We start from the raw sequence: 1,153,433 nt of genomic DNA, 5'->3' as shown, positions 1-1,153,433 counted from the left end.
GGCTCGTGCGATTTTCGTTTTATCGCATTCGTGAATCGATGTTGTTACACGTAAACATACACTTTCGTATGCAAATACGAGGCAAGCTCGTATCGTTGTTCGATCAACCGATTCGGAAGATGTTGGAGATGCAACTACGAATGTTAATCGAATATTGACACGTATATTAGTCGATTAGTGATACACATGGTTGTTCTCGATCTGCGTGTTAAGAGGATATTCGCGTGCACGTTGGGTAATATGGTACGAACCATATTTAATACCGGTTTGATCGATGCGTTGTTTGAAAAACCTCGTAGAAAATAATCATTTTATTCGTTGATGGCGATCCAAGCTGTTCGATATTCGTGTAATCGATCGCGTGCAACGTGTAATTCTCGCGTGTAACTTGTAATGGTTAGCTCTGGATAAAAGCGAAATTGTTAACGAGTGAGGAGAATAAGGTAGAAGGCACGTATACATATTGATAATAGGAAATTACAAGTGATGGTTTTGATTAATTTTAAATGATCGACATATGGAGATCTGATTTTAACTTTTTGATTTTATGATGCTCAGTTTGAAGGATATTTTTAAATACTTAGAAATACTTGAATGGTAGGAATATATTTATATCTCGATTTTGTATTATAGCGTATAGGAAATGACGTACGCGTTTATTTGCTACGTACATAAATGTGATCGTATTTATATACACATAAAGCGAGGTGCGGATAGAACAACTGTGACACCAAAAGTACACATATACTACACGTATAAAGTGAAAAAGCCTTTAATTATATTTATTAATACGAAATTAATATTTTATGTACAATTAATCGAACTAATTTTTTACAGACCTACTCCATGCAATGAATATAAATAATAATCCAAAAAGTAGGAAAACAGTATACGCGAGGCAATACACGAGCACTGGCAATCTACAAATTGAAACAGAAAAACTAAAGCTACGTTTCAATTTTAAAACATTCGCTGCAATACTGATTCCGAGCAACATCGTGGAATCACCGCTTAAAAACCGATGTTCAATTACTAATATTTCTAGTCGTATTGTAACATGCTGGTTAATCCGGTGGCAGAAAAATATAAAGCAAAAGCAACGCTTCAGAAGATAAGAATAATCTTTGTATACATAAATACAAATACTCATACGTAACTTATTCTTGTATACTCGTTGCAGAGGTGTTAGCTTCATCGTCGCGCATACACAGCTACTGGATCGTGGATTCACAAATAAGAAATATTCACGACACGTTGTAACGATCGTCGCTTTAACAAATAAATCACTCGATCGCCGATGCGAACAATCGACCAATATTAATTTTAAAGCCTGCATGATATAATGCATCGCTATTATTAATGCCACGAATGTTGTTCATTGTTATATCGACTATTCTTGTGTAACATGATTTTGCGACAATGGGAGAAGAATACACACTATGTGGTATCAGTATCGACTACTGTCGACAGAATCGCGCGGAAATTCCCACACGACACGAACGATACGTAGAAGGGCGGTACCAGACACGAACTCGTGGCACTGGATATTCGCTCCTTGCACTACTTTGGAAGTCTTTCGGTTCGCCGGTGTAACTGTCGGTGAATCTCGCCATCGCGTTATCAGTTCTTTTATCGTGTAATCGTATCGCCTTTCTCGGTTTAATTCGTTCGACCATGTTCGTACAAGCTCCTGCTTTGTTGGTTCAACAGAAGTCGGAGAATTCTGAGGAAGGCAGCGACGAAGAAGGGACCGGTGATGTCCTCCAGGTGTATTGTTCTTTTGCTTCATGGTCGTTTATATTTTATTCGCACGTATATCTTCTTCCGTTATTATCCGAAGAGCTACAAAGAAAGATACTGAAATATTGTCATAAGTGAATATAAAACAGTGATTCTTTAGTGTATCGTGCACAGTTAAGTTCGTGTAGGACAGTAGGACACGATAAATAATTAAATAAACTGTTTTTTTTTTATTTTGGTTATTTTACAATTTGTCCTTATGGACATTTGGTAAAGTGTTATATCTTGTTGGTGAAGAAAAAAAATAAAAATAAAAAATAAATATAGCATGTGGGCGGCTACCCCCAGCGGGGTGCCAGCTTCGTTTTTTCTAAGTTATATCTTTTATGAGTTCTATTGGGTGTTTCCTTTTTAGTCTTCTTGCGATATTTGTTGTGTTGCACGTTTCAGCTGCCAGCTGGTTCGGGTGTGTTTCTATTCTTACTCTGTATCTTGTTGCGAATTAAATAAACTGTAGCGATATTAACAAAAGCAAATTCACAAAGTCACTCTACTGTGAAATTAAATTGGATTTTTGAAACTCGAACGTGCGATATAACAATTTATCACATTTTGATAATAGTAGTAAGAAATGACATCAAAAATAACAAATAAAACTGGAATCGATTAAACTACGCCATACTTGTGATAAAGAGGATAGGCGAACATAATGTCTGACCAATGACAAGGCATTACTACTGACTCAAGCACGACGTATAAGAAATAATTAATATCCTCGATTTGCTTCGCAGAAACGCCGAGAAGAATGCGAGAGAAAGGCAAGACGAGGGGAGATGGATCCCCGTCTAGAATTCGCTTTCCAGCTCTTGATGGATGCTACACAATTGTCCCGCCACGAGGTCATGGATCACGTTTTCGAGGGAGACATGCTGGACGAAATCAATCAACTGTTTTTGCCCCATATGAAATCCACCCTCGTCTGGTATTATCAAGAAGTGGAGGAATCTGAAACTCTACGTCCTATAGAAACGGTCAAATCTTTTATCTTTTATTTTTAAATGAAAACCTCAATTTAACGTCAAAATTATCAAGTATTTTTTAATGTACACATAAATAATTATAATTAAAGTAGTATTATGAAAATAAATTACTCTGTATAATCGTGTTTCTATCTCGATGAAAGTCGATATTAATTTTGCTAAAAATATTCACACGGTTTTAATAATTATCAGGAGAAGGAAACTAGAGCTTGTCGCATTTCGATTTTATTTTGTATGCAATTGTTAAACGTAAGTGCTTTCGACAAAATTAATGTTGACTTTCATTCAAATGGAAACGTAACTCTTACATGTAGGTACCTATTTTATTTTCATGATACGACTCTTTATTACAATTATTTACATTTAGTATATTTAAACATCAATATTATTAGAGTCTAATTATTTTAGCGTTAACGATAAAGTAACCGTGGAATTTTATTTTGCAGGTCCAAACAAAAACTTCGACCACTCGACCAAGTCCAAGCACATCGGTACCGAAAGTTAAAGAACAAAAAGAAATAAAAGAACCAGGGAAAAAGAAATTGTTTCTTACCGATGGATGGCAAGTACCTTGTACCGGAATATGCGTTTACATATTCAGGTATGATATAAAATATAACATCTGGCAAAATATGAAGTATTATACACAACAGTCTTATGAAGTTATAATTGGTAGTCGCACTTCAGTGATGCAAACTCGAAACTTTTATTAGATTAAATATCTCGAAACAATTACCCGAGGAAGGTTTCCAAAAAGATCTTTACACCGGTGTGATAGACACAAAAAAAGTGGGGATAATAACCGCGATACAGAGGGTAGTGGAATACGTTTTCATGGATGCGCTTGCACATCCTGGCTCTGAAGGAGGAGAGGACGATTGCCCGATGATTAAGAGCCTTTTATTACCGGGTTTAAGATCTTTCTGCAGCGCTCTGAAAGGTAACAATAGAATTACATATACGGTTACTATATTTTCGTAAAATTTTAGGCGATTATATCATTAAACTGCAAATATTTATGCAAATTTATATTTTTATGAACATAATTAAAATTTTTTACGAGTGAATAGAAATCTGCAGCGATAGCGTAGCAGTAACGAGCGTATATTCGATATTTTAAACTTTGCTACGAAGATTCCTTATTTTTGATATAAAAATGATAATATAAAATATTTTCCAAATTTTCGCAGTGTGTGAACAGGTAGCTCACGAAGGACGCGTATTCGACGACGATGAAGCTCTGATGGTGCAAGTGCGCAACTTCGAGGAAGCAAAAGCATTTATAGCGAGAAAAGACGCTGTGAATATCGTAGAGGAAAGAGTAAGAACGTGGATCAAGAGATTGAAAGACTTCATGGTAGAAAGCAAGCAGGTGAAACGAGAGAATGATAATTCTGGTCCTCAACAAGAATTGGAATATTGGAAACGAAGAGGAGCACAGTTCAGTCAGTTAGTCAACAAACTTCAGGTTCTATTTGCGTTTTCCTATCGTCGTAGATGATTTTAATGTCAATCGTAATAACGAGTAAACTATTATCTGTGCTACGTATAAATATTTAGGATCACGAAATACGAATGTCGCTTCTTTGTTTGCAAGTTGCTCGGTCCAAGTTAATAAAAGATTGGGTCGATGTAGAGGATGAAGTCACTTATTGTTATAACGAAGCGAAGGATAATGCAAAATTTATACAGGCGTTGGAAAAATGCTGTCACTGCTTGTATTTGGACGATCCAGTAAGATAACATATCGTACGAAAAACAGAAATTATTTTTATTTTCCTATATCGTTTTCTATGTGTTTTTGTTAAGAATTGTGGATCTTTGGTACTGAAATAATGTTGAAGGAACATTGAATACACACTGGAGTCTAATATTAAAATAATAATATATTTATTACAAGAAGGATTTCTCACATATTCTTCGATTCACACTTGCACGCGTCTCCGCACTTTCTCTACACTAGCCTGCTAACCGACTCTTCCAGATGCTTCTAAACCACTGCCAATCTTCTTTTGTCCTAACTAAGGCCTGGACGCCCTCCGACGCTTACACACATGTATCCACACACTGATACTCGCACACAGTAACTCTAATACGCATTTAACCCAGTCATCATAAAAGATATAACTTAGAAAAAACGAAGCTGGCACCCCGCTGGGGGTAGCCACCCACATGCTATATTTATTTTTATTTTATTTTTTTTTCACCAATAAGATATAAAACTTTACCAAATGTCCATAAGGACAAATTGTAAAAAAAAAAACAAAATAAAATAAAAAAAAAATTTAACCCAGTCCAGCACGGAAAATTATACATATCTCAACAGTTTTTATATATATTCATATATATTGATACGACATATTTTTTAGGTGAAGATGCGAGATTCCCTCGTATCGCTATTACAAACAGTTCGTTTAATATACAGCGTGTCGAGGTATTACAACACTTCGGAACGAACTAGTTCGTTAATGATAAAGATCACGAATCAAATGATCGTAGCTTGTCGAGATTACGTCACAAATAGAAGTCGAGAAACTGTCTGGGGTCAAGATCGAGCAGTTGCGCGATCGAAACTGAAGCATTGCTTAAAACTTAACAAGTAAACTGTGAACTCGCTGTTTTCTATCGTTATACTTCAATTTGAGACATACTGATTCATTTTTTGTCCCTTTATTTGGAAAATAACAAAGAATACCATTACATTACAGAGCTTACAGAGAAACTTATAGACTGGTTCGGTGTTCTCCTGCTGTAACCGAACAAGAATTCTCATTTTCAGAAACTCACGTATTTGGACGATTCGATTCCTTTTGCGATAGAGTGAGAAAAATTTTGACTATGTTCGAACTGATACAAGATTACAAAAGTCTCTTCGAAAGAAGGATGGAGGGTCTTTTATTGGGAGAATGTACGTAATTAATATATATATGCTATTTGTTTTTCATTCGTTAATATTTATCTACATTTTTCAACTTTAGATCGTTTCGTGAGCGTAATTTTCAGCTTTCTATTTTTTATTTTACTCCAACAGCATTGGACGATGCCATAAGAACTTTCGAAGAGGCTGAGAAAGTTGCCACCGCTAAAGGTTACGATTATCTAGATCCAAGGAATACCGAATTTGATACGGACTATAATGATTTCATGACAAAAACTGATACCCTGAAACAAAACATCGGTAACATCATTGAGAAAAATTACGCGGACGTTTGGGAAACTCTTCAGGGTATACGATTTTTAACTCGATTCGAAAAAGTAAAGTGCTGCATTATAGCTGACTAAATAATGCACGAGGATTTGTACATTTGACACGTAAAGTTGCACAATTACTGTAATTATTGCACTTGAATCTAATTGTACGTATGAATGTGTTTCTTCGTCCATACATATTGTATTCAGTACATCTCAAAATCATTTACTTTCATAAAATCATTTACTAAATTTGTTAATACTTTAATATTTGAATATTTTTATTTTATAGTTTCTTAATTTTTGTACTTTTTAATGGCTTAATTTATTTGTTTGCTTTTAAGGTCAGTGAGAAGATACCACTAACGAAACTAGATGAAAAGTACAACATAGTGGTAAAATATTGCGACAAAGAAGTGGACAGAATACTAAAGTTATTCAAAAAACAGAGGGATGATCCACCATTACCGAGACATATGCCAGCTATCGCTGGAAGATTAACTTGGGCAAATTCATTGAAGTAAATTAAACAAGTTACTCGTACATCGTCAAACGCTAATTTATGATTTTTATGTCATAAACTCGAATTATTTTCTCTTCAGAGTACACTTAGATGAATTGGCTACATCAGTTTCCAATCATCCAGTGCTAAAGACTCTTCCGCTCACTATGGAACTAGAAAAACGGTATAATTACGCCCTCGGCGTTTTGAACCAATATAAATCAGACATCGCCGAAGTCTGGACTCATCAAAACTCTTGGGTCATCGAAGACTGTCTAAAACGGTGAATCGATCATGCTTTTTATTAATTTTTTACTTGAACATCATAGTTTGTTTTATCGATCCAGACCTTTGCTGATGGTGGACGAGAAAACAGGAAAGATTAAAGTCAACTTAGAAGGACGCGTCACTCTCCTGCTCCGAGAAGCTGATTGCTTGGCCAAATTGAATCTGGAAATTCCTATCGTCGCATTGACTATTTTGGCGAAGAAAGATTATTTCACATTGGTCACAGACTCTCTCCAATTGATGATCGAAGAGTTCGTCTTTACGGCCAGGCGTGTGAAACTCGAAGTGAGACCATTGTTATTACCGCATTTGGTGCGTGTTGCATCTTTGCTGGAACCTGGTTTGACTTCTCTGAATTGGACCAATCCAGAATGGAAAAACTTTTATCAGAACACAAAACAGCAGATCAAGGAATTTGATATCCTTATTACAAGGGTTCACGATGTGTACGACAATAGGTACATTTCTGTTTAAACTTTTTGCAAATCGTACTTTTCTAAATTACGATAGCTTTTTTAGATAAGCATATATTATATCACTTGTTTTGCTTTTGTTGTTTTGTTTGCTTTTGTCTTTCTTTAGTGTCTCTTAATTTTCGTTTATTTTATTTTCCTACAAGTTTTTATTAGATGCAATGAAATTAAAAGAGGTATCTTTATTATACAGATATAATAATTTTGCTTAAACAAAATTTCTTACAATGATAAGAATTCCAGATTTTTATCATTGATCGTTCTGCATAGGTTCATAGAGGTATTTCTAAAATCGAATAAAAGTTCTCTTCCCTTGTCCCAAGGATTTTACAGGTGCTGGCAGCTATGCAAAAGATAACGTTACATTCTATGCCAGAATCTGATCAGCCTTGGACTATAGAGGAATTTGTAGAGAAGACCGAAGAAGTATGCAGATTGGCAGCGGTAGATTTATATCGTAAAAGTATGATGGTGGAAGAGGCTGTGGAAGAAGTACTAGATCTCGTTAAGAACGCGGCAGAGAATTTCAAAGCTGCTGCTAATTCCAGTCAATTTGAATTTTTTAATACCGAAGGTGATACGCGACATTATCTGAAAAACTAGTTTCTTCCTTAATTAAATAGCGCAATAGCCACGAGATTTGTTTTCATATATCAGCGTAAAAATGAAAAATTTCATCGTAAAAATTTTGCGAGTAAGCTCCTCTAATACATAACGTAATTCTGTTTTAGATTTTTCTCAAAAATTTTGTACGATGATACGCCTCTGTTTCTTTTCGACTGTAATCTCTTTCCAATAAAAATTAAACCAATTATATAAAAAATAGATTGTAAATATCGTTCATAACATTTTAATCCACATTTCTTACTTTTTTCTTTCTGCGTATTTCCAAACATAACTTTTATGTACGATGACCTTACAGAAAATGAAGAGGTAGTGGACCAGACAGTCCAACAAGATTGGTCCTTAGTTTGGAATTTATTCGACGATCCTCATCAGCTGTTGGTTACTCCTGGTAGCTTACCGAAAGGAATGCAAGACATGGTTCGAAATGCCGTGTCCGAAATGAGGAGATATTACTCTAGAAAGGTCGTCGATGTTCTGATAAGAGTGACTAGAAGCTCGTTGGACATTATTAGAAAGCGATTTATTCGGGAAATCGATCCAGGTGATTTCCTATTCGATAAAGTATGAATGCATAGTCAAAAGTTTTGCAGATGATCAGGTGAATTAATAATTATCGTTCGATCAGAGGACGCACCGAGTCCAATATTTCTGCTTCATGCAACATTAATGATACCGGTGGTGACCGTGAAACCTAGTTTAGACGACGTACAGGAAGTCCTAACTTTAGTTGGTAAAACTATTGCTGGCGTTGCAAGAGGAGTGTCGCAATGGAATTCTAGGATAAATAAGGTATAATTATTAACATATACAATATAAAATATTCAATGATAAACGTTTATTATTACATGCCATTATTATATTATTACTGTATCTGTGTTACAATATAATGCTGTGATGTAAAACGTGTAATATATACTGTAATACATAATATTTTTTAATAATTCAGGATACATGGGGCCAAGCCTATTCCAAAAGGAATTTCGCGGATATCGTTATGCGCGCTCAGATGCAAGCAGCGAAGAGGAAGCAAGAAGAGCCGGAGGATCCAAGAGTCAGAAGACGAAGGCTGTTCAAAATTATCTCTGAGGAGAGATCAATTTTTCCTGTTCAGGAGCAGAATTTTCACGCAATGGTGATGGATAACAAAGAAGTGATAAAACTGTTATCCATGCTAAACACGTGCATGCAAGAATTCAAGCTAGTAAGAAATCTTATATATATTTTATATATCTTATATATCTTATATATCTTATATATCTTATATATATTTGTAATTATCGTTCTGCCTTAGTAACACAAATTTCTAATTATTATTACAGGACCTTGCAGAATTTATCGACAGGTGGAAGCCATATAAATTTTTGTGGAAGAATGAAAAAAGTATGCGAGAATTACTACAAATTTCTTTGCCTGAATTTGAATCTACGCTTCGAAAGCACAGTGAACTCGAAGATCTTTTAGCAACCGAACCTGATATGGTCATTTTTGGAAGTTCCATCGCTGTCTCCACGGAGAAGCTGAAATATGGCTTATACACGGAAATCAAAGGTAAAGTAACTGTTAATTCGTTCAGTCGCGGGGAGACGCGTCGCGTTTAGGCGTGTCAAGGGGAGTCGTAAATTCCCGTTACGATATACGAATCGACACCGCGAGCAGAGCGATCCCCTTCTTTCGGTTAGGATAATAGGAGTGGTTATGATTGAATAACTGTAGTCTACAGTTATTTCATATAAATATATTTACACCACTTAACAACACATAAATCGTACACAGAAACTCTTGGAAGTCGTCAGACAGTACAATGACAGTACAATGACAGTACAATGACAGTAAAATGACAGTAAAATGACAGTAAAATGACAGTAAAATGACAGTACAATGACAGTACAATGACAGTACAATGACAGTACAATGACAGTACAATGACAGTACAGACTTGACTCTCCGTGGCGTAGAAGAGAAGTGTTTGACCGAATCGTTGACGAGAAGTGACTGGACTCTCCGTGGCGTCGAAGAGCAGTGTTTGACCGATGAGCGTAATGACTTGACTCTCCGCGTAGTAGGAGAGAAGTGACTGACCCATCTCGTACTATTTAGGAGGAAAGCTCGGTGTGGGTGTACCCTTACTGAACTAAGGACGCGGATTCGTTGTTCACACGATCCGCGATGTCCATTGGTTATAGCCATGTTAATAAACAAAATCCGAGGAGAAAGGCTCCTGCAGATATGGCTCATGGGTGTCCTTGTTCTTGGGAAAAACGCTGTTTCGCAGGGCACATCTGCTTTCTTCGTAATTAGCAAGAGTGTGCAATAAACCCAAGGACTGTTCAAAGGACCATCCATAAACCGAAAATACTTGTGTGAATCGAAGTTAAGCTGAAAAGATTCGGTTTATGGTGGTTCCTTGGGTTTCTTGCAGGTCAGTGTAACGAGGGGTAGGCCTTGGCGGCCAGACCGACAGGGACGTCGGACGGACCGTCTCGTGCGACGTAACAGTAACATCAATTTAAAATTCGTAGATTAATTATAATTGTCCTTCCATACACATAATCTTGCGTTGAAGCTTTATGAAATAAATATTTTTGTGTTGCTTTCCTTTTAATTATAACAACACTACAATCTACTGAATAAGATCAGATCAACCCAAATACGTTCGAATTTCTTCTTTATAACGATTTTTGAAAGAATATAATTTTCCCTCAATTTGAAATCAGATTGAATATATTAATCAAATATCTGTGTTACTATTTATTATTCATTATTTCACGAAAAAGCAGCGATATACGTGATGTGTAAATCAAAATAACGTCAAATGTATTACTAAAGTTCACAGAATACAACTATCTTACTATCATTGCTTCCAAAAAAATGATAGCCAGTTTTGCATTGTAATAAATCACAGTCAAAAAGAAAATATAATAAAGAAATTCTCAAAATTCGTAAAATAGAAAATATATAAAGAAATGTGATCATATTCCTAGAAATAGATGCTTTTCTGACACAAATGTCCATAGCATGCACCCACAAAATTGGTCAAGCGATGAAGAAGAAGTACCGACGCGAAATGGAATATGTTTATGCGTTAATGAACGAAATGGAGCGTAAATTGGATCGTCAGATACGCGATCTGGACGACGTACGACTTATTATGGATACTTTAAAGAAGATTCGGGAACAGGAAGTTGACATGGAATTAAAAATCGACCCAATCGAGGAAGCCTTCAACATCGTCACAAGATACGAAGTACCAGTGGACCAAGAGTGTCTGGAACAGGTCGATAACTTGAGATATACGTGGCAACAGTTGCTCGCACGAGCGCAAGAAAGTCACGTGTTGCTGTTGAAGCTACAGCCACAGTTCGAGGAAGATCTTAGAAACAATCTCGAGAACTTCCGTATCGATAACAAGATGTATTGCGAGGAATACAGATCTTCTGGACCTATGCAGCCTGGTCTAAGTCCACGAGAAGCTTCGGATAGGCAGATTTTGTTCCAAAATAGATTCGATGGTATGTGGAGGAAATTGCAAACTTACCAAAGCGGTGAAGAATTGTTTGGTTTGCCTACAACGGATTATCCTGAACTATCACAGATAAGAAAGGAGCTGAATTTGCTTCAGAAATTGTATAAATTGTACAATGACGTTATCGATAGGGTGAACAGCTACTATGACATTCCATGGGGCGAGGTAAAGTATTTCTTGAAAAATGAATATCTAAAGCGATTCGTGAAAGTATTTGCACACACTTAGTAGAAACATCTTTTATTTATATCATTGGATGTATTATGCAAGATACCGTTAGATTTCATCGATCTTCGATATGCAAATTTGATATTCTAATAGCTGTAACTTCTATAAGAACAGACATTTCCTTATTTAAAATTTATCCACCCTCTACTTTGCATTATTCACAGCAATTATTGATAATACATTGATCATTCTTTAATATTAACTACACATCGAATATATTCATATAATCTATGAATATTATATCAGAACGTTATTACATATTGCAGATGTTAATTTAATATCGATTACATATATCGTACATAATACAATATTAATCAATATTAAAAGCAAGATAACACGTTACCTACAACAAAGAACACCGATATGTTCAGGTGAATATCGAGGACATAAACAACGAGCTAATGGAATTCCAAAACCGATGCCGCAAGCTGCCAAAAGGCCTGAAGGAATGGCCCGCGTTCTTCGCCCTGAAGAAAACCATCGACGACTTTAACGACATGTGTCCACTCCTAGAATTAATGGCCAACAAAGCCATGAAACCTCGCCACTGGCACAGGATCGTAGAAGTGACGGGCTACTCGTTTGACCTTGAAAGCGAGGGTTTCTGCTTGAAGAACATCCTGGAGGCGCCTTTATTGAAATATAAAGAGGACATCGAGGACATTTGCATTTCGGCCATGAAAGAAAAAGACATCGAGGCGAAATTAAGGACTGTGGTGAATGAATGGTCGTCCCACGAGTTGACGTTCATGACGTTCAACAACAGAGGAGAATTATTATTAAGAGGAGACACCACTGCTGAGACGATTGGCCAACTGGAAGACAGTTTAATGGTGCTTGGTTCGTTGATGTCGAATCGATACAACGCGCCATTCCGCAAGCAGATACAACAATGGCTCACAGATCTGTCGAATACAAACGAAATATTAGAAAGATGGCTGCTGGTACAAAATATGTGGGTTTATCTAGAAGCCGTGTTCGTAGGTGGTGACATAGCAAAACAATTACCGAAAGAAGCGAAAAGGTTTAGTAAGATCGATAAGAGCTGGCAGAAAATCATGCAAAGGGCACACGAGACACCGGGAGTGGTGCCATGTTGTGTAGGAGATGATTTGCTTAAGCAACTTCTGCCACATCTGCAGGAACAGCTGGAATTGTGTCAGAAATCTCTTAGTGGGTACGCATGTAATTAGTAATTGTAAATAGTAAACGAAATTGCTACAATGATTAATGCAATTGCAGATATTTAGAAAAGAAGCGCATGATGTTCCCAAGGTTCTTCTTTGTATCAGACCCTGCTTTGTTGGAGATACTTGGTCAAGCTTCTGATTCTCACACGATACAGAACCATCTGCTATCTATTTTCGACAATACTCGTTATGTGAAGTTTCATGATATCGAATATAATAAAATGACCGCTGTTATTTCATCGGAAGGTGAAACGATCTTGGTACGTGTGATATCTTGTTCAAAATATTTAACGATATATTTAAACGCTGAAATATAACTTTATCGTGGTATCGTATTAACGAAAATATAATACTGAGCAATTTTTGAAACGTAGCTTGAAAAAGCGGTGAGAGCGGAGGGCTCGGTAGAAACCTGGCTAACGCAACTTTTGCAAACATCGCAACAATCTTTACACTCGATAATCCGGCAATGTCATTCTATGATAAACGATTTAAACTTCAATCTACTTACATTTTTGGATAAAATGCCAGCTCAAGTCGGTTTACTAGGAATACAAATGATCTGGACCAGGGACAGTGAACTAGCTTTAGCTCAAGCTCGTGCAGATAAAAAGATTATGGCAGAAACAAACAACAGATTCCTGGATTTACTGAATACATTGATCGATCAGACTACCAGAGATCTTGCAAAAATTGAAAGAACAAAATTTGAAACTTTGATTACAATCCATGTGCATCAACGTGATATCTTCGATATATTAGTAAGTTGAAAGAAAATTAATATATACAGGGTGTCCTGCTATATAGTGTGCAAACTTTGCCAGAGAATATAAAAAAGAACAGTCCAAGTATGGCTAGTAAATCTAATGTTTACGTTTTAATATAAGATTATTATTCTAGAGAATAAAAAATATAAAAATCTAGGAATCGAAACTAGAGCATTATTGACATTTTTTAAAATTATTTCTTCGTAAAATAATACAGAAGAATTCCTCTTATCTGGAAATTTTAGTTAGCGATCGATTAACTTCTACCGCTTGAATTCATCTATCAGAATTTATGTTGACTCCTATCATACGCGTATCTGTAGGAAAAATTATACGTAAAGAGAATTAGTAAAATTTCTTATTATACGACTCGGGTTATATGACCTGTTTCTCCCTCGATGATTTCCAAAAATCGAATTCTACTGTATTTCTGCTTACGTCTGAAAGAATATTAATTTATGAGGTTTCATACATAGTGCCGTTTGAATGTACGATCACTGAACGATTTCGAATGGCTGAAGCAATGCAGATTTTACTTCAAAGAAGACCTTGACAAAACATCGATCTGCATAACAGACGTGAACTTTACATATCAAAACGAATATCTAGGATGTACGGAAAGACTCGTGATTACTCCATTAACAGACAGGTAACTACCTACATATGTATACAGAAAAAATCTCACAGCAATAAATTACAGTAAATATGTATTAGGTCGTCCGAAAAGTTTCTTTCGTTCTATAAGGAAATAATGGATACGCAACATTTTTCATTTTATATTATTTTATCCAATTACCTACGATACATTTTGTTTTATCAAGATAAAAATTACAACGTTTTACGTAAAAGAAAGGCACTTTTTGGACAACCTAATAAATGTTATAAAATTATGTATACCTTTTTCTTCGATTTTATTTTTTACTTTATATTTCTAGATGCTATATAACTTTGGCACAAGCATTATCAATGTCCATGGGTGGTTCACCTTGTGGTCCAGCGGGAACAGGCAAGACTGAAACTGTCAAAGATATGGGCAAAACTTTGGCCAAATATGTAGTAGTATTCAATTGTTCGGATCAAATGGACTATAGGGGATTAGGACGTATCTATAAAGGACTAGCACAAAGCGGATCTTGGGGTTGCTTCGATGAATTTAATAGAATCGAGTTACCAGTGTTGTCTGTCGCTGCTCAACAAGTTGCAGTTGTTCTGGCTGCGAAAAGGGAGAAGAAGAAGCAGTTCGTTTTTACCGATGGAGACTTGATTGACATGTGTCCTGAGCTTGGAATATTTATAACGATGGTAAAAAAAAGATAACAAACGTATTAATACTGTAATGTAAAGTTATTACAGGAAACTTTGTATGTGATGTAAAAGTTAGAATTATAAGATAAGAATTACGTTACAGAATCCTGGATATGCTGGTAGAAAAGAACTTCCAGAGAATCTAAAGATACAGTTCCGCACCGTCGCTATGATGGTACCTGATAGACAAATCATTATTCGAGTAAAACTAGCCAGCTGTGGTTTCCTGGAAAACATCACTCTTGCTCGGAAATTTTACACTTTGTACAAATTGTGCGAAGAACAACTTACAAAACAGGTAATTTATTTAAAAACACAATAACTAAATTGTACTTTCAATAAACATCCTGTTCATTTATGAAGGTCCATTACGACTTTGGTCTAAGAAACATATTGTCCGTGTTAAGAACATTAGGCGCGTCGAAAAGGGTAAACTCCAAAGATTCTGAAAGTACGATCGTTATGCGTGTTTTAAGAGATATGAATCTTTCGAAACTCATAGGTACATAATTATACTTATTACTATACTAAGAATATCTACTATTACTACTTGCAAAGATATACGTATAAAATAAATGTTATGTATAAAATAATGTTAGTATTGAGTACATTAATTATTTTAGACGAGGACGAACCATTATTTATATCATTGGTGGCTGATCTGTTTCCAAATCAAGCTCTTGAAAAGACTTCTTATCCAGAGTTGGAAGCTGCTATTAGTCAACAAGTAGAAGAGGCTGGATTGATATACCATCCACCGTGGGTGCTAAAATTAATACAGCTATACGAAACACAAAGAGTAAGACATGGAATAATGACCCTAGGTCCGACCGGTGCAGGAAAAACCACTTGTATACATATTTTGATGAAAGCTTTAACGCAGTGCGGCAATTCCCATAGGTAATTACACTGAAAAATATTTTTCGAATAATTTATATGGCAACATAAAAATTCATTCTTAAAAATTATTCATCATTAAAAATTGTTTTTTCACCAAATAATATAACTTAAAATGATTTAACTCGGTCAATGATCAGGAACGTATTTTACAGAGAGATGAGAATGAACCCAAAAAGTATAACAGCTGCTCAAATGTTTGGCCGATTGGACGTGGCGACCAACGATTGGACGGATGGAATATTTTCAGCTTTATGGCGCAAAACATTGAAATTAAAAGAAGGAGAGTACGTATGGATGGTGCTTGACGGACCTGTTGACAGTATCTGGATCGAGAACTTAAACTCTGTACTGGACGACAATAAAACTCTGACTCTTGCGAACGGTGACCGATTATCGATGTCATCTAATTGTAAAATCATCTTTGAGCCTCATAATGTCGACAATGCAAGTCCAGCTACGGTATCTCGTAATGGAATGGTGTACATGAGTTCATCAGGATTGGACTGGAGTCCTGTGGTGACTGCTTGGTTGAAAAGTCGAACACCTTTGGAGCAAGAAGTGTTTGGTCAATGTTTTACAGATTCTTTTACGCAGGTAAAGAAACGTAATTGTCATTTTATAAAATATTTAAAAACACGTTATTTATAATTAGATTAGATAGAGATACTTGGGCAAATTTTGTTCAAATGTTGATAAAGAAAATTATGTCTTATTTTCCAGATATTTCAATATGTATTTTGCTGTTAATATTTCCAGTTTATATTTGTCCATTACCCCACATTTCTATCTGATCCAAGTATATAAATATCCAATTCTAAACAAATTAGTAATGTAATTACAAATTAACATGCAAAATTAATCACATTGTTTTACCTTACTACAAAACTATTTTTCACGTTTCCTATTTCATATTTCCTGAAAAAATTACTATAAAAATATTAAGTTAATTCTAAAAACTATCTATTTGTATCCTAAATAAAATTTCTAACAATATTGTAGTATTGTAACATTGTAATACTGTAATATTGTAATTACGACAACATATAATTAATTTATAGGTTTATTCATGGAGTACTCAAGCTTTATCGTTGACAATAGACGTTCTACAATGCAACATAGTGCGACAAATGTTATGTCTCCTCGAGGGTCTAATTCCACCCGAAGTACGCATAGAAGAAGACGACGACGAAGAAACAGAAGATGAAAAACGCCAACCGATGACAGCCGAACATCTAAAACGCTTTTACGTTTTTGCTTTGGTGTGGGGTATAGGAGCACTGTTAGAAACATCGGACAGGCAAAAGTATGACTCCTACCTGCGACAAAATTTCGAAAGTTTAGATTTACCAACATCAGAAAAATACCCCGAAGCAAAATTGTTCGATTTCTATGTCAGTGAAAAAGGTAAATGGGATACGTGGGCAAGCATGGTGACCAACTACGTTTATCCAGAGTATTCGACGCCTGATTACAGCAATGTATTGGTTCCTATACCTGATAACGTGAGAATACAATACCTAATCGATCTAATTGGTCGTCAGGATAAAGCAGTCTTATTAATAGGCGAACAAGGTTCTGCCAAAACGGTCATGATGAAGTCGTACATGAAAAAAGCGAACAGAGAGACCACCTTAAGTAGATCGTTCAATTTCAGCTCGGCTACGAGTCCATATCAGTTTCAGAAAACCATAGAAAGTTACGTGGAGAAACGTCTAGGTAGCACGTTTGGACCACCAGGAGGGAAAAAAATGTTGGTTTTCATCGATGATATAAATTTGCCGCAAATAAACGAGTGGGGTGATCAAATCACCAACGAAATTGTTCGTCAAACGATGGATATGAAAGGATTTTATTCTTTAGAGAAACCTGGAGACTTTACTAGCATCGTAGACGTAACATTTTTGGCAGCAATGTGTCAACCAGGTGGTGGAAGAAATGACATTCCTCTAAGATTGAAGAGACAGTTTTGCATTTTCAATTGTACGCTACCTAACGAAGCATCCATTGATCGCATTTTTAGCGTGCTCGGAGAAGGTCATTACAACGCTAAAAGAGGATTTTCAACAGAAGTTAGGAATCTCGTCAATAAAATGGTTCCCCTGACAAGAACACTTTGGGAAAGAACTAGAGCTAATTTATTACCTACACCGGCCAAGTTTCACTATACCTTTAATCTTCGAGATTTATCAAGAGTTTGGCAAGGTATGCTTGGTACACTATCCACAGTTATCGATAAGGAAAGTGTGCTTATGTTGCTGTGGAAACACGAATGTAGTCGCGTATTCAGTGATAGATTCACTATACAAGCGGATAAAGATTGGTTCGATAAAGAAATTCTGAAAGTTGTTAATGAAATGCTAGGGAAGGATTATGCAAACATGCTCGATCAAGATCCTGTATTCGTAGATTTCATGAGGTAAGTATTATCAGTACGATCAACCGTGTACTTAATTTAAGTCAGATTATTTAGCTTATCATAACAGTAATATTGTCGATCGAAAAAGAGGCGTGATGAAACTTCTATCTTAAACAAATACTAACGCATTTACTAGCATTAGAAAATCATAAGAATTGCTCGATAACACGCACTTTTTACCATTTTCGTGACAATTTTTAGAGATGCACCCGAACCAACTGGTGAAGAAGGTGAAGACGCCGACATTGAGTTACCAAAAGTATACGAACCCGTTTATGACGACCAAATCCTCAGGGACAGACTAGAAATGTTCCTTTCGCAATTCAACGAAATACAAAGAGGTTCTGGTATGGATTTGGTCTTCTTCCCCGACGCCATGCTACATTTGGTTAAAATATCTAGAGTCATTAGACATCCGAAAGGGAATGTAATGTTAGTAGGTGTCGGAGGATCTGGCAAGCAAAGTCTTACGAAATTATCGTCCTTCATTGCCGGCTACAAAACGTTTCAAATCACTTTGACAAGATCTTACAACGTAGCAAATTTTTTAGAAGATCTAAGATATCTCTATCGAACGTGTGGAGCTCAAGGAAAGGGTACGACGTTTATATTTACTGATTTGGACATTAAAGAGGAGGGCTTCTTGGAATACTTGAACAATATTCTGAGCTCCGGGGTTATCAGCAACTTATTCACTCGTGACGAACAGCAAGAGATTATTTCAGAATTGATACCTATCCTGAGACGCGAAAATCCAAAACGAACGATCAACAACGAACTCGTAATGGATTTCTTTCTTCAGAGGACCTGCCAAAATTTACACGTAGTATTTTGTTTCTCTCCAGTTGGCGAAAAGTTTAGAAATCGTGCTCAACGCTTTCCAGCTCTCATATCAGGCTGCACGATCGATTGGTTCCAACCTTGGCCCAGAGACGCTCTAATCCTAGTTGCTAAACACTTTCTGCACGACTTTAGCATAGCTTGTACCAGCGAAGTCAAATCTGAATTGGTGAATGCCTTAGGCTCCATACAGGATATCGTTTCTCTGACGTCCACGGAATACTTTCAAAGATTTCGTCGCGCTACTCACGTCACGCCAAAATCGTATTTGAACTTCATCGGTGGTTACAAAAATATCTACCAAAGTAAACAACATGAACTCGACGAGGGAGCTAGGCGTATGGATACTGGCTTAGCGAAGCTGGAAGAAGCTTCGATATCAGTTGAGATCTTGAAAAGAGATCTGGCTGAGATGGAAAAAGAGCTAGTTCAAGCATCTGAAAAAGCAGAAACTGTCCTCTTGGAAGTGACAGAAAGAGCAATGCAGGCAGAGGCATTTAAAAATCAGGTGCAGAAAGTGAAAGAGAAAGCTGAGCAATTGGTAGCTTACATAGCAGAAGAAAAAGCCTTAGCTGAACAAAAGCTAGAGGCTGCTAAACCTGCGCTGGAGGAAGCAGAGGCTGCTTTGAACACTATTAAACCGGCTCATATAGCTACCGTCAGGAAATTGGGTAGACCGCCTCATCTCATTATGAGAATTATGGATTGTGTGTTAATTCTATTTCAACGCAAAATTGGATCGGTTGTTCCGGATACAGCTGCGCCATGTCCAAAGCCTTCTTGGGCAGAATCGTTAAAATTAATGGCCAGTACCACGTTCTTGCTTCAATTACAAAACTATCCGAAAGACATAATAAACAACGAGATGGTTGAATTACTTCAACCTTACTTTAAGATGGAGGACTATAACATGGAAACTGCTAGACGAGTTTGCGGTGACGTGGCAGGTTTATTGTCCTGGACAAAGGCAATGGCTTTTTTTCATTCGGTGAATAAGGAAGTCCTACCACTGAAGGCTAATTTAGCGTTGCAGGAAGCAAGACTCAAGGTAGCCATGGAGGATCTGGCTAACGCTGAGAGAGAATTATCAGAAAGAGAAATGGCCCTGCAAGCGGTTAAGGAACAATATGACTCTGCTGTTTCGGAGAAGCAAAGATTGACAGAAGCTGCAAACGTGTGTCTTAGGAAAATGACAGCTGCAACCGCATTGATAAACGGGTTAGGCGGTGAGAAAATACGCTGGACCGAGCAAAGCAGCGAATTCAAAATTCAGTTAGGTCGACTAGTTGGGGATGTTTTACTGGCAACTGGCTTTTTATCGTACTGTGGACCATATAATCAACAGTACAGAGCTAGCTTAGTGTCATCTTGGATGAACATTTTGGCAACTAAATCCATTCCCTTCACTAAAAATCTGAACATTACAAACATGCTCGTAGACAGTGCGACAATGTCGGAATGGACGCTTCAAGGATTACCAAATGACGAATTGTCTGTGCAAAACGCGCTTATCGTAACTAAATCCTCCTCCTATCCTCTGTTAATAGATCCTCAGAATCAAGGAAAAATGTGGATAAAGAACAAGGAATGCATGAACGAACTACAGATTACGTCTCTTAATCACAAATATTTTAGGACTCACCTTGAAGACAGCCTCTCTTTGGGCAGACCATTGCTGATAGAAGACATTGCGGAGGAGTTAGATCCGGTTCTCGATAACGTGCTTGAAAAGAATTTTATTAAATCCGGTTCCATCGAGAAAGTAATCGTCGGTGACAAAGAATGCGATGTAATGCCCGGTTTTATGTTGTACATCACCACGAAATTACCAAATCCTGCTTACAGTCCTGAAATTTCAGCAAAGACATCGATAATCGATTTTACTGTCACAATGTTAGGCCTGGAAGATCAGCTACTTGGTAGAGTTATCCTTATGGAAAAGGCAGACTTAGAAGCCGAAAGGGTGGCTCTGTTCGAATCTGTAATGACGAACCAACGATCAATGAAAGAACTAGAAAGCACTCTGTTACATCGACTCACCTCTTCCGAAGGCTCTTTAGTAGACGATGAAGCGCTTATAAATGTGCTCAGGGAAACCAAAGTAACTGCAGAATCGGTTAATGAAAAACTAAAGGTGTCTGCGTTAACGGAAAAGAAGATCATGCTAGCCCGAGAAGAATTCCGCGCTGTCGCGTCAAGAGGGTCTATTTTGTATTTCCTTATCGTAGAGATGAGCAACGTAAACGTAATGTACCAAAATTCGTTGCGACAATTTCTGACTATATTCGATAATTCCATTACCAAATCTGTGAAAAGTCCTATCACTGGTGAACGAATAAACATAATTCTTCGTCACCTTACCTACGAAGTGTGGGCCTTTACTCTGAGAAGTCTATACGAACGACACAAATCGTTGTTCACCTTGATGCTAGCTATGAAGATAGACTGTCATCGAGGTGTAATTTCTCATACAGAGTTCAACGCTTTTATTAAAGGCGGTGCATCCTTGGACTTAAACGCAGTTACACCGAAACCATTCAGGTGGATCCTCGACATAACTTGGCTGAATCTAGTCGAGATCAGCAAACTAGACACGTTCTCGGATATTCTAACGAAAATCGAATTCAGCGAAAGAGAATGGCGATTATGGTACGAAAGAGAGAAACCCGAGGAAGAGGAACTTCCTTGCGGATATCAGAAGAAACTTGACGTGTTTAGAAAATTACTTTTGATCAGATCGTGGAGTCCAGATAGAACTTTGTCCCAGGCGAAAAAATACGTGGTTGAATCATTAGGGAAAGAGTACGGAGAAACGAAGATCTTGGATCTAGAAGCTACGTGGTTGGAGTCTGAAGTTAGATCACCGCTCATATGTATATTGTCGATAGGATCAGACCCTAGCCCACAGATTAGTGCACTGGCAAAGCAAAAAGTCATCCGTAAGCAAGTTGAGAACGTTTAGCTTATATAAATATAAAAATAGAAATAAGCTACGATTTCATTTAAAAGTATAATTTATATTTAAGAATTGCGATCGGTGTCCATGGGTCAAGGCCAAGAATTTCATGCTCGAAAATTGATCTCGGACGCTATGAATACTGGTACTTGGGTATTGTTACAAAATATTCACTTATCACTTCCTTTTTGCACGGAAGTTATGGACGCTCTAGTTGAAACAGACATTGTGCACGAGGCATTTAGGCTTTGGATGACTACAGAAGTTCATCCGCAATTTCCTATCGGTTTACTGCAGGTCTTTCCTTAGATCTATCAGAAGAGTTAATTTATAAACAAATAAGTTCTTTCGTATAACCAGCATCATTCCAGATGGCCATCAAATTTACGAACGAACCACCGCAAGGTATTAGAGCCAGCCTGAAAAGAACATACCAAGGCGTAACGCAGGACACGTTGGATTACAGTACGCAGTCACAGTGGCCACCTTTACTGTATGCTGTTGCGTTTCTACATACGGTAGTTCAAGAACGTAGAAAATTCGGACCTCTTGGTTGGAACGTACCATACGAATTTAATCAGGCTGATTTTGCTGCTTCCGTTCAGTTTATACAGAATCATTTGGATGAGATGGATCCAAAACGGGGAGTATCGTGGCCAACTATTTGCTATATGCTTGGAGAGGTTCGAACATTGTATTAATTATATAAATATTTATTAAAATACTTTTGTATTACCTTATTTTTGGTGACTTACTATCGGTATATCATGGAGTTGCACGTGATAGATCCCAAACAAATAAATCTTCAAAATGATCACACTTCAAAATAATTACAAACATCATAAAACTGAAACGAAAATACAAAAGTTTGTTAACACCTAACTATTTTATATTTATTTCCATATACAGGTTCAGTACGGTGGTAGAGTCACTGATGACTTCGACAAACGTTTGTTAACTACATTTACACACGTTTGGTTTTGCGATGTACTATTGCGACCTGGCTTCGAATTTTATCGTGGATACAAAGTACCACAAACCAAGAATCTTCAGGGATACTTGGATTACATCGATAGCTTGCCTGCAACCGATACGCCAGAAGTGTTTGGTTTACATCCAAATGCAGACATTACTTATCAAATAAATACAGCGAAAGGAATACTTGACACGATTTTGAGTGTCCAACCAAAAGAAGGAAATGCACAAGGCGGTGAAACTAGAGAAAATGTCGTCTATAAACTTGCTAACGATATGCTAGCCAAATTACCAAAGCAATATAATTCTTTTGAAGTGAAAGAAGCACTTCAACGAATGGGTGCACTGTTACCGATGAATATATTTTTGAGACAAGAAATCGACAGGTATACTTTCTTGCGTTCTCTTTTTTATTTCTAAATAGTTTGCTCACTAGTCGAATTTCTACAGGATCACCAGAGTCATTAAAGAAGTGTATAACACTTTAACAGATTTGAAATTAGCTATCGAAGGTACCATTGTGATGAGTCAAGGTTTACGTAAGTCACTTGATGCGATGTACGACGCTCGCATTCCCGAAAAATGGCTAAAAATTTCCTGGGAATCGGCAACACTTGGATTTTGGTACACAGAACTTCTAGAACGAGATCATCAATTCAGGCAATGGTGCATTTACGGCAGACCTAAGGTCTTTTGGATGACTGGATTCTTCAATCCTCAAGGATTTCTAACTGCAATGCGACAAGTTAGACAAATGTTTCTTTTTAAAAAAATACTAAATTTAAAATTAATTTTTTTCAACGATAAATGAAATTTATTATTATACAATACCTCGAATGAATTAAAAATAATTACTCGTGATATCGTCTCTTGAATTACATCGATAAGAAAGCTATCCAATACTTGCAAATTTGAAACAAATTAATTTTGATTTCCAAATCTCTATATTTCGCAGGAAGTGACTCGAGCACATAAAGGTTGGGCTCTTGACTCTGTTGTATTACAAAATTTAATTACAAGATTTAACAAGGAAGATATAAAAAATCCACCTCAGGAGGGAGTATACGTTCATGGTCTATTTTTAGAGGGTGCTTCGCTTGATCGTAAAACCAGCAAATTAGTAGAAAGTAAACCAAAGGTTCTATATGAACAAATGCCTGTGATTTACATTTACGCAATAAACACAACTGCAGGGAAGGATCCAAAACTTTATGAATGCCCTATATATAGAAAACCACAAAGAACAGATTCGAAGTACATCGGATCGATCGATTTTGAAACTGATCACAACCCTCGACATTGGACGCTACGAGGTGTAGCGCTTTTGTGTGATATAAAGTAAAGTAAAGTACTTCAAACACACTATTATTTTTCCTTTATGCTATAATGTACTCATTGAACACCAATCACATTATGTAATACTAAAACGTCAGATATAATGCATGTTAAACAGTACCAGTTTGTACCATTGAAGGTTTATTAAATGCCTATGTATACCCTTTCAAAGCATTAAAATTTTCAATATATTCAAATACGCGACATTACTTTCTTTTTCTTAATTAAAAAGAAAAAAAATTAAAGTTTTGAAACTCTGCTTCAAAAACATTTTTTATTAAATTTCTATCATTCTTATCACTTATCTTACAGCCTAATTTTATATAAAAGAAATAAAAAATTTTGGATTTACAAATGATAAAGATTAAAAATTTGTATAACTTAAATGTAAAGTGAACATATTTGTATTCTAATGCGATATTATATATACATAAAACATCCTTCGTGCTTTAATGATTTGGTCTAAGTCTTCTGAACAAATATAATAAATTTTAGATTTTAATATAGCAAAATTTGGCTAATAATTCTCAAAAAATATATAAATTACTTGTTTACATCCGTCTTGGTTTTTTCGGAACGAAAATTTAAGATTCTGCAAAAAAAGAAGAAGAACATATAATATAACAATTTAAACTGTGATATAATAATTAGTGTTCAAGTTTTATACCTTACATCTTGATAGAGGATAGATGTTTATATATTCATATTTCAAATTCTGCTCATCGTATTTAAGAATTTTAAATAGAACAATTGATGTTATTCAAATATCCTTTTCATAATACTTAATAATTTCAAATAAGACAAGTATTTATACATGCAAAATGTATACTCTGAGATTATCCATCATTTTTCAGGCAGTTTCCTATAATTTGTCAAACAAATGTTTTGGATAGAAGTTAGTTTTGGATCTGCTATATACTTGGATATCAAAAATATCCAAGAAAAAATTGTTTTTGATAAAAAGTCAAGATCACATTTACTTTTTTTAAATAGCACCTTATATTTTGGGTTTCATAGATTCGTAGCTGTATTTATAATACAAGTATTTATTAATAGGAATATAATAATAAGGAAAATTATTTTATTTTGATTAAATTATATATTCAAAATAAGACTAAAACTACCAAACTAATAAATTTATCCAACGATATCAATAATACAATTTTATATTACATATTACAATGAACTACAATTATATATCGCACATAAATTTTTTAATTCGGCCATCTCAAGGTCATTGTATGATAAGCTATTGAATTCATGTTAACACCAGCTAAAACACTATAAAATCCAAAATATAAAGTGCCATTTAATAAAGTTAACGTAACCTTGATTTTTTTATTGAAAAGAAACTTTCTTGGACGTTTTTGATATCGAATACGTAGCGGATTTGAAACTAGCTAAGCTTTGTTGAAAACATTTCTTTAGCAGATTGTCGCAAACTGACAAGTGTCTGAAAATATGGTGGTTAATCTCAGAAGATTGTATATAATATACTAAATTATTAATTTATGTAAGAATTACGTAATGAAGTGATACACTGTTATATATTATAGAAAATCTCACCCACATATATAGCTTATACTATTTTATAACAAAAGTAAAAATTATATAAATGTTTCTACCTGAAATAGGATCTATAATAAAAACCCCTCACTTCTCTCTCTCTCTCTCTCTCTCATAGAAATTATTTAATTGATATAATAGGCTTAACTGATATCTAACTTTAAGATATTATAATATAGTAAAAAAAAAAAAAAAAAAAAAAAAAAAAAAAATTAGACAATTATTCTTCCAACATAAACATATTCTTTGATACAAATATTTTGAAATTTACTTATTTTATGTGTAGTTACTTTATCTTTATTTTAAAAGAAGTATCAAAGTTTCAATCAATTTTGTTAGTGTACACATCTGAGCGGCTGTTTTTGTATCTCCTATTGCAAATTCAACAAGACTAGGAGACGTATCTATTCTCATAGTTACAACAAACAACTCTGTACTTGAAGGGAATACTGAAGTTGTTACATCTAACCCTGTGATTGCCAAGACAGCTCGAAATTTGTCTAGCAGATCTTCTACAAATTCTTCAGAAATATTATTTTCATTATTTTCATTTTGTGGAATAATAGATGTTAACTTTTCAATTACTTCTTTCTGCATTTCAGTATCTAACAAATTCTTAAACTGTAGATGATACTCTGATATCTTAACACCTAAATTAATTTTTCTAGATATAGGTAACCTTGAAAGTGCCGGGTATCGAGCTTTAGCAATTTGACTATGATCTTTCCTTTCATCTGCTTCTTCAGTAGTTCCAATGTTTAAGCTACCTGTCAATTCAGTTATTTTATCTAACATCTTTTTAGCAGCCTCCTGTTTAGCTTGCTTTTTTGTCCTTGCAACACCAGTTTCTTTAAAAGTTGTTACTATACATTGAATACTAAAAATTTTTGCATGTGGAGGTCCAACCTCATTAACTTGCTTATATTTAGGTTCTTTTAAATTGTTTTCAATACATAAATCCTACAATAATATGCATATAAATATTATTGTACTGATACAAACAAAAGGTAAATAAACCTAACTTACTTGTAAAGCACCAACTGCATTAATAAATGGTACATCTGGTGGAGTTCTTTTTAGCTCAGGAATTGTTGGTGGTAAAGGGGTTCTTACAGAAGATTGTGCTGGCGATGCTGGTAACTGTAGATAACCTCTATGTGCTACAATAGCTTCTAACATTGCCTTTGCAGCTTCATGCTTTGCATCCTTTTTAGAACGTCCAATACCAGTAGCAGTAAGACCTTCACATGTTACCCGATATGTAAAAGTATTTATATGCGTGCCTCCCCCGTCATGTATAAGCTCATAATTAGGCGTTGTTAGATTTTTTGCCATTATTTCATATAAAATAGATACTGGTGTTTTATCCATTATAGATTGTTGCAAATTTATCTATCCTATTCTCAACAATTTGTATCTATATTATAATTCTTTCCAATCAATAACATTAATGTATCGCCATATTTAGTTAAATACATATATTTTTTTATTTACTATACGTTGTTGTCTGTAAAAGAAAGAAAATGACTAAATCTAAACATGTTGTAAATATTTATATATATCTAGAAAGTGTGAAACATTTTTCGATAAAAATATATTCAAATTTATAATACGACATATTTAATCAAGAACAATTACCGTTTAACGATAAATGGATTCCAATAGTAATTCTATGTGTTGTACAAATTCTATTAATCGCTTTATATTGACACTCAAACTTTTAAACGCGAAACAAACTTCAATCCTTCCTATTTTTTTAAACAATTATTATTATTCTTGAGTACGTATCAGTCAAAGTATAGGAAGTCCCGGTTATACAATCATAGATTAACATTCGAGAAAAACAGGTTCATGTGGAAATCTAATAGACCGGGAAAGTACAGCTTCTATCTTCATGATTTGTTCACAATTCAGTAGTTGAAAATAAAATTTATTTTATAATTAATAAAACTACATCATATAAGGTACAAAAGAAAGCTAACGAATAACGAATGTACTAGAAAGGACGGTTTAGGAATAAACACAGACATTAGAAATAAGCAAATGGAAATAAATTAAAATATACATAAAAATAGATCATTATGTGAAACAAAATAAAATTTATTTCAATTCACATCAATATATATGAAAAAGTCCATGAAGTTAATATTTGCCAACATCTGATAATATTATTTCAAGGATTTTCAATATTAACATAATTGAAAGAAAACTAAATATAACTGAAAACTCTATTTAAAATAGTTTATTGCCAACATAAGTATACATACATTCTAAGAGAGTGTTCTCAAACTAATTAAGGCTTATTTTAATGAAACAATATAAACGAATAATATCCAAATTATATAAAAATTAAATGTAAATTCACGTCTTATTTTATTATATTACACGTATATTCATCGTATTATTGCTATATATCAATACTATGAACATTTGATATTAATATATTTTGCATAAAATTATATAAAATAACATACGCTAAATAAAAATTTGTACTTTATAAAATATACTAATATATATAAATATACTAATATAATATAATATATATAACATACACTAGAATATTGTTGACGCATTTCAAATATGTATAGTCCTTAATATTTATGAATTTAAAGTACCACAATTTTGTAGAAAGTTGCCTATTATGTGTATGGTACAGTATACTGGTTTCTAACCTTACTAAGTCGTATTAGTATTTAATAACAGTGAAATTTTGTTGTCTTGTTAATAATTAATGTAAATTGTCGTTATATAAGAAAAGAAGAGTGCATAAAAGCATAACGTTAATTAAGTATTGAAGCAATAATGAATTTGAGCTTTTTTAGAACTTGCATTATAGAATTGAAAATTGTATCAAAACATGCTAGATGTTTACATTACTTGGGAAGTTCCAGAATCGCTTCAATGTCATTTAGATCAACAAATACACATACTAATTTGTATGATTTTTCACCCAAATTGTATAATATAAATAAGTTTTTTACTGGCAATATATTGTTAAAAAGTAAAGACCGACCTAGCAATAAAAAATCAATGGTACATGTTAATCTTAATGAAATATCTGACATTGTAAAGGTAGAACGTATGATGTCACAATTTGATGTAGCAATTCAAAAATATAAAGATGAAATGGTAAAAAACTTAGCTATACGTACAAGAGTAGGTGCTGTTGAAGAGTTGACTATAACATTCGAAGATGAAGAACATAATCTTGAAGAGCTTGTAGATATTAATCGAAAACCTAATATGGTATTGCTCAATGCATCTGCATTTCCACAAATAATCCCAAATATTTTAGAAGCTTTATCAAAATCGAATATGAATTTAAATCCACAACAAGATGGTACAACAATTTATATTCCATTACCTAAGTAAGTTTCGTTAATATTAAATGCATAATTCGTGTTGTTGTTGTCTGGTATTAATGTTGTTATAAAATTTTATAGAGTCACAAAAGAACATAGGGAAAATTTGGCAAAAACAGCAAAACAATACTTTGTTAAATGCAAAAATATTATTAGTGATATAAGAAACGAACATATTAGAGACTTGAAAAAAAAAGAAGGTTTACCAAAAGATTTAACATTTAAAGCTGAAAGTTATATAAGTGCTATACAAAAACAATATGTAGATAAAGCAGAAGAATTATTGAAAGCAAAACAGAAAGAACTTTTAGGTGCATCATAAAAATTTCAAATGCATGATTGTAAACATGTGCATATATACATGTATATATAATAAATAAGGCTCATAGTGTCATGACAACATTATTGTCATCTATTTTATCGATGTACTTTGTATCATTACATCATTTTAAATTATGTTTAGAACAATTTCTTGAAACTAATATGGAATAAATAAATCAAATTATTGGTGATTAAACAGTATTTTTATAAAGAGTAAGAAGTTGACATCGCTGTTCTATTTTATAATTCGATTGTTTTACTACATGCAAGACAATATATTTTTTGTAATATTGATTAACCATTAACATAACTGCACTTGGAAAATTACCATACTATAGTCCATTTATATAGTATAGTTCATTTACAGCCAATATTTTTTCTAACATAGTTTAGAAGAGCTTCGCAAAGTGCTTTTGTAGCAGTTTCTAAAACTTCTTTTCTATGAAAACTTATGCCAAGTCGAAGATAATTATGAGATTTCCCTGAATATGAGAATAGTATCTCTGGTATGGCGGATACTTTGTATTTTTTCTGACACCATTGAATAAAATCAGTGGCATTTATTTCTACAAATAAATTATATTTTCATATATTAGAAATTTTCTTCATGATAATAATAATAATCATGATAGAAAATTTTAGATGAAAATATATTACCTAAAGGAAAATGAATCCATACAAAGTAACCACCTTCTGGTCTTTTATATGAACAGCATCGTGGTAAATAGTAGTCCAATACATTACATAATATTGATAGCCGTTCCTGTGTAAAATATACTTAGTTATTTTTAAGCTGTGTGTTTTACGTTCATTTTTAAATATATCTTTCGTAATTATTTATATAAATTTATATCTTAATAAATGTAATTGTGGAAGGATGGATATTTCAATGTTGTACAAAAAACAATAATTTTAGATATTTCAGTTTAGTTTAGAAAATATACCTTATATATTTGAGTTAATTTATCGAGATAATTATCTTGAAGATTTAGCTGTAATAAACTTGTAACAACACCGGAAACTGATTAATAACTGAGTAATGATTAACTGCGCCACCATTCCACAAGATTCCTCTAGATAGAATATGGATTTACATGTAAGAGTTAAAACAGCAATACATGCTAAATCTTTAGAAATTCTTTGTGTTTAAATTTTATAATTAATACTTGTTGTGTTTAATACTTGATGAAATGAAAAAGGTAGAATAAAAAATAAGTGTCATATTTACGAAAGTCTAAAGATTTTAGCATTTCGTGAACTACATTCAATCCATCCAGAGCGAAGTGCGGGAGAAAAAATTTTTGAAAACGATCCATTTGACATTACAATATTGCCACCTTTATACTCAGGGTCCGTTTATTTATCATAGCAAAATAATCGATGTGGCGGTAAACCGTCTCCATAGTACAGTAAATTATATACATCGTCACAAGCTATTAATATAAAACTTTTTCGTGCTATTTCAACAAGACGCTTACAATTTTCCATTAAAAAAAAGGAGGATTAAAACCACGTCTGGAATTTTTAATAGATTTTAATAAGACGTATCAAATGTAACTTACCAGGTGGTAAAATTGATCCATTCGGATTATGAAAAGTGGGAATCGTGTAAAACATAGCTCAAAATATTTTTTGCTCATTTGTTAAAAAATTACCATTGCGTTTTTCTTCCACAATTACTTTTTCAAATTCATCTAAATCTACCACATTAACATGTATTAAGTTTTTGCCAAGCGATGATCTGTGGCTTTTTTCATAATTTCTACACAGTTTTGGAGCAAGTCAGGACCGGCTGATAAGTTTATTGATTCTTCATTGTAGACATTAAATATAGAATCATCGTCGAAAAAATGTCTCGGATAAGGATCACTTATTGTTTCCATGTTGCAAGTTGCGTATTTTCAATAAATAATCCAATGAATTTGATGAAGATTTTTTTTTCGATAAATAAGCTGTTAACTCGTCTTCCACCTGATTTATCCACCTTCTTCCCTGATATATTTATGAATTTGTGTTAAAAATCTGATTCATAAGTAAATATAAAAAATATAATTCGATGATTGTTCGTTTAGTCTCATAGTAAACATTAAAATACAATAGACTGTGATACTAGCAGACTAAAGTGTGACTGAAGCAAATAAAGCTATATACATACATCACACCACTATCATATTATGCATTGACGAAAGCGATTGAAAATATCGACGATGTACATTTCCGTTTATTTATATCAAATTATAAAAACGCTTGTTACATAGCAGAGTCCATATTTCCTTGTTGACGGACAAATAAATAATTAATTAAAATAATTAATTTGCTAAACATATAACAATATAAGAACACAAAAGATAAAAATACAGTTACACGTGTCTTATTTGAAAACATTTTCATTTTCTTTTTTGCGAGTCAATATCATTGTCAAACGGGGTGAAGAAAGAAACAAATCGCGAGGTTTCGTAAGAATGATGATGGTTCTTTATTACAATAATTTCTTTACGATATATAATGATATTATAAACTTCTATAAGTTCTATGTCCACAACCGAATGGCAAATGCAATTTCTCGCAGCTATTTTATCCCGGTTATCGAACGGTATTGTACAATTTCAAATTCACACTTGTTTTACACGGAATCGTAGAGACGGGAACAATATGGGCAGAAGCATATGGAGAAACACGTTTTCTCATTCTTCCTTTTTTTTCCAGCGGGAGTATCGAAAATGGACGTGTACACGTTTCTCGAGGTACACGTTGATCTGCTCGGCAACCTAATCATTACACATATATAATATATTACAGATGAGAAATCAATAACGTAACCATTAATAACGATTAACGCAATGTACACGATACGTATTGGCTTATCATTCTTAAGGGTAAAAGCATGCATTTCGTGTGTTACGAGGTTACAAAGTCGTGCAATTGTATTGTTGTGAGAAACATGTCGTATATTATATTAGACAATTTTTATTTCTGAAACTCGGTCCCAGTTCATTACAGAAACTCGTTACAAATTTCATTTTATTACTTGTATCGTCACGAATGAGATCGGGATCTCGTACACATTCATACACGCTTTTCCTGCTAATCGAACGCATTGCCTCGAAATCATTTGTTTTTCGATTTTCAAAATTTTGATTTAACACGAATTCCCTGTCAATGAAACGTGTTCATCATTTTTTATTTCTTTTTTTCTTTCGCGCGTTCCCTGTACACAACATGGCACGTCCTAATCCTATGATTACGCGGCACAGCGTAACCCCGTATAATTCGCATACCGGCGCTGCGCTTTTAGTTATTTCGTCTACGTCCGTTTCTTTTTTCGTCCGTTTTATACTCGAAAAGAAAAACAGATACAGATTACTTAGTTTACTCAAGTACTTTCCGTTTTCTACGTACGTAGAATATCTTACGCGCTAACCACTAATCTATTTACACAGACGCGTTCCTACATAAAAAATCGAGATACTTCCGTGCGCTCTGGCCGAGGCCAATTTCATTGGTCCCATGTACAAAAGGCGATGGCATAAAAAAATATAGGGCATCGTTAAACATTTAAGTAGAGCCGCGAGACGAGAATCCTGGGAAACGGCAAACATCTAAAAATCTTCCTTCGTTGTCTTCTCAAGTGTTTCGTTCGATTTTGCATCGACGAATCCCTGGATTCCGGTCGGTCTTCGCTTGCAACTCGGAAACTTATTACCATTTAAGCAGTAAATTAGGACAATTCGTTGTACTGTCGTAGCTTACTGCGATATATAAGAAGAAGGGAAGCAAAGATAGATCGATAAACGATCGAGATGTTCCTTTTAAGTGTCCTCGAGTAATAGAACGTTTTTTATCACAGTCAAGGGGCAAACCGCACAGATGTTCCGCGCCACGAGGCGGTCTGAATATTCGTTACATGTCCCGAATTTCTGAACGGCCCCGATGTGCATCTCATGATACGTGCTCGATCGCATAAAATAGAGATCCAATTGAATTTACATACACAATTTCAGTTTTAGGGAATAAAAGATAAGAGTAGCGGATAATTTTGAAAGATACGTGTCCACCTTCGCGCTTTCGTGTAATCCTCTGTGCTTCGACATTTTAATATAAAAATTTCTAACAAACATGCGTAAAACGAGTCAACAAAGTACAAGAACTCGATGAACCATCAAAGTGAGCCATCAAAGATAGAGTTAGAAATCGAAGACAGAGATAGGAAAGTAACAATTGTTTATGCCATTTACTGCACGTCGTTTCCCTAAACTTTTAGTAGCCTTGTAGAAATGGTAGACAGTACTTTTTTTTCTTTATTTACAAGCCACCGTGAATGGCACATTAAGATTATCTTTGCACTACTTGTTTATCGTACACGCGCTCAACAACGATTTTACAGTTTATAAGGCGCGAGACATATATTTTTATTCGTTCGCGACAGTCAGCTCGTTAAGAAGGAAAATTAGCACAGTTTCACACGTTTTACGTCTAATCACAATCAAACACGGCACTTTCCAGCGAAGTGTCTTTTCTAAGTACACTGTGTAGTTTCCTCGAATACGAGGAGCCGGGCTCGTCCGCCATTCTATGCTCATGCTATCACCCGTTGCGTTTGAGATCAACGGACGATCGAATGACACCGGCTTTTCGATTCTAACTTGGAACCTTAACGGAACAGTCCTTATTCGATGTAAGCTTTAGGAATCTCGAAATCAAACGGTCGTCTCGTTCTTCCTAAGGGGTTTTAGCGGCTGCAATTCCCGTTCCAGGCGATCGAAATCGTTGTAGTATTCATGGTCAGATTCTTCTTCCGAACTCCTTTGCCTCACTTGAGAACCAAATGTTCCATTCGTTAGAACCTTTTCCAGATCAGGCGTCGGAATACCTAGAGTTTGCGGGGTTAATGGTCCTTCGTCTTGGGACATTATATACTCGGGATTATCTAACGACGTTTTCCCTTGAATAGTTAGGAATTCAGGATACTTTCGGTAACCGTTGTTGACTCGCTTTGGTTCCATTTCTAGAAACGATAATGTAACTTGAGAATTGTTTCGCGGATATACATGAACGTATCATAATTGTTTGGAAAGGATAAGTGTTTTCATTTCAGTGATTTAGAAAAAGTGTTTCGTGCTTACCCGTAGGTTTGGAGTCACCTATGAGATCCATGTATTGCGTTGTATTCGTTGGCAATTGCGGCGATGGCATCAAATAATCATCTTCGTCTAATGGCAAGTCGAGCTTGAGATTACCTACTTGAGCCTGCTGATGCGCAGAATTTATTTCGCCGTCGAAACAGTCGTCTGTCACATCGCAATCTAAGTAAGCAAAAATGAAATTAATCTTTGACATGGATTCATTTAAATTTCTCTTTATTTTACAAAATAATACTAGTTCTACCATATTGTAAAATTCCATTTATTTAAACTCGTCGAGTGATCAACTCACCTCTCACAACGATCATCTTTAACGGATCCGAGCAATATCTCGAACTAGTAGTGTCCGTGCCCACGATGTGACCGCAATGACCATTCGCAGGCGCGTAATGCCCGTGTTGACTGGAGTTTCCTGGCTCGTGCGATATATTTCCATTTCTGTGATTAGCGCCATACCTCAACAACTCTCTGTCTAAGTTTTGTTGGTTCTGAGGCGTGGGTGAATCGGTGGCTAGGGGTTTTCCATTGGGCCAGCAAGCTTTCACGGGTGTATTTGGCGGGGAGCCGGAAGTACTGGATGCTGAAAGTCCTGGTGGGATGGGAGCCCTTGATTTCGGTTGTAGATACTCATCAGCGTCTACCAAGGCTTCAGGACCGTCCATGGCTGATGCAAGATTTCGTATCATCTCCTTTTCGTCCTAACAACAAAATCGCAATTATTTAACACTCTTGTTACGATGAATGAACAATAATTAGTTAGAAATAAGCGTCCATTTTGAGATTTCTGTAATGAAGAGAAGTATTCTGAAATGACATCGACTCTTTCTGTATTATATGCAAAGAATGGAGTAATAAAACATTAAGTGGACTTTACCAACCTGCAGTGTATACGAAGGTAGCCTCATGTATTTGTCGCCCTTGATAGCAAGATATCGGCCAGGATCTCTAGACATCTTCGCAAAGTCTTCCGCCAGTTCTTTGAAGCTAGGCCTCGACTCGGCGTCCAACATCCAACATTTAATCATAATCATATACACGTCGATCGTACATATGGCCGGTTGAGGTAACCTTTCGCCTTTTTCCAACAATTCTGGCACGTTTCGAGCAGGCACATTCTCATACGGTCTACCGCCATAGGTAAGAACCTCCCAGATGGTCACGCCGAAAGCCCAAACATCCGATTTATGAGTGAACACCCGATGTTGAATGCATTCCAAGGCCAGCCACTTGATCGGCATCTTTCCACCGGCAGCTTTATATTGTTCTTCGTTGATGTCCAATAGCTTGGCCAATCCGAAGTCGGTAATCTTGACACAATTGGGTGTTTGCACAAGAACGTTCCGAGCCGCAAGGTCTCGATGAACCAATCTTCTTTCTTCTAAGTAAGCCATCCCTCTGGCAATCTGTGTGCACCAATTTAGCAACGCTTTCGAGCCAATTTTGTCCTTAAATCTCCGCACGAAATCGAGCAAACAGCCTAAAGGCATCAGTTGGGTCACCAGCATCATCTGCGATGTCATGCAAACAGCTAGCAATTGAAGTAGATTCGGATGCTCCACGCTAGCCATGATGTAAGCCTCGTCGAGGAATTCCTTCGAGGTGTTCGCTCCTGTACCATTACCTTGCAAGACCTTTATAGCCACTGGAATCTTCACGTTCTCCCCTTCTGGCACCCAAACTCCTTTATAAACGTTCCCGAAAGCACCGTAACCTAGAATTCCACCTTTCCTCATCTCTTCTTCCTTGATGATACGTAATTTCGCTAGATTTGGTTTCACGCCAGTTGGACGAAGAGGTTCGTTGTCGTCCAAGCCTGTCAGAGCCATTGTCATTTTCACAGTGTTTTCTTTGGCTTTTGCTCGTACACGCCAGAAGTACATGATTATGGCCGCTATTATGAGGAACACTAGAGCGAATACCGCAACGCCTGCTAAGATAGCTGGTTGAAGTTCGTTTTCTACTAAACCCACAGTTTCCAGTGAACAGTACGGTTCACTGTCTGGATTGAAGATCTTGTGCGGATATTCAGGAGTACACGTTTCCGTGCAGTTGAAAGACGTGGTGTTTCCGTCTGTATCTCCATCCTGGAACGAGAAGATAGACTTCGATGAGACATTCGAAAATCAGTTTACATTTGATAGAATTTCCAAAGTAATCCAAGTCTTCTTTTTATTGAATTAAAAATTTATACTCTGTACAATTTGCATTTACTGAAAATTAGTATATCACTTACAATGTAGATCTTGTAGTTTCGACATTTGTAACATTGATTTGGGCCCGGCCCGAAACATCCTCGACACTCGCTGTAGCATGGTATACAAAGTTGAGTATCGGCATCCGTGAAATGATCCGCGGGACACTCGTCTTCGCACTGTTCACCCCTCTTGTATTTTGTACATTCTTGGCACACGTGCTCGTGGAAACCGTATCCCGTGCACTTCTTGCAACGAGAGTGACATTTGCGACAAACAGCTTTGCCAGCAAGTGGTTTCAGTGGTCCTTGCTCTTGAGGACTCACCCACTCGTAGTAATACCCTTTAACAGACAAATTTCTGTTAAGTTACTGAATCTTATAACATTTTTACGTGTAAAAATGTTCTCTAGTCGCATGTATTCAAAATTAATTAATTGTGTAGCAAACGGGGTCTCAATTTTAATTTTGTCGAATTCCAATAAGTAGACGATCGTCCTACGGCTCGGACAAATCCAACAAAATTGGTATCGAGAAAAGATATTTTTACTCACTTTTATTATTTAACATTTCAAATTGAAAGTCACAAGTACATTCATAAGATTTTTCATCGTATTCAATTATAAGAGGCATTTTAAAAAGTTACTAGAAAACTGTGAATGAAAAGTTAGAAACGACAAATTGAACTTATTAAAGTTGTAGAATATTAAATTCGTTCTTAAGGTACTGCTAGAACCGAGTTTGTGTCAACTCTATTTATTTGAACAAAATTTTTGTTGCTTCAATGAAATGTCGATTACGCGAAAATTTTTATTTAAATCGCTTAAAGGTGAAATTACGATTTTAAGTACAAGGAATTTGGTGAACTGAGATTCCAGTTCGTTCTTATGGAAACGAAATAAATGGCAGATCACCTACCGTCAGGACAGGGTTCCTTTTTCTGCAGACAATTGCCGTTTATGATCGCCTTATCGCAGCTGTGGCATCCATTAGGGCCTATGTTGTTCTCAGGACCGTCGCAACCACCCACACAGTTTTCGTGACAACTTTTGCACAGACCGTTGTCATAATACTTCGAGGACGGGCACTCTGGCACGCAGTACGGTCCATCTCGGGCGTGTTTGCATTTCTTACAGTGCTCGGCATTCGGTCCTGTGCAAGAGCCATCGCACTCCTCGTGACACACCTTGCAGGTCTTCTCATCCGCTCGATAAATTCTAGATAATGGGATGAATTTCTTTGAATTATATGTCCCTTGGGTGGCCGAATAAGGGAAAACAAAGTAATATACATGGAAAGAGAGCGAAAGCATGCGTACGTGAAGCAGAAAGTCAAAGCCTTCTCAGGTATTTGCAGTTTACCTTCGATCCACAATCTGAGGTAGGCAAATTTGATATACAGAAACGTGTCATTTATGTTAAGATACAATTGATACGAATTTATAAAGTATTTTTGAATATGTTCGAGATTAATCTTACCCTGGCGCGGTGCAGTCTTGAATGCAATCGTTTCCTAGAATGAAGTTCTTACAGGACAAACACTGTGCCGGACCGGGCCCCCAACAACCTTCGTCGGAACATTGCTCGTCGCATATTAGTCCATCTTTTACTGTAATTGTACAAGGTATTTGTATATAATATATATTTATATTATAAATTATTAGAGAATTATTAGAAGCTGAGTAGGCATTGCTAGAGTAAGTCGTACGAAGGTGTACGTGATGGAAAGTATATGAATATATAAATAAAATAATGTTTCCAATATTACACAAATTACTACGCAACATGATAATTCTTGAAATTTAAACGCCCCAAGTATAAACTATATTCTACTTCTCATTTGATGGATTAGAAAGTAATAAGTAGTAAGTAAGACTCACTGCATTCGCTTTCGTTTCGATTGTTCGACAACAAGCTCTCATGTTCCGATGACTTTTTGATTCTAGCCCAATTGATACTTTGCGCGTAACACAGATTCTTGTTTTCCAATATCGCTATCGATCCGGAGTAGATTTTCTTGAGAGAGCTGAGTCCGAAAGAGACCAATGACGTTTTCACCACGTACAGTGATGCGAAGTATTCCGTCAAGGTTCTTCCACCTATCACTTCCAGATTCCGGAAGTACGATAAATTCTCGAAATCCTTGTGGTCCCCTTGGATATTTAAAAACCCTGTGATCTCCTTCAACGTGCTGAACACCTCCAACTTGTCCGGATGCATTTTTTCGTAACGTTTGCCGAAACTGAAATTCGAATACACGTGTTGGAATCCTTGAAAGCTTTGGTCCAGAATCGTGATCGATCCCTCGATGATGGTGCAATCCTTGAAACTGTCGATATTCCCGGAATGTACTTTCTCCACGCCTTTGCAGGTTTTTGGGCAAGGTCCGTCGCAGGGAACGCATTCTCCGTTCAACGCCTTCTTCTTCGGCGGACAAGATCTTACGCAAGCTCCGTTGTCTTTTAAAAGGTGTTCTGGACACCTTCTCACGCAGGTTGCACCATACGCGTACTTCCCGTCAGGATTAGCCTCCCACGAGTACGTCGTAGGATTGTACCTGAAACGATCGTTGTAATCCTTACTCGGTGCGGCCAAAGTCATAAAACTTGGGAGTTTCCAACTTTTTAGCGAGTGTTCCTTATACGATACGTACCGGGAAATCGATATTGGCAAGCGGGAAAGATTTATCGATGATAAGGATACTGTTGTAAAACGCGTTGCCGAGTTCGAAACGCGTGGTAAATTCAAGAAACGCGTGGACATCAACGCGGGTTGATAGACCATTCTTGCGTTTATAGTTTCCGACTATTCGCTCGGATGTAGAGGCCACGAAATATCATATCGTTGTTACAGGACATTATGAGGCGATTGTTGGGAAGATTCTTTACGCGAAGATATTGTTTTTTGTGATGTGCAATAGATTTGAACAGTGGATTCTACCATTTTAACCATATATGTCGGAATTAGAACATTTACTTTTCTATTGTGTTTGATGTTATCATTTCAATTTGATCATTTAGGATTCAGGACATAAAAATCCGCGCGAAACATTCCATTGGTACGATAAGCTCCATATTTAGATATTTATCGATTTTACTTGTCAATCAAAATGTAAATCCGAACACAATCCAAATTTGTCCTGGTTCGCGGGGAGAATACAACGAGATAGTTCACGACGGATCAAAGAGATAGGGATCAATCTACTTACTTTTGCATGGGCGGACATTCCTGGGTGCATACACCGTCGTCGAAGAAGTTCTTGCAGGCGATGCAGTCGCTCTGTTTCGGGCCTGTGCAGCCACCAGCGCAAAAAAGATGGCAACACTCCCGCGGATTGGGCCCGAAGCACCTGCCCTGCCAACACTGAGGCGAACAGTTTGTCTTGGAATACTTCTGACAGTTCTCAGGCCCCTCGCCCCAACAGCCTTGCTCGCAGCTCTTATCGCATGGCGGACAGGCGCGTTCTGGCGACGTGAAATTGTACACGTAGGAGTACGTTGCACTCGGACCGGTGATTATTTCTTCCCAGTTGATCTTTTGGATGTGGCACAGGTTGTAGTTGTTGTATATGCCCACGCTGCCATTGAGGATATCTGGCAACGACACGCGTGATTTAGTTATGGTGTATCATATCGGTGAGATTTCAGGTTTGTTAACCCTTTACACTGAAAGTGCTCCTCCCAGGCACAGACGATATTTCGGCAAAAAGCTCCAGTGCAAATGATTAATTAAGAGTGTAAGGGCTAAAGAAGGCAGAGAGACAGATGGGAGAGAAGGGGGTGAAGGAAAACAGAGGATGGAAGGACACAGCGAAACTTGAATATTACGTTTTCGCTTATTAAAAGAGAAAATCGAAAGATTCGTTTACCTCTGAGAGCCGGCATCTCCAAGTTCTGCATCTGACACATCGTGACGAATAGGGCGAACTCCGTGTCATGAATGGTAAGTTTGAAGAGAGTTCTGCCCCGTATGATCTGCAATCGCGGCAGAACGACCTTTTTGACGTCCACGTGGCTGATGAGCACGTAACCGGTGACCTCTCGTATATACTGGAGAAAGCTGAGATCGAAAGTCTCGTTCTGGAGCCATGTGATCTCCAGGTTGCCGTCGACGTAAGTACAGTTGGTGTACCGGTCTCGAAGATTCCGATAGTGATGTTGCTTGTTGGACGGAACGGAGAGGCGGCCATTGGTTCCAATGCAAACTGTAACAATGAAAGGGAAAGCTTTTAACATAAATACATACGTAATAAATTATTTTATGTCATCGAATGAGAAATTTCATGAAAGAAAAAGAAAGAAGATAAGTGCAACAGAAATACAAGTAAGTAATTTAATAGTCTCCAAAACGATTCAGACACTTGTTTATCAGTGGAGATCTTCTAGGTACCATTTGAATTTTCATGTTACAAGAAGAATATCGAATTAAATTAAACACCATATAACAATATTTCATTATATTAAGTATATTATACAGCACGTATACTCGCGCAGTTTAAAAATCACAATTGCGAAACGTTCTTAGCTATATAATTAAAAGGTTAACGGTCTTCGTGTTCCACAATTTATATGCGGTCGAACAAGGTACTCAAATGTCAGTGTTTGAGCAACACGTGTAGTAAAGTGCAATAAAGCTTACATCGTACGGTAGGACTATTGATCCAGCTACGGTGACATTTCGTAAATGACTAAGATATAGACTGGTCGCACGACTTCCGTACGTTGACGGTTCTCTGCGTTCATAAGATCATCGAGTGGAACGGTCTGAGGTTGCCACCCACATCGTCGAAAGCGCTTCTCCGATCTATAGATAGCTTTCTAAGCTTTGAAAGCAAGCCGTGGCAGTGGGCGAACCACTTCCATAACTCGCGTGCACACGCGCCTGATTTTGTTGTACAACTGACAACTACCGTACGTATCAAAGTCCTGCATCGAAGATCTTGTGACCACGCTTTGTCTATCGATGCTGTACGTACACATACGATAACAATTATATACGTGTCGTATACTTCGTTTCATTTCGGTTAAAAAAGATCAGTAAAAATTTTTGCTATCGTTACTAAAAATCGAAAATTAACTTAACGATTATTAATCCGTTCTCATTATGAAACATATCATACACCATCTTTAAAGACAGGTAGTTAATGAGAACACGATTAAAGAAAAAAAATTGTTTGTATCCTTAAAAATAGTTACTTGTTATAATTATGAGAAATAGTCCGAGTCGCTATGTACCCTCAAGACGAGGGACTGAATATCCAAAATTCCTGCTTCGTAATCGTGTTTAATTCGAGCCGAGTAGTTCTGAAACTCGTTCGCCAAAAACCTTAATAACCTCAATTATCATCCGTGCGATCGATCGCGCCGCCAATTTCTGTTCGATATCATTCATAACTTCGTTAATAACCGGAACATGGAGCGGCATCGAGGTAAGAGTGGACGCGCCCTGAACAAAAACGATCGCCAATGATCGACAGACGTCCGAACACGATCCGCCGTCTTCCCTTCGGGATTTCTTCATCTGTTTACGTCTTTGTCCCGGTGTGGCGACGAGATTCGGCCCCGGAATCGTACCGTCGCCCGCGTCGCGGCGCATAGTCGCACGTATCGGGCCCGACTCGGGGAATTCGGTTTTGCTGCGTAACGCGGATCGCAAACGGACGCGACGCTGCGTTCCATCAGCGGTCTTAATCTGGTCGACCGATCGGAATCATGCGAAAATAATTGCGCAACGACATCCTTCTTGCGCATCTCGGTGACCACTGCGCGTAAAAGAAGGCCAGACGCGACGAACACGTCATCGGGAGAGTAGGACGTATAGGGGGGCGAAGGTGGAGAAAAGAAGGGAAGAAGCGTCGGAACAACCGGACCCTGGTATTTCGTACTGACCAGATGCTGCGACGTAGCTTGTGCAAGACGAATGCAGAACGCGCGTACCAGCCCACGGCGCCACAAACTTTGAGAATGCGGATCGACCGTGGATCTGCATCGCTGCGGGATTCTTGCCGGCCAATAAGCCTCGCGGCCCCCTCGGACGCGTTTTCTGCGCTTCGACCGCTTGGAAGATTAATGTCCTAATCGTTGTGGAAGATAAGAAACAGCGAGGATTTCTTGCGAAGGAGACACAAGGACTAGCTCCTGATTGCGATGTTGGCAAGAACGTTAGCTCGCGCAAGAAGTTCATTAGAGTTATTTAATTTGTCGACGTTTGTCGATGGGACCTTTTCGCGTCCCGGTTTGCAGCTCGTTAGGCAAGTTTGTCGAATGTGACTGATAGAAGTTGGTTAACGACAGTGCTTAAACAGTAGCCAACCAGGGTTATCATTTTATTCTGCGTCGCAATATGTTTTTCTCAACCTTGAACAGTACGTTGAGTTCTTTCGTGGTACTGAAAGCAACACATCGTTTTATGAGGAATAGAAGCGGCTCGATTTACACCATTGGGTGATCATGTACGTATTTGGTGCATTGTCAAATATTCTTGTACGGCATACCGGTGTAATTATCGACGTTTGTTCGCATATAATTCTACTGGCTCGATTGTTAGTCGCGATATTGGTTACGTCCGCGTAGAACAAGACTCGCGATCAGTTGTGTGTAAAACTAGTTGGAAGACGACTTCCGCTAACCGGAGGCGCCGTCGGCTTCCTTTTCAGGCAACGCCATGTTCAGGACTCTCGTACATCACCCTGGCTCGTCTGTTCGTCTGTTCGTTTGTTATTTTACAACAGAATCGTTCCTTTCCACCTGTGTGTTTCCCTTTTATATTCTACACGACGTGTGCGCCTCTCCGTTCCACTTTGCTCCGTGACGAGCAAGACGGCCGTACGATGGAAATTCTTACGGGAGGAAGAATATAAGGAGCACTGGTTCCCAACCCTCCGGGGACGTGTCCATCTCGTTCCTCTTCTTCTCCCCGCGTTTCTTTGGAACTTTTCATCGGCGCCGTGCGCTCACGCTCTCCGCTTCTGGTCGTGGAATCAACTCCAATTCCAAGAACTTTGTAAATTGTTCGATCTTTAAGCGTTCCAATCTTCTTCGATACAAGAATATTTTGTGCCAGATTTGAGAGAACATAATCGATATATAGAATGAAAATTGACACATCGATTGTACCTTTGTGCGAGTTTCTGCTTCTGAAAGAGCACGTTCGCTCGTTTGATTCATATTTTTACGAACATTTTTATACCGTAATATATCACGAAGTGTTAACAGTTTCCGTTCTCGATAAAATTCGGACAAATGGATAGAAGGAACGAAAGAAACGCTTCGACAGTAAGTCTTTCCAATGGTTTACTCCGAGGGATCAAAGTAACTCCGAAAAGCCACAAGCCGTCGTAAAAAATCTACGATGAAACGCAACTCCTCGCACTTTGGCCCACGCATCAGAAGCGAAGTCGGAGGCTTCAGGAGGAGCGCGAGAGCTTTCACGAGGTTTCGAGGTAACAAAATTACGAGACAGCCGATGCAACCGCGTCGCGTCAACGGTTCCCGTGACGCGTCAAACAGAAAGTTATGTCGCAATGAAAAAAGAAAGAAAAGAAAAGAAAAAGTAAGAAGGAAAAGAGAAAGAAAAGAATAAAATAAAAAAGAAGAAAACAGAAGGGGTACGCATAAGATAACCCAGCGAATGGCTGGACCCGTTTAGTCGGGGGAGAAAAGTAGTAGTTGGGAGCGGTGAAGAAGTGTCGGTCGAGGTCGGCCAGCCAACACGTTCTCTCTCGTTCTCGGGCCCAGGGTCCAGCCACGAAGTCCACCGGCGAATTTCGAGCCCCGTAGGGCTACGGAAACGTGGCAATTATCTTCGACAACGGGGTTACGAAAATTACCGGGCCAACTCCTCGGTCAGGATTAAAATTCTCCTAAATTTACGATGCCTGCACGCTTCTGAAAGACAATGGCAACGTATCGATTACGGGGTAGGGGGCGCGAATTCTCCTGTAGTTCGCCAATTACCTTCGCCAAGTTCTAGGAACACTTGTCAAGGTGTCGGTTTTCGCACGCCGCGCGTGTCTTTAAGTAGATGTTTATAGGAATAAAATTAGTGAATTTAATGGCGGTAGCTTTTAACTTTGCTACGTGCAGGTTTAAATTTTAAATGCTAATTTTCCATAAATACATAAAATCTCAGTCTAGTAATCGTATATTCGCTATACTGCACGCAATAACCCATACGTTTCGTCTTCGTTCGATTCCTTATTTACAAATTTCACCACCTCCCCCGGTCGGCTATTTGATGCTCGGATCACGCAAACAAGCCACCGTGTCTCGTGGCGATGCATAATGTATCATCGATGGATCACCATGGACGATGTTGGAGCCGCGAGGATCACCGGCGAAGAAAGCCATCGCCACGTGGACTCGCCAATGAGTGAAGCTGTCGACAAAAAGTTCGAGTCACCGGCTCGTATCTGAGAGGAGGAACAGCCAGAAGGAAACAACACGAAGGAAACGAGCGAACGAGCCGACGACGGCCGCGAAACCGAAATCCCGCGGCGAGGGCTTCTTCTGTGGGCGCCAGAGTTGTACGTACGCTCGCCGTGTGCCCGGCGACCACCTTCTAGGAGAAGGCAAGCACCGATTTTTATGCGCCACTTTAGGACGCCATTAAAGGCCAAAGTAATACGAAATAACCGCACGCCGATGGCGGCGCCGTCGCCGCCGTTTATTTCGCCTCGTAAACATCGATACGCACCGTGCAGCCTCTTCTTCTCGATTCTTCCCCGCCGATTCGGGATCTTCTCGTGCGGAGCCGACCCTACGGCAAACCCTACTCCTTCGAAGGAATAAAGACCAGGTATCGTAAATGCGCGAAATAACCATCGGAGAGCTCTGGTTTCTTCCGACGCGGACCAAGGGAGAAAAAGATCGGTGGTGAGAAGGGACGCCAGAAAAAAGGATGAGTGGAATGGTGGGGGGTGGGAGGGGTAGGTGGGAGACAGCCGACCGGACTGGAAGCTCGAAGGGGAAACAATAATTTAGGAACACCCGTCCGGGCGAGAGACCGAACGCCGAGGAACAATGGGCTCCTCCACCTCGAAGGTGAAACTCGTCGTACCGCACCGAACACCGAGACACTGATTCTCTAATAAAAGTCACCATGTAAACACGAGTTTGCCATCCTCCGCTCTGCGAGAGCAAGCGTTACGAGCGCTGACTCCTGACATCGAACCAATGGGGTTTGGACGAACAGTATCCTGCTTCGTTGTCGCTCTATTCCACTCTCTGTTTTGCGAGAATTAATGCGTATGTTGGCAGCGTTTCTTTGTTCCGACGCTGGATTGATTTGCATGAAGGAACCTGAAGCGATCTTTTTGTGGATTGCCTTTGTATCGAGTGTGGGTGATGGGAATTATAGATGAGACTTATGGTGGTGGCTTCGGTCGTGATACAGCACGATTTTTGTAATATGTCTCGAATGCGAGAATGGTAAAAGTTTGTATCACATTTTCGAATGATTTATTATTTCAAAATGAAAATTAAGGGCGTACCTACTTTCGTATAAGGTTTGCGATCGATAAGGTTTTCTAAAGAGCCACCGATCTCGATGTAGATTTTGATGATAATTTAAAACTCGATTTAACGTTAAATAAATTACATCCAACGGCGTTTAAGGGAGGTTATATTCGTGTAAATTGCGAATCCGACCTGTAATCGAAACATATGTACATGAAAGATTTATTGCGTACAGCGTGCTAAAACGAAGCATCGAGGCGAGAGATTCAATAAAACCGAGTAACCAGACCAGAAAATGAATACGTCAACGCTACGCTCGAACCCGATGTGTAGTTCGCAACGTTAATTATCGCACTGTTAACCAAGGAAGGTTAAAATTTGCAACAACGTCACCTTTTCAGATTAAAAGCAAAACGATATTAAAGGAATCGTTTGGCTCGCAGGGTATCTTTGCCAGTGACAAAAACGGGTTTGCTTAAGCGAAAAGCAATTAATCATCCATACGAGTTCCCGGTTTGCGTGTAATCTCCCGTTCACCGTGAACACGCTCGAATCCACTGGCAAAAAGCCGATGGTTTCGTCGCGAAAAAAGAAGGGAATGAAACGAGAACGAAATGCTCGGACTTCGCGGTCTGACACATATTTATGCAGCCTGGAGCTCCATTACCGTGCCACACTTCTGAATATTACTTCTCGAACAAACACGCCACACTCCGGGAATAATATACCACCTTGGGATACCGAGACCGATCTTCGCCTGCCGGTGCTAACCGCATTTTCTACTGCGCTCCATTTTCTCCCCTCGCGCGCCAAATCGACCGCGATTCAAATAACTTTCGTCCCGCTCAGTGTACGAAAGGCAAACACGTCGATTGTTCGTTTCGCGATAAGGGAACTCGAACGATCCCGTAAGAACCGGTTCGCGACATTCCGCGATCTTTCTGCAAATTCGAATATATCGAATATCTTTTTTTTTTTTTTTTTTATTCTTCGTGATCTCCGCGCTATCTTCACGCGGTATTCGCGCAAACCTCACCAGAAATCTCATCGATGGTCCTATTCGTTCTGGTTTCTTTCGTTTCTCTTTTTCTTGGGTATGCTACGAGACCAGATTGTGAACGTAAGACGGAAGATTACGACGAACACGAAGCAGAAAAGCATGGTACTGCTCCATGACTGCAGCTCTCCTGTAAATTTGACCACGTCACTTCTCGCCGTTCTTCTCGTGTTAACGGAGAGTATCTTTCTGTTTTCGCAGAATCTTCACCAGAGCTCGCATCGATAGACTCTTTCCCTTCTGATCTCTGCTTTTTTTCATTTTAGACACGTTACAAAAAAAAAGTCTCGAATGTAACACGGAAAATTACGATGAACACGAGCCAGAAGAACGACGAATCGCTTCGTCACTCTCGATCAAGGTGGAGTCACGGCCGCCATGACCTTGCACGAGGATCGATCTTCGCGCGGCGCGGAATTGAAGAGCGAAAAGAAGGCCGACGCCGAGCGGCAAATAGAGTACCAGTTCGAGGATATATAAGTGGTTCGTATACGTTATAAGCCGTAGCATAACCATCCCAGGGCGTAACATTAATAGCTTTATGGTTTATTGCTTTCGAGTCTGCGGTTAAGCTTCTCTCCGCTCCCTGCGGGCGAGCTATGCGTTCGAGTCTCTTAGCGGGATAGGCCCATACAAAAAATAATAAATAAATGTATGAACATTTCATTGACATTTTATTTCAGAATGTAATTTCAATTCGCGTTCTTTCGAAATTCGATTGTATCCAATGCAATCGATTCTAGTCGGAGATCATTATAGATTTTTGATCGTCACGGTCTTGCGAGCCTGGATCTCGTTTGCAGTAATTCTAATACTCCATGACAACCAATCCTGCTCTGCGCTTTACATTATTCCAGTTTCAGTACACGCCAATTAGTTGCGAGTAACATTTTAATTGCAAATTCCATTTTTTCATCGATTTCCCTCTCTATGTTTTCGGTGCTTTGTAATTTTCAACTTCACCGAGTCGGCTGTGTATAGATTGCTAAAAGAATGATCTTGTATTTATCTTTAACGACGCACTCGATCATGCTATTTTTGCCGAGAATCATGTGGAACGGGAAAGATTCAACAGGTGCTCACGTAGTCATTACGTAATTTGCACAGATTGCAAGGTACTAGCGTTTCCAGTCGATACACTCGAAAAATCTTTGTTTTGTAAATTCGCTGTGAACGTGATAGATATAAATTGAAAATAATACGAAGTCAAGCAGCAGATCATCCCAAATGATATGCTTCGAGTGAAACATTCACGAAGGCGATACTTAACACACAATGCTCGATATATAATGAATTACGTGAATAATTTTCTCATTATTACCTGAAATCGACTTTGAATTAGCTAAGTCGATGTGTAGCCACTTATATGTCGTTAACGGAGTTAAACGGAAGTAAGATCATAGAGAAAGAAAAATTTCCATGACGTAGATCGGTAATCTACTTTCAACTTTGTTTACTTGAGACGTGGTTCTTCGACGAGCCATTGAATTTAAAAAAAGACGAATTACAATTTGTAATAGATGTTAATCCATGAGTATAAAAAACATGTTATTTCACTGGTTTTCATTTCATCTTTACACAAGACTCGCTCGTTAGTCTTTGTTGTTTCAGACTGTATCGACGATGTAGGAATGTCATGTTGCTTTTGGTATCATTTATTTGTAACATTTACAGTTTTGAAAATTAAAGTTGTATGTAATGAACCTCGCCTTGAATATACGAAAAATGATTATGATAGTTTTATCAGTTCAATGTTTGTCAATCGTAACTCGACGTAATTATACATTCCACGACAATTTACATTTTAAATATTACTCATTGTGTTCGCTACGCTCATGCTGGTAATATTGAACACAAAATTACCTGCAAATGAATTCAACCATTTTTTACAAAACAGCTATTACACAGGTATTTTCACAAGCACGGAAACTGAGAAGAAAACGAATCTAATAGATAGAGCTTTAACTGCTCTAAAACTTTCTCGATCTCAAAATTACTATTTTCTTTAGTTTCTCGTACTTATTCATAAACTTTATTTCGATTGAAAGAAGAGCAATATCGATCAATCCTTTCAGGACCAAATATTTTAAGAGCCTATGAGAAAAATTATTATTTATTAATTACGTACAGTGGAAACACATCTTTTTGGATGGTTTTGTAAAGAAAACACGATGCACTAAAATATAATATCCAGTTTACCGAAGATAAATATAATCAATAACGCGCTGCATCAGAAAGCAATACCTTCTTCTTGTTCTTGCTTCTTATTTTCACAGATAAATCAATACGCACGTCAACCGAAACGTAGTAAAGTGCGCGATATTTAAATTCTCTGGAAACAACGCGGCAATCAGCATCGCTCGACGAGAGTCACATTTTCTCTTTCCATCCGCGTAGGATAATACGCTGAGGGCAGAGGCGAGAAAGTAACGACGAATCGAAATGAAGTACGGAGGGTAACAGAGTGGACGAGGAACGAACGACTGCATGTGGAATGCGCTTTGTTCGATCTTCTCTCTCGGATTCGCGACTTGAATGTTGTTCGTGTCTCGTTCCATCGTTCCTCTCCCTTACCTCAGGCGGTAAGATTGTTTCTCGATCCTTCTCGTTCTCATCTCACCTCGGCAACCTCAGCAGCCGCCAGGCTGAACCTCGCGCGTTTGTCGAGGGCACGCGAACTCGCGTTTGCCCTCCGAGAGGGTATTAACTCCCAGCCGCTGCTCGTACACATCATTTCTCCTGTCGCTGTCTTTCGTTCTCCGCAAATCTACTGCTAGTTTCTACTCGCTGATTGCGAGAATCGTCCACGAATTATCCTGACCCCTTAAGCATAGCGTTTCATCTTTTTCAGTACATCACTAACAAAGTGACTGAATCTAGCGTTAGTATCACAGTGTAAGAAACTTCAAATTGAAAATTGTCGCAAGACTAACGGTAAGAAGAAGATCAAGAAGATGATGTAGAATTTGGGAATAAATAATGTTGCGTAGATCTTGTTAGAAAATATTTAAAATATATCGTACTTTGTAAAATGCCGCTCAATTAAGCTAAATTTGTACATTGATGAACGAAAGTAATTTCCTTCTCTCCTACGTCCAGAAACAAAGTTAATTGTATTTTCGTTAATTGTATTTTGTATTAATTTATATTAAGCGTATTTTCGGTTTCAAGCGAAGAACTGTATTATTCCCGATTCCACGCATTAAAATAAGTCGTTGTATTTAATCAATCGGATTCTCAGGCAGACAAAAGGTTTTTATTATTCGTTGTTTGTTTTCCACGTGGCACGCTGACTTTCTATGAACGCTCGTAGAAAGAAAAATTCACAATTCGATTCTCCGATTTCTTGGTTCAAGAATAAGAGTTTAAACGAAGATAAAACTTGAATAACATAATCGGCTTTTTCTAGCGTGTATTCTCATGACTCTGAAAGACAAAGAACAGATAAGAGAAACTAGTTTGTGGTCAACATGCTGAAACAGTGATCCGTGTTAACAATGGAAGTAGATGCATATCTATTTCGATTTCATGGTCGAAGGTCATGCATGAGCATAACGACTGAAATACTATGGTCAAGGTCGTTACGTTCGACCTTCCTTGAATTGTCGAAAAGGTAAAGCGATAAATTCCACGATTTTTACGATCCACGAATGTAAATGACACAAAAATAGATTTACGTCATATTTTGCATTTTATGTTGAAACAAGTATGTATTTTGTACTTTGTTTCTTTAAATACGATCGCAAGACCTTCTATGTAATCTTGTACAATGACAAATCGTTATATAAATCACATTTGCATAATATATCACGAGAATTAATATTATACGCACATTAAGACAGAAGGTTGGTTATTTACGACATAAATAAATAATTTATGATATGAGCGAGAGAAGAAAATCGTAGTAATAGTAGATTATAAATAGGAAGAAACTAATGAGAATATATTATATAGCGTTATACATATTATAATTATAAAATGGAAAATAGATTCTTAGAAATTTGCAGAATGTATAGTATACTAATAATAAGAGGATTTGTGTAATTATATTCGATGTTCAACGACTAATTTGTCAGTGAAATTATTCCAGTTGCCCACAGCTACTCATTAGCAGCGTAATAAGAGGATTAATGAATTCGATAATGAGATTGTGTCCTTTCACTATAGAATATTTCACAGTACACGAATGCAAGAAACGTTGTTACAGCACTTAACACGTCATTCCTCGTAAAAAATGTCACGTATACATAAATCTTATTACCAGCCACATTCTATGTTTTTTTGAATTTTCACGTTGCATGGTTACTTGTGTACTGTGTACTCTCTCTGCCTGTTTTTATTATCGCTAAAGGCCAACACTAATGGAACACGATTAGGTTAAACGTCGATCGAAGCATCAACCAGTGAAAGTGACTTTCACCCCTCCGAGGATTCTGGAATCTTAAATTATCGATACCACAGCTCGTAAATCATTTCGTTGGCGGTCTGAATCGCGGATTCGTAATGGCCGACGTATAACTCGCGCCTCGGATAACAATCTCTTTTCTCCCTTTCGAGCGGTTTCGCCAACTGCGAGGCAAGGGGAGAGATTTTAATATACGAGCGGGCCGAGATCGGTGTAAACCGACCAACTCGTACCTATGGAATCTCCGAGCTGCAGATAAACACGCAGATACGAAAACTCGACACGTTTGCTCGGCAGTCCCTCTTGAAAAACGCCTTGCATAAGGATTTTCGTCGGGATATTTTAATTGCCGTGACGAATGGTGCTCGCGAATCCTTGGGTTTATTCGTTTCGAAATATCAGGGGGCTCCGTTGCTTGGAATTATATTTCGGTATAGCGTGGTTAGATGAAGATTAGAGAACAGAGCTGCAATAGACTTGCTTCACCAAAAACAAGAAAGAGTAAGAAGGCAACAAGTTGCATTAAAACTCTCTTATATCTTAATTGAAACTAATTTAATATTCTCTCTCTCTCCCTCTCTCTCCCTCTCTCTCTCCCTCTCTCTCTCCCTCTCTCTCTCCCTCTCTCTCTCTCTCTTTAAATATAAACTCCAGAAGGATCTAAATTACTCAACGTTCTTGAAATATTTTTCTATTAAACGAATGACTTTTTGAACATCATTTATCAAACACAATGCAAAACATTTTTCACGAGCCTGTCGAATTCGAGATGCATCTCGGTCTCGTTATATTATAGCATCGCTTTTTCTTCTTGGTCGATCGCGGGGTATCCGGTTCGCCGCGTTCTCCGATCGAGGCGAACGTCTGACATTTAACACGCGGCGCATCGAGCCGAGGCGCCTACAAAGGGAATCGGTCTGTGGTGGATCCAGAACACGAGACCTCGCGATCGATCCATCCAGTGTGAATCGCGTATCGGGCGTCGACCACCCTTGAAGAGACGTACATCTTCTTCCAGCTTTTCTCCTTTCTTATTCCACCTCGAGAACCAAGAGACACAAGGATCGCGATGTGGATGCATTTCAGGCGTCATGGATCTCGACACGAAGAGTATACCTACTACCGTTCGTTAAGTATTTATTTGCGCATTTTCAAATTATTGCACATATGTAAAATATGTTCGGAATGAAACTTTTGAATCTGATTTTATTTTCTATAATGATTAATCTATCATTTAATAAAAAAGCAATAATCGAGAGAGTAGATGAAAATTGATCCCGCTGCTCCAGCGGGAAATTGTATCTATACAAGTGACAAGTTAAACGGCTTTAAGCTTGTCTGTTTAACGTTAAAAGTAATTGAAACATCTGCTTCTAGCATCTTTTAAGGTTTAAATAGATTTTACGAAGCCTCGGCTATTGTTTATAAATAAACACGAAATTTGAGTAACGCAAGTGTATCTTTTCTTTTAGTTTAAATTTAGCGGAGCATTTGACACCAGTTTTAAGAGGTAAGAAATTATTTTTTTATTTTATTTTATTTTGGTTATTTTACAATTTGTCCTTATGGACATTTGGTAAAGTGTTATATCTTGTTGGTGAAGAAAAAAAAATAAAAATAAAAAATAAATATAGCAGGGTGCCAACTTCGTTTTTTCTAAGTTATATCTTTTATGAGGTAAGAAATTAATAACAGAAAAACGTTCTTCGATCGAAGCTTTGAAAATATAACAAAGATATCAATCTTCCGATCCAACTGTATCAGGAATCGAAATATTTATAGTTACGAGTGTTCATATTGATTTCTTCCTTCGTATTTTGCTCGGTATTATTCAAGGTTATCGATGAGTTTTTCCGCAAGTATCCTCGTAAGTACGATCGATCGATGATCCTCGTAGTCGTGGTATGTGGGCGTACTCTGCACTCGACTTCCCTCGAGTTCATTGCAATAAGCGAGCCGATCTCAGCTCCCTTCTATTTCAAATCGATAACCCGCATTTCTGCTTCTTGCCTGGTTCGCGGAGCATAATGGATTCGACTTATTTTATCGAGACGGAGAAGCTACAGAAATCTATCAGGGTTGGTTCATTTGTTATGGGGCTATCTTACGCAATCTCGACGAAGCTTTCTCTAAAGAATCAAGCTAAATGGAAAACGTTTCTGCGAGCATTCATACAAAACGCCCACGCTTGACACATTTGTTTCGTGGTCCGATCCGATGATAATTGCAACGTTGCAAGGAGTCTGTGATTTACCAGTTCAATCACTCGCATTGAAACAGTATTTTTGACATATGATAAATCGTGCAAGATTTAAATGTGCTTAGGGCAGTTATCGATGATTGATGATACCTACTCGTTATAAAGAAACTAGCGTCTGTTTCCTTGGTTTCTTATTTCATTCTAAATTGCATCGGGTTTAATCACTTTTGCAAGATCTTTCGAGTTTTAGGTTCGTAATGCTATAGAGATTGAGTAACATTTTGCAATTTTTCCATCAACAGCTTATATTTTTCACGAAATATCATTTGATATTGTTGAAGTGGTCACCACTTCTAAGAAAACTCTACATCTGGTCTTCTTCATTTTCTCGAGCACCGAAGCCATCGACAACGTATAGACAAAAGACTGGGTCGAAGGCAGACCATAAACAGTAGACAGGCGACGATGGCTTCGGGGCTTTCAGCCATAGGGTAACACTGCTAGCGTGCGGATCGGGTGCAGCTCAAATTATATTCCTACTTGTACTTCGGTCAAAGAAGAATTATCCAAATTCAGCAATAGACACAGCACAAGAGTTAACAACCACCAAAACCCTCTAATTACTCAACTACTCGACACATTGGAACAGATCCGCAGGCTAAAAAGACATTACACTTTGGACCTAAGCACTAGATTCAAATAGAATCAAACATACTATAAACACTTATTAATCATGTCATAGTACCACGTCAGATAAATTTATTTAAAATTCCCTAACGAGAATTGATTGTAAAATAAACGCAAAAAAAAAACTTGTACTTACACTTCTGTATTAAAATATATTTTCTACCTTACAATTTATCCACGCGTTCCTCTGTTCATACATCTAACAACCTCAACAGATATAATGCATAAAACCAATATTAGCAATAAGAGAAACAAAAGAATCGACCTGTTTTAAAAATAAACTTCTATTCTCTGGAATAATATAATAAAATTGATTGGCACTGTGAAACGGTTAAAACGAGAAGCGAATTAAAAATCGGCATAAGCTGATGAAGCAAAAACTCGATAAACTTCTTTTCAATTCGGAAAACCCATTTTACGGAGACCTGTAATAGTTAGCGGTCGTTAAAACACGACGAGTTATTGCTTAATTGAATGGCGGAATAACGACTCGTTCACGTAACGTCATAGCTCGGCTACCGCAACGAGATTCTCTTTATCACCGCGCATACACCTCGTTATCCTCGCGTCATCTGTCGTAAATGATTTTGCCACTAGTTGTGTGAATATATGGTATATGTATGAAAACGAATATATCGCGATTATGTACCTGCCACATCCGAAAACCCAGACGATGGACACCAGTTTTATCGACACGCTTTATCTCGACATGGTCCGATACTCGGTTTAAGTTGGAGCTCACCTCGAAATCGTACGTCACCAAGAAATTCCGAAACTTTGGTCGCAATAACGTAACACGTGAATCGTGAATCGATAGAGAAAATGTACAATGTAAAATTCTGTCATAAGCAAAGCCAGGAAAATTGTACGCTTCGAAATAAGACGAAGATTAAATGTAATAAAATTGCATTACAGGCTTCGTGTTTGAAAGAATCAAGTTCGAAAATTTGTCTAGTATCTATACGCGAAGTCGTTTAATTTCTAACTAGACAGATTCGATAGACTAAACAGGAAGAGAAGTTCAAAAATGTAGCGAAGAATAAAATCTCTTCCTTCGAGGCCTCATTTTCGAGGAGATAAAATTTGAACATGTTTAATCTCATTTTTATTTATATATTTACGTATATAAATGACTTCACCTTAACTTAGATTGTACTAGGAATTAGTTTTGGAGTCGTTCTATCGCGAGAGAATAGATCGCATCAAGAATTTTCCAGTTACGAAAGTATCGGGCTCGTTAAGAATATCAGCTACGATAGAATAGAAGAAGATTCGACAAAGCGTTGCAAATAGATTCACCGATTGTGGAACGAGGGATCAGCCCTTGAATGCGCAAAGACCCGCAATGCTGTACACTGGCCATTGTTCGATCCATCGAACTCGACGCCCCACGAATCGTTCTCGATTTCTTCCCGCTGTTCTGGATTTATGTTCGTTTCGATTACCTTTGGCTACAGTATTCTTTTTGCGCTTGAAACGAAGAGATTGCACGCGAGAGATTGCGATCGGCTATTTTCTCGCCCGTGCTTTATTCCTGCTTGCGGTTCGGTTCTTCAATAACGCTTCGGAATAGATCGTATCGATATAGCGTTTGAAGATCGAACGATGATTTCTGTGTACATTATATTTTTTAAAATACTATATTTAATTGTTAATCGAAATTACTATACAATATTACGATGCTTGATATTTTGCGTAAATGATCCACGTAGCGGTGTTGATGCTTCCCTGAAACACGTCGATGATGCCAATTATTAGTTTCTCTAAATTATGACCTTCGTGTGGCATCAAAAGCGAGTAACATTCTCTTTTCTATGAATAAATTTTACTTTATTTTCGAATCGCGAGTCTCCTGTTCTCGCGTAGCAAAGAACGGTAAAGGATAATTTGTCAAAGGTTTCGCTGTTCGCAGGTAAGAAGAAAGCGGACCACCGCACAGTTCAGGACAGGTATCCCATTGCAAGAAACAACGCCCTGCATCTTGTGAATTCTTGAATGCTAGCTCTGAATGCAAAGCCAAATGGTGGAATTCCGTTTCCGCCGTGAAGGACATTTGTCGACCATGTTGAGCTTACGCGCAACAGCGTCCCGCGACCCGTTATCCACGGAATGCAAGCGGCGGATTTCAAACCGCGACAGAGGCGATTACAGAGCAATTAAAGTCCTCGAGACACGCGAGGATATCGGTGGCAAGAACATGAGATTGATATAAACGGTGCGGCGTTCGTGCCGAGACAAGAAAGCTGATTTCCCACGTGCGCCACGCCATCTCCTTCCACTTTCCCGATCACGATTTCGCGTTTACTGCCTGTAACGGACGAAGCAACAGGTATTCCTTTGCTGTATCGTGCAATTTTCTTCCTTTTTACGATAATAATATTGGATTTTTGTAACCGACATCGATAAAATAAAGTAGCAATAATTTTTTCTGCAAAAATGGTATCTTCTATCCTGTGCAAAAATTTGAGAAATTATTAAGACAAGAAGTATTTTGACATAAAAGATATAACTTAGAAGAAACGAAGCTGGCACCCCGCTGGGGGTAGCCACCCACATGCTATATTTATTTTTATTTTATTTTCTTTTTCACCAATAAGATATAACACTTTACCAAATGTCCATAAGGACAAATTGTAAAAAACCAAAATAAAATAAAAAAAAAAGAAGTATTTTGATGTTACGATGAACGAAGAGCGGTCAAGAAAACGTGCTTAGTTTCAAATAAAGACAATTTTGGTAAAACTGAGTTTTTGTAAAAAATACAAAATGTGGCTTATCATCATGTTCTTCTGTAAACTCTGTACGCGTATATTCATTACACTTTCACCAAATATTCGATACACCATAAAAAATCGCGTAATCTCGCCGGCGTGTTAGGCGTGTTTGGCGTGTTTACAAGGCTCGAGGAATGTTTCACGACGCACCAAGCCGACTTACTCGTATCCATTTCCCCTTCGCTCGCTCAATCTCTTTATGGCTCTTCTCGATTCGCCATCGATGAAAAATCCACCTACTCTTGCCTCTCACCCTCGCCGCCGTCCACCCACCCATTTTCGTAGCTAGACCTGTAGGAACCCTAATGGAGAACGGCTGCTGTTCGCCATCCATCAAATGGTCAGGCAACCGCGAAGCAGCCGAGGTGTCGGCCCGACTTTCCGACCGCCCCACCTTTCGACCCGATCAGAACGATCTATTCTTCGCGAATGCTCTTCACGGGAGATCGCCAGACGTTCTATTGCCATGGGAAAGATAGATCATTTCGCAGTGGGTCGTTCCGTTTATCTAGTCGAGATCTAAACGAGAATCGTTCTATGCTGAATCCGTATATCGAAGGACGATTGTTCTGTTGTGACGCTATGGAAGATACGTTAGACTGAAATGGAACTAATTCATGGTATACGTATATCGTAATTAAATTTATTCTTTGCAGTAGCAGTTGATTAGCATCGATAGGAGGAGTATAATATTAAAAGGTTTTAGTGGCAGTACTTGATAATTAACTGAACGTAAATGTGCGAATTGTAGTGGTAACGATGTTTATTATTTGCTCTTCCTGGTTTCAGCGAATTAAACTACAATGTGCGTGAGTTAGAGTTAAAGATCGTATCTAGCAAAAAATTCTCTACTGCTTGAATTCCTTACAAATCATAAGAAACTAATCATTTTACTGTATGTATACCAAGAGGCTCGAGTAAATGCCTCAGAAAAACAACTTCATTAACTCATTTCCACTATCTTCTAAAAGGAAACTCCTTTTAAGAAGCCGATCCCTAACAATCATACTTCTCCGCAATTCTGCCAGCAAGGCAAAAACAATATCGTTACTTGAACGAATCGAGTCGCTGACACGCGGCCTATTTAAGAAGGAAAAGGAAACGAGCCATGAATCGTGACGCGTAACGAATGGGCCATTTTACCCATTATTAGTACGCACCTGTGGAAGCACCTGTTACCATCGTCCCTAGGGCCTGTCCATTGGCGCGCCTTGTTTACCCCCTCAGGAGAATTGCGAAAGGGATCGAGCGAAAATGATTAATAGGACTCGCCTCTCATCTGGGGCACGTGGAATTCACTTTTAATTGAATCGATTTTATAGAATAGTTTGCGCAACGAACGCGCGCTTTCAACGCGTGGCGATTCAATTAGTGAATTCTTTGTCGATCTGCACGTGTCACCGTACCGGTCAAATGACTCGGAGACGACGATCGGTCTCGGACGGTTAAATAATAGAGAAGTAACCTCGTGGTCGCGACGTTTATTACCGTGAACAGAAATATCTCGATCCTGTAATCGACGCGATTAAACTTTGAATGGCATTTATGTGATGGTTGGCTGAGACGTTCGATGCCGGACGAAGTTTAACAGCGATTACCACCGGCATTTATTACGTTCGTGAGGCGTTTGGTATTTCTGTCGGGCAGTCGGAACCCCGATACGCGGGTTACTTACGGGCAACCAACTTGACCGGTTGTTCGTTGACGATACGATAGTCCAGATGGTCGAATTACCGCTTTGGATAGACGAGAAAAACTGGCCGTAGAGCCTATGAGAAAATTTATCCAGCTTTAATGTAAAAGGATCTTTCTTGTTATCAAGTATTAATAGGATTTTCTTCCTTATTAAGGAAAGATTAATAGGAATTTCTTTCATCATTTCTTTCGTATTTAGTTATGAAAGAATTCGATGATCCTGGTTCCCGAATAGCGTAGATTAGAATTTGTAATTTTATTATGTTCTTTTATAGTCTTTACATCGAGGCTTACGTAATGGTTATAAAATACAAATTGCGATTATATTAGAAATTTTCTTAAGTTCGTACTTTAACATTCGATCCGTTCTTGACGTTTGTTCGAAGTTTACGGTTGGAATGTCTGTAATTTCGTAATGTCTGGTTACTTTGAGACTTTTGAAAAAATTAAAGAGAAAACAGTGTTTGTTATGGTCATTTTTCTCTGCCTTTCAATTTACAGAGTTGATTAGTATGACAATTCATACATACACTGCCGGTCATATGTAATAGGATACGTCTTGACAATTTTTACAAACACCGTAATTAACCATCTACTCTCCCGCATGAAAGAACGTGGTGCTTCTGCAACTTTGTTGCAAACACGAGCAAACGAACAAACAATGAGACATCCTTTGGAATCCCTGCACGAAGATGGTAGAAAAACGAAGGGAAAAAATAAAAGGAACGCTTTCTACTGTCTCCGAACCTGTCCCGATCTCTTTCGAACCCCTACGTCAGGCGCAATCCCACGAGTACATAAATATCTGCCTAGCATATTGAACGGTCATATTTCATGGGGAGGCAAAAAAAGCGAACGTCCCTCGGAAATTCAACGTCTCAATCCGTCTCTGGGATCTCGTCAATATTCCGAGCGGTCAATTAAGGCATGCCTCCCAGATGTCCCTTTCCGATCCTGCACATACACGTTGATGGAGTTGTTGTCCACCGTAGCGAACATTGCACACGAGGTGATCTTGCATCGCGTTTATCCTACCACCATGTCCTCCTTCTCGGTTATTGCAACATTAGTTCGCTAAACTAAGACGGTTGAAAACGCGAGTGGCTAAAATACGATGAAGTTGATAATAATTGATAAATGAAGAGGACGATTTAAAAGCGTAGGAAGAAGAAAATGTTGAGAGGAGTATCTTACATGTTTAGACGTCGTACCATAATAACGATAAATTTAATATAAGGAATATTAAAAACTTAAGTTCGGTGATAATACACGTGGGATGTTGAAAATATGTCGAGAATATTGTAGGTGAAAAATTTAATCGATTAAACGTACGAGGAGAAAAATAATTAAATCTTTAAAATCCGTTACTTTTTTACTATACTAAAATAATTCTAAAAATTCAGTCACACAAACGTTCTTATTAAGATATTTTTCTTCCTCTTCCTTCAGCCTCCATAGATGTTATCAATGGTAGAATCTTTCAAATTAGATACTTTATCCCATATTAAAGTTCTTTCAATAACTTCCTTATTAGAAGCAATATTCGTTTTTCGTCTGTAATGTTCGCGAACCTCGAAATTCATTCGTTTCGAGTACCAAACTTTCAAAGATCCAGTGCCAATAACTTCTTCATTAGACAGAGAGCTTTCGAAAAACAAATCAAATATGCGGCGTTCGTAAGCCTTATCAATTCCATTCTACACATCAGCCATCACAACTCTATAAAGGCACGAACTCAAACGAGTTATTCCACAACGTGCGCAATAAAAGACGCGACAAAATTTATCTCGTTTTACAAAATTCTAATGGTTAGTTCACGGCAGCTTGTAGCCGACGAGTAGAAGCCATAAATCGGGAGATATAAAGGATGTAAATCCGAGTACATACCAAGCCTGAGCTCGGCTCTCGATAGCTGTACGATTATAATACACAGTGTGGTAGCGGTGTCGTTAGCGAACACATGTTTCTTCTTTCGAGAAACGATACGCGTCTTTAACATGGGTAATCCGGAAGATCGACGGCGTATCAGGCGCCTACTTAAAGGGAAAGCCATGGCTCGAGCTGATAGAATTAATGCGTTCTGATCAAAGACCGACCGCCTCCGTAAAAAAAAAAACCCAGTCACGAATTTCGTTAATGCAAAAGCGAACGTGACTGAAAGCGCACGAGATCGGTCCCGTTTCGCAAAAACTTATTTCCGATCGGCGTGACCGCGACTGCTTTTTACCGAATGTCCAAAACGATGTCTTCGTTAACTCGAAAATTGCATTCACGGAGACTGAGAAAGGAAACAAGGGAGGAAAGGACCGTACGACGTCCGTCGTTTGTACTCGTTATAACCATGTCATTAGTGCTGAATATGGGATGCGAGTTGAGAAAGTATTGGATATGTGGTTTTTGACGATATATCGTTATATTGTTAATTTTAATGTAAATTGTTAAATGGGATGAGAATAAAGATATTGAAAAATATCCCTGTATTTAGTAAATTTCTGGAATAACACGTTATTATTTGAACGGCACAGATGGAACGCATAATATGCCACGTTTCCTGCCTTTCGTGGAAGAGCAATTTTAAAATCCAGTTACTCCGATGATTGAAGTATATCTAAGTACTGATATTTTATTTGTCAAAAGACAGAAAATTAACGAAACAGAAAAGTAAGATGCAGAAAATAAAACAAATAGGAACAGGACGAAAGTTAGTAATAAAAAGAAATGTACTCTGATAAACTAAAGTAAAATGTATTGAAAAAAATAAATTTCATGGAAATTTATTTTCAACGGAACACTTACGTGCGATAAGAAATGCTAAAAATCTCAAATGTCAAAATAATAAAATAAATGAGAAAGAAATTAAAGTTTGACAATCCTTCGATGTATTGAGATAAATCCTCACGACCGAATAATTTTCCACACGGTATAAAAGTGGCTCCGCATTCCAAAAAAGAACTCTCCGAATTCCACGTGATAAACAACACGAAACTTCGATTAAATAACTCTTTCGGTTCATAAGACGAGGCAAATTTGACAAGTTATGTGATAACTCATCGCTGCGGTCGCTGCAAACATTTCAATTTGCCTGGTAAAATCTATGTATTCCCACAGTGTTCAGTGAGGACGGGCGTGCCGAATGCGCCATGTTAATTGGCGCTTCATTTCCAGCTGCGATTCACGCTAAAAGCTCACAGCGATAAAGTGCAACGATTAACTCGGCACGGAGTATAATTTGGCGAAGAAAAATGTCGCCTGTCTCTCGAATATCGTACGGCAATAACGTGTCGAATGTATTTTCTCGGACGAAATAAAAAATGATAGAAGAAAATCATGAAGAGTGTCTGCACACCGGCGACACCACGTAGGTTACAGTCCCCTAATGGCCACGAACGTATCAACCTCCCCTTATCACGTTAATGGAAACCTTTATGGAGACCACTTTAGGTGATATCTCTCGAAATTGCGGCACACCGTGGAATCTTGGGTGGTTATCTGCCTGACGAGTCGCGTCTTTAGGTTCCGAGCATGGACCCCTTTTTAACTCGAGCATTCGATACGTTCGAAGGAAATCGCTATTTATTGCTTTCCACCCGCTAATTCGCTGACACTTATCTAATTACGGCGTTAAGTAGAGAAAACGTGTTTTGGCTCCGTTAGCCCGTATCGTATATTAAAAAGAGATAGATAAACTAGATAATTATATTGTTAATCGTTAATGTATTTTGAAAGAGGAATTCTATTCAAATTTGTTACGATATGTAACAGGGAAATTCGTATGTTTAAGTGTACTGTCACAACGATGATAGAATAAAGGATGTACGCTCGCACTTCTTCGCTTCTTTCTCCAAAATCTTGCTCGCTCTTTCATCTTCGCAAGAGACAACTTGAACTTTACCAAACCACATCTTGATTGCAACTCACTGACAAGCAAGATATTTCATTCGTACGTTAGCCAACGATCTTTCTACGAGCCGTTCTCCGAAATACAAAGCATCTTGAAAGTCGAAGGCGCGTCGACGCGTACAATGTTGAAGTTCGGTCGTATATCACGAGAAGAGGATCACGCGTGTGGTCCAGAAAAGTGTGCACCGGTAATAACTAGGGACGTAATAAAAGTAAACGGGAAAGGTCTTCTTGCCAAGACGAAGCAGGCACACGGCGATGTGGGTCAAGCATCGATATCGCCAGGAATCAAGAGGAATCTCGTTGTTACACGCGCCGGTGCACCTACACGCGCGTTCCCAAAAGCAGCGTAAATATTTCCTAGCGGAGCTCGTGCTAGAACGAGGCGGGATTTAAAGAGTTTCCTTCTGCTCGAGTGGGAAGAACGGTACTTTCCAGGTACTTCGAGTAAAAGGAACCCTTCGACCGATCGAGCAGCCACCCACGCGGTCGTAAAACCTGGCGCAACTTTACTTTCTACTTTTCTAGGCGGCCTCAATGATGTACACGCGACCAGGAAGAGTTCTCCATTAGGATTCAATCTGAAAGGTATCGTAACGCGGTGTACGCGTGTCTTCGTACTGGTTCGTGCTAGTTGAACGGTACGATCGATGTTCCCAGGCTAATATTTGACGTTCGTAATGGTTCTAATGCGTCTTGTACGAATATAGTCGAAAGATTAAAAATGTTTAAGGACGAGACATTTTCTGAGAAAAGTATTTTCTAATCTTTCGGTTATGAATACTTTAAAAAGGTCAAGTAACGTAACTTTGGGAGAGTTAGAGAATATTTCATTTTCATGGAACGATGAAAGCACTTTGTATAAATTATGTTTCGTATCGTCTATTTCAATTCTACTGTTACGATTCTGTAAACATATTTTCTGCGCACATATTTGCAACTTTTACATCGCTAAATTTTATTCGAACGTTATCGGTTTTGTGTCTATAATTTATTTAAACGAATTTACTTTTCACTACAAATGTCAAAAATTTAAAACATGAAAAAACATAGCTATAGCTAGTAACTAATATCAAATTAGTTACACATTTATACAAATTACTTTCGTACCATCGCAGTCAGTATTACGTTAATTGACATTTAAATCTCGTTAAAATTAGTATATATATATATATATATAAAATAACTTTTTTATACCAATAATATGAAAATCGCAAAAGGTTTAGACGATGTTTGGGAAAAGGACAACTCACTTTTTCCTTTGACAAATTCGGAGCTGAGATCCGCTGACACATTGTAGCTACCGGCGATCACTAGAAGAAAAGTCACGCCGAGGAATTTGCAGGTCGACAGCGTTCGTGGCCCGTGTCGGTATTCAAACATGATGAGCTTTCATGCCCTTTACGAACCCATGGACCTTGCCAAGGTGATCTCGACAATGATTCCCACTTCTTCGTGCTCTCTTCGACTGTCACGAACAAGGAGAATATCGGAAGAGTCTCGAAGAAGCGTTTCCGCTGCTGCCATCGCTGTCTCTTCACCGCGTTACTTGCATGGTTTGTGTCACGGGACCGTTTCACGTCTGTAATACGAATAATTCACCATTAGAGTTTTCGAAATTCTATATCCTATTCAGAAAAATTCACGGGATTATCATATCCCGAATTTCTGGTTTCTTTATTTAAGAATATAATAACTTTTTAATGTTTGGTACCGTATCAAGTTTAGTGTTTTTGGTAGAAATTTAGCCAGATATCGTAGTTTTACTATTTTTAGTACGTTTATTCAAAGCTACAATCACGCGTTGTCACACGAGAGCGAAAAGTCTTTTCATTTGGCTCTTTGCTAAAATGTTTGTCCACCCTTCGTTGGAGAAATGATAGAAAAATGATAATAATAGAATATTTATAGTATCAACTGTAGCGGCACAAGAGTCATAGGACAATGCGAATCACGTTGTTTTGCCTCGGAGGATTAACACCGTTATGATATACAAAATGTAATAATAAACAAACTCCGGACAAAACTATACAGCCGCTATGCGCAATCGTCAACCGAAGTCGAATTTAAACTTTTCAGAACTCCCCCGACCAGTATAAATAAACAAACACGATCGTAAAGACAATGAGTTAGTTATTATAGAGCGTTCTTATATCGAACGAACGTACGCACTACCTTGTATACGCATATCAAGCAACACTTAGCGAACGACGACTAACTCTGTACTGCGAACAGCTTTAAATATATTGACTACACTAAGTATCAACTCGTCTCATCGCTATATAACCAACACGTTTAATCGTCCTCCACACAGCGATTTTTATCTTGAACCTAAACACATCTTTACATATTTGACTAAAACTTAGAGTCGTTAGGTAATATTTAAATGAATTAAGCTCAAGACACTCGAACGAATCGGCACATTTGTTCTCACGAACAAATTTAACACATAAAGTGGTATTGTCCGACGCGACATATTCGCGTGATTTTTCCCGAGAGTATTCAGCTTCCCAGGACACCGTATGATCAGCATCGATTCCCATACTCGGGCAGCGTACCTCGATTTGGAAATAGAGCACACCGATCGCGAAAAAACGTCTATTCGCCTTTTACGCCGGCAATTGTTTTGTCGTCGCCTCGGCCAAAGGGCTCGCCTTCTTTCCCTTCCGCGCCAAAGGTCTCGTGGATTGTTTCGAACAGATCGAAAGAAGAAGAAGAAGAAGAAGAAGAAGAAACGAGAACGTGACGAAGAGGAACAAGGACGAAGAACAGAGGACAAGGAGAGCAGAAGACGAGAGAAAAGAGAGACAATGCAACGAACAGCAGGTGTCTGCTCTTCCCTCGCCCTTTTCTCTCCCTTTATTTCTCTCTTTCTTCATCTTCCTCCTGGCCGTGACACGATCTTATCCCGGAGGCCCTCTCACGGCTCCTTCTTTGTTCTTTCGCACTCCCCGCAGAGTGGCGAACACGGGTTGCCTTATTCGGCCGTGACGGCCAACGATCAACTTAAACAAATGACGTCGACTAGGGTTTCGTCGAGTCCTCCCTTCCAAGTAGCAGCCTGATTACCACCAGTCTCGTCTTGGTCACTCTCACCCCTTTCTGTCGCTCTTCTATTAATTACGATCCTCCGCTGCCCGACTACGGTTCAGTCGTTCAATCTCGAAGTCGATGAGCGGCCGTTCGATCGTGTCGATCGTGATTGTCGAGCATTCCGCGCTCTTCGTCTTCGCTTATTCCCTTGCTCTTCGTTTCTTGCACGAGCTTCTTTCTCTCGGCTCTCCCCTTTCTAACTAGTTTCCCATCTTTGTCCCTCTCGCTCATAGAAGCGACTGTCGTCGTGGTACCAGGCTGTCTGCCGGTGAGAAAGACGTGGGACGTCTTCGAAGCTGAGGGCTCGAGACACGTTTGGTTAAACTAGCGTGAATATTTAAATTTATCAGTGTCATCCGGGAGCCAACTGAAAATCCTGGTTCAGGATCTAGATCGTTGTGCTACCTATTCGTATTGGCATTCTTGATAAGTACGCGACAGTTAGACGATCCTCTGACAGCGCAGTATGATAAGCAGATTACAGATGGAAATTAGTAATATGAGTGTGACTAAAAGAGGAAGAGCTAACTAAGCACAAACTTGTTCATCTACTATGTATCATAAAGAATACCGAATTTTGGACACTTTATGTATTCTTGCATATTTTGTATATTCTATGCACTCTTGCATCATTAAATCTCCCATAGGTGTAGAAAAATCTAAATACAACGTTGGAGATGTGAAATTTGCTGGACTATATTTGTGTTATACTGTGAAGGAGTTCGATCAATTTCATAGACCAAGGACGTTTACTTCTCGAATATTTGTCGTATTCAATTTTATTTCTCCTATTTCATTATACGCAACAATAGCGGTGGAAGGTTATAAATTGTTTGCAGTTACAAAGTAGAATAGCCGTTTATCGAGCAATACTCTCCTAGAAACCTTACTCATAGGCTCGTGAAAGCGGATCGTATCAATCAGACATCTGCGATCGCCTAGCTTTCAAGATCTATTAAGTCCTGCGCCAGTTTCGTCCTTACGAAACCATGTTACTCATTAACAATGTTATTCCCTCTTATTTTAAGATATTTCTCCGAAACTGTTTTTTTTTTTTTTTTATATATAAAACAAGCTTATCAGCCTTCGCATAGTACGTTACTGTGACCTCGTAGAATCATTTCGAAATAACCGCCACAGTACGTCACATCGAGAAAGGATTAAGAACTCCTGTACACGTCCATTGGATTAATACTGTAACAAGATCTGCGTGATCTTTTTTTAAAATGTTTTCTCACCACGTTCACGGCGATACTGTTCGATTTGCCAATGCGTGCTCATTTTGTCAAAAATCGTGCGAACAAATCACGAGAAACGAACCGGTTTTGTCCGTACGTTCCGGTTGACAGGGTAACTCTGGTTAATAGTCGGACACGTTATTAGCGGCTAATTGCACGTTTTGTCCCGATTGTTAATGAGTTCGAGCGCATTTTGATTGATCGTTCGTTGAACCTCGACTGTTTCGGTGCCATTATACAGCGCCACGTACCATTGTTTGCACCTCTTTCAGAAACTTTCCAACTGAATGCAGGGCTTATTGGATAGACTCGTTGGTCCCTTTTTAGGGCACCTCCTTCGTTTAGGGCTATTCAGAAACTGAAGTAGAAATCCGAGGTGTTCTTGTTCTTATTGGCCACGTCGAAAGGGTTACACTTCACGTACTATATACAAGTTGGATCGTTTCATTAGCAACGAGAGTTAGAAACTTGCTGGTGAACAAGATGCAGGATAATGCGTATTTGTAACGACGAGTTTTTTTGACTAAGTCGAGAGAAGGAAGAGAAAGTTTCGCAATTATGCTCCTAGACGATCAGTATTCTGCTGATTCATACTTGCAATTTCGGCCATGCTTCCAGTTTGCGTGTATTTTAATCTTTTAATAGCGTACAAGACATTTTACAATTACATTTTATTTATAATTATAAAACTGTTTATCAGTCAATTATCACTTCGTTATTTACGAAGAATATGATTAGATACTTTCTACTTAGATTTACTTGAAAAAATTTCTTTGAAGATTGTTGTGTATTGAAAGATTGTTAAAGTCGTTTCATACTTATGCAACGATTCAATTTATTATTTACAATTCCGGTTTGTTTATCTGCTCCTCTCTATTTGATTACAATTTCTGTATTTATATCTTCAAGTCGACTGTTTACTTTCTCCACTTGTTTATTCGTATCACCGACTTTATACATCGATTTGTTTGCTTATCGGACTATTTGTTTATATTTTCGGATCGTTTGTTTAATGTTTCAAGTTACGTTCTTCGATTGTTTGTACACAATGGCGAACACGTATAACATATGTACATAACCCAGTAACTATGCAGAAACACACCTTCGTGTATCGTTTACAAGAAAGAAGTCGTAAAGTTTCCACTCGAACATAATTAACGTTGGTTATTTGTTATCTCCTGTTGGAATAAAATTCAGCGTTGCTCCATTCGACACGTCTGATCGCCATTATCATCCGTTGACATCGACAGAATCGACCGAGCGAAATTTTTCTCGATGAAATCGAGCAAAATGCATTTGTCATTATTGTATCGACCGAATTGACACGTCGATCCTTGCCATGGTGACTAATCAACGGGGTGTGTCGCCCATGGTCTCGTTCGTTTGTCCTCAGAGTCTCGATTCCGCTGTTATATACGTTGAGCCAGGCAAATGGAAATGCACGTTGTCGTCATGGTCGTGTATCACGATATCGCGGGCCTTTCTCTTGTAATTACTCGAAAGAGAAAAAGCTTTGATATACACGTCCCGAATTTTGATATTTCTGTTCTGCGCGCGAGAAATTGCTTGGTTAACGAGGCGGTTTAACTGGTTACTGCAGAAGGTTGCGCGAAACACGCTCCTCATATCTTTCGAGATAGAAAAGAACATTAAACCTTGTTGGCTATCAAAAGCAAATATACCGTATCACGCAACGTAAATTAATGAGTTTTATAGATCAATAGTTGACAATGATCAACAAGGAGCTAAAATTAGTGACAGCCTATACAAATTGACAAAACATATTTTCATAATTTATTTCAGAATAAAATAATAACTTATTATCTTAAAATGTAATGACTCTTTTGGACTAATTATCGGTGTAGAGTGTATTAAATTACAAATATTCTAAGCGTTTTAATTCGTCGTGTCACGAAGGCAAAATAAATGAAACGTTGACGAACGTCGCAGTCTGTCAGATTCGCGATACATCGTGGTGTCGACTGTTTGCAAACTAGTGTCATCCAGTACAGTCGTTTTATTAATATCAACGAGAAGAGATTAAGAGGTGTGGTGTGGTTCGCAGACTTGCCAAAATAAAGATATCGTAAGATAAATAAACCTTGAGTTCCTGCAATATTGCACGGCGGAATTTCTCATCGAAGAAATTTACTCCTTCTCGTTCTCAGATAAACTTCAATTTCGTTTCGCAATTTCAATTCCAAACTTGTATTTTTTTTTTCTAAATATTAGGTTATTGTACGAATTCTGATTGCAGTTCTGTGATAAGAACGCTGTAGAGGTTGATATAAATCACGCTAGCACGGCTTTAAAGGAGATAAGAATCAAATGCTTTCGATTCGAACAAAAGATTAAATGGTACTGAGACCGTGAAAAATTCAACAGTTTCTTGTTTCGACGATAAATCCGAAGATTTTTATAAAGAAAGCACAATGCAAGGCATAGATGGACGTTATAAGATGGACACGATATATGTAACCACCTAATATCAGCGAGCAAATTGCAAAATCGAGTCTCCGTATCGACTCTCTCGAAAGTATGGATCAGAATCAGCGCTATTGACAAATGGATGCAAGCTGTCGCGCGTCGCTTGGCTCGATAATAAACGACGATAAGCTGGAAAGGGCGTAGGCGACGAAAATACGCTTCTGAAGGCTTGGCAGAGAAGAAGGAAGGAAGTCGTGTCTTTTACGAATAAAAACTTTGGAATTTTCTTCAAGTGGCGAACCACGGAGGGAAGAATGCCAAGAGAAGCTTAGTCGAACGCGGTGCCGCGAATGCCGGAGCAGAGTTCGCAAAATGACGACGAGAGTAAGAAAAGAAAAGAAAGGAAGGAAGACAAAAAGAAGAAGAAAAAGAGAAGGAAAGAAAGAAAAAAGGAAAGAAGAATCGAGGTAGACCAGGGTCCGGCATACGGACAACGTCGGTTGTATTTATCGACGCAAGTCGTCCACCTATGTTTCTCGAGGCTGCTCCTCGGGCCTCCGGCATCCTGCTTTATCTAAAGCCTGGACCTTGTCCCTCGTCTTTCTTCCCTCTCCTGCGAGAGGCAGCCCTGCCGAGAGCATAAAAGCGGCATCTTTTGAGGGAGAAATCGTGGCAAAAAAAGGGCTGGGGAACACGGCGAGCAACCGTGTTAACTGCGCTGCTTATGCATTCATATCCTTGTTTCGCGACAACCTGCTGATTGTTTCCACAAAACGCGACAAACCCCCTTGTACCCGTGTCCAGGCCGGTTTTTCGGTGGCCAGCCACACCGGACACGCTAGCTGCCGCCCCAGACGCGACGCAGCACCGGCAAAAAGGATCAATTTGTATGCGGGTGAAGGCTTCGACACTCGCTTTCTCTCCCTTGGTCCTCTCGATCCACTGTCCTCCACGCTGTGTAACGTCTGTACGACAATGGTTGCGGGGGCTGTACCCAGTGAACAACAGCCATCCGAGGAGTTCGCGATCGACCAGCAAACGCGATCAAAGTCACGGTATTGCGATGTTCGTCGCGTAAAATATGTCGATGTTTATAGGAATTATTTGTTAAATTAGCGTTCCGTGAATTGGAAGATGGTGCGAGTGAAGGACTATGACGGAAGTGAGAGATCGTTGAAATGGTTGAAACTTCTTGTTAAATTTTTTACAGAATGAATTTTGGGGTGGATATTGGAAGTTTTGTAACAATATAAATTTAACTTTCAGAAGATATTTCCGCTTTTGTGCTATCGTGTTATATCATATTTATTTTAAACTTTCTCTTATTCATACAAACAAAGGAATGGTAAAATTACATATTTTTGTCTCAATTATGATAAATCCTGATCTTAAAGCATCAATGTCTACTCGACATCGTACGTCTGTAAAAATTTATCGAACTTACGCCTATAATATTAACGTTTATGCGTCTGTAAAAATTCAATCAACTTGACTGTTTGTAAAAGCCTGTTTGGAAATGTTTAAAAGTGACCTTGAGTATCCAATATATCGGGCTGTTGGTTAGGTTGGTGACACGGTTACCTCGATTATCGCAAAAAATTCCGCGCACCGATTTCGTCGTCCGTGGATCGTTGTTAATGGATCGAGAGCGTGGAATCCCGAGGGTGCACCGTGACGTTTGTCGAAACGTCGAGCGGACAGGGTTTGCGGCGCCAGTCGTGGCAATAAACGAGCGTGAAGTACGGCCGAGCGATTAACATAAATTAACGTTATTTACCCGCGTGTAATATTTCTTCGTGAGCATATCGCGTGCATGATTTATCGTAACGAGGGATCGCGCAGGACACACGTCGTTGGGGGAGAGTCAGCTCTCGTGCGGAGAAAACAAAGAGAAAAGGTAGAAAAGTGCCGGATGAAATATGGCAGCAACTTCTACCGCGTTAGAATCTCTCCGTAAACTGTACGTGCCAGAGCTAACGGTACAATTCCCCTTTTTCTCTCCGCCACATTTTGCTGTCAGCCCTTTCGTCAGCATTACTTTAACATGCACTACTCGCAAGCGCGTGTTATCTATCTTTCGTAGAAGAAGTCTGATTACGGAGCTGTGATAAACGGAACAACGGGAGAAGAATCGAGTCCTACGGGGTCTTGGAATAGTCCTGGAAGAGGAGACGGCAAGAGAGAGAGAGAGAGAGAGAAGAGAGAGAGTGGCGGCAGGCCGAAACGCGACACGCGGGAACCCCACCCAGGTGTGCGACGAAATGGATTGTGCCGGTCAAAGGGAGTCGAATCGATCGTCAATCAAGCTCCGAGACTCAGCGATAATTGACCGAAGAAGAGGGAGCACGCGGGCCAGAAGAACGGTCGGAAAAAATTAAGGAGAGGCGAATAACAGACGGCGACGAAGATGATGAAGAAGAATAAAGACTCGGGCTGGGAAAAAGGGGAAGAAGAAGACAAACAGGGAGGCGGACGAGGGGAACAGTATCGTGCACGAAGAAAAAGAGGAGGAATAAACGCGGTGTAACGGTAAAGCCGAACGTGAGCGCGATTTCGATGCATTCGGACCAACGAGAGGATACGTTAAGGTATCTCGAGGATGCCCAATCTGAGATACGTTCCAAGGTACCGTCTCCACCTCCCCCGTAGCTCGACTGGCCCCATCACACAGAACCCTTTTACCTCTTTCTCTTTCTTTTCTCTACACGTCTTTCGTGGTATCTGCTCGCGAACGAGCTTTGATTTAGAACACGGCACAGTTGCCGCCGTCGGCCTGTGTTGTCCCGGCAAAAACGGCCTCTGCTTAACCAACTGAGAGCGAACCGCTGTGGTCCCAGCGCCGGTTCACTTTCCCACTGGGCCGTATATGGCTCAACATTTTATCTTCTACGGCTCTCGTAGCCAGGGATTGTATGATCAGACGCCGTAAAGGCGAACCTCGACCGGACCCACGACCCTCCCCCTTCTATCGCGATCCATCGTCAGACCGTTGGGCCATTTTCCCTTTCGATGCAAATCCCAACGGAGCAATTGCGCGTTATGCAATTTATGCTAAATCGAGATTGCCGTGACTCATGCTGCTATCGGATATTTTTCAATCGGCAGTTTAACATCCTGATAATTGCGTAGGAATTTCGATATTTGAATCTAACGCAAGCTCGTAATTTGCATAGAAACCTAGCGCGAAACGAGATTCAAATTGCGGCTGAAGGAATTATCTTTGGAAGATTTGGAAGAGGAATTTTGGTTGGTTTGCACATGCACCGTGTTAATCGATGCGGAAGAGAGAAGCTGCTTTAAAGTATGATCAAACAGTACAAATCATGTACGAATTTGTCACTGTACATTTAACACTGAATATTAGAGTACCATTGATTATTATTCAAACCTGGTATCTCAAAAAGTACCGGCAATAAGAACTTGATTAGCGTGTCTCTTCTAAACGCTTCTAATTTAAATATGCATCACGTTTAGATTAGCTGTTGAAATTAAATTGTAGAATCTAAACGGCGCTTGATTATGATCCGCTAAAGAAAACACGAAGTTTGAAATCCATGTTTTTAATGGGATTTCAATATTCGACGTCTTTCGACCAGTTTCTACTACGATTTCCGATACAAAACTCCGTCGTTTGATCTTATCGGTTTTATACATTCACGTGTTACGCAAATTGTCGGGTATAATTAGCAGCCGCAGGGATACGCGTCTATACGGAAAGCAAAGCGCGGCTCGTGGAAACGGTGAAACGTTCGTTAAATCGTCGTAAGCTTCTTATTTGCGAAATGGTCCGGTTTGCGGCTGGGTCGAGTCCGCAACTTGCTAATAATGTTCGTGACTTCGTGATGGTTTTCAGTAGATCGAGCTGGGCACGAGGTAGCCGAAGGAAAGCGACGAAAATAAAGAAAAGGAAACACTGAAAACCTTCTCGTGGATCGCCGCTCACGATCAGCCTCGTTCGTCTTGAGGAGAGGCTGCGCCGGTTGGTTCTCTCTGACCATGCAGCACGATAGAATTTCAAGGCACGAAGTGAGTTGCTCCTCGCTGTTCGACCTCTGCACCTCGTGCAGCTCCAGATCGTGACTTTGCCCGTTCACGGCGAAGCAACGCCGTGGCCTTTCGTGTTGCACGTATCTGCCACCGCGAATCTCCCCGAGAACCGGTCAATCTCGCTGGAAGACTTTCGAATTTCCAAGAATCACCGCTCGCGAAACCGACCCGGCACCTTCGACCGCCAGTTTCGATCCTGTTCCCAATGTGCCATAATAGCTGATCGACACGCGAAGCTTCGTTCGTAAACGACGTTTCGGAAGCTTTGACGAATTCTCTCTAAGCCTCGATTAAGGAATCCACTCGTGATTGGAGATTAAATTACTGTACTGTAAAAATCAATTGTCTTCTTTTATTCGATGCTACATCGTTGACTGTTATCGTTAATTACTCTCAGAGTCTGAATTTTTATTTTATTATCGCGATCTAATGATCGGAGTATCTAGTTGCAAGAATTTAGGTACTTTGTCTTCTGTTGTTCGAAGCAATTTTGTGTATTGTCTTATCAAGGAATAAGATATAAAGAAAGAAGAAGAATACACGCGTAGTATTTCATTTTCAGCGATATTAATTAACGGTATAAGAAGAATGTTCTGTACATAACAGTAAGTCATGTAAATACCACAGAGTGAAGCTTAATAATTCGGGATGATCCGTGAAGAATCACGAAGGGACAGCAGATCGAGGGCCGGTAATTAGTCAAATGAGCAAACGTTCTGACCACCTGTAGGGAAGAACTCGTAGCCCGAAATTATTGCCCGACTCGTGAAGTAGCACGTGATAAAGCAACGTAATGATAATAATTATTGTTATTTCGTCGCACGTGAGGTATATAAACTGCCTTCCTCTTCGTAACAGATTTTTATCAAGACATGCTAATTACTACACGTTCGCGCGTATGCGTACGATTGTCATCTTTGCAATTTTGACGAGCCAGTAATTTCGTCATTACCAGTCATTAAGTATCTTCTGAATTTTAAACAATAAGCGACGCGTTTTCATTATGAGACATTTATTACGACACGAATCAGTTTGCGTTTAAATGTGAACAAGGAAATTTAGGCAAAGGGTAGATATTTAATTTGTCTTTTTAGCTTGAATCTTTGTATTAAATCGAATTTACGTTATTTATATGGAACTGTTACGAGCGTACAGTTCGTTTTGGCACAATATGGAATATTTTACTGATAACAATTTACGATAAATTTGATGTTCGTTGTGATCTTGTACAGAGGTTCTTATCAACGGGGAATGCAAACACTTCAAAATGTCAACATTTGATATTTGGGCCTTGGCTGCAAAAATTATCGAGAGTAATAACTTGACGAAACTCGAAAGAAAAATTCCGAATTCGTTACATCGTGACGTATTTGTTTTGCGATAATTTTATATATCAATGCGGCAGTTATTATTCAACAAATGTTTGACCGACAGAAATAACCACATAATAATTCTTTGGAAAATTAAATTATAAAAAGAACAATACTAAATTCTCTCGAATAGCTTCCAGAAATCAACTCTTCCTTTTTCTTAATCGATTCTAAATCTCGTTAAATTCCGTAATAAATTGAATATGTTGTTAATATTTTCGAGAATGCAGTATAGTTGGCAACAAATTATTAAGAACGTAGCGATGGCATCAGCAACGTCGAAATGCCATCTGGACTTCGTGAAAGATCGATCAACGTGTGGTTTGCGCTGCAGGTAAGATTATACGCGGAACCAATCAGTGGTTTTGCCTTTCCGGGTGCATCTTACGTTTGACATTTTCAAATAGAATGCAAATTGATGGTTATATCGGAAAATATATGTAGAGCCATAAGAGGATTATAGTTTTACCTCTATTCAATTTTGAAAAATAAAGGATGGTGTTTAGAATTAAGAGAGATATCCGTGAGAAGATCTCTTCGTATGATTTTTACGCTGGCTAGTGTAAATATGTATCTCGACGGCGGATTTTTACGTCGACGTGTGAATCAGTTGACTTTGAGATAACTTTCAGACGGTCCTAAAATGCGTTCACGTTAGTCACAGTTTGTCCTCCTGCTTGCGAATTGTTTGGCAGGAGTCAGAGAAATTTGCAATGTCACCTCTGCGCGTAATCCAAGTATTTTAGTACACACAACTGTATTTATTTGTGTAACTGTAGATACACAACTACATTTTTCCCTACGCTAGCTCATTATACAATTATATGTTGAATAAATATTTAAATATCAAATTCTTCCAAATACGTAATATCCATAAATACCTCCACAAAAGAATTTCACATGATCATGAACATAAAAGATATAACCTAGCAAACACGAAGATGGCACCCCGCTGGGGGTAGCCACCCCATGCTATATTTTATTTTTATTTTTTTTCCCCCAATAAATAAGATATAATACTTTACCAAATGTCCTTCAGGACAAATTGTAAAAAAACCAAAATAAACTATTAAAAAAAACATGATCATGAACCGTTTTTCTCTACGCTTTAATCAAACAATTTCACTGGGGTCAAATTTCTCAATTTTCTCTTCCTAGAAAAAATATGTTAAGATGGAAACATCTTCAAATTTTTTTTTATAGTTTATTTTGGTTTTTACAATTTGTCCTGAAGGACACTTAGTAAAGTGTTATATCTCATTGGTAATAAAAAAATAAAATAAAAATAAATATAGCATGTGGGTGGCTACCCCCAGCGGGGTGCCAACTTCGTGTTTTCTAAGTTACATCTTTTATGATACATCTTCAAATGGATATAAAATCAATGTATTGCTCCAATTGTTTTCAACCGTTCTTCGCGATTCGTATCATGGATTACGTAGCATCGACGAAAAGAAAAAAGAGGAGGAAAGATCGTGAAGATAGAGGGGACTTCGATTCGTTGCATTGTGCCACGTCGAAGATGCCGGCGTGACTTTAACGCCGGCAGCGATCCTGAAAATCCTTATCCTGCGATCTAACCGCGCGAACCTTCGTTGAGTTGAAAGTGCCGCCAGTACCATTTTTCGAAGTTTACTTACGGCGTACAGTGGCACAAAGGCATTGCCAGCATGCTCGATCTTCGCGAATACTTAAAGAAGCACGTACGAGTACTTAAAATTACGATCGAAAGTCGAAGGTTTAATGTGGACGAGTATCGTGCAGTTTTTAATTAAAATATTTTTTATTTCGAAGGGAGATTGTGTTTTCTGACCGAAATATTTTTAATTTCTACGAAAGAGCAATTATCTTCGAAGTTCGTTCGAAAATGGTTGTTTACGAAATGAAAAATATTGTTGGAAATTGTTATTTTATATTTGAAAATGTTATATAACTGCTGTCCTGCGTAAAGATTACAGGAATATCTCTACAATAATTTGCTAACGAAATATGAATGTATACATAATTCATTAATCAATTCACCGCTTGAAGCGATTCGACGAATAAAATCGAGATGTAAATTCCTTTGTTTGATTGGATTTTTCGTATAACCCGATTGACATTTCAACATGGTATATCGCGAGTGGTAGAAAGATCATATCAAAAACTTTCATTCTTTTTTTCGATTGGTTGTCAAAATTACGAGTAAAAATTTATGTATAAAATCGTCTACCTGAATTCTGAATTTTAAAATATTGAAATTAGTTTACACGGTTTATATACCTATACAATGAATCGTTTGAAATGTGTACTTGGTATTAACGTCCCTCGTCGGATACCATCCAGTAAGATTCCATAAGAATAATTATTCCCTATTGTAATATCTTTGCAGGTTTTCAAACATATTCGAATGTTCTTAAGTACAATAATACAAATTTTCATATGTCCACGAAAAAATATTTACACTCGATATATGATTATAATTAAAATTTTCAATAAGATTTTCTATTTCCTCTTATATCTCTTTGTTTAAACGTCGTCTTCATTATCCTAACTTCTAATAAATTATGTTCAAAGATACTGTGACACTGAAACAAGATGTCAAACATATGTGCAAAAGGCAGAAATCGGATGTTTGTTTATTGAAGATGCCACCGCTTTTGCTATCGCGAACCAGAAAGATCAGCGACTTCAGGAACTTGCACTGTCCACAAACAAGGAATGGAACGGTGTCGACGCAACAACGCGGCAAAAAGATTTCGCTGGGGGCAGTTTCTTCGGAAATATGTATTCGAAAACCACTATTCTCGAGGTCTCAAGTGAAGAGGCCATCCAGTGGTTGTAAACTACGCAACGTTCGGGAACACATCGAGAAACGGATAGATTTGACGAAAAAGGCAAATCATTTGGATGTTTCGAGAGAAATTAAAGGACCGATTCAGAAAGAACCTCGTCCGTACGCGCAGATGATAGCCAGCTACAACGATACAATGTATGGTTCGAGTAGTTCAGAGATACTGAGGGACAATCTGAGTTCGGTTATGATCAATGGGATCCATAGAAGTCCGTTTAGCACCGCATCCTTAGTCTCTTTAAAGTGGAATAAAAAACGTAAAGAAACTAGGAATACGAACATCTCAGACGTTGGTTTAAATACCTTCAGCCAAGACGCTAAATTCAGTAACGCATCCTGTGCGACGCGTTTTCATTTTCGATACGATGACAGGAGTCGAGACGTCACGGCAGGACACAGCAACGAGCTTCACAAATCTCTGTCGTACGCGTCAATGATAGAAAAATACAGCAACGCGATGAATCTTGGCGTTGATAACTACGGTGGTACTCAAATATCTAAACGTAATATGTCCACGAAGCTCAATCAAGTTCCCATGGTTGTAAGGAGCGACGAGGAGGCAAATAAGAAACCAAGCCTGATTGCATCGAACAACGCAAGTGAAAACGTTAGTGGAAGTGAAACCTTAACCGAAGTCGAGAAAAACGAGGCGAAAACGCGGGAGCGAAACAATTGGTTAATGAAAATGGACGAAATAATAAAGGATCTGCAACGAATCACCGAGAAGGCGGATTCGAGCAGCAAATGGATGTTGCAGTCGGTGCAGGAGCGTGCCTATTGGTTGGACAGGGTGATGATCGCGCACAAAAAGAAGATCAAAGACAGAAAGGAGATGCTGGAAAAAGTGTCGGTTAACACTACCGCGACCGAACTCGCAAATTTTGACGCGATACCTAACACGACAGTACAGGATAACGAATATATATCGAACGATGAAACTCAAAGTACCGTGCAAGCATCGTGGAATCATGGTCCTCTAAAACCACCTGGTTCGAAACCACCGGGTTCAAAACCACCTAGTTCAAAACCTCCTGCTTCAAAACCTCCTGCTTCAAAACCACCCGCTACAAGATCATCTTCGCAAACTGTAACTACCGATAAATCTTCGAGTTCCACGATAGACTACATGAAACGAGAACCTGTGAATACCTCGCGAATCACGCCGACGAATTCGGTGAAGGAGCCACAAATTGAGCTCAGGATGACTCCTTCGCAAAATGAGTCTGTGGTATCCATCAACGTGGATGAGACGGCGACAAAAACGGCCGGTAGCAACAAAGAGCATCTCTCGGTTGTGATCTCCTCAAAGAGAAACAGAACTGACAAGATCGAGACGAGTAATACGAATGTACGTACTGATTTCGGTTCCATGCAGATATCCATTAGCGAGAGTACAATACCAGTGAAGCAGATCGAATTTTCAATAAACGGGAAGCCAGTATCGGAGTTGAAGAGCATCGTTGCCAGAGCGGATAAATTGGATGTCGTCAGTTCAGTGGACAAAGTGGAGATCAGGATTCCTTCGAAGGGTCAAAACGTGGCAGCAGCCGAGCACTCGAGGAACATCACGACATCGACCAGCTCGAAACCTGTGTTGAACCTGCAGATTGCTGCGAAATTTAACGAGCCACGGTTTCAACAACCTAGAAACGCGGAGATGAAGACGGATCCTCCTCGTATGTCACCTCCAACCTCACCTGTAACGCCTACGCCGCCCACACCTTCAGCGCCTCCTGTAAAACCTCACAGACCACAGAATCTTTTCAGCCAGGACATCCCAAAAAGTGGAATAACGACGAGCAAAGCAAAGGAAGGCGATCTAGCGACGAAAGGTGAGCCAACGATGACAACAACGTACATGGACGTCTCCGATGTTAAAACGTGTGAAAACGTCGCGTCACAAATCGAAAACACTTTATCTGAGAGCGGTATTCACGCTTCCACGCGCAAGGAAGAAACAATTCCGAACACCATGGACGGTGTTTCCTCGAACGCGGATCCTAATAAGACCATCTTTCAGAATAGCACGAACGTACCATCAAATCCGAACGTACCATCGAATGATCGCCCTCAGCAGCCAACGATGAACGAAGAAGAAGGAATATCTAAAAATCGAACACCTTCGAACGTGATTCCCTGGTGGTCCTCCGAGGATTCTTTCAAGAAGATCAGGAAGAAGGGTAACACTCCAAAGAATGTATCAAAATACGATCGTACGTCTGCTGTAACTGCGACGGGAGGGAACGCAAAAGCGACTGCAAGAAAAGAAGACAAATCAAGTATCGACGTTTTACCAACTCAGCAACGTAATTCCATCGAGTCTGCAAAACCTGATCTGCAGAAGGTTGATAATCAGAGGGATATCGTAACGAGGAAAGCAGTGACTAAACAGACAAACGAGCCTGATCCGATGATTAACTACGTTCGCGTGGAAAGTTTGCCGAGATGGGTGCCTATCAAACGTACTCCCGAAGTAAAAACAAGACCTAAAAACACGAGTAGGGTAGTAAAGAGAGCGAGATATCGCGTTAAAACTACGATTCAATCTAGAAAAAGCGCGAAAAAGGAATTTGACACTCCGATAGTTCCTACGGTTCGCTGTTCGCCAAAAATCGTTAAACACGATTCCGAGTTTCCACAAAGCGTCAACGTAGAGAAGAAACGCGAAACAAAGGCATCGAAATGGAAGACAGATCCGAAATATGTGAAGCCTGTAGTCATCGAGCGCGTTGATACTCAAATTGGGAGAGCAAATGTACAGAGTTCAAACACAGTATACAAAAAGGAGGAATTAGGAGGAAGTGCTAACAGATCTGCTGATGTTTCAGTGAAGGAGGAAAAGCGGAGCGGAACAGACGGAACAGGAGGAAAGAATTTATCGACTAAAGCGACCAACGAGGACCTACGAATTAAGGAGATTCTGAAGTCTATGAAACCGATCGAGAAGAAAAAGGACGGTACGTTGATCGATTACGGTGTGATCATACCATCGAGGAGCCCATCGAGAAACGTCAGACAGATTCCAAGAATTTTAAACAAAACCTCTGTTAATATCATTTCGAAAGAAACTATGCAGAATCAAGAGAAAATCGTTGAACCAGAGAAGGTTTCTTCCACGAAGAAGAAGACGCTGATGGAACCGAAGAACTTGGTGGAACAGTCGAAAATTGTGGAACCAGAGAAGATATCTTCCGTGAAGAAAGGAGCGAATGATATTGCAAACGCTGAGATAAAATACGCGGCGAATAAAACGGACAAATCCGAATTGAAGTTTCAAGATGAGAAGACGAAAAAGGAAAAGAAATTTTTATTTGACGTAAAGAAAGACGATTTTAACGCACGAAAAGATGCTACTTCGACGATCAAAGAGTTTAAAACTAGTACTTCTAATATAAATCAAGCTGAAAATGTTTTTAACAGAAATAAACAATCCCACCAGCTGATTTCATCAGTATCAGAGAAATCTCCTTCGAAAGAAACTGTTTCTAACCGATCTTTCGAAACTCCAGCAGAAAAAGTCAACGATACGAAATCATCATTGTTAGATAGATCAAAGAACGTGTTTCCTGGAAGCTCCGTTACATCAGGCGAAACGCAAGCTTCTGAGAAGAAAGAATCAAAAGATACTTTAAAATCAGTAGAGCAGAAGAAAGCGCCATTAGAAGGAACGACCGCTGCTCCTTCTAAGATCTCGGATAAAACAACGAGCAAGGTCGATACTCCTCCACTAATGGGGACCATCAGCTTCCCTGGTTCACAAAAATCAAGCGCCAAGACAGTGAAAAGCGATATTGCACCCTTAAGGGAAGCCGCTGCTGATTTAAAAAAAGAAATCGAAAAAAATACGGATAAAACTGGCATTGCGCCATTAAAAGGCACTATACATCTTCGATCTTTGAACAATCAGGACAATTTGCTGAAGCTAGCTAACACTGACAAAGAGAAAGTAAATTCGGAATTGACGAACCAAAAAGATAAGTTCGTGAAACTGAACGTGACGAAGAAGCCTTCGAAAGGAGGAGGAGGTAGTACAGGATCGAGTAGTCCTACGACGATTCTTACAGGACCTGCTGGTTTATCGATGCAGTCGGAACATACAGAATCACCCATTGCGTTGAAACAAAAGCAGGACCAAAAGGCCGATATTAAGAAAAAAGATAATGGGAGTTCTACTAATCAGAAACCTGGTAGCACGTACATGTTGTTCGTGGACAGGCCTGAGAAAAATATACTATACTCGTCATGGTTACAACGTTTCAGGAACAACTTTGACGATGATAAAACAGTTTAGAGTTTGAAGATTTTATCGTCGTTAAAAAGCTTCCAAATTATTTGAGGAATTTATCGCAGAATTTTATTTTAGTTTAAAAGAAAACATGACCCTATTTGATGCAGTGTACGTTTTTTCGTATGTCTTTTAGCTTTTGTACTTTATTGTGTTTTTTAATGCAACATTATTTTGTTATCATAATATGTTAATATATCTTTAATATAAAACACTGTCTACGATTTAAAACATCTTTATTCGTTATTACGTTGAGCCTGCTGCAGTCCTTCAATTATTTTCGAGTCAATGATGCTCTTCTAACGTTAAAGAATATCACGAATTCGGGGAAAAATATGGAAAAATTACTATCGAGTGCATGATTTCTGATTTGAACTTTGTGCTACAGATTTCCTTAGAATATCGACTCTTAGAAGTATCGTCAAAGGAGTGGGAGTTAAGCCAACGTGACTAAAATATCACTCTGGTATATCTTTTTGTTTTAAAAATTGATATAGTCAAACGAACTGAATTAATTATTTTAATATTATCGAATATGTCGTTTAATATTAGCGAGAAAGATAGAAAAGCATCCTTCGCACGTATTACGAAATTTATACGAGGCGAAACGAGCCTTTAGGGGTTAAAATAAAAGTGTGCTGAAATACAAGATTGAAATGTAAATGTTCAGGGATCGCAATAGAGTTAAAATATTCCAAAAGAATCCAATCTCTCCCCATGCACAAAAAATATCGGACACCCATGAAGTGGACGGCCAATTTAATCTTAATTAATCGACTCTCAAAAAACGCGACCTTTTTTACATGAACCGTTAGCGTACGATCGAAAGCATCTCGAAGAAATGTAGCGAGGTAACATGGTTGCTTTCTATCCTCGATCGATCACCTCGACTCAGCTCGTACGTCGTTCACGCTCCAGGAACACATGCACACCGGTCCATCCACGTGCAATTTATCTGAGTACATATACATATACTCGTGTAATCGTGCTCTCTTGGATGGTTACAGGGGTAACGGAGAGTGACATGGCATGAGTTTTCAATGTTGCTTGCGCAAGAGTAATCGGCCAGGCTGTCCATGAGCATTTTACAAGAGGGCAAGAGAGAAACAGAGCCATGAGAGCGCGGAGTCCGCAGGATTGGGTAATTAAAATTCTCATTAAAGCCAGCGGCGGCATCTTGAAACGCAACGCGGACAATGGGGACTGGATCGAGGCCGCGGGCCCCTGAGGGTAAAATGGGCCCGGAGAAACGTGGTGAGAGGAGTGGGGGAAGGGAAGAATCGAGAAGAGGCAAGCTGGTGAGAGGCAGAATGGAACGGAGCTAACAGGCCATGAAGAAAGAGGAAACCCGTGCCGAAGTCTCGTTTACAATCGAGGTATCTCGAGGAGCCGAAACGCGGAGCAGCCCCGCGTATCGGGCTTGTTCTTCTGCGCCTCATAAAATACCTGATGCGTTCGGACATGCTTGTGATACGCTGTTTCGGGTCTCTGATGTTTCTTAACTGGTATGTTTAGATTTTAACACTTGGGACTTATCTACTGTACATTAACTCACCGATAGATATAGCATGTATATGTTTTTCTATATGGAGATCACAGAAAAGAGAAACACGGCAGGATACATCTTTCGTGTTTTACAGTTAAAGAAATCAAATGCTAAACGTCGTAGATTGAAAACTTCGTGAAAGATTTGAAACCACAGGGTATGTCATTTGCATTTAGAAATTCTTCTCCCCTCAAATAACCCTATACATTTTCCTCACCTTATTTACGAATATACAAAGATCTATATTTAGAATTCAATCTATAACTGTAAAACCTTCCAAAACTTCCATAAATATTCCCATGGAATTATTCCACCCTACAGCACGAACGTTCGCGGCGAAACACTGCAATCACTCTGAAAACAACGGTGTAAGTACGTACGTACGTTGTTTCGGTCGCGTTTGATTAAAGCAGCGCATGTTACCGTGCCATTTCAATACGGCAGTTGGAGCAATCGGCGCATCGCCGCGATACCGGTCATTATTCGAATCTGGCGGCGGCCGCCAATTTTGGCCGTACAACACGGAGCTCAGTCCGTATTGGGTGGAGCAACCATCATTGAGGGCGCCGTTGGTTCGTGCCACGTCCTGAAACCCGTCATTACACACGCGTTTACTGCGCGCATAACCCCGTTCTGGCAGGTTGCCAGTCATTCGAAGTAATGCGTCCGGACAGGCCGAGGTTAAGCGAAGCTTTATCGATGCTTACACGCTGTGTGCGCCTCGTCTCTTATCCCGCAAGTGGTGAAACCATTGACGATCACGACCATTCTCCCGCCAACGAATCGATATTCAACGAATAGAGTCGATCGTTCCTGTTAGCGAACGTGAAATCGCCAATTCTTCGCATTCTGAAGCTTCTTGAGTAGCTGTCACGGTAACGTGGTGGATACGCCTCGATGGAGAAGCATTTTTATCATCCGTACTATTCATGGAGGTTGCGGTTGGACAAAGATTAGCGTGCCTTGCGGTTAAAGGGAGTTGAAGTTCAGGGAGAGGTTTAAACATCGCTGGTTTAGATAGCAATCTGATCGTGAGCAGAACGATCGTTGCACGTCACCGTGATTTTATAGGAAAAGTGATAATTTTCTTGTCGAAACATGGTATTGGAAATGCGTTAGTTTAAGCGGAATGAGAGGGTTGGTTGTAAATAGCAAAGAAGTTTGATCCCTCATGACTGTCAGATGCCATTTGGACAATGGATTCAGCTTGAAAAGAGTTAATAATCACGTGACAAGATTATAGACTGAGCAAAGTTTTTTCAATTCCGATTTGCGACGGTATCCGAATGATAAACCTATTAAAAATTCAATTATTACGAGTCAACTGCAATTTTTCAAATTACCAACAATTTTACGAAATGCTCTTTCCAAAAACAGACCCACACAACACGTTACGTTCAACGCGTACGATCTTTTCGCTCCATTATACGAAAGTAGCAAGGAAAAATGATCACCAGCACCATACCTCGCAGAATCGTTCTTTCATTATTCAATCGTGCGAATCACGCGGAGATGCGCCGCCAGTTAACAGTAATGACAAAGCTCGGTTAATAACAATAGCGAACGCACGCTAGTCGAGTCATGTATGAACGTATTCGCTTCTCATCCGGCATTCACGAATGAATCGCGATTGCGAAACGTATGGTTGGCGAGTAACAATAAGCGAGGCTCTCGAAAGACGATAAGGCGCGCTGATTATCAAGAGCAGCCCGGGTCCGGTATCGTACATTCAGGAATGTAGATGAGGTCAGCCTCCTTTCGGCCTGCATTCATCACGGCCCTGAGCGTCCTTCTCCCGTGGTCCAGCTTCTCCTCATTTCCAATCCTCTTCTTTTTTCTTCTTTATTCTTCCTTTACGACCCTTCTTCTCTCCTTTTGCGTCGTAACGAAAGCTGATCTGACCCCACCAGGAGCTGGTTCATCCCTGGCCGGGGCCTGCTTTTTGATTTATCGTTGCGTTGCTCGTGGTCTGTTATAAATATCCGGGAACAACCTTCCTTCTCTTCTCCGTTCGTCCATCGGTCACCTACTCGGCGGAAGAGATACCCCGCTGGCTTTTCCCGTTCAACCTTGAACGCGAAAGCCTCGAAGGCTAAGCTTTCCAGGCCCCCTTCGTATTCAAAGGATCGCACCGGTTGGAAGATTGATCATCTGACGCTGTACTTTTCGGGCGTGAGGAAGCGTGGTGCTCGAAACGCCTTCGAGACAAGCGGCGTTTTAAAAAATTATTCGGGTTGATGGAGGAACTGATTTTTTTTTTTTTTAGATCACATTAAGCATTATATTACATGTTTAATTTTTTACGTTAAAATTACAAAAGGAAGGAAGACGAGGAAGCGAATTTAGATCGAATTTTATAGCTGTTCGATCTTTGAATTTTTTAATGTTTCTGCAATTTTTAGTTGTTTTTAATTGTATTTGAATTTTTTATTTTCTCCGAATATTTCACTCTGTTTTATTTGCTAGCTTTTTCTCTTCACTTCCTACGCGCTCCTTTTACGTTTCTCTGCTAAAAGCGCAATCTTAACTAAGCTATCTTTCTGCACTTAAAAAGGTGACCAAAGAATCATTCGCACTCCGTAACAGGTCCTTCCAAATGTGAACATTACCGCACGTATCAATTTATTCCTCTCACGTAAAAGCATCAGTCTTGTTTCAAGCGTCGATGTCATCCTGCGACTATTTTAGTCAGCGGAGGAAACCGCACGCGCAACGGTTTCTTCGCGAGAATCCCCGCACGAGATTCAGGGTTCGAACTGCAAGGTCGACAAGGCCCCACCATCGGCCAATTCTATGCTTCCCAGCACTCTTTGTTTGTTTTAATTATGCACCGCGCCACCTCGTCAGTACAGCTTTTGTTTTATTCAATTTTCAATCGCATCGACCTTTCGTTTCTCTTGCGAAACGTCGAAGCTTCCTCGGGCTTCTTCCGATCAACGTTTCTGACATTTTTGTTTCTGTATCTAACGTTACTTGGAATCCGGTAGCGCATCGTGTTTCTACGAAGAACGTCTCCAGATATGTCGTTTGATAAATTATTTACAAGAATCGAGTCGGCCTTCGAGAATCGTCAGGGATTTTCCTTATTACTACATACGTGTGTGTTGTCGAGCGATAAATTTTTTTCACGAATCTCTATTTTTTGATCGTCCACATTATAGAAGATCTACGAGCGGTTCTATCCCACCAATTAAACGACGAAATCCTATAGAATAAAACAACTAACAGATCGACATATTCACCGTACGAATACTATGATATATGTATATGTATAGTTTTTAAGACAATCACAGAGAAAGAAAGAGAAAGAAATATATAGACACAAAGAGTGGATATAAAAATCAAAGGTACAGAGAGTCGCTTTAGGAGTAACTATCGCGAGATCAAAATCTTGCACAAATGTCACCATACGAGGCCGATAAATTATAAAAGCTATCGCCACTATGCATCCCAACTAACCAACAACTTTTAATACGGAAGAAGGAAGATTTTCGGAGAAATCAAAGAAAAAAGAAAAAGAGAAAAGAAAAAGTCAGATTCGCAGCGAGGCGCATTACCAGTCAACTTTCCAAGAATTATCGGCAAGAAACGGGCCGCGAGATCAGTATGCCTTGTACCGAGAAAGCAGTGCGGCAAATACCTCGTCGGTATTTGCACGTACAATACATACAAACGCTTCGAAGCTGCCTCGACTCTGTATTCCACGATATTCCGTGCGTACCATCTCGGAACAACCGATCGATCACGCGTGCTTTTTACGAGGTCCTTATTAATCGTATATTATAATCCTGCTCGACGAACCGGCGAGATTTATCCAACCTTTCCTCTCCGTCTCCTTTTCTCCGCGCCCTAACTCGCTTCTTCATCTCGCTTCGTTGTATCCCCCTTAGTCTGTAATCCTCTCCCATTTCTGCAGCAGCGGATTAATTATTTTTCTGCGACCACGATGGCCCACGAGTGTTCACGGTTGTTCCCGTCGATCTGTTGCGACGCTTGCTTGCCCATAATCCTCTGGCATCCTCGAAATACGCAGAGGACCATGCGATTCGAAGCAAGAGGACATCTTCCGAGTCTCTTTTCGTGTTATTTTGCACTTCAACGAGTCTCCATACCTGATTTTCGTGTGTCTTCCTCGAGGTACGAAAAGTGGCTTTAAAGTCGCTGTTTAATCCGATCGAACGAGAAGTGGATGTCGATTCTGTCGGAGCTACACGCAGGGAGTGAAAAAAATGACGCGAGAGAAGAAATGTCGTTTTTGTTGTTTGCGTGTAATTCTGCAGGGTTCTTTGAGAAATTTTCGGCACATTATTTTTTGTATAACACGTACGACATGTACATGAAAGTTTCGTATGTTAAATGCTCAAATACTTCCGTGAGCGACTATATTTTAAATCAAATTAAAGACCAGAAACATAAATGGCTCAGAGGAAATGATGAAAGTCCGGCTCTGAGGTGATAGGTAGAACACTTTAACTAAAGAGAGTAGAACAAATTTCTTGGGTTTCAGATAGTAACGAAGAAATTCTTATTGATTTTTCGTTTCAATTTTTCGATAAATATCTTCTGAAAGCACGAAACGATTTTTTATTCGTTAAAACGAAAATATAATTTAGGCATATAAATTCTAAACTACAAAATGTTAAAGAGAAAGGCAGAGAGATACAGCGATAAAGTCCAGAAATCGTGACGGTTCGCAGCAGTAATCCGCTTAGAATATATTTATCTACGAACCGAGGAATGCCATTACCGAACAATTCGTTCGCGTAAAGACGATATCGTTCCAAGAGATACGCTCAAGTCGCAAAATGATCGAAACATCGAGTCTTAAGGTTCGCTGTACGCGTGGAACGAGCTTAATCCAAGGCGGGTGCATCGCCTGTGTTCCCTTCTTAATGGGTTTGTTCATGGGTGGAGGACAATTCGCTGACGTTAAAGTGGAATTGTTATCGCACGGCATACGATTTAATGGCTGATGTTTGCGAGGAACCGATTATTCACGGAGTTTTAATGATCGTACCCCGCGCTCGACGACTTTCGTAGGAATTGTTCGGCCACCGAGGACGAACACGGATGATAATTTAAGCAATAAAAGGAGAAAAGAAGAATGAGAAAAAATATGTTCTTGCATTCCTGGTGGAACGCTACGGACGTAGAATTGTGAGTATAAAAAGAATTTAATCCGTGAAAGGATTTTATTACAGGATGTTAAGGCGATACGAAAATTCACTTCCACTTGTGAACAACATAAATGCAGAAATATTCGTTCGTTTCTTCCTCTTTATTTGCGTTCTGATGTGACTTTATTTATCTTTAATCGATACGATCGTGCATTTCATCGTAGAAAAAGAAATATACCATTGTTAAATTTCGTAATAACTAATTTTAATTATAGTCTTCCGACTTCATAAAAAGCATTCATTTCTATTAGCATTAATTTCTTTTTAAATTTTGAGAAAATACAAATGTTATTATCATAAATTCATTAAGGTCTTCAGATCCTTGTGAAAGGTGGTGTACGTTATTTACCATCAATTACTATCGTTTCAAAAGAGAAGATAACAAAACTAATTCAATTTCTCATTTGTCACTAGCCAGTTCAACCCCTAAGCATCGCCATAGCTATCACGTCGAATCTCCATACATCGACCAATCGAAAGAAACTGGAGGAATAAGGCGAACACCCTTCGACAAGTCAATTCAACGCGCTAATTGAGCGAGCATTGATACGTCGCTCGACGGTAAATCGATTACTTTATAGCAACCAGCAAGAATGTGGTCCTCCCTCGATCTTCTCGTTCATTGGAGAAAAGGGAGTCTGTTGGTAACGTGTCGTCGATATATTAGCGTAATTCGCCCTGTTCACTACGGGGTAATGGGGTAATTGCTTTGTGAGTCCACGAGACCGCCATGTTCTGGTTGTCTCGACTTGTTTAAACGTCTTGCGGCGTTTACCCACCGCAAACTTCTAACAAGCTTCGCCGCCGATAGACACTTTTTCGAAACGCTTTACGCCCGGTAGTCGTAGCTGTAAAAGCCGCTTCACTAACGTGTTCTAGCTTTCCTCGTTGCTCCTTTTACTTGGCGAAGCAGGGAAAATCCCATAAGTCGTGTAAGTTGTATCTAAACCGATTCGAAGATCTTTGAGAAATGAGATTCAATCGGTTTTTTTGTTTAGACCAGTGGAGATGTTTGCAATAAGATTATTTTGATATTCTAGTATGCGTAAATTAACTAGATTGCCATATGTATAATCTTCGATGTTGAAGTCGAGTGGTTGCAGACAAGATTTTGAAGAATTTCTTTTTTTATGGATTGTCATTGTCCACTGCTTGATAAGTCGAGATGAATTCTACAAAATTTACATTTAACTTACGTTTCTTGAAATATATATTTATATTTAAATTTCAATGTGCATAATCCAAGTTTGCGCTTTTTAACAATCATTTCTTACTACTATATATAATGAAATTTAAAAGCTGAATCGAATTGGAATATTTTATCACTACGTACATAAAAATCAGATGGAATAAAAGGTGAAAAAAGGTTCAGTTCGATAAACTGTTATTTATGGTTATCATAAGTCGCACAACGTCTGAAAATCTAAAATCTTCGTCTTCATTGAGATTATAAAGAACGAAGCTGATCGATTTAACTTCTATGCGGCTCAATTATTAATCGAATAATTTCATTAAAAAAAAATTCTCACTTGTAAGAATCTAAAATCACACAACGTCTGAAAGTCGAATCTCTTTCCTATTTGTAGCGATCTTCTATCCCACTCAATTAAACCACGACTCTCCTTTTCCGATGCCCGATATCTGGCTCGATCATTCGGAATCCCACAAAAACCCTTACAAGGGTCGGCGATGCTTGGAACAAAGTTCCCGGATCGTAGTCCAGGAATGGTTAAGCATTTTTCCACAGTTGGTTTGTCTGACACGTAGAACCGTTTCACCGCGGCGGCGCGGTCGCTTCTACGGAGACAAATGGAGCGAGCATGGGCTGGCATCGCGGATCGCGTGTTTCCGACTTGGTCCGAGGACTCCACGATGCCCTGTGTGTCTTTGCTGGAGGTTGGCGAGTGCGAAGTAACGAATCGACTATTGTCGCGTCACCAGCAGTCGCGCTGCCAGTCTGCGCTTTTCACGGCCTGATGCCGCGTGATCCTGCCGACAGCAACGGACAGCAGAATACTGAAACGGCAAGGTTCTAGCTGTTGCTTCGTGTCGGCTGTTTACCAGAGGAACAACCGATGGAAGAGGACTTTACATGGGGAAAGTCGCGTGAGAAATTCTCGTGTTCCGAGGATGTTTTTTTGTGTTTCGAGGATGGTATCGAGGGATGGACGTGAATAAACGCGAAGAAACGACGGGAAGTGATGGTTGAATAAGATCTATGTGGAGGATGCAGTGACGCTTCGCGAAGATCGAATCGGATAAGCTCTTTCATATCAAGAGGAAGATAGGGAATGAAAGATCAAAGATTTCTGGTTCCTTTAACTTTTTAAACTTTTAGTTTGCAGTTATTGTTGACTTGCAAGTATGAGCAAAGCACTTTTCCATTTATTCTAGAAAAAAGTGCAGTGTTCTGATTTCAATATTTTTTATACAACAATTTGACGCATAACTTCTTTATTATATCTATAAACAATACTCTTACAGAAAAATATATTCCGTAACGGAATGAAAGAGAGATAACAATTAGAACGACCATGATAGTATAAATAATACAAGACAATTAACTTGAATATACACGAGAGACCGGTTTGAAAGCATCGATCGGCTTGGTAAACTATATCGATCATCTCGAGGGGTTAATGGGGGCAATAATTATGATCGATTCTCGCCTCACAGTGTTCGCGATGGTATCAATCACCACTTGTTTTTACTCCGGCTCTTTCTCCACCATCCTTCTCTCCCTACTCGCTCCCCTTCGACGATTCTTTTTCCACGTTCACCGTGCGTTTACACGCGTTCTTCTACGACGAAATATAATGAAACCTCCATTAAAGTTCCAATCGTCCCGTTCGGAGATCCCGTATCTGTAATGAGAATCGAAATTCCTCCTCTTCCGTTCTTTTTCTTCCTTTCTTTCTCTTCGTAGCACGCGTGACTGTCGATTAATAACGCGCGCACGCCTATTTATCAGTCGTATCGGTCCAAAACAGATTGATGTCCTGTCGATGTTGAAACATCGACGGCATTTCTCCTTAACGTTCTTTCTCTTGCATTTCATTACGGAATATTTCATCTAGATTGATAATTTATTTGGATTTTTGGTAGGATGAAAGTGATACAGCAAGGTCGTAAAATCGGTGTGTTCCAAGTTTGCAACTTTCGATCGTAACAAATAATTTGACACGTGTCGAGAGTTTCAAGGACTTGGATCTTCGTTTAGGGCTGTACGATGTCAACTGAGAATTAATTCTTGCTCTTTGTAAAGGAGAATGATCGTTTCTAGGCTGAATTTTTATGTATTGATGGAGAATTTAATGATGCGATAAAAGAACAAATTGACCTCGATTAGTAACTCTACCTAACGCTTTATTTTACGTTATGGCTTCCTCTTACTATACAGTACAATTTAACACTGGAAATGTTGGTATTTTTCATAATGGTGAATCGACAGAAAAGGATCGAGGAGAAAAGGAGAAGAGTTGATAGCATAATCGAAGAGAAAATTGCCAATTACTAGCGTTAAAAACGGTGCCTGATTGCGCCCAATCAACCGTGATCCATCTAAAGATCGATCAACCTTTTCATTTGATCAAAGAGTGGAAATTAACAAGAAGTTACAATTCCCTTTTTCTTTTTTGAAACTATTTTTTCAAATGACAATATTATGAGTAAATTACTAGGCCCACGCTTGGATACACTTGACGTCACGCATAATGAGCAACGCGTCATAGATATACGCTCGACCTATTGCTGTCTGACATTATGGAGCTAAATTGAATTTTAAAGCTGTTCGATCGAAATTTCATGCTAAACGGATTTATCTTCAGGGCTATATTTTAACAGAGGAAACCATTAAAGCTACCTACGATAGAACCTTTATTATTTAATCTGATCATCACGCTATTTGAATAATATTATTAGACAAGAACAACATCTTTTAAACAAAAATGTAAGAATTTCTTTCATCTTTGTATCTTGGTCCGCCGATCTTTCTTAAAAGAAATTATCTCTTTGTTAATCAATATTCCATTAATCGCTATCCTGAAAATCCATGTTCTACCGTACTTCCTTTCTGATATCTAATTTGAAAGACAGAAACTTTCATACATCTTCAACCAAACTACAAGCGATGGCAGCTAATTACCTACTTTCTCCTAGAAAAGAATTCCTCCAATGGAATGTCCATGGCAGAACGAATTAAGACCACGAAAAAACGATAATGTGAGTCTTCACGCGGTATATATAACTCCTATCCATTCGTTCTACCTCGTATCATTCGCAACAATAAAAAGAAAAAGACAGAAAGAAATAAAAGAAAGAAAATGCGAGCACGCGTATCGAAAGTTACGGCCACCTTTAGACTCTCGTACTTGCTCGTATGGAGCGTTAAAGTGAAATATCTGGTTGATTCGCGTCGTATGCAGATTTCGTATACCGCGAACGCTTCTCTCGTTGATTCTAGCCTCGAGTTGCTTCATTAGCGCTCACCGTTCAAGGCAGATCGGTCCGGGATTCGCGGTAGCGGCGTGAGAACCGAGCATCGACTTCGATCCCTCGTTTCGCAACATGGAAAACCTTGATACGATATTTCTAATTGTCATTCACTGCGTTCGTCGTTTTAAACGTGTCACAATCGACGTATCGGTGGCGTCTAATATCTGATCTAGTGGTGCTAGTGATGCTTGACTTTTCCAACTGAACAAACGACTGTAAAATAGACTTTGATATACTTGTATGATCGTGAATTATTTAGATGTTTCAACAAATAGTAGATCAATCAGGATTAATATTTAGAGTAATTTCATAGTATGTAATTGTGTGATGCATTGGGAAATTTATCTAACTTCTTCGCACTTGATCATTTTTAAATAACCATTTCTTTATAGACACATGATTAGATTCGGTGATATTGTATAGTTTGATCTATTCGCAGTATTATCTTCGAAGAGAAAATTTCATTATATCAGAAACGATACTTCATCACTTTAGCTATCTTACTATACCAGTGCTATTAACCAGTATTAATTGAGTGGATCTAATCTCGGGTAATTACTATAGAAGGAAGAGACGATGAAAAATTGCATCACGTAAATTGCTTTCAAATTCTTTCCTTTCACCACTGGCAACATACAAAAAAAAAAAAAAAAGAAGAAAAGGAAAGAAAAGAACTCCATAGGTACGAACAATAAAAACTCGTACAAGAATGTCCAAATACTTTGAAAGATTCTTTTCCCCTGTCTCGCACACTATAATTCTCGATAAACGGAGCATTACCCGAGCACACACACCTGACCCAATCCTTCAAGCAGGTCCAGCTCAATTTCAGCGAACAGCGCATCGTCCGCCAATTAACCGAACAATCTCGAAAAACATCGAGATACCTCGGAAAGAAACGTTGTCCGATTCGCCGGTAACGCGACGCGTCAGAAATCCACGGAATTGGATGAGACAGAGAGAAGGAGATGAATGGAACGCGGCATACCAGCGAACTGACGATGGTGGCGAAGGGGAGGAAAAAGAAATGTCCAGAGCACTCGCAGACCTGAGTGTCTCTTGGTCCCCTGATTAGATCATCAAGAATCGTCCGTCGAGTAGCCGGCAAATGGCGATGCAGCGGGCAATGAAATGCAATTTATTCAGGTTAGGGATCACTCCCCGCGAAGATACAATTCGCCTGACGCGTAGAACACCCAGGAGCAACGGTGGACTGGCGGAGAGGAAGGGCAGCTGGATACGCGCGCCCTGAGAGCTCGTTATACGGGCAATGGGAATGCGACGGAACGACGAGCGCCGCTCCACCGCCGGACCACCCTGTTCGATACCGACGGAGAGGGATCGAACGACAATGTCTCACTTGAATTTACTATCGGCCCCGTATTCTCCGTACCCGGTCGGCTTTCTTGCGACAACGCTTGCCCGTGTCTTCATCGGCTAAACCGAGGACTGGAGGACCGCTTGGCCCGCTTCGCGATTCAGAGTTGCAAGTGACTTGAGAGTTGCGAATATTAACCCCCTCGACTTGTGAATCTTTTCGAGTAAGATTTATTGATTTAACGGCATTTCCGAAGCGAGACATTGGACTATCGTGCTAGGTGATGTTAATTCAGCTGACTTCGTCAAGTTTATGATCGGACGAGTTTAAGAGAATTAACCCTTGTGATGTGATCTTTTTCAATGGGTAAATATGACAGTGTAACGTTATCTTTAAAACGGAATATTAAAATATGGTGTCGGATGGTTGAATTCTTGTCAACTTTGATTTATGATATTTATGTGGGATATTCAAGTAAATTCTTTGATTAAGTCAAAATATATTAGTTGCGGCTACGTTGTGTTGGTTCGTTTTGCGACTCTAAAGCTATGTACAGGCGGTACAGGGCAGACACGAGAGGCTGCCTCGGGATGAGTCAACGATTATCAGTTTTTTGGCGAGATCAAAAATGCCTTGCAGCTCCAGCTACGTACAGACAATGCGAGGCAAACCCGCGAGGCGTGTCTCGCACTATACATAGCTCGGAAGGTGAAATACGATCGTAGCATAGCGCAGTGTTTAGTATTAACTGACGCAGTAAAGCTGGTGGGGCTACTTGTAGCGATTCAAGGCTAAGGAGCAAATTTCGAGGTTAGATCAAATTACCCTAGTAGGGTGAGCACCTGTAGAATTGTTTGGGCACTGCTATACAGTATACAAACTGACGGTTATATTCGATAATCAGATTTTTCTACGTAATAGCTATGCATTATATATGTGTGTACTTCCCAGTACCTTGAAGAGAGAGTAGAGAAAGTTTCGCAAGTTAGAGGATCGTTGGGAGAATGGTGAACCGCTCTGCCGGTTTACTGCCTCGTTTGCTCAAACAACAGAAAGCGCGACCAAGAAATATGTGTATACTTGATTTTATATGTACTTTGAAAGTCGTCAGTGAACATAACTAAGACTGTAATTGGATTTGGAGAAATCGTAATTTTGTGACCAGAACTTACTTTGGGAAATATTTTCCTTAAGGGAAATTAAATATTTCTGTGTAGTGCAAAACTAATTTGTAATCACGAGTAGTAGCGAAGGTCGTGTATTTTCATTTATAACCTACGGGTGAGTGTCTCCGATGAAGAAACCTGAACTTCCTGCAATTTCTCTTTAACCTCAACCAGCGTAGAATACTACTTCGGTCGGAAAATCTGCACGCTGATACAGCATACTTGGCATACTAAAACCAGTCGCATAACTGTACGCACAAGTTGACGCGCGTTGTTTACGTTAAAAGTACCACAAATGACGTAATATTTACTTCGCGTATATTCGATTCGTTGGAATTTTTTAAAAAAATACTACAAGGTAAAATCCCAGAATTATTATTAGAGCCATGAATTTTACCATACGAACAGCACACGAGAACACGAAGGAACATCCACTTTTATTAATTTCTTCATTTCAAATAATTTGTTCATAAGTATATGTTCGTAAATACTAATTCTGTAAATAAGAAAATAAAAACTTGCTTTCGTAATGTTCAACAGGCTGCGAAGATGTATATTCAATCCCACAAAAAATTTGTCGTAGTTCTTTAGATTTTGTCACAGGTAACTGTCCTCCGTCGAAAGATCCCAATAGTTGCGTCAGTCCACCTTACGTTCCTATCCACCAACGCACTTCCGATCGGTGAAAAAACACGTCCGCTACTGGCCCCTGAGGGAGGGGAATGCATCGAAGCTGTTCGATTGCGTTAAGGTCGACATCCGTTCGACTATTGAGGCCGTGTCTGCACGAATACAGACGATAATAGTTACGCGGACAACGATAATTATGCAGCGCACTTTTCTCCGCTCTTTCGCTCCATCTAAGTCGAGTCAGCTGACTGCGTGACCGATGATGTCACCGTTGCAGCGTACTCTCCTCGATGCGCGTTCTCCAGAGGAGCGACACCCACTTGGCCTAACACCTACTTGCCGTGCAACGTCACGATTCGAGTACTCCTCGCGTTTCCAACTCCCCTTTTCCTTCTCTTCTTTTCGCGATCTTACCTCTAATCGTTTTCCTTTCTTCTTCTGTCGTTTCCTTCTGTCCATCCTTCTCTTGTTCGACTCTCTTTCCCTTTTACACCGGTTTTTCTCTTTCTCCCACGCGTAGAACGGTCGTGAGCCTCTCGCGAGTTGTACACTCGACGAGAGCTTATTAGAACAGACGTAGCTAGGATCCTTCGGATCCGTAAACGGCAGGATTCGCCCACGTGGCCAGCGCCTTGAAAGGTATACTTGTCTGTCGTTTTCAACCGCGTCTCTTTCGAATCATTAGCGGGACTTCTCTCTCCGCGAGTATCGAGCAAGCAGGAAAGACAGGCCTCTTTGTTCGGGGGATCAAGGTGACGAGCCTCGTATCTCCTCCCCGCAATTCCACTCCAATGAAGTCGTCGCTGCCTGCTGCGATTTCGTCGGTTTTAGTGGTTTAATGGATCGGCTGCTGGAATTTATATCGTTTCGGCCGAGATTTATGCCGAGCGTGTGTAATTGCAAATTTCGGTCGCCACGGTGTAAGTGGTTAAACACGATTGATTGCACCTTTTTGCGAGATCAAACGTAGATCTATGGATGTAGGTCAGTGTTTAAAGTAGATTTTAGTAATGGCTTGGAAACTGGTATTTGTTTCGTTTGGTAGCAATGATCAATTAATAATATTGTCCCTTTTTTAGCGTTTGATAATTTGATTCTTCTTATTTAACGGGAGGATCGTAATTTGTTCCTAAAATCTACGTACAGGTGAAAATAATATAAACTTATAAATATATTATTTCGAAGACGTTAATATGGAAAATTAAATATTGGTAAAAGGTGCCTGATATCTGGACATGTAGACACGTTTTATCAGTGCTTGAATATAGGAGTGGAATGCGAAATGCATACTTATATATCGCTCAACGATAAATATGGTAGTATTAAGTCGTGTTTAATATTATCAACAAACGTACGTTTAAAGATTATTTAACTTTAATTCCTCAGAAATTGTCGTTTAAAGATTGCGTTATTGGCTAAAAATGGTACGTGTCTTGAACTTCAATTATTCAAAAAATGTACTATCGTTCAAATAATTATCAGCAGCAATACACGCGTCTTTTTTATTTGCCATTCGAAATGTAACGGACCTTGTCAATAATTCTTCGTAATTTTGAATCTTTCGTAACTGTATTATACTACGAAAGGGTGAAAGATGACAAAGTTATCCTCCCGACAAGATACGATTTATCATTCGTTTCCAATACCTTGCGCGCTACTCTCTCATCGACAAAACACTGTGTGCTGCAGCATTTGATAAATCCAGTCCTCCATTCGCGTAACAAATCTCAACACATTCGTGGCACGTCAGACACCGTAACGGCGGTAAGAGCTCGCGGTGGCGACTTCTTTTACCCCGTTGAAATATCGCGACAGAGGTCGGCAACTCGTCGCCACTTTTTCCTACGTATTTCGTTCCCTCGACTCGGCTAAACCAGCATTTGCCGCGATCCGCCGAAAATATCGGGGTGTCCAGCGTATAATAAGACACGGATGAACGTCGTTACGAACACCTCGGACACATGTCACCAGGTACACGGACGAATCCTTGTTGTTCGTTCCTCGGACCGCGTCTACGTCCGCCACTCGTCAATTAGAAGCGACATCGTTCCCGACACGAAAAACCTGGCCGGGCTAGTACCTCGAATCGAGGCCGTAGGGATTCGGGAGAATGACATTAACATACCGACCGTGAACGAGTAAAAGGGAGACAGAAAGACGAAGAGAGTCAGGATAGGATCGACGCGCGTCCACTGGCCACGAGATCGGCAAGAAACCAACTGTTGGCTCTTCGGCTACGAAAGATCTCGCGCGCCAGCTTTCGAGAAACCGGCAAATTCCGCGCGGTTCCCCGGAATCGATCGAACTTCGCGCCTACCGGCACGATGGGCCTCGGGTAATTAAGGAAGACGACTTGATTCTGCGTCGCGTCGTCTGTCGTCTTCATCAGGAACCCTTGATTACCTGAAGTCTCGATCCACCGGATTTTTTAGCTCTGCTGCGACGAGGAATTGTTTTCGGTACGTTTGAGCGTGAGAGAGAGCGTGAAAGTAATATCGAGGTGTCTTTGTTTCTCAGACGAGTATCATCGGGCACGCTAATTTACATAATTGGAAGGAGAAGTGGAAATTTGAATTCGCAGTGGAGAATTAGAACGCTTTTGTCTATGCGAATGAAATGAAACCGAAGGCGAGAGTTCAAACAGTGACGTTATTATGCGCAGTGGTGCTGTTGTAAACAGGACATATAATACCACGTCGTGATATTGAATCATAGCATCAACGTTATAACGTTCAGTTGTAACACCGAATTACAACAGTCTGATTCTTTATTCACCCTCAACTTTTGTGCTATACTTAATGCACCATACATTTTTATAATTGAAGCCTTCGATCAACTCCGTAAACTGATATTTAAAAAAGAATAACATTATAAATAACATTTTTTTAGTGAAAACTTAAGTATATCGTTCGTCTCTTAAAAATTGAATATCAATTATACTACGTAGGTAACGAAATTGAGAAATTTACAAAAATTGGTGTTGACCAGTTCGGTTTTAGAAAAGCTCAATTACGAGACACAGTTTCGAACCTATTCCATCGCTAGCGATCTATTACGACTGATTAGTTCCTCTATTCGTCTTCTTTTCAATTATGCACTTTGCACAATAGTCGCTGCGAACCTAACCGAAACCAGTGACCTTCGATCTCATCGATGAACGACGACGTGTCTAGAAGAACGAACTGAACAATAGCTCGGAGACAGTGTCTGGGGCCACTTGGAAAGATGAAAAGCATCCATTGGGGACGCCGGTCAATTATGCAAGGCGCCGCGAGTGTTTCCTCGTACAATGGAGGTTCGCAGGGCTTGCCAGCGTCTGGGAAGCAGGACGTCGTCTCGGACGTCCTGAGATACCCGCGGCGAGGAACTATACACACAGGGTGGGCGTCAAGGACTTTAGAGGCGAAGGAGAAGAGACGACGCGAGGGAACGGTACGGCTAAACGGCCATATGTGGACACCGTGTAGACGGCGAACAGGCCGCGTGTACGCGCACACGCGCCTTCTGTCGCGTCGCACAAGTCGCCTATGCGCGACCGAACCTACCATTCGTCGGCGAGCTTTCGGTGCGACCGGTGATTTACTAATTGTATGTCGGTCGAAATTCTGCTCTGTGATTGTGGTGTGTTTCTAAAGTGGTATGCATAATAGGGAGATACGAGGCAGTTGTTTTTTTCAATCTCTCGATGTCATATCTCGTATAGATTACACGTTTATGGAGCGACATACGAATCAGTTACCCAATTCGTTATTTAATCGATCGATATAAGCTTGAGATATTGGAAAGTATCTTGGAATATCAGATATTAAAGCGTTAATTGATAGCATGAATATAAACTTACGTCATTCGTCTATACACGACGTACTTTTTTCTATTAATAATTTAAACAAATGTCCGTTTTGTAAGAAAGTAAAAATAGATACCGAGTATCAAACGGTAAGTTGACATCCCACCAACTATCTCAAAGTCGTTCGAAGTAATTTTCTATAAATATTTCCTCCTTACTATTCCAAACAACGCTGCGTCTACCCCTGATTAATGCAAACGGCGTATCAGAAGCGATCGCTTCTCGAAACCGTGCCCGTAAAATCCTGTATTTTCCAGCATACGTTCGAACATATTGTGTTCGTGGAAGCAAACGCTTACCACTATAACGTTAACAATGAAATTCCAACAAATCTATCCATGCTGTTTTCTCTTTCCGCTAATTGATCGTAAGTGGAACTGTATGCTCGCGATGGTAAAGGATGGCACTTCACTTTGAAACACACAGGCAACCCCGTGCGAATAGGAAAATAAAGAGGAAGAAAATGAAAAAGTGGCGAACGTACCGGTGCGAGTATGCGTGTAGATGTTCGAATACTCGTTTGTCGAGTTGGTGTCTCGGCTGCAAGACGGATACCGTGTTCCTAAGGAGTCCACTCCGGTTCTCCGGGCAGCGCGTGCCAATGTAAGCGACTGTTTCGCGGTCCTGCACCAATCAATCGTCGGGTTTTACACCGTCGGGACGCAAACTGGTTTCGCAGGGACGTATTTGCGTTAATAGGACGCCGGCACCGTGAATACTAACCACGGGTATGCGACACGTGGTGAAATGAGCCGTTCGTTTCGCGATCAGAGTCGGAAAAATCCAAGTTATGATGTAATTTTTACGAGGTTCGTGCCTTCGCCCGGCTGTGCATGCTCGTTTAGCGAACGACGTCAGTCTCTGGAATTCTAGATTTGACGATTGACGCTAATGATCTTTCACATCATTCTTTTATACGTATCTGAATCGTGGTAGTCGTGTTGTTTATGATTGCGACGGGGAAATTGAATATATTTAGTGGTTGGTTGTGTTTGATACAAATTGACGCTTTAAGTTTTAACTCCAGCCTGTTTCTTGATGTTACCGATTGCTATAATATAATATAATATAATATAAATTTATATCGATGTGTGACGTTATTTATAAGTAGGGAAAATTCAAAATATTCAGCGGAGAAAATAGTACGTGTATATACACTGCCGATCATAAGATATTTAATACCAATGAACGCGCGACTATTTTTCTTTTCTAGTCATTTTACTACAAATCTGTTATTTCATTCGCGTCGTATTTATTACGGTGCTCTAATACGTACGATCGGTATGTAAGTAAAACGTAAAAGGATTCGTAAATAAATTACACGTCGAAATGTTAAATCTACTTGATATTTAAAATACATTGGATCGATGTTGATTAGCATATTCAACGTTCAAAGGAGTAAAAAATTGATGCGGTATATGACACAAACAGTGAATATATTATATCCTAATCAACGCGACAAACAGAGATCGGTAAACAAAATAAGAACAAACCTAACGTAAAGTAGTTGAAGTACAAGTACTAATTGGTCAAGTACAACGCAAATTATGTACTTGATCGAACTATCGTACATCTTTCCCGTTTAATACCCCGACAGCGCTAAACGATTTGCGCGTACCGACTTCATCGAGTAATAACAAACTGCCAGCGATAAGGCGATACAGCACGTGGGTGTCCGAAAGGGCGATATCGATGGCAACGATTAGCTCGATGTTTAGATCCGCAAACTCGTATCACGTAATCGTCTAATAACAGTTTCAACCGTCCACTATCACATGCACGTTTCACGCGAACAACCGCGACACGCAAGATCAATTATCGGATGATCGAGGGTCGGTGTATTTCGTACTGCTTTCCTTTCGTGCACGACCGCTCATTTGCGTAAGTGAGCGCGGCACGTAGAACCGTGAGCTCGCGACGCAATCATAAAAACCGAGTATAATCGACGTAATTACCAGCCAATGAGCGGTTCGTACTCCTAGCTGGATACAGTACGTATATCTCTACCTACCCATCGGCCATCGGTTTCCTTCCTTTCATTTCGACCGACCCACGTAAGCAACGCGAGCTACGCTGCCGCGTGCTTCGCAAAAACAAAAGGAGAAACGATTTTCTCGATCGAGGCATGCCATCGAGAATGGAACGATTCGATCGCCACTAAACGTACAAGCGCGTAAGTACGTAGCATGTGTAATTGTACGCACGAAATCGCGTGCCGCCCGAGGAGAAAAAGTGGCTCGGGTTCGGGCAAGGTTGAAGGTATTCTGGGAAAGGTCCGGTTGGGAAATAACGTGAATGAATATTCGAAGGGAAAGTACGTTTGTGGTCAGGTTCGGAAACAACAGTTACTTTTGAATATTCTCGTAGATGGTGTTTTATGTGTTTTTATGGTAGAGCATAGATTTCCAATTTCTCCGCTGGAATATTTTTCAGATTGATCGTTAATACCAAACCGAATAGAATATATGGAACAAATTCTTGGCATATCTTTGTGCAGTCGTAATAGGAATTTTATAGAATCTAATTGGCTATAAAACGTTAGAAATGAAATGTTGCGTTAACGCAGATGCAACGCGTGTGAATATCATCGATTAAAAATCTTACCTTTCAAGGTCTTTTAAACTTCTTATCCTTTCTAAATTCAAAATTCTTTCTAAACTCAATTAAGCCTCGGAAAATTGCGAAAGCAAGAAATAGAAACCAATAGCATCGAACGAGGCAGCGTATAAGCATAAAGGCATGCGAGGCATCGCGAGATAATATCTCCTTTTACTTAGTTCCGCGCTCTGATGGAGCCGCATCAACAGAAAAATACGCGGTCATAAGATTCTTCTGCAACTGGACTTGGCCACCTAACCGCGTGCTCTCGAAGCTTGGATATACAGAGATTAGAGAGCTACGTGTAAGCGCCTATATATCTCGTTCAGAGGTTGGATTCTAGTCGTGGCGAGCCCTTGTAATCTTTAGCCCTCGAGGTCAGCACGAGCTCGTCCATACCACCGGAGATCCTCCGTAGATAGAGAAGCCCCGGCTGAGAAACTCGTGTTGGTATGTAGCTCGGTACACGATGCTACCCCTCTGTATTGGTAGATAGATACCCGACAGTGCCTGGTCCAGAGGCTGACCGCATATTATGCAGCCAAAGTCGTGCTCTGGCTAAAGACAAAGCTCTCCATGGATCCTGTGTCGTGACACGGCAAATAGCGAGAGCAGTCGAGAGTTCAAAGGTTTCAGAACATTCGGCGACTACATCGTAGAATCACAGAATTCTTTTTCCTGACGAAAGAGAGTAGATCCGAGTGTTCTGGAATTATTTCTCTTCGCCGATAAATAAGAGGAGAGTTGGACGTTTTGCTTGTCATTTCTTTTTACCGATATAACAGAGATGAGTATAAAAACCTTTTACACAAATCGGAGGCTACGGAGGAATTGCCTAAAATCGTACGATTTAAATAGAAGAAAAATAGTAAGGGAGAAAATATCGAGCAATTTCTTGAAATTTCTTGTCATAAGTGGAATAACATAGAAAAAAAAAAAAAACGAAGCTGGCACCCCGCTGGGGGTAGCCGCCCACATGCTATATTATTTTTTATTTATATTTTTTTTTCTTCACCAACAAGATATAACACTTTACCAAATGTCCGCAAGGACAAATTGTAAAATAACCAAAATAAAATAAAAAAAAAACATAGAAAAAAAAATAAGTGGAATATGAGTTCAAACGACTTTTCTTGAAGCCAATGATTCTACTGATCGTTGATTATGTTTCAGTCTTAATTGCATTAAGAATATCAGACGCGTTGAGCGTATAATGTCCGAAAGATTTATAAACATTTCAGTTGGAACGATCTCTGGTACCCTTTGAACGTTCGTTTCGTTGCAAGTTGCGTGTTTGTGCAAGACTCGCGTTGAAGATTAACATTTAGATGTTGACAGCAGAAGTAAAGCTTCGTGTACGAACGAGCGTTACGAGTACACGTCCGTGATAAGAGATAAGAGCGTTGTCCAACAGCGGTTCGTGAGTTTTACCAGGTGTGAACGCTAACTAATAAAATTCCCTTTATCTTTCCGATACTGCACCATACATCTCCCAATATCGAACAAGATATCTCAAACGCGTTTCCAAATTTTGCATGAAACGAAAATATCATTTATTCGGTGAATCTCTCGAGCATCGAAGATTGGATCGATTTTAACTCACGCACTTATATCGCTAAAGTTTGAAAGAGATACGAAAATTTACATAGAAGCTACAAAAGTATTCGCATGGCTAGCAAAAGTACTTAAACGATCAATTATCTATTATATTAATTGTAAACGTCAATGTTCACAAGGACTATTTTAACGCTTGTACACTTAAAACGCCTATTCATCGTATATACTAATTTTTTATTAGAAATATGTTTGCAGTAAATATCTTGTAACTTCCATACGTATACACCTTCAGATTGTTTTTCTTTTTAATATTACCAATACGATCATGACGATAGCGTTTCATTACGGTATTAACGAAATTTCAATATGTTTTATACGACACATACGATGTATACGTAACAGTTTTCCATGGTAAGCGTTCAAATACGATCGTAAGCCACGTGTGTACATAAAGTAATCCTTTCTCGCACGATCAAGCGTGATCCATGCGATCAGCCAGAAATCGCGAGAATCGTAATCGCATCTCGCTAATATCACAGTCGAAATCAAAGAAGAAACACGGAGAAACTGTTGAGGCTCGATTATCTGGAATCTTGGCAGAGGATCGAGGTACTTGCGAAGAACGGTGCAACGTCCAACATATCTGTGATGCAATCACGGATCTATGATCCTCTCTTCGCGGCTCGGTCGACTCGCGGGAAACCTCGAGTCCCGGGACGTTGCGTACACTTCTCGCAGGATCATGCATCTCGCGTGCATCCTGCACCATGGTCCACGCTATAGCCACCATTCGAGCGTGACTTTAGCATCGGTTTAACCTCATTCCTGCCGGTGACGTCACTCTCGCCTTTCCCTCGACTCTGGACCTTCCAGCATCTCCCGAGATGTGCAACCAGCCACCTATCGACTATTATAGACGTACGGACGATTATTCGACTCGGTGAGCGATTTGCGAGCCAGTTAAACGCGATCTTTCGTATGTTCTCCCCGCGCGTCTCGAGTGTTCGCGCGAGAAACACAAAAACCGATCACGAACAGTCGCGAGTTTGCCGCGATACGTGGTCGCCGTGAAAGTAAGTCAATTGTGAAATTTAAGGGGCTACGATTCGACTCGCGTTTTTCGAGCAATATGCAAGCTCCTTTGTTATTTAATTAGAGATTTGCGTGTTGTTCGATTTGTTTGCATCCCTCTCACTTTTCCGTAGAAATGTTTTTACGAGATTGGTTCTCTTCTTCTAACGTGATTCTACATTATAGGTATAGGTATATTAGTATATATAGTATATTATATATATAGGTATATTAGTATATATAGGTATATTAGTACATTATAGGTATAGGTATATCTACTATCATAGATATCATAGATATCACTATACTATATGTTGTATAGTTCTGCAGAATATAAAGTTGCATTTATTCTACGTTTACGTAGATGATACTTTAACTGCTTGGTCCTTCATCGATTATTCAATATCCTGAATGTCGACGAAGATCGATCGTCTTCTTAATTTTCTGACGTTAATTCTGACGTTCCACATTGTGGTTATCGAATACTCGTAACAGTATTTATCTCGCAGTGTATCGAATTGTCGCCAATTATATATTGTATCGTAATTCTGTTTCCAAGTAATTTTGATTAATTATGGAAATATTATAGAAACTTCTCTCTAAACGCGCATTCGTAGTTTCTTACTTACATAAGAAAAAGGTCACTAGCAATTGGCTTGTTTCTCTTTCTTGTCAGCGACAATCGGTCTTCGACACCGCGAAATTGCTATAATTGCGCTATCAAACAGTTATTAGGACGAGTGATGATTGTCGTAGCTGGTTGGTTTTGTAATCGCAACGAACAATGTATTCTAAACAAAGATTTATTTCATTCGACGATAAAAAATTGCACAAATTGCAGGTTTTCTCGCCATCGAGTGAACGAATCGATAGGTTCGTCGATTTGTCTTTCTATACAAGGTTTCCGATACCTTATTGGTCTTAATAACTCTGCAGATTGAGCAAAGAATAACAGTAAAACGTGACGTCTTGGACTTTTAACGAGCGACAGATCTTTGTGTTGCCGTCATTAACGAGGTCATCGATGCTCTATAAATTCCGTGTCTTATCTAAATTACGTGTATAACAAGATATTAAACGTTTACACCGTACAATCTACGAAATGTTTTTCCTACCGTCTCTCTATATGAAAACGTTTCTTTCTTCTTTACAAGGCCAAAAAACAAAATATATTTAATAGAATTCTATTATATCGATTTCATTAAAAACAGAGGTAGTAATCATAGATGGTTATCGATTAATAGTTGCTGCGTTTAAGACACATCGACGAGTAAGGGGAAACGATGGTCGTCGAAAAACGAAATATCGAATTCTTCTGGAAAAATTATCATTTTTTATGATCAGGGAAACAAACTTTTTTTCCAAGGAATAGTCTAGTACGTCTGTGTGCGTGTATACCTGTATATTCTTTTCTTCCAGGCTATAGCAAAGAAGATGAGGTAACCCCTAGGGATCCGGCATCAATATCCTCTAACTAAGATGGGCCTCAAAGACCTCTGCATGGGCTTTGAAGTGTCCCATAGATGCTCCAAAAGCTACGCGCGCTGCTGTCGACTCTTGCACGTTATATCCAGGAAAACCGTGAACTCTCGGTCACTTGCCGTAAGACTTTTTCACGCAGAAACGATTGCTTTCATGGGCACAGAAAAAGGTCTCGAGTTGAAAGCCGTGTAACGACATTTTTTACAGAACGTTCAGAAGAAAAATAGGTACTCGTGCTCAAAAGAGTCGTGAACACTTTCTTTTAGAAATCAAGTAAAAGTTATAAAATTTACAAAAATGGCACTTACTTTTTCGCATTTGGAGATAGATTTTGTTATTAAACTGATAAAACTACGATAACCGACGAAGCGTTAAACTGATAAAACGATCATTATCGACTTACGATACGTAAAATTATGCGAGCGTCGTAATTACGATAATATTTATCGAATGATTACTTAGCTCGCGAGCAAAAGGTAAAGCGTAGAAATATTTGAGATAGATTGGTCGCGATAACGTAAACACTATCGCGCCTACGTCGCAGCGACGTACCGTGCTGGTTACTCCGTCCACATTCAGCACGAACTGGTCGATGTGACAAATTACGCGATATCAAGGAATCGAAGTAAGCGGAAAAGAGGCAAAAATGTTGCGCAACGTATTTATCACCGACATGAGCCTTGTCTTTCTGTTGAAAATAATGGCTGGCCGTGGCGCGCGGAACCGCCGCTAACAATGCACGTTGCATCGATTACTCTAACAATCGGTTCTCCTCTCGGCTGCAAGTAGGGAAACGTGCTTTCAGGACGAAGAAAAAGCAAGGGAATTTCGTGTAGGCCGTCTTGCACGTTCACGTCATCGGTATTCCGAGTTTCTTCAGCATCTACAAGAACACACACCACGCTTCATCGATACAGGATTTTTCCATAAATTACCTCAAAACATAGAAGTCTACTGCATTTACAGCGATGCGTTTAATTTTATTCTAATTATATGGATGACATTCTAATGTCATTCCTCGTCAGGTTTTCTTTTTTATTGTCTTGTTTCTCTCGTATCTTTGCCTGAAGAACCTACAACGCGAACGGATTATAGTTCCTCTGTTTCAAGAGTAGGCGCGTCCTTAGAGGAAGTAGGATATATATATCCTTTTTTCTTTTTTTTTTTTTTTTTTTTTCTTTCAATACGCTGCTTCACGAGAACACTGAACGCATCCTACATCATACTCGACCGAGTGGACGCATCCATATGTACGCATAACCATAAAGCGACATCCCAAACGTGGTATCCGTCGTCGAGTGATGCGGAGAAGAGTCGAAGGCATTCGTTATCGTGACGAACGTTCGCACACCGGCAACCTAATGCGGCTTCGTTTAGTGCATTTCAACAAATTATACGGCTGCTTTTCTTCACTTTGTCTACGCAGGAATAAATTTGTACCCGGATGAAACATGGAAATCATCCCGGCCCTATTTTATGATTTTCAAATGAGGTGGAATACATTTGTCTTTCCGAGAAACAAACTCTATCGACGTTATCGAGCTGCGTATAATTTATCGCTATCGAATACCTATTACCTTGTACTTACTAAAAGGTGAAAAGGGCATTGCAATTTTTTAAATAACATTATTAAAACGTCGTTAATAAATTAGCAGAGGCTAATTACCCAGGAAAGATTGAATCACTGTTATCACGAGCTTCGTATGTTTCGTTTCATTACGATAAAGCGACGGCTTTTACTTCTACGTGACAACTAGAACGCGGATATTTACACAAAGTCATAGTTTTACAGGCGCTCGTAGAGAAATGAAGCGAGGAGAAAGAAGATCGAACCCTAAATACAAAAATATTTGCGTTCTAATCGTTAATTAGTCTGATCGATAGTCTAGCGTTATATATCAACTAACAACGTGTGATGACCGAAGAATTTTCATGCAGAGACGACACAAGCAGATGTCACAGGGTAACTGCAGTGGGAAACAGGCGATGGGGAAAAAGGGTGGACGGGTCCATGATTTCCCCGTGGGTCGAGAAGTTTGAAAAGGTAAGCCACCTAATGGTCCGGTGCAGTGGCAGATGTCACATGCTCGCCAGTCGATGTTTTTCAAACGGGCGTTTTGCCGCCAACGCAAGCCGACGGCTTCTTACCCTGGCGTTCAAGTCTCTCGATGTTACTAACGATGCAGCAAACATTAGGCGGCAGAGATCCCGGCGAGACCGCGAAGAAGAAATTCCAGGCTTGTGCAATCCGCGTGCTCGTGGGCCTGGATATCGACACGGAGTTTCTTACCAACGATCGGTCGGTTAGTATATACGTGTGCAACAACTATGTGAAGCAATTGGAACGCGGCATATCGAGGGGAACGAGGAAATGTTCGTCGAAACGTTGAATCGGCACGTAGCGCGTACGTTGATAGCGAAAAGAGAAATTCAATTTGTAAGAGGAAGGTTTCGAGAGATCCGTGCAAATAGAAAATCCACGAACGAAATAGAAGAAACGGTTGCATATGGAAAATACGCGAAGGAGGATATGACAAGTCGAAGAAGCCCGTGGCCAAACATGTTTATTCAAACACTGGGCTCTGTATCGAATTCGTCGTTCCTAAGCCCGATACACCTCTGACGAGGTGATCGGATTGCAGGACGACCGCGATGAGAAATCGCAGTAAAGTCGATCGAGCGCTAATTCGGATGAGGGGAACGGCGAAGCCTCAGCTTCAGGGACTCGATCGTGGTCGATCGCGCGAGGGATCGTGCTTTTTCCTGACCACGGTGTCAAAATGATCAAGAGCGATCGGTGGACGCGGCCCGGGTAAAAACCTATATATCTGGTCACGTAGTGATCCGCGACAAGCTACAAATGGTTTCGCGGGGATCTGTTTACGTTCACGGCCAGAATTTATGGGACGAACGTGCGCCGCGACTCGTACGTGAAAGTCTAGGCTCGCGCGATTTCGAGGAAGAAACACGATGGCGATGGTGCCACCGGCTCGGTCCTTTATAAATCTTTTGGCTGAAAAGCAACGTCGGTATGCCGTGCTTTTTACAGGAAACACGCGCGTCTCGTTGTCGCTGCGCGTTTTCGGTGGCGGCTCGCAAAAGGCCGCGTTTCGACCGATGTCGCCGAGAATACACTCCAGGCCTGTGTGTTGCACGAGGGAAGAATGTACGCAAGAAAAGTTAAGGCGTGTCGATCTACCAGACCGGAGAGAGACCGTCTCTCGACTGTGGACGAGACGTTTCTCTAGAAACTTTCGCCGTTGCCGCGTGAACGTGCGATGGAGCTACGAACTGAAGTCTACGATCGTTACACTACTCGTAGTTCCAACGATGGTAACGGGAACGTTGTAAGAAACAACCGAACGGCAGGGATTGCATCGAAATGATAAAAAAGAAAAAAAAAAGAAATTAAAAAGAAACAACGATTCGATGAAGTTATTTCGTACGATAGAACTCCGTTTCGTATGATCGTTGTACACAGCTCGAAGGTTTCCCTCCCAACACCTGATACATAACGCGTGTCCATGTATAAAGTCACTCACCGTCTATCTGGCAGTGATCATTCGACCGACGAAATATCCAAGACAAGGCATTCGAAACGTTGCACGTTCGAAACTTCAAGGGAACTAACGTTCACTTTCAAAACAAGTAACTCGTGTCCCCGAAGTTTTCTTCAGCCGCGTGCACCGGCAGAAACATACAGAACATTGTCGATATTCGTTCCGCAAACTCGTATTGCACTTTCACGTAAACGAGGCTTCGATATCGAGGAAAAACTAACGTTGTCCACGTGACCCCATGGGTGGCCAAGAAAACAAACCTCTTGAGTGGATAGTACGTGGCGGACGTGCGATCTGATATCGAAATCGAGTTGGTCAGAAGTGCTCCAACAACGATCAACGCACGCAACGTCACACGAGACGGTCGACATGCGTGAAAGAACACAGCAGACGTCTCCAGACAGGCGCGTCCATGAGATCAACTGACGAGGTGACACGCGAGATCGAATTTACGCAGCTGATAAGAGGTGCACGCGCGCACGCGTTATCACTGTCAAACACGTTGACGGCGCATTCTGCGTCGTTCTGGCATCGCTTCCTTCCACGAACTCGTTCTCTCGACCGTTGTTCTCGAGTTGCCGAGAGCGGACACACCAGAGAAACGAATTCCTTCGTCGTTCCTTCGTCCACATAAAATCCGAAAGTTTATCGTCACCGTTTCGGCCAACCTGTTTCCACTGACAACAATACCCCGAGAGTTCTCGAGCCTCCCCTTGTGTCAACGTGTCCGTTCGCCTCGAGACGACCACGCGTTAGTTCTCCACTGTCTGGATAGTCGTCCGTGATCGTATCCACCCACGATGATATGCCACGGACGGAGATGCTCTACGAGAGCAACGACAACCGAACAACAGAGATTTCCACGACGACACACGGTTGTTTCACGGATCACTCGCGGTTCCACGATACTACACACCGAGAGAAAGAGCGCACGCGCTAAACAACACGAGAAAGGAAGAGGCGGCTTTCACAAGAATTCCAGCCGATCTTTCGAGGCCTCCTCTTCGGTCCGCGCGTCTCACCTTGCGGAGAGCGAGTCTCCAGGTCGGCCATGCAACGACGCACAGGTCCACGCTGGGCAGGAGCCTCTCCTCGCCTCTCCTGCACCTTCAGGCCTCTCCCTTTCCACCTTCTACCACCACCACCGGCACACGTTGCTCGGTACCGCCACTACCACCGTCGGCATCGGAGTCGCCACCACCGTAGAGTGCCTCTCCACCTTCTCCTTCGCTGCCGTCAGACTTCCTCGCCTCTCTCGTCACCCCTCTCGACCGACCAGAAGACAACTCCTAGCCTCTCCTCGTCCCTCGTACCCTTCCCTTACCCCTCGACTTGCCTCGCCTCGCCTTACCTTACCACGGCACTTACCTTCCTTCTTCTTTCACCTCCTCCAACGTCTTCGTCCTTCTTCCTTCGTGGATCACTCGGTTTCTCTACTTTATTCCTCTAGCCAGGTAGAGCGACTGCTAAGTATCTCTACGCGCGCACATAGCCACACGGAGTAGGGGCCACGACTCTCGGCCCCTTTGTAGCTACGTGAAATGCTTCTTCGCCGGTGTGGATGCACGGCCAGCATGATCCCCCTTGGTTCTCTCTTTCTCTCTCATTCTTTCTGCATTCGAGGGTTGCTTGCTAGCTATTTGCTCGCGCACAGTGCATCTGCACTCGGAAAAAGCATATGTTCCCTGACTCTGTTTCTTCCGTCAGCGCGACACAGAGAATAGGAAGATACCAAGAGCTACTCCGCTCGAACTGCGACCCGCGATTTAATAAAATTGGAGCGCTCGATGCGTGGGTGTCACCCTGACGATCGTGATTTAGATCCCTCGGAGAGGCGCAGTAAACGTTCCCAGAAGAAGTTTTATGTCAATGCTTGAATCGTAAAGTGGACTACCAGGCGACCTTTCCATACCTACTGTGCACAGCTGCATAGGATAGGGGAATTCCGGAAGCGGTATCTTATCGGGTGTTGTGCCCTTTGGTAAACTAAAATTTTACCTTGGGTTTCGTGAATCTAATAAACGTCGTTGCATAAGGAGTTCCAAGAAGTACTGTTACATATTCCTTTGATTTCGATCCATTCATTAGATAACTCGTTCGACGATTTGTGAATAGTTCTTCTATATTCGACGAATTGTTAGAAAAATTTGTTAGTGCGATCGGCGCGAAAACGCCCCGCTCGTGCTCTATACCTAATGAAGCAGCACTAGTGCTTTACTCGCAAGAATGTAGAATCTCGTTACGTGAAAGCCACCTTGGGCAGGCGCGAAAATACATCGCGTTCTGTTTCCAAGAAGAATCCACAGCCAGTGGCGCTGCCAGAGAACTGGAGAAACTTTTTCAAAATCGCGGCCGGGATTTCTAGCGACTGTTTCTTCCGCGAACCACGCGAAACCGTCTTACCATAAATATGTAATAACACAGGTAAGTACTTGGTCGAGAGACCTGGTGCTTCTTTCTGTAGAGGTTATGCCTTAAAGCGTAAACGCTTTGTGCCGCTAAATAGCGAAAAAAGGGAGACGTTTCGTGGAACTAAAGCTCGAACTGACGCGGCAGATCGACGCGAACGTAACGGGAATTTGTTGAAACAGCAAATGTTTAATGTATGCTTTTGCTCTTTGTGTAATTATAAATAATTATTGCGTATTGCGATTATATAATATTCTAACTCTTTGATTATACATAAGTAGGTTCCTAATGTTGTAATAAATATAACATTACCATATATTCAAGAAATTAGTTTACTTTTAGTGAGAAATTCGAAAATTTTTATAATGTTCGTTATTTAATTCGATGCGTATAAGTTTTAATCGACGTTCGTGAAATAGGAAATTCCACGAATAGCTAGTGTACGCATAATACTTTACGTACATTGCATTTTTCCTTGCTACACCCAACTAATCCCATGTATTATGTTTATCTCTTAGTCTGCGAAATTTCTTAGAAACTAGAAACTTATAATTAACGAGATTATTTCAATGTCGCGAATGCATTAAACACTCAATCGTCTGTTTGAACAATTCGATAAATTCTCTAACTAAACTCAACTTATCGACCATCCAAACTTCAATCATCCACTTTAGTCGGAAACAATCTTTCGTTAAATTTTCACGAGCATTGTTAAAACTTACCGACTCGTTGTTGTACCAAAAATTCTTTTCTAGACCTTGAAAAAAATCGCTATTCTCTAGATCGTTCGAGATAGAAAGCTACGATGATACAGCTAAGAAACTTCCCACAGACGTTTTGGAACGCAGGAGGATCGCTTCTTAGCAGGTGCCTGTCAATATTCCGTTTCGATCGTTGGATGCCCGACCCTCGCCCAACCGTCTCCAATTCATCCCTAACGATTTTTCCCGACCACTGACCGGGCAACAGTATTGTTCCCTTCAAGTGGTTTGACTATCCCTGAGGTATTTGTTTGCCAATGGTCGTTTTCACCCCCGCAAAGAGGACCCCCATAGAGAAACACGACTACGTTAACACTAGTAACAATGTAGGAACAATGGTGCAAAATTGCAGTTCGTCCGTATCTATTCCGATCCCATTTGTCTCGCGTGTCTCGATGGGACATGATACCAGGCCTTTCTTGGAAGGCCGACTTTCAGCTACTTCAAAGGTCTTAAAGCTCTTAACGACAACCGAATCGCTGATCCTTCTATTTCCAATGCTGATGTGAAAAGTAGTGTCTTTCAAACTGTCATTTCTAAAACAATTTGAATTTTAAAGTTAATAGGTTCGTAATTGTGGATTAAACGAAGATTGACTTGGATTTAAACGTTCCTAGAACGAAAGCGAGCGTAACGTTTGAATGTAAAGGAATTTAAACGAATTTGAAGTATTTGCTTTCGAATTAACGGTTTGTTCTAAATTTAAAAGGTTTGACGTTTTCGAAATAGTTACTAGAATAGCAAAAGACGAGACAGAAAAAGTCCTACAATTCTACTTCTTCATAATTAAAAGAATCGTTTGATCAATTTCATTTCAAGATATTTCAATCTATATTTCTGTAGAGGATGGTTGGTCGTGAGGTTTAAACGACGAGATAACTCGCTGTTGAAAGCGTCAGATGTATTTAAAAATATTTAATAAATACAGAGAATGTTCGCTAAGACGCTCGGTACTAACGGATTCGCTAAAGACTGTGTATAGATCGCTAATAAGATCGTTCGAGACTGAGACTGATAAACTGGTCGCCTTACGATTGTGTTCGTTTATTTATACTGGTCGGGGGAGTACCGGAAAATTTTAATTCGTCTTTGTTCGACGATTGCACGTAGCAGCGACATTGTTTTGCCCAGAGTTAATTTATTATTACATTATGTATGTCCTGACGATGTTGATACTCCGAGGCAAAGCAACAGTATGATTCAAATTGTCCTCTAACTCATGTGCCGCTACATTTCCATTTATGTTTAGTAGCACAAAGAATAGAAAATAATTAACTGTCTTACTACTCGCATAAAAAGGGCCTTCAAGTATAAAAAAGACGATTCAACATTCACAAATTGAATTATGTTACAAATATAAAAAAAACAACGAAAAAAAATGAAAACTTTTAAACTTATCAGGAACCAGTGATTTACTATTCAGGATAATACTAATTATCGAGCGTGCAACTCGTCTCGGGACGATAATGGTGATCACACGAGTTTGGCAGGAATCAACAGGTGGTTTCATGAACGCGTGGGCCTAAATTTAGCCGCGACATAACCTCTCCTACTCTCTTTCCGCGACTTCCCCACCCTTGTCATCGAATTTGTTCTCTTTCTGTCGTTCTCCCTTCTCGTCTCTACCACTCATCGCCGCTCTCTTGCTCTTTCTCTTGCCACGTCCTCTCTTACCAATCGTTTTCTTGTTTTCGCGCGTAATGCAATTCGTTCGAACGTAACCGTTGGACCTAACGCGCGATGACAAAATACGCTCCGCCATGGAACATTAAAAAAATTCAAAATTAATAATTATGAAGTAATTATTTGGAAATTTAATTCAATCGGAAATGAGTTCGTGTTGGTTTATTAAACACAGCTCGTATACGACGAATGTCTGTGATTGACCGGTTGATCAACCGTGGTTGAGTATATCAGAATTGGAGGAGGGAGAAAGTTAGTATCACGATTCGATATTACAACTCAATGTTATTTCTCAATGGCACGTACCCTTTTCCATAACTGTACTCTAAATATTAATTGGGATTTTTGTATTCTTCTTTATTAATAAGTTACTAATACTATTGTACTTTTTACTAATAAAATTATTTTAAATTCTCTTACAATGTTCTATGAATAAAACGGTATTCTGCAAAAATTTCGCACATCGCCAAAGTATATTTGACACGACATCGAAGTGTACATTGGTTGTGTTGGTTGGTATCCATTAACGCTTCGCTATTAGCTACTGCAAATATTCGTTTCGATTCGAAAACCGTTATTGTTAAAGAACAAGTTTTCGAGCCGTGTGGCGCGCGCATTTTAATCTAGCGGTTGAATCCATTTGTGGTTAAAGAGTTTATGACATAAACCCTAAAATCAGCACGCGCGTCAGTGAACGAGGTAGCCCGGGGGTAGATCTTTTCGAGGAATTCCAGACGTATCCGCAACGCGGATCAGGGCCATAATTCCGATGGTAAGGACGACGATGACGGCCATAAGGAAGCGTGAGATCAATCTCTATGGCGGCCGTTGCGGACCTCAAGCGAGACAGGGCCAAGCTCGTATCTCGCGCTTCGACGCGCGATTTACAGCTGCCGCGTTGCTTTATTCGCCAACCTGTTCTCTCTTCTCGTTTCTCTTCTCCTGATGTTGCTCGCTTCGAACGAACGAAGGCTCTCCTCGCATTCCTCTTGCAACGTCGACCGCGTTGCCGTACGCGAATCAGATAAAAGTGGCACTGGAAAGTATATACACCGCGGCCTCCACGGCGACTTTGAAGAATCGGTGTGGATCCAGGGGGATCGCGCGCGCTTGCGATCGCGTGACCGCTGGTGTATTATGGATGGCCAACACTTTCAAGAGTTTTCATGAAGAATTAAGCTTTACGAAGGATTAATGTTCTTTGCGAATCTGGATTGTCAGCAGTGGCGGCAAAATAATTTGGAATGCAGAATTTGACCTTTATTTTTGTTATTACTATTATCGTTATTACTATCCAAGCAGTCGAAGAATTGAATTTTTTCGAGTTTGTTGATACAGAGCGTTTGAGAATCGTTTTACTTCGATCTTGTAATTTTTAGTGTCGACAAAAATTCGATTCTGTAGTGTTTTTTTTTTTTTTTTTTTTTGTTATACTCTAAGTAGATTAATTTGAAATTGCGAATTGTGAGAATGCTTATTAGCGCGAATTTCTACTTTGGCAGTAGCAGACGGCGTTTTATAAAATTAACAAATTCGTCATTCGGTATAATGAGATTTTTAACACCTCTACCGAGAAGAATGTAGCTTTTTGCTACTTTATTGCCAGTCGATTACTTAATGTCAATTAGATGTATAGTGCGAATCAAGTTTCAGGATTCACATTTATTTGTCGCTAATATTTAACGGATATCGAGAAACGGAGTTCTTAAATACCAGACTTGGAATGTATTATGGAGTTCTACTTGGATTTACATACCATACTGCTTCCACGGGAATTAAAATTTTCCGCTCGACTCTCTAATCGCATAATTCTTATGAAACTGAATAATTTCTACCAGAAACGCTCGTATATCTATATGTAAAGTATATGTATATCTACATGTACCGCACTTACGAGCGCTAGTGTACATAAAAGTATGTATCTTTCGTAAGAGGCGTGAAATTATACCTTTTTAAGAAAAAATAAATTTCGTTGCCAGTTCGCTAGCCAACATTTATGCTTCTCTTATTAGGATTCTGACGTTTACTCATCGCCGAGACACCATAAAGCGACGCGAGGCAACGAAAAGTGGCGAAGCACCCTCGAGCGATCTCGCACCGTGAACCTCTCTCGTTCGTGCGGCCAACTCTCCCCGCGAAACTCAGGTTCCAAGTATACCACGGGCATAGAGTGTCGACCATAACGTTGGCCAGAAGAGAATACCGGTTCCGAAAGCACAGTGGCGCCGCTACCCGAGGAATTCGCCTTTGGAAAAAATCGCACCGCTCGACGAGATTTGAATAACCCTTGCATCTTATGTCACAAAACTTACTCGACCGCTCGCTTCGTCCATACGTTCCTCGAATTCCTCACACCGGACAGTCACGCGAATTTTTCCTCGGAATCGCATACACAAGCGTACGCTTCCTCTTTTGCTCGATTTCTTTCCCAATAGAAAGTATACTTGATGTCTTTAATATAATTTTTTAATAGGATAATAATTTTACATATTTTTAGAAATACAAAGAATACAAAAGTTAGATAAATTATTTGTGATATTATAATTCTTTTCATATGCACCCTCATAAAAGAGTGTATGGTTACCATACTGACACCAATAACAAACATAGTGCTAAACAATAACAGTGTTTATTCTTCCACTGATATTTTCTCCTAATCCAGGCCTGCGATTAAGAACCTTTTGTACTGTATCTTATCCTGATCTCTATTAGTTTGTACAGAATTTTATTTGTATGAAATAGTACGCATCTTTATGAATTTAATTTGTATGAGTTTTTAGTAATTTCATGTTACGTAGAATTATGATTTTCTTCATATGCATTCTCATAAAAGAGTGTATGGTTACCATACTGACACCAATAACAAACATAGTGTTAAACAATAACAGTGTTTATTCTTCCACTGATATTTTCTCCTAATCCAGGCCTGTGATTAAGAACCTTTCGTACTGTATCTTATCCTGATCTATATTAGTTTGTACAGAATTTTATTTGTATGAAATAGTACGCATCTTTATGAACTTAATTTGCATGAATTTTTAGTAATTTCATGTTACGTAGAATTATGATTTTCTTCATATGCACCCTCATAAAAGAGTGTATGGTTACCATACTGACACCAATAACAAACATAGTGTTAAACAATAACAGTGTTTATTCTTCCACTGATATTTTCTCCTAACCCAGGCCTGCGATTAAGAACCTTTCGTACTGTATCTTATCCTGATCTCTATTAGTTTGTATAGAATTTTATTTGTATGAAATAGTACGCATCTTTATGAATTTAATTTGCATGAATTTTTAGTAATTTCATGTTATGTAGAACATGTTTACTCTAATGGATATATTTCCCCATAAATAGATAAATAAATACATACTACGGAGGTTCTCCGTGATACACGTGCACTGAGCACGATATCAAAGTATAGTCGCCTAAGTCAAGAAACATCGTATGTATGTATGTAGACAGAGAGGAAGAACGAGAGAGTAAGATCCGCAGCGAGGTTTCCGCGAGAATGTTAACGATCAAAGGGCCGATCGATAAGGGGGAGCGCGGTTCGCTCGCGTAGATCGAGCGTTGGTTCCAAGAACTCGTTAATAATAATCCCTGGCAAAATTATTTATTTAGTCCATTTGCGGATTCGCGTCTGTCTTAGTACGTGACTCCGCCGATAATGAATCCTTCGTATATACGTAAGTTGAGTTACAACGACTTACGGGCTCCGACCGAATATACCTGGCTACAGGACCGTGCAAAAGATGCGCCGCGAGGATAACACCATCGAGCTACGGTGCTTTTATTTTACTTGGTTCGCTCTTTCGTTCGTTTCACCCTCCTTACCCGCCTACCTTCGGCAACGCGAACGCGCCTTCTCGTTCTTCCTCTTCTGTCTATACACCCTTTGTCCGCGCCTTCGTATTTTACTTTCGTGTTAGCAGCAGGGACCATTGTTCATCGCGTAGAAAATCGAACGAGCGTCTTTCCGTTGTTGTCGTTTCCTAAGAATCTCCGTCTCGCGAGGGAGTTTTCGTTTCCTGGAACCGTCTCGACGTCACCCCTAATGAGGGGCTGGAGAACACGAGAAACGGACACGATTATGAAGCCGACTTGCACGATACTGTACTTTTATTCCATGATTTTTTTAATCCTTAACTTTTTGAGGAACAGGTGTGTTGGATGCGTTCTGCAATTTGTGTTTGTTTTGTTGTATTTTGAGAATCGGGAGCTTATAATAAAAGTGACTATTGCCCATGTTCGTCACTTTTGAAGAAAATATAACAACACTTTTGTATTTTTAATTTTTACCCGTTCGGTACATTGCAGCAAGGTAACAAATGAAAAACAAGATTGTTAAAAATTGAGATAATTTTATATCCTTGGTAAATTTTAAAAAGAAAAGGAATTGAGATGCCGTATCGCACAAATAATATTACAAATAATATAATTTTCATTATTTTTGAATAATATTACAACCAGTAACGCGTAATTTATGGAATAGTATTTTATAAAATACATAATACACTTATATAACTCAAAGGTTATATGCTTTTCGCAAAGTGAAAAATTACATTCTGTAGGAACAAGACTTTTAATTCTCTTCCGCTCATTTGTCAAACTATGAGGTTAACGGTGTTTCGCGATATTTCCAGGAACTATCGAGGCGCTATTAAAGCACTTCTGAGAAGTATCGAACTATAATTTCAATTTCTAGCGCCATCTTCGCGTCAGCTGTGTCGATACAGCATCGTTGGCGTCCGCGAACATTCAAGGATGATGGAAAACGAAACGAGTAGTCGTCGACCCGTCAAACTCGTCAACAAGAAGAGACCTTGCGGCTCGACAAATTCCTCTTTGCCTCGTCCTTAGCTATGCGCCTCCCACGAATCGTCCCACGATTGCCAATATTTGCGGAAACGAAAAGAGTTGCTAAACATGACCGCCTCTTTTCTCTATCTTCTGACTACTTGAAGAAAACAAATCGTACAGTGTCTGATTAAATGCAGCAACTTGCACCGAGCTGACAAGCCTTTCGTTTTACTATGTTCGTGTACCTATACATCAATTTTCGTTCCGATTAATTAGGTCGGGATCGAAAATTCGGTATTCGGCGAAATAACGCATAAACAGGCACAAGAAGACCAAGAAGTGATTTAAGTTTAACTTTTTCGGAAAGTATATGTTGAGGTTATTAGATGTATGTAAACAAAGGAACGCGTGGATAAGTTGTAAGGTAGAAAATATATTTTAATACAAAAGTGTAAGTACAAGTTGGAATATAATTGAGCTGATCCAGATCTGTACACTAACAGTGTTACTCTATGCCTGAAAACCCTGAAGCCATCATCGCCTGTGTACTGTTTATGGTTTGCCTTCGTCCCAGTCTTTTGTCTATGGCTACGCTGTCGATGGCTTCAGTGTTTGAGAAAACTAAAAAGACTATAAAAACTAAAAACTATAAAACTATAAAAACTATAGAAAACTAAAAAGACCATAGAGTCATAGATGTAGAGTTTTCTTAGAAGTGGTGACCATTTCAACAATTTTTCCGGATGATTGTATTTTGTATATAAAGATATATGCGCTATTCAAGTTATGACGCTAAAATATTTAAATATTCTCAATGTGAACGGGGCATACGGATTGATGCACTACAAATGTCGTTATAAGAGATCGTCGACTAATCAGAGCAGTAGCTGAAGCAGCACCAGGTACAAGGGATTAGACGCGCGTTAAGAATGTGGACGTAGTTGCAGACTCGATAAGAAGCGCAACTCTTTTCAATTACGCCGGCAGAATCGACATTCCGCGGACGAGCTTCAGCCATATTGTCGGTAGAGGATTTAAAAATCAGCTGGAACTTGAGTAAGCGGCCCGATAATAATAGCTGGCATTCCTCTGAAAATCGCGCGGCTCCTTGGTTGGCCGTAAAGGCGGTAAAAAGGAAAAGTCGGTGGCGATGTGCCGCGCGACATTAACTTCGAGGTTTTAACTAGTATTCGTTGACACGTGTCAATAAACATCTTACGTTACTGTGCGTTGATAAAACGATTCCACGGGGCTCCGAATGGATGACGTTGAGTATACGAAACGCGAACAAGTACCGTTGCAAGAATGCCGATTTCGAAGAGAAAAAATGGTTCTTTCGATTTTTTTAACAAATTGCATATATGTAATTTATCAAAGAGGACGAGGGAATAGCGTTACGCAAATTACTGATCGAGAGCGCTTTGTTAGAAAGTTTGAAGTTTGATAGATTTTATAATGTTCTTCTTCCCTGCGTAATTCTAGATTAATCTCTTAAAATTTGTTACCAAATTCATAATCACCCCACACACGTAAAGGATTGTATTATATAGAACCCTGTGTAGAGAGAGTTGAATTATTCTGTAATTAACCGACTATTTGTTACGATAGGGGTAATTTTGTTCCGCTAATAGCACGAGGTTATCGAATGATTTCGAAAGCCGGACATTAATAAGTCGGATAAAGAAAGTTATCGAACCAGTAATGATTCGTGAGTAACAACAGGGTAATTTAATCGAAATCATGGAATAATAACGTATATTGGTATATTATCGATTCGAAGGTTTCCCTGTTTTTTGTCTTCTCATTTTTTCCCCCTCGGTCAGTCCCTCGGAGGTTGGTACGTCCCGGTGCACGCTGTCGTTCGATCGCGATTGGTTTTTTCGCCGATCCGGCCAATTTCTTGACACATGTTCGACCGTGCAACGCTGAATCACAGGGAGCAGCTTTTTATGGGAAAGCCGCGAGCGCAGTTTAAAAGTCAGCGAGCTAGCTACTTTCACCCGGTTCGCGTTGAAAAACAGCCGGGGCCAGAATTTTTTTGGGAATTAACCGGAGCAAAAGTCAGCATACGTCTCGAGATTACGACGTGCGGTGAGTAAAATCCACGCTGGATCAAAACATTAGCCTTTCTTCTGGGTCTTCGTTCCGCGCAAGAACCGAAACGTGGAATAACAGGTTGCTACACCTGCCATCCTAACCAGGAATTCGTGTAATTTTTTATCCATCCACCTCGTCTGTCCATCGTATCCCTGTCGCGTCTATTAAATCCGTCACTGAAATTTCACTTCCATCTTCCTCACGAACCTCGTGTCCCCGGACGTTTATACACGTATATTCGTTGTTCTATTATCTTTTTTTCCAACCGAGAAACCTGTCGTCTCTTCTTCCTTGCGTGGCCCTCGCGTTTGATTTCAGTCCAGTCCAAACCGATATGATCGAGGAGCAACGCTATCGGCTGGACGTCTCGTGCTTTCCCTCGTGTTTCCGCTTCGACGACTCTTCTCCGATCCGCTGACTTTTCGGGAACGTCACTCCAGATCCCCGAGGAGTCTCGGCACTTTGTAGTGACGAAGAGAGGCACGGAGGGTACATCACCTTCGCGTGTTTACCTCTTCGGCAACCGGTTCTTGTCTCCCTCTTTCCTCCTTCGTGTTCACTATCCTTCTTCTCCCTTCGGTATCGGCTGCGTATACCTGTGTACAACCTGGCGTAGAATCTGCCTTCCTTCTCCTTTCCTCCTACACCATTTCCATTCCGCCTCTGTCCCACTCGTTCGCTTCGTTTCCTCGTCCTTCTCGTATTCGTTCCGCGGCGATTCTTCGTTCTTCGTCGATCCGCCTCTGTCGTCTCTTCTCTCGCGGTATTCAAATGACCTCGGATGATGAATACGCCCATCTCTCTCGGCCTGTCGGTAATTGCCGCTATTTCTATCCTTATTTTTGCCCGCGGTGCGTACACCTTCGAAGGTGCACGGACGTACATACTCCAGGTACAGCAAGCACGGTCGGCTCCTTTCTTCCCTCCTCGTATACCTCTTCTTACCTTTTTACCTCGTACGCGCTCGCACAATACGTACCTTGGTACCCGCTCCTCTTATCTCCGGGAATTTCGTAAGGGCGATAAACCGCGCGAGAACCGATCCAGCCAACTCTTCACCCGACTCGACCTTCTATCTTTCTTTCTTTCTTTCTTTCTTCGTGCATCGTGGAGGTGTGAAAGCATCGGGAACTTCAACCTGCCCATTATCACGCTGCCTTCCCAGACTGCGATGATGTTGCAAGTTGATCTTGCAGCGCTATAGGCATTTCGTTTCTCGATCAACGAAAATTTTAGAAAGAATTGAATAATTTTGACTGGATTTATAGTGAGTGCTTTTTGCGACATAAATGACGCTTATGATATGACGATGAAGCGTAATTGAATATTTGATACAGTGACATACCAAATAAAGTAAAATATTTGAGCTTGTAAGTTTTTAGGTTTCACTACGCCTAAAAGCGGACAATGATGTGTATTTTTCTCTTTCTCGAAGAATGTTCGAAATTTAAGATTTAAAAAGAATTATAGACGTTATAGAAAAAAATGGGAATTTTTGTTTTCAGAAATTTAGTTCAGCACCTAGCATCTAGCAATCCTTTTCAAACAGTAACTTTCTTTCAAGAGGATATTCTTCTTAATAAAACATCTTTCACGAAGCACGTAAGGTTATGACGCAATAACACCGTTACCTGCTTAGGATCAAGGCCTTGATAAGAAAAAGAGCGATCAAGGGAATTAACTTAATAGGGGTACAATTACGCTAATTATGATCTTCCAGTTGAACACGGAAGATCCTTGATGAAATATTGAAATGAGATCCAGTTTTTCCAAGAGTATATAATTTATGTTCTTTCTTAAACATTTCTTTAAACATTTCTTTAGATACGTTTCTGTAATTAAAATAAAGATACGTAATTATGAAAATTCGTCTAATAATAGTAGGACAAAATGCCACGTTAAACTCTGTGTTTTCTTCTGCAGTTAATCGTTAGGAAGGTTTTAATCGGCCGTGTTTCCCACTCGCACTGATAATTAATGTTTTCACGCGTCGGTATTATGCAAGTCGACGCCATACTTCCAACGATTTGGAATATGCGCGGCAGGATGTGGAATTAAATAAGAAACTTCGTGAGTTTCTATACACAAACACCATATCAAGTTACGTAATCAATTAATGGAGCGTGTAGCAAAAACTATATTATATACGTACGTTTGTTCATCAATTTTTTAGTTGAGAAACGCCCGCATTACGCGCGAGATATGAAAATAGTATAATTGGAGTCTCTGGTACGGTTGAACTAATATCATTAGTGGAGCTTTGCAAGTAACAGGATACAGTAATAAATAGGATTTAGTAATAAATTTGACAATAAAACAAGAAAGTAAATTTTACAAATTACAAGTTGTCTAATTATTTTATTTCGCGTACATGACATCTTCTCCTTTGCATATACCTCACATATGTATACGTCGGGATGATGCAGCATCACTTTTGAAGCGACTTGTACCATACGTATTACAAACGTGCACGGGTAGCTACGGGGCAAACAGCAATCATACCCATAAAGTTCCCGTGATCCCTTCGTGCCAGGGCCTCGCATGCTGAATAACAGCAACTATTAGTGGTCCGTCGGTCATTACAATCTGTCAGTCGAACGTACAGTCGTGTAAGCGCTTGCAGGTAACCTTGACGAATGAAACTATCGGCCAGCACGTGTACTTTTATCCTTCTCTTCTACGGAGCCGTAAATACCTTGGTCAAAAGAAAAATTGGTTTCCCTGTTGGTCGACGAGAGAACCGTATCGAATTCTGAACGATTTGATATATCATAGCTTGCACAATGTTTTACGAGTTCTCGCTGCAACGTTACAAGCAGAATTTGCTAAGTTAATAGCGATTGAACGTGATTTACGCTTCAATTTCTGTTATTTTAAGAGTATTATGTTAAAATAGCATTAATATGAAACGTTGCGAAGATTTCTCAACTTTCGAAATCGTAGAATCCTTTTGTAACTGTCGTGGAACGCGTTTCCTGATTCACCACTTTTGAAATTAACAACTTATCAGAAATTCAAGAACGACTTGTCCTTTTACTTTTACGAAACGATAACTTCCTCCAATTTCTAGACGTGTTTCTCAATCTTTTTTGCAAGGAATCATAGTCAAATGTTCCATTAATTAATATTCGAGAAATCAAGGTTCTGCCGTATTTATTTCACTCTAAACGAAATTGTTGCGTTGATGGACCGAGCGTATGGAATAAAATACGACAGCTTCCAGCGAATCGGTTTTGTGGCAGGAACCGCTGACTCAACTCTGCGTTGGGAGAGGTCTCCGAGTGTCTAGCCGAGTTCGCCCACATGAGACCCGGTTCCGTTGTGCTTAGGCGTACAATTGCACGGGAACGCGCCACAACGATCGACGACGATTAGGCAATAGCCGCCGTTTTATAATTGTTCCCCCGGCATGCACAGATCGTGTATAACCGTCGACAAGGCCCACAGTTTCGACACACGCCGCCTCGTGTTATAACCTACGTTTCGCGCGATTAGTTCTCGCGGCAAAGCGATAAATCTCGTCACAATTCAGCTCCAAGGGATTGGTTAGTCTTCAAGGGCTCCAGGAGCAACTACAAGCCTAACCTAGTCATTAGGGTTGAGTCGGTTGAGGTTAATTAGGATTTTAATTGGAGACGAGAAGAAGAAACTTCGTAAGAGAAAATGATGCGTTTTATGGGGGGCTAAGATTGAATTTGATAGGAAATGTTTCGTATTTCTAATTTCTACGTTATTTGCGTAACTACGATAAATCGATACAATATCTGCTTACGCTATATTTCATCGTTCTCTTTCAAATCTACCTCGTCAATTCTAATCATAAACATCGTTTCCTAATGCCGCGAAAATTCTATTCAACCATAACACATAATGTTCGCATAATCAATAAAACATCAATAACAACAGTACCAACTTTCCGATATTATAATATATACGATGCGAAGGCTAAAAACGTGACAAAGAGAGTCGTAAAGATCTTAGCTCTCGGAACAAAATTGGCGACACCATAAAGCAGAGAGGGCTGATATCGTTCCTTCGTGTTTACGTTTTCTACATTCCTATACCAGTGGAGGCTAAAGTATGTACGGTTTCAGCGATGGAGGACGCGTATAAGCGTAATGCACACCAACACCAAATATATATGGGGAACGATAGGTGATATAAAGTGGTAATGTCGCGACTGTCGCGGGTAACGTGAAACATAGGCTGATTGGGCCGGTTTAGCCGCGCCTTATCGCTGCCTGTGCTTAACATACATCCACTGTGCAACACCCTATTCTCGTCGCCGTTCTCCACGTTTTTAATTCACGAGTTAAGTTCGCGTCACAAACGATGATACAGTAAGGTTGGATCGTTCTATTTCCTAAGTTTCCTAAACTTCAATAGCTTCAAATTTAATCTTGAACTTTGTACGAAATGATCAAACTCGAATATCACAAGACACCATTAGTCTTTTATGTAAAATGAGAAAATGAAAGAATGAGAAAATAATTCGGTAGAGTTATTTGAATCAGCGAAGACGTATCGTATAAGAATAAATAAAATAAGCGATGAAATAATATGCCAGAAGCAAAGTGATATAGATGCACACGCTACTGAATTAAATATTTATCAACGTTCGGTTGAATACTATGTTTTGTATTAATAAAAAGTCCCATAACCAAAATCTATTATGGTACAATTTCGTAGGCAGTAATTTTGTCTCGCTGGAATATCACACTGTCCATCGTGCCATGACATCGTGTATATTTACGATCAAACTCCTTTCCTCGAACCGTACAGTTTACGAGACACGGTTGGTCTGGTGACCGATGTCATCGAGACGTTGCCGCCACTGCTGGATTTATGGTCAGCATTCAGGATCTATTGGATGGCGTTATCGGTAGTACGGCAAATCGTGGGTTTACACGATTGTGACAGCTGACGGTATTACGTACCTTTATGTAGAACTGGGAGTTTTGTTTCTTCCCGTTTGAAGTTTATTTTTGATTTGTAAAATGGTAGGGTCTTGTGCTAACAATATTAGTATATCGACAAGTGACAAGTTATGAGTAATAGGTTCCTCGTTTTATCGGATGCTACGTATGCAATGCCGATGTAAATTATAACAGAAATTTGTTGGGTAGTTGTTATATGCGTAAGAAGACTTTCAAAATCTATGCTGTTATAGTGAATTTCAAGAAACAAGTTTAAAATGGAAAATTTCTTAAGTATTTTGGTTACAAAAAAAAGCGAAGAATATTTGTACACGACATATTTTTGATTCGACAGTAAAATATTAAAACAGAAGCTTGAATCTTTCCTTCGTCGCATTTATAATTTATGTTACGTTTATGAAACGAATTTGTCGAGAAACGATCGATTCGTCGAAAGTTTCATTTGCAAATGTTTCTTCAGCAATGTTTCTCGAAACCAGATTCTTGAATGTACTTTCACATCGAGTAATTTTTCTACATACTATGCAAGCATGTTATTTATTCGTGCGATAGTTTAGCGCGTTATTGTTGCTTTCCAAACGCAATCGGAAAATAACTGTCTGGAGGTAACGAAGCTGTCTGTTCAGCGATAGGCAGCACGTGGGCGTCCTTTCCATTCAATACTTAATGTTTCACGTTCGTGCCATTAACTTTTAACGGGGTTTACTTTCTAAGATTTTCCTCGATATCGTATCCCATCTTTCCACATTAATTTTCTGTTCATTGCGTTTATCTTCTATTTAATTTCGTACGCTTGCATAATCTTCCCCCTGACACATTTTCGCATCGTTGCTTCAACGCAGCGGTATAATATCAATATAAAAATATTAATTAATTTCTCGTTCGAAGCCAAACGAATACACGAAGTCACGATTTGAATACAAAATTATACTTAACTCGAAGATAGATCTCGTATTTAGATAAATAAGAAAAGAAGACACAGAATGTTGAACGAAGATTTATTGAACTCGTAGAAGCGAAACGTGACTATATAAGTACTGGTATCGAGCTTTCTTTATTTTGATATATGTAGAAATCAATATTTAAGCGTGATATAAAACGTGTAACTAAGATAATGCTTGACCTGAACGTCTTTAATCACGATTCAGAGAAGCGACGTCGAGGTCAATTATTCTCTTCAGCTGAAGAAGAGAAGAATATTTCTTCGTAATTTCATTGAAATTTCAATGTACCGCAGATTGGTCTATTAACTGTTTCCCAAGGAACGTAACACGTTAACTGTAGTAGTCGACTTTGAAGAAATAAACGTCCAAATACTTTATCAGCCATTGTATGTTCGAAACAAGTGTCTTCAAACACGATCTCGTTCTGTTCGAACGGATAAAATTCTACTCGTTAGAAATGAAATTCAATCGAGCTAATCTCACTGTTTGAAGACGAAACAAAACGAATGCAGTTCAAAGGCGACTACAAGCTTCGTTCGATCACGACATTATTTCAGTCCACGAAATGTCAAGGTGACCGATCACGGGAAGACGAGTTTCTCCCTTAACCTCCTACGCGATCTATTCCCGGCATCGAAGATCGAACGTGACGAATATCGGTGGCTGGTACGCGATTTACGCCGCAGTTCGCGAGAATAACGCGGCCGGTTACACCTGGCGATAAAGCATTTGTGTGTAATTCGATTATCTGCAACGGTTATTGCATGGGGTGGTGAACAACCAATCGAGACCGGGGGCCGTCAGTGGTCCTTATCGCGGCTACTATCGATGTTTCCGACCGTATGTTCAACTCAAATATTGCGAATCGCTGGTTGCAATGCCGATAGCGCGTCGTTTACCTCGAGTTGTGGCGTAAATCGCTCGAATCGCGTTCCTCTGGTAAACAAGATCCGTTGGAAACTAGGCATTACACGGTCGCGATCGTGTAACGCGAATCGAGATTACGGTTATCGTTTCCACGTAAGTCCTTGAGCTAGTACCGAGCTGACCTCATTCCCGAGTCGATTTGAAAAACCTTACAGTAGGGTGTATCGATGAATATGTTGAAATTCGCTCGTGGACGATGTTGAAGTTCCTGAAGTGTTCACGATTTCATCGAAGATTTCGCCTGTAGGATTCTGTCTGTTCATGGTACATTTCCACGTATAACGCAAACGAACGTACAGAGTCATCAATTTCTTTGTTTACTTTCAACGCTTCTGAGTATCTTTGTTATCAATGTTGTCGTTAGACTTTACTCGATCGGTGAACAATTTTGCAACTGAAAGGTCTACGATCGATAGGACTTGCTTCTTTCTCAGTTGTCATTTTACTCGAACGATAAAGTATTATATATAGGCGCTCCGCGTTATCTCTAAATTATATTTTTGTCTTTTCGAAATGACGAGTTTATTTGGAGCCTAAAAGTGAGTTATCGTTGAAATTTAAGGTGCTTTATCTAGAGGTGGAGGTAAGCAGTTAATAAAGTGGCTCTTGCAGATGTTTGCTCTTGCTGCTAATTCAGAGTTCAGCCTCTCTTTAACATACGCGCGTCGAAAAGCCACGGTAAACAGAACTCGTTCTCTCGTGATACAGCTGTGAGCGTGACATTTCAAATTACCAAGTTCAACCAAATAGAGTTGGCAGGCTCCGGGTCTGTTTGACTCGATTCTCTTATTGCTCCAACACGAAACATGTTGTTCTTCAAACAGTATTACTCTACAAATTCTACGACCTCCTACATTCCTTTGGAAGAGTCCACAGAACGAATCTTATCAAGCAAACGTAAAGTAGAACTCTGCTAGAGATCATAAAAGTCGCGCTCAAGATGAAAATTATACTTCCACTAAATATTATTGACACATACTGTTTATATATTTGATTCTAGTATTCGATACATTTAAACGTCGCTAATTTTCATGTACTCCACCCTTTTCGCGAATGAAATATCTCAAAATTGATAGAAAAATATCCGAAAGAAAACGCGATTAAATTCCAATTGAATTTTCTAAAATATGAATTTCTTACTTCGTACAGACCAAATAGTCAAAATGAAAGTTTTCCAAATATATACGTCCAATTGACGTCTACCATTGATACCAATGCCAAATAAAGAAATACGTTCTGCAGATTCTTCTCTGGTACTTCATAAATTTAAGCAAAACATCGCACATCCTCCATGATGAATCCGTTACACACCACACAAGTTAACTATTTTCGTTCGTGTGTTACACAAACGTCGACGAACCAGTTTACACCCGTTCTCTATTCATCCTAATCTCCGTGGACAGCGGTTTCAACGCGAATCAAGCGGGACATAGAAAGGCGAGCAGCGTATGTACACGCATAGGTGAACACCGGAGGTAATTTAAAAATGAGAATTACGAGCATAGCGCCGCCCGTAACCCTCGGGCATGGAATGTCAACGGTAACTACCGTCGTACGTAGGAATAATATCGACTTCTTTACGGGTCGTTGTAACAGTACAAGGGCCCCGTGCAGTTCGTTCCCCGCCGTGAATCGTCGAGAGAATGTCGGGGCCCCGACCCGTCCTGCATATAACCTACGCACCGTGCCAGATGGAGAAAACAAATATGTAGTGTGATCGCTTAACTGTTGCTGTCTAAAGTGACTTTCGTCGGGGCACGGCCGAGTCACGTGTTCAAATATTGTGTAAGGGGATTGTTCGGGGAACGGGGCCACGGACAATCTACGAGGGTGTCGGGGATGTATAATAATTCCAGCGAGGTGAGTCGAGCGATTTTTTGAATCGTTTTGACCATACGCGTTTGCTTTTTTAAAACTCTTATTTTATATCTATCGGTACGATCGATGTAATACAAATTCGTTGTACGAGTCTTTCGAAACTAAATCGACCAAATAAACATATTTGGTAAATTTGTTAATTTTATTACTACCATATTAGGGTACACGATCTGTGTTTGATTTCTCGAAAGATAAATTACTTAATTTTGTAAATTACAACAGTTTACACGATATCTGTGTCGTTAATCGAATATTATAAGTATTCGGAAATCTTTTATTTTACGATTACATGTATCCATCTAAAATTCATCGCTTTAAACGAGGTAAAATTTGAATCAGCTTCATAGGCAAATGCTTCGATCAAGTAGTCCTATTACGAAATCATATTTCTAAGAAATAACGACACAGAAACGATTCAACGATAATTTACCCGAGGAACCATGCTACGCGTAAACTGTACGTTTTTTCGCCGAGAATGTTCACGTAGATCTTCTACTCCAGCTAACGTTTATTCATCGAGATATTTCCTTGCTTGATATTGTTTTAACGCCGTAGCCTGAACGTTTTGTTTACAGCTTATTAAGCCTGCTAATGGCGATTACACACTCCGTGGCGATTACTTCAGCGCGAACGATACGTGAGACTCATGAAAACATAACCTTAGAGCTCATTCATGGCTTTCGTTGAATTCGTAGTCGAAACAGTCGAATGTCATTCATCGTGGTCACTCGATTCGAATTATGATTTTTGATCGATTGTAAGCGACGCGAAAGGAAACGTTCGTAAGTAGAAAATTCCACTTCGATTTAACCGAAGCGTTTTAAGTTGTAACATGTAATTCTAATTTCTAATAATTTGTAATTTTAATTCTATTGTTTTCTACGTAAAAGGTCCAACTTTGACCCTTGGACCGGTGTCACGACAAAAGTAATTACGCAGAGGTGCGCGACCGCATAACAATAATATCTGCGATCGAGCGATTCAACGCGAGGAATACGCCAGCCTTTGAATAATAATTTGCATGACTGCATCAGCCTTGCATTATTACCCTATCGAGTTACGTATCCTCGCATAACGCAACCGACTTGAATCGTGCGGAATAGGGATTCATGGCCGGGCATTAAAATTGCAAATTACATTACGAGGGTGTTGACAGACTGTTCCCGCTTTTTAGTGTCCCTTTCTTCTCGTCTCGTCTCTTCCTTTTTTCGCGATAGTTTGTAGAAAACGTTTTCGTGTCGAATTGGCGACCGCCTTTAAATTATGTGACGTTTGCACATAGTCAAATACATTCTCCGATAAATAGCCGTAGCCAACGAATTCAGGAAAACGAACAGATCGTTTTAATGCTACTAATTATCCTGCTTGAAATCAAATTTACAATTCTGTTTAAATATCGTTGCTACATTATGGTAAGTAAATTCAATTGGAAAGCCAAGCAGGAATTGGAACGTCGAGCTTCAAATGTAAATTCAATCTGCTGCCCTGTAAATAGAAAATGCTGGAAGGATTGAGAATTAACGTTTCAATGTTCCAGAATGTTATCGTATTAGTAGGATATTTCAAAACCTGCGTACAAAAATTCAATAACCGTTGACGTAACGCTTTCAAGATTGAAACCATTGTTCGTTTGAAAAAAGAATTGCTTCTTAAAGAAATCCGCGCATACGTATCGAATAGCTAAGGCAACTTAATTTTTAATCGCTAGAGACTATTTTATATATCAGAAGAAAGAAAACATTGCGTCGACAAATTGGCTAAATTTCAAAATCCTTCAATTACCAGAAGCAGGGTGATTGATCCTTATAAAAATTCCAAGGTAAGAATTGTTTGGAATAATAATCTTTTTCCAAACGACGAGCTCAACGATCTTACGAGACGTGTTTTAAGACCCCTTTCTCGAGAAACTTAGCGTTGCTAAACGAGATTCATGCAACGTAGCCGTCATTTTTCCTCCAATTCGAAGAAGCAAGGTCTTACACGCGTAACCTGTTCACAATTTCGCACGTAGCCGGTCGGTTTCGAGCCAGAGAGACTTTTAGCGAGCGTCGACTAATCATCGAGCTCCGTAGTTGCGGACTTTGACAGTTGCCAGCATTGTTAGTCCGTACAGGACGATAATTACCAGGCTCGTAACAATCGCTATAGAACCAGACATTATCGTTGCAAGCAGGAATTCTTGCTCCTCCGCTTTTCTTTCGTCTCGACGTTCTTGGCACGAACGACTCTTTCAGTTCCTCTCCTTTTTTCCCCTATTCCTTTTGTTAGGTTTGACCGTTTTGAGCTGCCAGTTTGCGCGGTGATTCTCACCTTGGCTCATAAGTAGTTTGTTCGTGGAAAAGCAGCGAGACCAACGATCACGGAGATCGTTCCGTACGGAGCAGGAATACTGAATATTTTGCAAATACCAGGGGCAATCTGGCTAGTCGATTTATGGCCGGCGAATAATTCAAGAGTCGCTCTGACATTTCGTGATTGACTGAGTTTCAGGTGATCGTTTGGCGAAACCTTTGAGACCGTAAAGCGGATATTCATGAGCTTCTTGCGAGCAATCGATGGGAAGATACGCTTGTTTTGCCGGCTTTTTGCCGGCGATGTGCTTTCTAAGAGGCGAAAATCGCTTTCTTTCTTATTGCGATTAAACTTTATTTGTTATTTAAAAATACTTTGTAACAGGATTTTTTTTAAAATGTGTGCTTTTTAAAAAGTGAAAATCGCTTCCTCCGCGACGATATTCCAGTGAAACTTTGTTTTTCTTTATCATTTAAAAGTTTACTGGTTTAATCGGTCTATCTAAATGTTGTAGAATATTTCAAATATCGATAATAAATAAAATTGAGAACTAAAAGCAAAACAAAATTCCGAAAAATTGCAGAACGATCGATTTACGCTAAACTTTCGAAAATCGAAAACACGTTCGAAATAATTCGATAAGGATACGTGTCGACGAAAGGTGTGCAAATTAAATTATAATAAAAGTAAATCAAGAAATTTGATAACCACCAAGCGTGTTGATTAATATCGGCAAAGTGCTAGGTAGAGGTGTGCCTCGAAGCGCAATTATCAAACCAATCTGGTTCTCGTGGTTCATCTTTCGCCAGTTATTTTAGACAACGCCATATGACCATATGCCAACAAATTAGCCATACGAAGAAGAGAAGAGAGAACGCAGCACAAAATAAGCGAGCCAATCGCTTATTACTGGCCGTGTTAACCACTACCGATAGATAGTTGTATATACTTTCAAGCATCTGTTGGCGATAAAACAGTACTTGATAGGCATCCATTCATTACTATCTGTTACAAGTGATAGTTTATTCCTTACAGAAAAAGAAGAAGAAAGCATAATGAATCGATTACTTGGTCGATTACTACACACATAATTCGATAAGATACGTCCTATAAATTGTAATATTTGAATCCTTCGACTGACTCGGTTTAAAAAATATTAGAGAAATTCTTATCTCGTTGATAATAGTATTCGAGTAAAATACGAGATAATCGAATTGATAATTTATAAAACGAAGTAACTTTTTGCCTACAATGTCGTTATATTTTTAGAAGAATTGTTACAAAATATCGATAAATTATCACGTATATTATCAGATTATCGCGATAAATTATCTTATGATACGAATATTCTTTATATTATTCTCTCTTGCTGTTTATAGATTTTCATTTTTAACATTAACTCTGCTGTGATCCTTTCTTCGTGTCTCAATCTCGCTCTGACTTCAACAAGCAAAAAGAGTTTCAACGTTTGGAAAAAAACTTTAACATACAATCGGAATGTTATGCCAAGTCCTACGGTATTCTCTCGACATCTCGTTCGCCTTAAACATCAAGTAGCAAGCACCTCTATCTCGATGCAAACGTCGTAGCAAACAATAGAATACTAAGTTAAAGCCAGGGCAACGTAGTAGTAAGCGTATGTAGCAAACACGAAAGCGATCTCAGTGCGAAATTCACGACTGTACATATCACTGCCTTTGAAACCCCTATGAAATCGAATTGATCCGATTGCGGAACAAGATGCAGCCTCCAAACACATACATACATACTTCCGTCTTACGACGCTGAAGAACACTGGAACTGTGGAATTCGAGTTCGCGAGTGCGGATAGTCGTTCGTGTAACGATCGATCGTGATCGTAAATCAGACGCGAGGCAACGTTACGGGTTGCCAGCATTCCAGATCCGTTTGGGGTGCGCGATTGGCAGAAGTGTCGCGTGAAACGAGGTCGATCCGCAGCATTCGATAAATTATCGCCGTTCGAGGAGAACACTGCGTGAAACTGCGCGGATAATTTACGGATTATTGTGAGAGCTGTGAATCAAGGGAGCCCAATGGACCGGCCAATGGGTTTCGTAAAACATTTAATCTTCCCAAATATGTATAAAAGTACAGCATCATCCTGGTAGTTTTAAAAGATCAACGTTTTTTTTTTAAGTTTTAGATACGTGGAATATTGCGTCAACGATGTGTTTATCGAAAGTCATGTTTTTGACGAGTTTCTGTTACAGGAACGAGGAAAATTCCTGAGGAAAAAGTGGTCAAAATACATCGGTTTTTTAAATTGTTGATAAATGTTAATATATGTCTGAATATTTTTGGTAAAATTTTGTCAAGATGGGGCAATTTCAAAGAGAGTTATTCTTGGCAAGTTAAATCCTATCACATTTTAAGTTTGCATCATTTCTAAATGTGACGCTCAAATCCCAGAATAGTTGAGAAATCCCTTTTTATACTTGGTGCTGATATTCAATTTAAAAACGTCCTATCATATCATAGTATATAGTAATAGTACTACTATTTACCACAGTGCCATTTTTATTTTCCTTATCAATTATCGTCTTTTATCGGTTTGCTAGCGAACATACTCGTGTTTAACTTGGTGATATTCTCGATAATCAATAGTCTCTAAACGCGACTACCAAACTGCGCATATACTTGTTTTTTTCTCGGAATAATACGAAAAATGACAAACTTCGCAGAGACGCAATTTTCTTTCTATACAGGTTGTTGGAAAAAAATTTAGAAGATTTGTTATTCTAGACATTGATACGACAACGAAAATTCATGTACACAACTGTCGTTTAAGGCTTATTCTTCAAGTTATAAATTTTTTCTATTACATCCTGTTTTTTCTTTTTACGATGTAAAAATATATTTCTCTGGAATAATTTCCTACATAACAAGAAACAAGTGAAAATAATAGATAGGAAGATGTACACTCACCGGTATCTGTTGCGTCGTTCATCTTCGTTCTCTTCAAAATTTCCTCGTTGGTGTTTGGTAGATTCATGTAATTCAATTCGCAGCCGTACGAAAAAGGACAGGCTGGGTTTCCTTTCTTCTGATCGTGACAGTGTCCTCGAGGATAAATTGCGCGTTGGTCGCGTATGGATAGACAATAGGGCCAGAGGCGTGGAACGTGTGTCGCGAGTAAAACGCCTGAAAATTGCTCCCTCAGGGTGACATTAGACTCGGGCTGCCACGAATGCGCGAGACAGGGCACGTCGTTTAACGTGTAATTTGTTTAGCCGAACGAGGACAACCAGACCTCAGAGCAACGGTTCAGGAATTACGTCGTCTGCTTATAAGAAATTTGTAATCTCAAATTTATATTTATTTACATTTACTCTATTATAAAATAATTTACGCGCTTTAAAGAAATTAACACGTAGGATAGGTGTCTTTAACTTTCCGCAAATGCCAAATTTACGTTTCCAGCTCTGAAAAGTTCTTCGCTTTATAGAGATGGAAATAATTTTCGACAAAAATGAATAAAGCTGTAAAATACCTGTAAACATTGAGATTCGTAAGAGTATCTTTTAATAGTATCGAACATCACTGTCACGATCAGAATCATCTGGTCGACCTGAAACAAGCCTCAAGTATAGTACGTTCTAAAACAAATCGCTTCTCACGAACCGTATCCTTAAAACGAAATCAGCGGGTCAATTACGCGCGAGCCATAAAAGCGTACCTTATCGAGTTCGTTTACACCGAAAAAGGAAATCGCGTTAGCAACAATACCCTGCAATCACCTGATTCCGCCCGTGAGATTGCACCGTTAAAAGATTAATTCTGAAAATTGCCACGTTCCGACCGATCTTGTACATTCCCGATCACCGTTATCAAAACGAAACTCGCGTCCATGAACCAGATAAGGGGTATGCTTTCGAACAAACACCAACTTGCTCGCGAATCATAAACGAACACGAACATAAGAATTCTGCGGTCTCGAGTGTATCCAAGAAGATCCTCAGAGTATCGAGAATATTTGGAAGCGCGGAATCGTTGCGATTGGGCCGAGATCAATGATTAAAATGAAAATCCCAAGGGGTACACGCTCGTTCAGCCCCCTTTGGTCCTTTCGAACGCGGTTTCGAACGCGAGGCCGCGGCATCTGCCGGTTCTTCAGGATAATTATTTACGGCAGATAGGATCTCGACTGGGGTTCCGCGGCGGGAAACAAAAGAATCCAACGTAGGGAAGGATAGAAGCGAAGAGAGGTTGGGGAAGGAGAGAATTCCGAGGACAGGGTACGCGTTGCGCCGCGTTTCACGTTTCCCCGTGGACGACAGCCGACCACGGACTCTTTGGATTTTGCTTCGGCCCAAGGGTTCTGGCTAAGGATCCTGAGAACCTAGTCGTTCGGCAGACGCACTTTTTTCCCTCGATACGGTTTACAGATATGAGACAATAGCCTGGAATCCTCTCTATGACGGCGCAGCTCGAACCCAACGGCGACTTTTATGGCTCGCGCCGATCGTTATTCTTCGGTCTCTGATAATACGTTATACGCGAGGATATTATAGTTGAAATATATGTACTCGGGATCAGGTTGACGCGAATATTTGCACAACGAACGCCAACAGAACGTCCGTTCGCGCAATATTACTATACCACGATCTAATGAAATATTAGCCTGGGAATTAAGCGCACCATCGTTTCAGTGGGAGGAATGCCGCGCATGCGATCGCAATTAATGAAGAATTATTCCTCGAGGAGGCACGTAGACGCGTGCTTTTATACCAGTACCGGTATAAAAGCCGGTCCACGCACTGGGCATGGGTTGTAAAACCGTCCGAGCGTCCAGGGTATAAGCTCGCGGATAAATACTCCGTAGCAGCCAGACGCTGTAAACAATGTTGCTACAAACGAGCTTGATAATTGAGGCGGCTCTTCCTTGCATACCCAGTCTACACGTGTACCGTTCAACCGCATCGTAATTCCTCGACTAACCTATGAGGCGTTTCCAACGCTCTCGGTGCCCTCGAATATTAGCCAGCCTCTTCGTAAAACGCATTTACGCGAATCATGCCAGTCACCGGTGATTTAGGCATGTCGTCAAACAGTACATGATATATTTGCCGTTTCGAATTCCTCTTGTGAAATTTAGACATTCGTCGTTGTTGAAAGGCTAGTTCCATATGAACATACACGTCTCATGTATGACGGGTATTTTTATATATTGGATTACAAACAGGTCGCTTATAATCTACGACTTTCATTAACTTATCCCTGTCCAGTACTATTATTACCTAATAAATTACTATGCAAGAGAGACCTAGTCACGTACATCTCTGTACAGAACAAGCCTAAGCTTCGTTTTGTCATTGTGTCGTTGCGGTTATACGGTTTCGTCGATTCTCAGACCTTGTAACGTTGTATTTTTTATTTTAAGCAGATGAACGTTGTCACTTATCTTCTGAATATCTTCGTAGCTGCAAAATAGGCTTGTTTACAGGATATAAGAGAAAGAGATAGAAAGAAGCGAAAAACAGAGAGAAGCTTAAAAACTAAAAAAGCTGTCTATATCTTACGACAATTACCTCAAGGTAGAACGACGTATAAAGCTATCGGTAACAAGATCGGGTTCGTTTCTTGAAATCGAGTTGGTCGAACCATCGCGACGCCTCTAGGCGTGATAAGCGATGCACTTTTATCGGCGAAGGAACGCTAGCCTATCGCGGAAAGAGTGTCGACATGCAAAGTGAGAGTGCTCTTATTCCGGAATATCCAGTATTTCCAGTATAGCGGTTGGCGCCGCTCCATCGATTATAAATTCCAAACGTGGCGGTGCGATTATATAAACCCCTCGATCGCTTAATTACCCTAATGTCCTGCAGCTTAACGGGTAACGAAAGGTTTCCAGTTGCGACAACGCAAAGCAAAAAGTTGTACCGTTTCGACGCGATACGGCCACTACCAATTGTGCTTTGGAAATCGTGCGTAGATTCTCGATAAAAATCTTTTAATGAGATTCGAGGAATAATTTATCGACGAGAAGTAAATCAACGTTATTTGCAATAGGATAGACAGTAATTAGGATTTTAATGATCCAAATGCTACGAGCGGTTTTTGTTTTAAAGTCGTCAACTCTTTACGACACACGCAGCTACTGCTACTTAGTGTTAGTAACGAGTTGGTATAATAGTTACGATAAAGACGCGTAATGAATACCTAATATAGTAATTGTAATGCAGTAATAACATGGTATAGGGAAATGTATTAGATAAGACTGAGGAAGAATCTTATAATATGCTTGTCTTGTTTCGATTTCATTTGAAATTTATATGTATTAGTAGGAAATCTGCCTAACCAATATTCGTTGAATCAAACTGTGTGTTTATTTTTATAAATGCAAGCGATCAATATCGATTCTATTATAGATCTTTTTTATCGTAGAAAATGATCGAGAAAACAAATTGCTAAGCATCTACAGAATTAAAAGAATGTTGTTAATCGCTTACGAAATTTTCTGAGGATTAACTCATTCTCTTCCTGAATATTTAAAAACACCTCCACTTCTGCTCTATACAAAATTTCTTAATTAACATTCCTAAGAAGATTCATGGCAACGTAACTGATCGATCGACAAAAGTTCATCGAGAAATCTGACAATTTAAAAAATTTTTAAAGACTTCTCTTGAAAGTGACACAAGTATATACAAGCGGAAATCGGTTTGATCACGTAAAACTGTCCACCAGGCGCGAGTTACGTCGTAGAATCGCGGAGGCGTCGACAGCAGAACGTTTGAAAGCCGGGAGCACGGTCGAAAAGTCGAATCCGTGTCCAGGACAAAGGAGTGCGGCGGCTAACGCGCGGAGAGGGGGAGGTCCTGGGGCTCTCAGCGTGTGGCGTTGTATCCTTTGGTTGTAAAACAACTTGTAAAACGTGCGGCCGAGATGCGTTCTGTCAGCTCCGGTTCCGAGGCGAGGCTATCTACGTGCCGAATCTATAGAGGACCCGATGAAAACAAAACAAATCTCGCTACTAATCCCAATTATGACGTAATACTTTGCGCAAATTGCGTGACAACGGGAATCTGCATGAATTATGGCCGAAAGAGCGTCGAACAAAGATTTTATGTTATTCCAAAACAGAGTGTACGTAATTTAAAAAAAATCTTCAAAAGATTACTGACGATACTTTACATTAGCCTCGTCGAATTTTTTAAAAGCTTAAGAAGATAGCGAATGTTTGAAAGTCTTGTAAATTATAACGCTAAACACGTGGAACAATTTTCTACGATTAAGAGTAGACGAGAAGAAGAAGAGGAAGGATCATCTGCTCGGATGAACTTCCTATGGTATTAGCAATCATCCTCGAACGTATCGATCAATCTTCGCACTTGTAGATAACCATCCTTCGAGCAAAATCACGAACGTGCTGTTAAAATTATACAAACTCATTTTTCAAGCAATCCTTCCGTTGCCAGAGGCGATCTTTCGCTTTGAGCGGTGTTCGGTTAAATGTGAACGGTTTTTGCAACGCGCTACAAAATTGCCAGGAGAAAAATAAATTAAGTGCAGACGCATGTCGCGCCTGACGGTGGACAGTTTTCCATTTACATAAATGCTGGCCGCGGCTTATTTTAACGCGAACGCGCTTTATAACCGACCATGCAAATTGATTTACAGAGTCGTGGTTTCGAGGAAACGTTGATTTTAACCGGAGTTAACCGTGCAACTGTCGACTGGCCGCGCTTGTAGAATCAGTCGTTACGTTGATTTAGATAGCATTGTACGGTTCACCTTTAAAGTCTACCGATCGTGAATTCTACTTGTCCGCGGTAAGTGCAACTTGGAACGATCAGGCAGTTTGCAAAGGAGATTGAAAAATTCGATTGAATAAACGATAGAATTTGGGTGCGTATTTTATCCTTGTTTGTAAAAATTCTGTATTTCGTTTACTCGTCCGAAGAGACACAATTTTGATTACTTTTTTAATAAATAGAGAATCGTAATTAGCGGTACAACGAGGAAAAGTATGATTCTATAGGATAAAACAGGATATAAAAGAAGGATCGTACTTAATATTTTCAACTTATTTTATCCTACGGAATTATTCCTCTTTACGGTCGTAATAATAAGTTACAAGATACTCTCTGATAAAAATAAAAATAAAAAGGGACCAAAAATACAGAAGCCTCGTTCCCCGAAACAAAACGCTCGACAAATTATCATCACTCCGGATCTTCAGCCACTTCTCTAGAAATCCGGAATACCTGCGCAAGAAAAGAAGAAACGCCATCATCTATAACTCCACGAAAGAGAAGAAAAACGACACCCCTTCCGCTTCTCTGCTATTCCTGGCCGATAGGGTCAAGATAATTCGTTAAAATGAAATCGCGTCAATCTGAGCCTGACACGTGTATCCCTCTGTTAATCTACCCTCCCGATCTAAGCCCCTATTGCACAGGCAAACGAACTACTCCGTTGCCTCGTGGACTCGTTCTGGGCATTATACACGCAGCGAGGTACGTTCGAACGAACCGTTCCACGAAACGCGCGACGACCACCGGGCCGTTTTGTTTTTAAGCGCTGAGGTTTTCGGGCCCACTAACGAACAACCGATGCTTATCTGCCTGAGGCTTGGTGCATTACCGTCCTTCCTTGAGGTCAGTCCCTGGGTTCGGTCAAACTGGACGCGTGAACTTACCTGAAACAAAAAGAAACGGGCGAATTTAGTCGACGAATGATCGCGAATACCTGTGGCCTAATTTAATTGCTTGTTAGCAAGCTCGTTTCGACCAGCTCGCCCTCTCGAATACGAGAGATAATCCAACGGGGCTGCTATTGCGTATTTCAGGGTGAAGAAGAGGTTTTACTGACGCGTGAAATGCCGATCGAACGAGGTGCTGGCAAGGGATGAAAATGGAATGCACTCGGATTATACGAATTGTTTTACTCGATGAGGTTCTTTGAAATTTTCTTTCGTTTCTGATATTGGAAATTATCGACGTTAATAATGATGGGGTTAATACGAAAAATATTGTTCGAATATAATTTGTGAAATAATTTGGGCAATAATTTATTTCTTTACTGTTGGAACTATCTTCGTTTCTAGCCTTACATACCAAATATACATATTTTCAATATTGATAGGAAATAAACATCTACAACTGTATTACAACTGTATATCTACAACTGTAAAATGGTTAATTTTTAAATAATAACGTTACACGAGACTCTATACAATAATTTAACTTTGTAAAAAAACACAAAGACAAATTAATTAGAGACGCTTGAACAGGATTCAAAGAGTCGTAATAGTACAATAGGTCTGGTACATGACTCGGAGAAACGTGAGTACACTGAACACATCTTTAGCAGGTTACGGACGACATAAAGTTCAAAGATGTTGTTCTATCTGCAGAATCTCCTGGCATCAAGGTTTCTATTCTTAGGTTTTCTAGATACCACAGGTGTTAGCATTTAATATCTGTTCGATCGCATGTCATTGAAAGCTATATATACATAGCATCTACGTTAAAATTCTACCTCGTTAGAAGCACGTCAGAATGTATTAAGAGTACGATTGACCTCAGATTGTTCTCTATCGATCAATGGCCCATTCTCTCAGGTGTCTACAGATATTAACATATATATTAACCATTCATTTATCTGCCCACAAACTTTGGTTACATTAAATTTCGTCCCACCCATCGAGACGAACGTAATCATCCCCTCGGATTAGCGAAATAATTTATTGCACTTTCTCTGTACCCTGCCACCTACACTGTTTCTCTCTCGATCGAGGAAATCGTAGAACCGTGTACGTACGCAAATCGCATTCCTTCCGGTACTTGCCGTGTACAATGGTGAAAATATTTGAAGAATACAGAAAAAAGACACGACTTTTTAATTGTCATACGAAAGCTAGATGAGAAAAACAAGTTAAAGAAGGATATCGCCTAGAAAAAATTCAAAGAAATAAGCTTCTGCTGAAAAATATTCATTTCATTTGCTTTAAAAAATATTCTATATTATTGTATATACAAGTATTATATATCAGATGTGCTATTAGCTTTTCCATAGTACTTTATAAATTTATCATCCACTTGACAAAAGTTCTCTACTTTTGGAATAAATAAATTTTTTTTTTTATTTTTATTTTGGTTTTTTTACAATTTGTCCCGAAGGACATTTGGTAAAGTGTTATATCTTATTGGTGAGAAAAAAAATAAAATAAAAATAAATATAGCATGTGGGTGGCTACCCCCAGCGGGGTGCCAGCTTCGTTTTTTTCTAAGTTATATCTTTTATGAGAATAAATAAATTGTTTCTCTTTTTAACAGTGTTATATGAAACCACATTTTCCGCTGCTAAATAAAATCAAAATCAAAAAATGAACAAGATCGTACTTAACATATTTTCCACGTGAATGCGTGTACATTACGAATGAGAAAATTGACGAAAACTCGTATTCTCTTCTTCGTTTGATCCGTTTATTTCATTCGATCATACCAATGAATGACCGCTGTATAATATTCATACGCTTAATGATTTAATATTATCGACAAAAATAATATCGGGACGGGTAAATAATTGCCTTAAGGTTGATATTTCGTGTACTGGTCATAAAATTTAAGACGGCACACGGTGATAAATCTTTGCTGTTAAGTATACGGAGTACAGCCTGTCCGACAGCTTCTCTCGGTTGCAATATTTTATTCAAATTTTAAGTTATTACTCGCAAGAAAGCCATACGCGCGTTATATTTCCCGGTGCTCTCCACCGGATCATCGTCGTCTCGTTTTCGTGCTTTCGATATTGAAAAATACACCATGCTGCGTGCTGTGAACAGCGTCGACGAAATCCGGAGACAAGCATCGATATTGCAAATATCAAATTTATAAAAATAACGAAGGAAAAAATTCACGAAAACACGAACCTTTCCAACTATCTAATAAAGTTAAATCTCTCCAGAAAGCTAAGAGTCGAAAAATCTTTAATGACTGATTTACAACGTGGAACGAAAATCCTTCTTAACGTCGGAGGGATTATACGTGGTTGAAAAAAATTCAAGGATCCTCGAGTGAACGAGTTCGAGTAGAGGACAACGCTCGATTCGCAGCCAGACTCATCCTTGGGCCGAAGGATCGTATTTCTAAGAGTTTAAAGCGAGTTTAGAAGCGCTTGTAGAATGCTATAGTCTGGACGTTAACGGTAACCAGCGATCGTAAGGACCTCCCGGCATGGTAGTAGGATTTTATCGAGCGACCATGAGCAAAAGATTCCGAGCCGACTCATTTCGGTAAGTGCGTCCTTCCACGGCCTTGCAATCTACTTCTGCTAATGGAACCTGAATCTTGACTACGCACTTTGCCATACCATCCTCTTCAGAACGTTCGTAATGCTACGCGTACCGGTCTCGCCACAAAGTAGAAATCACTGGCTCAATTGCAAATCAAACTGATATCGTCTAATTGTAAGAGAGAATAAAAGATGAAATTCAATATTGAATTTTAAGAACATTTTCTTGGTCTATGCTCGTTACTATAGCGTAATATTCGCGATTTACGTTGAACTGTTTGTCCAGTCTCTTATCTCTGTGATAACTACCTTCTACAAGAATTTTTCTCCTTTGGAAAAACAGATACAAGAAAATATATAAAGAAAAATTGTATCTCTCGTGTACACGATGACATTATTGTAAACATTAACATGGTGCTTGCGTTCAGTATGCCACATTTTGCTCTCTTTGCGTCCAAATTACGTCGTTCTCTCGCGCAATAACGCGGAAGAACGTTGGCGAATTACAGCGCTGAAGGCAGTCAATGTGCCGATTAACGAACGCTCGAGGATTATTTTGGAATGGAGCTAGGATATTGCGAAGCGTCGTTGGTATAAATGAGTTTACGAGCGCATCGGTGTTCCGCTGATTCTGTGAACGGTACCGCGATAGCGAGTGAAAGGAAGTGGATATTTTCAGCATACCGGGGCCGTTGGAACATTTAGAAATTCGAGATCGGCCAAAAAAAAAAAAAAAAAATGTTTAGCAAGATATTACACTGCGAATATTACCTGGAACGTTAATACCGCGATATAAAGATATCTGCTATAATAGAGATGAGAAATTTTCAGAAAGTTTATTGCCCGTGCAGTAGAACGTTTCGTAACGCTTCCATTGCCAACGTAGCAACGTATATATATCCATATGTATTTAATTTTAAGAAAATATCCCTATATACGATGTACGACTAAACGTTCTACAATCTGGTGAATGCTTAAACTATCGAATCGACTCGACTCGACCTTCGCAATTCATTCGAACTAATTGAAAGTACGTGGTAACAGGACCGATAGCCAAATGTTATAGGAATCGAATGGAATGGAATCGAGCCGGAGGTATTTGATTTTAATTAAGAGATTATTTCAACCAGTGTACTCGGAGGTGGAAAAATTGATCGCATCATCGAACCGTAAATGTTTCTTAACGAACTGCCGAAAGGCTATCTATCCAAGACCAGCAGACCAGTAGAAATACAGCTTTTGTCGAAGCTTCGCTATCGAAAACGCGCAGAGAACAACCATTAATCGTCTGAACACTCACTACCTATCTACTGTCGTTCCCGTAAAAAACATCGCTCTTCTTTCCCTTTCTCTCTCGCTGTTCGCTCGCCCTTCTCCTTTGTCCTCCGCATCTCCTTCGTTCTCCCCAGTAAAGTGCATCGAGGCTCGAGATCGAGACGCGGAGTTATAATTGCCTACTCGGCGAGTCCAACATTCCACGTGCGTTAAAGTTATCGCGGTTGAATCGCCGCGTACGCCATAATGCTCCTTCTTCTTCTTCTTCTTCTTCTTCTCCTACCTCCCCCACCTCCTATAGATCTTCCTCTTCGTCTTCTTCCTCTTCTTCTGTTCTACCCTGCAGCCGTTTCACGATGGTCCTCTTTTTAAGACGACGTTGCCTGAATCTCTGGCACCGACGAAAAGAAGCTGGCGATATCAGGGAAGATCTGGTCGAACGATCTATCGCGCGTTATTCCCGGAGGAACTCGATATATCCGAAACACCCCGGTATTATCCCTCGCGATGCGTCCTCCACAGGTTGTGATGTAAGGCGTGTAGCATCGATAAGAAAGGCGCCTACTTAATTTCAGAATTATCGCACGGTCTCTCGGTGCATCCTTCTTCACGCTGACATAATTTGAGGCTCGAGCGTTACTTTGTAACAGCCAGATTCTTCTTAATTCGCGGGTACCGAGAGATAACGCGTTTTAATATTACCTTTTAAAACGTAATGCTTGGGAATATCGAAGGATATCTCTTAAGTTCATTATCAGCCTTTTCTTGGCTACGATTATTCAAATGAAATTGCCTTTCTTTGGTTAAATCTTGTTAGCAATGCGTTCCTACGAATTTTATTTTAAAGCATTGTCTCTCAACGATTAGAATCGAAGTTATTCTGAAAATTTTTCGCAACGTTTAAAAAATTAATACAACGAAACCGAAGAAAGAATTATGGAAAAATGAATTTTATTCGTAACACTGGTGTTCACATTTTGACGTTATTCTTTCGTGTGAACTATTGAGATAACGCTAACAGGAAAATACAATTACTGTATGTAAATTAGAACGGAAATAAAGAAGAGTGACTTATTTTAGAGAAACACCGTAATAAATAAAATTCAGGTATAAGTATGTTTGTTTCTCCGGGCAAGCGTATCGATTTGAGCACCCACGACGATGGACGAGGATCGTCGAAAGGCCAACCGGGCTCGCCTCTAATTAGAATAATTAACGAAGCTGCTGGTCGTGGATGATCGTTCCGCGTCCATTACCCTCGGTCGTAGCCCGTTCTATCGTCGGTATTTTCATAAGCGAGCACTCGACCTTGCTGGAATCCGACCATGGTCGCCGAAAAATCGCTTTAAAAGGATTCTTCGGCCGGTTCAGCTGTGGCGGATAAATAAACAGCGGAAAAAAAAGGCGAAAAGGAAGGTCGGAAAGGGAATCGGTGTCGAGCAGCGAGCAGTGCCGCATTCTGGCATCGTGTCGCATGCAAATATCCTCCGAGAACTGTTCGTTCCAGGTGGCACGCACACCGATTGCCTTTCCTTTCCGCCTTCGTTCTTCTGTCCTTCTCGATACGATGTTCCAAAAGGGTTGTAGGTTAAAATATTAACAGACGTGCTGTGTTTCCCCGACGATAGAAATTAGCGCGCGTGTCCATCGATCTTATCTTTTTAGACGAATTAATCGTTTATCGAACATTTTATGAACATTTTATCGAAATTATACGATTGACAATATCCCAGCGATGCGGTCAACCTGATGTTTCGTTCTGTGAAATTAATGTTGTAGAATAATGACTATTAATGGAATCATAATTTGCAGCATTAACGTAATGTATCATAACGTAGTGTGACTGTAATTTTAAGTGTCTCTTGGTCGGATTTTTATATATGTCGGGTCGTCTTTGGAAAACGGGGCGTGTAATGAATCTTTCTGCTATTAATAGGAATATTAATTATTCTATTAATAGAACTATTAATGGAATCATGATTTGCTGCAATAACGTAATGTGTCATAACGTAGTGTGACTGTAATTTTAAGTGTTTCTTGGTCGGATTTTTATATACGTCGGGTCGTCTTTGGAAAACAGGGCGTGTAATGAATCTTTCTGCTATTAATAGGAATATTAATTATTCTATTAATAGAATTATTACTGGAATCATAATTTGCTGCAATAACGTAATGTGTCATAACGTAGTGTGACTGTAATTTTAAGAGTCTCTTGGTCGGATTTTTATATACGTCGGGTCGTTTTTGGAACACGGGGCGTGTAATGAATCTTTCTGCTATTAATAGGAATATTAATTATTCTATTAATAGAATTATTACTGGAATCATAATTTGCTGCAATAACGTAATGTGTCATAACGTAGTGTGACTGTAATTTTAAGAGTCTCTTGGTCGGATTTTTATATACGTCGGGTCGTTTTTGGAACACGGGGCGTGTAATGAATCTTTCTGCTATTAATAGGAATATTAATTATTCTATTAATAGAACTATTAATGGAATCATGATTTGCTGCAATAACGTAATGTGTAATAACGTAGCGTGACCGTAATTTTAAGTGTCTCTTGGTCGGATTTTTATATACGTCGGGTCGTCTTTGGAAAAAGGGGCGTGTAATGAATCTTTCTGCTATTAATAGGAATATTAATTATTCTATTAATAGAACTATTAATGGAATCATAATTTACTGCAATAACGTAATGTGTAATAACGTAGCGTAACTGTAATTTTAAGTGTTTCTTGGTCGGATTTTTATATACGTCGGGTCGTCTTTGGAAAACGGGGCGTGTAATGAATCTTTCTGCGAGTTGTCCATCATTGTTGTATACCAGATGGTATTGATTGAAGCGAATGTATTGCAAAGGTTAACAAATGATATCGGTGAGTGAATAATTGAGATGTCGGCGACGATGAGTTTAGGTTCGATAACGAATACACGGTCAACGGGATGACGATTGAGATTAGGAACTCGATATACGCGTTCACTGGGCTAGTCGAACTTATCGGATGGAACCTCGGTCCAAGTGCAACTGCCCTCATATACTCCTCTTCGTATCTCTCTATATCCCTCAGGTGAATCCCTGTTTTTAAGGAGAGTTATTTAATTACTTTATACCTCTGTTTGGTACACGTTCCTCTCGTGACCGTGGCTACGTTCAGCGACCCATTATGTCACTTGGAACCCAAGCCCACTGTCATAAATCTCGGATAATCATAATTGATTTAACTCATAAACAGCTATTTTTCAGTTTTATCGTTTAAGTACGGCTATAATAAAAAGTCTGGACTAAAGTATCGGGGACTTTCGCAAACATTCCGAAAGAAAGGTTCCGGTGTCCTTTCATCTCCGACATATATAATCGATAGTATCACTAGTTGAGTGATTTTCGTTAAGTGGTATATCATAAGATTGATATGTAATTATAATAATTTTGTGCTGTCTTGTTAGAATTATATAACAAACAATTTTATTATTACGGTAATATGGTGAACCTTAATATTCACATGTATATGATTTGGATGTAAAGCTTCAGAAAAATTGATATTAACAGAATCACAATATTAATATAACGTTATTCCAGCTTTGTCAAAATAAAAGGCAAAAGCTGCAAATTCTTCTCGCAGTTACGTGCCATGCACCGAGACGTATTACTTTACGCTGCACAGCTGACACGATAAAACGAAAATTTAAATTTCGCCCGCTGTATGCATAAGCAGAGTTCAGCCAAACGATCGCCTGGATCATCGACGTAAAAATCCTCTTTATTACGCGGCCTTCCTTTTCCAACAAATATCAAATCCAAATCGATCGCGTGTAAATTATCTTACGTTGCTTTCCCATTTTCCTCGAAAACAATTCATTCCATCATTAAACTATCAACGATACTTCCACGCGTTTCCTCAAAAACGATCGATTTTGTAAAACACAATGAGAGCCATTAAACTAAACAACAGCTATAAAATTCAGTTTATAGCTCTCGCATAGATAAAAAGAAACAAGAGCGTGGTGTTTTAAAAAGTCATAAGTGCGATCGTTATAAAGAAAATATCAATCGTAAAGGTATAAATGGGCAAAATCGAAAGCGCATGTCGTTCGAACGTGTTGAAGTAACTGCTTCGACAAAAAATCTACGCCTTTTCTTTTGTATGCCCGTGACCTGGAGACCGCTGTTACGAAGAGAATAGAATTTAGTAAAAAAGTTCAAAATAAGGAGAGGTCTGTATTATTGTGTTCTTGAATATAGATGTGTTTTTACGAATATTGTTTGTTTTGGGTTACAAGGTCTAGAAACAAAAGAGCTATAAGTAGATTTCTATTGTTGTTTCTTGTAGCCTTCGGCTAGAACTACACACCAAGATTAACTTTTTGGTAATGTCCTTTTCTATAAATATTTGAACGTGTTTCCTATCATACTTCTTATTCTATTGTACAATAACACTGAGAGAGTGAGAATCTGGATCAGCATACACTATACTTGTACCTATACTTTCATATACCTATATTTATACCTATATTTCATCATACTTATTATACTTGGCACCCCGCTAGGGGTAGCCGCCCACATGCTATTTTATTTTTTTATTTATATTTTTTTTTCTTCACCAACAAGATATAACACTTTACCAAATGTCCGCTAGGACAAATTGTAAAATAACCAAAATAAAATAAAAAAAAAAAAAAACTTATTATACTTACTTATTACTTACTTGAAATATAGGTATAAATAGTAAGTATAATAAGTAAGTAAGTAAGTAATATTTCAATATATTTTTCTATTACAAATGCATCCACTCGTTGCTTTATCAGTCAACCTCAACAGAACGCATCCGTGATACCAGTTTCGATTACTATATCGAGTCTCAGGTATAACGACCACAATGTTAAGAAACATAACGCAATAACGTCGGGCGACTGAGAAATGGTTAGAAATAAAATGCTGCGTCGACGCAACACGTTGGCCCTTAATAGTGAGATAATAATTCCTCGTGGAGAGCATCAGCCAGGTACGATACCGCGTGACTCAGCTATTGTTGTTCTGAAAAGTACGGATTACGGATCGTCCTGACCTGCCATCACCGGCCACTGCTGACCTTCGAGTATCGACCGGTATCCATAGATCGCATTCCGTACGAGAGAAAAATGCATCTCTCAAAAGCAATGCGCCCCGTGATTAGCGCTTTTGTCGATATCCTTTAAACCTTGCAATCGATCCGCCAGTTAGATAATAAAGCATCGTCGGATCGATGACTCGGTCGAATTCGTTAATTAAAATTCCTGCCCAACACCATTAAAAATCCTTGCCTCGAGGTATACGGTGTAAGATAAGTATTATCCTGTTTGGTTACTCAAAGTGTTCTATCTGGCGTTATTTCGTTTTTCAAGATACGAGATGTTCAGAAGCCACTTCGATTAGTTTCGTAAATTGAAACGTCGGAAAAAGTAACGCGATATATCAAAAATATTTGTTTAAACGCGTCTTAGAACTACAAATTCCTATTTGTGTAATTTTATTGACTCGATAAATTGAATTTTATTATTTAATCGATATTTAAAATGCACGGTGTACAAAAAATATTTTCAATCTTTAACAACGTCATTTTTATATTTGTCAAACAACACTGTTCGACCTATCGATATCTCGTTGGTATCACATTGGTGCCTGGAAATAGATCGTGCACAAATTAAAGTTTCGCGGTGCAATTTTCCCGGCACAATCAGCTTAACCTTATCAAATGGTAATACGACCACGCGAAAGATTAAGCGCGCCTTTATGTATCCCCATAGGAGATCGTAGCGCGCGCAGCGGTAGTGAAGTAACAGCAGCTCGCGAGCTTCTCTTTCGACTGCAACAACAATGGTCATGGATCACCCGGTATAGCAGCTGCGGCTCGCGAACGTCTCCAACAGCCTTGGGGCCGCGGTTATGATGTTCTTGTTATTAATTTGTTTTGCGCGCTACCCGCAACACGTCGTGCGGAAACCAGTTTCTCAAGACGTATAGGATTACCAAGCGGCACGACCTGAAGAACCCACCGACAGCTTTCGGACGAATAATGCTACCACGACGAAAGCTCGTCGCTCTTAAAACTATCTCGGAAAGTTTGCGCGTTTATCCATCTTGATCTCGAAACCAGTTTCGAATTTTCGACCGCGAGATTTTCGTATATCCTTTGGGAATACTCCCCGATCCAGTCGAATAAAAATAAAAGACTGGTCGCTTATGAATTATAGAAATATTAGCATTCCTTGCGTAACGGCTAGTCGTGGAGATTGCCAGAGAAAAAAGGCGATATAGCGTGGCTAATAATTTTATAAAGTGCTTGTCAGACACGTAAAAATATTTCCAAAGCTTTTATAGCCATAGTTTTGCTCTGTGGTTTGCGCGTTAAAATGCTTGATAAAAAATCCATTATAAGATTGTGGATTTCTATGGATTTACGTGAAATTCGGAGGTGCAGAAACGCGCAGAGTGCGCGTAATGTGCGAGGTAAGTTCTTTCTTAGAATGGAACAATGAAAAAAAAAAAAAAAAAAATGAATAAGAAAGGAGAAGAAAGGTGGCGTTAATTCGACGAACGAATTTCTCATAATGACGGCGAAATCGTCGAGCGAACCTCCTTGATACGACCAGAACCAATCGTTGAATAGAAATTTCTAAGCAAAAAGAAACAGCTCGGACGAATAGCGTATTTTAACACGGACGATTTCTGAGTAAAGATTTTTTAACGACGTTTTCTACGTGGCGTGTGACGAGTACAGATGCGTCGTTTCGACGCGGTTCTTATTTAAAACGGAATATAGAGCGTGTTGAGAGAAGGACGGAGAGAGAAACGAGTCCGAAAGAAATAGCTGTCAGCTTTGTCAGTCGGCCACTACCGTTATCTCTTTGGTTTACCTGTTCGTACCTAGCTGTACACACAATGTGCCGCCATAGAAGAACAGAGAAAGGAGAGAGAGAGAGAGAAAGGAAATTATTTAGACTTAAGGTAATACGGGGGACAACGGAAGATGTTAGAAAGTCTGTCACGGATCGAGGTTGAAGTTTTGACGCGGCGAGCGTGTGCTTTGATTCCTTTCGAAAGAGGAAGAAGAAACGTTGTTGGTTGTTATGTAAAACGTAGCGTAACTGCCGTTTAATAGAATGCACGTCGAATCCGATTATATGCCATGCTTTTTGTAATGGAACACACACTATACGAGGAATGTTGCTTGAAGAAAAGATTTTGTAACGAGGAGGAACATGCCTCTGTAGGCTTCATTCAGTTTTTATCATTCTAAACAAAAACTAATTGTAAGGATCGTTTTAGTACTATTTTAAAATTTTACGGCGTACTTAAAAGCAAAAATGTTATACGACTGACACGTATGAAGATTACGAGAAAGAGATACGACAAGCTCAACTTTGTTTTCTGATTTTCCTCCTATTTACATATATCCAGAGTGTAACACCGTATAATACAAATATTTATTTCGCTTGGAACATTTTACATACGTTTGAGTGATTCGCGCTTTCTGCGTATTTCTACGTCTTTAAAACTCCCGCGAATGCATAAAACTCTGCAGTCTAGTAATTACCAAGTTCCTTAAAAACACCACGTGCCTTGACTACTTTCGCATTAACGCCAACTTCGATCGAATTTTGATCGGTGAAACAGCCGCTTTACGACTTAGTGACGCGAGAGTTGCAAAGAAACGAGTACCGAAAACGGTACCAGTACGTTTCGAGTCGTGTTAGCGGGTAAACGATGAAAGTTTCGTGGCAAGAAGCCGCTTCTGGCCGAGTGCCAGCACTTGCGTCAAGAAACGCGCTCACCTGGAGGTCACTGATCGGCCGAATCGCGTCTCGATCTTCTAGTCGGCCACGGGGGATCGGGGAGGCTAAAGGAGAGTTCTCTACGAGGCGATTATAAGGAACAGGGAGCGCCACCCTGATCGCAAAAACCCTAAATGGTTTAAAGACTACAAATTCAGGCCGTGATACACGAGGAAGGGTCGGTCTTGAGCCATTATTTATGAATTTGGTGCGCCGAAAAAGGCTGCCCGGAGCAGATCTCTGGCCCGGGAACGGCCAACACGGTCGAGATACGAGAAGCCGAGAGAGGCGCTCTACGGATTTCAAATCGATCCGCAAACCGGATAAAATATTTTATGGAGAACGTGCTTTAATGGCCCTTACGACGAAGCAGGCCCTCCGCGACCACATTGATTTGTGGTTACGGAGGACGACAGACCTTATCGATTGGCCCCGTGTCCCTCGTCAGCCGATCCGTTTCCAGAGAGATTGCGATATCGCGAGAGCCACTCTGCAACGTCGAGAAACTTGGAAATTTCGGGATTTCAGTCGCTCCGAGCGAATCGTCGTATCGGACGAGAGTATACAAAGACCTTGGTTTTACCCTGCCAGCGCTCAGATGTCCGGCGAAGCGTATTTATTACGCGATGTTCGCTTATTACGACGGAGCATGCGATGAGTCGAATAACTTTTCATTTTTTGTACCGATTTATCATCGATGTCGAAGTCGTTTGAAAATTAAAACGCAAAAGCTTCCAAGTTACATATTTATCGTTTACATTGAACAATTAGGTAATTGTTTTACTTAGATCAAGGCTACTCTCGATCCGTTTACTTCCCTGGCGAAACGCGTTAAATATTTACAGTAACAGCTTCGAAGGAAATGGAGATTTAACCGGAAGCCAGTCTCTGGTCATTTCGATATCACTTTGTCCATGACAATAATAGTTTACGAGACACTGGCGAGGCGGATGATATTACGCCACCGTAACGCCACAGGCTCTTGATTTAATTTAAGGTGCACCGTAACGTTCCTCCGCCTTTTTACGTGGGCGTTGAGCGCGTGCTGTCCGTTTACTACGATCAGCAGAGTGTTACCGACGCGTTCGGTAAACCTAGTGACGGTTTCGAGAGGCCTTCCGATTCGATCATGCTCATTATGAGCACGATATCAATTTTTCACGTTCGAAAGAGTTAGCCGACGATTTAATCTGAAATTAATCAGAAGCCAACACGCGGTGAACTCGGTTCGCGTCCAAATAGAATGACACTCAATTTCAAAGTGACGGGCCTGCGGGATGTCCGTTCTATCCTCTGTCAATTATCTCACGCGTGTTTAAACAGCAGAGAAAGCTTATGTTAATTCGGCCGATCGGTGATGCGTATTGTGGAATTAATTTATCGAATCCTTTGTGAAAGGAACTGCTGGATTTTTTGTCGATCGTTTGTGAAATGGAATGTCAGACTGTTAAGTTCTAGATATCTCGAACGTTATTAAATTTTCAGTCGACCAGTTTGTCACGTGAGTCGTACAACGTTGAGTAACTTGTATATTTTGGTTGCGACGATGTATAATTATAATTAGACGAAGAATCCTATATAATTAATCGTTTGAAATAAATTCAAGAATACGGACATTCGATCTGTATCAAGCAATAAGAAAATACTTCTGCTATTGTCGTAATAAATATAATTATATAATTAATTTACTAGATAATTCGTAGCTAAAAATTTTAGTAAATACGTACGCGCATCGATAGAACGTACAACGATGGTTAGCTCCAACTAATAAACTTTTAATCGCCTGTAATTTATTCGTTTCCAGAACATTTAAAAATCAATCTTTTTTTACCAATTCTATCTTTTGAAAAGTCTCTTTAAATTTCACCGGTCACTGTCATCCATTTAAGCAAAAATTCATTTTTTCCAGATGATCGTTTCTTATAAAAGTTTGAAAAATAACGTGTTACCTTTTGCTTCCTGCTAAAAGATTATAACAAAAAATATTCCACGGTGATTCATCTAAAAAGGTCCATGTAAATCTCCACTGCATTCATCGCGTGCTTGGTTGCAAGGAATAACGCGCAGTTTCAACCGAGGGCATTAACGCTGCAGCCCTCTTCATAAATACGCGTATGGGGGGCGTTTGCCTCTTTACGACGACGAAACGACATCGACCACGAAGAAACCATGGCTCAGAGAGTCTATCCATCGAGGGCTCGCCTCACGTATAACATACATGGATCGTCGCGTGTACCGTTTGGCGGGAAACAAGTCTCACGCCGATCTACGACGACGTACCGGTTCGCTGGAGCCTCGTGTATCGGCTACCGGTCCATATTAATTGCTTTCATAATTCAGATCAAGCATACGTAATACTACGGCCGTGTTGCCGTCGGCACTTGCCGCGTGGCCGAGCTCCGAACATCGTACAAGAGCCGATCCATAACGATCGTTCCACCCTTCGCTTCGTACGGATCGCACGCGAGCGGGTTTCAATTAATAAATAACGCTACATCGGTTATTAATTCCAACATTTCGGAAGCGAATGCCTCGGACCAACCATCTGCAATTAGCCGGGAACGCTTACCACGATAAATTAATATTTGGATAATCGAGGGAAGATTATCGACGACCGGCGAGCAGTTTTCGAAGGCAAACAGATTTAAGGGATTCGCATAACATACATATTCTCGTTCGATGGTAGACGGCGCATGTTTATGGGTTTGGTGGAAATTTAAATGCGCAAACATACACGGAATGAACGTAATATGCAAAAATATACGGAAATTCGCGAGAGAAACGTGCCAAGGCCATTTTTGCCAATCCTCTAATTTCTTAGTTAATTAACGGTTAGAAGATATGTATAATAATACGTATAAACGGTTTTAAAATATCGAAGAAGATGTTACGAAAATAAATATTTAATCTGTAAACCAAATAAGTAAAGTAATAGTATGGTATGTTAAATTTCTTTGATTTTAATGTAAATAATTTAAAATAAATTTTAATTGTAAAAATCGACACGGCAGCAAAAATATCGATATATGCCATCTTTCGGACATTTCCATCGAAGAATCATAAATAATCGGTATTTTGCCGTACCATCGAGCCACTCTGCCGATCCAGAAACGAAACCAGATGATATCTGGATCGGAATGAATTTCGCATCTAGCTCGTTAGTCCAGACGTCCGTCGAGAACGCCGGACCCAGCGAGGTCGATGGACTTTCGATGATTCTTCAGTGGTCTTTAATGGAGATTTATTATTCATCGAAGATCGAGGACGTTTCGGTAAAACGTTGACGATGTGTATTGTTCCAGACTATCAAGTTATGTGGAAGAAATTCCATCGATAGCGATTAAACGAGTTGCGATAAAATTTCCTCGCTACAGCTAAATTAAAAATCTCCTAACAGTACGAATTTAAAGAATATTTATTATAGCGTATGATTATAATTTTAGCGTAGATAAGATATCGCGAGATTTCACTGTTTGTCGAAGATTAGTTGTTTTTAATCAAAAAGATCGTATCTTCCTTTCTCATGAAATCATAGAAATCTGAATTTAAACGATTTAAATATTATACAAACAATTTATTTTCCCATAAATTTCCATCAGAAATGTTATCTCCGTATTTTTAGTAAATTTTTACTAAATATGAAAGAATTTCAACTTAAAATTACATCTCCAGATCATCGCCATCATCTTGCATCTGAATTTTCCAGAGGATAGATCTCAAGAGAGAACAGGACACGTTTCAAAATCTGCGAGGTTACCTCGCAGTTATCTTTAGGACAGGCCCGAGGTGTCTGCCAAATATTAACACAGCCGGTGCAGCTGTCCTACGTTGGATCACGTCGATATTTTCCTTTTTTTTTTTTTTTCTTGGCTGACCAATGCGGTTTTCAACGGATTGAAAGTGACCCAGTGCTCCACGAGTAGATAAATCTGATTACGATAGCGTGATCTTTACTTAGAGTTTCCCTGAGGAATGAACCCGAAAATTTGAAGAGTTGAAGGACTGATAACACGTGGTCGAACGGAGTGGGAGATTAGATAAATTTTGAAATATTTTTAACTCTCGTGAATCGATAGGTAAACATGAAATTACTGAAATTTCGGGCTCACTCGGACCTGTTATCGCTTTTTACTTGTCGCTGCTTTCGATGTGCAAATACGAGTTCTAGACGGAAATATGTTAGGCAATTTAAGAAAATATAATCTACCGGAGCCTTTGTGGCGGTGAAAAATTGATAAATGATTTCATGACCAGTACTTTCTTTTTTATTTCAACGTATTTGATATTTGTGAAATTTACATTTACGTACGTATAGTTTGTAATGTCATAAATTATAAATTACGTAAGAGGAGAAAATCCTTAATCTTTGATAGACACCGAACTTGTGTAATATCTTATCTGTCGGTATATGGACAGTTTAATCTCATTTCGCTGTTTCAGTTCTATTCGAGCTGACGTAAACGCGATCGATCGCGTACCGAGGCATAATTAATCGATGAGATGCAACGTCAATAAAAATCGTGATCAAAGGCTAAGGAGATTTCACGCGGATAATTTCGAAACGACTAGGTACCGCTAGAAGGCATTTAATTTGCCAGCAAAGTCGATTATAGTTAAGAAATCCGCATCACGCCAGCGTCAATCAAACGACCATGCTTTTATCGTCTTTCTGAACCCACGCGTGTCGCTGCTCGCTTGTCCCTTTCTGTAACAAATTAAAACGTTCCCGAGAAGTGCTCCACCGTGGTTCTTTACGGTTGAAAGCAATAACCGCGCTTATATACTCCATAATACGAACGATACCGTATCTCGTTTCTTCCATTTGGCTAATGATAATCGAATGCGCTAGATCGTAATTTGTAAATGTTTACAGCGGTAATAAGACTCTATAAGACGATATTTCTGTGAATAATGCGTCATTCTAATACGCTTTGCGATCGTCTGTTTAAAATGAATAAATCTACGAGGGAAGAATAAATAGATAAATTACGTTTTCTACCTTTTACACGGAAGCAGATTTAGAATTCAGCACGTTGTCAGTTGATAATATATTAACAAAATTGTATTTACATTTGGTTTTCAATTTAGATATGTCTCCCATTGCCTTCAAAATTTCAGAGACATTGATTGACAATTTTAAATGTATCGCGTAAAATAATTCGTTGGATTAAATTTATATCTGCTCTAGGATCGTACTCGACTCGTTACAGATAAAGATCGCAACGTAAATTAAAACAATTTTAAACGATCTATTCTCAGTTCGAACTACATGCAATCAGAGAGAGATATCTAACTACTTCATTTGAATATCAACGCGATATTAAAGTAGAATTACGATATGAGTCAGCGACTTATTTCACTGGAACTCTAACGCGAAAGAAAATTTGGTAACGGTCGTTTCGCTAGATCTAATCGACGCTGAAAGTCAGTGGTGTACGATTCTCTATTGCACAAGAATCGATTCGAATCAGACTTATTTTTTACAAGCTCCGGGTATAAAGACGCTCGATATAATAAACGCCTTCTCGATTTACATCGAGTCACTAAACACGGAGATTGTGCAAGCGCAATTTAATAGAAATGCTACCGAGTCGTGGACAGGGAAAAGTGGACGGCTATTAGTCTGCGAAACCGGACACTGGCTCGATCGGCCGAGCCAAATACACCGATCTTCGTCGAAGAAAACAGAAATCGAATCGAGTCACGTTTCGAGAGACCGATAAACAGCGCTTACGAACTGTAATGTGGTAAGAAACACGGGACAATGTAACGTACGAGACTCATAGGTGCGACTGTGACCGATAATCGAGAGAACTTCGTTGCCACCTCGGCAAATCGTATTTCACGTGTTCCGGGGGCTCGTGTTCCGTTTGCCATGGCGCGTGCCCCGGAAATTGGTCGCCGGGGGTTAATTACTTGGCCGAGCTTCTGCTACCGATAATATAACGCTCCGCGTAGCGGCGATCTTCGATCAAAATTGATTTTCAGCCGGTTCCTCGATTCCCTAATTTCTCTCTCGGCACTCTGTAATTTGCACGGTGCAGCAAGTACGCTTCTGCTTCCGGATGCTGGTTGTTAAGTGCCTTCGATGTGTGTCTTTAACGGTATAATTTCAGGGTGCGTTACACGCTAAATTCGAAGCATTTCATAATAAATGTAGGGGTATTTATAATACTTTCATCCGTATTGTGCCGGCATTTATTAAGCGAGTTACTTACGCGGCTTTTTTCTTCCCTTGTAAATGCACGTTGAATATAAACGCAAGCGAATTCTAATTAATATGCACTTAATCCTCGTCTTAAACGTCCACATTAATTTCAATTATAGGAATTGATTATTTATGCTTCTCGATCTTATATAAAGAGCATAAATTGTATTTCACCGTATCTAATACTCTTTAGTCTCGCATAATACCGTGGTTTATTTTCTACACACCTCTTTACGTATCGATGGATCGAAATAGGAATACGACGATCGGTTAATTTCGAGCGTAATTTTCACATCGCGAAGTAACAGAATATGACGCAGGCTATGCAAGATGGAAACATACTACGTCTCCTCGTAATAAATACCCAGGAGAATCGCAGCAGATTCACATTTTTCTTGAAGATCCAGCGAGATTTCTGGGGCATTTCTGATTCTTGCACTTCGTTAGAGGGGTCCAGACTCGACCACCGTGCCGAGAATAATACATTAATGCGGTGTACCGACGGTGGACCTTAAAGTCCAAATTCGGCCATAATGCCGCAGTTTGGAGTTTAAAGATCACCGGGGCCCCTGGTTCTCCTGGAAACACATGGAAACATTGGACCGAGACGATGGAGGAAGGAAGGGTCGTGACATGGCCGATCCCGAGCGGCGATATGCTCGCGGCGCTTTCGGTGGCTCGCTAAATTTGGTAAGACGACTTGCTAATCGCGAGCGATACTTCTTGCACGTTGGTTTTCTGGTAGCCTAATTTGCGTCGTATATCTAGCCTCGTCTCCTTCTATCCCCGTTTCGTTCTCTTTCCTTCTAGACCGGTTGAATTACACGAATTCGAGACTCGTCCATTTTTGGACGGTCAATGACGATTCGTAATGGACGTGTAACATAGATTAGTCGTGATGTACGGCCTCCCAGTGAAATATTTATATCTCTCTTTAAAAGACGGCCACTTGTCTCGCTGATCGTATATATTCCTGTGGACAGTGTGACGACAGTGGCTTCTGGTGGATCGCTGACAGAAACGATAGTCGATCGTCGATTATTGACGAATATTAAGTCGAGAGATGATCGTGGGAAGATAGCGTATAAAGAGATATAAAACAGTTTCGATTATTCGTTTTATTAATTCCTGTATCACGTAGATACGACGAGACTCGTTATGTTCCTTCTCCTTCTTGCGACTTTTACACTGCGTTGGAACGATCGAAGAACATAGCAATGGACTTTAACGGAAGCATCTTTTTATTGGGTTTTTTTAGACTTTGCGAATATATCATTTGAAAAGATTTGAATCTTTGTCATGTTTTATTCACGATATATTTTTCATTAATACACGTATGCAAAATGTTCTAAAGATAGTAAATAGTAGCAAACTATACTACATAAAAATGAATCATTGAACATTCTACGATAAAAACAGAAACCAACAACGCGAAATGTTACTTTCTGTTACTAAATTTTTGAACTGACGATCGCTGTCGCCTTCAGGAATACTCGACGTTCATCGAAAATGTTGAACTTTCTGGTAAAACCTCCGAATCGATCGTTCGTCCAGCAAACTCGTTATGCTGGAACATTTCAGTTTCGCGGCATAGTATAGCTAGGTACATACAATGTGCAAACACTGTGCGGGGCTTGCCGCGTTTCTACGAAAGCATTCCCCTCCACTGTGGCTCGGTCTCTTGTTCAGGTAAGAGGTAAGTAAACGAGTTCCATTGCCTGGTCGGCTTTTCAAGAGGGAGTAACGAACAGGAGAGCCTCTTTTACACCCCTAGTCGTAAAACTTTGGGTCTGTCGGCTCTCGGATCGTTAATCGAGCCGACCTCGCGTCTTCTGTTAACGCTTACGTCCGACAAATTGTTAAAATCGTCGAGGAACGTAAATTTAGACAAACCGTCAGCGATAAATTAATTGGAAATGTGGCTTCGTTAAGGAAGCTAATTGCATGTAACATTATTGTTCGTGCGAAGGTACAAGGAAAATCTAGTAAATTTGGTAAGCGCAGTATATTGGAATTTTCGAAACGTAACAATTTCGTATAGAATTTTGCAGCGACGATCGAATCAGTCAGTCAGAGCGAAATGGATTGGATATCTGCATAGTACGAGATCAAAAGCAACAAAGCCATTATATTATTAAAGAAACTGTTGAAGTGATCATCACTTCTGAGAAAACTCTACATCTGGTCTTTTAGTTTTCTCAAGCACCGAAGCCATCGACAGCGTATAGACAAAAGACTGGGACGAAGGCAGACCATAAACAGCACACAGGCAACGTTGGCTTCAGGGTTTTCAGTCGTATGGTAACACTGCTAGCGTGCGGATCTGGATCATCTCAGTATTTAAAATATATATTTTCTACCTTAGAATTTATCCACGCGTTCCTTTGTATTCACATACATCTAATAACCTCGACAGAAACAACTGACCTACTTGCATCTCACGAGTAGTTTATAACAATCGACGCAACTTTCATCCGCCGTAATAAAATCTTTCTCCAACGTGTGACACGCTGATCTTAGAAAGAAGATTCTCTTATCGTATTCAACTGAAACCGTCTTCTACGGTCTCGTGATATACCTCAGAAGCTTCGTCCTAGCCAACGAACCTCGTAAAAATGCAAATCTCGTTTCGTCCGAAAAACTCACTCGATAGGGACATAGAAGGGCACGTAGTAGAGAAAATAGGTGGCAATTCCGTCGATTGATTTCTCTTAACGAGGAACGCAGATTTACGAAGTGCGGAGGCTAGATTCGCGCTACAGTTACGAGTTACCGTCATAAATAGTCGAGTGCGGATAGGAATCGTCGTTGTTCCGGGCGCGAGCTCTGCGCTCTAACGAGCACCGGTGAAACTGGAAAGAAGTCTCGAGACGATTCTCGAGAGGCGCGAGAAAGATCGAAGATACGGTCGAGTTAGAGAGACCCGGACAAAACGATGGTCTAGAGAAGGACGCGAGAAGAGTCTCCCTGTGGCCAGTGTCGCGCACGCGACTTAACTGGCAAAGAGAGAAAAGAGCTTGCGAACGAGACACGCGGATATATCTGATTCATGACAGTGAAACGGATAACTAACAACTCCGATTCACCGTCTTCGCCGCGGAGATCGTTTCCCTTCTTCGTTGTTGTTCGATTTTCTGATTCCGCGGCGTCGCCGTACGCGCGTTCCGCTAACAGCGAGCGACGTCTTTCGAAAACCGGCTATTAGAGGCAATTAGGCATGCATCATAGGTTGTGGCGTCGGATGCCTTACATGGACAGAAGTCATTGGCTGTCGTAATGGTATACGAGTCGGTGGAGAGCCTTCCATCCTCCACCACTGCCGATACGCATCCTGATCGCGCGAGAAGATCGATGTCGCGATGTTGCGTCGCGTCAGCGCGATGTACTTTATAAATGGTATAATCATACACTTTTTTGTTCTTTTTTAATGTTCAGTTTCTTTTTTTTCTTTCGTGAGGAGCTTTTTTTTTTTTTAAATAGTTTATTTAGCCAATATTTGATTTTTTGTACATTTTTGAGATTCACAATAAACAATGAATTTGAGTATAGTGTGTTTAGGCAAAAGTACCGATACGCGTCGGTACGACGTAGCCATGGTCTAATATGTGTCGTGGATTTTCGGTTTTTGCGTTTATTTTTTTGTTTTTCGGGTTTAAGTCGCATTGGAGCGTGATTTTTGTGTATTCTTGTGTGTGTTGTATTTTGTCCTGAAACTTGGCCGCAAAACAGGACTCCTCGGTGTATTACTTTTATGCGTTGTGGGATTTTGGGGGAGGGTGAGAGGGAAGGGGAGGGGGGTGTTAAATTATATTATTTACAATGATTACAGTATTTACATATTTACAGCACTTACATCTAGGTTACACGGTGGTAGGAATGGTTTTTTGTCGAATTGGTAGTTTTCACTTATATTTTCTTATGGGTTTGGAATCCACCAATATTTTTTTGTGTTTTTTCTGTGTTTGTCTTTAGTGTCTTTTTGGGGGAGGGCCATGTTGTACCTCCACCTGGTGTCTGCAGTCAGTCTTTCGTGAGGAGCTATCGAGGAGCGAGTGATTTGATGCTTGATTAACTGCAGGTTAATAGAATTTTACGTTTCAATTGCTGTTGTCTGGGAGAATATAAATCGCGTGTATTATATTAATTACTATGGTTTGGCAGAATATTAATTTTATAAAAGAAATGTTGACGTTGATTTGTATTTTATTTTATTATTGATATTTAATCCACTATGAAAGTTCCTCAAAGAACTAAGCTTTACGAGCAATTTCACATTGGTTATAAGGCCACATATGTCATAAATCAAGCGTCGTATCGAATGATTAATGGAAGACTGGTCGTACAATGGTTCAGTCAAGGAGAGTTCTTTTTCAAATTTCCGCAGCGAAAAAATATTTGAAATTCCTGGCATTCCGATGTCGCAAATATTATACGATAGGTCGAACCTCTCTTTTCCTATTCCATATATTATCCATCTTTTTGTAACTTCCTAATGATTGTGTTTGTCCTTAGGAAGAGAACAGCTGACCTTGGGCAAAGCTTGCCGAGAGATTCATTGAAACTTTCACCAGTACTCCAACTGTTCCTCATCCGGTACTCTTTCCAGGACACCTTCAACATCTCCTTTCGCAATTCAATTTCTCTCGAACAATATTCAAGAAAATATAGTAACATGGAAACACAGAAATATAGGAAAATAGAAAAATAGAAAGCAATCGGAACAATTTATCCGACTCTCGGAAAGCTCGTGTAAGTCAAAGCGAAAATGACTGGTCTTTAAAAAATACGTAATAATAGAATATTTTTTTATTTATCGATTTATTACTTTCTTACAGGAGGAATTCAATGTTATGTAGTACATTATTAACCTGGTATTATTAACCTCTTAACCTACGATTTACGTTCGAGAATTTTGGGCCGAAAACGTAAACAAGCTCGCGCAACCTTCGAGCCATTCGCACGACTTGTGTAGTACATAGCCGAATCACTATTGGAGAATATGCGAAAACCGAATTATAGAGCTCATTTTCCAACATAAAAGATATAACTTAGAAAAAACGAAGCTGGCACCCCGCGGGGAGTAGCCACCCACTTGCTATATTTATTTTTATTTTATTCTTTTTTCACCAATAAGATATAACACTTTACCAAATGTCCATAAGGATAAATTGTAAAAAACCAAAATAAAATAAAATAAAAAAAAAACTCATTTTCCAAAACACGTTGACCCAACAGCATCAAAATTAAGACCGTCAAAACCTTGTAGAGTTTGCCAAAAAAATAAAAAACGTAGAGAAACAACATGGGAGTGTAAGAAGTGCAAAGTTCCCTTACATCTGCCAGAATGTTTCGAATTGTATCACAGCATTGCAGATTATTAATTTTGTATTTCTGATTTTTGTATAAATATACTTTTTGTAGTACTTGCATCTACCACAATTATTGCATCAGGTAATTACTTATCAAATATTCCATAAATATTTATAACTTTAGGAGGACGCCGACGCTAATATTTATATTTATATTTGTCGGGTTGACGTTAGGGGCGTATAATGAATCTTCACCAGTGTTGTTCATGGTTGTCGCACAGATATTTATTACACAAGTATGGCTGATACAAGATTGACAAACGGACGCGGTAGCTGGACGCTAATGACAATGGCCCTAAGTTCGATATAGCGAATCCACGGTCAACGGGATGACGAATATACTTTGCTTCAAAGTCTAAGTCGTACTCAACTTACTACTCGTGATACTAGGAACGCTTGATTGACTCTTAGCTAATCAGATTGCCAGAAAAGAATGAATTTCCGTCGCGACGACGCTGCAGAGGAAAACTATGACGGGGTGTGCCTAAGGGCACGAGATCATCGGATTCGTCAAAGAAAGCCTCCACTCGGAGGGTGAGGGAAATAGGCGCTGCTGTTAATTGGTCAATTTCTATGTTGGCGGTTGGAAAAGGATGCTAGCCGCCCTAGAGAGAGAGTTCCTAGCAGGCAACGTCGTACGTGACCAAATCAGGCTTTCCCGTAACTTCTCGCAATAGGTGACAGATTTACAGGCTGATGGAACAAAGACTGTTTGTCAATCTGAAGGACTTTAGTTAACTAGGTCCTAAGATTTATAACGGTTCCTCAGGCTATCTGAACATAAACTGTAAACGATGCATCGGCATCTGGCGATCATCTGGCCCAAAGAATGGGGTCTGTGCGTGGCGAGCTGCGGGGCCGCTGGAATGTCTTATTGTCAAGTGTCTGTACTGCCAATTCTTTAAAGGAAAGCTATGTTACTTTATGTCTCTGTTATGTGAAACGTTCATCCCGTGACCGTGGCTACGCTCGGCGACCGGATGTCGCCTCGAGCCTAAACTCATTGTCTCAAGTTTCGAATGACTGTGTCTGGGTTATTTCGTAAATGCTACAGTATTCGGGCTTTTCCAAATAATTCCAAGGGGGGGGGCCCGGTGTCCTTTCATCTCCGACATATTTATATTATATTACATCATCCACCACGGGCTATGCCCCTAGTTGTAGGTTAAGGGGTTAATCCATCTGGCACATTTATAAAATTGTAAAACTAGTCATTTTGACTTTACGGCATTTCCAGTGTTAGCATCTAGCACTCTAGCGATCGATCTGGAATTTTCTTGATAACCGATACCATCATATTGGATGATACGCAGTGAAAATTTTAAAAACGCGTGGCAAGTTGTAGAAAACAAGGAAACTGATTAATTTTTTTTTTTATTTTATTTTAGTTTTTACAATTTGTCCTGAAGGACATTTGGTAAAGTGTTATATCTCATTGGTAAATAAAAAAAATAAAATAAAATAAATATAACATGTGGGTGGCTAACCCCAGCGGGGTGCCAGCTTCGTGTTTTCTAAGTTATATCTTTTATGATAAAACTGATTAATTGTGGTTCGATAAAAAGATTGCAGGACCTTTTTACACTTTGACAAGTACCAGTTATATTGAGTGGTATTGGTATCTAGCCTTGATGCAAAATTATTTTCAGTTTGAGTACATAAAAAACAAAATAAAATTCATTATATTATTCTTTTAGTTATCGTTGCGAAAGTCGTTACATCATTGCGGGAAGAAAATATAACATAAAGTAGGAATTTTAAAATAAAATTGTAAAACCAGACAATTTGACCGGTGTGATAGTTGTAGCGTTAACGAAACAAGATCTATCGGACTTGGAACGCGCTTCTTTTCAATAACCAACCATTATACCCTGACAAAACAATCAACCATTAGATAGAACGCTTCAAAAGGAAGAAGATAACGAAACGTTGTTGCATGGCTGTTGACATTTGAAAGTTAATTATCTCGTCTGTGTGGCGAGTGGCACACAGTAGTGGCGTAACAGCATCCGCGACGCGTTCGCGATGCTACCAATACTGTGGCGCTCTCGACAAGAAACAGCCGGATAATTAATTCGAAGGATTGTTCATAAATCGAATACATTATTTAAGAGGCGCATCGGTTGGAAACAGCGTGGACGCAAGCCGACGGGGCCATAGATTCTGCTAACGGGTCTCTCCGTTCTCGTAGAATGCGGAGTACCGAGTTTCCCTCTCCGTCCGATAGGTGATGCTGGACCTGGAGCCCGATCCTCCGGAAGGCCGTCGACCCCGTGGCGAAGTAGACGCGTACAACGGACGCGTGCGGAGAGGCCATGCACCAACAGAGAGAAGGAACAACCAAAAAATCCCTCTCTCTTACCTCGTGCTTCGCCTTTTCGCGGTTATAAGAACCCGCATAGTCGCGGATTCGATGTCACGGATGGGGTAAATCTTCCGGTAGATCCAATCCAGTAGATCTTTCGATCTTCCAATGAAGATTTTTAGAAGTATTAAGTCGTCCGAAAAGATTCTTTCGTTTCGTAAGGAAATAATCGATGCATGATATTTTCTGTTTTATATTATTTTATCGAATTATACGTATGATCCATTTTGTTCTATCAAGATAAAAATTACAACCTTCGACAGATTAGGTTTCACGTTTCTATAAGGATGCGTCGTTGTAAAAGACGGACAACCTAATAGATGGTAAGGAACATAGCTAGTTGGGATAGCTACAAGTTATTATACCTCTATACCGCTATTACGTAATATTATATGTCGGGTCGTCTTTGGAAAACGGGGCGTGTAATAAATCTTTCTGCTATTAATAGGAATATTAATTATTCTATTAATAGAACTATTAATGGAATCATGATTTGCTGCAATAACGTAATGTGTCATAACGTAGTGTGACTGTAATTTTAAGTGTCTTTTGGTCGGATTTTTATATACGTCGGGTCGTCTTTGGAAAACAGGGCGTGTAATGAATCTTTCTGCTATTAATAGGAATATTAGTTATTCTATTAATAGAACTATTAATGGAATCATGATTTGTTGCAATAACGTAATGTATAATAACGTAGTGTGACTGTAATTTTAAGTGTCTTTTGGTCGGATTTTTATATATGTCGGGTCGTCTTTGGAAAACGGAGCGTGTAATGAATCTTTCTGCTATTAATAGGAATATTAATTATTCTATTAATAGAACTATTAATGGAATTATGATTTGCTGCAATAACGTAATCTGTCATAACGTAGTGTGACTGTAATTTTAAGTGTTTCTTGGTCGGATTTTTATATACGTCGGGTCGTCTTTGGAAAACAGGGCGTGTAATGAATCTTTCTGCTATTAATAGGAATATTAGTTATTCTATTAATAGAACTATTAATGGAATCATGATTTGTTGCAATAACGTAATGTGTCATAACGTAGTGTGACTGTAATTTTAAGTGTCTCTTGGTCGGATTTTTATATACGTCGGGTCGTCTTTGGAAAACAGGGCGTGTAATGAATCTTTCCGCTATTAATAGGAATATTAATTATTCTATTAATAGAACTATTAATGGAATCATGATTTGCTGCAATAACGTAATGTGTCATAACGTAGTGTGACTGTAATTTTAAGTGTCTCTTGGTCGGATTTTTATATACGTCGGGTCGTCTTTGGAAAACAGGGCGTGTAATGAATCTTTCCGCTATTAATAGGAATATTAATTATTCTATTAATAGAACTATTAATGGAATCATGATTTGCTGCAATAACGTAATGTGTAATAACGTAGTGTGACTGTAACTTTAAGTGTTTCTTGGTCGGATTTTTATATACGTCGGGTCGTCTTTGGAAAACGGGGCGTGTAATGAATCTTTCTGCGAGTTGTCCATCATCGTTGTATACCAGATGGTATTGATTGAAGCGAATGTATTGCAAAGGTTAACAAATGATATCGGTGAGTGAATAATTGAGATGTCGGTGACGATGAGTTTAGGTTCGATAACGAATACACGGTCAACGGGATGACGATTGCGATTAGGAACTCGATATACGCGTTCACTGGGCTAGTCGAACTTATCGGATTGAACCTCGGTCCAAGTGCAACTGCCCTTATATACTCCTCTTCGTATCTCTCTGTATCCCCCAGGTGAATCCCTGTTTTTAAGGAGAGTTATTTAATTACTTTATATCTCTGATTGGTACACGTTCCTCTCGTGACCGTGACTACGTTCAGCGACCCATTATGTCACTTGGAGCCCAAGCCCACTGTCATAAATCTCGGATAATCATAATTGATTTAACTCATAAACAGCTATTTTTCAGTTTTATCGTTTAAGTACGGCTATAATAAAAAGTCTGGACTAAAGTATCGAGGACTTTCGTAAACATTCCGAAAGAAAGGCTGCGGTGTCCTTTCATCTCCGACATATATAACATTCTATAATTAATATAACAATACATATTATGTTATGTAGTAGCTATTATTTATATAACGGTATAAAAAAAATTGTAAACGTTTATGAAATCTCTCTGCAGCCAAGCTGTATTCGGAATTCCTAACATTTCGACGTTTCAAACAGTATGCGATAGGTGAAAACTCCGGTTTTATACGTGTGCATGTAGTAGAATCGTTCACTCACGATGACGCGAATGAATACTCTCGATTAAGAGGACAAGCCTGGAATTAATTGCCAGAGCATCGATTATTAACGAGGCGCCAAGTTCGCTGATGTTCCAAGTGACGTCGAAGAGGTCACGTTCGATCTGCTAGTGGAATAATTTCAATTTGGTGGTGCAATTCAGGGAATTTTTTGATCGTCGATTTTTTGCAGAAACTTCCTCTCTTTTTGCGTTCTGAAGTCAAGTAACGATATACAGGCTATTATTCGTGCGCGTAATCGTCGTATTTTGAATTTTAATATATCGATCAATTTTTAAACATCGTTGATATCGTAGAAAGATGTTAAATGTTGTTGTTAACGGCTAGTTTCTTATTAATTTGTACGTATTACTAGCATTTATGTACCGTTACTATAAATCGGTTAACGATGTTAATAAACGATAGCGTGAAAGTCAGATATGTTAGTTACGACTCTTCGTAATTAATTTTTAAGATGTGGCAACGCGAACAGTTTACAAATACGTCAACTTTCCTTACGGCACTTCAATATTTACTTGAATCGAAGTAAATAGTCGCAACGAAACAAAGCACGAGGCTCGTAATACATGCATATACCAGAACCTGGAGCGTCTGCTTGCAAACGTGGATTAGATCAAACAAAGTAGGAATTAATGAGCTATTGTTTACCTCGAAGACTTGTCAAATATTTGAACAACGCTTCGAAACCCGGAAATATTCACGGCATCCACTCATCGTTTATTAGGTTCGTCAGAAATATCCGTTATTCCGTTGTCGTTCCATAAACGCGGAACAGTGCTCTTTCTGGAACAAAAGAATTCCTTGGCGCGTTTGCAAGTATCGAGGTGAAATTTCCGCGCAGCTAATCGTTGCCTCGAAATTTTTTGCAAGAAACGTTAAATCACGCTGACAGTATCGAATTGGACCGCGGACATTTTACCTGATTGGTCATGGATAATAAAACGAACGTTTCCGTTTGTCCAGCTTTTACGAAACAAAAGCCCGTTAATTTACCGATTATGTCAGATTACTTGGAAAAGGAAACGATATTTTACGAAACACGAACGAAGCAACTTTGGTAAAAAATCTCTTATATTCGTTCTTCGAAGTATTAAATACACAGCGTATTGAAATAAATCTTCTTTAAAATTAAATCTTCTAAGTTTCATTGAAAATGTTTACAAAGTTTGCAGCATATTAATTCTAAATATACATTTTATAACAATATGATGTTCGATTTATTTCGAGTGACAATTTCGTCGGATTCTTCTTCGTTGAAAATATCCCTCTGTCGTTGAAAATGTGAACTTTATCGACGATAGAGTAGCCAGGTTGATACGACAGTTTCTATTTATCGATCGTTAGTGGAACATACCGACATACAGGTTCCTACTTGATCATCAAGCAAACTGTTATCCACAGAATTTCTAGTGAATTTCTGGGGAGTTACTAGATCCATCGAATCGTGAATCTGCTTTACCGACAAACTGAAAAAGAGGATCTACAGGAGCAAGGAATACCTCGAAACGGTGAAAGAGAGAAGCAATTTGTCAATTATTTCCGAGTCTGGTAAGCATGAAATATAAATGTAAAATAGCCATCAAACCTTAAAAATATCAAAATACGCAGATTCCTTAAAGTCGACAGAAAATTAAAGGAAAAGCTGAAACACTTGAAAGACTTCTAACGCTTCTTGTTTCTAGAAAGTCACGATAGCCCTCCCTATTGAAAGTTTCCTTATCTTCACGATCAACCTTTCGTACCACGAGAAAGTGCGCTTCTTCCACTAACGTTCGGTCATAAATTCGACCGCTGGCTTCCTCGAGACCATCCAAGTGATGTCTTTTAAATCATCGGCTTATCTTTAGACTTAATTCGCAGCAAGCGCCTAATCGTTGTTTGCAAATCAGTTGACTGGAAGGAACAGTGGCAAGAGTTGCGAGTCTTACGTTTGTACGAACGAAGGTAGGGCGTCACGGACGAGGGCGTCCAAGTAGAAGGAAGAAAGACGACGAACATATACGGCGTCGAGTTTCAGAGTCGTTTCGGTCGTCATGCGAGGACACAAGAAAAACATGGCGACCTCATTGTCTTGGGCTCATAAAGCGACAATCGTGCCCCGCTGCTGGATAAGATACGACAAGCTTCAAGCGGTTTAACTCTATCAGCGGCGCTCGCATAATCGTCGAGGAACTCGATGTTGTTGTCGCCAGTCTAATAGAGACGAATACGTTTCGTGGTTCACACACGTGAGTATGCGCCAAATCGCGATTAGAACTCACGCGTTTTCCATTGTGCTCCGAACGAAGCGTGTCAGCAACAGGCCGGTTCCGAGCGGTAAAATTCGTGTTTTATTGCACGCGAACGCGCGCGTGACCACAGCCATACAATAAGAATTGTTTTTTATTAACGCGATAAGGTGGTTGTGAATGAAAAGTCTCATTAATGAACGTCCTACAATTTCATTCATACCATTTATCGGTATAAACTCGTTATACCGCGACCCTTAGCTAAAACGATCTAATAACTAAATATTTTAAGTGGGACGGAGGAAGACAAAGATTGCACCAAAAATGACAAAACTTTGCTTTTTCCGCGTATTTCGAGATGGTAGAGAAGACATTTTTTAAACAGGGTAGTATAGACCTCAAGTTTTATCATAGACCGTGTAAAGAAATCACGAAGATAGAGAGATAATTTTTAATTATATTACGCTGTCGTAGGATTAAAGAGAGAAGAAGACATATTGGACCGTTAACAGGGATGAGTAGACCGAAGAGGAGATCAAATTTGAACGAAATATTATCGGTATAATACAAGAAACGATGAACAGGTTCGACGATAATTGCTGGAAATTCCATTAACTGATGAGCGTTGGTAACGCGAATACTTCGAACGAGATAGCTATTGCTAACTCAGCCCATTTAAACGAAACTGACACCTGTTTATCAACTAAACACTGTAGGAGAACGCGATCAGCAGCTAAATATCGCTTACGTGGAGCAACCACGGAATATCTATAGTTGTTCGCGACATTTTTTAAACATATTTTGATATAATTGTCAATTCATCGGAGATAATCCGACGATGAGGAACGAGAGAAACCTTTTGCAGGAGCAAAGTACGGCTGTTCGTTTCGTTATTTCCACGTTCTAGCTGGCTCGCTTCGTTCGCGACCCCGCTTTCGAGAGCGAGGCTCGTTCTCGCCATTGTTCTAACAAATTATGCATATTAATTCCTCGCATCTTGTATACGAGCTACTGTATAAGCGTGAAATATTCTCAGGACCGACCCAGATGTCTCGACAGATGATCGGCAATACCCGTTAAGGCGCGCTTAACAATTCAGAAGGAATCCGTCGCCTGTGAGAAATTCGAACGCGTTCCTGCCTCGAATACACAGATTTACCCCATTAGTTGCAATGTTACAGTACAATGTTACTGTTATCTTTTGCACGATGATAAAGATAATCGGAATTGAGTATCGGAATCGTTATCTTATTCGTTGATGTATGATAATAGCTTCTCAGAAACGAAACTGATTAATTTTAATTTTTTTCAATTTCTCACCTTTACTACCTAGACAGCTTTTCCATACAGTTAAGTCAACTTTATCAGTGAAATTGTACAACTTACAGGTCACGACAATTATCTCCCATAGGTTTGTCGATTAAAACAAATAGTACGAGTAACTATAAACACCAAGGTAAATTTAAAAAAATAATCGTCACTTTTTTCCAATTTTCTTGATGCATTAACGATAAATTGAAAAGCATACGGTCTACGATATATAATGCCGAAGACAGAATAAAGCTTGCTGCGTTTAGCGTTATACATAAGAGTGTAATAACTGCTAAATAATATATAACTACCGCGTCTATAGAGTCATCTTCATCAGGTAGAAAATATCCTTCGCCAGACTGTAACCCGCAAGAGAATAAACCGGTATGAAGGAAAAAGGAGGAGAGCCGGATGGCACGCTAGTTAAACGCGTCGCGTCATGGAGACACGATACGCCTTTATGTAGACCATGATCGCGTGTTCAAAAATCTCCGACCGAAAGAGACGATGGCGAGGAAATCGCAAAGAAAACAGGCTAAATAACTGGAAGCTGGAAGCGGACAAGAGAAAACTTCGTTCGAGGTAAATTGCGCATTTTCCGGTCTCGATGATCTTGGGGTGTCTCGTTTTTCCCGGGAGGTGGATCCGAGCTGTCTGTCGCTGTCCTCGTTTTCCATCGCCTGTTTCGCACGACTGAACATGCCGATCGATGTGTACGTGTACCTCGAGGACCATCTGCTCGAGTTGTGCACGCGGCAGGTTCGTTTTCGGTTGCTCAGAAAGTGGGCGTGCTTCCTTTCCACCTCCCCTTCGCGTCTTTCGAATAATAATGAACGAACAAAAAAGAAAAGAGAAAAAAGCTGCACGATGCAGAGTTCGGCGAGGCTGCGAAGCTGTTCGTGCGAGCTACGGGCACCAGATGATCCCCTTCTTTCGTGAAGCTGCTATCGAATGACATTTTCTTCCCATGCAAGTGTCGCTCGTTCGTTCGCAACATCGACAACGGAAGCAGAATTCTGGATAACCCTTTCCCTAACCCCTTGATCGTCGACACCTTTCTTCCGGATCCTCTGCTCCAACGAGGGCTGATCGGAACGAACGATAAGATTTCCGGTCGATTATATCCGCACGCGCCAATAGGAAATTAAACGAGACCAACACCGGAGACGCTCTCGAGTCACGCTCTGTGACAAGCGAGACGAGAAGAGAAGAGACGACACGCAGAGACGATCGAATCGAAGCGGAGCTGTTTTTTTCCGCAACAGGAAATTTCGAAAACGATACACTTTGATCATATCGTATAGGTGTTGTTACATTTAAAAATTTCAACCGATCGAAGAGGATGAAGTTTAAATGGCGATCGGGCATTGCCAGTAATACGGATCCAATGTCACGCGATTCAACGGGTATCGGCTTTATCACGAACACAAACACGATAGAAACACGAGGAATGAATTGGTTATTCGCAATCCCTGTTTCGATTAAATCGTTTGATTGCTTATCAGATGGTTGTATCGAGCTCGAAGCGACGTAGACATTGGTGATCTCGTATGTACATCCTGTCCACCTTTACTCATGGCATTTACGACCATCTTGTCGACCGGTGATCCAACTCACGCGACATTTCCACCCTGACAGGTCGAAAAATTACGCGTTACGTCTGTGCGATATCGTTGGTTGGATTATTCGAGTCGAAATTCGCGTCGTTGGTCGAATTTATGCCGTGTTACCGTTTCGACAGACAAAACGTAACGCTGTCGGCGAACATTGTGATTAATTCTATGGAAACACGAGGTCGGGTCACGGTTTTATGTTTATTAATGGCGGAAACATTCCGGAATTCGCGTTGCTCCCGCGTACACACGGCACCAACGTTTCCTTTCGACTAACCTTGTGTTTTACATGTTCCTCTTTTAACCCTGATCGATAGCGCGATCAATACTGTAAATACACATTGTCTTGGCTCTCGTAAACCGTGGGATGTTTGGAAAATACCGTTAACTTCGCCGACTATCGAACGTTGTGCGAACCCAGTGTACCGTCTCGTATAAAAACTGGTACGAATGGCGAGGGATTAAATCATCGAACGTGTTTTGAAACTTTCAGACGTGTATCAGAACTAAACGATATTAATGAAAATTAAGTGGACGAGCATAAAACAACTACACAGCATAGGTATGCTGGCAGAATTAACCGAACAGTTGCTATACCCGGATATTCATAGAAATTGAATACGAAACCAGGAAATTCAAGAATCCTTAGTTTTGAATTCAAAGGGCGTTCCGTGGTAATTGCACATTCTTCGATCTGCTTACACAGCACCAGCCAGGTCTTCCACCGATCTAGCTACAACCACAACGTGAAGGAATGTACTCCACCTATGAACTGCAGCCAGATAGATCCGAGTATTCAGTTCAAGTACTAATAGTAACAACGATATTACGTTAATACGACTATTCGTATGATATACGAAACTCGTAAGATTACTCGTACGAAATTCGTGATGTTAATACGACCACGTTAAATAGTCTTTAGAACGTGGCTTGATTAAAGAAAATTCTTTTATTTAAAGTTTCTCAAAATTCATGTTGTATTTGATACATCCGGAAACCGAATTTGGAATTTAAGATATTCGTTTAATGTAATATAAAATTTGAAGAAGATTTAAAACAATGTGCATAAAATTATATCGTAGTGTGCAGGATGGCACATACAACATTACGTATATTAAATTGTCTATATTTTTATTTTGATTTTTCGCAATTTATAGAGCTATTTATTAAACCGAAGAATCTCGTTTAATTCTAGCGAACGTTACGTGCCAATAATACGACAGATAGAAAAGATAGAAACAACAAACGAAAAATCGATGAAATTTATCGTTTCGCTAAATTTTTCACGATGTAAGATGCTCCGGTGATACATTTCTTACATGATCTTCGTAGGCAATATCAGTAAAATTACATGGTGTTTAAAAAAAGAAAACGAGTTCTGTCGAGATTCGCAACGGTTTCGTCTATCTGATCTAAACGGACATCATCGCTATATTTCACCCGTTTCACGATCCAGCGCTCATGTCTTTCAATTTAATCGATTCTTGGCATCCCGCGTCGTTCTTTCTTCTTTTCCCCTGGCTCACGCGCGAATGTATACATAAAGTCGCGGTTCATAGCGCATCTGGTTTGAATTACGGTTCATACTTTTTATGGGTCCGGATCGCAGGATGATATCCTATGTTCGTCTACACGTCGTTACGCCACCGTAACACGTTTGTATATTCAGAAGTTTATGTACTTTTCTCTCTCCATCGCTTCCTCCGGCTGCGATATACTCTACATCGCGAATCATTACCAAGTAACGTGTACAATTTCATTGATGGCATCGCTGTGCTACGTGATTGGCAGTGATAACTAATTAAAATTAGCACTTCTGTGGTTTGTGTTTCTTAATAATAGAGAAAATTTAATGTTTCGTTGCAACTTAGAATCGTCGTTTCTCAGCAACATTTTTAATATGGATGGCAACATCGTGAGATGAGGCAATTCTTTTGTCGATTGATTTTCTTGTTGATGAGTGGCGGTTGAAGTTATTTCAAGGATCATGTGATTCAGTATGTACTTCTTCATATTTGCATAATTATTCGCCATCTCTTAACAAGAAAATCTGACATAATCAAAGTGACATAACCATATAATATTCTTAATAATATGTAATCTTCTTTTAGTAAGAAATAATCGAAATTAAAAATGTAGCAACTGATGTTGTTTACTAAGCACGTAGCAAAGTTATAACTTTAAGATCACATTCTTCGCTATTCACATCGCGGAATGTAACGAACAAGCAGCTATAATTACAATTCGCCTGCAACCGGTCACGAGTAATTGCTGCTTGTTTGCATATTGAACAATGCTTAATAATGGTTTTAAGGTGCTACTAAATTGTTCGGTTGTACGTCTCGAGGTTAAAAATATATGAATAAGCAGTGAAGCGCAATGATATATATATATATATATTGTATAACCGATGTAATTGAAAAACGTTTGAAGTTACAAAAGCCAACTGTCATTACATCGACGAAAAAAATGTAAAAATTGTTTAAGTGGTATATAATTGAAATATCGAATAGCCGATCATCAAATTCCGAGATAAGTAGTCGGACGGACGTACGACAAAGAGGAAAAAATCGAGGAACCTTAAATGAGGAAGGTTTTTCGTAGGGTCTAACGGAGCGAAACCAGTTAAAACCAGAAGGGTCAGTGTCGAGGAGGAGAAAAAGTCGATCAATCGGAGCGCCGGAGGGAGCGTGGCGCGAATCCACGGAATCTTTTGAATTCTTTGTCGGCGCTCTGGGAACTCGAGACCCTCGGCTATCAAGGCAGCTTTGTAAGAAGGACGAAGGAGACGACGTCTGTAGGGAGGAGCAGAAAGAGGATGAGGACGAGAATGAGAACGTGAAACGCGAGCCGACATGAGAACACCTTCGTGAAAGAGTCTGTGACCAATGACGCATCATCGTCACCCGTTCGAATTGCCTCTTTCATATTTATCTCTCTTCTCGTGAACACCACTTACTCTGTAATTGCTATTTCGTGCAAAACCGTCGATCCATGAACTGGTCTTACTGGAAACTGGTCTCGAGAAAGATGATTTTTATCGTAAGATCTGGTTCTGTTCAAAAAGTAAAACGTTTTCCTTACTGTCGATGATGCAGAAAAAATTGGTTTCGGAGAAGCAATTATTTCAAACGGAGCAAATATCGTAATTATTCGTCTCGGGATTTCTTTCATCGTATTCGCTGCTATCAAAATATACTTCGTATTTGGGCGGTCTTGCATAATTAAAGTCATGTAACTAGCAAATTTTTCAAGTCATAGGATAATTTTCAATCGTTGAGATTTATCGAAGAAAAAATTTCAAACAATTTGCATTTCAGCGACGTTGCTTCGTCATCGAAAACTATCACCACGCGATTTTTCGCCACCTGAAAGACAATTCCCATTTGTTTTTTCGCGAGACTGATGTATCTTCAGTGGCATCCATCATCGTGCATTCGTCATTGCATTGTAACGCATTTAGCAGTCTATAATCAGCATCGATTATTGCGCAACCTCCAGAGACTCAGCATCTGTGATTGAATACACTCCACTTTACGCAGCCCCGTTGAAAGCGCAGATGTTATCTCGAGGCTGCGTTGGCCGAGACTCGATTGTGCACCAAATTGAAAACTTGGATCAAAATGGGCCGAGCGAAATGTCACCGCATTAAAACAGACACTCGCGTGTAACGGTCTCTTGATTGAACAACAAAGACACCGTGTGCACCAGCAATGGAGTGGCCAGCGTGTCTACCCTCGCTTTTATGCTAATTGCGCTTAGGTCCCGGAAAAAGGCAAAGCGACGCGTTCTACAGCCGCGGATTCGATTGCGTGGACCTCGCCTGATTTACGTATCCTTGAACAATGTGTACACCGAACTTTCACGAGACACCTGGTAACTCGTTCGTTCGTTCGTTCGTTCGATCGGGCTATCGCAATTTTTCCAATTAGAAAATAGACACTGACTAGCTTGATGTTGGCCGTTTATTAACGAGCCACTCGCGAGCTGATTTCTGATATAGGAGTTGAAACGGTTGCGTCACGGTAGTTTATTGCTATTCCACGGTTTTTCAACGCGAGACACTGCAATTATCGATACCAGATCCACGGGAGAAGAAAATTTTGCAACTTGGAACACGTCACATTGAAATAACATACGTTGGTTCGATTAATAACGTAGAAAGAAAGTAAAGAAGAGTATTTGTTCGAACGTTTCATTATTTGATAGAAATTCATAATAAAAGTGGTAAAGTCTTTTCGAACAACGAAACACTTTCGTGAGTCACTGAAAGTAGCTACGCATATACAAGCCACGAGACGAATCGTACGAAGGTACGGTAATGACAGAACGAATTATAAAATTGTATAAAATCGCGCGCTTGAAATTTCCTCTATAGCATCCTATTTCGTCCTTTCCACGCTGCTAATGGTATGAAATCGCATTTATATGAATTTCTCCTTCAAATTTACCGCGAACTCATCGCGTAATCGAGTTTTGCAACGTAGAAATGTCGTCGAACGTTAATGGCGCCGCGAGTACACGCCTCGGCTTTCTACGATTGCCGTTTCCTCTTCAGAAGTTCGCTCGATTGTTCGATCGTTGCGCCGCAGCGTTCTCAGTAATATGTTTTCAACCTGACGGGCGAACACTGAGCGATGAATCGAGCCTTATTCGAATCCAGATTCGCAGCAAGGAATGATATTCACGCGTCGAGTAGCCTTTGCAACAGTCTGATGGGCTTCGTGTCGCGATTTCCGTTCGTTCACCGGAAATCGAGTGAAGAAAATAGGGGAACGGCTACGAGGGCAGGCGCGAATTTGCCGCAGAACCTGTTCACGGCTGCTCGACGCGGAATATGTCTTAGACGCTGTTGGAATATCGCAACAGAGGATGTCGTTACGTAAGACACGGGTGCGCAGAGGGCTCGTGCCTTGTAAAACTGTTTTTACAAGGAAAAAGAAGGTCCGAGCCTAACGAGCTCTCGTAACGGAACACAACCAGAGTACTTTGTAAAAAACTCACCGTGATTCGTCTCTCGAATTTTTGCTTATTACCTGACGCGTCTCGAACTATCGAATTTCAGGAGTTTGATCGTCGTCGCTGTAAACGAAATCGGCTCTCTCGAAAATCGTTACTCTTTTATTCCGTATATTTATAGAAGTATGTTAAACAACATTTTTATTTACATGTCATTTTTCATCGCCGTGCCCTTTACGGCCGGATTATTTTTTTCTCGATTATCGTTAATTGAAGGTCGACAAACTCGCCAGCGATGATTATAACGTCCGTTCGCAAGAAAATATGGCTGATACTCTACTCTGACAATTAAAATCCACGGGAGATAGTTCCATGGAACGTAGCGAACCTCGTTAGCGCGACATATGTCCGCTCCAGATAGACGAGCACATAGTAGAATGGTTAGGTTCCTGGCCGAGAACATTAAAAAGTTAACATCGCACGATTTGTTTCTTGAATGGGAAAGACACGAATCTGTGGCGACAATCCGAGTTTGTAGCGATTTAATTTGCCTGATTCTATGCGCAATTTGTGGCAGAGGTAATATTAATAATAGACACAAATGTCTAGTTATAATTTAAATATAGAATTTATAAAATTTTCTAACTCACTACCTTTCTCCAAATTTCTCCAAACCACTGCTTTCAATCTGTAGCTACGTACATACTTTATGAAAACTAAAACATTTAGAAACGTCTACAAAACCTGTACACCAGTTCCTGTGTTCAAACGTGCTCGTTCCACGCAAGTACCGAGCAATCGCGTGACACACGTGAAACGACGATCTTACTACCATCGTTGTTTCTTTCATTCAGACATCGGTTCGATGTGATTGGGCCTGCAGGATCTCAAACATCTGTATCCTGCAGGAGACTGTGAATGATCTGAGAACGGCCTCGACGACTTTCACTTCGATTCTGCTAGAAGTGGAACGGACGCAACAAGTGGTTTCACATGTACAGATGTATTAGCCTTCGATTTCCTATATTTTCAGTCACGTTATTGCTTTCGGATATTATTTCTGTTCATTTTTGCGCACTAGAATCGACAAGAACTGCAAAAATTCCTTCGCTTGTAAGTCAATCTTGTTCTTTCTAATAAACTATTTCATTAATCTTTTATTAATATTCCGTTCTTGCTATTTCTTAACGCTGCGGTCCTAAAATTTGTATGTTCCAATCTTACTCTACTTTCAACGAGCAGAAATATCCTTAATATCTTAGAAGAAACTTGAACTTAAAATTGAAACTGGAAATGCAAAGTAATCCGGTAAGAATCGCGTAGTAAAATAATGCATAAAATGTATTAGAATAGCAGGTACATAATAAAAGCTCGCACGAATTAGGAACGTTAACAAGATTTCCGTGATTTAAGAAAAGTTAACAAATTCACCATAGTGCTATAAATATCATAATTCCTTCGATATTAATAAAATCGTAATATCCACATGGAAGAACAAATAGTGACGAAATCAGATATCAGGTAAATCGCTGCTGTACTCTTTCATAACCACGATATTAAAAAGTAAAATCCAATAATATAAAAAATTATAAATTAAATGTTTCCTTTTTGCATTGTCGGTTCTTAATAGGTTAATATACGTAACGATTTTTTCATATTATCCCAATCTTAAAAAAAAAATCTTAACGATAGAAAATCATGTTTGAGTAGAAAATTACCGAAAGAACACAACAGGGTCAATCAACTTGGAGTATACTCGAATTAATTATCCAAGTTGTTCCTCGTAACCGATTTTATCGTATGCCAAAAATATCCAAAGCCAGTCCCATTAATTAGAGAGTAAAATGTTTCCAGGTTTGCAAGAAACGAAATTCACTAACTAAGAAACGAGTCTAGAAATCCACTAATTTTGGACTGGTGCGTACGATTCACGGTCGAGAACCTCAGGTGTACCCAGTTCGGTAGACATACCCATACGAAAATATATACGAATCCCTTCTCTTCTAAGTCGTACGACGTGGTTAACCGGTCGGTTTACATGTGTACAGGTTATTCGAGGCGTGGGCGATCCAGAACGAGTGGCAGCACGCAAAAAGAAAGGAAGAACTCTGGATGGGCTAAAAGATATCAATCGCACGGCACCGAAACCCCGACGGCGTTCGTGAAACGCGAACGTCACGTGCAATTAAGCATCTATAAAGCTAAATTATTTATTCATTACCGGTGTTCTACTGGTTTTGCAACGAACCAGAAGATTTGTATCTGTCATCGTACGATGCGTTGAAGTTTTATTATTATTTAATTGTTTCATTTTATTTTACTCTTTAACAGTATATTTCACGTTAGTCTTATCTATTAGTTAGTCTAATGACAGACGGTAATGCAAAAGTTTAATTAATATTTGTATTCGATTTGAATTTAAATTGTACTTATATGGAGAATAATATTATGTTAAAAAAAAGACCTAATAGAAAAGCTCATCCAATCATGATCTATAAAAAAAAAAAAAAAAATCGAATCTATCCGTTCTAAAGATCGCTCGTATCTTTGTATCGCTCAATTTGTAATGAAATTTGTTGCGTTTAATATTCCGCTTGTGTTTCTCATGGATTATAAATTTTGTCCACGCAAGATACCCGATATGGTGTAACATCGCCAAGTTATCAAACTGAATTATCTGCCAATTTATTAGCGATAATTGACGTTTTCCTATTCTACATCCATCGATCATGCGAAACAGCCAGCCCCGTAGAAGTTCATAAAATTGAAAAATATGTCACGAATGGTTATCGAACGTAGAAATCGACGCAGAAGCTGGAATATTGATGAGAGAAAAAACGAATTCACCTCCGGTATTGGCAATTCGTGCAATCGTATGCGTGTTATAAATAATCGCGTGAATGCAGAAATTATACGGACGAAGAAAAATTCGATGGTGCAGACAGGCGTTATTTTCTCGGAATCCTGGTCGCTTGCTTGCCAACCGATCGTTTCTTGATCTCGACACGTTTACTTGACTGTACGCTCCGATCGTAGTAGCGTGTATTTTCAACAGCCCACGAGAATACTAAGTATCTTTGCATTGAGTATTCCTGATATGGAGACCGAACGTTTAAACGTGTGTCGCCTTCGATGTAGATTTCCAGAAAAAACACCGGCGAATACGGGATTTGCTAACGTTTCGCACGATTCGAACTCTCTGAAAGATTCTTCCGACGTCAGGAAACGTATAGACGATAAACTCGCGCACAAAGGAAGTTGAGGCTTTTCCGTGTAAATATCGGATATTTTTTTAATATCTTACCGCGTATGTTTTTGCGAGAAAGAATTTTAAGTTCAACTAGAGCTGAAGATTTTTATACATTTCAAGACGTAAAAATGCGCAACATGTACACAACATGCAAAATATACATGTTAGAGCTGTAACATGGGTGGAATAAATTTCCGCTTAGGTCTCATTTCTTTAATTGTGCTCATAACATCTGCATCCTCTGATTAAATAATGATTCTAAGAATTTTATGCGTAAAAAACGGACGCACATCGTTAAATTTATACGTGACAAATTTAATACGATAAAAGTATCCGGGATATTTTCACGAATATCATGTTAGATATCGTAAGGCTGCGTAAATGATGAAGTACTATCTAAAAATAAATCGTTGCAACTGCACAACGGTTAAACTTAAACTGTTATGTTTAGATCGGAAGTTTAGAAGATCGAATTGCAAAATCCTTCTTCAAGCAAACTTAACACTTTTCAAAGTACTTTTTGAAAATCCTTAAAATGTATAGTTATTCCAAACTTTTACCATCCCAATATCATCGATAAGTAGATCATAGGACATAATTATTTCATAAAATAATTTAACCCTTTTACGTTGAACGATACCTTAATAATTTACTATTTTCATAAGTGTTTTGCTAAATTATTAAATAACTAATTATCATTAATAACGAATATAGGAAAATTTGTCTTACAAGCTAAAGAAAATTCGTTTGGAAATATTAAGTGACCTCGTACGTAGGATGTTGTACTTCAATAAAGAAGAGAAAAGAACAAAGCGAACGTATTAGAACATTTTGAAACAGGGTGGGATTTTGTAAGCGCCTTGAAACGTGTAGGTATGAATCGACCAGTGAGAAAATGTTGAAGGACACACTGGACATAGTCAGGGTAATATCTCGTGGAACATCATTACGGAAACGACCAGTTTTATCTCCTCGGGAAGAATCGCATAAAGCGGGTCGTGTGTGTAATCCGTGCCGTGCAGCCTTTATCATCAATGGAAAACAATCAAGAATGAGAGGCTTCTGAGGAAACGGTTTCGTATATGCAACGCTGTAAAATAATCCGTTGCATCTGTGCAATTCACTCACTTGCAAACATCTGAAAGACTTGATTATTTACATTATCTTAATAAATGACGATAATGACAAAAACAACGATCGCTTTCTTTCCATTTTTCAATTAAATGCACGAACCTGTTTGACATCGGTGTGAGAAAAAAATCTAATAGTTTCGACCGAGACCCGTATCTCTGGCCAGCGAGACATCTCGCGCAAACTATATGGGCCACTTATGGAATTCTGAACGGTAATTAAGATATTTCCTTAATTAGCGGCCAACACTGGCCGCGGTCAGTTACTTGGAGTAAGGACGGCGATTGAATTAGTACCGCTGCTCGGTTATGCTCCGTAAAGTGCAACGTTAAAAAAATAGGAGATAACGGGGGCCAAGCGGCAAGGAAATAATTAGCTGAAATTCATGCCATTTCTCGTTTAAATTGACGTCATTCTTATATCGATAATTATCCTTAATAACAGGTGCAAGAAAACAATAAACTTTAGAATATTTTTATTATTGGTACAGTTATCATAATGTGATATATCCTCTTGGTACGAACAAAAGCGTGAGAAATATCAAACCGACTTGAAATGGAGTTTTAAAATGTATAAATATCGATATATTAGTATCAGTTTATGGCTAAAATTGTCTCCTTAAATTACGACAGGATTACTGAAGCGAACGATGCTAACGTCGAAATTACGTAAAAATCGTCGTGCGCGCTTACGCAATTGTAAGAGTGAAAATGCAGCGACACAAAACGATTTCAGTTTCTGATATATTCCGATATTGTCTTCTGAAATGTTTACCAACTTCTCTACACGCGAATGGTACCAACAATAAAGTAATTAAAATTGATAATGCTTATAATCTAATTTAACTGGTCTTACACGGTTATAATTAATTTTTGTACTAATATAGCGTAGCTAATATAACAGCTATATTCGTGAAATAATTATAGCAAGAAGAAAAAATGCCCAATTAAATTTAAATCGCAATAATGAAAGAAAAAAGATACATGCTAGTCATGGCTCATAGTTGGAACCAAAGGAAAGATTCGCAAGTACCAAGTTAGTTAAGTTTACGTCGTTATCGGTTATTATTTCAGATAAAGTTGATTTAATGAGACTCTGAAATTAATTACAATCCGATGCAATGCCTGTAACGACCACAAGGTTTTATACGGTTGCGGGTGGCATTGAAGATTATCGTTGATTGAACATCGCGCGGCCGATTGAGAAATACTTGAGGATATAATAGCCCTGCCCACGATCCCCATAAATCACGAAGATTGTCAATTAATAACCTGTAATGGATGTTGGAATCGGAGAACCATCACTTTATCTAATGATTTCGGAGAAACCGAGCGATTGTTCTTGAAACTGGACCGCACCGGTACGTTAATGAGGTAACTCGAACGATTAACATCGTGTAACGTGAAATATAACAAGTAACTTTAAAATTTTCCTTCCTTCCTGTCAGGACTGGACATTTATTTGAACTGCATCTTCAGATCGTTATTTCTACTTTTGTACCATAAACAATTAACATATCAAAAGTCAACGTCGCACTTATAATTTTATTTTTGCTTATAACATTATGACAAACTATTTTGTTTGGTCACAGAAGGAATCAGAAATATATTTCGCGTCTCTAATTTGTAAAGTGAGCTCTTTAAAGCATTATTATAATTTATTTTTTGTATTTTGATGAAACGCTTCTCTTATCCTCTTTATATTTCGCTTACACAACATTTATATACAATTTCATTGCTCGGACTATAATGAATCTCTAAAATATGTCTTTGTAAACTTTAACTTCTACTATGTAACAGTATAACTATACGTGATGAAATCTTTACAAACGAACCAATTATATTATTAACCTATTGTTGCTGATAAATCATTGTACACGAGTAACCTTTCATTACATCTGTCTTCGGAAAGTAATCGCAGCTCGAGGATGACGAGTATACAAATCCCTTGATTGTCGTTGTCATTCAAGGAAAATGCTTTCTGGCAAACAAGTTACCTTCGTAATACCGTGTCATTAATTTCATCGCTACAGTTTGGGCTATAATGTCTACCTGTTCTCGTTAAGTATGCGTAAAGAGTGCGTGGGTCGTGTACCGGCTAAAGCGTCTCGTGCATGACAATCAACGTGTAAAGCGAGCTTAATGGATTCGCGTATCTCGTTTAAATCGTCTTCCACGTGAACTTTCGAGCTTCGACGGTCTCACACGCGAAGTCTTAACTGATTAGATTCTTCGACACCCCATTATTATCGACAAGAAAAAGACAAAGACGAAGACGGACGAGTAAGATAGTAAAACATCCAACGAGCCATTTCCCTCTCACTTTAGGAAATTTCTCTGTACAGGAAGAAATTATGCGAACAAACACGAGCCTGATATTGATTTTTATCTTTTAACCACAAAATGTTACACAGGCATAATTAGAAAATTAAAGCGTAAACATTCAACAAATTTATTAGAAATATAATTCTCTTCAGACAAGTAATCATTTATAAGTATAAATAACAACGTACCTACTGTGGCTCACGAAAGTATGGGCACTTTATAGACAATTTTTACGATTATACCTATGTTATAAAATTTTTTGAAATTTATATCTATCTATATTTTCAAATCTATCAGGTTATTCCCTTCTTCAATCATTTTATATCGAAATACTTTCATTGCATTCATCGAGTAACATAGAAATCTGGAAACTACCAAAAATAGGTCGAAATAAAAAGAAAAAAGTGTAAGGAAAGAGTTAAACTTTATATCTCGTGAAAAAAAACTTGACCTTTATGTTTACATCACCGCGCTAACGAATGCCAAAGGGAATGAACGCATTCAACAACAATGTTAACGAACTAGACAGTTTTCTCACATGGCTCGACTAGATTTTCCAGGCTAAGCTGGGACACAGGTAAAATTCTTCATCGTGCATTCCTCAACGTACAAGATTATCCGATCGTTCCTGGTGGGTATCAAGTATCAAGTATCAAGTATCAAGATCTTCCTTGTGCATGTTCTTTGTCCTGTATGTCGGTTCGCCTAGCGAACGTGATTTAATTATCAACCGAGCAATTAACAAACGAAACATATATTTCCAACTAAAACGTTTATTTGCATCCACTTAACTAGCAAGGGTTGATAATGATACTGAGAGCACCCAACGCTCCGAGAAATTACCATCCGTCACCGTGTGAACAGGGCCTAAGGTGAGCTAGCGGCAGTCGCTTGGTTCCCAACAAGCAAGAAATTCCGTTACAGGGCCGTATCCATCGCGAGTTGTCGCTTCCGTTTCAGGTCGACGTACATATGTATACGAAACCTGTTCCAGCGCCGAAAATGCAGCACGTACTTCCTTCGTATTCAAAAATACTCGCTTTATTTCGTTGCAGTAATTATCCGCACGTCATTTTGTTCGGGGACCTGGTGCGGTTACGCCTTCATGACACTTCGACTCGATTATGGTACCCTTTTTTGTTCCGAGCACGTACGTTCGGTACTTCTGCAAAATATCATTATCTTCTGTGGATTGTTCACGATAACAATGACACGAATACGTGACCGAAATTAGGGTAACAAGTAAGATAAATAATTTTATCGCTCCGCATAAACGAATATGCTGAAGAGGTGAAACAGAGTTTCTAACAAATCGATTAATTGACAGATTAAGTAATCGAATACTTAATCCTTTGAGGTTCCTGCTTTGATCGCGTAATATTTATGAAATGTATCGATGATAGGAATAGACACTGGGAAGTTATTACATGAAAATTGTGTAAACTCCACCGGTCGGTGGTTTCTCCTTCGAGGTTAGTACCGAGGTGGATCGCACTCTTTTCTTTCTCAGAAACCTTCAGGACGTGGGAAGCGAAAGGCAGGGGCTTCGAAGTATGTTGCACATGTGCCAAGAAATGGGTGGCGCCCAACCATGTGGCGAGAAGAGCATTGTAAGAAGTAAAAAACGTGACACTCTGAAGGATAATTGAACATTTCCAATTAGTACAGTTCCCTTTCGTTTCTTTTTCCTATCAAATAAACGGTATCCATGATATATCCTCGAGAACCTTGAGGGCATTAATGAAACTAATTTTAATGACAGATACATTTCTTCTACCATAAGAAATAAAATTCACATTGTAATAATTATAACAGTACTTTGGTATAATTATAAATCACGTACCATTGACGATCGTGTAATAATATGTTCCCGTGTTAACGTTCAATGAATCAAACCCTATGTTTAATAGCGCTACCTCACTCGTGAAGCGTGTTCAGAATTTTTCTTGTTTAACCTCATACCTTTATCACGGTTTTTTCTTTTTCATTCTATTCCACGTTCGACCAACTTCCCACTGCAGGAATAGCAGCCTGTTGCTTCGCTTCACTTTGGCTCGCTTCCCACACGAGACGTACGCGTATGCATGCATACGTCGTTTTTACATATAGACGCGGAAGATGATGCAAAGTGCATAGTGTTAAAAAAATCGCTTTGTCTTCAATTGATCTTTATACCCTGAGTACCTGGTAACATATATGTAGGTCCATGTATAGGATATAATTACTTATATATACATTTGGACATATTTGACAATATAGAGAATATATCTCTTTTTAATTAAACCTACAAAGTATCGCAAAAAGATCAGTAGCCAATCAGTAATATTATGACAATCGACATTTTCGAAACATTCAAGAGATGGAAGTAAACTTGTGTTTAGTGATCAATAGAGAGAGAATTTTGTTTAAATAGGATTAATTAACAGTATCTTAAATTTTGAAGAACATGACTCTTCATATTTTTCTCTTATGTTATGTAAATGTTTATTCGTTCGTAATTTTGAGTTTTACAGAGAAGGGGAACTATAAATCTCGAGGAATTCCAAGTAATAATGCTATTAAAAATAATACTGTTCAAAAGAGAAAAACTTATGGTATATACTTGTCTGTAACTGTTCGTCTCGCTCTTAGAGCAGGTATACTAATTAACGTTTCCTTTGAATGGGATAATAATTTCCACGTCGGCTTTCCTTTACTAAACCAGCCATTATATTTTCCGTAAACGGTATAGAATACTTTGTACTCGATGATTGTCAAGGATTTTCCTGGTAGCTTTATGCGGAAATTGTTTTTTATTCTGCAACAATCGGTTGCTTTACATGCAACACTTATCGAATGCACCTTCATAGGCCAGGAATTTTAATGAATTGTATCTTAAAATTACATAGTATGGAGAATGAGATAAATCTCGAGATTCAAAGGTAAACGTAAACAGAATAATAACTCGTTGAACATTATTAAGCGATTAGAATAAAGAAAATTTAAGAGCCCAATAGTCTTTCTGCGAAGAAATAAATTCTTCAACATTATCTGTTTGTATAATATAAAAGGACAACAAAAAAAAGGGTTAGAAAGAAGTATATCGCAATCAGAATGCTGGATAACCCAGTACACAGTAGGATGTAAAAAAGGGACTAGAATTTTACACATGTCGATTTTGTCGTTCCCTGCGAAGCGAAGGCGCGTGACCCGTAACTGATTGGCGTTACGCATGGTTACCCTTGGCATTTCGTCTGTACTCTGTGTGCGTCTGTAATTATAGGAATTTTATCTTTTACCTTCTGCAGTCGAATAGTACTTCCTGAAGAAACTATATTCTTGTCCGCTGACCGCAACCCAAATAAAAGAAAAATCTTTCCAACTTAAATACTGACTCTATTTATTTACTTTCTACCACTTTCTTGAAAATCGTATTGTCACCACGTATATCGATTTCATTTCAAATCTATTATACTTATTTAATTCTATTTATGTATAGTACATATCGTGCAATATGAATCATCAATGGTTTGCAATAATTATCTAGAACAAAATCTCATTAGGCAAAAGACAATATAGTTTATAATTACATTCAATGAGATGTAGGAGAAAATCAAAATGTCAGATATTCAACGTTAGGTATATTTATCTCTAATTAACACTATAACGAACGATGATTGATCGATGAATTTATACATCTAGAGGAAGTTGTGCAATTCATTACAGGACAAGCTACATGACTTTAGATTTTACGAACATGACGAAAATTATATTTGTTGGAAATAATCAACTACTAGTAAAAGTTACCCTAAAAAATAATCGGTCTCCATATCGTTAAATATTCTAATATTCCTTCTATACTCTAATTTGAAATTCTCTCAATTCTCTCTTTATCTTATGAACGAGACACTAATAAATCAAAAACACATCTGTTAAAGAACGAAATGAGAATTCGACGACAGAGAAACAACAAAGTTCTATCCTGACCTACGGACACATCGTTCCGACACTGTTACGAATAAAAGCGATAACTGATTTTAAGAAATGGCATTAAGTAAATGAAAGACCGCACTCCGTCTGGCGTATAATTTTGGAGGGTGGCCAAGATAGAGAAGGGAAGAGGAAGGAACGACGAAGGTCAGGACCGTCCCCAACTGTGTTTCATGGGTTCACAAAGGCGCACACGCTTCCACGAAGTCTCAACGAACGAAATGCCTCTGTCTTCTTCACGGTAGTCTCGCTTGGTAGAGCACAAAACAACCTCGACGTTCGCCAACTTCGCTTAACCATCTCGCTTGGATAACGGAAAACGGTACTCGGATCGAGCGCAGGAATTATTGTCGTGCCGGGGTCTCGCTCGGCGTTTCAAATCCGAAAAGAAAAAAGAATGCTGCGAGGAACTTTTTGCACCGCATATACCCGGGATAATAACGATCGATTGTCCATCGTTGCAACTCCAACGGAGAAACGTATTCACCGTGGCGCGTTTCTTGTCTCCGGTTCCTGCTGCCGCGAGATACTTGGTCTCCGGTGAAATCGGCTTTACGTGTAAGATGCTTCCACCGTAAGGGTGCTGGAATCACGGATGGAGCGGTAACGAGATTTCTCATAAAGCGAAACGTTATTTTATGGATGTGGATTTATAGACATTAGAAGTTCCTATTTCTATTCCTCAATGTTCTACGTTTGAAAAATTTGAGAAATTGTTAACCGGAAATATATATCGTTCATGTACATATTTATAAATTTTTAAAAACCGTGGTTTAAAAATTTAAGACACTACTGGAAAAATTTGGCTACTTTTTCTCTACATAAATATTGTGTTTTATATATGTAGAAATATTTTATTCTACTTCAGTTATGTACTGTACCAATATTACAGATACTCGTATAGCCGAAATAAACCCTGTATTAGGCTTAAAATGTTTAATAAAAAAATACTCTCTAGATGGAAGAGTCGGGACTCTGGAAAAATCGTTTGTTCTTTCAACAAATCAAACTTTTCCATACGTTTGTCTGTGAAATAGAATGAAAGAATATTATAAGTTTCATTTGTAGTAGCGTCAGGGAACGTTAATGTGAATAAAATACTCATTTACTTAAGAGTGTTATTTTTTGTTTCTAAATCCTAACATGCTCGCAATGCAGGGGAAAAAGTAAGCCATAAAAAAACAAGTCCATATGGAGTTACGCTTCATCGATACTAATTATTCTCGCCGGCTGTTCTACGACCGTTTTAGTCGAATTCCATCGTTCACGGTGTGGCGGAACAAAATGAAATAAGCGCGCTTTCATTTGTATTATAGTTCACCTGTTGCTCTAAGACCAAAGGTCGGCGAAGGCTAGCGACCGTTAAAAGAGAAATACGAGCATCGCAGCATCCTCGACCTTTTTTCGAGGAATCTTTCCCCCTCGAATAGATCGACACGACATACGTACGTACGTATGTACTTACATTCACTATAGCGGATCATTTTGTCAGCCTCGTTCGATTCCAAAGGAAACGAAGATGTTCCTCGCTTTCGTCGGTCCCTTTGCTCTTATAGCACGACCATACAAAGGTAAGCAGACGACTACCTACTTACTTACTCGCGATCGTGATCACGAAGTAAACGATTAATGCGCCACGAACAAAGGAACAAGCAGAGAAAGCCAGATTGTTCGTCGTGCTTACCACGGTTGTTATCTACCGATAGATTACCAGACCGCCCACCCTTGCTTTTCTCCAGTCCCGCTGCGAGTTATCAGCCAAGAGTGATTCTGGTATCATGGGTGGTCGTGGAAGGTGCAAGCCTGTATTTTAGTTCGATTATAATTCGTCCGTTCACTGATTTATTACCTAATTAATCTCAGGCAATAAATTACTCCGTTTCCTCTATAGTTGTATAATTTAACTCTACCGAACTACAATATATGGAACAGCTTGTTCATTTAAATCAATCTTCTTGGAAGAAAAATTGATGACTGTTACAGCCACTTCCGATTTAATTACCACACCTTCTTAAAGAATGGATAGACAGCTACGTCTTATCGCGTTACGAAATCTACGTTTAAAGACCGCCGTAAATTGCAGGCGAAAGCTAATAAAAGACGCCCATCGACGCGTTCAAACGATACACATGGGCAGATGCGAGGTGCACAGACTGTGGCAGCAGCTTGAAATCGAAAATCCTGACCTAGACCAACGGGAAAGTCGGAAGAATACTACATAACCTGCGGTAACCGGGACCATCTCTCGAAGTTTGCGAAAGGTGGCGGTTGGTGGAGGCGTTGGTTCATCACCTGCTCATCATCGAGCGTGGGATGATGCACCGTCCCAGGTAAAAGGCCTCGAAAAGAAATCGAATGAAAAGGGAGAGGCAACCTTGAGGATAACACGGGTTCCCTCCATTATTAATGAATCGTGTGAATATAAAGATCGTGCGTTCGTGTTGGTGTCTATCTCGTGAAGCATCGATCCTGATGTGCGTTTACCCTATAGACCGCAGCAGCATTCGTGAGACTTTCGTGTTTTTTGACAGAGATTTAGGATCGTTTCGTCGCTTGTTCTTGAACTAGGAACGCTGTTACTCCTAAGTCGCCGACAAATGCGTAAACATCTGCGTGGTTTATTTCAGCAATTACTTATCACGTTGTTCCAATGAGACCAGCTCTATTTGGCACGTTCAAATTTCCAAACATACGCACAGCCAATGCTCAAAACTGATTGGTGAAATTATAATGATATTACCGTTGTTATATCCATTATGCTATCGTATTACAAACAATGATAACGTTATCTCCGAATTGTATTTGTTTCATTTACTACCGAGAAACTTAAATCATAATATATGTAGTCAGACCACTGCCATTTTGCATGCATAAAAAGAAATTGCGTGTTTCGTTATATTTTTTTCAAGTTGTGAAAACGTATCGTGGTAAAATCTAGATTATAACTTAATTAATTATGAAACTTGATAGGGTGATACTTTTAGGAGTAAAATACGTGACCAAATTTAGATTCTCAAAATTTTGATATACACCACTATGATTTTCAATCTGTTACATAATACGAGTGAAATAACAGATTTGTAAAAAACTAACGAGGAAAGAACAGAACATTTTATTCGGAAATAGCAGATGTCCTAATACATAGAATATTTATAACCAGGATTTAAAGCTCCGGAAGTTTTCACTATTTTTTCTACCATTACTCTAAATGCAACGTAGCATCTGTTGTTATTACTATCACTGTTAATCGTGTTATTACTTCCATATGTTATATCGTTCATCGCAGTGGCCACGTAAGAAGCAAAGAAGTAGCGGTATAACCAGGGAAGTTGTTAATCTTAGCGTATAGTACCTACGAGAGTTCGAACATGGATCGCGTTAAAGCGGATCCCTGTAGCATCCATGAATCACGACACAAGGAAGTAATCGAAGACGCTGGCAAGCTGGCGAGCTAGCTTTTTTCTCAGAGTCTCTGGACCAGACGCGTCACGAGTTTCCTTAAAACATCAAGAAGAAGCGAGTTGGCCAGCTGCCGGTGTCCATGGAACGCCACGCGGCGCGTAGTATGTGAAAAAAGGGAGAAGAGGCGAAATCCTTAGAACAGGACGTGCTCTTCTCGTACGAGAAAGCCTCGCTTCCGGGTTCGCCTCTGTATTAGATATTCATGCTCATTTCCTATGGGGCAGGGCAGCTGGTGCTTTTTCTCTCCCATTGACCCCTCGATGAAACGAGAAGGGAACTAACTTTAAAACGTACACCGACGTCCTTCTTCCAGCAACAACAACCTGCTTGAACACCCACCCGTAGATTACGATCCATGAATTTAACCGTTTGTCGCTGATTTGTATATCTATGCAGTTATAAGCATAAGGAAAGTAGCAAAACAGGTTCCATGGAGTTGGAAGGCTTATACACAGTGTTAATAGGTAATGAATCGACTCGTGAGAAATTCGAGTTGAAGGAACTTATAGAGATGTAACGTTCGAATGTTCTAAACGGCTCATCTACCAGAAACGCGGAAAACAATATGGAATAAATGGAGCTGCTCGATAAAAATATTAGTAGAGTGAATTTGTCGAGTTTTGCTAAAGCGCCAGCGACGAAATGACTCGAAACACGAGATTTTCATTGCGTAAAATAATATGAATGTTCTTTATGACGTGTGTCAGATAGAAGCAGGCAGAAACGCGTCGTATTTCAATACAAGGTTCATCGTGGCTGCCCAACTAACGTAAAGACGAGCGGTGACAGGTAAATTGATATATCAATGAAGTATCGATCAATGAATCGTAATTATGAATGAACACGCGTGTTTATTGGAAACGTATTCTTCAGCGTAATGTTTTCTTCTCTGTTAGAGAATATCGTTCGAGAATCGATAAAGTATCGTGTTGTTTCCGAAGAATAAAAAGAAGTCCATAGTGTAAAAGTAGTGTAAAAATGGTTCTATTAAGTTAAAATGAAATTCTTAACACGATCACGTGAGTTCTAGAAAGGGGCATGTTCCCATGATAAAAAGGGTGCTGTGTAAATCGTGCAGGGAGGCAGGATATCTCGCCAGACCTGTCCTAATATTTACGGAACTGAAGTGCCTTTTCACTTTGCTCCCTCGTCTTTTCCTAAAGAGGACACCGCGAAGAAGCTGGAAACCATTTTGACTGTATACGCGCCCTTTGTGTCCGTTGTGCATCGCTAGACAAGCACTTAGCCCATGAGGAGCAGCAATTTGTGGGGAATTTCGGGATGCTGTCCTGAAATGACACTTGAAATCGTCTTAAACCGTTCGATGGATAAGGATACCCGGAAGCAAAGTAAGTACGGTAAAATGCTAGAGTACGCGGTAGTAAACGGCAGGTATACATTTCTCAGGTATTTCTCTCGGCTGCTCGTCTATAATAACTAGCTTTTACTCTAGTAATGAAAAATATTAATTAATACGCAGTATTTTTGTAAAAGTGGAAAGTAGATTCACTCTCATATCATAAATTCGCTATTTCCAGGTATCATTACCAAAGTACAACCATGCATTGATTAATTTTATTATGAACTTCGACAATTCAAGAAATTAAAGTGAATTCGTACAATCGTGCGCTAATTAATTACGTTACGAACTTTGATAGATGAAGAAATTAAAGTGATGTACTCGTTAACGAACACTTCCCTTATTCATAAGTTTCAAGTACTAAAGGGGCGGAATGTGATTAAATCTTGTTCCCACCAACGATACGAAGCCACCACAAAAGGTGCAAAGTATATCGATAGCGTCGTGCCATCCACACTGCTACGAGGTGCAAAGTGGCGCCATTTATTTAGTGGCCAACAAAGCTGAATGACACCTTAATCTAGCAAATAATGAATCATCTAACGAATTAAGAAATTATATTATATCGTACACAGGTGATTTAAGTAATTTAAAGTCAAATTAATATAATTTCGAAGGTTGATGACATACTTCTAAAGTTATAACGCAAAGAAGCATCGAACCTCAGGAATGTAATAATAATGTCGCGAGGGTAATACGGTGGTATCTCGTTTTTCCTATTTATGTATATTATGTTATGTATATTTATGTATAATGCGAAGCTCTAGGGCTAATGCAACAGGTATTCGCGTACACGCGCATATACACGCATAGTACACGATGCAAATAATTACATATTCGCCAAGTCGATGCTCGGTGTATGACCGACAAACACGTAGATAATATTGCATTGGCAATAGCTAGGTAAAAGAGCAGCGTGAACGATGCATTCCAACAACGCGCACGTTTATGGCACGCCGTTCTATTAGTATCAAACGACCGTTGCAAATTGCCTCTGTTATTGGGGATTGCGTTAGGACAAGCGAGGAATTTCCTGAATAAATTCTGTTAAAAACGTTGTATTACGTGCAACATAAGCTATATCACTCGGAAATTGGACGATAATCGCGGTTAATATTACTAGTGAACTCTTGAGACCTATGTCTGAAATGAAGTCTATAAAAAGGATTCTTATTTTCTAAATCATTGGTATAAATTGAAACGAGAAATCACGCAAATCGATATTTTCCTCAAATCGAAGAAATTTTCTAGCGACAGAAAAATACGACTCTAAATGTATATATAATGAAAATGATCTAAAAGGCGTAGCATTATCCTATTGGAATAATGTATTAAAAGGTGCGTAATCGCACCAACTTGTATCGTTTCCTTTATTTTAGACGTGTCATAGAAATATTCATGGATTAGAAGTCCTTTCGTTGCACACTATAGGTATAGGTATATCAAAGTGACGAACATCATTAGTCAACATACGTGATAGGCAACGAGTCAAGGGAATACATGAATACCTTATCCAATACGTGCTGCTTTTCCAATCTACCTCTCTTTCTTTCTTTCTTTGTTTCTTTCTGGACACGAACCGTACGTCACTTCGTGGAACTCGTTGAGTTTCATCGGCGACAGGCGTACTGCGTGTGCGGGGATTTTTTGAACGGAGCTTCGATACGCACGCTAGAAAGCATCTTGTCTCAAGAGGAAAGAAAGGGCGAGATGCATCATAAGGGCACGCAAAAACGATGCAAGGCCGGTAGTCTACTTGTAAAGTTTATTATAATCCAGCTTATCAACGACCATAAGTTTCTCAAACGAGAACGAGTATTATTTGCACTTCTCAAGTTTCACCCTTAAGAAAAATATGGTCATTCATCGATCTATTTAAAGACCTAACACTTTCGTAATTCGTTATAGATACAAGAAACCACCTATCTTAAAATATTACAATAAAATATTCGCTTCAAGAATTCATGTACTACCTTTTCAAGCATCGAGACGATGTTAGTATAACTCAAATTTTTATGTTCGCTATCGCCAGTATTCCAAAGGTGGTGGATTACGTTCAGCACCTTGGCTGAAAAAGATCCTTTACGTGAACCAACAATTCATTTGGCTTGTCGGCATTCACTGGCGGTCGTTCTGACTTGAAGAGGTTCGTGTATGCCTTTTTCTACGGGGCTAAGTTGCCGGTGCAGGACAATCCAACGCTCTATTGTTCGTTCCCGTGTACAAAGCAGCCTCGATACTACGCAGATTGCATTGACCATGGACCTATCTTTCGTCCGGAGTAGAAATCTCTCGTGTCATCGAGATCGCAGGAAGAGGGAGCAAGAATTTCGAGGGTGGAAGAATACCTCGTAACTATAATAGGCATCAAGGAGGCCATCGTTGCATTCTATTCTTCCTATCTTTTCCATCTCGGATGACGAGCTTCGAAAAACAACCCCAAAGAATCTAATAATTATTATTCAAGACCCTTTTAAGGAAATGTCCCGAGTAAAATTTCATTAGCGGATTTCTTCCAACTAGATATGTGGATCGAAAACGAGTCCTTTGGCCGTAGATCAAACGAAGTTTGGTGTGCGTTATTCTGGTTTTGAGTGGTCGCTGCTGGCGTAGTAGATTCCAGAGAAAAAAGGGTACGATATTATATACTGGCAGAGATGGGTAAAGAAGTGCGAGGAAAGAAAGGTCGGAGAAAAACAGACCGTAAACCGCGCGGGACGACACGGGATGTCAGCGTTGTCTTTCTTTTCCCATAACGGGATTGGTAAGAACTTCTTGGATTGATTTACGCATTCAGCACCTCTTTCTACTTAATTCCCTGCGTCTAATTAAAAATTACATAGTACCTGGCGAGAATATTCTAACCTCCATATATAGCGTAAAATAATTACCTCTATGCTCGTTGGAACACAGAGTATTTAAAACTCGTTCTAGTGTTTTACTTATATAAAACGTATCATTAATATAGAAGCTAAATGCCAGTAACAATCTGATCGACTTTGTCACGGTCTTACACGGTCAATTTTCTACTGGCGTGTTTCGCATAGGTAATCAAGTTCGGTGTAATTTCACGCATGTTCACATGGCGTATTACTAAGTCGCGCGCGTTAAAAAGAAGGTATGGGCGTCTCTGAGCTCGTACACCCGCGAAAAAATGGTCGGCAAGAAGCACGACATATGCTTCTACACGGTGCGGCTACCAAGTGTGCCAACCATACGCACATGGCCGGCAAACTGACTTTTTTACTTCTTTTACGACACGATGTCCTCTCCTGCGGCGCGAACAGGCGAAACGAGCTTTGCATGCGGCTGTGTTTTCGCTAAGCGGTGTCAGGGGTCAGTAAAAAAAAAGAAGAAATCGGACCAAAAGAACAACCTTGGATAGCAGTCGAATAAAGGAGGCTAAAGAAAGAAAAGGTTCTTTCAATCTTTGCCGATACATTCGTATTTCGATTCAGAATTTTTACGAAGGAAGTTTTTATTAAAAATTGGCCTCAGTTCGTTGAAACGACCGACAACCGCATACAGCGACTCGTACAGACGTAATACTCTCATGTATTTACCGTATTGCGGAGTTCACAGTAAAGGTATCCTCTAGAAACGAAACCAAAGAGTATCTTATTCCTCTCGCATAAACGGGTTGAGCCAACACGGTGTTCCTTAACCGCGATTGTGTCCGACGAGAAGCAAGCGTACATGCCGCTGCTTCTTCTGGCACTTCCATCTCAGTGGCGTTCCCACACCAAGGCTGCTACCAGAGTGTAACGTTATATCTTCGCCGCGCTATGGTGGTTCTTTCACTATGGCGACCAACTCGTATCTCGCACACGTTGTACTTCAGCAGGCTGCATGGGTGGCCAAAGTGCGACAACAGACCAGATTTCACCGCTCCTTTCAACTGGTCAAGGTGATTTGCAATGGCGAATACGTAAAGGAGAATTTGCTGAGATCAAGAATTACTTCCAGAATCCTTAAACATTTCTTAGAACAACATTTGAATTTACATTCAAGTGTTCGTCTTTCAATTCGTATAAAACACACGTTCTGACAATTTCAGCAGTGATGCCAAGGGAGATCTCCTTCTTTGGAGAAAAAATAGGATTTCTTTTGGGGCCGTTCGTCCATCTGGTCTTATCTTTTTGCGATCACCGAAAGGTTCTAAACATGGCTGAAACGTAAGGTGCATGCAAACTAACTATATACCAACATCTTGCCCTCCGCCTTTTTTTTCTGTCCCTTGAAGGCGTCTGAATTCCCGTCTCAAGTTCAGTGCCACCTACAAACAGGCTCGCAGGTTAGTCTCGGTTCTCCTGCTGCTTGCTTCTCCACCTCCACCAGGCACAGCAGGGCCACGGCGATTCGTACCACGACCACGATGCAATAATGCGGTACCTGAGTGTCTTGGCCCCTCGGGTAACTTAACCCCCAATGCCTTTCATCCCTCCTGGACCCCCCTGTCTCGCCTACTGCAGCCACACCACCTGAGATTCTCTGAAGTCCACGTAACAATGGCCAAACAGATTTTCTTTATGCCTATTCTTTATGGATGCGCCATTTTCTTGGTGCACATGCCGTATCATGCGAGGTATGGGGATGTCCTGAAGCTGCAAAAGAGACTCATACGTCTGTGCATTTCGTTGGCCAGCCAAGCTTCGGAAAGGAAGTGGGTTTTCGCTATTTTAACCAGCGTTCGAGTTATATAGCCCTTTCGTACTTGCGTACTTTCACAAATACTTGAATATCTGTTTTGCTAACGATTAATTCTTTTGAAATGCTTTTTATAATATAATTTATTTCAAAATAAAGATTTTTGTTTCTTTATCCCTTAATTTTAATAACAAGATTTTGAAACCCACTGAAAATTTCTAATGATATTAATTCCCTACTGTGAGTCTTACAGTTACTCTTACAGTTTGATTTCATTCACAAGCAATAGTACGTATAATATATTTTTCAAAGGCTCTAGGATTCTTCTCAATTAATTGATAAAACGATTCATATCGCTTAACCGGGGACGATCAATATCAAACGCGACGTGATTCGAAGGTTATATGTACGTGCTGAAGACGCGAAGGAATGGGACCTCGAGTTCACTTGTTCATCCAGTCTGACCGACGACGAACGACGAGTGGTGGACGTTTATCCCGAGTGGCGAAGAGAAGGGAACGCGAGTTCGCGATATCGAGTCCCGGTTTGGACCAGAGCCTCGTCCCCGGAGACATATCTGGGCTGTTTTCTTCAAGACTGGTTGCCTCATTTGGTATAGAAGACAGCCACCTTGCGAGCGTGGACTCGTCTTGCGGCGAATCGAAGCTGCGGGACGGACGGATGTGGCTCGTTCTTCATCCTTTCGGTACACGATCGTACGTCGCAATTTTACACAAGTTTGTCGTCCGACAGGAAAACATCACCTTACATGGCCGAGCAATACGATTCTTTTGTTCATCGCGCGTTCACGATTCCGACAAGTCAAGAGTTTACGTGGAAATCACGTATTTCATACCGATCGTTCGATACAGTTATTATAAATAACGGAAGGTAAATGTCAATTTGGAATGATAGCAACGCATTCGGTTCATAGAATTCTCTGCAATATTCGATTAATCTCTGACGAATTTATCAGAGACCTCTTAAACGAGTATTACTTATAGTAATTTGTAATATTGTATGGGATGTAAAATATCGAAACATTACGTATATTTATAATAATATCCAATCTGGGCGATTGAAAGTGAAGAGAATATTCAAACTAAACTTTGGTAGAACTATAATCTACCTTCCTCAAGTCGAAATTGACCTCATCATCGCCTATGATTTTATACGTTTTGATATTCAGAAGTAAAAATATGAAACTGTGTGTAAAGAGAAACGCATTAAAATTAATCACTTTTTACAAATATCTTTTATTGTTCAATCATCTTCATTTCTGCTGACTGTCATAAATCACCAATTAAATAAATGAATAATCATTATTCAACATATTTTTCTGATGGAATGCCACTCATTTATAAGTAAAGATAATACAAGGATTAATTAAGAAGAGAATAAATAGCTAAAAGCAGAAATAAAAACATATCAGCTTAAGTGAAAGTCTACTTTTTCCTTCGAGAAACCTCTCGTTTTCATTAGCACGTAATACACGGTACAATGTGGTATATGACAGAAGTCTTTGAATTGCAAATAACCGAAAGCTGTTCAGAGAAAAGGCAAGAAAGATCTTGTCAGCAGCGTTTTTCCTCCGTGACTGTCAAGAGAAACTCACGATGTTCGATTTGTGGTATACCGAACGACGAGAGAAAAGCCAGACGGAAAATAAGGAAGATTACGTTTCTCGCTATCGTAACGCTTAGTACCCTTTTCCTACTGGGAATCGGATGTCGCCTTTACTCGCGTGACGAGAAACTAGGAGAACACGTGAGAAAAACGCGAGAGCACGATATTCCCTCGTATATGCGTTACCCTTGTGACTTTACTATAATTAAGGCTCGTTGGATTTCTATTTTATACCAAGATTAAAACGTCGGATATCCACGAGAAACAAATCAAACACAAGCGATAAATAATTCCTCGACAAATGATTCTTTAGTCAGCCTTTCTGTTCCTGGTTATATCTATAGAAACTATTTATCGAAAATTCTTCAAATTAATTGATTTATACGCTTCATTTTTACATATACGCACGCAACGTGTACGAAGATTCTTAAAGATCTTAATTCCAGAATATGCTGTAAAACTACATTCCGCGGACGACACAGCCGCGAGTTTCATCAAGATCGAAGAACGAACGACTAACTCGAAATCCCGAGAAAAAGAAGAAAGATAAAAACGGCACGGAGATGGTCCGGGAGAAGGAAGAACAGGAGAAAGCAGAAAGGAGACGCGAGGAAAAGAAAATGGCAAGAAGCGTCGAAGAAGAGCGAAGAAGATTCGAGTAGCGAAGGAGAGGAAGAGGACGCAGGCCGAGGTCTCGTAGCGTGCAATCTTCGCCCATTGAAGACGCGCTGGGAAACTGCACGGTTATTATGCCTGAATGGAACAGGGGACGGGATGTGCAGGACGGGCAGGAATGTCGAAGGTAGCAGAGGATGGACGCGAAACGTACGCGTTACTCCTGGCAAAGGGGAGGTTCTTGCTCCGCAACCGCGACACGCAACCTGGAACCATTGGGTGGGGTTGTCCACGACCGAGTTCCTCGTTCGAAAACTTTCAGGAACCGTGTTTGAAGAGCGAGTGACGGTTTCTCGTGTCGTGGCATGGTCGTTGTTGATTTTACGACGCACTCTCGGTGCCCTCGCCTCGCCGGTTTTATGAACTTACTCGACAGGTTGCCGTTTGATAACTGGTTGCTCAAGTTGTGGTGATTGAATCTACAACCGACCCGATTAACCACGCTTTAAGCGACAATACTATCGACGTGTAATATTATTTTAAGAAAGTCGCAAGCATAATGGTTCGCGAAAGTATTTAGATTTTTATAGAAAACTTTCATTTGTGTTTTGTGCGTATTGTACGAAACATCTTGAAATTTTAATACATTATTATGATTGGTCTTTGACATCAATTTGAATTGCAGCAATAAAATTTTTGTGTGACTAAATCCAAATTCTAGAATTAATTTTCAGTCCGTCGTATAATGTAAATAAAATAACATATTTTGTAACACAGTAATTATAAAATGAAAGCAGCGAAAAGTATTCAACTTTTACTGTACATCACGTATTATTCAGACATATTAAATGCCCCAACACCAATAACTGACAGTGTTCTTTAATGTTGGTGAATTTTGATAATCATCTGTATTACACGAGTTTAGGAGATCTTTCTTACGAGACTCGACGTTGCGCTGTGGTCCATTTACGATCGTACCTTGGATTTCCACTGCTCAGTTAGATTAAAGTTGTCGATGATAAAAACTGATACGCTTCTGTTTCCTGTTTCTGCGTATTAACTTCGTTCCACATTATAATGGAGCACCTAGCGGTATCTCTGTTTCTTCATTATCTAACCGTAATAAGAGAACTTATTAACGCGTTGGTATCCACCGGCAACTACTTGTTTTTTTCCTTTATGTAACAGTCTATCGAGGCCACTGCCACAATTTTGTTTCGCGCACATCCGTGAAAGACTTTTCTTCCACCACGAGATCCTGTTCTTTTCTCAGTATGCGCGTTTATGTGCAAGTGCGTGCGTATCTGGAGACAGGATGCTGACGAGTGGATCATCGAAGCGGCTGGAACGCCTCCATTCAAAGAGTCAGTATCGTACAAGTCACGTACAAAACATGCTTGATAAGAAGCACCTATAGACGGCCATAAGGCAAGTATTTAAAAAAGGATCCCGAATGTCATGAAAGACACATTCGACGACAAAAGTAGTGTACAATTCGACATAATTGTGATACAACGTCCTGTAACGTTATTTGATACGAACAACTATTTCAACTGATGAACTAGATATTGTCTGTTCAATAACTCTATCATTTTAAAATAAAATATTCCACGACGAACAACTAACTGAGAATTCTGACGATCGTTCATTCGACAATCGTTGTGGTTAAAGATACTATATTGCAAAATTTATATTTTCCAAAACTTCGCCATCATGCAATCGTTGCACCATCTGGAAATAGTCAGTCGAGAAATTAGACGAGTTCATCGATTTTTCTGACGCTTTCTCTCCAAGACAACGTCTTGCTACAAGCAAGAAACATCATCTCGGCATTGAATTCCGGGCCAATACGGACGCCCCCCTCATCAACCTCAATTAAACTCCACCGTCTCGCACTTATGCTCACTTCGCACCCGAGGCGCACCGAGTGTTGCTGGTGTTAAGTCACTATGTATTATTGGTCGAGCGAGTTCGTCTCAAGAAGGTTGTTCTGCAGACTTGGAATCATCAAAGGAATCCTTGTTTCCTCGTTTCTGATCGCAGAAAACTGCTACGAATAAGCGAACAATCGCCCCTCGTACGAATTACTTCGCGTTTTTGGTGCCTGCTCGAAGAAAGATGAAAGAGTGCAATTAAAACTTTCGATTTGAATTTGACTTTTTAATCCATTAGTGATGACGAGTACTTTCTTCGCGCGTTTCCAGTAAGCGGTCCAGTGAACTTTACATTGCTCACACGGCGTGCAATAGAAAGTTTCTTGTTTACATGTTATACATTATACAGCAATTATAAAATCGCGCTCTATTGTATCGCCGCGAATTTCTCAACATTCTCGTGCGTCCAACGTTGCCTATAAGCATCGCGTCGGTCACTTCAATTCCCGATACCAAGAACAAAGGCGACGAGACGTGGCATTTCAACACGTTGATTTATAAATCTTCATCTTTTTGCGATTCGACAGCAACGAAGAAGAAAGATAAGTAAAGATAAATACGAGTCGCGATTGATCCCTTTAGCCTTGTTGACTAGCGACATTTAGACTGTCACGATCAGCAACCATTAAGGATCCACTAAGATCTTTTCCTGTTAGTGACCCTCGGAGTGTGACCATGCTCCTTGAGACTTGTATGATTCAAATTTCACGCCGGACATGACGTTGAATATCACCGTTAGGATTATACATCGGTAAGAGCAATGTCGTTGAACTTCAATGCTCGATCATAAAAAGGTAGATCCTCGATTCGACGAGGGCCGTCTCAAAACCTTCCAGTGTGGCGGTGAATGCGAGCAGCGTGTAGGTCTTTGAACTTGCTCCTTACGAGCAACAAGACTCGATTTCGAGCATGCACCAACGTTTCTTTTCACGGCGAGCGTGCGTTTCGGAAGAGGCTCTATATCATTTTCTCACGTCCTGAGTGCAGAACAGAAAAGCCAGATACGATCTGACAGCGAGCGAACATCGAAATCCGCAAAATCTTTCACGCAAGATTGAATATCGGCGGACGACGTAAAAGCAAGCGAGTAACGGAGAAAAAAAGAAAAGAAAGGAAAAGATGTTCCACGTCGATACAAAGTTGCATCGACAATGTGTTACAATCACATTTTCCAAGAATCTTGTCAATTTTTTCAAAGTTGATAATTTCTCGTTAATTTCAAGATAGTACCCTAATTCGATAGCGAAATCGATAAGATGATCGTACAAAGATTTTCTTCGTCGAAGCGCGAAGTCTAAATTAAATTCCTAGACACTATTATATTAATTACATTAATCGCATACACGAAGATTACCATTAAATATTAAATTCCCGATAGATGACTATACCATTACACGCAACGTATAGAAAAATTCTTCATCGGACAGGAGAATTATATTTTCTTTCGGTTAATGCAAAACCGGATGACGCATCCTTTAATAGAACGACGACGAGAACATAAAAAGCTTCTTAAGAAAACGTTAGTAAGATTTACTTCGAAAAAATCCTCAATTGGATTCAACTGGAAAATCAGTTATTCTATTTGTAACAAGTTTCTGAGCGAAAGGTAGTGAATTTTGCGCCAATTTTCAATATTCATAACGAAAATTATGGACGTAAATAAGGAAATATACGCACGGATGAATTTCTTCGTCGAGCACAAGCAAAAAAACCTATCTTGGAAATATTTAATTCAAGAATGAACATGTTTCATACACGGTAGTTTCAAACTTTACGTTCAAAGAACTTTCTTACGGGCAAGTTGATGCAATCGTTTTTTTTTTTTTTTTTTTTTTCATATATACGTAAACCGGAATGTAACGAGAATTTCTCTCTTGCACGCTCTTCAACATGTTACGAATTACGCTCCCGTAACATTGCAGTCAATACCGTCATAACTTGCACGTAGTCAGGTCATTCTGAGATTCCTGCGTAGAATGAAAAGCAACATGAATGGAAGAGAGGTAAGCAGTCACCGTTAAACCCTCGCAGCAGGATACATCTTTCGCCCGTAAGCTAAATGGGCTCCATTTCACTCAGAATTCCTTGACCATGTTGCCAGATTTTCGTTTTCGATCTCTGGCCAATTGTAAAATTTATGCGTTTATGAATATGTCAGAATAATTTTTACCTAATAATTAAGAAGCTGATCAGAGAGTAACGAGCGTAAAGGGAATGATTATACAACCGTTTCGTTGTAGATATTGATTTTGAAAAATTGTATTATTATCAGCTAGTGCTTTGCGTAGTACTGGAACCTCTTCATTTATCTTTATTATCTCTATAGCAAAAGTGAATTCTCGCAAATTCAATTTCTACAATATCTGTGAAGATATTTATCAACATTAGTTTAAACATATTTGGTATTTGATGATAATGTTCTTTCATAAAATTACTCCAAACTATTTAAATAAAAAACAATATGATTCTCTATACGCCAAACGCAAAATCTGACATAAAAGTTATCTACCGTTGAAATAGTTGTCCACAGCCTAGTTTATTACATAGGCGACTAAAATGATACCAAACTATATAGAGTATTCATAGAGAGAGTATGGCACAAAGTCAGAATAATCGTGGAATGTCGATGGGGCACAATTGGCTTTTTGTGCGCGCTTAGATTCGGCGGGTGTATCATTTCATTAACCCATTAAACAATTACGGTTAAGCCCGGTACACTTAGGCTCGTGTCTACAACCAGCTGTGAATGCGTTCCTTGTAATTGAACTACGTTAGTTCGGTCTCTTTCTTGGTTTGCCAGACACGTGGGTCCGAGGTTCTTACCATAGAGATTGACAATCGTGTTCCCACTAATTCTGAACATCCAGTCCATGCGACTGTCTAATTGATATATTACCGTTTTCACTTACCTATTCCACTAAACGATCTATGATTTTCACCATCAATCGTTCAATTCCCTTCACCTGTTCCTAATCGTCTTTACCGTGAAATATTTCGAAGAAATATCAAGAAGTTAAAATAGAAATGAATATTTTAGACACTGAAATTTTGTTCACATTGCTCCTATTACAAACGAAAGTTGGTAAGGTGGAGTTGTATGTTTGCAGTAATCTTCGTTACGAAATGATTACGACGGTTGTGCATAGCGGAAATGCGGCTTGGATAGCACGAAGTAACATAGAGAAATAAGTATGTATATCGTTAGAACGCGAGACAATGTACTAAGTAAAGCGTGGTCGATGCACGAGGTGAATGCATTGTCGCTCGACCCTGATTGCTTCTGCTGCCGCCACAGTACCAGCAGAGATAGCTCAATTGTTGAACATCCAATGCTGCTAAAGTTCATTCATGGTAAGTCAAGGGCGTTAGGTACTATTTTCAATAAACGAGATATAGACCGAATTAATTAACCTAAACCTGGAGCTTGTTTTAGGAATTAGTTGCTAAAAAATTATCGAAGACAGCTAATGATCACAAATTGAAAACTTCTTCTGCGCCATTGTACGCGATATTTAAAGTTATCTGTCATGCAAAACTTTTACTTTATAAAGTGAGTGATGTAGTATACAAAGTCGAATAATATTATATTCATTTTTTCTCAGAAGAAATTAAAAGAAATAAAATACCTCTCCACTAAAATTAATCTAACGTACGATTTAGGCTGTGGTTACAGTAGATGCGTGCTCTGACGAACGAAAGATTTGATAACCGAAATGTATATACTCATGAGAATGTAAATATTTGATCGTTCTATTCATTAGAATAACAATCTCTTGCATACACATATCAAAATCGTCAAACTTCCATAAGCTTTAATGGGAGTGTTATTAGTCCGAGATAATAGAAGAAATAGAGCAAGATGTAAAACCTTGTCACAAGTAAGAGGAGAGGCATCGCGATGGTCAAATCACTTGGAAACATCATCGCGCAAGATGATTCGCGAGGTGATGCGTCATCGGTGGCGATCGTCGTCATCGACATCGGTTCAAGTGGTGTTGACCCGGACTCGTTCCCTTGCATCCATGCGACTCGTTATCAATTCGTGGGAACGCCATGGCTATCCCGTACTAATTTTCCACCCGACGATCTCATTCGCGACAAGGTTTGCTAGAATAATTATCCTCCGAGAAGATACGTGAAAAAATGCCATGTAAACGACTTTAACAAGTGTGAACCATACGAGTAATACGAAGGAAGAAGGAGAATGTCATCTCGAGTGGTTTGGAACATGAATGCTGTTACTAAATATTCCTAATGGCAGAGTGAAAGGATATTTGTCACGTTCACGCCAAGTTTCTACCCGAATAATTCTTCATTAAGATAACATTCTTTTGATCGGTCAGACAACAACAGAACGAACCAGTAATCAGCGACTGCTATAACAGTTTATTAACAATTGTTCGTTCGGTAGTTCAAACGTCATCGATGCTAGTGTGTTCGTGAAAAGAAAGATTTGAGACTAATCTCTGATACACTATCCAAGGCGAATCAAAGGACAGGACGATAAATTTCTGGACGTAAAGATTTACTTTTATTATTCCGACTTTACTCTTCTGCTTGACGGAGAGCATCCTAGACTGTCCCAAGATCAGTTACATATTTCTAATTCGCGTCCCGATCATTTCATAGCTACCGCGAAATCGTAGCGTTCGATTCGAGTCTCGACTTCATGGTTGGCTGACTACCGCTCCTCTATGTCTTTCCTTCGCATACTAAAGAGAGAAAAGAGAGGAGAAACGTTGCGTCAAGAACGCGAGGGAACGCGTTCTTGCCTCTTCCGCAGGTTGCTACAGCTTTTTCACTCGACCGATACTCAGTCGAAGAATTCAATGAAGAATCGGCACATGATGTTTGATTCTACCATTTCCTCGCCATATTTGGTATGTCGCCTGTATACCATTTCAACGTGGTTCTTTTACCCGACAATTTTTTACGATATCGTCGATTAATCGATATAATGAGGTATTGTGGAAGACAAAGATCGATCGGAAAATAAATCACAGTATATACAATCTATTCTACTAGTATTACATCTCTAATACGATTACATGCTCGAATGGAAGGAATGTAAAAGCCTACAACGCGATATCAGAGAGAAGTAAAACAATAATTATATCTACGAATATGACGGACAAATCTAATCGTGCACCGAGTAAGCGAAATCGTGACGTATTATCGTTTGGACGTGTCATTTGATTGGAGGACCGATTCTTAATTAAACTCGTGTGTAGTCATTGGATGTGTGTGCAAGTGGATTGTAAACTGATCGTTTGAAATGACAAAGAGCGAGTGGCAAGAAAGCACCTGGCAATAGCTCGCGATTCTTAAGGAATGGTATTCACGGTTTAACAAAAGTTCCAAACGAGACACGTTGTACCATTGGCCTCATTCTTGGCCGAGCGCTCTGGGTGAACCGATCTTATTAAGGCTTAATTAGCCATTTAACAAGATATATTTAACTTACGGTGTACACAACGGCCACATGACGAAAAGTGAAAGAATCTGAGGTCGTTAAGCAACCGATGCATTAATTGCAATAGATTTTACCGAGAAACGAAACGTTTACTTTGTTCCCTTGTTGATATTTTAATCCTCGAGTAAGAAAGATAAACATACATGTTTTTCGTTGAGTTCGAAAATGTGGAGCAACTGGAGAAAGAAATTGAAGCACAAGAAGAGAATCACGCCTATATGTTTCTACCAGGGATCTCTTATTTGCTTATCTGCAAGGTAATAGCGTCTGCTTGTTGTTTTGCTGAGATAGGGGATTTTTATTTTAAGTTTGATAACGCGTTTCAGGTGAAATCTACAGGTGACGTATCTAAATCGCGAAGATTTCAAAGTGTACATATTTGTATTATTTTTAATCTCGCGAAATTCACATTAAAAGAATGTTACTTCCAATGTTGGCGCTTTTAATACCTGTATTTGTTGGACAATTTTATTAAAAATCTTAATAAAAAAAGATGACGTTTTATATTTACAAATGAAACTTCGACGCAAAACTATGAATCACAAAGCAATTATTGCATGATATTTTATTCATTCGATTGCGTGATATATTTATATATATTTATAAATGTACGTTGCATGAAAAATGATTAAGATGCTCTTTCAGTATATAAGTAATGTAAGGCAAATAAAAACTGTTAAAATGATTCAACTATATACAGCATAGTTTATAAATTTACGCTACAAAGTAAAAAGAAGCTATTTGCCATAAGCAACAGTTACGTGTATCGATTAATTAATATACGTAAATATCTAGCGTCCATGTTTTTTAATTTCTTCGCTAAAATATGTTTACGCGCTATGTTTTGACACGGTAATAGATTTCTATTTCAAAACTTGATATGATTTCTCAGTTGGAAGAAAAAGAAAATAAACAATTGACGAACCTCTTTCCTCGATGACGTCGGCCTTGACGACGTACACCAGCACGAGGAGTACGCAAACCCCGAGGATCCTGGCTAGTCTCATCTTTTATCCAGGCCTTTCAATCCAGGAAGAATTCCCCAGGCACCTTCACAATAAAGATCGACGCATATCCACTACACCAGCACCGCACACTTAATAATATCGCACTATATATCACTCCGAATTTTTTTGGACGCCCCCTGAACGATTTAGCGACAACAGGGCGATGGTAAATAGTTCCACATCGAGAATCAAGTGTCATAGAAGTAGTAACAAGTTGCTTATTACGGTATCAGATGAATTAGACTTCCATCGGAATTTCCTCGTCAGCTCTATATATCAGTCCACTTCAAATGATTCAAAGTCTGCATCGTACACACTCCGTTTCAGTTCCGCGTATATTCCTTAATTCGAATTACTTATTCGAATTAGGCAAGAAGCATGAAAAATTCGAACCACGTTCAAATTCAAGCGTTTTGAACGCATGCGCGCGTAACGACTCCGTTTTCACCGTGATTTGTTTTGTAACAACGCCGGTTGCACACGGGGGAGAACGATTTCTTAAACACTCTGTGACAAAGACACTGCAATTTCACTGACTCGAATGGACGAAATTCACTCGCGATTTGTTCGATGAAAATACATATTCATCGAACGATGATTTAATAAAATTCGGCAACCGTATACGAAGAAATTGGGTTCGATGTAAGAAAGCGCTTGATCGACCACCTTCTCAGGCGTCTCTCGGTGGACAGCCTTACTCCCACGCTGGCCGAGTCAAGAATACGCGCGCCTTGTCAAAGACGAGTCGTGATTCCGTTCGAAGACGGCAGGTGGCGGTAACATTGGGGCCTGACGGACGCTTACGAACAACGCCGATGATCAACGAATCGATAAGCGGCATCGCTGAAAGTGCCTGCATAGATATAAACATCGATTTTTAAATACGTGATTGCAAAACGAATAATATTTCATCAAATCATATTGTTAGTATTTATACGAACCATGTTTATAGACACACCATAACCTAACATTAATTGTTGACATTACACGATCGATGTAATATTGTAAAATCGTATTGTACATACAATACGAATACAAGGATTCACTTGTTTAATTGTTTAAAAATCACAGATTGTCAGTTAAAATTCAAATGCATCGGGTCATTGTCCATCGAGGCAGGTAAGACATGTCGGCATATACGGGCCTGTCGATTCCTTGAAGACAGTAGTCGTTTGATCGTCGCAAAAATCATCGGGAGACTGGTTTCTCGTCGCCGAGGAACGCATCTAGAGTACGTGTGCACATGCAACTGCGTACCCAAGAGAAAACTTGATACAAAAAGGTTGCGATGAACTACGGTGGAAAGAGAAAATATGTCTACGATCGATTTTCTATCGATTAATTTAAAACGATGTAAGGTTTCTTATCGAATGAAAATAAATAGCCGTAAATAATTTTTACCATGTAACATGTATATCTGTAATATTAAATATATTTAAAACAATTTGAAACACGTGTTAATTTATAAAAATAAATACATTCTTTTCAGGTGATATCTTTATTTACATATGTATATCGAGATTTCAATCGAACGCGAAATTCGATATCTGACATTTGGCAGCACTGTATCCAAACAAACATTTGCGAGGGAGAATAGTAACAAAATGTGTCCGGTGTGAATTAAAAATGTATATTCAGTTGTTTAAATAATGAGTTTAAATAGTGAAAAGTGAAAGTTTAATGATAATTTATCTTTAATTTCAACTATAGGAAAAATCTCGATGCTTCGAGATAGAGTGAATAAAAGACATGTTCTTCGCACGATTTGGATGGAAGAAAAATAGAGATTGCAAATGGAAGGGACTTTTTATCTATACGATATCTTTCAACAGGTAAGTACAAATAAAGTACCCTTATACTTGTCGTAGCAAGTTTTTTCCGATGTACGTGGCACATAATCATACGGTGATGCGATGCGAGTAAGAAAGTACTGTCAGTTGAATACCTATATACAATAAAATTCTGATGATTGAAACTTCAGTACGTAGACATTTTCGAAACTTTGGTTATCACGTATTCACGGTCATAGAAGTATTATTAGTTAAATATTTGTTACAAATAATTCCGATGTAACATATTTTCATCTCAATCTTGTTATGACATAATCTTTATTGACATTATTTGTTCAACTTACTGAATTTCTTAATCGTTGTACGTATATCTAATTCGTTATAACCTTTATATAATCGATACGTGGATCGTGAAGTTCGATTATGAAGGAAAGCAATATGGCGATTCACTTTAAGCGAACGTTTCATTCTAATCGAAGTACCTATATGATTTTATATGAAAACGAAATGTTATCGTTTGATTTGTACATTGTATCCTTCTAAAGTCCTTTACAAATGTCTTCATCGCAAATTTCTTTCCTTGTAAGCTCTTTTGCTTCTTTTAAATCGTTATAGCAGATCCTCCTGACTCACTGGTTCCCAGATGAGATCCGGGACGCATAATGCGTGTTCTTTTGGCAGTTTTTTCTTGCATGAAAGAAGCAAGAAGGAATATGTTTATTATCAAAGATATAAGACGGTAGTAGAGAGCGCATGCGCACGAAAAACACGTTTACGTGTTTTGTCTGTGTGTAAAATATCTTTCGTTAATTTTTCTGTGTTGGCTCTATATGAATGATAATAATGATATGTTTTTTCAACTTAAGAAAAAGATAGATTTTATAATTTACTTACCATGTGATTATTGTAATAACAATTAACATTCACGCACGTATTTATCTAGATGTTTCGAGAATCGTACATATTGATATAAAGAAATATTTCGTTGCTTTCCCCTTTTCTTGATAATTTTTATACGACATCTCTTGGAATAAATAATTTTTTAAAAACAAATATATTTTTTATGTAGAGTATAACAAATTAAACAGAAGTTCAGTAATGGGAAACATTAATTTGATTCAGAATGGAAAAGGAAAATTTTATAAGAAAATTTTTTTTTTATGTTCATTTATTATAAATAACAAGATGTATATTCGGTGCGCACGTGTTGTTTAACCTGTATATTTATAGATATACTCAAGCTCCGTCTAAGTTTATTTCGCTTACTGTACTATACCTTGTTTTACTTTGAGTTGTTGTCAGTAACATATTTTTTCCGCTACAATCTATTTGATGATACGGCGCGAGGAATTTTTTGGAAATTTGCTTCGGAGGCAAAAGCTCCACGTACCACCTCAAAGAAAAACATCGCTATCCTCTCGCGAGATTGTAGTGGCGTTTTGATACCGATTTTTTGTGAACGGCCGTGTGCAAATGAATTGTTCTTTAAGCCCTTCGTAACCAACAACCATGTCAGTTTCGCACCCCCTTCGAGCTTTATAGACATTCAATCACCGTTAGCATTTTCAATTAAAGTGCAGATACGATAGAATTCTCGGGATATCGATAAGTTGTTGTTTTTCCCTTTCTTTCTTTTTCATTGAATCATAACGAATATAATATAATTCGTAAATTAATTCGTACTAATGATATGCGTACTCGTGAACATTATCAATGAAAGATTAAAGATTAAGATTAGATCTTCTTGAACGGTTGTACAATGCGTAATGGTATCACACTTTTCCACGATATGTTCAATCAAATATAATTAATAGGGAAACGTTGTGAGACTTGAACGTTGTGGATCTAATCCGTTCTTGAATGTTTCTATAATGCAGCTCCAAGAGCGACGTGGAAACGAAGGGATTAATAGTAATGTGTCGGTGGTCCTTCGAAGCTACGGTTACTCTTATAGCGCTCGCGGTTTAGCAATGATTAATGCGTGCATACCTTTATTTTCTCAATCCTCTCGAAGAATCGAGCCTGAAAGTTCTAATACTAAGCTGTCGACTACAGATCTGTCTTCAATTCGTCGGCCTAAATAACGCGCCATAGGTATACATCTATAATATATTCGCTCTTTTTTTTATAAACTCTCTTTTACATGAAACGATTAAACCTTTCGTCCCTCGATACGTCCTTTGTCTCGACTTTCGTCGTGTTTTCGCGCATCTTCTTCTTTTACGACTTTCCGATTAAAATACCGTCGTTCTTTTTTTCTTCATTAATCGAGAAACGATACTGTATATCTCACCGACGTGCACAGTACACGCCATTGATGGTCGTAAATGCCGTACTACACAAATTTTGCCAGGGTTTTGGAATTTCAAAGAAATTTCGTCATTTTTATGTATATCCTTTTTTATCGTGATTCACAATTTTCGTAGAATCCTCTTTACACAGAGATAATTTCTACGTAACTTATTAACTAATTAAAAAAAAAAAAAAAAAGAATTAAAACTGATTAAAGGACTGGATATGAATTTCACTCGATTGAAATATAAGATATGTAAGAAATTTCGAGCGTCCGCTCCAGATAGCCGAATTCAGCGGAATTTCCAGTGGCCATTATTACCATGAATGTAGCGTATTGCACGCTTTCGTTTTGAAAGGACGCGCGAAAATTGGGAAAATCCGGGACGTACGGGAATCGTAATATATAAAACTAAAGGCGTTGAAACTTTCGAAAGCTACGTACGACATCATGTAGCAGGCACGTCTTATCATATCACGCTAAAGGCTTTAAGAAGCCTGGTAGAACCGTATTGAGGTATCGAACCAGATACTTCTTTTTTATTTAATTTTTTGCGATCTTTATTTCTTTTTTGAACGATTATCTACGTATCCTCGTTCCTATGTATATCACGCTTACGCATGCTTTCATACGCATACGTTCGTTTCCTCTTTTTCTCGGTTTCACATACACACGTTCACATACGTACATACATCCTCGCTTCTAATTATTTCTAAACGCTTGAAACTAAGGAAAGGGTGCGAACGGTGCGCGAGCGCAAACAAATGAACGAACGTTTCTTCCGTTGTCGGGCAAGAAAACGTTATTTATTTCATAGGATTTAGCCGTTCGAGGATGTTTAACGCGCGAATATCCTCGGGCGAACTCCCTGTTTTAACACGAAGCACATATCACACGTGCAGGCCTACGAGAATTTTTTCTTATCGAGAGAACACGGACGGTCGTTCGTCACGACCGATTGCTTTAGGCTTTATTTTGTTGCATTCCTCCACATGAAAAATATCCGTGGGTAACGAACAAGCGACATCATCGAAGATGTCGACGCGTCTAATCTGTCGATACCTACCTTTGTTACCTCGTTTTTCTTTAATTCTCTGCGCATCGTGTCACCGACACGTTCGATTTTGCTCGTAACCGTGTAACGTGTCTCATTGATCGAGCATCGATTTATCGCGAGTAATAAAGCCAGCTCGTCAAATTCGATAAGGATGCATAAGCGACGACGAGGCTCGACGATTTACTCGTGATTCACGGAAAGCTTTTAGTAGGCGCGGCTGGACGGGTTCAAATTTATAAAAAGACATCACGCTTTTTCTTGTCTGTCGATTCGTTTGAATAAACGCGAATATCTGCTCGAATTGTGCGCAATGCTCTTTCCACGAACTTGACTCCCTTGATTCTGCACCTACCAGTCGTTTCTTGCATCTCCTTATGAACACGGAAAGCAATAGTGCGCGATTCTCTACGATGCAGTGCTACCACACATGTTCGTCTTTAGTGCAATTCGATATTTTTGCACATCGTTTTGGATAATTATTACTTTTACACTTTTAGAATTATCGATCAAACCGTTCGATCATCGCTACCCTTCGTAATCGATCCATCGTTAAACCATAATTAACGGTCCGTATGTAACCGAGACTAAATTCTTTTTTTCACGCGCATCATACGATGAGTACTTTGATCTTGTTCCGTTCAAATCATCATTACTCTGCTCTATCATCTTATCTGTTTTTCATCTTGCTCCTTTGTAAAAGTCGCAGTTAAGTAAAACCATGATTTCGTTGTTTCTGACGTTGTACGAGAACCGTATCTGCGAATAGATGAATACGATGGTTGTTGGCTTTCGATGCGTCAGATGTAATTTGTAATCGCATATTCCTAATCTCAAATTCATGTTATTAAAACGACCGTCGGTAATACGCGATATAATATTCGCTGAAATTTTAAAAAAATACGTTGTTCCGCTGAACAAAGATTGCATAGGATTACAACAGTAAAAATTGTCACGTTGTGTATTGGCAAAAATTGTCTCCAGCTTTTTAAAAGTGAACTCGCGTGTTAATTCCGAATTATATTGAACGTTTAAAAGTCCCGTGGACGATAACCGGCTTAAACGGTGTATTATTGATTCAAACGATAAAATCCTCGTTGCATTTGAAATAAAATCTATCCGACTAACCTAATCTATCGTTAATAGAAAAAATCAAGTGAAACGTGCATTACGGTTGCTACAAAATATCTTGTACCATTGGAAACGTTCATTCCGCTTGTAAATATCTTAGTCTCGTTATAAATAAAAGGGAAGTAGAGTAAACGTAGAACGAATACATCAAAGTAAAAATATGCTTAGAACTAAAAATCGAATAATCGATGTTAGCTTGATAAACAAAAATTAGAAGTTAGAGCCACGTTTCTCGTTGCTCCGACGAAGCCTTGAAAAAAATCGATGTCCGATTCGATCCGCGTCGTTCTGTTTTTCTTTTCTTTTTTTCTTCGGTTTCTTTTCCTTTCAAGTTCTTGCATGCTTAATTATTCGAAAAAATAACCAATGGTAAATTGTGAAATTTCTCGAGAAAAATTTAACAAACAACTGCCTCCGATATAGGATTCTCGGTGATGTGTATAGTGGCGGTGGGCCAGTCGATCTTCTTACTGCAAACATGATTGAGTCCTTCGAGGGAAGCCAGTCTGTAGTCAGCCATTTTCAACGGTGATAGTGGTGCCACTGTAAAGAAAAATAAACGAAAATTCCAGGTCAGAGTAATTGGAGTGCTGAATCACATTTTTCATCCTCGTGTCGAGGTTTCTAATACGAAAGTATCCACATGTATGTTCCGTTCGTTCAAAAACAAATAAACTTATCGTATAGTAAATAGAGATAAAAATCGAAACGTAAAATCGTTAAAAAGGAATTGAACATTTAGCTTGATCGAACAAAGAGATTAAAAAAAATGAAGAGGACAGAATAAATAGAAAGGCACGCATGCAAAACGAGAAACAAGGAGGGTAGAATCACGTGTGTGTCAGAGTGAAATTGTTTTATGTGCAAGGCATGTGATTCGGCATAATTTGTTGTTCGCTATTCTACTGCCCAGTATGTGCGGAGTCTTTCTTTCATTGCACATTTTTATAAATACTATCTGTTAATGTCCCACCATGAGTATATGCTGCTATAAGAAAACAGATTAAATAATTTAAAATTTGAAAACAGCCTAGGTATACTTCCGTTCAAAAGATCGACTTCTACGAGGAAGCGATAGTAAGGTGTCTCTAGAAAGATACTTGATTTATCGTTGATTGATAAAGGCTACTTCATACCAACTACCGATAAGAACAAACAATGATAGAACTCAGTCGATAAAACTTTACCATGATCTTGTGATCCTAGTAAATGAATCCTCATTGTAGTGAAGATTTTTAAGAAATTCGTTAAATAAAAAGTTAGTCGAATAAATATATGAAAATTCAATGCAATCTTGAACTAATCCTCTCGCTGTAACTCTTCATATACATTTCAAAACAATTGTAAAAGTGTTTATCGATATTCTATAGTTTCATCGTGCAAAAGCTCAATCGACATTTTATTTCATTCAAAAACAAACAGCGAGAGGGATGAAGATTCTAAGATGTATCTACAAAATGTATTAAAATTTATGAAATGCACGAGAGTTTAGTAAGTCCGAAGACATAAACCCACGACATCTGCAGCCCAAAAAGAGTTAGCATTGTTTAAGAGAATGAACAGTAGTTAGTTGCCTTTTGATAATCCTTCATAGACAGAGAAGACAGAAATAAAGAGAATATACCCGAGGTTGTCCATGATATTGTTAGTACATCATCGTCGGTTAATAGCTCCCGATAAAAGTTTGAATTCCGACTTACTTAACACATAGACGTGGCCTAACTGACCAACTGCGCGCTTGACTCCTTGCGGCCTTCAATTCCTAATTACAATTACCTTCGGGTGTTGTCGGCGTCATGGGCTTCCGCGGGGATCTCACCACTAAAAGGCATAAAAAAAACAAATTCTCTTTAAAACATTCAAAAAACGGAACAGATCATAACGTAGCGTAGCCATAGCGAATATTATCGTAATTGTTTTTATTCTCATTGAAAAAAATCATTCTTAGGTGCGATGCATCGCTAGGCCGATTGTCGTGTACTGATACATTTAAATAATAAAAATTAAGCACCGATTAGATCGCGACTAGCTTCCATGTTCATCTTCTTTCGTGCAGTCAGAGAAATTGTTATTCGAATGAAATGGATGCGAGTCGCAAAGAAACGCTTTGGCTATTTACATTGCAAAGTAAGTGTCAAATTCGCTTCTTCTTAAAAAAGAAATTATCAAATAAATCGTTTGATCGGAAATTCTAATGCTACTTCATAACAGTTTACGAGCCATTCGAACAGTAAAAGCGTCAATTCCTGCCGATACTTATCAAAGTATTTTCAGAACAATATACGTTGTATATTTTCTGTCTAAACTACTTGAACGATAGCGTGATCCTTAGCACTGGCAGAAATTGAGAAGCAAAACAAAATAGCCAAAAAGCCGACACTACTTTACTGACTACTTCAGTTGAGCACTAGGTATTAGTATATACGTACCACTCGATCGATCCGAGACGCGTGGGAAATAAAGGCGCAAGTCGGTGAACATGTATTTTTTTTCTTATTTGCCTTCGATAATCATTTCTTTTTTTTTTTTTTTTTCTCTTAAGCTCTCAAATAAATGACAAATGGTGGTGAGACTAAAGTGATGAATTCAACGTAATCCTTTTTTAAACCTCTTTTTATTTATCAAGTCGAGCCAGTGGCTTTCCAACGAAGGAAAGTACATGATCGAAGACGTTGTTAAATCTCGATGTAGCAAGGATGCTGGTGAGATCGTTAGACAGATAGAGAGATAGAAGAGAGAGAGAGAAAGAGAGAGAGAGATCAAAATGGTTTATTGGATGCGATGGTTTAAATAAAAAGCAATTTGAGAATTATTTTTTTGAAGAGATTTAAAACGTTTTACGTGATCGATCCTTAATGCATCAAGGATTAACAACATCTTGGCATCGCGCCATTCGTACAACATGAAAACTCTATTCGTATAACAGAGACGATCGTAACAACAACAATTAATTAACGATAATCATCACGATAGGAACAATTAATTTAATTAGAACAACTCGGGCGTACTTGGCTAATATTCGCAGATACCTACCATGTAAGATAAATAATAAATTCATTTTCTTTGTTTTAAGCGAATCGATGGTGTAAAAAGGAGTTGGATAATAATTAGAAGGAATAGGCGAGGCGTTGTATCATCGGCGAAGTACTCTATTCACGCGATAAATACACCTTATTTCTTTCTGTTCTGTTGCATATTAACTGGGCGATAGTAGTGGTAAAGCGTTGTGTTATGTGATAAGTGCCATCGTGTTTCTGTGATCAAGAAGCCAAAAAGAATAATAAACTTCAATTACTCGCGTAATTAGCGTTAATCGTTTAAAGGGGTGATAACACATTTTGTATTCGCTCATTATGCGTTTTCAATGAAGCGATAAAAATATTTACGATATTGGCGAACGTCAAGTTACTTCGAATATGATTGCACGATAGATAACGTCTACGTCAGAAAGAGAAAAATCTGCGATAAAATCGTTCTCTATTTAAAGGTGAGGGAACAGAAACAACGTTGCTCGCTACAGCTAAATGCAGCTTAAACCGACTTCCGCACCAGTCTAGCGAGTTCCAAGGCAAAGTGGTCGAGGATGACTTCATTTACAAGCGTTACTTTGTTATTGGATCGCATACTACCGGAGTCGGGAACGTCGCGATGAGAGTTATCCGTTCGGTCAGCTTGTCATGAAACGTTTCTTTCGTTTTTGTATATAACTCGTTAGTTGTATTGGCTTTGATTCGGGTATACTTGTATATAGGCCAAAAATACCGATACTCGTCAAATTGTAGCAATCGATTGAACGAACTTAAGCCTACAAATATTTACGATTTACGATACTTGCGTTCTCATTTCCGCGTATCGTTACGCAAGAGAGCACGTGAACGTCTTCGTGAAATCATTAACGCTAATCCATTGTTTGTAATGTTAAACAACCAACGATGTTGTCTCTTATTTACGTGTTGTAAAGGTTGTAAAGACCGAGCATTAACTCGAATTTTACTAGCAGTTTTATTTTAACATATCAATCAATGGGAACTAGTATTAGTTTTATCAGGCGATCGCGTCCTCTTTTACGAAATAGCATGGCGCGAGCGAAATTCGTTTATACCGATGAAGATCGATGAGAATAACCATTTGACAATTTGATAATTAACGTTTAAAGCGTGGTTCGTCAGGGCGCTCACTTACCATATCCTTCGCCCTGCAGAAACAGTCGGAAGGCCTCGCTTACTTTGCCCGGTTGCTCCTCCAGTACCATTCCGCAATCAGAAATCTGTCAATTGGACAAATTAAATTAGTTGGTATTATCCAGTTAACGATATAGCCGATTTGTTTCACTGTTACATCCAACGTTGCAACGAAATTTACAAATCGTTTCTTAAATGCCGTTATTCACAGTAGCTGTGTTCTTTGTAAAGATATTTTCCATTTGAATTTCCATTAATAGTACCGAGTATGCAAAATAACATAATAGTAAAAAAGATATTATATTTGTGTACATTTGAATTATTTTGTTAAAAATAATTCGCGATTAAAAGTTCACCGAGAAAACGTTATCAGCGGAATTTTAAGCCAAGTTTACGAGATTCTTGGTGAAAACTCTCTCCGCGGAATTGAACTCCAAATGTGTACAGTCTCTTAGCACAGAGGGTGATTAATATTGCAAGTGTCTCTTACCTTCATCCAAGAGCTATTCATCGGATCTAATCGTCCATTTAACGTGACGGTGTCGTCGACGTGTGGGCTCAAAGCACCGGTGATATTCATCACAGGTACACCGAGCGTGAGACCTTCCTTCTTACGCGTCGGGTCTAATTCCCTCGTGATGTTCAGATCAGTACGACGAACGTAGCTGTCGATTAATAGCGCTAGATTCGTTGGATTTACACGACGCTCAAAATAGTTCTTGTACACTTGGACGAGGTCGTGGTTTCTTTCCTCCGTACCCTGAAACAAATTTTATACGTGCTACTTGCTGGATCTCTGACAATTTTGTTCTTCGTTGTGTCGAATGTTCACATCATGATCTACTTCCATTATTTTTTTTTTTTTTTTTTTTTACGGTACCTACATATGTGGTAACTCCGTTAAGGAGCTACGTGTTGCATAATAAGAGCGACGGAATTGTCGTTGAAGCACTAATCCAATTCCCTACGTTGCTTGGAAACACTCGATAGAATAAGCCTTCGACATACTCGATTCCGTCAATAATTTATCGATCTACGTTTCCGTGTGAACGTTGCTTAAACTAACTTGCCTTGATGAAACTTTGTGGGTCATCCAGGCTATTGTCTATTTTCCTATATACGCGCATCGTGCCATTCCGTGCTAGAAATTTATTGCTAAGACCTTCTCGTTTAATTGATCTGTTTACCGATATTATAAAAGAAGGTCTGTAATGAATAATATTGGAAAACATGTCGTAATTACACATTGTGAACACAATATTAAATTCAACATCTCGTCAGAGTCTATTATCTAATATTTTATCAGATTTTATGGAAGTTTTATTATCAAAGTTACAAAAGAAAAAAATAAACAGTACAGTCGAAGGATTTGAAAAGTAATAGTCTACCTCTCTCGTTGAAAGAACATCGACGTGTAGTTTCTATAGTTAGTGTGATTAGGTATGTGGATGTACGTTCTCACCCTGCCAAAGTGATGCCACATCAGATAGTCCAATACACCCTGGGTCATGCCCTGTGACCTCAAATGACGAACGTTCAGCTTCTGGTAGCCCCATTCGATCCAACCTGCCTGCGTCGATACGCAATTTATCAAGCACAGAGCATTAACCTTCTCCGGATGAGCAAGTGCGAATCTCGCTAGTATGTTGGCCCCGGCGCCGACTCCAAAACCGATTACGGATTTCAGGCCAAAATAGCCCAGTACGAAGAGCAACTGTTCAGCCAGTTCATCCATGGACGGATAGACGTAACTGTAATACGGAAATAAGATTTAGCGTCTAATTTATCTTTTATGTTTCGATATAACAAATTGCTCTTTGTGACAATTTGTCTGTTGGATGTGCAGTAAGAAATATCAGGTTTGCATTTGATACAAGAAGGACGTTTTACGGGAGTTGTGTTATGTGTCAATGTTTGACACATGTGGCAAGGGCGGTGAGGAAACTAAATTATATGGTGAATTCTCAATTTGTATTGATGGTGCGTGCAAAGCAATTTTCCACTTGACCTTAGGTGGTTATCGTGTGCCAATATTTATCATTGCATCCTATGTGTGAAACGGAATTTACGTTTTCAGTAATACGCCACATCAGAGGCAATAAACGTGGGATTTTATTAGTTTCATATCAACTTGTTTACATCTATGCTGTAATTAATGCTGATGTATTTATATTTGCAAATTCTTTCATGCAAGTACACACTGGTAGGAATATGTAAAATACTTTTAAAAATATGATTAGTTGCAATTATGAAATCATTGTTGGAAATAGTCTAAAGTATGTGCAAAATAGTATACGAGATGTTTACATGGACTTTAACATGCGAATTTTAAATCATGATCTTGATTCTCCTGACTAAATTACAAAAATCCAATAGAATCTCTCGAGTATCATCAAGTCGATCGATCGGAAACAAAATATTCGACTAGATATACTCGTTATCATGTTTTACGGATTTGGCACGCGAGTGGGAATAGTTCGTATTTGCTGGTTGCATGAAAATCTGCATTGCAGTCTAAATTATTCTGTAACACTCTGTTTAGCTACGTATACGTCCGCCGAGGTGAACCTCGATTGTTTGAGGTCAGGTTAATCGGACGTCGTAGGTAGATAGTGTCAATCTTCCAATTCCACGGTGTAAACGATTCTCAGCGATTGTGTCACGCGGTTTGCGAAATTTTCTTCTTCTTACCATCGATCGTAACATCGAATCGTATACGATAGCTCACGAAAGTGCTATCATATTTTTCGACATTTATCATAGAAAACTTTCGCGTATCGTGTGTGTTATATAAAACATTTTGAAATTGTTCGGAAACATAAAAGATATAACTTAGAAAAAAAACGAAGCTGGCACCCCGCTGGGGGTAGCCGCCCACATGCTATATTATTTTTTTATTTATATTTTTTTTTCTTCTTCACCAACAAGATATAACACTTTACCAAATGTCCGCAAGGACAAATTGTAAAATAACCAAAATAAAATAAAAAAAAAAAAAAAAAATTGTTCGGAATTTTGAGTAGCCGTCCGTTTATGGGTCGGACAAGCCCTATCCCTTCTTTAGAAAATTCCAAATTCCAAATTTCATGTAGCTCTCCGAGCTGTAAACCTAATGACTCCGAGTTCAGGTAAAAAGTTCCGGGAAAAACTCCAGCCGGGAAAGCACGAGACCCAACGGCTGGTGGGGAAAATTAGCAACATACTAGGACAGTTCATCATCAGACATCGCACTGTATGGGTGAAATACTTCGCTCGCAACAAGATCCTACCATCGCCATGTTCATAACATCACACTTTACTTTTATACAAGTGCAAATACAGTGCTAGATTACTCTAACACTCGATCTATTAAATCTTGAGCGTTAAATCATTCGAGGTACGCGATATCGACCGATCGGTTGGACCTGACCGGTTGCCGTTTAGTCGATAATTCGCAACAGAACACTGTGATGACATTAACACTGTGACGAGATTATGATGATTATACATATTGATCAAGTTTGAAACCAATCTGCAATAAATATATTTTATTGTTTCATGTTGAAGTGATCGTCACTTCTGAGAAAACTCTACATCTGGTCTTCGGTTTCTCAAGCGCCTAAGGTCATCGATAGCGCGTAGACAAAAGAATGCGTCGAGGAAAGACGATAAGCGGTACACGTGCGACGTTGGTTTCGGCAGTTGTTTTTAGTCTCAGGGTAACGTTGCTAGCGAGAGGATCTGGATCGGCTTACATAGTACCACATATTTTGTAATTTACTATTCACAATATATATACTTTCAATACCTTGCAGTTTGCCCACGCATTTCTTTAATTCCATCCACTGAATAACCTTAACATTTCAAATAAAGACAATCTTATTGCGTAACTTCGTTCTCGTTAAACGACAAGAGTTAGTTCAACGATTGATCTTCGAATAAATTCCTGACCTAACATTTCCTGATTTCATGAGAAATTGAATAACGAAACGGCGAACTGCGCAACAGCCGGATAAGACGGAATCCATAGAAATGCAAACGGCGATAGAGGGAAAAGCGCAAGAAAGAATTTGCCGCGCAGGCATGAGGCAAAGGAGAGAGAATCGCTCTTAAGACATGGAGGAATTACCCGCGGTACATGTTAAAGTAGGAACATAGTCGGGGCTTCGACTAATTAGGATGTTAATTAGGTCATTGATTTGCAGTAATTGAATTCACTGTCGTCAACTGACGCGCGCATATTATGCTCTTCGACGATATTTAAATATTCATACGTATAATACGTGCACATATGGTAAACATTGAGAAATCAGCTGCCTCTATTTTTGCTTTTTCGTTTTGTTTCGTCACTGTCAGCTGTGCTGCGCGTTAATTAGCAAACTCGTTACTGCACGTCAAGGGAATCGGCGTTCGAACCTGGTTGATAATTGGAAGTGGTCGCTTATCGACTTTAGGTGTGGCTGCTAGCAATTACGCGTTTGTTGGATCATGTTCGAAATGGAAAAAGAAATTGGTCCTTTGTATAAATTGTTCATCGACTATTTAGTACGAAAACCTAAAGGTTTGCAGCGGTTCCAATATTAAAAGTTGTATTTATTGAAAGAGAAAGAAAAATATAAGTTTCACGTTCAAAAGGGTAAAAGTTTGTCAGTAAGAATATTTAACCGTAAATTTATAACGCGTTTCGAGAAACAAATAAACTTTTTGTAGAAAATGTACTTACTCCTCAGGCAGCGTGGGTGCACCTTCTTCTTGACCCGGTGCATTCACATGATAAACACAGAAGTTTTCGAGTAAAACTCTCATGTCGATGTAATTGAAGAACGCCTGGAAGCTCGATATATCTGAAAATAACGAACCATGTTTTTCTTTAATATCTTCCGCAATCAAAAATCTTATCTATCCGTATCAAATTCACTTGAAATCACTTATTTTTCTTTCCTCGAGCGATGTAGAAAAATTTCCGGTCAGATTTTTCGCTTTATTTTCCAACAACGACATTTCGAAAATTTTAACTAATATTACCACACTCTCATACATATTGATTAATTAAGTGCATATTAATTAGAATACAAATATTGCTTTTCAAATACAAAGTTAAAAATTATTAATAATTAGTAATTATTCTTTATATTAATCTCTGCTATCCCCAAATGAAGTCTCATTAATACTATTATGGGTAAGATTTTACACTGCCACATCTTTTTTATTTTAGAAATCAATAAAATCGAACAAACGCAATTAAATGTTTAGTTACTATACGATATTAAATGAAAAGTAGAAAAATTATTGTTCGAAGTGGTTAGAAATGATATTAGGATGGTATTAGGACAAAATTCACATGGGGTGAAATTTGATCCATGATAGCCTCTAGAAATAATTAGAAACATCGATTACTCACAGTTAAGGCCTAAGTCGTGATAAGTAAGAATGGCAGGTTTTGCTCGGTTCCCTTGCACAGCCACCAGCAAAGTCCCTTTGTCAGTTTCAACCCTTTCCTCTCGCACAGAACTGTCGTCTCTCGATAGGCATCTTAGCGGAGGAAATTGAAGTTGAATATTTTTCAGTTCAATGTCGTCCATACTATCTGAAGGCATCGTGCTGCGCATGAAAAGAAGTCTCTTAATCTCTTGACTATTTTGCCACAACTAAATCAATCGAGACATTCTTGGCACACGTGCAAACAAAGCACCAAGTATTCAAAGTTTGTTGAGTCAGACGAAATTTATGCTGGTGTTTCTTGAATTAAGTAGATAGTGGAAACATTATCTTTATCATTGGTAAAATACTGAAACGTGCTTAGTACTCTGTTATCATTCACTTATAAAAGTATCGTTCTTATTTCTGTTTAATTATCTAAATGTACTTGCTAGACTCTCGGCAATAATTGAAAATGCAATCGTTGGCTTTCTGTTTTTAAGTATTGCAATAAAAATATCTAGAAACATAAATTCTCTTCTACTAGTTTTTTCTTTATGAAAGAAGAAAGAAGATATCTCTATCTTCATGCAGCTCTTGGGAAAAAATAGTCGTATTTTAATAACAGCGAGTGTGTTGAGCATTAAATTAAATGCGCGAACAAGGACGTTTAATAAGGAGGAAATAATCGATAGCCTAGAAAATTCAGTGCTGACTTAACCAAGGGTCGATAGAAAATTGCATAGTGGAAAATTTATGTTGAATCGATACGCATTTTTTCTCGCGTATTTTTTATGCTCACCTGATGTCTATATTTGCTCACTTTATTTTTAATTTTCTCGAACGCGAAACTACATGCTCGTAATGCAAGTAAAAGACACTCCTGTTAATATCGCGCTTTAATCGCTAGACTAATTAGAATATTATTAGGTTAAACGAAGATTGAGGGAATTACGTTCAAATGAGATGCGAGAGTGCTAACCCTGAAACTATTGAATATGCAAAAGTTTAGAGTGAAATGAAAAGAATCAGCCAGGTGAAAGGAGTTATTCCTTCTTGTTTATTCTCTTTCCATTCGCACTACAGACAAAGTATCATCAAATATTCGCTACGTCAAAGCCAGAATATAAAATGTGCCAAGTTGATACTTTCAGCGGATTTGAATGGCTAGTCCTATAGGTTTTTGTCCCTTTCAAAGCGACGTATAAATATTTCCTGAATAAACTTTGTTTTCCTCTGTTTTTGTGTTTCGGTGGAAATGATACTTTTATTTGTTATAATTTTCTTTTGTTCACTCATATTACTAAGAAATTTTAAATATTGTAATAATCACAATTGTAACAAAATAAAAATATAGTTTAAGCGAAATAAATATTATTGTTCTTTATCATGTAGTATTATTTCTCTATAATTAATATTTTATCCCTTTTCATTAATTAATACGTAATATGTAACTTGATGCATAGTTCATTAGACAAAAGTATCGAAGCACAGTTAGTCAATGATTTATGATCGCCAACGGAGTAGTAATCGCTACATAATTGCTTTCTAATAACTCTTCGCCATACCGTAATTCACAGAAACGATTTGCGATAGTTCAACAATTAATATTCATTTGACCCATGAATATGTATATGTGTTTGTGCAAGTTCGATCGTGTGATATACATTCGCGCTTAATTAATTAAGTAATTAACCCGAATGTAGCAGAGACAGACCACCCTCGCCATATGCCAAAATGCAGGGCAGGATGTGCAGTTTGCGTTACGAATATATGCTCTTTCATCGATATAAACTTTGATCAGTTCGCGAATATACACCTCACTTATCAATACCAAAGAAACGATGAATATTATCTGAATACGAATTTCAAAATATCGAATTTTCTTATCACAATTTCTACTATACTATAATACTATAAATGTACAGTGTACAATGACTTCTGAAAGTATTTCAATAAAAAAAACTTTTTCCAAATACATGTATATATTATGTGTATCATATAAAAGATTTTGTACGACCTACGACACGATACGATTTTCATCCTATTGATAAAATTTGAAATAAATCTGAAAATGTACATAAAAGTTACAAAATGATTATAACAAACACACGCTTCATAGAGAAGACAAGATTTGACGTCCGAGAAGCTGAAAACTTCGATAAAGGTCGTTTTGGCTACGAGTCTCGCAATTATAACAGTCGTGCACTCATCTATTATACTGCCGCCCTTAGTTAGAATATTCTATCATTTGGAAACATCAGTGGAAACTGATGTTTTATTCTTCGTTCAATTGGAAATATTTTGCCATTATTTCACAACAGCCTGTCGTATAATTATTCTACATAAACGAGGTAGATAATTTCCATCAACGCAACAATTCATTAAATGCACGAGGCAAGACATTGCAATGTAAGAAATACTTGAAATCGTTTGTAATTCATACTATCAAATAACATTTGCATAAACTAGGTTATACAGTGTTAATGAAATTCCAAAAGGTGTTCATACAGCGCATCTGATATGTTCATAAAGATTGTCTATGATAAGTATTCAAATGCTTTCCTCGATTACTATATTTTTCTACAGCTGAATCGTTGATAGCACTTGCTATGCCCATGATGTCGCTAGATGTGCGTGATAAAGGGCATAATCGGACGCGCGCCCACGGAAGGTATGGGTAATTTGCATGAAACTCGTGGAAACGTTTAATATAAACGCGTACACGCAAAGCCACGTACTTTATTAAAGAAGTCGGTGGTGTAGTGAGCTTTTTATGGTATCGATCCTGAGGACCACGCCCTATCGAGCATGGCGTTGCTGGCCGGATCGTGTGTTACTGAAGATGGCCCGTGTCCCCGAGACCGTACATACCACACGCTTGCATTCTATGCGGTAATCTTGTGATTCGTGTGCGCAATTTCCCTTTGACGCCTGCAGTTCTATTCAGCTGTAGATACATTAAAGAGGAAACACGTAGCACCGCGTTCTTCTTCGTTAAAGCTTCCGTAATGTTCAAAAGTGCATTTCACTCTCCAGCGAAATGGCCGTTTAAGGCTCGTTTAACTACGCGTTTATTATGTGATCCAGTAAATCGGAGTACTGATTTTCCTCTTTTACGTCTTGACATGTGTATTTATGGCTTTAACGATGATTCTATCGTCTTTCGCTTTATTTTCACGACTTATAAAAGGCAGCAACTTAGGGGCAATATATTAGAATAAAATAGGATTATTTGTGTCAGTATAACGTTTAAGTCGAACTAGGTAATTCGTCTTGTAATTCGCTAAATTCGATTACGAACAATCTTCCAGCTACATCTCTTCTTTTTTGATATTTGTTCTTGTCTAGAGGAATCTAAGGTACACGATATTTTCCCAATTGTCTTATTATTCTACTAAAAGTAGTGTCTCATACTGTACAAGTTCCATTATTTTGTGAAAAGATCAAGGTTGAATTTTAAAATATCGAAGCTTAGTTCTTAGAGTTCCAAGAAATTCTAAAGTGCTTCTTGCAATAAAATCAATGGCACGTTTTATACGATCGTCCTTTCGCAGTAAAGCGTTTCCTGATTTAAATCGCTAGGAAAAAGAAACGATACTCGCGGTGATTAATTTGATCATGTTAACCGTTTAAAAAGTACTTGGGCGATGCAACCCGCGCTCTTTCTCCGTCTAATACTGGAAGAATTTACTTTGACCTGTATTTCTGAGGATTTACGGGACGACCCAATTTAGTTCACCGGGGAAATGTCAGGATCTCAGGCTGACCTGTTCCCTACATGCTGACGCTTCTGCAAGTTGGAGCGAGATAAAGGAACGACACCCTCTCCTTGAAGAAATATCAGTGAAAATACCATCCACTGACCTCATAAAGAAGTTACTTTCTTCGTTAGATTCCCGGGGCTGATCCTGCCCTTTTGTTAAACGTTTCTTTTCCTTGCTTTATCATTTGGAAAGGCAGCGTTGCGTAAATTGCTTTTCCAGTAATGCCATTCTCGTGTTTCTCTTTTTTAATACTGTTTCTTATGTATATATAGATATATGTAAATGGAAATACTGCTTCTATTTTCTGGTATACAAGCTTTAAAAATGACCTCGTTAGCCAATGTGAATTAATTTCTGCTATCATTTTAATACTCTTTCTGTCACATTCCATATTTCGTTTATTCATGTGGCGCTTGAATGGAGCCGTGATCTCGCAAAAAGAAGAAGATATGGAACTGGATTCTCCCTTTCACAACGTTGGCACTCGCTGCGAAAATATATCTGCAGAAATTATTTCATTAAATTTATACTCGAGATTTATAGACACAGCTGGATGGCGGCAGTTTGATTTTACTTGAAAATCAATACGTTATCCCGCGGACTTCACGATACATGTACAAACGTACTTTCAAAGTAATCATTTCGAGATTGAATCGCTAAAATGTTTCCAAGTATTCGTTAAAAATGGAACAGCGTTAACAGTTTTTTAATATTAGCAAATGAAAGTTATTTGAATTTATTTAAAATTACTTAAAATTACTTTAAAATTATATTTAAAATTACTTGGTAGTACTCGTATTTAAGGCAGAATAGTGATCAGAATAATAGAATATGTTTGAAGGTAGTTTTTAGCAAAACTGTTAGTTCGCTGTAATTTTTCTAGCACCGTAGAGGACCATTTGGATATAGAGTTCATTATAAATGGAGCTACATATCTATCTAATTTTAAGAACGACTAGTAAACCATATTTTTTTACAATTTAACTGTATTATAATCCGAACCATTATATTATTGGTTTTATTGTTAAAACAAAAATGTAGCCTCGAGCGAGTTAAGCGTCGAACGACATCAGTAAAAGGTTCTTCAAAGTAATTTCTCACGCCAAGGAATTTGACGATAAATTGATAAAGTCTCGCTTAGATATACAGTACTCCCTTGTTTACACTGATAGAGCATCGCTTGCGAACGATAGTAACCCAACTTTATTCACTTTATTACTATGATCATATTTCTCTGGTAACGTATACCATAATGTTATTACGCGAACAGGTGTTGAAACGAACGTTTAAGATTCAGCACGAAGAAAAACATAGAAGAGAAAAAACGAGGATCACGAGAGAAATTTATGTAAAATATCGTAATTTATATGCGAATATCAATATTATTTTTCAATATTTTAGAATTTCTATGTATTTTTCGACACAAGCGGAGATAATTAAATTCATTCAGAAAATATTCATTGCAATATATATTCTGTACAAATATTTACTTTATCGAATGCTAGATTCTTATTAGCATAACTATCCAATAATGATAACTAAAAAATAAATAGTTTCATCAAAGTTTTTTCATCTACTTTTTTACATTTTAAGACTAGGATATAATAAAAGTCATCTTCGTTGAAAATACGTTCCATAATTGCAAATGAGAATCCTAATAAGGAAGAAACCTACTAAAGGAAGAGGAAGAAAATTATTACTATCCATTATCGTCCGTGAAGCGAACGAAATTTTAAAGATGTCGAGTGCTTCGTCTAAACTTAATTGAACGTTTTTTAATTACTCAAAACTACAATAAAAAAATTCCCATATTTTTGCGACGAAATACGATGTACTTTAAAAATACGACGAGACATCCAATAACAGAATAATATAACTTGAAGTATACCTCTTGTTAACAGCCTTCTTTTTATACCTCGATGAATTTAACTTTATCTCGCATAAACGCGATATTATGTAGGTTAGAGGTTGTAGGTTATTACTAGATTAAGGATTTAATGCATTTTAATGACTTTTGCATTTTAATGCATATAATATGCAAGCAAAATGTTCAAGATATAGTATATTTGTAAAAAATATTTTCTAGATAAAATTACTTAGGCTTCAGTTTTTAAATTAAGTTAGAATTCCATTTTTCTTCGTTTCTTTTTATCACTGCTTTCTTAAAAAGGTATTAATTGTTTTAAGAAGATATTCGTTTCACGGCGAACTGCACTTACATTATATTTGATATTTCCTTTAGAATAACAGTATGATTTTAACAATATCGCTCTTTTTGAAAATTCATTCCTTGAGATAACTGGTTCTTCTGCTTCTAAGTAATGTTTCGAATTATCGTTTCCAACCTATTACGTTAATATAATGATCACATTAATTCTCCAGCTGTTCTAGTTTCCGGTTAAAGATTAAACGGTACTTGTAGTGGTTCGAATATATCGTTTGAGTTCACTTCATTGAATTTCAAAGCACAGCAAATCTGTCTGTGTGTGGTTTCCCGTATCGCTAGCACGTCGCACTATCATTTCCGGTGCAAGTTGAATCCGGTTGTGTTCCTGTCCCAAGTTGTCGATGAAGATAGTAACCATAAAAGCATGCTGTCAACGTATTTTTGCGTTTCCCTTTTGATTAAATTTTATAATTATGCCAAAAACCACTGTTTCGCAAACATTCGATAAGTCAGAATTATGATTATTGCAAAGCAAATTGAAATAAAAATATTCCAGCTTTGCATTTCACAAGGTATTCGAACAAAACTCATCGATTCAATCATCTACCTTTCCGTGACAGCTGCTTAGTTTTAAAGTTCCAGTGCTCGAAGAAATGGGAATTGATTATTCCAGGATGCGAGTGAAGATGCTGGAATATCGGTTATGCAAATTCTAGACGTCGGCTTGCCTTCCAGGATCCCTCTTTATTTAAAGAAGCTTCGTAGATGCATCGACGATTGGATAATACGAACGAAAATGGATTTCTAAAACCGTAACGTTGAAAATCTGCTAGGCAGACGCCTGATCAGATTTTCACGCGAATCGGACGTTCTACTGTTTTCCTTTTTTTTTTTTTTTTTCAACTGCGAAATTGCTTCGTGTTACGTATACGAAAAGAAAAGGTATTCGGTGGAAGGTGTTCGCGGGAATTGCAAAAAACTCCTGAATAGACACAATATCCCTGAAAAGCAGGATTTAATCGACGGCTGCCTTCAATGACTTAGCGGGGAAAAAAACGGGAGAACTTTCGAGGTATTCGCATAGAAAGATCAGAGAGCTTTAAGCCGAGCTTCAAATCCGTTTCAAACTCGCTGCAAATTAATCGCGGATACCGTGCCCAGTTTCCTAGTTTTTCCGGAGTTAATTCGAAATTTAAAGTTGATTTAAATTTCAGGTCAAATAAACGACGACGCATGCTCGAAACTGGAGCGGCTAAAACAGATAAGGAATCCACTGAAACAGTATTTTTAATTAGGGTTCGTGTATCACATTCTGTGGAATTTACAGTGTGAACGATGTTGATGAACCTCGTTAATGATCAGATATATTATATCGTAAAAATAATAATATGTTATATTTATATATTAAATAATATACCAGGAATCTAACGCAAGCTATAAGAGACTGTGCTAAAACAGACGAGGCACGTTATTCCATCGATCATGGCATAAATTCTTGATATAGTTAGTTCACGAAGATACTGAAACAAATGTACTATTGACAATTAGTTTAAGAGCTAGACATTTTCAGATTTTCCTACGTTCATTTTTTATTTTCAGGACAGTCGTATCTCGTTGTAACGCGTGCTAATGAGGTCCCGAATTAATGTATTTTTTGAAGTTTTCTATAGCAAATGTTCAAATAGTCGCGATACATATATTAAAAAATCATTATAATTCCATTATCAAGTGGATAGTCTTCCTCGCGAGTAGACATAAATTTATGAAAGCACACCGAAACACGAAATAAAATTGCTGCGGTTAGAAGTAGAAACAAGTCGTATACGGTTTACGGTACCTGTCGAGATTCGTAACGCTTACCGAAGAAGAGAAAATGGTGGATTCGTAAGAAACCATTCGATCGATAAAAACCCAGCTAACCACCAAGAAGGAACACTCGATATCCCCGTCATTCGATATCTCGTTTGTATCCTTTTTACCGATCGATTAACCGAGCTGCACATGACATTTTTTCGTCAGCCAGTCCTCTGTCGCAGAGAGACGCATGTAAGACGAGGCTGTCGGGAACAGATTGATTTACGTCTTTCCTTTCTGGAGTCAGGCTTTCTTTCGAAAACCAGGCAATCTCGAACGATTGCTCGCTAAATCTATGCTGAATGCAGAGCACGATTCGCTAAAGCCGTTTCACCCAGAGAAAAATAAACTTTAATCGCTTCTAAAGATAGAAATTGATCGGATGCTGAACGTCGAGAAAAATGCATCTCAAAATGTAATATAAAGAGAAAAATGAAATACGGTCTATCCAATACCATGCATTAACTTCAATCTCACAACAATTCGTTACCTTTCGTTCGCCTCCGATCCTCGAAGAGTCGTTGTAGGGTGTTTGTTCTAATTTTCAACTATTTCGTGACCTCTTCTCTAGTTTCATGCGCACTCGCTAATTATGCAACGTAGGTATCTCTCTTTGTTATTGAAACTTTTCTGCCTCTAAAGGACGCTATGATGTTGCACGAGATTTGAATAACGTGGGATTTTCCGTTTTCGTTAATTAGTTGCTACAATGATCGGCATTATAACGCAATGCCAACGTATAAGATATTTCGCTACAATTGTTAATTAGTAATTAGAGAATCACGGATTTACCTTCGCTTTTTTACCATATTCTCGTTACAGATACTGTTCATACAAACGTATACTAATATACCTTATTATGAATTATTACGATATAATTAAGGTTACGATCGCTATCCTGACACGTTGCAATTCAGTTACTGTATGAAGTAATTTCATATTCGTGTTGATATTTCTCTCATTTTAATAACGAAACACGTGACAGAACAAAACACGAACCAATATTCTAGAAGAGTACGTCTCGCGGAAACCACAATTTCATACGATGGTGTAGAGTTTCCGATTTTCTAATGCTTCGATCACGTTACCAATGATATATCTTCAAGAGAGAGAGAGAGATGGTTCCATTGTTTTTATCGAGTGGGAAATTGAGCTAAGTCCCGAGGATCGTACAATTCAGGTGAATTGGGCGTGTTGCCAAGTGGCACAAAAATGAATTTTCAGCGAAAGTAGAACAAAATGACGTATGAGTTCACAGAGTCGTGTCACAAGGAACTCTTACATTTTAATGTCCTGCTAACACCATTTATCATCACGCGTGTCTTATACCGCAGGAGTGAGTGTCAACGAAGGACATGTGCGTACCTATACATTACTACGTTACTATATTCTAAAAGACCATATTTTCCTTTTGAATTGAAGATGAAATACCGCGATGCAAAAGAGAAGTTAGGAAAACATATAAAGCAAAGAAGATGGAGTTTGACGTCAAAGAAATGACACCGACAATTTTCCAAATATTTTTCAAATATCATCTGTAAATTGCATATCTCGAGTTTCAAAACGAAACACAGTCGACTTTCCTCCTTTTCAATTTAAGATAAAATGCTTCGGAGAGTGAAAAAGAGACAAGAGATAGTAGATTAATCTTGATGTGAAAGAACTGCATTCCTCGAATGTCGAGACTGACACAGACAGTTTTTCAAATATTTCCCAGGCATTATCCGTAAATTGTTTAATTCGAATTACGAGATGAAACCACAGATTCAACTTTTCTCGTTCAGGGTATTATTTTAAGCGATGTATGGCACTGTCAACTGCCACAAGCTTGTGACACAAATACTACGTTGATCGATATTACCCATTGCTTTCCATGTAACGCGGAAACTTGGCTTCTATTTGCGAGTAAATATTTTTAAATTGCGCAACTTAACGTTTTCAAGGAGAAGTTGTTCCTTCCTCTAATGACCCGCAGTTAATCCTAATTTCACTGTTAACTCCTCCGCAACGGAGATCAATTAGGAAGAAGTTTATTGGTTGCAATTTGAAGTAGGGCGCCAGTCTGTCGGATTACCCAATTTCGGTACAACAGAGAAAACTAACCGGCAATTCGCGCGATTGGGGGTGTCTATCAAACATCTGCTTTAACAGAAAGCTTCGTTATACTGAAAAGACAAACTCTTTTATTATTTACTACTCGATCGTTCGATTTGATCGTTTCAATCAAAACGAGATGCACTCGAAACTTGTACACGATAATGCGCAATTGATCACGTATTCCCAATGTACGCTTCAAAAGTGAATCTCAAAATTAAATTAATTACAACAGAACGTGTCGATATATGTATACAACAATAAATTGCGAAACGTGTTAGGATTGCGATATATTCGATAGCGGAATTCTTTGTCTCGCGGACACGTTCGAGTCAAGCGTCATTATGTACGAACAGATAGAAGCGTAAGTCTCGTAGTTTAATTATATGGGAACAATACGACGTGTTGGCAGAATTAGAAATTTAATGTCGCGTCCTGCATCAAAGCGGCTGTTACCGCTTGGCTCGCGTTGGCTCGTCGTGAACAGCGTACAAGAACGAAGTACATTTGAAACGATTATGTAACGCAGATTTCATTAAAATTGTCGTGTTAGAAACTGCATTTAAACCTTCGCCCATATGTACTTTCTCTGTTACATCGATCGGTTCCTTTATTTTGTTAAGTAGTTCGAAAATATTGAGACTTCAATTTGTTTCGATATTGTTAACTCCAAGGCAGACGTCAAGCGTCGATTCGTAGCTGGCTCTTTGAATTAAAAAGAATACGGTTCGGCGCGCTTGAAAGTAGATAGTTTTGAAGAAACCTTGCAAGTTGAGGTAATATTTGACAACTGTAATTGTGTCCAAAATTTATATTCAAAAGGGAGACGTAATTGCGTAAAGCGCGAAACTTTCCAAGAACTTTCGTACTACTTGGACAAAGAGCGCAACGAAGAGAACGCCAAAGTTCGTTCAAATAATCGACTACAAGAATTCCGTTTTACCGGTGGAAAATCGAGAAAATACTCGCTTTCCGCGGAACCGGTGCTCCAGATACTTTTCAGACTTCATCCCGCTGTGTAAGCAAAAATATATTTTCCATGGTGAATAACGAAAACGATACACGGTCATTCAATAAAAGTCAGGAGAAATAGGTCGCACGCAATGCCTCGCCATTACAATTTCATTTTCTCCGAGCCCGAGTTAATGCATCGTATCGATTCGTTCTTGCGTTACAACTTCAGAGAATTGCGATAACTTCAATGGAAAAAAACAAGAAAAAGTGCGAGGGAGGGGGGGGGGGGAAGGGAAAAAAGAGAAAAATGTTCGTGCAAATATGACACCAGATCGAAATGATCGTTCTAGATTTTTATATGGAAAGACGTGTCTACGCTCGCGCCTCTGACATTATCAGCAATTTATCGAAAGCAAACCTTGACTTGTCTGTACATTTGAAAAGGAGGAGTAACGTTGCCACTCTTAACAACGTAGCTGCCTATTACCGTGACGATCATTCGGCTTTACCGATATCGGGGTCAATGCCAATTCTCTCTCTACGGGATCTGAAAATCCCTACGGGACAGCAGATGGATGTCAATGAATATTACGTGTACGTACAGGTCGCTTCGATCAACTACTGCCAGTTTTACTCTTGTACAAAATCAACTGCAGTCTACGTACATATATGAGCAGGGTAGATCTATAATACATATACGTATGCCATACATAGATACGTAAACCACGCGACTACGTTCTACGTTGTTTGTTTTCAACGAAACTTACCCCAAAAGAGCAGATTTCTCGGGTGTGGCTGCGGTCGGCATCCTGTTTCTTTCCCTAGAACAAAATAGCGGCGAATAATAACAACACCCGGCCCTAGCGGCTTACGGCCTCTACCCGGGTACCAACGACAAATATTAGCAGGCAATATAATTAAAACATTTCAAATACATTATTTTAAAAAACCGATGAACGATCATCTATACCCAAAAGTCTGAATAGTTTGTCGTATCAGTATGAAACACGTGTTCCTAACCGCACCTCAAGCATACGCGATATCGTCGAGGTTCCAAGCATTATTTTCCGGTCAACGATCGATCGAAATACATGGTAAATTAATGTCACGTAATTTTCGTTGACTTGAACCGCCCAACGGGGGAAATAGACTTGAAAGACGATAACAAAGTGAACCAGAACGATCGAACACATCGCTGAAACAAAGAAGCTTGGGCTGTTCCCCGCAGAGGAAATCGAGGATCCGTGCGGTTAAGAGACGCGTCGTGCTGAATACGGTTGGTGTGTCGCCGTTCTCGGAGGATCGACCTCGCAGGAGGATCTCTCGGACCGAGAAGCCGGTTCCACAACGCACGCGCTGTCGTCGCGCGCCACGAAGCACACGCTAATGCAACTCGAGCGTTGCGAGGACAAAGGAACATACATCCGACTACGTGCATGCAAAAAAAGATTACTAGTAACGATAATAACAATGTAACATCGGTGATAACTTTGCAGAAATCCATTTTTAGTCGTTATATAACGAAACACGCGATTACACGCTTGATATTCCCCTTTTGCAAAAACATTTAATAATGGTAATTCTTTCATTTTGATTATATGTTATAATATATATTTAAGATTGAAATTGTTCTCTGTAACATTATTTATTACGATCGATTTAGAATTTATTGAAAATGTTATATACTACAGCGTGATGTGGTAATTACAGTTTTGAAAACACAAGTAACATGACAGAGAAAAATTACATAGGTATATGTTTGAGAAAAGAACTTCAGAATGTGTACAATTTGTTTCTGAAAGGAATCACTCTGATTTAAACGAATGTACGCAAATTCTCAGAGTGTTGTAACATAAATCAAAGCGTATAATAATAATGTATATATATATGCTTTCATTGATACATGGAATAGTCGGAAAATAAATGTAAATAGCAGATAGATACCGGAAACATAAATCAGAATATCTTCCTATTGCAAAGAGCACAGCTTTGTATTCTGCTGAACGTATATATCACATTTTTCAAAATTTGTGATTTATATCATATGCTTAATATCAAACATTACATTTCCTGTTTTGCACAATTCTCTACCATCGAATCAAAGTACATATAACGCTATACGTTCCATAATATTTGATCTCGTCGTAGCAACGTATAAAAATTCTGATTTAACTTCATTCATAAATATCAAATAGAATTTGTACTGGACTTATTGGAAACTTTTCTCAGCCGATATTACAAATGGTATAGACTTGATCTGCACTGTAGACTATAACCTAGATTAGACCATTATCCCTATATGTACACATCTTATGAAACTGATATCGCTATGTATAATTCAAAAACATCCGAAGCTGAAAGGGCCTTGTATCAAAATGAAATATTACCCTAGATCGTCTACATAAAATTATACAAATTCTTCGACAAGATATTAAATTCTTTCCTCGATGTTTTTCAGGGGAAGAGAAATATTAAAATTGCTTTTGCGTTGTGACATCGTTATCCTTAATTGAAATTCGGTGCACAGCAAACTTATCACCAATGTTGCGTTACGACATTCGCTCAGGTTAGCATAGATAACGTGGCAAAGCAGCGAGCACAAATATAAGCGATAAACAGGAAAGCAGAGGAAGTCGAAAAATTAGACAATGAATATAATACACGCGGTACAAGTGCTAGGAAAGGAGTGACGTTCATGTCGCACGATGCGGCTTACCTCGTGGCCTGCTTTTGTACCCAGACCGATCAATAGTCGCACCACCAACTTCCGGTCCTAAAGTCAGTCCGTGTTTAAGGTTAAACCAGTCTTTGATTATTCTGATAACAGGCGTGTGCCTAATTCGATTCGTAGTTAGGCTGCAAAGAGCTCACATTGAGAAGCGATCGTAAGATCGAAATCGTTGGAACCACGTTGCCGTGGTCGCGCTATCGATTCTTAATTATTCTCAATTCTAGAGCACTTGCAAATATAGTGCGTCGCCATCCAAGAAATTGTGAAGGAATTTGAAAAACGAGAATATCGCGGATGCAATTTCTCGTTTTTAAATGGAACGATTAAATCGGGTGTTTGTTCCTGAACATTTTTCGTTTATCGAATGTTCGAAAAATCTGAGATCGTTCGTGTTGTCCTGTGGTTTACTCGATACCAACGAAACCAGGGAAAATTGTTGTGAATATATTATGTGAAATACATCTAATTGAAATTTCATTTCATTGCAGTGATAATAAAATTTCGAAATACAATACACATAATATATTTATGAAAAATTCCTCCGATATTGTTTAAACATAACGCGTACTTCGAATATAATTTTAAGCCACAGTACGAATCCAAGCTACAGAGTTCAACGTAACAGGAGAAAGGTATTAACCCTGTTGCCGTCATCGAATTATTACGTCTCTTATTAATCTTACTCTTGTATCAATAAGGAAAAAAATTTCTACCGTTTTAAAACTAATTTTATAATAAAAAATTGAAGCGAGAAATTGGACGTACCAATAACGTCTGTGTCGCATTTTTCTTAAATTAAAAGGAAATAGGCTAAAACAAGATTAAGAGTCGAAAATGATCGAAAGAATGATGCACGTTTACAAGAGAAAGGAGTCCATCTGCGCAAAATATAATCCCTACATTTACTCCAACAACGATACGATATTTGCAGACAGATTACGAACTTCTTTATAGGTTCTATTTCCGAAGTTTGTTATTGCAGGCAGTTAGTAAGTCAGATGTATTAGTAGCAATAAAATTTAATAATCGAAAAGCCACCATCCCCGTAATTTTCGTCATATTTCTTAGTACACAAAGTACATTTCTGTAATTTTAGTGACGACCGATTTAAAAAAGCAGCAGGAAACTGTAACGATCGATTCGACGACGTCCCAGTCCACCACCGTGGCCAATAGCAAAAGCACTCTAACCGTACCGCCGACATTTTCGACCTCGAACCGATCATTCACGACCTCCTTAGCTTCTACCCAGGTTACCTCGTCATTGATCGAGTTTGTCTTTCAATACGAAATCTCTCTTTGATACGAACAATGCTATCTCACTGAGAAAGTATTCGATAAGCTCTAAGGAGGTTCTTCTCTTTAACATAAAAATAATTTCAATTCAATTAATCGTAATTTGAATGTCTATGAAGTCACTAACTCAAACCAGCCTATTATATATTCTAAATAATGCAAAATTATTAACAATGTGTTAGGCATTCTATATCGTACAATAAATATATACAAGTATCGCAAGTTTTACAAGAAGATAAATAATAATAGCATTCCATAAATTACTGAAAGAATCGGATGCACTGTATAACGATTCAATATTTGATAACTCTGTATCTAGATTCTTACTTAAAAGTCAGCAAAACAGATCGTGCATCAATCTGCTAGTAATCAGAATTACTTACAGAATTACTTCATCGGCGACTTGCGATGAGTAAATCTTGAGTAGAAAGGCCCGAGGTCGAGAAACAACGAAAAGACGAAGCGAAACAGCGTGTCCCGCGACCGTCACCCCTACCTGCCGACCGGTTTTTCCCCTGTATACGCAGACAATAACGTATATATAAGACATTACCTTGAGACGATCGAGACGCTCTCACGGCGGTCCACGATCAGCGGGTCCTTTTTCCTTAGATCGACCTTGGGCGAGGCGAAACTGAAAGCCTTCTTGACACTCTCGAGGACGCTCTGCCCGGTGGTCTGTGTTTGGTCGACGATCGTTGTACTTTTGTACACGTCTTCGCCCAGGTCACCTAACGACCTGTACGAAGCGCCAATACCTGCCGGCATGGCGACGTTTCCGCTCGCTGTTGCTCGCCCACGATGATAAAACCCAACCCCGACTCGGACGACCTATTCGGACGTCTTCGACAAGGATGATCCTGTCCACCGTTGCGGTGGATCTACCTCTGACTTCGATGTTCTTCGCCGACACGCGTCCCACGTTGTTCTCCTCTCCGATTGCTGCTTGCTGCTGTTGCCGCGTTGATGATGCTGATACGCGTGCCCGAAGACGAGATACGCCAATATCGTGCGTCAACAAGGCAAACGAACGGGCAAAGGGGCAAATAAAGAAAACCCAAGATAAAGAGGTTCCACGTGAACGCGCTCGGACTATCGATCGAGGCATTGGCAAACGATTCTCTGATGGAACGGCCATCGACTTCGTTTCAGACGCAGGTGGTACGACGCCACGAATACGAAGACGTAATCCACTGACTTCGATACTTTTACGAGTTAGGATGTCGTATTGCGTAACCGTGGCGATAAATATTTTAATATTGCATCGCATTTGGTCACATCTTTTATTTCGCAAGTGTAAATGCTTTATGGTCGAAACTTGGAAAATTTTTGATGGAATTTTGGAGTCATATAAACAAACTACGAGTAGGTACGATAATCGAAGGAAAGTATCATTTATGGAGTAAATTATGGAAAGTTCTATTTCATTTTTTCTCGTTTGATTAGTACAGCAAAGAATATTTAACGTTTAAAGTTTAACCAATTTACTTATTTCTTCTAATTTCATTTTATTTAAACGGACGTTTAACGAATTTCCGTTTAAGATATCCACAGGTAAACCGTGTCGAAATATAGAATTATTCCACTGTTTTCAGTATTGTAGATAACTTATCTATGATATGAATGACACGTTAATGATTATTACCATTGGAACGTTGAAATAATTTCACTCCAGCAGAGAAGTTATATTTAAAACTTTTAACTAATAGTCGTTACGTACTACATTATAATTAAATAAAGCAAGGCGATTCGCTTCGTGATTAACCGAACTGTTAAATAATCATATATAAACATACCGATAGAAAGATTTAATCAAAATTTTAGTTTGTTTGTAATATTTCTTTCTTCCTATATATTTTGACGTAGATGGTTTACGTGAAACGAACCATGTTAAGCACGTATATTTTAATATGAGCTTGACTTTAGTTTGAAATTGGGAATTTATAGTGCCAGTCATAGACCAAGGGTGCTTATAATTCGTACCTCGTTGGAACGCGTATTTACGAGAGGAGAATTTTTCGCTTGAATTCCACAAAAATATGCTTGCCAAGTCAAAGTACGTATTTACGTATATCAAGTATAGTATATATATAATTAACTCGTGTAATTCTTTTGTTCTTGTTTTCAGCCTGTTTTTACTAACGCTCCGATACCTAATTTTCTTAATTACTTCGTTTTTCTCGTTAATTCATTTTCGCTCGGTAATCTCCCCCTTCAAAAAAAAAAAAAAAAAAAAAAACAAAAAGAGAGAAGAAAAATGCAGGTACATCTCGTTTCAATTATTTATATTCGAAATCATATTAAAAAATATTAGTGATAGATATTTGTAATACCATTTTAATTTTTTCTTTTTTTAATATAATTCAACTTCGTGTATTACTTATCTGAGGTTTTTATTCGTGATTCGACTCAAGTGAACTTTCCGCACGTACAGCTGTACCCACCGACGTTCTCATCTTAATTATTCAAAATCGAGCAAAACCAAACGCGGTCGAAAGGTATGAATAACACTACAGTCGCTCATTAATGCTGTGCATCAAGGATCGTTGGAAGTTCGTGACGTCATTATATAGGAGAAAGGACAACTACACCTGTCGTTGCTCGGTTGAAATTGCCATTATGTTTTCGATGACTCAACACCAACCACTGCTTATTCCAAACACCATAACTAAATGAAAGCAGGCAAACTGTTTCATAATTACTCGAACTGCTATGCACATATTCGCACATGAACATACACCGATACAAAAATTTAATTGGAATTGCAGAATTTAATCGTTTGAATTTATTTCCAATTCGTTATATTTATCGTTTTTTCTCTCGTTCGTGTTTAATCACATATGAAAAGATTTCATTGAAATTGTAGGTTTTATTTCTATCATTTTCTATCGTTGTTTCTATAGGTGTTTTCATAACGTAGCGTTTTTAATTCGATAAATTAGAGGAACGACGAAACTGATGTTATCTGCGTGCACCTGTCTATTCTTAATTGACGTTCCTTAATTGGTTTCTAGCTAAGGAAGGGACAGATGTTGCGCTTTCAGAACTAATAGGACGTTTCCTGTGTACGCCCTTCCTCGATTCCAGATCTCGATGTACTTCTCGAGATTACGGGATCGCGTCTAAATCGTCTAACGCGATATCTTCATCTTTTTCCGAACGTTTGACATTTCCATTAATGTAGAAAAGCTCTTTACCTGCGAGTAGAATCGTTCTGCCATTACCTCGTCGACCAGTCTTCGCGAAACAAAACAAGAAAACAAGACAAGGAAGAAAGATAGGTGTCAGGAAACATGGCTCGGCATGCACAAAATTCAATGACTTAGTCATTACACATCGAGACATTCATGCGTGGCCGCATGCCAATTGCAAGGTGCAACGCTTGTGCGCCTTTGTGAAAACACGCAGATGCTGAGAGAGAAGCGAAAACGGTGATCAGTGGCTGTGCCAATTCGAAATTGCTACGAAATTGCTCGACTGTGTGCGAAAACATTTTCAAAGTTCGAATGATCACACGATTCACTGATTACACGCTTCGCCGAAGATTTTGGACGTATATTTGTACATGTATCCGAGAAAACAGGCACGTGCATGCAAAAGTTGTGGATAAATAAAAAGCCTGATCGAAGATTCGATGTTCAATCGATTTTTATATTTGCCTTACTATTTTGTTACGTGAGACCTCTTGCATAATAATTTAGTAACTAATATTAGTAAATCAACAAGGAATAAGTCGTAGGTTGTAAACTTCTAGTTAGACTTTTGCTAAGTAATTTTTACGATTATTCGTAATTAAACAAAAATGATTTCAAACGATTTATTGCTATTATTAATTTACAAGTTTTAAAATTTCACGTCGAATACTATAATCACGAATTTTAATTTGTAAAATGTACTTGCAGAGCTTGTCACCTGTTCTCCCGATTTAAAATATTCCATTTGACATTTTGAATCTGAAGAAAACTGCAGTTATACCATTTTCTTTCTGCCATTTTTTTCATTCAATTTATAACATTTGATCGTAATTTTCTATGAAAGAATCTACGAATCTATGGAAAATAAAAAAATGCTAAGTAGAACATTTTAATTGAAGTGGATAGTTCTCATTAACAAATTTCTTATGGTTATCTAAGAGAATTTATTAGTACAGATAATTTATAATTGTACAATTTTATATTGGATCAACGATTGTATGCTTGTTTTATTACCAAACTTCCTCCATAATGTACGACGAAATTTGTCAATACTGTAAACTCACACTTGTCAAATTTTACTAATAATATTAGTTTAATTATACAAGAGGACCACGAATTGATTTCGTATCTCATTATTTGCGTTTGGACGAATTCGCACGATGTCGAAGCGACGATAACGATCGATAAATTATACCCGGGCTGGATGTCGCGAAGAAAATAACGCCTCGTAACGTAAGCGTTTAATCCGGTCGACGCGACCCGCTTCGCTAAAAAGAAATTTCTTTTCTACGATGTCCCGTTATTGACCGTAAAAACGAAAGCGTAAATCACTTTTTACGGGCACGACCCTCTTCGGAACACCAAGGGGTATTAACGTGGCGATTTGACGGTCTTCCTGTCAATTAAAACCTTCACTCACCAAGAAATTTCTTTCTTCGACTACGAAGAACGTTATATTGTACGTTACGCTCGTGACCATCGAGTTCTCGTAACGTGATATAAAGAAAAAAAAAAAAGAAAAAAGAAAGCGAAAATAAAGTCACGACGTTTCAGGGTAAGATTATAAATATACAGTTTAAACGCGCAATTGGTTTTTCATTTTATCGGAGCTCCTCGAAGTTCTATAAATTCTTTAACCCGATAAAAGTACGCGGCATATGACGATTAAAAAAGGGATCGCTTGTCCCTTCGATAAACGTTACTTGAGGTAAATACTTGATTTTAAATCCTCGTGTAAATACGCATACGTAGAAGCATAGGTTGAAAAACGTATATTTCGTGGTTGAAGCGCGTGTGGGAAAACAAATCGATAAGAAAGAAGATTGTAAAAAGCTCGATACACGTAGATGTAGATTCACGAACGAAAATAAACCGATTTCCGTATTAAAGAATGACCCCTGTTTGTTCTACTGCCCGTTAATTTGATATTCGAGCGTAGCCGTGAAATCCCATTAAACTTTTATGAAGAACAGGAAGACAGTCGTAAATATTACAAGCTATTGACGAAACGTTCGATTCCAACCTCTCCGATCATTCTCTCGAGTCGTTCGATTAAAATTACTCCACAAACATGTACGATGCGTCGTATAACTTATATAAGCTTCGTACGACCGTGGAAACCTAAACTGACGAACATCAGCTGCGGTCTCCGACTCGTATTTGCATCTACGTGTACGTGTGTGTGTCCACGCAGACGTAGGAATTTTTGAAAGACAGAAACCACGGCGATCATCGTTTTCCTCGAAAGGTGAAATTGCTGCAATAGTAGAAATGTATCGGTGCGCGTTTGGATCGTAGCACAGGAGGGTCGTGTATTGATTTTTCGCGTGGATAGCCGCGTGTATAACGTCTAACCTCGTTTCCCGTCGAGTAATCGCATACCCGGGCTACCAGTGTGACGTATCGAGCTCTCGATCGTATCGCTGACGCACTCGTGCGACAGTCAATGTTAAATCCCGTAGTGGCGGGAGCTGGTTTAAAAAACGTAAGGGTAAGAATGGAGATTGATCTCGCAAGGTGAAGCTCGACCTTCGTTACGATACCCTATGACTCACTTCGAGTAACGTCGCTGTCGGTTATACTTAGTCGCCACAGTCATTAAAAGAGAAAGAGTCGTGTGAAAATGTGACGAGGAAACGAACGCCCGAACGCGCGCACATACATACAGATACGGACACACGCACCTATACGCGTTGAAACATCAGTGATAGAGACGACGAAGGCAAACGCAATCGTCATCGATCGGAATGTTATACGTCGCGTTGGGCAATTTCTTTTTATTACCTGTTCGATTCTCGCAAACAAGTCTCGACTAGGAAATTGCGCGTGGTTGGTGCACGACCTGTGACTCACCTCGTCTTGCGCGGCTCCCGCTGCGGAATTCTGGTACCGAAAAAGAGTTGCAGCTTCTCTGCGACTTTCGAACAGGATAGTACGGAAACAGAGACGCGACAGACGATTACGAAGCGTTAGGGATCTTTGTGTTCGCTCTTCCTTCTGTTGCTCGATCCCTTCGCGACAGCTCTCACAGCTAACTCGTGATTTTGTCTTTTCTGTTCCTTAACCGCGTCGGTGCTCTGACGTAACTTTCTTCGTTGTTCCCTTCTTTTCCTTCGTTTGCCCTTTTTCGTTTCCGACGTGTGACGTGTGAAAACGCACCACGAGAGACAAGACTAACGAGAGACCGTACCGTGTTCTCAAAGGCACCGCACGATTACTATTGGCCCGAATACACGACTCAGACTACAGACTGGTCAATGGGAATGCGCGTCGCTTCGTGCGCGGTGTAGAGCGGATCGAACCGGTTACGGACGGTCTACCGACATCTGGCTGCAAGATGTAGGATCCCGATACAAGAGGGAAAACATTTACCTGACTACCGGGCAACCTTAATCGACCTTGGATAACACCAACTTTTGTTTTATCCCGAAGGGTTTGCTCCGTCGGCTCTGTAGGAATCTATGCTATCTATCGCGCTGTTACTATGTATTTAGTTGCTTTATCAGAGTGGAGTCGTTGCACGTGTTTAGATTTAACGATATATGTATGCAGATAATTTTCGTATCTTATATTATATCATCGTGTTTATTCTGTTTGATTAAAAAGTTTCCTAATAATATTTTTATTTTGCAAGGGAAACAGATATTTTATAAACGAGTCGAGTAACGTGTTGTAACAACGAAGTATGAAACCTGTGATCGAGAGCTGTAATTACTGTTACGAGATATTCGATAAAGAAATTTGCTACTTGTAGTGTTAAACACGAAGAGAAACCAGATCCATAATCGATCGTTTCTACAACAATTATCGCGAGTCTTAACAGGAACGATCCAGCTAGATCTAGTTCGCAACGACAGGAACGGAAAGCTTCGTGCACCGAAGAAAGACTTTGTTAGATACGGTAAACATCCTACGATTTGCACGTTTAATTTATGACTTATGACACGATATACGTTACATTGTCGTAGCATCCCCTTTTAAAGTTGATATCTCCTAAACTGCTTTTAAACCTGTTGTATTTCACGCGATCCAAGATTTAGTCAAACAATTCAAATATAATTTTTTAAGACTTCGATTTCGTTCAGAGTTGCGTCCATCGTCGTCGTCTTAGAAACGAATCGACGATCAAAGCAAAGCAAAGCAAAGAATCGAACCAACTCACGGATGCTCTTTTGTAACCGGTATGCATGAGTAGCCTATACGTACGATTCAACGTAATTCCAAGTCGTATTACGTTGTCGAGCGTAAATCTGAAATTCAATTGCATTCTGGACCGTCACGTTCCACTTTCATCCGCGTCTCTTCCCCGTTGATCAGTTACCATTTACCTCGTTCTCGAGATTAGTCCGCAAGAATCCCGGATCGGTTCGAACACGTTTCTCTTCTCCCTTATCCATTTGTCCCCCCTCCCTTTTCCTTCTTCTTTCCTCGTTCGATCGATGTTGTTTCTCTCTTTCTCCTTCGTAATCGAGTCAAATATGAGAAGAATGGAACAACGAAACGGAAATGTTCTCGAGAGAACTTAAGGGGGACGGTCTGTTTTATGAAATTCACTTTGACGCGAACGATAGAGATTAAATTTGCGCGGGACAGAGGGGATTCGGCGTTACGAAGGAATCGCTCTTCTGGATGGGGAGAGACGTTTTTGAATCGGTGGACGAAAACACAAGACCGGATAAAATCAGGCAAGCTATCCAACTTCACTGCGTCTACGCCCTATTTGATAACGTCGAGGTAAACGAAAGTCTCTCGCTTTCGCGCTGCCATCACCCGAGTAATCAATTTCGGAGCTTACCCGGCCGAGCGTGCTTTTATTTATGTCCGGTTAAAAGCAGCGACCTGCCGTATCACACCGTACCGTAGTAATTCAAAAAGACGCACGTTATATTCTTTAACGGTATATGGTCGCGCCAAAGCGGAGGAATTTCCGTGAACGATAGCACCGTATAACAGCCGGCCGTTACGGATTCAACGATAGCCTTTCAACGCAATCACGCATTCATTTTCCAACACTCTATCGTAGTCGCCGTTGTCACGAATCAATTTTCCTTTTTACCATGTGGCACGCCAGATGTGACGGTCCTTGCGAGATTCCCCGTAGTCCGGACGCCAAGACCTATCTATTGTTCTATTAACTCGCAACAGGCCTAGGAAGACAAACATAAACCGAATCTGTTCAGTTTCAGTTTCCTTCACGTAAACATTTTCGGTTTATGTTTGTTGCACGCTCTTACCTAATACGGAGAAAGTGGGTGTCTGGCAAGATAAGAGTTTTTCCACGAACAAGGATGCCCACGAGCCATATCTAGCTCTCCTTGTCTTTACTACCTAATTCATTTACCAATGGGCATCGCGGATCATTACCCTCACTTTTCCACCAAAAAGTGTGGACAACGAATCCGCGTTTTGAATTCCAAAGGGAACACCCACACCGAGTTTTCCTCAGTAAGAGCAGTAGAGCAGTCAGATAGTCTTGAACGGTCACGTCTAGAGCTCGGAAGTGTATTGTAAACAAAAGAGAAAAATAAAAGTTTCTTTTCTCCTCAAATTCATTATTATTTTACGTGACACCGTCGTCGTCCGTAGAAAGATCTTGGAACGCTCGATTAAAATCCCTTTCGACTTTCTCGATGAACGAGGTCAGATATTAGCGCCAAGTTTGTCATATCGCTTATCGAATCGAAAATTTGCCACAGTTGCTGAAACTTTCATCGTAAACATCGCTCTTAACGATATTTATCGTTACATTAATATGCATTTCGCGTGAATTTACGTTGTTGCTTGCGCGCACGTCGTGCAAATTAGGATACAGAATCTGGAAACACGGTGAATAATTAAATAACGCGTAGTACCGTAAGGATTATGAATTTATTTTGTCGATTAAAATTATAAGATGGTTTAATAAGCATGTTTCGAAATTCCTTTAATTATCACTGAATTTTCAATGCATTTCCTTTACGATTGGGAATATCGAATCGAAAGTAAGTTCTGAAGCTTCGAAAAGTTACTTTCCCTCTTCTCTACTACGGTTTTAAGTGTATTTTCTCAGGTTTTAAAATGTGAATCGAAATATATCGCTCGGGGCTAATTAAAAGATAGCGTAAGCTGTCTGAAAAGTCGCCAAACTAATTCCGAGCGAACGATTATGCGAGTCGCGATGATGGGACAACTTCAATTATATCTAAGATGACTTCATTAAGGGATGAATAATAACCAAGTATGGGGAAATGAAATCTTTAGATTGCATTTTAATGACAAAAGTTAACTATACAATTTGTCATTGAAATTGAATTACTCGGTGCTTTTGCTACTCTAAAAAATTATTTTAATAAATGATTAATTCAAAGAGACAGAAATGCTGTTTAAATGCGTTTATAAACGATCAAGTTTCCATTTACTGCTTGCTCATTAAAATTTTAATTAAGTTTCGGTAGAGGCTAGAGGCAAAGAGAAATTGTCCTAATGTATAGAGCCATTGGTTTTTGTAATGATGCAATTAGAAAACAAATAATTATGGACTATTCTCAATTGTAATTAAAATCTAGGAAATATGAATATTCTCCCTCACATACATGTATTTCTATAATATTTAAATTATTATTATTTGTGTAACAAATATTTCAGTTTAGTTTTCATGAAAAAGTCTTTCATTTATATACCTATACCTGCCATTCTAAGAAATGTTAATTGCACATATTTGTCTTTTTTTTATTGCTGCAAATTCTTCAATGTATGACTAATTGTTTTTTCTTTTTAGCTTAATGAGAATCTTTCCTTAGTTGTTAATACTAATTTTTGTTAGTGTTATTAATACTAATATCTTTCCAGATTCTTTACAAAGAGGACGCAATGTACTAAAATTTATACGAGAACATTTTTTTACGAACATAAATGCATTTATCGATTTGATAAATATCTCGCGACGTATCTTCCATCACAGAAGTCAAATTCGCCACGTTACATTATAACGCACGTTCATCAAACAAAAATACGAAAGAGAAACGAAGAGAACGGAAGTCGCGGTGTGAAATATCCGATGTTAGACGTGACGTTTCTTCTTTACATCCGTTTACGAGTTTCTCTGATATCATACGCTGCACCTGACCCGCCACCCCTCTACACCATCCATCGCTATTCGCCTTTGGAATCTCCTTCTTCAAGCGCTATATATTTCCCCGAGTATATTCATCATAAAAATGTATATTTATGTATATTTTCACCGGTCTGCTCCGTGGAATACGTATTGTTGCGACGCGCCACTCCATGCCTCTTTGTACCCTCTCGATTACACCGGATTTGTAGAAAGTGGCATGCGAGAGCGTGTTCACTCGTACGTGGCAGTCTGTAATATGCGTGCAACGTCGGCTACATATTTTTTCTTACGTTTCTTTCCATCTTACATCCACCCCTGTAGTCGACGTGCTTTTGGCGCCGGAAACTCTTTGCTGGAGGAGGCCAAGCTCTTGTATAAAAAGTTGTCAAGGAACGGTATTTAGTCTGTCAACCGTTGTGAAGAATCGCTGTGAGCGTTGCAGAGGGGCCAGGTTTAAAGCTACTTCACGTAGCTCTTTTTTTGCTTGGAAAACTTGAATACTGATCGATATTACTCGCTGATGTTCCTCTCCCTTTCTCTCTGTTCTATTCGTTTGATGTCCTTCTATTTGTCGCTTCTTCCTTTGCCAATCTCAGTTTTTTGCGTATCGTCATAGAACCTAAGATCGATTTGTCGTTCATAAGCATTAAGATACTTGACGAAAACATAAGAAAGCTTGAAATGTCATTAGGAAATTATTAACAAACCCGTTAAGAGTTACTACCGATATAAGAATAGCGTTTAATAACGTGTAAGAAGAAATTCGATCGCGAGCAAAGTTTGTAGTTTGCTATTAAATTATTGAATGGTCGGCTGTTAATCTCTCTGATGGATAAAAAACTGAATCGAGCTACGCCGGAGAACTTTTGAATGAATACGTATGCAACGTATTAAACGAGAATGAGCTTCGAACGAAGTTCGCGTCAGGGATAAGATTAATGTACATTTTTTAACTCGCCGGAAATTGGATAAGTTCGCGCAATGTTGCAAATATTATTCTTGACGGGAACGTTCCCCTGTTTCAAATGATCGGTACTTTGAAGCGATGTAACTCGTTATTGCAAACTCGTGAACTTCACTCGATTCTTGAAAAAGCTGTTCAGATTCAATCGCTTCTCTTGGAATAAAATCTTCAACATGCTAAGATGTTTGAGTGAGATATTACGTGACATTTTATAAGTAGTAAGATTTCTAAGACAGCTGTTTTGCATAATATTCGATCAAGATCGGCCGCGTTCCTCCTTTTCTTATATTTCTTGATTTTACGATAGAGAAGGTATCTGGAAATCGTTAAAGCAGGGTTCTTGAATTAGTACACGTCCCTTGGGTATTTTTTACACGTTTGCCGATGATACTCGTGCCGGGTTGCATTGCAGAAATCTCACAGAGTAAAAGATATAGCAACGAGACACTGGGGTGTGCTTCGATCGAGTGTAAGGGAGGTTGGTTACCTCGTCCTATCATTGCTCACACTAGGGAAGCTTTCGATGCCGATTCTACTTTCACGTGTGTATACCAACGCGTAAAAAAGATAAGAAACAGGTGCGTTATTCTCATTTGTATCCTTACCGCATGATCATATAAATATTTCATGCTAGATATACGCGTGTGTACCGGAGCTTTCAAGACAGTACGCGAAATTGTGTATTAATATTAAACTCCCACGAAACTCTGCAGTGATATGAATGAGCTGTCTTGTTCAATATGTTGAAATGTTGAAATCAAATGTTGAAATTTCTGAATATGTATGTATGTATTTCTTCTTAAACTTGATTGCGCGACACATCTTAATGATAACTATTAGAACATTTCATAAGGAACGTCATGTTTATCAAATATTCAGTTCAACGTACATAAAAATATAATTATCAAAATTTAACAAAAAAAAAAAAAAGATTTTGAGAAAAGAAGATCATAAATCAGAATATTCGTCATTGTGAATTAACTCAACTCGTCCTAACGCGATGTTTTCTATCGATGCAGTTAACTAATTGCGAGATGTTTATCTTAACCGATATAAAACGTAATTCAAGGAAAACAACCTGCATTTATTCGCTATATTTCTATGATACATGCGTCGTAAAGATACAGAGAAATTAAGGTGAAATATTTCGTTGGAGCAGAGTAGCGTCGTAGACGTTTCCGGCGTTCCGCGCCGAAATGCAGACGCGATGGAACTCGCTCGGAAATTACGGCTGCTTTTAAAATGACGCGTATTCGCATAAATAATTCATCGGATAGAATTCGGAATCTACGAACGAGGAACCGCAGCTGCACAGTGGCGTAGACGCGGAGCCGCTCAGCTTCGCTCCGCGACGGCTCGCGGTGAGCCAGGCAAATCCTTCTGGCAAAGTTCGAAATTTGTACGCACAATTATGCAAATGCATCGGCATTCTAGGTAGAGTCGAATTACGCGCTCGCGTGCTCCCATCGTCCCGTTGCAAGAGTATACGTAAAACCGTACGGTAGCTATACGTGACAGCCTCTAGTTTCCTCAAACTAGAGAAGACTCGATTTCGCGTAATCTTGACAAATCGAGCGGTCCTCGAAAGGGAGCTCGGCTGAATAAATATTCCCGACGTCGGTACTTGCGCGGCAAAGCGCGCGCCCGTACTTCGAAATGAGCGAATGTTAAGACAGGCGCTTAAAGATCCGATAAAGTCTCGAAGAGTTCCGGGTCTTGGCGACAAGTTTGGAGAAACTGTGCGCCACCGGTGCATTAACATAAAAGGGATTCGACTTAATTAGAATCATTCTTCGATCGAGTTGTTCTCACACCGATTCTTGCAAGCCGAGGTTGCGTCGCGTGCGGGTGTTTGCGACTTCGCCACTTGTTCATTTTGCTACTCCGATAAAGACGACACTCGATTAAACGTTAATTGTTCCGGGATTTTCTTCTGGGATATTCGAATAACCGGAATGCTTTTAATGGTCGAAAATCGATGTGTAAGTACAGTTCGAGTAAACCTGATAATTGCGTTTGTTGTATCAAATTAGGATTATTCAAACTTTTCGACACTTTTTATTCTCGTGGTGAAGTTGAAACCTCGAAGCGATCTCAGTATGTATATACACGTGTCCTTACATATATTACTTTTCCTAAGAGTAGTTTATCGCTTATGAAATGGTATCGTTATAAATAAAAATGTTTCCGTATGTTCCTAATTCAATGGCCATTTACTGCAATAGGAATGTTACATGTCGAGTTGCCTCGTTAGAAACCGCTGCATCGCGAGATGATTACGGTTAACGCGTATAAAGCGTAAATCGTTTGCTTGCAACAACAACAGGTCAAGTTACTTTCACGAAACTCGTTCGGCTCTTGTAAATCGAATATTTTACATTCTACGTTATATGTATTGGTTAACCAACTCTAACTTGGCGTATTTGCAGAAGCTTATTAACCATTACGCAACGTAAATATCGTGGTAACGGGAAATTGAACGCGGCCGATTACTTGATTTGGTTGTGTCGATAATCTGAACTGGAATCTATTTATCGAATCCGTTTACCATGAAATTCTCTGCATATAATAAAGACACAGCGGTGGCGTAGCTTTGGTGCTTTACTTGCGTTCACTTACGTAAACGCGAGCTTCCACGAGGATACAGCCTCACCCCTGGCCCCTGGCTGTAAATATTTAATGACGAAACCGATTGGGATTTGCCGATCAATGTAAACCTCCTTTTGGTCGACTAGCTTCTGAGCAACCATAGAGCAGTTTCTCCTCTTTCGGATCTTGCTCGAAAGAGAAGAGGATCGAAAATTATGCAGCCTAGAACTCTTTTCCTTGTAATTTATTTTTGACCAAATGGAGAGAGCTTCGACAGTTGAGTCGTCACCGACGTCGATGCCTTTTTCGACGTTAACGGAAGACCGAGTTTATACGTTGCTAGAAAACCTAACCCATCGTCCTGGTCTCTTTTGATATGCCTGGTTGATTTCGATCGCTGCTGTCGTTCAATGTATTGGCGTTTTGATGAAAACGCTCTTCGGATTATTTGCCTTCGACTAAGTTTTGACCGTCGAGCAGCCTCCCGTATTATGGCTTTTACTTATCTTGTCAAAAGAATTTATATACCTGGAGTACAGCTGCTGAAGTTTGTGCTTTCGATCTTATTGAAAATTGGCCAGTTACTTTTTTAATATTCTTCGGGGTCATATAAGGCGTACGCAGGTGTACGTTACGCAAATTTTCGACACCTAAATTCACGCTATGGAGTGAAGGTTAACCATTGAAAATTCGGCTGTTTTTAGATTTTACTTTATAACTTACCAAATTAAATTGCGAGGAATAGAAAAAGAGTTATTAAGGCAAAAGTTATTTTTTTAAATGGATCTATCACACGATAAGAGATTTATCAATCGTTTAATTAGCGAAATCGAAAAATAACTGAATTTTCGCAGGCAAAATATAAAATTACCTTTGGATAATGGTATAACAAGTACATATTCTTTTAGAATACTCTACAGTTATTACGTAAGCTTGATTTTAATTCTTTACAAATACGTAACTCTTGCAGATGCTATATTACACTTTTTTCAAGAGCATCACGCGATCCTGATGAGCGTGTATTGAATAACGCATATGTAATGCGAATAAAATCTCCTTTCGATTGGTCGTTTATCAATATATTTATCGTATATCGCTCCTTTGAAAGCGGATGATAAATGTCATTCATTTTTTCCCCCCTTTTCGATTGATTAATTGCTTACTTGTCCTCGTTGAATGCATATTCGCAATGTAATCGGTAAAAGTGTCAAACTGTACCTGTAAGTGTCCTTGTACCTCGCAAAAATTTTAATAAATCAATTTATAGAAATTTCTTAGCGCCTTAGGAGACGCTTGTGTTAATTTAAGTATAAATTTAAATCTGTCATTTTAAGCAGGATGCTGCAATATTTTTTATGCAAGTAGTATCCTAATAAATCTTTCGTAACAAAGAAATATTGGCATCGATGTCAAGGGAACGGCAGCGCGTTTAAAAATTAATGCGTGAAAGCAAGGGCATTTGTTTATGTGCTTTCATGGAACGTTATCCGATCGGAATGGTGGAAACGAAGCGGAGAATACTACGCTTACTAAAGAAACAACGTATAGTAGATCACGTGCGCTGCGAGAATGTATTCGTGGCCGGTAGTTCCGAGTCGCAATTGCAGTCGTCACTTCCTCCCTTGCACCTGTACCTTATACTTTCGTAGACACAGAGTCCGAACGAATGGCACGCACGTGCATGCGTTTGCAAGTTCCGGGCAATGAGGTTTACAAGAAGCAGCAACGTGAACGTCTTCTAGAATGAAAGCCGACTACCAACAGATGCTACCCGGGTATTTTTTCCAACTACCCCGAATGCATTCAAATAGTTTTCCACGAACGAGATCTCATTCCCGACTAGCTCAATTCAATTTTCCACGTCGAACGTTTGATTCTTTATGCTCTACCTACCTTCCCCAAACCAGATTATTATTATCAGACGAGTACATGTCGTACTCTGTCGTTTTAGAAAATTTTAGAGCACGTGGTGTTTTAGCTTGGTATAAAAAATAGAATACGTGATACAGTACCGTTTCTGCGATTGAAACGCTAGTTAGGTGGATTGGTAATATAGGTTTATCCTGTTGGAAATTTCGTTGCTTGTCATTTTGGTTACGTTTTTCATTATTTTGAGGGTTTTGGTGATTTTATAGATCGTCCAACGGTACTAACAATTCCGCGATCGGTAATTTCGTTTGAAAGATTTTATACTTACAAATATATTTATGAACGAGTAATACATTATTTTCGTTTTATCGTTCTATGTTAAAACATGTGGCCAAGTTTCTTATTCATGCTCTTCGTATTATTCTCAACCATGATATTTCTGATTAAAATTCTGTTTCTAATAAATTTGAATATGTATCTCGACGTGATTGCGCACACAAACATTTTGAATAGATTATCCTTGGTTTATTATTGTGTGTAATATATATAATGAAATTTTGTATCGTACTTTGTACCCATAAAGATATTTCTTATTACTCTTCTTTTTCTAATAAATGCGAACAAGTCGATATATTGATGCAAATTGAAATTTTGTTAGCTGTCCATACTCTTTCGAACAGAACAGATCTATCAAAGTAACTCTATCGGTGAAAACCTCTGCTCTTTCAATACATATGTATATTGCCGGTTTAATTTGAATTATGTACACAAAACAGAATATACACGCGTTGCCGAACAGAACCATGTTTGTACAACTGTAGAAGCTAAAAAAGCGGCAAAGGAAAATACCAAATCATACAATATTTCGTGTGTAAATAGTTGCTTTTTAAAATTCACATATTGACAAAATTTATATGCAAGTTTTCCGTGTCCAAAATTATTCACATTTTACGTAATTGCCTTCGAACGAAATCTTCTCTTCGCTTGCACGGAATTATATTAACTCTCAACATTAAAGGGCTAGATTATTCGTGTCAAGTCGATACCTGGACTGTCTAGAATCGACGATAACCATCCTCGAGGGTTGTAAGACAAAAAGGTTTCCCCGTTGCTTCACCCTGGTGCCCTGATACGTCACAGCCTCGATTTCCGCGATGTTCTTCCAGCTTGATGAACCGGATGTCGTGGACATAGAGATACCATCGCCATCGTGCGTCTGGTAATCCTCTTTTGAACACCATATCTTCGGTTTACCATTTACTGGCATATTTTTTATCATGTTACACGTTCTTGAAGCGCACTTGATTTAAGAAAACAAAACGAAACTAAACTGAATTAAACAAGACACTATCACGACGAAACGCAAAACAAAAGAAGATCGGAACGTAGGATCGCACTTGCACTTTAATTTCCTGAATAACCCCACGGAAAATGCTCTGTTGGACGCGTTTCGTCCCGAATTACGTACAGTGCAGCCTCGACTGAGCTCGCCTTTCGTGCGATTCTCTGCTAAATAACACAACGGTGGACCAACAAATGGCGCGATTACGTTATCGTTGGGAGGGTCCGGTAGACACAGGTTAATGATTTCGTTACGGCGAGGTGAGCGCAAATGAACGCATGCACGTACGTACGGCATTATTGGCGCGCTCTATCCACCTTAAAAACAGGTTTGAAAAGCCTGGCTGTACCAGCAGGAGAGAGAAACATGCCGAGAAAACGCGCGTTATATAAGCTCTTGTATCGCGAGCTAGCCCCAACGACTCTTTAGAAAAGGAAATCCTTGGCTCGAGAAGACTTCCCTACGACTGAGCCACTCGCTGGTGAAAGAAAACCGCGAGGACGGTCTTGTCCAAGAGCATTTATTGCTACCTGAGCAGAGACGACCACACTGTGTCTAAGTAAAATAAGTTTCCGCGTTAGGATTTTTTACTCCGATGAAAATTAAAGCTCTATTTTCAACCAGGAGCACCTGCTTATTAGTCGGAGGAGTAAGGAATATTAAAATTGTTGCACGTGAAATGACTGGTTTCACAAACGTGTAAAATCGTTCAGGATTTAGTAATTAAACGTTGTTAAATATAGCTTTGAATAAAATATTTCAAGATTGTACAGGAGAAATATGACTTTCGTCTTTTATAGGAAAACAATTAAAGACCATAGTAGAGGAACAGGATAAGTTACATTTTCTATTTTTTACTTCGTTCATAATTTTAAAGACGTTGCTTGTCAATATATTAATATAACCTGCTTTAAACGTTATCTAGCATTGACTTCTACAAAATTTAATAATCGTATCTTTTGTATTAGGATATTCCTTCTTGATTTTTAAAGCGACACTAAAATAAAAAATCTTCTTTGATCCTCCATTGATCGAATTTCGAACGTGCATTCAACGAGGACGAAATCGATCGATCGATTGAAAATGCAACGGAAATAAATGATATTTATCGTCAACTTTCAAGGAATATATTTATTTCCTTGTTTCTACGTTGTCATTATGACATTTCCCCGTCATAAACCAGAGACGTTTTGTCGAATTTTCGGAGTAAACGGTCCTTTTCCTTCCACGAATTTTATAGCAACGTTTCAATTTCCTCCTTCTTCGTTTCCTTAACGTTATCAAGCTTTCCACGAATTTCGCGCCTTCTAATTCCCGTTTCGAGGATGAAAGGAATGCAGACACGTCGTACGAGCCAGAGATTCGTGCAAGTATGTAGAGATAACGGCATCAGACTTCTCTCTGGCGCGCACACACGCGTCGACGTCGGGAATTGCAAATTCTCGAATTGTACGAGGGATGGAGGGGGGCGGGTAGGACTTTTGAAAGTATAACCAAACGCATAAAAGCAACCGATTGAAATGCTCTGTCTGTTCGCCGTTCTACGATCACCGTTGCCTCGAATGTACCCGTGGAAAGGAAGATACAACGTTAGCTCTTGAATTTGGGTTAGCATAAAGTACACGATAGACCGACGGAAAGGAAGGAAAAGTAGGCGCGAGTATATTTTGTTATCTTTGTGCCCGCTATTCCGCGTCTTTCATCTCTTCGACTTACAGTGGCATCACAGTTCTTTATAGTTGAAATTTTTCAAACATTTGTTCTTTCTTTGTTTGCGATCCCGAACGATATCGACGATCCAGGTTCCATCATCGAAAGCTATCCAGACGAGTGTATTATTCTACGAATAAATTTTGTTACACCTTCAGAGATCGAACGATACAATTATCGAAAGTTCGATGTCGAGGAATACGTTGTGTGTTATAATTTTCGCATCTGACTCGCGTTATACATATGGAAAGGTATTAGGTATTAAATCGTGCGATAATATTTTCGATGTGTTTTATGACACAAAACGATTAAAATAATTACGTTTAGCTAGTTGTTCGATAAAGATGAAGAATTGACATAAAATTTTTATCAAGACTCGCAGGTTAAGTACAAGATATTAATTTTATATAAACGTAAGGCAGGTTGTACTGCCGAACAAAGCTTATTAGCGTGCTTGTACTACAACGTGTCACGAGAGTCAGTGTATCAGCGAAATAATACGTTTCCGATAAACACGCCTTTGTATCTGTCGACGACAAGGTGAAGCCTGGTAACATTAATAGGCAGCTATTGGCATCAATCAGTCGCTTTTCTTATTGATCGCTGTACTTCTGCGTTAGTGGTCTTTTTATCGTTTCCGTGGGAACGCTTTGGATACATCGCTTTAAAACTCGTATTATGGAATTATAGCGTAGAAGTAATATATAAAACCTTCGATATAAGAAATATATTTCCTTAGAGAATCGACGGACATTCTACATATTCAGATTCAAAATGAATTCTTTATAGTTCACAGCTCCAAACAAGATAACAATTATAAAAAATTGTAATAATTTTCCAATGATCTTTCAGATTTATTTCATTTGCTATAAATGTTTTAATACTTGTAGACAAGGTTTGCAACGTATTTGTTTCTCCACCTGTATTTTACTTAGAAACAATCGGACAATTTACGTTCGCTATAAACGACCAAGTTTTTGCATGTCTTTTTACGAAAACGTTTTACGATTTCAATTTAATAGCACCACCGGGGTTTTACGTTACGCTTGACTGCAATAGCAATTTGCGTCCTTCTGACTTCGATACAGACACGTGCAGATATTGGAGGAACCGATGTAGCGAGGTTATAAATTAAAATATTAAGTGGTGATATCGATTAATGTAATCGTACCCGGAGCTGTACACGTTTTACAAAAGTATCTTGTGAATATCAAATTGCAAAAGCCACGTACAATTTAATATATTTCAAGTTTTTAAACGATGTGCGTGACTCGCGTGAAATCTAACAAATTATTTATTATTATTATTTCTAGGATATGCTCGTTAAATTATATGTTATATAAGATATTTTTTTAATATACGTACTATTTGATTAAAATTTATGCAAAATTTACATTTCTCTTTAAACATATGTTTATAAAATTTGCAGTTTATTAATATATATGTAGATTATTTTTTCAGACGGTTCCTTCGACAACGGGAATATGCATTTCCATACAGCTAATGCAGCGGAAGCAATAATTCTGATTTGAAATCTTACGGTCCTAAATAAATTCTAAATGAAACTCGAATTCCTTATCACATTCCCTGATAATGTTTTCAATTGCAATTTCAGTTTTCGAAACATTTAAGCTTTAGTGCTTGACCATTTTACGATATTACTATATTTCTCCCATGATCGTACGTGCCGGTACTCGTGCAAACGCAAGCTTCGTTTTGCTCGCGCAAATATTACATTTCTAATTGGGATTACGTTCGGATGTGGACGGTGGCCCGTCGAAATATTAGAAAATAAACAAGAAAAATAACAGTAGAGATAAAAGACGACCGCGACGCTACCATTTGTATTCCTAATGGCGACGTAATTCTCCTTTGAAATACACGTACATATTATTACGTCCATTTTCTCATACGCATTCGTTTTCCTGGACAGTACCGGGAATTTCGCTTTGTATCTCTTGACTTTTACATCCATCATCGCATATTTCTTCCGGCATATAGCCATGAAGCACGAAAAAGATGCACGAGCGACAATTAAATTATAACATTTAACTTTTATACCTCTCCCATCCTTATCGTTTACAAGAGACGCACAATTCTTTAAAAAAATATATCCCGTATTTTTCTCTTTAATCAGGAGGAATTAAACGCGACAGTTTAAGGCCAGCCTAGATGAAATACTTTGAACGTTCCATGTCGACAGCTAAACTAATGTTACTATATGCAGATGTTCTTAATCAAAATTTAAATAAATAGCGTTCTCGAAGTACCCTGAATTTTTACGCAGCTGCTTCTTAAAATTCTTATTATTATTTAGTAAATGATCAACGCAGTCAGTTTCACGTATCAAAGTGTGTCAAAAGAATATATCATAGAAACGTAATTGACCTTTACTGTACAATTATAATCAGCACGGAAAGACTTTTCAAGTATTAAACAGACAGTGGCACAGTGTTTGCTTCACGTTATATTATAATGTATTTACATTGCATTAATGTATATCGTGCATACGTTATAGTATTATAGTATAGAATGTCGTACATCATAAATTATATTATATATATTACCATAAATGCATCCCTTACGAAGTAGTTAGAAAAGCTCTCTGAAAGTTAGAAAAACTAACGAACCACTATGTAGAATAACTGAATCGTAGTACCAAGTCTCTACGCGTCAGTACAGCCATTCAAACGAATTAGAGGAAAGCCACATGTGCCATGGAAAAAGATTCATAGCCAGTGCTAGCGATGCCAGGGCGGTAATTACGTGTATCCTTTTCCGCAAACATAGCCGTGCGCTCACGTTCGTGTAGTCCATTCGCGTTGGCCTATGTATTAACGCAAGCCTGAGGTAGTTGGGCACGAATGCGTCTGAAATTCATGAGCTTCAACACGATGGTTCGTCCGACAAAGATGGAACGGGATCGCCGTGGATTTCTCAAGTTTAGGGATCGCGCAACGAAAACCCTTGGTGTACTCTAGCTACCATCTCCCTTCTCGTTCTTCCGCTTTCCCTGCATCCAACGCTATCGTGTCTGCCACCTAACACGCGGCAACTCTCGTGACTAAGGCCAGATCGTGACGAGGCCACTACTGTGTACGTATTCGAGACCAGTGGCGAAACTAGACCTGGACCAAGAGGAAACGTAATCGCAAACGAGAGGCAAGCTTCACACCAGAGAGAGAGAGAGAGAGAAAGAGAATCACACAGCCTCCAGACGGTAAGAAGTTTGTCACCGAGACTTGACAACGCCGTCGTCATGCTGGCTGCCCCTTCGAACCCTGCCATAGCTTTTGGAGTTCTGTTTTGGTTTGCGAGTGTACTTGGAGTTCCTCTTGTTGCCTTTGTTACGATAGCGTGAGAACTCGGCTCTTGAGACAGACCTAGGGAAATTATGGAGATTCTGTTGTCGCTTTCGCTTCATCCGGTTACCCTCGACCATAGTGCAGCCGGAAAAAACGGAATCGAGAAATGGAAATCTCGTTACGAAACCGATATGGATACTATGGAATAATTGGGATGAAAGCTATGGAGGATGAGTTTTTTTTTATCAAGAGAGACACTCGTGAGCGATATTGGAGCAATGGATAATGGATTGGTATAATATTAAAATCAGAATGACAGGTAGAAACAATGGGACAAATCCGTAGAAATCTTATTTTACCTGATTTTATGCCCCAGTTACGTGTGCTTTCAACGTTACTGGACTTCCGTACTTTTGGTTAAGGCGATCCAGTACGGTGGATATATTTACGTAACCGTTCATTATCGGTTTAAATAGAAACCATTATCAAACTCCGTTATGAATTTTTCATTCGGTTTGCTGTTATTAAGCAAGCATATTAACGGATTGGAAGGATTTGCAGGATATTCTAGGAGCCTGTGCTAGAATTATGTTATATATGGTTATGTACTTCAAAGTCTGTCGAAATTAGTAATTGAGGATGCTAATATTTCCTTATGTACAATACTATGTACACTGCGCACTCACGCACAGTTATAGCCTCAAAACGGTACGAAGACAAATATCAAATAATAAAACTTTGTTATTTAATTGATCCTGGAAGCTGCGTCCTCGCATCGATAAACCGTATTTCCAAATTTGATACAGCAGATACAAATGAAACCCATTGTCGGTTGACTGTTTGACGAGCTATAATTAGAAAGGAGTCCATTTACGGGTCGGTTTATGTTCGCTTCATAAATTAAATTAAGTTTTTATAAGCTTCTGGAATACAGCAGGAAGATTGAATTATGTTGTAGCAGAAGGCGGTTAATCGTGTGTTTTTGTGCTTTAATGGATTCCACGGGGCTCTGTTCGGCATTAAACACGAGTAAGCACTCGAATCCTGCTGCGATACGGATCACATCGCTCGAAACATGGAAATTTCTCTCTGAATAAAACTTTTTGTTAGTACGGTAATGTCAAACGTATCTATCTCTTCCACCCCCTGTCGTTTGTACGCGAGAACGAACTTAGCCGTTTACTCGTTCTATTAACATGCTGGGAAGAGAAAGAGAGGGGACGCAGTGGTTTCCACCACCTGTCACAGAAACAGTAAACTCTCGATTATCCATAGGTAAATTATACGTTTTGCGGATAGCCGCGAAACTTGTTGAAACCGCGATATTACGCATCTGTGTTCAACGTGATACATAATAAATTATGTTCAAGTATTCGTAAGCCAGCGATCCTGATAATTATCGCTGCCGATCGAAGTTTGTTTCCTTACAAATGGTACTATTGCACAAAGTTTCTTCCTTTGCTATCAGCTATATTCTCGCTACTGTTCACGCGATATTCGTGTTACCTCGAAGTTTGCAAGACGTTGCTTCTTGCGGCATGTCTCGTTCGAGAAATCTTGCGGATGGTTTGATTAATGTTGTTCGATCCTTTAAAAATTTTTCTACATATACTTACTATCGCTCACTAGTATTGACATCGTACACTTTTTATTTTATTTAAAAAGTTAGAGAATTGCAAGGATCGACATTTGTGATTTTTAACACCTACTCATCTTCTAACATATACGAATGGTCTTCGTAAAGATTTGCATCGTTATGTCGCGCAAATGCAAAATTATGATCGACCAATCATCTTCTCGATAATTTAAATCAACTATCGTATCTGATGATAATGGTGCTCCGACACTTGTGAACGCCAATATACATTTCCAGATTGATTTTAAATATTACCAGTATAATTATAATAGCCATGTCTCATCGCGATGTTAGTAAAATTTCTACAAGTTTTCCACATTTTCGACCGATATATATACATATATGTAACGACACGTGGGTCAACGGAAGATTGTAATCAAAAATGACTCATATCGTTGTGCCTTGGAGTGCCAACGTTGTTTTGGTTTGCTGCGTTCAAAGGTAAACAAACTCCGTACAAAATATTATCGCCGTTCTTTGTGATCAACAACCGGAGTTACACCTGAACTTTTTGTAATAACACCGGTCGATACAAATAGACGAACGTGCTCTCTAGCACGTTGACAGCCACGAGCAAAGTTTCTGGTTAGGCCGCGTAACCCATATTCGGGTGTCGCTTATCTGACTACTTGCGAAGGATCGTCGTAGGTATTTGAAAAGATATTCCATAATAATAAAACTGTTGAATTGTTATAAAAGCAATACGAAAATGGTTTATAAAAAAAATTACTTAGAACGTAAAGCTCTAAAGCATTCTATACATAGCTGAGGTTGGTCGGGACAATTTGGACGATAAGTTGTTGTTTTCTTTAAATTTTTTGTGTCTCTGTTCGGTCCATTCGACGTCTTTTATTTCCATAACATATTTTATTTGTATGCGCGTCTAATGCTTCTTCCGGAATCATTTTTCCGAGCGGCGATATTATGCTGACTTCATCGAAGACAAGGATGTTCTGTATTTTCAGACAACCCTAATAATTTTGCAGCTAATAACTCTCTAAATATTCTAATATTTATATCCTTTCTTGTTACAATTTTGTAAACCGTCGAAGCGTTTTCAACAAAAATTCCCAGAAGGAGTTGGACGCCAAGTTTTCTGTACCATTTTATTCCTTTTCTAATTTTGGTGGCATAAGAAACCATTTGGTCGGAATAATATATAGCACACTTTCCTTCGTTATATTCAGCAACAACTAGTGGTTTGAATATTGCGAACAAACGAAACGAGAGATCGTTCTTAAGACCACCACTCGAGCGACTCGCATTGTTAAAATATCGATGGGAGTATCTAGCAGAGAACGTTTGGTACTGCTGCACGCGTGGCTTGACGAAGATTTTCTTGAAAACACGCATGGCAATCAACGCGCTAGGACAGTCATTATAGCGAGCCATAGAGTCAAATAGCGCCCCCTCCCCTTCCCACTCATCCCCCCCCCCCAAAATCCCACAACGCATAAAAGTAATACACCGAGGAGTCCTGTTTTGCGGCCAAGTTTCAGGACAAAATACAACACACACAAGAATACACAAAAATCACGCACCAATGCGACTTAAACCCAAAAAAACAAAAAAATAAACGCAAAAACCGAAAATCCACGACACATATTAGACCATGGCTACGTCGTACCGACGCGTATCGGTACTTTTGCCTAATCCACCCTACAACCGAAATTCATTGTTTATTGTGAATAACATACACATGTAATACTCATCTTCTTGGACAATAAACGTTATAAAAAAAAAAAAAAAAAAAAAGAGTCGAATAGCGAACGTATAGTTGAACGGTAGCATCGAGAGAGCGACGATTACGACCGGCGTACACTATGTCCGTACTTGTACTTAAAATGATTTTAATATAACTGACAATCACGATTTTATCACTCGTCTCTTGAATAAACCAATACGTTTAATAATAATTCACCTCATATATAATATATGTCAAATCCAATATTGCTATCCTATTTTGCTACACATCTTACGAATTTAGACCCAGTCACATGTCAAACATAGTATACTTAAAATTAATTTCACGATATTGTTCCTTTAAAGCGCGATATCACATCGAGCGCAGCGTAGCAAAATATTTTTTAATAAATCTGGTATCTATGTGATTTTTGACATATTTCGGACGCGATCAAACTGACATATCGTAACAATTTCCACTGACTAAGCGTATTCTCGAGATTTATAAGACTTATATCCAAAAGTCGTTTTCAAAGGAAGAGAGGGAAGAGATTTGAAGTCGTTTCGATGAGGGATAAAGGGATTCTATACTGTGCGCGAGAAGACCTCTACAAAACGTTGACGAGATGGATAGGGACGCGTCAATCGCGTCACTTTCAGCTAACCGAAGATAGAAAAGCTACTCGATATGAGAACTTTTAACGTATCGAACGTTTAGGATAAACGGCCGAAAAATTGAACACCGAGGATACAAGACAGGCCTTTGTCGCAAACTGTTATCACGAAACTTATTCCGTTTTATATTTATGGGATGGAACAGACTTGCTGCAATTAATAACTTTCGCATCACAAGATTAATTTCACTTCGAAACTAATTTCCACAATGGAAAAGCACACACAATGTTGTATACGTTGGCAAAAAATGAAGTGCACATATTGCGAAGATATTTCTATCTCGATGTGTATGTAAGTACTTGCTTCGAGTTACTGATTTTTGAATATCGAAATATTCTGTATTTAAAAATATATTAGGTATCGGTAGATGATCAGAAACATAAGATTTACTATCCTTCGATAGCGTGATAAAATAACGAAGAATTCAAAATTAATGATTTAGAATATAAGTATCTCTGTATTCTCAAGTTCCCCTGTATTTCTGGAATTCTATATAAAAAATACATGCTTTTAATCTTTTTTTTTGTAAGAAATAAATATCAATATTTCATAATTTGCTCGTGTTTCATTTAGGTTGCGCTGTTAACGCTACTATTAAAATACAAACTAGACTTTTCTTCGCTAGAAAGATCTGTATTTCAAGTAATCAGGTATACTTTAACTTACTATCTTTAACTTACTCCTCTTTTGAAATCTTCCTATCGAAATGCACGAAGTGTAAGAAATTCCTCAAGTTTCAAACCTAGAAGCTCGATAATTTAGATTTTCCAGTTTTCAATTAAATATTCTCTTACATTCTTGTATATATCTTAAATAATAATTTCCTAGATCGAAGCGCGTTTGTATTAAACCAAGTACAAGACATTTTCCACTTTTCAGATGTTAAAACTCGACAGTTGAACCATTCGAGTTTAAAAATCGATACCTTCGACAAGTAATAATTTCGTAAGTGGTCTAATTTCGTATGACGATAACTATTCCTTTATACTAGTTTAGCCAGCTGTCGACGAAAATCGTGATGTCTTAATAATTGGAACTAAGAAGGTGTCGGCTGCGAGAGATGTAACTTGCCGGTAATTAGTCCGTCCTTGGTAACCGCAAATGGGAACGGAGACAATTCAACTTAACCCGGTGTTGTAATTAATAAGGATATCCAGTCAGGGTTGGGTGTGCTGTTTCCGGGCAAGAGTCCTCGGGGTCAGATCGAATTGTCTCCTACGAAGCGGAAGCACGTCGGTGCACTTGTAGATTTCTCGGCTGTGTTAGTTGCCACGGAGATCACGCAGGTACCATGCCTGGCTCAACTTAGATCAAGTTATAATCGCGTCAGATATTTGGCCGGCTAACATATAATTTTCCATCCCCTACCAATATTCTCCTCTCCGTCGGCTTCTGGCCAGATTTCCACGGCAACCATCTATCACCGAACGAACCACGTAGATTGTTTCGTTTATATCCCGTTTCTATGTCAACGCCACCTGTGACGACCCGTTCCAGCTCGCTTCCATCTTTACTTACGAAATATCTGCTTCGTTGAACGTGTTTCATGTTATTTTTCATTCTCCAGCCTCGTTCCGTTTATTCGAATTACTTGAATTCAAGTTATTCGTATCAGGAAACCTGATCTCACCAAGAAAGGATTTTTCAACAAAGATTTAACATTAATTTGTGACATTTGTAGTTGGTGATTTATCGCCAAATACATCTTCTTGAACCGTCTTAAATACAGAGAGTCTCGTTCTAAAATTCAAGTTAGGAGAACTGTAGATGGAAATTTTTCAAAAATTTTCTCTTCGCTGAAAGAGATGATGAAAGACGATGAAAAAAGGAAGAGAAATTGATGGATATTTAGTTGAAAATTATATTCGAGGAACTGCATTATCGCAACTACGTTATCGCTTACAAGCATCTTTGAAGCATTTATTTATCTTTGTGAAGATATCTGTGATTTTGTTATTAAATTATATCTTCACAAAAATAAACAAGTACTTCAAAGATACTTGTAAGTGATAACGTAGCTGCGATAATGCAGTTCCTCGAATATAATTTTCAATTAAATATCAATCAATTTCTCTTCCTTTTTTCATCGTCTTTCATCGTCTCTTTCAGCGAAGAGAAAATTTTTAAAAAACATCTGTGATTTTGTTATTAAATTATATCTTCACAAAAATACACAAGTGCTTCAAAGACACTTGTAAGCGATAACGTAGTTGCGATAATGCAGTTCCTCGAATATAATTTTCAATTAAATATCCATCAATTTCTCTTCCCTTTTTTATCGTCTTTCATCGTCTCTTTCAGCGAAGAGAAAATTTTTAAAAGATTTCTGTGATTTTGTTATTAAATTATATCTTCACAAAAATACACAAGTGCTTCAAAGACACTTGTAAGCGATAACGTAGTTGCGATAATGCAGTTCCTCGAATATAATTTTCAATTAAATATCCATCAATTTCTCTTCCTTTTTTCATTGCCTTTCATCGTTTCTTTCAGCGAAGAGAAAATTTTTAAAAAACATCTGTGATTTTGTTATTAAATTATATCTTCACAAAAATAAACAAGTACTTAAAAGATACTTGTAAGTGATAATGTAGTTGCAATAATGCAGTTCCTCGAATATAATTTTCAATTAAATATCGATCAATTTCTCTTCCTTTTTTCATCGTCTTTCATCGTCTCTTTCAGCGAAGAGAAAATTTTTAAAAGATATCTGTGATTTGGTTATTAAATTATATCTTCACAAAAATAAACAAGCGCTTCAAAGATACTTGTAAGCGATAACGTAGTTGCGATAATGCAGTTCCTCGAATATAATTTTCAATTAAATATCCATCAATTTCTCTTCCCTTTTTTATCGTCTTTCATCGTCTCTTTCAGCGAAGAGAAAATTTTTAAAAGATTTCTGTGATTTTGTTATTAAATTATATCTTCACAAAAATACACAAGTGCTTCAAAGACACTTGTAAGCGATAACGTAGTTGCGATAATGCAGTTCCTCGAATATAATTTTCAATTAAATATCCATCAATTTCTCTTCCTTTTTTCATTGCCTTTCATCGTTTCTTTCAGCGAAGAGAAAATTTTTAAAAAACATCTGTGATTTTGTTATTAAATTATATCTTCACAAAAATAAACAAGTACTTAAAAGATACTTGTAAGTGATAATGTAGTTGCAATAATGCAGTTCCTCGAATATAATTTTCAATTAAATATCGATCAATTTCTCTTCCTTTTTTCATCGTCTTTCATCGTCTCTTTCAGCGAAGAGAAAATTTTTAAAAGATATCTGTGATTTGGTTATTAAATTATATCTTCACAAAAATAAACAAGCGCTTCAAAGATACTTGTAAGCGATAACGTAGTTGCGATAATGCAGTTCCTCGAATATAATTTTCAATTAAATATCGATCGATTTCTCAGTTATCTGTAATTTTGTTATTAAATTATAACTACATAATATATAATCAGAATAAAGTTGTCGATCCTGCTCGGTTTTGTCAGAGAAACTGGTAGACTCTATTGGGTAGAATCTAGTTCTCTATTAACTGGTATTGAGCGGCAGATTAATTGGCTCTAAAATCGGTCTTGTCGATCGAACAATTTTCCAAGCGTGGGAAGCGTTTTTCCCGGACGGTGTGCATATTTTGTTCGCTCGTTATCTCGCATCGCCATATTTTTCCGGAGACGCGGCTATGGAAATAACACGCGTGAAATTCATTGCGGCCGGCGCACAAATTACCGGAATTTATTATGACACGTATGGGAGTTTCGGGAGTGTATCACCTGCTCGAGGGATCGTATTAAACGAATGTAACAAAATTACCGTAATAGGATAAGGTAAAAACAGCATTCTTAACCTCGCCACGCGTTATTTACATTTTATCGTATTACATTAACTTTTCGTATCGATCGAGTAATCAAATCGTCGAATAATTATTCCCCTTCAGATATCAATTCTTCTGTATAAACTGACATACTTCAACACCAGATATCACGAAGATGTTTGACGTAAATTGAAACGAGAAACCGCGCATACCGATAAGAATTATCTCATATTCTATTCAAACTGGAGATATCTTTCATCGTTAGAAAATTTGCAATCTAGTGGAAAACGACGGAAAGAACGCAACGGAGGTAGTGATTTTTCTAGCCCGATATTAAAAGCCAATAACAAAGAGGAAGGAAAAAAATATAAGCAGAAAGCAAGATACATTCTGCCATTAGCTTATGTATCGCAGAGGATGCGCTCGCAGTTTGGGTCGGCCGCAAATTCGCGTTGCAGATGAAATTTTCAACGCGGCCGGATCGGCTTGTACATAAAGTAACCCTTGCTAATGTCTCTATCCACGGAGGGCCAACACGTGCAACGTATCCAACGGTAGACGGCGAGTAAACCGAATTCATTCGTGGTTTCGACCGGCTACTACTTTACGCTGAAGAGGTCAAGTACCGTCGGCTTTACACGAATCAATGTGGCAGTACCATAAATACCGATCCCTTTACGTACGACTGGAGGTTCGATGCAATGAGCACGAGAGTAGCTGCCGGCCGCTGGCACCGGTCCACGGGGTGCACTTCTGCAGGATCCTCCAACCCTTCTCTTCCCTTCGTCCCTCTGCCCACATGCCTAGCGTTGCTCGCTTTCGCGCTTCTATCTCCAACACACGACCAACTCGAAGTCTTTATTGCGGTCTTGCGATCGCCGCATTTTACGAGCACGCGGTCCGTTTACTAGCCACCACGCTAAGCGAGTAAACGCGGGCGTAGTTGGTTCCATGGCTCTTGCGCGCGTAGGCGGATGCAAGCGGCAGCGAGCTTACATCAGGCGGAAAATAAGCCGACGATACTGCGGAAGTACGAGGCGAGGAAAGCAAAGGGAGTAAAAAAGGAGGTAAAAGAAATTCGATGGATAACGCGAGGCCATAAACATCGAAATATATGTACACGGAAACGCTTAGTTGATTTACCGCGGCCCGAGGTAACGCGGCTACCAGCCGACTAAAGTAAAACGTGACCGTCTTACGAATAAATGGAGGCGTTCCGCGCGAGGAGCTACGACGGAAAACGCATTTTCTACCTTGGCTATGGCGCGCGTGTTTTTCGGATCTGGATAGGGTATATAAGAAAGTCGCGATTAACGTGTTGTATGAAGCGAACGCAATCTCGTTACACCGGCAACGGAAAGTTACGTTTGTCTAAGGGGAAATCTACTTTTTCTTACTACCGGAGCTAACTATAAGGAGTACGGCGAAACAATTATATATTTTGTACGGGAATGAAATTCAGTACGCGTTGAAACTGAAATGTTTATTTGCCGGCAAAACGGAGGAAAATATTGAAAATAAGAGATGGTTTGGAACATGGTCGGGGCTTGCTGTATATCTTTTCATTCCGTTGAATCTTGTGCTTTATGCGGTAAAAACAGGGAATGAAAGAGACGCGAAGACTTAAGAAAATAAAGCGGTCTCGGTGCTGGTTCTTCGAGTTGAAATCATAACGAAGCGTGTAAAAGTCCGTGGCTTGGAACTTCTTTCTGTCTTTACGCGAGTATATCTGCAGCTGGTTAGATAGTTGAGAGGAACAACCTTGTTGGCGGTTAATACGTGAAATTACGTTTTCTCGTGCAGGGAACACAGGCTAACAGCGTTTTCTACTCTCCCCTCCTACCTGGTCCGGCTTTCCTTTTGCCGCGGAACTTCGATCGTGAAACCGCCCTAACAACATTCGAGAATTTTACCCGTGAAATATGCAGATTTAACCAGCAGACGGAAATGCTACTGGAAATATTATAAACTTCAATTTCTTCGTACGTAGTAAAGATGTTAGAAATAAAAACTTTTCGACTGTTAGTCACTGGATTACTTTCTATCAGATTCTAGTCCGATATGACGCATCATTTTTTATAGCACGCGACGATAGGCTATCGCCCACCATGAATATAAAAGCGAAAATGCTAATAGCTAAATTTGAATACGTACATAAGTCAAATATATTTAAACATCGATACATTTTTGATATACAAATGAAAAATATAAGTCACGTTTCTCCAATTTTTCTTTCCATTAAAAAAATTTAATACACTGTCAATTAATTTCACGTAAAATCTATCTCGATCCGCCATTCATTTGTACGCGATGTTACACATTTGTATTATATTGTTACTAGAATTTGATTAAATTGTCCCGATTGTTATGACCGGTAATGTAAATTCATATCGTCAAAGAAAGAGAAAGAGAGCGAAAAATTAATACGTATGTGGCACAAAGAAAGGTCACAGGACAGCGTGGGTAGGCGAATCCGCTATAAAATGAAAAAAATCTCGGTACACGGAAAGAACATTACGGTAAAAGAAAAAAAAGGAGCTGGTAACGCAAAAAGAATTTGATCCCAAACGATGTATTATAAAGTTAACATCTCGACAATGTCGACTCGAGTACGCACTGTTAGACGTCTCCGAATTTATCTTTTCCACCTAATTCTGCGGTTGTTCGGAAATTTCCATTTCTCCTTTCCAGCTTTTACATTTTTTTGTCTTATTCGTCGTTGAGAAGCTTATAAATCCTTCTCGTCACGGATACGAGTTTGGAGTGAGCGGCGAGCGTTAAAAATGTAATAGGCTCGTACGGAGGCTTCATTAAATATTTGAAGATGAACCTTTAAGAGTCTCGACGACCGGCACTACTCACGATTTTCTAGAACGTTCGTCGAGTTCGTTCGTTGCATAGCCGCCTGCATAAAATGGCATTCGCTATACGTTTAACGCCAACGTGACCGGACTTCACGTTAAACGCATCACCAGCAATCTAATCTATTATCTCGTCGCTCGTTTACGAGCTTTGCCACCGACGCGACGCCTTAACGTCCCAGGAATTTCTCGCAATTGTCACTCTTCCCGCATCAGGCCTTTTTCACTTCTGCTCCGGATGAAAACACGCGTTTGATGCTTACGCGATGAAAATTACGTTGGAATAGTTAACGGAATATTTATAAACTGCGAGAATATTTATTAATAATTTAGTAAGCGTAATTTATTTTAATGTGTTTTATTTCTGGAAATGATTTTGTTCATTAGTACCTCACGTGAACATGAAAGTCACAGTAAGATGAAAAACAGAATGCACGTTTCGTGAGATACTCAAAATTAGAAGATTAGAACTAGAAGATTGGAATAACGTCTATGAAATTTACGCGTTTCACGTGGTTGAGGCGTGCTTTCTTGCGTAATTGCAATGAAAAGCTTTGAAACTTGTATAACGCACGGGAAATCTACATCATTTTCCAGAGCAATTACATGTACTTAATTATCTTGTACGGTTTCCTTCACGTTGGAAATACGAGCTCGTAATTCATCGCGAAACCTATGTTAAACACGTTTCATTTAAATTCTGCTGTTTTGTAAATATCTGCTATATGATCGTATAAAGTGTTTCTTTCAAATTCGTTCACGTATGAGGAATTTTACATACACACGGTTATCGATAAACAGAGAAAACAATGACGGGAGGCAAATTAACTTTCAGAATCGAATATAGTGGAATTGTATTTATTTGAACGAAATTTTAGTTAATGCCTGATTAACTTGCTGCTTCGATTCACTTATCTGAACGCGAGCTCGTATTATGTAAACGAAAAATGGTACGTTTCTGTTACATAAACTCCAATTATTGTATATAAATTGTTTGTCCCCTGACAAGATCGAATAAATGGAGTTCTACCGTAATATTCATTGGGTATATCCCAGCGTGAACTCATCCGATATATTATCGTTGACGTTTTCGTCAACGTTCGTATTCGAGTTTATGTTTCGGGGCTTTAATGTTTTTCATAAATACTTAAAACAACAGAGTGGAAAAGAGCAAGGGAAAGAAAGGTTGGTGTAAAAAGGGCGCAGCTGGATCCGTCTCGGCAATAGTCGTTTCTGTGATGAACTAATACATAAGTAAAACCCTTCTCTAAGTTCGTAAACTCCCAAATACATTCGTGCGTCTCTCGCCCATTGCCACACAGACGAGAAACTTCCTTCTGCCTCGTTCTTCTGTTTTCTTTGCCTCGATCTTCAATTCCCTTCTCATTCTCCCCCTTTGTCTCGTTCCGGGAATACTTGAATTCTCCCACTGTAATTTTTTCCTTAAATAATAGCAATTGAAGATAACAAGTGAAACAAGTTGTAAATATCAATATATATTATTAAAACAGTACCTCAGGAATTTCTCTTCTATTCTTTCTCTGTGGACACGTACCACTGTTTTTAAATTTTCTATGGACCACTATTTTTAAATAAACGCTACCATTTTAAGGGGAGAAGGTACGAATAAGATTTGAACTGTTCGAAGAAGTTTAATCGAATCTTATTTCATCGTACGAAAACTTAGCTAAATGGCATGCAAGTTGAAAAGTCAACAAAAATAGAGCTATTACGTTTTCTCTGTGTGGTTTTCCTGTAGAGGATAAGCATTTTAAACGATCGAGCATAAGGTAACAGAGAATGGTGCCAAAATTCTTTGTAAAATGTGAGAGAGGCGGATCTGTGTCTGACGTATGCAAATGTAAAGCAGTAAAATTGAGAGAATGCGTGCATAGATATATCTCCCAGTGTGTAAAGCTATGATATGGTACTATAAAGGTACTACGATATGACATTACAAAGTATATTAGTGCTGGATTATACGTAGTGTACAAGACTTGGCTGTAACTAAAGATAGTGCATCCTGGTTTTGTATTACAGCTTTGTAAATACGAGCACGTGTGAATCGAGAGCACATACAATTAACGTACATACAAGCCGGATACACGGATTGTAATACGTATTAGCTGCTTTGGTAAAATTAGTTCGCGGTGCTTGTTCATTTTATTTCCTCCCGTACCTTTAAACGTCTCTCGGTACCGAATTCAATGTAATTTATTTAATTCTAGAATTCTATTTGATCGACCAATCAATGGCGTTCATTATTCTACTTGTATTTTCGACTAACGTAATATCGGAATTCAACAACGTGATTTAGTCAAACAAAATTATCAAAAGCAGTCGTTTGAAGTGAAACATCGTTGTAGTTGTTCAGTACACTTCAAAGTATTGCTACAAAATATTACATGTAACCAGAGAACTATAATCATATTACGTGCCATAAATCATTACGATTAAGTTTTACTATCTCATGTACGATATAAAATTTATTAAAAAGACAGTTCAACTATGCAACAAAAAAGTTCGATTTTACACCAATGAATTACAAATACTCGTTTGGAACTTCTTTCGTATCTTTCAGACACGCTTGTCAATTTTAAGATTTTGTTAAACGATCGCTAATCGATTTCTCTGTAAAGTTAATTTCATCCAATTATTCGAAATTCCTTGGAATCTAACGGATCGGGGATTAAAACTCGGGGACAATAGCATCGTCGTCGCAATCGTTGAAGTCGCAAGCGGGACTCTTAAATCCGAAGACTCGCAAAGAACTGGAAGCAACCGAAGCGAAAGAACCAATTACAACGAATTACAAACGGCCTGTGCTTCCTTTTTCGTTGGCGCTGTTCGAAACAAGATGGTATCGGCTGGTCCTGCCAATCGATATCTCTCGTGCGGCCGATTCAATCGTCCGTGATTGTTGCCCTGCATTCCCGGACTCCAACTAAATCTCATTCTCGACCACGGTTCTTCGTCCATTCTGTCCATAATCCTTCCCCTTCTTTGTTGTCTTCCTTCGTTCTCGTCCCCCGGGCATCAAACGATGATTACATCCCGAGACTAGAGGGTTAGAAATCGGGTCACGTTCCAAAATCCTCTAACTCGACCATAGCATCGCCTGGTAAAATATCTTCGTGGAAGATGGGGCGATCGTTTTGATCACAGAGTCAAAGATCACTGGCAGAACGAAAATTGATATGCTGCCTCGGATTCAAACTAAAATCTTCTTTTGCTTGAGCGAAGATTGTTCATTAGCTGTGCTTTCAGGGTGCTTTGCATTGCTCATCGAATTTCTCGTACGTTGGAAACGATTGGATGACTTGAAATTAGATGCTTTTTGGAGAAACAGAGATAAAGAGTGAGGAATATTTAATTGCGAACAGTTATTGATAGACTGTAGACGTTTATGTGATCATTTCACATTTTTATTAATACGAGTGAAGAAATATGACAGAGATTTAATTCATTAATAATATTTTAATTTATCCTGATTCGTTTAAGGCACTGCTGTGAATACTTTCAAAATATCTAATACATACATATATTTTTGTAATTTAAATAATTTAAATTTCTTACGAATGAGTAAAAGTAGTTATGATTATTAAATTGTTAGTCGACGATTGCGATAATTAAAGGTAATATATCTGATGTATATGAAAGGAGTTTGTATCGTTCTAGCGTTCTATTGTTTGATTCAATTTCGAAGTTCCTGGAATCTTCATCGACAAAAAATGTATTAAATTTCTTTGTTAGTTCAACGTGCTACGTATATATACAACACATGGTAGTCAAAGAAAGGGAAATTTCTCCGCGCGATCCTCCGATTGGATGGCTAGGGACTATAGGTAAAATCGTTTAGAAAGAATTTCCTTAAGAACCGACACATTATGGGAATTTCTACCCGAGGCTTCAAGAGACGTGTACGAAAATGTATCCGAATTCCTGGAGATCTTTCAAAATATCTAATACATACATATATTTTTGTAATTTAAATAATTTAAATTTCTTACAAATGCGTAAAAGTAGTTATGATTATTAAATTGTTAGTCGACGATTGCGATAATTAAAGGTAATATATCTGATGTATATGAAAGGAGTTTGTATCGTTCTAGCGTTCTATTGTTTGATTCAATTTCGAAGTTCCTGGAATCTTCATCGACAAAAAATGTATTAAATTTCTTTGTTAGTTCAACGTGCTACGTATATATACAACACATGGTAGTCAAAGAAAGGGAAATTTCTCCGCGCGATCCTCCGATTGGATGGCTAGGGACTATAGGTAAAATCGTTTAGAAAGAATTTCCTTAAGAACCGACACATTATGGGAATTTCTACCCGAGGCTTCAAGAGACGTGTACGAAAATGTATCCGAATTCCTGGAGATCTTTCAAAATATCTAATACATACATATATTTTTGTAATTTAAATAATTTAAATTTCTTACAAATGCGTAAAAGTAGTTATGATTATTAAATTGTTAGTCGACGATTGCGATAATTAAAGGTAATATATCTGATGTATATGAAAGGAGTTTGTATCGTTCTAGCGTTCTATTGTTTGATTCAATTTCGAAGTTCCTGGAATCTTCATCGACAAAAAATGTATTAAATTTCTTTGTTAGTTCAACGTGCTACGTATATATACAACACATAGTAGTCAAAGAAAGGGAAATTTCTCCGTGCGATCCTCCGATTGGATGGCTAGGGACTATAGGTAAAATCGTTTAGAAAGAATTTCCTTAAGAACCGACACATTATGGGAATTTCTACCCGAGGCTTCAAGAGACATGTACGAAAATGTATCCGAATTCCTGGAGATCTTTCAAAATGTTTAATACATACATATATTTTTGTAATTTAAATAATTTAAATTTCTTACAAATGCGTAAAAGTAGTTATTATTAAATTGTTAGTCGACGATTGCGATAATTAAAGGTAATATATGTGATGTATATGAATGGAGCTTGTATCGTTCTAGCGTTCTATTGTTTGATTCAATTTCGAAGTTCCTGGAATCTTCATCGACAAAAAATGTATTAAATTTCTTTGTTAGTTCAACGTGCTACGTATATATACAACACATGGTAGTCAAAGAAAGGGAAATTTCTCCGTGCGATCCTCCGATTGGATGGCTAGGGACTATAGGTAAAATCGTTTAGAAAGAATTTCCTTAAGAACCGACACATTATGGGAATTTCTACCCGAGGCTTCAAGAGACGTGTACGAAAATGTATCCGAATTCCTGGAGATCTTCGGATCCTTTTAGGATTCTTAGGTATCCTCTCTCGCATAGCACGTACTACGCTTTGCACTTTTCATCGAAACGCGCTGGAATATCGAGGTTTAAGCCGATTTCTGATCTTCTACGCGAAGCTCTGCCTGCTTGGATCAGCTTTATCCGCTTCTATTCGAAGATGTCCACACGTTGAACTTTGCACGACTATCTTTTCTTCTGCGACATCTGCGATAGTAACGGTTGGATAAAGTTTCAACGTATTTCTCGCCCAAGTTTCGACTTATATCGTTTAACGATTATTTGCAGCCTTAGCTGCAAAATTAAATTTCGTCCTTTTCTTCCGGAATACTTCGTTGATTAAACGTAGAGAAAGACGAATAGAATATAATAGAATCGTCTGCGATATTATACGTTATTCTTTGTTACTTTCTTTGCCAAACGATAGATTTCTATTAAAAGAATATGAACGTTTATGGAAAATTCAAATGTATGTAAAACTATGTAAAACGCGAAATGCAATATGTAAAAATATACCATAGATACAAAGTGAAGCACTTGTTATAGGTTACGTGCAGCGTGCGAGACAGATCTTCATTTAAATACTATTAGTTGCGTTAATAAAAATATAAATCTGCGTAAACATCCGCAGTCTGTCAGCGACTTTATCATCGATCGAGATTTCCGTGATCGTTTCATCACATTGATAAAAGTAATTTGAAATTTACAAAATCCTTCTCAAAATGAATCGCTCTCTGTATAATTTACTTATTCAACATCGAAATTGCCGAATTATTGATTTGTAAAATTTAATAACCGAATATATTTGAAGCAAAATTTTGCCTTTTACTTTCTTCTGCGAATCCATATTGGCAGAATTGATCGATTTATCGTCCTCAACCACTCATGCGTACTCCGTTAGAAGTATTCGTAATAGATCAGAATTATCAGAACTTTATATCGTAGCAAATGCTTTATATCACATCGGAACGAAAATGGGACGAGAATTAAATTGGTTTAAGAAAGAATAGTCGATAAGAAGCGGCGAGAATTGCTGCGAGCAGAGTTTTCGCTCGGCTCGGTGAAGTGGGAAAATTTGCGAAGTGATTCGGCCAAGTGAATTCCGGAATAAAACGGATGATCGGGACGCTTTGATTCTATCGCAGCGTCGTTAAGAAAGACACTACGGGGGTGGCTAAGAATCGAACCGTACAAGTTCTTTGATAAATCTGAGGCCCCTAAGAACCGAAGGGGACCAAGAGCATACGGATTTGCGAGGACACATTCGCTTTTATAGGGTTACTAAAATTTCACGAGGATTCTCTTTCCCTCTATCTGCTAGTTCCAGTTCAGAAATATCAGTAGACATTGGAAGCACCGTATGAAACTAGACTAACTTTGGCTGGCTTTCGAACGATTAAGAGATTACGAAATTGGTCGATTAAAAATTGTATTAAAATACAGAAATTATTTCAAGATACTAAATACAATGACGATATTCCTAATGGTAAATTCAAGTAACTGTATTTTATGTGAATTTGTACTTTCATTTGCTTCGTTTGAATCAAAAATAGTAAAACAATTTCTATCTTTATGGTTTTATGTTCACAACGGATCATAAAACATTGTGAAATTGTTTAAACGTGGCGTATTATTATATTACGCGCAAATTATACGATTTAAAAATTACACAAAAATTATAAATCTTATAAATATTATTGGAAATGGAGTTTGTCTCGTTGAGTATAGAGTCGATCGATGGTAAAATATGAACATCAATTTCGCTTTAAAAGCGTAACAAAAGTTTTGCTAACTCACCGTCCATGTTCCACGGAAGAATCCATTTTACTCGCTCCATCGGAGGGCATTTCCATGTTCGTGGTGTTCTCATGTTTGATTTGACGGTGAATTCTGGAAAACATAACGCAAGCAAATTATGTAAGTTTAATGTGGCGGCGTCTCCGGAGATCGGAACTATGAAGGAGATCGTGTCCTGAATTTTGCGTTCACCACTTCCGTATTCTCCGCAGGGAAACGAAACCATTCGATACATATTGTACGGAGTGTCACGTACCTTTTCCAGTTACTCCCGCATTTTAGATTCAAAGAGACCGTTTTCGTCTTCGATACGACTTTAGCGTGCGACGCGTGTAGTTTCGTTGAATTCCTCTGGTTTCTTCCCTCTGTTAAATCGAAAAGCGTACACGTTCTCTTTTTCAGATTTTCCCGACGACAAGTAACAAACAACGAGTAACAAATATTCTCACGTTCGTTCGTTTCAATTGTTCTCGACGAACGTCCGTGACAGAGCGGTTAAAAAAAGTTCAGCCTGGTCGAAGAATTGCTTAAATGCTTAGACAACGGGTATAACTTTACCCGCGAACGGTCGCGTGCAAACGGCACCCAAATACCTGTTGCAGCGTGGAAAATTTGCGGCGTAGTCCCTGTCAACGTTAACTCGTATCGTTCTCGACTCTTTTCAAACGTCACGGGTCCTTCCGGGCGGACTGCGAACGTCCGAAACGACAGTTTGATTGTTACAGTGATTTTGAAACCAGTACCGATAATAACTCTCCGCTAAATCCAGACTGCGACATTCGTGGATTGGAATATCCACACAACCGCTTTTATTTAGCAGCTGTTACTTAATCGTTACGGATTATCTAACGAGTGTATGTATAAGCAAGTTCGAAATTTACGCTTCGTTCGGGTCGATCGAGTTACCTGAATTCAAGCAATCTAAATTATAAGTAACTTGAAATCTCGTAAACGGCGTGAAATTGACAGTTATCCGATCATCCGTCGTCTTACAACCGAATAATTTAAAAAATCTTATCCATATGAATCTGTTAGTTTACCTGGCTTGTGTCAAACAAAGTTGAGATCTCCTCAACTATTCTTTTACTTGAGAGGAATAACAGTTGCTAGCTTTATTGATATTGGCTCCTTAAATCTACTTTGTGAAAATGTATTCAAGACAGTTAACACGTGAGACGTTAATCTTGATAACACCTACTATTGTACGTAATTTTATAGTACTTTTTCCCAGGCTGGAGATTACAAGATCGACAGTTTTATAATTCCACTATTTTTATACATGATATATCATCGATCGCATGACGTTCCTTGCCAGTACAAATGGCAAGTTTAACATCCGTTATAGCAACCGTAATTAATCAAGTATATCAAGTGTCGTCGCATACACGTACCACTTGATCATCCGTGTAATTCTGCTCATACCAGACTAGCTGATCGAGCGGACGAGTCTCTGCTCCACATCGACATTCCCTTAAGCCAGAATACGTATATCCTAACCGGGTTAATTCTCGACAAAATCGACACGCTTTTGTCTGCTTTCATGTTCCGTTGATAATCTCTCTGGCTTCTGGAGACGTTCTCCGACGTAATTACGCTTCAGACGAGCTGATCCCTCTCAATAGAAACGGCTGGTGAGAAGCCGAGAACAGAGTCTTTGAGTCATTATTTCCGCCGACGTCTGTTCGGTCCGATTCGACGTCGATTCTGTTTCTTGTCAATTCAGTTTGTCTATTCTTTGCGTATAAATACGAGCGGCCGTGCAACGAAACGCGATAATTTGTCGGATACGCGCTGGTATACCTGTCTCTTGCAGCTCTGCTTCCTTGAATATGGCGAACGTTCATGCGTTTATAACTGCCACGTTGCAAAACTGCAACCCCGTGCACCCCTAATAAGCGTACGCGGACATTGAATGGATTATAACGTTAGCGTTTGCGGTCACGTGGATTTTCGTTTTAATCGCCTGCTCGTTAGAGGATGCACGAAGCGTCCGCTTGTTGCTTTTGTTGTTTGTATGCCTCGACCATTATATTAACGTTATTTTGTGTCTAGGTAGATTATAGGCGAGAAGAATAGCGTTAATAAGTTAGATTTAATTTGCTGTTGAACGTAATATGCTAGTAAATATACTTTTATTTGTACAAAGAGATATGAATTTTTTTAATGAAACGAGAGAGGACTAAACAAGGGAAAGATATAGTATATACGTTGTTGTTGAATATAATTCTGTATTATTACGTCGTAATAGGTTTTATGTAAACTGATGTGAATAATAATTTTCGAGACACGTGTACGTATCATGGTCTGTAGAATTATTATGTTACACAGTGTTTAACGAGCACTGTAAATTGTTCCTTTCGTATTTTGAATAATTTATTATTTACAATTTATCGTTCATTTTAAACGATTCAATTTAAATACTCTTTATCGCTTCGAACGTTTGTATTAGATACTTTCGAGTACAATTATTCCACATCGTTACGAAAGCACGAGGAAATTTGATAATTACACATGCTGCCCTCGCTTTAACATGCGTTTAATGCCATTATTATCGCAATTAGTATTCTGTATTAATATTGAAGAACATTTATCACGCGTTATAACGTAGTGTACACGATTTCATCAATTATTATCCTGTTTCAGCATTCTATCGAGCGATCCCTATACTAGGTTTCATATTTAAACGAAAGGAAATGCTTCTCTCTTAAACTTACATCACAGTTCATTATCGCTTAATATCGTTTCAATATGTAAACATCGATCAATGAAATAACTCGCATTACGAAAGAACTTGACGAGACAAGATTCATACAAAGTTTGCAAGATTTTCGATCCGGGCTGGAAAGAGTGATGTAATTGGTTAACTCGATTTAATCGCAGTAATTGCGAGAACCGTGTGCGGCGAAAGGGACGACGAACAGGTACGTTGAAGCATCGAAGGAAATCCTCTCGCTAAAGTCCCGTGGTCGTGTAAAATCAGGGGGATTCCGGTTCATTTGTCTTTGCGGAAACTCTTCGTAACGACCTTGAAGAAATATCAAACTCCAGGGACTCGTCTTTCCAATCTTTAGCCTTGCCCTTCGAAGTTCGCGCGACTAAATTAGAATGTCGATAAGTCGTACTTTGTAGAATTTCGCGGTGCGTGTCGGTGTAAGGGAGATGAAATAAATTAACTTAGGAACATTCGTCAAGTGCCATTAACGCATAGAATGCCACGTGTATCTTTTCCCATAGAATTATCTTGGTCCATGTTGAGGTTATTAGATGTATGTGAACAAAGGAACGCGTGGATAAATTGTAAGGTAGAAAATATATTTTAAATACTGAGGTGTAAATACAAGTCTGAAGTCTAGCAGTGTTACCCTATGACTGAAAGCCCTGAAACCAACGTTGCCTGTGTACTGTTTATGGTCTGCCTTCGACCCAGTCTTTTGTCTATACTAAACGACCAGATGTAGAGTTTTCTTAGAAGTGGTGACCACTTCAACAGCCCACCTTATACGTCTAAGTATTCGTATTGTAATAAAATTGTAAATAAGTATACGAGAAATAATAGCGAAGATGTACAACAATGAAAAGATAAAAGATAGAAAATCTGAAGTAGCTGGTATTTATTTGATGGAGCAAGAATCTGGCAACGTCTAATGGCAAGGTCTCTCCTTGTGACAAGGTAGTAGAAGAGGGAACGGAGAAACGGTGACCCCTTATTAAGGGTTCCTTTGTCGGTGATTTCAGCTTATGGCGGTCGGTCTTTGCATTTCGGGACGAAACTTTAACGATATTCATACAAAGGGGGAGATGATATGGCGGTCGGTCTGGTCCGGAGGCGTGGGATCTGCAAATGAGCACTTTTTCCGCGCAATTCCGGCAGCCGGTGTTATTTTACTGGCTCGAGAGCGAAATAAAAGAAAAAGAAAGCCTGGCAAAGTGATGGAGATGTTAAGGCAAATATCCTCTCCTTCGACCTTTCTGTTTCGCCCCGGTCGCATACTGAGTTTGTTGAGATGCGACGAACCGTGAAAGACGCTCGTCTTATCTTCAAGTCGTGCGCGAGATACTTCGTCCACCCGTCTTCTTCTCGCCTTCTATTTTACCCTTGTTCCCGAGTCCTTTACCACCCTTATCCCAGACTCCCTTTCGTCTTACCTCGTCTATTTCCCCGTTACTCGATAGTCCGGTTTACTCTCGCGGTTTCCACACGGTCGAAAGTGTGGGTGTTCAAGCCTGTTCGTTTGCGTTCATCCTTGCATTATCCTTTGTGAACCGGGATTGGACGCGCAGCCATCCCCTCTTTCCTTTGTTACACTTTGATCATTATCTTTGGTGCGAGCTTCGCTTGATATTATGGGTGTGAGAAGTTAATTCGCAATTAACACGTTCACAATCCGAGGAAAATGCAATTCGCCCTAATACACGTGGGAAGCAATATACGTAGATAACTACCGTCGTATAAAACGGTATAATGATTACGAATATTCAACGATATTTACGAAAGAATATATTATATGTAATTATATACTCGTGTCGTTTGCGTGAAGATGAACAAAAATTGAAAACATCGCAGGAACAGTCAGTATTTACACATCTTTAAACGGTATGAAACGCGCAATCGATTGAAGATATTTCCTGTAAAAATAAAAAATAATTATACCAGTAGATCGCAGAGAAGTTCCGTTTGATAGTATAATTTGAGCATGACACGAGAAGGTGTGAAACGATGCTCAATTATCATGAAACAGCAAAGTTCCTTTTATTTCACGGGAAACGCTTGAAACGAGCGAATGTGTTAAGCGATAATTGACTGATTCGCTTAACTACAAATCAGCGGCGCATTGCGTTTAATTAATGAGCCGCGCCCGCTCGATGCACGCGTTGATTTCTGAGTTTACGTGTAAACGCTCGTTTAAATAATTGCTGTGATTGATAAAGCGTTCGCGTTTAACGTTCGCTACTCGGTACACTTCGTTGCTTAAAAAATACTGCCTTTAAAATATCGCAGCCGAGCCGGTTTCAAGGAATTTAACTGTTGGCAGGTAAACGTATTTTTTCACACTTCGTAAACAAACTGGGTCAGCTGTAAACCAAATTCTTTTCCTGTTCTAAGCTTTCAAAAAATCTGTAAAAATTCTAGAATATTCGGTTCCAACAAACGTTTCAAACTCTTTGAATAGAAATAGAAATTCAAGGAAAAGAAATCAGGGGTTGTGCTCGAATTATCAGCGACCCAGTTTATCAACGAACAGTGCAACGTGGAAATTCCGTATTTCATTGGAAATAAAATGTACAGAAGTTACAAGTTATTTTTGCAAAGTTTCTGCGTAATATTTTACTGTCTTTATGACGATGGGAAATTTTATTAATTTTCACTTCCGACGTAATTCAGAAGATAATTTTGAAGTACGTAAAAGTTTGAGGTAAGTTGAAGAAAATATACCAAGTACCAAGATTATTTTTTCTGAGACGAATTCGGTGTTTCTATATCATTTGGAAGGTGCAATAATAACCCATGCAGTTACAGTAATCGATATAAATGTCTGAAACAGTCAATGTACGTTTCCAGACAGCTTTAATATTGCATTAAATTGCGATATATCGACCGATAATTCAAGATAAATCAATGTCTCGCGTTGATTCGATTCGCTTCAATCCGCGAGCATTCGATGTAGATTTTCATTTCTTTTCCTTTTAATCCAGTTGAATGGATTCCTCTCCCGCGAGTTCGATGTTCCTCCACTTCTTTGCCGTGAGATCTCACCGGGAGAACCCGCGTGTAGCACAGAGAGCGACTGAAGTCTGATTACTATTTGCAAGCAGTTTGCGTCAGAACGGATCTTCAGTTTTAATGCCGTCACTAATGGATGCTAAAATGAATATAAACATTGCCGCTGATCCGCTTTAGAGATTTCTCGACGGTCCTTGCCGCTTGAGAGTTTCCTGCGTTCCAAACAACTTTGCTTTCTCGAATGAAAGGTACCTAAGTACCTTGAACACGTAGTCGACAGTCAGCGTTCGCTATTGTCAGTCGAAGACTTTTTTCGATTTAGATTTTACTCGGAGGAAATTCATCCAACATATTTGTTACGTCGAGTAACACTCTCCTCCACCGGACCACCTACCGCGGGCAGGCTGGCAACCAGATGTCCGCACATTATCGCGGCGCGCCTTCAATAATCTCAAGGACCCATCCTTATTGTTTATGCGGGAAATATTCGTTCCTTTACGGATGGTGCTGTTGCGTCGCGAGGTTTAGTATGGATCGTGTTTCTAACCGTCGCCAGCGGTCCTCCGGCGCCGTATATCAATACAATGTATCGACGAGTGTGTTGTCACGTAAAATAATAAAGAAAAAAAAAGAAGAAGAAATTAAAAAAAGGAACTTTTATTTGCGATACACTTCCGAGCTCTAGGCGTGATTGTTCAAGACTGACTTGGATGATTTTGGGGTGAGTATTTAAATTCTTTTGTTCGTGGGAGTGGGAAAAGGCTTCGGTCATATATTTCTGAGAACGTATAGAGTGACCGGATGTTATCCGGTGCTTACTTATGCTAAGGCGCTTGGAATTTCGTTATCTTATCGCTTTGTTTAGTCGGATTTTGTCTGCGGTATTTCGTACGTGACAAACACGTAGTCGACAGTCAGCATTCGCTATTGTCAGTCGAAGACTTCTTTCGATTTAGATTTTACTCGTAGGAAATTCATCCAACATATTTGTTACGTCGAGTAACACTCTCCTCCACCGGACCACCTACCGCGGGCAGGCTGGCAACCAGATGTCCGCACATTATCGCGGCGCGCCTTCAATAATCTCAAGGACCCATCCTTATTGTTTATGCGGGAAATATTCGTTCCGTTACGGATGGTGCTGTTGCGTCGCGAGGTTTAGTATGGATCGTGTTTCTAACCGTCGCCAGCGGTCCTCCGGCGCCGTATATCAATACAATGTATCGACGAGTGTGTCACGAATCAACTTTCCTTTTTGCCATGTGGTACGCCAGATGTGACGGTCCTTGCGAGATTCCCCGTAGTCCGGACGCCAAGACCTATCTATTGTTCTAATAACTCGCAGCAGGCCTAAGAAGACGACATAAACCGAATCTGTTCAGTTTCAGTTTTCTTCACTTAAACATTTTCGGTTTATGTTTGTTGCACTCGACTCTTACCTAATACGGAGAAAGCGGGTGTCTGGCAAGATAAGACTTTTCCCATGAACAAGGATGCCCACGAGCCATATCTAGCTCTCCTTGTCTTTACTACCTAATTCATTTACCAATGGGCATCGCGGATCGTTACCCTCACTTTTCCACCAAAAAGTGTGGACAACGAATCCGCGTTCTGAGTTCCAAAGGGAACACCCACACCGAGCTTTCTTCTTTGATGGTACGAGACCGTTCAAACAGTTCCATTTTTAATTCCAATTCAGTTACAATATTGACCTTTGTAACAAAACACTAAGTCTAAAGAATAAAGACTATTCTACAAATCAACAGTTGTGTAATTATTCAGAAATTACGTGACAAGTGTATGGTTGCCGCCTGGCTGCGAATTCCAGAGACTTCGAGTGAGATCTGGTTAGTTCCACGAAGAAGTCGGCCTACGTAAGCATCGGCACGTGCGGTGGTGTGATCCCAGGGTAGTGGGGGTTGTCTCCCCGAAAGACAAACAATCGGTCTAAGACAGTCAGTCGCAATCGAACAGTCTAACTCGTCAGTCGCAATCTAACATTCTAACCGATCAGTCGTAGTCAAAAACTCTATCTGTACGGTCGCATCCAAATCAGTCGCATTTTACAAGGTCTCACTCGAACATTCTAGCGGTAACTTCCGATACGATTAAAACCAATACTTTCTGTACAAGTTGTAAGTGGCAACCTGATATAAATATATATATACATATTCTACAACTGTAGAATACAGTTGCATTCATTGAACCACCCCGGTTATCCTAATCGAAACACGGGGAGCGACCATTTCGCGGCGTCGATTACAAGAATCGTAGCGAGAATTTACGCCTCTCGCTGACGCGTTTCCTCAAAATCGCGTCTCTCCGCGAACGGTCGTAGCATTTGGTCCTTCGAGCCGGATTCAGTGTTGGTGAAAAAGTGGACTTATCTGTGACCATACAGTGCCACGTGAATCCAATATAATAATAGGCGGAAGCGTTACCACCCCAGCGAAGTCAGGTGCATCACCTTCAAAGAAGTACAACCCGTTGGTCGAGGAACGCAAGCACGCAACCTCCCGCCGCAGCGGGACAATCATCAACATCGCAAGTTACAACCACTTCAACTTGACTACCAATTTGTCACCTTCGGGAAGGATCACCTTCTTCGTGAAGCGCACGTCGTTCACAATCCGCTGCACAGTGACAAGCGATATCTTGCAGCCGGAACAACTTCTGTCTCATAACGCAACTACAAGGTAAGTTCATTCAGAGTATCGAAATCAGTCATGGCTCCCAATCTGGAAGAGCGCAGGAACCAATTGATGCTAAAACGAGAAGAGTTCCGAAAGAAATTGGAGGCATTTCGCATATTACTCAACAATTATGAGAAAGGGACATCGATATACCCCATCCGACGTAATTTGAGGGAATTAGAAGTAGAATTCACCGCGTTCAGAAAAGATCAATGGGAATTAGACGATATGGATGAGAGTCAAACACAGCAGGACCGCGTGGACTTACAACAGACGTTCTATATTATCTTCGGACACGCGTCTGCCATCATTAACGATGCAACCAACCAATCAGAGCCAACAAGCCGAAGTCTGATATCGAACATTTCATTGCCGGAATCCGTCGAGTTGCCGACAATTCAGTTACCCACCTTTTCGGGAGCCTACGAGGATTGGCCAGGTTTCGCGGATCAATTTCGCTCCACGGTTCACGATAACCCTCGTATTGACGACTGTAGACGATTATTGTATCTCCGTTCTTGTTTAACGGACGAAGCAGCTCTCACTATATCCTTGTTGAGTAACGTAGCAACCAATTATTCAGTCGCGTGGGAACTATTAGAGAAAAGGTATAACAGACCAGCGAAGATCGCAGAGAGACACCTGCAGGAGATAATCGACACAGGCTTCTTATCGCGTACAGCACACCTAGATTTGCAATCCTACACGACCAAGTTAGAATCGCATTACAAGGCCTTAGAAGCTCTCGGACAACTGACCGTAGATTCCGTACTATTATATCTGTGCACCTCTAGATTAGATCGGGAGACCTATCTCATTTGGAAAGAAAAAATACTACACACACCATTCCCTACATTCAAGGAATTCCTCAAATTCTTGAACGATCGGTGTCGAGTCATCGAATCTCCAAGAACGACGCGCCAGACACGCGGGCACGCATTTGTCACGTCGCAACCGTTGTCACCTTGTCCAATTTGTCATGGACCACACAAGATTTGGACTTGCAGAACCTTCAGAACGAAAACCATCGAGGAACGTTTCCAGGCCACCGAAGAAATATCAGCGTGTACCAATTGTCTGATGACAGGACATACACTTTCACAGTGTACCGCCGGATCCTGTCGTATATGCGGACAACGTCACCATACCCTTCTACATAGATCCGTCGCTCAAATTACGGATCGAACCATTTCCAGCAACGGGGCACCCGCGACGACACAGATTTTCAGGGTGTGGACTGGAAATCTTAAGCGAACGATAGAACCGAAAGTCTTAACGCCACTCACGGCAAAAGCTAGAGACTATCTGGAAACCCATGGAAACTCGGAAGTGAGTCGAACATCAGAAGGGTATACTACTGAAGATGAAGAGTTTCCTTATGAGATATGATAATAGACATTTAAAAAAAAAAAAAAAAAAATTGTTACTACCGTTCGCGGAGAGACGCGGTCTTGAGGGAACGCGTCAGCGAGAGGCGTAAATTCTCGCTACGATTCGGCTAATCGACGTAAATATTCCAATTCGCAGCATTAAACACATTTTTCAAATCTGCCGGTCGGAACAAAGCGCAACGCGTTAATGAACGCGATCGAGACCCGAGCAACCTCAAATGCGTAAATGTAATCATCGTGAAAGTTTAAAATCTGAAATTTATGGGTTTCAAAACCTGTAGGATATATTATTTATCAAAATTATATTTACTGTATCTAAAATTTATCGAATGGTTTGGTAAATGAATTAAAAAGAATATTCTTTTATTTTCCTGGAAAGGAATCGTTTACAAAGTATCGCTCTTTGAAGAATTGATAGCGTAATGATATCCCTGACTAATTAATCGATATAAATGGATAGAAATTTAGTTCAATGAATTTTGAAGTTCAAATTGTTCGAACGAAACACCAGCTTCTAAGTGGTAACGATTGTGGTACACGAGCATTATAAACAACTGCATCGTGTAATGCGCTTTTTGTTCGGGAAATAGTTCCGTTCAATCGAGCAAACTTTTTCCCGTAATACATTCAGCCTGCGACGCCCGACAATTCGAACTCTCATCAATTCATTTCGGTGTGAACCGTTCGGACAAAAACACGAGTTTTCGCTTTCATACGTCCGGTTTGTTATATTTAGATTAACGTATTGATTTATTTTTCGCGAATGTAACGACCGTACAAATTTGTAGTCTATTCCAGGCGCGATGGTATTTTTGACAATGGTTGTGAAAGAAGATCCGACCGTGTCATTTTGTCGTCGTAAAATATCGCTGGCACGATCGAACGAATGCTCGTTGGTTCGTGGATAACGCGAAATGTGACTAGTGTCAGCAACTTTTTCGAGATCATTTCAACCCATCGATCTCCATTGAAAAATAATCTCGTCCAGTTACCCTTCTAATTAATCTGATATTACGTTTCGTTTCCTGTTTGTACGCAAATGCTCAAAATCATAGAAAGCTTCCATTAAAATAAAGAGTTAACATAAAGATCTTCGTGAAACTATACTGATACAGGGTGTCATAAATTGTTTCGACTCGCAACATGTACGAGGAGTATTTGATATATTTGATCGATCAATTCCATAAATTGAAAACTACAGAAAATCGATGATATCGCAAACTTCGTTTCTTAAATTTACTTTAGAATTTACTATTACCTATGTGTATGTCACTTTCTTCAGGTATTTGTTTCTCTACAATGAAATCGAGAAATGGACAAAACGTAGAATCAACTTGGCTTCTGGCGAACTCGTTTGTAAGATAAATTTCTGACATCGTTGTGAAAAGACGCAAAATAAATTATTCGATATAACAGAACTGTTTATAACTTTAGAAAATATGTCTCGAACGACAATTTTACATATCTGACCCTTTTTTCTCGTTTTGCTGTTTAAAATCGAACAAACACTCTTTGCATACGTGGCCACGTATTTCCCGACTTTCTGTATCTTAAAAAACGTTCGAGAGATATTACCGAAGATAAAAAGAATTTTGATCGAAACCCAGTCATTTTCCCTACGATAATTCCGACTTTCGCTAATTCAGCGAAGCGTTACCGAGAACGTCAGAGCGTAGTCTAACAGAGAAGGATCGAATGGAAAAGTAGTTTTTCGCGCCATATGTACGCCCTACTTTTACTTCGGTTAACAGGGCGATTTATCCCCGCGAAAGCAATGACTACCGCAGTTTTTTGGGTAGCGCTGCAAATTTCTGGCGTTCACGCGCGTTCCACCAGCGTGGAATACGAGCGCGGATGTCGGTAGGCGAGGGTTTGGGAATGAGTCGAACGATTTAGAAGGGGGAGGGTGGTGTGGTTAGAGGTAGGATGGGATGGTAGAGTTAGCGTGGCATTGTCGTTTTTCCGAGGATTCGATGGAGTAACAGGGAGTCGGATGCGGCGGGGGTGTAGCACGACACAGGCTGGCGTTATTCCAACGGGGAAAACATTTAAAACAAAACCTGGTCGGTCCTCTCGAGCGTTGTATAGCAGACAGCTCCTGGTATGCAGGACGTATTCATTACTATCAAAAATATGGCTGGCTGCGTATTATCTACGCGTCTGCTGATTCATATTTACTCGCCAGATATCGGAGACTGCGCATGTCTTTTTACCTTACGAGAATAAACGTGCAACCGATGTCACGTTGTGCACAAGCCAGAAGCGTTGATATTCTTAATATATGAAGTTAACAATGCGCGAACATGTATATGCTTTTGCGTGGATAAGTTTCAGTATAGATAAACTCGTAATGTATGTATGTTTAAATTAAATTTTGAACCACGTTACAAATTTCATAAAAATATTTTTTTCAATATTTCAATAGTCGACGCAAGTATAGAAATAACTACTAGCGAAATATTACGGTAGAACATTCATCAAGTGAAATAAACGTTTTAACGTCAGACGCATATATATTTCATACGTTACTGTATCAGAGATGCATAAACAATACGATTCCTCGCGTCATTTCGACAAGAGGGAAATGTAATAACTCTCGATTTATTCTTCGACATTGACAATGATTTACCATTATCTCGCTGCTTGCTTCTTAACGGAATAATTCTTAATCTTAATACAAGTTATTATTTTATTTTTATTAACTTATCTTGATAAAAGTGGACTAACGAAGAAAAATCTTGTTTGTCTTCGTATTTCATTGATCCGTTACGTAGCAACGTGCGATCAACAAACAGTTCTCTGTATTTACGGTTCTCATTCGCTTATTTTCTTGATAGGTGCGCGCGTGGTTCGCGTGCGTCGTGATTCACACTAGCAAATTTGTTTCCCGTCGAAGGGTGCACAAGGGGCGTAAAAACAAAGCAGGCGAGGTGCACTCGTAAAATCGAAATACAGCTGTGCAGAATTTCAAGCGACCTTGCGAAATTAATACGAACACGTCGTTAAAGCGGGACAATTAAATTTCAGGAACAGGTGATTAAATAAAACATTGTGCAGAGCTAAATGAACCGTGCACCACGTTTCGAAACTAAAAATTTTATCGCGGGATCGTTTAACTCTCTTTCCGACTCGAAAATTACTGTTGTTAGCATACATTGATACTTTCCAAGTCGCAACACTAAATGGTGTTCTCCCATTCAGCGAGCTACTATGGTGTCTAGTCATTTGGCAGAAGGAGATTTTGCAAAATTTAGAACAACACGAAAATATATGTATATAGAAATTACGTCATATTTATTGCAAACATAAACTTGGCAAAAATCATGAAATTATTCAAACGTCGTTAAAAATTATTTCTTCTGGCAATTAAGTATTATGTGCATACCATATATTTTTCGTTACTTCTACAAAATTTTACAAAATATTAGTAAATCCAACGTGTAACGAAGAATATGATTTGTCGAAACGTTGGTAATATTTAATTTAATTTTCTACCATGGCCAACCTTTGACTCTCTTTATTACAGATCATTAGAGATCTGTAATTTTCTTTGTTCTAAATTAATTTGGTTTTTAAAATCCATTTAGAAAATCTCACTTTATTCATTATACAGCTATCGACTCACTGATTGTTATAAAAACGAGTCTGATATAACTGTTTCGTTTAACGATTGTATCGAGATATGTATGATGTTTATGTATTAGACTAGGTTAGACGCGTAGTAGTAATACTTGTATGTAAACATCAGTGTGTGGAAGTACGTATGTGCGCAGCGTCTCGAAAACAAATAAATGTAAACTGTTTAGTCGGTTAACAGTCGGGTATGGAAGAAAGTGCTGAGACAAGTACAAGCGTGTATCGATGAATATCATTGAAATCGTTTATCAAATAAATATATATTTATTCTAATATAAATTCTAAGCGTAAATTTAGTGTTCCTATACCATTATTTCGGCTATTAAGATCCAAAATTCTCAACAGATTGAAAATAAACAAGTACTGTATCTAAGATTAATTACTTCATGAGAGGCTTGAAGTAATGAAATTAAAACTCGGATTCCTTTCGGAGACGAGTGAGAATAAAAATATAAGTTATAAAACTGAAACTCTAAGAGATAAAATAAACTAAATAAATAAGATAAATAAATCGTAATACTATGTAGACAAAGAGTTACTTTAATTTACGAAAATCGATATATTCTTATCTGAACACTCGCTCAATCTCTTTCATTACAATCGATTTCCACGTTCAATCACTGGATCTCTATAATGTATAGAAAGTTCATTCTTCTCTGTAGCGCTTCTAACAATGCCAATTATTTGCCGGAAAAGGAAGAGCGGAAACGAACGGTCTGTGGATAAAAAAATATCAGAGTACAAGACGAGAAAAATCGAAACACGGAAATACAGTTTCGATAATTGATAGCAGAATATGGTGACTCGTGAATACGTTTCGAAACATACAAATTCGTCGATTCGTTAAATATATGTCGAAGTGATACGATTTTATCATACGGGTCAGTGTATTTGGAAACAAAACGGTACACGTACAGATGATGGATGTACAGATATTTGATTTAGGTAGTTACATGTATAGAGGCGTTTTAGGAAGAGCATTTGGATCGATCGGTTGAAATTATCATGCGATCAGAGGATGGATTACTAAATATATTTTTAGGTATAATGAGTTCGTGTATCGGTTAATCAATCGGAGATAGAGTTTACCTTGCTGTGCCGTTTAGACCATTTTCCATCTAATTTCTTTATCATTCTTAGAACATTTTTAAAGTTTGAAAGTAAAAGAGAAGAATCGTTGTCGATGTAATCGTGTCATAATCCAGAATCCTGCATTTTCGTGTATCGGTTAATCGATCGGAGATAGAGTTTACCTTGCTGTGCCGTTTAGACCATTTTCCATCTAATTTCTTTATCATTTTTAGAATATTTTTGAAGTTTGAAAGTAAAAGAGAAGAATCGTTGTCGATGTAATCGTGTCATAATCCAGAATCCTACATTTTCGTGTATCGGTTAATCGATCGGAGATAGAGTTTACCTTGCTGTGCCGTTTAGACCATTTTCCATCTAATTTCTTTATCATTTTTAGAATATTTTTGAAGTTTGAAAGTAAAAGAGAAGAATCGTTATCGATGTAATCGTGTCATAATCCAGAATCCTGCATTTTCGTGTATCTGTTAATCAATCGGAGATAGTTTACCTTGCTGTGCCGTTTAGACCATTTTCCATCTAATTTCTTTATCATTCTTAGAACATTTTTGAAGTTTGAAAGTAAAAGAGAAGAATCGTTATCGATGTAATCGTGTCATAATCCAAAATCCTGCATTTTCGTGTATCGGTTAATCAATCGGAGATAGAGTTTACCTTGCTGTGCCGTTTAGACCATTTTCCATCTAATTTCTTTATCATTTTTAGAATATTTTTGAAGTTTGAAAGTAAAAGAGAAGAATCGTTGTCGATGTAATCGTGTCATAATCCAGAATCCTACATTTTCGTGTATCGGTTAATCGATCGGAGATAGAGTTTACCTTGCTGTGCCGTTTAGACCATTTTCCATCTAATTTCTTTATCATTTTTAGAATATTTTTGAAGTTTGAAAGTAAAAGAGAAGAATCGTTATCGATGTAATCGTGTCATAATCCAGAATCCTGCATTTTCGTGTATCTGTTAATCAATCGGAGATAGTTTACCTTGCTGTGCCGTTTAGACCATTTTCCATCTAATTTCTTTATCATTCTTAGAACATTTTTGAAGTTTGAAAGTAAAAGAGAAGAATCGTTATCGATGTAATCGTGTCATAATCCAAAATCCTGCATTTTCGTGTATCGGTTAATCAATCGGAGATAGAGTTTACCTTGCTGTGCCGTTTAGACCATTTTCCATCTAATTTCTTTATCATTTTTAGAATATTTTTGAAGTTTGAAAGTAAAAGAGAAGAATCGTTGTCGATGTAATCGTGTCATAATCCAGAATCCTACATTTTCGTGTATCGGTTAATCGATCGGAGATAGAGTTTACCTTGCTGTGCCGTTTAGACCATTTTCCATCTAATTTCTTTATCATTTTTAGAATATTTTTGAAGTTTGAAAGTAAAAGAGAAGAATCGTTATCGATGTAATCGTGTCATAATCCAGAATCCTGCATTTTCGTGTATCTGTTAATCAATCGGAGATAGTTTACCTTGCTGTGCCGTTTAGACCATTTTCCATCTAATTTCTTTATCATTCTTAGAACATTTTTGAAGTTTGAAAGTAAAAGAGAAGAATCGTTGTCGATGTAATCGTGTCATAATTCAGAATCCTGCATTTTCAATCGAGACGGCTTTTCGAATTTTTCGTCAGTTATTTCAACTTTTCTCTTCCTTTCATCCTACCTTTTGCCACATTTTTATCTTCCATTGTCCAGACTCCTCTCTTGGCTCATAATCGCCTTCCGTCCGAGCCTAGCCATTCCAACGAACGCCTACGAGGAAAGTCGTCATGGCGTGCGGCTCTTTTGGTGCGCAAGGAAAAAGGCGGGAGCCCGTGAAATCCGTAGAAAAGGTGGCGATGAAACGAGGGAAAACTGTTGCCCGGAGCAGCCGGAAATCGCCGTCGGCTCGGTGATTCGGTCAAGTACAGTTTAGCGAGAGTTAACGAGCAAGGTTGAACGCTCACGCGAATAGGCTGAACGCCGTGCACGCGGCCAGAGGATTCTGTTGGCTGTCGCTTCGCTTAGCCGATCTCAAATTCGCCGGGAATTTTCTGCCGCGCTCGTTTATTTTCCGCCTTTAACGCGCGCTTATACGCAACCGCGCGGACGTAATTTCGCCGCTCAGACGAATTTTTATGGGCGACGTGTGGCGCATAGCCGCGTATGAAACACGTTGTTTGACGAACCATTCGACCGAACGTTTAATGCTATTCATCGATTTACATTATTTTACATTATGAAAGGATTTACTCTGAGAGTCGTTACGTTGCTTAACCGTGCCTGTGACGAGTATTTTCATGGCTTCTCGATCACCGGAGATTGATCGGAGAGTTGTTAATTTTGCTACGTTATTTTCGCAGTGGCTTGGCAATGATCGTGTCGTAATAGAATTTTGAAGTGAACGTCGATCAAACAATAAACGTCGATACACATCTAACCACGTAGTGAATAATTAAATTCATTTAATGACTTGAATTATCGAAACGGAATCTCCGAACGTAGAATAGAACATATATACAATATCGTATATATAATACAAAGATCGAAATCGAACGCGAAACTACCCCAATTAATTACTCAAATTAACGATTTCATAAGACCTGTCAATTAGTAAAGCAATTTCTCACGTATTTTTCGTATTTTTATATTTCGTCGGTAATTTTCATTTCAAACAGTATTATATCGTAAAATATTTTAACAATAAAGCGCTATGATTTCTTAAACGTTTAATATTACAAATTAATTGTATAATTCGAACCTCAAAGTCAGGTACTCGTTCATTAATCTTCTACGTGAGTGCAACGAAACGGAAGACGTTGGAAGAAATCCTGTATTATTCGAAGAGAAATAACGTTTAAAAAATTAACGAAGAAATTGAAGCGAAAACGATTAAACGCAGCCAGGCGAGTGTAGCCAATGGAAGAAGCTCGATGTTGACGGTGAGAAACGCGTAAGCAGTCGGTTCATCCAGGATCGGTAGTTTACTACGAAAACGAAGAACAGTGATTCGGGTCGGACGTTTTCTCTTGCTCTGGGAGTAGATTGGTTCCGAGCTGTTGCAAATCTAGCCCTGGAAATCGATGAATTAAGTATCAATCTTATTCCGGATAGGGGAACGTTAGATAAGACAAGGAAAGAGATTTAGTCCGGCGACTCGGTGATCCTTCGCTTCTTTAAATTAAGGCACAGTCAACAAACGCGATAAAGGGATTTCCGTAAGAAGTAACGCGGTGCGTTGTTTCAGTTTTTCAGTTATTTTCAGAAATAATAAACAATCCATTAGATTGTTTCGCGAAATTTTGTAAACGTTATATTCAATTTAGAATTTTATAGAATATTTTAAGTAACGCGATACGGCAAACATAGCGTACCTGGATATTGTGTTTTAGACAGATTCGAGATTTAGGAAATAACAAGTAATTCTTCGATCTTCGTTTCAAAGCATTCTCCTCGTTACAGTTTCTGCGTTTGAAGCATATCTATGCTCGTTACTCGTTACTCGTGAATCCTCTTAATTTGTAATTCCTGAATGGGTACACGTATTTTACAAAAGTCTCGTATTTACTTTCGCCTATTAGCGATCTGACGATCCATATTCTTTATTTATATACGCGAAAGTGTACAACATTTTTACTAACACTGTCTTTTTATTATTTAATTCTTTTGTTACTATTATTAACTTATTCAGATTAAAATAATCGTAAGATATTTTTAGCTATGGGACAATCATAAAAATTTCGTTTAACTTTGTTATCGCGTGTATTTTCAATGCTTTGAAAGACACGATTTAAAATTATTAACGATAAATCACTTTGCAATTTATTCCGACATATTTCGCGTTTATTATGCAACCAGTGAATCCTTTAAGCACGAAATATCAGAATCTTTTGTCTTTTTACGTTATGACCAATTTTTGAATTTCTATAGGAACTTTATAGACTCGCCACAGAACATTTCTAGGAACTCGAGTGATTTTTTGCAGAATATACAGCTAACAAGTTATTGCACCATGTGTGTATAATGCGATAATAAGTCCTTGCGTTATAATCTTCTCATCCCTTTTTCTTTATATTTTATACTTTAATTTTAACGTTAGTTAATAACAACTTTCAAATGCAGGAAACTCGTTTTAGTTCTAAAATGCTGATGCTACGGCATTGAATAGATTTTGTCTTCTATTTGCCGAAATTGTCCGCGCGACTAATGGAATACACGGTCCGCTAACGGTATCCGGACGGTCATCATTCTCGGAAGATGAACTTGCCTCGTGACGTGATAAACTGGAAATCGTGTTATCCCGTACAGAATTCGTGGAATTACTGGAACCGCTTATGTCAGAAGCGAGATTTCATTGAAAGACTCATTGTTAGTAAACAAATAGTAAATTATAAAGCATTTGTAAATTACTGAACTATAGAGAACGCATATACTATGTGCAACTATTACATCGTATATTATTTTTATTATCGTTTCTTTCTATTATTCTGTGAAAGCATTTCACAAAATGTTCATTTGATGCGTTCGATATTTGTTTTGTTAAAAAATTCGCAGTTATAGATATTTTCTATTTATATACGCGAAAGTGTACAACGTTTTTACTAACACTGTCTTTTTATTATTTAATTCTTTTGTTACTATTATTAACTTATTCAGATTAAAATAATCGTAAGATATTTTTAGCTATGGGACAATTATAAAAATTTCGTTTAACTTTGTTATCGCGTGTATTTCCAATGCTTTGAAAGACACGATTTAAAATTATTAACGATAACCTACATTGGTAAGTGTAAAGAAATCGAAATAAATTTTGAGACGCTAGATCGTTACCAAGAAAGATATTACAGGTACGTTTTTAGAAGGAGATCCAGCTAAAAGCAGATACCGCAAATTAATAATCCACCATTTTTGGGGGACAAATGCGATTAATAACCTAGTCGAAATAGTAACATCAAACTATTTTCCATCAGTATCCCCCAGTTTTATAATTATACGGAAGAAATACATTTTTTCGGAAATCGATTTGACATAGAAAGTTTAATTTGGAATATTATTAATAACTTGATCTTCTTAACTGAGGTAATTTTATTGGATTCTGAGATTGAAATTAAAGAACGTTAAAATAGAAGCTTACAGTTTTACCAGTCAAATGTTGAATAGTATGTTGTTTTTAATCAAATTCTAGCTGATCATCAAATTCTACCCTCTACTCGCAGTACGCAATTGGCAAACGGTTTATCGAACTTTACAATACATAGAAAGAAGAACATACAATACATAGAAAGTTTAATTTCGAATATTATCAATAACTTGATCTTCTTAACTGAGGTAATTTTATTGGATTCTGAGATCGAAATTAAAGAACGTTAAAATAGAAGCTTACAGTTTTACCAGTCAAGTGTTGAATAGTATGTTGTTTTTAATCAAATTCTAGCTAATCATCAAATTCTACCCTCTACTCGCAGTACGCAATTGGCAAACGGTTTATCGAACTTTACAATACATAGAAAGAAGAACATACAATACATAGAAAGTTTAATTTCGAATATTATCAATAACTTGATCTTCTTAACTGAGGTAATTTTATTGGATTCTGAGATCGAAATTAAAGAACGTTAAAATAGAAGCTTACAGTTTTACCAGTCAAGTGTTGAATAGTATGTTGTTTTTAATCAAATTCTAGCTAATCATCAAATTCTACCCTCTACTCGCAGTACGCAATTGGCAAACGGTTTATCGAACTTTACAATACGTAGAAAGAAGAACATACAATACATAGAAAGTTTAATTTCGAATATTATCAATAACTTGATCTTCTTAACTGAGGTAATTTTATTGGATTCTGAGATCGAAATTAAAGAACGTTAAAATAGAAGCTTACAGTTTTACCAGTCAAGTGTTGAATAGTATGTTGTTTTTAATCAAATTCTAGCTGATCATCAAATTCTACCCTCTACTCGCAGTACGCAATTGGCAAACGGTTTATCGAACTTTACAATACATAGAAAGAAGAACATACAATACATAGAAAGTTTAATTTCGAATATTATCAATAACTTGATCTTCTTAACTGAGGTAATTTTATTGGATTCTGAGATCGAAATTAAAGAACGTTAAAATAGAAGCTTTACCAGTCAAGTGTTGAATAGTATGTTGTTTTTAATCAAATTCTAGCTAATCATTAAATTCTACCCTCTACTCGCAGTACGCAATTGGCAAACGGTTTATCGAACTTTACAATACATAGAAAGAAGAACATACAATACATAGAAAGTTTAATTTCGAATATTATCAATAACTTGATCTTCTTAACTGAGGTAATTTTATTGGATTCTGAGATCGAAATTAAAGAACGTTAAAATAGAAGCTTACAGTTTTACCAGTCAAGTGTTGAATAGTATGTTGTTTTTAATCAAATTCTAGCTGATCATCAAATTCTACCCTCTACTCGCAGTACGCAATTGGCAAACGGTTTATCGAACTTTACAATACGTAGAAAGAAGAACATACAATACATAGAAAGTTTAATTTCGAATATTATCAATAACTTGATCTTCTTAACTGAGGTAATTTTATTGGATTCTGAGATCGAAATTAAAGAACGTTAAAATAGAAGCTTACAGTTTTACCAGTCAAATGTTGAATAGTATGTTGTTTTTAATCAAATTCTAGCTGATCATCAAATTCTACCCTCTACTCGCAGTACGCAATTGGCAAACGGTTTATCGAACTTTACAATACTTCAAATCGGTAATTAAGCTTTCCCTCCTCGAAATTTCCGGAGTAATGCAACCCCTGTCAAGCGAGCGAATTAATAGTGTGGCGGTCACCAAAACGCAGCACGGAAATATTACTTTTACAAACCGAGTTAAATGGAATAATTAAAGTGGCGCGTGTCGGTGTTTTGATTAGGACGTTCGTGCATACTAATATTTAGCGAAGTGCCAGTTATAAATTCAACGGTCAATCGGTAAAGTAATTCCGGTTGCGATTCAATCGCAACTTTAATTGAAATCAGATCGACGTAATTGGATAAATTAAACGTTGATTAATGCGTGTATCGTGACTAACGATCGCGAATCGCCAAAATTTGTGTTACCTAATATCTGGATATACTAGAAGGATGTATTTCTGTTGAATTTTATACAGCGAAAACCTCGCGTCGATCTTTTTCGTTTTTTCTCTTTCGATGGTTCCGTTTCGAAATGTAAACCAGGTTATAGGAAAAGGTACGCGTGGTTTTCTCGGTTTCCGTGTCACCGAACGTTTTTACGACGTGCGAACTGAAACAAAGTGGACCAAAGAAGGTATAGATTAAAAATCTCATTGATTTTTTTCCATGTGAAGAAGGAAATTGAGAGAAGGCAACGTTTGAAAAATAATGTAACAAACGTTGATTGGAACGCAGAAGTTGAGAGAAATGGATGTTTGCGATAAAATTGAGCGTGTTTCAAATAAATGTAGTCTGGATAAAGTTAATTAATTCTATTAAATGTAAACGCAGGTTTATGAAAAATTAACCATACGCTCTGCTGCTAAAAGTGAAAAATTCAAGTTACAGAGCAAAGTTGTTGAAATTACCGTAACTTTGTTCTTAATAAAATATATATTTGAAAACTTACTTACGATAATTATGGAGAATTATTAAAACATCCATATTAAAAATTGTATTCCATCCTGATGTATTTCAACGCTCAATCAGATTTATGCTAATTTTAATTCCACTAAAAGCGAGTTAAAAGTTCGATATTTTTGACAAACAAATAGAAGCGCCAGCCGTTTTAACTAAATTAAATTTCTCAATTCGTTCGAAAGGAAATTTCAATCGTAGCGTACAAACATATTAAGAGCCAGACGCTATCTTATAATTGCCATTTTTCAGACTATAGAAAAAAATTGAAAGAGAGGAACGGTCCATTAACATGTGAGTAACAACGTTTCTCGTTCATCGGATTTTCACCTCTCCGCGAACAGCTTGCGGCACAAACGAGAGGTCGGGGCTTAAGGCTGTGGGTCTGAGCGAGACGCTTCCGTTTTCCATCTGCCAGTTCTCCTTAATCGCAGCGAGCCATAACAGTATCGTAAATGCTGGATATACCTAGACGAAGGCTCGATTCTGCAACGTTGGAAATGGCCACGCCGGGATTTTCGTCGATCCTCTAATTCCTCGTTTGGCTACGTAGTCTGCGGCGTATTAGCCGAGGAACACATCGAAGCGAAATTAAAAGTAACATCGAGCCGTGTTGTTAACGCTTCTCGCGTGGTTTATTCGATTCATTTCGCTGGGAAATTTTACGCCGTGTAATAAATATACTGCGAATATTTAAGCAGAGTTGTAGTTTCGTACCCATCCGTAAACAAATCAAACTGAGGCAAAATAGAGTATCTTGGCTCTTAAATGTTGTAAAATATATTTTACTTCCGATGTTTCGCTAACTTTTTGCATTCGTTCTTGTTTTTATATATTTTCGTATATTTAGGCACACTTGTTACAAATACATAAAAATTCGCAGTATAATATTAAACAAACACGTTTCGCTATTAGCTGCATAAATGGATAGTGAATTATAAATTTCGTAACATCCACTGCGTAGAAAATAAAGTGTAATATTTAAAAAAAAACTTTTGCTCCGTTTCCTTTACACTAGCTACTTATAATTTAATTCAAGTACCTTAAGTCCAGATTTCATTGTACTTGTTTGTTTACTAGAAGACAAGTACAACATCGTGGCAACTAGAATTTTGTTTTCCAACAAACTGAAGTATAAAACATCGAAAGCGAATCCACTAACAATAAACAATTCATTAAGCATTCCTCTCTAAAAAGAAGCAGTTAAATTCACCGGTATCGATAATCACAGGAACCGAGCAAAACTCTCGAAAAAGCTATCAACTTCCTGCACGTTATTTCACGAAGCAGGCGAATGGTTTTCTCTAAAACCTGTTTGCGCGATTCGTCGTGCTTAAAAGTTTGAAACAGAAAGCAACCAATACTAGCGTAGGTGTATGTGTGGTATCGCAAAAATCTGGAAAATCTGCAAACAAACGCGTCAGCGTCTCACGGTTCGCGCGAAGATACGCCAGTCGCTGGCTTAAGCCGGCACTTTATTAGGTTAATTCAATTTAAAGTTCCGGAAAGTGCGTAGACAGAATGCTGGAGGAACTTTATATGGCAGGGGGTATAAAGTTCTGGGCTTTTATCGCGGAAGGAGACCCAGCTGGGAGAAAGAGGAAGAGAGCGAAACGAGCGCAGGAATGTTTCTTCTCGACGTCCGCTATGTACGGTCGCGGCAAGTTTTTAATTTTTACACCCGACGCTCCTATCGTCGCCTCACCAGCGGCCGCCCTTGTCGTTTATGAACTTCCGTCTCAGAAGCTGCCGAGTGACTTTTTGTGTCACGAGCTTTCACGAGCCCGGCGAGCCTGCAATATTAACAAATTTTCCGCGGAAATTCGTCCCCGATGTGCGATTTCTGTGAGATCAGCCGGGGACAGAAGAAAGAGGGGTAAGAATAGGGGAATTCTTGGGAGAGGGGACGTGAAACAGGCAGAGCCCTTCAGCAAAGTTGAGCGTCGATACCATGCCAGAGGCATCCCGAGGCGGGTTGAAACTTTTAACGCGTCTTGAACTCGGCTCCGCACGAAGAAAAGGACGCGATGCTCGAGCAGAAATCGAGTTTCCAGAGAAATTTCGCCCGGTATGTCCATTTCTCCTAAGCTTTTGCCGTCTCTTTTTTACGCGTTGTCGTCTCGTTTCGCCGGCAAATCAGTCATATTTCATGAATTCTTTGCGACCAGGAAACGTCGCCCTTTCGGTCTTTTTGCTCTTTGAATATGCTCGAGAGTCTTTTAGCTGGAAAGCCGTGCTGCTGCTGCTGCCTCCACGACAGTCCGAAATGTCAAATGAAAACGTTAAGCAACGGGGAGAGCGCAGTATTTAGGCGGAGCTTGCGAGTTGACACGGCCTAGCTACCGAAGCTGTGAAAGTTAATTTTACGCGCTACAGGATGTACGCGTAGTCTTGCGAAATGTGTTTGCGAAAGCCTCGCACGCCGTGAAAAAAATATTTCTTTTTTAATATAAAATCCGTTTCTTTATTAGAACAACAGCACGTGTCTCGTTATTAATTTATTACGTTTTACTCGTTAACACTCTGTTACTTGTTGATATTTACTGTACAATGTGTTCGTTGGAGAATTAATTGTTTACCATCGTACATAGCCTTAAACTTGAAGCAGTACTTCCAAATTCAAACATTTACACGCATTCTATAAACATCGCTTACCGAAATCTAGTTCGTACATTGTGCTAAAAAAAAAATCAGCTCTCAAAATCCAATCTGATCGAGAAAAAGAAAGCAAAGCGGGGAGAATCGACTGTTTCTACCTCATTACCATAAACAATCAAGCGAAACAACCGCACGGAACAACGTACGCACACACTCACACAAGGACAATCTTTTGCCATATTAATTTGGCAGCTACCTACTTCAAAATTCAATTTCAGGATTCTCTTTTCACGTGGCGTCTGGCCACTTCATATCGCCTGTTTTTTTTTTTTTTTTTTTTTTTTTTTTATAGATCGATGGAAGAGTCGAGTTTCAAAAACAGTTTCCCAATAAAATTGCGTTCTAGCAAAACGCCAGCGGTTCCCAACCGTTTCACAATGGCAAGAAATCAACTGGAGCGCGTTTCCTCTCTGACTGGAAAATTAATCGCGACCACCGAGCTGCCCGCTTAAGATGGGATTGTAACGTCAAGGGGTTGGCTACGTGCAATTCTGCTTGGGATACGAATACGCGAGGAAAGCCTGGGCCGGATGTTGTCCGCGCCCCGGCCATCATGTAACTGTCGTTGCTGATAGCGGCGTTGTTACCGTTGCCACAATTTCCAGCGTGTTTCACCGTTCAACCGACGCGCTGTGTTTCCCCATTGCAGGGTTAAGCCGTCCTTTGACCGAGGATCCGTTAATAGTTCGACCGTGTATCGTTATGATCTCACTCTCTCCCCCTCCCTTCTCTCTTCTCCACGTAACCTTCGTTACTCTCCTTGTTGCTGGAACTATAACGACGATTACGTTACTTCGCTGCTACGTTCGACGCGTTTCGTGTGAGCCCAGTGCGCGTTTACTTTTCTTTTCTCTCGGTGATGATACGATAACGAGATGCGAGATTCGAAGAATCTGATGGAGAAGAGTTGGAGCAATTCTGAATATTTGACATATTTGTAGTTGACCACGTGGATTGATAGTTTGTAGCGTAAGTTGGAAGAAGTGTTTCGACGATAATACGCTATGACGAGGTGCGAGATTTTAAGGATCCTAGAGAAACAAAGAAGTTTTCTCAGCGAGTAATTTTTAACATTTGAAATCTATGAAGCTGGTGGATGTAGACTGTTCGTTCGGAGGGTAAATTGAAACGAGGTTTTAACGATAGTAACGTAACAAAGTGAGAGATCCGCAGCATCTGAGAGAAAAGAAGAGTTTAAGTAGTTTTTAATATTTGAAATTTTTTGAAGCAGAAGATGTAAATGGATAGTTTGGAAGGTTTGCGCTTGACGTTCTGTTGCTCGGGCTGCAGTCGAGTGCAGAATTTATCGATTAGGGAATTACACGGTGATTTATAATGATCGACGAATTCCGTGTTATGTTGTAAAATACGATAGCCCTGTCGATGTTAGTAATTACAAGACGTTTTGTTTTATACTTTCGCAAGCTTGTATGTAATTAATTTTATCGTGTCGATCTCTCGCGTTGAAACGTGAAATTTTTAATCCGTATATATTAACCGACGAGTTTGCCGTAATAAATCAAAATATATTGTTTTACGAATACAAAGATCCAAACTGTCCTTATATCTACGTTTCAACGATACAGAGTTCACACGTATAAATTAAAAAAAAATCTAGATACTAAAAGAAGCATTTTGAACTTTTAACACAAATCCTGTCCATGTCGTACGAACGTAACTGTATGGTCTCGGAGACTTTCATAAATCACAAACGACCACGAATGACCACACACGCTATCGGTCATAAGAGTCTGGACACTTTGATACTTGTGGTAATATATAATGCATATATGAATTTTATCAAATTCTTAAACCGACAGCGAATTGACGACTGGAAGAGATATTTTTTATTTTCTTATAAAATATACCAATTATACTCGTCAAAGATGTTTGTCTTCGTGTCGGTAAATGAAAAATGTTTCGATTTATGATTGAAAAAATTGAACGACCCTGAGATAGAGAGCTTTTCAAGAACGAATGTTCTGAAAACTTCGACAAGTGCCAATTTTATTATCGTATACGTAATGGATTTCAAGAATCAATTTATATAAAATATAATATTCTACGATATCTACATATTTAATTACAACGACGATAAGGAACAAAATAACTACAAATATATTTCCGGAAATTCATAATTGAATTACATTTTATCGAAGAAAAATAACTGGTGTACTTTAAGCAGCATCCATATTTTATACGCTAACATACCAATATAATACTTATAATACCAACACTAATATTGTTGCATATAATTGCATATACATAATATACTTGCATATTTCAACGGTAAAAGCAATTAGAACAACGTTCTAATCCCTTAAAGCGTCAAATTTGCTTCGTGTAGCTGCGCTAATACGTTCGTTATCATAACACATTAATATCCATACGATTACGTTAACGAATTTCAAAGGTGGGCATCCATTTCAGTTGGCATCACAGCTCTAAACACAGTTGTGAAATGAGTAGCGTATAGTTACGCGCTCGTGAGACGAAAGGGAAAGTTCGCAGCGGAGCGTTGCGTCTTCAGGGTTATAGTTGTTCCATTTCCCGTAGCGGTGGCTACTGAAACTATAACGACAACCGCGCAATTCCGGCATCCTGGTCGACATGCTTTATTTCACCTCCTTCTCTTCTCTGCTCTTTGTTCCCTCGGTGCATCGATCGACGACGCAAAGAGGAAATATACGTATAAACCGTGCACGTAGACGCGTTCAAAACGGCGGCCATGGAAATTGCGTTTCCTGCGCGGCGATCGGCCAATGGTTTAATTACTAGTCTCGATATATTCCTCGATATCGCGAAATCAGAATGGAATAGACCGGGTGTCGCGCCCATGTACATTCGGCTAGTCGTTATCGTCCGTTATCTGATACGAATATTTATCGTAAATAATAAACGTTCATATTCTCGGCCCATGTACCGCGAGGACACGCGATAATTCAGTTTCGCGATCGATTACGCGAACGACGTTCGCTATTTCTACTTTGTACGAAAGGTTTTCCTATATACGAGTGGAGCGAAATGGTAAAAAGGATGAATTTTAACACAGGGATGAGACACAGAGAGGAGGAATCAGCGAACCAGGAGGAAAAAGCAATAATACGTCGCGGTCGACGTACATACGTTCGTCAAGAATCAATTGTCCTCTGTGCGCCCGTAAGATGCATAGCCGCGTATCGAGTGCCTATGGAAATTGCGTTTTCATATACAGACGGATCGACCGTTGGTTTAATTATCGGGCCAGCTATTTCCCTCGATACCAACACCGGTTAGTAGTCGATATGAAATGGGTCGAGGGTTCGTCGCGGGAACGTGGCAATGAGGAACCCCGCCTCCTTGCAAATTTAATATCCGCTTGTGAATATTTATACGCGATACATAAAAATTCATTCGAACGAAGATTCTACAAAGTTCGAAAGACACGGCGAACGAATCGATCTGTTCGATTTCATGCTGGTCTCCTTTTCGCTCGGCATCCTTTTACGTTTCGAGTGCAGCTTCGTATCGGAGTCTTCTGACAGACGAGACACACACGACTGTGTAACTTCTCGATACTCTCGCTGCAACGAACAAATCGTTTCACTGTAAATGCATTGAATTTCTCTGTGGCTAGATACAAAAGAAATTCAAATTTCAATATAAAAAAAACATTTAATTATTCCGTGATTGTCTCTCAAATCCCTGGAAAACTAAATTTCAAAGTAACCGAATACGGATATTCTGTGGTACGATATCGTTCAGGTAACGTGAATATAAGCAAAAGGTCGATATTAGAAATCCAACGGAAGCGCCATTCCGTTTCAATGAAATATTTTCTTTCGCTCGCCTTTAAATTTCTTCCGAGACTCTACAGCCCTGATACTTATCGATGAGAACGTATACACGCAAAATCGATGCTTATCGTTTCATCACGATGAAAGCATCCACGTAATACGACGATAATTTAATAAAAATAACGCTGTGGCGAAGTAGTCTTCTCGGGCTTCTTTCGCGAAAGGCTTCCATCAAGAGGGTGCTACGACGAACTTTCATCGTATACGCAACGTCAATACGTTCTATGCTCTCGTTCGAGCCAAAATAATAGTTTCCAACGACGATCTGTGCTCGAGTCAAAGCGGCTTGTTAACGTCGACGAGCGTGCATCACGTCCGTGTACATCTCTGCTTGTCAACGTTCATCGTCACGAGAAACCGGCACGAGGAGGCCACCAATTAGCTGCGTAAATCTTCACGCTTTCGGATATCCGGGAATCGTGCGTTAAAGCTGTTGCAATTAGCGGTGCCAATTAAAAACGGAAATGCCACCCTCCGCCGCGGATCGCCGATGCGTACGCATTAAAATCCGCCGAACGGAGCAACGGTTGCCTGCCGAAATATTCAGCGTCGAAAAGTTGCGCGCTGAAAACTTCGGTCAATTATTAGTTATCAGGACACACGGCGGTTCGCCTGGAACGACTGCGTGCCAACTCGTTGCAATTATCGCAATTATCGTGGCAATGTGGTTTTGCGTGTTTCGCGAGAAACATCAAAAGGGGCGAGCGACGGTTGGCTTGAATTTTCTCCTCTTTATTCGACACGATTTTCAGATTTTCTGATTTCGATAATATTACCTATAGTATTATTGGTATACATAGCATATCTTTGCGGTTTGATGTTATAGGAAAATAGATATCGATGAAGTCTGATATAATTACTGGGTAATTTTTTCCAGTATCTGCACGTTTGTTTATTTTTCATAGGATGTGTTTTAATTGCGATATTAAGAGCTTGGCTCAAAGATAAATCCCTTCGAACGTTACCTACAGAGGAATGTTGTTGTTATTTCCATATTCAGAGGTAGGATCGCAATAGCTATTATTTTATTCTTTGGGTAAATCTGTCACTCCGTTCTGAGCCGAAAAACCTTTATTGCACATTCTTACATGGAGTAGGGATAGAAACAAAAGAACTTCTTAAACCTATCGATTAAATCTATCGATTGTATGTAGAACGATCGTCTAGTTACTATTTATTGTAACTAACGCATCTGCATATGGATGGCGAGCACGAACTCACGTTGTCATTTTCAACAAATGTTTTCGAAGATTGGGATTTCAAAATATTCTGAAGTATTAAACGCCATTAATACATTACCGCTGCTTGAAATTTACTTAAACGGAGTTATCCGAGAAATGTTGCGTCGGATCGGAGTATTTGAATTTCTTCGACTAGAGAACAAGTTTCGTTCAACTTCTAAATTGAAAATGTTCTAATTGAGGACGTTTCTGGAAAAAGGTCCCATAAGTCGAGACGACGAATCGAGTAAATTACGGCAGAAATTTTCGCGGTTACCGAGCAACACGAACAAAAAGCCTTTTTGGACAGTTAGTTAAAAACGACTTGCCGAAAATGAGCTCATAACTCTATAGAATCTTTTCCCAGAAACGTCATCAATTATAAAACGAATGTAGGACCAAATGTGAAAAAAATTAGCTTTATGTTAAAATATATCAAGAAAATACTACTCATTGTCTGATATTTAGGCGATCGAATGAAATGGATTCCATGTGAAAATAAATTTGTTTTATTACGTCCTGCAATTCTGCAACTTCTCCAAGTGACATACGCACGCATTGCAAAATTGTAGAGGGAACAGTTCGTTCGAGTTGCGCCCGACAAAAATTTATTTGATCGCCGGAGGAAACTAAATTTTCATTTCACCGTGTTTTCAATTCGCTCGATCTAAACGCGATAGATGCGCATAGATTAATTTCGTAGCCTGATACTTCAACGCTATTTCGATGGAAACCACCTTTGTGGCATGAAACGTGTAAACCATTTTATTTCTCGAATTTGCTTTTTTTAACTGGCGTAGTGAGCGCGTTAAATATACAAACAGTATCGATATCAAAATGTAGCAAGCTGTCAGTAACATGGAAAATATCAGTGATATCATTGGCAAAGTAAGCGAAAAATTTAATTTCCGCTCGTGGGATAAACGAATATCGTCGAACTAATGGCGCCGTGTTCTGAAAGCGTATGCGAATCTAATAAACGATTTATGTACGCGTTACGCTACGTTCTTACTTTTACGTTTATTTCGATAACCTGTTTGTCTCAGAAAAAGTTTATTTCGTGACAGAAGATACGAATATATAATGAAAATACATGAATGACGACGTAAACGAAAGAACTTAATATTTGTAATTGGAAATCAATAATATTTTTCTGCTGAAGCGTGAAGAGAAAAACACGTGTAAAACGTTTTAGCGAATGTAAACTTGCTTTCAATATTTCATCATCATATAAATTACAAATTTCAAGAATTATTTTATTGGCAATGTCAATGCAAATTTTCTCTGTGCCATAAAAGGAAATCCAGCTTTCCCTGGCAAGCGATAAAGACGGGAGATTCGCTTTAATCGCGAGGACACGATCTTCGTGCATCGTAAAATCTATTCCTTGTACTCACGAACGATTCTGAAAGCAGCGAAGAAACATCGTATCGTAGTATCGACAACATTTTTTCTTAAACCTCTCTGATTTATTTGTCCAAGATCTGTTTACGACCTTTACAAATTATCTCCTTAACAGGCCAGTAAACTCGACAATCCTTCTAAAAAATGTCTACTTGTTTTCTTTCACAAATCGATTAGATATCTGGTTTTAAGATAAAAAAAGAAGCAAAATTTAGACGCAATTGAGAATTACAAGTCAACCGATTATATCAGTAATTTCAAAACAAAATTATGAAATTATGAATAAAATTATGAAAAAAGTTTGACAAAAAAGGTAAATGATAAAAGAAGCGAAATTTAGATGAAATTGAAAATTATAAGTCAACCGATTATATCAATAATTTTAAAACAGTAAAATTATGAAAAAGGAATTTGACAAAGAAGGTAAATGATAAAAGAAGCAAAATTTAGATGAAGTTGAGGATTACAAGTCAACCGATTATATCAATAATTTCAAAACAAAATTATGAAATTATGAATAAAATTATGAAAAAAGTTTGACAAAGAAGGTAAATGATTAAAGAAGCAAAATTTAGATGAAATAGAGAATTACAAGTCAACCGATTATATCAGTAATTTCAAAACAAAATTATGAAATTGTGAATAAAATTATGAAAAAAGAATTTGACAAAGAAGGTAAATGATAAAAGAAGCGAAATTTAGATGAAGTTGAGAATTACAAGTCAACCGATTATATCAATAATTTCAAAACAAAATTATGAAAAAGGAGTTCGACAAAGAAGGTAAATGATAAAAGAAGCGAAATTTAGATGAAGTTGAGAATTACAAGTCAACCGATTATATCAATAATTTCAAAACAAAATTATGAAATTATGAATAAAATTATGAAAAAAGTTTGACAAAGAAGGTAAATGATTAAAGAAGCAAAATTTAGATGAAATAGAGAATTACAAGTCAACCGATTATATCAGTAATTTCAAAACAATAAAATTATGAAAAATGAGTTTGACAAAGGAGGTAAATGATTGTGTGAGGGAATCCAGATGTCAAGCACTTCACTCGCTTTACATTCGTCGAACAAGCTGTTTTGTCAAGACTTGTCAGTCTAGTATTTCACAAACTTGACAGCATTATTTTTCTTTCTTTCTATTCTATTATTCATTCAACTTGCGAATGAACGTTACGCACGTTAATAGGATCATGCGTTTAATCGCGTTGATCTGACAAATACTAGGTCGATAATAAATAGCTTTCATTAATAAGGCGGTAGCATCGTGAAATACATAGAACACGTAAATGGTTTGCTGGCTGTTCGCGACTGCAGTGATAAATACGATGCGAAGTAATCTCTCGCTCGATTATTATAATCTGTGAATTGGTAATGGATATTGCCGTAAATTCCACGTTACTCGTATTACATATAATTATTTACTATCTTTTATCGTACGGTGTTGTTCGGTAGTTGTTAGACCTAAATCTATAAATCGACACGAAAGTCTTGGTGTTTTCTTTTTTAAAGATTAGATTCGTTGAAATAATTGTATTTGTTCATAAAAATAATAATTTATTTATCTCGTTAATGTACCAAAACTACTGTACCAGCTTCTCGTGCACAGTTCCTTACCGTTCTTTCTAAAATTTATAATTCTAGCTTATAGTATATTTACTCGGAAGGAAATTTAGCGGAAGACTTTCTGCTAACCAGTTGGCTTGGAATTTAATAGGCGACCACCTGAGCCAAATATTTCTTCCGCACGATATTATCGTAGCATGGTTAAGTTATATCCAAAATAAGTGTACGTTTTAACGGCATCTGATAACGACAATAAAACACGCGTAACGTAGTTGTTCAAATAAAAAGCTTAAAACACGAGACAGAGTGGCAGATACAACTCACTTTTGGCTCGAGATAATCATCAGGAATAACACACGTTGTTTAAAAGCGAGCGCTTAATCGATATACAGATACGATGCTACTAGTTGACAAAGATCTTGTCATGTGTTGTCTTGACCTTTTCTTTTAATCGGTATTTTTTTCAAAATTTCAACGTACAATTTTCTTCTTCAAAAAGTGTCATCGTGTCTCGTCACGTTATAGCGATTTTATCTGTAGTATAAATAATCATTGCTCAAATGCAGATAATTTCATCAATTTGAACGATGCTTCCTCGATTGGAATTATTTAAGTATTTTAAGATGGTTCGATTGAAAGGTCTCGCGATTAAAGTTGCCCGCTTATTAATTATTGCAATCCGGTAAGTAGTTCAGAGGATTTTATGAATTCAATGAGGTGAACAGACTTTAGCGGGTCGTTGGAAGTTTAAAACGGCCGCTAAGCGCCTATAGCGCGAGCTTAGGATCGTCGTAATCTCGAATACTAACGCGCCCTTTAAATTCTATCGTTGCCCGCGAACGCGGCCGGATAATTTTTGCCTCGTGGCCCACGCCGTTATAATGACCGTCACAATTTCACGGTTAATTTGCTTTAATGGCGTCAGGAACGAAAATAAACATTGCTGAACTACGTGTTACTTGCTTAATTGCTCTCACGTACGAAACTGCCTTCGTTGCAGACTCTGCTACGGACTATGTATTTGAAATTAGTAATCTTAGCTGTACTATCAAGAAGAAAATAGCTACCTCGCTAATTTTTAAATTAGTAATTTGTTTTTAACTAATATCTCTTACAAAGACAATTTAGATATTTGATTAGAGCTGCCCCCAAAGATTTATCGTAAGTCACGACACGTTCTTAAAACAAAAATTTCAAATCTGTAGCAAAGAGCTGATTAAATTAAAAAGGGGGAAAAGAGACGATAAAAATACACGAGAAATGTTTAGTTTTATTAATTTGGCAATTGTGTGGCGAAAAAGATCTGTGCGATGGCGTATATCACGTGGCTTGATTATTTCAACCATCTTCTCTTTCTCGCTATTTCTAAATTGCGCTAGAATTTGCTCGTTGGAAACTGTAACGTTTAACAGCAATCACTAGGATGATTAACAAGAAGGATGTAATTCTCTCTGGAAATTGATTTCTGTATGGAATGTAGTTAATCGTTTTTTTAGAATATGACGAGAAAGAGATGAAAAGGGAGAGGACGCGATTTACCGCGAAATCCTTCCTACATTGAAATTACAAACACACACCGGTCCAACTTCAATTTCATCTATTGTCACACACGAACAATACCGTCTGCTAAACTGCAAGAGGAAGCAGGGATTGAGATCAAGTGTGCATTCGCTTGTAGATGTGTATTCGTATGCGGTTAGGTGTATCCCATTGCAGCCTGTAGTCTGATTGCGTTGCATTACGCCGTGTTTATCGCGTATTTTTGTCGTTAAAATATCGCAACACTGTTTTCGTTTGGATATCACAAAAACAACGGTGTTATTGTTCGGATATGTTCGCCCGTGTTTCATAAAACTATGCAGCATTATGGTATTCATTTTCGAGTAGTTTCCTTGCGACTAGATCGATAGAGAACCGATTTTAATTGAAACGTATTTCTTTCTTTCGTCGGAACTGCTCCATCGCTTTCGGTCATTGAAATTGTTTATTTGGATCTTTGGATGCATCGGGGAATAAGTAAGACGTTAATAAACAAACGTAATACATAGTTTAAGAACATTCTTCACGCGTACTCTATTGAGCAGAATTTTGAAGAAAAGACCAAAAATTGGCTACATTTGAATTGTTAACTGTATAACTTCATCGTTTTGTATTTACAAAATAAATAAAAATTTTGTAATAATTTAACCGTTTTATCAGAAAATACACTCGGCTCTCGCATCTTATGGTCGCACAGATTACTCTTTCAGAAAGCTTTTCAGCTATTTTGTATCTAGATGCATTTGTCGCGTATTGTTGCACAAAATGGTCACTCGCGTATTTTTCTATTGAACAGCGTATCTTTACCTAGTTTCGAACAGTTTAATCGGTTCCTGCAATGCTCCCTAATTCTTTCGGCTTTAGGTAGCTCTGAAACCACTACCTACTCGCTTCTAATTTTCAGATACAGCGAAGCACCTTGTTTCTGCGCACGTGTTTTCCACTTAGCTTATAGTGACTTTCAGAATTTACGTGTTTCATCGCTTAGAGTTGTACACAGCGGACCAATATATTTTTTTTCATTTTCAATTACGATATTGTGTAGTAAACTTTATTTTTATTCGAAGTAGCTTTTTCAAAATACGTAGCTACCTTGCAATGCTATACGTATAACTCGCAGCAATCAAAGTTAATTAAAAGACTCCAAAGGAGAAATCTTTATTTCTCCCCAGCTATAAAAATTATAACTCGCTTGAATTGATTTGCTCATATCACCGAATACTAGGTTGCCCGAAAAGTTTCTTTCGTTTTATGATATTTTATAAATAATAGACGCACGACGTTTTTTGTTTTATATTATTTTGTCGAGTTATGTACGATCCATTTTGTTCTGCTCTGTTTTGTTTTCTTCCGTTTTGACTTGGTTTAACGTTTTTACGAAGGTACACTGTTGTAAAAACCACGTTTGCGAAAGAAAGACACTTTTCGAACAATCTAATATTAAACAAGAAATTTTTATTTGTCGAACAATGGCGTCCAGGTCTAAAGACTTACCTCTTTCGTTATAAAAACACCATAAATCTGGTTAAAACGGCTAATGCACCCATTTAGTGCTTAGTGTTAGTTTATTCCACTCGCTAACTTCCTCTACATACGATCGATACGCGGCGACCGAGAAACAGCTATCTGTTTTAAGCTTTTTATGTTACTACTGAGAGTCACTAAGGTGTGATCCTTTGTAAGTTTATGGGTACTTAAAAAGAGTTGACTGTCCTCGGAGAGCGCGATAAGAAGCCGATCTTCCGGCTAATTAAGTGCATTTTAGGAAGACGGTGCACTCTTCCTCTGTGGAATTGCAAAAACCGTTGCCCTGTAGTAATCTCGCAGTCGTGAGTCCCATTAGCCGCGTAACGAGACCTTTACCCTTCAAAGAAATCTTCAGCAGTTTACTTCCAGGTTATTGACGCGTAAATAAGCCAGCTTCGCTTGCTCTTTAGTTCGAAAGGTAAATGCAAATAGAGGATACGAATGCACGGTCGTGGAAAGTCATGAAAGTGAAACCTGCTAGAACCAGAGAAAAAGTGCGCAAATACAACATAATATTTTGCAAAACTTAACGCGTTTTATGACGTAATAAATATTAACGCGGTAATATGTTTCAATCTATTGCGATTTCCAGAGAAAACTGTATATTTTCGTGATAGTTAACGCGTTAATTTTTGACAATAGTAAATCGTAATAGTAAAACATTAACTAAGCTATAGCAAACAGACAAAATATTTTCATAGTCAAACGATTAGTTATTAGTAAATTTTCTATTTCAATCTGTTTATTTGAGTTTCGTTAAAAATGTATTTTTCCTAATCGTGTTATTCTCGCGAGTCTACGATATTATTTCGCGAAGTCGTAAACAAAATATACCTTACAGCATTGAGATTTAACAATCTCATAAATGGTCGAACTAGATCGATCGCAGTTCGTCTTTAATTCATCTCGGTAATAGATATCCCATAATTTATGTTCTAATCCGATCGAATCGGTTCAACCCTTTTCTCGCGCGATGAAACATCAGCTTTCTCCCCGATGAATCATTTTTCATTGTGGACGCTTTCTTGCTTCGCGTTGCCGTCGAAAAGCGCCGTGTCATCGTTTACTCGGTTGCCGCGAAAGCGGTCGATGACATCGCGCTACCATCGAGCTTTCGAACTTTTGCCAACGCACAGCTTTCACCGGTCGCTCTCACTGTCGTTCGACATAGAGCGGAAAACGATTCGTGAAAGCGATTAACGAGACGACGAATCCGTGTTCGACTTGTTTAGAATTACGACCGAGTGACTAGTAGCTGTTAGAGAATGTGGTTACGAGATTACTTCGGTGTCGTTATTTTGTGTGGAGATAGGAAGGTTGTAAAATCTTGAAAGTATTACACGTTTGTAAATATGTACACTCTTATTCATAGGTATGCAGACAGTTTTAGCGATTCGTAACGACAATTTTTTAATTCCATCAAAGTGTATAAATTAGCGATGTATCGATAATTAGAAGTAGTACTTTCTGTCTTCTTATGCAATCAGCGAATTATGAATCTGAATTTTCTCTTAATAAACATACTCATGATATATTTTACTATATTTACTTTATAAATTGCTATGTAATTACCTCTGATTGTAATTATCAGTGCTTCTTATCAGGACGTTTATTTCGATTAAGAAAATTGACTATAGACAGAAATTTGACTGCTAATAGCATTCTGTCGCAGGTACAAATATACCATGAATTCTTGTTAAAAAATATCTCTCTTTACGATTTTAGAAGCACAGAAAATTTAAGTCGAAACTAATTTTCTCATTGCTTTCTTTCGTCTATAAATATGTAATTAACAATAAATGGCAAGGTCATTATCGCTTGTATTTGACGAAAGAATAGAAATTAAACGTACTTATAAATACTTTTTATCGTCATAAGGAATTCTTCTTGAAAATACTTTCTCGTGAAATCCAGTTGATTTAAGTGTCATAAACGCTCTTTGATAAGGCTATGTTAGAAATGTAAAGTTCGAGCCAGGTCTACCCATCAAATAGATAAGCAAGAAATTGTAGGCTTACGAGGTTTGCGTTGCGTCGAGACGGACAGAACGTTTCATCGTCGGACATCCTCGGATGTGTAATTTCCGGAGCTATTTTAATTCAGTTTATTGACCGACGTGGCTCTTTGCATCCGTCCTTGCCTTCCAACTTCCGTATTACAGGGCAATCTGCATCGACCGAAAATAATTTCCTTATCTTTCGCACGAACGGAGTTGAACGTCTTTGAGAGTTTGCGCACTAAGATGAGCTTTTAATAGGAATGGAAAGATAATTTTCTTACGAAAAAGGGAAAGAGAGAGAGAGAGAGAGAGAGAGAGAGAGAGAGAGAAACAGAAAGAGCATTACATACAGACAAATTAATATCGTTATGTACGAATAGACGTTCGATTGATTCCCAAATTTTATTAATACTGTATATTTGTGTTCAATTTAATAAGTTTACGATGTGGTTATTGCAGCATATTATCGCTTTAATTCAGAGCTTAAGGAGGAGTTAATATACCTCAGCTTTGCATTATTCGCAACTTATTCCCTATTTCTCTCTCATCGAGATCTACTTTCACAGTAATTTGTCTCCTGAATTCTGTTTCACTTTATTGTACTGAAAATCCTCGACGACGAACCAAGTCCCCAACAGAGTATCATTACGCAGCCAAAACAACGGAAATCTTTCTTCCAGTAAATCAGCGTGTATTTCCGCTATCGTGCGCGCGGAAACGCGTATAATTCTTAATTTTTTCCGATGAAAAGAAAATAGCGAGACAGAGGGAAGGGAAAGAGAGTCTGGTTGTGGTGCAGCAGCGAAAGAATTTTTTCCCGGACAGTGGAGGTCGCTCGCGTCCGGAATATAAATCTCGATTTCCTCGGAGCGTCGTCCGGGGGCTTAGAGCACTCAATGCCTTCGATAAATCCGCAGTGTAATCGAGTCTTCGCGTCGAACATCCCGGATTAGCCACTCGTCCGGTATCTACATTGTTCCGTCTCCGGGCGACGTGAAATCCGCAGGAATTTTTGGTCCTCCATCCGGAGTACAGGGAAGGTCAATATTGTCGGAAGAAAATTGGCCACGTGGGTGAGTGCCGCTCTTTCTCGCCACGAGCACGTATTCTACCGGCGGCTTTTGACAACACAGCCCGGCAAACCGTCACGGACACGGCAACCCGTACGTTTCGACGAATCGCGACGTTTCTCGATTGAAAATAAATCTCGCCGACCGGACAGCGTCTTCGTTGTCGCGCCACTTTCGCCCGCGGGTTTACATCGAATTCCTCTTTCTAACGCAATGACCTCGCTCCCCTGCTTCGGAGCGTCCATTAGAGTTTGTGAAATGTGTACTTATTTTTTTTTATGTATCCTTTCTCAGGTTAGTCGTCGGCTGGAGATTATTTTCAGAGTTAGTGAGGTGGGAATCGATGGAAACGGTGTTGATGACAATACAGAATATTCCGATATACTTTAATGTACTTGATAACACACGTTAAACGAATTTGAAAAATGAAACGATTTTATGTGCTTCGCTTGATACGAATCAATCAACGTGTTAGTTGTACTTAATTAATTAATACTTAATCAATTGTATTTAATTAATCGTACAACTTAATTGTACTTGATAACATACGTTATACGAATTTGAAAAATGAAACGATTTTATGTGCTTCGGTTGATACGAATCAATCAACTTGTTAGTTGTACTTGATTAATTAATACTTAATTAATTGTATTTAATTAATCGTACAACTTAATTGTACTTGATAACACACGTTATACGAATTTGAAAAATGAAACGATTTTGTGTGCCTCGCTTGATACGAATTAATTAACGAACGATACCTGATCGACGATCAAAACGTTAATAACGATCTTCGAAAAATCACCGAGGATAAGGTAGAGCTGGTCAGTGTAAGTACTTTTCTATAATAGATATTCAAATGCCTTCGAAAGTCACTGTAAGGACATAATTTACAATTTCAGAAGTAGTACGAAGAAGAAAAGGACAATTCAATTAGGACACGTTACGATATCTCCTGGTATGGTTCTTAACGACGTTCCCATACTTCGCAAATTAATTAGAACGTCATCGGAAATCGGTTCGCGGGCTCTTTCTCGCGTATTAATTAATTTAGCGTTAATTTAACGTTTAGTTTAATCTGGTAATTTACGCGTGTCCGAGCGACACGAAATCTAATTTAATATTAACGACACTTTGCTAGGCGCGCATTTAATTGCCTCGGAAATGCGCGTCGCTGTTAACGTATAATCGAGGCGCCAGCCGAACCTTCGCCGATCCACGTATTGTTCGATTTTACCTGTAATTACGCTTCCTGTAGCCTCAGACAGGCATCACCGAACGACGTTAACAACACAGAGTAGTCTGTTTATTAACGCACTATTCTCGACAGAGTCGCGAGAGGGTTACATCTTTCCACTCCCTCATTTACTTATTATTTGCTATGCATTCATTCATTGCTTATGTATTCGTGGAAGAAGATATACGAATGCACGGAATACGTATAATACGTAGAAAATTTTTCAAAGTTCAGTGCCTTTTACAATATTTAATAGATAAAAGAGTTTTCTATCTAAGTTCCATTTTGTAAATTATATTTACAAAAAGACGAATTTGCATAAATATTCGCAGGTTACAGACTGAAATGACGTCTTGATTATTTCAAATAATCATGAGTACCTTATCTGTATAAGCGAATAACTTTGTTCTCGTATGAGAGAATATTCCCTATTTTAGAGCTTCGATTATAACACAGACTAAAGGAAAAATTTTGAGATGATCTTTTATAAGAAAGATTGGAAAACGAGAATAGATGTCGAAAGAAACTGTTACATCTCTATCCAATATCGTTGACATTTCTCGTTGCGATTCTCGAGTGTAATTTTAGAGTTTAGAAGCTTCTTTTAGTTTTGCATTTAATTTGTAGAAAATTTTATTAATGACAATTAAGTTGGAGAATTGTAGGAACAAACTCTCTTGTAATCCTTACAAAGAGTTTTGACAAATTTTCGTACCCTCACTCATCATGAGTACAAAGTCATATTTGATTAATCTTCGCCGTGATAATTTAAGCTAATTAGCATATTTCATATAAAACCAGGAGTTGTCTCTATAATAATTATATACGTAAGTGCATATACAATGCGTTATTATTTTCGGAGACATTCAAAATAAGGCAATAAATTGAAACAACATAATTAGCGAACATACGGATAAATAATTTCTTGTAATTAACTGCACAATACGTTATGATGTATAATTCCCATGTACATTCAAATGACAATCGGCAGGTTAATTCAAGCATCATGTTCCGTAATTCAAACAGCATGTTTCATACAACGTATTATACATTCATGCGTTTTAGCTAATAGATTGATAATATATTGATTTATTTTAATAGGACTATTGTTAATTATCAATATACAATAGAATTGTTACTCTCTCTTATCAATTTTCTTTCCTCCTACGATCTTTCTACTTTTCCTTTTTATATTTCTATTTAAACTTTCACCTGCATACGCCACTTTTTTGTCATACTCCGTTCTCGTAGATTCAAATTTCACGGCACGCGCTATTAAAGCTTTTTATTCCGCAAAAATCTCGCGGTGGCGCGTAACAACGTATTTTCCCTCGCACACGCGTCTGGGAACAGTTTCACAGAACCGGGCCCAACTCATCCGGTTTTTAATAAAAAAATCTTCATTCACATATCGCGTTTTCTCCATTTTATTGTTCACCGGAACTTGCCGTTGCATCGCATGCAATTAAACCGTCATCGTTGCTCGACGTCGTCTGAAAGTTTTTTGATTAAAAAAAAGTTTGAAATCGTGCTTTGTCCGTTGACCCGGCTTTCCCATCGCCCCTTTCTCTATCCACACAGAGTTTCATTCACCTTTTAATAACATTCCCAAATATTTGTCCAATTTCAAGCTAAATCGTCCTTCGTAACATTTCCCTTCCTTATTTTCTTTCTTTCCTAATTCTGTATTAGGTTGGCACATAAGTTTCCGTGGTTTTCATTTCGTATTAAATGCGAGCATTTATATATAGTATTTATACAATACCTGGCCATGGAATTCAATTACCGTGGAAAATGTCATTTTTCAAACTATTATACTAATAAATAGTTGACAGTAATAAATAGCAAATATTTCCTAGCTATCAAAACACTCGTATAGAAATTAATTTATCACTATACAATATCATATACTTTCATTGAATTTTTCCAGTAAGAAACGCACAAACTATAGGAACATTGGAGGCAACCTGTAAATAATGTTGCGAGATAGATAATTGATTAAGTCACCAAATAATCACGATAAAAGTGAAATTTCTATACTTCTGAAAATTGCACAAACCTATGGATCAATAATATGCAATATCGTATTAGGTTGATTAGTAAGTTCATTCGCGCTGTTTTTAAAAAAACACGTTGCAGGTATTATTACTTTCATACAAAATTTATCTAACCAAGGAGTAACTTACTTATTCCGTTGTTTCATAAATATATACTTTCCGCCAATAAATTCAAGTCCTCTTGCTCTTTCCAAACAATTTTTATAACATTCGTCGAAATGCGCAAGAACTTACTACTCGATCCAAGCTTTGTAGCTCACATTTTTTGACTCTTTCTCTTCTTAACATACATTTGAAAACGTTAAAATTACAATATTACAAATCTTCGTGAATTCCATGGGCCAGCGAACAATATTGGCGAAACGAGGGAAAATTATTTATGATTTAAAACGACGGTCCCAGAGTAACGGCACGTTTGCATAGCACGTGCACACATGCGGGCTGGCCTCGTATAAGTATATGATTGTAGATCACTGACCCCTCGAAAAAGCAGGTGGAGAGAGCTGAGAAATCGCATTATTGTCCGCATCCCGGTCTACTATGATACGCAAAAAACTCTCACATCGTTTCTGCCGGCATGCCCTGACGATTCTAATTGTGCTAACTACTTATTAGACAGATAGAACGACGCGATAAGAATATTTGTTTCATTAACAGGTTTCTGGTTGGTTTTCTGAAAACTGTATCTTTGGTTTTTCTTTAATAGATGCTTATTATCGACCATCTGTTCGCGCAGGATCGATGTTTCACTCTTGTAAATTTATGTGCCTATATATTAGGTTGTCAGAAAAGTTTCTTTCGTTTTATGAGGAAATAATAGACGCACAACGTTTTTTCTTTTATATTATTTTGCCGAATTACGTACGATCCATTTTGTTCCGTTGAGATAAACACCGCGATATTTCACGAACGTGGTTTCACGTTTGTACGAAGGTGCACTGTTGTAAAAAATACGTTTGCGAAAGAAAGACATTTTTCGGACAACCTAATATATATACGAAATTGGAAGCAAAAATTTAATACCATTTTATCGTATACGTTTAAACGTCAATAACGACGATATGACACTTTCATGTCTATTAAATCGTTTTCAATCGAAGAAGTATTTAATACGCTGTCCATATCGTTGTCAAATTAGTCGACCGTTAACATAGAACCACTATCATAATTTCAATCACTGACGTCAGTACTTTGATGTATTTAATGTTGATTAGCTGTCTATTCGTTCTATATGGGAACGAAGCAATGTGCTCTAATACCGTGCGTGTGTGTTTCCGATGTAAACTCGGGCAACAAACCAGTTTTGATATCTTCGCCGCAATTCAATATTGATTCCCAGTCTTCTCGGTTTATGAAAATTGATAAATATTTGTTTTTTATATCGCGGAAGTTATTAACTCGAATTTTATGACTATTTAAATAATGAATATTTACATCATTTATCGCAGTGTAATCGTCGCAATATAGCAGCGAAGTTGACGAGTAAATAAAGGGGACATTTGTAACCAAAAATTAAGTTTTATCGCATTTTATCGGCTCATGAGTTGTTTCAATTCTCGTGTTTTCCGCGTTCACTTAATTTTTACATACATTTTATATTACTTCCTTTTTCCCTAACACATTCTGTACTTGTTAACACGACAAAACAAGAAATTACGCGCCTCGTTATTACCGAACATTCGCGCAGCTATCCGTTATCAAGTATTTCCTGAAAATTCCATACGAAGGCGAAATACGCAGAGCCCGGTAGTTCTTTAACAGGAAAACGATAGGAACATAAAGGGGTTAACGGGATACCATTCGAATTAATGAACGCCGCCCATGAAATTACATCCATGTCGATAGAAAGGATTGTTTAATCGATGCGCTCGCTTCTTTCTATAACACTGATAATCTTCGTATGTGTTCTCGTTGTACAGTACTCGTTCGAAGCCCATCATCCACACAACGAAAGAGAATGGAAAATGGAAAGAAAAATATGGAACGAACAATAAAATAGACGCAGCAGTGCGTAACGTTAGCGACATCGAATTGCCAGGTGCAATTGACGTTCGAATATGCAATGGTTATTTTGTCAAGTCGTGCCGCATCAGTTCGCTGGATCGTCGTAATAAATATCACAGGGGCGAATCGACGAAATTTTGTTCTTCTTGGAACAAATAGCCGGCGATGAAGCGTGGCCCGTGGCGAATGAAAATTTGCATTTCATTTCGCGCGTAAATATTTACCTTCTAGTCGGCCTACGAATCTCTGGTGCTCGAACAGCGACAAAACAGAAGCGGCAAGACACGACGCTGTAAATAATATTTCGGTCGAATTGGATTTTAAAAGCGTCCCTCTAACCAGTTTATGGCAGGCCCGATGATTACGAGCTGTCTGTCGTTCCGCGATCATGATTGACATCGATGAAAACGTTGAAATACGCGACGAGTATGTGGGAAATGAAAAAAAGAAAGAAAGAGAGGGGGAGAGAAGCGAACGAACGAATGGAAGCGAGGATTTTTGTCGCTGGAAAAGCCGCGACCATACGACCACTTGATGTTCTCGTCAGTGGCGCGCACCTGTCTTTGATTCCTTTTACCTATATTTCAATATCACCTATTGGCCAAAGGGACACCCTTGTGTCAAGAACGTGAAAATCTATGGAAAAATACGAGCAGATACAACGCGAGTATCGAAATGCGACTGAACGCATCACCTAATTACGTCGATCCATGTGGTTCGTGGTTCGCGGATTCGAAGCTTGCTAACGAGTATCTGGCAATCGTCAGGACGCTAATTAATCCCGTACGATTCGCGATGACTCTCACGCTTATTTATTTATGCGATCGTATTTCGTTGCAACATGTTTGAAGAACATATATTTGTGTGCATAAGTGTATCGATATTTTTTAAACAGGGAAAATTAGAGTTATTACATTTTATTAAGGAAGTTTGTATAAAATCGATAAAGATTTTGGAAAACTGACTGGGAAACAGATATTTATGTATAATGTTTGCCAGCGCGATAATTAATCTTGCACGATTCGCAATTATTCCTAGACTTATTAATTATTATGACCGTATTTCTTCGAGACATGTTTGCATAATCGAAGAATATCATAACTCTGTGAGTGTATTTGTAATTATATCACGGAAGAATCGTGTTTAATTAAATGACGAAGTGGCGCAATCTTGACAAAGATTGTTCAATTTTAAATTGATATTTTTTAAAGAAGGAAGGATGGAAATACTATAGTTTGTTAAAGATGTCGGTGTAATGGAAGTTTATATGAAATCGATGGAGATTTCTAAAAAATTGACTGGGAAAAAATATTTATGTACGAGCGTGTTCATGGTTCTTCGATATATGGAGAGAGATTCGTATTTTATTTGTTTTAAATCCAAATTCCTATAAATCGGTCCGGTTGCCAATTGTAACGGTTATAAAAATAAAAACAAACGTGTTTGCTTTGTACAAAACACGTAGTATAAAGCTTTGGAAGAGATCGAGAGGAATTTGAAAATGTTTCGTTACTCGCTTTTACCTGTTCTTTGTGTTGTTTTGTGAATCCTGTTGAAGCTTGAAACTGTTGGTATCGTATACACTTTTGAGATATTAAATTAATAAAAGATAGTAGAATATCAAGGAATATATTTTATAACATCTGTATCTGTGTCTATCATCTTGGTACAATAAGTACCATAAAATATCTAATTCCGATTCGTCATATAGTTAAGCACAAAATACAACATTTTTTGACAAATTTTACGTTGTTAAATAAATTGATGTTCTTCGGCCAATTTAGAAATATACTTCTCGTGTGTGATGCGACTGGTAGTTTCAAAGAACCTTATGGTGAAAGGAGCTAAGTGCATCTTTCGATACAGCACTTCTACAATGGCGTAGTTTATCGTCGGCAAAACCATCTAGAATATCGTTTCTGTGAAACTTGAAAACTCACAGAAACACAGAAGATCGCGTTCTTTTTCGTTACATTACAAAATTACATACCTCGGCTATGAATTAAATATCATTTCTTACACATTTTGTCTATTATCATCCATTTATCTTTACTTAAAATAATTACCTTACACTTGCAAGCAAATCTTGATGGCATTAATGCGCATTAAATGTAGTATCTACGTACCACGTACAATACAATAGATCATACGCTATGAAACAGTAAAAGTGGTTATAGGTATAGATAACGAGGCCATACACGATATATTAGAAATCTTGCACCGAAAGTACTTCAATGGAACAATTAGTTATAGAAGAAAATTCCCTTGCTTTCTTTACAGACGGAAACAAATTGAAAGACTCAGTTTCTATGAGAAATACATCGCACGCGTAGTTTAAATAGAATTTTATGCGCGAATTAGACGTAAGATTGGATAGTGGGAAGCGTAACAAGAAGATCATCGATCTTGTCCGCTGAGTGTCATAGTCTTATATTTTCACATGCTGAAATAGGCTTTTCAAGTCATATTCTAGCATTTTTCCTACTTGGATACTCGTCACTAATACATATTTATTACAAGTAGAATGCATTCGGACGACGTTGTGGAAATATCTAATAAAAATGTCAATCTTACTAATTCCACCTAAATTTCTAAAGCGAACACACTCTGACGAAGCAAACAACCTGTGCAACCTTTCGATTTCTAACTCATCCAATGATAAATGTGCTCAAACAAGTATAAATACGTGACTAAATTTTCTCGAACGTACAATTTCCAAGAATGCAACTGGAAATCTTTTCCATCGTGGCGCATCTTCTTTCGTGGAACAGGTTTCGGACGGTGAAAGTTGACCTCTGGAGAACTTTCTACGTACGTTGCGGATGCAGTTTCGAGAGATCGTGACGCGAAGGGAGCCTCGTCGTCGATCATCTTTCATTAAAATAGACAACACTCTGTCGATTTCCGCTCGCGATACCAAAGCTTCGTCGAAGAGAGTTTCAACAAAACGTTCCCATTTAAATCCCACGAAACTCGCTCGTATCTTGTCGTTAGAAAAAGAGATTGTCGTCACGCGAACAGCACATGCACTTCGAATGGTACCTGGGAACCATGGTACTTGGATGGATCACGCTAACCAAACAGAACTTAATGGCTGTAGATCGAGTGGTATACCATGTTCTAGACGATTTCAACGAGTCATCAACCTTTCGGATACTCTTCTCTTCAGCCTTGAAGAACCGTTATTCTTGTCGCATTTCGAATCCGGCCTGTGTACTAAGTACTCTCATCTCATCCTTAAACGTCTACTCTACTCGCGAGGCTTTCTAATCTCAAGCAAGGTATTTGACTTATTATGTGTTACATACGTGCCACAGTATGTACAGTAGGTATATTTATATACGTAAGATTCGTAATTCTAATTAAATAATTCATTCAATGTTTAGATGAACGAACAAGCAAAATTTGCTGACGTAAAAGAAATTTCAATTATTTTTGTATAAAAACAGGACTTTGCGACTTTCTAAATAACGACGCATATTTTTATTACCATGTTTTTAAACTGCACGGTAATACGAATTCAGTGGCGTGTATTATATTAATTTACTGATATTGCGATAATATAATTAATATAGGTACACACCGCAATAACATCATGTACATTGTAATATGTGTCTAAATTAGTTTCTAAATTACAGTTTCTAAATCCACAACTTCGTCCCCGATACATAAAATTAATGACTCGTAAACAAATAAATTTCCAACGCCATGTAATTATAGTACTTGCATATATAACAGTAATTAGAGTGAACATTCAAATTATATTCTACATTCTATCGGAATCGGTACAAGTATTGTAGCCATTTTACAAAAATTGCGAAATAATTTAATATTGAGAACTTAGCGTATCTGCTATAGCATGGGTCGTGCACGAATTTTATCCTAAATGTTTAAAGGCATATATATAATAAGTGGATGATAAATAAAGCATGGCAGATGATACAGACTCTCACTTGAACTAATCGATTTAACATAGCATTCAAAGGATTTTTGACGCAACGACTTAGTACTGAAGATTACACGACGAACTATCAAAGTGTGCAGTCAAGCAGGAAATTATTTCGCAATGTTCGATACCGAACCGTTCAAAGGCCTTTCGTCGTACAAACTAGATCGATGGTGAAAAAGGACGAAAAAGCGTTGTATCATAACGGGATGAAATCGCTGAAAAGCAACGAGGAGAGTCGCTGTTGCTAATCGAAATCTAATGCTTTTAATTGACGAAACTCGTTCGAACGATATCATACGACTAATGCAATTAACGTATAACGTATAAGGACCATTAAATTAGCGAAACAACAAACAGTATCGTCGACTAACTAAACACTATCTGATTTTACTTTGTTACGAATTTAACCAATTGATTTCCTTCCTTTTTTAAACAAGATAATTTGATGCAATAGTAAGATATTTTGTATTAATACGGATGTTTTTAATCTTCTACTTTTAATTCACTTTTTCCACAGGACGATATTTTACAAGTTTGATATTTATAATGTATCAGTAATTATTATTTCATTCGTAGATTGGTAATTTCAAAAAAGCTGTCTGTCTATATGTACATAATATCCTTAAAATTGGCTGATAATGATAACGTGTCAGGTTAAAATTAACCTACTTCGAGAAGAACTGTTTTTTGTGCCACTTTGATTTTCTTAAATCAGAAACTTCCAGAGCAAAGGTGGAACGACTTTCGTAATCTGGGTTTAAACCGATTCTGGGTCGAGGAAGAGTTCAATAAACTCATACAGACTATGGCTATATCCAAATTTTAAATCGAACGATGAAAAGTTGATTCCGTCACTACGAAGTAGCAACTTACATTTAGTAACTTCATTAATATATTTATAGAATTGCCTTCTAAAATCTTAATGTTATAATTCGAAATCGTTAATTGTAAGTCGTTAATTCTTTATTTGAAATTTTAAATGTTAAATTAAGAAATCTTTTATGCAAGCGTAATAATCGTGGCGCGATCGAAAAAATCACAGAATTTAAATACGTATAACTGAAACCAACACGCATGAACGTATCGTACAATTCGAGTTCCAAGTTCATTTTGGGGGCAACGAATTCGCTCGAACGCGGTCGCTGTTTCAGCCATGGTGAACCGACTGAAAAGATATGATCTCGCGGGCAGATTCATTAATCACTCTAGCGGCCAAGTAAAAAATCGTGCGCGTATCTCTGCTTGGTGGAATTATCACGTCCGGTAAGCGTGGCTTATTTCCACGCGCGTTTTTCACGAGAAATATAGCAAGAAGAATCGTTGGCAGAGCAGAGATCTATTCAAGTAGCTTTTGTTGTCTACCTAGACGTGATCATGTTCACAACGGTACCGAGTACGTTCACACAGGTTTCTGGGATGCATCGAAACGAACAGAACGACAAAAGATGCTAAACGATCCTGTTTTTTATTCGTTGTGTTCTTTGTTCCACTTCCTTTTTTTTTTTTTTTTTATCTATCGGAATAATTTTTTCGGTTTATAAAAATTCTTCTTCAAAGTAAATAACACGTTGGGAAGAAAAAAAATGATAACAACTTTGTTTGAAAACCAACTACGAAAAAGAGGGATTGGAGGCCGACATGGCCGATTGTCGTTCGTGATATTACGAATTCCGCTATTTCTCGTGATTATTTTCGACTTTGTAATAACGCGGGACGCAACAAAAAGCTCATTACGCGATTCCACGGACCGGGAGTCGAGAAAGGAATTCGGGAAAAGATTTTAATTTCGCAGCCCGAATCGTTCGTTTATTCCACCCGCGCAATATGCGAGTTCTGTTTTCAAACGTCCATCGCGTGATTAGTCCGTTCGTATGAAAAACAATGGGAACGCAACGAATTTCAAGCGTGATTATCATTCGTTTCTTTATTGTTCGCAGGGCGAGAATGTTGATATTCATTTCATATATCGTCAGGGTATAATAGAATTTTCAGCTTATTTTTAATGTGACCTGAAGCTTTATCATTCGATTAATTTGGATTCTAAATTAAAATTTAGAAATTTTTCACATTTATATGTAAAATAATTTTCCCTTTTTTAAAAGCTATAAATTTCACCCTTAAAAGTTATCATGGAAGCAATTTCCGCCCCATTTTGTTATCATACTATTGTTTCGTAATAATACTACCGACGTACATCCATTGGGAACTATATATTTTCTATAGAAAATCGAATATCGAGTAACAATAGAACATTTAATTGCACTTGCTTGATTTTATTGATATCTAGAATAAACATGATGGATTAAACGTGAGTTTCTTTGACTATAGCTTTTGAGAGTTAAATATTCGTATATGTGTAATACAGATACTTGTACAATTACCAAATTGCTAAAATTTAAATCAAAAGTATGTTTGAATACATTGATCACGGTTCGTAACAAGTGATTCAGATTCGTCGAAATAAATTGATAACTATACCATAGATGACAACGTGTCGAAAATTCAAGATTAAAATTCAGGTAAGGACATGAATACAAAAGGAAAGAAGACAGAGTTCCAGAGGCTATGATGTTACGAGTGACCTGACCCACAATAGGGAATGCCATAAAAAGTGGAGAAAGTTGGTCAGAATATCGGCATAGAATCAACGAGCTGCATTTAAGAATTGTTCTACCATTCACGCAGATTTTGCTCTGAATTTTCCAAAATTGCAACTCATATTATGCGCGCGAGCAAATCGACCAACATTGTACAATTACATATTCCAGCAAGGTGATCCGATCGTTTAACCCGGTGCGGTGCCACTAGTCACAGTAATCGTGAATAGATGCGAATTAATCTAGGCAGGAAATGAACCAACCTTCGATTGCGGTTGAGTTACGGAGAAACGCATGTTCTTGGCACCGAAAGGTTCAGGATCTCTTGACCGAGTCGGAAGTAGCCGATTGTTTGGGGTAGGAATGCCAAACGGTACTCCGAACTTTCTGTAGGAATTTCAAACGTGTTCGGTACACGTCCAATTCCCTCTGACATCCGGTACACGGAGTTCAGCCATCGACGTTATCGATAACGGATGAGAAGCTTGGCCCACACCGCAAACTCCATTACTATGGTTAGCCTCCCTAAAATTAACTGGCGAAATTAGCGATCCAAATAGATCCGCATTCCCGCGGGGCACCGCACAAATTTCAAAGCTCGCGCGCTCTCTCAAGAATTACAATGGATCGATATGATCCTTTGGTCATTTCCATAAGAGCTGTTCTGCCTCGATCTGGCATTCTAATTTTCACCTATTCATTAACGAGATTGCCAAAGACCATGCACTGTTCCGAACTTTGAGTCTCGCAAAAGTGATAGCTCCCTTTCGGTACTAATTAAATATAACAAATTTGACGGATAAAGCAATCATCTATAAGTTTGTTATCGAATAAAAGAAAGAAAATTGAAAATGAAAGAATGGAAAATGAAGGAAATATTTGTCGCAATTGGAACGCGGATGCTTATGCATTTACGAAAAATGGATAAACGCAAAAATACACAGTATGTTCGGAATATGCCAAAATACGTGAAATATTCGAAATGTAGTACTCATAACAATATCTAGTAGCTGAAACATTCATATATTTAGGTTGCTGAATTGGCCATTTGTTTATCATTTAGATAGTATTATTCTTAATTATCGTATATCGTTGTTTCCTTTATTTCAATTGTGTTTATAAAAGTTTGAGTTTGTATAAACGTCCGCAGTCTACCTGCAACAATATATACCTATATCAAGGATTTTCTATTATTTAAGAATTTCGATTATGATTTATGCAACTTTAAACCATCAATCATATTTAGCTTGCGTCCCATTCATATCCTATTTTTGAAATTCAAGTTTATTTAACACGATTTCCCTGAGATCGAGTAGTATACGATCACTCATATCTCGCGTTATCCTTCTACACATGATTCCAATCACGAAAACATACCTGTACTACCAAATTAATTTCCATAAATATTCGAACGCTTAGCTCGTTGAATGGAAGTGGCAAACAATTTGAAATATGACTTTCAGAACTGTGTTAATTTCAAATATAATATTAATATTGCGTATTATTTTCTACATGGTACCGTGAATATTAAAATTGTTATTACTGACGATAAAAATATCGCCATCTCGTATTGGAAATTATTTCAGTGAGAATTGTGCTTGGCTTGTATTTAGCAGGTCAATCGTACCTTTCCAGGGTCATATGGAAACTGTGAAAGAAAAATGTATAATTCCGCTAACTTGTAATTCGGTTTACTAATATCGCTAGTTTCTAAATCGTTACACAGGAAAGCGTCTTCAGCCATAAACTTCTCCGAGAAGCATCATTTGCAAATTCAGTCTGGAATTGTTTTGCCCCGAAGGGCCCGTAACATTCTCACCAAGGAGCAAATCTCGACTATAACCGCGTTGCAATCGTGACGAATCAGTTGCTCGAGTCGTTTCTCGAGATAACGTACCTCTTGTTGAAAATTCTAGTAATCGAGTAGTTGTCCATATTGCCCAGAGCGTTGCGTTTAACGACCAGCTTCTTGAATATTCGTAGAATTCGTCGTTGAAATTGTTGCGTATAGGCAAAGAAGAAACTGATCGATCAAGCTGTATACGATAAAACTGGTAAATTTTCGACGAGATGTATCGAGCAGGCGAAAGTATGTCAACGGCACGCGTATCGTTGACACCTTTGAATATCGCGTAGCACGACCGAGTCTGACACTGTCTGCCGCAGACGCTTAACAGTTGTCAACATGTTGACAACGTCGACTTTAGACGATGATAAAGTCCATAAGCCTGTTGCTAACGACGTTGCAAAAGTGCGACGAACGCGTTTGCCGCAACAGAGAAAGCAATATTTTGATAACATTTGACGCGATTGGTGAGTAAGATACAAAAGAACTGTTTCTCCTATGAATTAGATTTATCGCGAATACGAGTAGTACGTAGCTCTTTCGTGCTGATTTTATGAATTTTAATACTATCTTTAGAAGTATTTCTTAATCGTAGTATCTTCAGTGCAGTAGTTTGATAACCAGATACGAAGAAATCTATAGAGCACGTCTTATTGTAATTAGAAAGTCAAACTGTGTATTTGATTCCTTCGTCTAGAAGCAAAAGAGAAGCTTCTCTTTCGAAAGTGAAATTTCAGTTACAGAAAATTATATTGACCTTGCCACGCTCGATCGTGCTTCTAAAGTTGTTCATTCACTAAATAACAGGTATATTTCTTTTCGATAAAATTGATCTCAAATTTTGCTGTATCATATCTTCTTTATAAATGCAACGAGAAAATCGTCAAAAGACGTGTTTCTATTTCTGACAATTGCTCGAAAACAATTTTGTTCGCATTCTGAAAACAATCGAGTTTTGGAAAGGTTGAAATTATCCAAAGGCAAACATAAAGCTGAGTTTGTATTTGCTTAGAATCGATTCCATCTTGAGCGTTTCGTGTCCCACACTATCAAGAAACGTTTTATCATACCGATTGCCAGAAAGGAAAGGTAACTAGTAATGTAACTCAGTTTCTTTTCGATAAAACTGATCTCAAATTTTACTGTATCATATCTTCTTTATAAAATCATGCACCGAGAAAATCGTCAAAAGACGTGTTTCTATTTCTGACAATTGCTCGAAAACAATTTTGTTCTCATTCTGAAAACAATCGAGTTTTGGAAAGGTTGAAATTATCCAAAGGCAAACGTAAAGCTGAGTTTGTATTTGCTTAGAATCGATTCTATCTTGAGCGTTTCGCGTCCTACACTACCAAGAAACGTTTTATCATACCGATTGCCAGAAAGGAAAGGTAACTAGTAATGTAACTCAGGGGTGTAGTCTATGTGTATCTAACTAATTGTTAATATATGTAATGCGTAACGCGATAGAACCTTCGGATGAACAATCGAGCACACCGCAGCCCGCGGTATTTCCCTTAACCCCGAACTCATCCGCGGACAAGAGTACCAGTTTAGTTATCTCCGGCATTCAAAGTGGTTGAAGCTCGCGTAACGTACGCTCCTGCTTTCGAGCTTTCCTGTCGAAACTACGCGCGTTTAACCAACTACCAGTGCCCACTGGAAACGAGCCGCTATTAAGCTCGAGCCATTTGCCGCTTAAGCGTTCGTGAGATCAGGCTTCCGCGGCCATTCTCCTATGTATAGCCGTTTCATTTTCAAATACAGGTAATATCGATCACTGTGATATCGGAAAATCGGCTATTAAATGGCGAACACCGTGGATTATCGCGGCATTGTCTTTCCAGCGTTTCTTTTCTCTCAGATGAATCCGAGAGTTTATTTCTTTTACTCTCGTAGAAAATTTTTGTGAAAGCTGTTGGGAAAGAAACAAAATATAAAACTTCGCGTCTCCTTTTGTAAATTAAATGAAGCGTTGTCGGGTGAAGTAATTCGGTTCCACGGATTTTGTAAATGATTCCACAAGTGAGATTCAGATTTCAGTTGTAGGATTCGCCTTGGAATTTATTTCAAGTTTCCTGCAGATGTGCTAATATCTTTCTTTATCAGGCCTAAAGTGTACAATATCTTATTTTTTCATTACTATATCAAAGATCAACAGTGAGATAACAAGTTTGATTATCCCGTGCAATGTTCAAGGCCTTTGAGATTGAATTTGAAGCTTAGTTCAGTAGATTAATTCCGTTTTACCCTCAGATCTAGGCAGATATCAACCTCACAGATAGCATTTTGAGCAAACGGAATGAAATAAAGTGCAACGTGAAATAGGGAGACACAGCGTCACAGAAAATAGACAAACGTGATTCATAAGCATAAGACACGTAGTAATATATAACGGTGGTACCAGCAAGCATGGCATAGATATGAACGAGCTAATCTGACAGAATACAGACAGGAATAACTGCCACGCGCTACGAATCGAACCAAACCGATCAAACAAGCTACGCAACATCGAATTCGCTGCACTCGATAGAGGCGCAACGAGAATAATTGGGAAGATACGTTCATCAAATCATGTAAAAACGTGACTGGATCTATGAGAAATAGAGAATCTATCAATATTATTATTAGAAAGAGAAAGTTCTTTATTATTTATTTATTTAAATTTATAATTTGCAGATGACAGCAATTTTTCTTATTCGTAAATTTAATCAACGAAGAAAGATCCTGCTACGTTCAAAGACATAATTCCTGCATGCTTTCAGTCGTATAACTTTCAAAGCACGAGCTTACCTACATAAGGAGATTTCTCTAAATATCAATTTCATCGGCGTTTTTCGATGCATGTTCAGTGTTCTTTCGTTTGATCTGGCTTACAATTACCAATTCGTATACATAATATTATTTTGCTTTTAAGCATCGTACCATGTTAATCGTCAATTATCTCGATCCATATAATTATAATATACAAATTGAAATTTAAATTATTTATCGAGATACTTTACAAATTTATCGACGCAGTTAAGGTAATTCCTATCGCGACGAAGAGGAAGCGTTTTAATATTTGATATCAAAATATAGACACTTGTCGTTTGAAATACATATTTTTGCTCGTGCTGACACGATAAATAATAATAAAATCGCATTGTATTTTTCTACGTTTGAGGTATATCGTGTGTTAGAATTTTAATAAATTTTTCAAATTTCACCCGTGTTGATGCTCGGTATTCGTAATAAACAGAACAAATCGGTCTATTTGTGTTTGCTTTAATATATCGGTAGCGGCGGGACAACGGCGGGACAACACTGGTACCGCACTAAATCGAACGGTATGCAGCAGGTAGGTACGTATAGAAACGGCGACGTGACGCGAATACGAAAATTCCTTTGCCCCGAGAATTCGCTCCAGCGATACGGCCTTAACTGTCTGCGGAGATTCAAGGAGAGAGGAGCAATGGCCTGCGAACCGTTATTATTTGCCTAATGCCACCTCCCGCCTCTCTAACGACAAGAAAATAAATGATAACAGCGCTCTTTCAGAATCTGTTTGCCGTGTAATTTGCAAAGCGGATACCTTATGCGCGGAAAGAATACGAGGAAACGGAATCTGTTGATCCAATTGTGACAAGATTCGCAAAACGTTATGTATTTCGATGTTTTTCAATTACGAACAAAATTACAAATTATACATCGTGTCGTGTAATTCCATGATTTTTAATGTACGTTAATCTTTTATGAGGAAACATAGTATAACTATAAAATATTTGCACTTTGAAGATTTTTATAACAAGATCGGTCAGCAAATCCAGCACGTTTTTAAAGTGAAAGTAGTCGAAACAAAGAATTTTGCTGTAAAAATAAAATAAATATTTGTAAATTTATCTATACGATAGTTCTCTGCTCCCTTCCATTTCTTATCTGAGGACAATGTAAGAAACAGTTTCATGTTATCAGTATCATGTTGGTGGAACATAAAAAGTTAAAAAAGCAAAATAATATCAAAAATATTAAATCATTCCATGCAATTAATTTTCTATATATTCCAGATAAACTATAATATATTTCGTCTCTTCCTTTCCTCCGCCCTCACGATTTCGTGTTTCATGTACCGTTTACTTTGCATTTTAAATTCAGTGCACGCACGAAAACATCGGAAATTTATTCTCGTTCTTTACGTAACAAAATCTACCATACACCGTAGGTAGACTCGTTTGATTTACTTCGTCCTACGGCTAAGACCACAATTCTAAGTTTAATGCGAAATAAATAATTTGAGTTTGCGCACCATAGAAATTTCCCTGGAACAATACGGAGTGTCTGTCGCGGGTAGGCAATTAATTTGCCGCGCTTCCGCGTCATAACGGGCACAGAAATTTTCAAGTTAAGCGGGTTGCGTTCGCGCCGGATTAAATGAACCGGTTCCATGTTTGTTTCTCGATCGTTCGTTCAATTCGCACCGGCACCGTTGCGTCGCTGTATAATCCACGAGCTGAGTTATGTAGATCCAGGGCTTATCGCTCCAGGATTTCCATTCTGTCTCATTATTAATTTCCATGCGTTAAGCAGCCGCGACTGGGATTAGTTGGTAGCGTCGTTACACGAGCCAACGGAACTACCGCATTTCTATGGGGCTCCATTGATTTCGCGATGTAATTATTCTTGGAGGAAATACAGTGCCGACTAACAAATGGTTTGCACCAACTTTTCGCGTATTCGTCATTGTAATATGCCTTGCTTTTATACTTTTGTCTCGGCCTCTCATTGATAATTTATTTCACACCGATGATTCCGTTTTGCAAAGATTCGAATAAAACGCGTTATTGGGAAGCGAGTGAAATTTCTACGTATAATTAAATATCTGAAAATAGTTCTAACCGAAGTTGAAATGGGAAATTAAAGTTGTACGGGTACGAGTAATTAAAATACGAAATATCAATCAACCGTCAAAAGAGAGACAAATTGTTTCCTTGAAAATAAAGCCAAAAAAGTATCTCCCTGAGCGACATGTATATTAAAACCACGTAAAACTGAAAGTAATCATCAACTCGACGATGAACTACAAACATAAATATCAAAATTAATTTTCGTTTTAACTCTCATTCAACAATTCTATCCGGCATGAATATAAATTAGCATAACAGCGTCTCCATTTCACCTGGAGGTCACTTCTATATTTAACCGCTCCGCAATGAAAGTCCTATGCCTCTACTCTACTTTCGCCGCGGTTTTCCTCGTATTTACCTCTTTGACGAACAACGGCATGCGTACATAGACTCTCTCACACACACACACGAAACTGAATAAAGAACAATAAAAAAGATACATCGATAAGATGAACTCCGGTGTTACTATTTCTTCGAAACAATTGTCTAGCCCGAAGTATTACATCCTATTTCTTGCCTCCGCTCAGGATGGTGCGAATATTTTTGCGACAAACCGTAACTGTGGAAACGAGCTTATTACCAGGAAATGCTGTATTCTCTGGAAATAAAAGTTCCTGTCCAACACGGCGGACACCGGTTCTCACGATACTTCCGTTCGTAAGTTCGTTAACAGCGAACGTCGTCGGACAACAAAACGTCGTACACGTCGCGGATAAAACGAGCAAGTTACACAGAAAGGTTAGAAGGAAAGGAGAATTTTGTCGAACGAACCCACGTTGAAATTAAGTCAGCGTACACGCGGCCAGGATCGAAAAACTTTCTCGTTTCTCGTTCCCTTTTCGGTGTTCGATTTAACGCGATCGAACGCGATACTCTCCTCCCCGAGGATCGACGATGGAGCACTCTGTGATCCTCTCCTTGTTCAACAGACTTGGAAACTTTCAAAAGGCCCGGATCCCCCACAAATCACATAATTTGTATGCATGAAGTCGGAATGTAGACGCGTTGCGATGGCACGGCCAAAGTCACGGCTCGCCGAGATTCCTGCGAGCCAGACGCAAATTCACTTCTGGCCGAACGTCGTGACCCGTTCGTGTAACGAACAACCACGCAGACGTTTCGCGTTTTCTCCCTCGACGTTATACGAATTCAAGCTCGTGGACGATTCGATGAAACATCTCTCTCGCGGACCCAGCTCTCGTGTTTCTTCTTGTTAAAAGCCTGCGAAAGAGGTCATGCTCGATGACGGACAGAGAAGAAATTCCGACGAATTTGCTTGACATCGCCCAGTGTCCATAACGTCCAAATATCTCAAGTTCTCCATATTTCATGAAATTCTATCTTTTGTTGCTTATAACGAAAGGTAGGTCGTTCCAATGCTATTGATATCGTCCGCAGTGGGACTGTGATACCTACATCCCTGCTTCAAGGTGCCGAGTCTATTAGAAACTTATTTTACGACTATTCTTCGCTCCGCTACATTCAATCATAAAACAGGGATAATAAAAGTGTTATTTTATGAGTTAATAGAGCCATATTTTTCCCGGGACGAATCTATCAGCGAATCGCCAATTAAAAATTTTCCGTGAAATAAATGTCCTGCGCATTGTCCTGCGCAACGTAATGATAAACAGATTGCGTGTGTTTATGCAATTTCATATTTTTACAAACACAAGCGAAGAAATAAAATCAACGTAAAGATGCGTTCCATCCCTTAAATAAATTATGCTATACTGTTAGGTCGTCCGAAAAGCTTCTTTCGTTTTATAAGGAGATAATGGTTGCACGACACTTTTCGTTTTATATTATTTTATCGAATTACGCATGATCCATTTTGTTGTATCAAGATAAAGATTACAACGTTAGACAGATTACATTTCATGTTTGTATAAAGATGCGTCGTTGTAGAATGCGTGTCCGTAAAAGAAAGACACTTTTCGGACAACCTAATAGATGTATTCTATGCACTTTTGTATCTCTAAATTTTTGCCCAAATGCACAAACAACCGTAGTCTAGCGGCAGGTGGTGAAAATTGAAAGAATCGTGTAAACGAAATTAAGCTTGGTGGTGACATCTTCGATAACTCAGCGAGATAAAAATTTTAATCTAACCCTCTGACAACGCTCCCATTTCTTACTTTCAAATTACTCCCGCAATAAAGGGGTTTCATTTATCCCATTTCAACAAACACTCGAAGATCGTTTCTTTTCGCGGTCGCGAGTTACGTAAACGCGCGAATTATAATTCTGCGCGACTCTTCAAGCGATGTTCTCCCGTTCTACATTCGTTTCAGTCGTAACCCGTTTAATTGCATTTATTTAAGAATAAATGAAACTCATCTAGAGCAACGCGTTTCGTCGGATCGAGGTAGGAAAGCAACTCCGAACTCGAGTTTTCCATTTCGAGGCAGCGGCGTCATTGCGCTTCGATGAATCCCACCGATGAATTAGTCCTTGGACGGAAAGAAGCATGTGCAATGTGCAAAGTTACCAACGTTGTAATTGGAACGAGTTTATTCGTGATAATGTAGAAACTTTACGAGCTGTCGCGGTACTGTAATATGTACGTTGTACACTACCTTTCAAAAGTGTAGTGCATAGCTACAAAGTTATAAATACGACGGTTTCAGACGATTTTATTTTTTCTTGGTAGAATTGTTACAGAATGTTACTACACGACAAAATCTTTTTCTAAATGCAGATATGCGATAAAAATGTGATATCCGTAAGTGTCAAACATTATGGAAGTAGTTCCTTTGATTGTCAAGTTACGGTATCATAAAAGATATAACTATAGAAAAAACGAAGCTGGCACCCCGCTGGGGTTAGCCGCCCACATGCTATATTTTTTTTTTTTTTATTTATATTTTTTTTTTCTTCACCAACAAGATATAACACTTTACCAAATGTCCACAAGGACAAATTGTAAAATAACCAAAATAAAATAAAAAAAAAAAAAAAAAAGAAAAAGTTACGGTCAACATGGGAAAACTTTCTTCAATTTGATAGAGAGATTATTCCGATCGATTCTATTATATTTAAAATTCAGTACCAATTTAGTAGCTACTTCGTCGAGTCATGTATTTAGTTTTAACATATTACCGATAAGGTTTTAAATAAATAATCTAAATCTCGTATGAGGTATTTTTGTTGATTTCATGGAGATAGTATAAAAGTTGTTTTTTCTTCAGTATTAGTAATTCAGTATTAATAACGACATTAAATTTAACGTGTGGACGTATATAATATTAATAGAAATCGACCGAGGTGTCCATGTAAGTACTTGTGAGAGATACTGTACGTCAAAGAAAAAGGACAGCGAGGATTGATCGTACGAGAAGCGTTCGTGACGAACGTTTTAATTTAACACGCGATTCGGCAAAATCCGCGCGATTCGAATGTGCAATTTGAAACGATCGGTACATGTGGTTGGGTAAATAAAAAAATAGTATTTCCGGGGATTAGAATCCGCAGAATATCTAGATAGGCAAGTGCTTGCTTTCATGGTGGTGGTGAGCCAATATTTGAAACTGGAATTTTTATTCCATCCTTGATCATCGTTCCTCGTATTTATTCAGAATAGTCGGAAACTTGAATAGTACTGGTTAGTGGTATACGTAGTTTTCCATATTATGTATTTCCAACATAATAAAATTCCATCTGATTTTGTATGGCTTTGTAATTACAAATTACTCGTAAATTACTTGTATGAAAAATTTGTTCAGGGAAGAACCGAATGGTTTCGAAAGTGACATAATCTGGTGTAATTATATTTTATACTTAGATGTTTTCAGATGTTAGAAGTTAGATATTTCCCGTAATAACGTACGAAACGATTCATGTCGAAAAATTATTGATTCAGCGGATATCTTAGTCTCGATATTTTAATGGTCAGTGTTGTGAAATTTCTTGTCGATACATTCTTTGTCGAGCGTTTCGCTTTGCGAATAATAAATTCCGAGTTATACAGTGGAATTGTGTTCGTTAATATTTCTGTCGATAGGAAAAACTAAATTATCTCTGATTGGGACGAAATTATCACGAAAGAGGATTTTAAGTTTGTTTATATAATGAGTTTATTTTACATGACGTAAAACTTGACAATCATCGGCCAACACTCTGTAGGTATAAATTTATATTTGATAATTTGATGGAACGCAAATTCAACACGATGGAGCGGATGTACCTACGGAATAATTTGGAATAATTTGTCAGGTTTACTTTCCAACAAAATAGAGACGATCAAATATTTTACATCACATGCTGCGAAACATTTTACGATGAATGCTTTGAAGATATTTGTCATAAATATATACTGTTGTTTCTTCCAAAGATGTATTAATAAATGTGTACATATTTTTTGGTAATAAAAAATATTTAGTTTTTATCGTTAGCGCATCATATACAAATTCGATATCGACTTTTGTATAGTAAATCAAAATAAGTATCTTCCTAATATTTCCTGTTATTTCAACGTTATATAACATAAAGAAATTAATTTTAATGGCATAAAGAGTATCTTTCCTACATAACAATTAACCTGCATAGAATACAACATCTCACAATAGAACGATTTTTGACCGACAATTTTTAATTATTTTAATAACTTATATCGACAATGCGATTAAAGCTTTAACTTTCTCCATGTATTAACTTTTCATGTAAAATTTCCAACACAAGCCTGTATATTACATGTCAACACAACTCTCAAGAAATACACTCGGCACGAGTGTTAAACAGCATCAATTGAAAACTCGTGGAAATCTCGAAAGGATCGTATCATCGAGCCGTGAAATTCTAAAAAGCAAGTCGAGTGTTCACCGAGTGATACTCGTGTGCCTAATTTTCGCGTATAATTCGCAAACCTCGTTAATCGGTAGGATGGATTTCTTGCTGGTGAGCGACGGGATGCAGCGAGGCATTCGCGAGTTGCGAGATACGCGTGTAACTTTGAACATTGCTGGCAGCGTTGGTGCACGCGGTTCCGTGCAAGAAGAGACGTATTGCGATGTTGCAGTCCGCTTGGCTGCGGCTGTGACACGGCTGGCAAACGAAGAAAGTAGGACGGTGAGCAGTGTGAAAGAGAAAGGGTTGGAAATGGACACGTAGTTACCGAACGTGCAGAAGAAGACGAAGAAGAAAACTTACAGAAAGAGCTATACACGCATCATAACGATATCTGTTGCATGGAAACGAGCGGAACAGCAACGAAAGATGCGAGAAAGAACAAAAAACAACGTGGATGTAATGCCAAAGAGCAAAGGTATCGCACGTCGCCAAAGTGAAAGAAGCCCTGAAAAAAAAAAGGATTACGTTCGAGGAAAGGAGCAAAGGGTTGAACGAGGCTTGGAAGACGCTGCGTGAGATTGTCGGTAAATGGGTAAGTAGGGCGGGGTACGAAAAGGGTTGAAAAACGAGTGGACAAGTAAAGGGAAATTAATTACGACAGCGACCGGCAACCTGGCAGAATTGTTAGCGGAGACGAACGTCAACGTAGTTTGTTTTCTTTGATGTAAAAGTTGCGCGACTAACGTTGGAACTTCTGTTGAAAACAAAGAGCGAAGTCCGAGAACGATAATATTTCAGGTTGTTCTTTGTACAATGAAACGAAACAGCGTTCATTATTATTATTTTTTTTTTTTTTTTATATAATACCACCGTATCCTGTCACAATTCGTTTATCTCTTCGTTAATGTTTTTAGGGAGCTTTAGTCTCGCGCGTTTGAGAAACTTTGCGCTGCTTTCCTCTACAGTTTCAATACACCAACGGTAATTGTGTATCTTTCTATGTTTCGGTATATCAGGCGCGGTTCCGTCGACGTGATTGATCTTTGTTTTTTAGATGTTTGTAAGAATTCTTATCGTCTTCCAGAAACGGTAAAAATATGCTATAAAAATTGCATTCATATTATTTTATCTCAAGAGGTTGTACCGGGCAGGTTTTTCTCGAGGAGGAATAATAATTGAAAGAAAAAGATATCCTAATTGCTAACTTTCCTTCTCATTGATCTATGTTACCGCACAATTTTCTTATTCAAATTTTGCCATTCGATAACGCGGAGAATAGCGTTTCTGGGCCATAATATTTCATCGTTTAAAATCGATCGATCGACATAATCCTCTAGTGCCATATAATATGATACTGCTTTGAATAATATCAGTATTATGTAGTACATAATGCCATAATCATGCTACATCATGCGAAACGAGGAGTTCAAATGCCAATAAAAATCCGTTACCGATCGATTTTGAGGTTTTAGTATAACCTGTAACATATTATTGTTCCCCCTATTGCAGTTCAACGGTGCGCGGTACAATACCCTGCAATTTGTGCTTCGGTATAACTCCTGTCTCCATAATCTTGGAATATTTTGCTAAATTATTCAATCGCTCAATAAACGAGAGAATAATAAATAATAATAAACAATAACGCGATCGGTCGATATAATCTCATTTAGCAAGCGTGTATCGCGCAAGAAATTCTAACCAACGCGTTGCTGTACTAACGATGCTCTGCGCTTCTTGTACAGGACCAAGAAACTGCCTGCAAGGCTAAATTACAAAGTGACCCGAATAGAGACGCCATACGAAGATGCCACGAGACGCGACTCGGTTCATCACGAGAGATTCGAAAGATGTTTGTTAGCGCAAAGAAGGAAGAAAGAGGCGCGAATGGTTGTTCGAAAGAAGGACACGCGGCTTAGATTCGAAGAAAGAGAGAGCCGGGATGCTAGGTATAGCGACGTAGCCACGGCATGCGTGCAATAGGAAAGGAAGGTCGACATTGCCGAACCGTACAGTGGAACGGAGCCGTGACGAGGAAGAAACAAGGAAAAGACAAGAAGAGACTTTGCGCGGGCGAGTGAGAAAGGAAATGCGCGAGAGGAAGTGTTTGGCTGGTGGGAGAGAAAACGAGACGGAAGGGAAAAAGGAGACGCGAGAGAGGATTGGCACGCGAGAGTGTAGGAGGAAAAAGGAGAGCGAAAAAGAGAGTAAATGGGAGCGAGAGAGAGGGAAAGGAAGGAGGAAAAGAGGCCGAGGCAGAGACCTACATATTTCGTGGGGCCAATGAGACGGCGCAATGTGGCGGCACGGTGCTCTCGTCCTTTTCCAACGCGTTCGCCTGATCTCGGAACGAAGTACAGCGCAGCCAACGGCCAGAGGGAGTGGGAAACGAAGGTAGCTCGGTGGAGTAGAGCGCTACACCGACTCAGTTGCTTACGAGCATTTGCCAACGAACGAACCGAGTCATGGCTGTCCGTTTAGAAAATAATAACGCGGGTGTCGTGCTCGCGACGTGCCGTACGGTGCTTCTCGTGATCGTCGCCGTTCTTGTTCTTGCAAATGCCGATCAGAAGCAGTCGGGACTGAAGGTCGAAAAGCTGTACGTACCGGAAGTATGCGACGCCAAATCGAAAATCGGTGACCAGCTGACGATGCATTACACCGGCACATTGGTGGATGGTACCAAGTTCGACTCAAGGTCAGTGACACTTTACCAACACGATATACGTATAACAGAGAAACAGATAGATTTTACTTTAGATTCCACGCGTAATAGAATGCGATTTCTTTGTTCCGATCTATTCGATCGTCTCTCGTTGAGAGGTTAGTTCGACGGTCGGTGGCACACGTGTCACGGAACGCAATGTATTACGCTGATTACGTGGCCGACATATTTGTGCTGCCATATGGTTTTTTTTCGACGTGTACTTCGTCAAACGGTCAAAGGGTTCTTTCATTCGGTAAATAAACATCTGTTTTAACGACTGGGCATCTGGTCTCGCGAGTGGGTTTTGTCATGCCAGATTCAAATGTAAGCGTCTGTATCTCCATATAGGTTAGGATGATGTCAGCGATGATTGTATAAGATTTGCAAGATTTTCTCCTGTCGTAATTTTCTCTGCTAGATTAGTTCGTTATAGTATATATAAAATGATATCTTCGTAAAATGAAATAAATCACATCAATGTGAGTTTAGAAAGCTGACTATACCTGTATATAATATCTCGTAAAAAATTATAATATAGAGAAATGTAGAAAGAAACGTATATATTTAGAATTACGTTGTTTGATATAGGCTAGGGAAACATTGCTTCAACGTAATAAACTTCGTATATCATTCTCTGTTTCTTCTGGAACATTATGTCGTGCAAAAAATATTCGTGCTGTTGTCATAGTCTTTCTTTGCAGCGATGCTAAACTTGACCAACTATCTTGAATTAATCATGTCTCCATGAAGATTTTTCCTTTCGTCATGACATTACGTAAGATATTCCAATGATCTCTATGCTGCAGTTTGATATCAGAGTGCTTTTGATTTTTACAAAGAAATAATTTCTGTATTAGTGTATTTCTGTGTCTTGAAGTGTTATAGATACAAAGTCCGCAGTCATAAATAACATCATAAATAATAATCAATATGCTACATATATACATGCCAATTCTGTGAGAATATTACCAGATTGCTGCTAAGATCATCTGTTTGTGCCTGTTTCTCGTACAGACGCCGCGTTGGCAGATCGTTCGGCCCAATCGCGTTCAAACGAATCGTCGACGTGTAAACCTTCCCGCCCAACGATACCGAAGATTCAAACGCAGTAACATTGACGCTATTACTAACTATACGGGCGAACTTTGATTCCAGAGTCAAACGGTCTAATTAGTCTTTGACAATGTTTCCTAATCCCTTGATGTAAATGCATAATCGATATAAATATGTATAGCGATAACGAGCGATAGAAATATGTATGCGAATATAATGGAACTTTAAGGGAACTGTGAATCGATTCGAAACACTTTTTGCTGGAACAAGATAAATTCCAAGCACGTCGTCCGGAATGCGTACGACTTAGGAGTGTTCTAACTTTAAGCTGTTCGGGACGCTTGTACTACGTGACATCGATTCTATGTAATATCTGCTCGAGGATACAGTCTAGTTAATTATTTTCACGTAGGGTTTGCGATGAAAATTCGCGTTAATGCGAGGAAACTTAATGGAAGATTCTCGTCAGATCAGATTAGTCTGACAATATATTTAATAAGACATCATAGGATCCCTAAAACTGCTTGTTGACTATTGATGTTTACCAAAGTACTTTGTGTATTTAGTTTAGTATTTATATAGGTTAGTGATTCTTTTTGATACCAATAGACGATTAGTATTTATTTCTAGACGAGATAGTTGTTAAATGATTGCAAATAAAATGAAAATATTGTTACATATGATACTTTAATTTATATTTCGTTGTTTCAATTTGTCGATAGAATCTAAAAGCTAATTGTAATGCAAAGATGTATAAAAAGAAAAACATCCAGTGCTAGTATAGTGCTTGGTATATGATTTCGCAAGTAACGTTGTGTCCTATTCTGCCTGATAAAATTAAAAGGTAACTAATTTAGAAAAGTTACATTCAACGATTGAAAAGATTGCAAATGCCATTAGTATGGAAACGATGGTTAACGCTGAATCAGGAGAGAATCTTTTTTATCACTAATGATTTTCCCAAAACAACGAGTAGCCTTTTCTCGATTGAAATTTAAGCGAGTTTGAGATATAGAATATTCGAGGAGTGCAACAGAGTTAACTTCCCGCAGAAATGAAAAATTATCGATTGTGAAATATTGGAAATAAGCAGCTAATGGAAATTATTTCAAATATTTCTTTTGGAATAATATGTGTCGAATCAAGTTTCCCCGCCAGTATAACGTACAATATTTGGAATGGAAATTCTATGCATTAATCTATCTGTAATCGATACGTGCACATGAAGTAGATATATGTTTATATATATATTCGCAATGAATTTGTATTTAAGTGAATTTAAATGTAATGAATTACATGCCGTACAGTCTATAAAAATTGAACAGAAATTCTTAACAAACAGTGAATATTGCAGATTGTTACGTAGAGGTAAAACCCAAGTAAATATTAATTAAACGTAATGTTTTGATAATGACGTTGCTAATGTTACAACGGGACTAGTTCGTGGTTCAAGTATTTTTATGCCTCTTGTTTTCTTTCCAACGGTATATAACAGGCAAGCATTGAAAACCAGTGGCGAACGCGAAAAGTTAATTACTCTGCGAAAGCGTGTTTCGCCGATTCCGTTATGATAATACGAAACAGGCGCGTTCCCACCATCTAGAATAGAATCTTAGGTGATTATCGGTAGTGAGAAATCTCGGCGAAACGGCCTCATTCGAATTCAGGCCCTCGACCGCGTCAGAAATCGGATTTGACAGTCGGTTTACTTACGTGCTCCGCTGTCCGATCCATGAAGTCGTTCGCCAGAATTAATTGCTCCTCGATCCAGAGGTGACAAACTCTCCAGCCGGTTGATCGATGACAATATCATGGTCTAGTGACATCTCCTGCGGAACGTCAAATGCTTCCTAATATTCTATTTTACAGAAATTAAAGAGGCGAACTTTCGACAAAGAAAACCGACAGCCGTTCGTTCTCAGGCTACTTGTTTTTCTCACGAATACCTATTTTACAAAAGTCAAAAGTAACTTCGCTTTCCACCAACGGCCCTCCTCTTTGACTAACGTAACTGATAACTATTCCGATAAACGATGATAAAGATATTTTCACGAGCAAATAAGACTAGTTATCGCGTTCACCGGTGACCTCCATTCGATGATAAATTAAGCAATCGCACTTCCTTTCGTTGCTGGTTATCTGTTGAGCGATTGCCAGCGAAATGTCAGATTATTAATAACGATGACCCCTAGAGACTACAGAAAAGAAAATGAGGATCGTCCTTGGATTAATCTAAGAGTAGATGATACTGGCTTTGATGCAGCGTGTTGGTATTTTATGGAAGCAACGTATATTATCAGATTAATTTGCTGTTGTTAGATTAATTAAAAAATTTATGTTTTACTTTAAATGAAGTTGAAAATGGTAAGGAAAAGGTCATAGATAGAAGGTCATGGAAAGATATTTTAATATAATGTTGTTTTTCAATGACCCTGACGACTTTTGATAGCTCAATATCTGCTGATAAAATTGCTATTTGAGTCAATTGCGTGGAGATAATACGACATGAGTTTTTACATACGAAGCATCCCATTATTGCGGATATCTACTTTGGCAATGAATTCAATGAGCATTAATAAAAGGAATTACATTGACATATTACATAAGCTATTTGTTTCACATCGGTTCCGCAGAAATTCCTCTTTAATACGTGATTTTCTTTGAAATATCTTTATGATATTTAGCAACAAATAGGCGCACCCAAATGTCTCTTTCTTTCTATCTACCATGTATTAATCTTGCAATTATTTTCTCAAATGATGGTTTCTGTAAGATGTTAAGAAATGTCGTTAGACAAGTTAGATTAGGTAAATTTTCACATATAAATTTTTGTAGTAATGCGATCAGTCAGAATATTTTTTCTAGTTTGACAAGTGAATTGCAACGGATTACGTGCAGAAAGTCGTCTGTATGATGGATTGCACATCGTTAGATGTTTAAAACATGTATTTCCAAGAGGATCTGCTAAAGAATAAAGCCAAGTTAGTCGTGCGTTTATTACACAAAAACACCGCTTTTACGATCCCTTGCGTATTTTCTGCTCGGTCGAATGTTAAATCCAGAGACAAATATCGTTTCAGTATCAGAGAATCTTCCTGTATCTCGAAAGATACCTCAAGGAAATGTCATTTTTCTATATATCGAGTTATTCGCGCGAGCGGGCATCATCGAGCAACTCTTTGTGATCTAAATTCGATATTACGAGGGAGTACTAGCTGGAAACAGGCCCTTTGAGCTTGTAACATGTCGCAAAATTGTGTCGCGATTGGATAAATCTTGTTGACGGGTTTTAGCGTGTTTTCATAATTTCGTGCATCTGAAATCATCGCTCGTTAAAAATTTCACGTTGGCTTCTCGTTGGGACGTTTTCATGTCCCGTTTGAACGTTTCTATTTCTTTCTTTACTCGGCAGGTGCTTCGAACTCGCTCTCATGCATGTTGCTTTGATCCTCGTATTAATTAAAACGTAAAAAACTGTATACACCAAGCAGACGAATTTCCCTTTGTACGCACGGATACTTTCCCGAGCGTGACGTATCGCGTTTGAACATTTATCACGTTCAACTTTCTTCGGTGTGCGTTGTAATTTTAAGCGTTTAAAATGAGAAACGTGACACGAGCTTGAGGATAATTTTAGTTAGAAAAAAATAAACAGGTCTACAATGTCTTTTTTTATTAGCTAATTATGATTATTTATTAGTTAGTATTATCATATATCAAAAAATAAATATAATTACGATTATAATTTTGTTTAATTATTAAACTATAATTTTTCAAAAATGAACAAACCAAGTTACAAATCGTTACTATTATATATTTCGTGACTAGAGTGAAAGAGAGTGATCCATTTTCTGTAATTTAATTGATTTAGAAAGGGAATGTTAGATTATAGCAACTGATTGAATCGATTTTATAATCTACAATTATTTCAATTGCATATATTTCATAACATATTATACATATACTCAATGATATTTTCCAACAAATCGTTTCATTCGTATCGATAAAAGAGTGTTAGAATTTAATCTTAAAGTTAAGATTAATAATCTGTGGAAGACACAATGTTTATGTTAAAATAATATTCAGTGATATTTATTAAACAGAACCAAATGTATATAAGCGAGTGATACAATTAACAAAGTATGCAAGAATTGTTGATTGTTGGTCAGTTACTCTCAGATTAGACTTAGGCAGTGACCCATGATCCCTTAAATATTTTGAATCCCACTCTCTATACAGTAACGAGTATGACCTGTGTAAGTTAATTTTTTTTTTTTTATTTTATTTTGGTTATTTTACAATTTGTCCTTGCGGACATTTGGTAAAGTGTTATATCTTGTTGGTGAAGAAAAAAAAAATATAAATAAAAAATAATATAGCATGTGGGCGGCTACCCCCAGCGGGGTGCCAGCTTCGTTTTTTTTCTAAGTTATATCTTTTATGTACATGTGTAAGTGTCCTGTTCAAATGCCCGTGTAGGTGTCTGTGTAAGAGTATTTGTGCCTATGCGTGTAATATCGTTGTATTCCGACAAAGAATGTAAGCGAGAATAAGATTAACTGTGAAATAAGAAGAATGGTTATTACCCTTAAAAGAAACAGGTTAACATTTACATAAATAAAAAATGGTAATTTCTTCCCAGGTTGAAGATTACGCGTTCGGTAACCGGCTCTTTTGATGATTACGATAGATCAAACGATAATGATATTCGACCAAACTGACCGTCTTGACGTGTTTTAAAATTGTTTCGTGAGGCCGTTACTGGTACCGTTAATCGGGGAGTCAACACATTGCGCCACGAAAAGTTAATAGCCAGTTTTGAGGTCAATACGAAGAAAGGCGATGAATCATTTCGCTGCATATGTATGATACCTTGAACATACCACGATATCTTGCTTATAAAATATTTCTTGCTTCTTTCTAATATTCAATTATACTTGAATCTAAAGATAGTTTATTCTCTGGTATCAAATATTACATATTTAATATACATTAATATGCAAATCTTGTTAATTTTTAAGAATTGATTATCGTACGATTCGTAGTTCGTGTGATATTGAATATAGAATTCAAGACTGAATGACTCGTAGCTTTCAGTGTTTTCGTAATAGTTTTCATAATGCATGTCTTAATGGATCACGTTTTATTGCATGAATCATTCATTTTTAATTCGTATTTATTCTGCAAAATAAATGTGCCAGTGAACTATGTTAGAATATTTTTTATAATAATTCCTGAATTTATAGTAGCAATAATTCCTCCTCAAATATAATATCATTTGATTTAAAGTCAAACAAACGTTTAAAAAATCCTTTGAAACGGGCAAAGTTTTACAGATACTTTTCAATCAGGTTGTCTGTAAAGCGTTCGTTTACAGAGGGATTACGATTAAGCCACGCGATAAAGGCGTCCGTCGTGATAGATTTTTACTCTTTTACAGTTTTCTACCAAGCAGTTCCATTAAAAGTTCATAAAAATTTGATGGAAAACACGAAAATGAAACTGTGTAACATGTGTGATTACTTCGCGCATTTGAATTAATCCGTTTATACGATAATTCATTCTGTTCGATATACGTGTAATGGTGACATTTTATCGTGAGCTCCTCTTTAAAAAATAGCGACGAGGGATTTGTACGGAACATATGACGAATTCATTTTTCTTTTGTTCACGAAGTAATTCGACCTTTCAACAAAGTGTTGTTTGTTTCGCAAACAATGTTACTAACTGCCATAGAAAAATTGGTTCCGCGTTTTATAACCTTTTCACCGGGCTGTGATTCCGCCGGCATTGTACTTATTTTCACGCGTAAACAACGGTTAACGAGAAGTGGGAAAAAGATTGGTCGTCGTTGAATGCGGGTGTTGGAAATAATACAGGGCGGTTCGTGAATGTGCAACAATACTTCTGTCTTTTTATCACGAGTCTACGCGATAAAATAAGTGAAAAATGTACGAATGAGAGGAGTGCATGCTATGGTTTCCAAATGGTGGAAGATTAAGCGAGTATTTTACCGTTTTGTCTTGTTTTTGTCGAAGAATATTACACAAAAGTAAGTCGAATGATTTTAAATCCGTTATTCGTACAATTTATCCGACAAAGTAACGTTTTTCAACTTGAATATTTAAATTATCGTGTCTTTTTACTCGTGGTTTTCAATTATTCTATAGATTATTATGATTTTACGAGATATAACAAAAGAAAAAGCTTCAGATATAGAAGTTATTCGTAAAATTGGAGGCTGATAGAACCGTTCGAAAACAAGACGAATAAAATTAAAAAGTGCTTAATCCGTGTCTAAATTCACGGTGTTCATATATTTACGGCATAAATTTGAATTTCATTTATCTCCATAAAACATCAACTGTCGTATAGCCTTCTCCTGTCGTAACGCATACATGTACAGTTGTAAACTCGTGCAAGCTATTTTCTGCCTTGTTAATTTCCTAATTACGCGTGGCGATTAAACTTCCTTTTTGGGAGCAACGTTCGCCGAATGAAATTGCCAACCCTACCACCGAAAACGTTTTGACGGGATCACTGATTAAAGCTTTAACTTTTCGAATCTTTAATGACGAATTTAAAGCGCGTACTAACGAATCTGCAGCGTCTTAATAGCCAATTACAGCTACCGAATTACGTAGAGCCGGGAGAGCTTTCAATGACTGTCATTAATACATATTCGGACACTATGATGTTCCAGAAATTGTTGCTCTATACATATTTTATTCATAATAGCGTTATGGAGTTACCTTCCGATATATTGAAACACTTATTATAATTAGCAGAAAATTATGAACAATAGATATTGTTGAATGCAGAAATTTAACATTGATAGCAATTACATTATTTTAGGGTATTTGAGACATTTTGTTTTATTTTTATAAAGGTACTTTTTCTATTACGAAGTCTAATGTCTTAACTACTTTCTACAAAGAAGACCTATCTTTAGATTTACCGGCCTCGGATCGAGCAATATAAATATACAAATACCCCAATTTACATACAAATATATTTTAAACGCAATTTTATCACAAGTCTAGTCTAAAACCTTTCTTAGTTCCTTCGTCAAAAGGAGCCACAATTCCGTCGTTTCCAGATCGCAACACGAAAAAGAAAGCGAGGCAAACGACGAGTTGGCGCGATGATTAAAAGTGTCGCGGAACTTTCATTCCGGATGCTCTTTGCTTGTCGATTGCCACTCGTTCCGCTTCTTCTTCGTCTTACTCGCCTATTCAAATTCCGTCTCTTTTCATCAATAAGCTTCGCGGTCGCTTCGAGCAGCTGTTTATTGTGCTCCGTTTAGGTGGTTCCTGCCTGTATACAGAATTTCACGACGGTTGTCGACCATCCACGGGCGACAACGTCGACTCCATTTGCCGCGTTCTCGCTAAAGAGCTTAGCTTCTTCGTTCATGAGTCGAGTTCTCGCCCGGCACAGCGAGTTCTCCGGGCCAGGTTCCGCCATTCCCAAAGCAAATCTTCGGTCGTGTCGGTTTTTGTTCCGCGAACATTCCCGTTCTGTGTCGACGCTTTAATGCACTCTTTCCAACACTCCCTCCCTCCAACTCTGTCTCCAACCCTTCCGCCTCGACACACTCTCGCGCCCGTTCGTTTATCTCGTCCTCCCTTTTCCATCGTTCACAGCGTATTTCTCGCGACGCGTACCGAGCAATGCGTCGACTTTCTGAAGGCGTTCTGTGAATCGGCGCTCGGTGAACACACGGCTCGTGAATGTTGTCGACGGCTATGGAAATAAAGGCAGACACGCGACGCATCGGTCGCTGAAAAAAGTGCCACGGAATCTGCGTCAGTCTGTTGGATTGCTCGAGTGCTTCTCAGCCGACTAGCAGACGTTTAGATTGCTCGTGTTCAGGTTTCACGTGACGCAACGCGTGATACGTTTAGGATGATAATGTTGGCGATAGTAAACGCCGAGGCTGTGACAGATCGAGGCGATGGTACATAGAATTCATTCAGACTTGTCATTTCAATGCTGATACTGCTCTTTTGGTTTTATTCATTGTAAAAAGTTGGTAAAACTCACGATCATTTTTCTCGTTATTAAACTTTAAATCTCGCTATTAAAGATTTCAACGACAACTTGATATTGTCTATTACATAATTTGTATTAACCAAAGTAGCAGAAAATCATTTTATAAAATGTAGTAAGTTTCTATGTTGCATCGATACGCGTTGAACTAAACATGGATTTTCTAATTTTATCTAAAGTACGTTTTAAATCTTTGCCTTAATGTGTTATGTCTTTTGCTGATCGTGTGTTGTTCGTTCGCAGTTGATTGGCATTACCACGTACTGTGCCGACTACTAAAAGCTATTTAACTAGCCTATAAGACCATTCACTTGAGAAATAACTATTGAAACGATTGCTAAAGACTAGATATGACAAGTGACGACTACGAATAACGAATAGCAACTACGGATGACAACCAACGACTAACTATAGATACACACTTGAACGGGGGTGTTAAGGTTATTCAGTGGATGGAATTAAAGAAATGTGCGTGGGCAAACTGCAAGGTATTGAAAGTATATATATTGTGAATGGTAAATTACAAAATATGTAGTACTATGTAAGCCGATCCAGATCCTCTCGCTAGCAACGTTACCCTTAGACTGAAACAACTGCCGAAACCAACGTCGGACGTGTACCGCTTATGGTCTTTCCTCGACGCATTCTTTTGTCTATGCGCTTTCGATGACCTTAGGCGCTTGAGAAACCGAAGACCAGATGTAGAGTTTTCTCAGAAGTTTTTTTTTTTTTTTTTTTTATTTTGGTTATTTTACAATTTGTCCTTGCGGACATTTGGTAAAGTGTTATATCTTGTTGGTGAAGAAAGAAAAATATAAATAAAAAATAATATAGCATGTGGGCGACTACCCCCAGCGGGGTACCAGCTTCGTTTTTTTCTAAGTTATATCTTTTATGTTTCTCAGAAGTGACGATCACTTCAACAGGGGATAAAGTAGTTAGTCGCTGGTGGACGGTGGCTCGGTAACAAGGTGATCCGACCAAGTCAAGGCTCGATACTGTGAAATACCGGAAAGCGTTAGACTAGGTACCAGATATCAGGATTCCAAAAGATCCTTTGGGATATGATTTTATGGTACTTTGCTAGCAAGGAAACGAACAATGATCAATCTCTAACGAACGAACTTTCGCTAAATACCGCGCGTGGAAATAGCGAACTAAAGATACACGACGTTCTATTGTATGAAAAAGCCACCCCATTGCATTTCTTATCGCGCAGTAAAAGGAACCTTCTTTGGAGTTTACAGTTTTATCGAAGCGACAAATATCTTTAAAATATTCACGAGTGGAAAGCATAATCTTTTGTATATGCATGCTCTCTCAGCTACTACATTTCGAATATCTATCAATCGATGATGTTATCGATTTATTCTGAATAAATACGTAAATTACACGATCATTGCATGTAACGTTCTTGGAGCGATGCAAAGAAATTGGATACTGAAACACATCGAGGTCCATTCTTTCTATGATTCCACCAGCGTTACGCTTTCTGTATCTACTCGTTTTAGTATTGCCGTTTTTTTTTCTTTTGTTCGTTTCCTTCTTCCCTGTTTGCTCGAACGACTGTCAAGTTAAAGTTCTGTTTTATTGAGGTTGTACCTATCTCAGTTTATACTGTACAGTCGTCCGTTTCTTAGTTCCCTCGGGTTCTATCTGTCTGGTCTCGCGGTCCGCGCGTATATCGAACGCACACATGTCCTTTGTCTTTGACGATATGTATACTTGCGTAAAGCGTCACCAGAACGATACTTTTAATAAAAATTATCGAAGCGAAGATTAACCAATAAAAATGATTAAAGTGAGTGGCTAATAAGATCATTGAATTTGAAAATGAAAATCGTTTTATCAAACGATCAAATAAGAAGTACGCGTACGTAGAAGGATGAACCATAATGCCAGTACTACGTTTAGAATGCCATTTGTGCGTCGAGACGTACCTAGTTTATCTAATCGTATCTGTCACGTATCTGTAGGATTCTTTTATCGATTTAAACCTGAGCCGAGTATCGTCAGGTTTTAATTGTACAAGTGCGTTGCTATCTGATTCGAAATTTATCGGAAGAATGAAACGTGTCGAACGGAACGAAACCAGATAACCAGATACCAGATTGCTGGAGAATCTGTTCGTTGCTTTGCTATTCGTCGAGATTGCTGCGTACGCGACGGACCTTATCTTCTCGTTTGGTTCGTCACGGCGCCACGGTGCGATTAAATCTAGGACGAGATTACAACGTGCAACTAAAACGCGAACCATTCGAAGATAAACGATTTAATCTGGTTCCTTCGATCACGTGTTTCGAATTTCACGCGCTGTGATCGGCGAACAGAACAGATTCCTTAATTATAACTTTTGATAACCAGACTGTATATATGGATATATAGATCTTACTTTATTGGTTTATCTCTTGTGCTTTATTACTTTTAGCTGGATCGTGCCCTTTTTTTAATTAAACGAGTCACGTATTTTGAACATACGTAAAGTATCATAATTAACGAAGACAGTAAGTTTTCATTACATGATTTGATGAATTTTTGTAACCTATACCATACCACTTTTGCTTAATCTTTTTTCATTGTTCGCGAAGGATTATAGTTTTAGCGTGGCTTAAGATTCAGTAAAATGCAGTAATTAAAATTCCGCGATCAGAAGCTTCTCTGCTATGTTTGGAATTTTGTTGAATTCCTGCCTCTCCGAACACTTGCCTATGGTCTTGTTACACCTTCATATTTAATTAACGCGTCTCTATTATGTAAAATATAAAATAAAGCAAGGAACAGTTTCTACGTTATTATCTCTTTTCCTAAAAAGGATACAAAGATCTACTACATTAAATACCTAAAATGTTTGTATCTACTATTTTCTTCATTTTAATCGCATTCCATCGATCTTAATGAATTCAATGGGAACTGGTCTCTTCGATAGGTATAAAATAAGGATAAAAGAGATGTCCTGTACCGCTAACTCATCCATTCTACGATATTTCCGTAAATACTGGAGTATCGTCCCAGCACACTCTCGCTACACGATACACGATCCATAGTTTAGATTATTTGGTAGTCGTTCGACGAATATAGAATGCCAAGTGAAACCGTGTAGCTGGACGAAGCATAACAGGAGAATCGGAGCGGATATTAAAGGGAATCCGAAGCTTATTCTGTTACACAATGCACATTATCTGATTTTATCCCGCACGGTTATCGACCACGATTCGACAGATTAGATCCGATTCTATCTAGAGGGAATGGATATTCATCGAATTGGTGGGTATCGAACAGCTGGGTGGTTCGTGTTCCATCGAAGATAACTCGTTCTTGTAATTGGCAGGCCGTGTATCATAGAAATTCAGTAGTGATCGATGAAGGTTGACCGCCGCGCCGTTTGGAAATGGGTCGTATCAATTTTGCGTAGCGCTCCCCGGTGGGTTGATCGAGTTGACCAGTTGTTAGCGGTGTTGCCTTGTTTGGGGACGAGCGGTAACGAGGGCTCGCGGTGATAGAAAATTAACGAAGCATGTCTCGAATAATTGGTGAAGGGAAACTTGCAGAGGGCAGCGCTACCTTCGGACAAAGTGTTTCCGGAATTTCGAGCAGCGCGTTCGCGGAATTTCCCCGAGAACGAATATTAATTTTCGTTGATTGAGTTCTCGGTTGCCACTCATTGTTGCGTTGTTACCTAAGATTCGACCAAGTTGCCGAAGTTATTCGTTTGAGGTAGAAATGGTATTAAAATGACAAAAAGCTGATTTAGACTCGAGAAATTTCAATAAAACGAAGTAGGGTCATCCGAGTTAGTTAGTTTCGATATCTTAAAATTCAATTTTTCACTTTCTATGGAATAATCAAGTTTGTTGTATATTGCGAGGTAGTATTCATCTCCGATATCGTAATGAAAGAACGAGAAAGCGTTGCGCGCTTTAGGTGTAGTAAAAAAAAAGTATCAAAAATGAGGAGGTATTATATAAAGACAAAGAATAATTTCGAGAAATAAAAATGATGTACACGTATAACTTTGTGTAATCTAGGCTGCTGATAATTTGTGGGAATATTAACGTTGTTATCGTTTGGGAACATCTTGCCTGCTGAAGCTATATTGGAAAATAAAATTACAAGTCATTTGTAGAAGACAATAATCATCGAGCTCTTAATGTGTAAGGTATATTTCATCGTTTATCGCGTCATTAACATCTAGTCACTTACTAGTCTGCTCTTTAATTTATGATATTCGAATTTGGTAAATTACGAGTAAAGGCGCGAATTTTTTAAAGATTACGAGTAAGAGTGAATTAAGTAGGACGTCTTAAAGTATAACTTACACCCTGAAATTTCATGTGCAAGCAAGTTGCGACGCATGCGCGAGATCATTATCAATAAGCAAACGAGAATTAATCTGTATGATCTGTTCGCAGTCAGAAAGAATCGCCGACCAGCGCTTTTAGCAACTACGATGGAAAGGGTGGCTTTTCGAAATTATTAATGGTACTTTAACGATCCGCTCTCTGCCGAGAACATTATAACTCGCACTCCATTGTTCGCGTCTTCTCTCGGAGAAGAAAAGTTTTCGTCACGGAAGATAACGCACGATGGACCAAACGAATCGATGCGCGCGAATAAAAGTTAGCCTTTCAACCACTCGTATTCTTTGTTTTACGATGTAATTGATTATCTTCTTGCATCTGTCGCGATACAAGCGAACCCTCTACATATCGCACGACCTATTTGCCCAGTGGGTGGTCGTAATGACGAAAGTTTCGCGATCCACGGTTCAACTTTCCGCAAAAACCGGCCGTTCTTGTCAGCCGTTCGATCGAGCTTCGAGTGTCCATTAGAAATACCATGAAAACATCGAAGTCAATCTAAACAGCTGGATGATGTATGTACGATAGCGTGACGAGAATTCCATAACAGCTTGGATATCATCGCGCCCCTGCTTTTCGACCTTTTCTTCTTTATTACTTTCGCAACTTTTTTCCTGTCGTAACCGTACGGTCATTGCGTTGTGCCAAGTTGCTAACCCCTTTGTGCACGTCGATATTTTGTCTGTAATCTCGAAGACCGTACTTTCGTTTAATAAGAATGATCCTTGGTTTATGACACGTGTAATGGCAGCGAGAAACGAACGATGTACCGAGTCCTTTGATAAGAACGTTATTGGATCTCTGGCGAAATGTATAAAGTTTTTGATTGATTCGAAGAATATAAAGTAACATTTTTTATTACGCTTTGGTCATTGAATCATGATCCTACGAGGACAGATTGAAAAGTTCCCGGAATCGCCGCTAGCAGTTGCTTTATTTCTTACTGCTATTGTCATTCCGGAAACTTTTCAGTCCGCCCTCGCAATATCCTGTCTTATAAAATTCGTACCAGGATAGGATACACCAGTGATTTTAATACCTTTGGCAAGAATAAAATTCTTCGTTTTTTATTTATTATGGTTCTCTTTATTCTATGTTTAATTCTACGATTTAGACATGTTAGGTAGGTAACTTTACACTCGGACCTCTAACAATCTTTGTGTTGATTAAAGACGCTTCTTTGTTATCTTTCAAAGTTTGATTTGGGATCCATTATATACAGATTGAATCAGTCCAAGATTCGAGGAACGCAAAATGTAGAGGATAGGAAAAGATTAAACGGCCATCTGCTAAAACGAAAGCGAAATAAAATTTGAGTATCAGAAAAATCGCACCGCGGATTATTGAAAGATGGTTTTAGAGGGAATGTGATAGAAGTAACAAAATTTTCAACTTACAAAAATAGAGGATAAAGTGAAACTCTAATAAAGAAATGTACGCTTTGAAACGGAAAAGTTGCCAACCTTTTACCTGTAGAAATTTGGAAGATAATAGACTCTTCGTATTTACTAAATACAATCAAGTCTGCAAGGCGCTATCTAATGATAAGATTTCAGAAATTATAATATCTTCCAACAATGAGAGAAATCATCATGTTTTAGTCCATAGAACCTTACAACCACCGTTTGCATCTCAGTTCATAGGCAGTTTCTGAAAAGCGGGGCGTTCACTGGAAGCATGAATACATAGTATCCCGTTTGTCAATAATCGATGCCCGTCTAACAATCTAATTTCACGGCGGCGTATCTGGCATCAAGCGGAATTCACGGTGTGTCTGACTGTCTGGTTGTCTGTCGGTACACCCAGCGTACGTATTTTATGCGAACGGCTGTATTCGTCGAGCGTGCACTTGAGAGACAGCCCAGCCGCAGAGAACAGACGTATTCCGCATTAATTTAGCCACCACCGCCGCCGTTGCCGCAGTCACCTCCTCCTACGTTACATATCTCACGTATTTAACTAAAACACGCCAGTAGCTGCGCGCTACTTCCGGAAACTTCAACTTTCCCGGAAAGACAGAGCCGAGGCCCAGCGCCAGTCGAAATCATTAGCGGTGGCCGCGAAATAGAAGCAGCAGCGCGTGTAAACGGAACACGCGTGTAGATGGGATTCATAAATTAAGTAAACTGTTTGAATTAACAACATCCTGCCTGCGGCTGGCCCGCAACGCAGCATCCAGATACATTCAGATTAGGCGCATAACAGAGCAAGTGTTACGTTAGGGTAATATTCCTGAGTTATTATTTTAGGGTCTCAAAGGAAACGCGATACATAGTACATAATTTTCCAAGGACAAGACGAATATAGGGAACGACACGAAAAGTATGGAAGAATGCGCGCGATAAATTGAATTTCCTACTTTTTACAGAGAAGAATCCTTAAAATTCAGTACACTGCCGATCGATATCATGTTATCGATATTGTCTGTCTATTTGGTTTCCAACAAAATACCTGTGCTTTTTATACTCTACAAAATAATTCTTGCGATATTAAAGTTTTGAAAATTTTACAAAAATGAAAAACGGATAGTAAACGGCAATTTATTTTGATACGAAATTCATGTAAAAGGATACAGTTTTTATTGAATGAAGTTACATACTGAAAGTTCCAATTTTACACGATATTCGACGCGAAATAAGAATAAATAAAGAATGTGTTTACAAACCTCAGACAAAATCGATATCTCAATCGAGAAGTAGTACGCAGCACGGGAACTGTTATTGCAATGTGATTTATGCCCGGAAAGTAAGTTCAGTTGGATACACTCTGGAACACGCAAAGTTATAGTTCCACCGCACTTTTCTGCTATAACCTTGCTTTTAACTAATAAAGCGATTTCGCGGAAGGACGCAAGTCTTACAGTTTATTTCGACTTGATTCTTTTGAAATTGATAGAAATACGATTTTCAAAATATCTTTTACGAAGGTTCTTGGCTTTTTATCATTTTTCATACTATCACTAATAACGACACTTCTTTTGGAATATATGATACTGTTATAGACAACTAATGAGATTATAAAGAGTGTCCCAGTTATTTTTTCACGGAACGATACTGGCATATTCTATGAACAGAAATAAAGAAAAATTGTCATATAAATGTAGAGCCATGAATGTTGAGAATGAACATTATTAAAAAGATAATAACGCATTCATTGTTGGAAAGAAGAATTCACCTGAAAAGGATTAAGAAAATAATCCTAGTCGTAGTCGTGAAAAACGTACATATTCTCGTCACGTATTTCAAAGCGAAACGAAAACCTAATCCAAAGTCGAAGAAAAAAATCCTCCGCTAAAAGCGCGCTAACGTTTTTTGTCTCTTTCGAGAAGTGAACAATACGATTTTGGAATAATGGACTGTCAGATCTTAAATTAACAATTCATTGGGAAACTGGTGGAACTTTCGGAGCTTTTTGTCGAGGTGTCAGAAGAATTTTCCTGAAACTACCCTTTTTTTTATATTGGTATTTTTTTTGCTGGCAGGCGTACTATAAAAATTTGACATGCTTTTCTCGCGCTGCGCTGGTACCATCTCCATCAAACGGGATTCGCACAAAAGCACGACCTTTCACGTTCGAAAGAGAATTCATTTGATTAAACAATAAAAGCCGGTGTTAAATTTAAACCAACGCAGCGAACCCGTTTGTTGTCGTTTTCTTTCATTAAAATATTTCTCTCTTTCTTTGTTTCACAGCGATAATTTCATTGTATCTTATTGTACAACTGCAAATAAGAGTAATAAAAGTGAAAGCAAGGAGTAGAAAATATGTCTGGTAAAGAGTAAACCAACTCTTACATTGCAGAGTACTTTTAACCATTTTTACCTTTCATACGAGGCTTTTCACATATTATACAGTGGTATATTACGACGAGTGGTATACATTATTTTATATTCTTTTATCATTTTTAACAATGACGTAAATGCTATATTTCTTTAAAAAATATACATATAATAGAATTCTTTGTGCGTATTAAATAAATAAAATTGATGTCTTTACTAATTACGGTAATTATCTTTAATATAATTAAAAGACAATTAGTACTCGATAATAATATAAAAACGAATATATAGAACGACGATCTCTCAAACACCGTAACATTCAAATATTACTAAGAGTCATTGTAATCTTTATAATTGCAAATTCTACGGAAAACTTAACGAAAAAAAAAAAAATGTTATATTTTCATCACTCGTAGAAGTCGCGTTGCCTCCGTAGTCACGCAGTAGCATTAAAAACTTCTCGGTTACCCTTCCACCCTGGTTGCATTAGGAAACCGATGCACGTAACTCCGTTCCCATTCACGAGATCAATTATTCGCGCGCGAGCAAGTTGGTCGACGCAGGCCCATAATTTTCCCATGTTTGTTCTAACCGCAACGTAGCCGAAGCAACAGCGTGTTCGAAGGGTGGCGTACGTGCGCGCACGAGCTGTTTAGCGTGCAGACCACGAGTCCCCTAGTCGATTACCTTGAAAGTTCATTCGTGAACGCAGGAGTGGCGGCTCCGAAGGGCCGATAACGAGGAGGCAAGGTACGATAACGTTATCGTTCTTAGTAAACCTTCGGCCTCGGTGGCGTGGACTCGTTGTGAAGTGTGCTTCGTAGCGTGCACCCGTTATCTCGTTGTGCACGGCTTCCTGGCTGAAGCCTAGCATCGACCACCAACCACGTGCCGATACATCGCAGAAAGCTGGTCATCGTGTCCTTTATCGAAGGATACGTCCTTTATCGATCCGCGACCTTTTATTCCTATCTGGTCCATATCCTCTTTTCTCTTTCGTCGTAGCTGATATCTATTTTCCTCTGATACCGATGGGAATGAAATTTATTCTAATGTTAGATTTTTTTTTTTTTGTATATTCGTTGGACTATTTATCGAATTTGTTGAATACTCTGTTCGTTGAATAATTAATCTATTGGTTTTTAGTTGTTTATAAAAATCGAAAGGTACGCAATAAAAATGATTTTCAGTGACGTTTTCTTGGGACAAAACGAAAGAATAGTCTAGCTGGTGTCTTTAATTTCTACCCAATATATTTGAATTTTTTGAAGAGAATATGTATCATATCATATAATCGTTGCAAGCGTATCTGTTATTATATCATAGAAGAACTGCGTTTAATTAAATCGAATATACATATATATATATTAACATAAGTTCATCCAGCATGACAGTAATCCCAGCGTGTGATAACGGTTCTCATCTAGATACATGCATCGAACGACCATTCGATGCACTTTATTTCGTTGTTGTCAATTCGGCACAAATTTCAATTAACCGATCCGTGGCCGTCAAGGAGCGAACGTTGCGATAACGCACAGGCTATCATGCATTATAATCGTAATACTCCGGCGAAACAGAGACATCGTTGCACAAATTTCCATTTTACCGCTCGTAAAATGGGAACAGGCGTTATTTGCCAGTGTGCCTGCCTTCGTATTTATGAAAGACAGGCATATAAATGTGTGTTTCAAATTGTGCAGCCGTGTTCGAACAGTTTGTCAACGTGCGTTGCATTTTGCAATTAAACGATATAAACGCGAGCTGTCTTTTTGTCAAGGGGTCGCCTTGTTGCCGGCATTAGTCTCGCAATTAATTTCTCGGTTGCTTACGATGTCAACGTCATGCAAGGGCTAATTGTCCTTCTATCAACATAATAGAGTACCTACGTAGTAAAGCACGGGCCATCAGTAAGTACGATCGTCAGAATATTCTACGTGGCAGCACTGTGTACTTTACGACGTGTATTCCGCTCCCAAGACCTAGACCTGAGCGTGACAAGATAATTACGACGCGACGCCGTGAAATGAATTTACCTAATCTTCGATTGTAACTTTACCCAACTTGAGCTAACTTAAGTTCTTACGATCACGTGTTGTTCTAATATTTTATTGCCATTATATCGGCCACGCGGTAACACAGGGATGTCCCTTTTTAAAGAAAATAATTTAATTATTTGTAAACTGTAAATTTTGTTGCGGTTTATAGAGATAATGTCTATGATTTGGATAATTACGAGATAGTGGAAATAAAAAATCCAATTCCTTTGAGGAATTTCTTATTACAATAGCGTTTATTGAACATTATAAATCGCAGTTTCTTTGTAATAAACATTAATAAATGTTACAGAATAAGTATTTATGATAATGATCGAGTTGTAGAAAAACTAACTCTTGGGATTCAATTACTTCACAATCGCAACGGGAATGATCAAAAAAGCTTATAGATATGAAGTAAGATGCTTCGACGTTTACCAATGTTTTGCTTTCTTTTCTTTCTAAGTAATTACTTAATAATTTTAATAATAATAATATTTTTGTAATAATTTTTTTTCATATCGAGTTTGAAGCTTTCCAATGGATTAGTACGGTAAGTTCTAAGTGCTAGTTAGAACGTTGTGTGACTCCGAAATCGGAAAATCCTACTTTCTATGGGCCATTAAAAGCCTCCCTCGCGATTCCGACGCCAGGAAGTTTCTGTTCTCACGGTTAAACTGTTTCTCTACTGATGTTTATTGTGTGTTTCGTGGCGAATCCCATAGTTCTAGAGCCAGGAAATTTCAGATTCTACGGTATCAGATGGACTGCATCAGTTGCCATACATTTCTTATGGTGTTTTACGACAATCAAGGACTTAAAAATTAAAACTTCATTGTCTCGGTGCTAATATCGTAAAAGTTCACAGAACCTTAATTGGACATTGTAGTTCGTCCCAGTTTCAATTATTTCCAGTGATTTGTTTCGACTGAGTAATCAATCCGTAAAGCGTTGTAGCGGCACTCGACAGTAAACTTCCCAACGGTTTCTGTCCCGTGGCTCGCTACACAAAGACCCTATTCTTCGGATAAGATGATTGCCAGATATCGATACATCCTCACAGAATATTTTCAGCTAGCCTAAGGACCTGCTATAAATCTTAGGATTTATTTAGCTAAGGTTCTCCGAAGGGACAAACAGCCTTTCTCTTAGCAGTCCCTAAATCTATCACCCACTACGGAAAAATACGAGAAATCTGCTTTTCTCACGTACGATGCTTCCTGCTAGCAACTTTCTTTCAAGGGCAGTTAGCATCCTTTTCCAACCACCAACACAAAATTAGCCAATTAACAACGACGTCCATATCCCTCACTTTCCGAACCAGGGCTTTCCTCGACGAATCCGATGATCTCGCATCCTTAGACACACCCCATCGCAGTTTTCCTTCGCGGCGTCATCGTGACGGAAAGTCAGTCGCTACATATCGGTCTTAATAATTGATCAGAGTTCCTCGGCATCTCGAGCAATCATCGTCCGAACTTATATCGCGCATCAAACCGCATCGATCAGAAGTCGAACTTGTAATTGCGAATCGCGAACCGCTAATATAATAATCGCGAGTCCTACGCGAAGTGTACACATAGAATATATATTGTAATAAATATCTATTGTTAAATATACTCAAGTGTTTCTTCCTATCACTATAACGATCCATCGCCTCAGTGTCATCAACTCTTATCAGATATCCTTTCATATCTGTGACCGGAAGAGTGGACTTTTCTTAGGAATTTATTCTTAAAAAATTACTCGATGAATAAATATCATATTCGTTTCATTATGTACGAATATATCTAACCAATTAATTTCCATACATGGCGCACTGTGCGAATATTCATGGCTGCATCGTCGACATAATTTTGATCGTACACCGGCTTGTTGTTTTAAATTCGTGACTCAACCAAGGTTTTATAACTTAACATCGCATGCAATGTTAGGGACTTGACTTTCCTTAGCACGGGAAAGGATATCTTTTACGGCGGAGAAAGGGTGGTATTATTTATTTATCGCGGCCACGCGCGATAAAATTTGCAAATGGAAGCTGACCTTGCTGCTGAGTGGATACACGGTGGCGCATGGATAGAAACGGATTATTCAACATGATAATCCGGTCCGACCAAGCTGTTTTGTATTTCGAGAAGCAGTAAAGTTCCACGGTACTGGCGAATTTGTAGAATTTCCACGGTGATAAGACGCGTTATAGTTTCTAATTGTCGAGGAATAATCACGAGCACCGTTACTCAGACGGTAATAGGGCGGTATTGGCTTAAAGAGCCAATTTGTAGTCGGAAGTGCAGATGTGATATTACGATACGTTTGCATTAGTATGAACTGTACATATTCGCCTGCGGTGAGCGTTACATTAAACGCAATTTGCAATATTCATTCAACCCTCGCACCCCACCAACAGAACCCTTTGTCGACTATACCGCACGCGTGCGCTCGCGATCACGTCCCTGTTCTTGATTTCGTTCCCTCCATCCTTGAAATTTGATTTCGGTCTTCCCGCATTATATCCAGATTCCAGCAGCGTACAAAGACTGTCATCGATATCGTAGACGTTACCGAAGAATTTTATGGGACTGTTGCGTTAAATAGAGGAATCCGACAAGACGTAAAATTTAGATCGACCATATTTCTGAAAAATACTGGATTATACGTTACGACAGACTCGAAATTAAAAGCGAAGATTGTTGGTATGCGAGTGAAGCACGCGAGGTTACCAAACGTCTCATCATCGTTAAAATTAGTTTGATGGACAGCGCCTTAACCTCCGCAACCATCAATCTTTGCAGAGCGATTTTCAAGAAAGATAATTTTAAGTCGAAATAGATTTAATCGTATTTAATGGATTTTAACGTCTCATCGCATATTCAGTGCTCGGGAAAGCCACAGCGAAATATTAGATATTAATAATAGATACTTTTAATAATAGATATTTTTCTTATATAGATTTAAATAACGTTTAATTATTTACAGAATGCGCGACTCTTATAATCTTGTCATTTGTAAAATATGTCATTTTTTAATTTATTATATGTGAGTCTTATTATACATACATATTTTTATATCGCATTAAGTAAACTTTCCCGATAAATTCACACTACCTTATGTAATAAGTCCTCTCACCCTTTCGTGTTATACATACGTAGTATGAATAAAATATTGCTTGTAAATGCATCATGGCACAAATGCACGCTTGCTCACAAAATTCCACAATCTTCTTGAATTTCCGCTTCCTTGACTCCACTTGTTGGAACAAAATAATACATATAGTTTTGATATTTTTTAAAAGAAATGCCAATAAAACTAATCAAAGCTGAAACCCAAGCTAATATATCCGCTTGCTGTAAAATCAATGTTACGCTGATAGATCAAACAGATCAGCGTGCGTTGAAATTCGTATCGGAATAATCTAGAATTCATCTGCGGGGCGGTAGAATTAATCAGATGGGCCGCGTGAGATCGTGCGCAGAATTTTTGGTGTTCGCGTCTTCGGGGTTGCATCGCAATTTTCCCTCTGGCGAGATTATGAACGTCCGTTGTAACATCCACCGGGCAGACTTGGTCCTGGGCAAGTGCTTTTTCCGTTATTAACGGCGTCGGGAAATACTCGACCCGACCTCGATACCAAGTGAAAACTGTACGGTGTAAGCCCATAAACAGGAGGCAGCCAGAACCGCTTGCATCCACGTCTACGAGGTCCCGTAAAACTGTTCCAGTATTTCATTCCCCGTAACCGCGCTGCCCGGTGCCACTTTTTCTCCCAGCCAAGGCTGTTCTTGCGCGAGGAAATATTCTTCCGCGTCCGTAGGCTCTCCGGTTACACGTGCCTCGTTTGCCATGAACCTACGTTCTTCCTTCTCTATCTACCCTCTTTCTTCTTCTTCTTTTTTTTTTTAACATTGAAATCTATTTCAACGTGAAGAATCATGAGCAACGAGAGGAAGAGAAAGGGGGATAGGGAGACGGACAGAGTGAATTATAGGGGTGAGGGGGAAGGTGAACGCTTGCGAAATAATTAGGAACCATACATTCTGACCGCGCTCGACTCTTCAGCCCTTCAGCCTGTTCGTATTTTTACCAGTGGTAGCTTGTTTCCTTTGCGTGTCCGTTTCTACTTTCGGCCTTTCTAGCTTTATGCGAGTTCGTCCAATTACATTTCTGGCCGCTGTATTATTCATTCGGTGAAGCGAGATAAACTGCCCCGGCTTAGAGCTCGATTATAAGGGTCGTTGCCACTCCCACCCTCCTTTCGCTTTCTCTCTCTCTCTCTCTCGAGCGCGCTTTCCTCATTCATCTCTGGTCATCGACTTTCCTGACATTTTTCGGAAACTTAGTCCCTGGCCCGAGTTATGTATTCACCTTTAAGACACGTTTGCATGTGAGCGAGGAAGTGTGCGTTATGACATACTTTGAGTTCGCGAACATCTTTAAACATTTTGGTGAGAGATCTAAGGAATTATACGATCTCGGTTGAATTTGTCTGACGTTATTCTACAAGTGACGTTATTTTCATTGATCTTATTTTGTCATTCTACGCTCTGTACATTTATCTTTGCTACCCTCCCCTTTCCTCTCATCCCCCCCCCCAAAAAATCCCACAACGCATAAAAGTAATACACCGAGGAGTCCTGTTTTGCGGCCAAGTTTCAGGACAAAATACAACACACACAAGAATACACAAAAATCACGCACCAATGCGACTTAAACCCAAAAAACAAAAAAATAAACGCAAAAACCGAAAATCCACGACACATATTAGACCATGGCTACGTCGTACCGACGCGTATCGGTACTTTTGCCTAAACACACTATACTCAAATTCATCGTTTATTGTGAATCTCAAAAATGTACAAAAAATCAAATATTGGCTAAATAAACTATTTAAAAAAAAAAAAAAAACATTTATCTTTGCTTCGTCTATTCGTATTGCGTTTCTAGTGTCGTTATGCAAATTTCCTATCTTAAAGAACGAGCGTCCTTCTCGGATGTCCGAAAGAATGTATCGATCAAGGCATCGAAAGGTAGGCTTTAAACCTTTTATTTGCCGCATTGTAGGGCGGTCTGGCGTTCGCAATCAGCTCGAAGTAGTCGGGCTTCGTTATCCTCGTTGACAAGGGTGTCGATTCCGGTGTGTAATCGAACGTCTTCCAGCGCACTGTATTTTTAATTAAGAAACAAGGCTTAGGTTCCGTAAGCGGGGTCGGTAGAAAAATGCGGGGACGTTAGCTCGTTTCCTTGCGCAACGGTACTGGATTTAATTAGTACTGGCTCTCGTTTCTCGCTCTCTATCTCGGGTAAATGAAAAAAGCCGGGGGAAGAAGCCAGGGGCAGAAAGGAAGAAGTCGGGGAAGCAGGCGAGCGAAGGGACAGAAAGAAAGGAGGTGGAGTAAGGAGAGTGAGATCGTTGGACTGTATAGTCGATGGTAAATGTTTTTCCTCATGGGGAAAACTCGCCTAAAAGGTTGTCGTGGCTCCAGCGGCCGGCAACTAGAGAATAAAAGGAGATGGAAGAGGAGCCAACGTTTCCAGCGTGTCAGGCCACGTGCGCTTGTCGCATATCCAATGAGCCTTAATGAAAAGCGTATAAAACGCAATTTAACTGGCCGATAATGGTTCTAGGATGCTTCTCAGACTATAAAGTTGACAGATTTGACAGGCGAGCGCTGGTATTTATATAGTTTTGTCCGGTGGCTGTTTTTCATTGTCTCGATGTTGTTCATGGAAAATGAGATTCCTTTTTGTTGAGACAATTTCAATCTCCATAAAGAGATTATTTCGCTACACTGATATATACATTATTTTCTTTAATTATCATCCAGATATAGAAGCGATAACGTTGATAGAAAACACGATTGAAACAGCTTTTTAATAATTATTAAATAATTTAAAAGAGTACTTGAATCTACAGAAATAAAATGTGACGATGATTTTTTGGAATTATAAAAATTAGCTCAAGGGAAATATTAAAAATTCTTTTGAAATTAGATTTTATATTTTATCGAATCGTCAAGAACCGACGCATATTTTAACCGTATCGTCTAATTCGCATAAAATATTCTCTAAGAATACCCGTTTTGATTTCTAAAGAAATATCAGCACAAAAACGATTCCTCCTCGAATTCGATGGGAGCACTTCCGCGGTGTAAAATTGGACATGTAAAGCAGGTTAAGTGAATTTTGATATCGCTGTATTTCAGCGATATGCCCTACGGGACAGGATAGTTTGAATTTTACAGACTTCACACATGTCACTCGCGGTAGACCAACTGTCGTAAATCAGACGCTTTACCTTAGAATATGATTTCGTATTTTTGTAGCCGTTGTAAAATTTTATGGTGCGTTATTTCGCTGCACATGTATCGATAAAGCTCTAATTTCGAATACGTTTGTAGAAGCTTCCATAAATTCCATACACATTATGATTTTGCTTATGCGAAGAAGTCAGGTGTTCAAACATTAAAAGGTAAATTACGATGTTCGCTTAAACAACGTGACGTAGGAATAATATGCATGGCACTCGTTTTCAAATATCAATGGCTGCACTATTTAATTTAATAGCAAAATAATGTAAAATATAATATACAAGTTAATTAGACAACTTCAGAAGAGTAAATTTTACTTGTTTCGAAGTAAATACATTAGCTTGCTCGTATATTTCGAACCTTTTAAAAAAGTGCAGTTTGTAAAAATATAAAATATCGAAAAAAGTCAATCAAATATCAAAAACATTGACATGAAGTTTCAAATGCTTAATAAAAAAGAATTTTTTCATTTACTTTTCAAGCGATGCTTAAAAACTCGTTTCCATGAAACCGTGCTGTAGTTTGACGCGGTTTAAACGATTTCAGTTAAACGCGTAATTGTATGATAATTTCTTCACTATAGATTGTACCGTATTCTTTCTATTTCGATTCGTATCGTGTTCAGGATTTAATTAGAAAATGATCTTCAGTCTGTGGAAAGTAAGCAGAATCTCGTGTAGCGTTTCCATCACGAAGTTTCCTTTTTCCATATTTAACGTCAATATGTATTTACTTGATACTATTACATGCGACCATTAATTAACATACACCCGCTTACACTGCCTAAGTTAATTAATTAATTACACACGTAATAAACCTGTTTATAACTTGGGTGGTTGTTCTCGTTTAGAGTAGCTTGTTCCAAGTATCGATCGAACTTCGTCATTAGCATAACAGCTTCATCGTTCTACGTCGCCTATCATACCTCGAATGAACGTGAATCGAACTCCCGTATCTTTTACCCGTCGGAAGAACCTCGCGTCTCATAAAATCGATGCTGTTATGAATTTACGAACCTAGGTAATATACAAATATTACTACAATTATATAGCTTATTTGATTTAAATATATTATCAATTTCGATGTACGAAAGAATTAAATTAGAATTTTATTAAACATCGAGAATGTTTGAAGAATTGGAAATTTAGAATATCTTTTGTCAAAATTACTGTAAACGAGAATTTTTCAGAAAATATGATACATCAATTAGAAAACATGGAACGCAAGAGAAATGTTTAATAAAGAAAATTTTTATACGTGAAAGGGACGAAAGATCGTCACGAAAACATAAAGTATGATAAGACGTAAGTAAGACAAGATCAACAGATATGCTAATTTTTATAATCCTGTTAGAAATCTTGACATTTGCATTTACATTTACATTTATCGCTCCAACTCTTCGATGTTCAACTCCATTCATAAATCGCCTCGGACGATTTCTCGATCTGCCGCTTTTCGCCAGTCGAGGTCGTCGGAAACGCTGGTCGAGAGTTTCCGTCACGGACTTTCGAACGCGTCCCAGAAATCAGACATCGCATCGCGTGCGTATCGCTCCGTTGGAATCGCATAAATTTCCTATTTCGTTCTCGAAACGGCACGCGTGAACGAACGAGCTTGGGGGAGGTTGCGCGAGGTATGTGCGTTCTTGGATTAAGCCGCGTTGTTCACGATGGCGCGGAGTCTTCCGCCATTCAACAAGTCCCTGACGTTCTTGAGGCGAGACATATTTCCATCAACGGTGTCTCCCGCCGCCAATTTACGCCCTCCGGTTCTCGCCTTTGCTCGTCCGCGAAACGCTCAACATTGGACGAACGTGCCCCGGCTTCCCAGTTGGCCGTACCGACCCTCTCAGACGCTAATTTACTCGCCTTAACGCGGCACTTCGCGCCACGGCTAGACAGACTGATACGATTAATGCTCGTACACCCCTGTTACCACACTTAGGATGATCTATACTCATTAGGATGAAGCTTACGGTCGGGCGACAACGTTGCTTTGACGCAGGAAACATTTCTTGATACTTTAGGGGATAGGTGTGTACTCACTCGATAGCTTGATAAATTGGTAATTGTACAATAATCAGACTGCGGGTGTTCATGTATTTAGGGGAAAGTGTAGATCTTTTTTGAAAATAATTTTCTAACTATGTCAATGATACTGGTAAATTGATAAGTTACAGGTTGTAAGTTATCAACTTTTTCTTTACAATCTCCTTGACTGATCAAGTGACTATTTTGTATCTAATAATTTAAGGGTTTATTCTGTTTATTACTTGTTTTATAGATAAAATGTGAATATATTTCAACTTGTAACAAAAATAGGAAATGTTTATTCTTTTTTTGTTTTAAGATGGAATAAATCCAAATTTTCAAGTTATTAAATAATTTACAAATTTGATCTTACAATGAGTAGATTATATTTTCTTTACAATCTCCTTGATTGATCAAGTGACTATTCTGTATCTAATAATTTAAAGGTTTATTCTGTTTATTACTTGTCTTATAGATAAAATGTGAATGTATTTCAACTTGTAACAAAAATAGGAAGTGTTTATTCTTTTTTTGTTTTAAGATGGAATAAATCCAAATTTTCAAGTTATTAAATAATGTACAAATTTGATCTTACAATTAGTAGATTGTATTTTCTTTACAGTCTCTTTGACTGATCAAGTGACTATTTTGTATCTAATAATTTAAGGGTTTATTCTGTTTATTACTTGTTTTATAGATAAAATGTGAATGTATTTCAACCTGTAACAAAAATAGGAGGTGTTTATTCTTTTTTTGTTTTAAGATGGAATAAATTCAAATTCTCAAGTTATTAAATAATCTACAAATTTGATCTTACAATGAGTAGATTATATTTTCTTTACAATCTCTTTGACTGATCAAGTGACTATTTTGTATCTAATAATTTAAGGGTTTATTCTGTTTATTACTTGTTTTATAGATAAAATGTGAATGTATTTCAACCTGTAACAAAAATAGGAGGTGTTTATTCTTTTTTTGTTTTAAGATGGAATAAATTCAAATTCTCAAGTTATTAAATAATGTACAAATTTGATCTTACAATGAGTAGATTATATTTTCTTTACAGTCTCTTTGACTGATCAAGTGACTATTTTGTATCTAATAATTTAAGGGTTTATTCTGTTTATTACTTGTTTCATAGATAAAATGTGAATGTATTTCAACTTGTAACAAAAATAGGAGGTGTTTATTCTTTTTTTGTTTTAAGATGGAATAAATTCTAATTTTGAAGTTATTAAATAATCTACAAATTTGATCTTATAATTAATAGATTAGAAGACCATACGTACAAATTTCGTAAGGGAGATTTTGGGAACTTAGCATTTCAATTTCCATCCTTTTTCTTTTTGCTTTTTTTTATGTATACGTATCTTTTGTTGGTTGAAAATAGTGCAAGCAACGAGGCATGGAATTTTATAGCGGTGGTTGTACATTCCACGGAAAAGAACAAAAACAAACGGCAAAGTTACGCACGTAAAACCATGCTACGTGAAATCCATTTTTGTCGCCTGTAGATATCGGTCGCATAAAAGGTGGCTCGTAAACACCGTTCGATTTTTCGACAAATGCGTACAGCTAGGCTCACGATCAATCGTTCTGGAAATACGGACCTTTCGAAAGTAAAGCTAACTGTGTCTGGTGCGGCAAAGAAAATAAAATTTTCCTGTTTGATAGGCTTGACGAGCTTTTGGATTTTAAAATCGTTATGAAAAAAGAAGAAAAGAAAGAAGACTGCGTCGCATGAATCCTCGCACGAGTATCTCGGTTCTTTGCGACTTGTAGATAAACCGAGAAAAAAATATTTCCACAGCCTTGTACTTATCGGGTACCAAATTCTTCGTCAATCGCAGAAAATTAGACGTTTTCTAGGTAATTAATAAAAATAAAACGAAATAAATAAATAAACGAGTTCGCGCTCGCCATTCATACGCAGATGCGCTAGTTACAATAAATAGTAGCTAGAAAATAGTTCCAGATATAATCGATAGGTTTAAGACATTCTTTTGTTTTAATCCCCAGTCCATGTAAGAAAGTGCAGTAAAGGTTATTGAGCTCAGAACGGTGTGATAGATTTATTCGAAGAATAAACTAATAGCTATTGTGATCCCATCTCTAAATACAAAAATAGCAAGACAAAAATATGGATGGAAAATATAAAACTTACGAAAATTCGATTCAAAACTATAACTGTCTCTAACGTTTTAACAAAGAAAAAGAAACCTATCCTATAAATAATCCTATAAATAAATTCATTAACTTTTTACTCAACGCTATGTTGTCTAGACGAAAAATTTCGGGACAACACGAATCTAGAAGTTCCCTACACTCTTTTAGGATCATGATTCACCGCTGTATCCTCGCGAGGAAATAAAAAGCCCAATCCTCCGTGTCTCGTGCAACGAAGGCGAATGAGATGAAGCTACGAAAGCACGGACGCGTGCACGGTTCAACTGTATCTAGTATGCTTTGATATGCAGGACGAGGGCTAGTCTAAGGATGCAACGTGACCTCATCAACCGGCCCGTTCTTTTTCCCCTGTCCTACAAACTGGAAAACATTCGCAGTCGCGGGGGAGGCGTTACGTGAATCGTCCGTTGGCTAGCAGCTCTCTAAAACGTTTTCCTATGCTCGAAACGGGAACGCTTCGCCCGCGTTCTCGTAAATCGTGCATTTCACTCGGATCGTGTACCGACTGTCCAGGTTAGGACCCCTCTGGCCGTTTGGAACGTCTTCGGTGTTATGGACGGCGTGGCAAAATGTTTCAGAAGCGGGTCGTTCGTTTCGAGAAATTGGTTTCAAGATGTTGCGATCCTGCAGCTTAGTTTCCTTCGGTGTTTCACATTCTTAAGTTTTGAAATCATTTTTAGTCGTGTGATCCTGTGTGATTTTTCTCTTGTTTCGTGTAATAAAGTTGAAACATCAGTAGGAAATTTTTGAAACTTTCCAAAGTTGCTTCGTGGATTATAAAGAACTTATATACCTTGTTGAGAATTGTGGATCTTAATCGCCGAAATAAAAGTATAGCAACACTTAGATTACACTTGGAATTGATATCAAAATAGTTTCGGATTTATTTAATACGTGATTTACAAGATCTTCTTGGATATACATTTGCACGCGTCTCAGCACTCTCTTTGTCTCACCATCTCCTATGCCACACTACTAACGGAACAGTTGCATTCATCTGCCTTTCGAGACGCTGTGCACGCGCATACCTCCACACACTCATACTCACATACGTGTGTCACTATTACGCGGCTAATGTAGTCTTGCACAGAAAATTACACATGTCTCAATATACCTATTAGATATAGTAGATAATCAATATCGAAATAATAAAATCAATCTTTTTTTATTGGGTCGTCCTGAAACTTCGTTCCGATTTACATCTTGATTCGATATACATTTGTTGAACTATCAACAAAGTGCCATTTTGTTCCACAACCTTTCCCCGTCTTTCGCGCAACTTGAATATTCTTGAATATCCTTGCAGAACCTCTCAGATTTTTCGGCGAAAAACTTTTCAATATGATCTTTCACGTGGACCAAGTACCTTAGAAATCGGAACGAATATTCCGGCCGACCCAATATCATTTAACATCCGACAGGAAAGTAGTCATCGGTTTTCATGTAACCTCATGTTAGTAATCCAACTTCCACATAATCCAAGAAAAGTTCAATTTCACTCGAACTTGCACTAGATATGGAACTAGATCTGAAAAGGTATTATTGTCGCAATCCAATACTACCTATTCAAGCCTCTTCGATACGTAGCAGGTAGAAAATTGTCGTTCGGAACGAAGGCAGCGAACAGGCCACGTAATCGCTATAATTCCTACCAAATCGTTTTCCAAGCCTCTTTGAACCTTCGGTTCATTATTGCACATCCTACTGTTCTCCGCGCTTCCGTTTAATTAAACCATGCTTCGTCAGGTGAATTTATACAACGATACGCGTAACTTCAGCAAGCTAATTGACTCGTATACTTGATACGATCAACTAAGCAGATATAATACGGAACGTGGTCGTAAAATTGGTGTTGTCGTGCTGCTCGTCGCCGTTGAAGCTCTGATTTTTCACGATTTCGATGTCTCGGTTTCACCACAGATGTAACATTTTCTATTCCCCGTCGTCTTGTCAATTCTGTAACAACGAGGACGTCGCGTCGCTTTCGATCGGAACAAATCGGACGTCACGTCCGTTGCCAGTCGAGGGCCACGAAGAGAGGATCGTTGCGGGACACGTGACTCCGGTGATCGAACCGAGTTCGTGCGGAAATGTCGTACGATAATCGATTCGTACCGATCGATGGGGGATTCGCATCGAAAAACCGTCTGAACGAGAGAAGCTTCGTGACCTTCTTCAACTTCCTGCATGAACGGATAGGCTATGCGACAAAGTGGAGTGGTACACGAATAAAAGATTCAGTCGTCTCCCGTTGGAGAATCGAGATATCTCGTTTCTTCCCCCTCCCCTTTTCGTTCCTCATCTATTTCTTCCATTCCGTTAATTTTCCCTTCCTACCCTTTTCCAACGAAAGTTGCTCGGTGTCCTCGACGTTCTCTGTTCCGCACAAACCAGATGTCACTTTGACTTTAGACGAGCCGGTTCTGTAGCACGTATGCGGCCAGGACGATTAAAGTTTAAGGCTCTCGCGGTCGATCCACCAACGAAGGATACTCACCCACCACATGGTGTCTCTGTTAGCTCTCACGAAGCGAACAACTCGTAGCAAAGCAATTCGAGACACGTTTCGACGCGTTACTGGAACTTCCGTCCGCGTATCCGCGCGTCAGCCACCGCAAGGAGGATCGAGAAAGTTTCTTTGATTCGACGAAAGCTCCTTGTTAATTTATGTGTCGATGGCTGGCGAAGCTCTACGAATGGACGTAGGATAGGAACGAGAAACGAACCTGCTCCGGTCGATTTCTACCGCTTTCCAAGCTCGGTTGAGCCGATGATCCGCCACTTTTGGCTGCTAGTCGATTCGCTCGTTCGTGCGCGGTCGTCTTTGAATTAAAGTTCGTGGTCGCTACGCGTGAATGTTGGATGACAATGTCGATTGAAGCGAAGCATCGAAATTGAATTTCGAGAGAGTTGGCGTCGGGACACGAAACTCAAACTGTTTACTTAGCTTCCCTCTTTTCCGGTGATTCACGACCGTGAAGCTTTCGCGAGAGGGGCAGAGCAAAGGATAGAGTACACGTGGAATCGAGGAGAAAAAGTTGGGAATCGCGAGTCACTGTTGATTTTCTATGCAGCTGCGAGTGACAGTGCTTCTTAAGGCTTACCATCTCCTCGGCTCATAAATTATTAATTTTTCTCTAGTCGCCTCCGAGGGCCGCAGATGCGCGTCAGAAAGTTGATTATTCGGGACAACTTGCCGCGATAAATCAAGACGAACAGTTTCTAGACTTTGATGCTCAATTGGCGACTCGAGAAGATTATATTACCTTCTTTCCTTGTAATTTTTGCATTGCATTGAAACAGCGCGCTCGAATTTGAATTTCTAGGTTTTGTGATTTTAGGACAAAGACGATACAAGTTGGACGCTCTTGAGAGAGAAAAACGAAGTATAAAAATTAATTTGATTTCTGTTAATTCAATAATTTTTCATCTCTTATCGCAGTTTTTACTAATATCCAAAGAATAGAATTTCTCAGGAAACAAGAGAATTTTTAAATTGAAAAAATATATCCCAGGGTAAAAATTTCAAATAATTCTGACCGACTGACCGACATATGGAACTTTTAGACTCAAAATATAAGTTACGAGAGATTCTATCGGAATCAGCAGTTTCACAGCAAATCCTACTCAAAAGACAAACTTCGATTCAAGAAATCCGGATGGTCGTTAGACCGCGGAAACGATAGCCTGGGACGCCTCAATTATTCAACATTCCATCCAAAAACCGCTATCGTTTAAATAGAATCTTCGCATTCTCTGTCAACAGCTTTCCAATCTTCCAAATCCCAGCTCTTCTGTTAAATTCACGATTGGCCCTATTGGGTTACACTCGTCAGCCGTTCCATGATTAATTCCTGGCATCATCCGATCTAGTCACCTCAACTTTGAGCAACTTGGTCTCTGCATATTCCGTGAACCAGGCGCCTTGCGCCTATCGATCGATTATTTCGATTCGCGATTCGTTGAGCCGTGGATTGCGGTAACGAAGGATCTTGGAGAAAGGTCAGGATCGAAGGGCTCTCGAAACGTTCTCCAGGCACGTTGTGTTCGTCGCAATTTTTCACGTTTCCTGTCGTGGATCCGGTAACAATGCACTCGGCGAAGGGGAATTAGAAGTAGCGGCAGAATGCAACGGCAGCAAGAATTGGCTGCGAAGATCGAAAATAGAGAACGAGTTAACGGTGGCTAAGATCGGTAACGTGTAGGAGGAGAGTAGAGTAGAAGGAAACGTCAGGATAACGCCGGTTCGGGTTAAGGAAGGAAAAATAGCTGCGACCCGCTGAGTTTGCTCCCACGAGATATCGAGCTTCTTCGTTCCACTTCGCGGCTAGTTTATAACGTGATCTTTCTTGCTGCAACTCATCGATTCCGTTCCTTCGATCATTCCTCAAGTTACGTCCTCACTGAAGCAACAAGCAGCAACTTTTCGTTGTTTGCATTTTCGAGACAGAGTAGTCAGCAAATATGAATTTGTGAGAACCGGGGACCAAATATAACATTTATCAAATATAATTACTAAATATAACATTAGAACCAAATATAGTTATTAATGTTTACTTAAATTCCGATTACGAATAATCATCGTAAATGATCAAAATTCGTTTGATTTCCGGTAACCACTATCGATGACGCAATTGTTGCTTTTACTATAATTGATCTCTAGTAACGGTGTACACACTGTGTAGCAACAAATTGCAAACACGCAAATGTTTTTTTTTAATTTTATTTTGGTTATTTTACAATTTGTCCTTGCGGACATTTGGTAAAGTGTTATATCTTGTTGGTGAAGAAAAAAAAAATATAAATAAAAAATAATATAGCACGTGGGCGGCTACCCCCAGCGGGGTACCAGCTTCGTTTTTTTCTAAGTTATATCTTTTATGAACGCAAATGTGTTGCGAAGTATGCAGTAGGTATACACTGAACGAGCATTTCTTTCTGTCGCGACACGTTACCGCGTATTTCGTATTTTTCTTTGATCTTTACCATTTCGACCAGAAGCAGGTAACAAAAACCCAAAGAAACATGGAAGAAACTTTTTCAAGAAATACGACACATGGTCATAACGTTGCTCGTTGTTTCAGCGCGAGCCAGCTTTACGTATGCGAACGATGTCCAATTGTCAGGTGAAAATTCGAATCGGCAAATTGTAGTCTCTTATTTCGGCTTCTTTCGGTCGACTTATTCCGGCCACTAGAACGTGAATAATTTGGTAAAGCGTTGACGAGGGAGAGAATGGCCGTCCTCGATTTGCTCGACAGTTTGATGCCTTCGTTGTTGGCAAGTACATAAATGGCAAATGCTCGGAGCTCGTGGCATGTTACATCGAATCGCTGTATTGTTGTTCGACGTTTGAGTGTTACGCTGTGGTTAAATTATAACGTTATATTTATATGATTATAGGAAAAATATTAAAGTATAGAAAATACATTAAGAATAAAGATTTCAGAATATAATTCCAATTTAATATTTCATCAGTGCTAAAAATTCTCCATTAAAAGTAACCATGGCGAGCTGTCGCGAGAAACTTTGCAATTACCTAGGAAGTCGTGACATCGTGACTCATACATTGAGAAGCTGAATATTTAAAAAGCTGAATATTTAAAATAGTATAGTAGAAAATAACATATTTCTGCTCCTTTTTGTTGCCAAAGATCGATTCATTTTCACAGAAACCTACATGCATTCTATTCAAAGGAACATTGCTCAAAAAATTCATCCGAAGGTCTTCTTCTATAAGACCGAAGCAATCGGAAATGCATCTCCTTCACGTTCATTCGTCGCAATAAATTCATTCAGCAATTGACTGTTTGAGACGAGTGAGCACGTCTTGCCGCACGGTTAGACGGTTCCACGCGTGTTCTCGTTGGTCGATTTCGCCAAGAGAAACGTGTGCGTGCGGACCAGTTTGTGCGCCGTAACCGATGCGTTGAAAAACGCACGAGTGCGCGATGCAAACGACACACGGCCATCGAAGAGGAGAACGAGGAAGAAGGGCAAGGGTCGTGATCCTTTTGGTTTCTTTGATCGCTGATGCATTGAAAACCGCTTCGTGGGATTCGACATTTCGATGCATCCGAGTACCGTTGATCCTCTGCTTGATATATGCGCTTCCGCTTTCGTTCACCGCACATTCGACGCTCCCTTGGCTCCACACACGTTGCCAACGAAGTAGGCATCTCTGGTGACTGTGTAACTCGCGTGAAATAATTAACAACTCTCGTGCTTGTGACGATCCGCACCTCTGAGAGAGCCTGAGCTGCTCTCGAAATTTTAGCCCCGCGTCTCGGCCACTCGAAACTCTCGTCCGTGATGATTTCCAAGTGAATCTGCACAAACAGGTCGTCCGTGCGGAAATTTAATCGACGATACCGCCGTGAAATAGCTTCGATATCGGTAGAGAGGAAGTTTTTAGATTCTTGCGGTTTTCCATGCTGGTTTTGAATGGTGGAATGCTTGAGTGAGTTTGTGTTACGCTAGAGATTACTATGGGCAATTGGTGAATTAGGTGATATTAATGTTTTTACATGGTTATTTATAACGAACTTTGTATATCTTTCTAAAAGACCATTTTCATTAAAATAGAAAACTAACCATTTTTATTACAAAGTTACTCCGTTTTATGCCAACAGTCATAGAATAAATATATTTATGCGAGTTATTATAAGAAATAAATTCATCGTTATATCTATGTATATACGTGCATGTTTTATGTATGCAATTGGCTGTTTTTATAAGCTGTAAGAAGACTTTTGTTGGTAGATGCATATTGAGATACTGTTAGGTTATTACGAATCTTTGGACGTAAATTAATGTACCCAGGTCCTAGAGAAACATCGTAAAGATGCCAAAAATATACACACAAGTAGTCGCTGAATTTTTCTAATTTTTATCACCGTTTTAAAAATATGAATACGAGTTGATTTGATACAATTAGGTAATTGAATAATATAATTACGTAAATTAGGTGGGTACAGAGTAAGATACCACTACTTTACCAAGCGAAACTGCAGTTACAGTCACTAACGTACTTGTGGAAATTGTCTACTACTGCGAACTAGTTGAACAAACTATTTATCTTGTTGTTAGTGTAGAAACTTGTTAAGACTGTAGTAGAACTTGTTGACAGATGAAGAACGCCGTTGTTCCAGACGTGGCCCGTAGTCCCCGGGTTAAAGGGCAAAGAACATCGACTCTTTAGTCGTAGATGCCGTCTTAAGAAAAATTAACAAGCAAAGTGTCAGTTACGCGATTGAGTTAGTTTCTAGGTTACTTCATTAGCAAAAGCTTTTCTGAAGCCGTTACTTAAGGATTTTAATTATGATATTCTTAATTAAAAAGTTTATGTAGTTGGCGGATCTAATGAATTTAATTCTGATATAAAGGAATTTAAAGTTGAATATTTTTAATTCACTTTATATCATTTGAATTCCAATTTCATTGCACGTGTACGATAAAATTATTAATATTCGTACGAATTTTGAAATTGTAACTCGCATGCTTTATGAAGGAAAGATTTTTTCTACCGCATTGTCGATTTTCAGTAAGTTTAGTAACTGATGTCTCTACATAGACTGTAATTCCACAATGTCTAATTTTTACAATATGACTCCTGGGCAATGTTTATTTATTATAATTAAATGCAATACCAACGAAAAGTTGTTAATATTGGATGCTAGGGGAGAAATAAACAAGTAATTCTTCGGATTTATACATATATGCGATTAAAAATATATTGGACTTTACAAATATATGTTCAATTTATAATTTAATGCTTTGCTCTTGCTCTTGAATATTATTTTGTTTCGATAATAAATAATTGTATAAATGTAATGTATAACGTGAAATTTGCGATTTATTATAAACGAAACATTTCGAGATGTTTATATTCGATAAGAATTTCTTACGTAAATATTAAAGAAAACATTTTTGAAATTATAATCACGATTTTGAATGACGTCCTTCGCGAAAGTTTTAGCTGTTTAACTAGATAAATCCATTCTAGTCTTCGTACTAGTTAGCCCGAGTTTCCCTATGGTTTCAATATAAGCCATCCAAGTTACTACATCCCATTAAATTGCTATATCCTGATATACTGGGTCCCACATCGCGTTGCAATTTTAGTAGGAATATCCTAGAAGATCGAACGATAATAATTTTCACCTCTATATCTGTTGAAACGTAGCTTTCGGATAACGATACTGATATTACGCAAAGAACGAGAAATGAATTTTTTAACGATGAATCGACAGAATTTGCTATATTAAAAAACGATCGTTGAAGTTTTTACGTACATGATACATATATTTTGTCGCTTAATATCGAATCGTACAATTGATCTATATTACAATTTTATTATCAACTATTACAAAACACATGCTTCTTTTATATTCTTACTACGATCTACAATTAATACAAATAACACAATCTGTACTCTAATTTCAATGATTATAAAAAACTCCCACAAATGCTCGAATTCTTCATAGGGAATTTAATAAAGTCTACGTTAGGTCCTTTATCTTGTTACCAAAACAACAGTTTTCAAAGTACTGTGAGTAATCGCATACAAACCTACCCATTGTATTACCAACAACAAATAGCATAGCTCCTAATGCAGACACGTAGATTCATACACGAGGGAAATCACTTTGAAGAAAGTATCTACACATCCGTGCAACTTCCACTGCATATTACACAAACGTTATCATAGGAAATAAGATAAAATTTTCCATATCTCGATATGGAATAATGGTATCAGATGGAAGCGATTTAAAGGAATCATTCTCTTCGATTCAAGCATCCATGCCGTTAAAAAGGATCAAGCAAGATCCTAATGGAACAGATCTCTTGTGGACGTTTTTATGATCGAAAATATCCAACTAATCGAGCACGCGATAAAGAAGCTCGTATCTGCGTCAGCAGATTTCACGGGGACGTCGACCTTGCGTCGAGCATAAACTCTTCCCGCCCGTAAAATCGCGAAAGTTAGAAGCTGTTCCTGGTAGCCAAGCATTTTCCATCGGCGACTGCAAACTATGGGACTTTCCCCAAAGTTCCCTCGAATCCGACACCGGTCGACTATCTAACGAGGGGAAAGCGTCCGTTGCCGTAAGATACACGTTTGAAAGCTGCCGTGTGGGGTCCGTGTACCAACTGACTTGCACCGTTTACGCCTGAGCAAAAGTCGCGCCGTGATAAATACGTCGCTCGATCGGAATTATTCGAGGTTTGATTTTTATTAAACATTGTCAGTATATGTTGTTCAATTCGCTATGTTGCATTTACTTTCTAATGTTGGATTAATTCGAGGGGAACTTGGCGTAGAATGTGATTAATATTAGGTCGTCCGAAAAGTTTCTTTCGTTTTATAAGGAAATAATGGATGCACAACATTTTTCGTTTTATATTATTTTATCGAATTACGTATGGTCCATTTTGTTCTATTAAAATAAAGATCACAACGTTGGACAGATTAAGTTTCATATTTGTATAAAGATGCGTCGTTGTAAGAGACGAGTCTGTAAAAGAAGGACACTTTCCGGACAACCTAATAATTAAATAGATTTGATCGACATAACGTTTCCATTAGTTTCTAATAAATAATAATTCTATGTAATAATGAATTCTAATTATTCAGATATGTATAATTTTATGTGCTGGGTTAGGTTAAATGAGTAGTAGTACTACTACTAAAAAACAAATTTTTTTTTTTTTTTATTTTGGTTATTTTACAATTTGTCCTTGCGGACATTTGGTAAAGTGTTATATCTTGTTGGTGAAGAAAAAAAAATATAAATAAAAAAATAAAATAGCATGTGGGTGGCTACCCCCAGCGGGGTGCCAGCTTCGTTTTTTTCTAAGTTATATCTTTTATGAGGTCTATTTGGTGTTTCCTTTTTAGTCTTCTTGCGATATTTGTTGTGTTGCACGTTTCAGCTGCCAGCTGGTTCGGGTGTGTTTCTATTCTTGTTCTGTATCTTGTTGCGAATCTGGTAATCTCCTCCTTGACCGTTGGTATTCCGAGGTCTTTCCTTATGTCCTCGTTTCTAACGTACCATGGGATACTCAAAAACAAATGAATGTAAACTGTTCAGTCTGTTAACAGTCGAGTATGGAAGAAAGTGCTGAGACGCGTGCAAGCGTGTATCGATGATTCATTTATCAAATAAATATATAGCTATTCTAATATAAATTCCAAGTACAAATTTAGTGTTCATATACCGTTATCCCGGCTATTAAGATCCGAAATTCTCAACACTAATAAATGTTCAATATCGAACAGAATCATTTTTTTGCAAACCGTCGTTACAATCTCGTTTCATATTACTTTTGGAAATAGCGCATCAAATCACAGGTTTTCTTCGCTATAGTTTCATCGTAGTTACAACACCATGAAAGTTTCACGGATAGCACGCGCGTTGCTCTTACCAGCTTCAATCGCGATAATTACAACGCAGCTGCGTGATCCAGGCGCGTTCGCCAATCTCAAAACGTCCGTGAAAATAGGAAAAGTAACGAGCAGAAAAACGAAAATTCCGGACATGGTAGAAATTTCAGTTATGGATAGCCAGAGTGAAAACACGATACGTTGTAGTTGTAACTGATTTCATAACGTGGAAGAAGAAGAGGAAGAGTGTACAATGCAATTAGCGAATGACTTCGGAGGTTTGTCATTCATGAGCGATGGCAAATGCGAGTCATTGCACGAGAGAAAATACCGTTTCGAATATTAAATAAAATACTTTCTCCAGAAAAGCTGGTTTAATTGTCGTGTATGTGTTACGTTACTGTTTATAAGTATTTGTGGACGATTTGTTCTATTTATATTGAAAGTATTATACATCAATATTACCAAAGTATATGAATTAATGGCAAACTAATGATCAAAACCAGTGTTTATTTTTTTTAAAACTAGTTAACAGTAAATACAATATTTATCGAAGCTTTAATCGGATTTAAATATTATTCCTAAAACTAATCGTGACTGTTTTCGTATCATTTTGCGAGAACCCTCTCTATCTTATTTATAACTTGACAACGAAATATACCGAGGATAACGAACCCCTTGAATAACAAAATTGCCCCATAGCATTAACACTTACTGTAAATTTTATCGTGTCATAAGATTTTGCGACAACTCTAACAAATAGTAAAATCGCCCTTGGTGCTATCATCTTACGAGTAATGCGGTTTTCCTGATAATTAAATTTACAACGATAGGAGTTGTTACTGTGCGATGGAATTTTTATAAAATTACAATAGAAAACTCAATAGAAAAAAAAAAAAAAATAAAAAATGATAAAGATGTGACAAAATGCAGCACCAATAATTTACCAATTGGTAGCTCCTTATCTTCATCCAGTGTACAAAAACTAACGACTACGTTAATGATGAGATGATCAAATAAATTACATGATATTGGAAATAAACAAAAGTCTGTACGCTTTTGAGCAACAGCGTAAATACGTCTGAACGCGTTTCTGGGTCGTACACGCGGGCACGCTTTCTACGACGACTTAAAGCCGGTCGCACGACCGCCTTCCGGAACTTTCATTTTTTCTGCTCGTTCGTCCGTGAATTAGGATAATCGAGAACCGTTCAACCACGCCGAGACACACGCGCACCTGCGACCCAGGGATCCGCATTCCTTGTTCCGCTTTCACATTTCTTTTACGGTCCATCGTGCGAGTTTTCGACTAGACGATGACGTCTTCGTGCGTCCGGTTGGGATCGTTGTTCTCATTTTCATTTATAGTCATCGAAGAATGCGATTGTGTTTCTGGAGCACGGTCATGTATGGAATGTGGGGATAGAAAGTTTTACACAATGAAAATGTTGGGTATTGAGAGATGTTTGTTCGTTATTTGAGATATTCGGTGTGTTTTTCTGGATGATGTTGGTAGATGATAATGGAAGGCAGAATTTATATAACAATTTGCTAGGTAAAATATGGTTGTTGGTGTGAATATTTGGTTTAAATTGATTCAAAGACTAGTTGCTGTTTTAATTCTTTGATATAGCTGTGAGCTTTTCATACTTTTTCAGGGCTAATCAGTACACACGATATAGGAAACTCATTAATTAATGACTTTCTTTTATTTTTTGTTACAGGTGAGTAAGCAGCATCTGCAATGCGTTACTTCCATTTGAGAATAAGCGAGGGTGAGTGGCCATATTCGAAGTTCATAATTTACAGATTCCCATTAAACAAACGAGAAAAGTAAACGGAATTTTTTCGATTTAGAAAGATATATCTTCTTATCGTAGTATCATAAATATGTAAATTCCATAGAATTATAAAATCCAAAGAGAAGAAGAAATACCGACGAGAAAAAGGAATTAAACAAATCCTTGATATCCCTACCTATAATCATAAAGTCGAGGAACGGAATTCAGTAACGTAACTTGGGTTGTAAATATAAAGATATTAAAAATAAATTGCCGTGTTAAGGCAACGTTGATCCCTAATAGGATAAGGGACATCATACCTCTGACAGATATTTAAAATTAGGAGTTGAAACTCGACGCTCCCTTCATCTCGCCGTATCATCGAATTACTCTCCTTGCACCCTTTTATCAAGTTCCACGATTGATCTCCCCAACGAGTCTGCTCCATTCAATCTGCCCGCGTGCCAATTTTCATGAAACAGCCAAACGTGCAATTTCGTATGAATCTTCGTTTAAAGGGAAACTTGGAGTGCAACGCAAAAGACCGGTTGGCACAGGTGTCGCGATCGGACCGGTTAAGCGCGTCGCTTGGCCATCTTCATCCGTATTCCGAGCGCCGAACTCGCGCAGCCATGGCAGATCTATTGCCAGGCTGGCCTGACACATCGGTGCACCGCATCTTCGTGGTTGTTGGCCCGTGAGCGTGTGTAACGTGCGCCCCTGCATATTATATTATGAACGAAGGGAAGAGAAGACCCTTTCCGGGTTAGGTGGGACGAGAGAAAGCGGCACGCGGAGGAAGCGGTTGGGTGTAGGGTAGAAGACGAATATTCCCCGCGGGGGTGAGCGTGTCTACGCGGTTCCATAAATTTTACGCCTAAGCTCCGGCGACTCGCGCGAACACGATGCAGTCGCGGCCAGAGGAATGTCGTTGCCGATAAAAAAAATTGCCGCAGATTAATCTGGATTAGCCGCTGATAAACTGGCCATAACTTCTCGAGCGGGCCGCCTTTTTACCGGCTGAAAAGATATTAACGTTACTATATCTATCCCGTATAACGTTGCTATATCAGCGTGAAAATATGCTCGCCACGTCGCTCTGACGAATCGTGGAAACCACCCGACCGATATTGCGCCTCGCTCCTTTAAAAAGAGAGAATGGCGGATGATCTTGAAGCTTCGTTTCAAACTACCCTCGTTGGCGTCGTTCCTTAGCTGCGGCAAATAGCGATCAACTTTAGCGTGGATGCAGGCTAAACGTATCGTGACTTTTCTCAATAAAATGAACAATAAAAACTCGTACCACGGATATAAAATCGCGATCAAATTTCGTCGAGAAATTCTTCTTCCTTTCGTGCTTATTATCATAGATTATTTTCAAAGTGCACCGAACGAGAACGGTTCGATTCGATCGGGTTCGTTCTCGTACGTTCGCCGCAGCACGTTTGTCTCTTCGTTCTTTCTCTCTCTCTCTTTGGCCCTTTTCCTGTCTCTTCCTTTTTTCCCTGTATTTTTATATTGATTTGACGCTCGTCGAAATACGTGGGCTCGTGTCCGACCATAAATTATACGTCTATATATCGAGCCATGACAGAGATTTATCACGGTTATCCCCGTAACGAAATTTACTGGATGTAACAACAATCCATCAGGGGGGTGACTAATTAATTAGAGGAAGAAACGCCTGTATTATCCTATCCAGCCTGTTTGCCCAAATAATACGATTGACGCTTAATAGTTACTGGATACGAAACGGAAGTTTATAAATAGTTATCATCGAGAGGCCGGTTATCCGGTCGCGCGCGATCTAACGCACCAAAATTTAACTTGTAATTAGTTATTTATGACGGGGAGTTACAAAGGAGCATGCATAATCTATGCAGTTTGCCGGAGGGTTTAATAAATAACGAGATTTATCATCATCGTCGGACGCGTCAATATTATGTTTACCTTGAATCCCGACCCACTGTTAAACACGGAATATTATGTGCGATTTATTCGCTTGTCCCGACAATTCACGTATGTCACAGGGAATTATGAAGTGTTAATCCAATGTCGCTCGATAATTATTTACTCACCTATGACAATATATGCGTATGTCCCGGTCGGAAATGTGATAAACTTTTATTCACCTTGGTTTTCATCACCGTTTAACAAAATTATTTTTGACAGTTTATCGACGAGTTCGCCTCGTTAAATGTTTTTCGATTTTATCAGCTTTACGAAAAATGATGTTTTTTAAATGTAATTTATTTTATAAAATGAATTTACTGTTTATATGAATATAATTACGATAAACTATATAAATATATAGATTATATATGTGAAATAAAGAGGATTATATTTAGGAATTTTCAAATAATTTTCATTTGCAAGTTGTAAGTTGGAATATATTATTTATTAATATATATAGTTAATTAGAAGCGAAAAAAGTAACAAAAAGAACCAAGTAACATCGTTGGATGTCGAGACTCTGTCTCGATAAAAGTGAACATCAGTTTTTAGCTACTACAAAGAAAAGAAACTTAATTAACTGTTAATCCTTTCAATTGGTTCGTTAGTTTTAATATCACAAGACATAAAACTTTGGGATCTTTCATCTAGAAAATAGAACTTGAAATTTTCTCAGACAAAGAACAACGGTATCATATTCCATCGTTCTTTTCTTCTCATACAAATTTCCAAGACAAGGCAAATGCTGGAAAGCTGTCGATCCATCACGAAACGATGACAGAGACACGTTAAGGCAATTTCATGACGAGGAAAATTAATAAACCGGTGATCGGTGATCGACAATCGTTCGCGATAGATACCGTAACTAAATCCGCTGGATAAGGACGTCGTCTGGTGGTGATGGGCATAATATCCTTCCTTATATCCTTTTCCTAGCGAGAACGCGGACAGACGGCCGCGTAGCCAGGCTAAAGGAGAAGAAGGTAAAGGATTTCGCTGGGCTAGACGCGCCGGATCACGTCGTGAGACGGGTTAAATTGACGGGATAACGGGCGATCGTGTCTGAAAGCTTAAAGTCTGCCACGAAAGTGATTACCGGCTTGCTGCTTGGTATATACATATACCTTTTGCTGGCTTCGTATACTCCTCGCCTATCGTCGAGCTCGTCATTAATAACCCGATTGAAGTTCGTAGCTTGGGGTAAAAGGTCGCCGTAACGAAAATCCGCAAACCTTAACGAGTGTCTACCGCCTCGAATTAGCGGTCGAATTTGGCCACGATTCGTGGTGCAGCGGCTGTTCGTGTCGAAAGTTCAAGCTGTCGATACACGTAGTCTTCTTAATTGTTCTTCCGGTGATCATTTTCGCGATAAAGGTGTTCTTTATCGATGACGTGTTGAGAATCGGAAAGCAACCTCTTCGTTCTTGTATCCAGGATAGATGGGAAAAATTGTTTGGAGATATGATGGGTTTGGATTGGATTGCATTGAATTGAATTGGATTTGGTAAGACTGAATGTTCGTTGCGGATGTAAAAGTTCGTTGCTCTTCGGAGAATGGTAGTTCGATTTTTTACAATTGGACGGATTTAACATACGCGCGTGAATTTTAGACCTTCGGATATAGACAAAATCAGGCCAATTGGAAATTTTCTACCGCTGCCGTTCCTCGCATTTACGTACAGCAATTGACACGCTATCACGTTGCAGATTTTCTACGCCCATAATTGTCGTTTTATCGATACCGTGCTTTAGATATTAGACAGCAGTCAACTTTTCTATTTCGATGACATTATAGCTGTATAAATGTATACATGATCGAATATACGTAAATTATCGCGGAATATACTTTTATATATTTGCGAGAGAAAGGAAACTATTGGTATACCGAAATACATATTCAGTTAATTACACGTCGCAGAACTGTCATAATTGGTCGTAAATTATTTTCAATCTCAATAGAATCCACTTGGATGGTACACTATAAATTAAAGTGACAAGTGTATAAATAGAGAAAGACGTACTCGTACATTCATGTCAAAAATTTGACGTATTTCTATCTTCCTATAATAATATTATAAAATGTTTTATTTATTTATAACGCGAAACGGTCTTTACGTTTAAATTATAAATTAAATTAAATTGAATTCGATATGAGGACTGTCCTATTTTATGTATACGATACATATATACATGAGAATTGGTTATAGAAGATAGCCAAGTTTTTTCGCGAGCCATTATAAATAATTTCATGTAGGATCGCGAACTTTGATAGATATCGACGTATGCAGATTCGGTACGGCATTCAATTTATTCGAATTAGTCGGTGCAATTAAGAAAATATCAATATTAATTTATTATAATCACTTTAAATGGACAGCGCATAGTCTTGATTAGTTTGCCATGTGCCCGTTGTGTTTGAAGTGCACTCGCGCTTAATTAAATCGGCCAATCGATATTTCGTGATTGCGCGATTCAGATACACTGTCGACCGGATGTCCGCCGGTGATTCTTAATGCCGACGGCGTCTCACTCGAAAGATTTCGCCTTCGAACTGGGAATTACCTGTTTATTATGTTCTCTGATACGCAATTCAATCCGTATTCGATGGCACATCGCATGTTTCGATTGCCTCGCGTGTTACCAGCCAATGTTTTATAGTTATAATTTCATCATTTTTCATTTCTTACTAAAGAGAAACTCGAAGGAAATTCAAGAGAAATCTTGGTCATTGTCAGCGATTTATATTTGCGACGATTTTTTCCTGTTAAATAATTGCGATGCTGCGAGCCAAGTGACGGCGCAACGTAAAATCCAAATGAAAAGGAATAAATTACGATAACTGTTTATCTTATCATTTAAAGTGAATTTCAAGCCTAGAAATTATTATTCTACAAGTAACAGGAGTTCGCTATAAAGTAACTGTTTTAAACAGAGAAATTATATTGTAAGTTAACGGTGTTTGGTTAAAATATATACTTCGCAGAGTTTGTTACAGATTACAAATAAACTGTTTCTCGTGTTAATTTATTCAGAATGGTGAGAGAGTTTTGACGTCTATTTACAATATAATAAGAGCTATATGAAATTTGAAACGTTAAACGTGCAACAGTTTAGAATCTGTTGCGTAATAATCGTGATAATTATTCGAGGCAATCGATATTACCTCTTAAGCATCGAACATTCTATTAATAAATTCAGAGTGAACTATTCGGAAAAGCAAAATAGATATTTCATTGTTATCTATGGAATGCATTATGCCAGTAACACTAGGTGTCTAGAGATGCAATAAATTAATGGGAGCTGCGTCTGAAACTACTTGGGGTCGATAACAACCGGAATGTCGAAAATTCCTATTCACGCTCAAATTTACGTAAACTCGATGCAGATAGTTTGCAGCGTGTCTAATATGTATTCCTAACAAAAGCTATAGAAGTCCCACCGCGTTAATTGCATTCCTCGCGTTACGATACTTCATTTAACGTTGTCACGTGCATCTGGTTGACCCTCTTAGAAATTTCGAATCTGACACGCGATAAATGCTTGCCATTGCTTCATTGCAGTATTCGCAAGAATAGTCTTCAAACGAATCGTTTATTATCTTTAATGCTTTAAGATAATTATAATCTACTGTGTTTCAAAGTGTAATTTAAAAGTTAGAATTAATAATATAATTATTCAGTATACGAAGACTTAATAGTATAACGATATAATATAACGGACAGAACTGTTCGATCATTGTTTTTTATACGTAATCTCTGATAATTTTATCTTCCACATTCTCGTTCCAAGTTTACATATAAAACGTTATGGCGATAAAAATGACTTTCAGAAGTTCGTATGCAACGACAGACTCAGTGTACGTAATTATCAAAGATTATGGAGCTATCTCGTCGTTTAAAAAGTTCTTTCCCTTCAGATTGCTTAATTTTTAAATTATGAAATTAGATAAGGTTCGTTTGAAGCTTAGTAATGGTATCTATTACGTTCGATGGATCCATTAACGTCATCGTGTATTTCATTGCATACAAAAATATTAATCGTGTGTACTATTGCTAGTTTTTAATAAATAATTTAGATTTATTGTCTGTTAACTTTATAAAGGAAAGGCAAGTATAGGTTTTAATAATTAATTTACAATAAATTGGAAAATCTTGATAAAGTTTATATTATTCCAACAGAGTTTCTAAGTATTTATGAACGGTAGTGTATTATTTCACTAATTATCAAATAATAATAATAATAATATTGTTATTAAATAATAAGTACTTTTAACGAAGCTTAAAAGAAACATCATTGCCAAATAAATTCTACGCTAAATCCATTTAATCAATGTTGCATATAGAGTGATGTATCAGTTGTTTTCTACAAACTTTTGTCATGTCTGTACATAGCAAATCCAAACGACTCTTGTGCCATAGAGTTTGCAAAATTGCTATCAGTGTTATTTGACATTTTTTTTTATTATCCTTTTTCCCCGTAAAAATAGTTAAATGTGAAATATTTTGGATTGTGAGCTTTCTCTCATTATTCGAAACATTCTCTAGGAGGATAGGAAGAATGACGAATGATGATGAAAAGAAATTTCCATCGTATATTGCTCGCATTTTTCAAAACTCATTGAATCAAGTTTCTGATGAAAATAGCTTGCTGTCCTGAACGCAGGCTACATGAAATGCTGCATGTTTTATAGCGAAAATTCTAATAAAAGCGATATTCGCGAAAGTAAGTAAGAAATAATGCATCATTTGCAAGAAAAATTATAGGTATACGTATGGAATCTCTTTGTACGCGAATATGCAGTGGATTTCATTTGCTATGACGATTCTTTGATCGATTTTCTTCCATGTTTTAACAGCTTCGTTCATTTTAATCAAATGAAAAAATTTCTCCAAGCTTTATCTATATTGTTAAATAAAGTTATCTCAAGATACAATGTGAAACATGTATTTAAATGGTGGTACTGCAAAGAAAAGTTCCTTGTTTTCACTTGAAACTAAAATTAAAGTACATTTGGACACGGTTAGATAGAAATTCTCTTCGTGTTATATCACCCTGTGCTTATCTACCTTGATAAGCAAGAGCTGTATTAATAAGCTGTAACATTTCCGAAGAAGTCAATTATAAGCTGGAAAATTATTATTAGCTGGATGGACCGCAATTTTGTAATTAAAATATATCTTGTCAAAAATCGAATCTTCGTTCACTTTCGAGCATAAACTAATATAACTACAGTGCATATATGCCACGCTTGTGTAATCAATCTTTATTTCCGAAAACTCTTTATCTCTAAACACTCTAGTATTTTAATTACACTCTAGCCAGAAACTTCCGACCTTCGTCCTATACATATACATCGAAATGCAATCTGCTGTATAACGTGGAGCCCGTAGACAATCTCACACCACTAAAAACAAGCATCGTAGTCTGGCTGTTCCGTCGAGCTTCAACCACTCTCCTAGACAAGATGTTACAGCCATGAACGTGGTCTCAAAGGACGTCCGACCGATCTTCGTCATCTCGCGCGACTAGACCAGCTTCACGGCGATTAATCTCAACAGCGAGGGAGAGGAGATCGTTCTCAAAGGACGCACGTTGGAACGCTGACCGATCAAGTCCTAAGGGAAGACCCGGTCGAAAGAAAGTCGCCGATGTGGTTCGCCTACGGAAGAAACCGATCGACGAAACGAAAGAAAAGGAAGGGCGAGCGAACCAGCCGCAGAAGCTGGCAAATCGCGTTATGGACGCGCTGGTGGAGCTGGATTGTTAGCCCTCGGGCTTCCACGTCCCTAGGAACACCGACTATCGAATAGCTGATGGAACCAAATTGCGAGGAAGCGCTATTGGCCGTGACGAAAGTTCCCTTTTCTCAATGACCGTGTCGTTATCGCGCTTGTTCCTTCGTCGACGATGGAAAAAAGTATCAACCATTCCAAGAATCCCGCTCGGGATTTTGCGCGGATTCGCTGGACGATGGTCGCTCGGGTCGATTCGTTCCTTTACGCGTAACTGGCATTCTGACATTGACAGTTTTCCACGCGACTGCTGCTGCTGTTGTATTTCGCTTTTTACGCCGCAATTTTGCGGTAGAACGCGGCCGAGGTTATTCGTGGCTGTAATGAAACGGTCGCGGTCTTATTGGATGGCTACATCGCATCGTTTCTCCTTGTTCCCGCTCCGGATTACGGTGCTCTTCCAAATATTGATAAGACCACACGGAAGGCTCTGCTTTCTACAATCTCTGATTCCATATTTCTGTCTTTTTAAATTCTTTCCTCGTTGAACGTTTGAAACCTCTGTCCATTTCTGTTTACACGAACATATTTATGTGTGTAATATTACGTAGGTATATGAGTGTACGAGTTATGTTATCAATCTAGCCCTGGTTATATTCTTTTAGGAAGATGATTTGTAAGAGAGGTAACAAGATCTAAATAAGAACTTGGAAATTGATATCCGTAATATTTTCCTCCCCCGAGATTGTAAAGATAGAAGAAGGATGATGGTAAAATCGCAATGATATTGAATTTGATCTAACAGCGATAAATGCGATACAGTAGTTATAATAAGAAATTTAACTCAAGATTCAAATTTCAAAGAATTCAAACTTCAATTCTGTTTCAAGTTGAAATTGAATATTCATACTTCTATTAATTCGTAATCGATAATTTACATCGGAGTACTTTTACATTCAACTTCTTCTAATACATAAGAATATGTGAAAGCTAAGAATAATCGAATAAAAATCTCCGTCTAGTTTGACGCAGAGTAGCAAGGAGTTAAATCTTTCAAAGTTTAAATTTAAATTTTCAAAATCAAATCGAAATGAAACCACCAACTAAACTTCAAATTTAATCTCCCGGCCAATTAAACATTCAATTGGTAGTTGAAACAGGATTCGTATTCCGACGATTCCGATTCGGATCCTTATCAACCCACTACTTTTCCTAATAACGAAAAATCATGTCCTTGTATTTCTAAAAATACAACCTTATTTCACTTTCCATCTTGCGTGTTACATCTTATTATCGCTTTTTATTATATACGCATTAAAAACGCAAAATAATAACATTAGGACTACAAAAAGGTATATTGTTATATAACCAAGGAACGATCCCGCTAAAAACAGAATTGTGCACGTTCGGCCGGTTATGTCGACAAAAGTTAGGGGGTTAAATTCAAATGTAAAAGCCATATACAATTTTCATCGTCGAATTCGAGATCATGGAAATCCGCAAATCCTACAACGCCGTAGTTTAAACACCTATCGACCGGTGACAGGCGACGATTTCGCGTTACGCCGCAAAAATCTCCGCGACACTTTGGCATCGGCGTGCTCGCGGCTATCAACGGGAAACAGTGGAAACCGGTCGCAGCGTATTTCGCGGTGCGCAAAATTTCCGCGTAATTGTCCGCGTCGTAAACAGGGCTATGTGTCGGCTTGTGTGGATACGAGAGACAAAAATCGTTGATTCGATTCGGTTAACTGGTGGCTCACGCGATCGCACGAACGGAAAATACCGAATCGACGCGACGGCCAGGATTCGACAAAACGGAAACGCGTGTACGGTAACAGCGGGCACCAGACGATTCGTTTCGCGAGTGTTCGGTGCCACCGGGTGTCGTGGCCGAGCAATAATTTTCGTTGATGTTCGCGCGAATTTCGAGCCACGAACCGATATCGCGCAGCACGCCGGCTGCCCAAATCGAACAACGTGTCCGTGTATGTACGCCATTATAGTGACCTGCCGTTTGATCGCCGTGAAACTGCGATTCGTTTCATTACGAAAAACTACTCGTTTAACCTGCTGATGATGTTTGCTTACGTGTATATACGTGTACATATATGTGTATGTCGTGGTCAGTCGCGAAAAAGAGTAAAAACATTAAACGTGGAATTAAATCTAGGTTTGTGCACTGTATAAAACTGTTTGAAATTTTCCTAGCACCGTAATGGGACACAATCATTACTGCTGAAGTTTCAAGAAGGTTCGTATAAGGTACATAATACGATTTATTCGTAACGTAACTATATATTCAAATACTTTAGTCAGTCACGATATTTCAGTGCACGTTAATGTTCTCATGGTTATCAATTCACGTAAGTGCTTTTACTGAAATGATGTTCGAGCGTGACCTTTAAATAATCTAAAATTGGAAGCCACGATTCGAGAACATTCTCAATATCTTTGAAGACGATAATGGATATCAGAAAGCAATAGGTCGAAGTAATAAACAAGTAATAAATATATTCCTTTATCTTTATATATATATATATATATATATATATCTTTGTATAAATATAAATATAATCCTTTTCTGCATTTTATTGCAAGAAGTTTAAAACAAGTGTTATTACGATTTCTTTAATCTCGTAATATGAAAAAAATGTTTCTAGCCTTTATACATACTTTTCTTTACAGGTATATACATTTAGTAGAAGTTTCGAATAAAGGGAATACTTTAAGATAATTTTCAAACGACGTAACGTTGCGGGCAAGATGTACATTTGTGTAATTTGCAAAACTGATTCGCGACCGACTTCCACACACGGCTTTTCAAGTATTGCGGGCTGCCTGCTACCAGGCGCATTTCCATACGAAATGAAACACATTATACTTTTCGATAAGTTGGAGATAATTTGAATAGCGGCAAAAGTTCCTTCGAGGAAAAGTCATACGGATCGTTAGACATTTCCGAAATATGTACACATTAGCAATTCCATTAGTAAGTTATCACGCTGAGAACGTTCTCGAGTCTGTTTGAGATTTTCTTTCGAGAACGTAGACTTGGAAATATTTCATCTATTAAAACTCTGAATACGTGATTGAGAACTACTACAAAGTATTCTCTTTCAGTCTTTCCTGTTGCTTCATTTCTTCGATATTCTACATACATAAAATTCTCCTAGTTATCTTAATGTATAGATCGATGGAAGTTTGTGAGTTGTTTTGATTTGAAGTCCCTTTTCCTTCCTATTTCGCTATGTTAAAAATTAAAAAGGCAATAAAAATGTTTATAACGTTTATTTATAAGTAATAAAATTAACTATGTATATAATTAAGCAGCCATATTATACCATCTTACAGTCATATTATAGCAACTTGTGCTAATGTCTGTATACTATGTGAAAACAACTCAGAAATGTCAGTTTAATGCAAAAATAATACGCTACCAATGATCTCAAGAATCCTTCTTTTCGATAACATTTTGACGACCCTATACACCTGTGAGTATATATAATGATCGATTGTTTCACCGTATTAATCGCTATGGTAACGTTTCATCCGAAAATAATGGAAGCGCTTTTTGCCTCGGGTACATATATCGTGCTTCGCGTTTCAAATTTTTCGTTTTGTTAACTCGAATCGAACGTCAAAGGGTGCTGTCTGTTTATTCGTAAATTCTAATATTATTTTCTATTATCAAATGGCCAGAATCGAAAAGTAACAACAATCACCAGCACGGAAATAAGGGAAGTGTATAACGGGGCTGGACCTTTCCTGTCACCGAGATTTTTCCATTTTCATGGAAATTTTTGCGATTTTACTTGTATCGTGCGTCAGCTCGTTGATACTTTGTCACCGTTCGCGAATATATTTTTATAACGTCAATCGTCAGAAACGACCGAGAAAAATTCTTCCATGGTGTGAAATCTCTCCATCTTCCTTCCACTTTTTTCCCAATCGTGTGTCTTTCAACGCAATGAAAAATTACTGATCGAATATCAGAAAAGTTGAAACGATTGAAGATAGAAAATGAAACACACTCGATAGAGATGTCGTGTGTTGCGGCTGATACAAATTTTCCATATTCAGTTACGCATAATTATTTACGTGTAGCCTCGTTTCGGTAATCATTGTGAATTGTTTAGCATTCAGGTGAATTCGAGTTTGACCTGCTAAATTGTAGATTGTTTCACCCTTGATTTCAACTATGATAATCGGTTGGTTTGGGGACTTTAATACTAAATAGTTCACAGTATCGATACATTATCAAATACATACATTATGTGCAGATAACAGAGACCTTTTCTTACATAATTAACCCCTGACCCTCAAATTTTCACGTCTCAATCACTCTGGTATTAACTCTTGTCTGTACAAGAAATTTTAATATCACCCTTGATTTAGCTTCACCCTTGATTCCAACTATGATAATCGGTTGGTTTGGGGACTTTAATACTAAATAGTTCAGAGTATCGATACATTATCAAACACATACATTACAACAGATAACAGAGACCCTTTCTTACATAATTAACCCCTGACCCTCAAATTTTCATGTCTCAATCACTCTGGTATTAACTCTTGTCTGTACAAGAAATTTTAATATCACCCTTGATTTAGTTTCACCCTTGATTCCAACTATGATAATCGGTTGGTTTGGGGATTTTAATACTAAATAGTTCACAGTATCGATACATTATCAAACACATACATTATAACAGATAACAGAGACCCTTTCTTACATAATTAACCCCTGACCCTCAAATTTTCATGTCTCAATCACTCTGGTATTAACTCTTGTCTGTACAAGAAATTTTAATATCACCCTTGATTTAGTTTCACCCTTGATTCCAACTATGATAATCGGTTGGTTTGGGGATTTTAATATTAAATAGTTCACAATATCGATAATATCGATACATTATCAAACACATACATTATAATAGATAACAGAGACCCTTTCTTACATAATTAACCCCTGACCCTCAAATTTTCATGTCTCAATCACTCTGGTATTAACTCTTGTCTGTACAAGAAATTTTAATATCACCCTTGATTTAGTTTCACCCTTGATTCCAACTATGATAATCGGTTGGTTTGGGGATTTTAATACTAAATAGTTCACAGTATCGATACATTATCAAACACATACATTATAACAGATAACAGAAACCCTTTCTTACATAATTAACCCCTGACCCTCAAATTTTCACGTCTCAATCACTCTGGTATTAACTCTTGTCTGTACAAGAAATTTTAATATCACCCTTGATTTAGTTTTATCCTTGATTCCAACTATGATAATCGGTTGGTTTGGGGATTTTAATATTAAATAGTTCACAATATCGATAATATCGATACATTATCAAACACATACATTATAATAGATAACAGAGACCCTTTCTTACATAATTAACCCCTGACACTCAAATTTTCATGTCTCAATCACTCTGGTATTAACTCTTGTCTGTACAAGAAATTTTTATATAAAATTGAAACAGGAAATCACGCGTACCAGTAACAATCCTTTCTTACACACTTTTGTATATTAACATTTGTAACATACACACAAAAATGTACAGTCTACTCTTCACGATTGATTCATCTCAACCTCGTGCACTCCACATTGCCTGCAGTTTATCACGCTGCACGTACAATTTCACTTAATCGCTCGCAGCTACACTTATACCAGTTGCTATACGTTCCAAATCACGTACGGAGTTCTACTTAATTAAATACTTGGGCTTTAATTAAACAAACACACGTATACGAAAACAATGTCAACCATCCGTCCGCGTTTCGATCGGTTCGATACAATTTAGATAATGGTTCGCGAATTTCATCGATGCGCGTCGCTTCTTTTCGATACGAGACAAGTTATCGTTGGAATATCTGATCAGATAACGGTCGTGATTGGTGAAAATCAATGGCGTTAATTCGTTGGATCATGGCGTGAAGCCGCTGCGAAATCGAGGTGGCGCACGATCGAGATAACGCTTGTACGAATACATTCGGATGGCGTTTTACTCGATGCAACAATCGCGTTGATGATGGGAGCAATTGAATTTGCGTGAAAGCGATCGAAGTTAATTGGAAACAAAAACGAGGGAGGGGGGAAAGGATTGATAGAGTATTTTTCCTTCTTTTTTCTTTTTTTTTTTTCGTTTTATCGTTTCCAACGAGCAACGCGTTTTTCTCGTTTCCAGTGATTGCCAGTTATCCTTAATGGCTTCGGAAAAAATAGCCGGCCGATTAAGGGCTGTTAACGAAGAGGGTATCCCCCGCGAAATTTTTGGTACTCTTTGAAGGTATAATGGTCGAAGCTAACGCAACTCACATCGAAAGAATCACGAAATACGTTTTAATCCACGTTAAGATGTTCATCGATGAGTTTCTCGCGCGTTAATCTTATTCTTACTTTGAATTAAAGAATTGTTATTCTTATAGTTGATTATGATCGATATTGTTTATATAAAGTTGGCTACAGAAAATTACAACGAAGAACTGCCAAGTAAAGATGAATGGTTCAAAGAGTATTGTTATATTTTTAGCACCATGTTTCTTTCGTAGGCGTAACGAGTCGTACGTACTCAGTAATTGCATTATTCTTTAAAGTGAAAATCCAGCTGTTCTATCTTTATGCTTTTATCCTTAAATTTTCTATTGCATGTATGCGTTCATCTAAACACCTAAACGGTATTTCGAAGATTTCCATGTAACAAATTCTACAGTATTAAAGTTAAAATATCTCGATGAGCTAATCATCCTCGGACACTGCTACTTTGATGAAGAATAAACAGGTTCACGATTGGTGTATACAAAAACTCATAGTTTCGTTTAAAAGATTAGCTTTAGAATTTTTAAACGAGATGTTACATACACACATATCACATAATACACCGTTCAAGGTAATTTAAATTTTTCTAATGAGATCATCTTCTATCATCTGAAATTATGTTTGGTCCAATTGCGAGAGACAGCCTATATTCATTTTTGGAAAATTTTGTATTACGTGATTTAACATTACGTGTTACATATTGCTAATACGCGTTCACCATTGCAAAATAGAATTGTTCGTTAACGAACAATTAAATCCGATATATCATTACATCATCTTTCTGAAATCTGACAGGAAATCTACCTGGACAAAGATTGTACTACAAGCTAGTAATCGCTGACTGACTTATGCCCATCGAGATTTCCTTCGCGTATCAACCCTCTCATTATCCTCGTGTTGCAAGGAACACGATGTTCATAATCGCATGGCCTTGTTACCGCATGTTTCGCCATGTAATTCAGCGATCGGTCGAGCGATCGCCTTTCTCGGCTTGCTACGCGTCGGAAGATCGGATCGAGTCAAAGTATGACGTTACGATCGATCGATCGACTAGATATATGTATGGCAGTATATCGTGCTGCGATCGCAGCTGTAGAGCCGCAGTTGCAGCTGCAGCCGCGATTAATGTTCCCATCGTGCGGTATTAATTTTTCGTTGCAGGGCTATTTTGAATACTGACGCCGGCGCCACGCCGGAATTTATTTGCCATTTAATTCCAGTACACGCGCATTTGTAATTTTCACAACTTACAAAACTTTCATTTGTCGCAAATAATATACTTGTTTATCGATTTGTAAGTAAATAACATGTTCAGCTATTAACCCTCTTGTGATTTCACGATTTTAAGCGAAATATTTGATTCATTTCTAAAATAAAGTGACATGTTGAAATAAAATTTCGCTCCTGATAAATTTTTTGTGCTTTGTAAAGTGATATTAATTTAGAATTAAATGGTATATTTTACGCGAGGTACGAAAACGAAAGTTTCTGATTTACACGCGCGTTACGGAAGAAGGGACAAGTATTTAACTCATTTTCTGTTTGATTTTATTGGATTAATTAAACAACTAAGTGATTGCAGATTTTGCTAATATCACCTAATGACAAAATCCGCAATCACTTAGTTGCCAACCCAATAGTATACGAGATAAATTTATTGCTGTTTTCTTCGATTAAGTTTAACCTCGCTGATTCACTGATTCGAATGCTGATCGAAACGACTAAGGGCTGATGATCAAATGTGGAAAGAAACTAATACTGCGGATGGAAAGTGATATTGGATCTTAGGACACGCTAGAAATTCAAAAGTTTTGACGATCGATCGTCCCCTTTTCTATCCATTTGCAAATTAACATTCGAGGATTGCTACCTGCCATTCGGAATTCGAACGAGCCAAGTGCTTAAAAATTGATCGTTTCCAATGCAAATTTGGAAGCGTATCTTTCAAATATTGATATCTGTTTTAAATGTTTCACTGCTATGGAATTCCTCTGCGAGTACTGCTTTAATATATTGCTAGTTACCTGATACGCGTAAAATTACTTGTTACTGAATTTTCGAAATTTATACACACGTAATATTCTGTAATAAGCTATAAATGGCAAAAGCAATTAAGAATGTTTAGCATATTTATCATCTATCCATTGATCTGTACGGTTATTAATTACCAAATTACGCTCGAAAGCTAACATTTGCAATTCGTAGTGAAAGATTAATGAACTTTCCATGATATTCGTCTTTACAAATGTAGGTATTCTATATTATTTACGTTGATTCAAATAATTCATACAATTATTACTCAAAAACAGAATATCACGAATATTGTAAAGCGAAACAAAGTATTCGCATTGCTAAATGCTCGAGTTAATAATTTTCGAACTTTCTACTTTCAACTGTTGTCCTGAAAACACTTTTCCCAGTTGTATCACTCTTTTGACAATGTTATAACTTAAATCGAAACAACGAAAAATCTTTCACTTTATGTTTCTCGCTTTATTTCAAATTCCAGTGCATTTAATATTACACATATCTATTCAAGATAATTCTTGATATTACATGTACATACTTCTTAAGTTTAAAGTTTAAAATTCTCTTGGTACACCGAGTTGCCGTATCAAAACCACCGCGAGTACCAAACGACAATAATCGATCGAATCATTAAGCGGGCTGCGTAGCTAAAGCGAATCAGTGCCTTCGGGTAGTCACGTTTCGTCAATAATTGCTAACGAACGCATCTGATGGCAGACAGTAATTAAAGTGTAATACTACAAAGCGGCTGACTTCTGATGTCGAATGCCAAAGTATACGAGTATCATTTACATATAAATTCGATATATTTGACAGAACCTAATCAAATAAGTATATAATTACATCACGGATATGGTCATAATGGAAGAAACGAAAGGAGGAAAAAAGAAGGCGAGAAAAGGCGAAAGGAATGCGTTTCATTTGCTGTAAGATCTGCAGATGGACTCGCGAGTTAAGTTTCTTGGCAAGTTCCTGATTCGGGATAGCGGAGGTCGGGTCAGAGATCGTATTTACATAAAAGGAATAGTTGGATAAGGACTTTCGAGGATTGTGTCAGTTTCAGTCTCTCTAGCGACCAACGTAAGACAACTATCACTGTTCTATTATTTTTCAAAGTTTGAATGTTATTTACAATCGGAATTTTTTGATACTTGGTACATTGTTCACTCGAAACTTTCTTGAAACTTCTGTGAAACTTAAAATACAGATTTTACATAACGATGGACACGAAAGTCATCAAATTCGATACGAAATATAAGAAATATGCAGAAACGCAACGACGATGCGGTGAAAACTCGTTACAGAGAGCTTCACAAAGTGGTACAGCGACGCGTGAACGTTCCTTCGTCGAAAGCATTGCGTTTCTTTCCGCGTAAGTCGAATGAAATCTCTAAAGGAGTACAATTTCGCGGAAAGGATTCCCGGCTGACGCATTCGACTACTAGTTCAACCAGTCTCCTTTGAGTAAGGCGTTGAAAACGAGCTTTCGCGATCGCACTTCCCTTCTATGCTCTGTCGATCCGTGAAACGCCGCCGGTATTTGAGAAATTACGCGACTTTCTAAAAAATGCAATGCTCTTTAAAACGTCGAGCAAAGGTTCTTTCTTTCCGCGTTAGGCATTCTCGTCTTTCCTTCTTTCCTTTGCTCCATTGATCTTCGTACAGCCTGTTCTCGTCTTTTAGCCGAGCAGCTTTACCAGTTTCCTACTCTCGATCGCGTTGTTCTCTACATCGATTTTCCAACGCTTAATTCGACGATTCGTTCCTAATTCTCTATCTGTTTGATCTAGTTAAAACGAACAGCATTTTGTTAGATTAAATACGAATGATAATAATTTGTCGAATGATAATTAACTCTTCCGCAATATATTGGGTTGGAAACTAAATGATTGCGGATTTTGTCATTAGGTGGTGTAGACAAAATCAACTCGATAATAAAATACCAGTCGCTGTACCACTTTGTGAAGCTCTCTGTAACGAGTTTTCACCGCATCGTCGTTGCGTTTCTGCATATTTCTTATATTTCGTATCGAATTTGATGACTTTCGTGTCCATCGTTATGTAAAAGAAAAGGAAAAAGCTAGGAATTTTAATGCAGATATCTTAGGTGTTACGCCACGAGGCTTAGTATAGGCCGTGTTTATAATCGTCTCTCGCGGTCCTACAGCATCGCAAACAGATCGTCCTATCTGCCCGACGGAAAATGTACAATGTATCGCCAAGTGTGTCACGTAAAATAAAAAAAAGGAAATCGGAGATGTAAATAAAAGATAAAAATAAAAAAATAAAAAAAGAGAATTTATTTCTTAACACTTGTTTTTCACTGGCTACAATTTACTTCTGAACTCTAGGTACGACTTTTCAAGACCGAAGCTCTTACAACTTGACTTTCGGCGGAATCTGATTCTGTTTCTTTGTCATCCCTCGATATCCCCACTATCCACGCGTTTGTTAGGCGTTCTCGCACATTCGGCGAAAGGACCGTTGGGATATCGAGGGTTCATTAGGCGCTTTGACAATGTATGTCGCCGAATGCCGCCAGATCTTTATTTCCGTCATCATCCCATCGGTTGCGAAGCGCGGCCTGCTCTCTTATGTGGTTGGTGTCACAGCAGCGAGTTCCAGAAACTTCGATTTCGGTCCGTTATTTCATGCACGCAAAGAAGGTGGCATACATGATCATAGCCGCGAACGGTGGTGTGACCCGAGCGTAGTGAGAGTCGTCTCCCCCAGAAGACAAAGAAACGATCGAAGGGCAATCAGTCTCGTTTGAAGATTCAAACGACATACATCGAGAGGTCTGACGATTGAAATTAAAGTCGCTCAGTCTAACGAATTGATTGAGAGATATCGTAAAGTCGGGTCGAATTTCTGTAACGCATTAACTGTATTCATCGCTAAATAATTATGACGTTTTTATTATTATGTAATTTATTGTTAAATATACAAGCTATATTAAGCTGTTAATGCAGCGTTAAATTCATTGAATTACCTCTGTTATCTTAACCGAAACAGGGGAGCGACTAATTCGCGGCGTCGATTATACGAATCGTAGCGAGAATTTACGCCTCTCGCTGACGCGTTTTCCTTGTCACGTAAAATCTGAATAATTACACAACTGTTGATTTTAGTATAGTCTTTATTCTTTAGACTTAGAGTTTTATTACAAAGGTCAATATTGTAACTGAATTGGAATTAGAAATGGAACTGTTTGAACGATCTCGTACCATCAAAGAAGAAAGCTCGGTGTGGGTGTTCCCTTTGGAACTCAGAACGCGGATTCGTTGTCCACACTTTTTGGTGGAAAAGTGAGGGTAACGATCCGCGATGCCCATTGGTAAATGAATTAGGTAGTAAAGACAAGGAGAGCTAGATATGGCTCGTGGGCATCCTTGTTTATGGGAAAAGTCTTATCTTGCCAGACACCCGCTTTCTCCGTATTAGGTAAGAGTCGAGTGCAACAAACTTAAACCGAAATGTTTAAGTGAAGAAAACTGAAACTGAACAGATTCGGTTTATGTCGTCTTCTTAGGCCTGCTGCGAGTTATTAGAACAATAGATAGGTCTTGGCGTCCGGACTACGGGGAATCTCGCAAGGACCGTCACATCTGGCGTACCACATGGCAAAAAGGAAAGTTGATTCGTGACATCCTCGCGACCGCGTCTCTCCGCGAATGGTCGTAACATTAGGAAATATGTAATTATTTCTTTATCGTTAAAATTTATTACGCTTCTGATATAAAAAATTACTTAGTTTAAATCTTCTATGGTTAATAAATTTCAATAATTTCTTTATGTATCGCAACGGGAATAATTAAAAATTTCGTTCGTAAAATCTTTCACGTTATGATCGGAGTCAATCTTGAAGATATTTGCATATATTTCTATATATTTTTTGATGGCTTAAAATGATTAGCGAAGGAGGTTGTAAGCATTTTACGACGACCAGGGAACAAAGATTGTATATAGCGCAACTCTATAGACTATGGAAGATCCGAATCGTGCTTTCGCATACTGTGCTTCAACAATACAACATTGTTGTCCAAATGTATCTAGGAGATTCGGGATACGTGCCAAAGACTGTTGAGATTCGAGTTTATGCACAATCCGCTAGTTCTATGGAGACTAACGGGGATTTTGGATGTCGCTTCTGTTTATGTTCTACGGCTACGTCTTAGGACCATGACTTAGGTTTATAGTGTATTATGGAATTGCGGACGCTGTGGTTCCACGTAACTGAGACTGAGGCAGATTATAAATATCTGTCTTCCGTGAAATTGTATAATTAATTAAATATTCGTTTCATAGCCTCTTTAAAATATTGTTCATTACGAAATGATATTATAAGAAAATATGAATTATACGTTTATCTTTTAATAACATAATACGAACGCGTTATTTTCGCATATTTAATCTTTCAAAGGATACAACGAATTATGAACTCCTTTGGCGAAACTTCAACTTTTAATGATTTAATTATTGATATATATTATCTACGAATGATTATTTTACCTCATATAAATTTATTTTTCTTCCTCTTACGATACAAGTTCTATAGATTCGTCTCTCAACAAAGCAAAGTTAAATATATCGTAAACCATAAACATCGTAGGAAAATAATCTTGGATTCCAAGAAAACTGATACCAGTTCTATTTTTCAAAGTGGATTATCTCCAGCAAACAATTTTCTTTTCATCCTCAATGCCACTGAATTCGAACTTACGATCTCATAGAATCAGATGCGGCAGAATCCCGGCAGACGGAATATTTCGAGAGAATATTCAAAGTAAGAAAAAGAAAAAAATGGGAAACCATGTAGAACGGAAACACGAAGAGAAAAAGGCAGGAACGATGTAGGAGCACATCGTCGCTCGGTGTTTCGCGATAGTGTGAATACGTTTCGTTTTACGCAAACGCGTTTCTATTCGGTCATCGAGGTCGATTCATCTCCCGCGTGTATTTCGATAGGAATTCTCGAGAAGCAGCAGTTTCGGAACATACGAGCAGCGCGTTTCTTTTGAATGGAAACTGTTCGCACAAAAGTTGCACGATTCCTATGCAGATTGCAAAGCTGCTACATTCGTCATTAACACTTTTTCCCCAACGCTTCACGTTGCTCTTACTTTCATCGATTCCCTCTTTTTCTTCTCATGTTTCCCCCACTTTTCAGAGATTTTTTCACCTTTTCAATGGATTTTCTTCTTTCCTAGCTTTTTCCTTTTCTTTCCTTTTTTACTGGCACGGAAAAAAGAAAAGGTGATAATAATCGTGATGCAGGATAGAACTAAAAGATACCAGATGGGATAAAAGCGTGCTACTATCGAGTGCTACGTATGTACTGAAAAAATTATAGACGGTAAGTGTACTCGTGTCCCTGGCGTATCAGTTTGAACTGTTGAGAGGCACGCTCATGATTTTCTTATCAAGTTTTCAATTGTTTACGGTCAGTCTGGAGTGCCATTCGGTTGACAGATCTCGATAAAGAAAGTATCCGTAGTTAATCTTATTTTAATGAAATTTTTATTCTAATTTGCTATAAATAAGCCTGTTGTAAAGTTTAAATTAAGATCAGAGCATTTTTATATCTGATCGTTCCAATTGTCCATTACATTACCTATCTTGATACTGTACAAAACAAAAAAAATTGCTTGAAATAGGAAATAAATTGGAAGGAATGATCGTACCACACGATTGCGTTGCAAGGAAATCGCAGCAAATCGTGATTTTGTGGGATTGCCAGGTTGCCGCCGCGATTTTGGTATCCGAGGGCGTTAAGAGACGATGGCCGGTTTAGCAATCGTCGTTTAAAAGGCTGGCTTAAAGCTCGGTGGACATCAATATCCTCGGGAATATATGTTCCCAAGAGTGGGAAATCCAAGCGCGCAACAAGCAGCAAACGATGAAGAAGGGTCGGTGGACTTCTTTTTCCGGCTATCTCCGGAAATTGCTTTCTCTCGAGATTTCAAAAGTTCTTCCGGCAAACCAAGCTATCAAGGTCGAAATTTTCGCCACGAAGACCACGTTAGCTCGGAGACAAGAATTTGTACTCTCTTGGAAAACACGTTTTACACTCTTGGTGAAATACGCTTTATTCGAACAACGCATGTGGGTTAAACGTACGACCATACTTTCTTACCTGTCAAATGCACTGATCGAACGAAATGTCAAACTTTGCGATGTAACCGATCGAATGAATCGATTCTATTGATCTTTAATAATTATTTATTAATCGATCTTTTGATTGGTAGTAAACATCTTATCGACAGGGAGACTTTACCGTGAATAATGATTTGAATTAATTCAAGTATTAATATAAAAATTGAAGAGGTTTGGTATATTAGAGAGACTCTGATTATTATTACGTATGTTGTTTGAAATACTTGCGTCTCGTACACGTTACATACTGAAATGTGAAATGAATTGTGTTTCAACATGTTAAAATGTTGCTGCTTAGAAGCAATTACTTTTTGAGACATTTGTATTGATAATAACATGACGTATGTCATTTAAATTTATAGCGAACTACGATACAACTGCTTAATGATCTCACTGATTCAACATTATATGCTTATCTCGGGTAAAGAGATATTTACTTATCTTCATTTCCCAATACTTATTTAAATTAGAAATCATAGAATTATATTACCAATAAATATATACCAAGTTGAAATATTACAGAATATCTATCTTCTTTGGCATTTCATAATTAAGTAAATTATACGTTAACACCGAGCTTTAAGAAGTAGGTAGCCTGTCTTGCTCGACATCAAAGGTTGACCTACTTTTCGTTGAGCTCGACTTCAAACGTTCGTTCACTCATGAACAACTCTTACGTATCGTAAACCAAAGCACAGTCAGAGGAAAGTACGTAGTTTGCTACTGATATTTCGAAGATTGCATCGAATCGCACGAGAAACGGACAAACTTAGGATCTGCACATAATTCCCGACTTTGAGAGACCGTATTTTTTAAAACGGACTTCTTTCATCTCGAGGAATCTTTAGCGTTTTAAAATTCTACGAAAGCATGTCTGGTGACTCGACGAATCTTTCGTTTGCTCTCTATTCTTCTTTACATTCCACAAATATAAATTTAACGCTGTCATGAAAGGAAATTCATATTTTTGTAGGATGAAGTATTCCTGTCTTCGACTAGACAAGTTAAATCGAAATTTCACTTATAAACTAGGAAACGCTTTGACAGTGTGTTTGTAACTAATAATATTATACATAGAAAAGATTTTAATAGATTCATTCGATAATAATCAGACGTGATATTCCGCTTCCTCCGAACAATGATCGTAAAACGGACATTTAGCTTTTAGGAATTAGCGACTGTCTATCCAGAAGGAAAGCTACTTCAATCAAATTTTCATGAATTCTTTGATGCAGACGACTGAATTTCACCTCAATTTATTCAGTCACAATAATATTCCAATTTTTCTATCCAATATTTCACTTCCACATTTCTCTTTGATAATCAGTTCAATAAATCGCTAAAACGATAGACGCTATATTTTCTGCTTCCATCTATTATTTTTCATCGTTCCAGAAACGTTTTATCATATTATTTTCCAATAAAAGATGTCCTTACTACGTCATACATCACTTTTACCAATATCAACATCAAATCTATATTTACATTTACTTTTCTTCATGCTTTCCGATAGGTCGCTACAATTTTATTATATTACTTTCTATCGGAAAATATCTTTATCGCTTTTCGCACGATATCCATCAATTCTATCGGTCTCAATATCAAATCTATATTCGCCATGAAAGATCATATCACGGCCAGGTATTTTTCTATCAACTTTTCAACTTTTGCTGCAAGCGACCATTCGGAGCAATCAATCCAGCCGGACGTCCATGGATGCATTCGGCAATGCAATTACAAGTTGAATGTCCAGCGTGACAAGAACGCGTCTACCGGACTTCGGCATTAATAGCTGTCGAGCCGCAAGGAACGAGACGACGCATCAGCAGGACGAAGTCGACGGAGATCGATTCAGCTCTCTCAACCATCGCTATTGTCTTCCTCTCTCCGTCTCCCTCTTCCTTTATCTCGCTATCTATCTATCTATCTATCTATCTTTCGCCATATGTCGGAGCGAACGACAGCCGCCATTGTCTTCTCGTAGACAATCCACGATCTCGCACCTCCTTTACCGAAGCGACCACTTGGTTAATGGCCGAGAAATTATTTCCCTGCTAATTAACCGAGCTGCACAAACGCGCGGCAAGAAGATTGACTGTGCTTGTTCCACGTTCCAGCTCGTCTCGTCTCGCGTCTTATTCCAGCCTCTCTCTTCCTCTCTCTCTCTCTCTCTCTCTTTGTTTCCTTCTCGTCTTATGGTTCCAGCGGCCATAATTAAGGTGTAGTAATTCGATCATTTTCGGGCCGCCACCTTTTAGAAACGAATTGCTCGCTTCGCGGGCACAAAGGCTGGTGAACGATCGTAGCGAATTAACGCGCGTTTAATCGCGACGCCCCCTCCTAACCATCTGCCCTCGAAAACGGATTTTCCACTTCGCTCTCCTCACTCTTCCAATCTTCTTTTGCGTTCGTTACGACGCGACAGAAAGTTGAATCGACAGTCAGGTGGAAAGTTAAATTGAGAAGTTTCGACGGAGACCGGTCGAGAGTCTCGAGATGAACGTCGAATTGTCGGTAGTCGCGAGACTTCGTAGCGGAAACTAAACGCTCGTCACGCGACCCATCATACCGTAGACGAGATGCTCTTCCAGTTGGAAATGAAACGCCGTATAAAGTTTATGCTTTCAAATAAGAAGCGGCTCGATTGCCTCTGCAACGATTAGCTACGGATGTTTTGAGATAATTTTGAGTTGGGGTGCTGCAGCCTTTGCACGTGACTCTAATATACATTGTTTATTCTGTTAATACATTTCTAAGGTAGAGACGTTACTTTTCCATGCGATTTAAATATTATTAGGTTGTATCGGAAATTTTTGCGATTCTACCATCTTAGATACTAATACTAATTACAATCTGTTAGCTTTTGTTGGTATCTCTTAATGTACGGAGATTTATCTCTTAAGAAATTCGTTGCTTGTATGTGAAATAATATCAGGTTGTCCGAAAAGTATCTTTCTTTCGCAAACGTGTTTTTCACAACAGTGCACCTTCGTACAAACGTGAAACCAAGTCTGTGAAATGTTTACCTCAACAGAACAAAATGTATCGCACGTAATTCGACAAAATAATATAAATCAAAAAACGTGCGTCTATTATCTCCTCATAAAACGAAAGAAACTTTTCGGACAACCTAATATTATTTCACATACAAGCAACGAATTTCTTAAGAGATAAATCACCGTACATTAAGAGATACCAACAAAAGCTAACAGATTGTAATTAGTACTAGTATCTAAGATGGTAGAATCGCAAAAATTTTCGATACAACCTAATAATATTTAAATCGCATGGAAAAGTAACGTCTCTACCTTAGAAATATACAATACATATACATAGAAATATACAATAATACAACATACATACTAATGATATGTGATATACATAATATGGACACGATACATATACAATATATGTATATATATATACGTGTATATAGGTAATACGTGCATGCAAACGTTCGTTGTAAAATGTACAATTGCCAAATAAAATGCAAGTATTCGAAAGAAAATGTTTACGTTGGCATCCACCCTCCACGTGAATTACAACCCATCGTTTTGTAGAAGCACTTGTAATTCGAGATAAAAACGTGTACCATGCTCGTATCGTTACTCTTCCTAGCTTTCAATGCAAATTACTCCGTGCTATCGACAACCGTAACATTGCCGTTTCACACGCGAAATTTCGCTCGAAACGCACACGCTAGCTATGATTTTTCTTTGTCTTTCGAACAGACGTAAGAACAATATTTTTCTCCGAAACAGCATTACCGATCATTTATGGCAATGTTTCATCCGCGAAGCAGTGAAATTTCGTCGAAAGCTTACACCATGTTTCGAGCAAACGTAAGGGAAGGTTTTTTCATCGAAATCCTATTTACGGCCGGTGAAATTTCATCCGAAACACGCTTTAACGCTAAGAGAAATTTTTTCGATCATCGACGATCGTAATTTTACGATTTCACGCGAGTAACGTGGAAATTTCATCGAAAACGCGTGCCACGTTGTAACTAAGAACGTAAGGCAAGATTTTTTCATAAAAATTCTGCATCGCAGTTTAAAAACGGTACTTCATATTTTCCGACGCTCGTGAATCGTAATGGGTCGATTATAAAATTCCAGCCACGCGTGCGAAAGCCACGCTTTCTAAAGCGGCTAAATGAACTCTGAAACGGTGAATTCTGGTCGTAGAGTGAAACATAGAAAGAGAGAGAAGAAAAGAGAAGAGAAGTGAAAGGAGAGAGGAATAGGCGAGCCGTTTAGAAAACTGCGATGCTCGTGTGGACGGAAAGCGAAACGATACAAAGCACCGTTTAATCCCGTAAAGTTTCCATGCTGCGATTTACATTCTACGTTGGACCATCGGTGCACTTATTGTTCGCAAAATTGCAGATGACAAAAAATGTTAGCCAGGGTATAAAACATCGTTCGTTTCCCTCGTAATAAAGCGACGCGCAGAAATAAAGCTGCGAGCCGGCTACGCAGAAATGGCCAGCTTTAATGGAGAAAACATCGTCCACTCGACCGTTATAATTTATTTCAATTCTGTTGTGTTATTCGTCGACGTTGAGTGTCAGCGAAAATTGCTTTATTCGGCCGACTATGAAATTAGAATTTTTCTACAACCATTGTGCATTGGCCAGGTTTTCCACGCATAGTAGACATATTATGGGACATTTATACGATATAAAATTGTGACGTTCATTTATGAGAATTTCGTAGCTTTGTAACGATTTTGTTAGTTTTCTAAAAGTATCTTGTTATACGTACATATACTATAACATATTCACACGAATACTCCTATAATATAACTATAGAAAATTAATGCAGCTCTTTCGTTCGTTCACTTACAATTAGTCGACTTGCCTTGAACATGATAATCGCGCTTGATCACAAGTTGGGAAAAGACGCAGCTGCAGCGACCACGATGTCGTTGAAAGCAGCGAGAGAGTAACTTAATGGCTGCTTCTCAGAGCTCTTCGTGTCCCGGGGGGCATATGAAATCTTAATATCCCTTATTACCGTATTCCTAATTAACGGTCCTTGGAACCACTCGGATAACGTATTTCTCATTTCACTGGGCTAGACTACGGTTACATTATAATGAGCCTCTAAATCCAAATTCTTGAAGTATTCTAGTTTAGACGATGTCGGATGATCTTTGATATCTTCATGTGCTTTCACGACTTTAAAACGAACATACACGGTTTAACAATTTTTAAATTATCACCAAAACGTGCGAGATTTCATCGTGTGGGTGGAAATCATTTTGCGTTTGACTTTAATCAAATCTTTTACTCGGTTTGTTAGATTTGGATCTCATTCGAGTAACAATTATACGTAATTAAATGGAACCCGAATTTCCTGGTCAATACTGAAATTAATTGATAATTTAATGGAATGTAATAATATAGAATCATGGCAATATGTATTTGTTGACAATACCGAATGAAGCCAGCCAAATATGTACATATGTGGTTATGCGTGTGCAGTTCAGGAACAATATTCGGTAGTTTAATATGAAATAGAAAATTTTACAGTAAAATTTCTAACTTTCTATTTCGTAACTATTTTAAAACAATATCGGGCATTTTTTAATCTGTCAAACTCTGTCAGTATTCGTTACGTATTTCTCTGTTATACCTTTCCTTTCGAAGTTTCATATGCATACATCAAATCATGTCGAAGATTAAAGTATTATTCTCTTCGGATCTCAAATATAACATAGTTTCACTCTGACATTTTAATAAAAGTTTCTTTAAACTGTCTATGCCTATGTGTCACTTTCTTTATTTATACGCATAAAATACACTTACAAAGTTTGACGAAAATAAATTCTCTTCTGATCTATCTTTGCACGAGGCTTGTCAGCGGACGAAAGAAGCTTTAAAAGATAAGAGAAGATACGAAAGAGCTTCATAATTCGACAAGGTGAAATCATATTTTACGGGAACTAGGGATTATTGTGACGTATATTTTATATGTGTTATGATGAAAAATTGCCAAAATTCATTACGAAAATTAACGATACTCTGGTGGTACAGAAATATCTACAGATTTTAATTCCACTTTTGTCTACCGTTACATATAAACTAATTTCACATATAATCCACTGCATTACGAACTATAGCTAACTCCTTTCTGTCTTTTTGTTGCAGGTAAGCCCGGATTTCACGCAGTGATTCCTCATGCCGCCTTTTGGCGTAAGTAATGATCCAGTGGCTGATCATTTCGAACCCGCGTCAAAATGGTCGTTCGTCACCGCCTTCAACCCTTCGCTAGAGCTAATCCTTCAGAAGGTACAATCTACTCGAATGTCGGTCGTAAACGTACTGTCGCCCCTGCGATTCATCGACAAGAGGCGATCCATCGTTTGTACGACAACCTTCATATTATTTATGAACGTGTTCCTCCTGATACGCGACAATAGAAACCGGGCACAGCTAGAAAAGACAGCCTGCTCAGAGGAAGCGAGAGCGTGGATCGTGATTCTTGCTAGTTGTACACTATCGTTCATAAGTATTGAGAAAGTGTTCAAGAGGTTGATAGGTATTTTTGCTATATTTTCAAAGTTATGAAACGTTTCTCTAACGACGATTGTCTACTTCTTGCCATAACCGGAATCAACTGCTCTGCTAAATTTAAACCGAAACAAAGAGTATATCTGCGTCGTTTGTCTAGAGAGTTTCGCGTTTATCTGTAAGTAATAGCTGAAACTTCATAAACTTTATGAATAATAGAGAGGTAGATTCCAGAAGTTCATTATACAAATTAAATTTTTCTTAGAATTTAATCTTAAAGTTAAGATTAATAATCTGTGGAAGACACGATGTTTATGTTAAAATAATATTCAGTGATATTTATTAAACAGAACTACAGAACCATAAGCGAGTGATATAATTAACAACGTATGGAGATTGTTGATTGTTGGTCAGTTACTCTCAGACTAGACTGATCCCTTAAATATTTTGAACCCCACTCTCTATACAGTAATGAGTAAGACCTGTGCAAGTGTCCTGTTCAAATGCCTGTGTGGGTGTCTGTGTAAGAGTATTGTGCCTATGCGTGAAATATCGTTGTATTCCAACAATTTTTATATTATCAAGCTACCTAGTATAAAATACTTCGATTCCCTCAAATTTCATAATATCGTAGAATCTAGATCTAGAGGACTGGAGCAAATTCTTTCATAGTTTCAATGTCCCTAATTTCAGTGTGGATTAGATAGAACTCGATAATGCGAATTGTCTAAAAAGAAATGACAAACGAAGCGTTGGCTTTTAATAGATCGATATTAACTGCTCTTTCGAACAATGTCTACTAATTGTAATATGGTTATCCGGGCAAGAGCAGATGCCGAAACTAGCGTCAAAGATTTCATGCGATGAAGTACATTTTATTGCCTAAAGTTACAGATACGAAGGGAAATAAAGTTCACCTGGAAACCTCGCAGGCACGTCCACTCGATAAGACCTACTAACATTACCCGTTGCTAGCTTATTTGAAATATTTGTTGGAATAATAAATAAATAAAATAAATAATAAGGTTTGTAAAATAATTACGTATACAGGACACTCTACATTTACAATAATTAAAAATTGTCTACATATTTATGAACGATGGTGTACATGATCTTTCTTTCCTCTTTGCCTCTGCATAAAATCGGATTTATATATTTTAGCTTCGTCTCGCCTACGTTGATTCCCTCGCGATTATTACCCTTTCGAAGACAGAAACAGCTGGAACGTACCAGTCTCGCATCCATGTCTGATACACGACCTCCAGGGAGATTTCATACGGCAGAGGTTGTGCTCGCTACCTTTTCCCGTCGGATATTCCGCGAAAGTCCCTGAGAATTGCAAATGTTTCGCCACCCTCCCTTCTCCCTCGACGACTATGCTCTTCTATGCCTCTAGCCGTTCCACCTCTCTCGTTGCACTCTTTCCATCTGTTTCTTGTTTCAGTCTCTCGTTTCCTCCAATACGATGCAATGGCACTTTTCGCCGTGGATATGGAAATTTCATATACGCCATACTGCACCATTTTGGTGGAACGGTGTCGGTACTACGTACCCGGGACCTCTTCTTTAGAGATAATGCAATTTCTTGGCCGACTTATTGCGTTCGTATCTTGGCCATCTTTGATATTTCACGTTGTTTCATTGCCACTGTCCTTCTCTACGACGATGGACTCGTAAAGTTTTCCTTGCCGCTTCACTTCGGGAAGGATTTACGATGTTTGAGGGGAAATATCTCGAACGGTTTTCGTAGGATATCCCGATCCGTCCAAGTATATTTTTCGATACCCAGATCCGCGAAAGAAGTCTTATTTGACATCGTATTTATAATGTGATCTTACTTTATGGATTGCTGAGCTTCTGAAAAAATATTCTTAAACAGATCCCGTCGTGTTTAAGTTTCTTACGAGTGTTAACAATTTCTTCGACTTCTAAGTCAGCAGCTTATTTGATCTAGTTATTTCGTAATATGTAGATTGCGAATTTTCTGCATTTACGGGAAATTTAAATAGCCAAAAATAGACAATTTTTCGCACCGTATAAAAAAAAGCCGTATATAAGAGAGCAGAATCTTTATATTCAATGATATCTTCTTTTTCCCAAGATATTCTCATATAGTCGATTTATGTACATCTTCCTGAACATTGATACAGCTAAAAAGAAATCAAGCACCAAACACGAAGGTGGGAACAAGGTTTCGAAATAATCGATGACTTTCTTCTTTTACTCTGTAAGAGACCCTGCGAGAACATTTCATTCTAAGAAAAAGGTTCATCAATTTTAACGAGTCTATAGAGGCACTCAAAGAATGAATTTTTCGTCGTAATTACTATTTCAAGCAATTAAGGCAGCTGTGTCAAGAAATACCACGCCTTAAGTAATAAAAATCAACGCTTCTTAACCATGGCAAGCAAGCATATAATTATACATTTTCCTTCGTAAATTCTGTTTTTAATTATCGACTTTAATTATCGAATGTAACGTTAAAATGCTTGGATGAAAGAGTACAAAGAGTTAATCATAGCGTTTTCGATACACTCTCCGCGAAATCGCGACCACCTGTGAATTTGCATAAGTTTCAACCACCGAAGAAATGTTTGTTCTTGACGTAGCAGCCGTGGTCACTAAACGAACGATCGTTATCAGATATTGCAGGTCGAAAGACGGCTTTATTTCCTAGCCACGCGGGGCCCTTTCATCGAAGTTAATAACGAGCGCGTGTCTATCGACGTGAACGTATAGTTTGTCGTAAGATCGGGTATATTAAGTATCCGTATATCAGACGAGGCGTTGGCCAGATCGCGGATCCCTGGTTGAAGCACGGCCGGCAGTTTCCCATAAAGCGATTTACGAGCGTCGCAGATTTACCGGGCGAAATTGCGCCTTGCGTTTCTCACGGATACCTTGACTTACGGTGTCTGGAGGAATATCATTTTTCGCGCTTAAATCGCCATTGTTCCGGACGCGCGCACATTCACGCAGTCCATTCTGAACACACCCAATGGTCTTCACGGATGTCGTCAATATTAAACAGAGGTTATTAATATTCTCCCTTATACAATGACAGTGTTGGCAATTTCGTTTAGACGATTCACTTAAGGAAGAATTGGCGATTTGAATCTCCTGGTAGACATTTTTATTTGCTGTATGGGTCTGAGGTGTTATTGGGTGTATTTATTAATGTTAATTAAGGTTATTCGGTGTATGTGGAATTAAAAAAATGCGTGGGTAAATTGTAAGGTATTGAAAGTATATATATTGTGAATAACAAAGTACAAAATGTGAAATACAATGTAAGTCGATCCAGATCCTCTGGCTAGTGTCACGAATCAATTTTCCTTTTTACCATGTGGCACGCCAGATGTGACGGTCCTTGCGAGATTCCCCGTAGTCCGGACGCCAAGACCTATCTATTGTTCTATTAACTCGCAACAGGCCTAGGAAGACGACATAAACCGAATCTGTTCAGTTTCAGTTTCCTTCACGTAAACATTTTCGGTTTATGTTTGTTGCACGCTCTTACTTAATACGGAGAAAGCCGGTGTCTGGCAAGATAAGACTTTTCCCATGAACAAGGATGCCCACGAGCCATATCTAGCTCTCCTTGTCTTTACTACCCAATTCATTTACCAATGGGCATCGCGGATCGTTACCCTCACTTTTCCACCAAAAAGTGTGGACAACGAATCCGCGTTTTGAATTCCAAAGGGAACACCCACACCGAGTTTTCCTCAGTAAGAGCAGTAGAGCAGTCAGATAGTCTTGAACGGTCACGTCTAGAGCTCGGAAGTGTATTGTAAACAAAAGAGAAAAATAAAAGTTTCTTTTCTCCTTAAATTCATTATTATTTTACGTGACACTAGCAACGTTACCCTGAGACTGAAAGAACCGCCAAAACCAACGTCGCACGTGTACCGCTTATGGTCTGTCATCGACGCATTCTTTTGTCTACGCGCTATCGATGGCCTTAGCGCTTGAGAAACCGAAGACCAGATGTAGAGTCTTCTCAGAAGTGGCGATCACTTCAACAATTAACAATTACAATATATTTATTGACAAGTGTCTTCCTTTGATCGCGTCGCGTATCTCGCTGCGCGGTTACAACGCGACTTTAGCGTTTCCTGGTTCAAACTTAACCGTCGATCGGATTCGATTCTTTTCTTTTTGTCGCCTCTCAATATCCCCACTATCTACGTGTTTGTTAGGCGTTCGCGACCGTTGCCACGCACGCCTTCTTCTGGAACATTCGGCGGAAAGACCATTGGGATATTGATGGCTCCTTAGGCACTTTGCTTCGGCGATATACAGTGCTGGACAAAAGTATTGGCACAGCATGATTGTTATGATAGAAATGCTTATAACTACTAAACAAATTGATTTAAACAAAAAACTTTTTGACGTATTTATTTATTATCTATTCTAGTTTATTACATAACAAGAGCAACAATATAAATAAAATAATACGCAAAATAATAACAAAAATATATTTTTTGAACATTTTATGGGTGGACAAAAGTATTGGCACAGTAGAATATTTACGCTTATAACTAATTACATAATAAACTTCTAATATTTTGTTGGCAGTCCTTTTCTTTTAAGGACTTCCTTTAATCTTCTGGGCATCGAGTGGACTAATTTTTTAGTGAATTCAGGTACAATATTGCTCCATTCCTGCAGAAGAACTTTCTTCAGTTCAGACTTGCTTGTGATATTATGTTTCCTAATTCTTTTTTCCAATTCGTTCCACACGTGCTCAATGGGATTCATATCGGGACTTTGAGGTGGTGTGTTTAATGTGTGGGCAGTATTATATATTATCCACTGACGAACAATATACGCCATATGTTTAGGATCTCGATCCTGCTGAAAATAGAAATCCCTGGGGAGGTTTAATTTTTGAGTACTTTTCAAAAGATTTTGCTTGAGTATATTTAAATATACATATTTATCCATTATCTCATCAATGAATATAAGTTCTCCTACACCCGATGATGCCATACATCCCCACACCATTAAACCACCACCCCCATGTTTCATGGTGGCTTGCAGATTCAGTTCGTCCATCTCTGTGTTGGGTTTTCGCCATACTAATATTCTGCCGTCAGATTTAAAAATATTAAACTTACTTTCATCTGAAAACATGATCTTTTCCCAAAAATCAGTATCTTTCGTAACAAACTCTTTCGCGAATTCCACTCTTTTCTTTTGGTTTATTTTACTGATGTAGGGCTTTCTTCGTGCTGCACGGGCAGAATAACCGGCATCCTTCAATACCCTACGTACAGTTTTGGTACTTACTTCTTTTTCACACTCAGCTTTTAACATCGAAGCAATTTCAGTCGAATTAGTTTTTGGATCCTTCTTTACAATATTTACGATTTTCCTTTTTTCTCGAATTGTTACCTTAGAAGGGCGACCACTCCTAATTTGATTCTCTAGATTTTCTTCACTTTTAAAGCGTTTTATGACTGAACGCACAGTAAAACGACTTCTGTTTATGATTTGTGCAATTTCGTTGTAAGATTTATTCATCTTATATAAATTTAATATTAAAGAATTAGGAAACATAATATCACAAGCAAGTCTGAACTGAAGAAAGTTCTTCTGCAGGAATGGAGCAATATTGTACCTGAATTCACTAAAAAATTAGTCCACTCGATGCCCAGAAGATTAAAGGAAGTCCTTAAAAGAAAAGGACTGCCAACAAAATATTAGAAGTTTATTATGTAATTAGTTATAAGCGTAAATATTCTACTGTGCCAATAGTTTTGTCCACCCATAAAATGTTCAAAAAATATATTTTTGTTATTATTTTGCGTATTATTTTATTTATATTGTTGCTCTTGTTATGTAATAAACTAGAATAGATAATAAATAAATACGTCAAAAAGTTTTTTGTTTAAATCAATTTGTTTAGTAGTTATAAGCATTTCTATCATAACAATCATGCTGTGCCAATACTTTTGTCCAGCACTGTATATTGTTGCCACAGGTTAAAGACGAATTTTGCCTGTACAGTGGCTGCAAAAAGTATTGGCGCAACGTTGCATTTGATAGCGTGAAACCGCAACAGAATACGAAGAAGAAGAGAACTGATAGAAGATGACTTTATTGGAAAGGAAGATACGTGCGAATACTTTTTGTAGCTATTGCAAAACGTTTCGTTTAGGAAAAAGTCTATTGGACTATATTAAAAATGCTAAAGTATTCTATCGATTTCCTGGAAAAAAGACAAACTTGGACCACAGCTGTTTTCGTTATACGGTCTTCAATTTCTTCCCTTTGAAAAATAATGCTAGCCATATATTTGGACGGTATTGCATCGTCACAAATTTCCAATTGTTTCATCAAGAACCTATACCGATCGATGTTACCAATTAAACTACACCAGTTCATCGTTATATATCAACATGATGATAATTAGAATTTTCTTTCCGTATAGCTACTGCGAATTCAGTTCATTCGTCGACTACAAATTTTACCTCCCATCCATCGTGGTTACGTTTGTAACGCACAGTTCTAGTCACCATAAATAGTGGTCTATCCTGAACACTGCGTTACGTCATTGAAACACGCCGAGCGACCACGCTTGCGTTGAATTGGCAATAATCATTTGCTTAATGGACATTTTAGAGGCGACGTAGTTCGGTGAAAAGGAAGCCTTTGCTGTACATACGATTTTATCTGGGTTTTTGTTCGATGGTGGTTCAAACGCAAAAACGTTTGCGAATTGCTTTGAAACCAGATCGACAAGCGATAAAATACGTTCGATTAATAATGACGGCCATAAGTGGGTTGATTTACAAGATTATTTTTATCGGACGTTCGACAATTCTAATTTTTTATTATTTTATTTAATCGACGGATACGATCGAATCAAAAGCGATCACCAATCGACATTTCAAATAGGAACGAGCGCATAGCGATTAAAAACATTTCAACAATTCTCGTTTAATTGCCCGTCTTTTATATATCATCGTGATATATACTAATTAATATGAGTTGCCAGTTTCTCCTATAATAATATTCGTTGGAGATGAGGGAGGCAGAGAGCCAAGGGAGTGCGTAGAATTTATTCGATTGTTATTCGGTTTAATGGTGCGAACGTTTAAAATTTTCACGACGCTCCGTTTCGGAGCGTGATGCATTAATTATGGGATCTACGTAGCGGCTTGATATATTTTGTTTCAAACGTTCTCCTTTCTCGAAGGTCGCTGTTATCCATCCGCGATAATTGATTCGTAATTTGCTTTCTGTTTGAAAAATTATACGGCAAAGTAATTCTATTCTCCAAAGACGAACGAGTTTCTTTTCACTCGATGAATTTTATTGGAACAGACAAATTGGACCAAGTAAATCACTGAAATATCTATGTTTCTATTTTTCTACTATCGGCTTGTCCAATAAAGCTCAGTTGCGATGCATTTGTACTTTTCATAATGTGTTTTCTGACCGAACGAAGTGGTTAGTTTTAAATGATTAGCTTTAGTCCAGGGAAGGCATTCAAGAGGGAAAAAGCCAGAGAATAATAAGAATTTTTATCGACGTTGGTTTTTCTTCGTATCGAAAAACCATAAGTAAAATACGTATTTAGTTTCGGCACCTTGTATATGCACAAATTTTACAAAGAAAACAATAAAGTTATCGTAAACGATATTCGTGTCTTTTACGAAGAAGACATTATCCTGCTTTCTATACGATGTTCGATGAAACGCTGTCGATCGTCACGAGATAAAAGAAATACGATCAAATTCTTTTGAAATGCTTTCGCAGCGGAAGTATACGCGCATCAAATGACGATATAGTATTATATGCACGCGGTCGTGCATATATCAAGCAAATTGTGTATTCAACGCGAATACGGTGTTTGGATTCCGATGACGTGGGGTTTCAGAAGTTTTCGTAGTTACAGGGCAATTATTAAGGCTTCTTGCAGTTTGGTAGTGTAGTCCGTTTGTGTGAAATACTTGTAGACGAAAGTCAATTTTCCAATGTAAATATCTTGCTATTACTTGCTATAACTTGCTGTTATCCGTTTAACTATGCAATGTAATTATTGCGTATAATTATATCCGCAAACAAATTTGAGTAATTAGTGTATCGTTGTTATTTGGTTTCGTATATATATATCATCGTGTTTGATTTTACGTATTATTCCTGTTTGAAAATGAAGCTTATCATTGCGAATTTTCGTTATTGATAAAATATGCCGTTTTTCTTATTTCGAAGAGTACATATTTCATTTATTCGTTTTTATTGTTGCTACGAATATTTGTTAAAATTAAATTGAAGAATAATTTACAAAAAACACAATAAATTTTATGAGGATCATTTTTCCCGTTTCGATAAAAATGTTTCCAAATTTCACGAATATTTCATTTGCAGAAATGAAAATAACTCTACTTTGAACACGACTCCCGACAGAACAACGTGCATAATAAATGCGTGGAGGAAAGCCATGAAAATACTCGTCCTCGCCAATTTCGAAACGCGTGACAGTTAAAACTCGAGCAAACCCGATACAATTGCTAACAACCGAAGTATCCGTAGTCAAAAAATGCTGCACCCCATTGTGTCCTATAGCAGCCGTAAAGCCAACACTTAGCAAGGACAAAAGCGAGTCAATACCATTTCGCGTGTCGCCATCGAAGCACGTTATAGTCGACCATCCAAGCCGCGTATCCGAAAGGTCGAAACATTCGCTAAAGCCGAATCTAGGCGTAAGAGGAAAACACGATACGAGGATGTAGAGGAAACGTAGTTTTATTCTGGGAAACGAACGCGGTCGAACGAACGGCGTGGCTCGCTTTTCAAGCGAAAGCCACTGTTTGGTCTGGTCTGCAAACCGATCTCGTTTGGTGGCTGTTTCGTCGCGTGAAAACGACGTTGGATAGTTGCCTTCCTCCGGTGTGGTCATCGCGGTAAATATAAATTTAATGATGCGATAAAGGATGGCGAGGGGTTGAAGTTGAATCAGGGAGGAAACCACGCATCAGTCAGCTTTAGGAAATTCACCGACTGTTCCGTTTCTGCCGGCCCAATGAAAACAAATAGACAAAAGAGTTGACAAATTCTGAAAGCGCGCGCACGATTTGTTTTGTGAGAAGCCGAACGCGAGCTTTCTCCCGCGCCAGATCGCGACCGTACAAATGAAAAGCGGCTGTTTACCAACAGTTTTTCACAGCGAGTCAAAATTTCATGCGTTTGCCTCTTTGCGTTCTTGTACGTTCCGCGTTTCACTATGTTATGCGAAATTTATCTTCAAGCATTCGAGAAATGTTCAATGGGAAAGTTTAGAAGCTTTTTCGAGCGTAAAATTTAAAAAGCGTATTGTGTTCCGCGTTTTTGTACGAGGTGTATTTTGCCAGTTTATCGTAGGTACTGTAAACCGTGAAATATTTGTTGGGATTGTGCTGTTAATTTTGTAGGAAATAGAGATTCTGCTTGTGAAATTTAATGCCACTGTGTGGTAAAAGCGAAATGATCGCATAGAAAATGATTATTATTTTAAGATATATAAAAAGAATATACGTCATTTCTGAGCGTTAAATTTAAAACTTGTATCGTGTTTAACGTTTTGTATTATGAGTGTATTTTGTAATTCCTAAAGTATTTGTTGAATAACTATTAGTCTATTTTATTAGTATTGAGAATGATAGGAAATTTTATGCGATTCGATAAGCGTGAACAAATAAAAAAAAAGAATGTTCTGTTGCTCTTTCAAGCATCGGTTAAAATAAAAATATCGCGTTTGAAGTTTTGCGCTAAATGTAGACTGTTGCCATTGTTATATATTTACAATCTATAGTACTATAACTCGTGAAATATTTGTTGGGACGTTCCGCTGTATAATTTTGAACAATAAAAGCTTTCAACGAGTGTGGACAAATCTAAAAAGACTCTCTTGCAAATCCAAACCATGCAATCTATATTTTCATTCAGAATACACGTGCACGTAGAGAATACAGAAACATTACGGATTAAAATTTGCAATTCACTATTATACGTATGATCCGATAAAAATCCAAGTTCGAATATTATTATCGTAATAAATAAGAGGAATTTATAAAATAAATTATTACATAAATAAGGGGAAATCTAATATGAATGTAATATTTGAATAAGAGGAATTTATATGTTTACTTGTCTTAAAAGTAGAAAACCGTGTTTTATAGGCTGATAAGTGCTGTCGTTTCAATACACTCTTATGAAAAGCAGTCTACGAAAGCTAATAAATTCAAGGTTTACCGAGAAGCGAAAAGACTTCCGTGAATTGAAAAAGACTTGGAATGGATTCGTTCGTATTCATCCCCGATAAGCTTGAAATTCAGCGCGCGATATCGGCTTTGCGGCTACAAAAGATGAGCACGTTTCATAATGTAACGAGGCGTGATGATAAATTGCATTCACGCTTGGAACAATAAACTATTAAATTACAATTCAGAAACTCGCATATCGTAACGCGTATCAATTCTGACGTAATACAAAATCGGGGATTCGGTCCTTCGAAAATACAAATTGTTCATCGCGTTCGACGTCGTGTTTTCTCCATTTCCAGGTACATGAACGATTTTTGACACCTGTTTGTTTGAAATTCGTTTCCATTGGAACGTATTAACCGATAGATAATTAAAGAATTCGATAAAAATTCGCAACAACGCGTTTGTTGTATCGAATATGTTGTTCGAAAACCGGTTCGCTGAAACGTTTCTGATTGTAAATTTTCTAACATACGTAGCCGCTTGAAACGAAATTGTGTAACACTTATTAACGCGAATTGAATTTCAAATATTCATGGTTGGAAGATAGACTTCGCCAGGGCGTCGAGCAATCTCGTTCGAAATTCATGGCAATAAATAAGCGACAAGAAAATCGACTTCTTGAAGATTTCTGCGACTGGAAGGTAGACGCGTTTGAAACGTTTGCACACGTGAATTCGAATACAGATTTTTACCACGTTGGAAATTATATTGACAGTTAACGTGTAATTTTTATTTTAAATTGCGACATAAGGATACTAATTTTATTTAATTATAAACACGTAATTAAATAGAATACTTTTCGACGCTTTACGATGTATCGCAATAAATCAAGTATACCGATTTCTCACCGAAGCAAATAAATGAATAAATATCCAAATGTAGAAAATATTAAAAATTCCACGTTGCATTCATGTTTTAATAAAACCCGTATTACGCTGTTCGTCTGATCAAAAACGGCTCATACTACTGCCGCGCCGTCCCTGGAATATCCGGCGTTCTTTCCTCCTTTACCATATCTCGCCTCTCGTCTTTTCCCAGTCGTAACCGTTCGATCGGCCGGCGAAGCTTACCGTCTCGGATTTTTCCTTTGCCGTGAATGAGGAAAAGTTCCGCGTAGCTCGCACGGGACCCATTAAAGGGCCACTAATTCTGCGAGTCGAAACTTGGCCCGGCGTGAACAAAAGCCTCCGCCTGCTGCTCCTACTCTAGCTTCTCGTCGATGGTAGGGCGGAAACTTTTCAGAAATCCATTACCGGTTCCCTTTTCTTCGCCGGAGCCGTCGTTACAATTTGATATCGAGACGAAAAGGGGCCGATGATCCCCGGGGAGAAACGTAGCTACGAGATTCTCGGGGCCGCGTCTCGAGCGGCTTCGATTCGTCGAATCTCCGGCAACCGCTTATAAAGAGGCTACAAGATTACATTCAATTGGCAAGATTAAACGCCGGCACGCTCGCGTCGTAAATTCAACCAGACCAACCGAGCTTTCGTATCGGGGCCGGCTATCGTCCGTCCTCAAGACGAAACTAGAAATGCTTGGCCATGCTGCGTGTGGAAATTGGATCTCTTGCTCTCGATTTACGATGAAAAGCATCGTTTTACCTAAAGGAATCCGAGCGATTGACCTTCGCGTGCCGCCGCCTAGATCTTACCCCGTTACTTTAAAAGCACACGGGAATCACCGACAAAGGGAGAAAATAAGGGAGAGGTATCAGGGTTTAGAATACGTTTAGAGTCGGAGAAATTCGGCTGGAAGTCAATTGAAGGTGTTTGATCATTGTTGGGTTGGACAAAAGACGCTGGAGGCATTGTGTAGGGCTGTTGAGTGGAGAAAGAGCCGAGTTTGGAGACAGTTTGCCCCATTGTGGCCGTGGAAATGCGGTATTGCGATTCCGCCTTAAGGATGAACAAAGCGATTAGGTTTAGTCGGAGTTGGTATTGTATGCAATAAGAGCAGAGTGTAACGCCGATCTTTGGACCGTGTATTTTGAGCAATCTTTTCAAATCATTAACACTGAACAAAGCCACGTAACGTATCAGAAGTAAATTTGCATCTGATATAAATATAAGAATTAGTTTCGGTATACAGCAATACAGGATAACAATTATTGAAGTGCAAAATAATCAATCAAATAATCAACAATCAGTTGCATTTTTTATATCTTTCCAAAGCTGACAATTAGCGTCTTATCGTGTAAATTTATCATTTCTAAATTGATTATCTAATTTATAATTATTACTGTTACAAAGTTATGGACAATTTGCTTAACATTGTTCCCTATCGTATGTCTTCTTTATACCCGTATTTGTACGATATACAATAATCGTCATTCACTCTAATATTATTATGTTTGTTACATATAAATTACAGTACATCTGATCATTTGTATAGATTTTTGTTTATTAATGTATGAAAATACCTTTATTACTCTTGAAAATTCCTGATTATTTGTAGAGTTCTATTTATCATGTAAAATTTACATTAACAAATATAACGAAGGAACGATATAAGCAATATAGTCATATAGCAATATATATCGAATTTCATAATCTGAATAACGAACGCGTTAAGTATCTTACTTATTTACTTATATCGTAATGAAAACTATTTTTAAATTCAAATTAACCTCATGAAAATCCGAAGTATGAATCTCACGCAATCTATAATCATGCAACCACAAGCTACCTCGTGCAACATCAATATTCCTGAAAAATTCTTAGAAAAACTTCAACGAAAGTAGATTGACCTACGGTGTGTAGACACGTTAAAGGGAACAAGTTTACCAAGTAAGCAGGTAGATTGGTATAAAGTTCACGCCGACGTTCTCCACAGGACAAAACAGATTAGATTACGGGACATGGCGATGGAAACTGGGCATCGCGGCCGCGTTAGGATTTCCCATGCGAGGCGTACATTACGTTACGGTGCACCATGAAATATGCAACGCTATCTGCTGGTATGGCCGCAACGCTACGACGACGGTCCGCACCCTATTTCCGAGCCGACTGCTTCCTATGCACGAGCCACTTGGCCACGTCGTGGCTACGAACTCGAGGATCCAACGCGATCGAGAAACCGTATCGACCAAGATCGTTACCATTTTCCCCCTACTGTTTCCTTTATCGATGCCGGAGAATTTGACTCCGGACCAAAATTACCCGTAACGAGGTACGCGACGGTTTCGCGGCAACCGACCAATTTTCTGCTATTTCTCCATCGATCCTAGACTATTCGTTTCCAGGATTCGTCGTCTGGATCGATACGGAATAACGAACCCTTTCTATCATCAATTTCTTTGTGCCTTTGTTACATGTGTGAGAATTAATGGTTGGTTTCATGGAGAAGGTGAGAAGTTGGTTTGACTTGTATAAATTTGTATAGTAATTTATTTAGCACAGTGCAAGAAGGAAAGTTCGAAGAGATACGTTGAAATTATTAGTAATTTATTTAATATTAATCGTTTAGTTGTCAGTTATAGCACTACGCATCTGACATTTTAAGCGTCATTATACGTAATACAATTATCAATATCAAAATTGCAGGAGAATCGATTAAAACACATTTTTGTCCGTTTATTTACTTCATAATTATATTGAAAGAATTTCACTATTATTTTCTCTCTTGAACCTTCATAACTTGCTGCAGTTACTCCAGTTACTATGCAATTCTTCGAGGCCATATTTATCGAAACATCGTACTTAATTTTTCGCTAGTAACGCTCCCCAAAAACGTGATTCAACAAATTCTGAGCGATCTCCGCACGAAACCACGAGAAAACCTTGCTAAAGGAACAATAAACCTAAGACACCTAAGAGAAGCGAGGGTCTAAAATGCTTTTCATTCAAACTTAAACGCCAGGCCAAAGTTTAAGTAGGTCGCGTCGAGGCCAGTCTCCTCGCCAATTAAAAACTCAATTCCAAGAGCTGTGCTGCCACGTTCACACCCTCGTGTTTCCCTGTGTTGAGGCTTTTGAGTAGCTGTTTTGCCTGAAGACAGTCTATCCGGCGACGTCAAGATTCGCCGAGGAAATTTGATTGCCCGTAGGACTGACGCCGTTCGAAATCCTTCCCTCTTTTCATCCGCTTCCACTTCCTTGCATCCTGTCGTGATACATCGACATCGAGGCACAATTATATCGACGGGAACGAGGATATCGTCGTCGTCGTCGCCTACGTTGAACGATAAACTAAATCATTTGCTCGTGTGTTTACCGGTGCGATGTAATTAACAGCGTTCAACGAGGAGTCAGGATGATCTAACGAGCTTCGTTACTTAAAGCTTGTCACTTTCCACTGCGACGCCAATAATCGAGGAATATTAAAAGGAACCAGTAAAGCTTAGATCGATGAGAACCAGTTAAACCGATGAATTTCTCGTCCTGGTTTATTTATTGCCTTTTTCGTACGTACACTGGCGAGCATATATGTAAATTATTATAAGAAGTTCGATTCAATTTGGTTTATAATTAAAAAATTTACTCATCTTTTATGGAAGAACAATTTTTTAATTCGACACGTCAATTGACTTTTCAACTGTTATCGCTTTATAATAAAATCGTCATTACAAATGCGAGTAAGGTAACATATTATAGAGAGAAAGAAATTATTATGTTACTGCAAATCTAACTTAAATACGCTGACGCGTCGCACAAATTGCTCTCAATTTAGTACTAAACACGAGTATCGATTCGGTCAAAGCTAGCAAGAGATATTGCAAAACAGAGATACCATCACCTCCATTCGATTTACCGATGGAATGGATAGATTCCGTCATCTGACTTCTGTATTAAGCGTTAAACGATCAACAACGTTGAATGTTACTCGATTGCCTGACTCTAATGTAATATTCCAGCTTTCTAAAACATACATACATACATTGAAAATACATACAAACTTGAATTTATTTAAAGCTCGATCCTCGTACAATGTAGTCTTAAAGAAAATAACAAATGTTTGTACGCGTTAGTAAAACATAATATAATTAAGTTAGTCCATTGAAAATATGATACAGTACCTTTAAAATATATTTTAAATTACGTTAATGTTAGAGTTACTAAAATAATCAAAATAGCCAATTTATAATTTTTCATAAAAATCAAATATATTGTCTGACATGCATTTCTCACAGAATTTTCTTTCATGTAACTTTCGTTTCGACTTCTTTAATTTTTCTCATTGGTTACTATAGATTAAAATCACTGCAAGTCTTTGATACTGGCCGGACAATGCGAATCTCAGAAGTATGAAAAGTTTCAACGATCGAAGTCTATAATTACTCATGACAAGAGCCGAGAAGCGGAACACTTGAGAAGTGCATAATTCCGATAAAATCATGCACATTCGCCAACGGGCAGTTTCCACCTACACCATGAAACGTCTATTTCAAGCAATTTCCATGTCTAATCATCGATTCCTTCAGCTAGATCACTGTGTTAATAGCAAATACCTACTCCTACATCTCAGGCACGAATCTACTAGATTTGCCGATAAATCCAATTATATTTGCCTACAATCAACGTATTAGAGCTTATGCGGCAGTAATACAAATAACACGAAAGTCATAACTACCAATTGAAAATATATTTTACATTTATCTTTGTAATTAATAGTTGGGCACAGTAGTCTACATATAACTCTTTTTTGATAAATGAATTTAGAAATTTATCAAGAAAAAAAGAAATGGAAAAGTTCATAAAGACATTGGAATACCATATTTTTTAAATAATATTATCAAAACAGTATAGATTGGAAAAAGGGTGTTTTTAAACGAGTGATATACGAGTCAGTGAACCAGGAATCGGATTTAACAGGTGACAATCGCCGATCAACTAAGACTAGTCAGAACCAATTAAATTTCTAGCTAAACCTGGAAGCAATCAGGTGTCAACAGCCTTCTATTAATTCAATTCACCGAGAGAAGCCTCTCGTGCGACTTCATCCTCTCCTAAGCATCGTTGCTAAATACGGAAAAGTCGACACGTTCTCACGTATAAGAACATAATCTTCTTACACGTACGAAGGAAATCAGGAAACTTTTTTTTTCAAAATTCATCTCCAACAACGCTCAAATGTATAAATTATCAGATTATCATACTTAGGAAGTGATATGTTATTTTGAACTGTGAAACTGTTTCACGAAATTCTTTCCTCCAGAACTATTAAAAGCCTGTATTACTTTCTCATCAGTCCAATATTTATCCGTTCGAACTAATTTAATTCTCTTTGTATTCAAAACCTCATTACCCAAGAACCTTCGCTTTGGTACACAGTCTCATCAAACTGTTACACGATTCTCGTGCAACTTTCATCTTACACGCCATACGGACTAGTTCGTCTTGCTTTCAGCAAATAACTGCAACAAAATCCAGCGAAGGCACGGATGGACGGGTAACGTGCCGGAATTTCTGGTTACGCGAGACACGTTCCGTCGAAGGGATGCATCAAGCTGGATGTTATCTCGAGGGGTGAAGAGGCGGTGAAGTAACTGGTACGGTTACTTCACGGAGGGTTTACTTCGTGTGCCCTTTAGGTTGCAGGTATCTTCAGCGTATACAGGGCGCTTCAAAAACTTGATCCTTTAATTGAAAGTTGTGTTCAGGTGTCCTGTAATTTAGCTTCTTGACATTTACATTCAGAATAAAAATGATATTTGCATCTGTAGATTTGTGTTTTTTATTTTTAAATTAAGTAGACACAATAAGAAGAAAGATCGATAATGCTGAAATTAAATGATTACCTACACACGGCGGAAGATGATCAGATACTCGTAGATAATTATGATATCTGGACTCGTGTTCATTACGACTTCTTTGTCAGTATGCAGAGTAATACGCGTTGCCCAAGTTTGGCACCAAATTTCTGAAACACCTTGTATATGGCCGCGTGTTCAACAACGCGATGTAGCTGGCAACAACGTCGGCAGCAACAGATAAGGGAGCAGTCTATAAATTAATTAGGCTAAGTCTCCAAGACCCGAAAGCCGCATGCGCGCCCGGTCGACCTATCTAAATCTGCATTAAACCACCTACCGAGCGTAGGCGAAATTTACAGCGTGCCACTCAGTCGTTTGCCCAGGCCTTTGTCTCTTACCGCGAGTTCTGCCGCAGTGCCGTTAACTGTCTGCCAGCTTTTGCTAGACTACTTTCTCCTTTTGTTTTTATTCTGACATTTTAGATGGGCTTCTTCGACTATTTTCTCTCGATGGGTAGCTGCTGTTTGCCGCTTAGAATTCACTTTCGAGCAAAAGTTGGGAGAATTTTGGACTCTAAGTTCCTTTAGGTAGGCCACTTTATCAGAATTTAAAGTACAGATATAGCAACGTATTTACGAGAGATGATTATTTTTTAATTGACACAATATAATGTGGTATATACTTATATCGATCATAAATTTCTTCGAATCTCTTGCGACTTTCAAGGATATCCATGAACGCGTACGTTTGTTTAAAACGAAATTAAAAATTCATGCAGAACAAATTCCATTACCCGCGGACCAACATTCGCCGTTGTGTGCATAAATTACTATTCAATTTAATTAAAAATGCAACACTACTTGGTAAGAGAAAACAGTATACGCATAATTAAATTTCCCACGTAAATCTTGGCTCTTAATTAAAAATTATTTTTATCATAATACGATACAACCAGCGCGAATTTTGATTCGGCGAATTTCTATTATTTCTGAAGTCCTAGTTTCGCGTGACAGTCATTTCGGGCTTAATCTGACAGTGACAGACTGCACTATTAAAAGATCAATTGTAAAGACGAAAATATCGATGGTTCGTCGAACAGAAATACCAGACAAAGAAGCGTTTCTCGCGCGTCGTAGTATCCGGAATTTTTTATGCGGCCATCGGGATAATCATAGGTCCGCCTTCTGTCGACCACAGAATTCGAGACGGCGCGCTTATGAATATCTTATAAATACATAGAAGCTTCTGCCACGGTTATTACACGGTGTCGCCGTTCCAGGAGTCTTAGCAGATAACAAGAGGTGGCCGCTGAGAAATGGTCTCTTTTTCCTTATCCTAGCAGCGCCTTGATAGGACCAATCCTCTCGACGCCTGAGATATTTTCACTTTATCACGCGTTACAGTTAGTACGAAGTAGGTGGAGAATCTAATCTACGCTTAACGCCGAGCCAGAGGGACGAGAGGCGTCACAGCTTTTGTCGTTATATTAACGCGAAATTCATCGCCACCCAATGTGTCGCGACTGAGGAGGAGCGTTATAACGGCTCGGCGTCTGTTTTATTTTTCATCGCCAGCCGGTGCGGAGCGTGCTGAGTTTTTGCTTGGCTGGCAAGAATTAGCCCGGTTTAAATTATTAGCGGATTTATGGCGGCAAACCGACAGGTGCCGACTTATATTTGATTCGTCTAACAAAATCTTGTGTCTGCAGCTATATTGGTATGGTGAAGATTATTGTGTTATAACTCTCGTGGTTTGAGTTTTAAATACGATGGTCGTGTGTGTTTGAAAAAGGACAACGCATGAACTTTCATGAAAGAAAAATGATATATTTTTGATGCTTATTTTCCTCCTTGTTAATATTTCTGACAGGGCCACTTAGAAATTGGATGAATTTAGATATATATCTATATATTTCACGAGGTTTAACGACAATCGTTTATTATGCACTTTCGCATGAAACTCCTTCGAAATGAACATCGAATGAAAAGTAGGTCGATCTTCAACAGCTAAGAAAGATTTTTCTACAAGTTTCATCCAAAACCTCCAAATATTTCCTCTTCGCGCTAAGCATTTCGAATTTTCTCAATAGAATCGAATTTAACTTCTCTGTCACACAAAGAATTCCCTTCTCAACTACGAGAAATTCACAATGAATTGCTAATCGTATCGCTTAAGCACTTCGAACGTTAAATCACCGTAATATCGTCCAGATTCCCAAGATCGCGGTCGTAATAACGTTCCCCGACGATTTCTTCGTCATTGCACATACGCGTTTGCTGCAAACAAATGTGGAAATAGCAACTCGAGTATACACGCGTTTGCTTGAAACGGAGCAGTTAATAGCGAGCTTGAGACGGTAGCTCAGCCCGCTAAGTTGTATTGCGTGTGTCGTGCGTGACTCGGTAGAGTCGGTATTCGAGGGTTGAAGAGGTGATGATAAGTATTTCTGTCGTACGGTCGACGCTGAACGACCGCTTTGTGACGCACGTCAGACGCGGCGTTGCAACGCAATATTCACGTACGAATCGCAGATCCGCGAGCAACGGCATAGTCACGTGGAACACGTACGTCAAGTCTGTACGAAGCACGTGTGCGAGTTTCCTTTTCCTGCAGGAAGGCGTCCACGAGCAGAAGGGAACGGCATAACAGCTGGTAGACGCTTTGCAAATGCAATTTAGCTTATACCGGAATGCTTTGGAAGACCGTCTTTCTTCATATTGGAAATACTTCTTGGTGTTCGTGGCATTTGCCCCGTCTTTGTAAATGGTGGATTTTATCGTTGGAATTTCCTGCAGCTATTGTAATGTGATAAAGGGACTAGAAATGAGTCGGAAGGATAACGTAGAAGGTGGATAATCTTAGAACAGTAAAAGGAAGATATTTAAAGGTAGGTAAAAATGCCGAACTCTTAAACATAGTAAGAAATTGATATTTTTATCGTTAGGGCATCGAAAGAATATATTTAAAAATAGTTAAACGTGTATCACTTACAGGTAGTAGAAAATAGGTAATTATATTGTTAGATATGTAATGAAAGATATTTAAAAGTAGTTAAAAAGTTTGAAATTAAAAGTAGAGAATGGATGATATTATTGTTGGATCAGGGAAAGGATACATGTATTTAAAAGGAGATGAAGGAAGACAAGTTATGTAGGAAATATTTCTTGCGATGGTTGGTCGGTGTCATCCGATTTAAATAAATCCCTATTACGTTCCCAATCTTCCTGCCCATTATCCGTTCCCTTCCCATGCGTACATAGGTTCCGACAAGTGCGCTTTGACCAGCTCCAAAAGCTTCATCCCCGTACATCGGTACAGAGACCATCGTGTCTGTCATGTCTCGGCGCGACGTCTGATTCGAAGCTCACAAAGCCATCTCGCCAAAGCAAAGATGAGAGAGAAAGAGAGAGAGTTTCCGAGCTTCACGAGCGCGCCACGTTGTCATCGGCGTAGAAACGACGACTTAAAATTCGTTCCATTCCCTTGGGGGGATGATTCTGTTTCCACTCCACTGACGGTAGATCTACCAGTTTGTAGTTTCTGCGACTTGCCGCGCGGTTTCCTGGGAATCATTCAAAACTCATTACGTTAACGCGAAGTTCGTAATCAACTGCTGTGTGGCTCGTATAATTACTAACAAAACTATGCTGCAAATCGAATTTTCCCGCCACTGCTCGGCGCGAAAAAGGGGTACACGGGGTAGAGAAGCCTGCAGAACTCGACTCGTTATTGCCGCTCGTTAATAGCTCGTTCCTTTGCTATATTCGCCGGTATTTGGCAAAGGTAAATCGAATAATGAATTCATCGCCGTATTCAGACTGGACTAACAAATTCGTTGGTCGCCGATTTTTCAGGTGCAAGCGTTTCGGAACAGGTGTAAAAATGGGTCCGGTGACGAGCGCGGCGAATGATTGTTTCCCTGGCTTGCAGATATTGATTGAAAAAAGAGAAAAAGTGAGAGGGGAAGAGAGCCGTGAAGCGTTAACGTCCCAGCATCGCGATATACACAGCGGGTCGTTCTAAATCCTGTCTCGCAATTTGTCCGATACGACACGGGAATCGAAGGAATTATTCAACCGGGTCAAACGTTAAACCGTGGCCTCGTGCACGGCGAATGAAAACGATTTTCAACTTAATTACCGGAAAACTCGATAAGTTACGCTTTTCTCGCCTCTCATCCTCGCGATACGGTGATCGTCACGCGTTGCTTTGCTTTTTCCGCTTCACGTCGTTGCGATCGACCGGTCCTAGTCGTGACTGTCGTCGTCGCGGTTTTTCTCCGTTTCACCAAGTTATATTGCTTGTCATTTCGATTTAGATATATATTTTTGAATATTTCCGGATGTTTATGACGTTCTTGGATAGGATAGTCTTGCTGAAAATGTTTATAATAAATAAGAATACGTAATTATGCCTTAACAATTCTATTGGAACAATTTGACACGAATTAAATTTGAAACGAATATCGAGATTGATGTAAATAATGATGGACGTATGTAACAAGAAAAATTAATATTAATTATTATTGTATTAAAATTATTATATATTAGAATAATTATAATTAGGATAATTATATGTAAAATATCCTGACTATTTACAGTCTAACATTTTAAATCAAATAATAATTCTGAAACGTTTTTACAATTTCCTAATAATTTTTCAGATTTACTTCAGTTTCTGTAAATGTCGCAATACATATCAAGAGAAGCGTACATTATTAAGTTTGATCCTATCATTAATTCCTATACAAGTTTGTCCTCGTGAAAAAAAGTTTCCGATGGCTGCTCGTCGTCGAAGGAAGTACATTGGAAATTATAGGAGAACAATTTTTCTTTAAGAGGTTCCAGCGACTTTCTACGATTGAAGAGCATTAAGAAAAGTCGACAGTCTGGAAGAAGCAGGTTTCTTCTGAAGACGATCGTTATAATGTCACAGAAACTGCCGATGTTTTTATGTGGCTGTAAATTAACGATGTTTATCGCGATTTAATATGAATTTAATTTATCTTAGCCATTTCACGCAATCCCGATTAGTCCCGAAAATACAGAAATTTAATTCTTCGTTGATTTTGCTCAACACGACAGCTGTTCTCAAAGAGGATAAAAGAAGAATCGAGGAGAAGACGAATGAAAGGGATGCATTTAGGTGGGCTCTTCAGGAAAACTACTTAGCCGAGTGATTCTATAGTTGCAGCACCAAGAGGAGATTGATTCTAAGGGATCGTTCCTATTTAAAGAAATTCTGAGTCATTTGAGAACTCGTGGGAACAGAAACTAATGGATAGTTCTTTAGCGACGAACACAAGATATAGAATCGCAAATTGTTCTTTCCAAAGCACGTTTCTTATCCTTATTTGTATTTCCGTTAGGATTAAGCTGACGCGATGTTTGCCCAGACAAGTACATCGCATCGATTAGTTACAAATCCAGTTTGCTGCGCTAAAATTCTGTTGTTACCGTTTAGAATATATTGCCTCCGAAATTGCTTGTCATTTTACGAAAAGTCATCGGTAATTCGTCGTTCGTAAACAGAATTTATTCAGACAGACAATTTGTCGCTATATTATTTATTTGCCTTTACATCGTGCACTATAGCCTTTCACCATAGAAATTTTAGTTTTCTAACTACAACAGTGTGTGATAAATAGCAAATTGTCCGTAGCCGTCTGAACTGATTTGATCGAAGAATATCCGTGTATATACATATTACCATAACCGGGCAATTCACTCTAGTTAAACGTTATTGAAAATGAAACAAATTAAAATCACTTATGCTGATCATTCCTCATCGTAAATTATCCCATTTGAAAACAAAATTCAAAATGTTTGGAGAAACAACGTAGACATGTTACACGTACACTGAACAATGCATACTAAGCATGTCGTTAGGTATACGAGTTCCAATCAAAGCAAAACGAGTGGAGAATGGTTGGGAGAGTGGAAGGTGGAAAGAGAGGAGAATAATTCATATGTATATATACGACACCTGAATAATAAATATATTCTGCTTATACACGGAATTCGTTCATCGATCCAACAAAAAAAAAAAAAAAAAAAAAAGAAAAAAAGGAAAAAGGAAATAAAATATTGAAATTTGCGAGAGAAATCTCGATTCGATAACCGAGGATTACAAAACTCGCCATCCTAAAAATAAACCAAGAACAATTTTTATTCAAATTTATCCGAATCAACATTAGCTCCCGCAGAGGAGAAACGGTAATGTTCGTTGCTTCTAAAATATTCCACAACGCACTCCGGCAAAACAGCGACCGTTTGCCGTGGCAGTGTAATTCTACGAGTGACTCGTTGCAAAGAGCCGACCCGTAACGGCGGGCCATTATTCTAATCGTGTGAAACGCAACGACGCCTCACGACAGAATCAGAATTTTAATCGAAAGCGGTAAGCGAGAGACGTGCAGTCGCCGGGCGACGCTTCGTTGCAGGGGTGGTTCTCGAATGTTAAACGATAATGCGATATTACAAGAGCGAGGGAATTTACGGGACATTCGACGTTAACAGTCGAACCGTCTGGAAACGTCAGGGATCGTGGCCTACGCGAGTTCGCGGAATATTTTCCAAGTCTCGCGACCGGAAAGGCGGAAAGCTTGATGGCCTGTACCGTGTAGCGTTATTGGTCGGCTCAGCATTGTGCGCGACACTTAATGGCGCAGTAAATTCCTTCGTTGCCGGTCGTTTCTTGCTGCGAAGAACGGTCGGGTAGCCGGATCCCTTAAGGAAGTCGATAGGCTCTGGAGTGGATGTTAAAAATGATGTAACAACGTCCCGGCTCGTTGTAAGCGATATAACCTGTTTAACGTCGAGTGACGTCGACTGGCGTTAATTATTCGCTTTTATTTCGTTACACCTAACCCCGCCATCGACGTCCCTCGACTATTTCGAAGCTTTTAAAATTTCGACCTCGTTTCCGCTGTAATTGACGACCGGCTGAAATGCAATTTCTGCGTGCCACGAAAATACGCGCGACCAACGTTGCGCCACTTTTACACGCGTTCAATTTTCGTTCGCGTCCGTCCTACACGCTTCGACCAACCCCCATCCACCAGTATCCGTAGATGCTGCTTGAAAATAATTTATGCCGAGAGGTGAAACCGTGTTCGAGAGGTGAAGCCGTGTTCGAGAGGAGAAATACGTGGCGCAAGGAGTCCAGCGGAATGTAACAGAGAAACGTGTACACGGTAATGTGAGATAATTGAGATTTCGTTGTTTTTTCTGCTTTACTCTTTTTTTCGGGGGTAATTTAATGTTTGGTAAATTTTGAAGGGTTGCAACTCGATGAAGCTGAAACTGCTCGAAATTGATAATAATTGGTAATAACGGTGGTTGGAATTTTTGCCGACTTTTTATTGAATTCGAGTGGTTTTTAATTAAACGCTTTACGATACTGCGGAATATTTATGACGATTAGTTAGAGGTATATCACATGCTTGATTGCCGTTTGTTCAACCATAGGACGCTGATATTTTCGTTATTTTGAAAATCCTATTAAAAATATACGATCTTATACGCACGTATTCCGATTCTCGTTACTTGAATATTTTCATATCGAAATATCGATAACAATGTCCGATATTAGAACTTCAAACTTAATTATACTCTTGTTGGATAGCGACAGCAATTTGATTGCCTACCCTAAAAGTTAACTGACGTTACAGCTTAAATCAAATATCTGTGTGTTACATGTACGTACATATCGTGTATCAGTATCTATGCAAAGTAGAATATCCTGGCTTTATAAAGTCCTCCGTTGAAAACTAAGCCGGAAAGTCGCAAAAAAACGAAGTTCTTCCGGGTTTAAAAATATTTCGAAGATATGCAAGACATTTTATCCGAGCTTGGAAAAAAGAGAATGCACGAGATAGAACACTTGCCCTCGTTTCTAGCCAATCTATCATACGCTCGAGGACAATGGAAAATGCACCTGGTCCGTTTCAGCCGATCCGCACACACGAGTATGGTGTACGAGGGGGTGGTATAGCACATAGGGTGAAACGGGGGTTGGATATCGCGAGAGAAACGAGCTTTCGGCCGAAACACACTGAAACCGTTTGGCTCTTTATGAAAAGCTCGAACGTCCTAGCCATCTTCCTATGAATATACCGGCCAACTATAGATGCTTGTAGCATGCTTTCGATACGTAAGAGCATCGAATGGGGGCTGTATACCGTAAACGGTTGAGGTAGGAGGAATAAATTTAAATATCGCTGCAAGCTCTTTGATATGTTAACAACGATAGTCGTAGGACGACCAACGGATGGCCTGGCAGAACGGAATTCTTTGGTAGTTTTTCTTTTACTTTCTTGATTCCTTATCGTTTCGTCCTTTACAACTTAAGATCGTATTTCGTAATCTCTCCTTTTTATTCGTCACTCGTCCTTTTCTCTCTTTGTTTCTCGGATTCTTTCTTTCGTTTCTCGCAATCCTTTGTTCTCAGATTGTAACTTTTAACGCAGCATGAGCACAAATACGAGTGAGCTGTGGCAGCGATTCTGCAACTTCTTTCGAACAAAAGTATTTTAGTATCATTACATAGATTTAATCATTGAACGTACACGTGTATTTTGCTTTAGATGAGTTTGGCGTTCAGCTGTTTATATTCATATCACAGTGTTGAAGCGATCGCCACTTCTAAGAAAACTCTACATCTGGTCTTCGGTTTTCTCAAGCGCTGAGGCCATCGATAGCGCATAGACAAAAGAATGCGTCGAGGACAGACCATAAGCGGTACATGTGCGACGTTGACTTCAGGGTTCTTTTAGTCTCAGGGTAACATTGCTAGCGTGCGGATCTGGACCAACTTACATTGTATTCCACACTTTGTACTTCAATATTCACAATATAAATATACTTACAATACCTTACAATTTACCCACGCGTTTCTTTGATTCCACATACATCAAATAACCTTAACACACAGTAATGACGTTTCGAGGGATTTTATAATCTGAATTGTCTGACTTCGTACAAACATTCAAACAAATTCTGTCCAAAGTTTTTACGTTCCATATCAAAATGGTTATCGAATATACGAATATAGCAATATCTTGCAGAGGAAAGGAAATTATCGAGTTTTCATATAGATAGTAGCTACCCTAATCGCCACTTTACATAGAATTATTATATGCTTAATTAGTTGAATTAGTATACTGTCCACTATATACGACATGTAAACCAAATATCGCAAAAGTCATAGAAACATGGAAGGATTACGCACTCGTAATACCCACTCTAAAGTACAAATACGTTTAAATCCATTTTCTCTTTGCTCTTTGTTCTCTTTCTCTTTTTTCTTTTCTTTCGTTTCACTTCACCTACGGTGTAATTTTCCTTCTTCGACCATGTACGGGACGATTTATGTTTTCCGAAGCGTTACACGGTCCACCTGTGCGCACGAGTGTATGCAAATGCCATCGCAGAGGAACTCGACTGATTTTCCGCATGTTCGTCCTTGCCCCCATTCCAATATTTCTCCGCGACTCTGCGACATTGTCTCCACTCCCTCTCTTCCAACTGTGTCCAGAAGATGGTCAGTTGTTTAATCGTGAAATTAATGACGACGCCATGCGTGTAGCGAATTCTCGTTGTAAGTGAAATTTCAAGCGAAATAAATCCACCATACAGAGCGAAGCGTATGTGCATTCCTTCTATATTCGTGCGCCCACTCGTGGACTACAAAGGATTGAAACATAAATACGATATGTGTCTGTACGTGCACTGAGAAGATGTAGTGGTAATTCGAGCGTATTTGACATTTTCCTTTTTCTAATATAAAAATAATTTTAATCCTAATGCCAAAAATCTTTACAAAGGAAGTGCAAGGAAGAAAATACATTTTCCTAGAAGGAATAAAAGATTATACGTACATGTTACAGTAGAATGTGACTTTGGATCTAATTGCGAACGTATTACGTAGTTTCAGGAAATCGTCAGACAAGGGATTAAAATTTGTCTTGTAATAATTATTTTGTCTAATAGATAAAATTGATTGAAATATTAATTAGAAGAAATAAGGACACGGTAGAATAAAAATAAATGCTCGATATTAAAATTCTTGCTTTATTAGCGGCAAAGTACACATAGGCAGTAAAGTGAAAACAGTGCTTGTAAGTTCTGTTCGAAAAGTCTGTCCGTATTTTAAGGGATTTCGCGAGCGTTTTAATGTCTGAATTGTCAGAGCGAGTAAGCACAGGGCTAAGAGTTTTTGCGTCTTCGTGATACGTAGTATTCACGGTGTTTGTGTACGTCTGTCTGGAAACAGACTTAAGCTACTTAGGCGACGACTGTTTCAGTAGTACAGCAGTTGTATTAACCAGACAGGTGTCTTATTGTTAGTTTACAATTGTTATTAACGAACTACAAGCTACTTAGTGACATTTTATTAATCCCCATTCTACAGCAATTGTCATGAAAAATATTGCTTACAAGGTTATAATATTTTTACGTATTCTGGATATTTTACATTTCCGTAATGACTTCTTAACGAAGCATTTAGTTCCATGTTTACCTGAAAAACATACTACGGAACTCCTGTAGCACGTAAGTAGACAATTTAGTGTACGTTCTAAAATCTTGCAGAACAGCAAATTATAAAAGTCCGCTCAATTAAAATTCCACAAAAGAATAATCAATTTTCCAATTTCCTATTGTCCTCATCTAGCAACGAGTATCATATCGATCATCAACTGTCAACGTGCAACAGAACTCGAATATAAAGCACGAATAAACTACTGCAGATATAAAACTAGGAACGAGTTTATCAGAATTATCTGTATGTTTCTCGTAGAAATGCACCTGAAGTTTGTGAGTGGTACGCCGCACCATAAACATCGGTGTACCGTTAGTCTGGTCGATGTCATTTGCAGACTCAAACAGTTCTAATTAAAGGGGGGTGAGACAACGGGTTTACAATGAATAAGGAGAGAATTAGGTCGAGCACATTGACGTTTTTAAAAGCGACGACATTCCCATCGTTAACGACGATTCCATTTACCGAGTTGCGTCATATACACCCACGGTAAAGTTGTTTTTACGACATACTTTTCCTCCACTCCGGTTCGTATCAATGCTAGCAGGCGCAACTGAATCGCGACGACGCTTCACGATTCATCGAGAATAATTCGAATATCGCTTCGTAGTTGTTCCATTTAATACTTCCACGTTTACGGTAACACGTTTCTTCTTTGCGTGACTTAAAGAAAAAAGGATTTTATGAAATAGTAAATGGATATTCACGAAACTAATTTGAGTTACAATGATTTAATTTGAGTAAAAACATTTTTACACACATTTTAATCGTCTGATTGTAAAGCAAGATTACGTTAAAGCAAAATTGGAGTAAAATTGAAACTAAAATATTAAAGTAAAAAGTAAGTAAAAATTCGAGAACTCCGATAGAAATAAATTCAGTTTCTTTTGTAATTAAATATTTTATTATATGTATACATTCTAAGCTCTTAAGTGTACTATTAAGTTACTGTTAAGTTACTAAAACCAACCTCTAGTTCAAAACGATGATTCAATCTCTCCTGTATCGTTTTGTAAACTTACCAAAAATTAAAAGCTTATTTACGCTTAATATAAGTATTTATTACACCGTGTCCATAATTTACTCTTAATTATAATTTATATTTATAAACGTAGCATAATAACAACTTCACTCACGAAAAATAAATACCAATTTATTTCCCTGCATTTAAAGCGCAGTTCTAATCCATCATTCCAATTGTTTGCCAACTATTTATATTATTGTTTCCCGCGTAGTCTGTTTAAACTCTCATATATAATTCATAGTCATCAACTCATATAACGAATAAAATATTCCAAAGTTACGAAAATAACTAATGGTACGGATGAAAATATTTGCTACATTTAAGGACTTGAATATTTAATTCCTGGTAATAGGAAACATAGTAGGCTACAATTATTTGAGCCACTAGAGCTTCAGCATTTTAGAATTCAATCTTTATCTTTATCTTATATTTATAATGAATATTTCGTAATTTCCATATATATTTCAGACTAGTTTCAAATTTTACCTAGTTTAATTAGTATCTCGTTACACTGATAATAAAATTTCAAAATGTTTTACATAACATACGCGATATGTACATAGAAGATTTCTACGATAAGCATTTATCTGTTTTCCTGAGCGAATGAACTCTTAAAATTAAATTTATTACTCTCGAGCTTAACTGAGATATCCTTCCGACTCAAATAATCCTATCTTATCTTAAAAGCACGTGTCCATTTTCATGTTGCTCCTGGAAATAGTCCGTTAGAACGTCTAATCTCGACGTATTTATTATTTACATCGATTTGTGTAACCCGTATGACAGGGTCTGATCTCGGTGAAACACGACATGTCGGGAAAACGGCAGTTTTGAAAGTTTCGCATGAAAAACATCGAGCGTCTCACAGGACTTGCTTCAGCGAATAGAGGGTTTCGTAAACTGGCAATATCCCGCGTATAGCAGCTGCTAGCGGTGCTTCCATTTGAATATTTAAAGAACGTACCGCGATACGCGGGAACTTTTCTATCCGCAGGAGCCCATACGCAAAAGGATATTCGAGACGGAGCGAAGGACTTCGTCGAGGGTTGATTCTTGGATATTTTTTGTCTCTGCTACAGTTAACTGTCCCAGAGCAATTGTTTCTTCTTCTTGCTGGATTTCTTCGTCTCTTGCTTCTTCTTTTTGCTTCTCCCTTCTCTCTGTGACTTCGCATAGCTTGCTTCTTAGTACATCCACCGACAAGAAGGATGTTCATTCGTTGCACGTCAAGATCTTGGACGTGTCTCGCCTTCTTCCATCTTTTCTTGCCTCTTGTACTTGGTCCTTGACTGATGAAACTCGACTCGGTATAATTCTCGAATGCTTAAAGGTAGATAACATCTGTATTTATTAATAGGAGAAAGTACGATCATTGCAATATGCAGTCAATTTGTAATTTGATTTTGGTAAAAAAAAAAAGTGGTTCTTATTCATTTTCCATGCACGGATTGATTATTTTAATTAATTGGGAGATTATTTTCCTGAAACGTTCTTTTCAGGTTTTGTTGTATATTTTTGTTATATCTTGGAATTGACAATTTTAGGCTAGTTTTGCGCTAATGATATTAAAGATACTCGATATGTTAGATATTAATGAACGTTAAAGCACCCCGATTGAACTACATACACCGATTAAATACACATAGATATATCATATCGTAATCCTGATGAACGTGATACCAAATTTGCGTATGCATATCAACACATTTCGAGCAAGATACATAATTTTATTACGTGCACGTTATTTGCACGATAGTGTAGATGATTTATAGAAGTTCCAGTTACATTTAATTCGTCGAGCAAATCGTCAGAAAAAAGGTTTTTAGCATCGATTGAAACGTTTACGATTTTTCATCGTGGCACACGGATAAGTCGTTGTATTTTTCATTTATTCATCCACCAATTGCTATCCTTTATTTTTTCTTTTCTTTCTTTTTTTTAATGGTCGAATCGTCATCGTTGTCGCGTGTCAAAGAACAATAAATCTACGTGTGCGTGTTCATATAAAATTCCAATTACTCTTGAAATCATGCATATCACAGATATGTTGGTCGCCTTTTAATCATGCTACAGTTTTACTAACTCGACCATTCTGTAAATTGCACCAAGTAATCACGCTTTAGTGTATAATTCGATTCGTTTTTTCTTTTTATTTGGATGAATTTTACAATCAATTTTCATTGGGAATTATAAGTAAAAGTGTATAATTCGATTGTATACGCGATGGTATAATTATTATCATTTTTATTACTATTACAAATAGACCGCAATTTAATATTTCTAAACACACATGAAAGAAATTGTTGGATATATCGTGCATTAACGTCTGCACGATCGTCGGTGAATGTTTTAGATTTAGGAATCAGATGTTTTTTATTTGTTTCCTTTTTCTTGATATTGAAGATATAAAATATCTCATGTCAAAGTGGAAAAGATATATAAATTGCTTATTTAAAATTACCATCAAAAACGACATATAAATCGTTAATATGATCAAGAAAACGCTAAGAGGATATGAGATTATCGATCAGTTTACTTTTATCCGGAATAAGTCAGAACATACAGGATAAACGTAATTATCGATATCAATGTCGTTTCTATCTCATATTGAATCGACGGTCGCATCGTCTTGGTTGTGTTTCGAAGTGAGACGCATGCTCGATAGAAAGTCGTAGAAATTAGTTTCGAGATATTTGCTCCTCATTGGAACGTAGTTCTTCGTTTCCGCGATTCCATCGCGGTTTCTCCTTTTCTCCGCCTCCTCATTGTATCCTTCCTTCTTCCTTTCCTCCCCCGTTATGACTTTACCTTTTCTTTGCAGCTCCATTGTCGATCGAACCCTTTTCTTCCTGGCTTCATTATTTTCCATTTTTCACCGACCAAGCACCACGTTACAAGAACACACTCCGTGTGTGTGTGTGTGTCTATGGGTTGTCTATTCTCATGTAGAAATCTCGTATAATTAATTATGTTCTTGTCGCGTTGTAGAGTTTAATTGACCATGATGTGTACATGTGTTAGGTTGTCCCAAACGTTTCTTTCGTTTCATAAGTGAAATAATAGATGCACAACATCTTTTATTTTATATTATTTTATGGATTAAGTATGTTTTGTAGTAACAGAATAAAATGGATCAAACGTAATTCAATAAAATAATATAAAACAAAAAATGTTGTTCATCTACTACTTTCTTATAAAACGAAAGGAACTTTTGGGACAACCTAATATATAATATAATAAACCTATGGTTGGATTTATCTGATAATTAATAGATCGTGAATGTTTATGCATTTTGATATTTTTATGAATGTTAATTAATACATGAAAATAGATTTATTTCACCTATTAAATATAATAAGAAGGGCTTTATTTTGTACATTTTATTTTATTACGTACCCTTTGTATATTAACCCTTCTTTGAATTATTTTCGACTCAGTCGTGTTCTTTTATCGTCAAAAAATTTCCGCGCTTTCAGGAAAACATAAAAACATCGTTGTCGGTATACGTAATTTCTTGTTTGACATGTAGTTGATTTAATTTACATATTATGCCGAAGTCTTCTGAAACAGTAAATAGCTTTTTATCTTTTACAATGAAACAATTCACATTGAGATGAAAATTGGACCATAAAAGTACGAAGTACATGATGATGTAAAATTGAAGAATTCTTCGGAACGCTAAGAGAAAACACGAGCAAACTTATCAAGTTTCGTCGAACATTCAGTAATTCTTCTCTCCAAATGAAAACGCCTTATATTCTTATTTGTCCGTCGGTTCGCTGTTGTTTCCAAGCAGTCGTATTAATTCCTATCGGATTAACGAATTCAATCCAAAACCAATTAACTCTACCCAACAGAAATATTGTAAATAGTATAAAAAGATTTCCAGGAACCTCGTTGCGAGGAAACAATTCCAATATTCGAAGTAACGTATACGGACGAAAGAAAAATGCCATTCGGCTATCAGCAGCCGAACAACGTTTTTTTAGAGCTACAATAAAGTTCGCAAATATCCGGATACTTGTTTATTCTGGAAGAGATACACTTGATTTTTCTGTTACTTGACAAACTCGTTATCTCCAGACCCTTTCATTTTTGATGAGACAAACGAAGAAGGGTTTTCTAAACCTACAGAAAAAAATCTGATGTTGACACAACCAATGATATTTAAATAAAAAATTTAGAACAGAACATTAGAATTTATTAATTTAAATTTATTCTTCGGCTTATCTTAGAATTTATCTCCATTTGTGTTATTTTCTTTGGATAAATATGCTTATGGAAATAAGTCTTTTTTCATGGGAATTGGATATTAATCGTATACTTAATAATAATAAAAGATTGGGTTACGTTACATGTATACGATAGTACATATAGTTGATAGTAGAATAAATTATAAAATGAGTCCAACTTCTACTTCATCGTTACTTCGAATACTTTGATAAAATTCTCTCTTGATAAAATTTCTCTTTGATAAAATTATCGATATTACAAATCGATCAAAGCTTCTCGATATTTATAAAAAGCAATAACGTACATCGATCCCTAAGGAAACTTTAATTTAAAATCGTTTCGATGTTACTTCAAACACTTTGCTCGGTTTCACGAGCTTTTCCCTGCGACGCGAAGTAACAACTCCTTTAAAGCGCGGTTAAGTGAGGTTTGAAGTTTCACGAAATTACTCTGTAAAACGTGGCAGATAACGACAAACGTGACCAACGAAATCGTCTCTTGTCGCCGGGAGTTCAATATGCGATCCGCTGTCACGATAGTAAAAGTCAGTAATTACGGAGAGCACTGTAGTAAACCTGTGGTGGCGGAATACTCTGGTCGAGAGGTCGTAAAACGTTACTTGTTAATGAAATAATTAAACGCTCGTCGGTACTTGAATCTGTCGCGCCCATTGGGGTCCGGCGATCACTGACCAACTTCCTGTCGTCGAGTAGCGGTAACCGATAACGTGCTTTTGACCAGATTGCTGTTTATTACAGGAACTGGGGAACAAGATTTCAGTTACATAGAAGAATTGTTGGCTTGGCACGTAATGACTCCACCAATGGTGACTATCGAATAAGTGGAAAGTAACTCAACGGATTTTATCTCTAGCCTTTGCGAATGGCAAAGTGTTAACAAATCGAAAGGCTCGAAACAAAAACGACTCGTCAAATTTTTGGGAATAAAACATTCATTACAATTGTTACGTATCTTGTAATTACATCATGGAAGAAGCGTATCTAATTAAATAACGAAGTTGTGGATCTCGTAAGAATGATAGTTTTCGTAGAATATTTGTAGTTACTTTTAGTTTAATTTCAAGAACTATGATAGTAGTTTGTCGTCTTTGACAAACGAAATGATGAAAGATGTGAACGGTTAAATCGTTCAAATACTATATAGCCAAGTCTGAAGCCCAAGTATCGAGCGATGCAAACTAGGATGCAGTTTAGAATAGAAGGGTTGAATGTTTATTAAATTCGTTGCTTGAACAGGAAATCGGAAGTTTCAATAACGCGTTAGTTTTATTATCGAGAGGCAGGAAGCAAATTATTAGTTTTCCATGGAAATCAGCTGCCGATACAAATTTAATACGACGATCAGTGCATCGCGCTGATAAATAATTACGCGTATTTTGGGAAGCTACGTTAATTATGCATACTTTTAAATGAATCATTGCGCACAGTATTAAATACAATGCGTGTCATTCGATTTTTGACAATATAATACGTTCGGCGTGAAATCCGTGCCTTCCTGTGATGCAACGTAAAAATTTCCTTTGTTCTTGTTCGTATTATTATCAGTTAATATAGAGACGATATTGAACGAACAAAACAGTATCAGAAATCAGATTCATTGGAATAATTGAGTATAATGATTATACGGAAATGTGGAAGCTATCGGTAAGATTGGTTCATTGTGAAGGATTTGTATGGTTAACAAAATTGGAAAAACAACTGAAGCAGCACGAAATTCGTTAAAAATTACGTAATTAACGTAATAAGGTTTCGCGAATAATGAGGAATAAATTTAAGAGTGCTATTGTGCAATTTTAAATACATTACGTATAATAAATGAATGAATTGCACACCACGTAACTCTAATTATCTTACTTAAACTAATCATAATCTATTTTTATTTAATATATACATTTGTAGTAAATCGTGTTATTTTGCTTTGTACTTTGTGCTTTCTTAAATAGATGTTTCTCCTGTGTTCATAGCAATGACTGCTACCCTTTACGATCCCTCCAAAATATATTCTTCACGTGGTTGTATGCATGAGCGCATGCTGTTACAACGTGGATGCGCGAAGGTGCAGGAAACTTGAAATTCCCCACGTGGCATGGTGTAATTACCCTTACGCAACATAATTATCCTCGAAACTTGGGCCACATTATTCTGCACGCCCGGCGTCGCGACGCCGAGCGGTAACGAGTTGCGTTAGAAGGATTCCGACTGATTATGTCTCGAGCGCATAATATGTTTGTTCACGCGTAAGAACACCGACGAGATATCGGACGTGGTTGGTTAGTAGAACAAAACTTTCGCGAATAAAATTACACTCCCTAACGAACTTCCGATAAGTTAACCCCGAACGTTGTTTCGCGAATGACTGGCAATTCGTTCACGTGAAACCTGTATAAAGCCTAATAAGCAGAAAATTTTCGAGGACGTTGATTAATGGTTTCCTTTTTTCTTTCGTGTTAAAGCACAGGATTTTAATTTTATGAAAGGAAGGTTGAGATTGCGAAGGTCTTCGTTATTTCAAGATCGTACAACTATTTCGAAATTATTTGATTTCATTTAGAAGATCAACGATTAATCACCAACTATATAAATTGCGAAATGGAGAAACGTGACAAGATTACACAGACTGCTTGTTTAATTTATTTTGCAATTTAGTATTATTTGTTTAATGTCGATGCGGTAAATAATCATTAATTTTTTAAGTAAAGAGACGAAGTTCGGACGTGGGATTCAGATTTTACAGGAGAGTTTTTGAAAAAAAATTATTTTTAATTCTAATAAAATTCATCGAAAGTAAAAGCTTCGACTAAAGTGTGGTTTACACGAATTTATGATTTCCATAAATATTGACCAATTCAAATTTTGTACGAATCATGTCGTAATAGAACTTCGTGTAAACCGTAAATGCTCATTACTGTTGATATTTGCTCTTTGAATTATTAATAACTTCCAGTGGAGCTGGGCTCGCTAATTAACAACGATAGTACTATGCAAATAAAGATAAGAGTGGCAGAATATAATCGTTTTCGAGCATATAGCGTTCAAGTTGACAAATGCGTAATCATAATACATTTTTGGATTTTATTTTCTGCCTGGAAGTATCGACATAAAGATTATTTCGTTCTACAAAAGAGAACATATTGAATATTTTAATTTAATACTTGAATATCTTCCCAATTTTTCATTTTTATTTAATTACTTCGGAATATATTTTACCTGTACAAATTGATCAGTGATGTATTTGAAATGTTGCTAAATTCATGCTTGCTCACAAATGAATTGATACAAAGAAAACAAAAATACAAAGAAGGAAACGACTAAGAATTTGTCGGTCCAACTTGTCACATCAAATAACCTATTAATATCTGAACGAAATTGCCCTGGATCTCCTCTCAGAAACTCTATTTTCCTCGCCGCTAAACGGAACTTTCGACGCGTAAGACCAACGATCTCGAAGTTCCTTTCATCGAGACATTCTTTTCGTGTCACCTATTTTTTACCAGGAATAAACGCATGCTATCTATTCTTACCCAGCGACGTGTTCGATATTTTCTTTTCGATGATACCTCGATTCTCCAATAATCAATCATGTTTTGCTGTTTATCTGCTACGTTAGAATCGATGTACGTGATTTTATAGCTTAAAGTTTCCTTAGCGATTTTGGAATACCGAGGTTATACAGTTATTATCATTATATAATTAAACCGTCATAATTATCTTGCATCGAGTAATTCTGTAAAATATTAATTTAATTTTTTCTTGCATTTGGACTGCAATTTTTACAAGTTTGACGACTGTGTGTTAGAAAAAAAGGTGGAATAAAACACGTTTAAAAAGTTCAAAATCGACCGTTTTCGATTACTAGTACGGATCGCTTTAAACTCAAAAATTTCACTCAACTTAATTTCTTTTGAAAACTTTCCAGCTAACAAGATCAACGGTTCTATATCTTTTGCGATTTAGCTATCTCGCGTTTCTCGATAAAATGCAGGCCTTATGGCGAGTTTTTGTCACTTGGATAAAAATTTCGAGCTTCAACCTTCTAACATGAACCAGGATGAATCAGAGAAACCGGAAACGCTATGATCTTGTAAATCTTGTGGATCGGAAAATTCATCCCCCGACAGGATTCAGCAAAGAAAAGAATCAATATCGTTCCAAATGTCGCGCCATTAGTTTCAAATCGAAATCCTCGATCTTTACTCGGATTTTCGTTTAATGGAAAGCTGTAATGTAAAGCTAGAAGCAAACGAAAATCGAAAAAGAAGCAAACAGCTGACACTTGACGCGATTAGTTTTATTTGAGTTCGAAGAAAGTTTATGGGAGTCGTGTCGATAGTCGAACAACGTTCCGGCTCGATGTAGCTGAAGTTACTGCAGGAACGATAGTTATCGTTAGGATGATCGTAACTTTTCATTGGAAAGCCAAGGTAAATGTGATAATAACGATGATTTGATTGATCGATGGAGATTGAATGCTCGTAATGAGGATAGAGTTTCATTTTAAATTTGTTGAACGAAATTTAAATGTCGTCGGATCACTGGATCTGACTGATACAATCATTAATCCTCGTTTATTCAAGTAATTTATCTACTCATAGAAATCCCAAGTGTATCAGAATTCGATTTATAGATAGAAAGAAAAATTTGCATAAAAATGTCCATTTCTTGATGCTTTCATTGAACTTAATTATTATTTATATTCTTTATATGGACCCATCTTGCTATTTTTACACCTTCAGTTTTATTCCGATATCAACGATAGAGTCATATTTATAATATCGGTAATTTATTGGAAAAATGACGTAATTGGAAAAAGTAAAGTTTTCAAAATTGTTAGTAGTTTGAACATTTTTGTTTCTTTTTACAACGTCCTGTAATTTCCTAAAAGCCTGTCTTCCTCTTGGTTAAAACTTCATAAACAACGAGAACAGAAAGAGGAAGAGAAAATAAAGCGGAAGAAACGTTGCTGAAGTATTTCTAACATTATACACGCGTGTGTAGACATTCAGCTCGTAGCGACATATCTGCATATCAACGTAGTTCTCTGCTTGAAATTCTTCTCGTGACACAACATAGTTACTCGTTGCACATAGAACTTCATCCGCATTCGTGTGTGCGCGCGACGTCGTTGCAACCCTTCGAGTCAGTGGCAGAGACGCACGTCGAGACGCCTCAAACGAGTCCGAGGACGTGTTCCTCCCTTATGTTCCATCGATTTTTTATACCGAGCTCCGTCAACCTACGCATTTCTCTTTCTTCTTTAAAATTTTTTATTTTCACCTTGTTGTATCAATATTCGATCAATTTTTCGATTCTTTGTACATTTTTCTTTGCCATATTTTACGTAGAAATTAATTCAAAGATATTTTTTTACGTAAATATAGTACGATCTATGGATATTGGAATTAATCATCACACACGTTGTTCGCATATTCGAACGATATTTCACATTCATTCGGATTTATTTCATAAATAATTTTAAATTTAAAAGTAGGCTCTTAACTTCTAATTTTATCGCTATACATAAGCAGTCATGTAGTGAAAATTAATTATCGTGAAATAAGTTGCTCTTTTCTTTTTTCGTTAATAACGCATTTTAATATTAATAGCTTTCTTTTTTTCGCACGTTACAGCATCGTTACCTCGTTTTCCACACAATCGTTGCGTTGAGTTCCCGTGTTCGTTTCGACGAATTTCTCTCTCCCTCTCACGGTCTCCGCTTTTCTATTCCGCTTTTTCCGCCTTCCTGCGTCAGTCAGCCGATGAACTTGTCAATTTTCGTTGCCGGAACGCGTGAAACGATCGGCTGGCATACGTGAACCCGATTTTACGAGACTGCATCGGATTGCACTTCCACGACGCGATCTCTTTCACGGGAAATATCGATGGTAGACAGGCGTACACCTGCCCCCCGATATCGAAGACCTTGAAATTCAGCGTAAATTCAGCATATTATGTTACTATGAAAATCTATATCGAATCTGCCGTGAATTTAATCTGAAATAACGATCATTATCTTTAACCACAATCAGACAGGATCGTTATGGGTATCAATTTTTTTTTTTTTAAAGAATCGAGAATATTAAAAAAGATTTTTAATTTTTCTAAAAGAGAGAATAAACGTGGAATTAAACCAGTTACTTACTTTTATGAACCTAAACGCTACCACATAGTGAAAAAAATAAGAGTGAAAAATTTATGACAGGTGAAGTTAATGAATATGGCTTTTAAGAAAATGGCATTAATAAGTCTTACGTTAATAAGAGTTACGAAACAAAGATAAACGAGCTGAAAAAGCCAACGTGTTCGATTATGACTTTCGATAAAAAGAATCGTTCGCATTCTGTCGTGAACTTTCAGCGAAACAGTGTTTAAAACGTAGCTCGTTTATTGTCTGTTACAGTTTGGACAGAGATCAGCCGTTCACATTCCAGCTGGGAGTTGGCCAAGTTATTAAAGGCTGGGACCAAGGATTGGTGGATATGTGCGTGGGCGAAAAGAGGAAGTTGACCATACCGCCGGAACTCGGATATGGGGAGAAAGGAGCCGGAAACGTAATTCCTGGAGGTAAGATTGTTTCTTCGTCGACGTTCTTACGACGTTCGCTGTGTCTGAAGTTTCTTATCATCTTCGTTCTATCGGATAGAAATTACTTTTCTCGAAGGTCACGATAAACAATCGTTTTAATGGATATTCGATATCTAGTATGGGAACTCGCGCACGAATAAAATACATCGCTAGTCTAAATTTCTGATACAAGTGAAATTAGGAAGATTCTGGGGCCGATACAAAACGATTGAAAAGCTAGTCTAAATTTCTGATACAAGTGAAATTAGGAAGATTCTGGGGCCGATACAAAACGATTGAAAAGCTAGTCTAAATTTCTGATACAAGTGAAATTAGGAAGATTCTGGGGCCGATACAAAACGATTGAAAAGCTAGTCTAAATTTCTGATACAAGTGAAATTAGGAAGATTCTGGGGCCGATACAAAACGATTGAAAAGCTAGTCTAAATTTCTGATACAAGTGAAATTAGGAAGATTGTGGGGCCGATACAAAACGATTGAAAAGCTAGTCTAAATTTCTGATACAAGTGAAATTAGGAAGATTCTGGGGCCGATACAAAACTATTGGAAAGCTAGTCTAAATTTCTGATACAAGTGAAATTAGGAAGATTGTGGGGCCGATACAAAACGATCGAAAAGCTAGTCTAAATTTCTGATACAAGTGAAATTAGGAAGATTCTGGGGGCGATACAAAACTATTGAAAAGCTAGTCTAAATTTCTGATACAAGTGAAATTAGGAAGATTCTGGGGCCGATACAAAACTATTGGAAAGCTAGTCTAAATTTCTGATACAAGTGAAATTAGGAAGATTCTGGGGGCGATACAAAACGATTGAAAAGCTAGTCTAAATTTCTGATACAAGTGAAATTAGGAAGATTGTGGGGGCGATACAAAACGAGTGAAAAATCAGATATAACAAAATTGCGTTGGAAGGTCGATTTTCTAGAAAACTGAGTTTGAAAATTTATCAAATACACGTGAATTCACCTAACTCCAGTAATTACACTTTTTTATAGAACAATTCAGGAGCCTACCAAACACCAAAAGTCAAACGTATATTTGTTTCGTTTAATATTCGTGTATTAAAAACGACTAATGAAAATTGTCAATACGAAAGCACGTAAATTTATATCGATCATCTTTAATCATCATTCGGCGGCAGATAAAATAAAAAGTATCGGGAACTGGAATCGATTGCATCAATTCTATCGTTCAGCAATTCACGATAAAGGCTTGTCAACGAGAAACAAGGGCGAACATAAAAAGGACGAAATTGCAACGGTTTCACGGCGAGAAGTTGCAGTTTAATGCTAACTCTCCTCAAATTATCCGTGGGTCCCATCGATTCTCGGAGGTAAACGAACGAGACCAACGGACGAATCGATACAAAAGGGGATCGTTAGTAACGAAATCAGACTAAAAAATGCAATTGCACGGAAATCCAATAAAACGTCAACCATTAAATCGAGCACTAGCCATCGCAGTTGACCTGGCTGGATCAACAGCGACGCTCGTTCGCTCATTTTTTTTTTTTTTTTTTTTCTTCTTTGCGAAACGTTCTCGCGTTAGATAAATCGAAAGTTAGCCCCGAATATGCATATACCTTCGATCCTGATCCCATGTTTTATGGAGGGCTTTTATTGGCGAAGAATGGAGTTCACTCGATAATGTTCGGTGGAAAAGGTTTCGATGCGGATAGATCATTTTTTCTGCGCAGTAATTATCTTCGGTGATACTGAGCTCATTATATGGAAAAATATTTCAAAATTTAAATTCGTCGAAGCGATTAGAAAAATTAAAATTTAACTTATAACGGAGAGAAAGTAGAAGGATGAGGAAATGGGAGGAGAAAGAAAAAAAACCAGGGATGAAGTAAGGAAGGAAGCAAGGAAAGGAAGCTATTAGGGTTATTACCGTGGTTCCTGCTCATTCATTAAATCTGTTTTATCATAACTCGATCAAGACTTTTAACCCTAAATGGCTTGTACTTCGCCTGAGCTTTTTTTATAAGTTCCTAATTACTAAAATAATTATTTAGTTTTTATATTCCATTCACAATGAATATATATATCTATATCAAACCTGTGTTACAATAAAACACATAGATATATTCTATTTGATGATTTGTGGATAAAGACTGCGAAAGAAGGAACGCGAAAAGTCACATTACTTTTTATATTATTTTTTATTTTTTATGAGAAATCAGTTTAAAAATTTTATAAGATAACGCAAATGGAGTCCTATTATTCTGATATAAAAGAAGGTGTATACTGAATTTTCAAAAAATTGACAAAATGGAAATGGTTTATTCTGACTCAAATGTGAATATATTTTATATCATGAAAAATTTTGTTTGCTTTTTCAAATTTATGCTATATTTTAGATTTCCATAACGAAAATTGAAAGGGTTTTGTAATCGTTCTGGAAACGACGCAGACTCCTCGTTCATTTACCACGCGAATTTTTCATGGTTTCTCCCAGTCAGACTGTTGTCTGTGGTTCTTTGTTGCGGAAGAACGTGTAATGAGAAGTTACAATGTTCGAGGGCTTTGCAACGCGGGTGGGTTAACTGCGGTTTATGCGTTTTATGGTTAATTAACTTCTTCGCTGGCCAACACGGGTTCACTCGTCTCCTTTGTGAAAAATATTTGCGCAACACGACGTTTACGTTGGCGGCATAGCAGGGTGAGACCGGAATATTTGTCGAACCTCTTCGTAGTCGCTTCGTTTCAATTTTTCAACGTTTCTCAACATATTCGACGCGATTCGATGAACATTCGATACGATTATCTTCTGCGGAAAGGGAAAGCTAATTACTGCAGGTAGACATGGAATAAATATCGCGATTTGTACTCGCGATTAACCAATTCAAGAAGATCATTATATTTCGAGAAGATTTACGATACTACACTAATGTTCTCGATATCGTTATACATTACGAGAGGTATTACGAGAGGTATCGACTTGATACAAATAATTTCAGGTTTAATGAGAACAAACGGTAGGAATTGTAAAGTAAAGTAATCTGAACGAGACATAACGATACCAAAATTTCGAAATGAAACCTTGTCTTTTAATAGTCATAGAAAAATATAGAATATCTAATACTTGTTTTAGTTATTATAAGAAAATATTATGTCTCGTTCAGATTAGTCAACTTCTTCACCAGTATAGATCTATCGTTTATGTACTTTAAAATTCCTACTGTTTGTTCTCATTAAACCTGAAATTATTTGTACCAAGTCGGTTTAATTGAATTAATAGCTCGAAACTAACTTTACTAACGAGAACTTGTTGTTTTAATTGATTAGAAATATCCCTTCTTCCAAGGTAAACGAGGTTTTACTTATTAATAACGATACTCCAATAAGCATCATCTTCTTTGGCACGATTTCAGCTTAATATTTGAACTAGGTTCACTTAGATTCAAACAATTTGATTCAAATTACTTGACTTGTACAGAGCTTGAATCCAGGCAAGTCGATTAATATGAACGAGGCTTTATATAATCGTTATTGTAGAACGACAAGATTGTCATGCGAGAATCAAGAAGAGGATCTTCATTGGATTATTGATTCAATAACCGAAGCTTGGATCTCTTCCGGAATCCTCTTAAAAATATGTAGCTGCATTGGAATAACAAACTTAGTCATTGTTTTATTAATTATTCTCGCGTAAATATATAACGTATATAATCTAAATATTATGAGAAAAAAATACAATATCACGAATGGTTCTTCACTTTTTATTTTTCAACGGTAATCTAAGATTAAATAAAGAATATGTTCTTTGGTCTAATAGCTAGTTTTAAGATTATATATCAAAGAGGGAATAAGTCGGTATATATTGTTCAGTAGACTATCTAAATGTAACGCCTGAGGTCTTTCATAAATTCACAATTCTATTTTAATCTCCAACCAGGATAATAGCGATTCCTCGTAAATTTGACCACGAGCCAGAGAACAATCCTATCGCAACGATACTCTCTTTTCACGCTGCGATAAAAATGTTGAACAATTTAAACGGCCAGTCGCGCGCCATTGAACGCGTTTAAGCATAGATTAATTTGAACCGTTCCCTTTTTACCTCCGTTTCTTTTCCCTACAGTACAACAATGGAATGATTAACTTTTCCGTTATTTCGGTCTGGTTACCATATAACATTAACTCGTATTTCAGTTTTCCGGGAGGATGAAAGCCGCGAACGAAAATAGTTTGCCCTAGTATTGTTCGGAAGGTAAAAAGAGGTTTCAGATTTCTTGGATTCAGAAAGAAAATCGTTTTCTCCCGGTACGAGGAACGCCGAAGGGCAAGAACGAAAAGAAGGAAGTTGTGTACAAAGAAAAAGAATTTGATTCCATCTGTCGTCGATGTTGTGGCTACAGAAAATAAGAGGAACTTTTCAAGAGTTTACCAGTGTTATATGGAAAATGAGCAAGGATCTGAAACTATCGTTTCTACGCAAGTGTCTCTTTTGGTGAATTAACGCTGGAAAGGTTCGCAGAAGATTACATGCCACGTGGAAATCGCATTAGGTTGTCCGAAAAGTTCCTTTCGTTTTATAAGGAAATGATAGATGCACAACATTGTTCTTCTTATATTATTTTATTGAATTGTATATGGCCCACTTTGTTCTATTATTACAAAATAGATACATAATTCAATAAAATAATATAAAAGAAAATATGTTGTGCACCTACTAATTCCGTATAAAAAGAAATGAACTTTTGGAACAACCTGATATAAAGTGTGGAGCAAACTTTTCGATGAAATTTTATTATTAAGTGGACATTATTAAGTTAAGAAAAATTTGTCCTTATTATTGCATGGATAGTGAATTAAAAAAATCTAAATCTCGGATATACGTTTTTATTACAGGTACTTTACATATTTTAGTCATGGCAGAAGCGATTATGGGCAATCGATAAATTTTCCTTGAGCTCTAATCCATTATTTCACTAATTCTAACTGATCAATCCGTTCAGTCACTAAATACTAAATTTCCACGGGGCTCACCACTAGACGAGATACATTGTCTGCTGTATTAATTACAACCAGTTTAAGTAGTGAATAATTAAGCGGTATATTTCATTAGGTTACGGTTTAATCACGATAGGACCGTGTATAATTAATACGAAATATGCGCTGATGCAGGCGAGTGTACTGCGTGCTGGGTGTTCGTTGAATTTCGTGGGAATTCGCCGCATAACAGATCATATCGTTATCGGTGAAATTACATTACCATTCAGGACATTATATATTTATATACTTGTTTAAACGCGTTTATTGCCAAAAATCGTTCATGTTTATTTTTACAATATGTAGTTGATCTCAGCTACTGCAAACACCTACAGTTGAAATAAATTTACTCCTCAAACTAATGGCTCTTGTAGTTATAAATCTTGTTAACTAATCACTAGACTGCCGATGTTTATGCAAATTTATATTTTTATCAGCGATAAAAAATGAAAGCTAATTAGCGATTCGTTTCATCTACGAAATCTAGAACGTATGCTTTACTTTGCATATCTGATACATTTCTTCGTATTACCTTCATTCTGTAAATTTTTACACCTCTAAATTTCAGGCTACTAATTACAAATTATTCTTAGCTATGATCTTATTGTACATACAAATGTTCTAACGTAGTAATGAGTAATCGTACCTCTTTGTCAATTTCAGAACGTTGTATTATAACACGGACAGATTTGTCGTTCTTATCACCGACACGGTTCGCTCGGGTCAACGGTGGTTGCGTAAGAATCGTCAAGATGAAATTGATCGGTCGTGTCGTTCTACTCTGAGAATTAAGTGCACGGCACTGTTAACGAGCTCATTTTCCTTTTCTAATATCGGTTTTATTACATGATCGCGTTACAACAGACGATCTCGTAAACGGAAACGTTCATAAGACGTTTCATAACCGATAGGTTATTTATTGAGATATAACGATTAAACGCTTAGAGAGCGGAATTTCTTATTTAATAAAAATGCTGTACATCGTAAATAGCTTAATCTGTTAGTGGAATGGTGAACATTTTGTCACGTTGATAATATAGCGTTATAACTGGACTGGGGATGTTTATGCATTTGTGGAAAATTTGAACGTGCAAAAATTGTACAGGATGAACATCCTATAGATATTAGATCGTCCGAAAAGTTTCTTTCGTTTTATAAGGAAATAATGGATGCACAATATTTTCCGTTTTATATTATTTTATCAAATTACTACACTTTGTCAAAATAACATACATACAATAATATATATAAAAATAAATTAACTAAATTTTATCAAAATTTATCAAAACAAAGATCACAACGTTCGACAGATTAGATTTCATGTTTGTATAAAGATGCGTCGTAAAAGACGTGTCTGTAAAAGAAAGACACTTTTCGGGCAACCTGATATTTGGACACTTAGAGAAAATGAGGTCCATTTGGAAACCATTATCAGCTTATTGAAAGCTTCATGTTTATCCTGTTTAGTCCTAAAAGTTACGAAAAATCCACAACATATTCTACGTTATAACATGAATCTCATAAATAGTAAAATTGAATGCTTTTCTGGTATATCTTTCTCTATATATATATATCTATATATATATATCTTTCTCGCTGTTTCAACTAATTTTGGTATCTGTACTATTACGCGTTCCATGGTATTTATTATTATATATATATCAGTCGTTTAAAGTTCGATTACCTTTGCCTATTTCGGTCTGTTCGCAAATAATACTTCTCATTCGACATAAGGTCCCAATCCACTTCTGAATTTGCCTTCGATCTTCGTTTAAACGAAATTAGTACTACACGTCAAAAATAAGGTATCCGTTATACATCATCCGGGAAAAAGAGACACGAGACAGATTTTTCATCCACGTGGAAGCGTATAGATTGTGGACGAACAAATAATAGAAAATCCACGGCAATCGTCTTTCGTCAGTATTGACAGAGACGTATTGGATTTTTATTGGGTTTCGGTCAATCAATGCGGTCAAGGTATGTCGGTGATTCCACGGGATCAGTGAAATATAATGGAAGATCAAGGCGACTGATTTGGAGAAATCTCATTCCACTTTCTCATCTTCTACTTTTATCGTCTTCCATTTCTATCTTGGTTTTAAACGTCAAGAACGTTTAAACGATATTAGCCAAAAATTCGGTATCACGGATGAGAATTTCGTCGATAGTTTCCGGTGTCCTCGAAACGGATGCTACCGTCTGCCAACGAGGCGTTTGCAAGTCTGAGTGGAAACCTCTTGGAACGTGTTCGACAACGAGGGCTGTTACTCTAGCAGTATCGTGAAATATTTTATTAGCAGGTCTGCGCTCTATAGGCTCGAGGAAAGGGACTCTCTGAGTGCAGTGTCGTATCGAAGGGAATTTAGAGGCTCCAGTCTCGGAAAATAGTCCAAGTCCCGGTTTTATTTAAGAGCAACTGTTTAACGTCGTAGAGGAGTTTCTACGTTTTGTTTGCCCTCTTGTAAATTGAAACCATTTGTGTATTTGAGAACAAAATGGTTAAAGGGGTAATAATAGAAACGAGTCAAGCAAAACGAAAGAAATTGAAACGATTAAAGGTTGATATCAAATTAGAGGAAACGAAACGTTTCCCGGCTATTAAATTTTGTCGTATCGTCGACTAGTATCAACTACGTTAAAAAAGAAGAAGTTTGCTACAAATTACGTATATTCGATGTTAAGGAGATTTCTAATAAAAAATCTGAGAACTTGGTTATTGGTCGTCATAAATAATCAAAATGTTTAGGCGATTTTCTCGTACGAACATAAAATCGACCATTTATCGTATTCATTCAATCGATGAAGACGATTTAGAAAGGAATCGATATATATATTTTTTTTAGTGTGTTTAGGATGTGTTCGCTTTGGAGTTCCACTAAAAAGGAGAATGAAATTGCATGATAAAATTTCAATTGAAAGATCATATAACATATCTTTAACAAAATCATTTATTTCTGACTGCAGGTGCTACTTTGCTATTCGAAGTTGAACTGATCAATATCAGCGACTCTCCACCAACCGCAAACGTGTTCAAAGAGATCGACAGCGACCATGACAACCAATTGTCCCGCGAGGAGGTGAGAGCAATGGCAAGATCTCTTTCATTTTTTTCTAAGGGTTATTCATGGTGATGGCTTTAATATAAATGGAATAAAATATTTAACAAATCAATATAGATTAACAATATAGATTAACTTCTTAACGCTCAAGCTCGTATTTCTCGTGAAATATGTAATTGATGTAGTCTGACTTATTCGTTCTATTCGTTAAAACGTGCATATAATATTTTAAAATAGTAAATCTAAACTTTAGATTCTTCTCAATTTCCAATTATTAGACTGCAAATGTTTCTGTAAATTTATATTCTTTAGATCCAGCTAAAAGCTCAAATGATATTTAAGAAGAGATTCCTTCCACTCGCTAAATACTGAAATATTAAATTCTTTTCGTGCTCGTTCACGATAGTTAATCTATAACTAATATAACTTATATAATACTAATATAGCACCGAAACCCTTCTCATACTTGTTTTAATTCTTGCACCATGAATCCTGTATAATACGGAATTCGTATAATACGAAACGCATCTCGAGTTGTAGGGGATCCTACTTGATCCATAATGCGATGGTCGAGGATTAACGAATCCTATTCGAAATATGCTGGAACAGTTTGATAGAAAAAATTGTTTCGACGATTCCACTCGTCTCATAAAATTTGTATGGATCAAAGGCCAATCACGGGCATTGCTTGCTGCTAGCTTTATCTCTGGCGTGCAAGTGCAAAGGATTAACATGTGCGCATTGTGTCGAGGGAAAGGGATGTAAAGCTCGTAACGTTATATTCTTTTTTTTTTTCCTACTGTTTTCAACGTGTAACAAACGTGAGCGACTAATCCTTTGCTACTTTTTTTTCGTATTTTATTTCCTCGCGTATATAGATACGTTTTAATCATTTAAAAATATTGTGCGACTGACAACTTTTTAGCCGTGGATATATTGCGTCAAAGTACATTTAAAAACATAGTTCCGAGCATTTTTCATCCCTTTTGGCTTATTGCAGAAGAAAAGAGTTTTTAAATAAATAAAAACACGTTCGCGCACCGAATTTATATGCTTACCCTGTTTAAGACAGCTTGAAATGCACTGTTATAAAGCTTCAAATTGTATTTTATGTAGAGAAATGTTGGAGCGAATAAATCCTTTTGACGACTGATAAATTCTCCTCTTTCCATTTATTCCTTTGAATTATTTTTCGTACGTATTGAAATCATTAAATAATGATGAAAAATAATGTGAAAAATTTGAATATAAATTTTTAAATTACTTAATTAAAAGTAATCAGTGCATTTCGAAGCTACGTTTAACTGCTTAACGTGTTTCGTATCATGGCAATCAAAAATTCAATCTTTTAAGAAAAAATTTAACTTCGACACAAGAAACTCCATATACATGCTTCTTTCTAATCGAATATTCCAATTTATCTTTATTTCATTTATTAACTCAACATCCGCTTAGCTTCTTTTCGACATGACTCATTAATAAAAAATTGGAGATTGGAGAATTAAGACGTGATGAATCAAATTTTACATTTTTTAATCTTTCACTGTCAATTCACATTCCACATTACCAATTAAAATTAAATATACATTTACCATTCTCTTGAATGTTCCAAATATATTGATTATTACTACGTTTAATTGAAATACTACCTTTTAGTAACAAAGTAATATAAAACTCATGAAATCGATGAAAATAGGCTCATATACCTTATATAACAAATACATTAAAAAAAAGAAACAGAATTTTGGATTCTATGCATGAGGTATATATATAAAATATTACATCCTACGAATCATTTAAAAGCCATATCGGTCACGTCCAAAATAGGAGAGTAAAGAAACATAAAAGCGTTACAAGTATTTAAACAATTTTTTTTAATTTACCTTGGACCTTGTTATTAAAATCACTTCAACTTGTGAAACTTCTAAAAAATGGAATTGATCGTTTTAATTTCTAATTCTGATTCATACGTATGTAACTTGAAAAAGAAGTTCGCACGATCGTTTCTCTTTACTAACATCGCAAAAGCAAAAGAGAACCAGAGTCTAATTGACCGCGTTACCGTTCCATGCTAACGTGTTTGTTTGTGTACAGGTGAGCGAGTACCTGAGGAAACAAATGATCGAGGCGGAGCAGGGCGGAGTCGGCGACAACGAGGAGATGAAGAAGATGATGGTTGACCACGACAAGCTGGTCGAGGAGATCTTTCAGCACGAGGACAAGGACAAGAACGGCTTCATCTCCCACGACGAGTTCAGTGGGCCGAAACACGACGAGCTCTGAAGTCTTCGTGCCGCGTCGCCGCGTCTCCGAGCACCGCGTCGCCGACGGCGTCGTGTCTCGCGCCACCACGTGTTCACATCCACGCGGAATCGTCTCGTCGAGTCTTGTCCGATCCGCGAGGAACATCTCTGAACACGGAACCCTTCGCAGCCGTGTCATATCGATCGATTGATCGATCGTTCGTCCCGTGGACTGTATTGAAACATGAACATCCGCTTTTTCGACGCGTCTGCTGCGCGGTGCACGCGAATCTTTCAAGCTTGAGGAAGAAAAAAATAGAGAAGCGCGGACGGATCTCTTCTTCGCTAGGGAATTTCTCTCGTGAAAGGAGGACAGTGGCCAGTCGTCGATCGAAGGAACGAAGGAAGCGTCTGAGAACTCCGTATCCATAGGAACTCCATAGAGGGACTGGACCGAAAAATTGACCGAAAGAGTATCAAAAGTGCAAAGGCAGTTCAGTTCGTCTTACTAAGATTCCTCTTCTTGTCCAAGGAAGAAACTCGAAGATTACGAGTCTGTACGAGCTTGCTCGAGTAATTGGAAGGATTGCGAGAATTAATCGCAAAGCCAGGCTTAGAATGTCGCACATTCTTTCTACACAAACGAAACCAAGTTCTAAGAGAGAAAAAATCAAGTTCGGTAGAGAGAAAGGAGAAAGAACTACCTCTTGAGATGTATCGATTAGGTCCTCGAATGTTCTTGTATTTTCGAGACGTTTATCCCTCTGTCGATGAACACGTTTTCTAAGAAAAGACGAAATAATCTGTTAACGCAATAATAACGCGGGAGTAAAAGAATGGAAAAGAGGCGAAGAAATAAGACAGAAGAGAAAAGGACGAGCGTGTTAAGGATGTTCTCAGGATGCTCTGGCGCATTTTTCATCGGAGATATACAGCTTTCAGGGACACGTTCCAACTATATAAACCGGGAATTTACGTTTCCGAGAGTGATAACTCGCGAGTGGCGTAAAGACACATGACTGGTCGAGCGATCGAAAACCTGGCACGAAGCGAGGCTGTTCTAACGTAATATAATTATACAAATATAGATAGAAAGAAACGAAGGGAAAGAACGGCAGGGAGTGAGAGAAAGAGAAGAAGGGTGATATAATGTGAAAGAGACAGAGAAAGTGTTTTTTCTACACGACTATAGATGTTAGCGTATTAATTAAGCGCATCGATGTAACGGTGCTAAAAATCACACGCGAAAACGTTCTGTCCCTCTCTCGAAAAAGCTTCTTCCTTTTTGTCCACCCCCGCCCCTACCTGCCTTTTATGCCGTATCACACACGACACACATTTAATTGTACACACATACACACAGTTACCCCCTTTTTCACCAGCATCGACAAGCCCCGCCGGCATTCTCAGCCACGAATTTCACGCGAGAAACGTATCCAAGACTGGTGGAGAGGAACTCGATAGAGTAGAAGCCGCGAGATAACCTCGAGGATGTTACGTGGTGGAGATGAGTGGCGGTCGCAAAGCAACGCGATCTTTTTTCTCCCGTGATCGACGATCTATCATTATTACACTTTTAACTGATACGTTTTTATTACTACATTATATTGTATATTGTTAAAGTTGGACGAAGGTTAATAATAAATCGTGTGTCTCGAGCACAGTTTGTTATATAAAAGAATTTGTTTGATTCGTATACCGCACCAACCTTTCCCTTTTTCTAGTCAGTAGATTTTAGCAAAAGGCCTCGATTCTGAATTGTGTCTTACCTCGTGCGATCAATCGAATGAAATTATTCCTTTCTTTTTTCGTTTCGACAAATTCTTTATTACGAATGATTATACAGGAAATTTTGGTTAGTACGTGCTTGAAGGTATCATGGAGCTGTTCTGAAATTATTTTTATTTTATCCGCTTTTGAAGGTAAATAAGGACAAGTAAGGTACAAGTCAAATAAGGATAAATAAAGATAAAGAACGATTATACACCAAAGCAGAATTATTTTTGGGACTATACAATGTAGAAACGTTACATAAACATTGATCTTTTCTTGTTGGAAGTAAAATACAAATTAAAACGAAGTACTCGAGAATTGATTAACTCGATCCAAACCGTTGTAGATCATCTATGATCGAATCCTATGCTACATTAATCAAGGGTCAATTTCGTAAATTGGATGGAAGAATAGGAACAAAAATGGGGAACACTAAATAAACAAGACGATTCATTATTGCTGCTCTCAATTTTATTTCAAGAATCATTTCCGCAGAAAATTACAATAATAGCGCATGCGCAACATCACGCAGCGCGATAATAAGATGATGATTAAATTAATTAAGTTTCTCCTCTCGTCGAACAAATCACACCGTTTACAAATTTTCGCCGTCTAGGTATCCGAAATTCACTACCTACGATATCGGCAGAAATAAAATCGCTATTCACGTTCATAAACTCTCGTGTTCGTTTTCTAGTTTCTTCCTTCGTCGACAGAAAAAAAAAAAAAAAAGAGAAAAAGAAATACGTACGAAAGATACGGTTTCGTATCATCGAATGGTTCATTGAATTTCGTTCGAAACTTTCTTTAAACCTGAAGAGAGAACTCAAAGTTTTTCATCGACGGATCAAAAGTGTCGTTTGAGGCACGTTTCGATAAGATTGTCCGATTTTTCATCGCTGTCGTTCGAACTTTCAAGCGTTTGCTCGAATGCAGAAGCATCTCAGCGGGTATTTCAATAATTTTCTCGTTCCATATTGCAAAAGCGAATTGCTTCGAGAAATGCTTTCTCCTCTTCGCGTACGAGCATTTATTCGCGAGAAACTGTCACCGCGGAAGATGCATCTGAAAACTTCTCTTTCCATTTTTTTTCCTTCTTTCATGCCGCTTTTTTTCCGCGCAAAGAAGATGGAGAGGATATAAGTTTCAAAAGTCGTCGCATTCGTTCGCCATGCGAAACGCTGACCCGTAAGCTCGTCGCTTCGTCGCCTACAAGCCAGCAGTCGTACGAAACGAGATGTGAGCCGTCTGACTGATCATCTCGATCTGTTTCTTTTTCGTTGTGCTACACCATCGGTCATTTTTATCGCGATTGCGAAGAGTCGAGTGCATAAAATATTTCTCGATATGTATACATTTTCTTAAGGAAAATTCTTAAAAAATATACATGACTAAAATTAAATGATTTACCACTTAACGCATATGCACGTACCAACTTGTGAACCGATAGAAAACTTCTTACTTTTATTCGTCATCTTTCACCATTCGTACAATCAAAAATCTATTAAATTGATAAAACTTGACCAATTCAATTGGTTAGAAAACACCTCTTAGTATCAAAATTGCGAAATTCAACTCTGATCGTCTTTAACTATAAAGGTTTAGGCCCGTTACGGTTTATTCAACTAGGATATTGAATCGTATTTGGAAAAGTACGAACGACAGTTGAAGCGATAAGATCGAAAAATAGAATGGAAGGCCTCGAGTTTCGTCTTCACCGACGAATTTGATAAAAACGATAGCTTTCTGCCAACGTACAGAAAGTTCGATAGAAATATATATATATAAGCGTGTATATATATCTATATATGTATATGTATATATAATTCTTTTAACATATAACCTTGGTGTATGCGATTTCCATAGGGAGGCTTTTTAATTCTTCCGAGTTTCATCGTGTTCGTTGGTTGCGCCTCCGTGAAATCGCAATGTTCTGGTCGTGTGATCAACGTCCGACCGAAGATTCGATGATCGTGTTACTATCCCTCCTTTCTTCTCGTGGACGAGCTACAGGTTTCGAGTTTTATCACAGTCAGTAGCCCTTGATGTAGGTGGCGATGTGTTTCTTCTCCTCTTCCGAGAGGCCGTTCTTCAGCGTTCTACGCACTGTGAATTATACACAATTGATATTTGTCTACATCGAAGTAGTATTGTTAGAAATATGTTTAAAAGATGCAGGTAATTTTAAATATTAGAACATTTCGTGTAATTTTTTATTATACATAGATACGTTGACAGGAGTTAATTAAGAATGATTTCAATTTTAAAATTTTCTTTCTTTTTCTTTTTTAACACTCGTACGTATCAATACAATACGTTCAATACATCGGTATTATCAATATCATTATTTTTATATACTTAAATAGTATAGAGGAAAAGTATTTTAATTTTACTTTACACGTAATGTTCGTCAATTTAAAACATTCAAACTATAATGCTGTACAAGTCACGTAAAATATCATTCCACATAATCGTTCCAAAATAGTGTTGCATGCGGTAGAACCAAAGGAAATGTAATAATTAAGCTATCATTTCACGCCATTATTTACACCATGGGTCAAAGGCATTCCAGATCGCCGAGGATCCTCTCTCGTAGGTTTGGCTGAAGTACCTTGCATGACACAAGCTTTTAATGGAAGAAACGAATGGTTATTAATGATACCTACGTGTTTCTGATAATCACGATCCATACCGTAATATGTGCTAGTGCTACAACTAGGAAGTATTGTTATAATATTAGATATTTAATCGTTTCACGCAATAATTGATCAAGCGAAAATTGATTCATGGTGTTAGTGCGAGTGACATTTGTTATTAACATGACGCGAACCCGCAGTTAACGGAATGAAAATGAACAACTCGCACTTGCATATATAATTATGAATGCTGGTTAATGCATTTAGAAAATTATGACGCGCGTTCGCCACCTATAAATCGAATAATTTTCAAATTCAAAGCTGACGATTGTTATTATCGAGATATCGCTTGAAGTATTTAATATTTTATCAAAGAAATACGATTTCATCAAGTATTCTAAATGTAGGTATTCTCTGAATTTAGAAAATTAATTTGACGTTAATTTAAATCGTTGAAATTATACGAAAGGTTCTTTCGATTTCGCGTGCACAAAATATTTTAATAATTTTGCCATAATCAAAATTGTCATTTCAAATATTCATACCAAGAGCACTGGAATTATTATCGACATTTTCAATTTTATTCTACTAATGAACATTCGATGAGAATTTGATGCGATACTATGTATTTGCTTTACGATTAAAGACATACCTGTATAATTCCATGGAAGTATTATTTTTCTAAAATTTTGTCAAAATTTCCAACGAAGATTATACTGAAAAAGTAATCACTTCCTGAGTATAACCAATTTGATTGATCAACAGTAGCTGCTTTCACTTCTTCTATTCTCAATGCATTCCAAACACGAAATCTGAAATTCGTTTGGGCAAGTCGATCGATTCTATCCACGATGGCACGATGAAATAACATAGGAACTAATCGAATAAAGAAACGAAAGGTAACCATGCAACTATCCATAGGCATCTAGACAAACGCACTGCGTAGCTCGAATTAGAAAAATCGAATTTACTGCAAATTATTTACGAATACGATATAACGCGCATACGTTGCTTCTTCCTAGTAGCAAAATAGCTGCTAGTTTGTAATACAAAAATAAGACGAAACGTTACATTTTGCCAGCGATCATCCAATTCCATAAAATAAACTTTTCGATGCGAAACCATTGAAATTGATTCTGATTCACGAGTACACGTCACACCTGACCTCGTGTCTATCTAACGTACATGAAACAGAACCCCAAATCGCCGCCAACGATAACCACACAACACGTTCAACAGTGACTCTTTAGAGAATGTCAATTCGTAGATTCATTCTTTTCGTAATGATGGATCCTCTGATCCGCCGAATTGGCCGATTTTCGCGCGTCGTTGACTTCCAATTTAATGTTGCTCGGGCGAATCGCTGGTGCTTCCACTGTCTAACAAGCACGGGATCCATATAGCTCCGATTTATTCGGCGTAACGCGTGTGCCGCGCGCGTCGGGACGCACCAGAACGCTCCGTGATCACGTTATTAACGAGACACCGCCGAACTGTGTTTATCGTGTATATCGGTCCACGGCCGCACTCCATCCGAGCTACTTAGCAAATATTTGTCGCGACAGGGAAGGAGGATCGATACCAACGAAATTAGTTCGCTCGCTGCTTCTTTCGATATGCCTGTATGTGCATACATATATGTATGTGTATGTGTGTCAAAAGTGTGCGCCATCGTATCATACATCGATGGTAATTCGATTGATTGTGTGCGTGTGTGTTGTACGAGTGATGTACATAGCTCTAGGCGAAAACTCCCTGATATTTTCCTATGTTCTTCGACAACAGTGTGCAATGCCATTTAATGAGGTAATAAGATTGAGAACATTTAATTTGATATACAGAGTGTTATTAATTTTCTAGATTATTATCATAGATTTTTTGGTGAATTTGTGAGATGATAAATGTTTCTCTCATTGATTTCTATATTTTATTAACATTCATGCAACGACTAAAGTGTCCGGATACTTATGACCATTGATCAGAATGATAAATTTCTTTGATCGAAGAACATAAAATACGTACGATCGATCGATTTAATTGTCGTGTAATTGATTATCGTGATTTTACAAAATAATTGAAAGTTTATTTTACTTTGTTTGATATTTATTCCAGACGTTCCTCTCGTGCCTATACTACTTTCTCCTGGTTACCACCATAAATAAAGCTAGTTAAAATTTAATTATCAGTTCGGAAAGTAATTAACACGAAGTCTGAAATTAATCAGCACGCGGATGGCATCTTCGAGCGAGATTTTCTTCGCATCAGCGTATCGTCGTTGCTTCCGTCGCGTTTCCCGGCGACCGATCTCCTTTTCCAACGATTCGTTATTCCCTTTCACAACGAATACACTGTAAGGATTAATCAGAACTAGGGGTATTAACAGACTCCGTAATATATTCCCTCGGGTTCGTACGTGACGCTTATTACGTAATTCACAAGCAGAATTATTTCACGAAATGATTAGAAGGCAAAACTGATAGTTATACGAACACCGTATTACATTGTATATTAACATTACATAAATATACGAATGGCAATATGAATCGTATTACGTAAGATAACTACGTAATCCAGCTATTGATAACGTTAAACCACATTTACCCTAAGTGGATTGATTCATTGGTAATTGAGTTCAATATTTGCTTCATTACAAAAGCAATGTAGCTTATGGTAAAATATAATTCTATATATATAGATATAGGCAATTTGTTCCTCTTATTTCTCGATACTCGTCGCTGTCGTTGCTCCAACGAAACGACATTATCGTAATTTTCTTTCAATGATTCTTTCGATTAGTATAATTGCTTTCTGATTTTCTTAAGGTAAAATGAGGCGTCTACTTTGCTCTCTAAACTTGTTATCGCTTTTAAGCGCTACTGTTATTGTTTTGTTAGAATGAAATTCAAGCAGATAAGTATGTTTTAACATCGTTTCCCGCCTGTGTAAATCAAACGTCGTTGAAAACACCTTCGACAAGCGCGCCGCTTGAATTATTCAACATTCCACGGGTTTATCACTTTCTCTCTATACAAATGCATGATAGAAGCGCGTGCAACGTATGTAATCATACGGTGCGACTAGAAGGAGCCATCGAAATAAGGATTCATCACGTACACTCAGATATACGTCTATAAATTAAGATCAAATCGTTCTTTTGTCGTTTATTTCAATTTATCCTGTCTTTCGAACCAACTTAATTATCGCAACATGAAATATCCATACTCGTATTTCGAAATATTTCTAAGTACGTGTCAGAACACGAACACGAAGCAATAACGCATTCGACATGCAATTTACAAATAAATTGAAGCGATAATGAAACCTTTTACGACTCCATGATCAACATTATGATCGAGTATCTCACTTTCGATTAATCTCGGTAAGAAGTAGGCAATATTTTACTTTGCTTTGGACAGGATTATTAATTAATTAAGGATACCGAACAGTTTTTACCGATAAGGTTGTTCTTCGAGGTGAATTTTCAAAGGCAAGAACTGCCCTGGTTAGGGCAAAAGTCCGTCCGAGGTAAATGCATTTAGGTCCTGCAATTCCCCTGCAAGCCAAAGAAACTTCTGCCACAAAAGCGTAGGTGTAACACATGGCGGTTGAACTTTTTACTTAACCTTCGAATGAGTAACAGGCTTACTCGTCTTTGTGATCTAAATTACACGATGATAGGTCTTGAGATGTAGTTGTGAAAATTAAAATTGTAGCGGCACATGAATCACGTCGGGGTCACCAATTTGTGGAGGGTGATTAAACGTGTTGCTGGTGTATAGTGATCAGTAATTAGACTTTGGAAACAGTCTTTAGAGCGAATCGATCTTTAATCGGTTGGTTAGTATCGAGTGTTCTTATATCGACCAGTATCGAGCAAACTACGGTTGACTTTGTGTTCCGTATTACATATTTAAAATATTTTTAGATACATTTGACGTCAGTATACACCAGCACGTTTAATCATCCTCCACAAAATTATGGAACATGTTGAGGTTATTAGATGTATGTGAATACAAAGGAACGCGTGGATAAATCGTAAGGTAGAAAATATATATTTTAAATACTGAAGCGTAAATACAAATCTGAATATAATTGAGCTGATCCAAATTCGCACGCTAGCAGTGTTACCCTATAACCGAAAACCCTGAAGCCATCGTCGCCTGTCTATAGTTTATGGTTTGCCTTCGACCCAGTCTTTTGTCTATACGCTGTCGATGGCTTCGGTGCTTGAGAAAACTAAAAGATCAGATGTAGAATTTTCTTAGAAGTGGTGACCACTTCGACAGAACATGAATTTTAGTCTTCAAAAAGTATGTTTTTGATTTAATTTGAGAAACAGACGGACGTCTACGAGTAATCGGACGTCACTACGTTTAACCAAATTTAATATATTTAAAGTCATCTAAATGTAGATCGTACGATCAATAGGATGAAATTGTACGAACGTAACATGTATGTATATGTAGCACATGCAAAATATCTCCGACAGAACATCTGGAATATTAATAGATCCTAAGGTCTGTTCAAAATCAACTGATCTAAATGAACGGTCTCGGATAGACTGCAGATTTTCATGCATTTATAAAATAGAAATGTAGCAAACGCACACAACATACGAAATTATAAGAAGACGAAATAAATTTCGATTTATATTTCATTTCCTTAATTACGTTTGTAAAAATATGAGATAGCATAAACATCCGCGGTGTAATACCAATATACCTTCGATAAATATCGCGATCTTCGTTTCTGTCCATCTATCATTAATTTCAAACAGACCTCGATATCTCGATTAAAAGTTTCATTCGGCATGCCCAGCAAAATTATATCGTCATCGAACACGAACCAAACGAAAAGTAACGATGAATAAATCGCGAGTCTCGCCAAGGGACGTTCCAATCAACAGATAAAACGTCAACCTTAAAATATTGCGTTCGTGTCGCAAATATACAGCGAGACGCATGCTGCAAAGGACAAGCAAAGCATACCCAGACAGAAAGAAGCAAGAAGGCATTCCAAGGTGAGAGGAAAGAAAATATGAAACACGCGGTTGAAAAAGGAAGAACAGACGATAGATAGAGAGACACACGTTACACGCAAAGGATGGAAAATAAAGAAAAAGAAAGTTGCGTTTAATCGAAAAACCAGCGAACCTTCATCGCGTCGGTCACGATCGGTAGCCCTTCAGGGTTGGTACCCTTCCGGCGTGGTGTTGTTCTCCCGGGTGCGCGACCGCTTCACTGTCAGACAGAAAAAAAGAGGAAGGGAAGAAGGCTAGGCCACCCCGTTAGCAACCGCCACCAGTTTATATTTATACACGTACGTACGTACTTAATTTACACACGTGCGCAAACACATGTATATTGTATATTACGCTGTACAAAAGCCTCGGTTCGTGTAACGATAGAGATACAATGGCAGCTAATTATATTTAAGGACCACAGGCGAAAACAATGACGTAAATATCCCATGTTGTGATATTGTGTGTCACTAAAACTATCCCTTTATTTGGTTGCAAGAATGTATTTTTGTACTCTATCGAAAGTTCCAAAAATAATCAGTTATTTGATTTATTAGGAAACTCATATTGGCGAACAAGTTTCTTTCTGAACTATTTTAACATCGAAATCAAGAGACGAGAAGGTGGACTTATTTTATTCTGTTCTCAAGAGAACGATAAAAGAGCGAGAAAAGATATTACAATAATTATTCAAATCCATAGTAGTAATTATCGTATTTAATGAGAATTTTTATATCCATTCGGAAAATTAAAATATTTCCTTTTGGTAGATTCGAGTTAAAACTTTCGCACAGTTAGCATTTGCGTGCGTGTGCGCCTGTACGTGTGTACGTGTAGTCAAGCCATCACCACACCCCTCGCTACGCCACCTTAAACTAGATAATTCGGGACAAAGGGAAGGAAATGAGGAAGAAAAGGGGAAACGAGGATGGAGGTTTCACTGGGTGTAAAGCACGCCTCCTGAATTACATATACGCATGCTAACACAATGGCAATAGTTATTTTCCCTCAACGCAACTAGTTTCCTCGTCTCATTCTTTCTTGCCCAATCTGACTCTTTTTCTTTTCGTAGCTTATTATATCATTTATTTTATTTGATACTCTATGTGTTGTACGTACGGCAACTACCCCTAACGCGTTCACCGTTAATGCAACGTCGTTGATGCATTATGGATCAAGTCTCTTACATGTGTTTGTAATTTTCTGTGTTTTGTTGCCGGATGGAGAGAATCAACACGTTTCCACGGGAAATATATTCGCTAATGTATGTTTCCTTGTATAACGAGGTTCTCAGTGGTGTTTTTATATTACGCCAATGGAGATGGGGCGCAGAAACTTCCATAAGCCCCGAGCTTAACTCGGACAAGACCAAATACGCTGTGTATTCTAATGACTGCTGCTTACATTAAATCGTTGCGTTTTTAACTTCTTACGAGAACTAGTATCGTTGTTATTAAATTTTTCTTTCCAATTTAGAAGCTGGAAATTATTTCCAGAGAATATCATTTTCTTCCTTCTACGTATTTTATGAAACTATATTTATTGTGTCGATGCCTTTTGCATTTTAACTGCACTTTTTATGAAACGATATCATTGCTATAATACTTTTCTCTTCAATTTAAAAAATGTAAATTATTTCCAGGTAATGTCATTTTCTTCCTTCTACGTGTTTTATGAAATTATACATATCGTATCAACGGCTTCAGTATTTCAATTATACTTTTTATAGACTGATATTATTGTTACAATACATTCCTTTTCAATTTAATAGCCTGGACATTATTTTGCAATGACGTATATGTTATACGATTATATAATATTTACTCTGTTAAAAAGGTTATTATGTAAGAAAGATCTCGACAATTTTTATAATATCAACATTAAATGGAAGTAACTGATAAAAAACTGCACACGTAATAAATGAGAGAAAATAGTTCGCGTAACGAAACGATATAAAATCAACTCTGCGTTATATTTTATTACGAACGTATCAACGGTAAATAGGTTAAAGATCCAGGAACACGTACGTTTAATTTCCACTTCACTAAGCACTTTTACTTAAACGATCTATAAACGCGACTCAAGTACCAAACGATACTTCTGATTGAAATGTTTGTCGCTTTTCCTTCAGATAGACGAATAAATATTTGCAGAAACGGAAAAAAAATCCGAACTATGCGTCTGTCGGTTGCACAGTGAAAAAAAAAAAGAAAAAAAGAAGAGACAGATCCATAAAGTGTAAATCCTGACTTTATTATGAGTGGCACGAACGAGATTCATTCTTCCATCGATCGTTCGAAACGGCGCGACGTGTGGCATAGGAATTGAAATCGTAGCCTATTTGCTTTCCTCCCGTATATCCTTTTCACAGAAAGCACGCACTACGAACTTCTCTCTATGCCGATATGTCTGCTTTTTCTTTTTTTTTTTTTTTTATTTTACTGCGGTATGTATGCAATGTTTAATCGTTATCTTCTATCCCTTTGCACCCTCGCGTGCGTGCAGCAAATACCTCGTTATACGATGCAAGAAACGTTTATACGTTCCGTTGATAAAAATCTACCCTTGTTTTTGATTAAAAAATCACAGTATTGATCGGTGACATATAGTAATAATAATTGACTCTTCTTTATAGAAGAGGAAGAAATCGGAATATTTGTCTGGGGTTACATCCTTCTACGTACAGTCTATCGTGTTTAACGTATTGCTGAATTATCTGAATCTTTAGAATCTTTCATTTTTATAAATCTACTACTAGGAAGGTTAATTTTATATACCCTACCGGTGTTACTATAGCAATATTGATAATGTAAATATTTCTATATGAGTTTGTTTCTAAGCTTTTAATTTTTCTGTATAAACTATGTAGAAATTAGGAATATGCTACATGTAAATGCTTATTATACGAATACTAATTTACATAGTATTTTTCAAAAGTGTAAATATTCCAACTTCGATGTAATAACTGGACATAAAAAAAAGTTGTTTAAAAACTGCTGGGAATGATATTTTACCAGCATCGTTCGAATACAAGCGTTAGAAGGAAGTCAAATATTTCTCTATTTTCTATATGAAGTTTCATAAAAATCGAGAATATCAAAAACTGATTGCCGTGGCCAGTATCACGGTTATATTTCATTTTCACAGCAAAAATGCCACACCTCGAAAGACATTTTAACATTTTATTCGCCACTTCGCATTACGTTCCTTTTCGCTCTATTTCTTTTTCTTTTTTCGCACACTCGTTTGTAACCTCGAAAACGAAATTCTTAAAACACCCGGCAATAAACCGAAAAAAGACGTTTTCAACAGAGATACGAGGAGAATTCGGTGGATTTTTCAAACGTTGACGCGTTCAACTATAAAAACGGTGCGACCAGCACGCTCCGGGAACCGTGTGTCCCGAAACTGTGAATGGCCGCAATATAAAATGCAAATGACACTTTCACCAAACTGTGGGGGCGTCTCATTTTCGTGGAAAGCCGTTTAAAAAACTGCCACCGCAGATGTTGCTTGAAAAACTTGCGAAACCTACGTGGCCTGCATGACGCATGGTGATCAAAACTTTGTCGTAGCTGGGATTATTTATTCCCACCGGTGGAAATAGACAAGTTTTACTCAAACTTCTTAACAAACAATTTCTCCGAATATCTTTTATAATTGAAAACCACGTACAGTGGTACGCGAAGATATCTGAACACTTATAGACATCTCTTCTAAATATATGTATTATGTGTATTATGCGAAACATTTTGATATTTCATTAATCTTGTAACGAGACCAGACGATTATATCGATGGAGTTTGAAACAAATATGAAAGTATAGATTTCGCAGAGATGGTAAAAGTATTTAAACAGTTATTTCAATAAGCCTCGATATTTTAAGTGGGACTATCTTTAACAGTTATTATATGCTTAAAATTATTATTTATGCCGTAGAATAATTATTTTATTCAATATATATTTACAATAATTGTAACTTTTGTATGCAGTTCCAGATTAGTTTCAAACATCGATATAATCATGTCACTAAGGAAATTTCAAAATATTTTATATGATACAATATATAAAAGTTTGATACTGTGATAAGTGTTTAAATTCTTTCACGAGCCAGTGCCACAGCCATAAATCGCTCAGTGGTTAGAATTTCTAATTTTTGACGACTGTACCAAGTAATTAGAGATAAATATCCTTTCTGTGGGCTATCCATTTTCTCCAATAAGTCTGTTTTTTAATTTACAATTACAACTTGGTCGTAACTGAATTGCTGCGTATCAATACCTGAACCTTTTTCATTACCTTGATGCGTAAAATCACACCTTATAAATGTAGCTGACTCTTTTTCATACCCCGTATATGTACAGTTATGCGAGATTGAAAGGAAAGATGAAGGAAGATCGGTGCCAATAAGGTGCTCGAAGAAAATTGAACTAACGATCGAAGTTTGTTTAATGTTAATGTTGTCTTCGATCGTGGGCGTTTCGAATTTCGCCTCCGAACTTCCGCTTACAGATCGATGCGTCTCGCGAATCTTTATTTATGGACCGATCGTTCTAGATCGTTTTAGAGGAATTTTCCCAAGAATTCCATTTGCAGACGTATAAATTATTCCACGGATAAAGCAGGAATAATACTGGCGCTAACATTTTCAGGAATCGATTTCGTTACTGTTTCACTTTGACTTGTCGACATCTGCCCGCCTTACCGGACGCTTTTAAGGATTAAAAGCTCGGCATCAAACCTGAAGACAGATTTATTTGATTTCACCAACAGATAACTTCTCTCACGAAATTATGACTGGCGTTGTCTGTTTTCTGGTTGCAATATAAATTAATAGTGCAATAGAAGTTAATAATCATGAAAAATCAGGAAGCTTATTAGTATTAGAAATCAATTTGTTTCCTTTATTTACGAATTAATCTCTGAATGAAAATTGCTCGAATATTCAGAGAAAATTCTTGTTCTATTTCGTAAATGTTAACGTGTTGAAACTTTTGTGTTAACAGATATAAATATAATTTATTTTCAACACAAATAAAACAACGCTTAAAAGAATATTTTTAAATAAAACAATTATTATGTTCGAAAGATTGGTAATATGATCGATGAGTTAATTGCCTAGTTAATCAGCAAAAATAGATCGAATATAATACGTCGAATGAACCTTTATGTATTCCTTAAGTAATAGAAACAGTAAATGAAATTGTTTTTTAAATTATATAGTCACAAATTGACTTTCTAGTAATCGTTAATACAGGTAACAAAATAACTCTTTGAAACGATGGAAATTGCTAATAATTGTACGCTATAAAATTATCCCACTGGATAAACACGATCAAGAAGAACAGTTCAAGGGAGAGGATTTTCTCCGAGGATACAAATGAAGGAATCCTGAGGAGGATTACGAACTTCTATGATGTTTTCTTAATTAATGTTGGTGCAACTTCAAGCCCGTGTCTGTTGTTGTCTGTGATACATCGTATCGTCACTGGATACGAGAAATCAGATTCGGACAAATCGACCATTTCAAAAAATTTTCATTTTCTCATAGATTTCATACAAGATACATGAAGCAAAAAAAAAAAAAAATCAACATTTAATTCTACATATGGAAATTAGTACTAAAAGGAAGCGACATATCTTTTGATATAATCTAAATAGATAAAAATTTCTATGCTTAAACATCGACGATCAATCAACTTGAACAAATATTTAAAAAAAAATTCTATTTTATTAAAAACATAATTCTACTAAAAATTTAAGCGTTCAGATTCTGTAATATATTTAATACAAAATTCACAATAGAAGAGATGAAAATGACAAATGACGCCATAATTCCAATACAACGAGAAAGTTGTCAACGAATTACTGTCTCGTTGGTCGAATCCCGGTAGATTAATCGCTGGTCGAGTTTCCAGAAATCACTTCCCGAACTTGCCAATTATTTATCTGCAAACAACGGTCGATCGTATCGAAATCTGCGTTTTCCGCTAGAAAACTAGAATCTCCGGGAAAACGCTTCTCAAATCCGGAGAGCGATTAATCAACCCAACCAGTAAATCGAGCTTCACGATCTCCTGATGAAAAATGAATTCCCGCTTCGGAAGATTTCCAATCGATGAACCTGCTCATCGAACCTTCCGCTCAATCGAACCTCGTAGATATCTTTAGAAATCGCCTAACGCCTCCTAACACGATAAATACGAGCATGAGATCGATGCTTCGCGAGAAAATTTAAGAATAACACACAGAATAACAACGCAGAAGTAACGAGTTTTGAAATGAGACGCAAAGATAACACGTACATCACTTAAAAACTCTACATTAATACTTTTCAATGAAACTTCAGTTATTTGCACACTTTATGAACAATTAATTATATAGATAAAAAATTATATAGATATCTTTTGCTTCTAAGTTAATCCTTTGAATTAGTTAGGATAATTCTTTAGGACATTTGGATATTTTCCAATGCAATGAGAAAATTGTCAACAGATTCTCGTCGACCCACGTATAATTATTTCTTAATCGTCATCGTTTAGAGTTCAACGACAACGCGTGTACGCAAAATATCGATCGTTTTCAAAATGAATCTCTACGCCAACAAGTCCTCGAAAAGATTGGTCCATAAATACGTCACGCGAAGACGCCGAAAATGAATCGGCAAGGAACCGATTAAACGATCGATCTTGTTAAGAAAGAACATGAATAGATCGATCATCGCGGAAGAAGGGAGGGTAAGTGCAGGGTGCGGGGATCACACTTACAAGACTTACGATCGGCGTGTCTGGTCCTCTTGCGTTCCCTCGGCGTTGTTCTCGTTGCCGGTGTCTTCGTTGCTGTTTTCACCAGCGATTCCAGCAACTCGTCGTCACCATCAGTCAGATTCCCGTTGGTATTTTCGTCGCGAAGCAACGGGCCCAGCGATGTGCGACCTGAAATCCACATTTCACGTTCTCTTTACAATTTCGACGTTGGAATTTTGAACTTAACTCGTAAAACAGTGGAATCCGAATCCTTTGTTAATATCTCGCTTAAAGAGTTTAAAGAGTTATAAATTGTTTTATATTAGTTAACTGGCTTAAAGAATCGTTGCTTCGTCTATTTGTTGTTATCTCCTCCGAAAAAGTACTAGATATAAGAATAATACGTATTAATAGTTTAAGAATTATTATAAGTTTAATCTTTATTTAAATCTGTAAAGTTTATTTGAACGTTATAAGAGAAAATTTTGGGGAACGACTCAAATAATAAATATTTCATACTAAAAGTAATGTAGATGAAAATTAGTTCAAAGGACAGTTAATTTCATTAGTGTAGCAATTTTATTTACAAAAGTTAATTTCCATTTTCTTTAAGGATGAAAATTAATTGCATGAAAGATTATCATTTTTTATCACTTTATAATTAATCATAAGGTAAACGCTGTTCCGTTAGTTAGAAAGATTTGGCATTAGCGCACGCGATGAACTTCCGATAGTAAGAAAGTTCGTGGCTAAAACCTCAGGCCTGCGAACTACGTCGAATGCAAACTGAGAATAATCCGATTAGGGAGTGGAATATTTCTGGCGAACTTCCTGTGGAATGAACGATGAAAGATAGATTCTAGGTGAATGTGTCACCATGTGGAAAATTACGTCATCGAAACGGGGCTGTTTAAAGATGCAATTATAGAGGAACCGATGATTTATGCGGGAATTAATAATAACGAGGCTTTCATTAATCGAAAACAATATTAACGCTTAATATGTTAGAGGTTTAACTGGTCAACTCTACTTGTTACAAATTTCTCAATCTCATAACATACGTGTAAGTACGTAATTAATATTCAATTCTCAAAATACATTTATCTTAAGAAAATAACATAAACAATAAGTTCTTAATCTGTCGTTTCAATTTTACATTCGTACTACTTCCACTTCGAAATTCTACCGCTAGAAAATTTATTCTAAATCTCGGCTAACACCACAGATGATGGAAAATAAAATCTTAAATAGTGTAAATTTATTTTATTTTATAAGTTTCATTGATATTTCGAATCTTTTATTATTTATATTTCTTTTTTATTTAAATATTCTCGTTGTATTACGTTGTACATTTAAACAAAACGTACAAACACACCTGAAGACCTAAAACAAGGTTCCATTCGGATCATTGAATCTCAAAATATGTCCCACGTCATGAACATGTGCCAATCTTTGCAATATCACAATCCATCGAAAGTCGAAATACTAAAATGTTATATGCCAACGTTCTTAAACCTTCTCTGTTATTAACGATTCTCGACACATATTTTCGTCGAACACAGAGGTACCGCGACGTTTACTCGAGCAGTCGATACAAGGGGAGGACGAGGTCATTTTTCTTTCGTAGCGGCTCTCCGGTCAAGTCTTGGCGGAACAGTCTCTCTATACTGTCGGTCCACGGGGCAGAAACTTCGGAACCGTCAAAAGCACGGTGAGTTCCTTTGAGAGCTTCTTTGAAACTCGCCTGAAAGAAGCTTCCATTGGCGGTCTCGCCGGCTGTGTAAATCCGATACGAAGGTTGCTCACGAGAAGAACCGTAAAGAAGGAGATGAGAAGGCAGTGGGAATTCCCATGAAGCAGAGTCAAAGGAAGGGCCAAGTTTTGCGATGTGGTCAACCCGATGTGGGTCCTTACACTACTGTCGCAGATTACTGGACTTTCGTGGCTCTGTTTATTTTCGAGAAGGTTAAACGATTTTAACTTTGCCACTATCTAGCAGGAAATTGTCTACTATTTCATCCTTGCAGTGACACAACAATTTCTAATAACGGTTGATGATACGTCAATTTTTCTATCAAGTATTACGTGCATACATGTGAGGTAGTACTATTTGTTTATAGTAGCCGCTTGCCGGTATTAGTTGTGGTGATGGTGCTGGTGCTGCTGCTGTGTAGGGTTAGACAGATTCTGCTACGAATATAGGATGTCGGCTGCTGGGGTTCTGCTGCAATTTTTTTCTCATTTTTGATGCCGCGGAAGAAAAATCGGACTTCGGTCGCCGGGATTTGAACCGGGGTCCCGAACGTTCGTAACCTAAGGCGCTAACCATTGCGCTACCGTCATCCGACGCTAGTTAGTGTCAAGTGGTGGTATTTTCCCTGTCGACTGCCGCCACACATGCTACTGTTTATAAACCCAAACATTGATGAACTTGCGATATTAATCTGAGAATTTTACCAAAAAATAATGGTTAATTATTAATTAGCATCTACTATCTTTTCCTGGAAACAGTATCGTACAAATTAAAATTGTCTATCGAATGCATGAACGGCAGTCTAGTGTAATAGTAATATATAGGTGTTTACCATTTACTATAGTGTTTGCAGAATTTTGTAGCTTTTTCATAATGATACTTGGAACTATGGGTACGCTGAATAAGAGACTAGGAAACTAGAGAATTATGAAATTAGTAAGCCTCTGGCGTATTACTTGCTGAGTGTTTCCTGACGCCTTGTGTATCTAGGAATCTCGGGCACCCAGACACTTCGAGAACCGTGGGATCTCGAATATCATGGCGAGTCAGTGGCCTTAGAACCTTGTCCACTATAGCATCTTGAAGACTCTGAGACTTCGATAATCCTAGGATCAAAACGATTCGTACGGTACGAGTCTTGAGAAAACTTTATTATTTTGAAAACTTTAAAATGACGAAATAGAACTTATACGATCAATGAAACTTCTGTCAATATTTGTTTTTCATTTTAGAAGTCCATACGTATTTTTATTCAATTTTATACCTACAACTTAGGTCTACTTAGTACCTACTGATAGTTACAAACATTCTGTCCCCGATACTTTCAAAAAACAATTCTAAAATTTGTGGCTACACATGAGTCATAGGACGAGGCGAAGCGAGAGCGACTCATGTTGTGCCTCGAATCACGGATACTGCTTAGACACACGAAATTAGAGTTAAATTATCTCCAGGCAAAAACAATGTCACCGTTGAGGGCAACCGTCGTTCCAAAACGAATTTGAATCCGTCGACTCCCCCGACCGGTATAAATAAGCGGACACGATCGCGAGCGAATTATTGTCGAGCGATTACCGAGTTATTTTACGAATCATTATTAGCGAGCTATTATCGAGTCATCCTCGAGCGGTCTATTCTTCTATCTGTGTGAATACGTTGTACGAACGTCTATTGACGTATCGATTATATTTGTACCCAAATTATTTATTCTAAATAAACTTGACGGTTGCAGCAGCAATCATTCTCGCGTTAAAGATAACGATACATTCCTCATCCGCCACAGATTTAATTTTATAAAAGCTTATTCCTCGAATACACCAACCGGCGCGATCACTTTGGAAATGGAATCTACCGTCCGCCTCCAGGTGGCCGGATAAAAGTTCCATATTCATATATTAATTAAATAATACCAATTATATTTTTGGTATTATCTTCTCCTCCTTCTGGGAATTCTGCGCCTCGTGTACCGTATTAAAAAATCTCTCAAATTCCTCGGGTCTACCTGAACCGTTATAACTGTACGTAGGAGCAAAAGGTATATCTATAAAAAGAGGAAAGAAAAACCACAGTTGCCACCCTTACCTTTCCTTCAGCTTTTCATTTTCAGCAATCTCGACGTAAATACAACCCTCTCAAGGAAACCGCGGATATGAATGCAATAACGGGTCGGAAGATATCCGTCTGAGAGAGAATCTGCCGCGACAAATCGTGATCCCTGAAGCGGCAAAGGACCACGTGGAAAAATTCACATGATATATCTAGGTGTTCAACTCACGAGGTCATGGGCGACAGAGGGGATGTTGTCCACGTAGTGAAGTAGCGGCTCGACTTAGGCGGGGGCGTTTAGATATTTTATAGAGGAGCATACAAGGGAATAAAAGGAAGGAAAGTTATGATGGCTGCGGAGCTCAGGTAATGCACGGGCATTGGCAAGTTTACGAGCCGTAAAGAGGTGGTTCCACCTTCTAAGACCTGTATATGTGTACAGTCCACGGTAAGCGTAAGAATTTCAACGCCTTTTTTTTTGAAAGTAGAAGGGGAAGAAGACGCGATGACAATACGAGATGATTTTTCGTGACCTGCAAGATATCTGCTTTTCGCTATCCATCGCTTTCCACAGAAAGCCTTGTGATCATCTTTTGTGGTGTATCCCGAGAGCTAATTCCGTAACTGAAATGCTGGAAGTTACCATAAAACAGCCGCGCAATCGACACGGAAATGGCATTGTTCGACCCGGTGCACCCGCAAGGTAATCGAAATTGCTTCGTCGAGTTGTATAGAATTTGGAATTTGTCCCACGAAATTGCTTCGTAAACAACAGATCCTGATATTTTATGGGAATTTTTGTGCCGTTTCACGTGTAATAGTGCGTGGAAAAGTGTCTAGGATGAAATTGCGAATAATGACGTTTAGAATTTTCTAGCGTATACCGAGTATAATAATACGAAGATAATTAGTTTTGCACAGAATTTCAGATTTGTTACGGGAAAATATTTGGTAACTCATTTTTAGAATCGTAATTCTAACAACTAATATGTAGTCGGATAAAGATAGTTGGAAATACAAGTATACGTATAAGTTGTGTCACTATGTGGATAATACGTATAGGTAGTATGTATTAATAAATGATTATTATGAGTAACAAGTATAGACATGTTCTTAGAGCTACGAATGGATAACGTTAGTACGCTATAAATGGTTTTCTAACTTTAATAACGAAACTTTCAACTTGAAAATTGTATAAACTACATTAAAATTGATTGTAGTTTGAAATTAGTTGCCCAAACTAAATTTCACTTCTTTAATTAATTTCGCTGAGAGGGTGTAAACAGTTATGTCTCAAAATTACGCTTTTCTACGTTCCTCTAGATATAGCAAAATGATAATGTCATATTTGTGGCATCCCTTTATGTCTCGTTATACATTCTTCCTTGTTTCAGGAATGCTCAAATTTTACGTGGTTTTATCTACAACTAACTCCGAATTATTCCATCTCGTCGACTAAGTTAGCTCGTCGCTTCCGTAATATATTATATGATTTAAAAAAAATTTCATCACGAATGCGACAACTTCATCCCGTTTTCCACATTCTCAACATCCTATGCACTTGGCGGCTGTCTAATTAATCTTCCTATTACTTTTGCTATGCATATTTTCTTTTCTCATTTCCACATACGCCAACGAAAACATGAAAATGTGAAAAACGCAAAGCTCTTGCGAAGAATTTTTGCAAAATGTTACAAACGCTGCGTGTATCTCCGATAAAATAAAACGACAGTAGTATATACCAATATGTAGTCAGACAAATGCTACTCTGGCTGTCCCTTGCAGCAGATATCATCGAAGTATACCATACTGGCATTTTTTTGCATATTACGTTCAAATAATATTATACGTATAATGCTGTACTAAAATCTTACGTTCGGCTCATTAAAATCGGCTCATCGAGAAGAAATATTACAGTTTTACGAACGAGTTGAGAAACTTGTTGGTACTATCTTAATTTTCATCGACTCGTTCGTCGTTTTTTAAAGAAGTATTTAGTTAAAAAATCATAATTTAAAAGAATTAATACCTTTGACAAGTTCTTCCTTTGTTTCCAAAAGTAATAACTCTTTCAGAAACATCAACGAATAAGTTTTTAATCGCTTAACTTCGCACTTTCTGCTATTTTCTTATTAATATTTCAGGAAGCCGCTTCTCATTTCGCTTCTTTTCTCTCCTGGCTTATCTCCATGCGTATTTTATAAGATTTAGAACGAGGCTCTATTTATTGCAGTAGTTTCAAATTTGCGAATCAGAAGCAACCATAAATAAGTAACACCATAAAGAGAATTTCTGATGTAGTTGACGTAAAACTCCAGCACAGCGTATTTTCTTCTCTCGATTCGTAAGCGCATGAACGCACGATCCACACGAACAAGATTTTTTAATCGACAACAAGTTCTACATATACAAAAACCCATACTAATTACGTGAATAATTTCATTTGCAAGTAGTATGTATCAGTACGTCCGAAAATATAATATCACGTAACTCTTCTGATGGCGAGATAACGAAATTCTAGACAATTTGTCATAAACAAGACTCAGCGGAAAGCTTTCTCGAGGAAAGAAGAGGCAAAAAGGAATGAGACAAAAATGCGAGACGAAGGAAAATATTGAAGATGGGCAGGGAAACAACGTAAACCCCTTTCACGCGGGATTATCTTCTAAACGCGATCCCCACCGTTTCTTTCGAGGCGCAGAGTGGCCTGATGCGCGCGTTCTGAAATCTCGATGCCGTTACTTTTCATTTTCCGGTAACACCGTCAAACGAGCCGACGCTATCCTCGAATCTAGCCTCGAGAGCGTTTGCTTAAGGAGGGCATTTATCTCGTGTGCCGCCACCGGTTCCAACGCTACAGAAACGAGGAGAAATTTTCGCACTTTGTTCTTATCTGCGCCGCGGAGCCACCCTTTTAAGGCGACGCGTTATATTTCCGACCGCTAAGGAGGACCACGAGTTTTGGCAAGCTAGCCATTCTTTCACCTGGGCCAACTAAATCCGAAACGTCCTGAAAATGAGAATTTTTTCCCCCCTTCTGTTTAGAATGCATCGTTGAGAAAAGAAGGGATGAAAAGAATATCGAGATGAAAAGAAAAAGTTCATTTTTAAGGTAAAAAGAATAGAAGCAGAACCTTGCCTTTTGAGGGTACAGCCTCGAATTATGGAATTCGTGAATTAACTTATGATTTCAAAGTATTTCGAAATATATTCGTAAATTATATTTATATTTTATTTCCATCGAGTTAAATTATACGACTATGTCTTCCACGCGTGGATATTCTTTAATGTCGTACAAATTAAACAGACTCGCTTGCTCTATCTCAAACGAATTAAATCCTCCTATATTTTCTGCTTTGTATCACATCGATTAAGCAATGAAATGATTAATCGTTTATCGCAGCAAACTCTGAAATTATAAAGTACCGAGAGAAAATTAACTCCGTAGATAAAATGTACTTTATTTATCCGCAATTACTACCATAAAACCCGTAAGCGCAATACCATTCATTTAGTTTTACATCTTTTTCCACCTCCATCACTTTTCAACGCCATCGAAGGCGTAACGAGCTCGTATGATAGTGCGAGTCACACACGAGCGTAATAAATTTCTCTATCGTACATGCAAATGAAATTAGTAGCTTGTTCCACGGTGCTCGATGAAAGAACAGAGGGGAAAAAAAAGAAGAAATATGAAAACGTAGCAGTGATTTCTGTTCTTCGATCGAACACAACAAGCGACGGTATTATTTCGTTCTATTGCCCCGTTCTGTATTCCACGGTATCGCGGAGCCAGACGTCGCGTAATGTAGAAATATGAAACTTGTCGGTGGCAGGATATTAGAATGTTTCGATCGATGAACGATGCGACACGCAGAAAACGGATTTATGTTGCAAATTGCGCTTTGATGTCCGATGGAAGAACGATTCGAGCAAATATTTCGCGTGATACTACGTTATTTAGCACACGGTTCATCTTTGTCGAATGATACAGTAACAGAAATTGCAAGAGTTTTCCTGTAGAACATCTTTTTCTTTGTCTTTCTGTGCTTGTTTGTTACATTTTATCGTTATAGTATATTACAGCAATAACAGTAATACGCGTATCAATCGTTTTATCAATTATTAACTGCGAACTTTCAGTGTACTTTTCAAAGAACTTTTTCTTAAGAAAATCAGTATGGTTTTTGTAATACTGAAAAATACTACATATCAGTCGGAATAGATTATTTCATTACAAATAAAATGCTCTGAATAATGTTTCGGTTTAATGATCGAGCGTCCGTCTCCGCAGTATTATACTCAAATCACTTACGCGTATCATAAAATGTCATTACTTGAAAATAAAACTATAGGGATATTTTTCTGTATCCTCCAATTTAAGTATTTCGTAGTTTTTTCTTTTTGTAGTACGTGCCATTAATCGAAAATATTTAGAATACTGTGCAACATAAAATATATAATATAGTTCCTTTACGAGCGTTTGTAAAAATACTGGTATACAAGATACAATTGCAATAGGAAAAAAATAAACAAATATATTTTTAAAACTTTTGTAAAACCTTCATTGCAATATATAAGATGAGAATTAGGATGCAAAGAATAAAAAGATTAAGGAAAGGAAATGCCAGACTGTATTGTTTAAGTATACTTATACAATGCATGTATAGATCAATACATTTGAAGCCTGATAATTTCTTGTATTCAGTGTTTTAATAAATATTAACCAAAATTAGGTTTTGCGCAATTTTAGATCAATAAATTACATGATATTTGAGAAATATATTCTATAATTCTGTTATCTCATTTTGTAGAGAATCCAATTAGCAAGCAATATTCTCTTCTTTATTTTTACGTTATTTTTCATGTAATATCTCCTACGCGTACTATTATACATATTTATTTATTGTAAAATGCATTTACGTTACAAAATTAATAATTTTTGCCACACTTTAAAAATGAGTATCGTGAAACACATTTATTTCGCAAATAACAAATCATTCCAAAAATACAATAAACATCTTGCACAATAACTTTGTGATTTTTAATTAAATAATTAAATAACAGCACTACGCAAAAAACAAGAAAAAAGATATTCCGAGTGAATCGGCAAATAATAAAGAATCTGGCGACTTCGTTCGTTTCAATCGTTCGAGTTTCAACCTTACCTTATCCACTTGTAGCAAGAAGATAAACGCGCTTTATCACAATATTACTGATATCAGTTCCGTTATTACTAGTCGTTACCTGAGTTCAGGCTCAGTTTCTTTTAGTAAATTAGACGAATCAGTGCAATCTACTTCTACTAAAAATGCGAAACGAGTTTTGTATCGGTGTTTTTGCTTCTCCAAAGTCGATCGTTTCCTGCTGTCTCCTCCTTCTACTGAGCAGTCAGATATCAGCGCAAACTGAGAATCAATCGATCGAGAATGCGTTCGGGCTGGATGAGACCCAATCTATGGATAATAAGAAATCGATCGCCGAAAGTAATAAGTATATCGGACAGATATCTTCGATAAGACAGCAAAGTTTATCCGGACAAGTGGATGTGAACGAAGATGGAGGTAATCACGATGACAAGAACGAAACGAAGAAGGGGGTAGAAGAAGTTTCGTTCAATGCCGTTAACAATTCTGACCAAAAAAATAAATCCGAGAATGAAATCACACTTTCCGATGGCTTCTCCGATAAAATGGTCAAAAGAAAAAATGGAAAGTATGCGAGATACGGTAGGTGTCTCGATACCAATATCAATGGGTGTGACTTCTATTTATTTTTTTTTATTTGTGTACAAAATATGAGAAAGTAAATCAAGACAGAAAGTCTTTAAAATTTTAAGAGAATTTTGCCGTGAAGAAAAGTTGCACGTAACCCAGACACATTTTTCTTTTAGAGGTATACTACTCGATTGATAGATGTACTATATGTAATTTTGCTATTTAATTCAATTAACGAATCAAATCTTATCTGTTTTATCGGATGAATCATTGGATCGTATCGTTGTCAGTTTCATAACACGCCTTTTCAATCTTCCTTCCACATATATTTCTGATATCTGAACTAAAATTATTCCTTTTTTTCTACTATTACAATTGGCTTAATATAGATGATCTCGTTATGATCCATACAGACACACGTCGTTCGTTAACTTTTGTTTCTAAATACATAATAGCGATATTAACAGAAAATCTACAAAAGCTGGTAGCAATATTTTCGTTTTCCTATAAAATTATTAATTAAACTATTAAACGATCCAAATGTTCGGGATTATCGCACGTGGCATCAAATATCGATACCAAAATATCGGAACTCGTGTATCCTTACAGATTTATCGGAAGCAGACAGATACACGCCTCATTCCGATGATTCAGTTCTAAATTATGTTTTAACGGAGACTAGACTGAAAGAGATTCGATCAAAATTCATGTATTGGTACGTCGGCAGGGGTGGTAACGATGACGATGGGGATTATCAAAGAGAAATCCAAGCTTCGATGTCACAAATACACAAGGATTTCAATTTTCAATTACCATTCTTCGGGCTCAGATTCAATTACACCAGAGTACGTTGCTCTTTGTCATTTCCTTATCAAAGCATCAGTGATTAGTAGCTAATCTAACCTGCCAATATTAATAAATCGGTGAGTTTCCGTCTAAAAAATACATCACACGTTACAGGTATCGGTAAATGGTTACTTAGAATTTACCGATCCTCCGCTGCATTATACTTACCCTCTCGTGTTTCCGGTCAGAAATTGGCCAAAGGAGAACGATCCTAGTTTTATAGGAATATTTTTCAGTAAATGTCGCATAGGAGAAATTCGACCAACCGACATAGACCAGAGGAGACCTGGCGTATACTTTAGGTAAGGTAAAAATGGCAAAAATTGTTAAATAATACTTTAAATAACGTGGGAATCGATTACGAAAATGAATTTTAGGGTCGAAGAAGATTTGCAAAGCAGAAGAGATCAATTTGGCGTGGAAATGCGCGAACGTCTCAAATGGGATATCCGCGAAGGAATGATTGGAGCCGAAGCCTTCGAACCTAAACACGCAATCGTAGTAACATGGAAAAATGTGTCGTTCGTCGGTGGTATCGATATTTCCCTCTACAAAACGAATACGTTCCAAATGGTCTTGGCCACAGACGAAGTGAACACTTACGTGATATTTAATTATCTGAATATTCAATGGACCAGCCACACGGAAGCTGGTGGTGATACTGCGAATGGAGAAGGTGGAGTCTCGGCATTCGTAAGTTGATTCGTATCAATTTTTATACACGTTTCGCTTTTTAATACTATACTAATATTAATACTATTATAAATACTAATATTGATACATTAGAGGAATCTTCTGTTATCCTTTGGTATAAAAATTTCGTTATTTATTCAAGAACGTAATTGTTTATTATCTAAAGATAGATTTATTGTCAGGTATATATATATCAATGATAAAGTGTAAAAGTTTCTATTTTATAATTAATCGGTTGAAATTAATTAACCACTGTAATTTATGTATAGGTCGGTTTTAACGCCGGAAATGGCACAAGAAGCTACGAATACGAGCCCTATTCACAAACGTGGATGATCCGCGATTTAACCAGAAGGGGATGTGTGAATGGTTTTCCAGGACGTCATATGTTTAAGATAGACGACAACATAATGTCTTCGGCATTCGGTTCGAGGCCACAAGGGTCCTGCAACTTAGGCTACTAAGTTAAACGAATTACTAAGTTGGTTGCTAAATGGTAATGTAAGTAACATCTTGTATAACATTTATCCAAATAAACATTGCTCCTAAAATTAATAAATATCCACTGAGTTATGGAACGGCGTGTACGTAGGTGTCTACCTTTTGCAAAAATTACGTTTTTGAAAATAGAGCTTCTGTAACTAACTTCGCGAAACTAAGTTCGTTCATTAATTCATAAAATACAAGTAACTTATTAAAAAAAAACTCCGATTATTCTTTCGACATTCAGCATGATTACAAGTTAGAAATATGGAAAGAATTCCCAGCAAGAAAATAAAATTCTACCAAATAAAGAAAGAAGGACATGGGTTAGAGAAAGAACGAGCGAGCTCGAAGAAGAAGAAGAAGAAGAAGGAGAAGAAGAAAGGCAAGCAACAGTAGAAAGGAAACTCACCGTCTTTCCTCTGTCTCCTCCAAGGTAGGGTACCGTGAATACTCTCGACGTCGGAGATATCGCTTCCGAGCAGTTGCCTGAGCTCCGCGTCCGCGCGATCCTCTTTCGTCCTGAATTTACCAACCTGTAACGATCAGAGTGGATGTCGAATTCACGTGAACAGGCTGAGTGGTTGAAAAACGAGGGATGGGAAGAAGGGGGGAGGGCGTCAGTTGGGTAAGAGATCCGCGTACGTTCGACGATATCGCGACAGAAATGAAAACGGAGACAAGCGGGATATTAATGCAACGGTAGGCAAGAAAAGAAATTGATTCACCCCGCGGCAAAAAAGCAATTTATTCCCCTCGCCGGAGCGCACCATAATGCCGTTCACGCTCCGATAACTGTATTTGATGAGAGAGGAAAGTGGGGCCGGCCCTTCTGAAAGATTTTCAGCGGCCACCGTCGCCGCCTCTGCCGCCGGTCCAAGAAAAATACGAGCACCGGGAGCCGAGGCACCGCTTGTAACTCACCTCTGTGATCATCTTTCCCCTGGTCTTATTTCTTTCACGGTGATTGGCTTTTTTCTCCAGCTGCTGTATCACCCGCTCCCGGGTGGTTCTGTACTCGAGCGCGAACTCGGACACGATCCGGCAAAACTCATTCGGCTTCGTGTCTTGCACCCTGTGCAGCGGGATCCCCAGCCATAAGATGAATTTGTGGAATCGATTTATGATCCGCCTGTGTACGATGCCCAGCACGATTATCCTCTCCGCACAGTCCGCCAGGAAGTCTGACATTCTGCTTCGACAAACAGCATTCACAAATCCGAGATTAATGCCACGTGTAACTTGCTGCATCGTGTACAATGAAATAAGTTTTTTTTTATATTGATTTATGAAACTATTGTTTTTACTATGTTTGCAATATCGATAGTTTCTATGCTTCGATGAAACAGATACGAGATAGAAGAATCCTAATCGATATCTCGTATCGTGGAGATGCATTTGAAACGAAAAATGAATTTTAATTACATGTACATATATCTATTATTTCCTCGATAGCAATAGAAGCGTTCGAATAGCAGTACTCACTACTGTTTCTAAATCATGTTGATCCAAATCAATGAAAACGCGACGTCGATAATTTTGATACGCTGCATTCGCGGATTTTCCAGTCGCATCGTTCCGACGAATCATCGTGTTCTGACAGCATTGAATATCAAGATTCGCAAAAAGGCAATCACCGACGTTCATTTTTTACGCGAAACATTTCCATTACTACAGTACGTTCGAGAGGACTGGAGATCAGCGTAGACGATCGCTTAAACGAGTTTCAGGCAAAAACGAATTAACCCGGTCCGACATTTAGGCCGTCCCGTTACACTTAATTAACGCAGCGGCCACGCCAACCAATATTAACCAGACGCTTCACCGTTGAACAAAATATCACTGCGATACACAGTAGCTGAGGAAAGTACTCGGACACTTACTACAGAATTTTTTTATCAATATAGACCTAACGATACGGTGGATTGATTTGCGTTAAAAAGTTATAGCAATTAATTGAATTAGCAATCGGTTGATTTTATCTTCCAGTAGATATTACATTTTTTAAAATAAATTTTTCAAATAAATTCTTATCATATCGTATAATGTTATATCGATCTGTACGAACTCTATTCCATTTCTATGAATTTCTTACCTCGCCAGCAACGCACAAGTTAATAACCTTAACTAAGGGCAAAAGAAAATGATAAAAAGAGCGAAGAAGAGCTTACCGAATATAACCGACTTAGATAAGGACAAGCTCGATGGAGGGGGATGAACAGATAAAGGCTCCGAAAATCCACCACGAAGTAGAAACGGGATAAGATGAAATAAAATAAAAAAGGGAAAAAATAGAAGGAGGAGGAAGGTTAAAGGGGACCAGCAGGAAGCAGGAGCATGGAAGGAAGAAATACGCTTTCGGTAATTAATGGTGGTGCCATTTGGAACTGTGCCAGTTTTGCCACAGGAAAAAAAGTCTGCCGCGAATTTATCGAACATTGTACGAATCTTCGGAAACTTCAAAACTTCATAGAACGAAGTTCCCTTCTAAAGGCCAGCGAGAAAATACGATCTACCTAGATCGAATCGATCTCGTCTGACGACGTACAATTTCGACTTTGGTACTTACTTGACTTTCATCATCGTGGAACCATCGTGCTTCGCGATGAGCTTCAGGTGGTCCCAGGATGCCTTGCACTCGCTCTCCAGTTTCCCGATGTTTGCCGCGAGCTCGTCGAAGTCGATTTTCGATGCTCTTGTCACAGCGCCGATCTGAACAAGATTCATAGACTTTTCTTGGTTTCGATTTTCAAACGACACGTGTATGAATTATTCTGCATGAAATAAATATACGAACGACTCGGTGGGAAAGTGATACAAATACAATTTCTCTTAGGAAATGCGCTATATAGAAGAAAAAGTATTAAAGACAACGCAGGAAGACTTTTATCTTCCTTTAGTAATCGAGAACTTGCGAATAATTATATCTGGATTCACTTGCACGATAATGTGACTAACGATATTAGAAAATCGACAAAATATGATTTCTATGTAAACGACTTTTCTTTTATAATTTTATAATTGCGCAGCAAATAGGATAATTAGATAGCTTCGAATTTATGAAATTTGCTTCTATAATTAATTTTGTTTTATCGTTAAACTCGCCAGTGCTACATAAAGGTAAAGCGCTACATTCATTGATGCTCGTAATTTGCAACTTGTAATTTATGGAACTTCGTTAGTTTTACTTCCACTGCGCAAGAGAGCCTGTAAAAATGTCTTTAGTGTATCGAACCAGCCTGGCTAAACTTTTCACCCATGTTACGTTCGTTTTAACCGAATAAAAAAAATACCGAAGCTACGCTTCCGAATACCAGTATACTGAAATTGCTTAAAATAACTTTGCTTCGGTAACAACAACAAACATCAATTATAAATTATTTGCGACCGCAATTACACCGGAAATCCGAAATTCCTGAGGAACGCTACAATTTCGCGAAACACCATTCGTAATAGTTTCCGGAGTCGAAGAAGAAGTTCGTCTGGGACACGAAGTTCCCGTTCGCGATTTCGCAAATGTAGCGCTGGTTATTCGGTTTCTAGCGAACGTGCATAGCGACGAAGCGACGAGACTAAAGTTTTATCCGGTTCCTTCGACGCGGAAGTAAGCTGCCTCTCACCTCCGAATAGAGATCCGTGGAATCCGGAAACTTCTCCATCACCATGTGGCAAAGGTGATGAAGCAGCGAGTGCTTGTGAACCGTATCCTTTACTTCAGGTACTTTGGCGAGGTATTCCAGCTGAAAGCCCTTCACCTAAAAAAGAACGAAGCGACGTTTCAGCGTTACACAACGTACGGAATATCGTTCTGGCTAACTTCTACGTTCCCGCTGGTACAGGCTTTCCACCCGACGCTTCTGGCCACTTTCGCGCGTAACGTGATTGCTGCGAAAACCCGGAATCGATGTTGACCACGCGCTTCTAACTCGACGAGGACGGCATATCCGATTCTGCCACGCCGATTCCTTCCTTTCAACTTGCCGTTACTTTTTAGTTTATACTTTGTTTTAATTCTCTTTTTTTTTTTGCGTTTTTCATTATTGGAAACGACGAGTGGATACAATTGGATGAGATTCTGGCTTGTTTAGATTCTTTGGCCAGATTCTTTTTAGCCTTTTTCTCGTTAGATTTAATTTGGTGTCAAATTGTGATTGCGATAAAAGGGTTTTAGGTGAAATTCTAGTTTTTTATATTTTTGCGTCGAACTTTTCTTTATTATTTCCTTCGACTAAATTTCACTGCCTTTTTGTAACTATTATTTTTGTATCGTAACAATATTGTAGAACGATTGCGATTACAGAACGAAATGTAATTAATTAATTTTAATAATTAATGGAATTTCGTCCGTTGCTGGAAAATCAAATAATATGTGTAGAATATTTATGTCGAATCCCCGGGGTTGTTATCGAATAACTCGTGGTTATCCAATAATTTACGCTAGACTGATTTATTTAAATCGTAGCAAAATAGAATGGCGGATCGATTTGAGAGATTTCGTGCGAAGGTAAAGTACGAGTGCACGTTACCTGACGACTGGATGCTTGTTAGCACGATAATTAATTTACGATTTTTCGCTTCGAGAATCAAAGTGTAACTAATCAATGCGAACGTTTGTGACTTGTTTATTACAAAATCAAATGAGAATTCCAGCTCTTTGGAATCCGAATTGCTGATTGACTGTGAAATTTTTAAAAGTTCCGATGTTATTCGTCTGTAATATTATTAAGGTAGCATCAAACAAAATTTACGAGCACGTTAATTAAAAATGTATACCCTTTTCAATGGTATGAATAAGATACTCTATGGTGCAGCTATAATATTCCTCCATGAAACGTAGATAGACAAACGCGTGAAAAATTCCGGAAGTTTTGTAGTACGTGCAGAATAAAATATACGTATAATACGATAAAAGTTCATTGATTCCCGTAATTAGGTGTAAGATTTCGTTCATATACACTGCGTTAAAAAGTTTAGCAATAACATGTTCTGCTACATATTATATATACTATTATCTCTCATCAGTTTGAAAAGTCTTTTTGTAACTACTATTTTATTGTAACAAAATTGTAAAACGATTGCGATTACAGAACGAAATGTGATTAATTAATTTTAATAATTAATTGAAGAATTCGAAGAAAACAAGATTATCAGCTATTTTTATTGTTGCGTATTGGTTTCCAAAAATCTGTTTAATCGTGTCGTAATATTATACGTTTTTATATTTATATTTCGTCTATCGATCTTGTATTATTTACAAATAAACCACCGCAAGTTCGTTTACATAAATGACAAGTTAGATAAGTAAAGTTCCACTGTATAATGTTTCAGCTTTGTGAGTGAAAAATTAGCGAATAAATATACTTTCATTATGGACATTAATCCGCGGCATAGCATTTGAAATTACCTACTTTCTATGAATTTGCATGCTAATATTATCGCGATTAAATTCATATTATTTGCGTCACGATGATCCTAAATTCGAACAACGAGTTTCATTTCACTCATAATTTCCCCCGTTAATTCACTGTAAAACGTGAGAGAAGGAGTCGAATTCACGTGAGCGGCAAATATCTGGCCCACGCGACAATTTCGATGATCGAGCGTGTCGTGTAAAAACACGCTCTAGAGCGGCTGATAAGAAATGATTAGTGCACCATTCAAAGAACCACGGTTTTAATATATTCGAACGGAAGCAAACGATAACGAGTGAAAAGAAATCGTCCAAGATCGAAATAGAATTGCAAGGTATTCGTCACGAATATTCGTGCGAATACTCCATTTTTACATTTCATATCGTATGCCTGGCTATCCGGAACATGAAAACGGCCTCTTGTGGCTAGAAGCATCGTTTATCTACTTCAAATAATATTTTTTACCTCGTTTCTCCTTTTTTTTTTTTTTTTTTTTGTAGATATCGCAACGGTATGTTTGTAGCATTCAATTTTGAAATTTATTACTTTTTATATTTGGGTGCATCGAACGTAGATCGATATATTTTCGTAAAATTGTGCGTACGAATTGTTTCATATGATATCTGTGATTATAGTCGCTTGAAGCAAATACTTAAGGATGATTTGCTGAATATTTGTATCAATTACTTGAAATAATAATTATCAAACTGCATAAGAATCTAAATTGTAAATGAAATGGAATAAAAGTGTTACTATTGATAACAAGAAGAAATTCTAAAGAAATTAAATGTCCACATTAAAAGTACATAAACATAACCAAGAATGCTAACTTTCATATTTCAGGTAATAATAAATAAATAATAAAATAGGAAAAACTTATGTAAACTTGTAATATCAGCACGAAGTTACAAAGTGCATCGACCATCGTCCATAAACACTGATGTGAAAGAACAAAATCTAGACAACTGACCAATGATACTCATATCGAGGAACATGGCATCGGTCCAAGGAAAGTGCTTAAACCGATACTCGTCCCTTTTTCCAAATCATCGAACAACGATCACACGAAAATCATCGATGCTGATGGATATCGATTCGGCGCGAACGACTGACTCCGACTGACGGATTAAGCGGATATCATTTGGCTGGCATTCAATACCTACCTCATTTCCGTTGAGGAATATCCCGATCGAAAGGAGCGTGCTCAGAATCCCGCGGAACGTTTTATTCACTCGCAGGGTCTCCATTCCCTGCTTCAGATCCATCAAAGGGTCCGCAATTTCCTGAAGTCACAAAGGTGGTTCGCGATTATTTCTTTCGAGCCGCGAGTTCTCTGGCACGCTGGCTGGTTCGTTGTGCTCGTCTGCGGTTCCATTTTTGTGCATTCGTCAAATCCTAAGCTTCTTGCATATCTTTTGGTCCTTTTTCTCTTTTCACGAATGTGACATACGAGTGTTTGCGTTTTCTTTTTTTGGAACGGTAGTAATAGAAGTAAGGTGCGCGTAATACTTGTTAAATATGTAAAGGTATGTGTTGTATTTGGGATGCAAGGTGAGAAATTACAAAAAATAGTGTAAGTCTGTGTTATGAAAGAAGGAAATTGATCACCCGTAAGAATTCACATGGAGTTGGATGTCATTGTGAGAAAGATTCAAAAGTATCATTGAATTATGATATTAAAAACTCAAAGGATTTATAATATTAATATAGAAATGTGACATCGATTTTGATCCTCTACCGATGGTTACACATATATGTAGCAATAAGTATGATTTGACAATCAGGTGAATTTTGAAACTACAAGATATATTTCTTCTCATAAAATATTTTTCTCGATAATTTGATAATTTTATAATATAACCTTTATTAATAACACGTAATACAGACAAATACTATTGTGGTTATCTGTTTCAGCAGAGATTAAATTTCCAAAAATCGAATCAAATTTAAAAATACCTGCATTAAAAGGTGTCGCGCAAGAGATACAAAAAATTGAACAAATTTTACGAAAGCAACGAACAATTCCTCATACGCTTCATTAGACAACAGTACAAAAAACTTGATAAAAGATGAAGTAGGTATTTGGGCGTTATCAAAGATACATTCAACGAAAGAAAGAACGAAAATAGCGAGAGGAAGAACGAAGAGAAAAGAAAATACGATTAAAATATGAAAAATGAAAATATGAAATAATACGTGGCGAACTAACAGACAAAAAAGATTCTTGCTCTGTCACGGTCAAGGCGTTTCACAGGCTGGTGTCAGTCTGCTACTTTTCAAGGAAGCGGCGCACACGTTCGATGCGGCACACGATCGTGTATCGGAATTCGCCGTGTTCCCAGCGAAGAAATCACGTGATTATGCGAGGAACGTTCCCCGCGACTTCCTTCCCCGCATACCTGGCGTTTTTCCTCGTCGCGGTCTCGCGACTATCTCCGCGGAATTCGAGACGAGATTCGTGAGAAATAACGGGCCAATTCGAACGCCATTACGCGCATTCGTATTCGACGATGCTTAATAGAATCTGCATTCGAAATGTCATGCAGTTTCTCACGGTGAAACGTATTTACGGTACGTCTCACGACTAGATTCGACAAGCCGAAGACCAATAATCAACCGATCTGTATTTCGAGTAGCCTGTCTCCTTGGTAATCATTGCTTATGCATCTCTTATTATTCCTGTCATTACAGTCGAGTGTTTTCAATACGCTAACGAGCTCGTTGGATCTTTTATAGACGTTAGTAGGTTCCGTCGTTCTAAGTGCATGATCGTTTTAAAATAGATCAACTCGTTAAATGAATTATCATATAAGATTGAAGATCTTTTTCGCGAGCTTTTAAAGAAGACGAAATGATATCGGAGGTGTTTGAGAAATTAAGGTACTGCTTATGGTTTATCTTGTATATGAATTCTATATGAATTGTGTATTAAATTCCGTCTCAATTTTCGACAGCCTATTTTTTCTTCAAAATTGATGTTCGTTGTCCTATATGAATGAATACCATTCAATCATCTTCAAAGATTTCAACCGGTATGTTAATAAAATTTATACGTTTAAATTTCAATATTTTTCATTTCTAAACATTATCGTATATCTTTAATTTCGTATATTTCTAATAGACTGTCATTTGTTCTAAATATTTGTTTAATATGATATTATTTATAGGAATAATTTAAATGCAAAATGTCCAATTTATGTGAAAATTCCTGGTCATCGAAGGAATTAGGATTCGCAGCTGAACGAGCCAACGAACCACTTGGTCATCGATAAGCAGTCGTTAAACTCGAAAGACTCACCTTCTCCGAATTCTCAAAGTCCAACTTGAACGCCCAAAGTTTCAGCCTGGCAGGCAACTCCGAGATAGAGGCCAAAGTTAGAAGAAACTGCTCGGCCGATCCCAAAGGTAGGTCAGGATTGGCGGCCTGCGCCTCTTGTATCCTGGACCTCTCCTCCTCGGTTGGCAGCATCGTCAAGAGTTTCTGTCGCGAATGGATCCGAGGACAAAGGATAGGAAACGAACGAAGAAGAGAAATGAACAGGAAATTAGAGAAATCAGAAAAACCATCGAAAAAAGAACGTACGTGTGTTTCAACTGAATCACAGGGTCGACCGTGAACCAAGAATTTTGACTTTTACAGTCATAATTTTAAGGGAGATTTTTAACGAAATCGGGATTCTGAAGTACATTTCATTTCGAGGAAAAAATTAAGAAATCAATGGGGAAATGTTAAAATACTTTCGATTTGGACAAAATACCATATAATATTTTCAAATAAATTGCTCTTCGCATAAGTAATAATATTCTTATAGAGAAAATAACTTATATTATTTTGTTCGTGTAACTTATTTGAACGTAACTCAACAAGAACGAAACATTCTTACGAAGAAAATAAATTATTTATAAATAAGACCGTGCAGATAATTTACTAAAAATTACTATATTAAATTTTAATATATCCAAATCTATAAATTAATAAATATCTGTTAATGTTTATTAAAGATTAGATTCGTGAAATGATAGCGAATCGAATGTAATGGTCATGCCTGTTTGAATCGATTCAGATCGAATTATATCGAGTTAATTGTACTAGATACCGTATAGAACGCTTCAGAGGTCGTTTCCAAGCGTATTTTATCTACTATCTTCTCATAATTGCAAACACTCTGAAACCAATCTCTGACAATAATCTCTAATATTTCGATTCATGCTTGATAGAACAGAATACTATTAAGCCTATGGTAAAATTTCTTTTACTTATTTTCATTCAAAATTATGAAATATTAATTCGTGTAACTTGAAAAATCTTGTAATAAAAAGAAATCTACCAATGATCAATTTGGCTTAATGTTACACTAATAGGGATCGGTATCCTGTACGTTCTCCATTGTTTATCATATTATTTGAACGTAATACGCGTTCGAAACGTGAAAGAACGAGATACTAAAACTATTGTAAAAAAACGTAAATGTTCATTAAATAAAATTAATGAGAAGAAACAAAAGAAAAAAGAAAAGAAATAAATCACGCGACCTTACCTCAATACCTTCTCTGTTCATAATTGTTGCATCCATTTTCAAGATCGCGGTTTTAATAGATCTTGGTGGAGGCAACTTGGTCATCCCGATATTGATGGCGTTTGATCGTTTATGGTCCAACACGATGATCTCCTTGTTTTTGTTCATCTCTTGTTGTTTCTATTCGACGACAAAAATGAACAAATTAGCCACTGGTAAAGAATAATGCTGGCGTTGCTACAACTTAAAAGACGTTTGATGGTCATGTCTGAACACTCAAAAATCATAAAATTTAATTAAACACCGTGCACGTAATGGTTTTGGAACGAATAAAGGAGAGACACGATTTCCAGCTGAAATTTTATATATTAACAATCAAGTGCAGGTCAAATATTTGCTCGCTAAGGAAAGGGAAAGAGAAGCGCGCAGGTGGATGAAAATGCGCTGAAAACGTATTTGATGCTGATCAATCGGTAAAATATAAAAATATCGTACACCGTCAGCGGAAAACGGAATTAGTAGAACGAGTTCAAAGCAAACACCACCGGTTACTGTTACGTTACCGCTGTAAATTACGCGGAAGGATAAACAGAGGTGAAATGCAGGGCGAAGAGAAATCAAAAAAGAGCGTTATAATTAGCAGAGACGAGGCGATGCAATAGCTACCGCGCCGAGATTAATCACTTGAAATACCCCTTGAAGGAAGGCCAATTAGCAATTAACAATCTGCACAGAATTAAAGTACCAGCATACACACAATGGATAATTTTATTTCAGTGATTCGATCGGAGTAATGTGTAAATGAATTTACATTACCGCGTTCATTAGTACCAAGCGTAAATTAAAAAGAAAATAAAAAGGAAGAGAAAACGAAGAAAATGGCAGGAAACGCGGAGAAAAATGAAAAAGCGCGTAGAAACGAAGTTTGGAGTTAGCAAAAACCGGCGTTAAGTGAAGTTAAGAAATTAGGACTCACCTCCTGTAAAATTCCAGCATGCCATTTCGTTCATTTTTCGTGCGAGCACCAAGAATATTGCAAATAATACAAGAAAAGATTAGTCGTATTGCATTAAACCACCATCACCACCACCCAACCACTATTCACCGTATTATTATTATGATTATTATTATTATTATTATTATTATTATCATTACGCGCGATCGTTATCACGAGATTTCGTTACTGTTGCGAACGGTATTAATTTACGACGTGTTATTGTTAAAGTTACTTCTCATTAGACTAATGGAGCCTGTAATATTATATTGTACCAAGATTGTAATCATTCGTGTGCATGATCGTCTCGTGAAATCGCTCGTGGCAAGCGCGCGTTTAACATGATGTAACATGAAGATAGAACGCAGCGTGAACGCAGTTATTATTTTTTATGAGCATCTTCTCCCTCTTTTCACAGCAAATCATTGGGATATATGACCTCGGTGCTTACAATTTAACCGTAGAAATTAAAAAATGGAACACTCTTTATCAAAATTTAAAGCGAATATCAATTTTCCAGGTAATCGATCTCTGTTAACTAGAATAATCTTTATAGTGTCTTCTAACTTCGTAGATCTTTATAAGAAATATTGATAGGAATTTCAGTTAGTAATGCATTCTTACCACGAGTTCGTAAGTAACGTAATTTCGTTTCATACTTGTTCCATTGTTGCATTCGTGGTAAAAGAATTTTATCTTTATGAATAACTGCCTGAAATAATTCATATAGACGTTCATAATTCATAAAAGTGCAACTTGTGTTTCTGCAAATTCCAGCCTTCATCAACAACGGAAAACGATTTACCAGAAACTTCAATTATCAAAGAAATAACCGCTTTAGAATAAATGGTTATTTCCAAGGAAATTACCATTACTTAACGCGTTGAACGCCATGAAAAGGTCAAGAGCGATTGGCATTACGCGAACTTGTCAGTAACGTCATGAGGTTTACGGGTAATAACCAATGCCAGACATGTAAAATTCGCTTGGCAGCCAACGTGTTCGCTAACACTTCCTTATCGACGAACACATTTATGTCCATCGAGCTTCATTAAATCGCTTCCATAAAATTAAAACAGAGAAGGAATAGTTAATCCAGTAAATCATATCGCCTAATCTATCCAACGTCTATTTTCTTAAGCTTCCAACGTCCTATAATTTTTCCCGATTCATATCTCCTTTTTCAAAGCTGTCCTTCATTCTGTCTCGCTCGTCTTTACGGAAGTCTCGACGGACCCTTTATCCGGCACTAATTATTGCCGGATTCCGCGAGGTGGATGTAAAGGTTCAAAAGAGTCGGGCTGGTAAAAAGAAAAAGGCTCGGAGAAAGCACGACGAAAGAAAAAGATGGAAGGAACGGAACGGAGGCGTCTGAAGAAGCGGCGGATCACATTATGTCGGCGCGGTGCGTGTCCATTGGCTCGCGACGCGATTCAAAACGTGGAACGCGGCCGGGCAAAGCTGATAAACCCGGAATGTAATTACGTCAGCAATTAGCGACGGCCGTGTCGTTCGCGTGGAATCTTTCGGTGATCGTCGAGAAGAATTTCCACGAGGAAAAATTTGATTAATAATGTAAAATTTACAATATACCGCACGATCGTCTCTTCGTAGCTATTCGTCGAACGATCGATTTTAATAAAGAAGAAAAAGGAACAAAGATCGAGAACTGTCGTCGTATCAGAATACAACTTACAGCAACAAGCTCTGTCTATAAAGTCGGCAAATCGAACGAAAAATACGCGTGAAAACGGCGAATGAAAGGCGAGGTAGGGTGAGAAGGAAGTACAAACGCGCAACGGGATTTTTATTTTCTTAAAGTTTCGCCAAACCTTCTTTTTGTATCTGCCTTTTGCTTGGTAAAACACGAAAGCTACCGTAGGGATCGAGAGATACGAGGATTCCGCGACACCACGACAGACAGCCAGTCTCGGTTCTCTTCTGTTGCTCCGTACGCGATCGAAAATAAAGCCGTTTAGGGTAAAGCGGTTTAAAGGACCGGCGGAGAGTAACTCTACTGCAAACGGTGCCGGATTAAACGCGTAATCCGTGTCAAAGGCATCCGGAGAAGCCGAAACGGGATCCCTGTCGCGTTATCTGTCCACCAGATAGTTAAACGCTGGTAGAGAGTGTAACTATCTTTGGTGGGATCGACATGGCGCTAAACATGCAAAGATGTGCTTACTACGTTATGTTATGATGAATGAAATGAAAATAGAATGCAGTATTATAAACATTGTCCCAGTTTTCTCCGATTAAACTTTGTTGCTATGTTCTACGAGCATAAATAAGAGACAGATATTTATATCCTGAGATGTCACATATGGATATACAAAATATATGAAGAAAGAAACTAAATGATACACTTTTAATGAATTGAACCTGGAGACATACGTAAATAGTTTTGTGTAAAAGGTAGATTGTTATATTCTGTTGTAGCAGTTTCGTTTGTGCTAGATTGGAACGTTTAACAAGTGCAGTGGAATACTTGCTTCCTTCTTATAGCAAGATTTATGACTTTGTTGTCAACGAATAAAGAGAGAAGCTTCAAAGAACTGGTGTTATTAAATGCTAATATAGAATTCATTTCCATAAATGAAATTTTTGTTTACCTTCTTTTAAAAATGACACGTGTATCCGAGTATTTAAAATCTTTATCTTAGAACATGCAAGCATATTATAACAAACAACGAGTTTAAAGCATAATAGGAAGATGAATTTCCTAGATCACACGTCTCTTTTTCTGAAGTAACGGCGAAGGATAGTTGAAATAGTTAAATATATTAATTATATGTATTGTATAATCTATAAAGATACTCGATTCATTAACAAACGACGAGATTTTCTAATTACATTTAACCAAATACATCGTACGTTTCTCCACACAATAACTAACTATTCTTGATCCTTTAAAATTCTCTTTAAAGCACGTGGTCCGTGAACGCGTTCAAACGTCTAAACGCCACGGTTTGAACGGTGCCCTGTGATTTTAACGCCTAAAGGAAGACGAAAAAAGAGAAGCCGAACGGAGTTCACCAAGCCTTTAATTCCTTCCGTTATCGCCGAGACACGTACGAAAGAGGTCGAGAAAAAACGACGAAGAACTGTGTATTTAATGCAATTCGCAGCGCTCTATTCCGACCGAAACGTTCCTCCACTGTATTTAACGGTTGGCTCCGTGGTTAGTAGGTGCTCTTTATTCAAAAATATCTCGAAAGAAACTGTTTGAAAAAAAGGAAGAAAATAAAAGAAGAATTGTCGACTAGAGGTTAACGAGACAATAATTACTGGCGTATGGGGAACGGAGAGAAAGTTTCTCCGGATTGGATAATGGCCGGATGAAAATTTCGGCAAATGTTTGCTAATTAAAACAACGGCGACGAATTAAATGAATTCCCGGGTGAGAATAAAAGATTGTATTTTTAGGCAAGTGCATTTGAAAATCTTGTAAACGAGTGGCGGAGAATTTAGTTGCGAAAGATAGTTCTTGAGTTAGTTGTTTCTTAATACATCACTTTATAATATCGTGTCTGGTTGTAGCTTAAACTTATGGTCATGATTCGACAAAATTTAGTTTCAACCGTGACTCTGACTTTAATCTTTCAAAATAAAAATCTGTAAAATGCAAGTTACGTATAATGTTCCGATATTTTGTATTGATATTGATCCGATATAATATCGTAACAGTGAATAGCTATCAAAATTGGTAATTGCTAAAAAATGACTAAGATAAGAGAAATAAGCTGATTTCATTGAAAAAAATGATGTAGAAAATAAGAGAAACAGTTACGTTTACCAGCTCAATTGTTTCAATTTTACACGCGTTAAAGATATTTTGGAAAACAACGCACAGATCAACGAATTTCCAAGAGAAAATCATGAAAATCGAGAATCAAGTAGCCCAAAAACTCCTTGACTTCGTTACTTCAAAGGATTCATCCCCTTTAACGGTGGCAGAAGCAGCCGGTTAACCAACCACGTAGCTTTGTGTATTTTGGATTGTGCATAGGTTGCCTGTGGAATTTCTGCGCGATGAAAAGCTTCTCGCGGTAGAGACAAGCGAACCGGATGCTGAACGTTCACCGTTCACCACGTGTGCCTCAAGAATCAGGCGTCGGGGAATGATTAACATCGTCGACGTCGGGCAACGTTCGCTTCCTCTCGTCGGGACAACGGCAGGAACGAAACGAAAAAGCAAGAAGATTCATGGGACGTCGGAAAGGTGTCGCTTTTTCCATCGAATACCCGCGCGGTAATTAAATTTCCTGTCTGATGGCGTGGCGCGGTGGAATTTTGTGGAACCGCGAACTAGAAGGACGATGCCGCAGCTTTTCGTCGACAGAAATAACGAAAATAAACCGTATAGAAGGTATTGTTGAAAATGGCGAAGTTATGAAGCTCGATGGAAATTCAATTACTTTTTGTTGGCAGAAGGGGGATTCGGCACATCAGTTTCGATAGTGCTCAGTTGGAAGGTTGAAAAGGCTCTCTTTTTTCCCAGTCGCTTTGTATTGGTGGAAACCGCTTGCTGTGAACTAGTATTGTCTTTTTTTTTTGCATATAGTATGTTTGGCCTGACAGATTTCAAAGCGAACGAGAGGCTCAATTGATTTAAGAGTAACGCGTGTTTCGCTAAAACCCTTGTAATGTTATTATAGTTACACTGTGTTAATCCTTTGTTTTGTTTAGTATTCACCAACAAAATTGTTCTATACATACAACAAACAAGAATATACACAGGTAAGATACACTGACCATTTCCATGTTAAATCATAGACAAATTGTTGCCACGAAAAGATCTTACATCTAGCGCTAAATTTATTTTCTAATTCGTGACAGTTCGGTCGTGCCCTTACTTACACTTCCATATTTATTTTCCTCTTTTATTTCGAAAATAGCATCTTCGTTATACGTACTTCTAGAACTGCAGAACCCACGAGACGTCCGCAAGCCGTTCTAATATTCGAAGCACAGTATTGAAAGTATTTGAACACTTCTGGAAACTTTTCATGAACATGTTACGCGAGTTATACAAAACACGTTCAGTTACTAAGGTTGCAAGAAGTTTTGTATAAACCACGCATTATATCCCTAAAAGTTCTTTATGACAAGTGTCCAAATACTGTCGTGAATCACTCTACATACATATGAAAGACCGACGCGAGGAAGAAATATAAGATCTCCCCAGAGGGAAACTGCCGTATAGATAGCCGTACCCGCAGGAAACAAGCTCTCCCAGAAAAGAGCAACGACGAAGCTCAAAGAACGAGAGCTGCTCACCTTCGTGATGAGATCCTTAGCGCGGCTCTCGAACAGGTGTTCGAGCTTCTGCGTGTCAACAGGTACTGGCGACAGCTCGTCCCATATCATTTTGTTTTTGTCGAGCCTCGACAGTATAATGGGGTCATCCCTGACCTCCTTCCAGAACAGCTTCACCGTCTTTTTACTCTTCTTAGTGAAGGTCGGCAGTGGACTCTTTGGAGCGTTGTTGGAGTCGACCGTGGTCGGTGACCTCGGCGACTTGAGATTCACGCCGAACAACGGTGGAGGCGCTTGCGGTACGGGTGGCGGAAGCCTCGCCCCTAGAGGTGGTGGCGGTGGTGCCCGTACGCCACCAGGAGTCGGAACCATGGGCGGTGGTGGCGGTGGTACGCCGTTGGTCACGTTCACAGGTCCAAGAACGTCAACTTCGTCGTCGGAATTCAGATCGGTAAAGTCGAGGTCGCAGAGTTCGAGTGGCCGCTTCAGTTTCTTAACCAACTCCTCCCAATGCAGCTCGTTCTCGGATTTCTTTGCTTCTTGCAGTTTCGGCAGGCTGTCGCCGGTAGGAGACTTCAGCACGTCCGCTTTTGACTTGGACTTTGCCAGACCCTCCTTCGCCTTCGAGATCAGACCGCTCATGTCCCCTATCCTGAGGGTGAAGAAGAAGAACATTGCGATGACGAAGGGTTTGAATTCTGGGGATACGTTAGGTGGTGAGGCTTGAAACGTCGAGAAGATCGAGTTCCACTTGTTCTCTTTTTTTATCGAATGCGGACGTTACGTTTTAAGACGTCTGTAGGTTTCGCTATTTAAAGATGTGTTTTTCTTTTAGAAGAGACCACGATAATGAAATAACGTCAATGGTAGTTCACTGAAGTTTGAAAGAAAAGTTGGGTTAAGCATAATCTTTCAAACAGAATATATAATCCCGTCTATTATCGTATATACCGAGAGATTTCGCTAATGCCAGAAAGATTATAACAACCTAGCGATCTTTCTAAAAGTTATCTTGGGGCGTATTGTTCTACTAGACTCGCAAGGATTAATTTATTAAATTGACCCTTCTGTTTGTATATTAATTTTTAATCAGACTCGAAATTTTGATTCAAGATCTTTTTGAAACAAGCGTCCGCGAGATGAAATGGCAAATTGAATAAACCGTTTGAAAAATTTTAATTTTAATTTATGTACATAGACCTAATTTCGATATGGATCTATAGTATTCAGGAAAATGTTAACAAAACGATATTTATCTTGCTGATAGGAGAAAGAAGAAATCATGCACTCTGATCCATCTTAAAGCGAAACGTACGAACAGTGTTTCCTTAACGAGTCTTAATCTTTTCTACGTATCGTACAGTGAAATTACCTGGAAACCTTCTCCTCGACCGGGCTGCTCGGTATAAGATTTTGAGCGGCCAGCTTTTGTGTGAGATCCTTGACGGTTCCTTCCCTCTTCAGTTGTAGAACCACTCGACGATCCTCATCCTCGTCGGTGTGATTACCCTCGTCGCACTCGACACCCTCGTCCGGGCTCTTGCCGTACCATGGTTTCTTCTCCTCGGAGTCAAGCTTGTTCGCAGCATTCATCAGAGGCGTCAAGTCTTTCCTGCTGTTTGTCCTGGATAACTTATTCGACGGCGAGTCCGCATTTCTTTCGTACGACGTGCCGTTAGTGTAACGCAGGCCGTTCGTCGCATAGGGACCTTCAGCAACCAAAAAGCCGTTTAATTATTTCCAATTAATTAAGTTATTACTCTCTACGTTGCTGTTGATCGTATTACTGTTTTAGTAGATAATTTGCTTGGAATTACAGACAACAGTTTGACTATACGCGTACTATATTAACTTGTTTACAGGTATATTTCTTTACGATTCTAACGTGTTCTAATTTCGTTGTTTTGTTCTGAGATCAGAGATCATAAGTTTTGAAAGCTTCTATGGTCGAATCTTCGAAGAATTGGAGAATCGATGTTCACCGAGTTACGCGGAGAGAATCGAAAGCTTAAGTTTGACGAGGATCGCTTAAAAATGCAAACAGAAACTGATCCTCCAACTACCACCCGAGAAACTAGTCGAGAGAAACTTCAAACAGCCCATGAGAACTATACACAAACATCTTTAAAAGCCTGGTAAAGTTACACAACTGAAAACATGGGTTTCTCACGAGTTAAAACGATACCAAGACTCGTTTATAACTCGTTAACGCTTGCTACTATTTTCTGTTGAACGGAAAATGAACAATTTCCCAAACTATCGGTTAAATTCTACGTGATTTATTTCTTCAAATTAGGTTTTTGATGCAGAATCTCGATCATAGTATGTAATGAAATTGTAATTGAAGCAAAATTAATAACTAGGTAAATAAATTAATAACTAATCAAAATATATCTTCCATTTCTTCAAATATAATCTTTGACACAAAATCCCAATTATAATATGTATTTAATGAAATTTTAATTGAAATAAAATTAATAATATTTCACAAATTTTGGATAGACATAAAATTAGGAACAAAACTGAATCTAGATACTTTTATTGTTTTATAAGTGTGTAGAATTAATCCTTATAACGCTAGTCAGTATATAGCGTTTAGAACAGAATTATAGCAGCGTATCTCATAAATTGCGTGTATCGATTACTTCCTGCCGATACACTGGGCTTTATAACCTTGACCTAACCTCATAACATCTTTCTTAACTTTCTTACATTTGTTCAGAGATCTCTCAAATTCCCACTTTTCTAACATTCTCTATTCTTTTACGACGAAAGACATGGAACCTATCTTTACGATTCTAATAAGTTTCCAATAAAATCTGTCAGCTTAAAAATCTATTTCAGACTCTCGTAAAAATTACCAAAATGTGTTTCAGTTTGGTAAATATTTACGAGTTATGTAAAAGTTCGATGGTCTAAAATATAAAATCTACGATATCTATTCACATAAAATCTCAATCAGATTATTTTCTCTTCCATATGTTTATGCTAAATTCTGTATCTACCTAGCTATTATATAATCAACGAGTCATTCATTAAATCAATTTCCTCCGAGAAGCAAAAATTCTCCCGTAAACATTAATAAAAGTATAGAGACATCAACTTTTGTACGAATATTATTCGTTTTATTACACAACAAATTCGTATGCCGTGAAAATCCGATAAAGCGAACACGTTAAACGAAATTCTCATTACTTCTCCATTAATGGTAATAGCGAAACGATAATAATCTATTACTGACTTTCCTGATCGTCCGAGGGTACCACGGATGCTCGCATAGTCGCCGTGGCCTCTTGCTGCTCCCTGATAAAGCTCCTCTGCCTCTCAGCTCGTTCCCTTCGACGTCTTAACGCCGGTGTCACGCCAACGTCCACTGAAAGCCACAATAAATCACTTCTTTCCTGGCCCGTTCGCCGCCAATACACACACGCGGCCGATCATTTTCCGCGTCGAACTATAATTTACTATTTACCAGGCGCGTGGTTACGCGACACCGAACCGCTTATCGCGCGATCGTTTTCGTTCGCGTCGAATCACACTACCGCCGAACTTTCATTTTGATTTATCGGCCGCGATACGAATCGAAACGTCCCTCGACGACAGTCACGATAAATTCTGCTCGTCACACGTGTCATTTCTTCGCGGTTCGAGCTCGCGCCAAAAATACGCGGTGTATCAATTATTTCGTCGACCCTATAGTTGATGCGACGCTCGACACCGTATCCTCGATTATTCCATGCACGTTACTGCCGACGAATCGGATGGAAAATTTCACGCAGAATTTTGTGAACGTTCGAATAACGCTGTTTCACTTTGCCGTTCTGTGGAATTTTATTCGATTGCCGTGTAAGTTCTGTATAACGAAGAACAATCCTCGTTAGTGTTTTATATAAACGGTGATATACGAGCGGCTTAGGGAGAAAGTGGTACGAGTGACAATTTTTAGTTTGAAAATTGTGGATGAAGTTGAGGCATAATAAAGATAAACGCGGATGGAAATATTGCCTACTCATATACATTCTTGACAGTCTTGATGCAAATCATTCTTTACGAAGATAAATCACAACGTTTCAACTGTGAATTCCAAGCTTCGATGCAATCTTACAAATGGCGAATGGCAGAATTTTTTCGATCGACCAGATTATTTCAACGCTATTAATCATTGTCCGATGTCCTCCTCCAGTATCGTCTTCAAGATTGCTATCTTCTCTACAGAACTTTACAAATCAATAATATCAGGTTCAAACACTCGTAACACCTACACCAATTGTGAATGCCGAATAAAAATGCTTTACTGTACCGATTTCACTTCGTATAATGTTACTACAGTTCCTGCTTCGATCATTTGTGCCTTTTCATGCAAATATCTTCTCAGTAATAAAATAATAAACATAACAAAGACGATGTTTGTATGTGTACGTTTTTAACTCGTTTGTATAAAAAGATTGAACAAATACAACTTACGCAGCGATCTAATACCTTCTTTAACACCCTCGTTATTTTTCCTTCCTCAGAAGCTATATACAAATGTAAATATCTTCTTCATAGGAAATGTTTTTGCACTTACAAGAAAGTCCAAGAACTCTGGATCATCGATTAAGTTGAAATTTTGTAATTCAATACAATTAACAAAATCTAATTTATGCATCGGTAGCAGCGAGAGTGCTAAACCTTCTTCTACTAACGGCAACGAATGCAAGTGATAAAACGTTATAGAAACGTGATAAGGTAAAGTAAAATTATAAAAATGTAATAAATACGTTGTATCGATATACGACGCGTTAGAAGACAACTTCCTCGGAATAGCGATAAACGTGCACACAAAACGATGAAAACGGTGAAAACATAACCGTTTGAATCAGCCGATTACTCATGGCCGCGACATCGACATTCCGTTTCCGGTGAAGCGAGTTCACGCGGCGTACTTGACCCGATCGGCGTGGATCCGTACTAGTCGTTTTCCGCGACGATGCGACGATCTAAACGTGCTCAATCACGGCCCCCTTCGAGCGAAACTACGCTTTTCGCTCGGTCTCTAGCGTGCAGTTCGCATTCGCCGCGTGCTGCATCCGCAACGAAACGCACGGGGGAACTGAAAACCGCAAGGTCTCTCTCCCGAGAGAGGGACGATCCGTTAACGCGGAAATCGCCGCTCGTGGGCGTCGAAGTTCGTATTCATCGCGCGGTCGAATCGTTAACGAGCGGATTTGCGACGTACATCGACTACCCGTATGCGTATACACGCCAAACGAAAGTGAAAATGTGTTTCATTCGGGATAACAGAGAGAAAGAGAGAGGAGAGAGAGAGAGAGAGAGAGAAGGAGAGATCATACTGGAACGATGCTGACCAATTGAGAGACTCGTAACGAAAATGACCCTTGTCAAATTTTTTGATTTTTTAGGTAATAACGCGTTAGAGTTGTCAGGAGAGAGACTCCCAACATGGTAGAGTCGGTATTATGAAGAATAGTCTGTGCTCTGACTTATAGCCAAATGAAGATTAAATGGTTCTACAAAAATAATCTTTAGCAAGGGTGCAGAAGTGCACAATTTAATGATGTGAATCTTAGTTGCTGGGCTTTTTGGAAATAATTACAAAAGCGGCTGTTGATTTGGTTTTAGACGTTCTAGAAAAAAGATTTAAAGAGATAAATAAAACAATAATCGGCAAGACTAAAACAAATGTTCTTAGTTAAATTGAATGTTTTAAGAATGTATCTTATTCACTCGTAGTGAATCTTATTGACACTTAATTGGAAGAAAATGCTAAGAGCATTGTGTGATCTTTGCGCGAATTTTCTACTGTAAATATGGACAACTTGAAAACGTAATTGATTGCTTTTAGACAAATGGAACGAAAGAAATGATTACGTTGGTGTAATTAAAGAAACTTCCAATCTCTTCGATTCGTTACTGCAGCTGTCATAAGCCCGTACAAGTATCGACATCGCTGTATCGCATTGGATAGCATTTAAAAGTGCTAGGTTCTTTGGATCATTTTCCTACAACTGTATTTTTCTATTCTTCAAATATTTTTTAACAGAAAGATTCCAAAATACGATAACAACGTAGGAATTAACTAGGATAAAGACTGTACGTACAGACTGCGAGTGCGGTTAAGTAATCAAATATAGTATCCGTATGCTACTGAATGGAATATAAAGTAAAAAATATGTAACATATATGATACACGTAGAAACAACAAAATATGATAATAGGATATACATACGTAAAGACAAAGGACGCGTGAAATGTCAGTGCTATAGAATATTATCATGAAAACAGAGATAAAGACGAAGTGAGATATCTCATCGATGGTCAGCACCGATCTAGGAAAGTCAACGTAAAGTAATACGAAAAAAGATGTCTCACCTTTGTTCTCCTTGTAGCTGCCATTCAATTGAACTTCGCCAAGATGACCCTGCGAACTCTGAGAACTGCTCGACTCGTCGTCGTCGTCGGGCAAACTTGAGTTTAGCGTGTTGTTCAGTGAGCTTATACCCAACGAGTGGTTGAGCCGCGGACTTAGGCGCGCGTTCAAGGACATCGACAATGGAGACGTGCCCGTCGAGTGTCGCCGGGATTTTCGCCGTTCGTGAGAATCCACCAGGGACTTCCGGTTTCGTAGCGTTTTCCTGCGAGAGAAAAGTGTTTCAAAGTGAATTATTATGTTCACGATTTTCATGTTTCGACGTTGTGTCGTAAATTTAAAATATTATGCGATGGATCTTGAGCGAGTTTCTATTTTGACGTTCATATTGCTTAGTCATTGATTCGTACTACTTGATTGGCGACACGAGTCGCGATATTTGCGTAATCCACTTGAAATATATTGATCGTCGTAACTCGCCAATTTACATGGTGTTATGCCAAACGAAAAATAAACATTTACCAGTCACTGTTCGAATTTAAGTGGCATATATACTGAGATATAATCTAACCAGGAAAACTGCATAATTTGTTAATCTTTTTCCAACTTTGTGATTTTGTCGTCGAAACAGCTTCTTTGGTCATGACATTATTTAAACAGAGTAATATATTTGGATTTCGAAGCTTTGAAGTAACATCATTTTATAGAAAAATAATTTTTTTAAAACACTAAAATTGAGACATTGCGTATAAAATATCTTGTGTATGAAATACCATTTTCCGGGTATAAAATAATGATATTAAATACCATTCAGAATCGACGAAGGGTATTCTTGAAAATTGAATTTATTTATTGTATTTATATACGATGACTTTTCATTTATACCTTAATGGACAAAACGTTAAATACAATATATTTGCAACTCGTTTTCCGCTACGAGTGAAAATTGAAAATATTATTCAGACTGCACAGTCTATAGAGTCAAATGGAGCAATTTTTACTCACTGGAGAATTCAAAGCAATATACCTATCTGCGTTTGAACATTCAATCAACTATGGACATGCGATATATCTAGTGATTGTATTCTAGTTTAGGGGCTACTTTGGAACAACCGACTTCTTCACACGAACGCGACCTACAATGATGGATACCTTGCTCTCAATTTGCTTCATCCACCTCGCGATGACCAATCGATCATTTAGAAGAGTCATTTATTATCACGTATAGGAACAAGGGATTTCGGTATAACAACGTGATCGTTCATACGTTAAGAGGGACGATAGATGACACGCATTGACTTGAGAATATTACAATTTTAAAATAAATGGCTCAAATCTATCCCATTCTTTGATAGGTAGATGTACGGTTATTGAATTAATAAATGAGAACTAGAAGAGCGAGCTAATGCGAGAATTATGAGAGTCATAAAGGTCAACTTGTTCGCGTGCTCGGATAAAACGGAACTTGAAATTTATTGCGGTAAAACGATGATTAGGCACTAATCCAAACACATGCCCGCGAAAGCGATTTTGTCTGAATAATCCGAGAGTTCTACCACTATATATATTGCGAGTTCAACTGTTTTTACTCGATATTCCGTTATATTTTGCAAACATGATCATTTTATCTTCAAAAACAATGTTCTATATATTACATGAACAGTTCACTTAAGATTTTCATACTCTTTCAAGTCTTTCAAAGATTCTATCTGCACATAATTCTCTGGAATTTCCAACTTAGACCACGTGAAATTTCTCTGCCTGTATTGTCCAGAACACGTTACACACCAAGATCAAGAAAATTGCTAAAGGGAGAAGGGCAAACGAAGCGATCGAGGCTTCAAATCGATACCTGATGTTATCGTCCAGCTGACGAATAGGCGAGCCCCTATCGTTCCCGTCCTCGTGATGCAGCACGGCCTCGTAGATCTGGAATTGTCTGAGTAGATCAAGATCGGTGCCTTGCTTCGACATGTACCTCTGGATGATGCCCTCGATCCCTTGCTCCTCCAAACAGTCCACCTGATCGTAATAAGTGTCCTGGTCCGGTATACCGTTCAAACACTTGTTGACCAACGTCGTCGCGTAGATCAGTAATTCCGTGTCGGCGGCGTCGTAATCCTTCAACAGCTTCATCACGTTCGTCCAGGGTATCATACCCCTGGATGTATCGACCGATCTAACGGCCCTGACCAGCAGCAGACTGTTCGTCTCCACATATTCGACGAATACCAGCAACAGCTTCAGTGCAGTCTTCACCACTAATCGGAAGCGGCTGGCTATTAACGTGTATAACCACTGAACCGTCTGACCGTGTTCCATCACTCCATTCATGCCGTCCACATAGAGCATCACCTGACCGAGAGCTGTATGATTAAAAGTATAAAACTGTTAATTAGCTTATATTTGTATAAGAATTTGAAAGAGAAGAACGTTTGTTTGAGGATTATGGAGAAGTGTCAAATGGAGAAGAATTAAAGATAAAGTTGAATTAGTTTCCGCGTTTGTAAATTCTGTTTAGAGGTACCGAGATATACAAGTAGTTAAATACCAAACGATTCGTTTTTAATATCAGAGTTCTTGTCTTTTATCATTGAACAACTAACTTATATAGACAAATATTCAACATCAAATTCTTATAATAAATAAATTTCCATTAAATTATCTGTTTATTAAATTCACTCCCAAGTTTCCTTCTCATTTGTGCCAATAAAATGCTGAAAATTTGTTCCCTCGTATTATTCCATTAATACGCCTACTTTTACAGATATACAAACAAACAGAAACGAAACATTTACAGAAACAACGGAGAACTACAGCCTTCCCAAAACGACCCGACATACCTATATGAAAACCCATAGCACGATACGGAAAACAATTTTAGTCCCTGCAGCCAAATCCATATTCAACGTAAAACAATTCCATAAACGAACAAACTTTCGGTACATTTTCCATCTGCGGTTTTCGTCCGAAAAATTGGAAAGTTCATGAATGAAACAAAGGTTCGCCTGAGCGACCCTAACGCCCGCGTAATATCTGGCACCCTGCGCGCGAGTTAAATATACACGCGCGCGTAGTCGTTCGCGGTTCATCAATTTCGCATGAATCATAATCTTCAGGACGACGGAGAGGTCTTTTGTTTCCTAGAACAACGGAACTTTCTCACGCTCTCATCCCTTCACCCTTTCCATTTTCCCCTTTTACGTTAATCCTTTTTTCTCTCCTTTTTGTTTGGTTTTCGACGGGAGCGCAGGGAAAGCATCGCCACATCTCTGACAGCCGATGCAAATATCCAATGAGAAGCTTTTGTCGCATTCTCCGCCGCCACTCTCGCGGCCACCAGGATGAAATCCATCAATCTCGGAACCGTTCGGATCGACTTTTGTCATTTTTCTCTTTTCCACTTGCCAGGCGACGCCTCGTGTTGTCCGCGAAATTGATTTTTCGCCTGACTTGCGCTACCGGATTTCGCGGCCCACGTTTACCACCGGTTTAACGCGTGCCTCCAAGCGACTTGAAATTAGTTCATGTCGTTGCCAAGTTTGCAGTGTATATTTGCAAAGTTGGGCGAATTACTTAGACGATGGTGGGAGAGAAATATTTTTTAAACTTTTACTTTAATTCGAAGGATATTGATGTATAATAATCTGATGAGACTATAGTTACGACGTAAATAAATTGGGTAATTAAAAAGAAATTTTAAGTTTCAGAATCTTGAAAATTAAAATATCTTTCGGTATATTTTACTATCTTCCAATGTTTGAAAAGAAAACGTTGCTGTTTTATCAAACGTTTCTCGTGAATATTATCATGCAAGTATACTTGTTACTTTCTTTATAAAACTCGATTTCAAAATCCACGAATTTACTTATAAAGATTCTACGTCATTAAGTTGCCAAGTCTCGTATGAACTCTGGAATTATTGTGTACTTCTTTCGATAAAGCGGGCGTTAATTGCTCATAAGTCACAACTAATTGCAAAATCTAAACAGAGATAAAATCATATGAAAGGGGAAGTGGAAAATTTCAAAGAATCGTGATGTGATTCTTCTTTTTTCTTAAACGAAATTAGATTTTAATTACTAAAATCTGCTTCGTTATTGATCGCGACTTCTATTCCGCTCAAAAATTACCCGCCACCTATTATAGAAGGATAAAATCATATGAAAGAGGAAGTGGAAAATTTCAAAGAATCGTGATGTGATTCTTCTCTTTTCTTAAACGAAATTAGGATTAGAATTACTAAAATCTGCTTCGTTATTGATCGCGGCTTCCATTCCGCTCAAAAATTACCCGCCACCTGTTATAGAAGGTAGTCGCGCCGGAAATCCGGTAAATTACACAATAATAACTAGCCGCGAACAAATTATCAACTCGTGCAACGAACGTTACGTGGTCATGTCAAAAGTTGTAATTTACTTGCTGTATAACTAGTACGAGTTCTAATTGAGCTCGGTGCATTGCTGTGCGACAATTAATTATTGGGTCATGGTGGTATAACTAGTTCTCTGTCGAAGTGTACAAGTGATAGAAGCGCAGCTAATCGTGGCCTTATCGACGACAAAGCGATATTTACTCGATGGGCAAGTATTTGCTATTTCTTCGATAATTTTGCTTCTATCGCATATTTCCTGTTGGTATATTACAGATACCGAGAATAATCTTATTTGATCAAACGAAATTTTACTCTCGAATTCCTTCGATAAGAATTTTTATTCTTATTGAAAGAGGTATGAAATATCTGACTTGACGAATTGTTTATAATGTAACAGAGATATTGATATCTGTTTCCCAGATTTTTTCAAATCTATCGAACGATGAGATTGAGAAAAAAAGTTAACACACAAATAACATGATTTGCCTGAATACTGTGGAAACATTTATTGACTGGAGATTAATGTTAATTTTTTCGAATTTTGTTTTAAACGTCGAATATCTATAAAATTTTATAACTGTGAACAAAGTTGGTGCGGAATTTACTTTCACTGTTTTAAATGTATCAGTTCTGACAAAGTGAGTGATATAAATATTCGATAATAATTATAAAAATGTCAAAATCGTAAACGCAGGATACGATGCGACATGAAAAAGGAGCCTTTCCTTTGTTTACGTGCTTCGCCGCTCCGTTTGAAAAATGGAAACGAAAGATAGGTGCAAAACGAGATAGGAGCGCACTGTACTTTATGAAAATAGAGTCCCGACGTCGGGTCGCGTCGTTATTCTGTTAGTTGCAAGTATCGATACCCGTTCGAAACGCAATGTTTTCATAAAATACTGAACTCGATTTTCCTCACTGATATTTATGTATCTACGTATCGTATTAGATATCGACATTTCATGTACGTAGCAAAAATATTGCGAGTGAAGGAAATGAATATCCCCTATCACACGATGTAACGGTTACTTTAAATTTCATTGATAATCCTGAACATGACGTGTGTAAATAAAATGAAAACCGAAAACGATAGTCGACTCCACTTTTCTGACATTATAGGAATATTTGAAAAAATACTACGATCAAAAATGGTAGGATACAACTTATTTATAATACGATACAATAGAACCACAATTATCAGAACGTTGATTGATAGAACAATTAATTATGAGAACATCGATTATTAACAGAAAATTTGACGATAGTCATTTGTTCCATTTGGACTTGTCTTGGCCATAGAATTAACGAAATTATTATCACTGCCAGATTCAGCATTATTACTAGATTCACCTAACAGCAGATCTCGCATAAATCTTCAAATCACCAAGGTCCTAAAAATCAGATGACACTAAAGTCTCTTTGATTCTGAAATTGCCAAGATTGTAAAATGCACGGTGCGCATAATGACAAAGTTCTGTCGGCCCTGAGATCACTGAAATCCCAAGATCTCATTGGACTTTATGATTTTTTAACTCTGTTATTATCAAAGTCTCACGGTCCATCTGGAGCGGGATTTTTTAATTTTACCGATGCAAAATATTCAGAATATTTTCCAAATAAAGTCTCGCATTGGCATATTTATATAACATCCCTTACCGACTTTATCTTTATTAATAAAAAATAGTGCGCACACACACGATGATATGCGCTTTTAGTGCAGCTCCTTTTCATTTTAACCATCCTTTAGCTGCTGATTCTGCATAAAACTGACTGTTGAATTTTCTCAGTTCGCTACAGCAATGTAAATGAACCTAGAAAGTAATTACATGAGAAGTTTGCAAGATAAACTACTCTTGATTATTTTCCAGTATATTTTTCCAGTTTCTATGCAACGCTTCCCTTCGACAGAATATGAGAAATATTATTGCAGCTTTATGACTGAATTGGATTGTATTGAAAAGAACTTGGTATACCAATAAAGCTACCGAATGAAATATTAAATTACAACAATGAAAAATTCGTATAAATCCGGAGATTTTAATTTCTTCCCGGACTGCACAGTAGAATGTTTCACGTTGTAATTCAACTAAGTGAAGAGCCACGGAGAGGCAAGAACTCGCAGCAATATCGTAAATATTTCGCTGGTTAACTTTTCCAATATATAACGATATTACTGCTAATATTGTTTTCGATCTCAAACAAAAACATATAGCTTAATTATTGAACATTCCACAGGGAATAAAATTTATGTTTAATGAGATTTTTATCGTAGGAATTTCACCACCAAAGCAAGAAAAGAAAACAGTGATTTATTTGTTGTATTAAATACGAATGTAATTGCTAACCAAACAAAAGTTATTGTTCAGAGAATTAATAAAAGAGTGACAAGAGAAATAAAACTATACGTAAAACATATATACCCTAGTCCAAATCACAAACACGATTAGTGTCTTTTTCAATTACATTTTGTTATTTCAGTGAACACTTAAAGGATTAACATATATATATATATATACCTTCATATGGTGGACTGAAAATTATAGTACCATAAATTAAGATTATAAGAATTTGAATTTAGTCAGGTATTTAAATTCTTACAAGCCCCTTTAATTTTATTATTAATTAAGTCATAACTTTGTTATATGTACACAATAATTTGAAACGTCTTATAATAATAAACTCTAATTATTATTTTCTGAAGAATAGTAGTAGACAGAATTGCATCAATATAATCCTCAGCTAACCATATTATATTAAAAAGTATTAAAACAAAGACATAAAAACTTATTTGAAACAATTATTTCGGAATATCTTCAAATTGCTATATGTAAATTTTATAAGAAATCCATTATCATCCACAGCTGCAAATGTAATCTTTGATGGATTCGTGAACGTATGGAAACTAATGCGCATTTACCACTACATAGGACACTTCGTGTTGGGCAACTGACCGCGTTTTCCAATGTAAATGGGTTAAATCAGCGAAAATGCGTTAGTGAACTGTCGGATAATGGAACTATTGTGTCGATCGAATGAAACTTTTCTTCCGTAGAAAGATCAGCCAGCCGGTAATTTCCCTTTAATCTATTCTGACCGATTGCTCGAACTCGGCATTCATACCACTTGGTCCATCGTACTTTTTCAACTAATTATCCGTCAATTGTAATGATCTCTAATGAACGAGTTCTTGACTGATGAATTTTCAGGTTTCTTCGGAAAATCGATCGTGTCCCTCGTAAAACGTTATATATATTCTATGTTATAAAATTATATGTGATTTCAAACGTTTTATGTCCTGAAAGTGAGTATAACAATCAAAGTGACGCAGAAAATGATCTTCTAATTGCTTTGAGCAGTGTATTTTGTTTATGTCTTTTTAAAAAGTAGTCAATACTAGTTGTTAAGAAAGTAGTCCTCTTTCTTAATTGTTAAAAATGTAAAGTACACGACATGCAAATTAAATTTCGTTGAGTTAATAACGTTAAAACATTGCTTAAACTCCGTACGTATTTGAAAGAATTGCTTGTTGAATATTCACCGCGAACCAATTTCCTAAATTTAAAAAGTCTCAAGAGAGAAACAAGTTTTCCATTTTCCTTAAATTATGATGTTCTTTCAACGGTATAGCATTATCGATAATATAATAAAATTTTGATATTTTTTCGATAAAATCGTATAGAATGTAATTTGCAGAGAAAATTAACAATCGATATCGTCGATTCGTATAGTGTGTATAATATTATAATATTACTTTTATATGTACTGAAACGAATACTATCAAATGTTCCAGCATGAACATCAAATTTTACCCTGGTAATACTATATACTTTTCTATACGGTACGCAATAAAAATTCAATTTTCATTTCGTAGGTTTCACATTTCTTTTGTTTTTTTCGCGGCCAGCTACGGTATTAAATTTAGATTTGTTCACTGCTGTAACGGAGTACGCGATGGCATGAAAAGCAGCTCGTGAAATTCGTTCGGACGAAAGTTTCGGTAGGGCGACTGTTAAATTAAACATCAGGAAGTTCGGAGTACCGGTTGGCTGCCTGTTTAGTGCTACACCGAAAGACGAAGTTTGTACGACTATAAAGAGTGGCTTTTCTTCCCACGTAAATCCAAAAATCGAACTTCAATGGACATTTATCAAATTGCGAAAAACACGGCAAACAGAATGCTTTACGTACTATAAATTTATGTACGGCAATAAGGATCTGCACACACTTTGTACATAAATTCTCGTCCACAAATGTTAACACACATAAAGAAAATGAAATATACTCGAAATATCATTAGGAGCCATTAAAAGTTTTACGATTACTATTTCGCGATTTATGAAGAATCCATATACAACAGCATGTTGTAATAAGAAGTTCTTCAGTTATAAAATTAAATTCTTTCCTCGAAAAGTTTGTATCGCGTTGTGCACGTATTTACTCGGTATATTAAAATTACGAAACCACGAAATTAAACATACTTTTAACATAAAAAAACGGAGGATACGTTTCTGATTTCAGCACGAACGGTGTAAGTGCTCGAGCGATATTCACATATAACGAATTGCATTTATCCGCAAATAATCTGAAGTTCTAATCTAATCTAAAGTCATCAGACTTTATTACCAGTTACGATCAGTGCGGTAATAAGCGTTTGAAACGTTTAGCAATTCAAACGAAACTTCCGTAACGTATCGGGCATTCGTATCGAAGTAAGTCCGTGAAAAAGCGAGACAGCCAACTTACAGTCGATGAAAATTTTTCAGCAGGTACCGAGAGTATTTTCGAGCGAAACTGACTTTCTTTCGAACTGCCGTTAATTTCTGCAACATGGAGCCGTCTTTATGTTCTCCAATTAAAAACCAATGCTAATTGAACCAAGTTCGAATAAATACACGAACGACGTTTACGATCCATTCACGAAATCGAAATTGTTCCGCAAGCTGTGCCGGCGCAAGGAGCAAGAAAACGCGCATAATCTCGAAAGAAAATTTATCACGGTCCAGGGTGGCCACTCATAAATTCCGCCGATAAGAAACACGGCACGTTAGCAAAATTTAATTCCGCGACCGCTTCCAGTCTCGCGTTTCACGCGACACCCGACCGACAAAAAGAAAAAAGGAAGGATAAGAAAAGAGGAACGTCATTTAGAATATATCGTTTGTACGCGATAACCCGATGATCGTGGTTATCTGTCGTGGTGCTGGTTTTAGCCGGAGATTTATTGTTGGGCCAGCCAATAAAAAAGAGTATGCTAATGCGGTAATTATGCTAATAATAAACGTTACACGACATTACGCGTTTAACACCCTCGCTAGTCCGAGGCCTGGTAGACCGTGGTGATTTAACGTAACAACACGACCGCGTAAATTTAGCAATTTGCATGGTGCCGCGTTATTTCTCCACTGTCTTCCTGTTAGCGGGAGTTATGTTGCCGCTTTTAATCCAATCCGTCTGAAAATCGTTTTGCGTGCGATGGAAAAATAGGCCAGGCTAATGTAATCCAGCCAGAAGCCGCGTTAATGAATAAAAAGATAAAGGGCCTATCTATAATGAGCATTTATATTCATGGCGTGTCGAATATCAAGCTAACGTTAACATGTAACTATATTGACCATTTGGAACAGTGTCTCTCACACAGAAATTTGGGAAAACCAAGCTTTTGTGGCCGTGGGGGTTGCTTCTGTTATCGCAAATGTTTAGAAACGATTCACTAAAAAAAGAAAAAAAACTACCCCCTTTATGCGCATCGAAATATATTATATATAAACGATTAAAAATTACAACGTTACGAACTACAAAATATAGATACCTACAGCTGTATTTCTGTCCCATTGTTCATTCTCAAAAAAAGTCGGTATCAATTTTACAAAGACAATCTGTATATTCCAGATAATTGTAAAAACAATAGTCTGAAATCTGTCGTTTTGCCGAGTTTGATAATTCTACTACTAATCGGTGTTTAAGAAGTCGTAAATCGATTTTGAAAAATGTTAATTCTTAAAAATTGTAATAATTCTAAAGCCTGTAGTTTAAAAAATCCATCGTTTCTGTATAATTCTATTGTTTCCCATGTCATTAACTTGATCCCAAGAGCTTGCAAACGCGATGGCAAAAAGTTAAATGTCCGGAAGAATTTGAGAAGCACTGGCACGGGTTAACGTCACGTTTCAAGCATCGACGTCGCAATCGTAACGTCGCGCCGCTTCATCGGCACAATCGCGCCGGTAATGACAATAATTGTAAAGCGATTTAAGCGCGCCACGGTTGCGGGCATTAGCCAGCCCGTTATCATTACACCGGCCATAAGTTACGCCGCGAAATCTAATTAGAAGCGTGTACGGGAGCGTAGATCGCGCGCGTAATCATCGACTATCGGTATAGCTCTATGGGGATATTATAATCAACGATCGATGATTCACGGAATCACACGACTTTTTATAATAGTGTAGTGTGATTGTAGTTCAACAGGTAATGCCGTAAAGTTGTAGAATCAGTTTTCTATCATGATTTTGGTTAACTGGTCATAAAATTATTATTTTGATTATAGGCGACATTTCTAGGAAATATATCGTTCATTATTTGAGATAATAAATTACTACGCATTATAACGATATAGACATCATTATACATTATAATATACATTGACGTAAGTATATTCCTGAATATAACAATTTTTTTTTTAATGTTTCGATACATTTATTATGTAGACCATATGGATTTAATTATATTATACCATGTATGTATATACTTCTGAATTTTTCTCTTTATTTTAATCCCAATCTCGGCATCGTAAAATGCAATATTCGATTATCTCCTTCAATTTTCGTACATAAAAATAGGTACTCTACAAACGACATCGATGTGCTCCTTGAGGAAACAACCATTTAACACGTACAAGAGTACTAGTTAGTGGCGTATGTTATACAATTTCGTCAGCATATATCCAAAGAGCAGCCATAATTTTCCGCGCGAAAAATCTAGCGACAGCGTCCAGTCGTTGGGCGAAGCACCCTCGTGTTACCCGTTTTTCCTCTCGTCGGGAACGAAAGCAGAACAAAACGAAAAACAGGCAAGAGAGAGAGAGAGAGAGAAGAAAAAACGAGAAAGAACGAAAAAATGAAAGCAAAAAGCTGGCGGAGTAGCAGAAGAAAGGAAAAAATATAGGTGGCAACTGCGACGACATTGCGTCCAACGGCACAGAAAACGTTTCCCTCGGTGATTTAGAATCATAATCCACGTGCGCGCGTCCCGGAAACTTGATTTCTCCTGTCGCGGACGCATCTCTCGAATCAAACAAGGGGATCGATAAAAATCTGTTCCCTAGCACAAAAGTAGGTGAATGTTACGCATTATCCGGTGTTGGAATCTCACCGATAGCGTGCACATATGCACGCAACATCTTTGGTATGTAAGTGTACGTAAGTTCCTCCCTCGGAAACCTGCACCAGGATATCGCAGGCTTGAAGATGCGGAAAAACGTAGGAACCGTGTCACTTCGAAAACAACTGTCAACCGATCCACCCACGTTTCACAACAGCCTTACAGTTTTAAATACGGTTTCACAAATATTTTCACATACAGTTTCATTCCATAATCGGCTTTCTTTTGTCGTTCGTATAAAAGCTACAGAGATTTTCATTTTAACGAACGTTTTGTATTCTTTATATAACTACAACAAAAATATCCGTCACGGGATTTTCAGAATTTTTAAAGTCTATGCCAGAGAAATCTTGTTTCGCCGACATTTAAAGGAATCTCTTTATCGCGATTTATATAAAGTAATGAAGGATAACAAGTGGCCGGGCACCAGCGATGTATGGTACGGAGGATGTAGCGTATATTAAGTTACTTTGACTGAAATTGCACTTAGCGGTAGAATTTATTAGATTGCGATAAGGTTAGATGAACGTGTAACGAGCAGTTGAGAGAACGAAACGCGAGGGAGATTGTATTATGCGGTTACAAATTATAATGGTTCCAGTGAATTTGTGTACGAAATAATATGGAATAAAATGCATTTAACATTTTATCATTCAACTCTTTACCGTAATAATTATTTATAATGAACGTTTCGAGCAAACGTGAAAACAAGTACTTCTGAAATTTCGCTTATCTCCGAGTAATTTACTTTACATGGTGTTCTTCGTGCGGATTATCTTTTCATTTAAATACGAGCAATTAAATACTGCTACAGACGAAAACTAAATTGCAGTAGATAGAATGCTTTAAAAGGTATATGAAACATTGAGAAACGTTTGCTTACATTTCGCAGAATGTAATTTAATTATAGAGTTGCGAGTAACAATTATATAATTACAGCATGTACTATCATTACTATGATACGACGAAATTGATTTTGTTATAGACACGCGATGAAACATTGCTCTCTGTAAGACTAAAACAAATTAAAGTATACTTTTCGGATATAATTTATAATGAAATATTTTGTGAAAGATGAAATTCTATAAGAAGATGACGGCTACTACTTTTGGCCATTAATTTTTCTTTCGTGTTATGCTATAAATCGGATAAGGTGCCCAGATGCTCAGAAGTAGTGACGTATAAAAAGAAATTACTTCCAGTATTCTTCTCGTTTTCTATTAAAGAATTTTGTTCATTATTAGAAATTAAATTTTCTACGTTTTTTTAGAGCTATTCATTGAAAATGATTACAAAACAGGTATCTAATACACAATATCACAATATAATACAAAAATCACAGTTATAGAATCTTGGTTCCTTCAAGTTTAGATACTTCATCTGCTTCCAAATATCAAAGTGATCGATATCGGGAGCCCCATGCGAATGCAGATATGCAAATGTGCCGTGGAGTCACGGGATTTTACGTTCATCGCGTCGATCGGTTCGATGAATTCCTATTTTCGTTTTATCGCGAACATGTCTTTTGATTTATATGCTGCTGTCGCTGTGAGAACGCGCGGCTGTGATTTAAAGCAACGATCGTCGCAAAATTCTACATTTTCAAGCTCCTCTTGACGGAATTCAGTGAATTTCAGTAGGGAATTACTGCTCAGACGAAGGCTCGCAAAAAAGATTTTATTCCAAAAGATTTGATACACTTTGGCTGACTACGGTATAAAGAATCTACTTGTTCTATTATTCTGAATTTATATACGTACAACGAATTTCTCCTGTTTGAAATAAAAATTGTAATTATTAACAATCTCGTTTCTGTTGCTGCATTTAGATTTTGCGTTTAGTTTCCTAAAAATATAGAAAAGGAAATGTTATACTAAAAGTATCGATGACAGAAATATGTGTTGGCTAAGAGCATGTCACCCTCCGACTGTAAAATTCTTTGAACATGTCAATATCCTTTGAAAGTATGTATAACCTTATGTTTGTATTGACCGCAGTGTTTTAATATCGAAATTAATTAACGTTGTTTCATTAATTCTGGTTTCATGCTTTTTTATTGAATTTGACTTTCATGCGAAGGAATCTTCTAAAATATTTGATATTTTTAAACTAAAATCTGAGAAAGATACGATGCATCGCGAAATGATATAAATTATTGAACAATGATTTATAATTTATGATAAACGATATAATAATTGCTTTTCACGCTTTGTTGAGTATTAAGTTGGTCGTAAAAATATTCTTTAATAATCCTAATATCATAAATTATGAAATTTCACAGTCGTTTCCGCTTGAGACTATGAAGTTACCATATTTATTATTTCTTTTTACAACACACAAGTATTAATTCTTTTAAACATCAGTTCCTACGTTGAGAACAACTATTTAATAATTAACGGTAATTTGCTATAGCGACAGGTACTTTATTTAGATGTAGTAATCATTTGCGTCCTTAATTGCGTACTTATTATCTCAGTTAATTGTCCTTAATACGCTGCAAATAATTTTCAAAGTAGTTTATCATTACCCACTTACGCAATTACTATCTCTCACAAGAATACTAAATATACTTGTATTTGACAAAAGTCACGATGATTTACTATAACTTAAATCCCAAGTTGAAAGACAGAAGACCCGTAAAGAAAGAAATATTTATATCTAAGTAATAATCCAACTGAATGAAGATTTAGCTGATCTTCGCGATGAATAAGTTAAGGGTCATCAGTGATCTGAATGGAAAACTTCTAAACTGACTAACACAGATATCCATTCTACATATGAGTAAAGCTTGCTATCTGTTATACCTGAGTTGAGCGAGCATCTTATCAAAGTTACCATTGGAACGTTCCCGAGCAAACCGAAACTGTCAGAGAGTCGGCACTTTAACGAGCCAATAGCGTGGCGAAGCGTCGCTGTAATCAACCAAGACTGACACGCCGAGATGCCGACATAGTGCTCGCGTTCCACGAGCATCGTGGATTAGAAGATTGGATGTTCGTTCAAGCCTGCTCGTAATAAATTTCCTGTTTACCAAGAGATAAGGAACACGCAATGAGGCCCCCACCCTTTAAATTAGACAGGTAACATTGCCCTCCCAAGTGGCTTCCTCCAAGCGTCAGAGACACGGGTGAAATCAGGGCCTGATTTACGCGTGTGATAAACCTAACTGCCAAATTGTTTTATGAATTACTTTATCTGCCACTCCTGCTACTTATCCAGGCGCCCTCTGTTGCTCGATACTCGTTTAATCTTAATTGACCCGGTCGAACAACTACCGAGCCACTTTGTCCCCCTTTCTCTCTTCCACCGTGTTCCTTCTTCTTGAAAACAGTCGTAAAAGGATCGCTGCGAACCTAATTTAACTCGCTTCGAAGGAAGGAAGTCGTCTGTAAGAACGCTTCCACGGTTAATCAGTAGAAAAGGATAAAATAAAAGGATAGACGTCTGTTGATAAATATGGAATAATTGCCAAGTGGTATAAGGAACAACGTAAATTAAAGGCAAATTGCACCGAGGGTCAGGAATAATTGCGTCGATGTTTGTGAGACGTAAAAGAACATAGAACATCGACTTTTAGAACGGTACATCAGTTTTCTGATACGGTAAAAGTGTCCGTTCACAGCTCTTTCCTGTCTCTACGATGCTATTGTACTTTGTACCTGTATATCTATGTCCCAAGTACACAGCACAGCAAACTAGACACGACACACTAGATTTTGAGTTTTTGGAAACAATTCACTGACTCTCGTGCAAACCTGCTAAGACGCATTCTCTTATTCGGCACACAACGATAGTAATAAACAAGGTTTTTCCGAGAGATTTCATTTTCATAAAAGTAATACGTCCATTAGTAGGAATCGACGTAATATCATTACGCTTAACAAGCGTACTTTTATTTCGATCATCGAGCTAAACGTTAAAAAATCACTTGCGACACAGTTTCTACTGATTTCCCGGAATCGAATCGGACTACAGTTTTCCCCTTCAAGAAGAAACGGCTTACGGAGACGAAGAAGAATCATCCCTCCCGTGCGAGCAGTATCTCCGGATAGCACGAGTTTCAGTTTCTTGTGGAAGGTCTCTCGAGGACTCCCGGTGGACTCGTTCGGTATACAATGCACTCGACAAGTCCCGCGGTAATCGAAGACGAGAGGCGACTTTGGTTCGTTATCGGAGCCGGGAAAAGAGCGAGGAGGGCACAAGTGGGCCGCGTTCCGTCCCGAGCAGCCAGCTGACGCGGAATTGGTCTTCTCGCGGTGTTGTTCGCCCGAAGCAGAGGTTTACGAAGCACTCGAGTCGGCCTGCGCCACGGCGAACCACTCGAAACACGATCAAAGGGTGCATTCATAATCTGCTACGCGTCGCGGTTTTGCAGACGAATCCGTGCGCAGATGCTTTTGTAAACAGTCTACGTTAACAGCGCAATTTCGCGTGTGGACGTCCATTGTCGGTGTTATCCGACTATATTTATCACTTATTATGGAGTTTTTATCACTCAGTTACGACGTAGTTGGTGGAAACTATATAACGAAGTTCATGTAATAGGCGTAAATAATAGACGTAAATAGGTTCTCTCTTTTATTAGGTCGTCCGAAAAGTTTCTTTCGTTTTATAAGGAAATAATATAGATGTACAACATTTTCCGTTTTATATTATTTTATCGAATTACGTATGATCCATTTTGTTCTATCAAGATAAATATCACGTTTGATAGATTAGGTTTCATGTTTGTATAAAGATGCATCGTTGCAAAAGACGTGTCTGTAAAAAAAAGACACTTTTTGTATGATTTTTCGTTCGTACAAGTTCATGTTGAAGTATGTGGATTCAACGAGTATTAACAATGATAGAAACATTATGGATGATATAAGGACTATAATTAATCCTTGTTATAGGACATATGTTCATTTGAAAATGTCTCCTCTTGTCTCTTTTAATACTATGTACCCTAATCGTTAATGGAAAACTGAACCCCTGCTTGATTCTAGAATTAAATATTCTTAGAGGACTAAATGCGTTTGCTTTCCTTTGCTTTTGTTAGTAATTAATTTCCCCGACGACTAACTTTCGTTCACGCGTACACATATGCGTTAAAGAGTAATTACCAAATGCAAATGCAAAAATGAATTGAATTTTAACATCAAGGAAACTGTCTCCGAGTCTAAATTCGAGCTAATACTACAGCTTCCTCCTCAGACCATGACGCGTATTGCGCGAAAACGCGCGGCTTTCGACAGAATGTTTTAAGGCGAGTAGAGGAAAATGAGAGAAGACAATGTTGTTGCTCGCTTGGGACTCGGTTTCGCGAATCCGTTGATGTTAGCTCGTTAAGTGTTAGCTACATTACCCAGGTATTATCTTATCACTGTTTACGGATGTGTCGCAGACGTACCATGTTCTCGTGTTTAGCGAGAAACGTCGAGACCTGGTCGCGTCTGAGATTCAGCTTGTTATAATAAATTACTAGATCGTCAAAATGTTTGATGATACAAATATGTGCATATTGATTCATCCTCTATGTGAACAATTTCAAATATCTCAAATAATTCAAATGTTAAAATGACTCGTGTCTTTGTTTCATGGAGCAAATCATTACGGAAAAATAGAACACAAAACTCAGTACCCCTAATTTAACAAAACAAAAAAAGGGGGGGAGGAAAAAGAAAAGAAAAAGAAAGCTTCAGTCTGATCAAAGGTAAGATACGGCGGGCTTAGAAGAATTCGTAAAAAATCCGACTTTTTGCATCGTAAATATTTATGGTTGTAGTCGACTCGAATTCCCGCGAAAAGTATAGCCTGGATGATACACGGAGGAACCTCCATACGCTATTAGAAGCCTAAGCCACGCTGTGCACAAAAACACGTTGCAGGTCTATCGACAAATTGTCAGTATACTCACCTCGTAGTATATAATTTTGATAATTCTGGTCGGCCTCGCTGCCAACCTTGATGAGGCAAGCAAGCCCATCATTTTGTACAAACTCGTGCACCAGGTCCTTGTCCTCCTGCAAAACCAAAGTTTATGGTAAATAGCATTCGACCAGTCGAATAGATGTCCGTTATACCTCTGATCATCGCTTATCTCTAATTTATTCAAGCTGAAACGAAGCACCTAATCGATGGCTCGGCGTCTCTGGATTTATGGTCCATCTTTTGGGAAATGTTCGAACGTTTCACGGCTTGATTTATGATACATCGCGGATAAGGATAATCCTTCAGATAGCGTCGTATTTAACGACCAACATTTTCGATACAAGTTTCAATGACTTTATTCGCGAAAAGCGTAAAATGAATTTTGTTTAACAACATCTTCGTTGAAAAAAAAAAAAAAAAACTGAAATGAGAAACGAGTTTATTCAAAACAATTCATTAGCTAGAAGAGTAAAGTGCTTCAAATATTACAAAATTTGCCATTAACACTGGAATTATCGGTCGTTAGCATGTATCCCCAAATATGTTATGTATAGTTTATCAGAATTAAAACAATATGATGAAGATATACAAATACACGTAATTATGCTTCCATCTCGATAAACGTAAGTATTAACATTGTCAAAAACACTTGCTTGTTTTTACTCGTTGTAAAAATGAAAATTCCATTGATTTTGCAATTCTAATATTAAATTAATGATTATTTATGCCATTTTCTTGTGATAAGTAACCATAAATACGAGTAATTTGTCTTCGGAAAGATGCACACTGATATTTCCACTCTCTTTAACTTTAATCTCCAAAAATGCTGCTTCACAATTTCAAACATTCCACGTTCAATTACCGAATACGTACATGTATACACCATCATTTATAATTATTCGACCGATTTTTAAAGACGAATAACGTTGCCCGAATAATTTAAATTTCAACCAGCTACAATTTTTACCTCGTAAAACATTGTTCATTGTTCCAATGAAGAATCATATAGGTTAACAACGATAAGGAATTCTTATTTAGCTTTTACAGTAGAAACGAGTCAAAGCACAAAAATTGTATCTATCGTACGAATGAACGTAAACGATACCATATACATATGCCGAGTTAACATTGGGGTTAGAGGTGTTTAACGAACTTAGTCACTAAATGAATATAATAATAAATTCACAAGGGAATTATATGACTATTACAGAATTTGACAATTAACCGTGACGATTAGATACTCGAGATGCTAATGACAATAATCTTAGGTTCAATAACGAATACACGGTCAACAGGATAGCAAATGCGCTCACTTCCAAAGTCCAAGTGGAACTGCATTTCTGTACTCTGCTATGTACCCCCTGCGTTAACTATATTTTTAAGGAGAGCTATACAACTACGTCATACCTCTGTTAGGTAAAAACGTCCATCCCGTGACCGTGGCTACGTTTAGCGACCAGATGTGTCACTTCGAGTCCAAGCCTACTGTCATAAATCTCGAGCAAACATAATCGGATTAAATCATAAACAACTACTTCTAAGTTTTATTATTTAAAAAGTCTAGACTAAAGTATTGTTCTTTCATTGTTAAAGTATGTTCTTTCATCTCCGACATATATATGCACTCTATAATAAGCCATTTCAACCTTCTAACTACCTAAAACTTGCTTCGCTACATTTCACGCTTCCACCATCGTATCGCTTTATCATCAGAACCACAACCGATCGTATTGACAATTAAGCGATCCGGTGATGCAAGTCAACAAAAACTCGAGCAAAACGATAAGAAATAAAACGACTGGAACTTCCGATAGCCGATTACGAAGGAGCTTGGGCGATTTATCCGCATTTCCATCTAAGCCAGTCGCAGGTCAGACGAGGTAAATGGAGTTAGTTACGGTGTTGGAGGGAGCAAGTCGCGGACATAATGGAAAATCTACAAAGTTTGATTAAACTGATCGGTGCGAGCGTTTTCGCTTGCCGGTGGATCGTTTCGCGATCTTGTCGAGACCCGGTCGTGCTCGTGGCTACGTTTCAGACCTTCGGTTTCCCGGATGGTGGAATTTCGCGTCGTCCATCGAACGCAACGCGCTGAGCCGATTAGCCAAGATTAAGAAACGAAATTGAACGTTGCCGTGGCGATTTCAGCGGATAAAGTTCGTTGGTCGAGGTGGAGATCTCGTTCGACGCCAGGATACCAGGGACTATCTCGGTAGAGGAAGGATCATTGTAATTAATTTCGTAGCTAGCCGGCTCGATAATTGAAACGATAAGGTATCGCTTTGAGGAAGAGTCGGAGGATTGTTTTTAGGCACCTTCTCGTTCCAGTGCGTGAACCTTCGGCTGCAGCAATTTATCTTTACGATATGGTAATCTTATTGTCTAATTAAACGTTGCCCTTTGAAGAACGCGTTTCGCGAAATCTGATTTCGGGGTAGAACTTGTTTCAAGTTTGGTCTTACGGTGAGACCATTCGCTTTGAAATTCCTGTCATTCGCAGATGTTGGAGGGAACAGAACATTTTGGCGAAGGACTATTTCGTATAGGATGTCTGTGAAAAGTATTTGTACGTATTTATTTTATTTCCCAATGAATTGTGATTTGTAAATGCTATAATAAATACAACGGTGTGCAAATACCTTTTTTATCCGCTTTAATTTGAAAGCCACATAGAAAAAAAAAAGCGATGAATCAATCTTTATTGATTCTCGCTTTAGTTCCAGCTACCACTCTGACAGTCGTTTCGCAATAAATATAAAATACATTTGCAATCGAACAATCTGTCGTTATTCACTTACAGGTCATTGTGCTGTTGTCAGTCACTTAATAACACAATTTTCTCTCTATTATTAACACATTTGTCAATCAACGCTAATATAATATCCTTCTCAATAATTTTACCAATAAATTTGGAATCTAATAGGTTCGTAATAATACCGATTGCCGTTGTCATAATATTTCACCAAAATTCCTATCAATAAATATATTATTATTGGTAATAATTAATGCCATTAATATATGTACATTACAGAGTACATGTTTGTAATTGCGACGCAAGTGAAAAGAAAATAAAATCTAAATGAAACGAAGACACGTAATCGATAAAACGATCAGGATAGCTTCTAATGGTATCTAGCTTGTCTATTATCCACGTGCTTGTTATCCGCTCCATTCTTCACGATTCTCTAATATAATTTAATGATAAACTCATCCATCATTTACGAGGAAGGAATGATACTTTCCGGTATAATGCGATTTCTTTTAACGAACGGTCTTCTGACTTGCAGTCACGGAGAAAAATTCCTTTCCCGCTCGGCTAATTGCGAGATTTAATTACGGCGAACAAAGTTAAGAAAAGTCCGACTCGAATAAACACGCTCTACCAGCGTCCAGTTTGCCCTTCCTGTTTCGGGAGCGGAAGAAAAAGGATCGTCGCGAAAGTTGAAACGGTCCACGTTCAAAAAACGAACGGATTCGCAGATACGATTTGTTTCATAAAGCACGATAGTCAAGCTATTCTCCTATTACAATCGATTTAACGTTGACGTCGCTAATGAACCAAATTTTTCTCTTATATTTCAAACTTACGATCATTGGTCCGCAATTAGATTTATAGTTTACCTAGAAACAATAATTTCTTTTTGTAGAGATTATCATCTTTTCCTTTTTTTATTAACTTTTATTAACTGCAGAAAGAAATATAGAATTTTCTGTATAGAAGAATTCTTTATGTTTTAGAGGTTTCCAAATTATCGAGATTTCGATAAATATTTTGATACATGTTTATGCATTTATGAGAAATTCGAAGGTATAAATATTTTTAAGATGCACGTAATAAAGTAAAATAATAAATATTGTATATATTAATATGTATTAAAAATACAAAATACAAAAATATTGCAATATTAATGCTATATATTGTATTAACGATTGAATAAAGAACAGCGTAATATTTAGCGAGTGAAAATAATTTCTCTTTACCTTTCATTCCTCTAGTTAGAAAGTAAATAATAAATTCGAAAAACGTCCAACAGAAAAAAATACGTTACATTTTTTCACTTCGTTCTTCCATACATATTCATGGTGATTTAACTTACATAGTAGCAGTTACGAACCGTTTCATACATGATAAATTAAAACTCGATAAATCATCGACACGAAGTTACCTCTAATTAAATGCCACCAATCGCATCTTTCCTGATGAATGCACCGGTTAAAACGTATCCGACCAAATTTTCACTGAATCGACACAGAACAACAAATCGACTCACCAGTTCTCCATCAGTTGCAAACATTTCTAACCCTACAACCAAAAACCTTATGTTTCTCCTAATATTTTCTGCGCACTACCATATTTCGCATTGTATCTCGTGTCTTAGTAACTAACAGTACATAATAAGCAATTTCGAAGGAAAAAATAAATTTATATAAAAATCAGGTATCTTGGCTAAAACAAAATCGTGGTGTTGCAAAATTATTTTATCACCTTCTACCTTAGTGGCTGTTGTCTCTACCAATATCCGTTAACTATACATAGTTACCTGAGGAAACATCAGATGCCAAAATTAGATTACAGTCACGTGGAAAAGTCTATTGAAATTCGCCGTGCATATGTCCTACAGCGAGGTACGTCGAATTTGCGAGACAAGGAGCCGCGGTTATCAAGATAGAAAGGATAGAAAGGAAACGAGAAAGTAGAAGAACCAACGAGAGAAAGAAACAGAGAAGGAAGGAGAGAATGCACTCGCTCAAACCGCCATGCAAATATTTACTCATGGAGCGAGTAGATCGTGCAAAAATAGCCCCTGTTTCTCTCTTTCTCTCTCTAGTTACATCTTCCTTCTCGTATCTCTTTTCCTCCTTGTTTCACTCGTTCTTCCATCTCTGCTTGTCTCCCATCTGTTGGCAATTCCCTTCCTATCGCCCTCTCTTTTCTGTTCTCGTATTCTTACCCCGTCTTTCTTCCTACCGCGTTCCCGCAGGTATCGCGAATTGTAAACTCACCTGAAAGATCTGCTTGAGGGAGAAGAGAGCTCGTCGTAGCTCGCGGCCCTCGCTGTTCAGCAATTTTTCTGCAACAGACAAGCAACACGCAACCATTTATTATAATAATACCGTACGGTCGGACCGCATTGTTGCGGCTCTGGAGGATGGGTATTGGGTGGGAGTCGGTCAGTCGGCCTTCTTTTTTAGCGCAAATGGTTATTCTGCTCTTTTCTTATTGTACTTTGTTTTTCTTAGTGATGATGTTGTGGGAGACTGGTAGTTACGTTTTAAACAACTAGGCACTTGTTAACATGGTTCGATCGAGTACCATAAGAACGATTGCACGCTGAAGAATGTAAAATTTGTAAGTAGATAACATCGATATAAGAAGCGTTAATGAGAGAATAATTTTTGTGTAGACTGTTTGAGGTTGAAGAAAGGTAAGTTGAGATATAAAGGAGCGAGTATTTTATGTTACTTTTTACAAATTTATATATGAATTACCTTCTTCTTTCCTTTGAACATTTATTAGCGAGAACAATAGAGACGTTAACGAAACACCGTATTACATACTTCAGCAACTATACATTAACCAGACGTTACCGGATCATTCAAATTCATACTAGTATATCTTGAGAAATAGATCGTCGCATATTATACTTAATTTACATTAATTTTCTATGAATCTCGTTTTTTCCCGATTGCAAGCAAGTACCTTTCTACTAGAAAATATCACGAACTTAGCCTGAAAATATGTACCATTAGGTTTTCAGAAAAGCCTTTCTATTACAGACTTTACAACGACGCATCTTTATACGAACATGAAATCTAATCTGTCGAACGTTGTAGTCTTCATCTTGAGAGAACAAAATGGATCATACGTAATTCGATAAAATAATATAAAACGAAAAATGTCGCGCATCCATTATCTCCTTGTGAAACGAAAGAAACTTTTCGGACGACCTAATATTTACATACATACTGCCAGCTTTCTGTTTCTCGACTTATTTTCCGATCCTTCTATAAAAGATGAAAATTTCTCTCCCATTTTTCATTTTTTTTTTTTTTTTATAAAAATGATGTGATTGTTCTTCTACGTGGTCGATAAGGAAATTGACTGCAGCTGCTTACGCTCTAACGGTGCCTCGAAAGTGGTCGACGGTTCGCGCTGAAGGCGCGCGCAAAAGCGAACAAGCCACCCGGAAGTTCGTTTAGCGTAGGAAGATCAGGAACAGCTAGGTACACCGGCGGCGCTTTTGTTTCCAACGTTAAGCATTGTCGACGCGCCGTAGGGACTCGTTAATTATCAACTTCTCTTCGCGTCCGATTAAATCATTCGCTAGGTTTCTGAACGTGCTTTTCTTCCCTTCGTATTATCATTCTCCCAAATCCTTTTCCCTGCTATATTCGATCTCTAATCCGATCTAAGCGAAAGAAAACTACCTACGAACGAAATAGAAGAAAAATTTATCCCGTGGAGAAACTGACAAAAGGAAAAACACGGATAAATAATTTACGCGGAGCCGACTTAAACTTTCCCAAGAAGATCTGAACGGACGATTTCACATCGTCGCACAATAATTCAATGGGGACCATTCCTCTCCTCGGTTGAAATCATTTATCGGGTTTAATTAGAGGAAAACCGGTAATTAAGTCCGCGATTAATTTTACACGACGAATTCACTGTTCCGCCTCTATTATCCAGCTACACCCCCACTTGCCGTTTCACGCTCTTTCGTCGGGCTTCTATCATCCTTTTTCAATCGTGGGTCGACCGTATTACTAATACTAATTGAATTCCATTTCACCAGCGGCGCACTAAATTCAATTTCACGGGACTCGGCGGTCGCCCAGAGATTTTCCAGCCTGCTGGAAATCCAGAGGAAGTGCGAGCAAGAGGGAAAACAGGTTAAAAGAAGTAAGAATAAACGTGCATAAAAAAGAGGGTGAAGAGAGAAGGAGAGAGGAAGAGGCAGAGAGGGATACAGAGACCCTGTTACTCGGTGTTAGTACGGCGAAAAATCGGAAAATACATTATCTCTCGGAAAAATCGAAGAAATACACGACGTCGTGGAATAAAGAAAGGAAAACCGGAAACTGTCCGTGTCAATTTTACGCGTCCAACCTCCATTCCCGCTTCGTGATACACTGATTCTACGGTTTCGAGCAGTGCATGCTCGGATGCACGCTCTATCGAACAGCACGAATGTTGATAATTGCTTGTATCGGTGTCAATGGGCGAATAATTTCATCTGCGACGCGTTGACCGTTCCATTATACTGCACGCAAGCTTGTTACAATCTGGTTGCTGTTCGATTATTGAGAACTGCAACTAGAAGCTACGAACGCTGATTACGAGCTACTTAATAGCGATTATAATTAGTAGGAGAATATTTTATGGTTGTGGTAAATTGTGTAAGATAACAGAGACAAGTATTACGATTACGATACGGTTTAGTAATTGTTTGCCCCGTTTTCAAATCATATTTTCAAAAATATTGACAGGGATCAGATTTTTCTGCAAAATCCTTGTACAATTGAAATAATTCCTGTATGAGGTTTTAAACGCTTAATAAAGAGAATCGTTTAGAAATTTGTAATTCTATCGTGCGCGTTAAAAATCTTATTTCGTTTCTGACCTGATGAATTGGTTTCTTTTTATTGATATTAAAAGTTGTCATTAATACGATTCTATGTGAAAGAAGGATTACGACAGATGGCATAGGGTGATTAATGTTTGGCAAAATTAATGCGAGAATTATACGAATGCAGAATTACTTCGCATATTCGAACGGGAAAAAATAGACGTTGATTAATTCCACAGGCGTGAAAAAGTCATTAGGATTCAATGACTTATTCAACGTTCGATATCACATTCATGCTAAGAAAAGTACCTTCGTATTAAAAAAAGAAGATCCCGAGGAAGAAAGAACGAAACAAACAAATCTGTAGTTTGCATTAGGATTCGGAAATACGTTTCAAAGTTCGATCACTTGTACGTGAAACCAACGAGTAGAACTAAAATTAATTAAGATTAAAATATTCTCTAGTTGTTCAGGCGAGATTAAAATTAATCTAGCGACAAGAATTATGAAGAAAATATAATTTAGCATAAATTCATTAAATAAATTCTCACGTAGAGTGTTTTTCCTAACGCACAGATTATTTGATTATTTCTTCTAGAGCCGGCGAGGAATATCTTTCAACGTCGTTCGCTCTCGATTAAATAAAATCGTCAATGGTATGCGACAGCCGCCATAAAGTGACAAAAAGCGTCAGAGAAAAAGACGTGGAATGGAAAGTGGCGTGCAAAAGGAACAGGGAAACGCAAACCGCGAACCTTGCCGGATTTTTATGAAACCCGAGCCGGTCGTGCAATTGAGCTAATTTCCATACCCACGACTCTGCGTAATTTCGCAAACTCGCAAGGACGAGTCGTTCCGTTCAAGGATTTCGACTCTGAGAATTTATCGGTTTTCGTCCTCGACTTTGGCTATCTCTCCAACGATACGGCATGAATTACCATAGAACCGACCGTAAAGCTTACGCGTTAGATATACATCGCGTTATCGACCGTGTAGATTCCTTTGAATTTTTGTGAACGCTTGACAAAATAACGGAACGTGAACGTTTATCGTGAAACAGGAAGTACCGTCACGGATTAACGCGTGAAAATCTCGAACGTTCTTGACAAATCTACTTGATTTGCATATTTTGAAACGGGTATTTCTGTTTCACGATAGTTTCAACGAATATCCCTCAAAAACGAATACTTTCTCGTTTTGGCATTTGATTCCGAACGATAAGTTACGATATTACGCGTGTTACGAGAATGAGACGATAATTATTGATTCGTTGGAGTAACTATATGATCGAACAACTATCAGCGAAACATTCTTTAAGTCAAGGTAACGAAACATCTGTGAGTAAAACTTGATGACAAGTGACGCAACCACTGGAATGTAAATAGAATTTCTGCCAAATTGAAACGGCTAAGGATCTGTGAGCAGAACTTTCGTCGAACGTCGCAACCGAACATTTCCAAGCAGAACTTCTCGTCAAATCGACATAACATTAGCAGTAGAATTTCCATCCAACAGACTTAACCGAACAATTCCGACTAAACTTTCGTCCAATTGACGTAACTAACTATTTGTGTGTAGAAATTTCATCGAACTCACGTAACCACGTATTTTAACCGCAAATGCAAAACTTCCATCGTATCGTCGGCGCACACCGGTCAGCTTTTTAAATATCCGTGGTAAAAAGATTTTCTGATTCTAATCTTGAATTTCACCCAGTTGGCATATCTCGTTTTTATATTGCCTTTATCTAAACGTGTCCAATTTTGTTTTACTCCTTCGGTTCGCTTCTTTCTCGAATTAAAATCCACGCTATACCAGAATACGAGCGATTCGAGAAAAATTCAACGGCAGCGTTTTGCAGCGGCGGCAACTCGCGACACAAAGCGTATCACCGGTCTCGTTTGCTCGAAAGAAAGAAAATATCGTTTTCATTCATACGGTCTTATCTGTTCGTCTGTGTTTCTTTCTTTCGCGCGCCACGCCCTCGTGTTCTTCGACTCACGGTTTACGGATCCCAATTCGCGACTCCTTTCGCGGAAAAGGAGACCCGCGCGACCGCATAATCGACTGCTATCACGCGATCTTTAAATGCATTATGCATGTCGGCCTGTTACGGCCTAAAGGGGAGAGGTAAAGGGTGAAACAGAGACGGACATATGCGAGCACAAGTAATTAGGAATCGCTGTAGGGGCCGCGTACGAGACGAAAGAGTCAGAATCGAGCAGTGTGCCGAGGGAGTAGCTCGAGAGAGAAAAGTAGACAGGAGCATAAGGCAAGAGGACGAAGAAGAAGGAAGATAAGGAAGCAACGAGTTCGAGAAAGAGAGGTGGAAGGACCCATCTTCTAAGAATAGCGGTCCCAAGGCCCTCGGGCCCTTGGCCCCTTCGTAATCAGTGACCATATAAGCAGAAACCTGTCTCCTTTTACCCTACGAACGTCGGGTCCTCTCTGTTCGAGACGTTAAGCAAGCTCACTGGTTCGTAACGCCGCGTTGCAACTCCGCTGGATCCTTTTTCCATTGAGTTTCTACGTTAGGTAGCGTGTGCCAGTGCAGCGCATCGTTACGACACTAAAAATCGAGAAAGCGAGAACGTCCTTGTATACGAGTTTGGGGTAATCGTTATGATCTTTGCGAGTTTTCTGATTTCCTTTGATATTGTTGAATTAGCTAGTCGATGATAATTACAGGCGAAGCTGAAAGGACGTCGAATCACGGTTTTTATTGCGTAGTTTGATTAATTCGCTATGACTAATTCACTTTGGCTAACGTTACTCGTTTTTTAATTCGTCACTATTAATACTCAAAAGAGCAAGAAACGTCGGAGATTATAATTTCGTCCGACAGCTGTATCGCACCTATCGATGCATGTTGTACAAGCGGAAAATGTGCGATTTACAATTAAATTGTAGAAGCGAGGAATTGTATAACACGGATACAAAGAAAGATGCCCAAATTTATAAAATTTCTTTGAAATAGGAAAATTTTCAACATGGAAAATACGGCGAAAATAATGTTTATTAAGAATCGTCAAATTTTAGACTGGTTTTACTACCGTTCTCTATAATCACGTTCATATTTTCAAAGAAAGAACGACGATTTTAATTGGACCATCTCTGTCAGAGGCGGCAAAGCATGTTGAAAACGCAAAAAATGAAGAACTTCTATAGCTGTTACTTGCCTCTAAGACGAAGAATTTTGCGAGTGACGCTAGGAAGAAAATGGCGCGCAATACGCGAGGTGTCGACTATGTTACGCTTGGTGTGATCTTAAGCAGCAGCCAACATGCTCGTTGCTCGCATAAACGACCAGTTACCAACTCCGTAATTATACCACACGAGTTTTTAATTAATCGAATGTATTAATACAAGAATATAGCCCTAATTTTTAAATTGTAGCATGTTCAAATAAATTTTTGAAGACGAGCGACTAAAATACAAAGGAGAGGCAATTCCAAAAAGAATTATTCAAATTAGGATAGGAATATTTTTAACATTTTCGGACGAACTGAACAAATTTTCAAGTATTTCCCAACAAATTTTCTAATAAAGATAAAATGCAAACAAATTAAGTTACTATAATGAGGAGGAAAACGAAAAATATACTATAAGAATTTTCATAAAAAATGATTCGATAAAATGGAAGACAACGTAAGAAAAAAGAATTAAATTTTCAGGATCGATTAATCGTTCTATACTTTTAAAGCTTCTAGTGGAAAAATAACTAATTACAATCAATCGAATATCGATTTACATATTCCATTTATACTTTTTAAATCAACTATCCAAATCCATGTGGAAGAAGAAGCAAAGAAAAATGAATAAATTAAATGACTAACATCGCATATCCAAACGACGCGGAGTTTAAGACAGCAAAGACAAATAAATTCGCAAAGTATCTCCGTAATCGACAAGAATTTCAACATGCAAAGAAAATGCCAAGAAAGCGGTAAAGATGAAGTCTATTTCAAGGTCGAATAGACCAGACTAGAGTTGCTGAGGGTGTACGAAATCCGATTCCACGTGTCGCGTGATGCGTGCGAAACATAGCTCACTTTGGAAGCGTTTCCTACAGCAAGTCTTCTTCCGTTCTTGCATTAATTGCCGCCGATTACCGTAATCTCTACTGGAGATCTACAATTTTTATAATTACTAATATTAACGGCAAACCTATCGAAACCACCACTTATACAATTCATTTATGCGATTATAACGATATTAAAATTACATTAACGTAATCTCTAGCGGAGGATCTGCGCTTCTTCACAACTAACAACACTAATATCCTACTAACTTTCTAAAGGATCGAAATTTCTCCTTAGTAATTATGATAATCCATATCGACTACCGTCATTTTCAACGGAAGATTCGCGGCTTTTACGATTATTATTTTAGTTAGTCGTTCGTATCAAAGATGTTCTAAGTTTGTCGATTTAATTAGGAATCGATGATTCTACCTGGTTTCTCATATATATAGTGGTTCGTATTTAGATTTAAGAAAATTGTTTGATTACGAGTTTGGCGAACACGCTAAATTCCGTGGCCTTGTCCAATGGACGAGGCCGCAAAGAGCTCGATTATTAACGAGCAAATTACTAATAACGGGATCGAAAATTTTACAAGAGGAACTGGCGTTGCTCCAGGGCAAAATTAAAACGAGCAAATCATTACACGAGGCCATTTTGCCCACTCGTCGATCGATGACCAGTGAAACGATTGTTTTTGCCCAACGGACGAATTAAGGAGAGAAAAAAAGTACGTCCAATTTATTGCCTATAAGGAACTTCTGTGTAATTTGCGCGGAAAAAAATATTTGTCCTATAATTATGAAACGTACAAAAAAAAAAAAAAAAAAAAGAAAAAACGGAATGATAGAAAATTGAATCTGGAACGTGCGAAAGAGAAAATGAATGGTGTACTCAATTAGTAGAACCGTACAAATATATTTTATATCCTTTTTTTCTGCGACCCAAAAGAAGGGAGCGAAGTATCAAAGAAGATCTTTCGGAAGAACGAGAAAATAAAGTACTCGGGAATAAATTTTAAAAAATCCTCTGTAAATTTCAATTTAATTTCAATTTCCTTTCTGACTAATCTTACGAAACTCACTAACTTCAACTTCTAAATAAAAATAAATAAAGGAACTTGTGTAAACCAACAGGAATCAATTCAAAACTAATGAAATTCAAATTACTTATTCAAACGTACTTAAAATTCATAGACAACTAATATTCGTAGTAATAAACTTTTACGCTATTAAATATGACACCAATACTTTTCTTTCTCTTCTAACAGATACTATTTAAATATTCAGTCTATATTTACATTATTACAAATCTTTCAATTATACGAATACAAGTATAATACAATAAATCTGAACAAGTTCCACAAGGTACAATGCAAGTACACCATGCTATATCTTAAATACGAAGAAGAACAAAGTTGCACAACTCGCGAATTAAAGGATTCAATTTGCTCGAAGGCACTGGAATTATTCAATCCCGTGTGTCACGAATCAGCAATTAAAGAAATCGAACAATTGCAGTAGACACGCCTCCGATGATTTACGTTGCTTTAATCATCCGTATTAAAGACAGCCGTTTCCCCCATCGAGGGTGGACAGGCCGTGGTGCCGTTGAAATATAGACGCGGCCAGGAAACGACGAAATATCGAGAATAAGCGAAAGGGCCGACAGGTTTCGCGAGAGACGAAGGTACACGAAGCACCGTTAAAATATGTAAAACGACACGGTCCACGTCGGCTTCCGCTCCTCCTTCCTCCGCCCTTTTCTTTTTTCGTCCTCCTCTTTTTTTCAGCCGCTTATTCTGGACCTTCGATCATCTCTCCTCCACCAACTTCGTAGGGTTCAACGAACGGCTACGGCCCGCAGGTGAATTCTGCGGGACGACCAGACGCGAGCCCGAGGTTTTCGTGTCGTTCGATTTGCCAAACTTGAATCGCGCAGCGGTTAGTTAGCGTTTTCTGTTTCTGCGATCGACATGGTAGACTCATTTCCCAGCGTTGCTTAATTGGTTTAGCGAGACCGCGTGCAGGATCGAATTCTACGATAATTGAACGATTTTTTGTTCCCGGACCGTGGAAAACGATTGGGAACTCGGTTCCAGTTGTTCGATTGAGCAATTTCATTCTGAAGAATTCTTTGTCGTCGATACTCTGTGGTTTTTTGCTTGCGCAGATAATAATTGTATCAACCAACGATAGAGTTATTTCAGATAGCCAGTTATTTCAATCAGTTACTCGAAAGTTTAGCGATGATTATTTATATATATTGTAAAAATAAATGCCAAAGATATTGTATATTTTTCTTGTTAATTTATAGCGAATGGATAATTGTTTATTTCTGTATATTGAATCTGAACAAGTCAACATCCTTGTTTCTTTGGATTATAATGCAAATGCTGAACTCTCTTATACAATAAATAATAATATTCAAGGATCGATAAATTCTATCCAAGTTATAAATTTCTATTGCACAATTTTGCTGTTTTATAGCAAATGGAACAATAGGGCAATTAGATGGTCTGTAATGTATAAAATTAATATGTTTATTAAATTGTCACTGCTACGACGAGAGCATTTATACACTTGTAATTTCATTTATTGTAACCTTGTAATCTGCAATTTGTAAAATTTCACGAGTAATGTTACTTCAATCGTGCAAGAAAGTCATGATGATAAATTATTTTATTACATTTAATAAATAAGAAAGAAGACCAAATATCTAAATCTAAAGTCCCTGAACAACAGGAGAAAATTATTTAAATTAACGAGTATTTTATTACAATAAAGTTATTCCATTTGAAAATTGTAATAAGAATTTTCAATATATATATTCTAACTAGTAACAAGTGTTACGGGAAAGAAAGTCATCAAGTTTCCTTTAGATTCTTGCTAAGATTACTTCATTGTACATATCAAACTGTTCGTAACTCAACACGTTTCTTTTCATTACAGCGACAGATGCTTCGACTCAATTTGCAAAAACCCGTACGTCCATCTCGTCGCCGACATTCTAGACAACAACTTCATCACTTTTAATTACTCGTCACCTCCTTAGCTTCTCTCAGACGGACGCATGTAATTAGAGGTAGCCCGACGACCGATTTCAAACGTAATAACAAGCTGAACGAGCACCCGCTAAGAAACTCTATCACGTTTTAACGTCCGTTTAATTACCGTCTGTTTCAGAGGAAAGAATTTTTCTGCTAAAAACGCAACGTTGCCGTTGAGTCAACTTCTCCACGAGTCAATGCGCGTAACGCTGTGACAAAAGACCGGCAAACGATATATCAGTGTATTATTTTGATATTTTTATCGTAAACGAACTTTTACGCTTTTCGATCATTTAATTTAAGTTTGTTTAAAATAAAAATGATTCTAATAACTAGAGTTTTAAACGTTGAAATCTGGAACTTATGTACATTCTTACATCGACGGTAAATTTAAGAAAGCAAATTTTGCGTGCATGTTCTTTGAGCGTTTTTTTTTTTTTAATCTATGTACGTTTATCTTATCTTACTTTATAAATAAGTCAAGATAGTAGAATTATGATTTTCATCAACATACATGAAGATTGCAACTAGTACTGATTATACAATTATTTTTCAAATTTGCGTTTCCAAGATTCGTTATTTACACAGAGATTAGTTGTATGTTTTAAATTTACAAAACCAAAGAATATTTTCCTATTATGCATTCTGTTAGAAATTTCGAAATATTTCATCAAAGATCTGTTTTAAACCTGCTGGATTCTTTCAACTTTTGCGTCTCGTTCTTACTCTCGTTTCAATAAAGGATTTTAATGGTTTCGAAGAATATATATGTTAATGAAGAGTTTTCCATTTCATTCTCAAACCTAAAAGATATTTCAACATAGAAGGACGCAATTGTCAATCGGAAATGAACCGACGAGCGCAGCTTAATCTCAACACATTATCAATTGTATATTATCGAATAATAATCAATTACTAACAGTATTTAAATAATGTTCATAAGGCGTAAAAAAGTTGCAACGATTCAAGATGACGTAAAGTTTGGTGTAAAGGAAAACGCGATAAGAATGTATAAGGGTTCGTTTGAGTAATTCCTATTAGACAGACTTAAATTTCACGACGCACGCGCTTGATGCAACAACATACTCAAGATTGAATGCACTCAAATATGAGGACAATCACGATTACACTTAGTTAGATCGGTTACACTTGTACAAGCACACACATAGATCGGCACAATATGCTACAGCACGAAAGGCAACGTAGTCACGCTCTCGACTGAAATAACAACGCGTTGCGATAAAATTCGCGCCACAACTTTTTATCGACGATCAGGAGCTCGTACGGAATATATTGGGAAATAAATCTCTCTCTGTTCGTTAAAAAATAATGAGGAGAATCGGCTATTGTGCGCGTTGTGTTTCAAAAGAAACTAGAATTCACTTAACCGAATTTTACGAACTCCAAATTGCGAGATTACGACGCTCGTTTGGGAAACATCTCGCCTCCGTTCTTTCAATTACTCGTCTTTGTGTTGTAAAAACAGATTAATGAATATATGTATATACAGTAGATAGAAGGAAAGTTCGTACAGTTGGATTTTCGGTTTAAAGTGTTATGTAATTTATAAGAACATACAAATGAGACAAAGATAAATGATAATGATCACCGATAATAAAACTCGAATAACAGGTAAGTTGGAAATAAAAATACATACTATATGTGTAAAAGATTCCACGCGCAATTTTTAAAAATAATATAAATATAATATATACAAATTGGAATATTTAAATTTCTACGAGAAAAAATGTATGAAGAGGAAGAGAAAAAAAAACATACCGCGACGATCTTACACAAATCAAGCTCGAATTATATAAAATACTAATCAAAAAAAAAAAAAAAAAAATTGAAGATAAAATTATATATCGTACAAAAACTTCTACGTTTAACATCTAAAAGTAATCCAACGTCTCTACATTTGCGATTTAATATTTAAATCTCGTGGAGAGAAAACGTTTTAACATGGACAAAAAGTAACATAGAATCACGCTTCTGCTTCGCCAGGCGCCGTCGTAACAACCGATCATTTATTACATTTTTTTCCTCCCGCCTCGTTGAATTTCAACTCGACCGACCGGCCGCCGTCTTTTCCCGGGGATTGACAAAATAAGATGTTTCGCCGGTGCTGGCTTGATCGCCTCGCGGCGATCAATCTTTTTTTCCCCTCTTTCTCTGTGCGCCAGAAAAAGGCGACGCGGCTACGTTTTCGTCGACAGCACGAAGAACCGGCGAAGACCCATTTTCACGGTGATTTTAGCGGGAAATCTCGTCGCGTGCCGCACGATTCAATTTTCCTCGGTAATATTATGATTTAACGGGGCCGACCAACCGCCTCGAGCGTCGAGAACGCCTTTCAGTCGTTCCACGACGACGCTGCCGACGACGAAGATGACGTAGACAACGATAGCGACAAATCCGAAATAATTACGAATGCGTTGCCACAAAAATATTATGTCGCGTAGAATCTACGGAAACGATTCGAGAATGTTTGTAATTGCTTAATGGAATTAGTAATTTCGACGAAGTTAGCTTCGTGTAATCGCTTTTCCAATTACGTTTCAACGGGGTGTATTGTTAAGCACTCGGCCTTCCGACATACTTTTCCTGCTTGAATCGGGGAAAAGGATTCGTCGTTGGTACGTAATGCTTTGTAATGGTGAAAAGAAGGTTAAATTGGATTCGCGAGTCATCCTGTGATTGGGGAAGGTACTGCTTCTCTGCTTTTTGTTATTTCTCCTCCTTTTTTCGAACTGCTAGGAAATGAAAGAGGTTGGCTTTTGACAACGAGAAAATGTAGTTTCACTTCTATTTAGATTCAATCAAAATTCTGGTGGGCAATTACATATAGAAAATGAAAATCTAAAGATTTTATATTTACCTATCTAAAGATTTTATAAATACCTATGGAAACAACAATGAGATCGTTCAGACCGCGACGATCAGTTTAATCTAACAATCGTTAAAAGATGAATTATTGTAATCGAAATACTCAATTTCTTATTGAAAATTCGACATACAATTTTTAGCGATATCTAATTTCGACACATTAATTAACAATTAATATTATATATAGAAACGTAACACATTATCCAATATGTTTATTCCGCTTATTTGATACAGTTTATGCTTGCATAAGTAAATCCGTGCGGCATATTACGTAAAAATGAATTGCTATGACGAATTATAAATTGCAGGGGGTAATATATCTAACTATATATCGTATCTATCACTCTATTTTCCCATCGAATTATTCCATCAACGACAATGAAAGAAGAATGTTAATATCAACTGTATGATCACGTATTCAAAATGAAAAGTGTTCATATAATCAACGATTGCCTTTACACAATTATTCTCCATTGCGAAGTCACATTCGCTGCATGAGTCGCGGGTTGAAAAAGAAACTGCATCGCGGTCAGCGGGCACAGTTTTTATTCGACATTGCGTGGTTAACCATCACCTGTCACGGTGATTAATGGCTTGTACTCCCTAGCGAAGCCCTAGGCCGATTTTTGTCGCCGCTACACTGTTCTGCACTTTATACACTGGTCATTACTCTGTGCGACGTTTTCATCAAAAAGAATTACATATCTCGGACAGTAACGTTACATTAGATCTTTCCTCGAGTCGGCTATAGGGGTTCGTGACTTGTTCTCTTTCGAAAATTGATTCAGGTCTCCTTGGTGAACGATAATCACGCAATATGATACGATCCGTGTCATTGGTTGTTAACGAACGCGGATTTCAGACGTGTAATTTGATTATACGCTATTTATGAATGACGAAAGGACAAAACGTTTCAATTAATGATCCTTTAATCCTGATTCAATAAAATACATTGCGATTTCTCGCACTGTCACTAAATCCATATGTTTATCGTTAGTAGATGGCAAATGCTCGAGTAAAAACGAACGAAAGCTTATTCGATGTTGTTTATGCATATGATATCCTTTATGCGATAATTAGTTGGATTTAACATAACGGAAATATCGTTTGCAGAATCTAACAATACGAGTATCGCTGGGTAGCGATAATCGTATGGTTAAAATTATCGATTCATATAATATTTCTATGTAATTATAAATTACCTATTGTGATGTATTAATATGATATACATTTATGTCTGTAATATACATGACTAACATAAATATACCTATTTATCGTAAAATAATATGAATTTTATAATCAAAAAATTGAAATCACGTACACATTGAATAAAAGATATATTGTTTTCAAATTTGTCAGCGAAATATTTCACCGTTCCTGTATGGTAAAATTTGACTGGAGCTTTATTAAATGAACTTTTATTAAAATCGTAACTTGATACTTTTTAATAAAATGTCAAAAGTTAAAATAAATAAAGACTATATTTTGTCGGGAATATTAATATTTTCAACAAAACTAAAATGAATATTGAAAAAAAATAGTAAAAAAGCTGAATATATTCCATTTCCTAAACAGTTTCACTTTTATATTTCCAAAAGAATTTCTAATTATTTTTACAACTAGTAATCCCACTCTTTCGAACCTCGATATACCTATGTACATCTAATCTCTCACGTTTGATCATTATTATATGGATGATTCATGAATCAGTGTCAATGATTCGAGAAAACGATATTTCCTATGTGGCTAACGATTCTTTATCGATCATCGGACCGAAACGCAGTAAGTGGAGCAAGATTTGACCCAGCGATGCTGGTTAGAGGTCGGGGAATCGTCGTGAATCGGATGATCCATCCAAGTGGATCGTGGGAGCCTGTGGCTAGATTCGAATCGAGTCTCGGATGTACTCACCTATGATAGTATGCACCCTCACAGACAGCTGTGTCCTGAGGACGATCGAATTTTTTCGGCTGTAACAGAGGAAAATAGAGAACGACATTAATGATCGATTAACTATTCAAAATTTGTATATTATATATTTATAATTTAAATAGTATAAACAATTCCTGTTCATTGAATTAGAATTATGAATAATTAAAAAACATCGATTGTTATAAAATTGATATCGTTCACAAAATTGTATAAATGCGTCATTTACTTTTAGGAGAATTGTACTTTTGAACTTAATGGATGAACCTAATCATAGCGAGATGATGTCAGAATCATAAAGTCAACAAAAATAGACTAGTTACGTTTTCCCCGTGTATTTTTCAAGCGACCAAGTACTTTTATACGTCACCATATTAGCAAATCTTTCATGTCGACCAACTGTGTCTCGATTTTCAATTCTTGGCCATTTCCTGATCCAATAGTACTAACCAATAACACGCCGGTCAAAAAATGGGTTAAGCATTCGAAGAACGTCGCGGGTGCCCGTGGCTGAAAAATCATCGGGACATCGCGTAATTACCTCTTAGACGATGGGCCGATACTAATTATTCGTTGTGAATTAATCGAGCCTGCCGGTCGGTAATTACTTAATTGAGGCTGCGTGAGCGCTTGCACAACGCTTGCACCGGCTCGCCGTATAGAACGCGGCTCGGCGCGACACGAATTGGGTTAGAGTGGCTCCGCTCGGAATCTGCCTCGTGCACCTTGGCTAGCCGCGGCGAACTTTAAGGCCCTGCGAACCTTCCCACGCCACGCGTCCCTGAGAAACTACGGCGACCGCGTGCACAAAGGATTTCAGACGAGGACGAGAAGACGAGGAAGAAGAACAAGGAAAAAAGACCGAGGGGTGCCAGGGAGGACGAAGAGGAGACCAGAAAAGAGAGAAGACGAAGACACCGGCACGGCGGCATGAGCGAGCGTCAAACACATCCGGGGCAAAAAAGTCGGCTACGTACGCGCGCGTTAATAATGTTTCCGCTCGTTAAACGAGCGAGACGGAGCGCGATTACGCGTTTTGCTTTTCCCACAAGCTAAACACGTACGTAGAGGAGACCGAGACACGGGGCGACGTGGTCGTGTGCAAATGCCCCGTCGTTCGCGGAACACGCTGCACCGGCCGCGATTCTAGCGCGAGCGCGAGGGTCTCCGGAGATCGATCCCCGATTAAGCGCGATTGTGTACGCTGTCTTCATGAAAATTTCAAAGCCGTGATGAGAAATCGTTTTTCTAACGCCGAGCTGTGTGCATCGCCGCAACTGTACAGACTAGAAACGCTGCAGTGTTTAGGAAGGGGGTGAGATTCTTGCGAGACAAAAGTAAAGCTATGTGCATTGTGCTTAGGAATTACATTTGCTTGACTTCTTGCATATGTATTTCGTTTGACGTTGTGTATGTAAAACTGGTCCAAATTCTAGTGTGCAATGTCAAAAATATTATTTACAAAAATATTGGGGAAGTAGTGGTTTTATTATTGTTAATTAATAAGAAAGGAAAAGTTTCTTAATTGAGATCTTGATTCTTTTTAATTTTCTTAATTTCTCTATCAGTCAGAAGTTTGGAAGCATTAGATACGTGCAGCATAAAATTGAAAAATTTAATAAGAAGACAGCATAGATTTCTTATCACCTTAGGCAACTTGTTCGACGAGAATCTATCAAATTAAAAAAAGTTACTATTGATATTTATACTATAACATTAATTTTGAATTAATACAGATTAGCAGGAAATTTAGTATAAGTACAATTAAAAAAATAATTCCATGGTTTTGTCTAGTAGTATAAAGTATGAGTTTGCAGAAAGTAACATTTTTATCGCTAGCCCAATTCCAAATAAAGTTTGATTGTAGCAATACCAAAATTCATTAATAAAATAGACATAATATAATTTGATATATAATAGGCGCATGTGAATCACAGATTACTCTCATCACGGGTCAATACAGTTTCTACTAATTGCGAGATTCTATCAGGTACTCCCAGATTCCAGGTTCTCCAAGGATCCGATCCAAGTGGATCACGGAAGTTCTAATATTCAGAAGTCAGAAACACCCATGATCGTCAATAATCGAGAGTAACGAAGGCATTAGAGTTTGTTTCTCAAGCATCAAAATTTTGAAGTACATCGTGATCTTAGCAATATTAATTCGACGATCCTAGGATCTCGAGCACTCTTGGCATACCTTGGTACCCTGGGACCTTGAAGACTATGGCTCCTTTGCGTCGCTAGACTTTGGAAACCTTTCTCGACAACCTTCGAATTTGGAGAATTTGGGAACTTCATACGCTCTAATGCTTCCAGAAATCTAAGTCATTCGTGATTCTAAAAATGCTGGCTACTTGTTAATCTTGCAACGTTTAAAGCTGCAACGTTTAAAGCTTTCTTTCCACGACAACAGAAATATTTCGATATTTCATAGGAGTTTAATAATCCTGGAATCTGAACACATTCTGGATGGCTCACATAGGTACGGGTAGAACTTGCGTACATCCTAAATGCCTCTCGTAGCTTTGATACCTCCGGTGACTCCAAATACCTCCAGCACCTGTAGAATTTCCAATCTACAAATTCCAATATTAGCTCTCGGTCCTTGGAGACACTTGCATCTGTAGTACATTAAGACTTTGAAGCTATGTGTGATTTAGATCTGTTACGTACCAAAGTCTAGTCCTTAGAGCTAGCCATTGAAGGAAATAGATCTCTTTCATCGGGTATAAAAGATCTGGCCAAAATTTCAATACCCATATAAACAGGATTATGCAAATGATTAAATAAATGGAATAAATAGAATTAAAGAATAAGTTCTATATCGTATTATATATCGTTGACCATTCTATCCTTGTAACATATTCGTTTTCCCAAATTTGATAATGATCTTTGTAATTTGATTTTTCAATATAATTTTAGAACTTTGAGATATCTCTATCTTTTTATTGAAACTTTAGTATCGTTTACAATTTCTTGTACAAATATAATTTAATATTTTATGATCGTCACTGTAGGTTTCTAAAAATCCGCTGCACCATGTTCTACTAATCAGAGATATCTCTATTTACGAACACATATATTTAAATGAGAAAAATGCGAATAATTTTTCCTTCTTTTTGATTTCGAACGAGTGCAAGTATAGGCTTCCTAATTAAATGGATTTCCACGATTTAAAGTGCCTACTCTCTTTTTCAGGAAAGTGTGTACAACGTGAAAGAATAATTATTCGTTTCCTTTACTCATAACAGAACTATAGTATTCCATAAACGAGCATATCGAAGTTAATAATTAAGAATATCACAAGTTAATTAATAAGAAACAAATCACAATGATGCATGCATTACATACTTCATAAATAAATCATTCCAATAGCGATTTACATATCTCACAAGTGCATCTCCACCTAATTTCGAATCGTTGCTTTCAAGAGCATAGAATTTATGTAGAATAATCTACCAGACTGATGTATATGGAATGTCGTTTTCTAAGCAGAAATTTAGCCATAATATTTATATATGCATGTATTCCACATCTCGTGCGTATATATTCTACACCTAGAAAAATCTTCCCCGTGTTGAAACTATCAGCATCTTTTAAAAGATTATAGATCGTTGATATACATACATGCTACACCTAAAAACGCCTACCCCATACAGTATCAAGGGGTATACGAAATAATTACAGATATATTTGGAAAGAAGTTGTCCTATACGAAAAGCATCAAACAAAAATCCATCCTAAATCACGAGCATCGACAATTCAAAAGATTCAATCTCCATTTCTCGATTTATTCCGTATCAAAGAGCATCGGCCCGTTGAAGATTAAATGCGTGTCGTTAATACACGAATTACGAAGTTCGTTGAGACGCGATTGAAAAATATCACGAAGTTTTAAGCAATCCCGGGGATCATATCCGCGCCCGGCAGCAAAACTTTTGATCCTGGCTTGGCTCTTGCCTCGCGGCCCCGGTTATCCCGTAAACAAACCATTTCCATGTGAATCGAGGGAAAAGAAGCCGTGGAACGACTCCTTGGATTCCCTTAAGAGAGTTGACTCACGGGGACAGGGGTTGCTCGAATAAATTAAAAACTTTCCGGCACGGGGCCAAGTTCAATGTCGGCAGTCGCTTCCGACGACATCCTCGTCGCCGTTTATGTTTCCACGTAAACAGACCGCAGTTTCCTTCTCTTTTTCGCGTTGCGTTCAATCTTCGCTCGCGTAATTGCCCCGTATTGTTCCGCGGTAATTGGCCGACAACACACGTCAACGGACGAACAGGGCAAGCTCGTGTGCTCGTGGAAAGTAGAATCTCGATCTCGCGATAGTCGAGATGGAAGTTTCGAAAGTTATTCGAAAGATACGTAGGTGAAGGGTAGGGGAAGAATCGGATTGAATTTAACGTGGGCTTTGCGGAACGGCGAAGTATAAACGTACTAAGATTTCTTTCCAGCGAAAAGGACGAAAGGAAAATGGTCGTTGAGTCTAGTCGTTTCCAGACGAAATGGACGAAAGTGTTAAGAACAGATTTGCGAAGTTCTGGTTTATAGATTAGATTATAGATTTATAAAAGTTCTTCTCATGCATGTTGATAGTAGCTGCTTATTCTTTCATGTGTTGAGTTGTTTTATCATTTTCGGTAGGAATGTGGCACTTTTTATTTCGTACCGTTCCTACAATGATAAATAAAAATTGAATAAATCCTCGTAGTCGTGGCATTTTACAAAATTGTTTTCCTCCTTCCGACTATGAAGGGTTACAAGAAACGTTCTGTACATCGAGAAACAGATTCTTTATCTTTGAATAAAATGGTGTATTTTCGTATCGATACCAGGAAAAGGAATGCGCAAACACATACAGTGACCTTCGAACGATCTCAGACTGTTGAATACTTCTTTACAGAGGCAAGTGGTTCAAGCTTCGGAGACCTTATGTAAATAATGTACAGAGTAAAAGACGTCTTGGTTCTTGCTTGGTTAAACAAATTCGATTTTCATATAGTCGTTCGTATGTGGTAGATTTTGGTAAAAAGTATGTGAAGAATATAGAATCGTGTTTAAAAAGAACCGTGCAAAACTTTAATTTTATACTAACTTAAACTTGGTTTTTATATTATTAGTTATTAATATACTAGGCTCTCTTACATAATAATTTCCTAATCGACAATATTGATAAATTATAATATGATATAAAATCGATAAGCTAGAAGTTATAGGATCATGTAACCTTCTCTTTTACAATTACAATACACTTCCTTATCCTTAGATGCACCACCTTTAGCAAATATCATCTCAATTTTCAAACGATGTCATTAACCGTCTCGTTCTCCTTAAGACCCCATCAAATATCTCCCTTCCAAAGGAGCATATCACGGGAATTTCTCTAGCAGAACTTTGCCACGTCTGTTCACGTAAGACTTTGAAGTTTGATCATAATCGAATAGACCGGCCGCACGCGAGATCTAAATTTCATTTAAATTCAAAATGAAGGTTTTACCTGAAATTAATGGTAACCTGTCAAGCTTGGTAAGTAGATTGCATTTTCGCCGGGGTTATTACTTGATCAATGATAGTTACAGATATAGGTAAGGAATCTTCCCTAACTTCCTGTACTTTCAAATCTGATACGATTCATTTCCTTGTAAGGTAAGAATGAAATTGCCCCAGTGAACGTATCAAATACAGTTACACACATTAATATTCGGACGCAGCATTATCTCCGTAATTGTTGCTTTGTGTAAGAGAGGATGATCGTTTGAACCTCCTCATGCTTATTTGACAATATGAACCATTTATCGTAGCTTAAAAATACGTAAAGAATTTCTGCCTACAGGCAACGTTTAGTTGTACGACAAATTTTTAACAAAACGAACGTCGTTCCGTTTATCTTATCAATTCGACGCGATCTTCTTCTTTGTAGCGCTGTATGTAAATTCAATTGACGCGTAAACACTGACCAAACAACTCTTTAGCGAAACACATCTACTCCACCTTGGCTTAAACCAGCCAATTTACAGGCAATCAGCTCGACATAAAATCCTCGTTAATTGTTTCAGCTGTCCCGCAAACCGAACAAACGTAATCCACCATTTCTCGACACTCCGCAAACGTAAACTACACGCGAACAATGGAACTGCTCGAGTCGCCGAAAATCGCCCGCAACTCCATTCACGGTTTATTTTCAAATTTCTCTACGAGTAGCGACGACCGTTGTTGCGTGCTCGATCCGGCTGGCAACGATCTCCGGTCGACTCTCGAACGAACCTCGTTGAGCTGCGGTTGCCCCGGAAAAACAAGCCGATCGTATCGCTGCCTCGGCTCCTCGAGATCGACTCGAGATTCCATGTAAATGCGATCTCACCCTCTCGACGGTGCGGCGCAGCTCGCCAGCACCGAGTGCACCCGCGAGAGAATGAAAAGTGGCCGTGGGGAAACGTTCCCTTGCAAATGGAATGCAAAATCCTGGACGGTGTGTGTCGATGCTCGTGGGAACTTTGCCGTTCGTAAGCACGACGACGAAAGTCCCCGACGAAAGGATTTCCAATCTCCTTTAATGGCGCATTAATCGCGACTCTGCCGAGGGGACGCAACTGGACCAGAAGAGAGAAAAGAGAGGGGAAAAAGGAAAAGCTACGACGATGGAGGAATCGAGGGAAACGGGTTGGGAAAGAGAAAAGAAACGAACGAAGGAAGAGGTTCGTCGCGATAACCCCCGGATCGAAGCGGTTTTCAATTGACAACGGAGCGACCGATAGTCTGCGAAGTTTCCACCCAGTACCGATTATCGATACTCTTGCGTCGAGCGACGGCTTTGCCGCGCGCCAATTTCTCTCGAGCGTTATGAAGTGGCGTTAAATAGACGCGGCAGAAGCGTCTTTTTACCGGGATGAGTCGCTAGATACTTGGACGAGATGTTAACGGTTAAGAGAGATGAGGTGAGTACATGTTGCGAGAGCTACTTCAGGTGATATTAAGACGATGTCTCTTATGGGTTTATAGTGGCTTGGAGCTGAGATTTATTGGTTCACACGTAGAAATAAGGACGGTCCCGTACGTGGAATAATCATATTACAACATGAAATACAAGCATTTTAAGTACATAACACGTGTTTGTATGTATGTAGAAGGAACCGCTATAACGATGTTAATCCAATTAGATAAGAATCAAATAAATGAGTTCTTTTCTCTCATTTTTATAAACCGTAACGCGTTCTTACAATAAGAAATGTAGAAATACTTTGCCTTAGATTGTAAGAATCTGCCATTTTTCGTCTATTTCCCACAAATACTTATGTCTGTTTTATAAATAGCATGCACGTATACGTAAATATAATTTATTATAATGTAAAGGAAAGCGTTATAACATATGTACATAATCCAAGGTATATCTGAGAGAAACTAAGAATACAGCTATAAGTTAGTGATTAGAAATGCTTCGTTTCAATTGTATTCTTTTTCAAAAACACTGTTGATATTTATATGTACCACTTTGCGTAATTGACATCTAGTCTAGTATCTAGTCCATCAATCATATTCATAAGAACTTTCTGTTACCATTTTTTTAAGTCGCGACCAATTCTGTGATTTTGCTACTCTTTTCTTTTCTTCATATTCTTTTCTTTAAATTCACCTTTAATTTATCAAACCACATCGAGTATTTTGTATAAATATATCTATATTTTCGTGGTCTATACTGCATTCTTCGTAATACGTTTAAGTGTCCTGTAACGAATAGGAAAGAAGGGAAATAGAAAATTATCTCATTCTTGTCAATAACGATCATATTCATCGGTACTTCTAGCTAGTAATAACAAAAGTAGCGTGAAGAAAGTTACTTAGAGACCTAAGTTTTAGACTCTTGAAATATAAATTAAATTTTTCATACTTCCCGAACACTTTTCCTCACACAAACAACTGAATAAATATTATTAGTGAAACGTTAGAAATCACGAATTACAAATTAGTACATTTTCGCGTCGCAATAACAAGTTCTATAATAAAAGCATTGTAACATTTTTGTAATTTTAACAAATTAAAACAAATTAATTGTTTTTATAGAATTGCAAGTTTTGAATTGCAAAATTATGCGCTATAACATACAATTCACTATTTGTAACTTATTAATTTACTAATATTATTATGTAATTGATGAATTACTACAAAAGAAAGCTCTAAAAGTAATTCTAACTTTCACAAGCTAGACTGCTATTAAATAAACATTTCATAAATCAAACTCATTCTTTGTATAAATTTAACTTTTAACAACAAACAATTATCAATCAACAAGTGTTTCAAATCTTCGAACACAATACCATACATATGAAAACAAATTTCACAAAGAGCAATAAATATTATAATCAATAAGTTCTACGTAGTCCTGCAAGACCAAATCATCGGTATAACGATTAAACAGATCGATAAATTAACCATCCTTGACCCTATCTGTGCTTTACAAAATCGATCGAAACGGTTCAACGCCCTTGTTTCGAACTCGTAAGAAGAGAGAAGAAAGGCTGACCGGAAGCTCAGGCCACGAACAAGCCACCTAGCTATCAGACACACGGTGTGTTCAACGAGTCGAGCATAATTTCGTTGGTGATTAAAAATGCCAAGCTGTCAAACCGCAGGCGAATACAAACTGCATGAAGCGCGCTGCGTCGTGCAGAATTACCTCGAGCAGCCAGAACTTTCGAGGATCAGGGGCTAATTGGCCTACCGGAAACTATAATGTAACTACTCGAAACTTATCGAAGGGAGAGAAATTTCCAGCAGAACGGCCCCGATATTCTAACAATTATTCCTGAAAGTTTCGAGTAACCTCTTGCTATAGTTTCAAAACGATCGGTTTGCAAAAATCTTTTGGATACCGTTGTGCGATGAAAATTTCCAAATCCAGTAATAAAGTTGTAAAATTTTGTAAGTAAATTGGTAGGAAATAATAGATGTTATACGATTTCTTAATAAAATACGCTATTATTATTTGTCTCTATGGTATCGTATAATACAATTTAGTTCCAGACCATATAAGCCAATGAAAAGACAACTTTTCCTGTTTAATGCCACATTTAACGAATCTGTGGAACAATCGTCATGAAAATTTCGTCGTAAATCGGCTTAAACTCGCTTCGTGCTCGCCGAGTTTCTTCATTCGCTATCTAAATTTCAGTCGAAGTTCAAGTATCTTCGAATTAAGTCTGAATCCGAGTATTTAGGTTAAACCCGAGTTAAGTGCAAGTTGGGCTAAATTTAAGCGAAACCTGAGTCACGTTCGAGGCATGTCGTAGCTCTGTTCTTGAATCAACTCGAATTTGCGGAGACCGCGAAAATCATACGTTACACCTATCGCACGGATAATTTAAGAAACGCTGATTCAAATACGAATTTTACTCAAAACTCAAATTAAAATTTGACTCATTGTCAGTGAGGAAAACATTCAAAGTACAAAGAATTCTTGTGTGTGTTATTCAACAAACTTTCGACAAAATTCGACGAAGGCTCTTGAACCTCGGCCAATTCGTAACCCTTTGTCACGTCGCGAACCTGCCAATTGGCCATTGCCATCCCGCTAGCCGTGTTAAACGCACGGAAATGCTATGCTATTGCATGAATTAGAATCATCGAGAAAAACAACTCGGTAGACGTTACAGAAACTCGTTATGTTCTGGCAATTTTTGATATTACGTGAGCAGGCATGTTGGCTCCGTTAGATGTTAATTAGCATCACGATACTTCAAGTGACATTTACGACAGTTGGAGAGATTTATTTTGAAAATAACGTACAGTTTTGTATTACGTTCTATTATTGGAAGCATTATAATTCTTAGGTGAATGATATTGAAGACGATAAATGGATTGTTTTCATGCAACCGATTTTTAAAAAATATCATCTTCAATATTTGGATCGTATGAAATAATCTGGAAATGAAACATTTATTCGATATTAAAATGCAAAATGAAGGAAAATAAAATATGTAAATTTCCTCGGCGTTGAGGTTAAAAATTCAGAGAGATAAATAATATGAATTCCTTCGATATTAAAAATGAAAAGATATCCAACTTTTCAGGGACGCAGTTTTTTAATCTAAAAAATTATTTAAAATATTTTTTAAAAGTAGATGTATCAGGTATGCTGAAATCTTAACAACCTCACCTTTAGATTGATTTCCAAGATAAGTTTTGACATTTTTACATCAGAATCTCCAACTACTCCGAGTAAGCCTAGAACGTAGACCAGAAAACCAAGATAGAGTAAACTAGCGCTTCATAAATTCAAAGATAAGCCATGAATTTTTATTTATCTCGTATCACTTCCACGATCTCCACTTCGATTACGAAACGATCACTATTCGAGTAGCTTCTCTCATTTCACCTGCTAACACGAAACTTTACGCGTCATATTATGCAAGACAACAAAGCACTGAAATAAAGCGTTTTACAAGATCTGCCAAGAGTTAGTACTTGAAAACAAGATTCCACATTCCATTCTTTGCTCACGAGTATCGGCCTTCATAGTGTCAGCGACTTCGTTCGACGATACGATATTAGTTCGGAAGCCCTAGATTTGTACGCAGATGCCAATAATCCAGTCAGAGGACACATTTCCTCCCATTTTCCACGAGCATTTATCATCATGCTACTATAATAGCAAAAAATATTCTTTTCTTTTTATAAAACTCCCATGGCAATGAATTCCATCTATTTTCAGTTATTTTCACCCCTAAACAACTGTCTTATTTAATATATCAAAATATCACAAATTACCTCAACTGATCCTCGAAACAATTTTACTTGGCACAACCTGGTGCAGAACGAACCGGTCGGTTTCGAACAAGGCCGTAGTCATTGATTTACAGACCGTCGAACGACGAATTAATTATCGTTAGGACGAACCAGTCGGTTCAAATCCCTCGAATATCCGGAATTCACCGGCACGAACAGAGGACACGGTCGATTAACGCGCGGGAATAAATAATCGCCGGTGATGAACGAACGATTACGCAAGAATCCTAGGCCGGGCAACGCGCGCGTAAGGTCACCTCTGTCTTTCCCCTTTTCAGCCCATAAATCACTTAGGAATTAATCCCTCTAATTGGTACGGCGGTATTTAAATCGACGACGCTCGGTCGCTACCGTGGTCGAGGAGAATGCGGACGTGCGTGGAAAACGCGCGCACACGCGTCTGCCCCCGAGCACCGAGGACATGTTTTTACGCGGTCGATTTAATTCCCTCGTTTATAATTAGTCGACGCTTCCCAGTCGACACCACCAGCTGGATTCTGGGATCGTCAACGGCGATAATTCGAGCTTTCAGCGTATCATCTGCAGATGGAAATATTTATTGCGAAAGATAAAGTTAAGGTAACGATGGTCGTGCGATGTAGGAAGATGTTTGCGGCTTTGGTTTATGGCTCTTGTCGAAGGAAGGAAAGTATGATTTCGGAGAAGATGATTTACGAGCTATTCCCAGACATTTGTACAGAATTTGTATGGTTTTTTGTTAATTAGCGAGGAAGATTAATCGTTCGTAGGTAAACTAGGTCATTCGGAAGATGAACAATTTACTCCGTTACCTAACTACATCGTTTAAATCCTGAAACTCTTAAATCTCGAATACAGAGTACTTGACGAATTTGTCACCGAATTCTCGTTATTTCACAAGTAGCAAAAATGTTTCTAGTTTCTGGTGAATTTTGCAGAGAATGTTTGAAAAATATGACGGAACTTTTAAAATTTAATTGCCACGTGCACACGACCAGCACCGAGTACCACGAGTATCGATTCGAACGCCGGTTCGATGACAATTCACGTCAATTTAAGTCGTTGGTGACGAACGAAACGCGACGGTGATACGTGAAAAGATTTCCAGCTCGTTCAAAAGCAACAATCACGGCGGATTGGAATCGAATAATGGACGATCGAAGTAGAAACGGGCGGCGCTGGGGTTTTCTTTTGCACTCGATCGCCCCGTGATCACGTTGGAAAGAATCGAACGCTAGAAAATGGCGATTCCCGTGGATTTATGCTTGCACAGACGCTATTCCCTGTCGTCTCGCCACGTATTATTAACTTTCGACGATTCGCTTCGTGATAATTAAATTTACTCTTCCGAGCCAACTTTTTATTATCATTTTCTCATTAGTAGAAAGCTGACCTGGATCTTTTCGCACAATCACTCACTAACTAATAATATTGTATTAATGAATCGACTAGTTAGAAATTACAAGTTAAGTATAGACTTTTCTTTCGTAAATTTCACAATTTTACCTTCCAAACAGTTTCAATTTGAAAAAAACTCGCATCGCTCTTCGACAACGCTAAACTTCCTTTCATCCAGCAACGATCTTTCGGGAATCGAATCTTAGAATCGCAAAAGGTATGTACGCATTTCCGCATCGATACGAAACAGACATCAATATTCATTACCTGTTGCAAAACTCATCATCGCGATTGATTTTTCAAGCGCAGCGTAATTGTTGTCACTGTTACCTGGGACAAACCCGATGGTACCCGGTAGTCCTTTCTGCATTCGATTCATCGTTCGATCATCAGGATTCAACGGATAGCGCGGCTACCTGATCGATGATCGATCGACGCGTGCTCGTGACGGCACGCTTCCGTTCCGTTTTCGACGACGTTGCAGAAAACTCGACATTCGTACGACTTCGGCGAATCTCATGAAAAACGAGGAACGAATAATACTGTTCGTCGAGTTTTCGAAGAGTCGAGTCACGGTCCGTGATCGACGATACACACGCGAGTGAAAGTCAAGAAACGAACAATCGTGGCCGGGTGTCATCGAATCGTGAACCGTTTCGTGATTGCGGGTATCGTCAAGTTTCGGCTCGGAGGGTTGACACAATGGGAACTTTCCTTTCGAAACGATCTTGTTGCCTTCTTAGTTTGTTTATGGTGCGATATGAGGTCCTTTTTCGAATAGAAGTTGTTTCGATGTATAGGTGTGTATAGGGTTTGGCAAGAGGTGAAAGCTTGGGAACAATGTTCAGAAAAATATATTCGAGAAAATATTTGAAGATTGTCGAATAGGTACTTTATTGTTTAGTATCTACAAAATCATGAAGGTATATTTTGAAGAATATTTTCACATCGACAAATTATTGGGTAACTGTAAATCTATAATTTATACAATGATGTACTTGTAAAAAGAAATAATGTACTTATCCTTCGATCGAGAAAATATTTTTTATATCTTGGTTCATATTTTATATTATATATCTTATATCTTCTATTATTATTAATCTTATCTTATCTTATATTATATATGGATATTAATTAAATATCTTTAATTCCTAAAAGACATTTTATCTAAAATATTGCGATATCTCTTTGATACATTGATAAAATGATATGTAAGTTATTTCATTTATATTCCTCGATACCGTTGCTTGTAGTATACGCAACTTTGTCGCATTATTTCGATGCTTGATCCTTAATGAACCAAGATTCTTTACGTAAAATTTACTAAATATCTCGACAACAATTCCAATAAAAGGAAATAAAAAGATATTCAAAGATTTTATCTAAAGCGATCGACTTTCCCCGACTAGTCCGATAAAAAGAGCGTGACACAAGACAGAGAAAAAGAGAAAGAGAGTACTCTCTAAATCAAAACTGTCAGTCGCTTGCGCGTATTATATCCATCATATCGAACGCAGGAAAATGATCGATCCGTCCCATTCAGGAACGTTTCGATCGATCGACTGAAAGTCACGGAAACCGGGCCAGGGAACAAATTCCAAATCGGTTGAAACTAGTTGCGCCGCTTCTTGGCAAGAAAAATGTAGCCTCGATTCCTCTAAATAAACTTTTCACGGACGAGAGAAGGAAAGTACAATTCCACGAAATAATTTCACTGGCGATAATTTTTCAAACTCCAAGCTCCCCTACCCAAAGATTTATCAACTGCCAATATTGTCCGATTGATAAGCGACAAATAGTAAACTACAGATTTTTGTTTTGCAACTTTGCAATTTCATACTGCATAGAATGATCAAATAGCTGTCAATTTATATCATCTTTTGTCTTTCATAATTTTGTAATTTTACGTCAAATAGGATAATTGGACACTGTGAAATTTATAAAAGTTGCATTATCCAATTACATAAGAAAATCTACTGGTATCAACAATTTCTAACTAGCAACTTGACAAATTTCGTTAATGGTAAACTACGCCTCATAATTGTAACATCACTGCAAAAACTTCAACTTTTATACCTTGTGATATCACTTTTATTATTGTTGTATTATACAAAAAAGATATATAAATTATGCTCACTGCAAAGAACAAAATTGGCGTTTACGATTGTTCCATGATTATAGAACTAGTATAACAAAATATTTTATTACACAAAAAATGAATTCCATATAGAATAAAATAATATTATAACGATAACTTTCATAAATTAAACTGTTCTATTTTCCAGACTTCTTTCTTCTCGCGTTCTATCCTTTATCTTTGTATAAAAATTACAAAATTAAAGCGACCGTGTAGTTGCGAGCACTAGTATATTAATTGAATTGTGCAAGAGAAGCCCTAGCCAAGGAAACGGGATTAAAATGATCGAAGAGCGTTGATCTCGATACTCGCGAAGAATTCGTTGAAGCACCTCGATCGATCCCATCCGAGATGCCCCTCCGACGTGACCATTCGCCCGTTCGTTCCAATTATTCAAATTCACCCTTGCACCTGTTGCATGGCAGATGAGGCTGCGCCGTGTTTCGCGCCGCCGAGCCGTTTCGCCCCCGCGCGCTTTCCGAATAATTGCCGTGGATGCGGCCGGAAATATTTCACGCACGGACTCCGTGGGAATTCCGTTCGACGATCTTTAGCGTATCGACTAGCCGGAGGCATATTTTTGTTATGGAATTTTGGAGTAACTCGATAGAGCGGTAGATCTTCGTGATGGTTTATGATATAGAGATGTTTTTGTTATGGAAGTGGAAGTTGGAACAGCATGGATTAATAGTAGATTTAAGTCAATATACAGAGTGGCCCAGCTAGATGGAATTACCTAAATATTTGCTTTATTTATCGTTGGTCTTGGAATCTCGGAAGAATATTAGCTCGAGAAAAATGTCTTTCTAACATTGCTCGTGTCCCTTGAAATAGCGTAACTATGTCCTGAGAAATTTTGCCATACAACAATAAATAAGACGTATATTTCGGTGACTCGATTTAGCTGAGCCAGTCTGCGCACTGTACTGATTTTAAACGTTAAGTCGCTTTAGTCGAATTAGTCGTTCAGGATACGTAAATTTATTTATCTTGTTGCTCTGGATATGAAGTTATTAGACTGATCAAAAGTTGAATATTCTAAGAAATGTTTTATACATATATACGTAAGTATCAGTAGTTGAACCACTAGAATATTCGCTGTTGCCAACACGAGTAATTCGGAATGAAGGGCATGCTTCGAAACGTAAGAACAAAATTACAGAACGTAGGTGTCGAACAATTTATATATCTAGTGTTATAAAACCAATAAAAAAAAAATCTCCTTAATATCTTAGAATATCCATTACCGCAAGTAGATAATTCTATGCCGCAAAGTGTATCATGAATTAATTCTCATTACATAATCCTAGCTAAGCGATTCCGCATAAAAAATTCAACAGTACCTTACAACTTTATTCTTGCAGAGAACCTAGCATTTTCCGGAACCACTTAACTCGATCTTCTCATTAAGAAAAGAAACAATAACCCACTTTAAGTTTCGCAATTACCTGAACGTTAATTTTGCAAAAAAAGTATAAACCCTATTTTTTTTTTTTTTTTTTTTTTTCACGATACGATATGAACGCAAATGTTAGATCAAGACATATCCGACAAAGACTAAACCCTCGACAAAGTAACACAGTAACTACTTATTAATTCATCCTGGAAGCACAAGTTTCTCGTGAACTCGAGACATCGGGCAAACTTTCCAATCAAGCAGAAACATTCTATCGCCTAACCCGGCGATATATCCATCAAACTGATCAAACAATGTCAGCACAACGATCCAGAATAATTTACCAGTAAGGTGGCATCCCGTGGTCGCAGTTTCATGTCCTCGAAGTAACCCAAACGCAGCGGTGCACTCAGCTGGATCACTGTTACTCAATCACGGCGTACACTGTGCACAGATTTCCAAAGCATCACCGTTCGAAGGGCAGATAAGAATAAGGACGAGCGAAGAGAAAACACAAGAGCACGATCACGTCCTCGCTGAAGGAGAGAGAACACTCGCGACGTCCTCGAGGTCTAGGCAACGACTGGCTGCTACCAAGATGGTCTGTTGCCGGCCTGGTCCCCGCGTTCGCCACAATAGAAACTGGTGGGAGATCAAAACGCTGACTGGCCGCTAATGCACGCGTATATACACTACACGCGTTGCTCGCGCGCTACACCACGTCTGTTCGTCGGTGCACGCGTGCATTCTCGAGGAGAAGGAACAAGAGAATGCAACTACGGTTTGATGCACGTGTGGGTCGTTCGCGGAAAATCCAGCTGGAGGAGGCTTGGTCGGTGAACGAATGCCAGTTTGCCAAAAGTGTAAGTGGACACGCGATTGCGTAACAGGATAACGGTGTGCTACGATGAATGAATAAGTCGAGGCGTAACGAAGCACTAATGAATCGATTCACGGAACGTTGCTACCAGTTGAATCGTGTGTGGGTATATCGCGGCGATGGAGTAAGGGCGCTCGAGGTGCACTTTGTGTGCTTCAGAGATGAGAGTTTACGCTCGATGGGCGGCATTCGGGAAATTGAGAAGCTCGTAATTGGACTACGATTGTTTATATATTTTTAAAAAACTTAAAGACGTTGAAGCTCGTAGGATGTATACGTAATACGCAACAGTGTACGAAATATCCAAAGTATTTACAGAATCTTCAGATCTTAATTTAAAACGACGAATTTTTGAAGCTAACAACATGTGAAATCGAAGCTTTCGAAATTTCAGTGATCCAGTTTTCGAAAATATCGAGGTTTTATAAACTTTTATGAACTCGGAGATCGATTGATGAATGTCTTATTGTAGCATTTAAATAAGTTGAATCACGATCAGAGTCTTTGCTTCAAGAACATTATTCTTAATCGATGTTTAAATCTAAGCAACGTTTCACGCTCACGTTTACTATTCGCTTCTCACCTCCGTACCTACATATATACCTTTCTCCATGAATGCATCGCATCTACAGCATCTGTATCATGCGTACAGAGAATATGGGAACATAATATAAACGTGCGTATTCGCGCGAACGCGACGCCGGTGTGGCAGCGTTTAATTTACTTAACACGGATATGCAACGCAGTCTGTGGTATCGTCCACGCTCCAGTAATTACGCATGCAATTTCACTGCAAGGCCCTTAGGGCACGTCGAGGTCGAGCGATCTCTCGGCGCCAACTCCCCAACAATTTCGCTTTTCGAATCGAGACCAGGCCGGCATTGATCGAGCATAAAACATCGTCCATGCTTCTCGACCGTATGCAGGCCTGACTGAAGCAGGAATATAAATGTACGAACAAGCGACGACCGATCGCAATTTATGGTCGTCAAAAATTGATTCGATCACCGACCCAGTTTTCTAAAATTCTGACTATGAAGTCTGTAATGAAAGATTGTTCTCCGTGAAGTCGATCGCCTGTTTAAAAAAGATGATCTTCCTCGTACTAAATTTTTATCAGGTGTAAGTGTTACAAATAATGTGCGAATAATTGTGATTTTTGTGCTTTATAACGTTAGTAAAACATTTCTAAAAGATAATGCAAATTTCTTATTTTTATTTTATAGCTTTTATTATCAATATATTCAGCAATCATTTGTTTGCGATATCTATTAGATTTATTCGTCTACGACACGATGAATGGAATTCAGCAATCGTTAGCTTGCTGAATACCGATATCTGTTACGATTATTATCAGTTTGTAATATAATTCTATGATTTGCAACTGTATCAATCTCAACAAGTATTTTTCACGAACATAGGCTTTAAAATAAGATTGCACTTCAGTCAAGAATGATTTGTTTAAGAATTTTATGGTTCGTTAAAGAAGGATGTATCTGGTGTCCTATTTGGTAAGAAAGGGTGAACGTATGTGTGTAAATGTATTCGAACCACTGATTTTCTCGAGCTATTTTCTGTTGCGTAAGTTGCAGTAATCTATGCTACACGCACCAATTTAATCTTGCGTGGCTGATGACAGATATACGCACCACAAGAACATATATTATTTAATAGCGATACTTTGGTTGGAATGGTGCAATTAATTTCTAACAGAGTATTTGGATCTTTTGAAGAAACAGGATTAGTGAAAGATATGTTACTATTATTCTTATACCGTTAAAAATTAAAGAAAAAATAAATTGTCTTGGAAATGAACAAAGTTTTTCGTAATTAGCGATTTCGACGATGAATATCAATTTTAAAAAAATATATACCCTTTGTAAAAATATTTTTTAGAAATACAGCATTATATTAACGATGCTGGTTAGATCTTTTGCGAGGATTAATTTAAGGCTAATATTAGAAAATCCCAAGAGTACGCTGCTTTTACGCTTAATGTCTCTTCGACGTGGTTAATAAGGAATAAAACTGTTGGAATCGAGTTTGAAAACGATAAAGATATTGCGACATAAAACGGAAAACTCGAGAACTTTGGTAAAAATTGGTTTGTTACAACGCGTTTCCTTCTTGCAAACAGACGAAGCAAACAATTCCGCGTAAGATTAATAAACTGAGAAACTTCTTGTAAGTTGTTAGCTCAGTCTCGTTTCGTGGCAGATCGTTTAAGAGATGAGTGTTTTCTCGAAAAATTGTTCTGTAATTGAAAGATTGAGGAGTCGGGTAATGTAAGTCCGAAGACGCAAGCTTTTTAAACTTCCAAGATATTGAATATCACGAAGCCTCTGAAGGGAAATTCTAGCCACTTTGCAGACATAAATGTCAAAGAAATATTCAATGAAAAATAAGAATTCTCTTTATTCTGATAATAAAAATAATTAAAAGAAACAAAGAGAAAGATGCCAAAACAAGCTGTTGAATATCTTCTTCAGGGTCGAAATTCCATAACAGTGTATGAATGTTGTACGAAAGTATAAATTAAAACAATGTCATGATATTTCTAAAGAAAATTCAAGTCATCTTGCAAACACAATGTTAAATAAATACACAAAAAAAGATAGTAAGAATCTTAATAATAATTCCAAAAAAAAAGAGATACAAAGGAATGTCTATAAAACTAAAATCCATTTCCAGTTACAAACTAATAAACTCGAACATATTTCCGCAACTATAAATTAAGCAGTTTTAATTGAAGACGTTTAAACGAAGCGCCTATTCCAAAGAAAACATAAAATACTCTATACACTGTAAAGAAACGAAATCGTATAGCGATATTATAGCTCTGTATGAATATTAGATCCTAAATGCCGTTCTACAAATCGAGAAAATCAAAGGAAACTCATTAGCATCCGCGTCTTAACAGGATTATTCTTAACACTGTTACAAATGCCTTTGAAGAAAGGTTTAGCGCAGCAAGGCGCTAACGTATCCTCTACCATTAAGAGAATGTCGTTTATTTTTAAATCTTTGTTTAAGAAAGAGAAATTCTATAGGTATAACGCCACCAATTATCAGTAACGTGCCTAATCTTACAAACTGGCAACTGGTAGTCAATAATTACCATGAAAGTACATCATTATGTACGACGATCGATCGTGACAAACAACGATACCGTGTAATATGCAACATTTACTGTTACTGCTTCCTCAATTTACGGCTGCCCGATAATTACATCCGTATTATTCATACCTACGCACCTCGTCGCAGCTAAACCTTAGAAAATGAAACCATTATCGCTTTCGTTCCATCGCTTTGAATGTTACTTCATTGTAAGCTGTGATCCAGCTACGTATTAGTTATTTTGAAGAATATGGGACTGCAATGCCATTCCATATAATTGTGGTACTCGTATAACACAGTCGGATGATTGTTACCGCGTTATCGTATAATGCGATTGCGAAATTGCTTTAGAAAAGACGTCTATGTGACGGTAGATGTCAGAGGTGCAAAACCAGTATTTTGTCGTTGTTCTGCCGTGTTCGCCTTCTATGTTTTGTTGCAAGCTTGGCTCATTTGTAACACGTAAATGTGTGCATTTAGGAAGTAGTTCGAAAATCGAAGTTATACATTTACCTCTGTACAACCAGCAAGACTTTATATACTGACTATACAGAATTAATTGTGTTACTTCAAACAGGGATTTATCTTAGTTTTTACGCCGTGGATACCGTAACTGGAATTCGTATCACGCGAAACATATCTTTCATTTTATAATTGGAAAATGTCGAACAAAAATAAAATGTCGGAAAAAGATACTGAAAGTATTACAACGTTATAACTTATAATTCAAGCAGCCTTTATAAAATAACGACGTCGATCATTTATTCAAACTATATTTAATTCCATACTCAGGTGAAATAGATTCAACAAATACGTGGCTTTATGTAGTTATGCTGATTCAGATTATACCAAACTGCATTAATAATAGAATCTATCGCACCTCAATGGTCTATTTCAGATCTTGCGAAGATATAAATAAACTTTATTTCCGTGAATATTCCGTGAATCTGTGTTGCTTCTATATCTCTGGTGACGTCGAATTTCTACGATTCAACGTTTCCTCCTTTAGTAGAATATTCACTTGAAAATCGCATGGAAAAATATTTTACGAGAACATGGTCAGCGGATGATTCAACGGATCTAGTTAGATCTAAAAGAAAGTTAAATTTCTCGTAAAAATATTTTCCGTCCTGTTCACGGATTCACACTGAACTAACTCATTTTACTCTCAGCGTAATAATGCTTCAACATACTCTACATTTCAAGAGGAAATTACGTTATACAGTAATATCGTTTACTACAAATTTACTCGTGAATTGCAATTCCACTGTTAAAAGCTTTCTTTCTACATTCCAGATACATAGTCTCGTTTCCTTAATAATCTTAATGTAGAGAATCCCAAATGACTTTGTACTTAACAAGACATTACCGCAGAACGGAAGAACACACAAAATTAATTACAAATAAAAACTATCCAGGAAAAATTGTATAAATTCATTCTTGTTAATTTTATCACTCTTATACCAATTAGTGGCTGAAGAAAATTATCGTAATATAAAATAGTTGAAGAATAAAATAAGGTAATAAATTCGAAGACACAAGCCTCTTAAAAATAGATAATAGATTCTGAAGTAGAATGTTTTCTAAAAAACGAACGGTATTGGCTTAACTGTTATATTAATTCAACTTAATTAAAATTACACTGCATAATTAACGTTATCAACATTTTTTAATCGTTCAGAAAGTCTACGAAGGTAAATTTATCAGATTGATGCATAGTTTCGACGTAGAATCGATCGACGACGTATCGAATTCTAAAGAAATTATAAATTTTTCGTTATAATCGTTTTCATTAACAAATTATATCCAGATAAATAGATGTTCTATTCGATTTGGAAAACTTGTCAAGAAGAAAGAACAAGGACAAAAACCAAGGGACACTCGAATCTAATTACAGTTCCCAAACTCACCAAACGGCATCTCCATAAATCACAAGGTTTATCTCTTTATTCACCTGGCTGCGAGTCACATTAATTTTCCTGCGATCTCGAAGAACACACTTACACCAACTATTTTAATGTATTTTCAAATTATCTTTTTTCCAAATATTTCATTCACATAAGATCAAACTTGAATGGAATAACTTGTATTCGTGCATCTCCTTTTATTTTATTTTTAGATTCGGTGAAAGGACAAATGCCAGAGACCATTCACTGTGGTCAGCCGGATGCTTCTGGATAGAACAAATCGTTAATCTTCGGTTGTTAGCTAAAATGGCGCGATACGTATCTCAGAGTTTCTGTTGCAGACGGGTGATTCGTTCAGAGTTTAGAGTACAGGTTTCATAGCGACTCCTTGTGACATTTAATGTAGCCGAAACGTTTGTTATGCCCAGCTTTGCCATGGACGATAAATATTTAGTCTAAGAAGAAATCGTAATGAGTGTTTCTCGATCGAAGAGTCAACGAGTATAAAAACACAAGACGCAGTTAAGAAAAAATGAGGAAACTGACTGGCATATCAAAACGAGAAAGGATTAGGCACTCTATCGCGTGTTTATCGAATATTATCGAATATTGCTATTGGTAATTTACTTTTCGGTAAGATTCGATATGTTAAGATATATTTCTGCAGATGTAAATCATATGATCATAGAAAAAATATCTAAAAGTAGGAATGTTGCAATTAGTTTCATTAGAGATAATAGAACGTATCTATGCTTAGAAATAGCTGTGGCAAAGATCACATTCAGCTATGTGAAATTTGGAGTCAAAGCGCAAGATTGAAGTAACTATTATAGTGGTGCGAACGTTGCTAAACAGTAAGCTTTGAAATCCTCGCAACTCAATCGCTAATGTAGATGCAACACAGATTCAATTAGAGATAAATCCAGTACAGTTAGTTAGCGATTTGTGAATTATATGACCGAACAGATACGTAGCAGAGAAATTCTGTTTCAGACCCGGAGATATTGACACGAGCGCGACGTCTGAAAGTAATTATAATTAATCTTGAATGGATTTAGCTGCACTTTGATGAGCGAGAGATTTACTTTCTTTTTGGATAACCGAAAATTTATTTGTAAGTTTTATCATGCAATTTATGTATATGCAATTTCCTATGCAATTGAAGACGATTGTTCGTTTTTAATGAATGTTGTAAAAACATTCAGCTATGGTACATATACTATAATAAAATGTAGTTATCTAAAAGTTAACTTTGAATTATTCCATTTAGAACGTGGAAAAGGTGTTAAATGTTAAACAATTAATCAAGTTTCTTGTTAAATTGATGTTGATTACTGTGAGTAATTTTCTAAGACGTTAAATTAATATTTCTAACGAGATATTTTGTTAGCTACTATTAGCCAGGGCTCTATTAGATATTTTTTGCTCCTTAACTCTTTTAATTCGTCGTTTTTTCCCAGCTCTTCCCAGGAAACTTTACGTTTTGATCTTATTTTGGATGCAGTCCCAGAGTCGACTGCGCCTTTTCCCTTCATTGTTTTTGATAATTTACCGCTTCAACGTCGACGCCCCGCCGTTCTTTCGTTCACAAAAGGCGATTACACTTTAGAGCTCGTGTCAAACTTCTTTTGTGTTCCTGAAAAGAGGTTCCCACGTAACGTGCAGCACGCGGTAACGCGTGAATTATTGTAAAGTACAGAGCTTATTCTTAACATTCTACCGGGACAATACACCGCGTCGACAAATAAATCATTCTAACTAGATGGACGTGCAAATAAATTCCATCGATAATTCCAGCTTAATATTATTCGAATAAAATTCGAATGAAAGAACCAATAATTTTTTGTTCCATCTGATTTATTTTTTAGATATTAATATTGATAAATATTGTCGTTTTTTAATTCACACGCTACTTAAACTAAAATTTATAATACACTTTTTAATAATTTTCATCGTAAGGATGAGAATTTAATGAAATCTTAATTTACGATATTTGCCTAATTTCTATAACGTCGTTAGCGCTCGACGAAATAAATTAACAGAGAAATAATTAGCGTCTTAATTTTTGTACTTGATTGAACGTTTTAGTTGTTTCTCTGAACCTCCTTTAGAAAGCTGGTGTGAAGTGAAATCTCGATTTAAATAAATTACGCAAGCTACTGCGTGCTCTTCCAAGGACATTATTTATCGAAAACAACAGCGTTTCCTCGAATCCAAACAAAATCAATTCTGCTTCGTTCTCAACGAATCGCTCGGGACAAAATCCAGAAAATAGCGCGGTTCTATTCGATCTTTCAAAGATCCCTTTCTTCAGAGCTGTCTCAGATAAACGAGACACTTTAGAAGGTAATTCTCCAGAAATTGACGCGCTGTTACGGTTTGTCGTTTAACGGAGTTTATAATATGATCGAGATGAAACACGCTAGTGTTTTTAATTGAACTATATAATTTTACTGCGTCTGTTTGATCGTACTAAATGGATTTTCGAAGAAAAAACAATTTTTAGAACTGTCGATGTTTATATTTCCAACAGCGAAGAAGAATATCGTAAATTTAAGAATTTTCGGGAGAAAAGAAGCGGATAAAAATTGAGATATTTCTGGGACATTATTCGAGAGTAATCTTCAATACAATTTATAATAGTTATTCTTCTGTTTGCAAATTTTTCTGCTACAATAAAAACATCTTTCGACCTATTTAATTTTGCTTGTGAAATGAACGAAAAGAAGCGTATTAAAAGCAACTTTCTTCATACTTTTCATTGTTTGCATACAATGGAAAGGAAAATATTTGAGTTTCGAAAGTTAATAATCCTCTTTAAGAACTCGCTAATCCGACAACACGAAGCAAAATAATTATTTTAGATATTCTAAAATTCAACGATTTTTCACTTATCATATTTTTAATCTTTCTATTGTTAGACTTCGCATTTAATTCTTGCATTGGTTTTTTTAAAACGAATAAAACGTAATCGAAATAAAAGACGCTGAATTACGCTCGTTCGAACAATATTCGAAAATTACTATCGGCATAAAATAACATTGTATCTTGAAATTTCCCGTTGAAAAATCGCAGAATCGTGGTCGTTTAATAAATTGTCCAAAGATCAGACGATTATTCGCGTAGCTTCGATAATTACTGTTCGAAGGCATGCCATTATCAATATACCAAAGCTTGTTTTTCGGTGGGGCGTCAGTCGAGGAGGCGCGTCGAACCGGAAATTAATCGACGCCGTTACGCACTAGCGGTAACTAATACAGCGACAATTAATCACTTGACAGCTGTAATCCCTGGTATCGATACATCCGTGGCCTGACCTGATCCATAAATTACAGTCCTCTGTATTGTGCGTCTTTTCTCTCGATACAAAACTGAAAAATATTGTAATCAGAGATCAACGTATCCTTTGTTAGATTTCCTTCTGCTGATTCGACGAAAGGGACAATTAATGGAGTGCATGATCGCCAATAAAATCGAATACAGGTCGCACGATCGAGATCTTTGATCTCGAAAGCCAGAAGAACGCGAGAAACTTCTCGGTATCGCTTTTCCTTTTTCATTTTTCCTGGCCGACATTTTTCTTTGACTTCCGCAGTATGTTCGAAAGACTTGGTCGTCGAAATGTAAACTCGCGTCTGCTAATACACTCGTTTTCAACAGAAAGGAAAATACGGAGGTGGAGCTGAAAATTAAATCGATGGACCGAGGCAATATTTGCTCGTTTTATGAAAAAAAAAAAGAAAAAAAAAGAACTGTTCTAGAGGGTTGAGTTTCGGGAAGTTTGAATATCGATTACGAAATAGCGTGGGATTTTATATTTTACGAATAATTTGATTTATTTGGCGAACAAAATGCAGAGAGTGCAGAGAATGATGGATTTTAATTGGTATAAAGTTTTGAAATCGCGAATGGACCTGTTCCATTCAACGTAATATTACTATAAAATTTCCTCCGTATAATTAATTTCATAACGTTTATTCGTTTAACACAATAAGAATTAATATGTCGGATAAAAACATAGTTATAAAAAATATAATAAAAACTGTAAAATTCCTCCATTAACATACGAAATCTGATAGAATAGAAATTGGGAATTTTTTAGACTCTGAACGTACCAGAATGAAAATGGATCTACTCATAAGCAGACAAAATCACAATTAGCAAGTTCGCTCTCAAGCTGATTCTCTGCGATCTTTCCCACAATTCTCTCCATAGATTTACAGTTATCGTTTTCAGGAACAATGTATGTAATACTTGTTCGCCGTGTTACGTCTGGGTCAAGGATGTTTCAAAGATAATTCTCTATTCACTATGTATCAGTGGATCGTTTGGAATTTGCCAAGTAGCTGTTAATTTCAATGAAATTTCTCTTTGTAAATTTAGAACGGAAGTAAATATGCCGGTATCTGACGGTTTTGTGAGAATATCTCGTTATTGAATGTAATATTAATCATATTCGATGTTACAATTTTGGAAAAACGGGTCTCAATGATCTATTACGTGACGTGCGTATAATATTACTGCTTTATGGTTAAAAAAAAAAGGAAAAAATGTATAGTAAATAAATAAAATAAATGTAAAAAGTTTATTTATTACGGCTTAATATTTCCGTCATATGGGCAGACTCTTCTTCCCGTATTAAAGTCTTTTCGTACATGAAAATCTCAATCTCACGCACGATATTACAAGGTCTGGATCGCAATACGTTACGAGTTATTCTTAGCTGGCCACGAGACGATGTCTCACGCGCCTCGCTCGTCCTTCCTTCCGGTTTCAATGCATTCACCAGCTAAACACGTTGAAGGTATCAAAAAGGAGATGAGAGCTCGGTGAACGGAACACGTGTTCCGGATGTAGCGCCATTAGCGAAGCCCGTTATCACGCGAGCCATTGCCCCTTGCGATTTACTCGTATCTATTCACCACAAAATTTCTTTGTCCTCGAAAGAAATTCTATGTTTGAATTGCTGACACGATTAGAAAGGGCGTTTCGAGGAGGGGACCAAGAAGTCGTAGAAAAGCAACTTGTTGAACGTAGACTCGAGACGTGTCGACGGGGTGACGGAGGCACACTGTTGAATTTGCGTTGGCATTGTGAACGACAACGACGACAAATTGATTTTTTCCTTCTTTTCGCTAGTGAAGAGAAAGATATAGTCGTCGACGTAAAGAAGTCGATATTTCCCTGCGAAATTGAAATAAAAGATGTAAGGGGGATTTTCTGGATTATGAATATTTTTATGTCTTGTAATCGTCCCTTTTCTTCGATTTAATATCCATAGGAGTTTCTAGTTATGGAACCCAGTATTTGATTATGTATAGGAATTTTGTACGATTCTGTTACGTCTAATTATATATTTAAGACAACTAATTCTCTGTCAAATATATTTGCGATTAGTGACTTGCAACTTTTATATATTAGGTTGTCCGAAAAGTGTCTTTCTTTCGCAAACTTCCTTTTCACAAGGAAGTTTGCTTCGTACAAACGTGAAACAAAGTCTGTGAAATGTCGCGGTGTTTATCTCAACAGAATAAAATGGATCGTACGTAATTCGATAAAATAATATAAAACAAAAAACACTGTGCATATATTATTTCCTCATAAAACGAAAGAAACTTGAATCAAAGTGATTTCAAATTTTAATCGCGATGATCGTGTCTCTTAGCGCTGTTGATGAATTTCCAGTAAACTATGTATAACATACATGATAAAATATATTCGTACAAATGCATGGTAAATGTTCAAGTGCGTTACTCTATACAATAGCGTACTACGTACATGTTGCTTGTTAATGATTGAATTAATTTTTTCATTCAATTGAAATTGTCAATGCGCGCGATAAACGATCCATTTTCATACACTAAAAGATTCAACTGAAAATTCATGCATTGATCGCAGAAAATATGTCAATCACCGCGAAACGTCGCGGCCTTAACCCGTTTCTCAACAAGCCGAACTGGAATTCAATCGCGTTAAAAACGCGTTCCACGAGATCCGCTGTTGGAAACGGGATTCTCGCGACGCGTTTGTTTTTCTCGCGTGAACCAACCTGGACGCGAGTCGTCGAATTCAATGGTTAACCTTGCGAGCCTGCTCTTAATCGGCGCCGGTCTCTTTCACCGTCGCGTCTTTCCGCCGCAAGAACACCGAAATCGTTTTAGCACCAGTCAAAACAACTTAACTGTCCCGTAAACGTGTTTGGTTTACGCGTTAAGACAGTCTGCTTCCTTTCACGCGAACAACGACGATTCTTTCTCGAATGTTACGAGAAGCAGGAATGCCGATACTATCCACCTTGATTATCTTTTTCAATGGTTTAATTAAGTATTTCGCGTCTTAATTACGTTTAATTATAGCTTACGCTATCGAATTCGTTGTGTTACAAAACGTTTAAAAAGAAATAAATTAAAAATATCAGCGAGCTTGAAAACAAAGCGAGTTAACGTATCAGTGAATAAATTGAATGCGTTTAATTCTTGCAGAATTGATTTCTGCACGAATTATCATCCGCTGGGATATTTGCGGTAATAACGGTTACACGATCTAAACGATTGAAATCGTACGCCGTTCCAAAATTTTCATTTGTGTGCTGCCTACCTGTTTGCATTTGAAATATATGGTAATATTTCGGTTAATGAAGTTAACGCTTGAAATTATAACACACGGTGTAATTGCAAAATTCAAACGGTCACTGCGTACCGATATTCATATATGAACATATAATTAAAAGGATGATACTGATTTAAATTATATTCACGCTAGCGTTGAATTGTAACGGTTATCGTATTATATAATATATTTTATTATCTGAAACTGAACTTTTATTCTTACACGTTTAATCAAAGAAAGGTATAATTGCCTTTGCTAATTAAATTTAATTTTATATTTCACGAATACATTCATTTCGTATCGTTAATTTAAATACGTAATAAAAGCGAATAAACGAATTGGACAATTTTCTGTTCCTGGAAATCGTTTCACTCATTTTCAAGATTAAACAACAATATCATTTTCATAGGAAATAGGAGGATGGTTTTTAGAAGAATTTTTAGAATAACGCCCAATCTGAAAGGGCAGAACACGCATGCTCGTCGTTCTTGGAAATTCTTTTCAAATTGATGGTATCCATATCAAAAAATCGTATTACACTCGCTTGCGAACGTATCATGTTGTAGAAATTTATCGGAATAAATTAAACCATTCGTATTACAATCTCGAGTTTCTTTTGACAGAATATCGTTGAAATTTGACGAGAAGCTTGAAAATTGACGAATTTTCACGTCATTAAACCAATGGAACTTTCAGTAAGTCAAAATATAATTTCCAACGAATCTCGATCTAATTAATTTTCTTTCAGATTCTTTAAATTCATTCTTGTAAATCTATAATATCTCCATGAAAACTCAGAAATTGGTTATTTTAATCACTCTGTTAGTCAATGTCGCAGAAAATCGTTCAAAGCGAGCATTCGTCAAACGGCAAAACACCATGTGAAAATTCATCTTAAGTGCGAAAGTGTTTAATAGTTGTCGTGTTTTCTACCTGGACGATCAACATCAACGCGTAGATGTGTTATATACGCTATGTCCGTCTTTCGACCTCGAAAATCAAACTGCACTCAGGCAGTGTGTAAATACGTCGGTAACGCGCAAAAACTTTCGAATTATACGAAATTCGCAGGCTACTCGTCGATGTGTGCCGGAAAAGTTCATCAAACTGGTAGAAGTTACGAGTTGCAGACGCGCGCAGCCCGGTGCACACTCAATTTCCGATCGTTTTCCGAGGAAAATCACCGACGAACCGTGAGAATCGTGAGAATAAGCAGAAGGTGAATGGTTTCTTTCAGAGACCACCAGAACAAAGAGAATTCGAGTGATTGCAAAAAACAGAGTAGGATTTTAGAAAGAAAACTGCATCGAGAAGTTTCTGATCTGCGTTGGAAAGAAGTTGAGACGGCGGATTTAGAGGCAGCGCGAGATTTCGTCAGAATTCGTCGTACGGAAATTTCAAAAAATAAGATCGCTATTCAGACTAAAAACAAGAGGTTAATAGAATAAAAATTGTATAGTTTCGAAGAAATAATTGAGAATCTTACGGGAAGATGAAAATATTCGTCGTACGGAAATTTCAAAAAATAAGATCGCTATTCAGACTAAAAACAAGAGGTTAATAGAATAAAAATTGTATAGTTTCGAAGAAATAATTGAGAATCTTACGGGAAGATGAAAATATTTGTCGTACGGAAATTTCAAAAAATAAGATCGCTATTCAGACTAAAAACAAGAGGTTAATAGAATAAAAATTGTATAGTTTCGAAGAAATAATTGAGAATCTTACGGAAAGATGAAAATATTCGTCGTACGGAAATTTCAAAAAATAAGATCGCTATTCAGACTAAAAACAAGAGGTTAATAGAATAAAAATTGTATAGTTTCGAAGAAATAATTGAGAATCTTACGGGAAGATGAAAATATTCGTCGTACGGAAATTTCAAAAAATAAGATCGCTATTCAGACTAAAAACAAGAGGTTAATAGAATAAAAATTGTATAGTTTCGAAGAAATAATTGAGAATCTTACGGGAAGATGAAAATATTCGTCGTACGGAAATTTCAGAAAATAAGATCGCTATTCAGACTAAAAACAAGAGGTTAATAGAACAAAAATTGTATAGTTTCGAAGAAATAATTGGGAATCTTACGGGAAGATGAAAATATTCGTCGTACGGAAATTTCAAAAAATAAGATCGCTATTCAGACTAAAAACAAGAGGTTAATAGGATAAAAATTGTATAGTTTCGAAGAAATAATTGAGAATCTTACGGGAAGATGAAAATATTCGTCGTACGGAAATTTTAAAAAATAAGATCGCTATTCAGACTAAAAACAAGAGGTTAAGAGAATAAAAATTGTATAGTTTCGAAGAAATAATTGAGAATCTTACGGGAAGATGAAAATATTCGTCGTACGAAAATTTCAAAAAATAAGATCGCTATTCAGACTAAAAACAAGAGGTTAAGAGAATAAAAATTGTATAGTTTCGAAGAAATAATTGAGAATCTTACGGGAAGATGAAAATATTCGTCGTACGAAAATTTCAAAAAATAAGATCGCTATTCAGAATAAAAACAAGAGGTTAAGAGAATAAAAATTGTATAGTTTCGAAGAAATAATTGGGAATCTTACGGGAAGACGAAAATATTAACAATTTTTGGTAATTAAAAGCTGACGAATTTTAAGGCTATCTCATTAATCTCGCAATTATTACGCCAAACGCTCAACGTTTAAGATTTATCTTATCGCTAGACTCTGTTGTAGAAAATCACTTAAGTAGTTGGTAGCACGCTACCGCTGTAAAAATTATATGCTATAAAAACGTGTAGGGTTATCAATGATCTTCTATCATTAAAAACGAATAGAAACTTTTGATAGTTCCTATTGTTCTATTCTAAAAGTACAAAGTATTGTTTCTCAGTTATATAATAATATCAATGTTTGCAAATTCTAATGCTATATCTTAGGTTCCTAATGCGATATGATGCAAAACTGCAAAACACAATGTATGAAGTAAAAGAGAACAAATTCTCATAAATACGGTTAAATAAATTGGTTATCTACAAGTAGAAAACATGTGTTAACATTAGAACTACCACACCAGTAAAATTGATTTGTTTTACAATTTTATTTTAAAATTCCTACTTCATGTTATATTTTTTCCCACAGTGATGTAACGAGTTTCGCAACGATAACTAAAAGAATAATACAATAAATTTTATTTTGTTTTTTATGTATTCAGGCTCAACATAATTTTGTATCAAGGCTACTTATACAAATACGAAATGCCAACATGATTGGTACTTGTCAAAGTGTAAAGGGGTCCTGCAATCTATGTATCGAACTCCAATTAAACAGTTTCCTTGTTTTGTACAACTTCCCACGCGTCTTTTAAATTTTTATCGCGTATCATTCTATACGGTGATACCAGTTATAAGGAAAATTCCGGATAAATCGCTAGATCGCTAGATGCTAACACAAAAAATACCACACCAGTCATAATGACTGCTTCTACAATTTTATAAATGTGTCAACCCTCGTTTAGGGATCCCAGATGGATTAATAATACCAAAAATGTACTACATAACATTCCTTCTGTAAGAAAGTAATAAATCAATAAATATAAAAATATTCTATTATTATATATCTTTTAAAGACCAATCATTCTGACTGGTTTTGGTAGAAATAGCATCGTCTTAACTATCGGTGGTTCTAGTGTTAAAAATGGTCTTACGAGCACGAGCGCCAAAAAACCAAAGGAAAAAAGCACGAAAAGAAGTAAGAAAATATACATCACCTACATATTCTCAACTTCCAATGGCTGCTATCCAACCGATATTCCCAACACGGGCTGTGCATTTAAATAGTCAAAAGAAGATGAAGCCAGCAAGGAATCTTGACAGCGCAACGACCAAGGATACCGATGGCCGCGAAAACCAGTTTAACGTCGTGAAAGCACTAGTCGCGAATGAAAAGCGGTCGGACACCAGGCCCCCCAGGAAATATATTTTCACGTTTCGTCGACGTTGACGTCCACATCGGGCGTCTGTCTGCGTTTTTAGCGGCCTCTCGTCCCCGGATGCCACGTATGAATATTTTCCCGAGGAGAGGAGAACCAAGAGGCAACCTGGCCCCGAGCGGATCGCCCTCCAGAATGAATTTCGCGTATTTGCAGTCGTTCCATGGCTAGTCGACTTCTCTGCAATCCCCAGTTACCTCGTTTCCTTTCATACTGTACCGTCCACGAACCGTCTACTTGTTTCCCGTCCTTTCCAGCAGCGGAACAAGAATACCAAAATGAGTGGAAGACGGTTCCAGTCAGAACTTTGTCGTAGAATTTTATCGTATGTATACATTCTTCTCTGTAACGAGAGATATACGTGGCTTGTAGGAGCTTTTGTGTTCGTAAATTAGAAAAATATTGCGGAATTTCGGATGAAGTTAATATGGTACTATATGTACGTTCCACATGCCCAAAGATTACAATTTATAAGAAAGTATGAAAAATCTTTCCTTCGAAACGAATAAATCATCTTTGAAACTATCTGAAACAATCCATGTAAGAGTTTGAGGTGATATTGGGTGTAGTGCGTTAAATAATCACTCGGTGGTTAGATCAACAATATATCTATTAACAAGTGTCTTCTTTTGATCGCGTCGCGTATCGCTCTCGATTTCGTTGCGCGGTTACAACTCGACTTTTTCGCTTCCTGGTTCAAACTCGACTGTCGATCGGATTCGATTCTTTTCTTTCTGTCGCCCCTCGATATCCCCACTATCCACGCGTTTGTTAGACCGTTGCCACGCACGCCTTCTTCTTGAACATTCGGCGGAAGGACCATTGGGATATTGATGGCCCATTAGGCACTTCGCTTAGGCGATATACATTGTTACCGAGTTCCGCTACGAGTTAAAGAGAAGGAAACGAATGAACGAGAATGCTTCAAGAAACTTAGCATTGGTCCTGTAATGTTCAACAATCAACAGATCGGAAGGTAGCTCTTTTAATGGTACCGTCTTTATACCTTCCTGTCCAGCCACCGCGTCTCCAACGACACGGAAGGTGGATATTACAGAGAACCGCCCTGATGTCGCGCGACTTTCTTCCGTCAGAAGAGCGTATATCTCTATTTTCGCGAAAGTGTTTCATGAATGGCAGACTGAGGACTATTTACAACGGACTTGTTTCTCTCCGTGCTCCTTTCTCTGGTTTGAGAACGTGTAAATAGCGCGGACGACGTGCATAGTCAATGATCGATTTAAAAGATTCGCGCGAGGTGTCAAGGAATGAAAATTTGCGAAAAAGAATTCGCTCGCGATTGTCAAATCTCGGAGAATTATTTTATTATTTAACAAGATCGCGCTTAAGATTTGAAAACCCCGTTAAAAAAGCACTAGGATAATAATTCCGTATGTTTTAAAACTGTAGAAGCAAAGAGTAAAAAGAAAGTTCTACCTAAACGAGACCATTTTCAGGAAACTGAACTTTACTTCACGAAAGTCAGCATCGCCGCGAATAAAGGAAACACAAGTGCGTTTCCGTACACGCATTTGCGCTAATGAAGTTAGCGTAGAAACGGTAACGTATCTGGAAACGAGAAGGGAGGTACAAGGCGAGAACGATAAGACTGCCACGAAAATTTCACCGATACGAACACGGTCGCAGTGAAATGCATGCCTTCCTGCTGCGTGCACTGTCGAGTCACGCCTCTCTTCGTAACAACATGTTCTTTACTCGATAAGTCTAAAAACCAGAAGCGTGGATGATTTATAATCTGGCACGTTTCAATTGTTACAACGATACGTGCCGCGGTCACCTTATCTTCGCTCTGGTAGGAAAGCGACCGATAAAAATCGGCCTGATTTACGACCAACGATGCATTCTAATCGCTGCAAGCGCCACGGCCGTATACTTAATTTCACCTTGCCCGAAAAACATGTAGAGGAAAAACAGCTGCATCGCGTAAAAAGAAAAAACAGGTTTATCGTGATATGTCGCGGAAATGATCCGACGTTGATTGCGATGTAAAAAAGTTACGTTGCGCCGAATTATGCTAGAGATAATTATATATGCACATGGCGATTATAGGAGAAAACGCGATAAGGACGTGTTCGTTGATTTTTCGTTTTTAATATCGTTTCACAGTTAAAAACGAACGTTACGATTTACTTGATATAAAATTTGTAAAAGTTAGAAATCTGAAGATATGGTTGACGAGACTTTGTAAAAATCAGAGATATTCGCTTCCGATTAAAACTTCGTCAAAGTAGGTATGCAATTATCAGACTTATAACCGGCAATTATGCGAACATTTTATCCAAGTAAGTAGAAGATCAAAACTGTGGAAAAAAATAAAACGATCGCGACACATTTTCGACGTTGATTACTTGTGCTATAATTTCCATTTAGTTTACGAAATTAATTTGGAAAAATTCACAGAAATGGGTATGAGATTTTTATATGTATTTATAATCTGATAAACAAATATTTGATTTGAACGAGTATAGGGTCAAAGCTGTGGAAAATAAAATAATTACGATACAATTTCGATACTCCACGGAATAGATATGAGATTTCTAGAAATAATCCAATATGTAATTCTTTCCCTTTCATATAAAATTCCATTTAAAAATAAATCAATTTTTGAAACAGTTCATTTTATCCAACTAATGTACCTTGCGAAACAATTTCCTCAAACTTCCTACACAAAACAAAATAAAAAATCACAGAATCGTAAACAAAAGGTAACTATAAAAAGTGACGAAAAATCGTTGAAGAGATTTGGACTCGCTTTTCAAACGTTCTGCAATCGCGTTCCCATTCGAAAAGCTTCAGCTTTTCCCATCTTCGCGAGACAATTTGACACGCGGAGGCACCGCGAAAGTCGATTAGCCGCGGCAGACGTATCGACTATCGATGGAAAATAATTATCGAGCCTCTGTTTTATGCGTGATCGCGGCGCACAGACACGGTCCGATATTAATGGTAACTTTATTGTCAATAGTGTAACAGCATGGCTGAAAATATTGGAGGAAACGAGCTGGCTTCCTCGAGCGCGACAACGGCAAACGACACAGCTGGCAGAAATTGGCGATGTCGTTTCGCGATGATAGGAATTAAATGGGATACAGGATCGCGGTCGAAAATGGAGAAACAACCGGCATGGCTCGTCACTGAATCGGACGAAAGTTACAGAGTGACGGAAAAACGAGTGCAACGCTGTCGATTAGCTTCATGATATTGTCAACGAGTTCGATGCTTGTTCCGTGTACTGGTAACTCTGTTGGTAGGCCAGTTTCATATTCGGTTGGTTTGATTGCGAACGATATTGCTTACTGTTATGTGTGATTTCGTCGAATGGATTGGTTAAACGCGACTGCCACTGTTTATTTTGAAACATTTGGCAACAATATTTTTGCAGCGAATTGCAAGGCAGAATTCAAATATTTCGTTCTATTTTTGAGGAAGCTTGATAGCGAACTCTAAAATGTATAACGTTGCCGATTTGAAAAAATGAAACTATATTTATTTACCAAAGAGACGCTCTTATTTTGATAACAGGCAGGCATAGATCAAAAACTTGAATATTAATAAGTCAAAAGTATAAATCATTGGAGCAAAGCTACCTATTTAATTTTATTACATAACACCTTGTGAAACTTCCGCTTTATCATATACAGTTATAATTTACAAAGTTAACAGGAGAAAAGAAAAATAGACGGTTAATAATTTACAGCTTTAAATTTTGCCTCGGCGTACTGTCAAAGATGTTCAAAATAATCGAACGTAACAGAGGAACATAATAAAACATGAATTAATAAATTTAAATTGTAAATTATTAATACAAAACGTTCTACAATTTCCTCGAATAATTCTTCGTCGAGATTTATTTTATTATTTACAGCTATAATTTATAAGAATAACAAAAAGAAATAAAAAGAAATAGACAATTAATAATCTACAGTTTATCGCTTAAAATTTAACCACGTGATATGATATACGTAAATTGGCCGAAGAGCAGAATTTCACCAACGGAATCGCAATTAATCTTCGAAGCAAACGCGAGCAAAATCGCATTTACATTTTCCAAAGATTTATTTTGCTTGTACACGAGCACGAGAGAGGCAACGCGCCGTTCAAAACAGATTTATAGACAATCGAGGTTTGTCGATCTTCTTGTCGGCGATCGCAAGGAACAGGCCGTCCTATCTAGTCGTAAATAATCCGCTAGCGTGAGTTTATGCGTTCCCGTGATCGACAGGCATAAAAGGAACGGTAGCTGGTGGAACGATTGATCGATGATAGCCGTGGATCGTACAGAGGAGAAGATATGAGGATTATTGGAGGTTACGATTGCCGCCTGTTAAGCGTCCTATCGAAGAAATAATTCCTTGGCTTTTCAACTCGATCGGAAGTTAACAGGCGGAAACTACGTGTTTCGTTCGCGTACCAGCTTCGATCGTGTCGACCTTTGACCATCTAAGTATACCTATTCGACGAGTAGTTTTCTCTTAACGATCGTAGTTACGTGACCGTAAAGAAATCCCTGCAGAGGATCCGATAATAGCTCCATTTTAGCAGGGAAAATTGCACGACTTCGACTTTTCTTATACAAATTTCGTGCCTCTTACAACGACGTATATTAGTTACGATTTCGCACTTTACCCCGATCATCGCCGCTTTTAGAAGGGTAATTTGTCGAAAATTACCGGGTACTGGTACTTGTAAGAAAGTATTTGAAAGAATGACTACGTAGTTTCATTCGAATGCGAAGCTATGTCAGATACCGTGAACATAATATCTTCTGGGAAACCGATAGGATGGAAACGAAGTTCCTGGTACAATGGCAGAATATCTTCTGGCGACAGTTCCTGATTATGGAGCATGGATTGCAAGAAACTTTAAGATACGTCCTGACAGACCGTATTATAAGTAGATGACTGGCTGTTCTCGAGATAAGGAGTTAAATGACAAAGTTATAAAACCAAGCTTGTTATAACGAAGAGCTTGAAATTTTTGCTTTCTTCTTAATCAAGGGATGTAATAAGTAGACTGGTGATTTTTATGCACTCGTGGGAAACTTGAAGGTACAAAAATGCGTGAAATGCATATAACGTGTAAAAATATATAGAATATTCAAAGTAGAATACTCGGTATAATATTTGGTAAATGAGACGAATCTCTACGTGAATTTTATTTTTTTAACTACGTTGCTAGCGTTTCACGCGGTATAACGTTTCATATAAAACATACAATGTGGGCGTTCTATTGTTTTCTATTCTTTTTCTAGCTAATGGACCAAATAGTTTCGTGAGCGATACTTCCCTATGTATTTAATATCAGTTGAAAAAGAAGATCTTCAATTACGCTTATTAAAATTACATAGATCAAAGCTTTTGGTAGAGTCTTCATTCTCGAACTAGAAAGTTAACTAACGATATAACGACAAAATCTGTGTAGGAAGAAAGCTGAGACACATATAAAAAAGGCTAATGATTCGACACGGTATTAATTTAGTCCCAAGAAAACACTAATCAGGCAACGCTATAATTTCCCAGAAAGCAGAAATCACGCACGTTTCCTCATCTTATATCATTTTGTTATTTTTTTTTCTTTTTTCTCCAAAAAAAACTAACAACTCATAATCATCGCAGAGAGTTCCACCTTGTTTCACAAACGAAGAAAAAGAATCGCCTTAAGAGCCACCGCGTTTTTCCACGAGCCTCGTTCGAGTCAAACGAAGGAACTTAACGAAGTCTCGATATCTCGAATACATCTGCCGCTCTCGTTCTGATTGATTGACACTCACCCGAAGCAATCTATCAGCCTTGTAAAGTACTTTTTACAAATTAATCGATGGAATCGTAGCCTCTTCCGCATTTCCAACAGGGTCGTTTAATCGGGGGCAGCAAGAACGCCTCGAACCAAGGAACCAAATGCTCCTTTCGCCTCTATAAATCTATCTCTAATGACGATCGAACTAATTATTTCTAGCCTCGATCTAGACGTGATTACGCGCAACCGTTGTCTTCCTTTCCCTTTCTCTCTCCTCCTCTCTCCTTCTCTCTCTGTTTCTTCCGAAAATCGCCTCCGTCCGATCCCTCGACTACGTCCAACATCGGAAAGCACGCCATTTCGTGATCGATCATTCGACTCCCTTACATCTTCCTCTGGCTCGAAACGCGCATTAAAGCGTAAGCTTTAATAACCGGTTACGCCAAGCTCGGTTAGAACATGGCTTGCACGTCGAACTTGAGATGCTTCTACTCGTTGAAACGCTCCTTCACGATTTTGAGACGCTTCGTAATCGATGGAGTACTCTTGGCTTGAAAGTCAAAGGATAGCTTTCACCAAAACAAACGCGATCAATTCTCGATTTTATATCTAGAACTTTTTGATAGTTTTATCGAATATTTTGAACGGAAAATAAATAGAAACACGTATTTATCGAGAATCGCCAATTAATTACAGGATAAAATTAATATCGAGATACCTATCGTACCTATTAATCTTAAATATAAAGATGTTTACCATCTTCTATAACACGATCGCTGTAACGTCTCAATCATCTACATCGTTTGATCGCTTAATACACAATCGAGTGCAGTCGAGAGACGCGCTTTTTGCAAGAGGCTCAGCTTCCCACAAAAGGAACTCTGTCTCGTTCAGCGGTTTTAGTCGCTCCCCAAGAGACCGTGTTTCTCATCCGCTAAACAGTGGATGTCCAAGAAACGTAATTTCCAAACTATTATATAATCATATTTCTGTCCAAGTTAGTGATCGAAGTAACGATAATTTTATGCTAAATAAATCATTTAACGCTACAACTACCGACGATTAAAGTACGAAACTTCAGTGAAAAGAATCGAATCGAAAAACAAATAAAAGATACAGAAAGGAACATCACATCTTTTAATTCGAATAATATAACAAGAAAAAAGAAACACATTTTTTTCATTTTTACCCATGCTGCATTCTTTTGATCATTTTCTACCGAATCATATTATTCCTTAACGTTATTATTCCTTAATATCTCAAGTTGGAAGGAAATGCGAAAAAATTGTTACTGGTGTGATTTCTCGTTCGAATTTTACATCAAACATCTTCAAGCATTACAAATCTTCCTTATTCGTTAATACGAAAAGAAAATTAAAATACAAAAATTCGAGGATCGCAGGAGAGGTAAATCGTCGTTTGAAAATTTGAGTTTTAGTCATCTTTTTAAATAAAGAAATGCATCACTGTACGACAACCGATTGGAAGGAGGAACAGAATCGTTATTCTAAAGGTATACCTGCAAACACGACAGAAATCCCTTCCGCAGTGCAAAAAACGTAGAGGACCTGGTCTCGCCGCTCTGAGCCCGATCATAGCCAGCTTCGCACAATGAATTCACGATCCTTTCTATCGCGCGATCGACAACGTAGATCGCGGAAAATCGGTTTCCGTGGTCCAGGCACATCTGGCGAATCCCAAACGGCGACTGAACATTGACAGACAGGAGCACCGTGAACGCGTTTCTCGCGTCCCTTTCCTCCGTTTCTCCTCTTTCTCTCGTCTCCGCCAACTCGCCTCCGTGCATCTTGTCGTCTTTTACAAGTTCCACGGTTCTCTTCCTCTCTTTCTGTGGTAGAGTGCCTTGCGGTGTGTCCCGTGGCCGAAGACCGTCTCTTGATTGCCACAAAGTATTCAGGTGACTGTCCCACTTACGGGAACGGCTTCTCTTCAGACAACCGAGACAGAACTGGACGCGAAACGACCACAAGGGCAACGGCGACAGATACCAGGAAGAGGAGACGTGGCCGCGAAACCGTGCCGTGGTTTTGTGCCCGTTTGGGTTTTCGCTTTAATTTCCTTCAGTTATCCCTATGTTTTAAAGAAAAGGACCTCACGAGGCGAGAATTAATCGCTCGCGTTGTTGGTTACCCCTTTGAGTGACTTTTGATTTACGAATTGCTATGGTAGTATGCGTTGTTTCATGGTACACACCATTCTGGTGAACAATTGATTATTAATAGACCGTGAATCTTTATGTAAATTCATATTTTTATGTTTAACATGGTCAAAGGGGTGGAATTTAAATAGAGATATCTCTCACCCCTCACCAAAATGTCGTAATAATGTACCATACTTTGGGTATTTTGTATAATTTTCTAATATTATGTGGATTTTGCGCATAATCACGATCGTAAATTTTCTATAAATGCGTAAATACCTATAGTCTAGTGGTTGATCAATAGACGATCGGGTAAGCTGCGTTAGCGGCAATTTATTTCTCTAACAATGAATACGCTGTAATTAAACTGTATCATATACGATGCGGTGTTTTACATGCGACAATCTGCACGATTTTATCTTTAATTGCTCTTATTAGTAAGTGTATGTCAAATAAGCGTATACCGCCCATATGTACATATATACATAGGACAGTTGTTGGTTGAATGCGTTCAGCGAACAAGTTGTAAATTCAGCCGACTTACTCGTCTCTGTCATGCTTGCATGAAACAAAGCTTGGTTGCGATTGATCGATATTGTACACCGTTTACACGAACTGCCTATAGACAATGTTTGTGCATTGCCGAGTTCGATGTGAGGTTACAAAATAGGATCGTGATACAAACGAGATAAATTTGTTACTAAATTCGACTGTTGTCAAGTTAGTGGAACGTTTATATAGTGTATACGAGTGTTCAAAGCGAGGGTTGCGAGGACATAAAATAGGATTGTGAATTAATCGAGATAAAAGTAAAGTTGAATTTGTTGCAAGATCTCTTGTTAAGTTAGATGAATATTTTATACGTAAACACGTAATTAATTAGGTTTTCCCAGGAAGTGACAGAGGAAACTAAACTGTGAAGAAACTTAATTCGTAAGAAGCGAGTTTTGTCGTATGATATGATATACCTACTCGAAGGACCTGGTCCATGAAAATCTCCAGTATCGTGGTCTGGTAGATTTATTGAATTCTAAGTTTCACTCTTGCTACACGAAATTGTGAGCGATTCTCAATCTCTTTTCTTTTGGGCAAGTCTTCTCTTAAATTTCCTAAATACCAGGAAGCTTGAGAAATCGTATAGTCGTCGAAATCGGCATAGCAAAGTTTCAATTTAAATTGTCAAGTAGTGACATTCGTTGGTATAGCTCTATATGTCAAAGTCCTTTGACTTTTAAATTAGGAAAGTTTTTAATGGAAACCGTGTTGCATAAAATGTGGGTCACGCTTTTTAAATGTTATTTGTTTCGACCCTTGGAATTTTTTAACACTGATAAATCTAGTCCGTTGATATCGATAAATTTAGCTTTTACCGATCGTACAACGTGGCGATAATTGTCTCTCGTCAAACATAATCGATCAATCTTCGTGCTAGGAACTGAAAATCGAAAGCAAGAACACGAACTACACATAGAGGAAAAGCCAGCGCACAATTCTGCCTTAATTTCGGGCAACTTTCATGAGATAATGGTCGTGAAACAACGAAATGAGGTAGAACGCCCACACAGGAAAGACGAATTTCGAATCGGTTCGAACGCTCACGGATGTTCCTCTTCTACAACAAAGTTTCCTGGTGCGGCAGGAAACTGTCGATGAACTATTTCGATTTTCTCGGGGCTTTGGAAAGCTACGCCACCTTGTCGGAGTTACGTTTGCAACTATGCTGCAAGTTCTTCGCGAGCTGCACTCTGGATTGCGTTTAACCACAAGGAACACTAAATCCGACGTAGTGAGAACGTGGAATTTGAGAAATAGGTCGAATATATGCCGTGGATTTATTTGTATTTCGCGGTGAAGCGAGTATATTGCGATTACTGAATGCAAAAAGTGGGAATAATGTATTTTAATTACAATAGAGAAACTGATGCAAACGATAGAGAGATCGTAGCTGTTTAATGAGGCTGTTTGACGAAGGAACATGGGAAAATATTGCAGCAGCAATATTAATTAGAACAGAAAAATGTGCAGATAACCTTAATTACAATGTAAATACAATAACACCGTTTTTACTTGTTATAAATGAGTTTCGAATAAAAATTAGGTTACTAATGCTAAGGGATATTTTTATTGTTCTTTCGTCAACCATGAAATCATGCACTAATTAATTAGGTTCAAGTGTATTAAATCTCGTGTCATCTAGTGGTACTTTCATATAACTACAAATAAAATGATACTACTTTTCATTGGAAAATAACGGTACCTATGTAAAAATACCTTTTTGTAGCCACTTACTGTATATTATATGCATTCTTTTCTTTGCTTCTTTCGATCTTGCACTTAATTGCATAAAAATATATGATCTGTACAAACAATCGCTACATGTTATTTTCTTCTTCCCTGATACTACCTCGCCTTATCCCTAATACGAAGACGCGTGAAACAAGGAAATGGAAAACGTCGCGCGAGAATTCCAAGGAAGCGGTCTTTTCGAAGGCATCGTACGAGGTGAAGCTCGCGTTTAGGAGATAACGATGCCTCGACCGAGCATCGTAACGTTCGGTAACAATCGCGGGTGGCTTGAATTGGTCGGGTTGCATGCACGCGCGTGCTGCCAACGTGCACGTTCACGGCAACTTAGAACACCGATAAACCGTGTATGTTCAGATAAGAGTAAATCTACCGAGCCGTGGCTACGTGCTTTTTTGCCAACGATTCCGAGTCGTCGCACAGCCAACGAGTTCCTAGGCATTTTTTACTTTACCATCGACTATGTTTTCCAGCAGCGAAAGCTGTAAGCAAGAAGAACATCAGGAATTCTGGATAATCCTAGGAAATGAAGATATATCGCGAGTGTTGGAATTTTATTTACAGGAATTTACGTGGACGGAGATATTCATGAACATAGTCGCAGGTGGAAATAATTCTTTTTCACTTTAACGCAAGTGTGTTTCGCGTGGAGTGAATTAATTTTCTCTAAGTAGTTGATAAGCTATATGGTTTCCAATTTTACCTTCGGCGCGAAATTCCAATCAGTAAATCGCGTATATTCACCGCACCCAGTTTTCCTATAGTCCAGCACGTATCGATAGCAAAGAATTGGCGCTAATAAGAAAACTTTATTAGTAACGAGCGAACAAAATTTATTAACCAGTCGCGTAGTTTGCACGTTTCGTTACGATGTATAGCGTGGAATATTCGTGCTGTCAAACTTTGCAATCCTGTCTCTGCTTCATTTTTTTCAAACTTTATGCGTTATCATTTAATGCATCGTAGAAATATAGTGCTTGCGTTTAGTTTTATATTTATTGAACTTTCTAAATTGGAATCTACCGTCTAATAGTAAATTATGACATGTGCATCTCCAGTTTCATGCAGGCACAGGTATATTCTGTTGAGATGTGTATGTATAATTTTCTGTGCTGGACTGGGTTAAATGCGTATTAGAGTTACTTGTATTTGATTATCAGTGTGGATACATGTGTGTAAGCGTCAGAGGGCGTCCAGGCCTTTGTTAGGACAAAAGACGATTGGCAGTGATATAGAAGCATCAGGAAGAGTCGGTTAGCAGTCGAGTGTAGAGAAAGTGCTGAAACGCGTGCGAGTGTGAATCGATGAATATATGAGAAATCGTCCATGAAATAAATACATTATTATTTTAATATTAATCCCTGGTGTATATTCAGTATTCCTATAACATTATTTCGGCACCAAAGATCCACAATTCTCAACATATTCCTTTTTATTAAGATCAACGATGAAGTTAAAAGTCTCAAGGTTAAGGAATTTCCAAATGATCAAAAGTGTAGCATGATTAAATAAAATAAAATTCTGGAATTTAAAAAATTCAAAGACCTTTGAATTAATTTTGAATCAACACAAACTCAGTTGCACGTATTTAATTGAAATAATAATTATCAGAGTGATCAAATCGTATTCACAATACGTAACGATGAACAGCATTTTGCTACCACGAACATCGAAGACTGTGTGTTTCGTGTATCAACATTTACCAGATGTTGCAAATATTATTCATTAGGGTGTTGTACACATGTTGCTCGTAGAAGGATACGCGTGTTCCCTGCTGGTCCGAGCCACCCTTTATGTTTACGATACTAATCTAGCTTAGGTACCATTCTGGTTCTTAAGTCTTGCTTAAACCAAATTTTACTGAAGTAATAACTGGAGCATTGCAGCTATGAATAAAAACGAGCAGATTACCGGCTTGGTTAACGACGCCCTCGCATACACGGATTTCGCGCGTTGGTACATTGTTTCTCCACCCAAGGTTTACCTTTTCTTGTGACAGGTTTACGCCAGCAAAACTCCAAAACGAGAATTTACCGAACGCCACAGCCTTTGAAATATCTTTAACAGGTAACGTTTGTTCTGCTACAATTTCGCAACGTACGATTCAACAATGTTCGTACAAAGACTTTGTGCTCTGTAATAAATTTGTGGTGCTCTCGTGGTTTCTCCTGTTGCACGTTTCAGACAAAGAATGCAAAACGAATAATCATACGACGATCTTTTATTCGTAGTTGCATTTATGGCCCGACTTTTATTTATAAGATTGAATATTATTTTTCTTTTTTCTTTTTTTTAGTAGCAGTCATGCTACCGTATTTTGTATACTTTGATCCTTTTTATACCGTTATTCCATCTCTTGAACCCATTTTGCTTTATTCTTTAGCTACATTATTGCTAACAATCTCTTGCATTTTACAAAGAAATATCTCCTAATTATTTTCTATGAAATCTGGATAAAGAAAATCTAGAAAGCTGAATAGAATTCCTCAAAGTCAGACTTTAACGCGAAACTAAACTCTCCAAACTCAGATTCCACGATTTTCAAGAAATATCTACCACTCACAAATCAGAACATTCTCTCCAAAACCAATCAATCATTCAGTCTCTACTTACATCCAAATTCTCCGTGTCCCCGTTACAATCCATACGACCCTCGTCTAAAATCTTCGTGGTTCAGCCAAAAACTGTCAACCGTGGCATCCTCCGAATCGCAGGATCTCTAAACCGATCCCCACGTCAGAATGCCATCCAGAATCGCAAACATTTGCCTCACCGTTCGACCTACAGTCGAACCTCGGTCTGCCATTCTCTAACGATAAGCATTCTGACCGAGTCGGTGTCATAGGTCAGTGGCTCTCCTCTCCCCTTTCTTGCGTTGGCGTGCAGCTTGTTCAGCGTCACCGGCGCTGGGGAACACGTGGCTCACGCGAGTGCGTGTCAGCGTGTAAGTAAGCCGTTTACGGTACTGACCTAGCCTAGAGGCGGACGAGTGTGCGCTCTGCGAGCGAAGGCGTAGGTATCGCAATCAACAACGCTGTGCAGACCTAGAAGACGTGGTTCACCGTGGGAACACGCCACGGGAGGTCAACACCGAGGCGAATCGTCATGGAAAGAGTGGAAAAGGGAAAAGAGCGATAGAACAAACGAGAGAAAAGAAAAGGACGAGTCGATCGGTCGACTCGTTCGGATCCATCGTTAAACTTGGATCAACGTTCGCTGCCAACCGGAAGCAAACTGCTGCTCCATTTTACCGGCCGATGCTTGCCGATGCTCGCTGTCTCTCGTCTTTTGTGTAACCCTTAACCTCTTCCGATCCAATAAACCGGATCGAAGGAGTTCCCAAGAGAAATATAACATTTGCGGAATGTTCGAGAGATACGGGAGGATGGAATTTTTCCAACTATAATTTCAGGGGCGAGTGGGCGTTGACCTATTCTAATTCCAAAGGCATAGTTCAGTGAGTTTTGGTTTGCTTTTGATGGTTGAGACGTGGCGGGAAAGTTTGAGCTAATTGATTCTAAAGTTAACTTCCATCGTGTTTAAAGCAGACTGGACACTCTGCTACCTACAGTCACTTTTAATTCTTTCGGGATCGAATATCGTTTACTCTGCGTGAAAGAGTGTTTCTTCGTTAATTCTGAGCAACAGCAACACATTTCTTCGGATGATCTTATCAAAGAAGCAGAAAATTTGTTTGCTTAATTGAATTACTTTATTAAATTAAAATTTTGCGTGAACGAAACATGCAGCGTTGATGAAGAAAAGGTTAATGGTTTCATTTCAATAGCGATTAATGTCGTACAAATGTCGACGTTGCTGAAGAAAAAGATCATTGCCAGAAGTATTTCTTAAAATTGCACTGTGATCTCTTGCGAACTGAAAATGAAAGAAAAACGAAATGGTAGGGAAACTAAGAAAACAGACGGTCTCTGATTTCACGGCAAGTTTTATAGTTAACAACCATGTAAGTACGTGCATGTCGAAGGTATTAAGATGTAATAGAATATTATTCTAAATGTTGCATAGTATTCACGTGCACAGAAACGTCAATGTAAGCTGTCAACTGTCAGACGTCTATCCGACAGCAGTCAAGTGAAATTGAACAGACGCTTCCGGGATCGTGTTCGCTATATTTATTATACTGTACGTTAAGAACGCTTAGCTGCTCACGATACTACGTCAAAGCAAATATATACCTGTATTTGCAACAAGTTTCGTCTTTTAAGCTCTGGATATTTTATGGTTACTGATTATAACAGACACGACGTTGAAGACCGAACGATCGTAAAATTATCAGTTGTCAGTAAAATATCGGAAATTGTTTTATTACTACAAAATGATACTTACAGATTCGGAAATTAATTTTCAAAGTAACTGCTTCGAACACAACGTTGAGAATTGGTACGACGTCTAAACAAATGCAAATATGATACAACTATTTTGCGTCACAGTTGCGTTTTTTTAAACGAACGTACCTGATTTGAATATAACTCTGATTCTTTGATAATTCAACAATGAAATTAAAATAATTGTATAAGTATTAGAAGTTGTAGGAGGTAACGAAAGTGGAAGTGATCAGGAAACCTCGAGGTGAGCATAGGAAGAATCCAACAAGTGGAAAGAAAGTAGTGAAAACGAAGTTTGAAAGGTGAAAATGAAAAAACAGGTTCTCATTAAAATGACTGATTTGCAACATTTTAGAAGATTAAGTTTCGGCCGATGATAGTTTCACAATCGTTTAACGTTCGATTTAGCTGTATAGTGGAACAGCATCGACGATTTCCGACTCGCACGCCACCACCGCGTCTCTCGATTCCTCCTGAAGATGACTTTTTCGAACGGCAGGTACCGCTGATCGCAGAGAACGGACCGTTATCCCGAAGCACTTTTCTCCGTATAAGTATACGCCATATAATATAGTTATCCAGATACCGACGGCCGCTTGTCGATGCATACAGTCTCTTGGTCTTCTCGTAACGCCACCATTATGGGATATCGCCGGTGCAGAACACCGGAGTCGATGAGGATATACCAGGAAACACTGCGATACAGTCGACAATGGAATTATTGGACCGAGACTCCGTAGTGGCCCCGAACACTCACCCTGAGATTTCTGCTGATAAGCCAATATTTTTCTACGCGGTGCCTTTCGTCTGATAATGGTCAGAGCAAGAAGATGTCGAAAAGTATCATAAGGAGCTGTGTCCACATTTTGGGCACTCGGGGAAAGTTTTTAGATCGAAGGATTCTTTAGAATTCTGGCCATCAGCGATAAAAAGAAATCTAAATCAATATCTTTCACTCTCTAAATATTGTAAAGAATTCTTTGGTTATTTTGAATAATTTTGTATGTTACTCGCCATCTAAGTAAAATCGGATGTAAAAGTGGCAAGTGGCCAGTATCTTTGACATAATGATTTCTTTACTTATGGACGTCTAACTTCTTAATGCATTGTATCATGTTTGTTGGAAGTGTAATATCGAAAGGAATTATTATTAATAATGTAATGATTATTAATATTAATTATTGAAAGTAATTTAAAATCAACTTATCTAGCATTGATTAGTCTCTATCAGTCTTTAACCTCGTGATTAGAGAAACTTCTAAATAATGGGTAACCCATTTAACGTATTAATAAATGTCTTACCTCTCTTTGATAATAATATACAACGATTAAAACATGGCACGGACTATAAAACGTGTACAATTATTCAGAAAAATTTCAGCTCTCACGATCAGAATCCAATTGGAATTCCTAAGAAACTGATAGAAAAGTCAGGACCCATCTGCCAAACTCGCAGTATCTTTCGACAGAACCAATTCTCCTCCGAATCCGATCAAACTTGCCACGGATACATTTTTATTCGTTGCGACTAGACGCGCGAGATTACGCGCTCGCAGAGAGGCGAACCGTAAAATCGGATACACCTGTCGATAATCGTCAAACGCGCTTCCTAACTTCAGCAGATCGCAACAACGGGGGTAAAGCGTGGCCGTCGCTTATCTGCTAGGCGGCTTATCGGAGCCGGTATAAATCGTGACACACAGCCGTAATACCGAGTCTCGTCTGCTACAGGAATAATCCCGAGGGAGCCGAGGTACAAACGATACAAATGGCGACATCCGGAGAACCGGCCGAGTTTCGTGAAACGTTGCCTAGATTACAGCTGTGAACCGGTCCACGAGCCGTCTCCGATATGCTTCGTTTTTACCGATCGCCGATGGATGTTCGTGGGCGTGATGTGTCTTGGAATTTTGTTTAATTTCAAGCCTGTGCTGTTAGCGCAGAAATTTATATCAAAGGCAAAGGGAAAATGAATGTGTTTGGGATTGAAACTTAAGAGAAGATGATTTAATACAAATATATGAAACTGGAAATTATTATTCTGGAAGTACTTAATTAACGTTATAGCTACTAAATCTACGAGTGATCTATCCTTAACTACTAAATACTATGTAATTAAGATTTGACGACAGAATTTTCTGGATAATATGGTAATATAATTTTCAGGATACTTAATTAAAAAACTAATTCTAATTCATATCTGTTTCAATGATATTTTAATTTCTGAAATACCGAATTTGTAAAAGAAATAATGACACGTGTGCGAATACATTTGATCAGATATAGATTACAACAAATCATTAACTGTACCCAAAAAAAAAAAAAAAAAAAAAAAAAAAATGATACACCTGTACACCCAAAGAATTAACCATAGACAATGAAAGAATTAGTACTTCTACGAGTTATATAACCATCGTATTTAAAGACACACGAAAATTCAGGCAAATTAATTGCAAGCTCGACTCGAAGAGAATACATTAAATCCAAATTGCAATATTACATTAAAGAGCACTCTAAAACCTATCACGAAAAATAGTTCCACGCGATCAAGAACAATGCTTTCGTTCGGAAGCAATGACCCATTCGCCATTACTCGACCACTCGATTCACTTGGCAGGTGTTCCTCGTTAACCCAAATCACTGATCAAACATCGAGCACCCTCGGGTCGCGCGCGCAATGGCTCGATTTCCCTCGGAACCTTTTCACCAAAGAGCCAATGTTCTCCGCCCCATTCGACCACCCATAGTCCCTAGAGAACTACCACCACCTCTGGATATCTCTCTGAAACAGCGACGCTGTTAGCCGGATGTTCTTTTCCCAGCCTAACGAGGTACATCTATCAGGCCGCGCAAAACAGCTCGGAGGATCGCAAAACACGTCCCGGTCCGATCAATTTCCATTAGCCTCATTTATTTTTCGGAGCCGACCGGATAACACGCGTAGCTCGGTCGCCATCGGTGGGGATTCACCAACTATGCCGACCGATTCCTGCTAGCTTCCGGTTCGAACAACGTGCTCGTGAACAGGCGCGGTACGCTAGTGGGACACGCGAGTAGGCTTCGGCGTACCGCAACACGCGGATAACCGTACAAATGGGGGAAAGGGTGAGAGGACGTGCGTACAGGATCGTACAAAAGTCTCAGGCCATCTAGCAAAATATTCTGCTTCATCGAACAGAGTGCGAATTTTTTTTATTTTATTTTGGTTATTTTACAATTTGTCCTTATGGACATTTGGTAAAGTGTTATATCTTGTTGGTGAAGAAAAAGAAATAAAATAAAAAATAAATATAGCATGTGGGTGGCTACCCCCAGCGGGGTGCCAGCTTCGTTTTTTCTAAGTTATATCTTTTATGAGAGTGCGAATTATCGCGCGTTTACGTAAAATTTGTAGGTGCAAAAATACAAAGAATACACGTAATAAACAGAAGCATGAAAATTCCCCAAAGTATGGTTATTTGGTAGGCGAGACAATTATCAGAAATATGAACTTGCATAAATATTCGCGGTCGATTTAGGAATGAATAAAAGAACATGTTTCAAGATTTTGATACATATGAATCGCGAAATGTTAATCGATATTCGACCCTAAATCTCCATCTATTCGCTCTAACACGGTGCCAATGAAACCATTTAATTTTGAAGACTCGTCATAAAACAAAAATCGAGAATCCAATCTTCTGGTTGGAAGTTTTTCTTTCCAGAAAATAAATCGACATGAATTTACCTTGGGAAAAACTGGAAACACCCTGTATACATATATACGTGTACACGTGCATATACAGAAGGGATGAGGTACGAGAGTAACGTTCATGAAAGGCTAATGAAGACGTGTCGTTGGTCTGTGTTCCCAGAATCCCTTGGCTGCCACGCTCGGGTCAGCCTAACGACCCACCGGCACGGTGTACAGTCCTTTCGCAAGCTTAATTGCCGATTATCTCGAGGATCTGATATCGATCGCGGAGGTCTGAAAGGGCTATACGCTTCCGGCATGTTCGCCGTGTGCGTGCTACCTTCCGTGCCTTCTTCTTCTTCTTATACCTCTCTTTCTTCACGACTGTCGAGACACACATCGAGACGCAGAGTCCCGGAGAGTACCAGTATACGAGGCGGGGTATTTAAGCGTCGCTCGGACTTTTGCGCGTTCGCCGCGATAAGATCGAGATCGTCCGATACCGGAGATATAAAAGTCGCCGGGCATCGTCGAGATAAACAGCTCGGCTGATTTATGGCGAACGCATGCCGCGCGTGATGTACGGGATTCGCGGCATCGAGTGGACGCAACGGTAACCGGAAAATCGACATTTCTTTGCGAAGAATCGTGGAAATGCAAGGTTCATTGTTGTGCGTTGTCTGATACATTTTCTTGATTCCTGTGTGTCTGTTGCTGATTTATTGGCACATAGGATGTTTAAAGATGAGACTTCTGGTATCGGCCGAGAGCAGTAAATTGTTTTACCTTTTGAGGACCATATTATTGTTACATTGGAACGAGTAACAAGCTCGTTCGTCTTTCGCTAGTGTAACATTTCGAAAACTGTGTGTCATTTATACAAATTTATGTTATAAAAATGTATTTGGATTTTTTATGGAAGATATACATATAGTTATAGAGAAATGGGATAAATAAATTACTTCTTGATTGGATAGGTTTTATAAAGGAATAAGATTCTCGTATGCTCTTTTAGAAAAATCTAAATGAACTTGTTTTATGAAACGTATTACTAAAAATGTGTTACGAAGTGTGTCACATTTTCGACATTTTGTAAATTTCAAGCACACAATCGTAACCTACTCGTCTCGTTGCGATACCAACGAAAGAAACATTGTTATTTTTTCAAAAAATGCGACCAGTTCTAAAATAAGCGAGAAAATAATCGGAAATACGGTAGCACGTTGATACATTACTCCTACATGTGGATACCTATTTACATAAACCATCTGAAACAGCTTAACAGCCTAACCAAGTTATGACAGAAAGCTATGGAAAAAGAAGCAACACAGTCGGCAACCAGTAGTTTCAACATTAATTCACGCGGATCGATCCGTTAGAAACACACAGTGTCGATATCCAGAGACACGAGCCACCCGCGAAACTCGCGTAAGGAATCGATCGAGCGTGAAATTGCAAGAATAATTTAATGAAGCGGCATCCAGTCTATAGCCTCGAGAAACAACGAAATCCATAAATTCTTCCCAATGAAAACGTTCGTTTGCATCGACGTGGAAACTGTTCGACCAACGTATCGCGGACGCGAAACAGAGTATGGCGATGGCGATAAATTATCTGACGCGAAATAGCCATTGCCATGGCTCGGATTCAGATCAATAGGTCGGTGCAGGGACTGGTCGGTGACGAAGCGCAGGAAATGGTATCCCGATTGAATTCCAAGCAGGATTGTAACACCGTGTAACGATCTAATTTGTTACGCCAATAGTCTGGCAGTGTGGCGCGATCCACCGCGAAATCTCGTCGGTCTTGCAGGTGCGCACGAGTAACGAGCGGACACTCGCGCGGGAGTAAACCGTGAAAACGCCGCCTCGAAGCGTACACGCGTGTCCGTTGCGTGTCGTAATTCGAAGCTGAATCCTGTACACCGTTCGCTGATCTAACGGTGCCTCTCGTAGATCATTGGCAACCATTGTAAGTATAACTGTTACTATATGGTGGAACGAATCTGTGACTTGCTTCGGTGGTGCAGAGTTGTTCTCAGAGAATGCTGAATAATTCTTACGTGCTGCATTACTTAAATTATTTCGTATCTTTCGCAATGTGTTATTTTCTATGGTTTCCACGATTCGCGTTGTTTTATCGCATCACGTTGTTTTATGGATGAAAAAAGTGAAGCTACCGCCTGTAATGGAATGAAACGAAGGAATATGTATTTTAACAAAATAATAGCCGCCAAAGGTAAAAATTCCATTTGTGTAGTAAAAAGCGTTACGTTACACCTGTTACGTTTGATAAAAAAAAAAGACCTGATTGTTAATCACTGTCAACTTGTTACAGGATAGTGATTCATATGGCTGCTCGAAATCAATTTTCCATATTAAACCTAACCCGTGATCGATTTATTTTCCGCTATTCGTAGCATTCCTCTGCAACGATAAATTGCATCGAAAGAAGACCGATAGCATCAATATATAAATTCAAGCTACTACACTCGTAACTCTCTCAGTACATAGAAAATTTATATATCATGTATTTGTTTGCTACATATGAAAGAACGCTTTATTTAATTAAATAAATCAAAGTTTTATTAAACGAAAGAAGTACGACTAATGAAGATCGGTAGAGTAAAAATATCATGAAACAATTTCAGAATTCCCGTACTAATTGGCTCATGGATCGTTGCAATTTGATTTAAGGTCTTCTCACGTTTCAATCAGACAATTTGTAACAGTACTAAACGGTGGAAAGTCGAGCGACCACGAAAATTGAGCGAACCGAACCGCGCACCGCAAACGTGTACGTTGTGCATTTCCAGCGGCATTCGGTTTCCCGAAGCAGCCTCCTTACCTAGCTCGATTATCGACACCTCTGCCAACTCGAAGAGCTTTTAGCAACCAAAACCCTGACCGACAACTGACGATCGCAGAAAATTAGCAACATCTACCACCAGCCACGTAGAAAAAATCGCGCAAAGAAGCAAATACATAAAAGATCGAATGTTTCGCTTAAATCTTTCCTGTTGACGAAATCAAACGTTAAAACCATGGTCTTCCATAACTGTCTATAGGTTGCTACATATGGTGTTTTACAGATCTCTATCTTTTGCCTAATTTAATATTTGGGAATACAAGTAGCTTTATATACAGCACCATAAAAATATTCCAAGGACGTTTAATTCCATCCAAAAAGGAAAAGAAGAGATATTTGAACACGTTGCTTGTTATAAAAATGGATTTACGAGTGGTAATAAAAAATTTAAAGCTACAAATTGAAACTGGGAACTGTAATTAGAAATTCTGATATATCGCGATATTACATTTCGGACTAGGTAATTGCGAGTATAAAAGAACATTCGATCGTCTATTTTTATTTCGAGATTAAATTCATATTTAAAGAGCTGCTGATAAATGTCGGAATCTTCAACAAAATTGACGTGAATAGGAAGCGATTGCATAGAAATCTCATTTTTCACAGTCTACGAATCAGCTTTTGGGTGGTAAATGTAAAGCGAAATACTACGTACGTATGCACTTCATCCTTCAGCAACGAACCTATTCAATAATACTTTGCAAAACTTTTCTCGTGTTTACTTTTAAAGATCTTCTTTGGCAGTATAATCCCTTGAAAAATAGAAAAATGAAAGAAAGAAGAAAACGAAAGGGAAAATAATAGAATGGATAACTGGATTCAACTTAAAACCTTGTGAAGCGCTTACAGCGTACCGAAAGTACTTTAATCTAACCAAACAGTAACACAAAGCAAATTTCCGGCTGGAAATCCAATAAAGCTTCAATCAATTCAAATCGAATCGAACGTTCAACCGGAAAATCCCAAGTAATTTACAAGTATCTTCCCGTCAGCGAAATAATTCCACTCGTTTCGCAGCTTTCAGTTAAACGGAAGTCTCTCGACGATCCATTCACTCACGATAAACAGGAAGAAGATAGAAATGGCACATAAAAAAAAGAAAAAAGAAAAGTAACTTTTCAAAGCATATATACGAGGAAACCAATCGAAACAGCGTTCAACGTTCACCCCAGGTAGAAGAAACTCTATAAAAATGATAACTGGCTCGAGACACGTCCCCGAAACTCGAGCAAAAATAAGAAGCTACTGGAGGAGTCGCCTTTTTCGCCAGCGATATTTCCGCGTCTGTTCCGTCGAAAATTCGTCCTTCAAAAGGATTTCATGCAAATGAATTCCACGAGTCTGAGAGAGAAAGATGGTCTGAGGAAAAAAATACGAAAAAAGAGAGGAGAAACACGGGGGCGAATGGAGGAGGAAGGGTTGGGAGGAGGGAGGTAGGAGAAAGCGGCGTGTGGAACTTGACGGTAATACGGATCGTCGGAATGCGGAGATTTCCCTCGGGAGCTTCAACGATATGCAAGAATATCGGTCATCCAGTTGACGTCGCTGGCGTATTAGTGATATTCGCTTGGAAACCTTGAGAAAATGATTTCGTATCGCTCTTAAAATCAGTCCAGAACCGTTTTTCCTTGGACGTTAATTGGAATACTAACAGGTCGCGCTTTCGATCAGAATAAAGTTAATATCGTAGAAGAACGAGGTATTTAGAAATCCTTTGTTTTACGTGGCTTTCGTTGGAATTATTTTATCACTGTAGATTTTATGTCGTTACTGGATTAGATTCGTAATTAACCCTTTGAGTAGAAACATGTGTGACGAGACCAGTTCATATCAATTTTCCAAGCTTAACTTGACACCAACGGATCGGGTGCATAATATTCGTGATAGGACCATTTGATTGGAATTAAGTGATAGTAAGTGTACAAATTCAATACACATGTTGTATATTCACGCATACATCGTTTCAGAAATTGATTCGATACATATAAATTATTTGCCCATAGAGTTAAATACCTAGAGTTCACGTATTCTGTATACTGCGATGCATTGAACTGAATGGCCAAATATCACTTAAGTATCGATTCTCATTTCGATACGTTCCTCGTTCTGTCAAAATCTCAGAATCAGAACCTATACGATACCGATAACGGAAAAACTAATTAGAACTACTGTACAGTTTGTAACGCGTTTCTGCAATCAAATTCTTTCTCGTGCTTCGATCCAGTGTAATCAAGAAGAAAGACGAATAAGCTTAGAAAGGGAAATGTAAGAAGATTCGGAAAAATGCGGAGCCGTGTTTGCCGTGAAAAGTAATTGATTTGATTCGGTAAAGATTTCAAGGGGATAGAATGTAGGTGGAGTAGCGTGCGAAAACGTGTGGAACCCGATTCGAGCGTGCGGTTTTTGCGGTGTCTCGGTGTCTGCCGTGTGTACACAAATGTCGGGCCGATGCAAATTCAGCCATGGGTATTATGCCATGAGAGGAACTAGCCAGACTTGGAAAAGAGATTTCACCGGGGCGACGTGCGCGCGAATTAGAGTCATGGGACAACGTGGAAAATGGAGAAAGAGCCTGACAAAAAGGTAACAAAAAGTGGCCTGGAGGAAAAAAAACCAACGACCGACCGAGAACGGAGCGAGCTGTCCGTGAATGAATGAACTTCCCACCGATTCTCGTGGAAATTCTCGTTGGATATTCTGCAGCAGATATAGTGGTGCTGTGACAATGTGTGCGCGTGCGTGTGTGATGAAATGTACGGTGATGGTTGATGAAACGTATAACTAATGGTGGATAATTTGGACTTTTATTTTTTTTTTTTTTTTTTTTTTTTTTTAGAAATAGATTAACAGCGTGTTTCAATTCTTAGCGTTATAATGGAGATAATATTAACTCATTTTTTATAGCTTCTACTTTTTAGATATCTGTTTCTATTAATAGCTTCGTAATTGTTTTCTAATAATAATTTAGTAAATCGAATAAGTGTTGCTAGAAAATTTGCAATTTTTTTAATTTCAATTTTTTTAATTTTAATTTGGTTTTTAGAGTGTCTGTTCCTTAGGTACTTGTTTCTAATAGCACTGAGCCACCGAATCGGCGCTATGTTAAAAAATTTCATTCTTTCAACTACGATATTTGTCACAAACAGCGAATCAACATCTGAAATAAGAACTTACTTGGAGCTGCATATACCTGCTGCAAATGTCCAAATGTGGGTTTATTTGAAACTAAAGACTTCGAATTACTTACCTGAAACAAACAAATATAATATAAAATAAAAGTGTAGATAGACACACGAGCAAAATTCGTAACTATATTCGTAATTATTTTATAAATAAAAATATAATCTACGTCTTAAATTTTACATTGTACTATATCTATATTCTTGTATATTTTTCATTTAGATTTATATATAATATCAAGTTTTACAGTTCTAGCGCAAGATATGTCATTTCCTTACAAACGCACGTTAACGCGTACATCCATATAAACTTCTTTCTCGCTGTCAAACACGAGACGAGCGATTAATGGATAAATCTAGAAACCCGGTCTCTGGAACTCAATTGAAATACAGAGAGTCTCTTGGTACTTAACGTCGAGAACGAGTACAAAAAGGGGGAGAAGCTGAGAACGAAATGCAAAGTAGAGAAAGAAAGTGTACAACTGGAAGAAAAGGGACACGAAGCTCCAATGGAACGAGGGAAAAAACGGAAGCCCGGGGGACAAACGGCAAAGGAAACGGAATAAAACGAGTTATAGAAAAAAACAGCAACAAAAAAGTATAGAGGGAGAGGAAGGAAGACGACATGGGGCTAACAACATGGAGAGGGATTATTCTACATTATACAGAAAGAGTGTACGTACATATATCGCGTTCAAACGCAAGGGTTTTTCCGCAAGCGGTTCGGAAAAGGACTGCATGAAGTGTCAGTCGTGGGAATAGAGGGATGCAGATAAAGAGAAGACCCTTTTTCAGCGTGCAAGTTCGACTAAACTGTAGGATCAGTAGCATCCAACGTGTCACATTTAATTAAAACTCGTGACAATCGTGTATTGTGCCTGACGGAATTGCTGCGGGGGTGGCGCGTCAAACGAACGTAGATATCGCGAGAACTTTCCTTCGAATAAATTTCATCCGATGATTTGTTACATTGTTGGAACAATTTGCTTGTCTGGATAATATCAAGGACCGCGAAGAATTTAAGACCCATGCGAATGAAAATTGTTATGGTACGACTAATCGTTGCCATAAATGGAACGTAAAATTTAGGTTAACGTAGAAAAGGTTGAAATTAGGAATATTACGTATATTACTGTTTTCTTTTTCGTTTAATCGATTAATCGGGAAAGACTAGAAATTTTGGACAACTGACGGATATAATATCTGAATTTAATGTTCCATCCTTGTTAACACGTTCCATGTTGCGTGAGTTCTCAAGGAATAATGAATTTTCTATTGAGCATTTTATAAAGCTAATATTTGAAAAGTTAATATTTTGGTTATGAAACTAATGTAATTATAACGTAAATTCAATTAATCGTACTTGGAAAAATTTTGTTTCTATTTCTTTTTTGCAGCGTATAGCTTAAAAATACATTTCTTATACTTAGAATCACTATGAACATGGAATACGATTCGCCGATGTATGTTAATCGATTTTGCAGTGTCAGTTACACTATAATTTCGAGTAATTTCGCGATGGCAGTTGAACTCGAATTTGGAATAATTTCGCGGTGCGACCGAACATGGATTTTGGCTAATTTCGCGGTACGACTCGAAATCGAGTATCGGTCGACCATCGTGATGCAATTCGAAATCCAATTTGAATCGTTTCCGCGAGTACGACTCGAAATCCAATTTCTAGTAATTTCATGGTGCGACTCGAGAGTCCATTCTAGTTAAGTCCATGATGAACGTTAAATAGACATTGTGGCTAATTTCTCAGCAGTGTTCATTGCTTTCGGAATCTCGACAATCAATCTACGAATAATTATTATCGCACAATAGAAACTTGGAATGTGCTATTACGTTCTATAGTACTACGTAAGAACTGCATAGTGCTCGAGAATAGAATCGATTATTACGAAATGATTTTTCATCAATCGAAAATTTCATTCGTCACTGCATGAAAATTGCAATTTCGGTCATTTTCGATTAAATCAACAATCTTTGCTGTATAACATTAATTTGATATAATACATCGTTGAATAATTTGATTATGAAATAGGCCAGGTTATGACACAGACAAAAGTGTAATATAAGCAAATAGCAAGCAACGAATGAAAAATAGAGACAGTAAACAGCGAATCAAATAATTAAGCGAAATTCATTAAATAACGTTTTAGTTGTAAATTGTTTCCGCAAGAAAACATAACATAATTTATTAACGTATGATATAAATTGATATTTGCTACACAATAGATGATTTCAACGTAACAAATACGAAACATATTAATAACGAAATCCAACGTTAATGCCAACCTTAATTAAAATTTACCAAAATTGGGGTAAACCGCCGATCAATTAAATGTATAATTATATTCATTATACATTATCATAATCGTAGACGGTATTATTAAATAATGAACATTTATGAATTTAACAAACCTGAAAAAAATATGAATTAAATGTCCTGTCACGTTTCTTCGAAAAGATATGATTCTAGCTTTTTTCAATTAAGGATAATTCCAGATTGTTTCGCTATTGACTAACTGTACGTGCTCTTAGCTATCGATCTATAGAAAAATACCAACTGTTTGCCTTTGGCAGGCATTTTAGAATTTTCTCACAGCCACGTTACGATGATCGTTGATCGTGAAATCGGGAAAACCCATTAGACGTCTCGTTCTAGAAAAAGACTTCCACTGCTGTGAGGATAGTAGAAAGGAAAATGTTCCTTCTCCTTCAAAGAGATAAGAACCTATGTGATTTTCGTCTGCCATTCAAAAATAATCTTACAACAGATTAATTTTAATTTTAGTTAGCTTCGGAAAATTTTCAATTTGTAGAAATATCCTCGATACGTTTAATAGTCAATTGCTCGAACGTTTAATCACCACTACACTCTTACGCAACAATGTGACAAAAGCACGATCGAAATCCGAAGAATGACAAATATGTCATCCAATGGTCGTGAAAGTTTGAAATGTAAAATGTCAAACAAAGTTAAACAAGTTTAAACTAATTCGATAAAACGCGACTCCTTGCTCGAAATATCCTAAATCTAACTTTTGCTTCGAGCTAACGCTACTCCTTTCTTCTTTTCACAGCAATCACGTTAAAAAGTGTGTGGAGAATTTGTCGAAACTACTTTGCAAACAGTCTCCCGTGAATATCTCGAACTAGTTGGGAACCGGTTACACGGAACTTTCGTACGAGTCGTTTCATTGTCGTCCTCCTCTCGACTTTTCCTCTTCGTCAGCATCATCCGTTCGTGGAAAAATTATTTACGTTAAACCGAGAAGCAAAACGTAGTTCAACGTCTTCGAACCGAATTGAATCTTCGCGTCTCGCGTTACTGTCACTGTCATTCGTAAATTCAAGTACGCGTCCTTCTTACCTCTTCGAGCTTCTTCCTGTACTTTCCTTCGTGAACTTCGTCTTCTTGATCTTTTCACCAAGATCTATACCCACTGCTAGAATTAGGGGAAAGTAGGATGGAAAAAGTTGAAGTTTTAGTTCGATTTTTCCCGCTTGGTCGAAGCTTTTAATATAAAAGGAGTTATTAACCCTTCCACGTGTTCTTAAATCTTAGTGAGTTGATAATCACAGTTTGCACGTTCTTAATAAATTAAATTTTCGTTCGTAATACTTTTAATCGATGTTAGGTTTTCGTTTTCACAGAATCGACAAGCGACTTTAAGAACAGCTCTTTTAATCCCAGCGGGAAATTGTCGGTAGGTCGCCGTAAATTTTTTGTTTTACGAGACTTTCGAACGACGCGACGTCTCTACAGACTGATTAAAATTACTATTAACAAAAAGTTGAATCTCTTAAAGATAGAAATAAATCGAAAAGGCTAATTAAAGAGTCGAAAGCTAACGCCATATTCCTTTCTACTTGAGGGAATGTTTATATCTCTTCAAACTACAAAAATCACAGACGATAATATTTTCACTAATAAAAGCCGCGAACTCTCTTCTGCAAACTTATCGATTATTCACTCTTGTCGATTCCTCTTACCATCGAAATTAACCATTGAGTACACGAACTTTTACCCTGTGTCTTTCACTCTCGCTTGTTCTCTTTATTGAAAAACGAATAGTATGACAGAAAATTAAGAAAATTAACATAGCAGAGGTACAAGATTGAGATGGCGAATTCCGGGCAGAAACTTTAAGAACAAGAGAGTTTAACTTTGCTTGGAAATTTTATTTCTTTTTACAAACCTTTTCTGCAAGGTCTAGCGCCAGTTATCTCTCTCTCTCTCTCTCTCTTTCTCTCTATCTATCTATCTCTATCTCTTCTCTCTCTTTTTCGTCTCGCTCTCTCCGTTTGTTTTCATCGTCTTCTCATCGACGTAGAAACTTCTTAAATTACAGGTATTCTTGCTCGGGTGGAAAGTTCCGCGTAACACAAATTTTCAGAGGCGGAAAACCGCCAACAAGGATGAAATAAAAGCGACGAAGAGGAGAGGCCAAAGAGAAGAATGAAAGGCACGCGAAGATAGGCCGGTAGGAAGCAGAGGAAACCACTCGTTCCGAGTAGACAGTTCAGAGACTGCAAACTTCCAGAATTTTCCGGAACAGCTCCGCGCTCTTGTACCAATTAAAAGGCTGAAAATTAAACTAATTAAAAATGCCTGAACAACTCTAAGTGGGTTTCAACTTCCCGGCGTAATCTTTCCCGGTAACAATGAAAGGATGAAAATCACGCTCATTAAAGGTACTGCCGCTCGAATATTTCGGGGATGAAAAGCAAATAAAAGGGAAGCATTTTCGTGTTCGGTAGAAATACCGTGCGATGCTGCTAACGAGATCATTTTTTAACAATGAACCTATCCGGGAAGTTCCGAAACTAACGACGAGAATTAATCGATTAGCCGTCGATCAATTTTTCTTTGACTTTTCTTTGCTCGAAGGAGAAGTTAAGAGATTGATTACAGTTGCCCGCCTTGATGAAAGAAATAATGACTGGAAGATTGATATATAGTTTGCTTGATTATAGTAGAATAATATTATAGTAGAGTGCATACATTGTAATAACGATAAGCAAATATAGGAAGTAAGATCATGGATACGTGGCTATGTGATTTCATAGTTACACCATGTTATCGACGGTTAAGATGAATGTAATTGATAGTAAAGTATTGTTACATTGTGTCTTTTTATATTCTTCAAATCTATAACATCAGCCTATCATTGTAAATTATATTCAATTACATAGAAACTTCGTTTGTAATTTTAAAAATTAAAGCTAATAGGAGAATGATATATTTTTGAAATGCGTATGAAGTAAGAAGAAAATATCATGGAAATTCTATAGAAATTCTTGTACAGGTCTTTACGAATGAAATACTGTACCTTCCTATCACATAGAACTACATTTTTTTAATATACTTTATTCATTGCTAAATCGGTTGCTAATCAAGTTTTTATTAATAATAATAATATTTCTCCCTGTTTGATGTATAATAATAAAAGAAAAAAAGGAAACATAGTTTTGCTTCAATATTTCACCGGAATATAATTTGCCGCAACGAACATAGTCGTTTGGAATGTTGTCATTTAATGAAACAATGAGGAAAAAGACAGAGGAAGTTTTGCCACGGACTCGAGTGAAATATCTTTAACCTGTTAGCGGGACAGGGTTTAGCCCAGGCATTCGTTCCCCTCGCAAAGGACCGCCGGATTAAAGGGCGGAACTTGCAGTGACCTAGTCTCTTCTTGCCTCCGCAATCGCGTCCTTTTTCCCTGGGAAATTGCACTGGAGGATTACAACGTTAGCGACCATAACGTCGACCAACCCCACGTTCATCAAGAGTGCAAATCTGGCAAAGACATGGAACTGTATAAAGCCAAGTTTAGAACCAACGCCAAAACCTCGTTTGACATTCATTAGGTCCTTTATCGTGAGAAACAGCCGGTCGCCGGCGGTTTTATCTCCTGTAGAAATTATTTAAACCGACATTTAAACTTAAATGTCCGCTGTGCAATGAACACAAACGTGTCATCTATGTGATAAATAGAGCAGAGTGTAGTAGAAGGGAATCTTAGATGCGTCGAAGTATGGCAATCACAGGGAAAAATATTACAATCTTATACTTTGAAGAATTTGTTTTCTCTTTCGAAATTGAAACTACCTAAAAGTGATGGGAGAAATTAACTATGTAACGCGATAAAGTTAAACAGATCTCACGGTTCATCTTTCTCGCGATGAGCGCACAACAAAAACGTAAATTACGACAATCAAGTACAACAATAAAATATTACAAAGACAATTCAATTTCTTTACGAAACATTCTCGATAAATCGCGAAACACACTTTGGTGAAAAAAGCAATGTAGCATGTAACAATAGCAGTTTTTTTGCACTGGCAGTATCGTGTTTGTAATGGTCGATTGACGGTGGCAATTTAAGGCGAGGGAACACGTAGGAGCATCCTTGGGATGTATGCGATCTTCGAATCTGCCAGACAACCACGAAAGGCAGAGTGAAGCTTTCGTTTACGAGGCGTGAAGCCGATACGATCTCCCCGCGTGGCTCGTTTCCATCGATGCCCTCCGCTTCCTTTCGTCTCACCCTTCGCCTTTCCTGCTGTATTTCCCTCTTGGTCGAAAGTGGGAAAAAGAAACGATCGAACGCGTTTGACGAGAGAGCGTCCCCGATCATGGCGGTTTGTTAAAAAACCAAAGAAAAGGCGAATTTGTTTTTCAGAGGAGATATTCGGTCTGATTGAAAACGCGACGGGTTAAGGGAGATGTAAACAGAGAAGGAAAGAGTAAGGATAAACGCTATGAAGAACAAAGGATTTCCGATGAGAAAAAAGGTGAGATTTTAAAGTTGAGTCCTCCGAGCCGATGGATAATCCGGCTTTTTGCTGGCTTTTGAATTGGAGAAATGTTTGAAGCGTTTAAAATGTATTAAAGTAGAACGAAATTGCTTCTGAAAAAATGAAATAAAATACAAATAGGATAATGAAAAGTTATTTGTAATATTTACAGGGCAACAGATTTAGGAAATTGAAAAAAACATGATTTAAACGGATTTACTGCTGACGACATAGAGTTCCAATTTTTTTCTATTTGTAGGTAAAGGAAGCAAGGTCGAAAACGGGGAAGGGAACTAAATTGACAGCAATTAACAGGACTCTGAACGATAAGCTCTCCACCGACGCGCAATTATTGGGACTTTCGAACGAAATTCAATGTACTTACGTGTGCACTGTTATCGATAAGTTTCGAGTTACTACTTCAATTCTCATTTTATCGGAAATGTTATAGTGCTTAAAATTTTGTATTTTTGTTACATCTTTCCCAAATACTGTTTATGACAAGTTTTCCGAGCATCTTGCGAAACAAATCATACGTAGGATTATCATTATTATTATTTGTAAAATGAAATTTAATCTAATAGCCAAGATATCTAGAATGTATGTAAATACGTTGGAAAAATATCGAAAATTAGTAGTCGCAATATAATTAAAATATGAATCACGTAAAAGCCAAACTGGTCAATTCTACTTTTTTTTTTTTAATTTCTTAATGTCGTTATACTTATTATACATGTTTCATTGTACGTAACGATTATTTTTCTCTGCTTTTCAATTTGTGAAGCTGATAAATGTCGCTTTTGAACGGTTCGTACAATACGAGTCCAAGGCTAGTTTCAGCTTCAAAACGCTTCAAGTTACATGTAAATCGTGTACTAAATATTTTATAAATAATCGCAAATTGTAAAGAATCTTTTTGATAAATGCTGTGCAAACGTAGAAGCATCATGTGGCAGTACTTGATTCGAAAAGCACACGAAGAACTCTATTTTCGTGGAACTGTTCCGACAGTTGGCATAATTAACAACTTTTCTTGCGCATTTTGCGGCGTAACATGACATTTGCAAACAGAACGTCGATATAGAAAATTGACGAGCCCAATCCGACGTTTAAATGCGAACCGTGGATATCTCGACTTAATACAGTAAATAAATAACTGTGTGTGACTGGCAAATAAATGACAGGTTTATATATGTTCATAACAAATACAAATATATGAAAATGTAGAAAAATGAGCATAAATGTAAAAAATAAATAAATAATGAAAATTAAAATATACTTTACGACAGTTGAAATATATAACATATTTTCATTCCTTAAACAAGCAAATATCTGCGGTCTACTGGTAAACTAAGAATTTAAGAAGAATATAATTACAGACACACGAGTTCATTTATATTTATCTTAATGACCGCATAAAACGTTGCAAAAAATAATAAAATATTATATTGGTAATTATGTTTGTAACAATGTTTTATTATAAAATATTACTGTTAATCGATTGATAAAATTTATTTAATAAAGTAGTTCTTATTTGCGATAATTAAGAATTCTTTGAAAATAATATCTAAACTTCCAACTGTAACCAACCTTCGATACAAGAAACATATTCCCGAATATTCCTTAAATCCGAAACGTAAAACACCTTTTATTTTCAAAAAGACGGATGTAACGATGAAGCAACTATTTCTTTTTTTTTTTTTTTTTTTGAATCCAAGCGGAATGCAGCCATCGGTTCTCGTTTCCAATAACTCGGGACAGTTTGGTAGAGAAACGAGAAAGAAAAAAAGGAAAGAGAAAAAAGAGAATTTTTGTCCAACAATCAACTCTCACGAGACAAGACAATGCAATAAAAAACGGTCGTTTCACGAAGAAAAAAAAAAGCAAAGTTTCATTCGTAACACAAAACTGACCCAGAACATTCATAGGACCAGAGAATAAAAGCGAAACGTCCAATGGGAAATATAATACTTGCCGCAACGGTACCAATAAACGTCCACCGGTGTAAACACGAAAATATTTTTCGGCAAGGTGATATTTACGAAGACAGAATGCCTCTTCCGTACATCCCTGGATGAACAGCGATGTATACAGGCATGCATTTGGCCATGCAACCCCATAAATACGTGGAAACCATCGTACACGCGACCGTACGTTTCCGTTTGTGGACGTCCAGTACACGAAATACGCATCAGCGAAGTAGCCAGGCGTCTATACGTAGGTATAATCAGCAAAGGCCGAGCACAACATCTGCATAAATGCAATGGCTTACACGGATACATATCATAGACGAAACCATGCCTCCGTATCCAGTTAGGGACCTTGCCATTTACATACGTAAATACATCTCGATGATTCTCACGAAGTCGATTTAAACGTCAACGTGACACGAAAGAAAATTTAGCGACGAAGATGTATTTATACACTATCGTTTATAAGGATGTGGATACTTGGGTCGATTTGGAGTAACGATACGTGAATTTGCTCAAAGTATAGAAACCAACGATGAATTAGCAATTGGAAGCAGCACTTGCTATTTTTTTAATGTAATCGATAGACTACGAATTAAAGTTACATATTAAAAGCCCTAATAATAATAATAATAATTGTTGAAGTGGTCACCACCTCTACATCTGGTCTTCAGTTTCCTCCAGCACTGAAGCCATCGACAGCGTATAGACAAAGGACTTCGTCGAAGGCAAACCATAAAACGGTACACATGCAACGTTGGCTTCAGGGTTTTTCAGTCATAGGGTAACGCTGCTAGCGTGCGGATCTGGGTCAGCTCATATTGTATTCCAAACTTTGTACTTATACTTTAATATTCATATAAATATATATATATTTTCTACCTTACAATTTATCCAATAATAATAATAATAATGTCTTTTGACTTATACTCGTACAAGTATAAGGTTACATTGGTCAATCTACGCTAATAGTACGTAAATTTATAACTTAATTAACAATTGGAAACAGCACTTTTATCATGTTTTTTATATAGTTGCAAGGCCATCTCGTAGGTTGTGTTTCAGGAAAAGGAAGAATTTCAGTAAGTTGGACAATAAAACCGAAGAACTGACAAAGAGTGAAATTAGTCGGTTTGGCTTCTGAAAAGCTGGATTAATTGAAAACGCGTATCAAAGATTTATGATCTGATTTTACTGCACGTTGCTGCATGTATTTATAGATAAGCCTATAAGTCGCTCGATATTCATAGAAAGATGATTCTATTAGGTTACGGAGGAATAACTTTTAAAACGGAGTGCAAAAGGAAGAATCCCTACTGTATCAAACATTCCCAAGCCTAGACCGAATTATTCCACGATACCATAAATTGTCCGCTATCGTAATTTCGTAACAACGAGCAATTCGTGCCGAGACTGAGATATCGACGTCCCATGGGAACGATCGAATTTTAAAAGTCGAGATGCTTGCAAACGGTCGAAAAACCATAGAATTTTCCCGATACCGAGATAAACTTCGTCGCAAAGGGCGAATACAACGAGATCAGAGAATATTCGCGTTCGCTCATGTGCATTTTTACCTTGGGGCAGTTAGATAAGTTTTTATAAAATAGCACAGGACTGCGAATCAAGTTACACAGATAGCGACCAAGAAATCCCATTGAACTTTTAGCCTCCCTTTCTCTTTCTCTTTCTCCCTCGACTCGTCTTATGCGATTCGCCAAAGTTTTCTTATTTTAATTAACCCCTTAGGATAGTCGTTCCCGGTATTTGTTCTTTCATCGTGGAATCAGCCTTTGAAATCGTTAGGTTCTGAACATCCGTTCGCGGTGCTGATAAACAGCGCCTTGATGAATGTAAAGATTCCCGTGGCTTTTGTTTCTTCGTTGCTCCGTTCGTTTGAACTTACTAAAGAAGCAGTAGCCCTCGTTGAATGAGAAAATAGAATTCGACTTTGGTTTTTCATATTTCGTCTCAATTTCATTCAATACAGTAACTCGAGGTAACGATACGCTCGATTTCCATGTCCGTGATATTCATTTTCTTAACCTGTTACCATGCATGTAACTCTTTCAAGTACGGAATTCAAGCAACAGTTTTATCATTTCTGATATAGAAAATAATTAAACTAGATTTCCCTCTTTTATTTTATATTTTATACTTTTCATAATTGAAGCAAACGAGTTTACTATTATTTTTTACAAAAATATTTACATCTATATCAATACGATGTAGTGGTTGGATGTCGATAATTCTAGTATTTATTAAAATAGGAAATAAAAAGGACAATCAGTTACCCCAAATTAAGCGAAACGCGGAGAAGGGGTTGAAAACGCGTGACGAAGTATAAACGGATGAATCGGATAATTCTGAAATAATAGGTAATAAGAGACGGCAAGATGATGCTTAAGGTTCGCCCACGACGAGAAGCCATGTCATCGAGTTTAATCGTCGATCAGCGATCGAAAGCAACCGAACAGGGCGGTCCGCAATTTATATCCGGTCTGGGGTAACCACGCCACAGTAACGTCCGATCGCGTTCGACTCGATCGTAAATTTAATTGTGTAACGAGCGAATGTTCGCAGATCCGCCACTCTCCTCTCCTCTCTTCTGTCTCTCTTTGCTCGTCCCGATCAAGCCAACCGTTCCGTTCGCGTGGTAACAGCTCGTAATTACCGGCCAATGCGGCCAGCCATTGATCCCGAGAACTATTTGTTTCCACGACTGTACGAAGATCCAAAAGTCTTGAAAACCAGAACACAGAAACAACGCGTGCACTCGAGTTTCCAACTTCTCCACCTGTATCGTATGTCAGTGCTCGGTCTACGTCCGGTAACTTTAACTTTTTTCTAGTAGTCTGGATGGAAAATTGTTGCGACGCAACAGAGTAGTTATGAAAATTGTGCAACTTGTATTGTTCGTAAACGAAGACTAATTAAGCGAGTAATCTGGCTTTACGTAGAGTTGCTGAGTCTTTGGTATTCTAATATTTCATCCATCATTTTAACGTTGTTTTCGTGTGTTTTCTTCTTTGTCAATACGTATTCTTCGACGTGAAAGATGTTTTGCTAGCCTTCTTACCTTATAAACCATATTTTACCTCTTTCGGTATATTTTCTAAGCTATGGTACAGGAATATCGTGCGTCAAATATTTAAGAAACACGATTAGACAGTGTTTTAAAATAGCTTATAATTTGACATAATGTATAATTTAATATAATGCTTTGTTGCATCATAAAATAGTCTGCAATCTATAATTACTATTAAATATAAATACTTTGAATTAACATAAAACGATTTTTCTCTTTCGTGAGAAAAGAACGTACCGAAAGTTAATGTAGATGTTTACACAGACTTATGTGCACAAGAGGAGAATTGTTGATTATCGAGGATTTATTCGATGCAAACAAGATTTGAATGTAGGCGAAGCGTGAAATAAAAGGGAGGCAAAGCGGGCGAAAAGTAAAAGAGGCATCAAGAGGAATAAGAGAGAAAGTGGGACGGCATAGAAGAAAGAAACGAGTAAAGGAGAGTTATGAGACTCGGGCACGCAGAATAACTCTATTTATTTTTTATACCACTTGCAGATGCAAATGAGGATGAAACGTAATGTTATAATGCCACTTGGAATATTTCAATGTTTCGAGAAGCGGCTGAATTAGTCTTTTACAATTACGGTCTTACGCACTGCTGCACTTTTTACAATTTCGCTGCTCAGCTGTATAATTAAATAAAATCTGTATATTTAGCGGATTTTTTAGACATTTTTAATAACACGTTACTCTATGCTCGGAAAAAACACGATGAAAATGAAATTTCTATAATTTACTCGTTTTCAAATATTTTTACTCTGCGAGTTGAACTAAGTTAAAACGTTGATATTCTATGAACAAATATAGTTTGATTCTCTTTTTTTTTTTTTACTGGATTTCTTATAATAAACTCCTATCGTAGTGTCGCCGTAGACGAGATAATATATGTGTACATATTATAGATTTATCAGCCATTGTATATTTTTATCCCACGTGTTGGAACCTCTAACGAGAGTTTATTTATTCAGTATGAAGTAAGATTATAATGCGGGATATCGTAATTTGAAAATTACAGACTGTCGGAGTTTTCTCTGCAGAACGATTCGAATATATTTTACGAATGAAAATTAGAAAATGACGTCGTATAAGTATAAGCTCGTAAATTTCTCATTAAAAAGTGAACAGAGATAGGAATACAGATACGAAATAACAATGATTAGCTTCATTTTCCTTCAATATTCCTACTTCGTATATCAGTGATAATTTCTTTGAATTTGTACACGTTTAGCACGAATTTAGATGCATCGCATACAATATCTACGATACTACGTAAATATGAAGTTTAAATTTAAGAAAAGTATATAGATGTCAAAGAATTTAATTACGGCGATCTAAAATTTCAAAGGATAGAGTCCGAAAGGAAGAGTAGAGCCCAAACTATTTTCATTAAAGGAAATTTACGTAAAACAAATATCTCAAAGAAAATTCCAAGCATTGGCAAAGCATACGCAAAGCACGTTAAAACAGATAGAAAAGAAAATAATAGAAGAGTTGATATAAACGCGTTGTAAAACACCAAAGGCGCGAAGTATTAAACGTTCGGGCGCGTATAAACGCACCAAAGATACGGCTTTATGAAGCAAGTTCACGAAAGTATCCAGTATACAAAATCGACGTTAAATTCCGGCGTGGAGTGTGCTCCCGATGCGGCAAGTCCTCCGATTTCAAACTTTTCAACAGATTTGAACCCGACCATGGAAGTTCCGTGCGATACTGCAAACTGCAAACTTTCAGAGACGACCTTCCACCTATCGAGTGCTAGTGAAGTTAAAACGGCACGTGTCTCAAATAAATTGGACTTCCAGCGACCGATTGATCAGCTGCAGTTAAGTGGCTGCATTGTCGAACATATTGACCGCACGTGTACTAACGAGAAGTCGAAAGTATACAAGCGCAAACTTATGGAATCTCGTGTCAAACGGAAATTAAATTCAAACGTTCGATATTGAAAAGTTAGTTGAGCCGAGAAATTGAGAATGTATGATTTCTCCGAGGGAAATAAAATATTTTGAAATTGTCAATTTACGTGTCATAAAGAGACAGACGATGTTTATACATTTATGGGAAATTGTAAAGTATGAAAATATGTATATACAAAATATACAAAAATAAATAAAATACCTGAAATACGATGTTTGCAATAATATTACAAACCGTTGGTCAAGTTAAGTGGGAATTATTTTTTTGTACCTGAATACATTCGCCGCTACTGACGCACATTTTACGTCAATTTAAATATCATGTTTACTGCGAAATTGTAGGTAATGCATTTAACGGGTCGACTATTTTGTTTTTAACTTTATGCATTTCGAAAAAAGGACTTACGAAAGCAAACAAACCGCTAAACAGTGTGTAGTACAGTAAATATTCTTTAAAATTATTATTAAATATTCTTGAATATTCTCTGAAGAATAAAAATTTATTCCATGAAAACTATTATGAGGAGATGATCATATTTCAGTAACAACGAACGCGTTAACAAAATTTCAGCACAATATACGGTAGGGAATTCTTTATAAATTTCATCTACGAAAAACATAAAATTCTACAAATTTTTTATGTTGCCTGCGAAACCAAAGTATTTTTATTTTCATTACAAAGTTTCCATACTTTCATAAACATTTTCGATAAATATCGAATTCTTTCTGATTTCGGATATTTTTTATTATTCCATGCAACGGTATAAGTTTCTCAGAAAAAGAAAAAGCGTTCGTTTTCCGATAAACATCGTACACGTGTAGCTATACCAATAAAGAGACGAGAATTACGTAATTAAACGATCGTAAGAAGCAGTGACGATGTTTCGTGTTTACCATTGACAGCGTATGCGTAAGAACAGCGTAACAGTATCGAATTGGATTAAATTAAAGAGACGACAGACCGTGACGACCGTCGCCATTATTATGCAATATTCTCAGGTGTATAATTGCATTGCATCACGTGTTAGTCGTGACGGTGTAACACCCCTGTAAAACATCAATTAGCTGGTCACGGTCAATTTAAATTGGCACACGTTGAACGTAACACTCGCACAGAATCGCGTCAAGTTATCAAACGTACGGAAACGCGTGTACGAAGTTAAGTGTTATTGTAAGTAGACTAAGGATTTTTGCGCATTTAAGAGAAACGTAATTTACAGAGTATATCGTTCGTTAGCATTAGGATATTTTAGAAAACATAAGTAAGATATGAGAAGAAATGAAACGAACGAATAGGAATTATTCGAATTTAAGAGATTATTCGAATCGAGATAAATTAGTAAAAATTATTAAATTTAAAATATTATACAGGTATAAAAAATAGAATAATATACTTCGGACACTATCATTTTTAATAAGAGTCAAACTACACACTATGTACCATGGAACTTACTTTAGACGTTATTGATATTACTTTAGAATTTTATTTTTCTCTTTCTACGTATATCCGTGAGATTTCGCGAATATTCTATTTTTATAATGAAATATTCATAATTTCCATTGATATGACTGATATTTTGATATACTTAGTATTTTCATGGGGCAGAATGATTGCAGGAAACAATATCGGCGATATCGATATTTTATTCCGTTGAGGATTCACCTCGTTAATTCGTTGATTAAAATGCAATGAACCGTGGAACAAAAGCATCGTGAAAAAGGATTATGAAGAGAGAATTCCGTGCTGATTAAATCTTGATTATTTTGTAATGATACATCAAATTATCGATTATACTGCAACAACACAAGGAAATTTGTATTATCGCAACGAGCGTATTATTCTGTCATAATTAAATCAACGTTATTCCTTGTTATTTTAAAGATACAACATTTTTTCTTTTCTTCAACATTCCGCATTATTATCATGTTTATTACTATATTTATTCATAAATTACTAATATAATATATAACTGCGTAAACATTTGCGATCTAAGAATTACACTGCAGAAATTATTTCACCATCACGATGTTGTCAATGACTTTTCGTTTTACGAAAGCTACGAAAGCAAAGTGAATTCTTCGTTAGTTTTATATTCAAGATAATTCGGTAACAAACGGTAATAGAGGTTGACTCATTGTCGCTCGGATCACGGATAGAAATGCGGGTAGATATTTATAAAACGAGAAACGAACGGCACAGACCGCCGGTCGATCTCCTGGGAATAGATCTGTAAACCTAGTTATGAGATTTATTCCGAGCCGGATCGCCAGCTATTCGGAAACCTTCGATTTTCACCGGAGGGAAACTAGGAGGAGCTCGTGAACGAAAACGCGTTTCCCATGACCGGTTATTTGTTTCGTCTTGTTCCTTCTCATTTGCAATAAAGAACAGGAACCACGAAATAGCATATAGGTTCCCCCTTGATTCCATCCCTCCAACTTTCGTTCGTTTGAAATCGAAATAGAATTTTTCGGGTATTTTCACTTTCGACCATTCGATCTTTGAGAGTAGTTTAGTCAATTTTACGAGAACTCTGTGTAAAATGGTTTCAATTCTTATCGTAGAAATGTTTAGCGCAAAATTAAATTGTTTGTAACGTGAAAAGTAAGACTCGTCGATGATATTCCTGTATCTGAACATTTTTCCCTGCTTTGATATGTAAAATTTATAAATATCATTATTTTCAGATAACCTGTATCTTTAGGATTTTCACAAATGCACATCGAATAACATTCTCGTTAAAAACTAATTATTCCATTTGTAAATGATACTACACATATAAGTAAATTTTTCAGAAATAGACAACATTTGTTTACACACAAATAAACATTTTCTAAATGTTACAATTTTTCGATGAATAGATTATTTGTCCTGCGATAGGTAAAAAAGTTATCGACAAATATCTCTGATCATTGAGTGATTTATGAATGAAAGAATTAATAGTAATACATACACAAATAGCTTATGGTATACATATATATATATATGTATAAATCTAAAAACCTTCTATTTAAAACATTGTATGACAACAAATGTATTTACAAAATTATAAAAGCAACATTAATTAAACATACAAATACACTGACTACAGAAATGTTTGTACTAACAACAGAATACTAATCACGGATCAAACATTTATTGTTAACAGCATACTGTTATGTGTTTCTACTTTTCAAGATAGGTATATTTATGCAAATAATCCTATATAATATTCGTATGCTAAACATTCAGACTAACTGATAAAAAGTCAAGTAAAAATCACACGTGTCTATTTCCTGACGTTCATCGGTGCTAATCAACTGGCAAATTACGAATCCAAGACCAGGATCGAATTTACTTTTGGAATTTGTAGTTCGTTTCGTTTCGTCACACGTCGTCTGGCGAGCGACGTAAAATCTATTCTTGAAGCAGGTATATGTGAGTCATCGTTCCGCGGGTGGCAAAACTCATTAATTTAATCGACGATGCATGCCTCTTCTGGGAACGCGTTCACCGACAGAAAACCGCGAATCTCGAAGGATATCCGGGGACAAGTAATCCGGCTAAAGAATTCCCAGCAGCGAAATTAAAGTCAGAGCATTTTACATGGGAATGCACGTGCCCGTAAGCCCGCGGAAACTTCAGGAATTTTTAGGGTAACGATCCATTTTTATCGTGATCGACTTTCACCCTTATTACGGCGAAGTCTTGCCGGATTCAATTAATGCCGCAAAGTCGACCAATCTAAAAAAGAAGTACAATGGACGAGCAATTTTAAGCTGTTTAGCTTGTAAGTATATTAAAATACGCCCTTCTGGCCGTCGACCAGCATGCAAATTAGGAAATCGATAAAAATTGGTTTATTATGCTCTTGCTGTGTGGCCATTAATAGGTGTTCATTACTTTGCTGGATAATGAAGAATCAAATCGATATGAAAGAATAGACGTCGCATCCTGACATTTTCTGTGCCGTGCTTGCTATGTAACCTAATCGAAATGTAGAGAAAAGCTAATTACGCTAATTACATTGTATAATTGATGTTTTGTGAATATATTTGCTACCTTCTTCTCGATTAAAGCAGAGCCAACAAGAATATTAAAATATTTAATCAGAAAGATAGATACTGGAAAAATGAAATATAAACAAAAAAAGATACAAGAATCTTTAGTTACAAAGGAAAAATAACGATAATGATTATTTACGCCGATGATTTATAACGATTATTTCTTCATACTTTGATCTTCTTTATTACGCACTTTGCTTCTACGATAAGTCAACCTGTTCGCCTAATGAAAGTTTTTGCTGATGACTATTAATGCATCGTAGTAAGCACAACTTTAATAGACTTTGATAAACCAATAATATGATATAATTATTCACAGTGACTAACGTGTATCTTGCATTATATAACGCCCGATAGAATCTTTATTCAAAGTTTCTGTTAAGTTTCTACAAACATTCAATTAATAAAAACGTCGAGTTAATTTTTTAACCTTAGAGGCTTTTATCTAACACGTGTTTATATGGAAATCTTTCGATCACGTATGTCTGTACAATATAATATTATTCGTATATATTTCACTACGATGTAGTATAATACATCTTCTAATAACATAGCACTACATGTTTTAAAATAACAAAGTACTGCTTGGTTCGAAACAACGTATGACTATGTATATCGAAATAATACAGCACCAAGAATATCGGAAAACCATAATAATATACATTTCCGGATAACTTAGAGCTACATCCTTGCGTGCAAAACGTATACCTGCAATATCAATTTTAAAACACGAATATACGATTACTACAAGTTCCACTTTAACATATTTTGATTTTAAACAACGTTGTATCGCGGCTGCTCTTTTGAAAATTAGCAATAAATCAATTTTTATTATACATTAATCCTTGTGCGTTCTCAAGTCTCAATTTTATAGCGTTTAACGTTATTCACGATTGCGAACGATTTCGCCAATAATTTTTATAAACATTGATCTAACATAACGTAGGGACTAATTACAACCAATAGTTTACAACCAATTACACATTGTTCTTTTTAATTTGCTGATCGAATTGCTGAACAACGATAGAAAAATTCACTCGGTCATTTTATTGATCGAGATTCAATGTGAACAATCTTAATGTACGTAACATAATTTTCAATTCGACTTAATCCATTTATAATTAGTGTAAATATTTATAAATAATTTTTTATGGGTTATAAACGTTTGATTTTCTCTCTGTGCTTTCTTAAACGATTATTAAAGAATTTCTTAAATTTGAGGAAAATATGAAATGACTGTTATCGCGATATGCATGACTTCCTGTCTTAACTTATGAAATAAGAAGGTGATTAATTACATATAAGAATTTAAAGACCACATCAGAGTTAAATAACACAAAGTGTTTCATTCAGGATGAATATTAGCTTACTTAACTATGATAAATGTGTAAAAGAAATTTCTTTCACTTGTTAAATAAAATACAGTCGCTTTCCGTAAGCGTGGTAGGGTCGACATCAATCGTAGATATCGCTTGATTGGCGTCTGTAACACGATTATGCCGCGACTCAAATCCAATAATCGGATTCTGTACAGAGAAGTGATGAAACCTTCAGTTAGACAGACAGTTCTGATAGTTTGGGTAGTTATTTGTCCGAACGATCCTCGAGAGATCGATCTGTTCTCATGTACTCTGATCTCCTTCCGACCAGTTTATTTACCTGAATTCGTTTAAGTCTATTGTGTATCGGTGCGCTTCAAGTTGCCGTCCAGAGTTTGATATCTCACAAAGACGGTAATCGAATCGATTTTGAATTAGTCGCGAAGCATTCGAACGAATCGAGACAGAGAAGAGAGAGACTATTTAAGAGATTTGATAAAAGTTCATTTCGGAATAAAGTATCGTAAACTAAGTTTTAGTTACTCACATACTCGAATTTCGAATTTTTCAGATTACCGAATTTTCGAAAATTTCAGATTAATTTAAATTCTGAAGATCAAATCATTTCGTGAAAACTTTAATCATATATACGATGAAAAAATGTTCATCGTACGTAAAAATTATCGTATACAATAATACAAATTAAAGATGTATCATATATGGCTTATATGTAGGTTTACATATAGGATTTTGTTCACTTTTAAGCTGAGTTTAAAATTAATGAAATTTTTAACAGCATTGGCAGTGGGAAGTAACGAATGTATTTAGAAACCATATTCATTGCCCGTAAATACGTACACAATACGACGAGTAATTAAGCGTTCAAACACTCGAAACATTTTTCTTCCAATGAAGACAATTACTATAGTGGCATTTGACTGTCGACGTTTCTATTACCCGGTTCTTGTCGCACCTATCCGATCGTTACTCACGTTTCCAGACCGTTTGCCATCGCTTATGGACTCAATTTGTAAAACCCCGTTTCCCCAATCGCTGGACAAAGAAACGAACAGAAGCGAAAGAACAGGCGCGAACCTGATCGTATATAAACTGAGAAATAATCGGCTCAGTCAACGCTCGGGGACCGTAATTTTTCTCCACCAGTCGTATGTACATATAGCGTTAATTCGAATGTTTCTGAATCTTTATTTTGTGATTTAATATTTCAATAATAATTTCCATAATAATTTCCAAAATATTCCGTACCAAAAATTTCTCGATCAATAAAATCAAGTAAAAAATCCATCTATATCTAATTATTCCATTATTCTGGCTACACCTTCTACTTCAAAAAATGAACATTTGTTTGCAATATAAACGTTTTTGTTATCGATCCTAAGCTGTCCAAGAATTGTAGATTCGTAACCAGTTATACCTCTTTGACGTAAGCCGTACAAAACGACTAACTAACCAATTCATAGTTCGTCCAATTCATAGCGTTAATTCGAATGTTTCTGAATCTTTTATTTTGTGATTTAATATTTTAATAATAATTTCCATAATAATTTCCAAAATATTCCGTACCAAAAATTTCTCGATCAATAAAATCAAGTAAAAAGTCCATCTATATCTAATTATTCCATTATTCTGGCTACACCTTCTACTTCAAAAAATGAACATTTGTTTGCAATATAAACGTTTTTGTTATCGATCCTAAGCTGTCCAAGAATTGTAGATTCGTAACCAGTTATACCTCTTTGACGTAAGCCGTACAAAACGACTAACTAACCAATTCATAGTTCGTCCAATTCATAGCGTTAATTCGAATGTTTCTGAATCTTTTATTTTGTGATTTAATATTTTAATAATAATTTCCATAATAATTTCCAAAATATTCCGTACCAAAAATTTCTCGATCAATAAAGTCAAGTAAAAAGTCCATCTATATCTAATTATTCCATTATTCTGGCTACACCTTCTACTTCAAAAAATGAACATTTGTTTGCAATATAAACGTTTTTGTTATCGATCCTAAGCTGTCCAAGAATTGTAGATTCGTAACCAGTTATACCTCTTTGACGTAAGCCGTACAAAACGACTAACTAACCAATTCATAGTTCGTCCAATTCATAGCGTTAATTCGAATGTTTCTGAATCTTTTATTTTGTGATTTAATATTTTAATAATAATTTCCATAATAATTTCCAAAATATTCCGTACCAAAAGTTTCTCGATCAATAGAATCAAGTAAAAAGTCCATCTATATCTAATTATTCCATTATTCTGGCTACACCTTCTACTTCAAAAAATGAACATTTTTTTGCAATATAAACGTTTTTGTTATCGATCCTAAGCTGTCCAAGAATTGTAGATTCGTAACCAGTTATACCTCTTTGACGTAAGCCGTACAAAACGACTAACTAACCAATTCATAGTTCGTCCATCAGTCATCTTATCGTAGGATTCGATCCGATCGTTAAAATAGTTCGCCATCGTCCACTTAGGTTCGTTCCACTTCCGCGAAACAAGCTATAAGTACATCACTGTAAACCATCCGACTAATGAACCATAGTTCGAACAATAGTCGAATGTTCCCTTTCCAATGGCGCGTTATATGCCGAGTGACCGTCGAAGAAAGTAGAGTATTCACGAAAGGCGGAAATCAGAATTTTTGCCTGGCTCGATCATAGTGTTTATCGTAATGAGCCACGTTCTCTATAAACGTGTACGAATACAATTTGCAAATCGTTACGCCTTTAAAAGTATGTATTTCTATGGACCACGTTTTTCTTTTGCTTGTCTTTTTCTCACCGGATGATACAGAATAGGGGAATGTTAGAAGGAACGCGATTAGGTAAACGCAACAGCGTGAAATCGTTCCTCTCGAATACAGATTCCATGTTGGATGAAATAAATATCGAGCGAGTTGACGAGAAAATATTACGTGCATTGCTTGTTAGAAGAGAAAGCGAGATGTTGCCATCGGTGGAACAAAAAGTATATTACGCGTATGATTTTACGACTTTGTTTAAAATTCGTAACAGGTATTCGAACTCGCATTGGTATGTCTTGCGCCGATTTAACAATTGTAATATATCGTACGATAAAAACTGCTTGGTGAATAAGATAAGCATTGTATATGTTATAACATTCACGTACTGATTAATTAAATCTAAATATAGTAGATTTCCTATCATTTATTCGTACTTTCATATAACTAGTACGTACTAAAATTTGTTATTATGGAAAATAAAACGTAGAATGTGATTTAAAAAACGCTTCATTGGGAAATAACCTTCTGTAGCTAGTGCACGTCAAATATTCAAAGTAAAGTGCTAATCATAATATTTAATGAATTAAAAATGGTCTTTTGAATATATATTAAATTTCATTGATTACGTTCACAAAGATACATACAAAGTCGCATAAAAATTAGTGTACTATATAATACTATAATATAATATAATGTATAATAATATAATATGTATAATATAACAAAATGTACTAAATAATACCATAACAAGACTAACATTTTGTAGAAAAATTCTGCATTTTATTCAAATTAAAAATCAATTTTAAATCACCAATGCGTTTTTTTCAAAGTAGTCCATACCTGTTCGCGATGCTATGCAACTTGCCAACCTTAAGTCAGTATAAAATCCATTTACCGTTTCTCACAAAAGGCTTATTCGAATCAACACCTCGCGTGTTTCTCTTGTTAGAGATTTTACAACTAGAGTGACACGGCCACGAGGCAGGGATTCAAAGCGGCTAATGGAGGAAGCGCGTAAATTCGTGGCCATTCATTCATTATAACCGTGAATCGTTGGGAACGTCCTTCGGTTAACACTCGCTAATAACATTAGCGTGACAACGCGGCTCGAGTTTACGTTCTACAACGACGATACACGTTAATGAGCCGATTTATTGACGTTACTTTACAACGCGATTCCTATAGATTATCATGGTAACCGTGTCCTACCAAAGGGACGGCCGTTATCATGCAAAACTGCTTCCTCGGCCAACATGCGACAAAAATGCCAATGCAAATGATGAAACGAGCCCCTTGTTCGGAGCTAGAGGTTTTTCGAGACGGTTCGTTAGGTACCGGCGCAAATAATAATATCCTCGTGGTCGCGCCATTTAAAAATTTCCATAACAACCACGACCTGTCCGTGAATTCTTTCCCTCCGCCGAAAAGGATAAAAACCGAGAAAATCACGATGGTAATTTGCTTGGGGAATAATTCGAAACATTTCCGTTAGATCCGAAGCGAAATGAGCAGTTCAAATGGTAAACGATGTACGCTAGAGATGAAGATTTCTTAATAGAGAACACGCACTTGCAGTTTTACCACCCAGAGTGACACAAATACAAAATATTCGAAGACTTATTTTTATTTTTTGCCGGAATAACAGCGTTTTACTTCCTCTTTAGGATGATATTGTAGGCTTGGGGTAAAACAGTTTGTAATTTTTCGAGTAACATATCCAAATTATTGTTGTGAACGATTTTTGCTTAGGGAAAAAGGTTGTTTTGATTCTTTTGATGTGCTAATTTCAACCGTGACATTTTACTTTGCTTCGTGATCTCAAATGATGAAGTCATCGTGTTACAAAAAGATTAAACTCGTCTTTCTTTAACCGCAAACAAGTATGTTATATAATATACGTTTCTTTGAATCCTATGAAATCACCATGTAATCCGTGAACATACAAAACCCGTTTTTTCCCAGCGTCTTCTTTCGTCGTACATTTAAAACATTATTTCCAGCACAGACTAAATAGCGTAAATTAGCAATTCTTTCCGTTACTTTACGATACGCAAAATATCGTAAAATAATCTTTTTTTATTACAAATCCTTGCACATAATACACGGTATACGCGTAAAGTGAGATCATAAATAATTTTCGACTTCACTGCTATATACTTAGATTTGCATAAGTATACATATACCCTGTATATCCTTTACGTCTATGAAATATCACAACCTAGGAAACGTACGCCATTATTTTCTATGACATTTTGCCATTTCCTTGGCAACTTATCAATTCCACCTTGTGAGGATCTTGGATTCGTGATGAAAAATATTTCGAATGTGCAGAATGTATTCTACTCGTATTTCAAAGTCCTTTTCTCGTTCGAGAATGTTGTGCAGACTCGAAGATGTGAACATCTGTTGGCACCAAGTCGACGAATAATACATATCAAGTGGATACATACGAGATGTCATTTTTCCAATATATTCGATATTAACACGAGATTTCCATGCCCTGGATCTTATTCGATGTCCAACTGTTAGGAACCACGTTAAAGAAGAACAGGAAAAGAATATTAAGTTTTAAATATCGATTCGCGAATGTCGTTTGCAATCTGAAATTTAATATGCTTCTGTTTTACGACCCCTTCGAACTAACGCTTACTCCAGTTGTGGCCAGATCGATAGATGCTACCCCATTTGATGTTTCAATTTACAGCTTCATTATCCGAAAGTAAACTTAAAGTAAGCTTATCATAAAGTAAACTTCCTACCAAAAGTAGCTTTTAAGTGGCGAAGCTGTCGTAAAGAGTCAATAACGTTCTTCGGACAAATTCTCGACTTCTCGAAACCGACGTTAATAATACTCATAATAATTCTGCTATCCTGTAGCTGCCAAAAATTCCATTTCCAAGTAACTACATCCGCCTATGAATACGTCGACCACGCGAAACGCAACAACAATCCTTAGATGCGCACAATCGTTCCCGCCCGATGTACCTTTCTCCTTTCTTCGTGTCCCTTGCCGATAATATATAAGGTATCTCGGTTCGAGGACGTGTGTACACTGTACACACCTTAACGATCCCCGGGGCCGATACGTAGGAAGCTGATTACTCATCGTACCGTCTACGCCGAACGTTTAGCGACTTATTGTGCTTGGTTATTGAACCCCTGGGAGAGTACCCACTATCCGCGCTCTTCTCCTACCCTGCTCTCCCTCTCGACCCTTCCACAACCCGCGGATATATAGCTTCCATTATAATTATACGTGGCCAGTGTACCTACGTGCATTCAAACGGATTACGCAACACGTAACAGAAAGAGATAGGACAATGACACGAGCTTTATTAACGAAGGGGCCACAGAGACTGAGTTTGGTCCAACGAATGGAGGAGCTGAGGATTTCTCCAGCTTCTGGCTGTTTTGTATTTTGAACAATTTTTGCTTTTTTTTGTTCGTGAAGACTATTCATTCTACCAGTGGGAGTGGTTCGCTGATAAATTTTATTCGTTCGTTAAATGCGACGTATCGTTGATTACAATTGGTATGATTTTTAATGGTAAGAAATCTCGAAGGAGAAACTGTTGAGCATGAAATGGTTTAAAAAATGGATTGGTTACAGTCTGAGTACAGAAGAAACAAAACCAACATCCTAAAGAGCATGCTGTTTATTACTCTCTTAAGTTTTAAGGTTCCACCTCGGAAATAGCCTTTCCTTACGAACACATCTTTGCTACAAGCTTTACCGACGAAGACACTGTTCGTTCTTTTGTGCGTTCCGAATAGAACAAAGCGCGTTTTCACCGTCAACGAGCATTAGTCTTGCTCAAAGTGGTAACACGATCAGACCGTCTTCTTGCCCTATTCCAGTAGCCTAACTTGTGAATTTCTTGCCTCGGAACTTCAACGATGTTCGTTAATCTGTTAATGAGTTAACGATCTTAGACGACAGAAGGCAGAGGCTGAAATTCGCCGTGTCTAGATTGCACGACGAGACAAATGTAATTAATTAACCCATCATGACCCGAGTTTTCCGCTTTCTACGTCGGATCTAGTCGCCCTCCTCGTCTTCTTAATACACGCGAGATTGATCGCCATAATTTTCAGTTGCTTGCGTGTTCCAGAAATTCGCGGCAACCTATTCCCAGGCGCTGTGCACAGACGTGACACGAGAGAAAACTGTTTGGAACTCGTGATGGGCTCCCGGGACCTTCCACTACTAACGTTAGGTTGCGCCTCTTTGGCGTTCCAAACCTACGTCTTCGTGTGCCTCGTATAGACACGCGTGTTTTATAATCGCTGTTTATTATTACGAATTGAAAGTAAACCTTAATAGTTGCTTGAAAGCTTGAAAAATCAACGACAAACTGATACACGTGATATTAGAGTCGAGAGTATACGCGTTAAAAGCTCTTTGAGTTTATTGAAAAAATATAAAAATATGAAACCTAATCCAACGAACGGTCATTAGCGATTCAACGCCTCGCCAAAATTCAATTCCCAAAGAGTTAACATAAAACTATTCTCAGTTCTCCATCGCTCGTCACCTGTACGAATTCTGACTCACGCACAATAAAAAGATTCGCGTCGCAAGTTTTTAATCCCAACTCGTTTCGTCATCCACATTAACCCCAAAAACTCGAAATTGTCAAAGCGCGGACTGTGTCCACTGGTGTTTCTGCCTAAACGTCCAACTTCCGGCACCAGCTTGGGAGCTTGGAGTCAGAGAAACTTCAGATTCGGCCACGGTGAATGACTGGCAATTTGTTACGGCTCTTTATACGCGCGGAACACCAGCCAACGCTCAGCGGAATTAATTTTCGTGAAACACGGTGGTCAGAGAGTAGACGAATATCGCGAGCAGAGTTGAAACGTAGGCGGTCCGGTGCGAAATGTTACGACGAGAAGACAAATGATCGGTTACCTACGCGAGACACGCCATCTTCTCCTCTTCGTCGAATAGATCACGGATTTTCTACGTTACTGACTCTCGATTTTCGTAATTTTCACTGAAAGCCTCACGGGGAAAATCAGAGGAGAGAATGGATCGGCGTGGGTGGTTAATCGTGTTGCAACGAACGATTCATGGGAACTGGGTGACGCGGTGTGTGGGCACGACCCTGCAATTTTGTGTTACACGATCGCTACTGACGAGAGAAGTCCAAGATCTTCCTGTGGTTGAGATAACGATATAGTTGAAACTTTGAATAAACAGATTTCGTAATTCTGTTGATGGGTTTACCTCGTTATAAGATGAGTTTGATTACTGACGCAATGTTAACGAATCGCAATCAGTACGTAAGCGTCATCGTGTAAAATTAAACCTTCGATTCAAAATATTTAGAATCTATACAGAGAATAACATGCAACTGTATTGTATTAGGTCGTTCGAAAAGTTTCTTTCGTCTTATAAGAAAATAATGGACGCACAGCATTTTCCGTTTTACATCATTCTATCGAATTACGTATGATCCATGATCACGTTCTATCAAAATAAAGATCACAACGTTCGACAGATTAGGTTCCATGTTTGTATAAAGATGCGTCGTTGTAAAAGACGTGTTTGTAAGAGAAAGACAACCTAATACTTTGATTTGATCAACGAATGTTAAGGGAGGTCAGGTGAATATCTTGTGATAACAGTGGAAATGTATTGACAACGTATAAACTACTTCAATAGAAACTGTATTATCTTCATATAAATTATTTGCTAATTTTACGTGCGATAAACTCTGTCTACTTCGTGCCAAATGACACAGTAATATGTTGTATATTAGTACTAAAACTGTGATGTTTCTTAGCACTACTTTGCATCAGAAATATGACACCTGCCAAGATTTATAACGGTTTTCTGCGTATAAACTTAATAAATAATATACACAGAATGATTTACTACATTTAAAAACGAATCGTTGTGTAATAAAACCTGTGTCTTATATCCTCTAAATTTCATTGATGCTTCAAAGCAATTGTTTATCTTAGTATATGAAACTTGTTTCAAACGTAGACAAAATAAAGTAATAACGTAACACAAAAGCAACATTAATGGAAGTCATCCATCTGGCAAAATCTGCCACTTGCCACAACGAAGATTCTTACGATAAAACCGCTATGAACAAAAACGCAATAAAATAACCACGAAAATGAAACAAAACGATAAAAGGTTTGGAAAATATCTCACAGATAAAACCGCAATAAAATCTGCGCTCCTAGCTCCAACAAACCACAATTTAAACATCGCTATCGAAAGCTCCATCGAAACTCCATCACATTCCTTTGCCAAACCCACCCCATTCTTCGCTAAACACAATACAAATCACGAGACCCCACCCAGAAAACCCGCATTCCTGCACGATCTTTTCACGAGTTTGCCATTTCGTTGGAAGACACGTGAAAATCGGACGTACAACGGATCGTCGCATCAAATTGTCAAATTCCAAACAGTTATAAGCTTCGAATCGTGCTCCAAGTGATTCGAATTTTTCCTCACATATTGTACAATACAGACTCGAAGCGATTGAAAATATTTCAGATTCGATCACCAAGAATCGACGATTCTTCGCACGTTTATCGATACGATATAAAAAAAAAAGAACCAAACTTAAATAAAAATTCGTTTCAAAATAAATAACTAAATATTCTTAACTTGTGCTTTACTTTCGATATTTTATATATTTCCTTTTATATTATCATCCGCAGTTTATTTATCGCGTTGCGTATCGAGCCACAAAGTATCGTAATACTTAAGAACGGAAACGTACAGAGATTTCAGGCGATTCACAAGATTCAGATTCCATCTCTGACTACTAGTTATTCTCGAGGTCGGCTGAACACGGAATAAAATGGGGATGATCAGTCGTAGGGTTGGTTATCGAGCGCGGTCTAGCATGGTGTACGCGGTATCACAGCCGGTCGACAAATCTCCAACCACGGAGCCAATATCGGGGCGTCGCGGCCGGAAAAACCGTGGAACGCGTTTCCATTTGACCGAGGGCAAGCCATGGACCGTGTCGTTGTCGGGTTCGACTGGTGTACGTGGGCATGGGCATAGGCATCGACGAGAAAGGGAAAAAAAGGATCGGACCGGTTCGGTGCCGTTGTATCGGAAGAGAATGGGAAAAAGGGGGCGAGGTGTGGCGAGGAGGCAAACGTATGACGTCGTTTTGCGGTTCGTGAAAATTCCGGCCTTTCAAATATTGGAACGAGTACCACTGACCAAACATTTACTTAACCTCAGCTCGCCTTCCTACCTTTCTTTCCGTCGGTCTTTCGTCAATCGTCTGCCATCGACCCTCTACTTTCACCCCCTTCTTATCACGCGTTGCAAATTTGTGTCTCGAATACTGTTTATTCCCATAATATTTGCCAGATTCTTGCGCGCGGATTTTGTCAATTTCGTCGCATCTGCGACCGTCCTTGCTATAAATAAAATTCTGTTTGCGTATCAAACGTTTGGCCTGTGTTCCGCAAAGTGTCAGCCGACGATGCTGCTGTCGAATGTCAACAAACAGAGGATACAGCACGTTTTAAGAAATTCAGCTGATAGATGTAATTACGCAAATGGAGAGTAAATAAAAGTTTCGATCTCAAGTTACGTGATAATGAAGTAACGTGATGTTGCGAAAGATTTATTAAGGAGGCAGTGAACCCATGTCAACCCGAAAGCACCCTAAATTCCGGATTATCCATAGAAAACATTTTAGGGACAAGCGGTTGTTTGAAGGGTAGAGCCTGAAGCGTACATTCCGATCGCAAGGCAACCTTCGCAAGATTAGATATCGGTGTAACTCTATATTACAAACACTACCAAACAAATCGCTTTATAAATTTATTACATCGGCAAAATGCGAAATTCAGATGGTACAATCACGAAAATCGTGAGGTAAGTCGAAGAGGATTCACGGTTGCGCAAGTTCTCTGCGAGAACACGGCCTCGTAGGATGTAATTTTCATCCAATGAGTAATTCATATCGATTCGCCGCAAGGAGGAAGTCAATCCCTCGCGAGTATAGAGCGTGTTGCACACAATGAACACGATAGATCTCTCTGGCGCGTCTTTCAGCAGCCATTGTGATATAGGAATAAACGAACGCGTAGGTTTCGCCAGAAAACCGTTGAAAATGTCGTCGATCCACGGACCATGCAACGAGAATAATCGAAAATACGATGCCTTGCCGATCGGGAAATTTTGCTGTGCGCGTATCGATCCTCTCGATATCGGTGTTAACGCGAATCCGATACGGATTTTAAAGCGGCGTGCTTTCGCTGAACGAACCGACTTCTTATCGCGGAGGTGAAGAATTTTCCATTTCATTTCATACCCATTCATATCCAAGAACATCAAGAGAGAATGTTTCTCCTGACAAGGTGGCTTTAACGAAGTTTAATTAGTTTGAAAGGTTCGGATCGACGTTAGATTTTAAATCGATGTGGACTTCGCGCGTAGTACTCGGAGACACGGCATTGGTTAAAAGTATCTGGACGTTTACTTATTTTTTGCAAAATGCATTTTAATCGCACGAATAATGGATAAGTCAAACTGCGATGATTTTGTTCGTACAATCAGTACACAGTATGATACTTTGAATGTTAAACATCGTAACACAACAAATCACATACGTTCGATCTAACATTATATTCGTTTCTAACTACAAGCTTTCTGAATTTTCTCTTGTTTCGTCAACGACATTGAAATACAGTATAAAACAGAAAATCAGAAAAGACTGTATCTGAGTGAAAACTAATTGCTTTAAGATTATCTTACAAAATCTATAGTTCTCGTCTACACTAGGGTTCACAATCGTATGAAAAATCTACAATTCTCATCTACCTTCTTTCAACCTAGGGGTCCCCTTATTACAGTGTTCTTCGTAATTAAAAAAGGAAAATAGTCTAAATAATTACGCTTAACAACTTCAGGGGAACAAAGAACACAAAGAGCTCAATTTAAATCCTCGTTACTACATCCTACTATTTCACACCCGTCATTAACACGGCACAGAACATTTTCATCAGCACACAGCGATTCTACGATGTAAGCCTTTTTCAGCCTAGTAACCAATCCTGAAATCAACTTCGAATGGAACGTTTGCTTGACGAACATTACAGCAAGTCATATCTGCTCCGAGAAACTCGAACGCCAAGTGAAAGCAACGAGATTCCGCGTTTCCCGTGTTTCGAAGTGCTCTTAATTAACTAAGAACGTCATTCGGCAGCTGTGTCGATTATTGAAAGCGTGTTTAAAGCGTCGGTGAAGTCAAGGTCCCTGAGATCGCGTATCGGCAGAATGGGAAATTAACACCAACAAACTAATTTCTCTCGAGCCGGTCTTAATTAATCTTAGATGTTTATCTACGTTTTCCCTGGTTTTCCCTGACTCGCTTCTACGCGCAATTTCCGACCTCCGTGTGTGTCTGCGTCGAAATCTTGCTTAGAAAAGATGAAAAAAAAAAAAAAAAGAAGAAGAAAAAGAAAAGGTATGTATTCCGCTACTGGATGTAGGAACAAAAAGTTCTGAATTAATTCTCTGCGAAAAGGAGAAACGCGAAGATGGATAATATCATGCTGCGACCTAATTACGCTTCGTCGTCAACTATCGAAGCAACGGATGACGGCTGATTGTGAAATATACAGTGAGAGAGATAATTAATATAGGAAATTGAAAATACCAAGCAGATTATAGTTTTAATTTTACGAGAGAGCTGGTAAGAAATGGAGAGCGTGACTAGTTTAATTGTACATGGTTAAATAGGAAGATACAGGCTCGAGATGTCTGAATAGTAAACTTCATCCTCCTTTAGAGTGATTTAATTGAAATTATGTTAATCTTTCTTCTACCTCCGCTACATCTGAATTATTTCAATTGAATTTTAATCAATTTTCTGGTTACAATATACCGCAGCATGTAGATTATGTTGATGTAGTTTCATATTTTTATGAACATAGTTAACTTCTGTTTGTATATTAATCAACGTATTTGTATATTATATGTTTAAATCTCCCGTAAATGTAAAAACGTTCGCGATCTAATAATATATATCAATTATTGATGGGATCGAAATTACTTTCATCAAGCTGTTAAACGTCTCTTTTGGCAAACAATTAGTCCAAATTAATTACGCTGGCAAGTTGTTGTATCAGATTTATTTTTTCTCAAGTAATTACGAACTTAACTTGAAATCTAGGTTTCTTGCTGGCAATCGCGTTACTGTTAATGATTGACACAAGAAAGAAAGAAAAGGAGAAAGGCGAAGAAATGTCTCAAGCAAGAGTAAAGAACGTATTAAGTTCGACTGAATGAAATATGTGTCGACGAAAACAAGTCAAAATAGCCGGCAATGAAACCCGCTTTTTCCTCAATGGCGTTCTTTCCAATTCACAGTAGTACGTCAATAGCCTAGCTCGAGATCAGTGTCATCAATCTCTCACGGTTCCCTATCTACACGATTCGTCATACCGCTTTAGTGCTGTTGATTTAATTTGATATAATACGGCTCCTGACAACGAGCTTTTCCTTATTGCATTGTCTTGCAAATCCTTTCTCGTGAACTCGTACGCCCATCTTTCGTTTCAAATTAACGATGCTCCAATATAAAAATTTAATTAACGTATTTGATTTAAGTATGAAATAAAGAAAAGCTATATTATTCCCATAAAAAGGTCGTTCAAATATTTGGCATATTTGGATTGTCCCTTATGTAGAAAGTGGAAAGATTGGTTATTTCAAACAATACATAACTACGAGTATTGTATTCCAAATCATTTCAGACAATGGAACTTTGCAATTTAAATAGATCCCTTAAATACGCATTCCTCGGTTTATATCGGAGGGAAAGTTTATTCAGCTCAATATGCACCGTTAAAAGACCTTAACTCTACTACATTTACGCGATATCTTTTCGTCCTTACGCTTACTAAAAACATGCCTGCAAAGTTTGTTCATATATCTTAGGAACAGTTGCTGTATAATTCAGTTGTCCCAACACGAGGTAGGTAAAGCACATCGAATCCCATGGGATCAAAGGTACCAGAGATGGGGCTCCAAGTTCTCTATGCATCTTGCAAGCTCGACAAAATATTTGTCTCCGACAGAGTTCCTTTAATTACTCATGATTAATCATAAAACACGTTACGTCCCAGCATCTATGTATTGTTTTGAAATATGATACGATATGAGGTGATAATCTTCGTATACTTATAAAATTAAAATAATGTTCTAAATATTTGTCTATCTTATCCGTATTAATTTTAATTGTAATTTACATTAAAATCCCTATCCAACTGATTCTACAGAAAAATTGTAAAGGGTGGAGTAGGTAATTAAAGTAATAGAAGCATGATGCTTGTTATTAAGGATGTCAAATGACGAGAAGACTTACTTGGTCTGGAAACCTTCGAATTCTTCCTGTTGCTCGCTGATGGAGGCTTCGAGGTCCAAATAAGCGCCATAATCGCCATCTTTATACAGCTGGAGCGCCGTATCATCAAGCTGTACGACAAATAAACAAAAGAAATCGTTAAATCGATGAATTCGATGATCGTTGTAGTTATAAAGTGTTACTAATCACGGAATTCTTTACAATTTCTACACTGCACACCTCGAGACGATGCACGCTACCAATTGTACAATATAACTTATCACTAGCTTCCAAACTTATATTTATAACCTTTAGTAGTAGTAAACTGCTTCAAAAATTTACTAACACGCATCGTCACGTATTTGTTACAATTCTAACATTCGAACAAAATTTCATCTATATAAACAGCAGATTTTTTTTCAATTACTTGGCTATCTACCGTAGCACGTATGGAAATAAGGACATCAAAATTCGACTTGATACATGACAAGCAGCCAACGTGTCAGCGTTATGTCACGTTAGCCACATTACAACTTACGACGTGGCATCAAATTAGAAGCTACCCAGCTGTCGGAAATGATAAGCAGTTAAGCATCGGTCAATTTCCTCGCAACAGTTGCCGCTTCCAAAATAACGTGTCGTTGCAAGAGTAGCCTGGAGCAAAGAGGCAGCCTTTATGTTTCGCGATCCAGGGGCGGGAACAGCTCCCGTACTCGTCGCCTAATTTTAAACTGCTGCCACTTTGCGGCCACAGAAATTTAACTCCGCTACGAAAAACTATTCGTCTACGGTTTATTGCTGCGCGATATAGGCCACGATAGCGTAACGTAATTTTGCATTTGATCAATGGACTGAGGATATTTATGCAGATTTGTATTTTAACGACTACGACCGAAGAAATGGAATTTCGGTCTTTAAATTCATACGAATCATGCGATCCTCGAATTTAAATCGTGAAAAAATGTATTAAGCTACGTAGAAGTGTCTGATATTCTAAGATTTTTGTTAGAAAATCTCCAACTTATTTTTCTCGCTCCGTCTAGTGTACGATCATCTCTGTGCGTACGATTACTGTACGATCATCGTGGAAGAAATTGTAACAGCTGGGAGGTTGGCAATTTTTTGCGAAAATTTAGATATCTCAACAATATAAATCGAGTGGAAAAATGAGAAAATTGCGAATGCAATGTCTCGTTAACCCTTACTGGGTTACTAAAGCGAAGAATCTGGAATTTTCTCATCATCCAGCTTCTTGGTAGCATCCAAGGAATGAGTTCAACGAACGAATGGGCGCCTTACGGTTCAACAATCCGGGCTAATGCGGCTAATCTGCTAAATTTATCTGCGGATCATTTGGTCCACGCACTCCGTGTCCGTCTATGCAACATGATAATCTCTTCATCTGGCATCAGGTGGTCCCGTTTCGCTGGACACACGGCGTATTAAATCACCGGTTACATCATCGTGCTGTCTCGAAAATAGAAACGCCATAAACTCGTGAGTTATAGATATAATTTAATTATATTAAAAATACCGGGACTAATAATGACCACGGATACCACTTCATTAAATCGTTCTGGACGTTTGATTAAGTGGAAGTATCTACGTAAATCACGAAGTAGGATTAAAGTTTTGCTGCTTGAAATATTTTCTATTTCCTTGTTCGCCTGTCTATTTAGTTTTTAACGATCAAATAAACGAAGATTAAATTAAAGTTGAAAACAGGGAATTCTACGTGTGGTGACGCGTTTGGAACGTTTAAAGTGATTATGCTAATTTTAACTGTAATTGTGTCGTAGATCAAAGGAGATATAATATTTTAACGTGTACAGAAATACGAAAAGAGAACAGACACGTATAGTTGTATATTAAAAAATGAGACACAGACAAAAGAAATTCATGTAGTCTAATTGAGTATCGATATATTTGCGGTTTGAAATAAAATACGTGATTAGATGCTCCGAGTCAAGTCTTTCAATTCGTAAAAAATATTCTAGAACGATAATTACGTGCATAACTGAACATTGGTCATCGATAAACATTTATAAACAAAAAATGTAAGAAAACTGGTATTATTTTTTTTTTTTTTTTTTTCTTTATATAAACGAATCAATCGCTGCATTTGAGAACCGCCACGAAAAATCTTCCATCGAATCGCGGCTCGACACTGTCGCTCGATTTCAACTACCAAATCGTCAGACGATAAATCCTGCAAGGTAAATAATCCTGACTGAAATGAAGCCTTTCTTCTCTACGTCGTAGATTCTTTCTTCGAGACATCGCCGCTTTGCAAGATTAAGATCCATCTGTTTCCACGGCATGTTGCCAGCCTAGAAGAAATAACACCACGAGGATACGAACGGAAAGATATTACGGGAAATGCGGGAGAATAGAAACAGACGCGTAGCAGCGAGAGAAGAAAAAAGGTAGGACGGTTGAAGGGGGGAACATGGAGGGTGCAGAGGAGAAAGTAACAGAGGATAAGCCGAAAACAAGGAGACGAGAGAGAAAAATAATGTGCAGCCAGTTGGGAAGCCATAGGCGAAAGCTAAATGTCGCTTTAAAAATAGTCGAGCTACCTAGGTCGCCATATTTGTGATCGTTGTCGCTGGAAAAGTTGTTGTCCGCTTCCGTGGCGACTGTAACGCGTTCTTTTCAACGATGTCTCGTCGAACCATCGTTTAAGCGCTACTAATTAACGTTCAGTGGCACTTTGGTTTTTCTGTAGCTCAGAGACGATTGATCAGACTGAAATGAGATTTTCTTCTCGATCTCTAATGTACAGGATGCCTCGGAATGACTAGCGTAAAAGGAAGAAAGTGATTTTATACTAATGACAAAATAAGTTGGCGTTCGCTTGTGCGTGAATCGATTCCTTTTCATGTTGCTTCTTTAAACGAATAATTGAATGATGCTGATTAACTTGAGTTTCTAATCGATAATACGAGGATTTTTTTATTGTTACTTTAAGACGAGCTTTTGTTACTTTAAATTTATTTCGAATGTAGAGGCTTAAAGATTTGGAATCATGTAGGCTTAAGCTTGACTTTTTCGAGTTTCATGAACATTTTTCTATAAGGAATGAATGTACCGATTAATAAACAATGAAATTCGTAACACGGATATCGACCAGAAAAAGAAAATATACAACGAAAAGCGATTACGTTAAAAACGGAACTTTGAAGGCGGAAAACAAATAAGAATCGCCTTGACGATGAATTTTCAGACCTGCGTTCTCGCTAAGTGGAAGAACGAGGGGAACGAAAATAGGAGAAAATCGAAGCGAAACGAGCGAGAGTTCGAAACAAAACGAGAGAACGAAATTGTGCGTGTACACGGCGTGCGCGAAGCGGGGACAGGAAGCACGCGGCTGACCCATATTTCTAAAAATCACAGCTTCAAAATAGTCTGCCGGCAACGGAGCGCCGGTTATAATGCAGAGGCTCGTTCGAGCACGCGCTGCATTTCTCCGGTTTCTAGGCGTCCCGCATTCGGTGGAAAGCGAATTGCCTTACGTAATTCACGTGACGGGAGGCTGCGTTCTGTACGATCTCTGGCCTTCAAGCCCACAACGAAATTGGTCAACCGGAAGCGACGACTGCATCGTCATCTTGGACAATGGCACTCCGCTTGTTTCTGCTCGCTGAACTTGCGTCGCTTGCGTAAGAATGTTAACGGGCTGAAGGAGAAAGGAAACGATGGTAAAAATTTGAGTTGATGGGAAAAGGAAGTTGTATGGTGGATAGGAAACGTGAGATGGATTTAAGTGATCGGATGTAATCGATTTAGAGAAAGGACGATGAATTGTAATATTAGATTATAAGTAGATTGCGGATGTCAATGCGAATTTAGATTTTCACGAATACAACTAAAGAAACAAAGATTTGTTATACTCTGTATATGAACAAAGTATATATATATTTATACAAACTGTTGAATGAGTTAAAAGAAAAATGGAATAGGCGAGGGCCGAGTAAATATGCTCAGAATGTTTACAAAACTAGCAATTTGAGATTAATACCGATTAAACGTAATTACTCGACTATGAAATGCTTAATTAATTGGAAGTCTGTAAATTAATGGATTTAAAACGGCCAACAGTATCTTGCTTCGACAAGGAAATTACTTGTTGGCTGTGTCCTTCTCTTTCGTCGCTGTTTCTCTTATGTTTCAAGAAAATGAACATTGCGCTGCATTAAAGCAAATAAGGAACGCTCAGTATCTCTAATAAATTTATCTTTCATCTTTAACAACCTTCAACAATTTTCTACGTGTTCCATATGAAAAATCATTATAAATACGAATAGAGAATAATAATACATTATAGATGATAACCCATCCATCCAAGATAACGATTCAAAATAATATTTTCAATAGGAAAAAATCTTTGTAAGAAGATGAATCTCTTTGTGAGATAAACACTTTTATAAGACGAGTTACCAAGCACGTCGACTTCGAGGTTACATAAACAGTTGCACTAACATTCGATCGCTGTTCTACGAGAAAATCTGGTCAAAGAAGATCCAGCGCGTTGTATGATCGATACATTGCCGACATCAAATGGCAAAGTGAAAACAGTACCCTCGTAGGTACACGTCAATCCTTCGAGAGATCAGGAATCTAATTAATCATAACATTAATCCAGTTTTACCACGCTCTGATAGTTTCCTATCCGATCTACGCATCATGGGAAAGTTGTTTAATTAGCCACTTAAAGTCTCACGGGTCTCGTATGTCTTCCCTACGGACAGTTCAATGTTGCCACACGTCCTCGCAAATCCACGCTGAAGAAACTTTTCACGGATGCGTCGCCGTCGACGCGTTTCAAGTGGAGGCAGCCTCGAGACTGCTTCTTTCGCAGCGACACGGAACGTCTGTTTTCTATCAAAAGATCAACTACAATCATAGCTGCCACGCGAGAATATCGTTCTAACGCGACTAAACTTCCTTCAGGATTTTTAGATTCGCTGTTATAATTGATAGATTACTCGAAGATCGTATCCCGCTGGGTGTAGCCATCCGCGTGTTATTTAACAATTAAGCTAGAAAAATTTACCGAATGTCCAGCTGGACAAATTGTAAAGTACAAATTAAGTAATAATAATGATAAAAAAAAAAAATAATTGATAATATTCTGTATCGAGTAGAACGATTTACCGATACATAAAAAGATGTAATAAACTACCAAAAAATAAAACAAAATATTTGGGCAACGTGGAAATTCTTATATATTTGACAATTAGTTTTAATTAAGAATTAGTCGAAAGATTAATCGGTCGAAGAAAACGACGTCCAATTCGAATTTCTATTGAATTTATTTCGTTTTAAATCCACAGCTGATTCGTAATTTAATTTAGCTTCGTGGAATTATATCGTCAGTTTTATGTAAGAATATGGTTACTCGTATAGTATAGGATTTACACGTCCACCGTTCTATATTAACTAAGTCGTATGTCGATATCGATGGCGAAAGTTGTAAGGCTTCTTCCGATACTGTAATGTAGCACACGATGACACAACCGCGCTATCTCCATTACAAGTTAACGCGATAGAGCCGCGTTGGAATGTGAGTTACGCAGGGATAAAGACCAATCACTTGACTCTGGAATTTCTAACGATTAAAATTCGAAACAGATTACTACAAATTAGAAATGCAATTAACGAATCCGAGAAAGATCGAAATCTTCAATAACCTGATGACTCAAAGATATTTTCTTTCATTTCTTTTACGACTCTATCTTTGCATTTTGGATGTACATATGAAAATTCGAACTCTGATCCGTGAAAACGTTGCAAACTTTCAAAAAATATTTGAAGCACGAATTTTATAGAAATCTAAACGCTGAAAAGTTTTTAATAAATTGTGTTAGAAAATTGTGCTCTAAGATTCCCAAGAGCTACATCAACTCGCGAAATGTTGTCTTTTATCAACATATTACGCATGTTGTGTATCGAACATATAATTCCAATTCATTTCCATCAAAACCTCGAATATAAACTAACTACCTTTTTTTTTTATTATCTAATTCGTACTTCACAATTTGTCCAGCTGGACAATTGGTAAATTAATTACCTTTTTGAGCCACTTATTTGATCGTACAATGCAATAATCATTCGTACATAATTTATATCAATTTTCTTTCCCTTTTCTTCCCTAAAATTACCTTTCCCTCCGCGTACGATACAATCCACATAAGCGACGAAATAATTAACCCTTGAAGCTCCCAGCGGTCAAGCAACACGTGTTGACGTAACGCATGTCGACTCCAGGAAGCGTGAACCGTTGAGCGTCGACTCGATGATGCGGCAAACTGACCAGGGTCTGAACCTCCATTTTGGACGTTGCTACGATTTTCCCTGACTGACGTATGCTTCGCGCGATTCTATTTCCTATTCTTCAGGGAGCGCGTTGTCTGCAGAAACTCGTTTGAGCAACTGGCAAATATCCTGCCCCAATGTCACTTTTCATCCGTATAATCGATGCTTTTCGTGCACGAAATATGCGGAACAATAACAACACAAAAATGATATTGCGAGAGGTTAAACGAAGCTGTTTCAAAATTTCTGTATTTGATTATGGAATAAAAAAATTTCGCTCGAGTAGAACGTGTGAAAAATAAGTTTCATGCGATTAATTTACTTGTCCCTGTTACTTTTCCAGAAGAAAGGTTTTTGGTAGCCTTGCTTAATACCAAATTTATAGTAAACGATTAACAACTATTATCTGAGAATATATTGAATTGTAAAATTGCTTTTTTTATGAAACATAAAAAATGTGACTCATTACCAATCATTATCAATCGTTTTCTCTCTCTCTCTCTTTCTCTATGATCTTCGTATATTATTAACGAATAATTTCAAAACAAAGCCTAGATTATTAAATTAACTGGAATATAATCATTGCAACAAAGTTAATCACAATTAAAGAGCTATTAAATTCGTTACGAAAACGTTACAATTCCATTATGTAAATTCAGGGTCGCATGACTCGTTCCCACGAGACCGAAATAACGAAACGTTTCCGAGAACCCACGCGAGCTTATGCAGAACCGTATATCGCTAAACATAATGAAAATTCACGGACGTCCTGCGATTTGACGGAAGTCCCTTGAGACAAGATAAACGAAAGCTTTCCGAGACAATTAACCGAGATAGCCGAGCCGTTCTGTTTGACTATGTGAAACTTTCACGATTCGCTTCTTTTTGTTCGCCATCACCTGCTGCGAAACTGTACACACGATGGAATAACGCGTTACGGGCCATTCATACAATTATCCTGTCGATAGATAAATCGATAGCAGAGATCGGATAACTAAGTTTAAATATTGAAAATAATCTTATCTATTGAAGGCTATAAAGTCGGTAAAGATTTGTGGCGAAATAGAAAATGCTACTTTGCTTTCATTATGGCGTGTCACACGTATCAATGTTCCGGGTAATAAAGTTTATCGTTCTATTTAATCAATGTTACTAATATTTGTTGTATCTGTAATACGATATACGAATAATCGTAACAGTCTGGAAAGAATAATCTCAAATTTAGAATGTTTACTTTGTCCAGTAAAGTGTTCCAAATTTTGATTGAAATTGTTGAAATTAATTAAACAGATAATTGAAATATTTCGAAGTATGCATTTATAGTATCGTGTTACAACATTCTATAACGTTGTATTACGAAGTATAAAATTAGCGAGCCATTACTCTCTCTATCGTTATATTTAAATATTCGATGTTTCATACTAACAGCCAAGAGTAAAGGCAGAAAATCAATTTGCGAGCTTTAGTCTGAAACGACGCCTCTTATTCCATTTAACGATCGTCGTAACATCAACCTCGATCGATTATATTCTCGCGATACCGTTCTGAGTCGTTACGCCAGAAATCTGTCGTTTATCAAACACTGTCGCGATCTGGCCTAATTATTAAAAGCCCTTTCTGACGTAAACTCGATGAACGGATTTACGTAACACACAGTTGATTCGAAGTAGAGCAATTACACATGGAAATAGGAGAATATCGATTTCCAGCCACCATTGTTCAACGACGCACTACCGCCAATAACTTCGTCAGATTTTGTCAGCAATTAGTCCCAGTTATAATTGATCGAATTACGATTCGATTATGATGAAGTAACTTTTACAGCAAGATTACATCGACTGGAAACCATTCACCGAGCTTCCGCTGAATTTCAATTAAATTTTAATGAAGCTCGTTGAATAGCGATTCAACAAAATCATTGATAAATTAAATGTAGTGGTACATGGTCGTGCTTAATATCCGTAATTTCACGTAAAATTTGCAACAAGCAGCTGTAAGTAGCAAATAAACGTAAGAAAACGTAGCAAAATAGAATCATGAATCGATCTTTCACCTATAACGATCATCTTTTTTCAACAAATTTCCTTTGCACAACTTTCTAATGTATAATGCTCCGTTATCGTATTTAAACGATTAAAGCACAAAATAGTCGTTCGAGTCAAATGGCTCACGAACACCTGTTCGTTTCACAGCCACTGAATATTACATCCGTATTTTACATTTAACATAGAAACCTTCATAGCCTTAATGTATTCACACTGTATCATTTCTTTGATGAAATGAGTAACGCAGCGTAAAAATAGCTTGAAACCTAGCCGTCGTGTCGGTAATTAATAATCGTCACCACGCGGAAAACAGACGGCAACTGATTTGAATTTGAAACGATCGCCAATAAGCGAATGATTCCTAGAACAGCTTGCGAGCGTTCGAGCCTAGCACGCTTCAATGGCGACGTGGGCGACACGTGGGCACGGGAATGCGTTCCTCTTCAATCACGAGGAACGGTAAAGGAAGACATCGTATCGTTGTCACAGGAACGTAAAAGAGAAAGTACCCGAACCACTAACCGTAGTAAAAGTTCTCGAAAGATCAAGCATACAGAATACAAAAGGGAGAGAAACAATGAAATAGCCAATAACGAGTAATGTCGATATATTAATAACGTCTCTTACAGAAAGAAAGCACCCACTGAACTCACTAAAGAAATAAAATAGTCAAACTCGAAGATGGTATCCCGCTGGGGGTAGCCATCCACGTGTTATTTAGCAATTAAGTTAGAAAAATTAACCAAATGTCTAGTTGGACAAATCGTAAAGTATAAATTAAATAATAATAAAAAAAATATCGATACGAGAAAAACCAGTATCAATAACCTAGGAAAAACATTTGTTACATAAAATCACGAGGCTATACATAATCTGCAAAACGATTAATTTCTCGAGCAGAGTATAATTATACGTGTTACTATGATACCAAACTATGCTAGATACCAGAGTCTCCCATATATAATATATTTTTATTTTATTATTATTTAATTTGTACTTTACAATTTGACCAGCTGGACATTTGGTAAATATATATAATACATCAATACCGACATGCTAAAATCTCAGAGTCACAGAGGTTCTTTATGTCGATCTTCCTCGAGGTAGAGCTTCAATGGTTGCTGAATACTATAAATACCTATGGAATTTTTGGACACCTCGGTTATTCACAATGGCTCTAGAACCTTTGGACGTCACGAATATTTTCTAAACGATATACTGTGATATATTAACTTATTAAGAACAGTTTATCATAATGTTAGAAATAGTTGGATTTCTTAAAATTTTCAAAACTGCCAAATTTCTTCTCGTAGTCGCTTGAAAAACAGAATTCGATGATACAATACCAAGTGATTGAAAAAATGACAAATGAAATATCGCGTTAACGCAACGTTGCCTCTTAATGGGTTAAGGCTCTATTACTTTTGTAATTTTTGCATTTCTACCGTTTCTTACATATTTGCAACGGTAAACTATAATATTTCAATCTATAACTAAGATCCATGACGACTATTTCCTTGCTCTGTTACCTTACAAGAGTAAGCAGGATTGAACGAAATAAGCAATACCGAGATAAACTGTTCTTTACATTGCACCTTCTTGGAAGTAATCGATCGCCACGATTAACTATGACGACGTCCTCTCTGTTATTACAGACGATTACGGACGATGTTCCCGATTTCTGCGACGAGAACCGACAAACGCAATTGCCGAAGCAATGAACTATTCCGTCCCTTCGACTCGTAAACAAAGAAATAGGTACCTCTTACCACGCGAACGTCGCTATGAAAACTGCTCGACGACGAATTATGGGACCATCTGCTCGAATCACCCGTAAATGAACTTTCCTTTTACGATCCTGCGGTTGAAGGGATTTAAAAAAGTGTCGAGGAAATTTTAGGATGTTCGGAATGCAGAACTTCATGGAGGTCGTGAATAAAAACTGAGTATCGTTCCCAACTTGCAATTTTATCCGGACGTGTGTAAATTCAAAGAACGATCAAAATCTAGCATTAATAACTAACTTGAACCGTAATAAATATCTGCCTGTTCCAAATAAAATCCGAAAGAAATTCTAGTCAGGATCAGCCTCAACCCCCAAAAGTTCGTGCAGCAAATTCACGTAGAAACGCGTGAAGATAAAAGACGACGAAACGAAGGAACGCTAAGAAGAAGAGGAAGGAGAGAAGTACGAGCAAAGAACTCGCTTAATCGCGCGATAAATTAGTCCAGTTGCTCGAGAAACGGGGAAGAAAACTGGCGGTGCATCCACGCCAGGAGGTGATCCCGTTGGGCGAAACGAAAAGGATGGGCATTCCCATTAGAACCGAAGAAGGTTCCGGCTGGTAATGGCTAGCGATAGAATCAACTTCAATATATAGTTATTAATTCGAATCAAATGCGATACACAAGATTCTCTTCGCAGAATTCGAACGTTAAGTAAACTGTAGCTGTTTATGCAAATTTATATTTTTAAGAATATAAATAGCTAGAGATACAGAATGTACGCACATAGATTCGTTTCACCCACTAAATATCGAATATTATAACGAACATTATAATGATTTTTTAAACAGACAAACCTAGTCGATTCCATGTAACTGATTAACTCGTTTAATCTTATGAACATGTAATAACCACTAATTACGCACTTTTGGCAGTCGCTAATGATTTTATTGTTAATCAGACCACCTTAAAATAAACTCATAAATAGCTGAATAAAATATACTTTATATCGCTATACATCAGCGAATACTTTAAATACTTCTGTATATTATGTGCATTCTGTGCATTGTAACGGAGAATTTCTGATGAATTTCACGGTTGCGTAAATTAAAACACGGATATGCTTATTAATCACGCGTGTACACATGCGTTTCGATACACGCGAAATAGAAGCCTCTCGCTTTAACTTACTTGCACATACTTGAGTCTATCGCTAGTCGTAACTGCGCGTTAACTTAACTTACACGCGATCATGGTCCGTGTAAACTTGTACGGAAGCTGTCCGAATTATTACACGTGTACGAGATAATGAAAACTGTGGAAACAGCCAACGGCAATTCTGTTTTGGCGATATGTTCGTGTATCTACAACTCCGTTGAAAATACATACGTACTACGACCAAAGAGGGTAGACAGTTGTGGTCCATACCTCCAGCACTGTTTTATCGGTTGACCAGTTTCGAACGAGTGAGAGAACAAAATTTTCGCGGTAAAGCATCGACGCGTATCTGGCCGCTTTTCGCGCCATAATTCCGGCCGTTGTTTACCACGACGGATGTTTCCGGCGATGGATATTCGCTTGGAAGCCGGTGTACCGTGAGCGAACGGATACATCCTTGGATCGAGTAAATAATATGACGGGGATTGGAATTAATGGCGTGTCGTTATGAGCATTTTTCGATGAATTAAAGGGAATGTCACGCGACCGCGAAACCGCATAAATTATCCGTTCGCTCGTCCGTTTGGGTGACTGCATTTTTTCATTTCTTTATCTTCGGTTATACTGGGTGTCCCTGGTTTGTCCGGCTTTATCAGAATAGTTTTATAAGTTATTTGAAGATTAATTTACCCGTTAACCGAGGAAGGTGAATTAACTCGTCAGCGTGGATCATCGATCTCTTAAACATAACGATTTCTTCGTTTAGTCTATGATATCTCAAGTCTGTCATCATTCCCTTCATATTTCGTATTTTTTTTTTTTTTTCTTATAATTCTTTTAATAGAATTTCCAACGGGCTATATTTATATAATAATTTTTTCCTATTTATAATACATTTACTTAAGTGCCTTTTTACGTAGAATGACGAGAATACTTATGAAAGAGAGATACTTTACAAAACAATGATGGTTCTACAAATGTATCACTCTCGGAACCATTCAACTTTTGCTCTGACATTTTTCAAATTGCACTGAGAAAAGAACGTAGCTTCGAGCAGTTGCGTGGATCACTTTGTACATTCGCAAAATGTCTTGATAAAGTTTGATCGAGAGAACCGGGAATCCCTATATATCGGTTCGTAGCTGATACGGAAACACGCGTGAAACATCGAGTTGCGTGGGACGAAGTGGTGGACGGCCCAGCAAACCAAGTTGATCGACCTGGATCGCGTTCGAATGAAAATTTCCTATCCGATGAAAAGCGTACGAAGAGTCCGTGTTATAACTGCATTTCTTCTTACGAAATGATCTTGAACGAACGAGGCAAAAGTTTGTTTTCAAACGTCTGCAGATGCTGGCTACTGCAGAGTTGGAAATAGCGAATGGTTTGGGGTTTAGATAGAGCAATTCTGAAGATAGAAAGTTACTTGTTCTTGAGAACTTATTCGTCGACGCGTTCAAAAAGTGATCCGGAGAACGTTTAATGAAGTTCGATTACCAAAATTTATTGTTTAACCAACCGCGGTCAGTTCACCTCGCGATAAAACTCTCAGCTAATTACCAGTATTTTTCAAGCGCTCCTTTTTTCTGTGTCGCTTCGAATGTCGCCCTGCAAGTTACAAGCAGTTTTATCGCAATGCTACTTTGCAGATGAAGCAGAGATTTTTTCGAAGATAAAACTTCTTGTTATCACGATGAATCGAAGGTGAATTAAACGTGCAAGGAGTGGAAAGATATTATTATTAATTCGATAACGTATTTACGTTGATTTAATAAAATTTGTTATATCTAAGAACGTGCTCGTATACCAATTACATTTATCTAATATTTGCCCTATACCAAAGTATACTTTTCAAGTTTCCAACGCTGTCTTTCGCAAAAACTCCCAATTTAAATTTACATTTCCTGTAGTCTAGTCATTCCAACAAGTTTTTTCCGCTGAAGGAACAAAGTTCGTCGATTCTATGCGAAACCAGTCCAACGTTTCCTCCCTTGTCCCTTGTCCTTACTCCTTGAAGTAGCACCTGCAGGAAGGACGATTGCTCGAGAGGTAGCAGCACGCACCGGCTTGCATAAATACGACTTGATTTTTGCACGACCGGTGGACGGAGAATGGCGCGCTTGCTTTTGACTTCAATGGAACCTGTTTACCGCATGAATGATTGAACGGTGCCGGGAACTCGATTCGAGCATTGCCGATTACACTGACATCTCTGGTCGTGTTCTTTTTGCCGTGTCTCGAGTAGAGATAAAATTAGACATCCGTGTGCTCGTCTTCGGGGAAGACGCACCAATATCACGTGGCCGGCCAAATAGAATGAAAAACGTGGTATTACGAGTGTTGAATATTCGATGAAGGAAAGATACGATTCTTTTAACTTCGATATTTCCCTTTTGTAAGAATTTAAAAAAAGTTTTAAGAAAGAACGCAGCATAACGCGCAACGTGGAATATTCGACGAACGAAAAATTAAATTTTGTTCAATTGTGAAATTTTATCCATCTCAAAGTATGTATTCCTTTCTCTGAAAATTTAAGAGGTACTTACTGTTAAAAATTTTGTAAGAGAACTTTGATGGAAGAGAAAGGACTCCCTTCGTTTGTAAAATAATAATCGACGAAACAGAAGAGACAATGTTCCTAAATTGAAGATTTAAAGAACCGCGATTTTATTATTGTAATTTTATTATTGTATTTTATTATTTTATTTTATTATTGTAAAAGAAGGCATTTTATTATTGTAATTCTAGTATTGGTAACGCGACTTGTAGAGTTCAGAAAGAAATAACCGTGCAATATAATACAGACAAATAAAATTTGTAACAATGCGTATGAAAAACGGAGCTGTTTAGAACACGTGTCCGCATTCAATTCGCGAACGATTCATCATCGAAGGATTAATGGAAAGTAAGCTAAGCGACGTATAAACCATATTTATCATCCGAGTAATTATACTTGGAAAACGCGTCGATTCGAATGACGCACTAACAAAAATGCCCAATCATCAACGGAGCAATACGATTCTTTTCTAATCAGACTCCACACATCTGCGTTTGAGATCGGTAATAAAAGCTAGCCGACTGAACGGTCCGATCGAGGAACAAGCATTTCCATGCAATAACGCACGGCGATTGCCATTACGTAACATCGCGTAAATAATACGATTACATTCTATCAGGATTGCACAATCGAACGTACAAATTACCATAAGTCATTAATCATCTCGCGTCGGTGTTCGACACGCTATCTATCTTTCTCCTTCTCATCTGTTCTCACCAATTTCTCCAAGTGAGAAAAAGAGAAATCTGTCACCATTGAATTAATCATAAGCAAAATTCCAGGCTCGTAAATCGTTCGTAAATATTTAACGAGCGTTACAGTTTCTCTGGTTTCTCGTTGCTGTGAGACGTGAGAGGGTTCGGGGAGGACAACAAACAGAAACGAACGAGAGACGAAACCGGAGTGGCGGAACGAGAAACAGGGTGAAACGGAGAACTGGTAGGAATAATATCCTAGAAACGTCCAGCCAGCCACTCTCCAACCCCCTACCATCGTTTCCGTCATCCTCCGGCTCTTGGCTCGAGTATTTCGACCAGAGAAGAGGATTCTTACCACGGGAATATTCCTTTGTTCCTACTTCACAGGTTCTTGCGCGATAAAGAACACAGGCTCGAGAGGCATGGCATCTCATCTCGAGAGGCTCCACTTCACCCACGTCCTCTTCTCGCTCGCCCTTTCTCTCTTTCTCTCTGTTCACAAGCCTCTCTCCTGTGTCTCTCTGTCTGAACTCTGAACCGTATCTATCTCACCATTTCTTGCCTAATGTCGACTTATAGCTTCTTGAATGTTCAATTATTTCTGGATATATTTGTAGTCGACTTGTCGTGTCAAATGTATTGCGTTCGCGTTATATAACTATATATATGTATATATATAATTTTCGCGATAGAAAAACAAATACCGATAGTAATTGCATCATTTAATAACAGCGATGAAGGAAAAATGAATGTTACGATTGTTTGATTGAAATATGTTATTATACACGCCGGATTATATGATTCTTTTATGACAGCAGAAATTATAACGACGAATACGAATCCAGGTTTACGGTATCTCTGATTATTGGATTATTTGTCGCGTTGTTAATATCGCGATATATTAAATATAATAATTTCCAAATACATATAAATAATCTTAAATAAAATTAACGAAATAAATTTCATGATAAAACGCAAGAAAGTTATTTATTATTTCACGATATCTAAACATGCAGGTTTTGCATTAAGCTCGATGCCCGATGGTACGCGTATGCAGGACGCGTCACAACGTCGAAAGATTTAAGGGACTGCAGGCACGATTCCTACGCACTAACCAAGCATTGCCGAAACGACAAGTTTTTCGACCAGTCGTGTCCTTGACGATCGATGGCCTCTCCGCGAAGACATCCGACGGCCAACGGTTCAAGGACCGTCGCGGTTTCCACGAATTAAATCGATCGTCCCAAGAGCGAGGACTTTTTTTTCCATCGATCCAGTTGCATCCGAGCTCGTTGAAACTTTAATTATGTTGGCCGCGATACACCGGTGTGCGAAACGAAGTTCGCGACGTTGGAGATCGGGCACGATCTCCGAGACCACGCGGCTCGTTTAACCGGCGATTTGAATATGAAATTAGAGCGTGACCTGGTTCGAATTAATTCCCATTCGACGCACCCTTTCGCTCGTTTCTTTTCTACTTGCACACTGTTTTGTCGACAACTGTTGCATGTAGACGATTGTATGAAGTCATCATGCAAGTTTCTGCTATCTCGAAACATTTATTTTGAAAGAACACAGGTATGTAATTCCTTTAAAAGCGAATATATCTACGTGAAATAATTTCTATAATGTTCGATACGTGTTTTTCGTGATATATTATGGGCGTATCGACTTCGTATACAATACATTATAATCGGAATTTGTGAAGGAAAGAAACCGCAAAAAGGTGTTCTCGATATCATTCTGTATTCCATAAATCGTTTTGTAAGCGTTCGAGGGTGAAAAAATCGGTTGGAAATGAATTAGAGTAATGCGAGGAACGAGGTAGCAAATCGATACCGAATTGATGCAATTTTTGTAAGATTTGCTTTGAACCTCTTTGATGTACATTGAATAGGAGAAAATCAGCTAGTAGTTATTGGAATTAAGAACCTAATGGTATAAAATATATTCGATCATATTCGTGCAGCATTTGGAATTTACGTGTCGTTAAAACAAAAACCGTAGATACATCCAGGAAAGTCTAATATTACGGACGAGGTACGGATTACAACACAGGTAACGTCGTATGAGATGTTATGTCATACGACTTGAAATATCAAGCTTGGAAATGTTGAAAAGTATTCCTGCAATTTAGTGCGATAAAATTGGAAATTACATTTCAGGTTGAAATTATCGAAATTTATATATTCAACTGATGTAAAAACTGATTTTCTATGTTATGTTAACGACAAGAAAGGAACCATCAGTGCCCTAACCTACCTCAACCATCGTGCGAAAAATATAAGTATAAAAGTTACATTTTATATATTTTATTTTTTAAGCGCGATTCTTACAACTTATTAATACTTAATTGTTTTAACGATATATCATCGTATCATCGTGTTACATCGTATTTTATGACGAAGAAGAAAAATTTGATCCACGCAGGAGCAATTTTGATCGGTGATTCGATCAACGAGCTATTAAGAAGTAACGAAGTGTGCTGATAACGCAACGTGTCGCGTCTATTTCGATCGATCGATCACCCTATTACAAAATTGTTACAAAATACCAATCATTTCTGCGATTTCGCTTGAACTTTCAAACAAATAATGGTTTGACTGTTGACACGACGAAAGCATGAAACTTTCTTCAAATCGGAGAAACTCCTGGCGTCGCGTCGTTAGGATCGAGGAGAGAGTAAATTGATGCGCACTGCATTTGTCCCAACAATGGTAATCCTTTTTTCAAACGCAGGACGAATTGATAAATTTATTTTCAACCTATGAACCCGGGTAAGACGAGTTAATCCGTCAGTTGAATTGGCAATCTCCCATACGTAATAATTTCTTCCTTTAGAGATCCTCGTCTTTTTACGTGCGTTCCATTTTTATTAAAGGTAAATTATATAATTGATTTACATTTGAAAGAATCGTCATTGTCAAAAGATAAATTCAAGTTACGTAGTTATACGTCGCTGTAATTGGACATCTCATTTTCTTCTTTGTTTTATCATCTACGCACTCTAAATTCTACTGGCTCATTGGCAGACGCTCCAACTTAAACATGCAGAGTAAAATAATGCAACTATAACTAAAAACTCTAAAATCCTTAATAGATGCATCTTGGTAAGTTACCAACGAAACGATACATCGCGACCTTAAGATACAATAAAAGAAGAAATATCCAAGTTCAGAAACAGATATAATATAACAGTTAACCACCAAAACCCATTAGTTACCCAATTACTTGACACGACGGGTCAGATCCGTAGACTAAAAAGACACTACCTTTAGATTGAAGCATTAGATTCAACTAGAATCAAACATACTATAAACTCTTATAATCCAAGTTACAGTACCACGCCAAAATAATTTACTTATAATTCTTAATGAGAATTGATTGTAAAAGTCTACCAAATAAAAAAGAAAAAAAAAGACCATTTAGGTTCCTCGCCATTTAGAGTGCGTAGATTTTTTTTTTATTTGGTAGACTATTTACAATCAATTCTCAACAATCAATACAGTGCCACGCCAAAATAATTTACTTATAATTCTTAATGAGAATTGATTGTAAATAGTCTACCAAATAAAAAAAAAAAAAAAAATCGACGCACTCTAAATGGCGAGGAACCTAAATGGTCTTCTTTTTTTTTTTATTTGGTAGGCTTTTACAATCAATTCTCAACAATCAATACAGTGCCACGCCAAAATAATTTACTTATAATTCTTAATGAGAATTGATTGTAAATAGTCTACCAAATAAAAAAAAAAAAAAATCGACGCACTCTAAATGGCGAGGAACCTAAATGGTCTTCTTTTTTTTTTATTTGGTAGGCTTTTACAATCAATTCTCAACAATCAATACAGTGCCACGCCAAAATAATTTACTTATAATTCTTAATGAGAATTGATTGTAAATAGTCTACCAAATAAAAAAAAAATCTACGCACTCTAAATGGCGAGGAACCTAAATGGTCTTCTTTCTTTTTTATTTGGTAGACTTTTACAATCAATTCTCATTGAGAATTATAAGTAAATTAATTTGGCGTGGTACTGTAACTTGGATTATAAGAGTTTATAGATGTTTGATTCTAGTTGAATCTAATGCTTCAATCTAAAGGTAGTGTCTTTTTAGTCTATGGATCTGACCCGTCGTGTCAAGTAATTGGATAACTAATGGGTTTTGGTGGTTAACTCTCATATTATGTCTGTTTCTGAACTTGGATATTTCTTCTTTTACTGTGGGTATCTTAAGGTTATGATGTATCGTTTCGTTGGTAACATACCAAGCTGCATTTATTAAGGATCTTACAGTCTTTGATTGGAATCGTTGGAAAATTTCTATGTTGGAATTACTTCCCCATTAATTAATTAATTCCCCATAGTTGGATCCCATAGGTTCAAACAGGTTTTAATGTGTCTTTATATAACATTATTTTACTCTGCATGTTTAAGTTGGACCGTTTGCCAATGAGCCAGCAGAATTTTTGTAGTTTTGATTTCGACCTAAATGGTAAAAATCAAAATGATAGAATGGTAGAATATCACCTGGAAAATGATTCGCATACTAATTAATTAGAACCTAATTAAACGCTAGAAACATGTGTAATATTTTTAAATTTGTCTTACATTTCGAGTAAAAGTACATATTCCACTATTACGTTCAAAAACAATTTTCAATATTCGATTATAACCTGATCACTCAAGTGCCAACGAGACTTACAAATTGAATAAAAACTTAATATATATACCGTCAACGAGTTCAATGATGGTGCAATGATTTCTCCACATATCGAAAAGAACACGGCGTGGATAATGGCGAAATGTCCGATTAGAGAAAGGTCGGTTCATCGTTTAACGCACGATTTACTGACGGTGGCATTTTATTGTCATCGGTCGTTTGAATACGATTTCTTGCGCGAGAAAGTCGCCGATTTTCCCTTGGTACTCCGCACGGAGGAAAGTTAAATCGGACTCTCTCGACGCTGCAAATCGGCCTCTCTCGCTACCGTGCCCGAGGATTATAAAGTCTGATCGACTCTCGTCTTGTGTTTCCTGACACACGATCCGCAACATGCGCGCGGATTATGACGACCGGTCTCGAATACCGAGTAATATCGGAACACCGGTCCCTCATGCTGCGTAGACGTAGACAATCATCCAATGTTTCATAGGGAGCTTTTATTCGTTTTATAATACCCGAAAGCGTCGATTTCGTCTTTGAAAGCGAATAACTTTCGTTGTTCTTGGAAAAGACTATTTTCTCGAATATGAATAAAAAGAAGTTAAAAAGAAGTTATATATGAAGGAAGAACTGAAAGAGACACGGGCAAGCAGTAGAGTAAGATATTGTATACTTTATATCTTGAATGGCATCGTGCATAACGTAATTATTAATGCTTATTTTAATATCGACTAATATCTGATAATTTCTGATGACGGAAATGCAGGAAATGTTAAAGATAAAGAGATAATTATTTTCCAAATCGTTAAGTTTCAATTCTTCGTCCTTTTATAATATTATTATAGAAAAACTAAGTAGCTTAAAAGAAATAAAAATTAGAAACTCATAAATTATATAATATTAAATTATTCTTTTAAAAGCAGAATTCACTAGTAATTCTTGTACGAACCATAAATATACCAAATAATAAAATAATAATCTATTTATGAATATATTTATTTCAAGGTATAAATAAACCCTAAATATACAAGACACGTATATGATTTCAAAATTCTTTCTTCTTTAAGTTTCTTTATTAAAGTAAATTATTAAAGTAAAGTTCATTACAGTAAAACTATAAAGTTTGACGAGGGTCTTCAACAATAATCGATGGCGAAATCCGAAAACTTCACGCTCGGCGACTGACGATCGACGAAGAAGAAGAACAAAACGCCTTTCGGTCGGTTCACATAGCACGCGGACCAAGCGTAATTCCGCCCCAACTCTGAGCGAGCGTTATGCAGCTGGCGTACGCTTTGGGTGGCCGAAACGCTTCAAAAGAAACTTTTAAACGAACTATGCTTCGCTGGTAGATATGTTAAGTACTGCTAAACTGTTCAAGAATCCATAATGTTCAATATCCAGCCAACCTGAGTCGATAGCTCATAGTCGAAGAAGTGAAAGATTTAAAGAAAAGTTTAGTTCATTCTAAATCTCGAGATTGGGAAACTAACTTATCTTGCTAAATAGTTTCTACGACAAGTTAGTAGTAGGAAATTCGAACACACTTTCTTCGATTATTTAATAGATACACGAATTCTGTTTCTCAGATTCCAAGTTTCCAATTTCAATTTAACAGATATTAATCAAATAACATTTTATTATTATTTTAACTTATACACGAGAGAAAATGTTTGTACGTAGAGGACGGAATATAAATATTTTTAAATATCTAATTTAAGATTCTAGAGTTCTAAAGTGTCTAATAAGATATCGGTATACTATACTCAAAATATACAATCACGTTGTTGTCCATAGACTATAGTCGTAACAAGCTACGTAGCTGATAAACGAAAAGCAATTAGAAAATTGTTATTTACATCGCATCATTATTTTCAGCAATATTTCAACAATAACATAAAACACATGACAGCCATGAACCTAATTAAAGTCGATGGAATATTAATCAAACGTGCCGTTTAATTTCGACGTTCGAGCAACCGACGATCTAATAGAGTTAGTGGCGAAAAAAGAATCGCAAGAACGATTGGCGAAATTTAATTTTGACGTTCTAATTAATTTCTCGCCTGAAGAACCATCGAGCAGATAGCTATCTCCATCCGATTCACGATGCGTTTATAATATCGTCACCGAACATTACAGCGGATGAAAAATAAGCTACACGATCGCCTATAAACGAAACTTCGTATATCATTAATATACCGCGAGTCCCTCCCTTTTCGATTTTAAGCTGTCGCATAATTTAGATTTTGAAGAAGCAATGCCGAATTCCAAGACCAAAAATATCATGTCAACACGATCTTTTGTGTTAGTAATTTATTTTAAATAAATGCGATGTACTATGTGGCATAAATATTTTAATAAACATTTGATACGAATAATCTGCATATAATTTGAGTTCAAAATGTAAAATATAAAATGTCTATTTAGACTACGTTTCTGTAATTATTTATTTTCCAACTATACGATTAATCTCGTTAAGAAAATTTTATTATATAAAATCAAAGAGATTTTATCACTTGTATATTCTCACCACTTTTTAGAAGAACGTAAAGTTCTATCCACGAGTTACATAATAAAAGGATTTCATAGTTCTGTTCCTGATCATTCTACTCGATCATTATATCACTATTCACGTCTAAGAAAACTCTCGCCTCATGCGCATACACGATCACCTAAAAGACTCCTATGATCGAACGTATACTTTCTCTAACACACGTACGATAATCTTACTTTTCAACTATCTATCAATTTCCTCCGCGCCGTATCCTTCTGACTTTTAAAACTCTCAAAAACCTTCCTATAACTCTCTCTCTCTCTCTCTCTCGCTGATATAGTAGCCAAGAGTACCACTCTTATATCCGAGAACTTTATCCGCTCTTATACCCGGCAAGTTCGATATCAATTTATTCATATACAATTTTCACAGAAATAACTATCGTCTCTTATAAAAGACGTCTCGTTAAATGATTCTCGGATTTCCGAACGAACCGTGACCGATCGTTGAAGAAGAAGAAGAAAAAAAAAGCGACAGGAGGAAGACGGAGAAGAAGAAGGAGAAGAAGTTACTTATTTCATTCGAGTGTCTATTAAACGCGGTATGAAAAATATTTTCCCCGTTTGCTGATTAAACAACGCAGCCTTCTCTCGCGGCAGATTTTATGCTAATTTAATCCCAGCGAGTAAGACGGAAAAACGGGGAACTTTTTCCACGATTTATTTTGCCCGGGGTAATTAGCGGGGGATTATAAAAGCGGCGAGCTACTTGCAACGGTAGAAGACAAATATTAAATTGCAAAAGTTAGTCCCACGAAATCGCGGGTAACTCGAGCGTTTTCCTTTTTATTTAAAGGTCTCTGTTACAAGGGACGCGAGATACCGCGTGATTAAAACTCCGCCATTCGATATCAATGGCCCATGGCGCACGAAAGCGCTCCAATGTGCTCTGGTGTTAGTTACACGACGAATATCAGAATTTTTATGAAACATTTATCGAATTACTTGACAAATAGTCTGTGGAATTAGTCAAACTTTATATCGAATCGGATGCACTTGTGAACAATATAAATATACAAAAGTGTACAGAATGCATAGAATGTATAAGAAGAATATTTATATACTTATAAAAATAAAAAATAAAATTTGTTTCTTTTCTCTATGAAGGCGATACGTAAAATGTTATAGCTTAAAACGAGTAACTGTAGTCACCCACAATATATACAGGGAATGTTTCGCAATGGGTGACTGTATCGTTGTAGCAATGAAAGGGTTAAAACAATCTCCAAACACCTGCCATTTCGCCTACGAATCCCTTTCAGCTCCCTTTCCCCTATGCCTGTTCCTTCGAAAGACCTCCGCGTTATGGTTCACCGACTCTGTTTCCACCTTTAGAATATGTTATAGAAATACGATACGCAGCCGTTAATTAGGTTTAATTAGCATTATGAAACTTAACGATGAATAGAGGGGCACGTTCCGATACAGGCAAAGCGCGAAGCCTTTTACAAAGCTACGAAATACGCGTAAAAATATAATTTAATTAACAGTTTGACTCAATATCGGTGGAAACGCACCAACGCGTAAATCACGGTTTGCTTCGTTGAACAGCGAATTGAAATCGGTATCGCGTATCGTAATAAGTATCGTAACAATTGCAGTGACTATCGTCGGACGATACCATAAATATTCCATTAAACGTGGAGCAGAGTATTACACGAGTGGTCATAAGTAAATTACGAATATTTACCGTAACCGGAGAGAATATTGAAAACATGGATAATATTGGTAGCTATATACAAATTGTTTTTTTAGTGGTAAAAGTGGTTAAATATTTATATGATAAAACGATTAATAACGAAAATATATTTATAGCGTATCTTTTACACGATACATAGGTACTTACATGTTCCAACATAAGATATCGCAGCTTGTATCCATAAAGGTCAATGACTAAAATAATCTACACCCGTCTATATCGCAGATATATACGTGTGTAAACTGATTAAATGCCACAGATAAATTAAATACCACCGACGCTACATACACTTTTATACGATATGCCAACGATCATAACGCCACATATATCACGAAACCGTTTACGACCGATACAGCAAGAAATAAAAAATTATTCAGATTTGAAAGCTGCTGGCACAGAGCTCGCGTATACCCAACGAACGCCTTAATGTACCAAAATCAGCGTTTTATCTCGTCTCAGTCACCTGGCAACAATCTCGGTTATCATATTCACAGAACGATTTCGGCTTGTAAACGATCGCTTAACTCGTTCTGCAATCGCCTACTTGCTAAATAGGTTGACCAAATTGGGCCACTTGCTCGTTACGATTATCGCAAAACTCTAATAAATTTTACTCTATATTTAGTACTTTACATGTAAGACACATACGATACGAGTGAGTTAACTAATTTATAATAAAATAATGAAAAAACAGAAACAGTGCAGAATATTCGATTCAAATTAACGTAGTAACGTATCCAAATACTTACGATCGGCGATATTGATAAACAAGAATTGCGTGCTTTTACTGAAATTTCATTGAATCGACAGAGTCGATCCAGAGAATCAACAATGGCGACAGTCGTCGATACGAGAGGAAATTATTATCGTACGAATATCGAAGGGAAACCAACGTTCGTTTGATCGTTTCATTCCTGATCCCTGGCCCGGCTCTCAGGAACAATGCACACACGCTAGTGTACGCGGATCATCGCGCGATCCTGCAGTTCGTTGTTATTCATTTATATGAGCTCCGCTTACTCGAAATCTTAGAGAGAGAAAGACAGACGTAGCTTTTGTTCTCGAGTTCATCGAGGTTGTTAACAGCTCCGCGATCAAGGATCGTGATCAGAGGTCGGTAACACGGTTTCCGGAATATAAATTCGTTGCTCCAGTTGCTCGATTTAGATTGACTCGGATCGAACTTCTGAGGTATGACCTTGTTCTCTTCGCAGCGTAGGAGGTTCAAAGATGTATTGTGAACCTTGGTAAGCGATTTCGAGTGATAGAGATCAAAGTTACGTAATTAATCTCAAATTATGAAATATTCCGCGTGGGTTACTTTGATGATTAAGTGTTATTAACAAGAATAAAGTATTTAATACCAAAATTTAGAGAAATAATATGTAAATTATAAATAAAAAATAATTAATAAGAAATACTAGAAATGAAATATAATTGAAGAAAATTTGATATATAAACAAGAATATCAGAAATACGATTAATACCAGAACGTACATATTGATAATATTGATAATCGAAAATTCAACTGTCAGTACCTATATCGGTATAACTATACTAGTATCAGCATTCGGCCACAATTTCCATTTTACATGCAGTTTGTGCAAATATTTAACAAATATCGTAGTTCAGCTCGTTAGGGTCTGTTTAAGGGACCGATAACAACGTTTACGAAACGAACGTAGAATCGATAGAAAACATATAAGCGTATCGCCGAAATCAATATCACCTGCGAACAAATTCGTTAGTTACTTTGATGAAAGACTATCTGCAACATCGTTCTTCTATTTCGATGATAAAATTGAAGGAAACGTAAAAATAAAACAGTCATGCTATAATATGTCAAAAACAATGAAGCTTTATCAGCTTCAGGTAAGCTTATCGCAATTGAGAAACACGATTAAGAGAATATCAACGTTGCCTGGTTCTTATTTGCCAAATTAACAATTATAAGTGACTGATATTGTTTCGAACAACGAAACGGATTAAAGTAAGAAGCTTGTTTAATATTCGTATTGAAATCTTAAAACGCAAACTCAATTCGATGCAAACTTTGCGCTAATAATAAGATAATTTCATAAAAATTTCAATATTTAAAGATTTCACAGATATTGCAAAATTTATACTGCTAATTTTGCATATAGGTAATTGTGAGATTCTTTCAAGGATAAATATAAAATGATGTAGAGAATAGATGTAAAATGTAATAAATATATATGATAAGCATAAATATATAATAGGAGAATCAAATCTCAATATATTTTATTTCTTTAATTGTATTCACGAAAATGCTAACTTGCATAAATACACATTCATTTACATAATAAAGAGATTTTATATATGATGGAAATAATTAATAACTAATTAATCTATTGAAATGTTTGTCGAATATAAAAATCACAAAATACAAATTAAAATTACAAAATAAATTTCTTTATTTATTTCCCTGTATTATACGTGTCGAACACTTGTAACGTTACGGTCTTTTACTATACTACTATATGCTATAAACTATACTAATTATACCGGTTGTAAGAAGATAAACGTTCGTAGAATAGAAATAATTAACGCTTCAGAATGTTATTCACAGGTAAATTGTTATCGATGTTATCAGTCGCCTGTTTCTAAGCGTTCTCTCATTCGATGCAAATAAACTCACAAATACCTGTTCATTGTCCAGTGTTACTTTCCGAAGTTGGGATTAATCGATACACGAAGGCCGCGCTATAAAAGCCTGGATGTAGATCGCGCGATAAATTAACACGTACGAGTCACTTAGTCATTGCGACCGAATCGAAACGCGATCTACAGCATACATCGTTTTGTTCCATTGTCAGTTTTAATATCGCGCCGCACGCTCGATCCTATCGCTGCAGGCACAAAATGTTGTTCCAGTATACGATTTAAAAGTCTCAGATTGTGCACCGTATATTTGAGCTATTCACGTTCTGTAGTACGATATGTAATGGTCTTTGTAACGTTTCGATATTGCCCAATTTTTGTTTCTTTTTTTTTTTTTACGTTTTCAAGTTGCTTTAAAAGCTCCTATTCCTTTACAAAAACATCGATTGTCAATTTTAATGCGCAATCGTAGAAGAAACGAAACTACGTATCAAAGCAGATACCAAAGATTTGTGTTTTTCCAACACAACTCAAAAGCTATTATCGAAGAAAATCGTAGATAAAATTTCATCGCGGTACATTTAATATTTTTGAGTAGAATTGTTCACACGATTAATCCACTTTACACAAGGGATATTCTAACTATTTACGTTTCAACGAAACACTTGTAACACTTCGATTTTACCATTAGCAATTTATCAAACCGACAGACTTTATAAACACAGTCAGTGCCGCTAACAACGAGAGCCAACTTGTTAATACGTTCTCCACCGATCAAAACGTGCACACGACTATCGGCTCAGGTACAACAATACCGTCAATTAATTCCAATAAAATTCATCAGGATTTACGTCTCTCTTGCTCAACGACTAGTCTCCTCGAGATAATCCCCCACCGCAGCGATAACTTGACTAAGAAGCAACAGAGACGGCCGAGGGGTTAAGATCTCTGCAACAAATCTCGCGGTAATTCTCAACTTCCCGCCCTTTGTTCGTCAAACGAAAATAAAAGGAAAGAAAAAAAGGGTACAACGTAACGACGCGAAATGGATCATAATGAAAGGATCGTAATGAAAGAAAATGGATCGGCAATCTGGTCGCTGGACGGGTCCCTGAATCGTAACCAAAGAGGGCACGGCTCTTATTCTCTGGCGAAGAAGAAGCGTTTGACCCTTAAACCCTTAGAAGCGTGCACGGTTCAAGGTGAACCGTGCCTATGCGAGATATTACGAGGAACCTTACATAATACCCGGGACTGAGCGTTCGCGACGAATCATACGTACTTACGTTGCGGTATGCGGCCGTAAAACTATGCGACCAGAAACGTTTCAGCCAGCCAGTTTCGCGACAATGGGCGGACTGAAACCTAGAACGCGGAGAATTCTTTCAACACGGGTGACGAATGGTGCTGGTGACTCCGTGACGGGAAGTTCGCCGACACGTGGGCGAGAAGAAAAGACAGGAATGTAAATTGCGGCGAAAGTTCGAAATTTCAGAGATAGAACTTGCTTGTTATTTTCGATTTTCGTTGCTTATCTTTTTGTGTTTTGCGATCGTCGAGGTTTTATAAATTCTACGAAATTGCAGAAATACAGTTCGTGTTTGGGTATCTTTCGTTATTTTTCTTTATATGTTACAATGGTCGAAGTTTCGTGGGATTTTGAAATCCCAGATATCAAAATTTCATTAATCACGTGGATTATTCTCATTCGTGTTCTCTCTTTTCATTGTATTTTACGAAAATTTGCGAATCTAATGATCAGCAAAAATCCAGAAAGTAACACAGTTCTATTTAGAAATTTCTGTTAGCTGAAAATAGTGTATGCGTAATTAGTATCTCTCACGGTGTCAATTTGAATATGAACAATAGCAGCAAAGTTGTTGTTAACGAAGATGAAACGAATGGGAACGATTTAACATCGAAGAAGAGAAAAATCGGTATCCTATGCTTTGGTTGGTAATCTCTTATCTATGCGATTAGTCAACCTCGTTGTTTTCAACCTTGGTACCTACGAGTCAACCTTTTCACCTCGGAATGATCAATCTCTGTAAGTTGTCAGTCAACTTTTACTCTCGTCAAGTCAACCCGTACGTTCATTACTCCGAAGAAACGTGGTTAAGTCGCTTCTGCGAAATTTGTCAGAATATAAAATACCCATTTACCCATATTACCTCTCTTGGAAGTCATCAACGTCATTAGCTTATCGTTGGTTAAATCCACCGAGTAAAGGTATATTTCACAAGTCGGAGGGCGGGATAAATTAAAGTAGGGGAAACTGTAAAGTAAAATAGGATAGTTGCGTACATTGACATTTAGGATAACCAGCCGACATACATAGTTCGCTTCTAAAACTAAGTTTAATCCTCTTAAACAGGTTCCTTAAACTCGTACCTAACAAACGTGTTAAGCACTTGGGAGTTTCTTCTAGTTAGATCGCTGTTATCAAAGTCAAACTTTAGAACTTCAGAAACTTAACGCTATTCTCCATTCTATGTATAGTAGAATATCGTTATCATAGCGTGAGAAAAACGTTGGATAGCGTATTCTAAGCGAACATCGTTAGAAAATTTACATTACAAGAGCCACTCTTGCCAATAATCTTGTAATTTATCGTCGGTTAACATTAGAATTACTAACAACTATAGCATAAAACTTGCATCAAGAAAAATGAAACCAAAGGTACGATAAACATGTGAGAGACGTTGCGTGGTAGATATTTCAAGCATGTAGGAAGCAAATGATAGTTTACTTGCTTTCACATACTCAAGATTGAAATTCTTTCGTTACCTTCGTAGTTTTTCAACGTCACTGTATCTATCGCATTCTATAGGAATCCGTATATTGAAACGCGAAGAAAGATAACGATAAAAAGTAGCACTAATTCTCGAAAATACACCGTTATAAATCTACAGAGATCTATTATGAAAAATTATGAATCGGTTATTTTAACCATTCTGACTATTGCGGTATTAAAACGTAAAATTTCCTGAAGATCTCGAAAGAGCATGAAAAAACGACTTCCGTCGACTTTAATTGAAACGCAATTAAAAAGAAGCTTGTGACAACCGGCCCGTTTCGAACAATTGTAATTACCAGCCAAGTAATTTTCCTGTTCTTGGTATTTCAACTTTGGAGGTTGCAGTTTCCTGAAAGCAACGTCAGACAATTTCCTTTATTTATGATACGACCCCGATACTTTCGGGGCTTTATTTACACAGCGTACAGTGCGGTAATTAGAAGATGCTCGTTTTAATAGAACCGTTATCAACGGATGAAATTACGTCGGTTTGCGGCGTTGTTTTCATTCATTGTTGAAAACAAGATCAAATTGGAATCGGGAGGCCACCGGGGAACAATGGAGTCGCGTTCGCTTCCATGTACCCGTCTGCTACGTGTATGTGACCCGAAAACTATGACGTTCCATAAAATAATTAATTCCCCTCAACCGCGAAGCGTAACAATGACACGGCATTGCCACCGAGTAGACATACAGTACCGTGGGAAGATCTTAAGTCAATTATCATAGCGATCTCGTAATGACAACTAATCGTGCTTTCAGCACACATACGGTGATGTACTGAATTATCAATAATCTAGTAATTAAATATTTATGAAGATGTAATAAAAGATTAAGAACAACATCGAGTATCCCTAATTAATTCATGAAAATAAAAAATGTCTATTCAGTAGGTTTAAGAGTTTCTTTGCAATGTAGGTATTGTAAGTCAAGACAGCGAATGCAGTCACTTGGAAAAAAGATTTCTTTCCATATCATTCGCTCGTATCTGGTGTCTCTGACAATACTCGGAAAATCACGTCCCCGTTTGCTTTTTCCTTCGCAAGAGTTCCCACTTTTTTCCGTACCAACATTGTTCCATTGGTCTCTGACAGTCTTCTAGCGGAACGCTACCATATGCGTGAAATAAGTTTTTCGTTGAATTGTTTCTATCCACGCAACAAGAAGCCTCTGGAGAATTGTCAAATATGGGCATTTATTTAAGTACATCTGACACGTAATTTAGATTGCGTGGTTGAAAGGTCGACTAATTTTAAAAGATTTATTTAATCAGAGACTTCTTATGAATAGTGATATTAATCAATTAGATAGAATCAAGCGTACTCGATCGGTTTCGTTAATACGAGTCAAGGACGTTCAAGCTTGTTAAAATCTTTCCATAAAAATTAACGAAAACATACAAATCTAGGAAAATCGTTGCTCTAGAAGTCATTAAACGCCATTAAAAGCATTAGACGAAGGTATTTCGCGCGACAAACTTGGGCGGGGCTGACACCGCACCATTGTACTCGAACAATAAATGACTCATACAAGGGAAATAATTATACGACCCACCGTAATAAGTAGATTCCACTAAACCTCTTTAAACGTCACACACACACACACACAAATGCGGCACGCATTCTTCGACATACTATATTCCAACCACATCAAACATCGCTGGAAATTCATTTCAACCCCTATATTCTCCATCCGATCGAAAGGGTTTAGTACTTTTTGCACGAAAGCACCTGGTGAAAGGGCGCGCGATTATTTCTCACGCGAAAATTACCATTCATGATGCACGACGTGTCGCGTTCGAGGATCCAACGAATGGCACATGGTATTGAGAGAGGAGAAAAGGAAAACCAAAGAGGCTAGGGGCACGTAGAAGTGATGGTGCGAGAGACTCGTGCGAATAACGCGACTTATTCGACTCATGCGAGGCTCGTTGGCGGCGTAGCACGATGTTAAACAATTAGAGAAAGAGCCACTCGATCGTAAAGAGCGTGGTGGCGCGTAAGTGCGAACCAAACCGTTAACCGGACTCGCGTTCGTTATTCCTAATTAGCCAGATCTAACGTGCCACTGGACAGATACGAGACAAATCGATTCGTGGTCGAATAGAAAAGGGAACATGCATCGGGCTACAACGTATGCTGATCGCGCGATGGTAACGTGCGCGGTAAATTAAATTGGTCATTACGGTGCAGAAATTTGCCACGGAGAATCAGAGAATACGATCGAACACGAGGTTCTTTTCGTTCCTCTGTCGGATGAAATTATTTAGGTTGGTGAAGCGTGCGAGAATTGCGTGCTTAGGGTGGGATAATTATTCTATGCTGTGTACGTGGTGTGAATGGAATACAAAGCGAGTTAATTTGTGGCCGAAGAAGGGAAATACTGGTATCTCTCGTTTGTAAAACTGTTATTGGAATTCTGTGTTTTGCGTATTTTGGGCTGAAATTAAATTCGCTAGAAAGTAAATCGATCGTTTTAAATTAACATCGCTTTAATTTCTGTTAAAGTTATTGGATGTATGTGGGTTCAAAGAAACGCGTGGATAAATTGCAAGGTAGAAAAATATATATATATATTGTGAATATTAAAGTACAAAGCGTGAAACACAATGTGAGCTGGTCCAGATCCGCACGCTAGCAGCGTTACCCTAAGACTGAAAAACCCTGAAGCCAAGGTTGCATATGTACCGCTTACGGTTTGTCTTCGACGCAGTCTTTCGTCTATGCGCTGTCGATGGCTTCAGTGCTTGAGAAATCTAAAGACCAGATGTAGAGTTTTCTTAAAAGGGGCGACTACTTCAACAGTTTCTAATAAATTGATTTAAAAGTTGCTTACACGCGGAAAGGACAATGATGCCAAGTATACGGCGCAAACGTGTTATCGATTACGAAACCTTTCACCAAAGCGTGCGTAATCTCATCGAAAAACCTTGAGAGAAACCATAAATCGGGGCTGCGTGTGAGCAAACACCGGCTATGTAGCAACGTAAGAGCATCAATGATAATAAACCAAGAATTTTCATATCGAAGTGCCCCGAGCTTGTTTTGAAATTGTAGATTTATCGCCACCAATATTCCATCGTAGTTTCCATGTTATTCTCATCAATTTAACAGAGAAACACATAGTCGTGTAATTCGGATACTTAAAGTGTTACTTTCTCCGCGATTTTCTCATCGCGAAAGTTTCAAGTGGGTATTTTAATATGCATGAAAGAAAGCTAGGGGAATTTTCGAAAATCTTTATGCCAGCAACGTAGCAAATTTGCCTTCATTTCGAAGCTTGTTGTATCCGTGTCAAGTGGCAAAGGAACTCACCTTCGAACGTAACCGCCAGGAACTGTGCAGTTTTACGTATTCGAGGCAAGTCTCTGAGTGATTCAACAAATTCACCGAATAGTTCAATATTTAACAGGAAATTTTCAGAAGTTTCGTGGCACATTCGAACTTCTAAATTGGATAAAGGAGAAAGATCAAGAGAAAGGAACGTCGTTCATGGTTTCTGGTAGGGAAGACTTGGATAGAATAAAGAGAACCGACAAAGGGTGAAAAAGTACCGAGCGAAAGATGTTGCTCCACATAACGAAGAAAAAGGAAATATCTAAAGTATATAATATAGAAAATTACTAACACAACGATAATTTGTAATTAATAAATTCTCCAATAATATCACGGTATACGTCGATACACTTTCAAATATGGTATTACGCTATTCATTAATTGATCCATACTTCCGTTCTACAAAGACCAATAATTTTCTTCTGAAACGAGGTTAAGTTCTAGGTGAAATCCATTGTATGTTCGTAATAGGAGCAATAAGAACGTTTCTACGATATAAAATATAAGATTTAAGAAGTATAGGTGTACAGTATAGAAAATATGAATAGCCTAAACATCATACAGCGTTTTAAATACATCTGCTTTACATATGTTTAAAGTTCGAACGACTCAAGGTTTAATCTAATCGTGTTAATAATGTTCGTTGCAAAGAAAAAAAAAAAGAAAAAATATACTTGGGGATACCAAACAGAAATTCTGGTACACAGAAATATCTTGATGAGATAAATCGCGATTCGATCATCCTGGAACGAAGTCGAACAGATCCATTACACGAAACGACAGCAAGGTTACATCGATCGATGCGTTCGATCTGATCATCGACTTAAGCCAGCGACACGCGTTCAGTCCTTACACTCGGCGCTTTAAAGCCGCGAATCGCCCCGAGTATCGAGCCCATCAATTACCCTCTCGAATGGGCGACCGTATCCAATTCGCCATCTTCCCGATACGACCAGCTTTTATAATTTCACCATGTAAAGAAAAAAGAAAAAAAAAAAGAGGGAATTCGACGCTCGGGGCGTTGACAAAAAGAAAGGTCTTGTTCTCCACGCGACCACGAAAGTTTCAACGTGAAACACGCGAGCATCATCGAACACACGATCGTCGATTTTAAAAACCATCTCGCGCTCTCTATTCGCGAACACTGGTTTAATCTCGAAGATCACGACCATGAAACGAGCAAAACGTCGAATCACGAATTATATTCATCGATCGAATCACCGAGAGTAGCAGCACTCCCATTCTCCTATCCCTTCATATCCTCTTCCTCCCCCATCTTGTTGGTTCGATAACTCTAGTCAAGTTTAACGATCGACCGATATCGAATTCTCTCGTCGTCGGTTTTGCTCGCTCGTGCTCGTACGCCGACGATCCTCCTTGACTTCGCCTCTCTTCTCTGTCTTCCATTCCCTCTTTCTCCGTCTTTTCCTACCCTCCTTTTCTCTTTTTCTTTCCACCCTGGTCGGGATATATCGGGCCGAATTATCGATTCGCTCGGAGGTCATTCGTTCGTCCATTGGTTTGTTCGAAGGAATAAAAGGACGGTCGACGTTCGTCCTTCGCAGGATACTTCGGGTCCCTCGTCCTTCAGCATCATTAAACTCGGGCTAACGACCCAGTTCCTTTCAGACGCCATCTGCTCTCTCTCTCTCTCTCTCTCTCTCTCTCTCTCTTCCTTTTTACCTTTCTTTCTCTTTCCTTGCCGTGTACCGACGGTCGTTCGCAATTAGTTCCGGTACGACGTGTAAGCCGCTTTGCAACTTTTCGAATCTTTCGCCACGCGTTCGTTCAAGTCCCTGGCGGATTTTACGAATCACTTTCCCAATTGGTAATCGTTGAGCAAATCGTGAAACTTTCGCCAAGTTTCTCGTCGTCGATCAGGATGAATTAACTTTTTATTAAATGGAAACCGTTTCGTACGGGAAATATTCTATTATAGTTGGTAGATTTGTGGAACGATACCCGTCTCATGGTGAGAAATGATTATATTTGAAAAAAGTTGGCGGATTTATCTAGGGTGAGAAAAGAAATCGATCAAATTAGGGATGCAATATTAGTTAACCTGTTAAATGAGAAAGATGAGATTAACTCGCCACGTACATCGTTAGTAGGTACCTTGTAATATTTATATACGTTCATTTCTTAATACATCGTTATACTCATAAAAGATATAACTTAGCAAACACGAAGTTGGCACCCCACTGGGGGTAGCCACCCACATGCTATATTTATGTTTATTACCAATGAGATATAACACTTTACCAAATGTCCTTCAGGACAAATTGTAAAAACCAAAATAAACTAAAAAAAAAAAAATCGTTATACTTGTATTTTCATAAAAGATATAACTTAGAAAAAACGAAGCTGGCACCCCGCTGGGGGTAGCCGCCCACATGCTATATTTATTTTTTATTTATTTATTTTTTTTTCTTCACCAACAAGATATAACACTTTACCAAATGTCCACAAGGACAAATTGTAAAATAACCAAAATAAAAAAAAAAAAAAAAAAATACTTGTGTTTCAAGTACATTATATTACACCCACAATCGCAGAGATTAAATTTGACCCAACTGAATTTCATCTTTATCGATATTCAATGCCGTGTCTAAAGTAATTTTTGATCAAAGAACGACTCTTATACATAACATTACGTTCTTGACTATTTTTCGAAGCAATCTATATCGTTATTACACTTTAAGCTCGTTATTACGCTCTGTTATTTAACATTAAAAAAAAACTTTTGTTTCTCTTCAATTTACGGCCCTTTTTTTGGTATTTTCTTAATAAATCTATATGTAAATGCGCCGGGAAGATGAATCTCGCCGCTAGTGATATTGCACATTTCTTCTTTCTATAATTACACGGTTCAAGAATTAATAATAACGTCAGACGGAAATGAAAATCACACGTATAAAAGGAGTAAATCTTGACATCTCGCGCAGCCTGTCTCTCATGCAGAACCCAGACAAAAGGTCGTATAATTATTACTCTTAATTAATAAATGCTCATAAAATTCTACAGACTTTACGAGCAATTTAATTTCATTTCATTCGCAATAAATTGCATCTCACTTAGGTCACAAATTGAGAGATCTTTAAAACGAAGCATTGTTCTGGTGCAAGTTGTGGCATCATTTCGTTCCTGTATAATTTTTCTTTCACCTTTCAACCTGTTTCCCCTATAAGATTTCGCTCGTTCGAAGATTGCCATATTATACCCGATATTACATGCGAATAGTATTTCGTGAATTACTTTCGTTTCTTCCTCTCCATTGATCAAGAGTAACATCTGTTCATGTTGAACTCGTAAAGTACCAAAATAATAGCTCTAATCGTCAATCGTACTTAGCATTAATTGACACAAAAATAGGACGAAATTGAACCAAGACCATTACTGATGATCCATTACTGATGCTAATTAAAAACTAGATTAGACAAAAAGAAATTGTCAAAAGACAAACAGCATATAAAAATGAAAAAAACATTCAAGAATGTCAGAATAGTCCTTTCGTTTCGCAAAGAGTGTATATTCATGGTGACAATTAGAAGGACAAAATTTGCTGTGTACATACCTACTTTAATGCTTAATACGGCAAGGATATGCGAGGGTTTGAGGGCAAGAACGGTAGTCAGAGTGGAAGCGTAGGCGGGTCATGATATAGAACGAGCAGTATACTACCCCCATGGGGAGCCTAGAGTTAGGCAAGGTAATTGTCATGCAAAGTAAAGAGGCAGCATTAGCATCATAAGCGGGCAAATACTCTGCATTCTGCCATCCATTGTGCTCGCTAGTTAGTTCATTAATTCCACCGGACACGTTACTGGCACAATTTAAAACGTACACGTGTCCATCTTTGCCCAACCAGATTGTTTTTCCAATTTTTCTTTTTCAATCCGCGACACAATGTTATCGATCGGTCCACGAATTTCCTTGCAATTTCGTAAGTACTTGAAATAATTTTCGATAAGGTACGCTGTGGAAAGTCACGTGTGATTGTGGCGAAATGCCGAGGCAAAATTACAAAATTGTACAGAACGATTTTCAATTTCTTTAAATTTCTTCGCTTTACATATACGTGCGTGGAGTTGTTCATAGTAGTACCTATTCGAAGCAATATTTTACGAGCTACTGTATTTTAGTTTTACGTTTTAGTCGTTTTGGGAAGTAGGAGATACTATTCACGATTACCTTTTCGTTAATACACTTTTTAATAAAATAAAATTTCATCCTGCATTCTACGATTACCGCGATGACAAGCGAAATCTATTTACCAACAAGTTTCTCTTTGTTGGAACGATTTGAATCTCTACGAAAAGATTACTTTACGATACATTGCACGTTCGATAAATGTAAAATTCTGTATAAATTCAGAGTATTATACGAACTTATTTTATTTAAATATGTTGGTAATAAATAAAAAATACAAAATACAAAATATAGCAAAGAGGGAAAGCTCTTATGTTTATAATTTAACATTTCCATCAATAATTCATTAGCGAAAATAACAACAACGATTTATCCGCTGAGTAAGTACAAGCTTTTACGTCTCTAAATTATAAATTTTGCATACGCATTTCGAACCAGGCATTTGCATTTGTAACAACAGTGTAGTTACAAAACAAAATAGGATTTAGCAGAGGAACACGGCTCGCAAATTAATTCGTCCAGCGATAAATTTAATAATACGTACCCAGTTTTGTTTTATACTCGACGTATAAAACGAGAACGTCTCGCATATTTTAATTTCATTCCACACCGTTATTTTTCACCGAAGTTTAATCATCCGTCCTTTACGAGACTATACAGCCGAGTGCATGACCATGAACTGCGACTAATTTACACGAGCAAGAAACCGCGTGAATAAATGATTTCACGAACGATTTTGAAACGCGAACATCGTTGCGTGCCATGGCAATATTGTAATATCGAAGACCATGCACGGAAGGCATTTCAGGTAAATCGTTTACCTTCGTAGCCTCGTGGCAGTACATACGTTGTTATGGTTAGAAGCGGTTAAAAGTGTGTATTCATCAACCTTCTTGCACAGACCGGCAATGTTCCGGTAGAATTCTTGTACTTTCCATGAAAGTTTAAGTGTGAAGTTCCAGTGATGCATTTCTCTTATACGTTCGGTGAAAATTACTACTAGTCGATTTTTAATTAAAAATCCGCATTAGAAAATTCGATATCATTCTAATTAATTTTAGTTCTAATATGCGATTGTATGCTAATTTTCAGTAAATTTAATTAAGAACTATATTTAAAATTATATTATATGTATATGCGTCACTTTTCATAATTAAGCGATTGACCTACATTCAGCGTGTTCGTGTTCTTTTAAAATATGCACCGAATTTTTAATTAAAGCCATAGATTGATATTTCGCTAGTGGTCCTAGTGCTGTTATTTTTTAATGCATAAATTATCGTTCAGAAGGAACTGTAATAGCTTTATTACAAGAACGTCAGAATTCTAAAACCGATCATTTGTATAAATCCTACAACGAACGTAGTTAGTCGTTGAGAAAGTGCGTCGAATAATACGGAAATTACATACTTTGATTAAGTACATACCGTTTAAACGAATTATGCGCTATTAGAGTTCTATTTGAAAAATATTCGACGTATCACACGCTAACCACCCATCTACTACACCTATTCAAGTCCTTCGTACAGTATTAACTTTTCAAGTTGGACGTCCGCAAGATCGCACCATTCTCCAAACCGTGATTCTCAAGCAAATTTCCCCGAGGAAAAGTAATCTTAAGGAAAGAAAATTTCACGAATGAAAGGAGTAAAGAATTCCGTACTGAAGAATTCGTTTTGAGAAGGTATTTAAGTTTTTCAATCATATGGGCGAATCGTTTCAACTTCGCCCTTTTAACACGAACCAGTTCGTCGCAAAGGGAACATTCTTAGAACGAGCATTCTTTCCTCGGCAAGTGTTCGTCGCTTTAAACTACAACTTGAAAGCTGGTAATAACCTTAAGATTAGTATGTCTAAAGTTCGCAGCGGATTAAAGAAAAAGAAAACAAAGGCAGAAGATGATCCTCGAAGTCGGCAACGAAGGGGTGACAGTGGCCTTCACGAGGCGTTTGTAAATGTTTCTGGCAGTAGCATAAATTTGCATTCATGCGTACAATGCTCGTCGTTGGAGAGAAACGGAATAGTTTCTTCGTTTCATAGCAATTCGTTCGGCGCAACTTTGAATAAATTGCACGGGGTTCCGGCGTCAAAGAAAGTCACATTGTTAAAGGAACTGCTTGCGCTCAATAGCAATCTGAAGCAGTAGAGCTTCCCACGTTTCAACTAACAGAAACATAAAAATACTCGAATAACGAAATGTTTGCACAACAGGATAATTACATTTCTGACATTAAATTTCACATTATGCAAATAGAGATCGAGACAATTGTCAATTTGTTTCGCTATTTAAGGAATCTTGTTGGCTACAGTTGCGTATCGAGAAGAATAATAATCGAACGGAACCTGTTACACAATTATAACGGAGCCATAAAAATGAAGGAAAGCCCAGCGCGACGAAAGAAAGCTGGCCGCCGGTTTATGTTGCGCGCATTCATGTTCGCGGGAATACAACCGCGTCCCTTCAGGACGTTAAAGCCGCATTCACGTGCGCGCTCGACTCGTCGTGCCGCAGAAATAAAGGACTTCCTTTGCTCGTAGATATCCGCTCGGCAGGGTCGCGAATAAATCTCGCGATGAGGAATAGAGATGGAGCAAGAGAGAACGAGGCAACCGACTAAACGGAACAGAAGAAGAGAACGAGAGAACGTTTTCTGATTCTCCAAGCGAGCAGACAAAGGATAGACGTAGTGGGAAGAGAGACGAAGCGAAGGGATAAAGAGAAGAAGAGAATAACGAGGCAAAGATAGCGGCGATACACCTTCTCTGGAACCTTAGCTGGCTGCTCGAGCGAGAAAGCGGCCAACTAGATGACCCGAATACGAGACCGATGCGATCCAACGTGCAAGAACGCAGCTATGTGTGCGCAGCCACGGTCATTAAGGACGTTCCGTCTCGTCTAACCCAGGCCCGTGTAACACTCGAAGCCGCTAAATATTCGCAGAGCTCCGAAGAAACAGGTACACCAGAGGCAATTAATAATCTTCGTCCAATTTCATCGTAGCAACGCATATCCTCTGGCCCAGCCACACGATCAAACTGTTCAAAAGGGAACACACGTACACGCACACGTAGCCACTGGTGGTAAACCGGACTAATCTGATTAGATGGGATGAAACGCGTTTCGAAAACGCGCTAGGAGATTAGTCTGAAATTGCATACCGTGGCAACGCGGCGTTTCGTGGAGCGGCGCAACGTGCCGATTCCTGACAGAACGATCGTAAAATTTGGTTGCGAATGAGATTGGATGTGGAGTCGAGCTATAAGGCTCCAACTAGATTTTCAGGTTTTTGGGTGAGAGATGCGATCAGAGTTTGTTGATTTGTCCTTCGAGGGGTTGGTTTTCCTCGCTACACGTCTTGGAAATCGAAGAAAGGCGTAACGATAGAGCGATTCTCGGAAGAGATCGTTTGTGACTGCCAGTTTAGGTGAAATTTGTTTACAGCGGTTTGATATAGACAGAGGATAAGATCGTGCCAGAAAGAGAGAGAGAAACGAAGAATGAAACAGATGGCATTCTCGTTTTGCTTTTCAGTTCTGTCTTCGTTGCTTCCTATGGTATCTCTCGATTCGTTCATTGTTATTTATAAAATAAATATACACGATACATGATTGGTAATACCCTTTAATTTTTGTTATTTTACTTTCGTAGTATCGAATTTTGGGAATCATACGAAAGCAGGATATAATATACTTTGATCTGTACTTGATCCATATATGCTTAAATTTAAACGCCATAAGAAATACAAAGATATGGAAGTATTTTTGGTAATCTCTGTAGGATCGTACTCCAAGGATCCCGTAGGATTGTCGATCCCTAAATAGCCGAAACAAGTTTGCAAATTTATCGCAACGTAAATCTCTTTTTCAGTTTTGATACTCGATTTACGAGGCGTCGTTTCATTTACCGAAAAACGTTTACCTGAATCGCGTTGAAGAAACAAACTGATACCACCGCCATAGCGTAATGCCGTCAAAATGCAGACGCAATTCTCAACCGGGGAGATCGAGGAATGTTCCTCGACTGATTACGCTCTCCTTTACTCTCCTGTTCTCGTCTACTCTCTGAAGAAGAAGGAAGAAGAATGGCGCTCGAGGTGCAGGGCGAACCGCTTCGTAGCGAGCAGTAAAGATTCAAGGATCGCTCGTAAACTTCCCAGTGAATCCCGGGAAGTCCCATCACGTATCCAATTTTCCAGAGATCAAGCAACTCGATCCGCCGGAGCTTTGGAAATCGGCAAATTGAAACGCGGCCGTCCGCTCAAGACGCCTCGCGTCACCAGACTATCGACATCGAAGTCCTGGGCCTCGAAACAATCCGGACGCCTTACGGCGCCATTTCCATTTTACGGGAAGCTCGCAAAAATCGACCTCTGTTTAGCTTACGTTCCAGCCTCCGGACATAGTAATCATGTTTATCTGCCTTATCGTTGTTTACGAACGATCCTCTTTTTTTCTTCGTCCTCTCGAAAAACGCTTTCGACGTGTTTTTGCGAAACGGGGAAAGGAGTACCAATAGACTGGGTGAATGTGTTGAATTTCATCGTTCGAAAAAGGAGGATTTGTGCAATGACTCTCAGATACTTCGCTTTGCTTACAATTGACATCGTTTCGTTGAAATTACACTATGCGTTAAAAATTTAGAAACGCTATATATGTATAATGGAACTACATGTATTCCTAGGACCTCGAGAATTTTATTCGACGATTAATATTCTCGAGGTTCTAAAAATTTGTCGATTTTCCTATGCCACGAATCCAGAATTTTTACTATGAATAGGAATTACGTTGATTAAGATCTTATTTGACGTATTTCGCGTTTTTATCCAAAGGGACGGAGAGTGAAATATCGAGGAAGATGAGTACACTCGTCAGAGCGAAGTAGAAAAGCCTCGATGTTATATGACTCTGATTAATCGCAAAATTTCTCGTTACTACGGCGCGCGGTGTACAAAGGCAACTAACAATGTGTGCGTTTTAATCGATCACGTTTTTCAGCGGTGCATTAAGCAATTTCTCGAGCTATTCAATTTACTCCGTTTTAGCTCGCCGCCACGATTTCAAGAGATTGCCGGAACTCGGACATCGAGAGCCGTTTCTAACTGCGGAGTGACGCGGGATACGAAATTTCTTCGAGGAATGCGCGACAATTTCCGTGACCCGGGACACTTATACACAATACTAATCTGCAGCTGAGGTAAATTGGTTTACTGAAAAATCTAATTATGCTTGTCTACGGCTGTCCTTTGCCATTGTATAATCAAATTACGCTGTCGACTTGTATCTCGACAACACGTCCCAGGAACCTTTGCCTCGGCCCTTCGCCCTACGGAGTTTTCCCGCTGATTTACATCGCGCGAACCCGACCAGAGGAAATTACGAACACGAAGCAGAACGCGTTAATAGTGTTTCGGATACTATCAAATTCTTCGACTCCGATTATGTTTTACACGCAGAGATTAAACTTTACTCGACAGATTTTCAGGAAAGGCGATTCTTAATAGGTTGTTGCGTTCTTGCGATAACACGATCAAAAGGCATAATCACATTTTTGTTACTTCATCAAACAGAGAGTTAATAACGTGTTCATCAACCTAATCAATAATTGATTACAAAAGAAATAATCAATCTTTCAAACGTTTATTAAATCGTCGATGCATCATCGGCAGAGTTACATTTCTTTCTTACATCATTATGCTTATTATCATACGTATTTAGGTTAAATCGATTTGTCGATGTAAACGCCGAGATATACAGATTATCCTAATAGAGATCCGAACAAACACGGTGTCTTCTTGTAAGCGCTATATTATAACTAACAACTACTAACGTATTAATTGGATAATTTTTAAATCGAAAACACGAGAATCCTCGCTACTAACTAAACGTATTACGTTCAGGATGTTCACACATCAAATAACGAGTTAACTCGACTTTTCCATTTACCTATACTTACTTTTACTTATACATACTTTTCCATCTAAATCTTTAATTAAGAAATTAATGACGTGTGAATTACTAGTAACTTGACTGCGGAACAGAGTTAAGGAAATGGAACCAAAGATCTGTTTCTTCTGCTAAATATACTTCGAGTAATTGATCTATATATTTTGTTAATATCGTATCATATTTATTCTATACACTCTTGCACATTTAATTCTTCCATAAATACGTAAAAATCCGCGATTTACTTAAAACCTTTACTACTTTTCATACTAGCTCTGTTACACCAAGGACTTGTAGTCGTATCGTACGCAATAAATGCAGAATCACTTTCCACTTAGGTATGAATGGCGATCGATATGAAGCAATCCAATTTCGAAAAATTGCCATAATTTCCGTAAATTGTATGTTGTTTTACGAATGACAGCTCTTTATAACATGGAAAACGATACCTTTCCTGGGTAATAGTCCGTCAAATGGAGCTGAATTGAGACATATAGAAATCGAGGATGCAAGCCAAGCATTTTATTTCTGTTGCGGCTCGTCCTATCGTCACTATGGATTATCAGAAAATAATTCCATGAAAAGAGGAAATCAGCGTGCGAAATGAGAGGAACAACGTTCATTTGATCGACATTGTGTCTGCATTTTCCACCGTTCGAATGAAAACAGCTTCGAATTACGCCAACCAAAATCGGAATGAACCAGACTATAATTGAATTTCGCGAAAAACAAATTTCGTCGGAACCGCTCGTTCCGAGTGTAAAAAGCGTTATTGAACGAGTCTAGTACTTGAAAGAATTCGCTAACGTAGGTATAGGTAGGAACATGTTATTTCATCTAATACTTGAAGCAATTAGAGGAAAAGAATTACAGGTTTTCTTTTCAAGAAAGGAAAGTTAGTTTACTGTGCTATTTTAAACAGCATCTCGATCGTAATTTGCACCTATTTGCAAGAAACGAGTTTCCTACTATCCGGATCGAATCATCTCCTAATTGATCTCCTAAATGAGTTCGAGAATCCAAGAGGCTATAGATGAAACAAAATCTCTCCTATTTCTCTACCGTAAAAAGTAACGACGCGTAAATTGATTCACTCGGTGAACAGTGGAAATTAAACGTTCTCTCGGCACCTGTAAGAAATAAATCTCTAACAAGTGCGAGCGAAGCAACGCGCTAAAAGATTTTTAAGCCGCGATATTTATTCGTTATAAACAGGCGTGCACAAAACAGGAGCGATGATCGCTCTCTGAAAAACCAACGATTTATTCAATCCAATATTCGCTACACTTTTCTCTCGGGTTCGCATGAATCTCCATCAGTACCAAACGGCGTCTATTAATTAATAGTACTCTACTTGTACAAACGTAGCATGCCAGTGTGGTACTGTAGCGACGATCGAAACCGACCTTTTTCTCTCTTGAGAAACTGTTAGTCACTCTTAACTCGTGACCGTATAATTATGACAAATACCAGTGCAAAAATAACAGCAGCGCGTATTTAGAAGAAAGCGTCGTAAGAAGACGGCCGCTGTTGCTAATGTTGTCTCGAGAGTATGGATTTTTCGTATTGATAAATCGTCGTTTCTTTCGTTCCTTCGAAACGACTTCCAGATTGTCAATGATGACACATCCTCAAATACCTATTTTTATTTTTCATCTAAAGTGCCTATCTTTAGTCTTAAAGATCGAACAAGAAGCTGGAAACACACGGCAAGATCTTGAATCATTTTAAGAAGAATCGAGTATGAAATAATGGGGACAAATTGCGGTTCCTGGGTTCTGCGCCGATACCAGAAATTCCTGTATGGTGATTGGTCATGGTACAGTTAAAAGTCACCGGTAAAACGGCTGTGATTATATATTAACCTTTCACGAGGTGAGAAAAAGGCGACGCGCGAGGAAAATTGCGGCGTGTGAACGAGAACGGCTGATCGATCGGTCGAGAGCCGAGAAATCGGCTTGACTAGTCAGTCAACTAGTAGGTTGCTAGTGGCTGGCTGTGAGAAAAATATGCGGGACACGCGTTCTTCCTTATTATCTTACAAATCTGTGACACCTGGCCACGATGCCAGGGGAATACGTAGCTGATTAAGATTTCACTGCTTTATTACGTTTAATTAACGGCAATTGACGATTTTGGCTACAACGAAACCAGATCGTCACGTCTCTCTACGATTTTATCGCGACTTGCGAAATTTCTTCAAGGAATCGCGGGAATTTCCAATACGGGAAATCGACCGATTACGGTATAATACGAGTTCTTTCTGATACACATACGCAAGTTTGCTACCTTGAATAAGTAACATTTAAGGAAACATACTAAGGCAAAAATTAATTCAAAATAAATACAAAGGATGTAACAATTATTACAAATGTCCACATAGTTCGAAATGTATTTTTAGTCGTCGTACTTTTACAAATTAATCATATACAGAATACACAGATATATAGGAATTTTCTATAGATATAAGAATCAATTTCTCTATAATTTCTATGCTGTCCTATATGATATACAAAGATAATCTAAATTTCCCTCGTGTTATTGCACCAGATGCTAGGGTACACAGATGAATCGGAGCTTGATTGCGTTGTGCCTGCACGTGTTCGTCAGGTGTCGATCTGGCGTGAAACAATGACCAGGAATGATTAGTTGAATTTGTATGACTAGCTGTCCCTTTTGGAACTTGTCACGTCGTCCAACCCCACTGTTTAACAATCAGTCTCTTCAGGCTTGACTCCCGTTTCTAGGGACGTTCTTCAAAATCTAGTAGAGGGACGTTCAAAATCCACTCGTCCGTAGACACGTCTCCTTTCAGCGGAGAGTTCTTGTGCGGCAGCTATTAACGTCGCACGAGCTTATTATCCTTTAAGGACGTTCTCGTCACTGACTGAGAGACTCTCTCTCTCTCTCTCTCTCTTTGCCTCGCCTTTTGTGTTCCCTTGTCGCCTTCCCTCTCTGTTTCGCTAACTGTTTCCCTCTTGCTCCTTCTCCTTTCATCCCACGGGCTTTCACGGTGCGAATCTACCAGTAGATCGTCGGGATTCGAGGGTGGAAGGGAACAGGAACAAGTCGCGTGAAAGGCAATGGACCAAGGAAGGGAAAACAGGCGGAAATGGGCGAGGGAAATAAGGGAGAGATACAAAGATGAGGGAAGAAGAAACGGAGGTAATGGAAGAAAAGTGGATGTATAGAAGTCTAGCTCCTTTTGTGTTCGGGCGTCAACGCTAAATAAAAAGCTGGAACTGTCTCGAGCTTTCTTTAATCGTCCCTGTTTTATTAGAAAAATTTAAACTACAGATAAACTGGAATAAGATGGGCTAAACTACGAGGCTTAAATAAACTTTTAGAATAAGTGCTATCTCTTCCATCTGCCAATAAGACTTTGAAAACTTCCAAATGTAAATAAGACTTATATATAGCCCTGAATAACAACTCGTATCGGTTATTATATAACGAATATTCTAGGAAACTAATCTTTCACAAAGCAGAAATTCTCCCCTTCCACCATTCCACTCGATGTTCCATCGTCGCAAAGGTCCCAATGATCCTTGCGAAATTTTCCAATTTCCCAGATAATTAGCATATTCAGAAACAAGACCTTTCCTCGTCTCGTGGAAGCTCCAATTTATCAACGAACCGAACCTATCCGTAATTAGGAGGCCTGATTAGTATGAGCAAAGCGAAACAGATAGAGGAACTCGAGTTCAAAACATCAAACGTCTCAAATTAATTGCTTTTTCCTGCATCCACGCAGTGCCCTCGTTCATCGTGCCTTCTCGTCGCACCCTTCGACTTCGACTTGCAATTCCCATCTTCGCGTATCGGTGTTCCACGTTCGCGCAATATCGCGCGTGCGGGGGGTTGAAACTGTCGGATGAAAAACGGTATTGGTGACAAGAGGGGAAAAAAAGAGAAACGAAACGATAGAACGACGATTCGAGGAAATTTGCACGATCAAGGGACCGAGAGAATAGAATCACGAAGGGAAGCAGGAACACGAAGAGTAGAAGGAGGAATATAACGAGAGAGGAGGGCTCTCTTTCGCTCTCTGAAAATCTCGTACAGCACGCGCGCGTACGTAAGTGCACCTCTTACTCGTCCTTTTTTCCGCAGCCTTTCCCTCTGCTGGAACCTTTGTGGCGGTTGCACACGTGCGCCCGCGTACGTAGCCCGGTATCGTCCGTATCGAGCGTCCCTATCAGCCAATTAGTGGAAATGAGATCGTAGCCGCAGATTAACGACCCGCTTCCTGTGACGTTCCGTGCTGGCACGTTTCTGTAAGCCTTTCGTCCGCGATGTAACCAATATATTTAAATAAATGCTTGTATACGGCCAACACGTCCCTTCCACAATGCGTTTCGTCGCTTTCGGTTGAAACACAGGTTGCGGGATTTTCGAGGGTTACCTCGTGGTAGATTGTTTTCTATAGATTGAGATACAGAAACGACACGAGTGATAGCAATAAAAATTTCTGTTAATTTTCACATTTACGTCGTTTATTAGAGGAGGTATGGACTTTTCCGGTGTTGGCCGTTTAAACGACTTCAGAGTCTTAGATTAGGAAATAATTAGAAAATAGTTAGATGATAGGAAAAACCATTTCGTTCGTACTATTATAGTTCTAAAAGCTACTAACGTTTGCTTCGTTATTTGAAACATCGCTTTGTCGCAAATAACTTAAGAACAGATGTTGCAATCATTGCCACCTGTTGAACATCTTGTCAACCGGAGAATCAACAACGAGGAAAATAGATTAAAACACACAATCTAAAAAATTTCTTGGATAACTTTAAATCAATTTATTTCTTATATGCTACAAACGAGTTCACTAGCACTCTCATAACGAGAATTTCCACATTTCTAGCATTTGCTTGCCATTTAATTCTATCCTTTGCTTTCTAACGCCAATTGACAGGAAATTTCACGCCTACAAACACGTAACGTTTCTTACCAAGCCATCGCGATGTTTACTGTACGTATAATCATTGGAACCGTTGACTTTTCGAAATTCAAGACGCTATATCGATAGCCAAAGCTACGTCAAGTCGAGAATATTCCGCGAGCAACGGATACGGGCTGCCTTATTCTTTCGATTCGTTCTATTTCAGAATATTTAACGATCCCCCGCGCGCATCGCTAGTCGCACGTTGCACACATTTTGCGTGAAAATGTAGGGTCTAGAAATAGCCCGGCCGCTCGTTTAGATCCGCCTTGCTCCAAGAGGATTCACCGAGCGCGAAGGTGTTACGTTATACGTCGCTGGGTTAAAACGATGCTTCTAAAATACACCGCCGGTATCGTCATTCAACGTTCGTGAAAAAAATAGCGAGCTCGGTTGCGCCGGGACGGAAACCTGCCCGCGAGCTCTAGCAATGGGATCAAATAGCATTGGGAGAACAGTGGATAGCGTGCAAGTCGTTTGTGTTTCGAAAGTTTATGAAATATATCAGAATCTTTCATGAGAACCGCGAATATTCGTGTAAATTCGTAAATTTATAAACGAGTTAGCGTGTTAAATCTGAATAGACGGCTTAATTTCATGTACCGAGGCTGATCGATAGAAAGTAAAACTAATCGACAGCGATCGCTCGATAGTTTACCACTAAGAACCTTCGTCGTTGTACCTAGCTCCATAAGCCATGGACCAAAATTTGGTTCCTGCGATTGACTTAGATTTGCGAGTACACGTTGAACTTGATCCCATCCCTAGAGATCCGGCCTGCGTTACACTAACAATACGCTATATCCGTATGACACTGAATATAGCGCGCGTAAGCTCACCGATTCTATCGCGTACGCGCATTATACCATACAGAAGGCATTGTGCCAGCGATATACAGTGCACATAATATATTCCAGGCTGTAAGAACGACGGTGCACTCTTGCAGCCGTGAATACACGTCGTGGATCCTCTCCCGACAGTCCCTCTACCGCAGCCAGGCTCACCAACCACGTTTACACCGCCCCTGGTGGTTACACGAAACTAGCTATAAACCAGAGAGAAACGGCCTAACTCGCGTCGCTCGATATGTATGTGCATGGCCAGGTGATTATGAACCTGCTCGATGCGTGTATCGCGAAGAACGTACCGGCACGCCGCTGTCTGTCGACCCTCTTTACCCCCGCGCAAACGCTCGTGTACAGGATCGTGTATACACGCCGCTGCATGCACCTTTTGCACCCGCACCCGTACATCCCCAGCTGCTCTTCGAATCGACGAGATTAAAGCCAATCCTGGTCTTTTTTACGTGTAACGCGCGCGACGTCCCCAGAATGGCGACGTTACCACGATGCCATAGAGGACGATCGAGGTCGACGCGGGAGGTCGCCGAAGGACGGATTTCTCGGAACGAGTAAAAGTCGCACCGCGAAGCAACGATAAGGGAAAATTGGAAATTCCAACGAGAGCTTCTCGTTCTTTACGACCACCCCTCCTCTTTTTTACGCCTCGCCAGGAACGTTGCGAGGTTATCGAGTCGATTACTTCGCGTAAAACTGCCCTCGAATGGTACTCTGTTTCTTGAGCGATCGGTTGTCGAGTTGGAGCGAGGCACGAAGATACGATGCTATATAGGATGTAAAAGATTGGTAGGTGAGGTTTTGAGTTTTATGTACCTATTTAGTATAAGAAGGTTTTAATGTGGCATTTGATGTTTATGGGATATGTCGGAACGCTATGAAGAAGGTTTAATGCTGATAGACTTTGCGACTGTATAAATGTATGTAGGTAGCGTATAGTAAAAATATGGCAGGTTAGGTACATAAAAAGGTAATTAGGTGTTTAACTGGTTAAATGTTTGCCATTACTAGAGATGTTAATCTTTGTATTCCAGAAGTAGTTCTCTTTCGAGGAAACGAAAGAAAATTAAGACACTTGAATGATAGCGTTATTATACTGCGGATGTTTCTGCGTTTCTTTTAAAGCTACAAAAATGTACAGACTCCATATAACGCGTGAAACTGTATGAAATATTCAAAGTATCGTATGATATTCATCGCAGCACTCGATGAATGAAACAAATCTCTGCATTGTTTCTATTATTACCTTTTTGGCTAGTAGATTTTATGCCGAAATGATTTAACGCGATTAAGATCAATAGGTCGATTAATATATCGGTTAAGTTTCAACAAGTTACAAATTTAACCATGCTTGACCATTTATATACCGTGCGTATGTACGTGAAAATCTATTCAAACGATGTAAAATAATATTCAATAAATTAAGTGCAATGACGGCTTTCTCCATCGTTTGTTATTCCAGATTTGATACCAACGAAAGAGAAATTCGTTTCTTACGTTTTCAAGATTATTTCACGATTATTTCACGCTCCGTGGCCTTCGAGCAAGCCAAGGTTTCTAAAGAGCGAAAGTTATTTAAACAAACGAGACTTGGTATAACCATTACCGTGTACTTCATTTACAGCATCTGCTTGAAGTTTACACCACAGGGTGTTAAATGTAGTTATAATAGCATCTGTTTCTGTACGTCCTTGAGTTGCTAGAAGGTAATTACGTAACGCTACAAACTAATATAAATTATCACAATGGTGAGCATATAGATAGGGAAAATCATCGTACCAAATTCGATTAAATTTCGTATGCGACTGTTATTCGAATTGAACATTCGAAAATCTGTGTTTCTAGTGCTTCGAAGTACAAGAAAAAGATCGAAATAAAATTTTGTATAACATAGTTACATAGCTGAACTTACGAATAAGTATATTAAACGTAACTTTAGGCTCTTAGTAATTGGCGATTACTATACAAATATTTCCATTTCTAGCATAAAAATTAGACATTTAACTTTTCGTAAAAATATTAACATGTAAAAAATATTCAAATGATATTATTCAAGTAAAACGATTTACTACTTTGGCATTATTCTCAACAGTTTCAACGTAACACTTCCGTGACATTTAACGACGGCTAAATATCAATCCCTCAGTTTCGAAACAATACAGGAACGAAATTTCATTCCCAGAAGTCGGAAATAAAGTAAAGTGAATTGGATCGATCCTAGCCGGCGGCAAACCAACGAAACTAACAACGCGGAGAAGGTCAAGGAGCACGTTCGATATGGACTTGCTTTAGCGGAAATTCCCAAGCGGAGGACGAACATGAGAAGGAATTTTGATGTATTAGATCGCCTTCACCTGTTCAACTTTCGCGTCTGACGATGCGATCGCTGTACGAAATCCAAACCAGTTTTCTTCTATGGACAGAAAAGATGACACTTTTTCGATTCCCTGACCATTTCGATCTCTGGTCTCTTACAATCTTATTGCACAGTGGTGTACAAGATATTCGAATGTACAGCACTGTGCAAAAATTTTAGTCCAACTACCAGGTGCGTGATATCTAAAGCGTTTGCACGATACGTTTCTAAAAATGGACAAATATTCCCATAAAATGAAACGACTTGTAGTATGCATTATACTCCGAATCTTCAAATCAAGACGTGAAATTCCATAGACGAAATTGGCGAAACAGTTCGGTCGATGTACCAAGAAGAACGTTGTACAATCAGAAATGATCATAAAAGATATAACTTTGAAAAAAAACGAAGCTGGCACCCCGCTGGGGGTAGCCGCCCACATGCTACATTATTTTTTATTTATATTTTTTTTTTCTTCACCAACAAGATATAACACTTTACCAAATGTCCGCAAGGACAAATTGTAAAATAACCAAAATAAAAAAAAAAAAAAAAAAAATCAGAAATGGTACAGTCAAAGAACCATGTCTCGTATTATATACAGTAGCGGACAAAAGTTTAAGACGATGATTTGTAAACCGGATTACAAACATCTTATACGCATATTGTTCTTCTATTCGGTTTGTCTCTTTGGAATAACGTAGCTGTATGTTTGACCTTCGTAACCTCAGACAGTCAGTTGTTAAATACAAACAATGTAGGAGTTACAACAGTTAGTTACCGCCTAGCACTTGGAAACAGTGGACATTAGTTTAAGACGATCTGTGTAAAACGTGAGTACGAGTACAGTTTTTGAACATTTTGATTCTGGAATGTCAAAATCATTGTTTAGTGTACCTTTTATTGCTTAAAATTCATTTAGGTAGGAACAGACTATGGGTAAATCAAAGAATTTACTTGAAAACGAAAGGGAACAAATCGTAAGGCTGCGAAAGCAAAGTAAAACCTTCACCGAAATAGCAAATATAGTGAACAGGTCAGAAACAGCTTGTAAACAAGCTTGGTATAAATTTTTAAAGACAGGCATGTATTGCGATCAACCGAAAAACGGAAGACCACGGAAAACAACACCGAAAATGGATCGCCGGATTCATCGATTGAGCGAAAAGGATCGTTTTCGTAGTGCAAATAATATTGCTGCGGAGATAAACTATGAAAACGATACACAAATTAGTGCTAGAACTGTTAGGAGAAGATTAGAAGACTTTAACTTAAGAGGACGAAAACCCCAAAAGAAACCACTGCTGAGTTCTAGGAATCGAAAAAGACGACTTGCATTTGCTAAAGCTCATAAGCATTGGACAAGTGAAGATTGGCAAAAGGTATTGTTTTCTGACGAATCGAAATTCAATCGCGTCTGTTCTGACGGGATACGGTACGTTAGACGTCGAATTGGCGAAAGTTTGAAAACACAGTGCGTTTTAAAAACTCTTAAACATGGTGGTGGCAACGTTATGGTGTGGGCGTGTTTTTCTCGAAGCGGCCCTGGTCCGATATGTCGTATCAATGGAATTATGGACCGTTTTCAATACAAGGACATACTCAAGAACACAATGTTACCTTTTGCACGCAACAATATGAGTGATGATTTTATTTTTCAAAATGATAATGATCCGAAGCACACGGCTCGGGTTGTGAAACAGTTTTTTCAAGAAGAAAATATCACCGTGCTGCCGTGGCCGTCGCAATCACCAGACATTAACCCAATCGAGAATTTGTGAAGCATCATAAAAAAGACAGTACAAGGTTATAAACCGAAAAATTTAAATGAACTTTACTCTACGATTGAAACAGCCTGGAATAATATTACGGTAGATTAATATAAAAAATTAATAGATTCTATGCCAAGAAGATGTACCGAAGGGATAAGAAATAACGGATATTGAACAAAATATTGAATTTAAACAAAAATTGTGTATATTTTTTAACCAAAAATTAATATTTTTTGTATAGTCTTAAACTTTTGACCGACGAAATATTATACAGATTTCGTTCCTTTTTTATAACTTAGCTATTGAGCAAAATATCAAAATGAAATTTTTTTTCTAAGTGTACAAACAAATGTACAATTAGTTAATACCAAAAGTAGAACACCGTATTTATATTTTTTATGGAAAGTAAATCAATTATTTATTTCTTCCATTTCGTCTTAAACTTTTGTCCGCTACTGTACATAGAACATATGGTGTTCTGTATTTGCTGACATTTCTCTCATAATGCGAAAAGAATTAGGAGCAAAATCTCTTCTCGATAAAATTTTACATTTTTCATTGTCAAGACACGAAGAATTATTCCAGTAAAAAACAAAAAGCAATTGTGAACTGTTAGGATAAGTACAAACGTAAATAGTGATGTTAGTTCATAACGAGATTCGTTAACATCATTCTCGATACATGTTATTTCAAGTCAATGCTGTGCAAAAACAAAATGATCAGGAACGATTGAGAATAATCGATTGCATTCTATTTTCTTTCTCTTGAATTATCTACGTTCCTGTTTAAAGTATGTGGTAATCTAGCGAAGAGAAACTCGGTAACGCAAAGCGTATTATCAATGCGATTATGTATTTTCTTTTGGTTTTCTAAATAAATTACTTATCGATCGATCGAACCTGTGCGAATCCTTATCACAGTCCGATAAGAAAGTCTATTTCGTATATTCTATTTATTTCTTTATATATCATCAGTCTTTTTTCGATCGTGCCATCAGTTACAAATTATTATTTGGAATTTCAGAATTTAAACACGTCGATCTATGTCATTAACGAAAAAAGTAGAGAATTTTTTGTCAAGTGTTTCCAATTTTTCTTTGGATGAAATCGCATTTGGCTCAACCGATCTCGTATTACACGATTTAACTTCTTAATGAACGTTTAATGCATTCGACGAAAGCCACTGCTATCAAGGGACCTTTCTATTTGCATACTCGAACGTCCGAATACTCGTCGCTTTAATAACCGTACACTTGTCCGTGTCTACATGTACCAGACGTGTCCAAATGCTAGAGAACGTCACGGACTTCTCGAGCGATAGTGGACTAACCACGAGTCCGCTGTAATGAGAAACTTAAATGTTGAAACTATATGGAGACCGCGACTATTACTGAAACTCGCGAGCCAACCTAATTACTTGTCGTTCCGTGAACCTCTTACTGAAAAGAAACAGGCAGAACTCGAAAGCGGATTCCTGTTTCTGCGGATTTCCTTTTGTCGATTTGCTGCTTAACGTCCATTGATCTATTCCCTTCTAGGGAACTCTATGCAAATATTCGTACGTTATGACCGCCGACATTTTCGCTTAAATAGGATAGTTCGCTACGTTAAATGCGAAACAACTTTTCCCCGAATATTTATAAATATCGACGCATAAATTTTGATCAGGACGATGGTAGATATCTTTAGTGGAAATCAAGTTAATTCTTTGAACAGTTGAACTTTGTCTGGAATTTTAATTTTAATTCTTGGAAATGGAAAGTACTCGGACGAACGTTTATGATAATTTTGTTACGACGATTGTATTGGATCTACGTAATAATATTTCGATAATAATATTTATAATTTGAAATTTATTCATTAAGCACTGTGAAATTTTGTATGAAATTTCCGACTCGACGTTTATTACACACACGACAAATAACGAAGAGAAACGTTATATAATAAACGCTAAATTCGTCGATTAGACGGATGTACAAACAGTACTGTTAACGATTTTTCTCCTTGTAAGTAACATGATGCGAGTCAAGAGCTTAATAAATCGACCTTGATGTCCAATCACCTCTGATCCGTCCGAGCGACAAAGACGAAGGAACTTGGTGCATCTGGTGCTTGCCGTTTAACAGGATGGCGATTTTATTGGTCCTGACGTCAGTATTATGGGTCTGTTATCGATGCTGCATCAATTGTCCTTTAGAAGAATGCTATTTTTAGAGATTCTTGTTAACCTCTAGCGGAACGATCTTAAATATCGCAATTTACGGATCGTAAATTTCTTTGTTACATAAATTACATTTCTTTTTTTCTTTTTTTTTTTTTAACTAGACCGCGTGAAAATATTCGAGCGATGAGACAATATATGTAACGTTACAGGAAACGTTCCGAGGGAATGACGAATATTATATGTATGTAAAGCGTGGGACGTAATTTATAGCAGAGCTAAAAATCGAATACACATGTAAAAATAAACCGAATGTACGTGGTAAAACATTTTTCATCGAATACATTATATCGTAGTAATTTATTATTTTCATTCATAAACATGGATGACAACGTAAAGGGAAATAAAATAGCAAAATTGTATGGATTATTCGCGTTAGTTATGGCAGACCACGTGCACGAGGATTCCAAATTTTAACCTTGACTTATATGCAAACGCCTTTTAAATTGACTCTTTACGCGAACACAGAGCGTAATCGAATGAAACAAAATTCAAAGCTACGTGTATATACAGGCTAATCACAAAAATCAACTTCCCATCGATTCGATATTTACGACATTGATATGTAAAAATCGCAGAAAAGATACAAAAGTGCAGAGATCCGAATATTAATGAAAAAAAGATGAAAAGGAATAAAAGTTGCAGAAACTTGCAGAGATAAATGAAGCTGGCATGTTTCGATTAATTATCGGATACAGAATTATTCCAATTTTACTTACTTCTCGCCTCGATATTTCATCGTTATTTTTCACGTCGAACGAATGTGTCCCTCTGCAGCATGCGCGAAAATAACGATACTTTGTATGATACCGCGCGATAAATTCCACGCTCCGCGTAATTTTGATACGCGCCAGAGCTCCAATTAAATCTACCATTAATTATGCACCGCGCCGCGCTACAAATCGATGGCCACGCGCGCGTTTTCAAACCGATTCGACGACGACGCCGGAAAATTCGGAATCGTGCCAATTATAATCCATTTTACAACGAGCAAGTGATAGGAGATTTTATTTGCTACCGCGACACGAATGTAGCAGCGCACATTGGGTACGTTAATTGAAGGGCCAGAAAGATAGACGCATTGTCGTATTTTTCATTACGACGAACGCAACGTTACGATGCCCTTTGTGATTGGACTTTGCCTTCACGCTTCTGACCACGTGCACGTACACGCGAATAACGTGCGCACGCAACGTCTAGAAGTGACTTGTATATTCGTGTTTCCTTATGTAATACATAAAAGAATGGAAATTACAGCTTCGAGTTGCGACACGCTTCTGTATATTCTCTGTGCCAAGGGGATTTTTCTTTATCCGCACTTTTTCTTTTTCCTTCAAAGTGTTTAACCTTGTAAATGTGTTTCGAAATTTCCATATACGAATTCAACGAAAAAATAAAATTTCTTGCAGTTTCTAAATAGACATTACGATATATGTATGTCGAAGCTAGACACATTGCTATAAAAATATATTACTTAAAAATGTTTCTTCAATTTCGTTACGAGATCTTCGAATAACCCGATACAATGGAACGAAAATGGAATGACGGAAAGAATGTAGTAGGGTTAAGACGCTCTCAATAGAAATATTCCAACCGAAGAAAAATGATTAAATCTATTTTTAAGGATAGAATTGAAGGAACGAGACTCGGATCCCTCTTTCGATGAGAATATATTTCGACGATATCGATAGAAACACCGTAATATTCTTTATAGGATAGACAATCGAACGATAGCTGAGAAATAACCCTTGCAAAACAATACTAAGAAAGCGTAAGAAAAAATTTCTATCGAGAAATAGTCATACCGATACAGAAATTGTCGATCGATCGATTTACACGTGCTACCTGGTGGAATGCACGTGTCGGCATACGTACGATTTCTTGTAGCTCGTACCGGTCGTCACGTGAAACTATGTCGATAACTTTTTCCCGATCTGGCGACCATCCTGTTTCAAGGTGAGTCTCGTAAGTATAAAACGATGATGCTCCATCCATCGTACTAAACTAAACACCAAAAATAGAAGATTCTATCATACAAGATTGCATCAGACAAGAAGTTAGATTATTGGTCGAATGGCTTCCTCTTGGTCGATGGACCCCGCGTGATTTATCAACCACGTCATTATCTGAAATAACATCGTTCCGGTACAATGAATATACATTCGGAAAATTAACAACGATGCCAGAACACCGACGATTTTCGATGCAATCGTTGCTCGATGATACGATTTAAATCAAAATTTCCCACCGATTGCGAGATTCAATTACGCCGTTGTAATTACCACGGTAAAGCTCTCCCCGCGGTGATTTACGTGAAAATAATAAAAAAAAAAAAGAAAATCTTAATACATATCGACATGCGTATATCGTATTACAAACGAAACAACCTATACACGAAGCTTCGTTCTAGCTGCCCAGACGATTGCGATCCGTGGCCACGGAAATCCAAACACAAAACAACACGCACGAATACCGTACAGTGTACAGGAAGAGACCAATCTGGCGGACAGACGTTAGACCTGGATTAAGGCAGCATGACGCTCCCTGACCTGGTGCGCTAATTGTGTTCCCGAACTAACAACGAGACAATGCAACCGGCATCGAGAGGACCGACGAACCGCGTAAAATTTCCAGCGAAATCGCTGCACGAGTCCCGTCGATCAGCCGAGCGTGGAAAACACCTCGGAGAAAGAAGACTTTCCGGCCGTTTTATTGCGGGAATAAATCTCGATCGTGGCCATCCCCCTGGTCTTGATTTGCAGAAAATTCACGGATCAACGGGAATTCCCACGATGGACGATCGGCCTGGCGAAACGTCGGGGATACGAAACGGGGCAACGATGGGTCAGATTCATGGCAGCTATTAAAATCGTCACCCGATACCGTAGAAAGGTTCAACCGAGATTTCACGGATCACTGGAAATATTCATTCGGGGAAGGAACGTTCACGCGACCGATGTGTTTCGAGTCACGTTCGTCGAAGACGATAAAACGATTTTTAGGGCGCAAGGAATCATAAACGATGCAACCCGCTGAGTCGTTGAAAGCCTTTAAGGTTTACAGCCTTCCGAATCACATCCATCTCTCTCCCGGTTTTTGGTTTCATTTCCTCATTATTTTTTAGGAATTTTCGCTTCCAAGCGCAGTTATCATTTTGGGATATTACTTTCAAGTAAAAATAAAGTCTATAATCGTCAACAACTCTGCAAGTTAGTTATCATGTGTGTGTAACATTTTACTAATTGACAAACTTTGATTCGAAAATTAACTTAAAATTTCACTCGTTCAGTTCGTTACAATTCTTACTCGTATCTGTATCGTGATCTATTTCTGAAGATTCTTATTAATTTATGATCCTGCGCAGGTTATCCTGGGTTAACAATGGCTGAGAGTGACCTCGTAAGATAAAATCAAAAAGGTGATCTTTTTATAAAGTCGAGGAAAGAACCAAGGTGAAAACCAACACACAATTCCTGCTGTTTTCCTTTCCTTCCAGTATTCTTTCCTTCGACATCCTTTTGACAGCCAATGTTTTATTCAAATATTGGCACAATACCACCGCGATACTGCATACAGAAATTCAGTCTGTCATTCCAATATATCGTACATACGTTCCACTTCTTATGATCATTTCCAATATTTCGTTTGTTTCTCATAGAGAAAATAGAAAAGTCAATTGTATCTTCGTGTAATTTTACGATCTAAATCTTTCGAGAATTATTTTAAAAGTTGTTTAACAAATTATCGAAATAATCTGGACTACTGCTTTTCAAAAAGACAATTCAATTTAATTGAAAACTTGTCTTTGATAATATATTATCTATATTTATTTACATACGTATGTATTTAAGTTATTAATGATTGCGTCATTAGTAAATAACTTCTAATCGGTCGATAAATCGACGAATAAATTAACCGGGAAAAAAAGAGAAAAATAAAAACGCAATGTTTTAAACAACACTACCTAAATAAGTTATTGTACAGGTTACCATACCATAAATATCTATTTTAAGTCTAATCCTACCTATCAAAAACATGATTAAGAAGAAATGTGTTCTGTTCAATGGAGTATGTCGAATAGTTTTAAAATCACTTATTTCATAGAACACTTACTCCGTAGCAACTCAAGGACACTTTGCTTGATTTATATCGATCAAGGTAGTTTCTTTGACGTAACCTTGTAACTAATACGGATAGGAGTTCAGTGTCGATAACATAATCTTTCCATCGAAATAACCAAAATCCGATAACAACAAACGTCACATAATTCTCTACGTTTCTATTTTATCACTAGTATCGGAATAAAACGTTTCATAGATAGAAACATCTGAGACGTTATCATATTATATGCGAAAATTTCTTCTGTATAAAAACAATAAAAGATTTATATAGAGTACAGTGAACGTATCATAAAACTGTTAGCGAATCGATGACTTAACGCCCAACAGAATACACGACACGATAAGATATTTACAAGAATCCAAGTAATCGTTATCTTAGGAAACCTAACATTTTCCCCACAACAAGACCGCTTGAAAGGCCCGCTCTAGAAAAGATCGCAATTCATTAAATTATACCCAATCCAAAATTTCTCCAGAAGGTCTCGCGCCAAGTATTATCAAATCAACTTGACACCCGATAGAATATAAAGCGATATAAACCAATAGAGCTAAGCATAATCTAAGAAAACTTGTAACTTTTTCATCAACGGCTAAAAAGAAAATCCAGAATTCATTAAATCTCTCCCGATCCGATATTATACTAAAACTTTTTTAAAAAATGATCTCACACCGAGGTCATCGATCCAACACGAAGAACCATGTGCTCGCATCGAACAAGGTCGTTATTACCGCGAGTGTGCCAAAAATACCGATCTCGGCCGGGAACCGTACAAAAATCTGTAATTTGCAATAATTTCGCGAACGGTTCCACGACCGCATCACTCGATCATAACCTGTCCGTCATATTTCTACCTTCTTTACCCTTCGCAATACCGCTTCTTCATGAATATTAATTTCACGCTCTCGAAAATATAATGCGGTAACGCCTTTATCGTTCGATCGGTCGCTGGACTGTGTTGCAACTCGCAACTCTACGCGGCTCCGCTTCTCTTTTTCTCTCGTTTCCTTTCCGCTACCTTCTGCATCTCCCATCCTTTCTACCCTTCCCTTCGACTCCTGTCGTTCGGCAGGAAGCGCATTTTATCAATATTTATGAACAGCCTGAGGTAAGGTCATTCGGAGGACGTTTTTTCGGGGCAAACATTTTGACCAAACACGCGGCCTGTTTCTTACCTGCCGCTGCTCGTCCAGATTCAACGTATGCCGAGGGAATATTAGCTTGAAATCGAGAATAGCGAAGTTCCAAGTATGTTTGAATAATTTTAGGTGCCTCGTCGTTCTAGTGGAACGCGTACTTAAAAAATTTATGAATTGAAAATTTAATGATTTAAATTTAAGATTAAATTAAAGAGGATTGATTTAATCAAAAAATTTATGAGTAAAATAAGTATAATAATTAAATTAATAAATAATTTTTGTATAAAATAAATTATTTTAACTATCACACCAGTCAAATTGATTAGTTTTACGACCTTATTTTCAAATTTCTAATTCATGTTATAGTTTTTATCCGCAATGATGTAATGACTTTCGCAACGATAACAAGAAGAATAATATAATGAATTTTATTTTGTTTTTTATGTACTCAAACTCGAAATAATTTTGTATCAAGGCTACTTATACCAAAACCAGTCAAAATGAGTGGTACTTGTCAAAGTGTAAAAGGGTCCTGCAATCTGTTTATCGAATCCCAATTAACCAGTTTCCTCGTTTTGTACAACTTCCCACACGTGTTTACAATTTTTACTGCGTATCATTCAATATGATGATATTGATCGCTAGATGCTAACACTAGAAATACCACACCAGTCAAAAATAACTGGTTCTACAATTTTAGAAATGTGTCAACCCTCGGTTGACTGCCTTAGTCCCAGATAGATTAATAATACCAAAAATGTACGACATAACATGGAATTGCTTCTGTAAGAAATTAATAAATCAATAAATATATAAATATTCTATTATTACGTATTTTTTAAAGACCAATCATTATGACTGGTTTTGGTAGAAATAGTTTCGTGTTAACTATCGGTAGTTCCAGTGTTAAAGCACGTTCAGTGGTCTATCCAGCTCGATCTAGATTCCGTTTCGATGAAGCTTTTAACGCTTTAATCAAGATTTTGTAAAATTGGAGTAAAACGTCTCGCGGTAATAGCAATTCTTTTATATTTTTTTCCAAATTAAGGAACTTGTTTAACGACGAAAGTGATCCGAAAGACACAGACGATTTAGCTAAATTTTATCAAAATCTACTAGTTTTTCAGTTTATCAAGTTTATCAAGTTTATGTTTATCAAGCGGGCTCAATTATCAAATACTTTTTACTTTTAGTAAGTGCAAAAATAAAACTGTAATGTCTAATTATAAAAACACGGACAATACTTTCTCGTATAGCGAGTCAGTGAACTGAAATACATAGAAAACGTTGCCCTATCCAGTTTCAACAATGCCGCGCGCTAAGTGCCAGCAGTTAACTCGATTTGCTCCGAAACCGAGCAACGAGGGTCTGTCGAGCGACAGCTCGGCCGAAAGTCCATTCTCTACACGTTTCCCGAAACAAATTCCACCGTCGCGTCAAGAATCGCACTCTTCAATGAAACTGAACACTCGTGTGGAGCAGCGTGTATGTACACGAGGAGAAATGACATTCGTGGCGGAATACATCAGAGGTTTGTAGCAGTTGGTTGACTAAAGGTATACAAAAATCCACCGATTGATACTGTAATTAACCCATTTGCATCATGGCTCTAATTAAGAGAACTGACATCCGAATTCTTCATGGAGTTTATCGAAAATTTACTGTTCAAAACGATTCGTAGACAATGTTACTTCGCAAACATCGCATCTTACATTCTTTATAACAGAGGAAAAAAGTAAAAATTCTTTATTTAAAAACAAATTATTTAGAAATAAAGAAAGCAGTCGCAGCTCGCGTAATAATCCGCGCTTGGATGCAAATGGGTTAAGGCAATTAGGTAGACATATTAGGTCGTCCGAAAAGTTTCTTTCGTTTTGTAAAAAAATAATGGACGCGCAACATTTTCCGTTTTATATCATTTTATCGAATTACGTGTGATCCATTTTGTTCTATCAAAATAAAAATCACAACGTTCGACAAATTAGGTTTCGTGTTTGTATAAAGATGCATCGTTGCAAAAGACGAGTCTGTAAAAGAAAGACACTTCTCGGACAATTTAATACGACTGCAAAAGGTATTAGCACACGCTTTTATTTCCCGACGAATCGTTTTTTCATCTAGATTCTATGTACATTTCTTTTTCACAGTATCAAATTATTAGAGTCATACGAGAGTGCTCTATCCACTAACTATAAGTTTATAGAAATACCGATTGTTGAGCTAGTTACAGATTTTCAAGGGCTATTCTACAAACAGAACAACTTTCTAAATAGAAAATATTGCGATGATAACATTAAGATATTGTAGAGAAATTGTCAAGCACCGAAATTTCGAGGAAAGCCCCACATCACAGAGTGAAACGTAGTACGAAAATAGTTGTGAACGATGTCACAGGTGTCACGCGGCTGTACAGACCACACGAGTCCTGGTCCGGTAGAAATTTCGACTGTATTCTTAGAAACCAGAATAGAAAGAGTATTAATAACGATAACGATACGCTGGGAACGATTCCCATAGGATCATTGGCTAATGTTTATTTATAGCTAACTATATTATTACGAAAGCAGTAATATACAGTCCTGAAGAAATTTTTAATCAGTTGCATTTTAATTGCTACTTTTGTTACCATGATTTATGATAGTTATAAACTATAAGGCAACCGTTTCCACTTTATATTCGCAGTAAGAAAAGTAATTACGAAACTTGAGAATTAAAAATTCTGCGAGTTTCTCTAGTTATTTATCTACAGATTATGGTAATAAATTTTGAAAATATATTGAGTGAACTTTTTGAACAGCTACATGGAGTGTGGTATGATTTTCAATCGGTAAACTGTATCTAAAAAGAGCAAACAGTCATGACGTTACTATTCGTCAATTAATACAGTTGCCTGAAATTATTGAGTTCGCAACTTTCGATTTACGCAAAATGATAATTACAAGAAGTAAAAGCGAAAGTTCAGAAGTCACGAATATGTTAAAGATCTTTGCAGGTTCAAAATGTTAAAAGAATTTAAAATTGTAATAATATTATTTTAAATAAATTTAAAGTCTCGATCATTTGTCATACCATCGATGTAAAAATAGCATTTCTATAGAAGTATCCCACAACTTCGCAAACAAAGGAAAGAAATTCTAATTTCTGCAAGTTTCAAATTTTTCAAGCAACGTAACAAAGACCATCGTACAACAGTGCAGTTCGAAAATCGCAACGAAAACAAATCTCAGCCGTGAGTTACGCCGGCTGGCGTTCTAACTCGTATCATAAATATCCTCAAGTTAAATCAATTTGACCCGTGGAAACGCGTGGTGTCCAACCAAGTTTCGCCAATTTTCGAGAAATCGTTATTTACAATTTCGACGCAACAACCGGATTGAAACAACGTTCCGTGAGATTACTTTTCTTCGTTACACGAAAAACTTTTGGCGCGTCGTTTCTCCAACTTTTCGTTTGTTCTGTCAGTCAGCGAGATCCGGCTTTCCGTGGGCTGTTACTGGGAAACGCGAAAGAACGTAAAAACTGAGAAAAACTGGGAGAGGCGAGCCATGTGAAAAGTTATTTGCGTTCTTTGCGCACCTTCGTTCGACGATTTATGCGCCCAGTTTCACGTAGGCTGTTTAAAGCAAATGTATTGTCTTTCTATCGCGTTAAACCCATCTTTTTCCTTTTTTCTTAGTATTAGTATTTATTATTAGCGCGTGATAATTTTTAAACGTTTTAAAATTTGCAAAGTGCAGATTGATGCAATTTGTTGTTCGTAGTAACGAAGACAAAATTATTCAATTAATCGAACAATACGTATCATGATCAGATTAAATAATCAAAATTCTATTCTAACATTTAGAATGACAGAAATTATACATTTTTTCCGTCGGATATTTATTTATTTATGTAATAGTGTACGAAAATCTATTTGCAAATCTCTCGAGTATTCGCAAAGTTATTATGATCTAGCATAATACAAAAAAGGACTTGATTTTACGGTTCCCACAGGATTGATATCACCCAGTGAGAGGTATAGTGCAATATTGCACGAAATTATGTACAAAACTGAATCAAAGGCAGAATCGTTTCCTCAAAATTTTGTCGAAAAAATATTGAATTTGAAAATTCTTTGAATATACATAGACCATGTTTCGATTATGAAATCGAATGCTCTCAGGAGTCGATAAGCGACACGCGTAATCGTATCAAAATATTTCGTTGAATATTTTTCAAACATTGGAGGAAATAAAAATAAAATCGAAAATAATATAACGATATACTAACAATATCCGTATCCAACGATAATAATCATACAGTTGATGTTCACCTGTAACAAAAGAAAAATTCCAATTTTCCAATTTTTCAATACAGAAGTATCCCCTTTAATCCTCGTTTATGTAATTCTATCCCATTATTTCAATATTCCATCCCATTCAGCCCATTATTCTCTAGTTTCCGTTTTCCACTTATATTCTTTCTTGTCACCTTAAGAATCGTGATCAAGGCATTGTCAATATTGTACCAAAGAAAGTTTCTTTGTCGAGGTGCAAGTGATATTTCTTTTCATCGTCAGAGCGATTCCTTTTGTCCGTTAGATCGAGCGCGATGTTCTTGTAAAAAATATCAGCAGACGATGATGGAACGGTGACTGCGCGAACTTGATGTACAGAGCTCGATCGGTTCGCGCAGTAGGGACCGATTGTTCTGGAGAAAGTCGTTCGTAAACAACGCCTCGAACCGTTTTGCAACGTTTGTTTTAGCTTCTGCTTTTTTCACGTCACATTTTTATCAACTCGAGCGACTACAATCGCTCTTGTAACGATCGTACGATGCTAAGAATAAAAGAACGAAATATCGTAGATCGTCGACTGACTTCTGAAGAACTCTTCGTGTCTGCTTGTTCGTTCCGAATGGCTTCATTGTTTAGCACCGATTGAAGCAAGCCAGGTCCGAGGTAAAGACATTTAGGTCAAATTTTATAAATAGTATTATATGCACGTCTAGTCAATGCACGATGTACTGACATAAAATTCTGAGAGAAAATTGTATATTGTTATAGTTCCATCGAACCGTTTCTCGTTTGTAGTTTTAGTATACTATATAGATCGATAGAAACCCAACTTTCGTGAAATTTTGTGCACTACGAATTTTAATAATTTGTTTTCTTCCAAGTACACAGGTTGACCGAATCTCGTGGAAAAACATTTTTCCTGACGGATGTATTATTACTTTTTGTCGCGTATTAATTTCGTCGAAGCTATCCTCGTATTAAAGTGTCTCGATTTCAATTAGGAGAAATAATCTGGTGGATAAAATACGTCAGTCTTTCCAGTTTCACCGAGCCACCCTCCATCGAATGAGAGAGATCTCAGCGAACAATTAATCCCCTCAAAGTATCACGTTTAACCCGTGTTAAAAATCCATCAACTGAGCCTATTAATTCCATTGTCACACACAATCACTGCTCCGAATCAATTTTTATTACCCCGACTAGACTGCTTTCATCCATCCATTAACTGTAGGTGCCCACCCCAAGCATTCTCTCGCAACACGCAGCCGTTCGAAATAACTCGACGCCCAAAAGGAAGCCCTGCACCAAATCCCTCGTTAAACCATTCCAACTTAAATTTAGGTAATATCCAAAATCCCGCTTCACCATCCGTCGTTATTCGAATAAATTAGAACAAATATATTAGCGAGCCAATAAAATTCCATTTTCTGATCACCTAAAGCTACGTATCTACCGAGAAGATATTTGCACCATCACAAGAGTGATGCACGAACGTTTATGAACAATTGAAACAGTTAACACAGATGTATGATACGCACGAATACCAGTGCTTCTAAATTTTTACTAAAATTCGTCCATCACGTAGAACGTTCCTAAACGATTATAGATGCAAATGTGTGTTCTTCGCTAATACGTAGTTTAATACGTTTAATACGTAGCTAACACTAACAAACGATCGTCAAGTTTCCGTATAGTCGGCGCATACGTATTATAGTTCGACAATGTGGTTGCACTGTACGTAGACCAACGAGAGACAAAGCGAAAAAGGAAAGAAGAAAAAAAAAACTGGAGGATCCCCTGAGACGGACGGGTCCCAATGCGTCCATGGTGATTTACGTCTCTTTCTGGTATCGTTATTCGGTGGCACGACGGCACCAGTGCTGCACTTCGCAGTCCATTGCCGTGCGGCGCGATAAGCCGGTCGGCCATAAAACCGAAATTTCGCAGCCTCCCAAGTATAACGCCGCCATAAATCGCAATCGTAACTCTCCATTACCATTCAATAGGAATGCAGAGGGTAAAAATGGATTGCCTGAAACCGGTGTGCCGGTACTGATCTTCACGGGACGAGACGAGCATGCTCTATTTGCCACCAAATCGAGGCAGTCGAGGTTACTCGCTGTTGACGAGTTATGCGAGCCGCTAAGCGCTGGAATGCGTCACTCGCGATCTAATTGTAATATTACGTAACGCGGATACGCCTGTTGTCGTAGCGTGAAAAAGGCCGATCCTCGTGGATACGCAGCCTGCTCGAGGTTGAAGCACTTCAGTGACCGTGACTCGGGTGTTGAATCGCTGGTGATCGTGTGTAAGTACGTTGGAAAAGAGTCAACGCGGTTACGCGTCTAAGTTAATTTGGGTTTAGAATGTCGGGAACATTTCGAGTTACTAAGCTTAGACCTTACGTATTTTTTTAAGTGACAGAGATCGAGATTAGACTAAGATTGTTTACGGGATGATGTTTATGAAGATAGATAAATTGATTTCACCTACTATGAGATATTTTCTATTTTGTACGTATCACAAATTTCCAGAGACGTAACTGATTACGAATCGCTTAAATATTATATAATATTATAACGTATTTACGTATGTGGAATAGTACGAGCAGATAGAATTAATTTTAGTCTAATAGATTACTTAAAGTTTAATCTATGAATTTAGTAGGATTAATTAAAATCCGAGCACATATCTTATTGTTAGAGATCGAAAGATTATACGTGAAAATGTAATTTACTTTATTAACTACCCAAGGTCTTAAGCTTGTTAGAGTAAACTACCGTAATGAATTGAATTATATTGCAGCTACCAAGCAAGTGACTAACCGAGTGAACTTTCGGTATAAATATGCATTACTAACTGCCAAGTAATTACCTATATAAAGTATCTAAATATCTACGTACATAAATATATCAGCGCAGAATAACCATTATTCTATTCAGTGGATTGTGAGCGGTTCTTGTTTCAAGGATATCGCAGTGAAGGAACCGAGAAGTTTTACCTCATCAATCTACTAATATCTTTACTTCTAACTATAAAATTTTGATACTCGCTAAAATCATACTATCTGAAAACCCACAAAAATGAATATCTAAGTATCCAAGGAAACATTTATAGTCAATCACAAAAGTTTACATGTATTTCACGAATTTTTTTATAATCTGGCTCATCGAAAGAAAGTACAAAACACATTTTACGATAATGAAAGAATACTCCACGTCGAATCGCGATATGAATTCCTCGTTAAAAATCAATCAAAACATCTGTCACGCAGAGTCCATAAAAAGAAGAAAACTTATGCGTAATTTCAGTAAATAACGTTGGAATCGTTGCAAGCTACAGAATATAAAGCGTCTAACTCGCGAACGAACGATAAACTTTCTTCCACCGCGAATGGAACGAAATCGTGACGTAATTAACAAGGGGGACATCGAGTCTTCGTTGCAAGGATAATACGATACAGGAGACAAAGTGCATCGATCACGGTGAAAGCAAAATGATCGTTTGGCTTTCCACGTAGTTATCCTTTGCGTTCGATCGTAGATCAAGATGTTTATCGTTTCGCGTTAAAAATCGCGGCGAAGAACACGCGTAAATTCACCGACGCGTCTCGTTACATTTTCCGAGGAATAAATTCGAGAGAATGCGCACTATAAATTCTGGTTCCTGAGTACAGCTTTGCTCATAAATTCGGAGCACGGCACTGCTTTAGCATACGCGCGACAGAATGTGCGAGGGTAAAGAGGATTTTTATGAAAGAGAACGTCAAAGAATATAAAAGGCGGTTCGCAGCTCGTACGTGCACACTGTTGCACCGACTCTTCCTAAGGATGTCAGTTTACCAAATATTTATGCGTGGCCACCGTTCTACACTGTAGAAAATAACCATCTTCCTTTTAATAAGCGAAAAAGCGGAGCCCGTTCAATATACGTCGTTTATGGGCACGGATTTCTCATCGTGAAATAACGCAATAACTTACGAACGAAATGATACAAAATATTTACATTACGTTATTTATATTACATTCGTAATAATCTTTGAAACGAATTAAAATTAAAATATGAAGAATGCGAAACAGATGTCAAAGTAATCGATATATTTAGACAATATCTATGCCATAAATTAACAGAAAACAAAACTTATCCTTTCCGCCCCAACACAAACTGGTTGGAAAGAAGTTCTTCTGTTCGAATCGCGGATTTTTTAGCCGCGGCTGAACCGGTCCGCTTTAAACGCATCGTGAAGCTGCGTCAAGGATGCCTTTGGAAAGGGCGAGGCCGAATTTAACCGCAGCAAAGGACAGGTAAAAGAGTTACACGGAAAGAACCCAGCAACGTTCGCGAGATAACCGGTACACCAGCACACGGTACCTATAGGTATATAATGCTCAGACCATAAACGTACTTTTTATTCCTTTGCCGTGAGGGTAACGCTTCTCGGTCCCGTTATGTCGGCGAACTGCCGAAGGAGGGCCCAAAGAGTACCGACCAGCATCTTTCGGAACACTCGAATCTTTCAGAAGCACCAGGCTACGTCCGAAACAGCTTTAAAATTAACCGCATCGTAATTTCTTCACGATCGAATCCGCTTCGACGTGTAGGGAGAAAAAGGTGAGGAAGAGAAAAGGTTTCGTGGAAATAAAGAAGCAGCGTCTAGATTGCGAGAACATCGATAGTTTTTTGCTCGATCATTGCTCGTAAACAATAATGTAAAATTTAGAAAGTGTTCGATGATTACTCTATGCTTCAGATTCTACGAGTAATTCTGTAACATTAATGACCTTTTTATTAATCCTACGACGCTAATAAAATTGTTGCATTAGAATTCAGAAGAAATGTATTTAATGGTATTTGCTGAAGAACGTAAATGTCTATCGTCGTTTTAATATAAAGTCATACATAGTATTACGCAAGAGTTGTAACAGATTCTTCGGTAGCAGTAGCAGAAAATTATGATCAAGACTGAAATTACAGCCAATCTCTGCATCAATTAATCGCGCATAGGCTTCTAGCTAACCAAAGTAATAATACGGCGTATACATCTTATGAAATACAAGTGAAATAGCTATCGCGAAAGACCGCGTTTCCAAAATTCATCTCTAAAATATTTCTTAACTATTTCTTTTCACGCACATGTATATATATATATATATATTGGATTTATTATATTGGAAAACGAACCACTCACAATCGTGACAGAAAATCGCTTCGAGACCATAAAAAGTCATGACCAACGGCAAAAAGCACGCTGTTGAGAAGTGCTAAATATGATCGGTGAAAGTTCATGCAAGTTAATCCGGAGGACGTCAAGCTGGAAGAGTGGCGTTTTCGAGTCGGATACGAACGTAGCCCGAGACAGGTCGTGGCTGGCCCGTTGAATGCGGAAGGAATAGCGCGCGACCGACCGACCGGTCCCTCCGTTGGCAGCCGCGTGTTGTTCAACATTGCGACACGACGACGCAATTGGGTCAAAGTGGTGCAGTCACGAAGGTGGCCGACCGAGGTTTCAGCGATACTGCAGTAATCGTGCATTTAACCGTGCACCGGGACCTCTATGAGAATAGTTGCGGCTGAAGGGCTGTTTCAGAAACGGTGCCACGAACAAAGGAACCACGTGCACGCTTGCTGCGCTTCTGCGCTCGTGTCGCCTGACCTCTCTCTACTCTGGATACCCTTCCCTTTTTCTCCTTTATTCTATCTCTCTTTGTCCGTCCATTTCCCCCTCTCGTTTTCTCTCATTGTTCGCCCATTCTCCGCTCCAGCACCGTCCATAGTGTCTATATCTTCGTCTATTGTTCGTTCACCGGCTGTTTGTCCCTGATTCTAGCTACACCAGATGGACACGCGTGCACGTACGTGTCCCACCGGACAGTTTACAGAAAGCACGCGTGCACGATTAGGTGAATGAAGCGCGTCAGCGTGTCAAAGCAAGCACCGCAAAGGTGTCACGACGACAAAGCTATCTGGACATGATCGTAAAACCGCTTTCGCGACCGCGACGCAGCCGACCGACCTGGACCTCTCACGAGCTCAGTTCCAGCGCTGGCTGTCAAAATGATAGGCGACACCGTGTAACGGACCAGCGCCCAACGAGTTCTACGTACGATGACAATGAGCTGTCTCGGAAACCTTGGAAATCTAGAGTCTCCGAGAAACTGGATTATCAACTGTTTCAACACGTTCTTGGGACGTTAACTAGAGAAAGATTTGTTTCCTAACTAGAAAATAACTTTGAATTCGGTAATTGAAGAAGGGCTGAAAATTGCCAGACCGATCGAAGAAGAGTAATAGAATATCGGAGTTTTATCCGTTCGAAACGTTTGTAGATGCTTAATAGGAACAAATCTTATCTGTAGAGGGAGGAAGAAAACGCTTGCGAGATGATAAATTGGAGTGGAAACCTGTTTATACTTAATGACCCACTCTTGGAATATTGCGCGAGCGAAATAATCGAAGGTTCTGGTATCTTTTATTCTCCGTCCATGAGTTACATTTGTGCCGTATGCAAAGACAGTATATAGCGCGATCTATGAATGTTTCGAGACATTCTAATACAGGTATGTTCGAATCATAGTAAATACTTACGAACAGATCTGTCGCTCCTAGGTTGCGACCTTTGGAAAAATGTAAAAATGTTGACGTATTGACTTTTCTTATTTTCTCTCATAACTTTCGTCCTTTCCCTGTAGACCTTCCCCATTTTAATCCTATTTTCGCTGTCACGCGTATCTTACAACCGATCTCTTTCAGAAACGATACCATTGTCCTTCTTCATTTCGTTGTTGCCTTTCAGTTTTAAAGCCTTCGCATTCTTCCTTTATTCTTTCGATCCAAGTACCAAGTCTTCTTTTAAGTGCTTCTCTCTTCTAACTTCTTCTTTTAAATTCTATCGCAATAATCTGGAAGGCGTACTGTCTACTACTCTTTATCCTTGTTGTCTCTCTATTCCTCTTTCTTTCTTGCTTATTAATTTACGCTTTCTGTATAATAATTCTTACTTAGACGAATTTAAAATTCTCTCCGCATACCGTGGCAAAAATTATGCAACATCAATCGTGCGGCATCGTTCGTTACACATTCAGCGTGCCTACACCGGTATTAATTACCGTGCAGTACGCGGTGAGCGAACAGTAACAATCACCGAAAGATAAGCCGGTGGCGAATGCACGAAGCCGCAGCTATCCGCGAGATCGCGGCTACATGTATCTATGTATGTATGTATGTGCATATATGCTGTTCGGGTTTACGCAAAGCACGCTCGCGCGATCCAATGAATGAAACACGTAAACGTGCCAGGTCGCGGAGCCACGAACGCCACGCAGCTATACGCAATCGGATTCTCTTGGTGCGTGAGAGAAAGAGAGAGAGAGAGAGAGAGAGAGAAACAGCAGCAACTGAGGGAACGACAACCGGAGAAGATCCCACAAGATCCCCTGGCCATTAATGAATATAGTTACGCGCGCGAAATTTATGATCTCCCCCTCTCCCTCTCTCATCCCTCTTTACTGTCGTAATACGCCAAGCATATATTTCTCCATTGGCTAGGTGCTTAATAACGTCGATTTATAATAGTTAGCCGACCAGACGACTTTGAGAAGCGTGCAACCGCTGCCTCGATATCGCGCGACGAACATCTAATAATAAATTTTGAAGAATTACTCGGCCCAAGGTGAAGTTCGGCAAACGCCACGAGGATCGTTCGCCTCGCATCCGGCCACACTTTCCGTCCATTTTTCCCTCGACGATATAATTTATCGCATCGACCCTCCTCCGTTCCACTGATTCAATGTAATATCAGCAGTCGTCTTAAATCGTCGGGGAGCCACATCGTGATACCAAGAGACGTGGTTTCGAAGAAAGTTTCACGATCGGTAGTTTGGTTAATGGTACTCTGATTGGGAATTAATCTAATCGGTGCTCCGGGCATCGGAGAGTAGAGATACTCCGAAAGTGATTTCACCACAAGTTTCCGAACAGTTCATAATATTGCGCGGATGTAATGTATTTGTTACGTTCTTTTGGGATTTAAGATTCTTTCAGAAAATGGTTAGATGAAATTACGAACGTACAATCTGATATCTATGTCTCAAGAAAACTTGTTTCAAGTTTAACCGAAGGAAATTTCCATATCTTATGCGCACTCTTGTTATACTCGTATGATCTTTACCATGCTCCTTAGTTAAAACGTCCTATCTACTATTTCGAACTATACCGTTGCATTCCATCGATAGAACAAAAATTCATTTTTGATTCATTAACATTGATCATTTATATACTGGTGCTATTTGTAATTTTTCTAATCGTCAAGTGTAAATTTGCATACCTCGATGCAGTGACCGTTACATTCTATCTCAGAAATTCAGAGTGCAAAGAGACAACATTACTATGGAACGGCCTGATAGAGCTAGAGTTATCGGTAAGTACTTCCTGGCGAACTTCAATGAAAAAATTCATTCGACTATTCCTGCACGGTGCTACCGTGGTGCGGTAACTCGTGCTATTCGAAATTTTTGAAGCATACATTACGCCGACTGGTATCAGGGCGGATTTCATAAATATTAATATCAAGAAAAGAAAATTCATCCCTCTCCGGCGCGATTTTGTCCGGGGATATAAATATATTTCCGTGTACGTATTACACGTCGAGGCAGACGTTAAGGGAGGGTTGAGTAAAAAGGAAACCTGTCCCTGGCGGGAAATTTCTGCGATCTCGAGAATCCTTGATACTGGCAGCAAGTGGCAGCATTAAACGAGAATCCTGTCTGACGATGAGAATAATTTCTGTCCCCCCGGCCCTCAAAGAGGTTCCGTTACAGATGGATCTCCTCGCATTACCATACCAGCAGCCGTGCCATATTTTTCCGTTATCGTAAAACATTTGTTTAAACACCTACCGTGGCATTCTTCCCATAGCTATTCATCTACGTCGTTTATCGAGGCGAACGTAAGCGATAGATGACGAACATGCTCGACGATTTCTTTGTAAGACGCTTTAATAGCTGTGAATGGACTTTATCAAAAGCTTGCGTTCGTGGTCATTTTATACCACAGTAATTTAACACTTATACGTAGTGATAATGTATTCTCAGTAAGCTATTTGTCGTTTAACAGAATGTTTATGTTTGGAACAGACAACGTTGTCGTTTTACAGTTCGACAAAAGAGAATCGAATAATTAATTAATTTTATTATGTTGCATCTTTTAAAATATCAAATATGTTATCAAGTGACAGCGTCGTTCGAACCAAGAACTCTGCATATAATATATCGAACGTAATACCAATCCTTATGGAATCATCGGAATTTGAACAACGCTTTTGATAAATTTCCACAGCAGTGGCACTCGAATCCGGATCTGCCATCTTTCGTTCTTACCGACCTACGCAGGTCGTTGAATTCCCCTCGCTTAAGTCTAACATCTAACGCAAGCATAGTCGTGTAAGGGACTTCGAACCATTAAACTAAAAGAGGGGGAAAAAAGAGTGAAAAAGAAAAGACAGAAAAAAGGGCAAATGAAAAGTGTTGGTTTTTAAGCAATCAAGTACATCGTTAGCGGCGCGCAAAAAATCCTATGAATTATACTTTCGCGATAGATACCGCATGGCGGCGCCGCGGGCCGCTCGATGGAGCATTAATTCGCCCTCGCTCTCGATCTCTCGATAAACGATGAATTAAGAGGAACGCTGTCGTTGCGGAGCGAGAAAGATGAACTCACCCTATGAGGCGCCCGTAGAAGTCGATGCACCGCTGCGAGCTGGTTAATTAGTGGCAAGGTCGCGCTGAAGGTGTGCACAGGCGGCCTAGGTGGCTCCGGATAGGAGCTCGCATAGGCAAACGGATCGACGTCATTCAAATACTGCACTCGGCACGTCAGAGACATCTCGCGGGCCCTCTGTATCTTGACCGTAACGGCCGATTGTTGTCCGATAGGGTCTTTTTTTCCACGATCCAAAGAAGGCAACACACAGGCTTGTTTCGCGTCGCGAGAGTCCTTTTCCTTCCTTCTCACTCGCACTCTATACGCGCCTTTTCTTTCTCTTTCCTTCTGTCTCTGTTTTACCGGACCGCACGACCGCTTTACGCGAACGCACGAACCAGTTCGTCGTACCGCCGATTTATTTTCATTCGAGTCGCCGGCTACAACCAACCGAGAAAACGAACCTTGCTCTCGTTCCTTCTTTCTCTAACGCGCTGTCTCCACCGTTCACGCCAGCCCTCTGTTCCTTTTTCCCCGTGTCTCTTTCTTCCTCCTCACGTTCCATTCGCGTCTACCGGCTCGACGACGAAACAGAGGCTCACGTGAATACCTTGATCGCGGTGAACCGATATTCTCTTTCTCTACTCCGACCACTTCTCATCCGTTCGTGAGTTTGTTTTATGAGAACAGGAGAGAGAAAGAGAGAAAAAGAGAGGCACACCGCGAGCCACCGTGGAAAGCTGCCGATTTATTTTTGTCTGAGCGACGATGGAGATTCGTGACGGAGGAAAAAGTGCCGCTATTTTGTCTCTGCAGCTTTTCGCGCTCTTCCATCGATCGATCGGTTTGAAGTGTGTATCTGGAAATTGCGTTTTTAATGGTAACGTGAATATCATTGACACTGCGATGGAAATATCAACAAGGAAAATATAAATTGTTTTATATCTTCCTTCCTTTATTTTTTTTTTTTTTTTTTTTTTTTTTTGGTTACATAGTTTCTTAAAGTTCCTTTGTAAAAATACATATTCAAGACCGTGTTATGAAATAATAAAAAATAAACTCAACAAATCGTATTCGACGTTTACGGTTCGTACGTGCAAAAGTGACAATGTAGTAACTGTAACAACCTTTGACTCCGGTGACCAGGTGAATAAGAAACCGCCGCTGTTTTCAAACGGTCGATGACCTTTAGATTTTCCTTTCACTCGTCTGTCGGCTTGTCGGCCGAAAGTGGAATGATCGGAAGAGGTAATTTTCAGTTACCTTCAAGGTTACGAACGCTCTGACATACCGTGCGTTCTTCAACCTTACTTTACGACGCGATGAACCAAATTATCCCATAAAATTCCGATATCCATCAAAATTAATAAATCGTACGCATTTTCTTCGCTATAACAGAGAACAGTGTTGACAAACAAAAACTACGAAAATATTTACGAAACACACTAATTCCTCCGGATTTTCTATATACATAATTCAAAACATCTACGCATACGAACATATAAGATTCGTCGCGTCGTACCTATCTCGCGCGCGAGAAGTATTATACAAAAACATCGATCTTCCACGCTCCGCGCATGACGCGAAATTTCTACACGGTGTCCAGTGAATCGCAATACCGTGCCCGCCGATTCGTTCGTGTCACGAAAATGGATCAAACGACATCGATTCTCACGTTTTCGTCTTTACGTTTCACACCGATATTCGATTCGAGGAAGAATCGCGAGAAAATCGACGTTCGTACGGAACGAATTTACGAAGTGTCAATTATCCACGCATGCCAACCAGTCTTGTCATCCTCTCTTATTCGCATTGTTCTTACCCGTTGCATGGGCTAGCTCTTCTGCGAACCGGCTCGATGGTGCTCACAGGACAGAAAAAAGGAGAGAGATGGAGAATAAAGAGAGAGAAATACCGAATAAGCGAGAAAGAAAGATAGTAGTTAGGGAAAGAGAGAGACGGAGGACGAGAGGGGGGAAGAGAAAGAGAGAAAGAAAATGGCGAGAAGGGAGAAGAGAAACGCGGGGGAGGAAGATAGAAGGGAAAACGAGTCTGCGCCATGCCACGAATGTAATCGTGCCTGTAGTCGACGAAAGATTCACGATCAAGATGCGATCGTAACGTAAGATCGTGCTTAAGAGGATTTCCAAACTCGTCTGCATCAACAAATCCACGATGGACCGATGTTTTCGCGCGGACCCGGCGACAAACTCGACCGTTCCACGGCCGGTGCCAACTTTTCGGTATGCTCGCCGGTATGCCGCTATCAAAGGAATTTCACCGACCCGGCGTTGCTTTCTCTGTCTATTTTATATGCGAGTCGACTTTTCGTTAGAAATACAAATTCTCTTTTGACAGGATTCCTGGAACGACCGTGGAACTCGGACTGTTTCCAGAAAGCATTCGAAACGGTAAACAGTTTGAGCTTGATTCGACTACTTTCATAATAATGCGAGAAAAAATTGAGCGCTATAGATTTATAACGTACAAACGTGAAACTTAAAACGGTCGGTAAACTTATACAATATGATCGTTAAAACGAATCATGCGAAAATCCCCGAAAATCGTATCAAAAAATTTATACGTTTCTTGCGTTTACGAACTACGATAATTAACTGACAATCGTACACGTTAGATCCAGTCAAAAAAATCGAGAGAACTTCGTAAACCGGACCTGTGGTTAAAGGCTGTGTAACTAACCTAACCTCCAAAATAAATAACACGCCCCAGAAGCAGCGGCAACCCATCCAAACTAGTCGAGACATTCCAGAGAAGTATCGATTGGAGTGCCCTTGTGACTCACGAAGAAGTTTCATTTATGCTATCATCGTATGGTATTCGTAATAAATTGACAGCTCCTTCAATGTCACTTTCAAACGTACGTCGAATTGATAGAATAAATTTCACGTTACCTGTGGCACTGACTGGTCAGTTATCGAACGACATCGCTCGATCGTAACGGCCAGCCGTTGATGTTCGATTTTTGGAGCAGTGTCTGGACCAGAAGCCGGGAGGAGAACAACGATATATACAGTAAACGAACTGTCGAACCGGAGTCTGCGCGACAAAAACTCAGAGTGAGCGCGAACGACACGCGCGCTTCCCGCGCACGGAAACGCGCGTCACCTTGATCCGTGATCGCGTACGACACTCGTCAAAATACACACATTAATCGACGATACGCGAACGAAAATAACGCGGAATCATAAAACTGGATAAGAAAGAAAATGAGAGAAAAAATACACAATCAACAATGTATCTTACCTCGCGAGCGGCCGCCGCGACACTGAACGCCACGGACACCTGTCGCCACTAAGGCGACAGTGGCGCCGCCGTGCGGTCAACCCCCTCCCTATTCCGTCCCGGCTACAAAGGACACCCTGGAACGATGCCGTAAGACAATATTTGCTGTCTTTATTACCAAAATTGCTGTTTACCGCTGTTGCATAAATGAAATTATGTACCTATAACGATTTGGTGTGATAATTTCACTTAATCTCCTGTTATGAATTGTGCAAATATCGATTAGCCAGGAATATTGATGTGCGTTTCTCAGAAGGTGAAAGTATACAGAATGTTTGAAAGATCATTTGTTCACTTATTGTTTATGTGTAGATGATTACGTTTTTTTATCATTGACAGAGTAATTTTAGATATACGTTAACAAATCGTTATTACTAATTGATTTTTTTGTTAAAGATTAATTCATCATCGTCGTACGGAAGCAATTTAAACGATGATCTTTTATATCTTACTTTTTAATGAACCAACCGATGATTCATTATTTCGCTGATGTAATGTTTAATTTAGATACACGTATACATAGAGTAATACCTCATTCGTGCTAGATGTTTTGAAATAAACGTTCACACATCTAAATTTCGAGATAATTGCAGATTAATGTCAGTATTACGTTAATTTATCGGTACTTGGAGATGTTCCAATAATATTATTAGAAGCGAGAAAAAATATAGTAATCGATAAATTCATTTCAAGGTTCTTAATGTGTTTAATCGCACTTTATATGATTGTCGTTCCAGTTATTGCACAAAAACATTTGTTTCTAAGCGATCCGCGTAATTTCAAAGTATTTTATACAAAAAGGTCAGAACTCCGTAATTTATTTAGATATAATTCTTTTGCAATATAACTACGACAAGAATAGAGCAAAAATTACTTAACATAATAAATATATTGTTTTAAAAAATTGAAAATAACAATACTAGATCGTTTCCTGATTTCTTGAAGAAAAACAAGCATGGACCTAAATCGTTTTTCTTATGAGCTCTTCAGTCGACAAAAGCTCGTGGACATTCTTTCCGCGTAGAATTACTTCTGCCAATTCGGCCAATTCGTATACAGTTCGAAAAGGAGAAGTAACCACAGAGTAGCTAAATTTTGGAAGGAAAACCGCGGATTTCCGCGATAAGGAAAAGAATTAGAAAACAGACGGCGTGTTCGTTCCATTTAAGACACGCTGAACAAACCGAGAAACACACGTCCATATCGCAAACGAACCCGTTACTTCCTAACCCAAACAGTCAAAAATCGACAATATTATCGCCAAAGGAACTTTATCCAGCCGGTCAGACCGACCCGTCTTCTATGAAGCCCATTTAAGCTGTACTTATCTTACTCTTTTCCTCTCTCTTTTCGATTTTCCGCAAAGATAGTCAGGGAACATGGGTCCACCCGGCGATTCGTTGTTTTCAAGGATGGAGCTTTTCACGAGAGAAAGAGAGACAGAGGTTTGCGTGGGTACAGAGAAACCAAATGAAACGGCAGGGCTGGTAATTGTGCGGTGAAAAAATAATCAGCTGGCGCAGCACGTAGAGCGTAACCGTAAGTGCGGCTGTGCTCATTGTTGTCCCGCTACTACGAAACCCCACGAGGGTGACAAGCTCACAAAAGGGGCTGCTGGACCTATAGAAACGTGATGGGAGGTAGCTCGTGCTAGAGGGTGCCACCGTTGCGATAAAACTCTATAGTGCTCCGGGAAAATATGAGTGACTCGTCGACTGAGAAACGAGAGGACAAAAGATTTCTCGTTCTCGTTGTTGTTGTAAGTTAATTCTTTTCTTTAATCCATAGTTTTAGAATTTTACGTCAATGGTTTTGGCATAGAAACTATATAAAGTCCGCGTAAAATATCGTTATTCGAAGACGTATGCGCGAAACTTTCCAGTTTTATTCGAAATTTAAAGTAAGTGGATTATTTTTCCGATTATTATATATTATTCGAGGCTGATTATTTTTCTAATAGCATTTAAAATAGTTTATAAGCTTTCACGGAATTTTGCAAATTACCGCGACGTAATTGAGAATTTGGTCTGTACCGAGACGACCGAGGAAAGTTGCGAGCAAAGGGGAAGTGATTCCAGAAGACCTCTTTGTTGTTAGCACTTTACGTGCAAAACGGAAGAAAAAAAAGGGAAAGGAAAGGGAGTCTGGAGTAAAGGAGGGTCTCTTTTCGCACATCCCTCATGAGAAACAATAATGTCGCGCGCACTAACACTCCTCCGGGATGTCGTCTACCCTCTTCTCGTCTTTGTTCGTCTGGCTTTTTCGAGTACTCGTCCTCCTATCCACGGCCACCTACACACTACTTTCCTTCAGCTACTGATCAGGATGAAAAGAATTGCACGCGAATAGCGAGCGCGAAGAACCGCGTCTCGCTGGAAAGCTACAGAAGAAACGAAGAAACGGAAGTTTTGTTGCTTGTTTCGCGTTCCCTTCCGTTCTTTCGCGTGGAACGGCAAAGTGATGAAACTTCAAACAGTATAGAGTATACCGTATTGTCCTGCACGCTTTTCAAACTTTCCAAAGAATTCGTGATAAGAGAAATGGTTGAAACGAAGAAAAGTAAATGAAAGAATACCATGTTTGCTCGATGGTACAGCGTCACCTCTAATTTGACGTCGTAATGTTGACAAAGCGAAAGAGAAACAAAATTGTTAGAAAAACTTACCGGAATGTAGCCGTCGGGTTGAGGTCTCTCGTTGTCCCTGAAGAAAATTGCTTAATTACAATCAAGCATCCACGTGTTTCGGAATTCACGTTCGATTATCGACATGAAACGTACCGATGTCGTCGTTGTATCACCGGTGTCTGCGGAGTGCTGTCGTGGATGATCACTTGGGTGGCGTCGATCTCTTCGCATTCTGAACTCTCTTCCGCCGAATCTACACAGACAAGGAATCAAATCAATCAAATGTATCTACCATTCGTCGTACTTTGTACGCCGATATTTCACGAACATTGCAATTCGCTTCTACAATACAGATCTGAAACTATCTTCTTCAATATCCCTGATAATTACGAACGACCTCCAGTTACGGCTGGCTACTCGCTAACCCAAATTTCTTTCAGCAGGGGAATTACAATCACCCGAATGTGTTCGTAACAACTACTCTCTAATCCTATCAGCTTCCCTTTAAATAGTATACGTATCTGTGTGCACGGGCTTATCCACGATTCAGCACCCATCCATCGAGCTTACCGCAATTCCCAAAAGGATGGATGCTATTGCTTCTCTTCAAAGGGACAACGTTCTCTCGTTAACAACCCTAGTCTCAAACTGCTCTAAACTCTATACCGACCGTATACGGCACACAATCGGTAATTCAAATAACAGTCGCTCGCATACGTCTACGATCGAACCTAAATCGTGTTACGTTCATTCAGAACTCACCCTCGCCGATGCGTTCGCGTTTACGAATTCGAGACAAGACAGGGCTTGGACACAAGGTGGTCGTGTCGCCCAATAAATCGTCGATATTGGTGTGTTGGCCGATGAACAACGGTAACGTGGAAGGACGTTTCCTTGGCGACGATCTTCGGGGTGTCGACTGAACATTATCGTAAGGCGAATCGCGTCCGCCATAGTTGTCAGGCGGATCTGGAGGATTTTCCACCTGCAAAATTCATAGGCTTACTTGAAATAAAATAAAGCAACGTTTAATTCATGGATGATAATTGAATATTTTCCAGCTATTTTCTTTGATAATTTGATTTTACTTTAGTTGAAATGCCCTCAAAGTTACCGTTGAAGCGAATTTAGGAAATTGGTATATTATCGGTGGCTTCGATCGTGATTTTAAATGTTCATCTTTTGGAAAATGTTAGCGAGAATATTAGCAATTATAATTAACAAGATACTTAACATTATAGTATATATAAAGAAAGGAAAGGAAAAGATTATTTACGAATGTATACAATATTACATTAGACGGAAGAAATTCACACGATAATTTAATGCGCATCCTAAAGACGGAACAATGTAAGAACAATTTTCACACATTATCCTTTTTAGAACCTCTCACGGAAGCCACTCGATTTCTTAATCAAGGGATAAATTAAGTTAAAGACTTTATTGTCTCATCGATGTAAGGCACGCAACGTTAAAGATTTACGGCGTAGAGTATTATCGAGTTCTATATCTATGGCATCGTCAGTTAGGGGACCGTTAAATGAATAATACACGATATATGATCAGTTTACCCCTTCAGGACTGGCGCGATCCCCAAGCGGCTCATCGGGTGGTGGTGGCGGAAACTCGATAGGGAATCTAGAAAGGTTTCTCTTCGCGTATATCTCAGGTTCAGGGTTAACGCCAATATCGATTTTCTCGAACGATTCGGAGGAATCGGAGGTGCTGTTCGACGTTTCCATAGGAATCTTAACGACGCCGTCAGGAACGTTCGACGAGCTATCCATCCACCATGGTTTCTCACCAGACTCGATGTGCCTGACTTTATTTATACTTCTATTGTACGGTTGACTGTCGTCCACTTCATCATTGTAGCTATTATTTTTTTGCGTGGGCGTTGTAGCGACAGGAATGACTTCGACTCCTTCAGGTACGTTCTCAGGATTGTCGTTCATCCACCATGCTTGTTCGCCGGATTGTTGGTGCCTGAGTCGATTTCTTCGTTCGTTGGATCGAGTACTGGAACGACTGGACTCTCGTTTCGAAACAGGAGACGCCATAGACGATTGTTTCTTCGATTCCTCCGACGGAACATTATCGTTTGCATCCAACCACCAAGCCCTTTCCCCCGATTCTTGTCTCCATATCGTCGGTCGCGACAGTTTTTTGGCTTCATCCGAAAGAACGCTGTCATTTCCCTCTAACCAACGACCCCTATCTCCCGAATCGTGCTTCAAAACTGTTGCGGAAGATTGTCTCTGAGTTTCTTCCGACGGGACGTTATCATTGGAATCTAGCCACCAAGCCTTCTCTCCCGATTCTTGTCTTAAAATCGTTGTCGACTGTTTCCTCGCATCTTCCGAGGCCGCGCTGTCGTTTGAATCTAACCACCAAGCTCGTTCCTCCGATTCTTGTCTCCACACTTTGTATTTAAATTTGCCTGGGAACACACAATTAGGGGAAGTGGTTTATCTACGCGAATCGCACTAACTTGTGTTTCTGCTTGCGAAGCTGAGAAGAACGAATTGTATGTTTAAAAATGATTTACAAGGGGGTAATTAAGTTGTTTTAGAATACGCGAATCATTGGTAATCTACGACGTTTGCGAAAATATATAATGCTTCTAAGGTAGAAACAATAAGTTACGTCTTCTCTTTTGTAAAGGATCAACTTAAAAATTCAATTTGTTGTCCACCAACTCCACATCTCTGTATTTGATTTTGCATTTCTTTAGCTATTTAATAACTATTTAATATATTAACAGATTTGGTTTAATAACTAAACAACATAAAAGTAGCAATTCGACAGAAATAAACTTATATTTTTCCGCGTGGTTATGTTTATTATATTTTAATACAATTATATTTTTCCCTTGCGAATTATGAACGCGCTTTCCTAGTAGCTTTTCCAATATGATCTAAGGTGAAAAGGAAACTTTAAAAAACGTATGTTATCTTTCTTTACTCGCTTGTAACATTTATAAAATCTTTAAACTTGCAACGGAAGTTAAAAACGAACGTTTAAACGAAGTTTCGAATGAACACCACATCTCTCTTTTTTTTTTTTTTTGGAATCGTAATAATATATTACATTCTAAAAGCTCTTTCTCATAAGATTCGAAATAGTATGCGTAAGCACGTAAACACTATTTGTCAGATAAATATAGTTTCCATCCAATTTCTCAAACCAAATCCCTCGTTTACGTGTATCAAAATAAAAAACTACATTTAACCGAAAATTTATTTCAGATGTAAAAATTAGAAACGCTGACTTACCATCGTCAGGTAAGGTACTACTGACGGTCGTTTCTTGACTGATATCTTCGTTGCACACGCTTCCCGTTTCGACGCCTTCAGGAACATTGTCGGAGTTCGGATCCATCCACCACGGCTGCTCCCCGGAAAAATTCCGCCTGATCCTCACGCTAGAATGTCTCTTGTCGTCGTTCTTCTCCGAGTTCGTGAAACTGAAGCTCTTCGATAGACTCTTCGATAAAGCGATCGTACCGTTCTGCTCTGACTTCTTCGCGTCCGTGCTCTCCTCGTTGGAATCCAGCCAACCACCTGATTTACCCGACTCGCTGGAATCTTGATGCTTATTCTTGAAAAGATTCGTCACTGGTGCGAGGGCCCTCATCAGGAATGATTTAGCCTCCTCCGTTTTCCCCGAACGATCGCTTTTCGATCTTGGGCTAGACGGCGGTCTGGGTGGTTTGTCCATCGTCAAAGACATTTCGTCGGTGGATGACGCCAAAACGCTCGTCCTCGATGACCCGGCGCTTATCTTCCCTTTTTTCTCGCAGAAAGGAGATTTTGACGTTCTCCTCTTACGACGTCTCGATCCTGGTCTTGCCTGTTTATTATCGTCTTCCTCCTCGCTGCTCGACGAATTCGACGAATTCGACTCGCTAACGCCGCTGGAACTCGAGCTTCCGTCTTGCTTGCTTCTCTTGCCGGAAGGGGATTTCGAGCTGCTCCTCGAATTTTCCGGCCTCGACGAACTACTCGACTCGCTTTTCCTACCGATGCTCTTTGACGACGTACCGGACGATGGCATTCTCAGCCTTGATCTATTCGATTTCACGGAACTCGAGCTTGATTCCGAGGGGACAGCTGGACGATGGATATTCGGTTCGGAGTTCGGTTCGGATTGCGAATCTTGAGAGCTGACGGACATGCTTCGTTGATTCTTCTTCTTCCTGCTGTACTTAGATTGCGACGGGTCGCCATTCTCCATGTTTAACGTCGACTTTCGAAAATCCTTGTTCACGTACTTAACTGGCACGATGCTCTTGGATGCGGACGCCGATGTGGCATCGCTCTTCGGTACAGGTGGTTTGCCACGAGCATCCGGTGATCCGCCCTGCCTCAGATTCACTGAAGAGACGGTCGACGCTGAAGATTTCCCTGGCGATGGTGGCGGCGTCGCCTTTATTTTTGCACCCTGACTCGTCACCGAACTGGCTGACGTCGATTTCGATCTGCCAATTGGCACATTTACAGCGGATCCTTCCGACGAATCGGTCCGTGTCATTTGGCGGGAGAGATTTTTCGTAGAACCGCTTCGCGACTGGGGTGTTGTGGATCGGCTTTGGGACGAATTGCTATTTAATCGGAAAAATAAGAAGAAGCGTTTCAGAAAGTGGAAATAGTGTATTTTTAGATGTAACGGAGAGGAATCAAAGAAACAGAATTGATTTGTGCAAGATTTGGTCGCCTAAAGTCAACAAAAATAAATCTTCTACGTCGTTTGGCTTCTTACATCGTTACGTTGATGCTGCTTTTCCGTGGAAATTTGCCTCAATTGTATACGGTAATATCGAGAAATAAATCTATACATAATATTAGAGAAATATCTTGAATGACCAATTAATTTTGGCATCCTCGCTCAAACGCAAAACTGTATGAACTATTTTCGTTGACATTAAGAATACAAAATATTTCGAGAAAACTTTTTCACTTTCCTGCTATTTATTTGACAATATCGAAACATATCAGCGGTATCAAAAATTGAAAATATTTCGAAACGAAGTATTGTAAAAATTTTGTGTTCTACTGTAATCGTTTGAAAAATTAGACAACTACCTTTGGAAAGAATCTTTCGTGGAAGAAACACTATCGCTTTTAGACGCGGAGACTTCTTTGCTCTGTCCCTGGCAGTGGCCCTCGACTATCCTAGAAGATTCATCTAGTTTCGATAACGAGCTAGTGTCAGATTTAGGTGTCGAGCTCCTTCTTTCTCGCAATCCATCGGACTTAGTCGACGAACTCGATGACGACTTCGTAACCTTGCCTTCGTTCTTCATTGCGATACGACCTAATCTCGGTATCGATGGCCTTCTCTGGCTGCTATCCTCGCTCTTCGACGTTGAACTTTCTCTACTACTTTGCTGTTCTTCGCTCTTCGAAGTATTTTCGCGGGAATCTGGCGACTTGACAACACCAGGCTGGTGCGGTGAGTTGTCTCTCTTTAAAACCGAAGGATTCGCTAAACGACTGGTTTTCACTTCGATCTTGCCGACGCTACATGGACGAACCTCGCCATTGTGCGCTTTAACCTCCGTCTGATTGGAATTGCTTGGATCGTTACCCGTAGACGCTTTCGAATCCGTTTTCGTGACCGCGAAACCTAAACCGCCGAACGCTTTAGTATTCTGTTCATTTTGGTTTCTATTGCCGTGGATTTCTTGACTAGAACTAGGCGATAATTTTGAAGTCGAATCGTTTCTGGAAGCGTCGTTCGATCTCGAGAACGCGAAGCTGTTTACTCTGGAATTGGTTACGCCTCCGTTAAAGCCTCTGGCGTACACGCCACTTCCGCTCGAATTCGAGGAAAATTTGTCCAAGTACGTTGACCACGGAGTCCCCGAGATTCGTCCACCGCCTCCAAATCGCGAAAATCTCGAAGCATCCTCGAGCCTTTCGCTCTGAACTTCTTGATTCTTCGTCTCCGTTTTCTTTCGAACTCGCGCGACTTCCCTTTGATTCGCGATGCCTATGTCGGCTCTTCTGCTCCTCACAAAGGACGAAGAAGCCGGTAGACTGGGCGACGTACCTCTCGTAACCATTGTAACGGTCTCATTGTCCTGAAGTCTGTTGTCGACTTTTAATTCTTCCGATTTAACAGGAGTGGAACGTTTTTCTTGAGTCGCGTTCCTTTCCACGTTGGATTTAACGGTGTCTTCGTCCTTTAAATTTGCCGGCATAGGCTTACTGCCTGAAGTTCGGAACCTGTCCGATCCGGAGTAGCTTATGGCTGCCGGTATTCGGTCGTTGCTGCTTCTCGATGAAAGGAACCTGCTACCAGCTGTCGAGCCGAATCTCGAGGAGATTGGCGCCGAGCTCGATTCGGAGGCACCTGCAAATGTTTTCGTACGTTGAGAATCGTTCGTTGAGCAAAATATATTTCTCTTAACTGGTAACTTTACTGATACATATATAAGAGCGATCATGATCTTTTTCGTATTTAAAATTAACTGTTTTAATTGCAATGCTTGATTCTAAATGATCAGGATAAAAATAGAGACTTTAAATATGACGACATAGCTTATTCTTCGTTACGATCTTGAGCGGAAAATTAATTTTGAACAAATCAGTTCCATTTCTCGCGAGATACATTGCTTTCAAATGCAAAAATCTATAACTATAAATATCGCGTAAAAAGATTCTCATTCCGTTTTACAATTCTCCAGAGCATAGCAAGAACTGTTACTTAGCGGTTCTTGTCGTGTCTCTGCCAATATCGTAGGTCTATAAATTTAGAATTCACGTAAACAAACGTTGTTAGACGATTAAAAGACGATAGAACTAAATGACATCCCGTTCTCGTAATAGGAATTTTCTTATTTCGACGTTATAGGACAAGGATTCGAGCATTCACCGAGCATAAATATGGTTTTCGTATGATAGCACTGTATATGTACGCATATATTTTATCATACAATAGCATTATATGTATATGTACACAGGATGAGTCACCTGAGACTGGAAATATCAAAACTGTTACTTATACCATACAACGTCCTGTTTGAAATCGTTCGACTCTTGTCCGAACCATTTTTCGATATAATTAACGGTTTCGAAAATATTTCACGTTCTCTTCTTAGGTCATTGTAATTCACCTAATGTTTCTGTATTTGCTTGTTGTAAGCACAGAGAATAATATCATCGTAATAATAATAAAATTTATATAAAAACCAAGAATATTCCGCCATAGAACTTTCTCTGAAACTCATTCTTTTTCCATTTCCAACTTGAATAATAAAATCCAATTTCTAACAAAATGTAAGGAAAAAAAGAGGAAATTCACTCACTAGAAGTGGCACTGGATCGACCGTAGGATGGGGCTCTCGAATACATTCTGAAGGAGTTCGATTTTCCGACGTTGACTTCCGGGCTAGGTTCGCGTGAACTTCTCCCAGAGTTCGGCCGTAATCCACGGTAGGAAACCGGCGGATGATCGGACCTCTCTTTCTTCTCGATTCTACTTTCGTTTCCATAAGTTCGAGCCAAGCTCGATCCGGGATACGTGTTGGATCCGTATCGCGATACTCCGTCTGGCTCTCTGCTCTTCTCGCGGGAAGTGGCACGGTTATATCTGTCCAAAACGGAGGCGGGCCTCTCTGAAGCTTTAGTAGCTGGAAACGAGTACTTCTCGAACAGAGAAGATCTGCTGCTCGATAATGGACTTTTCGCCCCTACATCCTCCGTCGACGACCTACTGGGGTGTAGTCTGTTTTTGTCCGCGTCCTTGTTAGCTGAAAAACCATCGACCTGTGATTCTTTATTTTCCAACTTTTCTTTATTCAATTATTTAACACGCGAAATATCGGTGTCTGAAATACGAAACCTATACAAAAAAAAAAAGAAAAAAATTAAAATGAAAGTACATATATGAAAAAATACGTGCATAATAAACAAGTTTCTATTCGTGTGTTATATATAAATGCAGGAAGCATCAGACGAATATATATTATAGTTTAATATTTTACAAAAAGGTTACTCGAATCGTCGGGAACCTACCGTTGTAAATCTATAAAATGTCTATGGAAAGTTACGCAGATTAATTTTATTTATTATTCATAGTAGAATAAAGAAAAAGTATGTTAGCAACGATACTAAAATCGCTCTCTCAAATACCATAATAACTATCCAACAAACGCGAAGAACCTGAAACGATAAAGCGAAGACCGTACACATCATAATGAGCATATCCAAAGCAACTTACTGGAGTACTTAAAGGTAGGTTTTTCCTCGGACTTGTCTTTCTTTAGAAACGCGTTTCCGAAGCCAGAAACCCTCTCCTTGCCGTGCACTCGGCTGGAACCGGAACCGATGGACGACGAGTAGCTGTTCCTGCAACCCGGAAGACCGCTGCCAGTCGACGTGGTCGTTCTTCCAAATGTACCTGCGGCGATGCCAACATTGCCTCTGGGTCGGTAGGCGCCAGTGTCACCCTGGAAACCGTGAATCGTTCAGTTCTCTGTGAATGCTCGTGATCTCGTTGCATTTATCCACGGCACCGTTATACGAGCGACAACAACGACGGCGACGATCGATCGAAGGCGATGAAAAAGCGGGCCGAATGCTTGAAACGTCGCCGGTTCGATCGACTGTTCCACGAGCCGGGGAACAATCGGACTACGGCGAACTTCGTGCCGCTTGCGAAGTAAAATTACCGATCGAGATTGGCCGGCAAACGGCTCGATTTCTTTTTTCACGACAGATTTATGCGAACGCCGTACGTCGCCGCGATTGAATCGCGTGTCACCGTGCGTTTTATTGCTGAACTGCGTGCCATCGATTACGCGACTGGTAAGCAGTGAAGTATTGTGAATGACAATGGAGCGGCGTGCGTAACACGTGCGATTCTTTCTTAGGAAACGGAAAAAGGGCAGTTTATCTTGCAGTGGTAATTTTTTCTTTAATTGCAAGATTTACATTTCGTAAGATACAAATAAATGTAGACACTGGAAGTAAACGTTAGAAAGATATAGATATTAGATATAGATATCGAAAAATGTGAACATGAAAAGCTTATAGAATAGACGTGAGACGCGGTCGTAAAGATTTGAATGACAATCGTAATATGTAGATCGTGTTTCGCGGAATATGAATAAATACAACGAAAGAATTTAACAAGGGAAATACGACTATAAAGTCTACCTCGAATGAGTAATGGTATTAAAAACACTGCATTCTGGCTTGTGAATAGCCAAACATCTGACGAAGGACATCTACGGAATATCTAAAGAACATCTTACAGAGGAATAACATCTTTAAGTAAGCCGAATGAGGATAATATACATCATCTACGGATGGCCGAAGTCTAGAAATGAAAATTCGTACAATTAACATAAATTTGGCGAATTGCCCTAAGCTTGAAATAGATGGCCCGACCTAACCGGGAGGAATAACCTTCCTGTTTCTCTGTCGTATAACGGGTGAGTCAAAAAACGCACCTTTTTTTATCATTTAAACTTTGTATACAAATGGTTAAACGCAAACCTGATATTCTTACTTCTTCAAAAGTAATCAGAATCATTCTACATACTGATCGAAGCACCGTAGCTAATTGTGCACAACATAACCAAGATAAATTTTGTATAGCTTCATATTCTTCACTTATCAAATTGACATTCTTTAGATCACACTTGCATATGTCTCGAGGAATAGAAAGGGAACGTCATAGAAATAAGCATAAAGTTTGACAAATAATTTCAACGGCTTCGTTTGACGCTCATAGCAAATATCGATAATCGTTTCATAAATGGAAAGAATAACGAGTAATATAGTTTGAAGAACTCGCAAACTCATTGTCACAATGACTCGCTACCTGTTGTTGAAATCTTTTTACCAATAGAAACCTGTTTGTTTAACTGGAAATATCTCATATCCCTCAAGCTTCTACGATACTCAAATTACACGACTCGAAGTCCTTCGAGTTCAATGACTATTCCGAACAAGATTCATATGGTGGTTGAATATCGATTCGCGATTACTTATCTGCAACGTGTTTCGCATGTACGAAGCATTTTGCATTCGCGAAGTTGAAAGAAATTAATTTTCCACCACATGATTCTCGTATTTTTCGTGTTTCTTAAAATTTTCATTTTAGACAAACCAACGAGCCACTCGCAGGAGTCGTTGAACGGAGCTTCTAAACGTTGGTAGATATTTTCGTAATTAAAACTCGTTCGCGTAATTAATTATTCCTTGTCCGAACCCGCAGGTATGGGCCGGCGTTTATTTTTCGTACAGTTTACAAATTTGCGTTTACGTAGAGTCCGCGCAACCTGGACTCGAGCGAGCTTACGCGATACCACCCGCGCGATCATAATTTCAATTTAAATTCAATTACATTCTAAAGCTCCGACATCTTGCGCTATCGCGTTCAGATGAGATCCCCTCTGAAAGAGAATGAGAAAGGGGTGAGGGGAGCCTTCGTGCTCGAACTTTTAAAAAGTGCCGTTCGTTATTATGCTAATGCTATTCGGGGGGGAGTGATAATGGAATTACAACGGACGCTCCTTAAGACCACTAAACCGATTCTTTTCAGCGGAAGTGTCGAAAACGGCCGGAAACGATAACTCCTTTCGATTCGTTCATATCTGCCTTATTATCGCGTCTCCGGCTTTTTCGCTTGCGGTCCCTTGTTGCTAATACCGAGTATTCCAAGTCTCGTTTATGAAAAAGAAGCTATGATTACCTACTATCGATTATTTCTCCTCTTAACGTTAGATACTTGATGTACAGTGGCTACAAAAAGTATTTATACAACACTGTATTTATTATAGCATTCGTATATCAATTAATTAATTTCAAGCACAATAACTTATCTTCTTTTTTATAGCCTCGTGTTTCTTCGACTTGCTATTGCAAAATAATACTGGAATTGATCTCTGATGTAACATAGCCATATCTTAAATTCACTGCTAATCTTATAGTTGTTTAATTTCAACTATATCGATACAGAAATTGTTTCATTTTATTCTATGATAATAATTAGAATCGATAATGGACGAGCTTCAAGATCTATTCGTGAATGAATAAACGTAACTGAGAGGTATTCAATGCCTCTTAAAACACGGTATCAAAATTCCTTCGATATATATTTGTTACTAACCAAACCTTGCAGGATGAAACATCAATTTCTTACCTGGCAGCAGTTCATTAGGTATCTTAAAATGCCGGTCGTGTACGGTTCCGGAGCTGCGCCTCGTTGCCGAACTTCGATATTAGTTCAAGAAGTCACCATAAACATTTTGGCAAGCAGCCTCGACGGTCTTTGGCTAAATTCAGAAGGCAAAGGTTTGCCAAGAAGTCGAACGAGAACCTGTTACGACGTCCATTATCGGCTTTACCGTGGTTTTACTGGACCATCGCGAGGTAAAGCAAGAAATCGCGAGCACCTTGTTCCACCGGACACGGTGAAATTTTTATGAAATTTTTTCGACGTGCTCGGCCAACTGTGGAAATTTATTTTCGTAATGCTTATTCCTCCCTCGACGAATGTTTACGATACACAACAATTTCGAAAGCTAATCGTTCTACGAAAAACTTGCGATCTTTCTCCTTCTGCGATGTTAAATTCCTGCTTTTTATTAGGTTCACAGATTAGTATTATTGGCTTATCAAAGGATTCTTCGTTGTAATAAATTTTCTAATGCTTAGCAATGCTTAGCAGATTTTTTCTGAAAAATTCACTATTTTCCGTTGTTTTCATATTTTTGACGAAAGCAAATACAAATGGTATATTCTTTGAAGTTGGAAGGTAATAAATATTCTTTTTGGACATATATTGCACGGAATGTAAAATCTCTCTTTTTCATGCTCGAATACGAAGAAATGTCGACGTATACAGAGAACGAAGCAATATTGATCAATTTGTGTGGAAAACACGCTCTTTCAGAGCAGATACGACAACACTGCAAAAGTATTAAAAATATTCTTATTATGTGGTTAGATGTCTAAATATGTTATAACTAAATCATAATAATTCCCGTAGGAGAAATAAAAATATGCAACCACTGTGCACTGTACTATCATAATTTACAGATTAAACAGATATTGCATAGTCAGAAATAATAAATAATTACATTTGATATTACAATATAAGTCGCCAATTATTCATATCCTTAATCTTCGATTAGATGATTTATGAAGTGATTCATTGGTCGTTATTGTATCTGATCATATTCTTATTGCAAGACAATACAAGTTATGTAACCACGCTTCGTTTAAATCCACGCATTTCCTAATCCGCCTACTATTTCTTAACCTCGTCCCATAATAGAAAAGTTCATTTCAACCTTGTCTTCTCAAAGCAAATGATCGACAGCCACCTATCAGCTGACTTTTGCAAATCACCGTGAAATACAGCTTTTGCTGTCAAACAGGCTTAGAGATCGATTCCTATGCCGAAAATATTCGAGGACATTGGCGAAATACGCGGCTAATATCTACACCACGCTTAATGCTAAAAATTTCAAGCGCCACCGGCCACGACGACACGATTTGTCCTTGTCAGAAACTTTGAAGCATAGAAACGATAAAGAACCGAGTGGGGCCACATTACGCACCCGACAAGCCTCTATTTTCATTTACGAGGTTTCTGGAAATTCCCCGGGAACTACTTGGGAATTCGTTGGATTTCCGTCGAGAAGGGAAAAATAAACGAAAAAGTGATAGAGAACGGTCGATGTGGAATGACCGGAATGGAGAAAAATCCGAAAGATAGAACGTACGAAAAAGTAGATGAGTTTCGGCGTGACAGGAATGATAATCCGAGATCTCTTTACGAATGAACGATTTTTTCGAAAGGCTGAGATGATCGACGGACTGAGGCGGAAAAGTAAGAAATACCAGGCAAGACGTAAAAAGCTTTTAACGAAAGAAAATGAAAGTGGATGAAAGTTGTAAAACGTGGAAAATTGATACGAATGGCGTTCGTAGAATTTGCACGGAAAATCGACGAAAATCGAGCGGCAAGATCGTTCTCATCCAATTTGTCCAAGATCGATAAACGATCCATCGATAGTCACCGTCCATCAGCTAATCCGTCAGAGCAGCTACATTCTGTCTCTCTCCCTTGACGGAAATCCAGGGTTTCCTACCGTCAATTTAGCCTTCTCGATATTTCGTCGGCGTGGCGAAAAGCTTTCCATTGGGTTGGTCGAATTGAAAGCAGCTCGACCGGGAAATCTTTCGATATTGCTTTATCGTCCATAAAAATGGCTGTTTACAGCTTGGCCATCCCTACTCAAACCCTGCACGCCAGCTTTCTACCCTTGATCCCGCTTTATCGATAGATAAATTGTACGCCCGCGAAACGATCGTTTCTCACGCGCCGTTTTACCGCCAAAGGCCGATTTTTGTTTCGTGTAATTGAATATTTGCCGGTTAAAGTTGCCAGTTTAAAGGAAAACCACGTATCGATGGACGATTCGTTTAATACGACAAGGACTGATTGGCAGAGTTTGCAAATGGTGTGCAGTCCAATGTTATATGTAAAATGTTTGGTCTTTGCAGAGGGATAAGAGTAGTCGGTTGAAATATTTCTTGGAATTTTAGATTTCCTTTGGAATCGTCTTTTCCCCTTATGCATTCTGGAAACGCTGGACAGGGGAAGATCAGTTGAAGATTTATAAACTTGATCGATTACGTGAGTTTGGTAATAATTTGCTTTTACGAACGATCACGCTGGGTGAATTGTATGCACAAAAATGAGAAAGAAAGTTATTACAGATTTGTGTCATCTTGTGAGATAATATCCCGATGTCCATACGTGACAGGCGATTGACGCATTCTGTAGAAATAATTTCGCAGATACTAAAAAATTGATGTTACCGTATCTCTAAAAACATAAAATATTGAAATTATTTGATAATCTCACGTTACGATTTTTGCTTATTTTTGTAACGACTATATTGCATCATGGACAGGATTAAAATTTATGTTGAATAGTTTGCACATATTACTATTACGTTGTATTATATTGCAACGCAACTTATATGGAACCATGTTCGACTAATAGAATCTCCCAATAGTAGTGTGTTTGAATAATAGAGTGCTGGAATAATGGAGGTTCGGGTGGCAGAGGATCTACTCCAATTGAGACACTGTTTCTTGACATAATAATACATCTTGTCGCTAGTAAAAGACAAGAACTATTAACTTAACTCTATCTCTATTCCTAACATTCGTGGGTTTTGATAGAATGCTTCAATGAACGAGTAAATGCCAGTAAAACCGATTTCTATCGTTCACACGATATTTTCGAATAAGGTGGAATTATTCCTGAAAAATTCACGTACAGTCTGTAATAATAAATTATTATTATATATGTAAGATCGTAAATCTTGGGGGTAATTCAGGTGATCGATTCTGAAGTCTGAAAATCGAGTTTTATTGTGAAAATAGTTAGATAAAATACAAAAAATAAACAACAATTGATATCCGTCTATAACGATAAACAACAATAATTTACATAGACGCGAAATAACAAGTTCTATACAATGTTTACCTGAAAATCGAGAATCGATTTTCAACGTCCTGAGCTACCGATCTTTCTTCGTCAATCTTCAAAATTTTAAATGGTTATTCTGTGCTCTTGTCTGTCTCTGATGTTGCTCTCTGTCCGTCCGTTTGGGAAAAGGGTGTCTCTCAAAAATGGTTGTCCGTAGAACCCTAAGAGGGTCGCTCTGTCCGTTAGAAAAAGTCGTGCTACCCATAAAACAAAAAGAGTCCCTATCCCACGTGAACTCTAGGGAGTTTACATATATATATAAATAAAATATATTATATATAAATTATTATTACAGACTGTACGTGAATTTTTTAATTTAGAATAGTATTGGTCGTAATATTTATTACAATTTTGATTTAAACGTTTTATAATGAAAATAATTTAATTAAGAGAATCCAATTTCATTGCTTGTATTTCTTCGCGTCAAAGCCGCGAATATACTGCACCTGATTATTCCGTGGAACAAAGTAACAGGTATAAATATTCATCAGAAATATTTACGTAATTTATTTAACTACCAGGTGTTATTTACTACTTACCTTTCAATGATTATACCGATACGATGTGATATTTCCCGCTGAAAAGCAGGAAAACCTCGGTTCGTTGCAATTTCCCGGCTAATGAAAAGAAAGAGCCACGTTTATTTGCTTTTACGAGACCATCAACATCATCCGTACAAATTGCGATTGCCTATTGACACGAGTAAAATAAGTATAATTGAGAACATTTCCAGAGAACATCTCAGCGTTTATTTTTCTTCTATATGATCATCCAATAATATTTGATATTTAAAATTTATATATATTGAAAATTATCGCGTAATTCGTGTACACGTGTGGCTTTTCAGAAACAAATGTTTGTATATTAACAAGCAAGGATTGTGTTTGTATCAGATCTGTGCGATCGACGCGTTACTGATGAGGATGTGGGCGCCCGATGCGGTTCGAGCGATAGCAGCTCGAGGGGAGGCCGACTAATTGAAGAGTGTCAGTCTGATTTAACCTCTGTCGACTGGTCGCATTATTATAATTTACGACGTGCCACCAGTTGTCATGAACTCCGCGGAACGAAAACGCCGCTACGTCTTTTTAAAATTACAAAATGACGTCGATACTTGACCATTTATAACAGGCGCTTGTTGAAGGCCAAAGTAAATGGTCATAGACAAAAATACATCGTTCACGAGGGGACGAAGGAAGGTATATAAAATATTATGTCTCTTGTTTCTTATCGATAAACCGGCTAGCAGATCTTTATGCAAATTCTAATTTTTATAAATAAAAGATTTATGATACGATATTTACGATGAAAAACACGATGGAAAATGATAGATCCACTTATCGCTGGATGTTCGGCGACGTACGTATAATCGAATAAACGCTGTATTCGTATTTTATCAAACCAATTCTGCATTTCCACGCATCGAACATTGAAATATATTTTACATTACAGCACATTGCGCAATGTAACGCTCCAGTTATAATTCGTTCAACGTTATTTACAAAAACACCGCGCATTCCGTATGAGAAACGCAACTGTGCCACTTCACGATTTAATAAACATTTGCATTTTATCGAATTTACCCGTTTGGTATCGCGGAACGATATGAAAACTTGGAAGCTCGTTGCCCGGTACACAGCGTACGCGTGAACGCGCCAAAGTAATTGCAAATTTAATATTACGACGTGTACGTACGTCACACGGTTGAAAGGGTTATTAGTGTAGCCGGTTGTATTCAGACAACTCAGATACAGAAAGCTGGTTATATAAATTTAATCTATCTTCTATCCAGGACAGACGCGTTTTCTTCCACAACAAACCATCACGTTGCTTGGCGTTAGTTTGCCTTTTGTATTTATTTTGCTGTTCTTTCGATGGAACATACCGAGGAAACATTGTGTTCGTCTTTCTCGGTCAACCGGTTCGTATGTAATTCATCAACCGACGTTAACTTCGGCTCGTCTCCACCAAATTGCATTATGTATTCCATCATAAAGATGAATTCGATGAAATGTTGCGACGAGGAAAAATTCGAGATGTAACGTGGCTTATTCGTATCTTTTCCTCAGACAGAGTACGTTAGACGATATTAAATGCAGGATTATTCGACGATAGAAATAGAAGAGAGGAAGAAATGTGAAAAGGTAGAATCTCAATCATCATTTTCTATCTAAATCGTGTTTCTCTTAAAGTATCTGCGCTATTTGATAAAATACAGTAAAATTCCATTTATTGAATTGTATGAAATTTTGTCGATTAAATTCAAAGGTCCTTCCGGTAGTATTATGAATTAACTTTTGATAGAAGTAAAAGATTCTCTTTCTTTTCTTTTTCGATGTTTTTCCCTCTTAAGCAGTGAATATTCATTAGAAATATCATTTCAACAGCTTTTGTCCCGTCTTTGCCTCTGCGATTCTCATAGTTCCGTTCGAGATGGTTCGCTCGACGATCAAAAGAAGCGAAAGAAACAAAAAAAAGAAAATATAATTTGTCGCATATTTAATAGAAAACAGTTCGTGGAAGAATGAAGAAAATTTTCTGTGTCGTCTCTACAGAAATAATCTCGCTCGCAGATTTCATTCTGGTTTCCGACCACGCGCGGATTAATATGTCGAAAGTAATGCTTCGTTTTACGAGCACAAGAACACCGAGGAAATGGGATCGGGAAGGCAGGAAATTTAATTTACCACGGTATTATTCGTCCGAAGAAAATACGTGATTCTTCTGGTTTTAGACTGAATGAACGCTGAAATTGCCTTTCACAATTTCATGGGATCCTAAGCAGCACACTTTGATGTTTGATTTCAGGATGCGTTGTGATTATAATTCTATATACTTGTTGCAGCTGAAGAGTTCGCAGGAAATTTATGCACTCGCAACGTACAAGGATGAAATAAAGTATTGGACGAAAATGGCAATTATTGTATTGCAAAAAGGTATATCTTGTTTCCATGCAAGAAACGTTCGGAATAAAAATAGCGTATGAAGAAAACGATAACGTGTTTACGTTACAAAATGCCGATTAGGCCGGTTCGACGATCCATTTCAACGGGTTGTTATTTCACGTTTTACGCGTTGGGTGGTGGCCAACTTTTTCAGTATTTCGATGCATGAATCAAGGAAACGATTTCAGCCTCTCTGGGTGTTCGCGTGACACGCGTATGTCGAAAGTGAATCCCGTATGACATTTGCGGAGCGTATTTTTGGCAAGAATCGTATGCACCTTCAATTTCACTTCCTGGTTTGTCTTCGTTCTTACGCAATCTTTAACTCTATTTGTGAACAAAATAAATCGATGCGTTTCTCTTTCTGTCGCGGTAGATTTCCAAAAATTAGTCATTTTGTAAAACCTATTTTAATCCTAAAATATAGATGAACCACCTCTTTCGAAATAGACGAATTATCGTGCGAATGTCAGATTCAAGTTTACATCCCAAAATATTGCACGTTTCATTTAATACGCGCGTTCATACGTAAATGAAAGTTTTCTTTTATTATAAGAAAGAAGTATCTTTTAAATCGATCGAGATATTAATATAAAAATTTGAGAATAGTTATTGTTATTATATTCGATTACTACATATCTCTTTTATACACCATAATTTACATATTACGGTGTGATTACTTCACAGAAAATATAAACTAACGTGCCTCACCACTAAACCGTTAATCGCGATAAAGTTTAATATTAAAGTTAAAAATCCTTCCAATTAAAGAGAAAATTTTATTGACTATGTCGTCATGCAAATCCGTTACGAAAATCGTGTACTGGTGTATCCAATTAATTTCAGTTGCAAGTTGCGTGGCAAGTCATCGGAAGCTGAAGATATTTAATGAAGTTTCTCGAGATCCTGGCGAGTGGCTCGACGCAAAAGTCTTTCAATGAGAAGCCTTCGTCGCCGCGAAAGTGGCGACGAGAGAATGTCAAGAACTAAACGCTTCGACGGGGAAACAGCAACGGCTTCGCCGCGTAATTGGAAAACTTCCGGTGCCGTATAAGTTGCCGGAAGTTGCGGCCGAAGACTCTTATGGAGTCCGGTTATCAGGGATGTCGAGTCTCTCGATGTAGTTACAAACCGATAAATCACTCATTGTGAGCCCGATCATACTGTCATTCTCTATAATTGCTAAGTTATAATTGTTTCTCCTTCCTATGAATAGTTTAAGATTTCTAATGGCGTATAGTTAAAGTTTTACGATTTAAAATTGAAGGTATATATCATAAACTATAAAAGATCTTTGCTCGATGAAACTCGATAAATAATTCGAAAGTATTAAAAATTCAATTAATTTCTGTTAAATATCGAAGCGTGGATATGTTGAAATTAAATGAAAAACTGCAGGCAAGTGATTAATCCTTAACTTCTATGATGAAATGAAAATATGAAAATTAATTACAGATATCATATGGAATTCTTACGTTACAACTTTTCCAAATTGTGAAATGTTGCGTCTATTGCATCGATTATGAAAAATGGAGACTTTTTTTACCTATAATATCTATATTAAATTATATACTTACATGCGACGATGTGACGTTATTTAGATCCGATAAAACGATAAAAGGTTTGTGTAGATGTTAGTGCTTAAAATGCTTAAACGTCTACGTACTAATTTAATCGTTTATTGACTATAATTTAAAATATAATTTATATATAATTAGTTGGAATATAACTTAAAAAAAAAAACAGAAAAATTATGTCATACATCGTATCTCGTAGCTGGTCGAGTTCATAAATAACAAAGCAGATAAGAAGTTTGCCCGCGATTCTATCTGGCGATATTTTCAACTTCACGAACTCTAATATTTAATGTTATCCAATGTTTCCATTCCTGCCACCGTTTCTGAATTATTTATTTGTCACGAGGAGAAGAAACATAACGTCCACCTCTATCCGGCATATTTTCAACTTTGTGCGCTGTAACATTTAACGTCCCACAATATTTCTTATGCAACTCAGTTCCAACAAATTAATTTTTTATACCTGGAGCTTTATTTTCATTGCCTTTGGCGTATGCGCTGTTCTTGTTTCGTTTACTTTAGCCAGTTATTATTCAAGGTTAGCAAAGAAAATTCTAGCACGATACTGCAAAGGGAGATCTGCAATTTACAAACGTGGCGCATCATACTCGAGGGAAAACCATCTGAGACTTGTCCACTTGCAAGATCATTCGAGAGACAGGGAGATATGTAGCTGGCAATCCACCTCTCGAGGACAAATATTTGCAGACATGGTCTATTAAAGCGTCTGCATAAAACAACGAAGAGTATAAAAAAGGAAAAAACAGCGAGAAAATAGGGACCATAAAACAGCGAGAACAGGAAAGGTAAAAAAGAAGTAAAATATGTAGAAATTATAATCAATGTTCGTATAAAATTGGTGTAAAATGTTAGAACGTTGTACAAGTAAAAATACACCGAAACTATAAGTTATTATGATTTTGCTATGCTATTGCTAATATTATATAAAATTAATATTGTTAATACTGTTAACATACAAGTAACACTTTATAGCGCAATTAACAAAATTTATAAGAAGAAATAGAATTGCCATAAATGTAAGGTGTCTGTGACAAGTCGTTCAGTCATCGTTGAATTTTTGTCAGTCAGCAAAATGTTGTGAAAACCACATCGTTAAATATAGTGTTATCAATATCATCCTCATGAGATTATTACTGAGAGGTTACTATACGGATTACGAATTTCCTTATGTAATTACTCTTAGGTGGTGGAACCTGATAATTACTCTCTGCCTAAGTTTTTCTAGTTGCAATAATATTTGTACAACGATACTCAGCCAAGAGCTACGTAATATCTTCGAACCGGCTTAGACTTTACTCCTATCGTTTAGAGATATTTGATCGTCTAAACTAGACTAGGAATGCCACGTAACTCTTGCCGTAGCACGAGAGAAACTCAGATAAATTATTACACGTAGTACTATAACTTTCACACCTTAGATACTATTGCACATGATGTAGTTATTTGTATTTATTATCTGCCAAAAGTTGGAGAATGTGAGATCAAAGAAATAATTTTCTGAATCATCCATTCTGAATTCTTCGTCATTTGATAACACTGTCAAGTAGTGTATACAGCTTTTTTTGAATATCAGTCAAACAAATTAGGAACTAGGCGCAAAGTACGTGCAATGGAAACCGAGATCCCTTTTTTTTTTTTTTAGAAATTAGAAATGTAGATTACATATGCATATTAAGGTATTGAAAGATACGCAAATGTATGGTACTTCTCCTGACTATCCATCGTAGATACGTGAAAAGAAACTAGGTCCTTTGGTCGGAAATACAGAGCCGAGTGGATCAACATCCACATCCTGTTCCCGCAGAAAATCAACAGACCTAGCAAACGGCAAACTTACGGTATCGTGTTCCATCAAAACGTACAGTTAACGAATAGAAAGTGGTCGGCTCGAATTTCGGCGAGTCATGGGAAGAGCAACGTACTCGCACCGATTCGTGGTGCTCTGCCAATTTCAGTGGCACCTAGCGCAGTCACGCGTAGCTTTTAGTTCGGGCTATTTATTTTACGACAGAATGACAACGGCTCGGAGTTTAATTAATACTAACTGAAAGCTCAGGCTGAAACGAAAGATTGAATATCCCCGGCACGGCGTTCTCAAGAATCTGCGTATAAATAGAAATGCACTTAAGTCTCTTTTAATGGAGTTTAAATGCGAATTCTTTCTAGAATTCGTTGCAAATTAGTTACCACTGCGATGGATGTCAATCTTTCTCTCTTTTTTTTGCACGTTCGCTTCCTTTCGTCCCTTAGATTTTATAAATTATTTCTAAATTTGTATGATAAATTAAATGAATTGTGCGACCAAGTAATCGTCAAGTAATCGAATAACAACTGGCGAAGCTCGTAATTAATAATTAGAATAATCATCGTGTCGAATAATATGGACAAATTTTCATTTCCCTTGCCTATTACAAAGTACCATGAAGAGTAACGAATTTAATCAATCAAGTTGTTTTTTAGCTAATTTGACAAAATTTGCCAGCGCATGTAACAGTCCACGACGAGGTATTCAAAACTAGAAAGAATAGCGGATCAGATTATGCGAAAATGATATCTCGAGTTACATTAACTTATATAACACTTCACACATCCTATGCTAACGCTATGTAAATCCATAACCAGATCCATTAATTCGAATTAGGTGAGTACACGTGTACTCAATGACATTTGTAATCTATCTCGGATACATTAAGCTTTATATGATGGGGATACACTGTACTGTATATATTATATTTGTAAATTGTATTTATATAATCCAAGTAGTAAAAATTGTTCAATCACGACAGATAGTGTAAATATATAAATACATATATATTTATTTATATATATATATTATATTTGTAAATTGTACTTATATAATTCAAGTAGTAAAAATTATTCAATCACGACAGATATTGTAAATATATAAATACATATATATTTATTTATATATATATATGTTATATTCGTAAATTGTACTTATACAATTCAAGTAGTAAAAATTGTTCAATCACGACAGATAGTGTAAATATATAAATACATAAATACTGGTATATCATTATGATCTTAAAGAAGGAAAAAGTCTATCTTTAATTAATGCATGGAAAAGTTCAACAAACGAGTTTAGCTAAATGTGTCCAATCCAGTTAACAGCTCACCAACTTTATCCATTTTCAATTTTATCCACTTTAGTTTAATCTCGAATTGCCAATCACAATTACGAAAATCCACTCAGAAAATTCCATTTATTCGAATGTGTTTACCATTCGTGTAGTAGAAAAATCATCGGTAGATAGATATAATTCAAACGACTAAGTTCAGTGACATCGCGCAATAGGCCGATCTGTAGCCGGGCCGAGTCTCAAAATTGATTTCAATGCGGGCAATTGATCTGCGAGATCAGCTGTGTTTGCGGACCGCGTTGTTGTCGTTTCTGGCGGCAAATATTGGTCGTCGCTAACAAGACAGCGACGTTTGAACGCTTCTTCCGCCACGGTTTTCAAACGCCTGTTTCATCGACCAACGTGCACGATGCACGCTGCACTGCATCAATCCGATTTCACAGAAAAACGCTACGTTTTGTATATTCTGTGTACCATTGAATTTTCAATTGTCAAATTTTCCGCGAAAAATATTGTCTACTAGCGGTAATATTAATATTTATCTTTCATATTTCATTGCTTTATTTGTTTGAAAACAAACAGAGGAAACAGTCATTCGATAAAATTGCAATTTATTTTCGATTTTTGTTTGTCATGATCGTCGAAAGATAATCTTTTAATTCTGAATTTGAATTGTTAACGATGATTGGGAAGATTATAGGTACATTTTTGTTTGAACAACAAATATTTGTTATATACAATATTAACAGCTGTAGGCTGTAGGTACATCTGATTGATCACTATCAGAATTTATCGCCTTATTTCAGTATCGTATGTTGTACGTCTTTCTCATCTTGTGTGTATTTGAATTTTATTTAATTTACGTAAATGGTGTTACAAAGGACAAAGAAATATAACGCAATAACAAAAGGATCTATTAAGTTATCACTTTCCTTTTAGTAACTACGATTTCAAATAAGAATTTCTTTTCTCTTTCGTCATGATCATGAATCACCTCCACTATTTAAGTGATTGCAAATTGTAGATGACAGAAAACTTCAAAAAAAAGTCAAATGAAAGTTGTATCCTTTGTAAAATCTTATAAATTTGTAGAAAAAAATGTCTGAAAAGATCATTGATTCGAATTGGTGATGCAATAAACAATTGTTAAGAGTTTCATCAAAATATACAATTCATAATAAAATTAATCCTAAGATCGAATTCAAATTGCCACCGAAAAGCAAACAAAACGTACAAGCGAATAAATAAAGCTAGGAGAATTTTCGCAGCTTTCCATGACGTCTGGAGTCAGCGAACACGGGTGAAACAGCGAGAAAATTGTGTCACGTTTTTCTCTGCGGACTTTCCGCGATTTCCAGGAGGACACGACCTGTCATAGTTGTGCAGTTTTTCGAAGCCAAGCTGCAGATGCTTCTTCGTGGCATGTTGGATGGAAAAAAGAGACTCGAGGCGATGTCTACGAGTCCGTTTAAATATAGCCGCGAGGTCTTCGTCCATGTTCCCTCTGGAGTATCCACCGGCATGTTCTCTCTTCAAGTGTACACGTACGAGAAAAGAGAAATAGTGAAACAAGGACAGACAGAAACAACGAGCAAACGGAAGGAAGGAGAAACGATATTTTCTAGAATACTACAGACTATGGTGTGCTGCCTTAAACAATACAGTGAACGGATTTGAAATGATGCTTCCTGGTAGAAGCGCGCTTTCTCGATTGGAGAAACGCATTAAATCAAACAACAAATGCTCCTCCCTTAAGTTATCCGAAGACCGAACTGGTATTTTTCGAACATAAGGTGGCAGGTTTGATGTATCTTTCTTTTTTCTTTCCTCTTTTTTTTTTCGACGTAAAAATAACTTCTTTAGAGTGGTGGTTTCGAGTATTTTTGATGAATGTGAAGCTTGCTACTCTTGTGTTTCTTCTTAGGTGTGATGCTTATAAAAAAGATGCACCTTGGGACTCGAATTTGTAGATTCAACGTTCGAAACTAATATATGTAATTTGATGCAATTTAAAATACTTTTTGCTTTAAGATGCAAATTAAAAGTTACTTAGTTAAAGAAAGGTTATGTTATTTTTTATATGTAACGTAAAATATGTGGCAAAAGATTTTTCTCAAACTTGAGAAAATTTTATAATAATACGAAAAACACGATTGAATAAAATACGAATCGAAGGATGCGCGATAACCATCATTTAACAATTCTGTATCCTGTTTCTTCCACTCGTGTGAACATCGTGTACTTCCACCCTACTGTGAAAACCAGACACAATGAACATCGCTGCTAACTCGGCGAAGCGGACGAGCCAAAATATTTTCCACGCGACCATGCTAGCTAAGCATATTGTTCCGCGTAAATTCCATGGTAGGGTGAAATGTATGCGATCGGATCGGAGCTGCACCACGGCTATCGGAAACACCTGTATCCGATAGCAACATCGAGGCATCAAATGTGGATGCGACTCGACTCGTTAGTCGATTATGCATCGTCGACGTTCAACATGAGCACAAAGCACTGGCCAAATACTGGCTAGCCTCTCGGCGAACATAATTTATTGTCCCGGTATGGCGCAATGAAAAGCCCGGGCATTATCACTGTGCCGCTTTTATCACAAGCATCTAGTATTAACGTGCAATTTGTCAGAAGCTGTGTAACACGGTGAACGTGCTAGCGTTTAGAATATTAAGGAATGGCGCGCCAATTGGGATAATGATACCTCGATTTGTTTATTGAGATTTATTGATCGAGGAGTCGCGTAGGATGTTTTATTCGAGGAACGGAGAAGAAAATTTGACGTTTATCCATGGATAATATCGTTGATACAGTTATTGTTTTTATTTATTCTTTTATGATGTACTATATCAGAAAAATATTTGAACGTTTATCATATAACATTTTCATGGACATATTCTATTTGTTGTACAAAACATTTTGAAATTTCATTAGCATCGGCTAATAAAGCACGGCTATCACGATTAACAAATTATTATTAAGGCCTAAACTATGTACGTACTAGGAGACTGTTGCCAAAATACGTATATAAATTAAACAACTCGATGTTAGTTCGTAACGTAAAGACAGTATTAACCAAGAGTACCATAACTGCATTTGAAATACATCAGCTCGTATCCTAGGTAACCCTCTAGACATTTCAGCCGAAACCATGGGGTGCGAATGAATCTGACGAACATCGAAGCGATCAGGGAAGCGTGTATTTTTCCATTTAACGCCGACTGCAATTGGATGCACAGCGGTTGCTCGCGAGCCACGGATGCATATGCATTTCCAGTTGACGTTCCTCCGGAGGGGCTGTACACGGAGCGTCGAGAGGGTAAGAGGAGAACGCTCAATTAAATCGTCCCGCGGCAACGTTTTGCCGTGGCAACAACTCGTCTTGAAATATTCAGAAGAGCCTTTAAATCTTTTTCTCTATCTTCAGCCCGAGCCACTTCTCCCCTTGCCTTCGTCTCCCCTTCGTTTCCCCTGTTCATATTCTTGCGTCTCGAAGCGTCTCTTATCCACCGTGACGTTGGATTTTCCTTCTGACGTTTAATCGCGTTCAAGCTGTTTCGAGCGCGTGTCTCTCTTTTGAAAGAAGAGAGAAAGTTATCAACGAGCGATATTACCCTATGATTTCCCACTCAGCGACGACACCGATTTTCCAACCTCCGTTTCTCGCTTTCCCTTTAATTTAATCGCCGGTTTCATCCGTCCATAACGATCTTCGAATAAGCTTGGAAATAAACGGTGCGTTCCAGTTGCACTATTTTTAAGCGACGCCCTGGGCTTCGACGCGATATTACGAGGGTTCTGCGTTTTAACGCGACACGATTTGTTGCTTCATCCTTGTAATGCCCGGCCTTTCTCACCGACACCCTTTCCCCCTCAGATTCGCGAGATTTATCGTCGCCTCGGGGACAGCGATGAAGATCGCCCTCCTCGAACACACCCTTCTTTCTTTTACCGCTGTTTCTTACCTTCTGCTCTTTCCACGAACAACAAGCTTGTAATATTTTCAATATGTTGTCTAAGCTCGTTTGCAAACTCGCCTTTCAACGTACATAGTTTGATGACGTTAAATGTCATAAATATGAAGACAATAACGTGAATAATTATCGTTATTTACAAATAATTATATCGAGTAGCGTCTCCTATTCCAGTCAGTTACGTGCAAGCTTATCTTCTTATAATCTGTCTAGATTTTGTTATCCATTTAATAAATTGAAAAATCAGTGACTGTAATTTTATATCGAGAAGAGAATTTAAAATGTTTTACGTAATCAACATTACTTAACAACTTTGTATTAAATTTTATTTATCTCGAAACCGGGTAATAAATTATTAAATCAAATTCATTCGAACCAATTGCAGCTAATAATTGGTACAAAAAATACTAAAATGTTCTGAAAATATTCAGAACGCGCGATAACAAAGTTGTATCGATATGATTTACAAAATATGATACACGAGATATGCACATAACGAGACATCGTTAAAAACGTATCATATTGTACCGTGAAACGTAATATCACAAAAATTAAACAATTATAAATGAGCAATCATACATTCGATATTTACGATTATTACTTAGAAACTTTCTTTCTTTTTTCTCTGTAAGGTAGCGATTAATTCCACCTGCAAATTACAAATCGCAATGAATACACCGGATAATTCAATATCACCGTACATACATAAATATTATTAATTAGGTATGGGAGATTGTAATTAATTCCAAGTCGAGTTTACGATGTTGACGAATCGCAAGAAATGAAATGTCTCAATTTGCCCGAAGTTCACGCCGCGTGTAAATGTCGCGGGGGAATCTTAAAGACCAACTTGTTCGATTTCGCGTCTAGGAAGTGGAACGCAAACACGTTGTACCCCGGCTAAATTTATCATGCGTCCCATCGTCGACGTACCTCGCATCGTTTACTTACGCCGTTTTAGAGATGCCCGTCGATCGACGAAATTGTCGTTATTACGTAAAATAATTCCACTGAAGTCAACCACTGGCAGAGGTTGTAAATGCTCGTGATATCGATCCTCGTTCTTGTAATGCTTATATAATCGAAATAATGTCATAACTCTTACGAATAAAAAAGATTTTGCCTGATATCGATTCCGGTTGTATTTCTGCAGCCCGTTATTATATCGGTTTTGAAGTGGTTTTATATCGATCCTATAGTATTTTTGTATCGGTTCGAAGTGGTATTTAAATCAATTCTGCAGAGAAATTCATTCGTCTTTTTAAACTCGTAACTCTGTTATTAGCGCAGGTGGAAAAAATGTCATAAGAAAACATTGTCGGTTTAAACAATCGCGTATTAACACAAGCATATACGTGTAGGTTTTTCAAGTGCGGCGATGTATTTAACTGTTACATTATTAGTTTAAATGGAAATATCTGCGTAAATAGTATCGGTCCAAAGTGGTGAGAAAATAGTTAAATTCACGAGATATTTGAAACAAATATTTTTTAACTACTTTTCGATCACCTTACTCAAATATTCAATTCGTGTATCTGTGAAAATAATTTAGTTGAAAAGTTTATAATTTATTTTATCGAGAGGAAGAGACGAAAAGAGGAAAGCTATATACCGATCCAATAAATTTCGATATCGCGAGTTCATCTACGATCCAGTAGCAAAGCCAGTACATCGCGCACATTAAGATTCACCCGTCCGCAGAAATCCTCTTCGACCGACTCTCACTCTGGAAAGTTCGAAAAGGAGAAGATATCGTACACCCTTGGCTCATCCCCTGATGCAGCCGTGTTTAAAGAACTCCAATAGACGAGAGCAAAACTGTTCGTTCCCTCGAGAGCTTTCTTAAAGCTGTCGGCCGAAACGACCAGGGATATTCTTTATCGGGCTTCGCAACGAAAATCTCGCAGGAACGGTCGATAGGTTGGTACCTATCAGCTCTTTTTGAAACTTCACACTCAATATATAGGATATTTTCACGGAAAGGGTAAATCGCGCGACATAAGCAACCGGCTGGATTATTTTTTGAAATTTCTCCTTCCGTACGGAATATTTTTATTCGTTATGATAGATACGTATAATGGATAAATTATTATCAGATATAAATTTTATATCCAAAAATGTATATAAAGTACTAAATATACGTTATAATACGTTTGTTTCTTTTAGGGAATTCCAATTGTTTAGTCTATAATTTTTTTCTAGATTTTCCTTCTTCGATATTTACCCTTTCGCGTTTGACGTTGTATACGGATAACATTCTTTTAACTGTTATGAGCTATTAATTAAACAAATGACGAATAAATTTAAAAAAGTGACTCAAATCGTTGGGAATTGTGGATCTTAATCGCCGAAATAAATGTAAAGGAACACTAAGATTACACTTGGGATTTATATTAAAATAGTTTTAGATTTATTTAATAAACGATTTGCAGGATCTTCGTCGATATACATACAGCACTCTCTTTGTCCATCTTCTATATTACACTGCTAACGGAACAGTTGCACTCATCCGTTTTTCGAGACGCTGTGCACACACATACTTCCATACACTCATACTCACATACGTGTGTCACTACCACACGGCTAATCCAGTCTAGCACACAAAATTATACATATCTCAATACAAATACATCAACTATATATACTAAGCGGATTATACGAAATTGTAAGTTAAGAAGATATATTTATTCGTTTTTTCTACTCGATCAAATAAAATAAGAAAATTAATTCATTAACACCTACCGGGAATCTTAAACGCGCTAATTGCTTGAATGAAACACTGCGTATGCGTGTCGCGTATAGTGTGCGTATTCATATAGGTATAGGCAGATGAAAGGTTCGCACGAGTAGATCGCCGGCAGGCGTACGTCGTCTGGGAAAGACCCGGCTAATTTTGCTGGCCACGGCACAGGCGACCTGATGCCGACGTATGAACGCGTTTCCGTGAGGTGCACACCCGGAATTCGTGCCCTGTGGCTGCCGAGCCCGAGCTTCTTCGGTAAATGTTTACCTCCGCGCCGCTGCCAGCCGATCTATGTATTATTATCGGACCCTTGCAAGTTGGCTTACGACGTCCAACACCGTCTGACCATCGACCGTACTCTATCTACTGCGCGGTCTACACACTATATCTACGTACTAAGATCCACGTTCGGACATTTACGATGGGACTGCTGATTTTTAAGGCGATCTTCGCTTCGAGTTTTATTTCGAGATAATTGGCAAATTAATGGAAACGTGTGTTTGGAAAAGGGGATTGGCTTACCTCTTTTATGGTATAGTAAATGGAATATTTCATCGCTTTAGTTAAGCATCTTCCCAAAAGTATATAAACACAGAGACTGCTGTGAGTTACTGAAATATACCACCGAGGAAGTACAGTGTCCTATATTGTGCCTCAAATATAACTAGAAAAAGGAAATATAACTTGGAACAAAGTTATTTCTTTTCGCTAGAACATCGACTATGCAAATGAGAAAAGAAATAGCCTGCCGATCAATTTTTACAGCTTCTTGGAAATAGCAATCATACGAGAAATCATAAAACAAATTCAGACACTTCTCGTTAAAAACTCGAGAGCAAATAATCAAGAATTCAAAACTCGATATAAGATCCGAACTATATGTACATACGTGTGTGTATCTGTATGCTGTTGATATTCTCAAGAAAATCATTCAGCGATTTCTGTAAATTTATTGAGAAATATGTCCAAATATTTTTGTCGTGCAATAATGAAACGCGATTTTAATGATCTTATGAGGGAGGTCAGTGTGCTCGATCCCTGAAGCAAGAATATGTGTAACACGTGCAAGCGATCACTGTCGAAAGAAATCGGGAAAACGGCGGAGGGGCAAAGTCGCGTCAGCGGCGTGACTGGCGAACGGCGGTCTTAAATTCTAGGTATTTTGTAAACAGCGACGCGGCTTGTGCGAAACAGAGGATCGCGTGCGACCACGGCCTTCGGACGATAACGTTAATGGACTTCATTTACATCGCATAATTATAGCGAGCGGTCGAGTCGCGTATAGATTACGCGTGAGGTGCAACGACCACGAGGAATCAAATACATCCAAAATACTTGTTCGTCGCTTACTTTGCTTAAAATTTGGGAATTTCTACTTACGATTAGTCAATTAAATTTTTGATACATTATTTTATTAACTGAGGCTCGCAATGGTGTAGGTTCCCTGTCATATTTCATAAAACTTAGTATCTTAGGTTTATCGTTATAAGAAATTTAGTATAACATTCAGGTCATGAAAACGTATGGCGTAACTAATCGTGAAACTAAAATGACGATGATCTATGAATCGAAATACGTGATTAAATGCAGATTCTGAAAATCTTCTCGCTTTATTATACGAGGCACATAGAATATACGAGTAATACGATATGTTCGTTGTTTTATATTCGGTTTATTATGGATTACTGTTAGTTTGGATCAGTTTTGGATTAGGTTTATTGTTACTTACGTTTATTACTTTATATTAAGATTTAACGTCTTCGAGTTTTATGATATAGTTTGACGAAGTAATAAAGTTGTATGATATATTGAAACATTGGATGGGAGCAGAATAGGGCGTATTTGTACATAGTAGATCATCTTGATCGAGATCAATTATCGTTGATCATTGTATGACGTGGTTGAACTATCGTCTCAAAATATCAAGGAACATATCAAGCACAGGTCGTCGAAACAATTGTAATATATTGTAATAAATGTTGGACAAATACTGCGTTATTGATTCTAGGCAAAAGTATAATTTTATATAAATTATACCGAAGATAAAGAGGGAAATAAGCATAAATTCGTATATTTTTGTTAGATAATCAAACTTGTGAAACATCGACAGCGAAGAAATCATTCTGATCGTGAGAATGATGGAACGTTATAATTAAATCGAATTTCATTCAGCGTTTATTCGAAAGCAAGCAATAAATGCCTGTATTTACGATTTATTTTCCAAACAGTGTTTTTAATTGTACGTTAATTTTTTACGTATTTGTATTATGTAAACTAAAAGAATTCATTTAATTAAAAGCATGAAGCTTTATAACACATTCAATTCACTTTTTTTACCTCTTCTTTTTCCTCCAGCTGCATTATTTTTATAAAAAAGTAATGAAATATTTCCTTGGTTGTAATAAAACCTATTTAATTCTCCCTTTTCAGCGCAGTGAATTGCCAAGCTAACCAACCAGTTCGACAACAAACCAGACAAACGACACTGTCTACAAACGAATCACGAATAGCTCGCCTCAGACACGAGCACAGTCATCAACGGGTTAATAATATCTGCACCATGCACAATAAATACTAAACATCATCTCGTCTCCTTATGCAGGTCACCATAAGACACGGTCACGCCAATCTTCAATAGTTAAATTCTCAACAAAATCGAGCGATAATATTAGGCTTTCGAATAGTTTTAAATTATTATATCTGACGAACCGGCTAGATTCTCAATTACTTTTTCGAGATAACACGAATCATCGTCAGCAAACGCTGTTTCTTTTTCTAGATACGAGATAACGCGCAACTAGTGTCATTTTGCGTCGTTGCACGCGAATGCAATTATGACGATGTATCGCGTTGACTAAAAAATATATAAACATAAAAATATTTGGTTTCAAGTTAAATTTTTCAAGTTACATTTTAGCGAATAATTATATTTCAATTCGCGTTATACACACGACTAAGTACCCGAAGAAACTGCAGTTGCATTTCAACAGAACATTGGATCGTTCTTCGAGAATGACTTGATTCGTTGGAAAGCGATATATACAGAGAATTTATAAAGAAATAGTACCGATCTTTCATATCTTTTCATATTCTCTTTCAGCATCGGTGTATCGTTAAAAATGTCACATCTCATACCGCTTTGAAACCGTGGAATGCGTATAAACCATATAAACGAGACGTTAAAAATTTCACTAGAAAAAGAAGCAAAGGGAAAGAAAAACAGAAACAGCCTTTTGCTCGGAAGAACGCGACAACGAAATGGAGGAAACTCGTCGTTTTCTACTTGCCCGGTTCCCAAAACGCTCGACAACATTAGGGAGAACGCGTTTCAGCGTGCTACAGCCGAGCGGCGTTACTTTGCTTCTTTTTCAGCGTCGCGTTTGCGAAAATTCATCTCGTGCGATGACACCGCGGAACACCAATTATAACTTCGCGTCGTTTTGCGACCGGCGTCGATTTAATGAAGACACCGCGTCGCGTAAACAACGTTTCACCCGGCCGAAACGAACTTCCCAATTAACCGCCGGTAAAATTACGTTTCCCGAACCTGCCGCGCCCCAAAAACGTTGATCAAACCCACGGTTTTCGGCCTGTACAAGTAGGCACGTGCATCGAAATTATCACATAAACGAACTACGATATTCGGTAAACGACTTCGCTGAAACCCTAGTCTCGACACTTACGTAGCTCCTGTAGGACGCCATGATTCGAGCAGCCTCCCCTCCTCGATCGAGCGAAAGCGGAAGGTTTCCAAGGGTGAGATCTCCTGATCGCTCGAGGCGGATTCACCGATCACCATCGACCACCGACACCATCGACGACACCAAAACAACCAGCACCACCACCACCACCAACACCAAGCACCAGCACCACCACCCGGAGCGTGCACCACGTTCGCTTCACCGTGACACGCGGTTCGAGCCGAAAAGACGAGAGAAGAAGGAAGCTGCGGAGCTAAGAAGAGGAAGAAACCGGTGAATCGAATGATCGAGATGGAGAAAGATGCAAGAATACAGACAGATAAAGCGAGACAGAAAGAGACGGAGGCACGAGAGACAGATAGAGTATGATACAGGAAACTAGAGAAGGATTAAACGAAAGAGGGATAAGAAGAGACGAGTGAGGCCAAACGTGGAGAACCGATCGAACGACGAACGGTTCGACGAAGCGTCGTCCCCGACGGCACGTTCTCATAAGAGAAGAGGAGGAGAACGAAGGCGCTTCGTTTCGGACGAAGCTCGGACCCTGAAGAAGAGCCGGCGACCCGCGAGGCACGCCGTGTTCCCTCTCTTTCTCCGACTTCTCTTCCCGAGCCTTCGTTACACGCTCCTCTTTCGACCGTGCTTTTCCATCTTTCTCTGATTAACGCGTACTGACGTCCCGCGCCTCGCCCTACCCTCCGTATATACGTATCGGCTTCTCTCGTTCATTCGCTTCGTTCAGTCGAGCCCTATTTTAAGAATAGCTTCACGTCCTCTCGCTGTTCGGCCGCGTCGGCTCCTTGATGCTTCCGTACCCGCCCAAAGAGACGGTCGCAGCTTCGATCTTGCAAGGAAACTCGAATGTTTAGAAATTTTCGGAAAGTGGTGTTCACCAACTTCGATGATAACTCGATGGTGATAGATTCTACGGTGTTTTGTTTAGGTTGGTTTCTTTATATTGGCATGCTACGTGCACGTTGTTGAATAGCGACGATACGTTGTTTCCAGATGAACGTATGCAGGTTTTCTCTCCGAACAGTAATTCGTATGATATCTATGCATACAGTGTAGATACGTCTGTTTTCATTTTTCGGAGTGTCGTTGGAGGCGATTAATTAATAAGGCAGCTTATGATTAAGATTGCATAATTTAGCTTTAGATTTTTAGCTTTAATTTATCAAGATGTATAATAATAAATTTAATAATAAATTTAATAATAAATTTTATTTATTATTTCTTAATACATACAACTGCAATCGCGTTAAGGACTGGTAACTTTTATGAATTTCTCCAAATCTACTTTGGCAGTATATTGCCATTTGTAATTTGTTTAATAACGTATAACGTATAATATACGACAAAATAATCCCTCCACAGAGATTTAAATTACTTTACTAATAAGAAAAGAAGCGCGGTATGTAGTAAATACAAAATAAAAACCACCCTCGAACTTACGAAAGAAACATTCCACGAGACATCTTCTCGAGCGAGTATAATTGATCTTGTACGTGGAATAGTTGCACCAACGCAATTTTAAAATGAACGAACAAGGCTGGACCGCGGTAAATCAGTAGCATACGAACGATCTTTGTCGGTGATATGCTATCTGACGTCGAATCGGACGAAAGAGGCTATTATCGAGTTAACTCAAACGATCGACCGACTGCCAAGTCAAATATGGAGTTTACCTTCTAGTTTTCAATACAATTCCTCCTTTTCCTTCCACTCGAACGTTCCTGTACCTCTAAAAGTATCGAGGAAATCATGCTCTGAGAGAATGTTTCGAGAAAGGATGATAGTAGGTAAGGGGTTTATTCCGCGGAAGAATATCTTACGAAGGTAGACGAATGTATTCTTTGACGAAAGGAGGAGAATTATTCCGCGAAAGAATATTTTTAAGGGAATCGTTCCTTGTAAGCACTTTGTATAGGCCGAGTTGTTCCTCGAGAGGATTTCGAAGAGAAGGGAAGTATCGGAGATACTCGAAAGCGATTACACTTTTAATAAGAATTCGAGGTGAAGGAACTGGTTGCACCGCCGGACGTATATCGAAGAACAAGCTGTGTATTAGCTTTTAACAATGTTACAATATCGTATCGTTTGATAACAACACGTGAATGGATTGCAACGTAACGTTATATCTTGGTAGTAAGAGTTTATATATTTAAGAAAATCGTGTTATTTCTTCCATTAATTTACATTTTCCATAATTGCATAAAAATTCACGTTTAAGTATACTCCATCCAAGTGTTCTAAAATTGAAAAATAGGAAGAAATTGAATTCCATCTACCTAATTTTACTCGCTACCCAAAGACAATCAACCAGCGACACAAAGACTTCTGCAGCCTCTGCCAATCATCGTTCGCCAAAGCGCGAACCGCGAAGTTTCCTCGTCGACGGCGGTTCCCTGCGATAACGAAAGCGGCGCCAACCACGTACAAGCGCGGCTACAGTAGCGTGCCCGTGCAAGCGTATAATATTCCACGAGGAGTTGAGATGGAGAGGGGTCGGACGCGGCGGTTCCGGAATTCTCCGAAGGATTCCGCGGAGGAATCCGGCGGACGGTGGAGACAAACTGCTGGCAAAACGGGCGTCTTTGTCCAGGAAACGAGGACAGCGCCGGCACGGTTAGCGTTCCTCTGGCGACTAGATTCTACAGACCTTGTCTCTTTGTACAACAGATCCGCGGAACTGCTCCTCGAAATGGAAACTTCTGCCCAGAGGAATCGGTTCAAGTATCCTTGAAACCATGAAGCCACGGATTGGCTAGATAAAGCGGACGAACAGGAAAAAGACGAAATAAAGACAGTGAAATGGCAATTCGTGCGGCAACCGGCAGGAAGTCGAGCGAATCAAAGCGCCGACGATTGTTTTACTCGGAGACGAAGGACGTTTCCTTTTCGTCGAGTACGAACCAGTCAGACTGCAGCTTTCGCTGGATTTCGAAAGCTAATTACAGTTCGAGTTCGAGGGTTACTCGAAACCGAACCGGTGACCCGAGGTGGAAATCCAACCGCCGCCACTCGACGGAAAGGCAAGGATCTCGTGCATCGAGATCATTATTAGCCGGTGCATAATGCGAGTTGATTAAAGTCTGAAGGAGCAACGATTATTAAAGTGGCGTTGATAACGAGGGACGTCCCGTATCCTGAGGAAATCTCGTTGTCAGATTGTTGAATTATTCCCGGGGATTTTAATTGCTCCGCTATATCAGCTGGTCGTAGGATGGTCGGATTTGCCTAATTGATACCTTCTTCCTTCCATAATGAATTAATCTCGTAACGTTAACGTTATTGTTGTTGTTTTTGTTATTATTACTATATTGTTTCCAGCTTCGATACGAAAACAGAAATGAAAAATGAAGTAGGTATTGGGACTGAATTAAGCGGATCGTCGATTTGAAATGAAAGTACTCGAGCGTATTTAATGTTAATTTCAATTAAAAATTAGAAAATCATAATACAATACAAAAAGGTAAAACAACTTTCCAGTTGCTAAAACTGCTTTTGTAAATAACAATGAATCAGTCATGAACTACGATAACCCTGTAATATTCAGTTGTTCACAATTTCCACTTTATGTACGTACATATGAGCTTTTTCACTTAAATCGGTAGATCTACTATACATAGAGCAAGGAGTAAGTCTTTGTGCGAGCACTCACATCGCGAATCTGATGTCGTGCTGCCAACTTTCGACGCACGTTAGAACACGCTAGAAAATAAGCGCCGGACTCGCTCGTATGCAGTAATCAACGTATCCAGTAGTTGAAAAGCAGAGACCGACTACAAAGTTATCGGTCGAGGTTTTATCGAAGCTTCCAGGAGCTTAAATTCACGACTCTTGGTAACGGTGGCGCCACGACGAAGCTTTTAAAAGCGTTTTCAGAAAATATTCTCAAAAGTATTTACCCATGTTGCGCTCCACGCTTTCTATTTACGTATCTCTTATACCGTGGCTATTAATATTTCAACTCAAAAATAATCAACGTAGACGCTTACACGCACGCGTTTCTATCCCTTTTCGCTTCTAATATCGAGCTATCCTTATCCCAATCCCTGCACGACCATCCTAATCCCTGCTGATGCATCGAATCTATATCGATCCGTGTCAGACTCGTGGTAACAACTTTGACAAATCGTGTCAAATCTTCCGGTGGCAGTGAAAACGAACCGTGGCCGTCTGACCGGTGTCGTAGATTAATCTTAATCAGGTCGCCGAAATCGCGGAAGGCGGCGACGGAACACCGCTTCTTGCATGGGTTCACTCTTCGCAGATCCACCTAGAAATATTTTCGTTCCCGATATAGAAGCACCGGCGTATAAATACGCAGCGAACGGGCAATAAAAATATCGACGAGCAGCCACTCGAGAAGAGACGAGCGAGGACTCGACACAACACCGCGATCACTTTCTATTTTCACGAAGGGGTACACTTAGGACGATGGCACTTTGTCATCGCAAATGCTATTGACTCTACTGACAGTCGAATGGAATCGAGCGAAGGAACTCTATTGAATTCTATGAAAGGTGAGAAAGACGAACGAAATTGTTTGTCTGTACAATTATGAAAATCGTGTTGGTCGAACGTTGTCGAGGAAATAAGAAGAGAAATGCATGCAATTAATGAACTCGAAACTATGGATGAAGTTAGTCCAAAGTATCGTGAATTGAAAAGGAAATTAATTGAATGGGCACGAGCAAGCAGCAACGAAAATGATAACAAATCGCTTCAGTATTACGGAAATTGAAATTGGTTGATCTAAAATAAATTGAAAGCATCGTTGATTAATCTGTCGCAAACGCTTTGCTGATTTGGCTACGTAGATACTATGAATATATTGAGTTGGCAACTAAGTAATTACCACCTAATGACAAAATCCGCAATCACTTAGTTGCCAATCCAGTAGTAGGTCTGAAATAAATATGGAAACGTACGAGGCGAAAAATAGACGATTTCGTGAAAAAAACAAATCAAACACTAATTTACATATTTTTACTCTGATAAAAGACGAAGCTTTAAATATTCAATATCGAACAGAAATCAAATTACGATATTATTATTAGCGATACAAAATAACGACTAAATAAAAAATAACGAAAGTGACGAAACAAAACTTGATATAGTCAAGAAAAAATACACAAATGAAAACCGAGAAAGCATGGTGCAAAGTTGAACGCGAGACCGAGGAGGGATTGATATTTCATACGTTCTAGCCCACTTTCCCATTGGATACAAGTGTATAACGTTCGGACAAGAATAGAGCGAGTTAGTCATCTTGAGTTTCTCCCGGTAATGTCGAAAAGCATCGACTAAAAATTTTCCTGACGATTTCGAACGATGAGTCAATATATTTTTTCCCTTGTCACGGGGTGGATGTCGCGTCACGTGTTTATCGGCCGTTCATTCTATATTTTCTGATTCTGATTCTTTCTTTATTCGAACAGTCAAGGGATGCTGCTAAGAAAAATTCCTTTCGATATGCGTCACTTTCTACAAATGTTTCCCATAAAATATTCACGATCGGTATTACCTTGCGTGTTACGAGTTAGATATATGTATTTTACTTGGGTATTCTTATTCCTTTTTTATTTCCTTAAAAATAACAAGAATTGATTTTTAACAAAAATTCCCAAACGTCGTAAAATTTTTGACTACAATAAGGATACAGTTTCTATTAAAATTATGACAGTCGTTCTTGGCAGAAAGGAGAAACGTCAGGATGATTCATTGGAAATTTTTGGGGAACGTATTTTCTGAAGCAAATCAAAGTCAAGTGTAATTCAACTTTTTAATAAATGTTTTTATTTTGCTTTTCAACTGAGAAATCAACAGATCTGAGTGATTAAGATTAATGATACCTTGTGTAAATTTCTACGTACTTAATAATCATAATTATTTCCTGAGTAGAAGTTTAATGGAACGCCACACCTTTGAAATAACATTCAGTTTTAAAATACGCTTCTTATTTCACTCGGACGAATTTTCACGCATAAAATTTTCACGGTAAAAAAACTAAACTTGAAAATACTGATGCTATTAGCATTAAGTTCACACGCTACATCACTTACACTTACCACCTATAGAAATTCTAACTAAACTATATACTTTAAAAAGTAAACACATGAAATCCACGTAACGCATGATATATAAAAGGACACGTATCGGTATCAATGTCTTCCTGCAATTTCTTAAACGCATCAGTCGCCTGCAATAAAGATAAAACAAATCTTCATCGAATGATAAACCGAATCGTATTAGTTTCCTTCACATCCGAAGCTTCTGTCCCGAACAGAATTCGGATCGTTTAAAATAACCGATCAGAAAGTAGCACGGCAGTAAATTCGAGCAGACGATACCGGCCTCTGTATCGCCTTTCATATTTCCACTTTGCGGTGAGGATACAATGTTTTCCCTTCTGGCACACTACACTCACGCGAGCAAAAATGTATTAGCCCGATGTATGCAAAATAGTTCTCTTCGTCTATTCTGATAAAATTCATTTAGAAGAGTGTGTAATATTTTCAAGCAATTAGTTGTTGTCAATAAGCTTATTTCAGGGAACGACATTTTATGCGTGATCAATTTAACGCGTACAACAGGGATTACAAATGTGTCTGCGTCCAAAATGCAATTCCTATTTACATCTTTCGAATCAGGCCAGATCCCATTGTTTATGGATTTTGTAAGGTATTCTCGGAGATGGTATTGTGCGCAAAACGGAACAACTTAATGATCGTTGTCGACCTGAATACCGAGTGTCGATACTCCGTGTAATTCACGTTAACGAAATGGGACAAGATCGATCCGCTTTTCACCTCAATAATTCGTTCTTCGGATAAACAAGTATTCATCTTCGACGCTATTAACCGAACAAACATGATTTAGCGTTACTCTGGGTCCTAATATTTTTTTCAGTTTGAAGCAATATTTTTTTAAAGAGCTATTTGATTCGATCCCTCAAAAGTCGCTGTTCCAAATCGTAGAAAGTACCAAGATCGTTACTGAGAAATCTCTAACGAGCGTTTTAGAGTCCACCTGTTGCCTTCTTCCTGACTCGATCGACGACCGTAATTATAGAATAGTAATGGGTATAACCGGAGATATATCGAATACAACATTTCAGTTCGATTGCTATCGAACTATTGCTATGTTATCGAATTCTGAAACGTAGTTCGATGAGAAACTCGACGAAGACTCTGACTGTTCTACGTTGAAGCTTGTAACCGGAAAAGTGTCGTTTCATTAACACGGAAGAGGTTTATTTTTATTTAGAAAAGTGAAACTTCGAATAACGGTACAAAACAATATCGATAGTATCAAAACTCTAAATTATCTTTTTGCTTTTAGTTTCACGCATCCTCCTTCTAAAAATGAAAAAAGAGATAGGTAGAAATAATATCTGTTTCGTAATTCGGTTGGCAACCATCAGCAGCACAATATTCAACGTTATAAGTATACAAAATATACATGCAACATTGTGAGTACCAAGCTCTTCAATGGCAACGTGTAAAAGGAGCACCGAGAGTTTCGATCATCGAGAACATCGATCACCGTATAATCGACTCAAGTGGTCAATGTTTCCCAAGCTATCCAACGACTCTGTTTACAAACGTTAAACTCACAATTGAGAAGTCAAGAACTTTCAACCTGCGATACTTAAGGGAATTCAGTCGAGCGAGAGAGCGAAACCGTGGGTATATTTAGAAAATTGGGGCAGTGTGCTCATCCGACGACTCGAAGATCATTATAGACCTTTTTTACGCGAAACACAGAAACCACACGGTATTTTTCTATCGTTCTCTTTTTACGATCTCGAATTAATTCGTAAACATTCAGGAATAGCAACATCGAGCGATTTATCAACGTGACGAATTAATCACGATGACATTCGTTAACACCGTTACATAACCGAACCGCGTACCAGCGAACTCAAATTAATACGAATCCAGCTTTTCGAATGACGGCCAAGAAAAATCATAACGACTCCATTCGGCGTGACATACATCACGCTGTTGACAACATCTAAGATCGCTTCGATTCCGCGAATAATTTTCTAAAACACAATTCAAAGTGATTAAACCCCTAGGCGCCGAACAGTGAATTTGTGGAAGTACGTCCGCTTGATACACGAAGCTGCATAACTGGGTTATATTCCATTTCAAACTTTGCTTCCTGCTGGGTAACGATCGTTTAACTGGACAGGATTAATTAGGTTTGTGACTGGTTCGAGTGGATCGCCATTTAAGGCATAAAATTGTAAAAATTTTAGTGAAATATTTTATTGAAAATAAAAGATTTGTTCGTTCATTCGCGAGACTTTAGGCAGAAGGTTAGGAGGCTGAGATTTGTCGCTAGAAGTAAAAATACCCGGTTAGTAACAGTCTGACTATTGTTCTCGATTATACTACAAGCTTCATCCCGATTGTGTTGTAATTTTATTAGAAAATTTGTCCGATAAGACTTGGCTTCGCTTTCGCATGATTTCAAAATCGACAACGAAGAACAAAGACTTGTTGGTTGCATCTTGTAGCGTACATGTTATGTTTGAAAACTACGTGTCCTAGTTTTCATCTCAACTTGGTTTACAGTCTTTGGAATATAGCAACAATTATATTTCGGTAACAGTTTCTTGTTACAACACAAGCACTGCTTCAGGCTTAAGCAGACAAATTTTTCACGCGAATCACATGGTCTGGAAGGGATAACTCGAAGAACTACGAATCCTTTGAATCCGTAATTAACGCGAGGTGGTATGAGGAATAATAACGAACGATACCTATGATATCTGAAATATCCTTCAAATTCCTGCCTCAGTTGTAGAAAATTACCGTTTTCTACTCCAGGATTTCCGTGAAACTATCTTTTCTATTTCCCTTTCATAAAATCTTTACTACGATGATATCTATAGTCTAAAATTCAATTCTCCGAAAGACCACATTACGCGTCAGCTAATTTAGTAAATATCATAAAAGTTTATTCGCGACCAGTTACTCTGCAAATTAGTCTCAACTCGTTAATTCGCCCGCTTATGCAAAGATAAAAACTTACAAACTTCGAAAAGATCGTATCGTCCCTGTCGAAAATTTCTCTTCGATAAATACCGTTCTCTTTCCACGCCGTTCCACAACCTCCGTAAACAGAGTGGACGTAAAAAGGAACAGTCGGTAGGGATCGTGGCCGCATATCCGGCGAAACATGCCGCCGCGAATTGCAAACACGGATACGAGGGAGTTTCGACGTGATAGGTAGTGTGCAGGCCGATGAGATGGCTTTCGGAACTCTCTTTCGAATGGAAGAGTGGCCGGAGGGGCGAGAAGTCGATGGCGGTGGGATAGAGAGAGAGAAAGAGACAGAGAGACAGAGAGAGAGACAGAGAGACAGAGAGAGAAAGAGAGCCAGTTATTCTGGTCCAAGCTCTTCCGATGCGCTTTTCTCGATGGTGGCTGGAATTCTCCGCCAGGCGGAGCCACGTGGCCATCGTCGGAGGACGCGGAGTGGGAGCAAGGTGATGAAGAGGACGCAGAAGAGAAGGGGCCAATCTCAAATTACTTGGTGAGCTCCCGGCTAGGCCGAACGAACATCTTTGCCCACCATTGCCCGGCGACCTTTTATAGACACTCGACGGGAGTGGGGGAGGAGCCGGGAGGTCGAGGAAATTTGGTGAAAACTGGAAGTTTCTCGGTTGACAAAGATTTCTCGAGTTTTAACATATTTTCTAGCTACACATCTGTTCGTATCTTTCTCGATCGAGGAAGACGATGGGCGGATGATGATTTATGGATGAAAGTGGGAAAAATCGAATTCGAGAATTTGGAAAGGAAAGGAGATGGTTCGGTTGTCTCCTGTTGCTGTTTCGAGTGAAGGAAAATGGATTATAAGATATAAATACGGGTGGAATTCGCGGCGGTGGTGGGGAAAACGCTAGTAGAATGGGAAGCTCCTGTTTCAGACGGCCGGCTAGTAGAATGGGTAAATGATTGAGCGTAGAGATATAGATACAACGGAATTACGTCGATGTATGTTTATGTAAAATTAGTGATGAGTATCTAAACATTTTTTTGATGTTATACACTATAGATCATAGCGTATGGTTTTGTGTACTATTAATTAAGAAGTGTTAAAATCAGAGAGAGATATTTATTTTCTTTCTTTTACTTAAATTAATGGTTTAATTGTTGTTTGCCTAAAGTAGAGTCTCTAGTTTCTAAAGTTACTTCGATTATTTTACTTCTTTCACCTTGGAATTCCCTTTTATCAATTTCTGGTTACAAAAGATTTAAATGTAGCAACAACTTCTGGATTTACTCTATCCACGGTAGTCAGATAGAATATTTATTGAATTATTATGACTAGATTACGCGTGTTCGTGTATTTGTAGATAATATAAAGATGATATATATAAAGATGATATATATATATATATATATATATATATATATATATATATATATATATAACTTTCTTTATTTTCCTAAAAGTATGTATTTGTATAAGCATCCGCAGCCTAATTATAGTACACAAATTTGCCTTACACGATATGACTCGTTCACCAAACAATGTATAAAATAACACATGTGTAAGTAAAAGATATAAAAATAAAGAGATAAACACCGGTATACTAATGTTGCACATTGCTTGGCCTCATACCTTACCATTCGATAGAAGATTATTGATAAACAAACGAGTAAATCAACATGAATAATATAACGTATCACTAGATACGATTTATCAATAACGTTTCTCTAACGTTTCTCCTGTGTAAATGGAATGTTAAACAAATTTCAAGAACCGGAGATCGCAATGCCAACGTCGATGGAAACACGCTCGGTATTCTTGTTAGGCATCGTCGCAACGTCAACGATGCTGTGAGTGTAAATAACGAAAAGCTCAACGTTTTACCGCAGCTGTGCGAGATAAAGGCGAACTTTCGACAGATTTAAAGAATTCGATTCGGAGACGGCGATTTTGATCTCTGATCACCTGTTGCCCGATCGATCAACCTCGTTCAATCAACTATTACGCGCTGTTATTTATAAAACAATTCGCTTTTGATTTGATTCGAGGGCGAGTAAAATTATAAAACGTTCTCCTGACGCGGTGAGTGGGCGCGTAAAAATAGTCGTGGATGATTCGACCATTCTAAAATGATTTTTGGCTTTCATATGACACTGGTCGGTGACGTAGCGCGATTGTTACGTAGCACTTTCTTTTACGCCCATGTTGTTATAGATTCGAACATGTCAACGACTCTCGCTCATCGATGGTCGATCCACGAATGAAACCGATGACCCTGCAGCTTTTCAAGTACGGCATATCTAAATCGGTATACGAAGTGAGACGCGGTTGCAGAGGTCGAACTTTAAGCGAATAATTCTACGAAATGCGAAGCGTGGGACGCTAGGAGACGATTCTGGTTCTATTCGTCCAGAGCTACGATAATTTCGTACTCAGAAACGATCTTCGATACGAGACGGTACACCTGTTGAGCTTCGAAGCTTCATTGCACTGAAAATTATTCTGCATTACTTCGTGTGTGATGAACGTTTATATTTCGCGCATAATCCGAATGTTAGTCACGTTAACGTTTTCGAAATTTTGGTATTTATGTTTCTTAGTTAAATATCGAAAAGCTTTCGAAACGAAAGAAAAATTGTGCCATAGCTGAAATAAATCTTTTCTAGAAGAGATAATCTCTTCTAATCTTAAACGATGTTTTATAAAAGAAGATAAATGCTTTTTTTCGCTATATGGTATTATTTTTAGTGTCAGTTTATTGCAGTAGAGAAAGGCACAACATATAGTATCTAACTATCGAATGTTATTTTGTAAACATGCCAAGAAAAATAAGAGATATTGAGATCTCAATATTTGGAACAATATGAGACGCAATAAGCATAAGACGCAATAAATTTACAAAGTGACGCACTGGATTATAATAAGTAGATTACAACTGAAAATAAAATAATATGGAAACTTCAACCTTGCATTAACGAAATTGCTGGCTTCAGCTCAATAACACAGCAATACTACATATTTTTCTATTCTCTTTGATCCTGGGAATATTCTGTACTTCATAAGTACAAGATCTGGACAAATGATTTATAAATACTGTTTTTAGCGCGATGACTGGCTGAAATGCTACAGTCTAAATCAATTCTTTTACTGACATGAAATATGTATATTATTATTTTTTAGATGTTTATGGAATGGTAATCCTGGCTATTTCATCATAATTCTTTCTTCGACAACAAATTCGTTATAACGTTTTTGTTCCCATATTATCAACGATTGTCGACATTCCCTTCTTAATTTATCAATACATGTGTAACTCGAGTTATGAAACTATTTACATTCTAAAAATTACTGCCTTTTTCCAAATGAAAACAGAAATTAATTCTCGTTAATTAGTCGTCATTGTTCGTCGATACGTCGTTTATTATAAAAGATACTTAACATTTGACTCTACAAAAGTAAAATCACGATGTTTCGATTATCATTAATGTATTGCACGGTCATAAGCCACCCAATGATAATGACAACGACGACGATAATAACATCAGATTTACCAGATAGCAAACCAACGATTATAATGCAATATATCGCACAATATATTATTCTATGCTATTCCACCCAAATCTTAATAATCGCTACAATTTATTCCATCTCATATCCATATCCCTATAAAATTCAGCCGTTTCATTTCTTTCATATACAAGGAACACCTAACAACGAACGAGCAAACCTAAAGAGGACGTTGAAAACACGTAACGTTTCTAGAACGAAGCTGAGAAAGAGAAAGAGAAAGATAAGGAAAAGGGTAGATAAAATGCAATTGAACACGGCATAGCCGTTTCCCTAAGCAGGAGGTCGTTTGGCAGACACGCTAGGAAACGTGGGCGTTCGAGTAACGGTGGTGGTCGTCGGTTAGTGGTTCCCCTCGACGGACGACGAGGACGAGGAATGACCACGATGACGAGTCGTCGTCGCGTGTTCCTGGTGGGGGTCGCTGATCTAACGCGCTTGCGCGGAACCGTCATTTTGACGAAGCCATGGAGCCGCCGGCGCGCCATACGAACGACGACGGGTCGCGCACTACGAGTAGGGCGCTGGTCGGCTCCGAAACCCCGAAGAAGAAGAAGAACAGAATAAGAAAGAAGACGAAGAACAAGCCGAACAAGAAGCGGCGAGGAGGAAGAAAAGTGGTAGCAAAATTATATTACGACGATTATATTTTTGTTTGAAAGAAATTAAACGACTGTAACAGCCGACGCATCGACGTAAGAGGCTGCTTTTAGGCGAGAAAAGACCGAGGAAGAAACGAATCTCTCGGCTCCATACGGGGACAAATTATCTTGGTGAAAATAGCAAGTGAATCTAGCGAACAGGATGTCTTCAGCGGTCGCTAAAGCTTCCAAGTACACGTACCGCTCCACCGGCGGTGGTACTGCCGATGTCAGCATCGAATACAGCACCGACCTGAGCGCTCTCTCCAGACTGGAGGTAAGTTCCGCAGAAACGAATGCTATTTTACTCGTTTTTCTTAAAAGGTATCTTGATATAAGATAGTCACGTTTAACAGCACAACGATGCTACGTTTTTCTTCGTTGCTTTTCGATGGCCATAAATAATTATTTAAACTATTATTCGTTTAGATACTGTTCTATATATATCAAATATGACCTCTTTTTAATTCGACTTTTTTATCTTAATTTCATCTCTTTATTTTTAATATAATAGATCGCTAACAAAGATTAGTCTCTGAAAAACTGGTTAGTTACCATGTTGTAGAAGTATCGCTTACAACTAGTTACTAAGAATAGGAAGGGAACGGGAGAATCGCTGAAACGTACGAACAAAACTATTAATGTTCCATCCACGTAATAGCTGAGGTATTTCACTGGTAATAGTCGAGAGTATCTTTTGCGAAATGTAATGTATGATAGGACGTCTTACGTACCTCTCGTTAGGTCTAAATTCGTTGATCCGAAGAATCCAAGATTTTAGCGAACCTAGAATGTTCATCCAAGTCTGCCCGATGATGCAACACGAAGAGAGCGAGACAGAAGAACGAGAAGAGGATCGAAACACCGGGGTTCTCGGAGGAAGTCCTTCGATTTATGTTTCCTTGAACGACGCGACGAAAGAACAAGAAGGACAAATCACGTAGAGGAAGTGATCGCTGGTGAAAAGGTGAAATGTCGAGCAGTGACCGATTTCGGGGACAGTGAGACGCGAGAAAGTTCAGTGACCATAAGGGATATTAGTGCCAACCCTGACGAGGAACGAAAGTGTCGTAGACGGTTCTGTAGCTATCAAATTGCTCGTGTACGAAAATAGTCGTAAATATCGGTCCTAAATGACGATCGTGCCACGAAGGAGTGACATCTTCGAATGATCCACAAAGCGTTCTCATCGAGAACCTTGATCAATGTATCCCATCCGGATCTTCTTATGGCTCGTCTTCAGCTACCCTGATTATGCCAATCTCGTGGCTTCAACGAAAAAACTCAAGAACAGAAGGAAGAAAACTCGAAGAACAGAACCAGGAAACGTGTATTCGTCTATAGACTCAAGTAAGATTGTTCATTTTTTTTTTTTTTTTCTTTTTTCTTATTTCTTTCAACTCGAGAAGAACCGTTTGCCATTGATCTCGTTATGGAACACGTACAGACGAGTGCACGTTCCTTGGTTCCTCGGTTGAGAAACGACCCCGATGAACGGTCGCTGAAAACGAAGATCCTCCTGTTCCCTCCGCGAGTCAACCCGTTTCAGAGGCTGTCCGTCTTTCTGAAATACCTTCCGAGCCTCGGTCTGTTGGATATTCTCGTCGGCCGATTACGTAAAGCATCGACCCTCTGTAACGTGGTCCGTGATACGCTCTAATCCTTTTTGCCTCTCGTTTCAGGACAAAATCCGCCTGCTGCAGGATGACCTGGAGTCTGAGAGAGAGCTGCGTCAGAGGGTGAGTTTTCTTTCGATCGATCCTCTTCCAACAGTTTTCCTCTGTGAATTCTTATTCTTACGGAGATCGATTGATCGTTTGATGTCGAATCGTTTCTTCTAGTGAAACGTGTGATTTCCTTGCTTCGAATTATAGTAGAATACTATTTATTATCTTTGTATCTTTCTTTATTTTTCAATTTTTTAATAGCGGGGAGTGATTACTATCTTTCTTTGCCTTTTTCTTATTTCGATAGTGAAGAATAATTCCTGCATGCAAAATGTAACTCATATTTTTTCACGTGGGTAAATAATTACCACGGTTAGTTTACAGAACACAGAAAATATTTTGATCAAGACGTTCTCCGTTTTCTTTAATATCGAGATATCGAAAGGAATTCGAGTTAAGCACACGTCGCGATTCTATAGATAAAAATACTAAAACAGCCAGAAGTAAACGTCAATTCTGAGACTTTATGTAATCCGGGTATTGTGAATTTTGAAACTGATACAAAAAAAGCGGGGCTGGCCTGCTCTCCATCATAGAGTGGGGAGCAGTAGGTCGAAATGTCCAGCTCTCGAGTCGCAGCTATTTTTGGGGATGCGCGCCTCTTCAGCGTACGAACTCGCATTCCTCTCTCGTGTTCGGCCAACAAGTATCTACGTCTACCTGTTTAAAAAGACAGAACCAAGAAAACCTGATACTTTTATCGGAAATTTACTTCGTACAAAAGAAGTTAAAAGACGATAATAAGAAAACTTGAAATTTGTTCGAATCATAAAATATCATTCGTCGATTAATCATCGAATAATTTTGTCTTTCAACGTGACACAAAATATATAAATATAATTTTCAAATTAATTATAGATAATAAATTTCTTTATTTACGTATCAAAATTTGGAAGATTCTAAAAATATTTAGAACGTAAACTTTTGATACATTTTAGAGTAGTAGAGTTTAATATTCTAGAAACAATGATAGTCTCTGTTTAAATAGAGCGTTAAATTGGAAGATTCTTTGCGTTTCATTGTGCGATCAAACTTCAAGGAAATCAGATTCGTAATGCTATTTGTAATACGTGATTTGAACCGGTGCCAGCGACATTTTCCCTGCTTCGAAACCGTAAAAACTTGGAAATTATGATCGTATTTAACACGTATCATCCGATGAAGTGTCCGGTTAATTATTCTCGTGCAGAATAAACAGCCCACGTTGCTTAGATCGCGTTTCTTATTACATAATGTTGCGACTTCTTGTTACTTTGATTACGATTATCGTTTGAATTGATTTCCTGATATTTAAATATCCATACACGTGTAGTTAACTATACAAGTATCCTGATACGAGGATATAAAGTCTCCTATATATTTAAACTACCAAATAATAGATTTTTTAATAATAAATTTTTTATCAAAAAGCTCATACTAAATTTCACCACTTCGTATAGTTAGAAATTTAATTATTTATCCTCTAACAATAAAAAATTTGTCCAACTTTAAATTCCATCAAGTTGGGTTTTTCTACTGGAAACTATTTTTCCGGTCGATGATCGATAAATCTTCTATTATCAGAGACAAGGTTAAAGAGTCATGGTTAAAATAAGTTCTTTATTTTCCTTTAATATTTTTCTACGTGTTCTTTCGGGACAACAAGTCACATTTTAACAATAAATAATATCAGCATTCAAGAACCATGGTGAACGTTAATGGTTTCTGGAGAACTAACAGTTATGGTGGTGTCGCGCGACTCTCTTTTCTCGATAAACGCCTCGTTTGTAATATGAATAAAGCTCCCGATATAGAGGCAGTCCGTACGAAATTAGATCGTTCTATTCGCGGTCCAAAGAAACCTGACGTCAAGCTTGCACCGAGCTGTTCGCATCGTTTCTCGAGGCCTCTTTCCAAAACAATGCCGCGCGTCTCGATTACACTCGACGTGTATCAACAAGAATGCCATCTCGATGAATTCATACTCGACGTATAGAAGTTAGAAACGATTCGAATTCCTTATATCAGTGGTACGTTTCTTGACGCGTTATGGAATGTTTTACGAGGTTTCTTATGTTTATTATCAGGGAAATGGAACGATCGATCCTTGATCCTTTTTGAAGTGGTAGAGATGTTTGATGTTTGGATCGAGTGGTGCAAGAATTCGTAAATGGAATATTTCAGTACGCGAAGAGTTATTTTTAAATATTAAACGAGCTAAGGAATTGCAGAAATTGAAAATTTTCATTCTGTGCTTTCTATAGCTTCAGAGATTTTCAAAATTCACGATACGATTATCGAGTCGATAATGATAAGCATATCCCGATAAAAAATTTTAGTTTCACGAAGTTTTAGCTACGTTTTAAACATTTGTTTTATCTTTTATTTAAATTAAATTTAAAGTGTAATAATAGAAAGATCGTCTATTGACACAGAGGATTATGATCACAAAAAGGAAAGCAAAACGGCAAAAATAAGTGGAAAAAGTTCAAGCTTTTGTTTCTCATTACACAGAAACTAATTAAATGTTAATGCTTAGTTGACTCCTAAAATAATTAAAAGCAATTAAAATCTCTATAATATTCATTTATGTATCACTGTGTCTCTTAACTGATAGATTTTAATCTTTTCTATTTAATCTGCAGATTGAACGCGAGCGCGCTGATTTGAGCGTGCAAGTCATCCAGCTGTCCGAACGTCTCGAAGAGGCAGAGGGTGGCGCCGAATCTCAAGTAAGTCTCAGAACGAATCATTCCAACGAAACACGTAATATAATCGTGTAATTCTTAGATTTACAGATTTCATTCGATTAAATTTCATTAATAACGCGATATTAACGATCTCTATTACAATTAAACAGTTCGAGATTAACAAAAAGAGGGACACGGAACTGGCCAAGCTGCGCAAACTACTCGAAGATGTTCATCTCGAGAGCGAGGAAACCGCGCATCTTCTGCGCAAGAAACACCAGGAAGTTGTTGTCGACTTCCAAGATCAAATCGATCAACTTTCGAAAGCACGCGCCAGGTCAGCAAATTAATCAAAATTATAATCCTTCAAAAAAATTTATTTTTATATATCTAAACACAACAGGTTAATCAAAAGTTTAGTAGAAAATATGATATTCTCTATATTTGTTCTTCGGTATATTAATACGTACCTTCTTCTTCGTATCATCGCACCTACCAAAGCAATTAGTCCGATACATTCATCAAACGATACTAAAAACAGTTACATAACCATTTACTCAATTACCTTTGGTATATCTTCGTTCTATTTTCAGTGCGGCATCATATCGAACACAAACATGACCAGATACTATACAAATTATACCTGACACTTCTAAAATAATCCAAAGTTAACCAAAAATATACTTCGCCGTGTATTCCTAGTAATTCGTTCTCCACAATTCCAATCTACATCGCTGCTGCGTAAAAGCGTATTTTCAATAACTCTAATATCTAAAACTTCGATAATTTCAAATATTCGATAAAAACTTGATTCCCGAGCTTTAGTTAACGTCAGATCGCAGATACACGACCGAAGTAGGCATTATTTGACCAGATACGTTTCATATAAACGCTACGAGAGTACACGTTACCTTCTGCTGAAACGAATCCACTGAAAACGATATTAAATCCGAGCAACGAAACGAAACGCGATAACATTCTGTCCGAGGGAGTCGAAACAGGCGTCGAATCTCGATAGGGTGTAAGGTACGCTGGAATAGGAACACCAATAAACCGTGGTTAATTATATACACCTGTGAAAATAAAATCGCGGCCTCGCGATCCCGTTCTTTGAGGTCAAAGCGCGCGAACGCCGTGCAAAGCGTCAATAAACAGTTCACCGGAAGTTCGAAGATTCGTCGAAACCCAGTTTCGTTGCTCGTGTATTATCGAACTGATAGAGAAACACAGAAAAGGAAGGGAAAGACGATGGATTAAAATGTGGAAAGAAACGAAATGGAAAACAAGGATGAATCACTGTTGGATCGTTAATTATAGCAAGTATCGCGCGGAACGAAAGCGTATTCGAAAATTGCGGGAATTATGCTCGACGATACTGGCCTCTGGCCAAACAACGAAGTTACTCGCACCTGAAATACGCGTAGACTCGTTCCCCCAGCACTTCTAAACATAACCAACTTTTCGACGTCCCGGCGCCCCAATGCGCGATATCGCTCGTTACAAGGACGCCTCCGTTTCGTGAATTTATCGAGCTGTCATCTAGACGCTGTCTATTATTTCGCGTGTCTACTGTCTGTGGTCTCTATCGAGTCTCGGGAAGCTTAGTGGTAGAAACTTTTTTAAATCTCTTCTCTTTGGTTGCCAATGTTTGACTATGGTCTTACAGTGTAGGGCGGAGGATTGTTTTTCGGGAAAGTATTCTTATCATTGCGTAATATATAGTTGCAATTTTTTTAAAGTTAAAGTTGGGAGTATGTTTCAACGATTAGAGTGACGATTAGGTAAAAGTTTTGTAGGAGAGATCGTAATTAAAATTCGTATCAATTTTGAGTATACTAAATATGTAACATATTCGACACAAGTTTCATATGGAGAAAAATCTGACTTTATTGCAAAGACTAACGCTTCATTGGGATTTTATCAAATCGGATGTATCGCGTAACGTGGAATAAACGCCATTGATTTCTCGAATGATACTGACACTATGTATACGTTTAGTTTCTATTTAATTCAATCACGATTCAAGAAGACAAGATGAACATTATTGAGTATACAGAATACTTTCACAGTAACGCATTAATGACGATATAATCTTGGCTCGCGATAATATATTGTTTGTAAAAGATGAATGAGAAATGATTATCTCTTCCTGATCTCACTTTATTGGTAAATTGTGTCCGAGGAAGTTCATCTATTCTCGTTTCACAATGCTAAAAATAAACCAATCACCGCTTCATATAAATTTCAATAGACGCGTTTACTTTTACTTCTAATCAAACTATTTTCCAACACAAATTTATATTCAGAAACATATTACTTATTTATCTGGGGAATATGAAACTTTTGTCTCCAATTCGTGTTATTTAAATCTGACATTTCCATGATCGTGCAATTTTCTTCTAAAATTCATTGATTTCTACATACTTCACGAATACAAATTAAAACACAACTTAGAGCTTAGAACGTAAACGATTCTTTTCCTCGAGTTTAGTCGACGAAACCGGTTCCTTGTCGCACTTTTTAAAGTTAAAAAATCACGTTCCGTGGCGTAAAATATCAGGAAGCTTCTTTCGAACGTATTTCTGTAGCATCAGCGCGCACAAGTGGAATGGTTGATCAAGAATGCGGCCTGAAATTAGAGCCCAACTGGGATTCCGTTCTAAATGTACCCTCCAGCGAAAGCAATTACGACATTTATACATCAACGGTATCGCGACGAAGCAACAGCTAATTGCCTCTTAATATTTCAACCAGCGAAATAGAACAGCCCAGTCGCCATTAACGACGCTGGAAAATAATAAATGAAGACTAGTTACGACGTTATAAACGTAAAATGGCCGTTTCATCGACTTCCGTGACTTTTCAGGAAGATGCAAATTCCACCTCGGTTCCTTTCCCTTTTACGATCTTCTTTCAATTACCTTCGTAGAAGAGAGAAAAAGAAAAAAATAAGGATAAAGGGAAACACGAGGTATTTAGAGTATTTGCACGGCGTTACAAAAAGTTTCCACCTGTTGGTACAAGAAGGGCGTTTAAAATGCCTTTTAAAATAGCTCTGTCCCATCTTTCAAGCTGCTTTCGCCGCTCTCTTTATTACACAGCTTCCATTATCTTCTTGTTATTCGTTTGTTCTGCCCTTTTCTCTTCAATTTTATTCTTTTTCCTCGTTTTCTCTTTCCTAGATTGCATACACGTTCCATCTTTTTCAATTTAGTAAACTCTTTCCGTTCGTGATTCTCGTTTACCTATCCTATAAACCCCTCCCCTGCTAGTTTTATTACTTCGATTGCAATCTTTTCCTTGCACACACGCGGTCTTGTTTCTTCTTTCTTCGTATTTGTACACTCCCTCCGCCGTTCTCTCAAAACGTATAACCTCGTTTCCGAACGAATTCCTCGGCTTCCAACTGTTTTCCGATCCCAGAATCGAAACTGCAGCTTTAATTCTCTTGTCGTCGTTTCGGTTTCTTGTCATTATTTTCATTGTCTCGTCGTTGTATTGTCATTCTGCAACTTCTAACCCTTTTCAAACTTTTCATCTACTAGAGACGTTTACGCAAATTCGCATACTTTTCTAGACATTACCGAAGAAACAGAACCTAAACAAATACTTATTCATCGTCATAGATTAATCTTGTATCTATAAGGAATATATCAAAATAAACTAAAGCAATTTATCTTGCAACATTCGGATACGATTTTTATCACGGCAAAGTTAATTACCATAAGTCGAATCAAGATACTTTCTCACGCTGCATTAGAATAGTTAAAGTTGGAGTAAAAGTAAAAAATTGAAATAGTTCACTTGTATATATTTGTGTGTATTATAGACGTTCTCCGTATTTTTATACGTCCCATAAATGCATAAACACTCGCCAGTTTATTTATTCGTTTCCTTCTCGTTCTTCGCCACTGCCTCCACCATTTGCCCTGACTTTCGCAACTTTCCCCTTTACGACTTTCTATCCCTCCGTCCCTCTCTGTCCCTTTTTCTCGCTCTCTAGCTCTTGCTACATCCCTTCCTCTTGCTCTTACGTTTTTATTCTGCTGATTCCCCCCGCGAGACGCTTTGCTCGCACGGCCGCTACTCGGCTTATGACTATTTTTAACCGTGCGAGTCGCGCGGCAATCCACAACCCTGTGTTGCCGCGCCATATTAGTACAGGCGACCGGCCCGGATCCCCACTATCCTCGGAATCGGCCGACACCTTACACCCTCTGTGTGTTACGTGTAGGTGGACCACCGATATCGCCGCTAGCCGATCCTCCCTATCTCTTCCTCTGTCTCTGTATTTTATTTCCATCTTGTTCGTAGAGATTTGTCAACATACATGCGAAGGAGGATGCGCAGGAACAAGATACTTTTTCTATTTAAAAGATTAAAGAGGAAAGGAGAAGATTCAATCGAGCTGATTTGATCGCGTTATCGATCACAAATTGAACATTTAAGTGGACCGTAATATTCGATTACGGTTGCAATTATATTGTATATCGTTCATGATGCTTTATTCTTTCGTTAAAGTAAAGTAAACGTAAAAGTTTCTCTTGATCTCGGGTTAAGAAATTCGTTATGTAAAGGAAAACGATACTAAGTATTTATGAAGAATTTAGAGAAAGTCTAGAAATGTGGAGGACAGTGAAAATGGTATGCGAATTCATCGATCGGTACTTTAAATGATAGAAACGATCTTCGAATATTTCGTGTACCATAAGTCGTGATTCTATTTATAAACGCCAACGTCAGTTTTCTATCGTTTTATTTCGAGCAAAGGACATTTAACGACAAGTATTCATCGTAAGTGTAATTGCAGAATGAAAAAATATTTTATTCGTTTCGTAGGAATATAAGTGGAACATGTTTTACGCGCGCAGGAGAAAGAAATTGCTTATTTCTTGATTTTCTTATTAGTTTTCTTAGGGGTTTAAGAAAGTCTCTTTCTCGTCTTTCTAAGATTAATGGTAATCAATAGAGAGTTTAGATGTCAGTTTTGAGCTGGAAATAACCAACGGCTGATGATTTAGATAAATGGACGAAACATACATCTTAGGTCGGGTCCGTTCAATGAAGTATTTTTGTAAGATGTTGTTCTTGGACATTGTTTAAAGAGAAAGGTTCCAGCTGTTGCTTTTGTTGGCACTGTTGTAAGGCGTATGGCGATTAACGATGACACCTTGTGGAATTTCGTTCGATTCCTCGTGATTTCAAATGATTTATATAGATGTAAGAATAGCGTAAAAAGTTTGAGGGAAACAGGTCAGAAAGCGATCGTTGACGAAAGATGTAGTGATATAAAATGTAATATGTAGAAATATAATATAAACATTCCATTGGAAGATATAAAGAACGCTGCTCGAAGAAATAAAAGATTAAATTCCGGCAAAAATTTGTCTGCGTCTGACAGAATTCCACTAACACGTTATTGGCAATATTTGCAGAGCTGACAAGGAAAAATCGAAATTCCAACAAGAGGTATACGAACTCCTCGCCCAGCTGGACAACGTCACGAAAGAAAAATTGATGTCAATAAAAACTGTGGAGAAACTGGAAGTGCATGTAGCCGAGCTTAACGTGAAAATTGAAGAATTGAATCGTACCGTCATCGACATCACCAACCACAAAACCAGGATCTCACAGGAAAATATCGAATTGACGAAGGAAGTGCAGGACTTGAAGGTAAATAATTTCAAATTAATTGAAAGTCATACTTGATACAAATGCATCAGTTTTGCGTCAATAAAGAGAAAAGAAGTTTTCCTAACTTCTGGCAAATGGTCCTAACGATTTAAAATTATCTGCGACACTATCGATAACGCGATCAGTGTTGTATCTCTAGCTCGTCCTTGGTATTACGCTTTTTTAATGATTTTATAATAATTTGTTTTATCATAGGTTAACATCGAGAACGCTGTTTACCTGAAGACTCAGCTGGCGGGTCAGCTCGAAGATGCTCGTCGTCGTCTCGAGGATGAGGATCGTCGTCGTTCATTGGTCGAGGCCTCCTTACATCAGGTATATATTCTTTTAATTCTCTAGAAAATTATACATATAGACGTGACACATTTAAATTACATTTAAGTTGTATTTCATTTATGTTATAAAATTATCGACAGGTTGAATCGGAATTGGAATCCGTTCGCATTCAATTGGAAGAGGAATCGGAAGCTCGTTTGGACATTGAACGTCAATTGGTCAAAGCAAACGGCGAAGTGCAAGTTTGGAGATCGAAGTATGAAACCGAAGCTAACGCTCGTGCCGAAGAGGTAACTAAAAAGAACAACTCGAAACTTTAGAAGCAAAAGCAATCGTTGCTTCGAAGCGCATAAATATATATAGACAGAGTTTCTGTTAGTTTGGACCTTTGGAGTAAAAGGTCGACTGAATTTTACAGGTAGAGGAACTACGTCGTAAATACGGAGCTCGCATTCAGGAACAGGAAGAGCAGATTGAAACTCTGCTCGTCAAGATCAACAACCTCGAGAAGCAGAAATCCCGCCTCCAATCTGAAGTAGAAGTGCTGATCATCGACTTGGAAAAGGTACAGTTCCGAAACTTCTACCATCCTATGCTACTTTTTCACACATAAATCAACCTCTAAATTATATTATTTTCCTTCTTCAATACAATTGTCGAATACGATTGATAACTCGATTAATACGATTTCGTTTAGAATAGTTTTTCACGGAACAAAATGTATAAATAAAGCATTGTTGTAGGACAAACATTGAGTTAGGTGAAAATATTCGTAAAAGATTGAATACATTTTAATCTGTTTAATTATCTGTTTGCCAACTGTGGAAAAGTACGATTGATTCGAGAAAAGTTTACAATTTGCAAATTATACGTAACATGATATTTCAATGTCAACAATCAGCATTTTATTTATTTATGAATTTATCAATTTTTAAGGCCAATGGAACTGCTCGCGAACTGCAGAAACGTGTGGAACACTTGGAGAAGATCAATATCGAACTCAAGGCTCGCTTGGATGAAAGCGTGGCAATGTATGAACAAAGCCAACGTGATCTCCGCAACAAACAACAAGAACTCCAGCGCACCAACGCCGAACTCGACAAGACTCGCGAGCTGAAAGACCAACTGGCTCGTGAGAACAAGAAATTGGGAGGTGAGCAATTTCATAAGACTCGATCGATCGATATTTTTTCATTTTCTATTCTCTATTTTATATTTATCTGACATTTATATTATCACTCGTCCGTAAATCATCAAGCATTTAATAAGATCAAAATAGGGATAAGTGAAAGATGAGAATACAAAATATCGATGGCATTCATTAACTATTTGTATTATACGGAAAAATTGACTGTACTCGGTTTCAAAGATTTTATTGTAAATCTAGCGTAACGCGTATTATATTTAAAATTAAATACAGTAAATGTCTGATGACTTACAGTAGCGGATAAAAGAAAGTTTAAACGCTGAACATACGAAAGAATAGCGAAATTTGACAAAAATAATAAATAAATGTAACATGCATATATCTCAAAATAGATTCTATAATCAAAAAGGAGAAGAATTAAAAAATTGCCTATATTTATACAAATACTATGTTTAAAGTATCTTTTATCCGCCATTGCGTATCAAGTAAATGGAAAGGACGTGTGTGTAGTTAATTTCTTATCTTTAAAAAAGTAAATAAAATATCATAAATGACGTATAGAAATAATTTTATATCAATTACCGCGTTATTATTTTAGATGACTTGACCGATGCCAAGAACCAGCTGTCTGATATGAACCGCAGACTTCACGAACTGGAACTCGAACTCCGTCGATTGGAGAACGAGCGTGAGGAACTCGCTGCCGCCTACAAAGAAGCCGAAGCAGTAAGTGGAATTTATTTATTTAAAGTGGTATTTATTTTAGTGTTTTTAAATTTCTAAATTTTTTATAATACACATTATCCTTATAATTGATCGATTTGTAGTAGCAACACTTAACTTTGATTAGTGGGAAATTAATGACTAGAACCATCGCTTATTATCTTACAGTCGAATTTTTTTCAGTATATAAATTTTCTCAGTATATAATATATTACCATTTTGAAATTAAGTTAATCACAATTTCTCTATTAATTTAAAAGAAAATGATACGACCTGATATAATTTCACAAAATAGTAGTGGAATGATAGCCAGGAATATCATTCAATCATATTATCTTCTAGAAATCATTTGGCTATAGTGTGGGAAATTGAAAAGTTCGAAAGATAGAATTGTTTGTAAAAGAAAATTGATCGCAGGGACGCAAGATCGAAGAACAGCGCGCTCAAAGACTGTCTGCTGAGTTGACCCAACTTCGTCACGATTACGAACGCCGCCTGACTGAGAAGGATGAAGAAATCGAAATCATCCGGTAAGTAATTAAATTGCGTTTGTTGTGCTTTTCCTTAAATTGTCCATTCAAATTTCATTATAATTTGCGATATTAATAATTTACGATTTTTTGATATTAACACCGATGTTTAATTCTACGATGTTATTATTGCAAATGCATAGCGAATATAGTTTCCAGGTGACATATTTAATATGATGTAATGATCTCTCCGTTTATCTCCGTTTATCTCTTCTTTGAAAATATCGAACCGTGCTATTATGAGACTTATTTCTGCTTTCGTGCTACATACATACGATGATAGACGATATACGTCCTTCTTCTTTTTTATTAGGAGAGCAATCGGTTCATGTGAAACATTCGTAATTCTAAAATAGCGAAGGTTAAACCAGGATTTAAATGAGAAGTAGCCAGAAAAGAGTTATTTCTATTCAATGAAATCATAATTTTTGAAGTCGATAAATCAATATTTTATGACATTTTTGACAAAGTATGCAGTTCTAAAAGTATCTCTGGGCCATATCCACAGCCGGTGATTAAATATAAAGTTAGAAAACATATGCGTTATTTATAGTAATAAAATGGTAATTTTAGAAAATCAATGATAAATTCAATAATTTTTAACATTTAAAAGAATTCGATACTTCAACCAGAGATCAAATTTCCAGTAGAAATTTTCATTTTCCAAATATTATACTATTTGTTATCCTCTAAAGTTGTATGATCTATGTCACACTTACACACGACTATTATTTAACATGCATACAAGTTACGTAAGTGTTACAGAAAATCTATAAGCCAGTATTACTTTCAAAACACTTTTCGAACGAACGTAGATCTGAAAAGTATCTATACGGGTATGCGAATTTTTAACTTAGCCTTGATGCAGTTGGCTTTATTTCCGGTATAACTAACCAATGATATCCACCTATTAATAAAGATACGGTTAATTCTGTCATCGATCAGCCGCATCGATTAATCATCCGAGGTATTTTTGTATCGATCGAAAACACTCAAGTGAATATCCTGTTGTGATCTAGTTACTTGTTTAAACGAAAATGGAAATTCAATCAGCATGGATTGACAAACGGGATTCGTCATCGAACGATGATCAAACACAACTTTGTTTCTGCTTGGCTCGAATCTCATCGGTACCGAAATGCCAAATGCCCGATACACACGTATATTGATTATGTCATTGTGAATGGGGTTTGTAAGAACCACGTGCTACGAAAAAAGGAACGATATATTTCTTTGACTGAAGAGGAAAACGGGACCTGATGAAAGGTATTAATAAAAATACAAACATTTAGGTGCAACGAATACAAAATACAATAAATGTAAATCATTTAGAAAGAAGATACAAAGAATACTACAACATACTGTACATATTCTATTTTTCTATTCCGAAAAATATTTTTCCAAAAGGAGTGCTTAAAGGAATTACAACTGCAAAGTGATAATTCATAGTCAAAGTTTAACTATGAACACCTCGAAAAGATACATATTTACATCTCCAAAGAAATAATACCGTTGTTACCACGCTACAATTAGGCTCACAATTAAGAACATCGTTAAGGAAATAAACACGACGTTACTTACATGAAAAATTGACAACAACATTATGAACCATTTTCAACGACATCTTAAAGAGTATCTTCGTTCTGTAATGACATAAAGATTATTTGGGGTCATTAATTGAGGATGATGCATAAAGAGTACGCAATCCTACTATTAATAAACGTCGTTCAACACCGATCAGTCACGATCTAATTATTAGCCGAGAGGTGCTGATTGGCCGTTCTCAATGTGGCAATCGTAAGGAAAAACTACAAAAGATAGCAGCGCGCTTGACCGGCCTAATTTTTCTCGACCGTTTCGTAGCAACTGTCACCTCCGATCGTTCGACAATGAAAAATCTGTGAGTAACAAAATCAGGGTATCTCCCATAAAAACAAAGTCCTGTATCTAACACACTTAACTCCACAAACACCGAAAGAAATACAATACGACAATCCTTTCTATTCAAGGTAGATGTTGGATGAAACATTAACAATACCCATACAAATACTCGAAAAACTAGATCCGCCAACTCGTCAAAGTGTACATTTCGAAGAAGCAGTTTGTCGGTGGTCGATATCTCCCAGTGAAGATCGATACTTGTGATATTATACATTGTAATAATAGCAAAGACAGAATTCGCAGAAGGAGGAATCCAAGCTTTGATAAATCTCAAATATAGGTTTGGAGAATTTAGAATTAAAATTTTTACTCGATTGAAAGATTTAATCGGTAAACAAGACGATCGATACAAAAGTTTCAGCGAAGAGAGCAATACTTCCAGGAAAAATAAAAACGAAGAATATTTTAAGACACTTCCTATAAGAGCTTCGGAATCATATGATACTCTACTCGAGAGAAATAATTTGTCAGAAATCGCTTTGGAACAAACTGAGGGAAATTTTGCTACAGAGAAAACAGCTTCGCAAAGAAGAAGAGACGTCGATCATCTTCCAAGAAATTCTCTTCGTACGAACTCCTCTGCCAATCAGAAGAAACTTTCAAACAACTCTTCAAGTAAATCGAAAAACTTGTGAAGAATCCTTTAAGGAGAAAACAATTTCCAAAGAGCGCTTAAAGGGAATCCTCGAGTGAATAAAAAAAAACCTATCTACCTAGAGAAACCGAAAAAACCGCGACAAACAAACATGTCAAGCTACATGCCGCCATTGCACGTGCCTTTGGAGCCAAAGTGGAAGCACTGGCCCACTTACATTTACGACAAGAACTACAATTACGGGATCAATTTCTATCAACCGATGCTGGATCACATCGACCGGCAGGCTCGATGTTCCTCGTTGCCACGCGATTATTGCGTTCGCAAAACAGAACCACCGGAATTACCCTGGTCAGATGGTAGAGCGTTATGGGAGAGCAAACCTATTGAAACATATTCGAGACGCGAGCTGATCAGACGGGCGATCGACGCGGAGGACGAGGCCAGGGATCATCTGTCCCAGTTCAAGGTACGAGACTAGATCGGAGAGCGAAAGTTAGGCCGACTCGAGCGTGGAAAAGCGGTCGATTCGCGCGGTTAGGCGCCTTCGCGACTGCTTGACCTTTTCGTTAGCTAAATTTGGCGTCACGGAAGGAACTGCACCAACGTAGACGGACTTTATACGACGCTGAATACTCGGCGAGGCTGTTGCCGTCTTTTAAACAGACCTCTGTCAATCGAACAGGCGTAGGAATGAATTCCTCTTGAGAGGAAAGTCATGGTCGTTGAAAATCGATTTGGTGACTTGGGTGGGGCTTGTATAATTCAAGTGAATGGGATTTCTTTGTTTGAGAATTGGCTTGGAAGTGATGGGCGTACGATGAGATTTACTTTATGCTATGTTTTAAATTTTTGGATTTTGACGTTTACTTCCGGGGGCCAAACGCATGTATAGATCGTTCCATAAGTAGTGAGATTTTTCTAAAAGTTGAAGTTAAACTGTGAAGTGACGCAGTACGTCGCAATAACAAGTTTTACGAAAGAGGAACAAGGAACTTGGAGTTAGAAAAAGCTAGAAGTGTTTATAGAAGATAAAGGAAGACATTACATCTAGACATTATTTGCATCTAATATATGTACCGGAAAAACTGCATTGCTTGTGCGGTTACTTAACGTTACAGAGATAGTTATATAAGTACGTAAATTTTAAAAATTCCATAATCATAATTACATAATTTTTAAGAATCAGATACATTAGAATAATCTTGAAATATTTGATTCAGTGATAAATATTATAGCGACTACAGAGACTAAGTTATATAATTTTTGCGATACGAATATCTATAGGTACAATCCATTTTCTTCAATATCTTTGAACACATTAAGATGTAATATTTGACGTATTTTGAATTCCAAGACTGTACAATATAGTGGAATGAAAGAGTTGGCAGTATCCTGTTTGACAAATAAGTTACTGTTTACGCTATTGTTTAGTTCTAAATGCACGAGTTAAATTTAAACAGATATTATTTATTTGTTTCTATAATATATGTTTCCGATAATATATATATACTGCCTATATAGTCAACGTTTTTATATAAATCACTTTTCAATGTTCTTCTGAATTTTAAAATATATCTTCAACATTTCTGTTTATCCTTGAAATTTTATCCAGTAGAACATGATACAGAGTCGAAAGGTAAAATCCTACCGTCGCTGGAATAAAAATTTCGAAACATAAACGGGAATATAAATCAAATGGATTAGAAACCGATCGTATTATTCTCGAAAGTTCTAGTTTTAGAAAGTCTTCTATAATTCATTGTCAGCTCAATAACTCGAGCCTGTGACGCTCTATTGCCGCCCCACTGTCACCAAATCTTAATTTAACACGGTCAGAGCGAGTCATTGGCAAGAAATCTTCGGCGTAAAATGAAATCTATTATAGTTGCGCGATAGAAAGCGGGAATTCCTAAATTTCTTATTGTTATTAATACCGTGAAACCTCAGCCTCCGCCATTGCTCTTATATTTACAGATTCAGTGTAAGGAAATAGATATATATCGCGGAAGCGGTAACATCTGGCAGCCAGTTAGATCTTTCCGTAATTTACAATGGAAGCAATGAAACGAATCGAGACGCAACTCAGAAGGGTGCCAAGTCTCGCGGCGCGTACATTAAAAAATCCATCTCGCGTCCCGTGTGTCCCGGGGCCGGGAAGCTAGCAGCCTGCTCAGATTGGCAGTCGTTCTCGAGTCTCTAGAGAGAGTCGATCGAGAGTGTGCATCGGTCACTTTCGAATTCTGGACCGCTGCGGCTAAGTTTAGGCTCAGTCGAGACTACCCTCAGACCAGGGAACGATCGTAGGAAAGGGTCGCGTTTGTGAAAACCACGATTTCTACTCGCTTTCGCTCTTCGTCTCGACATCTTTTTCTGTTTTTCCTAATCATCGCGATTAATCGCGTCGATCGAACGTGACGATCAAAATTGACGATCAACCGCGAAGATCGTGGGGGTGATTTATACGAGCACGGGTCTGACCTGGTGCTTTCGTCTTCTTAAAGATAGCGAATCGGTCCGACTTCAGTTTGTCGAAGACGGCGCAGGCCAGCCACGTGACTAGAGAAGTATTTCCACGAAAATTTGAAGAATTCAGGCTAAAACCGTTGCCCTTGCTGGTGGATAGTGCACGTACCAAAGCTGAAGCTAGACAGCTGGAACGTGAAATGGCCGACATCGATTTTCGATCGCTGAGAGACGTGCAACACATGTCCGAGGTACAGGACGCCCTCGATCATGGAAGAAGTCTGCGTGGTAAATCAGCTAGAGCGATCGAGTTCCATTTAATGGCGGAAGCTATGAAGAACTTGAACAAGAGTCAAGAATTGGCTGATATTAGAAAGTACCAGAGGGAGACTGCCTCCGCGAATTATTCGTGGGACTGCAGAGATCATCTGAAGTTAATGGAGGAGAGAACGAGGAATTTGCTCGACGAGGATAGATTGACCGCGCCGTTGAACAGTCTGAGCAGGGAGCTGAAAGGATACGAAGAGAAGTCGAGCAACTACTACCTGGACAAGAGGTATCGACACCCGACCAGACCGAGACGATTATACGGATGCCTGGGAATCAGGCCCGCTTGAAAGGATGGAAATTCTAGTAGATTAGTTTAACCGTGTGGGTAAGAGTAATGTGACACGGAACAATGAAGAGAATAAACGATAAATGAGAAGTAATTGCACTGTCGTTTGATTCTCAGAAGCTTGTAATTGTAGATTAGGCGAGTAACAACTTGTTGAAGAAGAAAATGTTTTGATTAGATAAATTTTTGTTTTACTTTTTTCTCTACTCATTATGCCTTTACAGGTTTCATTGAAGTTTTGGTTAGAACATCGGCACATGCTTATAAGAAAAATTCACCTCTATGCGGGATAACAATCATCTCTTTTCATGAAATATTCATCATCAAATTTTTCATCAAATATTTTTTATTCTCTACATTTAGATTCTTTGACTCCGATTTTTATTCAATTTTGAGATCTTTTAATTCGAATTTTATTTAGAGTAGCTGCAAATTCGTAACTCTTTGACTTCGATATCGAATGAAATAACCATCATCTTTTCTAGACGTCAAAGAAACACGGAAGTAAATTACGGGCATCTTCCTTGTTACATAAATACACTTTCCACTTGTGATATGGTAATGCCTCCGAAATCACTGCATCCGTTGCCAAACTAACTATGCATTAAAGCAGCCGAACTAACTCTGCATCGAAATAAATAAAGCACAAAGAATGCTCAACCAAAATGTTTCAAAACATCCCGGTAATCTAACACTCGTTGCATTACTAAATACGTTACTGGTAAAATGTCAAACATTTCTAAACGTGTTAACCTTGGATATTCACCGATGATGCGGTTTTCTCGCAAACAATACCAACGAGAGAAAGACGTGGTATCTTCCGACGATCCAAAATTCTTGCTGTTGTCACCTGGAAACAATAATCTGGTTTGAAACCTTCTAAAACGTTTGAAAGGGGTAATCGTATTGTTCATACGGAATGAAATAAATTAGCAAACAGACCAGTATCGAGATCGAGCAGCTGAATGCCCGCGTGGTTGAGGCGGAGACGAAGTTGAAGTCCGAGGTGCAGCGCGTGAAGAAGAAGATGCAGATCCAGATCACCGAACTGGAACTGTCTCTGGACGTTGCCAACAAGAACAACATCGACTTACAGAAGACCATCAAGAAGCAATCGCTCACTTTGACCGTAAGTAGAACCTAATAGAGTAAAAAGGAAGTTTATGTTAATACGTTGCCTGATTATCTGGCATTTAACGAGTTAAATACGATGAGACAAATTCAAGTTAAAGAACAGATTTTTATCAATACAAAATGGTCAAATTTAATTTTACTTTGCTATATTTGATTATTTAACCATTCTATTTAGGCGATTCAATGTTACGCGTATACTTTTAATGAAATGTTCTAATGCGTCTTTTTAATTTAGTTTTGGAGTTTTGCCAAAGAAATTAATTCCTAACACGAAATGTATCGATAAAATTAGTTCTGAGTCGATACATACGTGGAATTCTCACCCACCTGTAGTAATGACACCTTTACGAAAACTTGTGCGTTATATGAGTGACAGGTTGCAACTAAAGAAAGAATGACGCATATTTGGCAAAATACTATGTATTTTAAATGCTGTGTCATTATCTTGTAGGAACTCCAAGCCCACTACGACGAAGTTCAACGCCAACTACAGGTAACCCTAGACCAACTGGGTATCAGTCAACGACGCCTGCAATCGCTGACAGCTGAGCTAGAGGAAGTACGCGGCAATTACGAATCTGTAAGTAAATTCTGTGAATAATTTATCATAAAAATTTAATATTTTTAATAGAGATTTCGGGCTGTAGTGAATTAAAATTCTGATTGAATTTAGTTTCAAAGTCTCCAGGTATTCCTTTCACAATGCATTCTGTTGTAAAGAAATTTTCGATGTTTTTATTATTATTTTGATTTTTTTATCTCTAAATTAAAGAATAAAACAAATTAAATTCAGATTAGATAGGCGAACCATGAAATGATATAATGGATGAACGAAACGTCAGGATTTTCCATTCGATAGCTTGAATGAGCTATTGATGTTAGGCAAGCTATAAATACATTAGACTAAACGGTAATGCTAAGAGGTAACTTCAAATATACCAACCAGTTGCATAAAACTTTGATTCCTCTGCCACTAAATTGATTCCTCTATTCTTAAACTTTGTATACTGAAATTATTGAAAACGTCGTGACGGATTAATCGACATTTTTAATTTTTTTAATACTAAGATCCAATATTTATAACAAAACAACGCAAGGAAAAATAATTTAATATAAAAGATCTTCTTAAAAAATGGAACAAACACGGTATCCATAAATCAGAAAAAGATTAATTGCATATTCTGCTTAACGTTTCAATTACCAATACGAATTATCATTTACTTAAAAAACTAAATCATGTAGTATCATTACTGTAAAATCCGCTTGTCTGCACTATGCCTATTCTTCTTTCGTCTCCACATGATAATAAATAACATAACTAACAATATTTTTAAAGGCCCTCCGTGCAAAGAGAACCGTCGAGCAGCAATACGAGGAGTCGGTTAGTCGCATCAACGAATTGACTACCATAAATGTGAACATCGCTTCATCGAAAGCGAAACTCGAGCAGGAACTGGCTACCCTGGCCGGAGACTACGAAGAAGTGACGAAGGAGCTGAGAGTGAGCGACGAGCGATACCAACGGGTACAGACCGAACTGAAGCACACCGTGGAGATCCTGCACGAGGAACAAGAACGTATCGTCAAGATCGAGGCCATCAAGAAGTCCCTTGAAATTGAAGTGAAGAACCTGTCCGTGAGATTGGAGGAAGTCGAGGCAAACGCTATCGTCGGTGGCAAGCGTATCATCAGCAAACTCGAGGCTAGGGTGAGTTTAAGATTCCTTTCATTTGATTTGTACCTGTGGACGGCATTGTTATTTTCAAACAGCAATAGAACTAAACTCATTAAAATATGTAACAGAAATTATAAATGACTATTCATCTTATGAAAAATGTTTGCATTCTTCTCTCCATAGGCTGCAAGAATCTAGTTTTAAGTTTTTTAAATTAAAGGTTGCTCCAACTAAATTTTTAGATCATCTTCAATTTATTATTCTTAAAAAAAAACCCTTTTTTATTGGTACCAAATATTTTTAGTAGCATTAATGAAATATTAATGTAAAGACGACAGATTTTTGAAACTTTACCGTAGTCCTATCTACAAAATTCACCTATTTAATTACACTTATGCTACAGAGAAACAGTTAAACATTTATAACATCCAATCCAATTTTTTATAAATTATTCCTCTACCTTGCCACACGAATGTTTCATTTCCACAAAGCAAATTCAACGTTCTTCGATTATTCTTCTGACAGATCCGCGACTTAGAGCTGGAACTTGACGAAGAGAAGCGCCGACATGCCGAGACTGTGAAGATTCTCCGCAAGAAGGAACGCAACATCAAGGAGGTGATGATTCAGGTAGAGGAGGACGCGAAGAACATTGCGTTGTTACAAGAATCGTTGGACAAGGCGAGCCAGAAAGTGAACATCTACAAGAGGCAACTGCAAGAACAGGAAGGCATGTCCCAGCAAAGCGTGACCAGGGTCCGCCGATTCCAAAGGGAATTGGAGGCTGCTGAAGATCGTGCTGATACCGCTGAGAGCAACTTGACTCTGATCCGCGCAAAACACCGCAGCTTCGTCACCACCTCCAGCGTGCCCGGTTCTCAGGTGTACCTCGTCCAGGAGACGAGGTCTGACCTGTAAAAACTCCATCGCCATCGACACCCCATCCTTTGCCACTTCGAACGCCACCTCGTCGTCTTTAGAAACGTACGTACTTGATGAATAAGTTATGTAAGTTTGGGCGAATGTGATTTAAAATAAAGATAAAAAATAATAAGATGAAACAATGGATCATTTCAACTACATTATTAGTTATATTTTAGAAATAATCAAATACACGATACACGATTGTTGATCGATTGTTATTTACCTTAATGTTCGTCTATGACTCCTATGATCATAATTTCAATTAGATCAATTAATTTTACACTATTTGATTTTATTTTGTATTCTATATTTTACAAGATAAAAATCATGAAAAATTAAAAATAACTTACACAAAATTGTTTCATAATTCTTTGCTTTTTGATTACCTACCTGCAATCCAATAATACCAGTTGATGTTACCATCATCTTGCACCACGTATCTAAGCGTACAATTAAGGAAATATCGTGAGATTTCAAACGATCATCGGATAATTCAGTAAATTTATATTTTCGAGAATATACAGTTCCACGATTGTGTGACAGGTGTCACGAGCAAACGACGAAGAAAAGGAAGAGCCTCGATACGTCATCGTTAGTTGAAAGAGCCGAGAAGAGTTTCCAACGGGCCGTACCGCGAACATCGCAAGGAAGAAGCAACGAAGAAAAGAAACAGTATCGAAATATCGTGTCATCTTATTTAATTGTATTATGACAACGCCCAACGACCCGTCGCAAATTCAAAATACTTGGCCAACGAAACGCAGTACCCGTCGTAACGAACCAAATAAATGCAAAAACCGAAAAGGGATAAGCATTAATGAACAAGCAACGTGAAAGAAGCAACCATCTTAAAACGCATAACACCGTCGCTGTTCGATTAAATGGATTAATCAACCCAAAAAATGAAAATATATACACATACATACATATTATACAATATTATACACGCAAAAAAATCAACAACGATTCGTTATATCTTCCTTGTATCCGTTATGTCAGCATCACGAAGCGTAAGGAGTGGAAATATTATAAATATATAAATAAATAAATAAGGAAAAAAGTAAAAGAAATTAAATGAAAAACGCGAGACGTAGATTTAACTTTTTCTTTTTCTCTCTCTCCTTACGCCTCTTTGATCGCGCGTGTCGCACTTGTATTTAAATGGATTAACTTTAATTCTACTTCTACTATTATATTATAGATAGGTATTATTGCCCATACACACAACTCTCACTGTACGACATACACGATAACCTGTGTCAAACAATAATTTAATAAATAAACTGAAACACGTACGTACGAAGCCGATGGAATACATTTCCTCCCATAGTTTGCAAGATAAAGATTAAACACTAATACCGATATATTCCTGTAACACATCCTATCGAAATGTATCGAGTTTTTTTGTAATTCTTCTTCTATTTCTTAATGTTACGATCATCCTTTAATCTACCCTCCTTTTTTAATACGTTTTATGCTGATAGAGAAAAGTTTAACCTTTCCGAAGCTAAATATCTTAGGAAGAAAAAATATTGTAAAATACCGTTCTAATACCGTGTTTATATTTTAATAATTATCGTAATATTTTATCACTGTAACTAACGAACCATAGAACTTTAACTACGAATGAAATTAATAAACTGTTGCTATATTTATAAAGAACACAAATTTTATTTATTACATTACAGCATGTGTGGTATGGAATTCTCAACTTTAATTACTAAAGTATAAGATACATATTCTGTTTTGTCCTATTATCATGCCCTTATTAATATTAGCCTATGGACGTTCGTGTCATATCATATTCATATTTTTTATTTTTACAACTTTTGCAAATATCGATATTGAGCAAATCCCGATTTTATTCAAATTATACCAATTAATATTATCGATATAAAATTTTAATCACATCGAAGACGCGATGTGCAAGAAGGCGTTATCCTGGTCTAATAAATCAACCACATAAATTCGCTAAAAAAAAATGTGATTGAGTAATCGGAGGAATAAAAATGTATGCAATTCACCATTAGATCCGAGAAATATTGTTATTAACGCTATCCTTTGCTCGGAGGAAGTTATCATGGCATCGAACCCCATAATGATGTGTCAGTGCGAAATCTATAACAAAAAACGTAGATTTCTATTAAATTTACACCTTTAATGATAACGATTGTACAAAATAAAAATAAAAATATCGCTAACCCAAACCTAACACTAAATAAGGATATCATATTCAAGCGATTACCATATCGTCACCTAATCTTCTCCGATTAACAGGTTAATTAAGAATAATAAATAAATAACGAGTTGATATAATTTCACTTTGTGTCTAAAGCTTTTCTCTTCTGTACTCTTTTGCGAACCATGATATAAGGCGAGTTGGAAAAGATGTATTCTAAATACAAAATATGTACTCAAGATTAGAAAACATAAAAAGATAGTTACTAACGAAGTTCTTAACCAGTTACATTAATGAAAATATACATTAAAATTTTTGGTTTTTTTTTTTTTTTTAGAATATATAAAAACGAGTAAGAATCGTTAGCATAATATAACATATTATTATAACAACCGTGTTACAGTTTGGATTATGCGTCGATTTGTAGCGTCTATGGTAATGAACAGGATTGGCTGTGGATGTAATCACAAAACACTTATTTTTCACAGCTATATCATTAAAAAGAATCAGTTCGTTGAGTATCACTTACAAACAAATACAAATCGATATAACATTTGGATGCCCAGATAGAGAATTTTTCTGTTTTACATTTAGTTTTCCACAACGCGAATATTCCTGCACAAGATACTGAATATATGGCTTGCATATGCAAACTTATATTTTCAAAGACAAATTTGATACATGAATATTGCACCGTGTGTATAATTACTTCCCTTTGTGTCTGTATAGTAGTATGCACGTGCCAATGCATAATACAATTAATAATCACCAATCCAGGCATCTAAGAACGCAAGAACTAACTGTTTTCCAATAAACGCGTCTTTCTACATATTATGTGTATCATTTATTGATTCGCACCTGCATAAAAGGTAATATTGCACCAGTAAGGCTATGATTACGTAGTTACGTTCAAAGAAAAGTAATAACTACTTTGCTCCCAAGAACCTGGACATATCTTCCTACTGTGCGAATTGAAACGTGTTTAGTCCGATTCATTAGATGTAAAAGTTTGCTGAAATTATGTCGAAACAAATAGCACCGGAAGATGCAATCCACTTTACCCGGCTCAGTGTAGCTTTAAGCTTTTGTTGGCCATCTGCTGACAACAGCAGCAGAAGTCGCGGCTGTTACAAAATTGCGCAAATCTGTATTGTCATCAACGCTTTTCTGATTCTCGTGCCTTCGTTGTACTCGATTTATTTGTACCTAGATGACATAAGTTTTTACTTGAACGCTCTGTTCAAATGTATCACCTTAACGATATACACCACGCAACCAATTATTCAGACTTGCATATGTTGGAAAAAGCGCGACTCGCTGCAAGTAAGTTCGACCTCGCGTCCCTTCAGCGATTAATTCGTGTCGAAAGCATTGATGTTTAAAATATGTTGTAGCGTATAATTGATGAGATGGTGAAATGCGTTAACGAGGCGCAGAAATTCGAAAGAGACATTTTCATCGCACATATAGTAAAATACAATATCATTTACGTTGGTTACGTGGTAGCTGTATATGCGTCCCTGATTTTTTTTATAATTGGACCTCTAGTCTTACCGATTCCAACCTTAGTGGAAGTGAAGTATCCGTTTCAAGTGAATTATACGCCAGTAAATTTTATCTTCTACTTGCATCACAGCAGCATGTGCTTCACCGCCACTGCACACTTATGCATAGGCGTGTTTGGTGCGCTCTTAATGTGGTTCGCCGCTGCAAGATTCGAATGTTTAGTCGTGGAAATTCAGAAAACTACCAACATTCGTATGTTAGTTGTTTGTATTGAGAAACAATTACACTTGAGAAGGTAAGAAGAACATTTTACCATGTGTGATTTAACCGAGACAGTTGTATTCATTATAAACGGTTTCCCCGTATTTAGGTACGCCGAGGAAGTGGTTGGTTGTTTTCGTTTCATGATACTTTATGTGTTGGGAATGACAACGGTGACTATAACTCTATTTGGGATTTTATTGATAGTGGTATGTGGATCTTCTGGTATTTTCTGTAAGGTATAATGAATCGATGATGTTAATTTCGCAGAATTTAAATTAGGACATTTACAGGATTCACCAGTAATTACGAAAGTGGAGCTCTTCAACTCTAGTGCTTTCTGTCTCTTACTCACTTTCATTTATGCGTGGCCAGCTGATTATTTACAAGATGCCGTAAGTATTTATGTGCGATAACTGTAAAACAAATAACAAAGAAAAAGTTTATGAGACGAATAAAAACATCTCGTACGCGCATTTTTGAATTAAAAAGTATATTTCCGAATTGTTTCATAACATATCGATACAAACTTACTCCGAGATGCAATTTGCTACGAAATTGTACTCCGTGTTCTTTGCACTCGAAACTGTAACTAACGATCTTCGAACCTGAAAACATATAGAAACGTATATTTTTCTACGGATAAATAATAAGTAGATGTCCACCTACCATGGCATCGTAGACATTCGATTGATTACAATTTTACAACAAGAAACGTCCGTTGCAAAAATACTTACAATACAAAGCAAATTATGTTTTGTTACGTATAATTACATATTTCGTTATGTACATAATTACATATAATATTGTATAATTTTTAGAGCGCTAACGTTTCCCGAAGCGTATACTATATGGAATGGCACAAACAACCACTAGAAATGCGAAAGTACATACTCACCGTGTTGATCCATCAGAAACCAGTGACACTTTCTGTCAGTTGCTTTATGCCAGAGCTTAATTTACGTTTTTATTGTTCGGTAAGGCAAATGCATATCTCCAATGTCAATTATGATCGTGAATGGATTATCGATATTTATGTACTATCATTCGTTTTGACAGTGTATATATATATTTACACACTTTTATGCATTCTTACTTGTTGCGTATTTACATACATCCGATATAAGTGTGTAATAAGTCTGAAGGCAAGGAATTGGGAAATGAATAAATTATCCTGTTAATCAGATCGTGACTGAGTAAAAAAAGTCTACGGTCGTGGAATTAAAACATAATGATGTCATTTTGTTCGGTTTTGGATCGTGCAAATGTAAATACGGGATAATTGATAGGAAGGTTGATAGGAAGAGATACGAAACAAGCGCGCGGAAAAATATAGAGAATCTTAAATGAAGATATTATGTTCAAGGGATTAGCAATTTGAGTGACACGTTATTTAGCTTACCCTGATTAACAGGTTAATTACGAATAATACGTATATAAATAACGGGTTGATATCATTTCAGTTCATGTCCAGCGCCTTCTCCTTTTGTACCGCCATGCGTACCATGGTACAAGACCACTAAGTATATCCTAAATACATAATATGTAGTAGAGACTAGAATATGATAAAAGAATACTCATGAAAGAAGAAATTCCAAACTAGTTGTTTCAATGAAAATATACATTAAAACTAATTATTTTCAGGATGCATGCGCGCGAAAAACCCGTTAATATTGCTGTAATATAATTTTGGATATTATAACAGCCGCGTTACTTACATTACGCTTTTTGATAGTGCTCTAATTATCCGTTGTGTAGGCTTACGGGTTGTCCATTATTTCTTCCATCAATGATAATGAACAAACAGACGACCGCGTTAAATGTCTTCGCGCTGGCTACGCTTGTAATCACAAATCACCCGTCTTTTACAACGATATCACGAGAAATCATCCAGACTCATCCTCAAAGAAATATAAGTCGATACAACTACTAAATGTTTAGATGGAAAACTTCGTTGTTATTTTACTCTTAGCTATTCATATCGCCCAAGATACTGAATATATGGCATCGTGCACATATGCCACGTTGCATTTTCGAGGAAGGTTCTGCCACATGAATATTGCCAACTGTACGTAATAACGTACCTTTGTGCCTCTCTAGTAACCAGAAACATGGAAATGCATAATGCAATTAATAATTCTTACCATCGAAGCATCTAACAGTACAAGAACTCCGTACTTTCCAGTAAACACGAGTTGTTCCTGCGTATTTTCAGTATCATTTATTGATTCGCACCTGCATACAAGGTAATATTGCACCAGTAAGGCTATGATTACGTAGTTACGTTCAAAGAAAAGTAATAACTACCTGGCTCCCAAGAACCTGGACATATCTTCCTACTGTGCGAATTGAAACGTGTTTAGTCCGACTCATTAGATGTAAAAGTTTGTTGAGATTATGTCGAAACAAATAACACCGGAAGATGTAATCCAGTTTACTCGGCTCAGTGTAGCTTTAAGCTTTTGTTGGCCATCTGCTGACAACAGCGGCAGAAGCCGCGGCTGTTACAAAATTGCGCAAATCTGTATTGTCATCAACGCTTTTCTGATTCTCGTGCCTTCGTTGTACTCGATTTATTTGTACCTAGACGACATAAGTTTTTACTTGGACGCTCTGTTCAAATGTATCACCTTAACGATATACACCACGCAACTAGTTATTCAGACTTGTATATGTTGGAAGAAGCGCGACTCGCTGCAAGTAAGTTCGACCTCGCGTCCCTTCGGCAATTAATTCACGTCGGAAGCATTGATGTTTGAAACATGTTGTAGCGTATAATTGGAGAGATGGTGAAATGTGTGAACGAGGCGCAGCAGTTCGAAAGAGATATTTTCATCGCGCATATAGTAAAATGCAACGTCCTTTACAGTGCTTATGTAGTGGCTATTTATGCGTCGCTAACCTTTTTCATGTTTGGGCCTTTGGTCTTACCGATTCCAACCCTGGTGAATGTAGAATATCCGTTTGAAGTTAATTATACACCAGTAAATATTATCATCTACTTACATCACAGCAGCGTATGCCTCACCGTCACTGCACACTTATGCATAGGCGTGGTTGGTGCGCTCTTAATGTGGTTCGCCGCTGCAAGATTCGAATGTTTAGTCGTGGAAATTGAGAAAATTACAAATATTCGTATGTTGATCGTTTGTATTAAGAAAGAATTATTTTTAAGAAGGTAAAGATAATGTATTACGTTGTTCGATTTAAACCAGACATTTGCCTTCGTTTTAAGTAATTTCCCTATGTCTAGATACGCGGAGGAAGTGGTCGGTTGCTTTCGCTTTATAGTGCTTTATGTTTTGGGAATGACAACGTTTACCATAACTTTGTGTGGGATTTTGATGATAATGGTATGTGAATCTTTTGGTATTTTGTGTATACTATAAGGAATCGGTGATTCAATTTGTAAACAGGATTCTCCAATAACTACGAAAATGGAGCTCGTTAACTCTAGCTTCTTCTGTCTCATCCTCACATTCATGTATGCGTGGCCAGCTGATTATTTGCAAGACGCTGTAAGTATTTGTGTACGATTATTCTAAGGAGGGTAAGTGTAAAAAGTTTCATGCATCGGATAAAAACATTGCGTGCATATTTTTGAATTATTCGATGACACGTCGACACAGATTTATTGTCAGACGCAAACCAAATCGAAATGGAACTTCTCGTCCTCCTCACCGGAAATTATTTCCAACTGTTGTTGGACTTTAAAACACATAGACTTCTACATAATAAGTACAGTAAGATTACAATGTTGCATCAAGAGAAATATTTCTATCTTTTACAAAATTCCTTGCGTTATAAATTAAATTATATTTTCGTTTCGTATAATTAATCTTAATTTCTATCTTTTACAAAATTCCTTGCGTTATAAATTAAATTATATTTTCGTCTCGTACAATTAATCTTGCATAATTTTCAGAGTGTGAACGTCTCGCAAAGCGTATACGACATGGACTGGCACGAACAGTCTTCAGAAATGCGAAAGCACATGCTCAACGTGTTGGTTCATCGAAAACCGGTAACACTTTCTGTCGGTTGTTTTATGCCGGAACTTAATTTGCGTTTCTTTTGTTCGGTAAGAGAAATCAATGTCTCTTTTGTCAATTATAATAGTCAATAGACTATCGATATTTACGTAATGTTTTGTCAGTGTATATATTTTTATATTCCTTTGTATTCTTATTCTCTGCTTCGATATAAATATATAATATGCACTGGTCCGCAGAGAAGAAACTGTGAAGGGGACGAATTAACCTGTTAATCAGGTAGTCATTGAATAAAAGACTCCTACGATCATAGTATTGAAGCTTACTAAAGTCATCTTATTCGGTTTTCGGCGTTGCAAATGTAAACGTAGCATAAGTAATTAAAGTTTGACGGAAAGCATGCAAAAATATATAGAGCCCTAAATAAAGGTATTATGTTCGAGGGATTAGCAATTCGAATGACAGTTACGATACCTTTCTCTGATTAACAGGTTAATTACGAACGTTATATATATAAATAGCAAGTTGATGTCATTTCAGTTCGTGTCCAACGCCCTCTCCTTCTGTACAGCTTTGCGTGCCATGGTACAAGACGAGTCGAGATAAGTGCGTCCTAATTACATAATACGTAATCAAGATTAGAAGTCACAATATAGTAGTCACGAATCAAGTTTATAACTAATTGTATCAGTGAAAATATACATTAAACATAATTTTCCTTTTTTCACAATACATACGAACGTGTATGAATCGTTAGTGTGCACAGTGGTTGTCACATATAGCAAAATGTCACATGCCTTACCGTTTTTACATAATTATTTAGTTCGAGTAAAACATAGTTGTTAGATACGCATCCGCGATTTTTTTACGCTCCAATTTCTAATCTTACCGCTTCCAGGTATGGCGAATGTAAAAAGCCTTAGACAGTTTTTTCATTTCTTAAATAATTCTACCTAAATAACCTCGAAATTAGGATGCGAAAATAAGTGGTCGTTAAATATTTACTGCTTCCCGGACTATGCCGACTTTATCTTTGCTTTGTGTTTACCGTAAAAAAATACAGAGGGCGTAAGAAACACTGCGATTTTTGTGCACGTCGGTATTTCAGAACCTGAGAAACAGAAAGTCTGTACGTAGGTGCGACAAAATTGCGAGTTCCTACTGTCAAATAGGCAAAATGTATGTGACTACTGATGGAAATAAAATTAAATTAAAAAAGGTAAGAAACATACTTGTTATCATTCGTTCGTTGCTTTAGTACGTGTATGTTGTACCAGGTGGCGCTAGTCGGACGATCAGTGAATCGTTGAACGAAGCGCAGAAGCGGGTATTATTTCTGATAGTTGTTCCTCGTTCAATGCTGACGATGACCGATTTCGTCGGTAACGTGGTACGATGTTACATAAACATCAAACGGCGGTGCTTACGTAATTGGAGGTTTAAGGCACCGGGAGAGGTGCGCATAACGCAACGAATAAACCGTTCGTCGTAAGCGAAATATTTACACGCTCATGTAACCAACCTCTTACGCGCGCGAATGGCTGTACCGACCCTCTCCTATATGTATAATGCGACGCTACAAGGTAAGAAGACCCGTTTCGTAACGTGCCGTGAACGTTTCAAAGTCAGCGATTCCGTTCCTCTCGCACATCATGTTTGATTACCAACGAAAGCCAAACAAAAATAAGGATGCGCGTTGGCCAATAGGCTCGTTCGTTTATCAAGAACCGCGAGTCTTCTCAAACGTAATACCTGAAAGTAGATTAGGGATTTTAATAGCCGCGTTTTCGTTCGAATTTACATAACGTTCGGATAATTTCTATTCGTTCCTCGAATACTCGGGAAAAGTCTAACAATTATAACTCCGTCTAAGATTAAGAAATTCCTTTAGGTCCTATAGGTATTCTGATATGTTAATTTTAACCTATTAAATGGATCATAATGTGTTCGAAGAAACGTAACTTTTATTTTAACTTTCAAGGAGCATGATATTCCAATAATAGCGATTATTCGCTAAAAATTGTAACGCATTGACATTATGTTATTAGACAGTTACACCATAGATGTCCCTAAAGCGGTTAGCAGGCGGGGAAAACAGTGCGCGCGAAACGCGAGGTCAACTTTTACCCCACGAATTGTGCAACAGTCAGCCACACCATGACCAGTTTCGTTTATTTTCTTCACGTAACCCAGATACACACCGGCTATCGACGAATATCCTGAATATCGACAATTTGTAACACTTCTCTCTCCCTTCTCGCGCCTTGTAATCAGCAGCGTTTACGTAATGTCAGTAATATAACCAAATGTATGTAACGCTTGCATAAGGTAAACCCCTACCCTGCCTACGCGCCGACTGACGGCGCACAGCCACGGCATAATCTATTGTTTGGCAATAGTTATAGTTCGTTGTGTAACGGACTAGTTAATGGAGACGATCGATAGGTAACGCGGCGCTGCGTTCTCCGATTATGCGACGAAAGCAAAAATTTAGAGCGACGAAGGAACAAGTAGATCCGCGAGATGCGCACAACGAAGAAAGACGTACAGAGGGAGCCCGAGTCTTGTTTCGACGAGAGGCGTGTTAATAAATCTGTATGCCTGTAGTTATCAAATCGCGAATACGATCCGTATAATTTGAAAAACCACGTAATCTGAAACATTCGAACAGTTTAAAATTTCTTACCCGATACACAGTATCCTTGCTTCGAACATCCTGTTCAGATATTTGAAGTTCCTCGTGTCTTTTGTCTTTTAAATAAGGTTATATCGCAAGCGTATGAAATTAAACGAAGGAAGACAAAGATAGTAGGAAGAAAATGACGAAATCTCAACTTCCTTCGATCTTGAAATAATAAGACGTTTTAACTAAAGGGGAATGGTACTTGTGACGTAGCAATAGGAATAAGAGACTTCTAATTATCTGTCCTGTGCTTTTTATAGGAATCTTGTTTATTTGTTTCTTGCAAATGGAGAAGAGCAAGTTTACAGGAAAGAACTCGCGTTCGATTCGATTGTTCGATTGTTCGATTGTTCGGTTCGATTGTTTCATCCAGCTGAATGTAGAATAATGATTTCGCGCGTGCCCCCTCAGCGAGTCACGTTACGGATGCAATAAAGTTACAGCACAGATTTTTACGCGATCGCGGATGATCGATCAAACGTTGTAAATACGTAACGAGAATTTAATGAATGTTACCACAGAAATCACGTAACCCGATGTGTCTTCGTCGTTGATTACGCCGTTTTGTAATTACTCCTTTGTTTTATGTCTAATAACGATTAATGGGATAACGATTATAGGTTACTTTTTGATTTGGTTGCATGATGTGATTCTGAAGAGAGGATTTTTGTCTCTTGCGATATTGATAAACTACTTGTATAGAATCCAACATGTTATTTATTAATAAACCTTATATTATATACGTTTGACAGTATTTTAAATCAGAGGTCAAAGATAATTCGCAAAACGAGTTTAGCGTTCCCTAAAAATTACATTTGAAATAAACAAACCATAAAGACGAGTAGGATATAGTAGAGGAAATATAATAATATAATAATAGTTTCCTAAAGAGAAGCGACCTCTGTGCAAAAATTAAAAAAAATCTACGTTTTCTTAAGATACAGTTGGTTTTCTCCTGATTAAAGAATTTATTTTTAACGTATTATATTCATCGACGTATAGATATCATACGCAATATGAATAAATAAATAGATTTCACGCTATGCTAGCTTCGTTGCTATGTTATACGATATGTTTAACAACGTCTTATAGTATACTATTTTTATAAGTAATCTATTTTTAGACATCCCATTGTTTTTCTGCATAGTAAATTTATCGAGGGGATAAATGCGAAATTATCAACTCTGAACACGAAAGGAAAACATTACGAAACTGTCTGGCGATGAGTTTAAGTGACGTCCACACTTCTTAATGGTCACTTTATATAACAATTCTACGCCACTCAATATCTCGAGCGAACCACTTGCTTCTTTGGCACTAAACGCAAACGCGTACAATATTATTCCGTTTGCTTATTGAGTCTACGTAAATGCACCACGGTATTCCAGACGCGTAATTCGTCGTACATGCATTGGCTGATTGTAACTAATGAAAAGAAAGAGGTTCCGTCGTAAACGGAAAATCACGAGGATAAATTTGATTCGTTTGATTAACGCCTTAACCTAAGTACAATAAAATGATTAAGCGAGATTATCTCGCTTTATAGAGATTATATGTTACATATACTTTTCATGTTCATTCTTCTTTTATTAATACTCGTTAAACAGACTCTACGAATTATAATATTATACAATGGTCTTCTTATTATTCGCAATTTCTTTTCGTTGTCTGCAAAAAAAATATTGTTTTTTTTCAAAATGTCTTCATCTTGTTAATCATAAGCATTTTGTAATTTCCGTAGTTTACTTTATCAAGGATTAAGAAGGCCATATATAGAACAGTATATACTGCTAGCTTCTAATTTATTAATGATTCAATTTGAATTAATGATTCAAATCAACGACAAATCCAATACAAATCGTTGAAATTCGTTCAAGATCAAGTGACATATCGATAGAAATCGCAACGAAAGGAATAATTATGATCATTGCGGCTACCACTTTGCCACGAAAATGATTGTACCATCGTTAACTTACACGACAATGATTACGTTTACCACGGCTGGAAACTCACAGAGCTCGTAGGAGTTGATTAATCTCAGTGATGCACGCGACCGCCCGACAGAACACGATACCGACATTTAAAACAACATGCGATCTTTACCTTACTTTACTTTACGATCTGTCTTGAACGCTGTCTGTCTTTTCTCCGCGTATATCTTCGCGTATATAGGCGTCTATAAAACAGGTAGGCGTCATAATATGGAAACGTATTCAAGAGAGACACGCGGTGAAAAATTAACTCATTTTGTTTTACGTGTTTCTCATTATGAAACAGTGACCGCAGCTGTCGATGCCAGCTAATAGAAACATCTGGTTACTGAATTTAAAAGACAAATAAAGTATTCGTTCGATAAATACATTCCACACAAAACATAAATATTATCTCTGTATTTTTCCTTTTTATCGTATCAGACGATAATTAGATCTTCGATCGCGTGAAATGATTTTTGTTGTTTTAACCTTTTTTTCGTATTTCCTACGTTATAATAATTTTACGTTTATAATAGAATTTTTTGATAAATAAGATTGTTTATTAACACGCTCGAAAAATTCGTAGAAAGTTCTTTCGGGCGATCTATGATCGTAGTCTCTTGTTTTTAATTATAAATTAGACTGCCGGCAAATACAGTCTCTGCATCGTATTTATTCGATTGAGGCTATGTATAGAAATTTCACTTTCCTAAATACAACGCTGGTATCATAGATAGTAAATTACTTTTCATTATCCAAATTATTGCTCGATATATCATTCATCGAATCAACCGCCAAGTTGTATAATTCCTATGAATGTCTCGTTGCTTCTGATTTATGCGACTACGTATAATTTCAGTATCAGATACAGCTGAGTGTCGCAAGAACATCGGGGTTAAGAGTTTTCTAATCGGATTTGACGAAAGCTGTGGTTCTGCAACCACCATAATCTGCATTGCAACGCAGTTAAACTGATTACTCGAACGTACCAACGATCGTTTCGTCTGTATATCGTTGCTATAATACCTAATTCTGTCAATTGACGATGGATAAGTATTAAAGTATCGCAGGCTAAATGCTAAAAAGAATTTCCCTGTTGAAAAGTTTTACAGTGAAGACTATTCTTCGAAATAGGTTTATGGATGTACCTTTGGGTACTTACGTTTCACCGTATAATTATTTGAATTTATATTACAATGATGCATCACTCTATTATGTCTGCTTGTTTCTTACAATTAGAACAGCTCTTGAATTGTTGCATCACCGATGTCCGAATTGACTGATATAGAAGACAGCTCTCCTAGAATCTCCTTGCGAGTAAAGCAAAATGTATACCTTCTGAACCAAGACTCCGTTAAATCATTCCCTTAGCGCCTCTTTTCCTGTTACAAACTTAGATGCTTTGATGAGTCCGAGAAGAGAGAATTCATTGTTCCTTAAAAACAAGTCGTTCTCACACAACTATCTCTATAAAAGTGACACAAATATCCAAGCTAAATATGCACAGAGAAAACAATATCGATATCAGCCCTTAAAAATTATCGTGGTTGGAGATTTACAGTAACATGTCGTTTTTTAATTAAGAAATTAGTAAAATTAAACAAGTGGAATTAAACGTTTTATTATTATCCAACACTAGACGTAAAGTAGAAATATTATCGTTCGCAGTAATCGCAAATAACGTCGCGATGATATTATTATGATGATATTATTATTATGGTTTTTAACTTTAATTTTACTCCGTGACATTCTTTAAGCGCTAATATCTCGTTCTTACAATTTGATTTTTATCGTACGGTTTTGTCTGTCTTTGATTTTTCTATCACAGTGTATATGTGAAGTTACTCCCTACCTAATTGAAAGAACGTCGGACAGCGCTGGTAAACCAACCACGCGACAACGAGGCCACGATAATTCCGTTATTTTTATTATCGATTCGCCATAGGTGCCTACCGAACAATACGCAGTCGTACGCTTTTAAAGCTCTTTACTCCCACTCGTCTTACGTAAGTGGCAAGTCAAAGCCGAGATACTTTCACGTGCAGATTTTTGCTCCCCATTGTAGTAAACTGTGACCGTGTGTTGCACTGTTTAACCACGACCAATTGTGAGAACGCAATCGTTGCATACTTACCTATGATATCATGCGTTGCTACACAACCAAGCGTGTTTATTACGCAAAAACGAAACTGTTACGATTTCAACGCTGTAGTTTCCAAGTTGGAGAGGAGGAGAGAATAATAAAGATAATTGTCTGGATTGTGTTATTTGCACTTTTGTGCTTGTCATTGACGGGATGGATAAGTTGGAATATTCAATATCGTGGGTTTGTATGTATTTATGGGAAATTTAAGAGAGAATAAAAAAGTGCACAGATCGAGCAATTCTCTATTCAGATCCCATTTCTCTAGTTATATTCGTACCGCATTCTCTTCTCGATATTTATATTTTGTGATTTTACACAAAAATTTTCAACGCTCTTCGAATATGCTTCAAAGATATTTTCAGTCTGGAACAACCTACAGTCGCTAATTTTCTCAAAGTTCGCGTTAATCTTCGTGACTGTACCATCTTATCCGTATCACTTACCGACTATTTTCAATTTTACAAGCTTGTGTCATATAATACACTTGTTAATAAATTCATGCATATATCTAAATCGTCTTTCGACGATTAGGTTGCTAATAGAGAATTCATACTACCTTCATTAATGCACTATATCGTATTTACATACGTACGTATAGGTAAACGTTTAAGCCTTCGTACACAGCGATTACGATACGCTTTTTGTTCTTTCCGCTCAAGATGTTTACACGTCTAAATACCTAAGTCTAGACAAGGGCTAGTTTTCAATGATAACCAGCGTAATATACTTCAGGAATAAAAGGCTGCGGTCATAAAGCAACGAGTTAATATCTCTGGCAATGAGCAACGCGTTAATCTTTCTGCTTTATTGTCTACCGGAGAACTCGTGATTCAGATCTGTCCTTTGTGAATAATTTTCTATGCAACTGGCAGCTGTTGCGACGTGACCTATTATAATAGGAAGATAACGTCTCGGCTCTTACGAGATCGCTATAAAAATTCTGTTACGTTCTCTGTTCAATTACTCTGACAAATATTTCACTAGTGATAGATTGCACGCTTCCACGTCCAACGACGCTCGTAGTGTACGCACATATAATTCGAACGATCGTTTCTTTACGCAATAGTGTTGTAACTCAAATATGAAAACTGCGTTCTAAAAAGGAAAGACAAGTATATAAATAACAGATGTAAATTGTAAGGGATTGTCTACAACTAGACCACCGACGTTTATACGCCTGTAGATATACAGAAATATGCAGGATACCCGTAATAGATTTAAAAAATTATAATTGTAATTTCATGCTAATGCTGAATTTTAAAAGAGAATAAATTAATATAAAAGAAAGACGAAAGCTGGTTAAAATGCGTTAAGTACGTTAAATACTTGATTTTTATATCTAGGGCAGATACAGTTTGCGTAAAAGGTGTATGGCGGTATCCATAGCTCGATCGAATAACATTCACGTAGGAGTCTATTGCAAGCACAGCTAAATAATTACGAACAGTCCTCTATTAGCATATCTGGAGCAACGTTCAATTACGATAACGTAATCCTTTCTAAGCCGACAAGCGGCAAATCCGGTGCTCGTCGCCCTTCTCACGATCCGATCCGTTTGAAATTCGTTTCGCTGCATCGTAAACGCGGGATAAGAGACGAGATCGGCACGATTTCCCTGATTTATGCGCCATGCAACCGCGCCTCGATAACTCGTTAAAATATCGTCCACGGTAGGTACACAAGACTGTGACTTATGATAGAAAACTAACGTTAAGCGAAACGTGATTTTCCACCTTTAAGGAAAATTTATGTACTTCGACGCGAAAAAGTTTCGCCTAATTGACGCGTTTAACCTATCGTTACAGTAGTACCCATTATAACTACGATCTACGTATTATGAGTGCCTCTATTATGTTCCATATAGTACACGTATTTATGGATACACTGCAAAGATGTTATTGTCGATATAGTAGAGATGTTATCCTCAGCCTGTTAGTGTAAGTTTCGAACGTAATTGCAAATTTAGATACACTGAAATCGCATTTATACGTGTACAAGTGGAAACCTAAAATTACTATGAAGCAAATTATCCTCCGAGCAAATGATCGTTTATATTTTATATGTTTTCGATTTATTTAATTAAACAAAGATTTTAGCGAGGTAGAGATATTTCATAATGGTTATTAATTAATCGTTATTGCTTCAGTCAATTTTACACAGACATATATCATTTTCGTAACAAATAACGAATAAATTAAAATTTCTTTTTATACCGAATCAGCGACATTTTCCTATTGCAACATTTGCTCGTCTCATTCAAGAAAACCTGTTATGGTATTTCTAAACAAGATTCATGGATTACCATTTATTACCATTTAATTTATATAATATGCATGTGTACTTGCACACTACGACACCTTAACCGGTTCGGTTGAAAAATTCACGTTAATACTCGCTGCCAGAAATGTGTTCGATCGCGCTTGACTATGTACGATAAACACTGGCAAAGATTCGTAAAAGATTTTACGATCGGAAATATAAAAGCAGTGTCTACAATGTTCACCAGTTCCATTGTGCGACAAATGTTGCTCGATCAAGTCGGCGTTAACACGCCACGTTGACACGCGCCGTTACGTAACGTCATTGGAATCGAAAAAAATCTAAAATCCATCTGGAAATAGAAACTCGATCGAGTCACGCTCGATCGTGATAATCGTTCGTTCGCCTACGCTTCTGTCTTTGATTCGATCCGAAAAGTTCAATGGTCGATCCATCGTATTGCGCAAAGCCATTGTGCAACAATCGGAAGGAACTGACAAGCACAGAGATAGCGTGGCAGCAGCGTACGTCGATGACGTACTTGTGCATTTTCGATCGCCTATCGATCCATCGGTGCATTCCCTCGCCGCATTTCGACATCGCGGCGTAAAGTTGAAAATGTTGCAAATTGCGCATCCGTTTTGGCATAATCGTCGACTACAACGCGAGACATCGATAAAAAGCGAGCCGTCGTGTCGCGTCGATTGACAAATCGGCGACAAAAAGAGAAGGCATTGTGCGTGCACGCCGAAGCACAATGGAGATTCTCATTAACGAGGCCTTTTAATGACGGTAATGAGCGGCTCGCGACCGGTTTCGAAACGACACCGGATGCACGCGTAGGGTATCGCTGTTAAACCGCGTTTACGCTGATGCAATACTTGACGCATGCAAAGCATACAATATTCCGAATGATAGTTGCTATTAGTTATCGACGATGGCTGATAGCGGTCTCTTAAACTATAGATATTGTACAATTAATATCAACGAAATGATTTGTCGAGAACTGTGTTTAGTTCATCGAATTTCATATATCTGTTCAAATTTGACGTTATTGAACTTTGTGCACTTATTTATGTATAGAGTTCATACGTATTGAGATTCTGAATTTAACCCTAATAGATTATGTTATCTAAGAGAGATATTTTTTAAAAGTCACTAATCCATGTAATTATCTGACAACAAGACAGAAAATTGTTATTAAGGAATGAATATGTTTCGTTCGATCACTCGAATCAAAATAGCGTCTCAACAAGATTTCTACGTATAAACTGAAAATCACCTAATACACGATAACATAAGAGTCGTTAAATGCATTAACAGCCGTTACGCAATAACCCATATCTATATAAACTTACTTAATGTAACGACAAATAATATCACGACAACGTACTATCGCAAAATGCAAATTCGACAATGTGTTTCGAGGATAACGTTTCCTATCTACCGGTTGGAGGAAGTAACATTATATCACGTCACTCTCTTTCGAAAGTGACACTGTATTGCTCGCAATTGTACGAGTAAATCAGAAAATGAAGAGTACAATCTTTTTATCGTATCCTGATTTTATTTTCTTCGCAAAAGCGTATTAGAGAATCTACCTGCTACTGATACGAAGAATAAGTCTGTTAGGTTCGAACACAATTGTGTCTTTCTTCCAGGACAGAAAAACATTGTAACAGAAAAATATTGTCCGTCGTAGCAAGAATTATGAAATTACGTATCACCAAATTCGGTTACGGTATTTTCACCGAATTATAGCGTTACGTAACTTCCAAGAATCGTCGTGCGCATCAAGAAAACGACTCTAACGTTTCCGCCGTAACATCGTCGAAATTCTCTTTTCTTCTCGCTTTTTTCCCCCTTCCTTTTCTCCCGTAAGACGATAATAGTCGTAAAGCAGGTTACGCGTCGCTCTTACGCCCGTAGGCACCAATGTAAAGCTCACCTCGTAACATCTAACTCGAAGGAACGAGTTACTCAACACGCTTGCTGATTGTTACGTGAGCGGTAGTTCTGTAACAAGGCGCGTTACAGCGTCCCTCGTTACGAATTCGTTGGATCAAGCGTGAAACAAAACGACGTGACTTAAATATCGACGTTACGTCCGATAGCCACGACAGCTGATTTTCTGTTCGAGTTAACCCATGGAGGAATATAGATCAATTTCCACACTTAATACGATCCCGTAATCGATGATAGAAGATCAGAGAGAGAGAGAATTCTTCGCTCTTCGTTCCTCGCAGATTTATGTAAGACTAGCGCAATTCTTTCTGCACCTGAATTGTAGATAATTCTCTTTAGAATCACTCGTACAACCACTTTTTCCTCGTAGCTTCTTTTAAAATACTTCGGAAAACGAGAACTCTCCGAGTTCTCCGTCCTTTCTAATCAACCGAAGAATCTTAGTTTGATTGAAAGAAATTCAACTCGCAGATTATTCGTTTAGAACGTGTAACACGCGAAAGAGATGTGGTTTACACGTAATACATAAATAAAAGACAGGAAGATGAAGGTAAGCTTCGTTTCTTCGTGAAACAGAGATCATCGTGCGTCGTAAACATTAAAATTTATATTCCAGCCATTATCGTTTTCATGGTGCAGGAAATGCCGGTCGTATCTCACTCGAGACACGAAACAACTGAGAACAGTTTTGATACGCAACATTGTACCTAACACATCATCCTTCACCTTACTTCATTTATCTTCTAATTTTACCGTGTCTACTTGTTGCTTCACGGATTGGTTCTTGCCACGAAATCATGTCCATTGGTTCACGCGTGAACTTCTGTGACATGAGAAAAAAAACGGCCACGATTAAAGATTGGTCCGACTCGAATGAAAGAATTAATGGCTTAGAGACTATAAAGTCGTATATACTATGAAATTTTATTTTTGGAACTTTATCTTTGGAATCTTTGACAACCAGAAGCGTATTATTAGCAATTTATTTGCTGCTTCCTGACGTTAATTAGAACGATGATTTAGCAGACTTTTAAGTAATACACACACGGTATAGTAGGTTCATAAATACTAATTATTTAAAATATACAGCATAATTGAATCTCGTAAAACAATCAATTTTCTCATTCCAGTTATAATTATTTCGGTTCTGACTTTCTAATAATGTTTGTTTCTATATCCTGGTCGAATTTTATTTTAATTCTGTCTATTTTTTTCAAACTTATCTAATTACATCATAGACATATTCAAACATTTCACAATCACATTGACTACATAGTCTAATCAGTCTTACACTGTATTCTAATTCTAGGTACTGTGACCAAACGATTCTTGTTCACATTTTAAATTCCATCCTTTCAAATATTCATGCAATATTATTATTATCACGTTTCCATTGTGGGTCAATAGTACAGAAGGAACAGTTAGCTCGTTCTACCTACAGATGCATAATATGTATTCGTTTCCTATAGAAATATGTAACTGGTATGACACTTAATCGGGATTTAGTGTTCAATAGAGTTCAAATTAGATTACGTATATAGCCTTTAATTGCAGTCCAGATTTTTATATAGAAACTTAGCAATTCAATAACCGGCTTCTAATTCTTAATAAGTCTTATAAAAATGGCGTACAGTACGTAAGTTTTAGGTATGCGAGTAATTAAGCTAACCATTCGTAAAAATGTGGTTGATTCAGATAAGGTCATAATCGAAGAAGCACGCGTCCAGCAAGGACTGGACCAGCATTCCATGCATTATGCGTGTTCCATAATTAATCGCGCCACGCCCTTGCCAGAAGCTTCGAGGACTGCGTGCATAATCTTATGCACACCTACCGGGTATACGTAAATGCATCGAATGTTCAGGTTTCGTTTCTGAAAGTTTCGGTGAAGAAGGATTCTTCAGCGTGAAAGACGAATGGCGGACGCGTTTCACCGATAGGAGATTTGGAAGACACACGACATTTTTTCATAGACACTTGTGGAGTTGTGTTCCTAGGAGAAACGAATACGTAGGATTCAACACGATAGTTGTATTTAACGTTACAGCTATGAAAATCGTCAGAACTAGTGGATTCCGATTTTTGAAAATATAATTACTGTAAATGCATCGACCGCTGAGCGAGAGTTGGTAAATTGCGTGAGAAGGAACTTGTTAGAACGAAAGTGATAGCTTGCTTAGACGTGATCAATGGTATTTCGTTTCGAAGAATTTCTCTGTTGAACATAAAAATTTCGTCCGGTAAAAATAAATTTATTTGCGGATAATAAAACGTCAAACGAAAGAGATAGCGGGAAAATCAATACTATATGGAAGGACAAATTACGCAGACACGAAACATGCGTCGTATCCTCGCGTCATTTTGTTTCGATTTATTCATTTGGGAAGTTAAAATGTTATCTATAAGATTGTAAAATTCAAAGGTTTTATGTAATATACGAAAACAAGAAACAGAGAGATAAATATTATGAAAAAACGATGACCATCGAGACACTCTTTTATACTTAACAGCTATTAACGCAGTAAACGAATATAAATTTTATTTTCCTGTTTGTCATTTTGAATGAAATTTAATAGCTCGATGGAGCAATCGATTTGCACAAAACAAAAATCGAGCATAAATAAAAACGAAAGAAAATCTTATATAAGAACGTTCTGTCGAGAAATAAAATGTTTTGCATGCCATCCGTATAAGGTCATAATCGAGACTATTCTCCTTTACTTATTACGAGTGATAGTTTAAAGTATCGTATCGATATTTATTGAAGAGTAACGACGCAATTCACTGTTACACGAACTGTCACGTTATTCATCGCCTACCATAACTAACGGGTACGGAATATCGTTTTGAAACCCTGTCGGCCTACAAAAGTGCTTGATAAATGAGAAGAACGTTTCTTCATCAAAATGTCGAGCTGTATTTGCGATTTCTCAAATAACACCTGCAATCCTTCGACTTTCCTCTTTCAAATTCTTTTCACTGTATATTCTTAAAAAGTTGAAACGGAATACAAATTTCTTTTACGCATATATGTTAGAAATTTATTATTTTAAAGAATTTGAATTAATTATTTGAACCCTTTATCTCGTTATTTCATCGCGATACATCTTCGTAACTGGCAAAATATTCGACAAATTTTAGATAATAACGTACGCAGAACATTTGTTTATGAAAACTATGTAGCAATAGATTTTTACACCACTGCAATTTTATCGCGACACATCTTCATAACTGGCAAAATATTCGACAAATTTTAGATAATAACGTACGCAGAACATTTGTTTATGAAAACTATGTAGCAATAGATTTTTACACCACTGCAATTTTATCGCGACACATCTTCATAACTGGCAAAATATTCGACAAATTTTAGATAATAACGTACGCAGAACATTTGTTTATGAAAACTATGTAGCAATAGATTTTTACACCACTGCAATTCTCAATCAACGAAACGATAAATTACAATATCTGCTTAAGAGACACTAATACATATAAGGTATGCTGTTACAATTATACAATTAAAAAAGAAATTGGCTTATATTTAAGCAGCATTTGGTATAAACGGTACAATTACACGGATTCATGGCCAACGAGTTTAATCGCAGCCATCGCATCGTTTCGATCGGCTCATGAATAGATTCATGAAAAGGCGAAAAGTTCGAAATCATTGCTCTGTGACTGGACTCGATGCAATACCTGAATGGCATTCGATTTCATTGCAACTTCAAGCGAAACCCGTGTATAGCGTTACAATGCGATTGCGATGGATTTGTTGCCCAAGTTTCGTTCCAGGAGCTTGGTTTCTATACAGCAACAGATTGCATGGCAATCCATATCGATTGCGTCGTTGATGTCCGATAAATTGTTTCTGCTCATTATCGGCCGCAGACCGAATCGAAGTTGCACGGGATAAGATACCAGCGTATCTGGTTAATTCGCGAATAATGTGCATTGTTTCCAAACGCCAATGAGAGTGTAAATATCGTGCAAACTGAACCTAGTTATTTCATGTAGTTGGTTCGCCTAAAGAACGCATTCCATGAATCAATCATTAATATGATAATTAACGTTAGTATCCACGTGTTCAAGCAGAGCAAATATTTTATGTCGACGATATTATTGCTACAAAATAAACGGTCCTTCAATGACGGATGAAGGTTTTTCTTTGGAAAATGAATTTCCATGGCTTGCTATTGCAACAAAACGAAGATTCCTATTTAACACCGAATTAGTTTTGCAGCAACACTCGATATCGATGTAAAAGAATTCTCGATGATAATTGATCGCTTAAATTACACGGATTATCGATAGTTTGATAAGATACTCGGACTGTGTCGGATTAAATCTTGGATTAAATGGCCTTTATTAAAGAGACGAACAAATCAATAAAAATATTACGTATATGCGATGAATCTTTGCTGCCAAGTAAGACGATATCGTGCATCATTGTCTCTGTACAATGGATTGAAAAAGATACGATTTGCTTAATTACAATGTAGACAATCGCCTGGTACAATAAGATGAAAGAGAATACGAGGGAATTAATTGATCCTGTCTATAAATAATGAATGGAGTAAATTACGAGTAACTATAGACGCGGGTTATGCGAGAGAAATCGTTTGATGATAGTAAACATCGGCGAACGATAAAGATCATTACAATGGCGTGAAGAGACGAAGATGTGCCGTAGAGTCCGATAATCGATAAAATCGATCGATCTTCTCTTTAGCATCATCGTCAAGGATAACATGACGTTAGGATAACATAACGTCCTGCAAGATTAATTTACGTAACCTCTCGGCTTTGTAACCTTTTCCATTCTTCGGACTGAAAAGTTTACGGAGCCACGGAAATTCTTGCGAAACTGTAACAAATTTCTAGTCGTGACTACTGTTCGGAAAGGTTTGTAATTACGATCTATCCAATGAGAATAACTCACGGCACGATTCAAATAGTAAAGCCGTATTACACAGCAAATTTAGCTTCCACTGTCAATTATTTTCGTTTGTGTCGCGTTAAAATTTGCGAGATACGTCTAACAATCATCAATTTCTTACTATGCATAAATTTTATTTCATTGATTTTTATCTTTTTGTATTTACATCGACGATGCCTCGGGGTTCTTACATACATCTTGTTATGTAAGAAAAGTATAATATAAGAAATGTATTAGAGTAGCGTATGTTAATGAAAGATTATTTATTGGGCGCAAAAGAAAATAGTTACCTAAAAAATTAATACTAGAGCTAAGGTGAACTACATACTTGTTAAATAATTCATTGAATAAAAATGAGAATATAATTAAGTGTCGAGAGATGTATTTAAATTAACTGTGGATCAGTTTGTTACGTAATTATTCATTTGTACGTATATTTGCATAATAAATGATCAGTTATGTATATTTTAAGATTAGTATATTTTATAAATAATTTTTACGTGCGCATAAAAATTCAAATGAAACAAAATTATCTTCGGTCACGTACCAAATTTTTAATAATCCTTTCAGCCCTATTTTTCCAGCGAAAGATAACATTACGACATTATCTTTTTCCTCTTCGCCGTGTAGATTACATAAAATCTCATACAATATTCAAATAAACAATATTTCTTTTGCACTCTTGTCCTTCTCGACCATTCTACATTTCCATAACAAAATTATCTACTTGGAATAAATTATATGTTAATCAAATTCTCTCCTATAAGAATCGATCAAAAAGGATGAAGTATTCAGCTTTTGAGAAATAACAAATTTCATTCATAGTAACACGACATCGAACAACTTACCGTTAGATTCACGTAAGTTCTTCTTGCATTACGATATTCCAGAAAACATGTACCTGCCGTTAGTTGGAACTTTCGATTCGCGAGGCCACTGAATGAAAATCGAGTCAGGGAAAGGAGGCGGAAGGGAGCTGAAATTCAGAAACGAACGTGTCGTCTCAATTGCAAACTCGTCTACGATTCAAAGATCGAAGGTTCCCCTGACGAACAATGTCGAGCGATTCGACGTCCATTTGGTCGAGTTGCCAAGGATAGATCGAGGCAACGTCCTGTATCGCTTATGTAACGCGCGTACCGACACCACGACCGTGAATTTATCGATCCTACAGTTTATCGTCGACTTTGCTAATCTTCGACTGGCGATCCACTTCGCTCTTCGTCCGTGAAAGTGTCGTCGATTATAAAGGCGAGAATCTTCGCGGGACTGACAGGCGGAAGAACGATCTAATCAATTTGTAACAGCATAGACTCGTTCCTCGAGCGTGACATGTCGATTTTTTGGATCTTTACACCGCTGAACGATGTGAATTAAATTTCCTTTTTTTTTTTTCTTGCCAAGTTGATCAATATGATGCTAATCGTCGGACATATTTAAAAAATTATCAAAGTTGTGATCTTTGAAAAGTTATCTGTTTATTAGGACGGTGTAGCTTAAATTACAAGTGCTAATTAACTTCTCGATTCCTTAATTAGATACTTTAGCAATTCCAGGTGTTTCGTTAATTTGTCCTACAGGTGTTTCTGTTTCCAATTTTCTGAAAAGTTTACTTTTTTTAATTCTGTCACTGTCTTAATAAACCGATGAAATAAGGAGAGAAGTGAGCTGAACAGCGAACTATTCTGATGTTTCTGGTTACTTAACCGTTTGAAGTTATTAAAGCAAACTGCTACGAGAACTATTCTATAATGCATCAACTGGACTATGCAAAACGTTGGAGAAATTCGGCGAAACGAAATCCATGATCGAAATAGGTCATTTTACATAATACACCTTGGCTGTTATTACTCATAGCTGGTTCTTGAGCGCGTAGGCGTTCGCGTGCTTTCATGGAACCCGAACAATAGATTACGGACATTTAAAGGAACAATAGAAATCGAGTTCATTATTCTCGCACGGCTGAAATAAAATTCGATAAAGAGGGGTGCAGCAGAGATATCGAAAGCCGTAGAAACACGACTCGATTGTTCGCTACTCTCTCTTTACATATTGTATAATTTCTCGATGACATGATATATCAATCAAGAACGCAATTGGAAACGAGCATCAAAATATTGAAATTGCTAGAAATTTTACGATATATATATAATTACACCTTGTCCAGGTATATTAATTAATTCTATACGTGTATAAGATGTACAGTAGAACTTTAATTACCAAAGTACCGATTAACGAAATATCGATTAATGGAAAATTTTGAATAATTAGAAATTTAGTTGGTTGCTTGTTAAACCTTGTAGAAGAAAGATTGGAAAACAATGAATTAAAGCTGAACAAAATTATTACATTTTTATTCAAAAGATTTTATTTCTGTTTAATATTAATTTCAAGGTTTATAAAATTCAGTCTATGATTTCATCCAGCCATGAGTCGCCAATAACTTATCGTAATGATTTATACAACCATAAACTGTCGATTTGAAAAGGGGAAAACCGCGTGATCAACGTGCTACTTAAACGTTGTCTTTTCTCATTCATGTTCTTCTCGTACAATTAAACGATACTATTGAAATTCATATTTATTTTCTTATCGACGGTACTACTACATCACACGTGACAACACTCTTATTTTCTCAATTACTTTTATTCGTAGAGCTATATCACGGTCATAAACACAATGGGAATAATTAATTGGAATGCTTGCGAATCGTGCGGTTTCATAGTACGTTGATGGAGCAAAGCGGAGCACGACATTCTTTGCAAGGGTTTGTTAAAAATTAACACTGCTGAAGCGGATACACCCGACAGTTGATTAATTGCGACTAAATATAGACGCAACTATAATAATACGCGAAGCTCACGATTCATAGACGTATGCGCGTGGCAACGGTTGCGTTGCAGAATGCAGACTTTCAACAGTTTGAACTTTCGACGTCGAGGGGAAGAAATTCCCCGCGTATCACGGCCAGTAGGAATGTTTCAAAAGCTTTCAACACGAAACGAAGACATTTCAGCAGCGATATTTTGTACTTTATGAGAAATACGTATTACTTTCTACTAATTATTAATACTGTCTTTCATAATTGAAACGTCCTGTCTAGAATTTTGTCATTTTTCGGGATACATCGAAACATTTGAAATTTCCCACATTTTGTACTTTTTATTTTTATGTACATATGTGTCATTATTTATTTTATTTAACATTTTAAACGATGCAAGAAATTGTCGAACTCTTCTAATTCGTAACATACGACGATAATTATAAAGAGAAAATCTTTAAGACGAAGTATATATATAAGATCATTTCTAAAGAAAAATTAAACGTAGGTCAATCCGGTTATCAAGCATAAAATTGTTCAAAGTTTACAAGAATATTTAGTTTTTCTATTTAAACGTTCCAACAACAACGTGTTTACCACGATGAACTTACCGCGGGGTAAAAACATGAAACGACATCGCTGCGAGCAATGTTGCAGTTTACCTTGTTTTTGTTGGGTTATTTTCCACTTCAGTGAAGAATTAATCGATAACAGCGGGTTGAGACTTGATCGGTGTTCATAAAATCCTATATCAAAGAAATTATATGCAAGGAATGATAGGAATTTAACCGAAGAAAAAGAGAAGGATTTCGCGTCAGATAAATAAACAAGATGATAATGTTCAGTCGTAAACAGACAACGAATCGTCTCGATTCGTATATTTTAATCCCTCTAAACGTCAGCTAGCTACTACATAAATAACGTCGTATGACATTCGTACACTGTAATCATGTTTCCAAAACAAGTCCTGCTGCGGAATTGCGTTAGCTCGAGCATTTCGTTGCAGCAAGTCAAATTGGACTCTACAGCAATTAAAATTGCTTGACGTACTAATCTACAGAAACTTCCAATTTGAGTCAGTTATATAAAATATTTCAAAAAACGTAAATATAATCAAGTTATACTACAATACGTGGTTATTAAATGTGTGCTCGTGTCAAACAGTTACTGGAAGCTGTGTAATGTTTAAAGTAACGATATTTATATTTTATGGTTTGAAAATGAAGATAAAACTCGATAGTCTTATTTGTAATATTTATTACAGTATTACTAGAAGAATAGAAAGAGTTTTTTTTCTTTTTTTATTTTATTTTGGTTATTTTACAATTTGTCCTTGTGGACATTTGGTAAAGTGTTATATCTTGTTGGTGAAGAAAAAAAAAATATAAATAAAAAATAAATATAGCATGTAGGCGGCTACCCCGAGCGGGGTGCCAGCTTCGTTTTTTCTAAGTTATATCTTTTATTAATAGAAAGAGTATTACAAAAATCATATGACTTTGGTTCGGGTACGTTACATTGAACGTTACATGACTTGAAAATGAAGATAAAACTCAATAGTCTTGTTTGTAATATTTATTACAGTATTATTAGAAGAATAGAAAGAGTATTACAAAAATCATATGACCTTGGTTCGGGAACGTTACATTGAACGTTACATGGTTTGAAAATGAAGATAAAACTCAATAGTCTTGTTTGTAATATTTATTACAGTATTATTAGAAGAATAGAAAGTGTATTACAAAAATCATATGACCTTGGTTCGGGAACGTTACATTGAACGTTACATGGTTTGAAAATGAAGATAAAACTCAATAGTCTTGCTTGTAATATTTATTACAGTATTATTAGAAGAATAGAAAGAGTATTACAAAAATCATATGACCTTGGTTCGGGAACGTTACATTGAACGTTACATGGTTTGAAAATGAAGATAAAACTCAATAGTCTTGTTTGTAATATTTATTACAGTATTATTAGAAGAATAGAAAGTGTATTACAAAAATCATATGACCTTGGTTCGGGAACGTTACATTGAACGTTACATGATTTGAAAATGAAGATAAAACTCAATAGTCTTGTTTGTAATATTTATTACAGTATTATTAGAAGAATAGAAAGAGTATTACAAAAATCATATGACTTTGGTTCGGGTACGTTACATTGAACGTTACATGGTTTGAAAATGAAGATAAAACTCAATAGTCTTGTTTGTAATATTTATTACAGTATTATTAGAAGAATAGAAAGAGTATTACAAAAATCATATGACCTTGGTTCGGGAACGTTACATTGAACGTTACATGGCTTGAAAATGAAGATAAAACTCAATAGTCTTGTTTGTAATATTTATTACAGTATTATTAGAAGAATAGAAAGAGTATTACAAAAATCATATGACCTTGGTTCGGGAACGTTACATTGAACGTTACATGGTTTGAAAATGAAGATAAAACTCAATAGTCTTGTTTGTAATATTTATTACAGTATTATTAGAAGAATAGAAAGTGTATTACAAAAATCATATGACCTTGGTTCGGGAACGTTACATTGAACGTTACATGATTTGAAAATGAAGATAAAACTCAATAGTCTTGTTTGTAATATTTATTACAGTATTATTAGAAGAATAGAAAGAGTATTAAAAAAATCATATGACCTTGGTTCGGGAACGTTACATTGAACGTTACATGGTTTGAAAATGAAGATAAAACTCAATAGTCTTGTTTGTAATATTTATTACAGTATTATTAGAAGAATAGAAAGTGTATTACAAAAATCATATGACCTTGGTTCGGGAACGTTACATTGAACGTTACATGGTTTGAAAATGAAGATAAAACTCAATAGTCTTGTTTGTAATATTTATTACAGTATTATTAGAAGAATAGAAAGTGTATTACAAAAATCATATGACCTTGGTTCGGGAACGTTACATTGAACGTTATATGGCTTGAAAATGAAGATAAAACTCAATAGTCTTGTTTGTAATATTTATTACAGTATTATTAGAAGAATAGAAAGAGTATTACAAAAATCATATGACTTTGGTTCGGGTACGTTACATTGAACGTTACATGGTATGAAAATGAAGATAAAACTCAATAGTCTTGTTTGTAATATTTATTACAGTATTATTAGAAGAATAGAAAGAGTATTACAAAAATCATATGACCTTGGTTCGGGAACGTTACATTAAGAAAATGGAAACGTTCTAAAAATTGAAAGTATTTGAAAGGACGATCTAATATTCTGTTGTGTAAATATTTTCTGGGTCGCTTTAGCAGTTGTAAAAGATCAAATTAGATCATATCGTCCTTCTCGATTTCTACCGAAGCCAACAAATATCCATCAAGCGCATCAATGAAGTATTCGTCGTAACGGTATACAACGAATGTGGTGGAAAACATTGTTCGTATGATAAATCGACCATACCTGCTTCACGATTCAACGACGAGTCTATCGTGTCATAAACTTCAATTGCGATTCTTCAAGAAAAAATGAAGTTGGAAGTTTGCATAGAATTAGACACGTGTACGCTTGAATTGTCGAAAAGGCGCTATGTAGAAATTAATTAGGTAGTTTTCAGGAAACAGCCGGAAGCAAAAAATTCGAGTTTAGTCTAATTAAAATTCACTCGACTCGTCGTACGTGCCTGAGAAGAGGCACGCGAAATATTGTAACGAATGTTCCTGGCGAAAATAAAGAGAATAAACGCGAAGGCAAAAAAATTGCGAATGAAGAGGAAGCAGAGAAGGGAGAGAGAGAAGAACAAAAAGGGAGAGCAGGAGAGTCTCGTAATATGGTAATGCCACACGTTCAGTGGGGCATAGACGTTACATAATGGTACATGGGAGTACGCGAGACATCGCGATACACAAACTGGCTGGCTATCAGAAACCTCGATGGTATTATGCAACAGACAGAGTAATACAAAATCGAGAACATCATTACGAAGGTGCATGATCTATAAATTAGATCGTCGTCCGTGCTGATTTTGGACAACGTCTTTGTAATTGTGTGTTCTTTCGTTTCGCGAATAGAACGAACGGTAGAAAAAAATAGCGAACGAGGAAGAAAGAGCAATAGGAAATGAATAATTTCGAATTGGTAGAAGCGAACGCGGTTAATTGGAATCTCTCGATAACTGTTAATTAATCGTCGAGGAAACGCTTCAGACGTGACTAATTCATGGACAATTATCATCGATGCGTCGTAGAGCGTTACGCTTTAATAACGGAGTACACAATATTTGCAACAGATAAACGCGAGATTAGGGCATAACATAGTCGCAACGAAGGCTTAGTCTGAATAACAAAAATTTTATTCGATGCCTTTTTTATCTAAATTCTCCTCTTTATCGGAACGATATTTGTGTTTACATAAAGGAAGAAGATAACATTACGTTAAAAACAAAACGTACAAAACAATGTCTGCGGTGTACTAATTTTTTCCAAAGTTTCCGAACGCTTACGTAAAGGCAATATATTATCAATAAGTTGGAGATAACCATAGAAGAAAACATTGTATCCCTGCGATACACAGTCAAAGCGAGTTCTATTCTCTTTCTTTAACTTTTTTATTTGTTTGTTCCTGTTTTTCAAACGAACGACCGTCTACGAACATTCGCGGACAAAGATTAAAAAGGACCGTCTGCGAGCCCATGATTGCCTTAATACAACGGTTTGACTCATAAACTTGTTAGTCAAATGAGGTCATCCGTTGATCAGTGGACGGAAAGTGATTCACTGACACTTAACGTCGTGTATGATGTAACTCAAGATAGCTGGAGACGATGATACAAAGTAGCTCCGAAATCATCCGTAAACTACCGCTAAATGACGGTCTGCGGTCTACAGAAACACTGGAACAAAAAATCAGGCATTTAAGGCAAGATAGTCTTATTTCTCCTTTCTTCTTTTGTCTCTTATCTGATCTCAATCTGCTACTACTGAAATATCATGGATCTTTTACATATGTTCACGCATATGCTGTATTACGTAAGAGCATATCTAATCAGTCATTCCCCAATTAACATTCATCGCGAACGACGATACATCTTTCCGAAAGAAAAGATCCGTCACGAGTATAATTAGTCGCCGCCGCTGATAATCATTGCGATTCTGAACGCATTCAACTGTATTTCCCCCTCACGACCGTGCAATACGCAATCGAAAGCGACACATGTCACGCGAGTTCTCGCGGATTGCTCTTATCTCGAACGATTATCTTCAGTTTCGTAAGTCGGAACTGCAGCCCGATGTTCGAAATAGAGAAAGTTTGCAAAATTTGCAACACGCGTGATTCGTGTGGTTTATGAGACATTGTAGTTGCTTGAAAGTATGTATTATTTCATGCTGAATCTTAAATTTTGCTTAAAAATTGTTTAAATTAGGCAGAGATTATTGGTAAAAATATCGTATGGTAGATAGCGTTTCTGTGCAGACGTAGAAAAATTTCTACCATTCGCAGTTTTACTATTTTCGATAATTTGTCTGCTTGCACGTGAAACTTCACGTTACAACCCCTACGAGATAACTAGCATTAGCGATCGTAGACACAACGTTACGTTAAAGATTCCCTCGTTTAACAGCATTCGTAGAATCTAGATAATTTTATCGTGTCACGTGACGATTCTTGATTTTCTTTATCAAAATACACATAGATATAGCGTAAATTGCATAGAATCATATATTTCTCTTTCAATAGCGCATTTATGGTACAAGTTTGTAATTAAATTTCGAAGATTTTTGAAAATCAAAATAAGAATAAGAACAAGTAGGAAAAGTAAATTAATTTTCTCGAAAAAGTATCACACCGTAAATTTACAAATAATACAGATATCCTCAAGTATCGCGGATAGAACTTTTATCTTCGCTGAAAATAACTTTCACCTAATTTTCTCGATTAGCGGTGATCATTTTCGTTAATATACCAAATTGCATCGATCAAGTAGAACAAAGATCAAAGAACAGTAATCTTCGATAATAGCGTTGCCGAGCTCGATCGCGTACTCCCAAATCTATCCTCGTACCTTTTCATCTTTCGCAGATTACAAAGTAACCAAACGTTTCGACACATTGCCTTCTCCCGGCTCATCCTCTCGCGTGCTCCGGCGTCGTGGATCGCCCACGGCTCCTTCGAATCATGGTATTTTTGAGCGAGTCGATTAACTCTGATCGCGATCATGTCGCTGGCATTGCGAAATCTTCTTCTCGGAGTACCTAGGTACTCGCGGCGACGAAATAGGGAGCCCGCCGACTCTCACGGGAGCGCGTATCCTGGTACATTTCGTAATGGCAATCGCGAGGTTCGTCTACGAGGTCGGCTCGGTTCGCGGCACCTACTCGCGGTTAACCGCTCACAGGTCGGCATAATGCACGCCGATTTCGTCACCGTCGAGCCTCGAACAGTCGACAATAGAAACGCGCATGAAAGGTTACGTGCAACGGATTCTGCCACGGCTGCTGGAACCGTTGGGTAGTCGTTATGAAATTCGAGGCGTTGTAATATTCTTCTGGAGTGGAGTATTCTTAGGGTCTAAGGTAAAAGCCACCACGTTGTTGACTGAGATTCGGTATCAGAATCTTCGTTGCGGAGGAATCACGAACGAAGCGCAGATTCGAATTGGAACGGTCTGTAGATTAATTGTTCGATCCTTTGTTTACGACTTGCTTGAAAAAGAAAGCTACGATTTAGCTCCGTTTATTTAGAACGAGATTCCAGTCAGAGCCTGATCCCTCTTGCGAGGTGAGGAATTCATTTATCTGAGCGTGAACTATTGATATTTAAAGAGAAAAATCAGTAGATAACAGGAAGAATCAGGGGATTCCACTTGTGTAAACTGTTCGTCCCTTGATGAGCTATGATAACGAAGTTCTACCATATTCGCACGTTATATAATTAACGTATTATTATAACTCAATTAATATAAAATATCATAATTCAAAGAGAAAATTCGAAATATCCCGTATTCGCTGCTGGATAGTTTCGTAACGAGGCGTTTTGTCGACGATGTCGTTAAAATTGTACAAACACAGTCGTGACGCAAGAAACGGGCTTCGCGATCGTCTACCCACGATCGTTTTTCTGAAAATATCAAGCGATGGCGATCGTCGTCTATTGTTTCGCGCCGAACGCCACCCAATTGCAAAAGAGGGACACGTCCGCGAGAAAATCTCCTTTGCAATCGACTTTGCGCCCTAAATGGCTTGCAACGGATCGTCGTATGTACTGGAGGCATTTGGCGATCGGTTGCATGCCGCGTTTAGCGCCACGGAATAATTGCGGTTTCGCCGCAAGCAGTTATCATCGAGATTATTGTAAAGATACGATTGTTTCTTCGGCCGAGGCAATTATCTAATCTCTGACACGGAGATGAGTGGCAAATTTTGTAGAAAATTGGTTTAGTACGTGCTTTTGTTGCACGTTGCTCGTTTCGTTGCATCGAATATGTGGGTGATATAATTCGATTGTTTAGCGTTAGGAATTGGCGTTGCACAAGCGAAATACAATGTTGAAATGCAGCATCGTAATGTCGTTTGAAAAGAAGCTATAAAATTTTTACGTCCGCTACCTTGTAATAATATCTGTTTTTATGTTGCAATATCTGCTTGGATAATTGGACATATGATTCATTACTTGTCGTTATTTATTATATGTTGTAAACTTCTTTCCGGGTTTGATTAGCATAAAATATGTTATGAAAATGAGTGATACCATCTGTTTGGTTAACGTTAAGAAGAAACTGTCCCAACAGAAATTAATTCGATTCGATCGAAGAAGCCATAATACGAACAAAGCTTGAATCAATGTATCGAGAAAAAGATCTACTTCTAGCGAATCATTATATGCATACATCTAAATTCATTAACTACCTACGTATTGATTAAAAGCTAGCAAATGTTCTCGTATCGTACAGTTGATCTGTCCTCAATTTCGTCTCAAACTACGAACCTCGTCCTTCATAGTTTCATAATTTCTCCTTTTTACGCCGTACGAAAATCTCTTTCTTTTATTCTCATGTCAAACGGCACGTCTGTTTCGCTGTTCCACAAAACTCGATCGTAAAACGTTACTTGTTGTATCTGTTCGTAGGGCAACGATGCGTTTGTAAATACAAAGACGACGGTGGTCGTGTTGCCGGCCATGATCATGCACGGGGTTGTCTAATTTTACCGCGACCCCCAGCTCTGGATTACATAAATTACTTTGCAAGCGTAAAACCGGCGTTTTACGACCCCTTCGTTCTAAAAAATCATCCTCACCGTGGCTCCGCGCGTGGTTCCAGTCGCTCTTCAATTTACCTATCGCTTTTATTTCTTCTTTTTTTCAGAGGAAGATTTACTCCTTCGCTGTAACATCGTGCGTGGCACCGTCGTCGACTCGCTTTGATGCACGTGGATAATCAATTCCGTTGTTCGAGGAACACTGCTAACAAAGGACGTGCTACCACCACAATGATAGCGCCACTTTCATGGCCGAGCTCGGGTCAAGGAGTGAGTATAGGTTTTCTTCGGGGAAACGCTAATTTATTCCATACTCGAAAATGTATTAGGTCGTGTTACGGACGTACTTATCTAACGGCAATCTCGTTTCTTTAGACCTCCGAACAATTTCCTTTTATTTTCCTAAAGATTAGAAAATTGAAAGAGCAAACAGAAACGCCCGAATTCGATCGAAAATGAACGAAAGACAAAATTATTTCATTTTGAAGATCGTAGCGTGGAAACATTTCTATTAACAGAGATCTGACTTTACGTTGATATGTCATCGTTCGTAACAGTGATATCGCATAGTAGGAGATATATGTTGAAAATGACAACGTGAGTTCGTGCTCGCTATGCATATGCAGATGCGCTAGTTACAAAAAAACAGTAACCAGGAGATTGTTCTGGATACAATCGATAGACTCGATTCTATGATAGACTCGTTTTAAGATGTATCTTAAACATTTCTTTCCCCTAGTCCATGTAAGTGTGTGCAATAAAGGTTTTTCGGCTCAGAACGGTGTGATAGATTTATCCATACGATATAACAATAGCTATTGTGATTCTATTAATATCCTCTGAATTTAAAAATAACAACAATATATCACAAAAGAAATGTCAAAATTAATGTTTGAACAACGATTACGATACTATAAATGAAAAAAAGAAAAGAAATCTAGTACAGAGTATAAACAACAGCATTTCAAAATTTACATCCGAAGCTTAGTATTCGTAAAAAGTACAACACGTCAGTCTCTCGGTAAAGATTTAAAAAAAAGAAAGTACGTTTTACATAACGCAACCGGAATTCATGAGTCTAAAAATAGAGGCTTATCTAGGGTTCCTCAGGTTCACCAGTGTGTTACTGTCTTCCACTTATCAGATAATATCCCGTAAACGTAAAACCAGTTCCTGCGTTGTTGCCTGCGTCCACGTTAAGACGATCGTGATCGTTTCGCGGTATCCACCGATCGATATGCCTCATTGCGGGTAACACAATGTTAATTTTCAGCCGACACGTTCTTGCCAAACGACTGGTTGCGTTAAGGATTCTGCAATGCGGGGGAATTAACGCAACGACTGGCGACGTCGACAAACGCAATTTCCCGTCGCTGGCGGTTGAACAGCACCGTGACATATCATATCAGTAGAACAACGTGAAGCCGTATCCTTGGACGAATTGGCTAAATAGACTGTTTATAGAGTAGACATAGTGTTTTGAATGTTCTGCGCGTTGCTAAGATAAGCAGAACAAAATCGATTTTGTCAAAGAACGATAAATTTTGATTGAGGTTTCGTGAAATTAATCTGACAGTATGACATTGGCACGAAGGAAGTTCATAATCGACTTCAAGGGAATTGCTTTGAATTTACCGCATTAATTTTCTCTTTTCTCATGCTTCATGCTAATTCGAAGCTTTTTTTGTCGCATATGCGATAGTTTGATTAGAGAAGTTGTGTAAAGGAAATTAGATTTTTGCCGATGATAATGGTTAAAAGTTTCGTAACTTGACTGAAATTTTTCTTACGTATCGTAGTTATTTGCTTACATCAGATTACGATACCGTGTTCGTTCTACGCGATTCCAATAAACTCCACATTTTAAATAAATTTTACAAATTTAATAAATGTTAGATTTTTAATTTACTTCGACGCTTGTATTACAGCGTGGAAAGAAGCGTGTAATTATTCGAAACGATTCCAACGATATTATCTTTTAACGTATGAATTCCCCATTTTCTTTTTTAATAACTTTCTTCGCTTGGGTAAAACACTCGTGTTACTTACGCGATCGTTTTATGATCATCGTTCCTTAAAATATCACCCACTTCGCACAATATTTTTCGCTTTCGTTTCGAATAAAACCTTCATCGATCTTTGATCTTTCATATTCGACGTACGCGATAATCTAACGGTTAATATCGCGATAAAGTACATCATCGCGAAAGTTTCTAGGAGAAACGCTAATATTCAGTGTTCTGCAATGCGTCCGATTCAAATGTCGACGGAGAAAGGCGGGTTTTTCGAGTGCCTGGCCGTGACCCGTTTCGAATTACATAAGCGAGAGCCGGCTCTATCTTGGCCCCAAAGTCGACTCGACCAGGATCGAGCGAACGGACGAACGAACGAACCAAACGTGTGGGGTGAACATCCAGACAAGGTCAGAGTCATACGATCGAACCACCAGGATGCACTTGCGGTGCAGCCTGCAAAATGCGCATCTACTCGATTTCTTCTTTCCTTTTTGCTCGCGTGCACACGCCTATCCCCAGACGCAGCATTGATAGCGTCTTTGTTTGGCCGAACGGATATCTATTTTAATTCTTCGTGCCACTCAAATTAAACTAAAATTAAAAACGTTCCATTATTTGGTAGATTCTGCAAAATGTCTGAAACTGAAACCGAGTGAAACTGATTTCTTTAAAATAAGTTGAAAACGTGATTGTCTATATATATTTTGCTTATTTACCGTTATTTACTCGTTAAACGATATGAAAAGTATTATTGTTCAAACGAATTGGATTAATTCCCGAAGAAGTTGTTACTACCATTTTATGTGCGATACAAAACTTTGCCACAGAAAATCTATTAATTATTAATTACTTATTAACACTATCGATAATCTCAATGCGATTTTATTGCAATTCATAAATGTACAACTAACGAATCCATTCAATATTGTAATTTCGATCGAATTAATATTTCAACATTACTATCGAAACATGTCCGTTCGTTCGCTAACGAGGAGCAGTTCGTTAACACTTTCTCGTTGGAAGGCTAAAATATGCAATCTCGAAACGTATCGGATAATTACACAGGGCGAAAAAATTAAAACCAGACGCATTAACGAAACTAATTAATTCGATAATCTGACCACGATTGCTCCGCTTTTCCACCGAAGAGAACCAGATCCGAAATAATTTCATGTTGATAGAAATACGATGAAAAATCTGAGAAACGAGTTCGTAAGATCCGAACGAGGGAATATGACGACGACATAAAAATATACTCGTCGCGATCGTTCTCATCGCGTCACGTTCTGAAGTCTACGTGTATTTATAGATTGTCTCGAATTATTCTGATTGATATCGGTATTCGAGTATTATAATCTGAAAATATCTGTCACTTGCGTAACGTGGAGCCACGACTGAACGATGTAATTCGATTTGCACAGCCACCCAGCGATGATAAATTCGCGTATTAATACAATAGAAAAGTTACGGCTCCCCTTAAGAAATTAATTCCCTCGCTGGTGAAAGACTTTAGTTACGACACTTTACATTCGGGAGACCGGCGTGGTATGCAGCCAGCACGTAATGCGCAAGAAAATTGCGAGTCGCTGTCGCTGCTGTTACTCGCAAGAATATGATGTGGTAATCCGCATGGAAGAAAAAGAAAGCGCATTTAGAACATTTACACGAACGTTAAACTGCAGAACGTGGATGATCGGTGTTTTATATCGTAATTGTGCGTGAATGACGTGAATTAGATTCGATCCGTGGTCGAATAGGTCAATGGTTTCTCCGAATGAATGGAAATCCAAGAGTTTGCGTTTTATGAAAGGAAAATTAGGGATCGAGATATAAAAATATTCGGTTTAAGGTGGAAATAAATCGAATACTACGAACAGACTAGGAGTAGGCTATTCATGGTAGACGTAACATGACTGTAAATTTGTATTCAAAACGCAGGATGCATACGGAATGCATAAAATATCCGCAGTAGAGTACGTCTTATAATTTTTAATAAGTAGCGCAAATTTCTATTTCCTAGTTCTATTTCCTTAATTATGAGCATAAAAAGAACAACAAATTTGTATAGAAATCTATACGGTCTAATTATCAATGTATTCGTGTCATAAAATTTCTTTTCGACGTTAGCTACCAATAGTAAGTTACCTTTGGACAGTCCCAATTATGAAATTTGGCAATCATAAACGTAGTTATAGCAGACTACAGGCCTAAACGAAGTGACTAACGAAGTAAACGTCAACGTTGACGCTGACACGCTACTAATGGGACAAAATTTAAAATATGCGATTAAAACGTCTGCAAGATTTAACAGTGCGATCTGACAGTTTCGGTTCATGACTTTTTTTTTTCTCGTGCCTCTCATGGGAGAACGACATTTACACTGGAGTTGGTAATTGAAACTCGTAAAGTCGACGCACGGATTTGTCCTGAGGTTCTTTAATCGGGTAGCCTTACGTAATATGATCCAATTTAGCACGAGTTCGTTCGTTCGGTTTGTTCGTTCTCCAGTGGTACACGACGGAGTTAAGCGTACAGAGCAATTCTCTAGTCTCGCTATCTCCGAGGAAATCGGCTAAGAAATCCGCAACCGCGTAAAAACTAACGTTACCACGCGGCCTGTCAATGTAAATTTAATTCGACTGGCGTTACATCGAGAATCATGATAGGAAAAGCACACGGTCTGACGATTCGTGAAGGTAGTTTTACCAGACATTCGCGAGACAAGTCTCACCGGAAATTGAGAAAATTTGTATGCACATTTTGACATATATCTTGCTTATTATATATACATATATTACTAATACTTAAGCGACGAATGGCATCGTATATTAGTTACACAGTAATTATTATTACGTAATGTATAAGTTGAAAATCTAAATATTAAAAGAGCTTATATAATATAGCGATGCTGGAAGTTCTCTTCGCTAAACGCATCAAAGGAAATCTTTTACGTCGAGCTTTACAAAAATTACGACTTCGATCGTTTGAAACGCCTCCAACTTCTTCAACGTTCACCCACCACCCAACAAGATTTCCAGCAGGGAGACGAAATGTTACGAGCCACGCTTATCTGCCGGCAATATCTGCTCGTTATATAAATTGAAATCTTTCCCACAATAGATTCTAGCATCGGAACACGATTCCACGATTACAACACAAACCTGTAATATGGAGCAAACCATAAAGTAAAGAAACGTTTGCCATGATATACTATTTCTAGAATGATAGCATTAACGGCTGCTCCAAATTCAAACCGATGAACATTTCCTAATTATTATTTGTGATTTCTATTTGAACTTTGGAAAACACAACTTGAGCGAATATTCGCTTTCGATGTGTATGCATCATCTTTATTTAATAATTTAATACTCGTCTTACATCAAAATCTTGTTACAGTAGGAATTTATTTATCTGAACGCCATTTAGTGGAACGAAATTTTAGTTAATACCTAATTGATTGAATTTTTGTCGATTGAAATACTGATCTGAACGTAAATTTCTATCATGAACGAGAAATACTATAATGGGGAAAATTAGTGATCTCGTATTATATCAACTCCAACTATACGAACTGTTTGTCCTTTAACAAGTTTACATAAATAGAATCTACCGTGTATGAAACTAAATATAGGATAATGTAGAGATAACAATTCTGTTGCAGAAAATAAAAATGCGGGCTTAAATACAAGACTATCGAAAGTTTCCGACCAAAAATGTACAGTTCGAATATATCGCATTGAAGGTATTTTTCCGTCTAAATTATCTACAATGCACGTTTAATAGTAATTTTAATAGGACTATATTTTATAAACCGAAATAAATGTCATAGTTTCACGATTCTCCTTGAACTCCTATTTTCGGACCTTTTATCTCACCAATACGTATACGTATATTTAAATATATATATACATATATACCTTACTTGCAAATACCGTACTAACAAAGGTTATAAATTACAAAGATGTATACAAAAGTATGGTATAAAAGTTTCAACCTACCTTAGTCCAAGGAAATTACCTACAATAATTTACTAACTGAGAGTAAGAGAACGTTCATTATGCAAACACCATATGCGCATTAGAGTGCATATATTATAACCATACTTGCGTATTTGAACGCGAATACCGAGCAACATGTAGCCCTGTACAAATGTAGCGTGTTTCCTCAAAGCAACGCCGTTTACGCATCGCGTCGTGACGAAACGAGTAATAAATGCGGAATAAGAGCACTTTTCCGTTAATTAAAATGTCGCCTTGTAGGGCTTCGTTCGTCGCGCGTTCCGCATACCGCGGACATTGTATTTTATTAAACCGTGATGCCTGGTTTCCGGTAAAGGACAGCAACTTGCACGGAGGCTGTTCTTTGGAATATTCTTCTCGTTCCACGCGCCAGCCACTATGTCTGATCCCATTTCCTTTCAGCGTAAATCTATTTTTAGACGCACAGCATTTTGAATTCGCACATCGTTCCTACGTGACCGCTGGATCCTGGAATTTGTCATCTGCACTCTGTGCATGAATGACCGTCTCTGCTCGTGTCACATACACGATTTGCAGTTTGGATAATTGTCAGATTTCCACTAGTTTGAAATTTTCGCTTCGAAAGTGGGCCAACGTGCTTCGGGAGAGTTTCGATCGTTGAGTGTTTGATTTAATTGTAGAGTATGTTCTGTGACACGGTAGGCTCATCAAAGTATTTGGATATTCGTCATAATATACGATATAGTCAGTACGTAATTCATGGTACCAAATGGTGTCAGTGAATTTCTATTAAAATAAGACGAAAGTCGAGAAAAAATGGCTGCGTCAGAGACTTCGTTTTTGAGAAAATTTACAAAGTGTACGTAAATTCGACCAATTCTCGGCTGGACAAGAACGAACAATCGACACGACACGAGATTGGTGAAGATGCAAAGATAAGTTGAAGACGGATAATAAAATTTTGTCGTTTAAGTGGTCGTTTGCAAAGTTCATGTAAACCTTAAAAACTTGTTTCAACTGCTCGAGCATAATTTATACATTTCCTTGAGCGTGGGCGTTTTAATATTCCTCACCTTCTCGTTTCGATCGAGCCACACACGAAAATTCGCTCACATTTTATCACGAATTTTTTCGTTGGTGTCCTCGTCTCAAGGTCGGGCGAGTCGAGTAAATTTAAAAATGGAGAAGTTCGGTCGGAAATGGGAACTCTCAGGTATATAATACGTAGAAAATTACGCGTGTCGATCGAGCATCCAGATAACTCATCGGCCCGAATAAATGTCCAAATGGGATACAAGCGGTGACTTACGCAAGATTTTTGATTGCTCGACGCTCATCCCAGTTACATAAACGGTAAAACGTATCCCTAGCAATTATGAAATGACGATTACATTATATCGTATTTTATAACTCTTCTGCTGAGTAACTCGAACATGGAATTCAATATTGTGAAACTAGTGTTACTTAAATTAAATAAAAATCGCGAACAAACGATATTCGGTGTATTAAATCTCATTCTATTTCGTCGCGGTGCGAGTTCTCTTAATTAAGTGGTACACATAATATCTAGCCATAGAAGAAAGTCATATCGCTTCATTACACAATACGTCGTTGCTCTTACAATTTACCTTTCAAAGAATTGGATGCATACCAACATCGTATACTTATTAACAGTGTACTTTACCAATAATAAACGTACAACATCGATAGAATTTTTCCGTTACAAAGCTATAATTAGGAACGGTTATTTATTATGAAAGCGAATCGACGGAACGATTAATCACGATAGCCGACGTAACTCGTTTTAACTTTAACCTATCACATTACTACAAAAGCGAAGGAAAACGCAATTTTCATGAGACTATCGGTACTAGTCGGTCAATAGCGTGCGAGTATCGTGAGATTAGGCGAATGTTGCAGAAGCAGTTCATCAGGGGGCAATAAATCAATCTCAATTCTCGGGTGTCACCCTTAATCCTCTATACTCGATACCGATTCCGCAAATTCGCTTATTTTCAAACGGGTCAGACATCGGTGAATACACCTAATGAGCCACGTTTAATCTACATCGTACGATTTGTTCAAACATTAAACGGTGGATTACATAAGAGTCGCAGAGCGGCGCGGCCGGTATCAGCACCGTGCGTTGTATAAGAGCGCATGATCGTCGAAGCAAAGGGAGCTCGATTAACGGTAGCTAGCCGTTTTTCGAAGAACTGCAACCGAGTTGCACAAGATTGCGTATTTTCTTGGTCGCTCAACCATGTAGCCGGCGCGTTACGCCAACGATCGATGGTCGATCGACGCGACGACCGAGCGATCAGCTTTTAAAGTCGAGCACGGATGGCTGGATGATTCGGATCCACAAAATTCGTGGAAGAGCCGCGAGCAACGTGCCTCTAGTCACGGACCTTTACGTAACGCGACGAGCTTCGCTGAAAGCCACGGCCACTATCGCGTGGCGTTCGCGCGACCAACGTCGAACCTCCTCTGTTTCCTTGGCAAACTTTGATCAAGCGAATCGAACGATCAGATCTAGCGACTGATAACGGGATCCAAATGCAGTGGATGATACTACAGCGATACCGTTATCGGTCCCGGGGATCGTGGAACGTCGACCTTGTTATATCTTAACAGTCGACGATAACGACGACAGGCGAACGTCAAGAAGCTCCGTTAAAATCGACAGGCATGGCTAGACATAATGCAGACAGCAATGATGGAAAATGTCGCGCCGCTGACTAATTCGAATCGATCTACAACGGACACCGTTTGAATCCGTGATTAAAGCTACGCGCCGTGAAAATACTCACTGTACGTCAGCGGATTCGTTGGCAAATCACATTGAGATATGCTGCGTGCGTACCAGTCCATCGATATTGTACATTGATCATATTGTACATCGACGTAATTACTATGCTTATTTAGTTGAATTTGCATCGAGGATCGATTATATCATATTTAAATATTAACTTTAACATTCTACATTCATAACGTTCTAAATTCATCATCGCTAACAGAAAATATCCCAAATTTCACCTTCGACGATCAACGACTCGTTCCTTGTTCGCTATTCATCCGTGAACCTTGACCTCTTTATAAATGACCACCGAACTAGAGATTACCCACTGTTCTTCAATTTCCTAAAGTTGTATATTACACAGTTTTTTTTTCATCCCTTCATTGGTATCTTCTCGAACTGTCTTCGATCGAGCAAATATAATAAATACAAATCACGTGGAATACAACAACCGATACCGACTGTAAGTTGCATTATTCATGCGAGTAGCTTAAGTCTTGTCGATGACTCGATGTTATAGCGTTTGCAATCTGTGTTCCAGATCGAATATCGGATTACTTGTTTAATAAAAATTGTAGAAATATTATTGGTAGCTTGTAATATGTTCTACTTTATTCATCGAGACGTGCAGTCAAGTTTCTTGTATATTATTTTGATGAGATTGCTGGTCTACCAGTTTATAATTATAGTCCTTAGCGCTTATAGTTCTAGATGGCGAATTGCTAGATAGTTTACCGATGCTAGACTGTTTTACAGGTTTTATATAATAGTACGGCAGGCAGTTACTTTCGATATATCGAGTCTGAAAGGGCATTGAACTAACACGAAAGATGTTTAAATCATCTTTTTTGCTCGATCTGTTATTCGTTTTAATATTGATAAAAAGAAAAGAAATAGCAATAATCTAGGATAACTTCTCGTAAATTTCTGTCCAAGCAGATAAATCTATGTAACCGGCACGTTAAAAGTTACAAAGTCGGATCAGCGAATGCAGCGATTAAATCGTGATACACCCAGTATACCTGTGCAATGCGAGCACTATGCGGTTGACTTCCAGCGACCGAACGTAATTCTCCGCGTTCTATTCACAGATAGCAGGAAGCGTTTCTGTCGTGTCGATGTTGTATCGTGTGCCTATCGAAGTTGCGCAAAGTTCAGCGGTCGCGACAATGCAACTTAAGCGCAATCCGTACGACAACCATGAACCCTACATACCTGGAATTTTTGTTTCGACCTTGGTTCCCACGTATGACATATATTTCGACTGTTACGTTCCTCTTGGTCTGTGCCGAAATTTTCTGCCGCGTGCTTCCAATTGCATCGCGTCTCCTCTTAAAACTACCTAACGTAGAACTCACGCAATCGTTACAAAAAGTTCTGAGAATAAGTCGACGATTCGAAAGATTTATTATTCTACGAGTTTAGCTACCTTGCAAACTTAAGTTGGCAGACACGATGGAGAATCGAATATCTATTTAAAAGGAAGAAAATTCAATTTTTTACTAAACCGGTCAAAATGGCTAATTTATAATCCTTTGTATAAATTTTATTGATCTGCTGCGGTGCATATTTGTGGATTTAAATGATCTTTTGTGAAAGATATATTTATATATATTTCTCATTCGTTCCTTTGCTACAAGTATTTTGGCACAAAATAATTAAAAGGAAAATATCTTGCCAATTGCCTCGATTCATCGACCGATGTACCTGTGACTAAAATACGATAATAGAAAAAAGAAACTCTAAGTAACTAAAGTAAGAAAACAACGATAGCAGGTACACGCAATCGAATTTCGTGAAATCGGCTACCGAGGCAATCTAAATAGAGGCGAGTAAAAAAGAATGTTCGTAATATCATGGTATCGAGAGTTAACGCTGAAATCAGTGTTGCCTAAGGAGACGTAATCGCGCCATTTTCGTAACTGCATTATTACGAAGATAGGTATAGGCACCTATTTGTTGTGCAAGCGGCCGCGAGGTTATTTGTTACGTCGCCGAACTCAGGCGAATAATCGTTCTCTGTGTTGCTTTTCACTCGTTCATCTATGCACGTACAAATGATAACGGCAAGAAAAATTTCTTAAACTGACAGACTGTCGTTTACGTAACGGGCTTCAATGTCCCCAATCGTTATGCGAATTCTACGCTAATACATAACGCCGTTATCGATGCTTCTTGTCTCGTTCCATTGCGACGAATATTTCACCCGTTGGGCTATGGATCGTTGCGGAAAAAGCTTATATTTACTTAAACCTGAGATTTTTGCGTTGATTCTTTTGTATATTGTTTGTTATAAGAATTGAGAGTTGGGAGAAATTACAGAAATGTTGTAGACGGAAATAACGACAGGTCGTAAGAACGATTGAAAGAAATATTAAAAATAATTCATTGTTGGTAATATAAATAAATTGGAAGGTTACTGTGGAAATAATTCCAGGCGAACAGAGATGCAAAGAAGGCAATGTACAATTTTATGTATGAGTCATTCAAAAACCAAACTGATTTATTCTACTTTTCGAAAACTTCTCGATTTTGCTATCGGAACGTATGATCAATTTTTAATTCTTTGGAGACCAAACTTCAAGGTTGTCCTCTTTGTGTTTCATATATCAAGTGGACCACGATTTAAGCGATAAAATATACGCATATACTAAAAAGAACAAACTGGGTTTATGTCGCAAATAGAATATTCTTAACAAAACGCCGCGTAAATGCCTGTTTTAAACGTTACTAAACTTTTTCATTGAAACATCCGGTAATTAAACCTTTTCTCTTATTAAAACAATTCCTCGTATCTCGGAAGTCACGTTCGAACGTGAAACGTGCAATTACACGTTACATCCTGCACACCTTTTTCCCCGCGAGAGCGACCCAACTTTTCGAAATCTTTTTCCAAACGGAACGAAAACTTGGAGTCACGCTGTTCACACGAGTGGAAAGAGACGGTACGCGTAACCGGGAATCGCGATCGTTCTCCAAATCGAGCGTCGGTGAAGAAAGTAAGGAAAGAAGTGAGAAGAAGCGAAGATCAAAGCGTTCAAGCGTCCTCTTGCTGAAATCACGGTGATCTAAGTTTATTTCTTCACTTTTGGAAAACACGTTACGTAACGGTCGTGTTACGTAACGCTCACAATACGATGTATGGCATTACATAAATAATGCGTCTAGCCTACGAAACCAACGTGTACAAGCAGTCAGCGAACGTTCAATGAAAGGGATCCAGAGTAGTATCTTTCTCAGGGATTTCCATGGAAAATCATAAAATGACAGCGTTGGCAGCGAAAGTCGAAAAAGTGGGCGCCAGTTTCGTAACGCCATTCAGCGTGAATACTCTTATTGTTGCAAGCGGCCGGTGACACATTCTACTGTACTAGTCAGACACCAAGATCGTGATATCGTACATACATGTACAAATCGAGCAGGTCGGTATCGATAGTTTTCTCGTGAGCGATAGGCAGGTCAGATCGCCACAAAGAAAAAGATTGAGAAAAGAAGATGACAAAGAGGCAAGGAAATAAGGGAAAATATCGAGTTCTTGATAAGAGAAGAAATAACAGATTACGAAGGAGATAGCCTAGAGATTATTTAAATTAGTCAGATTTTATTATCGTGACTTTCACGAAAGAAGCGGTTCGTTACTTTATCATCGATATAGACATCACTCTTGGTAAAAGAAATAAAAAAAAAAAAAAAAAAGGAGGGCGACAGAAATTAAAGGAAACATCTTGAAAATTCTTTCCCTTTGTCGAGGTCGTTTTCATTACTTTTCTTGTATTATTACGGAACAAGACGGAACGAGAGATTGTATATACTCTGTACGAAAGAAATATACACATACTGACATAATAAATACACTGGTTATAAGTAGTAAGACACGATCTACGCGTTACATTATTGGAAAGCTAACAGATCTTACTTTATTTAGATTCTACATCATCAAGCACATATGATGCGAATTTAATGATAAATTTAATGTAAAATAACTGGAAGATAGAATCAGTGAAAGGTATTTAATTTATAGTAAATATCAGTAGGTTTCGTAGTATTTAAGACCGATATCGTGTGTATGTAGAAACAGAAATAGAAAACAAACGTAAATAGTATTATAGCCGTGAAACAGATAAGTGTAGTAAAAGTTTTCTCAGAAAACACGAAACAACTACAATGTTGAACCGATGGAACGACGAAAACCGAAAGATGGCAAATGTCTTGACAAATAAACCTCGATAAGCATAATTAATATTTAAACATAGAAATCAATATTTACGATGCAATTGTAATTAATGTGACCCTTACGCTTACATAGCGAACGACGCGGCTTCTTTTTATCTATTCTAAGAGGCATAGTCTGCCAGATACCGTACACGTGAACAAAATTTCGAATCGATCATGTTACGCAATCGATTCCTTTGAATATTACTTGTTTTTGTTATATATTTCATCAGTTCTTTTCATTGGTAAAATTATTGCAATTATCACAACAATTTCTATTTGTCGCAATCATTATTGCTTGCATTAAAGAAAAAGTTTATTATAATTGCTATGCAGATTATTAGATTTTAGAGTTTTAATTGAAGATTTTCATTGAAGTTTATTTTAATTCGAAACTTAAAACAATTCCTACGATCAATAAATCGATTACAAATGGAAAATTATGAACGCAAGGAATGCAATTAAAGTTATAATCTCAAGGACTACTACTATTTTCTACGTTTACACTCCGGCGACTAAACCAAATAAATGTTGTTCTATTAAATCTAAAACTTGATGGCATAAATAGTTACACGTTTGTACGTGAATACTAATTCACCCTCCTATCGGAAAAAATACGAAAGACAAATAGCTAACCATGACTACTAGTCAAACAGCAATCTAAACCACCGGCGCAGAGTCAGACTAATCCCAGGAACGTTTACTCATTCGGTTTCATCATTCTCCCGTTCACTCCCCCACAAACAGCAGTCCCTCTTACGTAAAAACGAAACTGTCTGATCTGCGTTTCTCTTATTCCCCTGCTAGAGTTTAATTCGCCACTTTTGTACGGAATACAAAATTCGACCTCCCTTTTCGCTTCTCTCACGATTATCCAAGTCGAAGACGACGCCACGAAGGTAGAAGACGATGGAATGCGAATTGAGCAGAAAACGACGACAACGACGCAGGAAGAAAACGAAGAGAAGAAACAGAGGGTTCTGTTTAACACAATCTCCGATTACATAAACCGTGGTTGGATTCTCGGGCCACAGACTCAAACTGGCGGGCGGCGACTTCTCTAGACAACCATACATCGGCCTATCGTGTTCTTAGCGCTAGTTACATGTAAGTAAAGTACATACGTGGCTCACTCACGTGCGTAAGGCGCACGCGTGCGGCTAAGTCGTATTATGTAAAGTTCAGCAGAGTCTTGAGAGCACAAGCGAGCACGTGGTCGTGGTAGCGGCCGGCGATCGGCGTGCGACGCTAGCACGTGTTTAACCCGGAGGAAGTGCGAATTTTGTAACGTTTCTAACGGCGGCCCGCGGAATTCGAGGCATCCGCTTGTCAGCGAGCTTCAGTTCCGGTTCCAGAGACGAGACATCAGCCGCTGATTATAATCGACAACGCCGTTTCACGGTCAATTGATTTTATGCTCGATCTGACGTCGATTATTACGATTCGCGTGAATTAACATCAGTAACGCGAGAATTTCTATAGACGCGCTAAGATCTATGGTTTTGAAAATTACAACGTGATTCCTTCGTTGGGAGAAAAACCGAGTAGTTACGGTTAACCGTAGAAATAACAATCTTCTCTTTTGTAAAAAATAATCGAAAAATAACCTGTTGTTAGTAACCTGTCGATCGAGTCTTCTTTAACTTCCGTAATTATAGAATTAAAATACGATAAAGGTAAATAAATTCCACTTAGGTCGATTTATGTTTAAAGCATTTAAAGTCCGAGTAACGAGTTATCTCGTCCTCTCTGAGCATCAAGACGAAAAATTTCATTTTTCTTCAAAACTACAAGCTCGTAACTAAGTAAACTACCTGTTAATGGGTCGAAATAATCTGACCGGTCTGATGTTAAATAAGAAGTTTGTGTCGCACGCTAATACCATTGATTGCGAATAGATTGACTGTGAAGGAACTTATGTATAATTATGAATACATTTGCGAAGAAAGATACGATAAAGTACGCTTTGCAGAGCATAACGTTCGCGTTCCGATATAAGCGAATCTGTGTAAACAGTAATCTGCTTATTATATAATGACGAATCAATTAATACTGATAATTTTGCCAGTACCGAGACGCGATATTTACGATATCGATCGTATAACCGCGTTTTAACAACGATATCGAAAATTTCAAACGATCGAATATAATAAATATCGAGTATTCGATTAATATAGCGAGAAATCGAACTTTATTACACGGTAATAAAGTTTCTCGATCGTGTATAATCGCTTCATTAATATTAAAAATTGTAATTTCGCTGTACATAGAGGCAAGGCAAACGATGCAATGCAGAATAGAGTACGAGTTTACTCGACAAAAACTGATACTCTTATGTAAGAGAGTATTCGCGAAATCATTATTCACGCGTGTTTCTACAATAATTATTTGGCTGCGTGATAATTCGTCCTGTAGATGACGGTGAAAGGTTTCGAATACAATGTAATACATAAAATCTATGATCTGCTTGAATTACTTGAAACTTGTATCGCATAAACGTTTCAAGCTTGCCGTTGTCTATGGAAGAAATAAAACTTTATTAGAGTGACAGAATTTTGTTTTGCTTGGTATTCGTTCATTTGCTCATTTATTTAGATCTTGATTGTGCAATAATGTGTTGCATTATGCATCGTGGTACATATTATTTTTCTGACATTTATTCTTCTCAAAGTATAAAGCTTTGGTAAGTGTTTTTGTAACTGCGTAACGTCACAGGAAAAAACAGTTCTCCCAGAAGTCTTTTTATAATTCTGATTACTCTATTTTTATCGTTCATTTCAGGATTATATAGCATTCTCTGAGATTGATATAGCGTAACTCGGAATTCTAGAGACGCATAAGATCCTACGCAAATATCATCCAAGCGCAATTTATAATTAGACAAGCCGGCTGTTTCGTAAACAGACTCGCATCCTTGATAATTAATTACTTGGCGAGCGAAAGTTACACGTGCTTTTGGCCTCGAACCCCACAGTTTTTCTACTTTTTTTGAATTCGAGTCAATCGTGATTCAGCACAACTTTCTGCACGATATCGAATGCTATTCGATTATTCGCTTTAGTGGCAATTCTTCTGGTTACTCGGATCACTGTTTTCTATTCACATTACTTTTATTCATCGTAAGACAGAGAATGTTAGAAAAATATCCGAACGTATTGGGAACTTCGATGAGCTAAGCTTTGCGAAACATCACGTCCCCGGCCGAGAGTTTTATCTACGTAACTATTATTACGTCACAGCATCGAACTGCGTTAATTTTCACAGGAAACAATCCGTTCTTAGAACGACTCAATCATGTTTCGTGTCACGTATCCTCACTGTTTATCGATTTTCGTAGTATCCAGATGCTATCTTTTATCGAATAAATAATATTTAAAACGAGAATATTTACATACGTCGCAGATAAGTAACATTTATCACGGTTATAATTATTTCTAGTCGACAATTCGTTCGTATTGTCCTATACGTTCACTGTTCGAAGCTCCTATCGTTTCCTTATTCTACAATTTTATCCTTTCATACTTTTAGTTTATTACTATACGACTATTTTATTCTTTTATTATTATTTACTATCGTTTCCTATCGACCGATTCACGTTTTCGTCTTCGTATTCCCCGCTAAGTCTTTCTTTTTCTACCTACACTCGCTTCTCTATCCACTCTTCTACTTCTACTATTCATCATTTTATCTCAGCACGCGATTTCATCCCTAGTCGCAACTTTCGTTCCACGCTTCTGCCACTTCATTGTAAACACGATGAATCGTAAAAAGTAGTTTGTAAAAATTAATTAAAAATTGAAATTAATTTCGCCATGGAAAAATTACGCATTCATCGAAGTCTCGTGGCCGAACCACCGACGTAACAACGGACGGATATTGATCAAGACTACGCGCAAACTTTTGACTCGATCTATGGCGACGCAATTATGTAAGGTGCGAATTCTATCTGAAATATATTACATAAGCTGCGCGTTGATTCTACGAGCTGTGGTGCGCACCAGCGATCGGTGCTCCCAGTAAAACGAATTGTTTATCACGCCGAGAATAAAACTTCTCGCCGCACCACACCGTTGACTCGGCCCGACCGCCACTGAAAGCTCTCTACGTACTCCTCGTGCGACAACGACGCTCGATCCCGTGCCGTTCTGTTAATTCACGCTCATTCATTACATAAAGGCTGGTCGGTGTTTACCGCTCTTATTTTTAAGCGTCGACGTGAGACTCGATCGACGATCCCCTCCTCCTGGTGTGGATCGGCACGGCGACGTTGAGCCGTTCGCGCTTTTCCTCGCGCACGCTCGGGGAAACGCTACGTCACGCGATGATAAACAACGTTATGTAGTCGTTGAACTTGCCGCGTCATCAGGATTTCCCGGCGTAGAATCCACTGTTTGCGACTTTAATAATTAGACTGCGCATTTTAATGCAAACTCGTATTTCTATGAACCTAATTACACAAGTAAATAGAAATCTATTTTATCCATCGAATACCGTAAGAAGTTTTGTATATTTTTGCATATCATGTGTATTTCGTGTATTTTTCCACTTAAATTTCTTTTAAATGTATAAAAAGCAGCCTCGCAAATAGGTTCTTTAAAATTCAATAAAGTATTCCAAGTGGAGCAATCGTTATAATTTTTAGTAGGTATAGCTTCTGTCTCTTTAATTCTTTTTGTAAAAATCTGCAATCTAATAGGACTTTGATTTTCCACGAGTCTACGTGAATAGAAATATAGATTTCATGCTGGAGGACTAATTCTGTATCGCGGCAAATATCGACACAATTCACTATCAACACGAATTATATAAAACCGATGAGAAACAAGATACAATAATGATATTCAGCAATCGCGTACTTATTATACATACGTAAATTTAAATGAGTGGAAAGACACGCTTAAAATACATCACCTTCGAGTTCAACAAACCGATACCAAAATTTGCCATAACTAATAAATATTTTAGCACATTGAATATGCTCGTTCTTGAACACCGTAGAAGCACAGCAAGCCTGATGCTAATTTTTAAAAACTTCAATCAGTTCGTTAACGATCCAGAAATCGTGGAATTTTTTAAATTATATGCCCCTAGGATATTCGTTAGAGAGAGGAAACTTCTTCATATCGCTTCGTATCGGTCTATTTTAGGTAATTTCGATCCTATCAAGAGACTACGCTCTACTGCGAATAACGTTGGCGAAATCGTCGACTTTATCCGTAATCTCTTTCAAAGCGTATTAGCTGACAGGAAATTGTAAAAATCGTAACTTAAAATTAGTGTGCTCGCTTTTTCACATTTCAGTTCGTGTACTCGATCATCTAAATATAAAAAGGTCGGTGACCGTTAAATAAATAAGTAAATAAATATGTCTGGCCAGCAGTTACGTTACAACGGATGACTTTCCATGGTTGATCTAATAAGGCCTCCTCATGATAGATCGGTCGACGGAGGAGACTTTATGTAACAGTTCCAAACATAGCCGTCCAGCGAGGCGGTTCTAGCCACATTTTTGCCAAGTGTCGCAACTTCGTCTCTCCAAAAGTCGGTCCGCTGAACGGACATTCTCTCATCCGCCGCGAAACGTCCACGAATCTGGTTAACCGACGCGTCTATTCCATAAATCGCGAGCGAATCGACGCGTGTAAGTACGCCACCGGTAAGGTACAATTGCGAAATTCTCGATGAGGTCGTGGAACGATGCCGAGAGTTTCACGGCATGATTACGTCAGAGGGGTGGTCGATTGGTCGCTTAGCTAAGGAAAAAAGTATGGAAATGCTCGTTCGTAGCAGCCGCCTCTAATTAAACAAATATTGATACCGCGATCGATGCCCGTTATTTCTGCACGTTCGTGAGTGGAACTGGAGAGAAAGGAGATGAAACGAACGAGTCGGTGCATTATGACTAAGTATAGAGAAAGGAAGAGGGAGAGAGAAATTAACTGGTATAGCGGTTAGACTTTTTTAGCGAGAGAAATAAATTAGAGGCTCTGAAGAGAGGCCGAGTTCCTTCGTGATCCATTTTTTCTTCTTTTCCGAGATTTTCCTATTATCGCTATTACTTTCATTTCGAAAAATTCAATCTCTCGATTCGCTAATCTCTCGTCGGTTTATTAATAAAAATAATTAAATCTCTTATAGTAAAGCAACTTAGATTGCGAATGGATATACGATATATTCCTTACGAGATACGTAATCAATGATTAAAATCATTAAAAAGAGCATCAATAGCGAATAAATTTCGCTTATACATTGCATCATTTTTTAAACAATGTAATTTACTTCTTTCTGCTTTGGCGGAAAACTTTTTGATGATTTTGTAATTGAGAATGATTGCTAAATTAACCGTGAGTGGTAGGTAAACATCCGGCAGTAATATAAATTGCGATTTTGTCCACGCAAACTTTTCTCAGATACATAATAACAAACCGTGTTTTGATAACGTTTCTCAGAATAAGATTAATTCAATCAGAAAATACATAAAACGTGTGAAATATAGGAACGAGGCAATGGTATCTTCCGAAAAATAAGTTTCCTCGTTCAATAATGGAAACGTACATGTCTCGGTTTGATGTTGCAATACGACACCAGATATCGCAATCCCAATAATTACAGCTATTTTTACACCAAAATCTCTAACATCGACATAGGTATACGTACATACAACGTTTCTCAGATGTTCCCAAATTTCTCTGCTTAGATTAAAGAGTGAATAGCCAACGATGATCGTGTCCATTATGTATCAAGATAAGAGCATGATTGAAATATAAAAATTAGTGGATCTCAGTGATTAGTTAAACAAAAGTTATTATCTAGGAAAGTCTCGTCGTCGATTTTTCCAAATTAACCGCTTCTTTGCAAAAGAAAGCGACCTCGTTGCATTTTTACGAAGTTTATTGTTATTCTCATGAGAGGATCGTGGTTCGCGAAAGCGAACAGACGGCGGAGATAGCGTGACGTAATCATAGATTGTCGAGTCGCGTGGCCACGTTCAGACAAGAGCTAGTAGGATTTCTGGCGGCGACGTTCGCAAGGCGCATAATAAAATTCGTCGTCCTTCCAGAATACCGGCAAAAGTGACGGTCATACGACGGCCCCGTTTCATGTGTACGGGTATGTGTCGTGCGTAAACGCCAATTTACGTAACGCCAAGATACGCCGTATTTCGATGATTAACAATTTGTTTTGCGATCGGCAAAGGTGACTCTTTGTACGACACAAATACCTTACGTAAGCCAGCAGACAAATGCGTATATGCAAGTGGAGATTAAGTATTCCGTTTTTCGAATTTCTGCGTCGCCGACTAGTCGGTACCCGATCCAACAAGAACATATGGAAACGTGGCAATGATCCGTGAGTAGTTTATGAATCAACATAGATCTTTGGTCGTTGCTTCTTTGTGGAGAATTGAATGGAGAAGCGAATGAGGATACTAATTAGAAATTTTCTACTGCAAGGAAAATGGCCTACGCCCGACCATATACATATTTATAAGAGATCTTGATACGTATAGATTTATGTAAATTCTTGTCTAAATCATTTCCACTATGTTTATCAGTTACATCCAATCGCGAAGTTTGTCACGTTCCTCGGTATATATTTCAATCGATTCTACTTCTAATTTTAAATTGCTCTTTCTAGAAGTAATTCATTCAATCTGTCCTAAAGCAGTGAGTACAAGAAATGGGAAAAAGAGTCAATATTGACCAAAATTGTCCAGTCTTCGATATAGAAATATATCTAATAGTAAAATATAACAGATATTTTCCATAATAAAAAAATACAATTTTATTTTACAGAGGATTTTCAGTCTTTAGCCTGGATCTTTATTCTACTTCGATTGTTATTTTTCACTATATGTCGCTAATGATATACGACAGGAAGGAGGGATAAAGTAGTTAAACGACAAGAGCGCTTAATTAATATAAAAAATTAGGTAAGCACTGATCGTAGTATACACGATTACAATGCGATCGATTCCACTTTGATCGTCGTTAATCTGCGGACGCGACGAAAGCAGCCAATGACGCATCTGCACGTCGGCGAAAAATGGCGTGACGCGAGAAAATAGAGCTAATTAAGGTTACCAAGCCACGGTTGTGAATTTTTTTACGACAGAAAATTGAGGGTTTGTCTATTGCAGCGTGTTCGTGTCGCAGTGTTTACGACCGTAGGAAAAGTGGGTAACGTAGGAGACCGGGATTCATTAAGCGCAATTGCGCTGCTGAATTACAAACAGAGGTAGAAGGTTAGGGCTCATCTCGTTGAAACTACACTTTTTACGAGCTAACAAAGAAGGCACTCGTATAATTCACTTTAACCCAAGTCCATGCCCATCCGATTTATCGAAAAGTTTCATAAAAATTCTTCATTTTCATCTATTTTTAGACGAACGATCGACGTTTATCCAATCTTTAGCGGAATGAAGATTAATGCGATTGGATAACAACGGTAAATATCGTGGTCTTCGTGTTTTTCGTTTGCAGACGGATTAAAAGGTGTGAAAAGTCGCGATAAATCGCTAAACCACGCTTCGAAATTGGAAAGTTTGTAGAGCAATCGAGTTGTTGTATCTTCGTACAGATAACAATCATCGACCAACGCCGTGTTCGTCTTTCGAAACAATTTTCTCAACGATCCCTATTAATGCACTCCGACTATCCTCCCCTAAGTCGCTTGAAATCCGATGGCTTTCGTGCAGACGATCGAATCTCGCGGTGATTTCCATAAATGTGACGCGACAGTTTATCGTTCGCATTAGACGATTATCGATATTTATTTGCCCGGCTGTTAATGCCATTTTCTGCTACAAACTGGCGCAGACAATGTTAAATAACTTTAAACAAACACGACAGATGTTGCGCTTGTAAACATTCTGAACTTAAGATTTATTTGTCGAATTTCATTTGAGATTACTAAACCTTTTATTGTTATCCAAGAAATTTATCAGCGCTAATAATTTTTGACTTGTGATTTATAAAATTTGGTTCGTAATATTAGCCAGATCGTAAAAGGAGGCTGCAGATTGAACGAGAAAGATTAAATAAAATTCAGCATGACCGGCGATAGTTGAGGACGAACCGAGCGTAACATCGTTTCCCGGTCGAGAGGAAAATGCTAAATGAATGAAACAAACTAGTCGCTCGTGCGGAAAACGATAATAATCGGAAAATGAATTGTTATGTTTCTCGCGGATCGTATAACGGCAATGTGCAGAAATTAATGAAGAAATAAATCAATCAATAAGTGAGCAGGAGTTCAGGTTTTATCGTTATAAGAGACAAATTTATGCATTACGCGTTATCCTGTTAGGATTCTCTATAGATAGCCTCATAATCCTGTCGCGATGAGAATTTTAATGTCTGCTTGATGCGCTTTTTATAGCGAATGTTTTCTTTCTTATAGATTTTATAGGTTGAAGCGACCTTGGTTACTTTTAAATATTTTCACATGCAAGGTTCAAGACATTAACTCGTTGTTTGCTGTACCAGTGACAAATAGCTGACATAAAATCGATTTTAGCTTACCCCGTAATTAAGAACATTAACTATACATGGCTAATACATTGATTATACATAAGCGTATCTCGGTACAATGATAAGTATAATAATTAGCTGCAGCTCGAAATTACGCCGTTCTTCCCCAATATATATCTTCGCTGGCGCCAGACGCCTTATAACGAAATATTTTGCTACATCTTTCAATCACTTTTCATCTAAATCTGTCATACGTCGATAATACCTGGGATATCGTGTATAATAATAATTACGAATGTAATGTTTAAAAAATAGAGCTGCATGATAGATATATAATCAATTCTACATATATCATGATCATACGAATGGTATCGGGATCGTCAATATAGCGGATGTAAAAGAACACAAGCACGTATTAACATTTTCATTATTAAAATAAATTTACATTACGTTTTATTATTACTGCATTGTTAAATCGTACAATTATTTAATCGTAAATGCGTAAATAAAAAAGAGGGTAAGATAAAGACAGTGTACAATCTTTCCATCCATTGTACAATATGTACATATTACGCACGTAGCTTGTGGCTCGTAGAACACGCGTGCGGACCCGGCAGTCTTGAATGCATCGGTTGCATCGCGCAAACGTGGCCACGAGCGCGCGAAAGAGCGAGAGAAAGAGAAAGAAAGCGAGCAATGCGTTTATAGCGCGTCTGCGTAGTCAGCGGTCGGTTGGCCGGTGCACACCGACTCACGCACGATACACACCGAGGGGAGCAGCGCACGCAGGTCTACTCTCGGTGCTGGGTAAAACGGAATACCACGACGTAGACCAAGTAACGTTACTGCTCATGCTCAGTAAGATTCCTAGAGCCCGGAGAGCCGAGGCTCGCCCGTGGAATAATTGATCCAATCGAAACTCGTCTCGCTCCCGCCACGTTTTGTGCACTGACGCGACGCTCTTTATGTAAGCTCGTCGCGGTCGCGCATCCCGCTGCCTCGTCCACGATTTTACCGCGGCGACAAACTTCTCGTGTGTTCGTGCCGCCGTTCGTAACTTCACGACAGGCAAACCCTTCGACGAATCCATTTCGCGGAACGAAAGCGTTGGACGATCCAGAGGAAGATAACCGACGACCAACAACAAGTGTCCTGGTTAAACAGTCCACCACCCCTGCGTCTCTTTGCCCTTGCCACGAGCCACAACCTGTTTTAGCGTACGATCTGCGTAGAAGGTTACGTGTGGCGTTCGCTCGTTCGTTTATCGAAGAAGCTTTATGCCTTGGCGGTATTCGGGCTCGTCGAAGCGCGGGTAGCTAAGGGGACAGGACGCGCGGTCAGGCAACGCCGCTCGATACGCTCGAGTACCACGAAGACGCGCTTCGGAGGAGCCTGTTGATACTCCGAGACTATGTCGACCGCGAGATGAACGGAACTTTGACGATATATTATAACAAGGACTGTATAAAGAAGGTTCTTCGGTCGCTGCCTCGGTGATGATTGCTCAAAGGATATCCACCCTCGTATGTGTGAAAATATTTACCCTGAGATAAAGGATTCATTCGGGAATAAGAAATTCGTTCAAACTGCGATTTCTCGAAAATGAACGTGACATTTGATCGATCGGAGGAGCAGTTTGAAAAGACAGGAGCATCCTGATAAGGTTAAAAAGGTACCAGGCGTTAAGCCGAACGAATCAAGGGGGATCTTAGTGACGGCAGGATGATGCCTGAGATTCGTAGTGGGGGTGTGGCTCGACACCGACGCGAACGCCTACGTAGAACGTAGACCCGTGTATAGCACGATTCGTGCTATCACGAAACAGTTGGTGAGGTAGAAGCAGTGAAGAGTCGAAGGTGTATGTACCGCCGTGCGGCGCTGTCGTCGCCGCCGCTTGGCTTGCCACCACGGCTGCACCGACGCGACGCCGCCACCACCGCTGCCGGCCACCCCTCGCCTGCTGCTTGCCCGGTTGGTTTACGTTTCTGACAGTGGCCCGAGCGAGCGGTGACAGCCGAGCCAGCAGTCCTCAGTGCGCCGTCGTGCTGTGCGTAGCACCGTTTCTGCGTTCTGTGTGCCGTAAATTCTCCTACCGCGTGGTCGGCCAGCTGTCAAACGTGCGACCGACGACCGACTTATCAAACGGACGAGGCGTCGATGCGGCTACCGATAAACACGCAAATTGATCCGATAATTCTGCGCGTCAAGTGTTTTCGTTGCATCGGGACGTGTTTTTCGGTCGACCGATCGATACGATCGTTGTCTTTTTTTTAAGCAAGAGATTAAACAAAAGCGAAATAAACGAGAAAGATCGTACGATCTTTCAAAGTGGATGGATAAAGTAAAATGCGCATCGTTCTGAGAATTTTCTTCTCCAAGTTATCGACCAGCGGATCGTGCCGGGCAGTTTACCCCGCGATCGACGTGTGCACGTAATCGTCCGGACACACGCGTTACGTTTCTCCGAAAACAACAAGACCGATCTCGAGCAGAGGAGGATTTTTCCAATAATCTGTCGCGCTTCGTATATCACCGCGAATATGACCGAGTTGGCAAAAGAAGCTTTCGCCTCGCGCAACTATCGTCTCGCCGTAGAAATGTACGAGCGTAGCTTGAAGCAGCAGCCGCCGAGTTTCGAAGTGCTCGTAGGCTACGGGGATTCCTTGGCCAAGTGTGGTCGAATCAGAGAATCTATCGGTGTTTACTCGAGATGTTTGTCAGAGGGTTCCGTACTACCGGAGAGATTAAAACATCTGGCGAACGCTTTGTTGGACGAATTGTCTGGAACCGCGATCACGGCCACGGGTTTCAGAAAAAAGATAGAAACGTCGTTCGCGTGTCCCCTTTGCGAGGGAATCTTGTGTCAACCAGTGACCACGAACTGCGGCCATACGTACTGCAAGAATTGCGTAGAACCGGGCAAGAGCTGTCGCGTGTGCGGGCAAAAGATCGTCGCTGTGAGTGAGACGAATGTGCTGGTGCAGAGACTGGTGGAAAAGTGGTGGCCACGCGAGGCAGAAGCCAGCAGGGCGAGACACGAGGGTGACATTTTGATGAAGGAGGGACACCTGGGTCAAGCCCTCGAGAGGTACAACCTCGCAGTCCATCTTGGTGAGTATTTCTTTCGGAATTTCTTACGTCTCGAATCTCGTCTTTCTCTTTATAAAGTAACTCTTTCTTTATTTTTTATATCGTTATTCGCGACACTTTTCGAGTATTTAATTTTGGTCTGAGAAAGCATCCGTATATATGTATACGTAAATAGTGGTCCAAAAGTGTACACTCGTATCATAAATTATAATACACTTGGATAGATCGAAATTTTTTACTTTCTATACAGAAACAATTTAAAAATCCAACACACTGTCAACAAATTCTATACATGCAACATTTTATTTTTATTTGAAGATTAAACGTACGTCTCTGTAATCTTCTTAGATATTACAAAAATATTTCTAATTTTTCACTATGCTGTCGTTCTTTTATCAATAATTCATACAGATTTATCATTTATTTTTAAATGGTTTAAAATTGGGATCGATAAAAGACAGCCTTTTCAACTGTCTTTATCAAAATTCTCGTTTAATCACTGTTGATTAGCTGTTCCGAAAATAAACAGATTAGTATTTACCGAGTTCTTAATTTATAGCGATCAATTGACAATTTTGTGGATTATTTTTATCTCAACGTAAAGAACGATTTTTCTGCATTAGTATACAGAAAATGGCACGTACATCGAATAAGTTAGATGACACGTTTCGATTTGACCGCACGATGTAACTGTGATTGTCCTTTGTCTCCCTTTTTATGCAATCAGTCGCAGAGACACGCGATTTGCGTACAAGAAAAGTTTACTCGTGCTACTAAATTCTCACCAGGGATTACAAAGTAGTTACATAAAGATCATTACGAAACAGCGAATCCGGATAGCGTTACGAACCGCAGAAGATCGAATTAATTTGCATGTTCCGATTTCAAAGATAGCACGATACGAAAAGATAAAAGCACGATCGTTTTAAACGGATTGACTTGAAGGAAAGAGAAGAAAATGATAGGGTTCGGTCGGATGCTTTTTAAACGCGACAAAACGTAGCTGGTATTTCATGAATGGTATTTCGCAGTTCGCACATGCGAATATTTACTACGTGCTCAATCTGTGGATAACGTTGGTCGTGTTACTCGCCCATCATAGAAAGGTTTTTTATGACAGAAACGCGTTCCACGTTTTTACAAATAACGCCGTAAATCATATGCACTCGGACGATCCTCTTTGTTCCGCGCATGAATTACCGACATACCGAGTCTTCTCTCGCTTCGTCGTTTAAACTCATTGAGCATTCGAACGTCCGAGGAACGGATTTTATCCTTTTATATTCTTGACCGCTCAATTTTTCTCTTTTATTCTCGTAAAAGAGTGCTCGAGAAAGATGGTTTACGACAGAAATTCATAAGTACAGTTAGCACAAAGGTAAGAAAAATTCTAAATAGCATGTCACAGGTTTCTGTGTACTTCTTGAAAATAATATATATTTATCACCAGCTGTTAAGATATTTTTAACTTACGATGTTTAAAATAAGTAGAGACTTTGGTATAGAGTGAATCAGATATCTAAAAATAAGCCGATTACTCAATGTTTTATTTAATTTGAATACACGGTGGACTTGAACTGTCTTGAACTTGCAAAGCAAGAAATTTCTGTTTCTCGGGTAGCAAAATTTCGTAAAAATTGTCGTGCCTGTATCAGTCAAATTTATAAATTTATTATCCTTTGTTCGAAGAGTAAACGCGTCTAAATAAACATTTGACTACTCGATTTAACTTATAGCGATCCACGTAGAAAGGTATTCACGAGGAAGGGAAAATGCAGTTCCTATTCTTGCGTCTCGCATACGTGGATTTTAATCGCTCCGATTCAAGTTCTGGTTGACGACCTCAATGCGCGTCCTTTGTTCAGATTCCCAGACGTCGGAACGTCTCGTAGACTCGTTTCTATTTTTTAATCCATGACGTTATGCTATAATCATCGTAGGTCTCGACTTTGTGACAATCGTCGAGTCAGGATGTTTTCGATCGTCGTGTCTTCTTCGAAGACGACGTGGCAAAGATATTTATGGAATTTCTCAATTTATGTCATGCACTGCTTAATAAGAATTGACTAATTCCATTTTTAAATTCTTTTCGATGGCTGGTATTTTGTTTTGATTATTTATACTTGTTTCAGGAATATTTAAAAAACATATTTCCCTCTCTAAATTTTATCGTTTAATAGCGTCTTTACGTTATTCTGTTTGCCTTTATAATTTCCTTTGTATCTTTCGTATTTATACCTTTTAACGTAATAGTGGGATTACAAAGTATATGACACTTGAAATTTTTCCAATAATATCCCCTCAAGAGGAAATCGGTTCTTACGAACATGTTCATTGGAGTCGTATCTAGGATGCACATACATTCACCTCTGATCCGCAACGTTACTCTAAAAATAAATGACCAATAATGATCGATTTATTTTATGTAACCTGTTCAATCTATTTTCACCAATATACTTTATATATATGCTTCATAAAAATTAGTAAATAAGCAAACGTAAAGTTAACGATTACATTCACGATTCTCCGTAATGACACAATGTACATATAAATAGATTTCCAAAAGAAAAGAAAATACGTCCACGGAAAAATTAAGCGAACCAATCGGTCGTCAAAATGCATCGTTCTGAATTTTATTAATATTATCGATTCGCTAAATTTCTTTTTAATTAACAAGCGCCCAATTTACGCTCCATTTCTTCTCAAGAAGAAGTTTCGAACGTAGCGAGCGCAAATATACCGTGGTGAAACCCTGTTGAAGGAATTCTCCCGCGAAGATAAAGCGGCGGCTGCAGCAGGCAGGTAAAGCGATTCTCTCGATCCCACTGGAAAGAATAACTGAATCGATCGCATTCCTTCTCCCTCTTCGGTGCATGCCGAGTGCACCGAACGGTCTCGCGCGTGGAAAGGGAGAGACGGTTGCGTTCGAATGCGAAGACGACGACGTCGGTAAGTTCACGGCCAGTCTGAGGCGGTTCTTATATAACGCGGGTACGTGAGAGAGAAAGAGGACGAAAGGGAGACGAGCAAAGACAAGGGAGAGAAAGAGAAAGAAAGAGAGAGAGAGAGAGAAAGAGCGAACGTCGGGATTATTCCGAACGTCGCGTCGCATCGGTCCGTTCGGTGGGACACGGTGCATGTACCGCGAACACAAAGACTTTCTGCATGGAACAAACCGACTCATCCACGGAAAATCTAGCGTATCGCGTATACGCGTTAATTTGAAACGGACGCGACACGTGCCGCGAAATGATCGCTTGCACGCGAAGTAATTTCGGAACAACGCGTTTTCGAAATTCCTTCACGCTGAATAAAATCGGACAAATGGTCGAAACAACCGGATCTCGGATTCTCATTGTTCTGGCTGCTGCCAAAAATACGCAGACGCTATTGGCCAAGTCAATGTTGACTTTTAATAAGACACAGACATGATCCTGTTTACGAACTGGCTCATTTATTTGATTATTAGTCGATAACGTGTTGCGTATGTAGCGGTTTGTAGTCGACTGAATTAATTTTTTCACGAAATTAAATAACAACTTGAAAGGATTAGCCCTATTATGTATTTGTATATATATTTTTTAATTGCAGAATATTTAGCTACACGTTATAGATCGGTAGTTCCGATGTGGAAGAAAATAAGTTTATAAGTGTTACATATGTATGTAGATTGCTGGTGGAAGGAATAAGCAATGTGAATGAATGCGAATACATATTTTCAGAGATGGCGATGAACTAGGAGCGGCTAGTGAATATCGTAGAAGATAAAAAACATGTAAGGATTGGTATTTCCCATCAATCTTCCCAGGGATGTTGTACAAGAGCAGAGAGAAAAAGATTCTTTTCTTATTTAAATGTATTTTTAGGGATACAGATTTAAGAGATTTGTAGTTTTTAAATAGGGAATTAATTTATACTTGAAATAACGAAACATCTCTATCATGTTACTATTTAGAGCAACGACGATAACTGTTAATTTATGAAACATAATTAAGAAGGAGCAGATATGGAAAACAGTTTTTTTTATATTTTCGAACATGATGGTCGAATACTAGTGAAGAATATTAAGCCTCAATTGTCTCGCTGTGATACCATCTTCGTTCATTCGTAAGCGGAATAAAATAGATAATACAATAATGTTATATAATGGTAATTATATAACTTTTATTTGGTAAATTTTTTAATATATAAACTTTTATATAACATTATCGCGCAACTTACGATAAGAATAGCTATCTTTTCGCTGTTTCTGCTCTCTCTTTTTATTAAAGCAATTATCAAAAGTACTCGCGTAGGGAAGAGGGAGAGGTACAATATTTCACCTCTTCAAATTGAGTATCAATATCGCTAAAAGAAATACGTGACTTTCAGACTTTTAGTAAGATCTTTAGGTATGTTGCTATGTTCCTCTAAAATTGTGGGAAAAAATCCACGAGTCTTTCGACAGAAAATTGGCGTGAGACATTAAATTATGGGAAGTGGAATTTTGTACAGCGATTAATTTTTGTTTTATCGTTTTATCATTTTTCTTGCGATCTAAGTACATATTAACAACTAAGAGATGAATTTCCCGACTTTTTTCTAGAATTCAAGTTTGAAAGTGTGCTCGCTATTTCATTAATAATCTAAATAACCTGCTTTCAGCTGAATTGAGAGAATAGACCAACGAGTAGTCGATAATAACTTAACACAGATGCAACTCTAAAGCATCAGTCAAAGAAGAAAAGGGAAATAAAGTAATGACGAATTTTTGTTGCAATCAAGTGACTTTTATGGAGAAAGAAATATGTACTCGTAACATTAAGTATCTTTAGTACATGTATAAAACACTGACGGTATTTAAATGTTACTTGTCAGTCAAGGGGAAAAGAAACAGTGTACGATAATAATCCATCATTGTGTCTAAAGGAGAGAAAAAACCATAGTGATTCATCTAATACAAATGTATTTGTTGCATTTTAAAATAAGGTGTTGTGAGAAAAGTATTCGGTATAATTGTTGATTATGTCTCGCGCTCTAATAATTACTTACCTGTTGCGTTATGTAGAAGACGAAGAAAAAAAAGAAGCAGGAAAATTTAAGAATAATCCTAATAGAATAGATTCCTGCAATGCTTCAGAGAATTAAAGAATCGATCTGCTGTTATTTAAAGATAAACCAAGTATTAACATTTCAGATTTCAAGAGATTGATTCTTTCAGGTCTGATGTAACATCCTGATTGAATTCTCTAAAAGTATACGTAACGTAATCCAAGGGACTTAAAAAAAAAATTATACCAGATTTTTGCACAATATATATGCACATATTACATATTTTATATATGTGGACGAAATTGTAAAACAAAAGGAACCTAAATTTTAATAAATCCATTATTTATCTATATCGTAGGAATAAAATAAGATAGGTCTCTTTATTTGCTGATATTATTGATTAAAAATTGAATTATCGTTTATATGTTGATAAATGCATTCCATTTCCAGGAATGTAGAATTTAATCGTAAGCGATTCTTATTTTCACATACACTCTGTCCGTACCACGGGATCTTCTGTGTAAAAGATAATCTACGATGATGAAGATAACGAGGACGATCTCGGCAAGGACGATTAGTCATGGAGCATGGATTACGTGTTATCGCGACTACGCGTCATTGTTCTTGGTAATCGTTTGCCAACGGTATCAGAAAGAGAAGTTCCACGGTTTGTGAAGTACCACCGTGAGAAAACGCGCGGCGAACATCTGTTGCCACTTTATGAGGCAACGATTCAACGGAACTTTTCACTCCGTCGAACAGAATTCAATTTTCTCTATGTTGCATACTCGCTATTTTACCATATAATCTTTCTAATTATAATGCTATCTTTTTATATCCGAGAGCTTAATAAATTTAAAGAGCGTCACACATTTCATTCGAAAAAGTTAAATTGATTTGGTAGATGTTAAACACAAACGCATTTAAGAAATTTAATTTAGTAATATAGCTAATCAATTTAGTTACGTAATGTAAGAAAAGAAAATATGCGACAGTGTTTTGCAACATGTTTACAGGTATGTCTCAGCTTGAGACACGTAATCTCTTTAACCTCTAGGATGCTAATCTTTAGCAAAGCGCATTAAGAGGCATTGTTTAACCAAATTCGTAGATTCTACTTAGAACTGAGAAATTATATAATATATAATACGGATACCATAAATGTCGGCGTCAACGAAAATACGATTTGACATTAGAAACATGGGTAAATCTATTGCAAAAGCTTTCCTATAGACGTTCTTTTTTTCTTTATTTCATTATATAAAATTCGCAAATTCGCTCTTTCGTTCCAAATTATCATCGCGATCCAAATAATCAAACGCAGTAACTTTGCTCGAAGTATCGTGCAGCAAAGAAATATCGTACCAATCGAAGCGCATCGATCGGGGCAAAGCGAATTCGTGAAACAATATGCAGGTATTATTTCGAGTGGTGTGTCAAGCTAGAAATATGTTGCGTTCTATAAAAGGAGCTTTCCGTGTATGCCCCGAACCAGTGATGCTGAACACTGTACCGTATGATGTGTAGCGCGCTTTTAATTTATTCCCGAGACACGACACACGATGGCTAATGGCCACGATGAACCATCGTATGGTCATATACTGGACACAGTCGACCTGTGGATCGCTGGTATGCAGTCAAAATTACGTAAGCGCCAACGACGCAGAAACTAAATTTAAAGAAGCAAAAACGAATCGCGTAGTCGAAGGCATAAGTCATTTGCGAGAGGTTGTTCCGAGAGCTTATTTGCTTGGTTGCACCTGCATCGTCCACCTGGCTTTTGGTTCAGTCGTGCACGCTTTAATTTCCCTTCTTCATCAAAGGAACAAGGAACGAAATTCGTCTTGAACTCCTTCGAAGACGTTGCGTGCTCGCCAAATCGATTTTGTCTTACAATTAGTCCATTTTAGTATAACCAGTTGTGAACGAGGTTGATACGAATTTTAATAATTTTTCTTCTTCTTTATTTTTCTGCGAAATTGTACAATTTTTGTAATCCTCTGTTCTTTTTATTTTCTCGATGACAAGAATATGGTTTGATATTATATAATCGGTTACTGATGTGGCAGAATACTTGGAAGATTCTTTATCTCAATAACGTTATCTCGCGTTCCTAGAAGTAGATCAATAAATCAGATATTAGCAGATGAAACTTTATTTAAGTAGGAAGTAATAATTTGTATATGATTATGTGATACGTTTAAAATATATAGTTTCATTTATCTATTAAAATGAGCTCGTTATTCCCAGAGTTATATAATCATGTAAAATTCTTTATACGTATTATAAATCATAAGATAATCGCTTTTCTTACATTTCCTTCAAATATCACTGTAGGATTATGTAAAATTACGCCGATTGTTTTATGCCGTGTAATTTATTTTCTAATTGACTAGCCAAACGATCGGAAATATTTTATTAGAGAAAAGAAAATAGCTATAAAAATCGTGTTGTTTAATTAAATAGGTTCGTTTAAAGTTTCACATTTAAATGAAATATATCATTTCCTTCTTAAATCTCGATTGATCAACGATTCGAACTGACCTACCTTGAATATCTAATATAGCGCTATACAGCGTATATTTAATATTTCACGATTCAATGAAATGAACAAAAGAAACTAATCGTACTTATCTATGATTTGAGTTACAAAAGGCAATTACGTTCACGTGTAGTTTTAGTAAAGGAAGCTAATTACTATTTACATTTCATCGCGTGAGGAAAGAATGCTTCTCAGCAATCACACTCTAATTAAAACGAATCATTTGCATACGAATCGCCGCGAACGTTGCCGCGTGAAATGTTCAAGTTACTATTGTTTCCCGTTAGTTGTGATAAGGTTGATCGATGGTTGTTAGATCGAAGGAAAAGAAATTGTTCGTGAATTCTAAGGAAGATGCATAACGAAAAGCATTTACCAAGAGTGACCATTGTCTTCCGAGTATTTTCGTGAAGAATCGTCGTATCTCTTTTCTGCAAAGTGAGCTATAATTATCGTTCAAATGGATGCTGTACACTTTATGTGTATAGCATGTGCTCGTGGCACGTCCGATGACAGACGAGAACGACGGAGAATGGTTTCACGTTTTTTCACGGAAAACATATTATTTCGAAGCAGAGAAATTATACGGAACGTGAGATATCTGGAAATTATACGGAATGAAACTGACGATAAAATATGAAGAGAACAATGACATATCAGAAATAAATGTTTGATTGTTTTCTACCAAAGTATTACAGAGAAGTATTTAATGTAAAACTCGAATAAATAAAATTTAATTTCAGATAATCTTGTCTCTTTAAAGTATAAAAGAGCAGTTCTGAAGAGATAACGATAGCACTAACAAGATCTAAGATTACTTTTAGCAACAATAATAACGACAATCATTGAAGAACATATATAAAATAAATATAAATATAAAATATTGTGCAAGACGTATGACATACTTTTTACATTTTCTTAGAAAATTAATTTTGTTATAATTATTAATTTTGTACAATTACTGACCGATTGTCATCGTTGAGGAATTATCTTTATAAAATACGGATTAAGCGAATTAAGTTATTGATAAAACAAGCGATTATTAAAGTTATCCGAAGGAATCTCTATATCAATTTTAAGAAGTCTCATAATTCCACTTGAAAACAAGTTCATCTCCCTGAAAAAATTATCTTTCGTCCCACATTTGTCACATAAAATATGATGTTATATCTTTCTATATTGTTGCAATCATAATTGAACGAATCATAAAACATCGACATAGAAATAAAACTACAAAAGAAATTCGTCGTTTGGATTTGACAGTTTAATTTTAAACGACAGAGGAAACATCGTAATTCTGTAAAGGTGTAAGCATAGGTTTATTATGTAATAACAATAATCAATCTTGATACGTTTATCGTACGTTTACTTTCCTTTTCTCTGTCTCTGTTCTCTCTCTCTCTTTCACGGTTGATAAGCAGTACAAGATTACTACGTCGTTCCCACGGACTTTGTTGCGCGTAAAGTAAACACGAGCACGTTCTCGATGGCTATTGTTCGTGAAATCGTGGATCGTATGAGAACTGACTGTATCTTCGCGGCCGAGAGAGCGTCGATCCGCGTAAATCGTGTTCTTTGTTCCAATTCGTGTAGGGAATAACGTATCAGGGATAGTATACAGTAAATGTCTATTTTTATTGAGATGTTTTTCTCGCTCGTTGATAGGATTTCTAGGAAGGAAGCTGACGAATGGTTATGTAGGTGATTTATGACAGGATGATTCGCTTTTTGGGTCACTTTGTGCTCGTGAAGATGTTAAACGCGAGCAAACATAAAAATACACATACAAATACGTACATATACGTAAAGCCGTAAATCACGGGATTTCAGGTGATCGATTCTGAAGTCTGAAAATCGAGTTTATCGTGAAAATACTTAAATAAAATACAGCAGTAAACGACAATTAATATCAGTCTATAAGGGTAAACAATAAATAACAAGTTCTGTGCAATGTCTACCTGAAAATCGAGATTCGATTTTCAACGCCCTGAGCTACCGATCTTTCTCCGTCAATCTTCAATATTTTAAATAATTATTCCGTGATCTTGTCTGTCTCTGATGTTACTCTCTGTCCGTCCATTTGGGAAATGAGTGTCTCTTAAAATGGTTGTTCGTAAAACAAAAGAAGGTCGCTCTGTCCGTGAAACAAAGAAAGTCGTGCTATCTGTAAACAGAGAGAGTCCCTATCACACGTGAACTCTAGGAACTTTACATATATATGTATATATGTCGGGTTAAAGTTGTGATCAAGGGTAGGGGCGTGTAATGAATATTCTCTGAAATTAGCCATCGTTGTTATGCAATCAAGGTAATGTCGATTAGCACAAGTGTGAGTATTACGGAATCGACAAGATTAGACGCTAATGACAATGGTCCTAGGTTCGATCACGAATCCGCGGTCAACGGGATAACAGATGTACTTTGCTCCAAAGCCTAAATCGGACTCGACGTACTTTTCCGCAGTACAAGGGTTACTTGACTGACTCTTTATCGAAACGTGGAATATTCACCGATCGAGACGCTAGGTAACTAGGCTGATGAGACCTCACGGAAGAGAATGACTTTCCGTCACGATGACGCTGCGGGGGAAAACTATGATGGGGTGTGTCCAGGGATGCGAGATCATCGGATTCGTCGAGGAAAGCCTTCGTTCGGAAAGCGAGGGAAATGGACGTTGCTGTTAATTGGTTAATCTCAATGTTGGGGGTTGAAGAAGGCTGCTAACCGCCCTTGAGAGAAAGTTGCTAGCGGGAAGCGTCGTTCGTGAGGAAATGCAGATTTCCCGCATCTTCCCGTGGTAGGTGGTAGATTTAGGGACTGTCAGGGTAAAGACTGTTTGTCCGTTCCAAGGACCTCAGTTAACTAAATCCTAAGATTTATAGCGGATCCTCAGGCTAGCTGAACATGTCCTGTGGAGATGCATCGACTTCTGGTAATCATCGTGCCCGAAGAATAGGGTCTGTGCGTGGCGAGCCACGGGGCAGAGACCATTGGAAAGTGTTGAAGCGATCGCCACTTCTAAGAAAATTCTACATCTGGTCTTCGGTTTCTCAAGCGCTAAGGTCATCGATAGCGCGTAGATAAAAGAATGCGTCGATGACAGACCATAAACGGTACACGTGCGACGTTGGTTTTCGGCGATTCTTTTAGTCTCAGGGTAACATTGCTAGCGCGAGGATCTGGATCAGCTGACATTGTATTCCACACTTTGTACTTTAATATTCACAATATATATACTTACAATACCTTACAATTTACCCACGCGTTTCTTTAATTCCACATACACCGAATAACCTTAACAGAAAGTTTACTGTCAAGTGTCTCTACAACTATTTCTTTTTAAGGAGAGCTATACTATTATTCTATACCTCTATTAGGTAAAACGTTCATCCCGTAATCGCGGCTACGTTCGGCGACTAGTTGTCGCCTCGAGCTCAAGCTCATTATCTCAAGTCTCGGACAATTAGATTTGGGTTAATTTATAAAGATTACGGTATTGGGAATTTTCCAAAGAATTCCAGAGGAGGCCCGGTGTCCTTTCATCTCCGACATATATATATAGTTTTAATTCGTTCATTAAACTGTGATCTTTCATTGGCTATTTATTTATTAGTTGGATTTAAATTACAGCTTTTAGAAAAGCGTATTTCGACGTTGAATTATTTGCTATGGTCAGTCTGTTACTATAGTTTGTATCATTTAGTTTTATAGTCTGATGAAAGTTCACTTCTGATTTCGTTCTAATTTCGATACTCAACGAATTATCGGAAGTCTTTCTAAAAAATTGTATAAACCATCTGCTGTAATTAGTTCTTACATACATATTACCGTAGCACAATATTATTCTACACGTTAAATATAACATAAAAGATATAACTTAGAAAAAACGAAGCTGGCACCCCGCTGGGGGTAGCCGCCCACATGCTATATTTTTTTTTTATTTTTATTTCTTTTTTTCTTCACCAACAAGATATAACACTTTACCAAATGTCCATAAGGACAAATTGTAAAATAACCAAAATAAAATAAAAAAAAAAAAAAACGTTAAATATAAGATCAATGTACAATGGTTCTCTGTTATTGTGGAAACATTTGTTACGATCAACATATTTCTATAGTTCTAATCTATATTTAGACTGCAGGCTAACGTTCGATGATTGTTTTTTGTATCGAATCGCTTGCTGCAATCAATCAACTGCTACGGCTTCGCTCCATTTCCATATACTAAGTAAACATTCAACGAGGGTTGTCCACGATAATTGAATTCCTTGTTGCAAATCAATTTCAGTATTATTCTAGTATTGTTTTCTAGAAATAACAAACTTTTATATAAACAGAAATATAAATAGTTTATTTATGATATCGAATAATAAATTCTCCATCTACATGTACATTAATATTTCCATATATGTATAGTCGAATACTATGTCTGTTTCGCCATTTAATTCATCACATTTAGTACAAAATTCCAAGCGTTTCTACGACATACAATTCTCAAGCCGATTCACTCGTTCTCCATTTACTCCACGCACGCTGCGCCTTCCATAGAAAGCGGGAATCGTGTTCGAGGCTCAATTTCACGCGTTTCTTCGCTCCAGTTCCCGAGCAGCTCTTTGCAGCCATTTCTCACAATACGAGACACGAGAGAATCGTTGGCTGAACTCTACGTTGCTTCTGCAACCGCGTATTTCATTTCAGGGTCTTGACTAGGGTATATGTATCAAACTAAAGCAGGAAGCTGGGTGAGTGTGAATTAAGAAACCCGATGATGACTTTTGACGACATGTTCACTTTGAGAAACGAATATAACGTACGGAAGAGATATAACGAAAAGATACAAGTCTTTGACGTACTCTATGTTGGATATACATATTGTCGATGGTTTATAACAGTCACTAGAAGCGAACGTTTCTATTAGACGAACATCTTTAATCCCCTGATACTTTTTGGACGATATACATGTCTCGTATGTTTCTTCAGAACGTGACATATGCCATCTAAATATTCGGAGTAAAAATATGAAATGTGTGTTTCAATTTTTCTAAACTTCGTAACGTTATAAGACGCAGGTAGAAATATTGAAATGAAATATTGATGAAATTTTTAAAATTTCTCTCCATATCGACGGTAGAAATTTAATAGAATTTGGTAGTATAAATCGATTGGAAATAAAAGTGACAAATGTAATGTTATGTTAACGCAATGTTGTTTCTCACTGGGTCAATGTATTTTTAATACAAACACAATGACGCATTAATCAAATCGAGGCCATCTATGTAAATAAATTACTGCGTCCAAAGTACTATTATATTAGTAACCTGACGCCGTTATTCGTCGGTATATCTTACAATTTCGTTACATCAACTACGATAACTATCTATATGTTTAGTTCGTGGTATCGGTCGAGGAACGAATCAAGGCACGCGGAACTTCATCGCGCCGCGAGTCGGAGCGAGTCGGCCGCGCGTGTATGGACCCTTGCCAAATTCGGCACGCTTTGCTCCTTCTTACCTTTATCTCGGTTGGAAAGGCGGCGGCGGGAGGACGTGGCCGCGAATTCTAAAGAGCGCCAGGGACCAAGGACGCACCCGTGGTGTTCAAGTGATTCGCAAAGAGAGCAACGGGAACGCGACACAGTCGTGTCAGGGCCACGATCAACCGGAGGCCGAGCAGCCGACAATGGAAACGAGGACTCGCGAATTTCGCGACCGTCTCCTCCTCTATAAATATTAATCTTTTGTATCCGGCTTTCAACGTCTATCAACGCGATCTTTGCGTTTCGAGAAGCTTTTCTAGTTCGACTAACGGGAATTCTTCTCTGGCTGCACCTTTGCCTCGTTCTGGCTATCAAGCTTCATTTCTATTACAGCTATTTTGAATAATTCGTTGTTTAATGAGAATTATGCTTTCGAATTAATCTCCTATGGTTGAATCTTGGAGTATTTGTTTCACCCGTTATGGAATTTTTTGGGCTAACCCTTAACTACGACTGTGCAATTCTGTTCCAATCTGTCTGTCTTAGTTCTTTTTATCGATAGGTAAAAGATACCCATGAAAACATTTACATACTTGCGATAATTAATTACGGTGGTGAATGAACGAAAGATAAAAATGATTTCATGCGTCAGAAAACGCATGTAGGATAAAGCGTATTTGTTGGGTTGGAATCTAAGTGATTGCGGATTTTGTCATTAGGTGGTATTGAATAATAAAGCCAAGCCAATATATCTAGCAAACGATTATACTCGATAATTGAAGACGCATATATCATTCGTAGCGAAATAATCAATCGGACGATTATTCAATTTGTTAGAATGCCGACGTGAAACTCGATCTTTAGTCGTGTTCTCACGTCTTTCATACTCGGAACAACCTCCATAAAAGCATACGAAAACTGTTATTAAGTTACCTATTCCCTTCTTTCATATGAAAATACAAATCCGACAAACGCTTGTCAAGCGAATCCTATGTATCGGCCGTGGAATAAAAATTGATTGAAATAGTTAGCAATGCAGGTATCCGCTGCGTGATCAACAAATAGAACGTCGATCTGCAATCGCACGAAAATATCGTTCGATATACGAAAAGAGTGAGTCGTTTCTTCGGAACGTATTTTCGTGGTATGTGCCCATGCGCACGTATGTACGTTGGAGCATGAAAATACGGTCTGACTCATTTGGTTTTCCTAATGAGATTTTCACGATACGACGATAACTTACATAAGTTTCCCACTGCGACGTTGCGACTGATACGTAATTTCTTTCGTCGTAAAAACATATGATAAGCCCTTAAGAATACGACATATATTTTCTTATGAGAAGAGTTTCCTCCAAATCTCGCTCTATAGCCATTTTTCTATAATCTTCACGACAGTCACTATAGTTGCAATCTCGTACTAAATTGTTTACAAATCTTCTTGCTACGATCACAACATATAAGACACGATATTTATGTAAGACTTTACATAATAGAACATACCAAGACGTATTCAGATAGGCACAAGAATTAATTGATGTGGATTGATTTACGAATGACAATATTCACGTGCATATCTTTTGATATATCTGGTATAAATGTTATAATATTTAAAGAAATAAAAAAGTTGAAGAGGATTAAGGGCTTTTAAGGGCGCTTAATGTCCTATCGAAACGGGAAAGTGTAGCATAAATTTATAAAAGGATTTGTACCTCCTCTTTTAAAGAATTAAATTCTGTGGTATTTTTTTAATTAGAATATATGTTAATTAGATGATATATAAAACTTCACACTACGTTTTAATATTATGTTTCGAAAACGATGATCTACGACAACCAATCAAACGGAAAATGTCAGTCGACATAGATTCGTAAATGAATCGTTTGAATATCACTGTAGAAAACCACTTTCCACTTTACACGTTGGTGCAAAGAAAGGATCATGCCAACGACATTTCGCCACCTCATCGTCGTGCAGTCAACGAGGCAGCGCGCATTCTGACTCATTTTGTTTTCTCAATAAGTTTGTCACGTCCCTACAAATAGCATTATGTAAACCTGTAACACATCTCGTATATGATATTTTCTTGCGTGGATCGCTCTTTGATGTACAATAACGCGCAAAAGTATTGGGTCACGATCACTGTGTATGTTCGCAAATGTATGCAACTTTAAGTTTAGTCCATCGATCTTAAGAATATTAGGTACTAATCATTGTTACCATTGTTACGTTGGAAAACAAATTAATTTGTAATTAGTTATGGTCTAGAGTAGAAACTGTTGCAAAATCTGCAGATATCTAATGGTTTTGAACTTTTCATAAATATAAACAAAACGTGCCATTTCATAGAGAAATTATTGTAATAAAAATTAGGAAGAAAAAGTTTGTTCGTGATAACAACGTATGCAGTTAGTATGTAAGATATTTTTAGCCTACATATGTCAATCATCGTTTCGAAAGAATGATTACAACATAATATTATTTGTCGATTTCTGCAGTAGTACTTACATTGGCGTAGGACGATAATCGTTCTCTTCAATTGATATAAAATTTAACTAATAAACTAACGTTTAACATCTAACTAATAAATTCAGAATAAATCCAAAATACAAAAGTCGTATTAATCTGAAAAATAAAAAACAAAATGTGATTCTGTTCGTGTTAAGAAACAACTCCGATTGCGTATGATAAAACGCCGTAACATTCTTTCCATCGTTGTGCTTTCCAATGTATGTACGTAATTCGAAAGCGTACGTATAATAATCTCGACACTGCAAACTAACACACCTATCATGTTTATTTTATCGACGCTCGATTCGTTTAATTGCCATGACATAAATTGTGCCAGCTCGCAAGAAAGTCCAAAACTTTTGCACACCACTGTATCTTGCGCATTATCCGCAGTTCACTAACTGTCATCTCGGCTCATAGGCAATTTTCGGATCACATGCATTCGATTATCTTGCTGTAACGTCGTTCACAACGCGACGACGCTGTGTTATTCTCTCGTATCCACAAATACCCTCGAAAGATATTCGATTTCTTCGATTTTCAAGACTTCGCTGATGCAAGACAAGAAATGAAATGGATTCTGAGGATCTTTAAGCAACATTTGCCGGTTGATACTATTGTAAGCGCGGTTTATTTTTGCTGTAATAAAGTTGGATGGCAAAGCAGCGATCAGGAGAAAAAGATTCGAGACGCTCGTCGAGATTCCGTCTTCGAAAGTGGGTCGCGACCTCGATTCCGCTTCGATGGTACCCATCCGTCAATCGAAACTCCGATTGTCTCTGCCGCTTTCGTTCTATTACAAATAAACCATCGCTCGTTCGCTGTTTCTTGTTATTGATATTTTCAGCCCTTTTGTTCGTTGCATCGGAAAGTTGTTAATTTAGGCTTCGAGGACGTATAATGTACCGAAGCGTCCAATGTATCCTGGTATTGTATTTGCTTCCGTAACGTTGACAGCGATTGTTATGTTCTTGTGTTTGTTTTTATGCTGCTTTTATGCTGAGTAGGCTTTTCGCGACAGATCCTATTCGAGGATTAAATTTAAATACTTGAGGCATGCAAAATGTATTTAAAAAGATATAATTACAAAGACCACATATAGTTAATTAGAAATTTCAAACAAAATTCTTTAACAAGTACCAGTTTCGTATATATTTCGATTAGTCGAGTAAATGAATCGCAACTCTTAGCGATTAATTGACTATAAATCGATAGCAACCTATTAGCTCAGTAGGTTAATTCAGATCGTAAAAATTACTTTAATGAAATGGGAATAATCTATATTTTATGTCATATTAAGGAAAATGCTTGGTCATTAAAATCCCATCTTTCCGATGTATTTTATTTAATCAATTACAGAACATTGAAATTCCATAAACTTTCCATACAATTCCCTTTTCAAAAACCTTTCTACAGGATAATACAGTCTAATAATTTTTATCCACTTTAACGAGTACTAAAATCTTACAAAGTTCAAAACCACTCTTTCGTAACACCCTGTACTCCATATAGGAGACTCTTCTCCAACCTGCCAAATAAAGATGCACGAAAGATTGCAATGAAAACGATCCCAAGCGATATCGTCTAATTGGCCAGTTTGTCATAGCGTTTATTTAGTCGTATTCGAATCATCGACTGTTCGAGTCTAAGACGCAGCAGCGCAACTAGATGAACTGGTGTGCACGGGTTTCTCCCACGAGCATTGCCCACGTGGCCAAGAGAGCCAGGCCGAGTTTTGCCTTCGTAGCTACGATAAACACGCGTCACGCTCGGTCGGAACCGCGGTATTGTAAATCCGCGAGAGCGCGTTTCGATTATATAATTATATCGAACGAAATTAATCCGTCCCGGCGTACGTGATTCGTGTCAAGGCGAAAGTAGCGACGATGCTTTCCCGTTGCTCTCGAGGTAACGCGCGTTTATTCGCGAAAGTGTTGAGAAAATCGTCGACTTTTTCCAACTATAATCGTTCATGCAATTTCTCTCAATATATCTTTCCGGAATGATTATGGTTATCCGTCACGATTTACTCGCTGAATCTGACGAATGATTACGGATTGAAAGGTTCGTAACGAAAACGACTCGATCAATTTTCGATCAATTTTTTTTTTTTTTCTTTTCTAAGACAGCGAAAAATACACCGTCTTTTCTTTGTTCTGATTTCAATCCTTTTTAACAGAATATTCATCAGTGACGTCATCGCATTACATAATCGTTGTTGAATGTTATCTGCGATTATATCATAGAAGGACGGTATTCAATTAAGTTGGGAATTGTGTAGTTCATGAATAAGATTGTTTTTTCAGGAAGAATATTTCCCAGTTAGGGTGATATAGCGAATCTTACGCTCGCTCGGACTTAATCTTCTTTATTAAATGGGAGGAAAATAATAGAATACTTATAAATATCAAATATTTTTCTATTCCACTACTGTTATCAGACTGAATCATCTTGACATGTCAATCATCGTCTAGGAAAACAACGATCGAAGTAGCAATTCTGCTGACAGGAACAAACTGGAATTGATTTATCTCTATTTCATTTCTAATTTCATACTTATAGAAGTCCCTTTTAAAAATCAGTCCAATTAACGAATTAAATAATTCAAATAATTAGTCCTCTATGAGATTTGAACGTTAAAAGATTACACAGAGAATTAAATTTGTAAATCCCTTAAAAACACTAAATCTCGAATATCACACACTCGTTTATAAGATATGTTACTTCCTTTGACCTAAGCACTAGATTCAAATAGAATCAAACATACCATAAACACTTATTAACCATGTCATAGTACCACGCCAGATAAATTTACTTAAAATTCTCTAACGAGAATTGATTGTAAAATAAACGCAAATAAAATAAAAAAAAAAGAAAAAGAAAAGATACGTTACTTGAGAAATGCTTACGTAATCATCAGCTACTGAGCGGTCGCTGCTGCAAGTGAGAAATTAGATTTAAAGGGATATTAGTTGCGCATATCAAACCAAAATCTGCAATGCCTTCCGACTACCACAGTAGAATTACGAAACAATAAAGAGATGTTTTAAAAGGCAAATGTGTAGAGATTCTACGTGAGCGATACGTTATACAGATGTATACATATAATATTAGTAAGTGGTAAAGTTATGTGAATGCGAATAGACTGCGACATAGACATGAATGAAGAATTTCAGGCAGAAAACGAAAGCCGGTTCTGCCTGTATATTTAACTGTTTTCTTAAAACGAGGCTAAGTCTTGTGAGATTATGACGAAATTGACAGAATGTTACAGTGCAAACAAGTTCATTGAACGATTAATAATACGAATTTTTTAAACATAACACGCTTAACGACTTTGTAAATAATCCACTACTTTCATCAAATACTTGTATTTACTTCGAAACAAACGTTCCTTATCATTTTAAAAGCATAAAAGCACGCGTCTTTTTTTTTTTTTTTTATTTTATTCTGGTTATTTTACAATTTGTCCTTATGGACATTTGGTAAAGTGTTATATCTTGTTGGTGAAGAAAAAAAAATAAAAATAAAAAATAAAGCGGGGTGCCAGCTTCGTTTTTTTCTAAATTATATCTTTTATGAAAAGCACGCGTGCGAACTTTTTCTTTACAAAGGATAGAAATCTTTTTCTATCTGAAGCTTTACGCAAGAACGAAGGATTTTACCTGAATATACATATTTGAAAAATACCTTAATACTTAACTTTCGTAGTTAATCATTACACGATAAATCATTATTAATACCTACAATGTGTTAATTCTTTACCAGTAATAAAATAATGCAACGTATGCATTACAAATGTACAATGTTGACCCGATTAAACGCTGTAACGTTAGCTGTACGTCCAAGTGTCATATTTACACAAGTATTTCATGATCGATGTCGCAAAAGGAGACTGAAAATTCTCTTGATCAATCGGACTGCTGGGGGCTTGTTACCCAAGAGAGGGCGTTATGAAATGTGTACCAAGAGCGCGTATTGTCGGTGAACGCGAACCCATTGATCACGCTGTTACCAGACAAATGTTGCTTTTCTAGATTCCCATCGCTCGTTTAAACGATGGATTCGCGTATTTTCTAATCGACGTCGATCGTTATCCGTCTCTAGGGAATATTTCCGAGCTCTTGAATGCCGAGTGTGCAGACTACAGTTACTATTTACGATCTTTCCAGCGAGAGAAAAACTAGACAGTCGAACCATCGACGAATTGCAGTAAAAACTCGTGAAATATTCTATTGAAGTAAAAAAGTGTAGAAAGACGAGGACTATAACAGCGTTGTAGTATTTTATAGTGGATAAGAAATATTCCAAGTATCGTTCATTTGAAACACATTTTAAATAGAAAATTCGAAATCGTCTATTACAGCTATTTTGCAAATAAGCCCACATATTATCGTTATGCTTTTTAAATATTAATTTAGATCAGCAAATGCTGTTTCTAGTTATTCATTCATTTGTGTACTTGAGTCATATTCAAATTCTGTTAATACAGATCATCGTGTTATTATAAACTGTCTATTATAGCTATACGCTAGTCATAGCGTCCGGATATTTACGAACAGTGTACATACTAAGTAACCAATGTTTAGGTTGTTCAATAACACACCACGCTATCGTATAGCCTTACATAAACGACACTGCGTCGCAAAATATTCGTTTCTAAAGCGAAACGAATAACAAATTACTTCTGCTCCGTTAATTCTCCACGATTGTATCGATCATTTGTTATTCCAACTTTTCTATATTATTATCGTAAATCTTGCTCGTCGTGCCGAATAAATCGATGTATGCTTCTTTGATGCTTCCAAGAAGTAATACATATTTCGTAGAAATACATATACCGTGAGTTTTAGAATTAAAGCCGTCATCCGTGAATCGATATCCTTGGCTGAACTATGGTCGGCGGTCGAAGGTCTTGGTTACACGAAAGATTCAGATGCTCGTGCTCTTCTCTCGTGTTCGCGAAGGAATCGTTTGTTAATCGAAGCTTGCTCGAGTTCTATCGCAATTGCGGTGTTCCTCCGCGGTATATTTGTGCCTGCAGATGCGATTCGGGTTACTATTCGTCGTAACTAGAATTGTGCACGCGGAAACAAACGTGTATCTTATGCAAGAGTATTCGTCAACACCGTATCTAGCCACTTGCAAAACAAGATTATTGTCATAATATTCGTGCATTTATTTTTGTCAGTACGATTTAATAACATCGCTGAAGATTTTTGTTTAGCTTTCGTAACACGCAGTTGATCTTGGAATAAACATTTTCTCGAGATTGAGTAGCGCGCTGAATTCTATCAAACGGAACCCAATATTTCACGACGCGATGCTAACGAGGGCCAAATATATGGTACTTTAAACCGTTTGTCGTATTTTCTTCCTACGTTCTGTCCTGCCTAACAAAGGTCTAAACAATTGAGTTCTGAATAACCGAAATTTCACATTCTGTTACGGTGTACGGTACGATATCGTAATGGATGGGAAGGAAAAACACGAGGAAAGCCAAATAATAGAACACGTCGTAGGACTTTCCGTGCGGAAACGAGCAAATCGATTCGGATTCGAACGTGTCAGACAAGGTGGGAGCGCGTGTCGCCCACTCGTTACAACCGAATCGAATTACGTAAGACGTCCGTGGAAGTTTCTTACTCATTGGTCGGGTCGCGGAACGCGCGCGCGTTGATGCGTGATTCATCTTTTAATCCGGTGACTGGCTGTTCACGGTGAATAACGGCGGGTTATTTTAAAGCTAACATCCTGACTGATCCTTCTAATCGAAGCGACCCGAGGGCGATTGACCTACAATAAAAAAGAACGAACAGCATACTCTCCCTGTTCTGATTCGTCATTTGCATTAGGTCGGTACTTTAAAGCGTATAACGTCGGTTTTGTGAACATAAGAATGAATCAACTTGATGCGGTGTTATTATTTTATTGTCATGTTATTCAATTTATTTATGTTGGGGTTATTAGATGTATGTGAGTGCAAAGGAATGCGTGGATAAATTGTAAGGTAGAAAATATATCTTAAATACTGAAGTGTAAATACAAGTCGGAATATAACTGAGCTGATCCAGATCCGCACGCTAGCAGCGTTACCCTATGACTGAAAAACCCTGAAGCCATCGTTGCCTATCTACAGTTTATGGTCTGCCTTCGACCCAGTCTTTTGTCTATTCGCTGTCGATGGCTTCGGTGCTTGAGAAAACTAAAAGACCAGATGTAGAGTTTTCTTAGAAGTGGTGACCACTTCAACACCCTCCCTAAAACTCTACATTCCAACAAACAATTATCTCTTCGTAAATATTTTTTTTTTGCGTTTAATTTACAATCAATTCTCGTAGAGGATTTTAAATAAATTTATCTGGCGTGGTACTATGACACGATTAATATGTGTTTATAATACGTTTGATTCTATTTGAATCTAGTGCTTAGGTCTAAGGTGTAATGTCTTTTTAGCCTGCGGATCTATTCCGACGTGTCGAGTAGTTGAGTAATTAGAGGGTTTTGGTGGTTGTTAACTCTTGTGCTATGTCTATTGCCGAATTTGGATATTTCTTCTTTGACTGTGGGTATCTTGAGGTCGTGATGTATCGTTTCGTTGGTGACGTACCAAAGTGCATCTATTAGGGTTCTTAAAGTTTTCGATTGGAATCGTTGGAGAATTTCTATGTTGGAATTACTTGCTGTTCCTCATAGTTGGATTCCATAGGTCCTAATAGGTTTTAATATAGCCTTGTATAATGTAATTTTACTTTGCGTGTTTAAGTTGGAACGTCGGCCGATGAGCCAGTAGAATTTTTAAAATTTTGCCTTGAGTCGTTTGGATTTATCTAAGATATGTTGTTTCCATGTCAATCTTTTGTCCAGAATCATGCCCAGATATCTGACTGACTCTTTATCTGGAATAGGTATATTGTTTATCGTCACCTGTGGGCAAGTTGCCTTCGTAAATATTTGAAGCTTAATTTCGTCAATGCCTTCCTCTTTACCATTCAAATTAATTTATTACTAAAAAGAACTACGAGAAGATTAAATAGATCATGTAGAGTTTTTCTTTTTTTTTACAAGTGATAACCACTTCAACAATTTATTTATTCGTTTGTGATTTCTTTTTAATTCGTAAGCATCGTTAAATTCCACCGAGTTTATATTCCCATCATGGGAAAGAATTCCAAGGATTTGCTTGATATTTTCTTCGTTACTATCTCTTCATCTTTCTGCAACTATTATCTCAAACTGTGACGTACGAGCCATTTGAAATTGACTTTTCTAACGAGGTCAAAAATCGACAAACCCGCCGACGCAATAGATCGTCTTACGCGCACATTGATGTCTTCGAACAAATCTCGATGATTGAAAGAATTGAAGCCCGAACCCGAGGAAATCGCTTACGAAAAGTGGAACTGAAGCGACAATCACTTTTTCGAACTATTCACGAGGGAGATACGTATTTGGGGTGATTACTGGAAAGCTCGTGGTGATGATGTTACTTCATTAGCCCGCTGATTATGGGTCTTTGAATGCGTTTGTAGAAAAGGAGAAACTTTCTGAAGCTTGATGAGATGATAAATTACGAGCAACTGAAAGGAGAAAATTAAGGAAGCAAAACGGTGTATAATGAAAAGACAGTTAACGAGTGAAACAAATTTAAGAAAAGGCTAGCAGGAAATGAAGAAAAAATCTATTGCTACCAGAGGAAATAGAAAATTGAATAAGCGTAGGAAGCTAAATATAAAACAATGTCAAACACGCATTCAGCCGATTCAGCGTTTAATTACCGACCGCATCCGGACCAAACCATCAAACCGAACCATCGGAGTCGATTAAACCTACCGACCATTCACCGTGTTCGTTTCTCGTGCAAATCGATCGCCGATATTCGAAACGAACCGCCATCAGCCTCCTCGTTGAAACAACGAGAAAAACTGCATATGGCGAAGGAAAGTTTGCCGATCAATCAATTGATACGATATCAATTAGACGAGTTTAATTAGCATTCGCGGTTTCGAAAGGACCGCTGTTCGATCGGACGAAAGCTATTCGGATTGAACTCGATTCGTGCAATTTTCAATCGCTTCTCGACCAGAACTGTGCCAACAATCGTGATTGGCGATTCTGCTTGTTCCCTCGTCGTTTTTTTTTTTTTTTCACTTCCATTATCTCGTTCCTTCGCTGTTGCAATAGAAAAATACAGCGTGTTCGAGATCGATTCGTCGTAAGCGACTATTATCTTCTTTCCTTTCCCTTTACAGCGAATATCACCGGTCTAACTCGTCTGTACGCACCTGTTAACCCATTTTCCGCGCTTTTTTGGCGATACGATGACGCAATGTGCCGCTAGCGTGGAGCAACTCCGTTATATGCGACCTGCACGGAGAAGGGACCTGCGTTTGCGCGGAATCAACGTGAAAAGAGAACTTTGGAAAATGGAACAGGGGGGACTCTCGAAATTGTCGAAGCCGCTTTACGTACGAGTCGCGATTAGCAGAGGCGTGTGATCAGCTTGTAACTCGAACACGTGTTTCTTGTTACGTAAATGAAACACATGGGTCCCCGTGGCCCGAGAGCACAAATTGTTAGGCGACTTCCTTTGGCGAACGAGAATGCAGGAAACGAGGAACGAGCTGTTAATTTGTAGCGAGATGAAAGTGTAATGGCAATTCCAAGCGACTAGCTAACAGGAACAAATGAGATTCGTCTATTTTTAACGCGTTTAGCGGTTGAAGTGATTTAGATGCTTTTTTTTGCCATAGATTCTAATGTATGCGCAATTCTAGAAATTAATTAAATCGAGTATAATTAGTGAGTCAAGTAGGTGGTTGGTAATTAATGTTTATAACGACGTGTTGTAACGACTTGATTTAGTTCGCGCGATTCAGGCGTTTGCATCGTAATTTTTTCCAATCATTGATACTGTATTACGTATTGATTAATTTATTATGTATTTGTAGCGGAGCTATACGTAGTATATAAAAAATTGCGATTTCAAATTTTTGGAAATTTAAATATTCATCAGTTAATATTGAACAAATCGATAACAATAGCGAAACAGCATAAAAATTGAAGGGTTACTTAAGCTAAGCACTTCAAATAGAGATGAAAGCTAAAGTTATCGTCTTAGAACACAGATGATATCGCTATGATTAATTACCTCGAGATATAACTTTCTGCTTGGGCATAAAAAAAAGGAATCTTGACAACTAGTAGTTACACGCAGTTACGATATGATTCCAATATTATTTTTATCTGTATAGTTTGGAAATTATCTCCAAACTTGCAATTGCTTGCGATTACAGTTTTAGTTCGAAGAGAATCGCCACTTTAAAATATCTATTTTAGGAGATCATCAAATTAAACTAAAATAAACTCTATTAAGTAGATTATATGCGTGTATGTTTCTCAATTCAGCTTGCTAAATTTCCGTGATACAATTCATGAAATACAAGAATATCTGTATCGTATTAAGGATAACGAACTGCTGCGTCTAATTTAAATTATTAAAATACAAATTGCGTTAGAGCGTGAGATTTAATTTTCATCCGACTAACGTTAAAACAGAGATAAGTCTAATATATATCGAGAAGTAACTGATAAATTGTACAAATAACAGAATTGTCAGCCAAGTACGAATTTTATAGGACAAGGTAAAGGAACATCGTGTATACATGATGAAACAGAGCCGTTTTTCTATCGTCTAAAAATAGAATAGAATAGAACAGAAAAGTCTGGATATTTCTTTCTACGTACAGAAAAAGTAACAAGACAGAAATGATCTTATCATATCTGTGTCACATCGACGACAAAAGCGGCACAAAAGAGATTTGTGCCGATGTTGTACGCGATATTCGTTCGTACGACCCGTACAAACGCAGAGAAAAGCCGCGTTGGCTTTACGTAATCGGTAATAAATACGACCGCAATCGATATCTCGAACTGACACCCATCGGTGCCGCGCCAAGCCGAATTGAGAACCATTAGGGATTTTCAACGATCTAGAAGAGAAGCCATTACTCGACTCGTGATTTTTAGCTGTAAATCTCGATGCAGCCAGAACGTCGTCGTTCCAGTGGATCACAGTTCTATACATATATTATATCACATGTTGGATTATTAACGTCGTTCTCAAAAACCTCCACGATTATATAAGATCTCGTGTTTCGACTACGGATTATTCCGATATTTAAATATTCATCGAATTCTTTCTCGCTGATTTTATCGAAATATATAAAGGACGAAGAATATGAGTCGCTGATTTGGTATGAAAAAAAGGACTGGCTTTTAATTCATTATATTTATCGTACGAAGCGTAACAATGATAAATCAATAACTCTAACTATTTTTAGGAAAGCGTGACACGAAAAAAGCTTTTTCATTTGAGATGTTGAACCGCATTGTCTTATTTACCGAAATCAATAACACGACGTTGTTTGCCTTTGAATTCTTTCATTCACAGTCGTTTCGCTCCAATTTTCGGATGGCATTACGTTAGCATAAAGGCAACGGAATATATATCGTGTCTGGTAAAAATTTAGGGCAAGCAAAGAAGATAAAAATCTGAAGGGTAAAAGAAAGCATCTCGTATTATTATTTGTAGACTTTGTTTTATTGATTACTTAAAATTCAGGGAAAATCTCGACGGGATTGTAACGAAAAGCGAAGGAACAGTCCATTACGAAACTTGGCGGGAAACGCCCAGAGTGCCGAAACGACTATTACGTAAACTCCGCTTCTAAAGTTCGTACAGTGCTCTTGAACTGTTCATTGTTTAACAAAAGTTGTATAATAACAGTGATCTAAGAAGATTATGAAATACGTTATTAATACACAGCCGGCATTTATTTCTTAACAGTGTTCTCGTTGAAATTCGAATCGTATTATTTCATGATTAATTTTAGCAATTGTATATGTAAACGTTATCTCTTTAAAGCTTCCTTTAAGAAATTTTCCAATTATTTTGAACATCTTCGTATTGTTCGATTTAAACACATTATTGACCTGATATAAACAACCAATTTTGAATTAAACATTAACCACAGCAATAAATCAGAGGTTACCTAAAGATTACAAAATTCTCGTACATGTTATCGTTCAACTGCGGATGTTTACATATTTATGGAAAACTGACGCGAAAATAGAATGTGCATACGCAAAAGTAATTAGATATTCTACTTATTATAATAATCGCTCGATAGTTAATCTATTTATTACAATATACTAATTCCTACATATTATCGTATTTAGTAGGTGAAACAGATTTCTATTTAAATTTCATTCCGTTAGTTACATGTATAAAATTCAAATTTCTTCTCTAGTTATCACATTTCACGTTTCTATTAACCAACGACGATCTCGTTGCATCCTGTCAATTTCAAAGTATCATCGATTCGATGGAAAAGTACGAAACGATCAATCGCATGAAAATTCTCACAACGAAAGCTACAACAAGTTTCGAATATCTTTCCAGGAACTTAATAAAATATTTGCCAAACCTTCGACAAATCGTTCTTGAACTTGCACTGTCAGCACTCGGTTCATTGAGTCGTACGTGGTTCGAGCGTTCACCGTGAGAACAACCGGTTGGAGGAGCAAAGGTTGAAGGATTGCCGGTGGTTGGCGCTGAACGTCCATAGTGGACGAAGCATCTGGGAATAACTCCGGTGACCGGTCGATACACGCGGGACAGTTACGTAAAAGGGAATAATAAGAGAGAGAGTCGTAGACGCCGCGCCGTGCAGGCATATTTGCCGAGATAAGATAAAGGCCGGCCGCGGTCACGTGCTCGTTGTGCTGTCAAACTTCTCTGTTATGTAAACTTCGCGCTTTCTTGGCGATTTGCCATTTATCGGCGGCGGCCGTGGGTTCCACGGCATCGGGGACTGCGATTTATTTTCGGCGACGCGAGCACGCGCGCCGGATACCGCTCCTTCCTTTTCCCCTTATCGTTGCATTCTCCGCGGGGGAAATCATTTCCCGGCCACGCGACTTCTTCGTACGCAATCTTTCTCCTTTTCTTTTTATTTCGATTTAATTTGCTCATATTGGTTTTATTGCGCGTGTTGGTTTATTCTTCTACGTTGCTTCTCTCGATTCTTTTTTTTCGCATTGTTTGTTGTTATATTTGAAGTGAAAAAATTACCATGACTCAGGATGAGATTCTCTATTCCTGGGCTCGGTATATTTTCCTCTATCTTTTCTCTTTTGTTTCGTTGTTGCGTTCGAGGCGAATAAACGATAATCATCATTTTATTTGCACAAAGATCGTGATTGTTTTCTTTCCAGAAACCTTCGTAGCAAACATTTTTCATTTCAAGTAAGATTAATTGTGTTACGTTAAATAATGTAATTTCTCCCTTTTATTCGATAGTAAATAAATGTAAATTTTAAAGCAATGTAATAACCGATAAAAATAATAACATTCGGACTTATCCAAACGACTTATTTTACAAACATTTTCAAAAATTAATTTTATGCAACTATACGTATAACGGTGTTAAGCAAGCATAGTTTGGATTATGATGGCGCATTTCTCCACCCCCTTTGATAATGTGGTGATAACGTGACAGGAAGAATTGTATGCTAGATGCACAGAAAAAGTTGTGTGCAAGAGAAAAGATGACAGAAAAGGGTGAGGTCTGTTGTGACGTGGTTTTCATTTCGGGGGCACGTGCAAGCGACCACGACATCCGTCGTGGATAACGTTTCCCCTTTTTATCGTTACATCAAGCGGAAAGAAATATCACAGTCGCGGTACTTACGTACATACGTATCTGCAATCGTGAATGTGGAAACCGGAACCACGTTGCCGATCATCCGCTCGCTGGCTATAATAAAAGCTGATTTCTTTTTCCTTTCTTTTGTAACACCTTGCGGCTATTGATACACGTGTTACGTAAGATGCGTCAAACAATGGAAAACAATACCATTTTTAAAACGTTCAGCAATTCTTTTCAATTTTACGCGAACGTGCGAAATATTTCACTGTAAATTCGTGATTATGCAGCGGATTTCGGGAAACGTACGATAAAACATGAAATGCATCGTTTCGCCTTCCCTCTGGTATTAATTAAACATCATTGGACCGTATCTAATAACATTTTACGGACGATTCCGGCGTTTCAACGTGAATTCACGAGTGCTGCCAGCTAAATTCCTCCGGATTCGCTCGTTAATACTTACCCTCGTAAATTTCCCTACACGTAGAATCTATTTCCACGTTATGAGGTCGACGGGATTAATTTGCAATTCGTCAGATATATTTGCAAACGTTATATATCTCTATCCTAGCCACAATTCATTCGTCCGATGAATTTCCCTGCCACCGATGCGAAACACGATTTCTACCATATCGATTTGGCCAGTTTCTCAGCGACTATATTTACTACCATCGGTAGCACAAATTAGACGAATCGAGCGACAAACTAGATAGCACCGTTACATCAGCATTTAAGAAAAAAATGTTTGCATAAATTCGAGCGAACAGAATCTGGAAGATAGCCAGTTCGAACAATTTACGCGCGTATTTGTACACTGAATAAGCGGATGATTCGATAGCCTCGAGTCGAGTGTCATCTTAATTATGCGCAATAAGCATCGTCAATATTTTGCATGTAAATATTAGATCAGTGGTGCTCAACCGTTACATGCATTTATCGTCAAAGGCTAAGTCCTCCCAAGTACTCTTAACGATAATCCAAATAGTCTCTTAATAATCTCTTAACAATAGTCTAACACACGAACTCTTGGGCTCTAAAGCGAAACAAATCTTTCGCTATCACCGTATAAAACAAGTGGTCCATTTTCGACCAATGTATCGCCGATCACGAGTATTAGGTCGTCCGAAAAGTGTCTTTCTTTTACAGACACGTCTTTCGCGACAACGCATCTTTATACAAACACGAAACCTAATCTGTCAAACGTTGTGATTTTTATTTTGATAAAACAAAGTGGCTCATACGTAATTCGATAAAATGATATAAAGCGGAAAATATTGTGCATCCATTATTTTCTTATAAAACGAAAGAAACTTTTCGGACGACCTAATACTAGGGCACACGTATATCGTTATTAGAAAACCAATACTTTATGTATCTTACTTAACGTTATGCGCAAAACGATACATTTCTCTCGTAATTGTCTAATACCTAAATCCAAACTCTCGTTCGATCTGAATGCAATGTACGCGATTATGGTCTATTCGTTGTCACGTTAAATCCCTAGTTGACAAGATTAAATCGCGTTCCACGTAGATACATACATAGCTAGCTTCCATGTACTTGTTGCCAAGTTTACGGCACGTAAACACCTGTAACCGGTAGCTCTAGAATGATTTTTCTAGACCATGCGGCGATATTCGAAACGTGTAGCATCGCGATTATTATCGATACGGCCGAGCCGTGCGTTCGAACACGTTTCGTAACGTTGCGTTGTCAAGCCAGTCTCACGTAACGGGAGATTCATTTTTGATTGATCAATTTTAAGTCGTTAATCGCCGTCGAAGAACAAAGGTTCACGGCGTTGCGTTCGGCTGATATACAGAGCGGAATAATCGCTTTATGTTGTCGATGAAAATTGTTTTGATAGGACGATTTCGTATCTATTGCCTCCACTCTTTCCACACTTCCCATTTCCGCCCTTAATTTCCGCGTTAATTGAATTTCAAGTTTATGAACCTAGTGAACTTTATGAAATACCTAGTGAAATTTATGAACCAAGTTTAGTAACCTTGTTACTCTCGCCATTTAATCTTCATTTTATTTTTACTTCCTTGTCGATAATTGTTTATTTGATAAGTCGCATTTTAGGATTTTTAATTCCATTGGTAATTATACGACAATTTTCTTCGATATTCCGCTTTCTAATATATATTTTTGTATTTAGTGTATATTCGTGAAATTGAATATGAAGCTGCAGGTGAGATGATGTCGCGATATAGAAATAAGACAGCGCGTATTTACCTGTATAACTTAAAAGAGCTTTTAGTATTTCGTGAGAGATCTATTTATCTATATATTCAGAAAGTACGAATCGAATTCATCGAGAATCACGAAGAATACTCCTGAAGACATGTGCCATAGGATTTGCTAAATACGCTGTTAAAAACTACCCTTCGAACCTACAAACGCAATAAAAAAATCCATAAAAGTCTAAGAAAATAAAATTCCACATTTTCCTGTATACAATACCAGGAATTCTAAAAATACATACACCGATTTCATGCTATCTTCGCTTATCTCAAAACAAACGGCGCTTCCTGGTTTACGCCTACGATTCAAAGGCTGTCAGCCGTAGGAAAGGAATTTTTATTCCTCGGAACGCTTCCTCGGATTCCTTTATCACCAATCCGCGATGTGAGGAAAAGAAAATAAAGAGCAGCGGAGGAAAGAAAAAAGAACAGAAAACGTGGATCGAAGGTACAAAAGACTGAAAACACGGAAGGATGAACATCGAGCAAAGAATAGCGGTAACAGCAGAAGCAGCATAGACCACGTGGCCGCGCTGTGCGCGTCGCGTAACGGCAGCACGGGCCGAATCTATTTGGTTGTGGAGATCGACCGGCCGATTACGTAACGATAGATTTATATAAATGGTTACGTTGACACTAGAGCCCCAGCCGTAGCTGCCTCGGCCATCGTTATATTATCTAACGTAGAGCACCGCTTGGAGGTACGTCCGATCTACCGTTCCTCTGTCCGAGGAAATTGCAACGAACGTTTAATCGTCGTTGCCATCCAGCGGATCAAAGTATCATATTGTTCCAAAAATAACGTCGTCTCTTATTTTCCATTTTGAATTTCTAAGGGAAAATAGAACGATAGCTGGCAAAATTGCCAATTAGCATTGATACAGGAATGACCGGAGTATCGATGAATTTTGACAGCAATTTTTTCTTAAGCATCGTTACGCGAAAAAGCGTAAGTTCTTCTTCGTGTGAATGCTCGGTCGCGCACGACGAAAATAACATTATATGGATTGAAAGAGTTGATCGACGATTGTTACGTCGTTCGTCCTATTCTTTGGATTTAGCGCGGGCAAATTTTCATTTAGTTCGATACGTTAAAATTCTTTGGAACCACCTTGATATAGCCACTATACGAACACATGTAGGTCTATTGTCTCTGATTCACTTCGACTTCGATATATGTACTTGAAACTCACGTACGTACTTAGAATCTATCGATAATATGTATTATGGTGTCACGATTAAGCAGCTATTTTAGGTGATGTACGTATATATTTAGATTAGAAATTATATACATTGGATGAAAATACATAGACATTACGTAGATAACTACCTGTTGGTAATTATTATATTTCCGTAATTTTTGATTTCTCGTAATTGTTTGTCATCTTCCTATCAGTTGTCTTGCTTCCTATTGTTACAAGTTCGATACTCCGAAAAATCTGAAATATAGCACTGAACATACGTTCGATGGCTATCAAAGGGATTGAATCAATTATATATGCAATGGTTCGCATGGCTAGATAATGTACCCCGAATATCGATGAATAGCGTGAAAGCGTAGAAGAGGTTGGCACGAGGATCGATCGGCTGGAAAAGAAGCGCGATTTCCTCGAATCGACGTCGACACCGGGCGACACTTTCGCCCGTGGTATATACGCAGGCGCGCAGGGTCGACGTTTCTGTCAATTACATAATAAAAAGCGTTATGTAAGGACGAGCGCTACGCATAAAACGTAGTGCCAGTATGCCCGGCAACGAACGAACGGAATTAATCGGTTTCATCTTAGAGTGGCGGATATACGGTGGAAGGGACGTGTGCGACTCTTCTCTGGAGCTCGTCGAGTCATCGACATTAGCCGCTGCTTCGAATTTATTCGACATCTGTGCGAACACAAGGGGATTTAGTAAAATGTTCGCAGTGGATGCAATTGTTAGAACGTAATTGGTTAGACCATTAGTTTACGACACGATGAAAGACGGAGTATGGAACGAGGATTAAAAAAGTGCAAGTTTAACCTTAAGACGATATTTTGTAATTTATCGACATAGGTTACGTACCAAATTTATATCGGTTGATAATCGCCACTTGATTACCTGTTCCTTAAATATTAATTATTTTGTATATAAATTGTATATAAAGGGACGATTGAGAACATACGCTTCGATATTACGAACTCGCTTTTCACTCGTAACGTAACTAGTAAACAAAGACGTCCACCTTTAAGCTCTGTTCTTTCATTTTATTCTATTTATACTACTATCGTATGTGTATGTATATAAATAGAAGTAATACTGCTCCTTAATGATAAATAAGCCTTAAGACAATATTTTGTAATTTAACTACATAGACTACGTATTAAATTTATATCGATTGATAATCGTCACTTGATTACCTGTTCCTTAAATATAAATTCACAATTTTTATTATTTTGTATATAAATTGTGTATAAAGGGACGGTTGAGAACATACGTTTCGATATTACGAACTCGCTTTTCACTCGTAACGTAACTAGTAAACAAAGACGTCCACCTTTACGCTCTGTTCTTTCATTTTATTCTATTTATACTACTATCGTATGTGTATGTATATAAATAGAAGTAATACTGCTCCTTAATGATAAATAAGCCTTAAGACGATATTTTGTAATTTAACTACATAGACTACGTACCAAATTTATATCGGTTGATAATCGTCACTTGATTACCTGGTCCTTAAATATAAATTCACAATTTTTATTATTTTGTATATAAATTGTGTATAAAGGGACAGTTGAGAACATACGCTTCGATATTAGGAACTCGCTTTTCACTCGTAACGTAACTAGTAAACAAAGACGTCCACCTTTACGCTCTGTTCTTTCATTTTATTCTATTTATACTACTATCGTATGTGTATGTATATAAATAGAAGTAATACTGCTCCTTAATGATAAATAAGCCTTAAGACGATATTTTGTAATTTAACTACATAGACTACGTACCAAATTTATATCGGTTGATAATCGTCACTTGATTACCTGTTCCTTAAATATAAATTCACAATTTTTATTATTTTGTATATAAATTGTGTATAAAGGGACAGTTGAGAACATACGCTTCGATATTACGAACTCGCTTTTCACTCGTAACGTAACTAGTAAACAAAGACGTCCACCTTTACGCTCTGTTCTTTCATTTTATTCTATTTATACTACTATCGTATGTGTATGTATATAAATAGAAGTAATACTGCTCCTTAATGATAAATAAGCTTTAAGACAATATTTTGTAATTTATCAACATAGACCACGTATCAAATTTATATCGGTTGATAATCCCCACTTGATTACCTGTTCCTTAAATATAAATTCACAATTTTTATTATTTTGTATATAAATTGTGTATAAAGGGACGGTTGAGAACATACGCTTCGATATTACGAACTCGCTTTTCACTCGTAACGTGACTAGTAAACAAAGGCGTCCACCTTTAAGCGGTGTTCCTTCGTTCTATTCTATTTATACTACTATCGTATGTGTATGTATACAAATAGAAGTAATACCGGTCCTTAATGGTAAATAAACCTATACCGCTCCTTAATTTATTATTATCGATTGACAACTGCCATATCGAGAAACATAAACGTGTATCAGGTCCGTTTCCTATTCATCGAAGAGTCAGACGATCTCGTTGAAGCTTTACTACGACTGGTTTGTTGTTGGTCGTGTTCATTTACGATGAGTTACCGTACCGGAAGAGTCATAGCGTTCTTGATGATCGTTCGGCTTACCACTTTGCGCTGCTTCTTGCGAGTTTCCGACGATTTACGACTTCTACTCTGGACGATACACCTCGGGGAGTAACTAAGAAATTGGAAATTGGTAGACGATTGGGAGATGATAGGTTGCGCCGCGTTGAGAATTTATCGGACAGATTTAGTGGAAGATCGAGAACTGCTTGAAGATTAGAGAAATGATTAATAGCGGTGGTTTGTAAAGTTAATTCCGTAGGAGATTTGTTCTTTAAATCGGAATATGGAAGAGCGTAAAATTAGAACCGCTTGTAAACAAAAAGCGTAAAACTGTCTGTTTAGGGTGAAAATAGTGTGGTAGTAGAAGATTTGAAGCCAAGGCTATTAGTAAGAGAGAGGCTTTAATGTTCGTTTCTTTGACGTAGATACATTATGGTGAAAGCAAATTGCTGTTCTACGTAATTATGTATGTTCTACATGAAATACAAAATGTTCTCTAAATACACGTTTTTCTAATTAGAAATCAGAATAAACTCTACGTACAAATTAGGTATAAATACGCGATAATCTTTCATCGACTATGTTTGTACGCAATAATTTATAGTAAAACGATAATGTGCGAATATACGTACTCGTTACGAGGTCCTTACGAAAGATCAATTTACGAATTAAAAGATGGCTGAAAATTATCGTAACAAATCTGAATGAGGCAACTAGAAAAATACGACGTGTGTTCGCACGCTTTGAACATATATATTATATTATTGTTCTGAACTCTCCGAGTTCTTCAAACTTCAAACTCGTTCATTTCGAGCATCATTCTTGTTTATTTTTAGAAATTCTTTCACTTCGAGCTATCAAATAGGAGGATCCCAGACAGCTTCTTCAAGCCTCGAATCTTTATTCTTACAGACTCTTGTACCTCAAAATCTCAGTCTTTAACACGAAGGAACAAAGAAACTTTACAAAAATCAGGTGCCTGCTACCAACTAGTATGAAAAGTCGCCAACCTCTCCTAAAAGTCCCCTCTTCAGGAAGTCATTACCGATAGGAAGTAATCTGGGTTTCCAAGGAATTACGTGACTTCAAGGCGAGTCTGCGATTAACTCGCTGCCTAACCACTTTTCACGAGCTTCTACTTTCGTTTCAATAATTCTCCTCGTATCTGAAATCTTCCCCGCGGTTACCTCTGAGATCTTCCCTAAAAACAGATTCTAAAATTACCATCAAAATCGTTTCTAAAATCGTTGCCGGAATCACCTCTGAAATTATCCATCGTTTCACGAACGTTCGTTTCTATCGCGAACAGGCAAGGACGAGGTTGTTTCATTTACATTTTGTTCGCCGGCTGGCTATCTGGGCGCGTCGACTGCTTCGAAGAAGTGGAGAACACTGCAGCTGAAGTGGCGGCGTCAAGGAGGCCGGGAGAGTAGGTCAGAGACAGCCAGGAAACTCGATCGAACGAAAGCATCAGCGGGGCGGTACTTGACCGTGAAAAATGGCCGTGTGTCTGTGCAAAGCGAAACAGCGAGGTCGGTCAGCGGATATCGTCGCTTTCTTGGCTTGGAGAAAGCTACCTGTTCTATTCCTTTGGCTTCTAACACGCGTGAAAATAATACGCGATTACCGCGCTGTTCCGAGGACACTCGCAAAAAGCGACGGATGATATTGTTAGAATTTTCTATCTGCATAGGATTTTCAGGATATCGTGGAAGAAAAGTTGAAAATATAGTAATAAATGCTCTTAGATGGGACCTCCTCTTGCAGGGGGTGTTTCGATATTATTCTTACGACTTACGACAGAAGTAAAAGCAATATTACAAGAGATAGCTATCTTCCGTCTTTCTTTAAATATAAACAAATCGGTTGAAACGTAGTAATTTTTGGAAATAAACGCGAAGTACGCTAATGACGGCGGTGGCATCCTTTGTTGCTTTTATCGGTCACAATTTGCTTTATGAAATAAAGGTTTTATTATAGGCATAGGAAGAAAATAAACACGAGAAATAAAATACAAGTGGCGAGAGAAATATTTCAGATGTAATAGCTAAGTCGTCGGTAATTTTCAAAAGTGTTACTACGTCACGTGGAAGTAAATAGTATCGTGCGTATAGAAGTCGCCAGGGTTATTTCAGTGGTAAACGTAATGATGTAAAGTGGAATTCAATTTGTAAAACGATCAGAAGACATCCAATCGTGGTCGGCTAATGTATCGGTTATTACACCTGCAAAGTGTCGTTACATAATGTTACCGTTTACAACTAGCACGACACGTTGGTGAAACGTATCAGCTGACGGCAAACAATGATTTCCGTGCTTTGCTTCGAGGAATTGCACGATCATAGTCGTTCATCGTTGCAACAACGTTGCCAATCTCTGCTATTTTTATTGATTATGCATACATTTCGTTATGTTTGTGAAAGTTTGATCTGGTCGTTTGAAATGCAGAAAGCATTCGATCCAATTTCCAACACTCTGAGCAGCTGCAGTTTATTTTAAATAATTCAAATATCACAGACCTTTTGATCCTTTTTATTTAATTTAAAAATTTACAATTTCAAATTTCTACAAGTGACATCTTATTCGAAGTACTCGTTATTGTTAAAGTTAAAAGCAGATACTTCTTCTTTATTTTCTATTTTTAATCTCTGAACCTAGTAATTTTCCCAGCTACGACGACATATAATTACTTGATGTGAGATGTTACTTCTAGATATTTTAATCGTAATAATTGCTATCGCGAAATATGTACTTAGGAGTTGTTAGTTATAAATACACGCTCAATATAAAGTAGTTTTTAAGCTACTTTCACTGGAATTATTGTCTAACATTATAACCTCTGTAATTCGAACGTTAAAAAATGCAAGTCAGTTTCGATAATTTCATTTCCTATCCGTCAGCAAATTTAGCCGAACGATATATAATTTCCTTGTACTGGAAGAATAACAATGACATCCACGATTAACAGACCCAATAATCATTACTATACATCTTTGTCACGTACTCCAATGTATGATACATCTATGACCCTGGAAGTAGCAGATAAATGTATACAGAAAAGCGAGTATGAAGCAGGTTGTCATTAACCTAATCTTATCAGAATACAGAATCTAATCTTATAACTAGACTGCAGATATTTATTCAAATGAATAGAAAAACATGTAAAAATATACAGAATCTATATAACTCGTAAAAAAGTAAAAAACACCCAAAATGTAGTACTTTGATATTTACACGATGGTGCAAATCTCTATGTAAATTCTATCCGTTTTAGTTGCTTGGATAAAAATATAAATTTGCAGGAAAGTCCTCGATCTACTTATAACGTCATAGAACTAAAATTCAACACCGGATATGTCCAAACTGTATAAAAGAAAGAAGAAACCACGCTTCCCCACGTTCATCGCAAAATCTTGTCGCGTTTCCGCCAGTATGCAACGATTTCGTAAGGCTTTCGATTTCTTGCGAATATTTTGGCCCGCGAAAGCATCCGGGAAACGTGGCGATTCCTACCTCTACGTAACAGGAGGTGCCAGTTGCGTTGGGTAAATTGGCTGGGTGACACGATTCACAGAGATCGCGGAGATGTCTTATGCAAAACGACGCGTCGAGTACGCATTGTACGCGCGTCGCGCGATTTCCGCGGATGATGCAAGCTGACGCGTGCGAAAAGAATTACGCGAGAATACTTTGGCAAGTGGCGTGTCAAGGGACACTGTCGTCGTCCCGACGCACGTTCCACCGGTCGACACGTGGAGCATTATTGATCGTTGCCAGAATGGAAGGAGGGAATAGTAAGTACATATGTGCCGTTGATACGATGCACGCTGTGCTTTGCTGTCTTACGCACGGCCAACCTGCTGCTACTGCTTTCGCGTTATGTCGAAGTTGAATTATGGTATCGTACGAAAGCCTTAAATCAATTGTATGTACGTGTCTCGTAATAGTCGGCGGATATATTTTTAGGAAACGTTTGCGCATGCTGTTGTACGCAACACACGGCGTTGATCGTTCATCGTTTATTCTGGTTCTACGTATACAGGTTCCATGCATGATTTATTCTGGATCGATAATAATTCTGCATATGGATAATAATTTTTTTTTAGTACGTTTCTCAAACTCAAGAAATTTGTTAACAGTAAAAAGATATACAATATAAAAAAAAAGAACAATTTGATACGGTTAAACGCATCCTTCGCGATAAGAGAACGCGATCGCAGGTAGTCGCCCACTATTTTGATCGGACGATGGTCGAAGCCGCGGGGAACGGGATGAATCGCGGGAGACAAGGGTCTTTTGGTCTTGTCTCGACACGCTGGTGCAGCTGCATCGGGCGACGCATCGCCGTTGGATCGAATGGACGTCAGCCGTTCCGGCGCAAACAGCCAAGCGTTACGTAAAGGTCGGTCACCCGGCCGCGTACTTCATCGCCGTGCTTGTCGTTGCTGCTGCTGTTGCTCGAGGTACGGCGGCTTGTTAACTCGCTTCTCGAACTCGACCTTTATCTCTTTCTCACGTCTTTCTGACTGTCCGTTTTGTCTCGTTCTTTCGACCATTGTTACGGTGGTCCCTCTCTTCGATATATCTCATAGCTGCACTTTCTGCATGGTAACGACCGCGCTACGGATATTCATGCAAATTCATATTTTTACGAACACGAAAGAGTAAAATCTAATTACAACGAGTACTCTACTTTGTATAATTTGCGTATTATGACCATTTTAGATATAAAATGGTACTTTCGAATCCTCGTACTTTCGAATTTCTCATGCATGTGTAAAAATTCGGAGTTTAGAAATGAGAAAATTTAGATTCTAACGTGGTGGGAATTTTTGTATCTCTTATTCGAGAAATTACGATTTCAGGGGATTTGTTTAAAATTGAGGAATTTGCTGGAAGAATTGCTCATTAGGAAAGAGAAAAGAGATTCTACGTAGATCCGGCATTAAAGCTGTGATGTAGGATTCTATTTGAGGAGGAAGAAATAAATATCCTTACAGGTTGATTCAAAGAATCTTGAATCGAGCGAACTTCGTACTTCACGATAAATGAAGACACATTCTACGTTTGACCTCGCCAGTCTCGGCACAATTAAGCGTATTTTGTGATATCTTCAAGTATAATTACAAGAGCGTTAACAGAGGTCTTACCAGCCTTACTTTTATTTGAAAATAATTTTACTCTCTTCGATGATAAAATAATATATGTAAGAACTACGCTAATGACAATTTTCTAATGACTGTAAAATAGGCGTTTATTCGGTATAAATGATACCAACGTTCGTCGATCGATTTTAAAAGTTTCGTTTTGATGCGATATTTCTGAAATCACACGTTTGCGTGCAAACGGGGACAACTATGTTTGTATTTGCAGATAGTAGAGCAGCGCTTTACGTGTTTCGATTAATTTAGTGTATTTTATCGATTGGAGGAACGACGCAGTACTTGGTTGACTAGTTGATTAACTTGGAAACAAAGTTCACATAGACTTGCATTAAACTTGAAGTTTCCACAGAGTTACTTAACTCGATAGCGAAGTTTATAATCAACGAAGTGAGAGACAATTGGAGTTACAACGAATTCTATGATAATCACAATGCAATAAGTTTTATTACACTGAAACCCCTATCCAGGAAACTACGGTTCGTGTGTTTCGATTTGATCCGTTATGCAGTCAAGTCAGTAGCTACAGACGTATCCAACGTGACAAGAATCGCCATGTATTACAATGAAGGTTTACAGTCAATATCGGAACATCTTCGAGCTATGAAATTCTAAAATTCGCAACACCGCTATTATAAAACTTGTCCTGAGATAGAAATCGCTTGAAATTTTCATCCTGGTAAAGTTATCGCAAATTATTGTCGGATCACGCGATTCCCAGATTTGCGTTATTTCGAACTTTAATCCCAGACAATGGATCCTGAATCTATGAATCTCGAATCTATGGTTCTTGGATTTAAGAAGTTATTGATCCCTAGTCGAATTTAAATTTGGATTTAGAATCTCAGATTCCAGACGTCCAAGATTCTGGTCATCGAAAACAAGTCTAGACTCTTGGAATTTATATTTAATGTCCAAGGTTTAAAATTTGGTGTCGAGGTTCGGAGATTACGATCATAGAACAAGGATAGAAAGAATAGATGGAATAGATACAGGATCCTTTGACTCTAAGAACTACGCCAATGACAATTTTCTAATGACTGTAAAATAGGCGGACTGTAAAATAGGCCATAGAATGGCTTCAGACGGACCTCGCAACTATGTGGTCATGAATCGTGAGATTCTACGTTGTAGAAATTGGTCGCAGATTCCGACGGTATAGATTACGAGGTCACACGCTTCAATTGTAGATCAGGACAGGTCTCATGACACTTGGATCGTGGATTACTAGGTTCTACGGATCAGTGGTTTATCGGGACACGTGCTACAATCCCTAGGTCGTGGACCTGGAATTCTATGTTCCTGTTATAAAAGTAAATCTCGTAACTTTAGGATTATGGACTTTGAAGTTTGATGGTTCAGAAATGGGTTAGAGTATTCTATAAGTTTGAGGTCACGTAGTTCGGGATCTTGCTGTTCTAGAATATCCTGATGCATGTTCTACCGCATTGTTGTAGTTTAGACTGTTCTCTTGGCTCCGATATCTTGGCTTCAAGGAGTTTATTACTCGATTGTGCTACTCTTATTTGGATCGTTTCCCTTTGCGTTGGTCCTTGTTAATTTCTGTATTTTTTAAATGTTTAGCAGCTGTTACCTCATTGTGCGAAGTCGACATTGGTGTTTACGTTTTTGTGATTTTTGCTGCATTTACGGGAAATCTAAAGACGAAAAGTGCGATAAAGATGCGAAACGTGAACGATATTCGATGATATATAAAATATCCAAGGTAAAGTATTTATAATCTTCAACAAATAAAATAAATCTTTACTTGTAATTATGCTACAAGTTTTCATCTGAATATAAATCTGCATAAAAATTTACATTATGCTAATTAACGATGTTCAAGTATATCTTGTTATTCTGCGACAGCTTATTTTTTACTTTCCTGTTCTTTTTTTCTTACAGATTGTGTCGTCGCCGTAATACCGTTGTCGGTTAACGGCATTTCCAAGCAATTGCATTTCCTTTATTTAACGTTTCTCACGGTTTTCTTGGCGATGTTGATCGTGGCGATGTATATTACACTCCCAATATAAACCAAAGCGTTTTTATTGAAGCGTCCATTATTCGATGAACGCACTCGTCTGCGATAGCTCGACTTTCATCGATATCGTGGTCGTCTAATTAATTATCGACACTGCCTCCTCTGTTTTCTTGCTTCTTATTTCTTGCAACAGTAGGTTTCTTTCACGCTCTTCTTTCGATTTAAATATTATGAACGACGCTTCTTCTTGTGTGACTCAATCACGACGAACGAATGTCTTGTTTCTTTCATCGGTGAATTTCTTTTCCACAAACGCTAACTCCTTTTTCCGACTATGTACGTGATCCATTCAGGATCCATTTATTTATTGATGCGATATGTCGTTAGCTACGAGTTAGTTATTATAAGTTAGTCATCGGTTAAAGTTTCAGTGGGGTTAAATTTAGCAAATTTATAAAAGTGACAGTGAAAGGCTTCAAGGACCGTGAAGCCCTAAATCGTTGATACCGATATCGGTTAATATCGATTTGCTGTGGATATTTCAGTAGCGATGAAAGCAGGCGGATACATTTTGATCGAATCACTTCTATGTTCTAAATTGTATCTTTCCTTTCTAACGAAGTTACGTTAATTCAACCGTTACATAGACGTAACTTTAAACGAAGATAGAGATTGTTTCTTTTTTCCGAGCACCTCCAGACACATGTTATTCCGAGAAGAAATAAATCGGCAACCAGACATGCAGTTGTTAAACTCGTTAACGCAACCTCTTTAAGCTGTAATCAAGTTGATTAAGTGGAATAAGTGTGTAATCGATTACTCGGTCTGCATCTCGATTCTGTAGCTAGGAAATGGCGATATAATACCATGTAATACGATCGGTCGAATTAACGAATAATCTTATTAGTCGTGAGTGTTTGATCATTTTTACGACTAATTTCAATCAAGTCATAAGTGCATCAAAAACAGTGCACAAAGGAAATAAATATATCTTCAACGTTGCTACATGCGAATACGATTTTAGATCATCCTAAATACCATACTAAGATTTATCTTCCTCGTATCCGTAAATCAGAAGGCATTTCAGGATTTCTATTTTTGTATGCACACAAAAAATGCTTCAAAGAACGGTCCAAAATTCCAGTGACACTTTTACGTGCTCTTTTGCTGACTCATCCGGCCAATTTAACGAACATCTGGATCTCGTTCATTGGCCGATCACGTGTCTATTCGTTGGATGTTCAGGGTAAAGGTTGTTGCTTGTATCAGCCTTTAATCTCTTTTACATGTGTTTCACAGTGGAGGAACACTTGAACGATACGTATAAGATTTATAAGGGCTTATTTGTCTGGAAAAAAACCTGGTGATGTTCTGTGCATTTGGTCGAACGGTTAGACAGACCTGGTTTCCTGTTCCTCTTTTTTCTTTTTTGCTTCTCTTTGGGAGGTACTCGCGTGGGCAGATTATTACTTGCGTCTGTGTGGAAGTGTTGCGGAGTATTGCAGCTCGTAACTTGTTCTCGGAATGAACTTCTATCGATTGAACCCGACATCCTGTTCTCGTGCGACGCGCTCAGAAGGCCCTTTGTCTTTCTTCGCAGCAGAGCGGTTCAGATCGAAACTGGTTGCCAGTGGTTGGCCCTGTTTTTTAATGACTTTGACTTCTTTTCGTATCGTGTTGCACTCTCTCGACGAGTTTATAAGAATAAAATAATATTCTACGTTCATTTGAATTTTTAAGGATTTGATTATTAAGTATATCGTATCGAAAAAAAAAGAAAATTAAAAGCGAAAATATTTTGCCAAAATTTTCGCTTCGAACGCAATGCTCTTGTTGTATTTCTCGAATACCTCCAGAAGCTTGAAAATAAATTTCGACGATGATCTCATGGAAGAGGATGGTTTTATGTCTTTCTACTTTTATGTATTTTTCTTTCTTTTTTAACCGTTTTCCGTAGACTACAGGAAGTTGAACATTTTTCCTTTTTAAAGCTGTAAACGTCGTTTCGATGTTGGCTCTTCCTTTCCAGAAGAATATGGAATTTTTAACGGAGAATTTACGAGCCGCGTTCACTCGTTAAGGATGTAAACGTTCCTCTTGCCTACGAAACCGCATTTGGAACGCGCTGTTCAATGTATAAGCGTTCTTTTATGCATTTCGCTTCTTAGAGAGGTTAATCCCTCTATAAATCACGTTATTAAAGGTTTAAACGTTGTTTTACTTTGCACGTTTGTCTTTAAATTTGTCCGCTACATATTATTCACGTATTACTTAAGTATAACTGAAAATATTATTTTTGGAAAATTGAGCAACGGCTTGCAGTCCTATTTTGCTGATACGACACGGGAGCTAAAAATGAAAATTTCCAACACAGCTGAGAAATCCGTTTCTGTTACTTTTGATACTTAATTTATTTATCACTTGAATACGTAGTCTGCCAGCGTTTATTACATTTGCTTTAAGTGGTGAATAAATAATAAGTGTTTTTAGATTTAATTAAATTTATCTTTCTGTAAACTTTCGTTCCTTTTACTCATATATAAATATATTTTCTCCTAGAAGCTTATTTTCCTTAAATGCAACGATGCCAATATACTGCGTCAACTTCCTTCTACTTAAATTCATTCTTGTCAAGTAGAAATCTAAGTAGGACGTAAATTTAGCGAAAAAATTCGAAAAGTCAACAATCTCCGCTTTAAGCTTTATTACTAAAACACGACGTTTTAAACGAGAAGCAAACTCGTAAACTCGCGAAGTTTATACCCAGCGTGAAAAAGAGAATTGTAAGTTGGCCAGTTTACTTCATCATTCGACCGTAAAATCGCCATTCTTCACGCTAAACCCTCACTGTCATAATCGGTGTCAGTTGAACGAAAACGAGCAACAAGCTGCCACAGTACCGTCAAGAAAAGCGTTGGTTGCGAGTGACGAGCATGCGATTTGCACGATACAGGCGAGACTGCATCCTGGCATTGTGAGCAATGTCATTGCCTCCGCGGGTAGAGGCCCTTGCCTGGTCGAGGACGAATTTCCGGCACGCGCCATCACCACCAATGCCAAGTCGAACCGATTCATCGACCTCCATTTATCAACGCTGACCGCAGGTCTGTCGACATCGTAAATCTTCTTTAAACGCGTTTTGCGGATTGTCGCGCGTGCGACATTTAGTCTTACGATATACGAATACTCTATTCACCGAATTGCCCTGTCATCCAATGCGATTATGAAGACGGAATAGGATAGCGACGATGAAATTTTGTACCACGTTTTAGTATGGCCGCAATAATGAGTTTTATGATAATTTGTGGTATCATTCGGAAGATCGAAATTAACGTGATATTTAATTTTGACGATGAGCAATTTGGTTTGCTTTTAAGTCCATCGATCGCGAAGTGCGATGATTTGTGCTATTGTAATACTTGGAACCTTAGTATTCATATGATCTTCAATGTTGGCGAAGAGATTTTTTATTACTGAAAGAGATATATCTACTGTTATAAGATAAGATTGTTGAGAATATTGATCAGAAAGTGGGGAGTTTAAAGTGGTTGAATTGCAGCGGGATATTTGTTGATATTTTTATCGACCAAAGTTAAATAGTGACATTACCGCGTCATATAAGTTCAATTTTAATTTACCATATAAAAGGAACTTTTCTTTCGACTTGATTTTATAACAAGGGACAGAGGAGCAGCTAGTAGCTCACGTTTAAATGATATTTTACGCGTAATAAATGAAGTTTCAATCACACAGCGAATCGTCGTAATTATGGAATAGTGGTGAATATTTCGTTCATATGCGCACAGTCTCGAAGAGGAACGGATGCCATCGAAATCGTGACCGCGTACAAACCTATTTCGAGAAAGTTACATGACGATGTTCCAGCGTGACCACGCGCATTCGGCTTACACGAACGTTTGGTTCATAGTAAACTTTACCTTGAGCAAATTATAGGATGAAACGTTGCATTAGGCTGATTCGTTTGATCGGCGCTTATGGGAGGAGTAACGCGATCGAAACCGTTTTCTTTAATTCAGGATCGGTCTAATGCCCCTGCTCGATTCCATAATTTCATATTAATTGTATTAATTGTATGGTAAGAAAATTTCATTATTTTTGTATTCTTTTTTTTTTCATTTTCATCAACGTCCAGCAATAATCTTCGAATGACGCAAATTTAGATGTTACCTTAAGGACGACGAAGAAACGATGATGTATTTCTTGCGTGGAAAAGATTTTTTTTATGACTCACGATAGTCGTAAAGATATAAATTCTACTTTTTATTCAAACATTCTCTCAAAACAGAATACATATTCGTATAATGAGAAACCAGATCAGAATGATAAAACTACAAATATACAGTACATTCTGAGAACTTATGAAACAATGTTATGTTCTGCGAATAAATTGGGAGACAAACGTCAACGTTTGCGTTACATAATGTTCCTCGTTGGCATTGCCTATAAATAAACAAATTACCCTTTTAGGCGATTATTATAATTATTCTATTGCATTCGAGATTTTTAGTTTTATCGTAACGAGGAAATCTACACCGTGGTATTACTTTCTTTACGAAAAAGTACAAAATAATTAACGATTCTGCGACGGCTGGTTAATTTCTTAATTTACGAGCCGCTTTATACATTATTCAAACGATTGAAATGGCTTCTCGGGCAATCAACATTCGTCGCGAAATCTCAATGACGCGAACGCTTATCGAATAGCAATTTAAGAATAAGAACGACGTCGAGATTTGGAGAGCGTCATTCAGTTGCACGAATTTGTATTCAGCGGAAGATCGTTTTACGCTTATGTAAAAGTGAAAAAGATATTTGTCGTGACAAGGAAATTGTTTAATAAAATTGAACTTCCCCGCAGAATTTTTAGAGGCTTTAGAAACATCGGTCTTGTCCAAGAATTTCCTCGATTGTTACGTGAAATCTTTCCCCAAAATTGAATCTGTAAGAAAAGGTATTGCGGTGAAACGAAAGGGACCATCTTGTTGCCAAGAGAATTCCCGTCTGTACTCATCGGAGTCAATATCCTAGCGATGCTTTACGTTCCTGTTTCCTCCTGTTTCAGCGCCAAACAGCCCACTCCATCTTAGCAACAGGGCTCACGTTTTGCTCCTGCTGAATAGGCCTCAAGCCTCCCTTACGGATGCTGATCATGCTGTTAGGCTACGACCGGACTGGGGCAAGGTGAGGAACACCTTTTTGTCATGGTACATTATCGCGTTAGAATAGCGTGCAAAGGAGTAGTGAACGTGCAAATAATTTGTATCGCGTGTGTGCGAGAAAATAATTTATTTGATGTTTTATGTCAACTTAGTTTTTACTTGTCATAGAATTAGATGGATTTCTTGGCGTGCAGCTTTTTAGAAACGCGTGATAACGTTCGAGTCAATGAAAATAATGTATTACGTATAATATATTAATAAGTTATGACGCATACTTCTTGAATTATGAATAAAGCTGTTTATTTAATTGCAGTGCATTTTATCTCATATAAATCAGAAGATATTTTCGCCATATTTATCTTTTGTCATATGATCCGTTTTAATATTCAAATATTTGTATGAAAGCTAAAAAAAGATGTGAAAATGTAAAATTGAAAATAACAATTGCGTACAAGCATATTTGATTGAAATTTCTTGCGTGACCGTAACATAAGAGGCAGTGTGTTTCTCCTACTTGGCACGCAGTTCGATCAGATGTCTGGCTACGTATTGTCCTTTTACCCTTAACCCAATCCTGGCCCAAACTCACCAAGCCACGCGTGACACATTATTTCCAACCGAGATGCGAGGGTTAGATTAGATGTCTGATAGACTGATTCAAAGCAAACACCTTATTGAGAAACGTGACAAGTTGGAAGAATTTTCTTTCAGTTTCATTAATTTTACGTATATTTCACTGAATTAATTTTACGCTGCGAATCGGATGGTAAATATTAAAAATTGTCATTAGTTTAACTTTCGGTGATGCTAGCGATAAAAATTATTTTTAAAAAGTTTATAGTTTATTAAATAACAATATTTCCACGTTTCTTATTCGTAAAATGAAATTAATATCTAAACTTATCTCCGGTTTCTGTTATTCCTATAATCATGAAATAAAAATACTTCGATCAATTCTAATTTTGTGTCTATTCATTAAGTCCGCTAATATGTTGCTCAAAATACAACATGACGAACGAATTTTTTTCTGATCGATAACGCCGCGGTAGCTGTATCATTTATAGTAATGACGTAAATTGATAACGGTTTGTATTATCACGAGATAATATTGTTGCTAACAATGGAAATATCGTGCGGCATAAGGAAAAAACCATATGCATCATCCGCCGATATAATGAAATAAAAGTAATCATTTGTATTGCTTTATCTAAAACAATTTACATGCGTAGTTCTCTCTCTACAAATCTGAATAATTTAATCTCAGAGAAAAATATCCGACTGATTTTGTATTTGCATGAACGAACCAATTAAAATGAATGAATTTCACGCCGTGCATTCTTGCAACATTAATTCTTCGATAAAACAATTCATCGATAAAGTTCTTCCTGTTTCTACGTCTATGCATCTCGTACATCTTTATAGTTGGTTTTGTATCTTGGTACCGTTCTACACAAATTACGCGTTTATGTCAGTCCCGTTAAGGTGAAAAGTGAAAATTAAGAATAACTGTTCGTTCAAGATACTTTGCTCAGGGAATATTATGGATTTGACAGGCTTTTAATATTGTTCTATTTTTCTATTGATATTCGTCGTGTGAGTAGAACAGGTTATTGAATAATATAGTGAATATTTCGTAAGAATTTCATAAGATTTTCACTGTATAAAATATCAATTACCAGTTAAAAATTGAGCGGATTTTAATTACTGCTTTGTCATTTGTCAACAGGGTCATTACAGACGAGGGGTGGCTTTATCGGCTCTTGGCAGACACGAGGAGGCGCTGTTTGCCCTTTGTATTAGCGTAGCTATCGACAAGAATCCTCAAGCTGTGCGTCACGAATTGATCAAGGTATGTCGATTTTTATATTAAGTCTAAATGTTACGTCGTCCTGCGAATAACGTTCACCTTTCGCGCCTTGTTCCACTGCGAAAACCTGCGCGACCCTTTAACGTATTTCTGTTAGAGAAAAACAGCGTGGAATTGCTGCAATAATATTCTTATCATTTTTATTTCAATATCGAGATCTTAGCAATCAATCGTCGCCGAAGAGTGTATGATAATTTAAAGAAGGAGACCGACAAATAAAATCAGCCATCCTTGAACGATGCAACAAAGTCTATCAGATAAATTAGATCTTTTTTCTGAAATAATTGTGATTTCTTCAATGAAGAGATATATAGAAGATTAAATTATAAAGTTGTTTATTACATGTTTAAAAAATGCACAAAAAGAAACTCATTTACTGTTATCTCGATCGTTCTGTTGATTGTTATCAAGTTAATTTATTACACGTTTTCCACGCTTTTCTTGATAAACTTCGATAAAGATGACGTTATGTTCTGCGGTTAATTCTACGCGTTTTCTTATAACCTTAGAATAGCATGTACTATGAGCTGTAATAACAGAGAACAAGTGAATTTTATTTCGACCTTGATAAAGAAAGGTTACTTGTAACAATTTTCTTGCAGTAATTTGTTGACGATATTTATATACTTCTACCGATAAGTTACTTTCGACAAATTTGTGTAAACAATTCGACTAACTCGATTAACTTTCTACATATTAAAAGTAGTTTTATATAAAAACAACACCAAGTAATATTCATAGAAATTAATCGATGGGTAAATAATATTAAATTATTATATACAAATATTAAAAATATCGCTAGAATATTTACATTCGTCTTACCTTTACGATGCGATACTTTCAACTAGCCATTTACAATGTCCATTTCAACATCAAGAAAGAAAAAATAATATCCACTGAACGAGAATCCACGAATACCATTACTTATTTAAATACAATACCATATTATTTATTTAGATAAATTTATTTGAATTCGATTATTCATATTTATTTTATATATAAAATTAGTTTTAGATTACTTTACGTCAACTAATATTCCAATACAATATTTAGTGATTACTCTAATCAAGCACGCTCGTATAGAAAACAACGAGACAATGTTACATAGATTGCGTTATCTACGCGAAAAGAGTAGCATAAATAAAGCGTAACACTCCTTTAGAAACGTTCGACGTTAGATCTGCAAGAGTCAACGACTCGATCCGCGTGTAATTCTCCACACGGAACGAAATCCTTTGGAGAGGGATCCGTTAGCGTTTATTCTCATTTTAATATGGTCGCGAACGATGCACGACCGGTGGATAAGTACTCGCGGATGAACAGTACAAACGAGCGAAAGAGAGATCAAGATACCGCGACGAAGTCACGAACGTGTACAAAAGAAATGGACGTCTGTGCGCGACGGCATTTCCGGTACGGCTGCTAGCGGTGTAGCTTAATGACTCGGTATGATAGTCGTCAGGTGAGTGACCCGTACCGGGGCAATGATAACTACTCGCGAATAGACACGCTGTTCGAGGAGAGCTGTTTGTTGCGTGACGCGTGTTCCTCTCTATTCTGACTTTCGTGCCGATTCCTCGCTTCTCGTATCGTTTTTTCTTCCCTCTCCTTCGTGTCGTTAGTAAACTATCGCGCGTCACGAAAATACGTGGAAAATACAAAGAATATGATAATTGGAAGAGAAATGTACGTCGGCTAGTGTTAACGTGATTATTGTTTATTGGTAGTTTATGTCTCGTAAATTTATGAGAACAAAGTTTACAATACTGTAATTTTTCTAGTAAATGTCTAAACTTGATAGCATAACAACAGTTTTGAATGTTGAATTCAAATGAATGAATTCTACGTATCGAACGTCTCGCTCTGGTGATACAGAAGATTTAAAGCGGAGCAATGTGCAAAGATCCTTGCTATAGCCTGTAAACTTAAAAAAAAAAAAAAAAGAGATCTGCAATTGAAACGTACGTAGAGTAGAATACTTCTTATGTCTATTGGATCGTACGTTTAATCAGATATATGAATAACTGATTAGTTCAAAGATATATGCGGAGTATTATTTATTGGTTGGAAATAAAATAAAATATATTATATAATAAAGAAACTGGTTTTACACATTTTAACGTATTCTAATATCTCAATATTCTTAGATTTATAAAATGATATTTCTTTCGAAAGTGTAAAACGGAACTAATGAATTTATTTTTAATTAGTCACAATGGCGGTCGTTCTTCGTTCTGTTTCTGCGACGTAGTCGGCCTAATTAGATGAATAATTTCGCATATGTTGTAAATAAAGTTATGTAAATTTGTTGAATGAAATTAATATGGATTCTAAGTGTGTAAAGTGTACGGTTAAAAACGTAGAAACCTTACGAGATGTATAATGATTTACAGCATAATGGAGTGTCGACAAAGTCACCTTCGCCTGAAAAAGTTACAAGTCCAAGCTAGCATCAACGGGTTAATTAAGTTCGATTAAATCTGATTTCTCGCGAGAAAGAATCGCGATGATTGTAAGAATTATACCGCGTGGCATTAACCGAAGACCTCATCACGCACCCACCACCCTCTTAGGCAGCCTTTACACAATCATTTCTACATTTTCCGAGAAATATCTGATTGATCGAGTCACTAATGTAATTATGTTGGTAAGGTCGGACAAGCCAAAATGCTCGAACAGCAAGATCGCAAAAATGAATTTTCTTATTCGGGTCGAATTGAAGTTTTCTCGCATAAAATTATTTTATAGGGATTACGTATAATCCGTAAAAAAAATATTTGTTTTTCGTCATTTTTGATATTTAACCGATCCGATTTTACAGATTAAATTTTAATGCGATTGTCTTCGTGTTATTTTTCTTTTTCAAAGAAACATCTAAAGACACAAATCTCGTAGAACTCAGTTTCTTTTAGCATGCAAACTATAAAGGAAAACAACGAAAGATGAATTCGACGTTTGATTCTTCGCGCCTTGATCTAAATTGATTTCTACAATTATCTCGTAAATTTCAACGATATCATTCTTCCACGAAACATTCACACGTCTCGTGGGCGTGAAGATGAATAGCCTAAGTTAGACGATAAATATTCCGTGAATTGACATTCATGAATACCTTGGGGCATTAGGCCGAGCCACGCATACGATTCGATTCCTCGTTATATAATAAACATACAAACTGCTCCTACGCGTCCAATGAAAACAAATTTCAACTAAGTAGAAAAAGAACGAATTTATTTCCCTGTTGACCTCCTGAACGTCATATCAGTCGACCATGTGACAACCCGATAATTCCAACAAGGCTCTCCAGGTGAGTGACCCAAGGCTAGTCCACATTGGAGGCAAGGCCAACCATAATCACTCACAGCAACTCGAGACGTCTGGCTCTTTGAATCGCGGTTATTGTTTTTTCCGACGCGAGAATAAGTCGGTGCAGCTGCAGAATCGAAATTTATCGCGGGTATTCCACCGTTGCTTCTTTTTCATCAGTTTGTGATTCATCTGGAAAACACTATTTCGTAATTGTATAGCATACTTTAAGCGATTGAGCGAACATAGCATTAGAATTTTCCCATCGATTATACCGAATGCGTAACACGCGTTAACGAAACATCAGCTATGAATATGAAACGTATCACTAAAATCATTTCTAAGTTACAGAAAATACCCTAGCTAGCACGATGGCCAAACATTCGTTGCACCGAAACCCCTGAAATTTCACAGTAACAAAGTTTAATTAATAAATGTTGCAATCATGATATTTAATCAAACAATTTCGCAAGATCTCATACGGATAGTTCTAAATTACAATGCCAGCCGCATGAGATTAATCTCGCGCGGTAAACCACCGTGGACTATGCAATCGAGCCAACTATCGTCAGAGCGTTCGATTTAATGGCGCCACGGGGGCGACCTGGGGTTAGAATTCGTCGAACGAATCGAAGAGGTACGACAAATTGAATTTCGAACGGTCATTATGTAACCTAGAGGCTGGTACAATCATTGACGCAAGCTGCACCGGTACTTATGTAAGATCGAGGAATCATTCTTTTCGCGCGGCGTTCAAGCCGTATGGCAAGCAACATCCGCACGTTTGCCACTTTCTTCTGGTTGAAAATGTTCTTCTATTGTGCCCGGATACGACTTAACCACGAGGAAGTTGCACAAGGTGCCGTGAAATTTTCTAGACTCCCTCCTAATCTCGTTCTGTATTTTACTCTTCTTTTGTAACTCGCGGATGTTCGATCATCCGGAATCGAATCGTGTACTTTTGGTTTGTCTTGCGTTTTCTTCTTTGCGTTTGCTCGTTGAAGGCGTTGAGAGGAATTAACGATTGTAAATGCTTGAAAACAGTGTTGCACGCCATTATGCAATCGTGTTTTTGTGAAACCACGAGAGCCTTAGCGGAATGAAAAGATATATCGCGAGATAAACAAGTATCGCCTTAATGGAAAGAATTTATTTCGAACGTTCTTCTTTTTCTTTTCTTTATTTTTCTTAGACCATGTTCAGATAAGAAGTCAAGGTTCAGGTAGAGAACGTTTTGATATCAGAAAGAAGTAAATGTTCGATTTATTGAAGTACTTGAACTTGGGTTTGTGTGAGAAAATTGTGTTTAACGGTATAAATTGAGGAAGAAAAAGTATCTAATACGTGGAACCACCGCATCTAATAAAACGCTGCTGCGCAATTGTTGCGCATTGTTTTTCTGAAGTTATTACGGATAATCGTAGGAGCTATATTACATAATATCCATCACAGAAATCGAAGTGTACCGTCGTTTACTCGAAGAAAATCTCACGTTCTACTTGTATGGCGAAACACAAAGTATAAAATTTATTATGTTTCTCGTTGACTACCGTTCACGAACCGCTTGATCTCGCGCAAGGATTCAATTTCGCAACGATCAATTTCCATAAATTGGAGATGAAAATTCAGTGCGATATTCGAGTTAATCGAAAGCCACGATACAACCATTTCCTTCAATTTGTTACGCACGATTCAAAATATAATACTAAACGCTAACAAGATATACCAGATATTCGCTCTAACGATCCACATGATTCTTACTCATTTGTGATAATGTCACGAAAACGAAGTTGCTGATAAATTAATTCTTATATTACGAAGATAACACAATACCATCACACTTATTTATCCACAATAGTTAAATTCATTTTCTTATCCTTTGTTGTATTATTCCTTTCGTGACTCGATGTTTTCGGATCGCACTGTACTTACAAAGCGACATCCCCTTATCTTACGTGAGTCGTTGCGCGCAATCAACATGCATTGGAGACAATATTGTAATTATGTCGCATAATTTTTCTTGTTCGCGCCAAAGGAGACGTATTTCTCGTTTACAAGGATTTACGGGCTACATTTGCATGGAACATCGGCCTGTGACAAAGAGACGTCTCTATCGTCTAAGGCACGTCGCACAACGCGCGAATCCTCGATAACAGTTCGCGGAGGAAACGGCTTTCATCGTTCCGTCGTATTAGAATTACAAAAGGCATTGTTTCGTATCGTCTTCAGGTGCTGTACAAAGTTTTATCATCTGGACATCGTCGTTACGGCCTGCCATCTCGCACCCCCTACAATTTGACCGAGGGTGCATCGCGCACGAGGAGTCGTCATCAGCTGATGAATCCGAAGAGGAATCGTCGAACAGTATTGAATGCCTCGGACTGTGAGGATAATAGCAGCGGTGGCGAAGAGGAGTTCACTCAGGTAGGAATCTTGTGAAATTTTAAAAAATAAGGCTGGACGATTTAAGGTTTATTTTAATTTTTCCAATTTTATCGAATATCTTTCAATTCGAGGGGAAATGGTAGTTTAACGTAAGCGTATTTCCTCTTCTTTCTTTGCTTTTTCAATAACGAGTTTCGCTTTCTTTACGCGATATAAATTGTTCAAAATTAGAATATGTTTGTGTGGAATAAAATTCGAAGTTAAATTATATGCGACTATTTGCGAGATTGATTCCCAATATGCCGGAAAATATGGATTTTGTAGATTATTCGCAATGGCGAACGTCTCTGCTGTAAGAAACGTTTGAAGCTTTCTAATGCTCGACTTTTTTCCTAGGAATTTATCGTTAACACGAATTCTTAGAATTTGAAGTCCAAGTGTTGAGTACACACACGCATATGTATGCATGGCAGTGTCACTACCGGTATATTCTCATGAATTATCAGATTTGATAAGATGCTAGCTGCAATGCTAGCGAAATACTGTCTAAAAAAAAAAAAATAAATAAATAAAAAATAAAAAAGAAAAAAAAGAAATGCCCAGGGATTGCAGCAGCTATAATTTTCGATACAATTTTTTGTTATAACGTTATTAATAATTTTCTTCGTAACTCACGGTATTTTTCTCCACTCGATTTAAACATTGTTGTGTTTGATTTTAAACAAAGTAATAAAAATATTTATGATACAGTACACGCACGATGGAGATATTAAAATATATTTTTTAATAAGATACAAGCTTCGCTATTGTGCCCCGAATTAAAATTGTGTGACTTTAACCTAGTACTACATCGATGAAAATAAATGATGTAAAATTGAATTAACTTCAACCATATACTGTTTCATACAGTGTTTATTCTTCGTTTAAACGATTCTTCATTTACGTAACATGGTTTAGACGTTGCATTCTTTTAATACACAGTACTTACAGCTGTATGTACTTCTTGATAACTGAATGGCCATTTTAAAAGTGACATCATCGTTCAGGTACAGTTTTACGCTGACTTCGAAGCTGCGATTGAATTATCAAATAACTTTATGCTTTTCTTCTTACGTTCTATGTTTACGATATTTCGATCGGATTTCTTTTCTACGATCGTTGCTTCTTGATAAACGTTGACGAGAAAAGAAAACGAATAAAGAGCAAAATATACACACGATGTTGAAACAAAAATCATTTATGTTCGTGTAATTTCTTCTTGTTTTTCGATACAATTTTAACGAACTGAATTTTCCAACCGTCGTAAAAAATTTAATTATTTTAGATTTTCAATCTCCCGAATTTAATCTTTTATAATTAAAGTGATATGAAATTGTTGACGAGCAACTGATCAAAAGCAAATATTTAACTCAAACACATAGTTCACTGAAGCAAATATCAAATCGTAATAGAGAAAACGGAGTAATTTAATCACGGTTCTACTTCAGGAGGTTGCAATTATGATTTTGTCCGTTTAATTCCTGGCACGTACTACAGCAACACAACAATCGATATCTTAATCATATTCTCGATTACCGCTCAGATATCTTGGTTAATCGTTCTGTTTCCTGGGAGGACATCATTGTATCTGTTCGCGTCCGATTGTATTGTAACAACACGTGTACTCCTTGCCGCTTGGGAAGCACGTAATTAACAATCAATTTGCAATTATTATAGATCAACGAGAAATACGGATATCGCGGCGCTAATAAGCGGCTAGGCGGCTGCAACTTATATAAATCCGACGTTTCAATTACTATTAATCTTGCGGCCAGGATAAGCCTGTGTTCGCTAACCAATAATAATAATCGTTCGCCATGTTTAATTACGAATCCTCGAATTTTCTCACTTTGTGCAGTGATTTGTATAAATTACGATAAATAGTATGTTAAAATGTAAAATACGCTACATATTTCGCAGAAAGATCTAAAGAAAGGCAAAGTTCTATACAGAAGAAAATAAAAAAGAAGAAAGATAAATTATACTAAAATTTGATAGTAGAAAAAATATATATTCTTTCTATTATTAAAATTTATAACAGAAAACCAACATTCGTTCTTGTATCTCTGTTCCTACGCTTTGTTTCAAGATTACGAAATAACGAAATTTTCGATAAAAATCATGAACGCGTGAATACGGGAAAAACACGGTTTTCGAGTTAAGCACAAATGGTAATGTAATTGCAACATCGAGAAGAAAAACAGGCGAAACGAAATATCGAGGAATTAAGTTCCGAACAGATTGTCGAGTTGCGTAACGATCCATTAAACGTTACGCAAGCTCACGGCGTCCCGTTGCGAATAAAGATGAATTGTATTTCAAAGAAAAGAAGCTCTAATCGTGTCAATCCTAATAATTGTAGATTAAAGTTCGCGCTTAATCCAATTATCCTTGTTGATTCATTGCAGACTGTTAGCAGAAGACTCCTGTCAACCACAGCACCACAAAACAACATGAAGCTGCAGGCTGGCCTAGATCGTCTCTACCAAGACATAGAAAAGCTGAAAAGTAAGTTGGAAAGGCTGTAGCATTAAATCGAGTGCAAATTACAGAAGAATGATGAGATCTAGAATCGTTAATAGGCTGCGGACGTTTACGCGAATTCTAAATAGAAACTCGTTTCATATTTCATAGTGTAAGAAAGTACTTTGCTTTATGTAGAGCTTGGAGTATTTTAAATATTTTCTACTTTTTGTATATTTATATTTTATCTAAATAAACGAACGATTATATACATTTAAATTTCTCATAAGTATCCGTAGTTAGATTCTTATTTAAAAATCCTGTGTTATCTAAATTTTATAACGATACTTCAAATAATTAAATGAGAATGTTCATAGTTTATATCATTCGAGCATTGACAATAATATTTGTAGTATTTATATGCAAAAGTATCGACTAGAAGAAAAAAGAAACGAAATATTCGAATTACCTAAATTTAATTATTTTAAATGTTAGAGTACTGCCAATATTTTGCATTGAATATTATTCAAGAATTTTCGTCAGTATTGAAACCTAATTTTAATGCTCTACAAATTGAGCAGATTTTTAATCGTCGAATATGGCTATGTTTTTATAAAAGATGAATTGCAGCCTGAAAAGGTTACCCGATAACGTTCTATCTGACATTTCGTATTAATAACTAACGTTGCACATTTACCATGATATGTGCGGTTGAATGCGTACCATTGATAAACGAATCCCCAAGCTATTTAAAAGTAAAGTTCATTCAACGCTCGAGCAACGCGAAATCTTTCATTTATTTCTGCGGTCATGTTAATTTCCTGTGCAAAGTTCCCACTTTCTTCATCCTGTTCGTTCAAATTTTGTTACCATTTATCCACGTCTAAAGATCCAAAAGTGCATAATTTATTTGTCCTGTTAACTAATTAATTTATCTTGAAAACTTTTACTTTTTATTTTTTGTTCGTAAATTTTTGATTAATCCCTTTTGAAAGATTCAATTCTTATCGTGTAAAATTAAAAACTAAAAAGCTATAAGTTGATTCGAGGAATTCAATTATCCAAAGACATTTAACATTTTGAAATATTAAATTTTTATCTCACCCAAGTTTTATTATATCCTTACGAGATATCGATAAATATTGCAGAAATTCATACCGACGCGAATATCCAAGTACGTCGCGTAAATTCTCGCAAACCTTATATCATGTACGATGTAATAATAATAATAATAATATAAAATGGTACAATGATACAATACTGTTAATTTCTGTTGAAATCTAATTCCTTTTTTTTTTCTAAAATTACATATAACGTTTCATTTGTATATAATTCTGACATCAATAATAGAGTTCTTTTAAAGCATAAGATTACGCGATAAAAATATTTTAGACACGCGATAATCAACTAAAGCGTTTGTTTTTCACAGGACTCGAAGCGAGACCCGCTGAAATTCTCCTACCGCCCCTTTCCGGTGGTACGGCAGGCGAGTTAGATTGCATTCTGTGCTGTCGACTCTTATGGAAACCCGTAACAACACCATGTGGGCACACGTATTGCTGGATGTGTTTGGATCGTTGCTTGGATTATTCCTCGGCCTGCCCTTTGTGCGTCACGTCTCTCGTCGATGTAAGTATAGTATGAACATATATGTATAATATTTTTTTTTATTATTTAATTTGTACTTCACAATTTGTCCATTTGGACATTTGGTAAAATTTTCTAACTTAATTGCTAAATAACACGTGGATGGCTATCCCCAGGGGGATACCATCTTCGGCTTTCGCTATTTTATTTCTTTAGTGAGGTCAGTGGGGTGTTTTCTTTTTAGTCTTCTTTCTATCAGAGTTTTGCTCGCTTCAGCAGCCAGCTGGTTTGCATGTGTTGTCGTTATTTTCTTGTATTTATATGTATAATATTTTCTTCCTCGTTTAAATCTATAGAACATATTGGACAAATCTACCTGGCGAAATTTGAAACATCCTATATAACGAGTACAAAGAATCATAAGACAAAAAGTTGATTTCGAATTATGTTGCGCGGAACAAAAGAACGTCAGGACGTGGAACACCTGTCCATAAATGAGATATAATGCTTCCTAGCGGTTAACGATGCTGCAGATTGAAATGATTATTGTTTGTGGTCGCCATGGCCACCGTTAGGAGCTTCCGCGTTCGTGGCATCATTACCAATTGTCCCTGTGAGCATCGTCGTTAATGACGTTAAATAAATTTTGCGGCTGGCAATCCCGTATCTTTCCTGGATCCCCTCCTCCCTCGTATTACGTTACATTATTACACAACGCCTCGCGACCGTTATTCCCGCATTGTTACTGCTTCTTTCTTTCATATTCTCCTTCCTTCTTCCTTAACGCGACGCTAAACGTTTATCAGTGTTGCTTCGTTCGTGTCGCTGTGATTCATGAAGTTTTTACGTGATATTTACACAAGTAATTCAGAAGAGTTAATAGAATCGAACACAGTCTATATTTGTCACAGTTTATGTATGGAGAAGTTATTAATCCTTTATGGAAAAATTCTGGAATTTAAAAAACGGCGAATGAATATTTTAGAAATACCCTTACGATGTTTTTAGATGTCACTGGTTGTTGGGTTTCTGTAATTCAAATGTGATTTTATATCCAAATGTGCTACACGGGTGTTTGTATCGATTGACAATTTACCGAACGCTGTTTCATTCACTGATGAATCATGTGATTCCTATCATTCTAATTATACACCGTTTCATTCATTACGCGGTACTTGTTTGCTTCTTCCTATTACATTATTACGTAGGTAAATTTAACAATACCCTCGAGATCGTCAATCGATATAAAGTTCGATCGACGACTTTACTGTAGCAAAACGTTCTTTATCCAACAACGTGCGTATTAATACACGACCCTTATCACAATGTAACGTAATTAATATAATTTCAATATAAATTTCATAAATATGAACGATGCAGTGCATCGAATTAACGTAGTCAGTCTGATCGAAACGACACCAGGATTCGATTAATTTCAAACAAAACATTCTACGTGCAACTCTCTGAAACATCCTATTCGTTATTAATGCCAGTTCTTCAGGGAGATGGTCACGAAACATGTCACGAAAGAGAAAGGTGCTGAGAAATTCTCATGAAAAAATCACGAATCTCAGCAGCGAGATGTTGAAGGCATCTCTCGAGAAGGACGACGAGGTTTCTGGTCGACTTAGCAGAGTGTCCTTTGCATTTTCAGTACTTGGCCAGCAGCCAAAAGACGGTGACGGACTTCGTCGAGAGGGCTTTGAAGACCGTGGCCCCGGCGGAATACGCCTCCAGGGCAGCCAGCCACCGATTAGAACTGGTCCAGGGACTTGGTCTCCTGGGCAGCGAGCAGATCGCGGTTTTTGTTTGTACCACGGCGTTTCCTTGTGTCGCTTGTCCCCTGTTTGTCTACGAGCCGAGATACAGGCTGATGGTGAGGAGATGCGTCGAGAGTGGCGTTCGCCAGTTTGGTATCGCGGCGTGTCTCAACAGAGAAGCAACGGGGACGAAGAGGTAATTGTCCTTTTAGCTTTCCTTCTCGCTTCTTCTTAAAATATATTCAGCGAAAGAGGTGGTAACGTGGAACGATCATTTTGTTTACTTACAAAGTAAGAGTATAGTTGAAGATTAGACTTTTCTTATCCTTTTTATTCTCTTAACAAACGTTAAGAATGCCATACTATGAGACAGTTCTTGAGTTCGATAGATGGTCCTTGTTGAAATAGAAAAACAAGTTGTCCGTTGAAGATATGGAAGATATAGAGATAGGCCACTCGATCGAGCTATAAATCGTTGATGTTTCGTACACATTGTATGGAGGCAGTAACTTACAGCTGAGAAATACTATTGCTTTAATGAAAACCGATATTCACGTTCTTCAAACATCTTGTCCATGTTCTGAGATACTGAAAACTTAATTTTAATAGCGATTCTTTGTTTGTAACAGATACGCGGAATACGGCACCATGCTTGAGATTCGAGATAGAGTTCTGCTGAAAGATGGTTGCAGCATTCTTAGCACAGTCGGAGGCAGAAGATTCAGGGTTCTCTCTGGAGGAGAAAGGGACGGTTATGACACAGCTCAAGTAGAATTCCTGAGGGATGCGATGGTTCAGGAGGATCAACTTTTGAATCTCTTAGAGCTTCACGACAAGGTGAAACATCGATAATTTATCATAGTTAATAACTTACCGCTAGAAGACTTACGTATTAACCCACGTAACGATATAATGATAATATAATATATAACATACATACGATAATAATGCACGTAATATATAACACACACTAACGTTATACGATCTTCAATAAAATTTTCCATTCTAAAATTAACCTAAAACTAATTAGAATTGCCATTTTATCACCTGTGTCAGAAAATATATAGATCGTGGCAACTAGGATTTTATAGATGACAAAAATAGACTGCCTCTGCTTACCGAAACTTAATATTTCCAGGTGAGAACGAAAGGAAGAAGATGGTGGGACACGGTGCCATTGTCCCAGCAATTAGAAATACAGCGAGTATTCGGTCGAATGCCAGACACCGAAGAAGATTGGCCACGCTTGCCGGACGGTCCATCGTGGACCTGGTGGTTGTTGGCGATTTTACCGCTTGGTCCCCAGCTGCAAGTGGGAATTCTTGGTACGACGAGTCTGGAGAAGAGATTAAGAGCTATCGAAAAGACTCTCGATCATATGGAGCAAAGGCAATTAACTGTCGCCCCAGCTCCATCCGAAGAAACCACCACTTCATCCAGCATATGCCGAGACGAGGGTGGCCTCACAGACACGACAGTCTCGGTGGTACAGTAACGTTAAAGGAACAAAGAATAAGAAGAAATTGGAAAGATGTCCTCTCAGGACAATTCGTTCAAATCATTTCGCCATAAGATGGTGATTTAATGGGATTCGACTTTCATTCGATGTACAAAGTACTTGGAGAATAGCTTATCGAAGATTACTACTTTTTACTCGGTATTTAATATACACGCATTATATCCGGAAGTGAGGCGAGGAAAACCTGTAGCTCGGTCGATCGGCAACCAGGTTCTCCGTGTGCATCGATTCCCCCACTTTTCTTCTTATACTTAACCCCGTTAGTTGCGTTTTAACTCGAGTACTATCTCTCTTTCTCTCTTTATTGGGTACTCGTTAAACTTACACAGCCAAGCGCCTTATCGACGGAACGATGATGGTGCAATTAGAAGAAGCGAGACTAGGATCGAACAAAGGGTAACATCGTTGTCATTCGAGTAGTCGTTACGTTCCACTAACGGAACCTAGTTAGAATGGGGGGTTGAAGCGAGAGATGTAAACGAAGAAATTGATCTCGTCGATTTGCGCGTTATAGCTCGTCCGGAATTAATTCGATCGTGCGTGTGATTATTCTAAGCAATACTACAAGCAACCCGCTCTTTTGCAATCTCGCTACGTGCTTCGACACATATTTTGTGACGTTTGTGTTTTCTGACAAGAGATTGATGACGGTGTAGCTGGACCGGTGCTGTCAATGAACGAAACTTGTTCGTATTTTTCTCTGCGCATAAAAATCACTATGTCCTTAAGGGAATCCAATGTATTTACTAGTATGCATTACGATACATTTAACATGGTATCAGTTATTGTTCCTATACTGCATATAACAAGAGAGAAGCAACGAACGAAGTGACAGCTTTCGCTTTAGTTTCTTTGACAGCACTGATTTCTCACTGGTCTCTTTGAAATAGACCAAATAACACAGAGTTGATACGTTCCGTGCTGTACGACAATTTCAGAATCATCTGCTAAAATTATACTAGGAAATTTGATTATAGATAGTAACCAATTCCTAATCTTTTAACCTTTTCTAAACTTACTTAACTTTTGAATCTATCTATTAGCAATAAATTAAAAATTATACTTCTTTGGCTGATGGAGCCTTTGTCTTTCGTATCTCTCGCGTGCCATCGATAGTGTAGCTGACACGGAACGTGTCAAACAATACGGTGAGACTCATTCCTACTTTTTGAACGATAAGTTAATTTCGGGCAAGCTATAACGCAAGATCACCATATTCTCGATATTTATTACAAAATTAGCTGGACTATCGATAGCCGATCGGGTCTCACAAATACACGTTTTATATTCGAAACTCGCCTTTAGCGTCGATAGGAATATCGAATCGAGAATGTTAAAAACTCTTAGCCAATCATCGATGAATCGACCAAAGTAGACGATAGAGTCACATATCCGAGATGAAAGGAGGGATATCGTTTACCTCGGTAAGGCGTGACCGTGTTCTTCGCGCTGTTGCAATACGCAAATCTGTTCTTCCAGATAATATTATATATACATACATCTATATGTATACACACACATTTATGTATACATGAGCATATTATACGTTGCAATCAGAGGTACGCACGTCGTCGTCGTTTACGCTTATGTTGTTCGTACCCGACGAGAACTTTTTATCTTCGAAACGAATCGCGCGAATATATACTCATAACGATGGTACAATGATAGAACGAGAAGCGAGACGTACATATGTATTTCGTCGTGAGTTTGCTGAGTACAAAACGTTCGTCGGATGTACGCACGATTAGATCAGCGTGTTTTAGACTCTATCGTGCGCGCATCCAGTTTTAGCTCGTTCGAATTGGCCGATCTTGAGCTTTGGGGCGTGAAGAGCTTTTGTCTTTGATGTTTACGAAAGTCGAATAATTTTTTTCAGCGTATTTTTCTTTCTATGCAAAATGCATTTTTGTAGTATCTAAATCAGAAGTAGGCAAACTGTACTTGACAAACTTTGACATACGTTGAGAAAGAAAGCACGAATGTGTTGCTTAAAATAATTAAAGGATCATGTGCCTGAGTATAAAATTTCCGAGGAATTTTGAATTTACAATTTTAGAGAACGAAACGAATTTCATTGGCAAAAAGAAAGAAAACTAAATAAGTTAAATATAATTGGAAACTTATAGAATTTTTATTAAAGAGTAGATCTATTTGTATAAATGATCTTTTAATTATTATGAGTCATATATTCTGTTTGCACTTATATTAACGTTTAAGGGGTCCAATGATGTTTGATAACTGAAATGTTTTTACGCGTCCCATGGTGATAGATACCAAGGAAAATTGATAAATATAGCGATCGAGTTAGATCTAGGTGATGTTAAATTCGGAGAAACGAGAAATTTTAGGTGGAACGTTCTATTTTCACTCAGCTTCTCGTAATGAGCCATACTTGTTGAAAAGGAATTTACAACAACGACCAGTTTATGTGGCAAAGCGCTCTTCATGTGGCACGAAACTCAATTTTTTATACTGTCCGGCCTGTATTCAGAACGCTCTAGTAGAACAAACTATACTCCTTTTCTTTCCACAAAATAGAAAAAAGAAGAAGAAGAAAACGAATATAATCTATCATAAATATTAATACGAAATTCTTTCAACTAAATCTTCTTCCAATATCTCGTCGTTGATGTTTTTAACGTACCGATTTATATTTATAAAAATCTGTCGAAAAAGATTGAAATTCTAAAAAGAGGATTTATATACTATAAGCAATCGTTGAGAATTGATAATTATCTCTTAATCAAAATTAGAAGCGTAATGTTGATAATCACAACTATTCTCATCGAGTAAACTGTAATTTGCGTCCAAGCTGAAAATTATTCTGTCGTTGCACGATAATTGAAGAGTATATTCGAGAGTATAATATTTTTAACGATTAATTTCCAACCTGGTTTTCCAATAGTGGCAAACTGCCCGTGAAACAAAGGCGTATCGTTTAGTAATAATACAGTGTTATGAATACGAGCCTTTAAGTTTATTCCGTCGCTCATAAGACTTCTCGACTACGGTAGCGTATAGTAATTTATTTTCATGCGATTTTTTAAACGTCATTCGAGAGACACATATAACGATCATCAGAAGAGCTAGGGAACGTCATATCAGTCATGCAATCAAACGTACGGAAGAAACGAAGAAAGGAGAATAAGAAAATATGAAAAAGAAAGAAAAGAATCATACGCGTCTGTTGTCCATGATAATTGATTATTCTTATTGTTATCGTGAATTAATATTATTATTATTACTATTATGATTATTCTAATTATTATTACAAATTAAGAAGAGTACTATCACTATGAAGCGAGTACACCACTATTAGCTTTTAGTATCGTCGATAATAATATTATCGAAAGCGAATAACGACAATTGACTGCGAAATTGGCATTATTCGATACGCATACACCTAACGTATATATTTCCAATTTCTCTCACTCGAGAATGTGTGTATGTGTGAGTATGAAAGAAGAAGAAGAAGAAGACGAAGACGAGGAAGAATAAAAGGAGAACAACTTTTTTCATCGCACGTTTTCTAATCGATATAATAATAATAATAATGTAACGTTTCGTCTTCAAGAAAAAAAAAAAAAAAAAAAAATCGAAGGGACAGAGATGGTGTGTCCCTGGTATCTTTAAATTTATATTCTCTTCTCTAGACTTTTACGAAGTTGTGAATCATGCATTGTGATATTACCGTATAGCCTACCTATTGTATATTGTTATAACATAATATTACAAAATAGTATGTAATGTCACGCAACTTTCCATTTTTACTTCGACATTTCTATATTTATCTTCATCTCTTCATATGGAATTATTGTAATAAAAATATCGATGAAATCAAAATGTTTCGAGGATACTTCGTTTTACCTTGACCTGGTTTGTTCGACTTTCAACGTAGGCCGAGTTTCTACCTGAACGAAATGTCGCTTATAACCTTATAATCGGTATGACATTAATTGATTGATTTAAAGAGAAAAAAAAAACATTATAAAAGAGATTTCTGGAAATAATGTTCGCGTGAATACATTTAATGGAATATCGCTGATCAATAATTTTCGAAAATAATAAAATATGAGAAATGAGAGATCTTCACTTTCTTTACAAAACATTATTTACAGAAATTACAAGAACCGAAGAAGACGAGATAAGACGAAACAAAATAAATAAATTACTTGAATATTTCCAACGAAAAGTTTCTGTTTGCCTATCACCCCGTCACACAAATCTTTCAAAAATATCGTCAGAAAGATAAATCTTTTCTTTGCGTAGAAACACGAAGAAAAGATTTGGTTTTGGTTAATTTCATTTTATTGTTATTTCCGACTGCAACTTTACTCGTGACAAAGTGTCAATTACGAAGCAGCTTCAGGGCGAACGCGGTGGCTTTTCGGATTCGGACACGTCGAGTATGAGCGGTAAGCTCGAATACCTGGAAAAGTATTCGGTAGCGCCTTCGCCAAGCAGAGATTACTACGGGTTAAGAGTGTTGAACGACCAGGTGCTGACGAATAAATCGCATTCTCGCGATTCTGCCTCGTAACTTCGCTCCTTTTGCAGGTGACACTCTATCTCTGGCGAATCTCGCACGGTCCTCACAAAACACCCATCGTACGAACCTCCGGTTTCGTTGATTTCAAGCAAGACCATCGATTGCAGGACGAAATTCGACGTATTTTTGGTACACAGTCGAGGAATCATTATTGAGTAACTTTTCGCGGAAAATTTGTCATTTAACGTTTAATGTTTATCTGATACGTTTAGTAGCTCTCGAAAGAACAATTCGTTCAAAAATATTTTATTTTCTACAAATACTCTGTTAATTTTTTAATTTCTTGACGCTTTTGAACGTTTGACGTTTGATATTTGTATACGTTGAAATATTTATTGGGTTAGGAGCGTGAAATTTTTCATTGAATTGTTCGTAAAGATGTCACTTAAGTTTAAGTTGATATTATCTGATCGCTCGACTTTTTGAACGTTTAAAAAGCGGCGAATTAAGGAAGTAAAATGCTTTTTGTCTCGGTTTTTTTTTTCTTTTGACAATTTTTACAAAATATTAGTTTCACTATGGAATTAAAATTTCACTATTAATTAAAATGCTTCTTGTCTCGGTTTTTTTTTCTTTTGACAATTTTTACAAAATATTAGTTTCACTATGAAATTAAAATTTCACTATTAATTAAAATGCTTCTTGTCTCGGTTTTTTTTTTCTTTTGACAATTTTTACAAAATATTAGTTTCACTATGGAAATACCACGCTATAGCTTCATCGTAGAATTCCGTTTAATTTTCCATGTTGTTCCAATTCTATATGTTACCATTTATATACGATATTTTAGGAGAATATTTGCTAAAGCACGTAAGAAACATCACTTCCGGGAGAAATACGTTATTGACATTGCCAAGGTGTCTGATTAATAAATTAATCAAATATCTTTCGGTACAAGACATCATCAAATTAACATCCCTGTCGCGTGTCTCCAAAGAGGTAACAGAAATCAAAGAAATTAATATTCAGCCTTACCCTTCCTGCCTCTTCCTTCCAAAATATTTAGATTTTCGATGATAATTGCGTGTGGGAAACACTGTACAAAAAATACAGACCATTAACAAGGAACAGATACGACAGATTTAATACCACGTATAACTGGAAACAATTGTTCCAATTGGCTCAAGCGCAAGAATCAACCTACGATCAAAAAGTAATCTCGTCATTGTTACCGATTTTGAAGCGCGCGATATTCATCTTTGATTTATCATCGATCGGTTGTTCCAGATGCTGCGAAATCGCGCAAACGCAAAACAGAGACCGGCAAACCCAAAAATTGAAAATTTACCGAAAGTGAATGCGAGATCGGAGAATTCATCGAAAGCGTATCAAAAAATCGAAAATCCCATGAAAATCTCTGGTTCGAGTACTAAACTAACATCGAAGGTCGTTCCGCCAGAAAATCAGACGAAGAAAACGGCTGAAGTATCTCGTAGAAAGAACACGCAGAACTCTGTTTCGAGAAAATTGTCCGACAATCGTCTTAACGAAATTACGATCGATAAAGAAAAAGTAATCTCAGAGAGGAAAACTTCTGCCATTAAATCGCTGCAAGTAACCGGACAGAAGAATATAAAGGCGCTGAAAGATTACTCGGTCGCTACTAAGGTCAATGCCAAAGTAGACAGCAAAGATTTGATCGGTAACAAGGTCGTTGAAACAAAGTCGAGCAAAGTTCAGAATAAAATGGCTAGGAAGATCGACACGAAGGCTAGTAGCGTGAGTCTCAAAATGCTGGAGGATAAATTAAATAACGTTAAATCGAAAAGTTCGACAACACCGAAGGTTAATAAAACTGAGAAGCCAGCTCCGCGTTCGATCCAGGGTGACCAAGTTAAACCAAAATCCAGGGGGAAAACGAAGAAAATCGGTCATAGCAAGTCTACGATCTTGAGTACCAGCGCGGATCTTTTGAACGATCATTCTCCTATTAAGGACGACAGTTTCGATCTGGTAGATCTGATCCAGGCTAGCTTGAAAAACATTCGTAGTCCAAGAAGTATATTCGATTATAGCTTCAGTTGTATCGAAAAGACGAAATCTTGCGGCGGTGACACGACCACGCAAGAGATTAGTCGCAAGATGACAGACCATCCGAGAGCCTTGAAAAGTGGTCACATTAAAGCGGCTCTTGATCGATTATCAGAGAAATCCGAGCCCGTCACCGCGAAATCGATAGATTCTGCTAACAAAGGCGAACTATCGTATGGATCCGTCACGCCCAACTATGCTCTAATGTCGTTGAATTCAGAATTGAAAAAATCGACAGAGTTAAATAAGAATCGTAACGTTATCGTGCCAGAGGAGAAGGCAGAACATTTTGAAAGATATGGAATTTATAACAAATATCCAACGCCAAGACTACCGGACAAAGAACGGAAGAAGTCGCCTCCTGCAAAGGAAATGGATAAGATGAGCGTTCTACGTTCGCTGGGAACGAGAAGTTTGCGTGGTAAAAGCGTGAGCTCTAACTCAACGGCTGAGGTAAATCGATACGAATCGAGGAAAACGATCGATAACGTTTATAAGTATTGATGCGTGTTCACTGTCGTGGTGTTCTCCGGAGAATATTTTTTAAATTGTAACAATTGTACGTGTATATATTTGGTAAAATAAATATTAGCGAAAGCTAAAATGCATGTCTAAAAGTATCGTACCACGCGATAATCTGTTACACGGCAAATAATATGATTTCAAGACGAAGGAATTATGATACGAATAAATTTTTATAGGCGTGTTACGATAGAATAGGAAGAAATTATGATTCCTTATTTACAATGCATTTAATTTGAAAAATATTGCTATATTCGAAGCAATTAACATCGAATCTCAGTAATTATCTAAATTGCTAAATTATACGTTTTTGCCTCTATGAGATTTTAAGACCAACGTCGTAAGTCGATTTAGTTTTATTATAGTATCGAACTTTGATGGTTTTGGTAGAAGTAAACGGTTTTCATAAGAAATCATCTCAATGTTGAAGAAATTTATTAGTTATTATCTTTTCTCGCATTAACAATTTCACTGGAAATGCGGACAGATATACAAAATAATCATCGAGCGATGCTTGTATTTAATGATATGTCTTTTTAAATACAAACACACTTACATGAGATATCGAACGAAATTTTAGTAGCTTGTTCTATGCATAAAGATCTATAAAAGAAATGATACAAGATAGCGTGTGTAAAGTAGTCTGAACGTATAATTAATTTTAAAGCGAGAAGTATCTTCACATTTTAACACGTTTCATCGTCAGTTGCGACATCGTTACTCTAGAATAGAATTAGCGAGCTTTAACTGAGAAATCTGCTAACATTTTTCACCAAACGTTCTACAAGCGTCGTCTATAGTTACTGTGCTAACTATGATCCGAGCTTTCTTGCACAATTTAACTATATTACATCAGTGAATTCACAAGTGACAAGTAGTAAATTATAAACTTCTGTACTCATATAGGTTTTATATTTTTTTTCATCAAAAAAGACGATCAGATGGCTTGTAACTTGTAATATTAGTTCAAGTATAATAATATTGTCAACTAATACAATTATTTATCAACTAATAGGTAATATTAGTAAATTGATAAATTGCAAGTTCTAGATCATAAATATCTCTTTTTACGACCCTATCATTTTTCATATAGTAGGATAATCTAACGGTATTACGATCTAATAATATTAGTTCGGTTGTGTGCGTGCAAGGAAGCTCCGACATTTTGTAACATATAGAAATGCTATTTGAATTTATAAAACAACCGATATATCCATATTAAAAGTGTCTTGCTTTCGATAGACTTTTATCGTTATCGTGTTACTTGAAAAAATTCGCTTTGCAAATATCGCGCTCTTAGCAATCTCCGTTAAAGATCACGAAATTTACCCTTTGCTCGTACAGAAATAACGTTCTCGTCGATCATCGCTACAAACCGATTATCAATATCACACGAATTCGTCCACGTAATTTATTGTCCGTTTACGCTTATGTCTTAAGTTCGATTTGGACATAGAAGCCTGGCAAATAAACTAAACAAATTCAACAATTTTGTTTCAACTTTCACGGAGAAACCGAGAATACAATTAAGTTGTTTATAATATGTATATTTACAGAGATTTAACCTATCGGAATTAGAAGAAGAAATTTAAAATTTTCGGAGACTACTTAGAAACAAAATCGCAAGTATGATTCCGTAATAATAACAATGATAATAACATAATAATAATAATAATAATAGAATTATTTTGATATTTAAATATAGCAAATCATTTTTAATTGCAGCAGTTTTATTATAATCGCGGAATCCTTTTCACAGTTTCACGGAGATTCTCGTCTTCATAGAATTCGATTTACAAGTTCTGTTTAGTTAATGGTAGGAACAGTATACAGCTTAAATTCATTAATTTACATATATCGTTTAGTTTAGCTGCGTCAGATGGTATCACAACGGCATTTGTTTTGGTGTTTGTTGTATGATAAAATTGACATCTTTGCTCATTTATACTCCACTGAATTCGATATTTTAATTGACAATTTTGCAACGATTTTCTCTTGCGAATCGCAGTTCGATAAGTCGATACCTTTTCAACAAAGTATTTCCATGGATCCTTAGATTCATGTTCAGCAAAACTACCGCCAGGGCTCGGTCTCGTCGAACATTCTCTCTATGTTGTCACGAAGCATCTTTTCTTGCTCTGTAAATATGTACATTCTGCTTAACGAAAAGAAAAAGATTCTATTTTTACGAAGAACGGAAAGAAAAAAGTAATTTTTTATTTTACTCATCATAAAGCAGCACGCATATATAATACGATACGTACTACTACATTGTCGTATAGCTTTGACGTCTAATATCGTGGCTATTAAATACTTGTGTACATACAGTGATAGAGTATAGTAATAATAGGTACTATACACATACATACATCGGTATTTAGTACTATTAATAGTAATACTTCAAAGCATAATGATGTCAAAGCGATAAATGCACAAAGTATACACTTCAGGTATTTGTAAAGTTAGAATTCAGATAAAGAGTACTCATAATGAGCGTCCTTTGATTCTACGTTGTTGTTATTAATTGATGAACTTACCTTCCGTTAGATTGGCGATTACACATTGCTTCCTGAGAAATTCTAAACACAAAGTACGTGACAGGCCAAAGGCGTGCATGTTACATGTGAACGTCCTGAAAAACGAAATTGTTTAAAGATAACATAAAGCACAAGTTCATCGAACATTCTGTTGAATCTATTTACCCTAATTGTCCAAAGACGATATTAGCCTGAAACTTTCGATCCTCGATAGCGATTGCCTCCTGATCTAGAGACTTAGGCCTCGGAGGAACTGGCCTCGAAGCTCTTTCACATTGAACCGCGTCGAAGAAAGCCGCCGTCCAGAATCTCATCGACGTCCATATGGGTTGTACTCTCAAATGTGTGTACAAGTACTCGCGATATGGCTCCAATCCTGGCACTTCGACTAATTGAATCCGATTAAATTAATTCTAACGTATATTGTGATATGTATGAAATGTATAGTTTCGACGTTCATTATTTGTAATCTACGCTGTCTGCAGTATAGAAAATTCAACAAGTACAGGTATTCGTGATATGGCTCCAATCCTGGCACTTCGACTAATTGAATCCGGTTAAATTAATTGTAACGTATACTTTGATATATACGAAATGTATAATTGCGATGTTTCTTATTTGTAATCTACGCTGTCTGCGATATAGAAAATTCAACAAGTACAGGTATTCGCGATATGGTACCAATTGTGGCACTTCGACTAATTAAATCCGGTCAAATTAATTCTAACGTATATTTTGATATGTATGAAATGTATAATTTCGATGTTTCTTATTTGTAATCTACGCTGTCTGCGATATAGAAAATTCAACAAGTACAAGTATTCGCGATATGGCTCCAATCCTGGCACTTCGACTAATTGAATCCGGTTAAATTAATTCTAACGTATATTTTGATATGTATGAAATGTATACTTTCGATGTTCATTATTTGTAATCTACGCTGTCTGCAGTATAGAAAATTCAACAAGTACAGGTATTCGCGATATGGCTCCAATCCTGGCACTTCGACTAATTAAATCCGATTAAATTAATTGTAACGTATATTTTGATATGTATGAAATGTATAATTTCGATGTTCATTATTTGTAATCTACGCTGTCTGCAATATAGAAAATTCAACAAGTACAGGTATTCGCGATATGGTATCAATTCTGGCACTTCGACTGATTAAATCCGGTCAAATTAATTCTAACGTATATTGTGATATGTATGAAATGTATAATTTCGATGTTTCTTATTTGTAATCTACGCTGTCTGCGATATAGAAAATTCAACAAGTACAAGTAGTCGCGATATGGCTCCAATCCTGGCACTTCGACTAATTAAACCCGGTTAAATTAATTCTAACGTATATTTTGATATGTATGAAATGTATAATTTCGATGTTCATTATTTGTAATCTACGCTGTCTGCAATATAGAAAATTCAACAGGTACAGGTATTCGCGATATGGCTCCAATCCTGGCACTTCAACTAATTAAATCCGATTAAATTAATTGTAACGTATACTTTGATATATACGAAATGTATAATTGCGATGTTTCTTATTTGTAATCTACGCTGTCTGCGATATAGAAAATTCAACAAGTACAGGTATTCGCGATATGGTACCAATTGTGGCACTTCGACTAATTGAATCCGGTTAAATTAATTCTAACGTATATTTTGATATGTATGAAATGTATAATTTCGATGTTCATTATTTGTAATCTACGCTGTCTGCGATATAGAAAATTCAACAGGTACAGGTATTCATGATATGGCTCCAATCCTGGCACTTCAACTAATTAAATCCGGCTAAATTAATTCTAACGTATATTTTGATATGTATGAAATGTATAATTGCGATGTTTCTTATTTGTAATCTACGCTGTCTGCAATATAGAAAATTACGTAAAAGACAGATCTAAATACCTTCGTGGTAAAAAGTAAAGCACATGTTCATGAGACTTTTGGCAGGTGCGAAATCATCCGCCTCGTGACATTCGAAAAGAGCCACCGCGAAGTGTTGAGCTAAAGAATAAAACGATGCTTCTGTTACACAGGGGCGTGCTCTCCTCGCGTTCACCACCCTGGAGAACCATATCCTACCGGATTCTGTCTGTGTGAAATGAAATCGGCACATTATTTCTCTTCTTTCACGACCATTGTATTTATACAAAGTTTAACAGATAATATATATACACATAATAGATTTGAACACGTACAAGAACCATTTGGCCGAAACTTGCTTTTTGCTCCTGATCGATGCTATTCGGTGCATCGAATAAAAGAGGTACAAAAGCTTTCATAAAATCCGCCGCAGCTTCCTCAGATTGACTATCCGCTGATAAACTAGAAGCCCAAGATTGGACAGATCCCGACGAACCTAAATTACAAGACCCAACATTATTTCTTATTTAAATTTCAAATTATTCGGACAATTAACTCGTAAACCTTGGTGACGAAAGTAAGTTAACTCATAGCTCGAATTTCCAATTTCTTAGATATAATAATTTCTTTATTTATAGTTCCTCTATATTTTAACTCGTCTGCTGTGTATACATTATTATATTATAAATTGTAATTATATTTATGCTTGAAAGAATTATTAAAAACACCCGTGATTCGATCGTGATTCGATCGTGATCCGTCTTTGCTAACTTTTAATTTTACATTATTATAGAAATTTCCGGTTGACGGATGACCAAATCAACAGGTTAGTATTCAAATAAATTTTACCTGATCTCTGCCATAATCTGCGGCCGTCCATGTTCGAGTCTAAACTTGTACTAGGTCCGTAACCATCCTGATCGCTCATCGAGTCGCTGCTACAAGGCGGCATATCTGAAATAATATTCTACAGGAAACAATCGCCTAATTAGGTGGAAGCGTATCTACGGCTCCCCTAATTAATACTCGAGACTGGTGCGTGTGCCAAGTTATTGTATTGCTTCAACACCTCTGACAATATGTCTAATCTAATTTTTGAAACAAGGAACACACAGGGATGATACAGTGATGCTATCGTACTATCAGAAATTGTAATCAGGTATACGTGTACTATAAGGATTAAACCTGATTGAACAAGCTAAATTTCTGGCTTTTAAAAGAGGTAGCCTATACAAGGGTACACAATAAAGAGGCAATTAAGTTTCAATTGGGTTAGATGGTGTTTTAATTTAATAGGTGTAAGTAACAGGATTGTAGGCGCACTTTCAGAATTAATTACGAACGAAGGTCTCTTTGGTTTATTTCTCGAGATAATTTTATTTAATTTTCTATCAAAACTATGTAGCAGATCTTTTCTTTTATTGTGGAGAATAAAATATAAATTCTAGGCAATGAAAATATATTAATAGATAGGTAAAGAAGTTTCTAATAAACGATTTTTTAAAAGTAAAACACGTTAGAAAATATATTAATGTTCGACAATTATCATGTATCATGTGTTTCTTAGGTAAAGCTTGAATAATAAACAATTATTAATTATTAAATAATATATATTCGGTAACTAAATTTACAAAGGAAACCATTATCTCCTATTTTCATTGGAATCTTAATATATTCAGAATTTATTAAAGTTGAAACTCGGTTTTATCTGGGAAACTAGAAAGCACGTACGAGGTTCTGTCTAAGTTTTTATACCGCATGACACCAAATATTTACATACAGGAAGATTCACGTGAAAGCGTACAACGATACGATTTTCCATCGAGAAACACAAAACTTCAGGAACCAGGGATCTATTTGCATTGTTGCTTTTGTACCGACAGAAAAGTTGCGATATGTCAGTTATTCATTCGTGTTTCGTATATTTCTTATACATATTTTGTAAAATGAACCGCGGAACAGCGTAAAACAGTTTGAAGTACAGCAGAACCTGTATTATCAGAACACCGATTAACCGGACGATCGATTATCGGAATATCGATTAATGGAAAATTTGAGAATAGTCCTGCGCAGCAGTGATTGGTAACAGAAGAGAAACTGAAAGATGTTATATTTTTATTCGACAAATTTTCTGTTCGATCGAGAGAAATAATTAAAAGTAAGTAATCTTTCGAAAAAGAAATCAAATCGCAAAGAAAAAAAGAAAATTATAATCGATCTGTTCTCGTACGAAGATAAAGTCATTCGATTATTCAAATAGCGTGTATTACTCTTAGTTTCAATAGCCTAGGTTCGTCCTTGCTTTCAATAGCAACTTTACTATCGATACGGTGAAAACACCGAAAGGAAACGAAGGGTTTGTGAGAAACGAACGAAACCTGTGACGGTTCACATACATATTTACATACAAATCAACGTTCATTTACCTAAACGAAAAACGACCGTCTGATAGCGGGTCGGGGCCCTTGCTTCATGACAAAGAGAAACAAAAATATATTATATAAAAACGTTCTTTCTAAAAATAAACTTACTGTACATATATTTTCATGCGAAAATAAACGTTTCGGAAATAACGAAATTTAGAGAGACAGATACCTATATTACTCGAAGGATTTAAAAAATATTAAAAATGCATTCTTTTAGAAAGAAGGGAATTTTCAATGTTACACCGAATTCATAAAAATATAAGTATACGTAATTAATGAACATTCGTGTACACAATCTTTTTTTTTGTAATATTTAACGAAGTAAGATATTTTTGTAGCTGCTCACCTCCCCTGTAGTTCAATTTATCGAAAGGATCAGGCCCTGTAGCCTTGATATCTCTTTCTTCAAGGGGTTCTATACTTTCTTCACTGTCCCTATCGGGGCTGTTATCTTCCTCTACTTTATGCTCTTGTCTTTTGGTTCCGGCCGATCTCGACGAGGCTATTTCCTCGTAGGTCATACCCGGAGGATATTTTCTCATACACCTCGACATATTGGCGCTACCCTGACGCTCCAGTTTATGCCTCGCGATTGCTTCGTAGTCTTCGTACGATAATCCTGTACCAAACCTGTATAAAACAAGAAATTGTGAAATTTCAAGGAATATCGTAGGTTTAAAAAAGATCGAGAATATTTCTCGAAGATATTTTACGTTTAAAAGATATCAAGAATATTCATCGGCAATATGAACGGAAGTTTCTAAAATATCGATATCCGTATGACCTCGATATACAATATATAAAATGCAAACGCAAATACGTGAGAATTTTATTAGAAATTTATTAAAAAATGTCTCTCGGGTACAAAACAACTTTTTCAGAAGGTTAAAAGTAAAGATACAGTTTGAAATGCACGAAACATTAAATTCGCAATACTTATCTAGCTGTCATTTGTTACTGTCACGTAAAGAAGAAACGATAAACATAACCAGGCGTATTTTCTTGCATATGAAACTAGTGCACCTTATCGATCATCTATTATGTATCGTAATTTGCATTTCAGTTAAGGCGCAAACCGCTTAAAGTAAAAATAGGATAGATAAAAAAGTGACATTTTATTTCAATAATAAAATACCTTTATATCGTTTCATTTATTTTGAACGTTTCTTCAAATTATTATTTATATGTGTCTCTGAAGATTTTACGAGCAATACATTCTCAAGGCAGTCGATTATTATGATATTGAGGAAAATATTGCACAGATTTCTCAATAGTAAGCAATACGCGTGAACAATATTTTATCAAAGTCATAACTTAAAGGATATTAATTAAATCGTAAAAGAAAATATATATTTCTCAGTATAATAAGATGAGTAAAATCAAAGTAAGCTTAGAGGATGCCCAATTACTCTTCACACCTCTGATACACCTTATTCGTGCTGCCTTAGAACTATTTAGCAATAGATTCGCGAGACAGGAGTTTACCTTGGGAGCCTTAATTTTCTTCTAGCCAACTGTTCTTCCGGATTGGAAGTCTGAGGTGGTGCTTGTGGCGAAGATGGCGACGTCGACGGCGTCGTGGTCAATTCACTTTCTTCTAAACTGCTACTTAGAACGGATCCTATTCGGCTACCCAAACCCTGAAGATACTCTCCGCTGCCTCCCAACGCAGACTTGACGGATCTGAGTGCACCTCTGGTGCGTCCAATTAGGGACGCTCCACCGGTGGATGGCAGAGCCGTAGTTACATCCACCATCTTCTGTAACAGACAAGTACAACAATCTTCTAAGTATTTAAATTAGACTTCATGCAAATTGCAGTTCTTCAGCATCTACCAACGAGTATAACGATGGAGGCTCGTGCTTTCGACTTTTACTATCCTTTGTTCTGTTTTCTAAGTCAGCTTCTATATTCGTAAATTTCTGAAAATTCTCTTTTCTTCAAGATTGCAGAAGTTTAATTTCGTAGGCTGCAAATTAGGAATTAGAATGAACGAACGGTAGTAGAAGAAAAATTTATCCAGAAGAATTTGAAGCGAAACATAGTACGTATTAGGATTTACGAAATTAAGTACATACAAATGGAATTATAAATGATTTTGATAGTATTCGAATGTTTATTTCCAATAAATAAATAACAGATTCTCTTTTAAACGTTTTTCAATAATCGTTGAAATTGCAAAGTAGAAAGGTTTCTTTGCAACAAACACTCTATGTATATCATATCAAATTTCATGAAAATTACAGTTCTTCAGTTCTATCCATAAGTTTAACAACATGTACTTCGTTCTTCTGATGTCTGGTATAATGCGATGTTTTATAGCAATATTTTGCAATAATATTAGGTTGTCCGAAAAGAGTCTTTCTTTCGCAAACGTGTTTTTTACAACAGTGCACCTTCGTACAAACGTGAAACCGAGTCTGTGAAATGTTTATCTCAACAGAACAAAATGGATCGTACGTAATTCGACAAAATAATATAAAATAAAAAACGTTGTGCGTCTATTATTTCCTCATAAAACGAAAGAAACTTTTCAGACAATCTAACACACAGTATCAAGTATATAAAGTTGAAATTAAAAACGCTATTTACGTTATTAATCTAGATCCATTAGGTGTCATTAACCACGTGAATACATTCTCTATATTCGATGTGGTAAACTGTAAAAACTCAAAAAACCCTTCGTCTAAATTTGAACATTATAACAAACTTTAATCAATACCAGTTTTCCAGATGGTTGCTCGCTAATCATCAAAAGAATCCATTGCCTCTATCGAGCCGTATTGCAGTCAATTTGACGTAATATCAGTGGAAAGCATCTTCGTTCGTAATGAGCAATGAAGTTCGTGACTCAAATCATGAATATATTATCTGCAAATTCGTGCGAGCGTATTATCTTCTGTTCGACAAAAATTCTGTCACCTAACGAGCATTGTTTGGATTTTGACAAGCAGTGAAAAGCTCATTGAAAATGTATGTAGGTCAACGAGGTACGTACGGAGCATCGTACGCAAAGCGATAAACGTCTGCAGGGAAACGTTTGCTGAAACGAAAAAACGTAAAACACTTTTCGTACGAAAAATGTAAGATCAGTTCGTAATGAATAAAATACGTACTTTTGAGATTAATGAAATTATTCTTAAACCGACATTGTTTTTATAAAAACAATTACATCGGAATTTATAAAATCATATCATTTAGAAGAGATATTGTATACAATTTATGAAAAATGAACGCAGAGGAAGAATTATTAAAAACATAAAATGATTATATATCGCTAAGAACGAAAAGAAGAAAATAATTTGAGAATTATTAATGGTTGTCAGAATTTCTCTCACATTTTATGTCAAGGTTCCTCGTAATAACTGTTTGTGATTATGTTAACCATGTTTTTTTAGTATAGTTACGTAATAACAAGTTTTTGGTTGCAACACTTTATCTTATAGCGTCCATGTAAATGAATGAAAATCACGTAACACTTCGAATATGATTATTCGACGCGTATTCCAAATAAACTGCAAAATTCATCGTTATTCGCTTTTGATATATTGTTTTTATTATTCGGTGGTTATTGAAATTTCGTGTCCCGTAAAAAATTCGCTCGAAATCCATCATTGAAGGAAAATTATGCTTCGATATGTACATAGGTATCGATAATTTGTATTATTGATTTTCCTATTTGGAATAGCACCTAGTAGTATCATATAAAGTCACACAAGTAATACTAAGAAAACATTATTATGTTGAATATTGACAAGCATCGTTTTATCAGTCGTATCGGTGCAAAGGTGATAAACTTATTTATCGTTCCTGCAAGACGGAAAGGTCTTTGAATAGGAATTTACGTCAAGCAAACTAAATGCACGTGGACAAATATAAATGTGTTTGAAATTCATGATAGATTACTTTTACACGTGAAGCGAAGCAAACATAAATAAATAAAATAAGTGTACGACTTGATAAATGGAGAAAAATGTACAAGTCAAATATAAGCAAACGTCGTATTATCAACTTATATTATATACTTATATTTTTATCATAAGTTATTTTATTATTATTATTCGCAACATGTATTGCACTAATATACGAAACATATATATAGTAATTCATTTTTTTAAATTTATTCTGCGATAATCAATACGTAAATATATTCTCAAAATGATTGACGACGTACAAGAGTTTGTGGAAAGATTCAAATGTTCGATAGAAACCTACGATATCAGATTTTCCACAAAGAGAAAATTTATACCAATTGAAGTATACGATACAAAATTATTTCGTACCACGTACTGTAGAAATTATTTAATTAATTTTTGATCTTTATATCAAACACTCGATTTTACACGTTTGATTTAAAATACAATTTAATTAGTGAATGAAAATCTTCTGAAACGATTTAATTAATACACTCCTTCATTGTGAAAATAGTAGAAAACTATATCTGTATATAGTAAAAAGACGTTACGTATTTATTATCTGCACAAACAGTTCTTATCGTTAGTATTTCTCTTACCTCTGGTTAGTAGATACTCGTATTTCTGCTTGTACAAATGCAAGTAAGATTTCATTCTAAATAGAAACCGTATAATGAAGGAAAATGCGAGTAAACAGGTGTGACGATAAAAGTTACGTAAAACTTCATACAGTTTTAATGTTTCGAAGGAAACTTTTTTTTCTCATCCTTAACGTTTCACACGTGGCATGATCTAACCTTTAATATTTACGCTTATGGTGTTGCGCTTGCAAGATTCGCAACCAACTGTTACTCCGGTCTCCTTATCACGCTCTCATTATGCATATGTATATATGCATATACAGATATTACACAATGAACGAGACGCTTTACCGTTACCGGTTGTGATACGAAACAATAGCGAATGTCCTTGCTGATAGCTCATTCTGACCGAAACCGCATCTGGAAACTGATTAACTATCGTTTGCGTAATGTCTTTCACATGTTTAATGATTTCCATTTATTCATAACGATGCTAATAATAGCACACGTTACGAGTCGGGAGCAGTTTATGATACAGAGAAAAAGACACTAATTTTTATTTTATCTGTTGAAAATTTTGTTGCCTTAAATGTAGAGATACGTTATTGCAAAGATCAGCGATAATAAATTGTCTACTTTGCTGTTAAATTTATTCCATAAAGAAGGAACTGTGTAACAGAATTTTGTAAATTTAAGTTTCATGCATCGGAGAAAATGATCTTTCTTTTAAATCTGTATCTATATGGCATCGTCTATAGAAAATAGAAAATCATAAACGCTGTCCTTTTTTTCCTTTTCTTTATTATCGTCCTGTGTATCTTTTGATAGAGCAGTCGAGTGAAGTTTGTTTGAAACTCGTGATGCTACAAAGAAGATAGAGCACTTTCAGAATGCGAAAGTAGATCATCGATCGTGTCAACATCTCCATCGAAAGTTGGATGCCGCAAGAATTTGAAATTAAGCTGGCAGCAGGAATCGCGGGGGTGGAAGCGGATGTAATATCGAGCAACAAGCACGCCAAGGTTCTTGGGTATGAGCGTTGTAATTTGACCAATGCTTCGATCGACGCTTCCTTTGTCCGAGCATCTCGAAATTCTTCAACTATCATTACGATATCGTATGACAATAAAATGAAATTAATAAATGGAAGACGAAATAAATTACACTATTTTCTTGTTATTAAAATATCGCCTTAATTCGACCAGTAAAATTAAGTGAAATTTGTTCGAGCATAGACGATGTAAATTAAAACGCATAAGGCAATATTAAGCGCTATTTTAAAATGTACTAACAATAAGTGTTTCATTTATAGAATATTCGTATAGATCAAGTGGTGCTATACGTCGTTGATCGATACGAATGAACGAAACGCTCGTCGATTCACCTTCAACGTTACGTCAAACGTATTTGTATCAGGGACAAACGATCGTAGGATTTCACGAACATATGAAAGCACGTCGAGGAGTACACTTCGGCGGGACATCGCCGCAATGCAGCTTTATCTATACCGGGCTGTTCCGCACCATACGGGCCATTGCTCGATTTACGATTTCAGAAAACATACGTTCACAAAGCTCGACCTATTCGTCGTGTACCATAATGCAGCTCTATAACTACCACGATCTCATTTAAACAGCTAAATAACGAACATTGTAAGCGTTCTACAATCGACGATCGACTATTTGCAATCAAACAACAATTACTTACTGTTTCTCTAATTGCAGCGAAGTATTATCCAAGCCATGAACAACGAGGATGAGAAGAATGTCTGATGCGCGAGATGAATGAAAATGAAAAAGGATAGGATTTCGAGATAGGATTTCACATTGATTTGAGGAGAGAAACAGTGGATCGTTCAAACCAGCCTAGTCGTTCACCCACATCAAGAATGTTTTCATTGCGTTAATGAAGTGTCCGACGAATATTTCAACGATTTAATAAATGAAGAATATACCGTGTGGTAAAACGAGGGATTAGGCCTGCTGATCGAACGCGGTTCCCCTCCGCGATCACTTCGAAACACGTGTCTGATCACGAACGGTTCTTTACGCCGTTACTACTTAAGCTTTCGGTCGTACACACCGAACGTAGCGCAGTTGCTTGCACTGGCTGGCCCGTTCGACTTGCGTTACTCTTCCAACATGTGATCCGATTAGCGCGTACGCATGCGTACCGCGCGATCAATACAGTTTTACTTACCTTTCTTACGTAGCTCGAAATGGTCGGTATAACAGATGCGAAGTGCTTATTCCGTTAGTAACAGACAGCATTGCACCGACTAATGGTACCGAGTTTGAAAATTATATTTTACCGATTACCGGTGGTGGTAAATTATTGTAAAGTGCAAAGAGAGAGAGCTCTGCTCTTGTGGAAAAATTGATGCATTTTCTTCCAAGCTACTTATCTTAAAGCGCAGGCCTGGTTACATTTCGACTGATTGTTAATAGAATTTTAGTCATAACGTTGAACAATTCGTTTGATAGCGAAATCTAATTCTCAGAATAAATATTTATGGACTTCTAGCATTCGCAATTTGGAAAATTAAAGATAGGTTCGTATCTTCGAAATTGGCAGTAGAAGAAAGATGATTTCCTTGAGGATTTCGATTGTGGGTTGGTTTCTTTGTTAAGCAATTCCACGAGTAACGTAGTATTCTCTGCGATACAGTGGTACACACAGTAGATGCAAGGAAACGACTGTTGGTAATTATTGGCTGGCCAAACTGTGCAGGATTTTCCATTTGTCGCAAGTACGTCAAAAACCGATACGCAGCCGATGTTTCTCCTTTGCTTGCTATTAACTAGCACGAGGAACTTCAACGTTGCGATGGCTCGGTTCTAGCCATAGCCATTCGTCTCACCGCGATGTCATCTGGGATCCATGGGATTACTCTGGAGAGACGAAAGAGCGAATTGTATCATATAAAAGTCATCTTCCATTGGATAAGGTTTCATAGGGTTTCATTCGCCTTTACCCACGCCGATAAAGTAAGATCTAAGAAGATCGGAAGAATCAAGATTATCTGCTTTTTCTTTTCCTCCGCGGAGGATATCTTTAAGAGATACGCTGGACATCTTGGGGAGGTCGAATGAACTAATTAAAAGATAATGATGCTTTTCATCTTGCTCGTTATCCTCTGGTAGCTAACTCGATGGAACTCCGGTTCGAATATAACAGGTGGAAATATAAATATAAATATAAATATAACAGGTGCAAAATATAAATTTCGTCCACGGTTTTGTACAGAAAAATATGAAAAAATCGTCCGCAAATAGCGTCTTAATCTTTTACACTTTGATGAATATTATTGACTCTGACTGGCTACTTCGGTACAATTTTGCGGAAAGTTGTTAATTTACCGATACGGTTGCTATCCTCGTATTTGCATATTTTACTAGAAAATATGCAAATACAAAGAAAGAAAGAATTTCCCCGTTATCGATGCGGCCGATAGCGGAGTGAAAAAAGAGTCATAACGAAAAGGTTCTGATGGGCTGAATAACTAATTACGACGAGTAATCGAGTATTTTTTATTTCTCGGTGAATTTATGCAGAATACAGTACTAATTATACACGACGTGTATTTATACTTTATATTTTGTATTTATATTAATATATATTCTCCCGTACCATATCTTTGTTTCACTTAGACGTTATTACTTAATTACATCACATCAAACGGACACGGTGCTGTATGGTTTCTTTTATCGATTATGTACACATCTGTTGCGGTTAATTGTGCCGATTAAACGAACGTTGAACGGAGGAACGACGAACGAAAAAACTGGAGGAAAGAACGAAAAAACTGTAGGAAAGAACGAAAAGCGTACAATACTCGTTCGATTCCCATATTTTCTCCTCACAATGTATCTTTAATCGACGAGTGTTCTTATATAATCGCCGATTGTATAACGTTTCTTTATGAAAACCAATGGAAATCGAACTTTTGCACACTTCGGGGCTTAAGTGGTGCTCTTTTATGCGCACATCCGGTGTACGTGTACATTGTATGTATGCGTGTGAGTGTTTATGTACGTGTATCTTTGAGTTAGCTTATCTTATGAATTACGATTATTGGTCGAATATTGTTGTTCCAAGCCTCTTTGCCGTGTAATATCGATCCTTCTCTCGCGACCTGCTGTACACGAGCCACGTGTCGCGTTCAGGCTATTATATTTTTTTCTTCTCTGTTTTCTTTATACTTCTTTTTATATTTTATTTACTAGGTACACCTAGAGCGAAGCGTTACAATAGGTTATACGTATCAAGTACGCGTTACGCGGCTCTTAGTTTTATCTTTTGAATCGTAAAGTGGCCTTGATACGTATTTGTTTTCACTGTTCTACTAGGAAAGGCCAGTATTTGTTTGAAAAAAGTTAGACGATTAAGGTGAGACTGAGTGACGCGAGCGAATACGCGAATACGAATGACGTTGAAGAGGACTCGTTTTAACGAGAGTTCGAAGAGCTCGATACGGAAACCTGCATGCGATAACTTGACGAAAGAACGGAATGGATTTTTGTAGGATAAATTTAGGCGGAAAGTTTTAACGCGAAGATATAGTTGTATCGCTGTGAAATAAGTTGATCCGAACTGGAAGAAAATCTTGGAAAATTCTCAGCAGGTGGAATCATAATTTATGAAACTGAGTAGATATGGAATGTTCACCTGCGGTAAGTAAATAAATAATTTTGTAAAATTATGCTGGAATTTTAGAATCGATTGCTAGAAATTGAAACAGCTGATATCGAAACGTACATCATAACGTATTCGTCATAACGTGACTTCAATGTAAATTCAATTTCATTGAAGATTTGATAAAAGATTTAGATAATAAATATTCGAAGTACATTGATCGATCAAACTGGAAATTGTAACCAACGGAATACTAATTTCATTACAAATTTTCTTATTAAAACACATTAAACTTCTAAACATTACGCACCTTTCAGAGAAAACGAAATATAATGCCTGTGAATGTTCGATAGAATTAATTCCCCTTGCGATAATTTCTGCATCGAGCTCTCTCCGTCTCAAACTACGTGTCTTACCATTATTATTCACTTTTGTACGATCATAATTTGTTTACCGTGATATTACGATCAACCAAAAATCAAAAGCATTTAGTAGACAGCATACAATGCGTACCTACTTAACATAGCGTTTTCGCTCGCGCGTTTCCTATCGAAATATTCTCTTGGTACGAGCATAGTTCCAAATGTACTGTCTCTTTTTTGTCTTTTTTTTCTTGTTTTTCTTTAAATTCTATCACGCGTTTTGGCCCCTCGTCCGCTGCAGTAAGGAAAATGAACTTTCGTGCTGAGCACGTAACGCAAAAGTGGCAAGTGCGTGGTCGCGTTCGCGTCGCGACGAATGCGAACATGCAAACACATTAAAATCGCTCGAGCAGCGTGCTTGGCTTCCGAAACGATCCGCTGCAACGAATTCGAACCTCGTGCACAGTCTTACTTGGGAAATCGCCCTAAAGAAAAAAACACGCGAATGTTTCTTTGTTGCGTTGCGAACAGGCAACTGATCTCGCCCACGATTTGTTCCACGTATGTACAATTAACTTACTCGCACATAAAGGAGATACGGGTCGTGTTCCTGGAACATGTTACATTTCTTTCTGACGGCGATTAGTTTTAATTGCTTGGATGAGATTTAGATCTTTCTTTTCTTTTTATCCATACAGTCCATAAGAGGGAACTTTGTGAAAAAGCTTGAAGAAAGTTTTTAAATTAAAGCGGTTTTGCTTGGCTTGAAATATATTTATAATGAGAGGTTCGTAAGATTTCATCGTTTATCATCACGTTTCAATAGAAAGAGATCGAAATTTTCGATTCAATCGTAACGTGCACTGGTTCAACTATCTTAGATGCAATTCTGTACAAGCACTTTCAGTTGTAAATTTCAAAAATCATTCGTAGAACTGTAAAGCAGGTACATTTTCAGAAATTACATACGATTAGTTCCATATCGTCGTATCGTATTATTTTTAATTGGTACAAGCTGTCTTGAATAATTTAGATCATAGTATCCCAGAAATTCAGTAGAACGCGATGCGATATCTCATCCGTACCAAGCAGCATCAAATTCTACACCAATGAAACACGACACGTACGCGAAGGAGAGAAATCAAATAAATACAGGACGGATATGTTTAATCTTCGAGCGAAAGACTTTGTCCTATGCATTCTCTATGTTCCTTACAAATGTACGCGCGCTAAAGGTTCCTCCGTTTAGTAAATCCTATAATGCAGTTCACATCGCATTACGTCGTTCTCGACGAACGTTGTGAGCCTCGATTTCAAAGGATTCTTCTCTTCGCTTATCGTTCAATCGATCAAAGTTAACAGGATAAAACGATGCGATTCCCCGATATGTTCGATCGAACGTACAAACTAGACGCGTTCGTAATTACCAGTTCGCGTTTCTCGCGACATTACGCTTGAAATGTGCAGAAACACACCTACTCCGTCCCTTTCTCGTTTATGTATGTATGTACATGTACATGAAACATAGCACACGTTAAGTAAACGCTAGTGATATCCTTTTACATTACATTTACATACATTAAAGCTGCACCTTTACGTGTATACGAATACACATCTAATGTAAGTATGTACAACGACGTTACACCCCTATGAATCTAACTCACACAGCTAGATTTAAGTCCGATTCTTCCTGATTCGATGCTCGTCTGTTCTCGTTTCGTTCGTTTCCTTCGATCGTCCATTTCTACTCGTTACGCTTTTTTATCCGATTATTGCGTTTAAACATCGGTTCTTCTATCCAATTTCAGCGATTCTCTTATTTTTTGTTAAACGTCGGTTGCTTTATTCATTATTTATCCATTAGACGTCACGTGGTTCGAAATGATGTTCGATTTTTCAGTCGTTTATATCGTGTAAATTTCGCTAGGATTTGTATTTTTTCTTTTTTTCTTTTTTCCTCAAATTTCTCGAGTAAAGCGTAAGTAAATATCAGAGACTGAAGCAAAGATTGGAAAATGCTAAGAAGCTCCTCGACGCGGCCAACTTGTGGAGCACGATCCGATTAATCAATTTTAGTTAGCAAGGTGTTTCAAGTTGTACGGATAATTAATCAATGTATCGAATAATATGAAAGTTAAAAGAGAAATATTCCAGAAGTCGAATCAAAGCAGCGATCTGTCTCGAATCTCGAACGAAACTCTCAGCAATTTCGTAAGGGATCCTAAGTTTCTTGGAAACTTCATAAGTGCAAGCTCACGAGTGAATCGAACTAGAAAAATCGGACCTTCTTGGAAAAGAAGCAACTTTTCGCCTTTCTCCGTGCCAATCGGCCGGTCGAAGTTTCGAGAAGGCAAGTGTAAGCTTTTCTGGTCGCGGGAATCTGACGCGTATTGCGCGAGCGTATCGAAGATTGGGCGCTCGGCGCAGCCCGAAGGCTTTTAACTTCGCAACATCCCGTCGAGAAGAATGTCAGATTCTCCTCGTACGAAGTTCGCCTGGAATTCGATACTTGTGCGACAGCCAGCCTGCGTCTATCAATCCTACAAGCTTCGTACTAGTATCTCGATCGAGTTATTTGTGGTAAAGCTATGAAAAATATGTTTTGCTCAAATATTAGGGTGTCTTTGGCGTAAGAACTAGCAGAGTAGTCAAAATGATCGGTTCGTAATTTTTCACGATAGTTTTATACATAGATCTAAAATGATTTATTTCCAAGGATTTGAATGATTTTTGATAAAGTGATCTTTCTGCGCTATATCTATCTTTATGTATCCTGCATGTCGATTTGCTTGGTACGAGTTTTATACTTTAGCTGTTGGTAGTTCCAGCGTTAAAAATATTACGTATTTGTAAAAAAAAAAAAAAGAAAATTCTTCCTTACGATGACTTGGTCATTAGCGAAGAGAATTTACATACAACACGATTAGAATTAGATTTATATATTAATAAATTGAATCTCGATTAGAGATTTCATGGTATCCCTTAAATCCACGAAGTACAAAGAAGAAAATGTATGCCATTAGAATTAGCGCGAGCAGCCTCCTAAGCTTTTTCACCCCCTTTTTTTTTATTTGAATAGATGATCTGAAAATAACTCGAGTAAAATGATCGACGTTACGTAATATTTCTCAGATACCCTAATGTTATACGCAAAACACTCGCACTTACAAATCTACGGATGTTGGTGAGTTTAAGTCAGGGTTTATAGTATCCTTAAAAAAATGCAATAAATTAGAAATTTCAAAGATTTTGTAAAAAAAGATGAAAATAGCAAATAATTTTTATTTCATGCCTGCCTATAAACGTAGAATATTATTTACGAACAAGAGATTGGCTCGGTGCTCGTAGCAAATGATCGATACTTTGAGAAACTATGAATTTCAAGGATTTTATGAGAAACGAGGATTATGAGCAGTTATTAGTTAGTATAGCTCGTTAAATGATCGAATTCAATATTATTTCTTTTCTTCCCCCAAAGATGAAAGTCTTCGTTCCTATGAAAAAACGTATGCTCTTAGTTATACACTAATTGTAAGAAAAAACAGGTACGGACAAAGACAGCGCTCCAATGGCGAAACGCTATGGAAAACCCGTCGACGTGTTGATGTTAGCGTCCTTTCACACGCGCTACCACTTCATCGCGAACAGACAATTGTGCCTCTAATTGTAAGTACGTTTACGATCTTCTCTTTCTCTTTTCTTTTCTGTATATATGTATGTTTGTTTGCTGCATGTGTAGATGTATGTGTGTGTTAACGTGTGTTCGATTTTTGCCGCCTATTGCAGCTGGTAACTTTAGGCTACGCTTACGATGGAAACTCGATCAACTATATTTCTACGTTTTGATAGTAATATTTACGCGTAAAGTAAGCTGAGAAAGTAACGCCTTAATCGCTTGCTCGCTTCTTTTTTCCTTATAATTCAACATGTTTCTACTAAATTGTTTGAAATTTGTCAGTATAGGTTTCCTGTTTTCATTACAGAATCCCATCGTACAGTTACTTATATTCCTAACAATTTTCTAATTTTAATTATACGTTCGTTTAGGAGTAAAATTACATTGACATAATGTTTCTGATGAGCGTTACGCTCTATCTTCGATCAAAAGATAGTATGAACTACTTGTATGATGACGCAACCATAATCGCAAAGATATCGTTCGTTAAAAGCTGATGTGACTAAGCGACAACTCACGATCCTCGAATAGTATGCTAATTTTATAAAGAATGTACAAGTCATACCATTGTGTATTATAATTCAACTATGACCTACATTTACTGAATTTTTCATCGATCGAAAGTCAACGATTAATCTTCGTTCTCATTGAGCAATTGCGAAGGAATGTTCCCTTTATTGACCCCTTTTTAATGCAAATTTTTCACGAATTTACGAATAATATTTACGTACTTCGAACTTTTAAAAAAATACAAACGACACTCACAGAAACGAAACAAAAAGATTTTGGGCCATTTTCTTCTTAAAATTTGAATTTCTTTCGATCACAATTTAAGTTTAGTATCATCGCGTTCGACGATCGAACGTCGTTGGTTAAGGCGTCACTTTCAAAGCTTAAAAGCTACGAAAAGACCGCGACCTGCTCGACAGTAGCGTAGCGTAAGAAAAATCACGCGAAGCTTCTGTTGTATTTACAAATCGCGAAGATTTCTCGGCATCGAAAGAGCGAGAATAAGAGCAAAGACTATCGATGGCATCGATTATGCAAAGGCTACGTTCGACCGCGAGAAAAATCAAGACGAGAGATTGAAGACGCGTAGAGACATCGATAACTTTTGGTCGATCGATAAAAAGGTGGAGTGATCGTCGAAATACAGCGAAATCGGTGAAGAATTGTTTGTAGTGTGGTGAACAAACGGTATAAATAGTCGTGGGAGTATTCTTTTTAATCGTACACTTGACCTTTCGCGCGTTCGCTCGATCGTCGAGGGAGATCACTTTCTTGGTGACGCGCGATTCGTTTAGACGTGCCACTGAGACAGACACAACGCGGTGGATATTCTGCTGTGTGTGGAATCACGAGCTTCTTCGTAGCCTAAAATTACATATATTCTTGAAAAATAGAACGGCCCGCTGGATTTTTCATTCCTCGGACGCTGGCTGCGTCGTGTCGCTGTCCTCGCGGCTCTCGCTGCTCGCCTTTTGCTCTTGCTCCTTCTGCGCTTGCTCTTTCTGCGCTTGCTCCTTTTGCGCTCTTGCCTCGGCGTCTGTTGACAAATAAAATAACAAATAAAATGATATAGTAATGATAAATTTGATTTATTTCAGTAAGGATATAGAAGATCGCTGTTTGTTTTTATTCTACCACATGTATCTCTATTTCTATTTCTTTCTCGACCTCAAATTAAAAAAAAAAAAAAAAAAAAGTATTACTCTAAATAAATACTGTCTTTACTGAGACACCAATTTTACGAATTATGTGTTCGTAGAAGACTTATTACTATTGATATACTATAAATGTTTACGAGAAATTTAAACGTGATAAATTTCCACATCATGTATAACGTGTATAAGTATACAAAGTAAATTACTCGTTACAATACTTAGAGGGTGAAAAAATTTGTCTTTAAAAGGAAACCCCTTCTTTTCTTTACGTTCATAAAATTATGAAGTTCCACGAAGACATTTTAATTATTAATACTTGAAAATACACAAGAGAGCTTAATTCTCCATGTCCTGATATCGTAGCCACTCTTTTCCTGCAGATTGCAGAAATGTAAAAAGAATCTCGATGAAGATACCTCGAACAGCTTGTTCCTTCCAAATTTTCTTGTTGTCACCGAGGCAAGGAATCCAAGGTTTACCGATCTTGAATCTCTTGCTTTCTCCAACAGATCCTATGAATTATTCGTCATTTGAATAGATTTCACAGAGTGGGGCAAGTGAAACGCATTAAAGCGTGACATAGATAGGCTTTCGCTCACCGTCGTTCGATTCGTCCACATTCTCCTTTATATTCAGCGGAGCGAGAACCGTCTCCAACATGTCGCTGCACACCTGCATGCTGGGCTCGACGATAAACTCGATGAATCCTATTTGCGATTCAGCTACCAGGGTATTGTTACGGTCGCATAGCGGAGAAAACGGCAAGCCGAGAGCATTCTCTTTATCCCCCTGCCGGAAGAACTCTTCCAATAGTTGCATTGTCCATCTGAGTGGAAAGAAACAACGTCATCGTTTTTTATTTGTCCAGCTTTAAAATTTTATTCGATACGTCTTTCCTCGTAAATAACAGCGAATTGCAAGGGAATTTTCAAGAAAGCGACTGTGTATTGCTTAACACGTTGGCTGCCGCTATGGTCATCGGTGACCCACGTTAAGTATTACATCTCTTAGAATGATTAAAGTAAGGTAATTTTCATGGACTAAACAATTTTCGACAATACGAATGATTTAAATAACATTGTTAGAAAAGATCGAACTTGTAAAACAAGTAACGTGAAACTAAGTTTTATATGTTTGCAATTGAAAGTAGTAACTGGTGTATTTTACAATCGAATATTAGGCAACGCTAAAACGTTTGAAAATAAAAAATGATTCTCATTCTATTCTCTGAAATATAGAAAATAATTCTTGAATTAGATACTAGATAAGAAATTAAACTTCCCATTAACCATCGGAAGTTCTTGATAAAGAAAATTTTTAAATACCATTTAAAATAATTAATCGTGTAAGAGATAGGGAAAAAGAAGCACCTTTCTGTCATTGATAAAGAAGAAATGGATTGGATTGGTTACACTTATCTCTGTCATTATAATGTTTTGTACGTAATAGATTACGTAGAACTTGCGATACAAGTTCTACGTCATTGCAGGGAAAGAATTTTTCGCACAACAATCGTTCAGTTGCTTACAATAGGAGCAAAAGTTCTACCTGTGATGAAGATCCCATCTTTTGGCCGGATGCGAGATGTCGCAACAATGGAGAACCAGACTGACAGCTTTGCTTTTGTCAACGCTAGGCTCTGCCAAGCTCAGAATGTTTTTCATGTTTTTCAGTTGTTGGAAATGAAAGCTCATGTCGGTTGCGAGTACCATATCGATCACCAACGAACGAAATTCTCGGAATTCCTCCCTCGATAAATTTTGTAATATATTGCACTCATCTTCTCTCAATATCCTGAAATATATCTTGATAAACTTATCTGTCTTTTAAATTATTCTTGGTATCATTAGCTGATCTTCCAGCCGCAGAAAAATTGTATTACTTTTCTTGATTTCTATCAGAATTCTAATCCACTTTAATTTATTTTTATTACAAAAATTCGTCGATACTGCAAGAGAATAAATAATTAAATATTTAAGCTATTTTCTGAGTAACTAGAGTTATGTAACAAATTTGCAAGAACCAAAATGTTGTTGTTGCCACAAAAAGAAATATATACGATACAACACAATTTGTTGGAACAAAATTTTAATTAATGGCCAATTAAATTTATTTATCTAAACGTGAACTGCTATTATATGAACGATGGATAATAGGTAGCGTGGAAAATTAGTGATCTCCTATTATTACATAAACTGTAATTGCATAAATTGTTTACCGAACGACGAGTTTAGATAACTGCAGTTCTATTGTAATAGCCTCGATAAAAATAGTTCAGATACATATTTCTGCAGCTAGAAGATCATAAACTACAATTTCACATTAGAAAATATATTATGATATTCAACGCTCTATAACGTTATCGACAGTGATTAAATATATTCTCTCCTTTAAAATACACTTTAAAATAATTAAAACACGTTTCATAATTCTCTCTCCGCATTCCATTAATCGTTTAAATTTTTATATCAATAGAATACAAATAAAAATATATCAATGTGAATCCTCTTGCGTTATTGAAACAATATTATTAATAAAATTTTATAAATCACAGTTTACGTAATTTACCACTAGCAAGAACTACCCTTACATTACAGTGATGTAGTTAACGAAGAAAAATTACATTTTACAAATTGCAAGTTATTTCAGTATTTTATTTAGTAAAAAGTTACGAGATTGTAAAAGAGAAATTTATAATCTACAAGTTGTAACTTGTCAATTAGCTAATACGGTAGAGCCCCATATTCGAACATCCCTTATCCGAATACCCTAATATCCGGACATAATATTTCCCAGTAAAGGAATGGCTTGTTCCGTTTCAAATATTTGCATATTTTATTAGTGCTCACATACAATGTATGCTTTGCTTTATTCGATCGAATGAATTCTGGTTATAAGGATGCGATATGAATGTAATACGACAAATGAAACGAAATACGGCATGATTAAAAACACGAAGGTGCTGTAAATGCAATGGAACTAATAAAAATGCATGGCGTTGGAAAAACCACGGTTACAGATATTACGAAACAAAAATTGAAAGTTATCTAAAGCACGTAGTTCTCTGATGCTGGCAACGGTAGAAAAAGCTTAGATATACCGGCGTAATGAAACAGCTTCATTGCGATAAACACGATAATAGCAACGATTTTACATAAATGGAAAGAGCAAGCGAAAGTGGTAATGAAAAGCTGGCTTCTCGTACCAAAGCGTTCGTGGCATTTGAAAAAGAGTTTCGACGATTCGAAGTACAAAAAGAATCTAATCCTATGCGATTATTTGTAACGAGAAAATTACGTGACTTAGCGGTCGAAAAGAGGAGGAATTCGCAAATATCTAAAGATACTGATCTTAATTTACCATTAATCTCAACTTACATTTGAATCAATGAAATTTCAAACGAAAGAACCGATTGTTACATTATCCGAAAATTCGGATTCTATTAGATTCTATCGTCCAAACAGTTTTGGCTTCCTGTTATTTCGGATAAGGGAGGCTTTACTGTATTATCGGTTGGTAAATCATAATTCAAATACCAAATTATACTTGAATATCGACAAACCGCGTAACACCACAGGACATGTCAAACTTCACGCAAATCGATCAGCATAAAGCATCCGGTGGAATTTAAACCGCAAAGCGTTTCGCACTTCGTGTTGTTGTGCATCAATTACTATTTCGTCGAATGGCAAGATTTACGTGTGAGAGGAGGATGGTTGTTCGCGGTATAACGGCGCACAAATTACAACGAAAATGGCTGACAATCATCAAGGGATCGAACGTACACACGGGACCAACGTTTTCCGCGTACGTACCGGAAACTCGCGGAGATGTGGTGATTTTCCAGGACGGCTCGATCGTTGTAGAGTAGAGCCGTATCGCTACCGGACATTACGTGGAAATTGTTTGTGGTCCCAGTGTGCTCGTAGTCGTGAATAATCGCCGCAACCAGTGTGGCGAAAATCTCCAGGTCGGTCAGCCAATTCTGCAAACAAGCAAGCGTTTCGACTGTCGCGCGCGTGTAATCCCTGGCAAATGAACAATTTTCCTAGAAAGTGGTCTGAAAATCGTTATCGAGGATATCGAGCGAAAGCGAAATTTCTTTCTCACCCTCCGCAAACCTCGATTTATTCGTTTTGCGCGCAAATTCTCGAGTGACTCGCGCGTCAAGCGGCACAAGTGCCAGCTAACTTTTAAACTAGAAACAGCTCGATATAGTGGTAGTCTGGTTCGAGAACTCAACGGGGGTGGTAAACTAGTGGGTGAAGTGGTTTCCTCCGTTCGAGCGTGAATTGGTTCGGATTTTCAACTTTTGATTAGTTACGTTTGATTTTTGTTAGGTCAGGCATGGAAAGCTGTTTACGGTAAACCACTTGAAGTAAGTTTGCAATGTCGCGATTTCTAATTAAATAATTCGTCATATTGCTACTTTGCTTTCGTAATGGCACAACCGAAAAATTTACACTATAGTTTACATTATGTTTGTACTTTTATCGTGTAAAACGGTACGCTTGTAATTCCGCCAGTTTTACGTCAGAGGACTATGTTATTACTTATATCGTTATCAATATGGTCTTATTTTTACAGAAACACTGGCTTGTCATCGGTTGTTTCGTGATCGGTTTACTACTTCCGCAAATAGTGGCATAGTTTGTATAAAGTCAGCCTTAGTGTCGTTGGAATGACTCACGAAAATTTCTTTATAAATTTTAAAATGCCTCTTCCCTACAATTTACATTTTTTTAATTGCGTCAATATCAAAGCAAAGTAGCGATATTGAATTTTCTTCTTACAAAACTGTAGAAAATTATTTCATTTCATATTGAAATATTCATCTCGAACGAGATAATAAATAATTATAATAATTCATCTTTTTTTTTAATAATTCACTTTGGTACAACTAATAATTATCTAAGTTATTTTATCGCAATTTAAATGCCAATATACCTACTCGGCATATAATGATAAACAATGGAATGTCGTTAAGTCAGTGATACACTTTTTAATTGATTGACTTACCATAAGTCCTACTTGACATAAAATATAGTGCATAGTCTGTGCGACATCAGCTGCGTGAAGATTATTATGATACGGATTTCGATGCCTGCAGTAACCCTCTTCGACTCTTCCCAAGAAGCACTCCAACACTGTTGCAGGGACTTTAAATTTGTGGATCATGCCGTATCGATTCAATAGATCATAGCCGAGATATTTCACTGGAGCTCCCATTGCGGCTTCGTTCAATGAAAATACGTCAAAGGACCAATCGTCTAAAGTCTTAAACAGAGATATATAAATTTCAATGGGTATTTCCGGCACAAAAATAAATATCACCTACTAGATCGTGGTAACAACATAAAAGTTCAGACTTCTTCCAGAGACAAGCGACCTATAGCTATGATCAGCTAGTGAGATCAGTTTCAGGATGCTAAGAAGCTGTCAAATTTCGTACTCTATACTTGTGTATTATATCTCAAATATTTAATAATGGCTTGTCTGAATCTCTCTTGCGCTACACCGTGAAATTATACTATCTATATGCTCTAGTAAATGACTAATCTGAGCACGTAGCAAGGAAAAATTAAAGCACTGGAGTAATACACCATGGTACAAAATTTTAGAATCTATTGGTGTCTTTTCAAAAACGCTAATTATTGCCCAAAAACATGTTATAAAATCAACAATCAAAACTCGCTAGAAAATAAAAAATCAATTTCATACAAAAATCTACCATTCGAAGCTGTAGAAAAAAATCCTTAGGCGACGTTAAGTGTTAGAAAAAGTACGACAAGTCTGTGAAAATCTCGACAAATCTGACTTCATCGACCGAAAGATATCGTTTTGTATAAATATTACTCATCGTCAATCATGTTCGCGCGCAAATTTCGCACGACAGGCGTCGGATAAAGCTCGTATCGAATGCACCCGGCATACCTTGAGCACTCTAACCACTTCCGGCGGGAACTGCATGAACGCGATGTTGGTGACCCGCCTGTAAATCCGATCGACGAAGATTCCTGCTCTGATGGCGTGCGCGACCGAGCGGAACTTTGGCTTCTCGTCTGCCTTCCGCCTCGTGGTCGCAAGCTGTCTGGTAAAGGTCGAAGCCAGCCATTCACGAACTTCCGGCGGCACCGCGTCCGGCTGTACCTCCGACAGTTCGTCGTCCTCGTCCGCTAGCCGCCTAAGGAAAATGTTTCTGATTAAGTGATACGCGGCGAGACCAGAGACGATCGCGAAACAACTTGGAATCACAGTGGACAACTCCTACCTTCCCTACAATTTCTTTTTCTTTTTTCTTTTTTAATCTTTTATAAGAGAACAGAGAGTAGGCTTACGCTCGAACATCCGCTAATAATCGCTTTTGTTAGTAATTCCTACCCTTTCTTAATTCGTTCTTTTGCCTTTTTTCTTAATTTATGCGTCATTTCTTAGATACCAATCTATTTCTGTGGTTTCAATATTTTGTTAAATATCTTTTTCTTTTTTCGTTTGGTGAATTTTTATCGTCTACCGTGTACCTTTCCCTTTTGCCTTTTCTGCTTCTTTATCGCATGTGCCTTTCGAGTGGCTTTAATAAGAAAGGGAAAATAAGAAGCACGTACGATTGGATTATTACAAAGGATACGACCATTCGCGGACTTTGTCAAGGAGCAAAGAAACAGCAAATGGTAGTCGTAGCTTACGCTTATCTCTGCCTCGGATCGTGACGGCAGGCTTGTACGACAGGGTGCGTGTGAAGCTGTGAATGACACAATTTTTCTTTTTTTTTTTTTTATTTCTTTTTTATTTTTTATTTTGCTACAGGGTGTTAGATATACACTGAACATCGTGGTTTGCAGTCTTTGTTCACGACGCAATGTTTTATCCCCTGGATACTTCTACCGGCTTTATCGTACATTTGCAAACTACTGTTAGAGACATTTTATGGTTTGTTTTTTTAGATTTTACGGCTTTTTGTTACTCTTTTTTTTCGTAACGTGCGTACGAACGAACTGAAAAGATATTAGTTTTTGCTGTCATAGTTTTGCTCGTGCTTGATATTGATCGAGGAAGATCGATGTGACAACGAATTATTCCGTGACGATAGACATTGGATTTTTAGCGAATATTCATTGAAGAATGTAAGCTAGGAGTATTGTTTCATGAACAAAGTGTTCTTTAGGTACAACTCGGAACTCTAATTTTGAAATTCGAGGTTATAATGAGATTTACATTGAAAGCAGATATAATACGGTTTCACGAACGACTTATTATTCTTACAGAGTCTGGATCAATGAATTTAGATTTTTATCTCGCTCTTGGATATTATGGTATTATTAAATGGCGTTATTATTAAAACGAAAGTGTGCTTAATTGTACCAAGGATTTGCCTCTAAGGTTGTAGATTTATTCCGTTCTATTTATTCTCTTCCAAAAGTGATCCAAATTATTTATACATAATTCTAGAGTTTGTTCTGAATAACACAGTAGAAACTGTTTGATTAATTAAGTAGAATAGAGAAAATGTGCAGCGAGGAAAAGACGGTAGTATGCGAAAGCGGTTCAAGCAAACACACTAGTGTTTCAAAGTGGCTAAAAAGATGAAACGTATAGCGATAAATTTTTAATGAAGTGGCGATGCGAATCCGTGTAAATTGAGCAATGTACGTTATTAATGAAACTGCTGCGTCTGAATATCGATGACGATGTGTTTCTGCATCGACTGCATTAGGAATCTAACCTTCGGAATCTTACTCGTTTTATTTAAAGCATAAGAAGTTTTCTTCAACGTCAAAAACAGCAAGGGAGCTATAGGAATTAGAAAGTTCTCGTAAGTTTTTATAAGTTACTGGTGCTATATACAGTGGGTCGTTAATGTCTTTAATACTTTTAAGAGGGAGCTCGGTAAAGTTAATAGGAACTGTGATGGAATCTTCTCCAAAGAATATAACACTGAACAGAGAGGAATTATGTTTGATAAAGGAATAAGAGTTCTGTCGCGTTTAATAACGGAAAAATTCCTTGATTAAAATTCAATTTCTATTAAATCGATGCAATATTTTAAAATATCAATTTGAAAACAATATTTTACGAATTTATATCCTAAATAATAGAATTTATTCCCCACCACAGTACGTTGCTTTTTGTTTCGTTCTTCTAAGGTTATCGTTGCAGTGGGTGCATATATCGACGAATTGACATTCTCATTAGCTAAATACGTCAATGTAATCAAATATGTACGTATATGGGTCTTTACGAGTGTATCATAGTCTTTATCAGAATACCAGTTCGTTCGAATAATGCTGGATCCATTGTAACGATACAATTCATTATAATCATAACTTGCACACACTTTTACGCCTAAATTGCGTTATTCGTTGTTAGATAATGCAATTGACAGATAATTAATTAATTAGATAATGCAACACGTGCAGGTCTAACGTTGCAATTAAAATTCGAAAAAACATCGCAAAGTTAGAGAGCTATGTTTTTTGAAAGAAATTTTTGTACTTCGAAAAGATCAAGCTCCGTAAAAAGTTTAAATTTATTAAGTACACTAGAAACACTCGTTCGATTTCTCGTTAGGTCCAAGTATCAACGATAAAAGGAAAATTGCGGGAAAATATATCGAACGCAAACTCGTTACTGCCTTGAAAGAAGAAAAACAATCTTCCAATTCAGTGTTTCATTTTTTAGAGTGCCGGTTCCCATTACTTTTGCATCGGATCGATACAAATATTTTTGTACTAAATAAATCCCGATGCTGTTGTCTAAGATCGAATAAAACTACGGAATTTCCTATTGCTGTGGTCATTAGAAAAATCCGACGAACGAAACGTCATATTGCACGGTATCGACGAATGAAAACGTTGGAAAAATAAAATATTGATTTATCGATACTGGTAACATTTATTATTTAACACAAAGGTTTCTTACGATAGTTCGAAATATTACGATTAAAAAATATTTACATTTGATCGGGCAGGGAAACAGTTTCTTTACCAGATACGATTAATTGGGACATTCATTCGTATTATAATTTAACATGAACAAGTGGTATTCGTGTAATTTGGTAAAAATGGTAATTTCTTGTGATATTAAAGCTTTTGGTGAGTGTATTTATATTACGTGGGCGATTGTGACTGAAACAAGACAAATAGTGATGGATGAGGATTCATGCAGAATATGGATCATGGCTGTGTTTTAATAGTTATTGAAAGGGCGACGGTGAAACTTTTATTTATTTTCTAACATCTAGTTTTTATACGTACTTGAAATGTAATTTTTTGGTGAATGCTAGACTAATTACTGTTATTAATATCGTCAAATCATTTTGATAGTTTTTTAAGGAAATTTCTGTGATATCTATACAGTATAAGTATATTTATACTACAATGATTTTTAAAACAAATCCGACATTAATCTTTAAATATTCTACTAATCGGGAATATGAAATATTCTGTAGTAAAAATAAAAACATTAATGGGAATTTTCTTTCAAATTCCAAAAAATCGCGAACTTGAGAAACGTAGGTATCGAGGAAGATATTAGAAAATAAATTGAACGGCGCTTAAACCGAGTTTTCGAACGAACTATTCAATTTATCCCGAGAATGGCGTCGTGTCACCCTTTCAAACGCGTTCTTACCGCGAGTTTTGAAGATTGCCGTGTCTCCGCGCTACGAGAAACGTAAAAGAAACGTGACGAAACGAAAAGACGTGTCTGACAGCGATGCACATCGTGAACGTGAATGAAATCTTAGCGATTTCTTGTATTCAAACATTTGAACGAACCTACGTCGTATACCCTGACGGCGAGTAGCGGTTGACTCCACACGCTCGGCGTCTCTATAATTCGAAACATGAAGAAAAAAACGTGTGTCACATTAAACGATACATCACATTCATCAGGCCGTATCTAAAGCACGGAACGTCCGCCTGCGTGCGTGTATATCGATACATGGAAGTAAAGTAAAGGAAGAAAGAAAATACGAAAGAAAGATAGGAGAGTAATGGAAATAGAAGACGAGAGAGAAAGAGACAGAGAGAGAGAGAGAGAAAAAAAATGACAAAAGTTTGTACAGTTCCATTCTATCTCAGCGACATCTCGTTCTTTTCTCTCATTTTTCTTTTTTTCCTCTTTTTATCTCTTACGGTTGAGAAGCGCTTACACAATGTCGCGTCTCGATGACAATTTCGTCATACAGTTTGTACAGGGGACGTTCGAGCATTCTATTAAAATAGCTCGTTTCAAATGACAAGTGATTTCTCAACGCACACCACCCTATATATGTATATATAGATACACGCATGCACGTTCTCATATAGATGGGCGCAGGAAACACATACATAGAGACAGAGGGAAGAACTCGATTGTACGTATATATTTTTTTTTTTTTTTTTTTTTTGAGATAGCGATGCATACAGCTGGTAAACAGGCAGATATCCAAGAAGTGAGCAGGTTACACCTAGAAAGATCTAAAAACAGGCTAGAGAAGAGGGAGAGACAGGCCAGGCAGGTAGAGAGAGTCGTCATGCTGTGTTTTGATGTGTTTGACGCTCGTGATAGACCGACTTTGATCATTCGCAATCCAATTATGTGTACCACGTAACTAGCGAATAGCTGTTCTTTTTGTGTCTCCGTTCTGAATTTTCCAGAAGCTATTTTATACGTTTCCTGGTTCTCGCGAATGTTTCGTTAATAAAAAAAAAGTTTGAACACGATGTCTGCAAATCGATGAAATCCTATTTAAAATGATGTACGAACGAGTGTTAATTTTGATATAGAATGAAACAAATTAAAAAAATTATCGCGTCTATCGTTACTTTTTGTCTGTAAATTATAGTTGTCGTACAACTGATCTCTTTTCGATATCGAAATTTAGCTGTTAGAGGTAATTTCTTGCGTGTGTGTTTATTCAAAAAATCTAAAACTAATATGTCATCAGTTTTAACTTCGCAGCATGATATAGTTTCGCTATATAGTCGCTAGACCTATTTAAACCTAAACTTATCACATATTAACATTCGTGCATTGCAGATGTGTGCAAATTGGTAAGGAACGATACGATAGTTCCGAAGATACTATAGACTTGACTAACGATCGACACACATTAATTCCTGTGCAAAATGTCTACACTACCTATTTAGTACAAAGCCAAAACTACATATATGTTGACTAGAAGAAAACGTAGTATGTATGTATGTATGTATGTATGTATATAGATCTGCGGTGCAACGCTGGGGGAGCGAAATCTCATTAGAAAATCTCACACTTTAGATTTAATTGTCGGCCGGTAAATTAAAAATATCTTAAACGCGATATTCACCATTGAAATCAGCTTTCATCGAATAAACTTTTTCCCGAGAAATAAATATAATTCTATATATTACGAGTTCCTATCTTTAAGTTCGAAAAAATAAACGAAGAATCATCGTTACGAGAACTCAAATACTACAATATAAAAATGTAGTGAAAAATTAGTTACAAAAAATTAGATAGTTATGAGAAATATATAAGAAACAATAATTATAAAAATTAATTATAAAGATATAATGGGAAATAATTAAAAAAAAATAGTTATAATACCACTCAAAAATAAAAAGGAGAAACTTGAAAAAACAAAGTCAACTTCACACCCATAAGGAAATCGTTTCTCAAGACCCTTCGACCGTAGAAAAACATCCCGTGTCAGCTTTCCGCTTTCAGCCCCCCCTTCGTCACCTTCATTTTTCACTATCAGAGACCGGTCGATCGAATCGGTCCGGAATTCGGTATGGTTCACGGGATAAGGTTCGATTCCCCTTAGACGCTAATGATCAGAGCAGACGACGCATGATCGTGATCCTTAATAACGAGCTCCATGAGATCGAGAAAAGATGTCAACACGTGAAGGGGAGAGAACGACAGAAACATGGCGGATGTCTGGGTTGATAGGTTCTTGAAGGATGTTTGATTTTCGAGGGGCGGGGAGTAAGGGCGGTGAACAAGTCGTGTGAGGTCGGAAATGTGAATATTTCGCAACCTTGCCCATACGGGGGTGCGAAGCTTCCGTTTCTGGGTTACCACCGCGTGGCCCTGTTGTCCATCCGAGTCCAAGCCGCTCCCCAGGGATGCAGATGACAGGCTCGCACCCCTACGCGATGACCGAGAGCACTCAACCCCTCCTGAATTCACCCTGCGGTACTGCTTGTTAGTGCATGTGTCAAGTAGGCAACAGAACAGTAGAATATTACACTTTTTCTTTATTTATAATCATTAGCATTATAACGCCGCCATACGGAGAGGATATAAGCCGACTAGCTTGGTTCGAATCGATGTCGCTATTCCCCTTGGGACACCTGTTCCTAAGAAATAATTATTACACGGTCGAGGGGTTAACAAGAATCAGGTCGTGCCGATATAGACTCTGGAAAGATCACGGTTAGGTGGATTATGTAGTTTCGAACTGTAGACTCGTGCAGACTCAAGGATTCTTCAAGCCTCTCGTCGGTCGTTGCTGCTGGAATATGTTAATCGTGATATACGCAAATATTCAGATTAAATGAGGAACGTCAGTTGAAATTGATATAGATCGGAGATTATCATGGCTGTATTTTAAATTGAGTATTTTTATATCGTAGTCGCCAGCTAGTATCGAGTTTATGGTAAGAATTTATGAATAATCTTAATAGAAAATTGGTCGCATTAAAAAATAGTTTGCACGTTGTATTATGGTTTTCTCGCCTTGTTGGATGTGTTGAAAAATTGTATAAATCGTTTAAAAGATATGCGGATGTTTCTCGACAGGAATGGGCTTTCACGGTAATGTGAGCCTCAAGTTGGACTGACTGCTTCGTCGGTGTGGATAACGCTGTTACTTTATCAATTTCGACATTTAAACGAAATGAGAAAAATGAGAAAAGAAAAGAATGAAAAAGAACGTCAGGAGTATGAAACATATTGACTTTTTATTTGACTAATATAAAGAAACAACTTCGATCTATAAATCATTGTAATGTAATAAATCAATGTAATGATAATGCGAAGTAAATATAAGTGTAAAAAGGACGATTTGCAATATTAAAGATATATAGAACTGCGTGAGAAATACGAGCACAAACAGCTCAAATAATGATACAATATTTATAAAAAGAATTGTTAAAAAAGTTGTGAAAAATGATGAATATTTTGTCGATGAATGTTCAGAAATTTTTACGATATATAGAAAGAAAAAAAAGAAAAAATTCAATTGCCTCCTGTGAGGATTGAACTCACGACCCCTGGTTTACGAGACCAGTGCTCTACCACTGAGCTAAAGAGGCATTTCTGTTATCCTTACTGCTCGAATTCGTAGTCACAATACAATTCTATATTTTTGTCAAAATTACAAATATGTAGTTATTCTTATCGTTTTAAATAATATATACAATATACAAATATAATACATTACACTTACGTATTCAAAGATATAATTTATTACTTTTCATATAATGTCGTGTTTTCAAGGGTCGTGAGTCATACAAAAAGGTCATATATCGTACAAAAACCTTATAAAGATATTATTAATTGTTAGACATTAATAATAGTAATTATAGCAATAATAACGAATAAATTACAAATTCGTCAATGATCGATTAATCGTGTTGCCTAGAAGTCAAATTATTAAATTTGATTAGATGAATATACTTAGGGGTAGATGTGCGCAATTTAATATGAAATTTCAAATTTTTTCATGGTACACACAACATATAAATATAAATCTTCGCGAAGAAGTCGTGGTCTGCATGTAGCTATAACGGAAACAACTAACACGATATTATTAAAGGTGAAATTTACAGAAGAGATTATCAATTAACATTCTGAACGAAACTTACTTGGTTTCATCGAGGAAGACAGCTTCGAGTACGCGTGCCGCGTAGTGTAAATTTCGTTGAAGTAATTCTGCAGATATTTCGCCATGTTGAAGCTGCCTCAGTAAGCATCTCAGTCTGTAACAGAAATTAATTATTTTACGTGTTATAAATATTTGAAAATCACTGTTACTATTAATAAATTTATATTATAGAAGATGAGATTTCAAACGATTATATCAATCTTCTTTTTCTCCTGATGGTCTAATTCTATTCAAAATATAATATTTTGTCGCAGTAAGATATTGTATTTAACGCATACTATAACGTATCGAGTAACTTATTCAATAAAAAGGACGGAAATAATAGAAATACAAGTAACACGTCATAATTCATTATATTTTGAATTCAATTCGACGCAATATAAAAATCAATGTTGTGATTTCATAAATTTGTAGCTATGTTTTCAAAATATATAATCATTTTCTAGACAAAAGCTTGAAAAAGTTTGAAAAAAGTTGCGTTATTTAATATTTTGCACGAGTGGGAACAAGCTTTGAAATTCGTACTTTTGTATCATCGAAACAATGCGTAGTTATATTAACCGCGTACCATAATATTTCAGAAGAATACTGCATTCAAATGGAAAAGGGAAATTGAATTCATTTCTATTTTACATCGAAACGTACCTCGTGTATTCTAGTAATTGCGTTCTTGAAATAACGAAATAATAAAATAACGCAAAATGTTGAAATAATCTTAAAAAGGAACTATTTTTATTTCTCTTTAGTTTCCAACTTAATTCTTCTAAATTAAATCCATCAATTTCCAGGACGCGATTTTTGTATGTTTTTTAAGTACTCAGTTAAATATTATTTTACCTCTCAATTTAATTGTTATTCTACCTCTAACAGCCTTTTAAATTTTATTTCGTTTCCCATATGTATTTTCATATTTATGAACGTATGCAATTATGCAAATTGACACGAAATAACGGGACAGAAATATATGAGATACGCTTCGAAAAGGATGGAAGAACACCGGTATAGAGGAAAATAGTATCGCAGAAGCCATACCTGAGAGCAGCTTTGTCGCAAGCATCGGGGGTGTCAACGGCAGGAAGCGAGTCCGTCGTTAGATCGACATTATCAAGGATCTCATCAAGGTCCACGGACTGGCTTGACGAAAGAGTGTCAGGACTGTGCGGTGGCGGAGAACTTTCGAAACTTCCGCCGATACTCTTACTCTTACCAGAACTTCGACGTACTATCGTTAATGTGCCTTGTTCTGGAACATAAAAGACACAAAAAATATATTAAATAATTACACGATACTGCGTTCATCCCAGAAAGGAAAAAATTCTACATTCGAAACGCTTCATCATCGCTGAAGGAAGATGACTTTCCTTTCTGGATCTAACACGAGCTCTGATAATGTGATTACAAAAATTTCGTTGGAACTTGGCCGAACGACGACTTTTAAATATATTTTACCGCAATTTCCTACGTATATAGAAATAGTTATATCGAAATTAATTACGTAATTCATTTATCATAATCCAATGAGACTAATTGTAAGCTGTATTTCAAATGAAAAATCTATCTATTATCTATACACTTGATCGAATAAAATTTACAACTCTAACATATGTGATAAAATTTATCAAATGTGTAGATTTTATATAAAAATGTTGATTCAATTTAAAGCATCGGAAATTTCTATGTACGTCTCAAGATTTATTGAAATTTATTGCAAATGTTCGTTATTTAATCACCATAATGTTACTAACCTTATAAAGTAATCCTATAAAGGTCGTAATATACTATACAACAATCGTGTTATAGAGTCACTTACTCGATAGCTGGCCATTCCGACCAGGCGAGGAAGGGTTGTGCGATCGAGACGACGTTGTACCAGTGCAGCTTGTAGTTGCATTAACGTTTGGAGATGCACCGGGTGAGGACACTGCAATATCGTCTCTCGTGACTCTTCGATCCGGTGGAGATGCAACTGGAATTCAATGAACAAACATAAATTACTACTAATGCAATATTAATGTAACATATATCTATTAATGTAAATTTTCATCGATTTGTCGTCAATTTATAACGGTACGTTTATTTCGGTTTGGTCTTCGTTTTGTTGCCTATTGATTATGTATGTAGTATTATTTCAAATGGTAACAAGAGGGAGATGTTATTAATTTTATATAATTCAGGAATAACATACATATATACAGTAACCTCGATGATTTAAAGACGGGGGAAATTAATACTTTTAAAATTGAAATTTCTCTTTATGATTATCGTAATATCCTTTTTCGTAGATACTATTTTGTATTTCATCATTGAACAATGAAGGATTGCTTCAAGATGTTCTATCGATATATTTACTTTTTTTTCTCTTCTATAGGAGTTCATATATTATGCGCTAATTATTAGAATAATTAGAAAATTTCTTGCTCATGATATTCCGATATTTTGCATATTTGATAATACAATCTTCTTATCTTAAAGCAGTTATCGTACGTACGGAAAAAGGGATAAAGTAAAGCAGCACTTTAGATATCAAGCCACCGAGAAAAGAATCTGAAGTGAATGAAAGCGACTATTTACGACATTTTATTGTCGGTGCGTGTATCAAGAGGAAAATGTTCTAGCAAGTCAGTGAAGATTATAATTAATGAGAAATCCGTGAGGAATGAACGATGATTAAGTAGAAGTAAGGATAATTCGGAATCCCTTCGAAAGCGACAAAGCGTCAGGATAATCACTCTAATTGATTGATCAAACAGACGTGAAAACAACAGGTCCGCATAGCGGAATTCGGTGGAAGAGCTATCGATTCGTGCTGGATGTCTGTGGATAACAAATTAGGCCTGCAGCAGTCCAATCAATTGTGCTCGGCTTACAATGCTATCACATTGCATCTGATGGTAGTTATGGGAGAATTAGGTAGAAATATGATAGAAATTAGGGAAACTTGAGGTTTTATTATTTTCTTTGTGCATTTTTTTCTTCGTTTAATTTAGAATATTTATAACTTTAAATATTTCAACGTATTTAAACATGGAAAAATGCTAGATAGGAAATTTTAAGAATGGTACAATGCTTTAAATCAATATAACATTTTAAAGCAATCTTTTATCGTATTATTCCCTTTTTATTACGCTTTATGTTATATTAGGTTTTTTAAATCTAGAAAACATTCTGCTATTCTTTTCATTATCGTATCTTGCAATATTTTTTAATTATTACAATTGCTAGTGACATTTCTCTTGTTATCTTTGATATAGAAATTATCTGAAGTGTTAAGTATCTAACATGTTATATCATGTAATTTCCTCTTATACAATGATGATAAATCAGCGTCCGTTTCACAAATAATATAACTTTTCCTTTTGTGCAACCGTGCAATGGAAAACAGAGGAAATTTATTGCGCTAAAAGAAATTGATCACATCATTATAACTGGATTATTTTTAGAGCTGCAGAAAGGTTACCGTATCGCAAAATAGACTGTTACGCTGTTACTTTGTGCTATCAATGAAATGAAATTCTAGCGTCATTTCTAGTGGTGTATTACCTGTACCTAATTAACAGTTTTACTTTTCCAGGTTCCCGTGTGGTTACTTTTATCGCGTCGAATACCTAATCAACCTAAGTATTACTATTTCGGAGCGAGCAACTCGCAATTATCTTTGTAATAACGTTTACTTCGTTTCTAATTAATCACACTCATTCTCGCGAACTCATTTTACTTTCAACTAACCCGTTCCTGTTTCTTTAATAAAATTTTTTTAATAAATTTTGGAAGATGCCAAAACTCTTAAAAGAAAGTAACGAGAAATGCTCCGACGTATCGCAGCGTCTTAGGTTTGTTTTATACGGAGAAGAGCAAAAAGGAATGCTCAAAAAGTTAAAAAAGTTCCAATGATTATGGTTCTGGTCTAAAGTTATTTCAAATGAACATACCATTGATATTAGGTGAAAGTTTTAAGCAGAATATTAATAGTAGAAGTAGGAATGTTTGGAAATTGGGACTTTTCGATAATTAAGTTTCTTTTTCTTTCTGTTTCAAGTGCTTTATGTTAATACTTCGCAAGAAATTGACAGAAGGATTGTTGATTCTTTTCGATAAATTATACTGATACCAACATTGATTCAACGAGTGCATGAATTTTAATGCCTATTCAAAGTTCAGTATAATCTTCATCGATCTAATTTTTGTGCGATGGTCGACGAATAACGCGCCCATTTCAATTTACATCTCATGTAAGTCGACAAATTGAGTTGAATCGAAGCTCTTTTCGATATTTCGATGAAATTTTCTATACAAACCAGTATCCGTTTATTAATTCAGCTCTATCGAAACTGAATGCCTAAATAGACAAGTTGAGGTAACTTGTTCTTAATGAGATTTTGAAACCAGCTGACGCGTATTCTACGAAGCTAAGATTTATAGAATTAAAACGAACATTTTATACGCTATATGTGTATACGATGTAATTCAATTCATCTTCCTTTATTAGACTATTAATAAAGTGGTTAAAAATAAACTGAAGGATTCTGCAATTTTTAGAATACTCTTCGTTCGTTATGTTTTATTATTTTGATTCATAAGTTATTCTGAATTTAACATTTCCTTTGAAAGTTATTCTTTCAGTCTCTTCTAAAATCAATTCTGAATTTAAACCAGCGGACATCGATAACCCGTAACCTGATATCCTTTGATCCTATAGAATCTGAAAAATATTTATTCGATGATAAGAAACATTTTCGAAGATTTTCCACGTGAATTTCTATATGTTATTTTCACTTTCGTAAATATTTCAGCCTTATCTCGGCACTTACAATAAAAAATATGTATCAAGTTACGTACAATTATAGTATGGAGAAAGCAAGCAGTAGTTTAGAAAGATGCTAGATGCTGCCAATAATGTAAGCATTTAAACATCTAGTTCTTTTAAAGATTTACTTTTGGGCAATTAAACGTCGCATTTTTATCGATGCCCTGTTTCTTCCAGGGTTTCGTAAATTTTCATTGGCGCTTAAATAACCGTAATAAATACATTTAATTGTTTCCACGGTGACGATCAAGACAAACTGCTTTTAAATCTAAACATATGACTGGAAAGACGCAGTAGGTCGCTCTCAACTTAAGCATCCAATAAATTGTACCAACTGGAAATCGACAAGATTGAGTCGCCAGCATGGCTCGCTTGAATTTCGTGATTCATGGTTGACGATAGTGACCCGATCAAGTTGCGCTCCAATGAATCGTGGATCCATGCAAATTTCTGTCCGTTACGGCACGTGTAATGAAAATACAATTATGTGGTTCTATAGTACTTATTATGCATCCTCGGTTACAGTTATCACGAATCAATGCACGTTCTCAATACTGACTGTGTTAGTATCGCTGATTGAAATCGCGTAATTGCGTCCAAACAGACGACATTTGTTTAGTGCTTATCGGAATTTGTTACAAATAAAATGATTTCCTTTATTCGAATTTTTTTAAATACAAATTATTAAAAATTGAAATAATTTGCAAATTTTTGGACAGTGATTTAGGGTTGTGAAGAAAGGGCAAAATATATACAAATTTTTCGAATCTACATAAGGCGCATAAATTTTTTATTAAAATATTCGACTATGTAATGAAGTTCAAAATTTAAATAATAATACATAATTTCGCTCATTTAGTTTCAGTGTTATTATAGAATCTAATTTATGTAACTTCGTCCGTTACATCTTCATAAAATAAAGTTATTTTACGGTTACTTGTTTATATCACATTTATCACTCTGCTGTAAATAATTAAGAAAAAGAAGAGACAAAATGTGAACGTGAACTTATACTAGTTGGAGTTTAATGTAAGGATTTCTAGACAAGTAAGATGGATTCCAGACATTCTGTCTGCTGGATGTTGACTCTTGAGACGGCCACTTCACTTCTACTTTAAAACTAACCTTGCGCTTCTCTGCAGTCGTTTTTTGCGCATAAAAGCACGAAGTAATCGGCTGTATCTATTGGCCAACCCTCTACCTCATGAAATTGCAATTTTTGACCGGTGTTTACTTTCTTTATTCGATCGAGGAAATTTTGCATAAAATTCAAAATTTTTCACAGATATATTATAATAAATTTTCGACACTTTTAATTTCTGTTGTAATATATGTACGTACAAAGTCTTAAATAATAATTATATTGTCAACGGCATAGCACGCGTAAAAGATACGCTTTTACATTTTATGAACGTTAAACAAAAACGAGTATTTCTTTCTAATCTTTTTTTACAGTCGAGGAAATTGAATTTTCAAAGGTGCAGCTTCAGAGGGGTCTTGTCAAAAGGTGCGGTTTAAAAAAGTGCATTGGCACGTAGTGAATCTGGTTTAAAGCTCGACGCGTCACGTAGAACCAGTTAATAACGTGTGCGTCGAAAACATTTTAGTCCTTGTATTATGCTAAACAATTTGCGATTTTGACGTGTTACATTAATTAACCAGATATTACTATTTCAGCGGACAATATAAGTGAAAATGCGTTTCTTGCTGAAGTGTATACATATCTACATATATTACGTAGAATTGAGAAAAGTGCCATTTATATCGAAACATAAAAGATATAACTTAGAAAACACGAAGTTGGCACCCCGCTGGGGTTAGCCACCCACATGCTGTATTTATTTTTATTTTATTTTTTTATTACCAATGAGATATAACACTTTACCAAATGTCCTTCAGGACAAATTGTAAAAACCAAAATAAGATATAAAAAAAAAAATTTATATCGAAACAAACAATTTTTACTTGAGTATAATTACATATTTGACTAATAAATTTTGTGAAACGAAAATGTATGAAAATTCTCATGTTTTATTTTTAAATAGCTAATAGTCCTGTGATTTCACGGACTACTTTCTACAAGTTTAAGGTCAAGACAGTTTAGTCTCCAAATACAATATTATTCAAATAATATTATTTAAGATTAAGTAACAATTCATTTCATAAATGCAACAAAACTTTTATCCGAATAAAAGTATATTTTGATAATACCAAATCTTTGTTCGCTTCATTAGTTGGAAATACAGTGTAAAAAATTTGTATCTAATGGGATGCTACGGTGCAACTAGAACGTAATACATTATACTTTACCTTTTGAAGAGAATTTAGCAATCATGCGAACGGATTTGTCCGACACAGATAAAATTATCCATTGTATTATAAGGTGCTGGTGATCGTTGAAAACGAAATACGATTGAAGAGTGGAAGTAAATAAGACTACAAATGACGAACCTAAATTTTATAGAAAACAATGTTTTTGTTCACCAAAATGTTATTTATTGACGAACTATTACAGAACTTATTCATTACCTGTACTATATTACTTTATATAGCTTTACGATATTTTTATTTTAATATTTCAAAGACCTGTTGACAATAAAAAATTATACAAAACGATAAAAGGAATTATATATTTTAAGCAAGAATGTAAGTCCATTGTTTAATTTCCTTGAAAAGTCTGTAAGTGTCTGTATTTTCTTACCTGATGGAATAATCGAAAAGGATAATTTATCTACGAACATGTTCTAGCACAAGGGAGGTTGTTCCCTGGCACATAGCACTCGTAATTTAATTTAGTAAACTAATCGTTTAACTAATATACGTCCTATATCATATGCGGAACACTAAATTATATAATTTAGTATAAGTCACTGTGATAACACTCCTCTTCATATTTACTGATATTGATCTTCATATAAACTATCTTTTCGAGGAAAAAAATTCTATTTTAATTTTTTCAAAAATAGCTATTACAGCCCCTTTTACTTCCATCGTTCAATTTTAGTTTCAGGAGGAAGACTGTGAAATTGTATCCCCATCTGTTTGTCCACCGATTTAATGGATCGTCGTCAGTTGCGTTTATGTCTCTTGAGAGTGCTGAATGTCTCGTAAAACCGAAAAGTTTTTAAGGCTTGCGATGCATGCACCGATATTTTACACATGGGATTTTCATCGTTCGATAAAGGAAGCTTTATCGAATTTTGCTTGCTTGGCAGGTAAATACAACATTGCCTGTGTAGTTGAAAATTAATTATTATTTCCAACAGCGCAGCGTTTCCAACGACATACTTTTCACGTTTTAGTTCGTGTATTTTATTTATCGTATCTCATATCTTGTGCTTCGTATTTGGTATTACACTACGGGTGAAATATGACAAACAGGAGATATGTAAAAATAAATAGAGATATAAATGTGTACTATATTTCAATGCCCTTATTCAGTTGTCATATCAGGCAAGCAATTGAACCGATACAGGTAAATATAAAAAGAAATTTAATATTAATAATATCAGAGGTCAATAATATGAGATGATATAAATTATTTCCTCTTATTATTACATAATAGAATTGCCAAGTGTGTTACAATATTGTTATTGGATAATAAAGATTATATTATCCCTATGATCTTTAAAAAGATATATTAAATACTGAAAGCAAATGGAAGATTGAAATTATTTTTATTCAATTAAAAGTAATAGAAGTCTTTTAAAAATAAGTAGACGTAAATACATAGTAATTTTGACATTGATTGCAAACGTCGATTACAGAGGGAACCATATAAACACAATTGATTTTAAACGTAGAGCTTGTCAAATTCATCTACATATTAATTTAATGCTGCTGTATAATATTTTCCTTTAATGCAATTTTATGCAAATTTCATTTTATTTATTGCCAGTACGAATAGAAACTGACAGCATAATTTTGTTAACTGAATTAGAATTGAGTTTATAACTCAATAACATTAAATAACATTATGCATTGTTCCACACTGAATAGAATTCAAGAATATCAACTGTACCAACAAAATTTAGCGACCGATATTAGCGACCTTAATGTTTCGACCAGGTAGTTCCATTATGATGATTTCCAATCGTGATCCGGTTTCCGACGACTAATGAAACGGGACCGATAAAAATTTTAATGAGAAACTTCATACATATATATACACAAGTAATACTAACAATACATATAACGATGAGAAAATTGAAACACATAAATTCCAGTTTGATCATCTCCAGTTTGAAGTTTATGTTTGATTCATGCTTTAAGTTTGAAATATTTTTTACTGTATTAGAAGAATTATAAAAGATATTGAATCGAACAAATAAGACAATTAATATAAGAAAATTAATATAAGACAATTTTTTTATAGATTAGGTATTTACGATATCAACGAGTGTTGATAGGTATTAAAGAAACACGAGAAAAAGAAATAAGAAGAAATTAATTTGGAAGAGATATAACGCAAAATATATTAAAATAACAAACGTAAAAGGTAAAGCCCTATGTTATTTGCAGAGCACATGGACGATATATGCGTGACTTTTAGGTCACAGAGCATTATAGGGGTTAATAAAACAGCTGTTGGTTGTATTTTAATGTGAATCACTGTTACACAATAAAAGATAATTTACAAGTAATATGTTAGGCTTTATTACCTAGTGTTCGCATATCCTTAGACAAACCGTGCTTCATAGACACGGCGAATGAGATTAACTAATTACACCTGTTCTATGTAACTTTCAACCGACCTCAATAACGTCGTATTTCTGCTACAATCACATGGAAACTAAGTCTGGGCAATTTTGATAGAAAGCTGCTTAAAGTAGAACTGGTAGGTCGTATTAATATGAATACACCATGTAATGAATTGAAATAAATTTGTAATTAATAGGAGAGATAATCGTCGTGAACTTTCCTTTAGAAATATTTCGTTTCGCTAATTTTTTCTTACATTTCTTAAGAGTTAATCATAACAGCGAGTTGAAATAAGTTTTTGATCGATAAAAAATCATCGATCAAAATTTTTCTTTCGCAAACATTTCCCGTTACTAATTTTCCTCTTACATCGCTTAGGATGTAATTACGGACAATAAAATCCATATTTTAATAAAAAAAATGACTGCAAACATCACAATTTCTGTTTTTCTAACTACTATACTAAAAGAATACGTTAACCTTCTGATCAAAACGACAGTTCGCTGAAAGTTTAATTTCTAAAGCAAACCATTTCAAATAGCTGAAACATTGATCTTGTAATCAAAATGCAAATTTGATTATTCATCGATGAACGAATGTTGGCGCCATAACCGTGTGGGACTGTGTATCCATAGAAGATACATCGGTAATGTGCTGAAAGGATTACTATTAATCCCCTGTAATAATAATCATAATCGTCACTAAAGTTAAATAGCAATCACTTTGCCAAATAATATCGAGTAATGTATCCATCAATTATTAATCTGAAATCAGGACGAATAATAAGATCAAGCTACCAATGATACTATAATGTACGATCAGCGTGAAACATAATAAATGTTTCAGTCGCAGTTCTGAAAATATTTCAAAATTTGAATAATACATGTACGTATATCGGTGCAGATTCTAAGCGTATTATATATTATACGATATAGTTAAATATATTGTTTTCTTTTACTGCCTGATATTTTTCGAGTCGAACGTTCGGAAAATCGGAATTCTGTTATAATAAAACTCGAAATACTACGTTCCTAGATTTATTTCAGGCGGATTTCTCATCTTGAAGTAACCACGTCCTATGTCCTTTAACTCTAAGTAATAAATTCTGAGATCACAGGCTCCTTGGATTAATTATGGCGAGTTTCACGACACGATAAAGTCGAAGGTTCTACAGCCTCATACATGCTGTTGTCCAAAGCAGGTTTTATAGCTTCAAGGTAACTTGTTAATTTCTTTACCATGGGTTCTTGTGTGATCTTAGTTTAATGTAGATTCCAAGACTACCAAGCTTCTAAGTCATAGATTTCAAACTTCCATGGATAGGGATGGTTACTGATGCGTCTGACGACTTCTGAGTTATATAAAGCGGTTTCCGCATCTCTGTAGATAGTGAGCTTGCGGTTCCACGATCTCGGGTTGTCCAAGACATTGCTAGGTCATTGTGGTGGTCTGTGGCGTATCTTACCGCTTCGGGTGATACGCGAATGCTTGGCTTTACCACGGAGCAGACCGAGCATTGTCCCGCAATCTCGGCGCCTGACGATCAAAGATTTAAGCAACGGAGTCGAAGATAGGTTATTTTCTCTCATTCCTGTTTCGTAAACCTTCTGTCGTAAATCCTGAAGTTTATGAAACTAGGAAACTCGTGGGATTTAAAAAATTTCTTAAATATATCAGCTCTCTGAGTTTTCCATGTTCAAAACTTTTAGATTTAAGTATAGACGTTAAAAAATATTGATCGATCTCCGTCAACTTCAAAATTAGAAAATCAATTTTCTTTAAGAAGCCGGAAGTTTTCAAATCGTTCAATGCCTACCTTTTTAGTTGAAAAATATGGCCAACGATCTTCAACAGACGAACTAAAATTAAACAAGCTAAATTAAGACCTAACTGAAACACGATTATGGTTACGCGTGATTCAACAATGCCAATTAAAAATTATCGGCGTTGACACACATGATACAAATTGCTCTATAGTTTTGTACATACACTGACATAAATACGATATTGTTAAAATATCATCGAATAGGGTGATTCTCTTTCTCTTTCTTTAATATAACTTCAAAAGTTATATTAAAGTACACCTTTTTTTAAATCACTAAAAAACATAAAATTCAAAAAACCAACGAGATTGTATTCGATATATTTCTCAATTCTAACTTTCAATTCTTTTTCCAGCTATTTATTTTCCCAGAATATAAGTCATTATTAGCGGGGCAGACTTAAAATTCGATTATTTGTCGTTCGCGTTGAGTCATGACTCCTTACTAACGAGTAATTATTATTGTGACGTCTTTTGGGTGCCGCAGATGACACGTCTAGTCTAATTAATTCTCCATTCGTAGAATTCGATTAAACAGACTCACAGCCAAGGTAAATAAGCTATGAATAGCCCGGTGGATACTCCTTTTGTCGTTGGTGTAAAGGATTGATGTATCGCGCAGGTTCGTAACATCTATTAAGACTTTGTTCCTCTGTTATCATGCTGAATTGATCTCGGTAATGATACCGACGTTCCATTTCCAATTATCAACTTGTAATTTTCGTTTTGTTCAGGAGAGTGTTGGCAATTAATAATATGGGCACGATATAAGTATCACTTTACCCAAGTTCCATTCTTTTTCTTCATTTTTCTAATTATACAATTTACGAAAATATGAACTTGCAAAATTGTCCGCAGTCCATTTATGAGATTAAATAATGATGAAATTAAACAATATATAGCTTCGTAACGCAGAAAAAAAGAGGAGGAATCACAAAGATAAAAAAAATGAAACTAAACTGCGTTTCGTACGACTAGTACGCTTATCTGTAAAACATCTGAGCACACTAAACGCTGAACAATAAAGGTCAGGTCAGAGAAGGTATTTGTATGAGCGAGATAGTTAAGCGGGGACTTTTGAGGGTATTGCTTTTGTGTGGATGTCTCTGGTGGCCGCGTATAAGGACACACAGCTACACAGTTATACAAAATGTACCTACACAATCAGTACGTATAATCCAATTGTTGCTTGCAAATGTTTGTACCAAACTGCATGTCGTTCGACTATGTACGTTTATTTATGTAGGGAATTAGGTATATATTCTATATATCTAGTTTATGTAGAACTAGACATTCTATCTACGTGTATAATAGTTTTGCTACATATGTGCATACATAGATATATAACACTTATTAGAATTGTTATCTTGAAAATCTCGTTAAGTTCGTGCGATTTAATCGCGATAGAAAATATTTATATAGTATTACACGGATTTGATTGCCATGATCTCTGTTTCTTTTCTAAATGTATCAGATTACACATTTATATGGAGATTAACATGCTCTTCAATGTTTTATCAGTTCATGCTAAGATATTATCCAATGTAACTTTAATATGATCGCGAGTATTCTTTAACCGACCTTGTAAACGTACTAAAAAATTTCGAATAACGTGCTATAAAAACATAAATAATATATGAACAATTATGTTACACAAGTAAGTAAGGTATTCTGTACAAGCAGATAAGCTAAAAAGTAATAATTAATTTACCGTAAATTTCATATATGCTTATTCTTCAGAATTACATTTTGTGGTTTAGATAACAGACAAATTGTTGGAAAGTAACGTTTAACTTATCGTTGAAAGTACCTCTAATACGGTCAGTTAGATATGTTAAATAGTAAAGAAGGACATAATAAACACGAATACAACGTAAGATTGCTTGTCCATGTACAGTGCAAAATTTAGTAAGCGAAGAACGATGTGTTATTCCTTTATTTCTGAAGTACTTTGTACAACACAAAAGCATTACTGTTATGAAATGGAAAATTGAACTTCGACAAGAGAAAAGTGAAACAATTATACAATATAATTACGTTGACGATAAGTATGAACATTACGAGACATTGTCTATAATCCAAATAGTGAGATTAACACAATTGATATAAAAGATATCCAAGTGTTAGCTACGTAATTAACTGTATCATTAAAACGTTATATATCCAATTCGTTGTTTCATAATTGTATCGACCCACGCAAAGAATGAAAATAAAGTTTATTATCTTCAGAAGATATTATTTCGTTACGAAATATGACTCTTGCGTCTTTGTAATACGAAAAATTTAATGTACAATACGTATCTCTCGCGGATACGAATGTCCCCTTTGCGATTTTATTTTCTTTTAGAAATAATACTATGTATATGTTAAGTTTAAATGAATTAAACGAATATGAATTTAATGAATTAATAAGTTCGTTATCGATACAAAAATACTTAACGCAATTTCTGAACAACGTTGTCGAGATGTACTCTTCTTTTTGACAATTGGCTATCTTTCAGATATTATCTCTAATTAATAGGGAAAACAACTTGTGTAAGTGAGGTACTCTTAATTTCATTAATTACTAAAATGATCGATATCATTATGATAAACGAACAATAATATTTTTCTAAGATACTGTATTTACAAAATTAATTCCCACCTGTATGAATTTTCCTTTCCTCTCTACGTCGTCGACAGAACGAAATTTTAAAGACATAACTCACAAAATTGAAAAAAAATAAAACTCTAATTTGAATAGAATTAACATATCGATTCCTTGGTGAGTTCTACAGCGAATTAGGTTTTCAGATTTTATGATTTCTCGAGTCTAAATTTATGACTTGACATGCGGTGCTAATATAATAAATAATCGGGATTCTCTTAAATCCTGAATTGTCTTATTAGAAATACGGAACGTGCGTGTGCTGCTAACGCATCGCATACATCGATGGGTTCTAATGTATTTCGCGATGCTATTAATAATCCTCATCTTAATATCGTTCCAATTTATGTTGACGAAATTCTCGGATCGCATAGACCATCGCGTATCATAAATGCTAATTGACTGATTTACAATTTTATCGTACGATAATAATATTTGGATGTCTATAGTACAAAATATATTCAGATTAGATTTATGTGTACATATGTATAAAAAATTCATAGTTTTTAGTTTTTTTGTCTACATATACTTATATTTTAGAATATGTGAATATTCGTAGAATTAACATAATCTTTGCGATCACAATGAGAAGATTAAAAAAACATTTAATGGGTTGTAGTATCGAATGTAGTTAAAATATTGAATATAAATGAATATAGATGAAAAATAGATAAAATCTATTTAAAAAATACTACATCTTCTTCTTCTTCTTCTTTTTCTTCCGTGTTTTACGTACATCGACGTAAAGTCATGACCGATGACATTGCATCTGTATGGCTTATATTTTGAAGAATATATTTGTTTCTTTAATTTGTTTCTTTATTTTATTATGCTTCTTATCTGATCTTGCGTTGTTACAGCTGTGTATGGTTTTATGCTGCATTTATTTTTTGTAATACTAATATCGTATTAAATTAAAAATCTCATTTAGAAAATGTATATTTTTTATATTTAATATACATAATAGGTGTGCACTTTGATGTATCAAGCTTCTTAAATTTAATATTATGAGAAATAATAATACTCTTGACATTAAAGCTGCAGGTTTATCTCTTAAATTAGTATGCTCTTTCATTGGACAAAACAGTGATTTAAATATATTTCACTTTGAAAATAAATTGATGGTCTTGTCAAAGATCATCCTTCTACAAACGAGATTTTAGGCATCGGTATTATACGAATATTTTTAACGCATTCTTTTAAAAGCAACGCAAACACCGATTAAACCACACATTTTGTTCGTATTCAAATAGGATCATTAGTAATGGACCACAGATATTTATACAAAACTGCTATTGTTATGCATACTAAATACCAAAAGTAGTGGTAATGTTCTACTACTACTTGAAACGTGAAATATTAAATAAATACAAGTACAATTTTTCAGGATTCTCCAATAAACGTATCCAATAGGTGTCCCAATCCTAATCGTAATGTTATGTTTGTTGACTGGCTGTATAAGTAAATTATTTTCGTTACACAAAGCAAATGAAAAGAAATTCCGACCCTTTTATCGTATGAAGCTTACGTTCTAAACATGTTATTAAATAGATCGTGTGGATTTCCTTACTTCGATTATTGATGAATTGTGTGTCTCCACGATACGATGACGTTTCCACAGACGAAAAGCAAATCGACCACGTTTCGATAAAAGTTAACAAGGACAAATGATCGTCGAACGTGTGTACCCTGCTACTGAAACTCTAGACAATTATGCGTTACATAACAAGAAGTGGTATAAAAGGGAAGCTACCATCCACTACATCGCAGTCGATCGTTATAACGCTGGCGAAATATTCCAAGCGGACATAATCGATCGTGTCTTAATTACTCTAAGTACCTCAAAGTAAGGTAAATAACACCATATCGAAACTACAAATTGTACATTGTTAGGCAACATATTGCAAAAAGTAATTTATTCTGAAAAATAACTATTTAAACTTCAATATATATAGCGTGTTTATCGCGAGAACAACCGGAACCGGTATCACGCTACGAATATCGAACTACGTGTTTACGATGTGGTGCAGAGTGCGCTAAGCTCGAAGTCACGCGAACGATTAGACGACTAATTTCATATTCAACGTTTTGTGTGCTTAGGGACATGAGGGCGCTAATACTATTCTGCCTAACGGCATTGCCTCTGGTCGCTTCATACACATGGAAACCGACCGAAAAATATTTGAGCGACAGTTTGGCATCCGCATCGGTCTATCAGGTCTATCCCAGAAGTTTCAAGGACAGCAATGGAGATGGCATTGGTGATATTAGAGGTACGTTCCTCTTTTTCCTTGATAATTTCAGTTTTTAGGATATTCTTGTATTTTGTAATTAGGAGTTCCTTCTTCTTCCATTACTTACGATCCCATCGATTTTTTAATATACAAAGGCGTACATATCTCCTTTTAAATGGAATTCTACAATTTTTTATTAACTAAGTATTTTTTAATTCTCTACAAAAATGGTACCGAGGTGCTTGAGCCGAAAGATGTTTAGTTCAAGAGATATATCAGTTTTAATTTCACGAAATTTAGTGTACGAGAGACAATACGTTGCTCGTACGCAAATTTTTACAAAGTTTTACAAAAGCAAGCATTTTTCGATCCAAGTGCCTCGATACTTTTTTCTTTCTAGGGAATTAAAAAATGTATCGAATGGTTAATAAAAGCTTATAAAATTTCATTCAGAAAATGAGTACAGTGGTACTGTCTCGGTGCATCGTTGTATATTTAAAAAAGTGAAAATTCTTGTTCTATTTCTCATCAACTTATTATTGAATGTTATTATTTAAATTAAAATATTGTATAATAATGTTATTATTTAAAGTTAAATTATTTTTATTCAATGTTAATACGTAATTATGAAAATATTAGCGGAGTTTGGAAAGCCGTTTATCATTACGTATATAATCATAATCAAGTATACGTCAATCATTTTATTATGTATAGATAATATCTATTGAAAATTTGTGGTCACATAATAAGTATCGTTTGTTCGATATATATAATTGTACAAGGTAGAATTTGTGAAATTAATTAATAGTATTTACTAGTAATTTATTTTCTCAAAAAGTTTCGATTGTTGAACTTTGTATTATTTTATTACTATAGTAAAAATAAGTCTACCGAAGGGAAAATGAAATCTAACTGTTGTAATCGTAGGAAATGATTTTTTACTCGGAGAATGTACCCCTAGTTGCAAAGGATAATTGAACGCGAAACGTTTGTTACGCGGTTGATCCACATCGGTGTCACGGCTCGTAAACAGATGCGTAATTGCTTTTCCTTTTCGCGTCGTCTTTCAATTTGTTTGCGCGATTATGTAACCGCAACGAACAAAGGCAAGCACGGTACGGATGTAATTAACAAGGAAATCTAAAAACGCAAACGTTAGCCGAGAAAAAGGAAAGTGACGCGCGACAATCGCACGTGGTGAACTCTGCGGAAGAAGTTAATGTCGCTTAAACGCGAAAATAAATTTTAACGGAACTTCCGTTGCGTTCGCCTCTTCTGGTCGCTTTGACGCGGCTTAAGAGCGACGTGTTCCGGAAAAGAGTTTCAGCCTTTTTGTAATGCTCGAACCATTACGAAAGATTTACACCTCTGTGACTTAATGTCGCAAGCAACGTCATTGGAAAATAATTTTCAAGTTCCCGTTAGTTGAAATTTAACGAACACGTTCTCTTTTTATTTTTCTAAATGAAATGTTACTTATATGAAACTTCGACGTATATTTTTCTGCGTTAATTTTTTATTCCATTTATTTTTATTATACATGGTGGTCGACGAATTGGTTGTCACGATATTTAAGCTGATCCTGATAATTCAACGAAGATATTATTTCGAGAAAAAGTTTATTGCTATCGAATGAAAAATTTAATGACGTAAAAAAAATTTCAAAGGTGATTAACACCAAGAATAGAATTTAATAGACATATCGAATTTAGACTACAAATGAAGAGAAAAAGATAATAATTGAAAATCATTAAAGAATTCAGGCATATTTGGGTTAATTTTCAATTCACGAAGCGATAGATAAGAACTGAAAGAATCGATAAACCTTGCCGAATACATGACATTCTCGACGTCGAACATTGGTTATATAGTATTATATTTTTCTACAAAGCTCAGCTTCTTATTCTAGATATCCGAGTAATTTGCATTGTTTTCATTAACTTTAAAAACATTTTATTGTAACTTAAATTTGAGATAAATTTGTTTCAGTATGTTTAAGCTCCTTTCTAACCAGCAATAACGATTATAAATGTAGACTGAAATGTTTCTTGTTACAATATTTTCTTGGGATGAAAATCTTCCAAAGGAAAATAAGCTACACTGATAACGAGCAACTGTCAGATAACAAGACCAGAAGGATGTAGGTCTGTACAGTAAAAGAGTCGAGAGTTTGTTAGAAAAGAAGAATCAAGAGAGAGATAATGTAAAAGCATGGAAGATGTTTACTTATACACGAAAAGAAATCAGTAATACCTGAGTTATTAATAAGTACGCTCATTAAATTTTCCTTGTTTCTTAAAAGCAATGCCCTAAAGTTACTAAAACATTCTGCTTAAATGATATGTGGAGTCTTCATTTTTCCAAAGTTTCATTTAACGAATGTCACCTTTCAAACGTAACTTGAATTGCGGAAACATTAGAAATTGATCTCTATGTATATTACCTATAAACAATTATTCTCGAGGAAACTTTTTTGCTTATACCTTTTATAATTCTTTCTAGAAAACTTGAAATTAAATATTTTTCGTACAAAGTACCAAGCATTTATGTGTAAGGAACTTGAAAACGGTAGCGGATTTATCGTTGCGTGCGTTAATAATTCAATCAAGTTTATTTAAAAACACACATTTCGATCAAATTGTCTTCTTTCCGAAGATAATTTATTCGCCGAAAGAATTCAACTAAGAAAACGAGATCTTTTCTGTTACAGGTGTCATACAGAAGTTGGATCATCTGGTCGATGCGAACGTTGACATAATTTGGTTATCACCCATTTTTAGCAGTCCTATGGTAGATTTCGGCTACGATATCTCAGATTTCCGAAACATCTACCCCGCGTTTGGTACGATAAAAGATTTGGAAGATCTGATCGAAGAAGCGCACAAAGTGGGTATAAAGGTTTTACTGGATTTCGTCCCGAACCATACGTCGGATAAGCACGAATGGTTCCAGAAGAGTTTGAAGGGAATTAAGCCTTACCGTGATTATTATATCTGGCATCCAGGAAAAGTATTGGAAAATGGCACCCGTGTCCCGCCATCCAATTGGGTAAGTGTCATTTAAATTACCTAAAAACGTTCTTCAACCCTGAAGAACTACGATGGTTCAAATAGGCAACACGCACATTTTATTTGAATATTACTGTTCTGCGATAATGCCATAGTAAAGTTATTTATAACCATTGCGAATAGTAATATTGTCTATCATTATGTACCATCTGGTTTTTTTTATTCTTATTATCATAATGATATGCAACCTGCTGAATTTTAAACACATCCGTCGTTCCAGATTTTTCAATTTAAGACTCACCTTTGCGCTCGTAATTTACATTGGAAGACCTCGTGAAATACAACTGCCGGTATTCCTTGTTCGATGCTCGAGTCGCTTTAATTACTCGAAAAAAATTAAATTGCCAGTATTCACATATTTCACGTTCCGACGTATCTCGTTTGTATAGTTGCCCAATGTCCATAAACAGTTATCTAATATTATTTTAATAGAAAAACAGTGAAGCGAGTTCTCGAATTTTTCTACGTCGCATTCTCCGTTAATTGGCGCGGTCGAAATATTTTCACGTGAAACAGTCGTCGATACACCTATTACTTCGGCGGAAAAAATATTCATGAGACCTTTTGTACGATTCGTGTAGCGAAGAATTATAAAAAGAATGTTAGCAATGTTAGTAACTGTAAGGGACAAGATATACATAAAAAGATATAAAAAATATCTTTGTGCCTTCTTGGTTGAAAAGTTTTACCGATGTCCAGGCTTTCTTACGATTAGGAATGAAGTGCACTCGATAAAAGTTTGAGATAGAGTCTAGTCATTCGATGTTTTCAACAGAGGTGAAAATATGTTATAATTTCATTTAGAAATGGACTTCACGATGTGAGAATGTCTTGTCACGATCCATTAAAGTTAGAGGATAATTACTTTTAACAATTTCATTGAGACGAAACTTTGATATTATTTGGTTGTTTGGAAACTTCATAGTGAAATTGATTGTGCCATTAAAAACTAAACGAAACATTTCTAATTAATCAATTGCAGAACCGAATCAAGAGTACTATTTGATTAAAATTAATATTTGGATATTTGATAAAAATTCGTAGTAATTAATTCCCTTTCGATTCTATCAAATACAGCGTAGAATATATTCACTGTCAAAAACGTAAAGAAGTTTTCGAATAGCTGAATATAAATGATCTTGAGAAGGCAGAGAAAAATGGAAGTAGAAGTGACAGTAGAAACGATGGCCGACAATTTCGTAAGTTTGTAGCAAAACTTTTCCAAAGATTTCACGATTTATGGTAGACTCGTAGTAGGCGAAGAGTATGAAATAGTATACTGCATATCAAGAACCTCGGAACAGAAATGCTAAAATATCAAAACAATGTTGCGCGGCGATAGCCTGCGGGAAGTTTTGCACATACGCGTTGCTCGTTATTTCCTCGTGAAAAGATCTGTTTATATCCTTTCATCGCCTAAACGATGCTTTTTTCGTCGAAATTTACATTTCTTTTTCGCTTGTAAACGCAGAATGAATTCAATTAAACCATCAGTCGTTTCTGTTCTGTCGTTATCGATCAGAAAAGATCGTTCAACAACAACCAAAACTGATACAAATCGATTGGCATCGCTGTTACCTGCAGTTATGAAATTTAATGGCCGTGTCTCGTTTCGAGAGAAAAATAGTCAAACAACGTAGAAATTGATAGTGACAATTAAATCTTTCTTTTGTTAGGCATTTGAAACTTCAGTGGTATAAATATCTAGTTACTTTCGAACGATCAATTTTACGATAATCAATTTTAACGATAAGTTCATGATAACGTTCGTTACGATCGTGCAATGCCACTGATCTATCACTGTAACAATTTTAAAAGTAATATTGACCTTTGGTAAACAATGACATGTTTCACATCGACCAATGACTCTCACTGCGCTGTGTCTTTCATTACTTCAAATTATTTAGCGAGCAAGATGATATTGTTATAAACAAAATATTCATTCAGCGATATCGTAATTACTTTCCCTTTTTTTGAATAAATTACGCAGCATTTCGACACATTTTATCTATGTATATATATATTTCTGACATTTTGCGTATCGTTTCAACGATAATAGTCACAATTGCTTTGAACCGGAAGTAACATCGTTCGAAACTAGGAATGAATATTTTTCGAACATAATTTTGAACGAAATTTTCAGAATGTTTAATTCGCTCTATTTTCAAAATGCGATTCGGAAATCGTTCAAGTATGACATTTAGAATTCCATCTTTGTTTAAAAATATAATTTCATGTTGTGAAAAAGGCAAGCTCGCATCACAGCTGAAGGCTATGATGTTCACGGCGTTGCCCGAAAAATTTAAATTACTTTTTACACTTAATTTAACTTAATTAAACAATTTTTTAAGCATCCGTTTCGACACAACGTGGTAAAAGCTTATGCAATCTTTGTTCATCCTCTATGCACTTTGCAAATTTACAAACACATATTCTCTTGCAGGTGAGCATTTTCAGTGGATCAATGTGGACATGGCGAGATGAACGTAAGGCGTATTATCTGCACCAATTCACAAAGGAACAACCTGATCTTGACTTCTATAATCCACAAGTGATACGGGAAATGCATGTGAGTATCGTTTGAAAAGTACATAGTTCTATTTAAATCTATCGGTATAGGTAAAATTGTTGAACTTCGTTCATTCTTCACTAGGATTTACATATTTTTTTTATTTTGATCACAGATATCTTTAGTTCAATTTTAACTTTGTTGAACCCTGTTTTGGAACAAAGTTCTATTCAGATTCCACTCATCTATTTACATTTATGAAAATATGAAATATAATTAACCCTTTCACGTTCAAAGCTTATACACAACAATGCATTTTGACAAATTATCAACTATCTAAACGATAAATATATTTATTGACGGTAAAACGTCAATTAAATTCCTCTATTCAAAAATCTCAGAAAACAATGTGTTTCTATCAGGAATAATTAACATGAAATAATTAATATAAAATAATTACAGATTCCACACATTCTCAACTTAAATTGTCGTAACATTTTTTTACCTAAACACATCGAAACACAAAATTTTCAATACGTTCAACTTCCAAAACAAATTTAACGCGAATTTGTCCAATATTTGTGTTAAAATATAGTTTTAACACGAAGAATATATCTTTTTTAATTTAATTATACGTAGCCTACGGTACATAATAAGACTGTGTCTCTCTTAATGTAGACGTAGACTGTAGACTACTGTAAACTGTCTGTAATTTAAATCTGAGTGAATTTCCCATTATCTATTACACTTTTAATAATTTTAATTTTGATTTTGCTGTAACAAAAGTTGTTACATCGATTGTAATTATATGAAGTTTTTCTATTGTGTACGTTTTCATGGCTATATTTACTTATAAATAGTGATATCTATGTTGCATCATCGAAGGTACAATATCGGATTTTCTTTTTATCGTATTATGTTAAATTCGTAAAAGTAATGGATTACGCGAAGCTGTTAACAAGAGGGAAATAAATTCCGTTTGTATATGAAAAACACAAGCTGTTTCCAATCTCTTCGAACGATGCTTCGTGTGTCAAGTATGAAGATTGTACGAACTTAACACGACTCGACGATCTTATTCTTAAACATATTTTCCATTTTTTGCTCTTCTATTCTCTTCTTTTTATTTTTATCGTTGTTTTAATGCCTGGCAAATTTACGACAATGATAGATCTCGTTCAACGTCGTCGTTAACCGTTAACCAGAGACCCAACAATTAACATCGTAATAAATCAAGGACCAAGACACGGGCGAAAAGATACCGATTACTCGCTTTGACTTCATCATTTCTCACGAGACAATATCGAACATTCAATCATTTCAGCCGAAGTTGCTGATTTTTCGAAGCACGATCACTCGATCTCGCGTTAAAACGAAAAAAAGAAAATGATGAGAAATAGAGATATTCGTTGCTTCGACGCGCTACCCGTTGGTTCAACGTAATCACGATTGTTTCATCGAACGAACCGAACCGATTTCTAAGAAATATAAGTCACAGTTCGTCAACGTCGTGGAATTTCATGACCTTCTACGTCAATTCAATAGAATTAGCAAGTCATTTCTCTTTCATCTTTATTGCGCGTTTCCTGTTTATATTTAACATTTGGTCATATTTTAATTTATCAGAGAATATGATTATTGTTAGGAATTTTTAATAAGAAATTTTTCAAATATATATTTTATTAAGCCTACGTTTGCAATAAATGTCTTGTATGCATTTCCAAATTGATCTGAAATTTTGCCATGTACAATCACAATAGTCGTGTTCCATCGCATTGCTAATCGAATTTCAAACAGCCTCACATAATACACATAGGCAATGTGGTAATTGCTGTAATTAGCTTCATGAGTCGTTTATACCTCAACGACTGCCACTTCAGTATTCGCTACTTCCATGAATGAAACGTCAGAAAATCTTTGGAAAAATATTTGAACTTGGCATGAAATCCACGATCGATCCGAATCCATCCAGGATTCCGGCGATGCCTCGTGACTTTTTTCGGAATTCCGCGGTAAATTTGAATTTTAATGGGCACAAATTCGTTCGATGAAATTCGACGGACATCACGAAAACACGGTCGGTTAAATTCAGTCAGCCACGGTTGAAATTCAAGTAGGGCTGAAGCCGCTCGTTCCACTATCCAGCAAAATATAAATCTGACTACGGTTGCGAATGTTATACCTATGTCGGGTTTGAACGACCATGGTTTAAAATATGCGAAATCGAGGGATACGTGGTACTTGCTTCATCGAATTTAAATGAACCGAAGGGAGAAAGACGGCGCGATTGCGAGAAAGAAGTTGTAGAATGCATATAAGAACATTATACGGTTAGGTTTTTCAACTATGCTCTAACAAATATTTTGAATATCAGTCATCTGTAATTAAATGAAAAATCGATCATTTATGATATTCGAATAAGAAATAATATTTATTACAGTGTAATCTCATTTATCCTTATTAGCTTCGGACGTACCAATTTATAGTTGAGCTTTCGTTCGTGAAATTATTTATTTGTCCTTTTAAAATTCAAAGACTTTTAGATAATTATACACGTTAGCGAAAATAAAATAATTTATGTTAACTTGTTAATAGATCGATATGACCGAATTATTTGATATAATAAAAAAAGCAAACACGAACAATAGATACAATCGTAAATATTACGTGAAAGTCTCGATAAATGGCAATCTATAACAGAAGTACTCATGGCCAATTTCGCCGCGAAATCTTTCGGATATCGACGTATTTCTCGCAACCATCGACTAATACGAATCAACCATACGTTACTATATCTTTCACCTACGATTACCTGTAGAGTCCAACAGTACGATATTGACATTTTAGCGCGGAAATCTAACGAACCCGACATCTTTGTTATAGAAACGTTACGAGTACAAATTTACCAAAGTACCGAACGTACATACGAATATAGAAGTAACAGAATATAACGTGTAGAAACTTGAATTCATGAATAGTCATGTGAATCAGAAATAATAAAAGTATACCAAGGGAAATGTATTGGTACAAATGTAGAAACGAACGAAATCAATCGAATTATCGAATGGTAAGCACGTGTACCTGCCAATTCAGAACCTGACTTATTTAATTTCAGCCACGTTAAGAGAAAATCAGCTCGCGTTGGGAAAGTTACAGAATTTACTAAGTAAAAAGAATTTTATTTCTTTATATTAGAATCTTTCACGTAGCTGAATACGATTGTAGCTTCGACGTACGTATACAGTCGATTTTTATAAAGCAGATTTATTTCCAAGAGGACACGTTTCTGTAAAACGATCATCATCTTATGCTTGTAAAAGCACTTTCCACGGATAAGAAACATTCGTTCGGTTCGTATTTTTCTTTTACGCCAATTTGTTTTCGTCTTTTTCTCTGGCTCAACGTAATCGTTTCGCTGAAACAATTCAGACTATATGGCTTTCAAGAGTACGACACAGTCATTAATGTAATCGTCGATGGGAAAAACGTTGAATTCGTAAAAAGTTTCATCATTGTAGCTGGACGAAACGATAAAAAACAATGTAGAAATTAGAAATATGATTTATCATGATTTTTATCTGTGATCTATATGCATAATATACATATTATCTCAACACGTAATAATATTTAAGATTAACATATATATATATATAATAATACTTTCGTTCTTAGATACGTAAAAACACTATTTCCAATGATATATTTCTCAAATAACATGGTCTAACTCTGTGCTTATTGATATATTACAGGAAATTTTGAGATTCTGGTTGAAGAAAGGCATTGATGGTGTCAGAGTAGATGCCTTGCCATTTATTGCCGAAGACATGAGATTCCCAGATGAACCTTTGTCAGGTAAAACCAACGATTCTTCTAGTCCTGACTACACCGATAGGATATATACCATGCATCTGCAAAAAGATTACGAAGTGATCCCTGGATGGAGAAACGTCTTGAATGAATTTAAACAGCCAAAATACATATTCACCGAGGCATACGCGAACACGTCGGCAACGATGAAGTACTATAAATATGGAGTAAACTTCCCCTTCAATTTTGACCTGATTCAACACGTCAATAAGTCATCGGACGCATCAACCTTAAAAGATGTGGTTGATAATTGGATGAAGAACATGCCGAAAGATAGCATTCCTAACTGGGTGGTAAGTTACTAATATTTTCAGAAAATTGATTAACATATTTAAGAGAACTTTTAATTTGGATTTATAATTAATATTGCTTAATCGTCGCTATCATTCATTCCATGAGATTGTCAGTTATCCCCATAAAACTTTACACACATAGTTTCTTCAAAATATTGTACATTCGATCAAAATGATTTCTACATGGTTCAATGCGCCTTATCAATGTCTAAGTGATTTTATCATTTCAAATTTATCAAAATTATTAGTGTTGAAATTCCAAATTTTCTGAACTGGAATTATAACAGTTCGCAGTTTCTTTCAAAATAATTCATCCACCGAAAGATTGTCTGGCTGGAATATAACAAACTTACAGCGTTTACCACCTTCGTAAATTTAGAGGAAGAATACGCGAGGAGAAATATTGTACGATCAGGAAAAATTATCTGTTTATATACTATACATTCATACTTTTCAATCATAATCTAGTTAACCCTTATAATCGTAATTCTATCTTATGGTAGCATTAAAATTACAAGAAAGTATCCTATCGCTCCTAGCTTATTTCAAGAAGAATTTCATTAGAACAGTTGCTTTCTTATAATTTGTTTAGCACTTATATCGTTTATTAATTCTATAACTAGTTCTCCTTTTATTTCAATAATTTTACTCCTATCATATTCGCTCATATCGCAAAATTTCGAATATCTTCTCTTCAAAATTCGTAACTTCCGTGTTGGCATTTCTGTGTTCTCACTCACTCACTCACACACACACACACGTACGCGCGCGCTCATACAATTGTGGATGTTAGTTCCTCCAACCTCGGCGAGGATCTGGAAAATTTTCTTCGCCAAATCCTTCCTCGATTCACTTCTCTTCGTCTATATTTGCTTGCCGGGAAGTTGGACGACGTGATTGTAGATCGAAGGAAAATTAAATTACCCTGGAAGCAAACGCACGCAACTGGTCGAACGTCGTTCGATTGGAAAAATGGTTGATAGCACCTAACTGTTTCGAATTCGAGGCTGCGCGATTGAACGGCAGAGGCAACGCGTGAACGAGCTTGAAAAATGTCCACAAAACGCCTGGAAGAGAACGAAACGAGCCTCTTTCCGCTCGCGTTCTTCAAATTCCACGAGCGCATCGAGCTTTTGTCGAGCTCGTGTGTGCATCGGCCATTCGATCGGAAACCTAAAATTTCATGCCTTAAAATCGATATTTCTATGTCGAGGAAAATCAGCAAAAAGCGTTTGTTGAAAGAAATAAGGCGATCGAGGAGAAAAGCAGAAAATCCCCAAACATTATATGTATTTAAGCTAAAATATCTTCAACTCGATACGATTATCGTTAGTTAAAAAAAAAAAGAAAAAAAAAGAAATAGCGGATATTTTAAATTTTTGAATACCTTAAAATTTTGCGCGCAGGTCGGAAACCACGATCAAAGACGATTGGTGTCGAGATTCGGAGAACCACAAGCTCGTGCCCTCACTGTAATGACGCTTCTGTTACCTGGTGTAAGTGTGACGTATAACGGTGACGAAATCGGTATGTCGGACACCTGGATCCCTTGGGAAGAAACACAGGACCCGCAGGCTTGCTTGGTTGGTATACTAAAATACAATACTTCGTCTAGAGATCCCGCGAGAACACCGTTCCAATGGGATGACTCCGTTTCTGCCGGTGAGTTTCCAATAAGATATAACTTTCACGCGAATAAAAAAATTTTCAAATGAGCCTTGATTTTCTAATTTTTAACCATGGTACGTTTGTCGAATCATTTTTTGAGGTATTATTTCTTCATCGTGCCATAACATGTTTCACTCTCACAGATGAAACTATTTCATTCTATATCTATCAGTTATCTTAAAATCAATTTCATCTTGTCAGAGTAACAAAATAATAATACATAATGTAGTAATTATTCATCAATGCATAATTATTACTCACCATGTGGTAAAGAAAATGTTATCTTTTGAAAAATGCGAATTGTAGATTGTATCCTTCGCCTGTACAAATATCATAGATACTGGTACGTGTGAGATTTCAAAAAAGGAAGCCCCAATTCCAGAAACTCTAATTAACTAACTACAATCAATTGATTAAAAAAAAAGAAGCAATAGTTGTAAAAACTATAACCAAGTATTTCGATTTGCAGGATTCTCCACGAACTCCACTACCTGGCTGAGAGTCAACAGTGATTACAAGACTGTCAATCTGGCTGCCGAAAAGAAGAACAATGACTCGTTCTATACCCTCTACAAGAAAGTTTCAACGCTGAAGAAGTCACCGTTCCTTAAAAAGGCCGACTTAACTACGAAGCTGTTGAGTGATAACGTTTTCGCATTTTCCAGGTAAGGATAGTGTACATGTAAATCAAGATGATACTACGACGATTCATACCACGATTCACTCGTCGAATATATTGCTAAACGTGAGAAAATTATGATTAATAGCGTGCCAGTATGTATTTATACTATCACTTATAAATATCCAAATATTTTGACCGATTTGTAATAAGAATATTTCAATTTCACTACAAATTAATGCTGAACTAATAATTAGCAGTAATATTTACTAATTTTCATGAAATTGCCAGACTATACGATTGGGTCATCTATTAAAAGACAAGAAGAATATATTTTAGCATTTACTATGTATACCACTACATTTACTACTTAAGATTTACTACTTAAATATCACAGGTTCTATTAACATCGGAAGTCTTTCTGCAACATTAAGAATCTTCTTCGTCAGGCTTATAATTCAGAAATTAAAAAATCTGAGAATAAAGAGCTTGCCAAATAATAAAATAGTTTGCAAACGCCAATCTGCCATGCATAGCTTCGATGATTATAAAATATAAAATTCTTAAGCTTTAATTGATACATTTGATCTGTACGAGTACCTTTGTACAATAGCATGCTCGCGATCATCGGCGTTTGCAATACGATGAGTCGTGGTACTAAGAGTGCCTTCGTTTCTTAACGATACACTGTATATATGGAATATCATAATTTCTTCAGGGAAACCAAGAAAGATGGATCTGTCTACACACTAATAAACTACTCGGATGAAGACGACGTAGTGGATTTGTCAGAATTCCAAAACGCACCGAAGAAATTGGATGTGTTTTACGCTACTGCTAATTCTACTATGCTTTCTACGTGAGTGTACAATTTTATTTATCTAAATTGCGTCGCTGCCATGACAAATTTATGCAATTGCGTCGAGTATCGTTTCATAGTTTCCTTCCTTTTTCCAACACGGTGGAAGATGTGAAAAGCAGTGGAAATAATTCGCGAACTGTAACGTCGTTGTTCAAATTGAAAGAAAAAGATAAAGAAAAGGTAGAAAGGGAACGAATGAGACAGAAAGATGTCGTCAATTATTTGAAGAGAAATTGCATATTTAACAGTAATTGATTAAATAAGCAACGTAACATCGTTCAAATTTGTTGAGATTCGAGAATAAAAAGATTTACTTAACCTTTGCTGCGTTCCTTTAATCATTTTCGGTTCAATTGTATTTTTCTAATGTTAAAAGGTATCTCAAGTTCGAAGAAAATACGAAAAACTGCTGATTTATATTAAACAATTTTATGTTAAACGTTTTCTTGAAACGTTTGAAATATTTTCTGTTTCCTAAAATGAAAGCAGGATTGTAATATGAAAATCCGAGGAGCGCAGTTGGATTAAGTGACTCTCATGTTATTCTGTTCCCTGTAAAATTCTTAATCCACAGAATTATTTCATGTTTCTGCTATCATATACTGTTTTTTTTTTTTCTAATTAAATTATTCTATTACTTGCTACCTTGTTAAGTAGAAACGTTTATTCCGACATCTTATCAAATTAGTTCTTTGCTTGACTATATTTCTTTCTTTTAAATTAATTTCCATTTTATTATATATAAATTTCTATTGCATTATTTTTAGAGACGATGTCTTTAAATTGATGCTTTAGAAATCCGTTTATTAAACATTGTTGCGATGATATTAATTTTATAAATTTGTTTGTTTGTTGGGAATATAGATACAAGATGAAGAACATGAAGAAAGTAGAAGTTCCTGCCAGAGCAGTGATAATCCTTACTACCCAAGATGTTAAACTTAAATCCATGTAAATCTACAACAGATTCCCACTGTTTTTAGATTCGAATATCAATATGTACCTCTAAATATCAATAATTTAAAAATATAGTTCTTCTCTCGCAAATCGTTGTATTTACATCTTAATTATACCCTTTTCACATGCACAATTTTAAAATGTACGTGCCGATACAACAATATTGCATATAACGATAGTACAATGGTCAACGTTTCGAAAATAATCCAGTTACAATAATTTATCGCACAGCCACGATTTGACGACCATTCAACTTATCATTGCCTGTCGTGATTATTATAAAAATATAAATCCTGCTATTAATCGTGAGACTGAATGGGAAAGTGATACGAGTGAGTTTTTCTAAGAAACGAGATAAGTAGGGAAAACAATAGGTACAGATTTATTTAAAAAGATATTGTTATGAATAGTCTGCGATCGCTTACGCTTTTATTGAAATTTATTTTTAATTTAAACTAACGTTAATTCAAATCAAATAATATAAAAGTTTCATTGAGAAATGGAAAAATATATAGGGCTCGCGCAACATAAAGAAATATATAAAATAAACAACTCGTTAAAGCATGTCTTAGGTGAAACAGATCTCCACTTATATACTCGTAAAAGTTTTTCTTGATGAATGTTCAAATACTTTCGATTTCTCTGCTAAAACTCAACTTTGGTCAAAATTTCCTCAGATTCAAAATGTTCTTACTCGTATCGCTTGCCCTTTGAATCTTTTAATTGTTTTTCAAATGTTTCCAACCAAAGTCTATTAAATCAAAAACCTTCGAATTCCAAACTGTCGACGTGCTAAAAAGCCAACGTTCACGTCGAAACATTCACCGAGGAGACAGCCACGGGTTAAATTGGCCGAAATTCACGATACGAATCGAGGACCAGATTCGATTAACCGGCCTTTCACTTTTTTTTACCCGAAGGTAAAACTGGCCTAAGAGCGTGAACGGAAGCGGCCGCGTATCGGTTCCACCATCGATGTGGCCACGTCAATCAGCTTGCCAATTATAATCGTCGCTGGATATCCATGGTGGATTTCGTGTTTCAGCCCGTAAGAATTTCACTCGTCAACTTTCGCAAAATTCCTGACCGATCGAGAGGCGGCCGTGGTCGCTGCTTTGGGGCATTTCCTTCGATTCACCGTTCAAAAATTCGCCGTTCGAGCTTCATTCCGCATGCAGGCCGGGTGAAACAACCGGCGAAATTGGGTGCTCGAAAACGCGCCATCGTTTCAACGAAGAAAGCTGTCCTAAAGCGAACACGCTCGAGTAGGAAAACGAACGAAACTTTTCAAGTCGATCGAAATTTATATATCTATATCGATGTATCGTGTCGCTGTTTGTCGTTGATAGCGGCACAATTCAAAACACGTAAATTTTAGAGGATTTATTTAATTTACAAAGAAATCTTCGTGAGTCATTTCAACGACACTGTAAGGCTGACTTAACACAAGGTATGCCACTGTTTGCGAATGCAGTACAACCTTCCACTTGTAGCGTTACAAAACAACTGAAGATAAGCCGGTGTTGTTGTAAGACTAAGACCACGTTGGTAGTGACATTTGCAATAATATTGCATTCTGATGCAAAGCTGATGGAATTATAAATATACCGTTTTACATGATAAGAGTACAAACATAATGTAAACTCGGTAACAGTGAATTTGAAATACTTTCAGTCGTGTCACTATCACTGCCGAGCAGCGATATTATAATTCTATACTGGGTGTTTCTAACTTTTCGCAACAAGGTGTTTCATTCTTGTGTATAACTTTTTAATACAACTCTTAGCCAATAGTATTTATACAATATTCTTCTCTTCTTTATACATACACAGCTTTTATGCACAACATTTGGCTGATTACGCATAATATAAATAATTTTAACTAGATTTCAGGAGATTCGACAATTTCCTCTTAATTTTCTTACCATAACGTAATATATATACTTCGTTTCCGATACCTTTCGCTGATCTCAATTTGTAAAATGGTTTGTTTCCAACTACTTTTCGAACATACGAGGATAAGTTAAGATCGTAAAAAAAAAATGACGTAAAGAATGTCCCAATTTTGGGCCTGGATTTTCCCGAAACTCTTATGTAACTTGTCTGTGCAGCAAAAGACGTAACATTCGGTCGTCGTCGCAACTTCAATGTGTATGTATCAAAGTTTCCTACGTATCGAGCTACCGTGACTGTTTGATTATTTAGAATTGCTTCTTATGTTTTATGAAACGAGTTCTTCCCTCTATATTCATTTGCACCAGAGAAACTTTAGAAGAGAGAACTAACCAGAATCGCAGAAGGGAAAATTTACTTTTTATTCGAATACAGACAAGCATTCCTTTAAAATGGAAGGTGTCGTAATTAGGACGAGTCATAGGAAGAAACGAAAATCACAATTAGGGCATTTTAGAGTTATACACGCGTGCTGTTTCGTTGAAGGAAAATTAACGTTGAAAACGTAAAAATTTAATAATGCAAGCAACATAGTAGATTCTTTCTTTCGTGCAAATGCATTTGGGAAACGAACACAGAGAATTTTGGAAGCAAGTCGCTGCAACAACTGATTCGATCTTGGAATCTAGACGAAGCAAAGGAAAACGATGTTTGCATGCGAATTTCGTTTCATTCCTCGCGCGTACACATTTTTTATATTGCAACGAATCGAGTATTTATCGATTGTATCGATTCTTTCTTCCTATTGGAACTCAAACTTTCGATGAGAAATTAAATTAAACGGTGAAAATTAAAAGCTAGTTCAATAGTAACGTTTACAAGAAAATGTGGAAAATGTTACGACTGAGATATTTACATCAACGTTAATGAACAGATAAACCTTAAATATTTATTTCACTTAAGAATCGTTACGAGTACTTTGTATATTTTATATATTTTCGTACCTTTGAATTTCACATAAATGCAGTAAAATCTGCATAATCTACTTATTAATAACATAATAAATTATTCGTCGTAAAATAAATATTCACTACCTTTACTAGCATACGCTTGTCAAATCGAAAATTTTCTTATTCAGAAGCTAAAATTCGTCAGCCAGACGAATAAAATCATGCGCGATGCTCCGATACTTTCGCTTAAATTCTATTTCGTGTAACAGGATCACCTGTTTATCCTTCTGCTCTCCGGCTAAAACGTAAAAAATATCACTATTCGCTACGAATGGTTTGTATGGGACGTAATCCCGCACATTTATACGGTTTTCTGATTTTTACCAACTTTCAGTACGCTGCTTAATAAACTTACGTCATTTACCGAAATATTCATATGTGCCGTTGGATTATGTTTTCAATGTATGTATTTCTCGATTGTTTTCGATATCTACTTTATATCAACGAACATTGCGCGAAGGATACGATAAGATAAAATATCGTCGAATCAACGAAAAGTAACAATATCCGGAAATTTGTATTTTTTTCGTGAGTAAATAATATTTTATACTTTCAAAATTATAAGAAGAGAACGGCTCCCTATTGTTAATTCTTTACCTATCGTAGCAAGTTCAAACTAAAACGAAGAATATGCTTGCAGAGAATATGCTGTAGCTTCATGATTATTTACGACGAATGGTTGATACTTTACAAGATCTGTATCTGTTTTCTATAAAACACGTACTGTAGACCTGTACATTGATCTAATAGATCGTTATCTATACAGATAATTTTCTTTTTGTTTCTTTCCGACAAAAGCAACTACTAAATAAATCGTACTTTATACGTTTCAGCAATTAATTTTTATAAGTGTCATTGCGTGTTTGTTCGATATAAAATCCACTTTAAAATTATTGTATATTTCCTAGAAAACTATAATAAAAAATTGTGTAATTTCGTTATACGTTTAATTCGTTTGTGCGATTTTTATCTCTTTTATATCTACATATGAATATCATTTCATATCTCGACCACGCATGAGTATCGTGTACACGATATTCCATTTTCGAATTTTCGAAATACAATCTACCATAACCCGTGATAAGCACCGTGATACCATTATACTTTTAATAGCGGTAAAACATTTGAATGTCGTGCTCAGAATGCTATCACAAACTTTTTAGACTCGTTGAAACTATGATTGCTATGTTGCAAATTTGCTGATGTTGAATAAATTATTTTGTCCTGACAGGACTATCGGCGTACATTCGTACGTTTTAACAACGTTCTATTCCTAAAATTATTTTAATTTCAATTACGCTTGTATAATACGTATCTGATTGTGAGATAAAAGGAAGGAAAATTATTTGAAAAATCATTTCAGGAAATATTTATTCAAAAGTATAAATGCTAACTAAAATAAAAACTCATTTCATTTGATGGTTAAATGATAAAATCATTCGGAGAAAGATCATTTATTCACTGAAATCTGCCCAAGTAACGCGATAACCGTTTAGATAATCATTTTTCAAATATTTTATCTAAATAATGCTCAAGCCTAATATAAATGAACAAGTCAATATCGTACACGTAAAAGTTGCTAAATATCAGATTGTTCTAATGATTTTGTCGATTAGAAACATTGTAAAAATTATATTCCTGGAAACATCTCAAACGGCACATTTTCCACCATCGTATATTTACTGTCTTTTATCTGAAATGTTTAAAGAGCATCTTATAGAAATTGAAAGAATAAAGCTTATACGTATCTCGTTATTAATAATTTAAAAATAGTATCTTGCATAAGTATGGTTAAGTATTACATCAGCAGTGTGTTTTAAAACCAATAAACTTGCTACATTTCTGCGTTAATAAGAAGGGGAGAAGCGTAAAATCTATATAGGGTGTATTCTAGGTAATAAGAGCCAAGATAGACGAATAAATATGCTAGCCACGTGTTCTTTTAGTATAGAATTTTAAGATATAGACTGCAGACTAACGTCATCTTTATCATTAGACTACAGATGTGTACATATATATATGTATAGAATTTTTGAATATAGCTAAAGAAATGCAAGATACATTTATTTCACACACTAAATATAATCAATATTGTACAATAGTATTTTACTTTAAATATTTTATATATCGTTGCGTATCGCATATACACCCGTTTGAAAGTTTGCAGCACAATTTGCTTTTCGAATGGAACAACTGTTTTTGTACATTTTCCCGAGGAAGAAGAAATATTATCGTTAAAACCTTTAATTTTTAAACAGGATCCCACAGTTACAGTTTCAATACTGAAAAAGAGTAATATTACGAATAAGATATTTATTTATTTAAGGAAGCCATTATTTCTGTTGAAATCCTAACATGTGGCAAACTTTAAAACGGGAATATACATTTCTAGACTTTTCTATACATTATCGCACTTTTATATTGTCCGTAAACATACAACTATTCACAGTTTAATCAATTCGTAATATTCATTATGAATACTGTTGATTGATTGTCTGTATTGATTGATCTATCTGATACCAATTATCTTTTATAGGATTTGTTATAAAACCACTTCTGACAAATATCATTGGACCTGATTGCCAGTTTAAAAAGTTGAGTTATTATAACAGCGAGTAATTTGTTCCAGAGTATAATATGTTTTTGCTGTGGCTCCAAGATCGGTTGTTAAAGATAACTACCACCTTCTGAATTACGTATTAAAGAAGAATAGCGACAAAAACTTTTACTCTTTCTCTCTTTCATCTCAGTTTTGTGTTTCATTTGATTGAGTCATAAGCAATTACCGTTTTTATACACGAACTTCATTTCTCTTTTAAAGAAGCTCAGAATATAACTTAATGCCCGTTATAAAACATAACTTTTCCTTGTGTATTTAGTAACTTGACGTTTCTTATGTAAAAAAATTTGTTCATATTTTGACGAAAAGAAAATTTATATGAAATCTTGTACACGATCGTCGTTAGTAAATTTTGGTTTATTTAACGTTTAGTTTGTGCTCCTCGGGTTTAGGTTCGTTTCGAAGACTGATCATACGTTCAGGACGAAACACTAATTAATAAAAGAATTATCGAAAATTCTTTTTTCGATAATCGCCGTATATTATCATTAATTTTAGGATTCTCAGAATATTCTACAACGAATATCCTATTTTGATTTCTTCTTTTTAGTTGTACAAAAAATTATATTATTATTTGATCTACAACTACTTGATCTGTAAACACTGATCGTTGTTCTTAATAATATCACGATAATGTAGCAATGTAAGTTGAAGTAATTATTAAGGCACTTTATGCATGTGAAATGATTGTTTACTTGACGCAAAAGATTCCTTCAAGTTCCTACGCTTGTTTTCATTAGTCAAGCGATTAGATTTCAAGTCGTTTGAGATAACTAGATTAATCCGAGGTAGACTTTTTGAAAATAACATAATCGTAACTAAGAACTGGAAACTAAAAATGTTCATAACCGTCCATCTGTATGAACAGCTACTTATAACTAGATGTCTGTGCAATTTCATATCTTTATGATCGTACAGGAATAGAATCTAAATAAAGACCTGTTTTACACAGTAAATATTATAGTAATCGCTTTATCTTGGATATGTTTGCACGTTTAAATTTACCATAAATTCATAAACAGCCGCATTCCTCTTGTAACTGATGTCAACGACAGAAATTAAAATAAAGTAGCATTTTGCTAGTGAATTTATATAACAAGTCTTTCCCACCGTACGTTATAATTGTTTGCTACTTGTTTATGTTTGTAAACTTCAACAATTGCAAATATCCTTCTCAATTTTGACCCGAGGTTCGTTGGTTGCAATAGAAAACATCTTCTTTCGTTGCAATATGTACAGATGAAACTTTGGTACAACTTCGAATTACCCAGCGCGCAAAAAGAGCTGCCAACTTCTTTTCTCGTTCTTTGCCGCTTTCAACAATTTTCTTGGCACACGCCAACAAGAGCAAGTTTTATAAAATCTCCGCGCAACACAACTTTTCTTTCGAATTTCGCGAAATCCCGCTTCGAATCTCCTGTTTCCTTGTTACGAAATTTAGCGTAAGGCGGGCGACTAAAATTCTCAGAGTCATGCACAATGTGAAGCTTATTCGACTTTGCAATTGACGTAACAGTCACAGGTTAACAGCCTTCGAACTTTCTAACATTTCAAACATCTTACATACTTCGTACCTAATAATGTCTCAATTCTTTATTCTTAAGATTAATTTTTAAGATAGTATCTAATAATAATACTCTTTAAATGTTTAACACTAGAACTACCGATAGTTGACACGGAGCTATTTCTAACAAAACCATTGAAAATGACTGGTCTTTAAAAAATACGTAATAATAGAATATTTTTATATTTATTGATGTATTCCTTTTTTACAAAAGGAATTCCATGCTATGTAGTAGATTTTTGGTATTATTAATCCATCTGGGATCCCTAAACGAGGGTTGACACATTTATAAAATTGTAGAGCCAGTCATTTTAACTGCTGTGGTATTTCTAACGTTAGCATCTAGCGATGTAGCGGTCGATCCGGAATTTTCCTAATAACTGATATCATCGTATCGAATGATAAGCGGTAAACATTTAAAAAAACGCGTGAGAAGTTGTAGAAAACGAGGAAACTGATTAATTGAGGCTCGATAAACAGATTGCAGGATCCTTTTACACTTTGACAAGTACCAGTCATTTTGATATAAGTAGCCTCGATACAAAATTATTTTCAGTTTGAATACATAAAAAACAAAATAAAATTCATTCTATTATTCATTTAGTTATCGTTGCGAAAGTCATTAGAGTCGTTGTGGAAAAAAATATAACATGAAGTAGGAATTTTAAAATAAAATTGTAAAATCAGTCAATTTGGCTGGTGTGGTAGTTCTGGTGTTAAGACTAATTCAAGCTAACTCAAGCTAACCGAAATCTAAAGTCAAACTAAAAAATATTAAATAAAGAAAGTATAGATTACTGAAGTATGTAGAGTGGTTAACAAAATATTTTTGTACACACACTTATTTTTCAACGAAGCATTTTTCTTTTCTTAAGTTCTACATTTCCTTCCCTTGGTATCAAATTGTTACAATTATGTGAAAGTACTGTCGAATGATACGAAATTTATTACAGTTGGATCTAAGCAACTAGCACATAAGTGCAATAATAAACGCAGTGGTGTACAAATACTTTCTGTAGTCACTGTACAAATGATCGAATAGCTAAGCCAATTTGAACGACGATTTCCTTCTTTATTTTCCTGTACTTGCAAATTGAAACGATACAAACACGTAATAATGCATACATATTTAAACGCATAGCGGTGCAAACATATGTAAGCTATATTCATGTCCATTTATAAATCTCACTCTAACTTTCTTTCCTTTTCTTTCGTTCTTTTTTATTTTTATTCCTTCGCCAAACTACACGCTCCCCTGCTACGCAGCAAAGTAAAAAGTATGAAAAACACTTTTACGAGTATTTCGAAAACTAAAGCCGAGCGCAAGTTCTAAGTGAAATTACTCAGAATCATGACGAAGAAAATATTCGATGAAATCTAATCTATGTAATTACTAAAAATATCGTAAAATATACATTGTAAAAGATACACGTATCGTGAAACGGTAGAACGTCATTCAATTCAAGTTGCTCGATTATCGTGCGATTTTTCTTTAGTACCATGTTATTCGTCGCGACTTTTCTCAATGCTCTGTTGATAAGAACACGCGACACGCTGCTCTTTTTTACCATCGAATTTGATATATAAGAAGCCGAGTGATTGCGCGCCGCATCATTCAAATCATGAAGAACATCAGCTTCGTGGTGGTTGTGCTTCTCGTTGCGGTCGGCCTGGCCGCCGCCGAGATCAAGAACAAAGGTTGGTGGAAGAATGCGGTTTTCTATCAAGTGTATCCTCGCAGTTTCAAGGATTCGGACGGCGATGGCGTTGGAGACTTGAAAGGTAGGAAACATTAGGATGTTCAGGTATCTGGTAACGTTCCGTGACGCGCGAACCGTTCGTTGCATCGTTTGACACAGTTTAAAGAATATCGAGACGAAACAGATGTGAAATGATCGCGATTCACAAAAGCTAGAATAAATAAAATGTAATTTGAATAAATTCGCGATTTAATTATTAATGATAATTAATGAGAAATATACGCTAACCGGTGGAAAATTTTAGATACGGACGCAGTGGTGTGTGAAATATTCTGAAATTATTATACGGTCTTATTTATTAGTCTTCCTATAGATTTCTTTCTTGTAATGTTTCATTCGTTCTCTCGTGATCATTTTACTCTGTGCTTGGACAACTAAAATTTCGCATTTCTTGTCACATCTTTAATTTAACTTTACTCAGATCATACCTACACAGTATGGCCAGGGAATAAGAATTAGGCTCGAAGAAGATTTCAAGCTGGTAAATAAGGGCAAAATTGAAACGTCTAAGCCATAGAAAATCTATTTGAGTGTACGATACTGTAAACTACTTACAAAAGTAATAAACTATTAAAACACATGGTCATTTAAGGAATGCGATTCAAGTGTTCGTGGAAGGAAGTTTCGTAACGCGACGTGTACATCTAGCAAAGTGTAATAACGCGATTCTTAAGGATTGTATCGTGATAATTGCAAACTACAATTGCCGAAGCTGACGAGTGTAAATCGTGTTCCTTTGAAAAATTGTCGGAGGAAACCAACAGAGAAATCGAAAGACTGTATAAATCTACATTATGAACTCTTGATATAAATAGCGATGATGATTTTGTTAATGGTTCGTGTTAGTTCACGCTTAATTAACCAACAAATAAATTAATGATTCACCCGATCGTACAATTAATATTGAAATTAATTATAGTACCTAACGGTAGTATCATTAGTTAGTGGTTAACGATATTTTAAGTGATGCATAAAACACTTGGGCATCTCGTGTACAGTGTTGGCAAACTTGGAACCAATCCAAGGTTTCAATTCCTTGCCTAATTACTATGATATCAGCGGTTATTCCCAGTTAACAGTAAAAAGTAACAGTGATTTTCTATAATAACGAAGGAAATAGGAATAAGCCAGTAGTAAGCGTTAAAATATTTAGTAGATTTATACGTTGAACAGTTTTTTCTTATTAGATAAACGAAAGAATACTCTGCAAACATCCTTGTGTATTTTTTCAAGTAACATCCTTTACTTTTAATTCTTTAATTCTGTACACGTTTCGCAAGAGTAGCACGGCGTACGATAACAAAAGATAAAAACAGTTCCGTAATATTTAATTGTACTTCTAGCATCATACTTCCTTTCTTTGATGTGCGTGATGTAACGCGCGGTCTTCGAATGCTCGATAGTAATTAAAAGGATGTGTCGAAGCCTAAAAAATGTCTCCTACGATGGTGGACTAATGAGATAGCGGTAGGATCGATGATTATTTATTTAAAAAATGAATTAATTTAAACAATCGCGTTTCAGACTGTAGTTGGCATTTTTCCCATTTTCATCTTTTTACAAATATGTAATATCTATTGATGAAATATCTAACTTTCCAGTATTTATATATTTAATATTGATATTTAGATTGCAAATTTTCAGAGATTCACACGACAGTAATTGTGCCACGTTTAATGATAAATCATGCTAATGAACAAAACGTAAAATAAAGTGTAGCAAATTTTATTTAGAAATGTCTGTTAACTGTAGTCGAAATTTATTCGCTTTAAGGCAATTTATTTTGTTCTAATATACTACAATTTCTTGTTATACTACAATTTTGATTTTTCAAGTATAATATTTGATAGATTTCACGACATACAACGAGCGACACAGAAGTATCGGTTCGTTTCTAATTTTATATACAGATGAGAACACGTTAATGAGTTCTAAGACTACATTAAATTGTTACTTACTTTGCCGTATGACGCCACGATTATTTGCGTCTTTCACTTACCTGTAACAACATCGATTACGACATTAATAAATTATGCTTGGATGTGTCTTTTTAAATACTAAAACGATACCCGGAATCGTAACAAATTACATCAATACGATTAATAATAAAATACTAACATAGTAAATGTATAAAATTTAGTAAATGGTATTATTATAACGTAGCTCCTCTTTTAACACGTATGCATATACAATTGATAATCGACACTAAAATAGACAAACTATTCAATGGTGATCGTTTAGAATAGCGTACATCTTATCAATTTTGATAAGCTTGAAAATTTAATCACGAGGTCAACATTTCGAAGAAATTTTCCCTATACGTAGTACCGATCGCTCATCTTTAGTCCACAGGTTATTGTATTAGTATCCATAGTATTATCGATTTCATAAATATATTTTTATAGATAAGATGACACTTTTCAAATAGCTGTATATAAGCATCCATTGATATCTCATATCTCACAATTTTATTTAATCATACGATACAAAAAAAGGTAAAAGATTTCATACTATTCTGCCTATCGAACGAAGAAATTTTACAATGTTATTTTTTTATCATATTATCCGTAACATTTATCGAAATATTGCTTGCACATGCATTATAGTTCATAAATATTTCCACGCTTCTAAATTATTGCCAATATATAAAATATATTTCAAATGAAGTTGTTTAATTTAATTTTGACCTTTGATTTTACATTGATCAAACAGTCAAGCATATATATTTAGAATTAGTAGATATCGTTGGTAGGAAGTAATTGATATTAATTGAATACTACAGGAGAAAAATACCATTAGTTTATTTTCTGACTTTTAATACCACTGAACGAGTATATGACTTTTATGTTAGAACGATATAGTCTGATAAACTCGAAGACCGAATGACATTAACGTAGTTTCTATGTTAATATTTCATTTAATTAATTAACATAATGTAATTAATCAATATGATTAAATCCATCCCATTCCGTGATATCTATCAAAGTTTATCCGGATCGATTACCAGTGTCGTTCGAAAGAATATCCTCTATTTGTACTCCTATAATCGTTGGAATTGATAAAAAATTGTACTTGGTTTTCTGACAGGTATTCTCAGCAAACTTCAGCATTTCAATTCTACTGGAATAACAGCGATCTGGCTGTCACCGATCTATAAAAGCCCTATGACTGATTTCGGATATGACATATCAGACTTTAGAGACGTCGATCCAGTCTTCGGTGTCATGAAAGATCTCGAGGATCTTGTGGCAGAGGCTCATAAAATTGGTGTAAAGGTAAAGCGAAATGAAATTTTGCGAATGACGATAAATGAATTACATTTGATCGTTGATCCTAATCGAATCGTACGATATCGTTGAATCGTGTTAAGCAAGTAAACAACACGCGTGAAGAACGTGTAGAACGAGAGTTTGTTTTAAAGACAAGTTACGTTAACAATTGTAATTTGTTACTTGTTTGTATAACATCGAAATGCGATGCATATCAGTATATTTTCATCGCGAAAATAATAAACATTTACCATAATACAATAAAGCAATAATATTATCATAGAAATTATGTTGAAAAAATCTGAAAATACCTGTTATCATAGCGGTGAGATAAAATATTAAATAATATCAATGAATAGCAATTGTCTCAATGCTAATAAGCGTTTCTTTGATAGCCGAGTTTGTTGAATTATTAGCACTCGCTCAAATTTCGCGGTTACCGATTCGTGCCGCGCTTTATCCATGTAAATAATTCAAAATTAGTTTGGTAAATAATATATATAATATAATATATAATAAATAGCATAATAAAATATAACAGTATAATATAATAGGCGTGATATAAGACAGTGCACCGTTATAGTTATCATAGTTGGTACTTTACAATTTTTAGCTTTTCCAACATAAACAACCCATCCGTCGATTTGATATATTCACAGGGACTTACAAAATCGCAGGTAATCGTAAAAGATACGGATAATTTTCTTCTTATTTTTCAGGTTATTTTAGATCTTGTTCCTAATCACACGTCTGAACAGCATTCCTGGTTCAAAGAAAGCGTCAATAAAACAGAAAAATATGCGGATTACTATATATGGGTCAATGGAAAAGACCCATCTACACCACCTAACAACTGGGTCAGCGTGTTCAATGGATCAGCATGGACGTATAACAAGGAAAGGAAGCAATTCTATTTTCATCAATTCTTCAAGTCACAACCAGACTTGAACTACAATAACCCGGCCGTGCAGCAAGAGATGAAGGTATAGTTCGATCGATTACATTAATATAATTCAAATTGATTCGACGAGACCGCGAATTCCTTTCCATTCTGACTATCGTTTTCGTTTGAAGCTTTCGGTTCTGCTCTTCTATGTTTTACGATATCCTATAGTCTATAGAAAGAATGTAAAGCTAGAGAAAAGTAAGATAAAAAAAAACTTTTGATTTTTACGCACAGATTTAGAAATTGAGAAAGATCATTACGTTATTTTATCCAACATATTTTTCATGAAAAATCAAGAATCTTCCACGTTGGCTATTAGTATCTGCTATATTATAACAAGAACGACGCGATCGCGCCATTGTGATAAGCGTATTTTTATATCTTTAAATTTAAAAATTATTTCTAACAGCACGAAACGTTGTCTTATTTTCGCAGGATATAATAAAATTTTGGTTGGACAAAGGAATTGATGGGTTCCGCGTAGACGCTGTACCATACTTGTTTGAGCTGAATGATATAACCAAAGACGAACCAGAGGTTGAGAACGTGGATCCCAAACTCAATAAAACTAGTTACGACTATTACAATCACATTTATACAAAGGACCAGAATGAAACTTATGATTTGGTACAGAGCTGGCGAACATTCGTGGACGAATATGCGAACAAAAATAATCGCGAGGAGATAGTAAGAGAAAGCAAATATATTTTTGAATAATTTTACCTGTCTTAAGGACTATATTCTATTTAAATTTTGCCAATTCGCAATATTTAATATTTTAGTTTCTTATTTCGGGTTTTAATCTTTCGAGGTTTAATCTTTGAATATGTCAATGAAATTCGATAGCTTCGCTGGTATCGAGATTTCCATAATATTCAATCCTGAAGCTTTTTATCTTCAACAGAATATAGAAAGCGCAGAACACCTCATGGATAAAATTTTCAATATTTGAAACCATTAATCCAAATTTAATCCTATCGCAGAAACCTTATTACTCAAGTAGCCCGTCTCCACGTTAACGTTTCATGTTACAGGTGCTTCTGACGGAGGCGTATGCTTCTTTACCGAACATGATCAAGTATTACAACTACGGCTCGCACGTCCCATTCAATTTCAGATTTATAACGGACGCTGATGCAAATTCCAACGCTACTCAGTTGAAGAACGTTATAGATAGTTGGATAAAGTTAATGCCGAAGGGTGGCGTAGCAAATTGGGTGGTACGTAAGTTTTTAATCAAGTCACACAAGAGTCTCGAATAACGTTGAATATGCGTCTTGTTTCTAACGAATAAGACAGAAAATGAGAAATTCTGATTCGTTGGGGAATAAGGAAAATCTGCTCTGTTAATTTAGGGATAAGAAGGCGATTAGAATCCTGAACATTCGCTTAAATTTTTCATTTTAACAATATTCTTTCGACTACGTAATACTTTCGAATTAATTACTGATAAAAGAATATCAACTACGTACAATTTTTGTCGTGTCTAATCAGAAATGAAACTGACTCTTTTCACTGAAGAGTGTGTATAACTTTAAGGGATCGAAGATAAATATCATAGAATAAAGAATATTCAAGAAATGCTGAATGTTAAATATCTGGTTGGATCTAGTGCGCGAGTCTATTCCATTGAAAGTATATTTACATAATTATATTTCTATAGATGGGAAACCACGATCAAGTTCGTCTTGGCTCACGTTATCCTGATAGGACGGAACAAATGATAATGCTGGAGATGATTTTGCCCGGAATCGCGGTTACGTACTATGGAGAAGAAATCGGTATGGTGGATATACCTGGCCCTACGATATACGACGTTCGCGATGGCTGCCGATCACCATTCCAATGGGATAACACTACCAGTGCAGGTGAATACACATTTCAGTCTATGGTATTGTGATAATGTAAAGAAGATAGGATGACATATGTATTTATATGTATCTTCCTTCGTTTAAAAATTATTTAAAAACGATGGTAAAAAAAACATATCTTATATATATTTCACTCACAAATAGTATAAGTACGATCGGTATAGTACAAAGCAGCAAGATATTTCTACATAAATACAATTTTGATAAGAAGTTAAACATTTTATGGAACTTATATCTAATATATCTTTTATCAGTATTTTATCATGGGATCATTGTACTTACGTGCAAAGTATTATATCAAAATCAAATGTGTTTTTTTCATTTACATTTTCCATAATATTTTCACATATTCCTTGTGTTGTTCGTTCAATATCCTGGTGGATGTTGTCCCTCAACTTGTTAATTGTGGTGGATTTATTTTCACAGACCTCCACTTTGAATACTTCCATAGAAAAAATCTAGAATTGTTAAATCAAGCGGACGAGAAACTCAATCAAGCTCAGTACCACTTTCTCACTGATTTTGATAACAAGTTTTTATTACGATAACACACTCTTGAGACATGAAACGTTCCATGATAAAATTTAATGGATATAAGATGTACTACTATATATATGTGTGTGTGTGTTTAATCCTGTTTTGTTTAAAAACTATTTAGAAACGAAGTGATACGACTTCTTTTATCTACTACCTTTTACTTTCGTTTATTTTAGTTTTGTAGGATTAGCGGTGAATTTGAAATTCCTTTCTACAGTTCAATAACAATTGAAGGGTAACTCCAATATTTAAATTGTATTTATTTCAAGAGAAAGAAAGGTATAGCTTTCATATCCAATGGTCTCATATTCATAAATGCAGAATGTTTTATTACCGCAAATGTTAGTAGACTGTGAATTTACAATAGGTTTTGAATTGGATTTTGTTGATTTATTTAAATTACTGGAACATGCAGCTGCATTTTTATTTTAGCAGTCAATCCTTTTCGCTTCTAGACAAGTTCGTAAACAAATCGGCGGAAATTACATATATGTATAACTGCTTAATTATTTCAATGTTACATTGCGGTGACATTTTCTATTAAGAATCGACTAGTTCATTTTTATCTCATATCATTTGTCAAATTTTATTTATTTATAATAAGATTTATGAGTGGAACAATATATAGCGTAGCAAATATTTTGATCCAGGAAGCTTAGATCAAACCATTAGATATACTTAACGTAGGTATGTAACAGTTGGTAAGCTCAAATTCTATTCGTAGGTTTCAGTAACAACACAAAGACATGGCTACCCGTCAACGATAACTACAAAGACGTCAATTTACAGAAAGAGAAGAAGGAGAAGAATTCTACCTATCAGCTTTACATTAAATTAATCGAATTACGAAAGAGCCATACGCTGAAACATGGTTCTCTCTTAACGAAAGATTTATCAAAATCTGTGCTCGCTGTCATGCGAGAAACCGAAACAGAAACTGTATCGCTTTTGATTAATATTTCAAAAAACAAAACTTCGGTGAACTTGACGCAATTGGGCTCAACTAAGGTGAGCGAAAAGCCAACTAAGATACAACTCGGTAGCACGAACTTCGATAAAGCGCCAGGGTAAGTGAAAACAGTTATTCGAATCGAATTCTGCTTGTATATTCTAATCCATCATTAAGATCACTTTGAACAAAGTCTGACCAATCGATATAATTTTAATAAAGTGTAAGCATGATTTGTCTGTTGTCATGATAAGTCCGTAGAAACAGAACATTCTTGACGAATGTAAGTAGCAGGACATACATATAGTGGCTCGTGAAAATATACGAGAATTTATAGAAACTTTTATAAATATATTATGTGTGTCATACGAAGCATTTTGAAATTTCATTAATATGACAATGGACACACCTATCGTCGTTATGTCGATAAATTTTGAATGTGTCTGTAAATGTATATAGAAATTACGGGATATTCATCGCATGTGTTTATTACACTTTACGATTTGAATGACTAATTATTCATTACGTTAGTAAGTCAATTTAACGAGGGCATCTGTGGCATTAATTACATGTTTCAGACCACTATTTACGCTGTATATTAATTTCTTTTCAATCATCGAATTCAGCACTAGTGACATAACAATAATTTATTTTTCAGCACTTTGGTTGATAACTCGAAAATCGAACTTCCTGGACATGCAGCCGTCATCCTGGTTTCGTCCGGTGCTAGTTTAATCAGTTACTCAGTCATGTCTCTTGTATTCTCAGTGTTGTTTTCCCTTCTCCCATGGTAAAACATAAAAACTGTTTGTCCGCTGTCCGTTCTTACTCGTAGACTTATGTGATATGTAAATTTTAGATTTTAAGCTTATTCGATGATGCATTTGTGGTTTGCCGAGTTTCATCGCGTTCTTAATAGCGCGTTATACTTTGTTCCCGTGTTTCGTGAACGTTACAGTTCGCTTCTTCAGGACAGGCATGATTTCAACTAAAACAACTTCAGGATCTGCTCTAGAAAAGTGAACTGCGGTGTTCACTGAAAATACTGGAACGAAGCGTAACGAGTTATTAAAAATACAAATATGAAAAAGTACAAATATGTTACGTAAGTGATATGTATCTGTCGTGTTTAACGATCGAACAGTACGAAGTATTTAACGCGTAAAAAGATTACAGCCAAACGGTCAATATATTATCAAATTGTAATTGAATTGTACGAATAATCACGTTTGCGATTAACGCGATAAGATCTGGCGTTGTCGAGCGTAATACACCGATTAGCGAATTGTACGGGACAGAGTAGAGTGAATTATTCCACTGATAATATTCCCGCATCGTCAGATCGTCGTTTTTCTGTCTATCGTAAATAAACTTGAAAAGTAAATGCGATAATTGTAACGATACTTATGCACTTAAAATTGCAAAATGTTACACTCTACGAAATAAAAATAAATATTTGGACAACGATTATACATCGTGTTGCATTATTGTCCCTGAATATTGTAATAACGAAACTAAAAAGATTTGGAAATATTCTCCGAACGTGTCTGTCGAAATGATATTCAAAGAATATTATTTACAATCTGTACTCGCATTGACACATTTACATTTTCTCAGGTAAAGTATTCTATTTACCGCTTCTAAATATCCGAGAAAACTTATTATTATTTTATTATTTTATTAAGTCTTATTATTTTCCTTTTGCCATACTTGATAATTATTACAAATTTAAAATATTCACGGGCCATACGATTGTTAGAAATAACTCATACAGGTACATGACAGGTATTATTAACGTAACGATTAATTAAATTCTCCGAACAGAACAATTTAACTTCGTCAAGAGGGTGATGTGGAACGTACGAGCGTAGGAAAGACTTGTGAGAAGAATTCTTTGAGAAATTGGATAAAGAATTAGCATACATTGTATATACCAGAGATGTCATAATTTTAGGTAGCTTATATAGCCACACAGACAGAAAAGACGGCGATAAACTTCCGCTCCATTTCATGATAACAATAACAAAATAAATGACAATGGCAAGTCGTTAATAGACATCTGTATGCTTAACGAACTAAGAATAACAAATGGATTTTACGAACACAAACACACCCATAAATATACCTGGGGAGGCGAAGCAAAGAAACCAAATCTTATAAACGAATGAATCATAGATTATCCGATTTTGAAACAGAGAATCTGTATCGAACTACACGACGTAAGAGTACAAACAAGAGTAACGCGTAAATCAGACTACTACTTATTACATTATTTATTTATTTATTAAGGTCGATGCATCACTAATTTTTGTACAAGGAGATCTCCTAGAGTATCTTAACTACGATATTGATAGTTTGTTCCAGAAAAGTACTAAAGGTGATTATCAGCAATGAGCACAGCTTCACAAAAAGATGACAGGACAATAATTGAAATTAAAGACTATTGACTCGAATTTCGTGCTGTAAGTCAATTCGCCACTGTCTTTCATAACGTAGTGTTACGTCGCGTGAGATGGTCCGCGCGACATCCTTCATGGTCAGGCCACCGAGGCCTACCCATCGTCACAGTGACCCGCGATAAGCCCAAGGAACCACAATAAACCAAATCTGTTAACCATTAAACTCTAGTCACGATCTTGGTAGTCAACACGCCAACTCTATCAACTCGCGGGTCAATCATTGTACTTTCCGACGCGACGAAGTCAAATCATTTCTGTCTACGTTCTAAGTGTTGTAATTTGCTATAAATATATTTATATTATATAACGGTAGATTCCGGTAATATTCAACAACAAACACCCCTATTATCCCAAAAGAAATAAGGGGATCGCCCTACTCGCGGTGTCGACTGGTATAATCGTAACGGGAATTTACGACTCCCGTTGACGCGCCTCAACGCGATCGCGTCTCCCCGCAACTGGACGAAAATACACGTAGTGTTCTAAAATTATTGAAAAAATTCATTATACCTTGTTCAGTCGCGAGAACGAACCTCAGCGGAGGATAAAATTATAACGAAATTAATTATGCGAAACTAACGAAACGATAGCTTAAAAAAAATGCGCGAAATACGTGACTAAATCCAAATTCCAAGAATCTTAACTTGTACCGCAATAATTTTCAATCCGAGATTTATCCTGATCCTTAAAAAAATCCTCCACTCGGATGCGATTTCGAATACACAAGTATGTAACAACGAGCATGATTTGCGCGTTATCCCATCGATAGCGTGCGAATAATACATAATATCGCGGCTCTGTGACTTTATTAAACACCTGTTGCGTGTCATTTTACAACGCTTCCTTAGGAGGAAGATCAGCTGGAAAGAAAATCGAGTTTCACGGCGTTAACCAAGAAAAAGGACGGCTATCGGATCGAACCGATCCGTTATCGATCTCTCCGCTTCTTCTTCTTCTTCTCTCATCCGATTTCCACCGCAATCTGTCCACGCCCTACGTCACTACGCCCTCGTATCTCGGTCCGTTCACGCAGAAATTTATGTGGCCGGATTCGCACCTGCTGAGACAGAATGGTCGATGAACGAACGGGGATACGCGACAGAAGGAATTACGGTTGTTACTGTTACCGTTCCGTTGTTGGAATTCGGCCAAACGAACCCTGATAAAACTCTTCTGTTAAACCTGATATTTCTTTCCCTAAATCTTCGCTCAGTTTTCCACGCGTTTCTACGATGGAATCGCTTTACTTCGAGTGATTTCCTTACATTCAGCTTCTCATTCTTTCAAGCATTTCCTTGCAAACTGGAATTATTAGACGTTGTGATCGATTATGTGGTAGTATGAAATAGACTTTGGCGAATTATTTTCCCACAGTTCGTAGTTATGGCTTTAGCCTAGAATTATGTATTTAACAAAATTAAACTACGTGAATTAATTTTAATTTCAACTAGTTAAACTTGAAAATTGAAATTTCATTGTACAACGACGGTGTAAAAAATATGTATTAAAAGTATATAAAATGAATGTATATAATATAAATATTTTGTAATATCGATACAACAAAATCGTGTAAAGTATAAACAATCGTCAAAATTCGCAGTATTGTGACTTGAAGAGTCGATCGTTGGTAAATAGCAAGAATATTCACGCGAAATTTAACATGTACATTTTTTTAATGCGATGATTTAAACGACTTTTTCAATAAGATAATTTGAACGTTCCTAAGTCATAACTTGCCAAATTGTTTAACTGTAAGTACAGAGAAAAAGTACATTCGACGATTCTCTATTGCGCTTTTCGAACAGTCTTTGGTATTGTGAAGAGATAGTAACCTTTTATAGCCATTCGGGTTTTATATTTCACGCGGAATACCGAAACAAGCTTTAGTTCTATTTTTGAAACTCGATAAAAAGTTACTGGACTTTCCCGCTTTTACGCTTTATTATCTACTGTGATAAGATTATAGTATTACATAGTTGTTCGCTAAAGTGAACGCTTATATAAACTTTCTATGAATATATTACATTATATAATATACTATACTTGTTATACAAAATATTTTGAAATTTTATTAACATCATGATGAGATACAATTATCGTGATTAAATTGGTAGAAACAGGTCTGAAATTGTATATAGAAATTAAAAGATATTTAGCACTAGAACTATCACATCAGTCAAATTGGCTGGTCTTACAATTTTATTTTAAAATTCCTACTTCATGTTATATTTCTTTCCACAACGACTCTAATGACTTTTGCAACGATAACTAAAAGAATAATATAATGAATTCTATTTTGTTTTTTTTTTTTTTTTATATTCAAAATCAAAATAATTTTGTATCAAGGCTACTTATACCAATACCAATCAAAATGACTGATATTTGTCAAAGTGTAAAAGGGTCCTGCAACCTGTTTATCGATCTTCAATTAACCAGTTTCCTCGTTTCCTACAATTTCTCACGCGTTTTTTTAATTTTTACCGCGTATCATCCGATACGATGATATCAGTTATCAGGAAAATTCCGGATCGATCGCCAGATCGCTAGATGCTAACACTAGAAATACCACAGCAGCCAAAATGACTGGCTCCACAATTTTATAAATGTGTCAACCCTCGTTTAGGGATGCCAGATGGATTAATAATACCAAAAATCTACTACATAAGATGGAAGAAAGTAATAAATCAACAAATATAAAAATATTCTATTATTACGTAATTTTTAAAAGCCAGTCAGTTTGACTGTTTTTGATAGAAATAGCTTCGTGTTAACTATCAATAGTTTTAGTATTAATGCAAGCATACACTTTGCAATTACGGAAATATTTAAACAATCGATTCGGAGGAACAATCCAGTGGGTCAAAATCGAAAAAAGAAAATCTTTTGTTTCAACGTTAAGTCGACTATTACGTTTGAATTCTCGAGTCCTATGTTTGTTATTTTATATTCATTATTACCGCATTTAATAAATACAATCCGTTTCATATAGTAAAAAGTTGTAAACTTTAACTATAGTTTTATGAGTTTCTAACCGATTTCGTAAAGGAGGAGGTTACTCGATGCGACAAGTATATTTTTTAAATATTTTTTTTTGTTTATAAACTGACAAGGCTCTAGAACCAAGCAGTTTCAATTTCCGACTAATTGGTTCTAGAGCCAATTACGTTATTTTCGTTGTATTTGAAAAATAGTGTATCGAAAATGTTCATGTCTGTATCAAAATCATTGAAAGATTTCATCGTGAGGGTAGTTAAGGGAGCAAATAAGAATGGAATTGAAAGCGTCGCTGGTATCCGAGTTTTAACCAACGTAAAATGTTTATGGCCCTTATACTGTGAGGGCAGCAAGGCGACGGAGTTTTCCATCGCGATCTGCCAGCTATCAACGTTGCTCGTAAATGCGTGCATAAGAATTTTAATACCCACTCACATTGGCTAGATGTCAACAGACTTTAATGATTCTTTGAGAGCGGCCACGATATTCCCCGCTCGATTACCAGTAACCGTGAAACGACCATACGATGCAAAAAACCGCCAAACGATCTTTAACGCTTTCTAATGTTATCCATCCATTGTACGTGTATAGAGTATTATGAAAATTCAAGCAGCATGTTTGCAGAAATCAACGAACAATTTATAAATTCGTATGTTTCCATCTTCTTCTTATCGATTTTTCTAACGAAGATTCATATTGTAGTATCGTGGACAAAAGGCCTAAGAGATATCGGGCGAACTATAAACAATGTGGCGAGAAAGCCGAAGTGCCGACAGGTCCAACAATATATCGTCGGTCCTTCAATCGAATAATTACGCGGAAAAGACCTAAGTGACCCTGGCCATGAGTGGTTGCGGAACACGTACGAGGTGGAGCTAAGACAAAAGACAAAGGGATGCTAAGGGAGAAAGACGAATTAACAATCAGTGTTAGTGGAGAAGTCAAAGAGTAGTTAGTCGAGAAATCAGAGAGTGTGAGTTGAGAAGCCAGAGAATGTGAATCGAGAAGTCAGGAAGGTAGTGTTGTTAGTGTTGTCTAGAGAGTGTGGTCCGCGTAAGAGAGACCACAAAGAGAGTTAAGAGTTGCAAATTAACTATTTAGTTGTCTAAATTATAGTACGTTATTGTATATAGTTCACGTTAAACAACCATCGTTTACTGTTTAACCAACATCTGTTTAATCCATTTATTGTAAATAAATTAATTGTAGTAAAAATACTGCAATATTACATACTATAGTTATGTAAGTAATTTCACAGGTTAAATGTTCAAATGGATATTTATATTTTGCGACGGTAACGTACATTACCATAACGAATTTTCTTAATAATTGTTTTATTTTCTCGTGACAATTTAACTTTTATGTAATAATCGTTTTACGATTAGCAACATGACAAACTCTGTTACACTACGGCGATATACTTTATTCCTAATCGATTTTTACGTTAGCTATTTGCAAGAGATGGGAGCATTTTGTCATTTTATTTTATATTCATTTTTCTAATTTTGTATTTATCCCTCACTAGTTTTTTGTTAACCATTATTTTGCCTTTCCACTTTGTCGGATAAGTATTACAAGTACGCATAGCTGTATTTTATCAACGATCATTTCGCGAATGTTTTTCAGACGGCGCTAAAATCGACGAAATGATAGCAACTGCTCTAAACGTTTGCCAAAGAACCAGCTTGGGTCTATCGGATAACACGAAAAATTCTGAGTGGACGAATATTCCTCGAGCTTTCAATTTCTCTCTGGAACATGTTAAGTCGAATTGAAAACGTTGCGTGTGACGTTCGTACGAATTCAGAGCTGTGCGATCAAAAACCTTACGTAGCCGTTCACAGCTCGTCCTCCATAGGAACGTGTTGCCTGCATGAGAAAGGCACAAAGAAATACATCTCGTGTCGCATCGAACGATGGAAAAATGAATATTCAGAGTCGATAGCTCGATATTTCAAGTATCTTTCGGTATCGAAATATTTTGTATCTCTGGCATCATTCTAGGCGATACAAAGAAATATTCGAAGGATACAGAGTTACCTTATATTTAGACTGCGAACGTTTATACAAATTCATATGTCTATGAATATCTATAATAAAACAAAATTAACTACATAGAGATTGGTTTTACCTACTAAATCTTACGAGTACTTACGTTTTGGATGTTTTATATATTTTTGAATATTATACACATCCTAATTTCCTATAATAAATCAAGTATCTTTTGGTATCGAAATATTTTGTATCTCTGGCATCATTCTAGGCGATACAAAGAAATATTCGAAGGATACAGAGTTACCTTATATTTAGACTGCGAACGTTTATGCAAATTCATATGTCTATGAATATCTATAATAAAACAAAATTAACTACACAGAGATTGGTTCTACCTACTAAATTTTACGAGTACTTACGTTTTGGATGTTTTATATATTTTTGAATATTATACACATCCTAATTTCCTATAATAAATCAAGTATATTTTGGTACCGAAATATTTTGTATCTCTGGCATCATTCTAGGCGATACAAAGAAATATTCGAAGGATACAGAGTTACCTTATATTTAGACTGCGAACGTTTATGCAAATTCATATGTCTATGAATATCTATAATAAAAAAAATTAACTACACAGAGATTGGTTTCACCTACTAAATCTTACGAGTACTTACGGTTTGGATGTTTTATATATTTTTGAATATTATACACATCCTAATTTCCTATAATAAATCAAGTATCTTTCGGTATCGAAATATTTTGTATCTCTGGCATCATTCTAGGCGATACAAAGAAATATTCGAAGGATACAGAGTTACCTTATATTTAGACTACGAACGTTTATGCAAATTCATATGTCTATGAATATCTATAATAAAAAAAATTAACTACACAGAGATTGGTTTCACCTACTAAATTTTACGAGTACTTACGTTTTGGATGTTTTATATATTTTTGAATATTATACACATCCTAATTTCCTATAATAAATAGCCGCAGTCTATTCATAACTATAAACAAAAAATACTATATGAAGTAAAATACTAAACGAAGAATTATTTACATTTATATATTTGAAGATATACAGGAAAGGAACATATACGATATACGTATTACGTATAGGTCTCGTCTTTTATTTTATTTTATTTTTTTTTTTTGTTATATACAGGAGAGTACAGGGAAGAGAGATTCTCATTTCTAATATCTCTACCTATTAATCGGTTAAATCAACCTTAACCACTATAATAACTATCCCTATATTTGATACTAAAATCAAATCAATTACCATTAAATTGAATGATTACCAATATAAAGACTGTTATCTCTCACCAATTTTTTCATTTGTCTTAAATTCTATTCCTCTTAATATCTATTAACTCTATTTATCCCAGGCGTTGGTTATCGTAATTAGGACAAAATATTTCGCTATAAAAAGATGTACGCGGCGTAGTTTTCATAGTAAATGAAAAATTGACTTCATTCGTAACGAGTCGTGCTCGGAAATTTGCCCGCCACTAGGCGATTAAGTAACTCCGGTTGCGTTCTCAAGGCGCATTTATCCACGGCTCGATTTACTCTCTCTTTCTCTCTTTCTCTCTCTCTCACTCTGTTGATAAGAACGCCTGGCGAAATTAATCAATAACTTAATTACGTCGACGCGTAATTAAATACCCCGTAAAACTCTGCCGTGGATCGTGTTTGTGGCCGGAAAACATAGCAGTTCTAGCCGTGTGCTGGCGCAACGAAACAATAACAGGTCACCGGCGAGCGCGGAGAAGAACGCAACAAATAATGGCCACCCGAGGAAGAAGCGGGAAAGTTTCCGGACTTGCGAACACTTGGTTCCAAGTTTGGAACCTCGAACGATCTCATCGTTGCTTCTCTGTTTCGCTGGCGATGAGTTTCCAGATGTAACTTCGACTAATCCTTGTTTGAAATATGCTTAAGTAAAAGATTAACAAGAGGCACGCCAATTCGTCGGTGAAATTAACAAGGTGACATCAACAATGACAAATGAACAGCGAGTCGAGATATCCATTGTACTTACATAGGATTAGGAGACTATTTTGAAACTTGCGTAGGTGTTCTATCGGTATAGTATCATATCTGTAGTAACGATTAATTAATCCTTATATTTGCCAATAATCTCGTACCATTTGTTCGCCCTTCGTTCTTGTATGTACTATAAAGTTGAAAAGTTTTGCTTGTGTACCGTTCATACTCGGATGTATCGAAATTATACGATAACTGAGAATCAAAATTCTATCACGCAGAAAAAATATGATCTCGAATGGATGGATACTCGATGCAATATTTTAACGCGAGATAGTTGAGAAAGGGAACAACCTGATAAATTCGACGGTATATAAACTTTTTGAAAATCGGTGAAAAGTCCAAAATGTTTCGAACGAAACGAATAATGTTGGTTTAGTTATTACGCAGATTTAACAGTCTGCATAACTACTGTTATGTTGAAATTTTCATTGTACCTTGAAATATCGTGAATAATTTAAAAAATACAATTCTCTCTCGAACAGTATTGCCATTTATAGCGAAGACACTCCGTTTATAGTCTTAGCGTCGATTATCGCAACGTAACATAGAACATAAAACGTAACTTTCCAAGGTAATAACTAAAAGTATCGATAATATACATTTTTCGAGGACAACATCCGTATGGAACGGAAATATCCTCTTTTCGTGCTGGGAAAGAATTCGCGAACGTTTGAAAGACGTGTCACTCTGTCAAGGATGAAAACGAAAGTGACAAAGAAAACACGAAGGGTGTCGACTTTTGTCGAACGTGTGTGGTTCACGGCGTTGTTTTCGTAGCATGAATTATGCATCGGGTTTGAACTATCGATGCTATCTCTGAATAGAGCCCGTTTCGAACGCATTTCAATGGTAGACCAATGATTTCGTACCGGCGATCCTGCAAGCATAATTTTCTACATCGGCTTTTATTCGAATCGACCAATGCCGATGAATTGCGGGATATGAGCATTCATCGCAAGCCTAAATTCAATTCGTTGCGCCACGGATGATCACCTACGGTGCGTATTATAAGCCGTACCGTCGTTTGAAAGAGAATCGCGGAAGTTTCCCCGAATTTCTCAGTACTCATTTGCATGAAAATGCTATTCAGATCAACACGTTTAACAACAATTTTATCAATATCGTCTTTGGAGCCGGTAAGGTCTTGGACGTGACAGAAGCTTTTACAATGGGGTTGTATATGATCGCTTTTGAAATAATTACACACGTAAGTCTCAGCTTAATGAGTTACGAAAAGTTTACGTTATATTACAAAATTATATTACAAGCTTGAGATTTTGTGATGGCGACGAGATAAAATTTAATGGCTGGTATTAATTCATAAAATTCGAGCTTGGAGAAAACAACTTTCCCAAATGCTGATATATGTAAAGCGTTAAAATTTGTTAATTGACGTTTAGAGAACTTCGTTCGTGCACGGACGATTTATCAAATTTCTAATCAAATATAATCAAATATCAAAACAGTAATCAAATTTGTATAATGAATAATAAAATCAGATTATAAATGTAGAAGTGTAATTAATCTTAAAATCTTCTCATGACAAACTAATATTAAAATGCTGAATATCCAAAGCGAGTGGAAATTCAGCCGGCTCTTGACTAATGATTGTTACGTAAAGTAGACACGAACAACGGCCAAAGTCATGGAAAGGTTGAAAGTAACCACGAGAAGGTAATTAGAAGTAACGTGGCAGTTCGAAGGACTGTTTCGCGTTGATGAACGCGACGTTTCTTTTTCTCTCGAAGCATTCCCGCGAGGTGAGGGCAAGTAAAAGGCAAGTAGAAGGTAATTCTCTCGGGATCCGATAAAAGGAAGTTAGTTTCATCCAATTTCTACATGTTAACCGAATATATTCTCGCGGATCTTCGTATTTCTTGGCCATTTCATATTCGAACGAGGAAAAGCGTTCCATTGGAAACTAATTTCGGCCTGCGTGTCGAGCTTATCCCCTCCCCTCTCCCTTTTTCTCCGATTAACAAAAGGCTGTCGTCATCGAATACGAAATTACTTTGCCTGATCAAATAGCGAAATCCTGAGATCAAGATAGGAAAAGTCGTTGAAATTCAAATGCGCTCGCATCCACGGGGATACCGTTATTAGCTGTTACAAGTATCTCTCATTTCAGTTAAAACGTCTGTTATAATTTTTATTTCCATTTTGCTTAATCATTGTATTTCACACGATTCGGATCTCGATGTATACTTTGGTCCAGCGTAACTCTATTTTTCTAAGAAGCTGCAATCGCTAGAACAAAGCGAATTTTTGTTCTTCTCTAAAAACAGGCGAATTTTTCTCCGAAGGAAACACAAAATAGCATTCGCGGGAAATTCGGTAAGCTTCAAAGGACTTTCGTCGAAGCTTCCTCGTATTGTAATTTCTCGGGAGAAATCGTAAGCGAAATATTCTTACGAAAGGCAGCGCACGCTATTCACATACTTCTTTTGACGTACGATAATATCGGGAAACTAGTTCTATACTGTTTGCGATTCGCGAAGAAAGCTACAGCAAACTCACGAAGCTCGCAACCGTGCAAGGAGAGAAATGATCGGAGAGAGCGATCGTGTTGGTGTACTTAGATCGAGTTATCCCTCTGACGTTTGTGAACGCTTTGAGATTCTTAGCGTGATTGCGAGATAACGTTTCTCAATCATTTGCAAATTATCCTCAGTCCATGTAAACGTCTTTACGAATTTGTAATGAAGAAAATGCACCGAATCGCGCAGCTTGAAGCACAGGAGTATATCGTGCTTTTCGTGTATATTCGATATTCGATTAAAATGAATTTCTTTCTACGAACTTTCGATTTTGCGACTATAGAATTTTCTGGTTAAGAAATGAATCGATCTACAGGTTAAACATTTCCGTATACTCTAATTTCTATTTTTCGATTTTACGATTTTTGTAACGCTCTGTGACTGAAAGAAGGTATCCTTATACGATACGACTTACAATAAATTGGAAATAAAATTAATCTGCAAAGACATATACAACAGAAATATACGTATCATTTTCGTTTCTGTGTTCTTCGTAAGCTTATTTCGTTTCGCTCATAACGCAAAACCGTGGCGAATTTCATCGTTCCAAATTTCCACGAACACCCAGACGATGTTTCGATCGATCTCGTTGAAAGCAGCGCTTTCAACCACCGTTACATCCGCTTCCTTTCTTTAACATGCCAGGCGTCGTCGAAGACAAACGAGCCGAATTTCGCAGTCTTCTGAACGCGAAGGAAGAATGCACGTTATTCGGCGCGAAGCCGCTGTGAAAGAGACCCCGTTGGTTGTTTAAACCGGCCACGGAAGTTCCGAACTCTGATTGCCCGGCAAAACGAACATGTTGACGACCGACGACTAAATTTGAAAGAGGATTCTACGTGCCTTGCATTGTTCACATCGCGATCGGTCGTACAACTGGCATCTCTCGCGTTACAATCCTCCTGCGCAATGTACCATCTGTTTTGTGTCTTTTCTGGGACTGTCCTCTGATTTGAACCTTCCATACATCATTACACATATTGTTCTTGTTTGGATGACAGAGATATTTGTAATCGTGCGCTTCTCACAAGGAAGAATGCATCGATTGAAATTTTTAATCGTAATACCGGTGCAGGTATTTTAAATACGCGAAAAATATTTAAATTTAAAAATTCTATTTAATATTCTTCTAATTTATCTAATTTACTTAATATTAAGGAAAATATGAAAGGATGCTATTGATATGCGCGAACTCTTCTTACGTTAAAGATCTTGTCTGTTTCAGAAAGTCGCTTTGTTCGTTGAAACGAGAGCGAGATAGAGACGTAAACATTCGAGGGGAAGAAATACGAATCTCGTAAAGGAAACTCTCATAAATCTTCTTTTTTAAATTTCCAATTGTAATTTGCTAATATTAAAAATACAGATAATTTCCTAAACGTATCGTAGGTCAGAGACGTGCAAATATTAAGTTTTCCACGCGAATATTATCAGAGCAAAAGTACGCGGGGTCTTATCGCGTAATAGGTTAATCACAGTTCGACATCATTCGTGTTGTTATATCTAAGTGAGAGAATCTTAATCGTATAATGTAAAATTTCTCAAACGAGTCATAGATAAGAAAACACAGATATTATTTATACTAATACGTATTTCTAAATACCGACATCTCGTGCTGAATAACGTACAAGTTGTTGCAGAGATGTAGATTAATTCCAAAAGCAGAAGAAACGGGGAACTGAATTTCCCTCTTCGTTAAGTAATCTCGTTTATTCGTTTCTGAAAAATTGTAATTCGACAGTATAAAATAAAAAAGTAACGCGCGTACAATTTCTCTTTAACCAATAACGTACCTTTGTATCGCAAAATAACTTTCTCGTAAAGCTGTAAATTGCTTCCACGAAAAGAACGACAGGAGAAAACTCTAGAAATTGACAAATATCGATGTCAGAGATACTCGTGATTTCTTGAACGCATCACAGATCAGCAACAAACGAAGAGGCGAAATGGCGTAAGCTTTCTACTTCGAGGTCTTGCATTATTCAATATTATCCAATTAACGAGAAAAGCGCGGAAATGGGTGGGCAAACATCGTCTAACCACAATGGACACAGCTAAATTGGCAGTCGCGTTATTTCTGTAATAATAAAGAGGCATCGAACCGAGGATAGATTCACGCGGACGATGCTCCTCTTCGAGAACAGAATCCAGCCTGATTCGAATCGGGGTCAAACGATCGGTCGCCATCGGACCGAACTACTTGTAAGTTATTTTCAGTCTAGACGAAACAAATCTGGATGCGATTCTCCTATCCATCATTGATTTGCTGGATATTTTTCACAATTTTCGAGAGGATAAAGCGGCTGACGATCTTTTTAGAAATTTAGAGATCGTTTTATCGTCACACAACGTTTAATTGACAAATGCAGTGTTATTCTTTTAACGTTGTTGAATAACTTTAAAATAACAGAGCGATCACTCTCTACTCGTTCTTGTTTTAGCTGCTTCTAAGGAGCGAAATTATAATTGGAACGTGTAGTTTTTCAGTATAGCGTTAACAAGATATCAGTATAATATTGCAACTAAGCATATCGTATATAACATATTATTATTATTATTATTATATATATTATTCTAAGAAAAATAAATTTTATCCCATTTTTCTTGTATCATCTCATTTCGGTATAAGATTATATCACGTAACTGTTTTATTTTATTTTATTTAGTACTGTATTATAATCACATAACAGGTAGTCTATTTGTAAGAATTGTTAATTTTTTCAATCAGAAAAATGGGAATCGTGGATAATTATACGTTATTATCTTGCAGATCTTGCAAGTAAACGAAAATTTAATTATAAAGATTTAAAGGTAGCCTTCCAGTGATCTAGCGCTAATTGACAGTTTCTGTTTATCTTTACAAAGGGTGTGGCTAATTAGCATCTCCGGAGCGTCATCAATTAGAACAATACTTAAAAACAAGACATCTCCATCTACATAATAAACCTACCAAACGACAGACTCGATGGTCAGTATTTAATCAGCACTCTATCTTGCCAATCAGTCAATCTTCGTTCGTGCAATCTCTACTTTTCCAATCAACTCTCTTTTTCTCTTATCAATCAATGTCTGTTGTGCCTGTCAGCCACTAAACAAGTTTATATAAATATATACTAGTTACAGAATGAAATTCAAATAATTGTTCTTCAATCTACTTTACACCTAATACTTTCCAACTCCATTAATTTGTCGTTGAATACTTGTTACGTATACGTTTATATTGCGTAATTTTTATAGCATTTATCTTAAGAAATATTATGTTCGGAGTGAAAAGTTTATGCGAAGTAAAAAACTTGTGAATTATAATTGTCAGCGAAACTAATCGTTTTTACCGATTCGTTGCGTTTGGTCTTTCTAGCGTGAATTAAGTATAATAGCGAAATAATGTAGACTTTGTATTAAAACTTTATTGAAATTCTGTAAAACTATCCGATGTACGTGCAATGAACGCTCAATGGGTAACCAAAATATACGCGTTTAACGTTTTTAGAAAATGTTAAATTCAAATTAAAACACATTTTTACTGCGTTGATTAATTTCTAGTATTGTCAAAAGAGCGAAACGAGAAGTAAAGTTTGTTTAAACGTACCTATATTACTAAAAACGTGCAACATACTGCACGTGAAACATCCCGCATGAAATAAATCCGGCCTACCTAAATTGTTTTTCGGATCATCTGGGCAAACATCCAATTCTACACAGGATATTAAATAAAAGAATATCTAGAAAATAAAAATAATCAAATATCGTAACGATTCATTTCGCTCAGACACGATTTTTAAATCTCCGTTTTATCCATTTTTTTTCGCGATTACTCAATTTTTCCGAATTAACATGGATACTGTTATTGATATAAAAAGAAACTACAGCTATTGTCCACACCTGTTATAGAATGTATATTATATTTTATATGTATAATTCGTAACGTTAGAAATTATTGGAACATGATGGAGAACGATCGATTCGTAATTTTTCCTGGACATTTTACTGCATTATGTCTTTTTCGCATTAGAAAATATATTTTCTCATTAGCATCAACTGCCGCAAAGAAATTTGTCTCGCGGCTTAAAAAAGATTCTATCCTGATGAGATTAATCACGAAATGCCCGAATATGGACGTACAATATGATTGGTGAATTGCAAATTATTAAATTAAACACGAGAGTTTGGCGTGTATAATCTAGCACGAAACTTATATTTTTCCAATGCACAATTCCGTAATTAGTAAGAATCGCACGGATTTGTAATTTGATTTGAAATGTGACAAAGTTATACGCTCTATTTTCAAGTAATTAACAGAGGAATTACTCATACCAGATTACGTTCCCACATTATGCTTCATTGCTTTGTATATGCAACATGTATACGCATCGGAGCACATCCACGGAAAGTATTTATTAATTATTCAACCATATCGTCATTGCATCATCGTTGAAACCAACGTGTTTCATGAAAACTATTTCGTATTAACGTTCTCGTAATTTTCACTAGCATAAATTTCCCATCTATTTTTTGGTCGAGTCTATGCAAGCGTGAATAATAAGAACTTGAAATTACAGCGATATTTCAATGTAAATTCCCTAAACAGCGCAACAAATTAGAACAGGGTGCATCGAAAATGCTTGGATGATCGAGTAGCACGCGAGAAAAGGGCGAAACAAACTACTAAACCTTATTTCTCATGCGATCGGAAACTCGTCGAAGCTTCAGCGTTCTCCATTGTGACTTCTCTTGCGCGGTTCAATGCAAGCTGTTAAAACACGTTTGTTATGTGAAACATTAAACAGCAAGGAAAAACATCGGACTACGGTGGAAAGAAATTTGGTAATCTTTCGCGGCAGGAAACGCGATTCTACGCGGGTTAAAATGTATTGTAATGCGAATACCATTCTTTTCTTTGCAGCAAGAACGTCGGAAGGCGTTTTCCACTGTATGTATATACACGAAATACGTTGCGCCGGGAAAGATTACACGACTGCCCTTTTCTGCAACTTCCTCCATTCTATAGGTTTCCTTCTTTTCTCCTTCCGTCTTCCTCTCGTTCGCTCGACTTTTTCACCGGCTTCTGTCGACACCTCAATCCACACTTCGAGCCACGAGAAATGGAACACGAAACGTCGCGATATACCGGATGTTTCAAAAAGTTGGGTCGTGGCAAGAGGATCTTAACGAACGTGGGTCTAAATCGGCCACGAGCATTTCTCGAATAAAATATTTGACAAATGAGTATTTCACGTTATAACGCTCTTTTGCGCGTTTCGATGAGTATCACATGCTATGGAAATTTGACAAGTTTTTTTAAGTTTTTTTAAGCACCCTGTACAGTTGGGAACTCGAAATTCACAGACCCTACCATCCTTTAATTAGTTTACAGGAACGTTAACCGCGTGATTTTCATACGATCGTTTATACCTACAATATATCATCTAACGTGTACTTCCCAGCTGCTTGTTTATCTTGGCTTTGTTAAAAAATTAGTGGAAGCTTGCATACACTTTGTGTGGCGATAAGTATATATTTGGTTTGCATTCTATAGAGAGTAGAACGAATATACAGATCAATAGGATTCATTGAAAATGGCGAACCCGAATGGAACTGGTAAAACTGAAAGTTTACCATTGGAAACGGTAAACTAAATCTGTTGATTTACTTTATAACCTCTAGCGTGTATGAGAGCATAAAGCGAAATTGGAGTTTAAAAAATATTTGTTGAGCGTTCGCCGAAGCTTTCGACGAATAATTTGTTTGAAGTAAATTAAACTCGTTATGCCGAGGGAATTGTAACTTTTGGTACATGTCTCGTATATTTCTAGAATCTAGGCCAGGATGTAAATGAATCTGAAAAGGATCAAGCTAAATTGAAAGAATATTTCAATACCAATTGTATATTAATACAACTGATAGATAGCTAACAAAATTCTAAACAATTAGCAAGCAAATATTTTAGTTTATCTATCAGAAAATTAAGCTATTTTTATAAATGTCAAATTTTCTAACCCACCAATTTCTCGTTTAGAAGTTAACGAAAGATTAGTAAATGTCCAAGCATTTTCGAGAAACATCGTTGAAAAATACTTGACATCTTAAACTTCTTCAGAGTCAGCCGAACCAGCGGCAATCTCAGGAATCAAGTTCCTGGTAATTTTACCTTCCACGCGGTCCAATAACGAGTTTCGATTCGCCGAAGAATTAAAGGAAATTAAACTGAATTGAATACGCGAAAACATTATTACGCAACGTAGAAATTAGAGGAAGATTCGAGAAAGGATTGTTGCTAATTATAGATTCCTCCCTCCGATTGCAATTTTAAATATTTTGTACGCGTCTGCTATAAATTATTTGTTTCGAAAATTCCAGGGAATCTGTCAAAAGTGACAATTCTAATAAATTGATCGAAGACATACTTCTATTTATTATTACCGAAAAAACAGTAATTATCTTGCGATTTAATTGAAGAGTCAATATTATGGAAACGTATACTGATCGTACTACATTCCGGTTAGAAAATTAGCCTGCGTAGGACTGGATGCATAAGAGTGCAAACGATTCGATGAACGAAAATTGCAGGATGAAGTTATCAGTACAATTACGGCATAATAGAATGATTTAACGAACTAACGAACGAAATTGCCATAATGCATCTTTTTTTTTTTAACGTTGGCTACGTTTCAATAAAATTACACTCTAATTAATGGACTTTACGCTTACAGAATTAACATTACCCTTACGACCTACAGCCACATTTCTGTACTATCGTTTCTAATTTTTGCTAACGATTCTAACCTTCTAACCACTTTTAACGAGAATATTCATCCAATGAATATAAATAACACAAAGTGATCGAATTAGCGGAATTGTAAAATAGCAATGTTATCGTGTTTTATACGGTAAAAGGAGATTTCATTGCTATAATTATATCATCCAATATTCTATAGCGAAATCTAATTTTCTATCGATCGTTTGAATTGAAAGAGGAATATTAGGCTAATGAAGGGATTAATAAGAATGAATAATAGATTTTCATTTCATCGATAGGTTTGCTAATTGCAATTATCGTTATGTATCGAATAATATTCCAAAAATTTAATCAGGGCGCGATCGATAAAAATTTCAGCTCAGAAGATATGTTCGTATAAGCCGCGCAAACTGATTATATATACAGTTTTTGAAATTTGTAGCTCTTCGATATCGTATCCAATAGCATATCGAAGGATATTGAATATTTATTTTTATTACCCACTTTAAAATAAATTTTTCTGGACGACTCTGAAAGTATCAGAATCTTCGACCAATTTTTCACGAAACTTAACATATTTTAGCATACCGCGCGTATCTTTACACTTCTACTCTCTTTTCCATAAATACACGTCCACAATTTATTCATGAGAGTTTCCAAAATTTCAAATAAATTTTTAAACTACACGCAGTCACATTCAATAGAATAACTTTTATTGCAAAAGGCATTGTACACAGGTACACAGTGCAATTGCATGCTACCAACCATAGAACATCGTAACGTTTAAAAAAGGAGCGAAAAACAGCATTGTCAAATACAATACCCACGTGTATCAAATTCTACGTGGAATTCGATGTCTTCCCTGACGAATAGCTCGTTAACGTGCGATACCGATTTTACGATTTAATCTACGCGAGCTACTATCGAATAGGCACTATATCTAACGTGACTGTAAGTTACGATGCAGTCGTGACTTTAGGAATTGCACGCCGCTGCAATTCCGTGTCTTTTTCTTCTTAACCAAGCAATATCTGCAGAACGTTTTCTCGTTGGTATTTCGCCGCGAAGTTTCGTTGTTAGTGGCTGCTCTTATTTTACTCCGCATCGTAATAAAGAGAAGTGTAACTGTAATTTACATGCGGCAGCAAAAACTCACAGACTGAAATTCGTAGCTGTCTTTTTCTCGAGAAATATGATAGAAATTGATAAGATAATACAATAATGATTTATTATACGTATTTGGCAGGAAGAGTCTCAAATATATTTTGTAGCAATTTTGTTGTGTTTTTCATAAATATGACACGAATATGATATAATTCATTTTCAATAAAGATAAGTCCACGTATTAAAACACCGACGATCCATAAATAAAGATATTCTGAGATGAATAAATTCATATTTTAATTTCCTAGTTGAGGCAAGGAAATAATAAAAGTAGTGAATAAAGTTTTAATACTCGCTATTAAAAATTCCTTGCTTTCCACGTAGAGCTATCGAAATTTAAATGTAGTAATAATAGATGGCAAACTTGGCGTTAAATGGAATCTCGGGGACAATCGAGCGACAATATACGGGCAATCGCGAATCGATGCTCGATTATTAGAATCGTCACCGCAGATAACGCTTTTTGGGGCAGGCGTTCGGCAATATTGCGTTCATCGCGTAGCCAGGAAATGAAACGGTGACACAGTCATATGGTCGTGCGCGAGATGTTGCCCGCGCTTCCATCGTGAATAGATGGAATTTCTAATTCGGTCTCGTATCTAATTTCTACGCGCGGTTAATTGATTGCTACCCTTGAAGCGTGAAATCGTAAATTGTTTAAGCGTCGAAAAAAGCAAAAACTATATCACATTTTGACGGAACAGAACATTTATCATTTATTTGTCGTCTACTTTCGAAAGGCTTGTATCTTCGATTGTATCAGGTTATTCCCTTCATCGATTATTTCACGTTACGATGCTTAAGTGGCATAAATCTCTGAAAGTCAACGAAAATTTATCGTATTGTTTCACTGTGGTCGTCGTACGTGTGCGACGGACTAAAAAAGCACAGTGGTATAATTAAAAAATTTCAGAATGTGTATCTGAGTATTAATCAAGCCATAACTTTGACCCGATACATATTCATAACTTGACAAAAATACAATGAAATTTTTATAATCATAAAAGTAGAACACGCTGCCTTGTGGAAATTGGTAGCTAACGTACATCGTTATGATTCTCAATCGTTCACACGTTACAGCCTAATAGTTATCTCGTCGCGTTATAGCAACACTACTCGATTAATCCGCTTCGTAGAAACTTTCTCGTGTGTTCATCTGAAAAGTTGATTAAAACTTTCTCAACTCCTCCCCCTGGCTTCGATTCGTTCGACGCCTCATAGTGATGAATCAAAATTAACGAGCTGAACATTTACAACTCCAGCCCCCTTATACAACAACAAAATATCAGTAATGAACCGTCCATTCAATAGAGAATCAGTTCGAACATATAATTAAATCGACGTTACACTTACACTTGCTAGATCGATGTAACTTTCGAACGACGAAAATCGATTAACATCGAAACAGCATCCATGCCAGCATCAAAACTAGAATATAACGATGTGCACGCTGCCCCGAGGACTAATAGCCTTAACCTCTGTGTGCGCATAGTTTCACTTGACTGCATCAACTCTCTAAATTGAATCCGACGATAACGTCCGGGGTCAAGACAACTGTCCACGAATAACAGGCCAGCCTTTAATTTAATCCGATCAGTCTATACTCGTTGCTTGGTGAATTGATCGCGCTGTCCTTGAAGCGTCACCCATCAAGACGCTAAAGTATATCCTACACTATAAGTAGAAACATATACTGCCGATCATAGGTAAGTATCCGGGCGTCGATGTGGTCACGATGTATGAATTTGATCGATATATGCAAATGGTTGACGATTGATAGATTCTTAGAAACCATCGTCTATTATTGTTACTTGTAATCAACGTTGTTTGTTGCTATTATCGTCGTGTATAATCGTTATGCGATTTAGTATAACAGGTGAAGTTATGCGCACGATACTCCAAGGCGATCGTATAGGAGTACAACAGTAAGTACGGCTTAAGCCAAACAATCGGAATAATCAAAACATCTACATGAAATTCGACAGGTTTCTTCGTGCTGACTAGACTTTTTCGGATTCGCGTCCCCGCTGGGAACGGCGCTCGAAATGGGGCCAGATCTCTTTCAAATCAGGGACGTCGCCTCTCTCCTGAGGATCTTCTCCTTGAAGACATAATCTGTTACTTGTGAAAGCGAAACTGTCGGGTCACCCAGGGCTACTTCGTTTTTTATAGAACTCGACCTAGAGGAAGAAGAGAAGAGGGAACTGGTATAAGTTTTTGGGAGCCAATCGACATCCTTGTAGGTCCAAAGGAGAGGGAACAAACGACCAGGAGGGTTAAGGAACTAATGGTGGCGACTCAATTTCGAGATGGTCAATTTCTACGTGGACGTTGTAAAGTGACTGGCCGACGTAAGAAAAATCATGGCGTTCCATTGTCATGGATACAGGCAATTTGATGGTATAATCGTGACCGTTCTTGATGAAGAACCTTTTTCTTCTAAAAATATATATCGCGTCCTCGCAGCATTCTACGTATTACGTGAAATATTTCTCATTTATATCTTCCTTTATGTTGCGCAGAATGCTTTTACACGGCAGTGTATTACATTTAGTATATTACGTTTCTAGAGACGCAAATCACAGAGACGCGAAAGCGACGCAATTGAAAATTTCGAAATCCAATAAAACGCTTTACGAAGAGATACGATTTACAGGTATGTTGGAATGTGCGATTGGTTCATTGTAATTATGATATTGTTCATAGACATCGTGACGTTACTCTCGATGTTATGACGCACGTGTTTGTTCTCCGTGGAATTCTTCCATCATTTGTAACAATATTTTCTTAAGTATTGAAATTTGTTCATATTTTTAAGCTACTTTGCATACACGTAAAATATTCGTCATTGGTCTCTTTCTCAGATTCCTCCTACACAATTGAACTAATATTGTATTAATTATTAAGTAATTATTTTATTAATATCGCAAGATGTTATTATTACTTTCTTGCATGTCTCTGTAGCAAGTATTCCAATAACTTTATTCGTTTCATAATTTCATTCGTGATTTCTCATAGCAGAAGAAAATTCGATGTTACACGTGAAAGTAAATGAGAGCATTAATTACGAAAATTAGAGAACAGAATAGAAATAATGGAACGATACAAGATCATATCTATAGCGAGCCCACTTCCTTCCAACGTGAATAATCTAATTTCGCAATAAAGTTCAGACTACCAAACTTTGCTTACTTCTATTAAGACTTCTCACTGTTGAACCATCTTAATTAATTGCATCTCTTCGTATAGCAATTTGACTATCTATAACAATTCACGCAGTCTTGTTTCAAATCCGCCAAGTTAAAGCCACTTAGGAATATATGACACGTTTGAAAATCGTAAAAACGATGGTGCGTGCTTTTAAAAACTCAAGATTCAATCTATTCTACTATACACTATGGGGAACAGCAAATAATTCCAACATAGAAATTCTCCAACGATTCCAATCGAAAACCTTAAGATCCCTAATAGATGCACCTTGGTACGTCACCAACGAAACGATACATCACCACCTCAAGATACCCACAGTCAAAGAAGAAATATCAAAATTCAGCAATAGACACAACACAAGAATTAACAACCACCAAAACCCTCTAATGACTCAACTACTCGACACGTCGGAATAGATCTGCAGGCTAAAAAGACATTACACCTTAGACCTTGCACTAGATTCAAATAGAATCAAACATATTATAAACACTTATTAATCATGTCATAGTACCACGTCAGATAAATTTACTTAAAATTCTCTAATGGGAATTGATTGTAAAATAAAGAAATAAAAATATGCAAATAAAATAAAATAAAAAAACGCAAATAAAAAAAAAATTCTGCTATATCATGTTCAGCTCGGTCGTATTTCAAATATCTAATTTATCCAATAACATTTCTAACGAAAGGCTTGACTCGTACAAAGTTTATAAGCTAACAATGGCAGGACTTGATCAATATTAGAAATTAATTATTAGATTGTCGATATTTATTCAAATTTATCTTTTTCACAAGAAGATGAAACATCGAAACTTGAAGAATATAAAAGCATGTACTGTTAAAATGGTCACCACTTCTAAGAAAACCCTACATCTGGTCTTTTTACTTTTCTCAAACACTGATACCATTGACAGCGTATAGACAAAAGACTGGGACGAAGGCAAACCATAAACAGCAGACAGGCGACGATGGCTTCAGGGCTTTCAGTCATAGGGTAGCTAGGTAGCACACTGCTAGCGTGCGGATCTGGACCAGCTTAAATCATATTCCTTCTTGTATTTACACTTCTGTATTAAAATATATTTTTTACCTTACAATTTATCCACGTATTCCTTTGTTCACACATCTAATAACCTCAACATATACTATTTTCTAAACATACTAACACGTACTTTACTTTCGCCATACTGTTGTATTCACCTACTTAGATTCCTGCACATTTTTACCTTTGTCATAAATGCATAAATACCAACAGTCTGATTCTAACGAATACGATACTTTGATTATTTTATATATTTTTTCAAATGTGCGTTCTATGCATTTTTCGTCTTCAAATTCTTCCTGAACAAAAACCATAGTCTATCGAGCAAATATATTAAAGATTATGATAGATCAGAATGATCGATTTCATTTAGCTTATTTGCTAATAAAAGGAAGAAAATATTTCTACTTCGAAACATAACCCGATCACGTGATTGCTAAAAAGGAATTCGATCGAGGAGTTGATCGGAACGATACACGTGAAACTGCCCGGGGGTTTCTTTAACGATATGATGGCGTAATTAAGAGGGCTATAGGCAACGTAATCGTTTTTTGACAAAGCGGAACCTCCAGTAGAGAAATTATTATCTCAACCATATACATGCGTCCTTCTTGAACGTGTTTAAACCAACTGTCTTTTTCTTTCTCTCTTCAAAGACACGTGTATCATTTAATGACGACGATTAATAAAATTTTCATGTTCGGCTGCCGGCCGAAACACGGATAATGACAGGACTATAATAAGACTTGAAAGTAGCTGACGAATATATTTAGAGGAACTCCTGATTCGATCGAAGATCGTGTCACCTTTAAAACTTCAGAAACTTGGTGACCCGGAATGGCCAGGCGTGCAAATTTAATTTAACAATTAGAGATACCACAGTTTGGGAACTTGGAAACTCCGATTTCAATTTCCAAGGAGCAGCACGCATCTGAATAATTTTTATTACAATTTGCATTTCCTTAAAACTTTCCCCTCGTTTTCATTTTATTCCAGAGATGGAAGATGTTTTGCGTTTCTGCTAATTTTTTTATAGAATCTTATAACTTATTAAATAAATTATAAATAGTAATTTATTTCCGTTTTATGGATACATATGAATGGGAAATATTTTATTGACTAAACTAGCAACTAAGATAATAAGCAAGTACGTGAGGGAACACGAAGGCACATCTTTTTAAATAAAAATTCATAGCATTAATTTATACCAATTAATTTTCACCAACGAGCTGTATTAATTATACAAAAATAGAGGCATCCAATTTTTGTAAATCAAACATTTTAGACAAGGAATTACTCGCTCAGTTTGTTAAATATTCAGATTGGCCCGTTTTTGTTCTCGGTATCTCGTATAATAACTAAGTTTGTCTGTTCTATGTTCTACAAAATTAAATTAACTGTATACGTCAATAAACAAGAGATAGTGATTAATTAAATGAGAATTGCCTCAAAGTAAAAAATATTAATAAGTTTATTAATCGTCTGGTAAATAGTTATATCGCATGATCTGAAGGCAAAGAACTATGAATTTCATTTATTTCTTCACAGATCACGGTGCTCCTCTTTTATTTGTTCTATTTGATTAAGAAGAAGTTTACTCGAAGTACGCCATCGACAGCTCACTCACACTACGACTAAAAGAATATGTGAAATGGACTTTTTACTGTAATGAGGTTACTAATGAAGCAAGTACACGATACATGGCGTGATAATTACACGCGCTTATATAACTCTTAATAAACAACTGAGTAAATTCCACGTACTCGTATACTGCCCCTTTTATCTTCGATAGCAAAAACGGTGTAATATTTATAAATTCTGTCTCTGAAAATTGGTTGCAAGAAGTTTCAAACAGCTACAGAAATGTTATATATTCAAGGGAAAAATGTTTACCATGGACCATACAACAAATGATAAAACAACGATAATCGTAAACAGATCCGCGATTATTTCTTCGTGATAAAATTCACAAGTCATCGTGTAATGATAGAAAAGTAAGAAAAAGTTCTCACGATCGATTTTGATGTTTGATACATTGATATATCTTGATCGATAACTTATATGTTCATGTAATAGCAAAAGATACTTTATATCCTGGTAAACATAGATGTTTGACGAAATGTTCCCACCAGCATACGTATGGTTGAAAAGGAACTACATAAATCCTAGCGTAACATGAATTTTCGTTATCCATCAAAGATGCAAGAATATTTTTCTCTACCACGTCCATGCTCAGAGAAATTATATTCATATATCAAGGCTGTCTCATCGCGTCGCACGACTCTAGATCCTTTCGTAAGAGAACGTTAACCGAACTTTTCACGTGCAATATCAGGGCATAGTATCGGTGCAAAGGAAGAGATAATATTGCCAGAAGCTAAAATGCACGACGAAGCTCGCTTTTTCGAAGAAAAGCTGCAGCGACTCAACTTGTAAAAATCCATTCGCCTACAAACTCGACTGCGAGAAAGGAATATCTCGAGAACGATTCGTGAAACGATTCGTAATAACGTAATCATTCGACTAATGACGGATGCTGTCACTTATTCGAGGATAAACGGACTGTAACGAATCGCAGACGCGTTAACTCTTAAGAATGCTGCGCTGTTTGGATTTTTTATAATTCCTTTGAATTTCCAATTGTGCGAAAGAATGAAAAATTTAAAGGTAATCTCAAGAGACACTTTGAAATATCCTCTTTTCAAAATTAATGTTCAGATAACGTTGCATATTATATGCAATACTAAGAATATCGAATATAATAATTTATATAATTAAATTAATTATTCCATCGAAACTTTCATCACGAGAAAATACTTGTATTTACGTCAACGATTGAATACAATGGGGTGGATTCGGATATATGGCGAATTCGCGTGTTGTTTTCTCGACCAGGAGAAGAGTACTCTATTTGGATTTCCGCTGGTAGAAAAGTCTCTCCGGGAAAGAAGAAGCGAAGAAAGGAACAAAAGTCGTTGCGAAAATCGAGAAAATCGAGAAAAACGAGCAAAACGGAAAATAAATGGCAAAGGATACTCGATTTTGCAGTCTGTGCTAGTTTTTAAACGTCCAATGACATTCTCCAAATCCATGGGGATTCTAAGGAATTTTCCACTAAAACAAAAGAGAAATGATATTGAGAAAAATCTCGGACGTACTGACATTATCACGGCCGCTGGAACTAAGATTATTGGAAACACTCTTGTCTCGAAAGTAGTAATGTCACAGGACTGAACGCAGTTTCCCATTGTTACGTAAAGAGCAGACGATTAATGATAGATGTATGGATTATATCTGACACAATATTTCTGAAAATATCTGGATGGATCCTACGCAATAAAAATTAACAATATGGAATTTACAAATTAGATGTTATACGTTTATTACGTCTAATTGATTATTAGACGTTAATCGTAAACTAATACGTTAATTAATTATTAGAAGTATTCATTTTTCTAAAGTTGTTTTAGAAAATTAAGTCGACGAGACAAATAGATTTGTATAAATGATTAACGATGTTATTGATAATTTTGTACATCACCCATGTATTATACTTGTGCTATTCTTCCTAATGTCTTAGTAAATTACCTTGTTAGTCATTTAGAACAAATCGTACAATCATATCCATTTTTATTAGAAATTCTTCCTATTATTTATCGTATTATTTATTATGATAGGACAAATACTAAATTTCGCTCGTATGAAATAATTAAAAACACAATATTAGAATAATTTGTGCAGAAACACGTTCCTAGGATATATACGTGAAATTAGATGAGTGGAGCAATGCTGAATTCCAGCAATCATAAATAGACGTTTACGATACAAATATTAAGACGGACGACAGACAAAACACGTAAATCGCAATATGTTTCTTACGTTATACAGTACTTATTTTACTTCTTTTGTTATAACTCTCGTTATTATATCGATACAAATGCAGATAAAAACGAACGATAAATACATCGTCGAATGTTATAACCTGAACATAAATTATTCCACGTAATATTTACGGTTACAGTATGGTATTCGGCGAGAAGAAATAAATTCATAATTCACGATCGAAACAATCGTAAAGTAGAAAAGTTCCTAACTTCTGTACTTGGTAGACCAGGTAAAAAATTGAACAATTAGAGAAGCGAGCCGGGCTTTACGACTTTGATTCTTCTCGGAGGGAAGTGAATGCGGTGTGTAAACGTGGGTTAATTTCAAACGGTTGACGGATGAAAAGAAAATACAACAACGGTGTTAGAGGGAGAAGCTGAAGCCAGTAAAAATGATAAAATCACTTGCTTTCAGGCATTTCGTAATTTCGTGCGCCGCGTTGCAAGTTCTTTCGTTAAAAATATTTCCCCGTAATTTCTCGCGCGCTACGTAACACGCGATGTAAATGTCCCTTCCTTCCCTTTCTTTCGCATTTTTTTTCTATTCTTTCTTGCTTCTCTGTCTCGAGTTTCCCGTCTCCACTTTGCTTGCTTGTTTTATAACGAAGAGCACGTGCAGTTCATCGTCGTGGTCGTGGTCGTCGTAGTCGAGAGGACGTTGTTACCATCGCAGCAACATTGCTCCGCGTCGTAAATAGATTTGCTTCGAACACAAAGTTCAATGTAAATGAACTCCAAGTGAATTAAGAGCTCGACAAACGAGGTTGCCTTCTACTCGCCTTCGATAACTTTTGACACCGAGGAAGAATGGGTCATTCGGTTACAATGGGTGTCGCTGTATTCGGCTGAATTCGATCGGCGATCTAAACTGTGGCGGTACGGTGGCATCAATGCCGAAAAATGTACTGTTTGTGGCGACCATATAGACGGCAGGAATGTTTACGATGAGATGGAAATCTGTCTCTCAACTTGACAACAATAATTTCCACTGATTAGTCTTCCATGTAATATTCGTTATTGTAACATTTATTGTATTCAACGATTAGAGCATTCATTGTTCCAGCTATTTGGCGGTTCATTTATTCCATCGCTGCTGAATTTTTCATTTTTGTTTTTCAAATATTCTTTTTCCTAGTGTATTTACTGCCTGATTGAAAGTGTTGAACGTTTCTCCTGACAAAAAATTGTATAAAAATCGAAGCAATCTATCAGTCAGGAAATGTATTCTTCAATTCTATATTATAAAAGAACTTGGTATACAGCTTTTCACGGTGCGATAATATTTATAATTCTCGGCAGTGTATCGTGCGAGGGAACAATTTGCTAATATTCAAGACGAAATAATTTCTCCCCAAAATAATATACCGTTTTTTCGTAGCTTATGTTGTTTATGTGAAAATATACGATTCAACCGTATGTGATTTGTGGAAACTTCGTTTTGAAAATATAGAAGCAAAATGTGGCGACGGCACTTTCCGAGCAACCTAATATTTTTATTTTTGACGTGACATTACTGTTTTATCTTATAAGTCGTATGTCACGTAATGGAAGGCAAGAGGGAAAAAGCCGAAACGTGCTGTTTGCCATGTGTATGAGTATTTGTGTTTATCAACAGCCGTATTCCATTTACGAATAGCGGAACAGAAAGTTTGAAAATATTCTCGAACTTAAGGAGAAACACCGAATAATCTTTAAACTCGGTTGCGAGTTGTTCACAAAATATTCGACAGGTGTTAAATTTAATTATTTCAAATAAAATAAATAAAATTGAAAAAGTAAAGATAATTATGATTATTAGATCATTATTATCGCACGAAATATAAAATATAATATTTATGAGGCTAATGATATAGACGCGTTATTTGTTATTTTTATAAGTATCTATAATAAATATATGTATGTATATGATAATATATGATAAATAATAAAAATATGAGGAAATCAGGCCGGAACACACTGGTCAAATAAATATAAATATATAATTACTACAACAGATTACGTATTCGTGTTTAGACAAAAATATTTAAATTAATAACAATATGAATGTGCATCAGAAGTAAACTATAAAAGGACACGATTAACTGAGTTTGGATACACAATGACATAAAAATTTATCGAAAAATAGACAACCTTCATTAACGCGCATAAAAGATATCACTCTTTTGAGCCGCAAAATTAAACATACCTTGCAAAACCATTGGCTCTAGAGCACAAAAGTTGACAGAATGTGAGAATGAAAAGCTAAATATTGCACAAACGCGAGTAAATAATAATTTATCCGATAAAAACAGGATCGAACGAAATCTGCGAATTTTCGTACTCTCTGAAGTTCAATTTAATATGTATAATATTGAAATGCACATAATAACGTTCGATTAACAAAGAGTTTCTTTGCCGATGATAATGAACCGGCCGTATTCGTTACTCGATTCAACGAGAAATCCACGTACAAACACGGTTCGCGAAATTCAAAGGTGTTCGCGCTTCTCTGCTTAGCCACTCGCGCGTTTCTCAATTAATTAAGCTTACCCGGTGTTTTTCCCTTTTTTCTTCCGACCATGGTTACCAGTTTTGAACCTCGAGCCTGTGTACGGGTATTTCGCTTAATTAGGGCAAAAGACGAGACACGGCACGATTACGTATAAGCAAGAACACACGATTTACGAGGTCGTTGAAATCACGAAGTTGACGTTGCACCAGTCACCGAGCGTGCTGGGTACCAGAGAAGAATAATTACACTCGTACAAGCGAAACTCTCGGACGAGACGCTCTTGCGTGTACTTTCCGAGTAATAAACTTTTGATTATTTTTGCAAATGAGCCTGTACAGCGACAGAGGAATGCCGGTGATAGCACGGAATACAGCAATAAAGAAAACAGCCGTTCTCGTTGACCCACAACTGTCGTCCAAGTTTACGTGGACTTTCGCCCCAAGGAAACTCGCCGTAACATCCGGACGCTATCGAATAAAAAAAATCCCGGATGATTTGTGACTCGTTCGATCGAACCACTAAAAATACGAGAAGACTTGCCGTAATCATATCGCCGATAAAAAATAAGGAAAGAAAAGAAGATTCTGACTAGATGGAAGATTTGGCTCCATCGGGGTCGTATAATATAACGACGATAATACCTTGTACGCGCCACGCCATCAAGAACGAAAGATAAGCAAAGCCTTTTCCCTCTTTCGTTCTCCACCTGCCCTTGCTCTATCTGGCTGGACGATAGAAGTCGAGTCTTATCGTGGTTCGGTACTTACCAATCACGTAGCTATAGCCGTCCAAGGTGAGAACACATTTGCGTGTGTTGGAAGAGCTTGGAATTCCTGGCACTACTCTGCGAGAAATTCGCTTACCAGGGCTGCAAGGAGTACTGCCGGTACTTGCAGCACCTGGGTCCGAGTGGCACTTCTGCACGGGATCTTTGCTTTGTCTAGACATCATCGTCCTCTTCGGAACCACTTGTACTGCGCTTCTCTAGCAGAAGCCGGAAGAAAGAAAACCTACTTCCGCACCATGCCCGAACCGCCAGTCTACTTAGCCACGCGACAATCTCCAACAGACTTTTACTATCGTTGTCAAGTTTTTATCACGACAGCCTGACAACGTGAATTCGATACTCGTCATTGCCGTTGACTGACACCCCCGTTACATCCGGTTCCACTTGCACACCGTTCACTCGACAAAGTACAAAGTAGCTCGTCCGTGACACACGATTTTTCCCTTGCTCGCCAACGTTCCAACGAAACTTCGATTTTACCCTTTTCCCCTCTGTTTACCTTTGCGCCCCAACTTCTTTCGGTTCTTTAACGAACCAATACCGCTGGCGCTCGAAGCTTCGAAAAGCTTCCACGGATTACTTCCAGGCCATGAAACACGTCGCGCCGCTAGATATACTCGTTTCACGAAATCCTCCACTCGTCGCTCGCCGTCTGAAAACGCTAGAACACGAGCTATGTAACTGTAATTGCGGTTAATCGTCGAAATTAGCGCGAACCAGCCTAGCTTTAATCGACTACCTTTTTCTTCTTGTCGTTTAAAGTTCCAAAGTTTGGGATCGAAAGGATTATTTGATCGTTCGGTATATAAGATCTCGCGGATTTCGATCGTAACACGAACGTCACGTTTACGTTGGAAGGTTCTGTACAAGAAAATAGAGAAGGTTCCCCTTTGTAGAGCAATTGTTTGATAATGGCTTTCCTCTTGCTCTCGAGCGTTCCCAGTGTATGCCCGAGTAATTTGTTCAACGTCCCTGAAGAGACTTGAGAAGACTCCTTCAGGCACACTGTTGCGTGCCAGCTTCTATTCCAGTTCGGATTACCGCGTTTCACGTGTCATTTTCTTTGGTATTTCTCACATACTTTCGAGCGTTTGATTTGATTTCCTCTTTAACGTCGATTTCCCGTGCCTTCAAAACCATCTGACAACTTCGATTATTAATTGCTTTTATTAATTTTTATCACATGATTGTTTTTCTTTTTTTTTTATTTTAGTGAGTTTTTACTCAAAAAATTGTTTATTTCCATTAAAAAGTTTAAACCGCAGTGTATTTCCAACGAGATGTTGGGAGGAGTTTCGCCCGTTTAACTGATATCGTGGCCATTAAACTATTCCGAGGTTTGATCAACTTCAATGACAATCGTTGCATCCGGTGCTTCCAAGCGAACTTGTTTATCTTCTGGAATTGCTTTCGGCCGTGCTGATTTCCAGCGAAGGATTACGAGCATTCTTCTCTTCCCTCCGTGGTAACTTTCTCAACGCATCTCGTGTCCCGTTCACTGTCCCTTTACGTCCAGATTCTTCGAATTACACCGAAACAAGTAGTCCAATTGTCCGTTGAACAATCGTCGTAATTCGTTCTTTCCTCGTTTTCCGACTAACTACGTCGACTCGTAATCCGATTAATTTCACGTTGATGGAACGCCTGCGAATGCACGGTATCTTCTAATTCCGATACTACGTAAGTTTCTTTCTAAGACAGCGACTAATAAACGTTAGTTACGCGATTCTCCGTCTCATCACTTTTCGATAGAATTTCTTTACGTCCTCCTTCGATCAATTCCTTCCAATTTCTTTCAACCACCGATGATTTCGGTCTCGAGGAAGTTTCTACTAGTTTCCAAAGTTGTCGATCTTGAATTTATCGACCTGTGGATTCTAAAACATTTCGAACGAGCCAGCAACGTGCTACGTTATCCTTACAAGGGTCATCGATGTCAGTTTTCATCATTTTTCTAGTAAATCTTCGGACTCTCGTGGAACATAAATATACCAGTAGCTCTATCGACCAGACAAACAGACCAACTTTCCTTCTTATACTCTTTTTCCTTCTTTTTCACACCTTCGTGAACGTTCCGAGCAGCACGCGGCTCGATAAGGTTTCCGCCAGCACAAAAATTTATGCCGCGAACGCTGACCTCAGTGTCGATTACAAGCTAACGATCCCCGCGAGCAAACGACCTAAGAGAATCCTCGTCGTCAGTCTACTCGTTCGTTGCACCGATTCGTAATCTTTCTTGTCACGTACGTGTCCGAAATTTCTGGGAAATTTCTGAGAAACGCGCAGCTTCTCGGAATCAGTTATGCATCGAACGATCTCTCGATCTTTCTTCGTTCAAAGGGACGTACATGAAAAATGGCTACTTTGAATATCGCATAGATGAAAGATAAATTCGACGAATCGACGAGACTTCCAAGTTTAATACATTATTGGCGTTAATTTTATTTATATCGTTATAGATACACGATTATAAGCAAATTAGTATTCAACCTTAATCGGCGCTATTAAATATACACGTTCGCATCCGCTCGTTAACCTTAAGTAGGTAAGGCATTAATCTTCTACCAGCTTCTTTTGATAGACGTACTCGATTCGCCGGTACAGAGACTCTTCGAGCTGATTGATCACCTCCAAACGACCGACAGCGTATTAACACGTGTCCGTCGCGAGGATTCTTCCGAGTGAACCTAACGTGCGGTCGTGTATGCGGTTCTCACCCCGTTCTCTTTGCCAATACTCGTCTTTGAAGTCTGACCGGTCGGATCGATCCGATGGATCTCACCACTGAGAAGTGCACGCACGGGAAATTTCGCGAGAGACCGCGTGAACCACTCGAATTTGCTCGTGCAAGTTGGAGATGTTATCACGAATGGAAAGTCGACAAAGTTTCTCCGGGGTAATTTAGCTTGAAAATTGTAGGGGGAGGGGGAACACAGGCCGATAGTTCAATTACCTTTTCGCCTTCTTCGCGGAGTTTTTACGATGGCCGTTACGTGCATGCACGAACACGGAAAATCGTGATGACGAGGGGTGAAGGTATTCTGCGATCGATTCACGTTACCATAACGTTAAATTCAGTTTACCCGCTCGTGCACCGGCGCGCCGGCACTCTCGCGAAGCCGGCACGCGCACGGCGCGCACCTTTTCATACGACGATCGATCACTTCGCATTCGCTGATTATCGGGATCCAGAGACGATCATTCGTCGATCGTTTCACGCGTCTACACGACTACGCTCGCACAGGTGTCATTTAACCAGATGCGCCCGTCGCATGCACCTGCTTGAGCCTGGAAACTCTAGTCGCGAGGATTACGCAAGTTTGGTCGCTTTCTCGATAATATTTATTTATACTTCATCCAAGATTATCCGCGTCGTTGCCGCTTCGATCGAGCATTTCCTCTTCCTGTGGCTGCGTCACTCTTTATTAATAACCCGTCCAGGATTATCCTTTTCGCTATTCGACAGTTCGCACGGAAATCCGTTCGCAATTTTGCAAACAACAGACTCAACGTGATTGACTTCTCCGTTTCTACATCACGTTACTCGTCGTTCCGGCAATCCGTCAAACGATCCATCCTGTCAAAATCCAACCACCGGTAAACAAACTTTATCCTCGATTTCTCTTCGTTGATTGTATCAGTTCGACGAGATCCCGAACAATCCACCGGATGATCAAATCACGTTTGAAAAATTCTGTATCACCATCGAAGTGGCGATGATTGCGGATCGGCGATAGGAAACTTTGAGCGGAAGAGGTGCGCAGCGCGCGAGTGGAAGAACCGCGTGCTTGGTCGGACGTCACGCGGCGGACTCGTGCGACAAGGGGGACGCGCCGGCTGAACCCACGAATGACGCCACGAGGGAAAGATCGACGCGAAGCGAGCAAGGGAGCGAGCGGGACGGAGCGAATGATACACGCGCGAACGCCAATACGCGAACGCGATCTACGCGAAAACGGAGACACACGTGCGACCTGAGCCGCGGTACCGCTACAACTGAACCATTCCAAACCTCCACCTCTCGTCGAGTTTCCTCCTCTCGCTCTCCACGCCGCTCCAAACCCTCCTGTCGACCCGCTACGTCGCCCTCTCACTACTCTCTCTCTCTCTCTCTCCCCTCTCTTCTCTTCTCTTTCCATCTTATTGCACGTCGATCATTCTTCTCCCTCCCTTTCACCGTTCCCAGATTTCTCTCTTTTTCTATCGTTACTCTCATTTCTGTCATCCTTGTCGTTCTTCTGTTTGCTGGTTCGTTCGTCCGTTCGTTCATTCTGTCGCCGGTTCCACTCGTATCTTCGTTCGCTTTTTCTCTTCGTTCCGCGAAATCGACAAGTTTCCTTATCCTCGTGAGTACCATTCACCCTTAGGTAAGCATCGAAGACAGTTTCTTTGAGAGGAAAGTCGTAGGGATCACCGATTACCCTACGGCGAATACGATTTCGATAGGGGATGTTTGGTCGAAGCGAGGGAGATTGTTTTGGGCACACTGATTAAGATAGAAGCACCGTCGTAAGTGAATTTGCAAATGCCAATGCGACCGACTGTCGGCTTAGCGAGGGGAGAAAGCTCGATGGCAATGGAACGATTATTTCGTTTTAGGATTAAACAGTGATATCGTGATGATTGATCGTGAACCGGGTGTTTGGCGTATACATTGAGAAGCAGATGGTAGATCTCGATACTTTGGTGAAAGATCTTGCGTAGAAAATTGCATTATTATATGTCTGTATATATTATATATTATGTTTATGATAATTATATATTATATATTTATACGCTACCACATGTTTCAGTTTCTTCGATCAAATTTTGTCAAGAAGTTCCATAAAATTAAGAATTTAAGAAGATGTTGCATAAACATAGATCGTTTGAAGCTTTACTGGAATTATTTTTAACAAAAATTGAGAATAGAAAGAGAATAATTTCTGAGTCTGCGAATATTGCTCTTGATTCCCGTACCTCTATATTTTTACGTGTAACTTTGTAAAAGCGATATACTAAACAAGTATCAATATACATGACGAACTGATATGAAGAATTCATTAAGAAGAATTCATTTCATCATAGTGGATCTATTTTTGTCTTACAATATTCTTTTCATATTTCGTATTTTTAATGAACATTATAAACATCCTATACCTATGCAACATGTCCTTTTATTCGTGTCTATCGAAAATTCCATCAATATTTGGCTGGTAAAGTTATGACACATTGTATATTAATCATATATCATCATATATTGTACCTTTTTACGCACGACAAAGTTACGGAACATAAGAAGGGAAAAGACAATTCAGGTCTATCCTTACACGTTTTCGTTTATGCGATATTCGAACGTTCGTCGCGTTCATCTTTCTTAGCATCGTCTCTGGATATCTATCCCTCGTTTGACCCTTTCACCTTTACTATTCCCATCTTATGCCGACAGGTAACCCGCTACTATCGCCGTAACCTTTTAGAAATTTTGCTCACTCGGAACGCCATAAAGCGAGTCTGGGAATTTTCAACGGGAAATAGAGCAATGAACAAGGACGCGCAAGAAGAGAGTTAATCGCTTGTGCGCTCGGCGAGTGGAAATAAAAATGATTAATTTCTAAAGCGACGCAGACGAGAAACACGCAACCGCATGAATAATTAGAAAAGTTCATTCCCATTTCCGTCATCCAATTATTTGTTTGCGCTCCACGATCCTGCCGAGATTCCTTTTTTCTCATCTACTCGTTTCCTTCTTTCCTCTCATTATCGTAGTTTTCCCTTCAACGCGTCACTTCCGCCATCGTGATTTCTCTTTGCTCCTCGACGTCTATGACACTCACTAAGCCTCATAACACCTTTCCACATCCTCTTTTTCTATCGCGAATTATTCCCATTCTCTGGGGGCTGAAAACTGAACTTTATTTCCAAACGCGTAATGGGAGATGTTTAGCATTTAATTGTATTCTTTGTCTTCTCTTGTCTCCCTTCTTCAACATTATGCCCCGTTTCATTTGTAGACGTCTGTCACGTTCGATTTAACTGAAATTAACAGTCGTTCAGTCCCCTCTGTAAAACTGCGTCACTGATCGAGTGAATTTCCCAAATTTAATTTAAATTTGGTAGTGAATCTGATCGCAGCTATCGACTTTCTCGACACTTCCAACGTTTCGCGCCGATGTACTTCCATAGTTTCTCCACCGTGTTGCGATAAAATGTTTCGCGTTGGTCGCCATAGTTATCCGCCCACTAACTGCGCTCTAACATCTCCTTCCACCCGATCCTCTTGGTTTATGTAAATTTAGCGCGATTAACTCTATTTCGCTAGTGTCCTTAACTCCCCTTCTAGGTCTAATGCAAACAGAATGACCGGATAACGAACAATTCGGTACATATTTCGAAGGATAGCAACTCAACGAGAAACAGAAATTGAATTCTCCCGCATGACACGAGGTCTCTCGAGGACCTTAATTTTCTAACATTTTATCATTAGTGTTATTTGCATACATAACACGGGTGAGTTTCTTTTTAATGTATCATTAGTACCATTGTTAAATTTCTATAAACTCGTCAATTTTGACAAATGTTACAGCGTTTCCTACGTTTGATGGAATTTTTTCATGCTAATAACTTTATTGCACATTGCAGAAAGAGAGAGAGAGAGAGAGGGTTCGATAAAAGGTTCGAGTTAGCAGCGAGAACTTTTTCCACGGGTAATATCCTTAATTCGATTCCTGTGTCACATTTATAGATTCCCCCGTTAATGTACTCTAATATACACGGCGGAAGAACTTAATCTTTTATCTATCGTCACGTGACAGCGCTCTTGCTTCTATCGCTATCTACAGAATAACACTTTAAAGGCAGAATGTATTTTACACTCCACATGTCGCGTTCCTCCGCTTATACCGATAGATAAATTTACGCTTGGAAGGATTTAATTTAGGTCAGACATAAATCGACCTGGGTCGCGTAATTACCAATACAGAGGCTTCAGATATTCTCTGTCGGCCGCCTAAAATCCTCGATTCAAGTACCTCGGTTAGACGTCTTTCGTAAATCCCCTTCATATTACGACTTGAGGTAGGGAACATTTCAAATTCAAACGCAGTACGCAGCTACATCTGTTTTACACGGTAGCGTTACGCTCGCGGAAACCTCAGCCCTCAGAGGGAAGTATATGGAGTCTCACCGCGTCCAACGAACCGTTCCAACTCCCCTTCGACACTAGCTCCAACCTCGAGTGGCAAACCCTTGCTTTGTCACGCTTCACCAACGACGCTATCGTGGATATCCTTCATGTTTCCCCCATACACCCTCTATGCTATATTCCATACTGTGGCCCATCTTCATCTTTGCACGATCTTGAGTATACGCCTTAGGACGAGTGTGAGCGAGATGACTTCAAATATCCATAAAGCTTACTCCAAAGGGATAGTAAATTAGTTAGCAAAGACTTTGCTTCTAACCGTGAGACAGAGATGTGTTTCCAGTAGTTTCGCTCGAGTAATGGCTGATTCGGTCGCGAAGGTATTTATGCGACTGGAAATAGGAAGCACTGCGAAGAACATCGGGAAGATGCGTAAGAGGGGAAGCAATTTTCCGCGTGAAAAATTCGTTGAACGGTATAGCGACGTTGATATATCGTCGTAGGACGTACTGGGAATATAAGTAACGTCGAACCGGGGATGTTTCGTCATTTTTATCGCGCTACGTCCTGAATATGCATGATATGCATGAGCGTCGTTCAATTCCGATTGTTTCCATTACGAAACGTTTGTTAGTGACTCAGTAAAACTGAATGGCTTGGGAAAATATTACGTTGCAATTAATGTTGATTTGAAGAATAATATTTTATCAGGCTTATTGCACCATTACGTACCTATATTCTCTTCTGCTAGAAGAGGATTTTTGCTTCGAATACAATGCATTCCTGATACTGACATATTACATTTGTATTTATATTCGTTTTTATTGCCACATATTTTGTACTTTATTGTATTATAAGAAATTGGAGATTGTGAAGATTGTAAATTTATATAAATAGCGTTGAAGTGTATACTATGACAAGTAGATTATAAGTTATTTTTCTAGAATGGCAAAACTATTTGATTTTTACAGTATATGATTTAATATTTCTGAAAATTAAAAGAAATTGCGTCAGTCATAATCTAGCCAAGTCCTGCAGAAAATTTCTTATTCAAATAGATTCGAGGATTATTTTACATTCATCGCATGCGTCTCTGACATTCTATTCGTCTCTACATATAATACTTCTTCCACAGGAATAAAATCGCACACGCATGGTTTTAATTCATAACTACTTCTTATCTCGCTTCATGAATAATTTCCTTCGTTAGACATTGAACATCAAGGACGGGAAAGAATTAACCTGTTAAAAGGATCCTTGTAAATTCATATATGGTTTAATATACATAATTTATAGCTTCCTACCAGTTTAATGTACCTTCCTGTCTTAATTTCTCCCAATCAATAAAAGTTTATAGTTTTCCTGCCTCTAAAAAAAATATTAAGTAATATAATATTTTTTTTAATTCATCTCTTACTTTCTTCCATTATACTATAATAACTTCTGATATCAATTTTTGTACATTTCTACTTTACCTTCCTTACTGCCATACCCATATATTTGATGTTTAAAGCAAATTTTCATACTTAATTCCATCGGGTTCACAACTTCTCATTTCTGCAGTCTTACATGTGAATGGAACAAATGCATCTCATACTATTCTTCAAACACTATGCATACTTACTTCGTTTCAATTTTCTTTGAAATAAACCTCGGGTAGCTGCAGTAGCTTTAGGCTACATTTGCTTATTATGCAGTCATATTAGATTTCATAAGAAAATGCATCGTGTTAATGTTTTATTGTTCGTTGTATTATAGTTAAGTTGCATCGAACTTTTCCATTATTTAAAAAATGTGACCTCATACTTCGCGTTAACAATTTAATTTTACGACTCCTTTCCATCTATTTCTTAACTGATCCCTCTGCAGAGAATTGTTAGTCCTTAGAGCTTATGAAGTCATCAGTAAGTACGTTTGACATTTAACTGCGATTGGTCTTGAAGCGAAATATTCTCAGGGCGATGACAAATAAACCATCACTAGCATGTTCTTTTATTTATAGCTTTACCATACGCTGGATAAATGCCATTGCAAGCTTGTACCTCTACCTTTCTTAAACTTGTACAACGACACACATGATTTCATTCTTTGATATTTCCCCACTTCGATTATTGACATAAAATAAAAAAAAAGCCATCGTCCTTTTATATATTATTGAAGTATGACGTCTGTAGTTACTCTGCAGAATTAGTTTCTATTGAACACGATCATATTTTATTTCATGTAATGGAAGAACCGACAAAATTTGTCCATCTATCTAATACATTGGAATAACCAACAGTTTCGATGGAATAGTTTTTCATCATTTGTTATCACTAGACTGAAGATGTTTATGGAAATTTATGTTTTCATAAAAATAACTAAAGAAGTGAAACATAAGCAAAAATTCGTCTCGATTACCGAATATCGTAATAAATGTTCTATTCTGTATATTTTCACATTCAGTGTACATTTCGTATATCTTTGCACTTTTACGTAATAATCATGATCACTTCCCCCTTTAGAGAGTTTCCATTTTTACACGAGCATCTAGATTAACACATGAAAAAAAGAGATTTCAATATCATGAATTTATTATAATGTCAATAACGAATTTCAGAGTGACTGAATGATGTGAATAAGAAGTTATCGAGCTTGGAAATCTCCACTGGTTGGATAGCCGCGTACAAGCTCGGAAAAATGAGTTTCTCGAAGCTTTGTGAAAGAGCTTTAAGCCGCGGGAGGTTTTCTCTTCACGATAATAGTATCAATGTCTCGTTTTTTTCTTCAAGGTAAATTCCACGATTGAATCTTACCTCTATCGAAGCTTTAAGTAAAAATTATTGTCGATATCAAATGGATACGTCAGTTCTTAATTACATTTAACGATTACCAAGGTTTTGTAATACGAAATGCTTTTATGTAGTATTTGTAACATTATCGTTTGAAGAAAATGAACAGATGGATTAAATTATCGTGGAATAACAATTGGTGACGTAAATTGCAAATAGCAAGTAACCTAAAATATATTTGTGTTTCAATATAATATTCGTTAAATAAATGGTTTACGCAGCCACAATTCTACTAATACAATAATCAAGATAAAATTAAAAATGAAACAACTTTACCGTGATCCTCCACTTGTTTTAGGTCGTTGCATTCGTTTTTCTCAAAATTATATTTTTCATATGAAACATTCAAACATGACAGAATATAATATCAGTTAAGGATTTCGTTGTATTATTTGCTGTTTCATAATTGAAAATTTACGTACGTTAATATTAATTAAACGAAGTAATGCATTAATTAAATCTCGTATCACGTTTCAGTGTGCATGGACAATGTTACTATGAAAGTTGCAAACTGTTGAAATATATTTTCCTTCAAATTCCAATTAATTATACATTTTAAATAGCGGTAGATTTGAAGATACTTGATAATTTACTGTTAACGATTAAATTTATATAAGTTTTACAGATATAATGATGTTAACTTAAAGTAAACAAAGTTGGAAAGAAATCTAAAAGTGTACATATTGGGTTGGCAACTAAGTGATTGCGGATTTTGTCATTAGGTGGTATTGACAAAATCCGCAATCACTTAGTTGCCAACTCAATAGTAACTATAATATAAGATATTTAGCGTAAATATACATTTTGCAGAGATCGTAAAAGTTGTTCAATATATTAATAATTCTCAATATTCAGTAGGATCATTTTTAAAATTTACTTTTAAAATTACTATTCATACCTGTTTATTTCTTACTACGTTTGTGGTTAGGTTGTAACTTGTATATAAATATTCACGTTGGTTTCAATCCTATCAATATCATCATGACAGTCGTGACTCGTTATAGTGCTATTGAAATGAAAATATTCTAAACAGTACATACAATATATACGTAACAATCCTGTACGGTAAATCTTCGAATATTATTAAATAATATAAGCCACTGTGGATTTAACGCCCTATCATTTTCTACGATGCGAAATCCGGAGGAATCCGAAGTTCGATGACGTCACGTCCGACTATAGCCGAGGGGCCCCGAACTTAGAAAAGCGCGCCAATAATCTCACTGTTACACGAGTCCTCAGACAATTCAGTCACATCGTTCACTTATGTTAAACTTGACAGTGAATCATATTTACGAAAGTTTTTGTTCGAGAGGTGTGAAAATACGTTTTATTCTGAATACGTTATTGACTAATGTGCAATGTAGTACGAGTTACGTCGCTCCAAGCCGTAGTACTCCACGTTCCATATTCCTTCCATATCCACGATCACCAGCTCGCCATTTTGTCCGGTATTGAACAATATTTTATCTTATTTTCTTACAAATTTATTTATAGTTAGTTACTTGACGAATACGACACCATTAATGATGTTATATTTATATATATATTAGCTAAAATTTAATACGTTTGAGTAAGCTTATATAAGATTGCATGTTATCGAAAAAGAATTGAATCCTTTTTGTATACTATGTATATACTGTTTGTTTCTTTCGTTGCGCTTTCTTACACTCGACCTTGTTACTATTTTTAAGAGAGTATCACATTTGAAGCATCTACATTGGTCGATTGAAAAAATAAACAGTGTAACTTGTATGTTTATGTCGCGTGTGTACGTCGAAGTGAATAAGAAATGTATCACCGTGACAATAACACATTCAGGTTATTAGGACTACAACTAGATACAGAAATTCGAAGATTAAGAACTCACTTTCGATTGTGTTCATTGCGTTGTGTACGTATATCATTCCGCGTCTTATTAGGGGGATTAGTATACAGAGTACTGCAATGAATAGCAACTCGAACAGAAAATATTTATTGGAAAGAATGCTTATGTCAAACAATTACTGATCTGTTCATGAATACATATATATAAAAGTGGAAATAGTTTAATAAAATATTTGATTTAATATATAAATATTCCATAATATGTATATAATTTATTATAAAATATTTATAGAAGGTTAGCTAGCTCTGTATTTCTTTGAATATTGCAATAAACTTGTAGCAGATAGAATTAGGAACTAAAATATACTTCAACTTAATTACGTTAATTTTCTGCATATGAAAAAACATTAATTTTTTTAGGTATGTAGTTTATAAATCATATAGAATTTCTATAAATATGTGTTATTTGATAGATAAATGAGAGAAATTACACGAACTTATTTATATTTTTCTTACGATATTTTCTTCTGTTAACTTCCCATTACTTTACAGTCATTTGAATCCTTTCTTCAATGAAATACAAAGATATACATATATAATTATTCCATTTAGAAAAGAAAAACTATTTTTTTACGCCATTATACCCCATAAATGATAATGAAGAGTTGTTCCGATAGCAAGAGTTTAGAGCAATCTAAAAGCTGCTCACTTCGAAAGAAATAAAATCGAAATATGTATATGATCGTAACAGAAACGAATAATGTCTGAATCATAAATGAAAGAAACGTTCTTTGTATCGTGGACAAATGAAGCGCCATTGGTGTGTTATTGCCCCGCGAGGATAAGAAACGAGCCCTCGTTTCCTTAATTGTCCGATGGTCGAGTCGAGGGTTCCGGCGGTGAAGTTGCCAGATCCTTACTAACGAAGCTGGGAACGCGTGAAAAGGTACTCCGAGTGGAAATATCGACCGGAACTATCTTCAGGGTTCGGTTTAACGGGTGCGGAAAACTGCGCTTCCCGCAGGGTAGAATAATTTAAAAGCGCGGTCGAATATTTGCGCGTGAGTTTCCTTCTGACGAATAGATCGTAAAATAAACTGCGCGTAAGCCGTTGAGCTTACCAAAGCTGTCCCAAGGGTCTCGAAATAATATCGTTTGCCCAATATACAAAAGATGTAATAAATATTAATTCGATCAGAATTAGATTGGATTATTTAAAGTGTAAATTTTCCTAATTAATCATCCACCATAACTATTTGGAGATACTTTGTACATTTGTCTCTATTGATACAAAACGATAGATTTCCAAATTTCATTAATCAATATATATGAAATATACTCTTTGCTTATTTATATTAGAAATTACGAGTTAAAAAACATTAATTTTTTTAGGTATGTAGTTTATAAATCATATAGAATTTCTATAAATATGTGTTATTTGATAGATAAATGAGAGAAATTACACGAACTTATTTATATTTTTCTTACGATATTTTCTTCTGTTAACTTCCCATTACTTTAAAGTCATTTGAATCCTTTCTTCAATGAAATACAAAGATATACATATATAATTATTCCATTTAGAAAAGAAAAACTATTTTTTTACATTTATTCTATTATTTACTATTATATTATTTCTATTCTATTACATTTATATTATTTCTATTTTATATTATATTATTCTATTATCTATTATTATTCTATTTTATATTATTTCTATTCTATTACATTTTATTATTTTAGCAAACAGCAAAATGATTAAATTTCATGATAGGAAAATTGAGAAATGGTCTAAGGATTCCACCAGTTGTATGATCAATTATAATATTTTGCATATATCATTTTTGTCAAAGATTCAACTTGTTCCTCTATTGCCAATACAATTTGAAATCCGATTACCAAGTTCTTCTTATTTCCTCGAAAAACGCTATTCCCATTGCCACTCGACAAATCCTAAATCATTTTAAACACGTCTCTACAAACCTGACAAGCGTGACATAACCACGTTGATTTTTCTCGATTTTTCCATATGCTAATCGCCGTATGCAATCGTGTGATCGTACAGATTGCATAGAATTGCGCTTCGTAAAAATAAGGTTAGCCTTTTAGACGGGGAATCCTCGAGGTTGGAAACGCCAAACGATCGTAACCCGAGGCACCGCGATATCCACGTAATGACGACGTCAATGTTTTTATGCTGTCGGTAAAAGACACGATCCTAGATAATGCATCGTTCCTCCATTTATCATAGGTCGCGCTTAATGGAAAGTACTGCGGCCACTATGTACCTATCAATTAATACCTGTATACTCGTTAAACAAGCGGAAGTGAAACGTAGCGATGTAGATTAAACGTGCCATTATACGGAACCTTCTTGTCTACGTCTATTTTCTTTGTTCGAGGAGGATTAAAAATCGAATCTTTGGTAATGTACAGTAAATCGGATATAATCTCTTTTATTCTGGTCGTAAGAAGGGCGAAGGGAGGAAAGGAATAATTAAATGTAGAAATGACAAATAAAATAAAGGGCGATAGCATTAGTAATTTACGATTAAACGAGCAGCCAGCTTAGCGAAGAATCAAACAACTGTTTGTTCTTTCACTCTGATTATTAAATTAGGAAAAATACGAGATATAGATAAAAGAAATAAAGATAAAGACTAGCTTGAAAGTTTGAAATTGAAATTTTAGTCGCGCAGTATTTTATTACGTAACTTTAAAATTTTGCATCACCTTCCTAAAATTTCGCATCACAGCATTTACACATCTACGTCAGATTAGGATGTCCGTGCAAAAAACAGTATAAAATCTACATAGCACACAAGTACGATTCTTTCAAATATACACATTGTTCCATTTATCTTGAATTTCTTAATATCCTGTTTTTTTTCTTTTTTCTTTTTTTTTTTTTTTATCAATGCAGAAGATTTTGTCAGGACAAAGTTAGTTGGTTGAGAGCAACAAATATTACGATATCTGATCTCTTTCTCGAAGTTCATTTTTTCCAGTTTTCTTCGAGCTGAGTGTCATTTTTTTAAGTAGAACTCCATTTATCTTTATTCGTCAATCGATGCGTTTCTTACACAAGAAAAATAGCAGCTAAACATAGTTCGTTTTCTGTTTTATATCTCTTCATTCTTTCTATTTTATGTCCACTATCTTTCATTACATAACATCTCGACAATTCGATGCCTCGAATCTGTTGCTTTGCCATTATTCTTGCTGCACTCAAAATCTACACGGCTTATCCAGCGAAACAAGAGACACTAATATTCTTTAAAAGCCGTCTTACAATATTGTCTGCACGGAAAGCACTTTCACGTTTGATGCATAGGCCATAAACGGAACGACTGTTGTGCTTTCAACCCTGAGGAACGCGAACTTGCAAGCCAAGAACGATCCGAATGGCCAACTCCGAGTAATATCGAATAATGACGGGTTGGAGAAAAAAAATCGTGAAATGCGAATAACATCCAGAGAATTTAATATAAAATCCAACACCTCGCTTCGAAACGAGAGAAATACGCAGCAAAGAACCACAGAAATGTGGATGAATATTTTTCCTGGAGTAGGAAATTTTATTCTCCGAAAAAGAGATGCAAATGATCGATCGATGATCAAAAAGCTAAAAACTATCTAAGTTTACGCTCTTTTATTATTTTCTTTTTCTCCTGATCATAAGGGTAAGAACATAAGGGTATTGTGTAGAAAATGAAGCTTTTTCGTTCATAAAATTCACTATCTTCCTTTTCATAATTACAATGTACATTCAATAGAATCCAGTAACGTAAATCGATTAGAAAGTAACGTTATATTAATGCAATTTCTTCCTTAAGGGGTTAACTTGTTAAATAGATTATTCATCGATCAGAAACTTCTTGTTTGGTAAAATGTTAAAGGTTAACGAAGGTAAATATGATAATGTGTTTTCAGTACATATATAGCGATGCACTCAAAAGAAAAGAACAAAACTATGTGGAAAATGTAATTGGTCTTTTTCAATTAACAGATTCAATCTGTAGAGTTACGGTTTTATCGATTACAGTTTGTTGATATTGTAATTAGCAAATCTATCGGTACTTTCAATAATGTACGAATATGTTAAACTAGGAAAGATGTTCTAAGTGTAATTAATTCCCTAAGTGGCAGTTCAAAGATAAATCTACGTATGTGTGGCGCCATTGATATTAAAATTTCCCGCGTCACCACTTTATCCATTGCTGAGCATGCTAAAATACGCGGGACTGTTTTAACGAATGCTCTTAGGAATTGTAAAGACTTTTATGAATTCTCTCTATTCGTAAAAAATTAAAAAAATGTCAAAAAGTCGTACAGAGACTGAGAGTATTACCTCGTTAAATATTCGTGTTTGGATATAGTGCTCGGCTTGATTCAAACAATTTCATCGATGTGCTGGTTTCTGGCCTAATTTCAAGTCACTTACGCAATTCAAACGAGGATCACTAGTTTTCTCTCGTCGTTATTTCTATTTAATTGAAGCTGTCGTGTTGCAATAATGATTGTACGAAGATTTACTGGGTTTTACTACAGAAATTATTTGCAATGTTATTTCCTCGTTACTGATCGATGTATGTTGTTGAAATTATTTCCTCTACAAATAGATACTGCAACGCCAAACAGGAAATATATACTTTGTAACATTATTTTCTATTCTCATATGAAATGCTGCCTTCGACGAAAATAATTTATTAGTATCAAGCTTTCTTAATCCTGAATTTTCCTTCTACAAAGATTGTCAAGATAATGACAATTTTTCCCTACTCTAAGTTCGAATTGAATACCTCAATTACATTTGTATTTTACTATTTATTACGCCAATTGTTGTGACAAATGTCTTTACAACAGAGTAATGGTAATTTAAAAAATAATGCAATTAGATATAAAAAGATATAACAAAATCATCTTGTCGATTTTGTTTGTTTTTTAATTTTATTCAAACGACTCGACGTTGTACTTTTGTCTCTTTTAGTCTTATTATCTATCCTGATTGTTCTATTCATCGTGACAGTACCGAAAATAAAATAAAATAAATTATCCAATTTCGTTGGAATCAACACATATTTTGCTCGATAAAAGCAGGTTTGCGTTTCAATGCGCATGCGACAAACTCGCGCTTTCTACGCGCCATTTATCTACCCGATATCGGATTTAAGATATGCAAAATGAAATGAACGCGAGTAGATTAGCGAGATACGTTTTATATCTCGTGTATCGATCCACACATCAGGCAGAAAGGAACGTGTAATATTTTTCTAAATATCGTTCGCCCTGTGTCTTCGAAGTGGATGTTGTAAGGTCGACGGTGACCTGGCTAATCTACTGTGCTGTCAAGACTTCACGTGAGTCAACATGCAAATCTGCGGAGTTCCGAGTGCACCGTCCAAAGTAGAATAAGCATACGTGTTTATGTCGGCTCGTTGCTCGCATGTTAAGTACGGGTATCCGCTTGAAGGCTTGAACATTTTCGAAATAGCTTCAGGTACTGTGTTTATGCATTTATGGTAAACGTATATATATATATATATTGAATATGAAGGAAAGGAAAACAAACGTGAAAAATAAATCGTACAATTATGGTATAGATATTTCTGTAACATTAAAACAATGTGGTAAAATATATATTAATTTATCGAAATGAGGCGAATATAGATGTACATACTAACAATATTGAATAACAATAATACGAATATTGATACGACCAATAAATGTGCGACAGACTTAATTACAAACATAATATGTAATTACTGTGTAATAATTTATATTATATAAATTAATATACAGGCACGATCGATTTATATGGGGAAATTATTTGTACAATAAGTACTGGTACAACCATATGCCTATAATTAGTGTACAATTATTACGACATAAGAGGATACAAAAAATAAAAGAATAAAAATGGTAAGAGGTATACACAAATTGGCCTCATCTATCGCGGAGCACGAAATAAATCTCGTAAGTGATTTACGAATGCTGCAATTAAATACGAGTGGTTATTGTTTGCGATGCAAACAACGCGAAACAATTATCAACGGGATGGTTACGATTTTCCTTTTTTTTTTTTTCCTTTTCATTTTATTTCGATCAGTTTTTATCTGAATGGTATCGTTTCGATCAACTATATCAATTTATTTCTCATACTCGAAATATTGGACATTGTCGATAACGTTTGCTTCATAAATATAATCGAGTAGAGTTACACAGGATTTCCTGCACTTTATTAATTCTATTGAACGCTTTAAATACGCGTATTTATGTAAATCACGTGGAAATGATGCACTTACTGCAGCCCTACGTGTATAGTGGGCATATTACTTGTGTGTATATGTACGTCCATGAAAGCGATTACGATTATGTGTTCGCCAATGTACACTAATTTTCGTTGAGTCGACATCAATATTAAATGTAACTGTGGGAGAGAGATCTTCTCGATTGATTTCCCTTTTGAGTAATGTTCGATTAATTCGTGACATCGATAAGATGGAGATATCAAGGCGATCGTGGGAGAAATTAATTTGTCGAGACTACGACCTTTGAATAATTCCGTAGAAAATATTGGAATATGCCGTACACTATTAATTTGTCGAGACTCTGACGTTTGAATAATTCTCTTAAAACGTTGCTTGAAAATATCCTGAGAAATAAGATTTATCAGTTGATTTATCAAGCAGATATATATATATTCCTCTTTCCTAAGGGTTATTGCAACCGAAATACGTACTGCTTACGCTAAAATCGTCCAAGTTAAGCTTTAGAATTTAGGAAGCTTCTGCGACTTTGTTTCCTTCGCTAGATCATAAGAACGTTAAGCGATTATGGTTAAAGCTCGGCTTGTTACGGTTTTACGCGCTTTAAGTATTCTCATGCCAGTCGTTGCCATAAAACAGAGCCGAAAACCTCTGACCGTGCAGATTTGCTGCAGTGAAAACGTATCCCCAGCTTAATACCCGAAATGGTAGCCGCCTACGCCGACATAACTCCCATAAATTCACGGATTTGATTTTTTCAATTTCGTTGGGCAAGTATAATTAGGTACAGTATAATTAATAGGTTTTTAACTTCGATTTATCAACTACGTGTAAACCTAACAGCTTGCTTTTCATTTTCGATCGTCCTATTAAAATTCCTCTGTTGGATCACAAAACGACATTAAACTTAAGAAATTAACAAAGATACGCTTTTCACTTATTGTGATGCGTTTTACGTATCATCGATTCTACGATCCATTTCGTGTCATTTCCCCTGGCCTGCTATATATATTTTAAAAAACGATAAAAGCGTAGGAAGAAAAAAATTGTTTGAGCTTTCTCATCGTCGAAATTCAGTTAGACCTACCAGAAACAGCCAATCGGTGTTATTGACCAACGACAGGATACCGTCGATAGAAATTTTATTGCGTACATCGGATAGACGAGACAGAGCGGTGACGCGCGAGCGATTGTCGCAGTGGAAGGCGAGCGCGGTGGTGCATTGATTCGTTCAAGTTACGACACCCTCGTTGGCGTCGCATATGCGTCCGATCCTTCGTATACCGCTGGATCATAACGTTGTAAATGCGACGAGCTGAGTCGTCCTAGACAAAAAGGATCATAATCTATAACCGAGCAAAGCTTTACGAGAATCCATAGATATTAAACGTCAAACAGCGTCCGCGTTTCATTCGTATCTCGACTCGCGATTACTTCCATTAACGAGAACAGCGGGAATTGGCGCGCCTACGATGATAGAGCTTTCGTTCAACGATAACGCGTTACATTCATACCTAACGCGTTATTGTGTATCGGCATCGTTGCCACTGCAAGCCATACCACGTATAGCCCCGATAGAGTTGGTCGGTTTGTTTCACGCGAATTCCTTGCGTTCTTCATCGCGTTCACGAAACAGAAGGATAGATTTCCATGTGCACATGGTTGAATTTACAGCGCAGTTTCACCGAGGTGTCGAGCTTGAATAATTGAAACGCAAAGTCATTCGAAAACAGGAGTTTCCTCTCTGTGCTGATTTTACTATATGTATTCAAGAGACAGTATTGATGACATCGAATTAATCGAAGGCGACGGTTGTAACAATGTGTGCTGGTAGTCGATAATACCGTCTGTTTTTGCGGGTAAAAGACAATATTTAAACTTGCCGTTTGAATTAGTGCGCTACTAGATGTTGTAAATTGCGTTTTGCTCCAGGTACAAACAAATTTATACGCGGTGAAATGGAATTACACGTAGGAATGTATTTACGATAGCTTTCTAGGATGAATAGGTAGGCATTTAATTACGAATAATAAAGGAAACTAAATAACGTAGGTTTAACAGACATTCAGATGTTCGGTATTTGTTATCAATAGACTCAGGATGTTTATACATTTATGGGGAAATTAATTGTATACAACTATGCAGAATGCATATGTAGTACGCGAGAATATGGAAAATAGCTGAAGTAAAGTGCTTATTATATGTGATATTCAGAGATTGAAACGCCCTACTTAGTTGCGTTCGTATTTGTTTCCATTAGTGCTATATGATAGAATTTTTTTTTCTTTATTTTATTTGCGTTTATTTTACAATCAACTCTCGTTAGAGAATTTTAAGTAAATTTATCTGGCGTGATACTATGACATGATTAATAAGTGTTTATAGTATGTTTGATTCTATTTGAATCTAGTGCTTAGGTCTAAGGTGTAAAGTCTTTTTAGCCTGCGAATCTGTTCCGACGTGTCGAGTAGTTGAGTAATTGGAGGGTTTTGGTGATTGTTAACTCTTGTGCTATGTCTATTGCTGAATTTTGATATTTCTTCTTTGACTGTGGGTATCTTGAGGTCGTGACGTATCGTTTCCTTGGTGACGTACCAAGGATATAATAGAATGAAACTGTTGAAGTGGTCACCACTTCTAAGTAAACTGTACATCTGGTCATTTAGTTTTCTCAAGCACTGAAGCCATCGATAGCGTATAGACAAAAGAGTGGGACGAAGGCAGACCATAAACGGTAGACAGGCGACGATGGCTTCGGAGCTTTCAGTCATAGGGTAACGCTGCTAGCGTGCGGATTTCGACCGACTTGTATTTACACTTCTGTATTAAAATATATTGTCTACCTCACAATTTATCCGCGCGTTTCTTTGTTCATATACATCTAATAACCTCAGCAGAAACGAACTGTTAACTTTCCAAATAAATTCGTGTAATTCTGTATCGCTAATGATATTAAACGATATAAATTTTTACGCGTGATCGAATGCCAGTCTCTTTCGTGTACGGAGAGTTATAGATTGAGTTGATCGTACCGTGTTATTATCTTTGCCATGCAGAGAATTACGAGCCAACGCACGAATAATTTGAAACCATGAGCAGAGCGTACACCCTGATCGTATTATGTCGATACCAGGCGTGTCTAATTTGATCTTCCGCCGTCGTTTAGCTTGAAATCTTCGATAGCGCATCCGAAACCTTTTAGACAACGAAATTCTAGGTTTCGCTGCAAATACACTCTTTCCTCAACTACTGATATTTTTGATTTTCGCTTTATGGTAAATTCATACGAAACATATCTCGAACTTTATTATTTTATTCTTAAACGGATAAAAATTTGTTTTTAAATAATATTATAAGATAATAGGATTATAAATAATAGTAATATTAGATAACATTATAAAGAGAGGAATTAAGTTTCTCAGAGCGTAAGGTTACAACATTAGGTAAATTAATGTCTTAAAAAGGTAAGAAATGTGTTTCTCAATAACATTTTCATTTAAAATCATTGAAATTGTTCGCGTTGCAAATAGGCTCTGTAATGTTTCTTCGAAGAGAACTAATTTTTCTCAAAGTCGTTTCTCTATTAAATGAAGATCGATTACACGACCGTAAGAAGTATCTTTGCCTGTAAATTTCAATAAAAAGCGGGGGCATTGTTTCCCTCGTTCCTTGTCCCTTCCCTAGCGTGCTCCAACATTTCTGCTTTTCTTTCCTACGTTATCGTTTACGCGGGTTCATTAATCAATAGATAAGTCTTGAGTGGTACACGCAACACCTAGTTGCGTGTATACGTAGCCCCATAAAAATGTCCGTCTATGAATTAAAATAGAGCGAAAGGAGAACTAGTCACGAGAAGAATTGTATCGAAAGAATTATACTGACGTTTTATTATCAATTCACGCGGATACGTACTTTCTAGAATTCGCTAAAATTCGTCTCGATGCAAATTCTGTTCGTTTCGTTAAAATGGAATTTCAGTCGTGATTAATACAATTAGTACGATTTGAAAATTCGCTCCTACGTTCGAACGAATAACGTGATTAATTAAACGCGATTGAAAATTTGCGAGAAATTATCAACAATTTCCATGCAGTTCCCTGTAATATCGTTGCGTATATTTCTACGGGGTTCCGACTAGAACCGCGATTGAAACAGGAGGCAACGATCAATCTCTCTACGTACTCTCTTCTTTACCGACCTCCACCGGAAATTACCACAGACTCTAGCATTTCCGGTTAATCTTGCGCCATTAGCCAACGAGATACGAAAGTTGGAAAGAATTAAAAGATATTTCCTCGAACTGATGCTTTTCATTGCCATTATATTTATTATTATATACATGCTCCTTCAACGCTTTATAATAATAATAATATGATACTAATTACGTTTAATTCATCTCTATGATATTTCCTTTTGCTGATAATTCATTTTTTCGATATAATGCAAACTGTAATTCCACTTTGTTTTCAGTATTCATATGCACGTTTCAAATTGTTTTCCATGAAATAACGATGTATTTCCGCTATATGTATTTAACCAATGGTATTTAGTTCTCTGACGATAATGTTGCTGTAAAAGCAGAAATCCAGGTTGATGAGAAGTAGGAATTGTTATTTGTTATTTGTAAAAAGCTTTATTTCGGAGTTTCCTGTTATGTCGCAGTCATTCAATTCGATCTTTCTAACAACTTTCTTCATTCCACGTAAAAGATATTATCCTTCACTGGTATTTTAGGTGAAAATAAGACAATGAACGTACTCTGATTCTCAGATCTCTTTCAAGCAACGTTTCTTTATACGTAGCTCCTCGAGCTTGCAAACATTGTAGGTATGTATACGGATTTACTTTAGGTTTGTTGCTTGCTGTTTTTCTTACTTTTCCATTCGTACCTCTTGAAACGCGAACAAAGAGCTTTAAGCGTGTCATGATTTCTTAACAGAATATTTTATTAATTAACGAATGAAACCAAATCTCTACTACGCTAATTAATTTACGATATTTAATCTTCGTCCAAATTAGTCAATTAGGGCACCAGTTTCGATAAATACGACAACGGAAATAAAACGTCATTCGTGTCGAGAGATTTTTGACTTTCAAGTTGAGAAATAGTTGAAATCGTCTCGATTTTACCTATAACATTGCAACGATTCCAAATCGATGCTTGAAATTGAAGTAAAGTGGCGTGATTAATAAATGTGTAACTAGAGATTCTAAAGAATATTTAGAGTGCGATAAATCATAGTGAAACACATAAAGGAATCTTATGTTACATACTTGAACGAATTTTGACGAGGTTCTAAGAAGTCCAGAACAATTCTAGCTGTGTGTGAGTAGAAATAATTACCTGTAACAAAAGGAAAACCAGTTATATACACGTTTTTAACGCATATATGACACAATTTAAATACCATTGAAAATTTTTAAACGCAAGTTCCATCATATAATAATAACGTTTTCGATGACACAGAGTAATTTTCAGAAATTGTTCTTTGCTAAAAATGCAAACAATTACTGAGAACGTTCGACACTGGGAGTCGTGAAACGCGTTTCAATGCGGCGAAGTTGATTTTATCGCGAGAATAGCTTTTATTTCGCGATTAATTGTTCGCGTGAACTTTTTAAAGAGAGGGTCGCGATTAATGAAGCTCTAAACGCGAGTCGAGTAAACAAAAACAACGTATACCGAACGTCAAACAGGTTGTTAATAAATCAGTGTTTACCCTAAGAATAAAATATTCGCGCCTTCCCCCCTCCTTTTTGTTTTATAATTTTACAAAGATAAAACCTTTGCTTGTTACAAGGACGTAATTCTTCTCTTGTGTTCAGCTAATTCTGCAAACGATAAATGTACATCTGACAGAAAGTAATGAAACTTTGTATAAGATTTCATACATTGGTGTAACGTTAACTTTGTTGCGTTCTTTACTGCCATTTTCCACCCAATAGTATTTGTTTAGCATAACGATAATATCATAACGAATCGTTATCGATATGCGTAATTTCTCACATTCGTATTAAGGATAAGCAGCACATTTAACTAATTAAGTACCAGATACTGGAAACACTGTGTAAACGGTCTGTTTCTGTCTACTAAAATTAAATTCGTACACAACGTTTCACTGTACTATGAAATAACAAGATTATCGATTATAAATTGAAAATAGCGAGAGATAAACGTAAGGAATTTCACTAAAACTCCTTTGTTCTAAATATTGACTGCCGTGAGAGGGTAATTTCTCTGGATTATATCTCAAACAGGTAACTAATTTCGTGGCTCCAATTAGCTCGCGTTCACTGTAAATCAATCCGCTCGATGTGAGTAGCAACTATAACGAACTCGTTAAGTCTCAGTATGTAATGGCTCGTAAATTCAGCCGTTGTAACCATGACTTTTGACACTGTGTCGCTATTTTACCGACATTAATGAACAAAGTCGTATACCGCGAGCGTTAGGTAACAGGACAGACGATTAATCGAATTTCTGTAGAATTCCTTTGTAAATGGTATGAAACTGTTGTTACATACCAAGAACGAACATTATGTCACAAATTAACTTTATTCCCAGTTTCCTATATTACGAGTAAATTACGTGGCAAGTAATAGTATTTATCGTTTCAATATTCGTATAATTCAATGCCGAGTAATAACGTAAATTCGAAAGATATCTATAGCGCTTATCGGTAGTTTATTGCGCTTATCGGATAACATGGTGTTTCAACATCATTTACAATGGAAATCATTTGTATACTAATAGCGATTTCCTATCGGAATTTACACGGTTAACGCTAATTTCGATGAATGGTATGAAGATAAATATGTGGTCGGAATTGAGGAAATTTATATTTTTCTTTGGCTAGTCGGAAAATTTTCGTCATAAATTACTGTCCGAAGGAAGTAGTACAAGTGTCGATCGATTTAATTGTACAGGTTAGTAGACTTGGAATATTGAGAACTACGTTTAAGTATAATTGCAACGAACAGTTTCTGTTAATATTGACTTTTCATTTCGCTAGTATGGATTGGATATGATGTTTAATTGTTATTTGCATAGATATCTTTTATAATTTCCCATAAAAGAGCATGAAATGAACCTGGCGATAGATAACGCATTAGTATCACTTTGTTATACTACATACGCTTCGTTTCTATCTCAATAAATATCTAAGTGAAGTTGAGTGTGAAAATATCAATGTTTAGATTAACAAAACTCTTATTATATTTGAAAATACACATAGGGAATTTAATTTTCTTGAAAAATTAATTGCCTGTGGTTTTTACTCCGCAACATAATGACCGGATTGAAGACGCGCAACTAAGTTTGGAACACTATGGGTGATGTGACGAAAGGATCATCTAATTTTGAAGCTCGTAAATAATTAATAAGACAAGTGAGAAATGTTCACTTCGTATAGACCTTTATGAGTAAATCATTCGAGATTTGATAAATTGTACGAAATGTGTATTAAGGCAGATTTCTAATAAGATTGCAGAAATACAGAGTAATTTATTCTTACAAGCGCAATTTGTCCGGTGGTTTATAAATGAAAGCACAGATTCGTAATTAACTTTAAAGTAGAGGTACACATTTATTTTATTTATCAAAGTAACTTGATCTAAATTACAAAATAGAAAGAATAAAGTGGATGGAAAAAAATTAATTGTAAGCCAAAAGATTTTTATATAAAAGATGGAATAAAAGTCTGAACTGGGATGATCCATCCCCTTTAAATTTAATTTGTAGATCTACGTTGATAGAACATTTCCTCGTTTACTTTGATACGTATTATACATTTTTAAATTATTCAAACCTTTATGAAATTTATCTCCACACAGGAAATATAATAAATGTTAATAAAAACGAATCATTGCTTCTGAGTATAATGAGAAATTATTCAGAATTCTTTTTCGACCGAATACGATTGCATTTACTCAAGCATTACGTGTTAATTAAAGAAGATGCGTTTAGCCAGCTTTTCTGGAAAACCGTGTAAATTGAAAAACAATATTTAAAACGAATCACGATATTCCTGAATAAATTCTAACGCGTTATGGTATGATTTTAAACGTTATTCTAACTGTCAAGATTTTCGCTTCGCTATAATTAGATGATCCAGAGAAAGCATATTCAAATTCGTTAAAACAAACTCCAACACGGCAATCCAACTTTTCTCGTTTCGAATAATCATCGTGCTCGCGATTAACGTCACTTCAGGCATCATGCTTCATCTGCACACGATTATGGCCAACAAAATAAATACTAATGCAGAATAATTTCGTATTTGCATAATGAAGCTTTTAAAGAATCGATACTGGCAATTTTTTCTGTTTTATGACTTACATTAATTTGTTGATGTTTTATTACATTATAGCGAATAGATATCAAAATATTTTTATATTTTGTGCTTGAATTAACTTTTTCTTGTTCAGTTTTATGCCTTATTTCTGAGGATTAATTTAGTGAAGTCAAATTGTAGCTGGTCATTGCTCATTGATCCATAAGCATATTAGGATAATTAAAACCCGTGCGTCTATCTCATATGAGGGAAAGAATACCTTTCGATTCTGAGCAGTAAATGTGGTAGCCTTCTAGCAGTGTATTAAAAGTGATCAAATTCGCGATAATAAATTTAAATTATTAAAGAAAAATAAATACCTATTATAGTACGGTTTACGTAGCTCTTATTCGTTTGAACACTATTTCATATCGTATGATTTAAAAGGAAGAATACGTTACTCGATCCTCTTTACAATGTTGTAAATTTGCATTTCCTAATTTTTAATACATGTAATAGTTACTTAAATGTATTAGAACACAAATTAAAAATCGAAATGTTGAATATAACTTTTACAATAATTCATGTAAAACATATACGTAAAATGTTCCAATAGAAAACTAGACTTTATACAACAGCTAATAACAACAAATAAATTAAATAGCAAGCAATAAGCAGTGACCAATTAAAAACAGTTAAAGTATTACCAAATGACAGAAACTTTAATATACTTGGATTTAACTAATCGATATTTAAATACCTAATCACTGAAAAAATATACAATTTCTCGTTCTATGCGTACTGTACAGTACATGAACATATTCCTGTTGATGTATTTATTCGAGTATCTAAGTCCTTCAGTTCTCGAGAGGGAACAGAGAACTCTGTTATTAACAGTTCAAGCTTGTCTGCATGCAACGCTATACAACCATTATCCCGCGATAGAAGGAGAAACTAACAATATGCATATATAGGGTGGTATCGATTGAAGAGCGATAGGAGGTTAAGAGAAAGGAAACTTCGACTGGCAAAAGGCTAACCCCTGTCCGTCATGTTTGAACTTTGACAACGTAAGCCTAAAGGCAACCATAGTTACCTCCTTTTCCCGGCTGACATGTGTCTTTCCAAGTGTATACGAAAATACTGCCTCGCATCTTGTTTTCAACAATTTTATTGTAGCCGTTCTTGAGGGAGTTTTTGATACATCAACGAGTTTTCTATGTATTTTTCGACGCCTTCTGTTATGCCTTACCCACTCCAGTGGAAAGATAAGAATGGCAATAATGGGGTGTTTACGTATGCTAGCACAATTCTTCTTTCTGTAACTGTGTTCTTTCTCGGGCACCAACGAAGGAAGGTCGAAAATATATTTGAGATTATTCAACCGTGCTTGTATACCTAAAATATGTAGATTCATTGATTTATGTATCAGCAGAGATACTAACTGGGACGCTACGTCATCGACTTCAAAGACGATGGTACTTCGATGACATTATGACTTTGGTATTATCATAATGCATCTGAATTTTATCGAATTTTGTGTGGAATAGATATTTGGACAAACAAATAATTACTACCATCAAATTACGTGTTTTTAAAAGCTAGTTAACAAAAGTTTGGAACAAAAATAAAAGGAGAAACGAAATTAATTTCGAGAAATATCAAAATGTTGGAATACAACGATATTACACGCATAGGCACAAATACCCTTACACAGACATCTACACAAGCATTTCAACAGGACACTTACACAGGTCATACTCGTTACTGTATAGAGAGTGGGGTTCAAAATATTTAAGGGATCATAGGTCACTACCTACGTCTAGTTTGAGAGTAACTGGCCAACTGTCAAGAATCTCCATACTTTGTTAATTGTATCACTCGTATCACTCTTAACTTTAAGATTAAATTCTAACACAAAAACACCTTTCATATCCGACAGAATTATTCTTCAAATGTAAACGTCTATTTTTTTTTCTTTCTTTCTTTTTAAATACAAACTGCAAATAGTCTGCTGAATAGGAAACAAAAAGAGTCCCACAAATTTCGTTTTATTGATTTTCTCGGCTTGCATTTGTACTTGCTGGTTGCTACTTCCTTCCGTTACGGTACTTTATTCGTTCGAGGAAACAAGCGCGGCGAATGACACGGTTGTAACAAAAGCGTATCGCGTGAGATACGTCAGATACAACACACGAGACAAGCGAAAGCCACTCCACGAAATGTGCCCCCCGATACGGCTTTAAGTTCAGTATGTACATTACGCTAATTAGTCTAAGAGCACCGCGAATACAGCTTGTTCCGAACACTCTGGTAATTAGATGCGACCCTACTGTTTCGGTCAATAGTTGTTACCTGCACGTAACAGCGTCAATTTGCGGTGCTCAGGCCTTCATCAGAGTTTATCGGACAAAGCCCCCGTGAAATGCCTACTAAGTAGATGTCAAGACCTTCCAAGACGTACAGGCCGATCGTACGTCGCATCAAATCCCGTAATGAACCGTTATCGAAATCCGTTGTGCCATGTTTCCGAATAGAATGATCTTTCTTATCGGAGATTAGGTTAATTTAATATCCGACTAATAAGGCATCTGGTGTTGAAACATCGTCTCTTGTAATTAGCTGGAAAATGAAAAAGTCTGTGGAGAAGGAGAACCATGGTGATTTTATATTTTGACTTTTATACGTCATGTTTTGACTTATTTTACTTTGATAAGTTGGAATATTAAAATTATTGATAGAATATATACGTGTGTTACTAGCCTTTCTTTTTTAAATTACAAAATTTACACCAAGATACGAGTCTTGGTAGTCTAAGATATCAATGTCCAATATTTTTCACTGTGCAAATTTTAAATTACTTGAGATGAATATATTTAAATTTTGTTTTCGCTGAATTAACGTTCTGATTTTATTTCGAATCGAGACACTCGACTCGAGATAGTTAAAATATTAGTAACGAAACGAGGCAGTAATGAGAGTTTGTGGTGGTAACCGGCACAAGCAACCCAAGACATTAAGTAGGATAAAATGTGCATAAGAAATTAGAATGAATGGCTTTGCGTAATCAGTTGTAATTCTAAATTACCGCTAAGAAATAGTTGAGGAAAATAATTCGAGAAGTGGAGAGAATGTAAAATATGGTGAGTGTACATATGAAAAGGGTGAATGAAAATTTAAGATTCTATCTGCATCTTAAATGTTACTCTTAAACCTTAATTTTAAATAATAGAGAAGTAGAGCTACGTCGAGATTTATTGCTGAATTTTTTAAATATTTAGTATACCAATCCTACTTTACATTTTTTTTTTTAAAGATACATTTTTATTTAATGTCAGACGTTATTTGAGTTTTACTTAACAACTGGTCATCGTACACATACTCCACATATTTTTTTAAACGTATTTTTATATAAAAAGAAGCGTAACAGCGCAAAGTAGACAGACACTTTCTATCGTACGAGGAAGATCGATGTACGGAATCAAAATGAAAACGTTTCGTAGAAAAAGGATGAGACTGTTCACATTGCAGAGAAGTGTATTTAAGTAATAACTCTATCTAGTAGCGATGACCTACAAAGATGTATACGGAGTAACACGAGCAACTTTCTTTATAGAAAAAGACTCGCGATAATCTTACGACACGTTAGTTTCCTTTTGTATCGTATGTTCATTTCGTTCGTAGAATTCAACTATTAAATATTATATTATCGAAATACGTCTATTAATTCCAAATCAGACGGATACCGAGGAAAACAAGTTAAATTTATTACAATAATTAGTACTAGAAACTGAATTTTTCATTATCTTGATCTAATATTGATAACTTTGCTTATATCTCGATTATTGCTGTATAATAATCGTAAACTTTGATACATATCTTATTTGCGAAGGAGAAGCCCTTTAGGGACTCTGCGTTAACGCAATAACTGGAAGAAATAAGGACAGAAAAGTACTCGAAGCGATTGTAGTAGCAAAAATAGGATTACCAACAGCGAAGTTTGCCGCTTAAGGCTGAAAGGAAAACAGTCGATAAGAAAACAAGAAGGAAAAATTACCCCTTCGAGGCACAATTACCGACATTTTGATTTGGCGTTCCTTCTCGACCGTTTTCATTTAAGATCCTTCAGCTTTCCCGACATTCGTAGCTATCGTTACGTGTCTTATACTACGTTTTATTTTTAGACGTATTACGATGAAAGACGTTGCGATAATAAATTTACTTTTTAGAATTTTCACTGAAATGTTTACGTTTCCCTACTGAAATTATTGTAATCGAAGTGCGAATATTTATGCAAATTCATATTCTTACGAAAAGAATGAAAAGTGTAGCGTCTTAGCAAAGATTTATTTCATTTACCGAATACTGTAACGAGAATCGTATTAATATTTTATATATTCTTGCGTATTACGTGCATTCCATTCGTCTTTAAATTAATAATAAGTGAGACAAAAATTAAATAATAGTCTAATTATAATCCTCGAAAGCTTAACATTTTATATCTTAAGATCTTCTATATAATTAATTGTTAATTTATATATATATTATGTATATTAATTTCTTTTATATACATCTATATATTAAAACGATTCGGATATTAATATCAAATACGTACATTTAATTAACTATTAAAAGACATTGAAATTTATTTAGAAATTATCGTTTAATTATCAATAATTAGTTTGAAGCAAAACGATATGAAAATGTTCTGTATAATTTTAGTAACTCTGTAAGGAAAAGGAAACTGGCAGAGATTTCGTGACCAGCGTGCATAAAATCTACATTTAACTTCGATGCTTCAAGACGATTGAACTTTGCTTGAAAGCCCCTAAACGTAGGTCTTGAATGAAACTTAAACTTACATGTCTTTCACTGTGATCTTACAAATTGCTTCGTTGCAAAAAGAAAGTAAATCACGGATAGAATTCGAGATCTAAATTACTCTATTCCACTTCTCTTAGAAATCTAGAAAAAATGTTTGACTACAGATAAGACGAACTGATAAGACATGGTACCGCAAAAATTAGTTACGTGGTACTTCAAAAAATTTAAAAATTAGAATAAACGTACATTTATATTGGCGAGATGATATATAGATGCAACTAGTAGCAAAACAGTTGAATGTTTTAAAAACACATGAAGTATAAAGAATTATAGATTACTAAAATATCCTTATCGCAATAATTTGTAGTTTATAGCATTTCTAATTCCATGATACTAAAGAAAAATTCCTATAACGCTCTAAATTCTGTGACGATAGACGAAAGTTTCCAAGAATAATTCCATAAAATAGGATTTTTCTTTCGTTCAAATAATTTCAAATATCTTTATCTAATATTTCCATGTCAAAAAATCTTTTACAACCGATTGCATTGGAAAATAAATTCTATGGACGACGGACATCCATTCGAAATTTGTAAAGCGTATATTACGGTTTAACAGACATCTTTGTTCGAAGTAAATTAGCCCGTTAAAGTTTAACGTCGTTATGGTTGCGACAACGATGTTGCCTGCTTGTGTATTGTGTATCTTTTCCGATGTGCAGCAAACTACCCTTCGCTTCGAGTTTCTTGCGATTCCCAAATTGTCGTAACAAGGAAGTTATGGTCGTTAAAATTGTTTCGGCTTTCTGGCTAACAAACGCTCATAAGTCAATTAAAGCGATAGTTAAGTTTCCACAAATACTTCTGACTGCACGTTCTTATACTGAATTTTCCAGATAGAAGAGATTTCGTGGCATAAATCAGTCGGTGATTTAATAAATCAGATGGTCAATTTCGAGAATCATAAATTATTTATAAACGATGATATGGTATAGAAAAATATATATAAAAATAGATTTAATTAAAAAATATATATATAGAAGTAGCATAATTTTACAATAATACTTCAATCCTAGAAAATAGTTCACTCTTATGGTGCATCCTTGCACGTATCTTAAAATTGATGGTTTCTTAGATCTATCACTTTTCTAGCAAACTGGTGATGTTAAAAAAGACACTGCAAAGAAATTATGTTTAAAAACGTTTCATGGAACCGGATTTACATAAACCTCGTAAGAGATCAATGAGGGATATTATCATAATCAACTTGGCTTATCATGTTACATATTATCCGAAGATTCTCAGTGTACAATTTTTCTGCAGTAAGAGCATTTGCAAGATCATAGAACCGCGACTCTATTTTTGTGGAATTTCCTGTATCTTTAATAAGAACAGATGCCCGCCATCAGCATGGAATAATACCAAACGTATTTATCATCGAAATTCTTATTCAAGGCGCGGGGCCACATTCATGCCTATAAATCTGTGCTTCTCCTGTGCATTTGCATTTAACGATGCGCACAACAATACCCCGCAAACGACGCGACTTTGTTTATTCGCCTGCATACAGAACGCTAAAGCTCGCGTTCGACTTACCGTAAATAATTAAAACAGACGTTCTCGCGAACGAGTACTAAGGACCGTGACCAAAAAAATTCAACATTAGCATCAGAAATTTACTTGTCGCCGTGAAAAGGTAATTTAGAGATTAAGAATAATAAAGTGTCGGAAATACAGATTTCGAATAGAAAGGAAAAAGCCATTTTATTACGTTGTCATGTATAAAATCATTTTTTATTTTGTTGGCTCTTACGTACATCGTTTATTATTTTAATTCCTCGATTTTGGGAAACAGGAACGTAACCAACGATCCGAGTACAGGTGAGTTAAAATATGGCATAAATAAGCAGCGCAAGTTTACATATCAAAACCGCTTAATGCGATCGTTGTTACTCGCGCTTACCGCGCCAACTGACAGAAGTTCTACGATTTTGATGCACTTTACCTCGCTGTTACGCTTTATACACAATGTTGATGCATTGTCGTTCATTCGCCAACAAACGTAGGATTAATTGAAATTCGTTTATATAAAATCCATCATGGACATAAGCGTCCAGATGGAATGACGTCAGTTGTCGTACGTAGTGCCATTCGTCTTGTCAGTAGACCTCTATTTCCACTTGATTCCCTGCCAAACCACTTTCATCGTATTTTGCTGCAATTCATACCGGGTTTCGCTATCACAGGGACCAAAGTAACTCTTGACTAACATGTTGGATGAATATCAATAGAGATTCGATGAAACGCCGATACAAAAGTTGTAAAGAGTAACGTTTCTTCTAAAAATAAAAATTAACTCGACACAGCTGAAAATCGATTTCTACAAGCTAAAGCGTTTCTATATTGTTTAGTCGTGTCTTTATTCTCTTTGTTTTCTCTTTTTTCTTTTTTTTTAATTGAAACCATGAAATCATTATAAGCAACGCGCAGGTAATAATTTTTTAAATTCGATAATGATGAACAGAATACTAGTACTATATATGCATTTTTAGGAATTTGCATATTCTTTGGTATAGTATATTGGATAAAGATACATTTTATTCTCTGTGTTATATACATTTTTATATAGCTACCATTCGTTTTGATTTCTGTGGTACAAGTTCCATAATTTAGTCGTTGGTAATTTTAGTGTTAAACAAAATAATACGAATTGAATAATAAATATAATAAAAGAAACATATAACTCTAAATCATTTCATTATATAGTTAAGATCAGGAATTTTTGAAAATAGAGTCTTATTGCATAAGCGTGATATATATCGTGGTTCGAGAAATATAATGTTATTACATTTACTGTTATAAAAAGATAGTTACACCGTCTCTTGTAAGATATTAAGATAGATTGTACAATGTATTATAATAGTATGAGTAGCCACGCGATTTAACAAATAAGTCACCTGATCTCTATAATTCTATTATATAGATTCGCTTTGAAAGAGAAATTATTTTCAGAGGTTCTATTAAACACGGCTGATATAAACAGATTTAATAATAAAATTGTGGCTGTCGGATAACGCGTACTTTAATTATTGGTTGAATTTTAATTTAAAATTAACTGGTCCGGAGAAAAGTAATTCGTCGCGTTGAATTAATTAACTAGGTACTTGTTGTATTTACGAACATACGTATTTCGTAGGTGTGCGTGATAAATTATTGTAAATTTAATTCGCAACTTCATAATTGCGAGACACACGAAATATATTATCTAGAATTTAATCAAAACTCTTTTATAGGCCTCGTACACTACTTAATCGAAATCTGTAACACGAAGCTAATCCTAACTTGACAACGTAGCCTGTAACAAGAGATAACTCGTGCGATTTCAGATATCTATAATAAAATCATGTCCATTTAACGACGTTACCAACTTGAACGATATCTTGCCTCTGCTCTATTCCACAAGAGGACACAGTTCCTGAACTAGTTGCAAGTTTGAAGTAACCACCCACTCTGTTCGTGAATTGATCTCGAATCTTCGAGTTAGTCTACGAAAGCAATGTTAGTCTACGTATGCTGGTTATATCAATTCGCAAATTTATATGATACTTGATATGCACTTATCGGTACGACGTTCAAATCAACATTGTTAGCTGTATAAAATTATACAAATTAGATGAAATACGTTCACACGTTTTAATTCTTAAGAAATAAAATTGAGAGATATTTTTAGTAAGTTTATTAACTAGACGTCACAATCCACGTTACTTTGTCGATAGAATCGCACGTGAAATTAAATAAAATACATTTAAATGTTTTATTTAAAAAAAAGAATTGAATATCGATCGAGTCATTGCAAAACGAAGATTATATTATTGACTAAATAAATTATTCTTTAAAATAATCTATTTCCTCTAATTTAAGGAGGAAAGGAATTTCCAAGTAAAAAAGTTTAAGAGAAAAGTCTATTAACTGAGTGAATTATTTTATACAGAAAAAACACATAATTTCTCTTAATTAAGAAACAAAAATATTTCGACTCGACATATTTTGCTAAAAAGTAGAAAACTTTTCAGTACAAAGGGGTAAAAGTTTATTACAAATGCATAACGCTTACTTTCTAGAATTTCGGCTCGTGTTTTCGTGTTTGAAAATATTATTCTTGACAACTATGAATGTCAGTGCGATAACAATTTATCAAAATCGTAGCCGATTTACGCAGTGAAAAGTGCGGTCATTGAGTGTAATACTTTACAGTCGAAGGTTCGAAGATCATTCATGCCTATTACCATTATCGATTTCTTCCACGAGGAAAAATTACCCTGAAGATGACAATAAATCGTACAGCCGAGAAATCTGGTAATGTAGGCTGCCTCAAAAATAGTAGAAATCTGCACTTTTCTTCCGCCAGTCATTTTTATCCTATTTTTTTCCCGCTGAACCAGCACCATGGCACGACAGTACCATCTGTTTCAATAGCCTCTCCGCCTACGTTTTTCGTATCCAACATTTATCTCACTACGTAGCTCGCGCTAACGATCTCGCATAAAGAACACATTACAGAACAGATTTCACTGGAAATATGCAAAAATCTTTTGAACTTCCAATTACTTACATAGACAAAAAATTCTTTCGCGCGTAATTAAGCAAAAAAGAAGTGAATTTCTCGATATACGAACAGCATAAAAACCATACTGAACTGCATACAGAGAATGGCAAATTAGAATAATTATATTACGAATGAAAACCACATAGGAGAAATATGATGATTTTATCTAACTTTGTGATGTTCGTGCTACTTGATGGTTAAAAGGAAAGAATTTAATATGAAATACAGTTGCTCACGAGAGTGTTCAGACACTTATCACGGACAATTTTTATGAATATATTTTGATGTAATGAGACACGGCTATCGTGATTATATTAGTAATATAATTTGGAATTAACTGACAACATATCAAATTTTTTAATCACTTTTCTACGAAAGACAGAAAATGTTTAAACGAGTATCGAATAAAATTGCAAATCCTCGACTTCCTTTACCTTACTGATTAATTTTCATGATGTATATTGATCGTTCGAACCTATTGACTTTATCGTATTCCATACGCTCCAATCAATACTTGTAGAAGCTGCATGCCAAGTATTGCTTCTATACGCGATATTTCTCTTCGGAGTAGAGTCTCGTTGAAAGAATATTACGAAGGAAAAGATTTAAATTTCAAACGGGAAAATAACGACTTTCGTCGAAAATGCGGATGTGACTGCAGCGATACGCATATACATGCAAGTAGTGTTAAAGTGGTTTGCGCGTACAACCGCATTCTGCAACTACTTTTTTCCTACCAACTTCGTAAATTCTGTTTAGATTATTACAGCATTTCACGCTGCAACATCTATACACAGAATTAAGTAGCAATTAGTAAATAAGATTCTCGTGATTCCTGGCGATAAATATTAAATTACAGAGCTTATTCGGAGAAACAAATTATTTTGATGGAAAATTATTTTATACCTTGCACAAACTTGAACATTTAAAAGTCATATTAAGTTACAAGGTCATAAATCATGCTTCCAAGTACTGCAGAATCTTCGGAAAGAACAAGAGCTTCAAGAGTATCAAAACTACCAAAAGCAATAAGATCATCTGCTCCGCTTAATTAAAATTTTCCATTTATCATTTCCAAACTAAAGGGAACTGAAAATTTCTTCGTTAAAATATTTCTCTACCTTTCTTTATTTTTTTTTTTTTTTTTTACTTTCCTATTCTTTTGATTCCTTTTGATCGCTATTCTCAAATAAATAGCCAATACGTTTTACTGCTACGTTTATCTCTTTTCAATCTTAGATTTGATAACGGCAATTGCATATTACGATACTTATCTTCGCTCGAGGGTTGTATCAAAACATTATATCGTCGATTGTATCGTATCAAGCTTTGACAATAGAAATATTTTATATAAAAAGTGACGAAATAAAGTAATATAAATAATCTTGCAGCTTATAGATTACTATTATTCCGTTGACAATGCATTGGATACTGTGTCTGTCGTAAGCTGCAGTCTCGGTTTGCAGTCGCGTTGCTTTTAAGCGATAATTTATATCGTGATATCTTGGCGGTATTCATTTGTCTCGGCAATGCGAGACCTGCAATTTTAATGCTTAATACTGCCGCAATGTTTCCTTCTCCTAAGCAATTGCTCAACATATGTATAATCATTGCTAGCTAAGACGTAGGCATTTCTTTTTCTTCATGCTGGCGAAGTTTGTACATTTTCACGCCACTTAGTCAGTAACTCGTTATTTTCTCCCATTTTTCTTCTTGCCCAGTACATACTGACAAACATTAACGTTTCAAGAGCAACGTTTTTCTTTGACTAATAATCTCTTTTCGTTTCTATAGTTCTTAATTGCTCTTCTTGTTAGTCGTTTAAAACTTTTACATGTATCATACGTGTATTTAATTATTCAGATAATATCGACATTTAAACAATGAGACAAAAATTGATGTCCATTTCGTTTTCTGATGTAGTCGTTACTTTGAAATTCAATTCGCTAGAAATATTTAAACAAATCTTTTGCGAGATGAACGCAGGATTTCCTGCGTGTAATACTTTTATTTCCATAATACGTGAATACGTATTTGTGTAAAGGATATAAAATTTCCTATCTGTAATTTCTGTTTGCATAGTCATGAAACTGCTGCCATGAAATTGTTTTATGTCTACATTTTATAAGTGTTTATATTTTCATCCGGACGATGCATTTGAATTGATGTTGAAATAATCTCTGCCGTGTAGCTTGCTGATTTTATTCCGCCCGTACGTGATTATTATGCAAATTAAATAGTAAACGTAGCTTATACATACAGATGACATAAACATGCGCTATCTCTTCTCGCTGTGCTCCGAACTAGAGGAAAAACTATTACCGCGCGATTCACTTTTCACATTTGTGTCGTAAATTTTTAACGAAACGTTTATAGACATTTTAAATATACTTTGTATAGTTTCTGCAACTTTTAGATACTGAAAATGATCAAACAATCGAATGGCACAATTTTATTGTATTTAATTCTTCTTAGAAATAAAACAATCAACGAAATACATATGCTGGTACTGGAATAATTGGAGCAATTTTTAGAAATTTACTATATATCGACTATTTTATAACATCGCTTTCTTGAAATAAAATTTTGTTTCTTCTTTACCGAGAATTTCAGTTATTAATTCGTACACGACACGATTAATTATCGAGGTTATTTTCCTTCACGCGTAATGTCTGTTAAGCGGTCCTATTATTAAAGACTTTTCAGCGCGTAGCCCCTGGTAGATAGATTGCCCGTCTAATATTTAAACCTCTCCGGATTCTTAGTACTTCATTAACCTTTACTGATTTAAGCTTGGTGGAGGTAGATCCTCTGTTATGGAAGTGTGAATTTCATAGTACGTTTATCATACCTTAATACCTCATTAATTCAAAGTGTTTTATAATCTGCGTGCAAAGTGCTTCAAACGAAATTATCATACACATTTTACGTAATATTAACTTGAAAATTTTGAGTAATTTACGTTAAAACTACTTAGTACCGCGTACGCTGAATAATAATTTCAGTAAGGACTTTTCAAATATTCAGATAAGGATTTTTCCAATATTTTTACTTCCCATTAAGAAAAATTAATTCCTAATAAAACTTTGAAGAATAAATATTAATTATAATAATTGCGTTTTACTACTGTGTTAATGAAATTTCAGTTTGTATTATTCATACAAATTTTCTATATAAGTATATAAGCACATTCGTGAGACGCTGCAAGCATATAAGATAATATACTTGAAGCAGATTCAGTGTATAGAAAATATATGTAGAAATAAAAATATATCTGCATAAAATTGAAGTTTGAAAAGGAAGGCATTTCGAAGGTAAACACGAAAGAAATCCAAATTCGTTCGTAAGAGCTGTAGCGAGAAATCTTTTCGTATTCATTGGTAAAAATTTATGTCATAGTGCAGCAGAAGAGTAACGCGATATATTTATAAACGTTAAGAATAGCGCAGTACTCACAAGAGGAATTGGAAATCAATATTTAAGCCCATTCTGAAGGTGACGTGACTAGACTGGATTTGCGTGCAGAAAGCAATAGATAACGAGAGTTGTATTCTAGAATAATGCTTTGTATATGTCAGACATATTTAGGAACGATCATTGTATAAACTTCATTCGAGAAGAACATGTAATATAAGTTCGAGAATCTACGACCCTTACAGAAACGTCTTTAAACAATACTCAAAGAATACAAATCCAAAAATATAGTCGATTACGTCAGAAGATGTAGAGAATTTATCTGATTTCTTAGATATGAATATTTAATGAATCTAATAGATCACAGTCGAAATATATATAGAAAATTAAGCAATTAGAAACAACAAACAAGCCAAGAGCAATTAAATAATTAAATTTTTCTCAATGATTCGATTATTGTCTAATTTTAAATGAAATAAATTGAAAGCACGTTGTGAGAATAATTAGATAATAATCAATTATATCTAGTGATTGATGCGCCCATAAAAAAGAGTGATATTTTTCATTCGATTATTTCAATCATTTCTTAATTATTATTTAAATTCTAAAGTTTCCAATGAAACAAATTACAGATAAATATCTCGCTTGTCATATAAAAAGCAATTTAAATTGGAGAAGTCATCCTTCGATCAAATAAGCTTCCATTGATATTTATTAAGATATACCTCAAAGCTTTACATATACAAATAGTACCTTATAATTTATTTAAATTGAAATCGTTCAAATCTAATTCAATGGTACAAGTACTATTCATCCTATTTATGTTGCTAAGTTTTATTGGTTTCACAACGACCCAGATATTCCACGCTTACGTTCATTGATCAGAGTTGCTGCATCAATTATGCAACAAAGCAAACTTATACCACTGTCTGACCAGCTCAGTGAATGACTACTGCAGCGGAACGCCTGTTTTTACTACTTCCGTGTCTGACTCGTTCTCAGCTCTTTGTAACACAGAATTATCAAATTCTTAACGGTCGAATGCGAAACACGAATCGTAGCTGCATTGTAATACGAAGTTTAATTTACTAGGACAATGAGCCCTCTCGTGGCGATAAACTTTTTAACACCGCTAGTAAACTATGAATCTGATACAAGGGAACGAGTGATCGAAGAAGTTGAAATTGCCTGATAAATTTTGTTCTTGCATGATCGTTTGAAACCGGAAGCGGAAAACAGTGAGAAAGGGATAGGGGGCAATGACTTCGAACTTGACGTATCTGAAAACGCGCAGCTCGGTAACGCGAGTGTTAATTACGACGAAAGCAGGGTCTCGTTTCATGCATCGCGAATTTCAATCATGAAACCCGCGGAAAAGATGAAAACCAGCTTAACCTCGAGAGCTTGTTGGCCACTTCTGTCGATTCGCGTTTCTTCTTAGAAAAGAGAAAACATATCGTAATTAAAGCAGTGCATACGCCTTATGGTTAGATAAAATTGATATGTTTCATATACGGTGGCTCGTGAAATTATTTGGACACTTATCATGAAAAATTTTAAGGATATATCTAGTACACAAGATACGTGTGTGTGTGTATTATATGAATCATTTTGACATTTGATTAGCAGTGTGAGAACTTTTCACTGCAAAATTCTTTCAAAGATTTAGGTCAAAACTTAAAGGTTAGATCAATATTTGAAATGTCATGCTTTGAACTTAAGGCAAAAATATGAATATCCTTATTTGCATTGAGTAAAGTTATTTGTACGTATCATTACTTTTCAATGAAACGTTCCTTTATCATTAACGATTTTTGTAGCCATATGGAAATCGTATTAATATATTTGCATGCAATTAATTAATACGTAAAGACAACGTAGCTGTTGTGTATTCCTTCCAGTAGAATTGTTTGACTTATAAGCTACGCTTCGTGGAATTTAAAATTAGCTGGTCCGTAAATATTGATAATTTTTATAATTCCGTCAGGAAACGAAGCTGGAAAGCGAAACGAAACAGAGTTACAGAGTGTTCTCTGTTTATTTCCGTGAAATCTATTCCAACTTGTATAATTAATTGGCAATATTTCTTCGATGTCAACAAGAGTGGCAGGCTTAACGAGCATCATTGTATGCATAATGAATTAACATTCGAAAGTTCTTTTAATCTCGCGATCTGTTGTCAGCTTGTTGGTGTATTATTTTGAAGTACGCACCTTGTGGAACAACTCTGATAAATTTCTACGATCTCTTTATGCGCCTTTGCGTTACGAAGCGGCAAGTGTTATCGATTAGTTGAATAATCGTGTACGATTGAAGAAACGACGCTTTCGGTGAAATTAAAGGAAGTTTACAAGATCGTTAGTCATAAAAATAAAATTGCCTTTCGTGGAGTTGATAAATCAACAAACTGTTTTCGCGAAAAAGGCGCTTCCGTACGCAAGCTCGATGAAATAATAAACGAATGTCAGAAGCGAAGAAAGTAAAGCTTTCAGATAGTTTAATTCGTTACACGGTTCTATATAGTGAAGAATTCAAGTTTCCTTAAACCAATGATTTTCTCTTTCATCTTTAAATGCTTCCCTCTTCTAAATATTTTTGCTTACTTTCCTCGAATCTTGAACAAATAAGAATAACGTTAGATCTTGATTTATTTTTATCGACGTTAGAAGAAATCGAAGGGCAACAAATTTATTTCCGATACATGTACATTTTTTATAACCAGAGCATTATATATTACTTTATTCGCAATATAGAATCATTGCATGTCACATACAAATGGTTAAATTTCCAATATTATTATGTATTTATATGACAGTTTAATAATAATCGTATTGTAATATATTCGCTGTTATATATAACGCTCATTATTTTGGAGCGAATAAATGCAACAGAGAAATCGTCACGCAAATATGTCTGTAAAACTACAGCAACTCTGGAATCCAACTATTAAATTACAACTTTGTCGTAGGAGTTGGTATTTTAATAATCAGCGTTCAGCGTCGTATTCGTAGCTTGTTTTCTACTGAATACGGACTCATTAGCAGCGGAACGCGTAACATTCTCTAACGAGTACCAGAGGAAGTAGCGTGGTCCAACTTGTTTTCAACTGGTCGAAATCATTTCTTTCCCAACGGAGCAAGATGAAAATCTCGCGAGTCTGAGACTTGAAAGACTCCTTCGTTGCTCTGTTTCTAGTACAAAAGTCCCCGTTATCACGGCAGCGTTTCTCTTCGAAATCTCGTCCAAGTGGATTCTCATCGGCTGCAAAGAACCGTTTCATCTTTTGTCTCACGCTTATTGCACCGCGTAATTGCGACCGTTCCGCTTCCGTTGCATCGGTCGTCAGACGAACAAAGGATGGGATCGCGTTTGCTTGAGAATTTAAGATAACGATCGTATTACAACCGAAAGGAGTCGCGTTGAACATTTTCAAATTGCGGTTAAGCTACGCGAAATTTTATCACCGCATTAGCATGCAGGCGTAATTTGCTGTCGCGATTGCCAGTGTGCTTTTCACCGTGCAGCTTCTCGCAATTAACACGGTTAACCGGCTTTGTGCGAGGCTCGACTCCTTTTGGAAAATCCCTCTAGGAATTGAAATGGTTTCGTTACAATTGAATTTGAATTTTGGCAAATAATCTAGCGATAATGAGAGGATAAATAAGATAAAAACGGATTAAAAATTGGAAAAATAATTTTGCCGATAGGAACATATTTATTGTTCTTAAAAGTTAATTGTGTCAATAATCTAGTAATTAGAGAAATATAGAAACAATAAATAGATGAGAATGAATTAAGAATTGGAGAGATCTTTTTAGGGATGGCAGTGGTTTTGTCGTCGTCAAACTTGGACCGATGATAATAATCCAGTAATCATAAAAATATAAGAATTAAGAATAACGTGCAGAATAACAAACAACAATTAAAAATGAAAATAATATATTCGTTCTTTTGAATCTTTCTCAATTTTAACATTCAACATTTGATGCGACTTTTGTAGATATACTGAACCAGAATTTTCTAATGACATTTTTTATACATGAATAATTTCAAAGGCAGATATGAATTCGTTTAAACGTTAGTTTTGCTGCTTCAGAGCTGGTTTTTTGTACGAGCTGTTTTACTACACTTTATTTTCCGTTCTGTTGCAAATTTCGATGCAACGTTAGATCATTTATGCTATTTGCCCTCTCGACTCGCCTCCAAGAAAAATAAACAAACTCTCGCCGTGTTATTTGCCTTTGAATCCTCTACGTTCGCCCCTCGTTCCCTCTTACTTGAAGAGCACGCTCTGCTGTACTCACTTGGTGCGCAACGTCAACGTTGAATTCCCCGATTTGTCGATAAATATTAAACACGATAAGAAAAAAGATTTATTATACACTAAACGTTCACGTGCAATTGTCACGTTGAATTATAGAAACGTGGTCGAGTGTAAACATCGCTGTACAAATATTTTAATCTTCACCAGTAATTATCAATGATTATTTATCGCTTACACATACTCGCATATTCTACAAACTAGGCCAATCAAGAAGTTTTCCGTAACAAGTGCTTAAACACTTTGTTGAAAATGAGAACGTGAGTTCGCGCTCGCCATCCATATGCAGATGCGCTAGTTACAATAAATAGTAACTAGAAGATAGTTCTAGATATAATCGATGGATTTAATCGCTAGGTTTAAGATACTCTCTTTGTTTTTATCTCTAGTCCATGTAAGAAAGTGCAATAAAGTTTTTTCGGCTCGGAATGGCATGATGGATTTATCCAAAGAATAAAATAATAGCTATTGTGACCCTGCCTCTAAATACAGAAATAACAACACACTTCAATTCAGAGCGATACAAATTTAATAAAAATTAATTGCTAATATTTGGAAATATTCATTAATCATTAGTTGATTTTACTTAGAAGAGATAATAAAATTCTATTATCTTTCCCATAGAAAATAATCAATTTTTTCATAAAGATGTATATAAATATAAAAGGATTTCTGTTTTTACAAGAACATGGTATTTCTGCATTTTTTTGGAGGAAATTCTTCATTCGGTGGCAATAATTTTGTAGCTGCACATGAGTTAGAGGACAATTCAAATAATGTTGTTGTCGGAGTATCAAGATCATTAGAATGCACGTAATGTAAGAATAAATAAACTCCGAGCAAAACAATGTCGTCGCTACGTGCAACCGTCGAACAAAGACGAATTTGAATTATAATATAAACAATATAATAATAGTATAAATAAGCGGACGCGATCGCAAGGAAATGAGTTACAGTCGGTTGTCGATCAGTTATCAACCAGTTATCAATGAATTATCAGCGATCTAATTAACGATTCATTAGCGATCCTATTTTACAACTTATACACTGTCTTAACGAATCGGTTAGTACGAGCGTCTTTGCGAACATTATCTGCATACTAATTTATCATTTTAAATATATTCGACGGTTTTAACAAGCAATCTCGTCCATTAAACCTCACCAACCAACCATCCTCTACACATAAACCTCTACAACTTTTTACTTAAAACAGTTTTCGTTAAACTTTTCACGAAACGCATAAAATATTTCTTAAAAGAGCGAATCTTTTATGATGTAATTGTTACTAAAATTCGAATAAAACCTCAAACCTCTACGTATGAGCCACTATAATTTTAATCTACGATTCTTCTAATCACGTTTGTAATAATTTCAATACTTTGTACAATTTCCTTTACGAACGAATCAAGTATCTGCTACATTGAGAAAAATTAATCTCGCTCTTTCCAATGCTCAAAGCTTCGAAATAAAAAAGAAAACGTCGATGCAACGGATCAAGATGTTGTTCGAACTCGGTATTCCTCGTGACTTAAGTCTCATCGATCTCTCTCAAGAATACCGACATTTTGTATCTTTCTTTCTAACTTTCTCTTTTGCTTATATTCCGCTGTGAGACCGATAAGAACAAGCCGAACGACTTGGCGGGCTTTGTTCACGGATCAATGAACGTAGTGAATCTCGCCATACTCTTCGCTGACGTGCAGATGCACATTCATTGAATCGGAACGATTTCCTCGAGAGATAGACAGAGAGGTCTTGTAGGTATTGAAATCGGTGAAACGTAGCTTCTATTGAAAGGGTAAACGCGTGATCGCTAGTCTCTTCGGCATTGCATACATTAGCAAATCGACATTATCGTATCGTCGATCCAGGTTAGCCTTCGAAGGTAAATAATTGAAACAAATATCGTCAGAAGTCGGTCGATAGATACGGTGAAAGTTATATAGTTTGAATTATTTTAATGTTAATATTAAACGCGAACAAAGATTTTCTAATAGAAATTTAACAACCTCTCTTTTTAGTTTTTGTTCTTGTCTTTCGATGTTTCTTACAAGGGACTCCATCCCTAAATTTCTTATTAATCGATATCCCGATGATTATTGTCATTCTGTCGACCAGTATTCTGATAATTAAGGTTCTGCTATGATCAAAGATCGAAACTTGGAATCTCCTTTAATAATAATGATAATTAGTAGAATCCTTGTCTTTCGATGTTTCTTACAAGGAACTCCCTAAATTTCTTATTAATCGATATCCCGATGATTATTGTCATTCTGTCGACCAGTATTCTGATAATTAAGGTTCCGCTATGATCAAAGATCGAAACTTGGAATCTCCTTTAATAATAATGATAATTAGTAGAATTCACAGGAGACTTAAAATTAAATTATTATGGAATATATCACGTAATATGCAGAAATTTTAATATACGCACGAATTCGTAATTAAGTAATTATTGATACAAATAATTGAAATGAAAGTAGATATCCACGGTGAAAGAATTAGTACTCCATAATTAACGGAGATTAGTTCTGTGAAATTCTTTGAATTGACGTTGCGGCGTCGTAAGTAGAGCGTGAAAACATCAATGAGAATTTTTCGTGAAGTTTCCTGGATTTTGCATGCTTCCTGCCTCAACGGTTGCACGAGGCAACTGCGCAATGCGGGAAAGATTCGGATATTCTCAAATTAGGGAAAATTAATTTTGCGAGATTCGCGGTTCGTTTCATTTCTAGAATTACCTGAAATTTATCTCTTTTTATTGAATTACTGTTTGTGTTATTTAATATTTAAAAGCTGTTATCAAAGCAAATTACATTTATATATAATATCGTGGATGAAATTTCACTTCAACGTGTATCTTTTTATATTAACGATTAATAAAGTGAAACAAACGCGATTGAATGTTTTATTATTTTTCAATATTAAATAACACGTGGATTTGTTATTCGCTCGTTATACTTTTTAGACGTTAATTCTTAGTAATGAATTTTTAAAACATTTTCTACCCAGAAGAAATTATCCTAGTAGGTACAAAGTAATGTTTTGAAATTTTAAGCCTCAAGAAGAATAGAAAAAAATCACGCTCATAAGTTATTACTTCAAATCATAATAAATTTCCAATTTGTATCCAACGGAGAGAAAACGAATGGTCGATCACGTTTTTGTCTCAAATAGCTCTTTAAGGTTCATCGATTGTGTTCCAATCTCTGTCGAATTACTTACGTCCCAACTTTCACATCTCACGCTTCATTTCACCAACTGAATATCTACCTTTCGCGAAAGGAGTTCAATATTTTTCACATTTATATAACTCGTCGCTTTTTCACTATGACTAATATTTCTACATTATTTACATATACGTATTCGATTTAATTAATTATTTTCTAACTGATTAATCAACGACGTTTAAATCAATTCCTTGTGTTATACAACCTCGTCTTCAAAATTATTACATTTTTCACCGCGGATGATTTCGTAAGGAACATCATAACGTCAAGTTACACGCGATACACTCCGAAATAACGTGAACTGGTACAAATGTGGCACACGTGCGTTCAAAATGTTTCGAATTGCGACATTGAGGTTCTTTGGATAGACTGCTTCAAACGAAATAGCTGTTGGAAATGTGTTAAGATAAAAGAATTTCAATGAAGAAATGGCAAATGATCGAAACAGTGGTACTTCGAAAACGACAAAAGTTCTGATCAAACAAAGAAAACGCTGTACTCACAGTAAAGCGAGTACTTATGCTAAGAGGAAAATGTAATTGGCTTGAATGGTATTGGTGAAGACTTTAAAGAGCTCTTTACGACATTAGCAATCTGATGCGATTCTGCCGAACAATACAATCAACCAATAACAATCCATTAGTGTCCCGATGTTCTATATTTGCCCTGCCATTATCTCATCTCATTTTGACATCGATATACTTGTCAATTCAGAGCGATACAAATTTAATAAAAATTAATTGATAATATTTGAAAATATTCATTGATCATCCTTAGTTGATTTTACTTAGAAGATATAATAAAATTCTATTATCTTTTCCACAGAAAATAATCAATTTTCTCATAAAGATGTGTATAAATACAAAAGGATTTCTATTTTTACGAGAACATGGTACTTCCGCATTTTTTTTTTCCTTAAACTTTTTACGAAAGGCATAAAATATTTCTTAAAAGAGCGTATCTTTTATGATATCATTATTACTAAAATTCGAATAAATCCTCAAACTTCTACGCATACTAAATTCACGAAATAAATATTAACTAATGTTCACAAGTTTTTTATAACTTAAAATTAAATTTACAAAATAACAAGTTGGCATATTCCCGACGATATTTACCTATAGTATACGTCGCACCATCCAGTTGAAAAGTTGCACTCTTGCACTTCTTGAAGAGCTTTTGATGTGGGTACGGGGGCGGAAGCGGTGGAGGTGGTGGCCCCTTTGATTTCTGTTCACTCATGATGTCTCTTGCACTTTCTTTCAACTTTTGATCATGAATTACTCGTACACACAATCTCTAAGCTATATCACACGCGATCAAATTCAAAACACAATCATATCACCTCGATTATCAAACGCATAGCGAATTCCGTGAAAGATACAACGCTGGAAATATTGAAAATCTAACTATGACGAATTTTCTTAGAGTTCGAGAAGTTAAAACGCAGTCGAAGAACTTCGAATCAAGGCAGATGTCTACCGAAGAGGGAAATTTCATAAACCACCGATTCGTGGAATTGGTAAGTCTGGAATTTATTTCCGATAAAAGGAGGAACGCTTCTACGTAAACTTGCTAGAAATTCTGTTTCGTCGTTTCTCTTTGAGAAATTGAAGAAGCTTTTTGAACGCGGCCAGGAAAATTGCCATCTTCCTGCGAGCTTTAATACAAACTTTCGCATGAAACGTCGACCTCTCGCTCGTAAATAGCGAATTCGCGTAAGAAGCGCGATAATAAATTCCACATTCGATTTCAGACTTTAAAGGTGCTAACATTTACTGCGGTGATAAAATATGCAATTTTAAAGTGTCGCTCGAATACTATCGATGTTTTTATTTTATTTATGTTATTGAATATACATGCATGCTTATGAAGGATAACTGGATAATATTTCAGAATTTCAGTTTTAAAACTCAGATGTCAGTTTTTTGACATTACACAGATAAATTGGAATGTTCAAAAACAATATCGTTATCGCAAGTATAAATGTTTACGTGAAACATTAAAGTAAAAAAAAAGAAGATAATAAAAATAAAAAGGCGAGAGAAAATTTTAAAAAGATCAATTTCCGAACTGTTTCGTATGCAAAAGATTTTCAGGAACAAACTTAAATAACGTCATAACGTGACTAGTTTGCCAATCTTGGTTACTACCGTTCATTCGCCTGCGGCCAAGCCAAGAAAATATTTGACTTTCAAATAAGTCCTTAGGAACAAGTAAATCTGCAAGCGCCAAATTAACTTAGCCACCTAATAAATATTCGAGAACGTTCTGACAAAGCCAACGCCTTCAAGAATTCCGAACCTATTAACCTCTCGCTCGGTTGTCACCGCGATCATTAATTTCGACATAAATCGATCGAAAGAAGAAGAGAGCAAAAAATTGATTAACTTCCGAGTGTTTCGTATGCGATAGAAAAAAGACGCGAAGCAGGCAGATTTTTAAAAGCAAACTCGAATAACGTCGTAACGTGACTAGTACGCGAAACCCAGATACCACAGCCGTTCGTTCGAACGCGTGACACGCGGTTAACCGAAGAAAGCACGAGGGAGAGCGGATGAAAAATTCCCGCTGTTCCGTGAAAACTTTGGTGGCGTTAAATTCCCAGAGATCGTCTGGTGGCATACTTGCTCTCGAGAAACAGGGCCACGGTAGTAGCCGCAGCAAAAATTGCTGCGAAGCGCATCGCCGCGGTATAACGACGCACAGTTTGTCACGGTCGACTTTTGGGGAGGGGATGAGCTTGTTGTGTCGTTGAGAATAGTAGCGGATAGTTGCCAAAAGCGGCAAAGGGTAAAGTTCAATCTCGCTTGGTGCACCGTGATACGCCACTGAAACCTCTCACTAGACTCACAGTTCGACGTGTGCAACTATTATTTGTTTGCGCGTTACGCGTTTAGATATCTCGTGTGAATTACGCGGTGAAATACACCGTGGCATAAAAGTTGGATTTTCCGCTGTCAGCGTGGTTTAACGGATGATATATGTACTACGAAGTGGTGAACCAGATACGCCTATCATCCTTTTAGAAGGATGATTGCAAAATCATCGTGGCATGGGATTTTTTAGCCGTATATTTCGTGTTAACGCGGATTTCTTAATTTCCTATAAGCACATAAACATACCCCGTGTAATTACAGCTTTGGAAATACGACAAAAATATTTATACTTTCGATCAAATCGCTCTTTCGTTTAGATCAATAAACGAATACTAAACGGATAGGCAAGCTCTTTTTAAAAAGATAACAAAAGTACTGGTCAAAGTGTTATAGTGTCTTGCGCCAGTCGATAATAACCAAAGTAATTGATACGAGCAGGAGATGTAATTGAAAAAAATGGAAGGTGATACAAAATTTTAATTAATATTGGTATTTAGATACCAAACAGGAAGAAAATAACGTTAGTTTGTAAAGCATCGTGAAAAAGAAACGATTCGGATATATTTTGGTCTATAGATTATATTCTTCATTCGTAAATGGATAGATTCTGATGAAACGAGTTACTCGGAAGTGATGCAACGATCTTTACAGTGGTAGAAAATAAAATTGGTAAAGCAATAAGATGGCATCGTTTAAAGTTAAAAGAACTTCAATAGGCTGTATTTTATAAACTTGTCGGAAGATAATCAAAATTATTGGAAGTTTCAAACGTTTATGAAGAAATGCTTCGCTTTGTAATAGGAAAATTTTAAAATGGCAAAAAATTTCGATACAAATTTAAGTACCAAATTACTAAAATTTAAAAGCAGATAACATAACATATAGGTAACATGATCTTCAACGTATCGTAATTTAATCAAATATAAAACAATCGCGATATATCGAACAGCGGGTATAATGGATATTTGGCCACGTTTTCGATACACGCGACACGCCATAATACTTGAAAATTCATCTCCGATCGAGTCGTATTTGCGGTCGTCAGTGAACATGGCTGTCGTAGCAATTTCACGCGTAATGCGTGCCTAATGGAAATTATCACGATTCGCAATTCCGTGAAACAAACATAACGGGCTGCAGTTCTTGCAAATTGCAAATTGATCGATTGTACGGGTGCATCCGACCGATTATGTACCCCTATCCCGTTCAATGGTGACGTCTCGCCGATAAATTGCTAGCAATCTCAGTGATCCCCTCACAGTTTTTCTTTTTCGCTCCTTCAACGTATCTCAACCTTTTACTTTCTTTCTTCTCCGCTTCCATTTTCTAGCATTTCGCTTTTTCCGATTCACCCTCCCAACGTTTACCTCCCTCTCGTTTCTTCCATTTGCTCGTTCATCGTATTGCACGTTTCTGCTCGAATCGTATCCGTTCGTAAGTATGTCCGTTCCTAAAGCTCGATTTTCCTTCCTCTTTACCTTTCCTTCTCGTTTGATCCTGGATTTTTCTTCGACGCTCATAAGGTCGAATTTAACCAGATCTCTCTCGCGTGTAATTTCTATACCTCTTCCTTTGCTCGTCTTGTTCTATCGGCAAACAAGTTTCGTCTTTTCCTCACCACTTCGTCCCTCGAGATGTCATCGGATACGGAATCTGAGACAATTTGCATCCGCCAACTCTCTTCTATTTAAAAAATCAATTTTCCCCTCGCTTCTTTCTCCTTCGTCGTTTCGAGTAAGCTGCTGATAAAATCGAGCTTTCTTTCCTTCTGGCTGCTCTTCTTTTTTCTTGTCATTTTTGTACTCGGTTAAGTGGGATTTTTTAGTAGGTAGAAATTAGTTACGGTCACTGCAATTATTTCTACTATTTGGGATTCTTTACCATTGTTTCTATTATTTAAAATTATTTACGATTGTTTATGATTTATTGGATGCTTATTATTAAATAATAAGTTAGAATGTTACGTGACTTAATAGTTCCGTCGGAAGTTAGATTGAAATACGGACATTTTGGTCCTCGAACGTTACTACGAAAAAGTCCGAACTGACGTTTACCGCGATGGAAATGGCAGATTCGACAACGACGTCCCGTTATTTCGAGACACGGCTTACGGGCCGGTTTACGTTTTCGAAGATAAGAGACGGTCTTGTAAAGGTAACGTTCGAAGAGAAATGCGAATCGATTTCTATTCCAACACGAAAATGGAAACGTTAGAGAAAACCGACGTACAATACCGATCAACAAAGCTACTTCTCGTTTCACCCGCTAAATATTACAATAGCTAGTAATTAAGTGGTAGTAAATAAATTAGTAACACAATTGTATAGTCGAGAAAATATTGCTTAATTAAGTTTCGCCAACCTTGAACGTGTCTGACGCGTTTAAAGTTATCGCGTCACAGTCCCCGCATAAAGAGTTATTTCGAGTAAACTATTTTTAACAAAAGACTCGACGAAAGGAATAGAACCTGAACAGAGATTTATCTCACCCACTAAACGTTAAAATTACATCATTCTGAACATTTTATATATTCTTGTATACTATATTGTACTATCGTGGACGAATGGCCCAAGAAATATCGGCTGAACCATAAACAATATCGCGAGAAAGCCTAAGTGCCGATAGACCCATCAATGTATCGTCGGTCCATCAGTCGAATAGTATTATCCGGAAAAAAGGCCTATATGACCTTGGCCACGAACGGTTGCGGAACACATACGGGCTATGAGAAAAGACAAAGGGACGCTTAAGGGAGAGAGACGAATTAACAGTCAATGTGAATTGAGAAGTCAGAGTGTTGTCAGCGTCGTTGAGAGAGTATGGTCCGCGTGAAAGAGAGTGTTGGAACCGTGGTGACGAGAGTTGTAAATTAACTATTTTAGTTGTCTTAGTTATAGCACGTTATTGTATTTAGTTCACCTTAAATAGCCATCGTTTCCTGTTTATCCATTTTAAATAAATAAATAATAATAAAATCCTGCAATATACATTCTGTAGATTTTTATATGTTCAAGTTCCCTGTAAGTACATAAAAATCCGCGGTATACTGATCATCTGTAAGAATCTTCCTTTCAAAAAATCCTTCACATTTTATCAATTACCGAATCAGTTGGTAAATTGATTAAAATTCTTTCACGATCCTCTCTATCCCTGTCTAGTTACGCTCCTCCAGTTCCTCGCTTTTATCTCCATCCCCGTTGCTCGACATCGCTTTCTGTCCCCGTTCTTTGCCTCGGTCTTGCTGTTCTCCATTCGCTGGTCGTTTAAGAGGCCTCGGTGAATTAATAGCTCGCGTGGTATACGTGACTCCGGAACCGAGTGGCCGCGTCGAGTGCACTTCCGCGATCGTGACGTATCCGAATCGTGGAAGGGAAACGGTGGTGCATCGAACGAGGTTTGGCTCCGGTTGGTTTCTCACCTTTCGCCGTGTCGATCGCGTCTTCGATCGACCATTGCGAAAATTCCGCCCCTACGAGTGGCCGACGCCGTCGCTTCCGTCGAATCTCTTTCCATCGCACAAACTCTCTTTGATTAATGCCGCCCGTCACCTCGAGTGGAATCGAGAAACGTCCTTGAACCGCGCTACCACGAATCGAACAACCACAGAATGGATTTCAAGGAACGTTTGCTTCGCAAACTAACTCCACTTGGAATACTTTGCAAGATGAGTTTTCCGCCGATATTGAAACTTTTCACTCGCAAGTTCTCGGTTTGTTGGCTTGTTGGCACTATTACCCAGAGTAGTTGGCGTTTTTAATTTTTCTTCCCACGATTGCACGCAGTTTCTGAGGTGAATCGGATTCTACGTGAATTTTTTGAAAACACCACTAAGATACATTGAAGAGATTATACGCGAAACGAAAGAGATAATATACGAACCTTCTAAAAGGTGTACGATTAAGAAAAATTGTAAATTTTGCGTCAAAGGGAGCGTATCGAATAGGAAATGTTAGATTGGTGAAATGTTTCTTTCATTGATTTCCCCTGAACTTGTTGACGAAACATTCACCTACGATGAATATAAAACAACAAAATTCCAGGCAGAATAATTTGAGGAAATTCCATGTTCGAACAGGTTGATCGATGGAACCGTTGTGTTCAACCGTTGTATACCACGAATCGAAAATTAAGGATACGTTTCACGGATACATAGGTAGAGGAATGTAGTGGCACTCCCATCGGCCAGACATCGAACCCTGTACGTTAATAAACAGGAATATTCGATGTTTCATCGATACAAGGCGTAACTCGTACTATGGAGTTCCTGTACGAGTGGTTTATATGATTGCCTTATTGAATCAGCCACGGTAAATTTCAGGGTAGATCGTGTAAATCCACTTTGCCGTGCCTATTATGACGGTTTTAATTGCAATATCCAGGTAGATGCGACATTATTAATCGGTGCCCATCCACTCTCTCGCAAGGGGAGGCTCCACGTTTAAGTTGATTTCACACAGAGATAAGCGTACACGCGTACGGCGAGCTACGTACCGTGTGAATGTCACCATTTGTTTTAATATTTCGTTTGTCGAAAAATATCGTTGCCAAGAGACACGAAACGAGTATCGCGATACTACGTCTTACGAAAATTATCGTGTGAACGCTGCCATTTGTATACATGTGTAGTCCGTATCTGTCATGCTCGTATCTTCGTGTGAAAGCAGTCTTAGCGTTAAATTACTCGCCAACCAAGTTAACTTTTTTTTATCTCTTTCCCTCTTGAGAAGATAAGTTGCGTTGCCAGTTACTTTTTAACCGGAAAATGAATAAACTTGAAAAACGAGCTATTTTCTCGTGTCGCTTTAAATTACAGAGGATATAGAAATCGCTTTAACCAGACGCTTCTTTTACATTTTTCTACTTATATTTCAAGTTTTTTTCCCTGTTCGTGCTTGATATTCACGAGATGATTATTTTATAATTTATAATGTACACCGAGCATATGGAACGTTCTCCGAAATTCCTTTCCCAACGAAATTTATTGCCACGTTAATTAGCGATGCTAATAACAAAGTAGAATTTAATTCATTCGTTGCTCTTTAGCTTTCGTGCTCTTGCCTCTCTTTAAATTACCAAGCTATAGAAATTCCTTCAACTGGCTGGACTTTTTCACGTTTCTACGTTGAAATTTATCCAAATTTCCAGACTTTTATTCTGGAAGTTTGCTACTCGCAGGACAAAGATTTTGCTCTTAAAGCGTAAAATTTGAAAATTCTTTTGAATAGAGATTTTCTGCTATTTTAATAATAGTTTGCTAGTGACGAGGCGAAAGCTATTTTCATCTATTTCTATTTCGTTTAATCCAATCAAAGCCAATATCCGTGTAATTTATCTCTTCCTATGTCGAATCCCAAAATTTTATTACAAATAGAGAATATTCGAAAACTTTTGAACGAAAGTATATTCAAAAAAAAAAAAAAAATGGTATAGGAGAAAAGAAATTCAATTTCGAACAAACGCTAGTAAATGACGGTGTGAAATAAGAAAAGGATTGAGAAATAGAAGCGAGCCGCTTATCTACCGTGGCTGGTCGACCAGAGTTAATTAAATTAAACCGATCTCAACGTATCTCGATTTGCGTTAGAAGCTAGAATTCTGGTTGATAAACGAGATCTAATAAGGTAGAACGCAGTACAAACATCTTTTCATCGGAGAATCGACAAGATCAGAAATATCCTTTTTCCTTCCGGCGAGAAAGAGTAAAAGCGTCCCTCGGTAAATATGCTTGGATTTTTACGAAACCGCTGAATCTGCGGTAATAGTGTCGGCTGCTTGAAAAAAAAAAAAGCATAAAACTTCTTCTCCCAAGGAACATGCCATATTTTCACAGCGAAACGTTGTAAAAAGGAGTAGTTCGTATAGTCAAGAAAGTATTTTATTGGATCATTTTATACTCAAAGACCCTTTGCTTCTTTCTTGCTTCTTTTGAGGTAATCCTATTTATCTTTTTGAAAAAGGTGAAATAAAGTAATTTATGAAGGTCCACTATCGATGCATTTTCTTCCACTCTTCAAATTATTTTTCATTTGTCGCGTATGTAATCTTCGTAAAAATTTATCGACTTCGATGTTACATAACGTTGTGATTTTTATTAAAAATACATCTTCGATCCTCGATACTCTTTCCCATTCTCCAAATTAATCTTCGTTCGTAAATTATTCGATCTTTGAGAATTTATTCGTTTTGATATTAAGAACTCTGTGATTCCACTTCCAAACACTTCCCGAGTCATCGACGCAGTTCTTTCCATTCTGCGTATCATTTTTCATCCATCGACAAAAATCTTCGTAAAATTATTCATTTTAATATTAAGATTTCTTATAATTTAATATCTCTCTTTTCAATACATTTTACTATTTTATTTTCAAGTTTCTCAAACTTTTAGGCGCATTAAGCGACACGTAGGAACGCGACCTATTCGAGTAAAATTTGTTGATCCGAGATTATTCAGATTGCTGTGGATATGAAATCGAAATTAATTTTACGTTCGTCTTGAATAGTTAACGAATGTTCTAGTTTTCGATGGATCGTTATCGCCATAGAGATTATGTTATTCGTGTGAAAGAGATATGAAACAGATATAACGACAAACGAAATATTTAATGCTATCTATCAGCGATTATTGAGTTTTGGACATAATTTTCAAACGTAGTCACAAAGTTGTCGAGTATACTGTCAACGTTTTGATGTTACGTGTCCACTATTGCTTCCATAATATGATGCATCTTGTCTGTTGCCATTTAACTTGGTTTATTCGATAACGCAATAGCTGTCATAATTTCAACGAAATTAAATTACTATCCATATAATTGATGAGTTGTTAAACAACGTAATTAAAGAAGCAATACATGTGTTTATTAGTAACATAAACCAGAGTATAATGTCTGCTGTACCATTAAATCGCATATCTCGTGTTCATGTCTTTTAATGGCTATTACGTTTGTGTATTGCAAATTAATTAACGAGATCGGAGATATTTCGAGTCAAAATAAGCTTATTTTTCGTAAAAGAGGATAGATGTTTATACGAAAGTGGAAATGCATAAGTAATCAAAAATAACAAGCGTTAAGAGAATTTACGTAAGTTAAGGCGATTAAATATATGCAGAAATCTCGTTTATAATCTTTGCACAAAGTTCGTTTAATTAATACGAAACTAAATTCTTTCTTTCGTAACGTTCCAACGTTCAATAACCATTATGTATCAGATTGTTTTTTTTTTATTTATTATTTGTAAAAAAAAAATATATTATCAATTAAAATGTTAATCACTCTAAAAACTTATGTCGATTTGTCACGGATTTGATTCTTTGATTCTTTACGAGATACTACCTTTATTCATAGTTGGAAAGTATAAAATCATGTTACAATTAAAATTTACATACTCCTGACCAGTATTTTTCCTATACAAATAATTTATTTATATCAGTTATTACTTCCTTCTTCCCCGAACAGAATATAACAATCTGTAGCAAAATTAACTGTAAGTCTGTCTCTTATAAACATAGAAAAATCTAGTTATTTATCAAAATCACCTATCTAATAGCCTGGCATTATTTACACAAAAATTCAATCTCTTCTTGCTAACTAGCAATAAAAATCCCATTTCCCTTGGCGTGGTAAATATCCCAGTCAAATCTAACCTTTCTAACTTTCCCTGGATAGTCGGAGTTAATCGAAAAATCCTCACGAACTCTCGATCATCGTCGAATCATTCGTTTTCGCGGAACCTATTCAATTAGCAAGGACGAAACGGACGACCTATTGAGCTTCGAAGTGAAATTCTCGGAGTGTACGTGACCCGGAGGATATTAGAAGTCATGTCCGGTCCTTCCTGAAGGAATGTGATCGGAATCGGAACGAGAATTACATATCGGCTCGATCGATTTACTTTAGCGTCATCGAATTATCAGCCCGCTACGAAACAACTCGATATCTCATTCGTGACTTCGATAAGAACGAAAATCGAATGAAACGAGATTTTCGATTACAACAGCCAGACGCTTTCCAAGTATTTGGTTGTCCAGGACGAGTTTCTGATAATTAATACTAATATTCTATTATGTATTTGACATAAAGAGAAAGGAATTCGTAAAATCAACGTTACGATTAGACTGCTGGATGTTCATGTAGATTTATATTTTTACGAATTCAATTAAAAAATGGCACCTAGGCAGGTACTTATTTGGACCAAATAAATATTTCTTTTTATTCAATAAATATTTGTTACCATTTATCGCGAAGTATTTGTTATTAGCATTTAGCATTTTATACGTTCTGTACGCTTTTGCATTTTTCGATTCTGATGAATAAAAATCCGCGGTTTAGTTGGAACATTATATGTAGCGATTAAAGAGAAAATTTAATTGAAATACGCAACTCCGTGCGTGTCATTCGCCAAATATCATCCAGCAGTCATATACTCTACGTTTGAAAAAATTGCTTTAATTCCGAGCAACTTACTGCTCCAAGAATCTACTTCAAACGATCGAATCCTTGAAACCGTTCAGTGACTGGCAAAGAGTCATACACAACTTGACAACATTCCGATTCTAGAAAAAAACAAATTATCATCAAACTCTTCTCCAATTTTACTATCAACTTTACAAACGATCCAGTGGAATTACTCGAGACTCGTTTCCATCAGTGACCGATTCGAAAACTTTCAATCGGTAGATCAGTGCCGCGATCCACCGAGGGAAACTCGAACGTTGAAACAAGGTCGGTGTTTTACGGCGTGCCGATTGATTTACCGAACTCGGTAGAAATCCACGATTAAGTGGAGCAGATTACCGTGGTGAGCCCCCGAGTTCCGGCAATAGTGAATTATACACCATAGAGACGAGAGTGGCAAATTTTGTTCTTTCCTTTTAATTAAAAAAATTGATGATAGTACGCGGAATAAATTTTGATTTCGGGCAAATTCTATCCTTTCTTTCTTATAGATTTTCAAATACGTATCGTTGGCTGTGTGTCAAAGATACATTGTTTTCAGTTGTCTGTTCTCTTAACTCGCCGGAGATCGTAGTTGATCCAACAGATATACAGATATAATTCTAGATATTTTTAAGTTAAATCGATAATTCTGTAATTTATACATGATACAAATTATATTTTGTATCAATTTTAGTATAATTAAAAGCTCTTCGTACGAGAAATATGACTTTACACAGTACTTTGGCAAAAATAAGCGCTGCAGCATAGATTTCAAGTTACCGTACATCTCTCAGATACGCTACAATCTCTGTAGAAATTTTTACGACCGCGATCTCAGTAAGTTTAATTAATATTAAATATTCTTACATTCTTAATAAAATTCTTGCGCTTCTGTTCAAGAATTTTAGCACATCTCCTATTTTTAATAAAATTTTGGTATTTGATGTGTTCATTTTAAATTGATAAAATTAATTAACACGTCATGTAGCAACGTAATATTTATGATTCTGTATGCTTTAACTATTTCATAAAAGAAAATGAATACAACGCAATAGCTAGAAACATTAATTTAATTATTAATAAATAAATTCAAAATGTGTCAGCGTGTCAGAAATGATTTCCGAAACTTGAAGTTGTAATTTAATATTATTAGCTGGATATACAGAAGGTAATTTCGAAATGGAAATGAATGACGAAAAGCGAGGGAAAATACCTTGATGAGATACGTTTCTTGAAATTATGAAACGTCCTAATACCACTGTTTAATTGAAAGCATTTGGTAAATTGCATTCGGGTTTTGTCCGCAGTAAATCGATTAATTTCGTGCTAACGAATATAACAACGAAATATGAATAATTGAAAAGGAAGGTAATGTGATTCGAAGCATCGGTATTTAATCCTTTCGCTATTATAGGATAAGCTGTTTTTGCAACATTATACGGAATGAAATTAAGAAATATATAGGAAAATAAGGTTAAACGGAATGAAGACGAAAGCCGATAGAATTTGTAATCTGAAATTCCGCCGTAGAATACATAAAAACAACACCAATGATATTCCAAGAATTGTACAATAATCTAAAAATTTATACGTACATTTTTGTCGATATATCAAAAAGAAATACTAATAATATCGATAAGAAAGAACAGATAGTCTGAAGAAGGGAAGAAATAACTGGAGCATAACTGTAAAACGATGCATGCGTTACAAATTAAGACAAGGGGCATAAAATAAGCGTAAAACCTAACAGCGCTATGATCTGAATGAATATAAAAATTTCGTTACAGATCCTTTCGGAATTTTACAATCTTGCGAGGTGCCCTGTTACACGAGAAATTTGCATTTTCATAGCGGAAAGGTCAAACGGCTTACTTCCACTTTACTACTTTGCATTCTGAATTCTACGTTTTATGGCTTGCTCTTCTTTTAATTTTCTTCCTTATTCGTTTCTCTTTTTCTTCCTTCCGTCATCTTTAAATTCCTTCATCCTGATATTTAAATGCTTCTAATTTATGGAAAAGGGGGGTTTAGGGGTGCCGGACAAGAAGATTAAAAGTTAGAATTCTACTGGCATGTTTTATCACTGGTTGGACTAAAAAGAATCCTTGGAATCAACCTATTTAATATTCATGGCCTACCGTTCGAACTTCAAACAAATCAACGACAGACGTATCATCAACTTTCACTGTTGATCCAAAAAATCGTCTAACCTATGCTAAATCTATTGTTTCAAACACGTGTACACGTCCAAAATAAATCATTCTCTCTAAAACTTAATTAATACATACACTTAGAATTTAAACGACTTTCGTACTAATTTATCTCGCGTCTTTTATCACCGTTGCTTAAATTTACCTTACATGGTGTTACTAATCCTACGTGCTAATAAATAAAACCTACTTCTATATCGAGAAACTTTGTGCGATTGACACGAAGTATTGCGAAAGTTTCTATTCAAAATCTTATAATTTCAGTCTGCCATCTTGCAAGACAGAAACGTACGTGTGTTTCAAAGATATATGCCAACTTAGATCCAAGTGTACGTATGGAACGACCTAAGCTAATGAATTATGTATCGTGCTTTGGAAACGGCGCCATAAATAAACACAGATAAGTAACAATTCTTTCTAATTTAAGAAAACGTGATTTTCACACCGATGTCTATCGAACACTCTTTATTTCCTTCGAACGAAGAACGTTTGCGTGCATAAACGATTTAACAGCGATTCATAAACTTTTCGAACAGCCTGTATAAAGCTATTGGACGCTAAAGAGAAGAGGAACACCTTCATCGACCTACATTTCCTGCAATCAGAAATACAATACGCGAAGACAACGATCCAGTTTAAAAGCGAAATTCCCTTTCCAGCGACGAACAAATAGAAAAGGAAGACGATGATGATGCTGAAGATGAAGAGCGCATCTTCTGACAAGCAGAGTCGCGCGCATGTGACATTTATACGACGCGGTCGTTTCTCTATCGGAATCTTGGATACGTTTATCGTCGTTTCATAGAGAAAGAACACAGCCAACGAAGCGCGAGAGGAGAGATACGAGGGCTACGATACACCGAACAGCCAAAGAGTACACAATTTGGCAGCACACTTGGTGTGCCGCGTATTTATTCACCAATTAAAACACTCACTGCAATTTTTCGTACTTCACGTCTGGGTTGATTCTGAAAATCGCGAGGCACAATTTCCTACCGATTGCGCGCGAATCACATGTCAACAACACGTCGGAGCGTTTTTATTCGAACGATTCATGAAGAAGAAATTAACGAACTGGTTTAACGATTCGATTTGCTCAAATCACTCGAGTGCTATTTTTTTCTTTTAGTTTGTTTTACTTTGGTTTTTGATGCAGGCGTTTTCACGAGGCGGTTTCGAGCGACACGCGGAAAACGTGAAATCCGCTCGGCGAAAGGATAGACGACTCCACGTGTCTCAGCTCGCGGTGCGACTCGAAAGCTCAAAAGCTCGCCTTGAAAGCCGCGCAAGCGTGCCGCGCAACGAGTCAGATGGCGAAAGCCAATCCGTGAAAGCTTCCGTACGTTCCGGCCTGGAATCGAGAGGGAAACGCTTTCAGAATGGATCACCGCATCGTTGAATAATTATTTTTTCGCCAAACCGATGTATGCCATTCGACGAATCCAGCAGGGACAATCCCGCGAAATACCGTTTGATGAACCGTTTTGCTTCGCTCGACCAGCTTGCTTGATTGCTCGCTGATTCACTTTTTTTGCAAATTGTTCGACAGGATGATTGGTGTTGGATGATGATTGGATTTGTAAGGCTTCGTGTGATGGAAATGGAATGGATTTAGGTCCTTCGAGACCGACGATACGGTGTTAGTCTTTCCGAACAGCTGAAAATAAAAACACCTGGATTGGTATGAAGTCGATGTTCGGCATATTAACGCAGCATTTCGTTGATTTTGGGAATTAAACTATGGGATGCTCGAGCGTCGAATGAATTTCTTTTTCTCCGTTGATGGTAGGTGGAGCTGAGGATTTTTGGTAACTTACGAGTTTTCTTAAATATGCTGTTATACATCGTATTTCGATTATCTCTGATCCAATTGCAAATAAAACATTAAGAATCTTTTTGCTTGTCGAAACGAGAGCAGAAATTCAAGAATCGAATTAAATATGAAGGGTTCTATAACATGTATAGAACTATTGATACAAACCTATTTCGTTGTATTAACAATTCACCATCAGCGATCCGAGGCTGATGGATAGAAGCGGAAGATGCGAAACCAATAATATCCTGAATAAATAAATTAAGTCCCGAATTTATATGTAAAGATTTTCTAGAGAAAGGCGTCTAGGAGGACAGAATAAGAGCGAATAGGAAGATGAAGAGGAAAGCTGGGAATTTAATATGAAGGTCCGTAAGCACGAAAAACATAGAACTGTGCAAAAACATCCGAAGAATGTAAATCGCCTAGGCGACAGTTTAAAATCCAGCACTAGAACTAATATGGGTAAAATCGTAGCTACGTGTCACGAGAGATCCGATGAGAAACTTCCGCCTCGAAACTATCGAAACAAAATGGAAAATTCGATAGAAAACTTATCTCTTTAATATACTTAGAATTTCTTGATCCATTTCCCTATACTTTATCAAAACTTAACCATCGTACAGCATTATGAATTATTTATCTCTCCCTTTCTCTCTCTCCCTTTCCCTCTCTCTCTCTCTCTCTCTCTCTCTCTCTCTCTCTCTCTCTCTCTCTCTCTCTCTCGTATTATAATATTTTAGTTCACAGTACGATAAATTATTCGTGAGCCAACGCTATAGTCGAAACTGATAGTAGGCTGCTTTCCAATATCGTACTATAAGTATCACATAAATTTAGATGCACACACGAAAGATGCAATTGGCGGAAATAATGCGTAGACGTCATTATTTTAGGCCCGATATTTGGAACGGATGCAATCGCTGAACGATTCGTGAGACGCGACGATTGCTTTGTTCGTCGGGGATGCAAAGTTCCTTTACGAACCTTTCCAATGAACCTTCGCGAACGTAAAAATTTTCTGGAGGAATATATCCTCCGTGATAATTTCCACATCGTAGACTTCTACGCGATAAATTATAAACTAACAATATACTTTTTGAGTAGCTTTGAAATGTGTATCAAATACATTAGTGAACTCTTAGCTTACAAATTATAATTCGCACAGTGCTCTTTTACGATTCTACGTCAAACAGGATAATCAAAGGATGACTACAATTTGTAAAATTTCATTTTGCACGCTACAAAATTTAGACGTACTCTTAGACATTCGTCGTAATTAGGTGCAGGTGCTTTGAATTTAATTTCAATAGCATTTCATCAAACGGTTCGCTAATTTTCAAGATATTATATTCAGTACAATTAAAAACGTATATTGGTAATAAAAACTACTTTTCTACCTTTCTTCAAAATTACAATATTTTTCAAACTAACCGTAAATATAATTCATTAAAAAAAAAACGAACCTCTAAACAGCGCAATAATCGTAAGATTAGAAAAAGCGGATGATCCTTCCAATATCACGAAATCATTAAAATTCGATTAACGGATAAATAAAATGTATTGTTTCCGTCGCCTTGTCGCAGCTCTCTAACCGAACCGATTTACCAGCTGGATAGTCTCCTTCGTGTAAAGACAGCGACGATTGAAATTGAACGGAAGTCACCATTCCATGAAAATTGGCCGTCGCGATCGATAGATTAACAACCGAAATGCAAACTCGCGCACAAGCTGAAATATCTAGACCGTTTGCCGATAGGATTAAAACTGATATTTGAAATAGTGAGATTTCTCCTTTTACTTTATCGAATTTATTTAGTCGATATCTTTAATACCACGGCGATAAAAAGCGAAAATTGCAAGTATAGTAGACACGATGACAAACTTTTATATCTCAAACAAAACCGTCGAATATGAAATTATATTCTTCTGGTTTAGATAGGTTTTATGGCCACGTTGGTCCAGTTGTATCGTGGATTGATGCTGTAATAAATATCACGATATGCGGGCTACAGCGTTTCGTATTCATAGAACACGGCGACCTAGCGTGGCACTTGGAGTTGCAATTCGATCCGCGATACAACTTTAATGCTTGTTTGCGAACGCTGTTTATACGTTTTACTTGAACTTGAACGACTGCCTAAATTTGTTTACAACGTAATAAAGACAAACACTTTAGAACAGAAACTACGCCAGAAAGCGCATTGTACTATAGATATAATCTTGTATCTTGATCTCGATTATTATCTTGGGAATAATAATAATAATAATAATCTTATTCAAACATTTTGTAACAAAGAAAGGATCGGTTTCTTCAAAAAAAAAAAAAAAAAAAAAAAAAAAACCATCGAAATATATGTTATTTAGCGTAATGTTATACTCTTTACTATATAGAATCCCGAGTCTTTGGGAAATCCAAATTCGATCAAATATTTCGATTCGCAGGAAATTTTACGCTCTGTCCTTAGTGGGTATCTTGGTGAAATAATTGATCGTTGGAGACCGAGATAATTTGAAATTGATTACCGCGCGATGGAAAACGATCTTCGTTATAATTTACAAGTCAAGCTGGCATAATAATTACCGCTTCCGAACGACATACACTTTATTCGTTTTTATCGGCTTCGTTGTTAATATCCGTCTCCAAGTGCGTTATTAAAGGAATTCTCGAAAAGATGTAATTTGTTCTTGCAAGCAGAAATTCGTAGGGTTTTCGAAAATCGGTATAAAGTCGATAAAATATTAAGTAATTTATTATAATTCCTACGATCAACGGTTTACAAAATTTAAGATAATTACTATAATGATGAAAAAATATAGTATTTAGCCAGTAAAAGGAGTATGGCAAAAGCATTAAATTCAACCAAAATGAAAGCAGGTTTCAGGCTTTTGCACCTCTCGAAATAGGAGGATGTAAGCGGCATTCCGCTTTAAGATTTAGGATTTGCATATGGTAGAACCTCGGCTCTATATTTTACAATAGAATTAATTAGAAATACTTAACTCGACTCTGATTGTAATTTGCCTCGCTCTTTGACTTCTCCTTCTATCCACGCGCTAATATTCTCAAATTATATGCAATTCGTGTACACGAACATAAGTTTGATCCTTATGATCAGACTACGGATATCCATATAATGCATATAGTGTAATATAGCTGGCAGCTGCGATAGTTTGAAACGTACTACGGCATAACATTTAATTCGTGCAAAATATTCTATCGCATATATTTGCACAATTTTTCTCTCATAATCTATATAAATAAATAACCTAAATCATTAACATTGTTGAACATTTTTTTGAAATTCATAAGTTGTAATGCAAAAATATGTAAAATATTCAAAGTATAGTATCTTCAAAGTAAAGTAGGGTATTACGATATTTAGTAGATGAAACAGTTTTCTATTTGTCCTGTTTTTCTAGTTACGTCCACAAAAATATAAAAATGCATAAGACTCTGTAATTCATTTATGATATTACGATCTTCGTCCTTAATAAATTACAACGCCTGTAAACTCTACAAATCTATTTAGTAATTAACCTGTACCATATTAATAAAAAAAATTAATTAATTTGTACCATACAGAGCTAGAAAGGTCGAATAGAAGTCGTTGCAATAATTTGTCGAATTCCTATATGTCGTGACAAAACGAAATCAGAATCGAGAATGATTCTTGGCATTGTTCGCGCTGTCGGATGTTCAGCTTCCGGTTATACGAAACTCCTTTTGAAGCGACTTCTATCGTCTTGTACTCTGATATATGTACAGTATTTAACGTGTGCTTTGATGAGACGCCGTGCCGAGTAAAGTAGCGCATTAGCGCCAAAAATTAATTTTCCTTGACGTTTGTGCATTATTTCGGAGCCAAGAAAAACGCCGATTCGTCTGTATCTTATTTCGTCCGAAGAAGCATTCATTCGAAAACTTCCGCTTGATAAATGGGCGAAATATGACGAACGTCATACTACCAGGAAAGAAGTGAACTTTTATTTCGTAGAAATGGAGATTTGTCGCATATGGCTGTGCAATACGATGTTTCTCAAGCGTTATAAATTGTTGTTGTCCACGACATAAACAACGAAATACAATTTCACACGCACGTATATTCTGCTAGTTTTTAAGCGAATTTTCAATTTTATAGTACACCGTAAAATAGAGTGAATTAGGTTAGCTAACAGCTTCGATATTTTAAGATTCAACTTCGAATCTCCCACGCAATAGTCAAACCTGTAAACTACGAGTAGATCACGAACATTTCTGCAAATTTATATTTTTTCTGAAACGACCAAGCAGAGATTTGTTTCGTTCTACTATAAATATTGCACAATAAAACTGCCTTTATACGAACTCCATTTAGTCGAGCGAAATTTTGGTTAGTGCCTGGTTAAACGAATTTCCGCCGATTAAATCCACTTATCTGGACGTGAACTCTTATTATATGAACTGCAGTTAAATGAACTACTTGATCCCCGCCAGACTCACATAAATGGAATTTTACTGTAACGGTTGATTTTTTTTGGGGGGGGGGGATATTTTGTATACTTTTGCATATCATACGCATTTCGTGCATTACGTACGTCCCGTGCATCTAAATTTATATATAAATAAACTTGTGCGCGATCCATTCGTCATTGCACAAAGTCGGTCTATCCCGGTTCTATAGTTATCTTTTTCAAGCAGTGTCGCGTAATACGCGATTTCCGTGGTCGGAATATGCACCCTTCCGGCGTAGTTTCATTGTGAACGACGCTTTGCATATCTTCCATCTTCGGGGCTATCGATCCGTCAGCGCACGAAACGCGCCACTTAAGCGACTCGCCTATACTAAATTTCAGTATCGCTGGCACGGTGAACCGCGTGCGGTTGCAGAACGGATAAAGAGCGCCAACCGATCCTCGGCGCCTCGAAACGCTGTGATCGGAAATAACCTTCCTCGCAGCTGAAAAATATCCCCAAAAAGGGAAAACAATTTAAACTAAGTAGTTTAGACTAAGTTCTGAAACGGCTTGGCGAATTTTAAATTCAAATAGCAGTTACGAAGAAATTCTCTTACTGTTGTTTTCGGAGATTAAGGTCGAACGATGTGGAAAATTTAGTTTTAGTTTCTAATAAATTTATGAAAATTTGGATTGTATGTGTGTAGATGTTAATGTTATTATAATGTGAGTTAACTAGAATAATTTTCTTTAAGAATTACTTGATCCTAAATTTTCCCGTTAAATTCGTTCAAATATATCGAAACTAACATCGCTAAACGTTGCATTCTCTCGATTTATGGTGCTCTCGAAATACCAAACAAAATCATATAACCGCAGGCTATCTCTTCAAACCGCGTTAGAAATTTATTCGCCTGGCTGCATCAGATTAATCGCGAATTTACACTTTGAAGCTGCGTGGACATTGTACGAAGGGAGATCCAAAAGTTATAATTCATAAATTTTAGCAACATTGAGAAATATGTTTGCACAATTTCAACATCGAACTTCAGTTAATACGTTAACTGCTATATCGATTTTATATATATATGTATATATATTTTGTCCTGGCAGCCGCGATAGTTTGAAATGTATTACAGCATAACATTTAATTCGTGCGAAATATTTTATCGTATATATTTGCGCAATTTTTCTCTCGTAATCTATATAAACAAATTATCTAAATCATTGACATTGTCGAACATTTTCCTAATCCAAGAAATTCATCGTGTTTTAATCGTTGTAAAAAATTTAGTAACTGGGACCACCGTGACGATCAACGCGTAAACGCTATAACGATGGAGCATCGAAGGATCGTAAAGATGTTGAAGCTTCTGTTTTTACGTGATCGACGAGGTAACGCGCGTTACCTTGTAGACAAGCCGAGAACGACAATGAAAAGGGTGGCAAACCGATAAGGTGGAAAAGCTTCTAAGACCGGCGGAGCGTAGCTCTTACAGCTCACGGAACATCGGTTTCCTTGAAAATTGTCGAACAATACTGGTTTAGTCGACAGTTTGGCGAATCGTGTCTGAACCATATCGCCGACCGATTTCGAGAATTTCGACTTAAGAAACATAGTTTGAATTTTAAATTGTCTAAATTGAAATTTCGACAAAGCCTACTATCCATTTACGTATACGCAAGAACGTTTAATGCGAGGAAATTGCTATGTCAGTGGGTTAAGCGTTCATTCAAAGATGAATAAATAATTCTTAATAACGAAAAACCAAACAATAGAGCACCCGATGAAAGTTCGTTGTTGGACTGGGGGAATAGAAACTTTACGTCTCTAGGGTTATAAGACGCAACTGGAACTTTCTTAAACCTCGATCATCCTGATTCGAAAGTCATGAGACAAAGGCTAACGTTAACCACGTATCCTGTCATATACAGGAATCTACACCTGCTCCTGCAACTATGATGTAGATCTTTAGGGTTCTCCAACCGCAAAATTGATCAATGGCCGCCACTAGGTGCTAGAATTCCTGAACTCTGAGACGTACAATATGTCCAGACTAACCGTACAACTGTCGATCTCTGAATTCTACAATTATAGAGTTATTAACCTCAAATTAGGTCACCACCGAGCTGTGAAAGCTGGAATTCTACAGCCCCTTTGAAGGGTATTCGAGATAAATTAGAAGATATATCACGTATGTACGTCAAATTGGTCGTCAGCCTTCGCATCTTCTAACGCTAAATACTAAATTCCGCGTCATGGATCGCGAAACGTGCATTCAAGTATAATTATTGTGAGTATAGAAGATTCCGATTCACGGGCTCTGAACTTTTGCATTTGGACTCACGGTATCCTGTTGAAGGTCCTAAATTTCGAACGTTGAAGATTTCTACTCTTCTATGCCAAATCCAAAGATTCCCTAGGATGAAATCTTCGAATTTTTGGATTTGGAATTTGCGGTCATGCGCTCTACTGAAATCTGGGATCTTAATATCCTGTAGTCTGGAGTCGCGAGTACGAGATTTTGGAATTCTTCGGTCTTGAATCCTGAATGCAGGAATCTTGAAATCTTCGTGCATAAGGACACAGGTGCATGGTAAATGAGAAACCCTGGATATCAAGAATTCCGAATCTCTTCTGTTAATGATATCGTGACAAATCCCACGATTGAATAAAATGTTTGTGTCTTATCGTGAACATGATAGTAAAGGAGGAACGTTTTACGGCTATGGCTTCTCTTAGCTCCTAGCACTCGTTTGTTTGAAGTTTGATATTCTTATTTCCTCGAGTTTCCTTGAAAGCAAGTGAAACACTCTTTCTATAGACTTCGTTCTCCGAACAAATCCAAACTGCGTTATTCTTAACAATTATTTAATATTTAATTCGCCTATCGAAATATACACTAACGCGATTATATTGGTATTAGCTTCTTTAAGAACCGAATATTAAATTATAAAATGGTATAAATAAAAATAAAAAATATTTTTGTGATATCGGCTAAAGGCGATGAAGGAGGTCGATCCAAACGTAATTTTAATTTTAAAGATAGAAATATAGATCGAAATAATTATCGTGTATTTAAGTATTTATATTATATTTCTATACGAGTACAAGTATACACGCATGTTCGTGTATATTAAAAAGTTAACCGTAACAACGTGTTGTGCCTACTTTGCTAATGGGAAACGAAGAAACGAGCTATTATCTGAGATTGGATCGTTAGCAATTTAGTAGGTGAAGTACAAGAGGAAAAAGCGAGGTAGAAACCACTCCAGAATTCATTCATGTTTCTGGTATTAAAAGGCGAATATTACGCCGTGCGACCAGAAACAGAATGAAATCGCGAAGGAAAACTCTTGGTGGAATCGATCGATGCGATTTACATACTTTATGTTCGATGTAAAACAGATGATGCTGATTTAATAAAAATTTAATTCCATGTCAGACAACTGCGTTATCTGTATGAATGATATTGAAATATTTATTTATGGACATATTTTTGTACCTTTTCGTTCGATAAAATATACTGTTCCAAGAAGAATAATTTAGAAAAACGATTTTTGTAAATAAAACAAAAGGTTATACAATTACGAAATATATAACCAGCGTATTGCTTTTTATTAAATCGTATTAATTATATTAATATTAAATTCTACTCTTAATTTCGACTAACTCCGAAGATCGTTTGATATGCTTTGTTTAAAGTTTGAAAGCACGTCTGAACTCACGCCTCGCAAAATAAACTCGTTTGTCGTATGCCCAGTTATTTGTGCCATTCGAAAGCGTTGAAATTCAGGCAACAACTCTGCTTTTAATTAACTTACGGTTTCGAGCGAACTTCCTGTCTTAATTTTTCATTTCAGTATTCCGATAAATAACTATCTCGTTTTGGCAAGATGAGTAATGTTTATCAACATTTTCACTCGCGTACCATTCTTCGAATCGAAATTCTCGATCATCGATAAAAAAAAAAAAAGAAATTAAGTTGTTCGCAAAGCGAAATTCAAGAACTTAATATTATATCGAGTAATATATCTGCATCGTGCCTTTCGATTTCTTTTTCAAATTCAATTCAATTTCAAATTCTCTTTTTCCTGAAGCTTTTTGTCCTTTTTCTTTTCGACTACATTTGGATTGGATTTCTTCAAAAATTCTAAAATAAACGATAAGTGAGACACGTTCAGCGAATGAAATTGAACAAGATCAACAGCAAAATCTTTACAATTAACGGTATGTTTGTCATTAGTTTCTTCTAATGTCCGATAAAGATCATAATTTAGCATTTTATTTGATCATATCTTTCTTAAAACAGTTTAACTCCCTTAAACACGTTGGTTTCAATCCGTTGATTTCACAAGAAAATAGCAAATGTCATTTCTGATCGTTAGTTTATTGTCTATTCGTATCATTTAGTAACTGATACGTATTGTTCATGCAAATGCATAAATCTGTGTCTACGTATTTACGAGTATCGTTATATAATCAATAGATTCATTTTCCTATAAATTACACGTAGATTCGTTATTTCAAACTAAATTAATAATTAAATGTACAGTTATATTAACTCTCAATTATTAAACAAATGTATTATTTGTCAATCCAAAATCTACCGTATACGAATGAATCCTCGTTAATTATGTTAATGTACTCTTCTCAAATGTAAAACACCGCCTGTATTTGCCTCTTAATCTGCTCTTCTTCTAATTACCAATTTCATCTTCCATCTATAAAATCTTTCAGTATTTGTGAAACGCTATCCCGATTGGCGGTTCGTTATGAATAAAACATCGATCGATATAAGGAAGAAAGACAAATTTGCTAGAAGTTCTCGAACAAAACTTGCTAGTGTGGTTAAACTTAAAGTGGCACGCTTTAACCCAAAAGCCTGAACCTCGAAACTTTCTGGTTGGAAACGGTTGTTGGCTACTCGTTTTACCAATAGTTCAATCGACACCCCGCATGAGGTATGTTTCCTGGTAAACTTTGGAAAAACTGCACACCCAAGCGATCCTTGAACCGATCAAATTTCCTTGATTGCATCAGGGACGATGAAATTCTCCTAACGGTGTTTCTATTTAACTTCGATTTTCCACGATGGCTATTTATGGTGCGACAAAATACGCTACATTCTGGTCATGGTGGTTCGATTACTTCAATTATTTCAGTTTATCGGAATCGCAAGCAAATATTATGTGTCGATAACTGTACATATTCTGTAATTTTCTGTATTTTTTTTATCGCATAATTTATGGTTAAAACAAGGTTATTAAATTAACAATTAATCGACAGAGTTTTGCATTTACAGAGCAAAGCTCGCGATCGATAGCGAAAATTCAAACTATTTGCAGGAGCTGCAGCAATGCGACGAATTATTACACGCGAGCCCCCATCATTTTCTCATTTAAATTCCACCAAACAATTTTCAAATAAATGAAATAGCACGGAATCGGACATTCTAATAACGAGATTAACATGTTCCGAGTAAGAAAATTTACATGTACGTAATATCTGCTTTGGAAGTATCGTGACAAATTTGTATATATATATAAGTAAATGGAAAATAAATGGAAGAAAGAAATTTAAAGAAATTGGAACAAGAAGGACTGGTCGTTGTAAAGTAATTTGAGAAAAGAGATTTTATGCATCTAAAAGTTTATTCCTACTGCTTGGTCTCTAGTTCACTATTGAGATTCAACCACGTCTCAATCTCCAGCATCCCCTTTCTCAGCCCTCTCGGTATACTCATTTTCGTGCACCTATATCTATCTTCACTCATCCGACCCTTGAATTAAATTACACCCCGGAGGTTGGGAGACTCGAAGCCGCAACGAGGCTAAGGGTCGACCACAACGGGGACGTCGTATCGCGCCAGTTCGTTTCGTTTCGTTTCGTTTCGTTCACTGTCACAGTTTCGTTCTTCTTCCTTCGTCCCTTTACTTTTCTCCTTCCCCATTTTTCTATTTCTTTTTTTTTTTTTTTCTTCTTACTTAATCCACGGTCGCGATAATTTCACAACGAATGTCGATGGTCGTCCGTCGGTAGATATTTACAGAGATCGTACGGCTACGCTTCGTACATTGAAAGGATTCAGAGAAGAAGGGAATGAGTTATTTGGAGACTTGGATGTTAATTAGAATTGGGATTGTAGTTGTACTGGTGGAATTACTTCTGTTGATGTTTGTACAATATTTCAGTCGCATAAAGTAATTCTACGAAAGATGAATGTGCGAGAGTACGAGTGTTTCACTTCGTATAATCTTTAACGAATATTGAACATGACGCATAGGAAATACAAATTTCTATTTCTTATTTCTTTAAACCGTTATGCTATTATATTATACACAACGCACGTAATATGCGAAAGTATGGAAAATATTGCAAGCAAAATGTTCGTTATAATATTTATTTAATCTTCGTTTAGATATGATTCTCATATTTCAAGTATCGTACATCGTTAGCCGAGTAATCATCGAAGTGCTTGCCGAATGCTCGTCTAATTATTTTTGAGCAGCATATTTACGCTTTCGTTCGAAGTCGCGAATTTAGGTCAAACAGAGTGGAGTGCATTGTACTCCTAACCCTTGCGACGTATATTGCACGATGTTGCACTGCGGTGAAATTTCTCGTTTGGCAGTTGAACGCTTAGGTTTAAGAAAAAGAAATTTTAAGATATTCCGTTTCGTACAAACATTCGAACCAGACCATCTGTTGGTTCAAGGAAACTGAAATCCTGCGAAAGAATCAGCGAATAAATTTGTAAAAATTAATTTGCATAAGATAGTGGCGAGCTTCGTATAATATTGCCTTTATTGTAGGATTACATTTTTCCATTTGTTACGTTTATTGGTAGATGGAATATTAAACGACTGCTTGTTAATATACGGCATGCACGCAAGCCATATTAATCAACTTCATAAATTAGAAAGTAAAATTTCAATGAAATTGGGACATTATTAAGAACTACAATTCATTAATTTGAGAAGCTCGTATTTAAATTTTAATTCGTCGGTTTTCACAGTATCTATATTTCATATATTACACGATATATTTCTACGCTCCATTACGGTATTAAGTTCTCTTCCTTTTTCATTTTTTGTGTCTGAAATACGGAACCGTTGAAACGAGAGAAACGCGCTTTCTAATTTGAGCTTAATTGTAGTTTCATATTCGTTCAAAAATGCATCAGATTTATTAAATCGGTCCCGTTTTCCTCAAAAATCGACAAGAAAGCAGTTATTAAATTGTTTTCATCGAGATACTTCCCCTAATCAGACGAATCACGACGGATAATTCATAAACGATGAAATAATAAAATACGAAAGACAAAGATTAAAAAACAAACGCAAAAATTAGAATGGTCAGTATAAAACTTGCATCGGATATTTTCATAGCGATGCAAAGAATGTACAGTTTCCGGGAAAGGCCTACCCTATGTCTTAATTGAAAGTAGCAAAAATTATTCGATCAAACTGATCGTTGCAAAAAACAAATCTCACAGATTCCATAAGATACACGATGAGTAGCTGACATTTCGTGTGACCTGTAAGTTCCTTCTTCAGTTCGTTTACGCAACCAGAGGATTTACATAGAAGAGCTTTGAAACGAGGAGCAGCTCCAGGACCTTTGGCTCGACGTTTTAACTTTTCATGAATATTTGGTATTTGAGTGGCTCTTTTCTCGCCTTGTTCGGAACACGTGCTATAATAAAAGTCAAAATTATCCCATGAAACCATGAAATATGGAGATAACGTGGTGAGGCTCGCGTTCTGTTACACGGAGAAATCATATGATCTGAAGTAGACTGTTACACGACATACAGCCAACTTTTCTTGGCACACGTTCTTTCACTTAACATTTCAGGTACGAATACCTTATTGACTATCTTAATAGTGGCGATATTTTAAACATAGTCGAAGTATGACGACATTATTTCTATTACTAGAGATAAGAAATTATTTCTATATACACCCCCACCCATAAGTACAGACCAAAGACAGACGTAACAATTTACGTTTAAAATCTGAAATTTTCAAGTTTTGCAGAATTTAAAAAAATATATAGTACGATATTCGTCTAAATTTAACGATAGGTCAGATCCTATTCACAGTCTAAACAAGATAGTTTTTAAGATTAAAAATTGATATACGAAAGGAAGAGAAATTCTTTTCCGATAAATTTTTAAACACAGAACTTTCGGCAGTGCCAGATCTCAATGTTTCTCTTAAAAGCTATTTCTCAAGCAATGCTCCCTAAGCGAGAATAAATTCATTAGAAGATGAAAATACCGTAGCTGGGTCATCCAAGAAACCTATGGCCCATATTGCACGCATACGTGTCTAGTTGCTCCTCGATTCGGACAAGTGCCAAACACAGCGAAGAAACGCTGTACTTATTACACTCGAGCGACTTTTAACTATCTTTGTTACTTATCGACGTGCATTCAGTTTGTCTGCATTTTCCGCGTGACTTTCCTTCCGTCTTTCGCGAAGAAAACTGGCACAGCCTGAAAAATTGTAGAGCGCAAAAACAATCGCGTCCAGCGTTCTTCTTCCGAGCCATCTAATCGATAACGTATTAGTGATATCGCGAAGAATTACTGATCTTTTTCGTTTTGTTGGTTCTGCGAGTTCTTTTCTTGCTCTTATTCCTATTGTTTCGAGATGGTTGGCAGTTGTAGCTTGTTTCGGTTAAAAAATTTTGTAATGATTATACGCGCAAGAAAATCAGCGTGGAGGTGTAAAGGTAGAAGAGATAAAAAGCAAACACCTGTTATCGCGTTGAAAGACATTAAAGTGGAAGCTGTGTAAGATGGTTGTGTTAACTACTTACTTAGAACACAAAGGATCCAGCTGAAATTGGCTGTTCGCGTGATAGTTTACTTCGAACGAATCTACGATTTAATGGTAACGTTTCTTCTTTACAAACGAAAGGATTTTAACAAATAGGTCTTTCGCGAAACTCCCATAGCTAGATGACAATTGTTTGTGCGTTTATAGGAGATTTAAAAATACAAAAATGCACATAATCGGCAAAAATATTTGAATCATTCAAAGTACTTACTGTTAGAGTAATTTTTGTAATATTTGGAACAAATATTTACTGAGATTCTAGTCTTTCAATTTTTTTTAATCTCAATTCTTTTAATTTCTCTCCCTATCAAAAATATTAGTATTTCTGTAGCTTCGAAAAAACAATTCGCGAAGGTGCATGTATAATATAAAACGAAATAAAATCTCTCTGAACAGATAACAAGCCTGCGGTTATTAAAATAATCGCTTCAGTCAATAACAACCGCGATAACTACCAATTGCGAAATTTACCCCATCGAAACGCGATTCTATCCTACAAATACGCAATCACCACGCAAACAACATTTCTACAACGAAATGCGATAAAATTTCTACAACCGAGCCGTGATCCTGTTTGCTTTTCCAAAACACCCGCAAACGACGTGTACCTACGTTGTTTCCTCTGCAAACGAACCGTAGTCCTACAAACAGTTACATATTATAAAGCGGGACAACTTTATATTTCGTACATTATCCAGAAAATGACGAATTCTTGCAGTAAATTGATGATTTTCCAATTTATAATGTAAAATGGAATATGAAATGAAGACGAAGAGAAGCGTGGTTAAATATTTTTATTAGATGAAAAATTAGATGAGAGTAACAATCTGTCACAGTCATAAAGCACATAATCCTTTGCGTTGAGAAAAAAATAAGAGTAGCAAGTTTAAAGTTAACTAAAAATGCGAATATTATTAACGCATTTATAATTTATTGTTACTTATTGCTGTCATTTTTGAAAACGAACAATTTAAATTGCAAAATAAATTTCTTAATGGTAACGAAAAAATGTTCCTGAAAACTCCGTGTACCAATGAAAAATGATTATAAAGTCCGTGAGAAAGATTGGGAAATCAGTAAAATGACTTATCGAGGAAATGTACGCGGTGAAACGTACTTGGAAAAACTTAAAGGATCTCTCACGGTAACACGTTAATTGCACTTCAAGTTTCCTCATCTCCGAGACGATGAAATCCATTAAGCCCTTGTTGTTTACATAGTAATTTTTCCTTCTTTTCGTTCTCGTTCGTTAAGGAATGACGACACTAATAAGATAAGAACCAGAACGAGGAAAAGGCATGGAAATGAATGGCAATAAACATCACGTAATTCCTCGAAGAGCTATAAAACGGCTTGTTACCAGCAGATTGTTCCGCTTTTGTTCTTTTTCTAGGATTTCGTGCGTTTCTTTCCCGATCTTAATCCTATTTGCACGGACATTGTTGAAAGGTAATTTCAGATTATCAAAAAAGTATCAATTATCATTATAACTAATTACTTTAAACCGAAGTGCATTTACATAATGAAAAAGATTAATTGCTTAAGAAAACCAGCGGATGAAATAAGAAAATTATCAACCTCTTACGAATAATTGTTCCTCCGTCATTTTTATTCACACTTCTCACCGTACTTTCATTTAACTTATAATCTTTTTTTTAAAGAATAGTTAGTTATGGAGAGAAGTTGTCGGTTAGAATCTAAGCTCATTTTCCCCGTAATTATAATTTGTAACGTTGTCAGAACTTTTTCTTATACTTATCGCCTGACAATGAAATGAAATTTTGATATTATTATTGCAAATATTCTGAACGTGAAATAAAATTTTACAAAAACAAGTTGAAATTGGAATCTCGAAGAATCTGAATTTCATCGATCTAATAATATCATATTCTTCGATCATCTGAATTATTCAAACGATCTTAAACCATCTCAAACATTCGAATCTACTACGTTTTCTGTCGAAGAAAGGACTCGACCTGTAAGATAGATACAGTGGTGAACCTTGCAATACGACGCGTTATTAATGCTATTGAAAGCTGTACAAGCTTCCGTACATTCGCGATTCGTGATATCGCAACGTGATACGTTCCACGATACTGGCACATTTGATCTACAATACGCAAACAAACGTATATGACTTTCCTAGTATGCCCCTTGGCAGATACGCACCGCTCGCTCGCGTATACGCGCCATAACATACACTATGCACCATTATATTCGATGCAAATGGGTAGAGTTTGATATTGCAGAGGTTTATGTATCCGTGTGCAATTAGTATAGCGAAACTCGCGTACACTCACGTGCTATGTGCATTATCAACTGGATAAGCAAACTATGTGAGTCACATGATGCACCAAATGATATTTAGTATTGCTAAGTGAACTATCATAGTGTTCGATGCTTTGGTTATTGAGTTATTCGAATATTGCTACAACGAATAAGCAAAAAGCGTTTCGCGTTTCCTCGTACAATATATTTAATAATATACCTTTATTTGTTTAAGTATATTTTTATCATAAACGATAACTGTCGGAGATTTTCTATCTTTCAAGCTTAAAGTTAAATCATGGCTGGTAACAAATGTACCGATAATATACATAATACGTGATTATTTCATGCGAGAATTATACCTTATAATTTGTTCGAGCTTGAAATTTACAAAGGCGATAGTAAAGGCTACTTTGAAGTAATATTATTGGACGTTCAACGAGATGTAGGCTGAGGTTGTTCCTTCTTTGTGTACGTAGGTGGTTATTCCTCGAGTGGTGACAGGAACCCTCTCAAGAATCTGATTATTGCAGCCTTGGTGTTCGCCAAGGTTTCGTAAAGAAAAGCCGAGGCGAATACTTCAAAACTTCGGAGCCCGTAAATGAGACTCGTCGTTGATGGTCGATGTGACTTTTATTAAAATTTCTCCACGACTATTGGCTCCTTTCATATTTCCCCCTTGAACGATTTTTACGTTTGATTTGGCCTCTATCTATCCACGTCATTTCCCAAACGTAATTAGCAGCAATAATATTCTGTGCTATTCTGAAATTAAGAGTTTTATCAAGTTGGTACTCGCGTAATTTTTTATTTTTCCGAATGTAGATGAAAGTAACTAAAACAAGCGAGATACCCATAGGAAAAATTTATAAGAAATAGCATAATTATCTACATATTTCATGATGTTTATGACATCGAATTAAGCATAGAATGTTGTACAAATCATTTGCTGCTGTAATTTAATTTTGATAATCGTCGAATTTTTCTAATATTTTTCCAACGTAAATAGCGGTATAAATCGTCATCATTTATGGCGATTTTTTCAAATTTCTTTCGACATTAGCTTCCATGTAATGCAAACGTCAAAGGGATATGCAACGTTAGTAGAAGCGGTAAGACATGGTCAGACGTCCGGCAGCTGATAATTTACCGACATGAACTACTGTCGAGACTCTTCAAGCACAGAAACTTTGATAGGAATACTGGCGCCAGCTAGGTAGCCAAGGAAGGAAACCGAGAGAAAATTATCGATTTTTTCTTACGAAGAAAATTATTTTCTCGCCAAAGGTAACGGAAGCGTAAGATTTTATCTTAGTACGGTAAGGACTATGATTTCTTTTGTAAAGACACGTGTATTAAACAATGTTGTACATCAACACGAAATTAATGTGTTATTAATTAACGCAATTACGCAAGACGTCATTTGAAAGGAATATATAAATTACAATAAATTAAACTTTATCTGAGAAACTGACAAGAAACAAGCGTTTGTATAAATGAGTCGTTCACAGACCAAAGTGATTTCTGGTTGACTCCAGTTTTCAACATTTCCTAAATTTTACTGCCAAAACACCTGATCGATGCTTATCCTATACAATTCTATACATCTTTTCTATCTTTTGTTTCGTAGAGTTAAACAAAATAAGCGACTGAAATACGGAAAACCGATGTTTTATACGTAGTAGAACGTACGTACGTCTCACACAGGCGTTAAGGGTTTAGTACACCAAACTATTATTCACCGCACGATTCCACGTATTGCTAAACACCACTGCGTTACACGACAAATGGCAATTTACTATTCACAAGTAACAGTGAAACACTAGTCAGATATATTACTATATCGCGACCTTCGTTCGTAATTAGAGGCGAGCTTTCAGCAGAATTTCAGCTACGCACAACAACGGCCCGCTATAAATCTAGGGAAATACATTGCCAGAGAATTTCGAACATAAAGGGAATCAGGCTAAAGGTAAAGTTTCAACGAACGACGCGACGTGGCCAAGATAAGAGCGGAAACACTCGTTACGAGATCGCTATGTAAAGCGAGCTACTTCGTACGAACTATTAGATGCTTAGTAGTCGTTAACGCTCGGCACCGCGGATAGCATTGTAGCAAGGAGCTTTATTCGCGTCTACTCGTCATCGTCAGACCTCGCGATTCACCTCTGCTCTCAAGTGGAATTTCGTTCAAGCGGAATTACCATAAACTGATTAGATCGCTCTAACGAACGATTACGCCATACGTAATCCGACATTCTGTATATTTAGTTTAACAACGTGTGAAAGTTTCGGAATAAATCGCGTATAAAGTAAGGGGAACGCAGGATCAGAAAGTTTAAGAAAACTCGTCCCCAAGGATAGAATATCGAATATCAGAATGTACATAATTTGATGGAATGATTGTTTCTTGGAACATCGATTAGGAGGAAATTTAGGGCTTCTTGTAAGAAAAATTGAGATACAGCTATAGGAAATGGAGGAAATCGTTGCAGATTTATTCGGAAGATTTTGTTTTACCCTAATATTGATATTTATAAAATACGATGATTGGTGGAATTGTTATAGTCACTTCGAAATTATCAAGTGTTTGAAATGTAAATAAAAATTGACTGAAAAATGCACTCAGAAAAAAACCAGTTTTTTGCGAGAAATGTTATGTTTTTAATACAAGGATTTTAAATTATTAAAAAATTATTTAAATTTATACTGTAGGTGGAAATATTCTTAATCTGCTTCAATTCGTTACAGGAACCAAAACAATAGACGAAATGATCTGTTCTTGTCGTTAATAACCATACGGTTGACGTGCAATTCTAAAATGACGTTGACAATATATCGAATTTCAAAGCTGCTCTTGTACGAAATATAAAAAATACGACTCATATTTTTCAACTACGATCTTCATATGATATATGTATATGCATAAATCTTCAGTTAATTTCGCCAATAAATTTCATCTATTAATTCACAGCAAACTTTTGGTCCAAGTGCATTTACACGTTGTAGAAAATTATAATGGATAATCTATGCAGATGACTATCTAAATAGAAGAAAGCAGTGATTTCGACACATACCGCATTTTTCGTCTTTATCTAGGCGTTCTATTCTGCAGCGTTCTCGATTTTCGTACGAGATCCGTCAAATCCGTCACAAATAAAAATGTATCCTGTTTATTTCTTCGAACGAAGGTGGTTATTTCCATATTTCTAAGCTTCGCTATATTATCGAACCCGTGCACGATCCATTTGTCTACTTCTTTCATTTTTCCTATTTCAACCAAATGATGGATAATAGTAGGATGAATGACTTCCATTTGAAACGTCGTTTCTTTGCTATTTTTCGCGCATCTTTTTTCCTGACATTTCTTAAAACGTTATCATCGATGACAGCTTGCGATCTTTTTCTCCATTAATTTTCTCTAATGAAAACAAAAAATCTACGGTCTTGAATTTTTCATATCAGCGCCCAGCTCTTCTAACTAACATTCTGCAAATCCTATAATGATTCTCGTAGAAAGACACCGAATCAAAGACGTTGCTTAACAGTGGAAGAGTTTGAAAGATCGTCGTTAGTAACAGTGTGTATATTAATATATTATAATCGAAGATATAGATCGTACGTTATTCAACGTCCATTTATAAATGTATTCAGGATTCTGTTTCAGTGGATAAGGGTACCGGGAATAAACGTCAAACGTGTTCCTCTGTAAATACAAAAATAAATTGAGATTGCTTAATACAACAGAGCCCTACGTATCTTTATGGAAATTCTCGGGCACGAGCCTTGCGTTTAATATCGTAGAAATACCGCGTATGAAATCCTGTTGTTTTCAATGAGCAAAACCGTTCTTCAATTTATTTGCCTCCAGGTTACTCTTTTACTTTGACACTTGAACAAATTTCCATCGTCTTATTACCAAGCACAATGTATATCTCAGTTTGTCCAAGCAAATTACAGTCCGTTTAAGCAACGAATACTTAAGTTGGTAATGAAGTTAAAGTCACATCCCGTGTTGCTACCGGTATATTTCTGTTTCTCCTTCTTCGAAATTACATTAAAAACCCATTTTCTAGGGCGGAACGAAGATTCCTTCGAAATTCCTTATTTCTCTGTAAAGTAACTTTGTAAAGTAACGATAAACGTTTGGCTGGAAGACGATGTAATTTGCTTGCAGAAATAGATTCAACAATGGAAATTAGACAACGATTCTACGAAATTGGAATATCTTCTCGAAGGCAATAGAACGGTGGTGACGTTCGTATGCGAAGCAACTTGATATCAGACGATCTTAACTATCCCTGGAAACATCTGCGTTAGAAGAAGAAACGAACGTCGAAGAATAAATTACAGTATGAAAATTGGTATCTTAATTTGAACGATCTAAAATTATATTTTCGTCGCGTTATTTCGTCCTGTCGTATCGACCGTGGTATCCTCCTTGTTTTATTGGCTCTGTAAAAATCTAACGAATTGAATATTCCTTAAGATATTCGTAGAAAAAGATCGACTCGTTGAGAGGAAACACCTTTTCTATCGCGATTAACTGTTCTAAAATGTTGAGGTTATTAGATGTATGTGAAGAAAGAAACGCGTGGATAAATTGTAAGGTAGAAAATATATTTTAAATACTGAAGTGTAAATACAAGTCGGAATATAATTGTGCTGGTCCACATCCGCAAGCTAGCAGTGTTACCCTATGACTGGAAACCCTGAAGCCATCGTTGCCTGTCTACAGCTTATGGTCTGCCTTCGACCCAGTCTTTTGTCTATACGCTGTCGATGGCTTCGGTGCTTGAGAAAACTAAAAGACCAGATGTAGAGTTTTCTTAGAAGTGGTGACCACTTCAATATAAAACAACGAGATACGATGAAAATATAACGATGTATACTATAAACGAGAGAAAAAACTGAATGATTTCATCGGAAGAGTGGTTCCACAAATGGCGCTTCAAAGTCAACGAAAACAAATCCAGTCGCATAACTTTCACGCTACGAAAACCAACTTGCCCACAGGTGACGATAAACAATATACCTATTCCAGATAAAGAGTCAGTCAGATATCTGGGCATGATTCTGGACAGAAGACTGACATGGAAACAACATATCTTAGATAAAACCAAACAACTCAAAGCAAAATTTTAAAAATTCTACTGGCTCATCGGCCGACGCTCCAACTTAAACACGCAAAGTAAAATTACACTATACAAAGCCATATTAAAACCTGTTTGGACCTATGGAATCCAACTATGGGGAACAGCGAGTAATTCCAACATAGAAATTCTCCAACGATTCCAATCGAAAACCTTAGGATCCCTAATAGATGTACCTTGGTACGTCACCAACGAAACGATACATCACGACCTCAAGATACCCACAGTCGAAGAAGAATTATCCAAATTCGGCAATAGACATAGCACAAGAGTTAACAACCACCAAAACCCTCTAATTACTCAACTACTCGACACGTCGAAACAGATCCGCAGGCTAAAAAGACGTTACACCTTAGACCTAAGCACTAGATTCAAATAGAATCAAACATACTATCAACACTTATTAATCATGTCATAGTACCACGCCAGATAAATTTACTTAAAATCCTCTAACGAGGATCGATTGTAAATTAAACGCAAATATAAAAAAGAAAAGATTTCATCGAATGTTTTATTTCTTTATTGGTTGTGTGACTGAGGACAATTAGAAATTAAATATTTAGAAACTTACGAAAAATTGGATAACAGAAGATGAAAATTTAAAGAGATGTGACATAGATAAAACAAGATTATGAGCTTTTCCCGACAAGACGTTTTGATAAACGTGCGACGCAACGAGATACAGCCGCTGTCTTTAACGATCGTATCAAGCATCAAATTGCTCTGAATTAGCTCGATCATTTTACGACTGTCCATCTGGGATCCATCTTGAGATTTATTTTGTCACTTTGATCGCAGTTTCGCTGGCATCTGTTCGATACTATGTCTGTATTATAGGCGGAAGTTTACGAAAACATGCGAGTTCCGGAACATGAAAGCGAAACGAATGTTAGCCGAACGATCTGATCGAACCTTCTGACGTTAATAGAGATATTAACCATAATTAGGTTCGTGCTTCGTTACACTACAGGAAGTTGCTGTAACTACTTTGGTAAAAGAGACACTGGACACGCTTTCGTTGAAAGTTTGGTTTTCATCGGCCGATAGTATCCATTAGTGGGTACAAAAGGATGCGCTACAAGTAATGGAAGTAACGTAAATTGGCTGTGTAGTAATTATTCGTCCGTAAGAAGGGGAAGTATTGGAAACTGCGTGGATGATAGAATAAGAAATTCCAGTTAGCTTATATTCTTAATTAGATAGCCATCTATTGAAAATGTTAAATGAAATTGCTGGATTAATATTTTAAATGGATATTCTAGATGCTATATGAAAAGAATTTTTAAATATCTTGGTAAAGTAGTCCTTCGCTGAAAATGTTCACTAAAATGGATAAATTAATCCTCGAAATGCTATTTTACCCATGAAATTTTAGCGTAATAAAGTAAGTATTACGAAATTGATTACAGGATTTTTAATATATCGTGGTAAAATTTTTGTATAGATAGTATCTACGTACATGTGGAAATGTGAAAAGTATTTTCCAATTCTATCGAACTCCTTCAATAAAATCTTGAAGTTCTAAATTAATTCTCTTATCGTATTCAGAAAGAAGATAAAAAGATTTCGTCTCGAGTATATATTGACTAACAATATCTTAAAAAAGCTTGTTCAATAAAAATATTTGAAATTCAGAAAATATTACATGTTAGAATATTAAAGTACTCTTCCGGTCTTAGAATATGTTTAATCATTCTCGGCTGTTAAGAAAATAGTACAAGAACGTTTTATTATATCTTAATATATTCAAGCAGCTCTCGAATATTCATGGATCAACTCTCAAAGCATTTAATAAACCTTTGATAAACTATTAAACCGCAAAAAGTTTGAACTTTGAACAAGATTAAATTTATTAAATATGACTTTTTATAGATCTATTAATTGAAAAGCTGTCTACGAAAAAATTCTATAAGATAAAATTGCATCGGAAGTTTTAATTCTATACAATTTTTTTAATATTAGCTACGTTCGAATTGGTAACTAATTATAAAAGAACCAATATCAAACTAATAGTTGTTTAACAAACTTTGTCCTTTTTATTTTGTCTTCTTCTGTACAAAATAAATAGAAACTTCGTAACAATTTAACTATTTGACTAGAAAATACACTTGGCGTCTATATATTTCCCATAGGCCCATGTGCCCCTTTTTTTCAAAAAGTTTCTCGATTAATAAACTAATAAAAATTTAATTTAATCTTTTTACTTAGATTTAATCTTCCTCGTAGCTCAGATCGTTCTGATAAATTTACAAAATATTCCCAAGCAAAATTCGTCTCGTTCAAATTTACTTTACACGACATAACTTTGCGAGATAGCTTTATTCGCAAGAACAAAGAAATCAAAATCTTTCAGATACGAGCCGATATACACGTTGAAAATCCGTCATGTCTTGAGGTAAGCGTGTTTTCAAGGTTTCACAAAGCGAATGAAAACTTGGATGCAGATGCGAGCTTTCCGCATTTCGTGTTTCCACGTATCAACGTTCGTTGTTAAAAGAATGTTAAAGGAATGAAGAAACGCTTCAAAGACTTCATAAACGCAATCTTATTTCCCGAAATGTCACCGAACTTGTCGAACTTGTAGAGTTCCATCGAGACAACGTCGTAGACTTCCGATAAGAAACCACGTCTTTCGCATGGTTATCCGTATAACGCGGTTGTTACATAAATTCTTGCCTAGTTTACGCGTAAAATATTTTAACTATTTCGCAGAAATTCAAACATAAATTCTTCATAAATTCATCGTACTCCTTGAAACAAGTACCACTGTGTTCCATGATCCCAATTCTTCTTATTTTCTTGCTAATTAAATAGTGCTATTAAAATAATAAAATTTAAATGAAATAATCAGTCAATAAATAATAAGATGATGTACAGTGTACAAGTACCACTGTGTTCCATGATCCCAATTCTTTTTATTTTCTTGCTAATTAAATAGTGCTATTAAAATAATAAAATTTAAATGAAATAATCAGTCAATAAATAATAAGATGATGTACAGTGTACAAGTACCACTGTGTTCCATTATCCTGACTCTTCTTATTTTCTTGCTAATTAAATATTGCTATTACAATAATAAAATTTAAATGAAATAATCAGTCAATAAATAATAAAATGATGTACAGTGTACAAGTACCACTGTGTTCCATGATCCCAATTCTTTTTATTTTCTTGCAAATTAAATAGTGCTATTAAAATAATAAAATTTTAATGAAATAATCAGTCAAAAAATCCAATAGTAAGATGATGTACAGTGAGAAGAAATGTATGGCGCGCTTCATTGTGGCAGCTTCTTCCAACCTACCTTACATTATTCGTTAATTTAACAAAGTTGCTTTGATCAAAAGATCAGAAATAATTATACGATTATACGTTTGGATATTACTTCGTCTTTTTTTATATACATTTAATGAATCTGAATTCGGTCTTGTTCGTTTCTCTCTGAGGGTTAAATAGTTTCGTAACTTTCCGTAATAATTAAGCTACCTCTGATCACGATATTACCTTTTTTAATTTATCGAAGATGAAAGCTACTGTTATAATAGAGTATCTTTTTGCAAGCTGAAAGCCTTTGACGGAGCATCACCTTGTTCCTTATACACCTTATCCTAGTATATAAGGATATCCTTGGTTACGCGAGAATTGACTCTTTTTCTAGCACTTTGTGCGTGTAAGATGTATAATTCACGGAAGAACAACCTCAAAGAGAATCTTAGATGCGAGATAATCGTTTTAAATTTTAAATAACAGTCTTGTTATTCAACATTACATATTCCCCTTAATAAAGATCTTACTGTGCTTCCTCCTTTTGCTTCCTTACTTTCCATTTCAGTATTATAATTTTCTATTGTTCCGTAATGAATAGGCAAAGAACGTATTATGCTAGTGTTATATTTATCTAGGTATTATTTACTTTATCTGGTAAATTAAAATATACAATATGTATGTAATAAATATAGTACAAAAATATAGCATTCTTTGGAGACTCCTTTCTTTAACGTATCGATAGTTCTACCTTATAGATCGTAGAGGCTAAAAATAGAAATCAAGTGTGCGTAAAAAGTACACAACAATTTGTTTAGAATCTAAAAACGCCGTTATTTAAAATATCTGAGGCAAAATGATAAATAAATAATAAGAAATATATGTATTAGGTTGTCCGAAAGGTTCCTTTCGTTTTATGAGGAAATAATAGATGCACGACATTTTTCGTTTTATATTATTTTATCGAATCACGTATGATTCATTTTGTTCTATCAAACTAAAGATCACAACGTTCGATAGATTAGGTTTCGTGTTTGTATAAAAATGCATTGTTGTAAAAGACGTGTCTGTAAAAGAAAGAGACTTTCCGGGCAACCTAATATGTATAATTAAAAGTCAAATACTCGTTCAACAACTGTTTTCTTTAATTTACTAAAAAATTCCAGTTTCGTCGTAGCTACAGATCGTTTAAACGTTAGAAATAGAAACGCCATACACCTAAATTCTACATGGAAAGATTAGACGAAGTTTCAAAAGATGGACAAAAGTAATAAACATCTTCGTCTATGCAGCGTCTGAAAATTAGATCAAATTAAAATGCAAATTAAATCTTTTATACTTCTGTATGACTGAATAACGAGTACGTACTAAGTATAAAAGAAAGTACTACTAACCTAGATTTTCGAATAGTAGCGAGACATGTGTAGATATACCTTTAACTAATTCAGAAATAAACTGTCTCAGGAAAAACGCGAATAACGACAGATACGAGCGTTTACACAAAGCGCATTTGAATTTCATATCAGATCGGTGCGGCTGAATTGTATCGAAAATTTCTTAACATTCAGATCGCTTGTTCTTTTCCCTTGAAAACGCGAATGCTCAAGTAATGCGCTTATTTTGAAATTGCGATTTGCATGATTCGTGAGTACCAGTTTGCATAGAGATTTGAATTAAAAGGATAGAAAAGAATCTTTCCTTTCCTAGGAGACTTGGGAAAGTTAGACAATATATTTGAGAGAATATTAATTATTTAAAATATAAATGAATCATGAACTATATATATATATATATATATATATATATATATATATATATATATATATATATATATATATATATATAGCATGTACAAAAAAATTTAGTAGAAAGTTTGGGAGCGCATAGTACTGGTTAAAAGCAACAAAAATGTTTCAACGTGGGTTCAAAAGCCACTAGCTTTTGAGTTACAAGGTATTTTATCAGCAAGAACATTGCCATTGCGGTGTATGTTCAATACGTCCTCCGGCATTTCTCTTATCTCTTGGCAGCAGTTTCCTCATCCAACGAAGCAACTGTTTTATTATACGCTCTACTTTTATGCATTAAACGTAATTCCGAAACTGATGCTTTTTCGACCGATGTTTATTCAGATTTTCTTGCTTGTTTTTACGAGTACTAGTTCATTCCCAACTGTTTTGTACACCCTGTGTATGAACGTACTATGAAATCAAGTATTTATAAATACTAAATATCATTAAACGTAATGCATAGTCTTGAAATGCTCAGACAATGAATTTCTTTTCAAAACATAAGGATTCGCACGATTCTCCTCGCAATATTTCGAGGAAACAACTTCCTGCTCCGTGAACCAACCAACCTGCTCACGTGCATCGACCATCGACTGGACCAATGCAATATCGCTAATTGTATATCGTTTCAAACATCAAATCTACTTTCTTCTATACGATATAATTGCTTCGTTATCTAGTCCATAATAACAGACAGTGTATTATCGATCTCATAATATAATTCGCCGAACTTAATAACGGAACACTGTTGTGTGGCTAACCCATCGAGAAGCAGATAGAGTTATTGTAGCACGTGGAAACCGCAATGCACGGAAGTTCGCGTGTGCTTCAGCTTCCGATTAGAATGTATTATCGACTTGTAGACCAAGGACGACGACAATTTGCAGCGTATGATTTATATTATTAGTGAAACGGTACCACTTCCGGCGTACGTGTTAGATTATCATTACGATAGACAACTCGAAATTAGCACCAATAACTAGCAATCTAAATTATTTGTCATTTTATCTGAGACAGTTAACTCGAATAGAAAATTATTTGCGGATGATTTGTTTAATCTTCTCTATCGACGGATCGATATTATATTCCGTACGTTTCATAAATCGTGTGAAAAGCTGCGAATTGCGGTCCGCCGCTATTTTCTATGAAATATGATTCTTTATGACTTTATCGTAAAATGTGATTCTAAGATTCCAAGAAATTTTAACTAATTAGATCATTAGCGTAGCCGCGTGATCTATCTGCTATTTGAACAGAACGGAAATTGCAAATTAACATGGTCAAATTCGTGTTCGCAATTCGAATATTCTATGTTATTTTCTGATTTCTATGTTAATCTCTGAACATAAAATATTCTTTGCCTTTTCTGATAGAGCTATCGATGATAATATATATGTCACAGGTGAACGACTGTCTCTAATTGATCGTGTCCCATAAGATACGTGTTGGAGAGATAACCCTAGAGGCTGCTACTCTAAGCAATCAATAGCGAGCTTTCACTATAGATAATTTTCATCCATTCCTATTATAGCACATCGAACTATTATAGCAAGATAATTCAATGTAACGTATTGCACGTAGGGAATTCAATGCAACGTATTCCACTTAGACGATTCAACGTGAATTACAATTTCAGTTGCAAATTTAATCTCAATACGAAGCGATCATCCGTGTACTATCTTTACATTTGCAATTTAATTCGAGTTTTTCAATTTTTAACGTTACAACGAACACGTTCCTTTGAATATTTTACATATTTTTGCATATTATATTCCGTGTATTTTCGCTGCTCCGAGTTTCCCATAGACGCATCAGGATCCACGGCCGAATTATTAATCGATAAATCGTCGTGCGAGAGTTCCCGAAACGATGAAAGTCGAAAAATCAGTCAGCTGAACGTCGATGAATTTCCGAATCACGATCGAAGCCTCGTCTCGATAATACGATAATCGCCATTCACGTGGGTGGAAGAACAAATGGAAGGCGACAACGAGGAGAATAACTCGACGTACGATCAGCCACGTACGAATACGGATGGTCTGGGCCATGGGTGGTACACGGCACGAGTAATCCAATAATCGTAGAACAAAGCCGACTATCCCTCTAAGAAGCTTAGTTTTTACACGAGGGTGCTTCCATCGCGGTAACCAGTATGCGCTTAATTGGTTTTTTTGCGCATATATTTATTAAAGGCCAACGTTGAGAACCGCGTCGTTTGTTCAACCAACGACCGTTGCAAAACACGTGGAACGGCTAATAGAAATCACTGGTGGTCACCGGTTTTTGTCGAGATCGATCGAACGCGACTATTTCTTTTACGCTGGCACACAATAGTGTAGACTCTCGTAAATGCACTGCTTCTCGTAATTACAAAACGAACGAGAAGCTTTCAATTTTTATACGTTGCATCGTATGCCGATATGTCGACTTTCATGCTTCGATATTAACGAGATTTCGCAATGTTTCACGTATGTAAAAGATTCCTCTGAGCACTCGAATATTACCAACTACGTAGTTTGTTGTTGCTCCGTAATCGTAGAACCAGCGAGATAGAATATTTTATTATGCAAAAAAATGAATTCAGGATAGAAGAAAATGAAATTATAGAGATAACTTTCGTAAGTTTAAACGTTTGATTTTCCTATACCGCTATGGTATCTTGTAGCTAGTACCAGCATAAGGATTGAAAATTGCCGGATGGACGGAATATGTTCGCGAGATCAAAGGCATTCGGATATAGATTCCAAGTCTTTCAGCACGCATATTCGTTTTATTAAAAAAAAATCCTGTCCGCTACGGAGACTGTAACTAACGAAACGAGAGAAATTACTAGTTGAATAAAGGCTTTTTGTTCGACCTTAATTGGAAAAAGGTACGTTATATTGGTTAACGCGTGTGCTAGTACATTTAACGCCTGTGGAAGGAATTTAATGATGATTTCAGATTCTATGGACTCGTCGTATTTTCAATAATGTTTATTCGTTATAATCATTGACAAAATTTCAACGGTTGTAAGAAGATTGTGTCGTATTTAGTATCAAAATTCTATCTAATACGCGACAATATAATCGATACAAACGTCAAATTGTAAATATTATTTATAGAACAATCAACGATTTATCGTTTTATCAATTGCGTATTAAGACAGTTGGTCGTGCCGCACGTTTAAGGCTGTTTGCTTTATTTCAAATAAATCCAAGAATTACATTGTTGTACAGCGAAACAGAGATTTTTTTATCTCGTTCCACTTGAACATTATTGAGTTGGCAACTAAGTGTTTGCGGATTTTGTCATTAGGTAGTATTGACAAAATCCGCAACCATTTAGTTGCCAACCCAATAATTAATAGATCGAGCTAGAAATTAACGAATAACGAATATTCTTTTATTTTATCTTGTCAAATTAACGTAACAATCTCTAACCACCCTTTCTATGCCTTCCATTATCCTCTCTTGTTTACTCTTTCCATTTCGTTCATTATTTCCTATATCCGTACTATACATTATTTTTCGTGTTATGTAAACTAACAAACTCATAAATATTCCCTCTGGTTCAAAAATTTCCCTTTGATCTGCAAAACACGTTAAACAATCCTTAATTAGATGCCAAAGAATGTAATATTATTGGCGATAATATGGAAACTTCGAAAATTGCAACTCATCCGACAACTTTATGTTAACGTTCGACGCAGTTAAAGTTCAATTCGATTCAATTAATTCGACGCGATTAAAGTGCAATTCGTTTTCACGTACGATATTAATTGCACGCGAATATTTTCATTGTACAACGTCGACGTAACTTTGAAAATAACGAGCCTTCGAAAACAAGCTGTCTGTAGTTCGCCTATTTAATATTAAATCAACGGTTCGTAACGAAAGAAATGACAGGCCCGTCAATTGTACTCGCAGCGTTAACACAGCCCGTCCAGTCTTTGTAGTTTTATGTACCACGTATACGAGCAAACACGATAGCGCATTTCAATTTCAATAGTTTGCGAAAACAGTTGGTCGTGCCGCACGTTTAAGGCTGTTTGCTTTATTTCAAATAAATCCAAGAATTACATTGTTGTACAGCGGAACAGAGATTTTTTTATCTCGTTCCACTTGAACATTATTGAGTTGGCAACTAAGTGTTTGCGGATTTTGTCATTAGGTGGTATTGACAAAATCCGCAACCATTTAGTTGCCAACCCAATAATCAAGAGATCGAGCTAGAAATTAACGAATAAGTAAGTGCTAAGAATTTTTGCGTACGTTTCGCTGTAATTCGATCACATTTAGGAAATTTCTAATCATTTTGTACTCGTTAAGGAATGAATTATAAAACAATGTGATATCGTAGAAGACTGTAAGTCGTAAACACGATAATAATGATTTTCATTGCTTCTTATGGCGAATTTAAAAGAATCGAGGCAGACAGTGTAGAATACAATACGTTTATAGTCAACTATTATCAGTTTTGAAATTCTATTCGGTTAGAGAAGAACGTGCCTGTATAAATTTCTGTATCAAAGTGTCGCCGTGCGACGAAACTAAAAGCAGGGAGAGCGGGTCTTTACAATGCTGTTTCAACATCGACTGACGTTTCATAAACTGAACTACCTGCGGAGATTGCGAGAAAATGCTTGTTTTCAGCCCGTGGTAACATATGTTTATTTATATTGCGGCTGAAAAGCTCGCGAGTCTGAATTTCCATCGCGAGATACGTATGTAGTATCGTTAGCGAAGCCACGCTATCCGCGACGTTATTTTTGCAAAAGGGTAATCACGGTTGTCTTAAGAAAATACTATAACGAGCCGAGTGTGTTTAAAATGCAGGCTTTGCATTGGACGTTCGAATTGCGTTACGACGTGCTCGAACTGAAAATGTTCGAAAGCTTTCACGATTACGGATTCGAGTAAAAGGTAATTTTCTCGGAAAGCGGAACAGTTTCGTTTTCGATTTCTTCATTAAATACGAACGAAATAGTAGAGTAATCCTGCTTAGTGCCTTTTTTACTTGAACTCTTCATTTTACATTCAAATTATCCTTAGTCTAATTATCCATAGAAGAAATTTGGCCGGTTTATTCGATGACCGCGTCAAGCTTTTGTTTCCTCTCGTTTCCTCGAGAATAATCTGTTTCCGTTAGGAGTCTCCTCGATAAGCAGGAAAAGTAGATAAACAAAAATTGTGCGCAACGTTGGTACTTTCTACGAAGATCGAGAGACTCTTCGAGAAAAATATCATAAAATTTATCAACCCGACAAGAATCATGGTTAAGCGTAATTTATCTTTCATTCTGATTCGATTGAAACCCTTTGGAAGCAAAGTAATCATATTATTATGAAGTTTCGGCTGTGACGTATTCTTCGTCGTTATCAACGTACGTAAGTGTTGCATCGTCTGCATTATAAAAACCACTTTCATTGTGTGATAATACTTTTAAATGTAGATACAGTAATGGAACGTTTGTATTTTCCGTTATATTTAAGAGTAGAGAAGATTTCACAGAAATCTATGGAACGAAGGTGTTCGTTATGAGCGGTTCCTTGGCTCTCGTGTTAATCTCTCATTCGATTCAACTGCGAACGATTCGAGCGTTCTACTGTAATTCAATCTCAGCCTGACGTGCTCGATTAGAAAATAATTGCTCGAGTTTCCACTGAATCCCGAAACCTTCGACGATGATTCTTCTCGATTTGAGTGTCGTTCGATCCATTTCGGCTTGCTAATGAGACGACCTTGAACTCCACGCGTGAAGTTCAAGCAGAAAGATCGTTCTCCTCGCTGTAACCTCATCTCCTAATGGAGATTGACGATCGTCGTTTCGCTGCTCATTCTGTTTCGTGTCCCGAAAATTGCAGGGTCTACGTCTTTTGTCGCCAGTTAATATTTTACGCTCGGTTATAGCACCTTTTACGTTCCGCACCCTTTAATTCACCCTTTTCCCCTTTAATAATTGGTATTCGCGCATAGTAAGATATACTTGCTAATATTGTGCGTACAGAGTCGTAAAGTCTCGCGTATTGCGGCTGTAATCGGAAAAGGAACACGTTGGTACCGCGGCGAAGTTACGTTGGCATCGTTTACGGTGCGTTAAAGCGTTTGTACTTTGATGAAATACAAATTTTGAGAAATACGTAAGTTTACGATCTTCGTTCGTTGTTACTTTTGATTAACTGTTTGCTCGTGTTACGTTTAATTAAATGTGCCTCGTTTATCATACGTTATATATTTTTGAAAGTAATGGAATATATATTTCCATGTGAAAATTCGAAATATAAAAGATGGAATCAGAAGTGCAAGTAATTGAATTCTAACAATCGAAGATAAAAGTCTAGCGACCCAGCGTTTTCACAGAGATCGATGATTTATTATTTTTATCAATTTATAAAGCAATAAATCGATTGGCTTGTCGAAATTATAACTCTTCTCGCTAATCTCAAATCTCTTAATTTTTTACTCTGTATACGCGAGAGAGCGTTAATTGGTAATTCACGCTTGAGCCATTAATTATGAAGTTGCAAGAATCGTTAAGAAATTGAAGCATGCGATATCAAACTTTGGACAATCGACGTCCCTGATTTCTTTCCTAGAACGAGAGCCGAAGTCTTGGAAATTCTCAACGAAAGTTGAAATTACTAGTATTCACCGCATTCGTTGGGAAGATCACCGGTTTCCAGTTTCGCTACCGCTTTTCAATCTTCCCTGAAAATACGACCACCTGTTCTTTTATGATTGACTTATTAAAATCGATTTTTATGGTTGCATACGACGTGGATATATCGTTCGTCGCGAAGAAAGCGCTCCTTGAACTCTGAAAATTGAAATATGAAGTTCGTATAAGAAGAAAGAAAAAACAAGAAGAGGCAGAGCAAAGCTACTTATGGATATTGTGTAAGTATCTTATGTAGTTCCCTTAGAAATGGAACAAATGAAGTCATCGATATTTATCGATATACAGCGGTTACGAAAGGTGTTGACACATATCCTTTCTCCTCATTTTTCTTTTTTCTTTTTTTAAAATATAGCGAACGTTTGGTATATACGCCATGTATGTACTTTATGCAATTGCATCTCGAATGGATAAAATGAAATGATTGATATTTTTCGATACGTGCCTTTTTATTTTATTCTCGTCAGATTTTTTCTTCTCTTTGTGAAAGAAAAATAATATAAAACTATAAATATTCGATATAATTCTCTCGTAAATAGCAGAAAAGGCAAATCACTGGTATTCATTAATACGTGTTTCTAGCTTTTTATTCTTGTCAAACGTGTATTTCTCACGGATGTGCAATAAACAAACAAAAAGATGAAACGTTTCTTCTTAAAAGTAATGAATTTTCTGTATCAAAAGTAGATAGCTTCGATTATTTTAACGTGAAACTGAATATTTAAAGCGATGGATTCAGGATGGTAGAAATGAATTCTTTTAAATATTTTAACGCAAAGGCGAAGGTTACAGTGGTAGAAATATTTTAAATATTCTTGTATGATCTGTCTATGTAACTGTATCATCGTCATTTTATAATTAGATTTAGGCCATCGTAAAACAGTATAAATATCACTCGTAACGACGAAAGAGAAGAACTTTAATTGCATTGAGCAATTAAAATTAATTAATCCCACGAGAGTGAGAATGATGTGATTCAAGAATGTTATTTCTGTCTCTTACAATGTATATTATGACTGTAATATTAATTCCTCAAAGTAAAGTCAGTATTCCTTGTCATAAATTGTACTTTTCTTTCCATAAAACGTAAAACGACGTAACGTGTACATAATTACGAACAGAAGAAACAACTTTAGAATGCAACGATTAATGTAACGACTAGCTGTAATCGCGTAGCAAATTTGGACTAATTGCAGGAACATTTTTCTTAAAACTACAAAATACCGTAGAAAAAGGTACAAACATCGACTGTTTTTTAAACTCTGACATCGATCTAGAACCGTTTAAAGCGATAAAATTTCAAAATTGATTACATCGATATATTTAAAAACAAAATATAAAATACAACATTCGTATCTATAAAATCACTCCAACTTTGAACTCAACAAGTTATCGATTTAACGCGACACGAACAGACCGAGCACTCCGACTTTCAAAGCATTAAATAGAATTTCACATCACAGCTTTGTCCAACGCAGGTTTTCCCGATTAAATGTCGCGCATTAGATGGTCCGCGATAACGCAGTTCACGACATACGGAAATACGACTAAACCCGTCATCTTGTTTCATAGAAAATTCATTATTCTTCTTTTCCCTGAATGATATATTTTTAATGAATTATATTTCATTTTATTCGATTATATGTAAACCAAACCGATCGACTAACACTCGCCGATGAAATTTTATTTTATTTTATTTAACGATCGTCTGTTCAAACAATAGAACACCCTTGAAAATCTGTTATTCGACAAACGGTATTTGATATTTAAAAGTTTCATAGAATTTCCGTGTGAATAGATACGAGACAATAACAGCTGCGTTAATAATACCGGGTTAGACGCATAAGCGATTGCGTGATAACTTCTTATCGTCGATAATTCCAAATACGCAATTACGCATTCATGCGACATATTTGTATCCAATTGCTGTGAAATTATACGGACCTGGCGTTGAAAACGCATGGGTCAAATGACGATTTAAATTGCCGAAATATATCGCAGGATCGCGCTTACTATTTCTGCATAATCCGCATGGTCTGTAATATTTTTATACGTCTGTATATGCGAAACTACATTTCGATTTACCCTAAACGCAGAAATATTGCTAGTCTACTTACGACACAGATGTCTTTTCGGTATTTGTGATACGAATCGCGAACGTCCAACTACAAAATACCCAACCATTTGTCAAACCTCCAAGGACCTGACAACGTCGATACTTCTAGAAACTTTCCATCTTTAAAACGCTCACGATTGATCAACGTAAAACCCGGAAAACTCATTATTCCAGAAGACTTCGAACGTTCGCTCGCACATTCGTCGTGACAGATTCGCGTCAAACGTTTGGCCAGTTGTCCGGATCGGACACTATCACGGTATCATGACTTGTCGCTTCGATTCAATCTTAAAAAGAAGTTATCGATCTTACTTTTCGTATCGCTATCCAGTAGCCCCGATTTCCCCTGCTGGCGCGACGCTCTATTTTTATTGTTAACGCTCTCCTCGCAATCTTTTCTGTCCTGCGCTCGGCCCTCCCGGCGGTCTTCACCTCGATTCATCCTATTCGTCTCGCCTCATCGACAAACCTCGTGCTACTCAGATATCGAATGCAATTTCACGTCCAACCAAAACCACCGACCTTCCTATTGCTACGAAGAAATCGCATCTGCAGAGACTCTACAAGGGCTCGTGAAAGTATTCGAACGCTTTCGGACATCTTTTACGAATAAATTGTGTCTGTTGTGTTGCAAATACTTTGGATTTTATTAGCATAACGCGTTAGCGCTGTAACGATACCCGGCTGTATTGGCTACCATGATTATATCGACAAAGTACGAAAGAAAGCCGAAAGTGCAAGAACATAGAGTACAAAGGTAAATAAGAAAACAGAGAAGAAAAATGTTTAAAATTGATACTTGCAGGTATAAGTACAAGTAAATGTTGAATAACGCAATTATCGTTGTTAGTTAGAAAACATAGTTCAATTACATTTTTTCTATACTAAACGCTCGTCTATTGTGTCGTATTAAATTACGACGTTCGTCACGTTCGCTGTCCTCTTGATTTCCGTGAACAAAAAGCCACCCTCCTGAGATTCTGCGATCGTCATCTAGATGGGAATAGCTATACTCTTGGATTTGATTGAGTTTTTTCTAAAGTAGTCGAGCTTTTAAAAGTTTCCAACCATAGCTCTTCAAGTTCTACATAAATCTATTACCGGGACACCTCTGAACCGTAATATCGAAAATGACTCAATCACAGTTTCTTTTGGATGTTTCTATTCTACGATCGATCGAATCTTTCGTTTAGCGTAATTCGTAAGATTGCCGATATTTCTTGGACACTAATATATTACCACTCGCAACTATTCGAAAACTATAATCGATGTACAGTAGTGGATTAATAATTGAAGATCACGTTTCGACAAATGATAATCTTCTCAACAGCCTAAATTCAAACTCACAACGAACCAACTTGAAACGCAACAACACTCGAGAGACCGGAACAAAACCATGTAATAATCCTCTGTACGTCTTTCTACAATCGGAAACACCTCTCCATTCTAGAAACCTCTTTACGTAACGTTAACCACTTGTCTTTTCCCTTGCAGGATTTTCCCCATTTTATCTCGAGAACGAAATGATTCGCTTTTCTTTTTCCGTGTTTTTTTCCTCGCGACTACCAATCACACAATCTCTAGCGACCTGTCAAAGCTAAAACCACCCCCCTTCGTGCAGTCGGAAGAAATTGCCATTTGAGTATTTATTGGGTGTTCGTCTAAAATTCCCACGAGTCGTGGACCAAATTACCTTCAGGTTTTGCTGTAATTTACAAAATTATAAAAAGAGAAATAAAAATCTATCCTCTTCGTGCGGTCGAAAGAAATTGCCATTTGAGTATTTGTTGGGTGTTCGCTTAAAATTGCTACGAGTCGTGGGCCAAGTTACCTTCAGGTTTTACTATAATTTAAAAAATAGCAAAAAAAAAATAAAAATCCACCCTCTTCGTGCAGTCGGAAGAAATAGCCATTTGAGTATTTGCTGGGTGTTCGTCTAAAATGCACACGAATCGCGGGCCGAGTTACATTCAGGTTTTGCTGTAATTTAAAAAATAATAAAAGAGAAATAAAAACCCACCCTCTTTGTACGATCGAAAGAAATTTCCATTTGAGTATTTGCTGGGTGTTCGCTTAAAATTGCTACGAGTCGCGGGCCGAGTTACCTTCAGGTTTTGCTATAATTTAAAAAATAATAAAAGAAAAATAAAAACCCACCCTCTTTGTACGATCGAAAGAAATTGCCATTTGAGTATTTGTTGGGTGTTCGTCTAAAATTCACACGAATCACGGGCCGAGTTACCGAATTGTTGTAATTTACGAAATTATAAAAAGAGAAATAAAAATCCACCCTCTTCGTGCGGTCGAAAGAAATTGTCATTTGAGTATTTATTGGGTGTTCGTCTAAAATTCCCACGAGTCGTGGACCGAATTACCTTCAGGTTTTGCTGTAATTTACAAAATTATAAAAAGAGAAATAAAAACCCATCTTCTTCGCGCGGTCGAAAGAAATTGCCATTTGAGTATTTTCTGGGTGTTCGTCTAAAATTCACACGAATCGCGGACCGAGTTACCTTCAGGTTTTGCTATAGTTTACAAAATTATAAAAAGAGATATAAAAATCCACCCTCTTTGTACGATCGAAAGGAATTTCCATTTGAGTATTTGCTGGGTGTTCGCTTAAAATCGCTATGAGTCGCGGACCGAATTACGTTCAGGTTTTGCTATAGTTTACAAAATTATAAAAAGAGATATAAAAATCCACCCTCTTTGTACGATCGAAAGAAATTTCCATTTGAGTATTTGCTGGGTGTTCGCTTAAAATTGCCACGAGTCGCGGGTCGAGTTATCTTCAGGTTTTGCTATAATTTAAAAAATAGCAAAAAAGAAATAAAAATCCACCCTCTTCGTGCAGTCGGAAGAAATTGCCATTTGAGTATTTATTGGGTGTTCGTCTAAAATTCCCACGAATCGCGGGCCGAGTTACCTTCAGGTTTTGCTGTAATTTACGAAATTATAAAAAGAGAAATAAAAATCCACCCTCTTCGTACCGTAGAAAGAAATTGCCATTTGAATATTTGTTGGGTGTTCGTCCAAAATTCCCACAAATCGCGAACCGAGTTACCTTCAGGTTTTGCTATAATTTAAAAAATAATAAAAGAGATATAAAAATCCACCCTCTTTGTACGATCGAAAGAAATTTCCATTTGAGTATTTGCTGGGTGTTTGCTTAAAATTGCCACGAGTCGCGGGTCGAGTTATCTTCAGGTTTTGCTATAATTTAAAAAATAGCAAAAAAGAAATAAAAATCCACCCTCTTCGTGCAGTCGGAAGAAATTGCCATTTGAGTATTTGTTGGGTGTTCGCTTAAAATTGCTACGAGTCGTGGGCCGAGTTACCTTCAGGTTTTACTATAATTTAACAGATAAGAGGACGCCTACGCCGGAGATTCGTCGGGAAGTTCAGATAAGCTATGCCATGCTACGATAAGTTCAAAAATATACAATACACAAAAGTATAGCACACGTGACACCAAAACTTGAATGTAATAAACTGTAAGCTTAAATTTCAATGGAAACCGTTGCGTACGTAGGGAACGTCTCGCGTAACGCGATTCAATATTTTTCTGCCACCTGCAGCCATGTAACAAAGAATGGTTTGAGCCGTATTTTAATAGCGTTGGGCGTACTACAAACAGGCGAAAAAATAAATTTCGGAAATACTTTGTTTCCATAACAAAACCAAAATCACCACGGATAACGTAAATAGGGCTATATGTTTTGTCCGTGAGATTGCAGCAGACTTTACGACGAATTCAAAACGCGTATTATATGACATCTTTATTAACTTAATAAACTAGATATACGATAATGGGAATAATATTTCACTCGTTGACATATTTCGGAATTACTTACATTTCAAAGAGAGAGAATTACTACAGCATGTAGAGTTGTACATTCAGCCGCTATAATAACGACAGGTCGTTCAAACTTCTGCAAAAGAGCAAAATGTTGTATCGCGGAAGGCGATATACAGTTTGAACGAGAGTTAAAATAAAGTGTATCCGTAAACTTGATATTGAATTAATCAAAATATCGTATAATATGTTTTTTGAATTTGTCGTAGAGACCCCTACAATTTCATGAAAAACAAGAAACAACGTATGGTTCTACGTATTGTGTTACCAGAGATGGCCTTAGTTCTGCTATGGAAACAAAGTATTTTCGGAATTTTTTTATCGTCGCTTTACACTCGACACTGTGAAAGTATAGTCGAAAACATCTTTCGTTACGTGGCCGCAAATTGCGGAAAGATAGCGAGTCGCGTTACCCGGCATACCCGGTGTACTATCGAAGCAAGTATTTTTAAACTTGGCATAGCGCGGCATAATTTAGCTTAACTTTCCAGTGAATTGCCGACTTTTAATGGTTTAGGTTACGTACGTGACTTTTCCTCGCACTTTAAATGGACTTTTGTCTTCGCCATTCTATTCTTGTCTCGTAATTGGTATAATCATTTCCAGTCGTGTACACCGTGCAGAAGCAGCATTGTTACAACATGTTGTAAATTGTGCGACATAGTTGACTCAATGCAGTCTGTTTAGTCGACAATAGGAACGAAAACAGCGAGGGAAGAGGCGTTCTCTCGGTCGAATCGATCCCGATTCCGGAAACGAATTTCGTTGAGCGACATCCACCGAGGGATGGTCAGCAGCTATGTTCGCCCGGCCATTGATTCCGGCTTATCGAGTCGCGTTAGAAGCGCTGACTATCCAATAAATCGCACGGGCCGACTGCTCTAACCGTCTGCTTCTTTCCACCTCTTCCTTCTCTCCTTCTATTTGCAAGTCTGAAACCTTTGTAAATCTAATAGACGCAATCCGGCTTGATTCAAACTGTATTCAAATACAGGGTATCGATCATTCGCGAAGACCTGCGGCGGTCGCAGAGGTGCAAACGAGGAATCGAAATGACTTTACGTTTGTCTCTGATGGGAATAACATATTGCCAGCTTCCTCTCGTTTCCACCTTCCGAACTGATCACCAAACCAAATGCATTTCGTCGAGGATTTCATTTGGCTTTTCCTTTCCTTTCCTTTCCTTTCCTTTCCTGTTTCTCGATTTGATGGAAATCGTCGATGGTGATCGACGCTTCTGTGTTATGCAGATTGGTGAGTTGTTAGGAATAATGTTTTAGATTAGCTCAGGTCTATGATATACAGTGGTTACAAAAAGTATTTGAACGCTATTGTATTCATTGTGATATTTACATACTGCGATTAATTAGATCCATGCACAGAGATGGAAGGAAACGCGGACTTGATTCGTCGTTTTTGATAGACAGTTTTCAACGCAGTGGTAAAGTTAAGCGCGCGTATTGGTCGAAAATGTCAGATATACAAACGAAACATCGTAATATCGCGTGACGGTGGGCGATAGAGAACAGTAGAACCTTTTGCTCCTGTACCGTCCCGCGAGACATCTTTCCATCTCTAGATAGTACGTTACATTTCGTATCGCTCGGTAATAATTTCATATAATTGCAATAAGGTTATACTATGAAAATGAAATTTAAAAATTATATAAAATTTATGTAAACTTTTTATATTGCAATCTAAATATAAAAAAATTTTTAATCTCGCTTTATATACAAGATCAATAATTTCAGACAGTGCGACGCTGGACTTTATGATTCTGTAACTGTAACGTAAACTCTACGTACAGAACTAAAGCAGTAAAATCCTCCCGCACATTTCAAACTTCATGCACCTACTCAGAATCGTATGACCCCTTCTAACTTACTTCTGCTGCTTTGCACTTCAAACGCCGCAAACACGATATTGCGGAATCTTGATATTCATGGGAGAAACGTTGTAAAAAAACGCGTGAAGAAACAACGGACTACAAAATTTGGATATGAAATTCTTGAAGAACGTGTAAAATTTAAACCTGTACGTAGAATCGACAAAATTCCCAGCTAAAATTTCTTTAATTTAGGAACTCGAGATTCCGAGGATTGTATACATACATATAGTCTAAAATCAAAAACTTGAAGATTATTAAACGTTTTCATGGGTTTATACGAAATTTGAAAGCGCAGAAATGCATAGAATCCAATTTATATCCAAAGAACAGCGGGCTTCATAATTTTTTGTACATGTGAAGAAATTGTTTATTTTATTTCTATTTCTTTGCTGGTATCTATTCTAAAATATATAAATTTGCATAAAAATCCACAGCCCAATTATATGATTAAATATACGTGATCAATAGGTTCTGCGAGTTAGGACGTGGAGTTTGAGATGCTCTTTCGTCTGAAATTTGTAATCCCAGATTCTTGGAATCGTAAATTAAAAATTTGACAACTCGTGGTCCAGGATTTAAAGATTCTATGGTTTAAGATCAGGCATTTGTAGGTTCTGTGGCTCCAAGTTTCAAATTTGCAAGATCTATCTATCTAGGGTACGAAGTTTAACTGTGCAGTTTGAAATTTCTATAATTGAGAATCTGAAGTTTGAAACTTGCATGCTCGAAAATCTATGGAAGACTCTATGATAGAATAGCAGTCGTGTATGATACAGAATAGTAGTCTACGAATTCTACGATCTCAGACCTAAGAATTACAATTTATAATTTAAGATCAAACATCCGAATTCCTTTGATTCAAGATCTGGTTCATGTAGAATTTGCGATTTGGGAATTCTATAATTCGAGACCGGAGGTTTCAAAGTTCAATAATTCAAGGCCTGGGATCTGAGCATTTGTGTTCTACGGTTTCTGCCGTCTGGGATTTTGGGACTAGCGCGTTAGGACTTTTGAGGTTTGGATACAGGTAATTTTAAAGCCAAAAATGTGCCAGTCCAATACCGATACGATTCCGTGATGATCCGATGCGGTTTTCATATCCTTGGAATTATGAAGATCGAGTTCCTATGATACCTAGATTGTGGTGTTGAAATTCCCACAAAGCAGAAGTAACTTGAGACGACCATACATACAACTGTGGATGCATGAAATTCGAGATTCCAGCGTCTCATCCATAATTTTCTCGTACAAACTATGAGAATTATCTCAGTTGTGCGAATAAGTTTAGAGGAATTTCTCTATGATATTAATTGTTTCTTATTATTAGAGCGAAAGTACTGTTGAATATGCTAGTTTCTTGTTAATTTCGTGAAACGTTACAACGTTAATTGTATATTTAAACTTCTACACATCTATACAGAATATCGTAAGTTTTTCCATGCGAATTTTATCAACGAACGTTCTATTAATAAGGAAAATATTGTATAAAAATACGTCGTTTGAAACTTTATTACGCAAACGTACAAAATACAAGGAGAATAGAACACGACGAATGTACATACATGGAACGAATATTAATGCTTGTATTGAATTGATACGAAAAGTCGATTAATTTATTGAAACAAAATAAAATTGAAATGAACTGTGCAAGAAAAATATCCCCAATTTCTTATTGTCAGTTTTTATCGGGAAAAATTGTGTAGCTTTTAAAATGGTATATTAACATTTATCGATCTTCAATCTATTCTTATCTCGCGTAATAACCGTTGCCATTTCCTTCGTATTTTCTCGTTTTGTTGTAATTTTTTAATAAAGCTTCAAACAATTTACCTTGGTAATATCTTTTCTTAATTGTGCCCGTAAAATGTATTAACAAAATTCGATTAGAAAATCTGGAACGGGTAAATTGAAGTGACATGGCGAAAATAAATAAAAATAAAATATAAATAACAAATTGCATGACGTAGTTTCCGATCGATATGCTAATCTAAAATCTCCCCTTAGTTTCATGTAAAATTTCACGTTAAAGTTTCACGTAATCCGAGGCTCCTCTACACGAAATTTCGTGGGAATTCACTCAATAGCTATTTATGTATCCTTTACTATCATTTGCTAATTATTATCAGCGAACGTGAATCGCGAATCGATTACTAGGTATTTTATGTAATCCAAGTTCATGGATAACCGATAAAAGATATAACGGTGCTTACAGATCGAGATACGTATAATACACGATCGTAAAATAACAATGAGAACGGTATAAGGCAATAACTTTTATACCATACAAATATTATTTAAAATTGATATTCGATTCGCCATTCGATCGATGATTGTCCAAATTTTAATTAAACGACGCACGTAACATCGTTGCATTTGTTTTTCCTGTGTATTCAATTATTATGAAAAGGCAGCAGTGTGCAAATGAACGTATATCGTAGATGTGAAATCGAGTATAATAAAAGTCATGCGTAAAATAAAGTTATCGGTTGAAACGATTTATATTTCGTCCTTGCGGATAAAAAGAGATAATAAGAAAAAAGTAATTGCAAGTCGTATAAGAAAACTCATTTTTCTGCAACTCTGTTTCTCTCATAAACATGGAAATATAACCGTGTAACTTTTTATACATGAATTTTACATAGATTGTGTTGAAATGAGCCAACATGTGAACCACTTCTAAGAAAACTCTACGTCTAATCTTTTTAGTTTTCTCAAACACCGAAGCCATCCACAGCGTATAGACAATAGGCTGGGACGAAGGCAGACCATAGACGATAGACAGGCGACGATGGCTTCGGGGCTTTTAGTCATAGGGTAACACTGCAAGGATGTTACTTCCGGATTGGGACCAGCTCAAATTATATTCCTACTTGTACTTACACTTCTGTATTAAAATATATTTTCTACTTTACAATTTATCCACGCGTTCCTCTGTTCATACATCTAATAACCTCGACAGATTGCATAATGTTCAGAAGGTCCTTTCAGATATTTTATGGAACTTATGAAATTCTATATGTCTTCTATATGTTTCTAATTTACCAAATATACGTGTAATTGCCATTCGATCTAATACACTTTATTACAAATCTCTCTATCTGTTAAGTATTTTTACCAGCATGTTACTTCGAACGTTTCATTTTCACGACAACGATTAGGCTACGGATTTTTATGCAATTTCGTATTTTCATGAACGTGATTAAAAAAGCGAAGAAACCTAAACGAAGGTCTGTTTCTTCCAAACGTATAAGACGTATAAAATTGTTATATGTAAAGTGGAAAGATTACGTTATATGTGTATAAAGTATCAAATACTATTACGAACGCTTTATTTCGGATACTTCACACTTTAGCATATTACATATGGAGATTTAATTACCATATACATACATATCCCACGCAAACCAATCAAACCGTGAGATACTAAATTCAATTTTTCCTCCGGTATCCCCTCGTTCTTGATTAAACGCGGTCTATCACTCGTTCCAATTACATGTCTCATCGCGTACGGACATTCTATTCATAAATTAAACGTCGTCGTTGGTACGTTAGCGATTAATCAAAATCATACTCGGCAACGTCTGCATCATAAATTCTCCGGCTACGGGACGATAATAACCACCTGGTTGAAAATGAAACCAAATGGAAAAGGAAGCGGCGAATGGAGCCACCCGGTGGAAAACCGATCATTAAATGGCCGGAGCGGAGAAAGGAAGGAATCCAAGCTGCTCGTCGCCGGTGGACAAATTTATCGTTTCGACCAGGGCAGCGGTCAGATAAAAATGCATGATTTTAACCGCGACAAGAAAACTGTGAGATAATGGCTTTATTAAGCGCCGAACAGAACAATCGTACAACGATGCTGCGCTTTTAATCGCGACACGATGTGACAGTAATCGACACGTTGTCCATCGTAGAAAAATAATTTTGTTCTGGAATTTGATTGGCAACGTATCAAATTCTAAAATTGCTCTTCTATGGAATACAAAAAAATTCGAATTATATATTACGTTTTTAACCAGAAGGAAGCTTCGATTATCGTTTCACATACCCACAAACGTGTCTAATATTAAATAATTGGAACCAAAATTTCTGACATAAATTGCTACGTAAATTTATCATTTTGTCTTACGAGACCCTTTTCTAATAATTTGTCTCTCAAACGTAATATTAATTATTCGTAGTATAAAAAGATTTAAAGAATAGGATAATATAATGCACGACTTGTATTATATCTGGATATTACGTTTTTAACCAGGAGGAAGCTTCGATTATCGTTTCACATACCCACAAACGTATCTAATATGAAATAATTGGAACCAAAATTTCTGACATAAATTGCTACGTAAATTTATCAGTTTGTCTTATGAGACCCTTTTCTAATAATTTGTCTCTCGAGCGTAATATTAATTATTCGTAATATAAAAAGATTTAAAGAATAGGGTAATATAATGCACGACTTGTATTGTATCTGGATATTACGTTTTTAACCAGGAGGAAGCTTCGATTATCGTTTCACATATCCACAAACGTGTCTAATATCAAATAATTGGAACCAAAATTTCTGACATAAATTGCTACGTAAATTTATCATTTTGTCTTACGAGACCCTTTTCTAATAATTTGTCTCTCAAACGTAATATTAATTATTCGTAATATAAAAAGATTTAAAGAATAGGGTAATATAATGCACGACTTGTATTGTATCTGGATATTACGTTTTTAACCAGGAGGAAGCTTCGATTATCGTTTCACATATCCACAAACGTGTCTAATATCAAATAATTGGAACCAAAATTTCTGACATAAATTGCTACGTAAATTCATCAGTTTGTCTTACGAGACCCTTTTCTAATAATTTGTCTCTCAAACGTAATATTAATTATTCGTAATATAAAAAGATTTAAAGAATACGGAAATGTAATGCACGACTTGTATTGTATCTGGATATTACGTTTTTAACCAGGAGGAAGCTTCGATTATCGTTTCACATACCCACAAACGTGTCTAATATCAAATAATTGGAACCAAAATTTCTGACATAAATTGCTACGTAAATTCATCATTTTGTCTTACGAGACCCTTTTCTAATAATTTGTCTCTCAAACGTAATATTAATTATTCGTAATATAAAAAGATTTAAAGAATACGGTAATATAATGCACGACTTGTATTGTATCTGGATAAAGAATATTTTAAGGATAAAATATTTTTACATTCTTCGCTACGCAGGGGGCTAATAATTACAGAAGCACGGAACGAATAACGTCGTGTACTTTTTATTATAAAAGGACTTATTTACCGTACGATATACCCAATGCAGCTGAATAGGGGATCTGAAAAACGGTAATACTTTAAGACCTTCATATCTTACGTGAAAGATTACCTTTAATACATTGAATTTTATGTTTTACGCGATCCTCGCACGGTTACATATAGATTCGTCCGACCTTCGTTTTAAAAAAGTAAAATTTAAACTGAATGTTATTTTAACGAATTGTATTTGCATGTTATTAAAACTTTCTTTATTTTATTATACGTGTTGAGGATTTACTACGATCGAAACTAATTGTAGGTGTACGTACATGTATATTCGTTTCGTAGTATTTCGTTTGTAGTGAATTATCAAGATATATAATGAAATAGAAAATAATTGAATAATATGTGAATGTACGATTTCGTGAAGAGACAAGTTTCTATTTTACCTTCCTTGGTACACAAGTGCAATTAAACCGTTTAAACCAAACGAATAATATGTATCATTTATTATCATATATTTTTAATTTACAAGTCATGTTCAATTAGGAGAATCCTTGTAATTGATTGAATGAAATAACATATCGAACTAATTGTTTCACCGACAATGAGTAATTACGCCTGTCAATTATCTGTATAAATGGAGTAATTGTAGCACGAGACAATAGTAACAGCGTCCGTTTATAGCTCACTTCAATACGATAAATACGATAGCATTGTAACAATGATTTATTCTATCAATAACAAAAGAACTCTTGAAAAATTGGAACGTTGAATTTTCTTAAGATAAGTCTTATATAAATCGATATTATCCAAGTAGGAATATTCATTAGAGCAACGATCGAAATTGAATCACGTTACCCAAGGGAACTTTCAACTTGCAAATAATCGGAAAGGAAACTTTTTCATTCTCTCTTTCTGACAAATACGAACTTCGTCCTAGAACTTTGCCCCTTCGTTTTAAAATCGCCTCATATTTCAGTTAATTCCAAAGTTTTTCAATACTATGGAAAATTTTCTAAAACAAGAAGTAATATTCTTGCCACATAGCTATTCTACGTTACACGCTCGCTTATGAGTACAAAATCTATCAGCGATCGACAGAAAATATACGTAGAAAATGTTAGTTAGTTAATCGTATTATTTAAAATTGTAATTTCTATCATAACATGAGACATATCGAATCGTTGTATCCTAAGAAAATCCTTGTTTCATACAAAAATAGTAATCCCAGGATTTTTAATAAGTTTCTAACGTAAAAGTTATTTGCCAGAGCTATGGAAAAATAATGATAATTTGATCTATTTGTAATTGAATTATTTTAAAAATCAGCAAGTATGCACATACTTTTAAGCGGTGGTCTGGTCTATCCCGTCGGAGAATCTTAAGGCTTCCCTTTGGCTCTACAAAAGGCTACATTAAATAAAAACGCGTCTCTATTTTCATACGCATAGATTACGTTACGTCGGTTATATCGATAAAAATTTGATGTGACATCTCGTATAAGGAAGCAATAATTTATAATAATAATGATAATTATATAACAAATAATAATAAAATAATAATAATTAAGAAAGTTGCCAACATTTTAATAATTGTACCTTAAACCGAAACCTTCGCTCTGTATCACGTCAAAAGTAAAAAGTTTGTCCCAAAGATCTTTTATATCGTTTCAGAGTCACACTATACTTCCATTAGTTCGACAATTCTTCCTAACCAGAAAGAAAATTCTGCGCCTTCCTCGAACGATGTTCTAGATAAGAAAACAATGCTAACTATTTACGAAGAAAAGAGAACAACCATATCCACTCAAGCAACAACTTGAACGTTGCTAACAAAGTTAGGAGAACTTCCAACTTCCCAAGTTTGATTCTTCACATTATTTCTTTAACTATAATAATTTTCAAAATACTAGACAAATATATTTGCTATCTGCAATTTTGAGCGTAATTTTCACTCCTCTGAGTGTAAAAGATTGGTAACGAAAAAGAGATATATGTTCTCTACATGATTTTTCATAAAATTCTATTTGTTTTCATAAAAATTGACGACCAATCGACGATTCGTCGAATCATTCCATATTTCAGTTTAACCAATAATTCTTCCCACGAATTAACACAAAATTTATAAATATCTAACAAATCTTTTAAAGATTAGAAACGTTATTTCCTTCGTATTAATCGAAAGTGTTTCCTTTTTCTTTTTCAAACCTATCCACGTAATCAAATTCGTCATCTAAAAATACGAAATTCAACCACGTACCAACCCCCCAGCTATGACGATTTTCGAGATATCAGTCCAGATATATCTACCGTACTTTCATTGAAAGAATAGCTGATAAAATATTTTTGAGAACTGCCATACACCGAACTTCCATCAAATTATAGATTTAGGATGTCTTCTTACTAGGTCATTTCACATTTACTCTGTATTTTATTTCGACCAATATATCCGCCAGAGCGAGCGCAGCCAAAAATTGTCCACGCTCACCGCCGAGACAGAGGAAGTTTGCCAATTCGCGGAAGAAAAGATGCCATAAATCTCAAAAGTTAAGATAAAAATTTCAATGCCAGGCACGTAGTAACTGCTGCGAATGTATGTACCCTTGCACGCTTTTGGCCGGTGAATTACTTCTCCGAAAAAGGGAGAAACCATCGGTAGGAAATTTTCCAGATGGTCGGAAATACTGTAAGTTTATGAACGTTGATCGAACCTGTCTTTATTCGCGGATCCACTCTAAGCTATCGTAGAACATGGACCATGATTCAACCACCGTCGGACAAAAGCGCCTTAACTTCGTCTCCAACTCGAAATGGAATTGCAGGGAATTTAGAAAGCAGCTGTCACTGCCGATTTTACCATTCGGCATGTTCGACCGTTGACCGGAAATAAATCGGGTGGCGCCTGAGCAACGACATTTGCTTCGAAGTTTTTCCATCAACCGGGCAATTTTTTTAGTACGCGTTGCTTTTACCAGTAGTTTTCTCGACGACGATGGCAAGTTGTAGCAGTTTATCGGTCCACTCGTCGCGATAATTAACGAACGAGTTCTCCGAGGAAAGTCGTAAAGCGAAGAAAAGTCCTAAAGACTAGAGCCCGACTCGTTGGAACTAGATTTTAGTTAATGCCCGATTAACTGGACTTTTGCTGATTGAATTCGCTTGTCCGAACATGAGCTCCTATTATGCGAACGAAATATTATAGGTAGAGAGGAAAATTAGTGAGCTTTTACTATATGAACTTGAATTATATATACCTAAACTGATTGTCTCCCCAACAAGTTTAGATAAATGAAGTTCTGTTGTACAATTTTACAAAACTATGAAATATATCCTGGAAGAGACGATTTCCAACGTGGTAAAAAGTATCTAGATGATACATACACTCATATTCATACACACAAATACCAATCGAGTAGCTTTCTGAACAAGTTTTTTTTTTAAGTTCATTTTGGTTTTTTTACAATTTGTCCTGAAGGACATTTGGTAGAGTTTTATATCTTATTGGTAAAAAACAAAATAAAATAAAAATAAATATAGCATGTGGGTGGCTACCCCCAGCGGGGTGCCATCTTCGTGTTTGCTAGGTTATATCTTTTATGTTTCTGAAAAAGTAGCTACCAAACGCTGTTGTCTATGTTTTCTAATGCTTCTAAATGTCTTCTAATGGAATAATTTTGTCATTTGGTCGATAAATATCGCTATTCCTTATCGCTGTTGTAGATCAAAGAACCAACACACGTGGTACAAGATATTCGAAAAAGAGAGATTCCAGCAGAATGAATTGCAAAAGAATTCAAGAGACAGTGGAATTAAAATTCTACAGTCGTAATTCTACCGTCGCGTCGTTCGCTTTCTGTTTCAGTCTCGCGTTAACAAATTGTCAAGGATTAAATCCAATTCTACGCGATTTGACTGTGGAGGATTTCGCGTTAAGTCGTACAGTGTACTTCGCGGACTTCGGTTGTCCAATAATTTCACCTCGCTAGAAAAACAATAAAGAAACGAAAGTCTGCGTAAACGTCTGTTCTGCTTGACCCTATTTCCGTGTTACGACTTTTCTTATGCCGGTGGAGTTGTTTCAACCAGTCCCGAAGGACGCTATTAGAAATTTTCGACACGTAGCACTCCCTCATCAAAAGAACAGAATGGAACGCCTCATAGAACGTTATGAGAACGTTCGCAAATAGTCGACACGAAATACGAAGCTCTATCGCAGCCCGAAATGAAATTTATCACCACAGTACAGTTGTAACTTGGAAACAAGGTCAGATAACAGAAATATTTGCACAATAAACTTATTCTAACTTTCTTTTTTATTCGGTTCCGATGCAACCCCATTGTGATCGAGCTCGTATTTCACAACGCATCCTGTGTTATTCGAGTTACATGCGTCCAATAACTCGCATAAACGAGTTAATATATTTTCTAAAGGCTGTCCGTTTGAGCTGTTATTATTAATAAATACTTAAAGGTTTCTTGTTAGGATTTCGTATAGAATAAATAGATACTATTTGTACGTAATATTTGTACGATAGTGTTTATACGTAGAACAAGTAGATGCTATTTGTTTCGTGGTAGTTTTACGTTTGTTACGTTTATTGCAGAAATAAAGTACACAGTGGAAGGAAGAGAGAACATTTGAAACCTCGTTTAGACTTCAACAACGCGTGATATTTACATTTAATTTGAAACAATTTTTTAACGAAGCTCATTGGATTACAATTAAGCTGCCGTGAAACGATAGAATCAACCGAAATCGAATCAACTTGCGGATTAAGACGAGAGATTTGAACCGTGAGTTAATACAATTTTTTACAAAATATCGCCAGATAATATATTTTCTAAATTTTTTCCAAAGCACAAGCGGATATTGTTTTACTTGCTTCTATCCGCTTGATCAATTATAAATTATAAATTAGTTATAAATAGGATCGTTCGTAATAGCGATTCTTTCATTTTTTTTCATTTATTTTTAGTTTATAAACATTAATCGCAATTAGACAACACATCTAACGTTATACGCAAGATTGTAAATGAAAGCTTTTCAAAGCGATCCAGTTAGTACGCTTGTGCTCGGAAGTTTGCAGTTCCAACAGCCGAGTTATGCTGTTCTCGATAGAATTGGAAAATTGATTTTCTAACATTGCGCGGCATTCAGCATCTGCCCAGAATGAGTTAAACTGTTCGACTAATGAATTGACCTTAGTCTATTAAATCTTGGTTTGACGGGACAAACTCGTTATTGCGTCGATTCGAGAGAAGTTAATGTCGGAATCGAAGTTCGGATGGCAAGTACATATGTTCGAAAGCGTTACGCTTGACTCGTTCCATTGTTCCTTTTATCAGCCGTCGCATCTAGACGTTAACTGGTTTACATCTTAATTTACGTTTACATGCTCGGATTAAATTCGTGTTTTATCTCGAGATGAAACAAATTAAGTCGACGTGTGGGAAATAACGTGGCCCTGTTGTAAAAAGAATATTAAATTGTAAATTAATTATTTCGTTTAAAATATACCCGGTAAATATTAGGTCGTCTGAAAAGTTTCTTTCGTTTTGTAAGGAAATAATGGATGCGCAAGATTTCCCGTTTTATATTATTTTATCGAATTAAGTATGATCCATTTTGTTCTATCAAAATAAACAACGTTCGACGGATTAGGTTTCATGTTTGTATAAAGATGCATCGTTGTAAAAGACGTGTCTGTAAAAGAAAGACACTTTTCGGACAAGCTAATACAAATATATCGGATCTGTCAAGTTTTACGAAGTTCAAGGAACGTTGTAAGTTACAAAGAATTGCGTTTTCTTTAACTCTGCTGTTGTAGTTGCTTCCTTTCTTGCATTTCAGTTTCGCTTTAATAAAATAAAACGAAGTATAGTAAGATATATACAGCGTAAATTCACATGATAAATTTTACAAGCAATTACATAGCAGTATCGATAGTATCCTACAATAATAAACTCGTATTAATGCCACGCATATAATTACGTAGGTATCTTGTACACTTAAGGGTAGCGTGTCATAATTAATATTACGATCGTTTACGTAGTAATATTAATTATTGTACGATAACAATAATTTAATATTACCGTTTAATTTATATCGGATTTGAGCTAATACATATTTTATTAAATTTATTCTCAAATAAAGAATTGACAAGATCAATTGCACAAGCAATTATGTGATAATAAAATTGGTATCTAATCTAACAACGATAGCCTAATATATATACTAATTGCATTAACGTAATTAATGGTAGGTACATTTTGGTATAATATCGTGTAACTTGTATCACAATCGAATAAAAACAATATACATATAACATCTTCTACTTAACCAAAACTTCAAACATCGTTAAAAATAAAAAAAGAAGTAGCCACGATTCGCGGCTGCAAGGGGAGGAAAATGCAAAAGAAATGCATCTCATGGGATTAAAAAAAAAAAAAGAACTGCCGGTTATTTATAGGAAATCTCGCGTCGAAAGGTTCGGGGTCAATAATTTAACCTGGAGCCGTCGTTTAAGTGAATTAGAGCTTCGAAGTAAATAACAGAGGCTGTACGACGTGTAAAGGAAGAGGCGAAGAAAGTTCGCACCGCGGAAAGGATTTCTCGCGAAGTACCGTCCGTAGAATAGAATTTCAGCTCGAGCCAGACTCGAGTCGTCAAGTTATTACGAAGTTAAAAATTAAACATCCGTGGTCGACGCACTTCGCTTTATAAAATTCTATATATCCAGGAGAAAATAATTTCTGCTCTTAATCGAATCTAACGTGGCTGACAACTTGAGAGATAGATTTAAGAAGACTTTGACATTTCTAATTGATTCGTTGATATTCTACGTACGCGTTTTAACACGAATGATTGCTTTTAAACGAATCTGGCATAGTCGATGTTGAGGTTACTAGATGTATGTGAATACAAAGGAACGCGTGGATAAATTGTAAGGTAGAAAATATATTTTAAATACTGAAGAGTAAATACAAATCGGAATATAATTGAGCTGGTCCAGATCCGCACGCTAGCAGCGTTACCCTATGACTGAAAACCCTGAAGCCATCGTCTGTCTACAGTTTATGGTCTGCCTTCGTCCCAGTCTTTTGTCTAAACGCTGTCGATGGCTTCGGTGCTTGAGAAAACTAAAAGACCAGATGTCGAAAATTTCTAAAATTTAAAATTGTCTAAGAATTTGTCCAGAATTTGTTAGCTATGCTATATGTTTTAACGTAAAGAATACCTATGTGCACTTATTGGGGACAGGGTTAGAGTTGAAGAGCTTAAAAGGATTGTGTTACCTAGTCAACTTAACCCCTCGGTAATACCATGTGACTTGGAAGTTTGCACGATGTTCGAAGATGTACTACTACGCTAATGTTTGCGTGTATTATCTATATTGCTATTACTGTTATTAGCATTCTTTTTACAGTTCATTATTTCCAATTTCAAGGTCCACTTGGTTATTTAGTAAATGCGATTTATATAAATACGGCGTGCAAGAGAACATCGTTCGTTGGTGATGCTTCAAGAATACGTACGTCTACATCTGCATATCTAGATCTTCGTGTTAAATGTTATTTCGTTTAGTATTATCATACTGTCACCAAGCGAACAGTTTCTTCGTTGATCTCTGACCGTCATACGTGTTTTTAAGAGAAATGTTTAACCATCTACGTTCGTCCAAACGAATAAAACTTCGATTACACCAGGTTACAGTTCGCTTTTTACGCGTAATGTGCGATACACACAAACGTGATTGAAATATTTGTTACGGAATCGGAGATTCTGCGAATTCAATAAACTCACGTTGAACCTGTCACGTTATAGTTCGAAAGCGATCGAAGTGAGTTTTTTATTTGAAACTTGCACGAGCTGGATATTTATGAAAGTGTCAAACGCAAGAGAAATTGTGGAATACCAGACCCTACAAGGAATAGTTGAATATTTCTACTTTTTTCTAATTATACCAACATATACCGTGATGTATTTCAATTTAATTAAAAGCGAACCGTAGCGAAACTTCTTCTCAAATAACCATGTCAAAGGGAGTTAGGAATATAAATTGAAGTTATTTATTTCATTAGAACTTTTTTACGCAAACATTGTCCAGTTAGTCGTGTTACTCCGATGACATTATTACGTTAAATTATTTTGTTTACTAGAGCAAAGAGCTTCGACTCGCTGTTTCAAACTTCTTCAAACCGCGAACGAGATTTCTCGATACTTTGGAATTTCCTCAAAACCATTTTATTCTCGATTATAGGTATTCACGATCGTAACTCTTTTATTACCAAAAATTTCTGTCGATGAAATGGCGGTGATTTACATTTTGTACGTTTAGTTGCTCGTATCGATTAAAAGTCTTTGCGAGTAATAAAAATGATAAACACGTCGTTTTTCTTTCAAACGTTTCCAACTATAACGATAGGATATCGCGATGACAATCGGAGATGTAAAATTTTTAATATACTACACGAATAATTTCCAATAATCACATTGTTGTGTATCAGAGTCGTGGTTTAAAATTGACTTTTATTTCAAAAATTCACTCTCCGAGATAATAACGGTATATTTTCACGATGCACTTTTAACGTTGCGATAACTGAAAGGTCGGCTTCTCAAACAAAAGGTACGTGATTCAAGATGGTAATAATTTCTCCCTCTAGCTCCGAATAGTCTCTAGAGACAGAAATTATTTTCCCTTGTTTAACACGTATTTTCAATTAAAACGCAAAGAGAGCTTTCCAGTCGGCGCAACGAGCTCTAGATTTAGCGCATCCGCCGCAGCTGTATCTTTCTGTATTTCACCAAAATTTCCACCGTCACCGTGATACTTCTACGAGCTGCATGTAACAAGCGTAAGCGCCTTTCGCATCATCAATACGTATTACGCTGTCGTTTGGCAAAAAGATGCACAATAGCCCGTGCCGATCGTACGTATATTCTTATGTAGATTACATTTTATGGTTCCAGTCATGTGACGTGATAAAAACACGTAATTTAATTCGACATGGTAAAGACGTGTAATTTAATTCAATATAGCAGAAACAATGGTAGCGTCTCGAAACATTATGAATTCAACGATTCTCGTAATTTAGCTGAAACATCTTTCGTGTAATTTAAGATCGTCATACACGAGTTACATGCAATATATTTTTATGCGTTTCATTTGCAACATTATATTGCAACGATAAACTACCGATTCTCTGACATATAACGTCATTCAAAAAGTTAGAGTTACTTACTCTTTTTCTAAATTCATAGCAGTCAGTGTATAATGTTAACTAGATCTTCTTTCTGAGTCTCGTGTAGTTTATATATAAGGTAGAAGTTGAAAATTATTTAATTCTCCTGATAAAGTCTTAACCACAATTATACCAATACGTAATAATTTACAACTGCAAACTTTTGGATGATAATAATTGTGACGATGCTTGTGAATTACAAAAGCATTTTAACCCTTAACTACGGACTTTGAGGGAAGTGTTAATTTTTATGTAATCGCCACGATGTAGTATAATAATAAGTAAACGAAAAGAAACGCTTTGATAACCAGAAAGTAATCTATTTTCTTCTTTTCTCTCTATAACACAAGAAATACACGATCACTGCTGCGAATATAACATCGAGCGAAAGATGGTGCTTCCTTTTGTTTTCTCTAGAGCTGCCGAAGTAATTGTAAGCTTAACTCTAAAATGCAAAACCTTCGTACACCAGGAACTAATAATTCATCTAACAATTAATATTGGATCAACCGAAACCTAACGTTCAAAGTTCGTCTTTACGCATAATGTATGCAGCTAGAATCCTTAAATTAACGTAAATTAATTTCATACTCGACGATGAAGCTGCAACGTAGTTAAGGGTTAAGCAAGTAAATGAAGACTTTCGAAGAACAGTGGAAAGTTCGATAGGAAAAGGCATACGATAGAGACGTCACTTACCTTGCCCATGCCTGTCCTTGTCCATTTCTCTCGGATTCGGCTGAGAGTGGTGGTATCGCGATCCCCTCGGATCACTGCATCACGAAACTTTCCAACTTCGATCGATCTCGGATCTCGCACGTTCTGGCTCGCACGAATTATTTCCAAACGTTGTGCGCATCTGTCGTATTCGAGGAATCGAGAGGACGGGGCCGTACAGGTGGCGGAGGTGGGACAAATTTTACGTGTTTACCAGGAGGGAAGGGAAGACAGAGAGATACTGACATAAGACAGAGAGCGTGAGACAGAGACGGAGAGAAAGAGATACAGTGAAAAAGGAGGCAGCCGACACCTTTGACAAGCAGCGCAGAAAATCATGCAGATCAGCCGGCGCACATCCTGCGATATTTATATCTAATCAAATTAATCGACCGAGCCAATGTTGCAGCACGCCCAATGGGCGCCACTTCTTTACTTTTCTCTTTTTATCGAAATCCGCTGCTCAAGCCGCGGCAAGGATCCACGAGGAACAGCTTCGTCTGATCAACAAAAATTGACGGAGTTAATCGTTATACGACGACGACGATGAATCCATTTTGTTGAAATTGGCCCGCGATCCACAGCAACATCGACTAAATTCGTGCGTATCTGTGGAAAATTCGCATATTTTATTTTAAAGAACGAATAGCAATAATTTCCACTTTGGCGTTCACTGCGAAATCACCCAGGTTAGCTACGACGAATATCTGTTCGACAAACGAAGAACGAGAAGTCAGTGAAATTACACGCCTCTTTACGCTAGCCTCGTGCACCGAAGGATCACTTTCACGGGGAAAAAGCGGCAGTTAAGACGAATTTTTCATCTTTCTGGCTTGTTTTATTTTCCTTTGTACTTCTCTGAGTGGTTGAATACAGAGAATCGTAGTAATTGGAGAAATACACGGTCCCGTTTCCTGCAAGATCCGTTGCACGATGGAAGAGCCAAAGAGGCGCGTCGCGACACGAGTCTTCGTGATATGCTCGAGCAGTTGTTGACATCGTTAACAATGGACACCCTTGAATCGCCTTCCACCCGTCCGCCACTTTCGAAAGCCGCGTTTCTCTGTCAGAATCCTCGTTCGCGTATTCCAAATAACAATTTTTTTTATTTTTCTCGGCTTATTTAAATCGGTTCGAATCGTTTGTCTCTTCAAGGAAGACCAGCGAATTTCAGGATTCGTGGAGAATTTTCGCTTTTCTCGTTCGATGCTATACACGTTAACGAGTTGCTAAACGATTTGTTATACGTAACTGACTTGCAGACTTTATATTATAACAAAGATATATGAACACGTTGAAGTTTTATTCACAAAGCATTGTAACTAATATGTATAAGTAGTAATGATAAGTAAATACGTCGAATGTTAATTCGGAATGTCGCGTGAGATTGCTACAGAATTGTCATGACACGAAACCATTGTAATCGTGTAAAAACGCTATTGTACGATTGAAATTTGACTAAACTGGAACCTAAATATTAATTGAAAAAGTCGTATGACTAATTTCCACAAAGCAGAATATTCCTACAGTCTTCCGAATGTTCACACCACTAAATTTACGTAATTATGTAGGAGTACTATTAGACGATTGGACATTTAATAATCCGAAACCTAATGATTACCAAAGAGGAAAATTTTGTATCAGCCATCGAAGACCATGAAGAAAACGAGACTGAATATCGAAACTAGTAATGGAGGTTCTATGGATCAAATAAAAATTAATACCGAGAGGTATCGTTAAACGAAAATTCTGCGTTAAACCAATCGAAGTGGAATAAAGAAACGAAGAAGATAGAAAGAAATACGTTGAAACGTTTCTATTCCTCTGTGGAATATGAAGAAACCAGGAAAGAAAAGAAAATTCTTAAATTTTTAAAAAGAATGTTTTAGCGTGGTAACTCGAGAAACCGG

At 37.3% G+C, this 1,153,433-nt stretch overlaps 21 protein-coding genes, 8 long non-coding RNA genes and 1 other non-coding gene across 62 annotated transcripts; 16 read left to right on the top strand and 14 right to left on the bottom strand.

The window, feature by feature from the left end:
* The first annotated feature begins 1,158 nt into the window (after positions 1-1,158).
* Positions 1,159-24,503, top strand: LOC132910421 (dynein axonemal heavy chain 5). 2 transcript variants are annotated; one of them, XM_060966117.1, is made up of 34 exons: positions 1,159-1,767; positions 2,532-2,771; positions 3,227-3,381; positions 3,494-3,720; positions 3,971-4,248; positions 4,341-4,514; positions 5,150-5,379; positions 5,489-5,688; positions 5,812-6,035; positions 6,314-6,489; positions 6,572-6,754; positions 6,819-7,217; positions 7,556-7,806; positions 8,155-8,400; positions 8,485-8,648; positions 8,806-9,060; positions 9,179-9,407; positions 10,874-11,547; positions 11,982-12,787; positions 12,853-13,060; positions 13,175-13,561; positions 14,044-14,216; positions 14,503-14,869; positions 14,976-15,170; positions 15,236-15,374; positions 15,496-15,772; positions 15,925-16,366; positions 16,831-18,188; positions 18,390-21,967; positions 22,055-22,281; positions 22,356-22,667; positions 22,894-23,345; positions 23,410-23,704; positions 23,915-24,503. In XM_060966117.1, exons 1-34 carry the CDS (start codon positions 1,675-1,677, stop codon positions 24,299-24,301), a joined length of 14,001 nt encoding a protein of 4,666 aa, XP_060822100.1. In that variant the 5' UTR covers positions 1,159-1,674; the 3' UTR covers positions 24,302-24,503. The 2 variants fall into 2 exon arrangements, with proteins under 2 accessions (XP_060822100.1, XP_060822092.1); XM_060966109.1 differs by lacking the exons at positions 1,159-1,767; positions 2,532-2,771; positions 3,227-3,381; ... (5 more) ...; positions 5,812-6,035; positions 23,915-24,503 and having other exon boundaries at positions 6,220-6,489; positions 23,451-23,649.
* Positions 15,160-22,509, bottom strand: LOC132910605 (uncharacterized). The gene is made up of 3 exons (XR_009658798.1): positions 22,419-22,509; positions 15,504-16,586; positions 15,160-15,418 (listed from the first exon to the last, which is right to left on the bottom strand). It is a non-coding gene; the product is annotated as an uncharacterized LOC132910605 (long non-coding RNA).
* A 466-nt stretch (positions 24,504-24,969) lies between the features above and the next one.
* LOC132910552 (interferon-inducible double-stranded RNA-dependent protein kinase activator A-like) lies at positions 24,970-27,607 on the bottom strand. Its single transcript, XM_060966327.1, has 3 exons — positions 27,499-27,607; positions 26,887-27,257; positions 24,970-26,820 (listed from the first exon to the last, which is right to left on the bottom strand). Exons 2-3 carry the CDS (start codon positions 27,229-27,231, stop codon positions 26,158-26,160), a joined length of 1,008 nt encoding a protein of 335 aa, XP_060822310.1. The 5' UTR covers positions 27,232-27,257; positions 27,499-27,607; the 3' UTR covers positions 24,970-26,157.
* A 941-nt stretch (positions 27,608-28,548) lies between these two features.
* On the top strand, positions 28,549-29,637 carry LOC132910563 (ribosome-recycling factor, mitochondrial). The gene is made up of 2 exons (XM_060966337.1): positions 28,549-29,228; positions 29,304-29,637. The coding sequence occupies exons 1-2, from the start codon at positions 28,663-28,665 to the stop codon at positions 29,542-29,544; spliced, it is 807 nt and encodes a 268-aa protein (XP_060822320.1). The 5' UTR covers positions 28,549-28,662; the 3' UTR covers positions 29,545-29,637.
* Positions 29,638-29,747: 110 nt separating this feature from the next.
* Positions 29,748-31,688, bottom strand: LOC132910599 (uncharacterized). Its single transcript, XM_060966390.1, is given in 7 exon segments — positions 29,748-30,109; positions 30,201-30,306; positions 30,488-30,577; positions 30,580-30,616; positions 30,772-31,029; positions 31,108-31,259; positions 31,262-31,688. Coding segments are annotated over 7 exon segments (1,017 nt in total). The 5' UTR covers positions 31,427-31,688; the 3' UTR covers positions 29,748-29,900.
* Positions 31,689-31,995: 307 nt separating this feature from the next.
* On the bottom strand, positions 31,996-211,707 carry LOC132910452 (epidermal growth factor receptor). 6 transcript variants are annotated; one of them, XM_060966173.1, is made up of 13 exons: positions 210,906-211,707; positions 136,468-138,962; positions 64,301-64,629; positions 40,743-41,078; positions 40,083-40,467; positions 38,755-39,431; positions 38,354-38,483; positions 37,794-38,092; positions 36,918-37,219; positions 35,563-36,768; positions 34,977-35,382; positions 34,667-34,846; positions 31,996-34,548 (listed from the first exon to the last, which is right to left on the bottom strand). In XM_060966173.1, exons 3-13 carry the CDS (start codon positions 64,428-64,430, stop codon positions 34,241-34,243), a joined length of 4,359 nt encoding a protein of 1,452 aa, XP_060822156.1. In that variant the 5' UTR covers positions 64,431-64,629; positions 136,468-138,962; positions 210,906-211,707; the 3' UTR covers positions 31,996-34,240. The 6 variants fall into 6 exon arrangements, with proteins under 6 accessions (XP_060822156.1, XP_060822181.1, XP_060822147.1 ...); XM_060966198.1 differs by lacking the exon at positions 64,301-64,629; XM_060966164.1 differs by lacking the exons at positions 136,468-138,962; positions 210,906-211,707 and adding an exon at positions 110,769-111,835.
* On the bottom strand, positions 187,373-189,952 carry LOC132910612 (uncharacterized). The gene is made up of 3 exons (XR_009658799.1): positions 189,497-189,952; positions 188,857-189,078; positions 187,373-188,528 (listed from the first exon to the last, which is right to left on the bottom strand). It is a non-coding gene; the product is annotated as an uncharacterized LOC132910612 (long non-coding RNA).
* Positions 211,708-214,101: 2,394 nt separating the features above from the next.
* Positions 214,102-248,137, bottom strand: LOC132910496 (protein NDRG3). Of its 8 annotated transcripts, none has more exons than XM_060966236.1 (10): positions 247,743-248,137; positions 242,249-242,667; positions 238,437-238,490; positions 226,817-227,016; positions 226,139-226,259; positions 222,899-223,187; positions 221,927-222,196; positions 221,438-221,522; positions 219,032-219,076; positions 214,102-217,798 (listed from the first exon to the last, which is right to left on the bottom strand). In XM_060966236.1, exons 2-10 carry the CDS (start codon positions 242,461-242,463, stop codon positions 217,653-217,655), a joined length of 1,425 nt encoding a protein of 474 aa, XP_060822219.1. In that variant the 5' UTR covers positions 242,464-242,667; positions 247,743-248,137; the 3' UTR covers positions 214,102-217,652. The 8 variants fall into 8 exon arrangements, 7 of the variants coding, with proteins under 7 accessions (XP_060822219.1, XP_060822229.1, XP_060822236.1 ...); XR_009658788.1 differs by having other exon boundaries at positions 217,657-217,798; positions 218,956-219,076; positions 247,743-248,136; XM_060966246.1 differs by lacking the exon at positions 219,032-219,076.
* A 25,756-nt stretch (positions 248,138-273,893) lies between these two features.
* LOC132910579 (uncharacterized) lies at positions 273,894-349,590 on the bottom strand. 5 transcript variants are annotated; one of them, XM_060966361.1, is made up of 4 exons: positions 349,521-349,590; positions 349,288-349,403; positions 281,491-281,583; positions 273,894-275,869 (listed from the first exon to the last, which is right to left on the bottom strand). In XM_060966361.1, the coding sequence occupies exons 2-4, from the start codon at positions 349,385-349,387 to the stop codon at positions 275,568-275,570; spliced, it is 495 nt and encodes a 164-aa protein (XP_060822344.1). In that variant the 5' UTR covers positions 349,388-349,403; positions 349,521-349,590; the 3' UTR covers positions 273,894-275,567. The 5 variants fall into 5 exon arrangements, 3 of the variants coding, with proteins under 3 accessions (XP_060822344.1, XP_060822335.1, XP_060822352.1); XR_009658796.1 differs by lacking the exons at positions 349,288-349,403; positions 349,521-349,590 and adding an exon at positions 334,198-334,492; XM_060966352.1 differs by having other exon boundaries at positions 349,288-349,560.
* LOC132910573 (FK506-binding protein 2) lies at positions 346,207-468,540 on the top strand. The gene is made up of 4 exons (XM_060966345.1): positions 346,207-346,512; positions 456,372-456,535; positions 464,522-464,634; positions 466,711-468,540. The coding sequence occupies exons 1-4, from the start codon at positions 346,280-346,282 to the stop codon at positions 466,897-466,899; spliced, it is 699 nt and encodes a 232-aa protein (XP_060822328.1). The 5' UTR covers positions 346,207-346,279; the 3' UTR covers positions 466,900-468,540.
* Positions 468,541-469,085: 545 nt separating this feature from the next.
* On the bottom strand, positions 469,086-718,056 carry LOC132910477 (FH1/FH2 domain-containing protein 3). Of its 3 annotated transcripts, XM_060966223.1 has the most exons (20): positions 717,640-718,056; positions 643,996-644,105; positions 554,231-554,289; positions 539,796-539,863; positions 534,778-534,883; positions 518,976-519,489; positions 517,126-517,388; positions 513,995-514,126; positions 512,126-512,462; positions 510,775-511,405; positions 504,522-504,680; positions 503,282-503,464; positions 501,147-501,266; positions 498,193-498,327; positions 497,142-497,284; positions 495,497-495,764; positions 494,985-495,108; positions 483,056-483,223; positions 476,422-476,508; positions 469,086-470,738 (listed from the first exon to the last, which is right to left on the bottom strand). In XM_060966223.1, the coding sequence occupies exons 1-19, from the start codon at positions 717,802-717,804 to the stop codon at positions 476,453-476,455; spliced, it is 3,741 nt and encodes a 1,246-aa protein (XP_060822206.1). In that variant the 5' UTR covers positions 717,805-718,056; the 3' UTR covers positions 469,086-470,738; positions 476,422-476,452. The 3 variants fall into 3 exon arrangements, with proteins under 3 accessions (XP_060822206.1, XP_060822201.1, XP_060822193.1); XM_060966218.1 differs by lacking the exon at positions 476,422-476,508; XM_060966210.1 differs by lacking the exons at positions 476,422-476,508; positions 643,996-644,105; positions 717,640-718,056 and adding an exon at positions 570,285-570,559 and having other exon boundaries at positions 495,497-495,767.
* Positions 492,081-515,401, top strand: LOC132910528 (protein mesh-like). 3 transcript variants are annotated; one of them, XM_060966310.1, is made up of 6 exons: positions 492,081-492,562; positions 493,160-493,395; positions 493,511-493,698; positions 493,774-494,089; positions 494,359-494,590; positions 515,268-515,401. In XM_060966310.1, the coding sequence occupies exons 1-5, from the start codon at positions 492,145-492,147 to the stop codon at positions 494,551-494,553; spliced, it is 1,353 nt and encodes a 450-aa protein (XP_060822293.1). In that variant the 5' UTR covers positions 492,081-492,144; the 3' UTR covers positions 494,554-494,590; positions 515,268-515,401. The 3 variants fall into 3 exon arrangements, with proteins under 3 accessions (XP_060822293.1, XP_060822301.1, XP_060822286.1); XM_060966318.1 differs by lacking the exon at positions 515,268-515,401 and having other exon boundaries at positions 492,081-492,397; positions 494,359-494,667; XM_060966303.1 differs by lacking the exon at positions 515,268-515,401 and having other exon boundaries at positions 494,359-494,667.
* On the top strand, positions 516,052-549,736 carry LOC132910619 (uncharacterized). Its single transcript, XR_009658800.1, has 3 exons — positions 516,052-516,115; positions 549,336-549,492; positions 549,570-549,736. It is a non-coding gene; the product is annotated as an uncharacterized LOC132910619 (long non-coding RNA).
* A 46-nt stretch (positions 718,057-718,102) lies between the features above and the next one.
* LOC132910434 (treacle protein-like) lies at positions 718,103-756,798 on the bottom strand. 3 transcript variants are annotated; one of them, XM_060966130.1, is made up of 11 exons: positions 756,133-756,695; positions 731,777-732,005; positions 730,863-731,306; positions 728,635-729,907; positions 726,826-728,153; positions 725,122-725,990; positions 724,313-724,535; positions 723,704-723,803; positions 723,590-723,626; positions 720,886-721,001; positions 718,103-718,480 (listed from the first exon to the last, which is right to left on the bottom strand). In XM_060966130.1, exons 1-11 carry the CDS (start codon positions 756,151-756,153, stop codon positions 718,300-718,302), a joined length of 4,821 nt encoding a protein of 1,606 aa, XP_060822113.1. In that variant the 5' UTR covers positions 756,154-756,695; the 3' UTR covers positions 718,103-718,299. The 3 variants fall into 3 exon arrangements, 2 of the variants coding, with proteins under 2 accessions (XP_060822113.1, XP_060822123.1); XR_009658777.1 differs by having other exon boundaries at positions 718,343-718,480; positions 720,534-721,001; positions 756,133-756,798; XM_060966140.1 differs by lacking the exon at positions 720,886-721,001.
* Positions 739,036-744,093, top strand: LOC132910413 (uncharacterized). Of its 2 annotated transcripts, none has more exons than XR_009658771.1 (3): positions 739,036-739,435; positions 739,529-741,012; positions 741,868-744,093. It is a non-coding gene; the product is annotated as an uncharacterized LOC132910413 (long non-coding RNA). The 2 variants fall into 2 exon arrangements; XR_009658772.1 differs by having other exon boundaries at positions 739,049-739,435; positions 739,529-740,220; positions 740,885-744,093.
* Positions 756,799-769,195: 12,397 nt separating the features above from the next.
* LOC132910371 (paramyosin, long form-like) lies at positions 769,196-792,788 on the top strand. Its single transcript, XM_060966022.1, has 16 exons — positions 769,196-769,653; positions 771,059-771,115; positions 773,728-773,814; positions 773,943-774,109; positions 779,208-779,445; positions 779,662-779,781; positions 779,883-780,032; positions 780,161-780,307; positions 780,679-780,895; positions 781,488-781,615; positions 782,030-782,142; positions 788,694-788,889; positions 789,346-789,474; positions 790,231-790,602; positions 791,095-791,553; positions 792,037-792,788. The coding sequence occupies exons 1-15, from the start codon at positions 769,540-769,542 to the stop codon at positions 791,485-791,487; spliced, it is 2,628 nt and encodes an 875-aa protein (XP_060822005.1). The 5' UTR covers positions 769,196-769,539; the 3' UTR covers positions 791,488-791,553; positions 792,037-792,788.
* On the top strand, positions 769,667-771,052 carry LOC132910409 (uncharacterized). The gene is made up of 3 exons (XR_009658767.1): positions 769,667-770,042; positions 770,121-770,726; positions 770,824-771,052. It is a non-coding gene; the product is annotated as an uncharacterized LOC132910409 (long non-coding RNA).
* LOC132910383 (paramyosin, short form-like) lies at positions 783,598-787,943 on the top strand. The gene is made up of 2 exons (XM_060966050.1): positions 783,598-785,147; positions 787,183-787,943. Exons 1-2 carry the CDS (start codon positions 784,830-784,832, stop codon positions 787,759-787,761), a joined length of 897 nt encoding a protein of 298 aa, XP_060822033.1. The 5' UTR covers positions 783,598-784,829; the 3' UTR covers positions 787,762-787,943.
* Positions 792,789-793,140: 352 nt separating the features above from the next.
* LOC132910401 (uncharacterized) lies at positions 793,141-794,591 on the bottom strand. The gene is made up of 3 exons (XR_009658765.1): positions 794,074-794,591; positions 793,750-793,888; positions 793,141-793,633 (listed from the first exon to the last, which is right to left on the bottom strand). It is a non-coding gene; the product is annotated as an uncharacterized LOC132910401 (long non-coding RNA).
* Positions 794,592-794,692: 101 nt separating this feature from the next.
* LOC132916047 (uncharacterized) lies at positions 794,693-796,962 on the top strand. The gene is made up of 6 exons (XM_060975792.1): positions 794,693-794,995; positions 795,067-795,473; positions 795,549-795,648; positions 795,733-795,834; positions 796,261-796,416; positions 796,903-796,962. The coding sequence occupies exons 1-6, from the start codon at positions 794,693-794,695 to the stop codon at positions 796,960-796,962; spliced, it is 1,128 nt and encodes a 375-aa protein (XP_060831775.1).
* Positions 796,963-797,836: 874 nt separating this feature from the next.
* On the top strand, positions 797,837-799,565 carry LOC132916046 (uncharacterized). Its single transcript, XM_060975791.1, has 5 exons — positions 797,837-798,139; positions 798,211-798,617; positions 798,693-798,792; positions 798,856-798,957; positions 799,365-799,565. The coding sequence occupies exons 1-5, from the start codon at positions 797,837-797,839 to the stop codon at positions 799,563-799,565; spliced, it is 1,113 nt and encodes a 370-aa protein (XP_060831774.1).
* A 1,126-nt stretch (positions 799,566-800,691) lies between these two features.
* On the top strand, positions 800,692-828,369 carry LOC132910406 (uncharacterized). The gene is made up of 3 exons (XR_009658766.1): positions 800,692-801,014; positions 826,553-826,715; positions 827,719-828,369. It is a non-coding gene; the product is annotated as an uncharacterized LOC132910406 (long non-coding RNA).
* Positions 828,370-849,556: 21,187 nt separating this feature from the next.
* Positions 849,557-917,361, top strand: LOC132910377 (LON peptidase N-terminal domain and RING finger protein 3). The gene is made up of 9 exons (XM_060966036.1): positions 849,557-852,036; positions 898,496-898,614; positions 900,319-900,441; positions 905,995-906,189; positions 908,598-908,697; positions 910,082-910,281; positions 911,894-912,195; positions 912,629-912,836; positions 913,138-917,361. The coding sequence occupies exons 1-9, from the start codon at positions 851,466-851,468 to the stop codon at positions 913,492-913,494; spliced, it is 2,175 nt and encodes a 724-aa protein (XP_060822019.1). The 5' UTR covers positions 849,557-851,465; the 3' UTR covers positions 913,495-917,361.
* Positions 917,362-917,505: 144 nt separating this feature from the next.
* Positions 917,506-920,700, top strand: LOC132910391 (uncharacterized). Its single transcript, XM_060966062.1, has 5 exons — positions 917,506-918,016; positions 918,076-918,196; positions 918,858-919,006; positions 919,074-919,220; positions 919,295-920,700. The coding sequence occupies exons 1-5, from the start codon at positions 917,927-917,929 to the stop codon at positions 920,600-920,602; spliced, it is 1,815 nt and encodes a 604-aa protein (XP_060822045.1). The 5' UTR covers positions 917,506-917,926; the 3' UTR covers positions 920,603-920,700.
* Positions 920,701-921,038: 338 nt separating this feature from the next.
* Positions 921,039-934,078, bottom strand: LOC132910303 (uncharacterized protein KIAA0513). 8 transcript variants are annotated; one of them, XM_060965886.1, is made up of 10 exons: positions 933,659-934,078; positions 928,941-929,215; positions 927,802-928,085; positions 927,456-927,497; positions 925,879-925,983; positions 925,365-925,525; positions 925,072-925,258; positions 923,323-923,545; positions 923,158-923,252; positions 921,039-922,758 (listed from the first exon to the last, which is right to left on the bottom strand). In XM_060965886.1, exons 2-10 carry the CDS (start codon positions 929,210-929,212, stop codon positions 922,694-922,696), a joined length of 1,434 nt encoding a protein of 477 aa, XP_060821869.1. In that variant the 5' UTR covers positions 929,213-929,215; positions 933,659-934,078; the 3' UTR covers positions 921,039-922,693. The 8 variants fall into 8 exon arrangements, with proteins under 8 accessions (XP_060821869.1, XP_060821897.1, XP_060821879.1 ...); XM_060965914.1 differs by having other exon boundaries at positions 928,941-929,212; XM_060965896.1 differs by having other exon boundaries at positions 933,906-934,078.
* A 1,386-nt stretch (positions 934,079-935,464) lies between these two features.
* Positions 935,465-1,035,126, bottom strand: LOC132910276 (dual specificity calcium/calmodulin-dependent 3',5'-cyclic nucleotide phosphodiesterase 1-like). 2 transcript variants are annotated; one of them, XM_060965838.1, is made up of 13 exons: positions 1,033,953-1,035,126; positions 957,957-958,112; positions 957,179-957,389; positions 956,127-956,240; positions 954,296-954,448; positions 952,065-952,118; positions 948,223-948,472; positions 947,308-947,565; positions 946,104-946,273; positions 943,837-944,082; positions 942,888-943,114; positions 942,705-942,800; positions 935,465-942,170 (listed from the first exon to the last, which is right to left on the bottom strand). In XM_060965838.1, exons 1-13 carry the CDS (start codon positions 1,034,134-1,034,136, stop codon positions 942,046-942,048), a joined length of 2,244 nt encoding a protein of 747 aa, XP_060821821.1. In that variant the 5' UTR covers positions 1,034,137-1,035,126; the 3' UTR covers positions 935,465-942,045. The 2 variants fall into 2 exon arrangements, with proteins under 2 accessions (XP_060821821.1, XP_060821830.1); XM_060965847.1 differs by lacking the exon at positions 952,065-952,118 and having other exon boundaries at positions 1,033,953-1,035,124.
* Trnat-cgu (transfer RNA threonine (anticodon CGU)) lies at positions 955,503-955,574 on the bottom strand. Its single transcript has one exon. It is a non-coding gene; the product is annotated as a tRNA-Thr (tRNA).
* On the top strand, positions 971,814-986,287 carry LOC132910290 (alpha-glucosidase-like). The gene is made up of 9 exons (XM_060965859.1): positions 971,814-971,971; positions 972,221-972,393; positions 975,065-975,402; positions 977,866-977,991; positions 981,681-982,091; positions 983,498-983,753; positions 984,229-984,424; positions 985,097-985,237; positions 986,105-986,287. Exons 2-9 carry the CDS (start codon positions 972,225-972,227, stop codon positions 986,193-986,195), a joined length of 1,728 nt encoding a protein of 575 aa, XP_060821842.1. The 5' UTR covers positions 971,814-971,971; positions 972,221-972,224; the 3' UTR covers positions 986,196-986,287.
* Positions 994,870-1,004,085, top strand: LOC132910269 (maltase 1-like). The gene is made up of 8 exons (XM_060965826.1): positions 994,870-995,065; positions 998,131-998,318; positions 999,032-999,295; positions 999,694-999,945; positions 1,000,293-1,000,478; positions 1,000,922-1,001,126; positions 1,002,391-1,002,733; positions 1,003,274-1,004,085. The coding sequence occupies exons 1-8, from the start codon at positions 994,906-994,908 to the stop codon at positions 1,003,407-1,003,409; spliced, it is 1,734 nt and encodes a 577-aa protein (XP_060821809.1). The 5' UTR covers positions 994,870-994,905; the 3' UTR covers positions 1,003,410-1,004,085.
* A 5,475-nt stretch (positions 1,035,127-1,040,601) lies between the features above and the next one.
* LOC132910365 (uncharacterized) lies at positions 1,040,602-1,044,534 on the bottom strand. Its single transcript, XR_009658762.1, has 4 exons — positions 1,042,571-1,044,534; positions 1,042,400-1,042,463; positions 1,042,172-1,042,337; positions 1,040,602-1,042,083 (listed from the first exon to the last, which is right to left on the bottom strand). It is a non-coding gene; the product is annotated as an uncharacterized LOC132910365 (long non-coding RNA).
* Between the last annotated feature and the right edge of the window lie 108,899 nt (positions 1,044,535-1,153,433).

Source organism: Bombus pascuorum, chromosome 1 (genome assembly GCF_905332965.1).
Source record: "Bombus pascuorum chromosome 1, iyBomPasc1.1, whole genome shotgun sequence".
Classification (NCBI taxonomy): domain Eukaryota; kingdom Metazoa; phylum Arthropoda; class Insecta; order Hymenoptera; family Apidae; genus Bombus; species Bombus pascuorum.
The sequence above is the reverse complement of the archived record's forward strand: the minus strand, read 5'-3'. Positions and strand labels throughout refer to the sequence as shown.

What these genes read in the sequence shown, in the direction of transcription:
- LOC132910579 (XM_060966361.1), bottom strand. Translation starts at nt 349,387, where the DNA reads ATGATATTGTCATCGATCAACCGGCTGGAGAGTTTGTCACCTCTGGAT. An exon ending in TGGATCGGACAGCGGAGCAC is followed by an intron (nt 281,584 to 349,287) that starts GTAAGTAAACCG and finishes TATGTTTTCCAG; the next exon opens with AATTCACCGTCAAATCAAAC. An exon ending in TCTTCCGTGGAACATGGACG is followed by an intron (nt 275,870 to 281,490) that starts GTGAGTTAGCAA and finishes AAAAAATTACAG; the next exon opens with TGGGAGAATTCAAGTATTCC.
- LOC132910434 (XM_060966130.1), bottom strand. Translation starts at nt 756,153, where the DNA reads ATGGCGTCCTACAGGAGCTAC. An exon ending in ACCTACCTTTAAGTACTCCA is followed by an intron (nt 731,307 to 731,776) that starts GTAAGTTGCTTT and finishes ATGGTTTTTCAG; the next exon opens with CTAACAAGGACGCGGACAAA. An exon ending in TCGATCCAGTGCCACTTCTA is followed by an intron (nt 729,908 to 730,862) that starts GTGAGTGAATTT and finishes AAACATTTGCAG; the next exon opens with GTGCCTCCGAATCGAGCTCG.
- LOC132916047 (XM_060975792.1), top strand. Translation starts at nt 794,693, where the DNA reads ATGTCGAAACAAATAGCACCGGAAGATGCAATCCACTTTACCCGGCTC. An exon ending in TTGGGATTTTATTGATAGTG is followed by an intron (nt 795,649 to 795,732) that starts GTATGTGGATCT and finishes GGACATTTACAG; the next exon opens with GATTCACCAGTAATTACGAA. An exon ending in ATTTACGTTTTTATTGTTCG is followed by an intron (nt 796,417 to 796,902) that starts GTAAGGCAAATG and finishes ATATCATTTCAG; the next exon opens with TTCATGTCCAGCGCCTTCTC.
- LOC132910477 (XM_060966218.1), bottom strand. Translation starts at nt 717,804, where the DNA reads ATGTCTCTGACGTGCCGAGTGCAGTATTTGAATGACGTCGATCCGTTT. An exon ending in TGAACAGAGAAGGTATTGAG is followed by an intron (nt 503,465 to 504,521) that starts GTAAGGTCGCGT and finishes CATTCGCGACAG; the next exon opens with AAACTCTTGACGATGCTGCC. An exon ending in CCACGGATCTCTATTCGGAG is followed by an intron (nt 497,285 to 498,192) that starts GTGAGAGGCAGC and finishes AATCTTGTTCAG; the next exon opens with ATCGGCGCTGTGACAAGAGC.
- LOC132910552 (XM_060966327.1), bottom strand. Translation starts at nt 27,231, where the DNA reads ATGGATAAAACACCAGTATCTATTTTATATGAAATAATGGCAAAAAAT. An exon ending in ATGCAGTTGGTGCTTTACAA is followed by an intron (nt 26,821 to 26,886) that starts GTAAGTTAGGTT and finishes ATATTATTGTAG; the next exon opens with GATTTATGTATTGAAAACAA.
- LOC132910303 (XM_060965886.1), bottom strand. Translation starts at nt 929,212, where the DNA reads ATGGTGGATGTAACTACGGCTCTGCCATCCACCGGTGGAGCGTCCCTA. An exon ending in CAGATTATGGCAGAGATCAG is followed by an intron (nt 925,526 to 925,878) that starts GTAAAATTTATT and finishes CTTGTAATTTAG; the next exon opens with GTTCGTCGGGATCTGTCCAA. An exon ending in AATCGCCAATCTAACGGAAG is followed by an intron (nt 922,759 to 923,157) that starts GTAAGTTCATCA and finishes ACATATTTACAG; the next exon opens with AGCAAGAAAAGATGCTTCGT.
- LOC132910383 (XM_060966050.1), top strand. Translation starts at nt 784,830, where the DNA reads ATGTCAAGCTACATGCCGCCATTGCACGTGCCTTTGGAGCCAAAGTGG. An exon ending in ATCATCTGTCCCAGTTCAAG is followed by an intron (nt 785,148 to 787,182) that starts GTACGAGACTAG and finishes GTCTTCTTAAAG; the next exon opens with ATAGCGAATCGGTCCGACTT.
- LOC132910377 (XM_060966036.1), top strand. Translation starts at nt 851,466, where the DNA reads ATGACCGAGTTGGCAAAAGAAGCTTTCGCCTCGCGCAACTATCGTCTC. An exon ending in GCGAAGAGGAGTTCACTCAG is followed by an intron (nt 906,190 to 908,597) that starts GTAGGAATCTTG and finishes GATTCATTGCAG; the next exon opens with ACTGTTAGCAGAAGACTCCT. An exon ending in AGACATAGAAAAGCTGAAAA is followed by an intron (nt 908,698 to 910,081) that starts GTAAGTTGGAAA and finishes TGTTTTTCACAG; the next exon opens with GACTCGAAGCGAGACCCGCT.
- LOC132910391 (XM_060966062.1), top strand. Translation starts at nt 917,927, where the DNA reads ATGAGCGGTAAGCTCGAATACCTGGAAAAGTATTCGGTAGCGCCTTCG. An exon ending in CGAAATTCGACGTATTTTTG is followed by an intron (nt 918,197 to 918,857) that starts GTACACAGTCGA and finishes ACGATATTTTAG; the next exon opens with GAGAATATTTGCTAAAGCAC. An exon ending in TGTCGCGTGTCTCCAAAGAG is followed by an intron (nt 919,007 to 919,073) that starts GTAACAGAAATC and finishes CAAAATATTTAG; the next exon opens with ATTTTCGATGATAATTGCGT.
- LOC132910421 (XM_060966117.1), top strand. Translation starts at nt 1,675, where the DNA reads ATGTTCGTACAAGCTCCTGCTTTGTTGGTTCAACAGAAGTCGGAGAAT. An exon ending in GGGTCTTTTATTGGGAGAAT is followed by an intron (nt 5,689 to 5,811) that starts GTACGTAATTAA and finishes TTACTCCAACAG; the next exon opens with CATTGGACGATGCCATAAGA. An exon ending in TTGAGACAAGAAATCGACAG is followed by an intron (nt 23,346 to 23,409) that starts GTATACTTTCTT and finishes GAATTTCTACAG; the next exon opens with GATCACCAGAGTCATTAAAG.
- LOC132910496 (XM_060966236.1), bottom strand. Translation starts at nt 242,463, where the DNA reads ATGCCGGCAGGTATTGGCGCTTCGTACAGGTCGTTAGGTGACCTGGGC. An exon ending in AGCGTCTCGATCGTCTCAAG is followed by an intron (nt 238,491 to 242,248) that starts GTAATGTCTTAT and finishes ATTTTGTTCTAG; the next exon opens with GGAAAGAAACAGGATGCCGA. An exon ending in TGTGGCATCACTTTGGCAGG is followed by an intron (nt 222,197 to 222,898) that starts GTGAGAACGTAC and finishes AATTTGTTTCAG; the next exon opens with GGTACGGAGGAAAGAAACCA.
- LOC132910269 (XM_060965826.1), top strand. Translation starts at nt 994,906, where the DNA reads ATGAAGAACATCAGCTTCGTGGTGGTTGTGCTTCTCGTTGCGGTCGGC. An exon ending in CCGTGCAGCAAGAGATGAAG is followed by an intron (nt 999,296 to 999,693) that starts GTATAGTTCGAT and finishes TTATTTTCGCAG; the next exon opens with GATATAATAAAATTTTGGTT. An exon ending in AACTTCGATAAAGCGCCAGG is followed by an intron (nt 1,002,734 to 1,003,273) that starts GTAAGTGAAAAC and finishes TTTATTTTTCAG; the next exon opens with CACTTTGGTTGATAACTCGA.
- LOC132916046 (XM_060975791.1), top strand. Translation starts at nt 797,837, where the DNA reads ATGTCGAAACAAATAACACCGGAAGATGTAATCCAGTTTACTCGGCTC. An exon ending in AAAGAATTATTTTTAAGAAG is followed by an intron (nt 798,618 to 798,692) that starts GTAAAGATAATG and finishes CCCTATGTCTAG; the next exon opens with ATACGCGGAGGAAGTGGTCG. An exon ending in GTGGGATTTTGATGATAATG is followed by an intron (nt 798,793 to 798,855) that starts GTATGTGAATCT and finishes ATTTGTAAACAG; the next exon opens with GATTCTCCAATAACTACGAA.
- LOC132910276 (XM_060965838.1), bottom strand. Translation starts at nt 1,034,136, where the DNA reads ATGATGTCTAGACAAAGCAAAGATCCCGTGCAGAAGTGCCACTCGGAC. An exon ending in TCGGAATGGCCAGCTATCGA is followed by an intron (nt 957,390 to 957,956) that starts GTAAGTGACTCT and finishes TTTATGTTCCAG; the next exon opens with AACAAGGCACATTAACGATA. An exon ending in TATGTCAAGTAGGACTTATG is followed by an intron (nt 946,274 to 947,307) that starts GTAAGTCAATCA and finishes GCTTGTTTGCAG; the next exon opens with AATTGGCTGACCGACCTGGA.
- LOC132910290 (XM_060965859.1), top strand. Translation starts at nt 972,225, where the DNA reads ATGAGGGCGCTAATACTATTCTGCCTAACGGCATTGCCTCTGGTCGCT. An exon ending in AAGTGATACGGGAAATGCAT is followed by an intron (nt 977,992 to 981,680) that starts GTGAGTATCGTT and finishes GATATATTACAG; the next exon opens with GAAATTTTGAGATTCTGGTT. An exon ending in AACGTTTTCGCATTTTCCAG is followed by an intron (nt 984,425 to 985,096) that starts GTAAGGATAGTG and finishes TAATTTCTTCAG; the next exon opens with GGAAACCAAGAAAGATGGAT.
- LOC132910528 (XM_060966310.1), top strand. Translation starts at nt 492,145, where the DNA reads ATGCGAAACGAGTTTTGTATCGGTGTTTTTGCTTCTCCAAAGTCGATC. An exon ending in TCAGATTCAATTACACCAGA is followed by an intron (nt 493,396 to 493,510) that starts GTACGTTGCTCT and finishes CACACGTTACAG; the next exon opens with GTATCGGTAAATGGTTACTT. An exon ending in AGACCTGGCGTATACTTTAG is followed by an intron (nt 493,699 to 493,773) that starts GTAAGGTAAAAA and finishes AATGAATTTTAG; the next exon opens with GGTCGAAGAAGATTTGCAAA.
- LOC132910563 (XM_060966337.1), top strand. Translation starts at nt 28,663, where the DNA reads ATGAATTTGAGCTTTTTTAGAACTTGCATTATAGAATTGAAAATTGTA. An exon ending in ATTTATATTCCATTACCTAA is followed by an intron (nt 29,229 to 29,303) that starts GTAAGTTTCGTT and finishes AAAATTTTATAG; the next exon opens with AGTCACAAAAGAACATAGGG.
- LOC132910573 (XM_060966345.1), top strand. Translation starts at nt 346,280, where the DNA reads ATGGCTGTCCGTTTAGAAAATAATAACGCGGGTGTCGTGCTCGCGACG. An exon ending in GGTACCAAGTTCGACTCAAG is followed by an intron (nt 346,513 to 456,371) that starts GTCAGTGACACT and finishes TGTCTGTTACAG; the next exon opens with TTTGGACAGAGATCAGCCGT. An exon ending in CGGAAACGTAATTCCTGGAG is followed by an intron (nt 456,536 to 464,521) that starts GTAAGATTGTTT and finishes TTCTGACTGCAG; the next exon opens with GTGCTACTTTGCTATTCGAA.
- LOC132910371 (XM_060966022.1), top strand. Translation starts at nt 769,540, where the DNA reads ATGTCTTCAGCGGTCGCTAAAGCTTCCAAGTACACGTACCGCTCCACC. An exon ending in AGGGTGGCGCCGAATCTCAA is followed by an intron (nt 773,815 to 773,942) that starts GTAAGTCTCAGA and finishes ACAATTAAACAG; the next exon opens with TTCGAGATTAACAAAAAGAG. An exon ending in CTAACGCTCGTGCCGAAGAG is followed by an intron (nt 780,033 to 780,160) that starts GTAACTAAAAAG and finishes TGAATTTTACAG; the next exon opens with GTAGAGGAACTACGTCGTAA.
- LOC132910452 (XM_060966173.1), bottom strand. Translation starts at nt 64,430, where the DNA reads ATGTTTGAATACCGACACGGGCCACGAACGCTGTCGACCTGCAAATTC. An exon ending in GGAGATGCCGGCTCTCAGAG is followed by an intron (nt 40,468 to 40,742) that starts GTAAACGAATCT and finishes TGTCGTTGCCAG; the next exon opens with ATATCCTCAATGGCAGCGTG. An exon ending in AAAGGAACCCTGTCCTGACG is followed by an intron (nt 37,220 to 37,793) that starts GTAGGTGATCTG and finishes TGTCTGTTAAAG; the next exon opens with GGTATTACTACGAGTGGGTG.